This window comes from Stenella coeruleoalba (genome assembly GCF_951394435.1).
Source record: "Stenella coeruleoalba genome assembly, contig: scaffold_93, whole genome shotgun sequence".
In the NCBI taxonomy this organism is placed as follows: Eukaryota; Metazoa; Chordata; class Mammalia; order Artiodactyla; family Delphinidae; genus Stenella; species Stenella coeruleoalba.
The window spans coordinates 15,863-937,343 of record NW_027646231.1 but is presented as its reverse complement, the minus strand read 5'-3'; the positions used below and the strand labels follow the sequence as shown (position 1 = coordinate 937,343).

At 44.0% G+C, this 921,481-nt stretch overlaps 1 long non-coding RNA gene across 2 annotated transcripts; it reads right to left on the bottom strand.

The window, feature by feature from the left end:
- Positions 1 to 395,925: 395,925 nt before the first annotated feature.
- LOC307181249 lies at positions 395,926 to 884,931 on the bottom strand. Of its 2 annotated transcripts, none has more exons than XR_013826223.1 (4): positions 884,866 to 884,931; positions 697,159 to 697,244; positions 689,270 to 689,347; positions 395,926 to 396,022 (listed from the first exon to the last, which is right to left on the bottom strand). It is a non-coding gene; the product is annotated as an uncharacterized lncRNA (long non-coding RNA). The 2 variants fall into 2 exon arrangements; XR_013826224.1 differs by lacking the exon at positions 884,866 to 884,931 and adding an exon at positions 700,318 to 700,377.
- Positions 884,932 to 921,481: the final 36,550 nt, after the last annotated feature.

Below are 921,481 nucleotides of genomic sequence, written 5' to 3'. Positions count from 1 at the left end.
GGGGCATAAACGCAGCAGTGATAGGATTGGAGAGGTTCGGTGAGCAAATGAAGACCCTTTGAAGTCATATTGCATGGTACCCATTCCACGAGTTTCAACTACCCAGGTTTTAGGTATTCTTCCTTCAGCTAAAACATGCATGTGGAACCCAGAGTATGATCAACCATGTGATCGGGAGACGTGTTCAAATATGTCTCAGTTTTCGTACCCTGGTACTCGGGTGCAACATTCCAGACGCTTTACTAACACTCTCCCCACTTGGAGAGTCAGTCCCTTTAACCTCCTGTTTGGCCCAGTTTGCAATTTCTGCGGAAGATGAACAGGAATAGCGAGAACCAATGAGAGGCTAGCTGGAGGTGTCTGGACGGGCAAATTTAACTCTCATTTCCCACCAGGAAGAGGAATTAACCAAAGGCTCAGCGTGCCGTGCCAGAACCAGATTAGGGCCTGAAGCCATCCTGCGGTGTTGCGGCCAGCTCACAAGAAAGCGAGTTGAAGAAAGGAGCTCAGGGGCACTGTAATTCACAAACCTGCAGAGTTATAAATGACAGCTATCGTCCAAAAATAGACTGAAGTAAGGCTGCCAAGAGGACTTGAATGCGGGGCAGCATTGCAGGAAACCGATTTCAGGAGGTAGACTGGAATTGCATTGAAAGCATAGGAAAAGAGGCAGAACGTCCACAATGATGCACTTGGCCAAAAAGGGCGTATGCGTTTTTTCCTGAATATATTCAGGAAAAAACGCATACGCCCTTTTTGGCCAACCAAGCAAGCTTGCAAAGGAAATCTGCACTACAATGAAGTCTCACTTCCCCCCGGTCAAAAGGGCCATCTGAAAAAAGTGTAAAATCCAGAAAGGCAGGACAGGCCATGGAGAACTGGGAGCCTTGTTATGCTGATGGGCGGGATGTAAATTGCCAACAGACACTCGGGAGAAGTGTATGGTGTTTCCTGAAACATCTAAAAAACAAAGCAACAGAGCCTAGGGCACTTCCACTTATGGTCCTATAGCTTAGGGAAATTAAAATCAAAAAGACACAGCCACCCCAAAGTTTGGGACGCCTCTGTTTACAAGAACCTCGTTTACAGTACAAGTTCAACATCGCAGAAAATGAAAAATGGATAAAGAAGCTGTGGTATTTACTTAAAAAGCAATATCACTCAGCAATGAAATCTATGTCATCAGGCCCTTAGCAGCACAATGAGTGGATTCAGGTATGATGATTCTAACTGAAATAAGTCACACAGAAAAAGAAACATCATAAGATATCAGTAATACACGGAATGGAAACTTGGCTACACAGGAACTGAATTACAGAACAGAACAGGGTCTCAAATTTAGAAAACCAACTTATGCTTGCTTAAGGGGAAAGGTGAGTTAGGGTGCTGCATAAAACCAGAGATTGAAATGAGCACAGATAAAGTTCCTTAAGCCAAATATGGAATAGACAAGAGCTACTCCTTGCTCAAAGAAATGGACTCAACACCGCATATTAAATGCCTAAGAATGTACCTGACTAGTAAGTATCGTAAAACCTATGGATTGCTATGTGTCCGAAAGAGAATCAAGCATGTGTACAGGGGCATAAACGCAGCAGTGATAGGATTGGAGAGGTTCGGTGAGCAAATGAAGACCCTTTGAAGTCATATTGCATGGTACCCATTCCACGAGTTTCAACTACCCAGGTTTTAGGTATTCTTCCTTCAGCTAAAACATGCATGTGGAACCCAGAGTATGATCAACCATGTGATCGGGAGATGTGTTCAAATATGTCTCAGTTTTCCTCCCCTGGTACTCGGGTGCAACATTCCAGACGCTTTACTAACACGCTCCCCAGTTGGAGAGTCAGCGCCTTTAACCTCCTGTTTGGCCCAGTTTGCAATTTCTGGGGAAGATGAACAGGAATAGCGAGAACCAATGAGAGGCTAGCTGGAGGTGTCTGGACGGGCAAATTTAACTCTCATTTCCCAGCAGGAAGAGGAATTAACCAAAGTCTCACCGTGCCGTGCCGGAACGAGATTTGGGCCTGACGCCATCCTGCGGTGTTGCGGCCAGGTCACAAGAAAGCGAGTTGAAGAAAGGAGCTCAGGGGCACTGTAATTCACAAACCTGCAGAGTTATAAATGACAGCTATCGTCCAAAAATAGACTGAAGTAAGGCTGCCAAGAGGACTTGAAAGCGGGGCAGAATTGCAGGAAACCGATTTCAGGAGGTAGACTGAAATTGCATTGAAAGCATAGGAAAAGAGGCAGAACGTCCACAATGATGCACTTGGCCAAAAAGGGCGTATGCGTTTTTTCTTGAACATATTCAGGAAAAAACGCATACGCACTTTTTGGCCAACCAAGCAAACTAGCAAAGGAAATCTGCACTAAAATGAAGTCTCACTTCCCCCCGGTCAAAAGGGCCATCTGAAAAAAGTGTAAAATCCAGAAAGGCAGGACAGGCCATGGAGAACTGGCAGCCTTGTTATACGGATGGGCGGGATGTAAATTGCCAACAGACACTTGGGAGAAGTGTATGGTGTTTCCTGAAACATCTAAAAAACAAAGCAACAGAGCCTAGGGCACTTCCACTTATGGTCCTATAGCTTAGGGAAATTAAAATCAGAAAGACACAGCCACCCCAAAGTTTGGGACGCCTCTGTTTAGAAGAATCTCGTTTACCGTACAAGTTCAATATCACAGAAAGTGAAAAATGGATAAAGAACTTGTGGTACTTACGTACAATGCAATATCACTCAGCAATGAAATCTATGTCATCAGGCCCGTAGCAGCATAATGAGTGGATTCAGGTACGATGATTCTAACTGAAATAAGTCACACAGAAAAAGAAACATCATAAGATATCACTAATACACGGAATGTAAACTTGGCTACACAGGAACTGAATTACAGAACAGAACAGGGTCTCAAATTTAGAAAACCAACTTATGCTTGCTTAAGGGGAAAGGTGAGTTGGGGTGCTGCATAAAACCAGAGATTGAAATGAGCACAGATAAAGTTACTTAAGCCAAATATGGAATAGACAAGAGCTACTCCTTGCTCAACGAAATGGACTCAACACCGCATATTAAACGCCTAAGAATGTACCTGACTAGTAAGTATCTTAAAACCTATAGATTGCTATGTCTCTGAACGAGAATCAAGCATGTGTACAGGGGCATAAACGCAGCAGTGATAGGATTGGAGAGGTTCGGTGAGCAAATGAAGACCCTTTGAAGTCATATTGCATGGTACCCATTCCACGGGTTTCAACTACCCAGGTTTTAGGTATTCTTCCTTCAGCTAAAACATGCATGTGGAACCTACAGTAAGATCAACCATGTGATCGGGAGACGTGTTCAAATATGTCTCAGTTTTCCTCCCCTGGTACTCGGGTGCAACATTCCAGACGCTTTACTAACACTCTCCCCACTTGGAGAGTCAGCGCCTTTAACCTCCTGTTTGGCCCAGTTTGCAATTTCTGCGGAAGATGAACAGGAATAGCGAGAACCAATGAGAGGCTAGCTGGAGGTGTCTGGACGGGCAAATTTAACTCTCATTTCCCACCAGGAAGAGGAAATAACCAAAGGCTCAGTGTGCCGTACCGGAACCAGATTAGGGCCTGAAGCCATCCTGCGGTGTTGCGGCCAGCTCAAAAGAAAGCGAGTTGAAGAAAGGAGCTCAGGGGCACTGTAATTCACAAACCTGCAGAGTTATAAATGACAGCTATCGTCCAAAAATATACTGAAGTAAGGCTGCCAAGAGGACTTGAAAGCGGGGCAGAATTGCAGGAAACCGATTTCAGGAGGTAGACTGGAATTGCATTGAAAGCATAGGAAAAGAGGCAGAACGTCCACAATGATGCACTTGGCCAAAAAGGGCGTATGCGTTTTTTCCTGAATATATTCACTTATGGTCCTATAGCTTAGGGAAATTAAAATCAAAAAGACACAGGCACCCCAAAGTTTGGAACGGCTCTGTTTACAAGAACCTCGTTTACAGTACAAGTTCAACATCGCAGAAAGTGAAAAATGGATAAAGAAGTTGTGGTATTTACTTACAAAGCAATATCACTCAGCAATGAAATCTGTGTCATCAGGCCCTTAGCAGCACAATGAGTGGATTCAGGTATGATGATTCTAACTGAAATAAGTCACACAGAAAAAGAAACATCATAAGATATCAGTAATACACGGAATGTAAACTTGGCTACACAGGAACTGAATTACAGAACAGAACAGGGTCTCAAATTTAGAAAACCAACTTATGCTTGCTTAAGGGGAAAGGTGAGTTGGGGTGCTGCATAAAACCAGAGATTGAAATGAGCACAGATAAAGTTCCTTAAGCCAAATATGGAATAGACAAGAGCTACTCCTTGCTCAACGAAATGGACTCAACACCGCATATTAAACGCCTAAGAATGTACCTGACTAGTAAGTATCTTAAAACCTATGGATTGCTATGTCTCCGAAAGAGAATCAAGCATGTGTACAGGGGCATAAACGCAGCAGTGATAGGATTGGAGAGGTTTGGTGAGCAAATGAAGACCCTTTGAAGTCATATTGCATGGTACCCATTCCACGGGTTTCAACTACCCAGGTTTAAGGTATTCTTCCTTCAGCTAAAACATGCATGTGGAACCCAAGTATGATCAACCATGTGAACGGGAGACGTGTTCGAATATGTCTCAGTTTTCCTCCTCTGGTACTCGGGTGCAACATTCCAGACGCTTTACTAACACTCTCCCCACTTGGAGAGTCAGCGCCTTTAACCTCCTGTTTGGCCCAGTTTGCAATTTCTGCGGAAGATGAACAGGAATAGCGAGAACCAATGAGAGACTAGCTGGAGGTGTCTGGACGGGCAAATTTAACTCTCATTTCCCACCAGGAAGAGGAAATAACCAAAGGCTCAGCGTGCCGTGCCGGAACAAGATTAGGGCCTGAAGCCATCCTGCGGTGTTGCGGCCAGCTCACAAGAAAGCGAGTTGAAGAAAGGAGCTCAGGGGCACTGTAATTCACAAACCTGCAGAGTTATAAATGACAGCTATCGTCCAAAAATAGACTGAAGGAAGGCTGCCAAGAGGACTTGAAAGCGGGGCAGAATTGCAGGAAACCGATTTCAGGAGGTAGACTGGAATTGCATTGAAAGCATAGGAAAAGAGGCAGAACGTCCACAATGATGCACTTGGCCAAAAAGGGCGTATGCGTTTTTTCCTGAATATATTCAGGAAAAAACGCATACTCCCTTTTTGGCCAACCAAGCAAGCTTACAAAGGAAATCTGCACTACAATGAAGTCTCACTTCCCCCCGGTCAAAAGGGCCATCTGAAAAAAGTGTAAAATCCAGAAAGGCAGGACAGGCCATGGAGAACTGGGAGCCTTGTTATGCTGATGGGCGGGATGTAAATTGCCGACAACCACTGGGGAGAAGTGTATGGTGTTTCCTGAAACATCTAAAAAACAAAGCAACAGAACCTAGGGCACTTCCACTCTTGGTCCTATAGCTTAGGGAAAGTAAAATCAAAAAGACACAGCCATCCCAAAGTTTGGAACGGCTCTGTTTACAAGAACCTCGTTTACATTACAAGTTCAACATCGCAGAAAGTGAAAAATGGATAAAGAAGTTGTGGTATTTACTTACAAAGCAATATCACTCAGCAATGAAATCTGTGTCATCAGGCCCTTAGCAGCACAATGAGTGGATTCAGGTATGATGATTCTAACTGAAATAAGTCACACAGAAAAAGAAACATCATAAGATATCACTAATACACGGAATGTAAACTTGGCTACACAGGAACTGAATTACAGAACAGAACAGGGTCTCAAATTTAGAAAACCAACTTATGCTTGCTTAAGGGGAAAGGTGAGTTGGGGTGCTGCATAAAACCAGAGATTGAAATGAGCACAGATAAAGTTCCTTAAGCCAAATATGGAATAGACAAGAGCTACTCCTTGCTCAACGAAATGGACTCAACACCGCATATTAAACGCCTAAGAATGTACCTGACTAGTAAGTATCTTAAAACCTATGGATTGCTATGTCTCCGAAAGAGAATCAAGCATGTGTACAGGGGCATAAACGCAGCAGGGATAGGATTGGAGAGGTTCGGTGAGCAAATGAAGACCCTTTGAAGTCATATTGCATGGTACCCATTCCACGGGTTTCAACTACCCAGGTTGAAGGTATTCTTCCTTCAGCTAAAACATCCATGTGGAACCTAGAGTATGATCAACCATGTGATCGGGAGACGTGTTCAAATATGTCTCAGTTTTTGTACCCTGGTACTCGGGTGAAACATTCCAGACGCTTTACTAACACTCTCCCGACTTGGAGAGTCAGTCCCTTTAACCTCCTGTTTGGCCCAGTTTGCAATTTCTGCGGAAGATGAACAGGAATAGCGAGAACCAATGAGAGGCTAGCTGGAGGTGTCTGGACGGGCAAATTTAACTCTCATTTCCCACCAGGAGGAGGAATTAACCAAAGGCTCAGCGTGCCGTGCCGGAACCAGATTAGGGCCTGAGCCATCCTGCGGTGTTGCGGCCAGCTCAAAAGGAAGTGAGTTGAAGAAAGGAGCTCAGGGGCACTGTAATTCACAAACCTGCAGAGTTATAAATGACAGCTATCGTCCAAAAATAGACTGAAGTAAGGCTGCCAAGAGGACTTGAAAGCGGGGCAGAATTGCAGGAAACCGATTTCAGGAGGTAGACTGGAATTGCATTGAAAGCATAGGAAAAGAGGCAGAACGTCCACAATGATGCACTTGGCCAAAAAGGGCGTATGCGTTTTTTCCTGAATATATTCAGGAAAAAACGCATACGCCCTTTTTGGCCAACCAAGCAAGCTTGCAAAGGAAATCTGCACTACAATGAAGTCTCACTTCCCCCCGGTCAAAAGGGCCATCTGAAAAAAGTGTAAAATCCAGAAAGGCAGGACAGGCCATGGAGAACTGGGAGCCTTGTTATGCTGATGGGCGGGATGTAAATTGCCAACAGACACTCGGGAGAAGTGTATGGTGTTTCCTGAAACATCTAAAAAACAAAGCAACAGAGCCTAGGGCACTGCCACTTATGGTCCTATAGCTTAGGGAAATCAAAATCAAAAAGACACAGCCACCCCAATGTTTGGGACGCCTCTGTTTACAAGAAACTCGTTTACAGTACAAGTTCAACATCGCAGAAAGTGAAAAATGGATAAAGAAGTTGTGGTATTTACTTACAAAGCAATATCACTCAGCAATGAAATCTATGTCATCAGGCCCTTAGGAGCACAATGAGTGGATTCAGGTATGATGATTCTAACTGAAATAAGTCACACAGAAAAAGAAACATCATAAGATATCAGTAATACACGGAATGTAAACTTGGCTACACAGGAACTGAATTACAGAACAGAACAGGGTCTCAAATTTAGAAAACCAACTTATGCTTGCTTAAGGGTAAAGGTGAGTTGGGGTGCTGCATAAAACCAGAGATTGAAATGAGCACAGATAATGTTCCTTAAGCCAAATATGGAATAGACAAGAGCTACTCCTTGCTCAACGAAATGGACTCAACACCGCATATTAAACGCCTAAGAATGTACCTGACTAGTAAGTATCTTAAAACCTATGGATTGCTATGTCTCCGAAAGAGAATCAAGCATGTGTACAGGGGCATAAACGCAGCAGTGATAGGATTGGAGAGGTTCGGTGAGCAAATGAAGACCCTTTGAAATCATATTGCATGGTACCCATTCCACGGGTTTCAACTACCCAGGTTTTAGGTATTCTTCCTTCAGCTAAAACATGCATGTGGAACCCAGAGTATGATCAACCATGTGATCGGGAGACGTGTTCAAATATGTCTCAGTTTTCGTACCCTGGTACTCGGGTGCAACATGCCAGACGCTTTACTAACACTCTCCCCACTTGGAGAGTCAGCGCCTTTAACCTCCTGTTTGGCCCAGTTTGCAGTTTCTGCGGAAGATGAACAGGAATAGCGAGAACCAATGAGAGGCTAGCTGGAGGTGTCTGGACGGGCAAATTTAACTCTCATTTCCCACCAGGAAGAGGAATTAAACAAAGGCTCAGCATTCCGTGACGGAACCAGATTAGGGCCTGAAGCCATCCTGCGGTGTTGCGGCCAGCTCAAAAGAAAGCGAGTTGAAGAAAGGAGTTCAGGGGCACTGTAGTTCACAAACCTGCAGTTATAAATGACAGCTATCGTCCAAAAATATACTGAAGTAAGGCTGCCAAGAGGACTTGAAAGCGGGGCAGAATTGCAGGAAACCGATTTCAGGAGGTAGACTGGAATTGAATTGAAAGCATAGGAAAAGAGGCAGAACGTCCACAATGATGCACTTGGCCAAAAAGGGCGTATGCGTTTTTTCCTGAATATATTCAGGAAAAAACGCATACGCCCTTTTTGGCCAACCAAGCAAGCTTGCAAAGGAAATCTGCACTACAATGAAGTCTCACTTCCCCCCGGTCAAAAGGGCCATCTGAAAAAAGTGTAAAATCCAGAAAGGCAGGAGAGGCCATGGAGAACTGGGAGCCTTGTTATGCTGATGGGCGGGATGTAAATTGCCAACAGACACTTGGGAGAAGTGTATGGTGTTTCCTGAAACATCTAAAAAACAAAGCAACAGAGCCTAGGGCACTTCCACTTATGGTCCCATAGCTTAGGGAAATTAAAATCAAAAAGACACAGCCACCCCAAAGTTTGGAACGGCTCTGTTTACAAGAACCTCGTTTACAGTACAATTCAACATCTCAGAAAGTGAAAAATGGATAAAGAAGATGTGGTATTTACTTACAAAGCAATATCACTCAGCAATGAAATCTATGTCATCAGGCCCTTAGCAGCACAATGAGTGCATTCAGGTATGATGATTCTAACTGAAATAAGTCACACAGAAAAAGAAACATCATAAGATATCAGTAATACACGGAATGTAAACTTGGCTACACAGGAACTGAATTACAGAACAGAACAGGGACTCAAATTTAGAAAACCAACTTATGCTTGCTTAAGGGTAAAGGTGAGTAGGGGTGCTGCATAAAACCAGAGATTGAAATGAGCACAGATAAAGTTCCTTAAGCCAAATATGGAATAGCAAGAGCTACTCCTTGCTCAACGAAATGGACTCAACACCGCATATTAAACGCCTAAGAATGTACCTGACTAGTAAGTATCTTAAAACCTATGGATTGCTATGTCTCCGAAAGAGAATCAAGCGTATGTACCAGGGCATAAACACAGCAGTGATAGGATTGGAGAGGTTCGGTGAGCAAATGAAGACCCTTTGAAGTCATATTGCATGGTACCCATTCCACGGGTCTCAACTCTCCAGGTTTAAGGTATTCTTCCTTCAGCTAAAACATGCATGTGGAACCCAGAGTATGATCAACTGTGTGATCGGGAGACATGTTCAAATATGTCTCACTTTTGGTCCCCTGGTACTCGGGTGCAACATTCCAGACGATTAACGAACACTCTCCCCACTTGGAGAGTCAGTGCCTTTAACCTCCTGTTTGGCCCAGTTTGCAATTTCTGCGGAAGATGAACAGGAATAGGGAGAACCAATGAGAGACTAGCTGGAGGTTTCTGGACGGGCAAATTTAACTCTCAATTCCCACCAGGAAGAGGAAATAACCAAAGGCTCAGCGTGCCGTGCCGGAACCAGATTAGGGCCTGAAGCCATCCTGCGGTGTTGCGACCAGCTCAAAAGAAAGTGAGTTGAAGAAAGGAGCTCAGGGGCACTGTAATTCACAAACCTGTAGAGTTATAAATGACAGCTATCGTCCAAAAATACACTGAAGTAAGGCTGCCAAGAGGACTTGAAAGCGGGGCAGAATTGCAGGAAACTGATTTCAGGAGGTAGACTGGAATTGCATTGAAAGCATAGGAAAAGAGGCAGAATGTCCACAGTGATGCACTTGGCCAAAAAGGGCGTATGCGTTTTTTCCTTTCAGGAAAAAAAGCATACGCACTTTTTGGCCAACCAAGCAAGCTTGCAAAGGAAATCTGCACTACAATGAAGTCTCACTTCCCCCCGGTCAAAAGGGCCATCTGAAAAAAGTGTAAAATCCAGAAAGGCAGGACAGGCCATGGAGAACTGGGAGCCTTGTTATGCTGATGGGCGGGATGTAAATTGCCAACAGACACTAGGGAGAAGTGTATGGTGTTTCCTGAAACATCTAAAAAACAAAGCAACAGAGCCTAGGGCACTTCCACTTATGGTCCTATAGCTTAGGGAAATTAAAATCAAAAAGACACAGCCACCCCAAAGTTTGGAACGACTCTGTTTACAAGAAACTCGTTTTCAGTACAAGTTCAACATCTCAGAAAGTGAAAAATGGATAAAGAAGTTGCGGTATTTACTTACAAAGCAATATCACTCAGCAATGAAATCTATGTCACCAGGCCCTTAGCAGCACAATGAGTGGATTCAGGTATGATGATTCTAACTGAAATAAGTCACACAGAAAAAGAAACATCATAAGATATCAGTAATACACGGAATGTAAACTTGGCTACACAGGAACTGAATTACAGAACAGAACAGGGACTCAAATTTAGAAAACCAACTTATGCTTGCTTAAGGGTAAAGGTGAGTAGGGGTGCTGCATAAAAGCAGAGATTGAAATGAGCACAGATAAAGTTCCTTAAGCCAAATATGGAATAGACAAGAGCTACTCCTTGCTCAACGAAATGGACTCAACACCCCATATTAAACGCCGAAGAATGTACCTGACTAGTAAGTATCTTAAAACCTATGGATTGCTATGTCTCCGAAAGAGAATCAAGCATGTGTACAGGGGCATAAACACAGCAGTGATAGGACTGGAGAGGTTCGGTGAGCAAATGAAGACCCTTTGAAGTCATATTGCATGGTACCCATTCCACGGGTCTCAGCTCTCCAGGTTTAAGGTATTCTTCCTTCAGCTAAAACATGCATGTGGAACCCAGAGTATGATCAACCATGTGATCGGGAGACGTGTTCAAATATGTCTCAGTTTTCGTACCCGGGTACTCGGGTGCAACATTCCAGACGCTTTACTAACACTCTCCCGACTTGGAGAGTCAGTCCCTTTAACCTCCTGTTTGGCCCAGTTTGCAATTTCCGCGTAAAATAAACAGGAATAGCGAGAACCAATGAGAGACTAGCTGGAGGTGTCTGGACGGGCAAATTTAACTATCATTTCCCACCAGGAAGAGGAATTAACCAAAGGCTCAGCGTGCCGTGCCGGAACCAGATTAGGGCCTGAAGCCATCCTACGGTGTTGCGGCCAGGTCCCAAGAAAGCGCGTTGAAGAAAGGAGCTCAGGGGCACTGTAATTCACAAACCTGCAGAGTTATAAATGACAGCTATCGTCCAAAAATATACTGAAGTAAGGCTGCCAAGAGGACTTGAAAGCGGGGCAGTATTGCAGGAAACCGATTTCAGGAGGTAGACTGGAATTGCATTGAAAGCATAGGAAAAGAGGCAGAACGTCCACAATGATGCACTTGGCCAAAAAGGGCGTATGCGTTTTTTCCTGAATATATTCAGGAAAAAACGCATACGCCCTTTTTGGCCAACCAAGCAAGCTTGCAAAGGAAATCTGCACTACAAAGAAGTCTCACTTCCCCCCGGTCAAAAGGGCCATCTGAAAAGGTGTAAAATCCAGAAAGGCAGGACAGGCCATGGAGAACTGGGAGCCTTGTTATGCTGATGGGCGGGATGTAAATTGCCAACAGACACTCCGGAGAAGTGTATGGTGTCTCCTGAAACATCTAAAAAACAAAGCAACAGAGCCTAGGGCACTTCCACTTATGGTCCTATAGCTTAGGGAAATTAAAATCAAAAAGACACAGCCAACCCAAAGTTTGGGACGCCTCTGTTTACAAGAACCTCGTTTACTGTACAAGTTCAATATCACAGAAAGTGAAAAATGGATAAAGAACTTGTGGTACTTACGTACAATGCAGTATCACTCAGCAATGAAATCTATGTCATCAGGCCCGTAGCAGCATAATGAGTGGATTCAGGTACGATGATTCTAACTGAAATAAGTCACACAGAAAAAGAAACATCATAAGATATCAGTAATACACGGAATGTAAACTTGGCTACACAGGAACTGAATTCCAAAACAGAACAGTGTCTCAAATTTAGAAAACCAACTTATGCTTGCTTAAGGGTAAAGGTGAGTAGGGGTGCTGCATAAAACCAGAGATTCAAATGAGCACAGATAACGTTCCTTAAGCCAAATATGGAATAGACAAGAGCTACTCCTTGCTCAACGAAATGGACCCAACACCCCATATTAAACGCCTAAGAATGTACCTGACTAGTAAGTATCTTAAAACCTATGGATTGCTATGTCTCTGAAAGAGAATCAAGCGTATGTACAGGGGCATAAACTCAGCAGTGATAGGATTGGAGAGGTTCGGTGAGCAAATGAAGACCCTTTGAAGTCATATTGCATGGTACCCATTCCACGGGTCTCAACTCTCCAGGTTTAAGGTATTCTTCCTTCAGCTAAAACATGCATGTGGAACCCAGAGTATGATCAACTGTGTGAGCGGGAGACATGTTCAAATATGTCTCACTTTTGGTCCCCTGGTACTCGGGTGCAACATTCCAGACGCTTAACGAACACTCTCCCCACTTGGAGAGTCAGTGCCTTTAACCTCCTGTTTGGCCCAGTTTGCAATTTCTGCGGAAGATGAACAGGAATAGGGAGAACCAATGAGAGACTAGCTGGAGGTTTCTGGACGGGCAAATTTAACTCTCATTTCCCACCAGGAAGAGGAAATAACCAAAGGCTCAGCGTGCCGTGCCGGAACCAGATTAGGGCCTGAAGCCATCCTGCGGTGTTGCGGCCAGCTCAAAAGAAAGCGAGTTGAAGAAAGGAGCTCAGGGGCACTGTAATTCACAAACCTGCAGAGTTATAAATGACAGCTATCGTCCAAAAATAGACTGAAGGAAGGCTGCCAAGAGGACTTGAAAGCGGGGCAGCATTGCAGGAAACCGATTTCAGGAGGTAGACTGGAATTGCATTGAAAGCATAGGAAAAGAGGCAGAACGTCCACAATGATGCACTTGGCCAAAAAGGGCGTATGCGTTTTTTCCTGAATATATTCAGGAAAAAACGCATACGCCCTTTTTGGCCAACCAAGCAAGCTTGCAAAGGAAATCTGCACTACAATGAAGTCTCACTTCCCCCCGGTCAAAAGGGCCATCTGAAAAAAGTGTAAAATCCAGAAAGGCAGGACAGGCCATGGAGAACTGGGAGCCTTGTTATGCTGATGGGCGGGATGTAAATTGCCAACAACCACTCAGGAGAAGTGTATGGTGTTTCCTGAAACATCTAAAAAACAAAGCAACAGAGCCTAGGGCACTTCCACTTATGGTCCTATAGCTTAGGGAATTTAAAATCAAAAAGACACAGCCACCCCAAAGTTTGGGATGCCTCTGTTTACAAGAACCTCGTTTACAGTACAAGTTCAACATCGCAGAAAGTGAAAAATGGATAAAGAAGTTGTGGTATTTACTTACAAAGCAATATCACTCAGCAATGAAATCTGTGTCATCAGGCCCTTAGCAGCACAATGAGTGGATTCAGGTATGATGATTCTAACTGAAATAAGTCACACAGAAAAAGAAACATCATAAGATTTCAGTAATACACGGAATGGAAACTTGGCTACACAGGAACTGAATTACAGAACAGAACAGGGTCTCAAATTTAGAAAACCGACTTATGCTTGCTTAAGGGGAAAGGTGAGTTGGGGTGCTGCATAAAACCAGAGATTTAAATGAGCACAGATAAAGTTCCTTAAGCCAAATATGGAATAGACAAGAGCTACTCCTTGCTCAACGAAATGGACTCAACACCGCATATTAAACGCCTAAGAATGTACCTGACTAGTAAGTATCGTAAAACCTATGGATTGCTATGTCTCCGAAAGAGAATCAAGCATGTGTACAGGGGCATAAACGCAGCAGTGATATGATTGGAGAGGTTCGGTGAGCAAATGAAGACCCTTTGAAGTCATATTGCATGGTACCCATTCCACGGGTTTCAACTACCCAGGTTTTAGGTATTCTTCCTTCAGCTAAAACATGCATGTGGAACCCAGAGTATGATCAACCATGTGATCGGGAGACGTGTTCAAATATGTTTCAGTTTTCGTACTCTGGTACTCGGGTTCAACATTCCAGACGCTTTACTAACACTCTCCCGACTTGGAGAGTCAGTCCCTTTAACCTCCTGTTTGGCCCAGTTTGCAATTTCTGTGGAAGATGAACAGGAATAGCGAGAACCAATGAGAGACTAGCTGGAGGTGTCTGGACGGGCAAATTTAACTCTCATTTCCCTCCAGGAAGAGGAATTAACCAAAGGCTCAGCGTGCCGTGCCGGAACCAGATTAGGGCCTGAAGCCATCCTGCAGTGTTGCGGCCAGCTCACAAGAAAGCGAGTTGAAGAAAGGAGCTCAGGGGAACTGTAATTCACAAACCTGCAGAGTTATAAATGACAGCTATCGTCCAAAAATAGACTGAAGTAAGGCTGCCAAGAGGACTTGAAAGCGGGGCAGAATTGCAGGAAACCGATTTCAGGAGGTAGACTGGAATTGCATTGAAAGCGTAGGAAAAGAGGCAGAACGTCCACAATGATGCACTTGGCCAAACAGGGCGTATGCGTTTTTTCCTGAATATATTCAGGATAAAACGCATACGCACTTTTTGGCCAACCAAGCAAGCTTGCAAAGGAAATCTGCACTACAATGAAGTCTCACTTCCCCCCGGTCAAAAGGGCCATCTGAAAAAAGTGTAAAATCCAGAAAGGCAGGACAGGCCATGGAGAACTGGGAGCCTTGTTATGCTGATGGGCGGGATGTAAATTGGCAACAACCACTCCGGAGAAGTGTATGGTGTTTCCTGAAACATCTATAAAACAAAGCAACAGAACCTAGGGCACTTCCAGTCTTGGTCCTAAAGCTTAGGGAAATTAAAATCAAAAAGACACAGTCACCCCAAAGTTTGGGACGCCTCTGTTTACAAGAACCTCGTTTACAGTACAAGTTCAACATCGCAGAAAGTGAAAAATGGATAAAGAAGTTGTGGTATTTACTTACAAAGCAATATCACTCAGCAATGAAATCTGTGTCATCAGGCCCTTAGCAGCACAATGAGTGGATTCAGGTATGATGATTCTAACTGAAATAAGTCACACAGAAAAAGAAACATCATAAGATATCAGTAATACACGGAATGTAAACTTGGCTACACAGGAACTGAATTACAGAACAGAACAGGGTCTCAAATTTAGAAAACCAACTTATGCTTGCTTAAGGGTAAAGGTGAGTTGGGGTGCTGCATAAAACCAGAGATTGAAATGAGCACAGATAAAGTTCCTTAAGCCAAATATGGAATAGACAAGAGCTACTCCTTGCTCAACGAAATGGACTCAACACCGCATATTAAACGCCTAAGAATGTACCTGTCTAGTAAGTATCTTAAAACCTATGGATTGCTATGTCTCCGAAAGAGAATCAAGCATGTGTACAGGGGCATAAACGCAGCAGTGATAGGATTGGATAGGTTCGTGAGCAAATGAAGACCCTTTGAAGTCATATTGCATGGTACCCATTACACGGGTCTCAACTCTCCAGGTTTAAGGTATTCTTCCTTCAGCTAAAACATGCATGTGGAACCCAGAGTATGATCAACCGTGTGAACGGGAGACGTGTTCAAATATGTCTCAGTTTTCGTACCCTGGTACTCGGGTGCAACATTCCAGACGCTTTACTAACACTCTCCCCACTTGGAGAGTCAGCACCTTTAACCTCCTGTTTGGCCCCGTTTGCAATTTCTGCGGAAGATGAACAGGAATACGGAGAACCAATGAGAGACTAGCTGGAGGTGTCTGGACGGGCAAATTTAACTCTCATTTCCCACCAGGAAGAGGAAATAACCAAAGGCTCAGCATGCCGTGCCGGAACCAGATTAGGGCCTGAAGCCATCCAGCGGTGTTGCAGCCAGCTCACAAGAAAACGAGTTGAAGAAAGGAGTTCAGGGGCACTGTAATTCACAAACCTGCAGAGTTATAAATGACAGCTATCGTCCAAAAATAGACTGAAGGAAGGCTGCCAAGAGGACTTGAAAGCGGGGCAGAATTGCAGGAAACCGATTTCAGGAGGTAGACTGGAATTGCATTGAAAGCATAGGAAAAGAGGCAGAACGTCCACAATGATGCACTTGGCCAAAAAGGGCGTATGCGTTTTTTCCTGAATATATTCAGGAAAAAACGCATACGCACTTTTTGGCCAACCAAGCAAGCTTGCAAAGGAAATCTGCACTACAATGAAGTCTCACTTCCCCCCGGTCAAAAGGGCCATCTGAAAAAAGTGTAAAATCCAGAAAGGCAGGACAGGCCATGGAGAACTGGGAGCCTTGTTATGCTGATGGGCGGGATGTAAATTGCCAACAGACACTTGGGAGAAGTATATGGTGATTCCTGAAACATCTAAAAAACAAAGCAACAGAGCCTAGGGCACTTCCACTTATGGTCCTATAGCTTAGGGAAATTAAAATCAAAAAGACACAGCCACCCCAAAGTTTGGGAAGCCTCTGTTTACAAGAACCTCGTTGACAGTACAAGTTCAACATCGCAGAAAGTGAAAAATGGATAAAGAAGTTGTGGTATTTACTTACAAAGCAATATCACTCAGCAATGAAATCTATGTCATCAGGCCCTTAGCATCACAATGAGTGGATTCAGGTATGATGATTCTAACTGAAATAAGTCACACAGAAAAAGAAACATCATAAGATATCAGTAATACACGGAATGTAAACTTGGCTACACAGGAATTGAATTACAGAACAGAACAGGGTCTCAAATTTAGAAAACCAACTTATGCTTGCTTAAGGGTAAAGGTGCCTTGGGGTGCTGCATAAAACCAGAGATTGAAATGAGCACAGATAAAGTTCCTTAAGTCAAATATGGAATAGACAAGAGCTACTCCTTGCTCAACGAAATGGACTCAACACCCCATATTAAACGCCTAAGAATGTACCTGACTAGTAAGTATCGTAAAACCTATGGATTGCTATGTCTCCAAAAGAGAATCAAGCATGTCTACAGGGGCATAAACGCAGCAGTGATAGGATTGGAGAGGTTCGGTGAGCAAATGAAGACCCTTTGAAGTCATATTGCATGGTACCCATTACACGGGTCTCAACTCTCCAAGTTTAAGGTATTCTTCCTTCAGCTAAAACATGCATGTGGAACCCAAGTATGATCAACCGTGTGAACGGGAGACGTGTTCAAATATGTCTCAGTTTTCCTCCCCTGGTACTCGGGTGCAACATTCCAGACGCTTTACTAACACTCTCCCCACTTGGAGAGTCAGCGCCTTTAACCTCCTGCTTGGCCCAGTTTGCAATTTCTGCGGTAGATGAACAGGAATAGCGAGAACCAATGAGAGACTAGCTGGAGGTGTCTGGACGGGCAAATTTAACTCTCATTTCCCACCAGGAAGAGGAATTAACCAAAGGCTCAGTGTGCCGTGCCGGAACCAGATTAGGGCCTGAAGCCATCCTGCGGTGTTGCGGCCAGGTCACAAGAAAGCGAGTTGAAGAAAGGAGCTCAGGGTCACAGTAATTCACAAACCTGCAGAGTTATAAATGACAGCTATCGTCCAAAAATATACTGAAGTAAGGCTGCCAAGAGGACTTGAAAGCGGGGCAGAATTGCAGGAAACCGATTTCAGGAGGTAGACTGGAATTGCATTGAAAGCATAGGAAAAGAGGCAGAACGTCCACAATGATGCACTTGGCCAAAACGGGCGTATGCGTTTTTTCCTGAATATATTCAGGAAAAAACGCATACGCCCTTTTTGGCCAACCAAGCAAGCTTGCAAAGGAAATCTGCACTACAATGAAGTCTCACTTCCCCCCGGTCAAAAGGGCCATCTGAAAAAAGTGTAAAATCCAGAAAGGCAACAGGCCATTGAGAACTGGGAGCCTTGTTATGCTGATGGGCGGGATGTAAATTGCCAACAGACACTCGGGAGAAGTGTATGGTGTTTCCTGAAACATCTAAAAAACAAAGCAACAGAGCCTAGGGCACTTCCACTTATGGTCCTATAGCTTAGGGAAATTAAAATCAAAAAGACACAGCCACCCCAAAGTTTGGGACGCCTCTGTTTACAAGAACCTCGTTTACCGTACAATTTCAATATCACAGAAAGTGAAAAATGGATAAAGAACTTGTGGTACTTACGTACAATGCAGTATCACTCAGCAATGAAATCTATGTCATCAGGCCCGTAGTAGCATAATGAGTGGATTCAGGTACGATGATTCTAACTGAAATAAGTCACACAGAAAAAGAAACATCATAAGATATCAATAATACACGGAATGTAAACTTGGCTACACAGGAATTGAATTACAGAACAGAACAGGGACTCAAATTTAAAAAACCAACTTATGCTTGCTTAAGGGAAAAGGTGAGTAGGGGTGCTGCATAAAACCAGAGATTGAAATGAGCACAGATAAAGTTCCTTAAGCCAAATATGGAATAGACAAGAGCTACTCCTTGCTCAATGAAATGGACTCAACACCGCATATTAAATGCCTAAGAATGTACCTGACTAGTAAGTATCTTAAAACCTATGGATTGCTATGTCTCCGAAAGAGAATCAAGCATGTGTACAGGGGCATAAACGCAGCAGTGATAGGATTGGAGAGGTTCGGTGAGCAAATGAAGACCCTTTGAAGTCATATTGCATGGTACCCATTCCACGGGTCTCAACTCTGCAGGTTTAAGGTATTCTTCCTTCAGCTAAAACATGCATGTGGAACCCAAGTATGATCAACCATGTGAACGGGAGACGTGTTCAAATATGTCTCAGTTTTCCTCCCCTGGTACTCGGGTGCAACATTCCAGACGCTTTACTAACACTCTCCCCACTTGGCGAGTCAGCGCCTTTAACCTCCTGTTTGGCCCAGTTTGCAATTTCTGCGGAAGATGAACAGGAATAGCGAGAACCAATGAGAGACTAGCTGGAGGTGTCTGGACGGGCAAATTTAACTCTCATTTCCCACCAGGAAGAGGAAATAACCAAAGGCTCAGCGTGCCATGCCGGAACCAGATTAGGGCCTGAAACCATCCTACGGTGTTGCGGCCAGGTCACAAGAAAGCAAGTTGAAGAAAGGAGCTCAGGGGCACTGTATTTCACAAACCTGCAGAGTTATAAATGACAGCTATCGTCCAAAAATAGACTGAAGTAAGGCTGCCAAGAGGACTTGAAAGCGGGGCAGAATTGCAGGAAACCGATTTCAGGAGGTAGACTGGAATTGCATTGAAAGCATAGGAAAAGAGGCAGAACGTCCACAATGATGCACTTGGCCAAAAAGGGCGTATGCGTTTTTTCCTGAATATATTCAGGAAAAAACGGATACGCTCTTTTTGGCCAACCAAGCAAGCTTGCAAAGGAAATCTGCACTACAATGAAGTCTCACTTCCCCCCGGTCAAAAGGGCCATCTGAAAAAAGTGTAAAATCCAGAAAGGCAGGACAGGCCATGGAGAACTGGGAGCCTTGTTATGCTGATGGGCGGGATGTAAATTGCCAAGAGACACTCGGGAGAAGTGTATGGTGTTTCCTGAAACATCTAAAAAACAAAGCAACAGAGCCTAGGGCACTTCCACTTATGGTCCTATAGCTTAGGGAAATTAAAATCAAAAAGACACAGCCACCCCAAAGTTTGGGACACCTCTGTTTACAAGAACCTCGTTTACCGTACAAGTTCAATATCACAGAAAGTGAAAAATGGATAAAGAACTTGTGGTACTTACGTACAATGCAGTATCACTCATCAAGGAAATCTGTCATCAGGCCCGTAGCAGCATAATGAGTGGATTCAGGTACGATGATTCTAACTGAAATAAGTCACACAGAAAAAGAAACATCATAAGATATCAGTAATACACGGAATGTAAACTTGGCTACACAGGAACTGAATTCCAAAACAGAACAGGGTCTCAAATTTAGAAAAGCAACTTATGCTTGCTTAAGGGGAAAGGTGAGTTGGGGTGCTGCATAAAACCAGAGATTGAAATGAGCACAGATAAAGGTCCTTAAGCCAAATATGGAATAGACAAGAGCTACTCCTTGCTCAACGAAATGGACTCAACACCGCATGTTAAATGCCTAAGAATGTACCTGACTAGTAAGTATCTTAAAACCTATGGATTGCTATGTCTCCGAAAGAGAATCAAACATGTGTACAGGGGCATAAACGCAGCAGTGATAGGATTGGAGAGGTTCGGTGAGCAAATGAAGACCCTTTGAAGTCATATTGCATGGTACCCATTCCACGGGTTTCAACTACCCAGGTTTAAGGTATTCTTCCTTCAGCTAAAACATGCATGTAGAACCTAGAGTATGATCAACCATGTGATCAGGAGACGTGTTCAAATATGTCTCAGTTTTCGTACCCTGGTACTCGGGTGCAACATTCCAGACGCTTTACTAACACTCTCCCCACTTGGAGAGTCAGCGCCTTTAACCTCCTGTTTGGCCCAGTTTGCAATTTCTGCGCAAGATGAACAGGAATTGGGAGAACCAATGAGAGACTAGCTGGAGGTGTCTGGACGGGCAAATTTAACTCTCATTTCCCACCAGGAAGAGGAAATAACCAAAGGCTCAGCGTGCCGTGCCGGAAGCAGATTAGGGCCTGAAGCCATCCTGCGGTGTTGCGGCCAGGTCACAAGAAAGCGAGGTGAAGAAAGGAGCTCAGGGGCACTGTAATTCACAAACCTGCAGAGTTATAAATGACAGCTATCGTCCAAAAATAGACTGAAGTATGGCTGCCAAGAGGACTTGAAAGCGGGGCAGAATTGCAGGAAACCGATTTCAGGAGGTAGACTGGAATTGCATTGAAAGCATAGGAAAAGAGGCAGAACGTCCACAATGATGCACTTGGCCAAAAAGGGCGTATGCGTTTTTTCCTGAATATATTCAGGAAAAAACGGATACGCTCTTTTTGGCCAACCAAGCAAGCTTGCAAAGGAAATCTGCACTACAATGAAGTCTCACTTCCCCCCGGTCAAAAGGGCCATCTGAAAAAAGTGTAAAATCCAGAAAGGCAGGACAGGCCATGGAGAACTGGGAGCCTTGTTATGCTGATGGGCGGGATGTAAATTGCCAACAGACACTCGGGAGAAGTGTATGGTGTTTCCTGAAATATCGAAAAAACAAAGCATCAGAGCCTAGGGCACTTCCACTTATGGTCCTATACCTTAGGGAAATTAAAATCAATAAGACACAGCCACCGCAAAGTTTGGGACGCCTCCGTTTACAAGAACCTCGTTTACCGTACAAGTTCAATATCACAGAAAGTGAAAAATGGATAAAGAACTTGTGGTACTTACGTACAATGCAGTATCACTCAGCAATGAAATCTATGTCATCAGGCATGTAGCAGCATAATGAGTGGATTCAGGTACGATGATTCTAACTGAAATAAGTCACACAGAAAAAGAAACATCATAAGATATCACTAATACACGGAATGTAAACTTGGATACACAGGAACTGCATTCCAAAACAGAACAGGGTCTCAAATTTAGAAAACCAACTTATGCTTGCTTAAGGGGAAAGGTGAGTTGGGGTGCTGCATAAAACCAAAGATTGAAATGAGCACAGATAAAGTTCCTTAAGTCAAATATGGAATAGACAAGAGCTACTCCTTGCTCAACGAAATGGACTCAACACCGCATATTAAACGCCTAAGAATGTACCTGACTAGTAAGTATCTTAAAACCTATGGATTGCTACGTCTCCGAAAGAGAATCAAGCATGTGTACAGGGGCATAAACGCAGCAGTGATAGGATTGCAGAGGTTCGGTGAGCAAATGAAGACCCTTTGAAGTCATATTGCATGGTACCCATTCCACGGGTTTCAACTACCCAGGTTTAAGGTATTCTTCCTTCAGCTAAAACATGCATGTGGAACCTAGATTATGATCAACCATGTGATCGGGAGACGTGTTCAAATATGTCTCAGTTTTCGTACCCTGGTACTCGGGTGCAACATTCCAGACGCTTTACTAACACTCTCCCCACTTGGAGAGTCAGTGCCTTTAACCTCCTGTTTGGACCAGTCTGCAATTTCTGCGGAAGATGAACAGGAATAGCGAGAACCAATGAGAGGCTAGCTGGAGGTGTCTGGACGGGCAAATTTAACTCTCATTTCCCACCAGGAAGAGGAATTAACCAAAGGCTCAGCGTGCCGTGCCGGAACCAGATTAGGGCCTGAAGCCATCCTGCGGTGTTGCGGCCAGCTCAAAAGAAAGCGAGTTGAAGAAAGGAGCTCAGGGGCACTGTAATTCACAAACCTGCAGAGTTATAAATGACAGCTATCGTCCAAAAATATACTGAAGTAAGGCTGCCAAGAGGACTTGAAAGCGGGGCAGAATTGCAGGAAACCGATTTCAGGAGGTAGACTGGAATTGCATTGAAAGCATAGGAAAAGAGGCAGAACGTCCACAATGATGCACTTGGCCAAAAAGGGCGTATGCATTTTTTCCTGAATATATTCAGGAAAAAACGCATACGCACTTTTTGGCCAACCAAGCAAGCTTGCAAAGGAAATCTGCACTACAATGAAGTCTCACTTCCCCCCGGTCAAAAGGGCCATCTGAAAAAAGTGTAAAATCCAGAAAGGCAGGACAGGCCATGGAGAACTGGGAGCCTTGTTATGCTGATGGGCGAGATGTAAATTGTCAACAGACACTCCGGAGAAGTGTATGGTGTTTCCTGAAACATCTAAAAAACAAAGCAACAGAGCCTAGGGCACTTCCACTTATGGTCCTATAGCTTAGGGAAATTAAAATCAAAAAGACACAGCCACCCCAAAGTTTGGGACGCCTCTGTTTACAAGAACCTCGTTTACAGTACAAGTTCAACATCGCAGAAAGTGAAAAATGGATAAAGAAGTTGTGGTATTTACTTACAAAGCAATATCACTCAGCAATGAAATCTGTGTCATCAGGCCCTTAGCAGCACAATGAGTGGATTCAGGTATGGTGATTCTAACTGAAATAAGTCACACAGAAAAAGAAACATCATAAGATATCAGTAATACACGGAATGTAAACTTGGCTACAAGGAACTGAATTACAAAACAGAACAGGGTCTCAAATTTAGAAAACCAACTTATGCTTGCTTAAGGGGAAAGGTGAGTTGGGGTGCTGCATAAAACCAGAGATTGAAATGAGCACAGATAAAGTTCCTTAAGCCAAATATGGATTAGACAAGAGCTACTCCTTGCTCAACGAAATGGACTCAACACCGCATATTAAACGCCTAAGAATGTACCTGACTAGTAAGTATCTTAAAACCTATAGATTGCTATGTCTCCGAAAGAGAATCAAGCATGTGTACAGGGGCATAAACGCAGCAGTGATAGGATTGGAGAGGTTCGGTGAGCAAATGAAGACCCTTTGAAGTCATATTGCATGGTACCCATTCCACGGGTCTTATCTCTCCAGGTTTAAGGTATTCTTCCTTCAGTTAAAACATGCATGTGGAACCCAAGTATGATCAACCATGTGAACGGGAGACGTGTTCAAATATGTCTCAGTTTTCATCCCCTGGTACTCGGGTGCAACATTCCAGACGCTTTACTAACACTCTCCCCACTTGGAGAGTCAGCGCCTTTAACCTCCTGTTTGGCCCAGTTTGCAATTTCTGCGCAAGATGAACAGGAATTGGGAGAACCAATGAGAGACTAGCTGGAGGTGTCTGGACGGGCAAATTTAACTCTCATTTCCCACCAGGATGAGGAATTAACCAAAGGCTCAGCGTGCCGTGCCGGAACCAGATTAGGGCCTGAAGCCATCCTGCGGTGTTGCGGCCAGCTCAAAAGAAAGCGAGTTGAAGAAAGGAGCTCAGGGGCACTGTAATTCACAAACCTGCAGAGTTATAAATGACAGCTATCGTCCAAAAATATACTGAAGTAAGGCTGCCAAGAGGACTTGAAAGCGGGGCAGAATTGCAGGAAACCGATTTCAGGAGGTAGACTGGAATTGCATTGAAAGCATAGGAAAAGAGGCAGAACGTCCACAATGATGCACTTGGCCAAAAAGGGCGTATGCGTTTTTTCCTGAATATATTCAGGAAAAATATATTCAGGAAAAAACGCATACGCCCTTTTTCCTGAATATATTCAGGAAAAAACGCATACGCCCTTTTTGGCCAACCAAGCAAGCTTGCAAAGGAAATCTGCACTACAATGAAGTCTCACTTCCCCCCGGTCAAAAGGGCCATCTGAAAAAAGTGTAAAATCCAGAAAGGCAGGACAGGCCATGGAGAACTGGGACTCTTGTTATGCTGATGGGTGGGATGTAAAGTGCCAACAACCACTCGGGAGAAGTGTATGGTGTTTCCTGAAACATCTAAAAAACAAAGCAACAGAACCTAGGGCACTTCCACTTATGGTCCTATAGCTTAGGGAAATTAAAATCAAAAAGACACAGCCACCCAAAGTTTGGGACGCCTCCGTTTACAAGAACCTCGTTTACAGTACAGGTTCAATATCACAGAAAGTGAAAAATGGATAAAGAACTTGTGGTACTTACGTACAATGCAGTATCACTCAGCAATGAAATCTATGTCATCAGGCCCGTAGCAGCATAATGAGTGGATTCAGGTACGATGATTCTAACTGAAATAAGTCACACAGAAAAAGAAACATCATAAGGTATCACTAATACACAGAATGTAAACTTGGCTACACAGGAACTGAATTCCAAAACACAACAGGGTCTCAAATTTAGAAAAGCAACTTATGCTTGCTTAAGGGGAAAGGTGAGTTGGGGTGCTGCATAAAACCAGAGATTGAAATGAGCACAGATAAAGGTCCTTAAGCCAAATATGGAATAGACAAGAGCTACTCCTTGCTCAACGAAATGGACTCAACACCGCATGTTAAATGCCTAAGAATGTACCTGACTAGTAAGTATCTTAAAACCTATGGATTGCTATGTCTCCGAAAGAGAATCAAACATGTGTACAGGGGCATAAACGCAGCAGTGATAGGATTGGAGAGGTTCGGTGAGCAAATGAAGACCCTTTGAAGTCATATTGCATGGTACCCATTCCACGGGTTTCAACTACCCAGGTTTAAGGTATTCTTCCTTCAGCTAAAACATGCATGTAGAACCTAGAGTATGATCAACCATGTGATCAGGAGACGTGTTCAAATATGTCTCAGTTTTCGTACCCTGGTACTCGGGTGCAACATTCCAGACGCTTTACTAACACTCTCCCCACTTGGAGAGTCAGCGCCTTTAACCTCCTGTTTGGCCCAGTTTGCAATTTCTGCGCAAGATGAACAGGAATTGGGAGAACCAATGAGAGACTAGCTGGAGGTGTCTGGACGGGCAAATTTAACTCTCATTTCCCACCAGGAAGAGGAAATAACCAAAGGCTCAGCGTGCCGTGCCGGAAGCAGATTAGGGCCTGAAGCCATCCTGCGGTGTTGCGGCCAGGTCACAAGAAAGCGAGGTGAAGAAAGGAGCTCAGGGGCACTGTAATTCACAAACCTGCAGAGTTATAAATGACAGCTATCGTCCAAAAATAGACTGAAGTAAGGCTGCCAAGAGGACTTGAAAGCGGGGCAGAATTGCAGGAAACCGATTTCAGGAGGTAGACTGGAATTGCATTGAAAGCATAGGAAAAGAGGCAGAACGTCCACAATGATGCACTTGGCCAAAAAGGGCGTATGCGTTTTTTCCTGAATATATTCAGGAAAAAACGGATACGCTCTTTTTGGCCAACCAAGCAAGCTTGCAAAGGAAATCTGCACTACAATGAAGTCTCACTTCCCCCCGGTCAAAAGGGCCATCTGAAAAAAGTGTAAAATCCAGAAAGGCAGGACAGGCCATGGAGAACTGGGAGCCTTGTTATGCTGATGGGCGGGATGTAAATTGCCAACAGACACTCGGGAGAAGTGTATGGTGTTTCCTGAAATATCGAAAAAACAAAGCATCAGAGCCTAGGGCACTTCCACTTATGGTCCTATACCTTAGGGAAATTAAAATCAATAAGACACAGCCACCGCAAAGTTTGGGACGCCTCCGTTTACAAGAACCTCGTTTACCGTACAAGTTCAATATCACAGAAAGTGAAAAATGGATAAAGAACTTGTGGTACTTACGTACAATGCAGTATCACTCAGCAATGAAATCTATGTCATCAGGCATGTAGCAGCATAATGAGTGGATTCAGGTACGATGATTCTAACTGAAATAAGTCACACAGAAAAAGAAACATCATAAGATATCACTAATACACGGAATGTAAACTTGGATACACAGGAACTGCATTCCAAAACAGAACAGGGTCTCAAATTTAGAAAACCAACTTATGCTTGCTTAAGGGGAAAGGTGAGTTGGGGTGCTGCATAAAACCAAAGATTGAAATGAGCACAGATAAAGTTCCTTAAGTCAAATATGGAATAGACAAGAGCTACTCCTTGCTCAACGAAATGGACTCAACACCGCATATTAAACGCCTAAGAATGTACCTGACTAGTAAGTATCTTAAAACCTATGGATTGCTACGTCTCCGAAAGAGAATCAAGCATGTGTACAGGGGCATAAACGCAGCAGTGATAGGATTGCAGAGGTTCGGTGAGCAAATGAAGACCCTTTGAAGTCATATTGCATGGTACCCATTCCACGGGTTTCAACTACCCAGGTTTAAGGTATTCTTCCTTCAGCTAAAACATGCATGTGGAACCTAGATTATGATCAACCATGTGATCGGGAGACGTGTTCAAATATGTCTCAGTTTTCGTACCCTGGTACTCGGGTGCAACATTCCAGACGCTTTACTAACACTCTCCCCACTTGGAGAGTCAGTGCCTTTAACCTCCTGTTTGGACCAGTCTGCAATTTCTGCGGAAGATGAACAGGAATAGCGAGAACCAATGAGAGGCTAGCTGGAGGTGTCTGGACGGGCAAATTTAACTCTCATTTCCCACCAGGAAGAGGAATTAACCAAAGGCTCAGCGTGCCGTGCCGGAACCAGATTAGGGCCTGAAGCCATCCTGCGGTGTTGCGGCCAGCTCAAAAGAAAGCGAGTTGAAGAAAGGAGCTCAGGGGCACTGTAATTCACAAACCTGCAGAGTTATAAATGACAGCTATCGTCCAAAAATATACTGAAGTAAGGCTGCCAAGAGGACTTGAAAGCGGGGCAGAATTGCAGGAAACCGATTTCAGGAGGTAGACTGGAATTGCATTGAAAGCATAGGAAAAGAGGCAGAACGTCCACAATGATGCACTTGGCCAAAACGGGCGTATGCGTTTTTTCCTGAATATATTCAGGAAAAAACTCATATGCCCTTTTTGGCCAACCAAGCAAGCTTGCAAAGGAAATCTGCACTACAATGAAGTCTCACTTCCCCCCGGTCAAAAGGGCCATCTGAAAAAAGTTTAAAATCCAGAAAGGCAACAGGCCATTGAGAACTGGGAGCCTTGTTATGCTGATGGGCGGGATGTAAATTGCCAACAGACACTTGGGAGAAGTGTATGGTGTTTCCTGAAACATCTAAAAAACAAAGCAACAGAGCCTAGGGCAATTCCACTTATGGTCCTATAGCTTAGGGAAATTAAAATCAAAAAGACACAGCCACCCCAAAGTTTGGAACGGCTCTGTTTACAAGAACCTCGTTTACAGTACAAGTTCAACATCGCAGAAAGTGAAAAATGGATAAAGAAGTTGTGGTATTCACTTACAAAGAAATATCACTCAGCAATGAAATCTATGTCATCAGGCCCTTAGCAGCACAATGAGTGGATTCAGGTATGATGATTCTAACTGAAATAAGTCACACAGAAAAAGAAACATCATAAGATATCAGTAATACACGGAATGTAAACTTGGCTACACAGGAACTGAATTACAGAACAGAACAGGGTCTCAAATTTAGAAAACCAACTTATTCTTGCTTAAGGGTAAAGGTGCCTTGGGGTGCTGCATAAAACCAGAGATTGAAATGAGCACAGATAAAGTTCCTAAAGTCAAATATGGAATAGACAAGAGCTACTCCTTGCTCAACGAAATGGACTCAACACCGCATATTAAACGCCTAAGAATGTACCTGAGTATTAAGTATCGTAAAACCTATGGATTGCTATGTCTCCAAAAGAGAATCAAGCGTGTGTACAGGGGCATAAACGCAGCAGTGATAGGATTGGAGAGGTTCGGTGAGCAAATGAAGACCCTTTGAAGTCATATTGCATGGTACCCATTACACGGGTCTCAACTCTCCAGGTTTAAGGTATTCTTCCTTCAGCTAAAACATGCATGTGGAACCCAAGTATGATCAACCGTGTGAACGGGAGACGTGTTCAAATATGTCTCAGTTTTCCTCCCCTGGTACTCGGGTGCAACATTCCAGACGCTTTACAACACTCTCCCCACTTGGAGAGTCAGCGCCTTTAACCTCCTGCTTGGCCCAGTTTGCAATTTCTGTGGAAGATGAACAGGAATAGAGAGAACCAATGAGAGACTAGCTGGAGGTGTCTGGACGGGCAAATTTAACTCTCATTTCCCACCAGGAAGAGGAATTAACCAAAGGTTCAGTGTGCCATGCCGGAACCAGATTAGGGCCTGAAGCCATCCTGCGGTGTTGCGGCCAGCTCGAAAGAAAGCGAGTTGAAGAAAGGAGCTCAGGGGCACTGTAATTCACAAACCTGCAGAGTTATAAATGACAGCTATCGTCCAAAAATTGACTGAAGTAAGGCTGCCAAGAGGACTTGAAAGCGGGGCAGAATTGCAGGAAACCGATTTCAGGAGGTAGACTAGAATTACATGGAAAGCGTAGGAAAAGAGGCAGAACGTCCACAATGATGCACTTGGCCAATAAGGGCGTATGCGTTTTTTCCTGAATATATTCAGGAAAAAACGCATACGCCCTTTTTGGCCAACCAAGCAAGCTTGCAAAGGAAATCTGCACTACAATGAAGGCTCACTTCCCCCCGGTCAAAAGGGCCATCTGAAAAAAGTGTAAAATCCAGAAAGGCAGGACAGGCCATGGAGAACTGGGAGCCTTGTTATGCTGAAGGACGGGATGTAAATTGCCAACAACCACTCGGGAGAAGTGTATGGTGTTTCCTGAAACATCTAAAAAACAAAGCAACAGAACCTAGGGCACTTCCACTTATGGTCCTATAGCTTAGGGAAATTAAAATCAAAAAGACACAGCCACCCCAAAGTTTGGGACACCTCCGTTTATAAGAACCTCGTTTACCGTACAAGTTCAATATCACAGAAAGTGAAAAATGGATAAAGAACTTGTGGTACTTACGTACAATGCAGTATCACTCAGCAATGAAATCTATGTCATCAGGCCCGTCGCAGAATAATGAGTGGATTCAGGTACGATGATTCTAACTGAAATAAGTCACACAGAAAAAGAAACATCATAAGATATCAGTAATACACGGAATGTAAACTTGGCTACACAGGAACTGCATTCCAAAACAGAACAGGGTCTCAAATTTAGAAAACCAACTTATGCTTGCTTAAGGGGAAAGGTGAGTTGGGGTGCTGCATAAAACCAGAGATTGAAATGAGCACAGATAAAGTTCCTTAAGCCAAATATGGAATAGACAAGAGCTACTCCTTGCTCAACGAAATGGACTCAACACCGCATATTAAACGCCTAAGAATGTACCTGACTAGTAAGTATCTTAAAACCTATAGATTGCTATGTCTCCGAAAGAGAATCAAGCATGTGTACAGGGGCATAAACGCAGCAGTGATAGGATTGGAGAGGTTCGGTGAGCAAATGAAGACCCTTTGAAGTCATATTGCATGGTACCCATTAAACGGGTTTCAACTACCCAGGTTTTATGTATTCTTCCTTCATCTAAAACATGCATGTGGAACCTAGAGTAAGATCAACCATGTGATCGGGAGACGTGTTCAAATATGTCTCAGTTTTCCTCCCCTGGTACTCGGGTGCAACATTCCAGACGCTTTACTAACACTCTCCCCACTTGGAGAGTCAGCGCCTTTAACCTCCTGTTTTGCCCAGTTTGCAATTTCTGTGGAAGATGAACAGGAATAGCGAGAACCAATGAGAGGCTAGCTGGAGGTGTCTGGACGGGCAAATTTAACTCTCATTTCCCACCAGGAAGAGAAAATAACCAAAGGATCAGCGTGCCGTACAAGAACCAGATTAGGGCCTGAAGCCATCCTGCGGTGTTGCGGCCAGCTCAAAAGAAAGCGAGTTGAAGAAAGGAGCTCAGGGGCACTGTAATTCACAAACCTGCAGAGTTATAAATGACAGATATCGTCCAAAAATAGACTGAAGTATGGCTGCCAAGAGGACCTGAAAGCGGGGCAGAATTGCAGGAAACCGATTTCAGGAGGTAGACTGGAATTGCATTGAAAGCATAGGAAAAGAGGCAGAACGTCCACAATGATGCACTTGGCCAAAAAGGGCGTATGCGTTTTTTCCTGAATATATTCAGGAAAAAACGCATACGCACTTTTTGGCCAACCAAGCAAGCTTGCAAAGGAAATCTGCACTACAATGAAGTCTCACTTCCCCCCGGTCAAAAGGGCCATCTGAAAAAAGTGTAAAATCCAGAAAGGCAGGACAGGCCATGGAGAACTGGGAGCCTTGTTATGCTGATGGGCGGGATGTAAATTGCCAACAACCACTAGGGAGAAGTGTATGGTGTTTCCTGAAACATCTAAAAAACAAAGCAACAGAACCTAGGGCACTTCCACTTATGGTCCTATAGCTTTGGGAAATTAAAATCAAAAAGACACAGCCACCCCAAAGTTTGGAACGGCTCTGTTTACAAGAACCTCGTTTACAGTACAAGTTCAACATCGCAGAAAGTGAAAAATGGATAAAGAACTTGTGGTATTTACTTACAAAGCAATATCACTCAGCAATGAAATCTGTGTCATCAGGCCCTTAGCAGCACAATGAGTGGATTCAGGTATGATGATTCTAACTGAAATAAGTCACACAGAAAAAGAAACATCATAAGATATCAGTAATACACGGAATGTAAACTTGGCTACACAGGAACTGAATTACAGAACAGAACAGGGTCTCAAATTTAGTAAACCAACTTATGCTTGCTTAAGGGTAAAGGTGAGTTGGGGTGCTGCATAAAACCAGAGATTGAAATGAGCACAGATAAAGTTCCTTAAGTCAAATATGGAATAGACAAGAGCTACTCCTTGCTCAACGAAATGGACTCAACACCGCATATTAAACGCCTAAGAATGTACCTGACTAGTAAGTATCTTAAAACCTATGGATTGCTATGTCTCCGAAAGAGAATCAAGCATGTGTACAGGGGCATAAACGCAGCAGTGATAGGATTGGAGAGGTTCGGTGAGCAAATGAAGACCCTTTGAAGTCATATTGCATGGTACCCATTCCACGGGTTTCAACTACCCAGGTTTTAGGTATTCTTCCTTCAGCTAAAACATGCATGTGGAACCCAAGTATGATCAACCATGTGAACGGGAGACGTGTTCAAATATGTCTCAGTTTTCCTCCCCTGGTACTCGGGTGCAACATTCCAGACGCTTTACTAACACTCTCCCAACTTGGAGAGTCAGCGCCTTTAACCTCCTGTTTGGCCCAGTTTGCAATTTCTGCGGAAGATGAACAGGAATAGCGAGAACCAATGAGAGACAAGCTGGAGGTGTCTGGACGGGCAAATTTAACTCTCATTTCCCACCAGGAAGAGGAAATAACCAAAGGCTCAGCGTGCCGTGCCGGAACCAGATTAGGGCCTGAAGCCATTCTGCGGTGTTGCGGCCAGCTCACAAGAAAGCGAGTTGAAGAAAGGAGCTCAGGGGCACTGTAATTCACAAACCTGCAGAGTTATAAATGACAGCTATCGTCCAAAAATAGACTGAAGGAAGGCTGCCAAGAGGACTTGAAAGCGGGGCAGAATTGCAGGAAACCGATTTCAGGAGGTAGACTGGAATTGCATTGAAAGCATAGGAAAAGAGGCAGAACGTCCACAATGATGCACTTGGCCAAAACGGGCGTATGCGTTTTTTCCTGAATATATTCCTGAATATATTCAGGAAAAAACGCATACGCCCTTTTTGGCCAACCAAGCAAGCTTGCAAAGGAAATCTGCACTACAATGAAGTCTCACTTCCCCCCGGTCAAAAGGGCCATCTGAAAAAAGTGTAAAATCCAGAAAGGCAGGACAGGCCATGGAGAACTGGGAGCCTTGTTATGCTGATGGGCGGGATGTAAATTGCCAACAACCACTCGGGAGAAGTGTATGGTGTTTCCTGAAACATCTAAAAAACAAAGCAACAGAACCTAGGGCACTTCCACTCTTGGTCCTATAGCTTAGGGAAATTAAAATCAAAAAGACACAGCCACCCCAAAGTTTGGAACGGCTCTGTTTACAAGAACCTCGTTTACAGTACAAGTTCAACATCGCAGAAAGTGAAAAATGGATGAAGAAGTTGTGGTATTTACTTACAAAGCAATATCACTCAGCAATGAAATCTGTGTCATCAGGCCCTTAGCAGCACAATGAGTGGATTCAGGTATGATGATTCTAACTGAAATAAGTCACACAGAAAAAGAAACATCATAAGATATCAGTAAAACACGGAATGTAAACTTGGCTACACAGGAACTGAATTACAGAACAGAACAGGGTCTCAAATTTAGAAAACCAACTTATTCTTGCTTAAGGGTAAATGTGAGTTGGGGTGCTGCATAAAACCAGAGATTGAAATGAGCACAGATAAAGTTCCTTAAGCCAAATATGGAATAGACAAGAGCTACTCCTTGCTCAACGAAATGGACTCAACACCGCATATTAAACGCCTAAGAATGTACCTGACTAGTAAGTATCTTAAAACCTATGGATTGCTATGTCTCCGAAAGAGAATCAAGCATGTGTACAGGGGCATAAACGCAGCAGTGATAGGATTGGAGAGGTTCGGTGAGCAAATGAAGACCCTTTGAAGTCATATTGCATGGTACCCATTACACGAGTTTCAACTACCCAGGTTTAAGGTATTCTTCCTTCAGCTAAAACATGCATGTGGAACCCAAGTATGATCAACCATGTGAACGGGAGACGTGTTCAAATATGTCTCAGTTTTCCTCCCCTGGTACTCGGGTGCAACATTCCAGACGCTTTACTAACACTCTCCCCACTTGGAGAGTCAGCGCCTTTAACCTCCTGTTTGGCCCAGTTTGCAATTTCTGCGGAAGATGAACAGGAATAGCGAGAACCAATGAGAGACTAGCTGGAGGTGTCTGGACGGGCAAATTTAACTCTCATTTCCCACCAGGAAGAGGAATTAACCAAAGTCTCAGCGTGCCGTGCCGGAACGAGATTTGGGCCTGAAGCCATCCTGCGGTGTTGCGGCCAGCTCAAAAGAAAGCGAGTTGAAGAAAGGAGCTCAGGGGCACTGTAATTCACAAACCTGCAGAGTTATAAATGACAGCTATCGTCCAAAAATAGACTGAAGGAAGGCTGCCAAGAGGACTTGAAAGCGGGGCAGAATTGCAGGAAACCGATTTCAGGAGGTAGACTGGAATTGCATTGAAAGCATAGGAAAAGAGGCAGAACGTCCACAATGATGCACTTGGCGAAAACGGGCGTATGCGTTTTTTCCTGAATATATTCCTGAATATATTCAGGAAAAAACGCATACGCCCTTTTTGGCCAACCAAGCAAGCTTGCAAAGGAAATCTGCACTACAATGAAGTCTCACTTCTCCCCGGTCAAAAGGGCCATCTGAAAAAAGTGTAAAATCCAGAAAGGCAGAACAGGCCATGGAGAACTGGGAGCCTTGTTATGCTGATGGGCGGGATGTAAATTGCCAACAACCACTCGGGAGAAGTGTATGGTGTTTCCTGAAACATCTAAAAAACAAAGCAACAGAACCTAGGGCACTTCCACTCTTGGTCCTATAGCTTAGGGAAATTAAAATCAAAAAGACACAGCCACCCCAAAGTTTGGAACGGCTCTGTTTACAAGAACCTCGTTTACAGTACAAGTTCAACATCGCAGAAAGTGAAAAATGGATAAAGAAGTTGTGGTATTTACTTACAAAGCAATATCACTCAGCAATGAAATCTGTGTCATCAGGCCCTTAGCAGCACAATGAGTGGATTCAGGTATGATGATTCTAACTGAAATAAGTCACACAGAAAAAGAAACATCATAAGATATCAGTAAAACACGGAATGTAAACTTGGCTACACAGGAACTGAATTACAGAACAGAACAGGGTCTCAAATTTAGAAAACCAACTTATTCTTGCTTAAGGGTAAATGTGAGTTGGGGTGCTGCATAAAACCAGAGATTGAAATGAGCACAGATAAAGTTCCTTAAGCCAAATATGGAATAGACAAGAGCTACTCCTTGCTCAACGAAATGGACTCAACACCGCATATTAAACGCCTAAGAATGTACCTGACTAGTAAGTATCTTAAAACCTATGGATTGCTATGTCTCCGAAAGAGAATCAAGCATGTGTACAGGGGCATAAACGCAGCAGTGATAGGATTGGAGAGGTTCGGTGAGCAAATGAAGACCCTTTGAAGTCATATTGCATGGTACCCATTACAGGAGTTTCAACTACCCAGGTTTAAGGTATTCTTCCTTCAGCTAAAACATGCATGTGGAACCCAAGTATGATCAACCATGTGAACGGGAGACGTGTTCAAATATGTCTCAGTTTTCCTCCCCTGGTACTCGGGTGCAACATTCCAGACGCTTTACTAACACTCTCCCCACTTGGAGAGTCAGCGCCTTTAACCTCCTGTTTGGCCCAGTTTGCAATTTCTGCGGAAGATGAACAGGAATAGCGAGAACCAATGAGAGACTAGCTGGAGGTGTCTGGACGGGCATATTTAACTCTCATTTCCCACCAGGAAGAGGAAATAACCAAAGGCTCAGTGTGCCGTGCCGGAACCAGATTAGGGCCTGAAGCCATCCTGCGGTGTTGCGGCCAGCTCAAAAGAAAGCGAGTTGAAGAAAGGAGCTCAGGGGCACTGTAATTCACAAACCTGCAGAGTTATAAATGACAGCTATCGTCCAAAAATAGACTGAAGTAAGGCTGCCAAGAGGACTTGGAAGCGGGGCAGAATTGCAGGAAACTGATTTCAGGAGGTAGACTGGAATTACATTGAAAGCATAGGAAAAGAGGCAGAACGTCCACAATGATGCACTTGGCCAAAAAGGGCGTATGCGTTTTTTCCTGAATATATTCAGGAAAAAACGCATACGCCCTTTTTGGCCAACCAAGCAAGCTTGCAAAGGAAATCTGCACTACAATGAAGTCTCACTTCCCCCCGGTCAAAAGGGCCATCTGAAAAAAGTGTAAAATCCAGAAAGGCAGGACAGGCCATGGAGAACTAGGAGCCTTGTTATGCTGATGGGTGGGATGTAAATTGCCAAGAACCACTTGGGAGAAGTGTATGGTGTTTCCTGAAACATCTAAAAAACAAAGCAACAGAACCTAGGGCACTTCCACTTATGGTCCTATAGATTAGGGAATTTAAAATCAAAAAGACACAGCCACCCCAATTTTGGAAAGCTCTGTTTACAAGAACCTCATTTACAGTACAAGTTCAACATCGCAGAAATTGAAAAATGGATAAAGAAGTTGTGGTATTTACTTACAAAGCAATATCACTCAGCAATGAAATCTGTGTCATCAGGCCCTTAGCAGCACAATGAGTGGATTCAGGTATGATGATTCTAACTGAAATAAGTCACACAGAAAAAGAAACATCATAAGATATCAGTAATACACGGAACGTAAACTTGGCTACACAGGAACTGAATTACAGAACAGAACAGGGTCTCAAATTTAGAAAACCAACTTATGCTTGCTTAAGGGGAAAGGTGAGTTGGGGTGCTGCATAAAACCAGAGATTGAAATGAGCACAGATAAAGTTCCTTAAGCCAAATATGGAATAGACAAGAGCTACTCCTTGCTCAATGAAATGGACTCAACACCACATATTAAACGCCTAAGAATGTACCTGACTAGTAAGTATCGTAAAACCTATGGATTGCTATGTCTCCAAAAGAGAATCAAGCGTGTGTACAGGGGCATAAACGCAGCAGTGATAGGATTGGAGAGGTTCGGTGAGCAAATGAAGACCCTTTGAAGTCATATTGCATGGTACCCATTACACGGGTCTCAACTCTCCAGGTTTAAGGTATTCTTCCTTCAGCTAAAACATGCATGTGGAACCCAAGTATGATCAACCATGTGAACGGGAGACGTGTTCAAATATGTCTCAGTTTTCCTCCCCTGGTACTCGGGTGCAACATTCCAGACGCTTTACTAACACTCTCCCCACTTGGAGAGTCAGCGCCTTTAACCTCCTGTTTGGCTCAGTTTGCAATTTCTGCGGAAGATGAACAGGAATAGCGAGAACCAATGAGAGGCTAGCTGGAGGTGTCTGGACGGGCAAATTTAACTCTCATTTCCCACCAGGAAGAGGAAATAACCAAAGGCTCAGTGTGCCGTGCCGGAACCAGATTAGGGCCTGAAGCCATCCTGCGGTGTTGCGGCCAGCTCAAAAGAAAGCGAGTTGAAGAAAGGAGCTCAGGGGCACTGTAATTCACAAACCTGCAGAGTTATAAATGACAGCTATCGTCCAAAAATAGACTGAAGTAAGGCTGCCAAGAGGACTTGGAAGCGGGGCAGAATTGCAGGAAACCGATTTCAGGAGGTAGACTGGAATTACATTGAAAGCATAGGAAAAGAGGCAGAACGTCCACAATGATGCACTTGGCCAAAAAGGGCGTATGCGTTTTTTCCTGAATATATTCAGGAAAAAACGCATACGCCCTTTTTGGCCAACCAAGCAAGCTTGCAAAGGAAATCTGCACTACAATGAAGTCTCACTTCCCCCCGGTCAAAAGGGCCATCTGAAAAAAGTGTAAAATCCAGAAAGGCAGGACAGGCCATGGAGAACTAGAAGCCTTGTTATGCTGATGGGTGGGATGTAAATTGCCAAGAACCACTTGGGAGAAGTGTATGGTGTTTCCTGAAACATCTAAAAAACAAAGCAACAGAACCTAGGGCACTTCCACTTATGGTCCTATAGATTAGGGAATTTAAAATCAAAAAGACACAGCCACCCCAATTTTGGAAAGCTCTGTTTACAAGAACCTCATTTACAGTACAAGTTCAACATCGCAGAAATTGAAAAATGGATAAAGAAGTTGTGGTATTTACTTACAAAGCAATATCACTCAGCAATGAAATCTGTGTCATCAGGCCCTTAGCAGCACAATGAGTGGATTCAGGTATGATGATTCTAACTGAAATAAGTCACACAGAAAAAGAAACATCATAAGATATCAGTAATACACGGAACGTAAACTTGGCTACACAGGAACTGAATTACAGAACAGAACAGGGTCTCAAATTTAGAAAACCAACTTATGCTTGCTTAAGAGGAAAGGTGAGTTGGGGTGCTGCATAAAACCAGAGATTGAAATGAGCACAGATAAAGTTCCTTAAGCCAAATATGGAATAGACAAGAGCTACTCCTTGCTCAACGAAATGAACTCAACACCGCATATTAAACGCCTAAGAATGTACCTGACTAGTAAGTATCTTAAAACCTATGGATTGCTATGTCTCCGAAACAGAATCAAGCATGTGTACAGGGGCATAAACGCAGCAGTGATAGGATTGGAGAGGTTCGGTGAGCAAATGAAGACCCTTTGAAGTCATATTGCATGGTACCCATTCCACGGGTTTCAACTACCCAGGTTTTAGTTATTCTTCCTTCAGCTAAAACATGCATGTGGAACCCAAGTATGATCAACCATGTGAACGGGAGACGTGTTCAAATATGTCTCAGTTTTCGTACCCTGGTACTCGGGTGCAACATTCCAGACGCTTTACTAACACTCTCCCCACTTGGAGAGTCAGTCCCTTTAACCTCCTGTTTGGCCCAGTTTGCAATTTCTGTGGAAGATGAACAGGAATAGCGAGAACCAATGAGAGGCTAGCTGGAGGTGTCTGGATGGGCAAATTTAACTCTCATTTCCCACCAGGAAGAGGAATTAACCAAAGGCTCAGCGTGCCGTGCCAGAACCAGATTAGGGCCTGAAGACATCCTGCGGTGTTGTGGCCAGGTCACAAGAAAGCGAGGTGAAGAAAGGAGCTCAGGGGCACTGTAATTCACAAACCTGCAGAGTTATAAATGACAGCTATCGTCCAAAAATAGACTGAAGTAAGGCTGCCAAGAGGACTTGAAAGCGGGGCAGAATTGCAGGAAACCGATTTCAGGAGGTAGACTGGAATTGCATTGAAAGCATAGGAAAAGAGGCAGAACGTCCACAATGATGCACTTGGCCAAAAAGGGCGTATGCGTTTTTTCCTGAATATATTCAGGAAAAAACGCATACGCCCTTTTTGGCCAACCAAGCAAGCTTGCAAAGGAAATCTGCACTACAATGAAGTCTCACTTCTCCCCGGTCAAAAGGGCCATCTGAAAAAAGTGTAAACTCCAGAAAGGCAGGACAGGCCATGGAGAACTGGGAGCCTTGTTATGCTGATGGGCGGGATGTAAATTGCCAACAGACACTCAGGAGAAGTGTATGGTGTTTCCTGAAACATCTAAAAAACAAAGCATCAGAGCCTAGGGCACTTCCACTTATGGTCCTATAGCTTAGGGAAATTAAAATCAAAAAGACACAGCCACCCCAAAGTTTGGGACGCCTCCGTTTACAAGAACCTTGTTTACCGTACAAGTTCAATATCACAGAAAGTGAAAAATGGATAAAGATCTTGTGGTACTTACGTACAATGCAGTATCACTCAGCAATGAAATCTATGTCATCAGGCCCGTAGCAGCATAATGAGTGGATTCAGGTACGATGATTCTAACTGAAATAAGTCACACAGAAAAAGAAACATCATAAGATATCACTAATACACGGAATGTAAACTTGGCTACACAGGAACTGCATTCCAAAACAGAACAGGGTCTCAAATTTAGAAAACCAACTTATGCTTGCTTAAGGGGAAAGGTGAGTTGGGGTGCTGCATAAAACCAGAGATTGAAATGAGCACAGATAAAGTTCCTTAAGCCAAATATGGAATAGACAAGAGCTACTCCTTGCTCAACGAAGTGGACTCAAAACCACATATTAAACGCCTAAGGATGTACCTGATTAGTAAGTATCTTAAAACCTATGGATTTCTATGTCTCCAAAAGAGAATCAAGCGTGTGTACAGGGGCATAAACGCAGCAGTGATAGGATTGGAGAGGTTCGGTGAGCAAATGAAGACCCTTTGAAGTCATATTGCATGGTACCCATTACACGGGTCTCAACTCTCCAGGTTTAAGGTATTCTTCCTTCAGCTAAAACATGCATGTGGAACCCAGAGTATGATCAACCATGTGAACGGGAGACGTGTTCAAATATGTCTCAGTTTTCCTCCCCTGGTACTCGGGTGCAACATTCCAGACGCTTTACTAACACTCTCCCCACTTGGAGAGTCAGTCCCTTTAACCTCCTGTTTGGCCCAGTTTGCAATTTCTGCGGAAGATGAACAGGAATAGCGAGAACCAATGAGAGGCTAGCTGGAGGTGTCTGGACGGGCAAATTTAACTCTCATTTCCCACCAGGAAGAGGAATTAACCAAAGGCTCAGCATGCCGGGCAGGAACCAGATTAGGGCCTGAAGACATCCTGCGGTGTTGCGGGCAGGTCACAAGAAAGCGAGGTGAAGAAAGGAGCTCAGGGGCACTGTAATTCACAAACCTGCAGAGTTATAAATGACAGCTATCGTCCAAAAATAGACTGAAGTAAGGCTGCCAAGAGGACTTGAAAGTGGGGCAGAATTGCAGGAAACCGATTTCAGGAGGTAGACTGGAATTGCATTGAAAGCATAGGAAAAGAGGCAGAACGTCCACAATGATGCACTTGGCCAAAAAGGGCGTATGCGTTTTTTCCTGAATATATTCAGGAAAAAACGCATACGCCCGTTTTGGCCAACCAAGCAAGCTTGCAAAGGAAATCTGCACTACAATGAAGTCTCACTTCCCCCCGGTCAAAAGGGCCATCTGGAAAAAGTGTAAAATCCAGAAAGGCAGGACAGGCCATGGAGAACTGGGAGCCTTGTTATGCTGATGGGCGGGATGTAAATTGCCAAGAAGCACTTGGGAGAAGTGTATGGTGTTTCCTGAAACAACTAAAAAACAAAGCAACAGAACCTAGGGCACTTCCACTTATGGTCCTATAGCTTAGCGAAATTAAAATGAAAAAGACACAGCCACCCCAAAGTTTGGAACGGCTCTGTTTACAAGAACCTCGTTTACAGTACAAGTTCAACATCGCAGAAAGTGAAAAATGGATAAAGAAGTTGTGGTATTTACTTACAAAGCAATATCACTCAGCAATGAAATCTGTGTCATCAGGCCCTTAGCAGCACAATGAGTGGATTCAGGTATGATGATTCTAACTGAAATAAGTCACACAGAAAAAGAAACATCATAAGATATCACTAATACACGGAATGTAAACTTGGCTACACAGGAACTGCATTCCAAAACAGAACAGGGTCTCAAATTTAGAAAACCAACTTATGCTTGCTTAAGGGGAAAGGTGAGTTGGGGTGCTGCATAAAACCAGAGATTGAAATGAGCACAGATAAAGTTCCTTAAGCCAAATATGGAATAGACAAGAGCTACTCCTTGCTCAACGAAATGGACTCAAAACCCCATATTAAACGCCTAAGAATGTACCTGACTAGTAAGTATCTTAAAACCTATGGATTGCTATGTCTCCAAAAGAGAATCAAGCGTGTGTACAGGGGCATAAACGCAGCAGTGATAGGATTGGAGAGGTTCGGTGAGCAAATGAAGACCCTTTGAAGTCATATTGCATGGTACCCTTTACACGGGTCTCAACTCTCCAGGTTTAAGGTATTCTTCCTTCAGCTAAAACATGCATGTGGAACCCAGAGTATGATCAACCATGTGAACGGGAGACGTGTTCAAATATGTCTCAGTTTTCCTCCCCTGGTACTCGGGTGCAACATTCCAGACGCTTTACTAACACTCTCCCCACTTGGAGAGTCAGTCCCTTTAACCTCCTGTTTGGCCCAGTTTGCAATTTCTGCGGAAGATGAACAGGAATAGCGAGAACCAATGAGAGGCTAGCTGGAGGTGTCTGGACGGGCAAATTTAACTCTCATTTCCCACCAGGAAGAGGAATTAACCAAAGGCTCAGCATGCCGGGCCGGAACCAGATTAGGGCCTGAAGCCATCCTGCGGTGTTGCGGCCAGGTCACAAGAAAGCGAGTTGAAGAAAGGAGCTCAGGGGCACTGTAATTCACAAACCTGCAGAGTTATAAATGACAGCTATCGTCCAAAAATATACTGAAGTAAGGCTGCCAAGAGGACTTGAAAGCGGGGCAGAATTGCAGGAAACCGATTTCAGGAGGTAGACTGGAATTGCATTGAAAGCATAGGAAAAGAGGCAGAACGTCCACAATGATGCACTTGGCCAAAAAGGGCGTATGCGTTTTTTCCTGAATATATTCAGGAAAAAACGCATACGCCCTTTTTGGCCAACCAAGCAAGCTTGCAAAGGAAATCTGCACTACAATGAAGTCTCACTTCCACCCGGTCAAAAGGGCCATCTGAAAAAAGTGTAAAATCCAGAAAGGCAGGACAAGCCATGGAGAACTGGGAGCCTTGTTATGCTGATGGGCGGGATGTAAATTGCCAAGAACCACTTGCGAGAAGTGTATGGTGTTTCCTGAAACAACTAAAAAACAAAGCAACAGAACCTAGGGCACTTCCACTTATGGTCCTATAGCTTAGGGAAATTAAAATCAAAAAGACACAGCCACCCCAAAGTTTGGAACGGCTCTGTTTACAAGAACCTCGTTTACAGTACAAGTTCAACATCGCAGAAAGTGAAAAATGGATAAAGAAGTTGTGGTATTTACTTACAAAGCAATATCACTCAGCAATGAAATCTGTGTCATCAGGCCCTTAGCAGCACAATGAGTGGATTCAGGTATGATGATTCTAACAGAAATAAGTCACACAGAAAAAGAAACATCATAAGATATCACTAATACACGGAATGTAAACTTGGCTACACAGGAACTGCATTCCAAAACAGAACAGGGTCTCAAATTTAGAAAACCAACTTATGCTTGCTTAAGGGGAAAGGTGAGTTGGGGTGCTGCATAAAACCAGAGATTGAAATGAGCACAGATAAACTTCCTTAAGCCAAATATGGAATAGACAAGAGCTACTCCTTGCTCAACGAAATGGACTCAAAACCCCATATTAAACGCCTAAGAATGTACCTGACTAGTAAGTATCTTAAAACCTATGGATTGCTATGTCTCCAAAAGAGAATCAAGCGTGTGTACAGGCGCATAAACGCAGCAGTGATAGGATTGGAGAGGTTCGGTGAGCAAATGAAGACCCTTTGAAGTCATATTGCATGGTACCCATTCCACGGGTTTCAACTACCCAGGTTTTAGGTATTCTTCCTTCAGCTAAAACATGCATGTGGAACCCAAGTATGATCAACCATGTGAACGGGAGACGTGTTCAAATATGTCTCAGTTTTCCTCCCCTGGTACTCGGGTGCAACATTCCAGACGCTTTACTAACACTCTCCCCACTTGGAGAGTCAGTCCCTTTAACCTCCTGTTTGGCCCAGTTTGCAATTTCTGTGGAAGATGAACAGGAATAGCGAGAACCAATGAGAGGCTAGCTGGAGGTGTCTGGATGGGCAAATTTAACTCTCATTTCCCACCAGGAAGAGGAATTAACCAAAGGCTCAGCGTGCCGTGCCAGAACCAGATTAGGGCCTGAAGACATCCTGCGGTGTTGTGGCCAGGTCACAAGAAAGCGAGGTGAAGAAAGGAGCTCAGCGGAACCGTAATTCACAAACCTGCAGAGTTATAAATGACAGCTATCGTCCAAAAATAGACTGAAGTAAGGCTGCCAAGAGGACTTGAAAGCGGGGCAGAATTGCAGGAAACCGATTTCAGGAGGTAGACTGGAATTGCATTGAAAGCATAGGAAAAGAGGCAGAACGTCCACAATGATGCACTTGGCCAAAAAGGGCGTATGCGTTTTTTCCTGAATATATTCAGGAAAAAACGCATACGCCCTTTTTGGCCAACCAAGCAAGCTTGCAAAGGAAATCTGCACTACAATGAAGTCTCACTTCTCCCCGGTCAAAAGGGCCATCTGAAAAAAGTGTAAACTCCAGAAAGGCAGGACAGGCCATGGAGAACTGGGAGCCTTGTTATGCTGATGGGCGGGATGTAAATTGCCAACAGACACTCAGGAGAAGTGTATGGTGTTTCCTGAAACATCTAAAAAACAAAGCATCAGAGCCTAGGGCACTTCCACTTATGGTCCTATAGCTTAGGGAAATTAAAATCAAAAAGACACAGCCACCCCAAAGTTTGGACACCTCCGTTTACAAGAACCTCGTTTACCGTACAAGTTCAATATCACAGAAAGTGAAAAATGGATAAAGATCTTGTGGTACTTACGTACAATGCAGTATCACTCAGCAATGAAATCTATGTCATCAGGCCCGTAGCAGCATAATGAGTGGATTCAGGTACGATGATTCTAACTGAAATAAGTCACACAGAAAAAGAAACATCATAAGATATCACTAATACACGGAATGTAAACTTGGCTACACAGGAACTGAATTACAGAACAGAACAGGGTCTCAGAATTAGAAAACCAACTTATGCTTGCTTAAGGGGAAAGGTGAGTTGGGGTGCTGCATAAAACCAGAGATTGAAATGAGCACAGATAAAGTTCCTTAAGCCAAATATGGAATAGACAAGAGCTACTCCTTGCTCAACGAAATGGACTCAAAACCCCATATTAAACGCCTAAGAATGTACCTGACTAGTAAGTATCTTAAAACCTATGGATTGCTATGTCTCCAAAAGAGAATCAAGCATGTGTACAGGGGCATAAACGCAGCAGTGATAGGATTGGAGAGGTTCGGTGAGCAAATGAAGACCCTTTGAAGTCATATTGCATGGTACCCATTACACGGGTCTTAACTCTCCAGGTTTAAGGTATTCTTCCTTCAGCTAAAACATGCATGTGGTACCCAGAGTATGATCAACCATGTGAACGGGAGACGTGTTCAAATATGTCTCAGTTTTCCTCCCCTGGTACTCGGGTGCAACATTCCAGACCCTTTACTAACACTCTCCCCACTTGGAGAGTCAGTCCCTTTAACCTCCTGTTTGGCCCAGTTTGCAATTTCTGCGGAAGATGAACAGGAATAGCGAGAACCAATGAGAGACTAGCTGGAGGTGTCTGGACGGGCAAATTTAACTCTCATTTCCCACCAGGAAGAGGAAATAACCAAAGGCTCAGCGTGCCGTGCCGGAACCAGATTAGGGCCTGAAGCCATCCTGCGGTGTTGCGGCCAGCTCACAAGAAAGCGAGTTGAAGAAAGGAGCTCAGGGGCACTGTAATTCACAAACCTGCAGAGTTATAAATGACAGCTATCGTCCAAAAATAGACTGAAGTAAGGCTGCCAAGAGGACTTGAAAGCAGGGCAGAATTGCAGGAAACCGACTTCAGGAGGTAGACTGGAATTGCATTGAAAGCATAGGAAAAGAGGCAGAACGTCCACAATGATGCACTTGGCCAAAAAGGGCGTATGCGTTTTTTCCTGAATATATTCAGGAAAAAACGCATACGCCCTTTTTGGCCAACCAAGCAAGCTTGCAAAGGAAATCTGCACTACAATGAAGTCTCACTTCCCCCCGGTCAAAAGGGCCATCTGAAAAAAGTGTAAAATCCAGAAAGGCAGGACAGGCCATGGAGAACTGGGAGCCTTGTTATGCTGATGGGCGGGATGTAAATTGCCAACAGCCACTCGGGAGAAGTGTATGGTGTTTCCTGAAACATCTAAAAAACAAAGCAACAGAGCCTAGGGCACTTCCACTTATGGTCCTATAGCTTAGGGAAATTAAAATGAAAAAGACACAGCCACCCCAAAGTTTGGAATGGCTCTGTTTACAAGAACCTCCTTTACAGTACAAGTTCAACATCGCAGAAAGTGAAAAATGGATAAAGAAGTTGTGGTATTTACTTACAAAGCAATATCACTCAGCAATGAAATCTGTGTCATCAGGCCCTTAGCAGCACAATGAGTGGATTCAGGTATGATGATTCTAACTGAAATAAGTCACACAGAAAAAGAAACATCATAAGATATCAGTAATACACGGAATGTAAACTTGGCTACACAGGAACTGCATTCCAAAACAGAACAGGGTCTCAAATTTAGAAAACCAACTTATGCTTGCTTAAGGGGAAAGGTGAGTTGGGGTGCTGCATAAAACCAGAGATTGAAATGAGCACAGATAAACTTCCTTAAGCCAAATATGGAATAGACAAGAGCTACTCCTTGCTCAACGAAATGGACTCAAAACCCCATATTAAACGCCTAAGAATGTACCTGACTAGTAAGTATCTTAAAACCTATGGATTGCTATGTCTCCAAAAGAGAATCAAGCGTGTGTACAGGCGCATAAACGCAGCAGTGATAGGATTGGAGAGGTTCGGTGAGCAAATGAAGACCCTTTGAAGTCATATTGCATGGTACCCATTCCACGGGTTTCAACTACCCAGGTTTTAGGTATTCTTCCTTCAGCTAAAACATGCATGTGGAACCCAAGTATGATCAACCATGTGAACGGGAGACGTGTTCAAATATGTCTCAGTTTTCCTCCCCTGGTACTCGGGTGCAACATTCCAGACGCTTTACTAACACTCTCCCCACTTGGAGAGTCAGTCCCTTTAACCTCCTGTTTGGCCCAGTTTGCAATTTCTGTGGAAGATGAACAGGAATAGCGAGAACCAATGAGAGGCTAGCTGGAGGTGTCTGGATGGGCAAATTTAACTCTCATTTCCCACCAGGAAGAGGAATTAACCAAAGGCTCAGCGTGCCGTGCCAGAACCAGATTAGGGCCTGAAGACATCCTGCGGTGTTGTGGCCAGGTCACAAGAAAGCGAGGTGAAGAAAGGAGCTCAGCGGAACCGTAATTCACAAACCTGCAGAGTTATAAATGACAGCTATCGTCCAAAAATAGACTGAAGTAAGGCTGCCAAGAGGACTTGAAAGCGGGGCAGAATTGCAGGAAACCGATTTCAGGAGGTAGACTGGAATTGCATTGAAAGCATAGGAAAAGAGGCAGAACGTCCACAATGATGCACTTGGCCAAAAAGGGCGTATGCGTTTTTTCCTGAATATATTCAGGAAAAAACGCATACGCCCTTTTTGGCCAACCAAGCAAGCTTGCAAAGGAAATCTGCACTACAATGAAGTCTCACTTCTCCCCGGTCAAAAGGGCCATCTGAAAAAAGTGTAAACTCCAGAAAGGCAGGACAGGCCATGGAGAACTGGGAGCCTTGTTATGCTGATGGGCGGGATGTAAATTGCCAACAGACACTCAGGAGAAGTGTATGGTGTTTCCTGAAACATCTAAAAAACAAAGCATCAGAGCCTAGGGCACTTCCACTTATGGTCCTATAGCTTAGGGAAATTAAAATCAAAAAGACACAGCCACCCCAAAGTTTGGACACCTCCGTTTACAAGAACCTCGTTTACCGTACAAGTTCAATATCACAGAAAGTGAAAAATGGATAAAGATCTTGTGGTACTTACGTACAATGCAGTATCACTCAGCAATGAAATCTATGTCATCAGGCCCGTAGCAGCATAATGAGTGGATTCAGGTACGATGATTCTAACTGAAATAAGTCACACAGAAAAAGAAACATCATAAGATATCACTAATACACGGAATGTAAACTTGGCTACACAGGAACTGAATTACAGAACAGAACAGGGTCTCAGAATTAGAAAACCAACTTATGCTTGCTTAAGGGGAAAGGTGAGTTGGGGTGCTGCATAAAACCAGAGATTGAAATGAGCACAGATAAAGTTCCTTAAGCCAAATATGGAATAGACAAGAGCTACTCCTTGCTCAACGAAATGGACTCAAAACCCCATATTAAACGCCTAAGAATGTACCTGACTAGTAAGTATCTTAAAACCTATGGATTGCTATGTCTCCAAAAGAGAATCAAGCATGTGTACAGGGGCATAAACGCAGCAGTGATAGGATTGGAGAGGTTCGGTGAGCAAATGAAGACCCTTTGAAGTCATATTGCATGGTACCCATTACACGGGTCTTAACTCTCCAGGTTTAAGGTATTCTTCCTTCAGCTAAAACATGCATGTGGTACCCAGAGTATGATCAACCATGTGAACGGGAGACGTGTTCAAATATGTCTCAGTTTTCCTCCCCTGGTACTCGGGTGCAACATTCCAGACCCTTTACTAACACTCTCCCCACTTGGAGAGTCAGTCCCTTTAACCTCCTGTTTGGCCCAGTTTGCAATTTCTGCGGAAGATGAACAGGAATAGCGAGAACCAATGAGAGACTAGCTGGAGGTGTCTGGACGGGCAAATTTAACTCTCATTTCCCACCAGGAAGAGGAAATAACCAAAGGCTCAGCGTGCCGTGCCGGAACCAGATTAGGGCCTGAAGCCATCCTGCGGTGTTGCGGCCAGCTCACAAGAAAGCGAGTTGAAGAAAGGAGCTCAGGGGCACTGTAATTCACAAACCTGCAGAGTTATAAATGACAGCTATCGTCCAAAAATAGACTGAAGTAAGGCTGCCAAGAGGACTTGAAAGCAGGGCAGAATTGCAGGAAACCGACTTCAGGAGGTAGACTGGAATTGCATTGAAAGCATAGGAAAAGAGGCAGAACGTCCACAATGATGCACTTGGCCAAAAAGGGCGTATGCGTTTTTTCCTGAATATATTCAGGAAAAAACGCATACGCCCTTTTTGGCCAACCAAGCAAGCTTGCAAAGGAAATCTGCACTACAATGAAGTCTCACTTCCCCCCGGTCAAAAGGGCCATCTGAAAAAAGTGTAAAATCCAGAAAGGCAGGACAGGCCATGGAGAACTGGGAGCCTTGTTATGCTGATGGGCGGGATGTAAATTGCCAACAGCCACTCGGGAGAAGTGTATGGTGTTTCCTGAAACATCTAAAAAACAAAGCAACAGAGCCTAGGGCACTTCCACTTATGGTCCTATAGCTTAGGGAAATTAAAATGAAAAAGACACAGCCACCCCAAAGTTTGGAATGGCTCTGTTTACAAGAACCTCCTTTACAGTACAAGTTCAACATCGCAGAAAGTGAAAAATGGATAAAGAAGTTGTGGTATTTACTTACAAAGCAATATCACTCAGCAATGAAATCTGTGTCATCAGGCCCTTAGCAGCACAATGAGTGGATTCAGGTATGATGATTCTAACTGAAATAAGTCACACAGAAAAAGAAACATCATAAGATATCAGTAATACACGGAATGTAAACTTGGCTACACAGGAACTGCATTCCAAAACAGAACAGGGTCTCAAATTTAGAAAACCAACTTATGCTTGCTTAATGGGAAAGGTGAGTTGGGGGTGCTGCATAAAACCAGAGATTGAATGAGCACAGATAAAGTTCCTTAAGCCAAATATGGAATAGACAAGAGCTACTCCTTGCTCAACGAAATGGACTCAAAACCCCATATTAAACGCCTAAGAATGTACCTGACTAGTAAGTATCTTAAAACCTATGGATTGCTATGTCTCCAAAAGAGAATCAAGCATGTGTACAGGGGCATAAACGCAGCAGTGATAGGATTGGAGAGGTTCGGTGAGCAAATGAAGACCCTTTGAAGTCATATTGCATGGTACCCATTACACGGGTCTTAACTCTCCAGGTTTAAGGTATTCTTCCTTCAGCTAAAACATGCATGTGGTACCCAGAGTATGATCAACCATGTGAACGGGAGACGTGTTCAAATATGTCTCAGTTTTCCTCCCCTGGTACTCGGGTGCAACATTCCAGACCCTTTACTAACACTCTCCCCACTTGGAGAGTCAGTCCCTTTAACCTCCTGTTTGGCCCAGTTTGCAATTTCTGCGGAAGATGAACAGGAATAGCGAGAACCAATGAGAGACTAGCTGGAGGTGTCTGGACGGGCAAATTTAACTCTCATTTCCCACCAGGAAGAGGAAGTAACCAAAGGCTCAGCGTGCCGTGCCGGAACCAGATTAGGGCCTGAAGCCATCCTGCGGTGTTGCGGCCAGCTCACAAGAAAGCGAGTTGAAGAAAGGAGCTCAGGGGCACTGTAATTCACAAACCTGCAGAGTTATAAATGACAGCTATCGTCCAAAAATAGACTGAAGTAAGGCTGCCAAGAGGACTTGAAAGCAGGGCAGAATTGCAGGAAACCGACTTCAGGAGGTAGACTGGAATTGCATTGAAAGCATAGGAAAAGAGGCAGAACGTCCACAATGATGCACTTGGCCAAAAAGGGCGTATGCGTTTTTTCCTGAATATATTCAGGAAAAAACGCATACGCCCTTTTTGGCCAACCAAGCAAGCTTGCAAAGGAAATCTGCACTACAATGAAGTCTCACTTCCCCCCGGTCAAAAGGGCCATCTGAAAAAAGTGTAAAATCCAGAAAGGCAGGACAGGCCATGGAGAACTGGGAGCCTTGTTATGCTGATGGGCGGGATGTAAATTGCCAACAGCCACTCGGGAGAAGTGTATGGTGTTTCCTGAAACATCTAAAAAACAAAGCAACAGAGCCTAGGGCACTTCCACTTATGGTCCTATAGCTTAGGGAAATTAAAATGAAAAAGACACAGCCACCCCAAAGTTTGGAATGGCTCTGTTTACAAGAACCTCCTTTACAGTACAAGTTCAACATCGCAGAAAGTGAAAAATGGATAAAGAAGTTGTGGTATTTACTTACAAAGCAATATCACTCAGCAATGAAATCTGTGTCATCAGGCTCTTAGCAGCACAATGAGTGGATTCAGGTATGATGATTCTAACTGAAATAAGTCACACAGAAAAAGAAACATCATAAGATATCAGTAATACACGGAATGTAAACTTGGCTACACAGGAACTGCATTCCAAAACAGAACAGGGTCTCAAATTTAGAAAACCAACTTATGCTTGCTTAATGGGAAAGGTGAGTTGGGGGTGCTGCATAAAACCAGAGATTGAAATGAGCACAGATAAAGTTCCTTAAGCCAAATATGGAATAGACAAGAGCTACTCCTTGCTCAACGAAATGGACTCAAAACCCCATATTAAACGCCTAAGAATGTACCTGACTAGTAAGTATCTTAAAACCTATGGATTTCTATGTCTCCAAAAGAGAATCAAGCGTGTGTACAGGGGCATAAACGCAGCAGTGATAGGATTGGAGAGGTTCGGTGAGCAAATGAAGACCCTTTGAAGTCATATTGCATGGTACCCATTACACGGGTCTTAACTCTCCAGGTTTAAGGTATTCTTCCTTCAGCTAAAACATGCATGTGGTACCCAGAGTATGATCAACCATGTGAACGGGAGACGTGTTCAAATATGTCTCAGTTTTCCTCCCCTGGTACTCGGGTGCAACATTCCAGACCCTTTACTAACACTCTCCCCACTTGGAGAGTCAGTCCCTTTAACCTCCTGTTTGGCCCAGTTTGCAATTTCTGCGGAAGATGAACAGGAATAGCGAGAACCAATGAGAGACTAGCTGGAGGTGTCTGGACGGGCAAATTTAACTCTCATTTCCCACCAGGAAGAGGAAATAACCAAAGGCTCAGCGTGCCGTGCCGGAACCAGATTAGGGCCTGAAGCCATCCTGCGGTGTTGCGGCCAGCTCACAAGAAAGCGAGTTGAAGAAAGGAGCTCAGGGGCACTGTAATTCACAAACCTGCAGAGTTATAAATGACAGCTATCGTCCAAAAATAGACTGAAGTAAGGCTGCCAAGAGGACTTGAAAGCAGGGCAGAATTGCAGGAAACCGACTTCAGGAGGTAGACTGGAATTGCATTGAAAGCATAGGAAAAGAGGCAGAACGTCCACAATGATGCACTTGGCCAAAAAGGGCGTATGCGTTTTTTCCTGAATATATTCAGGAAAAAACGCATACGCCCTTTTTGGCCAACCAAGCAAGCTTGCAAAGGAAATCTGCACTACAATGAAGTCTCACTTCTCCCCGGTCAAAAGGGCCATCTGAAGAAAGTGTAAAATCCAGAAAGGCAGGACAGGCCATGGAGAACTGGGAGCCTTGTTATGCTGATGGGCGGGATGTAAATTGCCAACAGCCACTCGGGAGAAGTGTATGGTGTTTCCTGAAACATCTAAAAAACAAAGCAACAGAGCCTAGGGCACTTCCACTTATGGTCCTATAGCTTAGGGAAATTAAAATGAAAAAGACACAGCCACCCCAAAGTTTGGAATGGCTCTGTTTACAAGAACCTCCTTTACAGTACAAGTTCAACATCGCAGAAAGTGAAAAATGGATAAAGAAGTTGTGGTATTTACTTACAAAGCAATATCACTCAGCAATGAAATCTGTGTCATCAGGCCCTTAGCAGCACAATGAGTGGATTCAGGTATGATGATTCTAACTGAAATAAGTCACACAGAAAAAGAAACATCATAAGATATCAGTAATACACGGAATGTAAACTTGGCTACACAGGAACTGCATTCCAAAACAGAACAGGGTCTCAAATTTAGAAAACCAACTTATGCTTGCTTAATGGGAAAGGTGAGTTGGGGGTGCTGCATAAAACCAGAGATTGAAATGAGCACAGATAAAGTTCCTTAAGCCAAATATGGAATAGACAAGAGCTACTCCTTGCTCAACGAAATGGACTCAAAACCCCATATTAAACGCCTAAGAATGTACCTGACTAGTAAGTATCTTAAAACCTATGGATTTCTATGTCTCCAAAAGAGAATCAAGCGTGTGTACAGGGGCATAAACGCAGCAGTGATAGGATTGGAGAGGTTCGGTGAGCAAATGAAGACCCTTTGAAGTCATATTGCATGGTACCCATTACACGGGTCTCAACTCTCCAGGTTTAAGGTATTCTTCCTTCAGCTAAAACATGCATGTGGAACCCAGAGTATGATCAACCATGTGAACGGGAGACGTGTTCAAATATGTCTCAGTTTTCCTCCCCTGGTACTCGGGTGCAATATTCCAGACGCTTTACTAACACTCTCCCCACTTGGAGAGTCAGTCCCTTTAACCTCCTGTTTGGCCCAGTTTGCAATTTCTGCGGAAGATGAACAGGAATAGCGAGAACCAATGAGAGGCTAGCTGGAGGTGTCTGGACGGGCAAATTTAACTCTCATTTCCCACCAGGAAGAGGAATTAACCAAAGGCTCAGCATGCCGGGCCGGAACCAGATTAGGGCCTGAAGCCATCCTGCGGTGTTGCGGCCAGGTCACAAGAAAGCGAGTTGAAGAAAGGAGCTCAGGGGCACTGTAATTCACAAACCTGCAGAGTTATAAATGACAGCTATCGTCCAAAAATATACTGAAGTAAGGCTGCCAAGAGGACTTGAAAGCGGGGCAGAATTGCAGGAAACCGATTTCAGGAGGTAGACTGGAATTGCATTGAAAGCATAGGAAAAGAGGCAGAACGTCCACAATGATGCACTTGGCCAAAAAGGGTGTATGCGTTTTTTCCTGAATATATTCAGGAAAAAACGCATACGCCCTTTTTGGCCAACCAAGCAAGCTTGCAAAGGCAATCTGCACTACAATGAAGTCTCACTTCCACCCGGTCAAAAGGGCCATCTGAAAAAAGTGTAAAATCCAGAAAGGCAGGACAAGCCATGGAGAACTGGGAGCCTTGTTATGCTGATGGGCGGGATGTAAATTGCCAAGAACCACTTGGGAGAAGTGTATGGTGTTTCCTGAAACATCTAAAAAACAAAGCAACAGAGCCTAGGGCACTTCCACTTATGGTCCTATAGCTTAGGGAAATTAAAATGAAAAAGACACAGCCACCCCAAAGTTTGGAATGGCTCTGTTTACAAGAACCTCCTTTACAGTACAAGTTCAACATCGCAGAAAGTGAAAAATGGATAAAGAAGTTGTGGTATTTACTTACAAAGCAATATCACTCAGCAATGAAATCTGTGTCATCAGGCCCTTAGCAGCACAATGAGTGGATTCAGGTATGATGATTCTAACTGAAATAAGTCACACAGAAAAAGAAACATCATAAGATATCACTAATACACGGAATGTAAACTTGGCTACACAGGAACTGCATTCCAAAACAGAACAGGGTCTCAAATTTAGAAAACCAACTTATGCTTGCTTAATGGGAAAGGTGAGTTGGGGGTGCTGCATAAAACCAGAGATTGAAATGAGCACAGATAAAGTTCCTTAAGCCAAATATGGAATAGACAAGAGCTACTCCTTGCTCAACGAAATGGACTCAAAACCCCATATTAAACGCCTAAGAATGTACCTGACTAGTAAGTATCTTAAAACCTATGGATTTCTATGTCTCCAAAAGAGAATCAAGCGTGTGTACAGGGGCATAAACGCAGCAGTGATAGGATTGGAGAGGTTCGGTGAGCAAATGAAGACCCTTTGAAGTCATATTGCATGGTACCCATTACACGGGTCTCAACTCTCCAGGTTTAAGGTATTCTTCCTTCAGCTAAAACATGCATGTGGAACCTAGAGTATGATCAACCATGTGAACGGGAGACGTGTTCAAATATGTCTCAGTTTTCCTCCCCTGGTACTCGGGTGCAACATTCCAGACGCTTTACTAACACTCTCCCCACTTGGAGAGTCAGTCCCTTTAACCTCCTGTTTGGCCCAGTTTGCAATTTCTGCGGAAGATGAACAGGAATAGCGAGAACCAATGAGAGGCTAGCTGGAGGTGTCTGGACGGGCAAATTTAACTCTCATTTCCCACCAGGAAGAGGAATTAACCAAAGGCTCAGCATGCCTGGCCGGAACCAGATTAGGGCCTGAAGCCATCCTGCGGTGTTGCGGCCAGGTCACAAGAAAGCGAGGTGAAGAAAGGAGCTCAGGGGCACTGTAATTCACAAACCTGCAGAGTTATAAATGACAGCTATCGTCCAAAAATATACTGAAGTAAGGCTGCCAAGAGGACTTGAAAGCGGGGCAGAATTGCAGGAAACCGATTTCAGGAGGTAGACTGGAATTGCATTGAAAGCATAGGAAAAGAGGCAGAACGTCCACAATGATGCACTTGGCCAAAAAGGGTGTATGCGTTTTTTCCTGAATATATTCAGGAAAAAACGCATACGCCCTTTTTGGCCAACCAAGCAAGCTTGCAAAGGAAATCTGCACTACAATGAAGTCTCACTTCCACCCGGTCAAAAGGGCCATCTGAAAAAAGTGTAAAATCCAGAAAGGCAGGACAAGCCATGGAGAACTGGGAGCCTTGTTATGCTGATGGGCGGGATGTAAATTGCCAAGAACCACTTGGGAGAAGTGTATGGTGTTTCCTGAAACAACTAAAAAACAAAGCAACAGAACCTAGGGCACTTCCACTTATGGTCCTATAGCTTAGGGAAATTAAAATCAAAAAGACACAGCCACCCCAAAGTTTGGAACGGCTCTGTTTACAAGAACCTCGTTTACAGTACAAGTTCAACATCGCAGAAAGTGAAAAATGGATAAAGAAGTTGTGGTATTTACTTACAAAGCAATATCACTCAGCAATGAAATCTGTGTCATCAGGCCCTTAGCAGCACAATGAGTGGATTCAGGTATGATGATTCTAACAGAAATAAGTCACACAGAAAAAGAAACATCATAAGATATCACTAATACACGGAATGTAAACTTGGCTACACAGGAACTGCATTCCAAAACAGAACAGGGTCTCAAATTTAGAAAACCAACTTATGCTTGCTTAAGGGGAAAGGTGAGTTGGGGTGCTGCATAAAACCAGAGATTGAAATGAGCACAGATAAACTTCCTTAAGCCAAATATGGAATAGACAAGAGCTACTCCTTGCTCAACGAAATGGACTCAAAACCCCATATTAAACGCCTAAGAATGTACCTGACTAGTAAGTATCTTAAAACCTATGGATTGCTATGTCTCCAAAAGAGAATCAAGCGTGTGTACAGGCGCATAAACGCAGCAGTGATAGGATTGGAGAGGTTCGGTGAGCAAATGAAGACCCTTTGAAGTCATATTGCATGGTACCCATTCCACGGGTTTCAACTACCCAGGTTTTAGGTATTCTTCCTTCAGCTAAAACATGCATGTGGAACCCAAGTATGATCAACCATGTGAACGGGAGACGTGTTCAAATATGTCTCAGTTTTCCTCCCCTGGTACTCGGGTGCAACATTCCAGACGCTTTACTAACACTCTCCCCACTTGGAGAGTCAGTCCCTTTAACCTCCTGTTTGGCCCAGTTTGCAATTTCTGTGGAAGATGAACAGGAATAGCGAGAACCAATGAGAGGCTAGCTGGAGGTGTCTGGATGGGCAAATTTAACTCTCATTTCCCACCAGGAAGAGGAATTAACCAAAGGCTCAGCGTGCCGTGCCAGAACCAGATTAGGGCCTGAAGACATCCTGCGGTGTTGTGGCCAGGTCACAAGAAAGCGAGGTGAAGAAAGGAGCTCAGCGGAACCGTAATTCACAAACCTGCAGAGTTATAAATGACAGCTATCGTCCAAAAATAGACTGAAGTAAGGCTGCCAAGAGGACTTGAAAGCGGGGCAGAATTGCAGGAAACCGATTTCAGGAGGTAGACTGGAATTGCATTGAAAGCATAGGAAAAGAGGCAGAACGTCCACAATGATGCACTTGGCCAAAAAGGGCGTATGCGTTTTTTCCTGAATATATTCAGGAAAAAACGCATACGCCCTTTTTGGCCAACCAAGCAAGCTTGCAAAGGAAATCTGCACTACAATGAAGTCTCACTTCTCCCCGGTCAAAAGGGCCATCTGAAAAAAGTGTAAACTCCAGAAAGGCAGGACAGGCCATGGAGAACTGGGAGCCTTGTTATGCTGATGGGCGGGATGTAAATTGCCAACAGACACTCAGGAGAAGTGTATGGTGTTTCCTGAAACATCTAAAAAACAAAGCATCAGAGCCTAGGGCACTTCCACTTATGGTCCTATAGCTTAGGGAAATTAAAATCAAAAAGACACAGCCACCCCAAAGTTTGGACACCTCCGTTTACAAGAACCTCGTTTACCGTACAAGTTCAATATCACAGAAAGTGAAAAATGGATAAAGATCTTGTGGTACTTACGTACAATGCAGTATCACTCAGCAATGAAATCTATGTCATCAGGCCCGTAGCAGCATAATGAGTGGATTCAGGTACGATGATTCTAACTGAAATAAGTCACACAGAAAAAGAAACATCATAAGATATCACTAATACACGGAATGTAAACTTGGCTACACAGGAACTGAATTACAGAACAGAACAGGGTCTCAGAATTAGAAAACCAACTTATGCTTGCTTAAGGGGAAAGGTGAGTTGGGGTGCTGCATAAAACCAGAGATTGAAATGAGCACAGATAAAGTTCCTTAAGCCAAATATGGAATAGACAAGAGCTACTCCTTGCTCAACGAAATGGACTCAAAACCCCATATTAAACGCCTAAGAATGTACCTGACTAGTAAGTATCTTAAAACCTATGGATTGCTATGTCTCCAAAAGAGAATCAAGCATGTGTACAGGGGCATAAACGCAGCAGTGATAGGATTGGAGAGGTTCGGTGAGCAAATGAAGACCCTTTGAAGTCATATTGCATGGTACCCATTACACGGGTCTTAACTCTCCAGGTTTAAGGTATTCTTCCTTCAGCTAAAACATGCATGTGGTACCCAGAGTATGATCAACCATGTGAACGGGAGACGTGTTCAAATATGTCTCAGTTTTCCTCCCCTGGTACTCGGGTGCAACATTCCAGACCCTTTACTAACACTCTCCCCACTTGGAGAGTCAGTCCCTTTAACCTCCTGTTTGGCCCAGTTTGCAATTTCTGCGGAAGATGAACAGGAATAGCGAGAACCAATGAGAGACTAGCTGGAGGTGTCTGGACGGGCAAATTTAACTCTCATTTCCCACCAGGAAGAGGAAATAACCAAAGGCTCAGCGTGCCGTGCCGGAACCAGATTAGGGCCTGAAGCCATCCTGCGGTGTTGCGGCCAGCTCACAAGAAAGCGAGTTGAAGAAAGGAGCTCAGGGGCACTGCAATTCACAAACCTGCAGAGTTATAAATGACAGCTATCGTCCAAAAATAGACTGAAGTAAGGCTGCCAAGAGGACTTGAAAGCAGGGCAGAATTGCAGGAAACCGACTTCAGGAGGTAGACTGGAATTGCATTGAAAGCATAGGAAAAGAGGCAGAACGTCCACAATGATGCACTTGGCCAAAAAGGGCGTATGCGTTTTTTCCTGAATATATTCAGGAAAAAACGCATACGCCCTTTTGGGCCAACCAAGCAAGCTTGCAAAGGAAATCTGCACTACAATGAAGTCTCACTTCCCCCCGGTCAAAAGGGCCATCTGAAAAAAGTGTAAAATCCAGAAAGGCAGGACAGGCCATGGAGAACTGGGAGCCTTGTTATGCTGATGGGCGGGATGTAAATTGCCAACAGCCACTCGGGAGAAGTGTATGGTGTTTCCTGAAACATCTAAAAAACAAAGCAACAGAGCCTAGGGCACTTCCACTTATGGTCCTATAGCTTAGGGAAATTAAAATGAAAAAGACACAGCCACCCCAAAGTTTGGAATGGCTCTGTTTACAAGAACCTCCTTTACAGTACAAGTTCAACATCGCAGAAAGTGAAAAATGGATAAAGAAGTTGTGGTATTTACTTACAAAGCAATATCACTCAGCAATGAAATCTGTGTCATCAGGCCCTTAGCAGCACAATGAGTGGATTCAGGTATGATGATTCTAACTGAAATAAGTCACACAGAAAAAGAAACATCATAAGATATCAGTAATACACGGAATGTAAACTTGGCTACACAGGAACTGCATTCCAAAACAGAACAGGGTCTCAAATTTAGAAAACCAACTTATGCTTGCTTAAGGGGAAAGGTGAGTTGGGGTGCTGCATAAAACCAGAGATTGAAATGAGCACAGATAAAGTTCCTTAAGCCAAATATGGAATAGACAAGAGCTACTCCTTGCTCAACGAAATGGACTCAAAACCCCATATTAAACGCCTAAGAATGTACCTGACTAGTAAGTATCTTAAAACCTATGGATTGCTAGGTCTCCAAAAGAGAATCAAGCGTGTGTACAGGGGCATAAACGCAGCAGTGATAGGATTGGAGAGGTTCAGTGAGTAAATGAAGACCCTTTGAAGTAATATTGCATGGTACCCATTACACGGGTCTCAGCTCTCCAGGTTTAAGGTATTCTTCCTTCAGCTACAACATGCATGTGGAATCTAGAGTATGATCAACCATGTGAACGGGAGACGTGTTCAAATATGTCTCAGTTTTCGTACCCTGGTACTCGGGTGCAACATTCCAGAGGCTTTACTAACACTCTCCCGACTTGGAGAGTCAGTCCCTTTAACCTCCTGTTTGGCCCAGTTTGCAATTTCTGCGGAAGATGAACAGGAATAGCGAGAACCAATGAGAGGCTAGCTGGATGTGTCTGGACGGGCAAATTTAACTCTCATTTCCCACCAGGAAGAGGAATTAACCAAAAGCTCAGCATGCAGGGCCGGAACCAGATTAGGGCCTGAAGCCATCCTGCGGTATTGCGGCCAGCTCAAAAGAAAGTGAGTTGAAGAAAGGAGCTCAGGGGCACTGTAATTCACAAACCTGCAGAGTTATAAATGACAGCTATCGTCCAAAAATAGACTGAAGTAAGGCTGCCAAGAGGACTTGAAAGCGGGGCAGAATTGCAGGAAACCGATTTCAGGAGGTAGACTGGAATTGCATTGAAAGCATAGGAAAAGAGGCAGAACGTCCACAATGATGCACTTGGCCAAAAAGGGCGTATGCGTTTTTTCCTGAATATATTCAGGAAAAAACGCATACGCCCTTTTTGGCCAACCAAGCAAGCTTGCAAGGGAAATCTGCACTACAATGAAGTCTCACTTTCCCCCCGGTCAAAAGGGCCATCTGAAAAAAGTGTAAAATCCAGAAAGGCAGGACAGGCCATGGAGAACTGGGAGCCTTGTTATGCTGATGGGCGGGATGTAAATTGCCAACAGACACTCAGGAGAAGTGTATGGTGTTTCCTGAAACATCTAAAAAACAAAGCAACAGAGCCTAGGGCACTTCCACTTATGGTCCTATAGCTTAGGGAAATTAAAATCAAAAAGACACAGCCACCCCAAAGTTTGGGACGCCTCTGTTTACAAGAACCTCGTTTACAGTACAAGTTCAATATCACAGAAAGTGAAAAATGGATAAAGAAGTTGTGGTATTTACTTACAAAGCAATATCACTCAGCAATGAAATCTGTGTCATCAGGCCCTTAGCAGCACAATGAGTGGATTCAGGTATGATGATTCTAACTGAAATAAGTCACACAGAGAAAGAAACATCATAAGATATCAGTAATACACGGAATGTAAACTTGGCTACACAGGAACTGAATTACAGAACAGAACAGGGTCTCAAATTTAGAAAACCAACTTATGCTTGCTTAAGTGTAAGGTGAGTTGGGGTGCTGCATAAAACCAGAGATTGAAATGAGCACAGATAAAGTTCCTTAAGCCAAATATGGAATAGACAAGAGCTACTCCTTGCTCAACGAAATGGACTCAACACCCCATATTAAACGCCTAAGAATGTACCTGACTAGTAAGTATCTTAAAACCTATGGATTGCTAGGTCTCCAAAAGAGAATCAAGCGTGTGTACAGGGGCATAAACGCAGCAGTGATAGGATTGGAGAGGTTCGGTGAGCAAATGAAGACCCTTTGAAGTCATATTGCATGGTACCCATTACACGGGTCTCAACTCTCCAGGATTAAGGTATTCTTCCCTCAGCTAAAACATGCCTGTGGAACCCAGAGTATGATCAACCATGTGAACGGGAGACGTGTTCAAATATGTCTCAGTTTTCCTCCCCTGGTACTCGGGTGCAACATTCCAGACGCTTTCCTAACACTCTCCCCACTTGGAGAGTCAGTCCCTTTAACCTCCTGCTTGGCCCAGTTTGCAATTTCTGCGGAAGATGAACAGGAATAGCGAGAACCAATGAGAGGCTAGCTGGAGGTGTCTGGACGGGCAAATTTAACTCTCATTTCCCACCAGGAAGAGGAATTAACCAAAGGCTCAGCGTGCCGTGCCAGAACCAGATTAGGGCCTGAAGACATCCTGCGGTGTTGCGGCCAGGTCACAAGAAAGCGAGTTGAAGAAAGGAGCTCAGGGGCACTGTAATTCACAAACCTGCAGAGTTATAAATGACAGCTATCGTCCAAAAATAGACTGAAGTAAGGCTGCCAAGAGTACTTGAAAGTGGGGCAGAATTGCAGGAAACCGATTTCAGGAGGTAGACTGGAATTGCATTGAAAGCATAGGAAAAGAGGCAGAATGTCCACAATGATGCACTTGGCCAAAAAGGGCGTATGCGTTTTTTCCTGAATATATTCAGGAAAAAACGCATACGCCCTTTTTGGCCAACCAAGCAAACTTGCAAAGGAAATCTGCACTACAATGAAGTCTCACTTCTCCCCCGTCAAAAGGGCCATCTGAAAAAAGTGTAAAATCCAGAAAGGCAGGACAGGCCATGGAGAACTGGGAGCCTTGTTATGCTGATGGGCGGGATGTAAATTGCCAACAGACACTCAGGAGAAGTGTATGGTGTTTCCTGAAACATCTAAAAAACAAAGCAACACAGCCTAGGGCACTTCCACTTATGGTCCTATAGCTTAGGGAAATTAAAATCAAAAAGACACAGCCACCCCAAAGTTTGGGACGCCTCCGTTTACAAGAACCTCGTTTACCGTACAAGTTCAATATCACAGAAAGTGAAAAATGGATAAAGAACTTGTGGTACTTACGTACAATGCAGTATCACTCAGCAATGAAATCTATGTCATCAGGCCCGTAGCAACATAATGAGTGGATTCAGGTACAATGATTCTAACTGAAATAAGTCACACAGAAAAAGAAACATCATAAGATATCACTAATACACGGAATGTAAACTTGGCTACACAGGAACTGCATTCCAAAACAGAACAGGGTCTCAAATTTAGAAAACCAACTTATGCTTGCTTAAGGGGAAATGTGAGTTGGGGTGCTGCATAAAACCAGAGATTGAAATGAGCACAGATAAAGTTCCTTAAGCCAAATATGGAATACACAAGAGCTACTCCTTGCTCAACGAAATGGACTCAACACCGCATATTAAACGCCTAAGAATGTACCTGACTAGTAAGTATCTTAAAACCTATAGATTGCTATGTCTCCGAAAGAGAATCAAGCATGTGTACAGGGGCATAAACGCAGCAGTGATAGGATTGGAGAGGTTCGGTGAGCAAATGAAGACCCTTTGAAGTCATATTGCATGGTACCCATTACACGGGTCTCAACTCTCCAGGATTAAGGTATTCTTCCCTCAGCTAAAACATGCCTGTGGAACCCAGAGTATGATCAACCATGTGAACGGGAGACGTGTTCAAATATGTCTCAGTTTTCCTCCCCTGGTACTCGGGTGCAACATTCCAGACGCTTTACTAACACTCTCCCCACTTGGAGAGTCAGTCCCTTTAACCTCCTGTTTGGCCCAGTTTGCAATTTCTGCGGAAGATGAACAGGAATAGCGAGAACCAATGAGAGGCTAGCTGGAGGTGTCTGGACGGGCAAATTTAACTCTCATTTCCCACCAGGAAGTGGAATTAACCAAAGGCTCAGCATGCCGGGCCGGAACCAGATTAGGGCCTGAAGCCATCCTGCGGTGTTGCGGCCAGGTCAAAAGAAAGCGAGTTGAAGAAAGGAGCTCAGGGGCACTGTAATTCACAAACCTGCAGAGTTATAAATGACAGCTATCGTCCAAAAATAGACTGAAGTAAGGCTGCCAAGAGGACTTGAAAGCGGGGCAGAATTGCAGGAAACCGATTTCAGGAGGTAGACTGGAATTGCATTGAAAGCATAGGAAAAGAGGCAGAACGTCCACAATGATGCACTTGGCCAAAAAGGGCGTATGCCTTTTTTCCTGAATATATTCAGGAAAAAACGCATACGCCCTTTTTGGCCAACCAAGCAAGCTTGCAAAGGAAATCTGCACTACAATGAAGTCTCACTTCCCCCCGGTCAAAAGGGCCATCTGAAAAAAGTGTAAAATCCAGAAAGGCAGGACAGGCCATGGAGAACTGGGAGCCTTGTTATGCTGATGGGCGGGATGTAAATTGCCAACAGACACTCAGGAGAAGTGTATGGTGTTTCCTGAAACATCTAAAAAACAAAGCAACAGAGCCTAGGGCACTTCCACTTATGGTCCTATAGCTTAGGGAAATTAAAATCAAAAAGACACAGCCACCCCAAAGTTTGGAACGGCTCTGTTTACAAGAACCTCGTTTACAGTACAAGTTCAACATTGCAGAAAGTGAAAAATGGATAAAGAAGTTGTGGTATTTACTTACAAAGCAATATCACTCAGCAATGAAATCTGTGTCACAAGGCCCTTAGCAGCACAATGAGTGGATTCAGGTATGATGATTCTAACTGAAATAAGTCACACAGAAAAAGAAACATCATAAGATATCACTAATACACGGAATGGAAACTTGGCTACACAGGAACTGCATTCCAAAACAGAACAGGGTCTCAAATTTAGAAAACCAACTTATGCTTGCTTAAGGGGAAAGGTGAGTTGGGGTGCTGCATAAAACCAGAGATTGAAATGAGCACAGATAAAGTTCCTTAAGCCAAATATGGAATACACAAGAGCTACTCCTTGCTCAACGAAATGGACTCAACACCGCATATTAAACGCCTAAGAATGTACCTGACTAGTAAGTATCTTAAAACCTATGGATTGCTATGTCTCCGAAAGAGAATCAAGCATGTGTACAGGGGCATAAACGCAGCAGTGATAGGATTGGAGAGGTTCGGTGAGCAAATGAAGACCCTTTGAAGTCATATTGCATGGTACCCATTCCACGGGTTTCAAATACACAGGTTTAAGGTATTCTTCCTTCAGCTAAAACATGCATGTGGAATCTAGAGTATGATCAACCATGTGATCGGGAGACGTGTTCAAATATGTCTCAGTTTTCCTCCCCTGGTACTCGGGTGCAACATTCCAGACGCTTTACTAACACTCTCCCCACTTGGAAAGTCAGCGCCTTTAACCTCCTGTTTGGCCCAGTTTGGAATTTCTGCGGAAGATGAACAGGAATAGCGAGAACCAATGAGAGAGTAGCTGGAGGTGTCTGGACGGGCAAATTAAACTCTCATTTCCCACCAGGGAGAGGAATTAACCAAAGGCTCAGCGTGCCGTGCCGGAACCAGATTAGGGCCTGAAGACATCCTGCGGTGTTGCGGCCAGGTCACAAGAAAGCGAGTTGAAGAAAGGAGCTCAGGTGCACTGTAATTCACAAACCTGCAGAGTTATAAATGACAGCTATCGTCCAAAAATAGACTGAAGTAAGGCTGCCAAGAGGACTTGAAAGCGGGGCAGAATTGCAGGAAACCGATTTCAGGAGGTAGACTGGAATTGCATTGAAAGCATAGGAAAAGAGGCAGAACGTCCACAATGATGCACTTGGCCAAAAACGGCGTATGCGTTTTTTCCTGAATATATTCAGGAAAAAACGCATACGCCCTTTTTGGCCAACCAAGCAAGCTTGCAAAGGAAATCTGCACTACAATGAAGTCTCACTTCCCCCCGGTCAAAAGGGCCATCTGAAAACAGTGTAAAATCCAGAAAGGTAGGACAGGCCATGGAGAACTGGGAGCCTTGTTATGCTGAAGGGCGGGATGTAAATTGCCAACAACCACTGGGGAGAAGTGTATGGTGTTTCCTGAAACATCTAAAAAACAAAGCAACAGAGCCTAGGGCACTTCCACTTATGGTCCTATAGCTTAGGGAATTTAAAATCAAAAAGACACAGCCACCCGAATGTTTCGAATGGCTCTGTTTACAAGAACCTCGTTTACAGTACAAGTTCAACATCGCAGAAAGTGAAAAATGGATAAAAAAGTTGTGGTATTTACTTACAAAGCAATATCACTCAGCAATGAAATCTGTGTCATCAGGCCCTTAGCAGCACAATGAGTGGATTCAGGTATGATGATTCTAACTGAAATAAGTCACACAGAAAAAGAAACATCATAAGATATCAGTAATACACGTAATGTAAACTTGGCTACACAGGAACTGAATTACAGAACAGAAGAGGGTCTCAAATTTAGAAAACCAACTTATGCTTGCTTAAGGGTAAAGGTGAGTTGGGGTGCTGCATAAAACCAGAGATTGAAATGAGCACAGATAAAGTTCCTTAAGCCATATATGGAATAGACAAGAGCTACTCCTTGCTCAACGAAATGGACTCAACACCGCATATTAAACGCCTAAGAATGTACCTGACTAGTAAGTATCTTAAAACCTATAGATTGCTATGTCTCCGAAAGAGAATCAAGCATGTGTACAGGGGCATAAACGCAGCAGTGATAGGATTGGAGAGGTTCGGTGAGCAAATGAAGACCCTTTGAAGTCATATTGCATGGTACCCATTCCACGGGTTTCAACTACCCAGGTTTTAGGTATTCTTCCTTCAGCTAAAACGTGCATGTGGAACCCAGAGTATGATCAACCATGTGATCGGGAGACGTGTTCAAATATGTCTCAGTTTTCCTCCCCTGGTACTCGGGTGCAACATTCCAGACGCTTTACTAACACTCTCCCCACTTGGAGAGTCAGTCCCTTTAACCTCCTGTTTGGCCCAGTTTGCAATTTCTGTGGAAGATGAACAGGAATAGCGAGAACCAATGAGAGACTAGCTGGAGGTGTCTGGATGGGCAAATTTAACTCTCATTTCCCACCAGGAAGAGGAATTAACCAAAGGCTCAGCGTGCCGCGGCGGAAACAGATTAGGGCCTGAAGCCATCCTGCGGTGTTGCGGCCAGTTCACAAGAAAGTGAGTTGAAGAAAGGAGTTCAGGGGCTCTGTAATTCACAAACCTGCAGAGTTATAAATGACAGCTATCGTCCAAAAATATACTGAAGTAAGGCTGCCAAGAGGACTTGAAAGCGGGGCAGAATTGCAGGATACCGATTTCAGGAGGTAGACTGGAATTGCATTGAAAGCGTAGGAAAAGAGGCAGAACGTCCACAATGATGCACTTTGCCAAAAGGGCATATGCGTTTTTTCCTGAATATATTCAGGAAAAAACGCATACGCCCTTTTTGGCCAACCAAGCAAGCTTGCAAAGGAAATCTGCACTACAATGAAGTCTCACTTCTCCCCAGTCAAAAGGGCCATCTGAAAAAAGTGTAAAATCCAGAAAGGCAGGACAGGCCATGGAGAACTGGGAGCCTTGTTATGCTGATGGGCGGGATGTAAATTGCCAACAGACACTCGGGAGAAGTGTATGGTGTTTCCTGAAACATCTAAAAAACAAAGCAACAGAGCCTAGGGCACTTCCACTTATGGTCCTATAGCTTAGGGAAATTAAAATCAAAAAGACACAGCCACCCCAAAGTTTGGAACGGATCTGTTTACAAGAACCTCGTTTACAGTACAAGTTCAACATTGCAGAAAGTGAAAAATGGATAAAGAAGTTGTGGTATTTACTTACAAAGCAATATCACTCAGCAATGAAATCTGTGTCACAAGGCCCTTAGCAGCACAATGAGTGGATTCAGGTATGATGATTCTAACTGAAATAAGTCACACAGAAAAAGAAACATCATAAGATATCAGTAATACACGGAATGGAAACTTGGCTACACAGGAACTGAATTACAGAACAGAACAGGGTCTCAAATTTAGAAAACCAACTTATGCTTGCTTAAGGGTAAAGGTGAGTTGGGGTGCTGCATAAAACCAGAGATTGAAATGAGCACAGATAAAGTTCCTTAAGCCAAATATGGAATAGACAAGAGCTACTCCTTGCTCAACGAAATGGACTCAACACCGCATATTAAACGCCTAAGAATGTACCTGACTAGTAAGTATCTTAAAACCTATGGATTGCTATGTCTCTGAAAGAGAATCAAGCATGTGTACAGGGGCATAAACGCAGCAGTGATAGGATTGGAGAGGTTCGGTGAGCAAATGAAGACCCTTTGAAGTCATATTGCATGGTACCCATTCCACGGGTTTCAAATACACAGGTTTAAGGTATTCTTCCTTCAGCTAAAACATGCATGTGGAATCTAGAGTATGATCAACCATGTGATCGGGAGACGTGTTCAAATATGTCTCAGTTTTCCTCCCCTGGTACTCGGGTGCAACATTCCAGACGCTTTACTAACACTCTCCCCACTTGGAAAGTCAGCGCCTTTAACCTCCTGTTTGGCCCAGTTTGCAATTTCTGCGGAAGATGAACAGGAATAGCGAGAACCAATGAGAGAGTAGCTGGAGGTGTCTGGACGGGCAAATTAAACTCTCATTTCCCACCAGGAAGAGGAATTAACCAAAGGCTCAGCGTGCCGTGCCGGAACCAGATTAGGGCCTGAAGACATCCTGCGGTGTTGCGGCCAGGTCACAAGAAAGCGAGTTGAAGAAAGGAGCTCAGGTGCACTGTAATTCACAAACCTGCAGAGTTATAAATGACAGCTATCGTCCAAAAATAGACTGAAGTAAGGCTGCCAAGAGGACTTGAAAGCGGGGCAGAATTGCAGGAAACCGATTTCAGGAGGTAGACTGGAATTGCATTGAAAGCATAGGAAAAGAGGCAGAACGTCCACAATGATGCACTTGGCCAAAAAGGGCGTATGCGTTTTTTCCTGAATATATTCAGGAAAAAACGCATACTCCCTTTTTGGCCAACCAAGCAAGCTTGCAAAGGAAATCTGCACTACAATGAAGTGTCACTTCCCTCCGGTCAAAAGGGCCATCTGAAAACAGTGTAAAATCCAGAAAGGTAGGACAGGCCATGGAGAACTGGGAGCCTTGTTATGCTGAAGGGCGGGATGTAAATTGCCAACAACCACTGGGGAGAAGTGTATGGTGTTTCCTGAAACATCTAAAAAACAAAGCAACAGAGCCTAGGGCACTTCCACTTATGGTCCTATAGCTTAGGGAATTTAAAATCAAAAAGACACAGCCACCCGAATGTTTCGAATGGCTCTGTTTACAAGAACCTCGTTTACAGTACAAGTTCAACATCGCAGAAAGTGAAAAATGGATAAAAAAGTTGTGGTATTTACTTACAAAGCAATATCACTCAGCAATGAAATCTGTGTCATCAGGCCCTTAGCAGCACAATGAGTGGATTCAGGTATGATGATTCTAACTGAAATAAGTCACACAGAAAAAGAAACATCATAAGATATCAGTAATACACGTAATGTAAACTTGGCTACACAGGAACTGAATTACAGAACAGAAGAGGGTCTCAAATTTAGAAAACCAACTTATGCTTGCTTAAGGGTAAAGGTGAGTTGGGGTGCTGCATAAAACCAGAGATTGAAATGAGCACAGATAAAGTTCCTTAAGCCATATATGGAATAGACAAGAGCTACTCCTTGCTCAACGAAATGGACTCAACACCGCATATTAAACGCCTAAGAATGTACCTGACTAGTAAGTATCTTAAAACCTATAGATTGCTATGTCTCCGAAAGAGAATCAAGCATGTGTACAGGGGCATAAACGCAGCAGTGATAGGATTGGAGAGGTTCGGTGAGCAAATGAAGACCCTTTGAAGTCATATTGCATGGTACCCATTCCACGGGTTTCAACTACCCAGGTTTTAGGTATTCTTCCTTCAGCTAAAACGTGCATGTGGAACCCAGAGTATGATCAACCATGTGATCGGGAGACGTGTTCAAATATGTCTCAGTTTTCCTCCCCTGGTACTCGGGTGCAACATTCCAGACGCTTTACTAACACTCTCCCGACTTGGAGAGTCAGTCCCTTTAACCTCCTGTTTGGCCCAGTTTGCAATTTCTGTGGAAGATGAACAGGAATAGCGAGAACCAATGAGAGACTAGCTGGAGGTGTCTGGATGGGCAAATTTAACTCTCATTTCCCACCAGGAAGAGGAAGTAACCAAAGGCTCAGCGTGCCGCGGCGGAAACAGATTAGGGCCTGAAGCCATCCTGCGGTGTTGCGGCCAGTTCACAAGAAAGTGAGTTGAAGAAAGGAGTTCAGGGGATCTGTAATTCACAAACCTGCAGAGTTATAAATGACAGCTATCGTCCAAAAATATACTGAAGTAAGGCTGCCAAGAGGACTTGAAAGCGGGGCAGAATTGCAGGATACCGATTTCAGGAGGTAGACTGGAATTGCATTGAAAGCGTAGGAAAAGAGGCAGAACGTCCACAATGATGCACTTTGCCAAAAGGGCATATGCGTTTTTTCCTGAATATATTCAGGAAAAAACGCATACGCCCTTTTTGGCCAACCAAGCAAGCTTGCAAAGGAAATCTGCACTACAATGAAGTCTCACTTCTCCCCAGTCAAAAGGGCCATCTGAAAAAAGTGTAAACTCCAGAAAGGCAGGACAGGCCATGGAGAACTGGGAGCCTTGTTATGCTGATGGGCGGGATGTAAATTGCCAAAAGACACTCGGGAGAAGTGTATGGTGTTTCCTGAAACATCTAAAAAACAAAGCAACAGAGCCTAGGGCACTTCCACTTATGGTCCTATAGCTTAGGGAAATTAAAATCAAAAAGACACAGCCACCCCAAAGTTTGGAACGGCTCTGTTTACAACAACCTCGTTTACAGTACAAGTTCAACATCGCAGAAAGTGAAAAATGGATAAAGAAGTTGTGGTATTTACTTACAAAGCAATATCACTCAGCAATGAAATCTGTGTCATCAGGCCCTTAGCAGCACAATGAGTGGATTCAGGTATGATGATTCTAACTGAAATAAGTCACACAGAAAAAGAAACATCATAAGATATCAGTAATACACGGAATGTAAACTTGGCTACACAGGAACTGAATTACAGAACAGAACAGGGTCTCAAATTTAGAAAACCAACTTATGCTTGCTTAAGGGGAAAGGTGAGTTGGGGTGCTGCATAAAACCAGAGATTGAAATGAGCACAGATAAAGTTCCTTAAGCCAAATATGGAATAGACGAGAGCTACTCCTTGCTCAACGAAATGGACTCAAAACCCCATATTAAACGCCTAAGAATGTACCTGACTAGTAAGTATCTTAAAACCTATGGATTGCTATGCCTCCAAAAGAGAATCAAGCATGTGTACAGGGGCATAAATGCAGCAGTGATAGGATTGGAGAGGTTCGGTGAGCAAATGAAGACCCTTTGAAGTCATATTGCATGGTACCCATTCCACGGGTTTCAACTACCCAGGTTTAAGGTATTCTTCCTTCAGCTGAAACATGCATGTGGAACCCAGAGTATGATCAACCATGTGAACGGGAGACGTGTTCAAATATGTCTCAGTTTTCCTCCCCTGGTACTCGGGTGCAACATTCCAGACGCTTTACTAACACTCTCCCGACTTGGAGAGTCAGTCCCTTTAACCTCCTGTTTGGCCCAGTTTGCAATTTCTGCGGAAGATGAACAGGAATAGCGAGAACCAATGAGAGGCTAGCTGGAGGTGTCTGGACGGGCAAATTTAACTCTCATTTCCCACCAGGAAGAGGAATTAACCAAAGGCTCAGCATGCCGGGCCGGAACCAGATTAGGGCCTGAAGCCATCCTGCGGTGTTGCGGCCAGCTCACAAGAAAGCGAGTTGAAGAAAGGAGCTCAGGGGCACTGCAATTCACAAACCAGCAGAGTTATAAATGACAGCTATCGTCCAAAAATAGACTGAAGTAAGGCTGCCAAGAGGACTTGAAAGCGGGGCAGAATTGCAGGAAACCGATTTCAGGAGGTAGACTGGAATTGCATTGAAAGCATAGGAAAAGAGGCAGAACGTCCACAATGATGCACTTGGCCAAAAAGGGCGTATGCGTTTTTTCCTGAATATATTCAGGAAAAAACGCATACGCCCTTTTTGGCCAACCAAGCAAGCTTGCAAAGGAAATCTGCACTACAATGAAGTCTCACTTCCCCCCGGTCAAAAGGGCCATCTGAAAAAAGTGTAAAATCCAGAAAGGCAAAAGGCCATTGAGAACTGGGAGCCTTGTTATGCTGATGGGCGGGATGTAAATTGCCAACAACCACTCGGGAGAAGTGTATGGTGTTTCCTGAAACATCTAAAAAACAAAGCAACAGAGCCTAGGGCACTTCCACTTATGGACCTATAGCTTAGGGAAATTAAAATCAAAAAGACACAGCCACCCCAAAGTTTGGAATGGCTCTGTTTACAAGAACCTCGTTTACAGTACAAGTTCAACATCGCAGAAAGTGAAAAATGGATAAAGAAGTTGTGGTATTCACTTACAAAGCAATATCACTCAGCAATGAAATCTATGTCATCAGGCCCTTAGCAGCACAATGAGTGAATTCAGGTATGATGATTCTAACTGAAATAAGTCACACAGAAAAAGAAACATCATAAGATATCAGTAATACACGGAATGGAAACTTGGCTACACAGGAACTCAATTACAGAACAGAACAGGGTCTCAAATTTAGAAAACCAACTTATGCTTGCTTAAGGGTAAAGGTGAGTTGGGGTGCTGCATAAAACCAGAGATTGAAATGAGCACAGATAAAGTTCCTTAAGCCAAATATGGAATAGACAAGAGCTACTCCTTGCTCAACGAAATGGACTCAACACCGCATATTAAACGCCTAAGAATGTACCTGACTAGTAAGTATCTTAAAACCTATGGATTGCTATGTCTCCGAAAGAGAATCAAGCATGTGTACAGGGGCATAAATGCAGCAGTGATAGGATTGGAGAGGTTCGGTGAGCAAATGAAGACCCTTTGAAGTCATATTGCATGGTACCCATTACACGGGTTTCAACTACCCAGGTTTTAGGTATTCTTCCTTCAGCTAAAACATGCATGTGGAACCTAGAGTATGATCAACCATGTGATCGGGAGACGTGTTCAAATATGTCTCAGTTTTCGTACCCTGGTACTCGGGTGCAACATTCCAGACGCTTTACTAACACTCTCCCCACTTGGAGAGTCAGCGCCTTTAACCTCCTGTTTGGCCCAGTTTGCAATTTCTGCGGAAGATGAACAGGAATAGCGAGAACCAATGAGAGGCTAGCTGGAGGTGTCTGGACGTGCAAATCTAACTCTCATTTCCCACCAGGAAGAGGAAATAACCAAAGGCTCAGCGTTCCGTACCGGAACCAGATTAGGGCCTGAAGCCATCCTGCGGTGTTGCGGCCAGCTCACAAGAAAGCGAGTTGAAGAAAGGAGCTCAGGGGCACTGTAATTCACAAACCTGCAGAGTTATAAATGACAGCTATCGTCCAAAAATGTACTGAAGTAAGGCTACCAAGAGGACTTGAAAGCGGAGAAGAATTGCAGGAAACCGATTTCAGGAGGTAGACTGGAATTGCATTGAAAGCATAGGAAAAGAGGCAAAACGTCCACAATGATGCACTTGGCCAAAAAGGGCGTATGCGTTTTTTCCTGAATATATTCAGGAAAAAACGCATACGCCCTTTTTGGCCAACCAAGCAAGCTTGCAAAGGAAATCTGCACTACAATGAAGTCTCACTTCCCCCCGGTCAAAAGGGCCATCTGAAAAAAGTGTAAAATCCAGAAAGGCAGGACAGGCCATGGAGAACTGGGAGCCTTGTTATGCTGATGGGCGGGATGTAAATTGCCAACAACCACTCGGGAGAAGTGTATGGTGTTTCCTGAAACATCTAAAAAACAAAGCAATAGAACCTAGGGCACTTCCACTTATGGTCCTATAGCTTAGGGAAATTAAAATCAAAAAGACACAGCCACCCCAAAGTTTGGAACGGCTCTGTTTAAAGGAACCTCGTTTACAGTACAAGTTCAACATCACAGAAAGTGAAAAATGGATAAAGAAGTTGTGGTATTTACTTACAAAGCAATATCACTCAGCAATGAAATCTATGTCATCATGCCCTTAGCAGCACAATGAGTGGATTCAGGTACGATGATTCTAACTGAAATAAGTCACACAGAAAAAGAAACATCATAAGATATCAGTAATACACGGAATGGAAACTTGGCTACACAGGAACTGAATTACAGAACAGAACAGGGTCTCAAATTTAGAAAACCAACTTATGCTTGCTTAAGGGGAAAGGTGAGTTGGGGTGCTGCATAAAACCAGAGATTGAAATGAGCACAGATAAAGTTCCTTAAGCCAAATATGGAATAGACAAGAGCTACTCCTTGCTCAACGAAATGGACTCAACACCCCATATTAAACGCCTAAGAATATACCTGACTAGTAAGTATCTTAAAACCTATGGATTGCTATGTCTCCAAAAGAGAATCAAGCGTGTATACAAGGGTCATAAACGCAGCAGTGATAGGATTGGAGAGACTCGGTGAGCAAATGAAGACCCTTTGAAGTCATATTGCATGGTACCCATTCCACGGGTCTCAACTCTCCAGGTTTAAGGTATTCTTTCTTCAGCTAAAACATGCATGTGGAACCCAGAGTATGATCAACCATGTGATCGGGAGACGTGTTCAAATATGTCTCAGTTTTCGTCCCCTGGTACTTCGGTGCAACATTCCAGACGCTTTACTAACACTCTCCCCACTTGGAGAGTCAGTCCCTTTAACCTCCTGTTTGGCCCAGTTTGCAATTTCTGCGGAAGATGTACAGGAATAGGGAGAACCAATGAGAGACAAGCGGGAGGTGTCTGGATTGGCAAATTTAACTCTAATTTCCCACCAGGATGAGGAATTAACCAAAGGCTCAGCGTGCCGTGCCGGAACCAGATTAGGGCCTGAAGCCATCCTGCGGTGTTGCGGCCAGGTCACAAGAAAGCGAGTTGAAGAAAGGAGCTCAGGGGCACTGTAATTCACAAACCTGCAGAGTTATAAATGACAGCTATCGTCCAAAAATATACTGAAGTAAGGCTGCCAAGAGGACTTGAAAGCGGGGCAGAATTGCAGGAAACCGATTTCAGGAGGTAGACTGGAATTGCATTGAAAGCATAGGAAAAGAGGCAGAACGTCCACAATGATGCACTTGGCCAAAAAGGGCGTATGCGTTTTTTCCTGAATATATTCAGGAAAAAACGCATACGCCCTTTTTCGCCAACCAAGCAAGCTTGCAAAGGAAATCTGCACTACAATGAAGTCTCACTTCCCCCCAGTCAAAAGGGCCATCTGAAAAAAGTGTAAAATCCAGAAAGGCAGGACAGGCCATGGAGAACTGGGAGCCTTGTTATGCTGATGGGCGGGATGTAAATTGCCAACAGACACTCGGGAGAAGTGTATGGTGTTTCCTGAAACATCTAAAAAACAAAGCAACAGAGCCTAGGGCACTTCCACTTATGGTCCTATAGCTTAGGGAAATTAAAATCAAAAAGACACAGCTACACCAAAGTTTGGGACGCCTCTGTTTACAAGAACCTCGTTTACAGTACAAGTTCAATATCACAGAAAGTGAAAAATGGATAAAGAACTTGTGGTACTTACGTACAATGCAGTATCACTCAGCAATGAAATCTATGTCATCAGGCCCGTAGCAGCATAATGAGTGGATTCAGGTACGATGATTCTAACTGAAATAAGTTACACAGAAAAAGAAACATCAAAAGATATCACTAATACACGGAATGTAAACTTGGCTATACAGGAACTGAATTCCAAAACAGAACAGGGTCTCAAATTTAGAAAACCAACTTCTGCTTGCTCAAGGGGAAAGGTGAGTTGGGGTGCTGCATAAAACCAGAGATTGAAATGAGCACAGATAAAGTTCCTTAAGCCAAATATGGAATAGACAAGAGCTACTCCTTGCTCAACGAAATGGACTCAACACCGCATATTAAACGCCTAAGAATGTACCTGACTAGTAAGTATCTTAAAACCTAGGGATTGCTATGTCTCCGAAAGACAATCAAGCGTGTGTACTGGGGCATAAATGCAGCAGTGATAGGATTGGAGAGGTTCGGTGAGCAAATGAAGACCCTTTGAAGTCATATTGCATGGTACCCATTCCACGGGTCTCAACTCTCCAGGTTTAAGGTATTCTTCCTTCAACTAAAACATGCATGTGGAACCCAGAGTATGATCAACCGTGTGATCGGGAGACGCGTTCAAATATGTCTCAGTTTTCATACCCTGGTACTCGGGTGCAACATTCCAGACGCTTTACTAACACTCTCCCGACTCGGACAGTCAGTGCCTTTAACCTCCTGTTTGGCCCAGTTTGCAATTTCTGCGGAAGATGAACAGGAATAGGGAGAACCAATGAGAGACTAGCTGGAGGTGTCTGGACGGGCAAATTTAACTCTCATTTCCCACTAGGAAGAGGAATTAACCAAAGGCTCAGCGTGCCGTGGCGGAAACAGATTAGGGCCTGAAGCCATCCTGCGGTGTTGCGGCCAGCTCACAAGAAAGTGAGTTGAAGAAAGGAGTTCAGGGGCTCTGTAATTCACAAACCTGCAGAGTTATAAATGACAGCTATCGTCCAAAAATATACTGAAGTAAGGCTGCCAAGAGGACTTGAAAGCGGGGCAGAATTGCAGGATACCGATTTCAGGAGGTAGACTGGAATTGCATTGAAAGCGTAGGAAAAGAGACAGAACGTCCACAATGATGCACTTTGCCAAAAGGGCATATGCGTTTTTTTCTGAATATATTCAGGAAAAAACGCATACGCCCTTTTTGGCCAACCAAGCAAGCTTGCAAAGGAAATCTGCACTACAATGAAGTCTCACTTCCCCCCGGTCAAAAGGGCCATCAGAATAAAGTGTAAAATCCAGAAAGGCAGGACAGGCCATGGAGAACTGGGAGCCTTGTTATGCTGATGGGCGGGATGTAAATTGCCAACAGACACTCGGGAGAAGTGTATGGTGTTTCCTGAAACATCTAAAAAACAAAGCAACAGAGCCTAGGGCACTTCCACTTATGGTCCTATAGCTTAGGGAAATTAATATCAAAAAGACACAGCAACCCCAAAATTTGGGACGGCTCTTTTTACAGGAATCTCTTCTACGGCACAAGTTAAATATCCCAGAGAGCAAATAATGGATAAAGAAGTTGCGGTACTTCTGTACAACAGAATACCACTCAGCAATGAAATCTATGTCACCAGGCCCGTACCAGCATAATGAGTGCATTGAGGCACGATGATTCTAAGTGAAATAAGTCACACAGAAAAAGAAACATCATAAGGTATCACTAATACACGGAATGTGAACTTGGCTACACATGAACTGAATTACAAAACAGAACAGGGTCTCAAGTTTAGAAAACCAACTTATGCCTGCTTAAGGGGGAAGGTGAGTTGGGGTGCTGCATAAAAGCAGAGTTTGGAATTAGCACAGATACCTTTCCATAAGCCAAATATGTAATAGACAAGAGCTACCCCTTGCTCAACGAAATGGATTCAACAATGAGGTATCACCTCACACCTGGTAGAATAGGCATCATTGAAAATCTACAAACAAAAAATGCTGGAAAGGGTGTGGAGAAAAGGAACCCTCTTCCACTATTGTTGGGAATATAAATTGATACAGTCATTATGGAGAACAATATGGAATTTCTTAAGAAACTAACAATAGAATTACCATATGATACAGCAATCCCAGTACTGGACATATACCCAGACAAAACCATAAATCAAAAAGAGTCATTCACCGCAATGTTCATTGCATCACTATTTACAATATCGAGGTAATGGAAGCAACCTAAATGCCCACAGACAGACGAATGCATAAAGCTGTGGTACATATATAAAATGGAATATTACTAAGCCATGAAAAGGAATGAAATTGGGTCATTTGTAGAGACGTCGATGGATCTAGAGACTGTCATACAGAGTGAAGTAAGTCAGAAAGAGAAAAACAAATCTTGTATATTCATGCATATATGTGGAACCTAGAAAAACTGTACAGATTAACCATTTTGCAAGGCATAAATAGAGCAACAGATGTAGACAACAAACGTATGGACAACAAGGGGGGAAAGCTGTTGGGGGGTGGTGGTGGGAGGAGTTGAGAGACTGGGATTGGCATGTATACATTTATATGTATAAAATAGATAACCAATAAGAACCTGCTGTATAAAAATATAAAATAAAATTCAAAATTAAAAAGAAATAAAATTTAAAAAATAAAACAGAAAAAACAATTATTCCCTGCACATACATGTATTTATATGAATAAATTATTTCCATGCTTATATCTGTAAATACAAAGAAGAGGAATAAAATCTACCTTGAACCAAAAACGAAAAAGAGAAAAAAACACAGAACCCACCAGTTACACAGAGGAAAACCGTATCAGGGCACTTGCTCCAGTTGTAAACAATTCTGAAGTTGGTCAGTGGTGGGGAATCGTCTCCCATTCAGCCAGCAGCCCCCACGCAACAAGCGTCCTCATTGCAAAGCTGGGGCACCGTGCCGAGGCATCTGTGAGTAAACGTGAGCTGAGCCCCAGGCCAGTTGCTGCTGAACTATTCCCACCCGTCCCAGGTAAAACACCTGAATATATACAAGGACTTGAAAGCCTAGAGGAAGGGCCATAGAGCCACACGAGTGACAGCATGCCGGCCGACTTGGTGCCTGCAGGCCAGCCAGGATGGTCCTGGCCCTGGGTGCTCTTCTGGAAGATTTCCATTTCCCTGCCTGAGATACCCGTCCTGTCCCTGCCCCCACTGCTTTTTTCCTTCCTCACCTCTGCCCAGGGAGAAATTCCAGCAGCAGGTATGGGTGACACATCCTCTTCTTTAGCAGGTGGCAGCCTGGCAACTGCTGCAGAAAGTCCAGCAGAGCCCCACTCACACTGGGCCACCCACAAAGCCGTGGCCTCTCACTCCCTCCCACCAGCCCAGCCCCGAGACTGCTGACAGGGCAGAGAAAATGGCGTCAGGCACGGCTGCAGGGGCTCTTGCTGCCTGGAGTGGTATTTATATTGATCTCAACCCAGGCACACCTGGGGAGGGCTGGCCGGCACGGTAAGGCTGCCCAGGTCAGCCAATCATCACCCCTCAGGGGCTCACAGTTGCAGAAAATGGAACTTGCTGAACCGGCCAGGTCCAAGGAACAGGTGTGGGCTCCTGAGAGTCAGGATAGACAAGGGGCTGCAGCTTTGGCTTGTTTTCTAATCATTTTATCTGGCCCATGAGTGGGAGACAACTTCAAGAAAACCCTCTCCTAATGAGAGGAACCCAGGAGTCAGGCAGAGGATGGGTGGGTGGTGGTTGGAGACAGAGGCCTGGTGCCCCGGGTGCAGTGGAAGTCTCTGGAAGACCAGGTGGAGGGAGGCCTCACGGAGTGATGCCCAGGGTCACAGACCTGTCGCAGCTGCTGTTTGTTAGTTCAAGTCCTGCTCTGAGGTGCTCTGTGTCAGCTCTGAGCGACACGTGAGCTGGGGGTGCTCTGCAATGAGGGCTATGTGCACGGTTCCTGTGTGCCCAGCCCTGCCACGGTACCTGCAAGGGTAACTCTGTATCCTGGGAGGGGCCTGACCACGAGAGCCCCGTGGGCTGGGGTGGGGGTGGGGTACCTGCCCAGGTGAGCTCCATATTCTGGGATTGGTCTGACCACGAGAGCCCCATGGGCTGCTGGGGACCTGGTAAAGGATGTCAGGACAGTCAGTGAAGCCACCGAGGATATACCTCCAGTTGCTCCTAATTCCTACACCCTGCTGGTCATTCTACCAACCACCAGGACATGGTATTCTGTATTAGTCTTCAATGATGCCTTCTTTTGTATTCCATTAGTCCCAGAGTCACAAGAAATTTTGGCTTGTGAGTGGCAGGACTCCACATACAACTAAAACAATACTTCCGGGCCGTCTGGCCCCAAGGGTGCAAAAATTCCCACACCATCTTTGGGGAAAGCTTAGCTAAAGACCTAAAAGTTCTACCTCTGGAAAAGGAAACCCTCCTTCAATATGCAGACGACATTCTGATCACCAGCCCTACTAAGGAGGCCTCTGAACTACCAAGCCAATAAAGGATAGAAGTTGTCCAAGAAAAAGCTCAAATATCACAGACTGCGGTGACCTGCCTGGGCTTCATTCTCACAGAAGGTCAGAGAAGCCCATCCCAGGAAAGGGAAGAAACCATTTTCAGCCTTACCCCTTTCTAAAACTAGAAGACAGCTTAGGGGTTCCTGGGGAGGCCAGGGTTTGCTGCTTCTGGATCCCTAACTACAGTCTACTAGCTGGGCCTCTATATGAAACACTGAAAGGAAAAGATGATGATCCTTTTGAATAGAATCCAGAAGTGGCCTTTCAAGAATGGAAAGAGCAGTCAATTCAGACCCTTGCCCTGGAACTCCCTAATTTAGCTAAACCCTTTGACCTTTACATTCCCGGTGAAAGGTGAATCGCCATTGGAGAATTAGTGCAAAAACTGGGACCGCTTGAAATGGAACAATGCAAGAATGCCATCCAGGTAGGATAAACTACGGTCACTAAGGGGCTTGGCCCACTGCCACATCTGGCCAAGATACTGGCGGTATCTAAAAACCTGGAAATCAGCAGCCCAAAAGGCCACCTCCCTCCTAAGGGAAAAGGACCCCACGTGGTGATCCTAACCACCAACCATGCCCTGAAGTTGCAGGGTTCGCTCCGTGGGCACACCGACCTCGAGTGAGGAGGCCCTCCAACTCCAACATCCAGAGAGATAACCGGGGGCAACAGGGCACCATGACGACTCGTGTGAACATCACTTGACCTGGAGTTTCTCTCATAAAACAACAAGAGTGTGTCCCAAAAGAGTAGACTACTGCTTGCAGGACTTACTGCACCCAGAGGGGAGCTAATAATCTTGGCGGGGGAACAGTATACCACACTGTCACCATAGAAAAGCCTACAGACACCGTGATGATGGTGGCCAATAAGACCGGCTGGACTCCTGTTTACTTCAAAAGGCTGTTGACTCAGTAGCCATCATAGTCCTTGGTCACCACTGACCCTGGACTGTCTGGGAGTTGAGCGGGCAGGGCTCTGACACCTGGTGCTGTTTGTACGTTAATTCAGGGGCCTAACTGAAGAAAGCGCAGACTACTGGTCAGAGCATCTAGGCTGGCAGAGACGGTCAGCCTAAGGTGGCCGAACAAATGTGGGGCGGGGTGAAACCGGCCCCCACAGCGTCTCTGCACATCTCTTTCCTGGACCCTTAAAGGTCATTAGAATCTATAACACTTCCAATGCTGGTGCTCAGGTGGACGAGCAGGGAGGCAGGGGTCCTGGGGACAATCAACGTCACCGGGAGGCTGCTGGGGAGAAGCTCTGACCCTCGCCCCAGGGTATGAGGGCTCCCAACTCAGCACTCAGCAGTTACAGAAGAAGGGTCTGCACCCTCAGCACTCCAAGAATGAGGAACGGGACAAAAGGCAGAGGAGGGGTTTGTCCCCAGCAAAGCCCATTAAAAATCCCTGGGAGATAAAAATAGAATCTGGGCAATAAAGTCAAGTCTAACCTTTTTTATCCTTTGTGCTTTGTCTAATTTCACGTGCTCCTAGGGTCCCGCATGCAGAGGTTCCACACCCGGCACTTCAGACCAGATTTCCTAGTGCAGAATGGCTGGGTCGACACCTCAGCTCCTGGGGCCCAGTGCAGACTCCACGATATAGAGCCTGAGCTACAGCCAACCCGGCCCTCGAGAGCTCCGCCGCCTCCCTCTCTCCCACTGACTCTGACAGGATCTCTACACAGCAGCCCAGCCCACAGCCCACAGCCCACGGGGTAGTGCATGCTCTCACCTCTCCATTCTCTGATCAAAATATAAAGTTTCCTTTGCTTGTGAACCAAACTCAGTCTCGATCTGTTGGCCCCAATGACACTGGGCAGGGGGACACTTGTTGGGGTCCACTCTGGAGGATCAGTAACAGAAATTGAGACTACTGTAACCTCAATGAACAGATGTGTGAGCCAAACTGTAGTTAACATAGAACAGTGTATAAGGCTCGGGTAAAATAAGATGTTTTTAACACTTCCATTTGATATTTCCATCACTTTTTATAAGCAAGTTCAGTGAAAAGGTTTGTCTTATTTGTCAGGTCAATATTAGAGAAACGAAGTGATTTCTTTCCAAGGATGTACAGCTAATAATCTTGGTTAAACCTTCAATCTTGTTTTAAATGCTTTTCCATTGAAAATGATACCTCTCTTTCAGCTCCCCCATTTCTGAGAAGTATAAAATCTTATAATTTATTATTACCAAAGGGGAAAGGTGGGAGGAGGGATCAATTAACAGTTTGGAATGAACACATACACACTGCTATGTATAAAATAGATCATCAACAAGGAACTACTGTATAGCACAGGGAACTACACTCAACATTTTGCAATAACCTATAAGGGAAAATAATCTGAAAAAGAATAGATATTTTTATTGACATCATCTATCAATGACAGTTAAAGTGTAGCCTAAGGGAAGCTGGTGGTGAGTGCTTCTGACCCTGAAGACTTCAATCATCTAAAGTTTGGACTCTGCCTGCTTCCCAAGGCCCTTAATGAACATATGTGTAGCCGTAGCTTAAAAAATTCCCCAGTTTGGGTTTCGGGGAGACACTGATTTTGAAAAAGCCCTGGTGTTCTCCTTACATGAATGGGACTCTTCCTACTGCTAAAACATGTCTGTCACACCCAGAGGATGGTATACCGTCTGATCGGGAAGAGTTTGGAAAAGGCATCTCATCTCCTCATCTCCTGGTGCTCGGGTTCACCCCTCCAGCGTCTTTACTAACAGTCTCCCCACTTGGAGATGTCAGCACTGTCAACATCCTGTTGCGTACAGTTTGGAATTTGTCCAGAGGATGAAGCGGAAGGATGAGGAACAATGAGAGACAAGTCCTAGGTGTTCAGACAGGCACATGTCACTCTAATTTCCAATCAGGAAGACGAATTGACCAAAGGCTAGGGTTGCCCATGGAAACAGTATAGAGCTTGAGGAAATCCCGCTGCTTTGTGGCCAGTTCCCATAAACACGAGTTGAACAATGGAACTCAGGGGCAGTAAAATTCACAAAACTGCAGAGTTGAAAATATCCATCACTGAAAAATGTCTTGAGGAAAGTCAGAGAAAAGGACTTGTAAGCAAGGGAGAATGGCAGGAAAGGGATTTGAGGAGGTAGAAAGGACTCGCCATTAAGCACAAGAAAAGGAGCTGAACATTGCCAACATTGCCAACATTGCAGTTGGCCAAAAAGGGTGTATGCGTTCTTTTCTGTATATATTCAAGAAAAGGGCATACACTTTTTTAGCCAACCAAACAGGTGGGCACTGGAAGTCAATACTACAAAAGATATCACTTCGCATCAGTCAGAAGAGCCATCCTCATAAAGCGTAAACAACAGAAATGCAGGACAGGGCAACGAGAAGAGGGAGCCCTGTGAGACTTATAGTGGAAATGTATATTGCCAACGGCCATTCTGGAGAAGTGTATTGTGTTTACTAAAGCATCTAAAAAATGAGCTACAGAGCATAGGGCACTTGCACTCATGGGCGTATATCTTGGGAAAAACAAAAATCGAGAGGACACAGGCACCCCAATGTTTACCCCCTCTCTGTTTAAAAGATCCTCGACTAGGATATAACTTAAATGTCTCTGGAGGGAAAAAATGGATAGAGATGTGGTACTTAGGTAGAGTGGAATATTATTCAGCCTGGAAATCAATGAAATATGGCCAGTTGTAACAACTCCGGAGGAGTTACGTATGATCATTCTAAGTGACAGAATTCAAAAAGAAAAAGACACATATCATAAGATATCACTTAAAGGTGGAATCCAAAATGGCTACACATGAAATAAATTACAAAACAAAAACATAGTCAAATATGTAGAAAACACGCATAAGGCTGCTAAACGGGAAAGGTGGGGAGGGGTGAGGCATCATCCAGGAGGTTGAAATTAGCAAAGATACCATTCCAAATACCAAACTGATAATCAACAAGGCCTACACGGTAGCTAAAAGAACTGCACTCAGCACACTCAAGTCACCGGAAAAGAATATATACGACTGGTAAGAATCTGAAAAAGAATTTATTGATGTCTGTCTGTACGTGAATCAAGTGGATGTACAGCAGCAAGAAACAGAGCTTTGAAAATCAGCTGTAACCAATATAGTAATAAATTGAAAAAAATAAACGACAGAGAGACAGAGAAAACCTCTTACAACTTTTCCTCAGGGACGGTGATGCAACATGGATTGAACACATCTAGACCCACAGCAGGATGAGACATAAGGCTGGAAACTGTTTGCGCTAAGAGAAATGTGAGGTTGGGTGAGGAAATGCACACCCTTTAAAGTAATACTACCTGGTACCCATTCAATGGGTCCCAAATCTGCAGGTTCAAGGGATCTTCCTACAGCTAAAACATGCATGGAAAACCCAGAGGACTGTACACCATGTGATCGGGAGATGTGTCTAAAATGCACCTCATTTATCCTCTCCTGGTGCTCCTGTTCACCATTCCAGCCACGCTACTTAGAATCTCCCCACTTGGAGAATCAGCACATTTAAACTTCTGTTTCACACATTTTGCAAATTGTGAGGAGGATGAACGGGAAGAGGGGGAACCAATGAGAGAAGAGTTGTAGGGGTTTGGACGGGCACATATCACTCTAATTTCCCATTAAGAGTAAGAATTAAAGGAAGGCTCAGCCTGCCTCGCCGGAGCCAAAATAGGGCCTGAAGCAATCCTGCGGGTTTGAGGCCAGCTCACAAAAGAGCAACTTAAAAAATGGAGCTCAGGGTCACTGCAATTCACAAACCTGCAGAGTTATAAATGAAAACTAACGTCCAAAAATATGTTGAGGTAAGGCAAAGAAGAGGATCTAAATGCAAGACAGAATTGCAAGAAACAGATTTCAAGAGATAGATTGGACTCGTCTTTAACGCACATGAAAAGCGGCAGAATTTCGACAATGATGCAGTTGGCCCAAAAGGGCGTATGCGTTTTTTCCTGATTATATCCAGGAAAAAACGCATACGCACTTTATGGGCAACGAAGCAAGCAAGCAATGCAAATGTGCACAACAAAGAAGTCTCACTTCCCACCGGTCAAAAGGGCCATCCTAAAAAATTGTAAAAACCAGAAATGCAGGACAGGCCATGGAGAACAGGGAGCCTTTATACGCTGATGGGCAGTGTGTGAACTGCCGAGAGCCACTCTGGAGAAGTGTATGGTGGTTCCTAAATCATCTAAAAAACAGAGCTACAGAGCATAGGACACTTCCAATCATGGGAGTATATCTAGGGAAGTCTAAAAATCAACAAGACACAAGCACACCACAGTTTAGGGCTACTCTGTTTACAAGAACCTCAACTTCAGTACACCTTAAATATCCCAGGAAAGAGAACAATGGATAAAGAAGATGTGGTACTTATGTACAATGGAATATCTCTTCACCATGAAATCAATGTAATAAGGCTAGTAGAAGGATAAAGAGTGGATTTAGGTCCGATAATACTACTTGAAATAAGTCAAACAGAAAAAGAAACATATCATAAGATATCACTTATAGAGGGAGGGTAAATATGGCTGCACAAGAAATGAATTACAGAACAGAACAGTGTCTCACATTTAGAAAACACACTTATGTCAGCTTAAGGGGAAAGGAGAGGTGGGGTGATGCATAAAACCAGAGTTTGAAATTAGCACAGATACCGTTCAATAAACCAAATAGGTATTAGACAAGATCTACACCTTGCTCAATGAACAGGCCTCAACACACCCTATACACCGCAGAGAAATATATCTGAGGAATAAGAATCTTAAAACCCATGTATTGATATATCTCCATAAGGGAATCAAGTGTGTGCAGAGCGGCACAAACACAGCAGTGAAAAGGAGCTAAACCCCATTATAGAAATAAATTTTAAAAACAAAACGCTGAAACAATGAAAGAGAGAAAAATTCTTACAAAATTCGCTCAGGGGCTGTGATGCAACCTGGATTGACCACATATAAACCCACAGCTGGATAAGACATAAGGCTGGACACTTGGGGCTGAGAGGATTGGTGAGCTTTGGTGAGCAACTGCCGAAAGTTTAATGCAATACTTCATGCTACTCAGTCCAAGGGTCCCAACACTCCAGGTTGAAGGGAATCTTCCTACAGCTAAACCATGCTTGGGAAACCCAGCGACTGGTATACCATATGATCGGGAAAGGTTTCTAAAACGCACCTCATTTTTCCTCTCCTGGGGCTCCGGATCGACATTCCAGCCGCTTTACTAACAACATCCCCACATGGAGTCAATGCCTTTAAGTTCTGGTATCGCACAGTCTGCAGTTAGTGCAGAGGATGAATGGGAATAGGGGGAACCAGTGAGAAACTAGCTGTAGCGGTTTCAATGGGCACATGTCACTCTAATATCACATCAGTAAGAAGAATTAACCAAAGGCACAGCAAGGTGCCCCAGAAGAAAAATAGGGCTTCAAGGAATCCTGTGGTTATGGGGCAGACCACAAAAATAAGAGCTAAAAAATGGAGCTAAGGGCCACTGCAATTCAAAAACCTGCAGAGTTATAAAGGCCAACTATTTTTAAAAAATATATTGAGGTAAGGCTATGAAGAGGCATTGAAAGCAAGGCAGAATTGCAGGAAACCGATTTCAGGAGGTAGACTGGAATTGCATTGAAAGCATATGAAGAGAGTCAGAAACTCGACAATGATGCACTTGGCCAAAAAGGGCGTATGCGTTTTATCCTGAATATATTCAGGAAAAAACGCATACGCCCTTTTTGGCCAACCAAGCAAGCTTGCAAAGGAAATCTGCACTACAATGAAGTCTCACTTCCCCCCGGTCAAAAGGGCCATCTGAAAAAAGTGTAAAATCCAGAAAGGCAACAGGCCATTGAGAACTGGGAGCCTTGTTATGCTGATGGGCGGGATGTAAATTGCCAACAGACACTTGGGAGAAGTGTATGGTGTTTCCTGAAACATCTAAAAAACAAAGCAACAGAGCCTAGGGCACTTCCACTTATGGTCCTATAGCTTAGGGAAATTAAAATCAAAAAGACACAGCCACCCCAAAGTTTGGAACGGCTCTGTTTACAAGAACCTCGTTTACAGTACAAGTTCAACATCGCAGAAAGTGAAAAATGGATAAAGAACTTGTGGTACGTACGTACAATGCAGTATCACTCAGCAATGAAATCTATGTCATCAGGCCCGTAGCAGCATAATGAGTGGATTCAGGTACGATGATTCTAACTGAAATAAGTCACACAGAAAAAGAAACATCATAAGATATCAGTAATACACGGAATGGAAACTTGGCTACACAGGAACTGAATTACAGAACAGAACAGGGTCTCAAATTTAGAAAAACAACTTATGCTTGCTTAAGGGTAAAGGTGAGTTGGGGTGCTGCATAAAACCAGAGATTGAAATGAGCACAGATAAAGTTCCTTAAGCCAAATATGGAATAGACAAGAGCTACTCCTTGCTCAATGAAATGGACTCAAGACCGCATATTAAACGCCTAAGAATGTACCTGACTAGTAAGTATCTTAAAACCTATGGATTGCTATGTCTCCGAAAGAGAATCAAGCATGTGTACAGGGGCATAAACGCAGCAGTGATAGGATTGGAGAGCTTCGGTGAGCAAATGAAGACCCTTTGAAGTCATATTGCATGGTACCCATTCCACGGGTTTCAACTACCCAGGTTTTAGGTATTCTTCCTTCAGCTAAAACATGCATGTGGAACCCAGAGTATGATCAACCATGTGATCGGGAGACGTGTTCAAATATGTCTCAGTTTTCCTCCCCTGGTACTCGGGTGCAACATTCCAGACGCTTTACTAACACTCTCCCCACTTGGAGAGTCAGCGCCTTTAACCTCCTGTTTGGCCCAGTTTGCAATTTCTGCGCAAGATGAACAGGAATAGGGAGAACCAATGAGAGACTAGCTGGAGGTGTCTGGACGGGCAAATTTAACTCTCATTTCCCACCAGGAAGAGGAAATAACCAAAGGCTCAGCGTGCCGTGCCAGAAGCAGATTAGGGCCTGAAGCCATCCTGCGGTGTTGCGGCCAGCTCACAAGAAAGCAGGTTGAAGAAAGGAGCTCAGGGGCACTGTAATTCACAAACCTGCAGAGTTATAAATGACAGCTATCGTCCAAAAATATACTGAGGTAAGGCTGCCAACAGGACTTGAAAGCGGGGCAGAATTGCAGGAAACCGATTTCAGGAGTTAGACTGGAATTGCATTGAAAGCATAGGAAAAGAGGCAGAACGTCCACAATGATGCACTTGGCCAAAAAGGGCGTATGCGTTTTTTCCTGAATATATTCAGGAAAAAACGCATATGCCCGTTTTGGCTAACCAAGCAAGCTTGCAAAGAAATCTGCACTACAATGAAGTCTCACTTCCCCCCGGTCAAAAGGGCCATCTGAAAAAAGTGTAAAATCCAGAAAGGCAGGACAGGCCATGGAGAACTGGGAGCCTTGTTATGCTGATGGGCGGGATGTAAATTGCCAACAGACACTCAGGAGAAGTGTATGGTGTTTCCTGAAACATCTAAAAAACAAAGCAACAGAACCTAGGGCACTTCCACTTATGGTCCTATAGCTTGGGAAATTAAAATCAAAAAGACACAGCCACCCCAAAGTTTGGGACGCCTCTGTTTACAAGAACCTCGTTTACCGTACAAGTTCAATATCGCAGAAAGTGAAAAATGGATAGAGAACTTGTGGTACTTACGTACAATGCAGTATCACTCAGCAATGAAATCTATGTCATCAGGCCCGTAGCAGCATAATGAGTGGATTCAGGTACGATGATTCTAACTGAAATAAATCACACAGAAAAAGAAACATCATAAGATATCACTAATACACAGAATGTAAACTTGGCTACACAGGAACTGAATTCCAAAACAGAACAGGGTCTCAAATTTAGAAAAGCAACTTATGCTTGCTTAAGGGGAAAGGTGAGTTGGGGTGCTGCATAAAACCATAGATTGAAATGAGCACAGATAAAGTTCCTTAAGCCAAATATGGTATAGACAAGAGCTACTCCTTGCTCAACGAAATGGACTCAACACCCCATATTAAACGCCTAAGAATGTACCTGACTAGTAAGTATCTTAAATCCTATGGATTGCTATGTCTCCAAAAGAGAATCAAGCGTGTGTACAGGGGCATAAACGCAGCAGTGATAGGATTGGAGAGGTTCGGTGAGCAAATGAAGACCCTTTGAAGTCATATTGCATGGTACCCATTCCACGGGTCTCAACTCTGCAGGTTTAAAGTATTCTTCCTTCAGCTACAACATGCAGGTGGAACCCAGAGTATGATCAACCGTGTGAACGGGAGACGTGTTCAAATATGTCTCAGTTTTTCTCCCCTGGTACTCGGGTGCAACATTCCAGACGCTTTACTAACACTCTCCCCACTTGGAGAGTCAGCGCCTTTAACCTCCTGTTTGGCCCAGTTTGCAATTTCTGCAGAAGATGAACAGGAATAGCGAGAACCAATGAGAGACTAGCTGGAGGTGTCTGGACGGGCAAATTTAACTCTCATTTCCCACCAGGATGAGGAAATAACCAAAGGCTCAGCGTGCCGTGCCGGAACCAGATTAGGGCCTGAAGACATCCTGCGGTGTTGCGGCCAGTTCACAAGAAAGCGAGTTGAAGAAAGGAGCTCAGGGGCACTGTAATTCACAAACCTGCAGATTTATAAATGACAGCTATCGTCCAAAAATATACTGAAGTAAGGCTGCCAAGAGGACTTGAAAGCGGGGCAGAATTGCAGGAAACCGATTTCAGGAGGTAGACTGGAATTGCATTGAAAGCATAGGAAAAGAGGCAGAACGTCCACAATGATGCACTTGGCCAAAAAGGGCGTATGCGTTTTATCCTGAATATATTCAGGAAAAAACGCATATGCCCTTTTTGGCCAACCAAGCAAGCTTGCAAAGGAAATCTGCACTACAATGAAGTCTCACTTCCCCCCGGTCAAAAGGGCCATCTGAAAAAAGTGTAAAATCCAGAAAGGCAGGACAGGCCATGGAGAACTGGGAGCCTTGTTATGCTGATGGGCGGGATGTAAATTGCCAACAGACACTCGGGAGAAGTGTATGGTGTTTCCTGAAATATCGAAAAAACAAAGCAACAGAGCCTAGGGCACTTCCACTTATGGTCCTATAGCTTAGGGAAATTAAAATCAAAAAGACACAGCCACCCCAAAGTTTGGGACGCCTCTGTTTACAAGAACCTCATTTACCGTACAAGTTCAATATCACAGAAAGTGAAAAATGGATAAAGAACTTGTGGTACTTACGTACAATGCAGTATCACTCAGCAATGAAATCTATGTCATCAGGCCCGTAGCAGCATAATGAGTGGATTCAGGTACGATGATTCTAACTGAAATAAGTCACACAGAAAAAGAAACATCATAAGATATCACTAATACACAGAATGTAAACTTGGCTACACAGGAACTGAATTCCAAAACAGAAAAGGGTCTCAAATTTAGAAAACCAACTTATGCTTGCTTAAGGGGAAAGGTGAGTTGGGGTGCTGCATAAAATCAGAGATTGAAATGAGCACAGATAAAGTTCCTTAAGCCAAATATGGAATAGACAAGAGCTACTCCTTGCTCAACGAAATGGACTCAACACCGCATGTTAAATGCCTAAGAATGTACCTGACTAGTAAGTATCTTAAAACCGATGGATTGCTATGTCTCTGAAAGAGAATCAAGCATGCGTACAGGGGCATAAACGCAGCAGTGATAGGATTGGAGAGGTTCGGTGAGCAAATGAAGACCCTTTGAAGTCATATTGCATGGTACCCATTCCACGGGTTTCAACTACCCAGGTTTAAGGTATTCTTCCTTCAGCAAAAACATGCATGTAGAACCTAGAGTATGATCAACCATGTGATCAGGAGACGTGTTCAAATATGTCTCAGGTTTCCTCCCCTGGTACTCGGGTGCAACATTCCAGATGCTTTACTAACACTCTCCCCACTTGGAGAGTCAGCGCCTTTAACCTCCTGTTTGGCCCAGATTGCAATTTCTGCGCAAGATGAACAGGAATAGGGAGAACCAATGAGAGACTAGCTGGAGGTGTCTGGACGGGCAAATTTAACTCTCATTTCCCACCAGGAAGAGAAAATAACCAAAGGCTCAGCATGCCGTGCCAGAACCAGATTAGGGCCTGAAGCCATCCTGCGGTGTTGCGGCCAGGTCACAAGAAAGCGAGTTGAAGAAACGAGCTCAGGGGCACTGTAATTCACAAACCTGCAGAGTTATAAATGACAGCTATCGTCCAAAAATAGACTGAAGTAAGGCTGCCAAGAGGACTTGAAAGCGGGGCAGAATTGCAGGAAACCGATTTCAGGAGGTAGACTGGAATTGCATTGAAAGCATAGGAAAAGAGGCAGAACGTCCACAATGATGCACTTGGCCAAAAAGGGCGTATGAGTTTTTTTCCTGAATATATTCAGGAAAAAATGCATACGCCCTTTTTGGCCAACCAAGCAAACTGGCAAAGGAAATCTGCACTACAATGAAGTCTCACTTCCCCCCGGTCAAAAGGGCCATCTGAAAAAAGTGTAAAATCCAGAAAGGCAGGACAGGCCATGGAGAACTGGGAGCCTTGTTATGCTGATGGGCGGGATGTAAATTGCCAACAACCACTCGGGAGAAGTGTATGGTGTTTCCTGAAACATCTAAAAAACAAAGCAACAGAACCTAGGGCACTTCCACTTATGGTCCTATAGCTTAGGGAAATTAAAATCAAAAAGACACAGCCACCCCAAAGTTTGGAACGGCTCTGTTTACAAGAACCTCGTTTACAGTACAAGTTCAACATCACAGAAAGTGAAAAATGGATAAAGAACTTGTGGTACGTACGTACAATGCGGTATCACTCAGCAATGAAATCTATGTCATCAGGCCCGTAGCAGCATAATGAGTGGATTAAGGTACGATGATTCTAACTGAAATAAGTCACACAGAAAAAGAAACATCATAAGATATCACTAATACACGGAATGTAAACTTGGCTACACAGGAACTGCATTCCAAAACAGAACAGGGTCTCAAATTTAGAAAAGCAACTTATGCTTGCTTAAGGGGAAAGGTGAGTTGGGGTGCTGCATAAAACCAGAGATTGAAATGAGCACAGATAAAGTTCCTTAAGCCAAATATGGAATAGACAAGAGCTACTCCTTGCTCAACGAAATGGACTCAAAACCCCATATTAAACGCCTAAGAATGTACCTGACTAGTAAGTATCTTAAAACCTATGGATTGCTATGTCTCCAAAAGAGAATCAAGCGTGTGTACAGGGGCATAAACGCAGCAGTGATAGGATTGGAGAGGTTCGGTGAGCAAATGAAGACCCTTTGAAGTCATATTGCATGGTACCCATTCCACGGGTCTCAACTCTGCAGGTTTAAGGTATTCTTCCTTCAGCTAAAACATGCATGTGGAACCCAGAGTATGATCAACCATGTGAACGGGAGACGTGTTCAAATATGTCTCAGTTTTCCTCCCCTGGTACTCGGGTGCAACATTCCAGACGCTTTACTAACACTCTCCCGACTTGGAGAGTCAGTCCCTTTAACATCCTGTTTGGACCAGTTTGCAATTTCTGCGCAAGATGAACAGGAATAGCGAGAACCAATGAGAGGCTAGCTGGAGGTGTCTGGACGGGCAAATTTAACTCTCATTTCCCACCAGGAAGAGGAAATAACCAAAGGCTCAGCGTGCCATGCCAGAACCAGATTAGGGCCTGAAGACATCCTGCGGTGTTGCGGCCAGGTCACAAGAAAGCGAGTTGAAGAAAGGAGCTCAGGGGCACTGTAATTCACAAACCTGCAGAGTTATAAATGACAGCTATCGTCCAAAAATAGACTGAAGTAAGGCTGCCAAGAGGACTTGAAAGCGGGGCAGAATTGCAGGAAACCGATTTCAGGAGGTAGACTGGAATTGCATTGAAAGCATAGAAAAAGAGGCAGAACGTCCACAATGATGCACTTGGCCAAAAAGGGCGTATGCGTTTTTTCCTGAATATATTCAGGAAAAAACGCATACGCCCTTTTTGGCCAACCAAGCATGCTTGCAAAGGAAATCTGCACTACAATGAAGTCTCACTTCCCCCAGGTCAAAAGGGCCATCTGAAAAAAGTGTAAAATCCAGAAAGGCAGGACAGGCCATGGAGAACTGGGAGCCTTGTTATGCTGATGGGCGGGATGTAAATTGCCAACAACCACTTGGGAGAAGTGTATGGTGTTTCCTGAAACATCTAAAAAACAAAGCAACAGAGCCTAGGTCACTTCCACTTATGGTCCTATAGATTAGGGAAATTAAAATCAAAAAGACACAGCCACCCCAAAGTTTGGAACGGCTCTGTTTACAAGAAACTCGTTTACAGTACAAGTTCAACATCGCAGAAAGTGAAAAATGGATAAAGAAGTTGTGGTATTTACTTACAAAGCAATATCACTCAGCAATGAAATCTGTGTCATCAGGCCCTTAGCAGCACAATGAGTGGATTCAGGTATGATGATTCTAACTGAAATAAGTCACACAGAAAAAGAAACATCATAAGATATCAGTAATACACGGAATGTAAACTTGGCTACACAGGAACTGAATTACAGAACAGAACAGGGTCTCAAATTTAGAAAACCAACTTATGCTTGCTTAAGGGGAAAGGTGAGTTGGGGTGCTGCATAAAACCAGAGATTGAAATGAGCACAGATAAAGTTCCTTAAGCCAAATATGGAATAGACAAGAGCTACTCCTTGCTCAACGAAATGGACTCAACACCGCATATTAAACGCCTAAGAATGTACCTGACTAGTAAATATCTTAAAACCTATGGATTGCTATGTCTCCGAAAGAGAATCAAGCATGTGTACAGGGACATAAACGCAGCAGTGATAGGATTGGAGAGGTTCGTGAGCAAATGAAGACCCTTTGAAGTCATATGGCATGGTACCCATTCCACGGGTTTCAACTACCCAGGTGTAAGGTATTGTTCCTTCAGCTAAAACATGCATGTGGAACCTAGAGTATGATCAACCATGTGATCGGGAGACGTGTTCAAATAAGTCTCAGTTTTCCTCCCCTCGTACTCGGGTACAACATTCCAGAAGCTTTACTAACACTCTCCCCACTTGGAGAGTCAGTCCCTTTAACCTCCTGTTTGGCCCAGTTTGCAATTTCTGTGGAAGATGAACAGGAATACCGAGAACCAATGAGAGACTAGCTGGAGGTGTCTGGCTGGGCAAATTTAACTCTCATTTCCCACCAGGAAGAGGAATTAACCAAAGGCTCAGCGTGCCGGACCAGAACCATATTAGGGCCTGAAGACATCCTGCGGTGTTGCGGCCAGGTCACAAGAAAGCGAGTTGAAGAAAGGAGCTCAGGGGCACTGTAATTCACAAACCTGCAGAGTTATAAATGACAGCTATCGTCCAAAAATAGACTGAAGTAAGGCTGCCAAGAGGACTTGAAAGCGGGGCAGAATTGCAGGAAACCGATTTCAGGAGGTAGACTGGAATTGCATTGAAAGCATAGGAAAAGAGGCAGAACGTCCACAATGATGCACTTGGCCAAAAAGGGCGTATGCGTTTTTTCCTGAATATATTCAGGAAAAAACGCATACGCCCTTTTTGGCCAACCAAGCAAACTTGCAAAGGAAATCTGCACTACAATGAAGTCTCACTTCTCCCCGGTCAAAAGGGCCATCTGAAAAAAGTGTAAACTCCAGAAAGGCAGGACAGGCCATGGAGAACTGGGAGCCTTGTTATGCTGATGGGCGGGATGTAAATTGCCAACAGACACTCAGGAGAAGTGTATGGTGTTTCCTGAAACATCTAAAAAACAAAGCATCAGAGCCTAGGGCACTTCCACTTATGGTCCTATAGCTTAGGGAAATTAAAATCAAAAAGACACAGCCACCCCAAAGTTTGGGACGCCTCCGTTTACAAGAACCTCGTTTACCGTACAAGTTCAATATCACAGAAAGTGAAAAATGGATAAAGAACTTGTGGTACTTACGTACAATGCAGTATCACTCAGCAATGAAATCTATGTCATCAGGCCCGTAGCAGCATAATGAGTGGATTCAGGTACGAAGATTCTAACTGAAATAAGTCACACAGAAAAAGAAACATCATAAGATATCAGTAATACACGGAATGTAAACTTGGCTACACAGGAACTGCATTCCAAAACAGAACTGGGTCTCAAATTTAGAAAACCAACTTATGCTTGCTTAAGGGGAAAGGTGAGTTGGGGTGCTGCATAAAACCAGAGATTGAAATGAGCACAGATAAAGTTCCTTAAGCCAAATATGGAATAGACAAGAGCTACTCCTTGCTCAACGAAATGGACTCAACACCGCATATTAAACGCCTAAGAATGTACCTGACTAGTAAATATCTTAAAACCTATGGATTGCTATGTCTCCGAAAGAGAATCAAGCATGTGTACAGGGACATAAACGCAGCAGTGATAGGATTGGAGAGGTTCGTGAGCAAATGAAGACCCTTTGAAGTCATATGGCATGGTACCCATTCCACGGGTTTCAACTACCCAGGTGTAAGGTATTGTTCCTTCAGCTAAAACATGCATGTGGAACCTAGAGTATGATCAACCATGTGATCGGGAGACGTGTTCAAATAAGTCTCAGTTTTCCTCCCCTCGTACTCGGGTACAACATTCCAGAAGCTTTACTAACACTCTCCCCACTTGGAGAGTCAGTCCCTTTAACCTCCTGTTTGGCCCAGTTTGCAATTTCTGTGGAAGATGAACAGGAATACCGAGAACCAATGAGAGACTAGCTGGAGGTGTCTGGCTGGGCAAATTTAACTCTCATTTCCCACCAGGAAGAGGAATTAACCAAAGGCTCAGCGTGCCGGACCAGAACCATATTAGGGCCTGAAGACATCCTGCGGTGTTGCGGCCAGGTCACAAGAAAGCGAGTTGAAGAAAGGAGCTCAGGGGCACTGTAATTCACAAACCTGCAGAGTTATAAATGACAGCTATCGTCCAAAAATAGACTGAAGTAAGGCTGCCAAGAGGACTTGAAAGCGGGGCAGAATTGCAGGAAACCGATTTCAGGAGGTAGACTGGAATTGCATTGAAAGCATAGGAAAAGAGGCAGAACGTCCACAATGATGCACTTGGCCAAAAAGGGCGTATGCGTTTTTTCCTGAATATATTCAGGAAAAAACGCATACGCCCTTTTTGGCCAACCAAGCAAACTTGCAAAGGAAATCTGCACTACAATGAAGTCTCACTTCTCCCCGGTCAAAAGGGCCATTTGAAAAAAGTGTAAACTCCAGAAAGGCAGGACAGGCCATGGAGAACTGGGAGCCTTGTTATGCTGATGGGCGGGATGTAAATTGCCAACAGACACTCAGGAGAAGTGTATGGTGTTTCCTGAAACATCTAAAAAACAAAGCATCAGAGCCTAGGGCACTTCCACTTATGGTCCTATAGCTTAGGGAAATTAAAATCAAAAAGACACAGCCACCCCAAAGTTTGGGACGCCTCCGTTTACAAGAACCTCGTTTACCGTACAAGTTCAATATCACAGAAAGTGAAAAATGGATAAAGAACTTGTGGTACTTACGTACAATGCAGTATCACTCAGCAATGAAATCTATGTCATCAGGCCCGTAGCAGCATAATGAGTGGATTCAGGTACGAAGATTCTAACTGAAATAAGTCACACAGAAAAAGAAACATCATAAGATATCAGTAATACACGGAATGTAAACTTGGCTACACAGGAACTGCATTCCAAAACAGAACAGGGTCTCAAATTTAGAAAACCAACTTATGCTTGCTTAAGGGGAAAGGTGAGTTGGGGTGCTGCATAAAACCAGAGATTGAAATGAGCACAGATAAAGTTCCTTAAGCCAAATATGGAATAGACAAGAGCTACTCCTTGCTCAACGAAATGGACTCAAAACACCATATTAAACGCCTAAAAATGTACCTGACTAGTAAGTATCTTAAAACCTATAGATTGCTATGTCTCTGAAAGAGAATCAAGCATGTGTACAGGGGCATAAACGCAGCAGTGATAGGATTGGAGAGGTTCAGTGAGCAAATGAAGACCCTTTGAAGTCATATTGCCTGGTACCCATTCCACGGGTTTCAACTACTCAGATTTTAGGTATTCTTCCCTCAGCTAAAACATGCATGTGGAACCCAGAGTATGATCAACCATGTGATCGGGAGACGTGTTCAAATATGTCTCAGTTTTCCTCCCCTGGTACTCGGGTGCAACATTCCAGACGCTTTACTAACACTCTCCCCACTTGGAGAGTCAGTCCCTTTAACCTCCTGTTTGGCCCAGTTTGCAATTTCTGCGGAAGATGAACAGGAATAGCGAGAACCAATGAGAGACTAGCTGGAGGTGTCTGGACGGGCAAATTTAACTCTCATTTCCCACCAGGAAGAGGAAATAACCAAAGGCTCAGTGTGCCGTACCGGAACCAGATTAGGGCCTGAAGCCATCCTGCGGTGTTGCGGCCAGCTCACAAGAAAGCGAGTTGAAGAAAGGAGCTCAGGGGCACTGTAATTCACAAACCTGCAGAGTTATAAATGACAGCTATCGTCCAAAAATAGACTGAAGTAAGGCTGCCAAGAGGACATGAAAGCGGGGCAGAATTGCAGGAAACCGATTTCAGGAGGTAGACTGGAATTGCATTGAAAGCATAGGAAAAGAGGCAGAACGTCCACAATGATGCACTTGGCCAAAAAGGGCGTATGCGTTTTTTCCTGAATATATTCAGGAAAAAACGCATACGCCCTTTTTGGCCAACCAAGCAAGCTTGCAAAGGAAATCTGCACTACAATGAAGTCTCACTTCCCCCCGGTCAAAAGGGCCATCTGAAAAAAGTGTAAAATCCAGAAAGGCAGGACAGGCCATGGAGAACTGGGAGCCTTGTTATGCTGATGGGCGGGATGTAAATTGCCAACAGACACTTGGGAGAAGTGTATGGTGTTTCCTGAAACATCTAAAAAACAAAGCAACAGATGCTAGGGCACTGCCACTTATGGTCCTATAGCTTAGGGAAATTAAAATCAAAAAGACACAGCCACCCAAATGTTTGGGACGCATCTGTTTACAAGAACCTCGTTTACAGTACAAGTTCAACATCGCAGAAAGTGAAAAATGGATAAAGAAGTTGTGGTATTTACTTACAAAGCAATATCACTCAGCAATGAAATCTGTGTCATCAGGCCCTTAGCAGCACAATGAGTGGATTCAGGTATGATGATTCTAACTGAAATAAGTCACACAGAAAAAGAAACATCATAAGATATCAGTAATACACGGAATGTAAACTTGGCTACACAGGAACTGAATTACAGAACAGAACAGGGTCTCAAATTTAGAAAACCAACTTATGCTTGCTTAAGGGGAAAGGTGAGTTGGGGTGCTGCATAAAACCAGAGATTGAAATGAGCACAAAGTTCCTTAAGCCAAATATGGAATAGACAAGAGCTATTCCTTGCTCAACGAAATGGACTCAACACCGCATATTAAACGCCTAAGAATGTACCTGACTAGTAAGTTTCTTAAAACCTATAGATTGCTATGTCTCCGAAAGAGAATCAAGCATGTGTACAGGGGCATAAACGCAGCAGTGATAGGATTGGAGAGGTTCAGTGAGCAAATGAAGACCCTTTGAAGTCATATTGCATGGTACCCATTCCACGGGTTTCAAGTACGCAGATTTTAGGTATTCTTCCTTCAGCTAAAACATGCATGTGGAACCCAGAGTATGATCAACCATGTGATCGGGAGACGTGTTCAAATATGTCTCAGTTTTCCTGCCCTGGTACTCGGGTGCAACATTCCAGACGCTTTACTAACACTCTCCCCACTTGGAGAGTCAGTCCCTTTAACCTCCTGTTTGGCCCAGTTTGCAATTTCTGCGGAAGATGAACAGGAATAGCGAGAACCAATGAGAGGCTAGCTGGAGGTGTCTGGACGGGCAAATTTAACTCTCATTTCCCACCAGGAAGAGGAAATAACCAAAGGCTCAGCGTGCCGTACCGGAACCAGATTAGGGCCTGAAGCCATCCTGCGGTGTTGCGGCCAGCTCAAAAGAAAGCGAGGTGAAGAAAGGAGCTCAGGGGCACTGTAATTCACAAACATGCAGAGTTATAAATGACAGCTATCGTCCAAAAATAGAATGAAGTAAGGCTGCCAAGAGGACTTGAAAGCGGGGCAGAATTGCAGGAAACCGATTTCAGGAGGTAGACTGGAATTGCATTGAAAGCATAGGAAAAGAGGCAGAACGTCCACAATGATGCACTTGGCCAAAAAGGGCGTATGCGTTTTTTCCTGAATATATTCAGGAAAAAACGCATACGCCCTTTTTGGCCAACCAAGCAAGCTTGCAAAGGAAATCTGCACTACAATGAAGTCTCACTTCCCCCCGGTCAAAAGGGTCATCTGAAAAAAGTGTAAAATCCAGAAAGGCAGGACAGGCCATGGAGAACTGGGAGCCTTGTTATGCTGATGGGCGGGATGTAAATTGCCAACAGCCACTCAGGAGAAGTGTATGGTGTTTCCTGAAACATCTAAAAAACAAAGCAACAGAGCCTAGGGCACTTCCACTTATGGTCCTATAGCTTAGGGAAATTAAAATCAAAAAGACACAGCCACCCGAATGTTTCGAATGGCTCTGTTTACAAGAACCTCGTTTACAGTACAAGTTCAACATCGCAGAAAGTGAAAAATGGATAAAAAAGTTGTGGTATTTACTTACAAAGCAATATCACTCAGCAATGAAATCTGTGTCATCAGGCCCTTAGCAGCACAATGAGTGGATTCAGGTATGATGATTCTAACTGAAATAAGTCACACAGAAAAAGAAACATCATAAGATATCAGTAATACACGTAATGTAAACTTGGCTACACAGGAACTGAATTACAGAACAGAAGAGGGTCTCAAATTTAGAAAACCAACTTATGCTTGCTTAAGGGTAAAGGTGAGTTGGGGTGCTGCATAAAACCAGAGATTGAAATGAGCACAGATAAAGTTCCTTAAGCCATATATGGAATAGACAAGAGCTACTCCTTGCTCAACGAAATGGACTCAACACCGCATATTAAACGCCTAAGAATGTACCTGACTAGTAAGTATCTTAAAACCTATAGATTGCTATGTCTCCGAAAGAGAATCAAGCATGTGTACAGGGGCATAAACGCAGCAGTGATAGGATTGGAGAGGTTCGGTGAGCAAATGAAGACCCTTTGAAGTCATATTGCATGGTACCCATTCCACGGGTTTCAACTACCCAGGTTTTAGGTATTCTTCCTTCAGCTAAAACGTGCATGTGGAACCCAGAGTATGATCAACCATGTGATCGGGAGACGTGTTCAAATATGTCTCAGTTTTCCTCCCCTGGTACTCGGGTGCAACATTCCAGACGCTTTACTAACACTCTCCCGACTTGGAGAGTCAGTCCCTTTAACCTCCTGTTTGGCCCAGTTTGCAATTTCTGTGGAAGATGAACAGGAATAGCGAGAACCAATGAGAGACTAGCTGGAGGTGTCTGGATGGGCAAATTTAACTCTCATTTCCCACCAGGAAGAGGAATTAACCAAAGGCTCAGCGTGCCGCGGCGGAAACAGATTAGGGCCTGAAGCCATCCTGCGGTGTTGCGGCCAGTTCACAAGAAAGTGAGTTGAAGAAAGGAGTTCAGGGGCTCTGTAATTCACAAACCTGCAGAGTTATAAATGACAGCTATCGTCCAAAAATATACTGAAGTAAGGCTGCCAAGAGGACTTGAAAGCGGGGCAGAATTGCAGGATACCGATTTCAGGAGGTAGACTGGAATTGCATTGAAAGCGTAGGAAAAGAGGCAGAACTTCCACAATGATGCACTTTGCCAAAAGGGCATATGCGTTTTTTCCTGAATATATTCAGGAAAAAACGCATACGCCCTTTTTGGCCAACCAAGCAAGCTTGCAAAGGAAATCTGCACTACAATGAAGTCTCACTTCTCCCCAGTCAAAAGGGCCATCTGAAAAAAGTGTAAAATCCAGAAAGGCAGGACAGGCCATGGAGAACTGGGAGCCTTGTTATGCTGATGGGCGGGATGTAAATTGCCAAAAGACACTCGGGAGAAGTGTATGGTGTTTCCTGAAACATCTAAAAAACAAAGCAACAGAGCCTAGGGCACTTCCACTTATGGTCCTATAGCTTAGGGAAATTAAAATCAAAAAGACACAGCCACCCCAAAGTTTGGAACGGCACTGTTTACAACAACCTCGTTTACAGTACAAGTTCAACATCGCAGAAAGTGAAAAATGGATAAAGAAGTTGTGGTATTTACTTACAAAGCAATATCACTCAGCAATGAAATCTGTGTCATCAGGCCCTTAGCAGCACAATGAGTGGATTCAGGTATGATGATTCTAACTGAAATAAGTCACACAGAAAAAGAAACATCATAAGATATCAGTAATACACGGAATGTAAACTTGGCTACACAGGAACTGAATTACAGAACAGAACAGGGTGTCAAATTTAGAAAACCAACTTATGCTTGCTTAAGGGGAAAGGTGAGTTGGGGTGCTGCATAAAACCAGAGATTGAAATGAGCACAGATAAAGTTCCTTAAGCCAAATATGGAATAGACAAGAGCTACTCCTTGCTCAACGAAATGGACTCAACACCCCATATTAAACGCCTAAGAATGTACCTGACTAATAAGTATCTTAAAACCTATGGATTGCTATGTCTCCGAAAGAGAATCAAGCATGTATACAGGGGCATAAACGCAGCAGTGATGGGATTGGAGAGGTTCGGTGAGCAAATTAAGACCCTTTGAAGTCATATTTCATGGTACCCATTCCACGGGTTTCAACTACCCAGGTTTTAGGTATTCTTCCTTCAGCTAAAACATGCATGTGGAACCCAAGTATGATCAACCATGTGAATGGGAGACGTGTTCAAATATGTCTCAGTTTTCCTCCCCTGGTACTCGGGTGCAACATTCCAGACGCTTTACTAACACTCTCCCCACTTGGAAAGTCAGCGCCTTTAACCTCCTGTTTGGCTCAGTTTGCAATTTCTGCGGAAGATGAACAGGAATAGCGAGAACCAATGAGAGGCTAGCTGGAAGTGTCTGGACGGGCAAATTTAACTCTCATTTCCCACCAGGAAGAGGAATTAACCAAATGCTCAGTGTGCCGTGCCAGAACCAGATTAGGGCCTAAAGCCATCCTGCAGTGTTGCGGCCAGCTCAAAAGAAAGCGAGTTGAAGAAAGGAGCTCAGGGGCACTGTAATTCACAAACCTGCAGAGTTATAAATGACAGCTATCGTCCAAAAATAGACTGAAGTAAGGCTGCCAAGAGGACTTGAAAGCGGGGCAGAATTGCAGGAAACCGATTTCAGGAGGTAGACTGGAATTGCATTGAAAGCATAGGAAAAGAGGCAGAACGTCCACAATGATGCACTTGGCCAAAAAGGGCGTATGCTTTTTTTCCTGAATATATTCAGGAAAAAACGCATACGCCCTTTTTGGTCAACCAAGCAAGCTTGCAAAGGAAATCTGCACTACAATGAAGTCTCACTTCCCCCCGGTCAAAAGGGCCATCTGAAAAAAGTGTAAAATCCAGAAAGGCAGGACAGGCCATGGAGAACTGGGAGCCTTGTTATGCTGATGGGCGGGATGTAAATTGCCAACAGACACTCAGGAGAAGTGTATGGTGTTTCCTGAAACATCTAAAAAACAAAGCAACAGAGCCTAGGGCACTGCCACTTATGGTCCTATAGCTTAGGGAAATTAAAATCAAAAAGACACAGCCACCCCAAAGTTTGGGACGCCTCTGTTTACAAGAACCTCTTTTACAGTACAAGTTCAACATCGCAGAAAGTGAAAAATGGATAAAGAACTTGTGATACTTACGTACAGTGCAGCATCACTCAGCAATGAAATCTATGTCATCAGGCCTATAGCAGCATAATGAGTGGATTCAGGTACGATGATTCTAAGTGAAATAAGTCACACAGAAAAAGAAACATCATAAGATATCAGTAATACACGGAATGTAAACTTGGCTACACAGGAACTGAATTACAGAACAGAAGAGGGTCTCAAATTTAGAAAACCAACTTATGCTTGCTTAAGGGGAAAGGTGAGTTGGGGTGCTGCATAAAACCAGAGATTGAAATGAGCACAGATAAAGTTCCTTAAGCCAAATATGGAATAGACGAGAGCTACTCCTTGCTCAACGAAATGGACTCAAAACCCCATATTAAACGCCTAAGAATGTACCTGACTAGTAAGTATCTTAAAACCTATGGATTGCTATGCCTCCAAAAGAGAATCAAGCATGTGTACAGGGGCATAAATGCAGCAGTGATAGGATTGGAGAGGTTCGGTGAGCAAATGAAGACCCTTTGAAGTCATATTGCATGGTACCCATTCCACGGGTTTCAACTACCCAGGTTTAAGGTATTCTTCCTTCAGCTGAAACATGCATGTGGAACCCAGAGTATGATCAACCATGTGAACGGGAGACGTGTTCAAATATGTCTCAGTTTTCCTCCCCTGGTACTCGGGTGCAACATTCCAGACGCTTTACTAACACTCTCCCGACTTGGAGAGTCAGTCCCTTTAACCTCCTGTTTGGCCCAGTTTGCAATTTCTGCGGAAGATGAACAGGAATAGCGAGAACCAATGAGAGGCTAGCTGGAGGTGTCTGGACGGGCAAATTTAACTCTCATTTCCCACCAGGAAGAGGAATTAACCAAAGGCTCAGCATGCCGGGCCGGAACCAGATTAGGGCCTGAAGCCATCCTGCGGTGTTGCGGCCAGCTCACAAGAAAGCGAGTTGAAGAAAGGAGCTCAGGGGCACTGCAATTCACAAACCAGCAGAGTTATAAATGACAGCTATCGTCCAAAAATAGACTGAAGTAAGGCTGCCAAGAGGACTTGAAAGCGGGGCAGAATTGCAGGAAACCGATTTCAGGAGGTAGACTGGAATTGCATTGAAAGCATAGGAAAAGAGGCAGAACGTCCACAATGATGCACTTGGCCAAAAAGGGCGTATGCGTTTTTTCCTGAATATATTCAGGAAAAAACGCATACGCCCTTTTTGGCCAACCAAGCAAGCTTGCAAAGGAAATCTGCACTACAATGAAGTCTCACTTCCCCCCGGTCAAAAGGGCCATCTGAAAAAAGTGTAAAATCCAGAAAGGCAAAAGGCCATTGAGAACTGGGAGCCTTGTTATGCTGATGGGCGGGATGTAAATTGCCAACAACCACTCGGGAGAAGTGTATGGTGTTTCCTGAAACATCTAAAAAACAAAGCAACAGAGCCTAGGGCACTTCCACTTATGGACCTATAGCTTAGGGAAATTAAAATCAAAAAGACACAGCCACCCCAAAGTTTGGAATGGCTCTGTTTACAAGAACCTCGTTTACAGTACAAGTTCAACATCGCAGAAAGTGAAAAATGGATAAAGAAGTTGTGGTATTCACTTACAAAGCAATATCACTCAGCAATGAAATCTATGTCATCAGGCCCTTAGCAGCACAATGAGTGAATTCAGGTATGATGATTCTAACTGAAATAAGTCACACAGAAAAAGAAACATCATAAGATATCAGTAATACACGGAATGGAAACTTGGCTACACAGGAACTCAATTACTGAACAGAACAGGGTCTCAAATTTAGAAAACCAACTTATGCTTGCTTAAGGGTAAAGGTGAGTTGGGGTGCTGCATAAAACCAGAGATTGAAATGAGCACAGATAAAGTTCCTTAAGCCAAATATGGAATAGACAAGAGCTACTCCTTGCTCAACGAAATGGACTCAACACCGCATATTAAACGCCTAAGAATGTACCTGACTAGTAAGTATCTTAAAACCTATGGATTGCTATGTCTCCGAAAGAGAATCAAGCATGTGTACAGGGGCATAAATGCAGCAGTGATAGGATTGGAGAGGTTCGGTGAGCAAATGAAGACCCTTTGAAGTCATATTGCATGGTACCCATTACACGGGTTTCAACTACCCAGGTTTTAGGTATTCTTCCTTCAGCTAAAACATGCATGTGGAACCTAGAGTATGATCAACCATGTGATCGGGAGACGTGTTCAAATATGTCTCAGTTTTCCTCCCCTGGTACTCGGGTGCAACATTCCAGACGCTTTACTAACACTCTCCCCACTTGGAGAGTCAGCGCCTTTAACCTCCTGTTTGGCCCAGTTTGCAATTTCTGCGGAAGATGAACAGGAATAGCGAGAACCAATGAGAGGCTAGCTGGAGGTGTCTGGACGGGCAAATTTAACTCTCATTTCCCACCAGGAAGAGGAAATAACCAAAGGCTCAGCGTTCCGTACCGGAACCAGATTAGGGCCTGAAGCCATCCTGCGGTGTTGCGGCCAGCTCACAAGAAAGCGAGTTGAAGAAAGGAGCTCAGGGGCACTGTAATTCACAAACCTGCAGAGTTATAAATGACAGCTATCGTCCAAAAATGTACTGAAGTAAGGCTACCAAGAGGACTTGAAAGCGGAGAAGAATTGCAGGAAACCGATTTCAGGAGGTAGACTGGAATTGCATTGAAAGCATAGGAAAAGAGGCAAAACGTCCACAGTGATGCACTTGGCCAAAAAGGGCGTATGCGTCTTTTCCTGAATATATTCAGGAAAAGACGCATACGCCCTTTTTGGCCAACCAAGCAAGCTTGCAAAGGAAATCTGCACTACAATGAAGTCTCACTTCCCCCTGGTCAAAAGGGCCATCTGAAAAAAGTGTAAAATCCAGAAAGGCAGGACAGGCCATGGAGAACTGGGAGCCTTGTTATGCTGATGGGCGGGATGTAAATTGCCAACAACCACTCGGGAGAAGTGTATGGTGTTTCCTGAAACATCTAAAAAACAAAGCAATAGAACCTAGGGCACTTCCACTTATGGTCCTATAGCTTAGGGAAATTAAAATCAAAAAGACACAGCCACCCCAAAGTTTGGAACGGCTCTGTTTAAAGGAACCTCGTTTACAGTACAAGTTCAACATCACAGAAAGTGAAAAATGGATAAAGAAGTTGTGGTATTTACTTACAAAGCAATATCACTCAGCAATGAAATCTATGTCATCATGCCCTTAGCAGCACAATGAGTGGATTCAGGTACGATGATTCTAACTGAAATAAGTCACACAGAAAAAGAAACATCATAAGATATCAGTAATACACGGAATGGAAACTTGGCTACACAGGAACTGAATTACAGAACAGAACAGGGTCTCAAATTTAGAAAACCAACTTATGCTTGCTTAAGGGGAAAGGTGAGTTGGGGTGCTGCATAAAACCAGAGATTGAAATGAGCACAGATAAAGTTCCTTAAGCCAAATATGGAATAGACAAGAGCTACTCCTTGCTCAACGAAATGGACTCAACACCCCATATTAAACGCCTAAGAATATACCTGACTAGTAAGTATCTTAAAACCTATGGATTGCTATGTCTCCAAAAGAGAATCAAGCGTGTATACAAGGGTCATAAACGCAGCAGTGATAGGATTGGAGAGACTCGGTGAGCAAATGAAGACCCTTTGAAGTCATATTGCATGGTACCCATTCCACGGGTCTCAACTCTCCAGGTTTAAGGTATTCTTTCTTCAGCTAAAACATGCATGTGGAACCCAGAGTATGATCAACCATGTGATCGGGAGACGTGTTCAAATATGTCTCAGTTTTCGTCCCCTGGTACTTCGGTGCAACATTCCAGACGCTTTACTAACACTCTCCCCACTTGGAGAGTCAGTCCCTTTAACCTCCTGTTTGGCCCAGTTTGCAATTTCTGCGGAAGATGTACAGGAATAGGGAGAACCAATGAGAGACAAGCGGGAGGTGTCTGGATTGGCAAATTTAACTCTAATTTCCCACCAGGATGAGGAATTAACCAAAGGCTCAGCGTGCCGTGCCGGAACCAGATTAGGGCCTGAAGCCATCCTGCGGTGTTGCGGCCAGGTCACAAGAAAGCGAGTTGAAGAAAGGAGCTCAGGGGCACTGTAATTCACAAACCTGCAGAGTTATAAATGACAGCTATCGTCCAAAAATATACTGAAGTAAGGCTGCCAAGAGGACTTGAAAGCGGGGCAGAATTGCAGGAAACCGATTTCAGGAGGTAGACTGGAATTGCATTGAAAGCATAGGAAAAGAGGCAGAACGTCCACAATGATGCACTTGGCCAAAAAGGGCGTATGCGTTTTTTCCTGAATATATTCAGGAAAAAACGCATACGCCCTTTTTCGCCAACCAAGCAAGCTTGCAAAGGAAATCTGCACTACAATGAAGTCTCACTTCCCCCCAGTCAAAAGGGCCATCTGAAAAAAGTGTAAAATCCAGAAAGGCAGGACAGGCCATGGAGAACTGGGAGCCTTGTTATGCTGATGGGCGGGATGTAAATTGCCAACAGACACTCGGGAGAAGTGTATGGTGTTTCCTGAAACATCTAAAAAACAAACCAACAGAGCCTAGGGCACTTCCACTTATGGTCCTATAGCTTAGGGAAATTAAAATCAAAAAGACACAGCTACACCAAAGTTTGGGACGCCTCTGTTTACAAGAACCTCGTTTACAGTACAAGTTCAATATCACAGAAAGTGAAAAATGGATAAAGAATTTGTGGTACTTACGTACAATGCAGTATCACTCAGCAATGAAATCTATGTCATCAGGCCCGTAGCAGCATAATGAGTGGATTCAGGTACGATGATTCTAACTGAAATAAGTTACACAGAAAAAGAAACATCAAAAGATATCACTAATACACGGAATGTAAACTTGGCTATACAGGAACTGAATTCCAAAACAGAACAGGGTCTCAAATTTAGAAAACCAACTTCTGCTTGCTCAAGGGGAAAGGTGAGTTGGGGTGCTGCATAAAACCAGAGATTGAAATGAGCACAGATAAAGTTCCTTAAGCCAAATATGGAATAGACAAGAGCTACTCCTTGCTCAACGAAATGGACTCAACACCGCATATTAAACGCCTAAGAATGTACCTGACTAGTAAGTATCTTAAAACCTAGGGATTGCTATGTCTCCGAAAGACAATCAAGCGTGTGTACTGGGGCATAAATGCAGCAGTGATAGGATTGGAGAGGTTCGGTGAGCAAATGAAGACCCTTTGAAGTCATATTGCATGGTACCCATTCCACGGGTCTCAACTCTCCAGGTTTAAGGTATTCTTCCTTCAACTAAAACATGCATGTTGAACCCAGAGTATGATCAACCGTGTGATCGGGAGACGCGTTCAAATATGTCTCAGTTTTCATACCCTGGTACTCGGGTGCAACATTCCAGACGCTTTACTAACACTCTCCCGACTCGGACAGTCAGTGCCTTTAACCTCCTGTTTGGCCCAGTTTGCAATTTCTGCGGAAGATGAACAGGAATAGGGAGAACCAATGAGAGACTAGCTGGAGGTGTCTGGACGGGCAAATTTAACTCTCATTTCCCACTAGGAAGAGGAATTAACCAAAGGCTCAGCGTGCCGTGGCGGAACCAGATTAGGGCCTGAAGCCATCCTGCGGTGTTGCGGCCAGCTCACAAGAAAGTGAGTTGAAGAAAGGAGTTCAGGGTCTCTGTAATTCACAAACCTGCAGAGTTATAAATGACAGCTATCGTCCAAAAATATACTGAAGTAAGGCTGCCAAGAGGACTTGAAAGCGGGGCAGAATTGCAGGATACCGATTTCAGGAGGTAGACTGGAATTGCATTGAAAGCGTAGGAAAAGAGACAGAACGTCCACAATGATGCACTTTGCCAAAAGGGCATATGCGTTTTTTTCTGAATATATTCAGGAAAAAACGCATACGCCCTTTTTGGCCAACCAAGCAAGCTTGCAAAGGAAATCTGCACTACAATGAAGTCTCACTTCCCCCCGGTCAAAAGGGCCATCAGAATAAAGTGTAAAATCCAGAAAGGCAGGACAGGCCATGGAGAACTGGGAGCCTTGTTATGCTGATGGGCGGGATGTAAATTGCCAACAGACACTCGGGAGAAGTGTATGGTGTTTCCTGAAACATCTAAAAAACAAAGCAACAGAGCCTAGGGCACTTCCACTTATGGTCCTATAGCTTAGGGAAATTAATATCAAAAAGACACAGCAACCCCAAAATTTGGGACGGCTCTTTTTACAGGAATCTCTTCTACGGCACAAGTTAAATATCCCAGAGAGCAAATAATGGATAAAGAAGTTGCGGTACTTCTGTACAACAGAATACCACTCAGCAATGAAATCTATGTCACCAGGCCCGTACCAGCATAATGAGTGCATTGAGGCACGATGATTCTAAGTGAAATAAGTCACACAGAAAAAGAAACATCATAAGGTATCACTAATACATGGAATGTGAACTTGGCCACACATGAACTGAATTACAAAACAGAACAGGGTCTCAAGTTTAGAAAACCAACTTATGCCTGCTTAAGGGGGAAGGTGAGTTGGGGTGCTGCATAAAAGCAGAGTTTGAAATTAGCACAGATACCTTTCCATAAGCCAAATATGTAATAGACAAGAGCTACCCCTTGCTCAACGAAATGGATTCAACAATGAGGTATCACCTCACACCTGGTAGAATAGGCATCATTGAAAATCTACAAACAAAAAATGCTGGAAAGGGTGTGGAGAAAAGGAACCCTCTTCCACTATTGTTGGGAATATAAATTGATACAGTCATTATGGAGAACAATATGGAATTTCTTAAGAAACTAACAATAGAATTACCATATGATACAGCAATCCCAGTACTGGACATATACCCAGACAAAACCATAAATCAAAAAGAGTCATTCACCGCAATGTTCATTGCATCACTATTTACAATATCGAGGTAATGGAAGCAACCTAAATGCCCACAGACAGACGAATGCATAAAGCTGTGGTACATATATAAAATGGAATATTACTAAGCCATGAAAAGGAATGAAATTGGGTCATTTGTAGAGACGTCGATGGATCTAGAGACTGTCATACAGAGTGAAGTAAGTCAGAAAGAGAAAAACAAATCTTGTATATTCATGCATATATGTGGAACCTAGAAAAACTGTACAGATTAACCATTTTGCAAGGCATAAATAGAGCAACAGATGTAGACAACAAACGTATGGACAACAAGGGGGGAAAGCTGTTGGGGGGTGGTGGTGGGAGGAGTTGAGAGACTGGGATTGGCATGTATACATTTATATGTATAAAATAGATAGCCAATAAGAACCTGCTGTATAAAAATATAAAATAAAATTCAAAATTAAAAAGAAATAAAATTTAAAAAATAAAACAGAAAAAACAATTATTCCCTGCACATACATGTATTTATATGAATAAATTATTTCCATGCTTATATCTGTAAATACAAAGAAGAGGAATAAAATCTACCTTGAACCAAAAACGAAAAAGAGAAAAAAACACAGAACCCACCAGTTACACAGAGGAAAACCGTATCAGGGCACTTGCTCCAGTTGTAAACAATTCTGAAGTTGGTCAGTGGTGGGGAATCGTCTCCCATTCAGCCAGCAGCCCCCACGCAACAAGCGTCCTCATTGCAAAGCTGGGGCACCGTGCCGAGGCATCTGTGAGTAAACGTGAGCTGAGCCCCAGGCCAGTTGCTGCTGAACTATTCCCACCCGTCCCAGGTAAAACACCTGAATATATACAAGGACTTGAAAGCCTAGAGGAAGGGCCATAGAGCCACACGAGTGACAGCATGCCGGCCGACTTGGTGCCTGCAGGCCAGCCAGGATGGTCCTGGCCCTGGGTGCTCTTCTGGAAGATTTCCATTTCCCTGCCTGAGATACCCGTCCTGTCCCTGCCCCCACTGCTTTTTTCCTTCCTCACCTCTGCCCAGGGAGAAATTCCAGCAGCAGGTATGGGTGACACATCCTCTTCTTTAGCAGGTGGCAGCCTGGCAACTGCTGCAGAAAGTCCAGCAGAGCCCCACTCACACTGGGCCACCCACAAAGCCGTGGCCTCTCACTCCCTCCCACCAGCCCAGCCCCGAGACTGCTGACAGGGCAGAGAAAATGGCGTCAGGCACGGCTGCAGGGGCTCTTGCTGCCTGGAGTGGTATTTATATTGATCTCAACCCAGGCACACCTGGGGAGGGCTGGCCGGCACGGTAAGGCTGCCCAGGTCAGCCAATCATCACCCCTCAGGGGCTCACAGTTGCAGAAAATGGAACTTGCTGAACCGGCCAGGTCCAAGGAACAGGTGTGGGCTCCTGAGAGTCAGGATAGACAAGGGGCTGCAGCTTTGGCTTGTTTTCTAATCATTTTATCTGGCCCATGAGTGGGAGACAACTTCAAGAAAACCCTCTCCTAATGAGAGGAACCCAGGAGTCAGGCAGAGGATGGGTGGGTGGTGGTTGGAGACAGAGGCCTGGTGCCCCGGGTGCAGTGGAAGTCTCTGGAAGACCAGGTGGAGGGAGGCCTCACGGAGTGATGCCCAGGGTCACAGACCTGTCGCAGCTGCTGTTTGTTAGTTCAAGTCCTGCTCTGAGGTGCTCTGTGTCAGCTCTGAGCGACACGTGAGCTGGGGGTGCTCTGCAATGAGGGCTATGTGCACGGTTCCTGTGTGCCCAGCCCTGCCACGGTACCTGCAAGGGTAACTCTGTATCCTGGGAGGGGCCTGACCACGAGAGCCCCGTGGGCTGGGGTGGGGGTGGGGTACCTGCCCAGGTGAGCTCCATATTCTGGGATTGGTCTGACCACGAGAGCCCCATGGGCTGCTGGGGACCTGGTAAAGGATGTCAGGACAGTCAGTGAAGCCACCGAGGATATACCTCCAGTTGCTCCTAATTCCTACACCCTGCTGGTCATTCTACCAACCACCAGGACATGGTATTCTGTATTAGTCTTCAATGATGCCTTCTTTTGTATTCCATTAGTCCCAGAGTCACAAGAAATTTTGGCTTGTGAGTGGCAGGACTCCACATACAACTAAAACAATACTTCCGGGCCGTCTGGCCCCAAGGGTGCAAAAATTCCCACACCATCTTTGGGGAAAGCTTAGCTAAAGACCTAAAAGTTCTACCTCTGGAAAAGGAAACCCTCCTTCAATATGCAGACGACATTCTGATCACCAGCCCTACTAAGGAGGCCTCTGAACTACCAAGCCAATAAAGGATAGAAGTTGTCCAAGAAAAAGCTCAAATATCACAGACTGCGGTGACCTGCCTGGGCTTCATTCTCACAGAAGGTCAGAGAAGCCCATCCCAGGAAAGGGAAGAAACCATTTTCAGCCTTACCCCTTTCTAAAACTAGAAGACAGCTTAGGGGTTCCTGGGGAGGCCAGGGTTTGCTGCTTCTGGATCCCTAACTACAGTCTACTAGCTGGGCCTCTATATGAAACACTGAAAGGAAAAGATGATGATCCTTTTGAATAGAATCCAGAAGTGGCCTTTCAAGAATGGAAAGAGCAGTCAATTCAGACCCTTGCCCTGGAACTCCCTAATTTAGCTAAACCCTTTGACCTTTACATTCCCGGTGAAAGGTGAATCGCCATTGGAGAATTAGTGCAAAAACTGGGACCGCTTGAAATGGAACAATGCAAGAATGCCATCCAGGTAGGATAAACTACGGTCACTAAGGGGCTTGGCCCACTGCCACATCTGGCCAAGATACTGGCGGTATCTAAAAACCTGGAAATCAGCAGCCCAAAAGGCCACCTCCCTCCTAAGGGAAAAGGACCCCACGTGGTGATCCTAACCACCAACCATGCCCTGAAGTTGCAGGGTTCGCTCCGTGGGCACACCGACCTCGAGTGAGGAGGCCCTCCAACTCCAACATCCAGAGAGATAACCGGGGGCAACAGGGCACCATGACGACTCGTGTGAACATCACTTGACCTGGAGTTTCTCTCATAAAACAACAAGAGTGTGTCCCAAAAGAGTAGACTACTGCTTGCAGGACTTACTGCACCCAGAGGGGAGCTAATAATCTTGGCGGGGGAACAGTATACCACACTGTCACCATAGAAAAGCCTACAGACACCGTGATGATGGTGGCCAATAAGACCGGCTGGACTCCTGTTTACTTCAAAAGGCTGTTGACTCAGTAGCCATCATAGTCCTTGGTCACCACTGACCCTGGACTGTCTGGGAGTTGAGCGGGCAGGGCTCTGACACCTGGTGCTGTTTGTACGTTAATTCAGGGGCCTAACTGAAGAAAGCGCAGACTACTGGTCAGAGCATCTAGGCTGGCAGAGACGGTCAGCCTAAGGTGGCCGAACAAATGTGGGGCGGGGTGAAACCGGCCCCCACAGTGTCTCTGCACATCTCTTTCCTGGACCCTTAAAGGTCATTAGAATCTATAACACTTCCAATGCTGGTGCTCAGGTGGACGAGCAGGGAGGCAGGGGTCCTGGGGACAATCAACGTCACCGGGAGGCTGCTGGGGAGAAGCTCTGACCCTCGCCCCAGGGTATGAGGGCTCCCAACTCAGCACTCAGCAGTTACAGAAGAAGGGTCTGCACCCTCAGCACTCCAAGAATGAGGAACGGGACAAAAGGCAGAGGAGGGGTTTGTCCCCAGCAAAGCCCATTAAAAATCCCTGGGAGATAAAAATAGAATCTGGGCAATAAAGTCAAGTCTAACCTTTTTTATCCTTTGTGCTTTGTCTAATTTCACGTGCTCCTAGGGTCCCGCATGCAGAGGTTCCACACCCGGCACTTCAGACCAGATTTCCTAGTGCAGAATGGCTGGGTCGACACCTCAGCTCCTGGGGCCCAGTGCAGACTCCACGATATAGAGCCTGAGCTACAGCCAACCCGGCCCTCGAGAGCTCCGCCGCCTCCCTCTCTCCCACTGACTCTGACAGGATCTCTACACAGCAGCCCAGCCCACAGCCCACAGCCCACGGGGTAGTGCATGCTCTCACCTCTCCATTCTCTGATCAAAATATAAAGTTTCCTTTGCTTGTGAACCAAACTCAGTCTCGATCTGTTGGCCCCAATGACACTGGGCAGGGGGACACTTGTTGGGGTCCACTCTGGAGGATCAGTAACAGAAATTGAGACTACTGTAACCTCAATGAACAGATGTGTGAGCCAAACTGTAGTTAACATAGAACAGTGTATAAGGCTCAGGTAAAATAAGATGTTTTTAACACTTCCATTTGATATTTCCATCACTTTTTATAAGCAAGTTCAGTGAAAAGGTTTGTCTTATTTGTCAGGTCAATATTAGAGAAACGAAGTGATTTCTTTCCAAGGATGTACAGCTAATAATCTTGGTTAAACCTTCAATCTTGTTTTAAATGCTTTTCCATTGAAAATGATACCTCTCTTTCAGCTCCCCCATTTCTGAGAAGTATAAAATCTTATAATTTATTATTACCAAAGGGGAAAGGTGGGAGGAGGGATCAATTAACAGTTTGGAATGAACACATACACACTGCTATGTATAAAATAGATCATCAACAAGGAACTACTGTATAGCACAGGGAACTACACTCAACATTTTGCAATAACCTATAAGGGAAAATAATCTGAAAAAGAATAGATATTTTTATTGACATCATCTATCAATGACAGTTAAAGTGTAGCCTAAGGGAAGCTGGTGGTGAGTGCTTCTGACCCTGAAGACTTCAATCATCTAAAGTTTGGACTCTGCCTGCTTCCCAAGGCCCTTAATGAACATATGTGTAGCCGTAGCTTAAAAAATTCCCCAGTTTGGGTTTCGGGGAGACACTGATTTTGAAAAAGCCCTGGTGTTCTCCTTACATGAATGGGACTCTTCCTACTGCTAAAACATGTCTGTCACACCCAGAGGATGGTATACCGTCTGATCGGGAAGAGTTTGGAAAAGGCATCTCATCTCCTCATCTCCTGGTGCTCGGGTTCACCCCTCCAGCGTCTTTACTAACAGTCTCCCCACTTGGAGATGTCAGCACTGTCAACATCCTGTTGCGTACAGTTTGGAATTTGTCCAGAGGATGAAGCGGAAGGATGAGGAACAATGAGAGACAAGTCCTAGGTGTTCAGACAGGCACATGTCACTCTAATTTCCAATCAGGAAGACGAATTGACCAAAGGCTAGGGTTGCCCATGGAAACAGTATAGAGCTTGAGGAAATCCCGCTGCTTTGTGGCCAGTTCCCATAAACACGAGTTGAACAATGGAACTCAGGGGCAGTAAAATTCACAAAACTGCAGAGTTGAAAATATCCATCACTGAAAAATGTCTTGAGGAAAGTCAGAGAAAAGGACTTGTAAGCAAGGGAGAATGGCAGGAAAGGGATTTGAGGAGGTAGAAAGGACTCGCCATTAAGCACAAGAAAAGGAGCTGAACATTGCCAACATTGCCAACATTGCAGTTGGCCAAAAAGGGTGTATGCGTTCTTTTCTGTATATATTCAAGAAAAGGGCATACACTTTTTTAGCCAACCAAACAGGTGGGCACTGGAAGTCAATACTACAAAAGATATCACTTCGCATCAGTCAGAAGAGCCATCCTCATAAAGCGTAAACAACAGAAATGCAGGACAGGGCAACGAGAAGAGGGAGCCCTGTGAGACTTATAGTGGAAATGTATATTGCCAACGGCCATTCTGGAGAAGTGTATTGTGTTTACTAAAGCATCTAAAAAATGAGCTACAGAGCATAGGGCACTTGCACTCATGGGCGTATATCTTGGGAAAAACAAAAATCGAGAGGACACAGGCACCCCAATGTTTACCCCCTCTCTGTTTAAAAGATCCTCGACTAGGATATAACTTAAATGTCTCTGGAGGGAAAAAATGGATAGAGATGTGGTACTTAGGTAGAGTGGAATATTATTCAGCCTGGAAATCAATGAAATATGGCCAGTTGTAACAACTCTGGAGGAGTTACGTATGATCATTCTAAGTGACAGAATTCAAAAAGAAAAAGACACATATCATAAGATATCACTTAAAGGTGGAATCCAAAATGGCTACACATGAAATAAATTACAAAACAAAAACATAGTCAAATATGTAGAAAACACGCATAAGGCTGCTAAACGGGAAAGGTGGGGAGGGGTGAGGCATCATCCAGGAGGTTGAAATTAGCAAAGATACCATTCCAAATACCAAACTGATAATCAACAAGGCCTACACGGTAGCTAAAAGAACTGCACTCAGCACACTCAAGTCACCGGAAAAGAATATATACGACTGGTAAGAATCTGAAAAAGAATTTATTGATGTCTGTCTGTACGTGAATCAAGTGGATGTACAGCAGCAAGAAACAGAGCTTTGAAAATCAGCTGTAACCAATATAGTAATAAATTGAAAAAAATAAACGACAGAGAGACAGAGAAAACCTCTTACAACTTTTCCTCAGGGACGGTGATGCAACATGGATTGAACACATCTAGACCCACAGCAGGATGAGACATAAGGCTGGAAACTGTTTGCGCTAAGAGAAATGTGAGGTTGGGTGAGGAAATGCACACCCTTTAAAGTAATACTACCTGGTACCCATTCAATGGGTCCCAAATCTGCAGGTTCAAGGGATCTTCCTACAGCTAAAACATGCATGGAAAACCCAGAGGACTGTACACCATGTGATCGGGAGATGTGTCTAAAATGCACCTCATTTATCCTCTCCTGGTGCTCCTGTTCACCATTCCAGCCACGCTACTTAGAATCTCCCCACTTGGAGAATCAGCACATTTAAACTTCTGTTTCACACATTTTGCAAATTGTGAGGAGGATGAACGGGAAGAGGGGGAACCAATGAGAGAAGAGTTGTAGGGGTTTGGACGGGCACATATCACTCTAATTTCCCATTAAGAGTAAGAATTAAAGGAAGGCTCAGCCTGCCTCGCCGGAGCCAAAATAGGGCCTGAAGCAATCCTGCGGGTTTGAGGCCAGCTCACAAAAGAGCAACTTAAAAAATGGAGCTCAGGGTCACTGCAATTCACAAACCTGCAGAGTTATAAATGAAAACTAACGTCCAAAAATATGTTGAGGTAAGGCAAAGAAGAGGATCTGAATGCAAGACAGAATTGCAAGAAACAGATTTCAAGAGATAGATTGGACTCGTCTTTAACGCACATGAAAAGCGGCAGAATTTCGACAATGATGCAGTTGGCCCAAAAGGGCGTATGCGTTTTTTCCTGATTATATCCAGGAAAAAACGCATACGCACTTTATGGGCAACGAAGCAAGCAAGCAATGCAAATGTGCACAACAAAGAAGTCTCACTTCCCACCGGTCAAAAGGGCCATCCTAAAAAATTGTAAAAACCAGAAATGCAGGACAGGCCATGGAGAACAGGGAGCCTTTATACGCTGATGGGCAGTGTGTGAACTGCCGAGAGCCACTCTGGAGAAGTGTATGGTGGTTCCTAAATCATCTAAAAAACAGAGCTACAGAGCATAGGACACTTCCAATCATGGGAGTATATCTAGGGAAGTCTAAAAATCAACAAGACACAAGCACACCACAGTTTAGGGCTACTCTGTTTACAAGAACCTCAACTTCAGTACACCTTAAATATCCCAGGAAAGAGAACAATGGATAAAGAAGATGTGGTACTTATGTACAATGGAATATCTCTTCACCATGAAATCAATGTAATAAGGCTAGTAGAAGGATAAAGAGTGGATTTAGGTCCGATAATACTACTTGAAATAAGTCAAACAGAAAAAGAAACATATCATAAGATATCACTTATAGAGGGAGGGTAAATATGGCTGCACAAGAAATGAATTACAGAACAGAACAGTGTCTCACATTTAGAAAACACACTTATGTCAGCTTAAGGGGAAAGGAGAGGTGGGGTGATGCATAAAACCAGAGTTTGAAATTAGCACAGATACCGTTCAATAAACCAAATAGGTATTAGACAAGATCTACACCTTGCTCAATGAACAGGCCTCAACACACCCTATACACCGCAGAGAAATATATCTGAGGAATAAGAATCTTAAAACCCATGTATTGATATATCTCCATAAGGGAATCAAGTGTGTGCAGAGCGGCACAAACACAGCAGTGAAAAGGAGCTAAACCCCATTATAGAAATAAATTTTAAAAACAAAACGCTGAAACAATGAAAGAGAGAAAAATTCTTACAAAATTCGCTCAGGGGCTGTGATGCAACCTGGATTGACCACATATAAACCCACAGCTGGATAAGACATAAGGCTGGACACTTGGGGCTGAGAGGATTGGTGAGCTTTGGTGAGCAACTGCCGAAAGTTTAATGCAATACTTCATGCTACTCAGTCCAAGGGTCCCAACACTCCAGGTTGAAGGGAATCTTCCTACAGCTAAACCATGCTTGGGAAACCCAGCGACTGGTATACCATATGATCGGGAAAGGTTTCTAAAACGCACCTCATTTTTCCTCTCCTGGGGCTCCGGATCGACATTCCAGCCGCTTTACTAACAACATCCCCACATGGAGTCAATGCCTTTAAGTTCTGGTATCGCACAGTCTGCAGTTAGTGCAGAGGATGAATGGGAATAGGGGGAACCAGTGAGAAACTAGCTGTAGCGGTTTCAATGGGCACATGTCACTCTAATATCACATCAGTAAGAAGAATTAACCAAAGGCACAGCAAGGTGCCCCAGAAGAAAAATAGGGCTTCAAGGAATCCTGTGGTTATGGGGCAAGACCACAAAAATAAGAGCTAAAAAATGGAGCTAAGGGCCACTGCAATTCAAAAACCTGCAGAGTTATAAAGGCCAACTATTTTTAAAAAATATATTGAGGTAAGGCTATGAAGAGGCATTGAAAGCAAGGCAGAATTGCAGGAAACCGATTTCAGGAGGTAGACTGGAATTGCATTGAAAGCATATGAAGAGAGTCAGAAACTCGACAATGATGCACTTGGCCAAAAAGGGCGTATGCGTTTTATCCTGAATATATTCAGGAAAAAACGCATACGCCCTTTTTGGCCAACCAAGCAAGCTTGCAAAGGAAATCTGCACTACAATGAAGTCTCACTTCCCCCCGGTCAAAAGGGCCATCTGAAAAAAGTGTAAAATCCAGAAAGGCAACAGGCCATTGAGAACTGGGAGCCTTGTTATGCTGATGGGCGGGATGTAAATTGCCAACAGACACTTGGGAGAAGTGTATGGTGTTTCCTGAAACATCTAAAAAACAAAGCAACAGAGCCTAGGGCACTTCCACTTATGGTCCTATAGCTTAGGGAAATTAAAATCAAAAAGACACAGCCACCCCAAAGTTTGGAACGGCTCTGTTTACAAGAACCTCGTTTACAGTACAAGTTCAACATCGCAGAAAGTGAAAAATGGATAAAGAACTTGTGGTACGTACGTACAATGCAGTATCACTCAGCAATGAAATCTATGTCATCAGGCCCGTAGCAGCATAATGAGTGGATTCAGGTACGATGATTCTAACTGAAATAAGTCACACAGAAAAAGAAACATCATAAGATATCAGTAATACACGGAATGGAAACTTGGCTACACAGGAACTGAATTACAGAACAGAACAGGGTCTCAAATTTAGAAAAACAACTTATGCTTGCTTAAGGGTAAAGGTGAGTTGGGGTGCTGCATAAAACCAGAGATTGAAATGAGCACAGATAAAGTTCCTTAAGCCAAATATGGAATAGACAAGAGCTACTCCTTGCTCAATGAAATGGACTCAAGACCGCATATTAAACGCCTAAGAATGTACCTGACTAGTAAGTATCTTAAAACCTATGGATTGCTATGTCTCCGAAAGAGAATCAAGCATGTGTACAGGGGCATAAACGCAGCAGTGATAGGATTGGAGAGCTTCGGTGAGCAAATGAAGACCCTTTGAAGTCATATTGCATGGTACCCATTCCACGGGTTTCAACTACCCAGGTTTTAGGTATTCTTCCTTCAGCTAAAACATGCATGTGGAACCCAGAGTATGATCAACCATGTGATCGGGAGACGTGTTCAAATATGTCTCAGTTTTCCTCCCCTGGTACTCGGGTGCAACATTCCAGACGCTTTACTAACACTCTCCCCACTTGGAGAGTCAGCGCCTTTAACCTCCTGTTTGGCCCAGTTTGCAATTTCTGCGCAAGATGAACAGGAATAGGGAGAACCAATGAGAGACTAGCTGGAGGTGTCTGGACGGGCAAATTTAACTCTCATTTCCCACCAGGAAGAGGAAATAACCAAAGGCTCAGCGTGCCGTGCCAGAAGCAGATTAGGGCCTGAAGCCATCCTGCGGTGTTGCGGCCAGCTCACAAGAAAGCAGGTTGAAGAAAGGAGCTCAGGGGCACTGTAATTCACAAACCTGCAGAGTTATAAATGACAGCTATCGTCCAAAAATATACTGAAGTAAGGCTGCCAAGAGGACTTGAAAGCGGGGCAGAATTGCAGGAAACCGATTTCAGGAGTTAGACTGGAATTGCATTGAAAGCATAGGAAAAGAGGCAGAACGTCCACAATGATGCACTTGGCCAAAAAGGGCGTATGCGTTTTTTCCTGAATATATTCAGGAAAAAACGCATATGCCCGTTTTGGCTAACCAAGCAAGCTTGCAAAGAAATCTGCACTACAATGAAGTCTCACTTCCCCCCGGTCAAAAGGGCCATCTGAAAAAAGTGTAAAATCCAGAAAGGCAGGACAGGCCATGGAGAACTGGGAGCCTTGTTATGCTGATGGGCGGGATGTAAATTGCCAACAGACACTCAGGAGAAGTGTATGGTGTTTCCTGAAACATCTAAAAAACAAAGCAACAGAACCTAGGGCACTTCCACTTATGGTCCTATAGCTTGGGAAATTAAAATCAAAAAGACACAGCCACCCCAAAGTTTGGGACGCCTCTGTTTACAAGAACCTCGTTTACCGTACAAGTTCAATATCGCAGAAAGTGAAAAATGGATAAAGAACTTGTGGTACTTACGTACAATGCAGTATCACTCAGCAATGAAATCTATGTCATCAGGCCCGTAGCAGCATAATGAGTGGATTCAGGTACGATGATTCTAACTGAAATAAATCACACAGAAAAAGAAACATCATAAGATATCACTAATACACAGAATGTAAACTTGGCTACACAGGAACTGAATTCCAAAACAGAACAGGGTCTCAAATTTAGAAAAGCAACTTATGCTTGCTTAAGGGGAAAGGTGAGTTGGGGTGCTGCATAAAACCATAGATTGAAATGAGCACAGATAATGTTCCTTAAGCCAAATATGGTATAGACAAGAGCTACTCCTTGCTCAACGAAATGGACTCAACACCCCATATTAAACGCCTAAGAATGTACCTGACTAGTAAGTATCTTAAATCCTATGGATTGCTATGTCTCCAAAAGAGAATCAAGCGTGTGTACAGGGGCATAAACGCAGCAGTGATAGGATTGGAGAGGTTCGGTGAGCAAATGAAGACCCTTTGAAGTCATATTGCATGGTACCCATTCCACGGGTCTCAACTCTGCAGGTTTAAAGTATTCTTCCTTCAGCTACAACATGCAGGTGGAACCCAGAGTATGATCAACCGTGTGAACGGGAGACGTGTTCAAATATGTCTCAGTTTTTCTCCCCTGGTACTCGGGTGCAACATTCCAGACGCTTTACTAACACTCTCCCCACTTGGAGAGTCAGCGCCTTTAACCTCCTGTTTGGCCCAGTTTGCAATTTCTGCAGAAGATGAACAGGAATAGCGAGAACCAATGAGAGACTAGCTGGAGGTGTCTGGACGGGCAAATTTAACTCTCATTTCCCACCAGGATGAGGAAATAACCAAAGGCTCAGCGTGCCGTGCCGGAACCAGATTAGGGCCTGAAGACATCCTGCGGTGTTGCGGCCAGTTCACAAGAAAGCGAGTTGAAGAAAGGAGCTCAGGGGCACTGTAATTCACAAACCTGCAGAGTTATAAATGACAGCTATCGTCCAAAAATAGACTGAAGTAAGGCTGCCAAGAGGACTTGAAAGCGGGGCAGAATTGCAGGAAATCGATTTCAGGAGGTAGACTGGAATTGCATTGAAAGCATAGGAAAAGAGGCAGAACGTCCACAATGATGCACTTGGCCAAAAAGGGCGTATGCGTTTTATCCTGAATATATTCAGGAAAAAACGCATATGCCCTTTTTGGCCAACCAAGCAAGCTTGCAAAGGAAATCTGCACTACAATGAAGTCTCACTTCCCCCCGGTCAAAAGGGCCATCTGAAAAAAGTGTAAAATCCAGAAAGGCAGGACAGGCCATGGAGAACTGGGAGCCTTGTTATGCTGATGGGCGGGATGTAAATTGCCAACAACCACTCGGGAGAAGTGTATGGTGTTTCCTGAAACATCTAAAAAACAAAGCAACAGAACCTAGGGCACTTCCACTTATGGTCCTATAGCTTAGGGAAATTAAAATCAAAAAGACACAGCCACCCCAAAGTTTGGAACGGCTCTGTTTACAAGAACCTCGTTTACAGTACAAGTTCAACATCGCAGAAAGTGAAAAATGGATAAAGAAGTTGTGGTATTTACTTACAAAGCAATATCACTCAGCAATGAAATCTGTGTCATCAGGCCCTTAGCAGCACAATGAGTGGATTCAGGTATGATGATTCTAACTGAAATAAGTCACACAGAGAAAGAAACATCATAAGATATCAGTAATACACGGAATGTAAACTTGGCTACACAGGAACTGAATTACAGAACAGAACAGGGTCTCAAATTTAGAAAACCAACTTATGCTTGCTTAAGGGGAAAGGTGAGTTGGGGTGCTGCATAAAACCAGAGATTGAAATGAGCACAGATAAAGTTCCTTAAGCCAAATATGGAATAGACAAGAGCTACTCCTTGCTCAACGAAATGGACTCAACACCGCATATTAAACGCCTAAGAATGTACCTGACTAGTAAGTATCTTAAAACCTATGGATTGCTATGTCTCCGAAAGAGAATCAAGCATGTGTACAGGGGCATAAACGCAGCAGTGATAGGATTGGAGAGGTTCGGTGAGCAAATGAAGACCCTTTGAAGTCATATTGCATGGTACCCATTCCACGGGTTTCAAATACCCAGGTTTAAGGTATTCTTCCTTCAGCTAAAACATGCATGTGGAACCCAAGTATGATCAACCATGTGATCGGGAGACGTGTTCAAATATGTCTCAGTTTTCCTCCCCTGGTACTCGGGTGCAACATTCCAGACGCTTTACTAACACTCTCCCCACTTGGAGAGTCAGCGCCTTTAACCTCCTGTTTGGCCCAGTTTGCAATTTCTGCGGAAGATGAACAGGAATAGCGAGAACCAATGAGAGACTAGCTGGAGGTGTCTGGACGGGCAAATTTAACTCTCATTTCGCACCAGGAAGAGGAAATAACCAAAGGCTCAGCGTGCCGTGCCGGAACCAGATTAGGGCCTGAAGCCATCCTGCGGTGTTGCGGCCAGGTCACAAGAAAGCGAGTTGAAGAAACGAGCTCAGGGGCACTGTAATTCACAAACCTGCAGAGTTATAAATGACAGCTATCGTCCAAAAATAGACTGAAGTAAGGCTGCCAAGAGGACTTGAAAGTGGGGCAGAATTGCAGGAAACCGATTTCAGGAGGTAGACTGGAATTGCATTGAAAGCATAGGAAAAGAGGCAGAACGTCCACAATGATGCACTTGGCCAAAAAGGGCGTATGCGTTTTTTCCTGAATATATTCAGGGAAAAACGCATACGCCCTTTTTGGCCAACCAAGCAAGCTTGCAAAGGAAATCTGCACTACAATGAAGTCTCACTTCCCCCAGGTCAAAAGGGCCATCTGAAAAAAGTGTAAAATCCAGAAAGGCAGGACAGGCCATGGAGAACTGGGAGCCTTGTTATGCTGATGGGCGGGATGTAAATTGCCAACAGACACTCGGGAGAAGTGTATGGTGTTTCCTGAAACATCTAAAAAACAAAGCAACAGAGCCTAGGGCACTTCCACTTATGGTCCTATAGCTTAGGGAAATTAAAATCAAAAAGACACAGCCACCCCAAAGTTTGGAACGGCTCTGTTTACAAGAACCTCGTTTACAGTACAAGTTCAACATCGCAGAAAGTGAAAAATGGATAAAGAACTTGTGGTACGTACGTACAATGCGGTATCACTCAGCAATGAAATCTATGTCATCAGGCCCGTAGCAGCATAATGAGTGGATTAAGGTACGATGATTCTAACTGAAATAAGTCACACAGAAAAAGAAACATCATAAGATATCACTAATACACGGAATGTAAACTTGGCTACACAGGAACTGCATTCCAAAACAGAACAGGGTCTCAAATTTAGAAAACCAACTTATGCTTGCTTAAGGGGAAAGGTGAGTTGGGGTGCTGCATAAAACCAGAGATTGAAATGAGCACAGATAAAGTTCCTTAAGCCAAATATGGAATAGACAAGAGCTACTCCTTGCTCAACGAAATGGACTCAAAACCCCATATTAAACGCCTAAGAATGTACCTGACTAGTAAGTATCTTAAAACCTATGGATTGCTATGTCTCCAAAAGAGAATCAAGCGTGTGTACAGGGGCATAAACGCAGCAGTGATAGGATTGGAGAGGTTCGGTGAGCAAATGAAGACCCTTTGAAGTCATATTGCATGGTACCCATTCCACGGGTCTCAACTCTGCAGGTTTAAGGTATTCTTCCTTCAGCTAAAACATGCATGTGGAACCCAGAGTATGATCAACCATGTGAACGGGAGACGTGTTCAAATATGTCTCAGTTTTCCTCCCCTGGTACTCGGGTGCAACATTCCAGACGCTTTACTAACACTCTCCCGACTTGGAGAGTCAGTCCCTTTAACCTCCTGTTTGGCCCAGTTTGCAATTTCTGCGGAAGATGAACAGGAATAGCGAGAACCAATGAGAGGCTAGCTGGAGGTGTCTGGACGGGCAAATTTAACTCTCATTTCCCACCAGGAAGAGGAAATAACCAAAGGCTCAGCGTGCCATGCCAGAACCAGATTAGGGCCTGAAGACATCCTGCGGTGTTGCGGCCAGGTCACAAGAAAGCGAGTTGAAGAAAGGAGCTCAGGGGCACTGTAATTCACAAACCTGCAGAGTTATAAATGACAGCTATCGTCCAAAAATAGACTGAAGTAAGGCTGCCAAGAGGACTTGAAAGCGGGGCAGAATTGCAGGAAACCGATTTCAGGAGGTAGACTGGAATTGCATTGAAAGCATAGAAAAAGAGGCAGAACGTCCACAATGATGCACTTGGCCAAAAAGGGCGTATGCATTTTTTCCTGAATATATTCAGGAAAAAACGCATACGCCCTTTTTGGCCAACCAAGCATGCTTGCAAAGGAAATCTGCACTACAATGAAGTCTCACTTCCCCCAGGTCAAAAGGGCCATCTGAAAAAAGTGTAAAATCCAGAAAGGCAGGACAGGCCATGGAGAACTGGGAGCCTTGTTATGCTGATGGGCGGGATGTAAATTGCCAACAACCACTTGGGAGTAGTGTATGGTGTTTCCTGAAACATCTAAAAAACAAAGCAACAGAGCCTAGGGCACTTCCACTTATGGTCCTATAGATTAGGGAAATTAAAATCAAAAAGACACAGTCACCCCAAAGTTTGGAACGGCTCTGTTTACAAGAAACTCGTTTACAGTACAAGTTCAACATCGCAGAAAGTGAAAAATGGATAAAGAAGTTGTGGTATTTACTTACAAAGCAATATCACTCAGCAATGAAATCTGTGTCATCAGGCCCTTAGCAGCACAATGAGTGGATTCAGGTATGATGATTCTAACTGAAATAAGTCACACAGAAAAAGAAACATCATAAGATATCAGTAATACACGGAATGTAAACTTGGCTACACAGGAACTGAATTACAGAACAGAACAGGGTCTCAAATTTAGAAAACCAACTTATGCTTGCTTAAGGGGAAAGGTGAGTTGGGGTGCTGCATAAAACCAGAGATTGAAATGAGCACAGATAAAGTTCCTTAAGCCAAATATGGAATAGACAAGAGCTACTCCTTGCTCAACGAAATGGACTCAACACCGCATATTAAACGCCTAAGAATGTACCTGACTAGTAAATATCTTAAAACCTATGGATTGCTATGTCTCCGAAAGAGAATCAAGCATGTGTACAGGGACATAAACGCAGCAGTGATAGGATTGGAGAGGTTCGTGAGCAAATGAAGACCCTTTGAAGTCATATGGCATGGTACCCATTCCACGGGTTTCAACTACCCAGGTGTAAGGTATTGTTCCTTCAGCTAAAACATGCATGTGGAACCTAGAGTATGATCAACCATGTGATCGGGAGACGTGTTCAAATAAGTCTCAGTTTTCCTCCCCTCGTACTCGGGTACAACATTCCAGAAGCTTTACTAACACTCTCCCCACTTGGAGAGTCAGTCCCTTTAACCTCCTGTTTGGCCCAGTTTGCAATTTCTGTGGAAGATGAACAGGAATACCGAGAACCAATGAGAGGCTAGCTGGAGGTGTCTGGCTGGGCAAATTTAACTCTCATTTCCCACCAGGAAGAGGAATTAACCAAAGGCTCAGCGTGCCGGACCAGAACCATATTAGGGCCTGAAGACATCCTGCGGTGTTGCGGCCAGGTCACAAGAAAGCGAGTTGAAGAAAGGAGCTCAGGGGCACTGTAATTCACAAACCTGCAGAGTTATAAATGACAGCTATCGTCCAAAAATAGACTGAAGTAAGGCTGCCAAGAGGACTTGAAAGCGGGGCAGAATTGCAGGAAACCGATTTCAGGAGGTAGACTGGAATTGCATTGAAAGCATAGGAAAAGAGGCAGAACGTCCACAATGATGCACTTGGCCAAAAAGGGCGTATGCGTTTTTTCCTGAATATATTCAGGAAAAAACGCATACGCCCTTTTTGGCCAACCAAGCAAACTTGCAAAGGAAATCTGCACTACAATGAAGTCTCACTTCTCCCCGGTCAAAAGGGCCATCTGAAAAAAGTGTAAACTCCAGAAAGGCAGGACAGGCCATGGAGAACTGGGAGCCTTGTTATGCAGATGGGCGGGATGTAAATTGCCAACAGACACTCAGGAGAAGTGTATGGTGTTTCCTGAAACATCTAAAAAACAAAGCATCAGAGCCTAGGGCACTTCCACTTATGGTCCTATAGCTTAGGGAAATTAAAATCAAAAAGACACAGCCACCCCAAAGTTTGGGACGTCTCCGTTTACAAGAACCTCGTTTACCGTACAAGTTCAATATCACAGAAAGTGAAAAATGGATAAAGAACTTGTGGTACTTACGTACAATGCAGTATCACTCAGCAATGAAATCTATGTCATCAGGCCCGTAGCAGCATAATGAGTGGATTCAGGTACGAAGATTCTAACTGAAATAAGTCACACAGAAAAAGAAACATCATAAGATATCAGTAATACACGGAATGTAAACTTGGCTACACAGGAACTGCATTCCAAAACAGAACTGGGTCTCAAATTTAGAAAACCAACTTATGCTTGCTTAAGGGGAAAGGTGAGTTGGGGTGCTGCATAAAAGCAGAGATTGAAATGAGCACAGATAAAGTTCCTTAAGCCAAATATGGAATAGACAAGAGCTACTCCTTGCTCAACGAAATGGACTCAAAACACCATATTAAACGCCTAAGAATGTACCTGACTAGTAAGTATCTTAAAACCTATGGATTGCTATGTCTCCAAAAGAGAATCAAGCATGTGTACAAGGGCATAAACGCAGCAGTGATAGGATTGGAGAGGTTCGTGAGCAAATGAAGACCCTTTGAAGTCATATAGCATGGTACCCATTCCACGGGTTTCAACTACGCAGATTTTAGGTATTCTTCCTTCAGCTAAAACATGCATGTGGAACCCAGAGTATGATCAACCATGTGATCGGGAGACGTGTTCAAATATGTCTCAGTTTTCCTCCCCTGGTACTCGGGTGCAACATTCCAGACGCTTTACTAACACTCTCCCCACTTGGAGAGTCAGTCCCTTTAACCTCCTGTTTGGCCCAGTTTGCAATTTCTGCGGAAGATGAACAGGAATAGCGAGAACCAATGAGAGGCTAGCTGGAGGTGTCTGGATGGGCAAATTTAACTCTCATTTCCCACCAGGAAGAGGAAATAACCAAAGGCTCAGCGTGCCGTACCGGAACCAGATTAGGGCCTGAAGCCATCCTGCGGTGTTGCGGCCAGCTCAAAAGAAAGCGAGTTGAAGAAAGGAGCTCAGGGGCACTGTAATTCACAAACCTGCAGAGTTATAAATGACAGCTATCGTCCAAAAATAGACTGAAGTAAGGCTGCCAAGAGGACTTGAAAGCGGGGCAGAATTGCAGGAAACCGATTTCAGGAGGTAGACTGGAATTGCATTGAAAGCATAGGAAAAGAGGCAGAACGTACACAATGATGCACTTGGCCAAAAAGGGCGTATGCGTTTTTTCCTGAATATATTGAGGAAAAAACGCATACGCCCTTTTTGGCCAACCAAGCAAGCTTGCAAAGGAAATCTGCACTACAATGAAGTCTCACTTCCCCCCGGTCAAAAGGGCCAGTTGAAAAAAGTGTAAAATCCAGAAAGGCAGGACAGGCCATGGAGAACTGGGAGCCTTGTTATGGTGATGGGCGGGATGTAAATTGCCAACAGACACTTGGGAGAAGTGTATGGTGTTTCCTGAAACATCTAAAAAACAAAGCAACAGAGGCTAGGGCACTGCCACATATGGTCCTATAGTTTAGGGAAATTAAAATCAAAAAGACACAGCCACCCCAAAGTTTGGGACGGCTCTGTTTACAAGAACCTCATTTACAGTACAAGTTCAACATCGCAGAAAGTGAAAAATGGATAAAGAAGTTGTGGTATTTACTTACAAAGCAATATCACTCAGCAATGAAATCTGTGTCATCAGGCCCTTAGCAGCACAATGAGTGGATTCAGGTATGATGATTCTAACTGAAATAAGTCACACAGAAAAAGAAACATCATAAGATATCAGTAATACACGGAATGTAAACTTGGCTACACAGGAACTGAATTACAGAACAGAACAGGGTCTCAAATTTAGAAAACCAACTTATGCTTGCTTAAGGGGAAAGGTGAGTTGGGGTGCTGCATAAAACCAGAGATTGAAATGAGCACAAAGTTCCTTAAGCCAAATATGGAATAGACTAGAGCTATTCCTTGCTCAACGAAATGGACTCAACACCGCATATTAAACGCCTAAGAATATACCTGACTAGTAAGTATCTTAAAACCTATAGATTGCTATGTCTCTGAAAGAGAATCAAGCATGTGTACAGGGGCATAAACGCAGCAGTGATAGGATTGGAGAGGTTCAGTGAGCAAATGAAGACCCTTTGAAGTCATATTGCCTGGTACCCATTCCACGGGTTTCAACTACTCAGATTTTAGGTATTCTTCCTTCAGCTAAAACATGCATGTGGAACCCAGAGTATGATCAACCATGTGATCGGGAGACGTGTTCAAATATGTCTCAGTTTTCCTCCCCTGGTACTCGGGTGCAACATTCCAGACGCTTTACTAACACTCTCCCCACTTGGAGAGTCAGTCCCTTTAACCTCCTGTTTGGTCCAGTTTGCAATTTCTGCGGAAGATGAACAGGAATAGCGAGAACCAATGAGAGACTAGCTGGAGGTGTCTGGACGGGCAAATTTAACTCTCATTTCCCACCAGGAAGAGGAAATAACCAAAGGCTCAGTGTGCCGTACCGGAACCAGATTAGGGCCTGAAGCCATCCTGCGGTGTTGCGGCCAGCTCACAAGAAAGCGAGTTGAAGAAAGGAGCTCAGGGGCACTGTAATTCACAAACCTGCAGAGTTATAAATGACAGCTATCGTCCAAAAATAGACTGAAGTAAGGCTGCCAAGAGGACTTGAAAGCGGGGCAGAATTGCAGGAAACCGATTTCAGGAGGTAGACTGGAATTGCATTGAAAGCATAGGAAAAGAGGCAGAACGTCCACAATGATGCACTTGGCCAAAAAGGGCGTATGCGTTTTTTCCTGAATATATTCAGGAAAAAACGCATACGCCCTTTTTGGCCAACCAAGCAAGCTTGCAAAGGAAATCTGCACTACAATGAAGTCTCACTTCCCCCCGGTCAAAAGGGCCATCTGAAAAAAGTGTAAAATCCAGAAAGGCAGGACAGGCCATGGAGAACTGGGAGCCTTGTTATGCTGATGGGCGGGATGTAAATTGCCAACAGACACTTGGGAGAAGTGTATGGTGTTTCCTGAAACATCTAAAAAACAAAGCAACAGATGCTAGGGCACTGCCACTTATGGTCCTATAGCTTAGGGAAATTAAAATCAAAAAGACACAGCCACCCAAATGTTTGGGACGCCTCTGTTTACAAGAACCTCGTTTACAGTACAAGTTCAACATCGCAGAAAGTGAAAAATGGATAAAGAAGTTGTGGTATTTACTTACAAAGCAATATCACTCAGCAATGAAATCTGTGTCATCAGGCCCTTAGCAGCACAATGAGTGGATTCAGGTATGATGATTCTAACTGAAATAAGTCACACAGAAAAAGAAACATCATAAGATATCAGTAATACACGGAATGTAAACTTGGCTACACAGGAACTGAATTACAGAACAGAACAGGGTCTCAAATTTAGAAAACCAACTTATGCTTGCTTAAGGGGAAAGGTGAGTTGGGGTGCTGCATAAAACCAGAGATTGAAATGAGCACAAAGTTCCTTAAGCCAAATATGGAATAGACAAGAGCTATTCCTTGCTCAACGAAATGGACTCAACACCGCATATTAAACGCCTAAGAATGTACCTGACTAGTAAGTTTCTTAAAACCTATAGATTGCTATGTCTCCGAAAGAGAATCAAGCATGTGTACAGGGGCATAAACGCAGCAGTGATAGGATTGGAGAGGTTCAGTGAGCAAATGAAGACCCTTTGAAGTCATATTGCATGGTACCCATTCCACGGGTTTCAAGTACGCAGATTTTAGGTATTCTTCCTTCAGCTAAAACATGCATGTGGAACCCAGAGTATGATCAACCATGTGATCGGGAGACGTGTTCAAATATGTCTCAGTTTTCCTGCCCTGGTACTCGGGTGCAACATTCCAGACGCTTTACTAACACTCTCCCCACTTGGAGAGTCAGTCCCTTTAACCTCCTGTTTGGCCCAGTTTGCAATTTCTGCGGAAGATGAACAGGAATAGCGAGAACCAATGAGAGGCTAGCTGGAGGTGTCTGGACGGGCAAATTTAACTCTCATTTCCCACCAGGAAGAGGAAATAACCAAAGGCTCAGCGTGCCGTACCGGAACCAGATTAGGGCCTGAAGCCATCCTGCGGTGTTGCGGCCAGCTCAAAAGAAAGCGAGGTGAAGAAAGGAGCTCAGGGGCACTGTAATTCACAAACATGCAGAGTTATAAATGACAGCTATCGTCCAAAAATAGACTGAAGTAAGGCTGCCAAGAGGACTTGAAAGCGGGGCAGAATTGCAGGAAACCGATTTCAGGAGGTAGACTGGAATTGCATTGAAAGCATAGGAAAAGAGGCAGAACGTCCACAATGATGCACTTGGCCAAAAAGGGCGTATGCGTTTTTTCCTGAATATATTCAGGAAAAAACGCATACGCCCTTTTTGGCCAACCAAGCAAGCTTGCAAAGGAAATCTGCACTACAATGAAGTCTCACTTCCCCCCGGTCAAAAGGGTCATCTGAAAAAAGTGTAAAATCCAGAAAGGCAGGACAGGCCATGGAGAACTGGGAGCCTTGTTATGCTGATGGGCGGGATGTAAATTGCCAACAGCCACTCAGGAGAAGTGTATGGTGTTTCCTGAAACATCTAAAAAACAAAGCAACAGAGCCTAGGGCACTTCCACTTATGGTCCTATAGCTTAGGGAAATTAAAATCAAAAAGACACAGCCACCCCAAAGTTTGGGACGCCTCTGTTTACAAGAACCTCGTTTATCGTACAAGTTCAATATCACAGAAAGTGAAAAATGGATAAAGAATTTGTGGTACTCATGTACAAAGCAATATCACTCAGCAATGAAATCTATGTCACCAGGCCCGTAGCAGCATAATGAGTGGATTCGGGTATGGTGATTCTAACTGAAATAAGTCACACAGAAAAAGAAACATCAAAAAATATCACTAATACATGGAATTTAAACTTTGCTACCGAGGAACTGAATTACAAAGCAGAACAGGGTCTCAAATTTAGAAAACCAACTTATGCTTGCTTAAGTAGAAAGGTGAGTTGGGGTGCTGCATAAAACCAGAGATTGAAATGAGCACAGATAAAGTTCCTTAAGCCAAATATGGAATAGACAAGAGCTACTCCTTGCTCAACGAAATGGACTCCACACCCCATATTAAACGCCTAAGAATATACCTGACTAGTAAGTATCTTAAAACCTATGGATTGCTATGTCTCCAAAAGAGAATCAAGCATGTGTACAAGGGTCATAAACGCAGCAGTGATAGGATTGGAGAGATTCGGTGAGCAAATGAAGACCCTTTGAAGTCATATTGCATGGTACCCATTCCACAGGTCTCAACTCTCCAGGTTTAAGGTATTCTTTCTTCAGGTAAAACATGCATGTGGAACCCAGAGTATGATCAACCGTGTGATCGGGAGATGTGTTCAAATATGTCTCAGTTTTCGTCCCCTGGTACTTTGGTGGAACATTCCAGACGCTTTACTAACACTCTCCCGACTTGGAGAGTCAGTCCCTTTAACCTCCTGTTTGGCCCAGTTTGCAATTTCTGCGGAAGATGAACAGGAATAGCGAGAACCAATGAGAGGCTAGCTGGAGGTGTCTGGACGGGCAAATTTAACTCTCATTTCCCACCAGGAAGAGGAAATAACCAAAGGCTCAGTGTGCCGTGCCAGAACCAGATTAAGGCCTGAAGACATCCTGCGGTGTTGCGGCCAGCTCACAAGAAAGCAAGTTGAAGAAAGGAGCTCAGGGGCACTGCAATTCACAAACCTGCAGAGTTATAAATGACAGCTATCATCCAAAAATATACTGAAGTAAGGCTGCCAAGAGGACTTGAAAGCGGGGCAGAATTGCAGGAAACCGATTTCAGGAGGTAGACTGGAATTGCATTGAAAGCATAGGAAAAGAGGCAGAACGTCCACAATGATGCACTTGGCCAAAAAGGGCGTATGCGTTTTTTCCTGAATATATTCAGGAAAAAACGCATACGCCCTTTTTGGCCAACCAAGCAAGCTTGCAAAGGAAATCTGCACTACAATGAAGTCTCACTTCCCCCCGGTCAAAAGGGCCATCTGAAAAAAGTGTAAAATCCAGAAAGGCAGGACAGGCCATGGAGAACTGGGAGCCTTGTTATGCTGATGGGCGGGATGTAAATTGCCAACAACCACTCGGGAGAAGTGTATGGTGTTTCCTGAAACATCTAAAAAACAAAGCAACAGAGCCTAGGGCACTTCCACTTATGGTCCTATAGCTTAGGGAAATTAAAATCAAAAAGACACAGCCACCCCAAAGTTTGGGACGCCTCCGTTTACAAGAACCTCGTTTACCGTACAAGTTCAATATCACAGAAAGTGAAAAATGGATAAAGAACTTGTGGTACTTACGTACAATGCAGTATCACTCAGCAATGAAATCTATGTCATCAGGCCCGTAGCAGCATAATGAGTGGATTCAGGTACGATGATTCTAACTGAAATAAGTCACACAGAAAAAGAAACATCATAAGATATCACTAATACACGGAATGTAAACTTGGCTACACAGGAACTGCATTCCAAAACAGAACAGGGTCTCAAATTTAGAAAACCAACTTATGCTTGCTTAAGGGGAAAGGTGAGTTGGGGTGCTGCATAAAACCAGAGATTGAAATGAGCACAGATAAAGTTCCTTAAGCCAAATATGGAATAGACAAGAGCTACTCCTTGCTCAACGAAATGGACTCAAAACCCCATAGTAACACCTAATAATGTACCTGACTAGAAAGTATCTTAAAACCTATGGATTGCTGTGTCTCCAAAAGAGAATCAAGCGTGTGTACAGGGGCATAAACGCAGCAGTGATAGGATTGGAGAGGTTCGGTGAGCAAATGAAGACCCTTTGAAGTCATATTGCATGGTACCCAGTTGACGGGTCTCAACTCTCCAGGTTTAAGGTATTCTTCCTTCAGCTAAAACATGCATGTGGAACCCAGAGTATGATCAACCATGTGAACGGGAGACGTGTTCAAATATGCCTCAGTTTTCCTCCCCTGGTACTCGGGTGCAACATTCCAGACGCTTTACTAACACTCTCCCGACTTGGAGAGTCAGTCCCTTTAACCTCCTGTTTGGCCCAGTTTGCAATTTCTGCGGAAGATGAACAGGAATAGCGAGAACCAATGAGAGGCTAGCTGGAGGTGTCTGGACGGGCAAATTTAACTCTCATTTCCCACCAGGAAGAGGAATTAACCAAAGGCTCAGCATGCCGTGCCAGAACCAGATTAGGGCCTGAAGCCATCCTGCGGTGTTGCGGCCAGCTCACAAGAAAGCGAGTTGAAGAAAGGAGCTCAGGGGCACTGCAATTCGCAAACATGCAGAGTTATAAATGACAGCTATCGTCCAAAAATAGACTGAAGTAAGGCTGCCAAGAGGACTTGAAAGCGGGGCAGAATTGCAGGAAACCGATTTCAGGAGGTAGACTGGAATTGCATTGAAAGCATAGGAAAAGAGGCAGAACGTCCACAATGATGCACTTGGCCAAAAAGGGCGTATGCGTTTTTTCCTGAATATATTCAGGAAAAAACGCATACGCCCTTTTTGGCCAACCAAGCAAGCTTGCAAAGGAAATCTGCACTACAATGAAGTCTCACTTCCCCCCGGTCAAAAGGGCCATCTGAAAAAAGTGTAAAATCCAGAAAGGCAGGACAGGCCATGGAGAACTGGGAGCCTTGTTATGCTGATGGGCGGGATGTAAATTGCCAACAGACACTCCGGAGAAGTGTGTGGTGTTTCCTGAAACATCTAAAAAACAAAGCAACAGAGCCTAGAGCACTTCCACTTATGGTCCTATAGCTTAGGGAATTTAAAATCAAAAAGACACAGCCACCCCAAAGTTTCAAACGGCTCTGTTTACAGGAACCTCGTTTACAGTACAAGTTCAACATCGCAGAAAGTGAAAAATGGATAAAGAAGTTGTGGTATTTACTTACAAAGCAATATCACTCAGCAATGAAATCTGTGTCATCAGGCCCTTAGCAGCACAATGAGTGGATTCAGGTATGATGATTCTAACTGAAATAAGTCACACAGAAAAAGAAACATCATAAGATATCAGTAATACACGGAATGTAAACTTGGCTACACAGGAACTGAATTACAGAACAGAACAGGGTCTCAAATTTAGAAAACCAACTTATGCTTGCTTAAGTGGAAATGTGAGTTGGGGTGCTGCATAAAACCAGAGATTGAAATGAGCACAGATAATGTTCCTTAAGTCAAATATGGAATAGACAAGAGCTACTCCTTGCTCAACGAAATGGACTCAACACCGCATATTAAACGCCTAAGAATGTACCTGACTAGTAAGTATCTTAAAACCTATGGATTGCTATGTCTCCGAAAGAGAATCAAGCATGTGTACAGGGGCATAAACGCAGCAGTGATAGGATTGGAGAGGTTCGGTGAGCAAATGAAGACCCTTTGAAGTCATATTGCATGGTACCCATTACATGGGTCTTAACCCTCCAGGTTTAAGGTATTCTTCCTTCAGCTAAAACATGCATGTGGAACCCAAGTATGATCAACCATGTGAACGGGAGACGTGTTCAAATATGTCTCAGTTTTCCTCCCCTGGTACTCGGGTGCAACATTCCAGACGCTTTACTAACACTCTCCCCACTTGGAGAGTCAGCGCCTTTAACCTCCTGTTTGGCCCAGTTTGCAATTTCTGCGGAAGATGAACAGGAATAGCGAGAACCAATGAGAGACTAGCTGGAGGTGTGTGGACGGGCAAATTTAACTCTCATTTCCCACCAGGAAGAGGAAATAACCAAAGGCTCAGCGTGCCGTGCCAGAACCAGATTAGGGCCTGAAGCCATCCTGCGGTGTTGCGGCCAGGACACAAGAAAGCGAGTTGAAGAAAGGAGCTCAGGGGCACTGTAATTCACAAACCTGCAGAGTTATAAATGACAGCTATCGTCCAAAAATATACTGAAGTAAGGCTGCCAAGAGGACTTGAAAGCGGGGCAGAATTGCAGGAAACCGATTTCAGGAGGTAGACTGGAATTGCATTGAAAGCATAGGAAAAGAGGCAGAACGTCCACAATGATGCACTTGGCCAAAAAGGGCGTATGCGTTTTTTCCTGAATATATTCAGGAAAAAACGCATACGCCCTTTTTGGCCAACCAAGCAAGCTTGCAAAGGAAATCTGCACTACAATGAAGTCTCACTTCCCCCAGGTCAAAAGGGCCATCAGAAAAAAGTGTAAAATCCAGAAAGGCAGGACAGGCCATGGAGAACTGGGAGCCTTGTTATGCTGATGGGCGGGATGTAAATTGCCAACAACCTCTCGGGAGAAGTGTATGGTGTTTCCTGAAACATCTAAAAAACAAAGCAACAGAACCTAGGGCACTTCCACTTATGGTCCTATAGCTTAGGGAAATTAAAATCAAAAAGACACAGCCACCCCAAAGATTGGAACGGCTCTGTTTACAAGAACCTCGTTTACAGTACAAGTTCAACATCGCAGAAAGTGAAAAATGGATAAAGAAGTTGTGGTATTCACTTACAAAGCAATATCACTCAGCAATGAAATCTATGTCATCAGGCCCTTAGCATCACAATGAGTGGATTCAGGTATGATGATTCTAACTGAAATAAGTCACACAGAAAAAGAAACATCATAAGATATCAGTAATACACGGAATGTAAACTTGGCTACACAGGAACTGTATTACAGAACAGAACAGGGTCTCAAATTTAGAAAACCAACTTATGCTTGCTTAAGGGGAAAGGTGAGTTGGGGTGCTGCATAAAACCAGAGATTGAAATGAGCACAGATAAAGTTCCTTAAGCCAAATATGGAATAGACAAGAGCTACTCCTTGCTCAACGAAATGGACTCAAAACCCCATAGTAACACCTAATAATGTACCTGACTAGAAAGTATCTTAAAACCTATGGATTGCTGTGTCTCCAAAAGAGAATCAAGCGTGTGTACAGGGGCATAAACGCAGCAGTGATAGGATTGGAGAGGTTCGGTGAGCAAATGAAGACCCTTTGAAGTCATATTGCATGGTACCCAGTTGACGGGTCTCAACTCTCCAGGTTTAAGGTATTCTTCCTTCAGCTAAAACATGCATGTGGAACCCAGAGTATGATCAACCATGTGAACGGGAGACGTGTTCAAATATGCCTCAGTTTTCCTCCCCTGGTACTCGGGTGCAACATTCCAGACGCTTTACTAACACTCTCCCGACTTGGAGAGTCAGTCCCTTTAACCTCCTGTTTGGCCCAGTTTGCAATTTCTGCGGAAGATGAACAGGAATAGCGAGAACCAATGAGAGGCTAGCTGGAGGTGTCTGGACGGGCAAATTTAACTCTCATTTCCCACCAGGAAGAGGAATTAACCAAAGGCTCAGCATGCCGTGCCAGAACCAGATTAGGGCCTGAAGCCATCCTGCGGTGTTGCGGCCAGCTCACAAGAAAGCGAGTTGAAGAAAGGAGCTCAGGGGCACTGCAATTCGCAAACATGCAGAGTTATAAATGACAGCTATCGTCCAAAAATAGACTGAAGTAAGGCTGCCAAGAGGACTTGAAAGCGGGGCAGAATTGCAGGAAACCGATTTCAGGAGGTAGACTGGAATTGCATTGAAAGCATAGGAAAAGAGGCAGAACGTCCACAATGATGCACTTGGCCAAAAAGGGCGTATGCGTTTTTTCCTGAATATATTCAGGAAAAAACGCATACGCCCTTTTTGGCCAACCAAGCAAGCTTGCAAAGGAAATCTGCACTACAATGAAGTCTCACTTCCCCCCGGTCAAAAGGGCCATCTGAAAAAAGTGTAAAATCCAGAAAGGCAGGACAGGCCATGGAGAACTGGGAGCCTTGTTATGCTGATGGGCGGGATGTAAATTGCCAACAGACACTCCGGAGAAGTGTGTGGTGTTTCCTGAAACATCTAAAAAACAAAGCAACAGAGCCTAGAGCACTTCCACTTATGGTCCTATAGCTTAGGGAATTTAAAATCAAAAAGACACAGCCACCCCAAAGTTTCAAACGGCTCTGTTTACAGGAACCTCGTTTACAGTACAAGTTCAACATCGCAGAAAGTGAAAAATGGATAAAGAAGTTGTGGTATTTACTTACAAAGCAATATCACTCAGCAATGAAATCTGTGTCATCAGGCCCTTAGCAGCACAATGAGTGGATTCAGGTATGATGATTCTAACTGAAATAAGTCACACAGAAAAAGAAACATCATAAGATATCAGTAATACACGGAATGTAAACTTGGCTACACAGGAACTGAATTACAGAACAGAACAGGGTCTCAAATTTAGAAAACCAACTTATGCTTGCTTAAGTGGAAATGTGAGTTGGGGTGCTGCATAAAACCAGAGATTGAAATGAGCACAGATAATGTTCCTTAAGTCAAATATGGAATAGACAAGAGCTACTCCTTGCTCAACGAAATGGACTCAACACCGCATATTAAACGCCTAAGAATGTACCTGACTAGTAAGTATCTTAAAACCTATGGATTGCTATGTCTCCGAAAGAGAATCAAGCATGTGTACAGGGGCATAAACGCAGCAGTGATAGGATTGGAGAGGTTCGGTGAGCAAATGAAGACCCTTTGAAGTCATATTGCATGGTACCCATTACATGGGTCTTAACCCTCCAGGTTTAAGGTATTCTTCCTTCAGCTAAAACATGCATGTGGAACCCAAGTATGATCAACCATGTGAACGGGAGACGTGTTCAAATATGTCTCAGTTTTCCTCCCCTGGTACTCGGGTGCAACATTCCAGACGCTTTACTAACACTCTCCCCACTTGGAGAGTCAGCGCCTTTAACCTCCTGTTTGGCCCAGTTTGCAATTTCTGCGGAAGATGAACAGGAATAGCGAGAACCAATGAGAGACTAGCTGGAGGTGTGTGGACGGGCAAATTTAACTCTCATTTCCCACCAGGAAGAGGAAATAACCAAAGGCTCAGCGTGCCGTGCCAGAACCAGATTAGGGCCTGAAGCCATCCTGCGGTGTTGCGGCCAGGACACAAGAAAGCGAGTTGAAGAAAGGAGCTCAGGGGCACTGTAATTCACAAACCTGCAGAGTTATAAATGACAGCTATCGTCCAAAAATATACTGAAGTAAGGCTGCCAAGAGGACTTGAAAGCGGGGCAGAATTGCAGGAAACCGATTTCAGGAGGTAGACTGGAATTGCATTGAAAGCATAGGAAAAGAGGCAGAACGTCCACAATGATGCACTTGGCCAAAAAGGGCGTATGCGTTTTTTCCTGAATATATTCAGGAAAAAACGCATACGCCCTTTTTGGCCAACCAAGCAAGCTTGCAAAGGAAATCTGCACTACAATGAAGTCTCACTTCCCCCAGGTCAAAAGGGCCATCTGAAAAAAGTGTAAAATCCAGAAAGGCAGGACAGGCCATGGAGAACTGGGAGCCTTGTTATGCTGATGGGCGGGATGTAAATTGCCAACAACCTCTCGGGAGAAGTGTATGGTGTTTCCTGAAACATCTAAAAAACAAAGCAACAGAACCTAGGGCACTTCCACTTATGGTCCTATAGCTTAGGGAAATTAAAATCAAAAAGACACAGCCACCCCAAAGATTGGAACGGCTCTGTTTACAAGAACCTCGTTTACAGTACAAGTTCAACATCGCAGAAAGTGAAAAATGGATAAAGAAGTTGTGGTATTCACTTACAAAGCAATATCACTCAGCAATGAAATCTATGTCATCAGGCCCTTAGCATCACAATGAGTGGATTCAGGTATGATGATTCTAACTGAAATAAGTCACACAGAAAAAGAAACATCATAACATATCAGTAATACACGGAATGTAAACTTGGCTACACAGGAACTGTATTACAGAACAGAACAGGGTCTCAAATTTAGAAAACCAACTTATGCTTGCTTAAGGGGAAAGGTGAGTTGGGGTGCTGCATAAAACCAGAGATTGAAATGAGCACAGATAAAGTTCCTTAAGCCAAATATGGAATAGACAAGAGCTACTCCTTGCTCAACGAAATGGACTCAAAACCCCACATTAAACGCCTAAGAATGTACCTGACTAGTAAGTATCTTAAAACCTATGGATTGCTATGTCTCCAAAAGAGAATCAAGCATGTGTACAGGGGCATAAACGCAGCAGTGATAGGATTGGAGAGGTTCGGTGAGCAAATGAAGACCCTTTGAAGTCATATTGCATGGTACCCATTCCACGGGTCTCAACTCTCCAGGTTTAAGGTATTCTTCCTTCAGCTAAAACATGCATGTGGAACCCAAGTATGATCAACCGTGTGAACGGGAGACGTGTTCAAATATGTCTCAGTTTTCCTCCCCTGGTACTCGGGTGCAACATTCCAGACGCTTTACTAACACTCTCCCCACTTGGAGAGTCAGCGCCTTTAACCTCCTGTTTGGCCCAGTTTGCAATTTCTGCGGAAGATGAACAGGAATAGTGAGAACCAATGAGAGGCTAGCTGGAGGTGTCTGGACGGGCAAATTTAACTCTCATTTCCCACCAGGAAGTGGAATTAACCAAAGGCTCAGCATGCCGGGCCGGAACCAGATTAGGGCCTGAAGCCATCCTGCGGTGTTGCGGCCAGGTCACAAGAAAGCGAGTTGAAGAAAGGAGCTCAGGGGCACTGTAATTCACAAAACTGCAGAGTTATAAATGACAGCTATCGTCCAAAAATAGACTGAAGTAAGGCTGCCAAGAGGACTTGAAAGTGGGGCAGAATTGCAGGAAACCGATTTCAGGAGGTAGACTGGAATTGCATTGAAAGCATAGGAAAAGGGGCAGAACGTCCACAATGATGCACTTGGCCAAAAAGGGCGTATGCGTTTTTTCCTGAATATATTCAGGAAAAAACGCATACGCCCTTTTTGGCCAACCAAGCAAGCTTGCAAAGGAAATCTGCACTACAATGAAGTCTCACTTCCCCCCGGTCAAAAGGGCCATCTGAAAAAAGTGTAAAATCCAGAAAGGCAGGACAGGCCATGGAGAACTGGGAGCCTTGTTATGCTGATGGTCGGGATGTAAATTGCCAACAACCACTCGGGAGAAGTGTATGGTGTTTCCTGAAACATCTAAAAAACAAAGCAACAGAGCCTAGGGCACTTCCACTTATGGTCCTATAGCTTAGGGAAATTAAAATCAAAAAGACACAGCCACCCCAAAGTTTGGGACGCCTTCGTTTACAAGAACCTCGTTTCCCGTACAAGTTCAATATCACAGAAAGTGAAAAATGGATAAAGAACTTGTGGTACTTACATACAATGCAGTATCACTCAGCAATGAAATCTATGTCATCAGGCCCTTAGCAGCATAATGAGTGGATTCAGGTACGATGACTCTAACTGAAATAAGTCACACAGAAAAAGAAACATCATAAGATATCACTAATACACGGAATGTAAACTTGGCTACACAGGAACTGCATTCCAAAACAGAACAGGGTCTCAAATTTAGAAAACCAACTTATGCTTGCTTAAGGGGAAAGGGGAGTTGGGGTGCTGCATAAAACCAGAGATTGAAATGAGCACAGATAAAGTTCCTTAAGCCAAATATGGAATAGACAAGAGCTACTCCTTGCTCAACGAAATGGACTCAACACCCCATATTAAACGCCTAAGAATGTACCTGACTAGTAAGTATCTTAAAACCTATGGATTGCTATGTCTCTGAAAGAGAATCAAGCATGTGTACAGGGGCATAAACGCAGCAGTGATAGGATTGGAGAGGTTCGGTGAGCAAATGAAGACCCTTTGAAGTCATATTGCATGGTACCCATTCCACGGGTTTCAACTACCCAGGTTTAAGGTATTCTTCCTTCAGCTAAAACATGCATGTGGAACCTAGAGTATGATCAACCATGTGATCTGGAGACGTGTTCAAATATGTCTCAGTTTTCCTCCCCTGGTACTCGGGTGCAACATTCCAGACGCTTTACTAACACTCTCCCCACTTGGAGAGTCAGTCCCTTTAACCTCCTGTTTGGCCCAGTTTGCAATTTCTGCGGAAGATGAACAGGAATAGCGAGAACCAATGAGAGGCTAGCTGGAGGTGTCTGGACGGGCAAATTTAACTCTCATTTCCCACCAGGAAGAGGAATTAACCAAAGGCTCAGCATGCTGGGCCGGAACCAGATTAGGGCCTGAAGCCATCCTGCGGTGTTGCGGCCAGGTCACAAGAAAGCGAGTTGAAGAAAGGAGCTCAGGGGCACTGTAATTCACAAACCTGCAGAGTTATAAATGACAGCTATCGTCCAAAAATAGACTGAAGTAAGGCTGCCAAGAGGACTTGAAAGCGGGGCAGAATTGCAGGAAACCGATTTCAGGAGGTAGACTGGAATTGCATTGAAAGCATAGGAAAAGAGGCAGAACGTCCACAATGATGCACTTGGCCAAAAAGGGCGTATGCGTTTTTTCCTGAATATATTCAGGAAAAAACGCATACGCCCTTTTTGGCCAACCAAGCAAGCTTGCAAAGGAAATCTGCACTACAATGAAGTCTCACTTCCCCCCGGTCAAAAGGGCCATCTGAAAAAAGTGTAAAATCCAGAAAGGCAGGACAGGCCATGGAGAACTGGGAGCCTTGTTATGCTGATGGGTGGGATGTAAATTGCCAACAGACACTCGGGAGAAGTGTATGGTGTTTCCTGAAACATCTAAAAAACAAAGCAACAGGGCCTAGGGCACTGCCACTTATGGTCCTATAGCTTAGGGAAATTAAAATCAAAAAGACACAGCCACCCCAAAGTTTGGGACGCCTCTGTTTACAAGAACCTCGTTTACAGTACAAGTTCAACGTTGCAGAAAGTGAAAAATGGATAAAGAAGTTGTGGTATTTACTTACAAAGCAATATCACTCAGCAATGAAATCTATGTCATCAGGCCCTTAGCATCACAATGAGTGGATTCAGGTATGATGATTCTAACTGAAATAAGTCACACAGAAAAAGAAACATCATAAGATATCAGTAATACACGGAATGTAAACTTGGCTACACAGGAACTGAATTCCAAAACAGAACAGGTTCTCAAATTTAGAAAACCAACTTATGCTTGCTTAAGGGGAAAGGTGAGTTGGGTTGCTGCATAAAACCAGAGATTGAAATGAGCACAGATAAAGTTCCTTAAGCCAAATATGGAATAGAAAAGAGCTACTCCTTGCTCAACGAAATGGACTCAACACCCCATATTAAACGCCTAAGAATGTACCTGACTAGTAAGTATCTTAAAACCTATGGATTGCTATGTCTCCGAAAGAGAATCAAGCATGTGTACAGGGGCATAAACGCAGCAGTGATAGGATTGGAGAGGTTCGGTGAGCAAATGAAGACCCTTTGAAGTCATATTGCATGGTACCCATTCCACGGGTTTCAACTACCCAGGTTTAAGGTATTCTTCCTTCAGCTAAAACATGCATGTGGAACCTAGAGTATGATCAACCATGTGATCGGGAGACTTGTTCAAATATGTCTCAGTTTTCCTCCCCTGGTACTCGGGTGCAACATTCCAGACGCTTTACTAACACTCTCCCGACTTGGAGAGTCAGTCCCTTTAACCTCCTGTTTGGCCCAGTTTGCAATTTCTGCGGAAGATGAACAGGAATAGCGAGAACCAATGAGAGGCTAGCTGGAGGTGTCTGGACGGGCAAATTTAACTCTCATTTCCCACCAGGAAGAGGAATTAACCAAAGGCTCAGCATGCCGGGCCGGAACAAGATTAGGGCCTGAAGCCATCCTGCGGTGTTGCGGCCAGGTCACAAGAAAGCGAGTTGAAGAAAGGAGCTCAGGGGCACTGTAATTCACAAACCTGCAGAGTTATAAATGACAGCTATCGTCCAAAAATAGACTGAAGTAAGGCTGCCAAGAGGACTTGAAAGCGGGGCAGAATTGCAGGAAACCGATTTCAGGAGGTAGACTGGAATTGCATTGAAAGCATAGGAAAAGAGGCAGAACGTCCACAATGATGCACTTGGCCAAAAAGGGCGTATGCGTTTTTTCCTGAATATATTCAGGAAAAAACGCATACGCCCTTTTTGGCCAACCAAGCAAGCTTGCAAAGGAAATCTGCACTACAATGAAGTCTCACTTCCCCCCGGTCAAAAGGGCCATCTGAAAAAAGTGTAAAATCCAGAAAGGCAGGACAGGCCATGGAGAACTGGGAGCCTTGTTATGCTGATGGGCGGGATGTAAATTGCCAACAACCACTCGGGAGAAGTGTATGGTGTTTCCTGAAACATCTAAAAAACAAAGCAACAGAGCCTAGGGCACTTCCACTTATGGTCCTATAGCTTAGGGAAATTAAAATCAAAGAGACACAGCCACCCCAAAGTTTGGGACGCCTTCGTTTACAAGAACCTCGTTTCCCGTACAAGTTCAATATCACAGAAAGTGAAAAATGGATAAAGAACTTGTGGTACTTACGTACAATGCAGTATCACTCAGCAATGAAATCTATGTCATCAGGCCCTTAGCAGCATAATGAGTGGATTCAGGTACGATGATTCTAACTGAAATAAGTCACACAGAAAAAGCAACATCATAAGATATCACTAATACACGGAATGTAAACTTGGCTACACAGGAACTGCATTCCAAAACAGAACAGGGTCTCAAATTTAGAAAACCAACTTATGCTTGCTTAAGGGGAAAGGTGAGTTGGGGTGCTGCATAAAACCAGAGATTGAAATGAGCACAGATAAAGTTCCTTAAGCCAAATATGGAATAGACAAGAGCTACTCCTTGCTCAACGAAATGGACTCAACACCCCATATTAAACGCCTAAGAATGTACCTGACTAGTAAGTATCTTAAAACCTATGGATTGCTATGTCTCCAAAAGAGAATCAAGCGTGTGTACAGGGGCATAAACGCAGCAGTGATAGGATTGGAGAGGTTCGGTGAGCAAATGAAGACCCTTTGAAGTCATATTGCATGGTACCCATTCCACGGGTCTCAACTCTCCAGGTTTAAGGTATTCTTCCTTCAGCTAAAACATGCATGTGGAACCCAGAGTATGATCAACCATGTGAACGGGAGACGTGTTCAAATATGTCTCAGTTTTCCTCCCCTGGTACTCGGGTGCAACATTCCAGACGCTTTACTAACACTCTCCCGACTTGGAGAGTCAGTCCCTTTAACCTCCTGTTTGGCCCAGTTTGCAATTTCTGCGGAAGATGAACAGGAATAGCGAGAACCAATGAGAGACTAGCTGGAGGTGTCTGAACGGGCAAATTTAACTCTCATTTCCCACCAGGAAGAGGAATTAACCAAAGGCTCAGCATGCCGGGCCGGAACAAGATTAGGGCCTGAAGCCATCCTGCGGTGTTGCGGCCAGCTCACAAGAAAGCGAGTTGAAGAAAGGAGCTCAGGGGCACTGTAATTCACAAACCTGCAGAGTTATAAATGACAGCTATCGTCCAAAAATAGACTGAAGTAAGGCTGCCAAGAGGACTTGAAAGCGGGGCAGAATTGCAGGAAACCGATTTCAGGAGGTAGACTGGAATTGCATTGAAAGCATAGGAAAAGAGGCAGAACGTCCACAATGATGCACTTGGCCAAAAAGGGCGTATGCGTTTTTTCCTGAATATATTCAGGAAAAAACGCATACGCCCTTTTTGGCCAACCAAGCAAGCTTGCAAAGGAAATCTGCACTACAATGAAGTCTCACTTCCCCCTGGTCAAAAGGGCCATCTGAAAAAAGTGTAAAATCCAGAAAGGCAACAGGCCATTGAGAACTGGGAGCCTTGTTATGCTGATGGGCGGGATGTAAATTGCCAACAGACACTCGGGAGAAGTGTATGGTGTTTCCTGAAACATCTAAAAAACAAAGCAACAGAGCCTAGGGCACTTCCACTTATGGTCCTATAGCTTAGGGAAATTAAAATCAAAAAGACACAGCCACCCCAAAGTTTGGAACGGCTCTGTTTACAAGAACCTCGTTTACAGTACAAGTTCAACATCGCAGAAAATGAAAAATGGATAAAGAACTTGTGGTACTTACGTACAATGCAGTATCACTCAGCAATGAAATCTGTGTCATCAGGCCCGTAGCAGCATAATGAGTAGATTCAGGTACGATGATTCTAACTGAAATAAGTCACACAGAAAAAGAAACATCATAAGATATCACTAATACACGGAATGTAAACTTGGCTACACAGGAACTGAATTCCAAAACAGAACAGGTTCTCAAATTTAGAAAACCAACTTATGCTTGCTTAAGGGGAAAGGTGAGTTGGGTTGCTGCATAAAACCAGAGATTGAAATGAGCACAGATAAAGTTCCTTAAGCCAAATATGGAATAGACAAGAGCTACTCCTTGCTCAACGAAATGGACTCAACACCCCATATTAAACGCCTAAGAATGTACCTGACTAGTAAGTATCTTAAAACCTATGGATTGCTATGTCTCCGAAAGAGAATCAAGCATGTGTACAGGGGCATAAACGCAGCAGTGATAGGATTGGAGAGGTTCGGTGAGCAAATGAAGACCCTTTGAAGTCATATTGCATGGTACCCATTCCACGGGTTTCAACTACCCAGGTTTTAGGTATTCTTCCTTCAGCTAAAACATGCATGTGGAACCTAGAGTATGATCAACCATGTGATCGGGAGACTTGTTCAAATATGTCTCAGTTTTCCTCCCCTGGTACTCGGGTGCAACATTCCAGACGCTTTACTAACACTCTCCCCACTTGGAGAGTCAGTCCCTTTAACCTCCTGTTTGGCCCAGTTTGCAATTTCTGCGGAAGATGAACAGGAATAGCGAGAACCAATGAGAGGCTAGCTGGAGGTGTCTGGACGGGCAAATTTAACTCTCATTTCCCACCAGGAAGAGGAATTAACCAAAGGCTCAGCGTGCCGTGCCGGAACCAGATTAGGGCCTGAAGCCATCCTGCGGTTTTGCGGCCAGCTCACAAGAAAGCGAGTTGAAGAAAGGAGCTCAGGGGCACTGTAATTCACAAACCTGCAGAGTTATAAATGACAGCTATCGTCCAAAAATAGACTGAAGTAAGGCTGCCAAGAGGACTTGAAAGCGGGGCAGAATTGCAGGAAACCGATTTCAGGAGGTAGACTGGAATTGCATTGAAAGCATAGGAAAAGAGGCAGAACGTCCACAATGATGCACTTGGCCAAAAAGGGCGTATGCGTTTTTTCCTGAATATATTCAGGAAAAAACGCATACGCCCTTTTTGGCCAACCAAGCAAGCTTGCAAAGGAAATCTGCACTACAATGAAGTCTCACTTCCCCCCAGTCAAAAGGGCCATCTGAAAAAAGTGTAAAATCCAGAAAGGCAACAGGCCATTGAGAACTGGGAGCCTTGTTATGCTGATGGGCGAGATGTAAATTGCCAACAACCACTGGGGAGAAGTGTATGGTGTTTCCTGAAACATCTAAAAAACAAAGCAACAGAGCCTAGGGCACTTCCACTTATGGTCCTATAGCTTAGGGAAATTAAAATAAAAAAGACACAGCCACCCCAAAGTTTGGAACGGCTCTGTTTACAAGAACCTCGTTTACAGTACAAGTTCAACATCGCAGAAAGTGAAAAATGGATAAAGAACTTGTGGTACTTACGTACAATGCAGTATCACTCAGCAATGAAATCTGTGTCATCAGGCCCGTAGCAGCATAATGAGTAGATTCAGGTACGATGATTCTAACTGAAATAAGTCACACAGAAAAAGAAACATCATAAGATATCACTAATACACGGAATGTAAACTTGGCTACACAGGAACTGAATTCCAAAACAGAACAGGTTCTCAAATTTAGAAAACCAACTTATGCTTGCTTAAGGGGAAAGGTGAGTTGGGTTGCTGCATAAAACCAGAGATTGAAATGAGCACAGATAAAGTTCCTTAAGCCAAATATGGAATAGACAAGATCTACTCCTTGCTCAACGAAATGGACTCAACACCCCATATTAAACGCCTAAGAATGTACCTGACTAGTAAGTATCTTAAAACCTATGGATTGCTATGTCTCCGAAAGAGAATCAAGCATGTGTACAGGGGCATAAACGCAGCAGTGATAGGATTGGAGAGGTTCGGTGAGCAAATGAAGACCCTTTGAAGTCATATTGCATGGTACCCATTCCACGGGTTTCAACTACCCAGGTTTAAGGTATTCTTCCTTCAGCTAAAACATGCATGTGGAACCTAGAGTATGATCAACCATGTGATCGGGAGACTTGTTCAAATATGTCTCAGTTTTCCTCCCCTGGTACTCGGGTGCAACATTCCAGACGCTTTACTAACACTCTCCCCACTTGGAGAGTCAGTCCCTTTAACCTCCTGTTTGGCCCAGTTTGCAATTTCTGCGGAAGATGAACAGGAATAGCGAGAACCAATGAGAGGCTAGCTGGAGGTGTCTGGACGGGCAAATTTAACTCTCATTTCCCACCAGGAAGAGGAATTAACCAAAGGCTCAGCATGCCCGGCCGGAACAAGATTAGGGCCTGAAGCCATCCTGCGGTGTTGCGGCCAGGTCACAAGAAAGCGAGTTGAAGAAAGGAGCTCAGGGGCACTGTAATTCACAAACCTGCAGAGTTATAAATGACAGCTATCGTCCAAAAATAGACTGAAGTAAGGCTGCGAAGAGGACTTGAAAGTGGGGCAGAATTGCAGGAAACCGATTTCAGGAGGTAGACTGGAATTGCATTGAAAGCATAGGAAAAGAGGCAGAACGTCCACAATGATGCACTTGGCCAAAAAGGGCGTATGCGTTTTTTCCTGAATATATTCAGGAAAAATATATTCCTGAATATATTTCCTGAATATATTCCTGAATATAATTCCTGAATATATTTCCTGAATATATTCAGGAAAAAACGCATACGCCCTTTTTGGCCAACCAAGCAAGCTTGCAAAGGAAATCTGCACTACAATGAAGTCTCACTTCCCCCCGGTCAAAAGGGCCATCTGAAAAAAGTGTAAAATCCAGAAAGGCAGGACAGGCCATGGAGAACTGGGAGCCTTGTTATGCTGATGGGCGGGATGTAAATTGCCAACAGACACTGGGGAGAAGTATATGGTGTTTCCTGAAACATCTAAAAAACAAAGCAACAGAGCCTAGGGCACTGCCACTTATGGTCCTATAGCTTAGGGAAATTAAAATCAAAAAGACACAGCCACCCCAAAGTTTGGGACGCCTCTGTTTACAAGAACCTCGTTTACAGTACAAGTTCAACATCACAGAAAGTGAAAAATGGATAAAGAAGTTGTGGTATTTACTTACAAAGCAATATCATCCAGCAATGAAATCTATGTCATCAGGCCCTTAGCATCACAATGAGTGGAGTCAGGTATGATGATTCTCACTGAAATAAGTCACACAGAAAAAGAAACATCGTAAGATATCAGTAATACACGGAATGTAAACTTGGCTACACAGGAACTGAATTACAGAACAGAACAGGGTCTCAAATTTAGAAAACCAACTTATGCTTGCTTAAGGGTAAAGGTGAGTTGGGGTGCTGCATAAAACCAGAGATTGAAATGAGCACAGATAAAGTTCCTTAAGTCAAATATGGAATAGACAAGAGCTACTCCTTGCTCAACGAAATGGACTCAACACCGCATATTAAACGCCTAAGAATGTACCTGACTAGTAAATATCTTAAAACCTATGGATTGCTATGTCTCCAAAAGAGAATCAAGCATGTGTACAGGGGCATAAACACAGCAGTGATAGGATTGGAGAGGTGCGGTGAGCAAATGAAGACCCTTTGAAGTCATATTGCATGGTACCCATTACACGGGTCTCAACTCTCCAGGTTTAAGGTATTCTTCCTTCAGCTAAAACATGCATGTGGAACCCAAGTATGATCAACCATGTGAACGGGAGACGTGTTCAAATATGTCTCAGTTTTCCTCCCCTGGTACTCGGGTGCAACATTCCAGACGCTTTACTAACACTCTCCCCACTTGGAGAGTCAGCGTCTTTAACCTCCTGTTTGGCCCAGTTTGCAATTTCTGCGGAAGATGAACAGGAATAGCGAGAACCAATGAGAGGCTAGCTGGAGGTGTCTGGACGGGCAAATTTAACTCTCATTTCCCACCAGGAAGAGGAAATAACCAAAGGCTCAGCGCGCCATACCGGAATCAGATTAGGGCCTGAAGCCATCCTGCGGTGTTGCGGCCAGCTCAAAAGAAAGTGAGCTGAAGAAAGGAGCTCAGGGGCACTGTAATTCACAAACCTGCAGAGTTATAAATGACAGCTATCGTCCAAAAATAGACTGAAGTAAGGCTGCCAAGAGGACTTGAAAGCGGGGCAGAATTGCAGGAAACCGATTTCAGGAGGTAGACTGGAATTGCATTGAAAGCATAGGAAAAGAGGCAGAACGTCCACAATGATGCACTTGGCCAAAAAGGGCGTATGCGTTTTTTCCTGAATATATTCAGGAAAAAACGCATACGCCCTTTTTGGCCAACCAAGCAAGCTTGCAAAGGAAATCTGCACTACAATGAAGTCTCACTTCCCCCCGGTCAAAAGGGCCATCTGAAAAAAGTGTAAAATCCAGAAAGGCAGGACAGGCCATGGAGAACTGGGAGCCTTGTTATGCTGATGGGCGGGATGTAAATTGCCAACAGACACTAGGGAGAAGTGTATGGTGTTTCCTGAAACATCTAAAAAACAAAGCAACAGAGCCTAGGGCACTGCCACTTATGGTCCTATAGCTTACGGAAATTAAAATCAAAAAGACACAGCCACCCCAAAGTTTGGGACGCCTCTGTTTACAAGAACCTCGTTTACAGTACAAGTTCAACATCACAGAAAGTGAAAAATGGATAAAGAACTTGTGGTAATTACGTACAATGCAGTATCACTCAGCAATGAAATCTATGTCATCAGGCCCGTAGCAGCATAATGAGTGGATTCAGGTACGATGATTCTAACTGAAATAAGTCACACAGAAAAAGAAACATCACAAGATATCACTAATACACGGAATGTAAACTTGGCTACACAGGAACTGCATTCCAAAACAGAACAGGGTCTCAAATTTCGAAAACCAACTTATGCTTGCTTAAGGGTAAAGGTGAGTTGGGGTGCTGCATAAAACCAGAGATTGAAATGAGCACAGATAAAGTTCCTTAAGCCAAATATGGAATAGACAAGAGCTACTCCTTGCTCAACGAAATGGACTCAAAACCCCATATTAAACGCCTAAGAATGTACCTGACTAGTAAGTATCTTAAAACCTATGGATTGCTATGTCTCCAAAAGAGAATCAAGCATGTGTACAGGGGAATAAACGCAGCAGTGATAGGATTGGAGAGGTTCGGTGAGCAAATGAAGACCCTTTGAAGTCATATTGCATGGTACCCATTACACGGGTCTCAACTCTCCAGGTTTAAGGTATTCTTCCTTCAGCTAAAACATGCATGTGGAACCCAAGTATGATCAACCATGTGAACGGGAGACGTGTTCAAATATGTCTCAGTTTTCCTCCCCTGGTACTCGGGTGCAACATTCCAGACGCTTTACTAACACTCTCCCCACTTGGAGAGTCAGCACCTTTAACCTCCTGTTTGGCCCAGTTTGCAATTTCTGCGGAAGATGAACAGGAATAGCGAGAACCAATGAGAGGCTAGCTGGAGGTGTCTGGACGGGCAAATTTAACTCTCATTTCCCACCAGGAAGAGGAAATAACCAAAGGCTCAGCGCGCCGTACCGGAACCAGATTAGGGCCTGAAGCCATCCTGCGGTGTTGCGGCCAGCTCAAAAGAAAGCGAGTTGAAGAAAGGAGCTCAGGGGCACTGTAATTCACAAACCTGCAGAGTTATAAATGACAGCTATCGTCCAAAAATAGACTGAAGTAAGGCTGCCAAGAGGACTTGAAAGCGGGGCAGAATTGCAGGAAACCGATTTCAGGAGGTAGACTGGAATTGCATTGAAAGCATAGGAAAAGAGGCAGAACGTCCACAATGATGCACTTGGCCAAAAAGGGCGTATGCGTTTTTTCCTGAATATATTCAGGAAAAAACGCATACGCCCTTTTTGGCCAACCAAGCAAGCTTGCAAAGGAAATCTGCACTACAATGAAGTCTCACTTCCCCCCGGTCAAAAGGGCCATCTGAAAAAAGTGTAAAATCCAGAAAGGCAGGACAGGCCATGGAGAACTGGGAGCCTTGTTATGCTGATGGGCGCGATGTAAATTGCCAACAGACACTCGGGAGAAGTGTATGGTGTTTCCTGAAACATCTAAAAAACAAAGCAACAGAGCCTAGGGCACTGCCACTTATGGTCCTATAGCTTAGGGAAATTAAAATCAAAAAGACACAGCCACCCCAAAGTTTGGGACGCCTCTGTTTACAAGAACCTCGTTTACAGTACAAGTTCAACATCGCAGAAAGTGAAAAATGGATAAAGAAGTTGTGGTACTTACTTACAAAGCAATATCACTCAGCAAAGAAATCTGTGTCATCAGGCCCTTAGCAGCACAATGAGTGGATTCAGGTATGATGATTCTAACTGAAGTAAGTCACACAGAAAAAGAAACATCATAAGATATCAGTAATACACGGAATGTAAACTTGGCTACACAGGAACTGAATTACAGAACAGAACACGGACTCAAATTGAGAAAACCAACTTATGCTTGCTTAAGGGTAAAGGTGAGTTGGGGTGCTGCATAAAACCAGAGATTGAAATGAGCACAGATAAAGTTCCTTAAGTCAAATATGGAATAGACAAGAGCTACTCCTTGCTCAACGAAATGGACTCAACACCGCATATTAAACGCCTAAGAATGTACCTGACTAGTAAGTATCTTAAAACCTATGGATTGCTATGTCTCCGAAAGAGAATCAAGCATGTGTACAGGGGTATAAACGCAGCAGTGATAGGATTGGAGAGGTTCGGTGAGCAAATGAAGACCCTTTGAAGTCATATTGCATGGTACCCATTCCACGGGTTTCAACTACCCAGGTTTAAGGTATTCTTCCTTCAGCTAAAACATGCATGTGGAACCTAGAGTATGATCAACCATGTGATCGGGAGACGTGTTCAAATATGTCTCAGTTTTCCTCCCCTGGTACTCGGGTGCAACATTCCAGACGCTTTACTAACACTCTCCCCACTTGGAGAGTCAGTCCCTTTAACCTCCTGTTTGGCCCAGTTTGCAATTTCTGCGGAAGATGAACAGGAATAGCGAGAACCAATGAGAGGCTAGCTGGAGGTGTCTGGACGGGCAAATTTAACTCTCATTTCCCACCAGGAAGAGGAATTAACCAAAGGCTCAGCGTGCCGTGCCGGAATCAGATTAGGGCCTGAAGCCATCCTGCGGTGTTGCGGCCAGGTCACAAGAAAGCGAGTTGAAGAAAGGAGCTCAGGGGCACTGTAATTCACAAACCTGCAGAGTTATAAATGACAGCTATCGTCCAAAAATAGACTGAAGTAAGGCTGCCAAGAGGACTTGAAAGCGGGGCAGAATTGCAGGAAACCGATTTCAGGAGGTAGACTGGAATTGCATTGAAAGCATAGGAAAAGAGGCAGAACGTCCACAATGATGCACTTGGCCAAAAAGGGCGTATGCGTTTTTTCCTGAATATATTCAGGAAAAAACGCATACGCCCTTTTTGGCCAACCAAGCAAGCTTGCAAAGGAAATCTGCACTACAATGAAGTCTCACTTCCCCCCGGTCAAAAGGGCCATCTGAAAAAAGTGTAAAATCCAGAAAGGCAGGACAGGCCATGGAGAACTGGCAGCCTTGTTATGCTGATGGGCGGGATGTAAATTGCCAACAACCACTCGGGAGAAGTGTATGGTGTTTCCTGAAACATCTAAAAAACAAAGCAACAGAGCCTAGGGCACTGCCACTTATGGTCCTATAGCTTAGGGAAATTAAAATCAAAAAGACACAGCCACCCCAAAGTTTGGGACGCCTCTGTTTACAAGAACCTCGTTTACAGTACAAGTTCAACATCACAGAAAGTGAAAAATGGATAAAGAACTTGTGGTACTTACGTACAATGCAGTATCACTCAGCAATGAAATCTATGTCATCAGGCCCGTAGCAGCATAATGAGTGGATTCAGGTACGATGATTCTAACTGAAATAAGTCACACAGAAAAAGAAACATCATAAGATATCAGTAATACACGGAATGTAAACTTGGCTACACAGGAACTGCATTCCAAAACAGAACTGGGTCTCAAATTTAGAAAACCAACTTATGCTTGCTTAAGGGTAAAGGTGAGTTGGGGTGCTGCATAAAACCAGAGATTGAAATGAGCACAGATAAAGTTCCTTAAGCCAAATATGGAATAGACAAGAGCTACTCCTTGCTCAACGAAATGGACTCAAAACCCCATATTAAACGCCTAAGAATGTACCTGACTAGTAAGTATCTTAAAACCTATGGATTGCTATGTCTCCAAAAGAGAATCAAGCGTGTGTACAGGGGAATAAACGCAGCAGTGATAGGATTGGAGAGGTTCGGTGAGCAAATGAAGACCCTTTGAAGTCATATTGCATGGTACCCATTACACGGGTCTCAACTCTCCAGGTTTAAGGTATTCTTCCTTCAGCTAAAACATGCATGTGGAACCCAGAGTATGATCAACCATGTGAACGGGAGACGTGTTCAAATATGTCTCAGTTTTCCTCCCCTGGTACTCGGGTGCAACATTCCAGACGCTTTACTAACACTCTCCCCACTTGGAGAGTCAGTCCCTTTAACCTCCTGTTTGGCCCAGTTTGCAATTTCTGCGGAAGATGAACAGGAATAGCGAGAACCAATGAGAGGCTAGCTGGAGGTGTCTGGACGGGCAAATTTAACTCTCATTTCCCACCAGGAAGAGGAAATAACCAAAGTCTCAGCGTGCCGTACCGGAACCAGATTAGGGCCTGAAGCCATCCTGCGGTATTGTGGCCAGCTCAAAAGAAAGCGAGTTGAAGAAAGGGGCTCAGGGGCACTGTAATTCACAAACCTGCAGAGTTATAAATGACAGCTATCGTCCAAAAATAGACTGAAGTAAGGCTGCCAAGAGGACTTGAAAGCGGGGCAGAATTGCAGGAAACCGATTTCAGGAGGTAGACTGGAATTGCATTGAAAGCATAGGAAAAGAGGCAGAACGTCCACAATGATGCACTTGGCCAAAAAGGGCGTATGCGATTTTTCCTGAATATATTCAGGAAAAAACGCATACGCCCTTTTTGGCCAACCAAGCAAGCTTGCAAATGAAATCTGCACTACAATGAAGTCTCACTTCCCCCCGGTCAAAAGGGCCATCTGAAAAAAGTGTAAAATCCAGAAAGGCAGGACAGGCCATGGAGAACTGGGAGCCTTGTTATGCTGATGGGCGGGATGTAAATTGCCAACAGACACTCGGGAGAAGTGTATGGTGTTTCCTGAAACATCTAAAAAACAAAGCAACAGAGCCTAGGGCACTGCCACTTATGGTCCTATAGCTTAGGGAAATTAAAATCAAAAAGACACAGGCACCCCAAAGTTTGGAACGGCTCTGTTTACAAGAACCTCGTTTACAGTACAAGTTCAACATCGCAGAAAGTGAAAAATGGATAAAGAAGTTGTGGTATTTACTTACAAAGCAATATCACTCAGCAATGAAATCTATGTCATCAGGCCCTTAGCATCACAATGAGTGGATTCAGGTATGATGATTCTAACTGAAATAAGTCACACAGAAAAAGAAACATCGTAAGATATCAGTAATACACGGAATGTAAACTTGGCTACACAGGAACTGAATTACAGAACAGAACAGGGTCTCAAATTTAGAAAACCAACTTATGCTTGCTTAAGGGTAAAGGTGAGTTGGGGTGCTGCATAAAACCAGAGATTGAAATGAGCACAGATAAAGTTCCTTAAGTCAAATATGGAATAGACAAGAGCTACTCCTTGCTCAACGAAATGGACTCAACACCGCATATTAAACGCCTAAGAATGTACCTGACTAGTAAGTATCGTAAAACCTATGGATTGCTATGTCTCCAAAAGAGAATCAAGCATGTGTACAGGGGCATAAACGCAGCAGTGATAGGATTGGAGAGGTTCGGTGAGCAAATGAAGACCCTTTGAAGTCATATTGCATGGTACCCATTACACGGGTCTCAACTCTCCAGGTTTAAGGTATTCTTCCTTCAGCTAAAACATGCATGTGGAACCCAAGTATGATCAACCATGTGAACGGGAGACGTGTTCAAATATGTCTCAGTTTTCCTCCCCTGGTACTCGGGTGCAACATTCCAGACGCTTTACTAACACTCTCCCCACTTGGAGAGTCAGCGTCTTTAACCTCCTGTTTGGCCCAGTTTGCAATTTCTGCGGAAGATGAACAGGAACAGCGAGAACCAATGAGAGGCTAGCTGGAGGTGTCTGGACGGGCAAATTTAACTCTCATTTCCCACCAGGAAGAGGAAATAACCAAAGTCTCAGCGTGCCGTGCCGGAACCAGACTAGGGCCTGAAGCCATCCTGCGGTGTTGCGGCCAGCTCAAAAGAAAGCGAGTTGAAGAAAGGAGCTCAGGGGCACTGTAATTCACAAACCTGCAGAGTTATAAATGACAGCTATCGTCCAAAAATAGACTGAAGTAAGGCTGCCAAGAGGACTTGAAAGCGGGGCAGAATTGCAGGAAACCGATTTCAGGAGGTAGACTGGAATTGCATTGAAAGCATAGGAAAAGAGGCAGAACGTCCACAATGATGCACTTGGCCAAAAAGGGCGTATGCGTTTTTTCCTGAATATATTCAGGAAAAAACGCATACGCCCTTTTTGGCCAGCCAAGCAAGCTTGCAAAGGAAATCTGCACTACAATGAAGTTTCACTTCCCCCCGGTCAAAAGGGCCATCTGAAAAAAGTGTAAAATCCAGAAAGGCAGGACAGGCCATGGAGAACTGGGAGCCTTGTTATGCTGATGGACGGGATGTAAATTGCCAACAACCACTCGGGAGAAGTGTATGGTGTTTCCTGAAACATCTAAAAAACAAAGCAACAGAGCCTAGGGCACTGCCACTTATGGTCCTATAGCTTAGGGAAATTAAAGTCAAAAAGACACAGCCACCCCAAAGTTTGGGACGCCTCTGTTTACAAGAACCTCGTTTACAGTACAAGTTCAACATCGCAGAAAGTGAAAAATGGATAAAGAAGTTGTGGTATTTACTTACAAAGCAATATCACTCAGCAATGAAATCTGTGTCATCAGGCCCTTAGCAGCACAATGAGTGGATTCAGGTATGATGATTCTAACTGAAATAAGTCACACAGAAAAAGAAACATCATAAGATATTAGTAATACACGGAATGTAAACTTGGCTACACAGGAACTGAATTACAGAACAGAACAGGGTCTCAAATTTAGAAAACCAACTTATGCTTGCTTAAGGGTAAAGGTGAGTTGGGGTGCTGCATAAAACCAGAGATTGAAATGAGCACAGATAAAGTTCCTTAAGTCAAATATGGAATAGACAAGAGCTACTCCTTGCTCAACGAAATGGACTCAACACCGCATATTAAACGCCTAAGAATGTACCTGACTAGTAAGTATCTTAAAACCTATGGATTGCTATGTCTCCGAAAGAGAATCAAGCATATGTACAGGGGCATAAACGCAGCAGTGATAGGATTGGAGAGGTTCGGTGAGCAAATGAAGACCCTTTGAAGTCATATTGCATGGTACCCATTACACGGGTCTCAACTCTCCAGGTTTAAGGTATTCTTCCTTCAGCTAAAACATGCATGTGGAACCCAGAGTATGATCAACCATGTGAATGGGAGACGTGTTCAAATATGTCTCAGTTTTCCTCCCCTGGTACTCGGGTGCAACATTCCAGACGCTTTACTAACACTCTCCCCACTTGGAGAGTCAGTCCCTTTAACCTCCTGTTGGCCCAGTTTGCAATTTCTGCGGAAGATGAACAGGAATAGCGAGAACCAATGAGAGGCTAGCTGGAGGTGTCTGGACGGGCAAATTTAACTCTCATTTCCCACCAGGAAGAGGAATTAACCAAAGGCTCAGTGTGCCGGGCCGGAACCAGATTAGGGCCTGAAGCCATCCTGCGGTGTTGCGGCCAGGTCACAAGAAAGCGAGTTGAAGAAAGGAGCTCAGGGGCACTGTAATTCACAAACCTGCAGAGTTATAAATGACAGCTATCGTCCAAAAATAGACTGAAGTAAGGCTGCCAAGAGGACTTGAAAGCGGGGCAGAATTGCAGGAAACCGATTTCAGGAGGTAGACTGGAATTGCATTGAAAGCATATGAAAAGAGGCAGAACGTCCACAATGATGCACTTGGCCAAAAAGGGCGTATGCGTTTTTTCCTGAATATATTCAGGAAAAAACGCATACGCCCTTTTTGGCCAACCAAGCAAGCTTGCAAAGGAAATCTGCACTACAATGAAGTCTCACTTCCCCCTGGTCAAAAGGGCCATCTGAAAAAAGTGTAAAATCCAGAAAGGCAACAGGCCATGGAGAACTGGGAGCCTTGTTATGCTGATGGGCGGGATGTAAATTGCCAACAGACACTCGGGAGAAGTTTATGGTGTTTCCTGAAACATCTAAAAAACAAAGCAACAGAGCCTAGGGCACTGCCACTTATGGTCCTATAGCTTAGGGAAATTAAAATCAAAAAGACACAGCCACCCCAAAGTTTCGAACGGCTCTGTTTACAAGAACCTCGTTTACAGTACAAGTTCAACATCGCAGAAAGTGAAAAATGGATAAAGAACTTGTGGTACTTACGTACAATGCAGTATCACTCAGCAATGAAATCTATGTCATCAGGCCCTTAGCATCACAATGAGTGGATTCAGGTATGATGATTCTAACTGGAATAAGTCACACAGAAAAAGAAACATCATAAGATATCAGTAATACACAGAATGGAAACTTGGCTACACAGGAACTGAATTACAGAACAGAACAGGGTCTCAAATTTAGAAAACTAACTTATGCTTGCTTAAGGGGAAAGGTGAGTTGGGGTGCTGCATAAAACCAGAGATTGAAATGAGCACAGATAAAGTTCCTTAAGTCAAATATGGAATAGACAAGAGCTACTCCTTGCTCAACGAAATGGACTCAACACCGCCTATTAAACGCCTAAGAATGTACCTGACTAGTAAGTATCTTAAAACCTATGGATTGCTATGTCTCCAAAAGAGAATCAAGCATGTGTACAGGGGCATAAACGCAGCAGTGATAGGATTGGAGAGGTTCGGTGAGCAAATGAAGACCCTTTGAAGTCATATTGCATGGTACCCATTACACGGGTCTCAACTCTCCAGGTTTAAGGTATTCTTCCTTCAGCTAAAACATGCATGTGGAACCCAAGTATGATCAACCATGTGAACGGGAGACGTGTTCAAATATGTCTCAGTTTTCCTCCCCTGGTACTCGGGTGCAACATTCCAGACGCTTTACTAACACTCTCCCCACTTGGAGAGTCAGCGCCTTTAACCTCCTGTTTGGCCCAGTTTGCAATTTCTGCGGAAGATGAACAGGAATAGCGAGAACCAATGAGAGACTAGCTGGAGGTGTCTGGACGGGCAAATTTAACTCTCATTTCCCACCAGGAAGAGGAAATAACCAAAGGCTCAGCGTGCCGTGCCGGAACCAGATTAGGGCCTGAAGCCATCCTGCGGTGTTGTGGCCAGCTCACAAGAAAGCGAGTTGAAGAAAGGAGCTCAGGGGCACTGTAATTCACAAACCTGCAGAGTTATAAATGACAGCTATCGTCCAAAAATAGACTGAAGTAAGGCTGCCAAGAGGACTTGAAAGCGGGGCAGAATTGCAGGAAAGCGATTTCAGGAGGTAGACTGGAATTGCATTGAAAGCATAGGAAAAGAGGCAGAACGTCCACAATGATGCACTTGGCCAAAAAGGGCGTATGCGTTTTTTCCTGAATATATTCAGGAAAAAACGCATACGCCCTTTTTGGCCAACCAAGCAAGCTTGCAAAGGAAATCTGCACTACAATGAAGTCTCACTTCCCCCCGGTCAAAAGGGCCATCTGAAAAAAGTGTAAAATCCAGAAAGGCAGGACAGGCCATGGAGAACTGGGAGCCTTGTTATGCTGATGGGCGGGATGTAAATTGCCAACAGACACTCGGGAGAAGTGTATGGTGTTTCCTGAAACATCTAAAAAACAAAGCAACAGAGCCTAGGGCACTGCCACTTATGGTCCTATAGCTTAGGGAAATTAAAATCAAAAAGACACAGCCACCCCAAAGTTTGGGACGCCTCTGTTTACAAGAACCTCGTTTACAGTACAAGTTCAACATCGCAGAAAGTGAAAAATGGATAAAGAAGTTGTGGTATTTACTTACAAAGCAATATCACTCAGCAATGAAATCTGTGTCATCAGGCCCTTAGCAGCACAATGAGTGGATTCAGGTATGATGATTCTAACTGAAATAAGTCACACAGAAAAAGAAACATCATAAGATATCAGTAATACACGGAATGTAAACTTGGCTACACAGGAACTGAATTACAGAACAGAACAGGGTCTCAAATTTAGAAAAACAACTTATGCTTGCTTAAGGGTAAAGGTGAGTTGGGGTGCTGCATAAAACCAGAGATTGAAATGAGCACAGATAAAGTTCCTTAAGCCAAATATGGAATAGACAAGAGCTACTCCTTGCTCAACGAAATATACTCAACACCGCATATTAAACGCCTAAGAATGTACCTGACTAGTAAGTATCTTAAAACCTATGGATTGCTATGTCTCCAAAAGAGAATCAAGCATGTGTACAGGGGCATAAACGCAGCAGTGATAGGATTGGAGAGGTTCGGTGAGCAAATGAAGACCCTTTGAAGTCATATTGCATGGTACCCATTCCACGGGTTTCAACTACCCAGGTTTAAGTTATTCTTCCTTCAGCTAAAACATGCATGTGGAACCTAGAGTATGATCAACCATGTCATCGGGAGACGTGTTCAAATATGTCTCAGTTTTCGTACCCTGGTACTCGGGTGCAACATTCCAGACGCTTTACTAACACTCTCCCGACTTGGAGAGTCAGTCCTTTTAACCTCCTGTTTGGCCCAGTTTACAATTTCTGCGGAAGATGAACAGGAATAGCGAGAACCAATGGAGACTAGCTGTAGGTGTCTGGACGGGCAAATTTAACTCTCATTTCCCACCAGGAAGAGGAATTAACCAAAGGCTCAGCATGCCGGGCCGGAACCAGATTAGGGCCTGAAGCCATCCTGCGGTGTTGCGGCCAGGTCACAAGAAAGCGAGTTGAAGAAAGGAGCTCAGGGGCACTGTAATTCACAAACCTGCAGAGTTATAAATGACAGCTATCGTCCAAAAATAGACTGAAGTAAGGCTGCCAAGAGGACTTGAAAGCGGGGCAGAATTGCAGGAAACCGATTTCAGGAGGTAGACTGGAATTGCATTGAAAGCATAGGAAAAGAGGCAGAACGTCCACAATGATGCACTTGGCCAAAAAGGGCGTATGCGTTTTTTCCTGAATATATTCAGGAAAAAACGCATACGCCCTTTTTGGCCAACCAAGCAAGCTTGCAAAGGAAATCTGCACTACAATGAAGTCTCACTTCCCCCCGGTCAAAAGGGCCATCTGAAAAAAGTGTAAAATCCAGAAAGGCAGGACAGGCCATGGAGAACTGGGAGCCTTGTTATGCTGATGGGCGGGATGTAAATTGCCAACAGACACTCGGGAGAAGTGTATGGTGTTTCCTGAAACATCTAAAAAACAAAGCAACAGAGCCTAGGGCACTGCCACTTATGGTCCTATAGCTTAGGGAAATTAAAATAAAAAAGACACAGCCACCCCAAAGTTTGGGACTCCTCTGTTTACAAGAACCTCGTTTACAGTACAAGTTCAACATCGCAGAAAGTGAAAAATGGATAAAGAAGTTGTGGTATTTACTTACAAAGCAATATCACTCAGCAATGAAATCTGTGTCATCAGGCCCTTAGCAGCACAATGAGTGGATTCAGGTATGATGATTCTAACTGAAGTAAGTCACACAGAAAAAGAAATATCATAAGATATCAGTAATACACGGAATGTGAACTTGGCTACACAGGAACTGAATTACAGAACAGAACAGGGTCTCAAATTTAGAAAACCAACTTATGCTTGCTTAAGGGGAAAGGTGAGTTGGGGTGCTGCATAAAACCAGAGATTGAAATGAGCACAGATAAAGTTCCTTAAGTCAAATATGGAATAGACAAGAGCTACTCCTTGCTCAACGAAATGGACTCAACACCGCATATTAAACACCTAAGAATGTACCTGACTACTAAGTATCTTAAAACCTATGGATTGCTATGTCTCCGAAAGAGAATCAAGCATGTGTACAGGGGCATAAACGCAGCAGTGATAGGATTGGAGAGGTTCGGTGAGCAAATGAAGACCCTTTGAAGTCATATTGCATGGTACCCATTACACGGGTCTCAACTCTCCAGGTTTAAGGTATTCTTCCTTCAGCTAAAACATGCATGTGGAACCCAAGTATGATCAACCATGTGAACGGGAGACGTGTTCAAATATGTCTCAGTTTTCCTCCCCTGGTACTCGGGTGCAACATTCCAGACGCTTTACTAACACTCTCCCGACTTGGAGAGTCAGTCCCTTTAACCTCCTGTTTGGCCCAGTTTGCAATTTCTGCGGAAGATGAACAGGAATAGTGAGAACCAATGAGAGGCTAGCTGGAGGTGTCTGGACGGGCAAATTTAACTCTCATTTCCCACCAGGAAGAGGAAATAACCAAAGGCTCAGCGTGCCGTACCGGAACCAGATTAGGGCCTGAAGCCATCCTGCGGTGTTGCGGCCAGCTCAAAAGAAAGCGAGTTGAAGAAAGGAGCTCAGGGGCACTGTAATTCACAAACCTACAGAGTTATAAATGACAGCTATCGTCCAAAAATAGACTGAAGTAAGGCTGCCAAGAGGACTTGAAAGCGGTCCAGAATTGCAGGAAACCGATTTCAGGAGGTAGACTGGAATTGCATTGAAAGCATAGGAAAAGAGGCAGAACGTCCACAATGATGCACTTGGCCAAAAAGGGCGTATGCGTTTTTTCCTGAATATATTCAGGAAAAAACGCATACGCCCTTTTTGGCCAACCAAGCAAGCTTGCAAAGGAAATCTGCACTACAATGAAGTCTCACTTCCCCCCGGTCAAAAGGGCCATCTGAAAAAAGTGTAAAATCCAGAAAGGCAGGACAGGCCATGGAGAACTGGGAGCCTTGTTATGCTGATGGGCGGGATGTAAATTGCCAACAACCACTCGGGAGAAGTGTATGGTGTTTCCTGAAACATCTAAAAAACAAAGCAACAGAACCTAGGGCACTTCCACTTATGGTCCTATAGCTTAGGGAAATTAAAATCAAAAAGACACAGCCACCCCAAAGTTTGGAACGGCTCTGTTTACAAGAACCTCGTTTACAGTACAAGTTCAACATCGCAGAAAGTGAAAAATGGATAAAGAAGTTGTGGTATTTACTTACAAAGCAATATCACTCAGCAATGAAATCTGTGTCATCAGGCCCTTAGCAGCACAATGAGTGGATTCAGGTATGATGATTCTAACTGAAGTAAGTCACACAGAAAAAGAAACATCATAAGATATCAGTAATACACGGAATGTAAACTTGGCTACACAGGAACTGAATTACAGAACAGAACAGGGTCTCAAATTTAGAAAACCAACTTATGCTTGCTTAAGGGGAAAGGTGAGTTGGGGTGCTGCATAAAACCAGAGATTGAAATGAGCACAGATAAAGTTCCTTAAGCCAAATATGGAATAGACAAGAGCTACTCCTTGCTCAACGAAATGGACTCAACACCGCATATTAAACGCCTAAGAATGTACCTGACTAGTAAGTATCTTAAAACCTATGGATTGCTATGTCTCCGAAAGAGAATCAAGCATGTGTACAGGGGCAAAAACGCAGCAGTGATAGGATTGGAGAGGTTCGGTGAGCAAATGAAGACCCTTTGAAGTCATATTTCATGGTACCCATTCCACGGGTTTCAACTACCCAGGTTTTAGGTATTCTTCCTTCAGCTAAAACATGCATGTGGAACCCAAGTATGATCAACCATGTGAACGGGACACGTGTTCAAATATGTCTCAGTTTTCCTCCCCTGGTACTCGGGTGCAACATTCCAGACGCTTTACTAACACTCTCCCCACTTGGAAAGTCAGCGCCTTTAACCTCCTGTTTGGCCCAGTTTGCAATTTCTGCGGAAGATGAACAGGAATAGCGAGAACCAATGAGAGGCTAGCTGGAGGTGTCTGGACGGGGAAATTTAACTCTCATTTCCCACCAGGAAGAGGAAATAACCAAAGGCTCAGTGTGCCGTGCCAGAACCAGATTAGGGCCTGAAGCCATCCTGCGGTGTTGCGGCCAGGTCACAAGAAAGCGAGTTGAAGAAAGGAGCTCAGGGGCACTGTAATTCACAAACCTGCAGAGTTATAAATGACAGCTATCGTCCAAAAATAGACTGAAGTAAGGCTGCCAAGAGGACTTGAAAGCGGGGCAGAATTGCAGGAAAACGATTTCAGGAGGTAGACTGGAATTGCATTGAAAGCATAGGAAAAGAGGCAGAACGTCCACAATGATGCACTTGGCCAAAAAGGGCGTATGCGTTTTTTCCTGAATATATTCAGGAAAAAAAGCATATGCCCTTTTTGGACAACCAAGCAAGCTTGCAAAGGAAATCTGCACTACAATGAAGTCTCACTTCCCCCCGGTCAAAAGGGCCATCTGAAAAAAGTGTAAAATCCAGAAAGGCAGGACAGGCCATGGAGAACTGGGAGCCTTGTTATGCTGAAGGGCGGGATGTAAATTGCCAACAAACACTCGGGAGAAGTGTATGGTGTTTCCTGAAACATCTAAAAAACAAAGCAACAGAGCCTAGGGCACTTCCACTTATGGTCCTATAGCTTACGGAATTTAAAATCAAAAAGACACAGCCACCCCAAAGTTTGGAACGGCTCTGTTTACAAGAACCTCGTTTACAGTACAAGTTCAACATTGCAGAAAGTGAAAAATGGATAAAGAAGTTGTGGTATTTACTTACAAAGCAATATCACTCAGCAATGAAATCTGTGTCATCAGGCCCTTAGCAGCACAATGAGTGGATTCAGGTATGATGATTCTAACTGAAATAAGTCACACAGAAAAAGAAACATCATAAGATATCAGTAATACACGGAATGTAAACTTGGCTACACAGGAACTGAATTACAGAACAGAACAGGGTCTCAAATTTAGAAAACTAACTTATGCTTGCTTAAGGGGAAAGGTGAGTTGGGGTGCTGCATAAAACCAGAGATTGAAATGAGCACAGATAAAGTTCCTTAAGCCAAATATGGAATAGACAAGAGCTACTCCTTGCTCAACGAAATGGACTCAACACCGCATATTAAACGCCTAAGAATGTACCTGACTTGTAAGTATCTTAAAACCTATGGATTGCTATGTCTCCGAAGGAGAATCAAGCATGTGTACAGGGGCATAAACGCAGCAGTGATAGGATTGGAGAGGTTCGTGAGCAAATGAAGACCCTTTGAAGTCATATTGCATGGTACCCATTCCACGGGTTTCAACTACCCAGGTTTTAGGTATTCTTCCTTCAGCTAAAACATGCATGTGGAACCTAGAGTATGATCAACCATGTGATCGGGAGACGTGTTCAAATATGTCTCAGTTTTCGTACCCTGGTACTCGGGTGCAACATTCCAGACGCTTTACTAACACTCTCCCCACTTGGAGAGTCAGTCCCTTTAACCTCCTGTTTGGCCCAGTTTGCAATTTCTGTGGAAGATGAACAGGAATAGCAAGAACCAATGAGAGGCTAGCTGGAGGTGTCTGGATGGGCAAATTTAACTCTCATTTCCCACCAGGAAGAGGAATTAACCAAAGGCTCAGCGTGCCGTGCCAGAACCAGATTAGGGCCTGAAGACATCCTGCGGTGTTGCGGCCAGGTCACAAGAAAGCAAGTTGAAGAAAGGAGCTCAGGGGCGCTGTAATTCACAAACCTGCAGAGATATAAATGACAGCTATCGTCCAAAAATAGACTGAAGTAAGGCTGCCAAGAGGACTTGAAAGCGGGGCAGAATTGCAGGAAACCGATTTCAGGAGGTAGACTGGAATTGCATTGAAAGCATAGGAAAAGAGGCAGAACGTCCACAATGATGCACTTGGCCAAAAAGGGCGTATGCGTTTTTTCCTGAATATATTCAGGAAAAAACGCATACGCCATTTTTGGCCAACCAAGCAAACTTGCAAAGGAAATCTGCACTACAATGAAGTCTCACTTCTCCCCGGTCAAAAGGGCCATCTGAAAAAAGTGTAAAATCCAGAAAGGCAGGACAGGCCATGGAGAACTGGGAGCCTTGTTATGCTGATGGGCGGGATGTAAATTGCCAACAGACACTCAGGAGAAGTGTATGGTGTTTCCTGAAACATCTAAAAAACAAAGCAACAGAGCCTAGGGCACTTCCTCTTATGGTCCTATAGCTTCGGGAAATTAAAATCAAAAAGACACAGCCACCCCAAAGTTTGGGACGCCTCCGTTTACAAGAACCTCGTTTACCGTACAAGTTCAATATCACAGAAAGTGAAAAATGGATAAAGAATTTGTGGTACTTACGTACAATGCAGTATCACTCAGCAATGAAATCTATGTCATCAGGCCCGTAGCAGCATAATGAGTGGATTCAGGTACGATGATTCTAACTGAAATAAGTCACACAGAAAAAGAAACATCATAAGATATCACTAATACATGGAATGTAAACTTGGCTATACAGGAACTGCATTCCAAAACAGAACAGGGTCTCAAATTTAGAAAACCAACTTATGCTTGCTTAAGGGGAAAGGTGAGTTGGGGTGCAGCATAAAACCAGAGATTGAAATGAGCACAGATAAAGTTCCTTAAGCCAAATATGGAATAGACAAGAGCTACTCCTTGCTCAACGAAATGGACTCAACACCCCATATTAAACGCCTAAGAATGTACCTGACTAGTAAGTATCTTAAAACCTATGGATTGCTAGGTCTCCGAAAGAGAATCAAGCGTGTGTACAGGGGCATAAACGCAGCAGTGATAGGATTGGAGAGGTTCGGTGAGCAAATGAAGACCCTTTGAAGTCATATTGCATGGTACCCATTACACGGGTCTCAACTCTCCAGGTTTAAGGTATTCTTCCTTCAGCTAAAACATGCATGTGGAACCCAGAGTATGATCAACCATGTGAACGGGAGACGTGTTCAAATATGTCTCAGTTTTCCTCCCCTGGTACTCGGGTGCAACATTCCAGACGCTTTACTAACACTCTCCCGACTTGGAGAGTCAGTCCCTTTAACCTCCTGTTTGGCCCAGTTTGCAATTTCTGCGGAAGATGAACAGGAATAGCGAGAACCAATGAGAGACTAGCTGGAGGTGTCTGAACGGGCAAATTCAACTCTCATTTCCCACCAGGAAGAGGAATTAACCAAAGGCTCAGCGTGCCGTGCCAGAACCAGATTAGGGCCTGAAGACATCCTGCGGTGTTGCGGCCAGGTCACAAGAAAGCGAGTTGAAGAAAGGAGCTCAGGGGCACTGTAATTCACAAACCTGCAGAGTTATAAATGACAGCTATCGTCCAAAAATAGACTGAAGTAAGGCTGCCAAGAGGACTTGAAAGCGGGGCAGAATTGCAGGAAACCGATTTCAGGAGGTAGACTGGAATTGCATTGAAAGCATAGGAAAAGAGGCAGAACGTCCACAATGATGCACTTGGCCAAAAAGGGCGTATGCGTTTTTTCCTGAATATATTCAGGAAAAAACGCATACGCCCTTTTTGGCCAACCAAGCAAGCTTGCAAAGGAAATCTGCACTACAATGAAGTCTCACTTCCCCCCGGTCAAAAGGGCCATCTGAAAAAAGTGTAAAATCCAGAAAGGCAGGACAGGCCATGGAGAACTGGGAGCCTTGTTATGCTGATGGTCGGGATGTAAATTGCCAACAGACACTCAGGAGAAGTGTATGGTGTTTCCTGAAACATCTAAAAAACAAAGCAACAGAGCCTAGGGCACTTCCACTTATGGTCCTATAGCTCAGGGAAATTAAAATCAAAAAGACACAGCCACCCCAAAGTTTGGAACGGCTCTGTTTACAAGAACCTCGTTTACAGTACAAGTTCAACATTGCAGAAAGTGAAAAATGGATAAAGAAGTTGTGGTATTTACTTACAAAGCAATATCACTCAGCAATGAAATCTGCGTCACAAGGCCCTTAGCAGCACAATGAGTGGATTCAGGTATGATGATTCTAACTGAAATAAGTCACACAGAAAAAGAAACATCATAAGATATCAGTAATACACGGAATGTAAACTTGGCTACACAGGAACTGAATTACAGAACAGAACAGGGTCTCAAATTTAGAAAACCAACTTATGCTTGCTTAAGGGGAAAGGTGAGTTGGGGTGCTGCATAAAACCAGAGATTGAAATGAGCACAGATAAAGTTCCTTAAGCCAAATATGGAATAGACAAGAGCTACTCCTTGCTCAACGAAATGGACTCAACACCGCATATTAAACGCCTAAGAATGTACCTGACTAGTAAGTATCTTAAAACCTATGGATTGCTATGTCTCCAAAAGAGAATCAAGCATGTGTACAGGGGCATAAACGCAGCAGTGATAGGATTGGAGAGGTTCGGTGAGCAAATGAAGACCCTTTGAAGTCATATTGCATGGTACCCATTCCACGGGTCTCAACTCTCCAGGTTTAAGGTATTCTTCCTTCAGCTAAAACATGCATGTGGAACCCAGAGTATGATCAACCATGTGAACGGGAGACGTATTCAAATATGTCTCAGTTTTCCTCCCCTGGTACTCGGGTGCAACATTCCAGACGCTTTACTAACACTCTCCCCACTTGGAGAGTCAGTCCCTTTAACCTCCTGTTTGGCCCAGTTTGCAATTTCTGCGGAAGATGAACAGGAATAGCGAGAACCAATGAGAGACTAGCTGGAGGTGTCTGGACGGGCAAATTTAACTCTCATTTCCCACCAGGAAGAGGAATTAACCAAAGGCTCAGCATGCCGGGCCGGAACCAGATTAGGGCCTGAAGCCATCCTGCGGTGTTGCGGCCAGCTCAAAAGAAAGCGAGTTGAAGAAAGGAGCTCAGGGGCACTGTAATTCACAAACCTGCAGAGTTATAAATGAGAGCTATCGTCCAAAAATAGACTGAAGTAAGGCTGCCAAGAGGACTTGAAAGCGGGGCAGAATTGCAGGAAACCGATTTCAGGAGGTAGACTGGAATTGCATTGAAAGCATAGGAAAAGAGGCAGAACGTCCACAATGATGCACTTGGCCAAAAAGGGCGTATGCGTTTTTTCCTGAATATATTCAGGAAAAAACGCATACGCCCTTTTTGGCCAACCAAGCAAGCTTGCAAAGGAAATCTGCACTACAATGAAGTCTCACTTCCCCCCGGTCAAAAGGGCCATCTGAAAAAAGTGTAAAATCCAGAAAGGCAGGACAGGCCATGGAGAACTGGGAGCCTTGTTATGCTGATGGGCGGGATGTAAATTGCCAACAGACACTCGGGAGAAGTGTATGGTGTTTCCTGAAACATCTAAAAAACAAAGCAACAGAGCCTAGGGCACTTCCACTTATGGTCCTATAGCTTAGGGAAATTAAAATCAAAAAGACACAGCCACCGTAAAGTTTGGGACGCCTCCGTTTACAAGAACCTCGTTTACCGTACAAGTTCAATATCACAGAAAGTGAAAAATGGATAAAGAATTTGTGGTACTTACGTACAATGCAGTATCACTCAGCAATGAAATCTATGTCATCAGGCCCGTAGCAGCATAATGAGTGGATTCAGGTACGATGATTCTAACTGAAATAAGTCACACAGAAAAAGAAACATCATAAGATATCACTAATACACGGAATGTAAACTTGGCTACACAGGAACTGCATTCCAAAACAGAACAGGGTCTCAAATTTAGAAAACCAACTTATGCTTGCTTAAGGGGAAAGGTGAGTTGGGGTGCTGCATAAAACCAGAGATTGAAATGAGCACAGATAAAGTTCCTTAAGCCAAATATGGAATAGACAAGAGCTACTCCTTGCTCAACGAAATGGACTCAAAACCCCATATTAAACGCCTAAGAATGTACCTGACTAGTAAGTATCTTAAAACCTATGGATTGCTAGGTCTCCAAAAGAGAATCAAGCGTGTGTACAGGGGCATAAACGCAGCAGTGATAGGATTGGAGAGGTTCGGTGAGCAAATGAAGACCCTTTGAAGTCATATTGCATGGTACCCATTACACGGGTCTCAACTCTCCAGGTTTAAGGTATTCTTCCTTCAGCTAAAACATGCATGTGGAACCCAGAGTATGATCAACCATGTGAACGGGAGACGTGTTCAAATATGTCTCAGTTTTCCTCCCCTGGTACTCGGGTGCAAAATTCCAGACGCTTTACTAACACTCTCCCGACTTGGAGAGTCAGTCCCTTTAACCTCCTGTTTGGCCCAGTTTGCAATATCTGCGGAAGATTAACAGGCATAGCGAGAACCAATGAGAGACTAGCTGGAGGTGTCTGAACGGGCAAATTCAACTCTCATTTCCCACCAGGAAGAGGAATTAACCAAAGGCTCAGCGTGCCGTGCCAGAACCAGATTAGGGCCTGAAGACATCATGCGGTGTTGCGGCCAGGTCACAAGAAAGCGAGTTGAAGAAAGGAGCTCAGGGGCACTGTAATTCACAAACCTGCAGAGTTATAAATGACAGCTATCGTCCAAAAATAGACTGAAGTAAGGCTGCCAAGAGGACTTGAAAGCGGGGCAGAATTGCAGGAAACCGATTTCAGGAGGTAGACTGGAATTGCATTGAAAGCATAGGAAAAGAGGCAGAACGTCCACAATGATGCACTTGGCCAAAAAGGGCGTATGCGTTTTTTCCTGAATATATTCAGGAAAAAACGCATACGCCCTTTTTGGACAACCAAGCAAGCTTGCAAAGGAAATCTGCACTACAATGAAGTCTCACTTCCCCCCGGTCAAAAGGGCCTTCTGAAAAAAGTGTAAAATCCAGAAAGGCAGGACAGGCCATGGAGAACTGGGAGCCTTGTTATGCTGATGGGCGGGATGTAAATTGCCAACAGACACTCAGGAGAAGTGTATGGTGTTTCCTGAAACATCTAAAAAACAAAGCAACAGAGCCTAGGGCACTTCCACTTATGGTCCTATAGCTTAGGGAAATTAAAATCAAAAAGACACAGCCACCCCAAAATTTGGAACGGCTCTGTTTACAAGAACCTCGTTTACACTACAAGTTCAACATCGCAGAAAGTGAAAAATGGATAAAGAACTTGTGATACTTACGTACAGTGCAGTATCACTCAGCAATGAAATCTATGTCATCAGGCCCATAGCAGCATAATGAGTGGATTCAGGTACGATGATTCTAACTGAAATAAGTCACACAGAAAAAGAAACATGATAAGATATCACTAATACACGGAATGTAAACTTGGCTACACAGGAACTGAATTACAGAACAGAACAGGGTCTCAAATTTAGAAAACCAACTTATGCTTGCTTAAGGGGAAAGGTGAGTTTGGGTGCTGCATAAAACCAGAGATTGAAATGAGCACAGATAAAGTTCCTTAAGCCAAATATGGAATAGACAAGAGCTACTCCTTGCTCAACGAAATGGACTCAAAACCCCATATTAAACGCCTAAGAATGTACCTGACTAGTAAGTATCTTAAAACCTATGGATTGCTATGCCTCCAAAAGAGAATCAAGCATGTGTACAGGGGCATAAACGCAGCAGTGATAGGATTGGAGAGGTTCAGTGAGCAAATGAAGACCCTTTGAAGTCATATTGCATGGTACCCGTTCCACGGGTTTCAACTACCCAGGTTTAAGGTATTCTTCCTTCAGCTAAAACATGCATGTGGAACCCAGAGTATGATCAACCATGTGAACGGGAGACGTGTTCAAATATGTCTCAGTTTTCCTCCCCTGGTACTCGGGTGCAACATTCCAGATGCTTTACTAACACTCTCCCGACTTGGAGAGTCAGTCCCTTTAACCTCCTGTTTGGCCCAGTTTGCAATTTCTGCGGAAGATGAACAGGAATAGCGAGAACCAATGAGAGGCTAGCTGGAGGTGTCTGGACGGGCAAATTTAACTCTCATTTCCCACCAGGAAGAGGAATTAACCAAAGGCTCAGCGTGCCGTGCCGGAACCAGATTAGGGCCTGAAGCCATCCTGCGGTGTTGCGGCCAGGTCACAAGAAAGCGAGTTGAAGAAAGGAGCTCAGGGGCACTGTAATTCACAAACCTGCAGAGTTATAAATGACAGCTATCGTCCAAAAATAGACTGAAGTAAGGCTGCCAAGAGGACTTGAAAGCGGGGCAGAATTGCAGGAAACCGATTTCAGGAGGTAGACTGGAATTGCATTGAAAACATAGGAAAAGAGGCAGAACGTCCACAATGATGCACTTGGCCAAAAAGGGCGTATGCATTTTTTCCTGAATATATTCAGGAAAAAACGCATACGCACTTTTTGGCCAACCAAGCAAGCTTGCAAAGGAAATCTACACTACAATGAAGTCTCACTTCCCCCCGGTCAAAAGGGCCATCTGAAAAAAGTGTAAAATCCAGAAAGGCAGGACATGACATGTAGAACAGGGAGCCTTGTTATGCTGATGGGCGGGATGTAAATTGCCAACAGCCACTCCGGAGAAGTGTATGGTGTTTCCTGAAATATCTAAAAAGCAAAGCAACAGAGCCTAGTGCACTTCCACTTATGGTCCTATAGCTTAGGGAAATTAAAATCAAAAAGACACAGCCACCCCAAAGTTTGGGACGCCTCTGTTTACAAGAACATCGTTTACCGTACAAGTTCAATATCACAGAAAGTGAAAAATAGATAAAGAAGTTGTGGTACTCATGTACAAAGCAATATCACTCAGCAATGAAATCTATGTCACCAGGCCCGTAGCAGCATAATGAGTGGATTCGGGTATGGTGATTCTAACTGAAATTAGTCACACAGAAAATGAAACACCAAAAAATATCACTAATACATGGAATTTAACTTGGCTACAGAGGAACCGAATTACAAAACAGAACAGGGTCTCAAATTTAGAAAACCAACTTATGCTTGCTTAAGTGGAAAGGTGAGTTGGGGTGCTGCATAAAACCAGAGATTGAAATGAGCACAGATAAAGTTCCTTAAGCCAAATATGGAATAGACAAGAGCTACTCCTTGCTCAACGAAATGGACTCCACACCCCATATTAAACGCCTAAGAATATACCTGACTAGTAAGTATCTTAAAACCTATGGATTGCTATGTCTCCAAAAGAGAATCAAGCGTGTATACAAGGGTCATAAACGCAGCAGTGATAGGATTGGAGAGATTCGTTGAGCAAATGAAGACCCTTTGAAGTCATATTGCATGGTACCCATTCCACGGGTCTCAACTCTCCAGGTTTAAGGTATTCTTTCTTCAGCTAAAACATGCATGTGGAACCCAGAGTATGATCAACCGTGTGATTGGGAGACGTGTTCAAATATGTCTCAGTTTTCGTCCCCTGGTACTTCGGTGCAACATTCCAGACGCTTTACTAACACTCTCCCCACTTGGAGAGTCAGTGCCTTTAACCTCCTGTTTGGCCCAGTTTGCAATTTCTGCGGAAGATGTACAGGAATAGGGAGAACCAATGAGAGACAAGCGGGAGGTGTCTGGATTGGCAAATTTAACTCTAATTTCCCACCAGGATGAGGAATTAACCAAAGGCTCAGCGTGCCGTGCCGGAACCAGATTAGGGCCTGAAGCCATCCTGCGGTGTTGCGGCCAGGTCACAAGAAAGCGAGTAGAAGAAAGGAGCTCAGGGGCACTGAAATTCACAAACCTGCAGAGTTATAAATGACAGCTAACGTCCGAAAATAGACTGAAGTAAGGCTGCCAAGAGGACTTGAAAGCAGGGCAGAATTGCAGGAAACCGATTTCAGGAGGTAGACTGGAATTGCATTGAAAGCATAGGAAAAGAGGCAGAACGTACACAATGATGCACTTGGCCAAAAAGGGCGTATGCGTTTTTTCCTGAATATATTCAGGAAAAAACGCATACGCCATTTTTGGCCAACCAAGCAAGCTTGCAAAGGAAATCTGCACTACAATGAAGTCTCACTTCCCTCCGGTCAAAAGGGCCATCTGAAAAAAGTGTAAAATCCAGAAAGGCAGGACAGGCCATGGAGAACTGGGAGCCTTGTTATGCTGATGGGCGGGATGTAAATTGCCAACAACCACTCGGGAGAAGTGTATAGTGTTTCCTGAAACATCTAAAAAACAAAGCAACAGAGCCTAGGGCACATCCACTTATGGTCCTATAGCTTAGGGAAATTAAATCAAAAAGACACAGCCACCCCAAAGTTTGGGACACCTCCGTTTACAAGAACCTCATTTACCGTACAAGTTCAATATCACAGAAAGTGAAAAATGGATAAAGAACTTGTGGTACTTACGTACAATGCAGTATCACTCAGCAATGAAATCTATGTCATCAGGCCCGTAGCAGCATAATGAGTAGATTCAGGTACGATGATTCTAACTGAAATAAGTCACACAGAAAAAGAAACATCATAAGATATCACTAATACACGGAATGTAAACTTGGCTACACAGGAACTGAATTCCAAAACAGAACCGGTTCTCAAATTTAGAAAACCAACTTATGCTTGCTTAAGGGGAAAGGTGAGTTGGGTTGATGCATAAAACCAGAGATTGAAATGAGCACAGATAAAGTTCCTTAAGCCAAATATGGAATAGACAAGAGCTACTCCTTGCTCAACGAAATGGACTCAACACCGCATATTAAACGCCTAAGAATGTACCTGACTAGTAAGTATCTTAAAACCTATGGATTGCTATGTCTCCGAAAGAGAATCAAGCATGTGTACAGGGGCATAAACGCAGCAGTGATAGGATTGGAGAGGTTCGGTGAGCAAATGAAGACCCTTTGAAGTCATATTGCATGGTACCCATTCCACGGGTTTCAACTAAAAAGGTTTTAGGTATTCTTCCTTCAGCTAAAACATGCATGTGGAACCCAGAGTATGATCAACCATGTGAACGGGAGACGTGTTCAAATATGTCTCAGTTTTCCTCCCCTGGTACTCGGGTGCAACATTCCAGATGCTTTACTAACACTCTCCCCACTTGGAGAGTCAGCGCCTTTAACCTCCTGTTTGGCCCAGTTTGCAATTTCTGCGGAAGATGAACAGGAATACCGAGAACCAATGAGAGGCTAGCTGGAGGTGTCTGGACGGGCAAATTTAACTCTCATTTCCCAACAGGAAGAGGAATTAACCAAAGGCTCAGCGTGCTGTACTGGAACCAGATTAGGGCCTGAAGCCATCGTGCGGTGTTGCGGCCAGCTCAAAAGAAACCGAGTTGAAGAAAGGAGCTCAGGGGCACTGTAATTCACAAACCTGCAGAGTTATAAATGACAGCTATCGTCCAAAAATAGACTGAAGTAAGGCTGCCAAGAGGACTTGAATGCGGGGCAGAATTGCAGGAAACCGATTTCAGGAGGTAGACTGGAATTGCATTGAAAGCATAGGAAAAGAGGCAGAACGTCCACAATGATGCACTTGGCCAAAAAGGGCATATGCGTTTTTTCCTGAATATATTCAGGAAAAAACGCATACGCCCTTTTTGGCCAACCAAGCAAGCTTGCAAAGGAAATCTGCACTACAATGAAGTCTCACTTCCCCCCGGTCAAAAGGGCCATCTGAAAAAAGTGTAAAATCCAGAAAGACAGGACAGGCCATGCAGAACTGGGAGCCTTGTTATGGTGATGGGCGGGATGTAAATTGCCAACAACCACTCGGGAGAAGTGTATGGTGTTTCCTGAAACATCTAAAAAACAAAGCAACAGAACCTAGGGCACTTCCACTTATGGTCCTATAGCTTAGGGAAATTAAAATCAAAAAGACACAGCCACCCCAAAGTTTGGAACGGCTCTGTTTACAAGAACCTCGTTTACAGTACAAGTTCAACATCGCAGAAAGTGAAAAATGGATAAAGAAGTTGTGGTATTTACTTACAAAGCAATATCACTCAGCAATGAAATCTGTGTCATCAGGCCCTTAGCAGCACAATGAGTGGATTCAGGTATGATGATTCTAACTGAAGTAAGTCACACAGAAAAAGAAACATCATAAGATATCACTAATACACGGAATGTAAACTTGGCTACACAGGAACTGCATTCCAAAACAGAACAGGGTCTCAAATTTAGAAAACCAACTTATGCTTGCTTAAGGGGAAAGGTGAGTTGGGGTGCTGCATAAAACCAGAGATTGAAATGAGCACAGATAAAGTTCCTTAAGCCAAATATGGAATAGACAAGAGCTACTCCTTGCTCAACGAAATGGACTCAACACCCCATATTAAACGCCTAAGAATGTACCTGACTAGTAAGTATCTTAAAACCTATAGATTGCTATGTCTCCAAAAGAGAATCAAGCGTGTGTACAGGGGCATAAACGCAGCAGTGATAGGATTGGAGAGGTTCGGTGAGCAAATGAAGACCCTTTGAAGTCATATTGCATGGTACCCATTCCACGGGTCTCAACTCTCCAGGTTTAAGGTATTCTTCCTTCAGCTAAAACATGCATGTGGAACCCAGAGTATGATCAACCATGTGAACGGGAGACGTGTTCAAATATGTCTCAGTTTTCCTACCCTGGTACTCAGGTGCAACATTCCAGACGCTTTCCTAACACTCTCCCCACTTGGAGAGTCCGTCCCTTTAACCTCCTGTTTGGCCCAGTTTGCAATTTCTGCGGAAGATGAACAGGAATAGCGAGAACCAATGAGAGACTAGCTGGAGGTGTCTGGACGGGCAAATTTAACTCTCATTTCCCACCAGGAAGAGGAATTAACCAAAGGCTCAGCATGCCGGGCCGGAACCAGATTAGGGCCTGAAGCCATCCTGTGGTGTTGCGGCCAGCTCAAAAGAAACCGAGTTGAAGAAAGGAGCTCAGGGGCACTGTAATTCACAAACCTGCAGAGTTATAAATGACAGCTATCGTCCAAAAATATACTGAAGTAAGGCTGCCAAGAGGACTTGAAAGCGGGGCAGAATTGCAGGAAACCGATTTCAGGAGGTAGACTGGAATTGCATTGAAAGCATAGGAAAAGAGGCAGAACGTCCACAATGATGCACTTGGCCAAAAAGGGCGTATGCGTTTTTTCCTGAATATATTCAGGAAAAAACGCATACGCCCTTTTTGGCCAACCAAGCAAGCTTGCAAAGGAAATCTGCACTACAATGAAGTCTCACTTCCCCCCGGTCAAAAGGGCCATCTGAAAAAAGTGTAAAATCCAGAAAGGCAGGACAGGCCATGGAGAACTGGGAGCCTTGTTATGCTGATGGGCGGGATGTAAATTGCCAGCAGACACTTGGGAGAAGTGTATGGTGTTTCCTGAAACATCTAAAAAACAAAGCAACAGAACCTAGGGCACTTCCACTTATGGTCCTATAGCTTAGGGAAATTAAAATCAAAAAGACACAGCCACCCCAAAGTTTGGAACGGCTCTGTTTACAAGAACCTCGTTTACAGTACAAGTTCAACATCGCAGAAAGTGAAAAATGGATAAAGAAGTTGTGGTATTTACTTACAAAGCAATATCACTCAGCAATGAAATCTATGTCATCAGGCCCTTAGCAGCACAATGAGTGGATTCAGGTATGATGATTCTAACTGAAATAAGTCACACAGAAAAAGAAACATCATAAGATATCAGTAATACACGGAATGTAAACTTGGCTACACAGGAACTGAATTACAGAACAGAACAGGGTCTCAAATTTAGAAAACCAACTTATGCTTGCTTAAGGGTAAAGGTAAGTTGGGGTGCTGCATAAAACCAGAGATTGAAATGAGCACAGATAAAGTTCCTTAAGCCAAATATGGAATAGACAAGAGCTACTCCTTGCTCAACAAAATGGACTCAACACCGCATATTAAACGCCTAAGAATGTACCTGACTAGTAAGTATCTTAAAACCTATGGATTGCTATGTCTCCGAAAGAGAATCAAGCATGTGTACAGGGGCATAAACGCAGCAGTGATAGGATTGGAGAGGTTCGGTGAGCAAATGAAGACCCTTTGAAGTCATATTGCATGGTACCCATTCCACGGGTTTCAACTACCCAGGTTTAAGGTATTCTTCCTTCAGCTAAAACATGCATGTGGAACCTAGAGTATGATCAACCATATGATCGGGAGACGTGTTCAAATATGTCTCAGTTTTCGTACCCTGGTACTCGGGTGCAAAATTCCAGACGCTTTACTAACACTCTCCCTACTTGGAGAGTCAGCGCCTTTAACCTCCTGTTTGGCACAGTTTGCAATTTCTGCGGAAGATGAACAGGAATAGCGAGAACCAATGAGAGGCTAGCTGGAGGTGTCTGGACGGGCAAATTTAACTCTCATTTCCCACCAGGAAGAGGAATTAACCAAAGGCTCAGCGTGCCGTGCCGGAACCAGGTTAGGGCCTGAAGCCATCCTGTGGTGTTGCGGCCAGCTCAAAAGAAAGCGAGTTGAAGAAAGGAGCTCAGGGGCACTGTAATTCACAAACCTGCAGAGTTATAAATGACAGCTATCGTCCAAAAATAGACTGAAGTAAGGCTGCCAAGAGGACTTGAAAGCGGGGCAGAATTGCAGGAAACCGATTTCAGGAGGTAGACTGGAATTGCATTGAAAGCATAGGAAAAGAGGCAGAACGTCCACAATGATGCACTTGGCCAAAAAGGGCGTATGCGTTTTTTCCTGAATATATTCAGGAAAAAACGCATACGCCCTTTTTGGCCAACCAAGCAAGCTTGCAAAGGAAATCTGCACTACAATGAAGTCTCACTTCCCCCCGGTCAAAAGGGCCATCTGAAAAAAGTGTAAAATCCAGAAAGGCAGGACAGGCCATGGAGAACTGGGAGCCTTGTTATGCTGATGGGCGGGATGTAAATTGCCAACAACCACTCGGGAGAAGTGTATGGTGTTTCCTGAAACATCTATAAAACAAAGCAACAGAGCCTAGGGCACTGCCACTTATGGTCCTATAGCTTAGGGAAATTAAAATCAAAAAGACACAGCCACCCCAAAGTTTGGAACGGCTCTGTTTACAAGAACCTCGTTTACAGTACAAGTTCAACATCGCAGAAAGTGAAAAATGGATAAAGAACTTGTGGTATTTACTTACAACGCAGTATCACTCAGCAATGAAATCTATGTCATCAGGCCCGTAGCAGCATAATGAGTGGATTCAGGTACGATGATTCTAACTGAAATAAGTCACACAGAAAAAGAAACATCATAAGATATCACTAATACACGGAATGTAAACTTGGCTACACAGGAACTGCATTCCAAAACAGAACAGGGTCTCAAATTTAGAAAACCAACTTATGCTTGCTTAAGGGTAAAGGTGAGTTGGGGTGCTGCATAAAACCAGAGATTTAAATGAGCACAAATAAAGTTCCTTAAGTCAAATATGGAATAGACAAGAGCTACTCCTTGCTCAACGAAATGGACTCAACACCGCATATTAAACGCCTAAGAATGTACCTGACTAGTAAGTATCGTAAAACCTATGGATTGCTATGTCTCCGAAAGAGAATAAAGCATGTGTACAGGGGCATAAACGCAGCAGTGATAGGATTGGAGAGGTTCGGTGAGCAAATGAAGACCCTTTGAAGTCATATTGCATGGTACCCATTCCACGGGTTTCAACTACCCAGGTTTAAGGTATTCTTCCTTCAGCTAAAACATGCATGTGGAACCTAGAGTATGATCAACCATGTGATCATGAGACGTGTTCAAATATGTCTCAGTTTTCGTACCCTGGTACTCGGGTGCAACATTCCAGACGCTTTACTAACACTCTCCCGACTTGGAGAGTCAGTGTCTTTAACCTCCTGTTTGGCCCAGTTTGCAATTTCTGCGGAAGATGAACAGGAATAGCGAGAACCAATGAGAGACTAGCTGGAGGTGTCTGGACGGGCAAATTTAACTCTCATTTCCCACCAGGAAGAGGAATTAACCAAAGGCTCAGCGTGCCGTGCCGGAACCAGATTAGGGCCTGAAGCCATCCTGTGGTGTTGCGGCCAGCTCACAAGAAAGCGAGTTGAAGAAAGGAGCTCAGGGGCACTGTAATTCACAAACCTGCAGAGTTATAAATGACAGCTATCGTCCAAAAATAGACTGAAGTAAGGCTGCCAAGAGGACTTGAAAGCGGGGCAGAATTGCAGGAAACCGATTTCAGGAGGTAGACTGGAATTGCATTGAAAGCATAGGAAAAGAGGCAGAACGTCCACAATGATGCACTTGGCCAAAAAGGGCGTATGCGTTTTTTCCTGAATATATTCAGGAAAAAACGCATACGCCCTTTTTGGCCAACCAAGCAAGCTTGCAAAGGAAATCTGCACTACAATGAAGTCTCACTTCCCCCCGGTCAAAAGGGCCATCTGAAAAAAGTGTAAAATCCAGAAAGGCAGGACAGGCCATGGAGAACTGGGAGCCTTGTTATGCTGATGGGCGGGATGTAAATTGCCAACAACCACTCGGGAGAAGTGTATGGTGTTTCCTGAAACATCTAAAAAACAAAGCAACAGAACCTAGGGCACTTCCACTTATGGTCCTATAGCTTAGGGAAATTAAAATCAAAAAGACACAGCCACCCCAAAGTTTGGAACGGCTCTGTTTACAAGAACCTCGTTTACAGTACAAGTTCAACATCGCAGAAAGTGAAAAATGGATAAAGAACTTGTGGTATTTACTTACAAAACAATATCACTCAGCAATGAAATCTGTGTCATCAGGCCCTTAGCAGCACAATGAGTGGATTCAGGTATGATGATTCTAACTGAAATAAGTCACACAGAAAAAGAAACATCATAAGATATCAGTAATACACGGAATGTAAACTTGGCTACACAGGAACTGAATTACAGAACAGGACAGGGTCTCAAATTTAGAAAACCAACTTATGCTTGCTTAAGGGGAAAGGTGAGTTGGGTTGCTGCATAAAACCAGAGATTGAAATGAGCACAGATAAAGTTCCTTAAGCCAAATATGGAATAGACAAGAGCTACTCCTTGCTCAACGAAATGGACTCAACACCGCATATTAAACGCCTAAGAATGTACCTGACTAGTAAGTATCGTAAAACCTATGGATTGCTATGTCTCCGAAAGAGAATCAAGCATGTGTACAGGGGCATAAACGCAGCAGTGATAGGATTGGAGAGTTTCGGTGAGCAAATGAAGACCCTTTGAAGTCATATTGCATGGTACCCATTCCACGGGTTTCAACTACCCAGGTTTAAGGTATTCTTCCTTCAGCTAAAACATGCATGTGGAACCTAGAGTATGATCAACCATGTGATCGGGAGACGTGTTCAAATATGTCTCAGTTTTCGTACCCTGGTACTCGGGTGCAACATTCCAGACGCTTTACTAACACTCTCCCGACTTGGAGAGTCAGTGTCTTTAACCTCTTGTTTGGCCCAGTTTGCAATTTCTGCGGAAGATGAACAGGAATAGCGAGAACCAATGAGAGACTAGCTGGAGGTGTCTGGACGGGCAAATTTAACTCTCATTTCCCACCAGGAAGAGGAATTAACCAAAGGCTCAGCGTGCCGTGCCGGAACCAGATTAGGGTCTGAAGCCATCCTGCGGTGTTGCGGCCAGTTCACAAGAAAGCGAGTTGAAGAAAGGAGCTCAGGGGCACTGTAATTCACAAACCTGCAGAGTTATAAATGACAGCTATCGTCCAAAAATAGACTGAAGTAAGGCTGCCAAGAGGACTTGAAAGCGGGGCAGAATTGCAGGAAAGCGATTTCAGGAGGTAGACTGGAATTGCATTAAAAGCATAGGAAAAGAGGCAGAACGTCCACAATGATGCACTTGGCCAAAAAGGGCGTATGCGTTTTTTCCTGAATATATTCAGGAAAAAACGCATACGCCCTTTTTGGCCAACCAAGCAAGCTTGCAAAGGAAATCTGCACTACAATGAAGTCTCACTTCCCCCCGGTCAAAAGGGCCATCTGAAAAAAGTGTAAAATCCAGAAAGGCAGGACAGGCCATGGAGAACTAGGAGCCTTGTTATGCTGATGGGCGGGATGTAAATTGCCAACAACCACTCGGGAGAAGTGTATGGTGTTTCCTGAAACATCTAAAAAACAAAGCAACAGAACCTAGGGCACTTCCACTTATGGTCCTATAGCTTAGGGAAATTAAAATAAAAAAGACACAGCCACCCCAAAGTTTGGAACGGCTCTGTTTACAAGAACCTCGTTTACAGTACAAGTTCAACATCGCAGAAAGTGAAAAATGGATAAAGAAGTTGTGGTATTTACTTACAAAGCAATATCACTCAGCAATGAAATCTGTGTCATCAGGCCCTTAGCAGCACAATGAGTGGATTCAGGTATGATGATTCTAACTGAAATAAGTCACACAGAAAAAGAAACATCATAAGATATCACTAATACACGGAATGTAAACTTGGCTACACAGGAACTGAATTCCAAAACAGAACAGGTTCTCAAATTTAGAAAACCAACTTATGCTTGCTTAAGGGGAAAGGTGAGTTGGGTTGCTGCATAAAACCAGAGATTGAAATGAGCACAGATAAAGTTCCTTAAGCCAAATATGGAATAGACAAGAGCTACTCCTTGCTCAACGAAATGGACTCAACACCGCATATTAAACGCCTAAGAATGTACCTGACTAGTAAGTATCTTAAAACCTATGGATTGCTATGTCTCCGAAAGAGAATCAAGCATGTGTACAGGGGCATAAACGCAGCAGTGATAGGATTGGAGAGGTTCGGTGAGCAAATGAAGACCCTTTGAAGTCATATTGCATGGTACCCATTCCACGGGTTTCAACTACCCAGGTTTTAGGTATTCTTCCTTCAGCTAAAACATGCATGTGGAACCCAGAGTATGATCAACCATGTGATCGGGAGACGTGTTCAAATATGTCTCAGTTTTCCTCCCCTGGTACTCGGGTGCAACATTCCAGACGCTTTATTAACACTCTCCCCACTTGGAGAGTCAGCGCCTTTAACCTCCTGTTTGGCACAGTTTGCAATTTCTGCGGAAGATGAACAGGAATAGCGAGAACCAATGAGAGACTAGCTGGAGGTGTCTGGACGGGCAAATTTAACTCTCATTTCCCACCAGGAAGAGGAATTAACCAAAGGCTCAGCGTGCCGTGCCGGAACCAGATTAGGGCCTGAAGCCATCCTGCGGTGTTGCGGCCAGCTCACAAGAAAGCGAGTTGAAGAAAGGAGCTCAGGGGCACTGTAATTCACAAACCTGCAGAGTTATAAATGACAGCTATCGTCCAAAAATATACTGAAGTAAGGCTGCCAAGAGGACTTGAAAGCGGGGCAGAATTGCAGGAAACTGATTTCAGGAGGTAGACTGGAATTGCATTGAAAGCATAGGAAAAGAGGCAGAACGTCCACAATGATGCACTTGGCCAAAAAGGGCGTATGCGTTTTTTCCTGAATATATTCAGGAAAAAACGCATACGCCCTTTTTGGCCAACCAAGCAAGCTTGCAAAGGAAATCTGCACTACAATGAAGTCTCACTTCCCCCCGGTCAAAAGGGCCATCTGAAAAAAGTGTAAAATCCAGAAAGGCAGGACAGGCCATGGAGAGCTGGGAGCCTTGTTATGCTGATGGGCGGGATGTAAATTGCCAACAACCACTCGGGAGAAGTGTATGGTGTTTCCTGAAACATCTAAAAAACAAAGCAACAGAACCTAGGGCACTTCCACTTATGGTTCTATAGCTTAGGGAAATTAAAATCAAAAAGACACAGCCACCCCAAAGTTTGGGACGCCTCTGTTTACAAGAACCTCGTTTACAGTACAAGTTCAACATCGCAGAAAGTGAAAAATGGATAAAGAACTTGTGGTATTTACTTACAAAGCAATATCACTCAGCAATGAAATCTGTGTCATCAGGCCCTTAGCAGCACAATGAGTGGATTCAGGTATGATGATTCTAACTGAAATAAGTCACACAGAAAAAGAAACATCATAAGATATCACTAATACACGGAATGTAAACTTGGCTACACAGGAACTGCATTCCAAAACAGAACAGGGTCTCAAATTAAGAAAACCAACTTATGCTTGCTTTTGGGGAAAGGTGAGTTGGGGTGCTGCATAAAACCAGAGATTGAAATGAGCACAGATAAAGTTCCTTAAGCCAAATATGGAATAGACAAGAGCTACTCCTTGCTCAACGAAATGGACTCAACACCGCATATTAAACGCCTAAGAATGTACCTGACTAGTAAGTATCTTAAAACCTATGGATTGCTATGTCTCCGAAAGAGAATCAAGCATGTTTACAGGGGCATAAATGCAGCAGTGATAGGATTGGAGAGGTTCGGTGAGCAAATGAAGACCCTTTGAAGTCATATTGCATGGTACCCATTCCACGGGTTTCAACTACCCGGGTTTTAGGTATTCTTCCTTCAGCTAAAACATGCATGTGGAACCCAGAGTATGATCAACCATGTGATCAGGAGACGTGTTCAAATATGTCTCAGTTTTCCTCCCCTGGTACTCGGGTGCAACATTCCAGACGCTTTACTAACACTCTCCCGACTTGGAGAGTCAGTGTCTTTAACCTCCTGTTAGGCCCAGTTTGCAATTTCTGCGGAAGATGAACAGGAATAGCGAGAACCAATGAGAGACTAGCTGGAGGTGTCTGGACGGGCATTTTTAACTCTCATTTCCCACCAGGAAGAGGAATTAACCAAAGGCTCAGCGTGCCGTGCCGAAACCAGATTAGGGCCTGAAGCCATCCTGCGGTGTTGCGGCCAGGTCACAAGAAAGCGAGTTGAAGAAAGGAGCTCAGGGGCACTGTAATTCACAAACCTGCAGAGTTATAAATGACAGCTATCGTCCAAAAATAGACTGAAGTAAGGCTGCCAAGAGGACTTGAAAGCGGGGCAGAATTGCAGGAAACCGATTTCAGGAGGTAGACTGGAATTGCATTGAAAGCATAGGAAAAGAGGCAGAACGTCCACAATGATGCACTTGGCCAAAAAGGGCGTATGCGTTTTTTCCTGAATATATTCAGGAAAAAACGCATACGCCCTTTTTGGCCAACCAAGCAAGCTTGCAAAGGAAATCTGCACTACAATGAAGTCTCACTTCCCCCCGGTCAAAAGGGCCATCTGAAAAAAGTGTAAAATCCAGAAAGGCAGGACAGGCCATGGAGAACTGGGAGCCTTGTTATGCTGATGGGCGGGATGTAAATTGCCAACAGACAATTGGGAGAAGTGTATGGTGTTTCCTGAAACATCTAAAAAACAAAGCAACAGAGCCTAGGGCACTTCCACTTATGGTCCTATAGCTTAGGGAAATTAAAATCAAAAAGACACAGCCACCCCAAAGTTTCGGACGCCTCTGTTTACAAGAACCTCGTTTACAGTACAAGTTCAACATCGCAGAAAGTGAAAAATGGATAAAGAAGTTGTTGTACTTACGTACAATGCAGTATCACTCAGCAATGAAATCTATGTCATCAGGCCCGTAGCAGCATAATGAGTAGATTCAGGTACGATGATTCTAACTGAAATAAGTCACACAGAAAAAGAAACATCATAAGATATCAGTAATACACGGAATGGAAACTTGGCTACACAGGAACTGAATTACAGAACAGAACAGGGTCTCAAATTTAGAAAAACAACTTATGCTTGCTTAAGGGTAAAGGTGAGTTGGGGTGCTGCATAAAACCAGAGATTGAAACGAGCACAGATAAAGTTCCTTAAGCCAAATATGGAATAGACAAGAGCTACTCCTTGCTCAACGAAATGGACTCAACACCTCATATTAAACACCTAAGAATGTACCTGACTTGTAAGTATCTTAAAACCTATAGATTGCTATGTCCCCAAAAGAGAATAAAGCATGTGTACAGGGGCATAAACGCAGCAGTGATAGGATTGGAGAGGTTCGGTGAGCAAATGAAGACCCTTTGAAGTCATATTGCATGGTACCCATTCCACGGGTTTCAACTACCCAGGTTTTAGGTATTCTTCCTTCAGCTAAAACATGCATGTGGAACCCAGAGTATGATCAACCATGTGATCGGGAGACGTGTTCAAATATGTCTCAGTTTTCCTCCCCTGGTACTCGGGTGCAACATTCCAGACGCTTTACTAACACTCTCCCCACTTGGAGAGTCAGCGCCTTTAACCTCCTGTTTGGCCCAGTTTGCAATTTCTGCGGAAGATGAACAGGAATAGCGAGAACCAATGAGAGGCTAGCTGGAGGTGTCTGGACGGGCAAATTTAACTCTCATTTCCCACCAGGAAGAGGAAGTAACCAAAGGCTCAGTGTGCCGTGCCGGAACCAGATTAGGGCCTGAAGCCATCCTGCGGTGTTGTGGCCAGGTCACAAGAAAGCGAGTTGAAGAAAGGAGCTCAGGGGCACTGTAATTCACAAACCTGCAGAGTTATAAATGACAGCTATCGTCCAAAAATAGACTGAAGTAAGGCTGCCAAGAGGACTTGAAAGCGGGGCAGAATTGCAGGAAACCGATTTCAGGAGGTAGACTGGAATTGCATTGAAAGCATAGGAAAAGAGGCAGAACGTCCACAATGATGCACTTGGCCAAAAAGGGCGTATGCGTTTTTTCCTGAATATATTCAGGAAAAAACGCATACGCCCTTTTTGGCCAACCAAGCAAGCTTGCAAAGGAAATCTGCACTACAATGAAGTCTCACTTCCCCCCGGTCAAAAGGGCCATCTGAAAAAAGTGTAAAATCCAGAAAGGCAGGACAGGCCATGGAGAACTGGGAGCCTTGTTATGCTGATGGGCGGGATGTAAATTGCCAACAACCACTCGGGAGAAGTGTATGGTGTTTCCTGAAACATCTAAAAAACAAAGCAACAGAGCCTAGGGCACTGCCACTTATGGTCCTATAGCTTAGGGAAATTAAAATCAAAAAGACACAGCGACCCCAAAGTTTGGGACGCCTCTGTTTACAAGAACCTCGTTTACAGTACAAGTTCAACATCGCAGAAAGTGAAAAATGGATAAAGAACTTGTGGTATTTACTTACAACGCAGTATCACTCAGCAATGAAATCTATGTCATCAGGCCCGTAGCAGCATAATGAGTGGATTCAGGTACGATGATTCTAACTGAAATAAGTCACACAGAAAAAGAAACATCATAAGATATCACTAATACACGGAATGTAAACTTGGCTACACAGGAACTGCATTCCAAAACAGAACAGGGTCTCAAATTTAGAAAACCAACTTATGCTTGCTTAAGGGTAAAGGTGAGTTGGGGTGCTGCATAAAACCAGAGATTGAAATGAGCACAGATAAAGTTCCTTAAGTCAAATATGGAATAGACAAGAGCTACTCCTTGCTCAACGAAATGGACTCAACACCGCATATTAAACGCCTAAGAATGTACCTGACTAGTAAGTATCGTAAAACCTATGGATTGCTATGTCTCCAAAAGAGAATCAAGCGTGTGTACAGGGGCATAAACGCAGCAAGGATAGGATTGGAGAGGTTCGGTGAGCAAATGAAGACCCTTTGAAGTCATATTGCATGGGACCCATTACACGGGTCAAAACTCTCCAGGTTTAAGGTATTCTTCCTTCAGCTAAAACATGCATGTGGAACCCAAGTATGATCAACCATGTGAATGGGAGACGTGTTCAAATATGTCTCAGTTTTCCTCCCCTGGTACTCGGGTGCAACATTCCAGACGCTTTACTAACACTCTCCCCACTTGGAGAGTCAGCGCCTTTTACCTCCTGTTTGGCTCAGTTTGCAATTTCTGTGGAAGATGAACAGGAATAGCGAGAACCAATGAGAGGCTAGCTGGAGGTGTCTAGACGGGCAAATTTAACTCTCATTTCCCACCAGCAAGAGGAAATAACCAAAGGCTCAGTGTGCCGTGCCGGAAACATATTAGGGCCTGAAGCCATCCTACGGTGTTGCGGCCAGCTCAAAAGAAAGCGAGTTGAAGAAAGGAGCTCAGGGGCACTGTAATTCACAAACCTGCAGAGTTATAAATGACAGCTATCGTCCAAAAATAGACTGAAGTAAGGCTGCCAAGAGGACTTGAAAGCGGGGCAGAATTGCAGGAAACCGATTTCAGGAGGTAGACTGGAATTGCATTGAAAGCATAGGAAAAGAGGCAGAACGTCCACAATGATGCACTTGGCCAAAAAGGGCGTATGCGTTTTTTCCTGAATATATTCAGGAAAAAACGCATACGCCCTTTTTGGCCAACCAAGCAAGCTTGCAAAGGAAATCTACACTACAATGAAGTCTCACTTCCCCGCGGTCAAAAGGGCCATTTGAAAAAAGTGTAAAATCCAGAAAGGCAGGACAGGCCATGGAGAACTGGGAGCCTTGTTATGCTGATGGGCGGGATGTAAATTGCCAACAACCACTCGGGAGAAGTGTATGGTGTTTCCTGAAACATCTAAAAAACAAAGCAACAGAGCCTAGGGCACTTCCACTTATGGTCCTATACCTTAGGGAAATTAAAATCAAAAAGACACAGCCACCCCAAAGTTTGGGACGCCTCTGTTTACAAGAACATCGTTTACAGTACAAGTTCAACATCGCAGAAAGTGAAAAATGGATAAAGAACTTGTGGTATTTACTTACAATGCAGTATCACTCAGCAATGAAATCTGTGTCATCAGGCCCTTAGCAGCACAATGAGTGGATTCAGGTATGATGATTCTAACTGAAATAAGTACACAGAAAAAGAAACATCATAAGATATCAGTAATACACAGAATGGAAACTTGGCTACACAGGAACTGAATTACAGAACAGAACAGGGTCTCAAATTTAGAAAACCAACTTATGCTTGCTTAAGGGTAAAGGTGAGTTGGGGTGCTGCATAAAAGCAGAGATTGAAATGAGCACAGATAAAGTTCCTTAAGCCAAATATGGAATAGACAAGAGCTACTCCTTGCTCAACGAAATGGACTCAACACCGCATATTAAACGCCTAAGAATGTACCTGACTAGTAAGTATCTTAAAACCTATGGATTGCTATGTCTCCGAAAGAGAATCAAGCATTTGTACAGGGGCATAAACGCAGCAGTGATAGGATTGGAGAGGTTCAGTGAGCAAATGCAGACCCTTTGAAGTCATATTGCATGGTACCCATTCCAGGGGTTTCAACTACCCAGGTTTAAGATATTCTTCCTTCAGCTAAAACATGCATGTGGAACCTAGAGTATGATCAACCATGTGATCGGGAGACGTGTTCAAATATGTCTCAGTTTTCGTACCCTGGTACTGGGGTGCAACATTCCAGACGCTTTACTAACACTCTCCCTACTTGGAGAGTCAGTGCCTTTAACCTCCTGTTTGCCCCAGTTTGCAATTTCTGCGGAAGATGAACAGGAATAGCGAGAACCAATGAGAGACTAGCTGGAGGTGTCTGGACGGGCAAATTTAACTCTCATTTCCCACCAGGAAGAGGAATTAACCAAAGGCTCAGCCTGCCGTGCCGGAACCAGATTAGGGCCTGAAGCCATCCTGCGGTGTTGCGGCCAGCTCACAAGAAAGCGAGTTGAAGAAAGGAGCTCAGGGGCACTGTAATTCACAAACCTGCAGAGTTATAAATGACAGCTATCGTCCAAAAATAGACTGAAGTAAGGCTGCCAAGAGGACTTGAAAGTGGGGCAGAATTGCAGGAAACCGATTTCAGGAGGTAGACTGGAATTGCATTGAAAGCATAGGAAAAGAGGCAGAACGTCCACAATGATGCACTTGGCCAAAAAGGGCGTATGTGTTTTTTCCTGAATATATTCAGGAAAAAACGCATACGCCCTTTTTGGCCAACCAAGCAAGCTTGCAAAGGAAATCTGCACTACAATGAAGTCTCACTTCCCCCCGGTCAAAAGGGCCATCTGAAAAAAGTGTAAAATCCAGAAAGGCAGGACAGGCCATGGAGAACTGGGAGCCTTGTTATGCTGATGGGCGGGATGTAAATTGCCAACAACCACTCGGGAGAAGTGTATGGTGTTTCCTGAAACATCTAAAAAACAAAGCAACAGAGCCTAGGGCACTGCCACTTATGGTCCTATAGCTTAGGGAAATTAAAATCAAAAAGACACAGCCACCCCAATGTTTGGGACGCCTCTGTTTACAAGAACCTCGTTTACAGTACAAGTTCAACATCGCAGAAAGTGAAAAATGGATAAAGAACTTGTGGTATTTACTTACAACGCAGTATCACTCAGCAATGAAATCTATGTCATCAGGCCCGTAGCAGCATAATGAGTGGATTCAGGTACGATGATTCTAACTGAAATAAGTCACACAGAAAAAGCAACATCATAAGATATCACTAATACACGGAATGTAAACTTGGCTACACAGGAACTGCATTCCAAAACAGAACAGGGTCTCAAATTTAGAAAACCAACTTATGCTTGCTTAAGGGTAAAGGTGAGTTGGGGTGCTGCATAAAACCACAGATTGAAATGAGCACAGATAAAGTTCCTTAAGTCAAATATGGAATAGACAAGAGCTACTCCTTGCTCAACGAAATGGACTCAACACCGCATATTAAACGCCTAAGAATGTACCTGACTAGTAAGTATCGTAAAACCTATGGATTGCTATGTCTCCAAAAGAGAATCAAGCGTGTGTACAGGGGCATAAACGCAGCAGGGATAGGATTGGAGAGGTTCGGTGAGCAAATGAAGACCCTTTGAAGTCATATTGCATGGTACCCATTACACGGGTCTCAACTCTCCAGGTTTAAGGTATTCTTCCTTCAGCTAAAACATGCATGTGGAACCCAAGTATGATCAACCATGTGAACGGGAGACGTGTTCAAATATGTCTCAGTTTTCCTCCCCTGGTACTCGGGTGCAACATTCCAGACGCTTTACTAACACTCTCCCCACTTGGAGAGTCAGCGCCTTTAACCTCCTGTTTGGCTCAGTTTGCAATTTCTGCGGAAGATGAACAGGAATAGCGAAAACCAATGAGAGGCTAGCTGGAGGTGTCTGGACGGGCAAATTTAACTCTCATTTCCCACCAGGAAGAGGAAATAACCAAAGGCTCAGTGTGCCGTGCCGGAACCAGATTAGGGCCTGAAGCCATCCTGCGGTGTTGCGGCCAGGTCACAAGAAAGCGAGTTGAAGAAAGGAGCTCAGGGGCACTGTAATTCACAAACCTGCAGAGTTATAAATGACAGCTATCGTCCAAAAATAGACTGAAGTAAGGCTGCCAAGAGGACTTGAAAGCGGGGCAGAATTGCAGGAAACCGATTTCAGGAGGTAGACTGGAATTGCATTGAAAGCATAGGAAAAGAGGCAGAACGTCCACAATGATGCACTTGGACAAAAAGGGCGTATGCGTTTTTTCCTGAATATATTCAGGAAAAAACGCATACGCCCTTTTTGGCCAACCAAGCAAGCTTGCAAAGGAAATCTACACTACAATGAAGTCTCACTTCCCCGCGGTCAAAAGGGCCATCTGAAAAAAGTGTAAAATCCAGAAAGGCAGGACAGGCCATGGAGAACAGGGAGCCTTGTTATGCTGATGGGCGGGATGTAAATTGCCAACAACCACTCGGGAGAAGTGTATGGTGTTTCCTGAAACATCTAAAAAACAAAGCAACAGAGCCTAGGGCACTTCCACTTATGGTCCTATAGCTTAGGGAATTTAAAATCAAAAAGACACAGCCACCCCAAAGTTTGGAACGGCTCTGTTTACAAGAACCTCGTTTACAGTACAAGTTCAACATCGCAGAAAGTGAAAAATGGATAAAGAAGTTGTGGTATTTACTTACAAAGCAATATCACTCAGCAATGAAATCTGTGTCATCAGGCCCTTAGCAGCACAATGAGTGGATTCAGGTATGATGATTCTAACTGAAATAAGTCACACAGAAAAAGAAACATCATGAGATATCAGTAATACACGGAATGTAAACTTGGCTACACAGGAACTGAATTACAGAACAGAACAGGGTCTCAAATTTAGAAAAACAACTTATGCTTGCTTAAGGGTAAAGGTGAGTTGGGGTGCTGCATAAAACCAGAGATTGAAATGAGCACAGATAAAGTTCCTTAAGCCAAATATGGAATAGACAAGAGCTACTCCTTGCTCAACGAAATGGACTCAACAACCCATATTAAACGCCTAAGAATGTACCTGACTAGTAAGTATCTTAAAACCTATGGATTGCTATGTCTCCGAAAGAAAATCAAGCATGTGTACAGGGGCATAAACGCAGCAGTGATAGGATTGGAGAGGTTCGGTGAGCAAATGAAGACCCTTTGAAGTCATATTGCATGGTACCCATTCCACGGGTTTCAAGTACCCAGGTTTAAGGTATTCTTCCTTCAGCTAAAACATGCATGTGGAACCTAGAGTATGATCAACCATGTGATCGGGAGACGTGTTCAAATATGTCTCAGTTTTCGTACCCTGGTACTCGGGTGCAACATTCCAGACGCTTTACTAACACTCTCCCCACTTGGAGAGTCAGTCCCTTTAACCTCCTGTTTGGCCCAGTTTGCAATTTCTGCGGAAGATGAAAAGGAATAGCGAGAACCAATGAGAGGCTAGCTGGAGGTGTCTGGACGGGCAAATTTAACTCTCATTTCCTACCAGGAAGAGGAATTAACCAAAGGCTCAGCGTGCCATGCCAGAACCAGATTAGGGCCTGAAGCCATCCTGTGGTGTTGCGGCCAGCTCAAAAGAAAGCGAGTTGAAGAAAGGAGCTCAGGGGCACTGTAATTCACAAACCTGCAGAGTTATAAATGACAGCTATCGTCCAAAAATAGACTGAAGTAAGGCTGCCAAGAGGACTTGAAAGCGGGGCAGAATTGCAGGAAACCGATTTCAGGAGGTAGACTGGAATTGCATTGAAAGCATAGGAAAAGAGGCAGAACGTCCACAATGATGCACTTGGCCAAAAAGGGCGTATGCGTTTTTTCCTGAATATATTCAGGAAAAAACGCATACGCCCTTTTTGGCCAACCAAGCAAGCTTGCAAAGGAAATCTGCACTACAATGAAGTCTCACTTCCCCCCGGTCAAAAGGGCCATCTGAAAAAAGTGTAAAATCCAGAAAGGCAGGACAGGCCATGGAGAACTGGGAGCCTTGTTATGCTGATGGGCGGGATGTAAATTGCCAACAACCACTCGGGAGAAATGTATGGTGTTTCCTAAAACATCTAAAAAACAAAGCAACAGAACCTAGGGCATTTCCACTTATGGTCCTATACCTTAGGGAAATTAAAATCAAAAAGACACAGCCACCCCAAAGTTTGGGACGCCTCTGTTTACAAGAACCTCGTTTACAGTAAAAGTTCAACATCGCAGAAAGTGAAAAATGGATAAAGAACTTGTGGTATTTACTTACAATGCAGTATCACTCAGCAATGAAATCTGTGTCATCAGGCCCTTTGCAGCACAATGAGTGGATTCAGGTATGATGATTCTAACTGAAATAAGTACACAGAAAAAGAAACATCATAAGATATCAGTAATACACGGAATGGAAACTTGGCTACACAAGAACTGAATTACAGAACAGAACAGGGTCTCAAATTGAGAAAACCAACTTATGCTTGCTTAAGGGTAAAGGTGAGTTGGGGTGCTGCATAAAACCAGAGATTGAAATGAGCACAGATAAAGTTCCTTAAGCCAAATATGGAATAGACAAGAGCTACTCCTTGCTCAACGAAATGGACTCAACACCGCATATTAAACGCCTAAGAATGTACCTGACTTGTAAGTATCTTAAAACCTATGGATTGCTATGTCTCCGAAAGAGAATCAAGCATTTGTACAGGGGCATAAACGCAGCAGTGATAGGATTGGAGAGGTTCAGTGAGCAAATGAAGACCCTTTGAAGTCATATTGCATGGTACCCATTCCACGGGTTTCAACTACCCAGGTTTAAGGTATTCTTCCTTCAGCTAAAACATGCATGTGGAACCTAGAGTATGATCAACCATGTGATCGGGAGACGTGTTCAAATATGTCTCAGTTTTCGTACCCTGGTACTGGGGTGCAACATTCCAGACGCTTTACTAACACTCTCCCTACTTGGAGAGTCAGTGCCTTTAACCTCCTGTTTGCCCCAGTTTGCAATTTCTGCGGAAGATGAACAGGAATAGCGAGAACCAATGAGAGACTAGCTGGAGGTGTCTGGACGGGCAAATTTAACTCTCATTTCCCACCAGGAAGAGGAATTAACCAAAGGCTCAGCGTGCCGTGCCGGAACCAGATTAGGGCCTGAAGCCATCCTGCGGTGTTGCGGCCAGCTCACAAGAAAGCGAGTTGAAGAAAGGAGCTCAGGGGCACTGTAATTCACAAACCTGCAGAGTTATAAATGACAGCTATCGTCCAAAAATAGACTGAAGTAAGGCTGCCAAGAGGACTTGAAAGCGGGGCAGAATTGCAGGAAACCGATTTCAGGAGGTAGACTGGAATTGCATTGAAAGCATAGGAAAAGAGGCAGAACGTCCACAATGATGCACTTGGCCAAAAAGGGCGTATGCGTTTTTTCCTGAATATATTCAGGAAAAAACGCATACGCCCTTTTTGGCCAACCAAGCAAGCTTGCAAAGGAAATCTGCACTACAATGAAGTCTCACTTCCCCCCGGTCAAAAGGGCCATCTGAAAAAAGTGTAAAATCCAGAAAGGCAGGACAGGCCATGGAGAACTGGGAGCCTTGTTATGCTGATGGGCGGGATGTAAATTGCCAACAACCACTCGGGAGAAGTGTATGGTGTTTCCTGAAACATCTAAAAAACAAAGCAACAGAACCTAGGGCACTTCCACTTATGGTCCTATAGCTTAGGGAATTTAAAATAAAAAAGACACAGCCACCCCAAAGTTTGGAACGGCTCTGTTTACAAGAACCTCGTTTACAGTACAAGTTCAACATCGCAGAAAGTGAAAAATGGATAAAGAACTTGTGGTATTTACTTACAACGCAGTATCACTCAGCAATGAAATCTATGTCATCAGGCCCGTAGCAGCATAATGAGTGGATTCAGGTACGATGATTCTAACTGAAATAAGTCACACAGAAAAAGAAACATCATAAGATATCACTAATACACGGAATGTAAACTTGGCTACACAGGAACTGCATTCCAAAACAGAACAGGGTCTCAAATTTAGAAAACCAACTTATGCTTGCTTAAGGGTAAAGGTGAGTTGGGGTGCTGCATAAAACCACAGATTGAAATGAGCACAGATAAAGTTCCTTAAGTCAAATATGGAATAGACAAGAGCTACTCCTTGCTCAACGAAATGGACTCAACACCGCATATTAAACGCCTAAGAATGTACCTGACTAGTAAGTATCGTAAAACCTATGGATTGCTATGTCTCCAAAAGAGAATCAAGCGTGTGTACAGGGGCATAAACGCAGCAGGGATAGGATTGGAGAGGTTCGGTGAGCAAATGAAGACCCTTTGAAGTCATATTGCATGGTACCCATTACACGGGTCTCAACTCTCCAGGTTTAAGGTATTCTTCCTTCAGCTAAAACATGCATGTGGAACCCAAGTATGATCAACCATGTGAACGGGAGACGTGTTCAAATATGTCTCAGTTTTCCTCCCCTGGTACTCGGGTGCAACATTCCAGACGCTTTACTAACACTCTCCCCACTTGGAGAGTCAGCGCCTTTAACCTCCTGTTTGGCTCAGTTTGCAATTTCTGCGGAAGATGAACAGGAATAGCGAAAACCAATGAGAGGCTAGCTGGAGGTGTCTGGACGGGCAAATTTAACTCTCATTTCCCACCAGGAAGAGGAAATAACCAAAGGCTCAGTGTGCCGTGCCGGAACCAGATTAGGGCCTGAAGCCATCCTGCGGTGTTGCGGCCAGGTCACAAGAAAGCGAGTTGAAGAAAGGAGCTCAGGGGCACTGTAATTCACAAACCTGCAGAGTTATAAATGACAGCTATCGTCCAAAAATAGACTGAAGTAAGGCTGCCAAGAGGACTTGAAAGCGGGGCAGAATTGCAGGAAACCGATTTCAGGAGGTAGACTGGAATTGCATTGAAAGCATAGGAAAAGAGGCAGAACGTCCACAATGATGCACTTGGCCAAAAAGGGCGTATGCGTTTTTTCCTGAATATATTCAGGAAAAAACGCATACGCCCTTTTTGGCCAACCAAGCAAGCTTGCAAAGGAAATCTGCACTACAATGAAGTCTCACTTCCCCCCGGTCAAAAGGGTCATCTGAAAAAAGTGTAAAATCCAGAAAGGCAGGACAGGCCATGGAGAACTGGGAGCCTTGTTATGCTGATGGGCGGGATGTAAATTGCCAACAACCACTCGGGAGAAGTGTATGGTGTTTCCTGAAACATCTAAAAAACAAAGCAACAGAGCCTAGGGCACTTCCACTTATGGTCCTATAGCTTAGGGAATTTAAAATCAAAAAGACACAGCCACCCCAAAGTTTGGAACGGCTCTGTTTACAAGAACCTCGTTTACAGTACAAGTTCAACATCGCAGAAAGTGAAAAATGGATAAAGAAGTTGTGGTATTTACTTACAAAGCAATATCACTCAGCAATGAAATCTGTGTCATCAGGCCCTTAGCAGCACAATGAGTGGATTCAGGTATGATGATTCTAACTGAAATAAGTCACACAGAAAAAGAAACATCATAAGATATCAGTAATACACGGAATGTAAACTTGGCTACACAGGAACTGAATTACAGAACAGAACAGGGTCTCAAATTTAGAAAAACAACTTATGCTTGCTTAAGGGTAAAGGTGAGTTGGGGTGCTGCATAAAACCAGAGATTGAAATGAGCACAGATAAAGTTCCTTAAGCCAAATATGGAATAGTCAAGAGCTACTCCTTGCTCAACAAAATGGACTCAACACCGCATATTAAACGCCTAAGAATGTACCTGACTTGTAAGTATCTTAAAACCTATGGATTGCTATGTCTCCAAAAGAGAATCAAGCATGTGTACAGGGGCATAAACGCAGCAGTGATAGGATTGGAGAGGTTCGGTGAGCAAATGAAGACCCTTTGAAGTCATATTGCATGGTACCCATTCCACGGGTTTCAACTACCCAGGTTTAAGGTATTCTTCCTTCAGATAAAACATGCATGTGGAACCTAGAGTATGATCAACCATGTGATCGGGAGACGTGTTCAAATATGTCTCAGTTTTCGTACCCTGGTACTCGGGTGCAACATTCCAGACGCTTTACTAACACTCTCCCGACTTGGAGAGTCAGTCCCTTTAACCTCCTGTTTGGCCCAGTTTGCAATTTCTGCGGAAGATGAACAGGAATAGCGAGAACCAATGGAGACTAGCTGGAGGTGTCTGGACGGACCAATTTAACTCTCATTTCCTACCAGGAAGAGGAATTAACCAAAGGATCAGCGTGCCATGCCAGAACCAGATTAGGGCCAGAAGCCATCCTGCGGTGTTGCGGCCAGCTCAAAAGAAAGCGAGTTGAAGAAAGGAGCTCAGGGGCACTGTAATTCACAAACCTGCAGAGTTATAAATGACAGCTATCGTCCAAAAATAGACTGAAGTAAGGCTGCCAAGAGGACTTGAAAGCGAGGTAGAATTGCAGGAAACCGATTTCAGGAGGTAGACTGGAATTGCATTGAAAGCATAGGAAAAGAGGCAGAACGTCCACAATGATGCACTTGACCAAAAAGGGTGTATGCGTTTTTTCCTGAATATATTCAGGAAAAAACGCATACGCCCTTTTTGGCCAACCAAGCAAGCTTGCAAAGGAAATCTGCACTACAATGAAGTCTCACTTCCCCCCGGTCAAAAGGGCCATCTGAAAAAAGTGTAAAATCCAGAAAGGCAGGACAGGCCATGGAGAACTGGGAGCCTTGTTATGCTGATGGGCGGGATGTAAATTGCCAACAACCACTCGGGAGAAGTGTATGGTGTTTCCTGAAACATCGAAAAAACAAAGCAACAGAACCTAGGGCACTTCCACTTATGGTCTTATAGGTTAGGGAAATTAAAATAAAAAAGACACAGCCACCCCAAAGTTTGGGACGCCTCTGTTTACAAGAAGCTCGTTTACAGTACAAGTTCAACATCGCAGAAAGTGAAAAATGGATAAAGAAGTTGTGGTGTTTACTTACAATGCAGTATCACTCAGCAATGAAATCTGTGTCATCAGGCCCTTAGCAGCACAATGAGTGGATTCAGGTATGATGATTCTAACTGAAATAAGTCGCACAGAAGAAGAAACATCATAAGATATCAGTAATACACGGAATGTAAACTTGGCTACACAGGAACTGAATTACAGAACAGAACAGGGTCTCAAATTTAGAAAAAAAACTTATGCTTGCTTAAGGGTAAAGGTGAGTTGGGGTGCTGCATAAAACCAGAGATTGAAATGAGCACAGATAAAGTTCCTTAAGTCAAATATGGAATAGACAAGAGCTACTCCTTGCTCAACGAAATGGACTCAACACCGCATATTAAACGCCTAAGAATGTACGTGACTAGTAAGTATCGTAAAACCTATGGATTGCTATGTCTCCAAAAGAGAATCAAGCGTGTGTACAGGGGCATAAACGCAGCAGTGATAGGATTGGAGAGGTTCGGTGAGCATATGAAGACCCTTTGAAGTCATATTGCATGGTACCCATTACACGGGTCTCAACTCTCCAGGTTTAAGGTATTCTTCCTTCAGCTAAAACATGCATGTGGAACCCAAGTATGATCAACCATGTGAACGGGAGACGTGTTCAAATATGTCTCAGTTTTCCTCCCCTGGTACTCGGGTGCAACATTCCAGACGCTTTACTAACACTCTCCCCACTTGGAGAGTCAGCGCCTTTAACCTCCTGTTTGGCTCAGTTTGCAATTTCTGCGGAAGATGAACAGGAATAGCGAAAACCAATGAGAGGCTAGCTGGAGGTGTCTGGACGGGCAAATTTAACTCTCATTTCCCACCAGGAAGAGGAAATAACCAAAGGCTCAGTGTGCCGTGCCGGAACCAGATTAGGGCCTGAAGCCATCCTGCGGAGTTGCGGCCAGGTCACAAGAAAGCGAGTTGAAGAAAGGAGCTCAGGGGCACTGTAATTCACAAACCTGCAGAGTTATAAATGACAGCTATCGTCCAAAAATAGACTGAAGTAAGGCTGCCAAGAGGACTTGAAAGCGGGGCAGAATTGCAGGAAACCGATTTCAGGAGGTAGACTGGAATTGCATTGAAAGCATAGGAAAAGAGGCAGAACGTCCACAATGATGCACTTGGCCAAAAAGGGCGTATGCGTTTTTTCCTGAATATATTCAGGAAAAAACGCATACGCCCTTTTTGGCCAACCAAGCAAGCTTGCAAAGGAAATCTGCACTACAATGAAGTCTCACTTCCCCACGGTCAAAAGGGCCATCTGAAAAAAGTGTAAAATCCAGAAAGGCAGGACAGGCCATGGAGAACTGGGAGCCTTGTTATGCTGATGGGCGGGATGTAAATTGCCAACAGACAATTGGGAGAAGTGTATGGTGTTTCCTGAAACATCTAAAAAACAAAGCAACAGAGCCTAGGGCACTTCCACTTATGGTCCTATAGCTTACGGAATTTAAAATCAAAAAGACACAGCCACCCCAAATTTTCGAACGGCTCTGTTTACAAGAACCTCGTTTACAGTACAAGTTCAACATCGCAGAAAGTGAAAAATGGATAAAGAAGTTGTGGTATTTACTTACAAAGCAATATCACTCAGCAATGAAATCTGTGTCATCAGGCCCTTAGCAGCACAATGAGTGGATTCAGGTATGATGATTCTAACTGAAATAAGTCACACAGAAAAAGAAACATCATAAGATATCAGTAATACACAGAATGGAAACTTGGCTACACAGGAACTGAATTACAGAACAGAACAGGGTCTCAAATTTAGAAAAACAACTTATGCTTGCTTAAGGGTAAAGGTGAGTTGGGGTGCTGCATAAAACCAGAGATTGAAATGAGCACAGATAAAGTTCCTTAAGCCAAATATGGAATAGACAAGAGCTACTCCTTGCTCAACGAAATGGACTCAACACCGCATATTAAACGCCTAAGAATGTACCTGACTTGTAAGTATCTTAAAACCTATGGATTGCTATGTCTCCAAAAGAGAATCAAGCATGTGTACAGGGGCATAAACGCAGCAGTGATAGGATTGGAGAGGTTCGGTGAGCAAATGAAGACCCTTTGAAGTCATATTGCATGGTACCCATTCCACGGGTTTCAACTACCCAGGTTTAAGGTATTCTTCCTTCAGCTAAAACATGCATGTGGAACCTAGAGTATGATCAACCATGTGATCGGGAGACGTGTTCAAATATGTCTCAGTTTTCGTACCCTGGTACTCGGGTGCAACATTCCAGACGCTTTACTAACACTCTCCCTACTTGGAGAGTCAGTGCCTTTAACCTCCTGTTTGCCCCAGTTGGCAATTTCTGCGGAAGATGAACAGGAATAGCGAGAACCAATGAGAGACTAGCTGGAGGTGTCTGGACGGGCAAATTTAACTCTCATTTCCCACCAGGAAGAGGAAATAACCAAAGGCTCAGCGTGCCGTGCCGGAACCAGATTAGGGCCTGAAGCCATCCTGCAGTGTTGCGGCCAGCTCACAAGAAAGCGAGTTGAAGAAAGGAGCTCAGGGGCACTGTAATTCACAAACCTGCAGAGTTATAAATGACTGCTATCGTCCAAAAATATACTGAAGTAAGGCTGCCAAGAGGACTTGAAAGCGGGGCAGAATTGCAGGAAACCGATTTCAGGAGGTAGACTGGAATTGCATTGAAAGCATAGGAAAAGAGGCAGAACGTCCACAATGATGCACTTGGCCAAAGAGGGCGTATGCGTTTTTTCCTGAATATATTCAGGAAAAAACGCATACGCCCTTTTTGACCAACCAAGCAAGCTTGCAAAGGAAATCTGCACTACAATGAAGTCTCACTTCCCCCCGGTCTAAAGGGCCATCTGAAAAAAGTGTAAAATCCAGAAAGGCAGGACAGGCCATGGAGAACTGGGAGCCTTGTTATGCTGATGGGCGGGATGTAAATTGCCAACAACCACTCGAGAGAAGTGTAAAACATCTAAAAAACAAAGCAACAGAGCCTAGGGCACTTCCACTTATGGTCCTATAGCTTAGGGAAATTAAAATCAAAAAGACACAGCCACTCCAAAGTTTGGGACGCCTCTGTTTACAAGAACCTCGTTTACAGTACAAGTTCAAACATCGCAGAAAGTGAAAAATGGATAAAGAACTTGTGGTATTTACTTACAACGCAGTATCACTCAGCAATGAAATCTATGTTCATCAGGCCCGTAGCAGCATAATTAGTGGATTGAGGTACGATGATTCTAACTGAAATAAGTCACACAGAAAAAAGAACATCTACATAAGATATCACTAATACACGGAATGGAAACTTGGCTACACAGGAACTGCATTCCAAAACAGAAGAGGGTCTCAAATTTAAGAAAACCAACTTATGCTTGCTTAAGGGTAAAGGTGAGTCTGGGGTGCTGCCTAAAACCAGAGATTGAAATGAGCACAGATAAAGTTCCTTAAGCCAAATATGGAATAGACAAGAGCTACTCCTTGCTCAACGAAATGGACTCAACACCGCATATAAAACGCCTAAGAATGTACCTGACTTGTAAGTATCTTAAAAACCTATGGATTGCTATGTCTCCGAAAGAGAATCAAGCATTTGTACAGGGGCATAAACGCAGCAGTGATAGGATTGGAGAGGTTCGGTGAGCAAATGAAGACCCTTTGAAGTCATATTGCATGGTACCCATTCCACGGGTTTTCAACTACCCAGGTTTAAGGTATTCTTCCTTCAGCTAAAAACATGCATGTGGAACCTAGAGTATGATCAACCATGTGATCGGGAGACGTGTTCAAATATGTTCTCAGTTTTCGTACCCTGGTACTCGGGTGCAACATTCCAGACGCTTTACTAACACTCTCCCCCACTTGGAGAGTCAGCGCCTTTAACCTCCTCTTTGGCTCAGTTTGCAATTTCTGCGGAAGATGAACAGGAATAGCGAGAACCAATGAGAGGCTAGCTGGAGGTGTCTGGACGGGCAAATTTAACTCTCATTTCCCACCAGCAAGAGGAAATAACCAAAGGCTCAGTGTGCCGTGCCGGAACCAGATTAGGGCCTGAAGCCATCCTGCGGTGTTGCGGCCAGCTCAAAAGAAAGCGAGTTGAAGAAAGGAGCTCAGGGGCACTGTAATTCACAAACCTGCAGAGTTATAAATGACAGCTATCGTCCAAAAATAGACTGAAGTAAGGCTGCCAAGAGGACTTGAAAGCGGGGCAGAATTGCAGGAAACCGATTTCAGGAGGTAGACTGGAATTGCATTGAAAGCATAGGAAAAGAGGCAGAACGTCCACAATGATGCACTTGGCCAAAAAGGGCGTATGCGTTTTTTCCTGAATATATTCAGGAAAAAACGCATACGCCCTTTTTGGCCAACCAAGCAAGCTTGCAAAGGAAATCTGCACTACAATGAAGTCTCACTTCCCCCCGGTCAAAAGGGCCATCTGAAAAAAGTGTAAAATCCAGAAAGGCAGGACAGGCCATGGAGAACTGGGAGCCTTGTTATGCTGATGGGCGGGATGTAAATTGCCAACAGACACTCAGGAGAAGTGTATGGTGTTTCCTGAAACATCTAAAAAACAAAGCAACAGAGCCTAGGGCACTTCCACTTATGGTCCTATAGCTTACGGAATTTAAAATCAAAAAGACACAGCCACCCCAAATTTTCGAACGGCTCTGTTTACAAGAACCTCGTTTACAGTACAAGTTCAACATCGCAGAAAGTGAAAAATGGATAAAGAAGTTGTGGTATTTACTTACAAAGCAATATCACGCAGCAATGAAATCTGTGTCATCAGGCCCTTAGCAGCACAATGAGTGGATTCAGGTATGATGATTCTAACTGAAATAAGTCACACAGAAAAAGAAACATCATAAGATATCAGTAATACACAGAATGGAAACTTGGCTACACAGGAACTGAATTACAGAACAGAACAGGGTCTCAAATTTAGAAAACCAACTTATGCTTGCTTAAGGGTAAAGGTGAGTTGGGGTGCTGCATAAAAGCAGAGATTGAAATGAGCACAGATAAAGTTCCTTAAGCCAAATATGGAATAGACAAGAGCTACTCCTTGCTCAACGAAATGGACTCAACACCGCATATTAAATGCCTAAGAATGTACCTGACTTGTAAGTATCTTAAAACCTATGGATTGCTATGTCTCCAAAAGAGAATCAAGCATGTGTACAGGGGCATAAACGCAGCAGTGATAGGATTGGAGAGGTTCGGTGAGCAAATGAAGACCCTTTGAAGTCATATTGCATGGTACCCATTCCACGGGTTTCAACTACCCAGGTTTAAGGTATTCTTCCTTCAGCTAAAACATGCATGTGGAACCTAGAGTATGATCAACCATGTGATCAGGAGACGTGTTCAAATATGTCTCAGTTTTCGTACCCTGGTACTCGGGTGCAACATTCCAGACGCTTTACTAACACTCTCCCTACTTGGAGAGTCAGTGCCTTTAACCTCCTGTTTGCCCCAGTTTGCAATTTCTGCGGAAGATGAACAGGAATATCGAGAACCAATGAGAGACTAGCTGGAGGTGTCTGGACGGGCAAATTTAACTCTCATTTCCCACCAGGAAGAGGAAATAACCAAAGGCTCAGCGTGCCGTGCCGGAACCAGATTAGGGCCTGAAGCCATCCTGCGGTGTTGCGGCCAGCTCACAAGAAAGCGAGTTGAAGAAAGGAGCTCAGGGGCACTGTAATTCACAAACCTGCAGAGTTATAAATGACTGCTATCGTCCAAAAATATACTGAAGTAAGGCTGCCAAGAGGACTTGAAAGCGGGGCAGAATTGCAGGAAACCGATTTCAGGAGGTAGACTGGAATTGCATTGAAAGCATAGGAAAAGAGGCAGAACGTCCACAATGATGCACTTGGCCAAAAAGGGCGTATGCGTTTTTTCCTGAATATATTCAGGAAAAAACGCATACGCCCTTTTTGGCCAACCAAGCAAGCTTGCAAAGGAAATCTGCACTACAATGAAGTCTCACTTCCCCCCGGTCAAAAGGGCCATCTGAAAAAAGTGTAAAATCCAGAAAGGCAGGACAGGCCATGGAGAACTGGGAGCCTTGTTATGCTGATAGGTGGGATGTAAATTGCCAACAACCACTCGGGAGAAGTGTATGGTGTTTCCTGAAACATCTAAAAAACAAAGCAACAGAGCCTAGGGCACTTCCACTTATGGTCCTATAGCTTAGGGAAATTAAAATCAAAAAGACACAGCCACCCCAAAGTTTGGGACGCCTCCGTTTACAAGAACCTCGTTTACAGTACAAGTTCAATATCACAGAAAGTGAAAAATGGATAAAGAACTTGTGGTATTTACTTACAACGCAGTATCACTCAGCAATGAAATCTATGTCATCAGGCCCGTAGCAGCATAATTAGTGGATTCAGGTACGATGATTCTAACTGAAATAAGTCACACAGAAAAAGAAACATCATAAGATATGACTAATACACGGAATGGAAACTTGGCTACACAGGAACTGCATTCCAAAACAGAAGAGGGTCTCAAATTTAGAAAACCAACTTATGCTTGCTTAAGGGTAAAGGTGAGTTGGGGTGCTGCATAAAACCAGAGATTGAAATGAGCACAGATAAAGTTCCTTAAGCCAAATATGGAATAGACAAGAGCTACTCCTTGCTCAACGAAATGGACTCAACACCGCATATTAAACGCCTAAGAATGTACCTGACTTGTAAGTATCTTAAAACCTATGGATTGCTATGTCTCCGAAAGAGAATCAAGCATTTGTACAGGGGCATAAACGCAGCAGTGATAGGATTGGAGAGGTTCGGTGAGCAAATGAAGACCCTTTGAAGTCATATTGCATGGTACCCATTCCACGGGTTTCAACTACCCAGGTTTAAGGTATTCTTCCTTCAGCTAAAACATGCATGTGGAACCTAGAGTATGATCAACCATGTGATCGGGAGACGTGTTCAAATATGTCTCAGTTTTCGTACCCTGGTACTCGGGTGCAACATTCCAGACGCTTTACTAACACTCTCCCTACTTGGAGAGTCACTGCCTTTAACCTCCTGTTTGCCCAAGTTTGCAATTTCTGCGGAAGATGAACAGGAATAGCGAGAACCAATGAGAGACTAGCTGGAGGTGTCTGGACGGGCAAATTTAACTCTCATTTCCCACCAGGAAGAGGAATTAACCAAAGGCTCAGCGTGCCGTGCCGGAACCAGATTAGGGCCTGAAGCCATCCTGCGGTGTTGCGGCCAGCTCACAAGAAAGCGAGTTGAAGAAAGGAGCTCAGGGGCACTGTAATTCACAAACCTGCAGAGTTATAAATGACAGCTATCGTCCAAAAATACACTGAAGTAAGGCTGCCAAGAGGACTTGAAAGCGGGGCAGAATTGCAGGAAACCGATTTCAGGAGGTAGACTGGAATTGCATTGAAAGCATAGGAAAAGAGGCCGAACGTCCACAATGATGCACTTGGCCAAAAAGGGCGTATGCGTTTTTTCCTGAATATATTCAGGAAAAAACGTATACGCCCTTTTTGGCCAACCAAGCAAGCTTGCAAAGGAAATCTGCACTACAATGAAGTCTCACTTCCCCCCGGTCAAAAGGGCCATCTGAAAAAAGTGTAAAATCCAGAAAGGCAGGACAGGCCATGGAGAACTGGGAGCCTTGTTATGCTGATGGGCGGGATGTAAATTGCCAACAACCACTCGGGAGAAGTGTATGGTGTTTCCTGAAACATCTAAAAAACAAAGCAACAGAGCCTAGGGCACTTCCACTCTTGGTCCTATAGCTTAGGGAAATTAAAATCAAAAAGACACAGCCACCCCAAAGTTTGGGACGCCTCTGTTTACAAGAACCTCATTTACAGTACAAGTTCAACATCGCAGAAAGTGAAAAATGGATAAAGAAGTTGTGGTATTTACTTACAATGCAGTATCACTCAGCAATGAAATCTGTGTCATCAGGCCCTTAGCAGCACAATGAGTGGATTCAGGTATGATGATTCTAACTGAAATAAGTCACACAGAAAAAGAAACATCATAAGATATCAGTAATACACAGAATGGAAACTTGGCTACACAGGAACTGAATTACAGAACAGAACAGGGTCTCAAATTTAGAAAAACAACTTATGCTTGCTTAAGGGTAAAGGTGAGTTGGGGTGCTGCATAAAACCAGAGATTGAAATGAGCACAGATAAAGTTCCTTAAGCCAAATATGGAATAGACAAGAGCTACTCCTTGCTCAACGAAATGGACTCAACACCGCATATTAAACGCCTAAGAATGTACGTGACTAGTAAGTATCGTAAAACCTATGGATTGCTATGTCTCCAAAAGAGAATCAAGCGTGTGTACAGGGGCATAAACGCAGCAGTGATAGGATTGGAGAGGTTCGGTGAGCATATGAAGACCCTTTGAAGTCATATTGCATGGTACCCATTACACGGGTCTCAACTCTCCAGGTTTAAGGTATTCTTCCTTCAGCTAAAACATGCATGTGGAACCCAAGTATGATCAACCATGTGAACGGGAGACGTGTTCAAATATGTCTCAGTTTTCCTCCCCTGGTACTCGGGTGCAACATTCCAGACGCTTTACTAACACTCTCCCCACTTGGAGAGTCAGCGCCTTTAACCTCCTGTTTGGCTCAGTTTGCAATTTCTGCGGAAGATGAACAGGAATAGCGAAAACCAATGAGAGGCTAGCTGGAGGTGTCTGGACGGGCAAATTTAACTCTCATTTCCCACCAGGAAGAGGAAATAACCAAAGGCTCAGTGTGCCGTGCCGGAACCAGATTAGGGCCTGAAGCCATCCTGCGGAGTTGCGGCCAGGTCACAAGAAAGCGAGTTGAAGAAAGGAGCTCAGGGGCACTGTAATTCACAAACCTGCAGAGTTATAAATGACAGCTATCGTCCAAAAATAGACTGAAGTAAGGCTGCCAAGAGGACTTGAAAGCGGGGCAGAATTGCAGGAAACCGATTTCAGGAGGTAGACTGGAATTGCATTGAAAGCATAGGAAAAGAGGCAGAACGTCCACAATGATGCACTTGGCCAAAAAGGGCGTATGCGTTTTTTCCTGAATATATTCAGGAAAAAACGCATACGCCCTTTTTGGCCAACCAAGCAAGCTTGCAAAGGAAATCTGCACTACAATGAAGTCTCACTTCCCCACGGTCAAAAGGGCCATCTGAAAAAAGTGTAAAATCCAGAAAGGCAGGACAGGCCATGGAGAACTGGGAGCCTTGTTATGCTGATGGGCGGGATGTAAATTGCCAACAGACACTCCGGAGAAGTGTATGGTGTTTCCTGAAACATCTAAAAAACAAAGCAACAGAGCCTAGGGCACTTCCACTTATGGTCCTATAGCTTACGGAATTTAAAATCAAAAAGACACAGCCACCCCAAATTTTCGAACGGCTCTGTTTACAAGAACCTCGTTTACAGTACAAGTTCAACATCGCAGAAAGTGAAAAATGGATAAAGAAGTTGTGGTATTTACTTACAAAGCAATATCACTCAGCAATGAAATCTGTGTCATCAGGCCCTTAGCAGCACAATGAGTGGATTCAGGTATGATGATTCTAACTGAAATAAGTCACACAGAAAAAGAAACATCATAAGATATCAGTAATACACAGAATGGAAACTTGGCTACACAGGAACTGAATTACAGAACAGAACAGGGTCTCAAATTTAGAAAAACAACTTATGCTTGCTTAAGGGTAAAGGTGAGTTGGGGTGCTGCATAAAACCAGAGATTGAAATGAGCACAGATAAAGTTCCTTAAGCCAAATATGGAATAGACAAGAGCTACTCCTTGCTCAACGAAATGGACTCAACACCGCATATTAAACGCCTAAGAATGTACCTGACTTGTAAGTATCTTAAAACCTATGGATTGCTATGTCTCCAAAAGAGAATCAAGCATGTGTACAGGGGCATAAACGCAGCAGTGATAGGATTGGAGAGGTTCGGTGAGCAAATGAAGACCCTTTGAAGTCATATTGCATGGTACCCATTCCACGGGTTTCAACTACCCAGGTTTAAGGTATTCTTCCTTCAGCTAAAACATGCATGTGGAACCTAGAGTATGATCAACCATGTGATCGGGAGACGTGTTCAAATATGTCTCAGTTTTCGTACCCTGGTACTCGGGTGCAACATTCCAGACGCTTTACTAACACTCTCCCTACTTGGAGAGTCAGTGCCTTTAACCTCCTGTTTGCCCCAGTTGGCAATTTCTGCGGAAGATGAACAGGAATAGCGAGAACCAATGAGAGACTAGCTGGAGGTGTCTGGACGGGCAAATTTAACTCTCATTTCCCACCAGGAAGAGGAAATAACCAAAGGCTCAGCGTGCCGTGCCGGAACCAGATTAGGGCCTGAAGCCATCCTGCAGTGTTGCGGCCAGCTCACAAGAAAGCGAGTTGAAGAAAGGAGCTCAGGGGCACTGTAATTCACAAACCTGCAGAGTTATAAATGACTGCTATCGTCCAAAAATATACTGAAGTAAGGCTGCCAAGAGGACTTGAAAGCGGGGCAGAATTGCAGGAAACCGATTTCAGGAGGTAGACTGGAATTGCATTGAAAGCATAGGAAAAGAGGCAGAACGTCCACAATGATGCACTTGGCCAAAGAGGGCGTATGCGTTTTTTCCTGAATATATTCAGGAAAAAACGCATACGCCCTTTTTGACCAACCAAGCAAGCTTGCAAAGGAAATCTGCACTACAATGAAGTCTCACTTCCCCCCGGTCTAAAGGGCCATCTGAAAAAAGTGTAAAATCCAGAAAGGCAGGACAGGCCATGGAGAACTGGGAGCCTTGTTATGCTGATGGGCGGGATGTAAATTGCCAACAACCACTCGAGAGAAGTGTATGGTGTTTCCTAAAACATCTAAAAAACAAAGCAACAGAGCCTAGGGCACTTCCACTTATGGTCCTATAGCTTAGGGAAATTAAAATCAAAAAGACACAGCCACTCCAAAGTTTGGGACGCCTCTGTTTACAAGAACCTCGTTTACAGTACAAGTTCAACATCGCAGAAAGTGAAAAATGGATAAAGAACTTGTGGTATTTACTTACAACGCAGTATCACTCAGCAATGAAATCTATGTCATCAGGCCCGTAGCAGCATAATTAGTGGATTGAGGTACGATGATTCTAACTGAAATAAGTCACACAGAAAAAGAAACATCATAAGATATCACTAATACACGGAATGGAAACTTGGCTACACAGGAACTGCATTCCAAAACAGAAGAGGGTCTCAAATTTAGAAAACCAACTTATGCTTGCTTAAGGGTAAAGGTGAGTTGGGGTGCTGCCTAAAACCAGAGATTGAAATGAGCACAGATAAAGTTCCTTAAGCCAAATATGGAATAGACAAGAGCTACTCCTTGCTCAACGAAATGGACTCAACACCGCATATTAAACGCCTAAGAATGTACCTGACTTGTAAGTATCTTAAAACCTATGGATTGCTATGTCTCCGAAAGAGAATCAAGCATTTGTACAGGGGCATAAACGCAGCAGTGATAGGATTGGAGAGGTTCGGTGAGCAAATGAAGACCCTTTGAAGTCATATTGCATGGTACCCATTCCACGGGTTTCAACTACCCAGGTTTAAGGTATTCTTCCTTCAGCTAAAACATGCATGTGGAACCTAGAGTATGATCAACCATGTGATCGGGAGACGTGTTCAAATATGTCTCAGTTTTCGTACCCTGGTACTCGGGTGCAACATTCCAGACGCTTTACTAACACTCTCCCCACTTGGAGAGTCAGCGCCTTTAACCTCCTCTTTGGCTCAGTTTGCAATTTCTGCGGAAGATGAACAGGAATAGCGAGAACCAATGAGAGGCTAGCTGGAGGTGTCTGGACGGGCAAATTTAACTCTCATTTCCCACCAGCAAGAGGAAATAACCAAAGGCTCAGTGTGCCGTGCCGGAACCAGATTAGGGCCTGAAGCCATCCTGCGGTGTTGCGGCCAGCTCAAAAGAAAGCGAGTTGAAGAAAGGAGCTCAGGGGCACTGTAATTCACAAACCTGCAGAGTTATAAATGACAGCTATCGTCCAAAAATAGACTGAAGTAAGGCTGCCAAGAGGACTTGAAAGCGGGGCAGAATTGCAGGAAACCGATTTCAGGAGGTAGACTGGAATTGCATTGAAAGCATAGGAAAAGAGGCAGAACGTCCACAATGATGCACTTGGCCAAAAAGGGCGTATGCGTTTTTTCCTGAATATATTCAGGAAAAAACGCATACGCCCTTTTTGGCCAACCAAGCAAGCTTGCAAAGGAAATCTGCACTACAATGAAGTCTCACTTCCCCCCGGTCAAAAGGGCCATCTGAAAAAAGTGTAAAATCCAGAAAGGCAGGACAGGCCATGGAGAACTGGGAGCCTTGTTATGCTGATGGGCGGGATGTAAATTGCCAACAGACACTCAGGAGAAGTGTATGGTGTTTCCTGAAACATCTAAAAAACAAAGCAACAGAGCCTAGGGCACTTCCACTTATGGTCCTATAGCTTACGGAATTTAAAATCAAAAAGACACAGCCACCCCAAATTTTCGAACGGCTCTGTTTACAAGAACCTCGTTTACAGTACAAGTTCAACATCGCAGAAAGTGAAAAATGGATAAAGAAGTTGTGGTATTTACTTACAAAGCAATATCACGCAGCAATGAAATCTGTGTCATCAGGCCCTTAGCAGCACAATGAGTGGATTCAGGTATGATGATTCTAACTGAAATAAGTCACACAGAAAAAGAAACATCATAAGATATCAGTAATACACAGAATGGAAACTTGGCTACACAGGAACTGAATTACAGAACAGAACAGGGTCTCAAATTTAGAAAACCAACTTATGCTTGCTTAAGGGTAAAGGTGAGTTGGGGTGCTGCATAAAAGCAGAGATTGAAATGAGCACAGATAAAGTTCCTTAAGCCAAATATGGAATAGACAAGAGCTACTCCTTGCTCAACGAAATGGACTCAACACCGCATATTAAATGCCTAAGAATGTACCTGACTTGTAAGTATCTTAAAACCTATGGATTGCTATGTCTCCAAAAGAGAATCAAGCATGTGTACAGGGGCATAAACGCAGCAGTGATAGGATTGGAGAGGTTCGGTGAGCAAATGAAGACCCTTTGAAGTCATATTGCATGGTACCCATTCCACGGGTTTCAACTACCCAGGTTTAAGGTATTCTTCCTTCAGCTAAAACATGCATGTGGAACCTAGAGTATGATCAACCATGTGATCAGGAGACGTGTTCAAATATGTCTCAGTTTTCGTACCCTGGTACTCGGGTGCAACATTCCAGACGCTTTACTAACACTCTCCCTACTTGGAGAGTCAGTGCCTTTAACCTCCTGTTTGCCCCAGTTTGCAATTTCTGCGGAAGATGAACAGGAATATCGAGAACCAATGAGAGACTAGCTGGAGGTGTCTGGACGGGCAAATTTAACTCTCATTTCCCACCAGGAAGAGGAAATAACCAAAGGCTCAGCGTGCCGTGCCGGAACCAGATTAGGGCCTGAAGCCATCCTGCGGTGTTGCGGCCAGCTCACAAGAAAGCGAGTTGAAGAAAGGAGCTCAGGGGCACTGTAATTCACAAACCTGCAGAGTTATAAATGACTGCTATCGTCCAAAAATATACTGAAGTAAGGCTGCCAAGAGGACTTGAAAGCGGGGCAGAATTGCAGGAAACCGATTTCAGGAGGTAGACTGGAATTGCATTGAAAGCATAGGAAAAGAGGCAGAACGTCCACAATGATGCACTTGGCCAAAAAGGGCGTATGCGTTTTTTCCTGAATATATTCAGGAAAAAACGCATACGCCCTTTTTGGCCAACCAAGCAAGCTTGCAAAGGAAATCTGCACTACAATGAAGTCTCACTTCCCCCCGGTCAAAAGGGCCATCTGAAAAAAGTGTAAAATCCAGAAAGGCAGGACAGGCCATGGAGAACTGGGAGCCTTGTTATGCTGATAGGTGGGATGTAAATTGCCAACAACCACTCGGGAGAAGTGTATGGTGTTTCCTGAAACATCTAAAAAACAAAGCAACAGAGCCTAGGGCACTTCCACTTATGGTCCTATAGCTTAGGGAAATTAAAATCAAAAAGACACAGCCACCCCAAAGTTTGGGACGCCTCCGTTTACAAGAACCTCGTTTACAGTACAAGTTCAATATCACAGAAAGTGAAAAATGGATAAAGAACTTGTGGTATTTACTTACAACGCAGTATCACTCAGCAATGAAATCTATGTCATCAGGCCCGTAGCAGCATAATTAGTGGATTCAGGTACGATGATTCTAACTGAAATAAGTCACACAGAAAAAGAAACATCATAAGATATGACTAATACACGGAATGGAAACTTGGCTACACAGGAACTGCATTCCAAAACAGAAGAGGGTCTCAAATTTAGAAAACCAACTTATGCTTGCTTAAGGGTAAAGGTGAGTTGGGGTGCTGCATAAAACCAGAGATTGAAATGAGCACAGATAAAGTTCCTTAAGCCAAATATGGAATAGACAAGAGCTACTCCTTGCTCAACGAAATGGACTCAACACCGCATATTAAACGCCTAAGAATGTACCTGACTTGTAAGTATCTTAAAACCTATGGATTGCTATGTCTCCGAAAGAGAATCAAGCATTTGTACAGGGGCATAAACGCAGCAGTGATAGGATTGGAGAGGTTCGGTGAGCAAATGAAGACCCTTTGAAGTCATATTGCATGGTACCCATTCCACGGGTTTCAACTACCCAGGTTTAAGGTATTCTTCCTTCAGCTAAAACATGCATGTGGAACCTAGAGTATGATCAACCATGTGATCGGGAGACGTGTTCAAATATGTCTCAGTTTTCGTACCCTGGTACTCGGGTGCAACATTCCAGACGCTTTACTAACACTCTCCCTACTTGGAGAGTCACTGCCTTTAACCTCCTGTTTGCCCAAGTTTGCAATTTCTGCGGAAGATGAACAGGAATAGCGAGAACCAATGAGAGACTAGCTGGAGGTGTCTGGACGGGCAAATTTAACTCTCATTTCCCACCAGGAAGAGGAATTAACCAAAGGCTCAGCGTGCCGTGCCGGAACCAGATTAGGGCCTGAAGCCATCCTGCGGTGTTGCGGCCAGCTCACAAGAAAGCGAGTTGAAGAAAGGAGCTCAGGGGCACTGTAATTCACAAACCTGCAGAGTTATAAATGACAGCTATCGTCCAAAAATACACTGAAGTAAGGCTGCCAAGAGGACTTGAAAGCGGGGCAGAATTGCAGGAAACCGATTTCAGGAGGTAGACTGGAATTGCATTGAAAGCATAGGAAAAGAGGCCGAACGTCCACAATGATGCACTTGGCCAAAAAGGGCGTATGCGTTTTTTCCTGAATATATTCAGGAAAAAACGTATACGCCCTTTTTGGCCAACCAAGCAAGCTTGCAAAGGAAATCTGCACTACAATGAAGTCTCACTTCCCCCCGGTCAAAAGGGCCATCTGAAAAAAGTGTAAAATCCAGAAAGGCAGGACAGGCCATGGAGAACTGGGAGCCTTGTTATGCTGATGGGCGGGATGTAAATTGCCAACAACCACTCGGGAGAAGTGTATGGTGTTTCCTGAAACATCTAAAAAACAAAGCAACAGAGCCTAGGGCACTTCCACTCTTGGTCCTATAGCTTAGGGAAATTAAAATCAAAAAGACACAGCCACCCCAAAGTTTGGGACGCCTCTGTTTACAAGAACCTCATTTACAGTACAAGTTCAACATCGCAGAAAGTGAAAAATGGATAAAGAAGTTGTGGTATTTACTTACAATGCAGTATCACTCAGCAATGAAATCTGTGTCATCAGGCCCTTAGCAGCACAATGAGTGGATTCAGGTATGATGATTCTAACTGAAATAAGTCACACAGAAAAAGAAACATCATAAGATATCAGTAATACACAGAATGGAAACTTGGCTACACAGGAACTGAATTACAGAACAGAACAGGGTCTCAAATTTAGAAAAACAACTTATGCTTGCTTAAGGGTAAAGGTGAGTTGGGGTGCTGCATAAAACCAGAGATTGAAATGAGCACAGATAAAGTTCCTTAAGCCAAATATGGAATAGACAAGAGCTACTCCTTGCTCAACGAAATGGACTCAACACCGCATATTAAACGCCTAAGAATGTACCTGACTTGTAAGTATCTTAAAACCTATGGATTGCTATGTCTCCAAAAGAGAATCAAGCATGTGTACAGGGGCATAAACGCAGCAGTGATAGGATTGGAGAGGTTCGGTGAGCAAATGAAGACCCTTTGAAGTCATATTGCATGGTACCCATTCCACGGGTTTCAACTACCCAGGTTTAAGGTATTCTTCCTTCAGCTAAAACATGCATGTGGAACCTAGAGTATGATCAACCATGTGATCGGGAGACGTGTTCAAATATGTCTCAGTTTTCGTACCCTGGTACTCGGGAGCAACATTCCAGACGCTTTACTAACACTCTCCCTACTTGGAGAGTCAGTCCCTTTAACCTCCTGTTTGCCCCAGTTTGCAATTTCTGCGGAAGATGAACAGGAATAGCGAGAACCAATGAGAGACTAGCTGGAGGTGTCTGGACGGGCAAATTTAACTCTCATTTCCCACCAGGAAGAGGAAATAACCAAAGGCTCAGCGTGCCGTGCCGGAACCAGATTAGGGCCTGAAGCCATCCTGCGGTGTTGCGGCCAGCTCACAAGAAAGCGAGTTGAAGAAAGGAGCTCAGGGGCACTGTAATTCACAAACCTGCAGAGTTATAAATGACTGCTATCGTCCAAAAATAGACTGAAGTAAGGCTGCCAAGAGGACTTGAAAGCGGGGCAGAATTGCAGGAAACCGATTTCAGGAGGTAGACTGGAATTGCATTGAAAGCATAGGAAAAGAGGCCGAACGTCCACAATGATGCACTTGGCCAAAAAGGGCGTATGCGTTTTTTCCTGAATATATTCAGGAAAAAACGCATACGCACTTTTTTGCCAACCAAGCAAGCTTGCAAAGGAAATCTGCACTACAATGAAGTCTCACTTCCCCCCGGTCAAAAGGGCCATCTGAAAAAAGTGTAAAATCCAGAAAGGCAGGACAGGCCATGGAGAACTGGGAGCCTTGTTATGCTGATGGGCGGGATGTAAATTGCCAACAACCACTCGGGAGAAGTGTATGGTGTTTCCTGAAACATCTAAAAAACAAAGCAACAGAGCCTAGGGCACTTCCACTTATGGTCCTATAGCTTAGGGAAATTAAAATCAAAAAGACACAGCCACCCCAAAGTTTGGGACGCCTCTGTTTACAAGAACCTCGTTTACAGTACAAGTTCAACATCGCAGAAAGTGAAAAATGGATAAAGAACTTGTGGTATTTACTTACAACGCAGTATCACTCAGCAATGAAATCTATGTCATCAGGCCCGTAGCAGCATAATGAGTGGATTCATGTACGATGATTCTAACTGAAATAAGTCACACAGAAAAAGAAACATCATAAGATATCACTAATACACGGAATGTAAACGTGGCTACACAGGAACTGCATTCCAAAACAGAACAGTGTCTCAAATTTAGAAAACCAACTTATGCTTGCTTAAGGGTAAAGGTGAGTTGGGGTGCTGCATAAAACCAGAGATTGAAATGAGCACAGATAAAGTTCCTTAAGCCAAATAAGGAATAGACAAGAGCTACTCCTTGCTCAACGAAATGGACTCAACACCGCATATTAAACGCCTAAGAATGTACCTGACTTGTAAGTATCTTAAAACCTATGGATTGCTATGTCTCCGAAAGAGAATCAAGCATTTGTACAGGGGCATAAACGCAGCAGTGATAGGATTGGAGAGGTTCAGTGAGCAAATGAAGACCCTTTGAAGTCATATTGCATGGTACCCATTCCACGGGTTTCAACTACCCAGGTTTAAGGTATTCTTCCTTCAGCTAAAACATGCATGTGGAACCTAGAGTATGATCAACCAGGTGATCGGGAGACGTGTTCAAATATGTCTCAGTTTTCGTACCCTGGTACTCGGGTGCAACATTCCAGATGCTTTACTAACACTCTCCCTACTTGGAGAGTCAGTGCCTTTAACCTCCTGTTTGCTCCAGTTTGCAATTTCTGCGGAAGATGAACAGGAATAGCGAGAACCAATGAGAGACTAGCTGGAGGTGTCTGGACGGGCAAATTTAACTCTCATTTCCCACCAGGAAGAGGAAATAACCAAAGGCTCAGCGTGCCGTGCCGGAACCAGATTAGGGCCTGAAGCCATCCTGCGGTGTTGCGGCCAGCTCACAAGAAAGCGAGTTGAAGAAAGGAGCTCAGGGGCACTGTAATTCACAAAACTGCAGAGTTATAAATGACAGCTATCGTCCAAAAATAGACTGAAGTAAGGCTGCCAAGAGGACTTGAAAGCGGGGCAGAATTGCAGGAAACCGATTTCAGGAGGTAGACTGGAATTGCATTGAAAGCATAGGAAAAGAGGCAGAACGTCCACAATGATGCACTTGGCAAATAAGGGCGTATGCGTTTTTTCCTGAATATATTCAGGAAAAAACGCATACGCCCTTTTTGGCCAACCAAGCAAGCTTGCAAAGGAAATCTGCACTACAATGAAGTCTCACTTCCCCCCGGTCAAAAGGGCCATCTGAAAAAAGTGTAAAATCCAGAAAGGCAGGACAGGCCATGGAGAACTGGGAGCCTTGTTATGCTGATGGGCGGGATGTAAATTGCCAACAACCACTCGGGAGAAGTGTATGGTGTGTCCTGAAACATCTAAAAAACAAAGCAACAGAACCTAGGGCACTGCCACTTATGGTCCTATAGCTTAGGGAAATTAAAATCAAAAAGACACAGCCACCCCAAAGTTTGGAACGGCTCTGTTTACAAGAACCTCGTTTACAGTACAAGTTCAACATCGCAGAAAGTGAAAAATGGACAAAGAACTTGTGGTATTTACTTACAACGCAGTATCACTCAGCAATGAAATCTATGTCATCAGGCCCGTAGCAGCATAATGAGTGGATTCAGGTACGATGATTCTAACTGAAATAAGTCACACAGAAAAAGAAACATCATAAGATATCACTAATACACGGAATGTAAACTTGGCTACACAGGAACTGCATTCCAAAACAGAACAGGGTCTCAAATTTACAAAACCAACTTATGCTTGCTTAAGGGTAAAGGTGAGTTGGGGTGCTGCATAAAACCACAGATTGAAATGAGCACAGATAAAGTTCCTTAAGTCAAATATGGAATAGACAAGAGCTACTCCTTGCTCAACGAAATGGACTCAACACCGCATATTAAACGCCTAAGAATGTACCTGACTAGTAAGTATCGTAAAACCTATGGATTGCTATGTCTCCAAAAGAGAATCAAGCGTGTGTACAGGGGCATAAACGCAGCAGTGATAGGATTGGAGAGGTTCGGTGAGCAAATGAAGACCCTTTGAAGTCATATTGCATGGTACCCATTACACGGGTCTCAACTCTCCAGGGTTAAGGTATTCTTCCTTCACCTAAAACATGCATGTGGAAACCAAGTATGATCAACCATGTGAACAGGAGACGTGTTCAAATATGTCTCAGTTTTCCTCCCCTGGTACTCGGGTGCAACATTCCAGACGCTTTACTAACACTCTCCCCACTTGGAGAGTCAGCGCCTTTAACCTCCTCTTTGGCTCACTTTGCAATTTCTGCGGAAGATGAACAGGAATAGCGAAAACCAATGAGAGGCTAGCTGGAGGTGTCTGGACGGGCAAATTTAACTCTCATTTCCCACCAGGAAGAGGAAATAACCAAAGGCTCAGTGTGCCGTGCCGGAACCAGATTAGGGCCTGAAGCCATCCTGCGGTGTTGCGGCCAGGTCACAAGAAAGCGAGTTGAAGAAAGGAGCTCAGGGGCACTGTAATTCACAAACCTGCAGAGTTATAAATGACAGCTATCGTCCAAAAATAGACTGAAGTAAGGCTGCCAAGAGGACTTGAAAGCGGGGCAGAATTGCAGGAAACCGATTTCAGGAGGTAGACTGGAATTGCATTGAAAGCATAGGAAAAGAGGCAGAACGTCCACAATGATGCACTTGGTCAAAAAGGGCGTATGCGTTTTTTCCTGAATATATTCAGGAAAAAACGCATACGCACTTTTTGGCCAACCAAGCAAGCTTGCAAAGGAAATCTGCACTACAATGAAGTCTCACTTCCCCCCGGTCAAAAGGGCCATCTGAAAAAAGTGTAAAATCCAGAAAGGCAGGACAGGCCATGGAGAACTGGGAGCCTTGTTATGCTGATGGGCGGGATGTAAATTGCCAACAGACACTCGGGAGAAGTGTATGGTGTTTCCTGAAACATCTAAAAAACAAAGCAACAGAGCCTAGGGCACTTCCACTTATGGTCCTATAGCTTACGGAATTTAAAATCAAAAAGACACAGCCACCCCAAATTTTCGAACGGCTCTGTTTACAAGAACCTCGTTTACAGTACAAGTTCAACATCGCAGAAAGTGAAAAATGGATAAAGAAGTTGTGGTATTTACTTACAAAGCAATATCACGCAGCAATGAAATCTGTGTCATCAGGCCCTTAGCAGCACAATGAGTGGATTCAGGTATGATGATTCTAACTGAAATAAGTCACACAGAAAAAGAAACATCATAAGATATCAGTAATACACAGAATGGAAACTTGGCTACACAGGAACTGAATTACAGAACAGAACAGGGTCTCAAATTTAGAAAAACAACTTATGCTTGCTTAAGGGTAAAGGTGAGTTGGGGTGCTGCATAAAACCAGAGATTGAAATGAGCACAGATAAAGTTCCTTAAGCCAAATATGGAATAGACAAGAGCTACTCCTTGCTCAACGAAATGGACTCAACACCGCATATTAAACGCCTAAGAATGTACCTGACTTGTAAGTATCTTAAAACCTATGGATTGCTATGTCTCCAAAAGAGAATCAAGCATGTGTACAGGGGCATAAACGCAGCAGTGATAGGATTGGAGAGGTTCGGTGAGCAAATGAAGACCCTTTGAAGTCATATTGCATGGTACCCATTCCACGGGTTTCAACTACCCAGGTTTAAGGTATTCTTCCTTCAGCTAAAACATGCATGTGGAACCTAGAGTATGATCAACCATGTGATCGGGAGACGTGTTCAAATATGTCTCAGTTTTCATACCCTGGTACTCGGGTGCAACATTCCAGACGCTTTACTAACACTCTCCCTACTTGGAGAGTCAGTGCCTTTAACCTCCTGTTTGCCCCAGTTTGCAATTTCTGCGGAAGATGAACAGGAATAGCGAGAACCAATGAGAGACTAGCTGGAGGTGTCTGGACGGGCAAATTTAACTCTCATTTCCCACCAGGAAGAGGAAATAACCAAAGGCTCAGCATGCCGTGCCGGAACCAGATTATGGCCTGAAGCCATCCTGCGGTGTTGCGGCCAGCTCACAAGAAAGCGAGTTGAAGAACGGAGCTCAGGGGCACTGTAATTCACAAACCTGCAGAGTTATAAATGACTGCTATCGTCCAAAAATATACTGAAGTAAGGCTGCCAAGAGGACTTGAAAGCGGGGCAGAATTGCAGGAAACCGATTTCAGGAGGTAGACTGGAATTGCATTGAAAGCATAGGAAAAGAGGCAGAACGTCCACAATGATGCACTTGGCCAAAAAGGGCGTATGCGTTTTTTCCTGAATATATTCAGGAAAAAACGCATACGCCCTTTTTGGCCAACCAAGCAAGCTTGCAAAGGAAATCTGCACTACAATGAAGTCTCACTTCCCCCCGGTCAAAAGGGCCATCTGAAAAAAGTGTAAAATCCAGAAAGGCAGGACAGGCCATGGAGAACTGGGAGCCTTGTTATGCTGATGGGCGGGATGTAAATTACCAACAGACACTCAGGAGAAGTGTATGGTGTTTCCTGAAACATCTAAAAAACAAAGCAACAGAGCCTAGGGCACTTCCACTCTTGGTCCTATAGCTTAGGGAAATTAAAATCAAAAAGACACAGCCACCCCAAAGTTTGGGACGCCTCTGTTTACAAGAACCTCATTTACAGTACAAGTTCAACATCGCAGAAAGTGAAAAATGGATAAAGAAGTTGTGGTATTTACTTACAATGCAGTATCACTCAGCAATGAAATCTATGTCATCAGGCCCGTAGCAGCATAATGAGTGGATTCAGGTACGATGATTCTAACTGAAATAAGTCACACAGAAAAAGAAACATCATAAGATATCACTAATACACGGAATGTAAACTTGGCTACACAGGAACTGCATTCCAAAACAGAACAGGGTCTCAAATTTAGAAAACCAACTTATGCTTGCTTAAGGGTAAAGGTGAGTTGGGGTGCTGCATAAAACCACAGATTGAAATGAGCACAGATAAAGTTCCTTAAGTCAAATATGGAATAGACAAGAGCTACTCCTTGCTCAACGAAATGGACTCAACACCGCATATTAAACGCCTAAGAATGTACCTGACTAGTAAGTATCGTAAAACCTATGGATTGCTATGTCTCCAAAAGAGAAACAAGCGTGTGTACAGGGGCATAAACGCAGCAGTGATAGGATTGGAGAGGTTCGGTGAGCAAATGAAGACCCTTTGAAGTCATATTGCATGGTACCCATTAAACGGGTCTCAACTACCCAGGTTTAAGGTATTCTTCCTTCAGCTAAAACATGCATGTGGAACCCAAGTATGATCAACCATGTGAACGGGAGACTTGTTCAAATATGTCTCAGTTTTCGTACCCTGGTACTCGGGTGCAACATTCCAGACGCTTTACTAACACTCTCCCGACTTGGAGAGTCAGCGCCTTTAACCTCCTGTTTGGCCCAGTTTGCAATTTCTGCGGAAGATGAACAGGAATAGCGAGAACCAATGAGAGACTAGCTGGAGGTGTCTGGACGGGCAAATTTAACTCTCATTTCCCACCAGGAAGAGGAAATAACCAAAGGCTCAGTGTGCCGTGCCGGAACCAGATTAGGGCCTGAAGCCATCCTGCGGTGTTGCGGCCAGCTCACAAGAAAGCGAGTTGAAGAAAGGAGCTCAGGGGCACTGTAATTCACAAACCTGCAGAGTTATAAATGACAGCTATCGTCCAAAAATAGACTGAAGTAAGGCTGCCAAGAGGACTTGAAAGCGGGGCAGAATTGCAGGAAACCGATTTCAGGAGGTAGACTGGAATTGCATTGAAAGCATAGGAAAAGAGGCAGAACGTCCACAATGATGCACTTGGCCAAAAAGGGCGTATGCGTTTTTTCCTGAATATATTCAGGAAAAAACGCATACGCCCTTTTTGGCCAACCAAGCAAGCTTGCAAAGGAAATCTGCACTACAATGAAGTCTCACTTCTCCCCCCCCCCGGTCAAAAGGGCCATCTGAAAAAAGTGTAAAATCCAGAAAGGCAGGACAGGCCATGGAGAACTGGGAGCCTTGTTATGCTGATGGGCGGGATGTAAATTGCCAACAACCACTCGGGAGAAGTGTATGGTGTTTCCTGAAACATCTAATAAACAAAGCAACAGAGCCTAGGTCACTTCCACTCTTGGTCCTATAGCTTAGGGAAATTAAAATCAAAAAGACACAGCCACCCCAAAGTTTGGGACGCCTCTGTTTACAAGAACCTCATTTACAGTACAAGTTCAACATCGCAGAAAGTGAAAAATGGATAAAGAAGTTGTGGTATTTACTTACAATGCAGTATCACTCAGCAATGAAATCTGTGTCATAAGGCCCTTAGCAGCACAATGAGTGGATTCAGTTATGATGATTCTAACTGAAATAAGTCACACAGAAAAAGAAACATCATAAGATATCAGTAATACACAGAATGGAAACTTGGCTACACAGGAACTGAATTACAGAACAGAACAGGGTCTCAAATTTAGAAAAACAACTTATGCTTGCTTAAGGGTAAAGGTGAGTTGGGGTGCTGCATAAAACCAGAGATTGAAATGAGCACAGATAAAGTTCCTTAAGCCAAATATGGAATAGACAAGAGCTACTCCTTGCTCAACGAAATGGACTCAACACCGCATATTAAACGCCTAAGAATGTACCTGACTTGTAAGTATCTTAAAACCTATGGATTGCTATGTCTCCAAAAGAGAATCAAGCATGTGTACAGGGGCATAAACGCAGCAGTGATAGGATTGGAGAGGTTCGGTGAGCAAATGAAGACCCTTTGAAGTCATATTGCATGGTACCCATTCCACGGGTTTCAACTACCCAGGTTTAAGGTATTCTTCCTTCAGCTAAAACATGCATGTGGAACCTAGAGTATGATCAACCATGTGATCGGGAGACGTGTTCAAATATGTCTCAGTTTTCGTACCCTGGTACTCGGGAGCAACATTCCAGACGCTTTACTAACACTCTCCCTACTTGGAGAGTCAGGGCCTTTAACCTCCTGTTTGCCCCAGTTTGCAATTTCTGCGGAAGATGAACAGGAATAGCGAGAACCAATGAGAGACTAGCTGGAGGTGTCTGGACGGGCAAATTTAACTCTCATTTCCCACCAGGAAGAGGAAATAACCAAAGGCTCAGCGTGCCGTGCCGGAACCAGATTAGGGCCTGAAGCCATCCTGCGGTGTTGCGGCCAGCTCACAAGAAAGCGAGTTGAAGAAAGGAGCTCAGGGGCACTGTAATTCACAAACCTGCAGAGTTATAAATGACTGCTATCGTCCAAAAATATACTGAAGTAAGGCTGCCAAGAGGACTTGAAAGCGGGGCAGAATTGCAGGAAACCGATTTCAGGAGGTAGACTGGAATTGCATTGAAAGCATAGGAAAAGAGGCCGAACGTCCACAATGATGCACTTGGCCAAAAAGGGCGTATGCGTTTTTTCCTGAATATATTCAGGAAAAAACGCATACGCCCTTTTTGGCCAACCAAGCAAGCTTGCAAAGGAAATCTGCACTACAATGAAGTCTCACTTCCCCCCGGTCAAAAGGGCCATCTGAAAAAAGTGTAAAATCCAGAAAGGCAGGACAGGCCATGGAGAACTGGGAGCCTTGTTATGCTGATGGGCGGGATGTAAATTGCCAACAACCACTCGGGAGAAGTGTATGGTGTTTCCTGAAACATCTAAAAAACAAAGCAACAGAACCTAGGGCACTTCCACTTATGGTCCTATAGCTTAGGGAATTTAAAATAAAAAAGACACAGCCACCCCAAAGTTTGGAACGGCTCTGTTTACAAGAACCTCGTTTACAGTACAAGTTCAACATCGCAGAAAGTGAAAAATGGATAAAGAACTTGTGGTATTTACTTACAACGCAGTATCACTCAGCAATGAAATCTATGTCATCAGGCCCGTAGCAGCATAATGAGTGGATTCAGGTACGATGATTCTAACTGAAATAAGTCACACAGAAAAAGAAACATCATAAGATATCACTAATACACGGAATGTAAACTTGGCTACACAGGAACTGCATTCCAAAACAGAACAGGGTCTCAAATTTAGAAAACCAACTTATGCTTGCTTAAGGGTAAAGGTGAGTTGGGGTGCTGCATAAAACCACAGATTGAAATGAGCACAGATAAAGTTCCTTAAGTCAAATATGGAATAGACAAGAGCTACTCCTTGCTCAACGAAATGGACTCAACACCGCATATTAAACGCCTAAGAATGTACCTGACTAGTAAGTATCGTAAAACCTATGGATTGCTATGTCTCCAAAAGAGAATCAAGCGTGTGTACAGGGGCATAAACGCAGCAGTGATAGGATTGGAGAGGTTCGGTGAGCAGAAGACCCTTTGAAGTCATATTGCATGGTACCCATTACACGGGTCTCAACTACCCAGGTTTAAGGTATTCTTCCTTCAGCTAAAACATGCATGTGGAACCCAAGTATGATCAACCATGTGAACGGGAGACGTGTTCAAATATGTCTCAGTTTTCGTACCCTGGTACTCGGGTGCAACATTCCAGACGCTTTACTAACACTCTCCCGACTTGGAGAGTCAGCGCCTTTAACCTCCTGTTTGGCCCAGTTTGCAATTTCTGCGGAAGATGAACAGGAATAGCGAGAACCAATGAGAGACTAGCTGGAGGTGTCTGGACGGGCAAATTTAACTCTCATTTCCCACCAGGAAGAGGAAATAACCAAAGGCTCAGTGTGCCGTGCCGGAACCAGATTAGGGCCTGAAGCCATCCTGCGGTGTTGCGGCCAGCTCACAAGAAAGCGAGTTGAAGAAAGGAGCTCAGGGGCACTGTAATTCACAAACCTGCAGAGTTATAAATGACAGCTATCGTCCAAAAATAGACTGAAGTAAGGCTGCCAAGAGGACTTGAAAGCGGGGCAGAATTGCAGGAAACCGATTTCAGGAGGTAGACTGGAATTGCATTGAAAGCATAGGAAAAGAGGCAGAACGTCCACAATGATGCACTTGGCCAAAAAGGGCGTATGCGTTTTTTCCTGAATATATTCAGGAAAAAACGCATACGCCCTTTTTGGCCAACCAAGCAAGCTTGCAAAGGAAATCTGCACTACAATGAAGTCTCACTTCTCCCCCCCCCCCGGTCAAAAGGGCCATCTGAAAAAAGTGTAAAATCCAGAAAGGCAGGACAGGCCATGGAGAACTGGGAGCCTTGTTATGCTGATGGGCGGGATGTAAATTGCCAACAACCACTCGGGAGAAGTGTATGGTGTTTCCTGAAACATCTAAAAAACAAAGCAACAGAGCCTAGGGCACTTCCACTCTTGGTCCTATAGCTTAGGGAAATTAAAATCAAAAAGACACAGCCACCCCAAAGTTTGGGACGCCTCTGTTTACAAGAACCTCATTTACAGTACAAGTTCAACATCGCAGAAAGTGAAAAATGGATAAAGAAGTTGTGGTATTTACTTACAATGCAGTATCACTCAGCAATGAAATCTGTGTCATCAGGCCCTTAGCAGCACAATGAGTGGATTCAGGTATGATGATTCTAACTGAAATAAGTCACACAGAAAAAGAAACATCATAAGATATCAGTAATACACAGAATGGAAACTTGGCTACACAGGAACTGAATTACAGAACAGAACAGGGTCTCAAATTTAGAAAAACAACTTATGCTTGCTTAAGGGTAAAGGTGAGTTGGGGTGCTGCATAAAACCAGAGATTGAAATGAGCACAGATAAAGTTCCTTAAGCCAAATATGGAATAGACAAGAGCTACTCCTTGCTCAACGAAATGGACTCAACACCGCATATTAAACGCCTAAGAATGTACCTGACTTGTAAGTATCTTAAAACCTATGGATTGCTATGTCTCCAAAAGAGAATCAAGCATGTGTACAGGGGCATAAACGCAGCAGTGATAGGATTGGAGAGGTTCGGTGAGCAAATGAAGACCCTTTGAAGTCATATTGCATGGTACCCATTCCACGGGTTTCAACTACCCAGGTTTAAGGTATTCTTCCTTCAGCTAAAACATGCATGTGGAACCTAGAGTATGATCAACCATGTGATCGGGAGACGTGTTCAAATATGTCTCAGTTTTCGTACCCTGGTACTCGGGAGCAACATTCCAGACGCTTTACTAACACTCTCCCTACTTGGAGAGTCAGGGCCTTTAACCTCCTGTTTGCCCCAGTTTGCAATTTCTGCGGAAGATGAACAGGAATAGCGAGAACCAATGAGAGACTAGCTGGAGGTGTCTGGACGGGCAAATTTAACTCTCATTTCCCACCAGGAAGAGGAAATAACCAAAGGCTCAGCGTGCCGTGCCGGAACCAGATTAGGGCCTGAAGCCATCCTGCGGTGTTGCGGCCAGCTCACAAGAAAGCGAGTTGAAGAAAGGAGCTCAGGGGCACTGTAATTCACAAACCTGCAGAGTTATAAATGACTGCTATCGTCCAAAAATATACTGAGGTAAGGCTGCCAAGAGGACTTGAAAGCGGGGCAGAATTGCAGGAAACCGATTTCAGGAGGTAGACTGGAATTGCATTGAAAGCATAGGAAAAGAGGCCGAACGTCCACAATGATGCACTTGGCCAAAAAGGGCGTATGCGTTTTTTCCTGAATATATTCAGGAAAAAACGCATACGCACTTTTTGGCCAACCAAGCAAGCTTGCAAAGGAAATCTGCACTACAATGAAGTCTCACTTCCCCCCGGTCAAAAGGGCCATCTGAAAAAAGTGTAAAATCCAGAAAGGCAGGACAGGCCATGGAGAACTGGGAGCCTTGTTATGCTGATGGGCGGGATGTAAATTGCCAACAACCACTCGGGAGAAGTGTATGGTGTTTCCTGAAACATCTAAAAAACAAAGCAACAGAGCCTAGGGCACTTCCACTTATGGTCCTATAGCTTAGGGAAATTAAAATCAAAAAGACACAGCCACCCCAAAGTTTGGGACGCCTCTGTTTACAAGAACCTCGTTTACAGTACAAGTTCAACATCGCAGAAAGTGAAAAATGGATAAAGAACTTGTGGTATTTACTTACAACGCAATATCACTCAGCAATGAAATCTATGTCATCAGGCCCGTAGCAGCATAATTAGTGGATTCAGGTACGATGATTCTAACTGAAATAAGTCACACAGAAAAAGAAACATCATAAGATATCACTAATACACGGAATGGAAACTTGGCTACACAGGAACTGCATTCCAAAACAGAAGAGGGTATCAAATTTAGAAAACCAACTTATGCTTGCTTAAGGGTAAAGGTGAGTTGGGGTGCTGCATAAAACCAGAGATTGAAATGAGCACAGATAAAGTTCCTTAAGCCAAATATGGAATAGACAAGAGCTACTCCTTGCTCAACGAAATGGACTCAACACCGCATATTAAACGCCTAAGAATGTACCTGACTTGTAAGTATCTTAAAACCTATGGATTGCTATGTCTCCGAAAGAGAATCAAGCATTTGTACAGGGGCATAAACGCAGCAGTGATAGGATTGGAGAGGTTCGGTGAGCAAATGAAGACCCTTTGAAGTCATATTGCATGGTACCCATTCCACGGGTTTCAACTACCCAGGTTTAAGGTATTCTTCCTTCAGCTAAAACATGCATGTGGAACCTAGAGTATGATCAACCATGTGATCGGGAGACGTGTTCAAATATGTCTCAGTTTTCGTACCCTGGTACTCGGGTGCAACATTCCAGACGCTTTACTAACACTCTCCCTACTTGGAGAGTCAGTGCCTTTAACCTCCTGTTTGCCCCAGTTTGCAATTTCTGCGGAAGATGAACAGGAATAGCGAGAACCAATGAGAGACTAGCTGGAGGTGTCTGGACGGGCAAATTTAACTCTCATTTCCCACCAGGAAGAGGAATTAACCAAAGGCTCAGCGTGCCGTGCCGGAACCAGATTAGGGCCTGAAGCCATCCTGCGGTGTTGCGGCCAGCTCACAAGAAAGCGAGTTGAAGAAAGGAGCTCAGGGACACTGTAATTCACAAACCTGCAGAGTTATAAATGACAGCTATCGTCCAAAAATATACTGAAGTAAGGCTGCCAAGAGGACTTGAAAGCGGGGCAGAATTGCAGGAAACCGATTTCAGGAGGTAGACTGGAATTGCATTGAAAGCATAGGAAAAGAGGCCGAACGTCCACAATGATGCACTTGGCCAAAAAGGGCGTATGTGTTTTTTCCTGAATATATTCAGGAAAAAACGCATACGCCCTTTTTGGCCAACCAAGCAAGCTTGCAAAGGAAATCTGCACTACAATGAAGTCTCACTTCCCCCCGGTCAAAAGGGCCATCTGAAAAAAGTGTAAAATCCAGAAAGGCAGGACAGGCCATGGAGAACTGGGAGCCTTGTTATGCTGATGGGCGGGATGTAAATTGCCAACAGACACTCGGGTAAAGTGTATGGTGTTTCCTGAAACATCTAAAAAACAAAGCAACAGAGCCTAGGGCACTTCCACTTATGGTCCTATAGGTTAGGGAAATTAAAATCAAAAAGACACAGCCACCCCAAAGTTTGGGACGCCTCTGTTTACAAGAACCTCGTTTACAGTACAAGTTCAACATCGCAGAAAGTGAAAAATGGATAAAGAACTTGTGGTATTTACTTACAATGCAGTATCACTCAGCAATGAAATCTATGTCATCAGGCCCGTAGCAGCATAATGAGTGGATTCAGGTACGATGATTCTAACTGAAATAAGTCACACAGAAAAAGAATCATCATAAGATATCAGTAATACACGGAATGTAAACTTGCTACACAGGAACTGCATTCCAAAACAGAACAGGGTCTCAAATTTAGAAAACCAACTTATGCTTGCTTAAGGGTAAAGGTGAGTTGGGGTGCTGCATAAAACCAGATATTGAAATGAGCACAGATAAAGTTCCTTAAGCCAAATATGGAATAGACAAGAGCTACTCCTTGCTCAACGAAATGGACTCAAAACCCCATATTAAACGCCTAAGAATGTACCTGACTACTAAGTATCTTAAAACCTATGGATTGCTATGTCTCCAAAAGAGAATCAAGCGTGTGTACAGGGGCATAAACGCAGCAGTGATAGGATTGGAGAGGTTCGGTGAGCAAATGAAGACCCTTTGAAGTCATATTGCATGGTACCCATTCCACGGGTTTCAACTACCCAGGTTTTAGGTATTCTTCCTTCAGCTAAAACATGCATGTGGAACCCAAGTATGATCAACCATGTGAACGGGAGACGTGTTCAAATATGTCTCAGTTTTCTTCCCCTGGTACTCGGGTGCAACATTCCAGACGCTTTACTAACACTCTCCCCACTTGGAAAGTTAGCGCCTTTAACCTCCTGTTTGGCCCAGTTTGCAATTTCTGCGGAAGATGAACAGGAATAGCGAGAACCAATGAGAGGCTAGCTGGAGGTGTCTGGACGGGCAAATTTAACTCTCATTTCCCACCAGGAAGAGGAAATAACCAAAGGCTCAGTGTGCCGTGCCGGAACCAGATTAGGCCTTGAAGTCATCCTGCGGTGTTGCGGCCAGCTCAAAAGAAAGCGAGTTGAAGAAAGCAGCTCAGGGGCACTGTAATTCACAAACCTGCAGAGTTATAAATGACAGCTATCGTCCAAAAATAGACTGAAGTAAGGCTGCCAAGAGGACTTGAAAGCGGGGCAGAATTGCAGGAAACCGATTTCAGGAGGTAGACTGGAATTGCATTGAAAGCATAGGAAAAGAGGCCGAACGTCCACAATGATGCACTTGGCCAAAAAGGGCGTATGCGTTTTTTCCTGAATATATTCAGGAAAAAACGCATACGCCCTTTTTGGCCAACCAAGCAAGCTTGCAAAGGAAATCTGCACTACAATGAAGTCTCACTTCCCCCCGGTCAAGAGGGCCATCTGAAAAAAGTGTAAAATCCAGAAAGGCAGGACAGGCCATGGAGAACTGGGAGCCTTGTTATGCTGATGGTCGGGATGTAAATTGCCAACAACCACTCGGGAGAAGTGTATGGTGTTTCCTGAAACATCTAAAAAACAAAGCAACAGAACCTAGGGCACTTCCACTTATGGTCCTATAGCTTAGGGAAATTAAAATCAAAAAGACACAGCCACCCCAAAGTTTCGAACGGCTCTGTGTACAAGAACCTCGTTTACAGTACAAGTTCAACATCGCAGAAAGTGAAAAATGGATAAAGATGTTGTGGTATTTACTTACAAAGCAATATCACTCAGCAATGAAATCTGTGTCATCAGGCCCTTAGCAGCACAATGAGTGGATTCAGGTATGATCATTCTAACTGAAATAAGTCACACAGAAAAAGAAACCTCATAAGATATCAGTAATACACGGAATGTAAACTTGGCTACACAGGAACTGAATTACAGAACAGAACAGGGTCTCAAATTTAGAAAACCAACTTATGCTTGCTTAAGGGGAAAGGTGAGTTGGGGTGCTGCATAAAACCAGAGATTGAAATGAGCACAGATAAAGTTCCTTAAGCCAAATATGGAATAGACAAGAGCTACTCCTTGCTCAACGAAATGGACTCAACACCGCATATTAAACGCCTAAGAATGTACCTGATTAGTAAGTATCTTAAAACCTATGGATTGCTATGTCTCCAAAAGAGAATCAAGCATGTTTACAGGGGCATAAATGCAGCAGTGATAGGATTGGAGAGGTTTGGTGAGCAAATGAAGACCCTTTGAAGTCATATTGCATGGTACCCATTCCACGGGTTTCAACTACCCAGGTTTTAGGTATTCTTCCTTCAGCTAAAACATGCATGTGGAACCCAAGTATGATCAACCATGTGAATGGGAGACGTGTTCAAATATGTCTCAGTTTTCCTCCCCTGGTACTTGGGTGCAACATTCCAGACGCTTTACTAACACTCTCCCCACTTGGAGAGTCAGTCCCTTTAACCTCCTGTTTGGCCCAGTTTGCAATTTCTGTGGAAGATGAACAGGAATAGCGAGAACCAATGAGAGGCTAGCTGGAGGTGTCTGGACGGGCAAATTTAACTCTCATTTCCCACCAGGAAGAGGAAATAACCAAAGGCTCAGTGTGCCGTGCCGGAACCAGATTAGGGCCTGAAGCCATCCTGCGGTGTTGCGGCCAGCTCACAAGAAAGCGAGTTGAAGAAAGGAGCTCAGGGACACTGTAATTCACAAACCCGCAGAGTTATAAATGACAGCTATCGTCCAAAAATAGACTGAAGTAAGGCTGCCAAGAGGACTTGAAAGCGGGGCAGAATTGCAGGAAACCGATTTCAGGAGGTAGACTGGAATTGCATTGAAAGCATAGGAAAAGAGGCAGAACGTACACAATGATGCACTTGGCCAAAAAGGGCGTATGCGTTTTTTCCTGAATATATTCAGGAAAAAACGCATACGCCCTTTTTGGCCAACCAAGCAAGCTTGCAAAGGAAATCAGCACTACAATGAAGTCTCACTTCCCCCCGGTCAAAAGGGCCATCTGAAAAAAATGTAAAATCCAGAAAGGCAGGACAGGCCATGGAGAACTGGGAGCCTTGTTATGCTGATGGTCGGGATGTAAATTGCCAACAACCACTCGGGAGAAGTGTATGGTGTTTCCTGAAACATCGAAAAAACAAAGCAACAGAGCCTAGGGCACTTCCACTTATGGTCCTATAGCTTCGGGAAATTAAAATCAAAAAGACACAGCCACCCCAAAGTTTGGAACGGCTCTGTTTACAAGAACCTCGTTTACAGTACAAGTTCAACATCGCAGAAAGTGAAAAATGGATAAAGAAGTTGTGGTACTTACGTACAATGCAGTATCACTCAGCAATGAAATCTATGTCATCAGGCCCGTAGCAGCATAATGAGTGGATTCAGGTACGATGATTCTAACTGAAATAAGTCACACAGAAAAAGAAACCTCATAAGATATCAGTAATACACGGAATGTAAACTTGGCTACACAGGAACTGAATTACAGAACAGAAGAGGGTCTCAAATTTAGAAAACCAACTTATGCTTGCTTAAGGGGAAAGGTGAGTTGGGGTGCTGCATAAAACCAGAGATTGAAATGAGCACAGATAAAGTTCCTTAAGCCAAATATGGAATAGACAAGAGCTACTCCTTGCTCAACGAAATGGACTCAACACCGCATATTAAACGCCTAAGAATGTACCTGATTAGTAAGTATCTTAAAACCTATGGATTGCTATGTCTCCAAAAGAGAATCAAGCATGTTTACAGGGGCATAAACGCAGCAGTGATAGGATTGGAGAGGTTTGGTGAGCAAATGAAGACCCTTTGAAGTCATATTGCATGGTACCCATTCCACGGGTTTCAACTACCCAGGTTTTAGGTATTCTTCCTTCAGCTAAAACATGCATGTGGAACCCAAGTATGATCAACCATGTGAATGGGAGACGTGTTCAAATATGTCTCAGTTTTCCTCCCCTGGTACTTGGGTGCAACATTCCAGACGCTTTACTAACACTCTCCCCACTTGGAGAGTCAGTCCCTTTAACCTCCTGTTTGGCCCAGTTTGCAATTTCCGTGGAAGATGAACAGGAATAGCGAGAACCAATGAGAGGCTAGCTGGAGGTGTCTGGACGGGCAAATTTAACTCTCATTTCCCACCAGGAAGAGGAAATAACCAAAGGCTCAGTGTGCCGTGCCGGAACCAGATTAGGGCTTGAAGCCATCCTGCGGTGTTGCGGCCAGCTCAAAAGAAAGCGAGTTGAAGAAAGCAGCTCAGGGGCACTGTAATTCACAAACCTGCAGAGTTATAAATGACAGCTATCGTCCAAAAATAGACTGAAGTAAGGCTGCCAAGAGGACTTGAAAGCGGGGCAGAATTACAGGAAACCGATTTCAGGAGGTAGACTGGAATTGCATTGAAAGCATAGGAAAAGAGGCAGAACGTCCACAATGATGCACTTGGCCAAAAAGGGCGTATGCGTTTTTTCCTGAATATATTCAGGAAAAAACGCATACGCCCTTTTTGGCCAACCAAGCAAGCTTGCAAAGGAAATCTGCACTACAATGAAGTCTCACTTCCCCCCGTTCAAGAGGGCCATCTGAAAAAAGTGTAAAATCCAGAAAGGCAGGACAGGCCATGGAGAACTGGGAGCCTTGTTATGCTGATGGGCGGGATGTAAATTGCCAACAACCACTCGGGAGAAGTGTATGGTGTTTCCTGAAACATCTAAAAAACAAAGCAACAGAACCTAGGGCACTTCCACTTATGGTCCTATAGCTTAGGGAAATTAAAATCAAAAAGACACAGCCACCCCAAAGTTTCGAACGGCTCTGTGTACAAGAACCTCGTTTACAGTACAAGTTCAACATCGCAGAAAGTGAAAAATGGATAAAGATGTTGTGGTATTTACTTACAAAGCAATATCACTCAGCAATGAAATCTGTGTCATCAGGCCCTTAGCAGCACAATGAGTGGATTCAGGTATGATCATTCTAACTGAAATAAGTCACACAGAAAAAGAAACCTCATAAGATATCAGTAATACACGGAATGTAAACTTGGCTACACAGGAACTGAATTACAGAACAGAACAGGGTCTCAAATTTAGAAAACCAACTTATGCTTGCTTAAGGGGAAAGGTGAGTTGGGGTGCTGCATAAAACCAGAGATTGAAATGAGCACAGATAAAGTTCCTTAAGCCAAATATGGAATAGACAAGAGCTACTCCTTGCTCAACGAAATGGACTCAACACCGCATATTAAACGCCTAAGAATGTACCTGATTAGTAAGTATCTTAAAACCTATGGATTGCTATGTCTCCAAAAGAGAATCAAGCATGTTTACAGGGGCATAAACGCAGCAGTGATAGGATTGGAGAGGTTTGGTGAGCAAATGAAGACCCTTTGAAGTCATATTGCATGGTACCCATTCCACGGGTTTCAACTACCAAGGTTTTAGGTATTCTTCCTTCAGCTAAAACATGCATGTGGAACCCAAGTATGATCAACCATGTGAATGGGAGACGTGTTCAAATATGTCTCAGTTTTCCTCCCCTGGTACTTGGGTGCAACATTCCAGACGCTTTACTAACACTCTCCCCACTTGGAGAGTCAGTCCCTTTAACCTCCTGTTTGGCCCAGTTTGCAATTTCTGTGGAAGATGAACAGGAATAGCGAGAACCAATGAGAGGCTAGCTGGAGGTGTCTGGACGGGCAAATTTAACTCTCATTTCCCACCAGGAAGAGGAAATAACCAAAGGCTCAGTGTGCCTTGCCGGAACCAGATTAGGGCCTGAAGCCATCCTGCGGTGTTGCGGCCAGCTCACAAGAAAGCGAGTTGAAGAAAGGAGCTCAGGGGCACTGTAATTCACAAACCCGCAGAGTTATAAATGACAGCTATCGTCCAAAAATAGACTGAAGTAAGGCTGCCAAGAGGACTTGAAAGCGGGGCAGAATTGCAGGAAACCGATTTCAGGAGGTAGACTGGAATTGCATTGAAAGCATAGGAAAAGAGGCAGAACGTACACAATGATGCACTTGGCCAAAAAGGGCGTATGCGTTTCTTCCTGAATATATTCAGGAAAAAACGCATACGCCCTTTTTGGCCAACCAAGCAAGCTTGCAAAGGAAATCAGCACTACAATGAAGTCTCACTTCCCCCCGGTCAAAAGGGCCATCTGAAAAAAGTGTAAAATCCAGAAAGGCAGGACAGGCCATGGAGAACTGGGAGCCTTGTTATGCTGATGGGCGGGATGTAAATTGCCAACAACCACTCGGGAGAAGTGTATGGTGTGTCCTGAAACATCTAAAAAACAAAGCAACAGAACCTAGGGCACTTCCACTTATGGTCCTATAGCTTAGGGAAATTAAAATCAAAAAGACACAGCCACCCCAAAGTTTCGAACGGCTCTGTGTACAAGAACCTCGTTTACAGTACAAGTTCAACATCGCAGAAAGTGAAAAATGGATAAAGAAGTTGTGGTACTTACGTACAATGCAGTATCACTCAGCAATGAAATCTATGTCATCAGGCCCGTAGCAGCATAATGAGTGGATTCAGGTACGATGATTCTAACTGAAATAAGTCACACAGAAAAAGAAACATCATAAGATATCACTAATACACGGAATATAAACTTGGCTACACAGGAACTGCATTCCAAAACAGAACAGGGTCTCAAATTTAGAAAACCAACTTATGCTTGCTTAAGGGTAAAGGTGAGTTGGGGTGCTGCATAAAACCAGAGATTGAAATGAGCACAGATAAAGTTCCTTAAGCCAAATATGGAATAGACAAGAGCTACTCCTTGCTCAACGAAATGGACTCAAAACCCCATATTAAACGCCTAAGAATGTACCTGACTACTAAGTATCTTAAAACCTATGGATTGCTATGTCTCCAAAAGAGAATCAAGCGTGTGTACAGGGGCATAAACGCAGCAGTGATAGGATTGGAGAGGTTCGGTGAGCAAATGAAGACCCTTTGAAGTCATATTGCATGGTACCCATTCCACGGGTTTCAACTACCCAGGTTTTAGGTATTCTTCCTTCAGCTAAAACATGCATGTGGAACCCAAGTATGATCAACCATGTGAACGGGAGACGTGTTCAAATATGTCTCAGTTTTCTTCCCCTGGTACTCGGGTGCAACATTCCAGACGCTTTACTAACACTCTCCCCACTTGGAAAGTCAGCGCCTTTAACCTCCTGTTTGGCCCAGTTTGCAATTTCTGCGGAAGATGAACAGGAATAGCGAGAACCAATGAGAGGCTAGCTGGAGGTGTCTGGACGGGCAAATTTAACTCTCATTTCCCACCAGGAAGAGGAAATAACCAAAGGCTCAGTGTGCCGTGCCGGAACCAGATTAGGGCTTGAAGTCATCCTGCGGTGTTGCGGCAAGCTCAAAAGAAAGCGAGTTGAAGAAAGGAGCTCAGGGGCACTGTAATTCACAAACCTGCAGAGTTATAAATGACAGCTATCGTCCAAAAATAGACTGAAGTAAGGCTGCCAAGAGGACTTGAAAGCGGGGCAGAATTGCAGGAAACCGATTTCAGGAGGTAGACTGGAATTGCATTGAAAGCATAGGAAAAGAGGCAGAACGTCCACAATGATGCACTTGGCCAATAAGGGCGTATGCGTTTTTTCCTGAATATATTCATACGCCCTTTTTGGCCAACCAAGCAAGCTTGCAAAGGAAATCTGCACTACAATGAAGTCTCACTTCCCCCCGGTCAAAAGGGCCATCTGAAAAAAGTGTAAAATCCAGAAAGGCAGGACAGGCCATAGAGAACTGGGAGCCTTGTTATGCTGAATGGTGGGATGTAAATTGCCAACAAACACTCGGGAGAAGTGTATGGTGTTTCCTGAAACATCTAAAAAACAAAGCAACAGAGCCTAGGGCACTTCCACTTATGGTCCTATAGCTTAGGGAATTTAAAATCAAAAAGACACAGCCACCCCAAATTTTCGAACGGCTCTGTTTACAAGAACCTCGTTTACAGTACAAGTTCAACATCGCAGAAAGTGAAAAATGGATAAAGAAGTTGTGGTATTTACTTACAAAGCAATATCACTCAGCAATGAAATCTGTGTCATCAGGCCCTTAGCAGCACAATGAGTGGATTCAGGTATGATGATTCTAACTGAAATAAGTCACACAGAAAAAGAAACATCATAAGATATCAGTAATACACGGAATGTAAACTTGGCTACACAGGAACTGAATTACAGAACAGAACAGGGTCTCAAATTTCGAAAACCAACTTATGCTTGCTTAAGGGGAAAGGTGAGTTGGGGTGCTGCATAAAACCAGAGATTGAAATGAGCACAGATAAAGTTCCTTAAGCCAAATATGGAATAGACAAGAGCTACTCCTTGCTCAACGAAATGGACTCAACACCGCATATTAAACGCCTAAGAATGTACCTGACTAGTAAGTATCTTAAAACCTATGGATTGCTATGTCTCCGAAAGAGAATCAAGCATGTGTACAGGGGCATAAACGCAGCAGTGATAGGATTGGAGAGGTTCGGTGAGCAAATGAAGACCCTTTGAAGTCATATTGCATGGTACCCATTACACGGGTCTTAACTCTCCAGGTTTAAGGTATTCTTCCTTCAGCTAAAACATGCATGTGGAACCCAAGTATGATCAACCATGTGAACGGGAGACGTGTTCAAATATGTCTCAGTTTTGCTCCCCTGGTACTCGGGTGCAACATTCCAGATGCTTTACTAACACTCTCCCCACTTGGAGAGTCAGTCCCTTTAACCTCCTGTTTGGCCCAGTTTGCAATTTCTGTGGAAGATGAACAGGAATAGCGAGAACCAATGAGAGACTAGCTGGAGGTGTCTGGATGGGCAAATTTAACTCTCATTTCCCACCAGGAAGAGGAAATAACCAAAGGCTCAGCGTGCCGTGCCAGAACCAGATTAGGGCCTGAAGACATCCTGCGGTGTTGCGGCCAGGTCACAAGAAAGCGAGGTGAAGAAAGGAGCTCAGGGGCACTGTAATTCACAAACCTGCAGAGTTATAAATGAGAGCTATCGTCCAAAAATAGACTGAAGTAAGGCTGCCAAGAGGACTTGAAAGCGGGGCAGAATTGCAGGAAACCGATTTCAGGAGGTAGACTGGAATTGCATTGAAAGCATAGGAAAAGAGGCAGAACGTCCACAATGATGCACTTGGCCAAAAAGGGCGTATGCGTTTTTTCCTGAATATATTCAGGAAAAAACGCATACGCCCTTTTTCGCCAACCAAGCAAACTTGCAAAGGAAATCTGCACTACAATGAAGTCTCACTTCCCCCCCGGTCAAAAGGGCCATCTGAAAAAAGTGTAAAATCCAGAAAGGCAGGACAGGCCATGGAGAACTGGGAGCCTTGTTATGCTGATGGGCGGGATGTAAATTGCCAACAGACACTCAGGAGAAGTGTATGGTGTTTCCTGAAACATCTAAAAAACAAAGCAACAGAGGCTAGGGCACTTCCACTTATGGTCCTATAGCTTAGGGAAATTAAAATCAAAGAGACACAGCCACCCCAAAGTTTGGGACGCCTCCGTTTACAAGAACCTCGTTTACCATACAAGTTCAATATCACAGAAAGTGAAAAATGGATAAAGAACTTGTGGTACTTACGTACAATGCAGTATCACTCAGCAATGAAATCTATGTCATCAGGCCCTTAGCAGCACAATGAGTGGATTCAGGTATGATGATTCTAACTGAAATAAGTCACACAGAAAAAGAAACATCATAAGATATCACTAATACACAGAATGTAAACTTGGCTACACAGGAACTGCATTCCAAAACAGAACAGGGTCTCAAATTTAGAAAACCAAATTATGCTTGCTTAAGGGGAAAGGTGAGTTGGGGTGCTGCATAAAACCAGAGATTGAAATGAGCACAGATAAAGTTCCTTAAGCCAAATATGGAATAGACAAGAGCTACTCCTTGCTCAACGAAATGGACTCAACACCCCATATTAAACGCCTAAGAATGTACCTGACTAGTAATATCTTAAAACCTATGGATTGCTATGTCTCCAAAAGAGAATCAAGCGTGTGTACAGGGGCATAAACGCAGCAGTGATAGGATTGGAGAGGTTCGGTGAGCAAATGAAGACCCTTTGAAGTCATATTGCATGGTACCCATTACACGGGTCTCAACTCTCCAGGTTTAAGGTATTCTTCCTTCAGCTAAAACATGCATGTGGAACCCAGAGTATGATGAACCATGTGAACGGGAGACGTGTTCAAATATGTCTCAGTTTTCCTCCCCTGGTACTCGGGTGCAACATTCCAGACGCTTTACTAACACTCTCCCCACTTGGAGAGTCAGCGCCTTTAACCTCCTGTTTGGCACAGTTTGCAATTTCTGCGGAAGATGAACAGGAATAGCGAGAACCAATGAGAGACTAGCTGGAGGTGTCTGGACGGGCAAATTTAACTCTCATTTCCCACCAGGAAGAGGAAATAACCAAAGGCTCAGCGTGCCGTGCCGGAACCAGATTAGGGCCTGAAGCCATCCTGCAGTGTTGCGGCCAGTTCACAAGAAAGCAAGTTGAAGAAAGGAGCTCAGGGGCACTGTAATTCACAAACCTGCAGAGTTATAAATGACAGCTATCGTCCAAAAATAGACTGAAGTAAGGCTGCCAAGAGGACTTGAAAGCGGGGCAGAATTGCAGAAAACCGATTTCAGGAGGTAGACTGGAATTGCATTGAAAGCATAGGAAAAGAGGCAGAACGTCCACAATGATGCACTTGGCCAAAAAGGGCGTATGCGTTTTTTCCTGAATATATTCAGGAAAAAACGCATACGCCCTTTTTGGCCAACCAAGCAAGCTTGCAAAGGAAATCTGCACTACAATGAAGTCTCACTTCCCCCCGGTCAAAAGAGCTATCTGAAAAAAGTGTAAAATCCAGAAAGGCAGGACAGGCCATGGAGAACTGGGAGCCTTGTTATGCTGAAGGGCGGGATGTAAATTGCCAACAACCACTGGGGAGAAGTGTATGGTGTTTCCTGAAACATCTAAAAAACAAAGCAACAGAGCCTAGGGCACTTCCACTTATGGTCCTATAGCTTAGGGAATTTAAAATCAAAAAGACACAGCCACCCCAAAGTTTCGAACGGCTCTGTTTACAAGAACCTCGTTTACAGTACAAGTTCAACATCGCAGAAAGTGAAAAATGGATAAAGAAGTTGTGGTATTTACTTACAAAGCAATATCACTCAGCAATGAAATCTGTGTCATCAGGCCCTTAGCAGCACAATGAGTGGATTCAGGTATGATGATTCTAACTGAAATAAGTCACACAGAAAAAGAAACATCATAAGATATCAGTAATACACGGAATGTAAACTTGGCTACACAGGAACTGAAATACAGAACAGAACAGGGTCTCAAATTTAGAAAACCAACTTATGCTTGCTTAAGGGTAAAGGTGAGTTGGGGTGCTGCATAAAACCAGAGATTGAAATGAGCACAGATAAAGTTCCTTAAGCCAAATATGGAATAGACAAGAGCTACTCCTTGCTCAACGAAATGGACTCAACACCGCATATTAAACGCCTAAGAATGTACCTGACTAGTAAGTATCTTAAAACCTATGGATTGCTATGTCTCCGAAGGAGAATCAAGCATGTGTTCAGGGGCATAAACGCAGCAGTTATAGGATTGGAGAGGTTCGGTGAGCAAATGAAGACCCTTTGAAGTCATATTGCATGGTACCCATTACACGGGTTTCAACTACCCAGGTTTTAGGTATTCTTCCTTCAGCTAAAACATGCATGTGGAACCTAGAGTATGATCAACCATGTGATCGGGAGACGTGTTCAAATATGTCTCAGTTTTCCTCCCCTGGTACTCGGGTGCAACATTCCAGACGCTTTACTAACACTCTCCCCACTTGGAGAGTCAGCGCCTTTAACCTCCTGTTTGGCCCAGTTTGCAATTTCTGCGGAAGATGAACAGGAATAGCGAGAACCAATGAGAGGCTAGCTGGAGGTGTCTGGACGGGCAAATTTAACTCTCATTTCCCACCACGAAGAGGAAATAACCAAAGGCTCAGCGTGCCGTACCGGAACCAGATTAGGGCCTGAAGCCATCCTGCGGTGTTGCGGCCAGCTTAAAAGAAAGCGAGTTGAAGAAAGGAGCTCAGGGGCACTGTAATTCACAAACATGCAGAGTTATAAATGACAGCTATCGTCCAAAAATATACTGAAGTAAGGCTGCCAAGAGGACTTGAAAGCGGAGCAGAATTGCAGGAAACCGATTTCAGGAGGTAGACTGGAATTGCATTGAAAGCATAGGAAAAGAGGCAGAACGTCCACAATGATGCACTTGGCCAAAAAGGGCGTATGCGTTTTTTCCTGAATATATTCAGGAAAAAACGCATACGCCCTTTTTGGCCAACCAAGCAAGCTTGCAAAGGAAATCTGCACTACAATGAAGTCTCACTTCCCCCCGGTCAAAAGGGCCATCTGAAAAAAGTGTAAAATCCAGAAAGGCAGGACAGGCCATGGAGAACTGGGAGCCTTGTTATGCTGATGGGTGGGATGTAAATTGCCAACAACCACTCGGGAGAAGTCTATGGTGTTTCCTGAAACATCTAAAAAACAAAGCAACAGAACCTAGGGCACTTCCACTTATGTTCTTATAGCTTAGGGAAATTAAAATCAAAAAGACACAGCCACCCCAAAGTTTGGGACGCCTCTGTTTACAAGAACCTCGTTTACCGTACAAGTTCAATATCACAGAAAGTGAAAAATGGATAAAGAAGTTGTGGTATTTACTTACAAAGCAATATCACTCAGCAATGAAATCTGTGTCATCAGGCCCTTAGCAGCACAATGAGTGGATTCACGTATGATGATTCTAACTGAAATAAGTCACACAGAAAAAGAAACATCATAAGATATCAGTAATACACGGAATGAAAACTTGGCTACACAGGAACTGAATTACAGAACAGAAGAGGGTCTCAAATTTAGAAAAACAACTTAGGCTTGCTTAAGGGGAAAGGTGAGTTGGGGTGCTGCATAAAACCAGAGATTGAAATGAGCACAGATAAAGTTCCTTAAGCCAAATATGGAATAGACAAGAGCTACTCCTTGCTCAACGAAATGGACTCAACACCGCATATTAAACGCCTAAGAATGTACCTGACTTGTAAGTATCTTAAAACCTATGGATTGCTATGTCTCCGAAAGAGAATCAAGCATGTGTACAGGGGCATAAACGCAGCAGTGATAGGATTGGAGAGGTTCGGTGAGCAAATGAAGACCCTTTGAAGTCTTATTGCATGGTACCCATTCCACGGGTTTCAACTACCCAGGTTTAAGGTATTCTTCCTTCAGCTAAAACATGCATGTGGAACCTAGAGTATGATCAACCATGTGATCGGGAGACGTGTTCAAATATGTCTCAGTTTTCGTACCCTGGTACTCGGGTGCAACATTCCAGACGCTTTACTAACACTCTCCCCACTTGGAGAGTCAGTCCCTTTAACCTCCTGTTTGGCCCAGTTTGCAATTTCTGCGGAAGATGAACAGGAATAGCGAGAACCAATGAGAGACTAGCTGGAGGTGTCTGGACGGGCAAATTTAACTCTCATTTCCCACCAGGAAGAGGAATTAACCAAAGGCTCAGTGTGCCGTGCCGGAATCAGATTAGGGCCTGAAGCCATCCTGTGGTGTTGCGGCCAGCTCACAAGAAAGCGAGTTGAAGAAAGGAGCTCAGGGGCACTGTAATTCACAAACCTGCAGAGTTATAAATGACAGCTATCGTCCAAAAATAGACTGAAGTAAGGCTGCCAAGAGGACTTGAAAGCGGGGCAGAATTGCAGGAAACCGATTTCAGGAGGTAGACTGGAATTGCATTGAAAGCATAGGAAAAGAGGCAGAACGTCCACAATGATGCACTTGGCCAAAAAGGGCGTATGCGTTTTTTCCTGAATATATTCAGGAAAAAACGCATACGCCCTTTTTGGCCAACCAAGCAAGCTTGCAAAGGAAATCTGCACTACAATGAAGTCTCACTTCCCCCCGGTCAAAAGGGCCATCTGAAAAAAGTGTAAAATCCAGAAAGGCAGGACAGGCCATGGAGAACTGGCAGCCTTGTTATGCTGATGGGCGGGATGTAAATTGCCAATAACCACTCGGGAGAAGTGTATGGTGTTTCCTGAAACATCTAAAAAACAAAGCAACAGAACCTAGGGCACTTCCACTTATGGTCCTATAGCTTAGTGAAATTAAAATCAAAAACACACAGCCACCCCAAAGTTTGGGACGCCTCTGTTTACAAGAACCTCGTTTACAGTACAAGTTCAATATCGCAGAAAGTGAAAAATGGATAAAGAACTTGTGGTATTTACTTACAACGCAGTATCACTCAGCAATGAAATCTATGTCATCAGGCCCTTAGCAGCATAATGAGTGGATTCAGGTACGATGATTCTAACTGAAATAAGTCACACAGAAAAAGAAACATCATAAGATATCACTAATACACGGAATGTAAACTTGGCTACACAGGAACTGCATTCCAAAACAGAACAGGGTCTCAAATTTAGAAAACCAACTTATGCTTGCTTAAGGGGAAAGGTGAGTTGGGGTGCTGCATACAACCAGAGATTGAAATGAGCACAGATAAAGTTCCTTAAGTCAAATATGGAATAGACAAGAGCTACTCCTTGCTCAACGAAATGGACTCATCACCGCATATTAAACGCCTAAGAATGTACCTGACTAGTAAGTATCATAAAACCTATGGATTGCTATGTCTCCAAAAGAGAATCAAGCGTGTGTACAGGGGCATAAACGCAGCAGTGATAGGATTGGAGAGGTTCGGTGAGCAAATGAAGACCCTTTGAAGTCATATTGCATGGTACCCATTACACGGGTCTCAACTCTCCAGGTTTAAGGTATTCTTCCTTCAGCTAAAACATGCATGTGGAACCTAGAGTATGATCAACCATGTGAACGGGAGACGTGTTCAAATATGTCTCAGTTTTCCTCCCCTGGTACTCGGGTGCAACATTCCAGACGCTTTACTAACACTCTCCCCAGTTGGAGAGTCAGCGCCTTTAACCTCCTGTTTGGCTCAGTTTGCAATTTCTGCGGAAGATGAACAGGAATAGCGAGAACCAATGAGAGGCTAGCTGGAGGTGTCTGGACGGGCAAATTTAACTCTCATTTCCCACCAGGAACAGGAAATAACCAAAGGCTCAGTGTGCCGTGCCGGAACCAGATTAGGGCCTGAAGCCATCCTGCGGTGTTGCGGCCAGCTCAAAAGAAAGCGAGTTGAAGAAAGGAGCTCAGGGGCACTGTAATTCAAAAACCTGCAGAGTTATAAATGACAGCTATCGTCCAAAAATAGACTGAAGTAAGGCTGCCAAGAGGACTGGAAAGCGGGGCAGAATTGCAGGAAACCGATTTCAGGAGGTAGACTGGAATTGCATTGAAAGCATAGGAAAAGAGGCAGAACGTCCACAATGATGCACTTGGCCAAAAAGGGCGTATGCGTTTTTTCCTGAATATATTCAGGAAAAAACGCATACGCCCTTTTTGGCCAACCAAGCAAGCTTGCAAAGGAAATCTGCACTACAATGAAGTCTCACTTCCCCCCGGACAAAAGGGCCATCTGAAAAAAGTGTAAAATCCAGAAAGGCAGGACAGGCCATGGAGAACTGGGAGCCTTGTTATGCTGATGGGCGGGATGTAAATTGCCAACAACCACTTGGGAGAAGTGTATGGTGTTTCCTGAAACATCTAAAAAACAAAGCAACAGAACCTAGGGCACTTCCACTTATGGTCCTATAGCTTAGGGAAATTAAAATCAAAAAGACACAGCAACCCCAAAGTTTGGAACGGCTCTGTTTACAAGAACCTCGTTTACAGTACAAGTTCAACATCGCAGAAAGTGAAAAATGGATAAAGAACTTGTGGTATTTACTTACAATGCAGTATCACTCAGCAATGAAATCTGTGTCATCAGGCCCTTAGCAGCACAATGAGTGAATTCAGGTATGATGATTCTAACTGAAATAAGTCACACAGAAAAAGAAATATCATAAGATATCAGTAATACACGGAATGTAAACTTGGCTACACAGGAACTGAATTACAGAACAGAACAGGGTCTCAAATTTAGAAAAACAACTTATGCTTGCTTAAGGGTAAAGGTGAGTTGGGGTGCTGCATAAAACCAGAGATTGAAATGAGCACAGATAAAGTTCCTTAAGCCAAATATGGAATAGACAAGAGCTACTCCTTGCTCAACGAAATGGACTCAACACCGCATATTAAACGCCTAAGAATGTACCTGACTTGTAAGTATCTTAAAACCTATGGATTGCTATGTCTCCGAAAGAGAATCAAGCATGTGTACAGGGGCATAAACGCAGCAGTGATAGGATTGGAGAGGTTCGGTGAGCAAATGAAGACCCTTTGAAGTCATATTGCATGGTACCCATTCCACGGGTTTCAACTAGCCAGGTTTAAGGTATTCTTCCTTCAGCTAAAACATGCATGTGGAACCCAGAGTATGATCAACCATGTGATTGGGAGACGTGTTCAAATATGTCTCAGTTTTCCGCCCCTGGTACTCGGGTACAACATTCCAGACGCTTTACTAACACTCTCCCCACTTGGAGAGTCAGCGCCTTTAACCTCCTGTTTGGCCCAGTTTGCAATTTCTGCGGAAGATGAACAGGAATAGCGAGAACCAATGAGAGGCTAGCTGGAGGTGTCTGGACGGGCAAATTTAACTCTCATTTCCCACCAGGAAGAGGAAATAACCAAAGGCTCAGTGTGCCGTGCCGGAACCAGATTAGGGCCTGAAGCCATCCTGCGGTGTTGCGGCCAGCTCAAAAGAAAGCGAGTTGAAGAAAGGAGCTCAGGGGCACTGTAATTCACAAACCTGCAGAGTTATAAATGACAGCTATCGTCCAAAAATAGACTGAAGTAAGGCTGCCAAGAGGACTTGAAAGCAGGGCAGAATTGCAGGAAACCGATTTCAGGAGGTAGACTGGAATTGCATTGAAAGCATAGGAAAAGAGGCAGAACGTCCACAATGATGCACTTGGCCAAAAAGGGCGTATGCGTTTTTTCCTGAATATATTCAGGAAAAAACGCATACGCCCTTTTTGGCCAACCAAGCAAGCTTGCAAAGGAAATCTGCACTACAATGAAGTCTCACTTCCCCCCGGTCAAAAGGGCCATCTGAAAAAAGTGTAAAATCCAGAAAGGCAACAGGCCATTGAGAACTGGGAGCCTTGTTATGCTGATGGGCGGGATGTAAATTGCCAACAGACACTTGGGAGAAGTGTATGGTGTTTCCTGAAACATCTAAAAAACAAAGCAACAGAGCCTAGGGCACTTCCACTTATGGTCCTATAGCTTAGGGAAATTAAAATCAAAAAGACACAGCCACCCCAAAGTTTGGAACGGCTCTGTTTACAAGAACCTCGTTTACAGTACAAGTTCAACATCGCAGAAAGTGAAAAATGGATAAAGAACTTGTGGTACTTACGTACAATGCAGTATCACTCAGCAATGAAATCTATGTCATCAGGCCCGTAGCAGCATAATGAGTGGATTCAGGTACGATGATTCTAACTGAAATAAGTCACACAGAAAAAGAAACATCATAAGATATCAGTAATACACGGAATGTAAACTTGGCTACACAGGAACTGAATTACAGAACAGAACAGGGGCTCAAATTTAGAAAAACAACTTATGCTTGCTTAAGGGGAAAGGTGAGTTGGGGTGCTGCATAAAACCAGAGATTGAAATGAGCACAGATAAAGTTCCTTAAGCCAAATATGGAATAGACAAGAGCTACTCCTTGCTCAATGAAATGGACTCAACACCGCATATTAAACATCTAAGAATGTACCTGACTTGTAAGTATCTTAAAACCTATGGATTGCTATGTCTCCAAAAGAGAATCAAGCATGTGTACAGGGGCATAAACGCAGCAGTGATAGGATTGGAGAAGTTCGGTGAGCAAATGAAGACCCTTTGAAGTCATATTGCATGGTACCCATTCCACGGGTTTCAACTACCCAGGTTTAAGGTATTCTTCCTTCAGCTAAAACATGCATGTGGAACCTAGAGTATGATCAACCATGTGATCGGGAGACGTGTTCAAATATGTCTCAGTTTTCGTACCCTGGTACTCGGGTGCAACATTCCAGACGCTTTACTAACACTCTCCTGACTTGGAGAGTCAGTCCCTTTAACCTCCTGTTTGGCCCAGTTTGCAATTTCTGCGGAAGATGAACAGGAATAGCGAGAACCAATGGAGACTAGCTGAAGGTGTCTGGACGGGCAAATTTAACTCTCATTTCCTACCAGGAAGAGGAATTAACCAAAGGCTCAGCGTGCCATGCCAGAACCAGATTAGGTCCTGAAGCCATCCTGCGGTGTTGCGGCCAGCTCAAAAGAAAGCGAGTTGAAGAAAGGAGCTCAGGGGCGCTGTAATTCACAAACCTACAGAGTTATAAATGACAGCTATCGTCCAAAAATAGACTGAAGTAAGGCTGCCAAGAGGACTTGAAAGCGGGGCAGAATTGCAGCAAACCGATTTCAGGAGGTAGACTGGAATTGCATTGAAAGCATAGGAAAAGAGGCAGAACGTCCACAATGATGCACTTGGCCAAAAAGGGCGTATGCGTTTTTTCCTGAATATATTCAGGAAAAAACGCATACGCCCTTTTTGGCCAACCAAGCAAGCTTGCAAAGGAAATCTGCACTACAATGAAGTCTCACTTCCCCCCGGACAAAAGGGCCATCTGAAAAAAGTGTAAAATCCAGAAAGGCAGGACAGGCCATGGAGAACTGGGAGCCTTGTTATGCTGATGGGCGGGATGTAAATTGCCAACAACCACTTGGGAGAAGTGTATGGTGTTTCCTGAAACATCTAAAAAACAAAGCAACAGAACCTAGGGCACTTCCACTTATGGTCCTATAGCTTAGGGAAATTAAAATCAAAAAGACACAGCCACCCCAAAGTTTGGAACGGCTCTGTTTACAAGAACCTCGTTTACAGTACAAGTTCAACATCGCAGAAAGTGAAAAATGGATAAAGAACTTGTGGTATTTACTTACAATGCAGTATCACTCAGCAATGAAATCTGTGTCATCAGGCCCTTAGCAGCACAATGAGTGGATTCAGGTATGATGATTCTAACTGAAATAAGTCACACAGAAAAAGAAATATCATAAGATATCAGTAATACACGGAATGTAAACTTGGCTACACAGGAACTGAATTACAGAACAGAACAGGGTCTCAAATTTAGAAAAACAACTTATGCTTGCTTAAGGGTAAAGGTGAGTTGGGGTGCTGCATAAAACCAGAGATTGAAATGAGCACAGATAAAGTTCCTTAAGCCAAATATGGAATAGACAAGAGCTACTCCTTGCTCAACGAAATGGACTCAACACCGCATATTAAACGCCTAAGAATGTACCTGACTTGTAAGTATCTTAAAACCTATGGATTGCTATGTCTCCGAAAGAGAATCAAGCATGTGTACAGGGGCATAAACGCAGCAGTGATAGGATTGGAGAGGTTCGGTGAGCAAATGAAGACCCTTTGAAGTCATATTGCATGGTACCCATTCCACGGGTTTCAACTAGCCAGGTTTAAGGTATTCTTCCTTCAGCTAAAACATGCATGTGGAACCCAGAGTATGATCAACCATGTGATTGGGAGACGTGTTCAAATATGTCTCAGTTTTCCGCCCCTGGTACTCGGGTACAACATTCCAGACGCTTTACTAACACTCTCCCCACTTGGAGAGTCAGCGCCTTTAACCTCCTGTTTGGCCCAGTTTGCAATTTCTGCGGAAGATGAACAGGAATAGCGAGAACCAATGAGAGGCTAGCTGGAGGTGTCTGGACGGGCAAATTTAACTCTCATTTCCCACCAGGAAGAGGAAATAACCAAAGGCTCAGTGTGCCGTGCCGGAACCAGATTAGGGCCTGAAGCCATCCTGCGGTGTTGCGGCCAGCTCAAAAGAAAGCGAGTTGAAGAAAGGAGCTCAGGGGCACTGTAATTCACAAACCTGCAGAGTTATAAATGACAGCTATCGTCCAAAAATAGACTGAAGTAAGGCTGCCAAGAGGACTTGAAAGCAGGGCAGAATTGCAGGAAACCGATTTCAGGAGGTAGACTGGAATTGCATTGAAAGCATAGGAAAAGAGGCAGAACGTCCACAATGATGCACTTGGCCAAAAAGGGCGTATGCGTTTTTTCCTGAATATATTCAGGAAAAAACGCATACGCCCTTTTTGGCCAACCAAGCAAGCTTGCAAAGGAAATCTGCACTACAATGAAGTCTCACTTCCCCCCGGTCAAAAGGGCCATCTGAAAAAAGTGTAAAATCCAGAAAGGCAACAGGCCATTGAGAACTGGGAGCCTTGTTACGCTGATGGGCGGGATGTAAATTGCCAACAGACACTTGGGAGAAGTGTATGGTGTTTCCTGAAACATCTAAAAAACAAAGCAACAGAGCCTAGGGCACTTCCACTTATGGTCCTATAGCTTAGGGAATTTAAAATCAAAAAGACACAGCCACCCCAAAGTTTGGAACGGCTCTGTTTACAAGAACCTCGTTTACAGTACAAGTTCAACATCGCAGAAAGTGAAAAATGGATAAAGAACTTGTGGTACTTACGTACAATGCAGTATCACTCAGCAATGAAATCTATGTCATCAGGCCCGTAGCAGCATAATGAGTGGATTCAGGTACGATGATTCTAACTGAAATAAGTCACACAGAAAAAGAAACATCATAAGATATCAGTAATACACGGAATGTAAACTTGGCTACACAGGAACTGAATTACAGAACAGAACAGGGTCTCAAATTTAGAAAAACAACTTTTGCTTGCTTAAGGGTAAAGGTGAGTTGGGGTGCTGCATAAAACCAGAGGTTGAAATGAGCACAGATAAAGTTCCTTAAGCCAAATATGGAATAGACAAGAGCTACTCCTTGCTCAACGAAATGGACTCAACACCGCATATTAAACGCCTAAGAATGTACCTGACTTGTAAGTATCTTAAAACCTATGGATTGCTATGTCTCCAAAAGAGAATCAAGCATGTGTACAGGGGCATAAACGCAGCAGTGATAGGATTGGAGAAGTTCGGTGAGCAAATGAAGACCCTTTGAAGTCATATTGCATGGTACCCATTCCACGGGTTTCAACTACCCAGGTTTAAGGTATTCTTCCTTCAGCTAAAACATGCATGTGGAACCTAGAGTATGATCAACCATGTGATCGGGAGACGTGTTCAAATATGTCTCAGTTTTCGTACCCTGGTACTCGGGTGCAACATTCCAGACGCTTTACTAACACTCTCCCGACTTGGAGAGTCAGTCCCTTTAACCTCCTGTTTGGCCCAGTTTGCAATTTCTGCGGAAGATGAACAGGAATAGCGAGAACCAATGGAGACTAGCTGGAGGTGTGTGGACGGGCAAATTTAACTCTCATTTCCTACCAGGAAGAGGAATTAACCAAAGGCTCAGCGTGCCATGCCAGAACCAGATTAGGTCCTGAAGCCATCCTGCGGTGTTGCGGCCAGCTCAAAAGAAAGCGAGTTGAAGAAAGGAGCTCAGGGGCACTGTAATTCAAAAACCTGCAGAGTTATAAATGACAGCTATCGTCCAAAAATAGACTGAAGTAAGGCTGCCAAGAGGACTTGAAAGCGGGGCAGAATTGCAGGAAACCGATTTCAAGAGGTAGACTGGAATTGCATTGAAAGCATAGGAAAAGAGGCAGAACGTCCACAATGATGCACTTGGCCAAAAAGGGCGTATGCGTTTTTTCCTGAATATATTCAGGAAAAAACGCATACGCCCTTTTTGGCCAACCAACCAAGCTTGCAAAGGAAATCTGCACTACAATGAAGTCTCACTTCCCCCCGGACAAAAGGGCCATCTGAAAAAAGTGTAAAATCCAGAAAGGCAGGACAGGCCATGGAGAACTGGGAGCCTTGTTATGCTGATGGGCGGGATGTAAATTGCCAACAACCACTCGGGAGAAGTGTATGGTGTTTCCTGAAACATCTAAAAAACAAAGCAACAGAACCTAGGGCACTTCCACTTATGGTCCTATAGCTTAGGGAAATTAAAATCAAAAAGACACAGCCACCCCAAAGTTTGGGACGCCTCTGTTTAGAAGAACCTCGTTTACAGTACAAGTTCAACATCGCAGAAAGTGAAAAATGGATAAAGAACTTGTGGTATTTACTTACAATGCAGTATCACTCAGCAATGAAATCTGTGTCATCAGGCCCTTAGCAGCACAATGAGTGGATTCAGGTATGATGATTCTAACTGAAATAAGTCACACAGAAAAAGAAACATCATAAGATATCACTAATACACGGAATGTAAACTTGGCTACACAGGAACTGAATTACAGAACAGAACAGGGTCTCAAATTTAGAAAACCAACTTATGCTTGCTTAAGGGAAAAGGTGAGTTGGGGTGCTGTATAAAACCAGAGATTGAAATGAGCACTGATAAAGTTCCTTAAGCCAAATATGGAATAGACAAGAGCTACTCCTTGCTCAACGAAATGGACTCAACACCGCATATTAAATGCCTAAGAATGTACATGACTTGTAAGTATCTTAAAACCTATGGATTTCTATGTCTCCGAAAGAGAATCAAGCATTTGTACAGGGGCATAAACGCAGCAGTGATAGGATTGGAGAGGTTCAGTGAGCAAATGAAGACCCTTTGAAGTCATATTGCATGGTACCCATTCCACGGGTTTCAACTACCCAGGTTTAAGGTATTCTTCCTTCAGCTAAAACATGCATGTGGAACCTAGAGTATGATCAACCATGTGATCGGGAGACGTGTTCAAATATGTCTCAGTTTTCGTACCCTGGTACTCGGGTGCAACATTCCAGACGCTTTATTAACACTCTCCCTACATGGAGAGTCAGTGCCTTTAACCTCCTGTTTGGCACAGTTTGCAATTTCTGCGGAAGATGAACAGGAATAGCGAGAACCAATGAGAGACTAGCTGGAGGTGTCTGGACGGGCAAAGTTAACTCTCATTTCCCACCAGGAAGTGGAATTAACCAAAGGCTCAGCGTGCCGTGCCGGAACCAGATTAGGGCCTGAAGCCATCCTGTGGTGTTGCGGCCAGGTCACAAGAAAGCGAGTTGAAGAAAGGAGCTCAGGGGCACTGTAATTCACAAACCTGCAGAGTTATAAATGACAGCTATCGTCCAAAAATATACTGAACTAAGGCTGCCAAGAGGACTTGAAAGCGGGGCTGAATTGCAGGAAACCGATTTCAGGAGGTAGACTGGAATTGCATTGAAAGCATAGGAAAAGAGTCCGAACGTCCACAATGATGCACTTGGCCAAAAAGGGCGTATGCGTTTTTTCCTGAATATATTCAGGAAAAAACGCATACGCCCTTTTTGGCCAACCAAGCAAGCTTGCAAAGGAAATCTGCACTACAATGAAGTCTCACTTCCCCCTGGTCAAAAGGGCCATCTGAGAAAAGTGTAAAATCCAGAAAGGCAGGACAGGCCATGGAGAACTGGGAGCCTTGTTATGCTGATGGGCGGGATGTAAATTGCCAACAAACACTCGGGAGAAGTGTATGGTGTTTCCTGAAACATCTAAAAAACAAAGCAACAGAACCTAGGGCACTTCCACTTATGGTCCTATAGCTTAGGGAAATTAAAATCAAAAAGACACAGCCACCCCAAAGTTTGGAACGGCTCTGTTTACAAGAACCTCGTTTACAGTACAAGTTCAACATCGCAGAAAGTGAAAAATGGATAAAGAAGTTGTGGTATTTACTTACAAAGCAATATCACTCAGCAATGAAATCTGTGTCATCAGGCCCTTAGCAGCACAATGAGTGGATTCAGGTATGATGATTCTAACTGAAATAAGTCACACAGAAAAAGAAACATCATAAGATATCAGTAATACACGGAATGTAAACTTGGCTACACAGGAACTGAATTACAGAACAGAACAGGGTCTCAAATTTAGAAAACCAACTTATGCTTGCTTAAGGGGAAAGGTGAGTTGGGGTGCTGCATAAAACCAGAGATTGAAATCAGCACAGATAAAGTTCCTTAAGCCAAATATGGAATAGACAAGAGCTACTCCTTGCTCAACGAAATGGACTCAACACCCCATATTAAACGCCTAAGAATGTACCTGACTAGTAAGTATCTTAAAACCTATGGATTGCTATGTCTCCGAAAGAGAATCAAGCATGTGTACAGGGGCATAAACGCAGCAGTGATAGGATTGGAGAGGTTCGGTGAGCAAATGAAGACCCTTTGAAGTCATATTGCATGGTACCCATTCCACGGGTTTCAAATACCCAGGTTTAAGGTATTCTTCCTTCAGCTAAAACATGCATGTGGAACCCAAGTATGATCAACCATGTGAACGGGAGACGTGTTCAAATATGTCTCAGTTTTCCTCCCCTGGTACTCGGGTGCAACATTCCAGACGCTTTACTAACACTCTCCCCACTTGGAGAGTCAGCGCCTTTAACCTCCTGTTTGGCCCAGTTTGTAATTTCTGCGGAAGATGAACAGGAATAGCGAGAACCAATGAGAGACTAGCTGGAGGTGTCTGGACGGGCAAATTTAACTCTCATTTCCCACCAGGAAGAGGAAATAACCAAAGGCTCAGCGTGCCGTGCCGGAACCAGATTAGGGCCTGAAGCCATCCTGCGGTGTTGCGGCCAGGTCACAAGAAAGCGAGTTGAAGAAAGGAGCTCAGGGGCACTGTAATTCACAAACCTGCAGAGTTATAAATGACAGCTATCGTCCAAAAATAGACTGAAGTAAGGCTGCCAAGAGGACTTGAAAGCGGGGCAGAATTGCAGGAAACCGATTTCAGGAGGTAGACTGGAATTGCATTGAAAGCATAGGAAAAGAGGCAGAACGTCCACAATGATGCACTTGGCCAAAAAGGGCGTATGCGTTTTTTCCTGAATATATTCAGGAAAAAACGCATACGCCCTTTTTGGCCAACCAAGCAAGCTTGCAAAGGAAATCTGCACTACAATGAAGTCTCACTTCCCCCCGGTCAAAAGGGCCATCTGAAAAAAGTGTAAAATCCAGAAAGGCAGGACAGGCCATGGAGAACTGGGAGCCTTGTTATGCTGATGGGCGGGATGTAAATTGCCAACAACCACTTGGGAGAAGTCTATGGTGTTTCCTGAAACATCTAAAAAACAAAGCAACAGAACCTAGGGCACTTCCACTTATGGTCCTATAGCTTAGAGAAATTAAAATCAAAAAGACACAGCCACCCCAAAGTTTGGGACAGCTCTGTTTACAAGAACCTCGTTTACAGTACAAGTTCAACATCGCAGAAAGTGAAAAATGGATAAAGAAGTTGTGGTATTTACTTACAAAGCAATATCACTCAGCAATGAAATCTGTGTCATCAGGCCCGTAGCAGCACAATGAGTGGATTCAGGTATGATGATTCTAACTGAAATAAGTAACACAGAAAAAGAAACAACATAAGATATCAGTAATACACGGAATGGAAACTTGGCTACACAGGAACTGAATTACAGAACAGAACAGGGTCTCAAATTTAGAAAACTAACTTATGCTTGCTTAAGGGGAAAGGTGAGTTGGGGTGCTGCATAAAACCAGAGATTGAAATGAGCACAGATAAAGTTCCTTAAGCCAAATATGGAATAGACAAGAGCTACTCCTTGCTCAACGAAATGGACTCAACACCCCATATTAAACGCCTAAGAATGTACCTGACTAGTAAGTATCCTAAAACCTATGGATTGCTATGTCTCCAAAAGAGAATCAAGCATGTGTACAGGGGCATAAACGCAGCAGTGATAGGATTGGAGAGGTTCGGTGAGCAAATGAAGACCCTTTGAAGTCATATTGCATGGTACCCATTACACGGGTCTTAACTCTCCAGGTTTAAGGTATTCTTCCTTCAGCTAAAACATGCATGTGGAACCCAGAGTATGATCAACCATGGGAACGGGAGACGTGTTCAAATATGTCTCAGTTTTCCTCCCCTGGTACTCGGGTGCAACATTCCAGACGCTTTACTAACACTCTCCCCACTTGGAGAGTCAGTCCCTTTAACCTCCTGTTTGGCCCAGTTTGCAATTTCTGCGGAAGATGAACAGGAATAGCGAGAACCAATGAGAGACTACCTGGAGGTGTCTGGACGGGCAAATTTAACTCTCATTTCCCACCAGGAAGAGGAATTAACCAAAGGCTCAGCGTGCTGTGCCGGAACCAGATTAGCGCCTGAAGCCATCCTGCGGTGTTGCGGCCAGGTCACAAGAAAGCGAGTTGAAGAAAGGAGCTCAGGGGCACTGTAATTCACAAACCTGCAGAGTTATAAATGACAGCTATCGTCCAAAAATAGACTGAAGTAAGGCTGCCAAGAGGACTTGAAAGCGGGGCAGAATTGCAGGAAACCGATTTCAGGAGGTAGACTGGAATTGCATTGAAAGCATAGGAAAAGAGGCAGAACGTCCACAATGATGCACTTGGCCAAAAAGGGCGTATGCGTTTTTTCCTGAATATATTCAGGAAAAAACGCATACGCCCTTTTTGGCCAACCAAGCAAACTTGCAAAGGAAATCTGCACTACAATGAAGTCTCACTTCTCCCCGGTCAAAAGGGCCATCTGAAAAAAGTGTAAACTCCAGAAAGGCAGGACAGGCCATGGAGAACTGGGAGCCCTGTTATGCTGATGGGCGGGATGCAAATGGCCAACAGACACTCAGGAGAAGTGTATGGTGTTTCCTGAAACATCTAAAAAACAAAGCATCAGAGCCTAGGGCACTTCCACTTATGGTCCTATAACTTAGGGAAATTAAAATCAAAAAGACACAGCCACCCCAAAGTTTGGGACGCCTCCGTTTACAAGAACCTCGTTTACCGTACAAGTTCAATATCACAGAAAGTGAAAAATGGATAAAGAACTTGTGGTACTTACGTACAATGCAGTATCACTCAGCAATGAAATCTATGTCATCAGGCCCGTAGCAGCATAATGAGTGGATTCAGGTACGATGATTCTAACTGAAATAAGTGACACAGAAAAAGAAACATCATAAGATATCAGTAATACACGGAATGTAAACTTGGCTACACAGGAACTGCATTCCAAAACAGAACAGGGTTTCAAATTTAGAAAACCAACTTATGCTTGCTTAAGGGGAAAGGTGAGTTGGGGTGCTGCATAAAACCAGAGATTGAAATGAGCACAGATAAAGTTCCTTAAGCCAAATATGGAATAGACAAGAGCTACTCCTTGCTCAACAAAATGGACTCAACACCCCATATTAAACGCCTAAGAATGTACCTGACTAGTAAGTATCTTAAAACCTATGGATTGCTATGTCTCCAAAAGAGAATCAAGCATGTGTACGGGGGCATAAACGCAGCAGTGATAGGATTGGAGAGGTTCGTGAGCAAATGAAGACCCTTTGAAGTCATATTGCATGGTACCCATTACACGAGTCTTAACTCTCCAGGTTTAAGGTATTCTTCCTTCAGCTAAAACATGCATGTGGAACCCAAGTATGATCAACCATGTGAACGGGAGATGTGTTCAAATATGTCTCAGTTTTCCTCCCCTGGTACTCGGGTGCAACATTCCAGACGCTTTACTAACACTCTCCCCACTTGGATAGTCAGCGCCTTTAACCTCCTGTTTGGCCCAGTTTGCAATTTCTGCGGAAGATGAACAGGAATAGCGAGAACCAATGAGAGACTAGCTGGAGGTGTCTGGACGGGCAAATTTAACTCTCATTTCCCACCAGGAAGAGGAAATAACCAAAGGCTCAGCGTGCCGTCCTGGAACCAGATTAGGGCCTGAAGCCATCCTGCGGTGTTGCAGCCAGCTCAAAAGAAAGCGAGTTGAAGAAAGGAGCTCAGGGGCACTGTAATTCACAAACCTGCAGAGTTATAAATGACAGCTATCGTCCAAAAATAGACTGAAGTAAGGCTGCCAAGAGGACTTGAAAGCGGGGTAGAATTGCAGGAAACCGATTTCAGGAGGTAGACTGGAATTGCATTGAAAGCATAGGAAAAGAGGCAGAACGTCCACAATGATGCACTTGGCCAAAAAGGGCGTATGCGTTTTTTCCTGAATATATTCAGGAAAAAACGCATACGCCCTTTTTGGCCAACCAAGCAAGCTTGCAGAGGAAATCTGCACTACAATGAAGTCTCACTTCCCCCCGGTCAAAAGGGCCATCTGAAAAAAGTGTAAAATCCAGAAAGGCAGGACAGGCCATGGAGAACTGGGAGCCTTGTTATGCTGATGGGCGGGATGTAAATTGCCAACAGACACTCAGGAGAAGTGTATGGTGTTTCCTGAAACATCTAAAAAACAAAGCAACAGAGCCTAGGGCACTTCCACTTATGGTCCTATAGCTTAGGGAAATTAAAATCAAAAAGACACAGCCACCCCAAAGTTTGGAACGGCTCTGTTTACAAGAACCTCGTTTACAGTACAAGTTCAACATCGCAGAAAGTGAAAAATGGATAAAGAAGTTGTGGTATTTACTTACAAAGCAATATCACTCAGCAATGAAATCTGTGTCATCAGGCCCTTAGCAGCACAATGAGTGGATTCAGGTATGATGATTCTAACTGAAATAAGTCACACAGAAAAAGAAACATCATAAGATATCAGTAATACACGGAATGTAAACTTGGCTACACAGGAACTGAATTACAGAACAGAACAGGGTCTCAAATTTAGAAAACCAACTTATGCTTGCTTAAGGGGAAAGGTGAGTTGGGGTGCTGCATAAAACCAGAGATTGAAATGAGCACAATATTCCTTAAGCCAAATATGGAATAGACAAGAGCTATTCCTTGCTCAACGAAATGGACTCAACACCGCATATTAAACGCCTAAGAATGTACCTGACTAGTAAGTATCTTAAAACCTATAGATTGCTATGTCTCCGAAAGAGAATCAAGCATGTGTACAGGGGCATAAACGCAGCAGTGATAGGATTAGAGAGGTTCAGTGAGCAAATGAAGACCCTTTGAAGTCATATTGCATGGTACCCATTACACGGGTTTCAACTACGCAGATTTTAGGTATTCTTCCTTCAGCTAAAACATGCATGTGGAACCCAGAGTATGATCAACCATGTGATTGGGAGACGTGTTCAAATATGTCTCAGTTTTCCTCCCCTGGTACTCGGGTGCAACATTCCAGACGCTTTACTAACACTCTCCCCACTTGGAGAGTCAGTCCCTTTAACCTCCTGTTTGGCCCAGTTTGCAATTTCTGCGGAAGATGAACAGGAATAGCGAGAACCAATGAGAGGCTAGCTGGAGGTGTCTGGACGGGCAAATTTAACTCTCATTTCCCACCAGGAAGAGGAAATAACCAAAGGCTCAGCGTGCCGTACCGGAACCAGATTAGGGCCTGAAGCCATCCTGCGGTGTTGCGGCCAGCTCACAAGAAAGCGAGTTGAAGAAAGGAGCTCAGGGGCACTGTAATTCACAAACCTGCAGAGTTATAAATGACAGCTATCGTCCAAAAATATACTGAAGTAAGGCTGCCAAGAGGACTTGAAAGCGGGGCAGAATTGCAGGAAACCGATTTCAGGAGGTAGACTGGAATTGCATTGAAAGCATAGGAAAAGAGGCAGAACGTCCACAATGATGCACTTGGCCAAAAAGGGCGTATGCGTTTTTTCCTGAATATATTCAGGAAAAAACGCATACGCCCTTTTTGGCCAACCAAGCAAGCTTGCAAAGGAAATCTGCACTACAATGAAGTCTCACTTCCCCCCGGTCAAAAGGGCCATCTGAAAAAAGTGTAAAATCCAGAAAGGCAGGACAGGACATGGAGAACTGGGAGCCTTGTTATGCTGATGGGCGGGATGTAAATTGCCAACAGACACTCGGGAGAAGTGTATGGTGTTTCCTGAAACATCTAAAAAACAAAGCAACAGAGCCTAGGGCACTTCCACTTATGGTCCTATAGCTTAGGGAAATTAAAATCAAAAAGACACAGCCACCCCAAAGTTTGGGACGCCTCTGTTTACAAGAACCTCGTTTATCGTACAAGTTCAATATCACAGAAAGTGAAAAATGGATAAAGAATTTGTGGTACTCATGTACAAAGCAATATCACTCAGCAATGAAATCTATGTCACCAGGCCCGTAGCAGCATAATGAGTGGATTCGGGTATGGTGATTCTAACTGAAATAAGTCACACAGAAAAAGAAACATCAAAAAATATCACTAATTCATGGAATTTAAACTTTGCTACAGAGGAACTGCATTGCAAAACAGAACAGGGTCTCAAATTTAGAAAACCAACTTATGCTTGCTTAAGGGGAAAGGTGAGTTGGGGTGCTGCATAAAACCAGAGATTGAAATGAGCACAGATAAAGTTCCTTAAGCCAAATATGGAATAGACAAGAGCTACTCCTTGCTCAACGAAATGGACTCAAAACCCCATAGTAACGCCTAAGAATGTACCTGACTAGTAAGTATCTTAAAACCTATGGATTGCTATGTCTCCAAAAGAGAATCAAGCGTGTGTACAGGGGCATAAACGCAGCAGTGATAGGATTGGAGAGGTTCGGTGAGCAAATGAAGACCCTTTGAAGTCATATTGCATGGTACCCATTCCACGGGTTTCAAATACCCAGGTTTAAGGTATTCTTCCTTCAGCTAAAAGATGCATGTGGAACCCAAGTATGATCAACCATGTGAACGGGAGACGTGTTCAAATATGTCTCAGTTTTCCTCCCCTGGTACTCGGGTGCAACATTCCAGACGCTTTACTAACACTCTCCCCACTTGGAGAGTCAGCGCCTTTAACCTCCTGTTTGGCCCAGTTTGAAATTTCTGCGGAAGATGAACAGGAATAGCGAGAACCAATGAGAGACTAGCTGGAGGTGTCTGGACGGGCAAATTTAACTCTCATTTCCCACCAGGAAGAGGAAATAACCAAAGGCTCAGCGTGCCGTGCCGGAACCAGATTAGGGCCTGAAGCCATCCGGCGGTGTTGCGGCCAGGTCACAAGAAAGCGAGTTGAAGAAAGGAGCTCAGGGGCACTGTAATTCACAAACCTGCAGAGTTATAAATGACAGCTATCGTCCAAAAATAGACTGAAGTAAGGCTGCCAAGAGGACTTGAAAGCGGGGCAGAATTGCAGGATACCGATTTCAGGAGGTAGACTGGAATTGCATTGAAAGCATAGGAAAAGAGGCAGAACCTCCACAATGATGCACTTGGCCAAAAAGGGCGTATGCGTTTTTTCCTGAATATATTCAGGAAAAAACGCATATGCCCTTTTTGGCCAACTAAGCAAGCTTGCAAAGGAAATCTGCACTACAATGAAGTCTCACTTCCCCCCGGTCAAAAGGGCCATCTGAAAAAAGTGTAAAATCCAGAAAGGCAGGACAGGCCATGGAGAACTGGGAGCCTTGTTATGCTGATGGGCGGGATGTAAATTACCAACAGACACTCAGGAGAAGTGTATGGTGTTTCCTGAAACATCTAAAAAACAAAGCAACAGAGCCTTGGGCACTGCCACTTATGGTCCTATAGCTTAGGGAAATTAAAATAAAAAAGACACAGCCACCCCAAAGTTTGGGACGCCTCTGTTTACAAGAACCTCGTTTACAGTACAAGTTCAACATCGCAGAAATTGAAAAATGGATAAAGAAGTTGTGGTATTTACTTACAAAGCAATATCACTCAGCAATGAAATCTGTGTCATCAGGCCCTTAGCAGCACAATGAGTGGATTCAGGTATGATGATTCTAACTGAAATAAGTCACACAGAAAAAGAAACATCATAAGATATCAGTAATACACGGAATGTAAACTTGGCTACACAGGAACTGAATTACAGAACAGAACAGGGTCTCAAATTTAGAAAACCAACTTATGCTTGCTTAAGGGGAAAGGTGAGTTGGGGTGCTGCATAAAACCAGAGATTGAAATGAGCACAGATAAAGTTCCTTAAGCCAAATATGGAATAGACAAGAGCTACTCCTTGCTCAATGAAATGGACTCAACACCGCATATTAAACGCCTAAGAATGTACCTGACTAGTAAGTATCTTAAAACCTATGGATTGCTATGTCTCCGAAAGAGAATCAAGCATGTGTACAGGGGCATAAACGCAGCAGTGATAGGATTGGAGAGGTTCGGTGAGCAAATGAAGACCCTTTGAAGTCATATTGCATGGTACCCATTCTACGGGTTTCAACAACCCAGGTTTAAGGTATTCTTCCTTCAGCTAAAACATGCATGTGGAACCTAGAGTATGATCAACCATGTGACCGGGAGACGTGTTCAAATATGTCTCAGTTTTCGTACCCCGGTACTCGGGTGCAACATTCCAGACGCTTTACTAACACTCTCCCCACTTGGAGGGTCAGTCCCTTTAACCTCCTGTTTGACCCAGTTTGCAATTTCTGTGGAAGATGAACAGGAATAGCGAGAACCAATGAGAGACTAGCTGGAGGTGTCTGGATGGGCAAATTTAACTCTCATTTCCAACCAGGAAGAGGAATTAACCAAAGGCTCAGCGTGCCGTGCCAGAACCAGATTAGGGCCTGAAGACATCCTGTGGTGTTGCGGCCAGGTCACAAGAAAGCGAGTTGAAGAAAGGAGCTCAGGAGCACTGTAATTCACAAACTGCAGAGTTATAAATGACAGCTATCGTCCAAAAATAGACTGAAGTAAGGCTGCCAAGAGGACTTGAAAGCGGGGCAGAATTGCAGGAAACCGATTTCAGGAGGTAGACTGGAATTGCATTGAAAGCATAGGAAAAGAGGCAGAACGTCCACAATGATGCACTTGGCCAAAAAGGGCGTATGCGTTTTTTCCTGAATATATTCAGGAAAAAACGCATACGCCCTTTTTGGCCAACCAAGCAAGCTTGCAAAGGAAATCTGCACTACAATGAAGTCTCACTTCCCCCCGGTCAAAAGGGCCATCTGAAAAAAGTGTAAAATCCAGAAAGGCAGGACAGGCCATGGAGAACTGGGAGCCTTGTTATGCTGATGGGCGGGATGTAAATTGCCAACAAACACTGGGGAGAAGTGTATGGTGTTTCCTGAAACATCTAAAAAACAAAGCAACAGAACCTAGGGCACTTCCACTTATGGTCCTATAGCTTAGGGAAATTAAAATCAAAAAGACACAGCCACCCCAAAGTTTGGAACGGCTCTGTTTACAAGAACCTCGTTTACAGTACAAGTTCAACATCGCAGAAAGTGAAAAATGGATAAAGAAGTTGTGGTATTTACTTACAAAGCAATATCACTCAGCAATGAAATCTGTGTCATCAGGCCCTTAGCAGCACAATGAGTGGATTCAGGTATGATGATTCTAACTGAAATAAGTCACACAGAAAAAGAAACATCATAAGATATCAGTAATACACGGAATGTAAACTTGGCTACACAGGAACTGAATTACAGAACAGAACAGGGTCTCAAATTTAGAAAACCAACTTATGCTTGCTTAAGGGGAAAGGTGAGTTGGGGTGCTGCATAAAACCAGAGATTGAAATGAGCACAGATAAAGTTCCTTAAGCCAAATATGGAATAGACAAGAGCTACTCCTTGCTCAACGAAATGGACTCAAAACCCCATATTAAACGCCTAAGAATGTACCTGACTAGTAAGTATCTTAAAACCTATGGATTGCTATGTCTCCGAAAGAGAATCAAGCATGTGTACAGGGGCATAAACGCAGCAGTGATAGGATTGGAGAGGTTCGGTGAGCAAATGAAGACCCTTTGAAGTCATATTGCATGGTACCCATTCCACGGGTTTCAACTACCCAGGTTTAAGGTATTCTTCCTTCAGCTAAAACATGCATGTGGAACCTAGAGTATGATCAACCATGTGATCGGGAGACGTGTTCAAATATGTCTCAGTTTTCGTACCCTGGTACTCGGGTGCAACATTCCAGACGCTTTACTAACACTCTCCCCACTTGGAGAGTCAGCGCCTTTAACCTCCTGTTTGGCCCAGTTTGCAATTTCTGCGGAAGATGAACAGGAATAGGGAGAACCAATGAGAGGCTAGCTGGAGGTGTCTGGACGGGCAAATTTAACTCTCATTTCCCACCAGGAAGAGGAAATAACCAAAGGCTCAGCGTGCCGTACCGGAACCAGATTAGGGCCTGAAGCCATCCTGCGGTGTTGCGGCCAGGTCACAAGAAAGCGAGTTGAAGAAAGGAGCTCAGGGGCACTGTAATTCACAAACCTGCAGAGTTATAAATGACAGCTATCGTCCAAAAATAGACTGAAGTAAGGCTGCCAAGAGGACTTGAAAGCGGGGCAGAATTGCAGGAAACCGATTTCAGGAGGTAGACTGGAATTGCATTGAAAGCATAGGAAAAGAGGCAGAACGTCCACAATGATGCACTTGGCCAAAAAGGGCGTATGCGTTTTTTCCTGAATATATTCAGGAAAAAACGCATACGCCCTTTTTGGCCAACCAAGCAAGCTTGCAAAGGAAATCTGCACTACAATGAAGTCTCACTTCCCCCCGGTCAAAAGGGCCATCTGAAAAAAGTGTAAAATCCAGAAAGGCAGGACAGGCCATGGAGAACTGGGAGCCTTGTTATGCTGATGGGCGGGATGTAAATTGCCAAGAGACACTCGGGAGAAGTGTATGGTGTTTCCTGAAACATCTAAAAAACAAAGCAACAGAGCCTAGGGCACTTCCACTTATGGTCCTATAGCTTAGGGAAATTAAAATCAAAAAGACACAGCCACCCCAAAGTTTGGGACGCCTCTGTTTACAAGAACCTCGTTTATCGTACAAGTTCAATATCACAGAAAGTGAAAAATGGATAAAGAATTTGTGGTACTCATGTACAAAGCAATATCACTCAGCAATGAAATCTATGTCACCAGGCCCGTAGCAGCATAATGAGTGGATTCGGGTATGGTGATTCTAACTGAAATAAGTCACACAGAAAAAGAAACATCAAAAAATATCACTAATTCATGGAATTTAAACTTTGCTACAGAGGAACTGCATTGCAAAACAGAACAGGGTCTCAAATTTAGAAAACCAACTTATGCTTGCTTAAGGGGAAAGGTGAGTTGGGGTGCTGCATAAAACCAGAGATTGAAATGAGCACAGATAAAGTTCCTTAAGCCAAATATGGAATAGACAAGAGCTACTCCTTGCTCAACGAAATGGACTCAAAACCCCATAGTAACGCCTAAGAATGTACCTGACTAGTAAGTATCTTAAAACCTATGGATTGCTATGTCTCCAAAAGAGAATCAAGCGTGTGTACAGGGGCATAAACGCAGCAGTGATAGGATTGGAGAGGTTCGGTGAGCAAATGAAGACCCTTTGAAGTCATATTGCATGGTACCCATTCCACGGGTTTCAAATACCCAGGTTTAAGGTATTCTTCCTTCAGCTAAAAGATGCATGTGGAACCCAAGTATGATCAACCATGTGAACGGGAGACGTGTTCAAATATGTCTCAGTTTTCCTCCCCTGGTACTCGGGTGCAACATTCCAGACGCTTTACTAACACTCTCCCCACTTGGAGAGTCAGCGCCTTTAACCTCCTGTTTGGCCCAGTTTGAAATTTCTGCGGAAGATGAACAGGAATAGCGAGAACCAATGAGAGACTAGCTGGAGGTGTCTGGACGGGCAAATTTAACTCTCATTTCCCACCAGGAAGAGGAAATAACCAAAGGCTCAGCGTGCCGTGCCAGAACCAGATTAGGGCCTGAAGCCATCCTGCGGTGTTGCGGCCAGGACACAAGAAAGCGAGTTGAAGAAAGGAGCTCAGGGGCACTGTAATTCACAAACCTGCAGAGTTATAAATGACAGCTATCGTCCAAAAATATACTGAAGTGAGGCTGCCAAGAGGACTTGAAAGCGGGGCAGAATTGCAGGAAACCGATTTCAGGAGGTAGACTGGAATTGCATTGAAAGCATAGGAAAAGAGGCAGAACGTCCACAATGATGCACTTGGCCAAAAAGGGCGTATGCGTTTTTTCCTGAATATATTCAGGAAAAAACGCATACGCCCTTTTTGGCCAACCAAGCAAACTTGCAAAGGAAATCTGCACTACAATGAAGTCTCACTTCTCCCCGGTCAAAAGGGCCATCTGAAAAAAGTGTAAACTCCAGAAAGGCAGGACAGGCCATGGAGAACTGGGAGCCCTGTTATGCTGATGGGCGGGATGCAAATGGCCAACAGACACTCAGGAGAAGTGTATGGTGTTTCCTGAAACATCTAAAAAACAAAGCATCAGAGCCTAGGGCACTTCCACTTATGGTCCTATAACTTAGGGAAATTAAAATCAAAAAGACACAGCCACCCCAAAGTTTGGGACGCCTCCGTTTACAAGAACCTCGTTTACCGTACAAGTTCAATATCACAGAAAGTGAAAAATGGATAAAGAACTTGTGGTACTTACGTACAATGCAGTATCACTCAGCAATGAAATCTATGTCATCAGGCCCGTAGCAGCATAATGAGTGGATTCAGGTACGATGATTCTAACTGAAATAAGTGACACAGAAAAAGAAACATCATAAGATATCAGTAATACACGGAATGTAAACTTGGCTACACAGGAACTGCATTCCAAAACAGAAAAGGGTTTCAAATTTAGAAAACCAACTTATGCTTGCTTAAGGGGAAAGGTGAGTTGGGGTGCTGCATAAAACCAGAGATTGAAATGAGCACAGATAAAGTTCCTTAAGCCAAATATGGAATAGACAAGAGCTACTCCTTGCTCAACAAAATGGACTCAACACCCCATATTAAACGCCTAAGAATGTACCTGACTAGTAAGTATCTTAAAACCTATGGATTGCTATGTCTCCAAAAGAGAATCAAGCATGTGTACAGGGGCATAAACGCAGCAGTGATAGGATTGGAGAGGTTCGTGAGCAAATGAAGACCCTTTGAAGTCATATTGCATGGTACCCATTCCACGGGTTTCAACTACCCAGGTTTTAGGTATTCTTCCTTCAGCTAAAACATGCATGTGGAACCCAAGTATGATCAACCATGTGAACGGGAGATGTGTTCAAATATGTCTCAGTTTTCCTCCCCTGGTACTCGGGTGCAACATTCCAGACGCTTTACTAACACTCTCCCCACTTGGATAGTCAGCGCCTTTAACCTCCTGTTTGGCCCAGTTTGCAATTTCTGCGGAAGATGAACAGGAATAGCGAGAACCAATGAGAGACTAGCTGGAGGTGTCTGGACGGGCAAATTTAACTCTCATTTCCCACCAGGAAGAGGAAATAACCAAAGGCTCAGCGTGCCATCCTGGAACCAGATTAGGGCCTGAAGCCATCCTGCGGTGTTGCAGCCAGCTCAAAAGAAAGCGAGTTGAAGAAAGGAGCTCAGGGGCACTGTAATTCACAAACCTGCAGAGTTATAAATGACAGCTATCGTCCAAAAATAGACTGAAGTAAGGCTGCCAAGAGGACTTGAAAGCGGGGCAGAATTGCAGGAAACCGATTTCAGGAGGTAGACTGGAATTGCATTGAAAGCATAGGAAAAGAGGCAGAACGTCCACAATGATGCACTTGGCCAAAAAGGGCGTATGCGTTTTTTCCTGAATATATTCAGGAAAAAACGCATACGCCCTTTTTGGCCAACCAAGCAAGCTTGCAAAGGAAATCTGCACTACAATGAAGTCTCACTTCCCCCCGGTCAAAAGGGCCATCTGAAAAAAGTGTAAAATCCAGAAAGGCAGGACAGGCCATGGAGAACTGGGAGCCTTGTTATGCTGATGGGCGGGATGTAAATTGCCAACAGACACTCGGGAGAAGTGTATGGTGTTTCCTGAAACATCTAAAAAACAAAGCAACAGAGCCTAGGGCACTGCCACTTATGGTCCTATAGCTTAGGGAAATTAAAATCAAAAAGACACAGCCACCCCAAAGTTTGGGACGCCTCTGTTTACAAGAACCTCGTTTATCGTACAAGTTCAATATCACAGAAAGTGAAAAATGGATAAAGAATTTGTGGTACTCATGTACAAAGCAATATCACTCAGCAATGAAATCTATGTCACCAGGCCCGTAGCAGCATAATGAGTGGATTCGGGTATGGTGATTCTAACTGAAATAAGTCACACAGAAAAAGAAACATCAAAAAATATCACTAATTCATGGAATTTAAACTTTGCTACAGAGGAACTGCATTGCAAAACAGAACAGGGTCTCAAATTTAGAAAACCAACTTATGCTTGCTTAAGGGGAAAGGTGAGTTGGGGTGCTGCATAAAACCAGAGATTGAAATGAGCACAGATAAAGTTCCTTAAGCCAAATATGGAATAGACAAGAGCTACTCCTTGCTCAACGAAATGGACTCAAAACCCCATAGTAACGCCTAAGAATGTACCTGACTAGTAAGTATCTTAAAACCTATGGATTGCTATGTCTCCAAAAGAGAATCAAGCGTGTGTACAGGGGCATAAACGCAGCAGTGATAGGATTGGAGAGGTTCGGTGAGCAAATGAAGACCCTTTGAAGTCATATTGCATGGTACCCATTCCACGGGTTTCAAATACCCAGGTTTAAGGTATTCTTCCTTCAGCTAAAAGATGCATGTGGAACCCAAGTATGATCAACCATGTGAACGGGAGACGTGTTCAAATATGTCTCAGTTTTCCTCCCCTGGTACTCGGGTGCAACATTCCAGACGCTTTACTAACACTCTCCCCACTTGGAGAGTCAGCGCCTTTAACCTCCTGTTTGGCACAGTTTGAAATTTCTGCGGAAGATGAACAGGAATAGCGAGAACCAATGAGAGACTAGCTGGAGGTGTCTGGACGGGCAAATTTAACTCTCATTTCCCACCAGGAAGAGGAAATAACCAAAGGCTCAGCGTGCCGTGCCGGAACCAGATTAGGGCCTGAAGCCATCCGGCGGTGTTGCGGCCAGCTCAAAAGAAAGCGAGTTGAAGAAAGGAGCTCAGGGGCACTGTAATTCACAAACCTGCAGAGTTATAAATGACAGCTATCGTCCAAAAATAGACTGAAGTAAGGCTGCCAAGAGGACTTGAAAGCGGGGCAGAATTGCAGGATACCGATTTCAGGAGGTAGACTGGAATTGCATTGAAAGCATAGGAAAAGAGGCAGAACCTCCACAATGATGCACTTGGCCAAAAAGGGCGTATGCGTTTTTTCCTGAATATATTCAGGAAAAAACGCATACGCCCTTTTTGGCCAACTAAGCAAGCTTGCAAAGGAAATCTGCACTACAATGAAGTCTCACTTCCCCCCGGTCAAAAGGGCCATCTGAAAAAAGTGTAAAATCCAGAAAGGCAGGACAGGCCATGGAGAACTGGGAGCCTTGTTATGCTGATGGGCGGGATGTAAATTACCAACAGACACTCAGGAGAAGTGTATGGTGTTTCCTGAAACATCTAAAAAACAAAGCAACAGAGCCTTGGGCACTGCCACTTATGGTCCTATAGCTTAGGGAAATTAAAATAAAAAAGACACAGCCACCCCAAAGTTTGGGACGCCTCTGTTTACAAGAACCTCGTTTACAGTACAAGTTCAACATCGCAGAAATTGAAAAATGGATAAAGAAGTTGTGGTATTTACTTACAAAGCAATATCACTCAGCAATGAAATCTGTGTCATCAGGCCCTTAGCAGCACAATGAGTGGATTCAGGTATGATGATTCTAACTGAAATAAGTCACACAGAAAAAGAAACATCATAAGATATCAGTAATACACGGAATGTAAACTTGGCTACACAGGAACTGAATTACAGAACAGAACAGGGTCTCAAATTTAGAAAACCAACTTATGCTTGCTTAAGGGGAAAGGTGAGTTGGGGTGCTGCATAAAACCAGAGATTGAAATGAGCACAGATAAAGTTCCTTAAGCCAAATATGGAATAGACAAGAGCTACTCCTTGCTCAATGAAATGGACTCAACACCGCATATTAAACGCCTAAGAATGTACCTGACTAGTAAGTATCTTAAAACCTATGGATTGCTATGTCTCCGAAAGAGAATCAAGCATGTGTACAGGGGCATAAACGCAGCAGTGATAGGATTGGAGAGGTTCGGTGAGCAAATGAAGACCCTTTGAAGTCATATTGCATGGTACCTATTCTACGGGTTTCAACAACCCAGGTTTAAGGTATTCTTCCTTCAGCTAAAACATGCATGTGGAACCTAGAGTATGATCAACCATGTGACCGGGAGACGTGTTCAAATATGTCTCAGTTTTCGTACCCCGGTACTCGGGTGCAACATTCCAGACGCTTTACTAACACTCTCCCCACTTGGAGGGTCAGTCCCTTTAACCTCCTGTTTGACCCAGTTTGCAATTTCTGTGGAAGATGAACAGGAATAGCGAGAACCAATGAGAGACTAGCTGGAGGTGTCTGGATGGGCAAATTTAACTCTCATTTCCAACCAGGAAGAGGAATTAACCAAAGGCTCAGCGTGCCGTGCCAGAACCAGATTAGGGCCTGAAGACATCCTGTGGTGTTGCGGCCAGGTCACAAGAAAGTGAGTTAAAGAAAGGAGCTCAGGAGCACTGTAATTCACAAACTGCAGAGTTATAAATGACAGCTATCGTCCAAAAATAGACTGAAGTAAGGCTGCCAAGAGGACTTGAAAGCGGGGCAGAATTGCAGGAAACCGATTTCAGGAGGTAGACTGGAATTGCATTGAAAGCATAGGAAAAGAGGCAGAACGTCCACAATGATGCACTTGGCCAAAAAGGGCGTATGCGTTTTTTCCTGAATATATTCAGGAAAAAACGCATACGCCCTTTTTGGCCAACCAAGCAAGCTTGCAAAGGAAATCTGCACTACAATGAAGTCTCACTTCCCCCCGGTCAAAAGGGCCATCTGAAAAAAGTGTAAAATCCAGAAAGGCAGGACAGGCCATGGAGAACTGGGAGCCTTGTTATGCTGATGGGCGGGATGTAAATTGCCAACAAACACTGGGGAGAAGTGTATGGTGTTTCCTGAAACATCTAAAAAACAAAGCAACAGAACCTAGGGCACTTCCACTTATGGTCCTATAGCTTAGGGAAATTAAAATCAAAAAGACACAGCCACCCCAAAGTTTGGAACGGCTCTGTTTACAAGAACCTCGTTTACAGTACAAGTTCAACATCGCAGAAAGTGAAAAATGGATAAAGAAGTTGTGGTATTTACTTACAAAGCAATATCACTCAGCAATGAAATCTGTGTCATCAGGCACTTAGCAGCACAATGAGTGGATTCAGGTATGATGATTCTAACTGAAATAAGTCACACAGAAAAAGAAACATCATAAGATATCAGTAATACACGGAATGTAAACTTGGCTACACAAGAACTGAATTACAGAACAGAACAGGGTCTCAAATTTAGAAAACCAACTTATGCTTGCTTAAGGGGAAAGGTGAGTTGGGGTGCTGCATAAAACCAGAGATTGAAATGAGCACAGATAAAGTTCCTTAAGCCAAATATGGAATAGACAAGAGCTACTCCTTGCTCAACGAAATGGACTCAAAACCCCATATTAAACGCCTAAGAATGTACCTGACTAGTAAGTATCTTAAAACCTATGGATTGCTATGTCTCCGAAAGAGAATCAAGCATGTGTACAGGGGCATAAACGCAGCAGTGATAGGATTGGAGAGGTTCGGTGAGCAAATGAAGACCCTTTGAAGTCATATTGCATGGTACCCATTCCACGGGTTTCAACTACCCAGGTTTAAGGTATTCTTCCTTCAGCTAAAACATGCATGTGGAACCTAGAGTATGATCAACCATGTGATCGGGAGACGTGTTCAAATATGTCTCAGTTTTCGTACCCTGGTACTCGGGTGCAACATTCCAGACGCTTTACTAACACTCTCCCCACTTGGAGAGTCAGCGCCTTTAACCTCCTGTTTGGCCCAGTTTGCAATTTCTGCGGAAGATGAACAGGAATAGGGAGAACCAATGAGAGGCTAGCTGGAGGTGTCTGGACGGGCAAATTTAACTCTCATTTCCCACCAGGAAGAGGAAATAACCAAAGGCTCAGCGTGCCGTACCGGAACCAGATTAGGGCCTGAAGCCATCCTGCGGTGTTGCGGCCAGGTCACAAGAAAGCGAGTTGAAGAAAGGAGCTCAGGGGCACTGTAATTCACAAACCTGCAGAGTTATAAATGACAGCTATCGTCCAAAAATAGACTGAAGTAAGGCTGCCAAGAGGACTTGAAAGCGGGGCAGAATTGCAGGAAACCGATTTCAGGAGGTAGACTGGAATTGCATTGAAAGCATAGGAAAAGAGGCAGAACGTCCACAATGATGCACTTGGCCAAAAAGGGCGTATGCGTTTTTTCCTGAATATATTCAGGAAAAAACGCATACGCCCTTTTTGGCCAACCAAGCAAGCTTGCAAAGGAAATCTGCACTACAATGAAGTCTCACTTCCCCCCGGTCAAAAGGGCCATCTGAAAAAAGTGTAAAATCCAGAAAGGCAGGACAGGACATGGAGAACTGGGAGCCTTGTTATGCTGATGGGCGGGATGTAAATTGCCAACAGACACTCGGGAGAAGTGTATGGTGTTTCCTGAAACATCTAAAAAACAAAGCAACAGAGCCTAGGGCACTGCCACTTATGGTCCTATAGCTTAGGGAAATTAAAATAAAAAAGACACAGCCACCCCAAAGTTTGGGAGGCCTCTGTTTACAAGAACCTCGTTTACAGTACAAGTTCAACATCGCAGAAAGTGAAAAATGGATAAAGAATTTGTGGTACTTACGTACAATGCAGTATCACTCAGCAATGAAATCTATGTCATCAGGCCCGTAGCAGCATAAGGAGTGGATTCAGGTACGATGATTCTAACTGAAATAAGTCACACAGAAAAAGAAACATCATAAGATATCACTAATACACGGAATGTAAACTTGGCTACACAGGAACTGCATTCCAAAACAGAACAGGGTCTCAAATTTAGAAAACCAACTTATGCTTGCTTAAGGGGAAAGGTGAGTTGGGGTGCTGCATAAAACCAGAGATTGAAATGAGCACAGATAAAGTTCCTTAAGCCAAATATGGAATAGACAAGAGCTACTCCTTGCTCAACGAAATGGACTCAAAACCCCATATTAAACGCCTAAGAATGTACCTGACTAGTAAGTATCTTAAAACCTATGGATTGCTATGTCTCCAAAAGAGAATCAAGCGTGTGTACAGGGGCATAAACGCAGCAGTGATAGGATTGGAGAGGTTCGGTGAGCAAATGAAGACCCTTTGAAGTCATATTGCATGGTACCCATTACACGGGTCTCAACTCTCCAGGTTTAAGGTATTCTTCCTTCAGCTAAAACATGCATGTGGAACCCAGAGTATGATCAACCATGTGAACAGGAGACGTGTTCAAATATGTCTCAGTTTTCCTCCCCTGGTACTCGGGTGCAACATTCCAGACGCTTTACTAACACTCTCCCGACTTGGAGAGTCAGCGCCTTTAACCTCCTGTTTGGCCCAGTTTGCAATTTCTGCGGAAGATGAACAGGAATAGCGAGAACCAATGAGAGGCTAGCTGGAGGTGTCTGGACGGGCAAATTTAACTCTCATTTCCCACCAGGAAGAGGAATTAACCAAAGGCTCAGCATGCCGGGCCGGAACCAGATTAGGGCCTGAAGCCATCCTGCGGTGTTGCGGCCAGGTCACAAGAAAGCGAGTTGAAGAAAGGAGCTCAGGGGCACTGTAATTCACAAACCTGCAGAGTTATAAATGACAGCTATCGTCCAAAAATAGACTGAAGTAAGGCTGCCAAGAGGACTTGAAAGCGGGGCAGAATTGCAGGAAACCGATTTCAGGAGGTAGACTGGAATTGCATTGAAAGCATAGGAAAAGAGGCAGAACGTCCACAATGATGCACTTGGCCAAAAAGGGCGTATGTGTTTTTTCCTGAATATATTCAGGAAAAAACGCATACGCCCTTTTTGGCCAACCAAGCAAGCTTGCAAAGGAAATCTGCACTACAATGAAGTCTCACTTCCCCCCGGTCAAAAGGGCCATCTGAAAAAAGTGTAAAATCCAGAAAGGCAACAGGCCATTGAGAACTGGGAGCCTTGTTATGCTGATGGGCGGGATGTAAATTGCCAACAACCACTCGGGAGAAGTGTATGGTGTTTCCTGAAACATCTAAAAAACAAAGCAACAGAGGCTAGGGCACTTCCACTTATGGTCCTATAGCTTAGGGAAATTAAAATCAAAAAGACACAGCCACCCAAGAGTTTGGAACGGCTCTGTTTACAAGAACCTCGTTTACAGTACAAGTAAAACATTGCAGAAAGTGAAAAATGGATAAAGAACTTGTGGTACTTACGTACAATGCAGTATCACTCAGCAATGAAATCTATGTCATCAGGCCCGTAGCAGCATAATGAGTAGATTCAGGTACGATGATTCTAACTGAAATAAGTCACACAGAAAAAGAAACATCATAAGATATCACTAATACACGGAATGTAAACTTGGCTACACAGGAACTGAATTCCAAAACAGAACAGGTTCTCAAATTTAGAAAACCAACTTATGCTTGCTTAAGGGGAAAGGTGAGTTGGGGTGCTGCCTAAAACCAGAGATTGAAATGAGCACAGATAAAGTTCCTTAAGCCAAATATGGAATAGACAAGAGCTACTCCTTGCTCAACGAAATGGACTCAACACCGCATGTTAAACGCCTAAGAATGTACCTGACTAGTAAGTATCTTAAAACCTATGGATTGCTATGTCTCCGAAAGAGAATCAAGCATGTGTACAGGGGCATAAACGCAGCAGTGATAGGATTGGAGAGGTTCGGTGAGCAAATGAAGACCCTTTGAAGTCATATTGCATGGTACCCATTCCACGGGTTTCAACTACCCAGGTTTTAGGTATTCTTCCTTCAGCTAAAATATGCATGTGGAACCCAGAGTATGATCAACCATGTGATCGGGAGACGTGTTCAAATATGTCTCTGTTTTCATACCCTGGTACTCGGGTGCAACATTCCAGACGCTTTACTAACACTCTCCCCACTTGGAGAGTCAGCGCCTTTAACCTCCTGTTTGGCACAGTTTGCAATTTCTGCGGAAGATGAACAGGAATAGCGAGAACCAATGAGAGGCTAGCTGGAGGTGTCTGGACGGGCAAATTTAACTCTCATTTCCCAACAGGAAGAGGAAATAACCAAAGGCTCAGCGTGCTGTACCGGAACCAGATTAGGGCCTGAAGCCATCCTGCGGTGTTGCGGCCAGGACACAAGAAAGCGAGTTGAAGAAAGGAGCTCAGGGGCACTGTAATTCACAAACCTGCAGAGTTATAAATGACAGCTATCGTCCAAAAATAGACTGAAGTAAGGCTGCCAAGAGGACTTGAAAGCGGGGCAGAATTGCAGGAAACCGATTTCAGGAGGTAGACTGGAATTGCATTGAAAGCATAGGAAAAGAGGCAGAACGTCCACAATGATGCACTTGGCCAAAAAGGGCGTATGCGTTTTTTCCTGAATATATTCAGGAAAAAACGCATACGCCCTTTTTGGCCAACCAAGCAAGCTTGCAAAGGAAATCTGCACTAAAATGAAGTCTCACTTCCCCCCGGTCAAAAGGGCCATCTGAAAAAAGTGTAAAATCCAGAAAGGCAGGACAGGCCATGGAGAACTGGGAGCCTTGTTATGCTGATGGGCGGGATGTAAATTGCCAACAACCACTCGGGAGAAGTGTATGGTGTTTCCTGAAACATCTAAAAAACAAAGCAACAGAACCTAGGGCACTGCCACTTATGGTCCTATAGCTTAGGGAAATTAAAATCAAAAAGACACAGCCACCCCAAAGTTTGGAACGGCTCTGTTTACAAGAACCTCGTTTACAGTACAAGTTCAACATAGCAGAAAGTGAAAAATGGATAAAGAAGTTGTGGTATTTACTTACAAAGCAATATCACTCAGCAATGAAATCTGTGTCATCAGGCCCTTAGCAGCACAATGAGTGGATTCAGGTATGATGATTCTAACTGAAATAAGTCACACAGAAAAAGAAACATCATAAGATATCAGTAATACACGGAATGTAAACTTGGCTACACAGGAACTGAATTACAGAACAGAACAGGGTCTCAAATTTAGAAAACCAACTTATGCTTGCTTAAGGGGAAAGGTGAGTTGGGGTGCTGCATAAAACCAGAGATTGAAATGAGCACAGATAAAGTTCCTTAAGCCAAATATGGAATAGACAAGAGCTACTCCTTGCTCAACGAAATGGACTCAAAACCCCATATTAAACGCCTAAGAATGTACCTGACTAGTAAGTATCTTAAAACCTATGGATTGCTATGTCTCCGAAAGAGAATCAGGCATGTGTACAGGGGCATAAACGCAGCAGTGATAGGATTGGAGAGGTTCGGTGAGCAAATGAAGACCCTTTGAAGTCATATTGCATGGTACCCATTCCACGGGTTTAAACTACCCAGGTTTAAGGTATTCTTCCTTCAGCTAAAACATGCATGTGGAACCTAGAGTATGATCAACCATGTGATCGGGAGACGTGTTCAAATATGTCTCAGTTTTCGTACCCTGGTACTCGGGTGCAACATTCCAGACGCTTTACTAACACTCTCCCCACTTGGAGAGTCAGCGCCTTTAACCTCCTGTTTGGCCCAGTTTGCAATTTCTGCGGAAGATGAACAGGAATAGCGAGAACCAATGAGAGGCTAGCTGGAGGTGTCTGGACGGGCAAATTTAACTCTCATTTCCCACCAGGAAGAGGAAATAACCAAAGGCTCAGCGTGCCGTACCGGAACCAGATTAGGGCCTGAAGCCATCCTGCGGTGTTGCGGCCAGGTCACAAGAAAGCGAGTTGAAGAAAGGAGCTCAGGGGCACTGTAATTCACAAACCTGCAGAGTTATAAATGACAGCTATCGTCCAAAAATAGACTGAAGTAAGGCTGCCAAGAGGACTTGAAAGCGGGGCAGAATTGCAGGAAACCGATTTCAGGAGGTAGACTGGAATTGCATTGAAAGCATAGGAAAAGAGGCAGAACGTCCACAATGATGCACTTGGCCAAAAAGGGCGTATGCGTTTTTTCCTGAATATATTCAGGAAAAAACGCATACGCCCTTTTTGGCCAACCAAGCAAGCTTGCAAAGGAAATCTGCACTACAATGAAGTCTCACTTCCCCCCGGTCAAAAGGGCCATCTGAAAAAAGTGTAAAATCCAGAAAGGCAGGACAGGACATGGAGAACTGGGAGCCTTGTTATGCTGATGGGCGGGATGTAAATTGCCAACAGACACTCGGGAGAAGTGTATGGTGTTTCCTGAAACATCTAAAAAACAAAGCAACAGAGCCTAGGGCACTGCCACTTATGGTCCTATAGCTTAGGGAAATTAAAATAAAAAAGACACAGCCACCCCAAAGTTTGGGAGGCCTCTGTTTACAAGAACCTCGTTTACAGTACAAGTTCAACATCGCAGAAAGTGAAAAATGGATAAAGAATTTGTGGTACTTACGTACAATGCAGTATCACTCAGCAATGAAATCTATGTCATCAGGCCCGTAGCAGCATAAGGAGTGGATTCAGGTACGATGATTCTAACTGAAATAAGTCACACAGAAAAAGAAACATCATAAGATATCACTAATACACGGAATGTAAACTTGGCTACACAGGAACTGCATTCCAAAACAGAACAGGGTCTCAAATTTAGAAAACCAACTTATGCTTGCTTAAGGGGAAAGGTGAGTTGGGGTGCTGCATAAAACCAGAGATTGAAATGAGCACAGATAAAGTTCCTTAAGCCAAATATGGAATAGACAAGAGCTACTCCTTGCTCAACGAAATGGACTCAAAACCCCATATTAAACGCCTAAGAATGTACCTGACTAGTAAGTATCTTAAAACCTATGGATTGCTATGTCTCCAAAAGAGAATCAAGCGTGTGTACAGGGGCATAAACGCAGCAGTGATAGGATTGGAGAGGTTCGGTGAGCAAATGAAGACCCTTTGAAGTCATATTGCATGGTACCCATTACACGGGTCTCAACTCTCCAGGTTTAAGGTATTCTTCCTTCAGCTAAAACATGCATGTGGAACCCAGAGTATGATCAACCATGTGAACAGGAGACGTGTTCAAATATGTCTCAGTTTTCCTCCCCTGGTACTCGGGTGCAACATTCCAGACGCTTTACTAACACTCTCCCGACTTGGAGAGTCAGCGCCTTTAACCTCCTGTTTGGCCCAGTTTGCAATTTCTGCGGAAGATGAACAGGAATAGCGAGAACCAATGAGAGGCTAGCTGGAGGTGTCTGGACGGGCAAATTTAACTCTCATTTCCCACCAGGAAGAGGAATTAACCAAAGGCTCAGCATGCCGGGCCGGAACCAGATTAGGGCCTGAAGCCATCCTGCGGTGTTGCGGCCAGGTCACAAGAAAGCGAGTTGAAGAAAGGAGCTCAGGGGCACTGTAATTCACAAACCTGCAGAGTTATAAATGACAGCTATCGTCCAAAAATAGACTGAAGTAAGGCTGCCAAGAGGACTTGAAAGCGGGGCAGAATTGCAGGAAACCGATTTCAGGAGGTAGACTGGAATTGCATTGAAAGCATAGGAAAAGAGGCAGAACGTCCACAATGATGCACTTGGCCAAAAAGGGCGTATGTGTTTTTTCCTGAATATATTCAGGAAAAAACGCATACGCCCTTTTTGGCCAACCAAGCAAGCTTGCAAAGGAAATCTGCACTACAATGAAGTCTCACTTCCCCCCGGTCAAAAGGGCCATCTGAAAAAAGTGTAAAATCCAGAAAGGCAACAGGCCATTGAGAACTGGGAGCCTTGTTATGCTGATGGGCGGGATGTAAATTGCCAACAACCACTCGGGAGAAGTGTATGGTGTTTCCTGAAACATCTAAAAAACAAAGCAACAGAGGCTAGGGCACTTCCACTTATGGTCCTATAGCTTAGGGAAATTAAAATCAAAAAGACACAGCCACCCAAGAGTTTGGAACGGCTCTGTTTACAAGAACCTCGTTTACAGTACAAGTAAAACATTGCAGAAAGTGAAAAATGGATAAAGAACTTGTGGTACTTACGTACAATGCAGTATCACTCAGCAATGAAATCTATGTCATCAGGCCCGTAGCAGCATAATGAGTAGATTCAGGTACGATGATTCTAACTGAAATAAGTCACACAGAAAAAGAAACATCATAAGATATCACTAATACACGGAATGTAAACTTGGCTACACAGGAACTGAATTCCAAAACAGAACAGGTTCTCAAATTTAGAAAACCAACTTATGCTTGCTTAAGGGGAAAGGTGAGTTGGGGTGCTGCCTAAAACCAGAGATTGAAATGAGCACAGATAAAGTTCCTTAAGCCAAATATGGAATAGACAAGAGCTACTCCTTGCTCAACGAAATGGACTCAACACCGCATGTTAAACGCCTAAGAATGTACCTGACTAGTAAGTATCTTAAAACCTATGGATTGCTATGTCTCCGAAAGAGAATCAAGCATGTGTACAGGGGCATAAACGCAGCAGTGATAGGATTGGAGAGGTTCGGTGAGCAAATGAAGACCCTTTGAAGTCATATTGCATGGTACCCATTCCACGGGTTTCAACTACCCAGGTTTTAGGTATTCTTCCTTCAGCTAAAATATGCATGTGGAACCCAGAGTATGATCAACCATGTGATCGGGAGACGTGTTCAAATATGTCTCTGTTTTCATACCCTGGTACTCGGGTGCAACATTCCAGACGCTTTACTAACACTCTCCCCACTTGGAGAGTCAGCGCCTTTAACCTCCTGTTTGGCACAGTTTGCAATTTCTGCGGAAGATGAACAGGAATAGCGAGAACCAATGAGAGGCTAGCTGGAGGTGTCTGGACGGGCAAATTTAACTCTCATTTCCCAACAGGAAGAGGAAATAACCAAAGGCTCAGCGTGCTGTACCGGAACCAGATTAGGGCCTGAAGCCATCCTGCGGTGTTGCGGCCAGGACACAAGAAAGCGAGTTGAAGAAAGGAGCTCAGGGGCACTGTAATTCACAAACCTGCAGAGTTATAAATGACAGCTATCGTCCAAAAATAGACTGAAGTAAGGCTGCCAAGAGGACTTGAAAGCGGGGCAGAATTGCAGGAAACCGATTTCAGGAGGTAGACTGGAATTGCATTGAAAGCATAGGAAAAGAGGCAGAACGTCCACAATGATGCACTTGGCCAAAAAGGGCGTATGCGTTTTTTCCTGAATATATTCAGGAAAAAACGCATACGCCCTTTTTGGCCAACCAAGCAAGCTTGCAAAGGAAATCTGCACTAAAATGAAGTCTCACTTCCCCCCGGTCAAAAGGGCCATCTGAAAAAAGTGTAAAATCCAGAAAGGCAGGACAGGCCATGGAGAACTGGGAGCCTTGTTATGCTGATGGGCGGGATGTAAATTGCCAACAACCACTCGGGAGAAGTGTATGGTGTTTCCTGAAACATCTAAAAAACAAAGCAACAGAACCTAGGGCACTGCCACTTATGGTCCTATAGCTTAGGGAAATTAAAATCAAAAAGACACAGCCACCCCAAAGTTTGGAACGGCTCTGTTTACAAGAACCTCGTTTACAGTACAAGTTCAACATAGCAGAAAGTGAAAAATGGATAAAGAAGTTGTGGTATTTACTTACAAAGCAATATCACTCAGCAATGAAATCTGTGTCATCAGGCCCTTAGCAGCACAATGAGTGGATTCAGGTATGATGATTCTAACTGAAATAAGTCACACAGAAAAAGAAACATCATAAGATATCAGTAATACACGGAATGTAAACTTGGCTACACAGGAACTGAATTACAGAACAGAACAGGGTCTCAAATTTAGAAAACCAACTTATGCTTGCTTAAGGGGAAAGGTGAGTTGGGGTGCTGCATAAAACCAGAGATTGAAATGAGCACAGATAAAGTTCCTTAAGCCAAATATGGAATAGACAAGAGCTACTCCTTGCTCAACGAAATGGACTCAAAACCCCATATTAAACGCCTAAGAATGTACCTGACTAGTAAGTATCTTAAAACCTATGGATTGCTATGTCTCCGAAAGAGAATCAGGCATGTGTACAGGGGCATAAACGCAGCAGTGATAGGATTGGAGAGGTTCGGTGAGCAAATGAAGACCCTTTGAAGTCATATTGCATGGTACCCATTCCACGGGTTTAAACTACCCAGGTTTAAGGTATTCTTCCTTCAGCTAAAACATGCATGTGGAACCTAGAGTATGATCAACCATGTGATCGGGAGACGTGTTCAAATATGTCTCAGTTTTCGTACCCTGGTACTCGGGTGCAACATTCCAGACGCTTTACTAACACTCTCCCCACTTGGAGAGTCAGCGCCTTTAACCTCCTGTTTGGCCCAGTTTGCAATTTCTGCGGAAGATGAACAGGAATAGCGAGAACCAATGAGAGGCTAGCTGGAGGTGTCTGGACGGGCAAATTTAACTCTCATTTCCCACCAGGAAGAGGAAATAACCAAAGGCTCAGCGTGCCGTACCAGAACCAGATTAGGGCCTGAAGCCATCCTGCGGTGTTGCGGCCAGCTCAAAAGAAAGCGAGTTGAAGAAAGGAGCTCAGGGGCACTGTAATTCACAAACCTGCAGAGTTATAAATGACAGCTATCGTCCAAAAATAGACTGAAGTAAGGCTGCCAAGAGGACTTGAAAGCGGGGCAGAATTGCAGGAAACCGATTTCAGGAGGTAGACTGGAATTGCATTGAAAGCATAGGAAAAGAGGCAGAACGTCCACAATGATGCACTTGGCCAAAAAGGGCGTATGCGTTTTTTCCTGAATATATTCAGGAAAAAACGCATACGCCCTTTTTGGCCAACCAAGCAAGCTTGCAAAGGAAATCTGCACTACAATGAAGTCTCACTTCCCCCCGGTCAAAAGGGCCATCTGAAAAAAGTGTAAAATCCAGAAAGGCAGGACAGGCCATGGAGAACTGGGAGCCTTGTTATGCTGATGGGCGGGATGTAAATTGCCAACAGACACTCCGGAGAAATGTATGGTGTTTCCTGAAACATCTAAAAAACAAAGCAACAGAGCCTAGGGCACTGCCACTTATGGTCCTATAGCTTAGGGAAATTAAAATAAAAAAGACACAGCCACCCCAAAGTTTGGGACGCCTCTGTTTACAAGAACCTCGTTTACAGTACAAGTTCAACATCGCAGAAAGTGAAAAATGGATAAAGAACTTGTGGTACTTACGTACAATGCAGTATCACTCAGCAATGAAATCTATGTCATCAGGCCCGTAGCAGCATAAGGAGTGGATTCAGGTACGATGATTCTAACTGAAATAAGTCACACAGAAAAAGAAACATCATAAGATATCACTAATACACGGAATGTAAACTTGGCTACACAGGAACTGCATTCCAAAACAGAACAGGGTCTCAAATTTAGAAAACCAACTTATGCTTGCTTAAGGGGAAAGGTGAGTTGGGGTGCTGCATAAAACCAGAGATTGAAATGAGCACAGATAAAGTTCCTTAAGCCAAATATGGAATAGACAAGAGCTACTCCTTGCTCAACGAAATGGACTCAAAACCCCATATTAAACGCCTAAGAATGTACCTGACTAGTAAGTATCTTAAAACCTATGGATTGCTATGTCTCCAAAAGAGAATCAAGCGTGTGTACAGGGGCATAAACGCAGCAGTGATAGGATTGGAGAGGTTCGGTGAGCAAATGAAGACCCTTTGAAGTCATATTGCATGGTACCCATTACACGGGTCTCAACTCTCCAGGTTTAAGGTATTCTTCCTTCAGCTAAAACATGCATGTGGAACCCAGAGTATGATCAACCATGTGAACAGGAGACGTGTTCAAATATGTCTCAGTTTTCCTCCCCTGGTACTCGGGTGCAACATTCCAGACGCTTTACTAACACTCTCCCGACTTGGAGAGTCAGCGCCTTTAACCTCCTGTTTGGCCCAGTTTGCAATTTCTGCGGAAGATGAACAGGAATAGCGAGAACCAATGAGAGGCTAGCTGGAGGTGTCTGGACGGGCAAATTTAACTCTCATTTCCCACCAGGAAGAGGAATTAACCAAAGGCTCAGCATGCCGGGCCGGAACCAGATTAGGGCCTGAAGCCATCCTGCGGTGTTGCGGCCAGGTCACAAGAAAGCGAGTTGAAGAAAGGAGCTCAGGGGCACTGTAATTCACAAACCTGCAGAGTTATAAATGACAGCTATCGTCCAAAAATAGACTGAAGTAAGGCTGCCAAGAGGACTTGAAAGCGGGGCAGAATTGCAGGAAACCGATTTCAGGAGGTAGACTGGAATTGCATTGAAAGCATAGGAAAAGAGGCAGAACGTCCACAATGATGCACTTGGCCAAAAAGGGCGTATGCGTTTTTTCCTGAATATATTCAGGAAAAAACGCATACGCCCTTTTTGGCCAACCAAGCAAGCTTGCAAAGGAAATCTGCACTACAATGAAGTCTCACTTCCCCCCGGTCAAAAGGGCCATCTGAAAAAAGTGTAAAATCCAGAAAGGCAACACGCCATGGAGAACTGGGAGCCTTGTTATGCTGATGGGCGGGATGTAAATTGCCAACAGACACTTGGGAGAAGTGTATGGTGTTTCCTGAAACATCTAAAAAACAAAGCAACAGAGCCTAGGGCACTTCCACTTATGGTCCTATAGCTTAGGGAAATTAAAATCAAAAAGACACAGCCACCCCAAAGTTTGGAACGGCTCTGTTTACAAGAACCTCGTTTACAGTACAAGTTCAACATCGCAGAAAGTGAAAAATGGATAAAGAACTTGTGGTACTTACGTACAATGTAGTATCACTCAGCAATGAAATCTATGTCATCAGGCCCGTAGCAGCATAATGAGTAGATTCAGGTACGATGATTCTAACTGAAATAAGTCACACAGAAAAAGAAACATCATAAGATATCACTAATACACGGAATGTAAACTTGGCTACACAGGAACTGAATTACAGAACAGAACAGGGTCTCAAATTTAGAAAACCAACTTATGCTTGCTTAAGGGGAAAGGTGAGTTGGGGTGCTGCATAAAACCAGAGATTGAAATGAGCACAGATAAAGTTCCTTAAGTCAAATATGGAATAGACAAGAGCTACTCCTTGCTCAACGAAATGGACTCAACACCGCATATTAAACGCCTAAGAATGTACCTGACTACTAAGTATCTTAAAACCTATGGATTGCTATGTCTCTGAAAGAGAATCAAGCATGTGTACAGGGGCATAAATGCAGCAGTGATAGGATTGGAGAGGTTCGGTGAGCAAATGAAGACCCTTTGAAGTCATATTGCATGGTACCCATTCCACGGGTCTCAACTCTCCAGGTTTAAGGTATTCTTCCTTCAGCTAAAACATGCATGTGGAACCCAGAGTATGATCAACCATGTGAACGGGAGACGTGTTCAAATATGTCTCAGTTTTCGTACCCTGGTACTCGGGTGCAACATTCCAGACGCTTTACTAACACTCTCCCCACTTGGAGAGTCAGCGCCTTTAACCTCCTGTTTGGCCCAGTTTGTAATTTCTTGGAAGATGAACAGGAATAGCGAGAACCAATGAGAGACTAGCTGGAGGTGTCTGGACGGGCAAATTTAACTCTCATTTCCCACCAGGAAGAGGAAATAACCAAAGGCTCAGCGTGCCGGGCCGGAACCAGATTAGGGCCTGAAGCCATCCTGCGGTGTTGCGGCCAGCTCAAAAGAAAGCGAGTTGAAGAAAGGAGCTCAGGGGCACTGTAATTCACAAACATGCAGAGTTATAAATGACAGCTATCGTCCAAAAATAGACTGAAGTAAGGCTGCCAAGAGGACTTGAAAGCGGGGCAGAATTGCAGGAAACCGATTTCAGGAGGTAGACTGGAATTGCATTGAAAGCATAGGAAAAGAGGCAGAACGTCCACAATGATGCACTTGGCCAAAAAGGGCGTATGCGTTTTTTCCTGAATATATTCAGGAAAAAACGCATACGCCCTTTTTGGCCAACCAAGCAAGCTTGCAAAGGAAATCTGCACTACAATGAAGTCTCACTTCCCCCCGGTCAAAAGGGCCATCTGAAAAAAGTGTAAAATCCAGAAAGGCAGGACAGGCCATGGAGAACTGGGAGCCTTGTTATGCTGATGGGCGGGATGTAAATTGCCAACAGACACTCGGGAGAAGTGTATGGTGTTTCCTGAAACATCTAAAAAACAAAGCAACAGAGCATAGGGCACTGCCACTTATGGTCCTATAGCTTAGGGAAATTAAAATAAAAAAGACACAGCCACCCCAAAGTTTGGGACGCCTCTGTTTACAAGAACCTCGTTTACAGTACAAGTTCAACATCGCAGAAAGTGAAAAATGGATAAAGAACTTGTGGTACTTACGTACAATGCAGTATCACTCAGCAATGAAATCTATGTCATCAGGCCCGTAGCAGCATAATGAGTGGATTCAGGTACGATGATTCTAACTGAAATAAGTCACACAGAAAAAGAAACATCATAAGATATCACTAATACACGGAATGTAAACTTGGCTACACAGGAACTGCATTCCAAAACAGAACAGGGTCTCAAATTTAGAAAACCAACTTATGCTTGCTTAAGGGGAAAGGTGAGTTGGGGTGCTGCATAAAACCAGAGATTGAAATGAGCACAGATAAAGTTCCTTAAGCCAAATATGGAATAGACAAGAGCTACTCCTTGCTCAACGAAATGGACTCAAAACCCCATATTAAACGCCTAAGAATGTACCTGACTAGTAACTATCTTAAAACCTATGGATTGCTATGTCTCCGAAAGAGAATCAAGCATGTGTACAGGGGCATAAACGCAGCAGTGATAGGATTGGAGAGGTTCGGTGAGCAAATGAAGACCCTTTGAAGTCATATTGCATGGTACCCATTCCACGGGTTTCAACTACCCAGGTTTAAGGTATTCTTCCTTCAGCTAAAACATGCATGTGGAACCTAGAGTATGATCAACCATGTGATCGGGAGACGTGTTCAAATATGTCTCAGTTTTCCTCCCCTGGTACTCGGGTGCAACATTCCAGACGCTTTACTAACACTCTCCCCACTTGGAGAGTCAGTCCCTTTAACCTCCTGTTTGGCCCAGTTTGCAATTTCTGTGGAAGATGAACAGGAATAACGAGAACCAATGAGAGGCTAGCTGGAGGTGTCTGGACGGGCAAATTTAACTCTCATTTCCCACCAGGAAGAGGAATTAACCAAAGGCTCAGCATGCCGGGCCGGAACCTGATTAGGGCCTGAAGCCATCCTGCGGTGTTGCGGCCAGGTCACAAGAAAGCGAGTTGAAGAAAGGAGCTCAGGGGCACTGTAATTCACAAACCTGCAGAGTTATAAATGACAGCTATCGTCCAAAAATAGACTGAAGTAAGGCTGCCAAGAGGACTTGAAAGCGGGGCAGAATTGCAGGAAACCGATTTCAGGAGGTAGACTGGAATTGCATTGAAAGCATAGGAAAAGAGGCAGAACGTCCACAATGATGCACTTGGCCAAAAAGGGCGTATGCGTTTTTTCCTGAATATATTCAGGAAAAAACGCATACGCCCTTTTTGGCCAACCAAGCAAGCTTGCAAAGGAAATCTGCACTACAATGAAGTCTCACTTCCCCCCGGTCAAAAGGGCCATCTGAAAAAACTGTAAAATCCAGAAAGGCAGGACAGGCCATGGAGAACTGGGAGCTTTGTTATGCTGATGGGCGGGATGTAAATTGCCAACAACCACTCGGGAGAAGTGTATGGTGTTTCCTGAAACATCTAAAAAACAAAGCAACAGAACCTAGGGCTCTTCCACTTATGGTCCTATAGCTTAGGGAAATTAAAATCAAAAAGACACAGCCACCCCAAAGTTTGGAACGGCTCTGTTTACAAGAACCTCGTTTACAGTACAAGTTCAACATCGCAGAAAGTGAAAAATGGATAAAGAAGTTGTGGTATTTACTTACAAAGCAATATCACTCAGCAATGAAATCTGTGTCATCAGGCCCTTAGCAGCACAATGAGTGGATTCAGGTATGATGATTCTAACTGAAATAAGTCACACAGAAAAAGAAACATCATAAGATATCAGTAATACACGGAATGTAAACTTGGCTACACAGGAACTGAATTACAGAACAGAACAGGGTCTCAAATTTAGAAAACCAACTTATGCTTGCTTAAGGGGAAAGGTGAGTTGGGGTGCTGCATAAAACCAGAGATTGAAATGAGCACAGATAAAGTTCCTTAAGCCAAATATGGAATAGACAAGAGCTACTCCTTGCTCAACGAAATGGACTCAACACCCCATATTAAACGCCTAAGAATGTACCTGACTAGTAAGTATCTTAAAACCTATGGATTGCTATGTCTCCGAAAGAGAATCAAGCATGTGTACAGGGGCATAAACGCAGCAGTGATAGGATTGGAGAGGTTCGGTGAGCAAATGAAGACCCTTTGAAGTCATATTGCATGGTACCCATTCCACGGGTTTCAACTACCCAGGTTTAAGGTATTCTTCCTTCAGCTAAAACATGCATGTGGAACCTAGAGTATGATCAACCATGTGATCGGGAGACGTGTTCAAATATGTCTCAGTTTTCCTCCCCTGGTACTCGGGTGCAACATTCCAGACGCTTTACTAACACTCTCCCCACTTGGAGAGTCAGCGCCTTTAACCTCCTGTTTGGCCCAGTTTGCAATTTCTGTGGAAGATGAACAGGAATAACGAGAACCAATGAGAGGCTAGCTGGAGGTGTCTGGACGGGCAAATTTAACTCTCATTTCCCACCAGGAAGAGGAATTAACCAAAGGCTCAGCATGCCAGGCCGGAACCTGATTAGGGCCTGAAGCCATCCTGCGGTGTTGCGGCCAGGTCACAAGAAAGCGAGTTGAAGAAAGGAGCTCAGGGGCACTGTAATTCACAAACCTGCAGAGTTATAAATGACAGCTATCGTCCAAAAATAGACTGAAGTAAGGCTGCCAAGAGGACTTGAAAGCGGGGCAGAATTGCAGGAAACCGATTTCAGGAGGTAGACTGGAATTGCATTGAAAGCATAGGAAAAGAGGCAGAACGTCCACAATGATGCACTTGGCCAAAAAGGGCGTATGCGTTTTTTCCTGAATATATTCAGGAAAAAACGCATACGCCCTTTTTGGCCAACCAAGCAAGCTTGCAAAGGAAATCTGCACTACAATGAAGTCTCACTTCCCCCCGGTCAAAAGGGCCATCTGAAAAAAGTGTAAAATCCAGAAAGGCAGGACAGGACATGGAGAACTGGGAGCCTTGTTATGCTGATGGGCGGGATGTAAATTGCCAACAGACACTCGGGAGAAGTGTATGGTGTTTCCTGAAACATCTAAAAAACAAAGCAACAGAGCCTAGGGCACTTCCACTTATGGTCCTATAGCTTAGGGAAATTAAAATCAAAAAGACACAGCAACCCAAAAGTTTGGGACGCCTCTGTTTACAAGAACCTCGTTTACAGTACAAGTTCAACATCGCAGAAAGTGAAAAATGGATAAAGAACTTGTGGTATTTACTTACAACGCAGTATCACTCAGCAATGAAATCTATGTCATCAGGCCCGTAGCAGCATAATGAGTGGATTCAGGTACGATGATTCTAACTGAAATAAGTCACACAGAAAAAGAAACATCATAAGTTATCACTAATACACGGAATGTAAACTTGGCTACACAGGAACTGCATTCCAAAACAGAACAGGGTCTCAAATTTAGAAAACCAACTTATGCTTGCTTAAGGGTAAAGGTGAGTTGGGGTGCTGCATAAAACCAGAGATTGAAATGAGCACAGATAAATTTCCTTAAGTCAAATATGGAATAGACAAGAGCTACTCCTTGCTCAACGAAATGGACTCAACACCGCATATTAAACGCCTAAGAATGTACCTGACTAGTAAGTATCGTAAAACCTATGGATTGCTATGTCTCCAAAAGAGAATCAAGCGTGTGTACAGGGGCATAAACGCAGCAGTGATAGGATTGGAGAGGTTCGGTGAGCAAATGAAGACCCTTTGAAGTCATATTGCATGGTACCCATTACACGGGTCTCAACTCTCCAGGTTTAAGGTATTCTTCCTTCAGCTAAAACATGCATGTGGAACCCAAGTATGATCAACCATGTGAACGGGAGACGTGTTCAAATATGTCTCAGTTTTCCTCCCCTGGTACTCGGGTGCAACATTCCAGACGCTTTACTAACACTCTCCCCACTTGGAGAGTCAGCGCCTTTAACCTCCTGTTTGGCTCAGTTTGCAATTTCTGCGGAAGATGAACAGGAATAGCGAGAAACAATGAGAGGCTAGCTGGAGGTGTCTGGACGGGCAAATTTAACTCTCATTTCCCACCAGGAAGAGGAAATAACCAAAGGCTCAGTGTGCCGTGCCGGAACCAGATTAGGGCCTGAAGCCATCCTGCGGTGTTGCGGCCAGCTCAAAAGAAACCGAGTTGAAGAAAGGAGCTCAGGGGCACTGTAATTCACAAACCTGCAGAGTTATAAATGACAGCTATCGTCCAAAAATAGACTGAAGTAAGGCTGCCAAGAGGACTTGAAAGCGGGGCAGAATTGCAGGAAACCGATTTCAGGAGGTAGACTGGAATTGCATTGAAAGCATAGGAAAAGAGGCAGAACGTCCACAATGATGCACTTGGCCAAAAAGGGTGTATGCGTTTTTTCCTGAATATATTCAGGAAAAAACGCATACGCCCTTTTTGGCCAACCAAGCAAGCTTGCAAATGAAATCTGCACTACAATGAAGTCTCACTTCCCCCCGGTCAAAAGGGCCATCTGAAAAAAGTGTAAAATCCAGAAAGGCAGGACAGGCCATGGAGAACTTGGAGCCTTGTTATGCTGATGGGCGGGATGTAAATTGCCAACAACCACTCGGGAGAAGTGTATGGTGTTTCCTGAAACATCTAAAAAACAAAGCAACAGAGCCTAGGGCACTTCCACTTATGGTCCTATAGCTTAGGGAAATTAAAATCAAAAAGACACAGCCACCCCAAAGTTTGGAACGGCTCTGTTTACAAGAACCTCGTTTACAGTACAAGTTCAACATCGCAGAAAGTGAAAAATGGATAAAGAAGTTGTGGTATTTACTTACAAAGCAATATCACTCAGCAATGAAATCTGTGTCATCAGGCCCTTAGCAGCACAATGAGTGGATTCAGGTATGATGATTCTAACTGAAATAAGTCACACAGAAAAAGAAACATCATAAGATATCAGTAATACACGGAATGTAAACTTGGCTACACAGGAACTGAATTACAGAACAGAACAGGGTCTCAAATTTAGAAAACCAACTTATGCTTGCTTAAGGGGAAAGGTGAGTTGGGGTGCTGCATAAAACCAGAGATTGAAATGAGCACAGATAAAGTTCCTTAAGCCAAATATGGAATAGACAAGAGCTACTCCTTGCTCAACGAAATGGACTCAACACCGCATATTAAACGCCTAAGAATGTACCTGACTAGTAAGTATCTTAAAACCTATGGATTGCTATGTCTCCGAAAGAGAATCAAGCATGTGTACAGGGGCATAAACGCAGCAGTGATAGGATTGGAGAGGTTCGGTGAGCAAATGAAGACCCTTTGAAGTCATATTGCATGGTACCCATTCCACGGGTTTCAACTACCCAGGTTTTAGGTATTCTTCCTTCAGCTAAAACATGCATGTGGAACCCAGAGTATGATCAACCATGTGATCGGGAGACGTGTTCAAATATGTCTCAGTTTTCCTCCCCTGGTACTCGGGTGCAACATTCCAGACGCTTTACTAACACTCTCCCCACTTGGAGAGTCAGTGCCTTTAACCTCCTGTTTGGTACAGTTTGCAATTTCTGCGGAAGATGAACAGGAATAGCGAGAACCAATGAGAGGCTAGCTGGAGGTGTCTGGACGGGCAAATTTAACTCTCATTTCCCACCAGGAGGAGGAAATAACCAAAGGTTCAGCGTGCCGTGCCAGAACCAGATTAGGGCCTGAATCCATCCTGCGGTGTTGCGGCCAGGTCAAAAGAAAGCGAGTTGAAGAAAGGAGCTCAGGAGCACTGTAATTCACAAACCTGCAGAGTTATAAATGACAGCTATCGTCCAAAAATAGACTGAAGTAAGGCTGCCAAGAGGACTTGAAAGCGGGGCAGAATTGCAGGAAACCGATTTCAGGAGGTAGACTGGAATTGCATTGAAAGCATAGGAAAAGAGGCAGAACGTCCACAATGATGCACTTGGCCAAAAAGGGCGTATGCGTTTTTTCCTGAATATATTCAGGAAAAAACGCATACGCACTTTTTGGCCAACCAAGCAAGCTTGCAAAGGAAATCTGCACTACAATGAAGTCTCACTTCCCCCCGGTCAAAAGGGCCATCTGAAAAAAGTGTAAAATCCAGAAAGGCAGGACAGGACATGGAGAACTGGGAGCCTTGTTATGCTGATGGGCGGGATGTAAATTGCCAACAGACACTGGGGAGAAGTGTATGGTGTTTCCTGAAACATCTAAAAAACAAAGCAACAGAGCCTAGGGCACTGCCACTTATGGTCCTATAGATTAGGGAAATTAAAATAAAAAAGACACAGCCACCCCAAAGTTTGGGACGCCTCTGTTTACAAGAACCTCGTTTACCGTACAAGTTCAATATCACAGAAAGTGAAAAATGGATAAAGAACTTGTGGTACTTACGTACAATGCAGTATCACTCAGCAATGAAATCTATGTCATCAGGCCCGTAGCAGCATAATGAGTGGATTCAGGTACGATGATTCTAACTGAAATAAGTCACACAGAAAAAGAAACATCATAAGATATCACTAATACACGGAATGTAAACTTGGCTACACAGGAACTGAATTCCAAAACAGAACAGGGTCTCAAATTTAGAAAACCAACTTATTCTTCCTTAAGGGTAAAGGTGAGTTGGGGTGCTGAATAAAACCAGAGATTCAAATGAGCACAGATAACGTTCCTTAAGCCAAATATGGTATAGACAAGAGCTACTCCTTGCTCAACGAAATGGACCCAACACCCCATATTAAATGCCTAAGAATGTACCTGACTAGTAAGTATCTTAAAACCTATGGATTGCTATGTCTCCGAAAGAGAATCAAGCGTATGTACCGGGGTATAAACACAGCAGTGATAGGATTGGAGAGGTTCGGTGAGCAAATGAAGACCCTTTGAAGTCATATTGCATGGTACCCATTCCACGGGTCTCAACTCTCCAGGTTTAAGGTATTCTTCCTTCAGCTAAAACATGCATGTGGAACCCGGAGTATGATCAACTGTGTGATCGGGAGACATGTTCAAATATGTCTCACTTTTGGTCCCCTGGTACTCGTGTGCAACATTCCAGACGCTTAACGAACACTCTCCCCACATGGAGAGTCAGTGCCTTTAACCTCCTGTTTGGCACAGTTTGCAATTTCTGCGGAAGATGAACAGGAATAGGGAGAACCAATGAGAGACTAGCTGGAGGTTTCTGGACGGGCAAATTTAACTCTCATTTCTCACTAGGAAGAGGAAATAACCAAAGGCTCAGCGTGCCGTGCCGGAACCAGATTAGGGCCTGAAGCCATCCTGCGGTGTTGCGGCCAGCTCAAAAGAAAGCGAGTTGAAGAAAGGAGCTCAGGGTCACTGTAATTCACAAACCTGTAGAGTTATAAATGACAGCTATCGTCCAAAAATACACTGAAGTAAGGCTGCCAAGAGGACTTGAAAGCGGGGCAGAATTGCACGAAACCGATTTCAGGAGGTAGACTGGAATTGCATTGAAAGCATAGGAAAGAGGCAGAACGTCCACAGTGATGGACTTGGCCAAAAAGGGCGTATGCGTTTTTTCCTGAATATATTCAGGAAAAAAAGCATACGCGCTTTTTGGCCAACCAAGCAAACTTGCAAAGGAAATCTGCACTACAATGAAGTCTCACTTCCCCCCGGTCAAAAGGGCCATCTGAAAAAAGTGTAAAATCCAGAAAGGCAGGACAGGCCATGGAGAACTGGGAGCCTTGTTATGCTGATGGGCGGGATGTAAATTGCCAACAACCACTCGGGAGAAGTGTATGGTGTTTCCTGAAACATCTAAAAAACAAAGCAACAGAGCCTAGGGCACTTCCACTTATGGTCCTATAGCTTAGGGAAATTAAAATCAAAATGACACAGCCACCCCAAAGTTTGGGACACCTCCGTTTACAAGAACCTCGTTTACCGTACAAGTTCAATATCACAGAAAGTGAAAAATGGATAAAGAACTTGAGGTACTTACGTACAATGCAGTATCACTCAGCAATGAAATCTGTGTCATCAGGCCCTTAGCAGCATAATGAGTGGATTCAGGTACGATGATTCTAACTGAAATAAGTCACACAGAAAAAGAAACATCATAAGATATCACTAATACACGGAATGTAAACTTGGCTACACAGGAACTGCATTCCAAAACAGAACAGGGTCTCAAATTTATAAAACCAACATATGCTTGCTTAAGGGGAAAGGTGAGTTGGGTTGCTGCATAAAACCAGAGATTGAAATGAGCACAGATAAAGTTCCTTAAGCCAAATATGGAATAGACAAGAGCTACTCCTTGCTCAACGAAATAGACTCAACACCGCATATTAAAGGCCTAAGAATGTACCTGACTAGTAAGTATCTTAAAACCTATGGATTGCTATGTCTCCAAAAGAGAATCAAGCGTGTGTACAGGGGCATAAACGCAGCAGTGATAGGATTGGAGAGGTTCGGTGAGCAAATGAAGACCCTTTGAAGTCATATTGCATGGTACCCATTACACGGGTTTCAACTACCCACGTTTAAGGTATTCTTCCTTCAGCTAAATCATGCATGTGGAACCTAGAGTATGATCAACCATGTGATCGGGAGACGTGTTCAAATATGTCTCAGTTTTCATACCCTGGTACTCGGGTGCAACATTCCAGACCCTTACTAACACTCTCCACACTTGGAGAGTCAGTCCCTTTAACCTCCTGTTTGGCCCAGTTTGCAATTTCTGCGGAAGATGAACAGGAATAGCGAGAATCAATGAGAGACTAGCTGGAGGTGTCTGGATGGGCAAATTTAACTCTCATTTCCCACCAGGAAGAGGAATTAACCAAAGGCTCAGCGTGCCATGCCAGAACCAGATTAGGGCCTGAAGACATCCTGCGGTGTTGCGGCCAGGCACAAGAAAGCGAGTTGAAGAAAGGAGCTCAGGGGCACTGTAATTCACAAACCTGCAGAGTTATAAATGACAGCTATCGTCCAAAAATAGACTGAAGTAAGGCTGCCAAGAGGACTTGAAAGCGGGGCAGCATTGCAGGAAACCGATTTCAGGAGGTAGACTGGAATTGCATTGAAAGCATAAGAAAAGAGGCAGAACGTCCACAATGATGCACTTGGCCAAAAAGGGCGTATGCGTTTTTTCCTGAATATATTCAGGAAAAAACGCATACGCCCTTCTTGGCCAACCAAGCAAACTTGCAAAGGAAATCTGCACTACAATGAAGTCTCACTTCTCCCCGGTTAAAAGGGCCATCTGAAAAAAGTGTAAAATCCAGAAAGGCAGGACAGGCCATGGAGAACTGGGACCCTTGTTATGCTGATGGGCGGGATGTAAATTGCCAACAGACACTCAGGAGAAGTGTATGGTGTTTCCTGAAACATCTAAAAAACAAAGCAACAGAGCCTAGGGCACTTCCACTTATGGTCCTATAGCTTAGGGAAATTAAAATCAAAAAGACACAGCCACCCCAAAGTTTGGGACGCGTCCGTTTACAAGAACCTCGTTTACCGTACAAGTTCAATATCACAGAAAGTGAAAAATGGATAAAGAACTTGTGGTACTTACGTACAATGCAGTATCACTCAGCAATGAAATCTATGTCATCAGGCCCGTCGCAGCATAATGAGTGGATTCAGGTACGATGATTCTAACTGAAATAAGTCACACAGAAAAAGAAACATCATAAGATATCACTAATACACGGAATGTAAACTTGGCTACACAGGAACTGCATTCCAAAACAGAACAGGGTCTCAAATTTAGAAAACCAACTTATGCTTGCTTAAGGGTAAAGGTGAGTTGGGGTGCTGCATAAAACCAGAGATTGAAATGAGCACAGATAAAGTTCCTTAAGCCAAATATGGAATAGACAAGAGCTACTCCTTGCTCAACGAAATGGACTCAACACCGCATATTAAACGCCTAAGAATGTACCTGACTAGTAAGTATCTTAAAACCTATGGATTGCTATGTCTCCGAAAGAGAATCAATCATGTGTACAGGGGCATAAACGCAGCAGTGATAGGATTGGAGAGGTTCGGTGAGCAAATGAAGACCCTTTGAAGTCATATTGCATGGTACCCATTCCACGGGTTTCAACTACCCAGGTTTTAGGTATTCTTCCTTCAGCTAAAACATGCATGTGGAACCCAGAGTATGATCAACCATGTGAACGGGAGACGTGTTCAAATATGTCTCAGTTTTCCTCCCCTGGTACTCGGGTGCAACATTCCAGACGCTTTACTAACACTCTCCCGACTTGGAGAGTCAGTCCCTTTAACCTCCTGTTTGGCCCAGTTTGCAATTTCTGCGGAAGATGAACAGGAATAGCGAGAACCAATGAGAGACTAGCTGGAGGTGTCTGGACGGGCAAATTTAACTCTCATTTCCCACCAGGAAGAGGAATTAACCAAAGGCTCAGCGTGCCGTGCCAGAACGAGTTTAGTGCCTGAAGCCATCCTGCGGTGTTGCGGCCATGTCACAAGAAAGCGAGTTGAAGAAAGGAGCTCAGGGGCACTGTAATTCACAAACCTACAGAGTTATAAATGACAGCTATCGTCCAAAAATAGACTGAAGTAAGGCTACCAAGAGGACTTGAAAGCGGGGCAGCATTGCAGGAAACCGATTTCAGGAGGTAGACTGGAATTGCATTGAAAGCATAGGAAAAGAGGCAGAACGTCCACAATGATGCACTTGGCCAAAAAGGGCGTATGCGTTTTTTCCTGAATATATTCAGGAAAAAACGCATACGCCCTTTTTGGCCAACCAAGCAAGCTTGCAATGGAAATCTGCACTACAATGAAGTCTCACTTCCACCTGGTCAAAAGGGCCATCTGAAAAAAGTGTAAAATCCATAAAGGCACAACAGGCCATGGAGAACTGGGAGCCTTCTTATGCTGATGGGCGGCATGTAAATTGCCAACAGCCACTCTGGAGAAGTGTATGGTGCTTCCTGAAACATCTAAAAAACAAAGCAACAGAGCCTAGGGCACTTCCACTTATGGTCCTATAGCTTAGGGAAATTAAAATCAAAAAGACACAGCCACCCCAAAGTTTGGAACGGCTCTGTTTACAAGAAACTCGTTTACAGTACAAGTTCAACATCGCAGAAAGTGAAAAATGGATAAAGAAGTTGTGGTATTTACTTACAAAGCAATATCACTCAGCAATGAAATCTGTGTCATCAGGCCCTTAGCATCACAATGAGTGGATTCAGGTATGATGATTCTAACTGAAATAAGTCACACAGAAAAAGAAACATCATAAGATATCAGTAATACACGGAATGTAAACTTGGCTACACAGGAACTGAATTACAGAACAGAACAGGGTCTCAAATTTAGAAAACCAACTTATGCTTGCTTAAGGGGAAAGGTGAGTTGGGGTGCTGCATAAAACCAGAGGTTGAAATGAGCACAGATAAAGTTCCTTAAGCCAAATATGGAATAGACAAGAGCTACTCCTTGCTCAACGAAATGGACTCAACACCCCATATTAAACGCCTAAGAATGTACCTGACTAGTAAGTATCTTAAAACCTATGGATTGCTATGTCTCCGAAAGAGAATCAAGCATGTGTACAGGGGCATAAACGCAGCAGTGATAGGATTGGAGAGGTTCGGTGAGCAAATGAAGACCCTTTGAAGTCATATTGCATGGTACCCATTACACGGGTCTTAACTCTCCAGGTTTAAGGTATTCTTCCTTCAGCTAAAACATGCATGTGGAACCCAAGTATGATCAACCATGTGAACGGGAGACGTGTTCAAATATGTCTCAGTTTTCCTCCCCTGGTACTCGGGTGCAACATTCCAGACGCTTTACTAACACTCTCCCCACTTGGAGAGTCAGCGCCTTTAACCTCCTGTTTGGCCCAGTTTGCAATTTCTGCGGAAGATGAACAGGAATAGCGAGAACCAATGAGAGGCTAGCTGGAGGTGTCTGGACGGGCAAATTTAACTCTCATTTCCCACCAGGAAGAGGAAATAACCAAAGGCTCAGCGTGCCATACCGGAGCCAGATTAGGGCCTGAAGCCATCCTGCGGTGTTGCGGCCAGCTCAAAAGAAAGCGAGTTGAAGAAAGGAGCTCAGGGGCACTGTAATTCACAAACCTGCAGAGTTATAAATGACAGCTATCGTCCAAAAATAGACTGAAGTAAGGCTGCCAAGAGGACTTGAAAGCGGGGCAGAATTGCAGGAAACCGATTTCAGGAGGTAGACTGGAATTGCATTGAAAGCATAGGAAAAGAGGCAGAACGTCCACAATGATGCACTTGGCCAAAAAGGGCGTATGCGTTTTTTCCTGAATATATTCAGGAAAAAACGCATACACCCTTTTTGGCCAACCAAGCAAGCTTGCAAAGGAAATCTGCACTACAATGAAGTCTCACTTTCCCCAGGCCAAAAGGGCCATCTGAAAAAAGTGTAAAATCCAGAAAGGCAACAGGCCATTGAGAACTGGGAGCCTTGTTATGCTGATGGGCGGGATGTAAATTGCCAACAGACACTTGGGAGAAGTGTATGGTGTTTCCTGAAACATCTAAAAAACAAAGCAACAGAGCCTAGGGCACTTCCACTTATGGTCCTATAGCTTAGGGAAATTAAAATCAAAAAGACACAGCCACCCCAAAGTTTGGAACGGCTCTGTTTACAAGAACCTCGTTTACAGTACAAGTTCAACATCGCAGAAAGTGAAAAATGGATAAAGAACTTGTGGTATTTACTTACAAAGCAATATCACTCAGCAATGAAATCTGTGTCATCAGGCCCTTAGCAGCACAATGAGTGGATTCAGGTATGATGATTCTAACTGAAATAAGTCACACAGAAAAAGAAACATCATAAGATATCAGTAATACACGGAATGGAAACTTGGCTACACAGGAACTGAATTACAGAACAGAACAGGGTCTCAAATTTAGAAAACCAACTTATGCTTGCTTAAGGGTAAAGGTGAGTTGGGGTGCTGCATAAAACCAGAGATTGAAATGAGCACAGATAAAGTTCCTTAAGTCAAATATGGAATAGACAAGAGCTACTCCTTGCTCAACGAAATGGACTCAACACCGCATATTAAACGCCTAAGAATGTACCTGACTAGTAAGTATCTTAAAACCTATGGATTGCTATGTCTCCGAAAGAGAATCAAGCATGTGTACAGGGGCATAAACGCAGCAGTGATAGGATTGGAGAGGTTCGGTGAGCAAATGAATACCCTTTGAAGTCATATTGCATGGTAACCATTACACGGGTCTCAAATCTCCAGGTTTTAGGTATTCTTCCTTCAGCTAAAACATGCATGTGGAACCCAGAGTATGATCAACCATGTGAACGGGAGACGTGTTCAAATATGTCTCAGTTTTCCTCCCCTGGTACTCGGGTGCAACATTCCAGACGCTTTACTAACACTCTCCCGACATGGAGAGTCAGTGCCTTTAACCTCCTGTTTGGCCCAGTTTGCAATTTCTGCGGAAGATGAACAGGAATAGCGAGAACCAATGAGAGGCTAGCTGGAGGTGTCTGAACGGGCAAATTTAACTCTCATTTCCCACCAGGAAGAGGAATTAACCAAAGGCTCAGCGTGCCGGGCCAGAACCAGATTAGGGCCTGAAGCCATCCTGCGGTGTTGCGGCCAGCTCAAAAGAAAGCGAGTTGAAGAAAGGAGCTCAGGGGCACTGTAATTCACAAACCTGCAGAGTTATAAATGACAGCTATCGTCCAAAAATACACTGAAGTAAGGCTGCCAAGAGGACTTGAAAGCGGGGCAGAATTGCAGGAAACCGATTTCAGGAGGTAGACTGGAATTGCATTGAAAGCATAGGAAAAGAGGCAGAACGTCCACAATGATGCACTTGGCCAAAAAGGGCGTATGCGTTTTTTCCTGAATATATTCAGGAAAAAACGCATACGCCCTTTTTGGCCAACCAAGCAAGCTTGCAAAGGAAATCTGCACTACAATGAAGTCTCACTTCCCCCCGGTCAAAAGGGCCATCTGAAAAAAGTGTAAAATCCAGAAAGGCAGGACAGGCCATGGAGAACTGGGAGCCTTGTTATGCTGATGGGCGGGATGTAAATTGCCAACAGACACTCGGGAGAAGTGTATGGTGTTTCCTGAAACATCTAAAAAACAAAGCAACAGAGCCTAGGGCACTGCCACTTATGGTCCTATAGCTTAGGGAAATTAAAATCAAAAAGACACAGCCACCCCAAAGTTTGGGACGCCTCTGTTTACAAGAACCTCGTTTACAGTACAAGTTCAACATCGCAGAAAGTGAAAAATGGATAAAGAAGTTGTGGTATTTACTTACAAAGCAATATCACTCAGCAATGAACTCTATGTCATCAGGCCCTTAGCATCACAATGAGTGGATTCAGGTATGATGATTCTAACTGAAATAAGTCACACAGAAAAAGAAACATCATAAGATATCAGTAATACACGGAATGTAAACTTGGCTACACAGGAACTGAATTACAGAACAGAACAGGGTCTCAAATTTAGAAAACCAACTTATGCTTGCTTAAGGGTAAAGGTGAGTTGGGGTGCTGCATAAAACCAGAGATTGAAATGAGCACAGATAAATTTCCTTAAGTCAAATATGGAATAGACAAGAGCTACTCCTTGCTCAACGAAATGGACCCAACACCCCATATTAAACGCCTAAGAATGTACCTGATTAGTAAGTATCGTAAAACCTATGGATTGCTATGTCTCCAAAAGAGAATCAAGCATGTGTACAGGGGCATAAACGCAGCAGTGATAGGATTGGAGAGGTTCGGTGAGCAAATGAAGACCCTTTGAAGTCATATTGCATGGTACCCATTACACGGGTCTTAACTCTCCAGGTTTAAGGTATTCTTCCTTCAGCTAAAACATGCATGTGGAACCCAAGTATGATCAACCATGTGAACGGGAGACGTGTTCAAATATGTCTCAGTTTTCCTCCCCTGGTACTCGGGTGCAACATTCCAGACGCTTTACTAACACTCTCCCCACTTGGAGAGTCAGCGCCTTTAACCTCCTGTTTGGCCCAGTTTGCAATTTCTGCGGAAGATGAACAGGAATAGCGAGAACCAATGAGAGGCTAGCTGGAGGTATCTGGACGGGCAAATTTAACTCTCATTTCCCACCAGGAAGAGGAAATAACCAAAGGCTCAGCGTGCCGTACCGGAACCAGATTAGGGCCTGAAGCCATCCTGCGGTGTTGCGGCCAGCTCAAAAGAAAGCGAGTTGAAGAAAGGAGCTCAGGGGCACTGTAATTCACAAACCTGCAGAGTTATAAATGACAGCTATCGTCCAAAAATACACTGAAGTAAGGCTGCCAAGAGGACTTGAAAGCGGGGCAGAATTGCAGGAAACCGATTTCAGGAGGTAGACTGGAATTGCATTGAAAGCATAGGAAAAGAGGCAGAACGTCCACAATGATGCACTTGGCCAAAAAGGGCGTATGCGTTTTTTCCTGAATATATTCAGGAAAAAACGCATACGCCCTTTTTGGCCAACCAAGCAAGCTTGCAAAGGAAATCTGCACTACAATGAAGTCTCACTTCCCCCCGGTCAAAAGGGCCATCTGAAAAAAGTGTAAAATCCAGAAAGGCAGGACAGGCCATGGAGAACTGGGAGCCTTGTTATGCTGATGGGCGGGATGTAAATTGCCAACAGACACTCGGGAGAAGTGTATGGTGTTTCCTGAAACATCTAAAAAACAAAGCAACAGAGCCTAGGGCACTGCCACTTATGGTCCTATAGCTTAGGGAAATTAAAATCAAAAAGACACAGCCACCCCAAAGTTTGGGACGCCTCTGTTTACAAGAACCTCATTTACAGTACAAGTTCAACATCGCAGAAAGTGAAAAATGGATAAAGAAGTTGTGGTATTTACTTACAAAGCAATATCACTCAGCAATGAAATCTGTGTCATCAGGCCCTTAGCATCACAATGAGTGGATTCAGGTATGATGATTCTAACTGAAATAAGTCACACAGAAAAAGAAACATCATAAGATATCAGTAATACATGGAATGTAAACTTGGCTACACAGGAACTGAATTACAGAACAGAACAGGGTCTCAAATTTAGAAAACCAACTTATGCTTGCTTAAGGGTAAAGGTGAGTTGGGGTTCTGCATAAAACCAGAGATTGAAATGAGCACAGATAAAGTTCCTTAAGCCAAATATGGAATAGACAAGAGCTACTCCTTGCTCAACGAAATGGACTCAACACCGCATATTAAACACCTAAGAATGTACCTGACTAGTAAGTATCGTAAAACCTATGGATTGCTATGTCTCCAAAAGAGAATCAAGCATGTGTACAGGGGCATAAACGCAGCAGTGATAGGATTGGAGAGGTTCGGTGAGCAAATGAAGACCCTTTGAAGTCATATTGCATGGTACCCATTACACGGGTCTTAACTCTCCAGGTTTAAGGTATTCTTCCTTCAGCTAAAACATGCATGTGGAACCCAAGTATGATCAACCATGTGAACGGGAGACGTGTTCAAATATGTCTCAGTTTTCCTCCCCTGGTACTCGGGTGCAACATTCCAGACGCTTTACTAACACTCTCCCCACTTGGAGAGTCAGCGCCTTTAACCTCCTGTTTGGCCCAGTTTGCAATTTCTGCGGAAGATGAACAGGAATAGCGAGAACCAATGAGAGGCTAGCTGGAGGTGTCTGGACGGGCAAATTTAACTCTCATTTCCCACCAGGAAGAGGAAATAACCAAAGGCTCAGCGTGCCGTACCGGAACCAGATTAGGGCCTGAAGCCATCCTGCGGTGTTGCGGCCAGCTCAAAAGAAAGCGAGTTGAAGAAAGGAGCTCAGGGTCACTGTAATTCACAAACCTGCAGAGTTATAAATGACAGCTATCGTCCAAAAATAGACTGAAGTAAGGCTGCCAAGAGGACTTGAAAGCGGGGCAGAATTGCAGGAAACCGATTTCAGGAGGTAGACTGGAATTGCATTGAAAGCATAGGAAAAGAGGCAGAACGTCCACAATGATGCACTTGGCCAAAAAGGGCGTATGCGTTTTTTCCTGAATATATTCAGGAAAAAACACATACGCCCTTTTCGGCCAACCAAGCAAGCTTGCAAAGGAAATCTGCACTACAATGAAGTCTCACTTCCCCCCGGTCAAAAGGGCCATCTGAACAAAGTGTAAAATCCAGAAAGGCAGGACAGGCCATGGAGAACTGGGAGCCTTGTTATGTTGATGGGCGGGATGTAAATTGCCAACAGACACTCGGGAGAAGTGTATGGTGTTTCCTGAAACATCTAAAAAACAAAGCAACAGAACCTAGGGCACTTCCACTTATGGTCCTATAGCTTAGGGAAATTAAAATCAAAAAGACACAGCCACCCCAAAGTTTGGAACGGCTCTGTTTACAAGAACCTCGTTTACAGTACAAGTTCAACATCGCAGAAAGTGAAAAATGGATAAAGAAGTTGTGGTATTTACTTACAAAGCAATATCACTCAGCAATGAAATCTGTGTCATCAGGCCCTTAGCAGCACAATGAGTGGATTCAGGTATGATGATTCTAACTGAAATAAGTCACACAGAAAAAGAAACATCATAAGATATCAGTAATACACGGAATGTAAACTTGGCTACACAGGAACTGAATTACAGAACAGAACAGGGTCTCAAATTTAGAAAACCAACTTATTCTTGCTTAAGGGTAAAGGTGAGTTGGGGTGCTGCATAAAACCAGAGATTGAAATGAGCACAGATAAAGTTCCTTAAGCCAAATATGGAATAGACAAGAGCTACTCCTTGCTCAACGAAATGGACTCAACACCCCATATTAAACGCCTAAGAATGTACCTGACTAGTAAGTATCTTAAAACCTATGGATTGCTATGTCTCCGAAAGAGAATCAAGCATGTGTACAGGGGCATAAACTCAGCAGTGATAGGACTGGAGAGGTTCGGTGAGCAAATGAAGACCCTTTGAAGTCATATTGCATGGTACCCATTCCACGGGTTTCAACTACCCAGGTTTAAGGTATTCTTCCTTCAGCTAAAACATGCATGTGGAACCTAGAGTATGATCAACCATGTGATCGGGAGACGTGTTCAAATATGTCTCAGTTTTCCTCCCCTGCTACTCGGGTGCAACATTCCAGACGCTTTACTAACACTCTCCCCACTTGGAGAGTCAGTCCCTTTAACTTCCTGTTTGGCCCAGTTTGCACTTTCTGCGGACGATGAACAAGAATAGCGAGAGCCAATGAGAGGCTAGCTGGAGGTGTCTGGACGGGCAAATTTAACTCTCATTTCCCACCAGGTAGAGGAATTAACCAAAGGCTCAGCATGCCGGGCCGGAACCAGATTAGGGCCTGAAGCCATCCTGCGGTGTTGCGGCCAGGTCACAAGAAAGCGAGTTGAAGAAAGGAGCTCAGGGGCACTGTAATTCACAAACCTGCAGAGTTATAAATGACAGCTATCGTCCAAAAATAGACTGAAGTAAGGCTGCCAAGAGGACTTGAAAGCGGGGCAGAATTGCAGGAAACCGATTTCAGGAGGTAGACTGGAATTGCATTGAAAGCATAGGAAAAGAGGCAGAACGTCCACAATGATGCACTTGGCCAAAAAGGGCGTATGCGTTTTTTCCTGAATATATTCAGGAAAAAACGCATACGCCCTTTTTGGCCAACCAAGCAAGCTTGCAAAGGAAATCTGCACTACAATGAAGTCTCACTTCCCCCCGGTCAAAAGGGCCATCTGAAAAAAGTGTAAAATCCAGAAAGGCAGGACAGGCCATGGAGAACTGGGAGCCTTGTTATGCTGATGGGCGGGATGTAAATTGCCAACAGCCACTCTGGAGAAGTGTATGGTGTTTCCTGAAACATCTAAAAAACAAAGCAACAGAGCCTAGGGCACTGCCACTTATGGTCCTATAGTTTAGGGAAATTAAAATCAAAAAGACACAGCCACCCCAAAGTTTGGGACGCCTCTGTTTACAAGAACCTCGTTTACAGTACAAGTTCAACATCGCAGAAAGTGAAAAATGGATAAAGAAGTTGTGGTATTTACTTACAAAGCAATATCACTCAGCAATGAAATCTATGTCATCAGGCCCTTAGCATCACAATGAGTGGATTCAGGTATGATGATTCTAACTGAAATAAGTCACACAGAAAAAGAAACATCATAAGATATCAGTAATACACGGAATGTAAACTTGGCTACACAGGAACTGAATTACAGAACAGAACAGGGTCTCAAATTTAGAAAACCAACTTATGCTTGCTTAAGGGTAAAGGTGAGTTGGGGTGCTGCATAAAACCAGAGATTGAAATGAGCACAGATAAAGTTCCTTAAGTCAAATATGGAATAGACAAGAGCTACTCCTTGCTCAACGAAATGGACCCAACACCCCATATTAAACGCCTAAGAATGTACCTGACTAGTAAGTATCGTAAAACCTATGGATTGCTATGTCTCCAAAAGAGAATCAAGCATGTGTATAGGGGCATAAACGCAGCAGTGATAGGATTGGAGAGGTTCGGTGAGCAAATGAAGACCCTTTGAAGTCATATTGCATGGTACCCATTACACGGGTCTTAACTCTCCAGGTTTAAGGTATTCTTCCTTCAGCTAAAACATGCATGTGGAACCCAAGTATGATCAACCATGTGAACGGGAGACGTGTTCAAATATGTCTCAGTTTTCCTCCCCTGGTACTCGGGTGCAACATTCCAGACGCTTTACTAACACTCTCCCCACTTGGAGAGTCAGCGCCTTTAACCTCCTGTTTGGCCCAGTTTGCAATTTCTGCGGAAGATGAACAGGAATAGCGAGAACCAATGAGAGGCTAGCTGGAGGTGTCTGGACGGGCAAATTTAACTCTCATTTCCCACCAGGAAGAGGAAATAACCAAAGGCTCAGCGTGCCGTACCGGAGCCAGATTAGGGCCTGAAGCCATCCTGCGGTGTTGCGGCCAGCTCAAAAGAAAGCGAGTTGAAGAAAGGAGCTCAGGGGCACTGTAATTCACAAACCTGCAGAGTTATAAATGACAGCTATCGTCCAAAAATACACTGAAGTAAGGCTGCCAATAGGACTTGAAAGCGGGGCAGAATTGCAGGAAACCGATTTCAGGAGGTAGACTGGAATTGCATTGAAAGCATAGGAAAAGAGGCAGAACGTCCACAATGATGCACTTGGCCAAAAAGGGCATATGCGTTTTTTCCTGAATATATTCAGGAAAAAACACATACGCCCTTTTCGGCCAACCAAGCAAGCTTGCAAAGGAAATCTGCACTACAATGAAGTCTCACTTCCCCCCGGTCAAAAGGGCCATCTGAACAAAGTGTAAAATCCAGAAAGGCAGGACAGGCCATGGAGAACTGGGAGCCTTGTTATGTTGATGGGCGGGATGTAAATTGCCAACAGACACTCGGGAGAAGTGTATGGTGTTTCCTGAAACATCTAAAAAACAAAGCAACAGAACCTAGGGCACTTCCACTTATGGTCCTATAGCTTAGGGAAATTAAAATCAAAAAGACACAGCCACCCCAAAGTTTGGAACGGCTCTGTTTACAAGAACCTCGTTTACAGTACAAGTTCAACATCGCAGAAAGTGAAAAATGGATAAAGAAGTTGTGGTATTTACTTACAAAGCAATATCACTCAGCAATGAAATCTGTGTCATCAGGCCCTTAGCATCACAATGAGTGGATTCAGGTATGATGATTCTAACTGAAGTAAGTCACACAGAAAAAGAAACATCATAAGATATCAGTAATGCACGGAATGTAAACTTGGCTACACAGGAACTGAATTACAGAACAGAACAGGGTCTCAAATTTAGAAAACCAACTTATGCTTGCTTAAGGGGAAAGGTGAGTTGGGGTGCTGCATAAAACCAGAGATTGAAATGAGCACAGATAAAGTTCCTTAAGTCAAATATGGAATAGACAAGAGCTACTCCTTGCTCAACGAAATGGACTCAACACCGCATATTAAACGCCTAAGAATGTACCTGACTAGTAAGTATCTTAAAACCTATGGATTGCTATGTCTCCGAAAGAGAATCAAGCATGTATACAGGGGCATAAACGCAGCAGTGATAGGATTGGAGAGGTTCGGTGAGCAAATGAAGACCCTTTGAAGTCATATTGCATGGTACCCATTACACGGGTCTTAACTCTCCAGGTTTAAGGTATTCTTCCTTCAGCTAAAACATGCATGTGGAACCCAAGTATGATCAACCATGTGAACGGGAGACGTGTTCAAATATGTCTCAGTTTTCCTCCCCTGGTACTCAGGTGCAACATTCCAGACGCTTTACTAACACTCTCCCGACTTGGAGAGTCAGTCCCTTTAACCTCCTGTTTGGCCCAGTTTGCAATTTCTGCGGAAGATGAACAGGAATAGCGAAAACCAATGAGAGACTAGCTGGAGGTGTCTGGACGGGCAAATTTAACTCTCATTTCCCACCAGGAAGAGGAAATAACCAAAGGCTCAGCGTGCCGTGCTGGAACCAGATTAGGGCCTGAAGCCATCCTGCGGTGTTGTGGCCAGGTCACAAGAAAGCGAGTTGAAGAAAGGAGCTCAGGGGCACTGTAATTCACAAACCTGCAGAGTTATAAATGACAGCTATCGTCCAAAAATAGACTGAAGTAAGGCTGCCAAGAGGACTTGAAAGCGGGGCAGAATTGCAGGAAACCGATTTCAGGAGGTAGACTGGAATTGCATTGAAAGCATAGGAAAAGAGGCAGAACGTCCACAATGATGCACTTGGCCAAAAAGGGCGTATGCGTTTTTTCCTGAATATATTCAGGAAAAAACGCATACGCCCTTTTTGGCCAACCAAGCAAGCTTGCAAAGGAAATCTGCACTACAATGAAGTCTCACTTCCCCCCGGTCAAAAGGGCCATCTGAAAAAAGTGTAACATCCAGAAAGGCAGAACAGGCCATGGAGAACTGGAAGCCTTGTTATGCTGATGGGCGGGATGTAAATTGCCAACAACCAATCGGGAGAAGTGTATGGTGTTTCCTGAAACATCTAAAAAACAAAGCAACAGAGCCTAGGGCACTTCCACTTATGGTCCTATAGCTTAGGGAAATTAAAATCAAAAAGACACAGCCACCCCAAAGTTTGGGACACCTCTGTTTACAAGAACATCGTTTACCGTACAAGTTCAATATCACAGAAAGTGAAAAATGGATAAAGAACTTGTGGTATTTACGTACAATGCAGTATCACTCAGCAATGAAATCTATGTCATCAGGCCCGTAGCAGCATAATGAGTGGATTCAGGTACGATGATTCTAACTGAAATAAGTCACACAGAAAAAGAAACATCATAAGATATCAGTAATACACGGAATGTAAACTTGGCTACACAGGAACTGAATTACAGAACAGAACAGGGTCTCAAATTTAGAAAACCAACTTCTGCTTGCTTAAGGGGAAAGGTGAGTTGGGGTGCTGCATAAAACCAGAGATTGAAATGAGCACAGATAAAGTTCCTTAAGCCAAATATGGAATAGACAAGAGCTACTCCTTGCTCAACGAAATGGACTCAACACCGCATGTTAAACGCCTAAGAATGTACCTGACTAGTAAGTATCTTAAAACCTATGGATTGCTATGTCTCCGAAAGAGAATCAAGCATGTGTACAGGGGCATAAACGCAGCAGTGATAGGATTGGAGAGGTTCGGTGAGCAAATGAAGACCCTTTGAAGTCATATTGCATGGTACCCATTCCACGGGTTTCAACTACCCAGGTTTTAGGTATTCTTCCTTCAGCTAAAACATGCATGTGGAACCCAGAGTATGATCAACATGTGATCAGGAGACGTGTTCAAATATGTCTCAGTTTTCCTCCCCTGGTACTCGGGTGCAACATTCCAGACGCTTTACTAACACTCTCCCCACTTGGAGAGTCAGCGCCTTTAACCTCCTGTTTGGCTCAGTTTGCAATTTCTGCGGAAGATGAACAGGAATAGCGAGAACCAATGAGAGACTAGCTGGAGGTGTCTGGACGGGCAAATTTAACTCTCATTTCCCACCAGGAAGAGGAAATAACCAAAGGCTCAGCGTGCCGTACCGGAACCAGATTAGGGCCTGAAGCCATCCTGCGGTGTTGCGGCCAGCTCATAAGAATGCGAGTTGAAGAAAGGAGCTCAGGGGCACTGTAATTCACAAACCTGCAGAGTTATAAATGACAGCTATCGTCCAAAAATATACTGAAGTAAGGCTGCCAAGAGGACTTGAAAGCGGGGCAGAATTGCAGGAAACCGATTTCAGGAGGTAGACTGGAATTGCATTGAAAGCATAGGAAAAGAGGCAGAACGTCCACAATGATGCACTTGGCCAAAAAGGGCGTATGCGTTTTTTCCTGAATATATTCAGGAAAAAACGCATACGCCCTTTTTGGCCAACCAAGCAAGCTTGCAAAGGAAATCTGCACTACAATGAAGTCTCACTTCCCCCCGGTCAAAAGGGCCATCTGAAAAAAGTGTAAAATCCAGAAAGGCAGGACAGGACATGGAGAACTGGGAGCCTTGTTATGCTGATGGGCGGGATGTAAATTGCCAACAGACACTTGGGAGAAGTGTATGGTGTTTCCTGAAACATCTAAAAAACAAAGCAACAGAGCCTAGGGCACTTCTACTTATGGTCCTATAGCTTAGGGAAATTAAAATCAAAAAGACACAGCCACCCCAAAGTTTGGAACAGCTCTGTTTACAAGAACCTCATTTACAGTACAAGTTCAACATCGCAGAAAGTGAAAAATGGATAAAGAAGTTGTGGTATTCACTTACAAAGCAATATCACTCAGCAATGAAATCTATGTCATCAGGCCCTTAGCATCACAATGAGTGGATTCAGGTATGATGATTCTAACTGAAATAAGTCACACAGAAAAAGAAACATCATAAGATATCAGTAATACACGGAATGGAAATTGGCTACACAGGAACTGAATTACAGAACAGAACAGGGTCTCAAATTTAGAAAACCAACTTATGCTTGCTTAAGGGTAAAGGTGAGTAGGGGTGCTGCATAAAACCAGAGATTGAAATGATCACAGATAAAGTTCCTTAAGCCTAATATGGAATAGACAAGAGCTACTCCTTGCTCAACGAAATGGACTCAACACCGCATATTAAACGCCTAAGAATGTACCTGACTAGTAAGTATCTTAAAACCTATGGATTGCTATGTCTCCGAAAGAGAATCAAGCATGTGTACAGGGGCATAAACGCAGCAGTGATAGGATTGGAGAGGTTCGGTGAGCAAATGAAGACCCTTTGAAGTCATATTGCATGGTACCCATTCCACGGGTTTCAACTACCCAGGTTTTAGGTATTCTTCCTTCAGCTAAAACATGCATGTGGAACCCAGAGTATGATCAACCATGTGACCGGGAGACGTGTTCAAATATGTCTCAGTTTTCCTCCCCTGGTACTCGGGTGCAACATTCCAGACGCTTTACTAACACTCTCCCCACTTGGAGAGTCAGTCCCTTTAACCTCCTGTTTGGCCCAGTTTGCAATTTCTGCGGAAAATGAACAGGAATAGCGGGAACCAATGAGAGGCTAGCTGGAGGTGTCTGGACGGGCAAATTTAACTCTCATTTCCCACCAGGAAGAGGAATTAACCAAAGGCTCAGCGTGCCGTGCCGGAACCAGATTAGGGCCTGAAGCCATCCTGTGGTGTTGCGGCCAGCTCAAAAGAAAGCGAGTTGAAGAAAGGAGCTCAGGGGCACTGTAATTCACAAACCTGCAGAGTTATAAATGACAGCTATCGTCCAAAAATATACTGAAGTAAGGCTGCCACGAGGACTTGAAAGCGGGGCAGAATTGCAGGAAACCGATTTCAGGAGGTAGACTGGAATTGCATTGAAAGCATAGGAAAAGAGGCAGAACGTCCACAATGATGCACTTGGCCAAAAAGGGCGTATGCGTTTTTTCCTGAATATATTCAGGAAAAAACGCATACGCCCTTTTTGGCCAACCAAGCAAGCTTGCAAAGGAAATCTGCGCTACAATGAAGTCTCACTTCTCCCCGGTCAAAAGGGCCATCTGAAAAAAGTGTAAAATCCAGAAAGGCAGGACAGGACATGGAGAACTGGGAGCCTTGTTATGCTGAAGGGCGGGATGTAAATTGCCAACAACCACTCGGGAGAAGTGTATGGTGTTTCCTGAAACATCTAGAAAACAAAGCAACAGAGCCTAGGGCACTTCCACTTATGGTCCTATAGCTTAGGGAATTTAAAATCAAAAAGACACAGCCACCCCAAAGTTTGGAACGGCTCTGTTTACAAGAACCTCGTTTGAAACACAAGTTCAACATCGCAGAAAGTGAAAAATGGATAAAGAAGTTGTGGTATTTACTTACAAAGCAATATCACTCAGCAATGAAATCTGTGTCATCAGGCCCTTAGCATCACAATGAGTGGATTCAGGTATGATGATTCTAACTGAAATAAGTCACACAGAAAAAGAAACATCATAAGATATCAGTAATACACGGAATGGAAACTTGGCTCCACAGGAACTGAATTACAGAACAGAACAGTGTCTCAAATTTAGAAACAAAACTTATGCTTGCTTAAGGGGAAAGGTGAGTTGGGGTGCTGCATAAAACCAGAGATTGAAATGAGCACAGATAAAGTTCCTTAAGCCAAATATGGAATAGACAAGAGCTACTCCTTGCTCAACGCAATGGACTCAACACCGCATATTAAACGCCTAAGAATGTACCTGACTAGTAAGTATCTTAAAACCTATGGATTGCTATGTCTCCGAAAGAGAATCAAGCATGTGTACAGGGGCATAAACGCAGCAGTGATAGGATTGGAGAGGTTCGGTGAGCAAATGAAGACCCTTTGAAGTCATATTGCATGGTACCCATTCCACGGGTTTCAACTACCCAGGTTTTAGGTATTCTTCCTTCAGCTAAAACATGCATGTGGAACCCAGAGTATGATCAACCATGTGATCGGGAGACGTGTTCAAATATGTCTCAGTTTTCGTACCCTGGTACTCGGGTGCAACATTCCAGACGCTTTACTAACACTCTCCCGACTTGGAGAGTCAGTCCCTTTAACCTCCTGTTTGGCCCAGTTTGCAATTTCTGCGGAAAATGAACAGGAATAGCGAGAACCAATGAGAGACTAGCTGGAGGTGTCTGGACGGGCAAATTTAACTATCATTTCCCACCAGGAAGAGGAATTAACCAAAGGCTCAGCGTGCCGTGCCGGAACCAGATTAGGGCCTGAAGCCATCCTGTGGTGTTGCGGCCAGCTCAAAAGAAAGCGAGTTGAAGAAAGGAGCTCAGGGGCACTGTAATTCACAAACCTGCAGAGTTATAAATGACAGCTATCGTCCAAAAATATACTGAAGTAAGGCTGCCACGAGGACTTGAAAGCGGGGCAGAATTGCAGGAAACCGATTTCAGGAGGTAGACTGGAATTGCATTGAAAGCATAGGAAAAGAGGCAGAACGTCCACAATGATGCACTTGGCCAAAAAGGGCGTATGCGTTTTTTCCTGAATATATTCAGGAAAAAACGCATACGCCCTTTTTGGCCAACCAAGCAAGCTTGCAAAGGAAATCTGCACTACAATGAAGTCTCACTTCCCCCCGGTCAAAAGGGCCATCTGAAAAAAGTGTAAAATCCAGAAAGGCAGGACAGGCCATGGAGAACTGGGAGCCTTGTTATGCTGATGGGCGGGATGTAAATTGCCAACAGACACTCGGGAGAAGTGTATGGTGTTTCCTGAAACATCTAAAAAACAAAGCAACAGAGCCTAGGGCACTTCCACTTATGGTCCTATAGCTTAGGGAAATTAAAATCAAAAAAACACAGCCACCCCAAAGTTTGGAACGGCTCTGTTTACAAGAAACTCGTTTTCAGTACAAGTTCAACATCTCAGAAAGTGAAAAATGGATAAAGAAGTTGCGGTATTTACTTACAAAGCAATATCACTCAGCAATGAAATCTATGTCACGAGGCCCTTAGCAGCACAATGAGTGGATTCAGGTATGATGATTCTAACTGAAATAAGTCACACAGAAAAAGAAACATCATAAGATATCAGTAATACACGGAATGTAAACTTGGTTACACAGGAACTGAATTACAGAACAGAACAGGGACTCAAATTTCGAAAACCAACTTATGCTTGCTTAAGGGTAAAGGTGAGTAGGGGTGCTGCATAAAACCAGAGATTGAAATGATCACAGATAAAGTTCCTTAAGCCTAATATGGAATAGACAAGAGCTACTCCTTGCTCAACGAAATGGACTCAACACCGCATATTAAACGCCTAAGAATGTACCTGACTAGTAAGTATCTTAAAACCTATGGATTGCTATGTCTCCGAAAGAGAATCAAGCATGTGTACAGGGGCATAAACGCAGCAGTGATAGGATTGGAGAGGTTCGGTGAGCAAATGAAGACCCTTTGAAGTCATATTGCATGGTACCCATTACACGGGTCTTAACTCTCCAGGTTTAAGGTATTCTTCCTTCAGCTAAAACATGCATGTGGAACCCAAGTATGATCAACCATGTGAACGGGAGACGTGTTCAAATATGTCTCAGTTTTCCTCCCCTGGTACTCGGGTGCAACATTCCAGACGCTTTACTAACACACTCCCTAGTTGGAGAGTCAGCGCCTTTAACCTCCTGTTTGGCCCAGTTTGCAATTTCTGCGGAAGATGAACAGGAATAGCGAGAACCAATGAGAGACTAGCTGGAGGTGTCTGGACGGGCAAATTTAACTCTCATTTCCCACCAGGAAGAGGAAATAACCAAAGGCTCATCATGCCGTGCCGGAACCAGATTAGGGCCTGAAGCCATCCTGCGGTGTTGCGGCCAGGTCACAAGAAAGCAAGTTGAAGAAAGGAGCTCAGGGGCACTGTAATTCACAAACCTGCAGAGTTATAAATGACAGCTATCGTCCAAAAATAGACTGAAGTAAGGCTGCCAAGAGGACTTGAAAGCGGGGCAGAATTGCAGGAAACCGATTTCAGGAGGTAGACTGGAATTGCATTGAAAGCATAGGAAAAGAGGCAGAACGTCCACAATGATGCACTTGGCCAAAAAGGGCGTATGCGTTTTTTCCTGAATATATTCAGGAAAAAACGCATACGCCCTTTTTTGCCAACCAAGCAAGCTTGCAAAGGAAATCTGCACTACAATGAAGTCTCACTTCGCCCCGGTCAAAAGGGCCATCTGAAAAAAGTGTAAAATCCAGAAAGGCAGGACAGGCCATGGAGAACTGGGAGCCTTGTTATGCTGATGGGCGGGATGTAAATTGCCAACAGACACTGGGGAGAAGTGTATGGTGTTTCCTGAAACATCTAAAAAACAAAGCAACAGAACCTACGGCACTTCCACTTATGGTCCTATAGCTTAGGGAAATTAAAATCAAAAAGACACAGCCACCCCAAAGTTTGGAACGGCTCTGTTTACAAGAACCTCGTTTACAGTACAAGTTCAACATCGCAGAAAGTGAAAAATGGATAAAGAAGTTGTGGTATTTACTTACAAAGCAATATCACTCAGCAATGAAATCTGTGTCATCAGGCCCTTAGCAGCACAATGAGTGGATTCAGGTATGATGATTCTAACTGAAATAAGTCACAGAGAAAAAGAAACATCATAAGATATCAGTAATACACGGAATGTAAACTTGGCTACACAGGAACTGAATTACAGAACAGAACAGGGTCTCAAATTTAGAAAACCAACTTATTCTTGCTTAAGGGTAAAGGTGAGTTGGGGTGCTGCATAAAACCAGAGATTGAAATGAGCACAGATAAAGTTCCTTAAGCCAAATATGGAATAGACAAGAGCTACTCCTTGCTCAACGAAATGGACTCAACACCCCATATTAAACGCCTAAGAATGTACCTGACTAGTAAGTATCTTAAAACCTATGGATTGCTATGTCTCCGAAAGAGAATCAAGCATGTGTACAGGGGCATAAACGCAGCAGTGATAGGATTGGAGAGGTTCGGTGAGCAAATGAAGACCCTTTGAAGTCATATTGCATGGTACCCATTCCACGGGTTTCAACTACCCAGGTTTAAGGTATTCTTCCTTCAGCTAAAACATGCATGTGGAACCTAGAGTATGATCAACCATGTGATCGGGAGACGTGTTCAAATATGTCTCAGTTTTCCTCCCCTGGTACTCGGGTGCAACATTCCAGACGCTTTACTAACACTCTCCCCACTTGGAGAGTCAGTCCCTTTAACCTCCTGTTTGGCCCAGTTTGTAATTTCTGTGGAAGATGAACAGGAATAGCGAGAACCAATGAGAGACTAGCTGGAGGTGTCTCGATGGGGAAATTTAACTCTCATTTCCCACCAGGAAGAGGAATTAACCAAAGGCTCCGCGTTCCGTGCCAGAACCACATTAGGTCCTGAAGCCATCCTGGGGTGTTGCGGCCAGGTTACAAGAAAGCGAGTTGAAGAAAGGAGCTCAGGGGCACTGTAATTCACAAACCTGCAGAGTTATAAATGACAGCTATCGTCCAAAAATAGACTGAAGTAAGGCTGCCAAGAGGACTTGAAAGCGGGGCAGAATTGCAGGAAACCGATTTCAGGAGGTAGACTGGAATTGCACTGAAAGCATAGGAAAAGAGGCAGAACGTCCACAATGATGCACTTGGCCAAAAAGGGCGTATGCGTTTTTTCCTGAATATATTCAGGAAAAAACGCAAATGCCCTTTTTGGCCAACCAAGCAAGCTTGCAAAGGAAATCTGCACTACAATGAAGTCTCACTTCCCCCCGGTCAAAAGGGCCATCTGAAAAAAGTGTAAAATCCAGAAAGGCAGGACAGGCCATGGAGAACTGGGAGCCTTGTTATGTTGATGGGCGGGATGTAAATTGCCAACAACCACTCGGGAGAAGTGTATGGTGTTTCCTGAAACATCTAAAAAACAACGCAACAGAACCTAGGGCACTTCCACTTATGGTCCTATAGCTTAGGGAAATTAAAATCAAAAAGACACAGCCACCCCAAAGTTTGGAACGGCTCTGTTTACAAGAACCTCGTTTACAGTACAAGTTCAACATCGCAGAAAGTGAAAAATGGATAAAGAAGTTGTGGTATTTACTTACAAAGCAATATCACTCAGCAATGAAATCTGTGTCATCAGGCCCTTAGCAGCACAATGAGTGGATTCAGGTATGATGATTCTAACTGAAATAAGTCAACAGAAAATGAAACATCATAAGATATCAGTAATACACGGAATGGAAACTAGGCTACACAGGAACTGAAGTACAGAACAGAACAGGGTCTCAAATTTAGAAAACCAACTTATGCTTGCTTAAGGGGAAAGGTGAGTTGGGGTGCTGCATAAAACCAGAGATTGAAATGAGCACAGATAAAGTTCCTTAAGCCAAATATGGAATAGACAAGAGCTACTCCTTGCTCAACGAAATGGACTCAACACAGCATATTAAACGCCTAAGAATGTACCTGACTAGTAAGTATCTTAAAACCTATGGATTGCTATGTCTCCGAAAGAGAATCAAGCATGTGTACAGGGGCATAAATGCAGCAGTGATAGGATTGGAGAGGTTCGTGAGCAAATGAAGACCCTTTGAAGTTATATAGCATGGTACCCATTACACGGGTCTTAACTCTCCAGGTTTAAGGTATTCTTCCTTCAGCTAAAACCTGCATGTGGAACCCAGAGTATGATCAACCATGTGAACGGGAGACGTGTTCAAATATGTCTCAGTATTCCTCCCCTGGTACTCGTGTGCAACATTCCAGACGCTTTACTAACACTCTCCCCACTTGGAGAGTCAGCGCCTTTAACCTCCTGTTTGGCCCAGTTTGCAATTTCTGCGGAAGATGAACAGGAATAGCGAGAACCAATGAGAGACTAGCTGGAGGTGTCTGGACGGGCAAATTTAACTCTCATTTCCCACCAGGAAGAGGAAATAAGCAAAGGCTCAGCGTGCTGTGCCGGAACCAGATTAGGGCCTGAAGCCATCCTGCGGTGTTGCGGCCAGGTCACAAGAAAGCGAGTTGAAGAAAGGAGCTCAGGGGCACTGTAATTCACAAACCTGCAGAGTTATAAATGACAGCTATCGTCCAAAAATAGACTGAAGTAAGGCTGCCAAGAGGACTTGAAAGCGGGGCAGAATTGCAGGAAACCGATTTCAGGAGGTAGACTGGAATTGCATTGAAAGCATAGGAAAAGAGGCAGAACGTCCACAATGATGCACTTGGCCAAAAAGGGCGTATGCATTTTTTCCTGAATATATTCAGGAAAAAACGCATACGCCCTTTTTGGCCAACCAAGCAAGCTTGCAAAGGAAATCTGCACTACAATGAAGTCTCACTTCCCCCCGGTCAAAAGGGCCATCAGAATAAAGTGTAAAATCCAGAAAGGCAGGACAGGCCATGGAGAACTGGGAGCCTTGTTATGCTGATGGGCGGGATGTAAATTGCCAACAGACACTCGGGAGAAGTGTATGGTGTTTCCTGAAACATCTAAAAAACAAAGCAACAGAGCCTAGGGCACTTCCACTTATGGTCCTATAGCTTAGGGAAATTAATATCAAAAAGACACAGCAACCCCAAAATTTGGGACGGCTCTTTTTACAGGAATCTCTTCTACGGCACAAGTTAAATATCCCAGAGAGCAAATAATGGATAAAGAAGTTGCGGTACTTCTGTACAACAGAATACCACTCAGCAATGAAATCTATGTCACCAGGCCCGTACCAGCATAATGAGTGCATTGAGGCACGATGATTCTAAGTGAAATAAGTCACACAGAAAAAGAAACATCATAAGGTATCACTAATACACGGAATGTGAACTTGGCTACACATGAACTGAATTACAAAACAGAACAGGGTCTCAAGTTTAGAAAACCAACTTATGCCTGCTTAAGGGGGAAGGTGAGTTGGGGTGCTGCATAAAAGCAGAGTTTGAAATTAGCACAGATACCGTTCCATAAGCCAAATATGTAATAGACAAGAGCTACCCCTTGCTCAACGAAATGGATTCAACAATGAGGTATCACCTCACACCTGGTAGAATAGGCATCATTGAAAATCTACAAACAAAAAATGCTGGAAAGGGTGTGGAGAAAAGGAACCCTCTTCCACTATTGTTGGGAATATAAATTGATACAGTCATTATGGAGAACAATATGGAATTTCTTAAGAAACTAACAATAGAAATACCATATGATACAGCAATCCCAGTACTGGACATATACCCAGACAAAACCATAAATCAAAAAGAGTCATTCACCGCAATGTTCATTGCATCACTATTTACAATATCGAGGTAATGGAAGCAACCTAAATGCCCACAGACAGACGAATGCATAAAGCTGTGGTACATATATAAAATGGAATATTACTAAGCCATGAAAAGGAATGAAATTGGGTCATTTGTAGAGACGTCGATGGATCTAGAGACTGTCATACAGAGTGAAGTAAGTCAGAAAGAGAAAAACAAATCTTGTATATTCATGCATATATGTGGAACCTAGAAAAACTGTACAGATTAACCATTTTGCAAGGCATAAATAGAGCAACAGATGTAGACAACAAACGTATGGACAACAAGGGGGGAAAGCTGTTGGGGGGGTGGTGGTGGGAGGAGTTGAGAGACTGGGATTGGCATGTATACATTTATATGTATAAAATAGATAACCAATAAGAACCTGCTGTATAAAAATATAAAATAAAATTCAAAATTAAAAAGAAGTAAAATTTAAAAAATAAAACAGAAAAAACAATTATTCCCTGCACATACATGTATTTATATGAATAAATTATTTCCATGCTTATATCTGTAAATACAAAGAAGAGGAATAAAATCTACCTTGAACCAAAAACGAAAAAGAGAAAAAAAACACAGAACCCACCAGTTACACAGAGGAAAACCGTATCAGGGCACTTGCTCCAGTTGTAAACAATTCTGAAGTTGGTCAGTGGTGGGGAATCGTCTCCCATTCAGCCAGCAGCCCCCACGCAACAAGCGTCCTCATTGCAAAGCTGGGGCACCGTGCCGAGGCATCTGTGAGTAAACGTGAGCTGAGCCCCAGGCCAGTTGCTGCTGAACTATTCCCACCCGTCCCAGGTAAAACACCTGAATATATACAAGGACTTGAAAGCCTAGAGGAAGGGCCATAGAGCCACACGAGTGACAGCATGCCGGCCGACTTGGTGCCTGCAGGCCAGCCAGGATGGTCCTGGCCCTGGGTGCTCTTCTGGAAGATTTCCATTTCCCTGCCTGAGATACCCGTCCTGTCCCTGCCCCCACTGCTTTTTTCCTTCCTCACCTCTGCCCAGGGAGAAATTCCAGCAGCAGGTATGGGTGACACATCCTCTTCTTTAGCAGGTGGCAGCCTGGCAACTGCTGCAGAAAGTCCAGCAGAGCCCCACTCACACTGGGCCACCCACAAAGCCGTGGCCTCTCACTCCCTCCCACCAGCCCAGCCCCGAGACTGCTGACAGGGCAGAGAAAATGGCGTCAGGCACGGCTGCAGGGGCTCTTGCTGCCTGGAGTGGTATTTATATTGATCTCAACCCAGGCACACCTGGGGAGGGCTGGCCGGCACGGTAAGGCTGCCCAGGTCAGCCAATCATCACCCCTCAGGGGCTCACAGTTGCAGAAAATGGAACTTGCTGAACCGGCCAGGTCCAAGGAACAGGTGTGGGCTCCTGAGAGTCAGGATAGACAAGGGGCTGCAGCTTTGGCTTGTTTTCTAATCATTTTATCTGGCCCATGAGTGGGAGACAACTTCAAGAAAACCCTCTCCTAATGAGAGGAACCCAGGAGTCAGGCAGAGGAGGGGTGGGTGGTGGTTGGAGACAGAGGCCTGGTGCCCCGGGTGCAGTGGAAGTCTCTGGAAGACCAGGTGGAGGGAGGCCTCACGGAGTGATGCCCAGGGTCACAGACCTGTCGCAGCTGCTGTTTGTTAGTTCAAGTCCTGCTCTGAGGTGCTCTGTGTCAGCTCTGAGCGACAGGTGAGCTGGGGGTGCTCTGCAATGAGGGCTATGTGCACGGTTCCTGTGTGCCCAGCCCTGCCACGGTACCTGCAAGGGTAGCTCTGTATCCTGGGAGGGGCCTGACCACGAGAGCCCCGTGGGCTGGGGTGGGGGTGGGGTACCTGCCCAGGTGAGCTCCATATTCTGGGATTGGTCTGACCACGAGAGCCCCATGGGCTGCTGGGGACCTGGTAAAGGATGTCAGGACAGTCAGTGAAGCCACCGAGGATATACCTCCAGTTGCTCCTAATTCCTACACCCTGCTGGTCATTCTACCAACCACCAGGACATGGTATTCTGTATTAGTCTTCAATGATGCCTTCTTTTGTATTCCATTAGTCCCAGAGTCACAAGAAATTTTGGCTTGTGAGTGGCAGGACTCCACATACAACTAAAACAATACTTCCGGGCCGTCTGGCCCCAAGGGTGCAAAAATTCCCACACCATCTTTGGGGAAAGCTTAGCTAAAGACCTAAAAGTTCTACCTCTGGAAAAGGAAACCCTCCTTCAATATGCAGACGACATTCTGATCACCAGCCCTACTAAGGAGGCCTCTGAACTACCAAGCCAATAAAGGATAGAAGTTGTCCAAGAAAAAGCTCAAATATCACAGACTGCGGTGACCTGCCTGGGCTTCATTCTCACAGAAGGTCAGAGAAGCCCATCCCAGGAAAGGGAAGAAACCATTTTCAGCCTTACCCCTTTCTAAAACTAGAAGACAGCTTAGGGGTTCCTGGGGAGGCCAGGGTTTGCTGCTTCTGGATCCCTAACTACAGTCTACTAGCTGGGCCTCTATATGAAACACTGAAAGGAAAAGATGATGATCCTTTTGAATAGAATCCAGAAGTGGCCTTTCAAGAATGGAAAGAGCAGTCAATTCAGACCCTTGCCCTGGAACTCCCTAATTTAGCTAAACCCTTTGACCTTTACATTCCCGGTGAAAGGTGAATCGCCATTGGAGAATTAGTGCAAAAACTGGGACCGCTTGAAATGGAACAATGCAAGAATGCCATCCAGGTAGGATAAACTACGGTCACTAAGGGGCTTGGCCCACTGCCACATCTGGCCAAGATACTGGCGGTATCTAAAAACCTGGAAATCAGCAGCCCAAAAGGCCACCTCCCTCCTAAGGGAAAAGGACCCCACGTGGTGATCCTAACCACCAACCATGCCCTGAAGTTGCAGGGTTCGCTCCGTGGGCACACCGACCTCGAGTGAGGAGGCCCTCCAACTCCAACATCCAGAGAGATAACCGGGGGCAACAGGGCACCATGACGACTCGTGTGAACATCACTTGACCTGGAGTTTCTCTCATAAAACAACAAGAGTGTGTCCCAAAAGAGTAGACTACTGCTTGCAGGACTTACTGCACCCAGAGGGGAGCTAATAATCTTGGCGGGGGAACAGTATACCACACTGTCACCATAGAAAAGCCTACAGACACCGTGATGATGGTGGCCAATAAGACCGGCTGGACTCCTGTTTACTTCAAAAGGCTGTTGACTCAGTAGCCATCATGGTCCTTGGTCACCACTGACCCTGGACTGTCTGGGAGTTGAGCGGGCAGGGCTCTGACACCCGGTGCTGTTTGTACGTTAATTCAGGGGCCTAACTGAAGAAAGCGCAGACTACTGGTCAGAGCATCTAGGCTGGCAGAGACGGTCAGCCTAAGGTGGCCGAACAAATGTGGGGCGGGGTGAAACCGGCCCCCACAGCGTCTCTGCACATCTCTTTCCTGGACCCTTAAAGGTCATTAGAATCTATAACACTTCCAATGCTGGTGCTCAGGTGGACGAGCAGGGAGGCAGGGGTCCTGGGGACAATCAACGTCACCGGGAGGCTGCTGGGGAGAAGCTCTGACCCTCGCCCCAGGGTATGAGGGCTCCCAACTCAGCACTCAGCAGTTACAGAAGAAGGGTCTGCACCCTCAGCACTCCAAGAATGAGGAACGGGACAAAAGACAGAGGAGGGGTTTGTCCCCAGCAAAGCCCATTAAAAATCCCTGGGAGATAAAAATAGAATCTGGGCAATAAAGTCAAGTCTAACCTTTTTTATCCTTTGTGCTTTGTCTAATTTCACGTGCTCCTAGGGTCCCGCATGCAGAGGTTCCACACCCGGCACTTCAGACCAGATTTCCTAGTGCAGAATGGCTGGGTCGACACCTCAGCTCCTGGGGCCCAGTGCAGACTCCACGATATAGAGCCTGAGCTACAGCCAACCCGGCCCTCGAGAGCTCCGCCGCCTCCCTCCCTCCCACTGACTCTGACAGGATCTCTACACAGCAGCCCAGCCCACAGCCCATGGGGTAGTGCATGCTCTCACCTCTCCATTCTCTGATCAAAATATAAAGTTTCCTTTGCTTGTGAACCAAACTCAGTCTCGATCTGTTGGCCCCAATGACACTGGGCAGGGGGACACTTGTTGGGGTCCACTCTGGAGGATCAGTAACAGAAATTGAGACTATTGTAACCTCAATGAACAGATGTGTGAGCCAAACTGTAGTTAACATAGAACAGTGTATAAGGCTCGGGTAAAATAAGATGTTTTTAACACTTCCATTTGATATTTCCATCACTTTTTATAAGCAAGTTCAGTGAAAAGGTTTGTCTTATTTGTCAGGTCAATATTAGAGAAACGAAGTGATTTCTTTCCAAGGATGTACAGCTAATAATCTTGGTTAAACCTTCAATCTTGTTTTAAATGCTTTTCCATTGAAAATGATACCTCTCTTTCAGCTCCCCCATTTCTGAGAAGTATAAAATCTTATAATTTATTATTACCAAAGGGGAAAGGTGGGAGGAGGGATAAATTAACAGTTTGGAATTAACACATACACACTGCTATGTATAAAATAGATCATCAACAAGGAACTACTGTATAGCACAGGGAACTACACTCAACATTTTGCAATAACCTATAAGGGGAAATAATCTGAAAAAGAATAGATATTTTTATTGACATTATCTATCAATGACAGTTAAAGTGTAGCCTAAGGGAAGCTGGTGGTGAGTGCTTCTGACCCTGAAGACTTCAATCATCTAAAGTTTGGACTCTGCCTGCTTCCCAAGGCCCTTAATGAACATATGTGTAGCTGTAGCTTAAAAAATTCCCCAGTTTGGGTTTCGGGGAGACACTGATTTTGAAAAAGCCCTGGTGTTCTCCTTACATGAATGGGACTCTTCCTACTGCTAAAACATGTCTGTCACACCCAGAGGATGGTATACCGTCTGATCGGGAAGAGTTTGGAAAAGGCATCTCATCTCCTCATCTCCTGGTGCTCGGGTTCACCCCTCCAGCGTCTTTACTAACAGTCTCCCCACTTGGAGATGTCAGCACTGTCAACATCCTGTTGCGTACAGTTTGGAATTTGTCCAGAGGATGAAGCGGAAGGATGAGGAACAATGAGAGACAAGTCCTAGGTGTTCAGACAGGCACATGTCACTCTAATTTCCAATCAGGAAGACGAATTGACCAAAGGCTAGGGTTGCCCATGGAAACAGTATAGGGCTTGAGGAAATCCCGCTGCTTTGTGGCCAGTTCCCATAAACACGAGTTGAACAATGGAACTCAGGGGCAGTAAAATTCACAAAACTGCAGAGTTGAAAATATCCATCACTGAAAAATGTCTTGAGGAAAGTCAGAGAAAAGGACTTGTAAGCAAGGGAGAATGGCAGGAAAGGGATTTGAGGAGGTAGAAAGGACTCGCCATTAAGCACAAGAAAAGGAGCTGAACATTGCCAACATTGCCAACATTGCAGTTGGCCAAAAAGGGTGTATGCGTTCTTTTCTGTATATATTCAAGAAAAGGGCATACACTTTTTTAGCCAACCAAACAGGTGGGCACTGGAAGTCAATACTACAAAAGATATCACTTCGCATCAGTCAGAAGAGCCATCCTCATAAAGCGTAAACAACAGAAATGCAGGACAGGGCAACGAGAAGAGGGAGCCCTGTGAGACTTATAGTGGAAATGTATATTGCCAACGGCCATTCTGGAGAAGTGTATTGTGTTTACTAAAGCATCTAAAAAATGAGCTACAGAGCATAGGGCACTTGCACTCATGGGCGTATATCTTGGGCAAAACAAAAATCGAGAGGACACAGGCACCCCAATGTTTACCCCCTCTCTGTTTAAAAGATCCTCGACTAGGATATAACTTAAATGTCTCTGGAGGGAAAAAATGGATAGAGATGTGGTACTTAGGTAGAGTGGAATATTATTCAGCCTGGAAATCAATGAAATATGGCCAGTTGTAACAACTCCGGAGGAGTTACGTATGATCATTCTAAGTGACAGAATTCAAAAAGAAAAAGACACATATCATAAGATATCACTTAAAGGTGGAATCCAAAATGGCTACACATGAAATAAATTACAAAACAAAAACATAGTCAAATATGTAGAAAACACGCATAAGGCTGCTAAACGGGAAAGGTGGGGAGGGGTGAGGCATCATCCAGGAGGTTGAAATTAGCAAAGATACCATTCCAAATACCAAACTGATAATCAACAAGGCCTACACGGTAGCTAAAAGAACTGCACTCAGCACACTCAAGTCACCGGAAAAGAATATATACGACTGGTAAGAATCTGAAAAAGAATTTATTGATGTCTCTCTGTACGCGAATCAAGTGGATGTACAGCAGCAAGAAACAGAGCTTTGAAAATCAGCTGTAACCAATATAGTAATAAATTGAAAAAAATAAACGACAGAGAGACAGAGAAAACCTCTTACAACTTTTCCTCAGGGACGGTGATGCAACATGGATTGAACACATCTAGACCCACAGCAGGATGAGACATAAGGCTGGAAACTGTTTGCGCTAAGAGAAATGTGAGGTTGGGTGAGGAAATGCACACCCTTTAAAGTAATACTACCTGGTACCCATTCAATGGGTCCCAAATCTGCAGGTTCAAGGGATCTTCCTACAGCTAAAACATGCATGGAAAACCCAGAGGACTGTACACCATGTGATCGGGAGATGTGTCTAAAATGCACCTCATTTATCCTCTCCTGGTGCTCCTGTTCACCATTCCAGCCACGCTACTTAGAATCTCCCCACTTGGAGAATCAGCACATTTAAACTTCTGTTTCACACATTTTGCAAATTGTGAGGAGGATGAACGGGAAGAGGGGGAACCAATGAGAGAAGAGTTGTAGGGGTTTGGACGGGCACATATCACTCTAATTTCCCATTAAGAGTAAGAATTAAAGAAAGGCTCAGCCTGCCTCGCCGGAGCCAAAATAGGGCCTGAAGCAATCCTGCGGGTTTGAGGCCAGCTCACAAAAGAGCAACTTAAAAAATGGAGCTCAGGGTCACTGCAATTCACAAACCTGCAGAGTTATAAATGAAAACTAACGTCCAAAAATATGTTGAGGTAAGGCAAAGAAGAGGATCTGAATGCAAGACAGAATTGCAAGAAACAGATTTCAAGAGATAGATTGGACTCGTCTTTAACGCACATGAAAAGCGGCAGAATTTCGACAATGATGCAGTTGGCCCAAAAGGGCGTATGCGTTTTTTCCTGATTATATCCAGGAAAAAACGCATACGCACTTTATGGGCAACGAAGCAAGCAAGCAATGCAAATGTGCACAACAAAGAAGTCTCACTTCCCACCGGTCAAAAGGGCCATCCTAAAAAATTGTAAAAACCAGAAATGCAGGACAGGCCATGGAGAACAGGGAGCCTTTATACGCTGATGGGCAGTGTGTGAACTGCCGAGAGCCACTCTGGAGAAGTGTATGGTGGTTCCTAAATCATCTAAAAAACAGAGCTACAGAGCATAGGACACTTCCAATCATGGGAGTATATCTAGGGAAGTCTAAAAATCAACAAGACACAAGCACACCACAGTTTAGGGCTACTCTGTTTACAAGAACCTCAACTTCAGTACACCTTAAATATCCCAGGAAAGAGAACAATGGATAAAGAAGATGTGGTACTTATGTACAATGGAATATCTCTTCACCATGAAATCAATGTAATAAGGCTAGTAGAAGGATAAAGAGTGGATTTAGGTCCGATAATACTACTTGAAATAAGTCAAACAGAAAAAGAAACATATCATAAGATATCACTTATAGAGGGAGGGTAAATATGGCTGCACAAGAAATGAATTACAGAACAGAACAGTGTCTCACATTTAGAAAACACACTTATGTCAGCTTAAGGGGAAAGGAGAGGTGGGGTGATGCATAAAACCAGAGTTTGAAATTAGCACAGATACCGTTCAATAAACCAAATAGGTATTAGACAAGATCTACACCTTGCTCAATGAACTGGCCTCAACACACCCTATACACCGCAGAGAAATATATCTGAGTAATAAGAATCTTAAAACCCATGTATTGATATATCTCCATAAGGGAATCAAGTGTGTGCAGAGCGGCACAAACACAGCAGTGAAAATGAGCTAAAGCCCATTATAGAAATAAATTTTAAAAACAAAACGCTGAAACAATGAAAGAGAGAAAAATTCTTACAAAATTCGCTCAGGGGCTGTGATGCAACCTGGATTGACCACATATAAACCCACAGCTGGATAAGACATAAGGCTGGACACTTGGGGCTGACAGGATTGGTGAGCTTTGGTGAGCAACTGCCGAAAGTTTAATGCAATACTTCATGCTACTCAGTCCAAGGGTCCCAACACTCCAGGTTGAAGGGAATCTTCCTACAGCTAAACCATGCTTGGGAAACCCAGCGACTGGTATACCATATGATCGGGAAAGGTTTCTAAAACGCACCTCATTTTTCCTCTCCTGGGGCTCCGGATCGACATTCCAGCCGCTTTACTAACAACATCCCCACATGGAGTCAATGCCTTTAAGTTCTGGTATCGCACAGTCTGCAGTTAGTGCAGAGGATGAATGGGAATAGGGGGAACCAGTGAGAAACTAGATGTAGCGGTTTCAATGGGCACATGTCACTCTAATATCACATCAGTAAGAAGAATTAACCAAAGGCACAGCAAGGTGCCCCAGAAGAAAAATAGGGCTTCAAGGAATCCTGTGGTTACGGGGCAAGACCACAAAAATAAGAGCTAAAAAATGGAGCTAAGGGCCACTGCAATTCAAAAACCTGCAGAGTTATAAAGGCCAACTATTTTTAAAAAATATATTGAGGTAAGGCTATGAAGAGGCATTGAAAGCAAGGCAGAATTGCAGGAAACTGATTTCAGGAGGTAGACTGGAATTGCATTGAAAACATATGAAGAGAGTCAGAAACTCGACAATGATGCACTTGGCCAAAAAGGGCGTATGCGTTTTTTCCTGAATATATTCAGGAAAAAACGCATACGCCCTTTTTGGCCAACCAAGCAAGCTTGCAAAGGAAATCTGCACTACAATGAAGTCTCACTTCCCCCCGGTCAAAAGGGCCATCTGAAAAAAGTGTAAAATCCAGAAAGGCAGGACAGGCCATGGAGAACTGGGAGCCTTGTTATGCTGATGGGCGGGATGTAAATTGCCAACAACCACTCTGGAGAAGTGTATGGTGTTTCCTGAAACATCTAAAAAACAAAGCAACAGAACCTAGGGCACTTCCACTTATGGTCCTATAGCTTAGGGAAATTAAAATCAAAAAGACACAGCCACCCCAAAGTTTGGGACGGCTCTGTTTACAAGAACCTCGTTTACAGTACAAGTTCAACATCGCAGAAAGTGAAAAATGGATAAAGAACTTGTGGTATTTACTTACAAAGCAATATCACTCAGCAATGAAATCTGTGTCATCAGGCCCTTAGCAGCACAATGAGTGGATTCAGGTATGATGATTCTAACTGAAATAAGTCACACAGAAAAAGAAACATCATAAGATATCAGTAATACACGGAATGTAAACTTGGCTACACAGGAACTGAATTACAGAACAGAACAGGGTCTCAAATTTAGAAAACCAACTTATGCTTGCTTAAGGGGAAAGGTGAGTTGGGGTGCTGCATAAAACCAGAGATTGAAATGAGCACAGATAAAGTTCCTTAAGCCAAATATGGAATAGACAAGAGCTACTCCTTGGTCAACGAAATGGACTCAACACCGCATATTAAACGCCTAAGAATGTACCTGACTAGTAAGTATATTAAAACCTATGGATTGCTATGTCTCCGAAAGAGAATCAAGCATGTGTACAGGGGCATAAACGCAGCAGTGATAGGATTGGAGAGGTTCGGTGAGCAAATGAAGACCCTTTGAAGTCATATTGCATGGTACCCATTCCACGGGTTTCAACTACCCAGGTTTTAGGTATTCTTCCTTCAGCTAAAACATGCATGTGGAACCCAGAGTATGATCAACCATGTGATCGGGAGACGTGTTCAAATATGTCTCAGTTTTCGTACCCTGGTACTCGGGTGCAACATTCCAGACGCTTTACTAACACTCTCCCCACTTGGAGAGTCAGCACCTTTAACCTCCTGTTTGGCCCAGTTTGCAATTTCTGCGGAAGACGAACAGGAAGAGCGAGAACCAATGAGAGACTAGCTGGAGGTGTCTGGACGGGCAAATTTAACTCTCATTTCCCACCAGGAAGAGGAATTAACCAAAGGCTCAGCGTGCCGTGCCAGAACCAGATTAGGGCCTGAAGCCATCCTGCGGTGTTGCGGCCAGCTCACAAGAAAGCGAGTTGAAGAAAGGAGCTCAGGGACACTGTAATTCACAAACCTGCAGACTTATAAATGACAGCTATCGTCCAAAAATATACTGAAGTAAGGCTGCCAAGAGGACTTGAAAGCGGGGCAGAATTGCAGGAAACCGATTTCAGGAGGTACACAGGAATTGCATTTCAAGCATAGGAAAAGAGGCAGAACGTCCACAGTGATGCACTTGGCCAAAAAGGGCGTATGCGTTTTTTCCTGAATATATTCAGGAAAACACGCATACGCCCTTTTTGGCCAACCAAGCAAGCTTGCAAAGGAAATCTGCACTACAATGAAGTCTCACTTCCCCCCGGTCAAAAGGGCCATCTGAAAAAAGTGTAAAATCCAGAAAGGCAGGACAGACCATGGAGAACTGGGAGCCTTGTTATGCTGATGGGCGGGATGTAAATTGCCAACAGACACTCGGGAGAAGTGTATGGTGTTTCCTGAAACATCTAAAAAACAAAGCAACAGAGCCTAGGGCACTTCCACTTATGGTCCTATAGCTTAGGGAATTTAAAATCAAAAAGACACAGCCACCCCAAAGTTTGGAACGGCTCTGTTTACAAGAACCTCGTTTACAGTACAAGTTCAACATCGCAGAAAGTGAAAAATGGATAAAGAAGTTGTGGTATTTACTTACAAAGCAATATCACTCAGCAATGAAATCTGTGTCATCAGGCCCTTAGCAGCACAATGAGTGGATTCAGGTATGATGATTCTAACTGAAATAAGTCACACAGAAAAAGAAACATCATAAGATATCAGTAATACACGGAATGTAAACTTGGCTACACAGGAACTGAATTACAGAACAGAACAGGGTCTCAAATTTAGAAAAAACAACTTAGGCTTGCTTAAGGGGAAAGGTGAGTTGGGGTGCTGCATAAAACCAGAGATTGAAATGAGCACAGATAAAGTTCCTTAAGCCAAATATGGAATAGACAAGAGCTACTCCTTGCTCAACGAAATGGACTCAACACCGCATATTAAACGCCTAAGAATGTACCTGACTTGTAAGTATCTTAAAACCTATGGATTGCTATGTCTCCGAAAGAGAATCAAGCATGTGTACAGGGGCATAAACGCAGCAGTGATAGGATTGGAGAGGTTCGGTGAGCAAATGAAGACCCTTTGAAGTCATATTGCATGGTACCCATTACACGGGTCTCAACTCTCCAGGTTTAAGGTATTCTTCCTTCAGCTAAAACATGCATGTGGAACCTAGAGTATGATCAACCATGTGATCGGGAGACGTGTTCAAATATGTCTCAGTTTTCGTACCCTGGTACTCTGGTGCAACATTCCAGACGCTTTACTAACACTCTCCCGACTTGGAGAGTCAGTCACTTTAACCTCCTGTTTGGCTCAGTTTGCAATTTCTGCCGAAGATGAACAGGAATAGCGAGAACCAATGAGAGACTAGCTGGAGGTGTCTGGACGGGCAAATTTAACTCTCATTTCCCACCAGGAAGAGGAATTAACCAAAGGCTCAGCGTGCCGTGCCAGAACCAGATTAGGGCCTGAAGCCATCCTGCGGTGTTGCGGCCAGCTCACAAGAAAGCGAGTTGAAGAAAGGAGCTCAGGGGCACTGTAATTCACAAACCTGCAGAGTTATAAATGACAGCTATCGTCCAAAAATAGACTGAAGTAAGGCTGCCAAGAGGACTTGAAAGCGGGGCAGAATTGCAGGAAACCGATTTCAGGAGGTAGACTGGAATTGCATTGAAAGCATAGGAAAAGAGGCAGAACGTCCACAATGATGCACTTGGCCAAAAAGGGCGTATGCGTTTTGTCCTGAATATATTCAGGAAAAAACGCATACGCCCTTTTTGGCCAACCAAGCAAGCTTGCAAAGGAAATCTGCACTACAATGAAGTCTCACTTCCCCCCGGTCAAAAGGGCCATCTGAAAAAAGTGTAAAATCCAGAAAGGCAGGACAGGACATGGAGAACTGGGAGCCTTGTTATGCTGATGGGCGGGATGTAAATTGCCAACAGCCACTCCGGAGAAGTGTATGGTGTTTCCTGAAACATCTAAAAAACAAAGCAACAGAGCCTAGGGCACTTCCACTTATGGTCCTATAGCTTAGGGAAATTAAAATCAAAAAGACACAGCCACCCCAAAGTTTGGAACGGCTCTGTTTACAAGAACCTCGTTTACAGTACAAGTTCAACATCGCAGAAAGTGAAAAATGGAGAAAGAAGTTGTGGTATTTACTTACAAAGCAATATCACTCAGCAATGAAATCTGTGTCATCAGGCCCTTAGCAGCACAATGAGTGGATTCAGGTATGATGATTCTAACTGAAATAAGTCACACAGAAAAAGAAACATCATAAGATATCAGTAATACACGGAATGTAAACGTGGCTACACAGGAACTGAATTACAGAACAGAACAGGGTCTCAAATTTAGAAAACCAACTTATGCTTGCTTAAGGGGAAAGGTGAGTTGGGGTGCTGCATAAAACCAGAGATTGAAATGAGCACAGATAAAGTTCCTTAAGCCAAATATGGAATAGACAAGAGCTACTCCTTGCTCAACGAAATGGACTCAACACCGCATATTAAACGCCTAAGAATGTACCTGACTTGTAAGTATCTTAAAACCTATGGATTGCTATGTCTCCGAAAGAGAATCAAGCATGTGTACAGGGGCATAAACGCAGCAGTGATAGGATTGGAGAGGTTCGGTGAGCAAATGAAGACCCTTTGAATTCATATTGCATGGTACCCATTCCACGGGTTTCAACTACCCAGGTTTAAGGTATTCTTCCTTCAGCTAAAACATACATGTGGAACCTAGAGTATGATCAACCATGTGATCGGGAGACGTGTTCAAATATGTCTCAGTTTTCGTACCCTGGTACTCTGGTGGAACATTCCAGACGCTTTACTAACACTCTCCAGACTTGGAGAGTCAGTCCCTTTAACCTCCTGTTTGGCCCAGTTTGCAATTTCTGCGGAAGATGAACAGGAATAGCGAGAACCAATGAGAGACTAGCTGGAGGTGTCTGGACGGGCAAATTTAACTCTCATTTCCCACCAGGAAGAGGAATTAACCAAAGGCTCAGCGTGCCGTGCCAGAACCAGATTAGGGCCTGAAGCCATCCTGCGGTGTTGCGGCCAGGTCACAAGAAAGCAAGTTGAAGAAAGGAGCTCAGGGGCACTGTAATTCACAAACCTGCAGACTTCTAAATGACAGCTATCGTCCAAAAATATACTGAAGTAAGGCTGCCAAGAGGACTTGAAAGCGGGGCAGAATTGCAGGAAACCGATTTCAGGAGGTAGACAGGAATTGCATTTCAAGCATAAGAAAAGAGGCAGAACGTCCACAGTGATGCACTTGGCCAAAAAGGGCGTATGCGTTTTTTCCTGAATATATTCAGGAAAACACGCATACGCCCTTTTTGGCCAACCAAGCAAGCTTGCAAAGGAAATCTGCACTACAATAAAGTCTCACTTCCCCCCGGTCAAAAGGGCCATCAGAAAAAAGTGTAAAATCCAGAAAGGCAGGACAGACCATGGAGAACTGGGAGCCTTGTTATGCTGATGGGCGGGATGTAAATTGCCAACAGACACTGGGGAGAAGTGTATGGTGTTTCCTGCAACATCTAAAAAACAAAGCAACAGAGCCTAGGGCACTTCCACTTATGGTCCTATAGCTTAGGGAATTTAAAATCAAAAAGACACAGCCACCCCAAAGTTTGGAACGGCTCTGTTTACAAGAACCTCGTTTACAGTACAAGTTCAATATCGCAGAAAGTGAAAAATGGATAAAGAACTTGTGGTATTTACTTACAACGCAGTATCACTCAGCAATGAAATCTATGTCATCAGGCCCGTAGCAGCATAATGAGTGGATTCAGCTACGATGATTCTAACTGAAATAAGTCACACAGAAAAAGAAACATCATAAGATATCACTAATACACGGAATATAAACTTGGCTACACAGGAACTGCATTCCAAAACAGAACAGGGTCTCAAATTTAGAAAAGCAACTTATGCTTGCTTAAGGGGAAAGGTGAGTTGGGGTGCTGCATACAACCAGAGATTGAAATGAGCACAGATAAAGTTCCTTAAGTCAAATATGGAATAAACAAGAGCTACTCCTTGCTCAACGAAATGGACTCAACACCGCATATTAAACGCCTAAGAATGTACCTGACTAGTAAGTATCGTAAAACCTATGGATTGCTATGTCTCCAAAAGAGAATCAAGCATGTGTACAGGGGCATAAACGCAGCAGTGATAGGATTGGAGAGGTTCGGTGAGCAAATGAAGACCCTTTGAAGTCATATTGCATGGTACCCATTACACGGGTCTCAACTCTCCAGGTTTAAAGTATTCTTCCTTCAGCTAAAACATGCAGGTGGAACCCAGAGTATGATCAACCATGTGAACGGGAGACGTGTTCAAATATGTCTCAGTTTTCCTCCCCTGGTACTCGGGTGCAACATTCCAGACGCTTTACTAACACTCTCCCCAGTTGGAGAGTCAGCGCCTTTAACCTCCTGTTTGGCTCAGTTTGCAATTTCTGCGGAAGATGAACAGGAATAGCGAGAACCAATGAGAGGCTAGCTGGAGGTGTCTGGACGGGCAAATTTAACTCTCATTTCCCACCAGGAAGAGGAAATAACCAAAGGCTCAGTGTGCCGTGCCGGAACCAGATTAGGGCCTGAAGCCATCCTGCGGTGTTGTGGCCAGCTCAAAAGAAAGCGAGTTGAAGAAAGGAGCTCAGGGGCACTGTAATTCACAAACCTGCAGAGTTATAAATGACAGCTATCGTCCAAAAATAGACTGAAGTAAGGCTGCCAAGAGGACTTGAAAGCGGGGTAGAATTGCAGGAAACCGATTTCAGGAGGTAGACTGGAATTGCATTGAAAGCATAGGAAAAGAGGCAGAACGTCCACAATGATGCACTTGGCCAAAAAGGGCGTATGCGTTTTTTCCTGAATATATTCAGGAAAAAACGCATACGCCCTTTTTGGCCAACCAAGCAAGCTTGCAAAGGAAATCTGCACTACAATGAAGTCTCACTTCCCCCCAGTCAAAAGGGCCATCTGATAAAAGTGTAAAATCCAGAAAGGCAACAGGCCATTGAGAACTGGGAGCCTTGTTATGCTGATGGGCGGGATGTAAATTGCCAACAGACACTTGGGAGAAGTGTATGGTGTTTCCTGAAACATCTAAAAAACAAAGCAACAGAGCCTAGGGCACTTCCACTTATGGTCCTATAGCTTAGGGAAATTAAAATCAAAAAGACACAGCCACCCCAAAGTTTGGAACGGCTCTGTTTACAAGAACCTCGTTTACAGTACAAGTTCAACATCGCAGAAAGTGAAAAATGGATAAAGAAGTTGTGGTATTTACTTACAAAGCAATATCACTCAGCAATGAAATCTGTGTCACAAAGCCCTTAGCAGCACAATGAGTGGATTCAGGTATGATGATTCTAACTGAAATAAGTCACACAGAAAAAGAAACATCATAAGATATCAGTAATACACGGAATGTAAACTTGGCTACACAGGAACTGAATTACAGAACAGAACAGGGTCTCAAATTTAGAAAACCAACTTATGCTTGCTTAAGGGGAAAGGTGAGTTGGGGTGCTGCATAAAACCAGAGATTGAAATGAGCACAGATAAAGTTCCTTAAGCCAAATATGGAATAGACAAGAGCTACTCCTTGCTCAACGAAATGGACTCAACACCGCATATTAAACGCCTAAGAATGTACCCTACTAGTAAGTAACTTAAAACCTATAGATTGCTATGTCTCCGAAAGAGAAACAAGCATGTGTACAGGGGCATAAACGCAGCAGTGATAGGATTGGAGAGGTTCGGTGAGCAAATGAAGACCCTTTGAAGTCATATTGCATGGTACCCATTACACGGGTCTTAACTCTCCAGGTTTAAGGTATTCTTCCTTCAGCTAAAACATGCATGTGGAACCCAAGTATGATCAACCATGTGAACGGGAGACGTTTTCAAATATGTCTCAGTTTTCCTCCCCTGGTACTCGGGTGCAACATTCCAGACGCTTTACTAACACTCTCCCCACTTGGAGAGTCAGTCCCTTTAACCTCCTGTTTGGCCCAGTTTGCAATTTCTGTGGAAGATGAACAGGAATAGCGAGAACCAATGAGAGACTAGCTGGAGGTGTCTGGATGGGCAAATTTAACTCATATTTCCCACCAGGAAGAGGAATTAACCAAAGGCTCAGCGTGCGGTGCAAGAACCAGATTAGGGCCTGAAGACATCCTGCGGTGTTGCGGCCATGTCACAAGAAAGCGAGTTGAAGAAAGGAGCTCAGGGGCACTGTAATTCACAAACGTGCAGAGTTATAAATGACAGCTATCGTCCAAAAATAGACTGAAGTAAGGCTGCCAAGAGGACTTGAAAGCGGGGCAGAATTGCAGGAAACCGATTTCAGGAGGTAGACTGGAATTGCATTGAAAGCATAGGAAAAGAGGCAGAACGTCCACAATGATGCACTTGGCCAAAAAGGGCGTATGCGTTTTGTCCTGAATATATTCAGGAAAAAACGCATACGCCCTTTTTGGCCAACCAAGCAAGCTTGCAAAGGAAATCTGCACTACAATGAAGTCTCACTTCCCCCCGGTCAAAAGGGCCATCTGAAAAAAGTGTAAAATCCAGAAAGGCAGGACAGGACATGGAGAACTGGGAGCCTTGTTATGCTGATGGGCGGGATGTAAATTGCCAACAGCCACTCCGGAGAAGTGTATGGTGTTTCCTGAAACATCTAAAAAACAAAGCAACAGAGCCTAGGGCACTTCCACTTATGGTCCTATAGCTTAGGGAAAATTAAATCAAAAAGACACAGCCACCCCAAAGTTTGGGACGCCTCTGTTTACAAGAACCTCGTTTATCGTACAAGTTCAATATCACAGAAAGTGAAAAATGGATAAAGAATTTGTGGTACTCATGTACAAAGCAATATCACTCAGCAATGAAATCTATGTCACCAGGCCCGTAGCAGCATAATGAGTGGATTCGGGTATGGTGATTCTAACTGAAATAAGTCACACAGAAAAAGAAACATCAAAAAATATCACTAATACATGGAATTTAAACTTTACTACAGAGGAACTGCATTCCAAAACAGAACAGGGTCTCAAATTTAGAAAACCAACTTATGCTTGCTTAAGGGGAAAGGTGAGTTGGGGTGCTGCATAAAACCAGAGATTGAAATGAGCACAGATAAAGTTCCTTAAGCCAAATATGGAATAGACAAGAGCTACTCCTTGCTCAACGAAATGGACTCAAAACCCCATAGTAACGCCTAAGAATGTACCTGACTAGTAAGTATCTTAAAACCTATGGATTGCTATGTCTCCAAAAGAGAATCAAGCGTGTGTACAGGGGCATAAACGCAGCAGTTATAGGATTGGAGAGGTTCGGTGAGCAAATAAAGACCCTTTGAAGTCATATTGCATGGTACCCATTTGACGGGTCTCAACTCTCCAGGTTTAAGGTATTCTTCCTTCAGCTAAAACATGCATGTGGAACCCAGAGTATGATCAACCATGTGAACGGGAGACGTGTTCAAATATGTCTCAGTTTTCCTCCCCTGGTACTCGGGTGCAACATTCCAGACGCTTTACTAACACTCTCCCCACTTGGAGAGTCAGCGCCTTTAACCTCCTGTTTGGCTCAGTTTGCAATTTCTGCGGAAGATGAACAGGAATAGCGAGAACCAATGAGAGACTAGCTGGAGGTGTCTGGACGGGCAAATTTAACTCTCATTTCCCACCAGGAAGAGGAAATAACCAAAGGCTCAGCGTGCCGTACCGGAACCAGATTAGGGCCTGAAGCCATCCTGCGGTGTTGCGGCCAGCTCATAAGAATGCGAGTTGAAGAAAGGAGCTCAGGGGCACTGTAATTCACAAACCTGCAGAGTTATAAATGACAGCTATCGTCCAAAAATATACTGAAGTAAGGCTGCCAAGAGGACTTGAAAGCGGGGCAGAATTGCAGGAAACCGATTTCAGGAGGTAGACTGGAATTGCATTGAAAGCATAGGAAAAGAGGCAGAACGTCCACAATGATGCACTTGGCCAAAAAGGGCGTATGCGTTTTGTCCTGAATATATTCAGGAAAAAACGCATACGCCCTTTTTGGCCAACCAAGCAAGCTTGCAAAGGAAATCTGCACTACAATGAAGTCTCACTTCCCCCCGGTCAAAAGGGCCATCTGAAAAAAGTGTAAAATCCAGAAAGGCAGGACAGGCCATGGAGAACTGGGAGCCTTGTTATGCTGATGGGCGGGATGTAAATTGCCAAAAACCACTCGGGAGAAGTGTATGGTGTTTCCTGAAACATCTAAAAAACAAAGCAACAGAGGCTAGGGCACTGCCACTTATGGTCTTATAGCTTAGGGAAATTAAAATCAAAAAGACACAGCCACCCCAAAGTTTGGAACGGCTCTGTTTTCAAGAACCTCGTTTACAGTACAAGTTCAACATCGCAGAAAGTGAAAAATGGATAAAGAACTTGTGGTATTTACTTACAAAGCAATATCACTCAGCAATGAAATCTGTGTCATCAGGCCCTTAGCAGCACAATGAGTGGATTCAGGTATGATGATTCTAACTGAAATAAGTCACACAGAAATAGAAACATCATAAGATATCAGTAATACACGGAATGTAAACTTGGCTACACAGGAACTGAATTACAGAACAGAACAGGGTCTCAAATTTAGAAAACCAACTTATGCTTGCTTAAGGGGAAAGGTGAGTTGGGGTGCTGCATAAAACCAGAGATTGAAATGAGCACAGATAAAGTTCCTTAAGCCAAATATGGAATAGACAAGAGCTACTCCTTGCTCAACGAAATGGACTCAACACCGCATATTAAACGCCTAAGAATGTACCTGACTAGTAAGTATCTTAAAACCTATGGATTGCTATGTCTCCGAAAGAGAATCAAGCATGTGTACAGGGGCATAAACGCAGCAGTGATAGGATTGGAGAGGTTCGGTGAGCAAATGAAGATCCTTTGAAGTCATATTGCATGGTACCCATTCCACAGGTTTCAACTACCCAGGGTTAAGGTATTCTTCCTTCAGCTAAAACATGCATGTGGAACCTAGAGTATGATCAACCATGTGATCGGGAGACGTGTTCAAATATGTCTCAGTTTTCGTACCCTGGTACTCGGGTGCAACATTCCAGACGCTTTACTAACACTCTCCCCACTTGGAGAGTCAGTCCCTTTAACCTCCTGTTTGGCCCGGTTTGCAATTTCTGTGGAAGATGAACAGGAATAGCGAGAACCAATGAGAGACTAGCTGGAGGTGTCTGGACGGGCAAATTTAACTCTCATTTCCCACCAGGAAGAGGAATTAACCAAAGGCTCAGCGTGCCGTGCCGGAACCAGATTAGGGCCTGAAGCCATCCTGCGGTGTTGCGGCCAGCTCACAAGAAAGCGAGCTGAAGAAAGGAGCTCAGGGGCACTGTAATTCACAAACCTGCAGAGTTATAAATGACAGCTATCGTCCAAAAATAGACTGAAGTAAGGCTGCCAAGAGGACTTGAAAGTGGGGCAGAATTGCAGGAAACCGATTTCAGGAGGTAGACTGGAATTGCATTGAAAGCATAGGAAAAGAGGCAGAACGTCCACAATGATGCACTTGGCCAAAAAGGGCGTATGCGTTTTTTCCTGAATATATTCAGGAAAAAACGCATACGCCCTTTTTGGCCAACCAAGCAAGCTTGCAAAGGAAATCTGCACTACAATGAAGTCTCACTTCCCCCCGGTCAAAAGGGCCATCTAAAAAAAGTGTAAAATCCAGAAAGGCAGGACAGGCCATGGAGAACTGGGAGCCTTGTTATGCTGATGGGCGGGATGTAAATTGCCAACAACCACTCGGGAGAAGTGTATGGTGTTTCCTGAAACATCTAAAAAACAAAGCAACAGAACCTAGGGCACTTCCACTTATGGTCCTATAGCTTAGGGAAATTAAAATCAAAAAGACACAGCCACCCCAAAGTTTGGAACGGCTCTGTTTACAAGAACCTCGTTTACAGTACAAGTTCAACATCGCAGAAAGTGAAAAATGGAGAAAGAAGTTGTGGTATTCACTTACAAAGCAATATCACTCAGCAATGAAATCTGTGTCATCAGGCCCTTAGCGGCACAATGAGTGGATTCAGGTATGATGATTCTAACTGAAATAAGTCACACAGAAAAAGAAACATCATAAGATATCAGTAATACACGGAATGTAAACTTGGCTACACAGGAACTGAATTACAGAACAGAACAGGGTCTCAAATTTAGAAAACCAACTTATGCTTGCTTAAGGGGAAAGGTGAGTTGGGGTGCTGCATAAAACCAGAGATTGAAATGAGCACAGATAAAGTTCCTTAAGCCAAATATGGAATAGACAAGAGCTACTCCTTGCTCAACGAAATGGACTCAACACCGCATATTAAACGCCTAAGAATGTACCTGACTTGTAAGTATCTTAAAACCTATGGATGGCTATGTCTCCGAAAGAGAATCAAGCGTGTGTACAGGGGCATAAACGCAGCAGTGATAGGATTGGAGAGGTTCGGTGAGCAAATGAAGACCCTTTGAAGTCATATTGCATGGTACCCATTCCACGGGTTTCAAATACCCAGGTTTAAGGTATTCTTCCTTCAGCTAAAAGATGCATGTGGAACCCAAGTATGATCAACCATGAGAACGGGAGACGTGTTAAAATATGTCTCAGTTTTCCTCCCCTGGTACTCGGGTGCAACATTCCAGACGCTTTACTAACACTCTCCCCACTTGGAGAGTCAGTCCCTTTAACCTCCTGTTTGGCCCAGTTTGCAATTTCTGTGGAAGATGAACAGGAATAGCGAGAACCAATGAGAGACTAGCTGGAGATGTCTGGATGGGCAAATTTAACTCTCATTCCCAACCAGGAAGAGGAATTAACCAAAGGCTCAGCGTGCCGTGCCAGAACCAGAATAGGGCCTGAAGACATCCTGCGGTGTTGCGGCCAGGTCACAAGAAAGCGAGTTAAAGAAAGGAGCTCAGGAGCACTGTAATTCACAAACTGCAGAGTTATAAATGACAGCTATCGTCCAAAAATAGACTGAAGTAAGGCTGCCAAGAGGACTTGAAAGCGGGGCAGAATTGCAGGAAACCGATTTCAGGAGGTAGACTGGAATTGCATTGAAAGCATAGGAAAAGAGGCAGAACGTCCACAATGATGCACTTGGCCAAAAAGGGCGTATGCGATTTTTCCTGAATATATTCAGGAAAAAACGCATACGCCCTTTTTGGCCAACCAAGCAAGCTTGCAAAGGAAATCTGCACTACAATGAAGTCTCACTTCCCCCCGGTCAAAAGGGCCATCTGAAAAAAGTGTAAAATCCAGAAAGGCAGGACAGGCCATGGAGAACTGGGAGCCTTGTTATGCTGATGGGCGGGAGGTAAATTGCCAAAAACCACTCGGGAGAAGTGTATGGTGTTTCCTGAAACATCTAAAAAACAAAGCAACAGAGGCTAGGGCACTGCCACTTATGGTCCTATAGCTTAGGGAAATTAAAATCAAAAAGACACAGCCACCCCAAAGTTTGGGACGCCTCTGTTTACAAGAACCTCGTTTACAGTACAAGTTCAACATCGCAGAAAGTGAAAAATGGATAAAGAAGTTGTGGTATTTACTTACAAAGCAATATCACTCAGCAATGAAATCTGTGTCATCAGGCCCTTAGCAGCACAATGAGTGGATTCAGGTATGATGATTCTAACTAAAATAAGTCACACAGAAAAAGAAACATCATAAGATATCAGTAATACACGGAATGTAAACTTGGCTACACAGGAACTGAATTACAGAACAGAACAGGGTCTCAAATTTAGAAAACAAACTTATGCTTGCTTAAGGGGAAAGGTGAGTTGGGGTGCTGCATAAAACCAGATATTGAAATGAGCACAAAGTTCCTTAAGCCAAATATGGAATAGACAAGGGCTATTCCTTGCTCAACGAAATGGACTCAACACCGCATATTAAACGCCTAAGAATGTACCTGACTAGTAAGTATCTTAAAACCTATAGATTGCTATGCCTCCGAAAGAGAATCAATCATGTGTACAGGGGCATAAACGCAGCAGTGATAGGATTGGAGAGTTTCAGTGAGCAAATGAAGACCCTTTGAAGTCATATTGCATGGTACCCATTCCACGGGTTTCAACTACGCAGATTTTAGGTATTCTTCCTTCAGCTAAAACATGCATGTGGAACCTAGAGTATGATCAACCATGTGATCGGGAGACGTGTTCAAATATGTCTCAGTTTTCGTACCCCGGTACTCGGGTGCAACATTCCAGACGCTTTACTAACACTCTCCCCCTTGGAAAGTCAGTGCCTTTAACCTCCTGTTTGGCCCAGTTTGCAATTTCTGCGGAAGATGAACAGGAATAGCGAGAACCAATGAGAGGCTAGCTGGAGGTGTCTGGACGGGCAAATTTAACTCTCATTTCCCACCAGGAAGAGGAAATAACCAAAGGCTCAGCATGCCGTGCCGGAACCAGATTAGTGCCTGAAGCCATCCTGCAGTGTTGCGGCCAGCTCAAAAGAAAGCGAGTTGAAGAAAGGAGCTCAGGGGCACTGTAATTCACAAACCTGCAGAGTTATAAATGACAGCTATCGTCCAAAAATAGACTGAAGTAAGGCTGCCAAGAGGACTTGAAAGCGGGGCAGAATTGCAGGAAACCGATTTCAGGAGGTAGACTGGAATTGCATTGAAAGCATAGGAAAAGAGGCAGAACGTCCACAATGATGCACTTGGCCAAAAAGGGCGTATGCGTTTTTTCCTGAATATATTCAGGAAAAAACGCATACGCCCTTTTTGGCCAACCAAGCAAGCTTGCAAAGGAAATCTGCACTACAATGAAGTCTCACTTCCCCCCGGTCAAAAGGGCCATCTGAAAAAAGTGTAAAATCCAGAAAGGCAGGACAGGCCATGGAGAACTGGGAGCCTTGTTATGCTGATGGGCAGGATGTAAATTGCCAACAACCACTCGGGAGAAGTGTATGGTGTTTCCTGAAACATCTAAAAAACAAAGCAACAGAGCCTAGAGCACTTCCACTTATGGTCCTATAGCTTAGGGAATTTAAAATCAAAAAGACACAGCCACCCCAAAGTTTCGAACGGCTCTGTTTACAAGAACCTCGTTTACAGTACAAGTTCAACATCGCAGAAAGTGAAAAATGGATAAAGAAGTTGTGGTATTTACTTACAAAGCAATATCACTCAGCAATGAAATCTGTGTCATCAGGCCCTTAGCAGTACAATGAGTGGATTCAGGTATGATGATTCTAACTGAAATAAGTCACACAGAAATAGAAACATCATAAGATATCAGTAATACACGGAATGTAAACTTGGCTACACAGGAACTGAATTACAGAACAGAACAGGGTCTCAAATTTAGAAAACCAACTTATGCTTGCTTAAGGGGAAAGGTGAGTTGGGGTGCTGCATAAAACCAGAGATTGAAATGAGCACAGATAAAGTTCCTTAAGCCAAATATGGAATAGACAAGAGCTACTCCTTGCTCAACGAAATGGACTCAACACCGCATATTAAACGCCTAAGAATGTACCTGACTAGTAAGTATCTTAAAACCTATGGATTGCTATGTCTCTGAAAGAGAATCAAGCATGTGTACAGGGGCATAAACGCAGCAGTGATAGGATTGGAGAGGTTCGGTGAGCAAATGAAGACCCTTTGAAGTCATATTGCATGGTACCCATTCCACGGGTTTCAACTACCCAGATTTTAGGTATTCTTCCTTCAGCTAAAACATGCATGTGGAACCCAGAGTATGATCAACCATGTGATCGGGAGACGTGTTCAAATATGTCTCAGTTTTCGTACCCTGGTACTCGGGTGCAACATTCCAGACGCTTTACTAACACTTTCCCCACATGGAGAGTCAGCGCCTTTAACCTCCTGTTTGGCCCAGTTTGCAATTTCTGCGGAAGATGAACAGGAATAGCGAGAACCAATGAGAGGCTAGCTGGAGGTGTCTGGACGGGCAAATTTAACTCTCATTTCCCACCAGGAAGAGGAAATAACCAAAGGCTCAGCGTGCCGTACCGGAACCAGATTAGGGCCTGAAGCCATCCTGCGGTGTTGCGGCCAGCTCAAAAGAAAGCGAGTTGAAGAAAGGAGCTCAGGGGCACTGTAATTCACAAACCTGCAGAGTTATAAATGACAGCTATCGTCCAAAAATAGACTGAAGTAAGGCTGCCAAGAGGACTTGAAAGCGGGGCAGAATTGCAGGAAACCGATTTCAGGAGGTAGACTGGAATTGCATTGAAAGCATAGGAAAAGAGGCAGAACGTCCACAATGATGCACTTGGCCAAAAAGAGCGTATGCGTTTTTTCCTGAATATATTCAGGAAAAAACGCATACGCTCTTTTTGGCCAACCAAGCAAGCTTGCAAAGGAAATCTGCACTACAATGAAGTCTCACTTCCCCCTGGTCAAAAGGACCATCTGAAAAAAGTGTAAAATCCAGAAAGGCAGGACAGGACATGGAGAACTGGGAGCCTTGTTATGCTGATTGGCGGGATGTAAATTGCCAACAGCCACTCCGGAGAAGTGTATGGTGTTTCCTGAAACATCTAAAAAACAAAGCAACAGAGCCTAGGGCACTGCCACTTATGGTCCTATAGCTTAGGGAATTTAAAATCAAAAAGACACAGCCACCCCAAAGTTTGGAACGGCTCTGTTTACAAGAACCTCGTTTACAGTACAAGTTCAACATCACAGAAAGTGAAAAATGGATAAAGAACTTGTGGTACTTACGTACAATGCAGTATCACTCAGCAATGAAATCTGTGTCATCAGGCCCTTAGCAGCACAATGAGTGGATTCAGGTATGATGATTCTAACTGAAGTAAGTCACACAGAAAAAGAAACATCATAAGATATCAGTAATACACGGAATGGAAACTTGGCTACACAGGAACTGAATTACAGAACAGAACAGGGACTCAAATTGAGAAAACCAACTTATGCTTGCTTAAGGGTAAAGGTGAGTTGGGGTGCTGCATAAAACCAGAGATTGAAATGAGCACAGATAAAGTTCCTTAAGCCAAATATGGAATAGACAAGAGCTACTCCTTGCTCAACGAAATGGACTCAAAACCCCATATTAAACGCCTAAGAATGTACCTGACTAGTAAATATCTTAAAACCTATGGATTGCTATGTCTCCAAAAGAGAATCAAGCGTGTGTACAGGGGCATAAACGCAGCAGTGATAGGATTGGAGAGGTTCGGTGAGCAAATGAAGACCCTTTGAAGTCATATTGCATGGTACCCATTACACGGGTCTCAACTCTCCAGGTTTAAGGTATTCTTCCTTCAGCTAAAACATGCATGTGGAACCCAGAGTATGATCAGCCATGTGAACGGGAGACGTGTTCAAATATGTCTCAGTTTTCCTCCCCTGGTACTCGGGTGCAACATTCCAGACGCTTTACTAACACTCTCCCGACTTGGAGAGTCAGTCCCTTTAACTTCCTGTTTGGCCCAGTTTGCAATTTCTGCGGAAGATGAACAGGAATAGCGAGAACCAATGAGAGGCTAGCTGGAGGTGTCTGGACGGGCAAATTTAACTCTCATTTCCCACCAGGAAGAGGAATTAACCAAAGGCTCAGCATGCCGGGCCGGAACCAGATTAGGGCCTGAAGCCATCCTGCGGTGTTGCGGCCAGGTCACAAGAAAGCGAGTTGAAGAAAGGAGCTCAGGGGCACTGTAATTCACAAACCTGCAGAGTTATAAATGACAGCTATCGTCCAAAAATAGACTGAAGTAAGGCTGCCAAGAGGACTTGAAAGCAGGGCAGAATTGCAGGAAACCGATTTCAGGAGGTAGACTGGAATTGCATTGAAAGCATAGGAAAAGAGGCAGAACGTCCACAATGATGCACTTGGCCAAAAAGGGCGTATGCGTTTTTTCCTGAATATATTCAGGAAAAAACGCATACGCCCTTTTTGGCCAACCAAGCAAGCTTGCAAAGGAAATCTGCACTACAATGAAGTCTCACTTCCCCCCGGTCAAAAGGGCCATCTGAAAAAAGTGTAAAATCCAGAAAGGCAACAGGCCATGGAGAACTGGGAGCCTTGTTATGCTGATGGGCGGGATGTAAATTGCCAACAGACACTTGGGAGAAGTGTATGGTGTTTCATGAAACATCTAAAAAACAAAGCAACAGAGCCTAGGGCACTTCCACTTATGGTCCTATAGCTTAGGGAAATTAAAATCAAAAAGACACAGCCACCCCAAAGTTTGGAACGGCTCTGTTTACAAGAACCTCGTTTACAGTACAAGTTCAACATCGCAGAAAGTGAAAAATGGATAAAGAAGTTGTGGTACTTACGTACAATGCAGTATCACTCAGCAATGAAATCTATCTCATCAGGCCCGTAGCATCACAATGAGTGGATTCAGGTATGATGATTCTAACTGAAATAAGTCACACAGAGAAAGAAACATCATAAGATATCAGTAATACACGGAATGTAAACTTGGCTACACAGGAACTGAATTACAGAACAGAACAGGGTCTCAAATTTAGAAAACCAACTTCTGCTTGCTTAAGGGTAAAGGTGAGTTGGGGTGCTGCATAAAACCAGAGATTGAAATGAGCACAGATAAAGTTCCTTAAGTCAAATATGGAATAGACAAGAGCTACTCCTTGCTCAACGAAATGGACTCCACACCGCATATTAAACGTCTAAGAATGTACCTGACTAGTAAGTATCTTAAAACCTATGGATTGCTATGTCTCCAAAAGAGAATCAAGCATGTGTACAGGGGCATAAACGCAGCAGTGATAGGATTGGAGAGGTTCGGTGAGCAAATGAAGACCCTTTGAAGTCATATTGCATGGTACCCATTCCACGGGTCTCAACTCTCCAGGTTTAAGGTATTCTTCCTTCAGCTAAAACATGCATGTGGAACCCAAGTATGATCAACCATGTGAACGGGAGACGTGTTCAAATATGTCTCAGTTTTCCTCCCCTGGTACTCGGGTGCAACATTCCAGACGCTTTACTAACACTCTCCCCACTTGGAGAGTCAGCGCCTTTAACCTCCTGTTTGGCCCAGTTTGCAATTTCTGCGGAAGATGAACAGGAATAGCGAGAACCAATGAGAGGCTAGCTGGAGGTGTCTGGACGGGCAAATTTAACTCTCATTTCCCACCAGGAAGAGGAAATAACCAAAGGCTCAGCGCGCCGTACCGGAACCAGATTAGGGCCTGAAGCCATCCTGCGGTGTTGCGGCCAGCTCAAAAGAAAGCGAGCTGAAGAAAGGAGCTCAGGGGCACTGTAATTCACAAACCTGCAGAGTTATAAATGACAGCTATCGTCCAAAAATAGACTGAAGTAAGGCTGCCAAGAGGACTTGAAAGCGGGGCAGAATTGCAGGAAACCGATTTCAGGAGGTAGACTGGAATTGCATTGAAAGCATAGGAAAAGAGGCAGAACGTCCACAATGATGCACTTGGCCAAAAAGGGCGTATGCGTTTTTTCCTGAATATATTCAGGAAAAAACGCATACGCCCTTTTTGGCCAACCAAGCAAGCTTGCAAAGGAAATCTGCACTACAATGAAGTCTCACTTCCCCCCGGTCAAAAGGGCCATCTGAAAAAAGTGTAAAATCCAGAAAGGCAGGACAGGCCATGGAGAACTGGGAGCCTTGTTATGCTGATGGGCGGGATGTAAATTGCCAACAGACACTCGGGAGAAGTGTATGGTGTTTCCTGAAACATCTAAAAAACAAAGCAACAGAGCCTAGGGCACTTCCACTTATGGTCCTATAGCTTAGGGAAATTAAAATCAAAAAGACACAGCCACCCCAAAGTTTGGGACGCCTCTATTTACAAGAACCTCGTTTACAGTACAAGTTCAACATCGCAGAAAGTGAAAAATGGATAAAGAAGTTGTGGTATTTACTTACAAAGCAATATCACTCAGCAATGAAATCTGTGTCATCAGGCCCTTAGCAGCACAATGAGTGGATTCAGGTATGATGATTCTAACTGAAGTAAGTCACACAGAAAAAGAAACATCATAAGATATCAGTAATACACGGAATGTAAACTTGGCTACACAGGAACTGAATTACAGAACAGAACAGGGACTCAAATTGAGAAAACCAACTTATGCTTGCTTAAGGGTAAAGGTGAGTTGGGGTGCTGCATAAAACCAGAGATTGAAATGAGCACAGATAAAGTTCCTTAAGTCAAATATGGAATAGACAAGAGCTACTCCTTGCTCAACGAAATGGACTCAACACCGCATATTAAACGCCTAAGAATGTACCTGACTAGTAAGTATCTTAAAACCTATGGATTGCTATGTCTCCGAAAGAGAATCAAGCATGTGTACAGGGGTATAAACGCAGCAGTGATAGGATTGGAGAGGTTCGGTGAGCAAATGAAGACCCTTTGAAGTCATATTGCATGGTACCCATTACACGGGTCTCAACTCTCCAGGTTTAAGGTATTCTTCCTTCAGCCAAAACATGCATGTGTAACCCAGAGTATGATCAACCATGTGAACGGGAGACGTGTTCAAATATGTCTCAGTTTTCCTTCCCTGGTACTCGGGTGCAACATTCCAGACGCTTTATTAACACTCTCCCGACTTGGAGAGTCAGTCCCTTTAACCTCCTGTTTGGCCCAGTTTGCAATTTCTGCGGAAGATGAACAGGAATAGCGAGAACCAATGAGAGGCTAGCTGGAGGTGTCTGGACGGGCAAATTTAACTCTCATTTCCCACCAGGAAGAGGAATTAACCAAAGGCTCAGCATGCCGTGCCGGAACCAGATTAGGGCCTGAAGCCATCCTGCGGTGTTGCGGCCAGGTCACAAGAAAGCGAGTTGAAGAAAGGAGCTCAGGGGCACTGTAATTCACAAACCTGCAGAGTTATAAATGACAGCTATCGTCCAAAAATAGACTGAAGTAAGGCTGCCAAGAGGACTTGAAAACGGGGCAGAATTGCAGGAAACCGATTTCAGGAGGTAGACTGGAATTGCATTGAAAGCATAGGAAAAGAGGCAGAACGTCCACAATGATGCACTTGGCCAAAAAGGGCGTATGCGTTTTTTCCTGAATATATTCAGGAAAAAACGCATACGCCCTTTTTGGCCAACCAAGCAAGCTTGCAAAGGAAATCTGCACTACAATGAAGTCTCACTTCCCCCCGGTCAAAAGGGCCATCTGAAAAAAGTGTAAAATCCAGAAAGGCAGGACAGGCCATGGAGAACTGGGAGCCTTGTTATGCTGATGGGCGGGATGTAAATTGCCAACAACCACTCGGGAGAAGTGTATGGTGTTTCCTGAAACATCTAAAAAACAAAGCAACAGAGGCTAGGGCACTGCCACTTATGGTCCTATAGCTTAGGGAAATTAAAGTCAAAAAGACACAGCCACCCCAAAGTTTGGGACGCCTCTGTTTACAAGAACCTCGTTTACAGTACAAGTTCAACATCGCAGAAAGTGAAAAATGGATAAAGAACTTGTGGTATTTACTTACAAAGCAATATCACTCAGCAATGAAATCTGTGTCATCAGGCCCTTAGCAGCACAATGAGTGGATTCAGGTATGATGATTCTAACTGAAGTAAGTCACACAGAAAAAGAAACATCATAAGATATCAGTAATACACGGAATGTAAACTTGGCTACACAGGAACTGAATTACAGAACAGAACAGGGTCTCAAATTTAGAAAACCAACTTATGCTTGCTTAAGGGTAAAGGTGAGTTGGGGTGCTGCATAAAACCAGAGATTGAAATGAGCACAGATAAAGTTCCTTAAGTCAAATATGGAATAGACAAGAGCTACTCCTTGCTCAACGAAATGGACTCAACACCGCATATTAAACGCCTAAGAATGTACCTGACTAGTAAGTATCTTAAAACCTATGGATTGCTATGTCTCCGAAAGAGAATCAAGCATGTGTACAGGGGCATAAACGCAGCAGTGATAGGATTGGAGAGGTTCGGTGAGCAAATGAAGACCCTTTGAAGTCATATTGCATGGTACCCATTACACGGGTCTCAACTCTCCAGGTTTAAGGTATTCTTCCTTCAGCTAAAACATGCATGTGGAACCCAAGTATGATCAACCATGTGAACGGGAGACGTGTTCAAATATGTCTCAGTTTTCCTCCCCTGGTACTCGGGTGCAACATTCCAGACGCTTTACTAACACTCTCCCCACTTGGAGAGTCAGCGCCTTTAACCTCCTGTTTGGCCCAGTTTGCAATTTCTTGGAAGATGAACAGGAATAGCGAGAACCAATGAGAGACTAGCTGGAGGTGTCTGGACGGGCAAATTTAACTCTCATTTCCCACCAGGAAGAGGAAATAACCAAAGGCTCAGCGCGCCGGGCCGGAACCAGATTAGGGCCTGAAGCCATCCTGCGGTGTTGCGGCCAGGTCACAAGAAAGCGAGTTGAAGAAAGGAGCTCAGGGGCACTGTAATTCACAAACCTGCAGAGTTATAAATGACAGCTATCGTCCAAAAATAGACTGAAGTAAGGCTGCCAAGAGGACTTGAAAGCGGGGCAGAATTGCAGGAAACCGATTTCAGGAGGTAGACTGGAATTGCATTGAAAGCATAGGAAAAGAGGCAGAACGTCCACAATGATGCACTTGGCCAAAAAGGGCGTATGCGTTTTTTCCTGAATATATTCAGGAAAAAACGCATACGCCCTTTTTGGCCAACCAAGCAAGCTTGCAAAGGAAATCTGCACTACAATGAAGTCTCACTTCCCCCCGGTCAAAAGGGCCATCTGAAAAAAGTGTAAAATCCAGAAAGGCAGGACAGGCCATGGAGAACTGGGAGCCTTGTTATGCTGATGGGCGGCATGTAAATTGCCAACAGACACTCGGGAGAAGTGTATGGTGTTTCCTGAAACATCTAAAAAACAAAGCAACAGAGCCTATGGCACTGCCACTTATGGTCCTATAGCTTAGGGAAATTAAAATCTAAAAGACACAGCCACCCCAAAGTTTGGGACGCCTCTGTTTAAAAGAACCTCGTTTACAGTACAAGTTCAACATCGCAGAAAGTGAAAAATGGATAAAGAAGTTGTGGTACTTACGTACAATGCAGTATCACTCAGCAATGAAATCTATCTCATCAGGCCCGTAGCATCACAATGAGTGGATTCAGGTATGATGATTCTAACTGAAATAAGTCACACAGAGAAAGAAACATCATAAGATATCAGTAATACACGGAATGTAAACTTGGCTACACAGGAACTGAATTACAGAACAGAACAGGGTCTCAAATTTAGAAAACCAACTTCTGCTTGCTTAAGGGTAAAGGTGAGTTGGGGTGCTGCATAAAACCAGAGATTGAAATGAGCACAGATAAAGTTCCTTAAGTCAAATATGGAATAGACAAGAGCTACTCCTTGCTCAACGAAATGGACTCCACACCGCATATTAAACGTCTAAGAATGTACCTGACTAGTAAGTATCTTAAAACCTATGGATTGCTATGTCTCCAAAAGAGAATCAAGCATGTGTACAGGGGCATAAACGCAGCAGTGATAGGATTGGAGAGGTTCGGTGAGCAAATGAAGACCCTTTGAAGTCATATTGCATGGTACCCATTCCACGGGTCTCAACTCTCCAGGTTTAAGGTATTCTTCCTTCAGCTAAAACATGCATGTGGAACCCAAGTATGATCAACCATGTGAACGGGAGACGTGTTCAAATATGTCTCAGTTTTCCTCCCCTGGTACTCGGGTGCAACATTCCAGACGCTTTACTAACACTCTCCCCACTTGGAGAGTCAGCGCCTTTAACCTCCTGTTTGGCCCAGTTTGCAATTTCTGCGGAAGATGAACAGGAATAGCGAGAACCAATGAGAGGCTAGCTGGAGGTGTCTGGACGGGCAAATTTAACTCTCATTTCCCACCAGGAAGAGGAAATAACCAAAGGCTCAGCGCGCCGTACCGGAACCAGATTAGGGCCTGAAGCCATCCTGCGGTGTTGCGGCCAGCTCAAAAGAAAGCGAGCTGAAGAAAGGAGCTCAGGGGCACTGTAATTCACAAACCTGCAGAGTTATAAATGACAGCTATCGTCCAAAAATAGACTGAAGTAAGGCTGCCAAGAGGACTTGAAAGCGGGGCAGAATTGCAGGAAACCGATTTCAGGAGGTAGACTGGAATTGCATTGAAAGCATAGGAAAAGAGGCAGAACGTCCACAATGATGCACTTGGCCAAAAAGGGCGTATGCGTTTTTTCCTGAATATATTCAGGAAAAAACGCATACGCCCTTTTTGGCCAACCAAGCAAGCTTGCAAAGGAAATCTGCACTACAATGAAGTCTCACTTCCCCCCGGTCAAAAGGGCCATCTGAAAAAAGTGTAAAATCCAGAAAGGCAGGACAGGCCATGGAGAACTGGGAGCCTTGTTATGCTGATGGGCGGGATGTAAATTGCCAACAGACACTCGGGAGAAGTGTATGGTGTTTCCTGAAACATCTAAAAAACAAAGCAACAGAGCCTAGGGCACTTCCACTTATGGTCCTATAGCTTAGGGAAATTAAAATCAAAAAGACACAGCCACCCCAAAGTTTGGGACGCCTCTATTTACAAGAACCTCGTTTACAGTACAAGTTCAACATCGCAGAAAGTGAAAAATGGATAAAGAAGTTGTGGTACTTACGTACAATGCAGTATCACTCAGCAATGAAATCTATCTCATCAGGCCCGTAGCATCACAATGAGTGGATTCAGGTATGATGATTCTAACTGAAATAAGTCACACAGAGAAAGAAACATCATAAGATATCAGTAATACACGGAATGTAAACTTGGCTACACAGGAACTGAATTACAGAACAGAACAGGGTCTCAAATTTAGAAAACCAACTTCTGCTTGCTTAAGGGTAAAGGTGAGTTGGGGTGCTGCATAAAACCAGAGATTGAAATGAGCACAGATAAAGTTCCTTAAGTCAAATATGGAATAGACAAGAGCTACTCCTTGCTCAACGAAATGGACTCCACACCGCATATTAAACGTCTAAGAATGTACCTGACTAGTAAGTATCTTAAAACCTATGGATTGCTATGTCTCCAAAAGAGAATCAAGCATGTGTACAGGGGCATAAACGCAGCAGTGATAGGATTGGAGAGGTTCGGTGAGCAAATGAAGACCCTTTGAAGTCATATTGCATGGTACCCATTCCACGGGTCTCAACTCTCCAGGTTTAAGGTATTCTTCCTTCAGCTAAAACATGCATGTGGAACCCAAGTATGATCAACCATGTGAACGGGAGACGTGTTCAAATATGTCTCAGTTTTCCTCCCCTGGTACTCGGGTGCAACATTCCAGACGCTTTACTAACACTCTCCCCACTTGGAGAGTCAGCGCCTTTAACCTCCTGTTTGGCCCAGTTTGCAATTTCTGCGGAAGATGAACAGGAATAGCGAGAACCAATGAGAGGCTAGCTGGAGGTGTCTGGACGGGCAAATTTAACTCTCATTTCCCACCAGGAAGAGGAAATAACCAAAGGCTCAGCGCGCCGTACCGGAACCAGATTAGGGCCTGAAGCCATCCTGCGGTGTTGCGGCCAGCTCAAAAGAAAGCGAGTTGAAGAAAGGAGCTCAGGGGCACTGTAATTCACAAACCTGCAGAGTTATAAATGACAGCTATCGTCCAAAAATAGACTGAAGTAAGGCTGCCAAGAGGACTTGAAAGCGGGGCAGAATTGCAGGAAACCGATTTCAGGAGGTAGACTGGAATTGCATTGAAAGCATAGGAAAAGAGGCAGAACGTCCACAATGATGCACTTGGCCAAAAAGGGCGTATGCGTTTTTTCCTGAATATATTCAGGAAAAAACGCATACGCCCTTTTTGGCCAACCAAGCAAGCTTGCAAAGGAAATCTGCACTACAATGAAGTCTCACTTCCCCCCGGTCAAAAGGGCCATCTGAAAAAAGTGTAAAATCCAGAAAGGCAGGACAGGCCATGGAGAACTGGGAGCCTTGTTATGCTGATGGGCGGGATGTAAATTGCCAACAGACACTCGGGAGAAGTGTATGGTGTTTCCTGAAACATCTAAAAAACAAAGCAACAGAGCCTATGGCACTGCCACTTATGGTCCTATAGCTTAGGGAAATTAAAATCTAAAAGACACAGCCACCCCAAAGTTTGGGACGCCTCTGTTTAAAAGAACCTCGTTTACAGTACAAGTTCAACATCGCAGAAAGTGAAAAATGGATAAAGAAGTTGTGGTACTTACGTACAATGCAGTATCACTCAGCAATGAAATCTATCTCATCAGGCCCGTAGCATCACAATGAGTGGATTCAGGTATGATGATTCTAACTGAAATAAGTCACACAGAGAAAGAAACATCATAAGATATCAGTAATACACGGAATGTAAACTTGGCTACACAGGAACTGAATTACAGAACAGAACAGGGTCTCAAATTTAGAAAACCAACTTCTGCTTGCTTAAGGGTAAAGGTGAGTTGGGGTGCTGCATAAAACCAGAGATTGAAATGAGCACAGATAAAGTTCCTTAAGTCAAATATGGAATAGACAAGAGCTACTCCTTGCTCAACGAAATGGACTCCACACCGCATATTAAACGTCTAAGAATGTACCTGACTAGTAAGTATCTTAAAACCTATGGATTGCTATGTCTCCAAAAGAGAATCAAGCATGTGTACAGGGGCATAAACGCAGCAGTGATAGGATTGGAGAGGTTCGGTGAGCAAATGAAGACCCTTTGAAGTCATATTGCATGGTACCCATTCCACGGGTCTCAACTCTCCAGGTTTAAGGTATTCTTCCTTCAGCTAAAACATGCATGTGGAACCCAAGTATGATCAACCATGTGAACGGGAGACGTGTTCAAATATGTCTCAGTTTTCCTCCCCTGGTACTCGGGTGCAACATTCCAGACGCTTTACTAACACTCTCCCCACTTGGAGAGTCAGCGCCTTTAACCTCCTGTTTGGCCCAGTTTGCAATTTCTGCGGAAGATGAACAGGAATAGCGAGAACCAATGAGAGGCTAGCTGGAGGTGTCTGGACGGGCAAATTTAACTCTCATTTCCCACCAGGAAGAGGAAATAACCAAAGGCTCAGCGCGCCGTACCGGAACCAGATTAGGGCCTGAAGCCATCCTGCGGTGTTGCGGCCAGCTCAAAAGAAAGCGAGCTGAAGAAAGGAGCTCAGGGGCACTGTAATTCACAAACCTGCAGAGTTATAAATGACAGCTATCGTCCAAAAATAGACTGAAGTAAGGCTGCCAAGAGGACTTGAAAGCGGGGCAGAATTGCAGGAAACCGATTTCAGGAGGTAGACTGGAATTGCATTGAAAGCATAGGAAAAGAGGCAGAACGTCCACAATGATGCACTTGGCCAAAAAGGGCGTATGCGTTTTTTCCTGAATATATTCAGGAAAAAACGCATACGCCCTTTTTGGCCAACCAAGCAAGCTTGCAAAGGAAATCTGCACTACAATGAAGTCTCACTTCCCCCCGGTCAAAAGGGCCATCTGAAAAAAGTGTAAAATCCAGAAAGGCAGGACAGGCCATGGAGAACTGGGAGCCTTGTTATGCTGATGGGCGGGATGTAAATTGCCAACAGACACTCGGGAGAAGTGTATGGTGTTTCCTGAAACATCTAAAAAACAAAGCAACAGAGCCTAGGGCACTTCCACTTATGGTCCTATAGCTTAGGGAAATTAAAATCAAAAAGACACAGCCACCCCAAAGTTTGGGACGCCTCTATTTACAAGAACCTCGTTTACAGTACAAGTTCAACATCGCAGAAAGTGAAAAATGGATAAAGAAGTTGTGGTACTTACGTACAATGCAGTATCACTCAGCAATGAAATCTATCTCATCAGGCCCGTAGCATCACAATGAGTGGATTCAGGTATGATGATTCTAACTGAAATAAGTCACACAGAGAAAGAAACATCATAAGATATCAGTAATACACGGAATGTAAACTTGGCTACACAGGAACTGAATTACAGAACAGAACAGGGTCTCAAATTTAGAAAACCAACTTCTGCTTGCTTAAGGGTAAAGGTGAGTTGGGGTGCTGCATAAAACCAGAGATTGAAATGAGCACAGATAAAGTTCCTTAAGTCAAATATGGAATAGACAAGAGCTACTCCTTGCTCAACGAAATGGACTCCACACCGCATATTAAACGTCTAAGAATGTACCTGACTAGTAAGTATCTTAAAACCTATGGATTGCTATGTCTCCAAAAGAGAATCAAGCATGTGTACAGGGGCATAAACGCAGCAGTGATAGGATTGGAGAGGTTCGGTGAGCAAATGAAGACCCTTTGAAGTCATATTGCATGGTACCCATTCCACGGGTCTCAACTCTCCAGGTTTAAGGTATTCTTCCTTCAGCTAAAACATGCATGTGGAACCCAAGTATGATCAACCATGTGAACGGGAGACGTGTTCAAATATGTCTCAGTTTTCCTCCCCTGGTACTCGGGTGCAACATTCCAGACGCTTTACTAACACTCTCCCCACTTGGAGAGTCAGCGCCTTTAACCTCCTGTTTGGCCCAGTTTGCAATTTCTGCGGAAGATGAACAGGAATAGCGAGAACCAATGAGAGGCTAGCTGGAGGTGTCTGGACGGGCAAATTTAACTCTCATTTCCCACCAGGAAGAGGAAATAACCAAAGGCTCAGCGCGCCGTACCGGAACCAGATTAGGGCCTGAAGCCATCCTGCGGTGTTGCGGCCAGCTCAAAAGAAAGCGAGCTGAAGAAAGGAGCTCAGGGGCACTGTAATTCACAAACCTGCAGAGTTATAAATGACAGCTATCGTCCAAAAATAGACTGAAGTAAGGCTGCCAAGAGGACTTGAAAGCGGGGCAGAATTGCAGGAAACCGATTTCAGGAAGTAGACTGGAATTGCATTGAAAGCATAGGAAAAGAGGCAGAACGTCCACAATGATGCACTTGGCCAAAAAGGGCGTATGCGTTTTTTCCTGAATATATTCAGGAAAAAACGCATACGCCCTTTTTGGCCAACCAAGCAAGCTTGCAAAGGAAATCTGCACTACAATGAAGTCTCACTTCCCCCCGGTCAAAAGGGCCATCTGAAAAAAGTGTAAAATCCAGAAAGGCAGGACAGGCCATGGAGAACTGGGAGCCTTGTTATGCTGATGGGCGGGATGTAAATTGCCAACAGACACTCGGGAGAAGTGTATGGTGTTTCCTGAAACATCTAAAAAACAAAGCAACAGAGCCTAGGGCACTTCCACTTATGGTCCTATAGCTTAGGGAAATTAAAATCAAAAAGACACAGCCACCCCAAAGTTTGGGACGCCTCTATTTACAAGAACCTCGTTTACAGTACAAGTTCAACATCGCAGAAAGTGAAAAATGGATAAAGAAGTTGTGGTACTTACGTACAATGCAGTATCACTCAGCAATGAAATCTATCTCATCAGGCCCGTAGCATCACAATGAGTGGATTCAGGTATGATGATTCTAACTGAAATAAGTCACACAGAGAAAGAAACATCATAAGATATCAGTAATACACGGAATGTAAACTTGGCTACACAGGAACTGAATTACAGAACAGAACAGGGTCTCAAATTTAGAAAACCAACTTATGCTTGCTTAAGGGTAAAGGTGAGTTGGGGTGCTGCATAAAACCAGAGATTGAAATGAGCACAGATAAAGTTCCTTAAGCCAAATATGGAATAGACAAGAGCTACTCCTTGCTCAACGAAATGGACTCAACACCCCATATTAAACGCCTAAGAATGTACCTGACTAGTAAGTATCTTAAAACCTATGGATTGCTATGTCTCCAAAAGAGAATCAAGCATGTGTACAGGGGCATAAACGCAGCAGTGATAGGATTGGAGAGGTTCGGTGAGCAAATGAAGACCCTTTGAAGTCATATTGCATGGTACCCATTCCACGGGTCTCAACTCTCCAGGTTTAAGGTATTCTTCCTTCAGCTAAAACATGCATGTGGAACCCAGAGTATGATCAACCATGTGAACGGGAGACGTGTTCAAATATGTCTCAGTTTTCCTCCCCTGGTACTCGGGTGCAACATTCCAGATGCTTTACTAACACTCTCCCCACTTGGAGAGTCAGTCCCTTTAACCTCCTGTTTGGCCCAGTTTGCAATTTCTGCGGAAGATGAACAGGAATAGCGAGAACCAATGAGAGACTAGCTGGAGGTGTCTGAACCGGCAAATTTAACTCTCATTTCCCACCAGGAAGAGGAATTAACCAAAGGCTCAGCATGCCGGGCCGGAACCAGATTAGGGCCTGAAGCCATCCTGCGGTGTTGCGGCCAGCTCAAAAGAAAGCGAGTTGAAGAAAGGAGCTCAGGGTCACTGTAATTCACAAACCTGCAGAGTTATAAATGACAGCTATCGTCCAAAAATAGACTGAAGTAAGGCTGCCAAGAGGACTTGAAAGCGGGGCAGAATTGCAGGAAACCGATTTCAGGAGGTAGACTGGAATTGCATTGAAAGCATAGGAAAAGAGGCAGAACGTCCACAATGATGCACTTGGCCAAAAAGGGCGTATGCGTTTTTTCCTGAATATATTCAGGAAAAAACGCATACGCCCTTTTTGGCCAACCAAGCAAGCTTGCAAAGGAAATCTGCACTACAATGAAGTCTCACTTCCCCCCGGTCAAAAGGGCCATCTGAAAAAAGTGTAAAATCCAGAAAGGCAGGACAGGCCATGGAGAACTGGGAGCCTTGTTATGCTGATGGGCGGGATGTAAATTGCCAACAACCACTCGGAAGAAGTGTATGGTGTTTCCTGAAACATCTAAAAAACAAAGCAACAGAACCTAGGGCACTTCCACTTATGGTCCTATAGCTCAGGGAAATTAAAATCAAAAAGACACAGCCACGCCAAAGTTTGGAATGGCTCTGTTTACAAGAACCTCGTTTACAGTACAAGTTCAACATCGCAGAAAGTGAAAAATGGATAAAGAACTTGTGGTACTTACGTACAATGCAGTATCACTCAGCAATGAAATCTATGTCATCAGGCCCGTAGCAACATAATGAGTGGATTCAGGTACGATGATTCTAACTGAAATAAGTCACACAGAAAAAGAAACATCATAAGGTATCACTAATACACAGAATGTAAACTTGGCTACACAGGAACTGAATTCCAAAACACAACAGGGTCTCAAATTTAGAAAAGCAACTTATGCTTGCTTAAGTGGAAAGGTGAGTTGGGGTGCTGCATAAAACCAGAGATTGAAATGAGCACAGATAAAGGTCCTTAAGCCAAATATGGAATAGACAAGAGCTACTCCTTGCTCAACGAAATGGACTCAACACCGCATGTTAAATGCCTAAGAATGTACCTGACTAGTAAGTATCTTAAAACCTATGGATTGCTATGTCTCCGAAAGAGAATCAAGCATGTGTACAGGGGCATAAACGCAGCAGTGATAGGATTGGAGAGGTTCGGTGAGCAAATGTAGACCCTTTGAAGTCATATTGCATGGTACCCATTCCACGGGTTTCTACTACCCAGGTTTAAGGTATTCTTCCTTCAGCTAAAACATGCATGTAGAACCTAGAGTATGATCAACCATGTGATCAGGAGACGTGTTCAAATATGTCTCAGTTTTCGTACCCTGGTACTCGGGTGCAACATTCCCGACGCTTTACTAACACTCTCCTCACTTGGAGAGTCAGTCCCTTTAACCTCCTGTTTGGCCCAGTTTGCAATTTCTGCGGAAGATGAACAGGAATAGGGAGAACCAATGAGAGACTAGCTGGAGGTGTCTGGACGGGCAAATTTAACTCTCATTTCCCACCAGGAAGAGGAAATAACCAAAGGCTCAGCGTGCCGTGCCGGTAGCAGATTAGGGCCTGAAGCCATCCTGCGGTGTTGCGGCCAGCTCACAAGAAAGCGAGTTGAAGAAAGGAGCTCAGGGGCACTGTAATTCACAAACCTGCAGAGTTATAAATGACAGCTATCGTCCAAAAATAGACTGAAGTAAGGCTGCCAAGAGGACTTGAAAGCGGGGCAGAATTGCAGGAAACCGATTTCAGGAGGTAGACTGGAATTGCATTGAAAGCATAGGAAAAGAGGCAGAACGTCCACAATGATGCACTTGGCCAAAAAGGGCGTATGCGTTTTTTCCTGAATATATTCAGGAAAAAACGCATACGCCCTTTTTGGCCAACCAAGCAAGCTTGCAAAGGAAATCTGCACTACAATGAAGTCTCACTTCCCCCCTGTCAAAAGGGCCATCTGAAAAAAGTGTAAAATCCAGAAAGGCAGGACAGGCCATGGAGAACTGGGAGCCTTGTTATGCTGACGGGCGGGATGAAAATTGCCAACAGACACTCGGGAGAAGTGTATGGTGTTTCCTGAAACATCTAAAAAACAAAGCAACAAAGCCTAGGGCACTGCCACTTATGGTCCTATAGATTAGGGAAATTAAAATCAAAAAGACACAGCCACCCCAAAGTTTGGGACGCCTCTGTTTACAAGAACCTCGTTTACCGTACAAGTTCAATATCACAGAAAGTGAAAAATGGATAAAGAACTTGTGGTACTTACGTACAATGCAGTATCACTCAGCAATGAAATCTATGTCATCAGGCCCGTAGCAGCATAATGAGAGGATTCAGGTACGATGATTCTAACTGAAATAAGTCACACAGAAAAAGAAACATCATAAGGTACCACTAATACACAGAATGTAAAGTTGGCTACACAGGAACTGAATTCCAAAACAGAACAGGGTCTCAAATTTAGAAAAGCAACTTATGCTTGCTTAAGGGGAAAGGTGAGTTGGGGTGCTGCATAAAACCAGAGATTGAAATGAGCACAGATAAAGTTCCTTAAACCAAATATGGAATAGACAAGAGCTACTCCTTGCTCAACGAAATGGACTCAACACCCCATATTAAACGCCTAAGAATGTACCTGACTTGTAAGTATCTTAAAACCTATGGATTGCTATGTATCCAAAAGAGAATCAAGCGTGTGTACAGGGGCATAAACGCAGCAGTGATAGGATTGGAGAGGTTCGGTGAGCAAATGAAGACCCTTTGAAGTCATATTGCATGGTACCCATTCCACGGGTCTCAACTCTGCAGGTTTAAAGTATTCTTCCTTCAGCTAAAACATGCAGGTGGAACCCAGAGTATGATCAACCGTGTGAACGGGAAACGTGTTCAAATATGTCTCAGTTTTTCTCCCCTGGTACTCGGGTGCAACATTCCAGACGCTTTACTAACACTCTCCCCACTTGGAGAGTCAGCGCCTTTAACCTCCTGTTTGGCCCAGTTTGCAATTTCTGCGGAAGATGAACAGGAATAGCGAGAACCAATGAGAGACTAGCTGGAGGTTTCTGGACGGGCAAATTTAACTCTCATTTCCCACCAGGAAGAGGAAATAACCAAAGGCTCAGTGTGCCGTGCCGGAACCAGATTAGGGCCTGAAGCCATCCTGCGGTGTTGCGGCCAGCTCAAAATAAAGCGAGTTTAAGAAAGGAGCTCAGGGGCACTGTAATTCACAAACCTGCAGAGTTATAAATGACAGCTATCGTCCAAAAATAGACTGAAGTAAGGCTGCCAAGAGGACTTGAAAGCGGGGCAGAATTGCAGGAAACCGATTTCAGGAGGTAGACTGGAATTGCATTGAAAGCATAGGAAAAGAGGCAGAACGTCCACAATGATGCACTTGGCCAAAAAGGGCGTATGCGTTTTTTCCTGAATATATTCAGGAAAAAACGCATACGCCCTTTTTGGCCAACCAAGCAAGCTTGCAAAGGAAATCTGCACTACAATGAAGTCTCACTTCCCCCCGGTCAAAAGGGCCATCTGAAAAAAGTGTAAAATCCAGAAAGGCAGGACAGGCCATGGAGAACTGGGAGCCTTGTTATGCTGATGGGCGGGATGTAAATTGCCAACAACCACTCGGGAGAAGTGTATGGTGTTTCCTGAAACATCTAAAAAACAAAGCAACAGAGCCTAGGGCACTGCCACTTATGGTCCTATAGCTTAGGGAAATTAAAATCAAAAAGACACAGCCACCCCAAAGTTTGGGACACCTCTGTTTACAAGAACCTCGTTTACAGTACAAGTTCAACACCGCAGAAAGTGAAAAATGGATAAAGAACTTGTAGTATTTACTTAAAACGCAGTATCACTCAGCAATCAAATCTATGTCATGAGGCCTGTAGCAGCATAATGAGTGGATTCAGGTACGATGATTCTAACTGAAATAAGTCACACAGAAAAAGAAACATCATAAGATATCACTAATACACGGAATGTAAACTTGGCTACACAGGAACTGCATTCCAAAACAGAACAGGGTCTCAAATTTCGAAAACCAACTTATGCTTGCTTAAGGGTAAAGGTGAGTTGGGGTGCTGCATAAAACCAGAGATTGAAATGAGCACAGATAAAGTTCCTTAAGTCAAATATGGAATAGACAAGAGCTACTCCTTGCTCAACGAAATGGACTCAACACCGCATATTAAACGCCTAAGAATGTACCTGACTAGTAAGTATCGTAAAACCTATGGATTGCTATGTCTCCAAAAGAGAATCAAGCGTGTGTACAGGGGCATAAACACAGCAGTGATAGGATTGGAGAGGTTCGGTGAGCAAATGAAGACCCTTTGAAGTCATATTGCATGGTACCCATTCCACGGGTCTCAACTCTCCAGGTTTAAGGTATTCTTCCTTCAGCTAAAACATGCATGTGGAACCCAGAGTATGATCAACCATGTGATCGAGAGACGTGTTCAAATATGTCTCAGTTTTCCTCCCCTGGTACTCGGGTGCAACATTCCAGACGCTTTAATAACACTCTCCCCACTTGGAGAGTCAGCGCCTTTAACCTCCTGTTTGGCTCAGTTTGCAATTTCTGCGGAAGATGAACAGGAATAGTGAGAACCAATGAGAGGCTAGCTGGAGGTTTCTGGACGGGCAAATTTAACTCTCATTTCCCACCAGGAAGAGGAAATAACCAAAGGCTCAGTGTGCCGTGCCGGAACCAGATTAGGGCCTGAAGCCATCCTGCGGTGTTGCGGCCAGCTCAAAAGAAAGCGAGTTTAAGAAAGGAGCTCAGGGGCACTGTAATTCACAAACCTGCAGAGTTATAAATGACAGCTATCGTCCAAAAATAGCCTGAAGTAAGGCTGCCAAGAGGACTTGAAAGCGGGGCAGAATTGCAGGAAACCGATTTCAGGAGGTAGACTGGAATTGCATTGAAAGCATAGGAAAAGAGGCAGAACGTCCACAATGATGCACTTGGCCAAAAAGGGCGTATGCGTTTTTTCCTGAATATATTCAGGAAAAAACGCATACGCCCTTTTTGGCCAACCAAGCAAGCTTGCAAAGGAAATCTGCACTACAATGAAGTCTCACTTCCCCCCGGTCAAAAGGGCCATCTGAAAAAAGTGTAAAATCCAGAAAGGCAGGACAGGCCATGGAGAACTGGGAGCATTGTTATGCTGATGGGCGGGATGTAAATTGCCAACAACCACTGGGGAGAAGTGTATGGTGTTTCCTGAAACATCTAAAAAACAAAGCAACAGAGCCTAGGGCACTTCCACTTATGGTCCTATAGCTTAGGGAATTTAAAATCAAAAAGACACAGCCACTCCAAATTTTCAAACTCCTCTGTTTACAAGAACCTCGTTTACCGTACAAGTTCAATATCACAGAAAGTGAAAAATGGATAAAGAAGTTGTGGTATTTACTTACAAAGCAATATCACTCAGCAATGAAATCTGTGTCATCAGGCCCTTAGCAGCACAATGAGTGGATTCAGGTATGATGATTCTAACTGAAATAAGTCACACAGAAAAAGAAACATCATAAGATATCAGTAATACACGGAATGTAAACTTGGCTACACAGGAACTGAATTACAGAACAGAACAGGGTCTCAAATTTAGAAAAACAACTTATGCTTGCTTAAGGGTAAAGGTGAGTTGGGGTGCTGCATAAAACCAGAGATTGAAATGAGCACAGATAAATTTCCTTAAGCCAAATATGGAATAGACAAGAGCTACTCCTTGCTCAATGAAATGGACTCAACACCGCATATTAAACGCCTAAGAATGTACCTGACTTGTAAGTATCTTAAAACCTATGGATTGCTATGTCTCCAAAAGAGAATCAAGCATGTGTACAGGGCATAAACGCAGCAGTGATAGGATTGGAGAGGTTCGGTGAGCAAATGAAGACCCTTTGAAGTCATATTTCATGGTACCCATTCCACGGGTTTCAACTACCCAGGTTTAAGGTATTCTTCCTTCAGCTAAAACATGCATGTGGAACCTAGAGTATGATCAACCATGTGATCGGGAGACGTGTTCAAATATTTCTCAGTTTTTCTACCCTGGTACTCGGGTGCAACATTCCAGACGCTTTACTAACACTCTCCCCACTTGGAGAGTCAGTCCATTTAACCTCCTGTTTGGCCCAGTTTGCAATTTCTGCGGAAGATGAACAGGAATAGCGAGAACCAATGGAGACTAGCTGGAGGTGTCTGGACGGGCAAATTTAACTCTCATTTCCTACCAGGAAGAGGAATTAACCAAAGGCTCAGCGTGCCATGCCAGAACCAGATTAGGGCCTGAAGCCATCCTGCGGTGTTGCGGCCAGCTCAAAAGAAAGCGAGTTGAAGAAAGGAGCTCAGGGGCACTGTAATTCACAAACCTGCAGAGTTATAAATGACAGCTATCGTCCAAAAATAGACTGAAGTAAGGCTGCCAAGAGGACTTGAAAGCGGGGCAGAATTGCAGGAAACCGATTTCAGGAGGTAGACTGGAATTGCATTGAAAGCATAGGAAAAGAGGCAGAACGTCCACAATGATGCACTTGGCCAAAAAGGGCGTATGCGTTTTTTCCTGAATATATTCAGGAAAAAACGCATACGCCCTTTTTGGCCAACCAAGCAAGCTTGCAAAGGAAATCTGCACTACAATGAAGTCTCACTTCCCCCCGGTCAAAAGGGCCATCTGAAAAAAGTGTAAAATCCAGAAAGGCAGGACAGGCCATGGAGAACTGGGAGCCTTGTTATGCTGATGGGCGGGATGTAAATTGCCAACAACCACTCGGGAGAAGTGTATGGTGTTTCCTGAAACATCTAAAAAACAAAGCAACAGAACCTAGGGCACTTCCACTTATGGTCCTATAGCTTAGGGAAATTAAAATCAAAAAGACACAGCCACCCCAAAGTTTGGGACGCCTCTGTTTACAAGAACCTCGTTTACAGTACAAGTTCAACATCGCAGAAAGTGAAAAATGGATAAAGAACTTGTGGTATTTACTTACAAAGCAATATCACTCAGCAATGAAATCTGTGTCATCAGGCCCTTAGCAGCACAATGAGTGGATTCAGGTATGATGATTCTAACTGAAATAAGTCACACAGAAAAAGAAACATCATAAGATATCAGTAATACACGGAATGTAAACTTGGCTACACAGGAACTGAATTACAGAACAGAACAGGGTCTCAAATTTAGAAAACCAACTTATGCTTGCTTAAGGGTAAAGGTGAGTTGGGGTGCTGCATAAAACCAGAGATTGAAATGAGCACAGATAAAGTTCCTTAAGCCAAATATGGAATAGACAAGAGCTACTCCTTGCTCAACGAAATGGACTCAACACCGCATATTAAACGCCTAAGAATGTACCTGACTAGTAAGTATCGTAAAACCTATGGATTGCTATGTCTCCGAAAGAGAATCAAGCATGTGTACAGGGGCATAAATGCAGCAGTGATAGGATTGGAGAGGTTCGGTGAGCAAATGAAGACCCTTTGAAGTCATATTGCATGGTACCCATTCCACGGGTTTCAACTACCCAGGTTTAAGGTATTCTTCCTTCAGCTAAAACATGCATGTGGAACCCAGAGTATGATCAACCATGTGATCGGGAGACATGTTCAAATATGTCTCAGTTTTCGTACCCTGGTAGTCGGGTGCAACATTCCAGACGTTTTACTACCACTCTCCCGACATGGAGAGTCAGTGTCTTTAACCTCCTGTTTGGCCCAGTTTGCAATTTCTGCGGAAGATGAACAGGAATAGCGAGAACCAATGAGAGACTAGCTGGAGGTGTCTGGACGGGCAAATTTAACTCTCATTTCCCACCAGGAAGAGGAATTAACCAAAGGCTCAGCGTGCCGTGCCGGAACCAGATTAGGGCCTGAAGCCATCCTGCGGTGTTGCGGCCAGCTCACAAGAAAGCGAGTTGAAGAAAGGAGCTCAGGGGCACTGTAATTCACAAACCTGCAGAGTTATAAATGACAGCTATCGTCCAAAAATAGACTGAAGTAAGGCTGCCAAGAGGACTTGAAAGCGGGGCAGAATTGCAGGAAACCGATTTCAGGAGGTAGACTGGAATTGCATTGAAAGCATAGGAAAAGAGGCAGAACGTCCACAATGATGCACTTGGCCAAAAAGGGCGTATGCGTTTTTTCCTGAATATATTCAGGAAAAAACGCATACGCCCTTTTTGGCCAACCAAGCAAGCTTGCAAAGGAAATCTGCACTACAATGAAGTCTCACTTCCCCCCGGTCAAAAGGGCCATCTGAAAAAAGTGTAAAATCCAGAAAGGCAGGACAGGCCATGGAGAACTGGGAGCCTTGTTATGCTGATGGGCGGGATGTAAATTGCCAACAACCACTCGGGAGAAGTGTATGGTGTTTCCTGAAACATCTAAAAAACAAAGCAACAGAACCTAGGGCACTTCCACTTATGGTCCTATAGCTTAGGGAAATTAAAATCAAAAAGACACAGCCACCCCAAAGTTTGGGACGCCTCTGTTTACAAGAACCTCGTTTACAGTACAAGTTCAACATCGCAGAAAGTGAAAAATGGATAAAGAACTTGTGGTATTTACTTACAAAGCAATATCACTCAGCAATGAAATCTGTGTCATCAGGCCCTTAGCAGCACAATGAGTGGATTCAGGTATGATGATTCTAACTGAAATAAGTCACACAGAAAAAGAAACATCATAAGATATCAGTAATACACGGAATGTAAACTTGGCTACACAGGAACTGAATTACAGAACAGAACAGGGTCTCAAATTTAGAAAACCAACTTATGCTTGCTTAAGGGTAAAGGTGAGTTGGGGTGCTGCATAAAACCAGAGATTGAAATGAGCACAGATAAAGTTCCTTAAGCCAAATATGGAATAGACAAGAGCTACTCCTTGCTCAACGAAATGGACTCAACACCGCATATTAAACGCCTAAGAATGTACCTGACTAGTAAGTATCGTAAAACCTATGGATTGCTATGTCTCCGAAAGAGAATCAAGCATGTGTACAGGGGCATAAATGCAGCAGTGATAGGATTGGAGAGGTTCGGTGAGCAAATGAAGACCCTTTGAAGTCATATTGCATGGTACCCATTCCACGGGTTTCAACTACCCAGGTTTAAGGTATTCTTCCTTCAGCTAAAACATGCATGTGGAACCCAGAGTATGATCAACCATGTGATCGGGAGACATGTTCAAATATGTCTCAGTTTTCGTACCCTGGTAGTCGGGTGCAACATTCCAGACGTTTTACTACCACTCTCCCGACATGGAGAGTCAGTGTCTTTAACCTCCTGTTTGGCCCAGTTTGCAATTTCTGCGGAAGATGAACAGGAATAGCGAGAACCAATGAGAGACTAGCTGGAGGTGTCTGGACGGGCAAATTTAACTCTCATTTCCCACCAGGAAGAGGAATTAACCAAAGGCTCAGCGTGCCGTGCCGGAACCAGATTAGGGCCTGAAGCCATCCTGCGGTGTTGCGGCCAGCTCACAAGAAAGCGAGTTGAAGAAAGGAGCTCAGGGGCACTGTAATTCACAAACCTGCAGAGTTATAAATGACAGCTATCGTCCAAAAATAGACTGAAGTAAGGCTGCCAAGAGGACTTGAAAGCGGGGCAGAATTGCAGGAAACCGATTTCAGGAGGTAGACTGGAATTGCATTGAAAGCATAGGAAAAGAGGCAGAACGTCCACAATGATGCACTTGGCCAAAAAGGGCGTATGCGTTTTTTCCTGAATATATTCAGGAAAAAACGCATACGCCCTTTTTGGCCAACCAAGCAAGCTTGCAAAGGAAATCTGCACTACAATGAAGTCTCACTTCCCCCCGGTCAAAAGGGCCATCTGAAAAAAGTGTAAAATCCAGAAAGGCAGGACAGGCCATGGAGAACTGGGAGCCTTGTTATGCTGATGGGCGGGATGTAAATTGCCAAAAACCACTCGGGAGAAGTGTATGGTGTTTCCTGAAACATCTAAAAAACAAAGCAACAGAGCCTAGGGCACTTCCACTTATGGTCCTATAGCTTAGGGAAATTAAAATCAAAAAGACACAGCCACCCCAAAGTTTGGGACGCCTCCGTTTACAAGAACCTCGTTTACAGTAAAAGTTCAATATCACAGAAAGTGAAAAATGGATAAAGAACTTGTGGTACTTACGTACAATGCAGTATCACTCAGCAATGAAATCTATGTCATCAGGCCCGTAGCAGCATAATGAGTGGATTCAGGTACGATGATTCTAACTGAAATAAGTCACACAGAAAAAGAAACATCATAAGATATCACTAATACACGGAATGTAAACTTGGCTACACAGGAACTGCATTCCAAAACAGAACAGGGTCTCAAATTTAGAAAACCAACTTATGCTTGCTTAAGGGGAAAGGTGAGTTGGGGTGCTGCATAAAACCAGAGATTGAAATGAGCACAGATAAAGTTCCTTAAGCCAAATATGGAATAGACAAGAGCTACTCCTTGCTCAACGAAATGGACTCAACACCCCATATTAAACGCCTAAGAATGTACCTGACTAGTAAGTATCTTAAAACCTATGGATTGCTATGTCTCCAAAAGAGAATCAAGCGTGTGTACAGGGGGATAAACGCAGCAGTGATAGGATTGGAGAGGTTCGGTGAGCAAATGAAGACCCTTTGAAGTCATATTGCATGGTACCCATTCCACGGGTCTCAAGTCTCCAGGTTTAAGGTATTCTTCCTTCAGCTAAAACATGCATGTGGAACCCAGAGTATGATCAACCATGTGAACGGGAGACGTGTTCAAATATGTCTCAGTTTTCCTCCCCTGGTACTCGGGTGCAACATTCCAGACGCTTTACTAACACTCTCCCCACTTGGAGAGTCAGTCCCTTTAACCTCCTGTTTGGCCCAGTTTGCAATTTCTGCGGAAGATGAACAGGAATAGCGAGAACCAATGAGAGACTAGCTGGAGGTTTCTGAATGGGCAAATTTAACTCTCATTTCCCACCAGGAAGAGGAATTAACCAAAGGCTCAGCATGCCGGGCCGGAACCAGATTAGGGCCTGAAGCCATCCTGCGGTGTTGCGGCCAGCTCAAAAGAAACCGAGTTGAAGAAAGGAGCTCAGGGGCACTGTAATTCACAAACCTGCAGAGTTATAAATGACAGCTATCGTCCAAAAATAGACTGAAGTAAGGCTGCCAAGAGGACTTGAAAGCGGGGCAGAATTGCAGGAAACCGATTTCAGGAGGTAGACTGGAATTGCATTGAAAGCATAGGAAAAGAGGCAGAACGTCCACAATGATGCATTTGGCCAAAAAGGGCGTATGCGTTTTTTCCTGAATATATTCAGGAAAAAACGCATACGCCCTTTTTGGCCAACCAAGCAAGCTTGCAAAGGAAATCTGCACTACAATGAAGTCTCACTTCCCCCCGGTCAAAAGGGCCATCTGAAAAAAGTGTAAAATCCAGAAAGGCAGGACAGGCCATGGAGAACTGGGAGCCTTGTTATGCTGATGGGCGGGATGTAAATTGCCAACAACCACTCGGGAGAAGTGTATGGTGTTTCCTGAAACATCTAAAAAACAAAGCAACAGAACCTAGGGCACTTCCACTTATGGTCCTATAGCTTAGGGAAATTAAAATCAAAAAGACACAGCCACCCCAAAGTTTCGGACGCCTCTGTTTACAAGAACCTCGTTTACAGTACAAGTTCAACATCACAGAAAGTGAAAAGTGGATAAAGAACTTGTGGTATTTACTTACAATGCAGTATCACTCAGCAATGAAATCTATGTCATCAGGCCAGTAGCAGCATAATGAGTGGATTCAGGTACGATGATTCTAACTGAAATAAGTCACACAGAAAAAGAAACATCATAAGATATCAGTAATACACGGAATGTAAACTTGGCTACACAGGAACTGCATTCCAAAACAGAACTGGGTCTCAAATTTAGAAAAACAACTTATGCTTGCTTAAGGGGAAAGGTGAGTTGGGGTGCTGCATAAAACCAGAGATTGAAATGAGCACAGTTAAAGTTCCTTAAGCCAAATATGGAATAGACAAGAGCTACTCCTTGCTCAACGAAATGGACTCAACACCGCATATTAAACGCCTAAGAATGTACCTGACTAGTAAGTATCTTAAAACCTATGGATTGCTATGTCTCCGAAAGAGAATCAAGCATGTGTACAGGGGCATAAACGCAGCAGTGATAGGATTGGAGAGGTTCGGTGAGCAAATGAAGACCCTTTGAAGTCATATTGCATGGTACCCATTCCACGGGTTTCAACTACCCAGGTTTTAGGTATTCTTCCTTCAGCTAAAACATGCATGTGGAACCCAGAGTATGATCAACCATGTGATCGGGAGACGTGTTCAAATATGTCTCAGTTTTCCTCCCCTGGTACTCGGGTGCAACATTCCAGACGCTTTACTAACACTCTCCCCACTTGGAGAGTCAGCGCCTTTAACCTCCTGTTTGGCACAGTTTGCAATTTCTGCGGAAGATGAACAGGAATAGCGAGAACCAATGAGAGGCTAGCTGGAGGTGTCTGGACGGGCAAATTTAACTCTCATTTCCCAACAGGAAGAGGAAATAACCAAAGGCTCAGCGTGCCGTACCGGAACCAGATTAGGGCCTGAAGCCATCCTGCGGTGTTGCGGCCAGTTCAAAAGAAACCGAGTTGAAGAAAGGAGCTCAGGGGCACTGTAATTCACAAACCTGCAGAGTTATAAATGACAGCTATCGTCCAAAAATAGACTGAAGTAAGGCTGCCAAGAGGACTTGAAAGCGGGGCAGAATTGCAGGAAACCGATTTCAGGAGGTAGACTGGAATTGCATTGAAAGCATAGGAAAAGAGGCAGAACGTCCACAATGATGCACTTGGCCAAAAAGGGCGTATGCGTTTTTTCCTGAATATATTCAGGAAAAAACGCATACGCCCTTTTTGGCCAACCAAGCAAGCTTGCAAAGGAAATCTGCACTACAATGAAGTCTCACTTCCCCCCGGTCAAAAGGGCCATCTGAAAAAAGTGTAAAATCCAGAAAGGCAGGACAGGCCATGGAGAACTGGGAGCCTTGTTATGCTGATGGGCGGGATGTAAATTGCCAACAACCACTCGGGAGAAGTGTATGGTGTTTCCTGAAACATCTAAAAAACAAAGCAACAGAACCTAGGGCACTTCCACTTATGGTCCTATAGCTTAGGGAAATTAAAATCAAAAAGACACAGCCACCCCAAAGTTTGGAACGGCTCTGTTTACAAGAACCTCGTTTACAGTACAAGTTCAACATCACAGAAAGTGAAAAATGGATAAAGAAGTTGTTGTATTTACTTACAAAGCAATATCACTCAGCAATGAAATCTGTGTCATCAGGCCCTTAGTAGCACAATGAGTGGATTCAGGTATGATGATTCTAACTGAAATAAGTCACACAGAAAAAGAAACATCATAAGATATCAGTAATACACGGAATGTAAACTTGGCTACACAGGAACTGAATTACAGAACAGAACAGGGTCTCAAATTTAGAAAACCAACTTATTCTTGCTTAAGGGTAAAGGTGAGTTGGGGTGCTGCATAAAACCAGAGATTGAAATGAGCACAGATAAAGTTCCTTAAGCCAAATATGGAATAGACAAGAGCTACTCCTTGCTCAACGAAATGGACTCAACACCGCATATTAAACGCCTAAGAATGTACCTGACTAGTAAGTATCTTAAAACCTATGGATTGCTATGTCTCCGAAAGAGAATCAAGCATGTCTACAGGGGCATAAACGCAGCAGTGATAGGATTGGAGAGGTTCGGTGAGCAAATGAAGACCCTTTGAAGTCATATTGCATGGTACCCATTCCACGGGTTTCAACTACCCAGGTTTTAGGTATTCTTCCTTCAGCTAAAACATGCATGTGGAACCCAGAGTATGATCAACCATGTGATCGGGAGACGTGTTCAAATATGTCTCAGTTTTCCTCCCCTGGTACTCGGGTGCAACATTCCAGACGCTTTACTAACACTCTCCCCACTTGGAGAGTCAGCGCCTTTAACCTCCTGTTTGGCACAGTTTGCAATTTCTGCGGAAGATGAACAGGAATAGCGAGAACCAATGAGAGGCTAGCTGGAGGTGTCTGGACGGGCAAATTTAACTCTCATTTCCCAACAGGAAGAGGAAATAACCAAAGGCTCAGCGTGCCGTACCGGAACCAGATTAGGGCCTGAAGCCATCCTGCGGTGTTGCGGCCAGCTCAAAAGAAACCGAGTTAAAGAAAGGAGCTCAGGGGCACTGTAATTCACAAACCTGCAGAGTTATAAATGACAGCTATCGTCCAAAAATAGACTGAAGTAAGGCTGCCAAGAGGACTTGAAAGCGGGGCAGAATTGCAGGAAACCGATTTCAGGAGGTAGACTGGAATTGCATTGAAAGCATAGGAAAAGAGGCAGAACGTCCACAATGATGCACTTGGCCAAAAAGGGCGTATGCGTTTTTTCCTGAATATATTCAGGAAAAAACGCATACGCCCTTTTTGGCCAACCAAGCAAGCTTGCAAAGGAAATCTGCACTACAATGAAGTCTCACTTCCCCCCGGTCAAAAGGGCCATCTGAAAAAAGTGTAAAATCCAGAAAGGCAGGACAGGCCATGGAGAACTGGGAGCCTTGTTATGCTGATGGGCGGGATGTAAATTGCCAACAACCACTCGGGAGAAGTGTATGGTGTTTCCTGAAACATCTAAAAAACAAAGCAACAGAACCTAGGGCACTTCCACTTATGGTCCTATAGCTTAGGGAAATTAAAATCAAAAAGACACAGCCACCCCAAAGTTTGGAACGGCTCTGTTTACAAGAACCTCGTTTACAGTACAAGTTCAACATCGCAGAAAGTGAAAAATGGATAAAGAAGTTGTGGTATTTACTTACAAAGCAATATCACTCAGCAATGAAATCTGTGTCATCAGGCCCTTAGTAGCACAATGAGTGGATTCAGGTATGATGATTCTAACTGAAATAAGTCACACAGAAAAAGAAACATCATAAGATATCAGTAATACACGGAATGTAAACTTGGCTACACAGGAACTGAATTACAGAACAGAACAGGGTCTCAAATTTAGAAAACCAACTTATTCTTGCTTAAGGGTAAAGGTGAGTTGGGGTGCTGCATAAAACCAGAGATTGAAATGAGCACAGATAAAGTTCCTTAAGCCAAATATGGAATAGACAAGAGCTACTCCTTGCTCAACGAAATGGACTCAACACCCCATATTAAACGCCTAAGAATGTACCTGACTAGTAAGTATCTTAAAACCTATGGATTGCTATGTCTCCGAAAGAGAATCAAGCATGTGTACAGGGGCATAAACGCAGCAGTGATAGGATTGGAGAGGTTCGGTGAGCAAATGAAGACCCTTTGAAGTCATATTGCATGGTACCCATTCCACGGGTTTCAACTACCCAGGTTTTAGGTATTCTTCCTTCAGCTAAAACATGCATGTGGAACCCAGAGTATGATCAACCATGTGATCGGGAGACGTGTTCAAATATGTCTCAGTTTTCCTCCCCTGGTACTCGGGTGCAACATTCCAGACGCTTTACTAACACTCTCCCCACTTGGAGAGTCAGCGCCTTTAACCTCCTGTTTGGCACAGTTTGCAATTTCTGCGGAAGATGAACAGGAATAGCGAGAACCAATGAGAGGCTAGCTGGAGGTGTCTGGACGGGCAAATTTAACTCTCATTTCCCAACAGGAAGAGGAAATAACCAATTGCTCAGCGTGCCGTACCGGAACCAGATTAGGGCCTGAAGCCATCCTGCGGTGTTGCGGCCAGCTCACAAGAAAGCGAGTTGAAGAAAGGAGCTCAGGGGCACTGTAATTCACAAACCTGCAGAGTTATAAATGACAGCTATCGTCCAAAAATAGACTGAAGTAAGGCTGCCAAGAGGACTTGAAAGCGGGGCAGAATTGCAGGAAACCGATTTCAGGAGGTAGACTGGAATTGCATTGAAAGCATAGGAAAAGAGGCAGAACGTCCACAATGATGCACTTGGCCAAAAAGGGCGTATGCGTTTTTTCCTGAATATATTCAGGAAAAAACGCATACGCCCTTTTTGGCCAACCAAGCAAGCTTGCAAAGGAAATCTGCACTACAATGAAGTCTCACTTCCCCCCGGTCAAAAGGGCCATCTGAAAAAAGTGTAAAATCCAGAAAGGCAGGACAGGCCATGGAGAACTGGGAGCCTTGTTATGCTGATGGGCGGGATGTAAATTGCCAACAACCACTCGGGAGAAGTGTATGGTGTTTCCTGAAACATCTAAAAAACAAAGCAACAGAACCTAGGGCACTTCCACTTATGGTCCTATAGCTTAGGGAAATTAAAATCAAAAAGACACAGCCACCCCAAAGTTTGGAACGGCTCTGTTTACAAAAACCTCGTTTACAGTACAAGTTCAACATCGCAGAAAGTGAAAAATGGATAAAGAAGTTGTGGTATTTACTTATAAAGCAATATCACTCAGCAATGAAATCTGTGTCATCAGGCCCTTAGTAGCACAATGAGTGGATTCAGGTATGATGATTCTAACTGAAATAAGTCACACAGAAAAAGAAACATCATAAGATATCAGTAATACACGGAATGTAAACTTGGCTACACAGGAACTGAATTACAGAACAGAACAGGGTCTCAAATTTAGAAAACCAACTTATTCTTTCTTAAGGGTAAAGGTGAGTTGGGGTGCTGCATAAAACCAGAGATTGAAATGAGCACAGATAAAGTTCCTTAAGCCAAATATGTAATAGACAAGAGCTACTCCTTGCTCAACGAAATGGACTCAACACCCCATATTAAACGCCTAAGAATGTACCTGACTAGTAAGTATCTTAAAACCTATGGATTGCTATGTCTCCGAAAGAGAATCAAGCATGTGTACAGGGGCATAAACGCAGCAGTGATAGGATTGGAGAGGTTCGGTGAGCAAATGAAGACCCTTTGAAGTCATATTGCATGGTACCCATTCCACGGGTTTCAACTACCCAGGTTTAAGGTATTCTTCCTTAAGCTAAAACATGCATGTGGAACCTAGAGTATGATCAACCATGTGATCGGGAGACGTGTTCAAATATGTCTCAGTTTTCCTCCCCTGGTACTCGGGTGCAACATTCCAGACGCTTTACTAACACTCTCCCCACTTGGAGAGTCAGTCCCTTTAACCTCCTGTTTGGCCCAGTTTGCAATTTCTGCGGAAGATGAACAGGAATAGCGAGAACCAATGAGAGGCTAGCTGGAGGTGTCTGGACGGGCAAATTTAACTCTCATTTCCCACCAGGAAGAGGAATTAACCAAAGGCTCAGCATGCCGGGCCGGAACCAGATTAGGGCCTGAAGCCATCCTGCGGTGTTGCGGCCAGCTCACAAGAAAGCGAGTTGAAGAAAGGAGCTCAGGGGCACTGTAATTCACAAACCTGCAGAGTTATAAATGACAGCTATCGTCCAAAAATAGACTGAAGTAAGGCTGCCAAGAGGACTTGAAAGCGGGGCAGAATTGCAGGAAACCGATTTCAGGAGGTAGACTGGAATTGCATTGAAAGCATAGGAAAAGAGGCAGAACGTCCACAATGATGCACTTGGCCAAAAAGGGCGTATGCGTTTTTTCCTGAATATATTCAGGAAAAAACGCATACGCCCTTTTTGGCCAACCAAGCAAGCTTGCAAAGGAAATCTGCACTACAATGAAGTCTCACTTCCCCCCGGTCAAAAGGGCCATCTGAAAAAAGTGTAAAATCCCGAAAGGCAACAGGCCATTGAGAACTGGGAGCCTTGTTATGCTGATGGGCGGGATGTAAATTGCCAACAACCACTCGGGAGAAGTGTATGGTGTTTCCTGAAACATCTAAAAAACAAAGCAACAGAGCCTAGGGCACTTCCACTTATGGTCCTATAGCTTAGGGAAATTAAAATCAAAAAGACACAGCCACCCCAAAGTTTGGAACGGCTCTGTTTACAAGAACCTCGTTTACAGTACAAGTTCAACATCGCAGAAAGTGAAAAATGGATAAAGAAGTTGTGGTATTTACTTACAAAGCAATATCACTCAGCAATGAAATCTGTGTCATCAGGCCCTTAGCAGCACAATGAGTGGATTCAGGTATGATGATTCTAACTGAAATAAGTCACACAGAAAAAGAAACATCATAAGATACCAGTAATACACGGAATGTAAACTTGGCTACACAGGAACTGAATTACAGAACAGAACAGGGTCTCAAATTTAGAAAACCAACTTATTTTTCCTTAAGGGGAAAGGTGAGTTGGGGTGCTGCATAAAACCAGAGATTGAAATGAGCACAGATAAAGTTCCTTAAGCCAAATATGGAATAGACAAGAGCTACTCCTTGCTCAACGAAATGGACTCAACACCGCATATTAAACGCCTAAGAATGTACCTGACTAGTAAGTATCTTAAAACCTATAGATTGCTATGTCCCTGAAAGAGAATAAAGCATGTGTACAGGGGCATAAACGCAGCAGTGATAGGATTGGAGAGGTTCGGTGAGCAAATGAAGACCCTTTGAAGTCATATTGCATGGTACCCATTCCACGGGTTTCAACTACCCAGGTTTTAGGTATTCTTCCTTCAGCTAAAACATGCATGTGGAACCCAGAGTATGATCAACCATGTGATCGGGAGACGTGTTCAAATATGTCTCAGTTTTCCTCCCCTGGTACTCGGGTGCAACATTCCAGACGCTTTACTAACACTCTCCCCACTTGGAGAGTCAGCGCCTTTAACCTCCTGTTTGGCACAGTTTGCAATTTCTGCGGAAGATGAACAGGAATAGCGAGAACAAATGAGAGGCTAGCTGGAGGTGTCTGGACGGGCAAATTTAGCTCTCATTTCCCACCAGGAGGAGGAAATAACCAAAGGTTCAGCGTGCCGTGCCAGAACCAGATAAGGGCCTGAAGCCATCCTGCGGTGTTGCGGCCAGGTCACAAGAAAGCGAGTTGAAGAAAGGAGCTCAGGGGCACTGTAATTCACAAACCTGCAGAGTTATAAATGACAGCTATCGTCCAAAAATAGACTGAAGTAAGGCTGCCAAGAGGACTTAGAAGCGGGGCAGAATTGCAGGAAACCGATTTCAGGAGGTAGACTGGAATTGTATTGAAAGCATAGGAAAAGAGGCAGAACGTCCACAATGATGCACTTGGCCAAAAAGGGCGTATGCGTTTTTTCCTGAATATATTCAGGAAAAAACGCATACGCACTTTTTGGCCAACCAAGCAAGCTTGCAAAGGAAATCTGCACTACAATGAAGTCTCACTTCCCCCCGGTCAAAAGGGCCATCTGAAAAAAGTGTAAAATCCAAAAAGGCAGGACAGGCCATGGAGAACTGGGAGCCTTGTTATGCTGATGGGCGGGATGTAAATTGCCAACAACCACTCGGGAGAAGTGTATGGTGTTTCCTGAAACATCTAAAAAACAAAGCAACAGAGGCTAGGGCACTTCCACTTATGGTCCTATAGCTTAGGGAAATTAAAATCAAAAAGACACAGCCACCCCAAAGTTTGGAACGGCTCTGTTTACAAGAACCTCGTTTACAGTACAAGTTCAACATCGCAGAAAGTGAAAAATGGATAAAGAAGTTGTGGTATTTACTTACAAAGCAATATCACTCAGCAATGAAATCTGTGTCATCAGGCCCTTAGTAGCACAATGAGTGGATTCAGGTATGATGATTCTAACTGAAATAAGTCACACAGAAAAAGAAACATCATAAGATATCAGTAATACACGGAATGTAAACTTGGCTACACAGGAACTGAATTACAGAACAGAACAGGGTCTCAAATTTAGAAAACCAACTTATGCTTGCTTAAGGGGAAAGGTGAGTTGGGGTGCTCCATAAATCCAGAGATTGAAATGAGCACAGATAAAGTTCCTTAAGCCAAATATGGAATAGACAAGAGCTACTCCTTGCTCAACGAAATGGACTCAACACCGCATATTAAACGCCTAAGAATGTACCTGACTAGTAAGTATCTTAAAACCTATGGATTGCTATGTCTCCGAAAGAGAATCAAGCATGTGTACAGGGGCATAAACGCAGCAGTGATAGGATTGGAGAGGTTCGGTGAGCAAATGAAGACCCTTTGAAGTCATATTGCATGGTACCCATTCCACGGGTTTCAACTACCCAGGTTTTAGGTATTCTTCCTTCAGCTAAAACATGCATGTGGAACCCAGAGTATGATCAACCATGTGATCGGGAGACGTGTTCAAATATGTCTCAGTTTTCCTCCCCTGGTACTCGGGTGCAACATTCCAGACGCTTTACTAACACTCTCCCCACTTGGAGAGTCAGTCCCTTTAACCTCCTGTTTGGCCCAGTTTGCAATTTCTGCGGAAGATGAACAGGAATAGCGAGAACCAATGAGAGGCTAGCTGGAGGTGTCTGGACGGGCAAATTTAACTCTCATTTCCCACCAGGAAGAGGAATTAACCAAAGGCTCAGCGTGCCGGGCTGGAACCAGATTAGGGCCTGAAGCCATCCTGCGGTGTTGCGGCCAGGTCACAAGAAAGCGAGTTGAAGAAAGGAGCTCAGGGGCACTGTAATTCACAAACCTGCAGAGTTATAAATGACAGCTATCGTCCAAAAATAGACTGAAGTAAGGCTGCCAAGAGGACTTGAAAGCGGGACAGAATTGCAGGAAACCGATTTCAGGAGGTAGACTGGAATTGCATTGAAAGCATAGGAAAAGAGGCAGAACGTCCACAATGATGCACTTGGCCAAAAAGGGCGTATGCGTTTTTTCCTGAATATATTCAGGAAAAAACGCATACGCCCTTTTTGGCCAACCAAGCAAGCTTGCAAAGGAAATCTGCACTACAATGAAGTCTCACTTCCCCCCGGTCAAAAGGGCCATCTGAAAAAAGTGTAAAATCCAGAAAGGCAGGACAGGCCATGGAGAACTGGGAGCTTTGTTATGCTGAAGGTCGGGATGTAAATTGCCAACAGACACTCGGGAGAAGTGTATGGTGTTTCCTGAAACATCTAAAAAACAAAGCAACAGAACCTAGGGCACTTCCACTTATGGTCCTATAGCTTAGGGAAATTAAAATCAAAAAGACACAGCCACCTCAAAGTTTGGAACGGCTCTGTTTACAAGAACCTCGTTTACAGTACAAGTTCAACATCACAGAAAGTGAAAAATGGATAAAGAAGTTGTGGTATTTACTTACAAAGCAATATCACTCAGCAATGAAATCTGTGTCACAAGGCCCTTAGCAGCACAATGAGTGGATTCAGGTATGATGATTCTAACTGAAATAAGTCACACAGAAAAAGAAACATCATAAGATACCAGTAATACACGGAATGTAAACTTGGCTACACAGGAACTGAATTACAGAACAGAACAGGGTCTCAAATTTAGAAAAACAACTTATGCTTGCTTAAGGGTAAAGGTGAGTTGGGGTGCTGCATAAAACCAGAGATTGAAATGAGCACAGATAAAGCTCCTTAAGCCAAATATGGAATAGACAAGAGCTACTCCTTGCTCAACGAAATGGACTCAACACCGCATATTAAACGCCTAAGAATGTACCTGACTAGTAAGTATCTTAAAACCTATGGATTGCTATGTCTCCGAAAGAGAATCAAGCATGTGTACAGGGGCATAAACGCAGCAGTGATAGGATTGGAGAGGTTCGGTGAGCAAATGAAGACCCTTTGAAGTCATATTGCATGGTACCCATTCCACGGGTTTCAACTACCCAGGTTTTAGGTATTCTTCCTTCAGCTAAAACATGCATGTGGAACCCAGAGTATGATCAACCATGTGATCGGGAGACGTGTTCAAATATGTCTCAGTTTTCCTCCCCTGGTACTCGGGTGCAACATTCCAGACGCTTTACTAACACTCTCCCCACTTGGAGAGTCAGCGCCTTTAACCTCCTGTTTGGCACAGTTTGCAATTTCTGCGGAAGATGAACAGGAATAGCGAGACCCAATGAGAGGCTAGCTGGAGGTGTCTGGACGGGCAAATTTAACTCTCATTTCCCAACAGGAAGAGGAAATAACCAAAGGCTCAGCGTGCCGTGCCGGAACCAGATTAGGGCCTGAAGCCATCCTGCGGTGTTGCGGCCAGCTCAAAAGAAACCGAGTTGAAGAAAGGAGCTCAGGGGCACTGTAATTCACAAACCTGCAGAGTTATAAATGACAGCTATCATCCAAAAATAGACTGAAGTAAGGCTGCCAAGAGGACTTGAAAGCGGGGCAGAATTGCAGGAAACCGATTTCAGGAGGTAGACTGGAATTGCATTGAAAGCATAGGAAAAGAGGCAGAACGTCCACAATGATGCACTTGGCCAAAAAGGGCGTATGCGTTTTTTCCTGAATATATTCAGGAAAAAACGCATACGCCCTTTTTGGCCAACCAAGCAAGATTGCAAAGGAAATCTGCACTACAATGAAGTCTCACTTCCCCCCGGTCAAAAGGGCCATCTGAAAAAAGTGTAAAATCCAGAAAGGCAGGACAGGCCATGGAGAACTGGGAGCCTTGTTATGCTGATGGGCGGGATGTAAATTGCCAACAACCACTCGGGAGAAGTGTATGGTGTTTCCTGAAACATCTAAAAAACAAAGCAACAGAACCTAGGGCACTTCCACTTATGGTCCTATAGCTTAGGGAAATTAAAATCAAAAAGACACAGCCACCCCAAAGTTTGGAACGGCTCTGTTTACAAGAACCTCGTTTACAGTACAAGTTCAACATCGCAGAAAGTGAAAAATGGATAAAGAAGTTGTGGTATTTACTTACAAAGCAATATCACTCAGCAATGAAATCTGTGTCATCAGGCCCTTAGCAGCACAATGAGTGGATTCAGGTATGATGATTCTAACTGAAATAAGTCACACAGAAAAAGAAACATCATAAGATATCAGTAATACACGGAATGTAAACTTGGCTACACAGGAACTGAATTACAGAACAGAACAGGGTCTCAAATTTAGAAACCAACTTATGCTTGCTTAAGGGGAAAGGTGAGTTGGGGTGCTGCATAAAACCAGAGATTGAAATGAGCACAGATAAAGTTCCTTAAGCCAAATATGGAATAGACAAGAGCTACTCCTTGCTCAACGAAATGGACTCAACACCGCATATTAAACGCCTAAGAATGTACCTGACTAGTAAGTATCTTAAAACCTATAGATTGCTATGTCCCCGAAAGAGAATAAAGCATGTGTACAGGGGCATAAACGCAGCAGTGATAGGATTGGAGAGGTTCGGTGAGCAAATGAAGACCCTTTGAAGTCATATTGCATGGTACCCATTCCACGGGTTTCAACTACCCAGGTTTTAGGTATTCTTCCTTCAGCTAAAACATGCATGTGGAACCCAGAGTATGATCAACCATGTGATCGGGACACGTGTTCAAATATGTCTCAGTTTTCCTCCCCTGGTACTCGGGTGCAACATTCCAGACGCTTTACTAACACTCTCCCCACTTGGAGAGTCAGCGCCTTTAACCTCCTGTTTGGCACAGTTTGCAATTTCTGCGGAAGATGAACAGGAATAGCGAGAACCAATGAGAGGCTAGCTGGAGGTGTCTGGACGGGCAAATTTAACTCTCATTTCCCACCAGGAGGAGGAAATAACCAAAGGTTCAGCGTGCCGTGCCAGAACCAGATTAGGGCCTGAAGCCATCCTGCGGTGTTGCGGCCAGCTCACAAGAAAGCGAGTTGAAGAAAGGAGCTCAGGGGCACTGCAATTCACAAACCTGCAGAGTTATAAATGACAGCTATCGTCCAAAAATAGACTGAAGTAAGGCTGCCAAGAGGACTTGAAAGCGGGGCAGAATTGCAGGAAACCGATTTCAGGAGGTAGACTGGAATTGCATTGAAAGCATAGGAAAAGAGGCAGAACGTCCACAATGATGCACTTGGCCAAAAAGGGCGTATGCGTTTTTTCCTGAATATATTCAGGAAAAAACGCATACGCCCTTTTTGGCCAACCAAGCAAGCTTGCAAAGGAAATCTGCACTACAATGAAGTCTCACTTCCCCCCGGTCAAAAGGGCCATCTGAAAAAAGTGTAAAATCCAGAAAGGCAGGACAGGCCATGGAGAACTGGGAGCCTTGTTATGCTGATGGGCGGGATATAAATTGCCAACAGACACTCGGGAGAAGTGTATGGTGTTTCCTGAAACATCTAAAAAACAAAGCAACAGAGCCTAGGGCACTTCCACTTATGGTCCTATAGCTTACGGAAATTAAAATAAAAAAGACACAGCCACCCCAAAGTTTGGGACGCCTCTGTTTACAAGAACCTCGTTTACCGTACAAGTTCAATATCACAGAAAATGAAAAATGGATAAAGAACTTGTGGTACTTACGTACAATGCAGTATCACTCAGCAATGACATCTATGTCATCAGGCCCGTAGCAGCATAATGAGTGGATTCAGGTACGATAATTCTAACTGAAATAAGTCACACAGAAAAAGAAACATCATAAGATATCACTAATACACAGAATGTAAACTTGGCTACACAGGAACTGAATTCCAAAACAGAACAGGGTCTCAAATTTAGAAAAGCAACTTATGCTTGCTTAAGGGGAAAGGTGAGTTGGGGTGCTGCATAAAACCACAGATTGAAATGAGCACAGATAAAGTTCCTTAAGCCAAATATGGAATAGACAAGAGCTACTCCTTGCTCAACGAAATGGACTCAACACCCCATATTAAACGCCTAAGAATGTACCTGACTAGTAAGTATCTTAAAACCTATGGATTGCTATGTCTCCAAAAGAGAATCAAGCATGTGTACAGGGGCATAAACGCAGCAGTGATAGGATTGGAGAGGTTCGATGAGCAAATGAAGACCCTTTGAAGTCATATTGCATGGGACAAATTCCACGGGTCTCAACTCTGCAGGTTTAAAGTATTCTTCCTTCAGCTAAAACATGCAGGTGGAACCCAGAGTATGATCAACCGTGTGAACGGGAGACGTGTTCAAATATGTCTCAGTTTTCCTCCCCTGGTACTCGGGTGCAACATTCCAGACGCTTTACTAACACTCTCCCCACTTGGAGAGTCAGTGCCTTTAACCTCCTGTTTTCCCCAGTTTGCAATTTCTGCGGAAGATGAACAGGAATAGCGAGAACCAATGAGAGACTAGCTGGAGGTGTCTGGACGGGCAAATTTAACTCTCATTTCCCACCAGGAAGAGGAATTAACCAAAGGCTCAGCGTGCCGTGCCGGAACCAGATTAGGGCCTGAAGCCATCCTGCGGTGTTGCGGCCAGCTCACAAGAAAGCGAGTTGAAGAAAGGAGCTCAGGGGCACTGTAATTCACAAACCTGCAGAGTTATAAATGACTGCTATCGTCCAAAAATAGACTGAAGTAAGGCTGCCAAGAGGACTTGAAAGCGGGGCAGAATTGCAGGAAACCGATTTCAGGAGGTAGACTGGAATTGCATTGAAAGCATAGGAAAAGAGGCAGAACGTCCACAATGATGCACTTGGCCAAAAAGGGCGTATGCGTTTTTTCCTGAATATATTCAGGAAAAAACGCATACGCCCTTTTTGGCCAACCAAGCAAGCTTGCAAAGGAAATCTGCACTACAATGAAGTCTCACTTCCCCCCGGTCAAAAGGGCGATCTGAAAAAAGTGTAAAATCCAGAAAGGCAGGACAGGCCATGGAGAACTGGGAGCCTTGTTATGCTGATGGGCGGGATGTAAATTGCCAACAACCACTCGGGAGAAGTGTATGGTGTTTCCTGAAACATCTAAAAAACAAAGCAACAGAGCCTAGGGCACTTCCACTTATGGTCCTATAGCTTAGGGAATTTAAAATCAAAAAGACACAGCCACCCCAAAGTTTGGGATGCCTCTGTTTACAAGAACCTCGTTTACAGTACAAGTTCAACATCGCAGAAAGTGAAAAATGGATAAAGAAGTTGTGGTATTTACTTACAAAGAAATATCACTCAGCAATGAAATCTGTGTCATCAGGCCCTTAGCAGCACAATGAGTGGATTCAGGTATGATGATTCTAACTGAAATAAGTCGCACAGAAAAAGAAACATCATAAGATATCAGTAATACACGGAATGTAAACTTGGCTACACAGGAACTGAATTACAGAACAGAACAGGGTCTCAAATTTAGAAAAACAACTTATGCTTGCTTAAGGGTAAAGGTGAGTTGGGGTGCTGCATAAAACCAGAGATTCAAATGAGCACAGTTAAAGTTCATTAAGCCAAATATGGAATAGACAAGAGCTACTCCTTGCTCAACGAAATGGACTCAACACCGCATATTAAACGCCTAAGAATGTACCTGACTAGTAAGTATCGTAAAATCTATGGATTGCTATGTCTCCAAAAGAGAATCAAGCATGTGTACAGGGGCATAAACGCAGCAGTGATAGGATTGGAGAGGTTCGGTGAGCAAATGAAGACCCTTTGAAGTCATATTGCATGGTACCCATTCCACGGGTCTCAACTCTCCAGGTTTAAGGTATTCTTCCTTCAGCTAAAACATGCATGTGGAACCCAAGTATGATCAACCATGTGAACGGGAGACGTGTTCAAATATGTCTCAGTTTTCCTCCCCTGGTACTCGGGTGCAACATTCCAGACGCTTTACTAACACTCTCCCCACTTGGAGAGTCAGCGCCTTTAACCTCCTGTTTGGCTCAGTTTGCAATTTCTGCGGAAGATGAACAGGAATAGCGAGAACCAATGAGAGGCTAGCTGGAGGTGTCTGGACGGGCAAATTTAACTCTCATTTCCCACCAGGAAGAGGAAATACCCAAAGGCTCAGTGTGCAGTGCCGGAACCAGATTAGGGCCTGAAGCCATCCTGCGGTGTTGCGGCCAGCTCAAAAGAAAGCGAGTTGAAGAAAGGAGCTCAGGGGCACTGTAATTCACAAACCTGCAGAGTTATAAATGACAGCTATCGTCCAAAAATAGACTGAAGTAAGGCTGCCAAGAGGACTTGAAAGCGGGGCAGAATTGCAGGAAACCGATTTCAGGAGGTAGACTGGAATTGCATTGAAAGCATAGGAAAAGAGGCAGAACGTCCACAATGATGCACTTGGCCAAAAAGGGCGTATGCGTTTTTTCCTGAATATATTCAGGAAAAAACGCATACGCCCTTTTTGGCCAACCAAGCAAGCTTGCAAAGGAAATCTGCACTACAATGAAGTCTCACTTCCCCCCGGTCAAAAGGGCGATCTGAAAAAAGTGTAAAATCCAGAAAGGCAGGACAGGCCATGGAGAACTGGGAGCCTTGTTATGCTGATGGGCGGGATGTAAATTGCCAACAACCACTCGGGAGAAGTGTATGGTGTTTCCTGAAACATCTAAAAAACAAAGCAACAGAGCCTAGGGCACTTCCACTTATGGTCCTATAGCTTAGGGAATTTAAAATCAAAAAGACACAGCCACCCCAAAGTTTGGGATGCCTCTGTTTACAAGAACCTCGTTTACAGTACAAGTTCAACATCGCAGAAAGTGAAAAATGGATAAAGAAGTTGTGGTATTTACTTACAAAGAAATATCACTCAGCAATGAAATCTGTGTCATCAGGCCCTTAGCAGCACAATGAGTGGATTCAGGTATGATGATTCTAACTGAAATAAGTCGCACAGAAAAAGAAACATCATAAGATATCAGTAATACACGGAATGTAAACTTGGCTACACAGGAACTGAATTACAGAACAGAACAGGGTCTCAAATTTAGAAAAACAACTTATGCTTGCTTAAGGGTAAAGGTGAGTTGGGGTGCTGCATAAAACCAGAGATTCAAATGAGCACAGTTAAAGTTCATTAAGCCAAATATGGAATAGACAAGAGCTACTCCTTGCTCAACGAAATGGACTCAACACCGCATATTAAACGCCTAAGAATGTACCTGACTAGTAAGTATCGTAAAATCTATGGATTGCTATGTCTCCAAAAGAGAATCAAGCATGTGTACAGGGGCATAAACGCAGCAGTGATAGGATTGGAGAGGTTCGGTGAGCAAATGAAGACCCTTTGAAGTCATATTGCATGGTACCCATTCCACGGGTCTCAACTCTCCAGGTTTAAGGTATTCTTCCTTCAGCTAAAACATGCATGTGGAACCCAAGTATGATCAACCATGTGAACGGGAGACGTGTTCAAATATGTCTCAGTTTTCCTCCCCTGGTACTCGGGTGCAACATTCCAGACGCTTTACTAACACTCTCCCCACTTGGAGAGTCAGCGCCTTTAACCTCCTGTTTGGCTCAGTTTGCAATTTCTGCGGAAGATGAACAGGAATAGCGAGAACCAATGAGAGGCTAGCTGGAGGTGTCTGGACGGGCAAATTTAACTCTCATTTCCCACTAGGAAGAGGAAATACCCAAAGGCTCAGTGTGCCGTGCCGGAACCAGATTAGGGCCTGAAGCCATCCTGCGGTGTTGCGGCCAGCTCAAAAGAAAGCGAGTTGAAGAAAGGAGCTCAGGGGCACTGTAATTCACAAACCTGCAGAGTTATAAATGACAGCTATCGTCCAAAAATAGACTGAAGTAAGGCTGCCAAGAGGACTTGAAAGCGGGGCAGAATTGCAGGAAACCGATTTCAGGAGGTAGACTGGAATTGCATTGAAAGCATAGGAAAAGAGGCAGAACGTCCACAATGATGCACTTGGCCAAAAAGGGCGTATGCGTTTTTTCCTGAATATATTCAGGAAAAAACGCATACGCCCTTTTTGGCCAACCAAGCAAGCTTGCAAAGGAAATCTGCACTACAATGAAGTCTCACTTCCCCCCGGTCAAAAGGGCCATCTGAAAAAAGTGTAAAATCCAGAAAGGCAGGACAGGCCATGGAGAACTGGGAGCCTTGTTATGCTGATGGGCGGGATGTAAATTGCCAACAACCACTCGGGAGAAGTGTATGGTGTTTCCTGAAACATCTAAAAAACAAAGCAACAGAGCCTAGGGCACTTCCACTTATGGTCCTATAGCTTAGGGAAATTAAAATCAAAAAGACACAGCCACCCCAAAGTTTCGGACGCCTCTGTTTACAAGAACCTCGTTTACAGTACAAGTTCAACATCACAGAAAGTGAAAAGTGGATAAAGAACTTGTGGTATTTACTTACAATGCAGTATCACTCAGCAATGAAATCTATGTCATCAGGCCAGTAGCAGCATAATGAGTGGATTCAGGTACGATGATTCTAACTGAAATAAGTCACACAGAAAAAGAAACATCATAAGATATCAGTAATACACGGAATGTAAACTTGGCTACACAGGAACTGCATTCCAAAACAGAACAGGGTCTCAAATTTAGAAAACCAACTTATGCTTGCTTAAGGGGAAAGGTGAGTTGGGGTGCTGCATAAAACCAGAGATTGAAATGAGCACAGTTAAAGTTCCTTAAGTCAAATATGGAATAGACAAGAGCTACTCCTTGCTCAACGAAATGGACTCAACACCGCATATTAAACGCCTAAGAATGTACCTGACTAGTAAGTATCGTAAAACCTATGGATTGCTATGTCTCCAAAAGAGAATCAAGCGTGTGTACAGGGGCATAAACGCAGCAGTGATAGGATTGGAGAGGTTCGGTGAGCAAATGAACACCCTTTGAAGTCATAATGCATGGTACCCATTCCACGGGTCTCAACTCTCCAGGTTTAAGGTATTCTTCCTTCAGCTAAAACATGCATGTGGAACCCAAGTATGATCAACCATGTGAACGGGAGACGTGTTCAAATATGTCTCAGTTTTCCTCCCCTGGTACTCAGGTGCAACATTCCAGATGATTTACTAACACTCTCCCCACTTGGAGAGTCAGCGCCTTTAACCTCCTGTTTGGCTCAGTTTGCAATTTCTGCGGAAGATGAACAGGAATAGCGAGAACCAATGAGAGGCTAGCTGGAGGTGTCTGGACGGGCAAATTTAACTCTCATTTCCCACCAGGAAGAGGAAATACCCAAAGGCTCAGTGTGCCGTGCCGGAACCAGATTAGGGCCTGAAGCCATCCTGCGGTGTTGCGGCCAGCTCAAAAGAAAGCGAGTTGAAGAAAGGAGCTCAGGGGCACTGTAATTCACAAACCTGCAGAGTTATAAATGACAGCTATCGTCCAAAAATAGACTGAAGTAAGGCTGCCAAGAGGACTTGAAAGCGGGGCAGAATTGCAGGAAACCGATTTCAGGAGGTAGACTGGAATTGCATTGAAAGCATAGGAAAAGAGGCAGAACGTCCACAATGATGCACTTGGCCAAAAAGGGCGTATGCGTTTTTTCCTGAATATATTCAGGAAAAAACGCATACGCCCTTTTTGGCCAACCAAGCAAGCTTGCAAAGGAAATCTGCACTACAATGAAGTCTCACTTCCCCCCGGTCAAAAGGGCCATCTGAAAAAAGTGTAAAATCCAGAAAGGCAGGACAGGCCATGGAGAACTGGGAGCCTTGTTATGCTGATGGGCGGGATGTAAATTGCCAACAACCACTCTGGAGAAGTGTATGGTGTTTCCTGAAACATCTAAAAAACAAAGCAACAGAGCCTAGGGCACTTCCACTTATGGTCCTATAGCTTAGGGAATTTAAAATCAAAAAGACACAGCCACCCCAAAGTTTGGAACGGCTCTGTTTACAAGAACCTCGTTTACAGTACAAGTTCAACATCGCAGAAAGTGAAAAATGGATAAAGAACTTGTGGTATTTACTTACAAAGCAATATCACTCAGCAATGAAATCTGTGTCATCAGGCCCTTAGCAGCACAATGAGTGGATTCAGGTATGATGATTCTAACTGAAATAAGTCGCACAGAAAAAGAAACATCATAAGATATCAGTAATACACGGAATGTAAACTTGGCTACACAGGAACTGAATTACAGAACAGAACAGGGTCTCAAATTTAGAAAAGCAACTTATGCTTGCTTAAGGGTAAAGGTGAGTTGGGGTGCTGCATAAAACCAGAGATTGAAATGAGCACAGATAAAGTTCCTTAAGCCAAATATGGAATAGACAAGAGCTACTCCTTGCTCAACGAAATGGACTCAACACCGCATATTAAACGCCTAAGAATGTACCTGACTTGTAAGTATCTTAAAACCTATGGATTACTATGTCTCCAAAAGAGAATCAAGCATTTGTACAGGGGCATAAACGCAGCAGTGATAGGATTGGAGAGGTTCAGTGAGCAAATGAAGACCCTTTGAAGTCATATTGCATGGTACCCATTCCACGGGTTTCAACTACCCAGGTTTAAGGTATTCTTCCTTCAGCTAAAACATGCATGTGGAACCTAGAGTATGATCAACCATGTGATCGGGAGACGTGTTCAAATATGTCTCAGTTTTCGTCCCTGGTACTCGGGTGCAACATTGCAGACGCTTTACTAACACTCTCCCTACTTAGAGAGTCAGTGCCTTTAACCTCCTGTTTGCCCCAGTTTGCAATTTCTGCGGAAGATGAACAGGAATAGCGAGAACCAATGAGAGACTAGCTGGAGGTGTCTGGACGGGCAAATTTAACTCTCATTTCCCACCAGGAAGAGGAATTAACCAAAGGCTCAGCGTGCCCTGCCGGAACCAGATTAGGGCCTGAAGCCATCCTGCGGTGTTGCGGCCAGCTCACAAGAAAGCGAGTTGAAGAAAGGAGCTCAGGGGCACTGTAATTCACAAACCTGCAGAGTTATAAATGACAGCTATCGTCCAAAAATAGACTGAAGTAAGGCTGCCAAGAGGACTTGAAAGCGGGGCAGAATTGCAGGAAACCGATTTCAGGAGGTAGACTGGAATTGCATTGAAAGCATAGGAAAAGAGGCCGAACGTCCACAATGATGCACTTGGCCAAAAAGGGCGTATGCGTTTTTTCCTGAATATATTCAGGAAAAACGCATACGCCCTTTTTGGCCAACCAAGCAAGCTTGCAAATGAAATCTGCACTACAATGAAGTCTCACTTCCCCCCGGTCAAAAGGGCCATCTGAAAAAAGTGTAAAATCCAGAAAGGCAGGACAGGCCATGGAGAACTGGGAGCCTTGTTATGCTGATGGGCGGGATGTAAATTGCCAACAACCACTCGGGAGAAGTGTATGGTGTTTCCTGAAACATCTAAAAAACAAAGCAACAGAACTTAGGGCACTTCCACTTATGGTCCTATAACTTAGGGAAATTAAAATCAAAAAGACACAGCCACCCCAAAGTTTGGAACGGCTCTATTTACAAGAACCTCATTTACAGTACAAGTTCAACATCGCAGAAAGTGAAAAATGGATAAAGAACTTTTGGTATTTACTTACAACGCAGTATCACTCAGCAATGAAATCTATGTCATCAGGCCCGTAGCAGCATAATGAGTGGATTCAGGTACGATGATTCTAACTGAAATAAGTCACACAGAAAAAGAAACATCATAAGATATCACTAATACACGGAATGTAAACTTGGCTACACAGGAACTGCATTCCAAAACAGAACAGGGTCTCAAATTTAGAAAAGCAACTTATGCTTGCTTAAGGGTAAAGGTGAGTTGGGGTGCTGCATAAAACCACAGATTGAAATGAGCACAGATAAAGTTCCTTAAGTCAAATATGGAATACACAAGAGCTACTCCTTGCTCAACGAAATGGACTCAACACCGCATATTAAATGCCTAAGAATGTACCTGACTAGTAAGTATCGTAAAATCTATGGATTGCTATGTCTCCAAAAGAGAATCAAGCATGTGTACAGGGGCATAAACGCAGCAGTGATAGGATTGGAGAGGTTCGGTGAGCAAATGAAGACCCTTTGAAGTCATATTGCATGGTACCCATTCCACGGGTCTCAACTCTCCAGGTTTAAGGTATTCTTCCTTCAGCTAAAACATGCATGTGGAACCCAAGTATGATCAACCATGTGAACGGGAGACGTGTTCAAATATGTCTCAGTTTTCCTCCCCTGGTACTCGGGTGCAACATTCCAGACGCTTTACTAACACTCTCCCCACTTGGAGAGTCAGCGCCTTTAACCTCCTGTTTGGCTCAGTTTGCAATTTCTGCGGAAGATGAACAGGAATAGCGAGAACCAATGAGAGGCTAGCTGGAGGTGTCTGGACGGGCAAATTTAACTCTCATTTCCCACCAGGAAGAGGAAATACCCAAAGGCTCAGTGTGCCGTGCCGGAACCAGATTAGGGCCTGAAGCCATCCTGCGGTGTTGCGGCCAGCTCAAAAGAAAGCGAGTTGAAGAAAGGAGCTCAGGGGCACTGTAATTCACAAACCTGCAGAGTTATAAATGACAGCTATCGTCCAAAAATAGACTGAAGTAAGGCTGCCAAGAGGACTTGAAAGCGGGGCAGAATTGCAGGAAACCGATTTCAGGAGGTAGACTGGAATTGCATTGAAAGCATAGGAAAAGAGGCAGAACGTCCACAATGATGCACTTGGCCAAAAAGGGCGTATGCGTTTTTTCCTGAATATATTCAGGAAAAAACGCATACGCCCTTTTTGGCCAACCAAGCAAGCTTGCAAAGGAAATCTGCACTACAATGAAGTCTCACTTCCCCCCGGTCAAAAGGGCCATCTGAAAAAAGTGTAAAATCCAGAAAGGCAGGACAGGCCATGGAGAAGTGGGAGCCTTGTTATGCTGATGGGCGGGATGTAAATTGCCAACAACCACTCGGGAGAAGTGTATGGTGTTTCCTGAAACATATAAAAAACAAAGCAACAGAGCCTAGGGCACTTCCACTTATGGTCCTATAGCTTAGGGAATTTAAAATCAAAAAGACACAGCCACCCCAAAGTTTGGAACGGCTCTGTTTACAAGAACCTCGTTTACAGTACAAGTTCAACATCGCAGAAAGTGAAAAATGGATAAAGAACTTGTGGTATTTACTTACAAAGCAATATCACTCAGCAATGAAATCTGTGTCATCAGGCCCTTAGCAGCACAATGAGTGGATTCAGGTATGATGATTCTAACTGAAATAAGTCACACAGAAAAAGAAACATCATAAGATATCAGTAATACACGGAATGTAAACTTGGCTACACAGGAACTGAATTACAGAACAGAACAGGGTCTCAAATTTAGAAAAACAACTTATGCTTGCTTAAGGGTAAAGGTGAGTTGGGGTGCTGCATAAAACCAGAGATTGAAATGAGCACAGATAAAGTTCCTTAAGCCAAATATGGAATAGACAAGAGCTACTCCTTGCTCAACGAAATGGACTCAACACCGCATATTAAAAGCCTAAGAATGTACCTGACTAGTAAGTATCTTAAAACCTATGGATTGCTATGTCTCCAAAAGAGAATCAAGCATGTGTACAGGGGCATAAACGCAGCAGTGATAGGATTGGAGAGGTTCGGTGAGCAAATGAAGACCCTTTGAAGTCATATTGCATGGTACCCATTCCACGGGTTTCAAATACCCAGGTTTAAGGTATTCTTTCTTCAGCTAAAACATGCATGTGGAACCCAGAGTATGATCAACCATGTGAACTGGAGACGTGTTCAAATATGTCTCAGTTTTCCTCCCCTGGTAGTCGGGTGCAACATTCCAGACGCTTTACTAACACTCTCCCCACTTGGAGAGTCAGCGCCTTTAACCTCCTGTTTGGCCCAGTTTGCAATTTCTGCGGAAGATGAACAGGAATAGCGAGAACCAATGAGAGACTAGCTGGAGGTGTCTGGACGGGCAAATTTAACTCTCATTTCCCACCAGGAAGAGGAAATAACCAAAGGCTCAGCGTGCCGTGCCGGAACCAGATTAGGGCCTGAAGCCATCCTGCGGTGTTGCGGCCAGGTCACAAGAAAGCGAGTTGAAGAAACGAGCTCAGGGGCACTGTAAATCACAAACCTGCAGAGTTATAAATGACAGCTATCATCCAAAAATAGACTGAAGTAAGGCTGCCAAGAGGACTTGAAAGCGGGGCAGAATTGCAGGAAACCGATTTCAGGAGGTAGACTGGAATTGCATTGAAAGCATAGGAAAAGAGGCAGAACGTCCACAATGATGCACTTGGCAAATAAGGGCGTATGCGTTTTTTCCTGAATATATTCAGGAAAAAACGCATACGCTCTTTTTGGCCAACCAAGCAAGCTTGCAAAGGAAATCTGCACTACAATGAAGTCTCACTTCTCCCCGGTCAAAAGGGCCATCTGAAAAAAGGGTAAAATCCAGAAAGGCAGGACAGGCCATGGAGAACTGGGAACCTTGTTATGCTGAAGGTTGGGATGTAAATTGCCAACAAACACTCCGGAGAAGTGTATGGTGTTTCCTGAAACATCTAAAAACCAAAGCAACAGAGCCTAGGGCACTTCCACTTATGGTCCTATAGCTTAGGGAATTTAAAATCAAAAAGACACAGCCACCCCAAAGTTTGGGACGTCTCCGTTTACAAGAACCTCGTTTACCGTACAAGTTCAATATCACAGAAAGTGAAAAATGGATAAAGAACTTGTGGTACTTACGTACAATGCAGTATCACTCAGCAATGAAATCTATGTCATCAGGCCCGTAGCAGCATAATGAGTGGATTCAGGTACGATGATTCTAACTGAAATAAGTCACACAGAAAAAGAAACATCATAAGATATCACTAATACACGGAATGTAAACTTGGCTACACAGGAACTGCATTCCAAAACAGAACAGGGTCTCAAATTTAGAAAACCAACTTATGCTTGCTTAAGGTGAAAGGTGAGTTGGGGTGCTGCATAAAACCAGAGATTGAAATGAGCACAGATAAAGTTCCTTAAGCCAAATATGGAATAGACAAGAGCTACTCCTTGCTCAACGAAATGAACTCAACACCGCATATTAAACGCCTAAGAATGTACCTGACTACTAAGTATCTTAAAACCTATGGATTGCTATGTCTCCGAAACAGAATCAAGCATTTGTACAGGGGCATAAACGCAGCAGTGATAGGATTGGAGAGGTTCGGTGAGCAAATGAAGACCCTTTGAAGTCATATTGCATGGTACCCATTCCACGGGTTTCAACTACCCAGGTTTTAGGTATTCTTCCTTCAGCTAAAACATGCATGTGGAACCCAAGTATGATCAACCATGTGAACGGGAGACGTGTTCAAATATGTCTCAGTTTTCGTACCCTGGTACTCGGGTGCAACATTCCCAACGCTTTACTAACACTCTCCCCACTTGGAGAGTCAGTCCCTTTAACCTCCTGTTTGGCCCAGTTTGCAATTTCTGTGGAAGATGAACAGGAATAGCGAGAACCAATGAGAGACTAGCTGGAGGTGTCTGGATGGGCAAATTTAACTCTCATTTCCCACCAGGAAGAGGAATTAACCAAAGGCTCAGCGTGCCGTGCCAGAACCAGATTAGGGCCTGAAGATATCCTGCGGTGTTGCGGCCAGGTCACAAGAAAGCGAGTTGAAGAAAGGAGCTCAGGGGCACTGTAATTCACAAACCTGCAGAGTTATAAATGACAGCTATCATCCAAAAATAGACTGAAGTAAGGCTGCCAAGAGGACTTGAAAGCGGGGCAGAATTGCAGGAAACCGATTTCAGGAGGTAGACTGGAATTGCATTGAAAGCATAGGAAAAGAGGCAGAACGTCCACAATGATGCACTTGGCCAAAAAGGGCGTATGCGTTTTTTCCTGAATATATTCAGGAAAAAACGCATACGCCCTTTTTGGCCAACCAAGCAAGCTTGCAAAGGAAATCTGCACTACAATGAAGTCTCACTTCCCCCCGGTCAAAAGGGCCATCTGAAAAAAGTGTAAAATCCAGAAAGGCAGGACAGGCCATGGAGAACTGGGAGCCTTGTTATGCTGATGGGCGGGATGTAAATTGCCAACAAACACTCGGGAGAAGTGTATGGTGTTTCCTGAAACATCTAAAAAACAAAGCAACAGAGCCTAGGGCACTTCCACTTATGGTCCTATAGCTTAGGGAATTTAAAATAAAAAAGACACAGCCACCCCAAAGTTTGGAACGGCTCTGTTTACAAGAACCTCGTTTACAGTACAAGTTCAACATCGCAGAAAGTGAAAAATGGATAAGAAATTTGTGGTATTTACTTACAAAGCAATATCACTCAGCAATGAAATCTGTGTCATCAGGCCCTTAGCAGCACAATGAGTGGATTCAGGTATGATGATTCTAACTGAAATAAGTCACACAGAAAAAGAAACATCATAAGATATCAGTAATACACGGAATGTAAACTTGGCTACACAGGAACTGAATTACAGAACAGAACAGGGTCTCAAATTTAGAAAACCAACTTATGCTTGCTTAAGGAGAAAGGTGAGTTGGGGTGTTGCATAAAACCAGAGATTGAAATGAGCACAAAGTTCCTTAAGCCAAATATGGAATATACAAGAGCTATTCCTTGCTCAACGAAATGGACTCAACACCGCATATTAAATGCCTAAGAATGTACCTGACTAGTAAGTATCTTAAAACCTATAGATTGCTATGTCTCCGAAAGAGAATCAAGCATGTGTACAGGGGCATAAACGCAGCAGTGATAGGATTGGAGAGGTTCAGTGAGCAAATGAAGACCCTTTGAAGTCATATTGCATGGTACCCATTCCACGGGTTTCAACTACGCAGATTTTAGTTATTCTTCCTTCAGCTAAAACATGCATGTGGAACCCAGAGTATGATCAACCATGTGATCGGGAGACGTGTTCAAATATGTCTCAGTTTTCCTCCCCTGGTACTCGGGTGCAACATTCCAGACGCTTTACTAACACTCTCCCGACTTGGAGAGTCAGTCCCTTTAACCTCCTGTTTGGCCCTGTTTGCAATTTCTGCGGAAGATGAACAGGAATAGTGAGAACCAATGAGAGGCTAGCTGGAGGTGTCTGGACGGGACAATTTAACTCTCATTTCCCACCAGGAAGAGGAAATAACCAAAGGCTCAGCGTGCCGTACCGGAACCAGATTAGGGCCTGAAGCCATCCTGCGGTGTTGCGGCCAGGTCACAAGAAAGCGAGTTGAAGAAAGGAGCTCAGGGGCACTGTAATTCACAAACCTGCAGAGTTATAAATGACAGCTATCGTCCAAAAATAGACTGAAGTAAGGCTGCCAAGAGGACTTGAAAGCGGGGCAGAATTGCAGGAAACCGATTTCAGGAGGTAGACTGGAATTGCATTGAAAGCATAGGAAAAGAGGCAGAATGTCCACAATGCTGCACTTGACCAAAAAGGGTGTATGCGTTTTTTCCTGAATATATTCAGGAAAAAACGCATACGCCCTTTTTGGCCAACCAAGCAAGCTTGCAAAGGAAATCTGCACTACAATGAAGTCTCACTTCCCCCCGGTCAAAAGGGCCATCTGAAAAAAGTGTAAAATCCAGAAAGGCAGGACAGGACATGGAGAACTGGGAGCCTTGTTATGCTGATGGGCGGGATGTAAATTGCCAACAGCCACTCCGGAGAAGTGTATGGTGTTTCCTGAAACATCTAAAAAACAAAGCAACAGAGCCTAGGGCACTACCACTTATGATCCTATAGCTTAGGGAAATTAAAATCAAAAAGACACAGCCACCCCAAAGTTTGGGACGCCTCTGTTTACAAGAACCTCGTTTACCGTACAAGTTCAATATCACAGAAAGTGAAAAATGGATAAAGAAGTTGTGGTACTTATGTACAAAGCAATATCACTCAGCAATGAAATCTATGTCACCAGGCCCGTAGCAGCATAATGAGTGGATTCGGGTATGGTGATTCTAACTGAAATAAGTCACACAGAAAAAGAAACATCAAAAAATATCACTAATACATGGAATTTAAACTTTGCTACAGAGGAACTGAATTACAAAACACAACAGGGTCTCAAATTTAGAAAACCAACTTATGCTTGCTTAAGTGGAAAGGTGAATTGGGGTGCTGCATAAATCCAGAGATTGAAATGAGCACAGATAAAGTTCCTTAAGCCAAATATAGAATAGACAAGAGCTACTCCTTGCTCAACGAAATGGACTCCACACCCCATATTAAACGCCTAAGAATATACCTGACTAGTAAGTATCTTAAAACCTATGGATTGCTATGTCTCCAAAAGAGAATCAAGCGTGTGTACAAGGGTCATAAACACAGCAGTGATAGGATTGGAGAGATTCGGTGAGCAAATGAAGACCCTTTGAAGTCATATTGCATGGTACCCATTCCACGGGTCTCAAGTCTCCAGGTTTAAGGTATTCTTTCTTCAGCTAAAACATGCATGTGGAACCCAGAGTATGATCAACCGTGTGATCGGGAGACATGTTCAAATATGTCTCAGTTTTCGTCCCCTGGTACTTCGGTGGAACATTCCAGACGCTTTACTAACACACTCCCTACTTGGAGAGTCAGTCCCTTTAACCTCCTGTTTGGCCCAGTTTGCAATTTCTGCGGAAGATGAACAGGAATAGCGAGAACCAATGAGAGGCTAGCTGGAGGTGTCTGGACGGGCAAATTTAACTCTCATTTCCCACCAGGAAGAGGAAATAACCAAAGGCTCAGCGTGCCGTGCCAGAACCAGATTAGGGCCTGAAGACATCCTGCGGTGTTGCGACCAGGTCACAAGAAAGCGAGTTGAAGAAAGGAGCTCAGGGGCACTGTAATTCACAAACATGCAGAGTTATAAATGACAGCTATCGTCCAAAAATAGACTGAAGTAAGGCTGCCAAGAGGACTTGAAAGCGGGGCAGAATTTCAGGAAACCGATTTCAGGAGGTAGACTGGAATTGCATTGAAAGCATAGGAAAAGAGGCAGAACGTCCACCATGATGCACTTGGCTAAAAAGGGCGTATGCGCTTTTTCCTGAATATATTCAGGAAAAAACGCATATACCCTTTTTGGCCAACCAAGCAAGCTTGCAAAGGAAATCTGCACTACAATGAAGTCTCACTTCCCCCCGGTCAAAAGGGCCATCTGAAAAAAGTGTAAAATCCAGAAAGGCAGGACAGGCCATGGAGAACTGGGAGCCTTGTTATGCTGATGGGCGGGATGTAAATTGCCAACAACCACTCGGGAGAAGTGTATGGTGTTTCCTGAAACATCTAAAAAACAAAGCAACAGAACCTAGGGCACTTCCACTTATGGTCCTATAGCTTAGGGAAATTAAAATCAAAAAGACACAGCCATCCCAAAGTTTGGATCGGCTCTGTTTACAAGAACGTCGTTTACAGTACAAGTTCAACATCGCAGAAAGTGAAAAATGGATAAAGAACTTGTGGTATTTACTTACAAAGCAATATCACTCAGCAATGAAATCTGTGTCATCAGGCCCTTAGCAGCACAATGAGTGGATTCAGGTATGATGATTCTAACTGAAATAAGTCGCACAGAAAAAGAAACATCATAAGATATCAGTAATACACGGAATGTAAACTTGGCTACACAGGAACTGAATTACAGAACAGAACAGGGTCTCAAATTTAGAAAACCAACTTATGCTTGCTTAAGGGGAAAGGTGAGTTGGGGTGCTGCATAAAACCAGAGATTGAAATGAGCACAGATAAAGTTCCTTAAGCCAAATATGGAATAGACAAGAGCTACTCCTTGCTCAACGAAATGGACTCAACACCGCATATTAAACGCCTAAGAATGTACCTGACTTGTAAGTATCTTAAAACCTATGGATTACTATGTCTCCAAAAGAGAATCAAGCATTTGTACAGGGGCATAAACGCAGCAGTGATAGGATTGGAGAGGTTCAGTGAGCAAATGAAGACCCTTTGAAGTCATATTGCATGGTACCCATTCCACGGGTTTCAACTACCCAGGTTTAAGGTATTCTTCCTTCAGCTAAAACATGCATGTGGAACCTAGAGTATGATCAACCATGTGATCGGGAGACGTGTTCAAATATGTCTCAGTTTTCGTCCCTGGTACTCGGGTGCAACATTGCAGACGCTTTACTAACACTCTCCCTACTTAGAGAGTCAGTGCCTTTAACCTCCTGTTTGCCCCAGTTTGCAATTTCTGCGGAAGATGAACAGGAATAGCGAGAACCAATGAGAGACTAGCTGGAGGTGTCTGGACGGGCAAATTTAACTCTCATTTCCCACCAGGAAGAGGAATTAACCAAAGGCTCAGCGTGCCCTGCCGGAACCAGATTAGGGCCTGAAGCCATCCTGCGGTGTTGCGGCCAGCTCACAAGAAAGCGAGTTGAAGAAAGGAGCTCAGGGGCACTGTAATTCACAAACCTGCAGAGTTATAAATGACAGCTATCGTCCAAAAATAGACTGAAGTAAGGCTGCCAAGAGGACTTGAAAGCGGGGCAGAATTGCAGGAAACCGATTTCAGGAGGTAGACTGGAATTGCATTGAAAGCATAGGAAAAGAGGCCGAACGTCCACAATGATGCACTTGGCCAAAAAGGGCGTATGCGTTTTTTCCTGAATATATTCAGGAAAAACGCATACGCCCTTTTTGGCCAACCAAGCAAGCTTGCAAATGAAATCTGCACTACAATGAAGTCTCACTTCCCCCCGGTCAAAAGGGCCATCTGAAAAAAGTGTAAAATCCAGAAAGGCAGGACAGGCCATGGAGAACTGGGAGCCTTGTTATGCTGATGGGCGGGATGTAAATTGCCAACAACCACTCGGGAGAAGTGTATGGTGTTTCCTGAAACATCTAAAAAACAAAGCAACAGAACTTAGGGCACTTCCACTTATGGTCCTATAACTTAGGGAAATTAAAATCAAAAAGACACAGCCACCCCAAAGTTTGGAACGGCTCTATTTACAAGAACCTCATTTACAGTACAAGTTCAACATCGCAGAAAGTGAAAAATGGATAAAGAACTTTTGGTATTTACTTACAACGCAGTATCACTCAGCAATGAAATCTATGTCATCAGGCCCGTAGCAGCATAATGAGTGGATTCAGGTACGATGATTCTAACTGAAATAAGTCACACAGAAAAAGAAACATCATAAGATATCACTAATACACGGAATGTAAACTTGGCTACACAGGAACTGCATTCCAAAACAGAACAGGGTCTCAAATTTAGAAAAGCAACTTATGCTTGCTTAAGGGTAAAGGTGAGTTGGGGTGCTGCATAAAACCACAGATTGAAATGAGCACAGATAAAGTTCCTTAAGTCAAATATGGAATACACAAGAGCTACTCCTTGCTCAACGAAATGGACTCAACACCGCATATTAAACGCCTAAGAATGTACCTGACTAGTAAGTATCGTAAAATCTATGGATTGCTATGTCTCCAAAAGAGAATCAAGCATGTGTACAGGGGCATAAACGCAGCAGTGATAGGATTGGAGAGGTTCGGTGAGCAAATGAAGACCCTTTGAAGTCATATTGCATGGTACCCATTCCACGGGTCTCAACTCTCCAGGTTTAAGGTATTCTTCCTTCAGCTAAAACATGCATGTGGAACCCAAGTATGATCAACCATGTGAACGGGAGACGTGTTCAAATATGTCTCAGTTTTCCTCCCCTGGTACTCGGGTGCAACATTCCAGACGCTTTACTAACACTCTCCCCACTTGGAGAGTCAGCGCCTTTAACCTCCTGTTTGGCTCAGTTTGCAATTTCTGCGGAAGATGAACAGGAATAGCGAGAACCAATGAGAGGCTAGCTGGAGGTGTCTGGACGGGCAAATTTAACTCTCATTTCCCACCAGGAAGAGGAAATACCCAAAGGCTCAGTGTGCCGTGCCGGAACCAGATTAGGGCCTGAAGCCATCCTGCGGTGTTGCGGCCAGCTCAAAAGAAAGCGAGTTGAAGAAAGGAGCTCAGGGGCACTGTAATTCACAAACCTGCAGAGTTATAAATGACAGCTATCGTCCAAAAATAGACTGAAGTAAGGCTGCCAAGAGGACTTGAAAGCGGGGCAGAATTGCAGGAAACCGATTTCAGGAGGTAGACTGGAATTGCATTGAAAGCATAGGAAAAGAGGCAGAACGTCCACAATGATGCACTTGGCCAAAAAGGGCGTATGCGTTTTTTCCTGAATATATTCAGGAAAAAACGCATACGCCCTTTTTGGCCAACCAAGCAAGCTTGCAAAGGAAATCTGCACTACAATGAAGTCTCACTTCCCCCCGGTCAAAAGGGCCATCTGAAAAAAGTGTAAAATCCAGAAAGGCAGGACAGGCCATGGAGAAGTGGGAGCCTTGTTATGCTGATGGGCGGGATGTAAATTGCCAACAACCACTCGGGAGAAGTGTATGGTGTTTCCTGAAACATATAAAAAACAAAGCAACAGAGCCTAGGGCACTTCCACTTATGGTCCTATAGCTTAGGGAATTTAAAATCAAAAAGACACAGCCACCCCAAAGTTTGGAACGGCTCTGTTTACAAGAACCTCGTTTACAGTACAAGTTCAACATCGCAGAAAGTGAAAAATGGATAAAGAACTTGTGGTATTTACTTACAAAGCAATATCACTCAGCAATGAAATCTGTGTCATCAGACCCTTAGCAGCACAATGAGTGGATTCAGGTATGATGATTCTAACTGAAATAAGTCACACAGAAAAAGAAACATCATAAGATATCAGTAATACACGGAATGTAAACTTGGCTACACAGGAACTGAATTACAGAACAGAACAGGGTCTCAAATTTAGAAAAACAACTTATGCTTGCTTAAGGGTAAAGGTGAGTTGGGGTGCTGCATAAAACCAGAGATTGAAATGAGCACAGATAAAGTTCCTTAAGCCAAATATGGAATAGACAAGAGCTACTCCTTGCTCAACGAAATGGACTCAACACCGCATATTAAAAGCCTAAGAATGTACCTGACTAGTAAGTATCTTAAAACCTATGGATTGCTATGTCTCCAAAAGAGAATCAAGCATGTGTACAGGGGCATAAACGCAGCAGTGATAGGATTGGAGAGGTTCGGTGAGCAAATGAAGACCCTTTGAAGTCATATTGCATGGTACCCATTCCACGGGTTTCAAATACCCAGGTTTAAGGTATTCTTTCTTCAGCTAAAACATGCATGTGGAACCCAGAGTATGATCAACCATGTGAACTGGAGACGTGTTCAAATATGTCTCAGTTTTCCTCCCCTGGTAGTCGGGTGCAACATTCCAGACGCTTTACTAACACTCTCCCCACTTGGAGAGTCAGCGCCTTTAACCTCCTGTTTGGCCCAGTTTGCAATTTCTGCGGAAGATGAACAGGAATAGCGAGAACCAATGAGAGACTAGCTGGAGGTGTCTGGACGGGCAAATTTAACTCTCATTTCCCACCAGGAAGAGGAAATAACCAAAGGCTCAGCGTGCCGTGCCGGAACCAGATTAGGGCCTGAAGCCATCCTGCGGTGTTGCGGCCAGCTCACAAGAAAGCGAGTTGAAGAAACGAGCTCAGGGGCACTGTAAATCACAAACCTGCAGAGTTATAAATGACAGCTATCATCCAAAAATAGACTGAAGTAAGGCTGCCAAGAGGACTTGAAAGCGGGGCAGAATTGCAGGAAACCGATTTCAGGAGGTAGACTGGAATTGCATTGAAAGCATAGGAAAAGAGGCAGAACGTCCACAATGATGCACTTGGCAAATAAGGGCGTATGCGTTTTTTCCTGAATATATTCAGGAAAAAACGCATACGCCCTTTTTGGCCAACCAAGCAAGCTTGCAAAGGAAATCTGCACTACAATGAAGTCTCACTTCTCCCCGGTCAAAAGGGCCATCTGAAAAAAGGGTAAAATCCAGAAAGGCAGGACAGGCCATGGAGAACTGGGAACCTTGTTATGCTGAAGGTTGGGATGTAAATTGCCAACAAACACTCCGGAGAAGTGTATGGTGTTTCCTGAAACATCTAAAAACCAAAGCAACAGAGCCTAGGGCACTTCCACTTATGGTCCTATAGCTTAGGGAATTTAAAATCAAAAAGACACAGCCACCCCAAAGTTTGGGACGTCTCCGTTTACAAGAACCTCGTTTACCGTACAAGTTCAATATCACAGAAAGTGAAAAATGGATAAAGAACTTGTGGTACTTACGTACAATGCAGTATCACTCAGCAATGAAATCTATGTCATCAGGCCCGTAGCAGCATAATGAGTGGATTCAGGTACGATGATTCTAACTGAAATAAGTCACACAGAAAAAGAAACATCATAAGATATCACTAATACACGGAATGTAAACTTGGCTACACAGGAACTGCATTCCAAAACAGAACAGGGTCTCAAATTTAGAAAACCAACTTATGCTTGCTTAAGGTGAAAGGTGAGTTGGGGTGCTGCATAAAACCAGAGATTGAAATGAGCACAGATAAAGTTCCTTAAGCCAAATATGGAATAGACAAGAGCTACTCCTTGCTCAACGAAATGGACACAAAACCCCATATTAAACGCCTAAGAATGCACCTGACTAGTAAGTATCTTTAAACCTATGGATTGCTATGTCTCCGAAAGAGAATCAAGCATGTGTACAGGGGCATAAACGCAGCAGTGATAGGATTGGAGAGGTTCGGTGAGCAAATGAAGACCCTTTGAAGTCATATTGCATGGTACCCATTCCACGGGTTTCAACTATCCAGGTTTAAGGTATTCTTCCTTCATCTAAAACATGCATGTGGAACCTAGAGTATGATCAACCATGTGATCGGGAGACGTGTTCAAATATGTCTCAGTTTTCGTACCCTGGTACTCGGGTGCAACATTCCAGACGCTTTACTAACACTCTCCCCACTTGGAGAGTCAGTCGCTTTAACTTCCTGTTTGGCCCAGTTTGCAATTTCTGTGGAAGATGAACAGGAATAGCGAGAACCAATGAAAGACTAGCTGGAGGTGTCTGGATGGGCAAATTTAACTCTCATTTCCCACCAGGAAGAGGAATTAACCAAAGGCTCAGCGTGCCGTGCCAGAACAAGATTAGGGCCTGAAGACATCCTGCGGTGTTGCGGCCAGGTCACAAGAAAGCGAGTTGAAGAAAGGAGCTCAGGGGCACTGTAATTCACAAACCTGCAGAGTTATAAATGACAGCTATCGTCCAAAAATAGACTGAAGTAAGGCTGCCAAGAGGACTTGAAAGCGGGGCAGAATTGCAGGAAACCGATTTCAGGAGGTAGACTGGAATTGCATTGAAAGCATAGGAAAAGAGGCAGAACGTCCACAATGATGCACTTGGCCAAAAAGGGCGTATGCGTTTTTTCCTGAATATATTCAGGAAAAAACGCATACGCCCTTTTTGGCCAACCAAGCAAGCTTGCAAAGGAAATCTGCACTACAATGAAGTCTCACTTCCCCCCGGTCAAAAGGGCCATCTGAAAAAAGTGTAAAATCCAGAAAGGCAGGACAGGCCATGGAGAACTGGAAGCCTTGTTATGCTGATGGGCGGGATGTAAATTGCCAACAAACACTCGGGAGAAGTGTATGGTGTTTCCTGAAACATCTAAAAAACAAAGCAACAGAGCCTAGGGCACTTCCACTTATGGTCCTATAGCTTAGGGAATTTAAAATCAAAAAGACACAGCCACCCCAAAGTTTGGAACGGCTCTGTTTACAAGAACCTCGTTTACAGTACAAGTTCAACATCGCAGAAATTGAAAAATGGATAAAGAAGTTGTGGTATTTACTTACAAAGCAATATCACTCAGCAATGAAATCTGTGTCATCAGGCCCTTAGCAGCACAATGAGTGGATTCAGGTATGATGATTCTAACTGAAATAAGTCACACAGAAAAAGAAACATCATAAGATATCAGTAATACACGGAATGTAAACTTGGCTACACAGGAACTGAATTACAGAACAGAACAGGGTCTCAAATTTAGAAAACCAACTTATGCTTGCTTAAGGGGAAAGGTGAGTTGGGGTGCTGCATAAAACCAGAGATTGAAATGAGCACAGATAAAGTTCCTTAAGCCAAATATGGAATAGACAAGAGCTACTCCTTGCTCAACGAAATGGACTCAACACCGCATATTAAACGCCTAAGAATGTACCTGACTAGTAAGTATCTTAAAACCTATGGATTGCTATGTCTCCGAAAGAGAATCAAGCATGTGTACCGGGGCATAAACGCAGCAGTGATAGGATTGGAGAGGTTCGGTGAGCAAATGAAGACCCTTTGAAGTCATATTGCATGGTACCCATTCCACGGGTTTCAAATACCCAGGTTTAAGGTATTCTTCCTTCAGCTAAAACATGCATGTGGAACCCAAGTATGATCAACCATGTGAACGGGAGACGTGTTCAAATATGTCTCAGTTTTCCTCCCCTGGTACTCGGGTGCAACATTCCAGACGCTTTACTAACACTCTCCCCACTTGGAGAGTCAGCGCCTTTAACCTCCTGTTTGGCCCAGTTTGCAATTTCTGCGGAAGATGAACAGGAATAGCGAGAACCAATGAGAGACTAGCTGGAGGTGTCTGGACGGGCAAATTTAACTCTCATTTCCCACCAGGAAGAGGAATTAACCAAAGGCTCAGCGTGCCGTGTCAGAACCAGATTAGGGCCTGAAGCCATCCTGCGGTGTTGCGGCCAGGTCACAAGAAAGCGAGTTGAAGAAAGGAGCTCAGGGGCACTGTAATTCACAAACCTGCAGAGTTATAAATGACAGCTATCGTCCAAAAATAGACTGAAGTAAGGCTGCCAAGAGGACTTGAAAGCGGGGCAGAATTGCAGGAAACCGATTTCAGGAGGTAGACTGGAATTGCATTGAAAGCATAGGAAAAGAGGCAGAACGTCCACAATGATGCACTTGGCCAAAAAGGGCGTATGCGTTTTTTCCTGAATATATTCAGGAAAAAACGCATACGCCCTTTTTGGCCAACCAAGCAAGCTTGCAAAGGAAATCTGCACTACAATGAAGTCTCACTTCCCCCCGGTCAAAAGGGCCATCTGAAAAAAGTGTAAAATCCAGAAAGGCAGGACAGGCCATGGAGAACTGGGAGCCTTGTTATGCTGATGGGCGGGATGTAAATTGCCAAAAACCACTGGGGAGAAGTGTATGGTGTTTCCTGAAACATCTAAAAAACAAAGCAACAGAGCCTAGGGCACTTCCACTTATGGTCCTATAGCTTAGGGAATTTAAAATCAAAAAGACACAGCCACCCCAAAGTTTGGAACGGCTCTGTTTACAAGAACCTCGTTTACAGTACAAGTTCAACATCGCAGAAATTGAAAAATGGATAAAGAAGTTGTGGTATTTACTTACAAAGCAATATCACTCAGCAATGAAATCTGTGTCATCAGGCCCTTAGCAGCACAATGAGTGGATTCAGGTATGATGATTCTAACTGAAATAAGTCACACAGAAAAAGAAACATCATAAGATATCAGTAATACACGGAATGTAAACTTGGCTACACAGGAACTGAATTACAGAACAGAACAGGGTCTCAAATTTAGAAAACCAACTTATGCTTGCTTAAGGGGAAAGGTGAGTTGGGGTGCTGCATAAAACCAGAGATTGAAATGAGCACAGATAAAGTTCCTTAAGCCAAATATGGAATAGACAAGAGCTACTCCTTGCTCAACGAAATGGACTCAACACCGCATATTAAACGCCTAAGAATGTACCTGACTAGTAAGTATCTTAAAACCTATGGATTGCTATGTCTCCGAAAGAGAATCAAGCATGTGTACCGGGGCATAAACGCAGCAGTGATAGGATTGGAGAGGTTCGGTGAGCAAATGAAGACCCTTTGAAGTCATATTGCATGGTACCCATTCCACGGGTTTCAAATACCCAGGTTTAAGGTATTCTTCCTTCAGCTAAAACATGCATGTGGAACCCAAGTATGATCAACCATGTGAACGGGAGACGTGTTCAAATATGTCTCAGTTTTCCTCCCCTGGTACTCGGGTGCAACATTCCAGACGCTTTACTAACACTCTCCCCACTTGGAGAGTCAGCGCCTTTAACCTCCTGTTTGGCCCAGTTTGCAATTTCTGCGGAAGATGAACAGGAATAGCGAGAACCAATGAGAGACTAGCTGGAGGTGTCTGGACGGGCAAATTTAACTCTCATTTCCCACCAGGAAGAGGAATTAACCAAAGGCTCAGCGTGCCGTGTCAGAACCAGATTAGAGCCTGAAGCCATCCTGCGGTGTTGCGGCCAGGTCACAAGAAAGCGAGTTGAAGAAAGGAGCTCAGGGGCACTGTAATTCACAAACCTGCAGAGTTATAAATGACAGCTATCGTCCAAAAATAGACTGAAGTAAGGCTGCCAAGAGGACTTGAAAGCGGGGCAGAATTGCAGGAAACCGATTTCAGGAGGTAGACTGGAATTGCATTGAAAGCATAGGAAAAGAGGCAGAACGTCCACAATGATGCACTTGGCCAAAAAGGGCGTATGCGTTTTTTCCTGAATATATTCAGGAAAAAACGCATACGCCCTTTTTGGCCAACCAAGCAAGCTTGCAAAGGAAATCTGCACTACAATGAAGTCTCACTTCTCCCCGGTCAAAAGGGCCATCTGAAAAAAGTGTAAAATCCAGAAAGGCAGGACAGGCCATGGAGAACTGGGAGCCTTGTTATGCTGATGGGCGGGATGTAAATTGCCAACAGACACTCAGGAGAAGTGTATGGTGTTTCCTGAAACATCTAAAAAAAAAAGCAACAGAGCCTAGGGCACTTCCACTTATGGTCCTATAGCTTAAGGAAATTAAAATCAAAAAGACACAGCCATCCCAAAGTTTGGATCGGCTCTGTTTACAAGAACGTCGTTTACAGTACAAGTTCAACATCGCAGAAAGTGAAAAATGGATAAAGAAGTTGTGGTATTTACTTACAAAGCAATATCACTCAGCAATGAAATCTGTGTCATCAGGCCCTTAGCAGCACAATGAGTGGATTCAGGTATGATGATTCTAACTGAAATAAGTCACACAGAAAAAGAAACATCATAAGATATCAGTAATACACGGAATGTAAACTTGGCTACACAGGAACTGAATTACAGAACAGAACAGGGTCTCAAATTTAGAAAACCAACTTATGCTTGCTTAAGGAGAAAGGTGAGTTGGGGTGTTGCATAAAACCAGAGATTGAAATGAGCACAAAGTTCCTTAAGCCAAATATGGAATATACAAGAGCTATTCCTTGCTCAACGAAATGGACTCAACACCGCATATTAAATGCCTAAGAACGTACCTGACTAGTAAGTATCTTAAAACCTATAGATTGCTATGTCTCCGAAAGAGAATCAAGCATGTGTACAGGGGCATAAACGCAGCAGTGATAGGATTGGAGAGGTTCAGTGAGCAAATGAAGACCCTTTGAAGTCATATTGCATGGTACCCATTCCACGGGTTTCAACTACGCAGATTTTAGTTATTCTTCCTTCAGCTAAAACATGCATGTGGAACCCAGAGTATGATCAACCATGTGATCGGGAGACGTGTTCAAATATGTCTCAGTTTTCCTCCCCTGGTACTCGGGTGCAACATTCCAGACGCTTTACTAACACTCTCCCGACTTGGAGAGTCAGTCCCTTTAACCTCCTGTTTGGCCCTGTTTGCAATTTCTGCGGAAGATGAACAGGAATAGTGAGAACCAATGAGAGGCTAGCTGGAGGTGTCTGGACGGGACAATTTAACTCTCATTTCCCACCAGGAAGAGGAAATAACCAAAGGCTCAGCGTGCCGTACCGGAACCAGATTAGGGCCTGAAGCCATCCTGCGGTGTTGCCGCCAGGTCACAAGAAAGCGAGTTGAAGAAAGGAGCTCAGGGGCACTGTAATTCACAAACCTGCAGAGTTATAAATGACAGCTATCGTCCAAAAATAGACTGAAGTAAGGCTGCCAAGAGGACTTGAAAGCGGGGCAGAATTGCAGGAAACCGATTTCAGGAGGTAGACTGGAATTGCATTGAAAGCATAGGAAAAGAGGCAGAACGTCCACAATGCTGCACTTGACCAAAAAGGGCGTATGCGTTTTTTCCTGAATATATTCAGGAAAAAACGCATACGCCCTTTTTGGCCAACCAAGCAAGCTTGCAAAGGAAATCTGCACTACAATGAAGTCTCACTTCCCCCCGGTCAAAAGGGCCATCTGAAAAAAGTGTAAAATCCTGAAAGGCAGGACAGGCCATGGAGAACTGGGAGCCTTGTTATGCTGATGGGCGGGATGTAAATTGCCAACAACCACTCGGGAGAAGTGTATGGTGTTTCCTGAAACATCTAAAAAACAAAGCAACAGAACCTAGGGCACTTCCACTTATGGTCCTATAGCTTAAGGAAATTAAAATCAAAAAGACACAGCCATCCCAAAGTTTGGATCGGCTCTGTTTACAAGAACGTCGTTTACAGTACAAGTTCAACATCGCAGAAAGTGAAAAATGGATAAAGAAGTTGTGGTATTTACTTACAAAGCAATATCACTCAGCAATGAAATCTGTGTCATCAGGCCCTTAGCAGCACAATGAGTGGATTCAGGTATGATGATTCTAACTGAAATAAGTCACACAGAAAAAGAAACATCATAACATATCAGTGATACATGGAATGTAAACTTGGCTACACAGGAACTGAATTACAGAACAGAACAGGGTCTCAAATTTAGAAAACCAACTTATGCTTGCTTAAGGGGAAAGGTGAGTTGGGGTGCTGCATAAAACCAGAGATTGAAATGAGCACAGATAAAGTTCCTTAAGCCAAATATGGAATAGACAAGAGCTACTCCTTGCTCAACGAAATGGACTCAACACCCCATATTAAACGCCTAAGAATGTACCTGACTACTAAGTATCTTAAAACCTATGGATTGCTATGTCTCCGAAAGAGAATCAAGCATGTGTACAGGGGCATACGCAGAAGTGATAGGATTGGAGAGGTTCGGTGAGCATATGAAGACCCTTTGAAGTCATATTGAATGGTACCCATTACACGGGTCTCAACTCTCCAGGTTTAAGGTATTCTTCCTTCAGCTAAAACATGCATGTGGAACCCAGAGTATGATCAACCATGTGAACGGGAGACGTATTCAAATATGTCTCAGTTTTCCTCCCCTGGTACTCGGGTGCAACATTCCAGACGCTTTACTAACACTCTCCCGACTTGGAGAGTCAGTCCCTTTAACCTCCTGTTTGGCCCAGTTTGCAATTTCTGTGGAAGATGAACAGGAATAGCGAGAAGCAATGAGAGGCTAGCAGGAGGTGTCTGGACGGGCAAATTTAACTCTCATTTCCCACCAGGAAGAGGAATTAACCAAAGGCTCAGCATGCCGGGCCGGAACCAGATTAGGGCCTGAAGCCATCCTGCGGTGTTGCGGCCAGCTCAAAAGAAAGCGAGTTGAAGAAAGGAGCTCAGGGGCACTGTAATTCACAAACCTGCAGAGTTATAAATGACAGCTATCGTCCAAAAATAGACTGAAGTAAGGCTGCCAAGAGGACTTGAAAGCGGGGCAGAATTGCAGGAAACCGATTTCAGGAGGTAGACTGGAATTGCATTGAAAGCATAGGAAAAGAGGTAGAACGTCCACAATGATGCACTTGGCCAAAAAGGGCGTATGCGTTTTTTCCTGAATATATTCAGGAAAAAACGCATACGCCCTTTTTGGCCAACCAAGCAAGCTTGCAAAGGAAATCTGCACTACAATGAAGTCTCACTTCCCCCCGGTCAAAAGGGCCATCTGAAAAAAGTGTAAAAGCCAGAAAGGCAACAGGCCATTGAGAACTGGGAGCCTTGTTATGCTGATGGGCGGGATGTAATTTGCCAACAGACACTCAGGAGAAGTGTATGGTGTTTCCTGAAACATCTAAAAAACAAAGCAACAGAACCTAGGGCACTTCCACTTATGGTCCTATAGCTTAGGGAAATTAAAATCAAAAAGACACAGCCACCCAAAGTTTGGGACGCCTCCGTTTACAAGAACCTCGTTTACCGTACAAGTTCAATATCACAGAAAGTGAAAAATGGATAAAGAACTTGTGGTACTTACGTACAATGCAATATCACTCAGCAATGAAATCTATGTCATCAGGCCCGTAGCAGCATAATGAGTGGATTCAGGTACGATGATTCTAACTGAAATAAGTCACACAGAAAAAGAAACATCATAAGATATCAGTAATACACGGAATGTAAACTTGGCTACACAGGAACTGAATTATAGAACAGAACAGGGTCTCAAATTTAGAAAACCAACTTATGCTTGCTTAAGGGGAAAGGTGAGTTGGGGTGCTGCATAAAACCAGAGATTGAAATGAGCACAGATAAAGTTCCTTAAGCCAAATATGGAATAGACAAGAGCTACTCCTTGCTCAACGAAATGGACTCAACACCGCATATTAAACGCCTAAGAATGTACCTGACTAGTAAGTATCTTAAAACCTATGGATTGCTATGTCTCCGAAAGAGAATCAAGCATGTGTACAGGGGCATAAACGCAGCAGTGATAGGATTGGAGAGGTTCGGTGAGCAAATGAAGACCCGTTGAAGTCATATTGCATGGTACCCATTCCACGGGTTTCAAATACCCAGGTTTAAGGTATTCTTCCTTCAGCTAAAACATGCATGTGGAACCTAGAGTATGATCAACCATGTGATCGGGAGACGTGTTCAAATATGTCTCAGATTTCCTCCCCTGGTACTCGGGTGCAACATTCCAGACGCTTTACTAACATTCTCCCCACTTGGAAAGTCAGCACCTTTAACCTCCTGTTTGGTCCAGTTTGCAATTTCTGCGGAAGATGAACAGGAATAGCGAGAACCAATGGAGACTAGCTGGAGGTGTCTGGACGGGCAAATTTAACTCTCATTTCCCACCAGGAAGAGGAATTAACCAAAGGCTCAGCGTGCCGTGCCGGAACCAGATTAGGGCCTGAAGCCATCCTGCGGTGTTTCGGCCAGGTCACAAGAAAGTGAGTTGAAGAAAGGAGCTCAGGGGCACTGTAATTCACAAACCTGCAGAGTTATAAATGACGGCTATCGTCCAAAAATAGACTGAAGTAAGGCTGCCAAGAGGACTTGAAAGCGGGGCAGAATTGCAGGAAACCGATTTCAGGAGGTAGACTGGAATTGCATTGAAAGCATAGGAAAAGAGGCAGAACGTCCACAATGATGCACTTGGCCAAAAAGGGCGTATGCGCTTTTTCCTGAATATATTCAGGAAAAAACGCATACGCCCTTTTTGGCCAACCAAGCAAGCTTGCAAAGGAAATCTGCACTACAATGAAGTGTCACTTCCCCCCGGTCAAAAGGGACATCTGAAAAAAGTGTAAAATCCAGAAAGGCAGGACAGGCCATGGAGAACTGGGAGCCTTGTTATGCTGATGGGCGGGATGTAAATTGCCAACAACCACTCGGGAGAAGTGTATGGTGTTTCCTGAAACATCTAAAAAACAAAGCAACAGAACCTAGGGCACTTCCACTTATGGTCCTATAGCTTAGGGAAATTAAAATCAAAAAGACACAGCCACCCAAAGTTTGGGACGCCTCCGTTTACAAGAACCTCGTTTACCGTACAAGTTCAATATCGCAGAAAGTGAAAAATGGATAAAGAACTTGTGGTACTTACGTACAATGCAGTATCACTCAGCAATGAAATCTATGTCATCAGGCCCGTAGCAGCATAATGAGTGGATTCAGGTACGATGATTCTAACTGAAATAAGTCACACAGAAAAAGAAACATCATAAGATATCAGTAATACACGGAATGTAAACTTGGCTACACAGGAACTGAATTACAGAACAGAACAGGGTCTCAAATTTAGAAAACCAACTTATGCTTGCTTAAGGGGAAAGGTGAGTTGGGGTGCTGCATAAAACCAGAGATTGAAATGAGCACAGATAAAGTTCCTTAAGCCAAATATGGAATAGACAAGAGCTACTCCTTGCTCAATGAAATGGACTCAACACCGCATATTAAACGCCTAAGAATGTACCTGACTAGTAAGTATCTTAAAACCTATGGATTGCTATGTCTCCGAAAGAGAATCAAGCATGTGTACAGGGGCATAAACGCAGCAGTGATAGGATTGGAGAGGTTCGGTGAGCAAATGAAGACCCTTTGAAGTCATATTGCATGGTACCCATTCCACGGGTTTCAACTACCCATGTTTAAGGTATTCTTCCTTCAGCTAAAACATGCATGTGGAACCTAGAGTATGATCAACCATGTGATCGGGAGACGTGTTCAAATATGTCTCAGTTTTCGTACCCTGGTACTCGGGTGCAACATTCCAGACGCTTTACTAACACTCTCCCCACTTGGAGAGTCAGTCCCTTTAACCTCCTGTTTGGTCCAGTTTGCAATTTCTGTGGAAGATGAACAGGAATAGCGAGAACCAATGAGAGGCTAGCTGGAGGTGTCTGGATGGGCAAATTTAACTCTCATTTCCCACCAGGAAGCGGAATTAACCAAAGGCTCAGTGTGCCGTGCCGGAACCAGATTAGGGCCTGAAGACATCCTGCGGTGTTGCGGCCAGGTCACAAGAAAGCGAGTTAAAGAAAGGAGCTCAGGAGCACTGTAATTCACAAACCTGCAGAGTTATAAATGACAGCTATCGTCCAAAAATAGACTGAAGTAAGGCTGCCAAGAGGACTTGAAAGCGGGGCAGAATTGCAGGAAACCGATTTCAGGAGGTAGACTGGAATTGCATTGAAAGCATAGGAAAAGAGGCAGAACGTCCACAATGATGCACTTGGCCAAAAGGGGCGTATGCGTTTTTTCCTGAATATATTCAGGAAAAAACGCATACGCCCTTTTTGGCCAACCAAGCAAGCTTGCAAAGGAAATCTGCACTACAATGAAGTCTCACTTCCCCCCGGTCAAAAGGGCCATCTGAAAAAAGTGTAAAATCCAGAAAGGCAGGACAGGCCATGGAGAACTGGGAGCCTTGTTATGCTGATGGGCGGGATGTAAATTACCAACAGACACTCAGGAGAAGTGTATGGTGTTTCCTGAAACATCTAAAAAACAAAGCAACAGAGCCTAGGGCACTGCCACTTATGGTCCTATAGCTTAGGGAAATTAAAATCAAAAAGACACAGCCACCCCAAAGTTTGGGACGCCTCTGTTTACAAGAACCTCGTTTACAGTACAAGTTCAACATCGCAGAAATTGAAAAATGGATAAAGAAGTTGTGGTATTTACTTACAAAGCAATATCACTCAGCAATGAAATCTGTGTCATCAGGCCCTTAGCAGCACAATGAGTGGATTCAGGTATGATGATTCTAACTGAAATAAGTCACACAGAAAAAGAAACATCATAAGATATCAGTAATACACGGAATGTAAACTTGGCTACACAGGAACTGAATTACAGAACAGAACAGGGTCTCAAATTTCGAAAACCAACTTATGCTTGCTTAAGGGGAAAGGTGAGTTGGGGTGCTGCATAAAACCAGAGATTGAAATGAGCACAGATAAAGTTCCTTAAGCCAAATATGGAATAGACAAGAGCTACTCCTTGCTCAACGAAATGGACTCAACACCCCATATTAAACGCCTAAGAATGTACCTAACTAGTAAGTATCTTAAAACCTATGGATTGCTATGTCTCCGAAAGAGAATCAAGCATGTGTACAGGGGCATAAACGCAGCAGTGATAGGATTGGAGAGGTTCGGTGAGCAAATGAAGACCCTTTGAAGTCATATTGCATGGTACCCATTCCACGGGTTTCAACTACCCAGGTTTTAGGTATTCTTCCTTCAGCTAAAACATGCATGTGGAACCCAGAGTATGATCAACCATGTGAATGGGAGACGTGTTCAAATATGTCTCAGTTTTCCTCCCCTGGTACTCGGGTGCAACATTCCAGACGCTTTACTAACACTCTCCCAACTTGGAAAGTCAGCGCCTTTAACCTCCTGTTTGGCCCAGTTTGCAATTTCTGCGGAAGATGAACAGGAATAGCGAGAACCAATGAGAGGATAGCTGGAGGTGTCTGGACGGGCAAATTTAACTCTCATTTCCCACCAGGAAGAGGAATTAACCAAAGGCTCAGCATGCCGGGCCGGAACCAGATTAGGGCCTGAAGCCATCCTGCGGTGTTTCGGCCAGGTCACAAGAAAGCGAGTTGAAGAAAGGAGCTCAGGGGCACTGTAATTCACAAACCTGCAGAGTTATAAATGACAGCTATCGTCCAAAAATAGACTGAAGTAAGGCTGCCAAGAGGACTTGAAAGCGGGGCAGAATTGCAGGAAACCGATTTCAGGAGGTAGACTGGAATTGCATTGAAAGCATAGGAAAAGAGGCAGAACGTCCACAATGATGCACTTGGCCAAAAAGGGCGTATGCGTTTTTTCCTGAGTATATTCAGGAAAAAACGCATATGCCCTTTTTGGCCAACCAAGCAAGCTTGCAAAGGAAATATGCACTACAATGAAGTCTCACTTCCCCCCGGTCAAAAGGGCCATCTGAAAAAAGTGTAAAATCCAGAAAGGCAGGACAGGCCATGGAGAACTGGGAGCCTTGTTATGCTGAAGGGCGGGATGTAAATTGCCAAAAAACACTCGGGAGAAGTGTATGGTGTTTCCTGAAACAACTAAAAAACAAAGCAACAGAGCCTAGGGCACTTCCACTTATGGTCCTATAGCTTAGGGAATTTAAAATCAAAAAGACACAGCCACCCCAAAGTTTCGAACGGCTCTGTTTACAAGAACCTCGTTTACAGTACAATATCAACATCGCAGAAAGTGAAAAATGGATAAAGAACTTGTGGTATTTACTTACAACACAGTATCACTCAGCAATGAAATCTATGTCATCAGGCCCGTAGCAGCATAATGAGTGGATTCAGGTACGATGATTCTAACTGAAATAAGTCACACAGAAAAAGAAACATCATAAGATATCACTAATACACGGAATGTAAACTTGGCTACACAGGAACTGAATTACAGAACAGAACAGGGTCTCAAATTTAGAAAACCAACTTATGCTTGCTTAAGGGGAAAGGTGAGTTGGTGTGCTGCATAAAACCAGAGATTGAAATGAGCACAGATAAAGTTCCTTAAGCCAAATATGGAATAGACAAGAGCTACTCCTTGCTCAACGAAATGGACTCAACACCGCATATGAAACGCCTAAGAATGTACCTGATTAGTAAGTATCTTAAAACCTATGGATTGCTATGCCTCCGAAAGAGAATCAGGCATGTGTACAGGGGCATAAACGCAGCAGTGATAGGATTGGAGAGGTTCGGTGAGCAAATGAAGACCCTTTGAAGTCATATTGCATGGTACCCATTCCACGGGTTTCAAATACCCAGGTTTAAGGTATTCTTCCTTCAGCTAAAAGATGCATGTGGAACCCAAGTATGATCAACCATGTGAACGGGAGACGTGTTCAAATATGTCTCAGTTTTCCTCCCCTGGTACTCGGGTGCAACATTCCAGACGCTTTACTAACACTCTCCCCACTTGGAGAGTCAGCGCCTTTAATCTCCTGTTTGCCCCAGTTTGCAATTTCTGCGGAAGATGAACAGGAATAGCGAGAACCAATGAGAGGCTAGCTGGAGGTGTCTGGACGGGCAAATTTAACTCTCATTTCCCACCAGGAAGAGGAAATAACCAAAGGCTCAGTGTGCCGTGCCGGAACCAGATTAGGGCCTGAAGCCATCCTGCGGTGTTGCGGCCAGCTCAAAAGAAAGCGAGTTGAAGAAAGGAGCTCAGGGGCACTGTAATTCACAAACCTGCAGAGTTATAAATGACAGCTATCGTCCAAAAATAGACTGAAGTAAGGCTGCCAAGAGGACTTGAAAGCGGGGCAGAATTGCAGGAAACCGATTTCAGGAGGTAGACTGGAATTGCATTGAAAGCATAGGAAAAGAGGCAGAACGTCCACAATGATGCACTTGGCCAAAAAGGGCGTATGCGTTTTTTCCTGAATATATTCAGGAAAAAACGCATACGCCCTTTTTGGCCAACCAAGCAAGCTTGCAAAGGAAATCTGCACTACAATGAAGTCTCACTTCCCCCCGGTCAAAAGGGCCATCTGAAAAAAGTGTAAAATCCAGAAAGGCAGGACAGGACATGGAGAACTGGGAGCCTTGTTATGCTGAAGGGTGGGATGTAAATTGCCAACAAACACTCGGGAGAAGAGTATGCTGTTTCCTGAAACATCTAAAAAACAAAGCAACAGAGCCTAGGGCACTTCCACTTATGGTCCTATAGCTTAGGGAATTTAAAATCAAAAAGACACAGCCACCCCAAAGTTTCGAACGGCTCTGTTTACAAGAACCTCGTTTACAGTACAAGTTCAACATCGCGGAAAGTGAAAAATGGATAAAAAATTTGTGGTATTTACTTACAAAGCAATATCACTCAGCAATGAAATCTGTGTCATCAGGCCCTTAGCAGCACAATGAGTGGATTCAGGTATGATGATTCTAACTGAAATAAGTCACACAGAAAAAGAAACATCATAAGATATCAGTAATACACGGAATGTAAACTTGGCTACACAGGAACTGAATTACAGAACAGAACAGGGTCTCAAATTTAGAAAACCAACTTATGCTTGCTTAAGGGGAAAGGTGAGTTGGGGTGCTGCATAAAACCAGAGATTGAAATGAGCACAGATAAAGTTCCTTAAGCCAAATATGGAATAGACAAGAGCTACTCCTTGCTCAACGAAATGGACTCAACACCGCATATGAAACGCCTAAGAATGTACCTGATTAGTAAGTATCTTAAAACCTATGGATTGCTATGTCTCCGAAAGAGAATCAGGCATGTGTACAGGGGCATAAACGCAGCAGTGATAGGATTGGAGAGGTTCGGTGAGCAAATGAAGACCCTTTGAAGTCATATTGCATGGTACCCATTCCACGGGTTTCAAATACCCAGGTTTAAGGTATTCTTCCTTCAGCTAAAAGATGCATGTGGAACCCAAGTATGATCAACCATGTGAACGGGAGACGTGTTCAAATATGTCTCAGTTTTCCTCCCCTGGTACTCGGGTGCAACATTCCAGACGCTTTACTAACACTCTCCCCACTTGGAGAGTCAGCGCCTTTAACCTCCTGTTTGGCTCAGTTTGCAATTTCTGCGGAAGATGAACAGGAATAGCAAGAACCAATGAGAGGCTAGCTGGAGGTGTCTGGACGGGCAAATTTAACTCTCATTTCCCACCAGGAAGAGGAAATAACCAAAGGCTCAGTGTGCCATGCCGGAACCAGATTAGGGCCTGAAGCCATCCTGCGGTGTTGCGGCCAGGTCACAAGAAAGCGAGTTGAAGAAAGGAGCTCAGGGGCACTGTAATTCACAAACCTGCACAGTTATAAATGACAGCTATCGTCCAAAAATAGACTGAAGTAAGGCTGCCAAGAGGACTTGAAAGCAGGGCAGAATTGCAGGAAACCGATTTCAGGAGGTAGACTGGAATTGCATTGAAAGCATAGGAAAAGAGGCAGAACGTCCACAATGATGCACTTGGCCAAAAAGGGCGTATGCGTTTTTTCCTGAATATATTCAGGAAAAAACGCATACGCCCTTTTTGGCCAACCAAGCAAGCTTGCAAAGGAAATCTGCACTACAATGAAGTCTCACTTCCCCCAGGTCAAAAGGGCCATCTGAAAAAAGTGTAAAATCCAGACAGGCAGGACAGGCCATGGAGAACTGGGAGCCTTGTTATGCTGATGGGCGGGATGTAAATTGCCAACAACCACTCGGGAGAAGTGTATGGTGTTTCCTGAAACATCTAAAAAACAAAGCAACAGAGCCTAGGGCACTGCCACTTATGGTCCTATAGCTTAGGGAAATTAAAATCAAAAAGACACAGCCACCCCAAAGTTTGGGACGCCTCTGTTTAAAAGAACCTCGTTTACAGTACAAGTTCAACATCGCAGAAATTGAAAAATGGATAAAGAAGTTGTGGTATTTACTTACAAAGCAATATCACTCAGCAATGAAATCTGTGTCATCAGGCCCTTAGCAGCACAATGAGTGGATTCAGGTATGATGATTCTAACTGAAATAAGTCACACAGAAAAAGAAACATCATAAGATATCAGTAATACACGGAATGTAAACTTGGCTACACAGGAACTGAATTACAGAACAGAACAGGGTCTCAAATTTAGAAAACCAACTTATGCTTGCTTAAGGGGAAAGGTGAGTTGGGGTGCTGCATAAAACCAGAGATTGAAATGAGCACAGATAAAGTTCCTTAAGCCAAATATGGAATAGACAAGAGCTACTCCTTGCTCAACGAAATGGACTCAACACCGCATATGAAACGCCTAAGAATGTACCTGATTAGTAAGTATCTTAAAACCTATGGATTGCTATGTCTCCGAAAGAGAATCAGGCATGTGTACAGGGGCATAAACGCAGCAGTGATAGGATTGGAGAGGTTCGGTGAGCAAATGAAGACCCTTTGAAGTCATATTGCATGGTACCCATTCCACGGGTTTCAAATACCCAGGTTTAAGGTATTCTTCCTTCAGCTAAAAGATGCATGTGGAACCCAAGTATGATCAACCATGTGAACGGGAGACGTGTTCAAATATGTCTCAGTTTTCCTCCCCTGGTACTCGGGTGCAACATTCCAGAAGATTTACTAACACTCTCCCCACTTGGAGAGTCAGTGCCTTTAACCTCCTGTTTGGCCCAGTTTGCAATTTCTGCGGAAGATGAACAGGAATAGCGAGAACCAATGAGAGGCTAGCTGGAGGTGTCTGGACGGGCAAATTTAACTCTCATTTCCCACCAGGAAGAGGAAATAACCAAAGGCTCAGTGTGATGTACCGGAACCAGATTAGGGCCTGAAGCCATCCTGCGGTGTTGCGGCCAGGTCACAAGAAAGCGAGTTGAAGAAAGGAGCTCAGGGGCACTGTAATTCACAAACCTGCAGAGTTATAAATGACAGCTATCGTCCAAAAATAGACTGAAGTAAGGCTGCCAAGAGGACTTGAAAGCGGGGCAGAATTGCAGGAAACCGATTTCAGGAGGTAGACTGGAATTGCATTGAAAGCATAGGAAAAGAGGCAGAATGTCCACAATGATGCACTTGGCCAAAAAGGGCGTATGCGTTTTTTCCTGAATATATTCAGGAAAAAACGCATACGCCCTTTTTGGCCAACCAAGCAAGCTTGCAAAGGAAATCTGCACTACAATGAAGTCTCACTTCCCCCCGGTCAAAAGGGCCATCTGAAAAAAGTGTAAAATCCAGAAAGGCAGGACAGGACATGGAGAACTGGGAGCCTTGTTATGCTGAAGGGTGGGATGTAAATTGCCAACAAACACTCGGGAGAAGAGTATGCTGTTTCCTGAAACATCTAAAAAACAAAGCAACAGAGCCTAGGGCACTTCCACTTATGGTCCTATAGCTTAGGGAATTTAAAATCAAAAAGACACAGCCACCCCAAAGTTTCGAACGGCTCTGTTTACAAGAACCTCGTTTACAGTACAAGTTCAACATCGCAGAAAGTGAAAAATGGATAAAAAATTTGTGGTATTTACTTACAAAGCAATATCACTCAGCAATGAAATCTGTGTCATCAGGCCCTTAGCAGCACAATGAGTGGATTCAGGTATGATGATTCTAACTGAAATAAGTCACACAGAAAAAGAAACATCATAAGATATCAGTAATACACGGAATGTAAACTTGGCTACACAGGAACTGAATTACAGAACAGAACAGGGTCTCAAATTTAGAAAACCAACTTATGCTTGCTTAAGGGGAAAGGTGAGTTGGGGTGCTGCATAAAACCAGAGATTGAAATGAGCACAGATAAAGTTCCTTAAGCCAAATATGGAATAGACAAGAGCTACTCCTTGCTCAACGAAATGGACTCAACACCGCATATGAAACGCCTAAGAATGTACCTGATTAGTAAGTATCTTAAAACCTATGGATTGCTATGTCTCCGAAAGAGAATCAGGCATGTGTACAGGGGCATAAACGCAGCAGTGATAGGATTGGAGAGGTTCGGTGAGCAAATGAAGACCCTTTGAAGTCATATTGCATGGTACCCATTCCACGGGTTTCAAATACCCAGGTTTAAGGTATTCTTCCTTCAGCTAAAAGATGCATGTGGAACCCAAGTATGATCAACCATGTGAACGGGAGACGTGTTCAAATATGTCTCAGTTTTCCTCCCCTGGTACTCGGGTGCAACATTCCAGACGCTTTACTAACACTCTCCCCACTTGGAGAGTCAGCGCCTTTAACCTCCTGTTTGGCCCAGTTTGCAATTTCTGCGGAAGATGAACAGGAATAGCAAGAACCAATGAGAGGCTAGCTGGAGGTGTCTGGACGGGCAAATTTAACTCTCATTTCCCACCAGGAAGAGGAAATAACCAAAGGCTCAGTGTGCCATGCCGGAACCAGATTAGGGCCTGAAGCCATCATGCGGTGTTGCGGCCAGGTCACAAGAAAGCGAGTTGAAGAAAGGAGCTCAGGGGCACTGTAATTCACAAACCTGCACAGTTATAAATGACAGCTATCGTCCAAAAATAGACTGAAGTAAGGCTGCCAAGAGGACTTGAAAGCGGGGCAGAATTGCAGGAAACCGATTTCAGGAGGTAGACTGGAATTGCATTGAAAGCATAGGAAAAGAGGCAGAACGTCCACAATGATGCACTTGGCCAAAAAGGGCGTATGCGTTTTTTCCTGAATATATTCAGGAAAAAACGCATACGCCCTTTTTGGCCAACCAAGCAAGCTTGCAAAGGAAATCTGCACTACAATGAAGTCTCACTTCCCCCAGGTCAAAAGGGCCATCTGAAAAAAGTGTAAAATCCAGACAGGCAGGACAGGCCATGGAGAACTGGGAGCCTTGTTATGCTGATGGGCGGGATGTAAATTGCCAACAACAACTCGGGAGAAGTGTATGGTGTTTCCTGAAACATCTAAAAAACAAAGCAACAGAGCCTAGGGCACTGCCACTTATGGTCCTATAGCTTAGGGAAATTAAAATCAAAAAGACACAGCCACCCCAAAGTTTGGGACGCCTCTGTTTAAAAGAACCTCGTTTACAGTACAAGTTCAACATCGCAGAAATTGAAAAATGGATAAAGAAGTTGTGGTATTTACTTACAAAGCAATATCACTCAGCAATGAAATCTGTGTCATCAGGCCCTTAGCAGCACAATGAGTGGATTCAGGTATGATGATTCTAACTGAAATAAGTCACACAGAAAAAGAAACATCATAAGATATCAGTAATACACGGAATGTAAACTTGGCTACACAGGAACTGAATTACAGAACAGAACAGGGTCTCAAATTTAGAAAACCAACTTATGCTTGCTTAAGGGGAAAGGTGAGTTGGGGTGCTGCATAAAACCAGAGATTGAAATGAGCACAGATAAAGTTCCTTAAGCCAAATATGGAATAGACAAGAGCTACTCCTTGCTCAACGAAATGGACTCAACACCGCATATGAAACGCCTAAGAATGTACCTGATTAGTAAGTATCTTAAAACCTATGGATTGCTATGTCTCCGAAAGAGAATCAGGCATGTGTACAGGGGCATAAACGCAGCAGTGATAGGATTGGAGAGGTTCGGTGAGCAAATGAAGACCCTTTGAAGTCATATTGCATGGTACCCATTCCACGGGTTTCAAATACCCAGGTTTAAGGTATTCTTCCTTCAGCTAAAAGATGCATGTGGAACCCAAGTATGATCAACCATGTGAACGGGAGACGTGTTCAAATATGTCTCAGTTTTCCTCCCCTGGTACTCGGGTGCAACATTCCAGACGCTTTACTAACACTCTCCCCACTTGGAGAGTCAGCGCCTTTAACCTCCTGTTTGGCCCAGTTTGCAATTTCTGCGGAAGATGAACAGGAATAGCAAGAACCAATGAGAGGCTAGCTGGAGGTGTCTGGACGGGCAAATTTAACTCTCATTTCCCACCAGGAAGAGGAAATAACCAAAGGCTCAGTGTGCCATGCCGGAACCAGATTAGGGCCTGAAGCCATCCTGCGGTGTTGCGGCCAGGTCACAAGAAAGCGAGTTGAAGAAAGGAGCTCAGGGGCACTGTAATTCACAAACCTGCACAGTTATAAATGACAGCTATCGTCCAAAAATAGACTGAAGTAAGGCTGCCAAGAGGACTTGAAAGCGGGGCAGAATTGCAGGAAACCGATTTCAGGAGGTAGACTGGAATTGCATTGAAAGCATAGGAAAAGAGGCAGAACGTCCACAATGATGCACTTGGCCAAAAAGGGCGTATGCGTTTTTTCCTGAATATATTCAGGAAAAAACGCATACGCCCTTTTTGGCCAACCAAGCAAGCTTGCAAAGGAAATCTGCACTACAATGAAGTCTCACTTCCCCCAGGTCAAAAGGGCCATCTGAAAAAAGTGTAAAATCCAGACAGGCAGGACAGGCCATGGAGAACTGGGAGCCTTGTTATGCTGATGGGCGGGATGTAAATTGCCAACAACCACTCGGGAGAAGTGTATGGTGTTTCCTGAAACATCTAAAAAACAAAGCAACAGAGCCTAGGGCACTGCCACTTATGGTCCTATAGCTTAGGGAAATTAAAATCAAAAAGACACAGCCACCCCAAAGTTTGGGACGCCTCTGTTTAAAAGAACCTCGTTTACAGTACAAGTTCAACATCGCAGAAATTGAAAAATGGATAAAGAAGTTGTGGTATTTACTTACAAAGCAATATCACTCAGCAATGAAATCTGTGTCATCAGGCCCTTAGCAGCACAATGAGTGGATTCAGGTATGATGATTCTAACTGAAATAAGTCACACAGAAAAAGAAACATCATAAGATATCAGTAATACACGGAATGTAAACTTGGCTACACAGGAACTGAATTACAGAACAGAACAGGGTCTCAAATTTAGAAAACCAACTTATGCTTGCTTAAGGGGAAAGGTGAGTTGGGGTGCTGCATAAAACCAGAGATTGAAATGAGCACAGATAAAGTTCCTTAAGCCAAATATGGAATAGACAAGAGCTACTCCTTGCTCAACGAAATGGACTCAACACCGCATATGAAACGCCTAAGAATGTACCTGATTAGTAAGTATCTTAAAACCTATGGATTGCTATGTCTCCGAAAGAGAATCAGGCATGTGTACAGGGGCATAAACGCAGCAGTGATAGGATTGGAGAGGTTCGGTGAGCAAATGAAGACCCTTTGAAGTCATATTGCATGGTACCCATTCCACGGGTTTCAAATACCCAGGTTTAAGGTATTCTTCCTTCAGCTAAAAGATGCATGTGGAACCCAAGTATGATCAACCATGTGAACGGGAGACGTGTTCAAATATGTCTCAGTTTTCCTCCCCTGGTACTCGGGTGCAACATTCCAGAAGATTTACTAACACTCTCCCCACTTGGAGAGTCAGTGCCTTTAACCTCCTGTTTGGCCCAGTTTGCAATTTCTGCGGAAGATGAACAGGAATAGCGAGAACCAATGAGAGGCTAGCTGGAGGTGTCTGGACGGGCAAATTTAACTCTCATTTCCCACCAGGAAGAGGAAATAACCAAAGGCTCAGTGTGATGTACCGGAACCAGATTAGGGCCTGAAGCCATCCTGCGGTGTTGCGGCCAGGTCACAAGAAAGCGAGTTGAAGAAAGGAGCTCAGGGGCACTGTAATTCACAAACCTGCAGAGTTATAAATGACAGCTATCGTCCAAAAATAGACTGAAGTAAGGCTGCCAAGAGGACTTGAAAGCGGGGAAGAATTGCAGGAAACCGATTTCAGGAGGTAGACTGGAATTGCATTGAAAGCATAGGAAAAGAGGCAGAACGTCCACAATGATGCACTTGGCCAAAAAGGGCGTATGCGTTTTTTCCTGAATATATTCAGGAAAAAACGCATACGCCCTTTTTGGCCAACCAAGCAAGCTTGCAAAGGAAATCTGCACTACAATGAAGTCTCACTTCCCCCCGGTCAAAAGGGCCATCTGAAAAAAGTGTAAAATCCAGAAAGGCAGGACAGGCCATGGAGAACTGGGAGCCTTGTTATGCTGAAGGGCGGGATGTAAATTGCCAACAAACACTCGGGAGAAGTGTATGGTGTTTCCTGAAACATCTAAAAAACAAAGCAACAGAGCCTAGGGCACTTCCACTTATGGTCCTATAGTTTAGGGAATTTAAAATCAAAAAGACACAGCCACCCCAATGTTTCGAATGGCTCTGTTTACAAGAACCTCGTTTACAATACAAGTTCAACATCGCAGAAAGTGAAAAATGGATAAAAAAGTTGTGGTATTTACTTACAAAGCAATATCACTCAGCAATGAAATCTGTGTCATCAGGCCCTTAGCAGCACAATGAGTGGATTCAGGTATGATGATTCTAACTGAAATAAGTCACACAGAAAAAGAAACATCATAAGATATCAGTAATACACGGAATGTAAACTTGGCTACACAGGAACTGAATTACAGAACAGAACAGAGTCTCAAATTTAGAAAACCAACTTATGTTTGCTTAAGGGGAAAGGTGAGTTGGGGTGCTGCATAAAACCAGAGATTGAAATGAGCACAGATAAAGTTCCTTAAGCCAAATATGGAATAGACAAGAGCTACTCCTTGCTCAACAAAATGGACTCAACACCGCATATTAAACGCCTAAGAATGTACCTGACTAGTAAGTATCTTAAAACCTATGGATTGCTATGTCTCCAAAAGAGAATCAAGCATGTGTACAGGGGCATAAACGCAGCAGTGATAGGAATGGAGAGGTTCGGTGAGCAAATGAAGACCCTTTGAAATCATATTGCATGGTACCCATTCCACGGGTTTCAACTACCCAGATTTTAGGTATTCTTCCTTCAGCTAAAACATGCATGTGGAACCCAGAGTATGATCAACCATGTGATCGGGAGACGTGTTCAAATATGTCTCAGTTTTCCGCCCCTGGTACTCGGGTGCAACATTCCAGACGCTTTACTAACACTCTCCCCACTTGGAGAGTCAGCGCCTTTAACCTCCTGTTTGGCCCAGTTTGCAATTTCTGCGGAAGATGAACAGGAATAGCGAGAACCAATGAGAGACTAGCTGGAGGTGTCTGGACGGGCAAATTTAACTCTCATTTCACACCAGGAAGAGGAAATAACCAAAGGCTCAGCGTGCCGTACCGGAACCAGATTAGGGCCTGAAGCCATCCTGCGGTGTTGCGGCCAGGTCACAAGAAAGCGAGTTGAAGAAAGGAGCTCAGGGGCACTGTAATTCACAAACCTGCAGAGTTATAAATGACAGCTATCGTCCAAAAATAGACTGAAGTAAGGCTGCCAAGAGGACTTGAAAGCGGGGCAGAATTGCAGGAAACCGATTTCAGGAGGTAGACTGGAATTGCATTGAAAGCATAGGAAAAGAGGCAGAACGTCCACAATGATGCACTTGGCCAAAAAGTGCGTATGCGTTTTTTCCTGAATATATTCAGGAAAAAACGCATACGCCCTTTTTGGCCAACCAAGCAAGCTTGCAAAGGAAATCTGCACTACAATGAAGTCTCACTTTCCCCCGGTCAAAAGGGCCATCTGAAAATAGTGTAAAATCCAGAAAGGCAGGACAGGCCATGGAGAACTGGGAGCCTTGTTATGCTGATGGGCGGGATGTAAATTGCCAACAGACACTTGGGAGAAGTGTATGGTGTTTCCTGAAACATCTAAAAAACAAAGCAACAGAGGCTATGGCACTGCCACTTATGGTCCTATAGCTTAGGGAAATTAAAATCAAAAAGACACAGCCACCCCAAAGTTTGGAACGCCTCTGTTTACAAGTACCTCGTTTACAGTACAAGTTCAACATCGCAGAAAGTGAAAAATGGATAAAGAAGTTGTGGTATTTACTTACAAAGCAATATCACTCAGCAATGAAATCTGTGTCATCAGGCCCTTAGCAGCACAATGAGTGGATTCAGGTATGATGATTCTAACTCAAATAAGTCACACAGAAAAAGAAACATCATAAGATATCAGTAATACACGGACTGTAAACTTGGCTACACAGGAACTGAATTACAGAACAGAACAGGTTCTCAAATTTAGAAAACCAACTTATGCTTGCTTAAGGAGAAAGATGAGTTGGGGTGTTGCATAAAACCAGAGATTGAAATGAGCACAAAGTTCCTTAACCCAAATATGGAATATACAATAGCTATTTCTTGCTCAACGAAATGGACTCAACACCGCATATTAAATGCCTAAGAATGTACCTGACTAGTAAGTATCTTAAAACCTATAGATTGCTATGTCTCCGAAAGAGAATCAAGCATGTGTACAGGGGCATAAACGCAGCAGTGATAGGATTGGAGAGGTTCAGTGAGCAAATGAAGACCCTTTGAAGTCATATTGCATGGTACCCATTCCACGGGTTTCAACTACGCAGATTTTAGGTATTCTTCCTTCAGCTAAAACATGCATGTGGAACCCAGAGTATGATCAACCATGTGATCGGGAGACGTGTTCAAATATGTCTCAGTTTTCCTCCCCTGGTACTCGGGTGCAACATTCCAGACGCTTTACTCACACTCTCCCGACTTGGAGAGTCAGTCCCTTTAACCTCCTGTTTGGCCCAGTTTGCAATTTCTGCGGAAGATGAACAGGAATAGTGAGAACCAATGAGAGGCTAGCTGGAGGTGTCTGGACGGGAAAATTTAACTCTCATTTCCCACCAGGAAGAGGAAAGAACCAAAGGCTCAGCGTGCCGTACCGGAACCAGATTAGGGCCTGAAGCCATCCTGCGGTGTTGCGGCCAGGTCACAAGAAAGCAAGTTGAAGAAAGGAGCTCAGGGGCACTGTAATTCACAAACCTGCAGAGTTATAAATGACAGCTATCGTCCAAAAATAGACTGAAGTAAGGCTGCCAAGAGGACTTGAAAGCGGGGCAGAATTGCAGGAAACCGATTTCAGGAGGTAGACTGGAATTGCATTGAAAGCATAGGAAAAGAGGCAGAACGTCCACAATGATGCACTTGGCCAAAAAGGGCGTATGCGTTTTTTCCTGAATATATTCAGGAAAAAACGCATACGCCCTTTTTGGCCAAACAAGCAAGCTTGCAAAGGAAATCTGCACTACAATGAAGTCTCACTTCCCCCCGGTCAAAAGGGCCATCTGAAAAAAGTGTAAAATCCAGAAAGGCAGGACAGGCCATGGAGAACTGGGAGCCTTGTTATGCTGATGGGCGGGATGTAAATTGCCAACAGCCACTCCGGAGAAGTATGGTGTTTCCTGAAACATCTAAAAAACAAAGCAACAGAGCCTAGGGCACTACCACTTATGGTCCTATAGCTTAGGGAAATTAAAATCAAAAAGACACAGCCACCCAAAAGTTTGGGACGCCTCTGTTTACAAGAACCTCGTTTACCGTACAAGTTCAATATCACAGAAAGTGAAAAATGGATAAAGAAGTTGTGGTACTCATGTAGAAAGCAATATCACTCAGCAATGAAATCTATGTCACCAGGCCCGTAGCAGCATAATGAGTGGATTCGGGTATGGTGATTCTAACTGAAATAAGTCACACAGAAAAAGAAACATCAAAAAATATCACTAATACATGGAATTTAAACTTTGCTACAGAGGAACTGAATTACGAAACAGAACAGGGTCTCAAATTTAGAAAACCAACTTATGCTTGCTTAAGTGGAAAGGTGAATTGGGGTGCTGCATAAAACCAGAGATTGAAATGAGCACAGATAAAGTTCCTTAAGCCAAATATGGAATAGACAAGAGCTACTCCTTGCTCAACGAAATGGACTCCACACCCCATATTAAACGCCTAAGAATATACCTGACTAGTAAGTATCTTAAAACCTATGGATTGCTATGTCTCCAAAAGAGAATCAAGCGTGTGTACAAGGGTCATAAACGCAGCAGTGATAGGATTGGAGAGATTCGGTGAGCAAATGAAGACCTTTTGAAGTCATATTGCATGGTACCCATTCCACGGGTCTCAACTCTCCAGGTTTAAGGTATTCTTTCTTCAGCTAAAACATGCATGTGGAACCCAGAGTATGATCAACCGTGTGATCGGGAGACGTGTTCAAATATGTCTCAGTTTTCGTCCCCTGGTACTTCGGTGGAACATTCCAGACGCTTTACTAACACTCTCCCAACTTGGAGAGTCAGTCCCTTTAACCTCCTGTTTGGCCCAGTTTGCAATTTCTGCGGAAGATGAACAGGAATAGCGAGAACCAATGAGAGGCTAGCTGGAGGTGTCTGGACGGGCAAATTTAACTCTCATTTCCCACCAGGAAGAGGAAATAACCAAAGGCTCAGCGTGTCGTACCGGAACCAGATTAGGGCCTGAAGCCATCCTGCGGTGTTGCGGCCAGGTCACAAGAAAGCGAGTTGAAGAAAGGAGCTCAGGGGCACTGTAATTCACAAACCTGCAGAGTTATAAATGACAGCTATCGTCCAAAAATAGACTGAAGTAAGGCTGCCAAGAGGACTTGAAAGCGGGGCAGAATTGCAGGAAACCGATTTCAGGAGGTAGACTGGAATTGCATTGAAAGCATAGGAAAAGAGGCAGAACGTCCACAATGATGCACTTGGCCAAAAAGGGCGTATGCGCTTTTTCCTGAATATATTCAGGAAAAAACGCATACGCCCTTTTTGGCCAACCAAGCAAGCTTGCAAAGGAAATCTTCACTACAATGAAGTCTCACTTCCCCCCGGTCAAAAGGGCCATCTGAAAAAAGTGTAAAATCCAGAAAGGCAGGACAGGCCATGGAGAACTGGGAGCCTTGTTATGCTGATGGGCGGGATGTAAATTGCCAACAACCACTCGGGAGAAGTGTATGGTGTTTCCTGAAACATCTAAAAAACAAAGCAACAGAACCTAGGGCACTTCCACTTATGGTCCTATAGCTTAGGGAAATTAAAATCAAAAAGACACAGCCACCCCAAAGTTTGGATCGGCTCTGTTTACAAGAACGTCGTTTACAGTACAAGTTCAACATCGCAGAAAGTGAAAAATGGATAAAGAAGTTGTGGTATTTACTTACAAAGCAATATCACTCAGCAATGAAATCTGTGTCATCAGGCCCTTAGCAGCACAATGAGTGGATTCAGGTATGATGATTCTAACTGAAATAAGTCACACAGAAAAAGAAACATCATAACATATCAGTAATACATGGAATGTAAACTTGGCTACACAGGAACTGAATTACAGAACAGAACAGGGTCTCAAATTTAGAAAACCAACTTATGCTTGCTTAAGGGGAAAGGTGAGTTGGGGTGCTGCATAAAACCAGAGATTGAAATGAGCACAGATAAAGTTCCTTAAGCCAAATATGGAATAGACAAGAGCTACTCCTTGCTCAACGAAATGGACTCAACACCCCATATTAAACGCCTAAAAATGTACCTGACTTGTAAGTATCTTAAAACCTATGGATAGCTATGTCTCCGAAAGAGAATCAAGCATGTGTACAGGGGCATAAACGCAGCAGTGATAGGATTGGAGAGGTTCGGTGAGCATATGAAGACCCTTTGAAGTCATATTGCATGGTACCCATTACACGGGTCTCAACTCTCCAGGTTTATGGTATTCTTCCTTCAGTTAAAACATGCATGTGGATCCCAGAGTATGATCAACCATGTGAACGGGAGACGTATTCAAATATGTCTCAGTTTTCCTCCCCTGGTACTAGGGTGCAACATTCCAGACGCTTTACTAACACTCTCCCTACTTGGAGAGTCAGTCCCTTTAACCTCCTGTTTGGCCCAGTTTGCAATTTCTGCGGAAGATGAACAGGAATAGCGAGAACCAATGAGAGGCTAGCAGGAGGTGTCTGGAAGGGCAAATTTAACTCTCATTTCCCACCAGGAAGAGGAATTAACCAAAGGCTCAGCATGCCGGGCCGGAACCAGATTAGGGCCTGAAGCCATCCTGCGGTGTTGCGGCCAGCTCAAAAGAAAGCGAGTTGAAGAAAGGAGCTCAGGGGCACTGTAATTCACAAACCTGCAGAGTTATAAATGACAGCTATCGTCCAAAAATAGACTGAAGTAAGGCTGCCAAGAGGACTTGAAAGCGGGGCAGAATTGCAGGAAACCGATTTCAGGAGGTTGACTGGAATTGCATTGAAAGCATAGGAAAAGAGGCAGAACGTCCACAATGATGCACTTGGCCAAAAAGGGCGTATGCATTTTCTCCTGAATATATTCAGGAAAAAACGCATACGCCCTTTTTGGCCAACCAAGCAAGCTTGCAAAGGAAATCTGCACTACAATGAAGTCTCACTTCCCCCCGATCAAAAGGGCCATCTGAAAAAAGTGTAAAATCCAGAAAGGCAACAGGCCATTGAGAACTGGGAGCCTTGTTATGCTGATGGGCGGGATGGAAATTGCCAACAGACACTCAGGAGAAGTGTATGGTGTTTCCTGAAACATCTAAAAAACAAAGCAACAGAACCTAGGGCACTTCCACTTATGGTCCTATAGCTTAGGGAAATTAAAATCAAAAAGACACAGCCACCCCAAAGTTTGGAACAGCTCTGTTTACAAGAACCTCGTTTACAGTACAAGTTCAACATCGCAGAAATTGAAAAATGGAGAAAGAAGTTGTGGTATTTACTTACAAAGCAATATCACTCAGCAATGAAATCTGTGTCATCAGGCCCTTAGCAGCACAATGAGTGGATTCAGGTATGATGATTCTAACTGAAATAAGTCACACAGAAAAAGAAACATCATAAGATATCAGTAATACACGGAATGTAAACTTGGCTACACAGGAACTGAATTACAGAACAGAACAGGGTCTCAAATTTAGAAAACCAACTTATGCTTGCTTAAGGGGAAAGGTGAGTTGGGGTGCTGCATAAAACCAGAGATTGAAATGAGCACAGATAAAGTTCCTTAAGCCAAATATGGAATAGACAAGAGCTACTCCTTGCTCAACGAAATGGACTCAACACCCCATATTAAACGCCTAAGAATGTACCTGACTTGTAAGTATCTTAAAACCTATGGATTGCTATGTCTCCGAAAGAGAATCAAGCATGTGTACAGGGGCATAAACGCAGCAGTGATAGGATTGGAGAGGTTCGGTGAGCATATGAAGACCCTTTGAAGTCATATTGCATGGTACCCATTACACGGGTCTCAACTCTCCAGGTTTATGGTATTCTTCCTTCAGTTAAAACATGCATGTGGATCCCAGAGTATGATCAACCATGTGAACGGGAGACGTATTCAAATATGTCTCAGTTTTCCTCCCCTGGTACTAGGGTGCAACATTCCAGACGCTTTACTAACACTCTCCCTACTTGGAGAGTCAGTCCCTTTAACCTCCTGTTTGGCCCAGTTTGCAATTTCTGCGGAAGATGAACAGGAATAGCGAGAACCAATGAGAGGCTAGCAGGAGGTGTCTGGAAGGGCAAATTTAACTCTCATTTCCCACCAGGAAGAGGAATTAACCAAAGGCTCAGCATGCCGGGCCGGAACCAGATTAGGGCCTGAAGCCATCCTGCGGTGTTGCGGCCAGCTCAAAAGAAAGCGAGTTGAAGAAAGGAGCTCAGGGGCACTGTAATTCACAAACCTGCAGAGTTATAAATGACAGCTATCATCCAAAAATAGACTGAAGTAAGGCTGCCAAGAGGACTTGAAAGCGGGGCAGAATTGCAGGAAACCGATTTCAGGAGGTAGACTGGAATTGCATTGAAAGCATAGGAAAAGAGGTAGAACGTCCACAATGATGCACTTGGCCAAAAAGGGCGTATGCGTTTTATCCTGAATATATTCAGGAAAAAACGCATACGCCCTTTTTGGCCAACCAAGCAAGCTTGCAAAGGAAATCTGCACTACAATGAAGTCTCACTTCCCCCCGGTCAAAAGGGCCATCTGAAAAAAGTGTAAAATCCAGAAAGGCAACAGGCCATTGAGAACTGGGAGCCTTGTTATGCTGATGGGCGGGATGGAAATTGCCAACAGACACTCAGGAGAAGTGTATGGTGTTTCCTGAAACATCTAAAAAACAAAGCAACAGAACCTAGGGCACTTCCACTTATGGTCCTATAGCTTAGGAAAATTAAAATCAAAAAGACACAGCCACCCCAAAGTTTGGAACGGCTCTGTTTACAAGAACCTCGTTTACAGTACAAGTTCAACATCGCAGAAATTGAAAAATGGAGAAAGAAGTTGTGGTATTTACTTACAAAGCAATATCACTCAGCAATGAAATCTGTGTCATCAGGCCCTTAGCAGCACAATGAGTGGATTCAGGTATGATGATTCTAACTGAAATAAGTCACACAGAAAAAGAAACATCATAAGATATCAGTAATACACGGAATGTAAACTTGGCTACACAGGAACTGAATTACAGAACAGAACAGGGTCTCAAATTTAGAAAACCAACTTATGCTTGCTTAAGGGGAAAGGTGAGTTGGGGTGCTGCATAAAACCAGAGATTGAAATGAGCACAGATAAAGTTCCTTAAGCCAAATATGGAATAGACAAGAGCTACTCCTTGCTCAACGAAATGGACTCAACACCGCATATTAAACGCCTAAGAATGTACCTGACTAGTAAGTATCTTAAAACCTATGGATTGCTATGTCTCCGAAAGAGAATCAAGCATGTGTACAGGGGCATAAACGCAGCAGTGATAGGATTGGAGAGGTTCGGTGAGCAAATGAAGACCCTTTGAAGTCATATTGCATGGTACCCATTCCACGGGTTTCAAATACCCAGGTTTAAGGTATTCTTCCTTCAGCTAAAACATGCATGTGGAACTTAGAGTATGATCAACCATGTGATCGGGAGACGTGTTCAAATATGTCTCAGGTTTCCTCCCCTGGTACTCGGGTGCAACATTCCAGACGCTTTACTAACACTCTCCCCACTTGGAGAGTCAGCGCCTTTAACCTCCTGTTTGGCCCAGTTTGCAATTTCTTGGAAGATGAACAGGAATAGCGAGAACCAATGAGAGGCTAGCTGGAGGTGTCTGGACGGGCAAATTTAACTCTCATTTCCCACCAGGAAGAGGAAATAACCAAAGGCTCAGCGTGCCGTGCCGGAACCAGATTAGGGCCTGAAGCCATCCTGCGGTGTTGCGGCCAGCTCACAAGAAAGCGAGTTGAAGAAAGGAGCTCAGGGGCACTGTAATTCACAAACCTGCAGAGTTATAAATGACAGCTATCGTCCAAAAATAGACTGAAGTAAGGCTGCCAAGAGGACTTGAAAGCGGGGCAGAATTGCAGGAAACCGATTTCAGGAGGTAGACTGGAATTGCATTGAAAGCATAGGAAAAGAGGCAGAACGTCCACAATGATGCACTTGGCCAAAAAGGGCGTATGCGTTTTTTCCTGAATATATTCAGGAAAAAACGCATACGCCCTTTTTGGCCAACCAAGCAAGCTTGCAAAGGAAATCTGCACTACAATGAAGTCTCACTTCCCCCCGGTCAAAAGGGCCATCTGAAAAAAGTGTAAAATCCAGAAAGGCAGGACAGGCCATGGAGAACTGGGAGCCTTGTTATGCTGATGGGCGTGATGTAAATTACCAACAGACACTCAGGAGAAGTGTACGGTGTTTCCTGAAAAATCTAAATAACAAAGCAACAGAGCCTAGGGCACTGCCACTTATGGTCCTATAGCTTAGGGAAATTAAAATCAAAAAGACACAGCCACCCCAAAGTTTGGGACGCCTCTGTTTACAAGAACCTCGTTTACAGTACAAGTTCAACATTGCAGAAATTGAAAAATGGATAAAGAAGTTGTGGTATTTACTTACAAAGCAATATCACTCAGCAATGAAATCTGTGTCATCAGGCCCTTAGCAGCACAATGAGTGGATTCAGGTATGATGATTCTAACTGAAATAAGTCACACAGAAAAAGAAACATCATAAGATATCAGTAATACACGGAATATAAACTTGGCTACACAGGAACTGAATTACAGAACAGAACAGGGTCTCAAATTTAGAAAACCAACTTATGCTTGCTTAAGGGGAAAGGTGAGTTGGGGAGCTGCATAAAACCAGAGATTGAAATGAGCACAGATAAAGTTCCTTAAGACAAATATGGAATAGACAAGAGCTACTCCTTGCTCAACGAAATGGACTCAACACCCCATATTAAACGCCTAAGAATGTACCTGACTAGTAAGTATCTTAAAACCTATGGATTGCTATGTCTCCGAAAGAGAATCAAGCATGTGTATAGGGGCATAAACGCAGCAGTGATAGGATTGGAGAGGTTCGGTGAGCAAATGAAGACCCTTTGAAGTCATATTGCATGGTACCCATTCCACGGGTTTCAACTACCCAGGTTTTAGGTATTCTTCCTTCAGCTAAAACATGCATGTGGAACCTAGAGTATGATCAACCATGTGATCGGGAGACGTGTTCAAATATGTCTCAGTTTTCGTCCCCTGGTACTCGGGTGCAACATTCCAGACGCTTTACTAACACTCTCCCCACTTGGAGAGTCAGTCCCTTTAACCTCCTGTTTGGCCCAGTTTGCAATTTCTGCGGAAGATGAACAGGAATAGCGAGAACCAATGAGAGGCTAGCTGGAGGTGTCTGGACGGGCAAATTTAACTCTCATTTCCCACCAGGAAGAGGAATTAACAAAAGGCTCAGCATGCCGGGCCGGAACCAGATTAGGGCCTGAAGCCATCCTGCGGTGTTGCGGCCAGGTCACAAGAAAGCGTGTTGAAGAAAGGAGCTCAGGGGCACTGCATTTCACAAACCAGCAGAGTTATAAATGACAGCTATCATCCAAAAATAGACTGAAGTAAGGCTGCCAAGAGGACTTGAAAGCGGGGCAGAATTGCAGGAAACCGATTTCAGGAGGTAGACTGGAATTGCATTGAAAGCATAGGAAAAGAGGCAGAACGTCCACAATGATGCACTTGGCCAAAAAGGCGTATGCGTTTTTTCCTGAATATATTCAGGAAAAAACGCATACGCCCGTTTTGGCCAACCAAGCAAGCTTGCAAAGGAAATCTGCACTACAATGAAGTCTCACTTCCCCCCGGTCAAAAGGGCCATCTGAAAAAAGTGTAAAATCCAGAAAGGCAAAAGGTCATTGAGAAATGGGAGCCTTGTTATACTCATGGGCGGGATGTAAATTGCCAACAGACACTTGGGAGAAGTGTATGGTGTTTCCTGAAACATCTAAAAAACAAAGCAACAGAGCCTAGGGCACTTCCACTTATGGTCCTATAGCTTAGGGAAATTAAAATCAAAAAGACACAGCCACCCCAAAGTTTGGGACGCCTCCGTTTACAAGAACCTCGTTTACAGTACAAGTTCAACATCGCAGAAAGTGAAAAATGGATAAAGAAGTTGTGTTATTCACTTACAAAGCAATATCACTCAGCAATGAAATCTATGTCATCAGGCCCTTAGCAGCACAATGAGTGGATTCAGGTATGATGATTCTAACTGAAATAAGTCACACAGAAAAAGAAACATCATAAGATATCAGTAATACACGGAATGGAAACTTGGCTACACAGGAACTGAATTACAGAACAGAACAGGGTCTCAAATTTAGAAAACCAACTTATGCTTGCTTAAGGGGAAAGGTGAGTTGGGGTGCTGCATAAAACCAGAGATTGAAATGAGCACAGATAAAGTTCCTTAAGCCAAATATGGAATAGACAAGAGCTACTCCTTGCTCAACGAAATGGACTCAACACCGCATATTAAACGCCTAAGAATGTACCTGACTAGTAAGTATCTTAAAACCTATGGATTGCTATGTCTCCGAAAGAGAATCAAGCATGTGTACAGGGGCATAAACGCAGCAGTGATAGGATTGGAGAGGTTCGGTGAGCAAATGAAGACCCTTTGAAGTCATATTGCATGGTACCCATTCCACGGGTTTCAAATACCCAGGTTTAAGGTATTCTTCCTTCAGCTAAAACATGCATGTGGAACTTAGAGTATGATCAACCATGTGATCGGGAGACGTGTTCAAATATGTCTCAGGTTTCCTCCCCTGGTACTCGGGTGCAACATTCCAGACGCTTTACTAACACTCTCCCCACTTGGAGAGTCAGCGCCTTTAACCTCCTGTTTGGCCCAGTTTGCAATTTCTTGGAAGATGAACAGGAATAGCGAGAACCAATGAGAGGCTAGCTGGAGGTGTCTGGACGGGCAAATTTAACTCTCATTTCCCACCAGGAAGAGGAAATAACCAAAGGCTCAGCGTGCCGTGCCGGAACCAGATTAGGGCCTGAAGCCATCCTGCGGTGTTGCGGCCAGCTCACAAGAAAGCGAGTTGAAGAAAGGAGCTCAGGGGCACTGTAATTCACAAACCTGCAGAGTTATAAATGACAGCTATCGTCCAAAAATAGACTGAAGTAAGGCTGCCAAGAGGACTTGAAAGCGGGGCAGAATTGCAGGAAACCGATTTCAGGAGGTAGACTGGAATTGCATTGAAAGCATAGGAAAAGAGGCAGAACGTCCACAATGATGCACTTGGCCAAAAAGGGCGTATGCGTTTTTTCCTGAATATATTCAGGAAAAAACGCATACGCCCTTTTTGGCCAACCAAGCAAGCTTGCAAAGGAAATCTGCACTACAATGAAGTCTCACTTCCCCCCGGTCAAAAGGGCCATCTGAAAAAAGTGTAAAATCCAGAAAGGCAGGACAGGCCATGGAGAACTGGGAGCCTTGTTATGCTGATGGGCGTGATGTAAATTACCAACAGACACTCAGGAGAAGTGTACGGTGTTTCCTGAAAAATCTAAATAACAAAGCAACAGAGCCTAGGGCACTGCCACTTATGGTCCTATAGCTTAGGGAAATTAAAATCAAAAAGACACAGCCACCCCAAAGTTTGGGACGCCTCTGTTTACAAGAACCTCGTTTACAGTACAAGTTCAACATTGCAGAAATTGAAAAATGGATAAAGAAGTTGTGGTATTTACTTACAAAGCAATATCACTCAGCAATGAAATCTGTGTCATCAGGCCCTTAGCAGCACAATGAGTGGATTCAGGTATGATGATTCTAACTGAAATAAGTCACACAGAAAAAGAAACATCATAAGATATCAGTAATACACGGAATATAAACTTGGCTACACAGGAACTGAATTACAGAACAGAACAGGGTCTCAAATTTAGAAAACCAACTTATGCTTGCTTAAGGGGAAAGGTGAGTTGGGGAGCTGCATAAAACCAGAGATTGAAATGAGCACAGATAAAGTTCCTTAAGACAAATATGGAATAGACAAGAGCTACTCCTTGCTCAACGAAATGGACTCAACACCCCATATTAAACGCCTAAGAATGTACCTGACTAGTAAGTATCTTAAAACCTATGGATTGCTATGTCTCCGAAAGAGAATCAAGCATGTGTATAGGGGCATAAACGCAGCAGTGATAGGATTGGAGAGGTTCGGTGAGCAAATGAAGACCCTTTGAAGTCATATTGCATGGTACCCATTCCACGGGTTTCAACTACCCAGGTTTTAGGTATTCTTCCTTCAGCTAAAACATGCATGTGGAACCTAGAGTATGATCAACCATGTGATCGGGAGACGTGTTCAAATATGTCTCAGTTTTCGTCCCCTGGTACTCGGGTGCAACATTCCAGACGCTTTACTAACACTCTCCCCACTTGGAGAGTCAGTCCCTTTAACCTCCTGTTTGGCCCAGTTTGCAATTTCTGCGGAAGATGAACAGGAATAGCGAGAACCAATGAGAGGCTAGCTGGAGGTGTCTGGACGGGCAAATTTAACTCTCATTTCCCACCAGGAAGAGGAATTAACAAAAGGCTCAGCATGCCGGGCCGGAACCAGATTAGGGCCTGAAGCCATCCTGCGGTGTTGCGGCCAGGTCACAAGAAAGCGTGTTGAAGAAAGGAGCTCAGGGGCACTGCATTTCACAAACCAGCAGAGTTATAAATGACAGCTATCATCCAAAAATAGACTGAAGTAAGGCTGCCAAGAGGACTTGAAAGCGGGGCAGAATTGCAGGAAACCGATTTCAGGAGGTAGACTGGAATTGCATTGAAAGCATAGGAAAAGAGGCAGAACGTCCACAATGATGCACTTGGCCAAAAAGGCGTATGCGTTTTTTCCTGAATATATTCAGGAAAAAACGCATACGCCCGTTTTGGCCAACCAAGCAAGCTTGCAAAGGAAATCTGCACTACAATGAAGTCTCACTTCCCCCCGGTCAAAAGGGCCATCTGAAAAAAGTGTAAAATCCAGAAAGGCAAAAGGTCATTGAGAAATGGGAGCCTTGTTATACTCATGGGCGGGATGTAAATTGCCAACAGACACTTGGGAGAAGTGTATGGTGTTTCCTGAAACATCTAAAAAACAAAGCAACAGAGCCTAGGGCACTTCCACTTATGGTCCTATAGCTTAGGGAAATTAAAATCAAAAAGACACAGCCACCCCAAAGTTTGGGACGCCTCCGTTTACAAGAACCTCGTTTACAGTACAAGTTCAACATCGCAGAAAGTGAAAAATGGATAAAGAAGTTGTGTTATTCACTTACAAAGCAATATCACTCAGCAATGAAATCTATGTCATCAGGCCCTTAGCAGCACAATGAGTGGATTCAGGTATGATGATTCTAACTGAAATAAGTCACACAGAAAAAGAAACATCATAAGATATCAGTAATACACGGAATGGAAACTTGGCTACACAGGAACTGAATTACAGAACAGAACAGGGTCTCAAATTTAGAAAACCAACTTATGCTTGCTTAAGGGGAAAGGTGAGTTGGGGTGCTGCATAAAACCAGAGATTGAAATGAGCACAGATAAAGTTCCTTAAGCCAAATATGGAATAGACAAGAGCTACTCCTTGCTCAACGAAATGGACTCAACACCGCATATTAAACGCCTAAGAATGTACCTGACTAGTAAGTATCTTAAAACCTATGGATTGCTATGTCTCCGAAGGAGAATCAAGCATGTGTACAGGGGCATAAACGCAGCAGTGATAGGATTGGAGAGGTTCGGTGAGCAAATGAAGACCCTTTGAAGTCATATTGCATGGTACCCATTACACGGGTTTCAACTACCCAGGTTTTAGGTATTCTTCCTTCAGCTAAAACATGCATGTGGAACCTAGAGTATGATCAACCATGTGATCGGGAGACGTGTTCAAATATGTCTCAGTTTTCCTCCCCTGGTACTCGGGTGCAACATTCCAGACGCTTTACTAACACTCTCCCCACTTGGAGAGTCAGCGCCTTTAACCTCCTGTTTGGCACAGTTTGCAATTTCTGCGGAAGATGAACAGGAATAGCGAGAACCAATGAGAGGCTAGCTGGAGGTGTCTGGATGGGCAAATTTAACTCTCATTTCCCACCAGGAAGAGGAAATAACCAAAGGCTCAGCGTGCCGTACCGGAACCAGATTAGGGCCTGAAGCCATCCTGCGGTGTTGCGGCCAGCTCAAAAGAAAGCGAGTTGAAGAAAGGAGCTCAGGGGCACTGTAATTCACAAACCTGCAGAGTTATAAATGACAGCTATCGTCCAAAAATAGACTGAAGTAAGGCTGCCAAGAGGACTTGAAAGCGGAGCAGAATTGCAGGAAACCGATTTCAGGAGGTAGACTGGAATTGCATTGAAAGCATAGGAAAAGAGGCAGAACGTCCACAATGATGCACTTGGCCAAAAAGGGCGTATGCGTTTTTTCCTGAATATATTCAGGAAAAAACGCATACGCCCTTTTTGGCCAACCAAGCAAGCTTGCAAAGGAAATCTGCACTACAATGAAGTCTCACTTCCCCCCGGTCAAAAGGGCCATCTGAAAAAAGTGTAAAATCCAGAAAGGCAGGACAGGCCATGGAGAACTGGGAGCCTTGTTATGCTGATGGGCGGGATGTAAATTGCCAACAACCACTCGGGAGAAGTGTATGGTGTTTCCTGAAACATCTAAAAAACAAAGCAACAGAACCTAGGGCACTTCCACTTATGGTCCTATAGCTTAGGGAAATTAAAATCAAAAAGACACAGCCACCCCAAAGTTTGGAACGGCTCTGTTTACAAGAACCTCGTTTACAGTACAAGTTCAACATCGCAGAAAGTGAAAAATGGATAAAGAAGTTGTGGTATTTACTTACAAAGCAATATCACTCAGCAATGAAATCTGTGTCATCAGGCCCTTAGCAGCACAATGAGTGGATTCAGGTACGATGATTCTACCTGAAATAAGTCACACAGAAAAAGAAACATCATAAGATATCAGTAATACACGGAATGTAAACTTGGCTACACAGGAACTGAATTACAGAACAGAACAGGGTCTCAAATTTAGAAAACCAACTTATGCTTGCTTAAGGGGAAAGGTGAGTTGGGGTGCTGCATAAAACCAGAGATTGAAATGAGCACAGATAAAGTTCCTTAAGCCAAATATGGAATCGACAAGAGCTACTCCTTGCTCAACAAAATGGACTCAACACCCCATATTAAACGCCTAAGACTGTACCTGACTAGTAAGTATCTTAAAACCTATGGATTGCTATGTCTCCGAAAGAGAATCAAGCATGTGTACAGGGGCATAAACGCAGCAGTGATAGGATTGGAGAGGTTCGTGAGCAAATGAAGACCTTTGAAGTCATATTGCATGGTACCCATTCCACGGGTTTCAACTACCCAGGTTTAAGGTATTCTTCCTTCAGCTAAAACATGCATGTGGAACCTAGAGTATGATCTACCATGTGATCGGGAGACGTGTTCAAATATGTCTCAGTTTTCCTCCCCTGGTACTCGGGTGCAACATTCCAGACGCTTTACTAACACTCTCCCCACTTGGAGAGTCAGCGCCTTTAACCTCCTGTTTGGCCCAGTTTGCAATTTCTGTGGAAGATGAACAGGAATAGCGAGAACCAATGAAAGACTAGCTGGAGGTGTCTGGATGGGCAAATTTAACTCTCATTTCCCACCAGGAAGAGGAATTAACCAAAGGCTCAGTTCCGTGCCGGAACCACATTAGGGCCTTAAGACATCCTGCGGTGTTGCGGCCATCTCACAAGAAAGCGAGTTGAAGAAAGGAGCTCAGGGACACTGTAATTCACATCCCTGCAGAGTTATAAATGACAGCTATCGTCCAAAAATAGACTGAAGTAAGGCTGCCAAGAGGACTTGAAAGCGGGGCAGAATTGCAGGAAACCGATTTCAGGAGGTAGACTGGAATTGCATTGAAAGCATAGGAAAAGAGGCAGAGCGTCCACAATGATGCACTTGGCCAAAAAAGGCGTATGCGTTTTTTCCTGAATATATTCAGGAAAAAACGCGTATGCCCTTTTTGGCCAACCAAGCAAGCTTGCAAAGGAAATCTGCACTACAATGAAGTCTGACTTCCCCCCGGTCAAAAGGGCCATCTGAAAAAAGTGTAAAATCCAGAAAGGCAGGACAGGCCATGGAGAACTGGGAGCCTTGTTATGCTGATGGGCGGGATGTAAATTGCCAACAACCACTCGGGAGAAGTGTATGGTGTTTCCTGAAACATCTAAAAAACAAAGCAACAGAGCCTAGGGCACTTCCACTTATGGTCCTATAGCTTAGGGAAATTAATATCAAAAAGACACAGCAACCCCAAAATTTGGGACGGCTCTTTTTACAGGAATCTCTTCTACGGCACAAGTTAAATATCCCAGAGAGCAAGTAATGGATAAAGAAGTTGCGGTACTTCTGTACAACAGAATACCACTCAGCAATGAAATCTATGTCACCAGACCCGTACCAGCATAATGAGTGCATTGAGGCACGATGATTCTAAGTGAAATAAGTCACACAGAAAAAGAAACATCATAAGGTATCACTAATACACGGAATGTGAACTTGGCTACACATGAACTGAATTACAAAGCAGAACAGGGTCTCAAGTTTAGAAAACCAACTTATGCCTGCTTAAGGGGGAAGGTGAGTTGGGGTGCTGCATAAAAGCAGAGTTTGAAATTAGCACAGATACCGTTCCATAAGCCAAATATGTAATAGACAAGAGCTACCCCTTGCTCAACGAAATGGATTCAACAATGAGGTATCACCTCACACCTGGTAGAATAGGCATCATTGAAAATCTACAAACAAAAAATGCTGGAAAGGGTGTGGAGAAAAGGAACCCTCTTCCACTATTGTTGGGAATATAAATTGATACAGTCATTATGGAGAACAATATGGAATTTCTTAAGAAACTAACAATAGAATTACCATATGATACAGCAATCCCAGTACTGGACATATACCCAGACAAAACCATAAATCAAAAAGAGTCATTCACCGCAATGTTCATTGCATCACTATTTACAATATCGAGGTAATGGAAGCAACCTAAATGCCCACAGACAGACGAATGCATAAAGCTGTGGTACATATATAAAATGGAATATTACTAAGCCATGAAAAGGAATGAAATTGGGTCATTTGTAGAGACGTCGATGGATCTAGAGACTGTCATACAGAGTGAAGTAAGTCAGAAAGAGAAAAACAAATCTTGTATATTCATGCATATATGTGGAACCTAGAAAAACTGTACAGATTAACCGTTTTGCAAGGCATAAATAGAGCAACAGATGTAGACAACAAACGTATGGACAACAAGGGGGGAAAGCTGTTGGGGGGTGGTGGTGGGAGGAGTTGAGAGACTGGGATTGGCATGTATACATTTATATGTATAAAATAGATAACCAATAAGAACCTGCTGTATAAAAATATAAAATAAAATTCAAAATTAAAAAGAAGTAAAATTTAAAAAATAAAACAGAAAAAACAATTATTCCCTGCACATACATGTATTTATATGAATAAATTATTTCCATGCTTATATCTGTAAATACAAAAAAGAGGAATAAAATCTACCTTGAACCAAAAACGAAAAAGAGAAAAAAACACAGAACCCACCAGTTACACAGAGGAAAACCGTATCAGGGCACTTGCTCCAGTTGTAAACAATTCTGAAGTTGGTCAGTGGTGGGGAATCGTCTCCCATTCAGCCAGCAGCCCCCACGCAACAAGCGTCCTCATTGCAAAGCTGGGGCACCGTGCCGAGGCATCTGTGAGTAAACGTGAGCTGAGCCCCAGGCCAGTTGCTGCTGAACTATTCCCACCCGTCCCAGGTAAAACACCTGAATATATACAAGGACTTGAAAGCCTAGAGGAAGGGCCATAGAGCCACACGAGTGACAGCATGCCGGCCGACTTGGTGCCTGCAGGCCAGCCAGGATGGTCCTGGCCCTGGGTGCTCTTCTGGAAGATTTCCATTTCCCTGCCTGAGATACCCGTCCTGTCCCTGCCCCCACTGCTTTTTTCCTTCCTCACCTCTGCCCAGGGAGAAATTCCAGCAGCAGGTATGGGTGACACATCCTCTTCTTTAGCAGGTGGCAGCCTGGCAACTGCTGCAGAAAGTCCAGCAGAGCCCCACTCACACTGGGCCACCCACAAAGCCGTGGCCTCTCACTCCCTCCCACCAGCCCAGCCCCGAGACTGCTGACAGGGCAGAGAAAATGGCGTCAGGCACGGCTGCAGGGGCTCTTGCTGCCTGGAGTGGTATTTATATTGATCTCAACCCAGGCACACCTGGGGAGGGCTGGCCGGCACGGTAAGGCTGCCCAGGTCAGCCAATCATCACCCCTCAGGGGCTCACAGTTGCAGAAAATGGAACTTGCTGAACCGGCCAGGTCCAAGGAACAGGTGTGGGCTCCTGAGAGTCAGGATAGACAAGGGGCTGCAGCTTTGGCTTGTTTTCTAATCATTTTATCTGGCCCATGAGTGGGAGACAACTTCAAGAAAACCCTCTCCTAATGAGAGGAACCCAGGAGTCAGGGAGAGGAGGGGTGGGTGGTGGTTGGAGACAGAGGCCTGGTGCCCCGGGTGCAGTGGAAGTCTCTGGAAGACCAGGTGGAGGGAGGCCTCACGGAGTGATGCCCAGGGTCACAGACCTGTCGCAGCTGCTGTTTGTTAGTTCAAGTCCTGCTCTGAGGTGCTCTGTGTCAGCTCTGAGCGACAGGTGAGCTGGGGGTGCTCTGCAATGAGGGCTATGTGCACGGTTCCTGTGTGCCCAGCCCTGCCACGGTACCTGCAAGGGTAGCTCTGTATCCTGGGAGGGGCCTGACCACGAGAGCCCCGTGGGCTGGGGTGGGGGTGGGGTACCTGCCCAGGTGAGCTCCATATTCTGGGATTGGTCTGACCACGAGAGCCCCATGGGCTGCTGGGGACCTGGTAAAGGATGTCAGGACAGTCAGTGAAGCCACCGAGGATATACCTCCAGTTGCTCCTAATTCCTACACCCTGCTGGTCATTCTACCAACCACCAGGACATGGTATTCTGTATTAGTCTTCAATGATGCCTTCTTTTGTATTCCATTAGTCCCAGAGTCACAAGAAATTTTGGCTTGTGAGTGGCAGGACTCCACATACAACTAAAACAATACTTCCGGGCCGTCTGGCCCCAAGGGTGCAAAAATTCCCACACCATCTTTGGGGAAAGCTTAGCTAAAGACCTAAAAGTTCTACCTCTGGAAAAGGAAACCCTCCTTCAATATGCAGACGACATTCTGATCACCAGCCCTACTAAGGAGGCCTCTGAACTACCAAGCCAATAAAGGATAGAAGTTGTCCAAGAAAAAGCTCAAATATCACAGACTGCGGTGACCTGCCTGGGCTTCATTCTCACAGAAGGTCAGAGAAGCCCATCCCAGGAAAGGGAAGAAACCATTTTCAGCCTTACCCCTTTCTAAAACTAGAAGACAGCTTAGGGGTTCCTGGGGAGGCCAGGGTTTGCTGCTTCTGGATCCCTAACTACAGTCTACTAGCTGGGCCTCTATATGAAACACTGAAAGGAAAAGATGATGATCCTTTTGAATAGAATCCAGAAGTGGCCTTTCAAGAATGGAAAGAGCAGTCAATTCAGACCCTTGCCCTGGAACTCCCTAATTTAGCTAAACCCTTTGACCTTTACATTCCCGGTGAAAGGTGAATCGCCATTGGAGAATTAGTGCAAAAACTGGGACCGCTTGAAATGGAACAATGCAAGAATGCCATCCAGGTAGGATAAACTACGGTCACTAAGGGGCTTGGCCCACTGCCACATCTGGCCAAGATACTGGCGGTATCTAAAAACCTGGAAATCAGCAGCCCAAAAGGCCACCTCCCTCCTAAGGGAAAAGGACCCCACGTGGTGATCCTAACCACCAACCATGCCCTGAAGTTGCAGGGTTCGCTCCGTGGGCACACCGACCTCGAGTGAGGAGGCCCTCCAACTCCAACATCCAGAGAGATAACCGGGGGCAACAGGGCACCATGACGACTCGTGTGAACATCACTTGACCTGGAGTTTCTCTCATAAAACAACAAGAGTGTGTCCCAAAAGAGTAGACTACTGCTTGCAGGACTTACTGCACCCAGAGGGGAGCTAATAATCTTGGCGGGGGAACAGTATACCACACTGTCACCATAGAAAAGCCTACAGACACCGTGATGATGGTGGCCAATAAGACCGGCTGGACTCCTGTTTACTTCAAAAGGCTGTTGACTCAGTAGCCATCATGGTCCTTGGTCACCACTGACCCTGGACTGTCTGGGAGTTGAGCGGGCAGGGCTCTGACACCCGGTGCTGTTTGTACGTTAATTCAGGGGCCTAACTGAAGAAAGCGCAGACTACTGGTCAGAGCATCTAGGCTGGCAGAGACGGTCAGCCTAAGGTGGCCGAACAAATGTGGGGCGGGGTGAAACCGGCCCCCACAGCGTCTCTGCACATCTCTTTCCTGGACCCTTAAAGGTCATTAGAATCTATAACACTTCCAATGCTGGTGCTCAGGTGGACGAGCAGGGAGGCAGGGGTCCTGGGGACAATCAACGTCACCGGGAGGCTGCTGGGGAGAAGCTCTGACCCTCGCCCCAGGGTATGAGGGCTCCCAACTCAGCACTCAGCAGTTACAGAAGAAGGGTCTGCACCCTCAGCACTCCAAGAATGAGGAACGGGACAAAAGGCAGAGGAGGGGTTTGTCCCCAGCAAAGCCCATTAAAAATCCCTGGGAGATAAAAATAGAATCTGGGCAATAAAGTCAAGTCTAACCTTTTTTATCCTTTGTGCTTTGTCTAATTTCACGTGCTCCTAGGGTCCCGCATGCAGAGGTTCCACACCCGGCACTTCAGACCAGATTTCCTAGTGCAGAATGGCTGGGTCGACACCTCAGCTCCTGGGGCCCAGTGCAGACTCCACGATATAGAGCCTGAGCTACAGCCAACCCGGCCCTCGAGAGCTCCGCCGCCTCCCTCCCTCCCACTGACTCTGACAGGATCTCTACACAGCAGCCCAGCCCACAGCCCATGGGGTAGTGCATGCTCTCACCTCTCCATTCTCTGATCAAAATATAAAGTTTCCTTTGCTTGTGAACCAAACTCAGTCTCGATCTGTTGGCCCCAATGACACTGGGCAGGGGGACACTTGTTGGGGTCCACTCTGGAGGATCAGTAACAGAAATTGAGACTATTGTAACCTCAATGAACAGATGTGTGAGCCAAACTGTAGTTAACATAGAACAGTGTATAAGGCTCGGGTAAAATAAGATGTTTTTAACACTTCCATTTGATATTTCCATCACTTTTTATAAGCAAGTTCAGTGAAAAGGTTTGTCTTATTTGTCAGGTCAATATTAGAGAAACGAAGTGATTTCTTTCCAAGGATGTACAGCTAATAATCTTGGTTAAACCTTCAATCTTGTTTTAAATGCTTTTCCATTGAAAATGATACCTCTCTTTCAGCTCCCCCATTTCTGAGAAGTATAAAATCTTATAATTTATTATTACCAAAGGGGAAAGGTGGGAGGAGGGATAAATTAACAGTTTGGAATTAACACATACACACTGCTATGTATAAAATAGATCATCAACAAGGAACTACTGTATAGCACAGGGAACTACACTCAACATTTTGCAATAACCTATAAGGGGAAATAATCTGAAAAAGAATAGATATTTTTATTGACATTATCTATCAATGACAGTTAAAGTGTAGCCTAAGGGAAGCTGGTGGTGAGTGCTTCTGACCCTGAAGACTTCAATCATCTAAAGTTTGGACTCTGCCTGCTTCCCAAGGCCCTTAATGAACATATGTGTAGCTGTAGCTTAAAAAATTCCCCAGTTTGGGTTTCGGGGAGACACTGATTTTGAAAAAGCCCTGGTGTTCTCCTTACATGAATGGGACTCTTCCTACTGCTAAAACATGTCTGTCACACCCAGAGGATGGTATACCGTCTGATCGGGAAGAGTTTGGAAAAGGCATCTCATCTCCTCATCTCCTGGTGCTCGGGTTCACCCCTCCAGCGTCTTTACTAACAGTCTCCCCACTTGGAGATGTCAGCACTGTCAACATCCTGTTGCGTACAGTTTGGAATTTGTCCAGAGGATGAAGCGGAAGGATGAGGAACAATGAGAGACAAGTCCTAGGTGTTCAGACAGGCACATGTCACTCTAATTTCCAATCAGGAAGACGAATTGACCAAAGGCTAGGGTTGCCCATGGAAACAGTATAGGGCTTGAGGAAATCCCGCTGCTTTGTGGCCAGTTCCCATAAACACGAGTTGAACAATGGAACTCAGGGGCAGTAAAATTCACAAAACTGCAGAGTTGAAAATATCCATCACTGAAAAATGTCTTGAGGAAAGTCAGAGAAAAGGACTTGTAAGCAAGGGAGAATGGCAGGAAAGGGATTTGAGGAGGTAGAAAGGACTCGCCATTAAGCACAAGAAAAGGAGCTGAACATTGCCAACATTGCCAACATTGCAGTTGGCCAAAAAGGGTGTATGCGTTCTTTTCTGTATATATTCAAGAAAAGGGCATACACTTTTTTAGCCAACCAAACAGGTGGGCACTGGAAGTCAATACTACAAAAGATATCACTTCGCATCAGTCAGAAGAGCCATCCTCATAAAGCGTAAACAACAGAAATGCAGGACAGGGCAACGAGAAGAGGGAGCCCTGTGAGACTTATAGTGGAAATGTATATTGCCAACGGCCATTCTGGAGAAGTGTATTGTGTTTACTAAAGCATCTAAAAAATGAGCTACAGAGCATAGGGCACTTGCACTCATGGGCGTATATCTTGGGCAAAACAAAAATCGAGAGGACACAGGCACCCCAATGTTTACCCCCTCTCTGTTTAAAAGATCCTCGACTAGGATATAACTTAAATGTCTCTGGAGGGAAAAAATGGATAGAGATGTGGTACTTAGGTAGAGTGGAATATTATTCAGCCTGGAAATCAATGAAATATGGCCAGTTGTAACAACTCCGGAGGAGTTACGTATGATCATTCTAAGTGACAGAATTCAAAAAGAAAAAGACACATATCATAAGATATCACTTAAAGGTGGAATCCAAAATGGCTACACATGAAATAAATTACAAAACAAAAACATAGTCAAATATGTAGAAAACACGCATAAGGCTGCTAAACGGGAAAGGTGGGGAGGGGTGAGGCATCATCCAGGAGGTTGAAATTAGCAAAGATACCATTCCAAATACCAAACTGATAATCAACAAGGCCTACACGGTAGCTAAAAGAACTGCACTCAGCACACTCAAGTCACCGGAAAAGAATATATACGACTGGTAAGAATCTGAAAAAGAATTTATTGATGTCTCTCTGTACGCGAATCAAGTGGATGTACAGCAGCAAGAAACAGAGCTTTGAAAATCAGCTGTAACCAATATAGTAATAAATTGAAAAAAATAAACGACAGAGAGACAGAGAAAACCTCTTACAACTTTTCCTCAGGGACGGTGATGCAACATGGATTGAACACATCTAGACCCACAGCAGGATGAGACATAAGGCTGGAAACTGTTTGCGCTAAGAGAAATGTGAGGTTGGGTGAGGAAATGCACACCCTTTAAAGTAATACTACCTGGTACCCATTCAATGGGTCCCAAATCTGCAGGTTCAAGGGATCTTCCTACAGCTAAAACATGCATGGAAAACCCAGAGGACTGTACACCATGTGATCGGGAGATGTGTCTAAAATGCACCTCATTTATCCTCTCCTGGTGCTCCTGTTCACCATTCCAGCCACGCTACTTAGAATCTCCCCACTTGGAGAATCAGCACATTTAAACTTCTGTTTCACACATTTTGCAAATTGTGAGGAGGATGAACGGGAAGAGGGGGAACCAATGAGAGAAGAGTTGTAGGGGTTTGGACGGGCACATATCACTCTAATTTCCCATTAAGAGTAAGAATTAAAGAAAGGCTCAGCCTGCCTCGCCGGAGCCAAAATAGGGCCTGAAGCAATCCTGCGGGTTTGAGGCCAGCTCACAAAAGAGCAACTTAAAAAATGGAGCTCAGGGTCACTGCAATTCACAAACCTGCAGAGTTATAAATGAAAACTAACGTCCAAAAATATGTTGAGGTAAGGCAAAGAAGAGGATCTGAATGCAAGACAGAATTGCAAGAAACAGATTTCAAGAGATAGATTGGACTCGTCTTTAACGCACATGAAAAGCGGCAGAATTTCGACAATGATGCAGTTGGCCCAAAAGGGCGTATGCGTTTTTTCCTGATTATATCCAGGAAAAAACGCATACGCACTTTATGGGCAACGAAGCAAGCAAGCAATGCAAATGTGCACAACAAAGAAGTCTCACTTCCCACCGGTCAAAAGGGCCATCCTAAAAAATTGTAAAAACCAGAAATGCAGGACAGGCCATGGAGAACAGGGAGCCTTTATACGCTGATGGGCAGTGTGTGAACTGCCGAGAGCCACTCTGGAGAAGTGTATGGTGGTTCCTAAATCATCTAAAAAACAGAGCTACAGAGCATAGGACACTTCCAATCATGGGAGTATATCTAGGGAAGTCTAAAAATCAACAAGACACAAGCACACCACAGTTTAGGGCTACTCTGTTTACAAGAACCTCAACTTCAGTACACCTTAAATATCCCAGGAAAGAGAACAATGGATAAAGAAGATGTGGTACTTATGTACAATGGAATATCTCTTCACCATGAAATCAATGTAATAAGGCTAGTAGAAGGATAAAGAGTGGATTTAGGTCCGATAATACTACTTGAAATAAGTCAAACAGAAAAAGAAACATATCATAAGATATCACTTATAGAGGGAGGGTAAATATGGCTGCACAAGAAATGAATTACAGAACAGAACAGTGTCTCACATTTAGAAAACACACTTATGTCAGCTTAAGGGGAAAGGAGAGGTGGGGTGATGCATAAAACCAGAGTTTGAAATTAGCACAGATACCGTTCAATAAACCAAATAGGTATTAGACAAGATCTACACCTTGCTCAATGAACTGGCCTCAACACACCCTATACACCGCAGAGAAATATATCTGAGTAATAAGAATCTTAAAACCCATGTATTGATATATCTCCATAAGGGAATCAAGTGTGTGCAGAGCGGCACAAACACAGCAGTGAAAATGAGCTAAAGCCCATTATAGAAATAAATTTTAAAAACAAAACGCTGAAACAATGAAAGAGAGAAAAATTCTTACAAAATTCGCTCAGGGGCTGTGATGCAACCTGGATTGACCACATATAAACCCACAGCTGGATAAGACATAAGGCTGGACACTTGGGGCTGACAGGATTGGTGAGCTTTGGTGAGCAACTGCCGAAAGTTTAATGCAATACTTCATGCTACTCAGTCCAAGGGTCCCAACACTCCAGGTTGAAGGGAATCTTCCTACAGCTAAACCATGCTTGGGAAACCCAGCGACTGGTATACCATATGATCGGGAAAGGTTTCTAAAACGCACCTCATTTTTCCTCTCCTGGGGCTCCGGATCGACATTCCAGCCGCTTTACTAACAACATCCCCACATGGAGTCAATGCCTTTAAGTTCTGGTATCGCACAGTCTGCAGTTAGTGCAGAGGATGAATGGGAATAGGGGGAACCAGTGAGAAACTAGATGTAGCGGTTTCAATGGGCACATGTCACTCTAATATCACATCAGTAAGAAGAATTAACCAAAGGCACAGCAAGGTGCCCCAGAAGAAAAATAGGGCTTCAAGGAATCCTGTGGTTACGGGGCAAGACCACAAAAATAAGAGCTAAAAAATGGAGCTAAGGGCCACTGCAATTCAAAAACCTGCAGAGTTATAAAGGCCAACTATTTTTAAAAAATATATTGAGGTAAGGCTATGAAGAGGCATTGAAAGCAAGGCAGAATTGCAGGAAACTGATTTCAGGAGGTAGACTGGAATTGCATTGAAAACATATGAAGAGAGTCAGAAACTCGACAATGATGCACTTGGCCAAAAAGGGCGTATGCGTTTTTTCCTGAATATATTCAGGAAAAAACGCATACGCCCTTTTTGGCCAACCAAGCAAGCTTGCAAAGGAAATCTGCACTACAATGAAGTCTCACTTCCCCCCGGTCAAAAGGGCCATCTGAAAAAAGTGTAAAATCCAGAAAGGCAGGACAGGCCATGGAGAACTGGGAGCCTTGTTATGCTGATGGGCGGGATGTAAATTGCCAACAACCACTCTGGAGAAGTGTATGGTGTTTCCTGAAACATCTAAAAAACAAAGCAACAGAACCTAGGGCACTTCCACTTATGGTCCTATAGCTTAGGGAAATTAAAATCAAAAAGACACAGCCACCCCAAAGTTTGGGACGGCTCTGTTTACAAGAACCTCGTTTACAGTACAAGTTCAACATCGCAGAAAGTGAAAAATGGATAAAGAAGTTGTGGTATTTACTTACAAAGCAATATCACTCAGCAATGAAATCTGTGTCATCAGGCCCTTAGCAGCACAATGAGTGGATTCAGGTATGATGATTCTAACTGAAATAAGTCGCACAGAAAAAGAAACATCATAAGATATCAGTAATACACGGAATGTAAACTTGGCTACACAGGAACTGAATTACAGAACAGAACAGGGTCTCAAATTTAGAAAACCAACTTATGCTTGCTTAAGGGGAAAGGTGAGTTGGGGTGCTGCATAAAACCAGAGATTGAAATGAGCACAGATAAAGTTCCTTAAGCCAAATATGGAATAGACAAGAGCTACTCCTTGGTCAACGAAATGGACTCAACACCGCATATTAAACGCCTAAGAATGTACCTGACTAGTAAGTATATTAAAACCTATGGATTGCTATGTCTCCGAAAGAGAATCAAGCATGTGTACAGGGGCATAAACGCAGCAGTGACAGGATTGGAGAGGTTCGGTGAGCAAATGAAGACCCTTTGAAGTCATATTGCATGGTACCCATTCCACGGGTTTCAACTACCCCGGTTTTAGGTATTCTTCCTTCAGCTAAAACATGCATGTGGAACCCAGAGTATGATCAACCATGTGATCGGGAGACGTGTTCAAATATGTCTCAGTTTTCGTACCCTGGTACTCGGGTGCAACATTCCAGACGCTTTACTAACACTCTCCCCACTTGGAGAGTCAGCACCTTTAACCTCCTGTTTGGCCCAGTTTGCAATTTCTGCGGAAGACGAACAGGAATAGCGAGAACCAATGAGAGACTAGCTGGAGGTGTCTGGACGGGCAAATTTAACTCTCATTTCCCACCAGGAAGAGGAATTAACCAAAGGCTCAGCGTGCCGTGCCAGAACCAGATTAGGGCCTGAAGCCATCCTGCGGTGTTGCGGCCAGCTCACAAGAAAGCGAGTTGAAGAAAGGAGCTCAGGGACACTGTAATTCACAAACCTGCAGACTTATAAATGACAGCTATCGTCCAAAAATATACTGAAGTAAGGCTGCCAAGAGGACTTGAAAGCGGGGCAGAATTGCAGGAAACCGATTTCAGGAGGTACACAGGAATTGCATTTCAAGCATAGGAAAAGAGGCAGAACGTCCACAGTGATGCACTTGGCCAAAAAGGGCGTATGCGTTTTTTCCTGAATATATTCAGGAAAACACGCATACGCCCTTTTTGGCCAACCAAGCAAGCTTGCAAAGGAAATCTGCACTACAATGAAGTCTCACTTCCCCCCAGTCAAAAGGGCCATCTGAAAAAAGTGTAAAATCCAGAAAGGCAGGACAGACCATGGAGAACTGGGAGCCTTGTTATGCTGATGGGCGGGATGTAAATTGCCAACAGACACTCGGGAGAAGTGTATGGTGTTTCCTGAAACATCTAAAAAACAAAGCAACAGAGCCTAGGGCACTTCCACTTATGGTCCTATAGCTTAGGGAATTTAAAATCAAAAAGACACAGCCACCCCAAAGTTTGGAACGGCTCTGTTTACAAGAACCTCGTTTACAGTACAAGTTCAACATCGCAGAAAGTGAAAAATGGATAAAGAAGTTGTGGTATTTACTTACAAAGCAATATCACTCAGCAATGAAATCTGTGTCATCAGGCCCTTAGCAGCACAATGAGTGGATTCAGGTATGATGATTCTAACTGAAATAAGTCACACAGAAAAAGAAACATCATAAGATATCAGTAATACACGGAATGTAAACTTGGCTACACAGGAACTGAATTACAGAACAGAACAGGGTCTCAAATTTAGAAAAAACAACTTAGGCTTGCTTAAGGGGAAAGGTGAGTTGGGGTGCTGCATAAAACCAGAGATTGAAATGAGCACAGATAAAGTTCCTTAAGCCAAATATGGAATAGACAAGAGCTACTCCTTGCTCAACGAAATGGACTCAACACCGCATATTAAACGCCTAAGAATGTACCTGACTTGTAAGTATCTTAAAACCTATGGATTGCTATGTCTCCGAAAGAGAATCAAGCATGTGTACAGGGGCATAAACGCAGCAGTGATAGGATTGGAGAGGTTCGGTGAGCAAATGAAGACCCTTTGAAGTCATATTGCATGGTACCCATTACACGGGTCTCAACTCTCCAGGTTTAAGGTATTCTTCCTTCAGCTAAAACATGCATGTGGAACCTAGAGTATGATCAACCATGTGATCGGGAGACGTGTTCAAATATGTCTCAGTTTTCGTACCCTGGTACTCTGGTGCAACATTCCAGACGCTTTACTAACACTCTCCCGACTTGGAGAGTCAGTCACTTTAACCTCCTGTTTGGCTCAGTTTGCAATTTCTGCCGAAGATGAACAGGAATAGCGAGAACCAATGAGAGACTAGCTGGAGGTGTCTGGACGGGCAAATTTAACTCTCATTTCCCACCAGGAAGAGGAATTAACCAAAGGCTCAGCGTGCCGTGCCAGAACCAGATTAGGGCCTGAAGCCATCCTGCGGTGTTGCGGCCAGCTCACAAGAAAGCGAGTTGAAGAAAGGAGCTCAGGGGCACTGTAATTCACAAACCTGCAGAGTTATAAATGACAGCTATCGTCCAAAAATAGACTGAAGTAAGGCTGCCAAGAGGACTTGAAAGCGGGGCAGAATTGCAGGAAACCGATTTCAGGAGGTAGACTGGAATTGCATTGAAAGCATAGGAAAAGAGGCAGAACGTCCACAATGATGCACTTGGCCAAAAAGGGCGTATGCGTTTTGTCCTGAATATATTCAGGAAAAAACGCATACGCCCTTTTTGGCCAACCAAGCAAGCTTGCAAAGGAAATCTGCACTACAATGAAGTCTCACTTCCCCCCGGTCAAAAGGGCCATCTGAAAAAAGTGTAAAATCCAGAAAGGCAGGACAGGCCATGGAGAACTGGGAGCCTTGTTATGCTGATGGGCGGGATGTAAATTGCCAACAGCCACTCCGGAGAAGTGTATGGTGTTTCCTGAAACATCTAAAAAACAAAGCAACAGAGCCTAGGGCACTTCCACTTATGGTCCTATAGCTTAGGGAAATTAAAATCAAAAAGACACAGCCACCCCAAAGTTTGGAACGGCTCTGTTTACAAGAACCTCGTTTACAGTACAAGTTCAACATCGCAGAAAGTGAAAAATGGAGAAAGAAGTTGTGGTATTTACTTACAAAGCAATATCACTCAGCAATGAAATCTGTGTCATCAGGCCCTTAGCAGCACAATGAGTGGATTCAGGTATGATGATTCTAACTGAAATAAGTCACACAGAAAAAGAAACATCATAAGATATCAGTAATACACGGAATGTAAACGTGGCTACACAGGAACTGAATTACAGAACAGAACAGGGTCTCAAATTTAGAAAACCAACTTATGCTTGCTTAAGGGGAAAGGTGAGTTGGGGTGCTGCATAAAACCAGAGATTGAAATGAGCACAGATAAAGTTCCTTAAGCCAAATATGGAATAGACAAGAGCTACTCCTTGCTCAACGAAATGGACTCAACACCGCATATTAAACGCCTAAGAATGTACCTGACTTGTAAGTATCTTAAAACCTATGGATTGCTATGTCTCCGAAAGAGAATCAAGCATGTGTACAGGGGCATAAACGCAGCAGTGATAGGATTGGAGAGGTTCGGTGAGCAAATGAAGACCCTTTGAATTCATATTGCATGGTACCCATTCCACGGGTTTCAACTACCCAGGTTTAAGGTATTCTTCCTTCAGCTAAAACATACATGTGGAACCTAGAGTATGATCAACCATGTGATCGGGAGACGTGTTCAAATATGTCTCAGTTTTCGTACCCTGGTACTCTGGTGCAACATTCCAGACGCTTTACTAACACTCTCCAGACTTGGAGAGTCAGTCCCTTTAACCTCCTGTTTGGCCCAGTTTGCAATTTCTGCGGAAGATGAACAGGAATAGCGAGAACCAATGAGAGACTAGCTGGAGGTGTCTGGACGGGCAAATTTAACTCTCATTTCCCACCAGGAAGAGGAATTAACCAAAGGCTCAGCGTGCCGTGCCAGAACCAGATTAGGGCCTGAAGCCATCCTGCGGTGTTGCGGCCAGGTCACAAGAAAGCAAGTTGAAGAAAGGAGCTCAGGGGCACTGTAATTCACAAACCTGCAGACTTCTAAATGACAGCTATCGTCCAAAAATATACTGAAGTAAGGCTGCCAAGAGGACTTGAAAGCGGGGCAGAATTGCAGGAAACCGATTTCAGGAGGTAGACAGGAATTGCATTTCAAGCATAAGAAAAGAGGCAGAACGTCCACAGTGATGCACTTGGCCAAAAAGGGCGTATGCGTTTTTTCCTGAATATATTCAGGAAAACACGCATACGCCCTTTTTGGCAAACCAAGCAAGCTTGCAAAGGAAATCTGCACTACAATAAAGTCTCACTTCCCCCCGGTCAAAAGGGCCATCAGAAAAAAGTGTAAAATCCAGAAAGGCAGGACAGACCATGGAGAACTGGGAGCCTTGTTATGCTGATGGGCGGGATGTAAATTGCCAACAGACACTGGGGAGAAGTGTATGGTGTTTCCTGCAACATCTAAAAAACAAAGCAACAGAGCCTAGGGCACTTCCACTTATGGTCCTATAGCTTAGGGAATTTAAAATCAAAAAGACACAGCCACCCCAAAGTTTGGAACGGCTCTGTTTACAAGAACCTCGTTTACAGTACAAGTTCAATATCGCAGAAAGTGAAAAATGGATAAAGAACTTGTGGTATTTACTTACAACGCAGTATCACTCAGCAATGAAATCTATGTCATCAGGCCCGTAGCAGCATAATGAGTGGATTCAGCTACGATGATTCTAACTGAAATAAGTCACACAGAAAAAGAAACATCATAAGATATCACTAATACACGGAATATAAACTTGGCTACACAGGAACTGCATTCCAAAACAGAACAGGGTCTCAAATTTAGAAAAGCAACTTATGCTTGCTTAAGGGGAAAGGTGAGTTGGGGTGCTGCATACAACCAGAGATTGAAATGAGCACAGATAAAGTTCCTTAAGTCAAATATGGAATAAACAAGAGCTACTCCTTGCTCAACGAAATGGACTCAACACCGCATATTAAACGCCTAAGAATGTACCTGAGTAGTAAATATCGTAAAACCTATGGATTGCTATGTCTCCAAAAGAGAATCAAGCATGTGTACAGGGGCATAAACGCAGCAGTGATAGGATTGGAGAGGTTCGGTGAGCAAATGAAGACCCTTTGAAGTCATATTGCATGGTACCCATTACACGGGTCTCAACTCTCCAGGTTTAAAGTATTCTTCCTTCAGCTAAAACATGCAGGTGGAACCCAGAGTATGATCAACCATGTGAACGGGAGACGTGTTCAAATATGTCTCAGTTTTCCTCCCCTGGTACTCGGGTGCAACATTCCAGACGCTTTACTAACACTCTCCCCAGTTGGAGAGTCAGCGCCTTTAACCTCCTGTTTGGCTCAGTTTGCAATTTCTGCGGAAGATGAACAGGAATAGCGAGAACCAATGAGAGGCTAGCTGGAGGTGTCTGGACGGGCAAATTTAACTCTCATTTCCCACCAGGAAGAGGAAATAACCAAAGGCTCAGTGTGCCGTGCCGGAACCAGATTAGGGCCTGAAGCCATCCTGCGGTGTTGTGGCCAGCTCAAAAGAAAGCGAGTTGAAGAAAGGAGCTCAGGGGCACTGTAATTCACAAACCTGCAGAGTTATAAATGACAGCTATCGTCCAAAAATAGACTGAAGTAAGGCTGCCAAGAGGACTTGAAAGCGGGGTAGAATTGCAGGAAACCGATTTCAGGAGGTAGACTGGAATTGCATTGAAAGCATAGGAAAAGAGGCAGAACGTCCACAATGATGCACTTGGCCAAAAAGGGCGTATGCGTTTTTTCCTGAATATATTCAGGAAAAAACGCATACGCCCTTTTTGGCCAACCAAGCAAGCTTGCAAAGGAAATCTGCACTACAATGAAGTCTCACTTCCCCCCAGTCAAAAGGGCCATCTGATAAAAGTGTAAAATCCAGAAAGGCAACAGGCCATTGAGAACTGGGAGCCTTGTTATGCTGATGGGCGGGATGTAAATTGCCAACAGACACTTGGGAGAAGTGTATGGTGTTTCCTGAAACATCTAAAAAACAAAGCAACAGGGCCTAGGGCACTTCCACTTATGGTCCTATAGCTTAGGGAAATTAAAATCAAAAAGACACAGCCACCCCAAAGTTTGGAACGGCTCTGTTTACAAGAACCTCGTTTACAGTACAAGTTCAACATCGCAGAAAGTGAAAAATGGATAAAGAAGTTGTGGTATTTACTTACAAAGCAATATCACTCAGCAATGAAATCTGTGTCACAAAGCCCTTAGCAGCACAATGAGTGGATTCAGGTATGATGATTCTAACTGAAATAAGTCACACAGAAAAAGAAACATCATAAGATATCAGTAATACACGGAATGTAAACTTGGCTACACAGGAACTGAATTACAGAACAGAACAGGGTCTCAAATTTAGAAAACCAACTTATGCTTGCTTAAGGGGAAAGGTGAGTTGGGGTGCTGCATAAAACCAGAGATTGAAATGAGCACAGATAAAGTTCCTTAAGCCAAATATGGAATAGACAAGAGCTACTCCTTGCTCAACGAAATGGACTCAACACCGCATATTAAACGCCTAAGAATGTACCCTACTAGTAAGTAACTTAAAACCTATAGATTGCTATGTCTCCGAAAGAGAATCAAGCATGTGTACAGGGGCATAAACGCAGCAGTGATAGGATTGGAGAGGTTCGGTGAGCAAATGAAGACCCTTTGAAGTCATATTGCATGGTACCCATTACACGGGTCTTAACTCTCCAGGTTTAAGGTATTCTTCCTTCAGCTAAAACATGCATGTGGAACCCAAGTATGATCAACCATGTGAACGGGAGACGTTTTCAAATATGTCTCAGTTTTCCTCCCCTGGTACTCGGGTGCAACATTCCAGACGCTTTACTAACACTCTCCCCACTTGGAGAGTCAGTCCCTTTAACCTCCTGTTTGGCCCAGTTTGCAATTTCTGTGGAAGATGAACAGGAATAGCGAGAACCAATGAGAGACTAGCTGGAGGTGTCTGGATGGGCAAATTTAACTCATATTTCCCACCAGGAAGAGGAATTAACCAAAGGCTCAGCGTGCGGTGCAAGAACCAGATTAGGGCCTGAAGACATCCTGCGGTGTTGCGGCCATGTCACAAGAAAGCGAGTTGAAGAAAGGAGCTCAGGGGCACTGTAATTCACAAACGTGCAGAGTTATAAATGACAGCTATCGTCCAAAAATAGACTGAAGTAAGGCTGCCAAGAGGACTTGAAAGCGGGGCAGAATTGCAGGAAACCGATTTCAGGAGGTAGACTGGAATTGCATTGAAAGCATAGGAAAAGAGGCAGAACGTCCACAATGATGCACTTGGCCAAAAAGGGCGTATGCGTTTTGTCCTGAATATATTCAGGAAAAAACGCATACGCCCTTTTTGGCCAACCAAGCAAGCTTGCAAAGGAAATCTGCACTACAATGAAGTCTCACTTCCCCCCGGTCAAAAGGGCCATCTGAAAAAAGTGTAAAATCCAGAAAGGCAGGACAGGACATGGAGAACTGGGAGCCTTGTTATGCTGATGGGCGGGATGTAAATTGCCAACAGCCACTCCGGAGAAGTGTATGGTGTTTCCTGAAACATCTAAAAAACAAAGCAACAGAGCCTAGGGCACTTCCACTTATGGTCCTATAGCTTAGGGAAAATTAAATCAAAAAGACACAGCCACCCCAAAGTTTGGGACGCCTCTGTTTACAAGAACCTCGTTTATCGTACAAGTTCAATATCACAGAAAGTGAAAAATGGATAAAGAATTTGTGGTACTCATGTACAAAGCAATATCACTCAGCAATGAAATCTATGTCACCAGGCCCGTAGCAGCATAATGAGTGGATTCGGGTATGGTGATTCTAACTGAAATAAGTCACACAGAAAAAGAAACATCAAAAAATATCACTAATACATGGAATTTAAACTTTACTACAGAGGAACTGCATTCCAAAACAGAACAGGGTCTCAAATTTAGAAAACCAACTTATGCTTGCTTAAGGGGAAAGGTGAGTTGGGGTGCTGCATAAAACCAGAGATTGAAATGAGCACAGATAAAGTTCCTTAAGCCAAATATGGAATAGACAAGAGCTACTCCTTGCTCAACGAAATGGACTCAAAACCCCATAGTAACGCCTAAGAATGTACCTGACTAGTAAGTATCTTAAAACCTATGGATTGCTATGTCTCCAAAAGAGAATCAAGCGTGTGTACAGGGGCATAAACGCAGCAGTTATAGGATTGGAGAGGTTCGGTGAGCAAATAAAGACCCTTTGAAGTCATATTGCATGGTACCCATTTGACGGGTCTCAACTCTCCAGGTTTAAGGTATTCTTCCTTCAGCTAAAACATGCATGTGGAACCCAGAGTATGATCAACCATGTGAACGGGAGACGTGTTCAAATATGTCTCAGTTTTCCTCCCCTGGTACTCGGGTGCAACATTCCAGACGCTTTACTAACACTCTCCCCACTTGGAGAGTCAGCGCCTTTAACCTCCTGTTTGGCTCAGTTTGCAATTTCTGCGGAAGATGAACAGGAATAGCGAGAACCAATGAGAGACTAGCTGGAGGTGTCTGGACGGGCAAATTTAACTCTCATTTCCCACCAGGAAGAGGAAATAACCAAAGGCTCACCGTGCCGTACCGGAACCAGATTAGGGCCTGAAGCCATCCTGCGGTGTTGCGGCCAGCTCATAAGAATGCGAGTTGAAGAAAGGAGCTCAGGGGCACTGTAATTCACAAACCTGCAGAGTTATAAATGACAGCTATCGTCCAAAAATATACTGAAGTAAGGCTGCCAAGAGGACTTGAAAGCGGGGCAGAATTGCAGGAAACCGATTTCAGGAGGTAGACTGGAATTGCATTGAAAGCATAGGAAAAGAGGCAGAACGTCCACAATGATGCACTTGGCCAAAAAGGGCGTATGCGTTTTGTCCTGAATATATTCAGGAAAAAACGCATACGCCCTTTTTGGCCAACCAAGCAAGCTTGCAAAGGAAATCTGCACTACAATGAAGTCTCACTTCCCCCCGGTCAAAAGGGCCATCTGAAAAAAGTGTAAAATCCAGAAAGGCAGGACAGGCCATGGAGAACTGGGAGCCTTGTTATGCTGATGGGCGGGATGTAAATTGCCAAAAACCACTCGGGAGAAGTGTATGGTGTTTCCTGAAACATCTAAAAAACAAAGCAACAGAGGCTAGGGCACTGCCACTTATGGTCTTATAGCTTAGGGAAATTAAAATCAAAAAGACACAGCCACCCCAAAGTTTGGAACGGCTCTGTTTTCAAGAACCTCGTTTACAGTACAAGTTCAACATCGCAGAAAGTGAAAAATGGATAAAGAATTTGTGGTATTTACTTACAAAGCAATATCACTCAGCAATGAAATCTGTGTCATCAGGCCCTTAGCAGCACAATGAGTGGATTCAGGTATGATGATTCTAACTGAAATAAGTCACACAGAAATAGAAACATCATAAGATATCAGTAATACACGGAATGTAAACTTGGCTACACAGGAACTGAATTACAGAACAGAACAGGGTCTCAAATTTAGAAAACCAACTTATGCTTGCTTAAGGGGAAAGGTGAGTTGGGGTGCTGCATAAAACCAGAGATTGAAATGAGCACAGATAAAGTTCCTTAAGCCAAATATGGAATAGACAAGAGCTACTCCTTGCTCAACGAAATGGACTCAACACCGCATATTAAACGCCTAAGAATGTACCTGACTAGTAAGTATCTTAAAACCTATGGATTGCTATGTCTCCGAAAGAGAATCAAGCATGTGTACAGGGGCATAAACGCAGCAGTGATAGGATTGGAGAGGTTCGGTGAGCAAATGAAGATCCTTTGAAGTCATATTGCATGGTACCCATTCCACAGGTTTCAACTACCCAGGGTTAAGGTATTCTTCCTTCAGCTAAAACATGCATGTGGAACCTAGAGTATGATCAACCATGTGATCGGGAGACGTGTTCAAATATGTCTCAGTTTTCGTACCCTGGTACTCGGGTGCAACATTCCAGACGCTTTACTAACACTCTCCCCACTTGGAGAGTCAGTCCCTTTAACCTCCTGTTTGGCCCGGTTTGCAATTTCTGTGGAAGATGAACAGGAATAGCGAGAACCAATGAGAGACTAGCTGGAGGTGTCTGGACGGGCAAATTTAACTCTCATTTCCCACCAGGAAGAGGAATTAAGCAAAGGCTCAGCGTGCCGTGCCGGAACCAGATTAGGGCCTGAAGCCATCCTGCGGTGTTGCGGCCAGCTCACAAGAAAGCGAGCTGAAGAAAGGAGCTCAGGGGCACTGTAATTCACAAACCTGCAGAGTTATAAATGACAGCTATCGTCCAAAAATAGACTGAAGTAAGGCTGCCAAGAGGACTTGAAAGCGGGGCAGAATTGCAGGAAACCGATTTCAGGAGGTAGACTGGAATTGCATTGAAAGCATAGGAAAAGAGGCAGAACGTCCACAATGATGCACTTGGCCAAAAAGGGCGTATGCGTTTTTTCCTGAATATATTCAGGAAAAAACGCATACGCCCTTTTTGGCCAACCAAGCAAGCTTGCAAAGGAAATCTGCACTACAATGAAGTCTCACTTCCCCCCGGTCAAAAGGGCCATCTAAAAAAAGTGTAAAATCCAGAAAGGCAGGACAGGCCATGGAGAACTGGGAGCCTTGTTATGCTGATGGGCGGGATGTAAATTGCCAACAACCACTCGGGAGAAGTGTATGGTGTTTCCTGAAACATCTAAAAAACAAAGCAACAGAACCTAGGGCACTTCCACTTATGGTCCTATAGCTTAGGGAAATTAAAATCAAAAAGACACAGCCACCCCAAAGTTTGGAACGGCTCTGTTTACAAGAACCTCGTTTACAGTACAAGTTCAACATCGCAGAAAGTGAAAAATGGAGAAAGAAGTTGTGGTATTCACTTACAAAGCAATATCACTCAGCAATGAAATCTGTGTCATCAGGCCCTTAGCGGCACAATGAGTGGATTCAGGTATGATGATTCTAACTGAAATAAGTCACACAGAAAAAGAAACATCATAAGATATCAGTAATACACGGAATGTAAACTTGGCTACACAGGAACTGAATTACAGAACAGAACAGGGTCTCAAATTTAGAAAACCAACTTATGCTTGCTTAAGGGGAAAGGTGAGTTGGGGTGCTGCATAAAACCAGAGATTGAAATGAGCACAGATAAAGTTCCTTAAGCCAAATATGGAATAGACAAGAGCTACTCCTTGCTCAACGAAATGGACTCAACACCGCATATTAAACGCCTAAGAATGTACCTGACTTGTAAGTATCTTAAAACCTATGGATGGCTATGTCTCCGAAAGAGAATCAAGCGTGTGTACAGGGGCATAAACGCAGCAGTGATAGGATTGGAGAGGTTCGGTGAGCAAATGAAGACCCTTTGAAGTCATATTGCATGGTACCCATTCCACGGGTTTCAAATACCCAGGTTTAAGGTATTCTTCCTTCAGCTAAAAGATGCATGTGGAACCCAAGTATGATCAACCATGAGAACGGGAGACGTGTTAAAATATGTCTCAGTTTTCCTCCCCTGGTACTCGGGTGCAACATTCCAGACGCTTTACTAACACTCTCCCCACTTGGAGAGTCAGTCCCTTTAACCTCCTGTTTGGCCCAGTTTGCAATTTCTGTGGAAGATGAACAGGAATAGCGAGAACCAATGAGAGACTAGCTGGAGATGTCTGGATGGGCAAATTTAACTCTCATTTCCAACCAGGAAGAGGAATTAACCAAAGGCTCAGCGTGCCGTGCCAGAACCAGATTAGGGCCTGAAGACATCCTGCGGTGTTGCGGCCAGGTCACAAGAAAGCGAGTTAAAGAAAGGAGCTCAGGAGCACTGTAATTCACAAACTGCAGAGTTATAAATGACAGCTATCGTCCAAAAATAGACTGAAGTAAGGCTGCCAAGAGGACTTGAAAGCGGGGCAGAATTGCAGGAAACCGATTTCAGGAGGTAGACTGGAATTGCATTGAAAGCATAGGAAAAGAGGCAGAACGTCCACAATGATGCACTTGGCCAAAAAGGGCGTATGCGATTTTTCCTGAATATATTCAGGAAAAAACGCATACGCCCTTTTTGGCCAACCAAGCAAGCTTGCAAAGGAAATCTGCACTACAATGAAGTCTCACTTCCCCCCGGTCAAAAGGGCCATCTGAAAAAAGTGTAAAATCCAGAAAGGCAGGACAGGCCATGGAGAACTGGGAGCCTTGTTATGCTGATGGGCGGGAGGTAAATTGCCAAAAACCACTCAGGAGAAGTGTATGGTGTTTCCTGAAACATCTAAAAAACAAAGCAACAGAGGCTAGGGCACTGCCACTTATGGTCCTATAGCTTAGGGAAATTAAAATCAAAAAGACACAGCCACCCCAAAGTTTGGGACGCCTCTGTTTACAAGAACCTCGTTTACAGTACAAGTTCAACATCGCAGAAAGTGAAAAATGGATAAAGAAGTTGTGGTATTTACTTACAAAGCAATATCACTCAGCAATGAAATCTGTGTCATCAGGCCCTTAGCAGCACAATGAGTGGATTCAGGTATGATGATTCTAACTGAAATAAGTCACACAGAAAAAGAAACATCATAAGATATCAGTAATACACGGAATGTAAACTTGGCTACACAGGAACTGAATTACAGAACAGAACAGGGTCTCAAATTTAGAAAACAAACTTATGCTTGCTTAAGGGGAAAGGTGAGTTGGGGTGCTGCATAAAACCAGATATTGAAATGAGCACAAAGTTCCTTAAGCCAAATATGGAATAGACAAGGGCTATTCCTTGCTCAACGAAATGGACTCAACACCGCATATTAAACGCCTAAGAATGTACCTGACTAGTAAGTATCTTAAAACCTATAGATTGCTATGCCTCCGAAAGAGAATCAATCATGTGTACAGGGGCATAAACGCAGCAGTGATAGGATTGGAGAGTTTCAGTGAGCAAATGAAGACCCTTTGAAGTCATATTGCATGGTACCCATTCCACGGGTTTCAACTACGCAGATTTTAGGTATTCTTCCTTCAGCTAAAACATGCATGTGGAACCTAGAGTATGATCAACCATGTGATCGGGAGACGTGTTCAAATATGTCTCAGTTTTCCTCCCCTGGTACTCGGGTGCAACATTCCAGACGCTTTACTAACACTCTCCCCACTTGGAGAGTCAGCGCCTTTAACCTCCTGTTTGGCCCAGTTTGCAATTTCTTGGAAGATGAACAGGAATAGCGAGAACCAATGAGAGGCTAGCTGGAGGTGTCTGGACGGGCAAATTTAACTCTCATTTCCCACCAGGAAGAGGAAATAACCAAAGGCTCAGCATGCCGTGCCGGAACCAGATTAGTGCCTGAAGCCATCCTGCAGTGTTGCGGCCAGCTCAAAAGAAAGCGAGTTGAAGAAAGGAGCTCAGGGGCACTGTAATTCACAAACCTGCAGAGTTATAAATGACAGCTATCGTCCAAAAATAGACTGAAGTAAGGCTGCCAAGAGGACTTGAAAGCGGGGCAGAATTGCAGGAAACCGATTTCAGGAGGTAGACTGGAATTGCATTGAAAGCATAGGAAAAGAGGCAGAACGTCCACAATGATGCACTTGGCCAAAAAGGGCGTATGCGTTTTTTCCTGAATATATTCAGGAAAAAACGCATACGCCCTTTTTGGCCAACCAAGCAAGCTTGCAAAGGAAATCTGCACTACAATGAAGTCTCACTTCCCCCCGGTCAAAAGGGCCATCTGAAAAAAGTGTAAAATCCAGAAAGGCAGGACAGGCCATGGAGAACTGGGAGCCTTGTTATGCTGATGGGCGGGATGTAAATTGCCAACAACCACTCGGGAGAAGTGTATGGTGTTTCCTGAAACATCTAAAAAACAAAGCAACAGAGCCTAGGGCACTTCCACTTATGGTCCTATAGCTTAGGGAAATTAAAATCAAAAAGACACAGCCACCCCAAAGTTTGGAACGGCTCTGTTTACAAGAACCTCGTTTACAGTACAAGTTCAACATCGCAGAAAGTGAAAAATGGATAAAGAAGTTGTGGTACTTACGTACAATGCAGTATCACTCAGCAATGAAATCTATGTCATCAGGCCCGTAGCATCACAATGAGTGGATTCAGGTATGATGATTCTAACTGAAATAAGTCACACAGAGAAAGAAACATCATAAGATATCAGTAATACACGGAATGTAAACTTGGCTACACAGGAACTGAATTACAGAACAGAACAGGGTCTCAAATTTAGAAAACCAACTTCAGCTTGCTTAAGGGTAAAGGTGAGTTGGGGTGCTGCATAAAACCAGAGATTGAAATGAGCACAGATAAAGTTCCTTAAGCCAAATATGGAATAGACAAGAGCTACTCCTTGCTCAACGAAATGGACTCCACACCGCATATTAAACGTCTAAGAATGTACCTGACTCTTAAGTATCTTAAAACCTATGGATTGCTATGTCTCCAAAAGAGAATCAAGCATGTGTACAGGGGCATAAACGCAGCAGTGATAGGATTGGAGAGGTTCGGTGAGCAAATGAAGACCCTTTGAAGTCATATTGCATGGTACCCATTCCACGGGTCTCAACTCTCCAGTTTTAAGGTATTCTTCCTTCAGCTAAAACATGCATGTGGAACCCAAGTATGATCAACCATGTGAACGGGAGACGTGTTCAAATATGTCTCAGTTTTCCTCCCCTGGTACTCGGGTGCAACATTCCAGACGCTTTACTAACACTCTCCCCACTTGGAGAGTCAGCGCCTTTAACCTCCTGTTTGGCCCAGTTTGCAATTTCTGCGGAAGATGAACAGGAATAGCGAGAACCAATGAGAGGCTAGCTGGAGGTGTCTGGACGGGCAAATTTAACTCTCATTTCCCACCAGGAAGAGGAAATAACCAAAGGCTCAGCGCGCCGTACCGGAACAAGATTAGGGCCTGAAGCCATCCTGCGGTGTTGCGGCCAGCTCAAAAGAAAGCGAGCTGAAGAAAGGAGCTCAGGGGCACTGTAATTCACAAACCTGCAGAGTTATAAATGACAGCTATCGTCCAAAAATAGACTGAAGTAAGGCTGCCAAGAGGACTTGAAAGCGGGGCAGAATTGCAGGAAACCGATTTCAGGAGGTAGACTGGAATTGCATTGAAAGCATAGGAAAAGAGGCAGAACGTCCACAATGATGCACTTGGCCAAAAAGGGCGTATGCGTTTTTTCCTGAATATATTCAGGAAAAAACGCATACGCCCTTTTTGGCCAACCAAGCAAGCTTGCAAAGGAAATCTGCACTACAATGAAGTCTCACTTCCCCCCGGTCAAAAGGGCCATCTGAAAAAAGTGTAAAATCCAGAAAGGCAGGACAGGCCATGGAGAACTGGGAGCCTTGTTATGCTGATGGGCGGGATGTAAATTGCCAACAGACACTCGGGAGAAGTGTATGGTGTTTCCTGAAACATCTAAAAAACAAAGCAACAGAGCCTAGGGCACTTCCACTTATGGTCCTATAGCTTAGGGAAATTAAAATCAAAAAGACAGAGCCACCCCAAAGTTTGGGACGCCTCTATTTACAAGAACCTCGTTTACAGTACAAGTTCAACATCGCAGAAAGTGAAAAATGGATAAAGAAGTTGTGGTATTTACTTACAAAGCAATATCACTCAGCAATGAAATCTGTGTCATCAGGCCCTTAGCAGCACAATGAGTGGATTCAGGTATGATGATTCTAACTGAAGTAAGTCACACAGAAAAAGAAACATCATAAGATATCAGTAATACACGGAATGGAAACTTGGCTACACAGGAACTGAATTACAGAACAGAACAGGGACTCAAATTGAGAAAACCAACTTATGCTTGCTTAAGGGTAAAGGTGAGTTGGGGTGCTGCATAAAACCAGAGATTGAAATGAGCACAGATAAAGTTCCTTAAGCCAAATATGGAATAGACAAGAGCTACTCCTTGCTCAACGAAATGGACTCAAAACCCCATATTAAACGCCTAAGAATGTACCTGACTAGTAAATATCTTAAAACCTATGGATTGCTATGTCTCCAAAAGAGAATCAAGCGTGTGTACAGGGGCATAAACGCAGCAGTGATAGGATTGGAGAGGTTCGGTGAGCAAATGAAGACCCTTTGAAGTCATATTGCATGGTACCCATTACACGGGTCTCAACTCTCCAGGTTTAAGGTATTCTTCCTTCAGCTAAAACATGCATGTGGAACCCAGAGTATGATCAGCCATGTGAACGGGAGACGTGTTCAAATATGTCTCAGTTTTCCTCCCCTGGTACTCGGGTGCAACATTCCAGACGCTTTACTAACACTCTCCCGACTTGGAGAGTCAGTCCCTTTAACCTCCTGTTTGGCCCAGTTTGCAATTTCTGCGGAAGATGAACAGGAATAGCGAGAACCAATGAGAGGCTAGCTGGAGGTGTCTGGACGGGCAAATTTAACTCTCATTTCCCACCAGGAAGAGGAATTAACCAAAGGCTCAGCATGCCGGGCCGGAACCAGATTAGGGCCTGAAGCCATCCTGCGGTGTTGCGGCCAGGTCACAAGAAAGCGAGTTGAAGAAAGGAGCTCAGGGGCACTGTAATTCACAAACCTGCAGAGTTATAAATGACAGCTATCGTCCAAAAATAGACTGAAGTAAGGCTGCCAAGAGGACTTGAAAGCAGGGCAGAATTGCAGGAAACCGATTTCAGGAGGTAGACTGGAATTGCATTGAAAGCATAGGAAAAGAGGCAGAACGTCCACAATGATGCACTTGGCCAAAAAGGGCGTATGCGTTTTTTCCTGAATATATTCAGGAAAAAACGCATACGCCCTTTTTGGCCAACCAAGCAAGCTTGCAAAGGAAATCTGCACTACAATGAAGTCTCACTTCCCCCCGGTCAAAAGGGCCATCTGAAAAAAGTGTAAAATCCAGAAAGGCAACAGGCCATTGAGAACTGGGAGCCTTGTTATGCTGATGGGCGGGATGTAAATTGCCAACAGACACTCGGGAGAAGTGTATGGTGTTTCATGAAACATCTAAAAAACAAAGCAACAGAGCCTAGGGCACTTCCACTTATGGTCCTATAGCTTAGGGAAATTAAAATCAAAAAGACACAGCCACCCCAAAGTTTGGGACGCCTCTATTTACAAGAACCTCGTTTACAGTACAAGTTCAACATCGCAGAAAGTGAAAAATGGATAAAGAAGTTGTGGTATTTACTTACAAAGCAATATCACTCAGCAATGAAATCTGTGTCATCAGGCCCTTAGCAGCACAATGAGTGGATTCAGGTATGATGATTCTAACTGAAGTAAGTCACACAGAAAAAGAAACATCATAAGATATCAGTAATACACGGAATGTAAACTTGGCTACACAGGAACTGAATTACAGAACAGAACAGGGACTCAAATTGAGAAAACCAACTTATGCTTGCTTAAGGGTAAAGGTGAGTTGGGGTGCTGCATAAAACCAGAGATTGAAATGAGCACAGATAAAGTTCCTTAAGTCAAATATGGAATAGACAAGAGCTACTCCTTGCTCAACGAAATGGACTCAACACCGCATATTAAACGCCTAAGAATGTACCTGACTAGTAAGTATCTTAAAACCTATGGATTGCTATGTCTCCGAAAGAGAATCAAGCATGTGTACAGGGGTATAAACGCAGCAGTGGTAGGATTGGAGAGGTTCGGTGAGCAAATGAAGACCCTTTGAAGTCATATTGCATGGTACCCATTACACGGGTCTCAACTCTCCAGGTTTAAGGTATTCTTCCTTCAGCCAAAACATGCATGTGTAACCCAGAGTATGATCAACCATGTGAACGGGAGACGTGTTCAAATATGTCTCAGTTTTCCTTCCCTGGTACTCGGGTGCTACATTCCAGACGCTTTATTAACACTCTCCCGACTTGGAGAGTCAGTCCCTTTAACCTCCTGTTTGGCCCAGTTTGCAATTTCTGCGGAAGATGAACAGGAATAGCGAGAACCAATGAGAGGCTAGCTGGAGGTGTCTGGACGGGCAAATTTAACTCTCATTTTCCACCAGGAAGAGGAATTAACCAAAGGCTCAGCATGCCGTGCCGGAACCAGATTAGGGCCTGAAGCCATCCTGCGGTGTTGCGGCCAGGTCACAAGAAAGCGAGTTGAAGAAAGGAGCTCAGGGGCACTGTAATTCACAAACCTGCAGAGTTATAAATGACAGCTATCGTCCAAAAATAGACTGAAGTAAGGCTGCCAAGAGGACTTGAAAGCGGGGCAGAATTGCAGGAAACCGATTTCAGGAGGTAGACTGGAATTGCATTGAAAGCATAGGAAAAGAGGCAGAACGTCCACAATGATGCACTTGGCCAAAAAGGGCGTATGCGTTTTTTCCTGAATATATTCAGGAAAAAACGCATACGCCCTTTTTGGCCAACCAAGCAAGCTTGCAAAGGAAATCTGCACTACAATGAAGTCTCACTTCCCCCCGGTCAAAAGGGCCATCTGAAAAAAGTGTAAAATCCAGAAAGGCAGGACAGGCCATGGAGAACTGGGAGCCTTGTTATGCTGATGGGCGGGATGTAAATTGCCAACAACCACTCGGGAGAAGTGTATGGTGTTTCCTGAAACATCTAAAAAACAAAGCAACAGAGGCTAGGGCACTGCCACTTATGGTCCTATAGCTTAGGGAAATTAAAGTCAAAAAGACACAGCCACCCCAAATTTTGGGACGCCTCTGTTTACAAGAACCTCGTTTACAGTACAAGTTCAACATCGCAGAAAGTGAAAAATGGATAAAGAACTTGTGGTATTTACTTACAAAGCAATATCACTCAGCAATGAAATCTGTGTCATCAGGCCCTTAGCAGCACAATGAGTGGATTCAGGTATGATGATTCTAACTGAAGTAAGTCACACAGAAAAAGAAACATCATAAGATATCAGTAATACACGGAATGTAAACTTGGCTACACAGGAACTGAATTACAGAACAGAACAGGGTCTCAAATTTAGAAAACCAACTTATGCTTGCTTAAGGGTAAAGGTGAGTTGGGGTGCTGCATAAAACCAGAGATTGAAATGAGCACAGATAAAGTTCCTTAAGTCAAATATGGAATAGACAAGAGCTACTCCTTGCTCAACGAAATGGACTCAACACCGCATATTAAACGCCTAAGAATGTACCTGACTAGTAAGTATCTTAAAACCTATGGATTGCTATGTCTCCGAAAGAGAATCAAGCATGTGTACACGGGCATAAACGCAGCAGTGATAGGATTGGAGAGGTTCGGTGAGCAAATGAAGACCCTTTGAAGTCATATTGCATGGTACCCATTACACGGGTCTCAACTCTCCAGGTTTAAGGTATTCTTCCTTCAGCTAAAACATGCATGTGGAACCCAAGTATGATCAACCATGTGAACGGGAGACGTGTTCAAATATGTCTCAGTTTTCCTCCCCTGGTACTCGGGTGCAACATTCCAGACGCTTTACTAACACTCTCCCCACTTGGAGAGTCAGCGCCTTTAACCTCCTGTTTGGCCCAGTTTGCAATTTCTTGGAAGATGAACAGGAATAGCGAGAACCAATGAGAGACTAGCTGGAGGTGTCTGGACGGGCAAATTTAACTCTCATTTCCCACCAGGAAGAGGAAATAACCAAAGGCTCAGCGTGCCGGGCCGGAACCAGATTAGGGCCTGAAGCCATCCTGCGGTGTTGCGGCCAGGTCACAAGAAAGCGAGTTGAAGAAAGGAGCTCAGGGGCACTGTAATTCACAAACCTGCAGAGTTATAAATGACAGCTATCGTCCAAAAATAGACTGAAGTAAGGCTGCCAAGAGGACTTGAAAGCGGGGCAGAATTGCAGGAAACCGATTTCAGGAGGTAGACTGGAATTGCATTGAAAGCATAGGAAAAGAGGCAGAACGTCTACAATGATGCACTTGGCCAAAAAGGGCGTATGCGTTTTTTCCTGAATATATTCAGGAAAAAACGCATACGCCCTTTTTGGCCAACCAAGCAAGCTTGCAAAGGAAATCTGCACTACAATGAAGTCTCACTTCCCCCCGGTCAAAAGGGCCATCTGAAAAAAGTGTAAAATCCAGAAAGGCAGGACAGGCCATGGAGAACTGGGAGCCTTGTTATGCTGATGGGCGGCATGTAAATTGCCAACAGACACTCGGGAGAAGTGTATGGTGTTTCCTGAAACATCTAAAAAACAAAGCAACAGAGCCTATGGCACTGCCACTTATGGTCCTATAGCTTAGGGAAATTAAAATCTAAAAGACACAGCCACCCCAAAGTTTGGGACGCCTCTGTTTAAAAGAACCTCGTTTACAGTACAAGTTCAACATCGCAGAAAGTGAAAAATGGATAAAGAAGTTGTGGTACTTACGTACAATGCAGTATCACTCAGCAATGAAATCTATCTCATCAGGCCCGTAGCATCACAATGAGTGGATTCAGGTATGATGATTCTAACTGAAATAAGTCACACAGAGAAAGAAACATCATAAGATATCAGTAATACACGGAATGTAAACTTGGCTACACAGGAACTGAATTACAGAACAGAACAGGGTCTCAAATTTAGAAAACCAACTTCTGCTTGCTTAAGGGTAAAGGTGAGTTGGGGTGCTGCATAAAACCAGAGATTGAAATGAGCACAGATAAAGTTCCTTAAGTCAAATATGGAATAGACAAGAGCTACTCCTTGCTCAACGAAATGGACTCCACACCGCATATTAAACGTCTAAGAATGTACCTGACTAGTAAGTATCTTAAAACCTATGGATTGCTATGTCTCCAAAAGAGAATCAAGCATGTGTACAGGGGCATAAACGCAGCAGTGATAGGATTGGAGAGGTTCGGTGAGCAAATGAAGACCCTTTGAAGTCATATTGCATGGTACCCATTCCACGGGTCTCAACTCTCCAGGTTTAAGGTATTCTTCCTTCAGCTAAAACATGCATGTGGAACCCAAGTATGATCAACCATGTGAACGGGAGACGTGTTCAAATATGTCTCAGTTTTCCTCCCCTGGTACTCGGGTGCAACATTCCAGACGCTTTACTAACACTCTCCCCACTTGGAGAGTCAGCGCCTTTAACCTCCTGTTTGGCCCAGTTTGCAATTTCTTGGAAGATGAACAGGAATAGCGAGAACCAATGAGAGGCTAGCTGGAGGTGTCTGGACGGGCAAATTTAACTCTCATTTCCCACCAGGAAGAGGAAATAACCAAAGGCTCAGCATGCCGTGCCGGAACCAGATTAGTGCCTGAAGCCATCCTGCAGTGTTGCGGCCAGCTCAAAAGAAAGCGAGTTGAAGAAAGGAGCTCAGGGGCACTGTAATTCACAAACCTGCAGAGTTATAAATGACAGCTATCGTCCAAAAATAGACTGAAGTAAGGCTGCCAAGAGGACTTGAAAGCGGGGCAGAATTGCAGGAAACCGATTTCAGGAGGTAGACTGGAATTGCATTGAAAGCATAGGAAAAGAGGCAGAACGTCCACAATGATGCACTTGGCCAAAAAGGGCGTATGCGTTTTTTCCTGAATATATTCAGGAAAAAACGCATACGCCCTTTTTGGCCAACCAAGCAAGCTTGCAAAGGAAATCTGCACTACAATGAAGTCTCACTTCCCCCCGGTCAAAAGGGCCATCTGAAAAAAGTGTAAAATCCAGAAAGGCAGGACAGGCCATGGAGAACTGGGAGCCTTGTTATGCTGATGGGCGGGATGTAAATTGCCAACAACCACTCGGGAGAAGTGTATGGTGTTTCCTGAAACATCTAAAAAACAAAGCAACAGAGCCTAGGGCACTTCCACTTATGGTCCTATAGCTTAGGGAAATTAAAATCAAAAAGACACAGCCACCCCAAAGTTTGGAACGGCTCTGTTTACAAGAACCTCGTTTACAGTACAAGTTCAACATCGCAGAAAGTGAAAAATGGATAAAGAAGTTGTGGTACTTACGTACAATGCAGTATCACTCAGCAATGAAATCTATGTCATCAGGCCCGTAGCATCACAATGAGTGGATTCAGGTATGATGATTCTAACTGAAATAAGTCACACAGAGAAAGAAACATCATAAGATATCAGTAATACACGGAATGTAAACTTGGCTACACAGGAACTGAATTACAGAACAGAACAGGGTCTCAAATTTAGAAAACCAACTTCAGCTTGCTTAAGGGTAAAGGTGAGTTGGGGTGCTGCATAAAACCAGAGATTGAAATGAGCACAGATAAAGTTCCTTAAGCCAAATATGGAATAGACAAGAGCTACTCCTTGCTCAACGAAATGGACTCCACACCGCATATTAAACGTCTAAGAATGTACCTGACTCTTAAGTATCTTAAAACCTATGGATTGCTATGTCTCCAAAAGAGAATCAAGCATGTGTACAGGGGCATAAACGCAGCAGTGATAGGATTGGAGAGGTTCGGTGAGCAAATGAAGACCCTTTGAAGTCATATTGCATGGTACCCATTCCACGGGTCTCAACTCTCCAGTTTTAAGGTATTCTTCCTTCAGCTAAAACATGCATGTGGAACCCAAGTATGATCAACCATGTGAACGGGAGACGTGTTCAAATATGTCTCAGTTTTCCTCCCCTGGTACTCGGGTGCAACATTCCAGACGCTTTACTAACACTCTCCCCACTTGGAGAGTCAGCGCCTTTAACCTCCTGTTTGGCCCAGTTTGCAATTTCTGCGGAAGATGAACAGGAATAGCGAGAACCAATGAGAGGCTAGCTGGAGGTGTCTGGACGGGCAAATTTAACTCTCATTTCCCACCAGGAAGAGGAAATAACCAAAGGCTCAGCGCGCCGTACCGGAACAAGATTAGGGCCTGAAGCCATCCTGCGGTGTTGCGGCCAGCTCAAAAGAAAGCGAGCTGAAGAAAGGAGCTCAGGGGCACTGTAATTCACAAACCTGCAGAGTTATAAATGACAGCTATCGTCCAAAAATAGACTGAAGTAAGGCTGCCAAGAGGACTTGAAAGCGGGGCAGAATTGCAGGAAACCGATTTCAGGAGGTAGACTGGAATTGCATTGAAAGCATAGGAAAAGAGGCAGAACGTCCACAATGATGCACTTGGCCAAAAAGGGCGTATGCGTTTTTTCCTGAATATATTCAGGAAAAAACGCATACGCCCTTTTTGGCCAACCAAGCAAGCTTGCAAAGGAAATCTGCACTACAATGAAGTCTCACTTCCCCCCGGTCAAAAGGGCCATCTGAAAAAAGTGTAAAATCCAGAAAGGCAGGACAGGCCATGGAGAACTGGGAGCCTTGTTATGCTGATGGGCGGGATGTAAATTGCCAACAGACACTCGGGAGAAGTGTATGGTGTTTCCTGAAACATCTAAAAAACAAAGCAACAGAGCCTAGGGCACTTCCACTTATGGTCCTATAGCTTAGGGAAATTAAAATCAAAAAGACAGAGCCACCCCAAAGTTTGGGACGCCTCTATTTACAAGAACCTCGTTTACAGTACAAGTTCAACATCGCAGAAAGTGAAAAATGGATAAAGAAGTTGTGGTATTTACTTACAAAGCAATATCACTCAGCAATGAAATCTGTGTCATCAGGCCCTTAGCAGCACAATGAGTGGATTCAGGTATGATGATTCTAACTGAAGTAAGTCACACAGAAAAAGAAACATCATAAGATATCAGTAATACACGGAATGGAAACTTGGCTACACAGGAACTGAATTACAGAACAGAACAGGGACTCAAATTGAGAAAACCAACTTATGCTTGCTTAAGGGTAAAGGTGAGTTGGGGTGCTGCATAAAACCAGAGATTGAAATGAGCACAGATAAAGTTCCTTAAGCCAAATATGGAATAGACAAGAGCTACTCCTTGCTCAACGAAATGGACTCAAAACCCCATATTAAACGCCTAAGAATGTACCTGACTAGTAAATATCTTAAAACCTATGGATTGCTATGTCTCCAAAAGAGAATCAAGCGTGTGTACAGGGGCATAAACGCAGCAGTGATAGGATTGGAGAGGTTCGGTGAGCAAATGAAGACCCTTTGAAGTCATATTGCATGGTACCCATTACACGGGTCTCAACTCTCCAGGTTTAAGGTATTCTTCCTTCAGCTAAAACATGCATGTGGAACCCAGAGTATGATCAGCCATGTGAACGGGAGATGTGTTCAAATATGTCTCAGTTTTCCTCCCCTGGTACTCGGGTGCAACATTCCAGACGCTTTACTAACACTCTCCCGACTTGGAGAGTCAGTCCCTTTAACCTCCTGTTTGGCCCAGTTTGCAATTTCTGCGGAAGATGAACAGGAATAGCGAGAACCAATGAGAGGCTAGCTGGAGGTGTCTGGACGGGCAAATTTAACTCTCATTTCCCACCAGGAAGAGGAATTAACCAAAGGCTCAGCATGCCGGGCCGGAACCAGATTAGGGCCTGAAGCCATCCTGCGGTGTTGCGGCCAGGTCACAAGAAAGCGAGTTGAAGAAAGGAGCTCAGGGGCACTGTAATTCACAAACCTGCAGAGTTATAAATGACAGCTATCGTCCAAAAATAGACTGAAGTAAGGCTGCCAAGAGGACTTGAAAGCAGGGCAGAATTGCAGGAAACCGATTTCAGGAGGTAGACTGGAATTGCATTGAAAGCATAGGAAAAGAGGCAGAACGTCCACAATGATGCACTTGGCCAAAAAGGGCGTATGCGTTTTTTCCTGAATATATTCAGGAAAAAACGCATACGCCCTTTTTGGCCAACCAAGCAAGCTTGCAAAGGAAATCTGCACTACAATGAAGTCTCACTTCCCCCCGGTCAAAAGGGCCATCTGAAAAAAGTGTAAAATCCAGAAAGGCAACAGGCCATTGAGAACTGGGAGCCTTGTTATGCTGATGGGCGGGATGTAAATTGCCAACAGACACTCGGGAGAAGTGTATGGTGTTTCATGAAACATCTAAAAAACAAAGCAACAGAGCCTAGGGCACTTCCACTTATGGTCCTATAGCTTAGGGAAATTAAAATCAAAAAGACACAGCCACCCCAAAGTTTGGGACGCCTCTATTTACAAGAACCTCGTTTACAGTACAAGTTCAACATCGCAGAAAGTGAAAAATGGATAAAGAAGTTGTGGTATTTACTTACAAAGCAATATCACTCAGCAATGAAATCTGTGTCATCAGGCCCTTAGCAGCACAATGAGTGGATTCAGGTATGATGATTCTAACTGAAGTAAGTCACACAGAAAAAGAAACATCATAAGATATCAGTAATACACGGAATGTAAACTTGGCTACACAGGAACTGAATTACAGAACAGAACAGGGACTCAAATTGAGAAAACCAACTTATGCTTGCTTAAGGGTAAAGGTGAGTTGGGGTGCTGCATAAAACCAGAGATTGAAATGAGCACAGATAAAGTTCCTTAAGTCAAATATGGAATAGACAAGAGCTACTCCTTGCTCAACGAAATGGACTCAACACCGCATATTAAACGCCTAAGAATGTACCTGACTAGTAAGTATCTTAAAACCTATGGATTGCTATGTCTCCGAAAGAGAATCAAGCATGTGTACAGGGGTATAAACGCAGCAGTGGTAGGATTGGAGAGGTTCGGTGAGCAAATGAAGACCCTTTGAAGTCATATTGCATGGTACCCATTACACGGGTCTCAACTCTCCAGGTTTAAGGTATTCTTCCTTCAGCCAAAACATGCATGTGTAACCCAGAGTATGATCAACCATGTGAACGGGAGACGTGTTCAAATATGTCTCAGTTTTCCTTCCCTGGTACTCGGGTGCTACATTCCAGACGCTTTATTAACACTCTCCCGACTTGGAGAGTCAGTCCCTTTAACCTCCTGTTTGGCCCAGTTTGCAATTTCTGCGGAAGATGAACAGGAATAGCGAGAACCAATGAGAGGCTAGCTGGAGGTGTCTGGACGGGCAAATTTAACTCTCATTTCCCACCAGGAAGAGGAATTAACCAAAGGCTCAGCATGCCGTGCCGGAACCAGATTAGGGCCTGAAGCCATCCTGCGGTGTTGCGGCCAGGTCACAAGAAAGCGAGTTGAAGAAAGGAGCTCAGGGGCACTGTAATTCACAAACCTGCAGAGTTATAAATGACAGCTATCGTCCAAAAATAGACTGAAGTAAGGCTGCCAAGAGGACTTGAAAGCAGGGCAGAATTGCAGGAAACCGATTTCAGGAGGTAGACTGGAATTGCATTGAAAGCATAGGAAAAGAGGCAGAACGTCCACAATGATGCACTTGGCCAAAAAGGGCGTATGCGTTTTTTCCTGAATATATTCAGGAAAAAACGCATACGCCCTTTTTGGCCAACCAAGCAAGCTTGCAAAGGAAATCTGCACTACAATGAAGTCTCACTTCCCCCCGGTCAAAAGGGCCATCTGAAAAAAGTGTAAAATCCAGAAAGGCAGGACAGGCCATGGAGAACTGGGAGCCTTGTTATGCTGATGGGCGGGATGTAAATTGCCAACAACCACTCGGGAGAAGTGTATGGTGTTTCCTGAAACATCTAAAAAACAAAGCAACAGAGGCTAGGGCACTGCCACTTATGGTCCTATAGCTTAGGGAAATTAAAGTCAAAAAGACACAGCCACCCCAAAGTTTGGGACGCCTCTGTTTACAAGAACCTCGTTTACAGTACAAGTTCAACATCGCAGAAAGTGAAAAATGGATAAAGAACTTGTGGTATTTACTTACAAAGCAATATCACTCAGCAATGAAATCTGTGTCATCAGGCCCTTAGCAGCACAATGAGTGGATTCAGGTATGATGATTCTAACTGAAGTAAGTCACACAGAAAAAGAAACATCATAAGATATCAGTAATACACGGAATGTAAACTTGGCTACACAGGAACTGAATTACAGAACAGAACAGGGTCTCAAATTTAGAAAACCAACTTATGCTTGCTTAAGGGTAAAGGTGAGTTGGGGTGCTGCATAAAACCAGAGATTGAAATGAGCACAGATAAAGTTCCTTAAGTCAAATATGGAATAGACAAGAGCTACTCCTTGCTCAACGAAATGGACTCAACACCGCATATTAAACGCCTAAGAATGTACCTGACTAGTAAGTATCTTAAAACCTATGGATTGCTATGTCTCCGAAAGAGAATCAAGCATGTGTACACGGGCATAAACGCAGCAGTGATAGGATTGGAGAGGTTCGGTGAGCAAATGAAGACCCTTTGAAGTCATATTGCATGGTACCCATTACACGGGTCTCAACTCTCCAGGTTTAAGGTATTCTTCCTTCAGCTAAAACATGCATGTGGAACCCAAGTATGATCAACCATGTGAACGGGAGACGTGTTCAAATATGTCTCAGTTTTCCTCCCCTGGTACTCGGGTGCAACATTCCAGACGCTTTACTAACACTCTCCCCACTTGGAGAGTCAGCGCCTTTAACCTCCTGTTTGGCCCAGTTTGCAATTTCTTGGAAGATGAACAGGAATAGCGAGAACCAATGAGAGACTAGCTGGAGGTGTCTGGACGGGCAAATTTAACTCTCATTTCCCACCAGGAAGAGGAAATAACCAAAGGCTCAGCGTGCCGGGCCGGAACCAGATTAGGGCCTGAAGCCATCCTGCGGTGTTGCGGCCAGGTCACAAGAAAGCGAGTTGAAGAAAGGAGCTCAGGGGCACTGTAATTCACAAACCTGCAGAGTTATAAATGACAGCTATCGTCCAAAAATAGACTGAAGTAAGGCTGCCAAGAGGACTTGAAAGCGGGGCAGAATTGCAGGAAACCGATTTCAGGAGGTAGACTGGAATTGCATTGAAAGCATAGGAAAAGAGGCAGAACGTCCACAATGATGCACTTGGCCAAAAAGGGCGTATGCGTTTTTTCCTGAATATATTCAGGAAAAAACGCATACGCCCTTTTTGGCCAACCAAGCAAGCTTGCAAAGGAAATCTGCACTACAATGAAGTCTCACTTCCCCCCGGTCAAAAGGGCCATCTGAAAAAAGTGTAAAATCCAGAAAGGCAGGACAGGCCATGGAGAACTGGGAGCCTTGTTATGCTGATGGGCGGCATGTAAATTGCCAACAGACACTCGGGAGAAGTGTATGGTGTTTCCTGAAACATCTAAAAAACAAAGCAACAGAGCCTATGGCACTGCCACTTATGGTCCTATAGCTTAGGGAAATTAAAATCTAAAAGACACAGCCACCCCAAAGTTTGGGACGCCTCTGTTTAAAAGAACCTCGTTTACAGTACAAGTTCAACATCGCAGAAAGTGAAAAATGGATAAAGAAGTTGTGGTACTTACGTACAATGCAGTATCACTCAGCAATGAAATCTATCTCATCAGGCCCGTAGCATCACAATGAGTGGATTCAGGTATGATGATTCTAACTGAAATAAGTCACACAGAGAAAGAAACATCATAAGATATCAGTAATACACGGAATGTAAACTTGGCTACACAGGAACTGAATTACAGAACAGAACAGGGTCTCAAATTTAGAAAACCAACTTCTGCTTGCTTAAGGGTAAAGGTGAGTTGGGGTGCTGCATAAAACCAGAGATTGAAATGAGCACAGATAAAGTTCCTTAAGTCAAATATGGAATAGACAAGAGCTACTCCTTGCTCAACGAAATGGACTCCACACCGCATATTAAACGTCTAAGAATGTACCTGACTAGTAAGTATCTTAAAACCTATGGATTGCTATGTCTCCAAAAGAGAATCAAGCATGTGTACAGGGGCATAAACGCAGCAGTGATAGGATTGGAGAGGTTCGGTGAGCAAATGAAGACCCTTTGAAGTCATATTGCATGGTACCCATTCCACGGGTCTCAACTCTCCAGGTTTAAGGTATTCTTCCTTCAGCTAAAACATGCATGTGGAACCCAAGTATGATCAACCATGTGAACGGGAGACGTGTTCAAATATGTCTCAGTTTTCCTCCCCTGGTACTCGGGTGCAACATTCCAGACGCTTTACTAACACTCTCCCCACTTGGAGAGTCAGCGCCTTTAACCTCCTGTTTGGCCCAGTTTGCAATTTCTGCGGAAGATGAACAGGAATAGCGAGAACCAATGAGAGGCTAGCTGGAGGTGTCTGGACGGGCAAATTTAACTCTCATTTCCCACCAGGAAGAGGAAATAACCAAAGGCTCAGCGCGCCGTACCGGAACCAGATTAGGGCCTGAAGCCATCCTGCGGTGTTGCGGCCAGCTCAAAAGAAAGCGAGCTGAAGAAAGGAGCTCAGGGGCACTGTAATTCACAAACCTGCAGAGTTATAAATGACAGCTATCGTCCAAAAATAGACTGAAGTAAGGCTGCCAAGAGGACTTGAAAGCGGGGCAGAATTGCAGGAAACCGATTTCAGGAGGTAGACTGGAATTGCATTGAAAGCATAGGAAAAGAGGCAGAACGTCCACAATGATGCACTTGGCCAAAAAGGGCGTATGCGTTTTTTCCTGAATATATTCAGGAAAAAACGCATACGCCCTTTTTGGCCAACCAAGCAAGCTTGCAAAGGAAATCTGCACTACAATGAAGTCTCACTTCCCCCCGGTCAAAAGGGCCATCTGAAAAAAGTGTAAAATCCAGAAAGGCAGGACAGGCCATGGAGAACTGGGAGCCTTGTTATGCTGATGGGCGGGATGTAAATTGCCAACAGACACTCGGGAGAAGTGTATGGTGTTTCCTGAAACATCTAAAAAACAAAGCAACAGAGCCTAGGGCACTTCCACTTATGGTCCTATAGCTTAGGGAAATTAAAATCAAAAAGACACAGCCACCCCAAAGTTTGGGACGCCTCTATTTACAAGAACCTCGTTTACAGTACAAGTTCAACATCGCAGAAAGTGAAAAATGGATAAAGAAGTTGTGGTACTTACGTACAATGCAGTATCACTCAGCAATGAAATCTATCTCATCAGGCCCGTAGCATCACAATGAGTGGATTCAGGTATGATGATTCTAACTGAAATAAGTCACACAGAGAAAGAAACATCATAAGATATCAGTAATACACGGAATGTAAACTTGGCTACACAGGAACTGAATTACAGAACAGAACAGGGTCTCAAATTTAGAAAACCAACTTCTGCTTGCTTAAGGGTAAAGGTGAGTTGGGGTGCTGCATAAAACCAGAGATTGAAATGAGCACAGATAAAGTTCCTTAAGTCAAATATGGAATAGACAAGAGCTACTCCTTGCTCAACGAAATGGACTCCACACCGCATATTAAACGTCTAAGAATGTACCTGACTAGTAAGTATCTTAAAACCTATGGATTGCTATGTCTCCAAAAGAGAATCAAGCATGTGTACAGGGGCATAAACGCAGCAGTGATAGGATTGGAGAGGTTCGGTGAGCAAATGAAGACCCTTTGAAGTCATATTGCATGGTACCCATTCCACGGGTCTCAACTCTCCAGGTTTAAGGTATTCTTCCTTCAGCTAAAACATGCATGTGGAACCCAAGTATGATCAACCATGTGAACGGGAGACGTGTTCAAATATGTCTCAGTTTTCCTCCCCTGGTACTCGGGTGCAACATTCCAGACGCTTTACTAACACTCTCCCCACTTGGAGAGTCAGCGCCTTTAACCTCCTGTTTGGCCCAGTTTGCAATTTCTGCGGAAGATGAACAGGAATAGCGAGAACCAATGAGAGGCTAGCTGGAGGTGTCTGGACGGGCAAATTTAACTCTCATTTCCCACCAGGAAGAGGAAATAACCAAAGGCTCAGCGCGCCGTACCGGAACCAGATTAGGGCCTGAAGCCATCCTGCGGTGTTGCGGCCAGCTCAAAAGAAAGCGAGCTGAAGAAAGGAGCTCAGGGGCACTGTAATTCACAAACCTGCAGAGTTATAAATGACAGCTATCGTCCAAAAATAGACTGAAGTAAGGCTGCCAAGAGGACTTGAAAGCGGGGCAGAATTGCAGGAAACCGATTTCAGGAGGTAGACTGGAATTGCATTGAAAGCATAGGAAAAGAGGCAGAACGTCCACAATGATGCACTTGGCCAAAAAGGGCGTATGCGTTTTTTCCTGAATATATTCAGGAAAAAACGCATACGCCCTTTTTGGCCAACCAAGCAAGCTTGCAAAGGAAATCTGCACTACAATGAAGTCTCACTTCCCCCCGGTCAAAAGGGCCATCTGAAAAAAGTGTAAAATCCAGAAAGGCAGGACAGGCCATGGAGAACTGGGAGCCTTGTTATGCTGATGGGCGGGATGTAAATTGCCAACAGACACTCGGGAGAAGTGTATGGTGTTTCCTGAAACATCTAAAAAACAAAGCAACAGAGCCTAGGGCACTTCCACTTATGGTCCTATAGCTTAGGGAAATTAAAATCAAAAAGACACAGCCACCCCAAAGTTTGGGACGCCTCTATTTACAAGAACCTCGTTTACAGTACAAGTTCAACATCGCAGAAAGTGAAAAATGGATAAAGAAGTTGTGGTACTTACGTACAATGCAGTATCACTCAGCAATGAAATCTATCTCATCAGGCCCGTAGCAGCACAATGAGTGGATTCAGGTATGATGATTCTAACTGAAGTAAGTCACACAGAAAAAGAAACATCATAAGATATCAGTAATACACGGAATGTAAACTTGGCTACACAGGAACTGAATTACAGAACAGAACAGGGACTCAAATTGAGAAAACCAACTTATGCTTGCTTAAGGGTAAAGGTGAGTTGGGGTGCTGCATAAAACCAGAGATTGAAATGAGCACAGATAAAGTTCCTTAAGTCAAATATGGAATAGACAAGAGCTACTCCTTGCTCAACGAAATGGACTCAACACCGCATATTAAACGCCTAAGAATGTACCTGACTAGTAAGTATCTTAAAACCTATGGATTGCTATGTCTCCGAAAGAGAATCAAGCATGTGTACAGGGGTATAAACGCAGCAGTGATAGGATTGGAGAGGTTCGGTGAGCAAATGAAGACCCTTTGAAGTCATATTGCATGGTACCCATTACACGGGTCTCAACTCTCCAGGTTTAAGGTATTCTTCCTTCAGCCAAAACATGCATGTGTAACCCAGAGTATGATCAACCATGTGAACGGGAGACGTGTTCAAATATGTCTCAGTTTTCCTTCCCTGGTACTCGGGTGCAACATTCCAGACGCTTTATTAACACTCTCCCGACTTGGAGAGTCAGTCCCTTTAACCTCCTGTTTGGCCCAGTTTGCAATTTCTGCGGAAGATGAACAGGAATAGCGAGAACCAATGAGAGGCTAGCTGGAGGTGTCTGGACGGGCAAATTTAACTCTCATTTCCCACCAGGAAGAGGAAATAACCAAAGGCTCAGCGTGCCGGGCCGGAACCAGATTAGGGCCTGAAGCCATCCTGCGGTGTTGCGGCCAGGTCACAAGAAAGCGAGTTGAAGAAAGGAGCTCAGGGGCACTGTAATTCACAAACCTGCAGAGTTATAAATGACAGCTATCGTCCAAAAATAGACTGAAGTAAGGCTGCCAAGAGGACTTGAAAGCGGGGCAGAATTGCAGGAAACCGATTTCAGGAGGTAGACTGGAATTGCATTGAAAGCATAGGAAAAGAGGCAGAACGTCCACAATGATGCACTTGGCCAAAAAGGGCGTATGCGTTTTTTCCTGAATATATTCAGGAAAAAACGCATACGCCCTTTTTGGCCAACCAAGCAAGCTTGCAAAGGAAATCTGCACTACAATGAAGTCTCACTTCCCCCCGGTCAAAAGGGCCATCTGAAAAAAGTGTAAAATCCAGAAAGGCAGGACAGGCCATGGAGAACTGGGAGCCTTGTTATGCTGATGGGCGGGATGTAAATTGCCAACAACCACTCGGGAGAAGTGTATGGTGTTTCCTGAAACATCTAAAAAACAAAGCAACAGAACCTAGGGCACTTCCACTTATGGTCCTATAGCTTAGGGAAATTAAAGTCAAAAAGACACAGCCACCCCAAAGTTTGGGACACCTCTGTTTACAAGAACCTCGTTTACAGTACAAGTTCAACATCGCAGAAAGTGAAAAATGGATAAAGAACTTGTGGTATTTACTTACAAAGCAATATCACTCAGCAATGAAATCTGTGTCATCAGGCCCTTAGCAGCAGAATGAGTGGATTCAGGTATGATGATTCTAACTGAAGTAAGTCACACAGAAAAAGAAACATCATAAGATATCAGTAATACACGGAATGTAAACTTGGCTACACAGGAACTGAATTACAGAACAGAACAGGGTCTCAAATTTAGAAAACCAACTTCTGCTTGCTTAAGGGTAAAGGTGAGTTGGGGTGCTGCATAAAACCAGAGATTGAAATGAGCACAGATAAAGTTCCTTAAGTCAAATATGGAATAGACAAGAGCTACTCCTTGCTCAACGAAATGGACTCAACACCGCATATTAAACGCCTAAGAATGTACCTGACTAGTAAGTATCTTAAAACCTATGGATTGCTATGTCTCCGAAAGAGAATCAAGCATGTGTACAGGGGCATAAACGCAGCAGTGATAGGATTGGAGAGGTTCGGTGAGCAAATGAAGACCCTTTGAAGTCATATTGCATGGTACCCATTACACGGGTCTCAACTCTCCAGGTTTAAGGTATTCTTTCTTCAGCTAAAACATGCATGTGGAACCCAAGTATGATCAACCATGTGAACGGGAGACGTGTTCAAATATGTCTCAGTTTTCCTCCCCTGGTACTCGGGTGCAACATTCCAGACGCTTTACTAACACTCTCCCCACTTGGAGAGTCAGCGCCTTTAACCTCCTGTTTGGCCCAGTTTGCAATTTCTTGGAAGATGAACAGGAATAGCGAGAACCAATGAGAGACTAGCTGGAGGTGTCTGGACGGGCAAATTTAACTCTCATTTCCCACCAGGAAGAGGAAATAACCAAAGGCTCAGCGTGCCGGGCCGGAACCAGATTAGGGCCTGAAGCCATCCTGCGGTGTTGCGGCCAGGTCACAAGAAAGCGAGTTGAAGAAAGGAGCTCAGGGGCACTGTAATTCACAAACCTGCAGAGTTATAAATGACAGCTATCGTCCAAAAATAGACTGAAGTAAGGCTGCCAAGAGGACTTGAAAGCGGGGCAGAATTGCAGGAAACCGATTTCAGGAGGTAGACTGGAATTGCATTGAAAGCATAGGAAAAGAGGCAGAACGTCCACAATGATGCACTTGGCCAAAAAGGGAGTATGCGTTTTTTCCTGAATATATTCAGGAAAAAACGCATACGCCCTTTTTGGCCAACCAAGCAAGCTTGCAAAGGAAATCTGCACTACAATGAAGTCTCACTTCCCCCCGGTCAAAAGGGCCATCTGAAAAAAGTGTAAAATCCAGAAAGGCAGGACAGGCCATGGAGAACTGGGAGCCTTGTTATGCTGATGGGCGGCATGTAAATTGCCAACAGACACTCGGGAGAAGTGTATGGTGTTTCCTGAAACATCTAAAAAACAAAGCAACAGAGCCTATGGCACTGCCACTTATGGTCCTATAGCTTAGGGAAATTAAAATCTAAAAGACACAGCCACCCCAAAGTTTGGGACGCCTCTGTTTAAAAGAACCTCGTTTACAGTACAAGTTCAACATCGCAGAAAGTGAAAAATGGATAAAGAAGTTGTGGTATTTACTTACAAAGCAATATCACTCAGCAATGAAATCTGTGTCATCAGGCCCTTAGCAGCACAATGAGTGGATTCAGGTATGATGATTCTAACTGAAGTAAGTCACACAGAAAAAGAAACATCATAAGATATCAGTAATACACGGAATGTAAACTTGGCTACACAGGAACTGAATTACAGAACAGAACAGGGTCTCAAATTTAGAAAACCAACTTATGCTTGCTTAAGGGGAAAGGTGAGTTGGGGTGCTGCATAAAACCAGAGATTGAAATGAGCACAGATAAAGTTCCTTAAGTCAAATATGGAATAGACAAGAGCTACTCCTTGCTCAACGAAATGGACTCAACACCGCATATTAAACGCCTAAGAATGTACCTGACTAGTAAGTATCTTAAAACCTATGGATTGCTATGTCTCCGAAAGAGAATCAAGCATGTGTACAGGGGCATAAACGCAGCAGTGATAGGATTGGAGAGGTTCGGTGAGCAAATGAAGACCCTTTGAAGTCATATTGCATGGTACCCATTACAAGGGTCTCAACTATCCAGGTTTAAGGTATTCTTCCTTCAGCTAAAACATGCATGTGGAACCCAAGTATGATCAACCATGTGAACGGGAGACGTGTTCAAATATGTCTCAGTTTTCCTCCCCTGGTATACGGGTGCAACATTCCAGACGCCTTACTAACACTCTCCCCACTTGGAGAGTCATCGCCTTTAACCTCCTGTTTGGCCCAGTTTGCAATTTCTGCGGAAGATGAACAGGAATAGCGAGAACCAATGAGAGGCTAGCTGGAGGTGTCTGGACGGGCAAATTTAACTCTCATTTCCCACCAGGAAGAGGAAATAACCAAAGGCTCAGCGTGCCGTACCGGAACCAGATTAGGGCCTGAAGCCATCCTGCGGTGTTGCGGCCAGCTCATAAGAATGCGAGTTGAAGAAAGGAGCTCAGGGGCACTGTAATTCACAAACCTGCAGAGTTATAAATGACAGCTATCGTCCAAAAATAGACTGAAGTAAGGCTGCCAAGAGGACTTGAAAGCGGGGCAGAATTGCAGGAAACCGATTTCAGGAGGTAGACTGGAATTGCATTGAAAGCATAGGAAAAGAGGCAGAACGTCCACAATGATGCACTTGGCCAAAAAGGGCGTATGCGTTTTTTCCTGAATATATTCAGGAAAAAACGCATACGCCCTTTTTGGCCAACCAAGCAAGCTTGCAAAGGAAATCTGCACTACAATGAAGTCTCACTTCCCCCCGGTCAAAAGGGCCATCTGAAAAAAGTGTAAAATCCAGAAAGGCAGGACAGGCCATGGAGAACTGGGAGCCTTGTTATGCTGATGGGCGGGATGTAAATTGCCAACAACCACTCGGGAGAAGTGTATGGTGTTTCCTGAAACATCTAAAAAACAAAGCAACAGAACATAGGGCACTGCCACTTATGGTCCTATAGCTTAGGGAAATTAAAATAAAAAAGACACAGCCACCCCAAAGTTTGGGACGCCTCTGTTTACAAGAACCTCGTTTACCATACAAGTTCAATATCACAGAAAGTGAAAAATGGATAAAGAAGTTGTGGTACATATGTACAAAGCAATATCACTCAGCAATGAAATCTATGTCACCAGGCCCGTAGCAGCATAATGAGTGGATTCGGGTATGGTGATTCTAACTGAAATAAGTCACACAGAAAAAGAAACATCATAAGATATCACTAATACACGGAATGTAAACTTGGCTACACAGGAACTGCATTCCAAAACAGAACAGGGTCTCAAATTTAGAAAACCAACTTATGCTTGCTTAAGGGGAAAGGTGAGTTGGGGTGCTGCATAAAACCAGAGATTGAAATGAGCACAGATAAAGTTCCTTAAGCCAAATATGGAATAGACAAGAGCTACTCCTTGCTCAACGAAATGGACTCAAAACCCCATATTAAACGCCTAAGAATGTACCTGACTAGTAAGTATCTTAAAACCTATGGATTGCTATGTCTCCAAAAGAGAATCAAGCGTGTGTACAGGGGCATAAACGCAGCAGTGATAGGATTGGAGAGGTTCGGTGAGCAAATGAAGACCCTTTGAAGTCATATTGCATGGTACCCATTACACGGGTCTCAACTCTCCAGGTTTAAGGTATTCTTCCTTCAGCTAAAACATGCATGTGGAACCCAGAGTATGATCAGCCATGTGAACGGGAGACGTGTTCAAATATGTCTCAGTTTTCCTCCCCTGGTACTCGGGTGCAACATTCCAGACGCTTTACTAACACTCTCCCGACTTGGAGAGTCAGTCCCTTTAACCTCCTGTTTGGCCCAGTTTGCAATTTCTGCGGAAGATGAACAGGAATAGCGAGAACCAATGAGAGGCTAGCTGGAGGTGTCTGGACGGGCAAATTTAACTCTCATTTCCCACCAGGAAGAGGAATTAACCAAAGGCTCAGCATGCCGGGCCGGAACCAGATTAGGGCCTGAAGCCATCCTGCGGTGTTGCGGCCAGCTCACAAGAAAGCGAGTTGAAGAAAGGAGCTCAGGGGCACTGTAATTCACAAACCTGCAGAGTTATAAATGACAGCTATCGTCCAAAAATAGACTGAAGTAAGGCTGCCAAGAGGACTTGAAAGCAGGGCAGAATTGCAGGAAACCGATTTCAGGAGGTAGACTGGAATTGCATTGAAAGCATAGGAAAAGAGGCAGAACGTCCACAATGATGCACTTGGCCAAAAAGGGCGTATGCGTTTTTTCCTGAATATATTCAGGAAAAAACGCATACGCCCTTTTTGGCCAACCAAGCAAGCTTGCAAAGGAAATCTGCACTACAATGAAGTCTCACTTCCCCCCGGTCAAAAGGGCCATCTGAAAAAAGTGTAAAATCCAGAAAGGCAACAGGCCATTGAGAACTGGGAGCCTTGTTATGCTGATGGGCGGGATGTAAATTGCCAACAGACACTCGGGAGAAGTGTATGGTGTTTCATGAAACATCTAAAAAACAAAGCAACAGAGCCTAGGGCACTTCCACTTATGGTCCTATAGCTTAGGGAAATTAAAATCAAAAAGACACAGCCACCCCAAAGTTTGGAACGGCTCTGTTTACAAGAACCTCGTTTACAGTACAAGTTCAACATCGCAGAAAGTGAAAAATGGATAAAGAAGTTGTGGTACTTACGTACAATGCAGTATCACTCAGCAATGAAATCTATGTCATCAGGCCCGTAGCATCACAATGAGTGGATTCAGGTATGATGATTCTAACTGAAATAAGTCACACAGAGAAAGAAACATCATAAGATATCAGTAATACACGGAATGTAAACTTGGCTACACAGGAACTGAATTACAGAACAGAACAGGGTCTCAAATTTAGAAAACCAACTTCTGCTTGCTTAAGGGTAAAGGTGAGTTGGGGTGCTGCATAAAACCAGAGATTGAAATGAGCACAGATAAAGTTCCTTAAGTCAAATATGGAATAGACAAGAGCTACTCCTTGCTCAACGAAATGGACTCCACACCGCATATTAAACGTCTAAGAATGTACCTGACTAGTAAGTATCTTAAAACCTATGGATTGCTATGTCTCCAAAAGAGAATCAAGCATGTGTACAGGGGCATAAACGCAGCAGTGATAGGATTGGAGAGGTTCGGTGAGCAAATGAAGACCCTTTGAAGTCATATTGCATGGTACCCATTCCACGGGTCTCAACTCTCCAGGTTTAAGGTATTCTTCCTTCAGCTAAAACATGCATGTGGAACCCAAGTATGATCAACCATGTGAACGGGAGACGTGTTCAAATATGTCTCAGTTTTCCTCCCCTGGTACTCGGGTGCAACATTCCAGACGCTTTACTAACACTCTCCCCACTTGGAGAGTCAGCGCCTTTAACCTCCTGTTTGGCCCAGTTTGTAATTTCTGCGGAAGATGAACAGGAATAGCGAGAAACAATGAGAGGCTAGCTGGAGGTGTCTGGACGGGCAAATTTAACTCTCATTTCCCACCAGGAAGAGGAAATAACCAAAGGCTCAGCGCGCCGTACCGGAACCAGATTAGGGCCTGAAGCCATCCTGCGGTGTTGCGGCCAGCTCAAAAGAAAGCGAGCTGAAGAAAGGAGCTCAGGGGCACTGTAATTCACAAACCTGCAGAGTTATAAATGACAGCTATCGTCCAAAAATAGACTGAAGTAAGGCTGCCAAGAGGACTTGAAAGCGGGGCAGAATTGCAGGAAACCGATTTCAGGAGGTAGACTGGAATTGCATTGAAAGCATAGGAAAAGAGGCAGAACGTCCACAATGATGCACTTGGCCAAAAAGGGCGTATGCGTTTTTTCCTGAATATATTCAGGAAAAAACGCATACGCCCTTTTTGGCCAACCAAGCAAGCTTGCAAAGGAAATCTGCACTACAATGAAGTCTCACTTCCCCCCGGTCAAAAGGGCCATCTGAAAAAAGTGTAAAATCCAGAAAGGCAGGACAGGCCATGGAGAACTGGGAGCCTTGTTATGCTGATGGGCGGGATGTAAATTGCCAACAGACACTCGGGAGAAGTGTATGGTGTTTCCTGAAACATCTAAAAAACAAAGCAACAGAGCCTAGGGCACTTCCACTTATGATCCTATAGCTTAGGGAAATTAAAATCAAAAAGACACAGCCACCCCAAAGTTTGGGACGCCTCTATTTACAAGAACCTCGTTTACAGTACAAGTTCAACATCGCAGAAAGTGAAAAATGGATAAAGAAGTTGTGGTATTTACTTACAAAGGAATATCACTCAGCAATGAAATCTGTGTCATCAGGCCCTTAGCAGCACAATGAGTGGATTCAGGTATGATGATTCTAACTGAAGTAAGTCACACAGAAAAAGAAACATCATAAGATATCAGTAATACACGGAATGTAAACTTGGCTACACAGGAACTGAATTACAGAACAGAACAGGGACTCAAATTGAGAAAACCAACTTATGCTTGCTTAAGGGTAAAGGTGAGTTGGGGTGCTGCATAAAACCAGAGATTGAAATGAGCACAGATAAAGTTCCTTAAGCCAAATATGGAATAGACAAGAGCTACTCCTTGCTCAATGAAATGGACTCAAAACCCCATATTAAACGCCTAAGAATGTACCTGACTAGTAAATATCTTAAAACCTATGGATTGCTATGTCTCCAAAAGAGAATCAAGCGTGTGTACAGGGGCATAAACGCAGCAGTGATAGGATTGGAGAGGTTCGGTGAGCAAATGAAGACCCTTTGAAGTCATATTGCATGGTACCCATTACACGGGTCTCAACTCTCCAGGTTTAAGGTATTCTTCCTTCAGCTAAAACATGCATGTGGAACCCAGAGTATGATCAGCCATGTGAACGGGAGACGTGTTCAAATATGTCTCAGTTTTCCTCCCCTGGTACTCGGGTGCAACATTCCAGACGCTTTACTAACACTCTCCCGACTTGGAGAGTCAGTCCCTTTAACCTCCTGTTTGGCCCAGTTTGCAATTTCTGCGGAAGATGAACAGGAATAGCAAGAACCAATGAGAGGCTAGCTGGAGGTGTCTGGACGGGCAAATTTAACTCTCATTTCCCACCAGGAAGAGGAATTAACCAAAGGCTCAGCATGCCGGGCCGGAACCAGATTAGGGCCTGAAGCCATCCTGCGGTGTTGCGGCCAGGTCACAAGAAAGCGAGTTGAAGAAAGGAGCTCAGGGGCACTGTAATTCACAAACCTGCAGAGTTATAAATGACAGCTATCGTCCAAAAATAGACTGAAGTAAGGCTGCCAAGAGGACTTGAAAGCAGGGCAGAATTGCAGGAAACCGATTTCAGGAGGTAGACTGGAATTGCATTGTAAGCATAGGAAAAGAGGCAGAACGTCCACAATGATGCACTTGGCCAAAAAGGGCGTATGCGTTTTTTCCTGAATATATTCAGGAAAAAACGCATACGCCCTTTTTGGCCAACCAAGCAAGCTTGCAAAGGAAATCTGCACTACAATGAAGTCTCACTTCCCCCCGGTCAAAAGGGCCATCTGAAAAAAGTGTAAAATCCAGAAAGGCAACAGGCCATTGAGAACTGGGAGCCTTGTTATGCTGATGGGCGGGATGTAAATTGCCAACAGACACTCGGGAGAAGTGTATGGTGTTTCATGAAACATCTAAAAAACAAAGCAACAGAGCCTAGGGCACTTCCACTTATGGTCCTATAGCTTAGGGAAATTAAAATCAAAAAGACACAGCCACCCCAAAGTTTGGAACGGCTCTGTTTGCAAGAACCTCGTTTACAGTACAAGTTCAACATCGCAGAAAGTGAAAAATGGATAAAGAAGTTGTGGTATTTACTTACAAAGCAATATCACTCAGCAATGAAATCTGTGTCATCAGGCCCGTAGCAGCACAATGAGTGGATTCAGGTATGATGATTCTAACTGAAATAAGTCACACAGAAAAAGAAACATCATAATATATCAGTAATACACGGAATGGAAACTTGGCTACACAGGAACTGAATTACAGAACAGAACAGGGTCTCAAATTTAGAAAACCAACTTATGCTTGCTTAAGGGTAAAGGTGAGTTGGGGTGCTGCATAAAACCAGAGATTGAAATGAGCACAGATAAAGTTCCTTAAGCCAAATATGGAATAGACAAGAGCTACTCCTTGCTCAACGAAATGGACTCAACACCGCATATTAAATGCCTAAGAATGTACCTGACTAGTAAGTATCTTAAAACCTATGGATTGCTAAGTCTCCGAAAGAGAATCAAGCATGTGTACAGGGGCATAAACGCAGCAGTGATAGGATTGGAGAGGTTCGGTGAGCAAATGAAGACCCTTTGAAGTCATATTGCATGGTACCCATTCCACGGGTTTCAACTACCCAGGTTTAAGGTATTCTTCCTTCAGCTAAAACATGCATGTGGAACCTAGAGTATGATCAACCATGTGATCGGGAGACGTGTTCAAATATGTCTCAGTTTTCGTACCCTGGTACTCGGGTGCAACATTCCAGACGCTTTACTAACACTCTCCCTACTTGGAGAGTCAGTGCCTTTAACCTCCTGTTTGGCCCAGTTTGCAATTTCTGCGGAAGATGAACAGGAATAGCGAGAACCAATGAGAGACTAGCTGGAGGTGTCTGGACGGGCAAATTTAACTCTCATTTCCCACCAGGAAGAGGAATTAACCAAAGGCTCAGCGTGCCGTGCCGGAACCAGATTAGGGCCTGAAGCCATCCTGCGGTGTTGCGGCCAGCTCACAAGAAAGCGAGTTGAAGAAAGGAGCTCAGGGGCACTGTAATTCACAAACCTGCAGAGTTATAAATGACAGCTATCGTCCAAAAATAGACTGAAGTAAGGCTGCCAAGAGGACTTGAAAGCGGGGCAGAATTGCAGGAAACCGATTTCAGGAGGTAGACTGGAATTGCATTGAAAGCATAGGAAAAGAGGCAGAACGTCCACAATGATGCACTTGGCCAAAAAGGGCGTATGCGTTTTTTCCTGAATATATTCAGGAAAAAACGCATACGCCCTTTTTGGCCAACCAAGCAAGCTTGCAAAGGAAATCTGCACTACAATGAAGTCTCACTTCCCCCCGGTCAAAAGGGCCATCTGAAAAAAGTGTAAAATCCAGAAAGGCAGGACAGGCCATGGAGAACTGGGAGCCTTGTTATGCTGATGGGCGGGATGTAAATTGCCAACAGACACTCGGGAGAAGTGTATGGTGTTTCCTGAAACATCTAAAAAACAAAGCAACAGAGCCTAGGGCACTTCCACTTATGGTCCTATAGCTTAGGGAAATTAAAATCAAAAAGACACAGCCACCCCAAAGTTTGGAACGGCTCTGTTTACAAGAACCTCGTTTACAGTACAAGTTCAACATCGCAGAAAGTGAAAAATGGATAAAGAAGTTGTGGTATTTACTTACAAAGCAATATCACTCAGCAATGAAATCTGTGTCATCAGGCCCTTAACAGCACAGTGAGTGGATTCAGGTATGATGATTCTAACTGAAATAAGTCACACAGAAAAAGAAACATCATAAGATATCAGTAATACACGGAATGGAAACTTGGCTACACAGGAACTGAATTACAGAACAGAACAGGGTCTCAAATTTAGAAAACCAACTTATGCTTGCTTAAGGGTAAAGGTGAGTTGGGGTGCTGCATAAAACCAGAGATTGAAATGAGCACAGATAAAGTTCCTTAAGCCAAATATGGAATAGACAAGAGCTACTCCTTGCTCAACGAAATGGACTCAACGCACCATATTAAACGCCTAAGAATGTACCTGACTAGTAAGTATCTTAAAACCTATGGATTGCTATGTCTCCGAAAGAGAATCAAGCATGTGTACAGGGGCATAAACGCAGCAGTGATAGGATTGGAGAGGTTCGGTGAGCAAATGAAGACCCTTTGAAGTCATATTGCATGGTACCCATTCCACAGGTTTCAACTACCCAGGTTTTAAGTATTCTTCCTTCAGCTAAAACATGCATGTGGAACCCAGAGTATGATCAACCATGTGATCGGGAGACGTGTTCAAATATGTCTCAGTTTTCGTACCCTGGTACTCGGGTGCAACATTCCAGACGCTTTACTAACACTCTCCCAACTTGGAGAGTCAGTGTCTTTAACCTCCTGTTTGGCCCAGTTTGCAATTTCTGCGGAAGATGAACAGGAATAGCGAGAACCAATGAGAGACTAGCTGGAGGTGTCTGGACGGGCAAATTTAACTCTCATTTCCCACCAGGAAGAGGAATTAACCAAAGGCTCAGCGTGCCGTGCCGGAACAAGATTAGGGCCTGAAGCCATCCTGCGGTGTTGCGGCCAGGTCACAAGAAAGCGAGTTGAAGAAAGGAGCTCAGGGGCACTGTAATTCACAAACCTGCAGAGTTATAAATGACAGCTATCGTCCAAAAATAGACTGAAGTAAGGCTGCCAAGAGGACTTGAAAGCGGGGCAGAATTGCAGGAAACCGATTTCAGGAGGTAGACAGGAATTGCATTGAAAGCATAGGAAAAGAGGCAGAACGTCCACAATGATGCACTTGGCCAAAAAGGGCGTATGCGTTTTTTCCTGAATATATTCAGGAAAAAACGCATACGCCCTTTTTGGCCAACCAAGCAAGCTTGCAAAGGAAATCTGCACTACAATGAAGTCTCACTTCCCCCCGGTCAAAAGGGCCATCTGAAAAAAGTGTAAAATCCAGAAAGGCAACAGGCCATTGAGAACTGGGAGCCTTGTTATGCTGATGGGCGGGATGTAAATTGCCAACAGACACTCGGGAGAAGTGTATGGTGTTTCCTGAAACATCTAAAAAACAAAGCAACAGAGCCTAGGGCACTTCCACTTATGGTCCTATAGCTTAGGGAAATTAAAATCAAAAAGACACAGCCACCCCAAAGTTTGGAACGGCTCTGTTTACAAGAACCTCGTTTACAGTACAAGTTCAACATCGCAGAAAGTGAAAAATGGATAAAGAACTTGTGGTACTTACGTACAATGCAGTATCACTCAGCAATGAAATCTATGTCATCAGTCCCGTAGCAGCATAATGAGTAGATTCAGGTACGATGATTCTAACTGAAATAAGTCACACAGAAAAAGAAACATCATAAGATATCACTAATACACGGAATGCAAACTTGGCTACACAGGAACTGAATTCCAAAACAGAACAGGTTCTCAAATTTAGAAAACCAACTTATGCTTGCTTAAGGGGAAAGGTGAGTTGGGTTGCTGCATAAAACCAGAGATTGAAATGAGCAGAGATAAATTTCCTTAAGCCAAATATGGAATAGACAAGAGCTACTCCTTGCTCAACGAAATGGACTCAACACCGCATATTAAACGCCTAAGAATGTACCTGACTAGTAAGTATCTTAAAACCTATGGATTGCTATGTCTCTGAAAGAGAATCAAGCATGTGTACAGGGGCATAAACGCAGCAGTGATAGGATTGGAGAGGTTCGGTGAGCAAATGAAGACCCTTTGAAGTCATATTGCATGGTACCCATTCCACGGGTTTCAACTACCCAGGTTTTAGGTATTCTTCCTTCAGCTAAAACATGCATGTGGAACCCAGAGTATGATCAACCATGTGATCGGGAGGCGTGTTCAAATATGTCTCAGTTTTCCTCCCCTGGTACTCGGGGGCAACATTCCAGACGCTTTACTAACACTCTCCCCACTTGGAGAGTCAGCGCCTTTAACCTCCTGTTTGGCACAGTTTGCAATTTCTGCGGAAGATGAACAGGAATAGCGAGAACCAATGAGAGGCTAGCTGGAGGTGTCTGGACGGGCAAATTTAACTCTCATTTCCCACCAGGAAGAGGAAATAACCAAAGGCTCAGCGTGCCGTACTGGAACCAGATTAGGGCCTGAAGCCATCCTGCGGTGTTGCGGCCAGCTCAAAAGAAAGCGAGTTGAAGAAAGGAGCTCAGGGGCACTGTAATTCACAAACCTGCAGAGTTATAAATGATAGCTATCGTCCAAAAATAGACTGAAGTAAGGCTGCCAAGAGGACTTGAAAGCGGGGCAGAATTGCAGGAAACCGATTTCAGGAGGTAGACTGGAATTGCATTGAAAGCATAGGAAAAGAGGCAGAACGTCCACAATGATGCACTTGGCCAAAAAGGGCGTATGCGTTTTATCCTGAATATATTCAGGAAAAAACGCATACGCCCTTTTTGGCCAACCAAGCAAGCTTGCAAAGGAAATCTGCACTACAATGAAGTCTCACTTCCCCCCGGTCAAAAGGGCCATCTGAAAAAAGTGTAAAATCCAGAAAGGCAGGACAGGCCATGGAGAACTGGGAGCCTTGTTATGCTGATGGGCGGGATGTAAATTGCCAACAACCACTCGGGAGAAGTGTATGGTGTTTCCTGAAACATCTAAAAAACAAAGCAACAGAACCTAGGGCACTTCCACTTATGGTCCTATAGCTTAGGGAAATTAAAATCAAAAAGACACAGCCACCCCAAAGTTTGGAACGGCTCTGTTTACAAGAACCTCGTTTACAGTACAAGTTCAACATCGCAGAAAGTGAAAAATGGATAAAGAAGTTGTGGTATTTACTTACAAAGCAATATCACTCAGCAATGAAATCTGTGTCATCAGGCCCTTAGCAGCACAATGAGTGGATTCAGGTATGATGATTCTAACTGAAATAAGTCACACAGAAAAAGAAACATCATAAGATATCAGTAATACACGGAATGTAAACTTGGCTACACAGGAACTGAATTACAGAACAGAACAGGGTCTCAAATTTAGAAAACCAACTTATTCTTGCTTAAGGGTAAAGGTGAGTTGGGGTGCTGCATAAAACCAGAGATTGAAGTGAGCACAGATAAAGTTCCTTAAACCAAATATGGAATAGACAAGAGCTACTCCTTGCTCAACAAAATGGACTGAACACCCCATATTAAACGCCTAAGAATGTACCTGACTAGTAAGTATCTTAAAACCTATGGATTGCTATGTCTCCAAAAGAGAATCAAGCGTGTGTACAGGGGCATAAACGCAGCAGTGATAGGATTGGAGAGATTCGGTGAGCAAATGAAGACCCTTTGAAGTCGTATTGCATGGTACCCATTCCACGGGTCTCAAGTCTCCAGGTTTAAGGTATTCTTCCTTCAGCTAAAACATGCATGTGGAACCCAGAGTATGATCAACCATGTGAACGGGAGACGTGTTCAAATACGTCTCAGTTTTCCTCCCCTGGTACTCGGGTGCAACATTCCAGACGCTTTACTAACACTCTCCCGACTTGGAGAGTCAGTCCCTTTAACCTCCTGTTTGGCCCAGTTTGCAATTTCTGCGGAAGATGAACAGGAATAGCGAGAACCAATGAGAGACTAGCTGGAGGTGTCTGAACGGGCAAATTTAACTCTCATTGCCCACCAGGAAGAGGAATTAACCAAAGGCTCAGCATGCCGGGCCGGAACCAGATTAGGGCCTGAAGCCATCCTGCGGTGTTGCGGCCAGGTCACAAGAAAGCGAGTTGAAGAAAGGAGCTCAGGGGCACTGTAATTCACAAACCTGCAGAGTTATAAATGACAGCTATCGTCCAAAAATAGACTGAAGTAAGGCTGCCAAGAGGACTTGAAAGCGGGGCAGAATTGCAGGAAACCGATTTCAGGAGGTAGACTGGAATTGCATTGAAAGCATAGGAAAAGAGGCAGAACGTCCACAATGATGCACTTGGCCAAAAAGGGCGTATGCGTTTTTTCCTGAATATATTCAGGAAAAAACGCATACGCCCTTTTTGGCCAACCAAGCAAGCTTGCAAAGGAAATCTGCACTACAATGAAGTCTCACTTCCCCCCGGTCAAAAGGGCCATCTGAAAAAAGTGTAAAATCCAGAAAGGCAGGACAGGCCGTGGAGAACTGGGAGCCTTGTTATGCTGATGGGCGGGATGTAAATTGCCAACAGACACTCGGGAGAAGTGTATGGTGTTTCCTGAAACATCTAAAAAACAAAGCAACAGAGCCTAGGGCACTTCCACTTATGGTCCTATAGCTTAGGGAAATTAAAATCAAAAAGACACAGCCACCCCAAAGTTTGGAACGGCTCTTTTTACAAGAACCTCGTTTACAGTACAAGTTCAACATCGCAGAAAGTGAAAAATGGATAAAGAACTTGTGGTACTTACGTAAAATGCAGTATCACTCAGCAATGAAATCTATGTCATCAGGCCCGTAGCAGCATAATGAGTAGATTCAGGTACGATGATTCTAACTGAAATAAGTCACACAGAAAAAGAAACATCATAAGACATCACTAATACACGGAATGTAAACTTGGCTACACAGGAACTGAATTCCAAAACAGAACAGGTTCTGAAATTTAGAAAACCAACTTATGCTTGCTTAAGGGGAAAGGTGAGTTGGGTTGCTGCATAAAACCAGAGATTGAAATGAGCACAGATAAAGTTCCTAAAGCCAAATATGGAATAGACAAGAGCTACTCCTTGCTCAACGAAATGGACTCAACACCGCATATTAAACGCCTAAGAATGTACCTGACTAGTAAGTATCTTAAAACCTATGGATTGCTATGTCTCCGAAAGAGAATCAAGCATGTGTACAGGGGCATAAACGCAGCAGTGATAGGATTGGAGAGGTTCGGTGAGCAAATGAAGACCCTTTGAAGTCATATTGCATGGTACCCATTCCACGGGTTTCAACTACCCAGGTTTTAGGTATTCGTCCTTCAGCTAAAACATGCATGTGGAACCCAGAGTATGATCAACCATGTGATCGGGAGACGTGTTCAAATATGTCTCAGTTTTCCTCCCCTGGTACTCGGGTGCAACATTCCAGACGCTTTACTAACACTCTCCCCACTTGGAGAGTTAGTCCCTTTAACCTCCTGTTTGGCCCAGTTTGCAATTTCTGCGGAAGACGAACAGGAATAGCGAGAACCAATGAGAGGCTAGCTGGAGGTGTCTGGACGGGCAAATTTAACTCTCATTTCCCACCAGGAAGAGGAATTAACCAAAGGCTCAGCATGCCGTGCCAGAACCAGATTAGGGCCTGAAGCCATCCTGCGGTGTTGCGGCCAGCTCACAAGAAAGCGAGTTGAAGAAAGGAGCTCAGGGGCACTGTAATTCACAAACCTGCAGAGTTATAAATGATAGCTATCGTCCAAAAATAGACTGAAGTAAGGCTGCCAAGAGGACTTGAAAGCGGGGCAGAATTGCAGGAAACCGATTTCAGGAGGTAGACTGGAATTGCATTGAAAGCATAGGAAAAGAGGCAGAACGTCCACAATGATGCACTTGGCCAAAAAGGGCGTATGCGTTTTTTCCTGAATATATTCAGGAAAAAACGCATACGCCCTTTTTGGCCAACCAAGCAAGCTTGCAAAGGAAATCTGCACTACAATGAAGTCTCACTACCCCCCGGTCAAAAGGGCCATCTGAAAAAAGTGTAAAATCCAGAAAGGCAGGACAGGCCATGGAGAACTGGGAGCCTTGTTATGCTGATGGTCGGGATGTAAATTGCCAACAGACACTAGGGAGAAGTGTATCGTGTTTCCTGAAACATCTAAAAAACAAAGCAACAGAGCCTAGGGCACTTCCACTTATGGTCCTATAGCTTAGGGAAATTAAAATCAAAAAGACACAGCCACCCCAAAGTTTGGAACGGCTCTGTTTACAAGAACCTCGTTTACAGTACGAGTTCAACATCGCAGAAAGTGAAAAATGGATAAAGAACTTGTGGTACTTATGTACAATGCAGTATCACTCAGCAATGAAATCTATGTCATCAGGCCCGTAGCAGCATAATGAGTAGATTCAGGTACGATGATTCTAACTGAAATAAGTCACACAGAAAAAGAAACATCATAAGATATCACTAATACATGGAATGTAAACTTGGCTACACAGGAACTGAATTCCAAAACAGAACAGGTTCTCAAATTTAGAAAACCAACTTATGCTTGCTTAAGGGGAAAGGTGAGTTGGGTTGCTGCATAAAACCAGAGATTGAAATGAGCACAGATAAAGTTCCTTAAGCCAAATATGGAATAGACAAGAGCTACTCCTTGCTCAACGAAATGGACTCAACACCGCATATTAAACGCCTAAGAATGTACCTGACTAGTAAGTATCTTAAAACCTATGGATTGCTATGTCTCTGAAAGAGAATCAAGCATGTGTACAGGGGCATAAACGCAGCAGTGATAGGATTGGAGAGGTTCGGTGAGCAAATGAAGACCCTTTGAAGTCATATTGCATGGTACCCATTCCACGGGTTTCAACTACCCAGGTTTTAGGTATTCTTCCTTCAGCTAAAACATGCATGTGGAACCCAGAGTATGATCAACCATGTGATCGGGAGACGTGTTCAAATATGTCTCAGTTTTCCTCCCCTGGTACTCGGGTGCAACATTCCAGACGCTTTACTAACACTCTCCCCACTTGGAGAGTCAGCGCCTTTAACCTCCTGTTTGGCCCAGTTTGCAATTTCTGCGGAAGATGAACAGGAATAGCGAGAACCAATGAGAGGCTAGCTGGAGGTGTCTGGACGGGCAAATTTAACTCTCATTTCCCACCAGGAAGAGGAATTAACCAAAGGCTCAGCATGCCGTGCCAGAACCAGATTAGGGCCTGAAGCCATCCTGCGGTGTTGCGGCCAGCTCACAAGAAAGCGAGTTGAAGAAAGGAGCTCAGGGGCACTGTAATTCACAAACCTGCAGAGTTATAAATGATAGCTATCGTCCAAAAATAGACTGAAGTAAGGCTGCCAAGAGGACTTGAAAGCGGGGCAGAATTGCAGGAAACCGATTTCAGGAGGTAGACTGGAATTGCATTGAAAGCATAGGAAAAGAGGCAGAACGTCCACAATGATGCACTTGGCCAAAAAGGGCGTATGCGTTTTTTCCTGAATATATTCAGGAAAAAACGCATACGCCCTTTTTGGCCAACCAAGCAAGCTTGCAAAGGAAATCTGCACTACAATGAAGTCTCACTTCCCCCCGGTCAAAAGGGCCATCTGAAAAAAGTGTAAAATCCAGAAAGGCAGGACAGGCCATGGAGAACTGGGAGCCTTGTTATGCTGATGGGCGGGATGTAAATTGCCAACAACCACTCGGGAGAAGTGTATGGTGTTTCCTGAAACATCTAAAAAAAAAGCAACAGAACCTAGGGCACTTCCACTTATGGTCCTATAGCTTAGGGAAATTAAAATCAAAAAGACACAGCCACCCCAAAGTTTGGAATGGCTCTGTTTACAAGAACCTCGTTTACAGTACAAGTTCAACATCGCAGAAAGTGAAAAATGGATAAAGAACTTGTGGTATTTACTTACAACGCAGTATCACTCAGCAATGAAATCTATGTCATCAGGCCCGTAGCAGCATAATGAGTGGATTCAGGTACGATGATTCTAACTGAAATAAGTCACACAGAAAAAGAAACATCATAAGATATCAGTAATACACGGAATGTAAACTTGGCTACACAGGAACTGCATTCCAAAACAGAACAGGGTCTCAAATTTAGAAAACCAACTTATGCTTGCTTAAGGGTATAGGTGAGTTGGGGTGCTGCATAAAACCAGAGATTTAAATGAACACAGATAAAGTTCCTTAAGTCAAATATGGAATAGACAAGAGCTACTCCTTGCTCAACGAAATGGACTCAACACCGCATATTAAACGCCTAAGAATGTACCTGACTAGTAAGTATCGTAAAACCTATGGATTGCTATGTCTCCGAAAGAGAATCAAGCATGTGTACAGGGGCATAAACGCAGCAGTGATAGGATTGGAGAGGTTCGGTGAGCAAATGAAGACCCTTTGAAGTCATATTGCATGGTACCCATTCCACGGGTTTCAACTACCCAGGTTTAAGGTATTCTTCCTTCAGCTAAAACATGCATGTGGAACCTAGAGTATGATCAACCATGTGATCGGGAGACGTGTTCAAATATGTCTCAGTTTTCGTACCCTGGTACTCGGGTGCAACATTCCAGACGCTTTACTAACACTCTCCCCACTTGGAGAGTCAGTGTCTTTAACCTCCTGTTTGGCCCAGTTTGCAATTTCTGCGGAAGATGAACAGGAATAGCGAGAACCAATGAGAGACTAGCTGGAGGTGTCTGGACGGGCAAATTTAACTCTCATTTCCCACCAGGAAGAGGAATTAACCAAAGGCTCAGCGTGCCGTGCCGGAACCAGATTAGGGCCTGAAGCCATCCTGCGGTGTTGCGGCCAGCTCACAAGAAAGCGAGTTGAAGAAAGGAGCTCAGGGGCACTGTAATTCACAAACCTGCAGAGTTATAAATGACAGCTATCGTCCAAAAATAGACTGAAGTAAGGCTGCCAAGAGGACTTGAAAGCGGGGCAGAATTGCAGGAAACCGATTTCAGGAGGTAGACTGGAATTGCATTGAAAGCATAGGAAAAGAGGCAGAACGTCCACAATGATGCACTTGGCCAAAAAGGGCGTATGCGTTTTTTCCTGAATATATTCAGGAAAAAACGCATACGCCCTTTTTGGCCAACCAAGCAAGCTTGCAAAGGAAATCTGCACTACAATGAAGTCTCACTTCCCCCCGGTCAAAAGGGCCATCTGAAAAAAGTGTAAAATCCAGAAAGGCAGGACAGGCCATGGAGAACTGGGAGCCTTGTTATGCTGATGGGCGGGATGTAAATTGCCAACAACCACTCGGGAGAAGTGTATGGTGTTTCCTGAAACATCTAAAAAACAAAGCAAGAGAACCTAGGGCACTTCCACTTATGGTCCTATAGCTTAGGGAAATTAAAATCAAAAAGACACAGCCACATCAAAGTTTGGAACGGCTCTGTTTACAAGAACCTCGTTTACAGTACAAGTTCAACATCGCAGAAAGTGAAAAATGGATAAAGAAGTTGTGGTATTTACTTACAAAGCAATATCACTTAGCAATGAAATCTGTGTCATCAGGCCCTTAGCAGCACAATGAGTGGATTCAGGTATGATGATTCTAACTGAAATAAGTCACACAGAAAAAGAAACATCATAAGATATCAGTAATACACGGAATGTAAACTTGGCTACACAGGAACTGAATTACAGAACAGGACAGGGTCTCAAATTTAGAAAACCAACTTATGCTTGCTTAAGGGGAAAGGTGAGTTGGGTTGCTGCATAAAACCAGAGATTGAAATGAGCACAGATAAAGTTCCTTAAGCCAAATATGGAATAGACAAGAGCTACTCCTTGCTCAACGAAATGGACTCAACACCGCATATTAAACGCCTAAGAATGTACCTGACTAGTAAGTATCTTAAAACCTATGGATTGCTATGTCTCCGAAAGAGAATCAAGCATGTGTACAGGGGCATAAACGCAGCAGTGATAGGATTGGAGAGGTTCGGTGAGCAAATGAAGACCCTTTGAAGTCATATTGCATGGTACCCATTCCACGGGTTTCAACTACCCAGGTTTAAGGTATTCTTCCTTCAGCTAAAACATGCATGTGGAACCCAGTGTATGATCAACCATGTGATCGGGAGACGTGTTCAAATATGTTTCAGTTTTCGTACCCTGGTACTCGGGTGCAACATTCCAGACGCTTTACTAACACTCTCCCGACTTGGAGAGTCAGTGTCTTTAACCTCCTGTTTGGCCCAGTTTGCAATTTCTGCGGAAGATGAACAGGAATAGCGAGAACCAATGAGAGACTAGCTGGAGGTGTCTGGACGGGCAAATTTAACTCTCATTTCCCACCAGGAAGAGGAATTAACCAAAGGCTCAGCGTGCCGTTCCGGAACCAGATTAGGGCCTGAAGCCATCCTGCGGTGTTGCGGCCAGGTCACAAGAAAGCGAGTTGAAGAAAGGAGCTCAGGGGCACTGTAATTCACAAACCTGCAGAGTTATAAATGACAGCTATCGTCCAAAAATAGACTGAAGTAAGGCTGCCAAGAGGACTTGAAAGCGGGGCAGAATTGCAGGAAACCGATTTCAGGAGGTAGACTGGAATTGCATTGAAAGCATAGGAAAAGAGGCAGAACGTCCACAATGATGCACTTGGCCAAAAAGGGCGTATGCGTTTTTTCCTGAATATATTCAGGAAAAAACGCATACGCCCTTTTTGGCCAACCAAGGAAGCTTGCAAAGGAAATCTGCACTACAATGAAGTCTCACTTCCCCCCGGTCAAAAGGGCCATCTGAAAAAATTGTAAAATCCAGAAAGGCAGGACAGGCCATGGAGAACTGGGAGCCTTGTTATGCTGATGGGCGGGATGTAAATTGCCAACAACCACTCGGGAGAAGTGTATGGTGTTTCCTGAAACATCTAAAATACAAAGCAACAGAGCCTAGGGCACTTCCACTTATGGTCCTATAGCTTAGGGAATTTAAAATCAAAAAGACACAGCCACCCCAAAGTTTGGGACGCCTCTGTTTACAAGAACCTCGTTTACAGTACAAGTTCAACATCGCAGAAATTGAAAAATGGATAAAGAAGTTGTGGTATTTACTTACAAAGCAATATCACTCAGCAATGAAATCTGTGTCATCAGGCCCTTAGCAGCACAATGAGTGGATTCAGGTATGATGATTCTAACTGAAATAAGTCACACAGAAAAAGAAACATCATAAGATATCAGTAATACACGGAATGTAAACTTGGCTACACAGGAACTGAATTACAGAACAGAACAGGGTCTCAAATTTAGAAAACCAACTTAGGCTTGCTTAAGGGGAAAGGTGAGTTGGGGTGCTGCATAAAACCAGAGATTGAAATGAGCACAGATAAAGTTCCTTAAGCCAAATATGGAATAGACAAGAGCTACTCCTTGCTCAACGAAATGGACTCAACACCGCATATTAAACGCCTAAGAATGTACCTGACTAGTAAGTATCTTAAAACCTATGGATTGCTATGTCTCCAAAAGAGAATCAAGCGTGTGTACAGGGGCATAAACGCAGCAGTGATAGGATTGGAGAGGTTCGGTGAGCAAATGAAGACCCTTTGAAGTCATATTGCATGGGACCCATTCCACGGGTCTCAACTCTGCAGGTTTAAAGTATTCTTCCTTCAGCTAAAACATGCAGGTGGAACCCAGAGTATGAGCAACCGTGTGAACGGGAGACGTGTTCAAATATGTCTCAGTTTTCCTCCCCTGGTACTCGGGTGCAACATTCCAGACGCTTTACTAACACTCTCCCCACTTGGAGAGTCAGCGCCTTTAACCTCCTGTTTGGCCCAGTTTGCAATTTCTGCGGAAGATGAACAGGAATAGCGAGAACCAATGAGAGACTAGCTGGAGGTGTCTGGACGGGCAAATTTAACACTCATTTCCCACCAGGATGAGGAAATAACCAAAGGCTCAGCATGCCATGCCTGAACCAGATTAGGGCCTGAAGCCATCCTGCGGTGTTGCGGCCAGGTCACAAGAAAGCGAGTTGAAGAAAGGAGCTCAGGGGCACTGTAATTCACAAACCTGCAGAGTTATAAATGAGAGCTATCGTCCAAAAATATACTGAAGTAAGGCTGCCAAGAGGACTTGAAAGCGGGGCAGAATTGCAGGAAACCGATTTCAGGAGGTAGACTGGAATTGCATTGAAAGCATAGGAAAAGAGGCAGAACGTCCACAATGATGCACTTGGCCAAAAAGGGCGTATGCGTTTTTTCCTGAATATATTCAGGAAAAAACGCATACGCCCTTTTTGGCCAACCAAGCAAGCTTGCAAAGGAAATCTGCACTACAATGAAGTCTCACTTCCCCCCGGTCAAAAGGGCCATCTGAAAAGAGTGTAAAATCCAGAAAGGCAGGACAGGCCATGGAGAACTGGGAGCCTTGTTATGCTGATGGGCGGGATGTAAATTGCCAACAACCACTCGGGAGAAGTGTATGGTGTTTCCTGAAACATCTAAAAAACAAAGCAACAGAGCCTAGGGCACTGCCACTTATGGTCCTATAGCTTAGGGAAATTAAAATCAAAAAGACACAGCCACCCCAAAGTTTGGGACGCCTCTGTTTACAAGAACCTCGTTTACAGTACAAGTTCAACATCGCAGAAAGTGTAAAATGGATAAAGAACTTGTGGTATTTACTTACAACGCAGTATCACTCAGCAATGAAATCTATGTCATCAGGCCCGTAGCAGCATAATGAGTGGATTCAGGTACGATGATTCTAACTGAAATAAGTCACACAGAAAAAGAAACATCAAAAGATATCACTAATACACGGAATGTAAACTTGGCTACACAGGAACTGCATTCCAAAACAGAACAGGGTCTCAAATTTAGAAAACCAACTTATGCTTGCTTAAGGGTAAAGGTGAGTTGGGGTGCTGCATAAAACCAGAGATTGAAATGAGCACAGATAAAGTTCCTTAAGTCAAATATGGAATAGACAAGAGCTACTCCTTGCTCAACGAAATGGACTCAACACCGCATATTAAACGCCTAAGAATGTACCTGACTAGTAAGTATCGTAAAACCTATGGATTGCTATGTCTCCAAAAGAGAATCAAGCGTGTGTACAGGGTCATAAACGCAGCAGTGATAGGATTGGAGAGGTTTGGTGAGCAAATGAAGACCCTTTGAAGTCATATTGCATGGTACCCATTACACGGGTCTCAACTCTCCAGGTTTAAGGTATTCTACCTTCAGCTAAAACATGCATGTGGAACCCAAGTATGATCAACCATGTGAACGGGAGACGTGTTCAAATATGTCTCAGTTTTCCTCCCCTGGTACTCGGGTGCAACATTCCAGACGCTTTACTAACACTCTCCCCACTTGGAGAGTCAGCGCCTTTAACCTCCTGTTTGGCTCAGTTTGCAATTTCTGCGGAAGATGAACAGGAATAGCGAGAACCAATGAGAGGCTAGCTGGAGGTGTCTGGACGGGCAAATTTAACTCTCATTTCCCACCAGGAAGAGGAAATAACCAAAGTCTCAGTGTGCCGTGCCGGAACCAGATTAGGGCCTGAAGCCATCCTGCGGTGTTGCGGCCAGCTCAAAAGAAAGCGAGTTGAAGAAAGGAGCTCAGGGGCACTGTAATTCACAAACCTGCAGAGTTATAAATGACAGCTATCATCCAAAAATAGACTGAAGTAAGGCTGCCAAGAGGACTTGAAAGCGGGGCAGAATTGCAGGAAACCGATTTCAGGAGGTAGACTGGAATTGCATTGTAAGCATAGGAAAAGAGGCAGAACGTCCACAATGATGCACTTGGCCAAAAAGGGCGTATGCATTTTTTCCTGAATATATTCAGGAAAAAACGCATACGCCCTTTTTGGCCAACCAAGCAAGCTTGCAAAGGAAATCTGCACTACAATGAAGTCTCACTTCCCCCCGGTCAAAAGGGCCATCTGAAAAAAGTGTAAAATCCAGAAAGGCAGGACAGGCCATGGAGAACTGGGAGCCTTGTTATGCTGATGGGCGGGATGTAAATTGCCAACAACCACTCGGGAGAAGTGTATGGTGTTTCCTGAAACATCTAAAAAACAAAGCAACAGAGCCTAGGGCACTTCCACTTATGGTCCTATAGCTTAGGGAATTTAAAATCAAAAAGACACAGCCACCCCAAAGTTTGGAACGGCTCTGTTTACAAGAACCTCGTTTACAGTACAAGTTCAACATCGCAGAAAGTGAAAAATGGATAAAGAAGTTGTGGTATTTACTTACAAAGCAATATCACTCAGCAATGAAATCTGTGTCATCAGGCCCTTAGCAGCACAATGAGTGGATTCAGGTATGATGATTCTAACTGAAATAAGTCACACAGAAAAAGAAACATCATAAGATATCAGTAATACACGGAATGGAAACTTGGCTACACAGGAACTGAATTACAGAACAGAACAGGGTCTCAAATTTAGAAAAACAACTTATGCTTGCTTAAGGGTAAAGGTGAGTTGGGGTGCTGCATAAAACCAGAGATTGAAATGAGCACAGATAAAGTTCCTTAAGCCAAATATGGAATAGACAAGAGCTACTCCTTGCTCAACGAAATGGACTCAACACCGCATATTAAACGCCTAAGAATGTACCTGACTTGTAAGTATCTTAAAACCTATCGATTGCTATGTCTCCAAAAGAGAATCAAGCATGTGTACAGGGGCATAAACGCAGCAGTGATAGGATTGGAGAGGTTCGGTGAGCAAATGAAGACCCTTTGAAGTCATATTGCATGGTACCCATTCCACGGGTTTCAACTACCCTGGTTTAAGGTATTCTTCCTTCCGCTAAAACATGCATGTGGAACCTAGAGTATGATCAACCATGTGATCGGGAGACGTGTTCAAATATGTCTCAGTTTTCGTACCCTGGTACTCGGGTGTAACATTCCAGACGCTTTACTAACACTCTCCCCACTTGGAGAGTCAGTCCCTTTAACCTCCTCTTTGGCCCAGTTTGCAATTTCTGCGGAAGATGAACAGGAATAGCGAGAACCAATGAGAGACTAGCTGGAGGTGTCTCGACGGGCAAATTTAACTCTCATTTCCCACCAGGATGAGGAAATAACCAAAGGCTCAGCATGCCGTGCCGGAACCAGATTAGGGCCTGAAGCTATCCTGCGGTGTTGCGGCCAGGTCACAAGAAAGCGAGTTGAAGAAAGGAGCTCAGGGGCACTGTAATTCACAAACCTGCAGAGTTATAAATGAGAGGTATCATCCAAAAATAGACTGAAGTAAGGCTGCCAAGAGGACTTGAAAGCGGGGCAGAATTGCAGGAAACCGATTTCAGGAGGTAGACTGGAATTGCATTGAAAGCATAGGAAAAGAGGCAGAACGTCCACAATGATGCACTTGGCCAAAAAGGGCGTATGCGTTTTTTCCTGAATATATTCAGGAAAAAACGCATACGCCCTTTTTGGCCAACCAAGCAAGCTTGCAAAGGAAATCTGCACTACAATGAAATCTCACTTCCCCCCGGTCAAAAGGGCCATCTGAAAAGAGTGTAAAATCCAGAAAGGCAGGACAGGCCATGGAGAACTGGGAGCCTTGTTATGCTGATGGGCGGGATGTAAATTGCCAACAACCACTCGGGAGAAGTGTATGGTGTTTCCTGAAACATCTAAAAAACAAAGCAACAGAGCCTAGGGCACTGCCACTTATGGTCCTATAGCTTAGGGAAATTAAAATCAAAAAGACACAGCCACCCCAAAGTTTCGGACGCCTCTGTTTACAAGAACCTCGTTTACAGTACAAGTTCAACATCGCAGAAAGTGAAAAATGGATAAAGAACTTGTGGTATTTACTTACAACGCAGTATCACTCAGCAATGAAATCTATGTCATCAGGCCCGTAGCAGCATAATGAGTGGATTCAGGTACGATGATTCTAACTGAAATAAGTCACACAGAAAAAGAAACATCATAAGATATCACTAATACACGGAATGTAAACTTGGCTACACAGGAACTGCATTCCAAAACAGAACAGGGTCTCAAATTTAGAAAACCAACTTATGCTTGCTTAAGGGTAAAGGTGAGTTGGGGTGCTGCATAAAACCAGAGATTGAAATGAGCACAGATAAAGTTCCTTAAGTCAAATATGGAATAGACAAGAGCTACTCCTTGCTCAACGAAATGGACTCAACACCGCATATTAAACGCCTAAGAATGTACCTGACTAGTAAGTATCGTAAAACCTATGGATTGCTATGTCTCCAAAAGAGAATCAAGCGTGTGTACAGGGGCATAAATGCAGCAGTGATAGGATTGGAGAGGTTCGGTGAGCAAATGAAGACCCTTTGAAGTCATATTGCATGGTACCCATTACACGGGTCTCAACTCTCCAGGTTTAAGGTATTCTTCCTTCAGCTAAAACATGCATGTGGAACCCAAGTATGATCAACCATGTGAACGGGAGACGTGTTCAAATATGTCTCAGTTTTCCTCCCCTGGTACTCGGGTGCAACATTCCAGACGCTTTACTAACACTCTCCCCACTTGGAGAGTCAGCGCCTTTAACCTCCTGTTTGGCTCAGTTTGCAATTTCTGCGGAAGATGAACAGGAATAGCGAGAACCAATGAGAGGCTAGCTAGAGGTGTCTGGACAGGCAAATTTAACTCTCATTTCCCACCAGGAAGAGGAAATATCCAAAGGCTCAGTGTGCCGTGCCGGAACCAGATTAGGGCCTGAAGCCATCCTGCGGTGTTGCGGCCAGCTCAAAAGAAAGCGAGTTGAAGAAAGGAGCTCAGGGGCACTGTAATTCACAAACCTGCAGAGTTATAAATGACAGCTATCGTCCAAAAATAGACTGAAGTAAGGCTGCCAAGAGGACTTGAAAGCGGGGCAGAATTGCAGGAAACCGATTTCAGGAGGTAGACTGGAATTGCATTGAAAGCATAGGAAAAGAGGCAGAACGTCCACAATGATGCACTTGGCCAAAAAGGGCGTATGCGTTTTTTCCTGAATATATTCAGGAAAAAACGCATACGCCCTTTTTGGCCAACCAAGCAAGCTTGCAAAGGAAATCTGCACTACAATGAAGTCTCACTTCCCCCCGGTCAAAAGGGCCATCTGAAAAAAGTGTAAAATCCAGAAAGGCAGGACAGGCCATGGAGAACTGGGAGCCTTGTTATGCTGATGGGCGGGATGTAAATTGCCAACAACCACTCGGGAGAAGTGTATGGTGTTTCCTGAAACATCTAAAAAACAAAGCAACAGAACCTAGGGCACTTCCACTTATGGTCCTATACCTTAGGGAAATTAAAATCAAAAAGACACAGCCACCCCAAAGTTTGGGACGCCTCTGTTTACAAGAACCTCGTTTACAGTACAAGTTCAACATCGCAGAAAGTGAAAAATGGATAAAGAACTTGTGGTATTAACTTACAACGCAGTATCACTCAGCAATGAAATCTATGTCATCAGGCCCGTAGCAGCATAATGAGTGGATTCAGGTACGATGATTCTAACTGAAATAAGTCACACAGAAAAAGAAACATCATAAGATATCACTAATACAGGGAATGTAAACTTGGCTACACAGGAACTGCATTCCAAAACAGAACAGGGTCTCAAATTTAGAAAACCAACTTATGCTTGCTTAAGGGTAAAGGTGAGTTGGGGTGCTGCATAAAACCAGAGATTGAAATGAGCACAGATAAAGTTCCTTCAGTCAAATATGGAATAGACAAGAGCTACTCCTTGCTCAACGAAATGGACTCAACACCGCATATTAAACGCCTAAGAATGTACCTGACTAGTAAGTATCGTAAAACCTATGGATTGCTATGTCTCCAAAAGAGAATCAAGCGTGTGTACAGGGGCATAAACGCAGCAGTGATAGGATTGGAGAGGTTCGGTGAGCAAATGAAGACCCTTTGAAGTCATATTGCATGGTACCCATTACACGGGTCTCAACTCTCCAGGTTTAAGGTATTCTTCCTTCAGCTAAAACATGCATTAGGAACCCAGAGTATGATCAACCATGTGATCGGGAGACGTGTTCAAATATGGCTCAGTTTTCCCCCCCTGGTACTCGGGTGCAACATTCCAGACGCTTTACTAACACTCTCCCCACTTGGAGAGTCAGCGCCTTTAACCTCCTGTTTGGCCCAGTTTGCAATTTCTGCGGAAGATGAACAGGAATAGCGAGAACCAATGAGAGACTAGCTGGAGGTGTCTGGACGGGCAAATTTAACTCTCATTTCCCACCAGGAAGAGGAAATAACCAAAGGCTCAGCGTGCCGTGCCGGAACCAGATTAGGGCCTGAAGCCATCCTGCGGTATTGCGGCCAGGTCACAAGAAAGCGAGTTGAAGAAAGGAGCTCAGGGGCACTGTAATTCACAAACCTGCAGAGTTATAAATGACAGCTATCGTCCAAAAATATACTGAAGTAAGGCTGCCAAGAGGACTTGAAAGCGGGGCAGAATTGCAGAAAACCGATTTCAGGAGGTAGACTGGAATTGCATTGAAAGCATAGGAAAAGAGGCAGAACGTCCACAATGATGCACTTGGCCAAAAAGGGCGTATGCGTTTTTTCCTGAATATATTCAGGAAAAAACGCATACGCCCTTTTTGGCCAACCAAGCAAGCTTGCAAAGGAAATCTGCACTACAATGAAGTCTCACTTCCCCCCGTCAAAAGGGCCCTCTGAAAAAAGTGTAAAATCCAGAAAGGCAGGACAGGCCATGGAGAACTGGGAGCCTTGTTATGCTGATGGGCGGGATGTAAATTGCCAACAACCACTCTGGAGAAGTGTATGGTGTTTCCTGAAACATCTAAAAAACAAAGCAACAGAGCCTAGGGCACTTCCACTTATGGTCCTATAGCTTAGGGAAATTAAAATCAAAAAGACACAGCCACCCCAAAGTTTGGGACGCCTCTGTTTACAAGAACCTCGTTTACAGTACAAGTTCAACATCGCAGAAAGTGAAAAATGGATAAAGAAGTTGTGGTATTTACTTACAAAGCAATATCACTCAGCAATGAAATCTGTGTCATCAGGCCCTTAGCAGCACAATGAGTGGATTCATGTATGATGATTCTAACTGAAATAAGTCACACAGAAAAAGAAACATCATAAGATATCACTAATACACGGAATGTAAACTTGGCTACACAGGAACTGAATTACAGAACAGAACAGGGTCTCAAATTTCGAAAACCAACTTATGCTTGCTTAAGGGGAAAGGAGAGTTGGGGTGCTGCATAAAACCAGAGATTGAAATGAGCACAGATAAAGTTCCTTAAGCCAAATATGGAATAGACAAGAGCTACTCCTTGCTCAACGAAATGGACTCAACACCGCATATTAAACGCCTAAGAATGTACCTGACTAGTAAGTATCTTAAAACCTATGGATTGCTATGTCTCTGAAAGAGAATCAAGCATGTGTACAGGGGCATAAACGCAGCAGTGATAGGATTGGAGAGGTTCGGTGAGCAAATGAAGACCCTTTGAAGTCATATTGCATGGTACCCATTCCACGGGTTTCAACTACCCAGGTTTTAGGTATTCTTCCTTCAGCTAAAACATGCATGTGGAACCCAAGTATGATCAACCATGTGAACGGGAGACGTGTTCAAATATGTCTCAGTTTTCCTCCCCTGGTACTCGGGTGCAACATTCCAGACGCTTTACTAACACTCTCCCCACTTGGAGAGTCAGCGCCTTTAACCTCCTGTTTGGCCCAGTTGCAATTTCTGCGGAAGATGAACAGGAATAGCGAGAACCAATGAGAGACTAGCTGGAGGTGTCTGGACGGGCAAATTTAACTCTCATTTCCCACCAGGAAGAGGAAATAACCAAAGGCTCAGCGTGCCGTTCCGGAACAAGATTAGGGCCTGAAGCCATCCTGCGGTGTTGCGGCCAGGTCACAAGAAAGCGAGTTGAAGAAACGAGCTCAGGGGCACTGTAATTCACAAACCCGCAGAGTTATAAATGACAGCTATCGTCCAAAAATAGACTGAAGTAAGGCTGCCAAGAGGACTTGAAAGCGGGGCAGAATTGCAGGAAACCGATTTCAGGAGGTAGACTGGAATTGCATTGAAAGCATAGGAAAAGAGGCAGAACATCCACAATGATGCACTTGGCCAAAAAGGGCGTATGCGTTTTTTCCTGAATATATTCAGGAAAAAACGCATACGCCCTTTTTGGCCAACCAAGCAAGCTTGCAAAGGAAATCTGCACTACAATGAAGTCTCACTTCCCCCCCACACCGGTCAAAAGGGCCATCTGAAAAAAGTGTAAAATCCAGAAAGGCAGGACAGGCCATGGAGAACTGGGAGCCTTGTTATGCTGATGGGCGGGATGTAAATTGCCCACAACCACTCGGGAGAAGTGTATGGTGTTTCCTGAAACATCTAAAAAACAAAGCAACAGAGCCTAGGGCACTTCCACTTATGGTCCTATAGCTTAGGGAAATTAAAATCAAAAAGACACAGCCACCCCAAAGTTTGGGACGCCTCTGTTTACAAGAACCTCGTTTACAGTACAAGTTCAACATCGCAGAAAGTGAAAAATGGATAAAGAAGTTGTGGTATTTACTTACAAAGCAATATCACTCAGCAATGAAATCTGTGTCATCAGGCCCTTAGCAGCACAATGAGTGGATTCAGGTATGATGATTCTAACTGAAATAAGTCACACAGAAAAAGAAATATCATAGGATATCAGTAATACACGGAATGTAAACTTGGCTACACAGGAACTGAATTACAGAACAGAACAGGGTCTCAAATTTAGAAAACCAACTTATGCTTGCTTAAGGGGAAAGGTGAGTTGGGGTGCTGCATAAAACCAGAGATTGAAATGAGCACAGATAAAGTTCCTTAAGCCAAATATGGAATAGACAAGAGCTACTCCTTGCTCAACAAAATGGACTCAACACCGCATATTAAACGCCTAAGAATGTACCTGACTAGGAAGTATCTTAAAACCTATGGATTGCTATGTCTCTGAAAGAGAATCAAGCATGTGTACAGGGGCATAAACGCAGCAGTGATAGGATTGGAGAGGTTCGGTGAGCAAATGAAGACCCTTTGAAGTCATATTGCATGGTACCCTTTCCACGGGTTTCAACTACCCAGATTTTAGGTATTCTTCCTTCAGCTAAAACATGCATGTGGAACCCAGAGTATGATCAACCATGTGATCGGGAGACGTGTTCAAATATGTCTCAGTTTTCGTACCCTGGTACTCGGGTGCAACATTCCAGACGCTTTACTAACACTCTCCCCACTTGGAGAGTCAGCGCCTTTAACCTCCTGTTTGGCCCAGTTTGCAATTTCTGCGGAAGATGAACAGGAATAGCGAGAACCAATGAGAGGCTAGCTGGAGGTGTCTGGACGGGCAAATTTAACTCTCATTTCCCACCAGGAAGAGGAAATAACCAAAGGCTCAGCGTGCCGTACCGGAACCAGATTAGGGCCTGAAGCCATCCTGCGGTGTTGCGGCCAGGTCACAAGAAAGCGAGTTGAAGAAAGGAGCTCAGGGTCACTGTAATCCACAAACCTGCAGAGTTATAAATGACAGCTATCGTCCAAAAATAGACTGAAGTAAGGCTGCCAAGAGGACTTGAAAGCGGGGCAGAATTGCAGGAAACCGATATCAGGAGGTAGACTGGAATTGCATTGAAAGCATAGGAAAAGAGGCAGAACGTCCACAATGATGCACTTGGCCAAAAAGGGCGTATGCGTTTTTTCCTGAATATATTCAGGAAAAAACGCATACGCCCTTTTTGGCCAACCAAGCAAGCTTGCAAAGGAAATCTGCACTACAATGAAGTCTCACTTCCCCCCGGTCAAAAGGGCCATCTGAAAAAAGTGTAAAATTCAGAAAGGCAGGACAGGCCATGGAGAACTGGGAGCCTTGTTATGCTGATGGGCGGGATGTAAATTGCCAACAGCCACTCCGGAGAAGTGTATGGTGTTTCCTGAAACATCTAAAAAACAAAGCAACAGAGCCTAGGGCACTTCCACTTATGGTCCTATAGCTTAGGGAAATTAAAATCAAAAAGACACAGCCACCCCAAAGTTTGGGACGCCTCTGTTTACAAGAACCTCGTTTACCGTACAAGTTCAATATCACAGAAAGTGAAAAATGGATAAAGAAGTTGTGGTATTCATGTACAAAGCAATATCACTCAGCAATGAAATCTATGTCACCAGGCCCGTAGCAGCATAATGAGTGGATTCGGGTATGGTGATTCTAACTGAAATAAGTCAAACAGAAAAAGAAACATCAAAAAATATCACTAATACATGGAATTTAAACTTTGCTACAGAGGAACTGAATTACAAAACAGAACAGGGTCTCAAATTTAGAAAACCAACTTATGCTTGCTTAAGGGGAAAGGTGAGTTGGGGTGCTGCATAAAACCAGAGATTGAAATGAGCACAGATAAAGTTCCTTAAGCCAAATATGGAATAGACAAGAGCTACTCCTTGCTCAACGAAATGGACTCAAAACCCCATATTAAACGCCTAAGAATGTACCTGACTAGTAAGTATCTTAAAACCTATGGATTGCTATGCCTCCAAAAGAGAATCAAGCGTGTGTACAGGGGCATAAACGCAGCAGTGATAGGATTGGAGAGGTTCGGTGAGCAAATGAAGACCCTTTGAAGTCATATTGCATGGTACCCATTACACGGGTCTCAACTCTCCAGGTTTAAGGTATTCTTCCTTCAGCTAAAACATGCATGTGGAACCCAGAGTATGATCAACCATGTGAACGGGAGACGTGTTCAAATATGTCTCAGTTTCCTCCCCTGGTACTCGGGTGCAACATTCCAGACGCTTTACTAACACTCTCCCGACTTGGAGAGTCAGTCCCTTTAACCTCCTGTTTGGCCCAGTTTGCAATTTCTGCGGAAGATGAACAGGAATAGCGAGAACCAATGAGAGGCTAGCTGGAGGTGTCTGGACGGGCAAATTTAACTCTCATTTCCAACCAGGAAGAGGAATTAACCAAAGGCTCAGCATGCCGGGCCGGAACCAGATTAGGGCCTGAAGCCATCCTGCGGTGTTGCGGCCAGGTCACAAGAAAGCGAGTTGAAGAAAGGAGCTCAGGGGCACTGTAATTCACAAACCTGCAGAGTTATAAATGACAGCTATTGTCCAAAAATAGACTGAAGTAAGGCTGCCAAGAGGACTTGAAAGCGGGGCAGAATTTCAGGAAACCGATTTCAGGAGGTAGACTGGAATTGCATTGAAAGCATAGGAAAAGAGGCAGAACGTCCACAATGATGCACTTGGCCAAAAAGGGCGTATGCGTTTTTTCCTGAATATATTCAGGAAAAAACGCATACGCCCTTTTTGGCCAACCAAGCAAGCTTGCAAAGGAAATCTGCACTACAATGAAGTCTCACTTCCCCCCGGTCAAAAGGGCCATCTGAAAAAAGTGTAAAATCCAGAAAGGCAACAGGCCATTGAGAACTGGGAGCCTTGTTATGCTGATGGGCGGGATGTAAATTGCCAACAGACACTTGGGAGAAGTGTATGGTGTTTCCTGAAACATCTAAAAAACAAAGCAACAGAGCCTAGGGCACTTCCACTTATGGTCCTATAGCTTAGGGAAATTAAAATCAAAAAGACACAGCCACCCCAAAGTTTGGAACAGCTCTGTTTACAAGAACCTCGTTTAAAGTACAAGTTCAACATCGCAGAAAGTGAAAAATGGATAAAGAAGTTGTGGTATTCACTTACAAAGCAATATCACTCAGCAATGAAATCTATGTCATCAGGCCCTTAGCAGCACAATGAGTGGATTCAGGTATGATGATTCTAACTGAAATAAGTCACACAGAAAAAGAAACATCATAAGATATCAGTAATACACGGAATGTAAACTTGGCTACACAGGAACTGAATTACAAAACAGAACAGGGTCTCAAATTTCGAAAACCAACTTATGCTTGCTTAAGGGGAAAGGTGAGTTGGGGTGCTGCATAAAACCAGAGATTGAAATGAGCACAGATAAAGTTCCTTAAGCCAAATATGGAATAGACAAGAGCTACTCCTTGCTCAACGAAATGGACTCAACACCGCATATTAAACGCCTAAGAATGTACCTGACTAGTAAGTATCTTAAAACCTATGGATTGCTATGTCTCCGAAAGAGAATCAAGCATGTGTACAGGGGCATAAACGCAGCAGTGATAGGATTGGAGAGGTTCGGTGAGCAAATGAAGACCCTTTGAAGTCATATTGCATGGTACGCATTCCACGGGTTTCAACTACCCAGGTTTTAGGTATTCTTCCTTCAGCTAAAACATGCATGGGGAACCCAAGTATGATCAACCATGTGAACGGGAGACGTGTTCAAATATGTCTCAGTTTTCGTACCCTGGTACTCGGGTGCAACATTCCAGACGCTTTACTAACACTCTCCCCACTTGGAAAGTCAGCGCCTTTAACCTCCTGTTTGGCCCAGTTTGCAATTTCTGCGGAAGAAGAACAGGAATAGCGAGAACCAATGAGAGGCTAGCTGGAGGTGTCTGGACGGGCAAATTTAACTCTCATTTCCCACCAGGAAGAGGAAATAACCAAAGGCTCAGTGTGCCGTGCCGGAACCAGATTAGGGCCTGAAGCCATCCTGCGGTGTTGCGGCCAGCTCAAAAGAAAGCGAGTTGAAGAAACGAGCTCAGGGGCACTGTAATTCACAAACCTGCAGAGTTATAAATGACAGCTATCGTCCAAAAATAGACTGAAGTAAGGCTGCCAAGAGGACTTGAAAGCGGGGCAGAATTGCAGGAAACCGATTTCAGGAGGTAGACTGGAATTGCATTGAAAGCATAGGAAAAGAGGCAGAACGTCCACAATGATGCACTTGGCCAAAAAGGGCGTATGCGTTTTTTCCTGAATATATTCAGGAAAAAACGCATACGCCCTTTTTGGCCAACCAAGCAAGCTTGCAAAGGAAATCTGCACTACAATGAAGTCTCACTTCCACCCGGTCAAAAGGGCCATCTGAAAATAGTGTAAAATCCAGAAAGGCAGGACAGGCCATGGAGAACTGGGAGCCTTGTTATGCTGAAGGGCGGGATGTAAATTGCCAACAAACACTCGGGAGAAGTGTATGGTGTTTCCTGAAACATCTAAAAAACAAAGCAACGGAGCCTAGGGCACTTCCACTTATGGTCCTATAGTTTAGGGAATTTAAAATCAAAAAGACACAGCCACCCCAATGTTTCGAATGGCTCTGTTTACAAGAACCTCGTTTACAGTACTAGTTCAACATCGCAGAAAGTGAAAAATGGATAAAAAAGTTGTGGTATTTACTTACAAAGCAATATCACTCAGCAATGAAATCTGTGTCATCAGGCCCTTAGCAGCACAATGAGTGGATTCAGGTATGATGATTCTAACTGAAATAAGTCACACAGAAAAAGAAATATCATAGGATATCAGTAATACACGGAATGTAAACTTGGCTACACAGGAACTGAATTACAGAACAGAACAGGGTCTCAAATTTAGAAAACCAACTTATGCTTGCTTAAGGGGAAAGGTGAGTTGGGGTGCTGCATAAAACCAGAGATTGAAATGAGCACAGATAAAGTTCCTTAAGCCAAATATGGAATAGACAAGAGCTACTCCTTGCTCAACAAAATGGACTCAACACCGCATATTAAACGCCTAAGAATGTACCTGACTAGTAAGTATCTTAAAACCTATGGATTGCTATGTCTCTGAAAGAGAATCAAGCATGTGTACAGGGGCATAAACGCAGCAGTGATAGGATTGGAGAGGTTCGGTGAGCAAATGAAGACCCTTTGAAGTCATATTGCATGGTACCCATTCCACGGGTTTCAACTACCCAGATTTTAGGTATTCTTCCTTCAGCTAAAACATGCATGTGGAACCCAGAGTATGATCAACCATGTGATCGGGAGACGTGTTCAAATATGTCTCAGTTTTCGTACCCTGGTACTCGGGTGCAACATTCCAGACGCTTTACTAACACTCTCCCCACTTGGAAAGTCAGCGCCTTTAACCTCCTGTTTGGCCCAGTTTGCAATTTCTGCGGAAGAAGAACAGGAATAGCGAGAACCAATGAGAGGCTAGCTGGAGGTGTCTGGACGGGCAAATTTAACTCTCATTTCCCACCAGGAAGAGGAAATAACCAAAGGCTCAGTGTGCCGTGCCGGAACCAGATTAGGGCCTGAAGCCATCCTGCGGTGTTGCGGCCAGCTCACAAGAAAGCGAGTTGAAGAAAGGAGCTCAGGGGCACTGTAATTCACAAACCTGCAGAGTTATAAATGACAGCTATCGTCCAAAAATAGACTGAAGTAAGGCTGCCAAGAGGACTTGAAAGCGGGGCAGAATTGCAGGAAACCGATTTCAGGAGGTAGACTGGAATTGCATTGAAAGCATAGGAAAAGAGGCAGAACGTCCACAATGATGCACTTGGCCAAAAAGGGCGTATGCGTTTTTTCCTGAATATATTCAGGAAAAAACGCATACGCCCTTTTTGGCCATCCAAGCAAGCTTGCAAAGGAAATCTGCACTACAATTAAGTCTCACTTCCCCCCGGTCAAAAGGGCCATCTGAAAACAGTGTAAAATCCAGAAAGGCAGGACAGGCCATGGAGAACTGGGAGCCTTGTTATGCTGATGGGCGGGATGTAAATTGCCAACAGACACTTGGGAGAAGTGTATGGTGTTTCCTGAAACATCTAAAAACAAAGCAACAGAGGCTAGGGCACTGCCACTTATGGTCCTATAGCTTAGGGAAATTAAAATAAAAAAGACACAGCCACCCAAAAGTTTGGAACGCCTCTGTTTACAAGTACCTCGTTTACAGTACAAGTTCAACATCGCAGAAAGTGAAAAATGGATAAAGAAGTTGTGGTATTTACTTACAAATCAATATCACTCAGCAATGAAATCTATGTCATCAGGCCCTTAGCAGCACAATGAGTGGATTCAGGTATGATGATTCTAACTGAAATAAGTCACACAGAAAAAGAAACATCATAAGATAGCAGTAATACACGGAATGTAAACTTGGCTACACAGGAACTGAATTACAGAACAGAACAGGGTCTCAAATTTAGAAAACCAACTTATGCTTGCTTAAGGAGAAAGGTGAGTTGGGGTGTTGCATAAAACCAGAGATTGAAATGAGCACAAAGTTCCTTAAGCCAAATATGGAATATACAAGAGCTATTCCTTGCTCAACGAAATGGACTCAACACCGCATATTAAATGCCTAAGAATGTACCTGACTAGTAAGTATCTTAAAACCTATAGATTGCCATGTCTCCGAAAGAGAATCAAGAATGTGTACAGGGGCATAAAGGCAGCAGTGATAGGATTGGAGAGGTTCAGTGAGCAAATGAAGACCCTTTGAAGTCATATTGCATGGTACCCATTCCACGGGTTTCAACTACGCAGATTTTAGGTATTCTTCCTTCAGTTAAAACATGCATGTGGAACCCAGAGTATGATCAACCATGTGATCGGGAGACGTGTTCAAATATGTCTCAGTTTTCCTCCCCTGGTACTCGGGTGCAACATTCCAGACGCTTTACTAACACTCTCCCGACTTGGAGAGTCAGTCCCTTTAACCTCCTGTTTGGCCCAGTTTGCAATTTCTGCGGAAGAAGAACAGGAATAGCGAGAACCAATGAGAGGCTAGCTGGAGGTGTCTGGACGGGCAAATTTAACTCTCATTTCCCACCAGGAAGAGGAAATAACCAAAGGCTCAGCGTGCCGTGCCGGAACCAGATTAGGGCCTGAAGCCATCCTGCGGTGTTGCGGCCAGGTAACAAGAAAGCGAGTTGAAGAAAGGAGCTCAGGGGCACTGTAATTCACAAACCTGCAGAGTTATAAATGACAGCTATCGTCCAAAAATAGACTGAAGTAAGGCTGCCAAGAGGACTTGAAAGCGGGGCAGAATTGCAGGAAACCGATTTCAGGAGGTAGACTGGAATTGCATTGAAAGCATAGGAAAAGAGGCAGAACGTCCACAATGATGCACTTGGCCAAAAAGGGCGTATGCGTTTTTTCCTAAATATATTCAGGAAAAAACGCATACGCCCTTTTTGGCCAACCAAGCAAGCTTGCAAAGGAAATCTGCACTACAATGAAGTCTCACTTCCCCCCGGTCAAAAGGGCCATCTGAAAAAAGTGGAAATGCAGAAAGGCAGGACAGGACATGGAGAACTGGGAGCCTTGTTATGCTGATGGGTGGGATGTAAATTGCCAACAGCCACTCCAGAGAAGTGTATGGTGTTTCCTGAAACATCTAAAAAACAAAGCAACAGAGCCTAGGGCACTACCACTTATGGTCCTATAGCTTAGGGAAATTAAAATCAAAAAGACACAGCCACCCCAAAGTTTGGGACGCCTCCGTTTACAAGAACCTCGTTTACCGTACAAGTTCAATATCACAGAAAGTGAAAAATGGATAAAGAAGTTGTGGTACTCATGTACAAAGCAATATCACTCAGCAATGAAATCTATGTCACCAGGCCCGTAGCAGCATAATGAGTGGATTCGGGTATGGTGATTCTAACTGAAATAAGTCACACAGAAAAAGAAACATCAAAAAATATCACTAATACATGGAATTTAAACTTTGCTACAGAGGAACTGAATTACAAAACAGAACAGGGTCTCAAATTTAGAAAACCAACTTATGCTTGCTTAAGTGGAAAGGTGAATTGGGGTGCTGCATAAAACCAGAGATTGAAATGAGCACAGATAAAGTTCCTTAAGCCAAATATGGAATAGACAAGAGCTACTCCTTGCTCAACGAAATGGACTCCACACCCCATATTAAACGCCTAAGAATATACCTGACTAGTAAGTATCTTAAAACCTATGGATTGCTATGTCTCCAAAAGAGAATCAAGCATGTGTACAAGGGTCATAAACGCAGCAGTGATAGGATTGGAGAGATTCGGTGAGCAAATGAAGACCCTTTGAAGTCATATTGCATGGTACCCATTCCACGGGTCTCAACTCTCCAGGTTTAAGGTATTCTTTCTTCAGCTAAAACATGCATGTGGAACCCAGAGTATGATCAACCGTGTGATCGGGAGACGTGTTCAAATATGTCTCAGTTTTCGTCCCCTGGTACTTCGGTGGAACATTCCAGACGCTTTACTAACACTCTCCCGACTTGGAGAGTCAGTCCCTTTAACCTCCTGTTTGGCCCAGTTTGCAATTTCTGCGGAAGATGAACAGGAATAGCGAGAACCAATGAGAGGCTAGCTGGAGGTGTCTGGACGGGCAAATTTAACTCTCATTTCCCACCAGGAAGAGGAAATAACCAAAGGCTCAGCGTGCCGTACCGGAACCAGATTAGGGCCTGAAGCCATCCTGCGGTGTTGCGGCCAGCTCAAAAGAAAGCGAGTTGAAGAAAGGAGCTCAGGGGCACTGTAATTCACAAACCTGCAGAGTTATAAATGACAGCTATCGTCCAAAAATAGACTGAAGTAAGGCTGCCAAGAGGACTTGAAAGCGGGGCAGAATTGCAGGAAACCGATTTCAGGAGGTAGACTGGAATTGCATTGAAAGCATAGGAAAAGAGGCAGAACGTCCACAATGATGCACTTGGCCAAAAAGGGCGTATGCGTTTTTTCCTAAATATATTCAGGAAAAAACGCATACGCCCTTTTTGGCCAACCAAGCAAGCTTGCAAAGGAAATCTGCACTACAATGAAGTCTCACTTCACCCCGGTCAAAAGGGCCATCTGAAAAAAGTGGAAATGCAGAAAGGCAGGACAGGACATGGAGAACTGGGAGCCTTGTTATGCTGATGGGTGGGATGTAAATTGCCAACAGCCACTCCGGAGAAGTGTATGGTGTTTCCTGAAACATCTAAAAAACAAAGCAACAGAGCCTAGGGCACTACCACTTATGGTCCTATAGCTTAGGGAAATTAAAATCAAAAAGACACAGCCACCCCAAAGTTTGGGACGCCTCCGTTTACAAGAACCTCGTTTACCGTACAAGTTCAATATCACAGAAAGTGAAAAATGGATAAAGAAGTTGTGGTACTCATGTACAAAGCAATATCACTCAGCAATGAAATCTATGTCACCAGGCCCGTAGCAGCATAATGAGTGGATTCGGGTATGGTGATTCTAACTGAAATAAGTCACACAGAAAAAGAAACATCAAAAAATATCACTAATACATGGAATTTAAACTTTGCTACAGAGGAACTGAATTACAAAACAGAACAGGGTCTCAAATTTAGAAAACCAACTTATGCTTGCTTAAATGGAAAGGTGAATTGGGGTGCTGCATAAAACCAGAGATTGAAATGAGCACAGATAAAGTTCCTTAAGCCAAATATGGAATAGACAAGAGCTACTCCTTGCTCAACGAAATGGACTCCACACCCCATATTAAACGCCTAAGAATATACCTGACTAGTAAGTATCTTAAAACCTATGGATTGCTATGTCTCCAAAAGAGAATCAAGCATGTGTACAAGGGTCATAAACGCAGCAGTGATAGGATTGGAGAGATTCGGTGAGCAAATGAAGACCCTTTGAAGTCATATTGCATGGTACCCATTCCACGGGTCTCAACTCTCCAGGTTTAAGGTATTCTTTCTTCAGCTAAAACATGCATGTGGAACCCAGAGTATGATCAACCATGTGATCGGGAGACGTGTTCAAATATGTCTCAGTTTTCGTCCCCTGGTACTTCGGTGGAACATTCCAGACGCTTTACTAACACTCTCCCGACTTGGAGAGTCAGTCCCTTTAACCTCCTGTTTGGCCCAGTTTGCAATTTCTGCGGAAGATGAACAGGAATAGCGAGAACCAATGAGAGGCTAGCTGGAGGTGTCTGGACGGGCAAATTTAACTCTCATTTCCCACCAGGAAGAGGAAATAACCAAAGGCTCAGCGTGCCGTACCGGAACCAGATTAGGGCCTGAAGCCATCCTGCGGTGTTGCGGCCAGCTCAAAAGAAAGCGAGTTGAAGAAAGGAGCTCAGGGGCACTGTAATTCACAAACCTGCAGAGTTATAAATGACAGCTATCGTCCAAAAATAGACTGAAGTAAGGCTGCCAAGAGGACTTGAAAGCGGGGCAGAATTGCAGGAAACCGATTTCAGGAGGTAGACTGGAATTGCATTGAAAGCATAGGAAAAGAGGCAGAACGTCCACAATGATGCACTTGGCCAAAAAGGGCGTATGCGTTTTTTCCTGAATATATTCAGGAAAAAACGCATACGCCCTTTTTGGCCAACCAAGCAAGCTTGCAAAGGAAATCTGCACTACAATGAAGTCTCACTTCCCCCCGGTCAAAAGGGCCATCTGAAAAAAGTGTAAAATCCAGAAAGGCAGGACAGGCCATGGAGAACTGGGAGCCTTGTTATGCTGATGGGCGGGATGTAAATTGCCAACAACCACTCGGGAGAAGTGTATGGTGTTTCCTGAAACATCTAAAAAACAAAGCAACAGAACCTAGGGCACTTCCACTTATGGTCCTATAGCTTAGGGAAATTAAAATCAAAAAGACACAGCCACCCCAAAGTTTGGATCGGCTCTGTTTACAAGAACGTCGTTTACAGTACAAGTTCAACATCGCAGAAAGTGAAAAATGGATAAAGAAGTTGTGGTATTTACTTACAAAGGAATATCACTCAGCAATGAAATCTGTGTCATCAGGCCCTTAGCAGCACAATGAGTGGATTCAGGTATGATGATTCTAACTGAAATAAGTCACACAGAAAAAGAAACATCATAACATATCAGTAATACATGGAATGTAAACTTGGCTACACAGGAACTGAATTACAGAACAGAACAGGGTCTCAAATTTAGAAAACCAACTTATGCTTGCTTAAGGGGAAAGGTGAGTTGGGGTGCTGCATAAAACCAGAGATTGAAATGAGCACAGATAAAGTTCCTTAAGCCAAATATGGAATAGACAAGAGCTACTCCTTGCTCAACGAAATGGACTCAACAACCCATATTAAACGCCTAAGAATGTACCTGACTTGTAAGTATCTTAAAACCTATGGATTGCTATGTCTCCGAAAGAGAATCAAGCATGTGTACAGGGGCATAAACGCAGCAGTGATAGGATTGGAGAGGTTCGGTGAGCATATGAAGACCCTTTGAAGTCATATTGCATGGTACCCATTACACGGGTCTCAACTCTCCAGGTTTAAGGTATTCTTCCTTCAGCTAAAACATGCATGTGGAACCCAGAGTATGATCAACCATGTGAACGGGAGATGTATTCAAATATGTCTTAGTTTTCCTCCCCTGGTACTAGGGTGCAACATTCCAGACGCTTTACTAACACTCTCCCGACTTGGAGAGTCAGTCCCTTTAACCTCCTGTTTGGCCCAGTTTGCAATTTCTGCGGAAGATGAACAGGAATAGCGAGAACCAATGAGAGGCTAGCAGGAGGTGTCTGGACGGGCAAATTTAACTCTCATTTCCCACCAGGAAGAGGAATTAACCAAAGGCTCAGCATGCCGGGCCGGAACCAGATTAGGGCCTGAAGCCATCCTGCGGTGTTGCGGCCAGCTCAAAAGAAAGCGAGTTGAAGAAAGGAGCTCAGGGTCACTGTAATTCACAAACCTGCAGAGTTATAAATGACAGCTATCGTCCAAAAATAGACTGAAGTAAGGCTGCCAAGAGGACTTGAAAGCAGGGCAGAATTGCAGGAAACCGATTTCAGGAGGTAGACTGGAATTGCATTGAAAGCATAGGAAAAGAGGTAGAACGTCCACAATGATGCACTTGGCCAAAAAGGGCGTATGCGTTTTTTCCTGAATATATTCAGGAAAAAACGCATACGCCCTTTTTGGCCAACCAAGCAAGCTTGCAAAGGAAATCTGCACTACAATGAAGTCTCACTTCCCCCCGGTCAAAAGGGCCATCTGAAAAAAGTGTAAAATCCAGAAAGGCAACAGGCCATTGAGAACTGGGAGCCTTGTTATGCTGAAGGTCGGGTTGTAAATTGCCAACAGACACTCAGGAGAAGTGTATGGTGTTTCCTGAAACATCTAAAAAACAAAGCAACAGAACCTAGGGCACTTCCACTTATGGTCCTATAGCTTAGGGAAATTAAAATCAAAAAGACACAGCCACCCCAAAGTTTGGGACGCCTCCATTTACAAGAACCTCGTTTACCGTACAAGTTCAATATCACAGAAAGTGAAAAATGGATAAAGAAGTTGTGGTATTTACTTACAAAGGAATATCACTCAGCAATGAAATCTGTGTCATCAGGCCCTTAGCAGCACAATGAGTGGATTCAGGTATGATGATTCTAACTGAAATAAGTCACACAGAAAAAGAAACATCATAACATATCAGTAATACATGGAATGTAAACTTGGCTACACAGGAACTGAATTACAGAACAGAACAGGGTCTCAAATTTAGAAAACCAACTTATGCTTGCTTAAGGGGAAAGGTGAGTTGGGGTGCTGCATAAAACCAGAGATTGAAATGAGCACAGATAAAGTTCCTTAAGCCAAATATGGAATAGACAAGAGCTACTCCTTGCTCAACGAAATGGACTCAACAACCCATATTAAACGCCTAAGAATGTACCTGACTTGTAAGTATCTTAAAACCTATGGATTGCTATGTCTCCGAAAGAGAATCAAGCATGTGTACAGGGGCATAAACGCAGCAGTGATAGGATTGGAGAGGTTCGGTGAGCATATGAAGACCCTTTGAAGTCATATTGCATGGTACCCATTACACGGGTCTCAACTCTCCAGGTTTAAGGTATTCTTCCTTCAGCTAAAACATGCATGTGGAACCCAGAGTATGATCAACCATGTGAACGGGAGACGTATTCAAATATGTCTCAGTTTTCCTCCCCTGGTACTAGGGTGCAACATTCCAGACGCTTTACTAACACTCTCCCGACTTGGAGAGTCAGTCCCTTTAACCTCCTGTTTGGCCCAGTTTGCAATTTCTGTGGAAGATGAACAGGAATAGCGAGAACCAATGAGAGGCTAGCAGGAGGTGTCTGGACGGGCAAATTTAACTCTCATTTCCCACCAGGAAGAGGAATTAACCAAAGGCTCAGCATGCGGGGCCGGAACCAGATTAGGGCCTGAAGCCATCCTGCGGTGTTGCGGCCAGCTCAAAAGAAAGCGAGTTGAAGAAAGGAGCTCAGGGTCACTGTAATTCACAAACCTGCAGAGTTATAAATGACAGCTATCGTCCAAAAATAAACTGAAGTAAGGCTGCCAAGAGGACTTGAAAGCGGGGCAGAATTGCAGGAAACCGATTTCAGGAGGTAGACTGGAATTGCATTGAAAGCATAGGAAAAGAGGTAGAACGTCCACAATGATGCACTTGGCCAAAAAGGGCGTATGCGTTTTTTCCTGAATATATTCAGGAAAAAACGCATACGCCCTTTTTGGCCAACCAAGCAAGCTTGCAAAGGAAATCTGCACTACAATGAAGTCTCACTTCCCCCCGGTCAAAAGGGCCATCTGAAAAAAGTGTAAAATCCAGAAAGGCAACAGGCCATTGAGAACTGGGAGCTTTGTTATGCTGAAGGTCGGGATGTAAATTGCCAACAGACACTCAGGAGAAGTGTATGGTGTTTCCTGAAACATCTAAAAAACAAAGCAAGGGAGCCTAGGGCACTTCCACTTATGGTCCTATAGTTTAGGGAATTTAAAATCAAAAAGACACAGCCACCCCAATGTTTCGAATGGCTCTGTTTACAAGAACCTCGTTTACAGTACTAGTTCAACATCGCAGAAAGTGAAAAATGGATAAAAAAGTTGTGGTATTTACTTACAAAGCAATATCACTCAGCAATGAAATCTGTGTCATCAGGCCCTTAGCAGCACAATGAGTGGATTCAGGTATGATGATTCTAACTGAAATAAGTCACACAGAAAAAGAAATATCATAGGATATCAGTAATACATGGAATGTAAACTTGGCTACACAGGAACTGAATTACAGAACAGAACAGGGTCTCAAATTTAGAAAACCAACTTATGCTTGCTTAAGGGGAAAGGTGAGTTGGGGTGCTGCATAAAACCAGAGATTGAAATGAGCACAGATAAAGTTCCTTAAGCCAAATATGGAATAGACAAGAGCTACTCCTTGCTCAACGAAATGGACTCAACACCGCATATTAAACGCCTAAGAATGTACCTGACTAGTAAGTATCTTAAAACCTATGGATTGCTATGTCTCTGAAAGAGAATCAAGCATGTGTACAGGGGCATAAACGCAGCAGTGATAGGATTGGAGAGGTTCGGTGAGCAAATGAAGACCCTTTGAAGTCATATTGCATGGTACCCATTCCACGGGTTTCAACTACCCAGATTTTAGGTATTCTTCCTTCAGCTAAAACATGCATGTGGAACCCAGAGTATGATCAACCATGTGATCAGGAGACGTGTTCAAATATGTCTCAGTTTTCCGCCCCTGGTACTCGGGTGCAACATTCCAGACGCTTTACTAACACTCTCCCCACTTGGAGAGTCAGTCCCTTTAACCTCCTGTTTTGCCCAGTTTGCAATTTCTGCGGAAGATGAACAGGAATAGCGAGAACCAATGAGAGGCTAGCTGGAGGTGTCTGGACGGGCAAATTTAACTCTCATTTCCCACCAGGAAGAGGAATTAACCAAAGGCTCAGCGTGCCGTGCCGGAACCAGATTAGGGCCTGAAGCCATCCTGCGGTGTTGCGGCCAGCTCAAAAGAAAGCGAGTTGAAGAAAGGAGCTCAGGGGCACTGTAATTCACAAACCTGCAGAGTTATAAATGACAGCTATCGTCCAAAAATAGACTGAAGTAAGGCTGCCAAGAGGACTTGAAAGCGGGGCAGAATTGCAGGAAACCGATTTCAGGAGGTAGACTGGAATTGCATTGAAAGCATAGGAAAAGAGGCAGAATGTCTACAATGATGCACTTGGCCAAAAAGGGCGTATGCGTTTTTTCCTGAATATATTCAGGAAAAAACGCATACGCCCTTTTTGGCCAACCAAGCAAGCTTGCAAAGGAAATCTGCACTACAATGAAGTCTCACTTCCCCCCGGTCAAAAGGGCCATCTGAAAGAAGTGTAAAATCCAGAAAGGCAGGACAGGCCATGGAGAACTGGGAGCCTTGTTATGCTGAAGGGCGGGATGTAAATTGCCAACAAACACTCGGGAGAAGTGTATGGTGTTTCCTGAAACATCTAAAAAACAAAGCAAGGGAGCCTAGGGCACTTCCACTTATGGTCCTATAGTTTAGGGAATTTAAAATCAAAAAGACACAGCCACCCCAATGTTTCGAATGGCTCTGTTTACAAGAACCTCGTTTACAGTACTAGTTCAACATCGCAGAAAGTGAAAAATGGATAAAAAAGTTGTGGTATTTACTTACAAAGCAATATCACTCAGCAATGAAATCTGTGTCATCAGGCCCTTAGCAGCACAATGAGTGGATTCAGGTATGATGATTCTAACTGAAATAAGTCACACAGAAAAAGAAATATCATAGGATATCAGTAATACACGGAATGTAAACTTGGCTACACAGGAACTGAATTACAGAACAGAACAGGGTCTCAAATTTAGAAAACCAACTTATGCTTGCTTAAGGGGAAAGGTGAGTTGGGGTGCTGCATAAAACCAGAGATTGAAATGAGCACAGATAAAGTTCCTTAAGCCAAATATGGAATAGACAAGAGCTACTCCTTGCTCAACAAAATGGACTCAACACCGCATATTAAACGCCTAAGAATGTACCTGACTAGTAAGTATCTTAAAACCTATGGATTGCTATGTCTCTGAAAGAGAATCAAGCATGTGTACAGGGGCATAAACGCAGCAGTGATAGGATTGGAGAGGTTCGGTGAGCAAATGAAGACCCTTTGAAGTCATATTGCATGGTACCCATTCCACGGGTTTCAACTACCCAGATTTTAGGTATTCTTCCTTCAGCTAAAACATGCATGTGGAACCCAGAGTATGATCAACCATGTGATCAGGAGACGTGTTCAAATATGTCTCAGTTTTCCGCCCCTGGTACTCGGGTGCAACATTCCAGACGCTTTACTAACACTCTCCCCACTTGGAGAGTCAGTCCCTTTAACCTCCTGTTTTGCCCAGTTTGCAATTTCTGCGGAAGATGAACAGGAATAGCGAGAACCAATGAGAGGCTAGCTGGAGGTGTCTGGACGGGCAAATTTAACTCTCATTTCCCACCAGGAAGAGGAATTAACCAAAGGCTCAGCGTGCCGTGCCGGAACCAGATTAGGGCCTGAAGCCATCCTGCGGTGTTGCGGCCAGCTCACAAGAAAGCGAGTTGAAGAAAGGAGCTCAGGGGCACTGTAATTCACAAACCTGCAGAGTGATAAATGACAGCTATCGTCCAAAAATAGACTGAAGTAAGGCTGCCAAGAGGACTTGAAAGCGGGGCAGAATTGCAGGAAACCGATTTCAGGAGGTAGACTGGAATTGCATTGAAAGCATAGGAAAAGAGGCAGAACGGCCACAGTGATGCACTTGGCCAAAAAGGGCGTATGCGTTTATTCCTGAATATATTCAGGAAAAAAAGCATACGCCCTTTTTGGCCAACCAAGCAAGCTTGCAAAGGAAATCTGCACTACAATGAAGTCTCACTTCCCCCCGGTCAAAAGGGCCATCTGAAAACAGTGTAAAATCCAGAAAGGCAGGACAGGCCATGGAGAACTGGGAGCCTTGTTATGCTGATGGGCGGGATGTAAATTGCCAACAGACACTTGGGAGAAGTGTATGGTGTTTCCTGAAACATCTAAAAACAAAGCAACAAAGGCTAGGGCACTGCCACTTATGGTCCTATAGCTTAGGGAAATTAAAATCAAAAAGACACAGCCACCCCAAAGTTTGGGACGCCTCCGTTTACAAGAACCTCGTTTACCGTACAAGTTCAATATCACAGAAAGTGAAAAATGGATAAAGAAGTTGTGGTACTCATGTACAAAGCAATATCACTCAGCAATGAAATCTATGTCACCAGGCCCGTAGCAGCATAATGAGTGGATTCGGGTATGGTGATTCTAACTGAAATAAGTCACACAGAAAAAGAAACATCAAAAAATATCACTAATACATGGAATTTAAACTTTGCTACAGAGGAACTGAATTACAAAACACAACAGGGTCTCAAATTTAGAAAACCAACTTATGCTTGCTTAAGTGGAAAGGTGAATTGGGGTGCTGCATAAAACCAGAGATTGAAATGAGCACAGATAAAGTTCCTTAAGCCAAATATGGAATAGACAAGAGCTACTCCTTGCTCAACGAAATGGACTCCACACCCCATATTAAACGCCTAAGAATATACCTGACTAGTAAGTATCTTAAAACCTATGGATTGCTATGTCTCCAAAAGAGAATCAAGCGTGTGTACAAGGGTCATAAACGCAGCAGTGATAGGATTGGAGAGATTCGGTGAGCAAATGAAGACCCTTTGAAGTCATATTGCATGGTACCCATTCCACGGGTCTCAACTCTCCAGGTTTAAGGTATTCTTTCTTCAGCTAAAACATGCATGTGGAACCCAGAGTATGATCAACCGTGTGATCGGGAGACGTGTTCAAATATGTCTCAGTTTTCGTCCCCTGGTACTTCGGTGGAACATTCCAGATGCTTTACTAACACTCTCCCGACTTGGAGAGTCAGTCCCTTTAACCTCTTGTTTGGCCCAGTTTGCAATTTCTGCGGAAGATGAACAGGAATAGCGAGACCCAATGAGAGGCTAGCTGGAGGTGTCTGGACGGGCAAATTTAACTCTCATTTCCCACCAGGAAGAGGAAATAACCAAAGGCTCAGCGTGCCGTACCGGAACCAGATTAGGGCCTGAAGCCATCCTGCGGTGTTGCGGCCAGCTCAAAAGAAAGCGAGTTGAAGAAAGGAGCTCAGGGGCACTGTAATTCACAAACCTGCAGAGTTATAAATGACAGCTATCGTCCAAAAATAGACTGAAGTAAGGCTGCCAAGAGGACTTGAAAGCGGGGCAGAATTGCAGGAAACCGATTTCAGGAGGTAGACTGGAATTGCATTGAAAGCATAGGAAAAGAGGCAGAACGTCCACAATGATGCACTTGGCCAAAAAGGGCGTATGCGTTTTTTCCTGAATATATTCAGGAAAAAACGCATACGCCCTTTTTGGCCAACCAAGCAAGCTTGCAAAGGAAATCTGCACTACAATGAAGTCTCACTTCCCCCCGGTCAAAAGGGCCATCTGAAAAAAGTGTAAAATCCAGAAAGGCAGGACAGGCCATGGAGAACTGGGAGCCTTGTTATGCTGATGGGCGGGATGTAAATTGCCAACAACCACTCGGGAGAAGTGTATGGTGTTTCCTGAAACATCTAAAAAACAAAGCAACAGAACCTAGGGCACTTCCACTTATGGTCCTATAGCTTAGGGAAATTAAAATCAAAAAGACACAGCCACCCCAAAGTTTGGATCGGCTCTGTTTACAAGAACGTCATTTACAGTACAAGTTCAACATCGCAGAAAGTGAAAAATGGATAAAGAAGTTGTGGTATTTACTTACAAAGGAATATCACTCAGCAATGAAATCTGTGTCATCAGGCCCTTAGCAGCACAATGAGTGGATTCAGGTACGATGATTCTAACTGAAATAAGTCACACAGAAAAAGAAACATCATAAGATATCACTAATACACGGAATGTAAACTTGGCTACACAGGAACTGAATTCCAAAACAGAACAGGGTCTCAAATTTAGAAAACCAACTTATGCCTGCTTAAGGGGAAAGGTGAGTTGGGTTGCTGCATAAAACCAGAGATTGAAATGAGCACAGATAAAGTTCCTTAAGCCAAATATGGAATAGACAAGAGCTACTCCTTGCTCAACGAAATGGACTCAACACCGCATATTAAACGCCTAAGAATGTACCTGACTAGTAAGTATCTTAAAACCTATGGATTGCTATGTCTCCGAAAGAGAATCAAGCATGTGTACAGGGGCATAAACGCAGCAGTGATAGGATTGGAGAGGTTCGGTGAGCAAATGAAGACCCTTTGAAGTCATATTGCATGGTACCCATTACATGGGTCTTAACTCTCCAGGTTTAAGGTATTCTTCCTTCAGCTAAAACATGCATGTGGAACCCAAGTATGATCAACCATGTGAACGGGAGACGTGTTCAAATATGTCTCAGTTTTCCTCCCCTGGTACTCGGGTGCAACATTCCAGACGCTTTACTAACACTCTCCCCACTTGGAGAGTCAGCGCCTTTAACCTCCTGTTTGGCCCAGTTTGCAATTTCTGCGGAAGATGAACAGGAATAGCGAGAACCAATGAGAGACTAGCTGGAGGTGTGTGGACGGGCAAATTTAACTCTCATTTCCCACCAGGAAGAGGAAATAACCAAAGGCTCAGCGTGCCGTGCCGGAACCAGATTAGGGCCTGAAGCCATCCTGCGGTGTTGCGGCCAGGTCACAAGAAAGCGAGTTGAAGAAAGGAGCTCAGGGGCACTGTAATTCACAAACCTGCAGAGTTATAAATGACAGCTATCGTCCAGAAATAGACTGAAGTAAGGCTGCCAAGAGGACTTGAAAGCGGGGCAGAATTGCAGGAAACCGATTTCAGGAGGTAGACTGGAATTGCATTGAAAGCATAGGAAAAGAGGCAGAACGTCCACAATGATGCACTTGGCCAAAAAGGGCGTATGTGTTTTTTCCTGAATATATTCAGGAAAAAACGCATACGCCCTTTTTGGCCAACCAAGCAAGCTTGCAAAGGAAATCTGCACTACAATGAAGTCTCACTTCCCCCCGGTCAAAAGGGCCATCTGAAAAATGTGTAAAATCCAGAAAGGCAGGACAGGCCATGGAGAACTGGGAGCCTTGTTATGCTGATGGGCGGGATGTAAATTGCCAACAACCACTCGGGAGAAGTGTATGGTGTTTCCTGAAACATCTAAAAAACAAAGCAACAGAACCTAGGGCACTTCCACTTATGGTCCTATAGCTTAGGGAAATTAAAATCAAAAAGACACAGCCACCCCAAAGTTTGGGACGCCTCTGTTTACAAGAACCTCGTTTACAGTACAAGTTCAACATCGCAGAAAATGAAAAATGGATAAAGACGTTGTGGTATTTACTTACAAAGCAATATCACTCAGCAATGAAATCTGTGTCATCAGGAACTTAGCAGCACAATGAGTGGATTCAGGTATGATGATTCTAACTGAAATAAGTCACACAGAAAAAGAAACATCATAAGATATCAGTAATACACGGAATGTAAACTTGGCTACACAGGAACTGAATTACAGAACAGAACAGGGTCTCAAATTTAGAAAACCAACTTATGCTTGCTTAAGGGTAAAGGTGAGTTGGGGTGCTGCATAAAACCAGAGATTGAAATGAGCACAGATAAAGTTCCTTAAGCCAAATATGGAATAGAAAAGAGCTACTCCTTGCTCAACGAAATGGACTCAACACCCCATATTAAACGCCTAAGAATGTACCTGACTTGTAAGTATCTTAAAACCTATGGATTGCTATGTCTCCGAAAGAGAATCAAGCATGTGTACAGGGGCATAAACGCAGCAGTGATAGGATTGGAGAGGTTCGGTGAGCAAATGAAGACCCTTTGAAGTCATATTGCATGGTACCCATTCCACGGGTTTCAACTACCCAGGTTTAAGGTATTCTTCCTTCAGCTAAAACATGCATGTGGAACCTAGAGTATGATCAACCATGTGATCGGGAGACGTGTTCAAATATGTCTCAGGTTTCCTCCCCTGGTACTCGGGTGCAACATTGCAGACGCTTTACTAACACTCTCCCCACTTGGAGAGTCAGTCCCTTTAACCTCCTGTTTGGCCCAGTTTGCAATTTCTGCGGAAGATGAACAGGAATAGCGAGAACCAATGAGAGGCTAGCTGGAGGTGTGTGGACGGGCAAATTTAACTCTCATTTCCCACCAGGAAGAGGAAATAACCAAAGGCTCAGCGTGCCGTACCTGAACCAGATTAGGGCCTGAAGCCATCCTGCGGTGTTGCAGCCAGCTCAAAAGAAACCGAGTTGAAGAAAGGAGCTCAGGGGCACTGTAATTCACAAACCTGCAGAGTTATAAATGACAGCTATCGTCCAAAAATAGACTGAAGTAAGGCTGCCAAGAGGACTTGAAAGCGGGGCAGAATTGCAGGAAACCGATTTCAGGAGGTAGACTGGAATTGCATTGAAAGCATAGGAAAAGAGGCAGAACGTCCACAATGATGCACTTGGCCAAAAAGGGCGTATGCGTTTTTTCCTGAATATATTCAGGAAAAAACGCATACGCCCTTTTTGGCCAACCAAGCAAGCTTGCAAAGGAAATCTGCACTACAATGAAGTCTCACTTCCCCCCGGTCAAAAGGGCCATCTGAAAAAAGTGTAAAATCCAGAAAGGCAGGACAGGCCATGGAGAACTGGGAGCCTTGTTATGCTGATGGGCGGGATGTAAATTGCCAACAGACACTCGGGAGAAGTGTATGGTGTTTCCTGAAACATCTAAAAAACAAGCAACAGAGCCTAGGGCACTGCCACTTATGGTCCTATAGCTTAGGGAAATTAAAATCAAAAAGACACAGCCACCCCAAAGTTTGGGACGCCTCTGTTTACAAGAACCTCGTTTACAGTACAAGTTCAACATCGCAGAAAGTGAAAAATGGATAAAGAAGTTGTGGTATTTACTTACAAAGCAATATCACTCAGCAAAGAAATCTATGTCATCAGGCCCTTAGCATCACAATGAGTGGATTCAGGTATGATGATTCTAACTGAAATAAGTCACACAGAAAAAGAAACATCGTAAGATATCAGTAATACACGGAATGTAAACTTGGCTACACAGGAACTGAATTACAGAACAGAACAGGGTCTCAAATTTAGAAAACCAACTTATGCTTGCTTAAGGGTAAAGGTGAGTTGGGGTGCTGCATAAAACCAGAGATTGAAATGAGCACAGATAAAGTTCCTTAAGCCAAATATGGAATAGACAAGAGCTACTCCTTGCTCAACGAAATGGACTCAACACCGCATATTAAACGCCTAAGAATGTACCTGACTAGTAAGTATCGTAAAACCTATGGATTGCTATGTCTCCAAAAGAGAATCAAGCATGTGTACAGGGGCATAAACGCAGCAGTGATAGGATTGGAGAGGTTCGGTGAGCAAATGAAGACCCTTTGAAGTCATATTGCATGGTACCCATTACACGGGTCTCAACTCTCCAGGTTTAAGGTATTCTTCCTTCAGCTAAAACATGCATGTGGAACCCAAGTATGATCAACCATGTGAACGGGAGACGTGTTCAAATATGTCTCAGTTTTCCTCCCCTGGTACTCGGGTGCAACATTACAGACGCTTTACTAACACTCTCCCCCCTTGGAGAGTCAGCGCCTTTAACCTCCTGTTTGGCCCAGTTTGCAATTTCTGCAGAAGATGAACAGGAATAGCGAGAACCAATGAGAGGCTAGCTGGAGGTGTCTGGACGGGCAAATTTAACTCTCATTTCCCACCAGGAAGAGGAAATAACCAAAGGCTCAGCGCGCCGTACCGGAACCAGATTAGGGCCTGAAGCCATCTTGCGGTGTTGCGGCCAGCTCAAAAGAAAGCGAGTTGAAGAAAGGAGCTCAGGGGCACTGTAATTCACAAACCTGCAGAGTTATAAATGACAGCTATCGTCCAAAAATAGACTGAAGTAAGGCTGCCAAGAGGACTTGAAAGCGGGGCAGAATTGCAGGAAACCGATTTCAGGAGGTAGACTGGAATTGCATTGAAAGCATAGGAAAAGAGGCAGAACGTCCACAATGATGCACTTGGCCAAAAAGGGCATATGCGTTTTTTCCTGAATATATTCAGGAAAAAACGCATATGCCCTTTTTGGCCAACCAAGCAAGCTTGCAAAGGAAATCTGCACTACAATGAACTCTCACTTCCCCCCGGTCAAAAGGGCCATCTGAAAAAAGTGTAAAATCCAGAAAGGCAGGACAGGCCATGGAGAACTGGGAGCCTTGTTATGCTGATGGGCGGGATGTAAATTGCCAACAGACACTCGGGAGAAGTGTATGGTGTTTCCTGAAACATCTAAAAAACAAAGCAACAGAGCCTAGGGCACTTCCACTTATGGTCCTATAGCTTAGGGAAATTAAAATCAAAAAGACACAGCCACCCCAAAGTTTGGGACGCCTCTGTTTACAAGAACCTCGTTTACAGTACAAGTAAAACATCGCAGAAAGTGTAAAATGGATAAAGAAGATGTGGTATTTACTTACAAAGCAATATCACTCAGCAATGAAATCTGTGTCATCAGGCCGTTAGCAGCACAATGAGTGGATTCAGGTATGATGATTCTAACTGAAGTAAGTCACACAGAAAAAGAAACATCATAAGATATCAGTAATACACGGAATGTAAACTTGGCTACACAGGAACTGAATTACAGAACAGAACAGTGTCTCAAATTTAGAACACCAACTTATGCTTGCTTAAGGGGAAAGGTGAGTTGGGGTGCTGCATAAAACCAGAGATTGAAATGAGCACAGATAAAGTTCCTTAAGTCAAATATGGAATAGACAAGAGCTACTCCTTGCTCAATGAAATGGACTCAACACCGCATATTAAACGCCTAAGAATGTACCTGACTAGTAAGTATCTTAAAACCTATGGATTGCTATGTCTCCGAAAGAGAATCAAGCATGTGTACAGGGGCATAAACGCAGCAGTGATAGGATTGGAGAGGTTCGGTGAGCAAATGAAGACCCTTTGAAGTCATATTGCATGGTACCCATTACACGGGTCTCAACTCTCCAGGTTTAAGGTATTCTTCCTTCAGCTAAAACATGCATGTGGAACCCAAGTATGATCAACCATGTGAAAGGGAGACGTGTTCAAATATGTCTCTGTTTTCCTCCCCTGGTACTCGGGTGCAACATTCCAGACGCTTTACTAACACTCTCCCCACTTGGAGAGTCAGCGCCTTTAACCTCCTGTTTGGCCCAGTTTGCAATTTCTGCGGAAGATGAACAGGAATAGCGAGAACCACTGAGAGGCTAGCTGGAGGTGTCTGGACGGGCAAATTTAACTCTCATTTCCCACCAGGAAGAGGAAATAACCAAAGGCTCAGTGCGCCGTACCGGAACCAGATTAGGGCCTGAAGCCATCCTGCAGTGTTGCGGCCAGGTCACAAGAAAGCGAGTTGAAGAAAGGAGCTCAGGGGCACTGTAATTCACAAACCTGAAGAGTTATAAATGACAGCTATCGTCCAAAAATAGACTGAAGTAAGGCTGCCAAGAGGACTTGAAAGCGGGGCAGAATTGCAGGAAACCGATTTCAGGAGGTAGACTGGAATTGCATTGAAAGCATAGGAAAAGAGGCAGAACGTCCACAATGATGCACTTGGCCTAAAAGGGCATATGTGTTTTTTCCTGAATATATTCAGGAAAAAACGCATACGCCCTTTTTGGCCAACCAAGCAAGCTTGCAAAGGAAATCTGCACTACAATGAAGTCTCACTTCCCCCCGGTCAAAAGGGCCATCTGAAAAAAGTGTAAACTCCAGAAAGGCAGGACAGGCCATGGAGAACTGGGAGCCTTGTTATGCTGATGGGCGGGATGTAAATTGCCAACAACCACTCGGGAGAAGTGTATGGTGTTTCCTGAAACATCTAAAAAACAAAGCAACAGAGCCTAGGGAACTGCCACTTATGGTCCTATAGCTTAGGGAAATTAAAATCAAAAAGACACAGCCACCCCAAAGTTTGGAACGGCTCTGTTTACAAGAACCTCGTTTACAGTACAAGTTCAACATCGCAGAATGTGAAAAATGGATAAAGAAGTTGTGGTATTTACTTACAAAGCAATATAACTCAGCAATGAAATCTGTGTCATCAGGCCCTTAGCAGCACAATGAGTGGATTCAGGTATGATGATTCTAACTGAAATAAGTCACACAGAAAAAGAAACATCATAAGATATCAGTAATACACGGAATGGAAACTTGGCTACACAGGAACTGAATTACAGAACAGAACAGGGTCTCAAATTTAGAAAACCAACTTATTCTTGCTTAAGGGTAAAGGTGAGTTGGGGTGCTGCATAAAACCAGAGATTGAAATGAGCACAGATAAAGTTCCTTAAACCAAATATGGAATAGACAAGAGCTACTCCTTGCTCAACGAAATGGACTCAACACCCCATATTAAACGCCTAAGAATGTACCTGACTAGTAAGTATCTTAAAACCTATGGATTGCTATGTCTCCGAAAGAGAATCAAGCATGTGTACAGGGGCATAAACGCAGCAGTGATAGGATTGGAGAGGTTCGGTGAGCAAATGAAGACCCTTTGAAGTCATATTGCATGGTACCCATTCCACGGGTTTCAACTACCCAGGTTTAAGGTATTCTTCCTTCAGCTAAAACATGCATGTGGAACCTAGAGTATGATCAACCATGTGATCGGGAGACGTGTTCAAATATGTCTCAGTTTCCCTCCCCTGGTACTCGGGTGCAACATTCCAGACGCTTTACTAACACTCTCCCCACTTGGAGAGTCAGTCCCTTTAACCTCCTGTTTGTCCCAGTTTGCAATTCTGATGAAGATGAACAGGAATAGCGAGAACCAATGAGAGGCTAGCTGGAGGTGTCTGGAAGGGCAAATTTAACTCTCATTTCCCACCAGGAAGAGGAATTAACCAAAGGCTCAGCATGCCGGGCCGGAACCAGATTAGGGCCTGAAGCCATCCTGCGGTGTTGCGGACAGCTCACAAGAAAGCGAGTTGAAGAAAGGAGCTCAGGGGCACTGTAATTCACAAACCTGCAGAGTTATAAATGACAGCTATCGTCCAAAAATAGACTGAAGTAAGGCTGCCAAGAGGACTTGAAAGCGGGGCAGAATTGCAGCAAACCGATTTCAAGAGGTAGACTGGAATTGCATTGAAAGCATAGGAAAAGAGGCAGAACGTCCACAATGATGCACTTGGCCAAAAAGGGCGTATGCGTTTTTTCCTGAATATATTCAGGAAAAAACGCATACGCCCTTTTTGGCCAACCAAGCAAGCTTGCAAAGGAAATCTGCACTACAATGAAGTCTCACTTCCCCCCGGTCAAAAGGGCCATCTGAAAAAAGTGTAAAATCCAGAAAGGCAGGACAGGCCATGGAGAACTGGGAGCCTTGTTATGCTGATGGGCGGGATGTAAATTGCCAACAACCACTCGGGAGAAGTGTATGGTGTTTCCTGAAACATCTAAAAAACAAAGCAACAGAGCCTAGGGCACTTCCACTTATGGTCCTATAGCTTAGGGAAATTAAAATCAAAAAGACACAGCCACCCCAAAGTTTGGGACGCCTCCGTTTACAAGAACCTCGTTTACCGTACAAGTTCAATATCACAGAAAGTGAAAAATGGATAAAGAACTTGTGGTACTTACGTACAATGCAGTATCACTCAGCAATGAAATCTATGTCATCAGGCCCGTAGCAGCATAATGAGTGGATTCAGGTACGATGATTCTAACTGAAATAAGTCACACAGAAAAAGAAACATCAAAAGATATCACTAATACACGGAATGTAAACTTGGCTACACAGGAACTGCATTCCAAAACAGAACAGGGTCTCAAATTTAGAAAACCAACTTATGCTTGCTTAAGGGTAAAGGTGAGTTGGGGTGCTGCATAAAACCAGAGATTGAAATGAGCACAGATAAAGTTCCTTAAGCCAAATATGGAATAGACAAGAGCTACTCCTTGCTCAACGAAATGGACTCAACACCCCATATTAAACGCCTAAGAATGTACCTGACTAGTAAGTATCTTAAAACCTATGGATTGCTATGTCTCCAAAAGAGAATCAAGCATGTGTACAGGGGCATAAACGCAGCAGTGATAGGATTGGAGAGGTTCGGTGAGCAAATGAAGACCCTTTGAAGTCATATTGCATGGTACCCATTCCACGGGTCTCAACTCTCCAGGTTTAAGGTATTCTTCCTTCAGCTAAAACATGCATGTGGAACCCAGAGTATGATCAACCATGTGAACGGGAGACGTGTTCAAATATGTCTCAGTTTTCGTACCCTGGTACTCGGGTGTAACATTCCAGATGCTTTACTAACACTCTCCCCACTTGGAGAGTCAGTCCCTTTAACCTCCTGTTTGGCCCAGTTTGCAATTTCTGCGGAAGATGAACAGGAATAGCGAGAACCAATGAGAGACTAGCTGGAGGTGTCTGAACCGGCAAATTTAACTCTCATTTCCCACCAGGAAGAGGAATTAACCAAAGGCTCAGCATGCCGGGCCGGAACCAGATTAGGGCCTGAAGCCATCCTGCGGTGTTGCGGCCAGCTCAAAAGAAACCGAGTTGAAGAAAGGAGCTCAGGGTCACTGTAATTCACAAACCTGCAGAGTTATAAATGACAGCTATCGTCCAAAAATATACTGAAGTAAGGCTGCCAAGAGGACTTGAAAGCGGGGCAGAATTGCAGGAAACCGATTTCAGGAGGTAGACTGGAATTGCATTGAAAGCATAGGAAAAGAGGCAGAACGTCCACAATGATGCACTTGGCCAAAAAGGGCGTATGCGTTTTTTCCTGAATATATTCAGGAAAAAACGCATACGCACTTTTTGGCCAACCAAGCAAGCTTGCAAAGGAAATCTGCACTAAAATGAAGTCTCACTTCCCCCCGGTCAAAAGGGCCATCTGAAAAAAGTGTAAAATCCAGAAAGGCAGGACAGGCCATGGAGAACTGGGAGCCTTGTTATGCTGATGGGCGGGATGTAAATTGCCAACAACCACTCGGGAGAAGTGTATGGTGTTTCCTGAAACATCTAAAAAACAAAGCAACAGAACCTAGGGCACTTCCACTTATGGTCCTATAGCTTAGGGAAATTAAAATCAAAAAGACACAGCCACGCCAAAGTTTGGAATGGCTCTGTTTACAAGAACCTCGTTTACAGTACAAGTTCAACATCGCAGAAAGTGAAAAATGGATAAAGAAGTTGTGGTATTTACTTACAAAGCAATATCACTCAGCAATGAAATCTGTGTCATCAGGCCCTTAGCAGCACAATGAGTGGATTCAGGTATGATGATTCTAACTGAAATAAGTCACACAGAAAAAGAAACATCATAAGATATCAGTAATACACGGAATGGAAACTTGGCTACACAGGAACTGAATTACAGAACAGAACAGGGTCTCAAATTTAGAAAACCAACTTATGCTTGCTTAAGGGTAAAGGTGAGTTGGGTTGCTGCATAAAACCAGAGATTGAAATGAGCACAGATAAAGTTCCTTAAGCCAAATATGGAATAGACAAGAGCTACTCCTTGCTCAACGAAATGGACTCAACACCGCATATTAAACGCCTAAGAATGTACCTGACTAGTAAGTATCTTAAAACCTATGGATTGCTAAGTCTCCGAAAGAGAATCAAGCATGTGTACAGGGGCATAAACGCAGCAGTGATAGGATTGGAGAGGTTCGGTGAGCAAATGAAGACCCTTTGAAGTCATATTGCATGGTACCCATTCCACGGGTCTTAACTCTCCAGGTTTAAGGTATTCTTCCTTCAGCTAAAACATGCATGTGGAACCCAAGTATGATCAACCATGTGAACGGGAGACGTGTTCAAATATGTCTCAGTTTTCCTCCCCTGGTACTCGGGTGCAACATTCCAGACGCTTTACTAACACTCTCCCCACTTGGAGAGTCAGCGCCTTTAACCTCCTCTTTGGCCCAGTTTGCAATTTCTGCGGAAGATGAACAGGAATAGCGAGAACCAATGAGAGACTAGCTGGAGGTGTCTGGACGGGCAAATATAACTCTCATTTCCCACCAGGAAGAGGAAATAACCAAAGGCTCAGCGTGCCGTGCCGGAACCAGATTAGAGCCTGAAGCCATCCTGCAGTGTTGCGGCCAGGTCACAAGAAAGCAAGTTGAAGAAAGGAGCTCAGGGGCACTGTAATTCACAAACCTGCAGAGTTATAAATGACAGCTATCGTCCAAAAATAGACTGAAGGAAGGCTGCCAAGAGGACTTGAAAGCGGGGCAGAATTGCAGGAAACCGATTTCAGGAGGTAGACTGGAATTGCATTGAAAGCATAGGAAAAGAGGCAGAACGTCCACAATGATGCACTTGGCCAAAAAGGGCGTATGCGTTTTTTCCTGAATATATTCAGGAAAAAACGCATACGCCCTTTTTGGCCAACCAAGCAAGCTTGCAAAGGAAATCTGCACTACAATGAAGTCTCACTTCCCCCCGGTCAAAAGGGCCATCTGAAAAAAGTGTAAAATCCAAAAAGGCAACAGGCCATTGAGAACTGGGAGCCTTGTGATGCTGATGGGCGGGATGTAAATTGCCAACAGACACTCCGGAGAAGTGTATGGTGTTTCCTGAAACATCTAAAAAACAAAGCAACAGAGCCTAGGGCACTGCCACTTATGGTCCTATAGCTTAGGGAAATTAAAATCAAAAAGACACAGCCACCCCAAAGTTTGGAACGGCTCTGTTTACAAGAACCTCGTTTACAGTACAAGTTCAACATCGCAGAAAGTGAAAAATGGATAAAGAAGTTGTGGTATTCACTTACAAAGCAATATCACTCAGCAATGAAATCTATGTCATCAGGCCCTTAGCAGCACAATGAGTGGATTCAGGTATGATGATTCTAACTGAAATAAGTCACACAGAAAAAGAAACATCATAAAATATCAGTAATACACGGAATGTAAACTTGGCTACACAGGAACTGAATTACAGAACAGAAGAGTGTCTCAAATTTAGAAAAACAACTTATGCTTGCTTAAGGGTAAAGGTGAGTTGGGGTGCTGCATAAAACCAGAGATTGAAATGAGCACAGATAAAGTTCCTTAAGCCAAATATGGAATAGAAAAGAGCTACTCCTTGCTCAACGAAATGGACTCAACACCCCCATATTAAACGCCTAAGAATGTACCTGACTTGTAAGTATCTTAAAACCTATGGATTGCTATGTCTCCGAAAGAGAATCAAGCATGTGTACAGGGGCATAAACGCAGCAGTGATAGGATTGGAGAGGTTCGGTGAGCAAATGAAGACCCTTTGAAGTCATATTGCATGGTACCCATTCCACGGGTTTCAACTACCCAGGTTTAAGGTATTCTTCCTTCAGCTAAAACATGCATGTGGAACCTAGAGTATGATCAACCATGTGATCGGGAGACGTGTTCAAATATGTCTCAGTTTTCCTCCCCTGGTACTCGGGTGCAACATTGCAGACGCTTTACTAACACTCTCCCCACTTGGAGAGTCAGTCCCTTTAACCTCCTGTTTGGCCCAGTTTGCAATTTCTGCGGAAGATGAACAGGAATAGCGAGAACCAATGAGAGGCTAGCTGGAGGTGTCTGGACGGGCAAATTTAACTCTCATTTCCCACCAGGAAGAGGAATTAACCAAAGGCTCAGCATGCCGGGCCGGAACCAGATTAGGGCCTGAAGCCATCCTGCGGTGTTGCGGCCAGCTCACAAGAAAGCGAGTTGAAGAAAGGAGCTCAGGGGCACTGTAATTCACAAACCTGCAGAGTTATAAATGACAGCTATCGTCCAAAAATAGACTGAAGTAAGGCTGCCAAGAGGACTTGAAAGCGGGGCAGAATTGCAGGAAACCGATTTCAGGAGGTAGACTGGAATTGCATTGAAAGCATAGGAAAAGAGGCAGAACGTCCACAATGATGCACTTGGCCAAAAAGGGCGTATGCGTTTTTTCCTGAATATATTCAGGAAAAAACGCATACGCCCTTTTTGGCCAACCAAGCAAGCTTGCAAAGGAAATCTGCACTACAATGAAGTCTCACTTCCCCCCGGTCAAAAGGGCCATCTGAAAAAAGTGTAAAATCCAGAAAGGCAGGACAGGCCATGGAGAACTGGGAGCCTTGTTATGCTGATGGGCGGGATGTAAATTGCCAACAACCACTCGGGAGAAGTGTATGGTGTTTCCTGAAACATCTAAAAAACAAAGCAACAGAGCCTAGGGCACTTCCACTTATGGTCCTATAGCTTAGGGAAATTAAAATCAAAAAGACACAGCCACCCCAAAGTTTGGGACGCCTTCGTTTACAAGAACCTCGTTTACCGTACAAGTTCAATATCACAGAAAGTGAAAAATGGATAAAGAACTTGTGGTACTTACGTACAATGCAGTATCACTCAGCAATGAAATCTATGTCATCAGGCCCGTAGCAGCATAATGAGTGGATTCAGGTACGATGATTCTAACTGAAATAAGTCACACAGAAAAAGAAACATCAAAAGATATCACTAATACACGGAATGTAAACTTGGCTACACAGGAACTGCATTCCAAAACAGAACAGGGTCTCAAATTTAGAAAACCAACTTATGCTTGCTTAAGGGTAAAGGTGAGTTGGGGTGCTGCATAAAACCAGAGATTGAAATGAGCACAGATAAAGTTCCTTAAGCCAAATATGGAATAGACAAGAGCTACTCCTTGCTCAACGAAATGGACTCAACACCCCATATTAAACGCCTAAGAATGTACCTGACTAGTAAGTATCTTAAAACCTATGGATTGCTATGTCTCCAAAAGAGAATCAAGCATGTGTACAGGGGCATAAACGCAGCAGTGATAGGATTGGAGAGGTTCGGTGAGCAAATGAAGACCCTTTGAAGTCATATTGCATGGTACCCATTCCACGGGTCTCAACTCTCCAGGTTTAAGGTATTCTTCCTTCAGCTAAAACATGCATGTGGAACCCAGAGTATGATCAACCATGTGAACGGGAGACGTGTTCAAATATGTCTCAGTTTTCCTCCCCTGGTACTCGGGTGCAACATTCCAGATGCTTTACTAACACTCTCCCCACTTGGAGAGTCAGTCCCTTTAACCTCCTGTTTGGCCCAGTTTGCAATTTCTGCGGAAGATGAACAGGAATAGCGAGAACCAATGAGAGACTAGCTGGAGGTGTCTGAACCGGCAAATTTAACTCTCATTTCCCACCAGGAAGAGGAATTAACCAAAGGCTCAGCATGCCGGGCCGGAACCAGATTAGGGCCTGAAGCCATCCTGCGGTGTTGCGGCCAGCTCAAAAGAAACCGAGTTGAAGAAAGGAGCTCAGGGTCACTGTAATTCACAAACCTGCAGAGTTATAAATGACAGCTATCGTCCAAAAATATACTGAAGTAAGGCTGCCAAGAGGACTTGAAAGCGGGGCAGAATTGCAGGAAACCGATTTCAGGAGGTAGACTGGAATTGCATTGAAAGCATAGGAAAAGAGGCAGAACGTCCACAATGATGCACTTGGCCAAAAAGGGCGTATGCGTTTTTTCCTGAATATATTCAGGAAAAAACGCATACGCACTTTTTGGCCAACCAAGCAAGCTTGCAAAGGAAATCTGCACTACAATGAAGTCTCACTTCCCCCCGGTCAAAAGGGCCATCTGAAAAAAGTGTAAAATCCAGAAAGGCAGGACAGGCCATGGAGAACTGGGAGCCTTCTTATGCTGATGGGCGGGATGTAAATTGCCAACAACCACTCGGAAGAAGTGTATGGTGTTTCCTGAAACATCTAAAAAACAAAGCAACAGAACCTAGGGCACTTCCACTTATGGTCCTATAGCTTAGGGAAATTAAAATCAAAAAGACACAGCCACGCCAAAGTTTGGAATGGCTCTGTTTACAAGAACCTCGTTTACAGTACAAGTTCAACATCGCAGAAAGTGAAAAATGGATAAAGAAGTTGTGGTATTTACTTACAAAGCAATATCACTCAGCAATGAAATCTGTGTCATCAGGCCCTTAGCAGCACAATGAGTGGATTCAGGTATGATGATTCTAACTGAAATAAGTCACACAGAAAAAGAAACATCATAAGATATCAGTAATACACGGAATGTAAACTTGGCTACACAGGAACTGAATTACAGAACAGAACAGGGTCTCAAATTTAGAAAACCAACTTATGCTTGCTTAAGGGGAAAGGTGAGTTGGGGTGCTGCATAAAACCAGAGATTGAAATGAGCACAGATAAAGTTCCTTAAGCCAAATATGGAATAGACAAGAGCTACTCCTTGCTCAACGAAATGGACTCAACACCGCATATTAAACGCCTAAGAATGTACCTGACTAGTAAGTATCTTAAAACCTATGGATTGCTAAGTCTCCGAAAGAGAATCAAGCATGTGTACAGGGGCATAAATGCAGCAGTGATAGGATTGGAGAGGTTCGGTGAGCAAATGAAGACCCTTTGAAGTCATATTGCATGGTACCCATTCCACGGGTCTTAACTCTCCAGGTTTAAGGTATTCTTCCTTCAGCTAAAACATGCATGTGGAACCCAAGTATGATCAACCATGTGAACGGGAGACGTGTTCAAATATGTCTCAGTTTTCCTCCCCTGGTACTCGGGTGCAACATTCCAGACGCTTTACTAACACTCTCCCCACTTGGAGAGTCAGCGCCTTTAACCTCCTGTTTGGCCCAGTTTGCAATTTCTGCGGAAGATGAACAGGAATAGCGAGAACCAATGAGAGACTAGCTGGAGGTGTCTGGACGGGCAAATATAACTCTCATTTCCCACCAGGAAGAGGAAATAACCAAAGGCTCAGCGTGCCGTGCCGGAACCAGATTAGGGCCTGAAGCCATCCTGCAGTGTTGCGGCCAGGTCACAAGAAAGCAAGTTGAAGAAAGGAGCTCAGGGGCACTGTAATTCACAAACCTGCAGAGTTATAAATGACAGCTATCGTCCAAAAATAGACTGAAGTAAGGCTGCCAAGAGGACTTGAAAGCGGGGCAGAATTGCAGGAAACCGATTTCAGGAGGTAGACTGGAATTGCATTGAAAGCATAGGAAAAGAGGCAGAACGTCCACAATGATGCACTTGGCCAAAAAGGGCGTATGCGTTTTTTCCTGAATATATTCAGGAAAAAACGCATACGCCCTTTTTGGCCAACCAAGCAAGCTTGCAAAGGAAATCTGCACTACAATGAAGTCTCACTTCCCCCCGGTCAAAAGGGCCATCTGAAAAAAGTGTAAAATCCAGAAAGGCAACAGGCCATTGAGAACTGGGAGCCTTGTTATGCTGATGGGCGGGATGTAAATTGCCAACAGACACTCGGGAGAAGTGTATGGTGTTTCCTGAAACATCTAAAAAACAAAGCAACAGAGCCTAGGGCACTGCCACTTATGGTCCTATAGCTTAGGGAAATTAAAATCAAAAAGACACAGCCACCCCAAAGTTTGGGACGCCTCTGTTTACAAGAACCTCGTTTACAGTACAAGTTCAACATCGCAGAAAGTGAAAAATGGATAAAGAAGTTGTGGTATTCACTTACAAAGCAATATCACTCAGCAATGAAATCTATGTCATCAGGCCCTTAGCAGCACAATGAGTGGATTCAGGTATGATGATTCTAACTGAAATAAGTCACACAGAAAAAGAAACATCATAAAATATCAGTAATACATGGAATGTAAACTTGGCTACACAGGAACTGAATTACAGAACAGAAGAGGGTCTCAAATTTAGAAAAACAACTTATGCTTGCTTAAGGGTAAAGGTGAGTTGGGGTGCTGCATAAAACCAGAGATTGAAATGAGCACAGATAAAGTTCCTTAAGCCAAATATGGAATAGAAAAGAGCTACTCCTTGCTCAACGAAATGGACTCAACACCCCCATATTAAACGCCTAAGAATGTACCTGACTTGTAAGTATCTTAAAACCTATGGATTGCTATGTCTCCGAAAGAGAATCAAGCATGTGTACAGGGGCATAAACGCAGCAGTGATAGGATTGGAGAGGTTCGGTGAGCAAATGAAGACCCTTTGAAGTCATATTGCATGGTACCCATTCCACGGGTTTCAACTACCCAGGTTTAAGGTATTCTTCCTTCAGCTAAAACATGCATGTGGAACCTAGAGTATGATCAACCATGTGATCGGGAGACGTGTTCAAATATGTCTCAGTTTTCCTCCCCTGGTACTCGGGTGCAACATTGCAGACGCTTTACTAACACTCTCCCCACTTGGAGAGTCAGTCCCTTTAACCTCCTGTTTGGCCCAGTTTGCAATTTCTGCGGAAGATGAACAGGAATAGCGAGAACCAATGAGAGGCTAGCTGGAGGTGTCTGGACGGGCAAATTTAACTCTCATTTCCCACCAGGAAGAGGAAATAACCAAAGGCTCAGCGTGCCGTACCGGAACCAGATTAGGGCCTGAAGCCATCCTGCGGTGTTGCAGCCAGCTCAAAAGAAACCGAGTTGAAGAAAGGAGCTCAGGGGCACTGTAATTCACAAACCTGCAGAGTTATAAATGACAGCTATCGTCCAAAAATAGACTGAAGTAAGGCTGCCAAGAGGACTTGAAAGCGGGGCAGAATTGCAGGAAACCGATTTCAGGAGGTAGACTGGAATTGCATTGAAAGCATAGGAAAAGAGGCAGAACGTCCACAATGATGCACTTGGCCAAAAAGGGCGTATGCGTTTTTTCCTGAATATATTCAGGAAAAAACGCATACGCCCTTTTTGGCCAACCAAGCAAGCTTGCAAAGGAAATCTGCACTACAATGAAGTCTCACTTCCCCCCGGTCAAAAGGGCCATCTGAAAAAAGTGTAAAATCCAGAAAGGCAGGACAGGCCATGGAGAACTGGGAGCCTTGTTATGCTGATGGGCGGGATGTAAATTGCCAACAACCACTCGGGAGAAGTGTATGGTGTTTCCTGAAACATCTAAAAAACAAAGCAACAGAACCTAGGGCACTTCCACCTATGGTCCTATAGCTTAGGAAAATTAAAATAAAAAAGACACAGCCACCCCAAAGTTTGGGACGCCTCCGTTTACAAGAACCTCATTTACCGTACAAGTTCAATATCACAGAAAGTGAAAAATGGATAAAGAACTTGTGGTACTTACGTACAATGCAGTATCACTCAGCAATGAAATCTATGTCATCAGGCCCGTAGCAACATAATGAGTGGATTCAGGTACGATGATTCTAACTGAAATAAGTCACACAGAAAAAGAAACATCATAAGGTATCACTAATACACAGAATGTAAACTTGGCTACACAGGAACTGAATTCCAAAACACAACAGGGTCTCAAATTTAGAAAAGCAACTTATGCTTGCTTAAGTGGAAAGGTGAGTTGGGGTGCTGCATAAAACCAGAGATTGAAATGAGCACAGATAAAGGTCCTTAAGCCAAATATGGAATAGACAAGAGCTACTCCTTGCTCAACGAAATGGACTCAACACCGCATGTTAAATGCCTAAGAATGTACCTGACTAGTAAGTATCTTAAAACCTATGGATTGCTATGTCTCCGAAAGAGAATCAAGCATGTGTACAGGGGCATAAACGCAGCAGTGATAGGATTGGAGAGGTTCGGTGAGCAAATGTAGACCCTTTGAAGTCATATTGCATGGTACCCATTCCACGGGTTTCTACTACCCAGGTTTAAGGTATTCTTCCTTCAGCTAAAACATGCATGTAGAACCTAGAGTATGATCAACCATGTGATCAGGAGACGTGTTCAAATATGTCTCAGTTTTCGTACCCTGGTACTCGGGTGCAACATTCCAGACGCTTTACTAACACTCTCCTCACTTGGAGAGTCAGTCCCTTTAACCTCCTGTTTGGCCCAGTTTGCAATTTCTGCGGAAGATGAACAGGAATAGGGAGAACCAATGAGAGACTAGCTGGAGGTGTCTGGACGGGCAAATGTAACTCTCATTTCCCACCAGGAAGAGGAAATAACCAAAGGCTCAGCGTGCCATGCCAGAACCAGATTAGGGCCTGAAGCCATCCTGCGGTGTTGCGGCCAGCTCACAAGAAAGCGAGTTGAAGAAAGGAGCTCAGGGGCACTGTAATTCACAAACCTGCAGAGTTATAAATGACAGCTATCGTCCAAAAATAGACTGAAGTAAGGCTGCCAAGAGGACTTGAAAGCGGGGCAGAATTGCAGGAAACCGATTTCAGGAGGTAGACTGGAATTGCATTGAAAGCATAGGAAAAGAGGCAGAACGTCCACAATGATGCACTTGGCCAAAAAGGGCGTATGCGTTTTTTCCTGAATATATTCAGGAAAAAACGCATACGCCCTTTTTGGCCAACCAAGCAAGCTTGCAAAGGAAATCTGCACTACAATGAAGTCTCACTTCTCCCCGGTCAAAAGGGCCATCTGAAAAAAGTGTAAAATCCAGAAAGGCAGGACAGGCCATGGAGAACTGGGAGCCTTGTTATGCTGATGGGCGGGATGTAAATTGCCAACAGACACTCAGGAGAAGTGTATGGTGTTTCCTGAAACATCTAAAAAAAAAAGCAACAGAGCCTAGGGCACTTCCACTTATGGTCCTATAGCTTAGGGAAATTAAAATCAAAAAGACACAGCCACCCCAAAGTTTGGGACGTCTCCGTTTACAAGAACCTCGTTTACCGTACAAGTTCAATATCACAGAAAGTGAAAAATGGATAAAGAACTTGTGGTACTTACGTACAATGCAGTATCACTCAGCAATGAAATCTATGTCATCAGGCCCGTAGCAGCATAATGAGTGGATTCAGGTACGATGATTCTAACTGAAATAAGTCACACAGAAAAAGAAACATCATAAGATATCAGTAATACACGGAATGTAAACTTGGCTACACAGGAACTGAATTACAGAACAGAACAGGGTCTCAAATTTAGAAAACCAACTTATGCTTGCTTAAGGGGAAAGGTGAGTTGGGGTGCTGCATAAAACCAGAGATTGAAATGAGCACAGATAAAGTTCCTTAAGCCAAATATGGAATAGACAAGAGCTACTCCTTGCTCAACGAAATGAACTCAACACCGCATATTAAACGCCTAAGAATGTACCTGACTACTAAGTATCTTAAAACCTATGGATTGCTATGTCTCCGAAACAGAATCAAGCATTTGTACAGGGGCATAAACGCAGCAGTGATAGGATTGGAGAGGTTCGGTGAGCAAATGAAGACCCTTTGAAGTCATATTGCATGGTACCCATTCCACGGGTTTCAACTACCCAGGTTTTAGGTATTCTTCCTTCAGCTAAAACATGCATGTGGAACCCAAGTATGATCAACCATGTGAACGGGAGACGTGTTCAAATATGTCTCAGTTTTCGTACCCTGGTACTCGGGTGCAACATTCCCAACGCTTTACTAACACTCTCCCCACTTGGAGAGTCAGTCCCTTTAACCTCCTGTTTGGCCCAGTTTGCAATTTCTGTGGAAGATGAACAGGAATAGCGAGAACCAATGAGAGACTAGCTGGAGGTGTCTGGATGGGCAAATTTAACTCTCATTTCCCACCAGGAAGAGGAATTAACGAAAGGCTCAGCGTGCCGTGCCAGAACCAGATTAGGGCCTGAAGATATCCTGCGGTGTTGCGGCCAGGTCACAAGAAAGCGAGTTGAAGAAAGGAGCTCAGGGGCACTGTAATTCACAAACCTGCAGAGTTATAAATGACAGCTATCGTCCAAAAATAGACTGAAGTAAGGCTGCCAAGAGGACTTGAAAGCGGGGCAGAATTGCAGGAAACCGATTTCAGGAGGTAGACTGGAATTGCATTGAAAGCATAGGAAAAGAGGCAGAACGTCCACAATGATGCACTTGGCCAAAAAGGGCGTATGCGTTTTTTCCTGAATATATTCAGGAAAAAACGCATACGCCCTTTTTGGCCAACCAAGCAAGCTTGCAAAGGAAATCTGCACTACAATGAAGTCTCACTTCCCCCCGGTCAAAAGGGCCATCTGAAAATAGTGTAAAATCCAGAAAGGCAGGACAGGCCATGGAGAACTGGGAGCCTTGTTATGCTGATGGGCGGGATGTAAATTGCCAACAAACACTCGGGAGAAGTGTATGGTGTTTCCTGAAACATCTAAAAAACAAAGCAACAGAGCCTAGGGCACTTCCACTTATGGTCCTATAGCTTAGGGAATTTAAAATAAAAAAGACACAGCCACCCCAAAGTTTGGAACGGCTCTGTTTACAAGAACCTCGTTTACAGTACAAGTTCAACATCGCAGAAAGTGAAAAATGGATAAGAAATTTGTGGTATTTACTTACAAAGCAATATCACTCAGCAATGAAATCTGTGTCATCAGGCCCTTAGCAGCACAATGAGTGGATTCAGGTATGATGATTCTAACTGAAATAAGTCACACAGAAAAAGAAACATCATAAGATATCAGTAATACACGGAATGTAAACTTGGCTACACAGGAACTGAATTACAGAACAGAACAGGGTCTCAAATTTAGAAAACCAACTTATGCTTGCTTAAGGAGAAAGGTGAGTTGGGGTGTTGCATAAAACCAGAGATTGAAATGAGCACAAAGTTCCTTAAGCCAAATATGGAATATACAAGAGCTATTCCTTGCTCAACGAAATGGACTCAACACCGCATATTAAATGCCTAAGAATGTACCTGACTAGTAAGTATCTTAAAACCTATAGATTGCTATGTCTCCGAAAGAGAATCAAGCATGTGTACAGGGGCATAAACGCAGCAGTGATAGGATTGGAGAGGTTCAGTGAGCAAATGAAGACCCTTTGAAGTCATATTGCATGGTACCCATTCCACGGGTTTCAACTACGCAGATTTTAGTTATTCTTCCTTCAGCTAAAACATGCATGTGGAACCCAGAGTATGATCAACCATGTGATCGGGAGACGTGTTCAAATATGTCTCAGTTTTCCTCCCCTGGTACTCGGGTGCAACATTCCAGACGCTTTACTAACACTCTCCCGACTTGGAGAGTCAGTCCCTTTAACCTCCTGTTTGGCCCTGTTTGCAATTTCTGCGGAAGATGAACAGGAATAGTGAGAACCAATGAGAGGCTAGCTGGAGGTGTCTGGACGGGACAATTTAACTCTCATTTCCCACCAGGAAGAGGAAATAACCAAAGGCTCAGCGTGCCGTACCGGAACCAGATTAGGGCCTGAAGCCATCCTGCGGTGTTGCGGCCAGGTCACAAGAAAGCGAGTTGAAGAAAGGAGCTCAGGGGCACTGTAATTCACAAACCTGCAGAGTTATAAATGACAGCTATCGTCCAAAAATAGACTGAAGTAAGGCTGCCAAGAGGACTTGAAAGCGGGGCAGAATTGCAGGAAACCGATTTCAGGAGGTAGACTGGAATTGCATTGAAAGCATAGGAAAAGAGGCAGAACGTCCACAATGCTGCACTTGACCAAAAAGGGCGTATGCGTTTTTTCCTGAATATATTCAGGAAAAAACGCATACGCCCTTTTTGGCCAACCAAGCAAGCTTGCAAAGGAAATCTGCACTACAATGAAGTCTCACTTCCCCCCGGTCAAAAGGGCCATCTGAAAAAAGTGTAAAATCCTGAAAGGCAGGACAGGCCATGGAGAACTGGGAGCCTTGTTATGCTGATGGGCGGGATGTAAATTGCCAACAACCACTCGGGAGAAGTGTATGGTGTTTCCTGAAACATCTAAAAAACAAAGCAACAGAACCTAGGGCACTTCCACTTATGGTCCTATAGCTTAGGGAAATTAAAATCAAAAAGACACAGCCATCCCAAAGTTTGGATCGGCTCTGTTTACAAGAACGTCGTTTACAGTACAAGTTCAACATCGCAGAAAGTGAAAAATGGATAAAGAAGTTGTGGTATTTACTTACAAAGCAATATCACTCAGCAATGAAATCTGTGTCATCAGGCCCTTAGCAGCACAATGAGTGGATTCAGGTATGATGATTCTAACTGAAATAAGTCACACAGAAAAAGAAACATCATAACATATCAGTGATACATGGAATGTAAACTTGGCTACACAGGAACTGAATTACAGAACAGAACAGGGTCTCAAATTTAGAAAACCAACTTATGCTTGCTTAAGGGGAAAGGTGAGTTGGGGTGCTGCATAAAACCAGAGATTGAAATGAGCACAGATAAAGTTCCTTAAGCCAAATATGGAATAGACAAGAGCTACTCCTTGCTCAACGAAATGGACTCAACACCCCATATTAAACGCCTAAGAATGTACCTGACTAGTAAGTATCTTAAAACCTATGGATTGCTATGTCTCCGAAAGAGAATCAAGCATGTGTACAGGGGCATACGCAGAAGTGATAGGATTGGAGAGGTTCGGTGAGCATATGAAGACCCTTTGAAGTCATATTGAATGGTACCCATTACACGGGTCTCAACTCTCCAGGTTTAAGGTATTCTTCCTTCAGCTAAAACATGCATGTGGAACCCAGAGTATGATCAACCATGTGAACGGGAGACGTATTCAAATATGTCTCAGTTTTCCTCCCCTGGTACTCGGGTGCAACATTCCAGACGCTTTACTAACACTCTCCCGACTTGGAGAGTCAGTCCCTTTAACCTCCTGTTTGGCCCAGTTTGCAATTTCTGTGGAAGATGAACAGGAATAGCGAGAAGCAATGAGAGGCTAGCAGGAGGTGTCTGGACGGGCAAATTTAACTCTCATTTCCCACCAGGAAGAGGAATTAACCAAAGGCTCAGCATGCCGGGCCGGAACCAGATTAGGGCCTGAAGCCATCCTGCGGTGTTGCGGCCAGCTCAAAAGAAAGCGAGTTGAAGAAAGGAGCTCAGGGGCACTGTAATTCACAAACCTGCAGAGTTATAAATGACAGCTATCGTCCAAAAATAGACTGAAGTAAGGCTGCCAAGAGGACTTGAAAGCGGGGCAGAATTGCAGGAAACCGATTTCAGGAGGTAGACTGGAATTGCATTGAAAGCATAGGAAAAGAGGTAGAACGTCCACAATGATGCACTTGGCCAAAAAGGGCGTATGCGTTTTTTCCTGAATATATTCAGGAAAAAACGCATACGCCCTTTTTGGCCAACCAAGCAAGCTTGCAAAGGAAATCTGCACTACAATGAAGTCTCACTTCCCCCCGGTCAAAAGGGCCATCTGAAAAAAGTGTAAAAGCCAGAAAGGCAACAGGCCATTGAGAACTGGGAGCCTTGTTATGCTGATGGGCGGGATGTAATTTGCCAACAGACACTCAGGAGAAGTGTATGGTGTTTCCTGAAACATCTAAAAAACAAAGCAACAGAACCTAGGGCACTTCCACTTATGGTCCTATAGCTTAGGGAAATTAAAATCAAAAAGACACAGCCACCCAAAGTTTGGGACGCCTCCGTTTACAAGAACCTCGTTTACCGTACAAGTTCAATATCACAGAAAGTGAAAAATGGATAAAGAACTTGTGGTACTTACGTACAATGCAATATCACTCAGCAATGAAATCTATGTCATCAGGCCCGTAGCAGCATAATGAGTGGATTCAGGTACGATGATTCTAACTGAAATAAGTCACACAGAAAAAGAAACATCATAAGATATCAGTAATACACGGAATGTAAACTTGGCTACACAGGAACTGAATTATAGAACAGAACAGGGTCTCAAATTTAGAAAACCAACTTATGCTTGCTTAAGGTGAAAGGTGAGTTGGGGTGCTGCATAAAACCAGAGATTGAAATGAGCACAGATAAAGTTCCTTAAGCCAAATATGGAATAGACAAGAGCTACTCCTTGCTCAACGAAATGGACTCAACACCGCATATTAAACGCCTAAGAATGTACCTGACTAGTAAGTATCTTAAAACCTATGGATTGCTATGTCTCCGAAAGAGAATCAAGCATGTGTACAGGGGCATAAACGCAGCAGTGATAGGATTGGAGAGGTTCGGTGAGCAAATGAAGACCCGTTGAAGTCATATTGCATGGTACCCATTCCACGGGTTTCAAATACCCAGGTTTAAGGTATTCTTCCTTCAGCTAAAACATGCATGTGGAACCTAGAGTATGATCAACCATGTGATCGGGAGACGTGTTCAAATATGTCTCAGATTTCCTCCCCTGGTACTCGGGTGCAACATTCCAGACGCTTTACTAACATTCTCCCCACTTGGAAAGTCAGCACCTTTAACCTCCTGTTTGGTCCAGTTTGCAATTTCTGCGGAAGATGAACAGGAATAGCGAGAACCAATGGAGACTAGCTGGAGGTGTCTGGACGGGCAAATTTAACTCTCATTTCCCACCAGGAAGAGGAATTAACCAAAGGCTCAGCGTGCCGTGCCGGAACCAGATTAGGGCCTGAAGCCATCCTGCGGTGTTTCGGCCAGGTCACAAGAAAGTGAGTTGAAGAAAGGAGCTCAGGGGCACTGTAATTCACAAACCTGCAGAGTTATAAATGACAGCTATCGTCCAAAAATAGACTGAAGTAAGGCTGCCAAGAGGACTTGAAAGCGGGGCAGAATTGCAGGAAACCGATTTCAGGAGGTAGACTGGAATTGCATTGAAAGCATAGGAAAAGAGGCAGAACGTCCACAATGATGCACTTGGCCAAAAAGGGCGTATGCGCTTTTTCCTGAATATATTCAGGAAAAAACGCATACGCCCTTTTTGGCCAACCAAGCAAGCTTGCAAAGGAAATCTGCACTACAATGAAGTGTCACTTCCCCCCGGTCAAAAGGGACATCTGAAAAAAGTGTAAAATCCAGAAAGGCAGGACAGGCCATGGAGAACTGGGAGCCTTGTTATGCTGATGGGCGGGATGTAAATTGCCAACAACCACTCGGGAGAAGTGTATGGTGTTTCCTGAAACATCTAAAAAACAAAGCAACAGAACCTAGGGCACTTCCACTTATGGTCCTATAGCTTAGGGAAATTAAAATCAAAAAGACACAGCCACCCAAAGTTTGGGACGCCTCCGTTTACAAGAACCTCGTTTACCGTACAAGTTCAATATCGCAGAAAGTGAAAAATGGATAAAGAACTTGTGGTACTTACGTACAATGCAGTATCACTCAGCAATGAAATCTATGTCATCAGGCCCGTAGCAGCATAATGAGTGGATTCAGGTACGATGATTCTAACTGAAATAAGTCACACAGAAAAAGAAACATCATAAGATATCAGTAATACACGGAATGTAAACTTGGCTACACAGGAACTGAATTACAGAACAGAACAGGGTCTCAAATTTAGAAAACCAACTTATGCTTGCTTAAGGGTAAAGGTGAGTTGGGGTGCTGCATAAAACCAGAGATTGAAATGAGCACAGATAAAGTTCCTTAAGCCAAATATGGAATAGACAAGAGCTACTCCTTGCTCAACGAAATGGACTCAACACCGCATATTAAACGCCTAAGAATGTACCTGACTAGTAAGTATCTTAAAACCTATGGATTGCTATGTCTCCGAAAGAGAATCAAGCATGTGTACAGGGGCATAAACGCAGCAGTGATAGGATTGGAGAGGTTCGGTGAGCAAATGAAGACCCTTTGAAGTCATATTGCATGGTACCCATTCCACGGGTTTCAACTACCCATGTTTAAGGTATTCTTCCTTCAGCTAAAACATGCATGTGGAACCTAGAGTATGATCAACCATGTGATCGGGAGACGTGTTCAAATATGTCTCAGTTTTCGTACCCTGGTACTCGGGTGCAACATTCCAGACGCTTTACTAACACTCTCCCCACTTGGAGAGTCAGTCCCTTTAACCTCCTGTTTGGTCCAGTTTGCAATTTCTGTGGAAGATGAACAGGAATAGCGAGAACCAATGAGAGGCTAGCTGGAGGTGTCTGGATGGGCAAATTTAACTCTCATTTCCCACCAGGAAGCGGAATTAACCAAAGGCTCAGTGTGCCGTGCCGGAACCAGATTAGGGCCTGAAGACATCCTGCGGTGTTGCGGCCAGGTCACAAGAAAGCGAGTTAAAGAAAGGAGCTCAGGAGCACTGTAATTCACAAACCTGCAGAGTTATAAATGACAGCTATCGTCCAAAAATAGACTGAAGTAAGGCTGCCAAGAGGACTTGAAAGCGGGGCAGAATTGCAGGAAACCGATTTCAGGAGGTAGACTGGAATTGCATTGAAAGCATAGGAAAAGAGGCAGAACGTCCACAATGATGCACTTGGCCAAAAGGGGCGTATGCGTTTTTTCCTGAATATATTCAGGAAAAAACGCATACGCCCTTTTTGGCCAACCAAGCAAGCTTGCAAAGGAAATCTGCACTACAATGAAGTCTCACTTCCCCCCGGTCAAAAGGGCCATCTGAAAAAAGTGTAAAAGCCAGAAAGGCAACAGGCCATTGAGAACTGGGAGCCTTGTTATGCTGATGGGCGGGATGTAATTTGCCAACAGACACTCAGGAGAAGTGTATGGTGTTTCCTGAAACATCTAAAAAACAAAGCAACAGAACCTAGGGCACTTCCACTTATGGTCCTATAGCTTAGGGAAATTAAAATCAAAAAGACACAGCCACCCAAAGTTTGGGACGCCTCCGTTTACAAGAACCTCGTTTACCGTACAAGTTCAATATCACAGAAAGTGAAAAATGGATAAAGAACTTGTGGTACTTACGTACAATGCAATATCACTCAGCAATGAAATCTATGTCATCAGGCCCGTAGCAGCATAATGAGTGGATTCAGGTACGATGATTCTAACTGAAATAAGTCACACAGAAAAAGAAACATCATAAGATATCAGTAATACACGGAATGTAAACTTGGCTACACAGGAACTGAATTATAGAACAGAACAGGGTCTCAAATTTAGAAAACCAACTTATGCTTGCTTAAGGTGAAAGGTGAGTTGGGGTGCTGCATAAAACCAGAGATTGAAATGAGCACAGATAAAGTTCCTTAAGCCAAATATGGAATAGACAAGAGCTACTCCTTGCTCAACGAAATGGACTCAACACCGCATATTAAACGCCTAAGAATGTACCTGACTAGTAAGTATCTTAAAACCTATGGATTGCTATGTCTCCGAAAGAGAATCAAGCATGTGTACAGGGGCATAAACGCAGCAGTGATAGGATTGGAGAGGTTCGGTGAGCAAATGAAGACCCGTTGAAGTCATATTGCATGGTACCCATTCCACGGGTTTCAAATACCCAGGTTTAAGGTATTCTTCCTTCAGCTAAAACATGCATGTGGAACCTAGAGTATGATCAACCATGTGATCGGGAGACGTGTTCAAATATGTCTCAGATTTCCTCCCCTGGTACTCGGGTGCAACATTCCAGACGCTTTACTAACATTCTCCCCACTTGGAAAGTCAGCACCTTTAACCTCCTGTTTGGTCCAGTTTGCAATTTCTGCGGAAGATGAACAGGAATAGCGAGAACCAATGGAGACTAGCTGGAGGTGTCTGGACGGGCAAATTTAACTCTCATTTCCCACCAGGAAGAGGAATTAACCAAAGGCTCAGCGTGCCGTGCCGGAACCAGATTAGGGCCTGAAGCCATCCTGCGGTGTTTCGGCCAGGTCACAAGAAAGTGAGTTGAAGAAAGGAGCTCAGGGGCACTGTAATTCACAAACCTGCAGAGTTATAAATGACAGCTATCGTCCAAAAATAGACTGAAGTAAGGCTGCCAAGAGGACTTGAAAGCGGGGCAGAATTGCAGGAAACCGATTTCAGGAGGTAGACTGGAATTGCATTGAAAGCATAGGAAAAGAGGCAGAACGTCCACAATGATGCACTTGGCCAAAAAGGGCGTATGCGCTTTTTCCTGAATATATTCAGGAAAAAACGCATACGCCCTTTTTGGCCAACCAAGCAAGCTTGCAAAGGAAATCTGCACTACAATGAAGTGTCACTTCCCCCCGGTCAAAAGGGACATCTGAAAAAAGTGTAAAATCCAGAAAGGCAGGACAGGCCATGGAGAACTGGGAGCCTTGTTATGCTGATGGGCGGGATGTAAATTGCCAACAACCACTCGGGAGAAGTGTATGGTGTTTCCTGAAACATCTAAAAAACAAAGCAACAGAACCTAGGGCACTTCCACTTATGGTCCTATAGCTTAGGGAAATTAAAATCAAAAAGACACAGCCACCCAAAGTTTGGGACGCCTCCGTTTACAAGAACCTCGTTTACCGTACAAGTTCAATATCGCAGAAAGTGAAAAATGGATAAAGAACTTGTGGTACTTACGTACAATGCAGTATCACTCAGCAATGAAATCTATGTCATCAGGCCCGTAGCAGCATAATGAGTGGATTCAGGTACGATGATTCTAACTGAAATAAGTCACACAGAAAAAGAAACATCATAAGATATCAGTAATACACGGAATGTAAACTTGGCTACACAGGAACTGAATTACAGAACAGAACAGGGTCTCAAATTTAGAAAACCAACTTATGCTTGCTTAAGGGTAAAGGTGAGTTGGGGTGCTGCATAAAACCAGAGATTGAAATGAGCACAGATAAAGTTCCTTAAGCCAAATATGGAATAGACAAGAGCTACTCCTTGCTCAACGAAATGGACTCAACACCGCATATTAAACGCCTAAGAATGTACCTGACTAGTAAGTATCTTAAAACCTATGGATTGCTATGTCTCCGAAAGAGAATCAAGCATGTGTACAGGGGCATAAACGCAGCAGTGATAGGATTGGAGAGGTTCGGTGAGCAAATGAAGACCCTTTGAAGTCATATTGCATGGTACCCATTCCACGGGTTTCAACTACCCATGTTTAAGGTATTCTTCCTTCAGCTAAAACATGCATGTGGAACCTAGAGTATGATCAACCATGTGATCGGGAGACGTGTTCAAATATGTCTCAGTTTTCGTACCCTGGTACTCGGGTGCAACATTCCAGACGCTTTACTAACACTCTCCCCACTTGGAGAGTCAGTCCCTTTAACCTCCTGTTTGGTCCAGTTTGCAATTTCTGTGGAAGATGAACAGGAATAGCGAGAACCAATGAGAGGCTAGCTGGAGGTGTCTGGATGGGCAAATTTAACTCTCATTTCCCACCAGGAAGCGGAATTAACCAAAGGCTCAGTGTGCCGTGCCGGAACCAGATTAGGGCCTGAAGACATCCTGCGGTGTTGCGGCCAGGTCACAAGAAAGCGAGTTAAAGAAAGGAGCTCAGGAGCACTGTAATTCACAAACCTGCAGAGTTATAAATGACAGCTATCGTCCAAAAATAGACTGAAGTAAGGCTGCCAAGAGGACTTGAAAGCGGGGCAGAATTGCAGGAAACCGATTTCAGGAGGTAGACTGGAATTGCATTGAAAGCATAGGAAAAGAGGCAGAACGTCCACAATGATGCACTTGGCCAAAAGGGGCGTATGCGTTTTTTCCTGAATATATTCAGGAAAAAACGCATACGCCCTTTTTGGCCAACCAAGCAAGCTTGCAAAGGAAATCTGCACTACAATGAAGTCTCACTTCCCCCCGGTCAAAAGGGCCATCTGAAAAAAGTGTAAAATCCAGAAAGGCAGGACAGGCCATGGAGAACTGGGAGCCTTGTTATGCTGATGGGCGGGATGTAAATTACCAACAGACACTCAGGAGAAGTGTATGGTGTTTCCTGAAACATCTAAAAAACAAAGCAACAGAGCCTAGGGCACTGCCACTTATGGTCCTATAGCTTAGGGAAATTAAAATCAAAAAGACACAGCCACCCCAAAGTTTGGGACGCCTCTGTTTACAAGAACCTCGTTTACAGTACAAGTTCAACATCGCAGAAATTGAAAAATGGATAAAGAAGTTGTGGTATTTACTTACAAAGCAATATCACTCAGCAATGAAATCTGTGTCATCAGGCCCTTAGCAGCACAATGAGTGGATTCAGGTATGATGATTCTAACTGAAATAAGTCACACAGAAAAAGAAACATCATAAGATATCAGTAATACACGGAATGTAAACTTGGCTACACAGGAACTGAATTACAGAACAGAACAGGGTCTCAAATTTAGAAAACCAACTTATGCTTGCTTAAGGGGAAAGGTGAGTTGGGGTGCTGCATAAAACCAGAGATTGAAATGAGCACAGATAAAGTTCCTTAAGCCAAATATGGAATAGACAAGAGCTACTCCTTGCTCAACGAAATGGACTCAACACCCCATATTAAACGCCTAAGAATGTACCTAACTAGTAAGTATCTTAAAACCTATGGATTGCTATGTCTCCGAAAGAGAATCAAGCATGTGTACAGGGGCATAAACGCAGCAGTGATAGGATTGGAGAGGTTCGGTGAGCAAATGAAGACCCTTTGAAGTCATATTGCATGGTACCCATTCCACGGGTTTCAACTACCCAGGTTTTAGGTATTCTTCCTTCAGCTAAAACATGCATGTGGAACCCAGAGTATGATCAACCATGTGAATGGGAGACGTGTTCAAATATGTCTCAGTTTTCCTCCCCTGGTACTCGGGTGCAACATTCCAGACGCTTTACTAACACTCTCCCAACTTGGAAAGTCAGCGCCTTTAACCTCCTGTTTGGCCCAGTTTGCAATTTCTGCGGAAGATGAACAGGAATAGCGAGAACCAATGAGAGGATAGCTGGAGGTGTCTGGACGGGCAAATTTAACTCTCATTTCCCACCAGGAAGAGGAATTAACCAAAGGCTCAGCATGCCGGGCCGGAACCAGATTAGGGCCTGAAGCCATCCTGCGGTGTTTCGGCCAGGTCACAAGAAAGCGAGTTGAAGAAAGGAGCTCAGGGGCACTGTAATTCACAAACCTGCAGAGTTATAAATGACAGCTATCGTCCAAAAATAGACTGAAGTAAGGCTGCCAAGAGGACTTGAAAGCGGGGCAGAATTGCAGGAAACCGATTTCAGGAGGTAGACTGGAATTGCATTGAAAGCATAGGAAAAGAGGCAGAACGTCCACAATGATGCACTTGGCCAAAAAGGGCGTATGCGTTTTTTCCTGAGTATATTCAGGAAAAAACGCATATGCCCTTTTTGGCCAACCAAGCAAGCTTGCAAAGGAAATGTGCACTACAATGAAGTCTCACTTCCCCCCGGTCAAAAGGGCCATCTGAAAAAAGTGTAAAATCCAGAAAGGCAGGACAGGCCATGGAGAACTGGGAGCCTTGTTATGCTGAAGGGCGGGATGTAAATTGCCAAAAAACACTCGGGAGAAGTGTATGGTGTTTCCTGAAACAACTAAAAAACAAAGCAACAGAGCCTAGGGCACTTCCACTTATGGTCCTATAGCTTAGGGAATTTAAAATCAAAAAGACACAGCCACCCCAAAGTTTCGAACGGCTCTGTTTACAAGAACCTCGTTTACAGTACAAGATCAACATCGCAGAAAGTGAAAAATGGATAAAGAACTTGTGGTATTTACTTACAACACAGTATCACTCAGCAATGAAATCTATGTCATCAGGCCCGTAGCAGCATAATGAGTGGATTCAGGTACGATGATTCTAACTGAAATAAGTCACACAGAAAAAGAAACATCATAAGATATCACTAATACACGGAATGTAAACTTGGCTACACAGGAACTGAATTACAGAACAGAACAGGGTCTCAAATTTAGAAAACCAACTTATGCTTGCTTAAGGGGAAAGGTGAGTTGGTGTGCTGCATAAAACCAGAGATTGAAATGAGCACAGATAAAGTTCCTTAAGCCAAATATGGAATAGACAAGAGCTACTCCTTGCTCAACGAAATGGACTCAACACCGCATATGAAACGCCTAAGAATGTACCTGATTAGTAAGTATCTTAAAACCTATGGATTGCTATGCCTCCGAAAGAGAATCAGGCATGTGTACAGGGGCATAAACGCAGCAGTGATAGGATTGGAGAGGTTCGGTGAGCAAATGAAGACCCTTTGAAGTCATATTGCATGGTACCCATTCCACGGGTTTCAAATACCCAGGTTTAAGGTATTCTTCCTTCAGCTAAAAGATGCATGTGGAACCCAAGTATGATCAACCATGTGAACGGGAGACGTGTTCAAATATGTCTCAGTTTTCCTCCCCTGGTACTCGGGTGCAACATTCCAGACGCTTTACTAACACTCTCCCCACTTGGAGAGTCAGCGCCTTTAATCTCCTGTTTGCCCCAGTTTGCAATTTCTGCGGAAGATGAACAGGAATAGCGAGAACCAATGAGAGGCTAGCTGGAGGTGTCTGGACGGGCAAATTTAACTCTCATTTCCCACCAGGAAGAGGAAATAACCAAAGGCTCAGTGTGCCGTGCCGGAACCAGATTAGGGCCTGAAGCCATCCTGCGGTGTTGCGGCCAGCTCAAAAGAAAGCGAGTTGAAGAAAGGAGCTCAGGGGCACTGTAATTCACAAACCTGCAGAGTTATAAATGACAGCTATCGTCCAAAAATAGACTGAAGTAAGGCTGCCAAGAGGACTTGAAAGCGGGGCAGAATTGCAGGAAACCGATTTCAGGAGGTAGACTGGAATTGCATTGAAAGCATAGGAAAAGAGGCAGAACGTCCACAATGATGCACTTGGCCAAAAAGGGCGTATGCGTTTTTTCCTGAATATATTCAGGAAAAAACGCATACGCCCTTTTTGGCCAACCAAGCAAGCTTGCAAAGGAAATCTGCACTACAATGAAGTCTCACTTCCCCCCGGTCAAAAGGGCCATCTGAAAAAAGTGTAAAATCCAGAAAGGCAGGACAGGACATGGAGAACTGGGAGCCTTGTTATGCTGAAGGGTGGGATGTAAATTGCCAACAAACACTCGGGAGAAGAGTATGCTGTTTCCTGAAACATCTAAAAAACAAAGCAACAGAGCCTAGGGCACTTCCACTTATGGTCCTATAGCTTAGGGAATTTAAAATCAAAAAGACACAGCCACCCCAAAGTTTCGAACGGCTCTGTTTACAAGAACCTCGTTTACAGTACAAGTTCAACATCGCAGAAAGTGAAAAATGGATAAAAAATTTGTGGTATTTACTTACAAAGCAATATCACTCAGCAATGAAATCTGTGTCATCAGGCCCTTAGCAGCACAATGAGTGGATTCAGGTATGATGATTCTAACTGAAATAAGTCACACAGAAAAAGAAACATCATAAGATATCAGTAATACACGGAATGTAAACTTGGCTACACAGGAACTGAATTACAGAACAGAACAGGGTCTCAAATTTAGAAAACCAACTTATGCTTGCTTAAGGGGAAAGGTGAGTTGGGGTGCTGCATAAAACCAGAGATTGAAATGAGCACAGATAAAGTTCCTTAAGCCAAATATGGAATAGACAAGAGCTACTCCTTGCTCAACGAAATGGACTCAACACCGCATATGAAACGCCTAAGAATGTACCTGATTAGTAAGTATCTTAAAACCTATGGATTGCTATGTCTCCGAAAGAGAATCAGGCATGTGTACAGGGGCATAAACGCAGCAGTGATAGGATTGGAGAGGTTCGGTGAGCAAATGAAGACCCTTTGAAGTCATATTGCATGGTACCCATTCCACGGGTTTCAAATACCCAGGTTTAAGGTATTCTTCCTTCAGCTAAAAGATGCATGTGGAACCCAAGTATGATCAACCATGTGAACGGGAGACGTGTTCAAATATGTCTCAGTTTTCCTCCCCTGGTACTCGGGTGCAACATTCCAGACGCTTTACTAACACTCTCCCCACTTGGAGAGTCAGCGCCTTTAACCTCCTGTTTGGCTCAGTTTGCAATTTCTGCGGAAGATGAACAGGAATAGCAAGAACCAATGAGAGGCTAGCTGGAGGTGTCTGGACGGGCAAATTTAACTCTCATTTCCCACCAGGAAGAGGAAATAACCAAAGGCTCAGTGTGCCATGCCGGAACCAGATTAGGGCCTGAAGCCATCCTGCGGTGTTGCGGCCAGGTCACAAGAAAGCGAGTTGAAGAAAGGAGCTCAGGGGCACTGTAATTCACAAACCTGCACAGTTATAAATGACAGCTATCGTCCAAAAATAGACTGAAGTAAGGCTGCCAAGAGGACTTGAAAGCGGGGCAGAATTGCAGGAAACCGATTTCAGGAGGTAGACTGGAATTGCATTGAAAGCATAGGAAAAGAGGCAGAACGTCCACAATGATGCACTTGGCCAAAAAGGGCGTATGCGTTTTTTCCTGAATATATTCAGGAAAAAACGCATACGCCCTTTTTGGCCAACCAAGCAAGCTTGCAAAGGAAATCTGCACTACAATGAAGTCTCACTTCCCCCAGGTCAAAAGGGCCATCTGAAAAAAGTGTAAAATCCAGACAGGCAGGACAGGCCATGGAGAACTGGGAGCCTTGTTATGCTGATGGGCGGGATGTAAATTGCCAACAACCACTCGGGAGAAGTGTATGGTGTTTCCTGAAACATCTAAAAAACAAAGCAACAGAGCCTAGGGCACTGCCACTTATGGTCCTATAGCTTAGGGAAATTAAAATCAAAAAGACACAGCCACCCCAAAGTTTGGGACGCCTCTGTTTAAAAGAACCTCGTTTACAGTACAAGTTCAACATCGCAGAAATTGAAAAATGGATAAAGAAGTTGTGGTATTTACTTACAAAGCAATATCACTCAGCAATGAAATCTGTGTCATCAGGCCCTTAGCAGCACAATGAGTGGATTCAGGTATGATGATTCTAACTGAAATAAGTCACACAGAAAAAGAAACATCATAAGATATCAGTAATACACGGAATGTAAACTTGGCTACACAGGAACTGAATTACAGAACAGAACAGGGTCTCAAATTTAGAAAACCAACTTATGCTTGCTTAAGGGGAAAGGTGAGTTGGGGTGCTGCATAAAACCAGAGATTGAAATGAGCACAGATAAAGTTCCTTAAGCCAAATATGGAATAGACAAGAGCTACTCCTTGCTCAACGAAATGGACTCAACACCGCATATGAAACGCCTAAGAATGTACCTGATTAGTAAGTATCTTAAAACCTATGGATTGCTATGTCTCCGAAAGAGAATCAGGCATGTGTACAGGGGCATAAACGCAGCAGTGATAGGATTGGAGAGGTTCGGTGAGCAAATGAAGACCCTTTGAAGTCATATTGCATGGTACCCATTCCACGGGTTTCAAATACCCAGGTTTAAGGTATTCTTCCTTCAGCTAAAAGATGCATGTGGAACCCAAGTATGATCAACCATGTGAACGGGAGACGTGTTCAAATATGTCTCAGTTTTCCTCCCCTGGTACTCGGGTGCAACATTCCAGAAGATTTACTAACACTCTCCCCACTTGGAGAGTCAGTGCCTTTAACCTCCTGTTTGGCCCAGTTTGCAATTTCTGCGGAAGATGAACAGGAATAGCGAGAACCAATGAGAGGCTAGCTGGAGGTGTCTGGACGGGCAAATTTAACTCTCATTTCCCACCAGGAAGAGGAAATAACCAAAGGCTCAGTGTGATGTACCGGAACCAGATTAGGGCCTGAAGCCATCCTGCGGTGTTGCGGCCAGGTCACAAGAAAGCGAGTTGAAGAAAGGAGCTCAGGGGCACTGTAATTCACAAACCTGCAGAGTTATAAATGACAGCTATCGTCCAAAAATAGACTGAAGTAAGGCTGCCAAGAGGACTTGAAAGCGGGGCAGAATTGCAGGAAACCGATTTCAGGAGGTAGACTGGAATTGCATTGAAAGCATAGGAAAAGAGGCAGAACGTCCACAATGATGCACTTGGCCAAAAAGGGCGTATGCGTTTTTTCCTGAATATATTCAGGAAAAAACGCATACGCCCTTTTTGGCCAACCAAGCAAGCTTGCAAAGGAAATCTGCACTACAATGAAGTCTCACTTCCCCCCGGTCAAAAGGGCCATCTGAAAAAAGTGTAAAATCCAGAAAGGCAGGACAGGACATGGAGAACTGGGAGCCTTGTTATGCTGAAGGGTGGGATGTAAATTGCCAACAAACACTCGGGAGAAGAGTATGCTGTTTCCTGAAACATCTAAAAAACAAAGCAACAGAGCCTAGGGCACTTCCACTTATGGTCCTATAGCTTAGGGAATTTAAAATCAAAAAGACACAGCCACCCCAAAGTTTCGAACGGCTCTGTTTACAAGAACCTCGTTTACAGTACAAGTTCAACATCGCAGAAAGTGAAAAATGGATAAAAAATTTGTGGTATTTACTTACAAAGCAATATCACTCAGCAATGAAATCTGTGTCATCAGGCCCTTAGCAGCACAATGAGTGGATTCAGGTATGATGATTCTAACTGAAATAAGTCACACAGAAAAAGAAACATCATAAGATATCAGTAATACACGGAATGTAAACTTGGCTACACAGGAACTGAATTACAGAACAGAACAGGGTCTCAAATTTAGAAAACCAACTTATGCTTGCTTAAGGGGAAAGGTGAGTTGGGGTGCTGCATAAAACCAGAGATTGAAATGAGCACAGATAAAGTTCCTTAAGCCAAATATGGAATAGACAAGAGCTACTCCTTGCTCAACGAAATGGACTCAACACCGCATATGAAACGCCTAAGAATGTACCTGATTAGTAAGTATCTTAAAACCTATGGATTGCTATGTCTCCGAAAGAGAATCAGGCATGTGTACAGGGGCATAAACGCAGCAGTGATAGGATTGGAGAGGTTCCGTGAGCAAATGAAGACCCTTTGAAGTCATATTGCATGGTACCCATTCCACGGGTTTCAAATACCCAGGTTTAAGGTATTCTTCCTTCAGCTAAAAGATGCATGTGGAACCCAAGTATGATCAACCATGTGAACGGGAGACGTGTTCAAATATGTCTCAGTTTTCCTCCCCTGGTACTCGGGTGCAACATTCCAGACGCTTTACTAACACTCTCCCCACTTGGAGAGTCAGCGCCTTTAACCTCCTGTTTGGCCCAGTTTGCAATTTCTGCGGAAGATGAACAGGAATAGCAAGAACCAATGAGAGGCTAGCTGGAGGTGTCTGGACGGGCAAATTTAACTCTCATTTCCCACCAGGAAGAGGAAATAACCAAAGGCTCAGTGTGCCATGCCGGAACCAGATTAGGGCCTGAAGCCATCCTGCGGTGTTGCGGCCAGGTCACAAGAAAGCGAGTTGAAGAAAGGAGCTCAGGGGCACTGTAATTCACAAACCTGCACAGTTATAAATGACAGCTATCGTCCAAAAATAGACTGAAGTAAGGCTGCCAAGAGGACTTGAAAGCGGGGCAGAATTGCAGGAAACCGATTTCAGGAGGTAGACTGGAATTGCATTGAAAGCATAGGAAAAGAGGCAGAACGTCCACAATGATGCACTTGGCCAAAAAGGGCGTATGCGTTTTTTCCTGAATATATTCAGGAAAAAACGCATACGCCCTTTTTGGCCAACCAAGCAAGCTTGCAAAGGAAATCTGCACTACAATGAAGTCTCACTTCCCCCAGGTCAAAAGGGCCATCTGAAAAAAGTGTAAAATCCAGACAGGCAGGACAGGCCATGGAGAACTGGGAGCCTTGTTATGCTGATGGGCGGGATGTAAATTGCCAACAACCACTCGGGAGAAGTGTATGGTGTTTCCTGAAACATCTAAAAAACAAAGCAACAGAGCCTAGGGCACTGCCACTTATGGTCCTATAGCTTAGGGAAATTAAAATCAAAAAGACACAGCCACCCCAAAGTTTGGGACGCCTCTGTTTAAAAGAACCTCGTTTACAGTACAAGTTCAACATCGCAGAAATTGAAAAATGGATAAAGAAGTTGTGGTATTTACTTACAAAGCAATATCACTCAGCAATGAAATCTGTGTCATCAGGCCCTTAGCAGCACAATGAGGGGATTCAGGTATGATGATTCTAACTGAAATAAGTCACACAGAAAAAGAAACATCATAAGATATCAGTAATACACGGAATGTAAACTTGGCTACACAGGAACTGAATTACAGAACAGAACAGGGTCTCAAATTTAGAAAACCAACTTATGCTTGCTTAAGGGGAAAGGTGAGTTGGGGTGCTGCATAAAACCAGAGATTGAAATGAGCACAGATAAAGTTCCTTAAGCCAAATATGGAATAGACAAGAGCTACTCCTTGCTCAACGAAATGGACTCAACACCGCATATGAAACGCCTAAGAATGTACCTGATTAGTAAGTATCTTAAAACCTATGGATTGCTATGTCTCCGAAAGAGAATCAGGCATGTGTACAGGGGCATAAACGCAGCAGTGATAGGATTGGAGAGGTTCGGTGAGCAAATGAAGACCCTTTGAAGTCATATTGCATGGTACCCATTCCACGGGTTTCAAATACCCAGGTTTAAGGTATTCTTCCTTCAGCTAAAAGATGCATGTGGAACCCAAGTATGATCAACCATGTGAACGGGAGACGTGTTCAAATATGTCTCAGTTTTCCTCCCCTGGTACTCGGGTGCAACATTCCAGAAGATTTACTAACACTCTCCCCACTTGGAGAGTCAGTGCCTTTAACCTCCTGTTTGGCCCAGTTTGCAATTTCTGCGGAAGATGAACAGGAATAGCGAGAACCAATGAGAGGCTAGCTGGAGGTGTCTGGACGGGCAAATTTAACTCTCATTTCCCACCAGGAAGAGGAAATAACCAAAGGCTCAGTGTGATGTACCGGAACCAGATTAGGGCCTGAAGCCATCCTGCGGTGTTGCGGCCAGGTCACAAGAAAGCGAGTTGAAGAAAGGAGCTCAGGGGCACTGTAATTCACAAACCTGCAGAGTTATAAATGACAGCTATCGTCCAAAAATAGACTGAAGTAAGGCTGCCAAGAGGACTTGAAAGCGGGGAAGAATTGCAGGAAACCGATTTCAGGAGGTAGACTGGAATTGCATTGAAAGCATAGGAAAAGAGGCAGAACGTCCACAATGATGCACTTGGCCAAAAAGGGCGTATGCGTTTTTTCCTGAATATATTCAGGAAAAAACGCATACGCCCTTTTTGGCCAACCAAGCAAGCTTGCAAAGGAAATCTGCACTACAATGAAGTCTCACTTCCCCCCGGTCAAAAGGGCCATCTGAAAAAAGTGTAAAATCCAGAAAGGCAGGACAGGCCATGGAGAACTGGGAGCCTTGTTATGCTGAAGGGCGGGATGTAAATTGCCAACAAACACTCGGGAGAAGTGTATGGTGTTTCCTGAAACATCTAAAAAACAAAGCAACAGAGCCTAGGGCACTTCCACTTATGGTCCTATAGTTTAGGGAATTTAAAATCAAAAAGACACAGCCACCCCAATGTTTCGAATGGCTCTGTTTACAAGAACCTCGTTTACAATACAAGTTCAACATCGCAGAAAGTGAAAAATGGATAAAAAAGTTGTGGTATTTACTTACAAAGCAATATCACTCAGCAATGAAATCTGTGTCATCAGGCCCTTAGCAGCACAATGAGTGGATTCAGGTATGATGATTCTAACTGAAATAAGTCACACAGAAAAAGAAACATCATAAGATATCAGTAATACACGGAATGTAAACTTGGCTACACAGGAACTGAATTACAGAACAGAACAGAGTCTCAAATTTAGAAAACCAACTTATGTTTGCTTAAGGGGAAAGGTGAGTTGGGGTGCTGCATAAAACCAGAGATTGAAATGAGCACAGATAAAGTTCCTTAAGCCAAATATGGAATAGACAAGAGCTACTCCTTGCTCAACAAAATGGACTCAACACCGCATATTAAACGCCTAAGAATGTACCTGACTAGTAAGTATCTTAAAACCTATGGATTGCTATGTCTCCAAAAGAGAATCAAGCATGTGTACAGGGGCATAAACGCAGCAGTGATAGGAATGGAGAGGTTCGGTGAGCAAATGAAGACCCTTTGAAATCATATTGCATGGTACCCATTCCACGGGTTTCAACTACCCAGATTTTAGGTATTCTTCCTTCAGCTAAAACATGCATGTGGAACCCAAGTATGATCAACCATGTGATCGGGAGACGTGTTCAAATATGTCTCAGTTTTCCGCCCCTGGTACTCGGGTGCAACATTCCAGACGCTTTACTAACACTCTCCCCACTTGGAGAGTCAGCGCCTTTAACCTCCTGTTTGGCCCAGTTTGCAATTTCTGCGGAAGATGAACAGGAATAGCGAGAACCAATGAGAGACTAGCTGGAGGTGTCTGGACGGGCAAATTTAACTCTCATTTCACACCAGGAAGAGGAAATAACCAAAGGCTCAGCGTGCCGTACCGGAACCAGATTAGGGCCTGAAGCCATCCTGCGGTGTTGCGGCCAGGTCACAAGAAAGCGAGTTGAAGAAAGGAGCTCAGGGGCACTGTAATTCACAAACCTGCAGAGTTATAAATGACAGCTATCGTCCAAAAATAGACTGAAGTAAGGCTGCCAAGAGGACTTGAAAGCGGGGCAGAATTGCAGGAAACCGATTTCAGGAGGTAGACTGGAATTGCATTGAAAGCATAGGAAAAGAGGCAGAACGTCCACAATGATGCACTTGGCCAAAAAGTGCGTATGCGTTTTTTCCTGAATATATTCAGGAAAAAACGCATACGCCCTTTTTGGCCAACCAAGCAAGCTTGCAAAGGAAATCTGCACTACAATGAAGTCTCACTTTCCCCCGGTCAAAAGGGCCATCTGAAAATAGTGTAAAATCCAGAAAGGCAGGACAGGCCATGGAGAACTGGGAGCCTTGTTATGCTGATGGGCGGGATGTAAATTGCCAACAGACACTTGGGAGAAGTGTATGGTGTTTCCTGAAACATCTAAAAAACAAAGCAACAGAGGCTATGGCACTGCCACTTATGGTCCTATAGCTTAGGGAAATTAAAATCAAAAAGACACAGCCACCCCAAAGTTTGGAACGCCTCTGTTTACAAGTACCTCGTTTACAGTACAAGTTCAACATCGCAGAAAGTGAAAAATGGATAAAGAAGTTGTGGTATTTACTTACAAAGCAATATCACTCAGCAATGAAATCTGTGTCATCAGGCCCTTAGCAGCACAATGAGTGGATTCAGGTATGATGATTCTAACTCAAATAAGTCACACAGAAAAAGAAACCTCATAAGATATCAGTAATACACGGACTGTAAACTTGGCTACACAGGAACTGAATTACAGAACAGAACAGGTTCTCAAATTTAGAAAACCAACTTATGCTTGCTTAAGGAGAAAGATGAGTTGGGGTGTTGCATAAAACCAGAGATTGAAATGAGCACAAAGTTCCTTAACCCAAATATGGAATATACAATAGCTATTCCTTGCTCAACGAAATGGACTCAACACCGCATATTAAATGCCTAAGAATGTACCTGACTAGTAAGTATCTTAAAACCTATAGATTGCTATGTCTCCGAAAGAGAATCAAGCATGTGTACAGGGGCATAAACGCAGCAGTGATAGGATTGGAGAGGTTCAGTGAGCAAATGAAGACCCTTTGAAGTCATATTGCATGGTACCCATTCCACGGGTTTCAACTACGCAGATTTTAGGTATTCTTCCTTCAGCTAAAACATGCATGTGGAACCCAGAGTATGATCAACCATGTGATCGGGAGACGTGTTCAAATATGTCTCAGTTTTCCTCCCCTGGTACTCGGGTGCAACATTCCAGACGCTTTACTCACACTCTCCCGACTTGGAGAGTCAGTCCCTTTAACCTCCTGTTTGGCCCAGTTTGCAATTTCTGCGGAAGATGAACAGGAATAGTGAGAACCAATGAGAGGCTAGCTGGAGGTGTCTGGACGGGAAAATGTAACTCTCATTTCCCACCAGGAAGAGGAAAGAACCAAAGGCTCAGCGTGCCGTACCGGAACCAGATTAGGGCCTGAAGCCATCCTGCGGTGTTGCGGCCAGGTCACAAGAAAGCGAGTTGAAGAAAGGAGCTCAGGGGCACTGTAATTCACAAACCTGCAGAGTTATAAATGACAGCTATCGTCCAAAAATAGACTGAAGTAAGGCTGCCAAGAGGACTTGAAAGCGGGGCAGAATTGCAGGAAACCGATTTCAGGAGGTAGACTGGAATTGCATTGAAAGCATAGGAAAAGAGGCAGAACGTCCACAATGATGCACTTGGCCAAAAAGGGCGTATGCGTTTTTTCCTGAATATATTCAGGAAAAAACGCATACGCCCTTTTTGGCCAAACAAGCAAGCTTGCAAAGGAAATCTGCACTACAATGAAGTCTCACTTCCCCCCGGTCAAAAGGGCCATCTGAAAAAAGTGTAAAATCCAGAAAGGCAGGACAGGCCATGGAGAACTGGGAGCCTTGTTATGCTGATGGGCGGGATGTAAATTGCCAACAGCCACTCCGGAGAAGTATGGTGTTTCCTGAAACATCTAAAAAACAAAGCAACAGAGCCTAGGGCACTACCACTTATGGTCCTATAGCTTAGGGAAATTAAAATCAAAAAGACACAGCCACCCCAAAGTTTGGGACGCCTCTGTTTACAAGAACCTCGTTTACCGTACAAGTTCAATATCACAGAAAGTGAAAAATGGATAAAGAAGTTGTGGTACTCATGTAGAAAGCAATATCACTCAGCAATGAAATCTATGTCACCAGGCCCGTAGCAGCATAATGAGTGGATTCGGGTATGGTGATTCTAACTGAAATAAGTCACACAGAAAAAGAAACATCAAAAAATATCACTAATACATGGAATTTAAACTTTGCTACAGAGGAACTGAATTACGAAACAGAACAGGGTCTCAAATTTAGAAAACCAACTTATGCTTGCTTAAGTGGAAAGGTGAATTGGGGTGCTGCATAAAACCAGAGATTGAAATGAGCACAGATAAAGTTCCTTAAGCCAAATATGGAATAGACAAGAGCTACTCCTTGCTCAACGAAATGGACTCCACACCCCATATTAAACGCCTAAGAATATACCTGACTAGTAAGTATCTTAAAACCTATGGATTGCTATGTCTCCAAAAGAGAATCAAGCGTGTGTACAAGGGTCATAAACGCAGCAGTGATAGGATTGGAGAGATTCGGTGAGCAAATGAAGACCTTTTGAAGTCATATTGCATGGTACCCATTCCACGGGTCTCAACTCTCCAGGTTTAAGGTATTCTTTCTTCAGCTAAAACATGCATGTGGAACCCAGAGTATGATCAACCGTGTGATCGGGAGACGTGTTCAAATATGTCTCAGTTTTCGTCCCCTGGTACTTCGGTGGAACATTCCAGACGCTTTACTAACACTCTCCCAACTTGGAGAGTCAGTCCCTTTAACCTCCTGTTTGGCCCAGTTTGCAATTTCTGCGGAAGATGAACAGGAATAGCGAGAACCAATGAGAGGCTAGCTGGAGGTGTCTGGACGGGCAAATTTAACTCTCATTTCCCACCAGGAAGAGGAAATAACCAAAGGCTCAGCGTGTCGTACCGGAACCAGATTAGGGCCTGAAGCCATCCTGCGGTGTTGCGGCCAGGTCACAAGAAAGCGAGTTGAAGAAAGGAGCTCAGGGGCACTGTAATTCACAAACCTGCAGAGTTATAAATGACAGCTATCGTCCAAAAATAGACTGAAGTAAGGCTGCCAAGAGGACTTGAAAGCGGGGCAGAATTGCAGGAAACCGATTTCAGGAGGTAGACTGGAATTGCATTGAAAGCATAGGAAAAGAGGCAGAACGTCCACAATGATGCACTTGGCCAAAAAGGGCGTATGCGCTTTTTCCTGAATATATTCAGGAAAAAACGCATACGCCCTTTTTGGCCAACCAAGCAAGCTTGCAAAGGAAATCTTCACTACAATGAAGTCTCACTTCCCCCCGGTCAAAAGAGCCATCTGAAAAAAGTGTAAAATCCAGAAAGGCAGGACAGGCCATGGAGAACTGGGAGCCTTGTTATGCTGATGGGCGGGATGTAAATTGCCAACAACCACTCGGGAGAAGTGTATGGTGTTTCCTGAAACATCTAAAAAACAAAGCAACAGAACCTAGGGCACTTCCACTTATGGTCCTATAGCTTAGGGAAATTAAAATCAAAAAGACACAGCCACCCCAAAGTTTGGATCGGCTCTGTTTACAAGAACGTCGTTTACAGTACAAGTTCAACATCGCAGAAAGTGAAAAATGGATAAAGAAGTTGTGGTATTTACTTACAAAGCAATATCACTCAGCAATGAAATCTGTGTCATCAGGCCCTTAGCAGCACAATGAGTGGATTCAGGTATGATGATTCTAACTGAAATAAGTCACACAGAAAAAGAAACATCATAACATATCAGTAATACATGGAATGTAAACTTGGCTACACAGGAACTGAATTACAGAACAGAACAGGGTCTCAAATTTAGAAAACCAACTTATGCTTGCTTAAGGGGAAAGGTGAGTTGGGGTGCTGCATAAAACCAGAGATTGAAATGAGCACAGATAAAGTTCCTTAAGCCAAATATGGAATAGACAAGAGCTACTCCTTGCTCAACGAAATGGACTCAACACCCCATATTAAACGCCTAAAAATGTACCTGACTTGTAAGTATCTTAAAACCTATGGATAGCTATGTCTCCGAAAGAGAATCAAGCATGTGTACAGGGGCATAAACGCAGCAGTGATAGGATTGGAGAGGTTCGGTGAGCATATGAAGACCCTTTGAAGTCATATTGCATGGTACCCATTACACGGGTCTCAACTCTCCAGGTTTATGGTATTCTTCCTTCAGTTAAAACATGCATGTGGATCCCAGAGTATGATCAACCATGTGAACGGGAGACGTATTCAAATATGTCTCAGTTTTCCTCCCCTGGTACTAGGGTGCAACATTCCAGACGCTTTACTAACACTCTCCCTACTTGGAGAGTCAGTCCCTTTAACCTCCTGTTTGGCCCAGTTTGCAATTTCTGCGGAAGATGAACAGGAATAGCGAGAACCAATGAGAGGCTAGCAGGAGGTGTCTGGAAGGGCAAATTTAACTCTCATTTCCCACCAGGAAGAGGAATTAACCAAAGGCTCAGCATGCCGGGCCGGAACCAGATTAGGGCCTGAAGCCATCCTGCGGTGTTGCGGCCAGCTCAAAAGAAAGTGAGTTGAAGAAAGGAGCTCAGGGGCACTGTAATTCACAAACCTGCAGAGTTATAAATGACAGCTATCGTCCAAAAATAGACTGAAGTAAGGCTGCCAAGAGGACTTGAAAGCGGGGCAGAATTGCAGGAAACCGATTTCAGGAGGTTGACTGGAATTGCATTGAAAGCATAGGAAAAGAGGCAGAACGTCCACAATGATGCACTTGGCCAAAAAGGGCGTATGCATTTTCTCCTGAATATATTCAGGAAAAAACGCATACGCCCTTTTTGGCCAACCAAGCAAGCTTGCAAAGGAAATCTGCACTACAATGAAGTCTCACTTCCCCCCGATCAAAAGGGCCATCTGAAAAAAGTGTAAAATCCAGAAAGGCAACAGGCCATTGAGAACTGGGAGCCTTGTTATGCTGATGGGCGGGATGGAAATTGCCAACAGACACTCAGGAGAAGTGTATGGTGTTTCCTGAAACATCTAAAAAACAAAGCAACAGAACCTAGGGCACTTCCACTTATGGTCCTATAGCTTAGGGAAATTAAAATCAAAAAGACACAGCCACCCCAAAGTTTGGAACAGCTCTGTTTACAAGAACCTCGTTTACAGTACAAGTTCAACATCGCAGAAATTGAAAAATGGAGAAAGAAGTTGTGGTATTTACTTACAAAGCAATATCACTCAGCAATGAAATCTGTGTCATCAGGCCCTTAGCAGCACAATGAGTGGATTCAGGTATGATGATTCTAACTGAAATAAGTCACACAGAAAAAGAAACATCATAAGATATCAGTAATACACGGAATGTAAACTTGGCTACACAGGAACTGAATTACAGAACAGAACAGGGTCTCAAATTTAGAAAACCAACTTATGCTTGCTTAAGGGGAAAGGTGAGTTGGGGTGCTGCATAAAACCAGAGATTGAAATGAGCACAGATAAAGTTCCTTAAGCCAAATATGGAATAGACAAGAGCTACTCCTTGCTCAACGAAATGGACTCAACACCCCATATTAAACGCCTAAGAATGTACCTGACTTGTAAGTATCTTAAAACCTATGGATTGCTATGTCTCCGAAAGAGAATCAAGCATGTGTACAGGGGCATAAACGCAGCAGTGATAGGATTGGAGAGGTTCGGTGAGCATATGAAGACCCTTTGAAGTCATATTGCATGGTACCCATTACACGGGTCTCAACTCTCCAGGTTTATGGTATTCTTCCTTCAGTTAAAACATGCATGTGGATCCCAGAGTATGATCAACCATGTGAACGGGAGACGTATTCAAATATGTCTCAGTTTTCCTCCCCTGGTACTAGGGTGCAACATTCCAGACGCTTTACTAACACTCTCCCTACTTGGAGAGTCAGTCCCTTTAACCTCCTGTTTGGCCCAGTTTGCAATTTCTGCGGAAGATGAACAGGAATAGCGAGAACCAATGAGAGGCTAGCAGGAGGTGTCTGGAAGGGCAAATTTAACTCTCATTTCCCACCAGGAAGAGGAATTAACCAAAGGCTCAGCATGCCGGGCCGGAACCAGATTAGGGCCTGAAGCCATCCTGCGGTGTTGCGGCCAGCTCACAAGAAAGCGAGTTGAAGAAAGGAGCTCAGGGGCACTGTAATTCACAAACCTGCAGAGTTATAAATGACAGCTATCATCCAAAAATAGACTGAAGTAAGGCTGCCAAGAGGACTTGAAAGCGGGGCAGAATTGCAGGAAACCGATTTCAGGAGGTAGACTGGAATTGCATTGAAAGCATAGGAAAAGAGGTAGAACGTCCACAATGATGCACTTGGCCAAAAAGGGCGTATGCGTTTTATCCTGAATATATTCAGGAAAAAACGCATACGCACTTTTTGGCCAACCAAGCAAGCTTGCAAAGGAAATCTGCACTACAATGAAGTCTCACTTCCCCCCGGTCAAAAGGGCCATCTGAAAAAAGTGTAAAATCCAGAAAGGCAACAGGCCATTGAGAACTGGGAGCCTTGTTATGCTGATGGGCGGGATGGAAATTGCCAACAGACACTCAGGAGAAGTGTATGGTGTTTCCTGAAACATCTAAAAAACAAAGCAACAGAACCTAGGGCACTTCCACTTATGGTCCTATAGCTTAGGAAAATTAAAATCAAAAAGACACAGCCACCCCAAAGTTTGGAACGGCTCTGTTTACAAGAACCTCGTTTACAGTACAAGTTCAACATCGCAGAAATTGAAAAATGGAGAAAGAAGTTGTGGTATTTACTTACAAAGCAATATCACTCAGCAATGAAATCTGTGTCATCAGGCCCTTAGCAGCACAATGAGTGGATTCAGGTATGATGATTCTAACTGAAATAAGTCACACAGAAAAAGAAACATCATAAGATATCAGTAATACACGGAATGTAAACTTGGCTACACAGGAACTGAATTACAGAACAGAACAGGGTCTCAAATTTAGAAAACCAACTTATGCTTGCTTAAGGGGAAAGGTGAGTTGGGGTGCTGCATAAAACCAGAGATTGAAATGAGCACAGATAAAGTTCCTTAAGCCAAATATGGAATAGACAAGAGCTACTCCTTGCTCAACGAAATGGACTCAACACCGCATATTAAACGCCTAAGAATGTACCTGACTAGTAAGTATCTTAAAACCTATGGATTGCTATGTCTCCGAAAGAGAATCAAGCATGTGTACAGGGGCATAAACGCAGCAGTGATAGGATTGGAGAGGTTCGGTGAGCAAATGAAGACCCTTTGAAGTCATATTGCATGGTACCCATTCCACGGGTTTCAAATACCCAGGTTTAAGGTATTCTTCCTTCAGCTAAAACATGCATGTGGAACCTAGAGTATGATCAACCATGTGATCGGGAGACGTGTTCAAATATGTCTCAGGTTTCCTCCCCTGGTACTCGGGTGCAACATTCCAGACGCTTTACTAACACTCTCCCCACTTGGAGAGTCAGCGCCTTTAACCTCCTGTTTGGCCCAGTTTGCAATTTCTTGGAAGATGAACAGGAATAGCGAGAACCAATGAGAGGCTAGCTGGAGGTGTCTGGACGGGCAAATTTAACTCTCATTTCCCACCAGGAAGAGGAAATAACCAAAGGCTCAGCGTGCCGTGCCGGAACCAGATTAGGGCCTGAAGCCATCCTGCGGTGTTGCGGCCAGCTCACAAGAAAGCGAGTTGAAGAAAGGAGCTCAGGGGCACTGTAATTCACAAACCTGCAGAGTTATAAATGACAGCTATCGTCCAAAAATAGACTGAAGTAAGGCTGCCAAGAGGACTTGAAAGCGGGGCAGAATTGCAGGAAACCGATTTCAGGAGGTAGACTGGAATTGCATTGAAAGCATAGGAAAAGAGGCAGAACGTCCACAATGATGCACTTGGCCAAAAAGGGCGTATGCGTTTTTTCCTGAATATATTCAGGAAAAAACGCATACGCCCTTTTTGGCCAACCAAGCAAGCTTGCAAAGGAAATCTGCACTACAATGAAGTCTCACTTCCCCCCGGTCAAAAGGGCCATCTGAAAAAAGTGTAAAATCCAGAAAGGCAGGACAGGCCATGGAGAACTGGGAGCCTTGTTATGCTGATGGGCGGGATGTAAATTACCAACAGACACTCAGGAGAAGTGTATGGTGTTTCCTAAAAAATCTAAAAAACAAAGCAACAGAGCCTAGGGCACTGCCACTTATGGTCCTATAGCTTAGGGAATTTAAAATCAAAAAGACACAGCCACCCCAAAGTTTCGAACGGCTCTGTTTACAAGAACCTCGTTTACAGTACAAGTTCAACATCGCAGAAAGTGAAAAATGGATAAAGAAGTTGTGGTATTTACTTACAAAGCAATATCACTCAGCAATGAAATCTGTGTCATCAGGCCCTTAGCAGCACAATGAGTGGATTCAGGTATGATGATTCTAACTGAAATAAGTCACACAGAAAAAGAAACATCATAAGATATCAGTAATACACGGAATATAAACTTGGCTACACAGGAACTGAATTACAGAACAGAACAGGGTCTCAAATTTAGAAAACCAACTTATGCTTGCTTAAGGGGAAAGGTGAGTTGGGGAGCTGCATAAAACCAGAGATTGAAATGAGCACAGATAAAGTTCCTTAAGCCAAATATGGAATAGACAAGAGCTACTCCTTGCTTAACGAAATGGACTCAACACCCCATATTAAACGCCTAAGAATGTACCTGACTAGTAAGTATCTTAAAACCTATGTATTGCTATGTCTCCGAAAGAGAATCAAGCATGTGTACAGGGGCATAAACGCAGCAGTGATAGGATTGGAGAGGTTCGGTGAGCAAATGAAGACCCTTTGAAGTCATATTGCATGGTACCCATTCCACGGGTTTCAACTACCCAGGTTTTAGGTATTCTTCCTTCAGCTAAAACATGCATGTGGAACCTAGAGTATGATCAACCATGTGATCGGGAGACGTGTTCAAATATGTCTCAGTTTTCCTCCCCTGGTACTCGGGTGCAACATTCCAGACGCTTTACTAACACTCTCCCCACTTGGAGAGTCAGTCCCTTTAACCTCCTGTTTGGCCCAGTTTGCAATTTCTGCGGAAGATGAACAGGAATAGCGAGAACCAATGAGAGGCTAGCTGGAGGTGTCTGGACGGGCAAATTTAACTCTCATTTCCCACCAGGAAGAGGAATTAACAAAAGGCTCAGCATGCCGGGCCGGAACCAGATTAGGGCCTGAAGCCATCCTGCGGTGTTGCGGCCAGGTCACAAGAAAGCGTGTTGAAGAAAGGAGCTCAGGGGCACTGCATTTCACAAACCAGCAGAGTTATAAATGACAGCTATCATCCAAAAATAGACTGAAGTAAGGCTGCCAAGAGGACTTGAAAGCGGGGCAGAATTGCAGGAAACCGATTTCAGGAGGTAGACTGGAATTGCATTGAAAGCATAGGAAAAGAGGCAGAACGTCCACAATGATGCACTTGGCCAAAAAGGCGTATGCGTTTTTTCCTGAATATATTCAGGAAAAAACGCATACGCCCGTTTTGGCCAACCAAGCAAGCTTGCAAAGGAAATCTGCACTACAATGAAGTCTCACTTCCCCCCGGTCAAAAGGGCCATCTGAAAAAAGTGTAAAATCCAGAAAGGCAAAAGGTCATTGAGAAATGGGAGCCTTGTTATACTCATGGGCGGGATGTAAATTGCCAACAGACACTTGGGAGAAGTGTATGGTGTTTCCTGAAACATCTAAAAAACAAAGCAACAGAGCCTAGGGCACTTCCACTTATGGTCCTATAGCTTAGGGAAATTAAAATCAAAAAGACACAGCCACCCCAAAGTTTGGGACGCCTCCGTTTACAAGAACCTCGTTTACAGTACAAGTTCAACATCGCAGAAAGTGAAAAATGGATAAAGAAGATGTGTTATTCACTTACAAAGCAATATCACTCAGCAATGAAATCTATGTCATCAGGCCCTTAGCAGCACAATGAGTGGATTCAGGTATGATGATTCTAACTGAAATAAGTCACACAGAAAAAGGAACATCATAAGATATCAGTAATACACGGAATGGAAACTTGGCTACACAGGAACTGAATTACAGAACAGAACAGGGTCTCAAATTTAGAAAACCAACTTAGGCTTGCTTAAGGGGAAAGGTGAGTTGGGGTGCTGCATAAAACCAGAGATTGAAATGAGCACAGATAAAGTTCCTTAAGCCAAATATGGAATAGACAAGAGCTACTCCTTGCTCAACGAAATGGACTCAACACCGCATATTAAACGCCTAAGAATGTACCTGACTAGTAAGTATCTTAAAACCTATGGATTGCTATGTCTCCGAAGGAGAATCAAGCATGTGTACAGGGGCATAAACGCAGCAGTGATAGGATTGGAGAGGTTCGGTGAGCAAGTGAAGACCCTTTGAAGTCATATTGCATGGTACCCATTACACGGGTTTCAACTACCCAGGTTTTAGGTATTCTTCCTTCAGCTAAAACATGCATGTGGAACCTAGAGTATGATCAACCATGTGATCGGGAGACGTGTTCAAATATGTCTCAGTTTTCCTCCCCTGGTACTCGGGTGCAACATTCCAGACGCTTTACTAACACTCTCCCCACTTGGAGAGTCAGCGCCTTTAACCTCCTGTTTGGCACAGTTTGCAATTTCTGCGGAAGATGAACAGGAATAGCGAGAACCAATGAGAGGCTAGCTGGAGGTGTCTGGATGGGCAAATTTAACTCTCATTTCCCACCAGGAAGAGGAAATAACCAAAGGCTCAGCGTGCCGTACCGGAACCAGATTAGGGCCTGAAGCCATCCTGCGGTGTTGCGGCCAGCTCAAAAGAAAGCGAGTTGAAGAAAGGAGCTCAGGGGCACTGTAATTCACAAACCTGCAGAGTTATAAATGACAGCTATCGTCCAAAAATAGACTGAAGTAAGGCTGCCAAGAGGACTTGAAAGCGGAGCAGAATTGCAGGAAACCGATTTCAGGAGGTAGACTGGAATTGCATTGAAAGCATAGGAAAAGAGGCAGAACGTCCACAATGATGCACTTGGCCAAAAAGGGCGTATGCGTTTTTTCCTGAATATATTCAGGAAAAAACGCATACGCCCTTTTTGGCCAACCAAGCAAGCTTGCAAAGGAAATCTGCACTACAATGAAGTCTCACTTCCCCCCGGTCAAAAGGGCCATCTGAAAAAAGTGTAAAATCCAGAAAGGCAGGACAGGCCATGGAGAACTGGGAGCCTTGTTATGCTGATGGGCGGGATGTAAATTGCCAACAACCACTCGGGAGAAGTGTATGGTGTTTCCTGAAACATCTAAAAAACAAAGCAACAGAACCTAGGGCACTTCCACTTATGGTCCTATAGCTTAGGGAAATTAAAATCAAAAAGACACAGCCACCCCAAAGTTTGGAACGGCTCTGTTTACAAGAACCTCGTTTACAGTACAAGTTCAACATCGCAGAAAGTGAAAAATGGATAAAGAAGTTGTGGTATTTACTTACAAAGCAATATCACTCAGCAATGAAATCTGTGTCATCAGGCCCTTAGCAGCACAATGAGTGGATTCAGGTACGATGATTCTACCTGAAATAAGTCACACAGAAAAAGAAACATCATAAGATATCAGTAATACACGGAATGTAAACTTGGCTACACAGGAACTGAATTACAGAACAGAACAGGGTCTCAAATTTAGAAAACCAACTTATGCTTGCTTAAGGGGAAAGGTGAGTTGGGGTGCTGCATAAAACCAGAGATTGAAATGAGCACAGATAAAGTTCCTTAAGCCAAATATAGAATCGACAAGAGCTACTCCTTGCTCAACAAAATGGACTCAACACCCCATATTAAACGCCTAAGACTGTACCTGACTAGTAAGTATCTTAAAACCTATGGATTGCTATGTCTCCGAAAGAGAATCAAGCATGTGTACAGGGGCATAAACGCAGCAGTGATAGGATTGGAGAGGTTCGTGAGCAAATGAAGACCTTTGAAGTCATATTGCATGGTACCCATTCCACGGGTTTCAACTACCCAGGTTTAAGGTATTCTTCCTTCAGCTAAAACATGCATGTGGAACCTAGAGTATGATCTACCATGTGATCGGGAGACGTGTTCAAATATGTCTCAGTTTTCCTCCCCTGGTACTCGGGTGCAACATTCCAGACGCTTTACTAACACTCTCCCCACTTGGAGAGTCAGCGCCTTTAACCTCCTGTTTGGCCCAGTTTGCAATTTCTGTGGAAGATGAACAGGAATAGCGAGAACCAATGAAAGACTAGCTGGAGGTGTCTGGATGGGCAAATTTAACTCTCATTTCCCACCAGGAAGAGGAATTAACCAAAGGCTCAGTTCCGTGCCGGAACCACATTAGGGCCTTAAGACATCCTGCGGTGTTGCGGCCATCTCACAAGAAAGCGAGTTGAAGAAAGGAGCTCAGGGACACTGTAATTCACATCCCTGCAGAGTTATAAATGACAGCTATCGTCCAAAAATAGACTGAAGTAAGGCTGCCAAGAGGACTTGAAAGCGGGGCAGAATTGCAGGAAACCGATTTCAGGAGGTAGACTGGAATTGCATTGAAAGCATAGGAAAAGAGGCAGAGCGTCCACAATGATGCACTTGGCCAAAAAAGGCGTATGCGTTTTTTCCTGAATATATTCAGGAAAAAACGCGTATGCCCTTTTTGGCCAACCAAGCAAGCTTGCAAAGGAAATCTGCACTACAATGAAGTCTGACTTCCCCCCGGTCAAAAGGGCCATCTGAAAAAAGTGTAAAATCCAGAAAGGCAGGACAGGCCATGGAGAACTGGGAGCCTTGTTATGCTGATGGGCGGGATGTAAATTGCCAACAACCACTCGGGAGAAGTGTATGGTGTTTCCTGAAACATCTAAAAAACAAAGCAACAGAGCCTAGGGCACTTCCACTTATGGTCCTATAGCTTAGGGAAATTAATATCAAAAAGACACAGCAACCCCAAAATTTGGGACGGCTCTTTTTACAGGAATCTCTTCTACGGCACAAGTTAAATATCCCAGAGAGCAAGTAATGGATAAAGAAGTTGCGGTACTTCTGTACAACAGAATACCACTCAGCAATGAAATCTATGTCACCAGACCCGTACCAGCATAATGAGTGCATTGAGGCACGATGATTCTAAGTGAAATAAGTCACACAGAAAAAGAAACATCATAAGGTATCACTAATACACGGAATGTGAACTTGGCTACACATGAACTGAATTACAAAACAGAACAGGGTCTCAAGTTTAGAAAACCAACTTATGCCTGCTTAAGGGGGAAGGTGAGTTGGGGTGCTGCATAAAAGCAGAGTTTGAAATTAGCACAGATACCGTTCCATAAGCCAAATATGTAATAGACAAGAGCTACCCCTTGCTCAACGAAATGGATTCAACAATGAGGTATCACCTCACACCTGGTAGAATAGGCATCATTGAAAATCTACAAACAAAAAATGCTGGAAAGGGTGTGGAGAAAAGGAACCCTCTTCCACTATTGTTGGGAATATAAATTGATACAGTCATTATGGAGAACAATATGGAATTTCTTAAGAAACTAACAATAGAATTACCATATGATACAGCAATCCCAGTACTGGACATATACCCAGACAAAACCATAAATCAAAAAGAGTCATTCACCGCAATGTTCATTGCATCACTATTTACAATATCGAGGTAATGGAAGCAACCTAAATGCCCACAGACAGACGAATGCATAAAGCTGTGGTACATATATAAAATGGAATATTACTAAGCCATGAAAAGGAATGAAATTGGGTCATTTGTAGAGACGTCGATGGATCTAGAGACTGTCATACAGAGTGAAGTAAGTCAGAAAGAGAAAAACAAATCTTGTATATTCATGCATATATGTGGAACCTAGAAAAACTGTACAGATTAACCGTTTTGCAAGGCATAAATAGAGCAACAGATGTAGACAACAAACGTATGGACAACAAGGGGGGAAAGCTGTTGGGGGGTGGTGGTGGGAGGAGTTGAGAGACTGGGATTGGCATGTATACATTTATATGTATAAAATAGATAACCAATAAGAACCTGCTGTATAAAAATATAAAATAAAATTCAAAATTAAAAAGAAGTAAAATTTAAAAAATAAAACAGAAAAAACAATTATTCCCTGCACATACATGTATTTATATGAATAAATTATTTCCATGCTTATATCTGTAAATACAAAAAAGAGGAATAAAATCTACCTTGAACCAAAAACGAAAAAGAGAAAAAAACACAGAACCCACCAGTTACACAGAGGAAAACCGTATCAGGGCACTTGCTCCAGTTGTAAACAATTCTGAAGTTGGTCAGTGGTGGGGAATCGTCTCCCATTCAGCCAGCAGCCCCCACGCAACAAGCGTCCTCATTGCAAAGCTGGGGCACCGTGCCGAGGCATCTGTGAGTAAACGTGAGCTGAGCCCCAGGCCAGTTGCTGCTGAACTATTCCCACCCGTCCCAGGTAAAACACCTGAATATATACAAGGACTTGAAAGCCTAGAGGAAGGGCCATAGAGCCACACGAGTGACAGCATGCCGGCCGACTTGGTGCCTGCAGGCCAGCCAGGATGGTCCTGGCCCTGGGTGCTCTTCTGGAAGATTTCCATTTCCCTGCCTGAGATACCCGTCCTGTCCCTGCCCCCACTGCTTTTTTCCTTCCTCACCTCTGCCCAGGGAGAAATTCCAGCAGCAGGTATGGGTGACACATCCTCTTCTTTAGCAGGTGGCAGCCTGGCAACTGCTGCAGAAAGTCCAGCAGAGCCCCACTCACACTGGGCCACCCACAAAGCCATGGCCTCTCACTCCCTCCCACCAGCCCAGCCCCGAGACTGCTGACAGGGCAGAGAAAATGGCGTCAGGCACGGCTGCAGGGGCTCTTGCTGCCTGGAGTGGTATTTATATTGATCTCAACCCAGGCACACCTGGGGAGGGCTGGCCGGCACGGTAAGGCTGCCCAGGTCAGCCAATCATCACCCCTCAGGGGCTCACAGTTGCAGAAAATGGAACTTGCTGAACCGGCCAGGTCCAAGGAACAGGTGTGGGCTCCTGAGAGTCAGGATAGACAAGGGGCTGCAGCTTTGGCTTGTTTTCTAATCATTTTATCTGGCCCATGAGTGGGAGACAACTTCAAGAAAACCCTCTCCTAATGAGAGGAACCCAGGAGTCAGGGAGAGGAGCGGTGGGTGGTGGTTGGAGACAGAGGCCTGGTGCCCCGGGTGCAGTGGAAGTCTCTGGAAGACCAGGTGGAGGGAGGCCTCACGGAGTGATGCCCAGGGTCACAGACCTGTCGCAGCTGCTGTTTGTTAGTTCAAGTCCTGCTCTGAGGTGCTCTGTGTCAGCTCTGAGCGACAGGTGAGCTGGGGGTGCTCTGCAATGAGGGCTATGTGCACGGTTCCTGTGTGCCCAGCCCTGCCACGGTACCTGCAAGGGTAGCTCTGTATCCTGGGAGGGGCCTGACCACGAGAGCCCCGTGGGCTGGGGTGGGGGTGGGGTACCTGCCCAGGTGAGCTCCATATTCTGGGATTGGTCTGACCACGAGAGCCCCATGGGCTGCTGGGGACCTGGTAAAGGATGTCAGGACAGTCAGTGAAGCCACCGAGGATATACCTCCAGTTGCTCCTAATTCCTACACCCTGCTGGTCATTCTACCAACCACCAGGACATGGTATTCTGTATTAGTCTTCAATGATGCCTTCTTTTGTATTCCATTAGTCCCAGAGTCACAAGAAATTTTGGCTTGTGAGTGGCAGGACTCCACATACAACTAAAACAATACTTCCGGGCCGTCTGGCCCCAAGGGTGCAAAAATTCCCACACCATCTTTGGGGAAAGCTTAGCTAAAGACCTAAAAGTTCTACCTCTGGAAAAGGAAACCCTCCTTCAATATGCAGACGACATTCTGATCACCAGCCCTACTAAGGAGGCCTCTGAACTACCAAGCCAATAAAGGATAGAAGTTGTCCAAGAAAAAGCTCAAATATCACAGACTGCGGTGACCTGCCTGGGCTTCATTCTCACAGAAGGTCAGAGAAGCCCATCCCAGGAAAGGGAAGAAACCATTTTCAGCCTTACCCCTTTCTAAAACTAGAAGACAGCTTAGGGGTTCCTGGGGAGGCCAGGGTTTGCTGCTTCTGGATCCCTAACTACAGTCTACTAGCTGGGCCTCTATATGAAACACTGAAAGGAAAAGATGATGATCCTTTTGAATAGAATCCAGAAGTGGCCTTTCAAGAATGGAAAGAGCAGTCAATTCAGACCCTTGCCCTGGAACTCCCTAATTTAGCTAAACCCTTTGACCTTTACATTCCCGGTGAAAGGTGAATCGCCATTGGAGAATTAGTGCAAAAACTGGGACCGCTTGAAATGGAACAATGCAAGAATGCCATCCAGGTAGGATAAACTACGGTCACTAAGGGGCTTGGCCCACTGCCACATCTGGCCAAGATACTGGCGGTATCTAAAAACCTGGAAATCAGCAGCCCAAAAGGCCACCTCCCTCCTAAGGGAAAAGGACCCCACGTGGTGATCCTAACCACCAACCATGCCCTGAAGTTGCAGGGTTCGCTCCGTGGGCACACCGACCTCGAGTGAGGAGGCCCTCCAACTCCAACGTCCAGAGAGATAACCGGGGGCAACAGGGCACCATGACGACTCGTGTGAACATCACTTGACCTGGAGTTTCTCTCATAAAACAACAAGAGTGTGTCCCAAAAGAGTAGACTACTGCTTGCAGGACTTACTGCACCCAGAGGGGAGCTAATAATCTTGGCGGGGGAACAGTATACCACACTGTCACCATAGAAAAGCCTACAGACACCGTGATGATGGTGGCCAATAAGACCGGCTGGACTCCTGTTTACTTCAAAAGGCTGTTGACTCAGTAGCCATCATGGTCCTTGGTCACCACTGACCCTGGACTGTCTGGGAGTTGAGCGGGCAGGGCTCTGACACCCGGTGCTGTTTGTACGTTAATTCAGGGGCCTAACTGAAGAAAGCGCAGACTACTGGTCAGAGCATCTAGGCTGGCAGAGACGGTCAGCCTAAGGTGGCCGAACAAATGTGGGGCGGGGTGAAACCGGCCCCCACAGCGTCTCTGCACATCTCTTTCCTGGACCCTTAAAGGTCATTAGAATCTATAACACTTCCAATGCTGGTGCTCAGGTGGACGAGCAGGGAGGCAGGGGTCCTGGGGACAATCAACGTCACCGGGAGGCTGCTGGGGAGAAGCTCTGACCCTCGCCCCAGGGTATGAGGGCTCCCAACTCAGCACTCAGCAGTTACAGAAGAAGGGTCTGCACCCTCAGCACTCCAAGAATGAGGAACGGGACAAAAGGCAGAGGAGGGGTTTGTCCCCAGCAAAGCCCATTAAAAATCCCTGGGAGATAAAAATAGAATCTGGGCAATAAAGTCAAGTCTAACCTTTTTTATCCTTTGTGCTTTGTCTAATTTCACGTGCTCCTAGGGTCCCGCATGCAGAGGTTCCACACCCGGCACTTCAGACCAGATTTCCTAGTGCAGAATGGCTGGGTCGACACCTCAGCTCCTGGGGCCCAGTGCAGACTCCACGATATAGAGCCTGAGCTACAGCCAACCCGGCCCTCGAGAGCTCCGCCGCCTCCCTCCCTCCCACTGACTCTGACAGGATCTCTACACAGCAGCCCAGCCCACAGCCCACGGGGTAGTGCATGCTCTCACCTCTCCATTCTCTGATCAAAATATAAAGTTTCCTTTGCTTGTGAACCAAACTCAGTCTCGATCTGTTGGCCCCAATGACACTGGGCAGGGGGACACTTGTTGGGGTCCACTCTGGAGGATCAGTAACAGAAATTGAGACTATTGTAACCTCAATGAACAGATGTGTGAGCCAAACTGTAGTTAACATAGAACAGTGTATAAGGCTCGGGTAAAATAAGATGTTTTTAACACTTCCATTTGATATTTCCATCACTTTTTATAAGCAAGTTCAGTGAAAAGGTTTGTCTTATTTGTCAGGTCAATATTAGAGAAACGAAGTGATTTCTTTCCAAGGATGTACAGCTAATAATCTTGGTTAAACCTTCAATCTTGTTTTAAATGCTTTTCCATTGAAAATGATACCTCTCTTTCAGCTCCCCCATTTCTGAGAAGTATAAAATCTTATAATTTATTATTACCAAAGGGGAAAGGTGGGAGGAGGGATCAATTAACAGTTTGGAATGAACACATACACACTGCTATGTATAAAATAGATCATCAACAAGGAACTACTGTATAGCACAGGGAACTACACTCAACATTTTGCAATAACCTATAAGGGGAAATAATCTGAAAAAGAATAGATATTTTTATTGACATCATCTATCAATGACAGTTAAAGTGTAGCCTAAGGGAAGCTGGTGGTGAGTGCTTCTGACCCTGAAGACTTCAATCATCTAAAGTTTGGACTCTGCCTGCTTCCCAAGGCCCTTAATGAACATATGTGTAGCCGTAGCTTAAAAACTTCCCCAGTTTGGGTTTCGGGGAGACACTGATTTTGAAAAAGCCCTGGTGTTCTCCTTACATGAATGGGACTCTTCCTACTGCTAAAACATGTCTGTCACACCCAGAGGATGGTATACCGTCTGATCGGGAAGAGTTTGGAAAAGGCATCTCATCTCCTCATCTCCTGGTGCTCGGGTTCACCCCTCCAGCGTCTTTACTAACAGTCTCCCCACTTGGAGATGTCAGCACTGTCAACATCCTGTTGCGTACAGTTTGGAATTTGTCCAGAGGATGAAGCGGAAGGATGAGGAACAATGAGAGACAAGTCCTAGGTGTTCAGACAGGCACATGTCACTCTAATTTCCAATCAGGAAGACGAATTGACCAAAGGCTAGGGTTGCCCATGGAAACAGTATAGGGCTTGAGGAAATCCCGCTGCTTTGTGGCCAGTTCCCATAAACACGAGTTGAACAATGGAACTCAGGGGCAGTAAAATTCACAAAACTGCAGAGTTGAAAATATCCATCACTGAAAAATGTCTTGAGGAAAGTCAGAGAAAAGGACTTGTAAGCAAGGGAGAATGGCAGGAAAGGGATTTGAGGAGGTAGAAAGGACTCGCCATTAAGCACAAGAAAAGGAGCTGAACATTGCCAACATTGCCAACATTGCAGTTGGCCAAAAAGGGTGTATGCGTTCTTTTCTGTATATATTCAAGAAAAGGGCATACACTTTTTTAGCCAACCAAACAGGTGGGCACTGGAAGTCAATACTACAAAAGATATCACTTCGCATCAGTCAGAAGAGCCATCCTCATAAAGCGTAAACAACAGAAATGCAGGACAGGGCAACGAGAAGAGGGAGCCCTGTGAGACTTATAGTGGAAATGTATATTGCCAACGGCCATTCTGGAGAAGTGTATTGTGTTTACTAAAGCATCTAAAAAATGAGCTACAGAGCATAGGGCACTTGCACTCATGGGCGTATATCTTGGGAAAAACAAAAATCGAGAGGACACAGGCACCCCAATGTTTACCCCCTCTCTGTTTAAAAGATCCTCGACTAGGATATAACTTAAATGTCTCTGGAGGGAAAAAATGGATAGAGATGTGGTACTTAGGTAGAGTGGAATATTATTCAGCCTGGAAATCAATGAAATATGGCCAGTTGTAACAACTCCGGAGGAGTTACGTATGATCATTCTAAGTGACAGAATTCAAAAAGAAAAAGACACATATCATAAGATATCACTTAAAGGTGGAATCCAAAATGGCTACACATGAAATAAATTACAAAACAAAAACATAGTCAAATATGTAGAAAACACGCATAAGGCTGCTAAACGGGAAAGGTGGGGAGGGGTGAGGCATCATCCAGGAGGTTGAAATTAGCAAAGATACCATTCCAAATACCAAACTGATAATCAACAAGGCCTACACGGTAGCTAAAAGAACTGCACTCAGCACACTCAAGTCACCGGAAAAGAATATATACGACTGGTAAGAATCTGAAAAAGAATTTATTGATGTCTCTCTGTACGCGAATCAAGTGGATGTACAGCAGCAAGAAACAGAGCTTTGAAAATCAGCTGTAACCAATATAGTAATAAATTGAAAAAAATAAACGACAGAGAGACAGAGAAAACCTCTTACAACTTTTCCTCAGGGACGGTGATGCAACATGGATTGAACACATCTAGACCCACAGCAGGATGAGACATAAGGCTGGAAACTGTTTGCGCTAAGAGAAATGTGAGGTTGGGTGAGGAAATGCACACCCTTTAAAGTAATACTACCTGGTACCCATTCAATGGGTCCCAAATCTGCAGGTTCAAGGGATCTTCCTACAGCTAAAACATGCATGGAAAACCCAGAGGACTGTACACCATGTGATCGGGAGATGTGTCTAAAATGCACCTCATTTATCCTCTCCTGGTGCTCCTGTTCACCATTCCAGCCACGCTACTTAGAATCTCCCCACTTGGAGAATCAGCACATTTAAACTTCTGTTTCACACATTTTGCAAATTGTGAGGAGGATGAACGGGAAGAGGGGGAACCAATGAGAGAAGAGTTGTAGGGGTTTGGACGGGCACATATCACTCTAATTTCCCATTAAGAGTAAGAATTAAAGAAAGGCTCAGCCTGCCTCGCCGGAGCCAAAATAGGGCCTGAAGCAATCCTGCGGGTTTGAGGCCAGCTCACAAAAGAGCAACTTAAAAAATGGAGCTCAGGGTCACTGCAATTCACAAACCTGCAGAGTTATAAATGAAAACTAACGTCCAAAAATATGTTGAGGTAAGGCAAAGAAGAGGATCTGAATGCAAGACAGAATTGCAAGAAACAGATTTCAAGAGATAGATTGGACTCGTCTTTAACGCACATGAAAAGCGGCAGAATTTCGACAATGATGCAGTTGGCCCAAAAGGGCGTATGCGTTTTTTCCTGATTATATCCAGGAAAAAACGCATACGCACTTTATGGGCAACGAAGCAAGCAAGCAATGCAAATGTGCACAACAAAGAAGTCTCACTTCCCACCGGTCAAAAGGGCCATCCTAAAAAATTGTAAAAACCAGAAATGCAGGACAGGCCATGGAGAACAGGGAGCCTTTATACGCTGATGGGCAGTGTGTGAACTGCCGAGAGCCACTCTGGAGAAGTGTATGGTGGTTCCTAAATCATCTAAAAAACAGAGCTACAGAGCATAGGACACTTCCAATCATGGGAGTATATCTAGGGAAGTCTAAAAATCAACAAGACACAAGCACACCACAGTTTAGGGCTACTCTGTTTACAAGAACCTCAACTTCAGTACACCTTAAATATCCCAGGAAAGAGAACAATGGATAAAGAAGATGTGGTACTTATGTACAATGGAATATCTCTTCACCATGAAATCAATGTAATAAGGCTAGTAGAAGGATAAAGAGTGGATTTAGGTCCGATAATACTACTTGAAATAAGTCAAACAGAAAAAGAAACATATCATAAGATATCACTTATAGAGGGAGGGTAAATATGGCTGCACAAGAAATGAATTACAGAACAGAACAGTGTCTCACATTTAGAAAACACACTTATGTCAGCTTAAGGGGAAAGGAGAGGTGGGGTGATGCATAAAACCAGAGTTTGAAATTAGCACAGATACCGTTCAATAAACCAAATAGGTATTAGACAAGATCTACACCTTGCTCAATGAACTGGCCTCAACACACCCTATACACCGCAGAGAAATATATCTGAGTAATAAGAATCTTAAAACCCATGTATTGATATATCTCCATAAGGGAATCAAGTGTGTGCAGAGCGGCACAAACACAGCAGTGAAAAGGAGCTAAACCCCATTATAGAAATAAATTTTAAAAACAAAACGCTGAAACAATGAAAGAGAGAAAAATTCTTACAAAATTCGCTCAGGGGCTGTGATGCAACCTGGATTGACCACATATAAACCCACAGCTGGATAAGACATAAGGCTGGACACTTGGGGCTGACAGGATTGGTGAGCTTTGGTGAGCAACTGCCGAAAGTTTAATGCAATACTTCATGCTACTCAGTCCAAGGGTCCCAACACTCCAGGTTGAAGGGAATCTTCCTACAGCTAAACCATGCTTGGGAAACCCAGCGACTGGTATACCATATGATCGGGAAAGGTTTCTAAAACGCACCTCATTTTTCCTCTCCTGGGGCTCCGGATCGACATTCCAGCCGCTTTATTAACAACATCCCCACATGGAGTCAATGCCTTTAAGTTCTGGTATCGCACAGTCTGCAGTTAGTGCAGAGGATGAATGGGAATAGGGGGAACCAGTGAGAAACTAGCTGTAGCGGTTTCAATGGGCACATGTCACTCTAATATCACATCAGTAAGAAGAATTAACCAAAAGCACAGCAAGGTGCCCCAGAAGAAAAATAGGGCTTCAAGGAATCCTGTGGTTACGGGGCAAGACCACAAAAATAAGAGCTAAAAAATGGAGCTAAGGGCCACTGCAATTCAAAAACCTGCAGAGTTATAAAGGCCAACTATTTTTAAAAAATATATTGAGGTAAGGCTATGAAGAGGCATTGAAAGCAAGGCAGAATTGCAGGAAACCGATTTCAGGAGGTAGACTGGAATTGCATTGAAAACATATGAAGAGAGTCAGAAACTCGACAATGATGCACTTGGCCAAAAAGGGCGTATGCGTTTTTTCCTGAATATATTCAGGAAAAAACGCATACGCCCTTTTTGGCCAACCAAGCAAACTTGCAAAGGAAATCTGCACTACAATGAAGTCTCACTTCCACCTGGTCAAAAGGGCCATCTGAAAAAAGTGTAAAATCCATAAAGGCAGGACAGGCCATGGAGAACTGGGAGCCTTCTTATGCTGATGGGCGGGATGTAAATTGCCAACAGCCACTCTGGAGAAGTGTATGGTGTTTCCTGAAACATCTAAAAAACAAAGCAACAGAGCCTAGGGCACTTCCACTTATGGTCCTATAGCTTAGGGAAATTAAAATCAAAAAGACACAGCCACCCCAAAGTTTGGGACGGCTCTCTTTACAAGAACCTCGTTTATGGTACAAGTTCAATATCGCAGAAAGTGAAAAATGGATAAAGAACTTGTGGTACTTACGTACAAAGCAATATCACTCAGCAATGAAATCTATGTCATCAGGCCAGTAGCAGCATAATGAGTGGATTCAGGTATGATGATTCGAACTGAAATAAGTCACACAGAAAAGAAACATCATAAGGTATCACTAATACACAGAATGTGAACTTGGCTACACATGAACTGAATTACAAAACAGAACAGTGTCTCAAGTTTAGAAAACCAACTTACGCTTGCTTAACGGGGAAGGTGAGTTGGGGTGCTGCATAAAACCAGAGATTGAAATGAGCACAGATAAAGTTCCTTAAGCCAAATATGGAATAGACAAGAGCTACTCCTTGCTCAACGAAATGGACTCAACACCCCATATTAAACGCCTAAGAATGTACCTGACTACTAAGTATCTTAAAACCTATGGATTGCTATGTCTCCAAAAGAGAATCAAGCGTGTGTACAGGGGCATAAACGCAGCAGTGATAGGATTGGAGAGGTTCGGTGAGCAAATGAAGACCCTTTGAAGTCATATTGCATGGTACCCATTACACAGGTCTCAACTCTCCAGGTTTAAGGTATTCTTCCTTCAGCTAAAACATGCATGTGGAACCCAGAGTATGATCAACGGTGTGAACGGGAGACGTGTTCAAATATGTCTCAGTTTTCCTCCCCTGGTACTCGTGTGCAACATTCCAGATGCTTTACTAACACTCTCCCTACTTGGAGAGTCAGTGCCTTTAACCTCCTGTTTGGCCCAGTTTGCAATTTCTGCGGAAGATGAACAGGAATAGCGAGAACCAATGAGAGGCTAGCTGGAGGTGTCTGAACGGGCAAATTTAACTCTCATTTCCCACCAGGAAGAGGAATTAACCAAAGGCTCAGCGTGCCATGCCGGAACCAGATTAGGGCCTGAAGCCATCCTGCGGTGTTGCGGCCAGGTGAAAAGAAAGCGAGATGAAGAAAGGAGCTCAGGGGCACTGTAATTCACAAACCTGCAGAGTTATAAATGACAGCTATCGTCCAAAAATATACTGAAGTAAGGCTGCCAAGAGGACTTGAAAGCGGGGCAGAATTGCAGGAAACTGATTTCAGGAGGTAGACAGGAATTGCATTTCAAGCATAGGAAAAGAGGCAGAACGTCCACAGTGATGCACTTGGCCAAAAAGTGCGTATGCGTTTTTTCCTGAATATATTCAGGAAAAAACGCATACGCCCTTTTTGGCCAACCAAGCAAGCTTGCAAAGGAAATCTGCACTACAATGAAGTCTCACTTCCCCCCGATCAAAAGGGCCATCTGAAAAAAGTGTAAAATCCAGAAAGGCAGGACAGGCCATGGAGAACTGGGAGCCTTCTTATGCTGATGGGCGGGATGTAAATTGCCAACAGACACTCGGGAGAAGTGTATGGTGTTTCCTGAAACATCTAAAAAACAAAGCAACAGAGCCTAGGGCACTTGCACTTATGGTCCTATAGCTTAGGGAATTTAAAATCAAAAAGACACAGCCACCCCAAAGTTTGGAACGGCTCTGTTTACAAGAACCTCGTTTACAGTACAAGTTCAACATCGCAGAAAGTGAAAAATGGAGAAAGAAGTTGTGGTATTTACTTACAAAGCAATATCACTCAGCTATGAAATCTGTGTCATCAGGCCCTTAGCAGCACAATGAGTGGATTCACGTATGATGATTCTAACTGAAATAAGTCACACAGAAAAAGAAACATCATAAGATATCAGTAATACACGGAATGTAAACTTGGCTACACATGAACTGAATTACAAAACAGAACAGTGTCTCAAGTTTAGAAAACCAACTTACGCTTGCTTAACGGGGAAGGTGAGTTGGGGTGCTGCATAAAACCAGAGATTGAAATGAGCACAGATAAAGTTCCTTAAGCCAAATATGGAATAGACAAGAGCTACTCCTTGCTCAACGAAATGGACTCAACACCCCATATTAAACGCCTAAGAATATACCTGACTAGTAAGTATCTTAAAACCTATGGATTGCTATGTCTCCAAAAGAGAATCAAGCGTGTATACAAGGGTCATAAACGCAGCAGTGATAGGATTGGAGAGGTTCGGTGAGCAAATGAAGACACTTTGAAGTCATATTGCATGGTACCCATTCCACGGGTCTCAACTCTCCAGGTTTAAGGTATTCTTTCTTCAGCTAAAACATGCATGTGGAACCCAGAGTATGATCAACCGTGTGATCGGGAGACGTGTTCAAATATGTCTCAGTTTTCGTCCCCTGGTACTGCGGTTCAACATTCCAGACGCTTTACTAACACTCTCCCCACTTGGAGAGTCAGTGCCTTTAACCTCCTGTTTGGCCCAGTTTGCAATTTCTGCGGAAGATGAACAGGAATAGCGATAACCAATGAGAGGCTAGCTGGAGGTGTCTGGACGGGCAAATTTAACTCTCATTTCCCACCAGGAAGAGGAATTAACCAAAGGCTCAGCATGCCGGGCCGGAACCAGATTAGGGCCTGAAGCCATCCTGCGGTGTTGCGGCCAGGTCACAAGAAACCGAGTTGAAGAAAGGAGCTCAGGGGCACTGTAATTCACAAACCTGCAGAGTTATAAATGACAGCTATCGTCCAAAAATAGACTGAAGTAAGGCTGCCAAGAGGACTTGAAAGCGGGGCAGAATTGCAGGAAACCGATTTCAGGAGGTAGACTGGAATTGCATTGAAAGCATAGGAATAGAGGCAGAACGTCCACAATGATGCACTTGGCCAAAAAGGGCGTATGCGTTTTTTCCTGAATATATTCAGGAAAAAACGCATACGCCCTTTTTGGCCAACCAAGCAAGCTTGCAAAGGAAATCTGCACTACAATGAAGTCTCACTTCCCCCCGGTCAAAAGGGCCATCTGAAAAAAGTGTAAAATCCAGAAAGGCAACAGGCCATTGAGAACTGGGAGCCTTGTTATGCTGATGGGCGGGATGTAAATTGCCAACAGACACTTGGGAGAAGTGTATGGTGTTTCCTGAAACATCTAAAAAACAAAGCAACAGAGCCTAGGGCACTGCCACTTATGGTCCTATAGCTTAGGGAAATTAAAATCAAAAAGACACAGCCACCCCAAAGTTTGGAACGGCTCTGTTTACAAGAACCTCGTTTACAGTACAAGTTCAACATCGCAGAAAGTGAAAAATGGATAAAGAAGTTGTGGTATTCACTTACAAAGCAATATCACTCAGCAATGAAATCTATGTCATCAGGCCCTTAGCAGCACAATGAGTGGATTCAGGTATGATGATTCTAACTGAAATAAGTCACACAGAAAAAGAAACATCATAAGATATCAGTAATACACGGAATGGAAACTTGGCTACACAGGAACTGAATTACAGAACAGAACAGTGTCTCAAATTTCGAAAAACAACTTATGCTTGCTTAAGGGGAAGGTGAGTTGGGGTGCTGCATAAAACCAGAGATTGAAATGAGCACAGATAAAGTTCCTTAAGCCAAATATGGAATAGACAAGAGCTACTCCTTGCTCAACGAAATGGACTCAACACCGCATATTAAACGCCTAAGAATGTACCTGACTTGTAAGTATCTTAAAACCTATGGATTGCTATGTCTCCGAAAGAGAATCAAGCATGTGTACAGGGGCATAAATGCAGCAGTGATAGGATTGGAGAGGTTCGGTGAGCAAATGAAGACCCTTTGAAGTCATATTGCATGGTACCCATTCCACGGGTTTCAACTACCCAGGTTTAAGGTATTCTTCCTTCAGCTAAAACATGCATGTGGAACCTAGAGTATGATCAACCATGTGATCGGGAGACGTGTTCAAATATGTCTCAGTTTTCCTCCCCTGGTACTCGGGTGCAACATTCCAGACGCTTTACTAACACTCTCCCCACTTGGAGAGTCAGCGCCTTTAACCTCCTGTTTGGCCCAGTTTGCAATTTCTGCGGAAGATGAACAGGAATAGCGAGAACCAATGAGAGGCTAGCTGGAGGTGTCTGGACGGGCAAATTTAACTCTCATTTCCCACCAGGAAGAGGAAATAACCAAAGGCTCAACGTGCCGTACCGGAACCAGATTAGGGCCTGAAGCCATCCTGCGGTGTTGCGGCCAGCTCAAAAGAAAGCGAGTTGAAGAAAGAAGCTCTGGGGCACTGTAATTCACAAACCTGCGGAGTTATAAATGACAGCTATCGTCCAAAAATATACTGAAGTAAGGCTGTCGAGAGGACTTGAAAGCGGGGCAGAATTGCAGGAAACCGATTTCAGGAGGTAGACAGGAATTGCATTGAAAGCATAGGAAAAGAGGCAGAACGTCCACAATGATGCACTTGGCCAAAAAGGGCGTATGCGTTTTTTCCTGAATATATTCAGGAAAAAACGCATACGCCCTTTTTGGCCAACCAAGCAAGCTTGCAAAGGAAATCTGCACTACAATGAAGTCTCACTTCCCCCCGGTCAAAAGGGCCATCTGAAAAAAGTGTAAAATCCAGAAAGGCAACAGGCCATTGAGAACTGGGAGCCTTGTTATGCTGATGGGCGGGATGTAAATTGCCAACAGACTCTCGGGAGAAGTGTATGGTGTTTCCTGAAACATCTAAAAAACAAAGCAACAGAGCCTAGGGCACTTCCACTTATGGTCCTATAGCATAGGGAAATTAAAATCAAAAAGACACAGCCACCCCAAAGTTTGGAACGGCTCTGTTTACAAGAACCTCGTTTACAGTACAAGTTCAACATCGCAGAAAGTGAAAAATGGATAAAGAAGTTGTGGTATTTACTTACAAAGCAATATCACTCAGCAATGAAATCTGTGTCATCAGGCCCTTAGCAGCACAATGAGTGGATTCAGGTATGATGATTCTAACTGAAATAAGTCACACAGAAAAAGAAACATCATAAGATATCAGTAATACACGGAATGTAAACTTGGCTACACAGGAACTGAATTACAGAACAGAACAGGGTCTCAAATTTAGAAAACCACCTTATTCTTGCTTAAGGGTAAAGGTGAGTTGGGGTGCTGCATAAAACCAGAGATTGAAATGAGCACAGATAAAGTTCCTTAAGCCAAATATGGAATAGACAAGAGCTACTCCTTGCTCAACGAAATGGACTCAACACCGCATATTAAACGCCTAAGAATGTACCTGACTAGTAAGTATCTTAAAACCTATGGATTGCTATGTCTCCGAAAGAGAATCAAGCATGTGTACAGGGGCATAAACGCAGCAGTGATAGGATTGGAGAGGTTCGGTGAGCAAATGAAGACCCTTTGAAGTCATATTGCATGGTACCCATTCCACGGGTTTCAACTACCCAGGTTTTAGGTATTCTTCCTTCAGCTAAAACATGCATGTGGAACCCAGAGTATGATCAACCATGTGATCGGGAGACGTGTTCAAATATGTCTCAGTTTTCCTCCTCTGGTACTCGGGTGCAACATTCCAGACGCTTTACTAACACTCTCCCCACTTGGAGAGTCAGCGCCTTTAACCTCCTGTTTGGCTCAGTTTGCAATTTCTGCGGAAGATGAACAGGAATAGGGAGAACCAATGAGAGACTAGCTGGAGGTGTCTGGACGGGCAAATTTAACTCTCATTTCCCAACAGGAAGAGTAAATAACCAAAGGCTCAGCGTGCCGTACCGGAACCAGATTAGGGCCTGAAGCCATCCTGCGGTGTTGTGGCCAGCTCAAAAGAAACCGAGTTGAAGAAAGGAGCTCAGGGGCACTGTAATTCACAAACCTGCAGAGTTATAAATGACAGCTATCGTCCAAAAATAGACTGAAGTAAGGCTGCCAAGAGGACTTGAAAGCGGGGCAGAATTGCAGGAAACCGATTTCAGGAGGTAGACTGGAATTGCATTGAAAGCATAGGAAAAGAGGCAGAACGTCCACAATGATGCACTTGGCCAAAAAGGGCGTATGCGTTTTTTCCTGAATATATTCAGGAAAAAACGCATACGCCCTTTTTGGCCAACCAAGCAAGCTTGCAAAGGAAATCTGCACTACAATGAAGTCTCACTTCCCCCCGGTCAAAAGGGCCATCTGAAAAAAGTGTAAAATCCAGAAAGGCAACAGGCCATTGAGAACTGGGAGCCTTGTTATGCTGATGGGCGGGATGTAAATTGCCAACAGACACTCGGGAGAAGTGTATGGTGTTTCCTGAAACATCTAAAAAACAAAGCAACAGAGCCTAGGGCACTTCCACTTATGGTCCTATAGCTTAGGGAAATTAAAATCAAAAAGACACAGCCACCCCAAAGTTTGGAACGGCTCTGTTTACAAGAACCTCGTTTACAGTACAAGTTCAACATCGCAGAAAGTGAAAAATGGATAAAGAAGTTGTGGTATTTACTTACAAAGCAATATCACTCAGCAATGAAATCTGTGTCATCAGGCCCTTAGCAGCACAATGAGTGGATTCAGGTATGATGATTCTAACTGAAATAAGTCACACAGAAAAAGAAACATCATAAGTTATCAGTAATACACGGAATGTAAACTTGGCTACACAGGAACTGAATTACAGAACAGAACAGGGTCTCAAATTTAGAAAACCAACTTATTCTTGCTTAAGGGTAAAGGTGAGTTGGGGTGCTGCATAAAACCAGAGATTGAAATGAGCACAGATAAAGTTCCTTAAGCCAAATATGGAATAGACAAGAGCTACTCCTTGCTCAACGAAATGGACTCAACACCGCATATTAAACGCCTAAGAATGTACCTGACTAGTAAGTATCTTAAAACCTATGGATTGCTATGTCTCCGAAAGAGAATCAAGCATGTGTACAGGGGCATAAACGCAGCAGTGATAGGATTGGAGAGGTTCGGTGAGCAAATGAAGACCCTTTGAAGTCATATTGCATGGTACCCATTCCACGGGTTTCAACTACCCAGGTTTTAGGTATTCTTCCTTCAGCTAAAACATGCATGTGGAACCCAGAGTATGATCAACCATGTGATCGGGAGACGTGTTCAAATATGTCTCAGTTTTCCTCCCCTGGTACTCGGGTGCAACATTCCAGACGCTTTACTAACACTCTCCCCACTTGGAGAGTCAGCGCCTTTAACCTCCTGTTTGACACAGTTTGCAATTTCTGCGGAAGATGAACAGGAATAGCGAGAACCAATGAGAGACTAGCTGGAGGTGTCTGGACGGGCAAATTTAACTCTCATTTCCCAACAGGAAGAGGAAATAACCAAAGGCTCAGCGTGCCGTACCGGAACCAGATTAGGGCCTGAAGCCATCCTGCGGTGTTGCGGCCAGGTCACAAGAAAGCGAGTTGAAGAAAGGAGCTCAGGGGCACTGTAATTCACAAACCTGCAGAGTTATAAATGACAGCTATCGTCCAAAAATAGACTGAAGTAAGGCTGCCAAGAGGACTTGAAAGCGGGGCAGAATTGCAGGAAACCGATTTCAGGAGGTAGACTGGAATTGCATTGAAAGCATAGGAAAAGAGGCAGAACGTCCACAATGATGCACTTGGCCAAAAAGTGCGTATGCGTTTTTTCCTGAATATATTCAGGAAAAAACGCATACGCCCTTTTTGGCCAACCAAGCAAGCTTGCAAAGGAAATCTACACTACAATGAAGTCTCACTTCCCCCCGGTCAAAAGGGCCATCTGAAAAAAGTGTAAAATCCAGAAAGGCAGGACAGGCCATGGAGAACTGGGAGCCTTGTTATGCTGATGGGAGGGATGTAAATTGCCAACAGACACTCGGGAGAAGTGTATGGTGTTTCCTGAAACATCTAAAAAACAAAGCAACAGAGCCTAGGGCACTTCCACTTATGGTCCTATAGCTTAGGGAAATTAAAATCAAAAAGACACAGCCACCCCAAAGTTTGGAACGGCTCTGTTTACAAGAACCTCGTTTACAGTACAAGTTCAACATCGCAGAAAGTGAAAAATGGATAAAGAAGTTGTGGTATTTACTTACAAAGCAATATCACTCAGCAATGAAATCTGTGTCATCAGGCCCTTAGAAGCACAATGAGTGGATTCAGGTATGATGATTCTAACTGAAGTAAGTCACACAGAAAAAGAAACATCATAAGATATCAGTAATACACGGAATGTAAACTTGGCTACACAGGAACTGAATTACAGAACAGAACAGGGTCTCAAATTTAGAAAACCAACTTATGCTTGCTTAAGGGTAAAGGTGAGTTGGGGTGCTGCATAAAACCAGAGATTGACATGAGCACAGATAAAGTTCCTTAAGTCAAATATGGAATAGACAAGAGCTACTCCTTGCTCAACGAAATGGACTCAATATCGCATATTAAACGCCTAAGAATGTACCTGACTAGTAAGTATCTTAAAACCTATGGATTGCTATGTCTCTGAAAGAGAATCAAGCATGTGTACAGGGGCATAAACGCAGCAGTGATAGGATTGGAGAGGTTCGGTGAGCAAATGAAGACCCTTTGAAGTCATATTGCATGGTACCCATTACACGGGTCTTAACTTTCCAGGTTTAAGGTATTCTTCCTTCAGCTAAAACATGCATGTGGAACCCAAGTATGATCAACCATGTGAACGGGAGACGTGTTCATAATATGTCTCAGTTTTCCTCCCCTTGTACTCGGGTGCAACATTCCAGACGCTTTACTAACACTCTCCCCACTTGGAGCGTCAGCGCCTTTAACCTCCTGTTTGGCACAGTTTGCAATTTCTGCGGAAGATGAACAGGAATAGCGAGAACCAATGAGAGGCTAGCTGGAGGTGTCCGGACGGGCAAATTTAACTCTCATTTCCCAACAGGAAGAGGAAATAACCAAAGGCTCAGCGTGCCGTACGAGAACCAGATTAGGGCCTGAAGCCATCCTGCGGTGTTGCGGCCAGCTCAAAAGAAACCGAGTTGAAGAAAGGAGCTCAGGGGCACTGTAATTCACAAACCTGCAGAGTTATAAATGACAGCTATCGTCCAAAAATAGACTGAAGTAAGGCTGCCAAGAGGACTTGAAAGCAGGGCAGAATTGCAGGAAACCGATTTCAGGAGGTAGACTGGAATTGCATTGAAAGCATAGGAAAAGAGGCAGAACGTCCACAATGATGCACTTGGCCAAAAAGGGCGTATGCGTTTTTTCCTGAATATATTCAGGAAAAAACGCATACGCCCTTTTTGGCCAACCAAGCAAGCTTGCAAAGGAAATCTGCACTACAATGAAGTCTCACTTCCCCCCGGTCAAAAGGGCCATCTGAAAAAAGTGTAAAATCCAGAAAGGCAGGACAGGCCATGGAGAACTGGGAGCCTTGTTATGCTGATGGGCGGGATGTAAATTGCCAGCAGACACTTGGGAGAAGTGTATGGTGTTTCCTGAAACATCTAAAAAACAAAGCAACAGAACCTAGGGCACTTCCACTTATGGTCCTATAGCTTAGGGAAATTAAAATCAAAAAGACACAGCCACCCCAAAGTTTGGAACGGCTCTGTTTACAAGAACCTCGTTTACAGTACAAGTTCAACATCGCAGAAAGTGAAAAATGGATAAAGAAGTTGTGGTATTTACTTACAAAGCAATATCACTCAGCAATGAAATCTGTGTCATCAGGCCCTTAGCAGCACAATGAGTGGATTCAGGTATGATGATTCTAACTGAAATAAGTCACACAGAAAAAGAAACATCATAAGATATCAGTAATACACGGAATGTAAACTTGGCTACACAGGAACAGAATTACAGAACAGAACAGGGTCTCAAATTTAGAAAACCAACTTATTCTTGCTTAAGGGTAAAGGTGAGTTGGGGTGCTGCATAAAACCAGAGATTGAAATGAGCACAGATAAAGTTCCTTAAGCCAAATATGGAATAGACAAGAGCTACTCCTTGCTCAACGAAATGGACTCAACACCCCATATTAAACGCCTAAGAATGTACCTGACTAGTAAGTATCTTAAAACCTATGGATTGCTATGTCTCCGAAAGAGAATCAAGTATGTGTACAGGGGCATAAACGCAGCAGTGATAGGATTGGAGAGGTTCGGTGAGCAAATGAAGACCCTTTGAAGTCATATTGCATGGTACCCATACCAAAGGTTTCAACTACCCAGGTTTAAGGTATTCTTCCTTCAGCTAAAACATGCATGTGGAACCCAGAGTATGATCAACCATGTGATCGGGAGACGTGTTCAAATATGTCTCAGATTTCCTCCCCTGGTACTCGGGTGCAACATTCCAGACGCTTTACTAACACTCTCCCCACTTGGAGAGTCAGTCCCTTTAACCTCCTGTTTGGCCCAGTTTGCAATTTCTGCGGAAGATGAACAGGAATAGCGAGAACCAATGAGAGGCTAGCTGGAGGTGTCTGGACGGGCAAATTTAACTCTCATTTCCCACCAGGAAGAGGAATTAACCAAAGGCTCAGCATGCCGGGCCGGAACCAGATTAGGGCCTGAAGCCATCCTGCGGTGTTGCGGCCAGGTCACAAGAAAGCGAGTTGAAGAAAGGAGCTCAGGGGCACTGTAATTCACAAACCTGCAGAGTTATAAATGACAGCTATCGTCCAAAAATAGACTGAAGTAAGGCTGCCAAGAGGACTTGAAAGCGGGGCAGAATTGCAGGAAACCGATTTCAGGAGGTAGACTGGAATTGCATTGAAAGCATAGGAAAAGAGGCAGAACGTCCACAATGATGCACTTGGCCAAAAAGGGCGTATGCGTTTTTTCCTGAATATATTCAGGAAAAAACGCATACGCCCTTTTTGGCCAACCAAGCAAGCTTGCAAAGGAAATCTGCACTACAATGAAGTCTCACTTCCCCCCGGTCAAAAGGGCCATCTGAAAAAAGTGTAAAATCCAGAAAGGCAGGACAGGCCATGGAGAACTGGGAGCCTTGTTATGCTGATGGGCGGGATGTAAATTGCCAACAACCACTCGGGAGAAGTGTATGGTGTTTCCTGAAACATCTAAAAAACAAAGCAACAGAGCCTAGGGCACTTCCACTTATGGTCCTATAGCTTAGGGAAATTAAAATCAAAAAGACACAGCCACCCCAAAGTTAGGGACGCCTCCGTTTACAAGAACCTCGTTTATCGTACAAGTTCAATATCACAGAAAGTGAAAAATGGATAAAGAACTTGTGGTATTTACGTACAATGCAGTATCACTCAGCAATGAAATCTATGTCATCAGGCCCGTAGCAGCATAATGAGTGGATTCAGGTACGATGATTCTAACTGAAATAAGTCACACAGAAAAAGAAACATCATAAGATATCACTAATACACGGAATGTAAACTTGGCTACACAGGAACTGCATTCCAAAACAGAACAGGGTCTCAAATTTAGAAAACCAACTTATGCTTGCTTAAGGGGAAAGGTGAGTTGGGGTGCTGCATAAAACCAGAGATTGAAATGAGCGCAGATAAAGTTCCTTAAGCCAAATATGGAATAGACAAGAGCTACTCCTTGCTCAACGAAATGGACTCAACACCGCATATTAAACGCCTAAGAATGTACCTGACTAGTAAGTATCTTAAAACCTATGGATTGCTATGTCTCCGAAAGAGAATCAAGCATGTCTACAGGGGCATAAACGCAGCAGTGATAGGATTGGAGAGGTTCGGTGAGCAAATGAAGACCCTTTGAAGTCATATTGCATGGTACCCATTCCACGGGTTTCAACTACCCAGGTTTTAGGTATTCTTCCTTCAGCTAAAACATGCATGTGGAACCCAGAGTATGATCAACCATGTGATCGGGAGACGTGTTCAAATATGTCTCAGTTTTCCTTCCCTGGTACTCGGGTGCAACATTCCAGACGCTTTACTAACACTCTCCCCACTTGGAGAGTCAGCGCCTTTAACCTCCTGTTTGGCACAGTTTGCAATTTCTGCGGAAGATGAACAGGAATAGTGAGAACCAATGAGAGGCTAGCTGGAGGTGTCTGGACGGGCAAATTTAACTCTCATTTCCCAACAGGAAGAGGAAATAACCAAAGGCTCAGCGTGCCGTACCGGAACCAGATTAGGGCCTGAAGCCATCCTGCGGTGTTGCGGCCAGCTCAAAAGACACCGAGTTGAAGAAAGGAGCTCAGGGGCACTGTAATTCACAAACCTGCTGAGTTATAAATGACAGCTATCGTCCAAAAATATACTGAAGTAAGGCTGCCAAGAGGACTTGAAAGCGGGGCAGAATTGCAGGAAACCGATTTCAGGAGGTAGACTGGAATTGCATTGAAAGCATAGGAAAAGAGGCAGAACGTCCACAATGATGCACTTGGCCAAAAAGGGCGTATGCGTTTTTTCCTGAATATATTCAGGAAAAAACGCATACGCCCTTTTTGGCCAACCAAGCAAGCTTGCAAAGGAAATCTGCACTACAATGAAGTCTCACTTCCCCCCGGTCAAAAGGGCCATCTAAAAAAAGTGTAAAATCCAGAAAGGCAGGACAGGCCATGGAGAACTGGGAGCCTTGTTATGCTGATGGGCGGGATGTAAATTGCCAACAACCACTCGGGAGAAGTGTATGGTGTTTCCTGAAACATCTAAAAAACAAAGCAACAGAACCTAGGGCACTTCCACTTATGGTCCTATAGCTTAGGGAAATTAAAATCAAAAAGACACAGCCACCCCAAAGTTAGGGACGCCTCCGTTTACAAGAACCTCGTTTACCGTACAAGTTCAATATAACAGAAAGTGAAAAATGGATAAAGAACTTGTGGTACTTACGTACAATGCAGTATCACTCAGCAATGAAATCTATGTCATCAGGCCCGTAGCAGCATAATGAGTGGATTCAGGTACGATGATTCTAACTGAAATAAGTCACACAGAAAAAGAAACATCATAAGATATCACTAATACACGGAATGTAAACTTGGCTACACAGGAACTGCATTCCAAAACAGAACAGGGTCTCTAATTTAGAAAACCAACTTATGCTTGCTTAAGGGGAAAGGTGAGTTGGGGTGCTGCATAAAACCAGAGATTGAAATGAGCGCAGATAAAGTTCCTTAAGCCAAATATGGAATAGACAAGAGCTACTCATTGCTCAAAGAAATGGACTCAACACCGCATATTAAACGCCTAAGAATGTACCTGACTAGTAAGTATCTTAAAACCTATGGATTGCTATGTCTCCGAAAGAGAATCAAGCATGTCTACAGGGGCATAAACGCAGCAGTGATAGGATTGGAGAGGTTCGGTGAGCAAATGAAGACCCTTTGAAGTCATATTGCATGGTACCCATTCCACGGGTTTCAACTACCCAGGTTTTAGGTATTCTTCCTTCAGCTAAAACATGCATGTGGAACCCAGAGTATGATCAACCATGTGATCGGGAGACGTGTTCAAATATGTCTCAGTTTTCCTTCCCTGGTACTCGGGTGCAACATTCCAGACACTTTACTAACACTCTCCCCACTTGGAGAGTCAGCGCCTTTAACCTCCTGTTTGGCACAGTTTGCAATTTCTGCGGAAGATGAACAGGAATAGCGAGAACCAATGAGAGGCTAGCTGGAGGTGTCCGGACGGGCAAATTTAACTCTCATTTCCCAACAGGAAGAGGAAATAACCAAAGGCTCAGCGTGCCGTACCAGAACCAGATTAGGGCCTGAAGCCATCCTGCGGTGTTGCGGCCAGCTCAAAAGAAACCGAGTTGAAGAAAGGAGCTCAGGGGCACTGTAATTCACAAACCTGCAGAGTTATAAATGACAGCTATCGTCCAAAAATAGACTGAAGTAAGGCTGCCAAGAGGACTTGAAAGCGGGGCAGAATTGCAGGAAACCGATTTCAGGAGGTAGACTGGAATTGCATTGAAAGCATAGGAAAAGAGGCAGAACGTCCACAATGATGCACTTGGCCAAAAAGGGCGTATGCGTTTTTTCCTGAATATATTCAGGAAAAAACGCATACGCCCTTTTTGGCCAACCAAGCAAGCTTGCAAAGGAAATCTGCACTACAATGAAGTCTCACTTCCCCCCGGTCAAAAGGGCCATCTGAAAAAAGTGTAAAATCCAGAAAGGCAGGACAGGCCATGGAGAACTGGGAGCCTTGTTATGCTGATGGGCGGGATGTAAATTGCCAACAACCACTCGGGAGAAGTGTATGGTGTTTCCTGAAACATCTAAAAAACAAAGCAACAGAACCTAGGGCACTTCCACTTATGGTCCTATAGCTTAGGGAAATTAAAATCAAAAAGACACAGCCACCCCAAAATTAGGGACGCCTCCGTTTACAAGAACCTCGTTTACCGTACAAGTTCAATATCACAGAAAGTGAAAAATGGATAAAGAACTTGTGGTACTTACGTACAATGCAGTATCACTCAGCAATGAAATCTATGTCATCAGGCCCGTAGCAGCATAATGAGTGGATTCAGGTACGATGATTCTAACTGAAATAAGTCACACAGAAAAAGAAACATCATAAGATATCACTAATACACGGAATGTAAACTTGGCTACACAGGAACTGCATTCCAAAACAGAACAGGGTCTCTAATTTAGAAAACCAACTTATGCTTGCTTAAGGGGAAAGGTGAGTTGGGGTGCTGCATAAAACCAGAGATTGAAATGAGCGCAGATAAAGTTCCTTAAGCCAAATATGGAATAGACAAGAGCTACTCATTGCTCAACGAAATGGACTCAACACCGCATATTAAACGCCTAAGAATGTACCTGACTAGTAAGTATCTTAAAACCTATGGATTGCTATGTCTCCGAAAGAGAATCAAGCATGTCTACAGGGGCATAAACGCAGCAGTGATAGGATTGGAGAGGTTCGGTGAGCAAATGAAGACCCTTTGAAGTCATATTGCATGGTACCCATTCCACGGGTTTCAACTACCCAGGTTTTAGGTATTCTTCCTTCAGCTAAAACATGCATGTGGAACCCAGGGTATGATCAACCATGTGATCGGGAGACGTGTTCAAATATGTCTCAGTTGTCCTTCCCTGGTACTCGGGTGCAACATTCCAGACGCTTTACTAACACTCTCCCCACTTGGAGAGTCAGCGCCTTTAACCTCCTGTTTGGCACAGTTTGCAATTTCTGCGGAAGATGAACAGGAATAGCGAGAACCAATGAGAGGCTAGCTGGAGGTTTCCGGACGGGCAAATTTAACTCTCATTTCCCAACAGGAAGAGGAAATAACCAAAGGCTCAGCGTGCCGTACCAGAACCAGATTAGGGCCTGAAGCCATCCTGCGGTGTTGCGGCCAGCTCAAAAGAAACCGAGTTGAAGAAAGGAGCTCAGGGGCACTGTAATTCACAAACCTGCAGAGTTATAAATGACAGCTATCGTCCAAAAATAGACTGAAGTAAGGCTGCCAAGAGGACTTGAAAGCGGGGCAGAATTGCAGGAAACCGATTTCAGGAGGTAGACTGGAATTGCATCGAAAGCATAGGAAAAGAGGCAGAACGTCCACAATGATGCACTTGGCCAAAAAGGGCGTATGCGTTTTTTCCTGAATATATTCAGGAAAAAACGCATACGCCCTTTTTGGCCAACCAAGCAAACTTGCAAAGGAAATCTGCACTACAATGAAGTCTCACTTCCCCCCGGTCAAAAGGGCCATCTGAAAAAAGTGTAAAATCCAGAAAGGCAGGACAGGCCATGGAGAACTGGGAGCCTTGTTATGCTGATGGGCGGGATGTAAATTGCCAACAGACACTCCGGAGAAGTGTATGGTGTTTCCTGAAACATCTAAAAAACAAAGCAACAGAGCCTAGGGCACTTCCACTTATGGTCCTATAGCTTAGGGAATTTAAAATCAAAAAGACACAGCCACCCCAAATTTTCGAACGGCTCTGTTTACAAGAACCTCGTTTGCAGTACAAGTTCAACATTGCAGAAAGTGAAAAATGGATAAAGAAGTTGTGGTATTTACTTACAAAGCAGTATCACTCAGCAATGAAATCTGTGTCATCAGGCCCTTAGCAGCACAATGAGTGGATTCAGGTATGATGATTCTAACTGAAATAAGTCACACAGAAAAAGAAACATCATAAGATATCAGTAATACACGGAATGGAAACTTGGCTACACAGGAACTGAATTACAGAACAGAACAGGGTCTCAAATTTAGAAAAACAACTTATGCTTGCTTAAGGGTAAAGGTGAGTTGGGGTGCTGCATAAAACCAGAGATTGAAATGAGCACAGATAAAGTTCCTTAAGCCAAATATGGAATAGACAAGAGCTACTCCTTGCTCAACGAAATGGACTCAACACCGCATATTAAACGCCTAAGAATGTACCTGACTTGTAAGTATCTTAAAACCTATGGATTGCTATGTCTCCAAAAGAGAATCAAGCATGTGTACAGGGGCATAAACGCAGCAGTGATAGGATTGGAGAGGTTCGGTGAGCAAATGAAGACCCTTTGAAGTCATATTGCATGGTACCCATTCCAAGGGTTTCAACTACCCAGGTTTAAGGTATTCTTCCTTCAGCTAAAACATGCATGTGGAACCTAGAGTATGATCAACCATGTGAACGGGAGACGTGTTCAAATATGTCTCAGTTTTCGTACCCTGGTACTCGGGTGCAACATTCCAGATGCTTTACTAACACTCTCCCTACTTGGAGAGTCAGTGCCTTTAACCTCCTGTTTGGCCCAGTTTGCAATTTCTGCGGAAGATGAACAGGAATAGCGAGAACCAATGAGAGGCTAGCTGGAGGTGTCTGGACGGGCAAATTTAACTCTCATTTCCCACCAGGAAGAGGAAATAACCAAAGGCTCAGCGTGCCGTACCGGAACCAGATTAGGGCCTGAAGCCATCCTGCGGTGTTGCGGCCAGCTCAAAAGAAAGCGAGTTGAAGAAAGGAGCTCAGGGGCACTGTAATTCACAAACCTGCAGAGTAATAAATGACAGCTATCGTCCAAAAATAGACTGAAGTAAGGCTGCCAAGAGGACTTGAAAGCGGGGCAGAATTGCAGGAAACCGATTTCAGGAGGTAGACTGGAATTGCATTGAAAGCATAGGAAAAGAGGCAGAACGTCCACAATGATGCACTTGGCCAAAAAGGGCGTATGCGTTTTTTCCTGAATATATTCAGGAAAAAACGCATACGCCCTTTTTGGCCAACCAAGCAAGCTTGCAAAGGAAATCTGCACTACAATGAAGTCTCACTTCCCCCCGGTCAAAAGGGCCATCTGAAAAAAGTGTAAAATCCAGAAAGGCAGGACAGGCCATGGAGAACTGGGAGCCTTGTTATGCTGATGGGCGGGATGTAAATTGCCAACAGACACTCAGGAGAAGTGTATGGTGTTTCCTGAAACATGTAAAAAACAAAGCAACAGAACCTAGGGCACTTCCACTTATGGTCCTATAGCTTAGGGAAATTAAAATCAAAAAGACACAGCCACCCCAAACTTTGGAACGGCTCTGTTTACAAGAACCTCGTTTACAGTACAAGTTCAACATCGCAGAAAGTGAAAAATGGATAAAGAAGTTGTGGTATTTACTTACAAAGCAATATCACTCAGCAATGAAATCTGTGTCATCAGGCCCTTAGCAGCACAATGAGTGGATTCAGGTATGATGATTCTAACTGAAATAAGTCACACAGAAAAAGAAACATCATAAGATATCAGTAATACACGGAATGTAAACTTGGCTACACAGGAACTGAATTACAGAACAGAACAGGGTCTCAAATTTAGAAAACCAACTTATGCTTGCTTAAGGGGAAAGGTGAGTTGGGGTGCTGCATAAAACCAGAGATTGAAATGAGCACAGATAAAGTTCCTTAAGCCAAATATGGAATAGACAAGAGCTACTCCTTGCTCAACGAAATGGACTCAACACCGCATATTAAACGCCTAAGAATGTACCTGACTAGTAAATATCTTAAAACCTATAGATTGCTATGTCTCCGAAAGAGAATCAAGCATGTGTACAGGGGCATAAACGCAGCAGTGATAGGATTGGAGAGGTTCAGTGAGCAAATGAAGACCCTTTGAAGTCATATTGCATGGTACCCATTCCACGGGTTTCAACTACCCAGATTTTAGGTATTCTTCCTTCAGCTAAAACATGCATGTGGAACCCAGAGTATGATCAACCATGTGATCGGGAGACGTGTTCAAATATGTCTCAGTTTTCCTCCCCTGGTACTCGGGTGCAACATTCCAGACGCTTTACTAACACTCTCCCCACTTGGAGAGTCAGCGCCTTTAACCTCCTGTTTGGCCCAGTTTGCAATTTCTGCGGAAGATGAACAGGAATAGCGAGAACCAATGAGAGGCTAGCTGGAGGTGTCTGGACGGGCAAATTTAACTCTCATTTTCCACCAGGAAGAGGAAATAACCAAAGGCTCAGCGTGCCGTACCGGAACCAGATTAGGGCCTGAAGCCATCCTGCGGTGTTGCGGCCAGCTCAAAACAAAGCGAGTTGAAGAAAGGAGCTCAGGGGCACTGTAATTCACAAACCTGCAGAGTAATAAATGACAGCTATCGTCCAAAAATAGACTGAAGTAAGGCTGCCAAGAGGACTTGAAAGCGGGGCAGAATTGCAGGAAACTGATTTCAGGAGGTAGACTGGAATTGCATTGAAAGCATAGGAAAAGAGGCAGAACGTCCACAATGATGCACTTGGCCAAAAAGGGCGTATGCGTTTTTTCCTGAATATATTCAGGAAAAAACGCATACGCCCTTTTTGGCCAACCAAGCAAGCTTGCAAAGGAAATCTGCACTACAATGAAGTCTCACTTCCCCCGGTCAAAAGGGCCATCTGAAAAAAGTGTAAAATCCAGAAAGGCAGGACAGGCCATGGAGAACTGGGAGCCTTGTTATGCTGATGGGCGGGATGTAAATTGACAACAGACACTCAGGAGAAGTGTATGGTGTTTCCTGAAACACTAAAAAACAAAGCAACAGAACCTAGGGCACTTCCACTTATGGTCCTATAGCTTAGGGAAATTAAAATCAAAAAGACACAGCCACCCCAAAGTTTGGAACGGCTCTGTTTACAAGAACCTCGTTTACAGTACAAGTTCAACATCGCAGAAAGTGAAAAATGGATAAAGAAGTTGTGGTATTTACGTACAAAGCAATATCACTCAGCAATGAAATCTGTGTCATCAGGCCCTTAGCAGCACAATGAGTGGATTCAGGTATGATGATTCTAACTGAAATAAGTCACACAGAAAAAGAAACATCATAAGATATCAGTAATACACGGAATGTAAACTTGGCTACACAGGAACTGAATTACAGAACAGAACAGGGTCTCAAATTTAGAAAACCAACTTATGCTTGCTTAAGGGGAAAGGTGAGTTGGGGTGCTGCATAAAACCAGAGATTGAAATGAGCACAGATAAAGTTCCTTAAGCCAAATATGGAATAGACAAGAGCTACTCCTTGCTCAACGAAATGGACTCAACACCGCATATTAAACGCCTAAGAATGTACTTGACTAATAAGTATCTTAAAACCTATAGATTGCTATGTCTCCGAAAGAGAATCAAGCATGTGTACAGGGGCATAAACGCAGCAGTGATAGGATTGGAGAGGTTCAGTGAGCAAATGAAGACCCTTTGAAGTCATATTGCATGGTACCCATTCCACGGGTTTCAACTACCCAGATTTTAGGTATTCTTCCTTCAGCTAAAACATGCATGTGGAACCCAGAGTATGATCAACCATGTGATCGGGAGACGTGTTCAAATATGTCTCAGTTTTCCTCCCCTGGTACTCGGGTGCAACATTCCAGACGCTTTACTAACACTCTCCCCACTTGGAGAGTCAGCGCCTTTAACCTCCTGTTGGCCCAGTTTGCAATTTCTGTGGAAGATGAACAGGAATAGCGAGAACCAATGAGAGGCTTGCTGGAGGTGTCTGAACGGGCAAATTTAACTCTCATTTGCCACCAGGAAGAGGAAGTAACCAAAGGCTCAGCGTGCCGTGCCAGAACCAGATTAGGGCCTGAAGACATCCTGCGGTGTTGCGGCCAGGTCACAAGAAAGCGAGTTGAAGAAAGGAGCTCAGGGGCACTGTAATTCACAAACCTGCAGAGTTATAAATGACAGCTATCGTCCAAAAATACACTGAAGTAAGGCTGCCAAGAGGACTTGAAAGCGGGGCAGAATTGCAGGAAACCGATTTCAGGAGGTAGACTGGAATTGCATTGAAAGCATAGGAAAAGAGGCAGAACGTCCACAATGATGCACTTGGCCAAAAAGGGCGTATGCGTTTTTTCCTGAATATATTCAGGAAAAAACGCATACGCCCTTTTTGGCCAACCAAGCAAGCTTGCAAAGGAAATCTGCACTACAATGAAGTCTCACTTCCCCCTGGTCAAAAGGGCCATCTGAAAAAAGTGTAAAATCCAGAAAGGCAGGACAGGCCATGGAGAACTGGGAGCCTTGTTATGCTGATGGGCGGGATGTAAATTGCCAACAGACACTCAGGAGAAGTGTATGGTGTTTCCTGAAACATCTAAAAAACAAAGCAACAGAACCTAGGGCACTTCCACTTATGGTCCTATAGCTTAGGGAAATTAAAATCAAAAAGACACAGCCACCCCAAACTTTGGAACGGCTCTGTTTACAAGAACCTCGTTTACAGTACAAGTTCAACATCGCAGAAAGTGAAAAATGGATAAAAAAGTTGTGGTATTTACTTACAAAGCAATATCACTCAGCAATGAAATCTGTGTCATCAGGCCCTTAGCAGCACAATGAGTGGATTCAGGTATGATGATTCTAACTGAAATAAGTCACACAGAAAAAGAAACATCATAAGATATCAGTAATACACGGAATGTAAACTTGGCTACACAGGAACTGAATTACAGAACAGAACAGGGTCTCAAATTTAGAAAACCAACTTATGCTTGCTTAAGGGGAAAGGTGAGTTGGGGTGCTGCATAAAACCAGAGATTGAAATGAGCACAGATAAAGTTCCTTAAGCCAAATATGGAATAGACAAGAGCTACTCCTTGCTCAACGAAATGGACTCAACACCGCATATTAAATGCCTAAGAATGTACCTGACTAGTAAGTATCTTAAAACCTATGGATTGCTATGTCTCCGAAAGAGAATCAAGCATGTGTACAGGGGCATAAACGCAGCAGTGATAGGATTGGAGATGTTCGTGAGCAAATGAATACCCTTTGAAGTCATATTGCATGGTACCCATTCCACGGGTTTCAACTACCCAGGTTTAAGGAATTCTTCCTTCATCTAAAACATGCATGTGGAACCTAGAGTATGATCAACCATGTGATCGGGAGACGTGTTCAAATATGTCTCAGTTTTCGTACCCTGGTACTCGGGTGCAACATTCCAGACGCTTTACTAACACTCTCCCGACTTGGAGAGTCAGTCCCTTTAAGCTCCTGTTTGGCCCAGTTTGCAATTTCTGCGGAAGATGAACAGGAATAGTGAGAACCAATGAGAAACTAGCTGGAGGTATCTGCATGGGCAAATTTAACTCTCATTTCCCACCAGGAAGAGGAAATAACCAAAGGCTCAGCGTGCCGTGCCGGAACCAGATTAGGGCCTGAAGCCATCCTGCGGTGTTGCGGCCAGGTCACAAGAAAGCGAGTTGAAGAAAGGAGCTCAGGGGCACTGTAATTCACAAACCTGCAGAGTTATAAATGACAGCTATCGTCCAAAAATAGACTGAAGTAAGGCTGCCAAGAGGACTTGAAAGCGGGGCAGAATTGCAGGAAACCGATTTCAGGAGGTAGACTGGAATTGCATTGAAAGCATAGGAAAAGAGGCAGAACGTCCACAATGATGCACTTGGCCAAAAAGGGCGTATGCGTTTTTTCCTGAATATATTCAGTAAAAAACGCATACGCACTTTTTGGCCAACCAAGCAAGCTTGCAAAGGAAATCTGCACTACAATGAAGTCTCACTTCCCCCCGGTCAAAAGGGCCATCTGAAAAAAGTGTAAAATCCAGAAAGGCAGGACAGGCCATGGAGAACTGGGAGCCTTGTTATGCTGATGGGCGGGATGTAAATTGCCAACAGACACTCGGGAGAAGTGTATGGTGTTTCCTGAAACATCTAAAAAACAAAGCAACAGAGCCTAGGGCACTGCCACTTATGGTCCTATAGCTTAGCGAAATTAAAATAAAAAAGACACAGCCACCCCAAAGTTTGGGACGCCTCTGTTTACAAGAACCTCGTTTACAGTACAAGTTCAACATCGCAGAAAGTGAAAAATGGATAAAGAAGTTGTGGTATTTACTTACAAAGCAATATCACTCAGCAGTGAAATCTATGTCATCAGGCCCTTAGCAGTACAATGAGTGGATTCAGGTATGATGATTCTAACTGAAATAAGTCACACAGAAAAAGAAACATCATAAGATATCAGTAATACACGGAATGTAAACTTGGCTACACAGGAACTGAATTACAGAACAGAACAGGGTCTCAAATTTAGAAAACCAACTTATGCTTGCTTAAGGGGAAAGGTGAGTTGGGGTGCTGCATAAAACCAGAGATTGAAATGAGCACAGATAAAGTTCCTTAAGCCAAATATGGAATAGACAAGAGCTACTCCTTGCTCAACGAAATGGACTCAAAACCCCATATTAAACGCCTAAGAATGTACCTGACTAGTAAGTATCTTAAAACCTATGGATTGCTATGTCTCCGAAAGAGAATCAAGCATGTGTACAGGGGCATGGACGCAGCAGTGATAGGATTGGAGAGGTTCGGTGAGCAAATGAAGACCCTTTGAAGTCATATTGCATGGTACCCATTACACGGGTCTTAACTCTCCAGGTTTAAGGTATTCTTCCTTCAGCTAAAACATGCATGTGGAACCCAAGTATGATCAACCATGTGAACGGGAGACGTGTTCAAATATGTCTCAGTTTTCCTCCCCTGGTACTCGGGTGCAACATTCCAGACGCTTTACTAACACTCTCCCCACTTGGAGAGTCAGCACCTTTAACCTCCTGTTTGGCCCAGGTTGCAATTTCTGCGGAAGATGAACAGGAATAGCGAGAACCAATGAGAGACTAGCTGGAGGTGTCTGGACGGGCAAATTTAACTCTCATTTCCCACCAGGAAGAGGAAATAACCAAAGGCTCAGCGTGCCGTGCCGGAACCAGATTAGGGCCTGAAGACATCCTGCGGTGTTGCGGCCAGCTCACAAGAAAGCGAGTTGAAGAAAGGAGATCAGGGGCACTGTAATTCACAAACCTGCAGAGTTATAAATGACAGCTATCGTCCAAAAATAGACTGAAGTAAGGCTGCCAAGAGGACTTGAAAGCGGGGCAGAATTGCAGGATACCGATTTCAGGAGGTAGACTGGAATTGCATTGAAAGCACAGGAAAAGAGGCAGAACGTCCACAATGATGCACTTGGTCAAAAAGGGCGTATGCGTTTTTTCCTGAATATATTCAGGAAAAAACGCATACGCACTTTTTGGCCAACCAAGCAAGCTTGCAAAGGAAATCTGCACTACAATGAAGTCTCACTTCCCCCCGGTCAAAAGGGCCATCTGAAAAAAGTGTAAAATCCAGAAAGGCAGGACAGGCCATGGAGAACTGGGAGCCTTGTTATGCTGATGGGCGGGATGTAAATTGCCAACAACCACTTGGGAGAAGTGTATGGTGTTTCCTGAAACATCTAAAAAACAAAGCAACAGAGCCTAGGGCACTGCCACTTATGGTCCTATAGCTTAGGGAAATTAAAATGAAAAAGACACAGCCACCCCAAAGTTTGGAACGGCTCTGTTTACAAGAACCTCGTTTACAGTACAAGTTCAACATCGCAGAAAGTGAAAAATGGATAAAGAAGTTGTGGTATTTACTTACAAAGCAATATCACTCAGCAATGAAATCTGTGTCATCAGGCCCTTAGCAGCACAATGAGTGGATTCAGGTATGATGATTCTAACTGAAATAAGTCACACAGAAAAAGAAACATCATAAGATATCACTAATACACGGAATGTAAACTTGGCTACACAGGAACTGCATTCCAAAACAGAACAGGGTCTCAAATTTAGAAAACCAACTTATGCTTGCTTAAGGGGAAAGGTGAGTTGGGGTGCTGCATAAAACCAGAGATTGAAATGAGCACAGATAAAGTTCCTTAAGCCAAATATGGAATAGACAAGAGCTACTCCTTGCTCAACGAAATGGACTCAAAACCCCATATTAAACGCCTAAGAATGTACCTGACTAGTAAGTATCTTAAAACCTATGGATTTCTATGTCTCCAAAAGAGAATCTAGCGTGTGTACAGGGGCATAAACGCAGCAGTGATAGGATTGGAGAGGTTCGGTGAGCAAATGAAGACCCTTTGAAGTCATATTGCATGGTACCCATTACACGGGTCTCAACTCTCCAGGTTTAAGGTATTCTTCCTTCAGCTAAAACATGCATGTGGAACCCAGAGTATGATCAACCATGTGAACGGGAGATGTGTTCAAATATGTCTCAGTTTTCCTCCCCTGGTACTCGGGTGCAACATTCCAGACGCTTTACTAACACTCTCCCGACTTGGAGAGTCAGTCCCTTTAACCTCCTGTTTGGCCCAGTTTGCAATTTCTGCGGAAGATGAACAGGAATAGCGAGAACCAATGAGAGGCTAGCTGGAGGTGTCTGGACGGGCAAATTTAACTCTCATTTCCCACCAGGAAGAGGAATTAACCAAAGGCTCAGCATGCCGGCCCGGAACCAGATTAGGGCCTGAAGCCATCCTGCGGTGTTGCGGCCAGGTCACAAGAAAGCGAGTTGAAGAAAGGAGCTCAGGGGCACTGTAATTCACAAACCTGCAGAGTTATAAATGACAGCTATCGTCCAAAAATAGACTGAAGTAAGGCTGCCAAGAGGACTTGAAAGCGGGGCACAATTGCAGGAAACCGATTTCAGGAGGTAGACTGGAATTGCATTGAAAGCATAGGAAAAGAGGCAGAACGTCCACAATGATGCACTTGGCCAAAAAGGGCGTATGCGTTTTTTCCTGAATATATTCAGGAAAAAACGCATACGCCCTTTTTGGCCAACCAAGCAAGCTTGCAGAGGAAATCTGCACTACAATGAAGTCTCACTTCCCCCCGGTCAAAAGGGCCATCTGAAAAAAGTGTAAAATCCAGAAAGGCAGGACAGGCCATGGAGAACTGGGAGCCTTGTTATGCTGATGGGCGGGATGTAAATTGCGAAGAAACACTTGGGAGAAGTGTATGGTGTTTCCTGAAACAACTAAAAAACAAAGCAACCGAACCTAGGGCACTTCCACTTATGGTCCTATAGCTTAGGGAAATTAAAATGAAAAAGACACAGCCACCCCAAAGTTTGGAACGGCTCTGTTTACAAGAACCTCGTTTACAGTACAAGTTCAACATCGCAGAAAGTGAAAAATGGATAAAGAAGTTGTGGTATTTACTTACAAAGCAATATCACTCAGCAATGAAATCTGTGTCATCAGGCCCTTAGCAGCACAATGAGGGGATTCAGGTACGATGATTCTAACTGAAATAAGTCACACAAAAAAAGAAACATCATAAGATATCACTAATACACGGAATGTAAACTTGGCTACACAGGAACTGCATTCCAAAACAGAACAGGGTCTCAAATTTAGAAAACCAACTTATGCTTGCTTAAGGGGAAAGGTGAGTTGGGGTGCTGCATAAAACCAGAGATTGAAATGAGCACAGATAAAGTTCCTTAAGCCAAATATGGAATAGACAAGAGCTACTCCTTGCTCAACGAAATGGACTCAAAACCCCATATTAAATGCCTAAGAATGTACCTGACTAGTAAGTATCTTAAAACCTATGGATTGCTATGTCTCCAAAAGAGAATCAAGCGTGTGTACAGGGGCATAAACGCAGCAGTGATAGGATTGGAGAGGTTCGGTGAGCAAATGAAGACCCTTTGAAGTCATATTGCATGGTACCCATTCCACGGGTCTCAACTCTCCAGGTTTAAGGAATTCTTCCTTCAGCTAAAACATGCATGTGGAACCCAGAGTATGATCAACCATGTGAACGGGAGACGTGTTCAAATATGTCTCAGTTTTCGTACCCTGGTACTCGGGTGCAACATTCCAGACGCTTTACTAACACTCTCCCCACTTGGAGAGTCAGTCCCTTTAACCTCCTGTTTGACCCAGCTTGCAATTTCTGCGGAAGATGAACAGGAATAGCGAGATCCAATGAGAGACTAGCTGGAGGTGTCTGGATGGGCAAATTTAACTCTCATTTCCCACCAGGAAGAGGAATTAACCAAAGGCTCAGTGTGCCGTGCCAGAACAAGATTAGGGCCTGAAGCCATCCTGCGGTGTTGCGGCCAGTTCACAAGAAAGCGAGTTGAAGAAAGGAGTTCAGGGGCACTGTAATTCACAAACCTGCAGAGTTATAAATGACAGCTATCATCCAAAAATAGACTGAAGTAAGGCTGCCAAGAGGACTTGAAAGCGGGGCAGAATTGCAGGAAACCGATTTCAGGAGGTAGACTGGAATTGCATTGAAAGCATAGGAAAAGAGGCAGAACGTCCACAATGATGCACTTGGCCAAAAAGGGCGTATGCGTTTTTTCCTGAATATATTCAGGAAAAAACGCATACGCCCTTTTTGGCCAACCAAGCAAACTTGCAAAGGAAATCTGCACTACAATGAAGTCTCACTTCCCCCCGGTCAAAAGGGCCATCTGAAAAAAGTGTAAAATCCAGAAAGGCAGGACAGGCCATGGAGAACTGGGAGCCTTGTTATGCTGATGGGCGGGATGTAAATTGCCAACAGCCACTCAGGAGAAGTGTATGGTGTTTCCTGAAACATCTAAAAAACAAAGCAACAGAGCCTAGTGCACTTCCACTTATGGTCCTATAGCTTAGGGAAATTAAAATCAAAAAGACACAGCCACCCCAAAGTTTGGGACGCCTCTGTTTACAAGAACCTCGTTTACCGTACAAGTTCAATATCACAGAAAGTGAAAAATGGATAAAGAAGTTGTGGTACTCATGTACAAAGCAATATCACTCAGCAATGAAATCTATGTCACCAGGCCCGTAGCAGCATAATGAGTGTTTTCGGGTATGGTGATTCTAACTGAAATAAGTCACACAGAAAAAGAAACATCAAAAAATATCACTAATACATGGAATTTAAACTTGGCTACAGAGGAACTGAATTACAAAACAGAACAGGGTCTCAAATTTAGAAAACCAACTTATGCTTGCTTAAGGGGAAAGGTGAGTTGGGGTGCTGCATAAAACCAGAGATTGAAATGAGCACAGATAAAGTTCCTTAAGCCAAATATGGAATAGACAAGAGCTACTCCTTGCTCAACGAAATGGACTCAACACCGCATATTAAACGCCTAAGAATGTACCTGACTAGTAAGTATCTTAAAACCTATGGATTGCTATGTCTCCGAAAGAGAATCAAGCATGTGTACAGGGGCATAAACGCAGCAGTGATAGGATTGGAGAGGTTCGGTGAGCAAATGAAGACCCTTTGAAGTCATATTGCATGGTACCCATTCCACGGGTTTCAACTACCCAGGTTTTAGGTATTCTTCCTTCAGCTAAAACATGCATGTGGAACCCAGAGTATGATCAACCATGTGAACGGGAGACGTGTTCAAATATGTCTCAGTTTTCCTCCCCTGGTACTCGGGTGCAACATTCCAGACGCTTTACTAACACTCTCCCGACTTGGAGAGTCAGTCCCTTTAACCTCCTGTTTGGCCCAGTTTGCAATTTCTGCGGAAGATGAACAGGAATAGCGAGAACCAATGAGAGACTAGCTGGAGGTGTCTGGACGGGCAAATTTAACTCTCATTTCCCACCAGGAAGAGGAATTAACCAAAGGCTAAGCGTGCCGTGCCGGAACCAGATTAGGGCCTGAAGCCATCCTGCGGTGTTGCGGCCAGCTCACAAGAAAGCGAGTTGAAGAAAGGAGCTCAGGGGCACTGTAATTCACAAACCTGCAGAGTTATAAATGACAGCTATCGTCCAAAAATAGACTGAAGTAAGGCTGCCAAGAGGACTTGAAAGCGGGGCAGAATTGCAGGAAACCGATTTCAGGAGGTAGACTGGAATTGCATTGAAAGCATAGGAAAAGCGGCAGAACGTCCACAATGATGCACTTGGCCAAAAAGGGCGTATACATTTTTTCCTGAATATATTCAGGAAAAAACGCATACGCCCTTTTTGGCCAACCAAGCAAGCTTGCAAAGGAAATCTGCACTACAATGAAGTCTCACTTCCCCCCGGTCAAAAGGGCCATCTGAAAAAAGTGTAAAATCCAGAAAGGCAGGACAGGCCATGGAAAACTGGGAGCCTTGTTATGCTGATGGGCGGGATGTAAATTGCCAACAGACACTCGGGAGAAGTGTATGGTGTTTCCTGAAACATCTAAAAAACAAAGCAACAGAGCCTAGGGCACTGCCACTTATGGTCCTATAGCTTAGGGAAATTAAAATCAAAAAGACACAGCCACCCCAAAGTTTGGGATGCCTCTGTTTACAAGAACCTCGTTTACAGTACAAGTTCAACATCGCAGAAAGTGAAAAATGGATAAAGAAATTGTGGTATTTACTTACAAAGCAATATCACTCAGCAATGAAATCTATGTCATCAGGCCCTTAGCAGAACAATGAGTGGATTCAGGTATGATGATTCTAACTGAAATAAGTCACACAGAAAAAGAAACATCATAAGATATCAGTAATACACGGAATGTAAACTTGGCTACACAGGAACTGAACTACAGAACAGAACAGGGTCTCATATTGAGAAAACCGACTTATGCTTGCTTAAGGGGAAAGGTGAGTTGGGGTGCTGCATAAAACCAGAGATTGAAATGAGCACAGATAAAGTTCCTTAAGCCAAATATGGAATAGACAAGAGCTACTCCTTGCTCAACGAAATGGACTCAACACCCCATATTAAACGCCTAAGAATGTACCTGACTAGTAAGTGTCTTAAAACCTATGGATTGCTATGTCTCCGAAAGAGAATCAAGCATGTGTACAGGGGCATGAACGCAGCAGTGATAGGATTGGAGAGGTTCGGTGAGCAAATGAAGACCCTTTGAAATCATATTGCATGGTACCCATTCCACGGGTTTCAACTCTCCAGGTTTAAGGTATTCTTCCTTCAGCTAAAACATGCATGTGGAACCCCGAGTATGATCAACCGTGTGAACGGGAGACGTGTTCAAATATGTCTCAGTTTTCCTCCCCTGGTACTCGGGTGCAACATTCCAGACGCTTTACTAACACTCTCCCCACTTGGAGAGTCAGCTCCTTTAACCTCCTGTTTGGCCCAGTTTGCAATTTCTGCGGAAGATGAACAGGAATAGGGAGAACCAATGAGAGACTAGCTGGAGGTGTCTGGACGGGCAAATTTAACTCTCATTTCCCACCAGGAAGAGGAAATAACCAAAGGCTCAGCGTGCCGTGCCGGAACCAGATTAGGGCCTGAAGCCATCCTGCGGTGTTGCGGCCATCTCAAAAGAAAGCGAGTTGAAGAAAGGAGCTCAGGGTCTCTGTAATTCACAAACCTGCAGAGTTATAAATGACAGCTATCATCCAAAAATAGACTGAAGTAAGGCTGCGAAGAGGACTTGAAAGCGGGGCAGAATTGCAGGATACCGATTTCAGGAGGTAGACTGGAATTGCATTGAAAGCGTAGGAAAAGAGGCAGAACGTCCACAATGATACACTTTGCCAAAAGGGCATATGCGTTTTTTCCTGAATATATTCAGGAAAAAACGCATACGCCCTTTTTGGCCAACCAAGCAAGCTTGCAAAGGAAATCTGCACTACAATGAAGTCTCACTTCCCCCCGGTGAAAAGGGCCATCAGAATAAAGTGTAAAATCCAGAAAGGCAGGACAGGCCATGGAGAACTGGGAGCCTTGTTATGCTGATGGGCGGGATGTAAATTGCCAACAGACACTCGGGAGAAGTGTATGGTGTTTCCTGAAACATCTAAAAAACAAAGCAACAGAGCCTAGGGCACTTCCACTTATGGTCCTATAGCTTAGGGAAATTAATATCAAAAAGACACAGCAACCCCAAAATTTGGGACGGCTCTTTTTACAGGAATCTCTTCTACGGCACAAGTTAAATATCCCAGAGAGTAAATAATGGATAAAGAAGTTGCGGTACTTCTGTACAACAGAATACCACTCAGCAATGAAATCTATGTCACCAGGCCCGTACCAGCATAATGAGTGCATTGAGGCACGATGATTCTAAGTGAAATAAGTCACACAGAAAAAGAAACATCATAAGGTATCACTAATACACGGAATGTGAACTTGGCTACACATGAACTGAATTACAAAACAGAACAGGGTCTCAAGTTTAGAAAACCAACTTATGCCTGCTTAAGGGGGAAGGTGAGTTGGGGTGCTGCATAAAAGCAGAGTTTGAAATTAGCACAGATACCGTTCCATAAGCCAAATATGTAATAGACAAGAGCTACCCCTTGCTCAACGAAATGGATTCAACAATGAGGTATCACCTCACACCTGGTAGAATAGGCATCATTGAAAATCTACAAACAAAAAATGCTGGAAAGGGTGTGGAGAAAAGGAACCCTCTTCCACTATTGTTGGGAATATAAATTGATACAGTCATTATGGAGAACAATATGGAATTTCTTAAGAAACTAACAATAGAAATACCATATGATACAGCAATCCCAGTACTGGACATATACCCAGACAAAACCATAAATCAAAAAGAGTCATTCACCGCAATGTTCATTGCATCACTATTTACAATATCGAGGTAATGGAAGCAACCTAAATGCCCACAGACAGACGAATGCATAAAGCTGTGGTACATATATAAAATGGAATATTACTAAGCCATGAAAAGGAATGAAATTGGGTCATTTGTAGAGACGTCGATGGATCTAGAGACTGTCATACAGAGTGAAGTAAGTCAGAAAGAGAAAAACAAATCTTGTATATTCATGCATATATGTGGAACCTAGAAAAACTGTACAGATTAACCGTTTTGCAAGGCATAAATAGAGCAACAGATGTAGACAACAAACGTATGGACAACAAGGGGGGAAAGCTGTTGGGGGGGTGGTGGTGGGAGGAGTTGAGAGACTGGGATTGGCATGTATACATTTATATGTATAAAATAGATAACCAATAAGAACCTGCTGTATAAAAATATAAAATAAAATTCAAAATTAAAAAGAAGTAAAATTTAAAAAATAAAACAGAAAAAACAATTATTCCCTGCACATACATGTATTTATATGAATAAATTATTTCCATGCTTATATCTGTAAATACAAAAAAGAGGAATAAAATCTACCTTGAACCAAAAACGAAAAAGAGAAAAAAAACACAGAACCCACCAGTTACACAGAGGAAAACCGTATCAGGGCACTTGCTCCAGTTGTAAACAATTCTGAAGTTGGTCAGTGGTGGGGAATCGTCTCCCATTCAGCCAGCAGCCCCCACGCAACAAGCGTCCTCATTGCAAAGCTGGGGCACCGTGCCGAGGCATCTGTGAGTAAACGTGAGCTGAGCCCCAGGCCAGTTGCTGCTGAACTATTCCCACCCGTCCCAGGTAAAACACCTGAATATATACAAGGACTTGAAAGCCTAGAGGAAGGGCCATAGAGCCACACGAGTGACAGCATGCCGGCCGACTTGGTGCCTGCAGGCCAGCCAGGATGGTCCTGGCCCTGGGTGCTCTTCTGGAAGATTTCCATTTCCCTGCCTGAGATACCCGTCCTGTCCCTGCCCCCACTGCTTTTTTCCTTCCTCACCTCTGCCCAGGGAGAAATTCCAGCAGCAGGTATGGGTGACACATCCTCTTCTTTAGCAGGTGGCAGCCTGGCAACTGCTGCAGAAAGTCCAGCAGAGCCCCACTCACACTGGGCCACCCACAAAGCCGTGGCCTCTCACTCCCTCCCACCAGCCCAGCCCCGAGACTGCTGACAGGGCAGAGAAAATGGCGTCAGGCACGGCTGCAGGGGCTCTTGCTGCCTGGAGTGGTATTTATATTGATCTCAACCCAGGCACACCTGGGGAGGGCTGGCCGGCACGGTAAGGCTGCCCAGGTCAGCCAATCATCACCCCTCAGGGGCTCACAGTTGCAGAAAATGGAACTTGCTGAACCGGCCAGGTCCAAGGAACAGGTGTGGGCTCCTGAGAGTCAGGATAGACAAGGGGCTGCAGCTTTGGCTTGTTTTCTAATCATTTTATCTGGCCCATGAGTGGGAGACAACTTCAAGAAAACCCTCTCCTAATGAGAGGAACCCAGGAGTCAGGCAGAGGAGGGGTGGGTGGTGGTTGGAGACAGAGGCCTGGTGCCCCGGGTGCAGTGGAAGTCTCTGGAAGACCAGGTGGAGGGAGGCCTCACGGAGTGATGCCCAGGGTCACAGACCTGTCGCAGCTGCTGTTTGTTAGTTCAAGTCCTGCTCTGAGGTGCTCTGTGTCAGCTCTGAGCGACAGGTGAGCTGGGGGTGCTCTGCAATGAGGGCTATGTGCACGGTTCCTGTGTGCCCAGCCCTGCCACAGTACCTGCAAGGGTAGCTCTGTATCCTGGGAGGGGCCTGACCACGAGAGCCCCGTGGGCTGGGGTGGGGGTGGGGTACCTGCCCAGGTGAGCTCCATATTCTGGGATTGGTCTGACCACGAGAGCCCCATGGGCTGCTGGGGACCTGGTAAAGGATGTCAGGACAGTCAGTGAAGCCACCGAGGATATACCTCCAGTTGCTCCTAATTCCTACACCCTGCTGGTCATTCTACCAACCACCAGGACATGGTATTCTGTATTAGTCTTCAATGATGCCTTCTTTTGTATTCCATTAGTCCCAGAGTCACAAGAAATTTTGGCTTGTGAGTGGCAGGACTCCACATACAACTAAAACAATACTTCCGGGCCGTCTGGCCCCAAGGGTGCAAAAATTCCCACACCATCTTTGGGGAAAGCTTAGCTAAAGACCTAAAAGTTCTACCTCTGGAAAAGGAAACCCTCCTTCAATATGCAGACGACATTCTGATCACCAGCCCTACTAAGGAGGCCTCTGAACTACCAAGCCAATAAAGGATAGAAGTTGTCCAAGAAAAAGCTCAAATATCACAGACTGCGGTGACCTGCCTGGGCTTCATTCTCACAGAAGGTCAGAGAAGCCCATCCCAGGAAAGGGAAGAAACCATTTTCAGCCTTACCCCTTTCTAAAACTAGAAGACAGCTTAGGGGTTCCTGGGGAGGCCAGGGTTTGCTGCTTCTGGATCCCTAACTACAGTCTACTAGCTGGGCCTCTATATGAAACACTGAAAGGAAAAGATGATGATCCTTTTGAATAGAATCCAGAAGTGGCCTTTCAAGAATGGAAAGAGCAGTCAATTCAGACCCTTGCCCTGGAACTCCCTAATTTAGCTAAACCCTTTGACCTTTACATTCCCGGTGAAAGGTGAATCGCCATTGGAGAATTAGTGCAAAAACTGGGACCGCTTGAAATGGAACAATGCAAGAATGCCATCCAGGTAGGATAAACTACGGTCACTAAGGGGCTTGGCCCACTGCCACATCTGGCCAAGATACTGGCGGTATCTAAAAACCTGGAAATCAGCAGCCCAAAAGGCCACCTCCCTCCTAAGGGAAAAGGACCCCACGTGGTGATCCTAACCACCAACCATGCCCTGAAGTTGCAGGGTTCGCTCCGTGGGCACACCGACCTCGAGTGAGGAGGCCCTCCAACTCCAACGTCCAGAGAGATAACCGGGGGCAACAGGGCACCATGACGACTCGTGTGAACATCACTTGACCTGGAGTTTCTCTCATAAAACAACAAGAGTGTGTCCCAAAAGAGTAGACTACTGCTTGCAGGACTTACTGCACCCAGAAGGGAGCTAATAATCTTGGCGGGGGAACAGTATACCACACTGTCACCATAGAAAAGCCTACAGACACCGTGATGATGGTGGCCAATAAGACCGGCTGGACTCCTGTTTACTTCAAAAGGCTGTTGACTCAGTAGCCATCATGGTCCTTGGTCACCACTGACCCTGGACTGTCTGGGAGTTGAGCGGGCAGGGCTCTGACACCCGGTGCTGTTTGTACGTTAATTCAGGGGCCTAACTGAAGAAAGCGCAGACTACTGGTCAGAGCATCTAGGCTGGCAGAGACGGTCAGCCTAAGGTGGCCGAACAAATGTGGGGCGGGGTGAAACCGGCCCCCACAGCGTCTCTGCACATCTCTTTCCTGGACCCTTAAAGGTCATTAGAATCTATAACACTTCCAATGCTGGTGCTCAGGTGGACGAGCAGGGAGGCAGGGGTCCTGGGGACAATCAACGTCACCGGGAGGCTGCTGGGGAGAAGCTCTGACCCTCGCCCCAGGGTATGAGGGCTCCCAACTCAGCACTCAGCAGTTACAGAAGAAGGGTCTGCACCCTCAGTACTCCAAGAATGAGGAACGGGACAAAAGGCAGAGGAGGGGTTTGTCCCCAGCAAAGCCCATTAAAAATCCCTGGGAGATAAAAATAGAATCTGGGCAATAAAGTCAAGTCTAACCTTTTTTATCCTTTGTGCTTTGTCTAATTTCACGTGCTCCTAGGGTCCCGCATGCAGAGGTTCCACACCCGGCACTTCAGACCAGATTTCCTAGTGCAGAATGGCTGGGTCGACACCTCAGCTCCTGGGGCCCAGTGCAGACTCCACGATATAGAGCCTGAGCTACAGCCAACCCGGCCCTCGAGAGCTCCGCCGCCTCCCTCCCTCCCACTGACTCTGACAGGATCTCTACACAGCAGCCCAGCCCACAGCCCACGGGGTAGTGCATGCTCTCACCTCTCCATTCTCTGATCAAAATATAAAGTTTCCTTTGCTTGTGAACCAAACTCAGTCTCGATCTGTTGGCCCCAATGACACTGGGCAGGGGGACACTTGTTGGGGTCCACTCTGGAGGATCAGTAACAGAAATTGAGACTATTGTAACCTCAATGAACAGATGTGTGAGCCAAACTGTAGTTAACATAGAACAGTGTATAAGGCTCGGGTAAAATAAGATGTTTTTAACACTTCCATTTGATATTTCCATCACTTTTTATAAGCAAGTTCAGTGAAAAGGTTTGTCTTATTTGTCAGGTCAATATTAGAGAAACGAAGTGATTTCTTTCCAAGGATGTACAGCTAATAATCTTGGTTAAACCTTCAATCTTGTTTTAAATGCTTTTCCATTGAAAATGATACCTCTCTTTCAGCTCCCCCATTTCTGAGAAGTATAAAATCTTATAATTTATTATTACCAAAGGGGAAAGGTGGGAGGAGGGATCAATTAACAGTTTGGAATGAACACATACACACTGCTATGTATAAAATAGATCATCAACAAGGAACTACTGTATAGCACAGGGAACTACACTCAACATTTTGCAATAACCTATAAGGGGAAATAATCTGAAAAAGAATAGATATTTTTATTGACATCATCTATCAATGACAGTTAAAGTGTAGCCTAAGGGAAGCTGGTGGTGAGTGCTTCTGACCCTGAAGACTTCAATCATCTAAAGTTTGGACTCTGCCTGCTTCCCAAGGCCCTTAATGAACATATGTGTAGCCGTAGCTTAAAAACTTCCCCAGTTTGGGTTTCGGGGAGACACTGATTTTGAAAAAGCCCTGGTGTTCTCCTTACATGAATGGGACTCTTCCTACTGCTAAAACATGTCTGTCACACCCAGAGGATGGTATACCGTCTGATCGGGAAGAGTTTGGAAAAGGCATCTCATCTCCTCATCTCCTGGTGCTCGGGTTCACCCCTCCAGCGTCTTTACTAACAGTCTCCCCACTTGGAGATGTCAGCACTGTCAACATCCTGTTGCGTACAGTTTGGAATTTGTCCAGAGGATGAAGCGGAAGGATGAGGAACAATGAGAGACAAGTCCTAGGTGTTCAGACAGGCACATGTCACTCTAATTTCCAATCAGGAAGACGAATTGACCAAAGGCTAGGGTTGCCCATGGAAACAGTATAGGGCTTGAGGAAATCCCGCTGCTTTGTGGCCAGTTCCCATAAACACGAGTTGAACAATGGAACTCAGGGGCAGTAAAATTCACAAAACTGCAGAGTTGAAAATATCCATCACTGAAAAATGTCTTGAGGAAAGTCAGAGAAAAGGACTTGTAAGCAAGGGAGAATGGCAGGAAAGGGATTTGAGGAGGTAGAAAGGACTCGCCATTAAGCACAAGAAAAGGAGCTGAACATTGCCAACATTGCCAACATTGCAGTTGGCCAAAAAGGGTGTATGCGTTCTTTTCTGTATATATTCAAGAAAAGGGCATACACTTTTTTAGCCAACCAAACAGGTGGGCACTGGAAGTCAATACTACAAAAGATATCACTTCGCATCAGTCAGAAGAGCCATCCTCATAAAGCGTAAACAACAGAAATGCAGGACAGGGCAACGAGAAGAGGGAGCCCTGTGAGACTTATAGTGGAAATGTATATTGCCAACGGCCATTCTGGAGAAGTGTATTGTGTTTACTAAAGCATCTAAAAAATGAGCTACAGAGCATAGGGCACTTGCACTCATGGGCGTATATCTTGGGAAAAACAAAAATCGAGAGGACACAGGCACCCCAATGTTTACCCCCTCTCTGTTTAAAAGATCCTCGACTAGGATATAACTTAAATGTCTCTGGAGGGAAAAAATGGATAGAGATGTGGTACTTAGGTAGAGTGGAATATTATTCAGCCTGGAAATCAATGAAATATGGCCAGTTGTAACAACTCCGGAGGAGTTACGTATGATCATTCTAAGTGACAGAATTCAAAAAGAAAAAGACACATATCATAAGATATCACTTAAAGGTGGAATCCAAAATGGCTACACATGAAATAAATTACAAAACAAAAACATAGTCAAATATGTAGAAAACACGCATAAGGCTGCTAAACAGGAAAGGTGGGGAGGGGTGAGGCATCATCCAGGAGGTTGAAATTAGCAAAGATACCATTCCAAATACCAAACTGATAATCAACAAGGCCTACACGGTAGCTAAAAGAACTGCACTCAGCACACTCAAGTCACCGGAAAAGAATATATACGACTGGTAAGAATCTGAAAAAGAATTTATTGATGTCTCTCTGTACGCGAATCAAGTGGATGTACAGCAGCAAGAAACAGAGCTTTGAAAATCAGCTGTAACCAATATAGTAATAAATTGAAAAAAATAAACGACAGAGAGACAGAGAAAACCTCTTACAACTTTTCCTCAGGGACGGTGATGCAACATGGATTGAACACATCTAGACCCACAGCAGGATGAGACATAAGGCTGGAAACTGTTTGCGCTAAGAGAAATGTGAGGTTGGGTGAGGAAATGCACACCCTTTAAAGTAATACTACCTGGTACCCATTCAATGGGTCCCAAATCTGCAGGTTCAAGGGATCTTCCTACAGCTAAAACATGCATGGAAAACCCAGAGGACTGTACACCATGTGATCGGGAGATGTGTCTAAAATGCACCTCATTTATCCTCTCCTGGTGCTCCTGTTCACCATTCCAGCCACGCTACTTAGAATCTCCCCACTTGGAGAATCAGCACATTTAAACTTCTGTTTCACACATTTTGCAAATTGTGAGGAGGATGAACGGGAAGAGGGGGAACCAATGAGAGAAGAGTTGTAGGGGTTTGGACGGGCACATATCACTCTAATTTCCCATTAAGAGTAAGAATTAAAGAAAGGCTCAGCCTGCCTCGCCGGAGCCAAAATAGGGCCTGAAGCAATCCTGCGGGTTTGAGGCCAGCTCACAAAAGAGCAACTTAAAAAATGGAGCTCAGGGTCACTGCAATTCACAAACCTGCAGAGTTATAAATGAAAACTAACGTCCAAAAATATGTTGAGGTAAGGCAAAGAAGAGGATCTGAATGCAAGACAGAATTGCAAGAAACAGATTTCAAGAGATAGATTGGACTCGTCTTTAACGCACATGAAAAGCGGCAGAATTTCGACAATGATGCAGTTGGCCCAAAAGGGCGTATGCGTTTTTTCCTGATTATATCCAGGAAAAAACGCATACGCACTTTATGGGCAACGAAGCAAGCAAGCAATGCAAATGTGCACAACAAAGAAGTCTCACTTCCCACCGGTCAAAAGGGCCATCCTAAAAAATTGTAAAAACCAGAAATGCAGGACAGGCCATGGAGAACAGGGAGCCTTTATACGCTGATGGGCAGTGTGTGAACTGCCGAGAGCCACTCTGGAGAAGTGTATGGTGGTTCCTAAATCATCTAAAAAACAGAGCTACAGAGCATAGGACACTTCCAATCATGGGAGTATATCTAGGGAAGTCTAAAAATCAACAAGACACAAGCACACCACAGTTTAGGGCTACTCTGTTTACAAGAACCTCAACTTCAGTACACCTTAAATATCCCAGGAAAGAGAACAATGGATAAAGAAGATGTGGTACTTATGTACAATGGAATATCTCTTCACCATGAAATCAATGTAATAAGGCTAGTAGAAGGATAAAGAGTGGATTTAGGTCCGATAATACTACTTGAAATAAGTCAAACAGAAAAAGAAACATATCATAAGATATCACTTATAGAGGGAGGGTAAATATGGCTGCACAAGAAATGAATTACAGAACAGAACAGTGTCTCACATTTAGAAAACACACTTATGTCAGCTTAAGGGGAAAGGAGAGGTGGGGTGATGCATAAAACCAGAGTTTGAAATTAGCACAGATACCGTTCAATAAACCAAATAGGTATTAGACAAGATCTACACCTTGCTCAATGAACTGGCCTCAACACACCCTATACACCGCAGAGAAATATATCTGAGTAATAAGAATCTTAAAACCCATGTATTGATATATCTCCATAAGGGAATCAAGTGTGTGCAGAGCGGCACAAACACAGCAGTGAAAATGAGCTAAACCCCATTATAGAAATAAATTTTAAAAACAAAACGCTGAAACAATGAAAGAGAGAAAAATTCTTACAAAATTCGCTCAGGGGCTGTGATGCAACCTGGATTGACCACATATAAACCCACAGCTGGATAAGACATAAGGCTGGACACTTGGGGCTGACAGGATTGGTGAGCTTTGGTGAGCAACTGCCGAAAGTTTAATGCAATACTTCATGCTACTCAGTCCAAGGGTCCCAACACTCCAGGTTGAAGGGAATCTTCCTACAGCTAAACCATGCTTGGGAAACCCAGCGACTGGTATACCATATGATCGGGAAAGGTTTCTAAAACGCACCTCATTTTTCCTCTCCTGGGGCTCCGGATCGACATTCCAGCCGCTTTACTAACAACATCCCCACATGGAGTCAATGCCTTTAAGTTCTGGTATCGCACAGTCTGCAGTTAGTGCAGAGGATGAATGGGAATAGGGGGAACCAGTGAGAAACTAGCTGTAGCGGTTTCAATGGGCACATGTCACTCTAATATCACATCAGTAAGAAGAATTAACCAAAAGCACAGCAAGGTGCCCCAGAAGAAAAATAGGGCTTCAAGGAATCCTGTGGTTACGGGGCAAGACCACAAAAATAAGAGCTAAAAAATGGAGCTAAGGGCCACTGCAATTCAAAAACCTGCAGAGTTATAAAGGCCAACTATTTTTAAAAAATATATTGAGGTAAGGCTATGAAGAGGCATTGAAAGCAAGGCAGAATTGCAGGAAACCGATTTCAGGAGGTAGACTGGAATTGCATTGAAAACATATGAAGAGAGTCAGAAACTCGACAATGATGCACTTGGCCAAAAAGGGCGTATGCGTTTTTTCCTGAATATATTCAGGAAAAAACGCATACGCACTTTTTGGCCAACCAAGCAAGCTTGCAAAGGAAATCTGCACTACAATGAAGTCTCACTTCCACCTGGTCAAAAGGGCCATCTGAAAAAAGTGTAAAATCCATAAAGGCAGGACAGGCCATGGAGAACTGGGAGCCTTCTTATGCTGATGGGCGGGATGTAAATTGCCAACAGCCACTCTGGAGAAGTGTATGGTGTTTCCTGAAACATCTAAAAAACAAAGCAACAGAGCCTAGGGCACTTCCACTTATGGTCCTATAGCTTAGGGAAATTAAAATCAAAAAGACACAGCCACCCCAAAGTTTGGGACGGCTCTCTTTACAAGAACCTCGTTTATGGTACAAGTTCAATATCGCAGAAAGTGAAAAATGGATAAAGAACTTGTGGTACTTACGTACAAAGCAATATCACTCAGCAATGAAATCTATGTCATCAGGCCAGTAGCAGCATAATGAGTGGATTCAGGTATGATGATTCGAACTGAAATAAGTCACACAGAAAAGAAACATCATAAGGTATCACTAATACACAGAATGTGAACTTGGCTACACATGAACTGAATTACAAAACAGAACAGTGTCTCAAGTTTAGAAAACCAACTTACGCTTGCTTAACGGGGAAGGTGAGTTGGGGTGCTGCATAAAACCAGAGATTGAAATGAGCACAGATAAAGTTCCTTAAGCCAAATATGGAATAGACAAGAGCTACTCCTTGCTCAACGAAATGGACTCAACACCCCATATTAAACGCCTAAGAATGTACCTGACTACTAAGTATCTTAAAACCTATGGATTGCTATGTCTCCAAAAGAGAATCAAGCGTGTGTACAGGGGCATAAACGCAGCAGTGATAGGATTGGAGAGGTTCGGTGAGCAAATGAAGACCCTTTGAAGTCATATTGCATGGTACCCATTACACAGGTCTCAACTCTCCAGGTTTAAGGTATTCTTCCTTCAGCTAAAACATGCATGTGGAACCCAGAGTATGATCAACGGTGTGAACGGGAGACGTGTTCAAATATGTCTCAGTTTTCCTCCCCTGGTACTCGTGTGCAACATTCCAGATGCTTTACTAACACTCTCCCTACTTGGAGAGTCAGTGCCTTTAACCTCCTGTTTGGCCCAGTTTGCAATTTCTGCGGAAGATGAACAGGAATAGCGAGAACCAATGAGAGGCTAGCTGGAGGTGTCTGAACGGGCAAATTTAACTCTCATTTCCCACCAGGAAGAGGAATTAACCAAAGGCTCAGCGTGCCATGCCGGAACCAGATTAGGGCCTGAAGCCATCCTGCGGTGTTGCGGCCAGGTGAAAAGAAAGCGAGATGAAGAAAGGAGCTCAGGGGCACTGTAATTCACAAACCTGCAGAGTTATAAATGACAGCTATCGTCCAAAAATATACTGAAGTAAGGCTGCCAAGAGGACTTGAAAGCGGGGCAGAATTGCAGGAAACTGATTTCAGGAGGTAGACAGGAATTGCATTTCAAGCATAGGAAAAGAGGCAGAACGTCCACAGTGATGCACTTGGCCAAAAAGGGCGTATGCGTTTTTTCCTGAATATATTCAGGAAAAAACGCATACGCTCTTTTTGGCCAACCAAGCAAGCTTGCAAAGGAAATCTGCACTACAATGAAGTCTCACTTCCCCCCGATCAAAAGGGCCATCTGAAAAAAGTGTAAAATCCAGAAAGGCAGGACAGGCCATGGAGAACTGGGAGCCTTGTTATGCTGATGGGCGGGATGTAAATTGCCAACAGACACTCCGGAGAAGTGTATGGTGTTTCCTGAAACATCTAGAAAACAAAGCAACAGAGCCTAGGGCACTTGCACTTATGGTCCTATAGCTTAGGGAATTTAAAATCAAAAAGACACAGCCACCCCAAAGTTTGGAACGGCTCTGTTTACAAGAACCTCGTTTACAGTACAAGTTCAACATCGCAGAAAGTGAAAAATGGAGAAAGAAGTTGTGGTATTTACTTACAAAGCAATATCACTCAGCTATGAAATCTGTGTCATCAGGCCCTTAGCAGCACAATGAGTGGATTCACGTATGATGATTCTAACTGAAATAAGTCACACAGAAAAAGAAACATCATAAGATATCAGTAATACACGGAATGTAAACTTGGCTACACAGGAACTGAATTACAGAACAGAACAGGGTCTCAAATTTAGAAAAACAACTTAGGCTTGCTTAAGGGGAAAGGTGAGTTGGGGTACTGCATAAAACCAGAGATTGAAATGAGCACAGATAAAGTTCCTTAAGCCAAATATGGAATAGACAAGAGCTACTCCTTGCTCAACGAAATGGACTCAACACCGCATATTAAACGCCTAAGAATGTACCTGACTTGTAAGTATCTTAAAACCTATGGATTGCTATGTCTCCGAAAGAGAATCAAGCATGTGTACAGGGGCATAAACGCAGCAGTGATAGGATTGGAGAGGTTCGGTGAGCAAATGAAGACCCTTTGAAGTCATATTGCATGGTACCCATTCCACGGGTTTCAACTACCCAGGTTTAAGGTATTCTTCCTTCAGCTAAAACATGCATGTGGAACCTAGAGTATGATCAACCATGTGATCGGGAGACGTGTTCAAATATGTCTCAGTTTTCGTACCCTGGTACTCTGGTGCAACATTCCAGACGCTTTACTAACACTCTCCCGACTTGGAGAGTCAGTCCCTTTAACCTCCTGTTTGGCCCAGTTTGCAATTTCTGCGGAAGATGAACAGGAATAGCGAGAACCAATGAGAGACTACCTGGAGGTGTCTGGACGGGCAAATTTAACTCTCATTTCCCACCAGGAAGAGGAATTAACCAAAGGCTCAGCGTGCCGTGCCGGAACCAGATTAGGGCCTGAAGCCATCCAGCGGTGTTGCGGCCAGCTCACAAGAAATCGAGTTGAAGAAAGGAGCTCAGGGGCACTGTAATTCACAAACCTGCAGACTTATAAATGACAGCTATCGTCCAAAAATATACTGAAGTAAGGCTGCCAAGAGGACTTGAAAGCGGGGCAGAATTGCAGGAAACCGATTTCAGGAGGTAGACAGGAATTGCATTTCAAGCATAGGAAAAGAGGCAGAACGTCCACAGTGATGCACTTGGCCAAAAAGGGCGTATGCGTGTTTTCCTGAATATATTCAGGAAAACACGCATACGCCCTTTTTGGCCAACCAAGCAAGCTTGCAAAGGAAATCTGCACTACAATGAAGTCTCACTTCCCCCCGGTCAAAAGGGCCATCTGAAAAAAGTGTAAAATCCAGAAAGGCAGGACAGACCATGGAGAACTGGGAGCCTTGTTATGCTGATGGGCGGGATGTAAATTGCCAACAGCCACTCGGGAGAAGTGTATGGTGTTTCCTGAAACATCTAAAAAACAAAGCAACAGAGCCTAGGACACTTCCACTTATGGTCCTATAGCTTAGGGAATTTAAAATCAAAAAGACACAGCCACCCCAAAGTTTGGAACGGCTCTGTTTACAAGAACCTCGTTTACAGTACAAGTTCAACATCGCAGAAAGTGAAAAATGGATAAAGAAGTTGTGGTATTTACTTACAAAGCAATATCACTCAGCAATGAAATCTGTGTCATCAGGCCCTTAGCAGCACAATGAGTGGATTCACGTATGATGATTCTAACTGAAATAAGTCACACAGAAAAAGAAACATCATAAGATATCAGTAATACACGGAATGTAAACTTGGCTACACAGGAACTGAATTACAGAACAGAACAGGGTCTCAAATTTAGAAAACCAACTTAGGCTTGCTTAAGGGGAAAGGTGAGTTGGGGTGCTGCATAAAACCAGAGATTGAAATGAGCACAGATAAAGTTCCTTAAGCCAAATATGGAATAGACAAGAGCTACTCCTTGCTCAACGAAATGGACTCAACACCGCATATTAAACGCCTAAGAATGTACCTCACTTGTAAGTATCTTAAAACCTATGGATTGCTATGTCTCCGAAAGAGAATCAAGCATGTGTACAGGGGCATAAACGCAGCAGTGATAGGATTGGAGAGGTTCGGTGAGCAAATGAAGACCCTTTGAAGTCATATTGCATGGTACCCATTCCACGGGTTTCAACTACCCAGGTTTAAGGTATTCTTCCTTCAGCTAAAACATGCATGTGGAACCTAGAGTATGATCAACCATGTGATCGGGAGACGTGTTCAAATATGTCTCAGTTTTCGTACCCTGGTACTCTGGTGCAACATTCCAGACGCTTTACTAACACTCTCCCGACTTGGAGAGTCAGTCCCTTTAACCTCCTGTTTGGCCAAGTTTGCAATTTCTGCGGAAGATGAACAGGAATAGCGAGAACCAATGAGAGACTAGCTGGAGGTGTCTGGACAGGCAAATTTAACTCTCATTTCCCACCAGGAAGAGGAATTAACCAAGGCTCAGCGTGCCGTGCCGGAACCAGATTAGGGCCTGAAGCCATCCTGCGGTGTTGCGGCCAGCTCACAAGAAAGCGAGTTGAAGAAAGGAGCTCAGGGGCACTGTAATTCGCAAACCTGCAGAGTTATAAATGACAGCTATCGTCCAAAAATAGACTGAAGTAAGGCTGCCAAGAGCACTTGAAAGCGGGGCAGAATTGCAGGAAACCGATTTCAGGAGGTAGACTGGAATTGCATTGAAAGCATAGGAAAAGAGGCAGAACGTCCACAATGATGCACTTGGCCAAAAAGGGCGTATGCGTTTTTTCCTGAATATATTCAGGAAAAAACGCATACGCCCTTTTTGGCCAACCAAGCAAGCTTGCAAAGGAAATCTGCACTACAATAAAGTCTCACTTCCCCCCGGTCAAAAGGGCCATCTGAAAAAAGTGTAAAATCCAGAAAGGCAGGACAGGCCATGGAGAACTGGGAGCCTGGTTATGCTGATGGGCGGGATGTAAATTGCCAACAACCACTCGGGAGAAGTGTATGGTGTTTCCTGAAACATCTAAAAAACAAAGCAACAGAGCCTAGGGCACTTCCACTTATGGTCCTATAGCTTAAGGAATTTAAAATCAAAAAGACACAGCCACCCCAAAGTTTGGAACGGCTCTGTTTACAAGAACCTCGTTTACAGTACAAGTTCAACATCGCAGAAAGTGAAAAATGGATAAAGAAGTTGTGGTATTTACTTACAAAGCAATATCACTCAGCAATGAAATCTGTGTCATCAGGCCCTTAGCAGCACAATGAGTGGATTCAGGTACGATGATTCTACCTGAAATAAGTCACACAGAAAAAGAAACATCATAAGATATCAGTAATACACGGAATGTAAACTTGGCTACACAGGAACTGAATTACAGAACAGAACAGGGTCTCAAATTTAGAAAACCAACTTATGCTTGCTTAAGGGGAAAGGTGAGTTGGGGTGCTGCATAAAACCAGAGATTGAAATGAGCACAGATAAAGTTCCTTAAGCCAAATATGGAATAGACAAGAGCTACTCCTTGCTCAACGAAATGGACTCAACACCCCATATTAAACGCCTAAGAATGTACCTGACTAGTAAGTATCTTAAAACCTATGGATTGCTATGTCTCCGAAAGAGAATCAAGCATGTGTACAGGGGAATAAACGCAGCAGTGATAGGATTGGAGAGGTTCGGTGAGCAAATGAAAACCCTTTGAAGTCATATTGCATGGTACCCATTCCACGGGTTTCAACTACCCAGGTTTAAGGTATTCTTCCTTCAGCTAAAACATGCATGTGGAACCTAGAGTATGATCAACCATGTGAACGGGAGACGTGTTCAAATATGTCTCAGTTTTCCTCCCCTCGGGTGCAACATTCCAGACGCTTTACTAACACTCCCCCCACTTGGAGAGTCAGTCCCTTTAACCTCCTGTTTGGCCCAGTTTGCAATTTCTGTGGAAGATGAACAGGAATAGCGAGAACCAATGAAAGACTAGCTGGAGGTTTCTGGATGGGCAAATATAACTCTCATTTCCCACCAGGAAGAGGAATTAACCAAAGGCTCAGTTCCGTGCCGGAACCACATTAGGGCCTTAAGACATCCTGCGGTGTTGCGGCCAGCTCACAAGAAAGCGAGTTGGAGAAAGGAGCTCAGGGGCACTGTAATTCACAAACCTGCAGAGTTATAAATGACAGCTATCGTCCAAAAATAGACTGAAGTAAGGCTGCCAAGAGGACTTGAAAGCGGGGCAGAATTGCAGGAAACCGATTTCAGGAGGTAGACAGGAATTGCATTTCAAGCATAGGAAAAGAGGCAGAACGTCCACAGTGATGCACTTGGCCAAAAAGGGCGTATGCGTTTTTTCCTGAATATATTCAGGAAAAAACGCATACGCCCTTTTTGGCCAACCAAGCAAGCTTGCAAAGGAAATCTGCACTACAATGAAGTCTCACTTCCCCCCGGTCAAAAGGGCCATCTGAAAAAAGTGTAAAATCCAGAAAGGCAGGACAGGCCATGGAGAACTGGGAGCCTTGTTATGCTTATGGGCGGGATGTAAATTGCCAACAGCCACTCAGGAGAAGTGTATGGTGTTTCCTGAAACATCTAAAAAACAAAGCAACAGAGCCTAGTGCACTTCCACTTATGGTCCTATAGCTTAGGGAAATTAAAATCAAAAAGACACAGCCACCCCAAAGTTTGGGACGCCTCTGTTTACAAGAACCTCGTTTACCGTACAAGTTCAATATCACAGAAAGTGAAAAATGGATAAAGAAGTTGTGGTACTCATGTACAAAGCAATATCACTCAGCAATGAAATCTATGTCACCAGGCCCGTAGCAGCATAATGAGTGTTTTCGGGTATGGTGATTCTAACTGAAATAAGTCACACAGAAAAAGAAACATCAAAAAATATCACTAATACATGGAATTTAAACTTGGCTACAGAGGAACTGAATTACAAAACAGAACAGGGTCTCAAATTTAGAAAACCACCTTATGCTTGCTTAAGTGGAAAGGTGAGTTGGGGTGCTGCATAAAACCAGAGATTGAAATGAGCACAGATAAAGTTCCTTAAGCCAAATATGGAATAGACAAGAGCTACTCCTTGCTCAACGAAATGGACTCCACACCCCATATTAAACGCCTAAGAATATACCTGACTAGTAAGTATCTTAAAACCTATGGATTGCTATGTCTCCAAAAGAGAATCAAGCGTGTATACAAGGGTCATAAACGCAGCAGTGATAGGATTGGAGAGGTTCGGTGAGCAAATGAAGACCCTTTGAAGTCATATTGCATGGTACCCATTCCACGGGTCTCAACTCTCCAGGTTTAAGGTATTCTTTCTTCAGCTAAAACATGCATGTGGAACCCAGAGTATGATCAACCGTGTGATCGGGAGACGTGTTCAAATATGTCTCAGTTTTCGTCCCCTGGTACTTCGGTTCAACATTCCAGACGCTTTACTAACACTCTCCCCACTTGGAGAGTCAGTGCCTTTAACCTCCTGTTTGGCCCAGTTTGCAATTTCTGCGGAAGATGTACAGGAATAGGGAGAACCAATGAGAGAAAAGCGGGAAGTGTCTGGATTGGCAAATTTAACTCTAATTTCCCACCAGGATGAGGAATTAACCAAAGGCTCAGCGTGCCGTGCCGGAACCAGATTAGGGCCTGAAGCCATCCTGCGGTGTTGCGGCCAGGTCACAAGAAAGCGAGTTGAAGAAAGGAGCTCAGGGGCACTGTAATTCACAAACCTGCAGAGTTATAAATGACAGCTATCGTCCAAAAATAGACTGAAGTAAGGCTGCCAAGAGGACTTGAAAGCGGGGCAGAATTGCAGGAAACCGATTTCAGGAGGTAGACTGGAATTGCATTGAAAGCATAGGAAAAGAGGCAGAACGTCCACAATGATGCACTTGGCCAAAAAGGGCGTATGCGTTTTTTCCTGAATATATTCAGGAAAAAACGCATACGCCCTTTTTGGCCAACCAAGCAAGCTTGCAAATGAAATCTGCACTACAATGAAGTCTCACTTCCCCCCGGTCAAAAGGGCCATCTGAAAAAAGTGTAAAATCCAGAAAGGCAGGACAGGCCATGGAGAACTGGGAGCCTTGTTATGCTGATGGGCGGGATGTAAATTGCCAACAGCCACTCGGGAGAAGTGTATGGAGTTTCCTGAAACATCTAAAAAACAAAGCAACAGAGCCTAGGGCACTTCCACTTATGGTCCTATAGCTTAGGGAAATTAAAATAAAAAAGACACAGCCACCCCAAATTTTCGAACGGCTCTGTTTACAAGAACCTCGTTTACAGTACAAGTTCAACATCGCAGAAAGTGAAAAATGGATAAAGAAGTTGTGGTATTTACTTACAAAGCAATATCACTCAGCAATGAAATCTATGTCATCAGGCCCTTAGCAGCACAATGAGTGGATTCAGGTATGATGATTCTAACTGAAATAAGTCACACAGAAAAAGAAACATCATAAGATATCAGTAATACACGGAATGTAAACTTGGCTACACAGGAACTGAATTACAGAACAGAACAGGGTCTCAAATTTAGAAAACCAACTTATGCTTGCTTAAGGATAAAGGTGAATTGGGGTGCTGCATAAAACCAGAGATTGAAATGAGCACAGAAAAAGTTCCTTAAGCCAAATATGGAATAGACAAGAGCTACTCCTTTCTCAACGAAATGGACTCAACACCGCATATTAAACGCCTAAGAATGTACCTGACTAGTAAGTATCTTAAAACCTATGGATTGCTATGTCTCCGAAAGAGAATCAAGCATGTGTACAGGGGCATAAACGCAGCAGTGATAGGATTGGAGAGGTTCGGTGAGCAAATGAAGAACCTTTGAAGTCATATTGCATGGTACCCATTACACGGGTTTCAACTACCCAGGTTTAAGGTATTCTTCCTTCAGCTAAAACATGCATGTGGAACCTAGAGTATGATCAACCATGTGATCGGGAGACGTGTTCAAATATGTCTCAGTTTTCCTCCCCTGGTACTCGGGTGCAACATTCCAGACGCTTTACTAACACTCTCCCCACTTGGAGAGTCAGCGCCTTTAACCTCCTGTTTGGCACAGTTTGCTATTTCTGCGGAAGATGAACAGGAATAGCGAGAACCAATGAGAGGCTAGCTGGAGGTGTCTGGACGGGCAAATTTAACTCTCATTTCCCACCAGGAAGAGGAAATAACCAAAGGCTCAGCCTGCCGTACCGGAACCAGATTGGTGCCTGAAGCCATCCTGTGGAGTTGCGGCCTGCTCAAAAGAAAGCGAGTTGAAGAAAGGAGCTCAGGGGCACTGTAATTCACAAACCTGCAGAGTTATAAATGACAGCTATCGTCCAAAAATAGACTGAAGTAAGGCTGCCAAGAGGACTTGAAAGCGGGGCACAATTGCAGGAAACCGATTTCAGGAGGTAGACTGGAATTGCATTGAAAGCATAGGAAAAGAGGCAGAACGTCCACAATGATGCACTTGGCCAAAAAGTGCGTATGCGTTTTTTCCTGAATATATTCAGGAAAAAACGCATACGCCCTTTTTGGCCAACCAAGCAAGCTTGCAAAGGAAATCTACACTACAATGAAGTCTCACTTCCCCCCGGTCAAAAGGGCCATCTGAAAAAAGTGTAAAATCCAGAAAGGCAGGACAGGCCATGGAGAACTGGGAGCCTTGTTATGCTGATGGGCGGGATGTAAATTGCCAACAACCACTCGGGAGAAGTGTATGGTGTTTCCTGAAACATCTAAAAAACAAAGCAACAGAGCCTAGGGCACTTCCACTTATGGACCTATAGCTTAGGGAAATTAAAATCAAAAAGACACAGCCACCCCAAAGTTTGGGACGCCTCCGTTTACAAGAACCTGGTTTACAGTACAAGTTCAACATCGCAGAAAGTGAAAAATGGATAAAGAATTTGTGGTACTTACGTACAATGCAGTATCACTCAGCAATGAAATCTATGTCATCAGGCCCGTAGCAGCATAATGAGTGGATTCAGGTACGATGATTCTAACTGAAATAAGTCACACAGAAAAAGAAACATCATAAGATATCACTAATACACGGAATGTAAACTTGGCTACACAGGAACTGCATTCCAAAACAGAACAGGGTCTCAAATTTAGAAAACCAACTTATGCTTGCTTAAGGGGAAAGGTGAGTTGGGGTGCTGCATAAAACCAGAGATTGAAATGAGCACAGATAAAGTTCCTTAAGCCAAATATGGAATAGACAAGAGCTACTCCTTGCTCAACGAAATGGACTCAGCACCCCATATTAAACGCCTAAGACTGTACCTGACTAGTAAGTATCTTAAAACCTATGGATTGCTATGTCTCCGAAAGAGAATCAAGCATGTGTACAGGGGAATAAACGCAGCAGTGATAGGATTGGAGAGGTTCGGTGAGCAAATGAAAACCCTTTGAAGTCATATTGCATGGTACCCATTCCACGGGTTTCAACTACCCAGGTTTAAGTTATTCTTCCTTCAGCTAAAACATGCATGTGGAACCTAGAGTATGATCAACCATGTGAACGGGAGACGTGTTCAAATATGTCTCAGTTTTCCTCCCCTCGGGTGCAACATTCCAGACGCTTTACTAACACTCTCCCCACTTGGAGAGTCAGTCCCTTTAACCTCCTGTTTGGCCCAGTTTGCAATTTCTGTGGAAGATGAACAGGAATAGCGAGAACCAATGAAAGACTAGCTGGAGGTGTCTGGATGGGCAAATATAACTCTCATTTCCCACCAGGAAGAGGAATTAACCAAAGGCTCAGTTCCGTGCCGGAACCAGATTAGGGCCTTAAGACATCCTGCGGTGTTGCGGCCAGCTCACAAGAAAGCGAGTTGAAGAAAGGAGCTCAGGGGCACTGTAATTCACAAACCTGCAGAGTTATAAATGACAGCTATCATCCAAAAATAGACTGAAGTAAGGCTGCGAAGAGGACTTGAAAGCGGGGCAGAATTGCAGGATACCGATTTCAGGAGGTAGACTGGAATTGCGTTGAAAGCGTAGGAAAAGAGGCAGAACGTCCACAATGATGCACTTTGCCGAAAGGGCATATGCGTTTTTTCCTGAATATATTCAGGAAAAAACGCATACGCCCTTTTTGGCCAACCAAGCAAGCTTGCAAAGGAAATCTGCACTACAATGAAGTCTCACTTCCCCCCGGTCAAAAGGGCCATCAGAATAAAGTGTAAAATCCAGAAAGGCAGGACAGGCCATGGAGAACTGGGAGCCTTGTTATGCTGATGGGCGGGATGTAAATTGCCAACAGACACTCGGGAGAAGTGTATGGTGTTTCCTGAAACATGTAAAAAACAAAGCAACAGAGCCTAGGGCACTTCCACTTATGGTCCTATAGCTTAGGGAAATTAATATCAAAAAGACACAGCAACCCCAAAATTTGGGACGGCTCTTTTTACAGGAATCTCTTCTACGGCACAAGTTAAATATCCCAGAGAGCAAATAATGGATAAAGAAGTTGCGGTACTTCTGTACAACAGAATACCACTCAGCAATGAAATCTATGTCACCAGGCCCGTACCAGCATAATGAGTGCATTGAGGCACGATGATTCTAAGTGAAATAAGTCACACAGAAAAAGAAACATCATAAGGTATCACTAATACACGGAATGTGAACTTGGCTACACATGAACTGAATTACAAAACAGAACAGGGTCTCAAGTTTAGAAAACCAACTTATGCCTGCTTAAGGGGGAAGGTGAGTTGGGGTGCTGCATAAAAGCAGAGTTTGAAATTAGCACAGATACCGTTCCATAAGCCAAATATGTAATAGACAAGAGCTACCCCTTGCTCAACGAAATGGATTCAACAATGAGGTATCACCTCACACCTGGTAGAATAGGCATCATTGAAAATCTACAAACAAAAAATGCTGGAAAGGGTGTGGAGAAAAGGAACCCTCTTCCACTATTGTTGGGAATATAAATTGATACAGTCATTATGGAGAACAATATGGAATTTCTTAAGAAACTAACAATAGAAATACCATATGATACAGCAATCCCAGTACTGGACATATACCCAGACAAAACCATAAATCAAAAAGAGTCATCACCGCAATGTTCATTGCATCACTATTTACAATATCGAGGTAATGGAAGCAACCTAAATGCCCACAGACAGACGAATGCATAAAGCTGTGGTACATATATAAAATGGAATATTACTAAGCCATGAAAAGGAATGAAATTGGGTCATTTGTAGAGACGTCGATGGATCTAGAGACTGTCATACAGAGTGAAGTAAGTCAGAAAGAGAAAAACAAATCTTGTATATTCATGCATATATGTGGAACCTAGAAAAACTGTACAGATTAACCGTTTTGCAAGGCATAAATAGAGCAACAGATGTAGACAACAAACGTATGGACAACAAGGGGGGAAAGCTGTTGGGGGGGTGGTGGTGGGAGGAGTTGAGAGACTGGGATTGGCATGTATACATTTATATGTATAAAATAGATAACCAATAAGAACCTGCTGTATAAAAATATAAAATAAAATTCAAAATTAAAAAGAAGTAAAATTTAAAAAATAAAACAGAAAAAACAATTATTCCCTGCACATACATGTATTTATATGAATAAATTATTTCCATGCTTATATCTGTAAATACAAAAAAGAGGAATAAAATCTACCTTGAACCAAAAACGAAAAAGAGAAAAAAAACACAGAACCCACCAGTTACACAGAGGAAAACCGTATCAGGGCACTTGCTCCAGTTGTAAACAATTCTGAAGTTGGTCAGTGGTGGGGAATCGTCTCCCATTCAGCCAGCAGCCCCCACGCAACAAGCGTCCTCATTGCAAAGCTGGGGCACCGTGCCGAGGCATCTGTGAGTAAACGTGAGCTGAGCCCCAGGCCAGTTGCTGCTGAACTATTCCCACCCGTCCCAGGTAAAACACCTGAATATATACAAGGACTTGAAAGCCTAGAGGAAGGGCCATAGAGCCACACGAGTGACAGCATGCCGGCCGACTTGGTGCCTGCAGGCCAGCCAGGATGGTCCTGGCCCTGGGTGCTCTTCTGGAAGATTTCCATTTCCCTGCCTGAGATACCCGTCCTGTCCCTGCCCCCACTGCTTTTTTCCTTCCTCACCTCTGCCCAGGGAGAAATTCCAGCAGCAGGTATGGGTGACACATCCTCTTCTTTAGCAGGTGGCAGCCTGGCAACTGCTGCAGAAAGTCCAGCAGAGCCCCACTCACACTGGGCCACCCACAAAGCCGTGGCCTCTCACTCCCTCCCACCAGCCCAGCCCCGAGACTGCTGACAGGGCAGAGAAAATGGCGTCAGGCACGGCTGCAGGGGCTCTTGCTGCCTGGAGTGGTATTTATATTGATCTCAACCCAGGCACACCTGGGGAGGGCTGGCCGGCACGGTAAGGCTGCCCAGGTCAGCCAATCATCACCCCTCAGGGGCTCACAGTTGCAGAAAATGGAACTTGCTGAACCGGCCAGGTCCAAGGAACAGGTGTGGGCTCCTGAGAGTCAGGATAGACAAGGGGCTGCAGCTTTGGCTTGTTTTCTAATCATTTTATCTGGCCCATGAGTGGGAGACAACTTCAAGAAAACCCTCTCCTAATGAGAGGAACCCAGGAGTCAGGCAGAGGAGGGGTGGGTGGTGGTTGGAGACAGAGGCCTGGTGCCCCGGGTGCAGTGGAAGTCTCTGGAAGACCAGGTGGAGGGAGGCCTCACGGAGTGATGCCCAGGGTCACAGACCTGTCGCAGCTGCTGTTTGTTAGTTCAAGTCCTGCTCTGAGGTGCTCTGTGTCAGCTCTGAGCGACAGGTGAGCTGGGGGTGCTCTGCAATGAGGGCTATGTGCACGGTTCCTGTGTGCCCAGCCCTGCCACGGTACCTGCAAGGGTAGCTCTGTATCCTGGGAGGGGCCTGACCACGAGAGCCCCGTGGGCTGGGGTGGGGGTGGGGTACCTGCCCAGGTGAGCTCCATATTCTGGGATTGGTCTGACCACGAGAGCCCCATGGGCTGCTGGGGACCTGGTAAAGGATGTCAGGACAGTCAGTGAAGCCACCGAGGATATACCTCCAGTTGCTCCTAATTCCTACACCCTGCTGGTCATTCTACCAACCACCAGGACATGGTATTCTGTATTAGTCTTCAATGATGCCTTCTTTTGTATTCCATTAGTCCCAGAGTCACAAGAAATTTTGGCTTGTGAGTGGCAGGACTCCACATACAACTAAAACAATACTTCCGGGCCGTCTGGCCCCAAGGGTGCAAAAATTCCCACACCATCTTTGGGGAAAGCTTAGCTAAAGACCTAAAAGTTCTACCTCTGGAAAAGGAAACCCTCCTTCAATATGCAGACGACATTCTGATCACCAGCCCTACTAAGGAGGCCTCTGAACTACCAAGCCAATAAAGGATAGAAGTTGTCCAAGAAAAAGCTCAAATATCACAGACTGCGGTGACCTGCCTGGGCTTCATTCTCACAGAAGGTCAGAGAAGCCCATCCCAGGAAAGGGAAGAAACCATTTTCAGCCTTACCCCTTTCTAAAACTAGAAGACAGCTTAGGGGTTCCTGGGGAGGCCAGGGTTTGCTGCTTCTGGATCCCTAACTACAGTCTACTAGCTGGGCCTCTATATGAAACACTGAAAGGAAAAGATGATGATCCTTTTGAATAGAATCCAGAAGTGGCCTTTCAAGAATGGAAAGAGCAGTCAATTCAGACCCTTGCCCTGGAACTCCCTAATTTAGCTAAACCCTTTGACCTTTACATTCCCGGTGAAAGGTGAATCGCCATTGGAGAATTAGTGCAAAAACTGGGACCGCTTGAAATGGAACAATGCAAGAATGCCATCCAGGTAGGATAAACTACGGTCACTAAGGGGCTTGGCCCACTGCCACATCTGGCCAAGATACTGGCGGTATCTAAAAACCTGGAAATCAGCAGCCCAAAAGGCCACCTCCCTCCTAAGGGAAAAGGACCCCACGTGGTGATCCTAACCACCAACCATGCCCTGAAGTTGCAGGGTTCGCTCCGTGGGCACACCGACCTCGAGTGAGGAGGCCCTCCAACTCCAACGTCCAGAGAGATAACCGGGGGCAACAGGGCACCATGACGACTCGTGTGAACATCACTTGACCTGGAGTTTCTCTCATAAAACAACAAGAGTGTGTCCCAAAAGAGTAGACTACTGCTTGCAGGACTTACTGCACCCAGAGGGGAGCTAATAATCTTGGCGGGGGAACAGTATACCACACTGTCACCATAGAAAAGCCTACAGACACCGTGATGATGGTGGCCAATAAGACCGGCTGGACTCCTGTTTACTTCAAAAGGCTGTTGACTCAGTAGCCATCATGGTCCTTGGTCACCACTGACCCTGGACTGTCTGGGAGTTGAGCGGGCAGGGCTCTGACACCCGGTGCTGTTTGTACGTTAATTCAGGGGCCTAACTGAAGAAAGCGCAGACTACTGGTCAGAGCATCTAGGCTGGCAGAGACGGTCAGCCTAAGGTGGCCGAACAAATGTGGGGCGGGGTGAAACCGGCCCCCACAGCGTCTCTGCACATCTCTTTCCTGGACCCTTAAAGGTCATTAGAATCTATAACACTTCCAATGCTGGTGCTCAGGTGGACGAGCAGGGAGGCAGGGGTCCTGGGGACAATCAACGTCACCGGGAGGCTGCTGGGGAGAAGCTCTGACCCTCGCCCCAGGGTATGAGGGCTCCCAACTCAGCACTCAGCAGTTACAGAAGAAGGGTCTGCACCCTCAGCACTCCAAGAATGAGGAACGGGACAAAAGGCAGAGGAGGGGTTTGTCCCCAGCAAAGCCCATTAAAAATCCCTGGGAGATAAAAATAGAATCTGGGCAATAAAGTCAAGTCTAACCTTTTTTATCCTTTGTGCTTTGTCTAATTTCACGTGCTCCTAGGGTCCCGCATGCAGAGGTTCCACACCCGGCACTTCAGACCAGATTTCCTAGTGCAGAATGGCTGGGTCGACACCTCAGCTCCTGGGGCCCAGTGCAGACTCCACGATATAGAGCCTGAGCTACAGCCAACCCGGCCCTCGAGAGCTCTGCCGCCTCCCTCCCTCCCACTGACTCTGACAGGATCTCTACACAGCAGCCCAGCCCACAGCCCACGGGGTAGTGCATGCTCTCACCTCTCCATTCTCTGATCAAAATATAAAGTTTCCTTTGCTTGTGAACCAAACTCAGTCTCGATCTGTTGGCCCCAATGACACTGGGCAGGGGGACACTTGTTGGGGTCCACTCTGGAGGATCAGTAACAGAAATTGAGACTATTGTAACCTCAATGAACAGATGTGTGAGCCAAACTGTAGTTAACATAGAACAGTGTATAAGGCTCGGGTAAAATAAGATGTTTTTAACACTTCCATTTGATATTTCCATCACTTTTTATAAGCAAGTTCAGTGAAAAGGTTTGTCTTATTTGTCAGGTCAATATTAGAGAAACGAAGTGATTTCTTTCCAAGGATGTACAGCTAATAATCTTGGTTAAACCTTCAATCTTGTTTTAAATGCTTTTCCATTGAAAATGATACCTCTCTTTCAGCTCCCCCATTTCTGAGAAGTATAAAATCTTATAATTTATTATTACCAAAGGGGAAAGGTGGGAGGAGGGATCAATTAACAGTTTGGAATGAACACATACACACTGCTATGTATAAAATAGATCATCAACAAGGAACTACTGTATAGCACAGGGAACTACACTCAACATTTTGCAATAACCTATAAGGGGAAATAATCTGAAAAAGAATAGATATTTTTATTGACATCATCTATCAATGACAGTTAAAGTGTAGCCTAAGGGAAGCTGGTGGTGAGTGCTTCTGACCCTGAAGACTTCAATCATCTAAAGTTTGGACTCTGCCTGCTTCCCAAGGCCCTTAATGAACATATGTGTAGCCGTAGCTTAAAAACTTCCCCAGTTTGGGTTTCGGGGAGACACTGATTTTGAAAAAGCCCTGGTGTTCTCCTTACATGAATGGGACTCTTCCTACTGCTAAAACATGTCTGTCACACCCAGAGGATGGTATACCGTCTGATCGGGAAGAGTTTGGAAAAGGCATCTCATCTCCTCATCTCCTGGTGCTCGGGTTCACCCCTCCAGCGTCTTTACTAACAGTCTCCCCACTTGGAGATGTCAGCACTGTCAACATCCTGTTGCGTACAGTTTGGAATTTGTCCAGAGGATGAAGCGGAAGGATGAGGAACAATGAGAGACAAGTCCTAGGTGTTCAGACAGGCACATGTCACTCTAATTTCCAATCAGGAAGACGAATTGACCAAAGGCTAGGGTTGCCCATGGAAACAGTATAGGGCTTGAGGAAATCCCGCTGCTTTGTGGCCAGTTCCCATAAACACGAGTTGAACAATGGAACTCAGGGGCAGTAAAATTCACAAAACTGCAGAGTTGAAAATATCCATCACTGAAAAATGTCTTGAGGAAAGTCAGAGAAAAGGACTTGTAAGCAAGGGAGAATGGCAGGAAAGGGATTTGAGGAGGTAGAAAGGACTCGCCATTAAGCACAAGAAAAGGAGCTGAACATTGCCAACATTGCCAACATTGCAGTTGGCCAAAAAGGGTGTATGCGTTCTTTTCTGTATATATTCAAGAAAAGGGCATACACTTTTTTAGCCAACCAAACAGGTGGGCACTGGAAGTCAATACTACAAAAGATATCACTTCGCATCAGTCAGAAGAGCCATCCTCATAAAGCGTAAACAACAGAAATGCAGGACAGGGCAACGAGAAGAGGGAGCCCTGTGAGACTTATAGTGGAAATGTATATTGCCAACGGCCATTCTGGAGAAGTGTATTGTGTTTACTAAAGCATCTAAAAAATGAGCTACAGAGCATAGGGCACTTGCACTCATGGGCGTATATCTTGGGAAAAACAAAAATCGAGAGGACACAGGCACCCCAATGTTTACCCCCTCTCTGTTTAAAAGATCCTCGACTAGGATATAACTTAAATGTCTCTGGAGGGAAAAAATGGATAGAGATGTGGTACTTAGGTAGAGTGGAATATTATTCAGCCTGGAAATCAATGAAATATGGCCAGTTGTAACAACTCCGGAGGAGTTACGTATGATCATTCTAAGTGACAGAATTCAAAAAGAAAAAGACACATATCATAAGATATCACTTAAAGGTGGAATCCAAAATGGCTACACATGAAATAAATTACAAAACAAAAACATAGTCAAATATGTAGAAAACACGCATAAGGCTGCTAAACGGGAAAGGTGGGGAGGGGTGAGGCATCATCCAGGAGGTTGAAATTAGCAAAGATACCATTCCAAATACCAAACTGATAATCAACAAGGCCTACACGGTAGCTAAAAGAACTGCACTCAGCACACTCAAGTCACCGGAAAAGAATATATACGACTGGTAAGAATCTGAAAAAGAATTTATTGATGTCTCTCTGTACGCGAATCAAGTGGATGTACAGCAGCAAGAAACAGAGCTTTGAAAATCAGCTGTAACCAATATAGTAATAAATTGAAAAAAATAAACGACAGAGAGACAGAGAAAACCTCTTACAACTTTTCCTCAGGGACGGTGATGCAACATGGATTGAACACATCTAGACCCACAGCAGGATGAGACATAAGGCTGGAAACTGTTTGCGCTAAGAGAAATGTGAGGTTGGGTGAGGAAATGCACACCCTTTAAAGTAATACTACCTGGTACCCATTCAATGGGTCCCAAATCTGCAGGTTCAAGGGATCTTCCTACAGCTAAAACATGCATGGAAAACCCAGAGGACTGTACACCATGTGATCGGGAGATGTGTCTAAAATGCACCTCATTTATCCTCTCCTGGTGCTCCTGTTCACCATTCCAGCCACGCTACTTAGAATCTCCCCACTTGGAGAATCAGCACATTTAAACTTCTGTTTCACACATTTTGCAAATTGTGAGGAGGATGAACGGGAAGAGGGGGAACCAATGAGAGAAGAGTTGTAGGGGTTTGGACGGGCACATATCACTCTAATTTCCCATTAAGAGTAAGAATTAAAGAAAGGCTCAGCCTGCCTCGCCGGAGCCAAAATAGGGCCTGAAGCAATCCTGCGGGTTTGAGGCCAGCTCACAAAAGAGCAACTTAAAAAATGGAGCTCAGGGTCACTGCAATTCACAAACCTGCAGAGTTATAAATGAAAACTAACGTCCAAAAATATGTTGAGGTAAGGCAAAGAAGAGGATCTGAATGCAAGACAGAATTGCAAGAAACAGATTTCAAGAGATAGATTGGACTCGTCTTTAACGCACATGAAAAGCGGCAGAATTTCGACAATGATGCAGTTGGCCCAAAAGGGCGTATGCGTTTTTTCCTGATTATATCCAGGAAAAAACGCATACGCACTTTATGGGCAACGAAGCAAGCAAGCAATGCAAATGTGCACAACAAAGAAGTCTCACTTCCCACCGGTCAAAAGGGCCATCCTAAAAAATTGTAAAAACCAGAAATGCAGGACAGGCCATGGAGAACAGGGAGCCTTTATACGCTGATGGGCAGTGTGTGAACTGCCGAGAGCCACTCTGGAGAAGTGTATGGTGGTTCCTAAATCATCTAAAAAACAGAGCTACAGAGCATAGGACACTTCCAATCATGGGAGTATATCTAGGGAAGTCTAAAAATCAACAAGACACAAGCACACCACAGTTTAGGGCTACTCTGTTTACAAGAACCTCAACTTCAGTACACCTTAAATATCCCAGGAAAGAGAACAATGGATAAAGAAGATGTGGTACTTATGTACAATGGAATATCTCTTCACCATGAAATCAATGTAATAAGGCTAGTAGAAGGATAAAGAGTGGATTTAGGTCCGATAATACTACTTGAAATAAGTCAAACAGAAAAAGAAACATATCATAAGATATCACTTATAGAGGGAGGGTAAATATGGCTGCACAAGAAATGAATTACAGAACAGAACAGTGTCTCACATTTAGAAAACACACTTATGTCAGCTTAAGGGGAAAGGAGAGGTGGGGTGATGCATAAAACCAGAGTTTGAAATTAGCACAGATACCGTTCAATAAACCAAATAGGTATTAGACAAGATCTACACCTTGCTCAATGAACTGGCCTCAACACACCCTATACACCGCAGAGAAATATATCTGAGTAATAAGAATCTTAAAACCCATGTATTGATATATCTCCATAAGGGAATCAAGTGTGTGCAGAGCGGCACAAACACAGCAGTGAAAATGAGCTAAACCCCATTATAGAAATAAATTTTAAAAACAAAACGCTGAAACAATGAAAGAGAGAAAAATTCTTACAAAATTCGCTCAGGGGCTGTGATGCAACCTGGATTGACCACATATAAACCCACAGCTGGATAAGACATAAGGCTGGACACTTGGGGCTGACAGGATTGGTGAGCTTTGGTGAGCAACTGCCGAAAGTTTAATGCAATACTTCATGCTACTCAGTCCAAGGGTCCCAACACTCCAGGTTGAAGGGAATCTTCCTACAGCTAAACCATGCTTGGGAAACCCAGCGACTGGTATACCATATGATCGGGAAAGGTTTCTAAAACGCACCTCATTTTTCCTCTCCTGGGGCTCCGGATCGACATTCCAGCCGCTTTACTAACAACATCCCCACATGGAGTCAATGCCTTTAAGTTCTGGTATCGCACAGTCTGCAGTTAGTGCAGAGGATGAATGGGAATAGGGGGAACCAGTGAGAAACTAGCTGTAGCGGTTTCAATGGGCACATGTCACTCTAATATCACATCAGTAAGAAGAATTAACCAAAAGCACAGCAAGGTGCCCCAGAAGAAAAATAGGGCTTCAAGGAATCCTGTGGTTACGGGGCAAGACCACAAAAATAAGAGCTAAAAAATGGAGCTAAGGGCCACTGCAATTCAAAAACCTGCAGAGTTATAAAGGCCAACTATTTTTAAAAAATATATTGAGGTAAGGCTATGAAGAGGCATTGAAAGCAAGGCAGAATTGCAGGAAACCGATTTCAGGAGGTAGACTGGAATTGCATTGAAAACATATGAAGAGAGTCAGAAACTCGACAATGATGCACTTGGCCAAAAAGGGCGTATGAGTTTTTTCCTGAATATATTCAGGAAAAAACGCATACGCACTTTTTGGCCAACCAAGCAAGCTTGCAAAGGAAATCTGCACTACAATGAAGTCTCACTTCCACCTGGTCAAAAGGGCCATCTGAAAAAAGTGTAAAATCCAGAAAGGCAGGACAGGCCATGGAGAACTGGGAGCCTTCTTATGCTGATGGGCGGGATGTAAATTGCCAACAGCCACTCTGGAGAAGTGTATGGTGTTTCCTGAAACATCTAAAAAACAAAGCAACAGAGCCTAGGGCACTTCCACTTATGGTCCTATAGCTTAGGGAAATTAAAATCAAAAAGACACAGCCACCCCAAAGTTTGGGACGGCTCTCTTTACAAGAACCTCGTTTATGGTACAAGTTCAATATCGCAGAAAGTGAAAAATGGATAAAGAACTTCTGGTACTTACGTACAAAGCAATATCACTCAGCAATGAAATCTATGTCATCAGGCCAGTAGCAGCATAATGAGTGGATTCAGGTATGATGATTCGAACTGAAATAAGTCACACAGAAAAGAAACATCATAAGGTATCACTAATACACAGAATGTGAACTTGGCTACACATGAACTGAATTACAAAACAGAACAGTGTCTCAAGTTTAGAAAACCAACTTACGCTTGCTTAACGGGGAAGGTGAGTTGGGGTGCTGCATAAAACCAGAGATTGAAATGAGCACAGATAAAGTTCCTTAAGCCAAATATGGAATAGACAAGAGCTACTCCTTGCTCAACGAAATGGACTCAACACCCCATATTAAACGCCTAAGAATGTACCTGACTACTAAGTATCTTAAAACCTATGGATTGCTATGTCTCCAAAAGAGAATCAAGCGTGTGTACAGGGGCATAAACGCAGCAGTGATAGGATTGGAGAGGTTCGGTGAGCAAATGAAGACCCTTTGAAGTCATATTGCATGGTACCCATTACACAGGTCTCAACTCTCCAGGTTTAAGGTATTCTTCCTTCAGCTAAAACATGCATGTGGAACCCAGAGTATGATCAACGGTGTGAACGGGAGACGTGTTCAAATATGTCTCAGTTTTCCTCCCCTGGTACTCGTGTGCAACATTCCAGATGCTTTACTAACACTCTCCCTACTTGGAGAGTCAGTGCCTTTAACCTCCTGTTTGGCCCAGTTTGCAATTTCTGCGGAAGATGAACAGGAATAGCGAGAACCAATGAGAGGCTAGCTGGAGGTGTCTGAACGGGCAAATTTAACTCTCATTTCCCACCAGGAAGAGGAATTAACCAAAGGCTCAGCGTGCCATGCCGGAACCAGATTAGGGCCTGAAGCCATCCTGCGGTGTTGCGGCCAGGTGAAAAGAAAGCGAGATGAAGAAAGGAGCTCAGGGGCACTGTAATTCACAAACCTGCAGAGTTATAAATGACAGCTATCGTCCAAAAATATACTGAAGTAAGGCTGCCAAGAGGACTTGAAAGCGGGGCAGAATTGCAGGAAACTGATTTCAGGAGGTAGACAGGAATTGCATTTCAAGCATAGGAAAAGAGGCAGAACGTCCACAGTGATGCACTTGGCCAAAAAGGGCGTATGCGTTTTTTCCTGAATATATTCAGGAAAAAACGCATACGCTCTTTTTGGCCAACCAAGCAAGCTTGCAAAGGAAATCTGCACTACAATGAAGTCTCACTTCCCCCCGATCAAAAGGGCCATCTGAAAAAAGTGTAAAATCCAGAAAGGCAGGACAGGCCATGGAGAACTGGGAGCCTTGTTATGCTGATGGGCGGGATGTAAATTGCCAACAGACACTCGGGAGAAGTGTATGGTGTTTCCTGAAACATCTAAAAAACAAAGCAACAGAGCCTAGGGCACTTGCACTTATGGTCCTATAGCTTAGGGAATTTAAAATCAAAAAGACACAGCCACCCCAAAGTTTGGAACGGCTCTGTTTACAAGAACCTCGTTTACAGTACAAGTTCAACATCGCAGAAAGTGAAAAATGGAGAAAGAAGTTGTGGTATTTACTTACAAAGCAATATCACTCAGCTATGAAATCTGTGTCATCAGGCCCTTAGCAGCACAATGAGTGGATTCACGTATGATGATTCTAACTGAAATAAGTCACACAGAAAAAGAAACATCATAAGATATCAGTAATACACGGAATGTAAACTTGGCTACACAGGAACTGAATTACAGAACAGAACAGGGTCTCAAATTTAGAAAAACAACTTAGGCTTGCTTAAGGGGAAAGGTGAGTTGGGGTACTGCATAAAACCAGAGATTGAAATGAGCACAGATAAAGTTCCTTAAGCCAAATATGGAATAGACAAGAGCTACTCCTTGCTCAACGAAATGGACTCAACACCGCATATTAAACGCCTAAGAATGTACCTGACTTGTAAGTATCTTAAAACCTATGGATAGCTATGTCTCCGAAAGAGAATCAAGCATGTGTACAGGGGCATAAACGCAGCAGTGATAGGATTGGAGAGGTTCGGTGAGCAAATGAAGACCCTTTGAAGTCATATTGCATGGTACCCATTACACGGGTTTCAACTACCCAGGTTTAAGGTATTCTTCCTTCAGCTAAAACATGCATGTGGAACCTAGAGTATGATCAACCATGTGATCGGGAGACGTGTTCAAATATGTCTCAGTTTTCGTACCCTGGTACTCTGGTGCAACATTCCAGACGCTTTACTAACACTCTCCCGACTTGGAGAGTCAGTCCCTTTAACCTCCTGTTTGGCCCAGTTTGCAATTTCTGCGGAAGATGAACAGGAATAGCGAGAACCAATGAGAGACTAGCTGGAGGTGTCTGGACGGGCAAATTTAACTCTCATTTCCCACCAGGAAGAGGAATTAACCAAAGGCTCAGCGTGCCGTGCCGGAACCAGATTAGGGCCTGAAGCCATCCAGCGGTGTTGCGGCCAGCTCACAAGAAATCGAGTTGAAGAAAGGAGCTCAGGGGCACTGTAATTCACAAACCTGCAGACTTATAAATGACAGCTATCGTCCAAAAATATACTGAAGTAAGGCTGCCAAGAGGACTTGAAAGCGGGGCAGAATTGCAGGAAACCGATTTCAGGAGGTAGACAGGAATTGCATTTCAAGCATAGGAAAAGAGGCAGAACGTCCACAGTGATGCACTTGGCCAAAAAGGGCGTATGCGTGTTTTCCTGAATATATTCAGGAAAACACGCATACGCCCTTTTTGGCCAACCAAGCAAGCTTGCAAAGGAAATCTGCACTACAATGAAGTCTCACTTCCCCCTGGTCAAAAGGGCCATCTGAAAAAAGTGTAAAATCCAGAAAGGCAGGACAGACCATGGAGAACTGGGAGCCTTGTTATGCTGATGGGCGGGATGTAAATTGCCAACAGCCACTCGGGAGAAGTGTATGGTGTTTCCTGAAACATCTAAAAAACAAAGCAACAGAGCCTAGGACACTTCCACTTATGGTCCTATAGCTTAGGGAATTTAAAATCAAAAAGACACAGCCACCCCAAAGTTTGGAACGGCTCTGTTTACAAGAACCTCGTTTACAGTACAAGTTCAACATCGCAGAAAGTGAAAAATGGATAAAGAAGTTGTGGTATTTACTTACAAAGCAATATCACTCAGCAATGAAATCTGTGTCATCAGGCCCTTAGCAGCACAATGAGTGGATTCACGTATGATGATTCTAACTGAAATAAGTCACACAGAAAAAGAAACATCATAAGATATCAGTAATACACGGAATGTAAACTTGGCTACACAGGGACTGAATTACAGAACAGAACAGGGTCTCAAATTTAGAAAAACAACTTAGGCTTGCTTAAAGGGAAAGGTGAGTTGGGGTGCTGCATAAAACCAGAGATTGAAATGAGCACAGATAAAGTTCCTTAAGCCAAATATGGAATAGACAAGAGCTACTCCTTGCTCAACGAAATGGACTCAACACCGCATATTAAACGCCTAAGAATGTACCTGACTTGTAAGTATCTTAAAACCTATGGATTGCTATGTCTCCGAAAGAGAATCAAGCATGTGTACAGGGGCATAAACGCAGCAGTGATAGGATTGGAGAGGTTCGGTGAGCAAATGAAGACCCTTTGAAGTCATATTGCATGGTACCCATTCCACGGGTTTCAACTACCCAGGTTTAAGGTATTCTTCCTTCAGCTAAAACATGCATGTGGAACCTAGAGTATGATCAACCATGTGATCGGGAGACGTGTTCAAATATGTCTCAGTTTTCGTACCCTGGTACTCTGGTGCAACATTCCAGACGCTTTACTAACACTCTCCTGACTTGGAGAGTCAGTCCCTTTAACCTCCTGTTTGGCCAAGTTTGCAATTTCTGCGGAAGATGAACAGGAATAGCGAGAACCAATGAGAGACTAGCTGGAGGTGTCTGGACAGGCAAATTTAACTCTCATTTCCCACCAGGAAGAGGAATTAACCAAGGCTCAGCGTGCCATGCCGGAACCAGATTAGGGCCTGAAGCCATCCTGCGGTGTTGCGGCCAGCTCACAAGAAAGCGAGTTGAAGAAAGGAGCTCAGGGGCACTGTAATTCGCAAACCTGCAGAGTTATAAATGACAGCTATCGTCCAAAAATAGACTGAAGTAAGGCTGCCAAGAGCACTTGAAAGCGGGGCAGAATTGCAGGAAACCGATTTCAGGAGGTAGACTGGAATTGCATTGAAAGCATAGGAAAAGAGGCAGAACGTCCACAATGATGCACTTGGCCAAAAAGGGCGTATGCGTTTTTTCCTGAATATATTCAGGAAAAAACGCATACGCCCTTTTTGGCCAACCAAGCAAGCTTGCAAAGGAAATCTGCACTACAATGAAGTCTCACTTCCCCCCGGTCAAAAGGGCCATCTGAAAAAAGTGTAAAATCCAGAAAGGCAGGACAGGCCATGGAGAACTGGGAGCCTTGTTATGCTGATGGGCGGGATGTAAATTGCCAACAACCACTCGGGAGAAGTGTATGGTGTTTCCTGAAACATCTAAAAAACAAAGCAACAGAACCTAGGGCACTTCCACTTATGGTCCTATAGCTTAGGGAAATTAAAATCAAAAAGACACAGCCACACCAATGTTTGGAACGGCTCTGTTTACAAGAACCTCGTTTACAGTACAAGTTCAACATCGCAGAAATTGAAAAATGGAGAAAGAAGTTGTGGTATTTACTTACAAAGCAATATCACTCAGCAATGAAATCTGTGTCATCAGGCCCTTAGCAGCACAATGAGTGGATTCAGGTATGATGATTCTAACTGAAATAAGTCACACAAAAAAAGAAACATCATAAGATATCAGTAATACACGGAATGTAAACTTGGCTACACAGGAACTGAATTACAAAACAGAAGAGGGTCTCAAATTTAGAAAACCAACTTATGCTTGCTTAAGGGGAAAGGTGAGTTGGGGTGCTGCATAAAACCAGAGATTGAAATGAGCACAGATAAAGTTCCTTAAGCCAAATATGGAATAGACAAGAGCTACTCCTTGCTCAACGAAATGGACTCAAAACCCCATATTAAATGCCTAAGAATGTACCTGACTAGTAAGTATCTTAAAACCTATGGATTGCTATGTCTCCAAAAGAGAATCAAGCGTGTGTACAGGGGCATAAACGCAGCAGTGATAGGATTGGAGAGGTTCAGTGAGCAAATGAAGACCCTTTGAAGTCATATTGCATGGTACCCATTACACGGGTCTCAACTCTCCAGGTTTAAGGTATTCTTCCTTCAGCTAAAACATGCATGTGGAACCCAGAGTATGATCAACCATGTGAACGGGAGACGTGTTCAAATATGTCTCAGTTTTCCTCCCCTGGTACTCGGGTGCAACATTCCAGACGCTTTACTAATACTCTCCCCACTTGGAGAGTCAGCCCCTTTAACCTCCTGTTTGGCCCAGTTTGCAATTTCTGCGGAAGATGAACAGGAATAGCGAGAACCAATGAGAGGCTAGCTGGAGGTGTCTGGACGGGCAAATTTAACTCTCATTTCCCACCAGGAAGAGGAATTAACGAAAGGCTCAGCGTGCCGTACCGGAACCAGATTAGGGCCTGAAGCCATCCTGCGGTGTTGCGGCCAGGTCACAAGAAAGCGAGTTGAAGAAAGGAGCTCAGGGGCACTGTAATTCACAAACCTGCAGAGTTATAAATGACAGCTATCGTCCAAAAATAGACTGAAGTAAGGCTGCCAAGAGGACTTGAAAGCGGGGCAGAATTGCAGGAAACCGATTTCAGGAGGTAGACTGGAATTGCATTGAAAGCATAGGAAAAGAGACAGAACGTCCACAATGATGCACTTGGCCAAAAAGGGCGTATGCGTTTTTTCCTGAATATAATCAGGAAAAAACGCATACGCCCTTTATGGCCAACCAAGCAAGCTTGCAAAGGAAATCTGCACTACAATGAAGTCTCACTTCCCCCCGGTCAAAAGGGCCATCTGAAAAAACTGTAAAATCCAGAAAGGCAGGACAGGCCATGGAGAACTGGGAGCCTTGTTATGCTGATGGGCGGGATGTAAATTGCCAACAACCACTCGGGAGAAGTGTATGGTGTTTCCTGAAACAACTAAAAAACAAAGCAACAAAACCTAGGGCACTTCCACTTATGGTCCTATAGCTTAGGGAAATTAAAATCAAAAAGACACAGCCACCCCAAAATTTGGAACGGCTCTGTTTACAAGAACCTCGTTTACAGTACAAGTTCAACATCGCAGAAAGTGAAAAATGATTAAAGAACTTGTGGTACTGACGTACAATGCAGTATCACTCAGCAATGAAATGTATGTCATCAGGCCCGTATCAACACAATGAGTGGATTCAGGTACGATGATTCTAACTGAAATAAGTCACACAGAAAAAGAAACATCATAAGATATCACTAATACACGGAATGTAAACTTGGCTACACAGGAACTGCATTCCAAAACAGAACAGGGTCTCAAATTTAGAAAACCAACTTATGCTTGCTTAAGGGGAAAGGTGAGTTGGGGTGCTGCATAAAACCAGAGATTGAAATGAGCACAGATAAAGTTCCTTAAGCCAAATATGGAATAGACAAGAGCTACTCCTTGCTCAACGAAATGGACTCAAAACACCATATTAAATGCCTAAGAATGTACCTGACTAGTAAGTATCTTAAAACCTATGGATTGCTATGTCTCCAAAAGAGAATCAAGCGTGTGTACAGGGGCATAAACGCAGCAGTGATAGGATTGGAGAGGTTCGGTGAGCAAATGAAGACCCTTTGAAGTCATATTGCATGGTACCCATTACACGGGTCTCAACTCTCCAGGTTTAAGGTATTCTTCCTTCAGCTAAAACATGCATGTGGAACCCAGAGTATGATCAACCATGTGAACGGGAGACGTGTTCCAATATGTCTCAGTTTTCCTCCCCTGGTACTCGGGTGCAACATTCCAGATGCTTTACTAATACTCTCCCCACTTGGAGAGTCAGCACCTTTAACCTCCTGTTTGGCCCAGTTTGCAATTTCTGCGGAAGATGAACAGGAATAGCGAGAACCAATGAGAGACTAGCTGGAGGTGTCTGGACGGGCAAATTTAACTCTCATTTCCCACCAGGAAGAAGAATTAACAAAAGGCTCAGCGTGCCGGGCCGGAACCAGATTAGGGCCTGAAGCCATCCTGCGGTGTTGCGGCCAGGTCACAAGAAAGCGAGTTGAAGAAAGGAGCTCAGGGGCACTGTAATTCACAAACCTGCAGAGTTATAAATGACAGCTATCGTCCAAAAATAGACTGAAGTAAGGCTGCCAAGAGGACTTGAAAGCGGGGCAGAATTGCAGGAAACCGATTTCAGGAGGTAGACTGGAATTGCATTGAAAGCATAGGAAAAGAGGCAGAACGTCCACAATGATGCACTTGGCCAAAAAGGGCGTATGCGTTTTTTCCTGAATATATTCAGGAAAAAACGCATACGCCCTTTTTGGCCAACCAAGCAAGCTTGCAAAGGAAATCTGCACTACAATGAAGTCTCACTTCCCCCCGGTCAAAAGGGCCATCTGAAAAAAGTGTAAAATCCAGAAAGGCAGGACAGGCCATGGAGAACTGGGAGCCTTGTTATGCTGATGGGCGGGATGTAAATTGCCAACAGACACTCGGGAGAAGTGTATGGTGTTTCCTGAAACATCTAAAAAACAAAGCAACAGAGCCTAGGGCACTGCCACTTATGGTCCTATAGCTTAGGGAAATTAAAATCAAAAAGACACAGCCACCCCAAAGTTTGGGACGCCTCTGTTTACAAGAACCTCGTTTACAGTACAAGTTCAACATCGCAGAAAGTGAAAAATGGATAAAGAAGTTGTGGTATTTACTTACAAAGCAATATCACTCAGCAATGAAATCTGTGTCATCAGGCCCTTAGCAGCACAATGAGTGGATTCAGGTATGATGATTCTAACTGAAATAAGTCACAAAGAAAAAGAAACATCATAAGATATCAGTAATACACGGAATGTAAACTTGGCTACACAGGAACTGAATTACAGAACAGAACAGGGTCTCAAATTTAGAAAACCAACTTATGCTTGCTTAAGGGGAAAGGTGAGTTGGGGTGCTGCATAAAACCAGAGATTGAAATGAGCACAGATAAAGTTCCTTAATCCAAATATGGAATAGAGAAGAGCTACTCCTTGCTCAACGAAATGGCCTCAAGACCGCATATTAAACGCCTAAGAATGTACCTGACTAGTAAGTATCTTAAAACCTATGGATTGCTATGTCTCCGAAAGAGAATCAAGCATGTGTACAGGGGCATGAACGCAGCAGTGATAGGATTGGAGAGGTTCGGTGAGCAAATGAAGACCCTTTGAAGTCATATTGCATGGTACCCATTCCACGGGTCTCAACTCTCCAGGTTTAAGGTATTCTTCCTTCAGCTAAAACATGCATGTGGAACCCAGAGTATGATCAACCATGTGAACGGGAGACGTGTTCAAATATGTCTCAGTTTTCCTCCCCTGGTACTCGGGTGCAACATTCCAGACGCTTTACTAACACTCTCCCCACTTGGAGAGTCAGCGCCTTTAACCTCCTGTTTGGCCCAGTTTGCAATTTCTGCGGAAGATGAACAGGAATAGTGAGAACAAATGAGAAACTAGCTGGAGGTATCTGGACGGGCAAATTTAACTCTCATTTCCCACCAGGAAGAGGAAATAACCAAAGGCTCAGCGTGCCGTGCCGGAACCAGATTAGGGCCTGAAGCCATCCTGCGGTGTTGCGGCCAGCTCACAAGAAAGCGAGTTGAAGAAAGGAGCTCAGGGGCACTGTAATTCACAAACCTGCAGAGTTATAAATGACAGCTATCGTCCAAAAATAGACTGAAGTAAGGCTGCCAAGAGGACTTGAAAGCGGGGCAGAATTGCAGGAAACCGATTTCAGGAGGTAGACTGGAATTGCATTGAAAGCATAGGAAAAGAGACAGAACGTCCACAATGATGCACTTGGCCAAAAAGGGCGTATGCGTTTTTTCCTGAATATAATCAGGAAAAAACGCATACGCCCTTTATGGCCAACCAAGCAAGCTTGCAAAGGAAATCTGCACTACAATGAAGTCTCACTTCCCCCCGGTCAAAAGGGCCATCTGAAAAAAGTGTAAAATCCAGAAAGGCAGGACAGGCCATGGAGAACTGGGAGCCTTGTTATGCTGATGGGCGGGATGTAAATTGCCAACAACCACTCGGGAGAAGTGTATGGTGTTTCCTGAAACAACTAAAAAACAAAGCAACAAAACCTAGGGCACTTCCACTTATGGTCCTATAGCTTAGGGAAATTAAAATCAAAAAGACACAGCAACCCCAAAATTTGGAACGGCTCTGTTTACAAGAACCTCGTTTACAGCACAAGTTCAACATCGCAGAAAGTGAAAAATGATTAAAGAACTTGTGGCACTGACGTACAATGCAGTATCACTCAGCAATGAAATGTATGTCATCAGGCCCGTATCAACACAATGAGTGGATTCAGGTACGATGATTCTAACTGAAATAAGTCACACAGAAAAAGAAACATCATAAGATATCACTAATACACGGAATGTAAACTTGGCTACACAGGAACTGCATTCCAAAACAGAACAGGGTCTCAAATTTAGAAAACCAACTTATGCTTGCTTAAGGGGAAAGGTGAGTTGGGGTGCTGCATAAAACCAGAGATTGAAATGAGCACAGATAAAGTTCCTTAAGCCAAATATGGAATAGACAAGAGCTACTCCTTGCTCAACGAAATGGACTCAAAACCCCATATTAAATGCCTAAGAATGTACCTGACTAGTAAGTATCTTAAAACCTATGGATTGCTATGTCTCCAAAAGAGAATCAAGCGTGTGTACAGGGGCATAAACGCAGCAGTGATAGGATTGGAGAGGTTCAGTGAGCAAATGAAGACCCTTTGAAGTCATATTGCATGGTACCCATTACACGGGTCTCAACTCTCCAGGTTTAAGGTATTCTTCCTTCAGCTAAAACATGCATGTGGAACCCAGAGTATGATCAACCATGTGAACGGGAGACGTGTTCAAATATGTCTCAGTTTTCCTCCCCTGGTACTCGGGTGCAACATTCCAGATGCTTTACTAATACTCTCCCCACTTGGAGAGTCAGCACCTTTAAACTCCTGTTTGGCCCAGTTTGCAATTTCTGCGGAAGATGAACAGGAATAGCGAGAACCAATGAGAGACTAGCTGGAGGTGTCTGGACGGGCAAATTTAACTCTCATTTCCCACCAAGAAGAAGAATTAACAAAAGGCTCAGCGTGCCGGGCCGGAACCAGATTAGGGCCTGAAGCCATCCTGCGGTGTTGCGGCCAGGTCACAAGAAAGCGAGTTGAAGAAAGGAGCTCAGGGGCACTGTAATTCACAAACCTGCAGAGTTATAAATGACAGCTATCGTCCAAAAATAGACTGAAGTAAGGCTGCCAAGAGGACTTGAAAGCGGGGCAGAATTGCAGGAAACCGATTTCAGGAGGTAGACTGGAATTGCATTGAAAGCATAGGAAAAGAGGCAGAACGTCCACAATGATGCACTTGGCCAAAAAGGGCGTATGCGTTTTTTCCTGAATATATTCAGGAAAAAACGCATACGCCCTTTTTGGCCAACCAAGCAAGCTTGCAAAGGAAATCTGCACTACAATGAAGTCTCACTTCCCCCCGGTCAAAAGGGCCATCTGAAAAAAGTGTAAAATCCAGAAAGGCAGGACAGGCCATGGAGAACTGGGAGCCTTGTTATGCTGATGGGCGGGATGTAAATTGCCAACAGACACTCGGGAGAAGTGTATGGTGTTTCCTGAAACATCTAAAAAACAAAGCAACAGAGCCTAGGGCACTGCCACTTATGGTCCTATAGCTTAGGGAAATTAAAATGAAAAAGACACAGCCACCCCAAAGTTTGGGACGCCTCTGTTTACAAGAACCTCGTTTACAGTACAAGTTCAACATCGCAGAAAGTGAAAAATGGATAAAGAAGTTGTGGTATTTACTTACAAAGCAATATCACTCAGCAATGAAATCTGTGTCATCAGGCCCTTAGCAGCACAATGAGGGGATTCAGGTACGATGATTCTAACTGAAATAAGTCACACAAAAAAAGAAACATCATAAGATATCACTAATACACGGAATGTAAACTTGGCTACACAGGAACTGCATTCCAAAACAGAACAGGGTCTCAAATTTAGAAAACCAACTTATGCTTGCTTAAGGGGAAAGGTGAGTTGGGGTGCTGCATAAAACCAGAGATTGAAATGAGCACAGATAAAGTTCCTTAAGCCAAATATGGAATAGACAAGAGCTACTCCTTGCTCAACGAAATGGACTCAAAACCCCATATTAAATGCCTAAGAATGTACCTGACTAGTAAGTATCTTAAAACCTATGGATTGCTATGTCTCCGAAAGAGAATCAAGCGTGTGTACAGGGGCATAAACGCAGCAGTGATAGGATTGGAGAGGTTCGGTGAGCAAATGAAGACCCTTTGAAGTCATATTGCATGGTACCCATTCCACGGGTCTCAACTCTCCAGGTTTAAGGTATTCTTCCTTCAGCTAAAACATGCATGTGGAACCCAGAGTATGATCAACCATGTGAATGGGAGACGTGTTCAAATATGTCTCAGTTTTCCTCCCCTGGTACTCGGATGCAACATTCCAGACGCTTTACTAACACTCTCCCCACTTGGAGAGTCAGTCCCTTTAACCTCCTGTTTGGCCCAGTTTGCAATTTCTGCGGAAGATGAACAGGAATAGCGAGAACCAATGAGAGGCTAGCTGGAGGTGTCTGGACGGGCAAATTTAACTCTCATTTCCCACCAGGAAGAGGAATTAACCAAAGGCTCAGTGTGTCGTGCCGGAACCAGATTAGGGCCTGAAGCCATCCTGCGGTGTTGCGGCCAGCTCAAAAGAAAGCGTGTTGAAGAAAGGAGCTCAGGGGCACTGTAATTCACAAACCTGCAGAGTTATAAATGACAGCTATCGTCCAAAAATATACTGAAGTAAGGCTGCCAAGAGGACTTGAAAGCGGGGCAGAATTGCAGGAAACCGATTTCAGGAGGTAGACTGGAATTGCATTGAAAGCATAGGAAAAGAGGCAGAACGTCCACAATGATGCACTTGGCCAAAAAGGGCGTATGCGTTTTTTTCCTGAATATATTCAGGAAAAAACGCATACGCACTTTTTGGCCAACCAAGCAAGCTTGCAAAGGAAATCTGCACTACAATGAAGTCTCACTTCCCCCCGGTCAAAAGGGTCATCTGAAAAAAGTGTAAAATCCAGAAAGGCAGGACAGGCCATGGAGAACTGGGAGCCTTGTTATGCTGATGGGCGGGATGTAAATTGCCAACAGACACTCGGGAGAAGTGTATCGTGTTTCCTGAAACATCTAAAAAACAAAGCAACAGAACCTAGGCCACTTCCACTTATGGTCCTATAGCTTAGGGAAATTAAAATCGAAAAGACACAGCCACCCTAAAGTTTTGGACGCCTCTGTTTACAAGAACCTCGTTTACAGTACAAGTTCAACATCGCAGAAAGTGAAAAATGGATAAAGAAGTTGTGGTATTTACTTACAAAGCAATATCACTCAGCAATGAAAACTATGTCATCAGGCCCTTAGCAGCACAATGAGTGGATTCAGGTATGATGATTCTAACTGAAATATGTCACACAGAAAAAGAAACATCATAAGATATCAGTAATACACGGAATGTAAACTTGGCTACACAGGACCTGAATTACAGAACAGAACAGGGTCTCAAATTTAGAAAACCAACTTATGCTTGCTTAAGGGGAAAGGTGAGTTGGGGTGCTGCATAAAACCAGAGATTGAAATGAGCACAGATAAAGTTCCTTAAGCCAAATATGGAATAGACAAGAGCTACTGCTTGCTCAACGAAATGGACTCAACACCGCATATTAAACGCCTAAGAATGTACCTGACTAGTAAGTATCTTAAAACCTATGGATTGCTATGTCTCCGAAAGAGAATCAAGCATGTGTACAGGGGCAAAAACGCAGCAGTGATAGGATTGGAGAGGTTCGGTGAGCAAATGAAGACCCTTTGAAGTCATATTGCATGGTACCTATTCCACGGGTCTCAACTCTCCAGGTTTAAGGTATTCTTCCTTCAGCTAAAACATGCATGTGGAACCCAAGTATGATCAACCATGTGAACGGGAGACGTCTTCAAATATGTCTCAGTTTTCCTCCCCTGGTACTCGGGTGCAACATTCCAGACGCTTTACTAACACTCTCCCCACTTGGAGAGTCAGTCCCTTTAACCTCCTGTTTGGCCCAGTTTGCAATTTCTGTGGAAGATGAACAGGAATAGCGAGAACCAATGAGAGACTAGCTGGAGGTGTCTGGATGGGCAAATTTAACTCTCATTTCCCACCAGGAAGAGGAATTAACCAAAGGCTCAGCGTGCCGTGCCAGAACCAGATTAGGGCCTGAAGACATCCTGCGGTGTTGCGGCCAGCTCACAAGAAAGCGAGTTGAAGAAAGGAGCTCAGGGGCACTGTAATTCACAAACCTGCAGAGTTATAAATAACAGCTATCGTCCAAAAATATACTGAAGTGAGGCTGCCAAGAGGACTTGAAAGCGGGGCAGAATTGCAGGAAACCGATTTCAGGAGGTAGACTGGAATTGCATTGAAAACATATGAAGAGAGTCAGAAACTCGACAATGATGCACTTGGCCAAAAAGGGCGTATGCGTTTTTTCCTGAATATATTCAGGAAAAAACGCATACGCACTTTTTGGCCAACCAAGCAAGCTTGCAAAGGAAATCTGCACTACAATGAAGTCTCACTTCCACCTGGTAAAAAGGGCCATCTGAAAAAAGTGTAGAATCCATAAAGGCACGACAGGCCATGGAGAACTGGGAGCATTGTTATGCTGATGGGCGGGATGTAAATTGCCAACAGCCACTCTGGAGAAGTGTATGGTGTTTCCTGAAACATCTAAAAAACAAAGCAACAGAGCCTAGGGCACTTCCACTTATGGTCCTATAGCTTAGGGAAATTAAAATCAAAAAGACACAGCCACCCCAAAGTTTGGGACGCCTCTGTTTACAAGAACCTCGTTTACGGTACAAGTTCAATATTGCAGAAAGTGAAAAATGGATAAAGAAGTTGTGGTACTTACGTACAATGCAATATCACTCAGCAATGAAATCTATGTGATCAGGCCCATAGCAGCATAATGAGTGGATTCCGGTATGATGATTCGAACTGAAATAAGTCACACAGAAAAGAAACATCATAAGATATCAGTAATACACGGAATGTAAACTTGGCTACACAGGAACTGAATTACAGAACAGAACAGGGTCTCAAATTTAGAAAACCAACTTATGCTTGCTTAAGGGGAAAGGTGAGTTGGGGTGCTGCATAAAACCAGAGATTGAAATGAGCACAGATAAAGTTCCTTAAGCCAAATATGGAATAGACAAGAGCTACTCCTTGCTCAACGAAATGGACTCAACACCGCATATTAAACGCCTAAGAATGTACCTGACTTGTAAGTATCTTAAAACCTATGGATTGCTATGTCTCCGAAAGAGAATCAAGCATGTGTACAGGGGCATAAACGCAGCAGTGATAGGATTGGAGAGGTTCGGTGAGCAAATGAAGACCCTTTGAAGTCATATTGCATGGTACCCATTCCACGGGTTTCAACTACCCAGGTTTTAGGTATTCTTCCTTCAGCTAAAACATGCATGTGGAACCCAGAGTATGATCAACCATGTGATCGGGAGACGTGTTCAAATATGTCTCAGTTTTCGTACCGTGGTACTCGGGTGCAACATTCCAGACGCTTTACTAACACTCTCCCCACTTGGAGAGTCAACGCCTTTAACCTCCTGTTTGGCCCAGTTTGCAATTTCTGCGGAAGATGAACAGGAATAGCGAGAACCAATGAGAGACTAGCTGGAGGTGTCTGGACGGGCAAATTTAACTCTCATTTCCCACCAGGAAGAGGAATTAACCAAAGGCTCAGCGTGCCGTGCCGGAACCAGATTAGGGCCTGAAGCCATCCTGCGGTGTTGCGGCCAGCTCACAAGAAAGCGAGTTGAAGAAAGGAGCTCAGGGGCACTGTAATTCAAAAACCTGCAGAGTTATAAATGACAGCTATCGTCCAAAAATAGACTGAAGTAAGGCTGCCAAGAGGACTTGAAAGCGGGGCAGAATTGCAGGAAACCGATTTCAGGAGGTAGACTGGAATTGCATTGAAAGCATAGGAAAAGAGGCAGAACGTCCACAATGATGCACTTGGCCAAAAAGGGCGTATGCGTTTTTTCCTGAATATATTCAGGAAAAAACGCATACGCCCTTTTTGGCCAACCAAGCAAGCTTGCAAAGGAAATCTGCACTACAATGAAGTCTCACTTCCCCCCGGTCAAAAGGGCCATCTGAAAAATGTGTAAAATCCAGAAAGGCAACAGGCCATGGAGAACTGGGAGCCTTGTTATGCTGATGGGCGGGATGTAAATTGCCAACAACCACTCGGGAGAAGTGTATGGTGTTTCCTGAAACATCTAAAAAACAAAGCAACAGAACCTCGGGCACTTCCACTTATGGTCCTATAGCTTAGGGAAATTAAAATCAAAAAGACACAGCCACCCCATGTTTGGAACGGCTCTGTTTACAAGAACCTCGTTTACAGTACAAGTTCAACATCGCAGAAAGTGAAAAATGGATAAAGAACTTGTGGTATTTACTTACAAAGCAATATCACTCAGCAATGAAATCTGTGTCATCAGGCCCGTATCAACACAATGAGTGGATTCAGGTATGATGATTCTAACTGAAATAAGTCACACAGAAAAAGAAACATCATAAGATATCAGTAATACACGGAATGTAAACTTGGCTACACAGGAACTGCATTCCAAAACAGAACAGGGTCTCAAATTTAGAAAACCAACTTATGCTTGCTTAAGGGGAAAGGTGAGTTGGGGTGCTGCATAAAACCAGAGATTGAAATGAGCACAGATAAAGTTCCTTAAGCCAAATATGGAATAGACAAGAGCTACTCCTTGCTCAACGAAATGGACTCAACACCGCATATTAAACGCCTAAGAATGTACCTGACTTGTAAGTATCTTAAAACCTATGGATTGCTATGTCTCCGAAAGAGAATCAAGCATGTGTACAGGGGCATAAACGCAGCAGTGATAGGATTGGAGAGGTTCGGTGAGCAAATGAAGACCCTTTGAAGTCATATTGCATGGTACCCATTCCACGGGTTTCAACTACCGAGGTTTATGGTATTCTTCCTTCAGCTAAAACATGCATGTGGAACCTAGAGTATGATCAACCATGTGATCGGGAGACGTGTTCAAATATGTCTCAGTTTTCGTACCCTGGTACTCGGGTGCAACATTCCAGACGCTTTACTAACACTCTCCCCACTTGGAGAGTCAGTCCCTTTAACCTCCTGTTTGGCCCAGTTTGCAATTTCTGCGGAAGATGAACAGGAATAGCGAGAACCAATGAGAGGCTAGCTGGAGGTGTCTGGACGGGCAAATTTAACTCTCATTTCCCACCAGGAAGAGGAATTAACCAAAGGCTCAGTGTGCCGTGCCGGTACCAGATTAGGGCCTGAAGCCATCCTGCGGTGTTGCGGCCAGCTCACAAGAAAGCGAGTTGAAGAAAGGAGCTCAGGGGCACTGTAATTCACAAACCTGCAGAGTTATAAATGACAGCTATCGTCCAAAAATAGACTGAAGTAAGGCTGCCAAGAGGACTTGAAAGCGGGGCAGAATTGCAGGAAACCGATTTCAGGAGGTAGACTGGAATTGCATTGAAAGCATAGGAAAAGAGGCAGAACGTCCACAATGATGCACTTGGCCAAAAAGGGCGTATGCGTTTTTTCCTGAATATATTCAGGAAAAAACGCATACGCCCTTTTTGGCCAACCAAGCAAGCTTGCAAAGGAAATCTGCACTACAATGAAGTCTCACTTCCCCCCGGTCAAAAGGGCCATCTGAAAAAAGTGTAAAATCCAGAAAGGCAGGACAGGCCATGGAGAACTGGGAGCCTTGTTATGCTGATGGGCGGGATGTAAATTGCCAACAACCACTCGGGAGAAGTGTATGGTGTTTCCTGAAACATCTAAAAAACAAAGCAACAGAACCTTGGGCACTTCCACTTATGGTCCTATAGCTTAGGGAAATTAAAATCTAAAAGACACAGCAACCCCAAAGTTTGGAACGGCTCTGTTTACAAGAACCTCGTTTACAGTACAAGTTCAACATCGCAGAAAGTGAAAAATGGATAAAGAAGTTGTGGTATTTACTTACAAAGCAATATCACTCAGCAATGAAATCTGTGTCATCAGGCCCTTAGCAGCACAACGAGTGGATTCAGGTATGATGATTCTAACTGAAATAAGTCACAAAGAAAAAGAAACATCATAAGATATCAGTAATGCACGGAATGTAAACTTGGCTACACAGGAACTGAATTACAGAACAGAACAGGGTCTCAAATTTAGAAAACCAACTTATGCTTGCTTAAGGGGAAAGGTGAGTTGGGGTGCTGCATAAAACCAGAGATTGAAATGAGCACAGATAAAGTTCCTTAAGCCAAATATGGAATAGAGAAGAGCTACTCCTTGCTCAACGAAATGGACTCAACACCGCATATTAAACTCCTAAGAATGTACCTGACTAGTAAGTATCTTAAAACCTATGGATTGCTATGTCTCCGAAAGAGAATCAAGCATGTGTACAGGGGCATGAACGCAGCAGTGATAGGATTGGAGAGGTTCGGTGAGCAAATGAAGACCCTTTGAAGTCATATTGCATGGTACCCATTACACGGGTCTTAACTCTCCAGGTTTAAGGTATTCTTCCTTCAGCTAAAACCTGCATGTGGAACCCAGAGTATGATCAACCATGTGAACGGGAGACGTGTTCAAATATGTCTCAGTTTTCCTCCCCTGGTACTCGGGTGCAACATTCCAGACGCTTTACTAACACTCTCCCCACTTGGAGAGTCAGCGCCTTTAACCTCCTGTTTGGCCCAGTTTGCAATTTCTGCGGAAGATGAACAGGAATAGCGAGAACCAATGAGAGGCTAGCTGGAGGTGTCTGGACGGGCAAATTTAACTCTCATTTCCCACCAGGAAGAGGAAATAACCAAAGGCTCAGCGTGCCGTGCCGGAACCAGATTAGGGCCTGAAGCCATCCTGCGGTGTTGCGGCCAGGTCACAAGAAAGCGAGTTGAAGAAAGGAGCTCAGGGGCACTGTAATTCACAAACCTGCAGAGTTATAAATGACAGCTATCGTCCAAAAATAGACTGAAGTAAGGCTGCCAAGAGGACTTGAAAGCGGGGCAGAATTGCAGGAAACCGATTTCAGGAGGTAGACTGGAATTGCATTGAAAGCATAGGAAAAGAGGCAGAACGTCCACAATGATGCACTTGGCCAAAAAGGGCGTATGCATTTTTTCCTGAATATATTCAGGAAAAAACGCATACGCCCTTTTTGGCCAACCAAGCAAGCTTGCAAAGGAAATCTGCACTACAATGAAGTCTCACTTCCCCCCGGTCAAAAGGGCCATCAGAATAAAGTGTAAAATCCAGAAAGGCAGGACAGGCCATGGAGAACTGGGAGCCTTGTTATGCTGATGGGCGGGATGTAAATTGCCAACAGACACTCGGGAGAAGTGTATGGTGTTTCCTGAAACATCTAAAAAACAAAGCAACAGAGCCTAGGGCACTTCCACTTATGGTCCTATAGCTTAGGGAAATTAATATCAAAAAGACACAGCAACCCCAAAATTTGGGATGGCTCTTTTTACAGGAATCTCTTCTACGGCACAAGTTAAATATCCCAGAGAGCAAATAATGGATAAAGAAGTTGCGGTACTTCTGTACAACAGAATACCACTCAGCAATGAAATCTATGTCACCAGGCCCGTACCAGCATAATGAGTGCATTGAGGCACGATGATTCTAAGTGAAATAAGTCACACAGAAAAAGAAACATCATAAGTTATCACTAATACACGGAATGTGAACTTGGCTACACATGAACTGAATTACAAAACAGAACAGGGTCTCAAGTTTAGAAAACCAACTTATGCCTGCTTAAGGGGGAAGGTGAGTTGGGGTGCTGCATAAAAGCAGAGTTTGAAATTAGCACAGATACCGTTCCATAAGCCAAATATGTAATAGACAAGAGCTACCCCTTGCTCAACGAAATGGATTCAACAATGAGGTATCACCTCACACCTGGTAGAATAGGCATCATTGAAAATCTACAAACAAAAAATGCTGGAAAGGGTGTGGAGAAAAGGAACCCTCTTCCACTATTGTTGGGAATATAAATTGATACAGTCATTATGGAGAACAATATGGAATTTCTTAAGAAACTAACAATAGAAATACCATATGATACAGCAATCCCAGTACTGGACATATACCCAGACAAAACCATAAATCAAAAAGAGTCATTCACCGCAATGTTCATTGCATCACTATTTACAATATCGAGGTAATGGAAGCAACCTAAATGCCCACAGACAGACGAATGCATAAAGCTGTGGTACATATATAAAATGGAATATTACTAAGCCATGAAAAGGAATGAAATTGGGTCATTTGTAGAGACGTCAATGGATCTAGAGACTGTCATACAGAGTGAAGTAAGTCAGAAAGAGAAAAACAAATCTTGTATATTCATGCATATATGTGGAACCTAGAAAAACTGTACAGATTAACCGTTTTGCAAGGCATAAATAGAGCAACAGATGTAGACAACAAACGTATGGACAACAAGGGGGGAAAGCTGTTGGGGGGGTGGTGGTGGGAGGAGTTGAGAGACTGGGATTGGCATGTATACATTTATATGTATAAAATAGATAACCAATAAGAACCTGCTGTATAAAAATATAAAATAAAATTCAAAATTAAAAAGAAGTAAAATTTAAAAAATAAAACAGAAAAAACAATTATTCCCTGCACATACATGTATTTATATGAATAAATTATTTCCATGCTTATATCTGTAAATACAAAAAAGAGGAATAAAATCTACCTTGAACCAAAAACGAAAAAGAGAAAAAAAACACAGAACCCACCAGTTACACAGAGGAAAACCGTATCAGGGCACTTGCTCCAGTTGTAAACAATTCTGAAGTTGGTCAGTGGTGGGGAATCGTCTCCCATTCAGCCAGCAGCCCCCACGCAACAAGCGTCCTCATTGCAAAGCTGGGGCACCATGCCGAGGCATCTGTGAGTAAACGTGAGCTGAGCCCCAGGCCAGTTGCTGCTGAACTATTCCCACCCGTCCCAGGTAAAACACCTGAATATATACAAGGACTTGAAAGCCTAGAGGAAGGGCCATAGAGCCACACGAGTGACAGCATGCCGGCCGACTTGGTGCCTGCAGGCCAGCCAGGATGGTCCTGGCCCTGGGTGCTCTTCTGGAAGATTTCCATTTCCCTGCCTGAGATACCCGTCCTGTCCCTGCCCCCACTGCTTTTTTCCTTCCTCACCTCTGCCCAGGGAGAAATTCCAGCAGCAGGTATGGGTGACACATCCTCTTCTTTAGCAGGTGGCAGCCTGGCAACTGCTGCAGAAAGTCCAGCAGAGCTCCACTCACACTGGGCCACCCACAAAGCCGTGGCCTCTCACTCCCTCCCACCAGCCCAGCCCCGAGACTGCTGACAGGGCAGAGAAAATGGCGTCAGGCACGGCTGCAGGGGCTCTTGCTGCCTGGAGTGGTATTTATATTGATCTCAACCCAGGCACACCTGGGGAGGGCTGGCCGGCACGGTAAGGCTGCCCAGGTCAGCCAATCATCACCCCTCAGGGGCTCACAGTTGCAGAAAATGGAACTTGCTGAACCGGCCAGGTCCAAGGAACAGGTGTGGGCTCCTGAGAGTCAGGATAGACAAGGGGCTGCAGCTTTGGCTTGTTTTCTAATCATTTTATCTGGCCCATGAGTGGGAGACAACTTCAAGAAAACCCTCTCCTAATGAGAGGAACCCAGGAGTCAGGGAGAGGAGCGGTGGGTGGTGGTTGGAGACAGAGGCCTGGTGCCCCGGGTGCAGTGGAAGTCTCTGGAAGACCAGGTGGAGGGAGGCCTCACGGAGTGATGCCCAGGGTCACAGACCTGTCGCAGCTGCTGTTTGTTAGTTCAAGTCCTGCTCTGAGGTGCTCTGTGTCAGCTCTGAGCGACAGGTGAGCTGGGGGTGCTCTGCAATGAGGGCTATGTGCACGGTTCCTGTGTGCCCAGCCCTGCCACGGTACCTGCAAGGGTAGCTCTGTATCCTGGGAGGGGCCTGACCACGAGAGCCCCGTGGGCTGGGGTGGGGGTGGGGTACCTGCCCAGGTGAGCTCCATATTCTGGGATTGGTCTGACCACGAGAGCCCCATGGGCTGCTGGGGACCTGGTAAAGGATGTCAGGACAGTCAGTGAAGCCACCGAGGATATACCTCCAGTTGCTCCTAATTCCTACACCCTGCTGGTCATTCTACCAACCACCAGGACATGGTATTCTGTATTAGTCTTCAATGATGCCTTCTTTTGTATTCCATTAGTCCCAGAGTCACAAGAAATTTTGGCTTGTGAGTGGCAGGACTCCACATACAACTAAAACAATACTTCCGGGCCGTCTGGCCCCAAGGGTGCAAAAATTCCCACACCATCTTTGGGGAAAGCTTAGCTAAAGACCTAAAAGTTCTACCTCTGGAAAAGGAAACCCTCCTTCAATATGCAGACGACATTCTGATCACCAGCCCTACTAAGGAGGCCTCTGAACTACCAAGCCAATAAAGGATAGAAGTTGTCCAAGAAAAAGCTCAAATATCACAGACTGCGGTGACCTGCCTGGGCTTCATTCTCACAGAAGGTCAGAGAAGCCCATCCCAGGAAAGGGAAGAAACCATTTTCAGCCTTACCCCTTTCTAAAACTAGAAGACAGCTTAGGGGTTCCTGGGGAGGCCAGGGTTTGCTGCTTCTGGATCCCTAACTACAGTCTACTAGCTGGGCCTCTATATGAAACACTGAAAGGAAAAGATGATGATCCTTTTGAATAGAATCCAGAAGTGGCCTTTCAAGAATGGAAAGAGCAGTCAATTCAGACCCTTGCCCTGGAACTCCCTAATTTAGCTAAACCCTTTGACCTTTACATTCCCGGTGAAAGGTGAATCGCCATTGGAGAATTAGTGCAAAAACTGGGACCGCTTGAAATGGAACAATGCAAGAATGCCATCCAGGTAGGATAAACTACGGTCACTAAGGGGCTTGGCCCACTGCCACATCTGGCCAAGATACTGGCGGTATCTAAAAACCTGGAAATCAGCAGCCCAAAAGGCCACCTCCCTCCTAAGGGAAAAGGACCCCACGTGGTGATCCTAACCACCAACCATGCCCTGAAGTTGCAGGGTTCGCTCCGTGGGCACACCGACCTCGAGTGAGGAGGCCCTCCAACTCCAACATCCAGAGAGATAACCGGGGGCAACAGGGCACCATGACGACTCGTGTGAACATCACTTGACCTGGAGTTTCTCTCATAAAACAACAAGAGTGTGTCCCAAAAGAGTAGACTACTGCTTGCAGGACTTACTGCACCCAGAGGGGAGCTAATAATCTTGGCGGGGGAACAGTATACCACACTGTCACCATAGAAAAGCCTACAGACACCGTGATGATGGTGGCCAATAAGACCGGCTGGACTCCTGTTTACTTCAAAAGGCTGTTGACTCAGTAGCCATCATGGTCCTTGGTCACCACTGACCCTGGACTGTCTGGGAGTTGAGCGGGCAGGGCTCTGACACCCGGTGCTGTTTGTACGTTAATTCAGGGGCCTAACTGAAGAAAGCGCAGACTACTGGTCAGAGCATCTAGGCTGGCAGAGACGGTCAGCCTAAGGTGGCCGAACAAATGTGGGGCGGGGTGAAACCGGCCCCCACAGCGTCTCTGCACATCTCTTTCCTGGACCCTTAAAGGTCATTAGAATCTATAACACTTCCAATGCTGGTGCTCAGGTGGACGAGCAGGGAGGCAGGGGTCCTGGGGACAATCAACGTCACCGGGAGGCTGCTGGGGAGAAGCTCTGACCCTCGCCCCAGGGTATGAGGGCTCCCAACTCAGCACTCAGCAGTTACAGAAGAAGGGTCTGCACCCTCAGCACTCCAAGAATGAGGAACGGGACAAAAGGCAGAGGAGGGGTTTGTCCCCAGCAAAGCCCATTAAAAATCCCTGGGAGATAAAAATAGAATCTGGGCAATAAAGTCAAGTCTAACCTTTTTTATCCTTTGTGCTTTGTCTAATTTCACGTGCTCCTAGGGTCCCGCATGCAGAGGTTCCACACCTGGCACTTCAGACCAGATTTCCTAGTGCAGAATGGCTGGGTCGACACCTCAGCTCCTGGGGCCCAGTGCAGACTCCACGATATAGAGCCTGAGCTACAGCCAACCCGGCCCTCGAGAGCTCCGCCGCCTCCCTCCCTCCCACTGACTCTGACAGGATCTCTACACAGCAGCCCAGCCCACAGCCCACGGGGTAGTGCATGCTCTCACCTCTCCATTCTCTGATCAAAATATAAAGTTTCCTTTGCTTGTGAACCAAACTCAGTCTCGATCTGTTGGCCCCAATGACACTGGGCAGGGGGACACTTGTTGGGGTCCACTCTGGAGGATCAGTAACAGAAATTGAGACTATTGTAACCTCAATGAACAGATGTGTGAGCCAAACTGTAGTTAACATAGAACAGTGTATAAGGCTCGGGTAAAATAAGATGTTTTTAACACTTCCATTTGATATTTCCATCACTTTTTATAAGCAAGTTCAGTGAAAAGGTTTGTCTTATTTGTCAGGTCAATATTAGAGAAACGAAGTGATTTCTTTCCAAGGATGTACAGCTAATAATCTTGGTTAAACCTTCAATCTTGTTTTAAATGCTTTTCCATTGAAAATGATACCTCTCTTTCAGCTCCCCCATTTCTGAGAAGTATAAAATCTTATAATTTATTATTACCAAAGGGGAAAGGTGGGAGGAGGGATCAATTAACAGTTTGGAATGAACACATACACACTGCTATGTATAAAATAGATCATCAACAAGGAACTACTGTATAGCACAGGGAACTACACTCAACATTTTGCAATAACCTATAAGGGGAAATAATCTGAAAAAGAATAGATATTTTTATTGACATCATCTATCAATGACAGTTAAAGTGTAGCCTAAGGGAAGCTGGTGGTGAGTGCTTCTGACCCTGAAGACTTCAATCATCTAAAGTTTGGACTCTGCCTGCTTCCCAAGGCCCTTAATGAACATATGTGTAGCCGTAGCTTAAAAACTTCCCCAGTTTGGGTTTCGGGGAGACACTGATTTTGAAAAAGCCCTGGTGTTCTCCTTACATGAATGGGACTCTTCCTACTGCTAAAACATGTCTGTCACACCCAGAGGATGGTATACCGTCTGATCGGGAAGAGTTTGGAAAAGGCATCTCATCTCCTCATCTCCTGGTGCTCGGGTTCACCCCTCCAGCGTCTTTACTAACAGTCTCCCCACTTGGAGATGTCAGCACTGTCAACATCCTGTTGCGTACAGTTTGGAATTTGTCCAGAGGATGAAGCGGAAGGATGAGGAACAATGAGAGACAAGTCCTAGGTGTTCAGACAGGCACATGTCACTCTAATTTCCAATCAGGAAGACGAATTGACCAAAGGCTAGGGTTGCCCATGGAAACAGTATAGGGCTTGAGGAAATCCCGCTGCTTTGTGGCCAGTTCCCATAAACACGAGTTGAACAATGGAACTCAAGGGCAGTAAAATTCACAAAACTGCAGAGTTGAAAATATCCATCACTGAAAAATGTCTTGAGGAAAGTCAGAGAAAAGGACTTGTAAGCAAGGGAGAATGGCAGGAAAGGGATTTGAGGAGGTAGAAAGGACTCGCCATTAAGCACAAGAAAAGGAGCTGAACATTGCCAACATTGCAGTTGGCCAAAAAGGGTGTATGCGTTCTTTTCTGTATATATTCAAGAAAAGGGCATACACTTTTTTAGCCAACCAAACAGGTGGGCACTGGAAGTCAATACTACAAAAGATATCACTTCGCATCAGTCAGAAGAGCCATCCTCATAAAGCGTAAACAACAGAAATGCAGGACAGGGCAACGAGAAGAGGGAGCCCTGTGAGACTTATAGTGGAAATGTATATTGCCAACGGCCATTCTGGAGAAGTGTATTGTGTTTACTAAAGCATCTAAAAAATGAGCTACAGAGCATAGGGCACTTGCACTCATGGGCGTATATCTTGGGAAAAACAAAAATCGAGAGGACACAGGCACCCCAATGTTTACCCCCTCTCTGTTTAAAAGATCCTCGACTAGGATATAACTTAAATGTCTCTGGAGGGAAAAAATGGATAGAGATGTGGTACTTAGGTAGAGTGGAATATTATTCAGCCTGGAAATCAATGAAATATGGCCAGTTGTAACAACTCCGGAGGAGTTACGTATGATCATTCTAAGTGACAGAATTCAAAAAGAAAAAGACACATATCATAAGATATCACTTAAAGGTGGAATCCAAAATGGCTACACATGAAATAAATTACAAAACAAAAACATAGTCAAATATGTAGAAAACACGCATAAGGCTGCTAAACGGGAAAGGTGGGGAGGGGTGAGGCATCATCCAGGAGGTTGAAATTAGCAAAGATACCATTCCAAATACCAAACTGATAATCAACAAGGCCTACACGGTAGCTAAAAGAACTGCACTCAGCACACTCAAGTCACCGGAAAAGAATATATACGACTGGTAAGAATCTGAAAAAGAATTTATTGATGTCTCTCTGTACGCGAATCAAGTGGATGTACAGCAGCAAGAAACAGAGCTTTGAAAATCAGCTGTAACCAATATAGTAATAAATTGAAAAAAATAAACGACAGAGAGACAGAGAAAACCTCTTACAACTTTTCCTCAGGGACGGTGATGCAACATGGATTGAACACATCTAGACCCACAGCAGGATGAGACATAAGGCTGGAAACTGTTTGCGCTAAGAGAAATGTGAGGTTGGGTGAGGAAATGCACACCCTTTAAAGTAATACTACCTGGTACCCATTCAATGGGTCCCAAATCTGCAGGTTCAAGGGATCTTCCTACAGCTAAAACATGCATGGAAAACCCAGAGGACTGTACACCATGTGATCGGGAGATGTGTCTAAAATGCACCTCATTTATCCTCTCCTGGTGCTCCTGTTCACCATTCCAGCCACGCTACTTAGAATCTCCCCACTTGGAGAATCAGCACATTTAAACTTCTGTTTCACACATTTTGCAAATTGTGAGGAGGATGAACGGGAAGAGGGGGAACCAATGAGAGAAGAGTTGTAGGGGTTTGGACGGGCACATATCACTCTAATTTCCCATTAAGAGTAAGAATTAAAGAAAGGCTCAGCCTGCCTCGCCGGAGCCAAAATAGGGCCTGAAGCAATCCTGCGGGTTTGAGGCCAGCTCACAAAAGAGCAACTTAAAAAATGGAGCTCAGGGTCACTGCAATTCACAAACCTGCAGAGTTATAAATGAAAACTAACGTCCAAAAATATGTTGAGGTAAGGCAAAGAAGAGGATCTGAATGCAAGACAGAATTGCAAGAAACAGATTTCAAGAGATAGATTGGACTCGTCTTTAACGCACATGAAAAGCGGCAGAATTTCGACAATGATGCAGTTGGCCCAAAAGGGCGTATGCGTTTTTTCCTGATTATATCCAGGAAAAAACGCATACGCACTTTATGGGCAACGAAGCAAGCAAGCAATGCAAATGTGCACAACAAAGAAGTCTCACTTCCCACCGGTCAAAAGGGCCATCCTAAAAAATTGTAAAAACCAGAAATGCAGGACAGGCCATGGAGAACAGGGAGCCTTTATACGCTGATGGGCAGTGTGTGAACTGCCGAGAGCCACTCTGGAGAAGTGTATGGTGGTTCCTAAATCATCTAAAAAACAGAGCTACAGAGCATAGGACACTTCCAATCATGGGAGTATATCTAGGGAAGTCTAAAAATCAACAAGACACAAGCACACCACAGTTTAGGGCTACTCTGTTTACAAGAACCTCAACTTCAGTACACCTTAAATATCCCAGGAAAGAGAACAATGGATAAAGAAGATGTGGTACTTATGTACAATGGAATATCTCTTCACCATGAAATCAATGTAATAAGGCTAGTAGAAGGATAAAGAGTGGATTTAGGTCCGATAATACTACTTGAAATAAGTCAAACAGAAAAAGAAACATATCATAAGATATCACTTATAGAGGGAGGGTAAATATGGCTGCACAAGAAATGAATTACAGAACAGAACAGTGTCTCACATTTAGAAAACACACTTATGTCAGCTTAAGGGGAAAGGAGAGGTGGGGTGATGCATAAAACCAGAGTTTGAAATTAGCACAGATACCGTTCAATAAACCAAATAGGTATTAGACAAGATCTACACCTTGCTCAATGAACTGGCCTCAACACACCCTATACACCGCAGAGAAATATATCTGAGTAATAAGAATCTTAAAACCCATGTATTGATATATCTCCATAAGGGAATCAAGTGTGTGCAGAGCGGCACAAACACAGCAGTGAAAAGGAGCTAAACCCCATTATAGAAATAAATTTTAAAAACAAAACGCTGAAACAATGAAAGAGAGAAAAATTCTTACAAAATTCGCTCAGGGGCTGTGATGCAACCTGGATTGACCACATATAAACCCACAGCTGGATAAGACATAAGGCTGGACACTTGGGGCTGACAGGATTGGTGAGCTTTGGTGAGCAACTGCCGAAAGTTTAATGCAATACTTCATGCTACTCAGTCCAAGGGTCCCAACACTCCAGGTTGAAGGGAATCTTCCTACAGCTAAACCATGCTTGGGAAACCCAGCGACTGGTATACCATATGATCGGGAAAGGTTTCTAAAACGCACCTCATTTTTCCTCTCCTGGGGCTCCGGATCGACATTCCAGCCGCTTTACTAACAACATCCCCACATGGAGTCAATGCCTTTAAGTTCTGGTATCGCACAGTCTGCAGTTAGTGCAGAGGATGAATGGGAATAGGGGGAACCAGTGAGAAACTAGCTGTAGCGGTTTCAATGGGCACATGTCACTCTAATATCACATCAGTAAGAAGAATTAACCAAAAGCACAGCAAGGTGCCCCAGAAGAAAAATAGGGCTTCAAGGAATCCTGTGGTTACGGGGCAAGACCACAAAAATAAGAGCTAAAAAATGGAGCTAAGGGCCACTGCAATTCAAAAACCTGCAGAGTTATAAAGGCCAACTATTTTTAAAAAATATATTGAGGTAAGGCTATGAAGAGGCATTGAAAGCAAGGCAGAATTGCAGGAAACCGATTTCAGGAGGTAGACTGGAATTGCATTGAAAACATATGAAGAGAGTCAGAAACTCGACAATGATGCACTTGGCCAAAAAGGGCGTATGCGTTTTTTCCTGAATATATTCAGGAAAAAACGCATACGCACTTTTTGGCCAACCAAGGAAGCTTGCAAAGGAAATCTGCACTACAATGAAGTCTCACTTCCACCTGGTCAAAAGGGCCATCTGAAAAAAGTGTAAAATCCATAAAGGCAGGACAGGCCATGGAGAACTGGGAGCCTTCTTATGCTGATGGGCGGGATGTAAATTGCCAACAGCCACTCTGGAGAAGTGTATGGTGTTTCCTGAAACATCTAAAAAACAAAGCAACAGAGCCTAGGGCACTTCCACTTATGGTCCTATAGCTTAGGGAAATTAAAATGAAAAAGACACAGCCACCCCAAAGTTTGGGACGGCTCTCTTTACAAGAACCTCATTTATGGTACAAGTTCAATATCGCAGAAAGTGAAAAATGGATAAAGAACTTGTGGTACTTACGTACAAAGCAATATCACTCAGCAATGAAATCTATGTCATCAGGCCAGTAGCAGCATAATGAGTGGATTCAGGTATGATGATTCGAACTGAAATAAGTCACACAGAAAAGAAACATCATAAGGTATCACTAATACACAGAATGTGAACTTGGCTACACATGAACTGAATTACAAAACAGAACAGTGTCTCAAGTTTAGAAAACCAACTTACGCTTGCTTAACGGGGAAGGTGAGTTGGGGTGCTGCATAAAACCAGAGATTGAAATGAGCACAGATAAAGTTCCTTAAGCCAAATATGGAATAGACAAGAGCTACTCCTTGCTCAACGAAATGGACTCAACACCCCATATTAAACGCCTAAGAATGTACCTGACTACTAAGTATCTTAAAACCTATGGATTGCTATGTCTCCAAAAGAGAATCAAGCGTGTGTACAGGGGCATAAACGCAGCAGTGATAGGATTGGAGAGGTTCGGTGAGCAAATGAAGACCCTTTGAAGTCATATTGCATGGTACCCATTACACAGGTCTCAACTCTCCAGGTTTAAGGTATTCTTCCTTCAGCTAAAACATGCATGTGGAACCCAGAGTATGATCAACGGTGTGAACGGGAGACGTGTTCAAATATGTCTCAGTTTTCCTCCCCTGGTACTCGGGTGCAACATTCCAGATGCTTTACTAACACTCTCCCTACTTGGAGAGTCAGTGCCTTTAACCTCCTGTTTGGCCCAGTTTGCAATTTCTGCGGAAGATGAACAGGAATAGCGAGAACCAATGAGAGGCTAGCTGGAGGTGTCTGAACGGGCAAATTTAACTCTCATTTCCCACCAGGAAGAGGAATTAACCAAAGGCTCAGCGTGCCATGCCGGAACCAGATTAGGGCCTGAAGCCATCCTGCGGTGTTGCAGCCAGGTGAAAAGAAAGCGAGATGAAGAAAGGAGCTCAGGGGCACTGTAATTCACAAACCTGCAGAGTTATAAATGACAGCTATCGTCCAAAAATATACTGAAGTAAGGCTGCCAAGAGGACTTGAAAGCGGGGCAGAATTGCAGGAAACTGATTTCAGGAGGTAGACAGGAATTGCATTTCAAGCATAGGAAAAGAGGCAGAACGTCCACAGTGATGCACTTGGCCAAAAAGGGCGTATGCGTTTTTTCCTGAATATATTCAGGAAAAAACGCATACGCCCTTTTTGGCCAACCAAGCAAGCTTGCAAAGGAAATCTGCACTACAATGAAGTCTCACTTCCCCCCGGTCAAAAGGGCCATCTGAAAAAAGTGTAAAATCCAGAAAGGCAGGACAGGCCATGGAGAACTGGGAGCCTTGTTATGCTGATGGGCGGGATGTAAATTGCCAACAACCACTCGGGAGAAGTGTATGGTGTTTCCTGAAACATCTAAAAAACAAAGCAACAGAACTTAGGGCACTTCCACTCTTGGTCCTATAGCTTAGGGAAATTAAAATCAAAAAGACACAGCCACCCCAAAGTTTGGAACGGCTCTGTTTACAAGAACCTCGTTTACAGTACAAGTTCAACATCGCAGAAAGTGAAAAATGGATAAAGAAGTTGTGGTATTTACTTACCAAGCAATATCACTCAGCAATGAAATCTGTGTCATCAGGCCCTTAGCAGCACAATGAGTGGATTCAGGTATGATGATTCTAACTGAAATAAGTCACACAGAAAAAGAAACATCATAAGATATCAGTAATACACGGAATGTAAACTTGGCTACACAGGAACTGAATTACAGAACAGAACAGGGTCTCAAATTTAGAAAACCAACTTATTCTTGCTTAAGGGGAAAGGTGAGTTGGGGTGCTGCATAAAACCAGAGATTGAAATGAGCACAGATAAAGTTCCTTAAGCCAAATATGGAATAGACAAGAGCTACTCCTTGCTCAACGAAATGGACTCAACACCGCATATTAAACGCCTAAGAATGTACCTGACTAGTAAGTATCTTAAAACCTATGGATTGCTATGTCTCCGAAAGAGAATCAAGCATGTGTACAGGGGCATAAACGCAGCAGTGATAGGATTGGAGAGGTTCGGTGAGCAAATGAAGACCCTTTGAAGTCATATTGCATGGTACCCATTACACGGGTTTCAACTACCCAGGTTTAACGTATTCTTCCTTCAGCTAAAACATGCATGTGGAACCCAAGTATGATCAACCATGTGAACGGGAGACGTGTTCAAATATGTCTCAGGTTTCCTCCCCTGGTACTCGGGTGCAACATTCCAGACGCTTTACTAACACTCTCCCCACTTGCAGAGTCAGCACCTTTAACCTCCTGTTTGGCCCAGTTTGCAATTTCTGCGGAAGATGAACAGGAATAGCGAGAACCAATGAGAGACTAGCTGGAGGTGTCTGGACGGGCAAATTTAACTCTCAATTCCCACCAGGAAGAGGAAATAACCAAAGGCTCAGCGTGCCGTGCCGGAACCAGATTAGGGCCTGAAGCCATCCTGCGGTGTTGCGGCCAGGTCACAAGAAAGCGAGTTGAAGAAAGGAGCTCAGGGGCACTGTAATTCACAAACCTGCAGAGTTATAAATGACAGCTATCGTCCAAAAATAGACTGAAGGAAGGCTGCCAAGAGGACTTGAAAGCGGGGCAGAATTGCAGGAAACCGATTTCAGGAGGTAGACTGGAATTGCATTGAAAGCATAGGAAAAGAGGCAGAACGTCCACAATGATGCACTTGGCCAAAACGGGTGTATGCGTTTTTTCCTGAATATATTCCTGAATATATTCAGGAAAAAACGCATACGCCCTTTTTGGCCAACCAAGCAAGCTGGCAAAGGAAATCTGCACTACAATGAAGTCTCACTTCTCCCCGGTCAAAAGGGCCATCTGAAATAAGTGTAAAATCCAGAAAGGCAGGACAGGCCATGGAGAACTGGGAGCCTTGTTATGCTGATGGGCGGGATGTAAATTGCCAACAACCACTCGGGAGAAGTGTATGGTGTTTCCTGAAACATCTAAAAAACAAAGCAACAGAACTTAGGGCACTTCCACTCTTGGTCCTATAGCTTAGTGAAATTAAAATCAAAAAGACACAGCCACCCCAAAGTTTGGAACGGCTCTGTTTACAAGAACCTCGTTTACAGTACAAGTTCAACATCGCAGAAAGTGAAAAATGGATAAAGAAGTTGTGGTATTTACTTACCAAGCAATATCACTCAGCAATGAAATCTGTGTCATCAGGCCCTTAGCAGCACAATGAGTGGATTCAGGTATGATGATTCTAACTGAAATAAGTCACACAGAAAAAGAAACATCATAAGATATCAGTAATACACGGAATGTAAACTTGGCTACACAGGAACTGAATTACAGAACAGAACAGGGTCTCAAATTTAGAAAACCAACTTATTCTTGCTTAAGGGGAAAGGTGAGTTGGGGTGCTGCATAAAACCAGAGATTGAAATGAGCACAGATAAAGTTCCTTAAGCCAAATATGGAATAGACAAGAGCTACTCCTTGCTCAACGAAATGGACTCAACACCGCATATTAAACGCCTAAGAATGTACCTGACTAGTAAGTATCTTAAAACCTATGGATTGCTATGTCTCCGAAAGAGAATCAAGCATGTGTACAGGGTCATAAACGCAGCAGTGATAGGATTGGAGAGGTTCGGTGAGCAAATGAAGACCCTTTGAAGTCATATTGCATGGTACCCATTACACGGGTTTCAACTACCCAGGTTTAACGTATTCTTCCTTCAGCTAAAACATGCATGTGGAACCCAAGTATGATCAACCATGTGAACGGGAGACATGTTCAAATATGTCTCAGGTTTCCTCCCCTGGTACTCGGGTGCAACATTCCAGACGCTTTACTAACACTCTCCCCACTTGCAGAGTCAGCACCTTTAACCTCCTGTTTGGCCCAGTTTGCAATTTCTGCGGAAGATGAACAGGAATAGCGAGAACCAATGAGAGACTAGCTGGAGGTGTCTGGACGGGCAAATTTAACTCTCAATTCCCACCAGGAAGAGGAAATAACCAAAGGCTCAGCGTGCCGTGCCGGAACCAGATTAGGGCCTGAAGCCATCCTGCGGTGTTGCGGCCAGGTCACAAGAAAGCGAGTTGAAGAAAGGAGCTCAGGGGCACTGTAATTCACAAACCTGCAGAGTTATAAATGACAGCTATCGTCCAAAAATAGACTGAAGGAAGGCTGCCAAGAGGACTTGAAAGCGGGGCAGAATTGCAGGAAACCGATTTCAGGAGGTAGACTGGAATTGCATTGAAAGCATAGGAAAAGAGGCAGAACGTCCACAATGATGCACTTGGCCAAAACGGGTGTATGCGTTTTTTCCTGAATATATTCCTGAATATATTCAGGAAAAAACGCATACGCCCTTTTTGGCCAACCAAGCAAGCTGGCAAAGGAAATCTGCACTACAATGAAGTCTCACTTCTCCCCGGTCAAAAGGGCCATCTGAAATAAGTGTAAAATCCAGAAAGGCAGGACAGGCCATGGAGAACTGGGAGCCTTGTTATGCTGATGGGCGGGATGTAAATTGCCAACAACCACTCCGGAGAAGTGTATGGTGTTTCCTGAAACATCTAAAAAACAAAGCAACAGAACTTAGGGCACTTCCACTCTTGGTCCTATAGCTTAGGGAAATTAAAATCAAAAAGACACAGCCACCCCAAAGTTTGGAACGGCTCTGTTTACAAGAACCTCGTTTACAGTACAAGTTCAACATCGCAGAAAGTGAAAAATGGATAAAGAAGTTGTGGTACTTACGTACAATGCAGTATCACTCAGCAATGAAATCTATGTCATCAGGCCCGTAGCAGCATAATGAGTGGATTCAGGTACGATGATTCTAACTGAAATAAGTCACACAGAAAAAGAAACAACATAAGATATCACTAATACATGGAATGTAAACTTGGCTACACAGGAACTGCATTCCAAAACAGAACAGGGTCTCAAATTTAGAAAACCAACTTATGCTTGCTTAAGGGGAAAGGTGAGTTGGGGTGCTGCATAAAACCAGAGATTGAAATGAGCACAGATAAAGTACCTTAAGCCAAATATGGAATAGACAAGAGCTACTCCTTGCTCAACGAAATGGACTCAAAACCCCATATTAAACGCCTAAGAATGTACCTGGCTAGTAAGTATCTTAAAACCTATGGATTGCTATGTCTCCAAAAGAGAATCAAGCATGTGTACAGGGGCATAAACGCAGCAGTGATAGGATTGGAGAGGTTCGGTGAGCAAATGAAGACCCTTTGAAGTCATATTGCATGGTACCCATTCCACGGGTCTCAACTCTCCAGGTTTAAGGTATTCTTCCTTCAGCTAAAACATGCATGTGGAACCCAGAGTATGATCAACCATGTGAACGGGAGACGTGTTCAAATATGTCTCAGTTTTCCTCCCCTGGTACTCGGGTGCAACATTCCAGACGCTTTACTAACACTCTCCCGACTTGGAGAGTCAGTCCCTTTAACCTCCTGTTTGGCCCAGTTTGCAATTTCTGCGGAAGATGAACAGGAATAGCGAGAACCAATGAGAGGCTAGCTGGAGGTGTCTGGACGGGCAAATTTAACTCTCATTTCCCACCAGGAAGAGGAATTAACCAAAGGCTCAGCATGCCGGGCCGGAACCAGATTACAGCCTAAAGCCATCCTGCGGTGTTGCAGCCAGGTCACAAGAAAGCGAGTTGAAGAAAGGAGCTCAGGGGCACTGTAATTCACAAACCTGCAGAGTTATAAATGACAGCTATCGTCCAAAAATAGACCGAAGGAAGGCTGCCAAGAGGACTTGAAAGCGGGGCAGAATTGCAGGAAACCGATTTCAGGAGGTAGACTGGAATTGCATTGAAAGCATAGGAAAAGAGGCAGAACGTCCACAATGATGCACTTGGCCCAAAAGGGCGTATGCGTTTTTTCCTGAATATATTCAGGAAAAAACGCATACGCCCTTTTTGGCCAACCAAGCAAGCTTGCAAAGGAAATCTGCACTACAATGAAGTCTCACTTCCCCCCGGTCAAAAGGGCCATCTGAAAAATGTGTAAAATCCAGAAAGGCAGGACAGGCCATGGAGAACTGGGAGCCTTGTTATGCTGATGGGCGGGATGTAAATTGCTAACAGACACTCGGGAGAAGTGTATGGTGTTTCCTGAAACATCTAAAAAACAAAGCAACAGAACCTAAGGCACTTCCACTCTTGGTCCTATAGCTTAGGGAAATTAAAATCAAAAAGACACAGCCACCCCAAAGTTTGGGAAGCCTCTGTTTACAAGAACCTCGTTTACAGTACAAGTTCAACATCGCAGAAAGTGAAAAATGGATAAAGAAGTTGTGGTATTTACTTACAAAGCAATATCACTCAGCAATGAAATCTATGTCATCAGGCCCTTAGCATCACAATGAGTGGATTCAGGTATGATGATTCTAACTGAAATAAGTCACACAGAAAAAGAAACATCATAATATATCAGTAATACACGGAATGTAAACTTGGCTACACAGGAAATGAATTACAGAACAGAACAGGGTCTCAAATTTAGAAAACCAACTTATTCTTGCTTAAGGGTAAAGGTGCCTTGGGGTGCTGCATAAAACCAGAGATTGAAATGAGCACAGATAAAGTTCCTTAAGTCAAATATGGAATACACAAGAGCTACTCCTTGCTCAACGAAATGGACTCAACACCGCATATTAAACGCCTAAGAATGTACCTGACTAGTAAGTATCTTAAAACCTATGGATTGCTATGTCTCCGAAAGAGAATCAAGCATGTCTACAGGGGCATAAACGCAGCAGTGATAGGATTGGAGAGGTTCGGTGAGCAAATGAAGACCCTTTGAAATCATATTGCATGGTACCCATTACACGGGTCTCAACTCTCCAGGTTTAAGGTATTCTTCCTTCAGCTAAAACATGCATGTGGAACCCAAGTATGATCAACCGTGTGAACGGGAGACGTGTTCAAATATGTCTCAGTTTTCCTCCCCTGGTACTCGGGTGCAACATTCCAGACGCTTTACTAACACTCTCCCGACTTGGAGAGTCAGCGCCTTTAACCTCCTGTTTGGCCCAGTTTGCAATTTCTGCGGAAGATGAACAGGAATAGCGAGAATCAATGAGAGACTAGCTGGAGGTGTCTGGACGGGCAAATTTAACTCTCATTTCCCACCAGGAAGAGGAATTAACCAAAGGCTCAGTGTGCCGTGCCGGAACCAGATTAGGGCCTGAAGCCATCCTGCGGTGTTGCGGCCAGGTCACAAGAAAGCGAGTTGAAGAAAGGAGCTCAGGGGCACTGTAATTCACAAACCTGCAGAGTTATAAATGACAGCTATCGTCCAAAAATAGACTGAAGTAAGGCTGCCAAGAGGACTTGAAAGCGGGGCAGAATTGCAGGAAACCGATTTCAGGAGGTAGACTGGAATTGCATTGAAAGCATAGGAAAAGAGGCAGAACGTCCACAATGATGCACTTGGCCAAAAAGGGCGTATGCGTTTTTTCCTGAATATATTCAGGAAAAAACGCATATGCCTTTTTTGGCCAACCAAGCAAGCTTGCAAAGGAAATCTGCACTACAATGAAGTCTCACTTCCCCCCGGTCAAAAGGGCCATCTGAAAAAAGTGTAAAATCCAGAAAGGCAGGACAGGCCATGGAGAACTGGGAGCCTTGTTATGCTGATGGGCGGGATGTAAATTGCCAACAACCACTCGGGAGAAGTGTATGGTGTTTCCTGAAACATCTAAAAAACAAAGCAACAGAGCCTAGGGCACTTCCACTTATGGTCCTATAGCTTAGGGAAATTAAAATCAAAAAGACACAGCCACCCCAAAGTTAAGGACGCCTCCGTTTACAAGAACCTCGTTTACCGTACAAGTTCAATATCACAGAAAGTGAAAAATGGATAAAGAACTTGTGGTACTTACGTACAATGCAGTATCACTCAGCAATGAAATCTATGTCATCAGGCCCGTAGCAGCATAATGAGTGGATTCAGGTACGATGATTCTAACTGAAATAAGTCACACAGAAAAAGAAACATCATAAGATATCACTAATACACGGAATGTAAACTTGGCTACACAGGAACTGCATTCCAAAACAGAACAGGGTCTCAAATTTAGAAAACCAACTTATGCTTGCTTAAGGGGAAAGGTGAGTTGGGGTGCTGCATAAAACCAGAGATTGAAATGAGCGCAGATAAAGTTCCTTAAGCCAAATATGGAATAGACAAGAGCTACTCCTTGCTCAATGAAATGGACTCAACACCGCATATTAAACGCCTAAGAATGTACCTGACTAGTAAGTATCTTAAAACCTATGGATTGCTATGTCTCCGAAAGAGAATCAAGCATGTCTACAGGGGCATAAACGCAGCAGTGATAGGATTGGAGAGGTTCGGTGAGCAAATGAAGACCCTTTGAAGTCATATTGCATGGTACCCATTCCACGGATTTCAACTACCCAGGTTTTAGGTATTCTTCCTTCAGCTAAAACATGCATGTGGAACCCAGAGTATGATCAACCATGTGATCGGGAGACGTGTTCAAATATGTCTCAGTTTTCCTTCCCTGGTACTCGGGTGCAACATTCCAGACGCTTTACTAACACTCTCCCCACTTGGAGAGTCAGCGCCTTTAACCTCCTGTTTGGCACAGTTTGCAATTTCTGCGGAAGATGAACAGGAATAGTGAGAACAAATGAGAGGCTAGCTGGAGGTGTCTAGACGGGCAAATTTAACTCTCATTTCCCAACAGGAAGAGGAAATAACCAAAGGCTCAGCGTGCCGTACCGGAACCAGATAGGGCCTGAAGCCATCCTGCGGTGTTGCGGCCAGCTCAAAAGACACCGAGTTGAAGAAAGGAGCTCAGGGGCACTGTAATTCACAAACCTGCAGAGTTATAAATGACAGCTATCGTCCAAAAATATACTGAAGTAAGGCTGCCAAGAGGACTTGAAAGCGGGGCAGAATTGCAGGAAACCGATTTCAGGAGGTAGACTGGAATTGCATTGAAAGCATAGGAAAAGAGGCAGAACGTCCACAATGATGCACTTGGCCAAAAAGGGCGTATGCGTTTTTTCCTGAATATATTCAGGAAAAAACGCATACGCCCTTTTTGGCCAACCAAGCAAGCTTGCAAAGGAAATCTGCACTACAATGAAGTCTCACTTCCCCCCGGTCAAAAGGGCCATCTGAAAAAAGTGTAAAATCCAGAAAGGCAGGACAGGCCATGGAGAACTGGGAGCCTTGTTATGCTGATGGGCGGGATGTAAATTGCCAACAACCACTCGGGAGAAGTGTATGGTGTTTCCTGAAACATCTAAAAAACAAAGCAACAGAGCCTAGGGCGCTTCCACTTATGGTCCTATAGCTTAGGGAAATTAAAATCAAAAAGACACAGCCACCCCAAAGTTAAGGACGCCTCCGTTTACAAGAACCTCGTTTACCGTACAAGTTCAATATCACAGAAAGTGAAAAATGGATAAAGAACTTGTGGTACTTACGTACAATGCAGTATCACTCAGCAATGAAATCTATGTCATCAGGCCCGTAGCAGCATAATGAGTGGATTCAGGTACGATGATTCTAACTGAAATAAGTCACACAGAAAAAGAAACATCATAAGATATCACTAATACACGGAATGTAAACTTGGCTACACAGGAACTGCATTCCAAAACAGAACAGGGTCTCAAATTTAGAAAACCAACTTATGCTTGCTTAAGGGGAAAGGTGAGTTGGGGTGCTGCATAAAACCAGAGATTGAAATGAGCGCAGATAAAGTTCCTTAAGCCAAATATGGAATAGACAAGAGCTACTCCTTGCTCAATGAAATGGACTCAACACCGCATATTAAACGCCTAAGAATGTACCTGACTAGTAAGTATCTTAAAACCTATGGATTGCTATGTCTCCGAAAGAGAATCAAGCATGTCTACAGGGGCATAAACGCAGCAGTGATAGGATTGGAGAGGTTCGGTGAGCAAATGAAGACCCTTTGAAGTCATATTGCATGGTACCCATTCCACGGATTTCAACTACCCAGGTTTTAGGTATTCTTCCTTCAGCTAAAACATGCATGTGGAACCCAGAGTATGATCAACCATGTGATCGGGAGACGTGTTCAAATATGTCTCAGTTTTCCTTCCCTGGTACTCGGGTGCAACATTCCAGACGCTTTACTAACACTCTCCCCACTTGGAGAGTCAGCGCCTTTAACCTCCTGTTTGGCACAGTTTGCAATTTCTGTGGAAGATGAACAGGAATAGTGAGAACAAATGAGAGGCTAGCTGGAGGTGTCTAGACGGGCAAATTTAACTCTCATTTCCCAACAGGAAGAGGAAATAACCAAAGGCTCAGCGTGCCGTACCGGAACCAGATAGGGCCTGAAGCCATCCTGCGGTGTTGCGGCCAGGTCAAAAGACACCGAGTTGAAGAAAGGAGCTCAGGGGCACTGTAATTCACAAACCTGCAGAGTTATAAATGACAGCTATCGTCCAAAAATATACTGAAGTAAGGCTGCCAAGAGGACTTGAAAGCGGGGCAGAATTGCAGGAAACCGATTTCAGGAGGTAGACTGGAATTGCATTGAAAGCATAGGAAAAGAGGCAGAACGTCCACAATGATGCACTTGGCCAAAAAGGGCGTATGCGTTTTTTCCTGAATATATTCAGGAAAAAACGCATACGCCCTTTTTGGCCAACCAAGCAAGCTTGCAAAGGAAATCTGCACTACAATGAAGTCTCACTTCCCCCCGGTCAAAAGGGCCATCTGAAAAAAGTGTAAAATCCAGAAAGGCAGGACAGGCCATGGAGAACTGGGAGCCTTGTTATGCTGATGGGCGGGATGTAAATTGCCAAAAGACACTGGGGAGAAGTGTATGGTGTTTCCTGAAACATCTAAAAAACAAAGCAACAGAGCCTAGGGCACTTCCACTTATGGTCCTATAGCTTAGGGAAATTAAAATCAAAAAGACACAGCCACCCCAAAATTTGGGACGCCTCTGTTTACAAGAACATCGTTTACCGTACAAGTTCAATATCACAGAAAGTGAAAAATGGATAAAGAACTTGTGGTATTTACGTACAATGCAGTATCACTCAGCAATGAAATCTATGTCATCAGGCCCGTAGCAGCATAATGAGTGGATTCAGGTACGATGATTCTAACTGAAATAAGTCACACAGAAAAAGAAACATCATAAGATATCAGTAATACACAGAATGTAAACTTGGCTACACAGGAACTGAATTACAGAACAGAACAGGGTCTCAAATTTAGAAAACCAACTTATGCTTGCTTAAGGGGAAAGGTGAGTTGGGGTGCTGCATAAAACCAGAGATCGAAATGAGCACAAAGTTCCTTAAGCCAAATATGGAATAGACAAGTTCTACTCCTTGCTCAATGAAATGGACTCAACACCGCATATTAAACGCCTAAGGATGTACCTGACTAGTAAGTATCTTAAAACCTATGGATTGCTATGTCTCCGAAAGAGAATCAAGCATGTCTACAGGGGCATAAACGCAGCAGTGATAGGACTGGAGAGGTTCGGTGAGCAAATGAAGACCCTTTGAAGTCATATTGCATGGTACCCATTACACGGGTCTCAACTCTCCAGGTTTAAGGTATTCTTCCTTCAGCTAAATCATGCATGTGGAACCCAGAGTATGATCAACCGTGTGATCGGGAGACGTGTTCAAATATGTCTCAGTTTTCCTCCCCTGGTACTCGGGTGCAACATTCCAGACGCTTTACTAACACTCTCCCCACTTGGAGAGTCAGTCCCTTTAACCTCCTGTTTGGCTCAGTTTGCATTTTCTGCGGAAGATGAACAGGAATAGCGAGAACCAATGAGAGGCTAGCTGGAGGTGTCTGGACGGGCAAATTTAACTCTCATTTCCCACCAGGAAGAGGAATTAACCAAAGGCTCAGCGTGCCGTGCCGGAACCAGATTAGGGCCTGAAGCCATCCTGCGGTGTTGCGGCCAGCTCACAAGAAAGCAAGTTGAAGAAAGGAGCTCAGGGGCACTGTAATTCACAAACCTGCAGAGTTATAAATGACAGCTATCGTCCAAAAATAGACTGAAGTAAGGCTGCCAAGAGGACTTGAAAGCAGGGCAGAATTGCAGGAAACCGATTTCAGGAGGTAGACTGGAATTGCATTGAAAGCATAGGAAAAGAGGCCGAACGTCCACAATGATGCACTTGGCCAAAAAGGGCGTATGCGTTTTTTCCTGAATATATTCAGGAAAAAACGCATACGCCCTTTTTGGCCAACCAAGCAAGCTTGCAAAGGAAATCTGCACTACAATGAAGTCTCACTTCCCCCCGGTCAAAAGGGCCCTCTGAAAAAAGTGTAAAATCCAGAAAGGCAGGACAGGCCATGGAGAACTGGGAGCCTTGTTATGCTGATGGGCGGGATGTAAATTGCCAACAACCACTCAGGAGAAGTGTATGGTGTTTCCTGAAACATCTAAAAAACAAAGCAACAGAGCCTAGGGCACTTCCGCTTATGGTCCTATAGCTTAGGGAATTTAAAATCAAAAAGACACAGCCACCCCAAAGTTTGGAACGGCTCTGTGTACAAGAACCTCGTTTACAGTACAAGTTCAACATCGCAGAAAGTGAAAAATGGATAAAGAAGTTGTGGTATTTACTTACAAAGCAATATCACTCAGCAATGAAATCTGTGTCATCAGGCCCTTAGCAGCACAATGAGTGGATTCAGGTATGATGATTCTAACTGAAATAAGTCACACAGAAAAAGAAACATCATAAGATATCAGTAATACACGGAATGTAAACTTGGCTACACAGGAACTGAATTACAGAACAGAACAGGGACTCAAATTTAGAAAACCAACTTATGCTTGCTTAAGGGTAAAGGTGAGTAGGGGTGCTGCATAAAACCAGAGATTGAAATGAGCACAGATAAAGTTCCTTAAGCCAAATATGGAAGAGACAAGAGCTACTCCTTGCTCAAAGAAATGGACTCAACACCGCATATTAAACGCCTAAGAATGTACCTGACTAGTAAGTATCTTAAAACCTATGGATTGCTATGTCTCCAAAAGAGAATCAAGCGTGTGTACAGGGGCATAAACGCAGCAGTGATAGGATTGGAGAGGTTCGGTGAGCAAATGAAGACCCTTTGAAGTCATATTGCATGGTACCCATTCCACGGGTTTCAACTATCCAGTTTTAAGGTATTATTCCTTCATGTAAAACATGCATGTGGAACCTAGAGTATGATCAACCATGTGATCGGGAGACGTGTTCAAATATGTCTCAGTTTTCGTACCCTGGTACTCGGGTGCAACATTCCAGACGCTTTACTAACACTCTCCCCACTTGTAGAGTCAGTCCCTTTAACTTCCTGTTTGGCCCAGTTTGCAATTTCTGTGGAAGATGAACAGGAATAGCGAGAACCAATGAAAGACTAGCTGGAGGTGTCTGGATGGGCAAATTTAACTCTCATTTCCCACCAGGAAGAGGAATTAACCAAAGGCTCAGCGTGCCGTGCCGGAACCAGATTAGGGCCTGAAGACATCCTGCGGTGTTGCGGCCAGGTCACAAGAAAGCGAGGTGAAGAAAGGAGCCCAGGGGCACTGTAATTCACAAACCTGCAGAGTTATAAATGACAGCTATCGTCCAAAAATAGACTGAAGTAAGGCTGCCAAGAGGACTTGAAAGCGGGGCAGAATTGCAGGAAACCGATTTCAGGAGGTAGACTGGAATTGCATTGAAAGCATAGGAAAAGAGGCAGAACGTCCACAATGATGCACTTGGCCAAAAAAGGCGTATGCGTTTTTTCCTGAATATATTCAGGAAAAAACGCATACGCGCTTTTTGGCCAACCAAGCAAGCTTGCAAAGGAAATCTGCACTACAATGAAGTCTCACTTTCCCCCGGTCAAAAGGGCCATCTGAAAAAAGTGTAAAATCCAGAAAGGCAGGACAGGCCATGGAGAACTGGAAGCCTTGTTATGCTGATGGGCGGGATGTAAATTGCCAACAGACACTCGGGAGAAGTGTATGGTGTTTCCTGAAACATCTAAAAAACAAAGCAACAGAGCCTAGGGCACTTCCACTTACGGTCCTATAGCTTAGGGAATTTAAAATCAAAAAGACACAGCCACCCCAAAGTTTGGAACGGCTCTGTTTACAAGAACCTCGTTTACAGTACAAGTTCAACATCGCAGAAATTGAAAAATGGATAAAGAAGTTGTGGTATTTACTTAAAAAACAATATCACTCAGCAATGAAATCTGTGTCATCAGGCCCTTAGCAGCACAATGAGTGGATTCAGGTATGATGATTCTAACTGAAATAAGTCACACAGAAAAAGAAACATCATAAGATATCAGTAATACACGGAATGTAAACTTGGCTACACAGGAACTGAATTACAGAACAGAACAGGGTCTCAAATTTATAAAACCAACTTATGCTTGCTTAAGGGGAAAGGTGAGTTGGGGTGCTGCATAAAACCAGAGATTGAAATGAGCACAGATAAAGTTCCTTAAGCCAAATATGGAATAGACAAGAGCTACTCCTTGCTCAACGAAATGAACTCAACACCGCATATTAAACGCCTAAGAATGTACCTGACTAGTATCTTAAAACCTATGGATTGCTATGTCTCCGAAACAGAATCAAGCATGTGTACAGGGGCATAAACGCAGCAGTGATAGGATTGGAGAGGTTCGGTGAGCAAATGAAGACCCTTTGAAGTCATATTGCATGGTACCCATTGCACGGGTTTCAACTACCCAGGTTTTAGGTATTCTTTCTTCAGCTAAAACATGCATGTGGAACCCAAGTATGATCAACCATGTGAACGGGAGACGTGTTCAAATATGTCTCAGTTTTCTTCCCCTGGTACTCGGGTGCAACATTCCAGACGCTTTACTAACACTCTCCCCACTTGGAGAGTCAGTCCCTTTAACCTCCTGTTTGGCCCAGTTTGCAATTTCTGTGGAAGATGAACAAGAATAGCGAGAACCAATGAGAGGCTAGCTGGAGGTGTCTGGATGGGCAAATTTAACTCTCATTTCCCACCAGGAAGAGGAATTAACCAAAGGCTCAGCGTGCCGTGCCGGAACCAGATTAGGGCCTGAAGCCATCCTGCGGTGTTGCGGCCAGGTCACAAGAAAGCGAGTTGAAGAAAGGAGCTCAGGGGCACTGTAATTCACAAACCTGCAGAGTTATAAATGACAGCTATCGTCCAAAAATAGACTGAAGTAAGGCTGCCAAGAGGACTTGAAAGCGGGGCAGAATTGCAGGAAACCGATTTCAGGAGGTAGACTGGAATTGCATTGAAAGCATAGGAAAAGAGGAAGAACGTCCACAATGATGCACTTGGCCAAAAAGGGCGTATGCGTTTTTTCCTGAATATATTCAGGAAAAAACGCATACGCACTTTTTGGCCAACCAAGCAAGCTTGCAAAGGAAATCTGCACTACAATGAAGTCTCACTTCCCCCCGGTCAAAAGGGCCATCTGAAAAAAGTGTAAACTCCAGAAAGGCAGGACAGGCCATGGAGAACTGGGAGCCTTGTTATGCTGATGGGCGGGATGTAAATTGCCAACAGACACCCAGGAGAAGTGTATGGTGTTTCCTGAAACATCTAAAAAACAAAGCATCAGAGCCTAGGGCACTTCCACTTATGGTCCTATAGCTTAGGGAAATTAAAATCTAAATGACACAGCCACCCCAAAGTTTGGGACGCCTCCGTTTACAAGAACCTCGTTTACCGTACAAGTTCAATATCACAGAAAGTGAAAAATGGATAAAGAACTTGTGATACTTACGTACAATGCAGTATCACTCAGCAATGAAATCTATGTCATCAGGCCCGTAGCAGCATAATGAGTGGATTCAGGTATGATGATTCTAACTCAAATAAGTCACACAGAAAAAGAAACATCATAAGATATCAGTAATACACGGAATGTAAACTTGGCTACACAAGAACTGCATTCCAAAACAGAACAGGGTCTCAAATTTAGAAAACCAACTTATGCTTGCTTAAGGGGAAAGGTGAGTTGGGGTGCTGCATAAAACCAGAGATTGAAATGAGCACAGATAAAGTTCCTTAAGCCAAATATGGAATAGACAAGAGCTACTCCTTGCTCAACGAAATGGACTCAAAACCCCATATTAAACGCCTAAGAATGTACCTGACTAGTAAGTATCTTAAAACCTATGGATTGCTATGTCTCCAAAAGAGAATCAAGCATGTGTACAGGGGCATAAACGCAGCAGTGATAGGATTGGAGAGGTTCGGTGAGCAAATGAAGACCCCTTGAAGTCATATTGCATGGTACCCATTACACGCGTCTTAACTCTCCAGGTTTAAGGTATTCTTCCTTCAGCTAAAACATGCATGTGGAACCCAGAGTATGATCAACCATGTGAACGGGAGACGTGTTCAAATATGTCTCAGTTTTCCTCCCCTGGTACTCGGGTGCAACATTCCAGACGCTTTACTAACACTCTCCCCACTTGGAGAGTCAGTCCCTTTAACCTCCTGTTTGGCCCAGTTTGCAATTTCTGCGGAAGATGAACAGGAATAGCGAGAACCAATGAGAGACTACCTGGAGGTGTCTGGACGGGCAAATTTAACTCTCATTTCCCACCAGGAAGAGGAATTAACCAAAGGCTCAGCATGCCGTGCCGGAACCAGATTAGGGCCTGAAGCCATCCTGCGGTCTTGCGGCCAGGTCACAAGAAAGCGAGTTGAAGAAAGGAGCTCAGGGGCACTGTAATTCACAAACCTGCAGAGTTATAAATGACAGCTATCGTCCAAAAATAGACTGAAGGAAGGCTGCCAAGAGGACTTGAAAGCGGGACAGAATTGCAGGAAACCGATTTCAGGAGGTAGACTGGAATTGCATTGAAAGCATAGGAAAAGAGGCAGAACGTCCACAATGATGCACTTGGCCAAAAAGGGCGTATGCGTTTTTTCCTGAATATATTCAGGAAAAAACGCATACGCCCTTTTTGGCCAACCAAGCAAGCTTGCAAAGGAAATCTGCACTACAATGAAGTCTCACTTCCCCCTGGTCAAAAGGGCCATCTGAAAAAAGTGTAAAATCCAGAAAGGCAGGACAGGCCATGGAGAACTGGGAGCCTTGTTATGCTGAAGGGCGGGATGTAAATTGCCAACAAACACTCGGGAGAAGTGTATGGTGTTTCCTGAAACAACTAAAAAACAAAGCAACAGAGCCTAGGGCACTTCCACTTATGGTCCTATAGCTTAGGGAATTTAAAATCAAAAAGACACAGCCACCCCAAAGTTTCGAACGGCTCTGTTTACAAGAACCTCGTTTACAGTACAAGTTCAACATCGCAGAAAGTGAAAAATGGAGAAAGAAGTTGTGGTATTTACTTACAAAGCAATATCACTCAGCAATGAAATCTGTGTCACAAGGCCCTTAGCAGCACAATGAGTGGATTCAGGTATGATGATTCTAACTGAAATAAGTCACACAGAAAAAGAAACATCATAAGATATCAGTAATACACGGAATGTAAACTTGGCTACAGAGGAACTGAATTACAGAACAGAACAGGGTCTCAAATTTAGAAAACCAACTTATGCTTGCTTAAGGGGAAAGGTGAGTTGGGGTGCTGCATAAAACCAGAGATTGAAATGAGCACAGATAAAGTTCCTTAAGCCAAATATGGAATAGACAAGAGCTACACCTTGCTCAACGAAATGGACTCAACACCGCATATTAAACGCCTAAGAATGTACCTGACTAGTAAGTATCTTAAAACCTATGGATTGCTATGTGTCCGAAAGAGAATCAAGCATGTGTACAGGGGCATAAACGCAGCAGTGATAGGATTGGAGAGGTTCGGTGAGCAAATGAAGACCCTTTGAAGTCATATTGCATGGTACCCATTACACGGGTCTTAACTCTCCAGGTTTAAGGTATTCTTCCTTCAGCTAAAACATGCATGTGGAACCTAGAGTATGATCAACCATGTGAACGGGAGACGTGTTCAAATATGTCTCAGTTTTCGTACACTGGTACTCGGGTGCAACATTCCAGACGCTTTACTAACACTCTCCCGACTTGGAGAGTCAGTCCTTTTAACCTCCTGTTTGGCCCAGTTTGCAATTTCTGCGGAAGATGAACAGGAATAGCGAGAACCAATGAGAGGCTAGCTGGAGGTGTCTGGACGGGCAAATTTAACTCTCATTTCCCACCAGGAAGAGGAATTAACCAAAGGCTCAGCATGCCGGTCCGGAACCCGATTAGGGCCTGAAGCCATCCTGCGGTGTAGCGGCCAGCTCAAAAGAAAGCGAGTTGAAGAAAGGAGCTCAGGGGCACTGTAATTCACAAACCTGCAGAGTTATAAATGACAGCTATCGTCCAAAAATAGACTGAAGGAAGGCTGCCAAGAGGACTTGAAAGCGGGGCAGAATTGCAGGAAACCGATTTCAGGAGGTAGACTGGAATTGCATTGAAAGCATAGGAAAAGAGGCAGAACGTCCACAATGATGCACTTGGCCAAAAAGGGCGTATGCGTTTTTTCCTGAATATATTCAGGAAAAAACGCATACGCCCTTTTTGGCCAACCAAGCAAGCTTGCAAAGGAAATCTGCACTACAATGAAGTCTCACTTCCCCCCCGGTCAAAAGGGCCATCTGAAAAAAGTGTAAAATCCAGAAAGGCAACAGGCCATTGAGAACTGGGAGCCTTGTTATGCTGATGGGCGGGATGTAAATTGCCAACAGACACTCAGGAGAAGTGTATGGTGTTTCCTGAAACATCTAAAAAACAAAGCAACAGAGCCTAGGGCACTTCCACTTATGGTCCTATAGCTTCGGGAAATTAAAATCAAAAAGACACAGCCACCCCAAAGTTTGGGACGCCTCTGTTTACAAGAACCTCATTTACCGCACAAGTTCAATATCACAGAAAGTGAAAAATGGATAAAGAAGTTGTGGTATTTACTTACAAAGCAATATCACTCAGCAATGAAATCTGTGTCATCAGGCCCTTAGCAGCACAATGAGTGGATTCAGGTATGATGATTCTAACTGAAATAAGTCACACAGAAAAAGAAACATCATAAGATATCAGTAATACACGGAATGTAAACTTGGCTACACAGGAACTGAATTACAGAACAGAACAGGGTCTCAAATTTAGAAAACCAAGTTATGCTTGCTTAAGGGGAAAGGTGAGTTGGGGTGCTGCATAAAACCAGAGATTGAAATGAGCACAGATAAAGTTCCTTAAGCCAAATATGGAATAGACAAGAGCTACTCCTTGCTCAACGAAATGGACTCAACACCCCATATTAAACGCCTAAGAATGTACCTGACTAGTAAGTATCTTAAAACCTATGGATTGCTATGTCTCCGAAAGAGAATCAAGCATGTGTACAGGGGCATAAATGCAGCAGTGATAGGATTGGAGAGGTTCGGTGAGCATATGAAGACCCTTTGAAGTCATATTGCATGGTACCCATTACAAGGGTCTCAACTCTCCAGGTTTAAGGTATTCTTCCTTCAGCTAAAACATGCATGTGGAACCCAGAGTATGATCAACCATGTGAACGGGAGACGTGTTCAAATATGTCTCAGTTTTCCTCCCCTGGTACTCGGGTGCAACATTCCAGACGCTTTACTAACACTCTCCCGACTTGGAGAGTCAGTCCCTTTAACCTCCTGTTTGGCCCAGTTTGCAATTTCTGCGGAAGATGAACAGGAATAGCGAGAACCAATGAGAGGCTAGCTGGAGGTGTCTGGACGGGCAAATTTAACTCTCATTTCCCACCAGGAAGAGGAATTAACCAAAGGCTCAGCATGCCGGGCCGGAACCAGATTAGGGCCTGAAGCCATCCTGCGGTGTTGCGGCCAGGTCACAAGAAAGCGAGTTGAAGAAAGGAGCTCAGGGGCACTGTAATTCACAAACCTGCAGAGTTATAAATGACAGCTATCGTCCAAAAATAGACTGAAGTAAGGCTGCCAAGAGGACTTGAAAGCGGGGCAGAATTGCAGGAAACCGATTTCAGGAGGTAGACTGGAATTGCATTGAAAGCATAGGAAAAGAGGCAGAACGTCCACAATGATGCACTTGGCCAAAAAGGGCGTATGCGTTTTTTCCTGAATATATTCAGGAAAAAACGCATACGCCCTTTTTGGCCAACCAAGCAAGCTTGCAAAGGAAATCTGCACTACAATGAAGTCTCACTTCCCCCCGGTCAAAAGGGCCATCTGAAAAAAGTGTAAAATCCAGAAAGGCAGGACAGGCCATGGAGAACTGGGAGCCTTGTTATGCTGATGGGCGGGATGTAAATTGCCAACAGACACTCAGGAGAAGTGTATGGTGTTTCCTGAAACATCTAAAAAACAAAGCAACAGAACTTAGGGCACTTCCACTCTTGGTCCTATAGCTTAGGGAAATTAAAATCAAAAAGACACAGCCACCCCAAAGTTTGGAACGGCTCTGTTTACAAGAACCTCGTTTACAGTACAAGTTCAACATCGCAGAAAGTGAAAAATGGATAAAGAAGTTGTGGTATTTACTTACCAAGCAATATCACTCAGCAATGAAATCTGTGTCATCAGGCCCTTAGCAGCACAATGAGTGGATTCAGGTATGATGATTCTAACTGAAATAAGTCACACAGAAAAAGAAACATCATAAGATATCAGTAATACACGGAATGTAAACTTGGCTACACAGGAACTGAATTACAGAACAGAACAGGGTCTCAAATTTAGAAAACCAACTTATTCTTGCTTAAGGGGAAAGGTGAGTTGGGGTGCTGCATAAAACCAGAGATTGAAATGAGCACAGATAAAGTTCCTTAAGCCAAATATGGAATAGACAAGAGCTACTCCTTGCTCAACGAAATGGACTCAACACCGCATATTAAACGCCTAAGAATGTACCTGACTAGTAAGTATCTTAAAACCTATGGATTGCTATGTCTCCGAAAGAGAATCAAGCGTGTGTACAGGGGCATAAACGCAGCAGTGATAGGATTGGAGAGGTTCGGTGAGCAAATGAAGACCCTTTGAAGTCATATTGCATGGTACCCATTCCACGGGTTTCAACTACCCAGGTTTAAGGTATTCTTCCTTCAGCTAAAACATGCAGGTGGAACCCTGAGTATGATCAACCGTGTGAACGAGAGACGTGTTCAAATATGTCTCAGTTTTCCTCCCCTGGTACTCGGGTGCAACATTCCAGACGCTTTACTAACCCTCTCCCGACTTGGATAGTCAGTCCCTTTAACCTCCTGTTTGGCCCAGTTTGCAATTTCTGCGGAAGATGAACAGGAATAGCGAGAACCAATGAGAGGCTAGCTGGAGGTGTCTGGACGGGCAAATTTAACTCTCATTTCCCACCAGGAAGAGGAATTAACCAAAGGCTCAGCATGCCGGGCCGGAACCAGATTAGGGCCTGAAACCATCCTGCGGTGTTGCGGCCAGCTCAAAAGAAAGCGAGTTGAAGAAAGGAGCTCAGGGGCACTGTAATTCACAAACCTGCAGAGTTATAAATGAGAGCTATCGTCCAAAAATAGACTGAAGTAAGGCTGCCAAGAGGACTTGAAAGCGGGGCAGAATTGCAGGAAACCGATTTCAGGAGGTAGACTGGAATTGCATTGAAAGCATAGGAAAAGAGGCAGAACGTCCACAATGATGCACTTGGCCAAAAAGGGCGTATGCGTTTTTTCCTGAATATATTCAGGAAAAAACGCATACGCCCTTTTTGGCCAACCAAGCAAGCTTGCAAAGGAAATCTGCACTACAATGAAGTCTCACTTCCCCCCGGTCAAAAGGGCCATCTGAAAAAAGTGTAAAATCCAGAAAGGCAACAGGCCATGGAGAACTGGGAGCCTTGTTATGCTGATGGGCGGGATGTAAATTGCCAACAGACACTCGGGAGAAGTGTATGGTGTTTCCTGAAACATCTAAAAAACAAAGCAACAGAGCCTAGGGCACTGCCACTTATGGTCCTATAGCTTAGGGAAATTAAAATAAAAAAGACACAGCCACCCCAAAGTTTGGGACGCCTCTGTTTACAAGAACCTCGTTTACCGTACAAGTTCAATATCACAGAAAGTGAAAAATGGATAAAGAACTTGTGGTACTTACGTACAATGCAGTATCACTCAGCAATGAAATCTATGTCATCAGGCCCGTAGCAGCATAATGAGAGGATTCAGGTACGATGATTCTAACTGAAATAAGTCACACAGAAAAAGAAACATCATAAGATACCACTAATACACAGAATGTAAACTTGGCTACACAGGAACTGAATTCCAAAACAGAACAGGGTCTCAAATTTAGAAAAGCAACTTATGCTTGCTTAAGGGGAAAGGTGAGTTGGGGTGCTGCATAAAACCAGAGATTGAAATGAGCACAGATAAAGTTCCTTAAGCCAAATATGGAATAGACAAGAGCTACTCCTTGCTCAACGAAATGGACTCAACACCGCATATTAAACGCCTAAGAATGTACCTGACTTGTAAGTATCTTAAAACCTATGGATTGCTATGTTTCCAAAAGAGAATCAAGCGTGTGTACAGGGGCATAAACGCAGCAGTGATAGGATTGGAGAGGTTCGGTGAGCAAATGAAGACCCTTTGAAGTCATATTGCATGGTACCCTTTCCACGGGTTTCAACTACCCAGGTTTTAGGTATTCTTCCTTCAGGTAAAACATGCATGTGGAACCCAGAGTATGATCAACCATGTGATCGGGAGACGTGTTCAAATATGTCTCAGTTTTCCTCCCCTGGTACTCGGGTGCAACATTCCAGACGCTTTACTAACACTCTCCCCACTTGGAGAGTCAGCGCCTTTAACCTCCTGTTTGGCACAGTTTGCAATTTCTGCGGAAGATGAACAGGAATAGCGAGAACCAATGAGAGGCTAGCTGGAGGTGTCTGGACGGGCAAATTTAACTCTCATTTCCCACCAGGAAGAGGAAATAACCAAAGGCTCAGCGTACCGTACCGGAACCAGATTAGGGCCTGAAGCCATCCTGCGGTGTTGCGGCCAGCTCAAAAGAAACTGAGTTGAAGAAAGGAGCTCAGGGGCACTGTAATTCACAAACCTGCAGAGTTATAAATGACAGCTATCGTCCAAAAATAGACTGAAGTAAGGCTGCCAAGAGGACTTGAAAGCGGGGCAGAATTGCAGGAAACCGATTTCAGGAGGTAGACTGGAATTGCATTGAAAGCATAGGAAAAGAGGCAGAACGTCCACAATGATGCACTTGGCCAAAAAGGGCGTATGCGTTTTTTCCTGAATATATTCAGGAAAAAACGCATACGCGCTTTTTGGCCAACCAAGCAAGCTTGCAAAGGAAATCTGCACTACAATGAAGTCTCACTTCCCCCCGGTCAAAAGGGCCATCTGAAAAAAGTGTAAAATCCAGAAAGGCAGGACAGGCCATGGAGAACTGGGAGCCTTGTTATGCTGATGGGCGGGATGTAAATTGCCAACAACCACTCGGGAGAAGTGTATGGTGTTTCCTGAAACATCTAAAAAACAAAGCAACAGAGCCTAGGGCATTTCCACTTATGGTCCTATAGCTTAGGGAAATTAAAATCAAAAAGACACAGCCACCCCAAAGTTTGGAACGGCTCTGTTTACAAGAACCTCGTTTACAGTACAAGTTCAACATCGCAGAAAGTGAAAAATGGATAAAGAACTTGTGGTACTTACGTACAATGCAGTATCACTCAGCAATGAAATCTATGTCATCAGGCCCGTAGCAGCATAATGAGTAGATTCAGGTACGATGATTCTAACTGAAATAAGTCACACAGAAAAAGAAACATCATAAGATATCACTAATACACGGAATGTAAACTTGGCTACACAGGAACTGAATTCCAAAACAGAACAGGTTCTCAAATTTAGAAAACCAACTTATGCTTGCTTAAGGGGAAAGGTGAGTTGGGTTGCTGCATAAAACCAGAGATTGAAATGAGCACAGATAAAGTTCCTTAAGCCAAATATGGAATAGACAAGAGCTACTCCTTGCTCAACGAAATGGACTCAACACCGCATATTAAACGCCTAAGAATGTACCTGACTAGTAAGTATCTTAAAACCTATGGATTGCTATGTCTCCGAAAGAGAATCAAGCATGTGTACAGGGGCATAAACGCAGCAGTGATAGGATTGGAGAGGTTCGGTGAGCATATGAAGACCCTTTGAAGTCATATTGCATGGTACCCATTCCACGGGTTTCAACTACCCAGGTTTTAGGTATTCTTCCTTCAGCTAAAACATGCATGTGGAACCCAGAGTATGATCAACCATGTGAACGGGAGACGTGTTCAAATATGTCTCAGTTTTCCTCCCCTGGTACTCGGGTGCAACATTCCAGACGCTTTACTAACACTCTCCCGACTTGGAGAGTCAGTCCCTTTAACCTCCTGTTTGGCCCAGTTTGCAATTTCTGCGGAAGATGAACAGGAATAGCGAGAACCAATGAGAGACTAGCTGGAGGTGTCTGAACGGGCAAATTTAACTCTCATTTCCCACCAGGAAGAGGAATTAACCAAAGGCTCAGCATGCCGAGCCGGAACCAGATTAGGGCCTGAAGCCATCCTGCGGTGTTGCGGCCAGGTCACAAGAAAGCGAGTTGAAGAAAGGAGCTCAGGGGCACTGTAATTCACAAACCTGCAGAGTTATAAATGACAGCTATCGTCCAAAAATAGACTGAAGTAAGGCTGCCAAGAGGACTTGAAAGCGGGGCAGAATTGCAGGAAACCGATTTCAGGAGGTAGACTGGAATTGCATTGAAAGCATAGGAAAAGAGGCAGAACGTCCACAATGATGCACTTGGCCAAAAAGGGCGTATGCGTTTTTTCCTGAATATATTCAGGAAAAAACGCATACGCCCTTTTTGGCCAACCAAGCAAGCTTGCAAAGGAAATCTGCACTACAATGAAGTCTCACTTCCCCCCGGTCAAAAGGGCCATCTGAAAAAAGTGTAAAATCCAGAAAGGCAGGACAGGCCATGGAGAACTGGGAGCCTTGTTATGCTGATGGGCGGGATGTAAATTGCCAACAGACACTCCGGAGAAGTGTATGGTGTTTCCTGAAACATCTAAAAAACAAAGCAACAGAGCCTAGGGCACTTCCACTTATGGTCCTATAGCTTAGGGAAATTAAAATGAAAAAGACACAGCCACCCCAAAGTTTGGAACGGCTCTGTTTACAAGAACCTCGTTTACAGTACAAGTTCAACATCGCAGAAAGTGAAAAATGGATAAAGAACTTGTGGTACTTACGTACAATGCAGTATCACTCAGCAATGAAATCTATGTCATCAGGCCCGTGGCAGCATAATGAGTAGATTCAGGTACGATGATTCTAACTGAAATAAGTCACACAGAAAAAGAAACATCATAAGATATCACTAATACACGGAATGTAAACTTGGCTACACAGGAACTGAATTCCAAAACAGAACAGGTTCTCAAATTTAGAAAACCAACTTATGCTTGCTTAAGGGGAAAGGTGAGTTGGGTTGCTGCATAAAACCAGAGATTGAAATGAGCACAGATAAAGTTCCTTAAGCCAAATATGGAATAGACAAGAGCTACTCCTTGCTCAACGAAATGGACTCAACACCGCATATTAAACGCCTAAGAATGTACCTGACTAGTAAGTATCTTAAAACCTATAGATTGCTATATCTCCGAAAGAGAATCAAACATGTGTACAGGGGCATAAACGCAGCAGTGATAGGATTGGAGAGGTTCGGTGAGCAAATGAAGACCCATTGAAGTCATATTGCATGGGACCCATTCCACGGGTCTCAACTCTGCAGGTTTAAAGTATTCTTCCTTCAGCTAAAACATGCAGGTGGAACCCAGAGTATGATCAACCGTGTGAACGGGAGACGTGTTCAAATATGTCTCAGTTTTCCTCCCCTGGTACTCGGGTGCAACATTCCAGACGCTTTACTAACACTCTCCCCACTTGGAGAGTCAGCGCCTTTAACCTCCTGTTTGGCCCAGTTTGCAATTTCTGCGGAAGATGAACAGGAATAGCGAGAACCAATGAGAGACTACCTGGAGGTGTCTGGACGGGCAAATTTAACTCTCATTTCCCACCAGGATGAGGAAATAACCAAAGGCTCAGCATGCCGTGCCGGAACCAGATTAGGGCCTGAAGCCATCCTGCGGTGTTGCGGCCAGGTCACAAGAAAGCGAGTTGAAGAAAGGAGCTCAGGGGCACTGTAATTCACAAACCTGCAGAGTTATAAATGACAGCTATCGTCCAAAAATAGACTGAAGTAAGGCTGCCAAGAGGACTTGAAAGCGGGGCAGAATTGCAGGAAACCGATTTCAGGAGGTAGACTGGAATTGCATTGAAAGCATAGGAAAAGAGGCAGAACGTCCACAATGATGCACTTGGCCAAAAAGGGCGTATGCGTTTTTTCCTGAATATATTCAGGAAAAAACGCATACGCCCTTTTTGGCCAACCAAGCAAGCTTGCAAAGGAAATCTGCACTACAATGAAGTCTCACTTCCCCCCGGTCAAAAGGGCCATCTGAAAAAAGTGTAAAATCCAGAAAGGCAGGACAGGCCATGGAGAACTGGGAGCCTTGTTATGCTGAAGGGCGGAATGAAAATTGCCAACAACCAGTCGGGAGAAGTGTATGGTGTTTCCTGAAACATCTAAAAAACAAAGCAACAGAGCCTAGGGCACTGCCACTTATGGTCCTATAGCTTAGGGAAATTAAAATCAAAAAGACACAGCCACCCCAAACTTTGGAACGGCTCTGTTTACAAGAACCTCGTTTACAGTACAAGTTCAACATCGCAGAAAGTGAAAAATGGATAAAGAACTTGTGGTATTTATGTACAACACAGTATCACTCAGCAATGAAATCTATGTCATCAGGCCCGTAGCAGCATAATGAGTAGATTCAGGTACGATGATTCTAACTGAAATAAGTCACACAGAAAAAGAAACATCATAAGATATCACTAATACACGGAATGTAAACTTGGCTACACAGGAACTGAATTCCAAAACAGAACAGGTTCTCAAATTTAGAAAACCAACTTATGCTTGCTTAAGGGTAAAGGTGAGTTGGGTTGCTGCATAAAACCAGAGATTGAAATGAGCACAGATAAAGTTCCTTAAGCCAAATATGGAATAGACAAGAGCTACTCCTTGCTCAACGAAATGGACTCAACACCGCATATTAAACGCCTAAGAATGTACCTGACTAGTAAGTATCTTAAAACCTATGGATTGCTATGTCTCCAAAAGAGAATCAAGCATGTGTACAGGGGCATAAACGCAGCAGTGATAGGATTGGAGAGGTTCGGTGAGCAAATGAAGACCCTTTGAAGTCATATTGCATGGTACCCATTACACGGGTCTCAACTCTCCAGGTTTAAGGTATTCTTCCTTCAGCTAAAACATGCATGTGGAACCCAAGTATGATCAACCATGTGAACGGGAGACATGTTCAAATATGTCTCAGTTTTCCTCCCCTGGTACTCGGGTGCAACATTCCAGACGCTTTACTAACACTCTCCCCACTTGGAGAGTCAACACCTTTAACCTCCTGTTTGGCTCAGTTTGCAATTTCTGCGGAAGATGAACAGGAATAGCGAGAACCAATGAGAGGCTAGCTGGAGGTGTCTGGACGGGCAAATTTAACTCTCATTTCCCACCAGGAGGAGGAAATAACCAAAGGTTCAGCGTGCCGTGCCGGAACCAGATTAGGGCCTGAAGCCATCCTGCGGTTTTGCGGCCAGGTCACAAGAAAGCGAGTTGAAGAAAGGAGCTCAGGGGCACTGTAATTCACAAACCTGCAGAGTTATAAATGACAGCTATCGTCCAAAAATAGACTGAAGTAAGGCTGCCAAGAGGACTTGAAAGCGGGGCAGAATTGCAGGAAACCGATTTCAGGAGGTAGACTGGAATTGCATTGAAAGCATAGGAAAAGAGGCAGAACGTCCACAATGATGCACTTGGCCAAAAAGGGCGTATGCGTTTTTTCCTGAATATATTCAGGAAAAAACGCATACGCCCTTTTTGGCCAACCAAGCAAGCTTGCAAAGGAAATCTGCACTACAATGAAGTCTCACTTCCCCCTGGTCAAAAGGGCCATCTGAAAAAAGTGTAAAATCCAGAAAGGCAACAGGCCATTGAGAACTGGGAGCCTTGTTATGCTGATGGGCGGGATGTAAATTGCCAACAGACACTCGGGAGAAGTGTATGGTGTTTCCTGAAACATCTAAAAAACAAAGCAACAGAGCCTAGGGCACTGCCACTTATGGTCCTATAGTTTAGGGAAATTAAAATAAAAAAGACACAGCCACCCCAAAGTTTGGGATGCCTCTGTTTACAAGAACCTCGTTTACCGTACAAGTTCAATATCACAGAAAGTGAAAAATGGATAAAGAACTTGTGGTACTTACGTACAATGCAGTATCACTCAGCAATGAAATCTATGTCATCAGGCCCGTAGCAGCATAATGAGTGGATTCAGGTATGATAATTCTAACTGAAATAAGTCACACAGAAAAAGAAACATCATAAGATATCACTAATACACAGAATGTAAACTTGGCTACACAGGAACTGAATTCCAAAACAGAACAGGGTCTCAAATTTAGAAAAGCAACTTATGCTTGCTTAAGGGGAAAGGTGAGTTGGGGTGGTGCATAAAACCAGAGATTGAAATGAGCACAGATAAAGTTCCTTAAGCCAAATATGGAATAGACAAGAGCTACTCCTTGCTCAACGAAATGGACTCAACACCGCATATTAAACGCCTAAGAATGTACCTGACTAGTAAGTATCTTAAAACCTATGGATTGCTATGTCTCCAAAAGAGAATCAAGCGTGTGTACAGGGGCATAAACGCAGCAGTGATAGGATTGGAGAGGTTCGGTGAGCAAATGAAGACCCTTTGAAGTCATATTGCATGGTACCCATTCCACGGGTTTCAACTACCCAGGTTTAAGGTATTCTTCCTTCAGCTAAAACATGCAGGTGGAACCCTGAGTATGGTCAACCGTGTGAACGAGAGACGTGTTCAAATATGTCTCAGTTTTCCTCCCCTGGTACTCGGGTGCAACATTCCAGACGCTTTACTAACACTCTCCCCACTTGGAGAGTCAGTGCCTTTAACCTCCTGTTTGCCCAGTTTGCAATTTCTGCGGAAGATGAACAGGAATAGCGAGAACCAATGAGAGACTAGCTGGAGGTGTCTGGACGGGCAAATTTAACTCTCATTTCCCACCAGGATGAGGAAATAACCAAAGGCTCAGCATGCCGTGCAGGAACCAGATTAGGGCCTGAAGCCATCCTGCGGTGTTGCGGCCAGGTCACAAGAAAGCGAGTTGAAGAAAGGAGCTCAGGGGCACTGTAATTCACAAACCTGCAGAGTTATAAATGACAGCTATCGTCCAAAAATAGACTGAAGTAAGGCTGCCAAGAGGACTTGAAAGCGGGGCAGAATTGCAGGAAACCGATTTCAGGAGGTAGACTGGAATTGCATTGAAAGCATAGGAAAAGAGGCAGAACGTCCACAATGATGCACTTGGCCAAAAAGGGCGTATGCGTTTTTTCCTGAATATATTCAGGAAAAAACGCATACGCCCTTTTTGGCCAACCAAGCAAGCTTGCAAAGGAAATCTGCACTACAATGAAGTCTCACTTCCCCCCGGTCAAAAGGGCCATCTGAAAAAAGTGTAAAATCCAGAAAGGCAACAGGCCATTGAGAACTGGGAGCCTTGTTATGCTGATGGGCGGGATGTAAATTGCCAACAGACACTTGGGAGAAGTGTATGGTGTTTCCTGAAACATCTAAAAAACAAAGCAACAGAGCCTAGGGCACTGCCACTTATGGTCCTATAGCTTAGGGAAATTAAAATCTAAAAGACACAGCCACCCCAAAGTTTGGGACGCCTCTGTTTACAAGAACCTCGTTTACAGTACAAGTTCAACATCGCAGAAAGTGAAAAATGGATAAAGAACTTGTGGTATTTACTTACAACGCAGTATCACTCAGCAATGAAATCTATGTCATCATGCCCGTAAAAGCATAATGAGTGGATTCAGGTACGATGATTCTAACTGAAATAAGTCACACAGAAAAAGAAACATCATAAGATATCAGTAATACACGGAATGTAAACTTGGCTACACAGGAACTGAATTACAGAACAGAACAGGGTCTCAAATTTAGAAAAACAACTTATGCTTGCTTAAGGGTAAAGGTGAGTTGGGGTGCTGCATAAAACCAGAGATTGAAATGAGCACAGATAAAGTTCCTTAAGCCAAATATGGAATAGACAAGAGCTACTCCTTGCTCAACGAAATGGACTCAACACCGCATATTAAACGCCTAAGAATGTACCTGACTTGTAAGTATCTTAAAACCTATAGATTGCTATGTCCCCGAAAGAGAATAAAGCATGTGTACAGGGGCATAAACGCAGCAGTGATAGGATTGGAGAGGTTCGGTGAGCAAATGAAGACCCTTTGAAGTCATATTGCATGGTACCCATTCCACGGGTTTCAACTACCCAGGTTTTAGGTATTCTTCCTTCAGCTAAAACATGCATGTGGAACCCAGAGTATGATCAACCATGTGATCGGGAGACGTGTTCAAATATGTCTCAGTTTTCCTCCCCTGGTACTCGGGTGCAACATTCCAGACGCTTTACTAACACTCTCCCCACTTGGAGAGTCAACGCCTTTAACCTCCTGTTTGGCCCATTTTGCAATTTCTGCGGAAGATGAACAGGAATAGCGAGAACCAATGAGAGGCTAGCTGGAGGTGTCTGGACGGGCAAATTTAACTCTCATTTCCCACCAGGAGGAGGAAATAACCAAAGGTTCAGCATGCCGTGCCAGAACCAGATTAGGGCCTGAAGCCATCCTGCGGTGTTGCGGCCAGGTCACAAGAAAGCGAGTTGAAGAAAGGAGCTCAGGGGCACTGTAATTCACAAACCTGCAGAGTTATAAATGACAGCTATCGTCCAAAAATACACTGAAGTAAGGCTGCCAAGAGGACTTGAAAGCGGGGCAGAATTGCAGGAAACCGATTTCAGGAGGTAGACTGGAATTGCATTGAAAGCATAGGAAAAGAGGCAGAACGTCCACAATGATGCACTTGGCCAAAAAGGGCGTATGCGTTTTTTCCTGAATATATTCAGGAAAAAACGCATACGCCCTTTTTGGCCAACCAAGCAAGCTTGCAAAGGAAATCTGCACTACAATGAAGTCTCACTTCCCCCCGGTCAAAAGGGCCATCTGAAAAAAGTGTAAAATCCAGAAAGGCAACAGGCCATTGAGAACTGGGAGCCTTGTTATGCTGATGGGCGGGATGTAAATTGCCAACAGACACTTGGGAGAAGTGTATGGTGTTTCCTGAAACATCTAAAAAACAAAGCAACAGAGCCTAGGGCACTGCCACTTATGGTCCTATAGCTTAGGGAAATTAAAATCTAAAAGACACAGCCACCCCAAAGTTTGGGACGCCTCTGTTTACAAGAACCTCGTTTACAGTACAAGTTCAACATCGCAGAAAGTGAAAAATGGATAAAGAACTTGTGGTATTTACTTACAACGCAGTATCACTCAGCAATGAAATCTATGTCATCATGCCCGTAAAAGCATAATGAGTGGATTCAGGTACGATGATTCTAACTGAAATAAGTCACACAGAAAAAGAAACATCATAAGATATCAGTAATACACGGAATGTAAACTTGGCTACACAGGAACTGAATTACAGAACAGAACAGGGTCTCAAATTTAGAAAAACAACTTATGCTTGCTTAAGGGTAAAGGTGAGTTGGGGTGCTGCATAAAACCAGAGATTGAAATGAGCACAGATAAAGTTCCTTAAGCCAAATATGGAATAGACAAGAGCTACTCCTTGCTCAACGAAATGGACTCAACACCGCATATTAAACGCCTAAGAATGTACCTGACTTGTAAGTATCTTAAAACCTATAGATTGCTATGTCCCCGAAAGAGAATAAAGCATGTGTACAGGGGCATAAACGCAGCAGTGATAGGATTGGAGAGGTTCGGTGAGCAAATGAAGACCCTTTGAAGTCATATTGCATGGTACCCATTCCACGGGTTTCAACTACCCAGGTTTTAGGTATTCTTCCTTCAGCTAAAACATGCATGTGGAACCCAGAGTATGATCAACCATGTGATCGGGAGACGTGTTCAAATATGTCTCAGTTTTCCTCCCCTGGTACTCGGGTGCAACATTCCAGACGCTTTACTAACACTCTCCCCACTTGGAGAGTCAACGCCTTTAACCTCCTGTTTGGCCCATTTTGCAATTTCTGCGGAAGATGAACAGGAATAGCGAGAACCAATGAGAGGCTAGCTGGAGGTGTCTGGACGGGCAAATTTAACTCTCATTTCCCACCAGGAGGAGGAAATAACCAAAGGTTCAGCATGCCGTGCCAGAACCAGATTAGGGCCTGAAGCCATCCTGCGGTGTTGCGGCCAGGTCACAAGAAAGCGAGTTGAAGAAAGGAGCTCAGGGGCACTGTAATTCACAAACCTGCAGAGTTATAAATGACAGCTATCGTCCAAAAATACACTGAAGTAAGGCTGCCAAGAGGACTTGAAAGCGGGGCAGAATTGCAGGAAACCGATTTCAGGAGGTAGACTGGAATTGCATTGAAAGCATAGGAAAAGAGGCAGAACGTCCACAATGATGCACTTGGCCAAAAAGGGCGTATGCGTTTTTTCCTGAATATATTCAGGAAAAAACGCATACGCCCTTTTTGGCCAACCAAGCAAGCTTGCAAAGGAAATCTGCACTACAATGAAGTCTCACTTCCCCCCGGTCAAAAGGGCCATCTGAAAAAAGTGTAAAATCCAGAAAGGCAGGACAGGCCATGGAGAACTGGGAGCCTTGTTATGCTGATGGGCGGGATGTAAATTGCCAACAACCACTCGGGAGAAGTGTATGGTGTTTCCTGAAACATCTAAAAAACAAAGCAACAGAGCCTAGGGCACTGCCACTTATGGTCCTATAGCTTAGGGAAATTAAAATCAAAAAGACACAGCCACCCCAAAGTTTGGGACGCCTCTGTTTACAAGAACCTCGTTTACAGTACAAGTTCAACATCGCAGAAAGTGAAAAATGGATAAAGAACTTGTGGTATTTACTTACAATGCAGTATCACTCAGCAATGAAATCTATGTCATCAGGCCCATAGCAGCATAATGAGTGGATTCAGGTACGATGATTCTAACTGAAATAAGTCACACAGAAAAAGAAACATCATAAGATATCACTAATACACGGAATGTAAACTTGGCTACACAGGAACTGCATTCCAAAACAGAACAGGGTCTCAAATTTAGAAAAGCAACTTATGCTTGCTTTAGGGGAAAGGTGAGTTGGGGTGCTGCATAAAACCAGAGATTGAAATGAGCACAGATAATGTTCCTTAAGCCAAATATGGAATAGACAAGAGCTACTCCTTGCTGAACGAAATGGACTCAACACCCCATATTAAACGCCTAAGAATGTACCTGACTAGTAAGTATCTTAAAACCTATGGATTGCTATGTCTCCAAAAGAGAATCAAGCGTGTGTACAGGGGCATAAACGCAGCAGTGATAGGATTGGAGAGGTTTGGTGAGCAAATGAAGACCCTTTGAAGTCATATTGCATGGGACCCATTCCACGGGTCTCAACTCTGCAGGTTTAAAGTATTCTTCCTTCAGCTAAAACATGCATGTGGAACCCAGAGTATGATCAACCATGTGAACGGGAGACGTGTTCAAATATGTCTCAGTTTTCCTCCCCTGGTACTCGGGTGCAACATTCCAGACGCTTTACTAACACTCTCCCCACTTGGAGAGTCAGTGCCTTTAACCTCCTGTTTGCCCAGTTTGCAATTTCTGCGGAAGATGAACAGGAATAGCGAGAACCAATGAGAGACTAGCTGGAGGTGTCTGGACGGGCAAATTTAACTCTCATTTCCCACCAGGATGAGGAAATAACCAAAGGCTCAGCATGCCGTGCAGGAACAAGATTAGGGCCTGAAGCCATCCTGCGGTGTTGCGGCCAGGTCACAAGAAAGCGAGTTGAAGAAAGGAGCTCAGGGGCACTGTAATTCACAAACCTGCAGAGTTATAAATGACAGCTATCGTCCAAAAATAGACTGAAGTAAGGCTGCCAAGAGGACTTGAAAGCGGGGCAGAATTGCAGGAAACCGATTTCAGGAGGTAGACTGGAATTGCATTGAAAGCATAGGAAAAGAGGCAGAACGTCCACAATGATGCACTTGGCCAAAAAGGGCGTATGCGTTTTTTCCTGAATATATTCAGGAAAAAACGCATACGCCCTTTTTGGCCAACCAAGCAAGCTTGCAAAGGAAATCTGCACTACAATGAAGTCTCACTTCCCCCCGGTCAAAAGGGCCATCTGAAAAAAGTGTAAAATCCAGAAAGGCAGGACAGGCCATGGAGAACTGGGAGCCTTGTTATGCTGATGGGCGGGATGTAAATTGCCAACAGACACTTGGGAGAAGTGTATGGTGTTTCCTGAAACATCTAAAAAACAAAGCAACAGAGCCTAGGGCACTTCCACTTATGGTCCTATAGCTTAGGGAAATTAAAATCAAAAAGACACAGCCACCCCAAAGTTTGGAACGGCTCTGTTTACAAGAACCTCGTTTACAGTACAAGTTCAACATCGCAGAAAGTGAAAAATGGATAAAGAACTTGTGGTACTTACGTACAATGCAGTATCACTCAGCAATGAAATCTATGTCATCAGGCCCGTAGCAGCATAATGAGTGGATTCAGGTACGATAATTCTAACTGAAATAAGTCACACAGAAAAAGAAACATCATAAGATATCACTAATACACAGAATGTAAACTTGGCTACACAGGAACTGAATTCCAAAACAGAACAGGGTCTCAAATTTAGAAAAGCAACTTATGCTTGCTTAAGGGGAAAGGTGAGTTGGGGTGCTGCATAAAACCAGAGATTGAAATGAGCACAGATAAAGTTCCTTAAGCCAAATATGGAATAGACAAGAGCTACTCCTTGCTCAACGAAATGGACTCAACACCGCATATTAAACGCCTAAGAATGTACCTGACTAGTAAGTATCTTAAAACCTATGGATTGCTATGTCTCCAAAAGAGAATCAAGCATGTGTACCGGGGCATAAACGCAGCAGTGATAGGATTGGAGAGGTTCGGTGAGCAAATGAAGACCCTTTGAAGTCATATTGCATGGGACCCATTCCACGTGTCTCAACTCTGCAGGTTTAAAGTATTCTTCCTTCAGCTAAAACATGCAGGTGGAACCCAGAGTATGATCAACCGTGTGAACGAGAGACGTGTTCAAATATGTCTCAGTTTTCCTCCCCTGGTACTCGGGTGCAACATTCCAGACGCTTTACTAACACTCTCCCGACTTGGAGAGTCAGTGCCTTTAACCTCCTGTTTGCCCAGTTTGCAATTTCTGTGGAAGATGAACAGGAATAGCGAGAACCAATGAGAGACTAGCTGGAGGTGTCTGCACGGGCAAATTTAACTCTCATTTCCCACCAGGATGAGGAAATAACCAAAGGCTCAGCATGCCGTGCCGGAACCAGATTAGGGCCTGAAGCCATCCTGCGGTGTTGCGGCCAGGTCACAAGAAAGCGAGTTGAAGAAAGGAGCTCAGGGGCACTGTAATTCACAAACCTGCAGAGTAATAAATGACAGCTATCGTCCAAAAATAGACTGAAGTAAGGCTGCCAAGAGGAATTGAAAGCGGGGCAGAATTGCAGGAAACCGATTTCAGGAGGTAGACAGGAATTGCATTGAAAGCATAGGAAAAGAGGCAGAACGTCCACAATGATGCACTTGGCCAAAAAGGGCGTATGCGTTTTTTCCTGAATATATTCAGGAAAAAACGCATACGCCCTTTTTGGCCAACCAAGCAAGCTTGCAAAGGAAATCTGCACTACAATGAAGTCTCACTTCCCCCCTGTCAAAAGGGCCATCTGAAAAAAGTGTAAAATCCAGAAAGGCAACAGGCCATTGAGAACTGGGAGCCTTGTTATGCTGATGGGCGGGATGTAAATTGCCAACAGACACTTGGGAGAAGTGTATGGTGTTTCCTGAAACATCTAAAAAACAAAGCAACAGAACCTAGGGCACTGCCACTTATGGTCCTATAGCTTAGGGAAATTAAAATCTAAGAGACACAGCCACCCCAAAGTTTGGGACGTCTCTGTTTACAAGAACCTCGTTTACAGTACAAGTTCAACATCGCAGAAAGTGAAAAATGGATAAAGAACTTGTGGTATTTACTTACAACGCAGTATCACTCAGCAATGAAATCTATGTCATCAGGCCCGTAGCAGCATAATGAGTGGATTCAGGTACGATGATTCTAACTGAAATAAGTCACACAGAAAAAGAAACATCATAAGATATCACTAATACACGGAATGTAAACTTGGCTACACAGGAACTGCATTCCAAAACAGAACAGGGTCTCAAATTTAGAAAACCAACTTATGCTTGCTTAAGGGTAAAGGTGAGTTGGGGTGCTGCATAAAACCAGAGATTGAAATGAGCACAGATAAAGTTCCTTAAGTCAAATATGGAATAGACAAGAGCTACTCCTTGCTCAACGAAATGGACTCAACACCGCATATTAAACGCCTAAGAATGTACCTGACTAGTAAGTATCGTAAAACCTATGGATTGCTATGTCTCCAAAAGAGAATCAAGCGTGTGTACAGGGGCATAAACGCAGCAGTGATAGGATTGGAGAGGTTCGGTGAGCAAATGAAGACCCTTTGAAGTCATATTGCATGGTACCCATTACACGGGTCTCAACTCTCCAGGTTTAAGGTATTCTTCCTTCAGCTAAAACATGCATGTGGAACCCAAGTATGATCAACCATGTGATTGGGAGACGTGTTCAAATATGTCTCAGTTTTCCTCCCCTGGTACTCGGGTGCAACATTCCAGACGCTTTACTAACACTCTCCCCACTTGGAGAGACAGCGCCTTTAACCTCCTGTTTGGCTCAGTTTGCAATTTCTGCGGAAGATGAACAGGAATAGCAAGAACCAATGAGAGACTACCTGGAGGTGTCTGGACGGGCAAATTTAACTCTCATTTCCCAACAGGAAGAGGAAATAACCAAAGGCTCAGTGTGCCGTGCCGGAACCAGATTAGGGCCTGAAGCCATCCTGCGGTGTTGCGGCCAGCTCACAAGAAAGCGAGTTGAAGAAAGGAGCTCAGGGGCACTGTAATTCACAAACCTGCAGAGTTATAAATGACAGCTATCGTCCAAAAATAGACTGAAGTAAGGCTGCCAAGAGGACTTGAAAGCGGGGCAGAATTGCAGGAAACCGATTTCAGGAGGTAGACTGGAATTGCATTGAAAGCATAGGAAAAGAGGCAGAACGTCCACAATGATGCACTTGGCCAAAAAGGGCGTATGCGTTTTTTCCTGAATATATTCAGGAAAAAACGCATACGCCCTTTTTGGCCAACCAAGCAAGCTTGCAAAGGAAATCTGCACTACAATGAAGTCTCACTTCCCCCCGGTCAAAAGGGCCATCTGAAAAAAGTGTAAAATCCAGAAAGGCAGGACAGGCCATGGAGAACTGGGAGCCTTGTTATGCTGATGGGCGGGATGTAAATTGCCAACAACCACTCAGGAGAAGTGTATGGTGTTTCCTGAAACATCTAAAAAACAAAGCAACAGAGCCTAGGGCACTTCCACTTATGGTCCTATAGCTTAGGGAATTTAAAATAAAAAAGACACAGCCACCCCAAAGTTTGGAACGGCTCTGTTTACAAGAACCTCGTTTACAGTACAAGTTCAACATCGCAGAAAGTGAAAAATGGATAAAGAAGTTGTGATATTTATTTACAAAGCAATATCACTCAGCAATGAAATCTGTGTCATCAGGCCCTTAGCAGCACAATGAGTGGATTCAGGTATGATGATTCTAACTGAAATAAGTCACACAGAAAAAGAAACATCATAAGATATCAGTAATACACGGAATGGAAACTTGGCTACACAGGAACTGAATTACAGAACAGAACAGGGTCTCAAATTTAGAAAAACAACTTATGCTTGCTTAAGGGTAAAGGTGAGTTGGGGTGCTGCATAAAACCAGAGATTGAAATGAGCACAGATAAAGTTCCTTAAGCCAAATATGGAATAGACAAGAGCTACTCCTTGCTCAACGAAATGGACTCAACACCGCATATTAAACGCCTAAGAATGTACCTGACTTGTAAGTATCTTAAAACCTATGGATTGCTATGTCTCCGAAAGAGAATAAAGCATGTGTACAGGGGCATAAACGCAGCAGTGATAGGATTGGAGAGGTTCGGTGAGCAAATGAAGACCCTTTGAAGTCATATTGCATGGTACCCATTCCACGGGTTTCAACTACCCAGGTTTTAGGTATTCTTCCTTCAGCTAAAACATGCATGTGGAACCCAGAGTATGATCAACCATGTGACCGGGAGACGTGTTCAAATATGTCTCAGTTTTCCTCCCCTGGTACTCGGGTGCAACATTCCAGACGCTTTACTAACACTCTCCCCACTTGGAGAGTCAGCGCCTTTAACCTCCTGTTTGGCACAGTTTGCAATTTCTGCGGAAGATGAACAGGAATAGCGAGAACCAATGAGAGGCTAGCTGGAGGTGTCTGGACGGGCAAATTTAACTCTCATTTCCCACCAGGAGGAGGAAATAACCAAAGGTTCAGCGTGCCGTGCCAGAACCAGATTAGGGCCTGAAGCCATCCTGCGGTGTTGCGGCCAGGTCACAAGAAAGCGAGTTGAAGAAAGGAGCTCAGGGGCACTGTAATTCACAAACCTGCAGAGTTATAAATGACAGCTATCATCCAAAAATAGACTGAAGTAAGGCTGCCAAGAGGACTTGAAAGCGGGGCAGAATTGCAGGAAACCGATTTCAGGAGGTAGACTGGAATTGCATTGAAAGCATAGGAAAAGAGGCAGAACGTCCACAATGATGCACTTGGCCAAAAAGGGCGTATGCGTTTTTTCCTGAATATATTCAGGAAAAAACGCATACGCCCTTTTTGGCCAACCAAGCAAGCTTGCAAAGGAAATCTGCACTACAATGAAGTCTCACTTCCCCCCTGTCAAAAGGGCCATCTGAAAAAAGTGTAAAATCCAGAAAGGCAGGACAGGCCATGGAGAACTGGGAGCCTTGTTATGCTGATGGGCGGGATGTAAATTGCCAACAGACACTCCTGAGAAGTGTATGGTGTTTCCTGAAACATCTAAAAAACAAAGCAACAGAGCCTAGGGCACTGCCACTTATGGTCCTATAGCTTAGGGAAATTAAAATCAAAAAGACACAGCCACCCCAAAGTTTGGGACGCCTCTGTTTACAAGAACCTCGTTTACAGTACAAGTTCAACATCGCAGAAAGTGAAAAATGGATAAAGAACTTGTGGTATTTACTTACAACGCAGTATCACTCAACAATGAAATCTATGTCATCAGGCCCGTAGCAGCATAATGAGTGGATTCAGGTACGATGATTCTAACTGAAATAAGTCACACAGAAAAAGAAACATCATAAGATATCACTAATACACGGAATGTAAACTTGGCTACACAGGAACTGCATTCCAAAACAGAACAGGGTCTCAAATTTAGAAAACCAACTTATGCTTGCTTAAGGGGAAAGGTGAGTTGGGGTGCTGCATAAAACCAGAGATTGAAATGAGCACAGATAAAGTTCCTTAAGCCAAATATGGAATAGACAAGAGCTACTCCTTGCTCAACGAAATGGACTCAACACCGCATATTAAACGCCTAAGGATGTACCTGACTAGTAAGTATCTTAAAACCTATAGATTGCTATATCTCCGAAAGAGAATCAAGCATGTGTACAGGGGCATAAACGCAGCAGTGATAGGATTGGAGAGGTTCGGTGAGCAAATGAAGACCCTTTGAAGTCATATTGCATGGTACCCATTCCACGGGTTTCAACTACCCAGGTTTTAGGTATTCTTCCTTCAGCTAAAACATGCATGTGGAACCCAGAGTATGATCAACCATGTGATCGGGAGACGTGTTCAAATATGTCTCAGTTTTCCTCCCCTGGTACTCGGGTGCAACATTCCAGACGCTTTACTAACACTCTCCCCACTTGGAGAGTCAGCGCCTTTAACCTCCTGTTTGGCACAGTTTGCAATTTCTGCGGAAGATGAACAGGAATAGCGAGAACCAATGAGAGGCTAGCTGGAGGTGTCTGGACGGGCAAATTTAACTCTCATTTCCCACCAGGAGGAGGAAATAACCAAAGGTTCAGCGTGCCGTGCCAGAACCAGATTAGGGCCTGAAGCCATCCTGCGGTTTTGCGGCCAGGTCACAAGAAAGCGAGTTGAAGAAAGGAGCTCAGGGGCACTGTAATTCACAAACCTGCAGAGTTATAAATGACAGCTATCGTCCAAAAATAGACTGAAGTAAGGCTGCCAAGAGGACTTGAAAGCGGGGCAGAATTGCAGGAAACCGATTTCAGGAGGTAGACTGGAATTGCATTGAAAGCATAGGAAAAGAGGCAGAACGTCCACAATGATGCACTTGGCCAAAAAGGGCGTATGCGTTTTTTCCTGAATATATTCAGGAAAAAACGCATACGCCCTTTTTGGCCAACCAAGCAAGCTTGCAAAGGAAATCTGCACTACAATGAAGTCTCACTTCCCCCTGGTCAAAAGGGCCATCTGAAAAAAGTGTAAAATCCAGAAAGGCAGGACAGGCCATGGAGAACTGGGAGCCTTGTTATGCTGATGGGCGGGATGTAAATTGCCAACAGACACTCGGGAGAAGTGTATGGTGTTTCCTGAAACATCTAAAAAACAAAGCAACAGAGCCTAGGGCACTGCCACTTATGGTCCTATAGCTTAGGGAAATTAAAATAAAAAAGACACAGCCACCCCAAAGTTTGGGACGCCTCTGTTTACAAGAACCTCGTTTACCGTACAAGTTCAATATCACAGAAAGTGAAAAATGGATAAAGAACTTGTGGTACTTACGTACAATGCAGTATCACTCAGCAATGAAATCTATGTCATCAGGCCCGTAGCAGCATAATGAGTGGATTCAGGTACGATAATTCTAACTGAAATAAGTCACACAGAAAAAGAAACATCATAAGATATCACTAATACACAGAATGTAAACTTGGCTACACAGGAACTGAATTCCAAAACAGAACAGGGTCTCAAATTTAGAAAAGCAACTTATGCTTGCTTAAGGGGAAAGGTGAGTTGGGGTGCTGCATAAAACCAGAGATTGAAATGAGCACAGATAAAGTTCCTTAAGCCAAATATGGAATAGACAAGAGCTACTCCTTGCTCAACGAAATGGACTCAACACCCCATATTAAACGCCTAAGAATGTACCTGACTAGTAAGTATCTTAAAACCTATGGATTGCTATGTCTCCAAAAGAGAATCAAGCGTGTGTACAGGGGCATAAACGCAGCAGTGATAGGATTGGAGAGGTTCGGTGAGCAAATGAAGACCCTTTGAAGTCATATTGCATGGGACCCATTCCACGGGTCTCAACTCTGCAGGTTTAAAGTATTCTTCCTTCAGCTAAAACATGCAGGTGGAACCCAGAGTATGATCAACCATGTGAACGGGAGACGTGTTCAAATATGTCTCAGTTTTCCTCCCCTGGTACTCGGGTGCAACATTCCAGACGCTTTACTAACACTCTCCCCACTTGGAGAGTCAGCGCCTTTAACCTCCTGTTTGGCCCAGTTTGCAATTTCTGCGGAAGATGAACAGGAATAGCGAGAACCAATGAGAGACTAGCTGGAGGTGTCTGGACGGGCAAATTTAACTCTCATTTCCCACCAGGATGAGGAAATAACCAAAGGCTCAGCATGCCATGCCGGAACCAGATTAGGGCCTGAAGCCATCCTGCGGTGTTGCGGCCAGGTCACAAGAAAGCGAGTTGAAGAAAGGAGCTCAGGGGCACTGTAATTCACAAACCTGCAGAGTTATAAATGACAGCTATCGTCCAAAAATAGACTGAAGTAAGGCTGCCAAGAGGACTTGAAAGCGGGGCAGAATTGCAGGAAACCGATTTCAGGAGGTAGACTGGAATTGCATTGAAAGCATAGGAAAAGAGGCAGAACGTCCACAATGATGCACTTGGCCAAAAAGGGCGTATGCGTTTTTTCCTGAATATATTCAGGAAAAAACGCATACGCCCTTTTTGGCCAACCAAGCAAGCTTGCAAAGGAAATCTGCACTACAATGAAGTCTCACTTCCCCCCGGTCAAAAGGGCCATCTGAAAAAAGTGTAAAATCCAGAAAGGCAGGACAGGCCATGGAGAACTGGGAGCCTTGTTATGCTGATGGGCGGGATGTAAATTGCCAACAGACACTCCGGAGAAGTGTATGGTGTTTCCTGAAACATGTAAAAAACAAAGCAACAGAGCCTAGGGCACTGCCACTTATGGTCCTATAGCTTAGGGAAATTAAAATCAAAAAGACACAGCCACCCCAAAGTTTGGGACGCCTCTGTTTACAAGAACCTCGTTTACAGTACAAGTTCAACATCGCAGAAAGTGAAAAATGGATAAAGAACTTGTGGTATTTACTTACAACACAGTATCACTCAGCAATGAAATCTATGTCATCAGGCCCGTAGCAGCATAATGAGTGGATTCAGGTACGATGATTCTAACTGAAACAAGTCACACAGAAAAAGAAACATCATAAGATATCACTAATACACGGAATGTAAACTTGGCTACACAGGAACTGCATTCCAAAACAGAACAGGGTCTCAAATTTAGAAAACCAACTTATGCTTGCTTAAGGGGAAAGGTGAGTTGGGGTGCTGCATAAAACCAGAGATTGAAATGAGCACAGATAAAGTTCCTTAAGTCAAATATGGAATAGACAAGAGCTACTCCTTGCTCAACGAAATGGACTCAACACCGCATATTAAACGCCTAAGAATGTACCTGACTAGTAAGTATCTTAAAACCTATGGATTGCTATGTCTCCAAAAGAGAATCAAGCGTGTGTACAGGGGCATAAACGCAGCAGTGATAGGATTGGAGAGGTTCGGTGAGCAAATGAAGACCCTTTGAAGTCATATTGCATGGTACCCATTACACGGGTCTCAACTCTCCAGGTTTAAGGTATTCTTCCTTCAGCTAAAACATGCATGTGGAACCCAAGTATGATCAACCATGTGAACGGGAGACATGTTCAAATATGTCTCAGTTTTCCTCCCCTGGTACTCGGGTGCAACATTCCAGACGCTTTACTAACACTCTCCCCACTTGGAGAGTCAACACCTTTAACCTCCTGTTTGGCTCAGTTTGCAATTTCTGCGGAAGATGAACAGGAATAGCGAGAACCATTGAGAGGCTAGCTGGAGGTGTCTGGACGGGCAAATTTAACTCTCATTTCCCACCAGGAGGAGGAAATAACCAAAGGTTCAGCGTGCCGTGCCAGAACCAGATTAGGGCCTGAAGCCATCCTGCGGTGTTGCGGCCAGGTCACAAGAAAGCGAGTTGAAGAAAGGAGCTCAGGGGCACTGTAATTCACAAACCTGCAGAGTTATAAATGACAGCTATCGTCCAAAAATAGACTGAAGTAAGGCTGCCAAGAGGACTTGAAAGCGGGGCAGAATTGCAGGAAACCGATTTCAGGAGGTAGACTGGAATTGCATTGAAAGCATAGGAAAAGAGGCAGAACGTCCACAATGATGCACTTGGCCAAAAAGGGCGTATGCGTTTTTTCCTGAATATATTCAGGAAAAAACGCATACGCCCTTTTTGGCCAACCAAGCAAGCTTGCAAAGGAAATCTGCACTACAATGAAGTCTCACTTCCCCCCGGTCAAAAGGGCCATCTGAAAAAAGTGTAAAATCCAGAAAGGCAACAGGCCATTGAGAACTGGGAGCCTTGTTGTGCTGATGGGCGGGATGTAAATTGCCAACAGACACTTGGGAGAAGTGTATGGTGTTTCCTGAAACATCTAAAAAACAAAGCAACAGAGCCTAGGGCACTGCCACTTATGGTCCTATAGCTTAGGGAAACTAAAATCTAAAAGACACAGCCACCCCAAAGTTTGGGACGCCTCTGTTTACAAGAACCTCGTTTACAGTACAAGTTCAACATCGCAGAAAGTGAAAAATGGATAAAGAACTTGTGGTATTTACTTACAACGCAGTATCACTCAGCAATGAAATCTATGTCATCAGGCCCATAGCAGCATAATGAGTGGATTCAGGTACGATGATTCTAACTGAAATAAGTCACACAGAAAAAGAAACATCATAAGATATCACTAATACACGGAATGTAAACTTGGCTACACAGGAACTGCATTCCAAAACAGAACAGGGTCTCAAATTTAGACAACCAACTTATGCTTGCTTAAGGGGAAAGGTGAGTTGGGGTGCTGCATAAAACCAGAGATTGAAATGAGCACAGATAAAGTTCCTTAAGTCAAATATGGAATAGACAAGAGCTACTCCTTGCTCAACGAAATGGACTCAACACCGCATATTAAACGCCTAAGAATGTACCTGACTAGTAAGTATCGTAAAACCTATGGATTGCTATGTCTCCAAAAGAGAATCAAGCGTGTGTACAGGGGCATAAACGCAGCAGTGATAGGATTGGAGAGGTTCGGTGAGCAAATGAAGACCCTTTGAAGTCATATTGCATGGTACCCATTACACGGGTCTCAACTCTCCAGGTTTAAGGTATTCTTCCTTCAGCTAAAACATGCATGTGGAACCCAAGTATGATCAACCATGTGAACGGGAGACGTGTTCAAATATGTCTCAGTTTTCCTCCCCTGGTACTCGGGTGCAACATTCCAGACGCTTTACTAACACTCTCCCCACTTGGAGAGTCAGCGCCTTTAACCTCCTGTTTGGCTCAGTTTGCAATTTCTGCGGAAGATGAACAGGAATAGCAAGAACCAATGAGAGGCTAGCTGGAGGTGTCTGGACGGGCAAATTTAACTCTCATTTCCCACCAGGAAGAGGAAATAACCAAAGGCTCAGTGTGCCGTGCCGGAACCAGATTAGGGCCTGAAGCCATCCTGCGGTGTTGCGGCCAGCTCAAAAGAAAGCGAGTTGAAGAAAGGAGCTCAGGGGCACTGTAATTCACAAACCTGCAGAGTTATAAATGACAGCTATCGTCCAAAAATAGACTGAAGTAAGGCTGCCAAGAGGACTTGAAAGCGGGGCAGAATTGCAGGAAACCGATTTCAGGAGGTAGACTGGAATTGCATTGAAAGCATAGGAAAAGAGGCAGAACGTCCACAATGATGCACTTGGCCAAAAAGGGCGTATGCGTTTTTTCCTGAATATATTCAGGAAAAAACGCATACGCCCTTTTTGGCCAACCAAGCAAGCTTGCAAAGGAAATCTGCACTACAATGAAGTCTCACTTCCCCCCGGTCAAAAGGGCCATCTGAAAAAAGTGTAAAATCCAGAAAGGCAGGACAGGCCATGGAGAACTGGGAGCCTTGTTATGCTGATGGGCGGGATGTAAATTGCCAACAACCACTCGGGAGAAGTGTATGGTGTTTCCTGAAACATCTAAAAAACAAAGCAACAGAGCCTAGGGCACTTCCACTTATGGTCCTATAGCTTAGGGAATTTAAAATAAAAAAGACACAGCCACCCCAAAGTTTAGAACGGCTCTGTTTACAAGAACCTCGTTTACAGTACAAGTTCAACATCGCAGAAAGTGAAAAATGGATAAAGAAGTTGTGGTATTTATTTACAAAGCAATATCACTCAGCAATGAAATCTGTGTCATCAGACCCTTAGCAGCACAATGAGTGGATTCATGTATGATGATTCTAACTGAAATAAGTCACACAGAAAAAGAAACATCATAAGATATCAGTAATACACGGAATGGAAACTTGGCTACACAGGAACTGAATTACAGAACAGAACAGGGTCTCAAATTTAGAAAAACAACTTATGCTTGCTTAAGGGTAAAGGTGAGTTGGGGTGCTGCATAAAACCAGAGATTGAAATGAGCACAGATAAAGTTCCTTAAGCCAAATATGGAATAGACAAGAGCTACTCCTTGCTCAACGAAATGGACTCAACACCGCATATTAAACGCCTAAGAATGTACCTGACTTGTAAGTATCTTAAAACCTATAGATTGCTATGTCCCCGAAAGAGAATAAAGCATGTGTACAGGGGCATAAACGCAGCAGTGATAGGATTGGAGAGGTTCGGTGAGCAAATGAAGACCCTTTGAAGTCATATTGCATGGTACCCATTCCACGGGTTTCAACTACCCAGGTTTTAGGTATTCTTCCTTCAGCTAAAACATGCATGTGGAACCCAGAGTATGATCAACCATGTGATCGGGAGACGTGTTCAAATATGTCTCAGTTTTCCTCCCCTGGTACTCGGGTGCAACATTCCAGACGCTTTACTAACACTCTCCCCACTTGGAGAGTCAGCGCCTTTAACCTCCTGTTTGGCACAGTTTGCAATTTCTGCGGAAGATGAACAGGAATAGCGAGAACCAATGAGAGGCTAGCTGGAGGTGTCTGGACGGGCAAATTTAACTCTCATTTCCCACCAGGAGGAGGAAATAACCAAAGGTTCAGCGTGCCGTGCCAGAACCAGATTAGGGCCTGAAGCCATCCTGCGGTGTTGCGGCCAGGTCACAAGAAAGCGAGTTGAAGAAAGGAGCTCAGGGGCACTGTAATTCACAAACCTGCAGAGTTATAAATGACAGCTATCGTCCAAAAATAGACTGAAGTAAGGCTGCCAAGAGGACTTGAAAGCGGGGCAGAATTGCAGGAAACCGATTTCAGGAGGTAGACTGGAATTGCATTGAAAGCATAGGAAAAGAGGCAGAACGTCCACAATGATGCACTTGGCCAAAAAGGGCGTATGCGTTTTTTCCTGAATATATTCAGGAAAAAACGCATACGCCCTTTTTGGCCAACCAAGCAAGCTTGCAAAGGAAATCTGCACTACAATGAAGTCTCACTTCCCCCCGGTCAAAAGGGCCATCTGAAAAAAGTGTAAAATCCAGAAAGGCAACATGCCATTGAGAACTGGGAGCCTTGTTATGCTGATGGGCGGGATGTAAATTGCCAACAGACACTTGGGAGAAGTGTATGGTGTTTCCTGAAACATCTAAAAAACAAAGCAACAGAGCCTAGGGCACTGCCACTTATGGTCCTATAGTTTAGGGAAATTAAAATAAAAAAGACACAGCCACCCCAAAGTTTGGGACGCCTCTGTTTACAAGAACCTCGTTTACCGTACAAGTTCAATATCACAGAAAGTGAAAAATGGATAAAGAACTTGTGGTACTTACGTACAATGCAGTATCATTCAGCAATGAAATCTATGTAATCAGGCCCGTAGCAGCATAATGAGTGGATTCAGGTACGATGATTCTAACTGAAATAAGTCACACAGAAAAAGAAACATCATAAGATATCACTAATACACGGAATGTAAACTTGGCTACACAGGAACTGCATTCCAAAACAGAACAGGGTCTCAAATTTAGAAAACCAACTTATGCTTGCTTAAGGGTAAAGGTGAGTTGGGGTGCTGCATAAAACCAGAGATTGAAATGAGCACAGATAAAGTTCCTTAAGTCAAATATGGAATAGACAAGAGCTACTCCTTGCTCAACGAAATGGACTCAACACCGCATATTAAACGCCTAAGAATGTACCTGACTTGTAAGTATCTTAAAACCTATAGATTGCTATGTCTCCGAAAGAGAATAAAGCATGTGTACAGGGGCATAAACGCAGCAGTGATAGGATTGGAGAGGTTCGGTGAGCAAATGAAGACCCTTTGAAGTCATATTGCATGGTACCCATTCCACGGGTTTCAACTACCCAGGTTTTAGGTATTCTTCCTTCAGCTAAAACATGCATGTGGATCCCAGAGTATGATCAACCATGTGAACGGGAGACGTGTTCAAATATGTCTCAGTTTTCCTCCCCTGGTACTCGGGTGCAACATTCCAGACGCTTTACTAACACTCTCCCCACTTGGAGAGTCAGCGCCTTTAACCTCCTGTTTGGCTCAGTTTGCAATTTCTGCGGAAGATGAACAGGAATAGCAAGAACCAATGAGAGGCTAGCTGGAGGTGTCTGGACGGGCAAATTTAACTCTCATTTCCCACCAGGAAGAGGAAATAACCAAAGGCTCAGTGTGCCGTGCCGGAACCAGATTAGGGCCTGAAGCCATCCTGCGGTGTTGCGGCCAGCTCAAAAGAAAGCGAGTTGAAGAAAGGAGCTCAGGGGCACTGTAATTCACAAACCTGCAGAGTTATAAATGACAGCTATCGTCCAAAAATAGACTGAAGTAAGGCTGCCAAGAGGACTTGAAAGCGGGGCAGAATTGCAGGAAACCGATTTCAGGAGGTAGACTGGAATTGCATTGAAAGCATAGGAAAAGAGGCAGAACGTCCACAATGATGCACTTGGCCAAAAAGGGCGTATGCGTTTTTTCCTGAATATATTCAGGAAAAAACGCATACGCCCTTTTTGGCCAACCAAGCAAGCTTGCAAAGGAAATCTGCACTACAATGAAGTCTCACTTCCCCCCGGTCAAAAGGGCCATCTGAAAAAAGTGTAAAATCCAGAAAGGCAGGACAGGCCATGGAGAACTGGGAGCCTTGTTATGCTGATGGGCGGGATGTAAATTGCCAACAACCACTCGGGAGAAGTGTATGGTGTTTCCTGAAACATCTAAAAAACAAAGCAACAGAGCCTAGGGCACTTCCACTTATGGTCCTATAGCTTAGGGAATTTAAAATAAAAAAGACACAGCCACCCCAAAGTTTAGAACGGCTCTGTTTACAAGAACCTCGTTTACAGTACAAGTTCAACATCGCAGAAAGTGAAAAATGGATAAAGAAGTTGTGGTATTTATTTACAAAGCAATATCACTCAGCAATGAAATCTGTGTCATCAGACCCTTAGCAGCACAATGAGTGGATTCATGTATGATGATTCTAACTGAAATAAGTCACACAGAAAAAGAAACATCATAAGATATCAGTAATACACGGAATGGAAACTTGGCTACACAGGAACTGAATTACAGAACAGAACAGGGTCTCAAATTTAGAAAAACAACTTATGCTTGCTTAAGGGTAAAGGTGAGTTGGGGTGCTGCATAAAACCAGAGATTGAAATGAGCACAGATAAAGTTCCTTAAGCCAAATATGGAATAGACAAGAGCTACTCCTTGCTCAACGAAATGGACTCAACACCGCATATTAAACGCCTAAGAATGTACCTGACTTGTAAGTATCTTAAAACCTATAGATTGCTATGTCCCCGAAAGAGAATAAAGCATGTGTACAGGGGCATAAACGCAGCAGTGATAGGATTGGAGAGGTTCGGTGAGCAAATGAAGACCCTTTGAAGTCATATTGCATGGTACCCATTCCACGGGTTTCAACTACCCAGGTTTTAGGTATTCTTCCTTCAGCTAAAACATGCATGTGGAACCCAGAGTATGATCAACCATGTGATCGGGAGACGTGTTCAAATATGTCTCAGTTTTCCTCCCCTGGTACTCGGGTGCAACATTCCAGACGCTTTACTAACACTCTCCCCACTTGGAGAGTCAGCGCCTTTAACCTCCTGTTTGGCACAGTTTGCAATTTCTGCGGAAGATGAACAGGAATAGCGAGAACCAATGAGAGGCTAGCTGGAGGTGTCTGGACGGGCAAATTTAACTCTCATTTCCCACCAGGAGGAGGAAATAACCAAAGGTTCAGCGTGCCGTGCCAGAACCAGATTAGGGCCTGAAGCCATCCTGCGGTGTTGCGGCCAGGTCACAAGAAAGCGAGTTGAAGAAAGGAGCTCAGGGGCACTGTAATTCACAAACCTGCAGAGTTATAAATGACAGCTATCGTCCAAAAATAGACTGAAGTAAGGCTGCCAAGAGGACTTGAAAGCGGGGCAGAATTGCAGGAAACCGATTTCAGGAGGTAGACTGGAATTGCATTGAAAGCATAGGAAAAGAGGCAGAACGTCCACAATGATGCACTTGGCCAAAAAGGGCGTATGCGTTTTTTCCTGAATATATTCAGGAAAAAACGCATACGCCCTTTTTGGCCAACCAAGCAAGCTTGCAAAGGAAATCTGCACTACAATGAAGTCTCACTTCCCCCCGGTCAAAAGGGCCATCTGAAAAAAGTGTAAAATCCAGAAAGGCAACATGCCATTGAGAACTGGGAGCCTTGTTATGCTGATGGGCGGGATGTAAATTGCCAACAGACACTTGGGAGAAGTGTATGGTGTTTCCTGAAACATCTAAAAAACAAAGCAACAGAGCCTAGGGCACTGCCACTTATGGTCCTATAGTTTAGGGAAATTAAAATAAAAAAGACACAGCCACCCCAAAGTTTGGGACGCCTCTGTTTACAAGAACCTCGTTTACCGTACAAGTTCAATATCACAGAAAGTGAAAAATGGATAAAGAACTTGTGGTACTTACGTACAATGCAGTATCATTCAGCAATGAAATCTATGTAATCAGGCCCGTAGCAGCATAATGAGTGGATTCAGGTACGATGATTCTAACTGAAATAAGTCACACAGAAAAAGAAACATCATAAGATATCACTAATACACGGAATGTAAACTTGGCTACACAGGAACTGCATTCCAAAACAGAACAGGGTCTCAAATTTAGAAAACCAACTTATGCTTGCTTAAGGGTAAAGGTGAGTTGGGGTGCTGCATAAAACCAGAGATTGAAATGAGCACAGATAAAGTTCCTTAAGTCAAATATGGAATAGACAAGAGCTACTCCTTGCTCAACGAAATGGACTCAACACCGCATATTAAACGCCTAAGAATGTACCTGACTTGTAAGTATCTTAAAACCTATAGATTGCTATGTCTCCGAAAGAGAATAAAGCATGTGTACAGGGGCATAAACGCAGCAGTGATAGGATTGGAGAGGTTCGGTGAGCAAATGAAGACCCTTTGAAGTCATATTGCATGGTACCCATTCCACGGGTTTCAACTACCCAGGTTTTAGGTATTCTTCCTTCAGCTAAAACATGCATGTGGATCCCAGAGTATGATCAACCATGTGATCGGGAGACGTGTTCAAATATGTCTCAGTTTTCCTCCCCTGGTACTCGGGTGCAACATTCCAGACGCTTTACTAACACTCTCCCCACTTGGAGAGTCAGCGCCTTTAACCTCCTGTTTGGCACAGTTTGCAATTTCTGCGGAAGATGAACAGGAATAGCGAGAACCAATGAGAGACTAGCTGGAGGTGTCTGGATGGGCAAATTTAACTCTCATTTCCCACCAGGAGGACGAAATAACCAAAGGTTCAGCGTGCCGTGCCAGAACCAGATTAGGGCCTGAAGCCATCCTGCGGTGTTGCGGCCAGGTCACAAGAAAGCGAGTTGAAGAAAGGAGCTCAGGGGCACTGTAATTCACAAACCTGCAGAGTTATAAATGACAGCTATCGTCCAAAAATAGACTGAAGTAAGGCTGCCAAGAGGACTTGAAAGCGGGGCAGAATTGCAGGAAACCGATTTCAGGAGGTAGACTGGAATTGCATTGAAAGCATAGGAAAAGAGGCAGAACGTCCACAATGATGCACTTGGCCAAAAAGTGCGTATGCGTTTTTTCCTGAATATATTCAGGAAAAAACGCATACGCCCTTTTTGGCCAACCAAGCAAGCTTGCAAAGGAAATCTGCACTACAATGAAGTCTCACTTCCCCCCGGTCAAAAGGGCCATCTGAAAAAAGTGTAAAATCCAGAAAGGCAGGACAGGCCATGGAGAACTGGGAGCCTTGTTATGCTGATGGGCGGGATGTAAATTGCCAAAAACCACTCGGGAGAAGTGTATGGTGTTTCCTGAAACATCTAAAAAACAAAGCAACAGAGCCTAGGGCACTTCCACTTATGGTCCTATAGCTTAGGGAAATTAAAATCAAAAAGACACAGCCACCCCAAAGTTTGGGACGCCTCTGTTTACAAGAACCTCGTTTACAGTACAAGTTCAACATCGCAGAAAGTGAAAAATGGATAAAGAACTTGTGGTATTTACTTAAAAAGCAGTATCACTCAGCAATGAAATCTATGTCATCAGGCCCGTAGCAGCATAATGAGTGGATTCAGGTACGATGATTCTAACTGAAATAAGTCACACAGAAAAAGAAACATCATAAGATATCACTAATACACGGAATGTAAACTTGGCTACACAGGAACTGCATTCCAAAACAGAACAGGGTCTCAAATTTAGAAAAGCAACTTATGCTTGCTTAAGGGGAAAGGTGAGTTGGGGTGCTGCATAAAACCAGAGATTGAAATGAGCACAGATAATGTTCCTTAAGCCAAATATGGAATAGACAATAGCTACTCCTTGCTGAACGAAATGGACTCAACACCCCATATTAAACGCCTAAGAATGTACCTGACTAGTAAGTATCTTAAAACCTATGGATTGCTATGTCTCCAAAAGAGAATCAAGCGTGTGTACAGGGGCATAAACGCAGCAGTGATAGGATTGGAGAGGTTCGGTGAGCAAATGAAGACCCTTTGAAGTCATATTGCATGGGACCCATTCCACGGGTCTCAACTCTGCAGGTTTAAAGTATTCTTCCTTCAGCTAAAACATGCATGTGGAACCTAGAGTATGATCAACCATGTGATCGGGAGACGTGTTCAAATATGTCTCAGTTTTCCTCCCCTGGTACTCGGGTGCAACATTCCAGATGCTTTACTAACACTCTCCCTACTTGGAGAGTCAGTGCCTTTAACCTCCTGTTTGCCCCAGTTTGCAATTTCTGCGGAAGATGAACAGGAATAGCGAGAACCAATGAGAGACTAGCTGGAGGTGTCTGCACGGGCAAATTTAACTCTCATTTCCCACCAGGAAGAGGAATTAACCAAAGGCTCAGCGTGCCGTGCCGGAACCAGATTAGGGCCTGAAGCCATCCTGCGGTGTTGCGGCCAGCTCAAAAGAAACCGAGTTGAAGAAAGGAGCTCAGGGGCACTGTAATTCACAAACCTGCAGAGTTATAAATGACAGCTATCGTCCAAAAATAGACTGAAGTAAGGCTGCCAAGAGGACTTGAAAGCGGGGCAGAATTGCAGGAAACCGATTTCAGGAGGTAGACTGGAATTGCATTGAAAGCATAGGAAAAGAGGCCGAACGTCCACAATGATGCACTTGGCCAAAAAGGGCGTATGCGTTTTTTCCTGAATATATTCAGGAAAAAACGCATACGCCCTTTTTGGCCAACCAAGCAAGCTTGCAAAGGAAATCTGCACTACAATGAAGTCTCACTTCCCCCCGGTCAAAAGGGCCATCTGAAAAAAGTGTAAAATCCAGAAAGGCAGGACAGGCCATGGAGAACTGGGAGCCTTGTTATGCTGATGGGCGGGATGTAAATTGCCAACAACCACTCGGGAGAAGTGTATGGTGTTTCCTGAAACATCTAAAAAACAAAGCAACAGAACCTAGGGCACTTCCACTTATGGTCCTATAGCTTAGGGAAATTAAAATCAAAAAGACACAGCCACCCCAAAGTTTGGAACGGCTCTGTATACAAGAACCTCGTTTACAGTACAAGTTCAACATCGCAGAAAGTGAAAAATGGATAAAGAACTTGTGGTATTTACTTACAACGCAGTATCACTCAGCAATGAAATCTATGTCATCAGGCCCGTAGCAGCATAATGAGTTGATTCAGGTACGATGATTCTAACTGAAATAAGTCACACAGAAAAAGAAACATCATAAGATATAACTAATACACGGAATGTAAACTTGGCTACACAGGAACTGCATTCCAAAACAGAACAGGGTCTCAAATTTAGAAAACCAACTTATGCTTGCTTAAGGGTAAAAGTGAGTTGGGGTGCTGCATAAAACCATAGATTGAAATGAGCACAGATAAAGTTCCTTAAGCCAAATATGGAATAGACAAGAGCTACTCCTTGCTCAACGAAATGGACTCAACACCGCATATTAAACGCCTAAGAATGTACCTGACTTGTAAGTATCTTAAAACCTATGTATTGCTATGTCTCCGAAAGAGAATCAAGCATTTGTACAGGGGCATAAACACAGCAGTGATAGGATTGGAGAGGTTCAGTGAGCAAATGAAGACCCTTTGAAGTCATATTGCATGGTACCCATTCCACGGGTTTCAACTACCCAGGTTTAAGGTATTCTTCCTTCAGCTAAAACATGCATGTGGAACCTAGAGTATGATCAACCATGTGATCGGGAGACGTGTTCAATTATGTCTCAGTTTTCGTACCCTGGTACTCGGGTGCAACATTCCAGACGCTTTACTAACACTCTCCCTACTTGGAGAGTCAGTGCCTTTAACCTCCTGTTTGGCCCAGTTTGCAATTTCTGCGGAAGATGAACAGGAATAGCGAGAACCAATGAGAGGCTAGCTGGAGGTGTCTGGACTGGCAAATTTAACTCTCATTTCCCACCAGGAGGAGGAAATAACCAAAGGTTCAGCGTGCCGTGCCAGAACCAGATTAGGGCCTGAAGCCATACTGCGGTGTTGCGGCCAGGTCACAAGAAAGCGAGTTGAAGAAAGGAGCTCAGGGGCACTGTAATTCACAAACCTGCAGAGTTATAAATGACAGCTATCATCCAAAAATAGACTGAAGTAAGGCTGCCAAGAGGACTTGAAAGTGGGGCAGAATTGCAGGAAACCGATTTCAGGAGGTAGACTGGAATTGCATTGAAAGCATAGGAAAAGAGGCAGAACGTCCACAATGATGCACTTGGCCAAAAAGGGCGTATGCGTTTTTTCCTGAATATATTCAGGAAAAAACGCATATGCCCTTTTTGGCCAACCAAGCAAGCTTGCAAAGGAAATCTGCACTACAATGAAGTCTCACTTCCCCCCGGTCAAAAGGGCCATCTGAAAAAAGTGTAAAATCCAGAAAGGCAGGACAGGCCATGGAGAACTGGGAGCCTTGTTATGCTGATGGGCGGGATGTAAATTGCCAACAGACACTCGGGAGAAGTGTATGGTGTTTCCTGAAACATCTAAAAAACAAAGCAACATAGCCTAGGGCACTGCCACTTATGGTCCTATAGCTTAGGGAAATTAAAATCAAAAAGACACAGCCACCCCAAAGTTTGGGACGCCTCTGTTTACAAGAACCTCGTTTACAGTACAAGTTCAACATCGCAGAAAGTGAAAAATGGATAAAGAACTTGTGGTATTTACTTACAACGCAGTATCACTCAGCAATGAAATCTATGTCATCAGGCCCGTAGCAGCATAATGAGTGGATTCAGGTACGATGATTCTAACTGAAACAAGTCACACAGAAAAAGAAACATCATAAGATATCACTAATACACGGAATGTAAACTTGGCTACACAGGAACTGCATTCCAAAACAGAACAGGGTCTCAAATTTAGAAAACCAACTTATGCTTGCTTAAGGGGAAAGGTGAGTTGGGGTGCTGCATAAAACCAGAGATTGAAATGAGCACAGATAAAGTTCCTTAAGCCAAATATGGAATAGACAAGAGCTACTCCTTGCTCAACGAAATGGACTCAACACCGCATATTAAACGCCTAAGAATGTACCTGACTAGTAAGTATCTTAAAACCTATAGATTGCTATATCTCCGAAAGAGAATCAAGCATGTGTACAGGGGCATAAACGCAGCAGTGATAGGATTGGAGAGGTTCGGTGAGCAAATGAAGACCCTTTGAAGTCATATTGCATGGTACCCATTCCACGGGTTTCAACTACCCAGGTTTTAGGTATTCTTCCTTCAGCTAAAACATGCATGTGGAACCCAGAGTATGATCAACCATGTGATCGGGAGACGTGTTCAAATATGTCTCAGTTTTCCTCCCCTGGTACTCGGGTGCAACATTCCAGACGCTTTACTAACACTCTCCCCACTTGGAGAGTCAGCGCCTTTAACCTCCTGTTTGGCACAGTTTGCAATTTCTGCGGAAGATGAACAGGAATAGCGAGAACCAATGAGAGGCTAGCTGGAGGTGTCTGCACGGGCAAATTTAACTCTCATTTCCCACCAGGAGGAGGAAATAACCAAAGGTTCAGCGTGCCGTGCCAGAACCAGATTAGGGCCTGAAGCCATCCTGCGGTTTTGCGGCCAGGTCACAAGAAAGCGAGTTGAAGAAAGGAGCTCAGGGGCACTGTAATTCACAAACCTGCAGAGTTATAAATGACAGCTATCGTCCAAAAATAGACTGAAGTAAGGCTGCCAAGAGGACTTGAAAGCGGGGCAGAATTGCAGGAAACCGATTTCAGGAGGTAGACTGGAATTGCATTGAAAGCATAGGAAAAGAGGCAGAACGTCCACAATGATGCACTTGGCCAAAAAGGGCGTATGCGTTTTTTCCTGAATATATTCAGGAAAAAACGCATACGCCCTTTTTGGCCAACCAAGCAAGCTTGCAAAGGAAATCTGCACTACAATGAAGTCTCACTTCCCCCTGGTCAAAAGGGCCATCTGAAAAAAGTGTAAAATCCAGAAAGGCAGGACAGGCCATGGAGAACTGGGAGCCTTGTTATGCTGATGGGCGGGATGTAAATTGCCAACAGACACTCGGGAGAAGTGTATGGTGTTTCCTGAAACATCTAAAAAACAAAGCAACAGAGCCTAGGGCACTGCCACTTATGGTCCTATAGCTTAGGGAAATTAAAATAAAAAAGACACAGCCACCCCAAAGTTTGGGACGCCTCTGTTTACAAGAACCTCGTTTACCGTACAAGTTCAATATCACAGAAAGTGAAAAATGGATAAAGAACTTGTGGTACTTACGTACAATGCAGTATCACTCAGCAATGAAATCTATGTCATCAGGCCCGTAGCAGCATAATGAGTGGATTCAGGTACGATAATTCTAACTGAAATAAGTCACACAGAAAAAGAAACATCATAAGATATCACTAATACACAGAATGTAAACTTGGCTACACAGGAACTGAATTCCAAAACAGAACAGGGTCTCAAATTTAGAAAAGCAACTTATGCTTGCTTAAGGGGAAAGGTGAGTTGGGGTGCTGCATAAAACCAGAGATTGAAATGAGCACAGATAAAGTTCCTTAAGCCAAATATGGAATAGACAAGACCTACTCCTTGCTCAACGAAATGGACTCAACACCCCATATTAAACGCCTAAGAATGTACCTGACTAGTAAGTATCTTAAAACCTATGGATTGCTATGTCTCCAAAAGAGAATCAAGCGTGTGTACAGGGGTATAAACGCAGCAGTGATAGGATTGGAGAGGTTTGGTGAGCAAATGAAGACCCTCTGAAGTCATATTGCATGGGACCCATTCCACGGGTCTCAACTCTGCAGGTTTAAAGTATTCTTCCTTCAGCTAAAACATGCAGGTGGAACCCAGAGTATGATCAACCGTGTGAACGGGAGACGTGTTCAAATATGTCTCAGTTTTCCTCCCCTGGTACTCGGGTGCAACATTCCAGACGCTTTACTAACACTCTCCCCACTTGGAGAGTCAGCGCCTTTAACCTCCTGTTTGGCCCAGTTTGCAATTTCTGCGGAAGATGAACAGGAATAGCGAGAACCAATGAGAGACTAGCTGGAGGTGTCTGGACGGGCAAATTTAACTCTCATTTCCCACCAGGATGAGGAAATAACCAAAGGCTCAGCATGCCATGCCGGAACCAGATTAGGGCCTGAAGCCATCCTGCGGTGTTGCGGCCAGGTCACAACTCTCCAGGTTTAAGGTATTCTTCCTTCAGCTAAAACATGCATGTGGAACCCAAGTATGATCAACCATGTGAACGGGAGACGTGTTCAAATATGTCTCAGTTTTCCTCCCCTGGTACTCGGGTGCAACATTCCAGACGCTTTACTAACACTCTCCCCACTTGGAGAGTCAGCGCCTTTAACATCCTGTTTGGCTCAGTTTGCAATTTCTGCGGAAGATGAACAGGAATAGCGAGAACCAATGAGAGGCTAGCTGGAGGTGTCTGGACGGGCAAATTTAACTCTCATTTCCCACCAGGAAGAGGAAATAACCAAAGGCTCAGTGTGCCGTGCCGGAACCAGATTAGGGCCTGAAGCCATCCTGCGGTGTTGCGGCCAGCTCAAAAGAAAGCGAGTTGAAGAAAGGAGCTCAGGGGCACTGTAATTCACAAACCTGAAGAGTTATAAATGACAGCTATCGACCAAAAATAGACTGAAGTAAGGCTGCCAAGAGGACTTGAAAGCGGGGCAGAATTGCAGGAAACCGATTTCAGGAGGTAGACTGGAATTGCATTGAAAGCATAGGAAAAGAGGCAGAACGTCCACAATGATGCACTTGGCCCAAAAGGGCGTATGCGTTTTTTCCTGAATATATTCAGGAAAAAACGCATACGCCCTTTTTGGCCAACCAAGCAAGCTTGCAAAGGAAATCTGCACTACAATGAAGTCTCACTTCCCCCCGGTCAAAAGGGCCATCTGAAAAAAGTGTAAAATCCAGAAAGGCAGGACAGGCCATGGAGAACTGGGAGCCTTGTTATGCTGATGGGCGGGATGTAAATTGCCAACAACCACTCGGGAGAAGTGTATGGTGTTTCCTGAAACATCTAAAAAACAAAGCAACAGAGCCTAGGGCACTTCCACTTATGGTCCTATAGCTTAGGGAATTTAAAATAAAAAAGACACAGCCACCCCAAAGTTTGGAACGGCTCTGTTTACAAGAACCTCGTTTACAGTACAAGTTCAACATCGCAGAAAGTGAAAAATGGATAAAGAACTTGTGGTATTTACTTACAACGCAGTATCACTCAGCAATGAAATCTATGTCATCAGGCCCGTAGCAGCATAATGAGTGGATTCAGGTACGATGATTCTAACTGAAATAAGTCACACAGAAAAAGAAACATCATAAGATATCACTAATACACGGAATGTAAACTTGGCTACACAGGAACTGCATTCCAAAACAGAACAGGGTCTCAAATTTAGAAAAGCAACTTATGCTTGCTTAAGGGGAAAGGTGAGTTGGGGTGCTGCATAAAACCAGAGATTGAAATGAGCACAGATAATGTTCCTTAAGCCAAATATGGAATAGACAAGAGCTACTCCTTGCTCAACGAAATGGACTCAACACCGCATATTAAACGCCTAAGAATGTATCTGACTTGTAAGTATCTTAAAACCTATAGATTGCTATGTCTCCGAAAGAGAATAAAGCATGTGTACAGGGGCATAAACGCAGCAGTGATAGGATTGGAGAGGTTCGGTGAGCAAATGAAGACCCTTTGAAGTCATATTGCATGGTACCCATTCCACGGGTTTCAACTACCCAGGTTTTAGGTATTCTTCCTTCAGCTAAAACATGCATGTGGAACCCAGAGTATGATCAACCATGTGATCGGGAGACGTGTTCAAATATGTCTCAGTTTTCCTCCCCTGGTACTCGGGTGCAACATTCCAGACGCTTTACTAACACTCTCCACACTTGGAGAGTCAGCGCCTTTAACCTCCTGTTTGGCACAGTTTGCAATTTCTGCGGAAGATGAACAGGAATAGCGAGAACCAATGAGAGGCTAGCTGGAGGTGTCTGGACGGGCAAATTTAACTCTCATTTCCCACCAGGAGGAGGAAATAACCAAAGGTTCAGCGTGCCGTGCCAGAACCAGATTAGGGCCTGAAGCCATCCTGCGGTGTTGTGGCCAGGTCACAAGAAAGCGAGTTGAAGAAAGGAGCTCAGGGGCACTGTAATTCACAAACCTGCAGAGTTATAAATGACAGCTATCGTCCAAAAATAGACTGAAGTAAGGCTGCCAAGAGGACTTGAAAGCGGGGCAGAATTGCAGGAAACCGATTTCAGGAGGTAGACTGGAATTGCATTGAAAGCATAGGAAAAGAGGCAGAACGTCCACAATGATGCACTTGGCCAAAAAGGGCGTATGCGTTTTTTCCTGAATATATTCAGGAAAAAACGCATACGCCCTTTTTGGCCAACCAAGCAAGCTTGCAAAGGAAATCTGCACTACAATGAAGTCTCACTTCCCCCCGGTCAAAAGGGCCATCTGAAAAAAGTGTAAAATCCAGAAAGGCAGGACAGGCCATGGAGAACTGGGAGCCTTGTTATGCTGATGGGCGGGATGTAAATTGCCAACAACCACTCGGGAGAAGTGTATGGTGTTTCCTGAAACATCTAAAAAACAAAGCAACAGAGCCTAGGGCACTGCCACTTATGGTCCTATAGCTTAGGGAAATTAAAATCAAAAAGACACAGCCACCCCAAAGTTTGGGACGGCTCTGTTTACAAGAACCTCGTTTACAGTACAAGTTCAACATCGCAGAAAGTGAAAAATGGATAAAGAACTTGTGGTATTTACTTACAACGCAGTATCACTCAGCAATGAAATCTATGTCATCAGGCCCGTAGCAGCATAATGAGTGGATTCAGGTACGATGATTCTAACTGAAATAAGTCACACAGAAAAAGAAACATCATAAGATATCACTAATACACGGAATGTAAACTTGGCTACACAGGAACTGCATTCCAAAACAGAACAGGGTCTCAAATTTAGAAAAGCAACTTATGCTTGCTTAAGGGGAAAGGTGAGTTGGGGTGCTGCATAAAACCAGAGATTGAAATGAGCACAGATAATGTTCCTTAAGCCAAATATGGAATAGACAAGAGCTACTCCTTGCTGAACGAAATGGACTCAACACCGCATATTAAACGCCTAAGAATGTACCTGACTAGTAAGTATCTTAAAACCTATGGATTGCTATGTCTCCAAAAGAGAATCAAGCGTGTGTACAGGGGCATAAACGCAGCAGTGATAGGATTGGAGAGGTTCAGTGAGCAAATGAAGACCCTTTGAAGTCATATTGCATGGGACCCATTCCACGGGTCTCAACTCTGCAGGTTTAAAGTATTCTTCCTTCAGCTAAAACATGCAGGTGGAACCCAGAGTATGATCAACCGTGTGAACGGGAGACGTGTTCAAATATGTCTCAGTTTTCCTCCCCTGGTACTCGGGTTCAACATTCCAGACGCTTTACTAACACTCTCCCCACTTGGAGAGTCAGCGCCTTTAACCTCCTGTTTGCCCCAGTTTGCAATTTCTGCGGAAGATGAACAGGAATAGCGAGAACCAATGAGAGGCTAGCTGGAGGTGTCTGGACGGGCAAATTTAACTCTCATTTCCCACCAGGAAGAGGAAATAACCAAAGGCTCAGCGTGCCGTGCCGGAACCAGATTAGGGCCTGAAGCCATCCTGCGGTGTTGCGGCCAGCTCACAAGAAAGCGAGTTGAAGAAAGGAGCTCAGGGGCACTGTAATTCACAAACCTGCAGAGTTATAAATGACAGCTATCGTCCAAAAATAGACTGAAGTAAGGCTGCCAAGAGGACTTGAAAGCGGGGCAGAATTGCAGGAAACCGATTTCAGGAGGTAGACTGGAATTGCATTGAAAGCATAGGAAAAGAGGCAGAACGTCCACAATGATGCACTTGGCCAAAAAGGGCGTATGCGTTTTTTCCTGAATATATTCAGGAAAAAACGCATACGCCCTTTTTGGCCAACCAAGCAAGCTTGCAAAGGAAATCTGCACTACAATGAAGTCTCACTTCCCCCCGGTCAAAAGGGCCATCTGAAAAAAGTGTAAAATCCAGAAAGGCAGGACAGGCCATGGAGAACTGGGAGCCTTGTTATGCTGATGGGCGGGATGTAAATTGCCAACAGCCACTCGGGAGAAGTGTATGGTGTTTCCTGAAACATCTAAAAAACAAAGCAACAGAGCCTAGGGCACTTCCACTTATGGTCCTATAGCTTAGGGAATTTAAAATCAAAAAGACACAGCCACCCCAAAGTTTGGAACGGCTCTGTTTACAAGAACCTCGTTTACAGTACAAGTTCAACATCGCAGAAAGTGAAAAATGGATAAAGAACTTGTCGTATTTACTTACAATGCAGTATCACTCAGCAATGAAATCTATGTCATCAGGCCCGTAGCAGCATAATGAGTGGATTCAGGTACGATGATTCTAACTGAAATAAGTCACACAGAAAAAGAAACATCATAAGATATCACTAATACACGGAATGTAAACTTGGCTACACAGGATCTGCATTCCAAAACAGAACAGGGTCTCAAATTTAGAAAACCAACTTATGCTTGCTTAAGGGGAAAGGTGAGTTGGGGTGCTGCATAAAACCAGAGATTGAAATGAGCACAGATAAACTTCCTTAAGCCAAATATGGAATAGACAAGAGCTACTCCTTGCTCAACGAAATGGACTCAACACCGCATATTAAACGCCTAAGAATGTACCTGACTTGTAAGTATCTTAAAACCTATGGATTGCTATGTCTCCGAAAGAGAATCAAGCATTTGTACAGGGGCATAAACACAGCAGTGATAGGATTGGAGAGGTTCAGTGAGCAAATGAAGACCCTTTGAAGTCATATTGCATGGTACCCATTCCACGGGTTTCAACTACCCAGGTTTAAGGTATTCTTCCTTCAGCTAAAACATGCATGTGGAACCTAGAGTATGATCAACCATGTGATCGGGAGACGTGTTCAAATATGTCTCAGTTTTCGTACCCTGGTACTCGGGTGCAACATTCCAGACGCTTTACTAACACTCTCCCTACTTGGAGAGTCAGTGCCTTTAACCTCCTGTTTGCCCCAGTTTGCAATTTCTGCGGAAGATGAACAGGAATAGCGAGAACCAATGAGAGACTAGCTGGAGGTGTCTGCACGGGCAAATTTAACTCTCATTTCCCACCAGGAAGAGGAATTAACCAAAGGCTCAGCGTGCCGTGCCGGAACCAGATTAGGGCCTGAAGCCATCCTGCGGTGTTGCGGCCAGCTCACAAGAAAGCGAGTTGAAGAAAGGAGCTCAGGGGCACTGTAATTCACAAACCTGCAGAGTTATAAATGACAGCTATCGTCCAAAAATAGACTGAAGTAAGGCTGCCAAGAGGACTTGAAAGCGGGGCAGAATTGCAGGAAACCGATTTCAGGAGGTAGACTGGAATTGCATTGAAAGCATAGGAAAAGAGGCAGAACGTCCACAATGATGCACTTGGCCAAAAAGGGCGTATGCGTTTTTTCCTGAATATATTCAGGAAAAAACGCATACGCCCTTTTTGGCCAACCAAGCAAGCTTGCAAAGGAAATCTGCACTACAATGAAGTCTCACTTCCCCCTGGTCAAAAGGGCCATCTGAAAAAAGTGTAAAATCCAGAAAGGCAGGACAGGCCATGGAGAACTGGGAGCCTTGTTATGCTGATGGGCGGGATGTAAATTGCCAACAGACACTCGGGAGAAGTGTATGGTGTTTCCTGAAACATCTAAAAAACAAAGCAACAGAGCCTAGGGCACTGCCACTTATGGTCCTATAGCTTAGGGAAATTAAAATAAAAAAGACACAGCCACCCCAAAGTTTGGGACGCCTCTGTTTACAAGAACCTCGTTTACCGTACAAGTTCAATATCACAGAAAGTGAAAAATGGATAAAGAACTTGTGGTACTTACGTACAATGCAGTATCACTCAGCAATGAAATCTATGTCATCAGGCCCGTAGCAGCATAATGAGTGGATTCAGGTACGATAATTCTAACTGAAATAAGTCACACAGAAAAAGAAACATCATAAGATATCACTAATACACAGAATGTAAACTTGGCTACACAGGAACTGAATTCCAAAACAGAACAGGGTCTCAAATTTAGAAAAGCAACTTATGCTTGCTTAAGGGGAAAGGTGAGTTGGGGTGCTGCATAAAACCAGAGATTGAAATGAGCACAGATAAAGTTCCTTAAGCCAAATATGGAATAGACAAGACCTACTCCTTGCTCAACGAAATGGACTCAACACCCCATATTAAACGCCTAAGAATGTACCTGACTAGTAAGTATCTTAAAACCTATGGATTGCTATGTCTCCAAAAGAGAATCAAGCGTGTGTACAGGGGCATAAACACAGCAGTGATAGGATTGGAGAGGTTCGGTGAGCAAATGAAGACCCTCTGAAGTCATATTGCATGGGACCCATTCCACGGGTCTCAACTCTGCAGGTTTAAAGTATTCTTCCTTCAGCTAAAACATGCAGGTGGAACCCAGAGTATGATCAACCGTGTGAACGGGAGACGTGTTCAAATATGTCTCAGTTTTCCTCCCCTGGTACTCGGGTGCAACATTCCAGACGCTTTACTAACACTCTCCCCACTTGGAGAGTCAGCGCCTTTAACCTCCTGTTTGGCCCAGTTTGCAATTTCTGCGGAAGATGAACAGGAATAGCGAGAACCAATGAGAGACTAGCTGGAGGTGTCTGGACGGGCAAATTTAACTCTCATTTCCCACCAGGATGAGGAAATAACCAAAGGCTCAGCATGCCATGCCGGAACCAGATTAGGGCCTGAAGCCATCCTGCGGTGTTGCGGCCAGGTCACAACTCTCCAGGTTTAAGGTATTCTTCCTTCAGCTAAAACATGCATGTGGAACCCAAGTATGATCAACCATGTGAACGGGAGACGTGTTCAAATATGTCTCAGTTTTCCTCCCCTGGTACTCGGGTGCAACATTCCAGACGCTTTACTAACACTCTCCCCACTTGGAGAGTCAGCGCCTTTAACATCCTGTTTGGCTCAGTTTGCAATTTCTGCGGAAGATGAACAGGAATAGCGAGAACCAATGAGAGGCTAGCTGGAGGTGTCTGGACGGGCAAATTTAACTCTCATTTCCCACCAGGAAGAGGAAATAACCAAAGGCTCAGTGTGCCGTGCCGGAACCAGATTAGGGCCTGAAGCCATCCTGCGGTGTTGCGGCCAGCTCAAAAGAAAGCGAGTTGAAGAAAGGAGCTCAGGGGCACTGTAATTCACAAACCTGAAGAGTTATAAATGACAGCTATCGTCCAAAAATAGACTGAAGTAAGGCTGCCAAGAGGACTTGAAAGCGGGGCAGAATTGCAGGAAACCGATTTCAGGAGGTAGACTGGAATTGCATTGAAAGCATAGGAAAAGAGGCAGAACGTCCACAATGATGCACTTGGCCCAAAAGGGCGTATGCGTTTTTTCCTGAATATATTCAGGAAAAAACGCATACGCCCTTTTTGGCCAACCAAGCAAGCTTGCAAAGGAAATCTGCACTACAATGAAGTCTCACTTCCCCCCGGTCAAAAGGGCCATCTGAAAAAAGTGTAAAATCCAGAAAGGCAGGACAGGCCATGGAGAACTGGGAGCCTTGTTATGCTGATGGGCGGGATGTAAATTGCCAACAACCACTCGGGAGAAGTGTATGGTGTTTCCTGAAACATCTAAAAAACAAAGCAACAGAGCCTAGGGCACTTCCACTTATGGTCCTATAGCTTAGGGAATTTAAAATAAAAAAGACACAGCCACCCCAAAGTTTGGAACGGCTCTGTTTACAAGAACCTCGTTTACAGTACAAGTTCAACATCGCAGAAAGTGAAAAATGGATAAAGAACTTGTGGTATTTACTTACAACGCAGTATCACTCAGCAATGAAATCTATGTCATCAGGCCCGTAGCAGCATAATGAGTGGATTCAGGTACGATGATTCTAACTGAAATAAGTCACACAGAAAAAGAAACATCATAAGATATCACTAATACACGGAATGTAAACTTGGCTACACAGGAACTGCATTCCAAAACAGAACAGGGTCTCAAATTTAGAAAAGCAACTTATGCTTGCTTAAGGGGAAAGGTGAGTTGGGGTGCTGCATAAAACCAGAGATTGAAATGAGCACAGATAATGTTCCTTAAGCCAAATATGGAATAGACAAGAGCTACTCCTTGCTCAACGAAATGGACTCAACACCGCATATTAAACGCCTAAGAATGTATCTGACTTGTAAGTATCTTAAAACCTATAGATTGCTATGTCTCCGAAAGAGAATAAAGCATGTGTACAGGGGCATAAACGCAGCAGTGATAGGATTGGAGAGGTTCGGTGAGCAAATGAAGACCCTTTGAAGTCATATTGCATGGTACCCATTCCACGGGTTTCAACTACCCAGGTTTTAGGTATTCTTCCTTCAGCTAAAACATGCATGTGGAACCCAGAGTATGATCAACCATGTGATCGGGAGACGTGTTCAAATATGTCTCAGTTTTCCTCCCCTGGTACTCGGGTGCAACATTCCAGACGCTTTACTAACACTCTCCACACTTGGAGAGTCAGTGCCTTTAACCTCCTGTTTGGCACAGTTTGCAATTTCTGCGGAAGATGAACAGGAATAGCGAGAACCAATGAGAGGCTAGCTGGAGGTGTCTGGACGGGCAAATTTAACTCTCATTTCCCACCAGGAGGAGGAAATAACCAAAGGTTCAGCGTGCCGTGCCAGAACCAGATTAGGGCCTGAAGCCATCCTGCGGTGTTGTGGCCAGGTCACAAGAAAGCGAGTTGAAGAAAGGAGCTCAGGGGCACTGTAATTCACAAACCTGCAGAGTTATAAATGACAGCTATCGTCCAAAAATAGACTGAAGTAAGGCTGTCAAGAGGACTTGAAAGCGGGGCAGAATTGCAGGAAACCGATTTCAGGAGGTAGACTGGAATTGCATTGAAAGCATAGGAAAAGAGGCAGAACGTCCACAATGATGCACTTGGCCAAAAAGGGCGTATGCGTTTTTTCCTGAATATATTCAGGAAAAAACGCATACGCCCTTTTTGGCCAACCAAGCAAGCTTGCAAAGGAAATCTGCACTACAATGAAGTCTCACTTCCCCCCGGTCAAAAGGGCCATCTGAAAAAAGTGTAAAATCCAGAAAGGCAGGACAGGCCATGGAGAACTGGGAGCCTTGTTATGCTGATGGGCGGGATGTAAATTGCCAACAACCACTCAGGAGAAGTGTATGGTGTTTCCTGAAACATCTAAAAAACAAAGCAACAGAGCCTAGGGCACTGCCACTTATGGTCCTATAGCTTAGGGAAATTAAAATCAAAAAGACACAGCCACCCCAAAGTTTGGGACGGCTCTGTTTACAAGAACCTCGTTTACAGTACAAGTTCAACATCGCAGAAAGTGAAAAATGGATAAAGAACTTGTGGTATTTACTTACAACGCAGTATCACTCAGCAATGAAATCTATGTCATCAGGCCCGTAGCAGCATAATGAGTGGATTCAGGTACGATGATTCTAACTGAAATAAGTCACACAGAAAAAGAAACATCATAAGATATCACTAATACACGGAATGTAAACTTGGCTACACAGGAACTGCATTCCAAAACAGAACAGGGTCTCAAATTTAGAAAAGCAACTTATGCTTGCTTAAGGGGAAAGGTGAGTTGGGGTGCTGCATAAAACCAGAGATTGAAATGAGCACAGATAATGTTCCTTAAGCCAAATATGGAATAGACAAGAGCTACTCCTTGCTGAACGAAATGGACTCAACACCGCATATTAAACGCCTAAGAATGTACCTGACTAGTAAGTATCTTAAAACCTATGGATTGCTATGTCTCCAAAAGAGAATCAAGCGTGTGTACAGGGGCATAAACGCAGCAGTGATAGGATTGGAGAGGTTCGGTGAGCAAATGAAGACCCTTTGAAGTCATATTGCATGGGACCCATTCCACGGGTCTCAACTCTGCAGGTTTAAAGTATTCTTCCTTCAGCTAAAACATGCAGGTGGAACCCAGAGTATGATCAACCGTGTGAACGGGAGACGTGTTCAAATATGTCTCAGTTTTCCTCCCCTGGTACTCGGGTGCAACATTCCAGACGCTTTACTAACACTCTCCCCACTTGGAGAGTCAGCGCCTTTAACCTCCTGTTTGGCCCAGTTTGCAATTTCTGCGGAAGATGAACAGGAATAGCGAGAACCAATGAGAGGCTAGCTGGAGGTGTCTGGACGGGCAAATTTAACTCTCATTTCCCACCAGGAAGAGGAAATAACCAAAGGCTCAGCGTGCCGTGCCGGAACCAGATTAGGGCCTGAAGCCATCCTGCGGTGTTGCGGCCAGCTCACAAGAAAGCGAGTTGAAGAAAGGAGCTCAGGGGCACTGTAATTCACAAACCTGCAGAGTTATAAATGACAGCTATCGTCCAAAAATAGACTGAAGTAAGGCTGCCAAGAGGACTTGAAAGCAGGGCAGAATTGCAGGAAACCGATTTCAGGAGGTAGACTGGAATTGCATTGAAAGCATAGGAAAAGAGGCAGAACGTCCACAATGATGCACTTGGCCAAAAAGGGCGTATGCGTTTTTTCCTGAATATATTCAGGAAAAAACGCATACGCCCTTTTTGGCCAACCAAGCAAGCTTGCAAAGGAAATCTGCACTACAATGAAGTCTCACTTCCCCCCGGTCAAAAGGGCCATCTGAAAAAAGTGTAAAATCCAGAAAGGCAGGACAGGCCATGGAGAACTGGGAGCCTTGTTATGCTGATGGGCGGGATGTAAATTGCCAACAGACACTCCGGAGAAGTGTATGGTGTTTCCTGAAACATCTAAAAAACAAAGCAACAGAGCCTAGGGCACTTCCACTTATGGTCCTATAGCTTAGGGAATTTAAAATCAAAAAGACACAGCCACCCCAAATTTTCGAACGGCTCTGTTTACAAGAACCTCGTTTACAGTACAAGTTCAACATTGCAGAAAGTGAAAAATGGATAAAGAAGTTGTGGTATTTACTTACAAAGCAGTATCACTCAGCAATGAAATCTGTGTCATCAGGCCCTTAGCAGCACAATGAGTGGATTCAGGTATGATGATTCTAACTGAAATAAGTCACACAGAAAAAGAAACATCATAAGATATCAGTAATACACGGAATGGAAACTTGGCTACACAGGAACTGAATTACAGAACAGAACAGGGTCTCAAATTTAGAAAAACAACTTATGCTTGCTTAAGGGTAAAGGTGAGTTGGGGTGCTGCATAAAACCAGAGATTGAAATGAGCACAGATAAAGTTCCTTAAGCCAAATATGGAATAGACAAGAGCTACTCCTTGCTCAACGAAATGGACTCAACACCGCATATTAAACGCCTAAGAATGTACCTGACTTGTAAGTATCTTAAAACCTATGGATTGCTATGTCTCCAAAAGAGAATCAAGCATGTGTACAGGGACATAAACGCAGCAGTGATAGGATTGGAGAGGTTCGGTGAGCAAATGAAGACCCTTTGAAATCATATTGCATGGTACCCATTCCAAGGGTTTCAACTACCCAGGTTTAAGGTATTCTTCCTTCAGCTAAAACATGCATGTGGAACCTAGAGTATGATCAACCATGTGATCGGGAGACGTGTTCAAATATGTCTCAGTTTTCGTACCCTGGTACTCGGGTGCAACATTCCAGATGCTTTACTAACACTCTCCCTACTTGGAGAGTCAGTGCCTTTAACCTCCTGTTTGGCCCAGTTTGCAATTTCTGCGGAAGATGAACAGGAATAGCGAGAACCAATGAGAGACTAGCTGGAGGTGTCTGCACGGGCAAATTTAACTCTCATTTCCCACCAGGAAGAGGAATTAACCAAAGGCTCAGCGTGCCGTGCCGGAACAAGATTAGGGCCTGAAGCCATCCTGCGGTGTTGCGGCCAGCTCACAAGAAAGCGAGTTGAAGAAAGGAGCTCAGGGGCACTGTAATTCACAAACCTGCAGAGTTATAAATGACTGCTATCGTCCAAAAATAGACTGAAGTAAGGCTGCCAAGAGGACTTGAAAGCGGGGCAGAATTGCAGGAAACCGATTTCAGGAGGTAGACTGGAATTGCATTGAAAGCATAGGAAAAGAGGCAGAACGTCCACAATGATGCACTTGGCCAAAAAGGGCGTATGCGTTTTTTCCTGAATATATTCAGGAAAAAACGCATACGCCCTTTTTGGCCAACCAAGCAAGCTTGCAAAGGAAATCTGCACTACAATGAAGTCTCACTTCCCCCCGGTCAAAAGGGCCATCTGAAAAAAGTGTAAAATCCAGAAAGGCAGGACAGGCCATGGAGAACTGGGAGCCTTGTTATGCTGATGGGCGGGATGTAAATTGCCAACAACCACTCGGGAGAAGTGTATGGTGTTTCCTGAAACATCTAAAAAACAAAGCAACAGAGCCTAGGGCACTTCCACTTATGGTCCTATAGCTTAGGGAATTTAAAATCAAAAAGACACAGCCACCCCAAAGTTTGGAACGGCTCTGTTTACAAGAACCTCGTTTACAGTACAAGTTCAACATCGCAGAAAGTGAAAAATGGATAAAGAACTTGTGGTATTTACTTACAATGCAGTATCACTCAGCAATGAAATCTATGTCATCAGGCCCGTAGCAGCATAATGAGTGGATTCAGGTACGATGATTCTAACTGAAATAAGTCACACAGAAAAAGAAACATCATAAGATATCACTAATACACGGAATGTAAACTTGGCTACACAGGATCTGCATTCCAAAACAGAACAGGGTCTCAAATTTAGAAAACCAACTTATGCTTGCTTAAGGGGAAAGGTGAGTTGGGGTGCTGCATAAAACCAGAGATTGAAATGAGCACAGATAAACTTCCTTAAGCCAAATATGGAATAGACAAGAGCTACTCCTTGCTCAACGAAATGGACTCAACACCGCATATTAAACGCCTAAGAATGTACCTGACTTGTAAGTATCTTAAAACCTATGGATTGCTATGTCTCCGAAAGAGAATCAAGCATTTGTACAGGGGCATAAACACAGCAGTGATAGGATTGGAGAGGTTCAGTGAGCAAATGAAGACCCTTTGAAGTCATATTGCATGGTACCCATTCCACGGGTTTCAACTACCCAGGTTTAAGGTATTCTTCCTTCAGCTAAAACATGCATGTGGAACCTAGAGTATGATCAACCATGTGATCGGGAGACGTGTTCAAATATGTCTCAGTTTTCGTACCCTGGTACTCGGGTGCAACATTCCAGACGCTTTACTAACACTCTCCCTACTTGGAGAGTCAGTGCCTTTAACCTCCTGTTTGCCCCAGTTTGCAATTTCTGCGGAAGATGAACAGGAATAGCGAGAACCAATGAGAGACTAGCTGGAGGTGTCTGGACGGGCAAATTTAACTCTCATTTCCCACCAGGAAGAGGAATTAACCAGAGGCTCAGTGTGCCGTGCCGGAACCAGATTAGGGCCTGAAGCCATCCTGCGGTGTTGCGGCCAGCTCACAAGAAAGCGAGTTGAAGAAAGGAGCTCAGGGGCACTGTAATTCACAAACCTGCAGAGTTATAAATGACAGCTATCGTCCAAAAATATACTGAAGTAAGGCTGCCAAGAGGACTTGAAAGCGGGGCAGAATTGCAGGAAACCGATTTCAGGAGGTAGACTGGAATTGCATTGAAAGCATAGGAAAAGAGGCAGAACGTCCACAATGATGCACTTGGCCAAAAAGGGCGTATGCGTTTTTTCCTGAATATATTCAGGAAAAAACGCATACGCCCTTTTTGGCCAACCAAGCAAGCTTGCAAAGGAAATCTGCACTACAATGAAGTCTCACTTCCCCCCGGTCAAAAGGGCCATCTGAAAAAAGTGTAAAATCCAGAAAGGCAGGACAGGCCATGGAGAACTGGGAGCCTTGTTATGCTGATGGGCGGGATGTAAATTGCCAACAGACACTCGGGAGAAGTGTATGGTGTTTCCTGAAACATCTAAAAAACAAAGCAACAGAGCCTAGGGCACTTCCACTTATGGTCCTATAGCTTAGGGAAATTAAAATCGAAAAGACACAGCCACCCCAAATTTTGGGACGGCTCTGTTTACAAGAACCTCGTTTACAGTACAAGTTCAACATCGCAGAAAGTGAAAAATGGATAAAGAACTTGTGGTATTTACTTACAACGCAGTATCACTCAGCAATGAAATCTATGTCATCAGGCCCGTAGCAGCATAATGAGTGGATTCAGGTACGATGATTCTAACTGAAATAAGTCACACAGAAAAAGAAACATCATAAGATATCACTAATACACGGAATGTAAACTTGGCTACACAGGATCTGCATTCCAAAACAGAACAGGGTCTCAAATTTAGAAAACCAACTTATGCTTGCTTAAGGGGAAAGGTGAGTTGGGGTGCTGCATAAAACCAGAGATTGAAATGAGCACAGATAAACTTCCTTCAGCCAAATATGGAATAGACAAGAGCTACTCCTTGCTCAACGAAATGGACTCAACACCGCATATTAAACGCCTAAGAATGTACCTGACTTGTAAGTATCTTAAAACCTATGGATTGCTATGTCTCCGAAAGAGAATCAAGCATTTGTACAGGGGCATAAACACAGCAGTGATAGGATTGGAGAGGTTCAGTGAGCAAATGAAGACCCTTTGAAGTCATATTGCATGGTACCCATTCCACGGGTTTCAACTACCCAGGTTTAAGGTATTCTTCCTTCAGCTAAAACATGCATGTGGAACCTAGAGTATGATCAACCATGTGATCGGGAGACGTGTTCAAATATGTCTCAGTTTTCGTACCCTGGTACTCGGGTACAACATTCCAGACGCTTTACTAACACTCTCCCTACTTGGAGAGTCAGTGCCTTTAACCTCCTGTTTGCCCCAGTTTGCAATTTCTGCGGAAGATGAACAGGAATAGCGAGAACCAATGAGAGACTAGCTGGAGGTGTCTGCACGGGCAAATTTAACTCTCATTTCCCACCAGGAAGAGGAATTAACCAAAGGCTCAGCGTGCCGTGCCGGAACCAGATTAGGGCCTGAAGCCATCCTGCGGTGTTGCGGCCAGCTCACAAGAAAGCGAGTTGAAGAAAGGAGCTCAGGGGCACTGTAATTCACAAACCTGCAGAGTTATAAATGACAGCTATCGTCCAAAAATATACTGAAGTAAGGCTGCCAAGAGGACTTGAAAGCGGGGCAGAATTGCAGGAAACCGATTTCAGGAGGTAGACTGGAATTGCATTGAAAGCATAGGAAAAGAGGCAGAACGTCCACAATGATGCACTTGGCCAAAAAGGGCGTATGCGTTTTTTCCTGAATATATTCAGGAAAAAACGCATACGCCCTTTTTGGCCAACCAAGCAAGCTTGCAAAGGAAATCTGCACTACAATGAAGTCTCACTTCCCCCCGGTCAAAAGGGCCATCTGAAAAAAGTGTAAAATCCAGAAAGGCAGGACAGGCCATGGAGAACTGGGAGCCTTGTTATGCTGATGGGCGGGATGTAAATTGCCAACAACCACTCGGGAGAAGTGTATGGTGTTTCCTGAAACATCTAAAAAACAAAGCAACAGAGCCTAGGGCACTTCCACTTATGGTCTTATAGCTTAGGGAAATTAAAATCAAAAAGACACAGCCACCCCAAAGTTTGGGACGGCTCTGTTTACAAGAACCTCGTTTACAGTACAAGTTCAACATCGCAGAAAGTGAAAAATGGATAAAGAACTTGTGGTATTTACTTACAATGCAGTATCACTCAGCAATGAAATCTATGTCATCAGGCCCGTAACAGCATAATGAGTGGATTCAGGTACGATGATTCTAACTGAAATAAGTCACACAGAAAAAGAAACATCATAAGATATCACTAATACACGGAATGTAAACTTGGCTACACAGGATCTGCATTCCAAAACAGAACAGGGTCTCAAATTTAGAAAACCAACTTATGCTTGCTTAAGGGGAAAGGTGAGTTGGGGTGCTGCATAAAACCAGAGATTGAAATGAGCACAAATAAACTTCCTTCAGCCAAATATGGAATAGACAAGAGCTACTCCTTGCTCAACGAAATGGACTCAACACCGCATATTAAACGCCTAAGAATGTACCTGACTTGTAAGTATCTTAAAACCTATGGATTGCTATGTCTCCGAAAGAGAATCAAGCATTTGTACAGGGGCATAAACACAGCAGTGATAGGATTGGAGAGGTTCAGTGAGCAAATGAAGACCCTTTGAAGTCATATTGCATGGTACCCATTCCACGGGTTTCAACTACCCAGGTTTAAGGTATTCTTCCTTCAGCTAAAACATGCATGTGGAACCTAGAGTATGATCAACCATGTGATCGGGAGACGTGTTCAAATATGTCTCAGTTTTCGTACCCTGGTACTCGGGTGCAACATTCCAGACGCTTTACTAACACTCTCCCTACTTGGAGAGTCAGTGCCTTTAACCTCCTGTTTGGCCCAGTTTGCAATTTCTGCGGAAGATGAACAGGAATAGCGAGAACCAATGAGAGACTAGCTGGAGGTGTCTGCACGGGCAAATTTAACTCTCATTTCCCACCAGGAAGAGGAATTAACCAAAGGCTCAGCGTGCCGTGCCGGAACAAGATTAGGGCCTGAAGCCATCCTGCGGTGTTGCGGCCAGCTCACAAGAAAGCGAGTTGAAGAAAGGAGCTCAGGGGCACTGTAATTCACAAACCTGCAGAGTTATAAATGACTGCTATCGTCCAAAAATATACTGAAGTAAGGCTGCCAAGAGGACTTGAAAGCGGGGCAGAATTGCAGGAAACCGATTTCAGGAGGTAGACTGGAATTGCATTGAAAGCATAGGAAAAGAGGCAGAACGTCCACAATGATGCACTTGGCCAAAAAGGGCGTATGCGTTTTTTCCTGAATATATTCAGGAAAAAACGCATACGCCCTTTTTGGCCAACCAAGCAAGCTTGCAAAGGAAATCTGCACTACAATGAAGTCTCACTTCCCCCCGGTCAAAAGGGCCATCTGAAAAAAGTGTAAAATCCAGAAAGGCAGGACAGGCCATGGAGAACTGGGAGCCTTGTTATGCTGATGGGCGGGATGTAAATTGCCAACAACCACTCGGGAGAAGTGTATGGTGTTTCCTGAAACATCTAAAAAACAAAGCAACAGAGCCTAGGGCACTTCCACTTATGGTCCTATAGCTTAGGGAAATTAAAATCAAAAAGACACAGCCACCCCAAAGTTTGGGACGGCTCTGTTTACAAGAACCTCGTTTACAGTACAAGTTCAACATCGCAGAAAGTGAAAAATGGATAAAGAACTTGTGGTATTTACTTACAACGCAGTATCACTCAGCAATGAAATCTATGTCATCAGGCCCGTAGCAGCATAATGAGTGGATTCAGGTACGATGATTCTAACTGAAATAAGTCACACAGAAAAAGAAACATCATAAGATATCACTAATACACGGAATGTAAACTTGGCTACACAGGATCTGCATTCCAAAACAGAACAGGGTTTCAAATTTAGAAAACCAACTTATGCTTGCTTAAGGGTAAAGGTGAGTTGGGGTGCTGCATAAAACCAGAGATTGAAATGAGCACAGATAAAGTTCCTTAAGCCAAATATGGAATAGAAAAGAGCTACTCCTTGCTCAACGAAATGGACTCAACACCGCATATTAAACGCCTAAGAATGTACCTGACTTGTAAGTATCTTAAAACCTATGGATTGCTATGTCTCCGAAAGAGAATCAAGCATTTGTACAGGGGCATAAACACAGCAGTGATAGGATTGGAGAGGTTCAGTGAGCAAATGAAGACCCTTTGAAGTCATATTGCATGGTACCCATTCCACGGGTTTCAACTACCCAGGTTTAAGGTATTCTTCCTTCAGCTAAAACATGCATGTGGAACCTAGAGTATGATCAACCATGTGATCGGGAGACGTGTTCAAATATGTCTCAGTTTTCGTACCCTGGTACTCGGGTGCAACATTCCAGACGCTTTACTAACACTCTCCCTACTTGGAGAGTCAGTGCCTTTAACCTCCTGTTTGGCCCAGTTTGCAATTTCTGCGGAAGATGAACAGGAATAGCGAGAACCAATGAGAGACTAGCTGGAGGTGTCTGGACGGGCAAATTTAACTCTCATTTCCTACCAGGAAGAGGAATTAACCAAAGGCTCAGCATGCTGTGCCGGAACCAGATTAGGGCCTGAAGCCATCCTGCGGTGTTGCGGCCAGCTCACAAGAAAGCGAGTTGAAGAAAGGAGCTCAGGGGCACTGTAATTCACAAACCTGCAGAGTTATAAATGACAGCTATCGTCCAAAAATATACTGAAGTAAGGCTGCCAAGAGGACTTGAAAGCGGGGCAGAATTGCAGGAAACCGATTTCAGGAGGTAGACTGGAATTGCATTGAAAGCATAGGAAAAGAGGCCGAACGTCCACAATGATGCACTTGGCCAAAAAGGGCGTATGCTTTATTTCCTGAATATATTCAGGAAAAAACGCATACGCCCTTTTTGGCCAACCAAGCAAGCTTGCAAAGGAAATCTGCACTACAATGAAGTCTCACTTCCCCCCGGTCAAAAGGGCCATCTGAAAAAAGTGTAAAATCCAGAAAGGCAGGACAGGCCATGGAGAACTGGGAGCCTTGTTATGCTGATGGGCGGGATGTAAATTGCCAACAACCACTCGGGAGAAGTGTATGGTGTTTCCTGAAACATCTAAAAAACAAAGCAACAGAACCTAGGGCACTTCCACTTATGGTCCTATAGCTTAGGGAAATTAAAATCAAAAAGACACAGCCACCCCAAAGTTTGGAACGGCTCTGTATACAAGAACCTCGTTTACAGTACAAGTTCAACATCGCAGAAAGTGAAAAATGGATAAAGAACTTGTGGTATTTACTTACAACGCAGTATCACTCAGCAATGAAATCTATGTCATCAGGCCCGTAGCAGCATAATGAGTGGATTCAGGTACGATGATTCTAAGTGAAATAAGTCACACAGAAAAAGAAACATCATAAGATATCACTAATACACGGAATGTAAACTTGGCTACACAGGATCTGCATTCCAAAACAGAACAGGGTCTCAAATTTAGAAAACCAACTTATGCTTGCTTAAGGGTAAAGGTGAGTTGGGGTGCTGCATAAAACCATAGATTGAAATGAGCACAGATAAAGTTCCTTAAGCCAAATATGGAATAGACAAGAGCTACTCCTTGCTCAACGAAATGGACTCAACACCGCATATTAAACGCCTAAGAATGTACCTGACTTGTAAGTATCTTAAAACCTATGCATTGCTATGTCTCCGAAAGAGAATCAAGCATTTGTACAGGGGCATAAACACAGCAGTGATAGGATTGGAGAGGTTCAGTGAGCAAATGAAGACCCTTTGAAGTCATATTGCATGGTACCCATTCCACGGGTTTCAACTACCCAGGTTTAAGGTATTCTTCCTTCAGCTAAAACATGCATGTGGAACCTAGAGTATGATCAACCATGTGATCGGGAGACGTGCTCAAATATGTCTCAGTTTTCGTACCCTGGTACTCGGGTGCAACATTCCAGACGCTTTACTAACACTCTCCCTACTTGGAGATCAGTGCCTTTAACCTCCTGTTTGGCCCAGTTTGCAATTTCTGCGGAAGATGAACAGGAATAGCGAGAACCAATGAGAGACTAGCTGGAGGTGTCTGCACGGGCAAATTTAACTCTCATTTCCCACCAGGAAGAGGAATTAACCAAAGGCTCAGCGTGCCGTGCCGGAACCAGATTAGGGCCTGAAGCCATCCTGCGGTGTTGCGGCCAGCTCACAAGAAAGCGAGTTGAAGAAAGGAGCTCAGGGGCACTGTAATTCAAAAACCTGCAGAGTTATAAATGACAGCTATCATCCAAAAATAGACTGAAGTAAGGCTGCCAAGAGGACTTGAAAGCGGGGCAGAATTGCAGGAAACCGATTTCAGGAGGTAGACTGGAATTGCATTGAAAGCATAGGAAAAGAGGCCGAACGTCCACAATGATGCACTTGGCCAAAAAGGGCGTATGCGTTTTTTCCTGAATATATTCAGGAAAAAACGCATACGCCCTTTTTGGCCAACCAAGCAAGCTTGCAAAGGAAATCTGCACTACAATGAAGTCTCACTTCCCCCTGGTCAAAAGGGCCATCTGAAAAAAGTGTAAAATCCAGAAAGGCAGGACAGGCCATGGAGAACTGGGAGCCTTGTTATGCTGATGGGCGGGATGTAAATTGCCAACAACCACTCGGGAGAAGTGTATGGTGTTTCCTGAAACATCTAAAAAACAAAGCAACAGAGCCTAGGGCACTTCCACTTATGGTCTTATAGCTTAGGGAAATTAAAATCAAAAAGACACAGCCACCCCAAAGTTTGGAACGGCTCTGTTTACAAGAACCTCGTTTACAGTACAAGTTCAACATCGCAGAAAGTGAAAAATGGATAAAGAAGTTGTGGTATTTACTTACAAAGCAATATCACTCAGCAATGAAATCTGTGTCATCAGGCCCTTAGCAGCACAATGAGTGGATTCAGGTATGATGATTCTAACTGAAATAAGTCACACAGAAAAAGAAACATCATAAGATATCAGTAATACACGGAATGGAAACTTGGCTACACAGGAACTGAATTACAGAACAGAACAGGGTCTCAAATTCAGAAAACCAACTTATGCTTGCTTAAGGGGAAAGGTGAGTTGGGGTGCTGCATAAAACCAGAGATTGAAATGAGCACAGATAATGTTCCTTAAGCCAAATATGGAATAGACAAGAGCTACTCCTTGCTCAACGAAATGGACTCAACACCGCATATTAAACGCCTAAGAATGTACCTGACTAGTAAGTATCTTAAAACCTATGGATTGCTATGTCTCCGAAACAGAATCAAGCATGTGTACAGGGGCATAAACGCAGCAGTGATAGGATTGGAGAGGTTCGGTGAGCAAATGAAGACCCTTTGAAGTCATATTGCATGGTACCCATTCCACGGGTTTCAACTACCCAGGTTTAAGGTATTCTTCCTTCAGCTAAAACATGCATGTGGAACCTAGAGTATGATCAACCATGTGATCGGGAGACGTGTTCAAATATGTCTCAGTTTTCGTACCCTGGTACTCGGGTGCAACATTCCAGACGCTTTACTAACACTCTCCCGACTTGGAGAGTCAGTCCCTTTAACCTCCTGTTTGGCCCAGTTTGCAATTTCTGCGGAAGATGAACAGGAATAGCGAGAACCAATGGAGACTAGCTGGAGGTGTCTGGACGGGCAAATTTAACTCTCATTTCCTACCAGGAAGAGGAATTAACCAAAGGCTCAGCGTGCCATGCCAGAACCAGATTAGGGCCTGAAGCCATCCTGCGGTGTTGCGGCCAGGTCACAAGAAAGCGAGTTGAAGAAAGGAGCTCAGGGGCACTGTAATTCACAAACCTGCAGAGTTATAAATGACAGCTATCGTCCAAAAATAGACTGAAGTAAGGCTGCCAAGAGGACTTGAAAGCGGGGCAGAATTGCAGGAAACCGATTTCAGGAGGTAGACTGGAATTGCATTGAAAGCATAGGAAAAGAGGCCGAACGTCCACAATGATGCACTTGGCCAAAAAGGGCGTATGCGTTTTTTCCTGAATATATTCAGGAAAAAACGCATACGCCCTTTTTGGCCAACCAAGCAAGCTTGCAAAGGAAATCTGCACTACAATGAAGTCTCACTTCCCCCCGGTCAAAAGGGCCATCTGAAAAAAGTGTAAAATCCAGAAAGGCAGGACAGGCCATGGAGAACTGGGAGCCTTGTTATGCTGATGGGCGGGATGTAAATTGCCAACAACCACTCGGGAGAAGTGTATGGTGTTTCCTGAAACATCTAAAAAACAAAGCAACAGAGCCTAGGGCACTTCCACTTATGGTCCTATAGCTTAGGGAATTTAAAATCAAAAAGACACAGCCACCCCAAAGTTTGGAACGGCTCTGTTTACAAGAACCTCGTTTACAGTACAAGTTCAACATCGCAGAAAGTGAAAAATGCATAAAGAAGTTGTGGTATTTACTTACAAAGCAATATCACTCAGCAATGAAATCTGTGTCATCAGGCCCTTAGCAGCACAATGAGTGGATTCAGGTATGATGATTCTAACTGAAATAAGTCACACAGAAAAAGAAACATCATAAGATATCAGTAATACACGGAATGGAAACTTGGCTACACAGGAACTGAATTACAGAACAGAACAGGGTCTCAAATTTAGAAAAACAACTTATGCTTGCTTAAGGGTAAAGGTGAGTTGGGGTGCTGCATAAAACCAGAGATTGAAATGAGCACAGATAAAGTTCCTTAAGCCAAATATGGAATAGACAAGAGCTACTCCTTGCTCAACGAAATGGACTCAACACCGCATATTAAACGCCTAAGAATGTACCTGACTTGTAAGTATCTTAAAACCTATGGATTGCTATGTCTCCAAAAGAGAATCAAGCATGTGTACAGGGGCATAAACGCAGCAGTGATAGGATTGGAGAGGTTCGGTGAGCAAATGAAGACCCTTTGAAGTCATACTGCATGGTACCCATTCCACGGGTTTCAACTACCCAGGTTTAAGGTATTCTTCCTTCAGCTAAAAAATGCATGTGGAACCTAGAGTATGATCAACCATGTGATCGGGAGACGTGTTCAAATATGTCTCAGTTTTCGTACCCTGGTACTCGGGTGCAACATTCCAGACGCTTTACTAACACTCTCCCGACTTGGAGAGTCAGTCCCTTTAACCTCCTCTTTGGCCCAGTTTGCAATTTCTGCGGAAGATGAACAGGAATAGCGAGAACCAATGGAGACTAGCTGGAGGTGTCTGGACGGGCACATTTAACTCTCATTTCCTACCAGGAAGAGGAATTAACCAAAGGCTCAGCGTGCCATGCCAGAACCAGATTAGGGCCTGAAGCCATCCTGCGGTGTTGCGGCCAGGTCACAAGAAAGCGAGTTGAAGAAAGGAGCTCAGGGGCACTGTAATTCACAAACCTGCAGAGTTATAAATGACAGCTATCGTCCAAAAATAGACTGAAGTAAGGCTGCCAAGAGGACTTGAAAGCGGGGCAGAATTGCAGGAAACCGATTTCAGGAGGTAGACTGGAATTGCATTGAAAGCATAGGAAAAGAGGCCGAACGTCCACAATGATGCACTTGGCCAAAAAGGGCGTATGCGTTTTTTCCTGAATATATTCAGGAAAAAACGCATACGCCCTTTTTGGCCAACCAAGCAAGCTTGCAAAGGAAATCTGCACTACAATGAAGTCTCACTTCCCCCCGGTCAAAAGGGCCATCTGAAAAAAGTGTAAAATCCAGAAAGGCAGGACAGGCCATGGAGAACTGGGAGCCTTGTTATGCTGATGGGCGGGATGTAAATTGCCAACAACCACTCGGGAGAAGTGTATGGTGTTTCCTGAAACATCTAAAAAACAAAGCAACAGAGCCTAGGGCACTTCCACTTATGGTCCTATAGCTTAGGGAATTTAAAATCAAAAAGACACAGCCACCCCAAAGTTTGGAACGGCTCTGTTTACAAGAACCTCGTTTACAGTACAAGTTCAACATCGCAGAAAGTGAAAAATGGATAAAGAAGTTGTGGTATTTACTTACAAAGCAATATCACTCAGCAATGAAATCTGTGTCATCAGGCCCTTAGCAGCACAATGAGTGGATTCAGGTATGATGATTCTAACTGAAATAAGTCACACAGAAAAAGAAACATCATAAGATATCAGTAATACACGGAATGTAAACTTAGCTACACAGGAACTGAATTACAGAACAGAACAGGGTCTCAAATTCAGAAAACCAACTTATGCTTGCTTAAGGGGAAAGGTGAGTTGGGGTGCTGCATAAAACCAGAGACTGAAATGAGCACAGATAAAGTTCCTTAAGCCAAATATGGAATAGACAAGAGCTACTCCTTGCTCAACGAAATGGACTCAACACCGCATATTAAACGCCTAAGAATGTACCTGACTAGTAAGTATCTTAAAACATATGGATTGCTATGTCTCCGAAACAGAATCAAGCATGTGTACAGGGGCATAAACGCAGCAGTGATAGTTTTGGAGAGGTTCGGTGAGCAAATGAAGACCCTTTGAAGTCATATTGCATGGTACCCATTCCAAGGGTTTCAACTACCCAGGTTTAAGGTATTCTTCCTTCAGCTAAAACATGCATGTGGAACCTAGAGTATGATCAACCATGTGATCGGGAGACGTGTTCAAATATGTCTCAGTTTTCGTACCCTGGTACTCGGGTGCAACATTCCAGACGCTTTACTAACACTCTCCCGACTTGGAGAGTCAGTCCCTTTAACCTCCTGTTTGGCCCAGTTTGCAATTTCTGCGGAAGATGAACAGGAATAGCGAGAACCAATGGAGACTAGCTGGAGGTGTCTGGACGGGCAAATTTAACTCTCATTTCCTACCAGGAAGAGGAATTAACCAAAGGCTCAGCGTGCCATGCCACAACCAGATTAGGGCCTGAAGCCATCCTGCGGTGTTGCGGCCAGGTCACAAGAAAGCGAGTTGAAGAAAGGAGCTCAGGGGCACTGTAATTCACAAACCTGCAGAGTTATAAATGACAGCTATCGTCCAAAAATAGACTGAAGTAAGGCTGCCAAGAGGACTTGAAAGCGGGGCAGAATTGCAGGAAACCGATTTCAGGAGGTAGACTGGAATTGCATTGAAAGCATAGGAAAAGAGGCCGAACGTCCACAATGATGCACTTGGCCAAAAAGGGCGTATGCGTTTTTTCCTGAATATATTCAGGAAAAAACGCATACGCCCTTTTTGGCCAACCAAGCAAGCTTGCAAAGGAAATCTGCACTACAATGAAGTCTCACTTCCCCCCGGTCAAAAGGGCCATCTGAAAAAAGTGTAAAATCCAGAAAGGCAGGACAGGCCATGGAGAACTGGGAGCCTTGTTATGCTGATGGGCGGGATGTAAATTGCCAACAACCACTCGGGAGAAGTGTATGGTGTTTCCTGAAACATCTAAAAAACAAAGCAACAGAGCCTAGGGCACTTCCACTTATGGTCCTATAGCTTAGGGAAATTAAAATCAAAAAGACACAGAAACCCCAAAGTTTGGAACGGCTCTGTTTACAAGAACCTCGTTTACAGTACAAGTTCAACATCACAGAAAGTGAAAAATGGATAAAGAACTTGTGGTATTTACTTACAACGCAGTATCGCTCAGCAATGAAATCTATGTCATCAGGCCCGTAGCAGCATAATGAGTGGATTCAGGTACGATGATTCTAACTGAAATAAGTCACACAGATAAAGAAACATCATAAGATATCACTAATACACGGAATGTAAACTTGGATACACAGGAACTGCATTCCAAAACAGAACAGGGTCTCAAATTTAGAAAACCAACTTATGCTTATTTAAGGGTAAAGGTGAGTTGGGGTGCTGCATAAAACCACAGATTGAAATGAGAACAGATAAAGTTCCTTAAGCCAAATATGGAATACACAAGAGCTACTCCTTGCTCAACGAAATGGACTCAACACCGCATATTAAACGCCTAAGAATGTACCTGACTAGTAAGTATCGTAAAACCTATGGATTGCTATGTCTCCAAAAGAGAATCAAGCGTGTGTACAGGGGCATAAACGCAGCAGTGATAGGATTGGAGAGGTTCGGTGAGCAAATGAACACCCTTTGAAGTCATATTGCATGGTACCCATTCCACGGGCCTCAACTCTCCAGGTTTAAGGTATTCTTCCTTCAGCTAAAACATGCATGTGGAACCCAAGTATGATCAACCATGTGAACGGGAGACGTGTTCAAATATGTCTCAGTTTTCCTCCCCTGGTACTCGGGTGCAACATTCCAGACGCTTTACTAACACTCTCCCCACTTGGAGAGTCAGCGCCTTTAACCTCCTGTTTGGCTCAGTTCGCAATTTCTGCGGAAGATGAACAGGAATAGCGAGAACCAATGAGAGGCTAGCTGGAGGTGTCTGGACGGGCAAATTTAACTCTCATTTCCCACCAGGAAGAGGAAATAACCAAAGGCTCAGTGTGCCGTGCCGGAACCAGATTAGGGCCTGAAGCCATCCTGCGGTGTTGTGGCCAGCTCAAAAGAAAGCGAGTTGAAGAAAGCAGCTCAGGGGCACTGTAATTCACAAACCTGCAGAGTTATAAATGACGGCTATCGTCCAAAAATAGACTGAAGTAAGGCTGCCAAGAGGACTTGAAAGCGGGGCAGAATTGCAGGAAACCGATTTCAGGAGGTAGACTGGAATTGCATTGAAAGCATAGGAAAAGAGGCAGAATGTCCACAATGATGCACTTGGCCAATAAGGGCGTATGCGTTTTTTCCTGAATATATACAGGAAAAAACGCATACGCCCTTTTTGGCCAACCAAGCAAGCTTGCAAAGGAAATCTGAACTACAATGAAGTCTCACTTCCCCCCGGTCAAAACGGCCATCTGAAAAAAGTGTAAAATCCAGAAAGGCAGGACAGGCCATGGAGAACTGGGAACCTTGTTATGCTGAAGGGTGGGATGTAAATTGCCAACAAACACTCGGGAGAAGTGTATGGTGTTTCCTGAAACATCTAAAAAACAAAGCAACAGAGCCTAGGGCACTTCCACTTATGGTCCTATAGCTTAGGGAATTTAAAATCAAAAAGACACAGCCACCCCAAAGTTTGGAACGGCTCTGTTTACAAGAACCTCGTTTACAGTACAAGTTCAACATCGCAGAAAGTGAAAAATGGATAAAAAAGTTGTGGTATTTACTTACAAAGCAATATCACTCAGCAATGAAATCTGTGTCATCAGGCCCTTAGCAGCACAATGAGTGGATTCAGGTATGATGATTCTAACTGAAATAAGTCACACAGAAAAAGAAACATCATAAGATATCAGTAATACACGGAATGTAAACTTGGCTACACAGGAACTGAATTACAGAACAGAACAGGGTCTCAAATTTAGAAAACCAACTTATGCTTGCTTAAGGGGAAAGGTGAGTTGGGGTGCTGCATAAAACCAGAGATTGAAATGAGCACAGATAAAGTTCCTTAAGCCAAATATGGAATAGACAAGAGCTACTCCTTGCTCAACGAAATGGACTCAACACCGCATATTAAACGCCTAAGAATGTACCTGACTAGTAAGTATCTTAAAACCTATGGATTGCTATGTCTCCGAAAGAGAATCAAGCATGTGTACAGGGGCATAAACGCAGCAGTGATAGGATTGGAGAGGTTCGGTGAGCAAATGAAGACCCTTTGAAGTCATATTGCATGGTACCCATTCCACGGGTTTCAAATACCCAGGTTTAAGGTATTCTTCCTTCAGCTAAAACATGCATGTGGAACCCAAGTATGATCAACCATGTGAACGGGAGTCGTGTTCAAATATGTCTCAGTTTTCCTCCCCTGGTACTCGGGTGCAACATTCCAGACGCTTTACTAACACTCTCCCCTCTTGGAGAGTCAGCGCCTTTAACCTCCTGTTTGGCCCAGTTTGCAATTTCTGCGGAAGATGAACAGGAATAGCGAGAACCAATGAGAGACTAGCTGGAGGTGTCTGGACGGGCAAATTTAACTGTCATTTCCCACCAGGAAGAGGAAATAACCAAAGGCTCAGCGTGCCGTGCCGGAACCAGATTAGGGCCTGAAGCCATCCTGCGGTGTTGCGGCCAGGTCACAAGAAAGCGAGTTGAAGAAACGAGCTCAGGGGCACTGTAATTCACAAACCCGCAGAGTTATAAATGACAGCTATCGTCCAAAAATAGACTGAAGTAAGGCTGCCAAGAGGACTTGAAAGCGGGGCAGAATTGCAGGAAACCGATTTCAGGAGGTAGACTGGAATTGCATTGAAAGCATAGGAAAAGAGGCAGAACGTCCACAATGATGCACTTGGCCAAAAAGGGCGTATGCGTTTTTTCCTGAATATATTCAGGAAAAAACGCATACGCCCTTTTTGGCCAACCAAGCAAGCTTGCAAAGGAAATCTGCACTACAATGAAGTCTCACTTCCCCCCGGTCAAAAGGGCCATCTGAAAAAAGTGTAAAATCCAGAAAGGCAGGACAGGCCATGGAGAACTGGGAGCCTTGTTATGCTGATGGGCGGGATGTAAATTGCCAACAACCACTCGGGAGAAGTGTATGGTGTTTCCTGAAACATCGAAAAAACAAAGCAACAGAGCCTAGGGCACTTCCACTTATGGTCCTATAGCTTAGGGAAATTAAAATCAAAAAGAAACAGCCACCCAAAAGTTTGGAACGGCTCTGTTTACAAGAACCTCGTTTACAGTACAAGTTCAACATCGCAGAAAGTGAAAAATGGATAAAGAAGTTGAGGTACTTACGTACAATGCAGTATCACTCAGCAATGAAATCTATGTCATCAGGCCCGTAGCAGCATAATGAGTGGATTCAGGTACGATGATTCTAACTGAAATAAGTCACACAGAAAAAGAAACATCATAAGATATCAGTAATACACGGAATGTAAACTTGGCTACACAGGAACTGCATTCCAAAACAGAACAGGGTCTCAAATTTAGAAAACCAACTTATGCTTGCTTAAGGGGAAAGGTGAGTTGGGGTGCTGCATAAAACCAGAGATTGAAATGAGCACAGATAAAGTTCCTTAAGCCAAATATGGAATAGACAAGAGCTACTCCTTGCTGAACGAAATGGACTCAAAACCCCATATTAAACGCCTAAGAATGTACCTGACTACTAAGTATCTTAAAACCTATGGATTGCTATGTCTCCAAAAGAGAATCAAGCGTGTGTACAGGGGCATAAACGCAGCAGTGATAGGATTGGAGAGGTTCGGTGAGCAAATGAAGACCCTTTGAAGTCATATTGCATGGTACCCATTCCATGGGTTTCAAATACCCAGGTTTAAGGTATTCTTCCTTCAGCTAAAACATGCATGTGCAACCCAAGTATGATCAACCATGTGAACGGGAGACGTGTTCAAATATGTCTCAGTTTTCCTCCCCTGGTACTCGGGTGCAACATTCCAGATGCTTTACTCACACTCTCCCCACTTGGAGAGTCAGTCCCTTTAACTTCCTGTTTGGCCCAGTTTGCAATTTCTGTGGAAGATGAACAGGAATAGCGAGAACCAATGAAAGACTAGCTGGAGGTGTCTGGATGGGCAAATTTAACTCTCATTTCCCACCAGGAAGAGGAATTAACCAAAGGCTCAGCGTGCCGTGCCAGAACCAGATTAGGGCCTGAAGACATCCTGCGGTGTTGTGGCCAGGTCACAAGAAATCGAGTTGAAGAAAGGAGCTCAGGGGCACTGTAATTCACAAACCTGCAGAGTTATAAATGAGAGCTATCGTCCAAAAATAGACTGAAGTAAGGCTGCCAAGAGGACTTGAAAGCGGGGCAGAATTGCAGGAAACCGATTTCAGGAGGTAGACTGGAATTGCATTGAAAGCATAGGAAAAGAGGCAGAACGTCCACAATGATGCACTTGGCCAAAAAGGGCGTATGCGTTTTTTCCTGAATATATTCAGGAAAAAACGCATACGCCCTTTTTGGCCAACCAAGCAAGCTTGCAAAGGAAATCTGCACTACAATGAAGTCTCACTTCCCCCCCCCTGGTCAAAGGGCCATCTGAAAAAAGTGTAAAATCCAGAAAGGCAGGACAGGCCATGGAGAACTGGAAGCCTTGTTATGCTGATGGGCGGGATGTAAATTGCCAACAACCACTCCGGAGAAGTGTATGGTGTTTCCTGAAACATCTAAAAAACAAAGCAACAGAGCCTAGGGCACTTCCACTTATGGTCCTATAGCTTAGGGAATTTAAAATCAAAAAGACACAGCCACCCCAAAGTTTGGAACGGCTCTGTTTACAAGAACCTCATTTACAGTACAAGTTCAACATCGCAGAAATTGAAAAATGGATAAAGAAGTTGTGGTATTTACTTACAAAGCAATATCACTCAGCAATGAAATCTGTGTCATCAGGCCCTTAGCAGCACAATGAGTGGATTCAGGTATGATGATTCTAACTGAAATAAGTCACACAGAAAAAGAAACATCATAAGATATCAGTAATACACGGAATGTAAACTTGGCTACACAGGAACTGAATTACAGAACAGAACAGGGTCTCAAATTCAGAAAACCAACTTATGCTTGCTTAAGGGGAAAGGTGAGTTGGGGTGCTGCATAAAACCAGAGATTGAAATGAGCACAGATAAAGTTCCTTAAGCCAAATATGGAATAGACAAGAGCTACTCCTTGCTCAACGAAATGAACTCAACACCGCATATTAAACGCCTAAGAATGTACCTGACTAGTAAGTATCTTAAAACCTATGGATTGCTATGTCTCCGAAACAGAATCAAGCATTTGTACAGGGGCATAAACGCAGCAGTGATAGGATTGGAGAGGTTCGGTGAGCAAATGAAGACCCTTTGAAGTCATATTGCATGGTACCCATTCCACGGGTTTCAACTACCCAGATTTTAGGTATTCTTCCTTCAGCTAAATCATGCATGTGGAACCCAAGTATGATCAACCATGTGAACGGGAGACGTGTTCAAATATGTCTCAGTTTTTGTACCCTGGTACTCGGGTGCAACATTCCAGACGCTTTACTAACACTCTCCCCACTTGGAGAGTCAGTCCCTTTAACCTCCTGTTTGGCCCAGTTTGCAATTTCTGTGGAAGATGAACAGGAATAGTGAGAACCAATGAGAGACTAGCTGGAGGTGTCTGGATGGGCAAATTTAACTCTCATTTCCCACCAGGAAGAGGAATTAACCAAAGGCTCAGCGTGCCGTGCCAGAACCAGATTAGGGCCTGAAGACATCCTGCGGTGTTGCGGCCAGGTCACAAGAAAGCGAGTTGAAGAAAGGAGCTCAGGGGCACTGTAATTCACAAACCTGCAGAGTTATAAATGACAGCTATCGTCCAAAAATAGACTGAAGTAAGGCTGCCAAGAGGACTTGAAAGCGGGGCAGAATTGCAGGAAACCGATTTCAGGAGGTAGACTGGAATTGCATTGAAAGCATAGGAAAAGAGGCAGAACGTCCACAATGATGCACTTGGCCAAAAAGGGCGTATGCATTTTTTCCTGAATATATACAGGAAAAAACGCATACGCCCTTTTTGGCCAACCAAGCAAGCTTGCAAAGGAAATCTGCACTACAATGAAGTCTCACTTCTCCCCGGTCAAAAGGGCCATCTGAAAAAAGTGTAAACTCCAGAAAGGCAGGACAGGCCATGGAGAACTTGGAGCCTTGTTATGCTGATGGGCGGGATGTAAATTGCCAACAGACACTCAGGAGAAGTGTATGGTGTTTCCTGAAACATCTAAAAAACAAAGCATCAGAGCCTAGGGCACTTCCACTTATGGTCCTATAGCTTAGGGAAATTAAAATCAAAAAGACACAGCCACCCCAAAGTTTCGGACGCCTCCGTTTACAAGAACCTCGTTTACCGTACAAGTTCAATATCACAGAAAGTGAAAAATGGATAAAGAACTTGTGGTATTTACTTACAAAGCAATATCACTCAGCAAAGAAATCTGTGTCATCAGGCCCTTAACAGCACAATGAGTGGATTCAGGTATGATGATTCTAACTGAAATAAGTCACACAGAAAAAGAAACATCATAAGATATCACTAATACACGGAATGTAAACTTGGCTACACAGGAACTGCATTCCAAAACAGAACAGGGTCTCAAATTTACAAAACCAACTTATGCTTGCTTAAGGGGAAAGGTGAGTTGGGGTGCTGCATAAAACCAGAGATTGAAATGAGCACAGATAAAGTTCCTTAAGCCAAATATGGAATAGACAAGAGCTACTCCTTGCTCAACGAAATGGACTCAAAACCCCATATTAAACGCCTAAGAATGTACCTGACTAGTAAGTATCTTAAAACCTATGGATTGCTATGTCTCCAAAAGAGAATCAAGCGTGTGTACAGGGGCATAAACGCAGCAGTGATAGGATTGGAGAGGTTCAGTGAGCAAATGAAGACCCTTTGAAGTCATATTGCATGGTACCCATTACACAGGTCTCAACTCTCCAGGTTTAAGGTATTCTTCCTTCAGCTAAAACATGCATGTGGAACCCAGAGTATGATCAACCATGTGAACGGGAGACGTGTTCAAATATGTCTCACTTTTCCTCCCCTGGTACTCGGGTGCAACATTCCAGACGCTTTACTAACACTCTCCCCACTTGGAGAGTCAGTCCCTTTAACCACCTGTTTGGCCCAGTTTGCAATTTCTGCGGAAGAAGAACAGGAATAGCGAGAACCAATGAGAGGCTAGCTGGAGGTGTCTGGACGGGCAAATTTAACTCTCATTTCCCACCAGGAAGAGGAATTAACCAAAGGCTCGGCGTGCCGTGCCGGAACCAGATTAGGGCCTGAAGCCATCCTGCGGTGTTGCGGCCAGCTCAAAAGAAACCGAGTTGAAGAAAGGAGCTCAGGGGCACTGTAATTCACAAACCTGCAGAGTTATAAATGACAGCTATCGTCCAAAAATAGACTGAAGTAAGGCTGCCAAGAGGACTTGAAAGCGGGGCAGAATTGCAGGAAACCGATTTCAGGAGGTAGACTGGAATTGCATTGAAAGCATAGGAAAGGAGGCAGAACGTCCACAATGATGCACTTGGCCAAAAAGGGCGTATGCGTTGTTTCCTGAATATATTCAGGAAAAAACGCATACGCCCTTTTTGGCCAACCAAGCAAGCTTGCAAAGGAAATCTGCACTACAATGAAGTCTCACTTCCACCCGGTCAAAAGGGCCATCTGAAAAAAGTGTAAAATCCAGAAAGGCAGGACAGGCCATGGAGAACTGGGAGCCTTGTTATGCTGATGGGCGGGATGTAAATTGCCAAGAACCACTTGGGAGAAGTGTATGGTGTTTCCTGAAACAACTAAAAAACAAAGCAACAGAACCTAGGGCACTTCCACTTATGGTCCTATAGCTTAGGGAAATTAAAATGAAAAAGACACAGCCACCCCAAAGTTTGGAACGGCTCTGTTTACAAGAACCTCGTTTACAGTACAAGTTCAACATCGCAGAAAGTGAAAAATGGATAAAGAAGTTGTGGTATTTACTTACAAAGCAATATCACTCAGCAATGAAATCTGTGTCATCAGGCCCTTAGCAGCACAATGAGTGGATTCAGGTATGATGATTCTAACTGAAATAAGTCACACAGAAAAAGAAACATCATAAGATATCACTAATACACAGAATGTAAACTTGGCTACACAGGAACTGAATTACAGAACAGAACAGGGTCTCAAATTTAGAAAAGCAACTTATGCTTGCTTAAGGGTAAAGGTGAGTTGGGGTGCTGCATAAAACCAGAGATTGAAATGAGCACAGATAAAGTTCCTTAAGCCAAATATGGAATAGACAAGAGCTACTCCTTGCTCAACGAAATGGACTCAACACCGCATATTAAACGCCTAAGAATGTACCTGACTAGTAAGTATCTTAAAACCTATAGATTGCTATGTCCCCGAAAGAGAATAAAGCATGTGTACAGGGGCATAAACGCAGCAGTGATAGGATTGGAGAGGTTCGGTGAGCAAATGAAGACCCTTTGAAGTCATATTGCATGGTACCCATTCCACGGGTTTCAACTACCCAGGTTTTAGGTATTCTTCCTTCAGCTAAAACATGCATGTGGAACCCAGAGTATGATCAACCATGTGATCGGGAGACGTGTTCAAATATGTCTCAGTTTTCCTCCCCTGGTACTCGGGTGCAACATGCCAGACGCTTTACTAACACTCTCCCCACTTGGAGAGTCAGCGCCTTTAACCTCCTGTTTGGCACAGTTTGCAATTTCTGCGGAAGATGAACAGGAATAGCGAGAACCAATGAGAGGCTAGCTGGAGGTGTCTGGACGGGCAAATTTAACTCTCATTTCCCACCAGGAAGAGGAATTAACCAAAGGCTCAGCGTGCCGTGCCAGAACCAGATTAGGGCCTGAAGCCATCCTGCGGTGTTGCGGCCAGGTCACAAGAAAGCGAGTTGAAGAAAGGAGCTCAGGGGCACTGTAATTCACAAACCTGCAGAGTTATAAATGACAGCTATCGTCCAAAAATAGACTGAAGTAAGGCTGCCAAGAGGACTTGAAAGCGGGGCAGAATTGCAGGAAACCGATTTCAAGAGGTAGACTGGAATTGCATTGAAAGCATAGGAAAAGAGGCAGAACGTCCACAATGATGCACTTGGCCAAAAAGGGCGTATGCGTTTTTTCCTGAATATATTCAGGAAAAAACGCATACGCCCTTTTTGGCCAACCAAGCAAGCTTGCAAAGGAAATCTGCACTACAATGAAGTCTCACTTCCCCCCGGTCAAAAGGGCCATCTGAAAAAAGTGTAAAATCCAGAAAGGCAGGACAGGCCATGGAGAACTGGGAGCCTTGTTATGCTGATGGGCGGGATGTAAATTGCCAACAGACACTCGGGAGAAGTGTATGGTGTTTCCTGAAACATCTAAAAAACAAAGCAACAGAGCCTAGGGCACTGCCACTTATGGTCCTATAGCATAGGGAAATTAAAATAAAAAAGACACAGCCACCCCAAAGTTTGGGACGCCTCTGTTTACAAGAACCTCATTTACCGTACAAGTTCAATATCACAGAAAGTGAAAAATGGATAAAGAACTTGTGGTACTTACGTACAATGCAGTATCACTTAGCAATGAAATCTATGTCATCAGGCCCGTAGCAGCATAATGAGTGGATTCAGGTACGATAATTCTAACTGAAATAAGTCACACAGAAAAAGAAACATCATAAGATATCACTAATACACAGAATGTAAACTTGGCTACACAGGAACTGAATTCCAAAACAGAACAGGGTCTCAAATTTAGAAAAGCAACTTATGCTTGCTTAAGGGGAAAGGTGAGTTGGGGTGCTGCATAAAACCAGAGATTGAAATGAGCACAGATAAAGTTCCTTAAGCCAAATATGGAATAGACAAGAGCTACTCCTTGCTCAACGAAATGGACTCAACACCCCATATTAAACGCCTAAGAATGTACCTGACTAGTAAGTATCTTAAAACCTATGGATTGCTATGTCTCCAAAAGAGAATCAAGCATGTGTACAGGGGCATAAACGCAGCAGTGATAGGATTGGAGAGGTTCGGTGAGCAAATGAAGACCCTTTGAAGTCATATTGCATGGGACCCATTCCACGGGTCTCAATTCTGCAGGTTTAAAGTATTCTTCCTTCAGCTAAAACATGCAGGTGGAACCCAGAGTATGATCAACCGTGTGAACGGGAGACGTGTTCATAATATGTCTCAGATTTCCTCCCCTGGTACTCGGGTGCAACATTCCAGACGCTTTACTAACACTCTCCCCACTTGGAGAGTCAGCGCCTTTAACCTCCTGTTTGGCCCAGTTTGCTATTTCTGCGGAAGATGAACAGGAATAGCGAGAACCAATGAGAGACTAGCTGGAGGTGTCTGGACGGGCAAATTTAACTCTCATTTCCCACCAGGATGAGGAAATAACCAAAGGCTCAGCATGCTGTGCCGGAACCAGATTAGGGCCTGAAGCCTTCCTGCGGTGTTGCGGCCAGCTCACAAGAAAGCGAGTTGAAGAAAGGAGCTCAGGGGCACTGTAATTCACAAACCTGCAGAGTTATAAATGACAGCTATCGTCCAAAAATATACTGAAGTAAGGCTGCCAAGAGGACTTGAAAGCGGGGCAGAATTGCAGGAAACCGATTTCAGGAGGTAGACTGGAATTGCATTGAAAGCATAGGAAAAGAGGCAGAACGTCCACAATGATGCACTTGGCCAAAAAGGGCGTATGCGTTTTTTCCTGAATATATTCAGGAAAAAACGCATACGCCCTTTTTGGCCAACCAAGCAAGCTTGCAAAGGAAATCTGCACTACAATGAAGTCTCACTTCCCCCCGGTCAAAAGGGCCATCTGAAAAAAGTGTAAAATCCAGAAAGGCAGGACAGGCCATGGAGAACTGGGAGCCTTGTTATGCTGAAGGGCGGGATGTAAATTGCCAACAAGCACTAGGGAGAAGTGTATGGTGTTTCCTGAAACATCTAAAAAACAAAGCAACAGAGCCTAGGGCACTGCCACTTATGGTCCTATAGCTTAGGGAAATTAAAATGAAAAAGACACAGCCACCCCAAAGTTTGGGACGCCTCTGTTTACAAGAACCTCGTTTACAGTACAAGTTCAACATCGCAGAAAGTGAAAAATGGATAAAGAACTTGTGGTATTTACTTACAACGCAGTATCACTCAGCAATGAAATCTATGTCATCAGGCCCGTAGCAGCATAATGAGTGGATTCAGGTACGATGATTCTAACTGAAATAAGTCACACAGAAAAAGAAACATCATAAGATATCAGTAATACACGGAATGGAAACTTGGCTACACAGGAACTGAATTACAGAACAGAACAGGGTCTCAAATTTAGAAAACCAACTTATTCTTGCTTAAGGGTAAAGGTGAGTTGGGGTGCTGCATAAAACCAGAGATTGAAATGAGCACAGATAAAGTTCCTTAAGCCAAATATGGAATAGACAAGAGCTACTCCTTGCTCAACGAAATGGACTCAACACCCCATATTAAACGCCTAAGAATGTACCTGACTAGTAAGTATCTTAAAACCTATGGATTGCTATGTCTCCAAAAGAGAATCAAGCGTGTGTACAGGGGCATAAACGCAGCAGTGATAGGATTGGAGAGGTTCGGTGAGCAAATGAATACCCTTTGAAGTCATATTGCATGGGACCCATTCCACGGGTTTCAACTACCCAGGTTTAAGGTATTCTTCCTTAAGCTAAAACATGCATGTGGAACCTAGAGTATGATCAACCATGTGATCGGGAGACGTGTTCAAATATGTCTCAGTTTTCCTCCCCTGGTACTCAGGTGCAACATTCCAGACGCTTTACTAACACTCTCCCCACTTGGAGAGTCAGTCCCTTTAACCTCCTGTTTGGCCCAGTTTGCAATTTCTGCGGAAGATGAACAGGAATAGCGAGAACCAGTGAGAGGCTAGCTGGAGGTGTCTAGACGGGCAAATTTAACTCTCATTTCCCACCAGGAAGAGGAATTAACCAAAGGCTCAGCGTGCCATGCCAGAACCAGATTAGGGCCTGAAGCCATCCTGCGGTGTTGTGGCCAGCTCACAAGAAAGCGAGTTGAAGAAAGGAGCTCAGGGGCACTGTAATTCACAAACCTGCAGAGTTATAAATGACAGCTATCGTCCAAAAATAGACTGAAGTAAGGCTGCCAAGAGGACTTGAAAGCGGGGCAGAATTGCAGGAAACCAATTTCAGGAGGTAGACTGGAATTGCATTGAAAGCATAGGAAAAGACGCAGAACGTCCACAATGATGCACTTGGCCAAAAAGGGCATATGCGTTTTTTCCTGAATATATTCAGGAAAAAACGCATACGCCCTTTTTGGCCAACCAAGCAAGCTTGCAAAGGAAATCTGCACTACAATGAAGTCTCACTTCCCCCCGGTCAAAAGGGCCATCTGAAAAAAGTGTAAAATCCAAAAAGGCAGGACAGGCCATGGAGAACTGGGAGCCTTGTTATGCTGAAGGGCGGGATGTAAATTGCCAACAAGCACTAGGGAGAAGTGTATGGTGTTTCCTGAAACATCTAAAAAACAAAGCAACAGAGCCTAGGGCACTTCCACTTATGGTCCTATAGCTTAGGGAATTTAAAATCAAAAAGACACAGCCACCCCAAAGTTTGGAACGGCTCTGTTTACAAGAACGTCGTTTACAGTACAAGTTCAACATCGCAGAAAGTGAAAAATGGATAAAGAAGTTGTGGTATTTACTTACAAAGCAATATCACTCAGCAATGAAATCTGTGTCATCAGGCCCTTAGCAGCACAACGAGTGGATTCAGGTATGATGATTCTAACTGAAATAAGTCACACAGAAAAAGAAACATCATAAGATATCACTAATACACAGAATGTAAACTTGGCTACACAGGAACTGAATTCCAAAACAGAACAGGGTCTCAAATTTAGAAAAGCAACTTATGCTTGCTTAAGGGGAAAGGTGAGTTGGGGTGCTGCATAAAACCAGAGATTGAAATGAGCACAGATAAAGTTCCTTAAGCCAAATATGGAATAGACAAGAGCTACTCCTTGCTCAACGAAATGGCCTCAACACCCCATATTAAACGCCTAAGAATGTACCTGACTAGTAAGTATCTTAAAACCTATGGATTGCTATGTCTCCAAAAGAGAATCAAGCATGTGTACAGGGGCATAAACGCAGCAGTGATAGGATTGGAGAGGTTCGGTGAGCAAATGAAGACCCTTTGAAGTCATATTGCATGGGACCCATTCCACGGGTCTCAATTCTGCAGGTTTAAAGTATTCTTCCTTCAGCTAAAACATGCAGGTGGAACCCAGAGTATGATCAACCGTGTGAACGGGAGACGTGTTCATAATATGTCTCAGATTTCCTCCCCTGGTACTCGGGTGCAACATTCCAGACGCTTTACTAACACTCTCCCCAGTTGGAGAGTCAGTCCCTTTAACCTCCTGTTTGGCCCAGTTTGCAATTTCTGCGGAAGATGAACAGGAATAGCGAGAACCAATGAGAGACTAGCTGGAGGTGTCTGGACGGGCAAATTTAACTCTCATTTCCCACCAGGATGAGGAAATAACCAAAGGCTCAGCATGCTGTGCCGGAACCAGATTAGGGCCTGAAGCCTTCCTGCGGTGTTGCGGCCAGGTCACAAGAAAGCGAGTTGAAGAAAGGAGCTCAGGGGCACTGTAATTCACAAACCTGCAGAGTTATAAATGACAGCTATCGTCCAAAAATAGACTGAAGTAAGGCTGCCAAGAGGACTTGAAAGCGGGGCAGAATTGCAGGAAACCGATTTCAGGAGGTAGACTGGAATTGCATTGAAAGCATAGGAAAAGAGGCAGAACGTCCACAATGATGCACTTGGCCAAAAAGGGCGTATGCGTTTTTTCCTGAATATATTCAGGAAAAAACGCATACGCCCTTTTTGGCCAACCAAGCAAGCTTGCAAAGGAAATCTGCACTACAATGAAGTCTCACTTCCCCCCGGTCAAAAGGGCCATCTGAAAAAAGTGTAAAATCCAGAAAGGCAGGACAGGCCATGGAGAACTGGGAGCCTTGTTATGCTGATGGGCGGGATGTAAATTGCCAACAACCACTCGGGAGAAGTGTATGGTGTTTCCTGAAACATCTAAAAAACAAAGCAACAGAACCTAGGGCACTTCCACTTATGGTCCTATAGCTTAGGGAAATTAAAATCAAAAAGACACAGCCACCCCAAAGTTTGGAATGGCTCTGTTTACAAGAACCTCGTTTACAGTACAAGTTCAACATCGCAGAAAGTGAAAAATGGATAAAGAAGTTGTGGTATTTACTTACAAAGCAATATCACTCAGTAATGAAATCTGTGTCATCAGGCCCTTAGCAACACAATGAGTGGATTCAGGTATGATGATTCTAACTGAAATAAGTCACACAGAAAAAGAAACATCATAAGATACCAGTAATACACGGAATGTAAACTTGGCTACACAGGAACTGAATTACAGAACAAACAGGGTCTCAAATTAGAAAACCAACTTATGCTTGCTTAAGGGGAAAGGTGAGTTGGGGTGCTGCATAAAACCAGAGATTGAAATGAGCACAGATAAAGTTCCTTAAGCCAAATATGGAATAGACAAGAGCTACTCCTTGCTCAACGAAATGGACTCAACACCGCATATTAAACGCCTAAGAATGTACCTGACTAGTAAGTATCTTAAAACCTATAGATTGTTATGTCCCCGAAAGAGAATAAAGCATGTGTACAGGGGCATAAACGCAGCAGTGATAGGATTGGAGAGGTTCGGTGAGCAAATGAAGACCCTTTGAAGTCATATTGCATGGTACCCATTCCACGGGTTTCAACTACCCAGGTTTTAGGTATTCTTCCTTCAGCTAAAACATGCATGTGGAACCCAGAGTATGATCAACCATGTGATCGGGAGACGTGTTCAAATATGTCTCAGTTTTCCTCCCCTGGTACTCGGGTGCAACATTCCAGACGCTTTACTAACACTCTCCCCACTTGGAGAGTCAGCGCCTTTTACCTCCTGTTTGGCACAGTTTGCAATTTCTGCGGAAGATGAACAGGAATAGCGAGAACCAATGAGAGGCTAGCTGGAGGTGTCTGGACGGGCAAATTTAACTCTCATTTCCCACCAGGAGGAGGAAATAACCAAAGGTTCAGCGTCCGTGCCAGAACCAGATTAGGGCCTGAAGCCATCCTGCGGTGTTGCGGCCAGGTCACAAGAAAGCGAGTTGAAGAAAGGAGCTCAGGGGCACTGTAATTCACAAACCTGCAGAGTTATAAATGACAGCTATCGTCCAAAAATAGACTGAAGTAAGGCTGCCAAGAGGACTTGAAAGCGGGGCAGAATTGCAGGAAACCGATTTCAGGAGGTAGACTGGAATTGCATTGAAAGCATAGGAAAAGAGGCAGAACGTCCACAATGATGCACTTGGCCAAAAAGGGCGTATGCGTTTTTTCCTGAATATATTCAGGAAAAAACGCATACGCCCTTTTTGGCCAACCAAGCAAGCTTGCAAAGGAAATCTGCACTACAATGAAGTCTCACTTCCCCCCGGTCAAAAGGGCCATCTGAAAAAAGTGTAAAATCCAGAAAGGCAGGACAGGCCATGGAGAACTGGGAGCCTTGTTATGCTGATGGGTGGGATGTAAATTGCCAACAGACACTCGGGAGAAGTGTATGGTGTTTCCTGAAACATCTAAAAAACAAAGCAACAGAGCCTAGGGCACTGCCACTTATGGTCCTATAGCTTAGGGAAATTAAAATAAAAAAGACACAGCCACCCCAAAGTTTGGGACGCCTCTGTTTACAAGAACCTCGTTTACCGTACAAGTTCAATATCACAGAAAGTGAAAAATGGATAAAGAACTTGTGGTACTTACGTACAATGCAGTATCACTCAGCAATGAAATCTATGTCATCAGGCCCGCAGCAGCATAATGAGTGGATTCAGGTACGATCATTCTAACTGAAATAAGACACACAGAAAAAGAAACATCATAAGATATCACTAATACACAGAATGTAAACTTGGCTACACAGGAACTGAATTCCAAAACAGAACAGGGTCTCAAATTTAGAAAAGCAACTTATGCTTGCTTAAGGGGAAAGGTGAGTTGGGGTGCTGCATAAAACCAGAGATTGAAATGAGCACAGATAAAGTTCCTTAAGCCAAATATGGAATAGACAAGAGCTACTCCTTGCTCAACGAAATGGACTCAAAACCCCATATTAAACGCCTAAGAATGTACCTGACTAGTAAGTATCTTAAAACCTATGGATTGCTATGTCTCCAAAAGAGAATCAAGCTGTGTACAGGGGCATAAACGCAGCAGTGATAGGATTGGAGAGGTTCGGTGAGCAAATGAAGACCCTTTGAAGTCATATTGCATGGGACCCATTCCACGGGTCTCAACTCTGCAGGTTTAAAGTATTCTTCCTTCAGCTAAAACATGCAGGTGGAACCCAGAGTATGATCAACCGTGTGAACGGGAGACGTGTTCAAATATGTCTCAGTTTTTCTCCCCTGGTACTCGGGTGCAACATTCCAGACGCTTTACTAACACTCTCCCCACTTGGAGAGTCAGCGCCTTTAACCTCCTGTTTGGCCCAGTTTGCAATTTCTGCGGAAGATGAACAGGAATAGCGAGAACCAATGAGAGACTAGCTGGAGGTGTCTGGACGGGCAAATTTAACTCTCATTTCCCACCAGGATGAGGAAATAACCAAAGGCTCAGCATGCCGTGCCGGAACCAGATTAGGGCCTGAAGCCATCCTGCGGTGTTGCGGCCAGGTCACAAGAAAGCGAGTTGAAGAAAGGAGCTCAGGGGCACTGTAATTCACAAACCTGCAGAGTTATAAATGACAGCTATCGTCAAAAAAATAGACTGAAGTAAGGCTGCCAAGAGGACTTGAAAGCGGGGCAGAATTGCAGGAAACCGATTTCAGGAGGTAGACTGGAATTGCATTGAAAGCATAGGAAAAGAGGCAGAACGTCCACAATGATGCACTTGGCCAAAAAGGGCGTATGCGTTTTTTCCTGAATATATTCAGGAAAAAACGCATACGCCCTTTTTGGCCAACCAAGCAAGCTTGCAAAGGAAATCTGCACTACAATGAAGTCTCACTTCCACCCGGTCAAAAGGGCCATCTGAAAAAAGTGTAAAATCCAGAAAGGCAGGACAGGCCATGGAGAACTGGGAGCCTTGTTATGCTGAAGGGCGGGGTGTAAATTGCAAACAACCACTAGGAAGAAGTGTATGGTGTTTCCTGAAACATCTAAAAAACAAAGCAACAGAGCCTAGGGCACTGCCACTTATGGTCCTATAGCTTAGGGAAATTAAAATCAAAAAGACACAGCCACCCCAAAGTTTGGGACGCCTCTGTTTACAAGAACCTCGTTTACAGTACAACTTCAACATCGCAGAAAGTGAAAAATGGATAAAGAAGTTGTGGTACTTACGTACAAAGCAATATCACTCAGCAATGAAATCTGTGTCATCAGGCCCTTAGCAGCACAATGAGTGGATTCAGGTATGATGATTCTAACTGAAATAAGTCACACAGAAAAAGAAACATCATAAGATACCAGTAATACACGGAATGTAAACTTGGCTACACAGGAACTGAATTACAGAACAGAACAGGGTCTCAAATTTAGAAAACCAACTTATGCTTGCTTAAGGGGAAAGGTGAGTTGGGGTGCTGCATAAAACCAGAGATTGAAATGAGCACAGATAAAGTTCCTTAAGCCAAATATGGAATAGACAAGAGCTACTCCTTGCTCAACGAAATGGACTCAACACCGCATATTAAATGCCTAAGAATGTACCTGACTAGTAAGTATCTTAAAACCTATAGATTGCTATGTCCCCGAAAGAGAATAAAGCATGTGTACAGGGGCATAAACGCAGCAGTGATAGGATTGGAGAGGTTTGGTGAGCAAATGAAGACCCTTTGAAGTCATATTGCATGGTACCCATTCCACAGGTTTCAACTACCCAGGTTTTAGGTATTCTTCCTTCAGCTAAAACATGCATGTGGAACCCAGAGTATGATCAACCATGTGATAGGGAGACGTGTTCAAATATGTCTCAGTTTTCCTCCCCTGGTACTCGGGTGGAACATTCCAGACGCTTTACTAACACTCTCCCCACTTGGAGAGTCAGCGCCTTTAACCTCCTGTTTGGCACAGTTTGCAATTTCTGCGGAAGATGAACAGGAATAGGGAGAACCAATGACAGGCTAGCTGGAGGTGTCTGGACGGGCAAATTTAACTCTCATTTCCCAACAGGAAGAGGAAATAACCAAAGGCTCAGCGTGCCGTACCGGAACCAGATTAGGGCCTGAAGCCATCCTGCGGTGTTGCGGCCAGCTCAAAAGAAACCGAGTTGAAGAAAGGAGCTCAGGGGCACTGTAATTCACAAACCTGCAGAGTTATAAATGACAGCTATCGTCCAAAAATAGACTGAAGTAAGGCTGCCAAGAGGACTTGAAAGCGGGGCAGAATTGCAGGAAACCGATTTCAGGAGGTAGACTGGAATTGCATTGAAAGCATAGGAAAAGAGGCAGAACGTCCACAATGATGCACTTGGCCAAGAAGGGCGTATGCGTTTTTTCCTGAATATATTCAGGAAAAAACGCATACGCCCTTTTTGGCCAACCAAGCAAGCTTGCAAAGGAAATCTGCACTACAGTGAAGTCTCACTTCCCCCCGGTCAAAAGGGCCATCTGAAAAAAGTGTAAAATCCAGAAAGGCAGGACAGGCCATGGAGAACTGGGAGCCTTGTTATGCTGATGGGCAGGATGGAAATGCCAACAGACACTCGGGAGAAGTGTATGGTGTTTCCTGAAACATCTAAAAAACAAAGCAACAGAGCCTAGGGCACTTCCACTTATGGTCCTATAGCTTAGGGAAATTAAAATGAAAAAGACACAGCCACCCCAAAGTTTGGAACGGCTCTGTTTACAAGAACCTCGTTTACAGTACAAGTTCAACATCGCAGAAAGTGAAAAATGGATAAAGAAGTTGTGGTATTTACTTACAAAGCAATATCACTCAGCAATGAAATCTGTGTCATCAGGCCCTTAGCAGCACAATGAGTGGATTCATGTATGATGATTCTAACTGAAATAAGTCACACAGAAAAAGAAACATCATAAGATATCAGTAATACACGGAATGGAAACTTGGCTACACAGGAACTGAATTGCAGAACAGAACAGGGTCTCAAATTTAGAAAACCAACTTATTCTTGCTTAAGGGTAAAGGTGAGTTGGGGTGCTGCATAAAACCAGAGATTGAAATGAGCACAGATAAAGTTCCTTAAGCCAAATATGGAATAGACAAGAGCTACTCCTTGCTCAACGAAATGGACTCAACACCCCATATTAAACGCCTAAGAATGTACCTGACTAGTAAGTATCTTAAAACCTATGGATTGCTATGTCTCCGAAAGAGAATCAAGCATGTGTACAGGGGCATAAACGCAGCAGTGATAGGATTGGAGAGGTTCGGTGAGCAAATGAAGACCCTTTGAAGTCATATTGCATGGTACCCATTCCACGGGTTTCAACTACCCAGGTTTTAGGTATTCTTCCTTCAGCTAAAACATGCATGTGGAACCTAGAGTATGATCAACCATGTGATCGGGAGACGTGTTCAAATATGTCTCAGTTTTCGTACCCTGGTACTCGGGTGCAACATTCCAGACGCTTTACTAACACTCTCCCCACTTGGAGAGTCAGTCCATTTAACCTCCTCTTTGACCCAGTTTGCAATTTCTGCGGAAGATGAACAGGCATAGCGAGAACCAATGAGAGGCTAGCTGGAGGTGTCTGGACGGGCAAATTTAACTCTCATTTCCCAGCAGGAAGAGGTATTAACCAAAGGCTCAGCATGGCGGGCCAGAACCAGATTAGGGACTGAAGCCATCCTGCGGTGTTGCGGCCAGGTCACAAGAAAGCGAGTTGAAGAAAGGAGCTCAGGGGCACTGTAATTCACAAACCTGCAGAGTTATGAATGACAGCTATCGTCCAAAAATAGACTGAAGTAAGGCTGCCAAGAGGACTTGAAAGCGGGGCAGATTTGCAGGAAACCGATTTCAGGAGGTAGACTGGAATTGCATTGAAAGCATAGGAAAAGAGGCAGAACGTCCACAATGATGCACTTGGCCAAAAAGGGCGTATGCGTTTTTTCCTGAATATATTCAGGAAAAAACGCATACGCCCTTTTTGGCCAACCAAGCAAGCTTGCAAAGGAAATCTGCACTACAATGAAGTCTCACTTCCCCCCGGTCAAAAGGGCCATCTGAAAAAAGTGTAAAATCGAGAAAGGCAACAGGCCATTGAGAACTGGGAGCCTTGTTATTCTGATGGGCGGGATGTAAATTGCCAACAGACACTTGGGAGAAGTGTATGGTGTTTCCTGAAACATCTAAAAAACAAAGCAACAGAGCCTAGGGCACTTCCACTTATGGTCCTATAGCTTAGGGAAATTAAAATCAAAAAGACACAGCCACCCCAAAGTTTGGAACGGCTCTGTTTATAAGAACCTCGTTTACAGTACAAGTTCAACATCACAGAAAGAGAAAAATGGATAAAGAAGTTGTAGTATTCACTTACAAAGCAATATCACTCAGCAATGAAATCTATGTCATCAGGCCCTTAGCAGCACAATGAGTGGATTCAGGTATGATGATTCTAACTGAAATAAGTCACACAGAAAAAGAAACATCATAAGATATCAGTAATACATGGAATGTAAACTTGGCTACATAGGAACTGAATTCCAAAACAGAACAGGTTCTCAAATTTAGAAAACCAACTTATGCTTGCTTAAGGGGAAAGGTGAGTTGGGTTGCTGCATAAAACCAGAGATTGAAATGAGCACAGATAAAGTTCCTTAAGCCAAATATGGAATAGACAAGAGCTACTCCTTTCTCAACGAAATGGACTCAACACCGCATATTAAACGCCTAAGAATGTACCTGACTAGTAAGTATCTTAAAACCTATGGATTGCTATGTCTCCGAAAGAGAATCAAGCATGTGTACAGGGGCATAAACGCAGCAGTGATAGGATTGGAGAGGTTCGGTGAGCAAATGAAGACCCTTTGAAGTCATATTGCATGGAACCCATTCCACGGGTTTCAACTACCCAGGTTTTAGGTATTCTTCCTTCAGCTAAAACATGCATGTGGAACCCAGAGTATGATCAACCATGTGATCGGGAGACGTGTTCAAATATGTCTCAGTTTTCCTCCCCTGGTACTCGGGTGCAACATTCCAGACGCTTTACTAACACTCTCCCCACTTGGAGAGTCAGCGCCTTTAACCTCCTGTTTGGCACAGTTTGCAATTTCTGCGGAAGATGAACAGGAATAGCGAGAACAAATGAGAGGCTAGCTGGAAGTGTCTGGACGGGCAAATTTAACTCTCATTTCCCAACAGGAAGAGGAAATAACCAAAGGCGCAGCGTGCCGTACCGGAACCAGATTAGGGCCTGAAGCCATCCTGCGGTGTTGCGGCCAGCTCAAAAGAAACCGAGTTGAAGAAAGGAGCTCAGGGGCACTGTAATTCACAAACCTGCAGAGTTATAAATGACAGCTATCGTCCAAAAATAGACTGAAGTAAGGCTGCCAAGAGGACTTGAAAGCGGGGCAGAATTGCAGGAAACCGATTTCAGGAGGTAGACTGGAATTGCATTGAAAGCATAGGAAAAGAGGCAGAACGTCCACAATGATGCACTTGGCCAAAAAGGGCGTATGCGTTTTTTCCTGAATATATTCAGGAAAAAACGCATACGCCCTTTTTGGCCAACCAAGCAAGCTTGCAAAGGAAATCTGCACTACAATGAAGTCTCACTTCCCCCCGGTCAAAAGGGCCATCTGAAAAAAGTGTAAAATCCAGAAAGGCAGGACAGGCCATGGAGAACTGGGAGCCTTGTTATGCTGATGGGCGGGATGTAAATTGCCAACAACCACTCGGGAGAAGTGTATGGTGTTTCCTGAAACATCTAAAAAACAAAGCAACAGAGCCTAGGGCACTTCCACTTATGGTCCTATAGCTTAGGGAAATTAAAATCAAAAAGACACAGCCACCCCAAAGTTTGGAACGGCTCTGTTTACAAGAACCTCGTTTACAGTACAAGTTCAACATCGCAGAAAGTGAAAAATGGATAAAGAAGTTGTGGTATTTACTTACAAAGCAATATCACTCAGCAATGAAATCTGTGTCATCAGGCCCTTAGCAGCACAATGAGTGGATTCAGGTATGATGATTCTAACTGAAATAAGTCACACAGAAAAAGAAACATCATAAGATATCACTAATACACGGAATGTAAACTTGGCTACACAGGAACTGAATTCCAAAACAGAACAGGTTCTCAAATTTAGAAAACCAACTTATGCTTGCTTAAGGGGAAAGGTGAGTTGGGGTGCTGCATAAAACCAGAGATTGAAATGAGCACAGATAAAGTTCCTTAAGCCAAATATGGAATAGACAAGAGCTACTCCTTGCTCAACGAAATGGACTCAACACCGCATATTAAACGCCTAAGAACGTACCTGACTAGTAAGTATCTTAAAACCTATGGATTGCTATGTCTCCGAAAGAGAATCAAGCATGTGTACAGGGGCATAAACGCAGCAGTGATAGGATTGGAGAGGTTCGGTGAGCAAATGAAGACCCTTTGAAGTCATATTGCATGGTACCCATTACACGGGTCTCAACTCTCCAGGTTTAAGGTATTCTTCCTTCAGCTAAAACATGCATGTGGAACCCAGAGTATGATCAACCGTGTGAATGGGAGACGTGTTCAAATATGTCTCAGTTTTCCTCCCTTGGTACTCGGGTGCAACATTCCAGACGCTTTACTAACACTCTCCCCACTTGGAGAGTCAGCGCCTTTAACCTCCTGTTTGGCCCAGTTTGCAATTTCTGCGGAAGATGAACAGGAATAGCGAGAACCAATGAGAGGCTAGCTGGAGGTTTCTGGACGGGCAAATTTTACTCTCATTTCCCAACAGGAAGATGAAATAACCAAAGGCTCAGCGTGCCGTACCGGAACCAGATTAGGGCCTGAAGCCATCCTGCGGTGTTGCCGCCAGCTCAAAAGAAACCGAGTTGAAGAAAGGAGCTCAGGGGCACTGTAATTCACAAACCTGCAGAGTTATAAATGACAGCTATCGTCCAAAAATAGACTGAAGTAAGGCTGCCAAGAGGACTTGAAAGCGGGGCAGAATTGCAGGAAACCGATTTCAGGAGGTAGACTGGAATTGCATTGAAAGCATAGGAAAAGAGGCAGAACGTCCACAATGATGCACTTGGCCAAGAAGAGCGTATGCGTTTTTTCCTGAATATATTCAGGAAAAAACGCATACGCCCTTTTTGGCCAAAAAAGCAAGCTTGCAAAGGAAATCTGCACTACAGTGAAGTCTCACTTCCCCCCGGTCAAAAGGGCCATCTGAAAAAAGTGTAAAATCCAGAAAGGCAGGACAGGCCATGGAGAACTGGGAGCCTTGTTATGCTGATGGGCAGGATGGAAATTGCCAACAGACACTCGGGAGAAGTGTATGGTGTTTCCTGAAACATCTAAAAAACAAAGCAACAGAGCCTAGGGCACTTCCACTTATGGTCCTATAGCTTAGGGAAATTAAAATCAAAAAGACACAGCCACCCCAAAGTTTGGAACGGCTCTGTTTACAAGAACCTCGTTTACAGTACAAGTTCAACATCGCAGAAAGTGAAAAATGGATAAAGAAGTTGTGGTATTTACTTACAAAGCAATATCACTCAGCAATGAAATCTGTGTCATCAGGCCCTTAGCAGCACAATGAGTGGATTCAGGTATGATGATTCTAACTGAAGTAAGTCACACAGAAAAAGAAACATCATAAGATATCAGTAATACATGGAATGTAAACTTGGCTACACAGGAACTGAATTCCAAAACAGAACAGGTTCTCAAATTTAGAAAACCAACTTATGCTTGCTTAAGGGGAAAGGTGAGTTGGGTTGCTGCATAAAACCAGAGATTGAAATGAGCACAGATAAAGTTCCTTAAGCCAAATATGGAATAGACAAGAGCTACTCCTTTCTCAACGAAATGGACTCAACACCGCATATTAAACGCCTAAGAATGTACCTGACTAGTAAGTATCTTAAAACCTATGGATTGCTATGTCTCCGAAAGAGAATCAAGCATGTGTACAGGGGCATAAACGCAGCAGTGATAGGATTGGAGAGGTTCGGTGAGCAAATGAAGACCCTTTGAAGTCATATTGCATGGTACCCATTCCACGGGTTTCAACTACCCAGGTTTTAGGTATTCTTCCTTCAGCTAAAACATGCATGTGGAACCCAGAGTATGATCAACCATGTGATCGGGAGACGTGTTCAAATATGTCTAAGTTTTCCTCCCCTGGTACTCGGGTGCAACATTCCAGACGCTTTACTAACACTCTCCCCACTTGGAGAGTCAGCGCCTTTAACCTCCTGTTTGGCACAGTTTGCAATTTCTGCGGAAGATGAACAGGAATAGCGAGAACAAATGAGAGGCTAGCTGGAAGTGTCTGGACGGGCAAATTTAACTCTCATTTCCCAACAGGAAGAGGAAATAACCAAAGGCGCAGCGTGCCGTACCGGAACCAGATTAGGGCCTGAAGCCATCCTGCGGTGTTGCGGCCAGCTCAAAAGAAAGCGAGTTGAAGAAAGGAGCTCAGGGGCACTGTAATTCACAAACCTGCAGAGTTATAAATGACAGCTATCGTCCAAAAATAGACTGAAGTAAGGCTGCCAAGAGGACTTGAAAGCGGGGCAGAATTGCAGGAAACCGATTTCAGGAGGTAGACTGGAATTGCATTGAAAGCATAGGAAAAGAGGCAGAACGTCCACAATGATGCACTTGGCCAAAAAGGGCGTATGCGTTTTTTCCTGAATATATTCAGGAAAAAACGCATACGCCCTTTTTGGCCAACCAAGCAAGCTTGCAAAGGAAATCTGCACTACAATGAAGTCTCACTTCCCCCCGGTCAAAAGGGCCATCTGAAAAAAGTGTAAAATCCAGAAAGGCAGGACAGGCCATGGAGAACTGGGAGCCTTGTTATGCTGATGGGCGGGATGTAAATTGCCAACAACCACTCGGGAGAAGTGTATGGTGTTTCCTGAAACATCTAAAAAACAAAGCAACAGAACCTAGGGCACTTCCACTTATGGTCCTATAGCTTAGGGAAATTAAAATGAAAAAGACACAGCCACCCCAAAGTTTGGAACGGCTCTGTTTACAAGAACCTCGTTTACAGTACAAGTTCAACATCGCAGAAAGTGAAAAATGGATAAAGAAGTTGTGGTATTTACTTACAAAGCAATATCACTCAGCAATGAAATCTGTGTCATCAGGCCCTTAGCAGCACAATGAGTGGATTCAGGTATGATGATTCTAACTGAAGTAAGTCACACAGAAAAAGAAACATCATAAGATATCAGTAATACACGGAATGTAAACTTGGCTACACAGGAACTGAATTACAGAACAGAACAGGGTCTCAAATTTAGAAAACCAACTTATGCTTGCTTAAGGGTAAAGGTGAGTTGGGGTGCTGCATAAAACCAGAGATTGAAATGAGCACAGATAAAGTTCGTTAAGTCAAATATGGAATAGACAAGAGCTACTCCTTGCTCAACGAAATGGACTCAACACCGCATATTAAACGCCTAAGAATGTACCTGACTAGTAAGTATCTTAAAACCTATGGATTGCTATGTCTCCGAAAGAGAATCAAGCATGTGTACAGGGGCATAAACGCAGCAGTGATAGGACTGGAGAGGTTCGGTGAGCAAATGAAGACCCTTTGAAGTCATATTGCATGGTACCCATTACACGGGTCTTAACTCTCCAGGTTTAAGGTATTCTTCCTTCAGCTAAAACATGCATGTGGAACCCAAGTATGATCAACCATGTGAATGGGAGACGTGTTCAAATATGTCTCAGTTTTCCTCCCCTGGTACTCGGGTGCAACATTCCAGACGCTTTACTAACACTCTCCCCACTTGGAGAGTCAGCGCCTTTAACCTCCTGTTTGGCCCAGTTTGCAATTTCTGCGGAAGATGAACAGGAATAGCGAGAAGCAATGAGAGACTAGCTGGAGGTGTCTGGACGGGCAAATTTAACTCTCATTTCCCACCAGGAAGAGGAAATAACCAAAGGCTCAGTATGCCGTGCCGGAACCAGATTAGGGCCTGAAGCCTTCCTGCGGTGTTGCGGCCAGGTCACAAGAAAGCAAGTTGAAGAAAGGAGCTCAGGGGCACTGTAATTCACAAACCTGCAGAGTTATAAATGACAGCTATCGTCCAAAAATAGACTGAAGTAAGGCTGCCAAGAGGACTTGAAAGCGGGGCAGAATTGCAGGAAACCGATTTCAGGAGGTAGACTGGAATTGCATTGAAAGCATAGGAAAAGAGGCAGAACGTCCACAATGATGCACTTGGCCAAAAAGGGCGTATGCATTTTTTCCTGAATATATTCAGGAAAAAAAGCATACGCCCTTTTTGGCCAACCAAGCAAGCTTGCAAAGGAAATCTGCACTACAATGAAGTCTCACTTCCCCCCGGTCAAAAGGGCCATCTGAAAAAAGTGTAAAATCCAGAAAGGCAGGACAGGCCATGGAGAACTGGGAGCCTTGTTATGCTGATGGGCGGGATGTAAATTGCCAACAACCACTCGGGAGAAGTGTATGGTGTTTCCTAAAACATCTAAAAAACAAAGCAACAGAACCTAGGGCACTTCCACTTATGGTCCTATAGCTTAGGGAAATTAAAATCAAAAAGACACAGCCACCCCAATGTTTGGAACGGCTCTGTTTACAAGAACCTCGTTTACAGTACAAGTTCAACATCGCAGAAAGTGAAAAATGGATAAAGAAGTTGTGGTATTTTCTTACAAAGCAATATCACTCAGCAATGAAATCTGTGTCATCAGGCCCTTAGCAGCACAATGAGTGGATTCAGGTATGATGATTCTAACTGAAATAAGTCACACAGAAAAAGAAACATCATAAGATATCAGTAATACACGGAATGTAAACTTGGCTACACAGGAACTGAATTACAGAAGAGAACAGTGTCTCAAATTTAGAAAACAAACTTATGCTTGCTTAAGGGTAAAGGTGAGTTGGGGTGCTGCATAAAACCAGAGATTGAAATGAGCACAGATAAAGTTCCTTAAGCCAAATATGGAATAGAGAAGAGCTACTCCTTGCTCAACGAAATGGACTCAACACCGCATATTAAACGTCTAAGAATGTACCTGACTAGTAAGTATCTTAAAACCTATAGATTGCTATGTCTCCGAAAGAGAATCAAGCATGTGTACAGGGGCATAAACGCAGCAGTGATAGGATTGGAGAGGTTCAGTGAGCAAATGAAGACCCTTTGAAGTCATATTGCATGGTACCCATTCCACGGGTTTCAACTACCCAGATTTTAGGTATTCTTCCTTCAGCTAAAACATGCATGTGGAACCCAGACTATGATCAACCATGTGATCGGGAGACGTGTTCAAATATGTCTCAGTTTTCCTCCCCTGGTACTCGGGTGCAACATTCCAGACGCTTTACTAACACTCTCCCCACTTGGAGAGTCAGCGCCTTTAACCTCCTGTTTGGCCCAGTTTGCAATTTCTGCGGAAGATGAACAGGAATAGCGAGAACCAATGAGAGGCTAGCTGGAGGTGTCTGGACGGGCAAATTTAACTCTCATTTCCCACCAGGAAGAGGAAATAACCAAAGGCTCAGCGTGCCGTACCGGAACCAGATTAGGGCCTGAAGCCATCCTGCGGTGTTGCGGCCAGCTCAAAAGAAAGCGAGTTGAAGAAAGGAGCTCAGGGGCACTGTAATTCACAAACCTGCAGAGTAATAAATGACAGCTATCGTCCAAAAACAGACTGAAGTCAGGCTGCCAAGAGGACTTGAAAGCGGGGCAGAATTGCAGGAAACCGATTTCAGGAGGTAGACTGGAATTGCATTGAAAGCATAGGAAAAGGGGCAGAACGTCCACAATGATGCACTTGGCCAAAAAGGGCGTATGCGTTTTTCCCTGAATATATTCAGGAAAAAACGCATACGCCCTTTTTGGCCAACCAAGCAAGCTTGCAAAGGAAATCTGCACTACAATGAAGTCTCACTTCCCCCCGGTCAAAAGGGCCATCTGAAAAAAGTGTAAAATCCAGAAAGGCAGGACAGGCCATGGAGAACTGGGAGCCTTGTTATGCTGATGGGCGGGATGTAAATTCCCAACAACCACTCGGGAGAAGTGTATGGTGTTTCCTGAAACATCTAAAAAACAAAGCAACAGAACCTAGGGCACTTCCACTTATGGTCCTATAGCTTAGGGAAATTAAAATCAAAAAGACACAGCCACCCCAATGTTTGGAACGGCTCTGTTTACAAGAACCTCGTTTACAGTACAAGTTCAACATCGCAGAAAGTGAAAAATGGATAAAGAAGTTGTGGTATTTACTTACAAAGCAATATCACTCAGCAATGAAATCTGTGTCATCAGGCCCTTAGCAGCACAATGAGTGGATTCAGGTATGATGATTCTAACTGAAATAAGTCACACAGAAAAAGAAACATCATAAGATATCAGTAATACACGGAATGTAAACTTGGCTACACAGGAACTGAATTACAGAAGAGAACAGTGTCTCAAATTTAGAAAAAAAACTTATGCTTGCTTAAGGGTAAAGGTGAGTTAGGGTGCTGCATAAAACCAGAGATTGAAATGAGCACAGATAAAGTTCCTTAAGCCAAATATGGAATAGACAAGAGCTACTCCTTGCTCAACGAAATGGACTCAACACCGCATATTAAACGCCTAAGAATGTACCTGACTAGTAAGTATCTTAAAACCTATAGATTGCTATGTCTCCGAAAGAGAATCAAGCATGTGTACAGGGGCATAAACGCAGCAGTGATAGGATTGGAGAGGTTCAGTGAGCAAATGAAGACCCTTTGAAGTCATATTGCATGGTACCCATTCCACGGGTTTCAACTACCCAGATTTTAGGTATTCTTCCTTCAGCTAAAACATGCATGTGGAACCCAGACTATGATCAACCATGTGATCGGGAGACGTGTTCAAATATGTCTCAGTTTTCCTCCCCTGGTACTCGGGTGCAACATTCCAGACGCTTTACTAACACTCTCCCCACTTGGAGAGTCAGCGCCTTTAACCTCCTGTTTGGCCCAGTTTGCAATTTCTGCGGAAGATGAACAGGAATAGCGAGAACCAATGAGAGGCTAGCTGGAGGTGTCTGGACGGGCAAATTTAACTCTCATTTCCCACCAGGAAGAGGAAATAACCAAAGGCTCAGCGTGCCGTACCGGAACCAGATTAGGGCCTGAAGCCATCCTGCGGTGTTGCGGCCAGCTCAAAAGAAAGCGAGTTGAAGAAAGGAGCTCAGGGGCACTGTAATTCACAAACCTGCAGAGTAATAAATGACAGCTATCGTCCAAAAATAGACTGAAGTCAGGCTGCCAAGAGGACTTGAAAGCGGGGCAGAATTGCAGGAAACCGATTTCAGGAGGTAGACTGGAATTGCATTGAAAGCATAGGAAAAGGGGCAGAACGTCCACAATGATGCACTTGGCCAAAAAGGGCGTATGCGTTTTTCCCTGAATATATTCAGGAAAAAACGCATACGCCCTTTTTGGCCAACCAAGCAAGCTTGCAAAGGAAATCTGCACTACAATGAAGTCTCACTTCCCCCCGGTCAAAAGGGCCATCTGAAAAAAGTGTAAAATCCAGAAAGGCAGGACAGGCCATGGAGAACTGGGAGCCTTGTTATGCTGATGGGCGGGATGTAAATTCCCAACAACCACTCGGGAGAAGTGTATGGTGTTTCCTGAAACATATAAAAAACAAAGCAACAGAACCTAGGGCACTTCCACTTATGGTCCTATAGCTTAGGGAAATTAAAATCAAAAAGACACAGCCACCCCAAACTTTGGAACGGCTCTGTTTACAAGAACCTCGTTTACAGTACAAGTTCAACATCGCAGAAAGTGAAAAATGGAGAAAGAAGTTGTGGTATTTACTTACAAAGCAATATCACTCAGCAATGAAATCTGTGTCATCAGGCCCTTAGCAGCACGATGAGTAGATTCAGGTATGATGATTCTAACTGAAATAAGTCACACAGAAAAAGAAACATCATAAGATATCAGTAATACACGGAATGTAAACTTGGCTACACAGGAACTGAATTACAGAACAGAACAGGGTCTCAAATTTAGAAAACCAACTTATGCTTGCTTAAGGGGAAAGGTGAGTTGGGGTGCTGCATAAAACCAGAGATTGAAATGAGCACAGATAAAGTTCCTTAAGCCAAATATGGAATAGACAAGAGCTACTCCTTGCTCAACGAAATGGACTCAACACCGCATATTAAACGCCTAAGAATGTACCTGACTAGTAAGTATCTTAAAACCTATAGATTGCTATGTCTCCGAAAGAGAATCAAGCATGTGTACAGGGGCATAAACGCAGCAGTGATAGGATTGGAGAGGTTCAGTGAGCAAATGAAGACCCTTTGAAGTCATATTGCATGGTACCCATTCCACGGGTTTCAACTACCCAGATTTTAGGTATTCTTCCTTCAGCTAAAACATGCATGTGGAACCCACAGTATGATCAACCATGTGATAGGGAGACGTGTTCAAATATGTCTCAGTTTTCCTCCCCTGGTACTCGGGTGCAACATTCCAGACGCTTTACTAACACTCTCCCCACTTGGAGTGTCAGCGCCTTTAACCTCCTGTTTGGCCCAGTTTGCAATTTCTGCGGAAGATGAACAGGAATAGCGAGAACCAATGAGAGGCTAGCTGGAGGTGTCTGGACGGGCAAATTTAACTCTCATTTCCCACCAGGAAGAGGAAATAACCAAAGGCTCAGCGCGCCGTACCGGAACCAGATTAGGGCCTGAAGCCATCCTGCGTGTTGCGGCCAGCTCAAAAGAAAGCGAGTTGAAGAAAGGAGCTCAGGGGCACTGTAATTCACAAACCTGCAGAGTAATAAATGACAGCTATCGTCCAAAAATAGACTGAAGTAAGGCTGCCAAGAGGACTTGAAAGCGGGGCAGAATTGCAGGAAACCGATTTCAGGAGGTAGACTGGAATTGCATTGAAAGCATAGGAAAAGAGGCAGAACGTCCACAATGATGCACTTGGCCAAAAAGGGCGTATGCGTTTTTTCCTGAATATATTCAGGAAAAAACGCATACGCCCTTTTTGGCCAACCAAGCAAGCTTGCAAAGGAAATCTGCACTACAATGAAGTCTCACTTCCCCCCGGTCAAAAGGACCATCTGAAAAAAGTGTAAAATACAGAAAGGCAGGACAGGCCATGGAGAACTGGGAGCCTTGTTATGCTGATGGGCGGGATGTAAATTGCCAACAACCACTCGGGAGAAGTGTATGGTGTTTCCTGAAACATCTAAAAAACAAAGCAACAGAACCTAGGGCACTTCCACTTATGGTCCTATAGCTTAGGGAAATTAAAATCAAAAAGACACAGCCACCCCAAAGTTTGGAACGGCTCTGTTTACAAGAACCTCGTTTACAGTACAAGTTCAACATCGCAGAAAGTGAAAAATGGATAAAGAACTTGTGGTATTTACTTACAAAGCAATATCACTCAGCAATGAAATCTGTGTCATCAGGCCCTTAGCAGCACAATGAGTGGATTCAGGTATGATGATTCTAACTGAAATAAGTCACACAGAAAAAGAAACATCATAAGATATCAGTAATACACGGAATGTAAACTTGGCTACACAGGAACTGAATTACAGAACAGAACAGGGTCTCAAATTTAGAAAACCAACTTATGCTTGCTTAAGGGGAAAGGTGAGTTGGGGTGCTGCATAAAACCAGAGATTGAAATGAGCACAGATAAAGTTCCTTAAGCCAAATATGGAATAGACAAGAGCTACTCCTTGCTCAACGAAATGGACTCAACACCGCATATTAAACGCCTAAGAATGTACCTGACTAGTAAGTATCTTAAAACCTATGGATTGCTATGTCTCCGAAAGAGAATCAAGCATGTGTACAGGGGCATAAACGCAGCAGTGATAGGATTGGAGAGGTTCGGTGAGCAAATGAAGACCCTTTGAAGTCATATTGCATGGTACCCATTCCACGGGTTTCAACTACCCAGGTTTTAGGTATTCTTCCTTCAGCTAAAACATGCATGTGGAACCCAAGTATGATCAACCATGTTAACGGGAGACGTGTTCAAATATGTCTCAGTTTTCTTCCCCTAGTACTCGGGTGCAACATTCCAGACGCTTTACTAATACTCTCCCCACTTGGAAAGTCAGCGCCTTTAACCTCCTGTTTGGCCCAGTTTTCAATTTCTGCGGAAGATGAACAGGAATAGCGAGAACCAATGAGAGGCTAGCTGGAGGTGTCTGGACGGGCAAATTTAACTCTCATTTCCCACCAGGAAGAGGAAATAACCAAAGGCTCAGTGTGCCGTGCCGGAACCAGATTAGGGTCTGAAGCCATCCTGCGGTGTTGCGGCCAGCTCAAAAGAAAGCGAGTTGAAGAAAGCAGCTCAGGGGCACTGTAATTCACAAACCTGCAGAGTTATAAATGACAGCTATCGTCCAAAAATAGACTGAAGTAAGGCTGCCAAGAGGACTTGAAAGCGGGGCAGAATTGCAGGAAACCGATTTCAGGAGGTAGACTGGAAGTGCATTGAAAGCATAGGAAAAGAGGTAGAACGTCCACAATGATGCACTTGGCCAATAAGGGCGTATGCGTTTTTTCCTGAATATATTCAGGAAAAAACGCATACGCCCTTTTTGGCCAACCAAGCAAGCTTGCAAAGGAAATCTGCACTACAATGAAGTCTCACTTCCCCCCGGTCAAAAGGGCCATCTGAAAAAAGTGTAAAATCCAGAAAGGCAGGACAGGCCATGGAGAACTGGGAGCCTTGTTATGCTGATGGGCGGGATGTAAATTGCCAACAACCACTCGGGAGAAGTGTATGGTGTTTCCTGAAACATCTAAAAAACAAAGCAACAGAACCTAGGGCACTTCCACTTATGGTCCTATAGCTTAGGGAAATTAAAATCAAAAAGACACAGCCACCCCAAAGTTTGGGACGGCTCTGTTTACAAGAACCTCGTTTACAGTACAAGTTCAACATCACGGAAAGTGAAAAATGGATAAAGAAATTGTGGTACTTACGTACAATGCAGTATCACTCAGCAATGAAATCTATGTCATCAGGCCCGTAGCAGCATAATGAGTGGATTCAGGTACGATGATTCTAACCGAAATAAGTCACACAGAAAAAGAAACATCATAAGATATCAGTAATACACGGAATGTAAACTTGGCTACACAGGAACTGCATTCCAAAACAGAACAGGGTCTCAAATTTAGAAAACCAACTTATGCTTGCTTAAGGTGAAAGGTGAGTTGGGGTGCTACATAAAACCAGAGATTGAAATGAGCACAGATAAAGTTCCTTAAGCCAAATATGGAATACACAAGAGCTACTCCTTGCTCAACGAAATGGACACAAAACCCCATATTAAACGCCTAAGAATGCACCTGACTAGTAAGTATCTTAAAACCTATGGATTGCTATGTCTCCGAAAGAGAATCAAGCATGTGTACAGGGGCATAAACGCAGCAGTGATAGGATTGGAGAGGTTCGTGAGCAAATGAATACCCTTTGAAGTCATATTGCATGGTACCCTTTCCACGGGTTTCAACTACCCAGGTTTCAGGTATTCTTCCTTCATCTAAAACATGCATGTGGAACCTAGAGTATGATCAACCATGTGATCGGGAGACGTGTTCAAATATGTCTCAGTTTTCGTACCCTGGTACTCGGGTGCAACATTCCAGACGCTTTACTAACACTCTCCCGACTTGGAGAGTCAGTCCCTTTAACCTCCTGTTTGGCCCAGTTTGCAATTTCTGCGGAAGATGAACAGGAATAGCGAGAACCAATGAGAGACTAGCTGGAGGTGTCTGGACGGGCAAATTTAACTCTCATTTCCCACCAGGAAGAGGAAATAACCAAAGGCTCAGCATGCCGTGCCGGAACCAGATTAGGGCCTGAAGCCATCCTGCGGTGTTGCGGCCAGGTCACAAGAAAGCGAGTTGAAGAAAGGAGCTCAGGGGCACTGTAATTCACAAACCTGCAGAGTTATAAATGACAGCTATCGTCCAAAAATAGACTGAAGTAAGGCTGCCAAGAGGACTTGAAAGCGGGGCAGAATTGCAGGAAACCGATTTCAGGAGGTAGACTGGAATTGCATTGAAAGCACAGGAAAAGAGGCAGAACGTCCACAATGATGCACTTGGCCAAAAAGGGCGTATGCGTTTTCTCCTGAATATATTCAGGAAAAAACGCATACGCCCTTTTTGGCCAACCAAGCAAGTTTGCAAAGGAAATCTGCACTACAATGAAGTCTCACTTCCCCCCGGTCAAAAGGGCCATCTGAAAAAAGTGTAAAATCCAGAAAGGCAGGACAGGCCATGGAGAACTGGGAGCCTTGTTATGCTGATGGGCGGGATGTAAATTGCCAACAACCACTTGGGAGAAGTGTATGGTGTTTCCTGAAACATCTAAAAAACAAAGCAACAGAGCCTAGGGCACTTCCACTTATGGTCCTATAGCTTAGGGAAATTAAAATGAAAAAGACACAGCCACCCCAAAGTTTGGAACGGCTCTGTTTACAAGAACCTCGTTTCCAGTACAAGTTCAACATCGCAGAAAGTGAAAAATGGATAAAGAAGTTGTGGTATTTACTTACAAAGCAATATCACTCAGCAATGAAATCTGTATCATCAGGCCCTTAGCAGCACAATGAGTGGATTCAGGTATGATGATTCTAACTGAAATAAGTCACACAGAAAAAGAAACATCATAAGTTATCACTAATACACAGAATGTAAACTTGGCTACACAGGAACTGCATTCCAAAACAGAACAGGTTATCAAATTTAGAAAACCAACTTATGCTTGCTTAAGGTGAAAGGTGAGTTGGGGTGCTGCATAAAACCAGAGATTGAAATGAGCACAGATAAAGTTCCTTAAGCCAAATATGGAATAGACAAGAGCTACTCCTTGCTCAACGAAATGGACTCAAAACCCCATATTAAACGCCTAAGAATGTACCTGACTAGTAAGTATCTTAAAACCTATGGATTTCTATGTCTCCAAAAGAGAATCAAGCGTGTGTACAGGGGCATAAACGCAGCAGTGATAGGATTGGAGAGGTTCGGTGAGCAAATGAAGACCCTTTGAAGTCATATTGCATGGTACCTATTACACGGGTCTCAACTCTCCAGGTTTAAGGTATTCTTCCTTCAGCTAAAACATGCATGTGGAACCCAGAATATGATCAACCATGTGAACGGGAGATGTGTGCAAATATGTCTCAGTTTTCCTCCCCTGGTACTCGGGTGCAACATTCCAGACGCTTTACTAACACTCTCCCGACTTGGAGAGTCAGTCCCTTTAACCTCCTGTTTGGCCCAGTTTGCAATTTCTGCGGAAGATGAACAGGAATAGCGAGAACCAATGAGAGGCTAGCTGTAGGTGTCTGGACGGGCAAATTTAACTCTCATTTCCCACCAGGAAGAGGAATTAACCAAAGGCTCAGCATGCCGGCCCGGAACCAGATTAGGGCCTGAAGCCATCCTGCGGTGTTGCGGCCAGGTCACAAGAAAGCGAGTTGAAGAAAGGAGCTCAGGGGCACTGTAATTCACAAAACTGCAGAGTTATAAATGACAGCTATCGTCCAAAAATAGACTGAAGTAAGGCTGCCAAGAGGACTTGAAAGCGGGGCAGAATTGCAGGAAACCGATTTCAGGAGGTAGACTGGAATTGCATTGAAAGCATAGGAAAAGAGGCAGAACGTCCACAATGATGCACTTGGCCAAAAAGGGCGTATGCGTTTTTTCCTGAATATATTCAGGAAAAAACGCATACGCCCTTTTTGGCCAACCAAGCAAGCTTGCAAAGGAAATCTGCACTACAATGAAGTCTCACTTCCCCCCGGTTAAAAGGGCCATCTGAAAAAAGTGTAAAATCCAGAAAGGCAGGACAGGCCATGGAGAACTGGGAGCCTTGTTATGCTGATGGGCAGGATGTAAATTGCCAACAACCACTCGGGAGAAGTGTATGGTGTTTCCTGAAACATGTAAAAAACAAAGCAACAGAACCTAGGGCACTTCCACTTATGGTCCTATAGCTTAGGGAAATTAAAATCAAAAAGACACAGCCACCCCAAAGTTTGGAACGGCTCTGTTTACAAGAACCTCGTTTACAGTACAAGTTCAACATCGCAGAAAGTGAAAAATGGATAAAGAACTTGTGGTATTTACTTACAAAGCAATATCACTCAGCAATGAAATCTGTGTCATCAGGCCCTTAGCAGCACAATGAGTGGATTCAGGTACGATGATTCTAACTGAAATAAGTCACACAGAAAAAGAAACATCATAAGATATCAGTAATACACGGAATGTAAACTTGGCTACACAGGAACTGAATTACAGAACAGAACAGGGTCTCAAATTTAGAAAACCAACTTATGCTTGCTTAAGGGGAAAGGTGAGTTGGGGTGCTGCATAAAACCAGAGATTGAAATGAGCACAGATAAAGTTCCTTAAGCCAAATATGGAATAGACAAGAGCTACTCCTTGCTCAACGAAATGGACTCAACACCGCATATTAAACGCCTAAGAATGTACCTGACTAGTAAGTATCTTAAAACCTATGGATTGCTATGTCTCCGAAAGAGAATCAAGCATGTGTACAGGGGCATAAACGCAGCAGTGATAGGATTGGAGAGGTTCGGTGAGCAAATGAAGACCCTTTGAAGTCATATTGCATGGTACCTATTCCACGGGTTTCAACTACCCAGGTTTTAGGTATTCTTCCTTCAGCTAAAACATGCATGTGGAACCCAAGTATGATCAACCATGTGAACGGGAGACGTGTTCAAATATGTCTCAGTTTTCCTCCCCTGGTACTCGGGTGCAACATTCCAGACGCTTTACTAACACTCTCCCCACTTGGAAAGTCAGCGCCTTTAACCTCCTGTTTGGCCCAGTTTGCAATTTCTGCGGAAGATGAACAGGAATAGCGAGAACCAATGAGAGGCTAGCTGGAGGTGTCTGGACGGGCAAATTTAACTCTCATTTCCCACCAGGAAGAGGAATTAACCAAAGGCTCAGCGTGCCGTGCCAGAACCAGATTAGGGCCTGAAGCCATCCTGCGGTGTTGCGGCCAGCTCACAAGAAAGCGAGTTGAAGAAAGGAGCTCAGGGGCACTGTAATTCACAAACCTGCAGAGTTATAAATGACAGCTATCGTCCAAAAATAGACTAAAGTAAGGCTGCCAAGAGAACTTGAAAGCGGGGCAGAATTGCAGGAAACCGATTTCAGGAGGTATACTGGAATTGCATTGAAAGCATAGGAAAAGAGGCAGAACGTCCACAATGATGCACTTGGCCAAAAAGGGCGTATGCGTTTTTTCCTGAATATATTCAGGAAAAAACGCATACGCCCTTTTTGGCCAACCAAGCAAGCTTGCAAAGGAAATCTGCACTACAATGAAGTCTCACTTCCCCCCGGTCAAAAGGGCCATCTGAAAAAAGTGTAAAATCCAGAAAGGCAGGACAGGCCATGGAGAACTGGGAGCCTTGTTATGCTGATGGGTGGGATGTAAATTGCCAACAACCACTCGGGAGAAGTGTATGGTGTTTCCTGAAACATCTAAAAAACAAAGCAACAGAGCCTAGGGCACTTCCACTTATGGTCCTATAGCTTAGGGAATTTAAAATCAAAAAGACACAGCCACCCCAAAGTTTGGAATGGCTCTGTTTACAAGAACCTCGTTTACAGTACAAGTTCAACATCGCAGAAAGTGAAAAATGGATAAAGAAGTTGTGGTATTTACTTACAAAGCAATATCACTCAGCAATGAAATCTGTGTCATCAGGCCCTTAGCAGCACAATGAGTGGATTCAGGTATGATGATTCTAACTGAAATAAGTCACACAGAAAAAGAAACATCATAAGATATCAGTAATACACGGAATGTAAACTTGGCTACACAGGAACTGAATTACAGAACAGAACAGGGTCTCAAATTTAGAAAACCAACTTATGCTTGCTTAAGGGGAAAGGTGAGTTGGGGTGCTGCATAAAACCAGAGATTGAAATGAGCACAGATAAAGTTCCTTAAGCCAAATATGGAATAGACAAGAGCTACTCCTTGCTCAACGAAATGGACTCAACACCGCATATTAAACGCCTAAGAATGTACCTGACTAGTAAGTATCTTAAAACCTATGGATTGCTATGTCTCCGAAAGAGAATCAAGCATGTGTACAGGGGCATAAACGCAGCAGTGATAGGATTGGAGAGGTTCGGTGAGCAGATGAAGACCCTTTGAAGTCATATTGCATGGTACCCATTCCACGGGTTTCAACTACCCAGGTTTAAGGTATTCTTCCTTCAGCTAAAACATGCATGTGGAACCTAGAGTATGATCAACCATGTGATCGGGAGACGTGTTCAAATATGTCTCAGTTTTCCTCCCCTGGTACTCGGGTGCAACATTCCAGACGCTTTACTAACACTCTCCCCACTTGGAAAGTCAGCACCTTTAACCTCCTGTTTGGCCCAGTTTGCAATTTCTGCGGAAGATGAACAGGAATAGCGAGAACCAATGAGAGGCTAGCTGGAGGTGTCTGGACGGGCAAATTTAACTCTCATTTCCCACCAGGAAGAGGAAATAACCAAAGGCTCAGTGTGCCGTGCCGGAACCAGATTAGGGCCTGAAGCCATCCTGCAGTGTTGCGGCCAGCTCAAAAGAAAGCGAGTTGAAGAAAGGAGCTCAGGGGCACTGTAATTCACAAACCTGCAGAGTTATAAATGACAGCTATCGTCCAAAAATAGACTGAAGTAAGGCTGCCAAGAGGACTTGAAAGCGGGGCAGAATTGCAGGAAACCGATTTCAGGAGGTAGACTGGAATTGCATTGAAAGCATAGGAAAAGAGGCAGAACGTCCACAATGATGCACTTGGCCAAAAAGGGCGTATGCGTTTTTTCCTGAATATATTCAGGAAAAAACGCATACGCCCTTTTTGGCCAACCAAGCAAGCTTGCAAAGGAAATCTGCACTACAATGAAGTCTCACTTCCCCCCGGTCAAAAGGGCCATCTGAAAAAAGTGTAAAATCCAGAAAGGCAGGACAGGCCATGGAGAACTGGGAGCCTTGTTATGCTGATGGGCGGGATGTAAATTGCCAACAACCACTCGGGAGAAGTGTATGGTGTTTCCTGAAACATCTAAAAAACAAAGCAACAGAACCTAGGGCACTTCCACTTATGGTCCTATAGCTTAGGGAAATTAAAATCAAAAAGACACAGCCACCCCAAAGTTTGGAACGGCTCTGTTAACAAGAACCTCGTTTACAGTACAAGTTCAACATCGCAGAAAGTGAAAAATGGATAAAGAAGTTGTGGTATTTACTTACAAAGCAATATCACTCAGCAATGAAATCTGTGTCATCAGGCCCTTAGCAGCACAATGAGTGGATTCAGGTATGATGATTCTAACCGAAATAAGTCACACAGAAAAAGAAACATCATATGATACCAGTAATACACGGAATGTAAACTTGGCTACACAGGAACTGAATTACAGAAGAGAACTGTGTCTCAAATTTAGAAAACCAACTTATGCTTGCTTAAGGGGAAAGGTGAGTTGGGGTGCTGCATAAAACCAGAGATTGAAATGAGCACAGATAAAGTTCCTTAAGCCAAATATGGAATAGACAAGAGCTACTCCTTGCTCAACGAAATGGACTCAACACCGCATATTAAACGCCTAAGAATGTACCTGACTAGTAAGTATCTTAAAACCTATAGATTGCTATGTCTCCGAAAGAGAATCAAGCATGTGTACAGGGGCATAAACGCAGCAGTGATAGGATTGGAGAGGTTCAGTGAGCAAATGAAGACCCTTTGAAGTCATATTGCATGGTACCCATTCCACGGGTTTCAAATACCCAGATTTTAGGTATTCTTCCTTCAGCTAAAACATGCATGTGGAACCCAGAGTATGATCAACCATGTGATCGGGAGACGTGTTCAAATATGTCTCAGTTTTCCTCCCCTGGTACTCGGGTGCAACATTCCAGACGCTTTACTAACACTCTCCCCACTTGGAGAGTCAGCGCCTTTAACCTCCTGTTTGGCCCAGTTTGCAATTTCTGCGGAAGATGAACAGGAATAGTGAGAACCAATGAGAGGCTAGCTGGAGGTGTCTGGACGGGCAAATTTAACTCTCATTTCCCACCAGGAAGAGGAAATAACCAAAGGCTCAGCGTGCCGTACCGGAACCAGATTAGGGCCTGAAGCCATCCTGTGGTGTTGCGGCCAACTCAAAAGAAAGCGAGTTGAAGAAAGGAGCTCAGGGGCACTGTAATTCACAAACCTGCAGAGTAATAAATGACAGCTATCGTCCAAAAATAGACTGAAGTAAGCCTGCCAAGAGGACTTGAAAGCGGGACAGAATTGCAGGAAACCGATTTCAGGAGGTAGACTGGAATTGCATTGAAAGCATAGGAAAAGAGGCAGAACGTCCACAATGATGCACTTGGCCAAAAAGGGCGTATGCGTTTTTTCCTGAATATATTCAGGAAAAAACGCATACGCCCTTTTTGGCCAACCAAGCAAGCTTGCAAAGGAAATCTGCACTACAATGAAGTCTCACTTCCCCCCGGTCAAAAGGGCCATCTGAAAAAAGTGTAAAATCCAGAAAGGCAGGACAGGCCATGGAGAACTGGGAGCCTTGTTATGCTGATGGGCGGGATGTAAATTGCCAACAACCACTCGGGAGAAGTGTATGGTGTTTCCTGAAACATCTAAAAAACAAAGCAACAGAGCCTAGGGCACTTCCATTTATGGTCCTATAGCTTAGGGAAATTAAAATGAAAAAGACACAGCCACCCCAAAGTTTGGAACGGCTCTGTTTACAAGAACCTCGTTTACAGTACAAGTTCAACATCGCAGAAAGTGAAAAATGGATAAAGAAGTTGTGGTATTTACTTACAAAGCAATATCACTCAGCAATGAAATCTGTGTCATCAGGCCCTTAGCAGCACAATGAGTGGATTCAGGTATGATGATTCTAACTGAAATAAGTCACACAGAAAAAGAAACATCATAAGATATCACTAATACACGGAATGTAAACTTGGCTACACAGGAACTGCATTCCAAATCAGAACAGGGTCTCAAATTAAGAAAACCAACTTATGCTTGCTTAAGGGAAAGGTGAGTTGGGGTGCTGCATAAAACCAGAGATTGAAATGAGCACAGATAAAGTTCCTTAAGCCAAATATGGAATAGACAAGAGCTACTCTTTGCTCAACGAAATGGACTCAACACCCCATATTAAACGCCTAAGAATGTACCTGACTAGTAAGTATCTTAAAACCTATAGATTGCTATGTCTCCGAAAGAGAATAAAGCATGTGTACAGGGGCATAAACGCAGCAGTGATAGGATTGGAGAGGTTCGGTGAGCAAATGAAGACCCTTTGAAGTCATATTGCATGGTACCCATTCCACGGGTTTCAACTACCCAGGTTTTAGGTATTCTTCCTTCAGCTAAAACATGCATGTGGAACCCAAGTATGATCAACCATGTGAACGGGAGACGTGTTCAAATATGTCTCAGTTTTCCTCCCCTGGTACTCGGGTGCAACATTCCAGACGCTTTACTAACACTCTCCCCACTTGGAAAGTCAGCGCCTTTAACCTCCTGTTTGGCCCAGTTTGCAATTTCTGCGGAAGATGAACAGGAATAGCGAGAACCAATGAGAGGCTAGCTGGAGGTGTCTGGACGGGCAAATTTAACTCTCATTTCCCACCAGGAAGAGGAATTAACCAAAGGCTCAGCGTGCCATGCCAGAACCAGATTAGGGCCTGAAGCCATCCTGCGGTGTTGCGGCCAGCTCACAAGAAAGCGAGTTGAAGAAAGGAGCTCAGGGGCACTGTAATTCACAAACCTGCAGAGTTATAAATGACAGCTATCGTCCAAAAATAGACTAAAGTAAGGCTGCCAAGAGGACTTGAAAGCGGGGCAGAATTGCTGGAAACCGATTTCAGGAGGTATACTGGAATTGCATTGAAAGCATAGGAAAAGAGGCAGAACGTCCACAATGATGCACTTGGCCAAAAAGGGCGTATGCGTTTTTTCCTGAATATATTCAGGAAAAAACGCATACGCCCTTTTTGGCCAACCAAGCAAGCTTGCAAAGGAAATCTGCACTACAATGAAGTCTCACTTCCCCCCGGTCAAAAGGGCCATCTGAAAAAAGTGTAAAATCCAGAAAGGCAGGACAGGCCATGGAGAACTGGGAGCCTTGTTATGCTGATGGGTGGGATGTAAATTGCCAACAACCACTCGGGAGAAGTGTATGGTGTTTCCTGAAACATCTAAAAAACAAAGCAACAGAACCTAGGGCACTTCCACTTATGGTCCTATAGCTTAGGGAAATTAAAATCAAAAAGACACAGCCACCCCAAAGTTTGGAATGGCTCTGTTTACAAGAACCTCGTTTACAGTACAAGTTCAACATCGCAGAAAGTGAAAAATGGATAAAGAAGTTGTGGTATTTACTTACAAAGCAATATCACTCAGCAATGAAATCTGTGTCATCAGGCCCTTAGCAGCACAATGAGTGGATTCAGGTATGATGATTCTAACTGAAATAAGTCACACAGAAAAAGAAACATCATAAGATATCAGTAATACACGGAATGTAAACTTGGCTACACAGGAACTGAATTACAGAACAGAACAGGGTCTCAAATTTAGAAAACCAACTTATGCTTGCTTAAGGGTAAAGGTGAGTTGGGGTGCTGCATAAAACCAGAGATTGAAATGAGCACAGATAAAGTTCCTTAAGCCAAATATGGAATAGACAAGAGCTACTCCTTGCTCAACGAAATGGACTCAACACCGCATATTAAACGCCTAAGAATGTACCTGACTAGTAAGTATCTTAAAACCTATAGATTGCTATGTCTCCGAAAGAGAATCAAGCATGTGTACAGGGGCATAAACGCAGCAGTGATAGGATTGGAGAGGTTCGGTGAGCAAATGAAGACCCTTTGAAGTCATATTGCATGGTACCCATTCCACGGGTTTCAACTACCCAGGTTTAAGGTATTCTTCCTTCAGCTAAAACATGCATGTGGAACCTAGAGTATGATCAACCATGTGATCGGGAGACGTGTTCAAATATGTCTCAGTTTTCCTCCCCTGGTACTCGGGTGCAACATTCCAGACGCTTTACTAACACTCTCCCCACTTGGAAAGTCAGCACCTTTAACCTCCTGTTTGGCCCAGTTTGCAATTTCTGCGGAAGATGAACAGGAATAGCGAGAACCAATGAGAGGCTAGCTGGAGGTGTCTGGACGGGCAAATTTAACTCTCATTTCCCACCAGGAAGAGGAAATAACCAGAGGCTCAGTGTGCCGTGCCGGAACCAGATTAGGGCCTGAAGCCATCCTGCAGTGTTGCGGCCAGCTCAAAAGAAAGCGAGTTGAAGAAAGGAGCTCAGGGGCACTGTAATTCACAAACCTGCAGAGTTATAAATGACAGCTATCGTCCCAAAATAGACTGAAGTAAGGCTGCCAAGAGGACTTGAAAGCGGGGCAGAATTGCAGGAAACCGATTTCAGGAGGTAGACTGGAATTGCATTGAAAGCATAGGAAAAGAGGCAGAACGTCCACAATGATGCACTTGGCCAAAAAGGGCGTATGCGTTTTTTCCTGAATATATTCAGGAAAAAACGCATACGCCCTTTTTGGCCAACCAAGCAAGCTTGCAAAGGAAATCTGCACTACAATGAAGTCTCACTTCCCCCCGGTCAAAAGGGCCATCTGAAAAAAGTGTAAAATCCAGAAAGGCAGGACAGGCCATGGAGAACTGGGAGCCTTGTTATGCTGAAGGGCGAGATGTAAATTGCCAACAAACACTCGGGAGAAGAGTATGGTGTTTCCTGAAACATCTAAAAAACAAAGCAACAGAGCCTAGGGCACTTCCACTTATGGTCCTATAGCTTAGGGAATTTAAATTAAAAAAGACACAGCCACCCCAAAGTTTCGAACGGCTCTGTTTACAAGAACCTCGTTTACAGTACAAGTTCAACATCGCAGAAAGTGAAAAATGGATAAAAAAGTTGTGGTATTTACTTACAAAGCAATATCACTCAGCAATGAAATCTGTGTCATCAGGCCCTTAGCAGCACAATGAGTGGATTCAGGTATGATGATTCTAACTGAAATAAGTCACACAGAAAAAGAAACATCATAAGATATCACTAATACACGGAATGTAAACTTGGCTACACAGGAACTGCATTCCAAAACAGAACAGGGTCTCAAATTTAGAAAACGAACTTATGCTTGCTTAAGGGAAAAGGTGAGTTGGGGTGCTGCATAAAACCAGAGATTGAAATGAGCACAGATAAAGTTCCTTAAGCCAAATATGGAATAGACAAGAGCTACTCCTTGCTCAACGAAATGGACTCAACACCGCATATTAAACGCCTAAGAATGTACCTGACTAGTAAGTATCTTAAAACCTATGGATTGCTATGTCTCCGAAAGAGAATCAAGCATGTGTACAGGGGCATAAACGCAGCAGTGATAGGATTGGAGAGGTTCGGTGAGCAAATGAAGACCCTTTGAAGTCATATTGCATGGTACCCATTACACGGGTCTTAACTCTCCAGGTTTAAGGTATTCTTCCTTCAGCTAAAACCTGCATGTGGAACCCAGAGTATGATCAACCATGTGAATGGGAGACGTGTTCAAATATGTCTCAGTTTTCCTCCCCTGGTACTCGGGTGCAACATTCCAGACGCTTTACTAACACTCTCCCCACTTGGAGAGTCAGCGCCTTTAACCTCCTGTTTGGCCCAGTTTGCAATTTCTGCGGAAGATGAACAGGAATAGCGAGAACCAATGAGAGACTAGCTGGAGGTGTCTGGACGGGCAAATTTAACTCTCATTTCCCACCAGGAAGAGGAAATAAGCAAAGGCTCAGCGTGCCGTGCTGGAACCAGATTAGGGACTGAAGCCATCCTGCGGTGTTGCGGCCAGGTCACAAGAAAGCGAGTTGAAGAAAGGAGCTCAGGGGCACTGTAATTCACAAACCTGCAGAGTTATAAATGACAGCTATTGTCCAAAAATAGACTGAAGTAAGGCTGCCAAGAGGACTTGAAAGCGGGGCAGAATTGCAGGAAACCGATTTCAGGAGGTAGACTGGAATTGCATTGAAAGCATAGGAAAAGAGGCAGAACGTCCACAATGATGCACTTGGCCAAAAAGTGCGTATGCGTTTTTTCCTGAATATATTCAGGAAAAAACGCATACGCCCTTTTTGGCCAACCAAGCAAGCTTGCAAAGGAAATCTGCACTACAATGAAGTCTCACTTCCCCCCGGTCAAAAGGGCCATCTGAAAAAAGTGTAAAATCCAGAAAGGCAGGACAGGCCATGGAGAACTGGGAGCCTTGTTATGCTGATGGGCGGGATGTAAATTGCCAACAGACACTCCGGAGAAGTGTATGGTGTTTCCTGAAACATCTAAAAAACAAAGCAACAGAGCCTAGGGCACTGCCACTTATGGTCCTATAGCTTAGGGAAATTAAAATCAAAAAGACACAGCCACCCCAAAGTTTGGGATGCCTCTGTTTACAAGAACCTCGTTTACAGTACAAGTTCAACATCGCAGAAAGTGAAAAATGGATAAAGAACTTGTGGTATTTACTTACAAAGCAATATCACTCAGCAATGAAATCTATGTCATCAGGCCCTTAGCAGAACAATGAGTGGATTCAGGTATGATGATTCTAACTGAAATAAGTCACACAGAAAAAGAAACATCATAAGATATCAGTAATACACGGAATGTAAACTTGGCTACACAGGAACTGAATTACAGAACAGAACAGGGTCTCAAATTTAGAAAACCAACTTATGCTTGCTTAAGGGGAAAGGTGAGTTGGGGTGCTGCATAAAACCAGAGATTGAAATGAGCACAGATAAAGTTCCTTAAGCCAAATATGGAATAGACAAGAGCTACTCCTTGCTCAACGAAATGGACTCAACACCGCATATTAAACGCCTAAGAATGTACCTGACTAGTAAGTATCTTAAAACCTATGGATTGCTATGTCTCCGAAAGAGAATCAAGCATGTGTACAGGGGCATGAACGCAGCAGTGATAGGATTGGAGAGGTTCGGTGAGCAAATGAAGACCCTTTGAAGTCATATTGCATGGTACCCATTCCACTTGTCTCAACTCTCCAGGTTTAAGGTATTCTTCCTTCAACTAAAACATGCATGTGGAACCCCGAGTATGATCAACCGTGTGAACGGGAGACGTGTTCAAATATGTCTCAGGTTTCCTCCCCTGGTACTCGGGTGCAACATTCCAGACCCTTTACTAACAGTCTCCCAACTTGGAGAGTCAGCGCCTTTAACCTCCTGTTTGGCCCAGTTTGCAATTTCTGCGGAAGATGAACAGGAATAGGGAGAACCAATGAGAGACTAGCTGGAGGTGTCTGGACGGGCAAATTTAACTCTCATTTCCCACCAGGAAGAGGAAATAAGCAAAGGCTCAGCGTGCCGTGCTGGAACCAGATTAGGGACTGAAGCCATCCTGCGGTGTTGCGGCCAGGTCACAAGAAAGCGAGTTGAAGAAAGGAGCTCAGGGGCACTGTAATTCACAAACCTGCAGAGTTATAAATGACAGCTATCGTCCAAAAATATACTGAAGTAAGGCTGCCAAGAGGACTTGAAAGCGGGGCAGAATTGCAGGATACCGATTTCAGGAGGTAGACTGGAATTGCATTGAAAGCGTAGGAAAAGAGGCAGAACGTCCACAATGATGCACTTTGCCAAAAGGGCATATGCGTTTTTTCCTGAATATATTCAGGAAAAAACGCATACGCCCTTTTTGGCCAACCAAGCAAGCTTGCAAAGGAAATCTGCACTACAATGAAGTCTCACTTCCCCCCGGTCAAAAGGGCCATCAGAATAAAGTGTAAAATCCAGAAAGGCAGGACAGGCCATGGAGAACTGGGAGCCTTGTTATGCTGATGGGCGGGATGTAAATTGCCAACAACCACTCGGGAGAAGTGTATGGTGTTTCCTGAAACATCTAAAAAACAAAGCAACAGAGCCTAGGGCACTTCCACTTATGGTCCTATAGCTTAGGGAAATTAATATCAAAAAGACACAGCAACCCCAAAATTTGGGACGGCTCTTTTTACAGGAATCTCTTCTACGGCACAAGTTAAATATCCCAGAGAACAAATAATGGATAAAGAAGTTGCGGTACTTCTGTACAACAGAATACCACTCAGCAATGAAATCTATGTCACCAGGCCCGTACCAGCATAATGAGTGCATTGAGGCACGATGATTCTAAGTGAAATAAGTCACACAGAAAAAGAAACATCATAAGGTATCACTAATACACGGAATGTGAACTTGGCTACACATGAACTGAATTACAAAACGTAACAGGGTCTCAAGTTTAGAAAACCAACTTATGCCTGCTTAAGGGGGAAGGTGAGTTGGGGTGCTGCATAAAAGCAGAGTTTGAAATTAGCACAGATACCGTTCCATAAGCCAAATATGTAATAGACAAGAGCTACCCCTTGCTCAACGAAATGGATTCAACAATGAGGTATCACCTCACACCTGGTAGAATAGGCATAATTGAAAATCTACAAACAAAAAATGCTGGAAAGGGTGTGGAGAAAAGGAACCCTCTTCCACTATTGTTGGGAATATAAATTGATACAGTCATTATGGAGAACAATATGGAATTTCTTAAGAAACTAACAATAGAATTACCATATGATACAGCAATCCCAGTACTGGACATATACCCAGACAAAACCATAAATCAAAAAGAGTCATTCACCGCAATGTTCATTGCATCACTATTTACAATATCGAGGTAATGGAAGCAACCTAAATGCCCACAGACAGACGAATGCATAAAGCTGTGGTACATATATAAAATGGAATATTACTAAGCCATGAAAAGGAATGAAATTGGGTCATTTGTAGAGACGTCGATGGATCTAGAGACTGTCATACAGAGTGAAGTAAGTCAGAAAGAGAAAAACAAATCTTGTATATTCATGCATATATGTGGAACCTAGAAAAACTGTACAGATTAACCGTTTTGCAAGGCATAAATAGAGCAACAGATGTAGACAACAAACGTATGGACAACAAGGGGGGAAAGCTGTTGGGGGGGTGGTGGTGGGAGGAGTTGAGAGACTGGGATTGGCATGTATACATTTATATGTATAAAATAGATAACCAATAAGAACCTGCTGTATAAAAATATAAAATAAAATTCAAAATTAAAAAGAAGTAAAATTTAAAAAATAAAACAGAAAAAACAATTATTCCCTGCACATACATGTATTTATATGAATAAATTATTTCCATGCTTATATCTGTAAATACAAAAAAGAGGAATAAAATCTACCTTGAACCAAAAACGAAAAAGAGAAAAAAAACACAGAACCCACCAGTTACACAGAGGAAAACCGTATCAGGGCACTTGCTCCAGTTGTAAACAATTCTGAAGTTGGTCAGTGGTGGGGAATCGTCTCCCATTCAGCCAGCAGCCCCCACGCAACAAGCGTCCTCATTGCAAAGCTGGGGCACCGTGCCGAGGCATCTGTGAGTAAACGTGAGCTGAGCCCCAGGCCAGTTGCTGCTGAACTATTCCCACCCGTCCCAGGTAAAACACCTGAATATATACAAGGACTTGAAAGCCTAGAGGAAGGGCCATAGAGCCACACGAGTGACAGCATGCCGGCCGACTTGGTGCCTGCAGGCCAGCCAGGATGGTCCTGGCCCTGGGTGCTCTTCTGGAAGATTTCCATTTCCCTGCCTGAGATACCCGTCCTGTCCCTGCCCCCACTGCTTTTTTCCTTCCTCACCTCTGCCCAGGGAGAAATTCCAGCAGCAGGTATGGGTGACACATCCTCTTCTTTAGCAGGTGGCAGCCTGGCAACTGCTGCAGAAAGTCCAGCAGAGCCCCACTCACACTGGGCCACCCACAAAGCCGTGGCCTCTCACTCCCTCCCACCAGCCCAGCCCCGAGACTGCTGACAGGGCAGAGAAAATGGCGTCAGGCACGGCTGCAGGGGCTCTTGCTGCCTGGAGTGGTATTTATATTGATCTCAACCCAGGCACACCTGGGGAGGGCTGGCCGGCACGGTAAGGCTGCCCAGGTCAGCCAATCATCACCCCTCAGGGGCTCACAGTTGCAGAAAATGGAACTTGCTGAACCGGCCAGGTCCAAGGAACAGGTGTGGGCTCCTGAGAGTCAGGATAGACAAGGGGCTGCAGCTTTGGCTTGTTTTCTAATCATTTTATCTGGCCCATGAGTGGGAGACAACTTCAAGAAAACCCTCTCCTAATGAGAGGAACCCAGGAGTCAGGGAGAGGAGGGGTGGGTGGTGGTTGGAGACAGAGGCCTGGTGCCCCGGGTGCAGTGGAAGTCTCTGGAAGACCAGGTGGAGGGAGGCCTCACGGAGTGATGCCCAGGGTCACAGACCTGTCGCAGCTGCTGTTTGTTAGTTCAAGTCCTGCTCTGAGGTGCTCTGTGTCAGCTCTGAGCGACAGGTGAGCTGGGGGTGCTCTGCAATGAGGGCTATGTGCACGGTTCCTGTGTGCCCAGCCCTGCCACGGTACCTGCAAGGGTAGCTCTGTATCCTGGGAGGGGCCTGACCACGAGAGCCCCGTGGGCTGGGGTGGGGGTGGGGTACCTGCCCAGGTGAGCTCCATATTCTGGGATTGGTCTGACCACGAGAGCCCCATGGGCTGCTGGGGACCTGGTAAAGGATGTCAGGACAGTCAGTGAAGCCACCGAGGATATATCTCCAGTTGCTCCTAATTCCTACACCCTGCTGGTCATTCTACCAACCACCAGGACATGGTATTCTGTATTAGTCTTCAATGATGCCTTCTTTTGTATTCCATTAGTCCCAGAGTCACAAGAAATTTTGGCTTGTGAGTGGCAGGACTCCACATACAACTAAAACAATACTTCCGGGCCGTCTGGCCCCAAGGGTGCAAAAATTCCCACACCATCTTTGGGGAAAGCTTAGCTAAAGACCTAAAAGTTCTACCTCTGGAAAAGGAAACCCTCCTTCAATATGCAGACGACATTCTGATCACCAGCCCTACTAAGGAGGCCTCTGAACTACCAAGCCAATAAAGGATAGAAGTTGTCCAAGAAAAAGCTCAAATATCACAGACTGCGGTGACCTGCCTGGGCTTCATTCTCACAGAAGGTCAGAGAAGCCCATCCCAGGAAAGGGAAGAAACCATTTTCAGCCTTACCCCTTTCTAAAACTAGAAGACAGCTTAGGGGTTCCTGGGGAGGCCAGGGTTTGCTGCTTCTGGATCCCTAACTACAGTCTACTAGCTGGGCCTCTATATGAAACACTGAAAGGAAAAGATGATGATCCTTTTGAATAGAATCCAGAAGTGGCCTTTCAAGAATGGAAAGAGCAGTCAATTCAGACCCTTGCCCTGGAACTCCCTAATTTAGCTAAACCCTTTGACCTTTACATTCCCGGTGAAAGGTGAATCGCCATTGGAGAATTAGTGCAAAAACTGGGACCGCTTGAAATGGAACAATGCAAGAATGCCATCCAGGTAGGATAAACTACGGTCACTAAGGGGCTTGGCCCACTGCCACATCTGGCCAAGATACTGGCGGTATCTAAAAACCTGGAAATCAGCAGCCCAAAAGGCAACCTCCCTCCTAAGGGAAAAGGACCCCACGTGGTGATCCTAACCACCAACCATGCCCTGAAGTTGCAGGGTTCGCTCCGTGGGCACACCGACCTCGAGTGAGGAGGCCCTCCAACTCCAACATCCAGAGAGATAACCGGGGGCAACAGGGCACCATGACGACTCGTGTGAACATCACTTGACCTGGAGTTTCTCTCATAAAACAACAAGAGTGTGTCCCAAAAGAGTAGACTACTGCTTGCAGGACTTACTGCACCCAGAGGGGAGCTAATAATCTTGGCGGGGGAACAGTATACCACACTGTCACCATAGAAAAGCCTACAGACACCGTGATGATGGTGGCCAATAAGACCGGCTGGACTCCTGTTTACTTCAAAAGGCTGTTGACTCAGTAGCCATCATGGTCCTTGGTCACCACTGACCCTGGACTGTCTGGGAGTTGAGCGGGCAGGGCTCTGACACCTGGTGCTGTTTGTACGTTAATTCAGGGGCCTAATTGAAGAAAGCGCAGACTACTGGTCAGAGCATCTAGGCTGGCAGAGACGGTCAGCCTAAGGTGGCCGAACAAATGTGGGGCGGGGTGAAACCGGCCCCCACAGCGTCTCTGCACATCTCTTTCCTGGACCCTTAAAGGTCATTAGAATCTATAACACTTCCAATGCTGGTGCTCAGGTGGACGAGCAGGGAGGCAGGGGTCCTGGGGACAATCAATGTCACCGGGAGGCTGCTGGGGAGAAGCTCTGACCCTCGCCCCAGGGTATGAGGGCTCCCAACTCAGCACTCAGCAGTTACAGAAGAAGGGTCTGCACCCTCAGCACTCCAAGAATGAGGAACGGGACAAAAGGCAGAGGAGGGGTTTGTCCCCAGCAAAGCCCATTAAAAATCCCTGGGAGATAAAAATAGAATCTGGGCAATAAAGTCAAGTCTAACCTTTTTTATCCTTTGTGCTTTGTCTAATTTCACGTGCTCCTAGGGTCCCGCATGCAGAGGTTCCACACCCGGCACTTCAGACCAGATTTCCTAGTGCAGAATGGCTGGGTCGACACCTCAGCTCCTGGGGCCCAGTGCAGACTCCACGATATAGAGCCTGAGCTACAGCCAACCCGGCCCTCGAGAGCTCCGCCGCCTCCCTCCCTCCCACTGACTCTGACAGGATCTCTACACAGCAGCCCAGCCCACAGCCCACAGCCCACGGGGTAGTGCATGCTCTCACCTCTCCATTCTCTGATCAAAATATAAAGTTTCCTTTGCTTGTGAACCAAACTCAGTCTCGATCTGTTGGCCCCAATGACACTGGGCAGGGGGACACTTGTTGGGGTCCACTCTGGAGGATCAGTAACAGAAATTGAGACTATTGTAACCTCAATGAACAGATGTGTGAGCCAAACTGTAGTTAACATAGAACAGTGTATAAGGCTCGGGTAAAATAAGATGTTTTTAACACTTCCATTTGATATTTCCATCACTTTTTATAAGCAAGTTCAGTGAAAAGGTTTGTCTTATTTGTCAGGTCAATATTAGAGAAACGAAGTGATTTCTTTCCAAGGATGTACAGCTAATAATCTTGGTTAAACCTTCAATCTTGTTTTAAATGCTTTTCCATTGAAAATGATACCTCTCTTTCAGCTCCCCCATTTCTGAGAAGTATAAAATCTTATAATTTATTATTACCAAAGGGGAAAGGTGGGAGGAGGGATCAATTAACAGTTTGGAATTAACACATACACACTGCTATGTATAAAATAGATCATCAACAAGGAACTACTGTATAGCACAGGGAACTACACTCAACATTTTGCAATAACCTATAAGGGGAAATAATCTGAAAAAGAATAGATATTTTTATTGACATCATCTATCAATGACAGTTAAAGTGTAGCCTAAGGGAAGCTGGTGGTGAGTGCTTCTGACCCTGAAGACTTCAATCATCTAAAGTTTGGACTCTGCCTACTTCCCAAGGCCCTTAATGAACATATGTGTAGCCGTAGCTTAAAAACTTCCCCAGTTTGGGTTTCGGGGAGACACTGATTTTGAAAAAGCCCTGGTGTTCTCCTTACATGAATGGGACTCTTCCTACTGCTAGAACATGTCTGTCACACCCAGAGGATGGTATACCGTCTGATCGGGAAGAGTTTGGAAAAGGCATCTCATCTCCTCATCTCCTGGTGCTCGGGTTCACCCCTCCAGCGTCTTTACTAACAGTCTCCCCACTTGGAGATGTCAGCACTGTCAACATCCTGTTGCGTACAGTTTGGAATTTGTCCAGAGGATGAAGCGGAAGGATGAGGAACAATGAGAGACAAGTCCTAGGTGTTCAGACAGGCACATGTCACTCTAATTTCCAATCAGGAAGACGAATTGACCAAAGGCTAGGGTTGCCCATGGAAACAGTATAGGGCTTGAGGAAATCCCGCTGCTTTGTGGCCAGTTCCCATAAACACGAGTTGAACAATGGAACTCAGGGGCAGTAAAATTCACAAAACTGCAGAGTTGAAAATATCCATCACTGAAAAATGTCTTGAGGAAAGTCAGAGAAAAGGACTTGTAAGCAAGGGAGAATGGCAGGAAAGGGATTTGAGGAGGTAGAAAGGACTCGCCATTAAGCACAAGAAAAGGAGCTGAACATTGCCAACATTGCAGTTGGCCAAAAAGGGTGTATGCGTTCTTTTCTGTATATATTCAAGAAAAGGGCATACACTTTTTTAGCCAACCAAACAGGTGGGCACTGGAAGTCAATACTACAAAAGATATCACTTCGCATCAGTCAGAAGAGCCATCCTCATAAAGCGTAAACAACAGAAATGCAGGACAGGGCAACGAGAAGAGGGAGCCCTGTGAGACTTATAGTGGAAATGTATATTGCCAACGGCCATTCTGGAGAAGTGTATTGTATTTACTAAAGCATCTAAAAAATGAGCTACAGAGCATAGGGCACTTGCACTCATGGGCGTATATCTTGGGAAAAACAAAAATCGAGAGGACACAGGCACCCCAATGTTTACCCCCTCTCTGTTTAAAAGATCCTCGACTAGGATATAACTTAAATGTCTCTGGAGGGAAAAAATGGATAGAGATGTGGTACTTAGGTAGAGTGGAATATTATTCAGCCTGGAAATCAATGAAATATGGCCAGTTGTAACAACTCCGGAGGAGTTACGTATGATCATTCTAAGTGACAGAATTCAAAAAGAAAAAGACACATATCATAAGATATCACTTAAAGGTGGAATCCAAAATGGCTACACATGAAATAAATTACAAAACAAAAACATAGTCAAATATGTAGAAAACACGCATAAGGCTGCTAAACGGGAAAGGTGGGGAGGGGTGAGGCATCATCCAGGAGGTTGAAATTAGCAAAGATACCATTCCAAATACCAAACTGATAATCAACAAGGCCTACACGGTAGCTAAAAGAACTGCACTCAGCACACTCAAGTCACCGGAAAAGAATATATACGACTGGTAAGAATCTGAAAAAGAATTTATTGATGTCTCTCTGTATGTGAATCAAGTGGATGTACAGCAGCAAGAAACAGAGCTTTGAAAATCAGCTGTAACCAATATAGTAATAAATTGAAAAAAATAAACGACAGAGAGACAGAGAAAACCTCTTACAACTTTTCCTCAGGGACGGTGATGCAACATGGATTGAACACATCTAGACCCACAGCAGGATGAGACATAAGGCTGGAAACTGTTTGCGCTAAGAGAAATGTGAGGTTGGGTGAGGAAATGCACACCCTTTAAAGTAATACTACCTGGTACCCATTCAATGGGTCCCAAATCTGCAGGTTCAAGGGATCTTCCTACAGCTAAAACATGCATGGAAAACCCAGAGGACTGTACACCATGTGATCGGGAGATGTGTCTAAAATGCACCTCATTTATCCTCTCCTGGTGCTCCTGTTCACCATTCCAGCCACGCTACTTAGAATCTCCCCACTTGGAGAATCAGCACATTTAAACTTCTGTTTCACACATTTTGCAAATTGTGAGGAGGATGAACGGGAAGAGGGGGAACCAATGAGAGAAGAGTTGTAGGGGTTTGGACGGGCACATATCACTCTAATTTCCCATTAAGAATAAGAATTAAAGAAAGGCTCAGCCTGCCTCGCCGGAGCCAAAATAGGGCCTGAAGCAATCCTGCGGGTTTGAGGCCAGCTCACAAAAGAGCAACTTAAAAAATGGAGCTCAGGGTCACTGCAATTCACAAACCTGCAGAGTTATAAATGAAAACTAACGTCCAAAAATATGTTGAGGTAAGGCAAAGAAGAGGATCTGAATGCAAGACAGAATTGCAAGAAACAGATTTCAAGAGATAGATTGGACTCGTCTTTAACGCACATGAAAAGTGGCAGAATTTCGACAATGATGCAGTTGGCCCAAAAGGGCGTATGCGTTTTTTCCTGATTATATCCAGGAAAAAACGCATACGCACTTTATGGGCAACGAAGCAAGCAAGCAATGCAAATGTGCACAACAAAGAAGTCTCACTTCCCACCGGTCAAAAGGGCCATCCTAAAAAATTGTAAAAACCAGAAATGCAGGACAGGCCATGGAGAACAGGGAGCCTTTATACGCTGATGGGCAGTGTGTGAACTGCCGAGAGCCACTCTGGAGAAGTGTATGGTGGTTCCTAAATCATCTAAAAAACAGAGCTACAGAGCATAGGACACTTCCAATCATGGGAGTATATCTAGGGAAGTCTAAAAATCAACAAGACACAAGCACACCACAGTTTAGGGCTACTCTGTTTACAAGAACCTCAACTTCAGTACACCTTAAATATCCCAGGAAAGAGAACAATGGATAAAGAAGATGTGGTACTTATGTACAATGGAATATCTCTTCACCATGAAATCAATGTAATAAGGCTAGTAGAAGGATAAAGAGTGGATTTAGGTCCGATAATACTACTTGAAATAAGTCAAACAGAAAAAGAAACATATCATAAGATATCACTTATAGAGGGAGGGTAAATATGGCTGCACAAGAAATGAATTACAGAACAGAACAGTGTCTCACATTTAGAAAACACACTTATGTCAGCTTAAGGGGAAAGGAGAGGTGGGGTGATGCATAAAACCAGAGTTTGAAATTAGCACAGATACCGTTCAATAAACCAAATAGGTATTAGACAAGATCTACACCTTGCTCAATGAACAGGCCTCAACATACCCTATACACCGCAGAGAAATATATCTGAGGAATAAGAATCTTAAAACCCATGTATTGATATATCTCCATAAGGGAATCAAGTGTGTGCAGAGCGGCACAAACACAGCAGTGAAAAGGAGCTAAACCCCATTATAGAAATAAATTTTAAAAACAAAACGCTGAAACAATGAAAGAGAGAAAAATTCTTACAAAATTCGCTCAGGGGCTGTGATGCAACCTGGATTGACCACATATAAACCCACAGCTGGATAAGACATAAGGCTGGACACTTGGGGCTGAGAGGATTGGTGAGCTTTGGTGAGCAACTGCCGAAAGTTTAATGCAATACTTCATGCTACTCATTCCAAGGGTCCCAACACTCCAGGTTGAAGGGAATCTTCCTACAGCTAAACCATGCTTGGGAAACCCAGCGACTGGTATACCATATGATCGGGAAAGGTTTCTAAAACGCACCTCATTTTTCCTCTCCTGGGGCTCCGGATCGACATTCCAGCCGCTTTACTAACAACATCCCCACATGGAGTCAATGCCTTTAAGTTCTGGTATCGCACAGTCTGCAGTTAGTGCAGAGGATGAATGGGAATAGGGGGAACCAGTGAGAAACTAGCTGTAGCGGTATCAATGGGCACATGTCACTCTAATATCACATCAGTAAGAAGAATTAACCAAAGGCACAGCAGGTGCCACAGAAGAAAAATAGGGCTTCAAGGAATCCTGTGGTTATGGGGCAATACCACAAAAATAAGAGCTAAAAAATGGAGCTAAGGGCCACTGCAATTCAAAAACCTGCAGAGTTATAAAGGCCAACTATTTTTAAAAAATATATTGAGGTAAGGCTATGAAGAGGCATTGAAAGCAAGGAAGAATTGCAGGAAACCGATTTCAGGAGGTAGACTGGAATTGCATTGAAAGCATATGAAGAGAGTCAGAAACTCGACAATGATGCACTTGGCCAAAAAGGGCGTATGTGTTTTTTCCTGAATATATTCAGGAAAAAACGCATACGCCCTTTTTGGCCAACCAAGCAAGCTTGCAAAGGAAATCTGCACTACAATGAAGTCTCACTTCCACCTGGTCAAAAGGGCCATCTGAAAAAAGTGTAAAATCCATAAAGGCACGACAGGCCATGGAGAACTGGGAGCCTTCTTATGCTGATGGGCGGGATGTAAATTGCCAACAGCCACTCTGGAGAAGTGTATGGTGTTTCCTGAAACATCTAAAAAACAAAGCAACAGAGCCTAGGGCACTTCCACTTATGGTCCTATAGTTTAGGGAAATTAAAATCAAAAAGACACAGCCACCCCAAAGTTTGGGACGGCTCTGTTTACAAGAACCTCGTTTACAGTACAAGTTCAATATCGCAGAAAGTGAAAAATGGATAAAGAACTTGTGGTACTTACGTACAATGCAATATCACTCAGCAATGAAATCTATGTCATCAGGCCCGTAGCAGCATAATGAGTGGATTCAGGTATGATGATTCGAACTGAAATAAGTCACACAGAAAAGAAACATCATAAGGTATCAGTAATACATGGAATGTAAACTTGGCTACACATGAACTGAATTACAAAACAGAACAGTGTCTCAAGTTTAGAAAACCAACTTATGCTTGCTTAAGGGGGAAGGTGAGTTGGGGTGCTGCATAAAACCAGAGATTGAAATGAGCACAGATAAAGTTCCTTAAGCCAAATATGGAATAGACAAGAGCTACTCCTTGCTCAACGAAATGGACTCAACACCCCATATTAAACGCCTAAGAATGTACCTGACTAGTAAGTATCTTAAAACCTATGGATTGCTATGTCTCCAAAAGAGAATCAAGCGTGTGTACAGGGGCATAAACGCAGCAGTGATAGGATTGGAGAGGTTCGGGGAGCAAATGAAGACCCTTTAAAGTCATATTGCATGCTACCCATTACACGGGTCTCAACTCTCCAGGTTTAAGGTATTCTTCCTTCAGCTAAAACATGCATGTGGAACCCAGAGTATGATCAACCGTGTGAACGGGAGAAATGTTCAAATATGTCTCAGTTTTCCTCCCCTGGTACTCGGGTGCAACATTCCAGACGCTTTACTAACACTCTCCCCACTTGGAGAGTCAGCACCTTTAACCTCCTGTTTGGCCCCGTTTGCAATTTCTGCGGAAGATGAACAGGAATAGCGAGAACCAATGAGAGACTAGCTGGAGGTGTCTGGACGGGCAAATTTAACTCTCATTTCCCACCAGAAAGAGGAAATTACCAAAGGCACAGCATGCCGTGCCGGAACCAGATTAGGGCCTGAAGCCATCCTGCGGTGTTGCGGCCAGGTCACAAGAAAGCGAGTTGAAGAAAGGAGCTCAGGGGCACTGTAATTCACAAACCTGCAGAGTTATAAATGACAGCTATCGTCCAAAAATAGACTGAAGTAAGGCTGCCAAGAGGACTTGAAAGCGGGGCAGCATTGCAGGAAACAGATTTCAGAAGTTAGACTGGAATTGCATTGAAAGCATAGGAAAAGAGGCAGAACGTCCACAATGATGCACTTGGCCAAAAAGGGCGTATGCGTTTTTTCCTGAATATATTCAGGAAAAAACGCATACGCCCTTTTTGGCCAACCAAGCAAGCTTGCAAAGGAAATCTGCACTACAATGAAGTCTCACTTCCCCCCGGTCAAAAGGGCCATCTGAAAAAAGTGTAAAATCCAGAAAGGCAGGACAGGCCATGGAGAACTGGGAGCCTTGTTATGCTGATGGGCGGGATGTAAATTGCCAACAGACACTCGGGAGAAGTGTATGGTGTTTCCTGAAACATCGAAAAAACAAATCAACAGAGCCTAGGGCACTTCCACTTATGGTCCTATAGCTTAGGGAAATTAAAATAAAAAAGACACAGCCACCCCAAAGTTTGGGACAACTCTGTTTACAAGAACCTCGTTTACAGTACAAGTTCAACATCGCAGAAAATGAAAAATGGATAAAGAAGCTGTGGTATTTACTTACAAAGCAATAACACTCAGCAATGAAATCTATGTCATCAGGCCCTTAGCAGCACAATGAGTGGATTCAGGTATGATGATTCTAACTGAAATAAGTCACACAAAAAAAGAAACATCATAAGATATCACTAATACACGGAATGTAAACTTGGCTACACAGGAACTGAATTACAGAACAGAACAGGGTCTCAAATTTAGAAAACCAACTTATGCTTGCTTAAGGGGAAAGGTGAGTTGGGGTGCTGCATAAAACCAGAGATTGAAATGAGCACAGATAAAGTTCCTTAAGCCAAATATGGAATAGACAAGAGCTACTCCTTGCTCAACGAAATGGACTCAACACCGCATATTAAACGCCTAAGAATGTACCTGTCTAGTAAGTATCTTAAAACCTATGGATTGCTATGTCTCCGAAAGAGAATCAAGCATGTGTACAGGGGCATAAACGCAGCAGTGATAGGACTGGAGAGGTTCGTGAGCAAATGAAGACCCTTTGAAGTCATATTGCATGGTACCCATTCCACGGGTTTCAACTACCCAGGTTTAAGGTATTCTTCCTTCAGCTAAAACATGCATGTGGAACCTAGAGTATGATCAACCATGTGATCGGGAGACGTGTTCAAATATGTCTCTGTTTTCGTACCCTGGTACTCGGGTGCAACATTCCAGACGCTTACTAACACTCTCCGCACTTGGAGAGTCAGTCCCTTTAACCTCCTGTTTGGCCCAGTTTTCAATTTCTGCGGAAGATGAACAGGAATAGCGAGAATCAATGAGAGACTAGCTGGAGGTGTCTGGATGGGCAAATTTAACTCTCATTTCCCACCAGGAAGAGGAATTAACCAAAGGCTCAGAATGCCGTGCCAGAACCAGATTAGGGCCTGAAGACATCCTGCAGTGTTGCGGCCAGGTCACAAGAAATCGAGTTGAAGAAAGGAGCTCAGGGGCACTGTAATTCACAAACCTGCAGAGTTATAAATGACAGCTATCGTCCAAAAATAGACTGAAGTAAGGCTGCCAAGAGGACTTGAAAGCGGGGAAGAATTGCAGGAAACCGATTTCAGGAGGTAGACTGGAATTGCATTGAAAGCATAGGAAAAGAGGCAGAACGTCCACAATGATGCACTTGGCCAAAAAGGGCGTATGCGTTTTTTCCTGAATATATTCAGGAAAAAACGCATACGCCCTTTTTGGCCAACCAAGCAAACTTGCAAAGGAAATCTGCACTACAATGAAGTCTCACTTCTCCGCGGTTAAAAGGGCCATCAGAAAAAAGTGTAAAATCCAGAAAGGCAGGGCAGGCCATGGAGAACTGGGAGCCTTGTTATGCTGATGGGCGGGATGTAAATTGCCAACAGACACTCCGGAGAAGTGTATGGTGTTTCCTGAAACATCTAAAAAACAAAGCAACAGAGCCTAGGGCACTTCCACTTATGGTCCTATAGCTTAGGGAAATTTAAATCAAAAACACAGCCACCCCAAAGTTTGGGACGCCTCCGTTTACAAGAACCTCGTTTACCATACAAGTTGAATATCACAGAAAGTGAAAAATGGATAAAGAACTTGTGGTACTTACGTACAATGCAGTATCACTCAGCAATGAAATCTATGTCATCAGGCCCGTAGCAGCATAATGAGTGGATTCAGGTACGATGATTCTAACTGACATAAGTCACACAGAAAAAGAAACATCATAAGATATCAGTAATACACGGAATGTAAACTTGGCTACACAGGAACTGCATTCCAAAACAGAACAGGGTCTCAAATTTAGAAAACCAACTTATGCTTGCTTAAGGGGAAAGGTGAGTTGGGGTGCTGCATAAAACCAGAGATTGAAATGAGCACAGATAAAGTTCCTTAAGCCAAATATGGAATAGACAAGAGCTACTCCTTGCTCAACGAAATGGACTCAACACCCCATATTAAACGCCTAAGAATGTACCTGACTAGTAAGTATCTTAAAACCTATGGATTGCTATGTCTCCGAAAGAGAATCAAGCATGTGTACAGGGGCATAAACGCAGCAGTGATAGGATTGGAGAGGTTCGGTGAGCAAATGAAGAGCCTTTGAAGTCATATTGCATGGTACCCATTACACGGGTCTCAACTCTCCAGGTTTAAGGTATTCTTCCTTCAGCTAAATCATGCATGTGGAACCCAGAGTATGATCAACCATGTGATCGGGAGACGTGTTCAAATATGTCTCAGTTTTCGTACCCTAGTACTCGGGTGCAACATTCCAGACGCTTTACTAACACTCTCCCAACTTGGAGAGTCAGCGCCTTTAACCTCCTGTTTGGCCCAGTTTGCAATTTCTGCGGAAGATGAACAGGAATAGCGAGAACCAATGAGAGAATAGCTGGAGGTGTCTGGACGGGCAAATTTAACTCTCATTTCCCACCAGGAAGAGGAATTAACCAAAGGCTCAGCGTGTCGTGCCAGAACCAGATTAGGGCCTGAAGCCATCCTGCGGTGTTGCGGCCAGCTCAAAAGAAACCGAGTTGAAGAAAGGAGCTCAGGGGCACTGTAATTCACAAACCTGCAGAGTTATAAATGACAGCTATCGTCCAAAAATAGACTGAAGTAAGGCTGCCAAGAGGACTTGAAAGCGGGGCAGAATTGCAGGAAACCGATTTCAGGAGGTAGACTGGAATTGCATTGAAAGCATAGGAAAAGAGGCAGAACGTCCACAATGATGCACTTGGCCAAAAAGGGCGTATGCGTTTTTTCCTGAATATATTCAGGAAAAAACGCATACGCCCTTTTTGGCCAACCAAGCAAGCTTGCAAAGGAAATCTGCACTACAATGAAGTCTCACTTCCCCCCGGTCAAAAGGGCCATCTGAAAAAAGTGTAAAATCCAGAAAGGCAGGACAGGCCATGGAGAACTGGGAGCCTTGTTATGCTGATGGGCGGGATGTAAATTGCCAACAACCACTCGGGAGAAGTGTATGGTGTTTCCTGAAACATCTAAAAAACAAAGCAACAGAGCCTAGGGCACTTCCACTTATGGTCCTATAGCTTAGGGAAATTAAAATCAAAAAGACACAGCCACCCGAAAGTTTGGGACGCCTCCGGATACAAGAACCTCGTTTACCGTACAAGTTCAATATCACAGAAAGTGAAAAATGGATAAAGAACTTGTGGTACTTACGTACAATGCAGTATCCCTCAGCAATGAAATCTATGTCATCAGGCCCTTAGCAGCACAATGAGTGGATTCAGGTATGATGATTCTAACTGAAATAAGTCACACAGAAAAAGAAACATCATAAGATATCAGTAATACACGGAATGTAAACTTGGCTACACAGGAACAGAATTACAGAACAGAACAGGGTCTCAAATTTAGAAAACCAACTTATGCTTGCTTAAGGGTAAAGGTGAGTTGGGGTGCTGCATAAAACCACACATTGAAATGAGCACAGATAAAGTTCCTTAAGTCAAATATGGAATACACAAGAGCTACTCCTTGCTCAACGAAATGGACTCAACATCGCATATTAAACGCCTAAGAATGTACCTGACTAGTAAGTATCTTAAAACCTATGGATTGCTATGTCTCCGAAAGAGAATGAAGCATGTGTACAGGGGCATAAACGCAGCTGTGATAGGATTGGAGAGGTTCGGTGAGCAAATGAAGACCCTTTGAAGTCATATTACATGGTACCCATTCCACGGGTCTTAACTCTCCAGGTTTAAGTTATTCTTCCTTCAGCTAAAACTTGCATGTGGAACCTAGAGTATGATCAACCATGTGATCGGGAGACGTGTTCAAATATTTCTCAGTTTTCGTATCCTGGTACTCGGGTGCAACAGTCCAGACGCTTTACTAACACTCTCCCGACTTGGAGAGTCAGTCCCTTAAATCTCCTGTTTGGCCCAGTGTGCAATTTCTGCGGAAGATGAAAAGGAATAGCGAGAACCAATGAGAGACTAGCTGGAGGTGTCTGGACGGGCAAATTTAACTCTCATTTCCCACCAGGAAGAGGAATTAACCAAAGGCTCAGTGTGCCGTGCCGGAACCAGATTAGGGGCTGAAGCCATGCTGCGGTGTTGCGGCCAGCTCAAAAGAAACCGAGTTGAAGAAAGGAGCTCAGGGGCACTGTAATTCACAAACCTGCAGAGTTATAAATGACAGCTATCGTCCAAAAATAGACTGAAGGAAGGCTGCCAAGAGGACTTGAAAGCGGGGCAGAATTGCAGGAAACCGATTTCAGGAGGTAGACTGGAATTGCATTGAAAGCATAGGAAAAGAGGCAGAACGTCCACAATGATGCACTTGGCCAAAAAGGGCGTATGCGTTTTTTCCTGAATATATTCAGGAAAAAACGCATACGCCCTTTTTGGCCAACCAAGCAAGCTTGCAAAGGAAATCTGCACTACAATGAAGTCTCACTTCCCCCCGGTCAAAAGTGCCATCTGAAAAAAGTATAAAATCCAGAAAGGCAGGACAGGCCCTGGAGAACTGGGAGCCTTCTTATGCTGATGGGCGGGATGTAAATTGCCAACAGACACTCGGGAGAAGTGTATGGTGTTTCCTGAAACATCGAAAAAACAAAGCAACAGAGCCTAGGGCACTTCCACTTATGGTCCTATAGCTTAGGGAAATTAAAATCAAAAAGACACAGCCACCCCAAAGTTTGGAACGGCTCTGTTTACAAGAACCTCGTTTACAGTACAAGTTCAACATCTCAGAAAGTGAAAAATGGATAAAGAAGTTGTGGTATTTACTTACAAAGCTATATCACTCAGCAATGAAATCTATGTCATCAGGCCCTTAGCAGCACAATGAGTGGATTCAGGTATGATGATTCTAACTGAAATAAGTCACACAGAAAAAGAAACATCATAAGATATCAGTAATACACGGAATGGAAACTTGGCTACACAGGAACTGAATTACAGAACAGAACAGGGTCTCAAATTTAGAAAACCAACTTATGCTTGCTTAAGGGGAAAGGTGAGTTGGGGTGCTGCATAAAACCAGAGATTGAAATGAGCACAGATAAAGTTCCTTAAGCCAAATATGGAATAGACAAGAGCTACTCCTTGCTCAACGAAATGGACTCAACACCGCATATTAAACGCCTAAGAATGTACCTGACTAGTAAGTATCGTAAAACCTATAGATTGCTATGTCTCCGAAAGAGAATCAAGCATGTGTACAGGGGCATAAACGCAGCAGTGATAGGATTGGAGAGGTTCGGTGAGCAAATGAAGACCCTTTGAAGTCATATTGCATGGTACCCATTCCACGGGTTTCAACTACCCAGGTTTAAGGTATTCTTCCTTCAGCTAAAACATGCATGTGGAACTCAGAGTATGATCAACCATGTGATCGGGAGACGTGTTCAAATATGTCTCAGTTTTCGTACCCTGGTACTCGGGTGCAACATTCCAGACGCTTTACTAACACTCTCCCGACTTGGAGAGTCAGTCCCTTTAACCTCCTGTTTGGCCCAGTTTGCAATTTCTGCGGAAGATGAACAGGAATAGCGAGAACCAATGAGAGACTAGCTGGAGGTGTCTGGACGGGCAAATTTAACTCTCATTTCCCACCAGGAAGAGGAATTAACCAAAGGCTCAGCGTGCCGTGCCGGAACCAGATTAGGGCCTGAAGCCATCCTGCGGTGTTGCGGCCAGCTCACAAGAAAGCGAGTTGAAGAAAGGAGCTCAGGGGAACTGTAATTCACAAACCTGCAGAGTTATAAATGACAGCTATCGTCCAAAAATAGACTGAAGTAAGGCTGCCAAGAGGACTTGAAAGCGGGGCAGAATTGCAGGAAACCGATTTCAGGAGGTAGACTGGAATTGCATTGAAAGCATAGGAAAAGAGGCAGAACGTCCACAATGATGCACTTGGCCAAAAAGGGCGTATGCGTTTTTTCCTGAATATATTCAGGAAAAAACGCATACGCCCTTTTTGGCCAACCAAGAAAGCTTGCAAAGGAAATCTGCACTACAATGAAGTCTCACTTCCCCCCGGTCAAAAGGGCCATCTGAAAAAAGTGTAAAATCCAGAAAGGCAGGACAGGCCATGGAGAACTGGGAGCCTTGTTATGCTGATGGGCGGGATGTAAATTGGCAACAACCACTCCGGAGATGTGTATGGTGTTTCCTGAAACATCTAAAAAACAAAGCAACAGAACCTAGGGTACTTCCACTCTTGGTCCTATAGCTTAGGGAAATTAAAATCAAAAAGACACAGCCACCCCAAAGTTTGGAACGGCTCTGTTTACAAGAACCTCGTTTACAGTACAAGTTCAACATCGCAGAAAGTGAAAAATGGGTAAAGAAGTTGTGGTATTTACTTACAAAGCAATATCACTCAGCAATGAAATCTGTGTCATCAGGCCCTTAGCAGCACAATGAGTGGATTCAGGTATGATGATTCTAACTGAAATAAGTCACACAGAAAAAGAAACATCATAAGATATCAGTAATACACGGAATGTAAACTTGGCTACACAGGAAATGAATTACAGAACAGAACAGGGTCTCAAATTTAGAAAACCAACTTATGCTTGCTTAAGGGGAAAGGTGAGTTGGGGTGCTGCATAAAACCAGAGATTGAAATGAGCACAGATAAATTTCCTTAAGCCAAATATGGAATAGACAAGAGCTACTCCTTGCTCAACGAAATGGACTCAACACCGCATATTAAACGCCTAAGAATGTACCTGTCTAGTAAGTATCTTAAAACCTATGGATTGCTATGTCTCTGAAAGAGAATCAAGCATGTGTACAGGGGCAGAAACGCAGCAGTGATAGGATTGGAGAGGTTCGTGAGCATATGAAGACCCTTTGAAGTCATATTGCATGGTACCCATTACACGGGTCTCAACTCTCCAGGTTTAAGGTATTCTTCCTTCAGCTAAAACATGCATGTGGAACCCAGAGTATGATCAACCGTGTGAATGGGAGACGTGTTCATATATGTCTCAGTTTTCCTCCCTTGGTACTCGGGTGCAACATTCCAGATGCTTTACTAACACTCTCCCCACTTGGAGAGTCAGCGCCTTTAACCTCCTGTTTGGCCCAGTTTGCAATTTCTGCGGAAGATGAACAGGAATAGGGAGAACCAATGAGAGACTAGCTGGAGGTGTCTGGACGGGCAAATTTAACTCTCATTTCCCACCAGGAAGAGGAAATAACCAAAGGCTCAGCATGCCGTGCCGGAACCAGATTAGGGCCTGAAGCCATCCAGCGGTGTTGCAGCCAGCTCACAAGAAAACGAGTTGAAAAAAGGAGCTCAGGGGCACTGTAATTCACAAACCTGCAGAGTTATAAATGACAGCTATCGTCCAAAAATAGACTGAAGTAAGGCTGCCAAGAGGACTTGAAAGCGGGGCAGAATTGCAGGAAACCGATTTCAGGAGGTAGACTGGAATTGCATTGAAAGCATAGGAAAAGAGGCAGAACGTCCACAATGATGCACTTGGCCAAAAAGGGCGTATGCGTTTTTTCCTGAATATATTCAGGAAAAAACGCATACGCCCTTTTTGGCCAACCAAGCAAGCTTGCAAAGGAAATCTGCACTACAATGAAGTCTCACTTCCCCCGGTCAAAAGGGCCATCTGAAAAAAGTGTAAAATCCAGAAAGGCAGGACAGGCCATGGAGAACTGGGAGCCTTGTTATGCTGATGGGCGGGATGTAAATTGCGAAGAAGCACTTGGGAGAAGTGTATGGTGATTCCTGAAACAACTAAAAAACAAAGCAACCGAACCTAGGGCACTTCCACTTATGGTCCTATAGCTTAGGGAAATTAAAATGAAAAAGACACAGCCACCCCAAAGTTTGGAACGGCTCTGTTTACAAGAACCTCGTTTCCAGTACAAGTTCAACATCGCAGAAAGTGAAAAATGGATAAAGAAGTTGTGGTATTTACTTACAAAGCAATATCACTCAGCAATGAAATCTGTGTCATCAGGCCCTTAGCAGCACAATGAGTGGATTCAGGTATGATGATTCTAACTGAAATAAGTCACACAAAAAAAGAAACATCATAAGATATCAGTAATACACGGAATGTAAACTTGGCTACACAGGAACTGCATTCCAAAACAGAACAGGGTCTCAAATTTAGAAAACCAACTTATGCTTGCTTAAGGGGAAAGGTGAGTTGGGGTGCTGCATAAAACCAGAGATTGAAATGAGCACAGATAAAGTTGCTTAAGCCAAATATGGAATAGACAAGAGCTACTCCTTGCTCAACGAAATGGACTCAAAACCCCATATTAAACGCCTAAGAATGTACCTGACTAGTAAGTATCTTAAAACCTATGGATTGCTATGTCTCCAAAAGAGAATCAAGCGTGTGTACAGGGGCATAAACGCAGCAGTGATAGGATTGGAGAGGTTCGGTGAGCAAATGAAGACCCTTTGAAGTCATATTGCATGGTACCCATTCCACGGGTCTCAACTCTCCAGGTTTAAGGTATTCTTCCTTCAGCTAAAACATGCATGTGGAACCCAGAGTATGATCAACCATGTGAACGGGAGACGTGTTCAAATATGTCTCAGTTTTCCTCCCCTGGTACTCGGGTGCAACATTCCAGACGCTTTACTAACACTCTCCCCAGTTGGAGAGTCAGTCCCTTTAACCTCCTGTTTGGCCCAGTTTGCAATTTCTGCGGAAGATGAACAGGAATAGCGAGAACCAATGAGAGGCTAGCTGGAGGTGTCTGGACGGGCAAATTTAACTCTCATTTCCCACCAGGAAGAGGAATTAACCAAAGGCTCAGCATGCTTGGCCGGAACCAGATTAGGGCCTGAAGCCATCCTGCGGTGTTGCGGCCAGGTCACAAGAAAGCGAGTTGAAGAAAGGAGCTCAGGGACACTGTAATTCACAAACCTGCAGAGTTATAAATGACAGCTATCGTCCAAAAATATACTGAAGTAAGGCTGCCAAGAGGACTTGAAAGCGGGGCAGAATTGCAGGAAACCGATTTCAGGAGGTAGACAGGAATTGCATTGAAAGCATAGGAAAAGAGGCAGAACGTCCACAATGATGCACTTGGCCAAAAAGGGCGTATGCGTTTTTTCCTGAATATATTCAGGAAAAAACGCATACGCCCTTTTTGGCCAACCAAGCAAGCTTGCAAAGGAAATCTGCACTACAATGAAGTCTCACTTCCACCCAGTCAAAAGGGCCATCTGAAAAAAGTGTAAAATCCAGAAAGGCAGGACAGGCCATGGAGAACTGGGAGCCTTGTTATGCTGATGGGCGGGATGTAAATTGCCAACAGACACTCAGGAGAAGTGTATGGTGTTTCCTGAAACATCTAAAAAACAAAGCAACAGAGCCTAGGGCACTTCCACTTATGGTCCTATAGCTTAGGGAAATTAAAATCAAAAAGACACAGCCACCCCAAAGTTTGGGACGCCTCCGTTTACAAGAACCTCGTTTACCGTACAAGTTCAATATCACAGAAAGTTAAAAATGATTAAAGAACTTGTGGTACTGATGTACAATGCAGTATCACTCAGCAATGAAATCTATGTCATCAGGCCCGTAGCAGCATAATGAGTGGATTCAGGTACGATGATTCTAACTTAAATAAGTCACACAGAAAAAGAAACATCATAAGATATCACTAATACACGGAATGTAAACTAGGCTACACAGGAACTGCATTCCAAAACAGAACAGGGTCTCAAATTTAGAAAACCAACTTATGCTTGCTTAAGGGGAAAGGTGAGTTGGGGTGCTGCATAAAACCAGAGATTGAAATGAGCACAGATAAAGTTCCTTAAGCCAAATATGGAATAGACAAGAGCTACTCCTTGCTCAACGCAATGGACTCAACACCCCATATTAAACGCCTAAGAATGTACCTGACTAGTAAGTATCTTAAAACCTATGGATTGCTATGTCTCCAAAAGAGAATCAAGCGTGTGTACAGGGGCATAAACGCAGCAGTGATAGGATTGGAGAGGTTCGGTGAGCAAATGAAGACCCTTTGAAGTCATATTGCATGGTACCCATTACACGGGTCTCAACTCTCCAGGTTTAAGGTATTCTTCCTTCAGCTAAAACATGCATGTGGAACCCAGAGGATGATCAACCATGTGAACGGGAGACGTGTTCAAATATGTCTCAGTTTTCCTCCCCTGGTACTCGGGTGCAACATTCCAGACGCTTTACTAACACTCTCCCGACTTGGAGAGTCAGTCCCTTTAACCTCCTGTTTGGCCCAGTTTGCAATTTCTTCGGAAGATGAACAGGAATAGCGAGAACCAATGAGAGGCTAGCTGGAGGTGTCTGGATGGGCAAATTTAACTCTCATTTCCCACCAGGAAGAGGAATTAACCAAAGGCTCAGCGTGCCGGGCCGGAACCAGATTAGGGCCTGAAGCCATCCTGCGGTGTTGCGGCCAGGTCACAAGAAAGCGAGTTGAAGAAAGGAGCTCTGGGGCACTGTAATTCACAAACCAGCAGAGTTATAAATGACAGCTATCGTCCAAAAATAGACTGAAGGAAGGCTGCCAAGAGGACTTGAAAGCGGGGCAGAATTGCAGGAAACCGATTTCAGGAGGTAGACTGGAATTGCATTGAAAGCATAGGAAAAGAGGCAGAACGTCCACAATGATGCACTTGGCCAAAAAGGGCGTATGCGTTTTTTCCTGAATATATTCAGGAAAAAACGCATACGCCCTTTTTGGCCAACCAAGCAAGCTTGCAAAGGAAATCTGCACTACAATGAAGTCTCACTTCCCCCCGGTCAAAAGGGCCATCTGAAAAAAGTGTAAAATCCAGAAAGGCAGGACAGGCCATGGAGAACTGGGAGCCTTGTTATGCTGATGGGCGGGATGTAAATTGCCAACAGACACTCGGGAGAAGTGTATGGTGTTTCCTGAAACATCTAAAAAACAAAGCAACAGAGCCTAGGGCACTTCCACTTATGGTCCTATAGCTTAGGGAAATTAAAATCAAAAAGACACAGCCACCCCAAAGTTTGGGACGCCTCCGGTTACAAGAACCTCGTTTACCGTACAAGTTCAACATCGCAGAAAGTGAAAAATGGATAAAGAACTTGTGGTACTTACGTACAATGCAGTATCACTCAGCAATGAAATCTATGTCATCAGGCCCTTAGCAGCACAATGAGTGGATTCAGGTATGATGATTCTAACTGAAATAAGTCACACAGAAAAAGAAACATCATAAGATATCAGTAATACACGGAATGTAAACTTGGCTACACAGGAACTGAATTACAGAACAGAACCGGGTCTCAAATTTAGAAAACCAACTTATGCTTGCTTAAGGGTAAATGTGAGTTGGGGTGCTGCATAAAACCACACATTGAAATGAGCACAGATAAAGTTCCTTAAGTCAAATATGGAATACACAAGAGCTACTCCTTGCTCAACGAAATGGACTCAACACCGCATATTAAACGCCTAAGAATGTACCTGACTAGTAAGTATCTTAAAACCTATGGATTGCTATGTCTCCGAAAGAGAATGAAGCATGTGTACAGGGGCATAAACGCAGCTGTGATAGGACTGGAGAGGTTCGGTGAGCAAATGAAGACCCTTTGAAGTCATATTACATGGTACCCATTCCACGGGTCTTAACTCTCCAGGTTTAAGTTATTCTTCCTTCAGCTAAAACTTGCATGTGGAACCTAGAGTATGATCAACCATGTGATCGGGAGACGTGTTCAAATATTTCTCAGTTTTCGTATCCTGGTACTCGGGTGCAACAGTCCAGACGCTTTACTAACACTCTCCCGACTTGGAGAGTCAGTCCCTTAAATCTCCTGTTTGGCCCAGTGTGCAATTTCTGCGGAAGATGAAAAGGAATAGCGAGAACCAATGAGAGACTAGCTGGAGGTGTCTGGACGGGCAAATTTAACTCTCATTTCCCACCAGGAAGAGGAATTAACCAAAGGCTCAGTGTGCCGTGCCGGAACCAGATTAGGGGCTGAAGCCATGCTGCGGTGTTGCGGCCAGCTCAAAAGAAACCGAGTTGAAGAAAGGAGCTCAGGGGCACTGTAATTCACAAACCTGCAGAGTTATAAATGACAGCTATCGTCCAAAAATAGACTGAAGGAAGGCTGCCAAGAGGACTTGAAAGCGGGGCAGAATTGCAGGAAACCGATTTCAGGAGGTAGACTGGAATTGCATTGAAAGCATAGGAAAAGAGGCAGAACGTCCACAATGATGCACTTGGCCAAAAAGGGCGTATGCGTTTTTTCCTGAATATATTCAGGAAAAAACGCATACGCCCTTTTTGGCCAACCAAGCAAGCTTGCAAAGGAAATCTGCACTACAATGAAGTCTCACTTCCCCCCGGTCAAAAGTGCCATCTGAAAAAAGTATAAAATCCAGAAAGGCAGGACAGGCCCTGGAGAACTGGGAGCCTGGTTATGCTGATGGGCGGGATGTAAATTGCCAACAGACACTCGGGAGAAGTGTATGGTGTTTCCTGAAACATCGAAAAAACAAAGCAACAGAGCCTAGGGCACTTCCAGTTATGGTCCTATAGCTTAGGGAAATTAAAATCAAAAAGACACAGCCACCCCAAAGTTTGGAACGGCTCTGTTTACAAGAACCTCGTTTACAGTACAAGTTCAACATCTCAGAAAGTGAAAAATGGATAAAGAAGTTGTGGTATTTACTTACAAAGCTATATCACTCAGCAATGAAATCTATGTCATCAGGCCCTTAGCAGCACAATGAGTGGATTCAGGTATGATGATTCTAACTGAAATAAGTCACACAGAAAAAGAAACATCATAAGATATCAGTAATACACGGAATGGAAACTTGGCTACACAGGAACTGAATTACAGAACAGAACAGGGTCTCAAATTTAGAAAACCAACTTATGCTTGCTTAAGGGGAAAGGTGAGTTGGGGTGCTGCATAAAACCAGAGATTGAAATGAGCACAGATAAAGTTCCTTAAGCCAAATATGGAATAGACAAGAGCTACTCCTTGCTCAACGAAATGGACTCAACACCGCATATTAAACGCCTAAGAATGTACCTGACTAGTAAGTATCGTAAAACCTATGGATTGCTATGTCTCCGAAAGAGAATCAAGCATGTGTACAGGCGCATAAACGCAGCAGTGATAGGATTGGAGAGGTTCGGTGAGCAAATGAAGACCCTTTGAAGTCATATTGCATGGTACCCATTCCACGGGTTTCAACTACCCAGGTTTAAGGTATTCTTCCTTCAGCTAAAACATGCATGTGGAACTCAGAGTATGATCAACCATGTGATCGGGAGACGTGTTCAAATATGTCTCAGTTTTCGTACCCTGGTACTCGGGTGCAACATTCCAGACGCTTTACTAACACTCTCCCCACTTGGAGAGTCAGTCCCTTTAACCTCCTGTTTGGCCCAGTTTGCAATTTCTGCGGAAGATGAACAGGAATAGCGAGAACCAATGAGAGACTAGCTGGAGGTGTCTGGACGGGCAAATTTAACTCTCATTTCCCACCAGGAAGAGGAATTAACCAAAGGCTCAGCGTGCCGTGCCGGAACCAGATTAGGGCCTGAAGCCATCCTGCGGTGTTGCGGCCAGCTCACAAGAAAGCGAGTTGAAGAAAGGAGCTCAGGGGAACTGTAATTCACAAACCTGCAGAGTTATAAATGACAGCTATCGTCCAAAAATAGACTGAAGTAAGGCTGCCAAGAGGACTTGAAAGCGGGGCAGAATTGCAGGAAACCGATTTCAGGAGGTAGACTGGAATTGCATTGAAAGCATAGGAAAAGAGGCAGAACGTCCACAATGATGCACTTGGCCAAAAAGGGCGTATGCGTTTTTTCCTGAATATATTCAGGAAAAAACGCATACGCCCTTTTTGGCCAACCAAGCAAGCTTGCAAAGGAAATCTGCACTACAATGAAGTCTCACTTCCCCCCGGTCAAAAGGGCCATCTGAAAAAAGTGTAAAATCCAGAAAGGCAGGACAGGCCATGGAGAACTGGGAGCCTTGTTATGCTGATGGGCGGGATGTAAATTGGCAACAACCACTCCGGAGATGTGTATGGTGTTTCCTGAAACATCTAAAAAACAAAGCAACAGAACCTAGGGTACTTCCACTCTTGGTCCTATAGCTTAGGGAAATTAAAATCAAAAAGACACAGCCACCCCAAAGTTTGGAACGGCTCTGTTTACAAGAACCTCGTTTACAGTACAAGTTCAACATCGCAGAAAGTGAAAAATGGGTAAAGAAGTTGTGGTATTTACTTACAAAGCAATATCACTCAGCAATGAAATCTGTGTCATCAGGCCCTTAGCAGCACAATGAGTGGATTCAGGTATGATGATTCTAACTGAAATAAGTCACACAGAAAAAGAAACATCATAAGATATCAGTAATACACGGAATGTAAACTTGGCTACACAGGAAATGAATTACAGAACAGAACAGGGTCTCAAATTTAGAAAACCAACTTATGCTTGCTTAAGGGGAAAGGTGAGTTGGGGTGCTGCATAAAACCAGAGATTGAAATGAGCACAGATAAATTTCCTTAAGCCAAATATGGAATAGACAAGAGCTACTCCTTGCTCAACGAAATGGACTCAACACCGCATATTAAACGCCTAAGAATGTACCTGTCTAGTAAGTATCTTAAAACCTATGGATTGCTATGTCTCTGAAAGAGAATCAAGCATGTGTACAGGGGCAGAAACGCAGCAGTGATAGGATTGGAGAGGTTCGTGAGCATATGAAGACCCTTTGAAGTCATATTGCATGGTACCCATTACACGGGTCTCAACTCTCCAGGTTTAAGGTATTCTTCCTTCAGCTAAAACATGCATGTGGAACCCAGAGTATGATCAACCGTGTGAATGGGAGACGTGTTCATATATGTCTCAGTTTTCCTCCCTTGGTACTCGGGTGCAACATTCCAGATGCTTTACTAACACTCTCCCCACTTGGAGAGTCAGCGCCTTTAACCTCCTGTTTGGCCCAGTTTGCAATTTCTGCGGAAGATGAACAGGAATAGGGAGAACCAATGAGAGACTAGCTGGAGGTGTCTGGACGGGCAAATTTAACTCTCATTTCCCACCAGGAAGAGGAAATAACCAAAGGCTCAGCATGCCGTGCCGGAACCAGATTAGGGCCTGAAGCCATCCAGCGGTGTTGCAGCCAGCTCACAAGAAAACGAGTTGAAAAAAGGAGCTCAGGGGCACTGTAATTCACAAACCTGCAGAGTTATAAATGACAGCTATCGTCCAAAAATAGACTGAAGTAAGGCTGCCAAGAGGACTTGAAAGCGGGGCAGAATTGCAGGAAACCGATTTCAGGAGGTAGACTGGAATTGCATTGAAAGCATAGGAAAAGAGGCAGAACGTCCACAATGATGCACTTGGCCAAAAAGGGCGTATGCGTTTTTTCCTGAATATATTCAGGAAAAAACGCATATGCCCTTTTTGGCCAACCAAGCAAGCTTGCAAAGGAAATCTGCACTACAATGAAGTCTCACTTCCCCCGGTCAAAAGGGCCATCTGAAAAAAGTGTAAAATCCAGAAAGGCAGGACAGGCCATGGAGAACTGGGAGCCTTGTTATGCTGATGGGCGGGATGTAAATTGCGAAGAAGCACTTGGGAGAAGTGTATGGTGATTCCTGAAACAACTAAAAAACAAAGCAACCGAACCTAGGGCACTTCCACTTATGGTCCTATAGCTTAGGGAAATTAAAATGAAAAAGACACAGCCACCCCAAAGTTTGGAACGGCTCTGTTTACAAGAACCTCGTTTCCAGTACAAGTTCAACATCGCAGAAAGTGAAAAATGGATAAAGAAGTTGTGGTATTTACTTACAAAGCAATATCACTCAGCAATGAAATCTGTGTCATCAGGCCCTTAGCAGCACAATGAGTGGATTCAGGTATGATGATTCTAACTGAAATAAGTCACACAAAAAAAGAAACATCATAAGATATCAGTAATACACGGAATGTAAACTTGGCTACACAGGAACTGCATTCCAAAACAGAACAGGGTCTCAAATTTAGAAAACCAACTTATGCTTGCTTAAGGGGAAAGGTGAGTTGGGGTGCTGCATAAAACCAGAGATTGAAATGAGCACAGATAAAGTTGCTTAAGCCAAATATGGAATAGACAAGAGCTACTCCTTGCTCAACGAAATGGACTCAAAACCCCATATTAAACGCCTAAGAATGTACCTGACTAGTAAGTATCTTAAAACCTATGGATTGCTATGTCTCCAAAAGAGAATCAAGCGTGTGTACAGGGGCATAAACGCAGCAGTGATAGGATTGGAGAGGTTCGGTGAGCAAATGAAGACCCTTTGAAGTCATATTGCATGGTACCCATTCCACGGGTCTCAACTCTCCAGGTTTAAGGTATTCTTCCTTCAGCTAAAACATGCATGTGGAACCCAGAGTATGATCAACCATGTGAACGGGAGACGTGTTCAAATATGTCTCAGTTTTCCTCCCCTGGTACTCGGGTGCAACATTCCAGACGCTTTACTAACACTCTCCCCAGTTGGAGAGTCAGTCCCTTTAACCTCCTGTTTGGCCCAGTTTGCAATTTCTGCGGAAGATGAACAGGAATAGCGAGAACCAATGAGAGGCTAGCTGGAGGTGTCTGGACGGGCAAATTTAACTCTCATTTCCCACCAGGAAGAGGAATTAACCAAAGGCTCAGCATGCTGGGCCGGAACCAGATTAGGGCCTGAAGCCATCCTGCGGTGTTGCGGCCAGGTCACAAGAAAGCGAGTTGAAGAAAGGAGCTCAGGGACACTGTAATTCACAAACCTGCAGAGTTATAAATGACAGCTATCGTCCAAAAATATACTGAAGTAAGGCTGCCAAGAGGACTTGAAAGCGGGGCAGAATTGCAGGAAACCGATTTCAGGAGGTAGACAGGAATTGCATTGAAAGCATAGGAAAAGAGGCAGAACGTCCACAATGATGCACTTGGCCAAAAAGGGCGTATGCGTTTTTTCCTGAATATATTCAGGAAAAAACGCATACGCCCTTTTTGGCCAACCAAGCAAGCTTGCAAAGGAAATCTGCACTACAATGAAGTCTCACTTCCACCCGGTCAAAAGGGCCATCTGAAAAAAGTGTAAAATCCAGAAAGGCAGGACAGGCCATGGAGAACTGGGAGCCTTGTTATGCTGATGGGCGGGATGTAAATTGCCAACAGACACTCAGGAGAAGTGTATGGTGTTTCCTGAAACATCTAAAAAACAAAGCAACAGAGCCTAGGGCACTTCCACTTATGGTCCTATAGCTTAGGGAAATTAAAATCAAAAAGACACAGCCACCCCAAAGTTTGGGACGCCTCCGTTTACAAGAACCTCGTTTACCGTACAAGTTCAATATCACAGAAAGTTAAAAATGATTAAAGAACTTGTGGTACTGATGTACAATGCAGTATCACTCAGCAATGAAATCTATGTCATCAGGCCCGTAGCAGCATAATGAGTGGATTCAGGTACGATGATTCTAACTTAAATAAGTCACACAGAAAAAGAAACATCATAAGATATCACTAATACACGGAATGTAAACTAGGCTACACAGGAACTGCATTCCAAAACAGAACAGGGTCTCAAATTTAGAAAACCAACTTATGCTTGCTTAAGGGGAAAGGTGAGTTGGGGTGCTGCATAAAACCAGAGATTGAAATGAGCACAGATAAAGTTCCTTAAGCCAAATATGGAATAGACAAGAGCTACTCCTTGCTCAACACAATGGACTCAACACCCCATATTAAACGCCTAAGAATGTACCTGACTAGTAAGTATCTTAAAACCTATGGATTGCTATGTCTCCAAAAGAGAATCAAGCGTGTGTACAGGGGCATAAACGCAGCAGTGATAGGATTGGAGAGGTTCGGTGAGCAAATGAAGACCCTTTGAAGTCATATTGCATGGTACCCATTACACGGGTCTCAACTCTCCAGGTTTAAGGTATTCTTCCTTCAGCTAAAACATGCATGTGGAACCCAGAGTATGATCAACCATGTGAACGGGAGACGTGTTCAAATATGTCTCAGTTTTCCTCCCCTGGTACTCGGGTGCAACATTCCAGACGCTTTACTAACACTCTCCCGACTTGGAGAGTCAGTCCCTTTAACCTCCTGTTTGGCCCAGTTTGCAATTTCTTCGGAAGATGAACAGGAATAGCGAGAACCAATGAGAGGCTAGCTGGAGGTGTCTGGATGGGCAAATTTAACTCTCATTTCCCACCAGGAAGAGGAATTAACCAAAGGCTCAGCGTGCCGGGCCGGAACCAGATTAGGGCCTGAAGCCATCCTGCGGTGTTGCGGCCAGGTCACAAGAAAGCGAGTTGAAGAAAGGAGCTCTGGGGCACTGTAATTCACAAACCAGCAGAGTTATAAATGACAGCTATCGTCCAAAAATAGACTGAAGGAAGGCTGCCAAGAGGACTTGAAAGCGGGGCAGAATTGCAGGAAACCGATTTCAGGAGGTAGACTGGAATTGCATTGAAAGCATAGGAAAAGAGGCAGAACGTCCACAATGATGCACTTGGCCAAAAAGGGCGTATGCGTTTTTTCCTGAATATATTCAGGAAAAAACGCATACGCCCTTTTTGGCCAACCAAGCAAGCTTGCAAAGGAAATCTGCACTACAATGAAGTCTCACTTCCCCCCGGTCAAAAGGGCCATCTGAAAAAAGTGTAAAATCCAGAAAGGCAGGACAGGCCATGGAGAACTGGGAGCCTTGTTATGCTGATGGGCGGGATGTAAATTGCCAACAACCACTCGGGAGAAGTGTATGGTGTTTCCTGAAACATCTAAAAAACAAAGCAACAGAGCCTAGGGCACTTCCACTTATGGTCCTATAGCTTAGGGAAATTAAAATAAAAAAGACACAGCCACCCCAAAGTTTGGGACGCCTCCGGTTACAAGAACCTCGTTTACCGTACAAGTTCAACATCGCAGAAAGTGAAAAATGGATAAAGAACTTGTGGTACTTACGTACAATGCAGTATCACTCAGCAATGAAATCTATGTCATCAGGCCCTTAGCAGCACAATGAGTGGATTCAGGTATGATGATTCTAACTGAAATAAGTCACACAGAAAAAGAAACATCATAAGATATCAGTAATACACGGAATGTAAACTTGGCTACACAGGAACTGAATTACAGAACAGAACAGGGTCTCAAATTTAGAAAACCAACTTATGCTTGCTTAAGGGTAAAGGTGAGTTGTGGTGCTGCATAAAACCACACATTGAAATGAGCACAGATAAAGTTCCTTAAGTCAAATATGGAATACACAAGAGCTACTCCTTGCTCAACGAAATGGACTCAACACCGCATATTAAACGCCTAAGAATGTACCTGACTAGTAAGTATCTTAAAACCTATGGATTGCTATGTCTCCGAAAGAGAATGAAGCATGTGTACAGGGGCATAAACGCAGCTGTGATAGGATTGGAGAGGTTCGGTGAGCAAATGAAGACCCTTTGAAGTCATATTACATGGTACCCATTCCACGGGTCTTAACTCTCCAGGTTTAAGTTATTCTTCCTTCAGCTAAAACTTGCATGTGGAACCTAGAGTATGATCAACCATGTGATCGGGAGACGTGTTCAAATATTTCTCAGTTTTCGTATCCTGGTACTCGGGTGCAACAGTCCAGACGCTTTACTAACACTCTCCCGACTTGGAGAGTCAGTCCCTTAAATCTCCTGTTTGGCCCAGTGTGCAATTTCTGCGGAAGATGAAAAGGAATAGCGAGAACCAATGAGAGACTAGCTGGAGGTGTCTGGACGGGCAAATTTAACTCTCATTTCCCACCAGGAAGAGGAATTAACCAAAGGCTCAGTGTGCCGTGCCGGAACCAGATTAGGGGCTGAAGCCATGCTGCGGTGTTGCGGCCAGCTCAAAAGAAACCGAGTTGAAGAAAGGAGCTCAGGGGCACTGTAATTCACAAACCTGCAGAGTTATAAATGACAGCTATCGTCCAAAAATAGACTGAAGGAAGGCTGCCAAGAGGACTTGAAAGCGGGGCAGAATTGCAGGAAACCGATTTCAGGAGGTAGACTGGAATTGCATTGAAAGCATAGGAAAAGAGGCAGAACGTCCACAATGATGCACTTGGCCAAAAAGGGCGTATGCGTTTTTTCCTGAATATATTCAGGAAAAAACGCATACGCCCTTTTTGGCCAACCAAGCAAGCTTGCAAAGGAAATCTGCACTACAATGAAGTCTCACTTCCCCCCGGTCAAAAGTGCCATCTGAAAAAAGTATAAAATCCAGAAAGGCAGGACAGGCCCTGGAGAACTGGGAGCCTGGTTATGCTGATGGGCGGGATGTAAATTGCCAACAGACACTCGGGAGAAGTGTATGGTGTTTCCTGAAACATCGAAAAAACAAAGCAACAGAGCCTAGGGCACTTCCAGTTATGGTCCTATAGCTTAGGGAAATTAAAATCAAAAAGACACAGCCACCCCAAAGTTTGGAACGGCTCTGTTTACAAGAACCTCGTTTACAGTACAAGTTCAACATCTCAGAAAGTGAAAAATGGATAAAGAAGTTGTGGTATTTACTTACAAAGCTATATCACTCAGCAATGAAATCTATGTCATCAGGCCCTTAGCAGCACAATGAGTGGATTCAGGTATGATGATTCTAACTGAAATAAGTCACACAGAAAAAGAAACATCATAAGATATCAGTAATACACGGAATGGAAACTTGGCTACACAGGAACTGAATTACAGAACAGAACAGGGTCTCAAATTTAGAAAACCAACTTATGCTTGCTTAAGGGGAAAGGTGAGTTGGGGTGCTGCATAAAACCAGAGATTGAAATGAGCACAGATAAAGTTCCTTAAGCCAAATATGGAATAGACAAGAGCTACTCCTTGCTCAACGAAATGGACTCAACACCGCATATTAAACGCCTAAGAATGTACCTGACTAGTAAGTATCGTAAAACCTATGGATTGCTATGTCTCCGAAAGAGAATCAAGCATGTGTACAGGCGCATAAATGCAGCAGTGATAGGATTGGAGAGGTTCGGTGAGCAAATGAAGACCCTTTGAAGTCATATTGCATGGTACCCATTCCACGGGTTTCAACTACCCAGGTTTAAGGTATTCTTCCTTCAGCTAAAACATGCATGTGGAACTCAGAGTATGATCAACCATGTGATCGGGAGACGTGTTCAAATATGTCTCAGTTTTCGTACCCTGGTACTCGGGTGCAACATTCCAGACGCTTTACTAACACTCTCCCGACTTGGAGAGTCAGTCCCTTTAACCTCCTGTTTGGCCCAGTTTGCAATTTCTGCGGAAGATGAACAGGAATAGCGAGAACCAATGAGAGACTAGCTGGAGGTGTCTGGACGGGCAAATTTAACTCTCATTTCCCACCAGGAAGAGGAATTAACCAAAGGCTCAGCGTGCCGTGCCGGAACCAGATTAGGGCCTGAAGCCATCCTGCGGTGTTGCGGCCAGCTCACAAGAAAGCGAGTTGAAGAAAGGAGCTCAGGGGAACTGTAATTCACAAACCTGCAGAGTTATAAATGACAGCTATCGTCCAAAAATAGACTGAAGTAAGGCTGCCAAGAGGACTTGAAAGCGGGGCAGAATTGCAGGAAACCGATTTCAGGAGGTAGACTGGAATTGCATTGAAAGCATAGGAAAAGAGGCAGAACGTCCACAATGATGCACTTGGCCAAAAAGGGCGTATGCGTTTTTTCCTGAATATATTCAGGAAAAAACGCATACGCCCTTTTTGGCCAACCAAGCAAGCTTGCAAAGGAAATCTGCACTACAATGAAGTCTCACTTCCCCCCGGTCAAAAGGGCCATCTGAAAAAAGTGTAAAATCCAGAAAGGCAGGACAGGCCATGGAGAACTGGGAGCCTTGTTATGCTGATGGGCGGGATGTAAATTGGCAACAACCACTCCGGAGATGTGTATGGTGTTTCCTGAAACATCTAAAAAACAAAGCAACAGAACCTAGGGTACTTCCACTCTTGGTCCTATAGCTTAGGGAAATTAAAATCAAAAAGACACAGCCACCCCAAAGTTTGGAACGGCTCTGTTTACAAGAACCTCGTTTACAGTACAAGTTCAACATCGCAGAAAGTGAAAAATGGGTAAAGAAGTTGTGGTATTTACTTACAAAGCAATATCACTCAGCAATGAAATCTGTGTCATCAGGCCCTTAGCAGCACAATGAGTGGATTCAGGTATGATGATTCTAACTGAAATAAGTCACACAGAAAAAGAAACATCATAAGATATCAGTAATACACGGAATGTAAACTTGGCTACACACGAAATGAATTACAGAACAGAACAGGGTCTCAAATTTAGAAAACCAACTTATTCTTGCTTAAGGGTAAAGGTGAGTTGGGGTGCTGCATAAAACCAGAGATTGAAATGAGCACAGATAAATTTCCTTAAGCCAAATATGGAATAGACAAGAGCTACTCCTTGCTCAACGAAATGGACTCAACACCGCATATTAAACGCCTAAGAATGTACCTGTCTAGTAAGTATCTTAAAACCTATGGATTGCTATGTCTCTGAAAGAGAATCAAGCATGTGTACAGGGGCAGAAACGCAGCAGTGATAGGATTGGAGAGGTTCGTGAGCATATGAAGACCCTTTGAAGTCATATTGCATGGTACCCATTACACGGGTCTCAACTCTCCAGGTTTAAGGTATTCTTCCTTCAGCTAAAACATGCATGTGGAACCCAGAGTATGATCAACCGTGTGAATGGGAGACGTGTTCAAATATGTCTCAGTTTTCCTCCCTTGGTACTCGGGTGCAACATTCCAGACGCTTTACTAACACTCTCCCCACTTGGAGAGTCAGTCCCTTTAACCTCCTGTTTGGCCCAGTTTGCAATTTCTGCGGAAGATGAACAGGAATAGCGAGAACCAATGAGAGGCTAGCTGGAGGTGTCTGGACGGGCAAATTTAACTCTCATTTCCCACCAGGAAGAGGAATTAACCAAAGGCTCAGCATGCTGGGCCGGAACCAGATTAGGGCCTGAAGCCATCCTGCGGTGTTGCGGCCAGGTCACAAGAAAGCGAGTTGAAGAAAGGAGCTCAGGGACACTGTAATTCACAAACCTGCAGAGTTATAAATGACAGCTATCGTCCAAAAATATACTGAAGTAAGGCTTCCAAGAGGACTTGAAAGCGGGGCAGAATTGCAGGAAACCGATTTCAGGAGGTAGACAGGAATTGCATTGAAAGCATAGGAAAAGAGGCAGAACGTCCACAATGATGCACTTGGCCAAAAAGGGCGTATGCGTTTTTTCCTGAATATATTCAGGAAAAAACGCATACGCCCTTTTTGGCCAACCATTCAAGCTTGCAAAGGAAATCTGCACTACAATGAAGTCTCACTTCCACCCGGTCAAAAGGGCCATCTGAAAAAAGTGTAAAATCCAGAAAGGCAGGACAGGCCATGGAGAACTGGGAGCCTTGTTATGCTGATGGGCGGGATGTAAATTGCCAACAGACACTCAGGAGAAGTGTATGGTGTTTCCTGAAACATCTAAAAAACAAAGCAACAGAGCCTAGGGTACTTCCACTTATGGTCCTATAGCTTAGGGAAATTAAAATCAAAAAGACACAGCCACCCCAAAGTTTGGGACGCCTCCGTTTACAAGAACCTCGTTTACCGTACAAGTTCAATATCACAGAAAGTTAAAAATGATTAAAGAACTTGTGGTACTGATGTACAATGCAGTATCACTCAGCAATGAAATCTATGTCATCAGGCCCGTAGCAGCATAATGAGTGGATTCAGGTACGATGATTCTAACTTAAATAAGTCACACAGAAAAAGAAACATCATAAGATATCACTAATACACGGAATGTAAACTAGGCTACACAGGAACTGCATTCCAAAACAGAACAGGGTCTCAAATTTAGAAAACCAACTTATGCTTGCTTAAGGGGAAAGGTGAGTTGGGGTGCTGCATAAAACCAGAGATTGAAATGAGCACAGATAAAGTTCCTTAAGCCAAATATGGAATAGACAAGAGCTACTCCTTGCTCAACGCAATGGACTCAACACCCCATATTAAACGCCTAAGAATGTACCTGACTAGTAAGTATCTTAAAACCTATGGATTGCTATGTCTCCAAAAGAGAATCAAGCGTGTGTACAGGGGCATAAACGCAGCAGTGATAGGATTGGAGAGGTTCGGTGAGCAAATGAAGACCCTTTGAAGTCATATTGCATGGTACCCATTACACGGGTCTCAACTCTCCAGGTTTAAGGTATTCTTCCTTCAGCTAAAACATGCATGTGGAACCCAGAGTATGATCAACCATGTGAACGGGAGACGTGTTCAAATATGTCTCAGTTTTCCTCCCCTGGTACTCGGGTGCAACATTCCAGACGCTTTACTAACACTCTCCCGACTTGGAGAGTCAGTCCCTTTAACCTCCTGTTTGGCCCAGTTTGCAATTTCTTCGGAAGATGAACAGGAATAGCGAGAACCAATGAGAGGCTAGCTGGAGGTGTCTGGATGGGCAAATTTAACTCTCATTTCCCACCAGGAAGAGGAATTAACCAAAGGCTCAGTGTGCCGGGCCGGAACCAGATTAGGGCCTGAAGCCATCCTGCGGTGTTGCGGCCAGGTCACAAGAAAGCGAGTTGAAGAAAGGAGCTCTGGGGCACTGTAATTCACAAACCTGCAGAGTTATAAATGACAGCTATCGTCCAAAAATAGACTGAAGGAAGGCTGCCAAGAGGACTTGAAAGCGGGGCAGAATTGCAGGAAACCGATTTCAGGAGGTAGACTGGAATTGCATTGAAAGCATAGGAAAAGAGGCAGAACGTCCACAATGATGCACTTGGCCAAAAAGGGCGTATGCGTTTTTTCCTGAATATATTCAGGAAAAAACGCATATGCCCTTTTTGGCCAACCAAGCAAGCTTGCAAAGGAAATCTGCACTACAATGAAGTCTCACTTCCCCCCGGTCAAAAGGGCCATCTGAAAAAAGTGTAAAATCCAGAAAGGCAGGACAGGCCATTGAGAACTGGGAGCCTTGTTATGCTGATGGGCGGGATGTAAATTGCCAACAGACACTTGGGAGAAGTGTATGGTGTTTCCTGAAACATCTAAAAAACAAAGCAACAGAGCCTAGGGCACTTCCACTTATGGTCCTATAGCTTAGGGAAATTAAAATGAAAAAGACACAGTCACCCCAAAGTTTGGAACGGCTCTGTTTACAAGAACCTCGTTTACAGTACAAGTTCAACATCGCAGAAAGTGAAAAATGGATAAAGAAGTTGTGGTATTTACTTACAAAGCAATATCACTCAGCAATGAAATCTGTGTCACAAGGCCCTTAGCAGCACAATGAGTGGATTCAGGTATGATGATTCTAACTGAAATAAGTCACACAGAAAAAGAAACATCATAAGATATCAGTAATACACGGAATGGAAACTTGGCTACACAGGAACTGAATTACAGAACAGAACAGGGTCTCAAATTTAGAAAACCAACTTATGCTTGCTTAAGGGGAAAGGTGAGTTGGGGTGCTGCATAAAACCAGAGATTGAAATGAGCACAGATAAAGTTCCTTTAGCCAAATATGGAATAGACAAGAGCTACTCCTTGCTCAACGAAATGGACTCAACACCGCATATTAAACGCCTAAGAATGTACCTGACTAGTAAGTATCTTAAAACCTATGGATTGCTATGTCTCCGAAAGAGAATCAAGCATGTGTACAGGGGCATAAACGCAGCAGTGATAGGATTGGAGAGGTTCAGTGAGCAAATGAAGACCCTTTGAAGTCATATTGCATGGTACCCATTCCACGGGTTTCAACTACCCAGGTTTTAGGTATTCTTCCTTCAGCTAAATCATGCATGTGGAACCCAGAGTATGATCAACCATGTGATCGGGAGACGTGTTCAAATATGTCTCAGTTTTCGTACCCTAGTACTCGGGTGCAACATTCCAGACGCTTTACTAACACTCTCCCAACTTGGAGAGTCAGCGCCTTTAACCTCCTGTTTGGCCCAGTTTGCAATTTCTGCGGAAGATGAACAGGAATAGCGAGAACCAATGAGAGAATAGCTGGAGGTGTCTGGACGGGCAAATTTAACTCTCATTTCCCACCAGGAAGAGGAATTAACCAAAGGCTCAGCGTGCCGTGCCGGAACCAGATTAGGGCCTGAAGCCATCCTGCGGTGTTGCGGCCAGGTCACAAGAATGCGAGTTGAAGAAAGGAGCTCAGGGGCACTGTAATTCACAAACCTGCAGAGTTATAAATGACAGCTATCGTCCAAAAATAGACTGAATTAAGGCTGCCAAGAGGACTTGAAAGCGGGGCAGAATTGCAGGAAACCGATTTCAGGAGGTAGACTGGAATTGCATTGAAAGCATAGGAAAAGAGGCAGAACGTCCACAATGATGCACTTGGCCAAAAAGGGCGTATGCGTTTTTTCCTGAATATATTCAGGAAAAAACGCATACGCCCTTTTTGGCCAACCAAGCAAGCTTGCAAAGGAAATCTGCACTACAATGAAGTCTCACTTCCCCCCAGTCAAAAGGGCCATCTGAAAAAAGTGTAAAATCCAGAAAGGCAGGACAGGCCATGGAGAACTGGGAGCCTTGTTATGCTGATGGGCGGGATGTAAATTGCCAACAGACACTCCGGAGAAGTGTATGGTGTTTCCTGAAACATCTAAAAAACAAAGCAACAGAACCTAGGGCACTTCCACTTATGGTCCTATAGCTTAGGGAAATTAAAATCAAAAAGACACAGCCACCCCAAAGTTTGGGACGCCTCCGGTTACAAGAACCTCGTTTACCGTACAAGTTCAATATCACAGAAAGTGAAAAATGGATAAAGAACTTGTGGTACTTACGTACAATGCAGTATCACTCAGCAATGAAATCTATGTCATCAGGCCCTTAGCAGCACAATGAGTGGATTCAGGTATGATGATTCTAACTGAAATAAGTCACACAGAAAAAGAAACATCATAAGATATCAGTAATACACGGAATGTAAACTTGGCTACACAGGAACTGAATTACAGAACAGAACAGGGTCTCAAATTTAGAAAACCAACTTATGCTTGCTTAAGGGTAAAGGTGAGTTGGGGTGCTGCATAAAACCACACATTGAAATGAGCACAGATAAAGTTCCTTAAGTCAAATATGGAATACACAAGAGCTACTCCTTGCTCAACGAAATGGACTCAACACCGCATATTAAACGCCTAAGAATGTACCTGTCTAGTAAGTATCTTAAAACCTATGGATTGCTATGTCTCCGAAAGAGAATGAAGCATGTGTACAGGGGCATAAACGCAGCTGTTATAGGATTGGAGAGGTTCGGTGAGCAAATGAAGACCCTTTGAAGTCATATTACATGGTACCCATTCCACGGGTCTTAACTCTCCAGGTTTAAGTTATTCTTCCTTCAGCTAAAACTTGCATGTGGAACCTAGAGTATGATCAACCATGTGATCGGGAGACGTGTTCAAATATTTCTCAGTTTTCGTATCCTGGTACTCGGGTGCAACAGTCCAGACGCTTTACTAACACTCTCCCGACTTGGAGAGTCAGTCCCTTAAATCTCCTGTTTGGCCCAGTGTGCAATTTCTGTGGAAGATGAACAGGAATAGCGAGAACCAATGAGAGACTAGCTGGAGGTGTCTGGACGGGCAAATTTAACTCTCATTTCCCACCAGGAAGAGGAATTAACCAAAGGCTCAGTGTGCCGTGCCGGAACCAGATTAGGGGCTGAAGCCATGCTGCGGTGTTGCGGCCAGCTCAAAAGAAACCGAGTTGAAGAAAGGAGCTCAGGGGCACTGTAATTCACAAACCTGCAGAGTTATAAATGACAGCTATCGTCCAAAAATAGACTGAAGGAAGGCTGCCAAGAGGACTTGAAAGCGGGGCAGAATTGCAGGAAACCGATTTCAGGAGGTAGACTGGAATTGCATTGAAAGCATAGGAAAAGAGGCAGAACGTCCACAATGATGCACTTGGCCAAAAAGGGCGTATGCGTTTTTTCCTGAATATATTCAGGAAAAAACGCATACGCCCTTTTTGGCCAACCAAGCAAGCTTGCAAAGGAAATCTGCACTACAATGAAGTCTCACTTCCCCCCGGTCAAAAGTGCCATCTGAAAAAAGTATAAAATCCAGAAAGGCAGGACAGGCCCTGGAGAACTGGGAGCCTTCTTATGCTGATGGGCGGGATGTAAATTGCCAACAGACACTCGGGAGAAGTGTATGGTGTTTCCTGAAACATCGAAAAAACAAAGCAACAGAGCCTAGGGCACTTCCACTTATGGTCCTATAGCTTAGGGAAATTAAAATCAAAAAGACACAGCCACCCCAAAGTTTGGAACGGCTCTGTTTACAAGAACCTCGTTTACAGTACAAGTTCAACATCTCAGAAAGTGAAAAATGGATAAAGAAGTTGTGGTATTTACTTACAAAGCTATATCACTCAGCAATGAAATCTATGTCATCAGGCCCTTAGCAGCACAATGAGTGGATTCAGGTATGATGATTCTAACTGAAATAAGTCACACAGAAAAAGAAACATCATAAGATATCAGTAATACACGGAATGGAAACTTGGCTGCACAGGAACTGAATTACAGAACAGAACAGGGTCTCAAATTTAGAAAACCAACTTATGCTTGCTTAAGGGGAAAGGTGAGTTGGGGTGCTGCATAAAACCAGAGATTGAAATGAGCACAGATAAAGTTCCTTAAGCCAAATATGGAATAGACAAGAGCTACTCCTTGCTCAACGAAATGGACTCAACACCGCATATTAAACGCCTAAGAATGTACCTGACTAGTAAGTATCGTAAAACCTATGGATTGCTATGTCTCCGAAAGAGAATCAAGCATGTGTACAGGGGCATAAACGCAGCAGTGATAGGATTGGAGAGGTTCGGTGAGCAAATGAAGACCCTTTGAAGTCATATTGCATGGTACCCATTCCACGGGTTTCAACTACCCAGGTTTTAGGTATTCTTCCTTCAGCTAAAACATGCATGTGGAACTCAGAGTATGATCAACCATGTGATCGGGAGACGTGTTCAAATATGTCTCAGTTTTCGTACCCTGGTACTCGGATGCAACATTCCAGACGCTTTACTAACACTCTCCCGACTTGGAGAGTCAGTCCCTTTAACCTCCTGTTTGGCCCAGTTTGCAATTTCTGCGGAAGATGAACAGGAATAGCGAGAACCAATGAGAGACTAGCTGGAGGTGTCTGGACGGGCAAATTTAACTCTCATTTCCCACCAGGAAGAGGAATTAACCAAAGGCTCAGCGTGCCGTGCCGGAACCAGATTAGGGCCTGAAGCCATCCTGCGGTGTTGCGGCCAGCTCACAAGAAAGCGAGTTGAAGAAAGGAGCTCAGGGGAACTGTAATTCACAAACCTGCAGAGTTATAAATGACAGCTATCGTCCAAAAATAGACTGAAGTAAGGCTGCCAAGAGGACTTGAAAGCGGGGCAGAATTGCAGGAAACCGATTTCAGGAGGTAGACTGGAATTGCATTGAAAGCATAGGAAAAGAGGCAGAACGTCCACAATGATGCACTTGGCCAAAAAGGGCGTATGCGTTTTTTCCTGAATATATTCAGGAAAAAACGCATACGCCCTTTTTGGCCAACCAAGCAAGCTAGCAAAGGAAATCTGCACTACAATGAAGTCTCACTTCCCCCCGGTCAAAAGGGCCATCTGAAAAAAGTGTAAAATCCAGAAAGGCAGGACAGGCCATGGAGAACTGGGAGCCTTGTTATGCTGATGGGCGGGATGTAAATTGGCAACAACCACTCCGGAGATGTGTATGGTGTTTCCTGAAACATCTAAAAAACAAAGCAACAGAACCTAGGGTACTTCCACTCTTGGTCCTATAGCTTAGGGAAATTAAAATCAAAAAGACACAGCCACCCCAAAGTTTGGAACAGCTCTGTTTACAAGAACCTCGTTTACAGTACAAGTTCAACATCGCAGAAAGTGAAAAATGGGTAAAGAAGTTGTGGTATTTACTTACAAAGCAATATCACTCAGCAATGAAATCTGTGTCATCAGGCCCTTAGCAGCACAATGAGTGGATTCAGGTATGATGATTCTAACTGAAATAAGTCACACAGAAAAAGAAACATCATAAGATATCAGTAATACACGGAATGTAAACTTGGCTACACACGAAATGAATTACAGAACAGAACAGGGTCTCAAATTTAGAAAACCAACTTATGCTTGCTTAAGGGTAAAGGTGAGTTGGGGTGCTGCATAAAACCACACATTGAAATGAGCACAGATAAAGTTCCTTAAGTCAAATATGGAATACACAAGAGCTACTCCTTGCTCAACGAAATGGACTCAACACCGCATATTAAACGCCTAAGAATGTACCTGACTAGTAAGTATCTTAAAACCTATGGATTGCTATGTCTCCGAAAGAGAATGAAGCATGTGTACAGGGGCATAAACGCAGCTGTGATAGGATTGGAGAGGTTCGGTGAGCAAATGAAGACCCTTTGAAGTCATATTACATGGTACCCATTCCACGGGTCTTAACTCTCCAGGTTTAAGTTATTCTTCCTTCAGCTAAAACTTGCATGTGGAACCTAGAGTATGATCAACCATGTGATCGGGAGACGTGTTCAAATATTTCTCAGTTTTCGTATCCTGGTACTCGGGTGCAACAGTCCAGACGCTTTACTAACACTCTCCCGACTTGGAGAGTCAGTCCCTTAAATCTCCTGTTTGGCCCAGTGTGCAATTTCTGCGGAAGATGAAAAGGAATAGCGAGAACCAATGAGAGACTAGCTGGAGGTGTCTGGACGGGCAAATTTAACTCTCATTTCCCACCAGGAAGAGGAATTAACCAAAGGCTCAGTGTGCCGTGCCGGAACCAGATTAGGGGCTGAAGCCATGCTGCGGTGTTGCGGCCAGCTCAAAAGAAACCGAGTTGAAGAAAGGAGCTCAGGGGCACTGTAATTCACAAACCTGCAGAGTTATAAATGACAGCTATCGTCCAAAAATAGACTGAAGGAAGGCTGCCAAGAGGACTTGAAAGCGGGGCAGAATTGCAGGAAACCAATTTCAGGAGGTAGACTGGAATTGCATTGAAAGCATAGGAAAAGAGGCAGAACGTCCACAATGATGCACTTGGCCAAAAAGGGCGTATGCGTTTTCTCCTGAATATATTCAGGAAAAAACGCATACGCCCTTTTTGGCCAACCAAGCAAGCTTGCAAAGGAAATCTGCACTACAATGAAGTCTCACTTCCCCCCGGTCAAAAGTGCCATCTGAAAAAAGTATAAAATCCAGAAAGGCAGGACAGGCCCTGGAGAACTGGGAGCCTGGTTATGCTGATGGGCGGGATGTAAATTGCCAACAGACACTCGGGAGAAGTGTATGGTGTTTCCTGAAACATCGAAAAAACAAAGCAACAGAGCCTAGGGCACTTCCAGTTATGGTCCTATAGCTTAGGGAAATTAAAATCAAAAAGACACAGCCACCCCAAAGTTTGGAACGGCTCTGTTTACAAGAACCTCGTTTACAGTACAAGTTCAACATCTCAGAAAGTGAAAAATGGATAAAGAAGTTGTGGTATTTACTTACAAAGCTATATCACTCAGCAATGAAATCTATGTCATCAGGCCCTTAGCAGCACAATGAGTGGATTCAGGTATGATGATTCTAACTGAAATAAGTCACACAGAAAAAGAAACATCATAAGATATCAGTAATACACGGAATGGAAACTTGGCTACACAGGAACTGAATTACAGAACAGAACAGGGTCTCAAATTTAGAAAACCAACTTATGCTTGCTTAAGGGGAAAGGTGAGTTGGGGTGCTGCATAAAACCAGAGATTGAAATGAGCACAGATAAAGTTCCTTAAGCCAAATATGGAATAGACAAGAGCTACTCCTTGCTCAACGAAATGGACTCAACACCGCATATTAAACGCCTAAGAATGTACCTGACTAGTAAGTATCTTAAAACCTATGGATTGCTATGTCTCCGAAAGAGAATCAAGCATGTGTACAGGGGCATAAACGCAGCAGTGATAGGATTGGAGAGGTTCGGTGAGCAAATGAAGACCCTTTGAAGTCATATTGCATGGTACCCATTCCACGGGTTTCAACTACCCAGGTTTAAGGTATTCTTCCTTCAGCTAAAACATGCATGTGGAACTCAGAGTATGATCAACCATGTGATCGGGAGACGTGTTCAAATATGTCTCAGTTTTCGTACCCTGGTACTCGGGTGCAACATTCCAGATGCTTTACTAACACTCTCCCGACTTGGAGAGTCAGTCCCTTTAACCTCCTGTTTGGCCCAGTTTGCAATTTCTGCGGAAGATGAACAGGAATAGCGAGAACCAATGAGAGACTAGCTGGAGGTGTCTGGACGGGCAAATTTAACTCTCATTTCCCACCAGGAAGAGGAATTAACCAAAGGCTCAGCGTGCCGTGCCGGAACCAGATTAGGGCCTGAAGCCATCCTGCGGTGTTGCGGCCAGCTCACAAGAAAGCGAGTTGAAGAAAGGAGCTCAGGGGAACTGTAATTCACAAAACTGCAGAGTTATAAATGACAGCTATCGTCCAAAAATAGACTGAAGTAAGGCTGCCAAGAGGACTTGAAAGCGGGGCAGAATTGCAGGAAACCGATTTCAGGAGGTAGACTGGAATTGCATTGAAAGCATAGGAAAAGAGGCAGAACGTCCACAATGATGCACTTGGCCAAAAAGGGCGTATGCGTTTTTTCCTGAATATATTCAGGAAAAAACGCATACGCCCTTTTTGGCCAACCAAGCAAGCTTGCAAAGGAAATCTGCACTACAATGAAGTCTCACTTCCCCCCGGTCAAAAGGGCCATCTGAAAAAAGTGTAAAATCCAGAAAGGCAGGACAGGCCATGGAGAACTGGGAGCCTTGTTATGCTGATGGGCGGGATGTAAATTGGCAACAACCACTCCGGAGATGTGTATGGTGTTTCCTGAAACATCTAAAAAACAAAGCAACAGAACCTAGGGTACTTCCACTCTTGGTCCTATAGCTTAGGGAAATTAAAATCAAAAAGAAACAGCCACCCCAAAGTTTGGAACGGCTCTGTTTACAAGAACCTCGTTTACAGTACAAGTTCAACATCGCAGAAAGTGAAAAATGGGTAAAGAAGTTGTGGTATTTACTTACAAAGCAATATCACTCAGCAATGAAATCTGTGTCATCAGGCCCTTAGCAGCACAATGAGTGGATTCAGGTATGATGATTCTAACTGAAATAAGTCACACAGAAAAAGAAACATCATAAGATATCAGTAATACACGGAATGTAAACTTGGCTACACACGAAATGAATTACAGAACAGAACAGGGTCTCAAATTTAGAAAACCAACTTATTCTTGCTTAAGGGTAAAGGTGAGTTGGGGTGCTGCATAAAACCAGAGATTGAAATGAGCACAGATAAATTTCCTTAAGCCAAATATGGAATAGACAAGAGCTACTCCTTGCTCAACGAAATGGACTCAACACCGCATATTAAACGCCTAAGAATGTACCTGTCTAGTAAGTATCTTAAAACCTATGGATTGCTATGTCTCTGAAAGAGAATCAAGCATGTGTACAGGGGCAGAAACGCAGCAGTGATAGGATTGGAGAGGTTCGTGAGCATATGAAGACCCTTTGAAGTCATATTGCATGGTACCCATTACACGGGTCTCAACTCTCCAGGTTTAAGGTATTCTTCCTTCAGCTAAAACATGCATGTGGAACCCAGAGTATGATCAACCGTGTGAATGGGAGACGTGTTCAAATATGTCTCAGTTTTCCTCCCTTGGTACTCGGGTGCAACATTCCAGACGCTTTACTAACACTCTCCCCACTTGGAGAGTCAGTCCCTTTAACCTCCTGTTTGGCCCAGTTTGCAATTTCTGCGGAAGATGAACAGGAATAGCGAGAACCAATGAGAGGCTAGCTGGAGGTGTCTGGACGGGCAAATTTAACTCTCATTTCCCACCAGGAAGAGGAATTAACCAAAGGCTCAGCATGCTGGGCCGGAACCAGATTAGGGCCTGAAGCCATCCTGCGGTGTTGCGGCCAGGTCACAAGAAAGCGAGTTGAAGAAAGGAGCTCAGGGACACTGTAATTCACAAACCTGCAGAGTTATAAATGACAGCTATCGTCCAAAAATATACTGAAGTAAGGCTGCCAAGAGGACTTGAAAGCGGGGCAGAATTGCAGGAAACCGATTTCAGGAGGTAGACAGGAATTGCATTGAAAGCATAGGAAAAGAGGCAGAACGTCCACAATGATGCACTTGGCCAAAAAGGGCGTATGCGTTTTTTCCTGAATATATTCAGGAAAAAACGCATACGCCCTTTTTGGCCAACCAAGCAAGCTTGCAAAGGAAATCTGCACTACAATGAAGTCTCACTTCCACCCGGTCAAAAGGGCCATCTGAAAAAAGTGTAAAATCCAGAAAGGCAGGACAGGCCATGGAGAACTGGGAGCCTTGTTATGTTAATGGGCGGGATGTAAATTGCCAACAGACACTCAGGAGAAGTGTATGGTGTTTCCTGAAACATCTAAAAAACAAAGCAACAGAGCCTAGGGCACTTCCACTTATGGTCCTATAGCTTAGGGAAATTAAAATCAAAAAGACACAGCCACCCCAAAGTTTGGAATGGCTCTGTTTACAAGAACCTCGTTTACAGTACAAGTTCAACATCGCAGAAAGTGAAAAATGGATAAAGAAGTTGTGGTATTTACTTACAAAGCAATATCACTCAGCAATGAAATCTGTGTCACAAGGCCCTTAGCAGCACAATGAGTGGATTCAGGTATGATGATTCTAACTGAAATAAGTCACACAGAAAAAGAAACATCATAAGATATCAGTAATACACGGAATGTAAACTTGGCTACACAGGAACTGAATTACAGAACAGAACAGGGTCTCAAATTTAGAAAACCAACTTATGCTTGCTTAAGGGTAAAGGTGAGTTGGGGTGCTGCATAAAACCAGAGATTGAAATGAGCATAGATAAAGTTCCTTAAGCCAAATATGGAATAGACAAGAGCTACTCCTTGCTCAACGAAATGGACTCAACACCGCATATTAAACGCCTAAGAATGTACCTGACTAGTAAGTATCTTAAAACCTATGGATTGCTATGTCTCCGAAAGAGAATCAAGCATGTGTACAGGGGCATAAACGCAGCAGTGATAGGATTGGAGAGGTTCAGTGAGCAAATGAAGACCCTTTGAAGTCATATTGCATGGTACCCATTCCACGGGTTTCAACTACCCAGGTTTTAGGTATTCTTCCTTCAGCTAAATCATGCATGTGGAACCCAGAGTATGATCAACCATGTGATCGGGAGACGTGTTCAAATATGTCTCAGTTTTCGTACCCTAGTACTCGGGTGCAACATTCCAGACGCTTTACTAACACTCTCCCAACTTGGAGAGTCAGCGCCTTTAACCTCCTGTTTGGCCCAGTTTGCAATTTCTGCGGAAGATGAACAGGAATAGCGAGAACCAATGAGAGAATAGCTGGAGGTGTCTGGACGGGCAAATTTAACTCTCATTTCCCACCAGGAAGAGGAATTAACCAAAGGCTCAGCGTGCCGTGCCGGAACCAGATTAGGGCCTGAAGCCATCCTGCGGTGTTGCGGCCAGGTCACAAGAATGCGAGTTGAAGAAAGGAGCTCAGGGGCACTGTAATTCACAAACCTGCAGAGTTATAAATGACAGCTATCGTCCAAAAATAGACTGAATTAAGGCTGCCAAGAGGACTTGAAAGCGGGGCAGAATTGCAGGAAACCGATTTCAGGAGGTAGACTGGAATTGCATTGAAAGCATAGGAAACGAGGCAGAACGTCCACAATGATGCACTTGGCCAAAAAGGGCGTATGCGTTTTTTCCTGAATATATTCAGGAAAAAACGCATACGCCCTTTTTGGCCAACCAAGCAAGCTTGCAAAGGAAATCTGCACTACAATGAAGTCTCACTTCCCCCCGGTCAAAAGGGCCATCTGAAAAAAGTGTAAAATCCAGAAAGGCAGGACAGGCCATGGAGAACTGGGAGCCTTGTTATGCTGATGGGCGGGATGTAAATTGCCAACAGACACTCGGGAGAAGTGTATGGTGTTTCCTGAAACATCTAAAAAACAAAGCAACAGAGCCTAGGGCACTTCCACTTATGGTCCTATAGCTTAGGGAAATTAAAATCAAAAAGACACAGCCACCCCAAAGTTTGGGACGCCTCCGGTTACAAGAACCTCGTTTACCGTACAAGTTCAATATCACAGAAAGTGAAAAATGGATAAAGAACTTGTGGTACTTACGTACAATGCAGTATCACTCAGCAATGAAATCTATGTCATCAGGCCCTTAGCAGCACAATGAGTGGATTCAGGTATGATGATTCTAACTGAAATAAGTCACACAGAAAAAGAAACATCATAAGATATCAGTAATACACGGAATGTAAACTTGGCTACACAGGAACTGAATTACAGAACAGAACAGGGTCTCAAATTTAGAAAACCAACTTATGCTTGCTTAAGGGTAAAGGTGAGTTGGGGTGCTGCATAAAACCACACATTGAAATGAGCACAGATAAAGTTCCTTAAGTCAAATATGGAATACACAAGAGCTACTCCTTGCTCAACGAAATGGACTCAACACCGCATATTAAACGCCTAAGAATGTACCTGACTAGTAAGTATCTTAAAACCTATGGATTGCTATGTCTCCGAAAGAGAATGAAGCATGTGTACAGGGGCATAAACGCAGCTGTTATAGGATTGGAGAAGTTCGGTGAGCAAATGAAGACCCTTTGAAGTCATATTACATGGTACCCATTCCACGGGTCTTAACTCTCCAGGTTTAAGTTATTCTTCCTTCAGCTAAAACTTGCATGTGGAACCTAGAGTATGATCAACCATGTGATCGGGAGACGTGTTCAAATATTTCTCAGTTTTCGTACCCTGGTACTCGGGTGCAACAGTCCAGACGCTTTACTAACACTCTCCCGACTTGGAGAGTCAGTCCCTTAAATCTCCTGTTTGGCCCAGTGTGCAATTTCTGCGGAAGATGAACAGGAATAGCGAGAACCAATGAGAGACTAGCTGGAGGTGTCTGGACGGGCAAATTTAACTCTCATTTCCCACCAGGAAGAGGAATTAACCAAAGGCTCAGTGTGCCGTGCCAGAACCAGATTAGGGGCTGAAGCCATGCTGCGGTGTTGCGGCCAGCTGAAAAGAAACCGAGTTGAAGAAAGGAGCTCAGGGGCACTGTAATTCACAAACCTGCAGAGTTATAAATGACAGCTATCGTCCAAAAATAGACTGAAGGAAGGCTGCCAAGAGGACTTGAGAGCGGGGCAGAATTGCAGGAAACCGATTTCAGGAGGTAGACTGGAATTGCATTGAAAGCATAGGAAAAGAGGCAGAACGTCCACAATGATGCACTTGGCCAAAAAGGGCGTATGCGTTTTTTCCTGAATATATTCAGGAAAAAACGCATACGCCCTTTTTGGCCAACCAAGCAAGCTTGCAAAGGAAATCTGCACTACAATGAAGTCTCACTTCCCCCCGGTCAAAAGTGCCATCTGAAAAAAGTATAAAATCCAGAAAGGCAGGACAGGCCCTGGAGAACTGGGAGCCTGGTTATGCTGATGGGCGGGATGTAAATTGCCAACAGACACTCGGGAGAAGTGTATGGTGTTTCCTGAAACATCGAAAAAACAAAGCAACAGAGCCTAGGGCACTTCCAGTTATGGTCCTATAGCTTAGGGAAATTAAAATCAAAAAGACACAGCCACCCCAAAGTTTGGAACGGCTCTGTTTACAAGAACCTCGTTTACAGTACAAGTTCAACATCTCAGAAAGTGAAAAATGGATAAAGAAGTTGTGGTATTTACTTACAAAGCTATATCACTCAGCAATGAAATCTATGTCATCAGGCCCTTAGCAGCACAATGAGTGGATTCAGGTATGATGATTCTAACTGAAATAAGTCACACAGAAAAAGAAACATCATAAGATATCAGTAATACACGGAATGGAAACTTGGCTACACAGGAACTGAATTACAGAACAGAACAGGGTCTCAAATTTAGAAAACCAACTTATGCTTGCTTAAGGGTAAAGGTGAGTTGGGGTGCTGCATAAAACCAGAGATTGAAATGAGCACAGATAAAGTTCCTTAAGCCAAATATGGAATAGACAAGAGCTACTCCTTGCTCAACGAAATGGACTCAACACCGCATATTAAATGCCTAAGAATGTACCTGACTAGTAAGTATCGTAAAACCTATGGATTGCTATGTCTCCGAAAGAGAATCAAGCATGTGTACAGGGGCATAAACGCAGCAGTGATAGGATTGGAGAGGTTCGGTGAGCAAATGAAGACCCTTTGAAGTCATATTGCATGGTACCCATTCCATGGGTTTCAACTACCCAGGTTTAAGGTATTCTTCCTTCAGCTAAAACATGCATGTGGAACTCAGAGTATGATCAACCATGTGATCGGGAGACGTGTTCAAATATGTCTCAGTTTTCGTACCCTGGTACTCGGGTGCAACATTCCAGACGCTTTACTAACACTCTCTCGACTTGGAGAGTCAGTCCCTTTAACCTCCTGTTTGGCCCAGTTTGCAATTTCTGCGGAAGATGAACAGGAATAGCGAGAACCAATGAGAGACTAGCTGGAGGTGTCTGGACGGGCAAATTTAACTCTCATTTCCCACCAGGAAGAGGAATTAACCAAAGGCTCAGCGTGCCGTGCCGGAACCAGATTAGGGCCTGAAGCCATCCTGCGGTGTTGCGGCCAGCTCACAAGAAAGCGAGTTGAAGAAAGGAGCTCAGGGGAACTGTAATTCACAAACCTGCAGAGTTATAAATGACAGCTATCGTCCAAAAATAGACTGAAGTAAGGCTGCCAAGAGGACTTGAAAGCGGGGCAGAATTGCAGGAAACCGATTTCAGGAGGTAGACTGGAATTGCATTGAAAGCATAGGAAAAGAGGCAGAACGTCCACAATGATGCACTTGGCCAAAAAGGGCGTATGCGTTTTTTCCTGAATATATTCAGGAAAAAACGCATACGCCCTTTTTGGCCAACCAAGCAAGCTTGCAAAGGAAATCTGCACTACAATGAAGTCTCACTTCCCCCCGGTCAAAAGGGCCATCTGAAAAAAGTGTAAAATCCAGAAAGGCAGGACAGGCCATGGAGAACTGGGAGCCTTGTTATGCTGATGGGCGGGATGTAAATTGGCAACAACCACTCCGGAGATGTGTATGGTGTTTCCTGAAACATCTAAAAAACAAAGCAACAGAACCTAGGGTACTTCCACTCTTGGTCCTATAGCTTAGGGAAATTAAAATCAAAAAGACACAGCCACCCCAAAGTTTGGAACAGCTCTGTTTACAAGAACCTCGTTTACAGTACAAGTTCAACATCGCAGAAAGTGAAAAATGGGTAAACAAGTTGTGGTATTTACTTACAAAGCAATATCACTCAGCAATGAAATCTGTGTCATCAGGCCCTTAGCAGCACAATGAGTGGATTCAGGTATGATGATTCTAACTGAAATAAGTCACACAGAAAAAGAAACATCATAAGATATCAGTAATACACGGAATGTAAACTTGGCTACACACGAAATGAATTACAGAACAGAACAGGGTCTCAAATTTAGAAAACCAACTTATGCTTGCTTAAGGGTAAAGGTGAGTTGGGGTGCTGCATAAAACCACACATTGAAATGAGCACAGATAAAGTTCCTTAAGTCAAATATGGAATACACAAGAGCTACTCCTTGCTCAACGAAATGGACTCAACACCGCATATTAAACGCCTAAGAATGTACCTGACTAGTAAGTGTCTTAAAACCTATGGATTGCTATGTCTCCGAAAGAGAATGAAGCATGTGTACAGGGGCATAAACGCAGCTGTGATAGGATTGGAGAGGTTCGGTGAGCAAATGAAGACCCTTTGAAGTCATATTACATGGTACCCATTCCACGGGTCTTAACTCTCCAGGTTTAAGTTTTTCTTCCTTCAGCTAAAACTTGCATGTGGAACCTAGAGTATGATCAACCATGTGATCGGGAGACGTGTTCAAATATTTCTCAGTTTTCGTATCCTGGTACTCGGGTGCAACAGTCCAGATGCTTTACTAACACTCTCCCGACTTGGAGAGTCAGTCCCTTAAATCTCCTGTTTGGCCCAGTGTGCAATTTCTGCGGAAGATGAAAAGGAATAGCGAGAACCAATGAGAGACTAGCTGGAGGTGTCTGGACGGGCAAATTTAACTCTCATTTCCCAACAGGAAGAGGAATTAACCAAAGGCTCAGTGTGCCGTGCCGGAACCAGATTAGGGGCTGAAGCCATGCTGCGGTGTTGCGGCCAGCTCAAAAGAAACCGAGTTGAAGAAAGGAGCTCAGGGGCACTGTAATTCACAAACCTGCAGAGTTATAAATGACAGCTATCGTCCAAAAATAGACTGAAGGAAGGCTGCCAAGAGGACTTGAAAGCGGGGCAGAATTGCAGGAAACCGATTTCAGGAGGTAGACTGGAATTGCATTGAAAGCATAGGAAAAGAGGCAGAACGTCCACAATGATGCACTTGGCCAAAAAGGGCGTATGCGTTTTCTCCTGAATATATTCAGGAAAAAACGCATACGCCCTTTTTGGCCAACCAAGCAAGCTTGCAAAGGAAATCTGCACTACAATGAAGTCTCACTTCCCCCCGGTCAAAAGTGCCATCTGAAAAAAGTATAAAATCCAGAAAGGCAGGACAGGCCCTGGAGAACTGGGAGCCTGGTTATGCTGATGGGCGGGATGTAAATTGCCAACAGACACTCGGGAGAAGTGTATGGTGTTTCCTGAAACATCGAAAAAACAAAGCAACAGAGCCTAGGGCACTTCCAGTTATGGTCCTATAGCTTAGGGAAATTAAAATCAAAAAGACACAGCCACCCCAAAGTTTGGAACGGCTCTGTTTACAAGAACCTCGTTTACAGTACAAGTTCAACATCTCAGAAAGTGAAAAATGGATAAAGAAGTTGTGGTATTTACTTACAAAGCTATATCACTCAGCAATGAAATCTATGTCATCAGGCCCTTAGCAGCACAATGAGTGGATTCAGGTATGATGATTCTAACTGAAATAAGTCACACAGAAAAAGAAACATCATAAGATATCAGTAATACACGGAATGGAAACTTGGCTACACAGGAACTGAATTACAGAACAGAACAGGGTCTCAAATTTAGAAAACCAACTTATGCTTGCTTAAGGGGAAAGGTGAGTTGGGGTGCTGCATAAAACCAGAGATTGAAATGAGCACAGATAAAGTTCCTTAAGCCAAATATGGAATAGACAAGAGCTACTCCTTGCTCAACGAAATGGACTCAACACCGCATATTAAACGCCTAAGAATGTACCTGACTAGTAAGTATCGTAAAACCTATGGATTGCTATGTCTCCGAAAGAGAATCAAGCATGTGTACAGGGGCATAAACGCAGCAGTGATAGGATTGGAGAGGTTCGGTGAGCAAATGAAGACCCTTTGAAGTCATATTGCATGGTACCCATTCCACGGGTTTCAACTACCCAGGTTTAAGGTATTCTTCCTTCAGCTAAAACATGCATGTGGAACTCAGAGTATGATCAACCATGTGATCGGGAGACGTGTTCAAATATGTCTCAGTTTTCGTACCCTGGTACTCGGGTGCAACATTCCAGACGCTTTACTAACACTCTCCCGACTTGGAGAGTCAGTCCCTTTAACCTCCTGTTTGGCCCAGTTTGCAATTTCTGCGGAAGATGAACAGGAATAGCGAGAACCAATGAGAGACTAGCTGGAGGTGTCTGGACGGGCAAATTTAACTCTCATTTCCCACCAGGAAGAGGAATTAACCAAAGGCTCAGCGTGCCGTGCCGGAACCAGATTAGGGCCTGAAGCCATCCTGCGGTGTTGCGGCCAGCTCACAAGAAAGCGAGTTGAAGAAAGGAGCTCAGGGGAACTGTAATTCACAAAACTGCAGAGTTATAAATGACAGCTATCGTCCAAAAATAGACTGAAGTAAGGCTGCCAAGAGGACTTGAAAGCGGGGCAGAATTGCAGGAAACCGATTTCAGGAGGTAGACTGGAATTGCATTGAAAGCATAGGAAAAGAGGCAGAACGTCCACAATGATGCACTTGGCCAAAAAGGGCGTATGCGTTTTTTCCTGAATATATTCAGGAAAAAACGCATACGCCCTTTTTGGCCAACCAAGCAAGCTTGCAAAGGAAATCTGCACTACAATGAAGTCTCACTTCCCCCCGGTCAAAAGGGCCATCTGAAAAAAGTGTAAAATCCAGAAAGGCAGGACAGGCCATGGAGAACTGGGAGCCTTGTTATGCTGATGGGCGGGATGTAAATTGGCAACAACCACTCCGGAGATGTGTATGGTGTTTCCTGAAACATCTAAAAAACAAAGCAACAGAACCTAGGGTACTTCCACTCTTGGTCCTATAGCTTAGGGAAATTAAAATCAAAAAGACACAGCCACCCCAAAGTTTGGAACGGCTCTGTTTACAAGAACCTCGTTTACAGTACAAGTTCAACATCGCAGAAAGTGAAAAATGGGTAAAGAAGTTGTGGTATTTACTTACAAAGCAATATCACTCAGCAATGAAATCTGTGTCATCAGGCCCTTAGCAGCACAATGAGTGGATTCAGGTATGATGATTCTAACTGAAATAAGTCACACAGAAAAAGAAACATCATAAGATATCAGTAATACACGGAATGTAAACTTGGCTACACACGAAATGAATTACAGAACAGAACAGGGTCTCAAATTTAGAAAACCAACTTATTCTTGCTTAAGGGTAAAGGTGAGTTGGGGTGCTGCATAAAACCAGAGATTGAAATGAGCACAGATAAATTTCCTTAAGCCAAATATGGAATAGACAAGAGCTACTCCTTGCTCAACGAAATGGACTCAACACCGCATATTAAACGCCTAAGAATGTACCTGTCTAGTAAGTATCTTAAAACCTATGGATTGCTATGTCTCTGAAAGAGAATCAAGCATGTGTACAGGGGCAGAAACGCAGCAGTGATAGGATTGGAGAGGTTCGTGAGCATATGAAGACCCTTTGAAGTCATATTGCATGGTACCCATTACACGGGTCTCAACTCTCCAGGTTTAAGGTATTCTTCCTTCAGCTAAAACATGCATGTGGAACCCAGAGTATGATCAACCGTGTGAATGGGAGACGTGTTCAAATATGTCTCAGTTTTCCTCCCTTGGTACTCGGGTGCAACATTCCAGACGCTTTACTAACACTCTCCCCACTTGGAGAGTCAGTCCCTTTAACCTCCTGTTTGGCCCAGTTTGCAATTTCTGCGGAAGATGAACAGGAATAGCGAGAACCAATGAGAGGCTAGCTGGAGGTGTCTGGACGGGCAAATTTAACTCTCATTTCCCACCAGGAAGAGGAATTAACCAAAGGCTCAGCATGCTGGGCCGGAACCAGATTAGGGCCTGAAGCCATCCTGCGGTGTTGCGGCCAGGTCACAAGAAAGCGAGTTGAAGAAAGGAGCTCAGGGACACTGTAATTCACAAACCTGCAGAGTTATAAATGACAGCTATCGTCCAAAAATATACTGAAGTAAGGCTGCCAAGAGGACTTGAAAGCGGGGCAGAATTGCAGGAAACCGATTTCAGGAGGTAGACAGGAATTGCATTGAAAGCATAGGAAAAGAGGCAGAACGTCCACAATGATGCACTTGGCCAAAAAGGGCGTATGCGTTTTTTCCTGAATATATTCAGGAAAAAACGCATACGCCCTTTTTGGCCAACCAAGCAAGCTTGCAAAGGAAATCTGCACTACAATGAAGTCTCACTTCCACCCGGTCAAAAGGGCCATCTGAAAAAAGTGTAAAATCCAGAAAGGCAGGACAGGCCATGGAGAACTGGGAGCCTTGTTATGCTGATGGGCGGGATGTAAATTGCCAACAGACACTCAGGAGAAGTGTATGGTGTTTCCTGAAACATCTAAAAAACAAAGCAACAGAGCCTAGGGCACTTCCACTTATGGTCCTATAGCTTAGGGAAATTAAAATCAAAAAGACACAGCCACCCCAAAGTTTGGAATGGCTCTGTTTACAAGAACCTCGTTTACAGTACAAGTTCAACATCGCAGAAAGTGAAAAATGGATAAAGAAGTTGTGGTATTTACTTACAAAGCAATATCACTCAGCAATGAAATCTGTGTCACAAGGCCCTTAGCAGCACAATGAGTGGATTCAGGTATGATGATTCTAACTGAAATAAGTCACACAGAAAAAGAAACATCATAAGATATCAGTAATACACGGAATGTAAACTTGGCTACACAGGAACTGAATTACAGAACAGAACAGGGTCTCAAATTTAGAAAACCAACTTATGCTTGCTTAAGGGGAAAGGTGAGTTGGGGTGCTGCATAAAACCAGAGATTGAAATGAGCATAGATAAAGTTCCTTAAGCCAAATATGGAATAGACAAGAGCTACTCCTTGCTCAACGAAATGGACTCAACACCGCATATTAAACGCCTAAGAATGTACCTGACTAGTAAGTATCTTAAAACCTATGGATTGCTATGTCTCCGAAAGAGAATCAAGCATGTGTACAGGGGCATAAACGCAGCAGTGATAGGATTGGAGAGGTTCAGTGAGCAAATGAAGACCCTTTGAAGTCATATTGCATGGTACCCATTCCACGGGTTTCAACTACCCAGGTTTTAGGTATTCTTCCTTCAGCTAAATCATGCATGTGGAACCCAGAGTATGATCAACCATGTGATCGGGAGACGTGTTCAAATATGTCTCAGTTTTCGTACCCTAGTACTCGGGTGCAACATTCCAGACGCTTTACTAACACTCTCCCAACTTGGAGAGTCAGCGCCTTTAACCTCCTGTTTGGCCCAGTTTGCAATTTCTGCGGAAGATGAACAGGAATAGCGAGAACCAATGAGAGAATAGCTGGAGGTGTCTGGACGGGCAAATTTAACTCTCATTTCCCACCAGGAAGAGGAATTAACCAAAGGCTCAGCGTGCCGTGCCGGAACCAGATTAGGGCCTGAAGCCATCCTGCGGTGTTGCGGCCAGGTCACAAGAATGCGAGTTGAAGAAAGGAGCTCAGGGGCACTGTAATTCACAAACCTGCAGAGTTATAAATGACAGCTATCGTCCAAAAATAGACTGAATTAAGGCTGCCAAGAGGACTTGAAAGCGGGGCAGAATTGCAGGAAACCGATTTCAGGAGGTAGACTGGAATTGCATTGAAAGCATAGGAAAAGAGGCAGAACGTCCACAATGATGCACTTGGCCAAAAAGGGCGTATGCGTTTTTTCCTGAATATATTCAGGAAAAAACGCATACGCCCTTTTTGGCCAACCAAGCAAGCTTGCAAAGGAAATCTGCACTACAATGAAGTCTCACTTCCCCCCGGTCAAAAGGGCCATCTGAAAAAAGTGTAAAATCCAGAAAGGCAGGACAGGCCATGGAGAACTGGGAGCCTTGTTATGCTGATGGGCGGGATGTAAATTGCCAACAGCCACTCGGGAGAAGTGTATGGTGTTTCCTGAAACATCTAAAAAACAAAGCAACAGAGCCTAGGGCACTTCCACTTATGGTCCTATAGCTTAGGGAAATTAAAATCAAAAAGACACAGCCACCCCAAAGTTTGGGACGCCTCCGGTTACAAGAACCTCGTTTACCGTACAAGTTCAATATCACAGAAAGTGAAAAATGGATAAAGAACTTGTGGTACTTACGTACAATGCAGTATCACTCAGCAATGAAATCTATGTCATCAGGCCCTTAGCAGCACAATGAGTGGATTCAGGTATGATGATTCTAACTGAAATAAGTCACACAGAAAAAGAAACATCATAAGATATCAGTAATACACGGAATGTAAACTTGGCTACACAGGAACTGAATTACAGAACAGAACAGGGTCTCAAATTTAGAAAACCAACTTATGCTTGCTTAAGGGTAAAGGTGAGTTGGGGTGCTGCATAAAACCACACATTGAAATGAGCACAGATAAAGTTCCTTAAGTCAAATATGGAATACACAAGAGCTACTCCTTGCTCAACGAAATGGACTCAACACCGCATATTAAACGCCTAAGAATGTACCTGACTAGTAAGTATCTTAAAACCTATGGATTGCTATGTCTCCGAAAGAGAATGAAGCTAGTGTACAGGGGCATAAACGCAGCTGTTATAGGATTGGAGAGGTTCGGTGAGCAAATGAAGACCCTTTGAAGTCATATTACATGGTACCCATTCCACGGGTCTTAACTCTCCAGGTTTAAGTTATTCTTCCTTCAGCTAAAACTTGCATGTGGAACCTAGAGTATGATCAACCATGTGATCGGGAGACGTGTTCAAATATTTCTCAGTTTTCGTATCCTGGTACTCGGGTGCAACAGTCCAGACTCTTTACTAACACTCTCCCGACTTGGAGAGTCAGTCCCTTAAATCTCCTGTTTGGCCCAGTGTGCAATTTCTGCGGAAGATGAACAGGAATAGCGAGAACCAATGAGAGACTAGCTGGAGGTGTCTGGACGGGCAAATTTAACTCTCATTTCCCACCAGGAAGAGGAATTAAACAAAGGCTCAGTGTGCCGTGCCAGAACCAGATTAGGGGCTGAAGCCATGCTGCGGTGTTGCGGCCAGCTCAAAAGAAACCGAGTTGAAGAAAGGAGCTCAGGGGCACTGTAATTCACAAACCTGCAGAGTTATAAATGACAGCTATCGTCCAAAAATAGACTGAAGGAAGGCTGCCAAGAGGACTTGAAAGCGGGGCAGAATTGCAGGAAACCGATTTCAGGAGGTAGACAGGAATTGCATTGAAAGCATAGGAAAAGAGGCAGAACGTCCACAATGATGCACTTGGCCAAAAAGGGCGTATGCGTTTTTTCCTGAATATATTCAGGAAAAAACGCATACGCCCTTTTTGGCCAACCAAGCAAGCTTGCAAAGGAAATCTGCACTACAATGAAGTCTCACTTCCCCCCGGTCAAAAGTGCCATCTGAAAAAAGTATAAAATCAAGAAAGGCAGGACAGGCCCTGGAGAACTGGGAGCCTTCTTATGCTGATGGGCGGGATGTAAATTGCCAACAGACACTCGGGAGAAGTGTATGGTGTTTCCTGAAACATCGAAAAAACAAAGCAACAGAGCCTAGGGCACTTCCACTTATGGTCCTATAGCTTAGGGAAATTAAAATCAAAAAGACACAGCCACCCCAAAGTTTGGAACGGCTCTGTTTACAAGAACCTCGTTTACAGTACAAGTTCAACATCTCAGAAAGTGAAAAATGGATAAAGAAGTTGTGGTATTTACTTACAAAGCTATATCACTCAGCAATGAAATCTATGTCATCAGGCCCTTAGCAGCACAATGAGTGGATTCAGGTATGATGATTCTAACTGAAATAAGTCACACAGAAAAAGAAACATCATAAGATATCAGTAATACACGGAATGGAAACTTGGCTACACAGGAACTGAATTACAGAACAGAACAGGGTCTCAAATTTAGAAAACCAACTTATGCTTGCTTAAGGGGAAAGGTGAGTTGGGGTGCTGCATAAAACCAGAGATTGAAATGAGCACAGATAAAGTTCCTTAAGCCAAATATGGAATAGACAAGAGCTACTCCTTGCTCAACGAAATGGACTCAACACCGCATATTAAACGCCTAAGAATGTACCTGACTAGTAAGTATCGTAAAACCTATGGATTGCTATGTCTCCGAAAGAGAATCAAGCATGTGTACAGGGGCATAAACGCAGCAGTGATAGGATTGGAGAGGTTCGGTGAGCAAATGAAGACCCTTTGAAGTCATATTGCATGGTACCCATTCCACGGGTTTCAACTACCCAGGTTTAAGGTATTCTTCCTTCAGCTAAAACATGCATGTGGAACTCAGAGTATGATCAACCATGTGATCGGGAGACGTGTTCAAATATGTCTCAGTTTTCGTACCCTGGTACTCGGGTGCAACATTCCAGACGCTTTACTAACACTCTCCCGACTTGGAGAGTCAGTCCCTTTAACCTCCTGTTTGGCCCAGTTTGCAATTTCTGCGGAAGATGAACAGGAATAGCGAGAACCAATGAGAGACTAGCTGGAGGTGTCTGGACGGGCAAATTTAACTCTCATTTCCCACCAGGAAGAGGAATTAACCAAAGGCTCAGCGTGCCGTGCCGGAACCAGATTAGGGCCTGAAGCCATCCTGCGGTGTTGCGGCCAGCTCACAAGAAAGCGAGTTGAAGAAAGGAGCTCAGGGGAACTGTAATTCACAAACCTGCAGAGTTATAAATGACAGCTATCGTCCAAAAATAGACTGAAGTAAGGCTGCCAAGAGGACTTGAAAGCGGGGCAGAATTGCAGGAAACCGATTTCAGGAGGTAGACTGGAATTGCATTGAAAGCATAGGAAAAGAGGCAGAACGTCCACAATGATGCACTTGGCCAAAAAGGGCGTATGCGTTTTTTCCTGAATATATTCAGGAAAAAACGCATACGCCCTTTTTGGCCAACCAAGCAAGCTTGCAAAGGAAATCTGCACTACAATGAAGTCTCACTTCCCCCCGGTCAAAAGGGCCATCTGAAAAAAGTGTAAAATCCAGAAAGGCAGGACAGGCCATGGAGAACTGGGAGCCTTGTTATGCTGATGGGCGGGATGTAAATTGGCAACAACCACTCCGGAGATGTGTATGGTGTTTCCTGAAACATCTAAAAAACAAAGCAACAGAACCTAGGGTACTTCCACTCTTGGTCCTATAGCTTAGGGAAATTAAAATAAAAAAGACACAGCCACCCCAAAGTTTGGAACAGCTCTGTTTACAAGAACCTCGTTTACAGTACAAGTTCAACATCGCAGAAAGTGAAAAATGGGTAAAGAAGTTGTGGTATTTACTTACAAAGCAATATCACTCAGCAATGAAATCTGTGTCATCAGGCCCTTAGCAGCACAATGAGTGGATTCAGGTATGATGATTCTAACTGAAATAAGTCACACAGAAAAAGAAACATCATAAGATATCAGTAATACACGGAATGGAAACTTGGCTACACAGGAACTGAATTACAGAACAGAACAGGGTCTCAAATTTAGAAAACCAACTTATGCTTGCTTAAGGGGAAAGGTGAGTTGGGGTGCTGCATAAAACCAGAGATTGAAATGAGCACAGATAAAGTTCCTTAAGCCAAATATGGAATAGACAAGAGCTACTCCTTGCTCAACGAAATGGACTCTACACCGCATATTAAACGCCTAAGAATGTACCTGACTAGTAAGTATCTTAAAACCTATAGATTGCTATGTCTCCGAAAGAGAATCAAGCATGTGTACAGGGGCATAAACGCAGCAGTGATAGGATTGGAGAGGTTCGGTGAGCAAATGAAGACCCTTTGAAGTCATATTGCATGGTACCCGTTCCACGGGTTTCAACTACCCAGGTTTTAGGTATTCTTCCTTCATCTAAAACATGCATGTGGAACCTAGAGTAAGATCAACCATGTGATCGGGAGACGTGTTCAAATATGTCTCAGTTTTCCTCCCCTGGTACTCGGGTGCAACATTCCAGACGCTTTACTAACACTCTCCCGACCTGGAGAGACAGCGCCTTTAACCTCCTGTTTGGCCCAGTTTGCAATTTCTGCGGAAGATGAACAGGAATAGCGAGAACCAATGAGAGACTAGCTGGAGGTGTCTGGACGGGCAAATTTAACTCTCATTTCCCACCAGGAAGAGGAAATAATCAAAGGCTCAGCGTGCCGTGCCGGAACCAGATTAGGGCCTGAAGCCATTCTGCGGTGTTGCGGCCAGCTCACAAGAAAGCGAGTTGAAGAAAGGAGCTCAGGGGCACTGTAATTCACAAACCTGCAGAGTTATAAATGACAGCTATCGTCCAAAAATAGACTGAAGGAAGGCTGCCAAGAGGACTTGAAAGCGGGGCAGAATTGCAGGAAACCGATTTCAGGAGGTAGACTGGAATTGCATTGAAAGCATAGGAAAAGAGGCAGAACGTCCACAATGATGCACTTGGCCAAAACGGGCGTATGCGTTTTTTCCTGAATATATTCCTGAATATATTCAGGAAAAAACGCATACGTCCTTTTTGGCCAACCAAGCAAGCTGGCAAAGGAAATCTGCACTACAATGAAGTCTCACTTCTCCCCGGTCAAAAGGGCCATCTGAAAAAAGTGTAAAATCCAGAAACGCAGGACAGGCCATGGAGAACTGGGAGCCTTGTTATGCTGATGGGCGGGATGTAATTTGCCAACAACCACTCGGGAGAAGTGTATGGTGTTTCCTGAAACATCTAAAAAACAAAGCAACAGAACCTAGGGCACTTCCACTCTTGGTCCTATAGCTTAGGGAAATTAAAATCAAAAAGACACAGCCACCCCAATGTTTGGAACGGCTCTGTTTACAAGAACCTCGTTTACAGTACAAGTTTAACATCGCAGAAAGTGAAAAATGGATAAAGAAGTTGTGGTATTTACTTACAAAGCAATATCACTCAGCAATGAAATCTGTGTCATCAGGCCCTTAGCAGCACAATGAGTGGATTCAGGTATGATGATTCTAACTGAAATAATACACACAGAAAAAGAAACATCATAAAATATCAGTAATACACGGAATGTAAACTTGGCTACACAGGAACTGAATTACAGAACAGAACAGGGTCTCAAATTTAGAAAACCAACTTATGCTTGCTTAAGGGTAAAGGTGAGTTGGGGTGCTGCATAAAACCACACATTGAAATGAGCACAGATAAAGTTCCTTAAGTCAAATATGGAATACACAAGAGCTACTCCTTGCTCAACGAAATGGACTCAACACCGCATATTAAACGCCTAAGAATGTACCTGACTAGTAAGTATCTTAAAACCTATGGATTGCTATGTCTCCGAAAGAGAATCAAGCATGTGTACAGGGGCATAAAGGCAGCAGTGATAGGATTGGAGAGGTTCGGTGAGCAAATGAAGACCCTTTGAAGTCATATTGCATGGTACCCTTTACACGGGTTTCAACTACCCAGGTTTAAGGTATTCTTCCTTCAGCTAAAACATGCATGTGGAACCCAAGTATGATCAACCATGTGAACGGGAGACGTGTTCAAATATGTCTCAGTTTTCCTCCCCTGGTACTCGGGTGCAACATTCCAGACGCTTTACTAACACTCTGCCACTTGGAGAGTCTGCCCCTTTAACCTCCTGTTTGGCCCAGTTTGAAATTTCTGCAGAAGATGAACAGGAATAGCGAGAACCAATGAGAGACTAGCTGGAGGTGTCTGGACGGGCAAATTTAACTCTCATTTCCCACCATGAAGAGGAATTAACCAAAGGCTCAGCGTGCCGTGCCGGAACCAGATTAGGGCCTGAAGCCATCCTGCGGTGTTGCGGCCAGCTCACAAGAAAGCGAGTTGAAGAAAGGAGCTCAGGGGAACTGTAATTCACAAACCTGCAGATATAAATGACAGCTATCGTCCAAAAATAGACTGAAGTAAGGCTGCCAAGAGGACTTGAAAGCGGGGCAGAATTGCAGGAAACCGATTTCAGGAGGTAGACTGGAATTGCATTGAAAGCATAGGAAAAGAGGCAGAACGTCCACAATGATGCACTTGGCCAAAAAGGGCGTATGCGTTTTTTCCTGAATATATTCAGGAAAAAACGCATACGCCCTTTTTGGCCAACCAAGCAAGCTTGCAAAGGAAATCTGCACTACAATGAAGTCTCACTTCCCCCCGGTCAAAAGGGCCATCTGAAAAAAGTGTAAAATCCAGAAAGGCAGGACAGGCCATGGAGAACTGGGAACCTTGTTATGCTGATGGGCGGGATGTAAATTGGCAACAACCACTCCGGAGATGTGTATGGTGTTTCCTGAAACATCTAAAAAACAAAGCAACAGAACCTAGGGCACTTCCACTTATGGTCCTATAGCTTAGGGAAATTAAAATCAAAAAGACACAGCCACCCCAAAGTTTGGAACGGCTCTGTTTACAAGAACCTCGTTTACAGTACAAGTTCAACATCGCAGAAAGTGAAAAATGGGTAAAGAAGTTGTGGTATTTACTTACAAAGCAATATCACTCAGCAATGAAATCTGTGTCATCAGGCCCTTAGCAGCACAATGAGTGGATTCAGGTATGATGATTCTAACTGAAATAAGTCACACAGAAAAAGAAACATCATAAGATATCAGTAATACACGGAATGTAAACTTGGCTACACAGGAAATGAATTACAGAACAGAACAGGGTCTCAAATTTAGAAAACCAACTTATTCTTGCTTAAGGGTAAAGGTGAGTTGGGGTGCTGCATAAAACCAGAGATTGAAATGAGCACAGATAAATTTCCTTAAGCCAAATATGGAATAGACAAGAGCTACTCCTTGCTCAACGAAATGGACTCAACACCGCATATTAAACGCCTAAGAATGTACCTGTCTAGTAAGTATCTTAAAACCTATAGATTGCTATGTCTCTGAAAGAGAATCAATCATGTGTACAGGGGCAGAAACGCAGCAGTGATAGGATTGGAGAGGTTCGTGAGCATATGAAGACCCTTTGAAGTCATATTGCATGGTACCCATTACACGGGTCTCAACTCTCCAGGTTTAAGGTATTCTTCCTTCAGCTAAAACATGCATGTGGAACCCAGAGTATGATCAACCTTGTGAATGGGAGACGTGTTCAAATATGTCTCAGTTTTCCTCCCTTGGTACTCGGGTGCAACATTCCAGACGCTTTACTAACACTCTCCCCACTTGGAGAGTCAGCGCCTTTAACCTCCTGTTTGGCCCTGTTTGCAATTTCTGCGGAAGATGAACAGGAATAGGGAGAACCAATGAGAGACTAGCTGGAGGTGTCTGGACAGGCAAATTTAACTCTCATTTCCAACCAGGAAGAGGAAATAACCAAAGGCTCTGCATGCCGTGCCGGAACCAGATTAGGGCCTGAAGCCATCCAGCGGTGTTGCAGCCAGCTCACAAGAAAACGAGTTGAAAAAAGGAGCTCAGGGGCACTGTAATTCACAAACCTGCAGAGTTATAAATGACAGCTATCGTCCAAAAATAGACTGAAGTAAGGCTGCCAAGAGGACTTGAAAGCGGGGCAGAATTGCAGGAAACCGATTTCAGGAGGTAGACTGGAATTGCATTGAAAGCATAGGAAAAGAGGCAGAACGTCCACAATGATGCACTTGGCCAAAAAGGGCGTATGCGTTTTTTCCTGAATATATTCAGGAAAAAACGCATACGCCCTTTTTGGCCAACCAAGCAAGCTTGCAAAGGAAATCTGCACTACAATGAAGTCTCACTTCCCCCCGATCAAAAGGGCCATCTGAAAAAAGTGTAAAATCCAGAAAGGCAGGACAGGACATGGAGAACTGGGAGCCTTGTTATGTTGATGGGCGGGATGTAAATTGCCAACAGACACTCGGGAGAAGTGTATGGTGTTTCCTGAAACATCGAAAAAACAAAGCAACAGAGCCTAGGGCACTTCCACTTATGGTCCTATAGCTTAGGGAAATTAAAATCAAAAAGACACAGCCACCCCAAAGTTTGGGACGCCTCTGTTTACAAGAACCTCGTTTACAGTACAAGTTCAATATCGCAGAAAATGAAAAATGGATAAAGAAGCTGTGGTATTTACTTACAAAGCAATATCACTCAGCAATGAAATCTATGTCATCAGGCCCTTAGCAGCACAATGAGTGGATTCAGGTATGATGATTCTAACTGAAATAAGTCACACAGAAAAAGAAACATCATAAGATATCAGTAATACACGGAATGGAAACTTGGCTACACAGGAACTGAATTACAGAACAGAACAGGGTCTCAAATTTAGAAAACCAACTTATGCTTGCTTAAGGGGAAAGGTGAGTTGGGGTGCTGCATAAAACCAGAGATTGAAATGAGCACAGATAAAGTTCCTTAAGCCAAATATGGAATAGACAAGAGCTACTCCTTGCTCAACGAAATGGACTCTACACCGCATATTAAACGCCTAAGAATGTACCTGACTAGTAAGTATCTTAAAACCTATAGATTGCTATGTCTCCGAAAGAGAATCAAGCATGTGTACAGGGGCATAAACGCAGCAGTGATAGGATTGGAGAGGTTCGGTGAGCAAATGAAGACCCTTTGAAGTCATATTGCATGGTACCCGTTCCACGGGTTTCAACTACCCAGGTTTTAGGTATTCTTCCTTCATCTAAAACATGCATGTGGAACCTAGAGTAAGATCAACCATGTGATCGGGAGACGTGTTCAAATATGTCTCAGTTTTCCTCCCCTGGTACTCGGGTGCAACATTCCAGACGCTTTACTAACACTCTGCCACTTGGAGAGTCAGCGCCTTTAACCTCCTGTTTGGCCCAGTTTGCAATTTCTGCGGAAGATGAACAGGAATAGCGAGAACCAATGAGAGACTAGCTGGAGGTGTCTGGACGGGCAAATTTAACTCTCATTTCCCACCAGGAAGAGGAAATAACCAAAGGCTCATCGAGCCGTGCCGGAACCAGATTAGGGCCTGAAGCCATTCTGCGGTGTTGCGGCCAGCTCACAAGAAAGCGAGTTGAAAAAAGGAGCTCAGGGGCACTGTAATTCACAAACCTGCAGAGTTATAAATGACAGCTATCGTCCAAAAATACACTGAAGGAAGGCTGCCAAGAGGACTTGAAAGCGGGGCAGAATTGCAGGAAACCGATTTCAGGAGGTAGACTGGAATTGCATTGAAAGCATAGGAAAAGAGGCAGAACGTCCACAATGATGCACTTGGCCAAAAAGGGCGTATGCGTTTTTTCCTGAATATATTCAGGAAAAAACGCATACGCCCTTTTTGGCCAACCAAGCAAGCTTGCAAAGGAAATCTGCACTACAATGAAGTCTCACTTCCCCCCGGTCAAAAGGGCCATCTGAAAAAAGTGTAAAATCCAGAAAGGCAGGACAGGCCATGGAGAACTGGGAGCCTTGTTATGCTGATGGGCGGGATGTAAATTGCCAACAGACACTTGGGGAAGTGTGTGGTGTTTCCTGAAACATCTAAGAAACAAAGCAACAGAACCTAGGGCACTTCCACTCTTGGTCCTATAGCTTAGGGAAATTAAAATCAAAAAGACACAGCCACTCCAAAGTTTGGAACGGCTCTGTTTACAAGAACCTCGTTTACAGTACAAGTTCAACATCGCAGAAAGTGAAAAATGGATAAAGAAGTTGTGGTATTTACTTACAAAGCAATATCACTCAGTAATGAAATCTGTGTCATCAGGCCCTTAGCAGCACAATGAGTGGATTCAGGTATGATGATTCTAACTGAAATAAGTCACACAGAAAAGAAACATCATAAGATATCAGTAAAACACGGAATGTAAACTTGGCTCCACAGGAACTGAATTACAGAACAGAACAGGGTCTCAAATTTAGAAAACCAACTTATGCTTGCTTAAGGGGAAAGGTGAGTTGGGGTGCTGCATAAAACCAGAGATTGAAATGAGCACAGATAAAGTTCCTTAAGCCAAATATGGAATAGACAAGAGCTACTCCTTGCTCAACGAAATGGACTCAACACCGCATATTAAACGCCTAAGAATGTACCTGACTAGTAAGTATCTTAAAACCTATGGATTGCTATGTCTCTGAAAGAAAATCAAGCATGTGTACAGGGGCATAAACGCAGCAGTGATAGGATTGGCGAGGTTCGGTGAGCAAATGAAGACCCTTTGAAGTCATATTGCATGGTACCCATTCCACGGGTTTCAACTACCCAGGTTTTAGGTATTCTTCCTTCATCTATAACATGCATGTGGAACCTAGAGTATGATCAACCATGTGATCCGGAGACGTGTTCAAATATGTCTCAGTTTTCGTACCCTGGTACTCGGGTGCAACATTCCAGACGCTTTACTAACACTCTCCCGACTTGGAGAGTCAGTCCCTTTAACCTCCTGTTTGGCCCAGTTTGCAATTTCTGCGGAAGATGAACAGGAATAGCGAGAACCAATGAGAGACTAGCTGGAGGTGTCTGGACGGGCAAATTTAACTCTCATTTCCCACCAGGAAGAGGAATTAACCAAAGGCTCAGCGTGCCGTGCCGGAACCAGATTAGGGCCTGAAGCCATCCTGCGGTGTGGCGACCAGCTCAAAAGAAAGCGAGTTGAAGAAAGGAGCTCAGGGGCACTGTAATTCACAAACCTGCAGAGTTATAAATGACAGCTATCGTCCAAAAATAGACTGAAGGAAGGCTGCCAAGAGGACTTGAAAGCGGGGCAGAATTGCAGGAAACCGATTTCAGGAGGTAGACTGGAATTGCATTGAAAGCATAGGAAAAGAGGCAGAACGTCCACAATGATGCACTTGGCCAAAAAGGGCGTATGCGTTTTTTCCTGAATATATTCAGGAAAAAACGCATACGCCCTTTTTGGCCAACCAAGCAAGCTTGCAAAGGAAATCTGCTCTACAATGAAGTCTCACTTCTCCCCGGTCAAAAGGGCCATCTGAAATAAATGTAAAATCCAGAAAGGCAGGACAGGCCATGGAGAACTGGGAGCCTTGTTATGCTGATGGGCGGGATGTAAATTGCCAACAGACACTCGGGAGAAGTGTATGGTTTTTCCTGAAACATCTAAAAAACAATGCAACAGAGCCCAGGGCACTGCCACTTATGGTCCTATAGCTTAGGGAAATTAAAATAAAAAAGACACAGCCACCCCAAAGTTTAGGACGCCTCCGTTTACAAGAACCTCGCTTACCGTACATGTTCAATATCACAGAAAGTGAAAAATGGATAAAGAACTTGTGGTACTTACGTACAATGCAGTATCACTCAGCAATGAAATCTATGTCATCAGGCCCGTAGCAGCATAATGAGTGGATTCAGGTACGATGATTCTAACTGAAATAAGTCACACAGAAAAAGAAACGTCATAAGATATCACTAATACATGGAATGTAAACTTGGCTACACAGGAACTGCATTCCAAAACAAAGCAGGGTCTCAAATTTAGAAAACCAACTTATGCTTGCTTAAGGGGAAAGGTGAGTTGGGGTGCTGCATAAAACCAGAGATTGAAATGAGCACAGATAAAGTACCTTAAGCCAAATATGGAATAGACAAGAGCTACTCCTTGCTCAACGAAATGGACTCAAAACCCCATATTAAACGCCTAAGAATGTACCTGGCTAGTAAGTATCTTAAAACCTATGGATTGCTATGTCTCCAAAAGAGAATCAAGCGTGTGTACAGGGGCATAAACGCAGCAGTGATAGGATTGGAGAGGTTCGGTGAGCAAATGAAGACCCTTTGAAGTCATATTGCATGGTACCCATTACACGGGTCTCAACTCTCCAGGTTTAAGGTATTCTTCCTTCAGCTAAAACATGCATGTGGAACCCAGAGTATGATCAACCATGTGAACGGGAGACGTGTTCAAATATGTCTCAGTTTTCCTCCCCTGGTACTCGGGTGCAACATTGCAGACGCTTTACTAACACTCTCCCGACTTGGAGAGTCAGTCCCTTTAACCTCCCGATTGGCCCAGTTTGCAATTTCTGCGGAAGATGAACAGGAATAGTGAGAACCAATGAGAGGCTAGCTGGAGGTGTCTGGACGGGCAAATTTAACTCTCATTTCCCACCAGGAAGAGGAAATAACCAAAGGCTCAGCATGCCGTGCCGGCACCAGATTAGGGCCTGAAGCCATCCTGCGGTGTTGCGGCCAGGTCACAAGAAAGCGAGTTGAAGAAAGGAGCTCAGGGGCACTGTAATTCACAAACCTGCAGAGTTATAAATGACAGCTATCGTCCAAAAATAGACTGAAGTAAGGCTGCCAAGAGGACTTGAAAGCGGGGCAGAATTGCAGGAAACCGATTTCAGGAGGTAGACAGGAATTGCATTGAAAGCATAGGAAAAGAGGCAGAACGTCCACAATGATGCACTTGGCCAAAAAGGGCGTATGCGTTTTTTCCTGAATATATTCAGGAAAAAACGCATACGCCCTTTTTGGCCAACCAAGCAAGCTTGCAAAGGAAATCTGCACTACAATGAAGTCTCACTTCCCCCCTGTCAAAAGGGCCATCTGAAAAAAGTGTAAAATCCAGAAAGGCAACAGGCCATTGAGAACTGGGAGCCTTGTTATGCTGATGGGCGGGATGTAAATTGCCAACAGACACTTGGGAGAAGTGTATGGTGTTTCCTGAAACATCTAAAAAACAAAGCAACAGAGCCTAGGGCACTTCCACTTATGGTCCTATAGCTTAGGGAAATTAAAATCAAAAAGACACAGCCACCCTAATGTCTGGAACGGCTCTGTTTACAAGAACCTTATTTACAGTACAAGTTCAACATCGCAGAAAGTGAAAAATGGATAAAGAAGTTGTGGTATTCACTTACAAAGCAATATCACTCAACAATGAAATCTATGTCATCAGGCCCTTAGCAGCACAATGAGTGGATTCAGGTATGATGATTCTAACTGAAATAAGTCACACAGAAAAAGAAACATCATAAGATATCAGTAATACACGGAATGGAAACTTGGCTACACAGGAACTGAATTACAGAACAGAACAGGTTCTCAAATTTAGAAAACCAACTTATGCTTGCTTAAGGGTAAAGGTGAGTTGGGGTGCTGCATAAAACCAGAGATTGAAATGAGCACAGATAAAGTTCCTTAAGCCAAATATGGAATAGACAAGAGCTACTCCTTGCTCAATGAAATGGACTCAACACCGCATATTAAACGCCTAAGAATGTACCTGACTAGTAAGTATCTTAAAACCTATGGATTGCTATGTCTCCGAAAGAGAATCAAGCATGTGTACAGGGGCATAAACGCAGCAGTGATAGGATTGGAGAGGTTCGTGAGCAAATGAAGACCCTTTGAAGTCATATTGCATGGTACCCATTCCACGGGTTTCAACTACCCAGGTTTAAGGTATTCTTCCTTCAGCTAAAACATGCATGTGGAACCTAGAGTATGATCAACCATGTGATCGGGAGACGTGTTCAAATATGTCTCAGTTTTCGTACCCTGGTACTCGGGTGCAACATTCCAGACGCTTTACTAACACTCTCCCGACCTGGAGAGTCAGTCCCTTTAACCTCCTGTTTGGCCCAGTTTGCAATTTCTGCGGAAGATGAACAGGAATAGCGAGAACCAATGAGAGACTAGCTGGAGGTGTCTGAACGGGCAAATTTAACTCTCATTTCCCACCAGGAAGAGGAATTAACCAAAGGCTCAGCGTGCCGAGCCAGAACCAGATTAGGGCCTGAAGCCATCCTGCGGTGTTGCGGCCAGGTCACAAGAAAGCGAGTTGAAGAAAGGAGCTCAGGGGCACTGTAATTCACAAACCTGCAGAGTTATAAATGACAGCTATCGTCCAAAAATAGACTGAAGTAAGGCTGCCAAGAGGACTTGAAAGCGGGGCCGAATTGCAGGAAACCGATTTCAGGAGGTAGACTGGAATTGCATTGAAAGCATAGGAAAAGAGGCAGAACGTCCACAATGATGCACTTGGCCAAAAAGGGCGTATGCGTTTTTTCTTGAATAAATTCAGGAGAAAACGCATATGCCCTTTTTGGCCAACCAAGCAAGCTTGCAAAGGAAATCTGCACTACAATGAAGTCTCACTTCTCCCCGGTCAAAAGGGCCATCTGAAAAAAGTGTAAAATCCAGAAAGGCAGGACAGGCCATGGAGAACTGGGAGCCTTGTTATGCTGATGGGCGGGATGTAAATTGCCAACAGACACTTGGGAGAAGTGTATGGTGTTTCCTGAAACATCTAAAAAACAAAGCAACAGAGCCTAGGGCACTTCCACTTATGGTCCTATAGCTTAGGGAAATTAAAATCAAAAAGACACAGTCACCCCAAAGTTTGGAACGGCTCTGTTTACAAGAACCTCGTTTACAGTACAAGTTCAACATCGCAGAAAGTGAAAAATGGATAAAGAAGTTGTGGTATTTACTTACAAAGCAATATCACTCAGCAATGAAATCTATGTCATCAGGCCCTTAGCATCACAATGAGTGGATTCAGGTATGATGATTCTAACTGAAATAAGTCACACAGAAAAAGAAACATCATAAGATATCAGTAATACACGGAATGTAAACTTGGCTACACAGGAACTGAATTACAGAACAGAACAGGGTCTCAAATTTAGAAAACCAACTTATTCTTGCTTAAGGGTAAAGGTGCCTTGGGGTGCTGCATAAAACCTGAGATTGAAATGAGCACAGATAAAGTTCCTTAAGTCAAATATGGAATAGACAAGAGCTACTCCTTGCTCAACGAAATGGACTCAACACCGCATATTAAACGCCTAAGAATGTACCTGACTAGTAAGTATCGTAAAACCTATGGATTGCTATGTCTCCAAAAGAGAATCAAGCATGTCTACAGGGGCATAAACGCAGCAGTGATAGGATTGGAGAGGTTCGGTGAGCAAATGAAGACCCTTTGAAGTCATATTGCATGGTACCCATTACACGGGTCTCAACTCTCCAGGTTTAAGGTATTCTTCCTTCAGCTAAAACATGCATGTGGAACCCAAGTATGATCAACCGTGTGAACGGGAGACGTGTTCAAATATGTCTCAGTTTTCCTCCCCTGGTACTCGGGTGCAACATTCCAGACGCTTTACTAACACTCTCCCCACTTGGAGAGTCAGCGCCTTTAACCTCCTGTTTGGCCCAGTTTGCAATTTCTGTGGAAGATGAACAGGAATAGCGAGAACCAATGAGAGACTAGCTGGAGGTGTCTGGACGGGCAAATTTAACTCTCATTTCCCACCAGGAAGAGGAATTAACCAGAGGCTCAGTGTGCCGTGCCGGAACCAGATTAGGGCCTGAAGCCATCATGCGGTGTTGCGGCCAGCTCAAAAGAAAGCGAGTTGAAGAAAGCAGCTCAGGGGCACTGTAATTCACAAACCTGCAGAGTTATAAATGACAGCTATCGTCCAAAAATAGACTGAAGTAAGGCTGCCAAGAGGACTTGAAAGCGGGGCAGAATTGCAGGAAACCGATTTCAGGAGGTAGACTAGAATTACATTGAAAGCGTAGGAAAAGAGGCAGAACGTCCACAATGATGCACTTGGCCAAAAAGGGCGTATGCGTTTTTTCCTGAATATATTCAGGAAAAAACGCATACGCCCTTTTTGGCCAACCAAGCAAGCTTGCAAAGGAAATCTGCACTACAATGAAGTCTCACTTCCCCCCGGTCAAAAGGGCCATCTGAAAAAAGTGTAAAATCCAGAAAGGCAGGACAGGCCATGGAGAACTGGGAGCCTTGTTATGCTGATGGGCGGGATGTAAATTGCCAACAGACACTTGGGAGAAGTGTATCGTGTTTCCTGAAACATCTAAAAAACAAAGCAACAGAGCCTAGGGCACTTCCACTTATGGTCCTATAGCTTAGGGAAATTAAAATCAAAAAGACACAGTCACCCCAAAGTTTGGAACGGCTCTGTTTACAAGAACCTCGTTTACAGTACAAGTTCAACATCGCAGAAAGTGAAAAATGGATAAAGAAGTTGTGGTATTTACTTACAAAGCAATATCACTCAGCAATGAAATCTATGTCATCAGGCCCTTAGCATTAAAATGAGTGGATTCAGGTATGATGATTCTAACTGAAATAAGTCACACAGAAAAAGAAACATCATAAGATATCAGTAGTACACGGAATGTAAACTTGGCTACACAGGAACTGAATTACAGAACAGAACAGGGTCTCAAATTTAGAAAACCAACTTATTCTTGCTTAAGGGTAAAGGTGCCTTGGGGTGCTGCATAAAACCAGAGATTGAAATGAGCACAGATAAAGTTCCTTAAGTCAAATATGGAATAGACAAGAGCTACTCCTTGCTCAACGAAATGGACTCAACACCGCATATTAAACACCTAAGAATGTACCTGACTAGTAAGTATCGTAAAACCTATGGATTGCTATGTCTCCAAAAGAGAATCAAGCATGTCTACAGGGGCATAAACGCAGCAGTGATAGGATTGGAGAGGTTCGGTGAGCAAATGAAGACCCTTTGAAGTCATATTGCATGGTACCCATTACACGGGTCTCAACTCTCCAGGTTTAAGGTATTCTTCCTTCAGCTAAAACATGCATGTGGAACCCAAGTATGATCAACCGTGTGAACGGGAGACGTGTTCAAATATGTCTCAGTTTTCCTCCCCTGGTACTCGGGTGCAACATTCCAGACGCTTTATTAACACTCTCCCCACTTGGAGAGTCAGCGCCTTTAACCTCCTGTTTGGCCCAGTTTGCAATTTCTGCGGAAGATGAACAGGAATAGCGAGAACCAATGAGAGACTAGCTGGAGGTGTCTGGACGGGCAAATTTAACTCTCATTTCCCACCAGGAAGAGGAATTAACCAGAGGCTCAGTGTGCCGTGCCGGAACCAGATTAGGGCCTGAAGCCATCCTGCGGTGTTGCGGCCAGCTCAAAAGAAAGCGAGTTGAAGAAAGCAGCTCAGGGACACTGTAATTCACAAACCTGCAGAGTTATAAATGACAGCTATCGTCCAAAAATAGACTGAAGTAAGGCTGCCAAGAGGACTTGAAAGCGGGGCAGAATTGCAGGAAACCGATTTCAGGAGGTAGACTAGAATTACACTGAAAGCGTAGGAAAAGAGGCAGAACATCCACAATGATGCACTTGGCCAAAAAGGGCGTATGCGTTTTTTCCTGAATATATTCAGGAAAAAACGCATACGCCCTTTTTGGCCAACCAAGCAAGCTTGCAAAGGAAATCTGCACTACAATGAAGTCTCACTTCCCCCCTGTCAAAAGGGCCATCTGAAAAAAGTGTAAAATCCAGAAAGGCAACAGGCCATTGAGAACTGGGAGCCTTGTTATGCTGATGGGCGGGATGTAAATTGCCAACAGACACTTGGGAGAAGTGTATGGTGTTTCCTGAAACATCTAAAAAACAAAGCAACAGAGCCTAGGGCACTTCCACTTATGGTCCTATAGCTTAGGGAAATTAAAATCAAAAAGACACAGCCACCCTAATGTCTGGAACGGCTCTGTTTACAAGAACCTTATTTACAGTACAAGTTCAACATCGCAGAAAGTGAAAAATGGATAAAGAAGTTGTGGTATTCACTTACAAAGCAATATCACTCAACAATGAAATCTATGTCATCAGGCCCTTAGAAGCACAATGAGTGGATTCAGGTATGATGATTCTAACTGAAATAAGTCACACAGAAAAAGAAACATCATAAGATATCAGTAATACACGGAATGGAAACTTGGCTACACAGGAACTGAATTACAGAACAGAACAGGTTCTCAAATTTAGAAAACCAACTTATGCTTGCTTAAGGGTAAAGGTGAGTTGGGGTGCTGCATAAAACCAGAGATTGAAATGAGCACAGATAAAGTTCCTTAAGCCAAATATGGAATAGACAAGAGCTACTCCTTGCTCAATGAAATGGACTCAACACCGCATATTAAACGCCTAAGAATGTACCTGACTAGTAAGTATCTTAAAACCTATGGATTGCTATGTCTCCGAAAGAGAATCAAGCATGTGTACAGGGGCATAAACGCAGCAGTGATAGGATTGGAGAGGTTCGTGAGCAAATGAAGACCCTTTGAAGTCATATTGCATGGTACCCATTCCACGGGTTTCAACTACCCAGGTTTAAGGTATTCTTCCTTCAGCTAAAACATGCATGTGGAACCTAGAGTATGATCAACCATGTGATCGGGAGACGTGTTCAAATATGTCTCAGTTTTCGTACCCTGGTACTCGGGTGCAACATTCCAGACGCTTTACTAACACTCTCCCGACCTGGAGAGTCAGTCCCTTTAACCTCCTGTTTGGCCCAGTTTGCAATTTCTGCGGAAGATGAACAGGAATAGCGAGAACCAATGAGAGACTAGCTGGAGGTGTCTGAACGGGCAAATTTAACTCTCATTTCCCACCAGGAAGAGGAATTAACCAAAGGCTCAGCGTGCCGAGCCAGAACCAGATTAGGGCCTGAAGCCATCCTGCGGTGTTGCGGCCAGGTCACAAGAAAGCGAGTTGAAGAAAGGAGCTCAGGGGCACTGTAATTCACAAACCTGCAGAGTTATAAATGACAGCTATCGTCCAAAAATAGACTGAAGTAAGGCTGCCAAGAGGACTTGAAAGCGGGGCCGAATTGCAGGAAACCGATTTCAGGAGGTAGACTGGAATTGCATTGAAAGCATAGGAAAAGAGGCAGAACGTCCACAATGATGCACTTGGCCAAAAAGGGCGTATGCGTTTTTTCTTGAATAAATTCAGGAGAAAACGCATATGCCCTTTTTGGCCAACCAAGCAAGCTTGCAAAGGAAATCTGCACTACAATGAAGTCTCACTTCTCCCCGGTCAAAAGGGCCATCTGAAAAAAGTGTAAAATCCAGAAAGGCAGGACAGGCCATGGAGAACTGGGAGCCTTGTTATGCTGATGGGCGGGATGTAAATTGCCAACAGACACTTGGGAGAAGTGTATGGTGTTTCCTGAAACATCTAAAAAACAAAGCAACAGAGCCTAGGGCACTTCCACTTATGGTCCTATAGCTTAGGGAAATTAAAATCAAAAAGACACAGCCACCCCAAAGTTTGGAACGGCTCTGTTTACAAGAACCTCGTTTACAGTACAAGTTCAACATCGCAGAAAGTGAAAAATGGATAAAGAAGTTGTGGTATTTACTTACAAAGCAATATCACTCAGCAATGAAATCTATGTCATCAGGCCCTTAGCATCACAATGAGTGGATTCAGGTATGATGATTCTAACTGAAATAAGTCACACAGAAAAAGAAACATCATAAGATATCAGTAATACATGGAATGTAAACTTGGCTACACAGGAACTGAATTACAGAACAGAACAGGGTCTCAAATTTAGAAAACCAACTTATTCTTGCTTAAGGGTAAAGGTGCCTTGGGGTGCTGCATAAAACCTGAGATTGAAATGAGCACAGATAAAGTTCCTTAAGTCAAATATGGAATAGACAAGAGCTACTCCTTGCTCAACGAAATGGACTCAACACCGCATATTAAACGCCTAAGAATGTACCTGACTAGTAAGTATCGTAAAACCTATGGATTGCTATGTCTCCAAAAGAGAATCAAGCATGTCTACAGGGGCATAAACGCAGCAGTGATAGGATTGGAGAGGTTCGGTGAGCAAATGAAGACCCTTTGAAGTCATATTGCATGGTACCCATTACACGGGTCTCAACTCTCCAGGTTTAAGGTATTCTTCCTTCAGCTAAAACATGCATGTGGAACCCAAGTATGATCAACCGTGTGAACGGGAGACGTGTTCAAATATGTCTCAGTTTTCCTCCCCTGGTACTCGGGTGCAACATTCCAGACGCTTTACTAACACTCTCCCCACTTGGAGAGTCAGCGCCTTTAACCTCCTGTTTGGCCCAGTTTGCAATTTCTGTGGAAGATGAACAGGAATAGCGAGAACCAATGAGAGACTAGCTGGAGGTGTCTGGACGGGCAAATTTAACTCTCATTTCCCACCAGGAAGAGGAATTAACCAGAGGCTCAGTGTGCCGTGCCGGAACCAGATTAGGGCCTGAAGCCATCATGCGGTGTTGCGGCCAGCTCAAAAGAAAGCGAGTTGAAGAAAGCAGCTCAGGGGCACTGTAATTCACAAACCTGCAGAGTTATAAATGACAGCTATCGTCCAAAAATAGACTGAAGTAAGGCTGCCAAGAGGACTTGAAAGCGGGGCAGAATTGCAGGAAACCGATTTCAGGAGGTAGACTAGAATTACATTGAAAGCGTAGGAAAAGAGGCAGAACGTCCACAATGATGCACTTGGCCAAAAAGGGCGTATGCGTTTTTTCCTGAATATATTCAGGAAAAAACGCATACGCCCTTTTTGGCCAACCAAGCAAGCTTGCAAAGGAAATCTGCACTACAATGAAGTCTCACTTCCCCCCGGTCAAAAGGGCCATCTGAAAAAAGTGTAAAATCCAGAAAGGCAGGACAGGCCATGGAGAACTGGGAGCCTTGTTATGCTGATGGGCGGGATGTAAATTGCCAACAGACACTTGGGAGAAGTGTATCGTGTTTCCTGAAACATCTAAAAAACAAAGCAACAGAGCCTAGGGCACTTCCACTTATGGTCCTATAGCTTAGGGAAATTAAAATCAAAAAGACACAGTCACCCCAAAGTTTGGAACGGCTCTGTTTACAAGAACCTCGTTTACAGTACAAGTTCAACATCGCAGAAAGTGAAAAATGGATAAAGAAGTTGTGGTATTTACTTACAAAGCAATATCACTCAGCAATGAAATCTATGTCATCAGGCCCTTAGCATTAAAATGAGTGGATTCAGGTATGATGATTCTAACTGAAATAAGTCACACAGAAAAAGAAACATCATAAGATATCAGTAGTACACGGAATGTAAACTTGGCTACACAGGAACTGAATTACAGAACAGAACAGGGTCTCAAATTTAGAAAACCAACTTATTCTTGCTTAAGGGTAAAGGTGCCTTGGGGTGCTGCATAAAACCAGAGATTGAAATGAGCACAGATAAAGTTCCTTAAGTCAAATATGGAATAGACAAGAGCTACTCCTTGCTCAACGAAATGGACTCAACACCGCATATTAAACACCTAAGAATGTACCTGACTAGTAAGTATCGTAAAACCTATGGATTGCTATGTCTCCAAAAGAGAATCAAGCATGTCTACAGGGGCATAAACGCAGCAGTGATAGGATTGGAGAGGTTCGGTGAGCAAATGAAGACCCTTTGAAGTCATATTGCATGGTACCCATTACACGGGTCTCAACTCTCCAGGTTTAAGGTATTCTTCCTTCAGCTAAAACATGCATGTGGAACCCAAGTATGATCAACCGTGTGAACGGGAGACGTGTTCAAATATGTCTCAGTTTTCCTCCCCTGGTACTCGGGTGCAACATTCCAGACGCTTTATTAACACTCTCCCCACTTGGAGAGTCAGCGCCTTTAACCTCCTGTTTGGCCCAGTTTGCAATTTCTGCGGAAGATGAACAGGAATAGCGAGAACCAATGAGAGACTAGCTGGAGGTGTCTGGACGGGCAAATTTAACTCTCATTTCCCACCAGGAAGAGGAATTAACCAGAGGCTCAGTGTGCCGTGCCGGAACCAGATTAGGGCCTGAAGTCATCCTGCGGTGTTGCGGCCAGCTCAAAAGAAAGCGAGTTGAAGAAAGCAGCTCAGGGGCACTGTAATTCACAAACCTGCAGAGTTATAAATGACAGCTATCGTCCAAAAATAGACTGAAGTAAGGCTGCCAAGAGGACTTGAAAGCGGGGCAGAATTGCAGGAAACCGATTTCAGGAGGTAGACTAGAATTACATTGAAAGCGTAGGAAAAGAGGCAGAACATCCACAATGATGCACTTGGCCAAAAAGGGCGTATGCGTTTTTTCCTGAATATATTCAGGAAAAAACGCATACGCCCTTTTTGGCCAACCAAGCAAGCTTGCAAAGGAAATCTGCACTACAATGAAGTCTCACTTCCCCCCGGTCAAAAGGGCCATCTGAAAAAAGTGTAAAATCCAGAAAGGCAGGACAGGCCATGGAGAACTGGGAGCCTTGTTATGCTGATGGGCGGGATGTAAATTGCCAACAGACACTTGGGAGAAGTGTATGGTGTTTCCTGAAACATCTAAAAAACAAAGCAACAGAGCCTAGGGCACTTCCACTTATGGTCCTATAGCTTAGGGAAATTAAAATCAAAAAGACACAGTCACCCCAAAGTTTGGAACGGCTCTGTTTACAAGAACCTCGTTTACAGTACAAGTTCAACATCGCAGAAAGTGAAAAATGGATAAAGAAGTTGTGGTATTTACTTACAAAGCAATATCACTCAGCAATGAAATCTATGTCATCAGGCCCTTAGCATCACAATGAGTGGATTCAGGTATGATGATTCTAACTGAAATAAGTCACACAGAAAAAGAAACATCATAAGATATCAGTAATACACGGAATGTAAACTTGGCTACACAGGAACTGAATTACAGAACAGAACAGGGTCTCAAATTTAGAAAACCAACTTATGCTTGCTTAAGGGGAAAGGTGAGTTGGGGTGCTGCATAAAACCAGAGATTGAAATGAGCACAGATAAAGTTCCTTAAGCCAAATATGGAATAGACAAGAGCTACTCCTTGCTCAACGAAATGGACTCAAAACCCCATATTAAACGCCTAAGAATGTACCTGACTAGTGAGTATCTTAAAACCTATGGATTGCTATGTCTCCAAAAGAGAATCAAGCGTGTGTACAGGGGCATAAACGCAGCAGTGATAGGATTGGAGAGGTTCGGTGAGCAAACGAAGACCCTTTGAAGTTATATTGCATGGTACCCATTCCACGGGTCTCAACTCTCCAGGTTTAAGGTATTCTTCCTTCAGCTAAAACATGCATGTGGAACCCAGAGTATGATCAACCATGTGAACGGGAGACGTGTTCAAATATGTCTCAGTTTTCCTCCCCTGGTACTCGGGTGCAACATTCCAGACGCTTCACTAACACTCTCCCGACTTGGAGAGTCAGTCCCTTTAACCTCCCGTTTGGCCCAGTTTGCAATTTCTGCGGAAGATGAACAGGAATAGCGAGAACCAATGAGAGGCTAGCTGGAGGTGTCTGGACGGGCAAATTTAACTCTCATTTCCCACCAGGAAGAGGAATTAACCAAAGGCTCAGCATGCTGGGCCGGAACCAGATTAGGGCCTGAAGCCATCCTGCGGTGTTGTGGCCAGCTCACAAGAAAGCGAGTTGAAGAAAGGAGCTCAGGGGCACTGTAATTCACAAACCTGCAGAGTTATAAATGACAGCTATCGTCCAAAAATAGACTGAAGTAAGGCTGCCAAGAGGACTTGAAAGCGGGGCAGAATTGCAGGAAACCGATTTCAGGAGGTAGACTGGAATTGCATTGAAAGCATAGGAAAAGAGGCAGAACGTCCACAATGATGCACTTGGCCAAAAAGGACGTATGCGTTTTTTCCTGAATATTTTCAGGAAAAAACGCATACGCCCTTTTTGGCCAACCAAGCAAGCTTGCAAAGGAAATCTGCACTACAATGAAGTCTCACTTCCCCCTGGTCAAAAGGGCCATCTGAAAAAAGTGTAAAATGCAGAAAGGCAACAGGCCATTGAGAACTGGGAGCCTTGTCATGCTGATGGGCGGGATGTAAATTGCCAACAGACACTTGGGAGAAGTGTATGGTGTTTCCTGAAACATCTAAAAAACAAAGCAACAGAGCCTAGGGCACTTCCACTTATGGTCCTATAGCTTAGGGAAATTAAAATCAAAAAGACACAGTCACCCCAAAGTTTGGAACGGCTCTGTTTACAAGAACCTCGTTTACAGTACAAGTTCAACATCGCAGAAAGTGAAAAATGGATAAAGAATTTGTGGTATTTACTTACAAAGCAATATCACTCAGCAATGAAATCTATGTCATCAGGCCCTTAGCATCACAATGAGTGGATTCAGGTATGATGATTCTAACTGAAATAAGTCACACAGAAAAAGAAACATCATAAGATATCAGTAATACACGGAATGGAAACTTGGCTACACAGGAACTGAATTACAGAACAGAACAGGGTCTCAAATTTAGAAAACCAACTTATTCTTGCTTAAGGGTAAAGGTGCCTTGGGGTGCTGCATAAAACCAGAGATTGAAATGAGCACAGATAAAGTTCCTTAAGTCAAATATGGAATAGACAAGAGCTACTCCTTGCTCAACGAAATGGACTCAACACCGCATATTAAACGCCTAAGAATGTACCTGACTATTAAGTATCGTAAAACCTATGGATTGCTATGTCTCCAAAAGAGAATCAAGCATGTCTACAGGGGCATAAACGCAGCAGTGATAGGATTGGAGAGGTTCGGTGAGCAAATGAAGACCCTTTGAAGTCATATTGCATGGTACCCATTACACGGGTCTCAACTCTCCAGGTTTAAGGTATTCTTCCTTCAGCTAAAACATGCATGTGGAACCCAAGTATGATCAACCGTGTGAACGGGAGACGTGTTCAAATATGTCTCAGTTTTCCTCCCCTGGTACTCGGGTGCAACATTCCAGACGCTTTACTAACACTCTCCCCACTTGGAGAGTCAGCGCCTTTAACCTCCTGTTTGGCCCAGTTTGCAATTTCTGCGGAAGATGAACAGGAATAGCGAGAACCAATGAGAGACTAGCTGGAGGTGTCTGGACGGGCAAATTTAACTCTCATTTCCCACCAGGAAGAGGAATTAACCAGAGGCTCAGTGTGCCGTGCCGGAACCAGATTAGGGCCTGAAGACATCCTGCGGTGTTGCGGCCAGCTCAAAAGAAAGCGAGTTGAAGAAAGCAGCTCAGGGGCACTGTAATTCACAAACCTGCAGAGTTATAAATGACAGCTATCGTCCCAAAATAGACTGAATTAAGGCTGCCAAGAGGACTTGAAAGCGGGGCAGAATTGCAGGAAACCGATTTCAGGAGGTAGACTAGAATTACATTGAAAGCGTAGGAAAAGAGGCAGAACGTCCACAATGATGCACTTGGCCAAAAAGGGCGTATGCGTTTTTTCCTGAATATATTCAGGAAAAAACGCATACGCCCTTTTTGGCCAACCAAGCAAGCTTGCAAAGGAAATCTGCACTACAATGAAGTCTCACTTCCCCCCGGTCAAAAGGGCCATCTGAAAAAAGTGTAAAATCCAGAAAGGCAGGACAGGCCATGGAGAACTGGGAGCCTTGTTATGCTGATGGGCGGGATGTAAATTGCCAACAGACACTTGGGAGAAGTGTATGGTGTTTCCTGAAACATCTAAAAAACAAAGCAACAGAGCCTAGGGCACTTCCACTTATGGTCCTATAGCTTAGGGAAATTAAAATCAAAAAGACACAGTCACCCCAAAGTTTGGAACGGCTCTGTTTACAAGAACCTCGTTTACAGTACAAGTTCAACATCGCAGAAAGTGAAAAATGGATAAAGAACTTGTGGTATTTACTTACAAAGCAATATCACTCAGCAATGAAATCTATGTCATCAGGCCCTTAGCATCACAATGAGTGGATTCAGGTATGATGATTCTAACTGAAATAAGTCACACAGAAAAAGAAACATCATAAGATATCAGTAATACACGGAATGGAAACTTGGCTACACAGGAACTGAATTACAGAACAGAACAGGGTCTCAAATTTAGAAAACCAACTTATTCTTGCTTAAGGGTAAAGGTGCCTTGGGGTGCTGCATAAAACCAAAGATTGAAATGAGCACAGATAAAGTTCCTTAAGTCAAATATGGAATAGACAAGAGCTACTCCTTGCTCAACGAAATGGACTCAACACCGCATATTAAACGCCTAAGAATGTACCTGACTAGTAACTATCATAAAACCTATGGATTGCTATGTCTCCAAAAGAGAATCAAGCATGTGTACAGGGGCATAAACGCAGCAGTGATAGGATTGGAGAGGTTCGGTGAGCAAATGAAGACCCTTTGAAGTCATATTGCATGGTACCCATTACACGGGTCTCAACTCTCCAGGTTTAAGGTATTCTTCCTTCAGCTAAAACATGCATGTGGAACCCAAGTATGATCAACCGTGTGAACGGGAGACGTGTTCAAATATGTCTCAGTTTTCCTCCCCTGGTACTCGGGTGCAACATTCCAGACGCTTTACTAACACTCTCCCCACTTGGAGAGTCAGCGCCTTTAATCTCCTGTTTGGCCCAGTTTGCAATTTCTGCGGAAGATGAACAGGAATAGCGAGAACCAATGAGAGACTAGCTGGAGGTGTCTGGACGGGCAAATTTAACTCTCATTTCCCACCAGGAAGAGGAATTAACCAAAGGCTCAGTGTGCCGTGCCGGAACCAGATTAGGGCCTGAAGCCATCCTGCGGTGTTGCGGCCAGCTCAAAAGAAAGCGAGTTGAAGAAAGGAGCTCAGGGGCACTGTAATTCACAAACCTGCAGAGTTATAAATGACAGCTATCGTCCAAAAATAGACTGAAGTAAGGCTGCCAAGAGGACTTGAAAGCGGGGCAGAATTGCAGGAAACCGATTTCAGGAGGTAGACTAGAATTACATTGAAAGCGTAGGAAAAGAGGCAGAACGTCCACAGTGATGCACTTGGCCAAAAAGGGCATATGCGTTTTTTCCTGAATATATTCAGGAAAAAACGCATACGCCCTTTTTGGCCAACCAAGCAAGCTTGCAAAGGAAATCTGCACTACAATGAAGTCTCACTTCCCCCCGGTCAAAAGGGCCATCTGAAAAAAGTGTAAAATCCAGAAAGGCAGGACAGGCCATGGAGAACTGGGAGCCTTGTTATGCTGAAGGGCGGGATGTAAATTGCCAACAACCACTCGGGAGAAGTGTATGGTGTTTCCTGAAACATCTAAAAAACAAAGCAACAGAACCTAGGGCATTTCCACTTATGGTCCTATAGCTTAGGGAAATTAAAATAAAAAAGACACAGCCACCCCAAAGTTTGGGACGCCTCCGTTTACAAGAACCTCGTTTACCGTACAAGTTCAATATCACAGAAAGTGAAAAATGGATAAAGAACTTGTGGTACTTACGTACAATGCAGTATCACTCAGCAATGAAATCTATGTCATCAGGCCCGTCGCAGCATAATGAGTGGATTCAGGTACGATGATTCTAACTGAAATAAGTCACACAGAAAAAGAAACATCATAAGATATCAGTAATACACGGAATGTAAACTTGGCTACACAGGAACTGCATTCCAAAACAGAACAGGGTCTCAAATTTAGAAAACCAACTTATGCTTGCTTAAGGGGAAAGGTGAGTTGGGGTGCTGCATAAAACCAGAGATTGAAATGAGCACAGATAAACTTCCTTAAGCCAAATATGGAATAGACAAGAGCTACTCCTTGCTCAACGAAATGGACTCAAGACCCCATATTAAACGCCTAAGAATGTACCTGACTAGTGAGTATCTTAAAACCTATGGATTGCTATGTCTCCAAAAGAGAATCAAGCGTGTGTACAGGGGCATAAACGCAGCAGTGATAGGATTGGAGAGGTTCGGTGAGCAAACGAAGACCCTTTGATGTTATATTGCATGGTACCCATTACACGGGTCTCAACTCTCCAGGTTTAAGGTATTCTTCCTTCAGCTAAAACATGCATGTGGAACCCAGAGTATGATCAACCATGTGAACGGGAGACGTGTTCAAATATGTCTCAGTTTTCCTCCCCTGGTACTCGGGTGCAACATTCCAGACGCTTTACTAACACTCTCCCGACTTGGAGAGTCAGTCCCTTTAACCTCCCATTTGGCCCAGTTTGCAATTTCTGCGGAAGATGAACAGGAATAGCGAGAACCAATGAGAGGCTAGCTGGAGGTGTCTGGACGGGCAAATTTAACTCTCATTTCCCACCAGGAAGAGGAATTAACCAAAGGCTCAGCATGCTGGGCCGGAACCAGATTAGGGCCTGAAGCCATCCTGCGGTGTTGTGGCCAGCTCACAAGAAAGCGAGTTGAAGAAAGGAGCTCAGGGGCACTGTAATTCACAAACCTGCAGAGTTATAAATGACAGCTATCGTCCAAAAATAGACTGAAGTAAGGCTGCCAAGAGGACTTGAAAGCGGGGCAGAATTGCAGGAAACCGATTTCAGGAGGTAGACTAGAATTACATTGAAAGCGTAGGAAAAGAGGCAGAACGTCCACAATGATGCACTTGGCCAAAAAGGGCGTATGCGTTTTTTCCTGAATATATTCAGGAAAAAACGCATACGCCCTTTTTGGCCAACCAAGCAAGCTTGCAAAGGAAATCTGCACTACAATGAAGTCTCACTTCCCCCCGGTCAAAAGGGCCATCTGAAAAAAGTGTAAAATCCAGAAAGGCAGGACAGGCCATGGAGAACTGGGAGCCTTGTTATGCTGATGGGCGGGATGTAAATTGCCAACAGACACTTGGGAGAAGTGTATCGTGTTTCCTGAAACATCTAAAAAACAAAGCAACAGAGCCTAGGGCACTTCCACTTATGGTCCTATAGCTTAGGGAAATTAAAATCAAAAAGACACAGTCACCCCAAAGTTTGGAACGGCTCTGTTTACAAGAACCTCGTTTACAGTACAAGTTCAACATCGCAGAAAGTGAAAAATGGATAAAGAACTTGTGGTATTTACTTACAAAGCAATATCACTCAGCAATGAAATCTATGTCATCAGGCCCTTAGCATCACAATGAGTGGATTCAGGTATGATGATTCTAACTGAAATAAGTCACACAGAAAAAGAAACATCATAAGATATCAGTAATACACGGAATGTAAACTTGGCTACACAGGAACTGAATTACAGAACAGAACAGGGTCTCAAATTTAGAAAACCAACTTATTCTTGCTTAAGGGTAAAGGTGCCTTGGGGTGCTGCATAAAACCAAAGATTGAAATGAGCACAGATAAAGTTCCTTAAGTCAAATATGGAATAGACAAGAGCTACTCCTTGCTCAACGAAATGGACTCAACACCGCATATTAAACGCCTAAGAATGTACCTGACTAGTAAGTATCATAAAACCTATGGATTGCTATGTCTCCAAAAGAGAATCAAGCGTGTGTACAGGGGCATAAACGCAGCAGTGATAGGATTGGAGAGGTTCGGTGAGCAAATGAAGACCCTTTGAAGTCATATTGCATGGTACCCATTACACGGGTCTCAACTCTCCAGGTTTAAGGTATTCTTCCTTCAGCTAAAACATGCATGTGGAACCCAAGTATGATCAACCGTGTGAACGGGAGACGTGTTCAAATATGTCTCAGTTTTCCTCCCCTGGTACTCGGGTGCAACATTCCAGACGCTTTACTAACACTCTCCCCACTTGGAGAGTCAGCGCCTTTAATCTCCTGTTTGGCCCAGTTTGCAATTTCTGCGGAAGATGAACAGGAATAGCGAGAACCAATGAGAGACTAGCTGGAGGTGTCTGGACGGGCAAATTTAACTCTCATTTCCCACCAGGAAGAGGAATTAACCAAAGGCTCAGTGTGCCGTGCCGGAACCAGATTAGGGCCTGAAGCCATCCTGCGGTGTTGCGGCCAGCTCAAAAGAAAGCGAGTTGAAGAAAGGAGCTCAGGGGCACTGTAATTCACAAACCTGCAGAGTTATAAATGACAGCTATCGTCCAAAAATAGACTGAAGTAAGGCTGCCAAGAGGACTTGAAAGCGGGGCAGAATTGCAGGAAACCGATTTCAGGAGGTAGACTAGAATTACATTGAAAGCGTAGGAAAAGAGGCAGAACGTCCACAGTGATGCACTTGGCCAAAAAGGGCGTATGCGTTTTTTCCTGAATATATTCAGGAAAAAACGCATACGCCCTTTTTGGCCAACCAAGCAAGCTTGCAAAGGAAATCTGCACTACAATGAAGTCTCACTTCCCCCCGGTCAAAAGGGCCATCTGAAAAAAGTGTAAAATCCAGAAAGGCAGGACAGGCCATGGAGAACTGGGAGCCTTGTTATGCTGAAGGGCGGGATGTAAATTGCCAACAACCACTCGGGAGAAGTGTATGGTGTTTCCTGAAACATCTAAAAAACAAAGCAACAGAACCTAGGGCATTTCCACTTATGGTCCTATAGCTTAGGGAAATTAAAATAAAAAAGACACAGCCACCCCAAAGTTTGGGACGCCTCCGTTTACAAGAACCTCGTTTACCGTACAAGTTCAATATCACAGAAAGTGAAAAATGGATAAAGAACTTGTGGTACTTACGTACAATGCAGTATCACTCAGCAATGAAATCTATGTCATCAGGCCCGTCGCAGCATAATGAGTGGATTCAGGTACGATGATTCTAACTGAAATAAGTCACACAGAAAAAGAAACATCATAAGATATCAGTAATACACGGAATGTAAACTTGGCTACACAGGAACTGCATTCCAAAACAGAACAGGGTCTCAAATTTAGAAAACCAACTTATGCTTGCTTAAGGGGAAAGGTGAGTTGGGGTGCTGCATAAAACCAGAGATTGAAATGAGCACAGATAAACTTCCTTAAGCCAAATATGGAATAGACAAGAGCTACTCCTTGCTCAACGAAATGGACTCAAAACCCCATATTAAACGCCTAAGAATGTACCTGACTAGTGAGTATCTTAAAACCTATGGATTGCTATGTCTCCAAAAGAGAATCAAGCGTGTGTACAGGGGCATAAACGCAGCAGTGATAGGATTGGAGAGGTTCGGTGAGCAAACGAAGACCCTTTGATGTTATATTGCATGGTACCCATTACACGGGTCTCAACTCTCCAGGTTTAAGGTATTCTTCCTTCAGCTAAAACATGCATGTGGAACCCAGAGTATGATCAACCATGTGAACGGGAGACGTGTTCAAATATGTCTCAGTTTTCCTCCCCTGGTACTCGGGTGCAACATTCCAGACGCTTTACTAACACTCTCCCGACTTGGAGAGTCAGTCCCTTTAACCTCCCGTTTGGCCCAGTTTGCAATTTCTGCGGAAGATGAACAGGAATAGCAAGAACCAATGAGAGGCTAGCTGGAGGTGTCTGGACGGGCAAATTTAACTCTCATTTCCCACCAGGAAGAGGAATTAACCAAAGGCTCAGCATGCTGGGCCGGAACCAGATTAGGGCCTGAAGCCATCCTGCGGTGTTGTGGCCAGCTCACAAGAAAGCGAGTTGAAGAAAGGAGCTCAGGGGCACTGTAATTCACAAACCTGCAGAGTTATAAATGACAGCTATCGTCCAAAAATAGACTGAAGTAAGGCTGCCAAGAGGACTTGAAAGCGGGGCAGAATTGCAGGAAACCGATTTCAGGAGGTAGACTGGAATTGCATTGAAAGCATAGGAAAAGAGGCAGAACGTCCACAATGATGCACTTGGCCAAAAAGGGCGTATGCGTTTTTTCCTGAATATATTCAGGAAAAAACGCATACGCCCTTTTTGGCCAACCAAGCAAGCTTGCAAAGGAAATCTGCACTACAATGAAGTCTCACTTCCCCCCGGTCAAAAGGGCCATCTGAAAAAAGTGTAAAATCCAGAAAGGCAACAGGCCATTGAGAACTGGGAGCCTTGTTATGCTGATGGGCGGGATGTAAATTGCCAACAGACACTTGGGAGAAGTGTATGGTGTTTCCTGAAACATCTAAAAAACAAAGCAACAGAGCCTAGGGCACTTCCACTTATGGTCCTATAGCTTAGGGAAATTAAAATCAAAAAGACACAGGCACCCCAAAGTTTGGAACGGCTCTGTTTACAAGAACCTCGTTTACAGTACAAGTTCAACATCGCAGAAAGTAAAAAATGGATAAAGAAGTTGTGGTATTCACTTACAAAGCAATATCACTCAGCAATGAAATCTATGTCATCAGGCCCTTAGCAGCACAATGAGTGGATTCAGGTATGATGATTCTAACTGAAATAAGTCACACAGAAAAAGAAACATCATAAGATATCAGTAATACACGGAATGGAAACCTGGCTACACAGGAACTGAATTACAGAACAGAACAGGGTCTCAAATTTAGAAAACCAACTTATGCTTGCTTAAGGGGAAAGGTGCCTTGGGGTGCTGCATAAAACCAGAGATTGAAATGAGCACAGATAAAGTTCCGTAAGCCAAATATGGAATAGACAAGAGCTACTCCTTGCTCAACGAAATGGACTCAACACCCCATATTAAACGCCTAAGAATGTACCTGACTAGTAAGTATCTTAAAACCTATGGATTGCTATGTCTCTGAAAGAAAATCAAGCATGTGTACAGGGGCATAAACGCAGCAGTGATAGGATTGGAGAGGTTCGGTGAGCAAATGAAGACCCTTTGAAGTCATATTGCATGGTACCCATTCCACGGGTTTCAACTACCCAGGTTTAAGGTATTCTTCCTTCATCTAAAACATGCATGTGGAACCTAGAGTATGATCAACCATGTGATCGGGAGACGTGTTCAAATATGTCTCAGTTTTTGTACCCTGGTACTCGGGTGCAACATTCCAGACGCTTTACTAGCACTCTCCCGACTTGGAGAGTCAGTCCCTTTAACCTCCTGTTTGGCCCAGTTTGCAATTTCTGCGGAAGATGAACAGGAATAGCGAGAACCAATGAGAGACTAGCTGGAGGTGTCTGGACGGGCAAATTTAACTCTCATTTCCCACCAGGAAGAGGAATTAACCAAAGGCTCAGCGTGCCGTGCCGGAACCAGATTAGGGCCTGAAGCCATCCTGCGGTGTTGCGGCCAGCTCAAAAGAAAGCGAGTTGAAGAAAGGAGCTCAGGGGCACTCTAATTCACAAACCTGCAGAGTTATAAATGACAGCTATCGTCCAAAAATAGACTGAAGGAAGGCTGCCAAGAGGACTTGAAAGCGGGGCAGAATTGCAGGAAACCGATTTCAGGAGGTAGACTGGAATTGCATTGAAAGCATAGGAAAAGAGGCAGAACGTCCACAATGATGCACTTGGCCAAAAAGGGCGTATGCGTTTTTTCCTGAATATATTCAGGAAAAAACGCATACGCCCTTTTTGGCCAACCAAGCAAGCTTGCAAAGGAAATCTGCTCTACAATGAAGTCTCACTTCTCCCCGGTCAAAAGGGCCATCTGAAATAAGTGTAAAATCCAGAAAGGCAGGACAGGCCATGGACAACTGGGAGCCTTGTTATGCTGATGGGCGGGATGTAAATTGCCAACAGACACTCAGGAGAAGTGTATGGTGTTTCCTGAAACATCTAAAAAACAAAGCAACAGAGCCTAGGGCACTTCCACTTATGGTCCTATAGCTTAGGGAAATTAAAATAAAAAAGACAAAGCCACCCCAAAGTTTAGGACGCCTCCGTTTACAAGAACCTCGTTTACCGTACATGTTCAATATCACAGAAAGTGAAAAATGGATAAAGAACTTGTGGTACTTACGTACAATGCAGTATCACTCAGCAATGAACTCTATGTCATCAGGCCCATAGCAGCATAATGAGTGGATTCAGGTACGATGATTCTAACTGAAATAAGTCACACAGAAAAAGAAACGTCATAAGATATCACTAATACATGGAATGTAAACATGGCTACACAGGAACTGCATTCCAAAACAAAGCAGGGTCTCAAATTTAGAAAACCAACTTATGCTTGCTTAAGGGGAAAGGTGAGTTGGGGTGCTGCATAAAACCAGAGATTGAAATGAGCACAGATAAAGTTCCTTAAGCCAAATATGGAATAGACAAGAGCTACTCCTTGCTCAACGAAATGGACTCAACACCGCATATTAAACGCCTAAGAATGTACCTGACTAGTAAGTATCTTAAAACGTATAGATTGCTATGTCTCCGAAAGAGAATCAAGCATGTGTACAGGGGCATAAACGCAGCAGTGATAGGATTGGAGAGGTTCGGTGAGCCAATGAAGACCCTTTGAAGCCATATTGCATGGTACCCGTTCCAAGGTTTTCAACTACCCAGGTTTTAGGTATTCTTCCTTCATCTAAAACATGCATGTGGAACCTAGAGTAAGATCAACCATGTGATCGGGAGACGTGTTCAAATATGTCTCAGTTTTCCTCCCCTGGTACTCGGGTGCAACATTCCAGACACTTTACTAACACTCTCCCCACTTGGAGAGTCAGCGCCTTTAACCTCCTGTTTGGCACAGTTTGCTATTTCTGCGGAAGATGAACAGGAATAGCGAGAACCAATGAGAGGCTAGCTGGAGGTGTCTGGACGGGCAAATTTAACTCTCATTTCCCACCAGGAAGAGGAAATAACCAAAGGCTCAGCGTTCCGTACCGGAACCAGATTAGGGCCTGAAGCCATCCTGCGGTGTTGCGGCCAGCTCACAAGAAAGCGAGTTGAAGAAAGGAGCTCAGGGGCACTGTAATTCACAAACCTGCAGAGTTATAAATGACAGCTATCGTCCAAAAATAGACTGAAGGAAGACTGCCAAGAGGACTTGAAAGCGGGGCAGAATTGCAGGAAACCGATTTCAGGAGGTAGACTGGAATTGCATTGAAAGCATAGGAAAAGAGGCAGAACGTCCACAATGATGCACTTGGCCAAAATGGGCGTATGCGTTTTTTCCTGAATATATTCGTGAATATATTCAGGAAAAAACGCATACGCCCTTTTTGGCCAACCAAGCAAGCTTGCAAAGGAAATCTGCACTACAATGAAGTCTCACTTCCCCCCGGTCAAAAGGGCCATCTGAAAAAAGTGTAAAATCCAGAAAGGCAGGACAGGCCATGGAGAACTGGGAGCCTTGTTATGCTGATGGGCGGGATGTAAATTGCCAACAACCACTGGGGAGAAGTGTATGGTGTTTCCTGAAACATCTAAAAAACAAAGCAACAGAACCTAGGGCACTTCCACTCTTGGTCCTATAGCTTAGGGAAATTAAAATCAAAAAGAAACAGCCACCCCAAAGTTTGGAACGGCTCTGTTTACAAAAACCTCGTTTACAGTACAAGTTCAACATCGCAGAAAGTGAAAAATGGATAAAGAAGTTGTGGTATTTACTTACAAAGCAATATCACTCAGCAATGAAATCTGTGTCATCAGGCCCTTAGCAGCACAATGAGTGGATTCAGGTATGATGATTCTAACTGAAATAAGTCACACAGAAAAAGAAACATCATAAGATATCAGTAATACACGGAATGTAAACTTGGCTACACAGGAACTGAATTACAGAACAGAACAGGGTCTCAAATTTAGAAAACCAACTTATGCTTGCTTAAGGGGAAAGGTGAGTTGGGGTGCTGCATAAAACCAGAGATTGAAATGAGCACAGATAAAGTTCCTTAAGCCAAATATGGAATAGACAAGAGCTACTCCTTGCTCAACGAAATGGACTCAACACCGCATATTAAACGCAAAGAATGTACCTGACTAGTAAGTATCTTAAAACCTATGGATTGCTATGTCTCCGAAAGAGAATCAAGCATGTGTACAGGGGCATAAACGCAGCAGTGATAGGATTGGAGAGGTTCGGTGAGCAAATGAAGACCCTTTGAAGTCATATTGCATGGTACCCATTCCACGGGTTTCAACTACCCAGGTTTTAGGTATTCTTCCTTCAGCTAAAACATGCATGTGGAACCCAGAGTATGATCAACCATGTGATCGGGAGATGTGTTCAAATATGTCTCAGTTTTCGTACCCTGGTACTCGGGTGCAACATTCCAGACGCTTTTCTAACACTCTCCCGACTTGGAGAGTCAGTCCCTTTAACCTCCTGTTTGGCCCAGTTTGCAATTTCTGCGGAAGATGAACAGGAATAGCGAGAACCAATGAGAGACTAGCTGGAGGTGTCTGGACGGGCAAATTTAACTCTCATTTCCCACCAGGAAGAGGAATTAACCAAAGTCTCAGCGTGCCGTGCCGGAACGAGATTTGAGCCTGAAGCCATCCTGCGGTGTTGCGGCCAGGTCACAAGAAAGCGAGTTGAAGAAAGGAGCTCAGGGGCACTGTAATTCACAAACCTGCAGAGTTATAAATGACAGCTATCGTCCAAAAATAGACTGAAGTAAGGCTGCCAAGAGGACTTGAAAGCGGGGCAGAATTGCAGGAAACCGATTTCAGGAGGTAGACTGAAATTGCATTGAAAGCATAGGAAAAGAGGCAGAACGTCCACAATGATGCACTTGGCCAAAAAGGGCGTATGCGTTTTTTCCTGAATATATTCAGGAAAAAACGCATACGCCCTTTTTGGCCAACCAAGCAAGCTTGCAAAGGAAATCTGCACTACAATGAAGTCTCACTTCCCCCCGGTCAAAAGGGCCATCTGAAAAAACTGTAAAATCCAGAAAGGCAGGACAGGCCATGGACAACTGGGAGCCTTGTTATGCTGAAGGGCGGGATGTAAATTGCCAACAACCACTCGGGAGAAGTGTATGGTGTTTCCTGAAACATCTAAAAAACAAAGCAACAGAGCCTAGGGCACTTCCACTTATGGTCCTATAGCTTAGGGAAATTAAAATCAAAAAGACACAGCCACCCCAAAGTTTGGGACGCTTCCGTTTACAAGAACCTCGTTTACCGTACAAGTTCAATATCACAGAAAGTGAAAAATGGATAAAGAACTTGTGGTACTTACGTACAATGCAGTATCACTCAGCAATGAACTCTATGTCATCAGGCCCGTCGCAGCATAATGAGTGGATTCAGGTACGATGATTCTAACTGAAATAAGTCACACAGAAAAAGAAACATCATAAGATATCAGTAATACACGGAATGTAAACTTGGCTACACAGTAACTGCATTCCAAAACAGAACAGGGTCTCAAATTTAGAAAACCAACTTATGCTTGCTTAAGGGGAAAGGTGAGTTGGGGTGCTGCATAAAACCAGAGATTGAAATGAGCACAGATAAAGTTCCTTAAGCCAAATATGGAATAGACAAGAGCTACTCCTTGCTCAAAGAAATGGACTCAAAACCCCATATTAAACGCCTAAGAATGTACCTGACTAGTAAGTATCTTAAAACCTATGGATTGCTATGTCTCCAAAAGAGAATCAAGCGTGTGTACAGGGGCATAAACGCAGCAGTGATAGGATTGGAGAGGTTCGGTGAGCATATGAAGACCCTTTGAAGTTATATTGCATGGTACCCATTACACGGGTCTCAACTCTCCAGGTTTAAGGTATTCTTCCTTCAGCTAAAACATGCATGTGGAACCCAGAGTATGATCAACCATGTGAACGGGAGACGTGTTCAAATATGTCTCAGTTTTCCTCCCCTGGTACTCGGGTGCAACATTCCAGACGCTTTACTAACACTCTCCCGACTTGGAGAGTCAGTCCCTTTAACCTCCTGTTTGGCCCAGTTTGCAATTTCTGCGGAAGATGAACAGGAATAGCGAGAACCAATGAGAGGCTAGCTGGAGGTGTCTGGACGGGCAAATTTAACTCTCATTTCCCACCAGGAAGAGGAATTAACCAAAGGCTCAGCGTGCCGTGCCAGACCCAGATTAGGGCCTGAAGGCATCCTGCGGTGTTGCGGCCAGGTCACAAGAAAGCGAGTTGAAGAAAGGAGCTCAGGGGCACTGTAATTCACAAACCTGCAGAGTTATAAATGACAGCTATCGTCCAAAAATAGACTGAAGTAAGGCTGCCAAGAGGACTTGAAAGCGGGGCAGAATTGCAGGAAACCAATTTCAGGAGGTAGACTGGAATTGCATTGAAAGCATAGGAAAAGAGGCAGAACGTCCACAATGATGCACTTGGCTAAAAAGGGCGTATGCGTTTTTTCCTGAATATATTCAGGAAAAAACGCATACGCCCTTTTTGGCCAACCAAGCAAGCTTGCAAAGGAAATCTGCACTACAATGAAGTCTCACTTCCCCCCGGTCAAAAGGGCCATCTGAAAAAACTGTAAAATCCAGAAAGGCAGGACAGGCCATGGACAACTGGGAGCCTTGTTATGCTGAAGGGCGGGATGTAAATTGCCAACAACCACTCGGGAGAAGTATATGGTGTTTCCTGAAACATCTAAAAAACAAAGCAACAGAACCTAGGGCACTTCCACTTATGGTCCTATAGCTTAGGGAAATTAAAATCAAAAAGACACAGCCACCCCAAAGTTTGGGACGCTTCCGTTTACAAGAACCTCGTTTACCGTACAAGTTCAATATCACAGAAAGTGAAAAATGGATAAAGAACTTGTGGTACTTACGTACAATGCAGTATCACTCAGCAATGAACTCTATGTCATCAGGCCCGTCGCAGCATAATGAGTGGATTCAGGTACGATGATTCTAACTGAAATAAGTCACACAGAAAAAGAAACATCATAAGATATCAGTAATACACGGAATGTAAACTTGGCTACACAGTAACTGCATTCCAAAACAGAACAGGGTCTCAAATTTAGAAAACCAACTTATGCTTGCTTAAGGGGAAAGGTGAGTTGGGGTGCTGCATAAAACCAGAGGTTGAAATGAGCACAGATAAAGTTCCTTAAGCCAAATATGGAATAGACAAGAGCTACTCCTTGCTCAAAGAAATGGACTCAAAACCCCATATTAAACGCCTAAGAATGTACCTGACTAGTAAGTATCTTAAAACCTATGGATTGCTATGTCTCCAAAAGAGAATCAAGCGTGTGTACAGGGGCATAAACGCAGCAGTGATAGGATTGGAGAGGTTCGGTGAGCATATGAAGACCCTTTGAAGTTATATTGCATGGTACCCATTACACGGGTCTCAACTCTCCAGGTTTAAGGTATTCTTCCTTCAGCTAAAACATGCATGTGGAACCCAGAGTATGATCAACCATGTGAACGGGAGACGTGTTCAAATATGTCTCAGTTTTCCTCCCCTGGTACTCGGGTGCAACATTCCAGACGCTTTACTAACACTCTCCCGACTTGGAGAGTCAGTCCCTTTAACCTCCTGTTTGGCCCAGTTTGCAATTTCTGCGGAAGATGAACAGGAATAGCGAGAACCAATGAGAGGCTAGCTGGAGGTGTCTGGACGGGCAAATTTAACTCTCATTTCCCACCAGGAAGAGGAATTAACCAAAGGCTCAGCGTGCCGTGCCAGACCCAGATTAGGGCCTGAAGGCATCCTGCGGTGTTGCGGCCAGGTCACAAGAAAGCGAGTTGAAGAAAGGAGCTCAGGGGCACTGTAATTCACAAACCTGCAGAGTTATAAATGACAGCTATCGTCCAAAAATAGACTGAAGTAAGGCTGCCAAGAGGACTTGAAAGCGGGGCAGAATTGCAGGAAACCAATTTCAGGAGGTAGACTGGAATTGCATTGAAAGCATAGGAAAAGAGGCAGAACGTCCACAATGATGCACTTGGCTAAAAAGGGCGTATGCGTTTTTTCCTGAATATATTCAGGAAAAAACGCATACGCCCTTTTTGGCCAACCAAGCAAACTTGCAAAGGAAATCTGCACTACAATGAAGTCTCACTTCTCCCCGGTTAAAAGGGCCATCTGAAAAAAGTGTAAAATCCAGAAAGGCAGGACAGGCCATGGAGAACTGGGAGCCTTGTTATGCTGATGGGCGGGATGTAAATTGCCAACAGACACTCAGGAGAAGTGTATGGTGTTTCCTGAAACATCTAAAAAACAAAGCAACAGAACCTAGGGCACTTCCACTTATGGTCCTATAGCTTAGGGAAATTAAAATCAAAAACACAGCCACCCCAAAGTTTGGGACGCCTCCGTTTACAAGAACCTCGTTTACCGTACAAGTTGAATATCACAGAAAGTGAAAAATGGATAAAGAAGTTGTGGTATTCACTTACAAAGCAATATCACTCAGCAATGAAATCTATGTCATCAGGCCCTTAGCAGCACAATGAGTGGATTCAGGTATGATGATTCTAACTGAAATAAGTCACACAGAAAAAGAAACATCATAAGATATCAGTAATACACGGAATGTAAACTTGGCTACACAGGAACTGCATTCCAAAACAGAACAGGGTCTCAAAATTAGAAAACCAACTTATGCTTGCTTAAGGGGAAAGGTGAGTTGGGGTGCTGCATAAAACCAGAGATTGAAATGAGCACAGATAAAGTTCCTTAAGCCAAATATGGAATAGACAAGAGCTACTCCTTGCTCAACGAAATGGACTCAACACCGCATATTAAACGCCTAAGAATGTACCTGACTAGTAAGTATCTTAAAACCTATGGATTGCTATGTCTCCGAAAGAGAATCAAGCATGTGTACAGGGGCATAAACGCAGCAGTGATAGGATTGGAGAGGTTCGGTGAGCAAATGAAGACCCTTTGAAGTCATATTGCATGGTACCCATTCCACGGGTTTCAACTACCCAGGTTTAAGGTATTCTTCCTTCAGCTAAAACATGCATGTGGAACCCAGAGTATGATCAACCATGTGATCGGGAGACGTGTTCAAATATGTCTCAGTTTTCGTACCCTGGTACTCGGGTGCAACATTCCAGACGCTTTACTAACACTCTCCCGACTTGGAGAGTCAGTCCCTTTAACATCCTGTTTGGCCCAGTTTGCAATTTCTGCGGAAGATGAACAGGAATAGCGAGAACCAATGAGAGACTAGCTGGAGGTGTCTGGACGGGCAAATTTAACTCTCATTTCCCACCAGGAAGAGGAATTAACCAAAGGCTCAGCGTGCCGTGCCGGAACCAGATTAGGGCCTGAAGCCATCCTGCGGTGTTGCGGCCAGGTCACAAGAAAGCGAGTTGAAGAAAGGAGCTCAGGGGCACTGTAATTCACAAACCTGCAGAGTTATAAATGACAGCTATCGTCCAAAAATAGACTGAAGGAAGGCTGCCAAGAGGAGTTGAAAGCGGGGCAGAATTGCAGGAAACCGATTTCAGGAGGTAGACTGGAATTGCATTGAAAGCATAGGAAAAGAGGCAGAACGTCCACAATGATGCACTTGGCCAAAAAGGGCGTATGGGTTTTTTCCTGAATATATTCAGGAAAAAACGCATACGCACTTTTTGACCAACCAAGCAAGCTTGCAAAGGAAATCTGCACTACAATGAAGTCTCACTTCCCCCCGGTCAAAAGGGCCATCTGAAAAAAGTGTAAAATCCAGAAAGGCAGGACAGGCCATGGAGAACTGGGAGCCTTGTTATGCTGATGGGCGGGATGTAAATTGGCAACAACCACTCCGGAGCAGTGTATGGTGTTTCCTGAAACATCTAAAAAACAAAGCAACAGAGCCTAGGGCACTTCCACTTATGGTCCTATAGCTTAGGGAAATTAAAATCAAAAAGACACAGCCACCCCAAAGTTTGGAACGGCTCTGTTTACAAGAACCTCGTTTACAGTACAAGTTCAACATCGCAGAAAGTGAAAAATGGATAAAGAAGTTGTGGTATTTACTTACAAAGCAATATCACTCAACAATGAAATCTGTGTCATCAGGCCCTTAGCAGCACAGTGAGTGGATTCAGGTATGATGATTCTAACTGAAATAAGTCACACAGAAAAAGAAACATCATAAGATATCAGTAATACACGGAATGTAAACTTGGCTACACAGGAACTGAATTACAGAACAGAACAGGGTCTCAAATTTAGAAAACCAACTTATTCTTGCTTAAGGGGAAAGGTGAGTTGGGGTGCTGCATAAAACCAGAGATTGAAATGAGCACAGATAAAGTTCCTTAAGCCAAATATGGAATAGACAAGAGCTACTCCTTGCTCAACGAAATGGACTCAACACCGCATATTAAACGCCTAAGAATGTACCTGTCTAGTAAGTATCTTAAAACCTATGGATTGCTATGTCTCCGAAAGAGAATCAAGCATGTGTACAGGGGCATAAACGCAGCAGTGATAGGATTGGAGAGGTTCGTGAGCAAATGAAGACCCTTTGAAGTCATATTGCATGGTACCCATTACACGGGTCTCAACTCTCCAGGTTTAAGGTATTCTTCCTTCAGCTAAAACATGCATGTGGAACCCAGAGTATGATCAACCGTGTGAACGGGAGACGTGTTCAAATATGTCTCAGTTTTCCTCCGCTGGTACTCGGGTGCAACATTCCAGACGCTTTACTAACACTCTCCCGACTTGGAGAGTCAGTCCCTTTAACCTCCTGTTTGGCCCAGTTTGCAATTTCTACAGAAGATGAACAAGAATAGCGAGAACCAATGAGAGACTAGCTGGAGGTGTCTGGACGGGCAAATTTAACTCTCATTTCCCACCAGGAAGAGGAAATAACCAAAGGCTCACCATGCCGTGCCGGAACCAGATTAGGGCCTGAAGCCATCCAGCGGTGTTGCAGCCAGCTCACAAGAAAATGAGTTGAAGAAAGGACCTCCGGGGCACTGTAATTCACAAACCTGCAGAGTTATAAATGACAGCTATCGTCCAAAAATAGACTGAAATAAGGCTGAAAAGAGGACTTGAAAGCGGGGCAGAATTGCAGGAAACCGATTTCAGGAGGTAGACTGGAATTGCATTGAAAGCATAGGAAAAGAGGCAGAAGGTCCACAATGATGCACTTGGCCTAAAAGGGCGTATGCGTTTTTTCCTGAATATATTCAGGAAAAAACGCATACGCCCTTTTTGGCCAACCAAGCAAGCTTGCAAAGGAAATCTGCACTACAATGAAGTGTCACTTCCCCCCGATCAAAAGGGCCATCTGAAAAAAGTGTAAAATCCAGAAAGGCAGGACAGGACATGGAGAACTGGGAGCCTTGTTATGTTGATGGTTTGGATGTAAATTGCCAACAGACACTCGGGAGAAGTGTATGGTGTTTCCTGAAACATCGAAAAAACAAAGCAACAGAGCCTAGGGCACTTCCACTTATGGTCCTATAGCTTAGGGAAATTAAAATCAAAAAGACACAGCCACCCCAAAGTTTGGGACGCCTCTGTTTACAAGAACCTCGTTTACAGTACAAGTTCAATATCGAAGAAAATGAAAAATGGATAAAGAAGCTGTGCTATTTACTTACAAAGCAATATCACTCAGCAATGAAATCTATGTCATCAGGCCCTTAGCAGCACAATGAGTGGATTCAGGTATGATGATTCTAACTGAAATAAGTCACACAGAAAAAGAAACATCATAAGATATCAGTAATACACGGAATGGAAACTTGGCTACACAGGAACTGAATTACAGAACAGAACAGGGTCTCAAATTTAGAAAACCAACTTATGCTTGCTTAAGGGGAAAGGTGAGTTGGGGTGCTGCATAAAACCAGAGATTGAAATGAGCACAGATAAAGTTCCTTAAGCCAAATATGGAATAGACAAGAGCTACTCCTTGCTCAACGAAATGGACTCAACACCGCATATTAAACGCCTCAGAATGTACCTGACTAGTAAGTATCTTAAAACCTATGGATTGCTATGTCTCCGAAAGAGAATCAAGCATGTGTACAGGGGCATAAACGCAGCAGTGATAGGATTGGAGAGGTTCGGTGAGCAAATGAAGACCCTTTGAAGTCATATTGCATGGTACCCATTCCACGGGTTTCAACTACCCAGGTTTAAGGTATTCTTCCTTCAGCTAAAACATGCATGTGGAACCAAGAGTATGATCATCCGTGTGAACGGGAGACGTGTTCAAATATGTCTCAGTTTTTGTACCCTGGTACTCGGGTGCAACATTCCAGACGCTTTACTAACACTCTCCCGACTTGGAGAGTGAGCGCCTTTAACCTCCTGTTTGGCCCAGTTTGCAATTTCTGCGGAAGATGAACAGGAATAGCGAGAACCAATGAGAGACTAGCTGGAGGTGTCTGGACGGGCAAATTTAACTCTCATTTCCCACCAGGAAGAGGAAATAACCAAAGGCTCAGCGTGCCGTGCCGGAACCAGATTAGGGCCTGAAGCCATCCTGCGGTGTTGCAGCCAGCTCACAAGAAAGCGAGTTGAAGAAAGGAGCTCAGGGGCACTGTAATTCGCAAACCTGCAGAGTTATAAATGACAGCTATCGTCCAAAAATATACTGAAGTGAGGTTGCCAAGAGGACTTGAAAGCGGGGCAGAATTGCAGGAAACCGATTTCAGGAGGTAGACTGGAATTGCATTGAAAGCATAGGAAAAGAGGCAGAACGTCCACAATGATGCACTTGGCCAAAAAGTGCGTATGCGTTTTTTCCTGAATATATTCAGGAAAAAACGCATACGCCCTTTTTGGCCAACCAAGCAAGCTTGCAAAGGAAATCTACACTACAATGAAGTCTCACTTCCCCCCGGTCAAAAGGGCCATCTGAAAAAAGTGTAAAATCCAGAAAGGCAGGACAGGCCATGGAGAACTGGGAGCCTTGTTATGCTGATGGGCGGGATGTAAATTGCCAACAACCACTCGGGAGAAGTGTATGGTGTTTCCTGAAACATCTAAAAAACAAAGCAACAGAACCTAGGGCACTTCCACTTATGGTCCTATAGCTTAGGGAAATTAAAATCAAAAAGACACAGCCACCCCAAAGTTTGGAACGGCTCTGTTTACAAGAACCTCGTTTACAGTACAAGTTCAACATCGCAGAAAGTGAAAAATGGATAAAGAAGTTGTGGTATTTACTTACAAAGCAATATCACTCAGCAATGAAATCTGTGTCATCAGGCCCTTAGCAGCACAATGAGTGGATTCAGGTATGATGATTCTAACTGAAATAAGTCACACAGAAAAAGAAACATCATAAGATATCAGTACTACACGGAATGTAAACTTGGCTACACAGGAACTGAATTACAGAACAGAACAGGGTCTCAAATTTAGAAAACCAACTTATTCTTGCTTAAGGGTAAAGGTGAGTTGGGGTGCTGCATAAAACCAGAGATTGAAATGAGCACAGATAAAGTTCCTTAAGCCAAATATGGAATAGACAAGAGCTACTCCTTGCTCAACGAAATAGACTCAACACCCCATATTAAACGCCTAAGAATGTACCTGACTAGTAAGTATCTTAAAACCTATGGATTGCTATGTCTCCGAAAGAGAATCAAGCATGTGCACAGGGGCATAAACGCAGCAGTGATAGGATTGGAGAGGTTCGGTGAGCAAATGAAGACCCTTTGAAGTCATATTGCATGGTACCCATTCCACGGGTTTCAAGTACCCAGGTTTAAGGTTTTCTTCCTTCAGCTAAAACATGCATGTGGAACCTAGAGTATGATCAACCATGTGATCGGGAGACGTGTTCAAATATGTCTCAGTTTTCGTACCCTGGTACTCGGGTGCAACATTCCAGACGCTTTACTAACACTCTCCCGACTTGGAGAGTCAGTCCCTTTAACCTCCTGTTTGGCCCAGTTTGCAATTTCTGCGGAAGATGAACAGGAATAGCGAGAACCAATGAGAGACTAGCTGGAGGTGTCTGGATGGGCAAATTTAACTCTCATTTCCCACCAGGAAGAGGAATTAACCAAAGGCTCCGCGTGCCGTGCCAGAACCAGATTAGGGCCTGAAGCCATCCTGCGGTGTTGCGGCCAGCTCAAAAGAAAGCGAGTTGAAGAAAGGAGCTCAAGGGCACTGTAATTCACAAACCTGCAGAGTTATAAATGACAGCTATCGTCCAAAAATAGACTGAAGTAAGGCTGCCAAGAGGACTTGAAAGCGGGGCAGAATTGCAGGAAACCGATTTCAGGAGGTAGACTGGAATTGCATTGAAAGCATAGGAAAAGAGGCAGAACGTCCACAATGATGCACTTGGCCAAAAAGGGCGTATGCGTTTTTTCCTGAATATATTCAGGAAAAAACGCATACGCCCTTTTTGGCCAACCAAGCAAGCTTGCAAAGGAAACCTGCACTACAATGAAGTCTCAATTCCACCTGGTCAAAAGGGCCATCTGAAAAAATTGTAAAATCCATAAAGGCACGACAGGCCATGGAGAACTGGGAGCCTTGTTATGCTGATGGGAGGCATGTAAATTGCCAACAGTCACTCTGGAGAAGTGTATGGTGTTTCCTGAAACATCTAAAAAACAAAGCAACAGAGCCTAGGGCACTTCCACTTATGGTCCTATAGATTAGGGTAATTAAAATCAAAAAGACACAGCCACCCCAAAGTTTTGGACGCCTCCGTTTACAAGAACCTCGTTTACCGTACAAGTTCAATATCACAGAAAGTGAAAAATGGATAAAGAATTTGAGGTACTTACGTACAATGCAGTATCACTCAGCAATGAAATCTATGTCATCAGGCCCTTAGCAGCATAATGAGTGGATTCAGGTACGATGATTCTAACTGAAATAAGTCACACAGAAAAAGAAACATCATAAGATATCACTAATACACGGAATGTAAACTTGGCTACACAGGAACTGCATTCCAAAACAGAACAGGGTCTCAAATTTAGAAAACCAACTTATGCTTGCTTAAGGGGAAAGGTGAGTTGGGGTGCTGCATAAAACCAGAGATTGAAATGAGCACAGATAAAGTTCCTTAAGCCAAATATGGAATAGACAAGAGCTACGACTTGCTCAACGAAATGGACTCAACACCCCATATTAAACGCCTAAGAATGTACCTGACTAGTAAGTATCTTAAAACCTATGGATTGCTATGTCTCCGAAAGAGAATCAAGCATGTGTACAGGGGCATAAACGCAGCAGTGATAGGATTGGAGAGGTTCGTGAGCAAATGAAGACCCTTTGAAGTCATATTGCATGGTACCCATTACACGGGTCTCAACTCTCCAGGTTTAAGGTATTCTTCCTTCAGCTAAAACATGCATGTGGAACCCACAGTATGATCAACCGTGTGAACGGGAGACGTGTTCAAATATGTCTCAGTTTTCCTCCCCTGGTACTCGGGTGCAACATTCCAGACGCTTTACTAACACTCTCCCGACTTGGAGAGTCAGTCCCTTTAACCTCCTGTTTGGCCCAGTTTGCAATTTCTACAGAAGATGAACAAGAATAGCGAGAACCAATGAGAGACTAGCTGGAGGTGTCTGGACGGGCAAATTTAACTCTCATTTCCCACCAGGAAGAGGAAATAACCAAAGGCTCACCATGCCGTGCCGGAACCAGATTAGGGCCTGAAGTCATCCAGCGGTGTTGCAGCCAGCTCACAAGAAAATGAGTTGAAGAAAGGACCTCCGGGGCACTGTAATTCACAAACCTGCAGAGTTATAAATGACAGCTATCGTCCAAAAATAGACTGAAATAAGGCTGAAAAGAGGACTTGAAAGCGGGGCAGAATTGCAGGAAACCGATTTCAGGAGGTAGACTGGAATTGCATTGAAAGCATAGGAAAAGAGGCAGAACGTCCACAATGATGCACTTGGCCAAAAAGGGCGTATGCGTTTTTTCCTGAATATATTCAGGAAAAAACGCATACGCCCTTTTTGGCCAACCAAGCAAGCTTGCAAAGGAAATCTGCACTACAATGAAGTCTCACTTCCCCCCGATCAAAAGGGCCATCTGAAAAAAGTGTAAAATATAGAAAGGCAGGACAGGACATGGAGAACTGGGAGCCTTGTTATGTTGATGGTTTGGATGTAAATTGCCAACAGACACTCGGGAGAAGTGTATGGTGTTTCCTGAAACATCGAAAAAACAAAGCAACAGAGCCTAGGGCATTTCCACTTATGGTCCTATAGCTTAGGGAATTTAAAATCAAAAAGACACAGCCACCCCAAAGTTTGGAACGGCTCTGTTTACAAGAACCTCGTTTACAGTACAAGTTCAACATCACAGAAAGTGAAAAATGGATAAAGAAGTTGTGGTATTTACTTACAAAGCAATATCACTCAGCAATGAAATCTGTGTCATCAGGCCCTTAGCAGCACAATGAGTGGATTCAGGTATGATGATTCTAACTGAAATAAGTCACACAGAAAAAGAAACATCATAAGATATCAGTAATACACGGAATGTAAACTTGGCTACACAGGAACTGCATTACAGAACAGAACAGGTTCTCAAATTTAGAAAACCAACTTATGCTTGCTTAAGGGGAAAGGTGAGTTGGGGTGCTGCATAAAACCAGAGATTGAAATGAACACAGATAAAGTTCCTTAAGCCAAATATGGAATAGACAAGAGCTACTCCTTGCTCAACGAAATGGACTCAAAACCCCATATTAAACGCCTAAGAATGTACCTGACTAGTAAGTATCTTAAAACCTATGGATTGCTATGTCTCCAAAAGAGAATCAAGCGTGTGTACAGGGGCATAAACGCAGCAGTGATAGGATTGGAGAGGTTCGGTGAGCATATGAAGACCCTTTGAAGTTATATTGCATGGTACCCATTACACGGGTCTCAACTCTCCAGTTTTAAGGTATTCTTCCTTCAGCTAAAACATGCATGTGGAACCCAGAGTATGATCAACCATGTGAATGGGAGACGTGTTCAAATATGTCTCAGTTTTCCTCCCCTGGTACTCGGGTGCAACATTCCAGACGCTTTACTAACACTCTCCCGACTTGGAGAGTCAGTCCCTTTAACCTCCTGTTTGGCCCAGTTTGCAATTTCTGCGGAAGATGAACAGGAATAGCGAGAACCAATGAGAGGCTAGCTGGAGGTGTCTGGACGGGCAAATTTAACTCTCATTTCCCACCAGGAAGAGGAATTAACCAAAGGCTCAGCATGCTGGGCCGGAACCAGATTAGGGCCTGAAGCCATCCTGCGGTGTTGCAGCCAGGTCACAAGAAAGCGAGTTGAAGAAAGGAGCTCAGGGGCACTGTAATTCACAAACCTGCAGAGTTATAAATGACAGCTATCGTCCAAAAATACACTGAAGTAAGGCTGCCAAGAGGACTTGAAAGCGGGGCAGAATTGCAGGAAACCGATTTCAGGAGGTAGACTGGAATTGCATTGAAAGCATAGGAAAAGAGGCAGAACGTCCACAATGATGCACTTGGCCAAAAAGGGCGTATGCGTTTTTTCCTGAATATATTCAGGAAAAAACGCATACGCCCTTTTTGGCCAACCAAGCAAGCTTGCAAAGGAAACCTGCACTACAATGAAGTCTCAATTCCACCTGGTCAAAAGGGCCATCTGAAAAAATTGTAAAATCCATAAAGGCACGACAGGCCATGGAGAACTGGGAGCCTTGTTATGCTCATGGGAGGCATGTAAATTGCCAACAGTCACTCTGGAGAAGTGTATGGTGTTTCCTGAAACATCTAAAAAACAAAGCAACAGAGCCTAGGGCACTTCCACTTATGGTCCTATAGATTAGGGTAATTAAAATCAAAAAGACACAGCCACCCCAAAGTTTTGGACGCCTCCGTTTACAAGAACCTCGTTTACCGTACAAGTTCAATATCACAGAAAGTGAAAAATGGATAAAGAATTTGAGGTACTTACGTACAATGCAGTATCACTCAGCAATGAAATCTATGTCATCAGGCCCTTAGCAGCATAATGAGTGGATTCAGGTACGATGATTCTAACTGAAATAAGTCACACAGAAAAAGAAACATCATAAGATATCACTAATACACGGAATGTAAACTTGGCTACACAGGAACTGCATTCCAAAACAGAACAGGGTCTCAAATTTAGAAAACCAACTTATGCTTGCTTAAGGGGAAAGGTGAGTTGGGGTGCTGCATAAAACCAGAGATTGAAATGAGCACAGATAAAGTTCCTTAAGCCAAATATGGAATAGACAAGAGCTACGACTTGCTCAACGAAATGGACTCAACACCCCATATTAAACGCCTAAGAATGTACCTGACTAGTAAGTATCTTAAAACCTATGGATTGCTATGTCTCCGAAAGAGAATCAAGCATGTGTACAGGGGCATAAACGCAGCAGTGATAGGATTGGAGAGGTTCGTGAGCAAATGAAGACCCTTTGAAGTCATATTGCATGGTACCCATTACACGGGTCTCAACTCTCCAGGTTTAAGGTATTCTTCCTTCAGCTAAAACATGCATGTGGAACCCACAGTATGATCAACCGTGTGAACGGGAGACGTGTTCAAATATGTCTCAGTTTTCCTCCCCTGGTACTCGGGTGCAACATTCCAGACGCTTTACTAACACTCTCCCGACTTGGAGAGTCAGTCCCTTTAACCTCCTGTTTGGCCCAGTTTGCAATTTCTACAGAAGATGAACAAGAATAGCGAGAACCAATGAGAGACTAGCTGGAGGTGTCTGGACGGGCAAATTTAACTCTCATTTCCCACCAGGAAGAGGAAATAACCAAAGGCTCACCATGCCGTGCCGGAACCAGATTAGGGCCTGAAGTCATCCAGCGGTGTTGCAGCCAGCTCACAAGAAAATGAGTTGAAGAAAGGACCTCCGGGGCACTGTAATTCACAAACCTGCAGAGTTATAAATGACAGCTATCGTCCAAAAATAGACTGAAATAAGGCTGAAAAGAGGACTTGAAAGCGGGGCAGAATTGCAGGAAACCGATTTCAGGAGGTAGACTGGAATTGCATTGAAAGCATAGGAAAAGAGGCAGAAGGTCCACAATGATGCACTTGGCCAAAAAGGGCGTATGCGTTTTTTCCTGAATATATTCAGGAAAAAACGCATACGCCCTTTTTGGCCAACCAAGCAAGCTTGCAAAGGAAATCTGCACTACAATGAAGTCTCACTTCCCCCCGATCAAAAGGGCCATCTGAAAAAAGTGTAAAATATAGAAAGGCAGGACAGGACATGGAGAACTGGGAGCCTTGTTATGTTGATGGTTTGGATGTAAATTGCCAACAGACACTCGGGAGAAGTGTATGGTGTTTCCTGAAACATCGAAAAAACAAAGCAACAGAGCCTAGGGCATTTCCACTTATGGTCCTATAGCTTAGGGAATTTAAAATCAAAAAGACACAGCCACCCCAAAGTTTGGAACGGCTCTGTTTACAAGAACCTCGTTTACAGTACAAGTTCAACATCACAGAAAGTGAAAAATGGATAAAGAAGTTGTGGTATTTACTTACAAAGCAATATCACTCAGCAATGAAATCTGTGTCATCAGGCCCTTAGCAGCACAATGAGTGGATTCAGGTATGATGATTCTAACTGAAATAAGTCACACAGAAAAAGAAACATCATAAGATATCAGTAATACACGGAATGTAAACTTGGCTACACAGGAACTGCATTACAGAACAGAACAGGTTCTCAAATTTAGAAAACCAACTTATGCTTGCTTAAGGGGAAAGGTGAGTTGGGGTGCTGCATAAAACCAGAGATTGAAATGAACACAGATAAAGTTCCTTAA